General features: G+C 46.9%; 1 protein-coding gene and 1 pseudogene across 4 annotated transcripts; both read left to right on the top strand.

Annotated features, from left to right (window-relative positions):
• Positions 1-189,463: 189,463 nt before the first annotated feature.
• NRF1 (nuclear respiratory factor 1) lies at positions 189,464-877,028 on the top strand. Of its 4 annotated transcripts, none has more exons than XM_085653635.1 (14): positions 189,464-189,600; positions 251,204-251,452; positions 254,190-254,304; positions 347,192-347,318; positions 465,835-465,975; positions 528,229-528,387; positions 548,979-549,170; positions 582,231-582,332; positions 642,002-642,159; positions 649,953-650,033; positions 709,050-709,174; positions 840,011-840,061; positions 850,133-850,201; positions 873,972-876,045. In XM_085653635.1, exons 2-14 carry the CDS (start codon positions 251,236-251,238, stop codon positions 874,133-874,135), a joined length of 1,701 nt encoding a protein of 566 aa, XP_085509761.1. In that variant the 5' UTR covers positions 189,464-189,600; positions 251,204-251,235; the 3' UTR covers positions 874,136-876,045. The 4 variants fall into 4 exon arrangements, with proteins under 4 accessions (XP_085509761.1, XP_085509759.1, XP_085509757.1 ...); XM_085653633.1 differs by having other exon boundaries at positions 850,133-850,188; positions 873,972-874,133; XM_085653631.1 differs by lacking the exon at positions 850,133-850,201 and having other exon boundaries at positions 873,972-877,028.
• Positions 877,029-905,345: 28,317 nt separating this feature from the next.
• LOC146855727 (large ribosomal subunit protein uL18 pseudogene) lies at positions 905,346-906,329 on the top strand (annotated as a pseudogene).
• The last annotated feature ends 131,474 nt before the right edge of the window (positions 906,330-1,037,803 follow it).

Here is a 1,037,803-nt window from a genome sequence, read left to right as displayed (position 1 = left end):
ATTTTGGATATAATATCCCAAGTACGTGATGAAGTCAGTAGCAAGGATACATTTTCTTGGGTTTGCTGATAGACTGGCTTTTTGAACGGCACAAAAAACAGCTTTCAATTGTTTTAGGTGTAAAGGCCAGGAGGAACTAAAAAATATGATATCATCGAAGTATGGGCCGCATAATGTTGGTGTGGGACGCTGTCCATAAGCTGCTGAAAGGTTGCAGATGGCAGGACTTTACAGACTCAAAAGAGGTTGAGAAGGCAGTTTTCTCTTTGGCATTATCGGTTAGGGGTATTTGCCAATACCCTTTGGTGAGGTCCCGTATGGACATATATGCTGGCTTCCCCAGTTTCTCTATTAACTCATCGACCCATGGCATAAGGTATGTGTCAAATTCCAAGATGTTATTAAGCTGTCGAAGTCAATACAAAATCTGGGAGAACCATTTGATTTGAGCACTACAGCGATCTGGGAACACCACACACTATGTGAGGGTTTTATTATAGTGTCCTTCAACATGTTGGCTTTGTCCATTTCTACGGCAGCTCGTCAAGCCTCAGGTATTCTATAGTCGTAGGTGTACAACTCTACTGCCTTCAATGATGGTATCATGATGTATTAGACTTCTTTTTCCAGGTTTCCCCGAGTACACTGTTGTGAACTGTTTTAAAAAATCCCAGAGTTGTCTCCTTTGCTCAGGAGTAATCTGCGACCCTGTTTGTATCTTTTCAACAGCTTCTCAATCTCCCAACGGGGCGAACGTAATGTCCAGGGGTTGTGAATTTGTGACAAGGAGAGCAGGCATATCTGGAAGACTATAGGATATTGGTGTTTCCCACCATTTCAAGAGGTTTATGAGGTAGATTTGTCCCTTATGGGGTACTGCTGTTTTGTAGGCGATGGGGTTATCTGTTCAAGAACCACAAAAGGCCCTTCCCAGAGGGTCAGCAGTTTATTGACAGATGATAATAATAATGCTAACACTTTATCCCCTGGCAATAGTTCACACACCTCACCCTGCTTGTCATATTGTCTCTTTTGTTTCCCTTGAGCCTTTTCTAGATTTAAACGTACCTCTTCGTACAAGGAATGGAAACTATCTCGGGGACTGGCCACATACTGTAGCAATTCCCAACTATAATTCTCCCCTCAGTGTTCAGCACCCATATCCAATAAGGTTACGTATTGCCTACTGAAAACGAGTTAAAATGGAGAAACCCCGGTAGAACTCTGTGTATGTCTGTGAATGGCAAACAGAACGAGGGGCAGCTTTTTGTCCCAATCCTTACCAGTGCCTGAAACGAGTTTCCTCATCATGGTCTTAATAGTTCAATTGTACCTCCATTAAACCATTTGTTTGTGGATGATAAGCGAATGTTCAGATTTGGGGTATATTCAAGATTGTACATACATGGGACATTAGCCTAGACATACAAGGAGTGCCTTGGTCTGTCAAAAGTTCTTCGGGGAACCCCTACCCTTGAAAAGAACTGAATCATTGCCTGACCCGTTACTGGAGTAGACATGCTGGTTAAAGGAGCAGCCTTAGGATCTCTGGTTCCATAGTCAACACAAACTTGTCAGGCCATGACCAGAAGCGCCTACATTGTGCGTGGCTTCGGAGATAGTGGCAGCAGAAATATATCTTCCAGAAGGCCGTCCTTCTGGGAGGGGCCACGCACGTTTAAGTGCCGACGAGCACACGGAGCGCTGTGTGTAATTCTTCCTTGGATTGGGGATTTGCACCGCAGGGCGGCTGCTCTGCTTGGTGTTACCGTTGTGTGCCTTTTGTGGAGTGCACGTTTGTTTTCAGTGCTCATCACTTCGTTCTGGGTCAGAGCCGCTGTACCCGGGAAATATTCCAGTGGCGGACTTTGCTCGTGGCTCTGCAAACGGCGGTCTGCGAAGCCGCTCGGAGGAGCGGGTTGAGCGCGAGTCACGTTTCCTGTCCAACGACTGCTGGGGAAAGGAGTTCTTCGTCGGCTGACGAAGTAGTTTGCCGCTCTCAAGTAGGAGTGCAAGTTTGGAGTCGTCTAGCTTCCCCGGGGAGCGTTGTGGCAACCTTTATCATGCACTAAGTACTATGACATTAGACCCTGTTTTTTGTTGCCTCATCATTCTGTTATTTCTCACGAACAAACGGGAAGTATATTTCGAAGGAGTAAGCATCAGAGTCACGAAGTACATTGGTTCTAATTGGTTTCAGCCTTCGTTCTAGGGTGCGAGACTATTCTTTTGTTCTATGCACGTTATTCATTCATCCAGGAACTACGTGTCTAAAAGAAAAAAGCAAAGGGGGCACTATCCACTTCTTTTCTATTTTCGTCTTTCATCTTTGTTTTGGAATGATGGAAGGGTATGTATGAGGCTATTTTGTTTCCTTATGGTAGAAGGACAAAATGGGTGACTGGATTGGTAACTGTTATGTCTTTTTACGTAACTATTCCTCCAGGTGAGAGAGGTATCTTATCTGGTTAGGAAAGACACCACCGCAGCTACTGGAATTGGATGACAGGTACTGGTTCATCTAGTGAGACTCTTTGAGAGTAGCCCATGTTGAATAACTATATTAACCCTGTGTTTTTGTTTGCATGTATCCCATTCCGCCGCTGCTTCTACCCTAATTCCTATCCCTCGCTTGATCGCCTCAATACTCTGTGCATACTAAAGTCAGAGTTGGGGATGTAAAGAGGTGGACCCCTTTGTGCATCGCCCAGATCCTGAGGAGGTCCTGTGACCGCGACTAAACTATTATGTACTGGTATCCTTTTGACAACAGAAGTAGAGGGCCAAACAGATCCATCCCCACTCAGGTAAAGGGGACATCAATGATGGAAATAGGTAGTAGAGGTACTTTACACTCTGGAGGGCAATTAATTAGTTGACACCGTTCTCAATCAGCACAGAACTTCCTAATGTCAGAATAAACCCCAGGCCAGTAAAATCTCCTTATTAGGCACTCTTCTGTATTCTCCATGGTAGAGTGTTATCCTACCTGACAATGGGCCATATGTAACAGTTGGGTAAGGAACAGGAGAGGGACGACCAGTTGTGATTTTCTCTTCCTGTCTTTATTTATACCCCTGTACAACAAGCCCTTTGTATGAAAAAAAATGGTCCTACCTGACCCTGGTTGTTCATAGCAGTATAAGCCTAGGCATGCGCTAAGTTGGGATCCTACCACTGTGCAGCCCTGAAGCTGTGTTGGTGCTCCCACTTGTCGTCTTTGGTGGGAACGATCAAAAGTGGGTTAGCATGATTCACTTATACATATATCTGATTATGTGAGTGTTTTTCAAATCTAGACTGCTTCCTTTTTTCCTTACCCCCAAATAACTCTTCTCTCTGTAAGGGAGCTTCTTGTAACCACTATAGTCTTGCTGCGTCTTTTCTTGACTCAAGTAACATCTGATGGACCTTACAGTAGTCTGTCCCAATAATTACTTCTTCTATCAAATGGGTTACCACTCCTACTTCAAGAGGCCTTACGTTATCCCGCCACTGTACGGTTACTCGGGCCACTAGGTATATTTTACTGTCTCCGTGTACACAGGAGATGGAGACCTACCTCTGGTATACTAGGTGTCGTTGCTCTACCAAAATGCGTTGGACTACGGAATAGTGACATCCCAAATTCATTAGAGCCCTAACGGGACACCCACTGAAGAGGACGAGCAACCGGTGGGCTTGTGATGACCCTCCCATGCATAGGATGTGTCCCCTAAAGTATCCGATTTCCATGGTTTCAGCACAAGGGGTTCTCTGAAGACGATTCCTAGCTATAGGTCCCCACTTGCCACACTGAAAACATTGGGGTCCCTGTCCCGAATCTTTCCCTGATGCCTTTAAAGGTGTTCTATTCTCTGGCAAGGGTCTGATAATGGACTTCGTCTGGGTCTTCCAGGAGAAGGACATAGGAGTATGTGGTCTTGGAACTGATCCTCGAAACTAAGGTGATCAATGATAAGCACATGCAAGTGAAATTGCCAAAGAGACAGTAATGTTTGGATGCTGTCTAATCCAAGTTCACGTAGACCCTAGGAGTGCATCTAGGAACTGCTCTAGATACACTTTCTCGACTACTAGACATTTCTTGGTTAGGTGTAACCCTTATTCATTTGGTTAGGATATCATAGGCAGTAATCCCTTCCTTGCAGCCCTCGTAGGTCGGTCGCTGCATCCTCCTAACTGCAGGCATCTTCACAGCAGCCTTTTACACCTCCACCGCTGATGTCTGTATCAGTCCAGGGCTCACCAGAGAGGTGCTTCCCTGCCCGCGTTCTTCATAGCTTGCATCTCGCTGGCAGCTACACTCTTATACTGCATCCAAAGTGGCTGAATTAAAATGATTAGTTCACGACACACCCTTTATAGTCACTTCCAGGAAAGCCTGGATAAAGAATCCAGTGCTGCCTGGTCCTCTTGAAGACCAATTTGTGAAACCCAGATGCATAGCCACATAAAAGCAGGAGATACATTCAAATAAAAGCGAATTGTAATACAGCAAACATACAAAAAGCATTGGCAAAGCCTACAGGTTTCTCCTATGCAAGATTATTTGCTTTGTCAATGTTTTTTACATGTTGCGCAACATGGATTACAGTAAAACAAATAATGAACAAGCATTTGCAATCAATAGGTCTCGCATTACTGAAAGTTTGACCCATTGGTGTTGCAAATAATAATGCAACGCCAATAGCTCAAAAGTTCAGTAATGCGATGCCTGTTGCACTGCAAATGCTTTTTTTGTTGTTTTTGGCATTGCAGAATTGCATCAGTAAAAAGTATTGGCGATGCCAATAGGACTGCTCTAGCAAGGCCAAAAGGGGAGACCCGTTGCATTTGCCAATGTGTGTTCTTCATTTGAGATTCAAATGGGAGATTAGCAAAAAAAATCCCATTTTGAATTAATTTTTTTAAACATTTATGAAACAAAACACACACTTACTGACACCTCGTGCAGAGGGTTTGTGAGCATGTAACACTATTGTCCGTGACATACAAGCAACAACAGTCTAGACAAAGTAAAAAGATGCTGCTCAAATTGTGTTCTGTAACAGCATGTTGCATCAGAGCATAAACATATTCTCCAGGTGCGCCTTTATCGGAAAGATACCTCACGTACTGCTCTTGAATGTCCCTTTCAGTGTCATGAGTTATTGATGTATTGTTTGATGTTTAAAATATTGCCCTGCTAAACAAATCAATGTGTTCCTAAGGCGAATAATGTAGCTCACATTGACCCTGTGTCATTTTGATGTCTGATTGAGGATTGTTCCTTAATTGTTGATGTCTGGACTCGTTTTGCATTTTTAAGGTTTCCGTAGCGTCCGTGTCTTTCTCGGTGCCCAGCTGTTATTATCTACAAGCAGGGCCTCGTGACAATGTATACTAGTTACTGTTAAGGACACACATTAGAAAATTATACCCGGACTGCTAAACATTGAACAATCAAGACACAAAAGTGTCAATGTAGTTAGTGTTACGTATCGGGCATGCCAAGCACACTCCTTCGGGATTGTTTTCAACTCTTTCCCTGAACACAGAAAGGGTCCTCACTCCGGACATGGTGCTTACCGAGAATCAAAGCAAAACCAAAGGAAATCAGTGGCGGCTGGTGAGATTTTAAAGTGGTGGGGCTGAAAATTTTTGGTGTCGAATGGCGCGCGAGCGAGCGCAGCGAGCGAGCCCGAACCACCTACGGAGGGTTCGGGGGGGTTCCCCCCCCGAGAAAATTTTGAAAAATTAGCAGCCAAATGGTGGATTTTCAAGACTTTCGGAAGCCATTGTGCTTAACAGAAACAGGCCACTGCCTCCCCTAAAACTATCATCAGTTCCAAGGCCTAATGAATAAACCATTCTAAATTGCAATAAACCACAATTAATTTTAACAATGTTGCATAAATAGGTTGGATCTGCCTACTGACCAAGTGGCTACTTGAGATAAAATTGCATTCAAGGTAGCCCATCAGAGTAAAATGCCTTCTTTTTCCATATAGAATTGAATCTCATATTGGTTAGTGTTCATTTTTTGGAACTCAATAGCATGCATAAAGGCACCATGTATAAACAAAAAACACATAAGCAATAGCATACAGAGATAAAATATATACATGCATGCAACACATAAAATGTTTCCCCTACCTGTGCTTGTCTGTTTCCTTTATGAATCATTTGTTCAAAGCCAAGTACACAGGAGGTGAATAAAATCTTCATATGATATAATTGGCTACAGATAGAAATATTCATTTGAAGAAAAAAATAATCCAATCTTATAGACTGTCAACCAAACTTTGAGCCGGCTAGCTTTACAGTTGAAAGACGAAACGTAAATATCCCTCACCCCAAAGCCAATTGTTCAAACAGTAATTTAGAATGCTTTATATAGATTTACATTTAAACAATCAAGCATGGTAAAATCCTTTCAAAAAAATATATAAGGAGCAGGAAGATGACCAAAACCTTTGTGTAGAGAAGGTTTAATAGTACAAGAAGTATGTTTTATATACTTTAAATTTAAATACTTTGTACATCACTGCTAAAGTGTCTGGTGAACCAGTACTTAAAAAAACTTGTATATTTACATGAAATATGCATTGGTGCATGGAAGAAACATAACTTTCTCAAAGTTGTATGGGTTCACACATTTATATTATTTTACACCCATGAGGCCACCAACAAAATATTACTAGTAGATAACTCTATATGTTCCAACAAGAAAACAAACATGGTTATATCATTGATGAAAGTGAAATGAGCCAACATTCAGACTCCTTGCATGCAAATATGTGCTCCCTTACAGATGTTGCATCACTGCAGATGGCAATTCGCATCAGATTCTGCTAAAGTAATGGAGTTGATGAACATGAAGTGCTGCCGCCTTAAAATAATTGAATTTTTTTATGGTGTGTTGAGTATTAAGTATGAGGTAATGAGTCATGAGTAGATCTAAAGATATGCAATAGTGTCAAATCTAGTATGCTCTTCAGTTCAGAAATGAACCCTATCATTATAAATGAAGTAATATTATTAACAAATCCACTCAGTATCAGTCCATGATGGTCAGTGGTAGAGATCGTTAAAAAAAATATACGTCCAGGATTCTACAGGCCTCTACCACACAGCAACACTACAGTCAGTGTATCAGTTTGCAATTAGGAAAAGAGCAAACAAACTACAGCTTCATCTAACGAATTGCCAGAAGACAATTGTTATTCCTAAAGGGCACTGTCTGCATTACAGCAAAAGTTTGTAAAACGAGACTGTATTCAGGACTGACTATAATACCTGGATCAGGACTGATTATAAAGATGAAACCAATAAACAATATCCTGAAATTCTTACAAGACTGACTGTAGCCCAGTATGCACCATCTTTAAGCATGTAATGGAAGGAGCATGGTATCAGTGTGTCAGGCTATAGTTTGAAAGTTAATGCAAAGCTTGCCAGAGTGTAGGATATTCACAAAACTGGGTCATGTTTGCTGGGGAACTTTGTAAAAAGGTTGAGAGAGAGATGCATTAACTAATACCCTGAAACAACACTAAGCTTATGTGGCTTTATAATGATATGTCTGAATTACTCTCAAGTCATGCAAGGTACTGAAACATAAATTTAACACTTGGTGCATTTGCTTTCATAGGTTCCTGGACCTGCAGTATACTTGAATGGCTGCTTGCAATACAAAGAAGTAAACAAAAACTATATTTGTTAGCACCAATGATTCACAGCACCACATGCATTTCTATGGTTTCTATTTGTACAGAAAGTTTGCACGCCGTTCTTTAATGTGAGCAAACCTTTCAATCGTTCTCTTGTTAAAATCTGGAATCTGATTTATTAGTTCTTTTTCCATTGACAGCATGGCCAATGCATTAAGTCTAGCTTGGGTCATTGTGTTCCTTAAAAATGTTTTTATCCTTTTCAGTGTGGAAAAGCATCTTTCAGCCTCAGATGTTGTCATAGGTGTCGTAATGACAATTCTCAGCAATTTAAGAGTCTCACAAAAAGAAGTATGCAAGTTGTTTTGACATAAGAATATATATAAAGCCATGGCACCACCGGTAGCCTGCTGAAAGTCCTGTCTTCCATACAGGATTGCTAGTTCAGTGCGCAATCGTGACTTAATTAGCATTGGATATGCCTCCACTGTTTCATTAAGTGCGGCAGTAGGAAAATTTTTGCTATGTTTTTGAAACAGGCCACTATCCAGTAGTGTTGCACTGACTAGATGCCTTGTAAATGCAAAGCGCTCCTTGGCATGCACCACAATAATGTCGCATACTTCCTTTCCTTCCTGATTCAAGGTGTTTATCTGTAGTTTGCGGTTTGTAAAGCGAGAATCATCTGGCAATTCAGAGTCCAAATTATCAATGGATTCTCGTACTTTGTTGATGCTGATCATAAAGGCTGAAGTGTTTTTTTGGGCAGATACAGTATCAATGTCTCGTTTTTGTAATTGCTCATACAACAAATTGACGTGTGGCATTATATCGTGGAACAAATAAAGAAAAAATAGAAACTCCCTGTCTTCCAGAGTCCTGGTAAAGCCCTTAGCTTCACACACCGAAGTGGAATCAAATGTATGGTCTTCTGTAATAGATTTCATGCATTCTAAAAGGTCACCCCTGTGTTCGTGAATTATATTGACAGCTCGGATGTTGAAGTTCCAGCGAGTTGCAGACCCTCTCGGTATTCTTTTTGCCACTATCTGTTGAAGCACTTCAGTCCGTTTTGGCGAACGGGAAAAAAAAGCAGTAATACCACCCAACTCTTTAAAGAAAATTCTGCATCTGGTTATTTTTGAAGCAGCCTGTTCCATGATTAGATTTAGTTGGTGGGCATAGCAATGGACATAGTGCGCATTTGGATAGATGTCTCTGATCTTTTTTTGCACTCCACCAGAGGCACCACGCATGACACTGGCACCATCATAGCTCTGAGCAATTAGCTTCCCTTTACCACTGTGCTCTGGGAAAATATGTTCAAGTTCATTAAGAATAGATGCTGAAATTGTATCTGCAGTTGAATCTTTAAGATTCGAAAAGCACCAAAATCTTTCTACTACCTTGGAATTGCCATCAATGTAGCGGAAAACAAGTACTGACTGCGTCTTGGTAGAGACATCAGTTGTATCATCGGCCTGGATAGCTACGTAATCAGTGCTTCTTATTTGCTGTACAATAGTTTCTTTTGTTACCTCCAGCATACAGTCAAGCAACTCATTCTGGATTGTCTTGGAAGTGCCTTTAAATACAGTTGCACTTTTTAAGTGCGCTTCCATTGCACTGTCTATACTGGATACAAAATCAATCAGCCCTTTGAAGACGCCAGGATTATGGGAATGTTCAGTTTCATCGTGGCCGCGCAATACCAATTCAAAAGCTCCACAAAATTTTACACAGTCAATCAGTTTGGATAATATATAACGATTCTTATCAACCTCCTCATTGTGTTTGATTACCCCCTTGCGGTAGGCTTCATTTAACTGTAGTGCAATATTTGATTTTCCAAACAAAGACAACTTTAATACATTGGTCAAGTGGGCTTCACTGGAATCATGCCTCTTTATTTTTTCTGCCAGATGTTTAAGGTCAGTAACTCCTGTTTTAGTCCAGCTAACTTCACCCCCAAAGAGCAAGCAGGGGAAACAGAACAAGGCATTCTTAGAAGAGCTGGCAGTTAACCACTCCATTTTATCAAACCAGCTCCGTGTAAATCTACGTGTGTAACCCTTGCCCCGGTCTTTTGTAGACTGTTCAATGTTTATTTCAGGTTTATCAGGCCCAAGTCCTTTCACCCGAAGTTTATCTTCGTGTGTCATTCCCAAAAATGGTTTTGTGAGTAAACTGTCAACTGTGTTCATTTTGACAAACAATAAAATGAACAGTTCAAAGAAAGCCTAAACTAGATTATAGATGTATCACCTAACAGAGGACACCCACTTTCCTTGTGCTTATCAAACTATCTCTTGATTTCCTGTTGGTGCCTGTAGAAAACCTTTCTGCCGGTTTCCTCTCTGCTGCCTGACCTGTAGTTTCTTTTGATAAACTATCTGTTGATTTCCTCCCTGGTGCTTGTCAAGCTATCTGTTGATTTCCTCCCTGGTGCTTGTCGAACTATCTGTTGATTTCCTCCCTGGTGCTTGTCGAACTATCTGTTGATTTCCTCCCTGGTGCTTGTCGAACTATCTGTTGATTTCCTCCCTGGTGCTTGTCGAACTATCTGTTGATTTCCTCCCTGGTGCTTGTCGAACTATCTGTTGATTTCCTCCCTGGTGCTTGTCGAACTATCTGTTGATTTTCTCTGGTGCCTGTTGAAAAGCCTTCTGCTGGTTTACTCTCCGCTGCCTGTTAAACTATCTGCTGATTTCCTCCCTGGTGCCTGTGAAAAGGTAAAAAGGACGTAAGCTTTGAGAATAGGGTCCACTGGATACACAGCAGAAACCACTGAACAGCTTGAACAATTTGAAAGCAGCTGTTAATTTCACATTTGCATCAAAACCAGATGCCTCAACGCCACAGGGACTGCGGTGTGTAGGTTTCTCAGTAATATAGGGTTAAATGCATTCTTATAGGTTTCATGTACATTGACGTTGGGGTCTGTGGTGGAAGCATATGAAATAATATAGGCAGTCACGGAGTAGTGCTCTGTGGCACTTCTCCTGAGACATGGTGGACCTGCACCACAATTGAAACCTACAGTCCTGTATATACTCAGACGGTGAAAAAACAGTTGGAAATAGGAATATCCTGGGGGCGCAGGCATGCTTAATGCACCTTGCATGAGGCCTCTTTAGGTTTCTATCTCCTCGCTCGCTTTAACCCCTTCGCTGCGGCAGGAATTCCGCCGCGGCGCTGGGGGGGGGTTTGGGGGCAGCGCGGTGGCGCTGTGCTCGTGACGGAACCACTCCGTCACGAGCCACGGTTGAGCTGTGCTCATGACGGAGTGGTTCCGTCACGTCTCCGCCCACTGCGCTAATCGCCCGCACAGGCGGGGAATTAGCGCCGTGTGGGCGGAGCGGCCGCCAACGGCCGTAGCATGACGGAACCACTCCGTCATGAGCACAGCGCAACCGTGGCTCATGACGGAGTGGTTCCGTCATGAGCGAGGAAGGGGTTAATAGTCTTATCCATTGGGGGGGGGGGAGGCAGAACAAGCACATGGTAATAGTAATTAAGTTTACCCCTTAGTGAGGCCGTGACAATCTGGTGAAGTACTCTGGTCCCATATACACACACCATTGTATTAATATGTGCTTCCGTCCCACTGTTCCACCATTAACAACACACCATCAGATCAATGAGACGGCAATATGTATATGTGAATAAACCAGAAACGGACTCTGCACTTAACTGTAAGTATAGATTGCTTTCACATGGGGGGCTTCATATCACCTTCTGACGGTTCTAAGCACTAGTAATCCTTTAAAAGGGGTTTCACGCTTAAATAGTATACCATTAAATAGGGTAAAAGTAATTAACAATGGTTTCACTTCCCACATAGGATCAGAACACAGACAACATCCTTCCAACCACACCACAAGTGCTTCTGTGCCCCCACACAGGGGTAGTAATCGCTATATAAAGGCTGCAATACAATACAATACAAAAACAATTGTTAATTACAATTGCTCAATTTAAAGCTATACAATTTAACCTTGAAAACCCAGTCAAAGGGTTTCTATTCAAACTGATTCTGGTTGTCACCTTTCGCCTCGATTTCTTTTTTTCAAGCCTCTTGAATTTCTTGCAATTTCCCATTATCAAATGTCACCAAAATGCTTCACTCCTTACCAAAAAAAAAGGAACAAAAAAACCTCAAGCGCCATTAAAGCTAGACACACGGATTGCGTAATGGCAACACAATGATGACGCAGCTGAAATCAAACCCGATCCTATAACTGATACTGGCAAACATTCTCTAATAAACGCTGGGAACGAAACCACGAGCCATAACTTATGATGCTATTGAACATAGTGGTGACTTCATTTGGGGTGCTTAAAGTGGTTCAAATTGCAAACAAGCATTGGCAAAGCTAATGGTCTGGCACGCATTTTGAGACAACTAAAAACAATGTAAAGGCCTTTGTTGTAACTTGTGTTTATCAGCTGCTCAGCCAGAATGAGTGTTGCGTGGAATGTTGGATGGATGGAATGTTAGATGTCTGTGAGTGTCAGTTGGGTATGGGCTGAGCAGCATGACAGTTGCTCCTGGTTGGGTTTCCCTTGATTTCTTAATAACTTAAATAAAGAACCTAATCAATCTACAATAGAAGTCCAGAGCATTCATTGTCGATTACAACAGCCTTCTGCAGGGACAAAAAAAATGGCTGTTTTCTGTAGACAAGGGAACTATCAGACACATAATTTAATGTATCATGATCACTGTAGGTTTGAAATATAAAATATTTACCCATGCACAGCGATGCAAGCACTCCGCAACAGGTTGAATTATACACCCAGATATCAAAGAGTAATGCTCCTCTGGGCGGATATATATTTAGGATTTTTTAACAATAGGTATAAGACGCATGTGCTGTCAAGCCAGGCATAAAAATATTGTTCATCATCAGTTACATGGCATTTCAGTTGGCGTGTGTTCAGAAAAATGCTTAGCCTGTATGTAATGTTCATTACTAATTCATTCTCCAAGTCTGTAATTGTGACTTAGCTGGCCCGAGTTTCGCTTTTATTAAACATATCGTTTGGCACCTTTAATCAATGTTATCGAGAGCGGTTTTTCCACCCAATACAATATTGTCAAAACATTGGCACGTTCAATTGGCGCTTAAAAACCTGCATATTAACTCACGGCGTAGTACTAGCCACTGTGGGCGATTCTTCACGCCAGCCCACGTTTTTTATTTGAAAGAAAATAAAAGCCGACCAGCTGTGTTGACCCGCTGGCTCGCTTTGTTTTGCTTGACATGTTTCTGTGTAAGCTACGGTACATTACGCTCAACCGCGCACATAAAACTATAATTATGGACCAGGGAGCAGTGAGGGGAGGGATGGGTCCGGGCAGCCGATAGGGAGTAATGCTGCGAAAACATTCGAGTATTTGTAAGGCTAAATACCTGTGGGATTGAGTGAGCTACGGTTCAGATGACTGCCCAGGCGAGGTACTCCCAGCCTTCGCTCCAGGGCTCGGGCCCTGCGAATCCTCTTGTTTATTCACCCCCGCCCCCCACACGCTATCCCCCCCTGCACATTTATCCTTGGCTTGTCACACTAACCATCTCAGGCCTATGGCGTTGAACATAAGCTTTCCCATAAGGCAACCATTGGCATTCAGTCACAAAAGTATAAACTTGTACAAGATTAGAGTTAACAAGCTAAAACACACCCCACCTAAATGGATCTAGGCTATTCACAGTACAAATCTTCTACCCACGAGTTTTGGTGGAGAGTGTAGCCAACACTAAAATCATTGTCTATTGCGCTAATCTGTGAAATTCTGTGTAAAACTACCCATTTACAGACTTTACCACTGTACAATAACTATTCACCGTTAAAGGGATATTGCTTTTAAAATTTGTTATCCCTATAAATAAGGCAGTCCTACTACAGCCTCTGTTGTAACTTTTCATAATAAACAGACCATGGCATCTGACTTACATTTTCCCCAATGAACCATTCAAGCTTATAGCCTTTAATGTTAGCTTGTCCACATAACCAACTCAGGTGCACTTATTTTGAATTTATGCTTTCCCACAAGCCTACAGTCATAGCATTACACATTCGATCAAATTTACAGGTGGCAAATTAACATACAACCCCTCCGAAATGGGAGTTCCATGGTACAGTCTTTTATCTCAAGGGAAAGTCAGAGAGTGTGACCGACACCAAAATCCTTGTGCACTTATGATATCTGTGAGATTATCTGTAACAAAATACCTGTGTATGGATTAAATAACAATACACCCATACAGCCCTGTTGAATTTAGAATGTGCTTTTCAAGATAAATAAGTCAGTCCTTCTGCTTTTGTCATAACTTTTCATAGTAACAGATCAGACCTATGGCATCATTGGTTTGGAAATTCCAAGATTACAAAACTTTCCATGATTGCCCTACTGAATGCCATGCAGAGATTCTCTCTTTTACAGCCACTGTGGCCCTATCTAGGAGAGATAAAACAAAGTATATGGTGCATTCAGGGCTGGACGGTCCATTCTGCCTCTAGCATTTACCCGATGGGCTACATACAGGGTAGATGGCTGCTTGCAAAGACTGATACTAGGAAAGAACAATGGTTCTGTTGGGTCAGTCCGAGTGAATACCTTAAATGTTTTGGCAGACACAAACTATGAATTCACCTGCAGTGATAATTAACTAAACACCACAGGTTCCCTTTATGTCCAGTGTAACCTATGTTTTGGTTTTTCATCGAACACACACAAGTACAACTGGTGTACCATCTAAAACTGAACAGCGCATTGCTCGGGAGCAGTGAAACAAGTGGAAATACACAAATTCACAGTATGTGCAATATAACGTCGAAACGCCAATGCCCTTTATTTCAATTCTTGTTATGCAAAACCTGCATGATACGCTGTATTCTAATCTGGACTAATGTTTAAAGTAATTAATGTCCATTGCAGTGAAGCGTTTCTAAAGGAACATCTTCGATTTTATACTGGGACCTGGTACATTTTCAACCCTGCATGCTTGTTTCTATATTGAAGAGCAGTCGATGGCTCCTCCTTTGATGCAGTGGCAAGAACGGTTTCCTCATGAGAATCTGCTAAGTATATGGCAAGTACCTATTTGTTTGCTGCATTGTACTTTTCAGTCTGCCAAGGTAAAGAAAAAAGCACACCAATACCTTCCACAGGCTATATTGAACTTCAACAAAAAGTAATAAGATGAACCTGGACATTGTCTGCTGCGCATGTTTACAACTTAAAGCTTTCTATAGCAGATGGTCGACCTATGTTCCTTGAGTGCCCTCACTGCAGTGACGCGTTTCTAAAGGATGCAATGTATACTTCTACTTGGACGACTGACACACGTTATAAAAATATGAACATCCGTAGATGAAATCAATACACCTGCACAACCTTGTTTAAGCCTCATTACTAAAATGACTCTTTTTGTAACTAGTCCTTTACCTGCCTATCTCGCGAGCATGTGGCCTTTGCAGCATACGGAGATGGAATTAATAATCATGCATTATGAATAGGGCTCCCGGTTTAATGGTATTTATTTTTTTGCCATTTCCGTCTGTATTTATCCATATTTATTTATTGGGCATTTTATCTGTATTTATCCACATTTATTTTTCCCACATGTAAAAAACGAGGCTACATCTAGTATTTTTCCACATTTATTTAAACCCTGGCCACTACACTGACCACTTGAAATACTGACCCCTTGAATTAAGGTGCTCTTTCACACAGACTCCTTTCTCAGACCTAAAATACATATTCGCCATCACTGCAAGTCAGTGAATTTAATATGAAAGTCTTCAAAAGACACACATGAAGTAACCACCTTTTCAGACACACCGGGCGCAGTTGAAAAGCGACAGACTTGTTATAAATGTAAATTTGCTGCAGAAGAAACAGATCTTGCAGGCTTTGTGTTTGAGGATGAGATCAGTGGAATCAGACCAGCAGGAAGAGCAATAAGGTGCAGCTTATAGGTAAATGTACTCCAGAGCTAAGAAACAGCCTTCAGTGAGCAATAAACAGGTTATTGGCATGCGAGTGACGCATTTTTAGGAAGTACCTCCTATCCATCAAATCTATGATTATCCCTTCTGTGCTGATATGCATAGCTCAACTAATGCAAGCACCCTCACTTAACACTTGGTGTCTCTGGTAACAGAGATGTGGTCTCACGGCTAGAATGTCGACTTTGGAGCTGGGAAACCAAGGTTCGAGTTTCGGGCTCGACTCCACATCCTGTGATTCTGGGCAAATCACTTAATCTCCTAGTGCCTAACAAAATGAATGTGTCCTTGTGTAACGAAACAGTTGCTCATGTGAAGCGCTCTGATTGATGCACGATGTCTCGGGTCTAGTTCACGCTACATAAAACTAAAAAAATATATATATATACTACTTTCTCCCAGTTTGAACGTTATACTACGGAATGAGCGGTCCTGATCCTTCCTACGGAGCCGCACTGATACATGTACATTCCACAAGCATTGCACTTAAATTCTTTGCTGAACCATGCTGAAAATAATAAAAACTGAGGGGCAGTTTCAGGGTCACTGCAGAAGACACCGCCCCGCTCTTACTGCCCTCACTTTTCTCAGAATTTTAGTTGCCCTTTATAACGATCAGAATCACTCAGGCAGCAGGCTCAGCTGTAACGCGGTGGGCCTATAAGTTAAAAACTGCCAGCCTGGGCCTCACCTGGTGTGAACTGTTTGAGTTCACAAGTCCTTCCTCCTACTACTGCCCTACTCCGGACAGCAACAGGACACACTGCCTCGCCTCCGACCTCGACCTTGGTTCTCCGCTCTGCAGTCCATCCATCTGGAGTGGAGAGTAAAATGGCTGATACTCCAACTGCCGACTCACGCACGCGGGAAGCAGTCAGATCGACGTCATCGAGCGATTCGAGCCTGCGCAGACGGTCAGGGGTGGGGTGACACCTTGACAAGCTCTCCTCCACTCTCTGATTGACGTGGAGAGTTAGCGATCCCGGGCTTGTATTTAAAACGCCCGGGGCTAACTTAACTTCCACGTCATCAGGGGGTGGAGACTGGGCCTTCCAGCTAGGTCTTTGCCGAGCTGATGACATCACAGCCTTCAGGGCTGTGATGTTGTCGGCCCGGCAAACACATAGCAGGCTTCTTTGGGTCCGGGAGCAAATCAGTCACGTGACGTGACAGCAGAGCTGCGCCAGTATTGGTGAGACTGCAGACTCTGCAGTGAGACAGTGCCCCGTGTTCTACTTTGGGATTTTTTTTTTATAAAATAAAATGTGATCTAAGCAGTCCCTGTGTTCTACTTTGGGGATTTAAAAAAAAAAAAATGTGATCTAATCTCTCCTCTTGAGAAATGTACCTGGGGCGGAGCCCCGACGCCCTCAAAGAGAAACCGCCACTGAAGGAAATGATGGACGGAGTGTTGAACATTGCAAGCACTCACCCCCAGTCAACTGATCTGGGTTTAATCCATCACCGTTCTTTAGCCCACTCTGCCACCCCAGTTCAGACATGGCCATATGCAAATCAGTCTGACCCTGTGCCTCATGGGAACAGTCCAATATGCTCAGACGTGAGTCCCTTGCTCACTTTGCCACTGGATTCAAGCAAGCCTGGCTGAAGACGGCTGAAATGCCAGAAACCGGTCCTAGGAAGCTTGTTTCCGGTCCAGGGAAGACATGGCTTGGCAGTTCGGGCTGGACTGTTCCCATGAGGCACAGGGTCAGACTGATTTGCATATGGCCATGTCTGAACTGGGGTGGCAGAGTGGGCTAAAGAACAGTGATGGATTAAACCCAGATCAGTTGACTGGGGGTGAGTGCTTGCAATGTTCAACACTCCGTCCATCATTTCCTTTGGTTTTTGCTTACCGAGAATCGTCATTGCTGTCGGTGACATGGCTGGAATGTTTGCTGCTTTCCCCTTCAAGAGAGCCCATCTTTCAACCTTGGCAATTCCTGCTTGGATAAACCACGTGTTAACTGAGCAAGGCCAATGTTTCTCCTGTGTTGTATAAAGTAAATGCATCGACTAGACACTCGAGAAAGGCCCTTTGTGTGCTGGTGCCTACAGCATGCAAGATATTTGAAAGCAGGAATAATGTGAACAAGTTGTAAATGCCTTATTTTGACGAGCTCCAAATGAATCTGACAAAATAATTGGTAGGTCAGAGAATGGTGTGTTTTGCAATAAAAGAAGAATCCAAAAGGTTTATTGGAACGTCAAGAATCTTAATAATTAAGAATCCCAATAATTCTTGACGGCTTATTCGGTCGTCAAGAATCTGTTTCTTCACCAGTGGCTCTTGGGGATAGCAAACTGGTACATGATCCACGTGTGCTTACCGCCACAGTACCATTTGTCTTTTTTAGGTCTTGCCTGGCGTTGCACTGCAAAGCGCTGCACGCTAGGCGAGAGATTTTGTAGGGGAGTAGATTTGAGAAGGGGACTTGAAGCCCCGCCCCTCATTTCCATTGGCTGGCGTCACCCTTTATGCTAAACGGTGGCCTGCCATTGGAAATTAGGGTTTTTTGTTGACGCCCTTTCACCTCCGATCCGGACTGGGTCGCCTGCTTTGCTGCTGTCGCAAAGCACTTTCTTATCTTTATAGGGCCATGTGTTTCTAATTAGAAACACATGGCCCCATAAAGACAAGAGATCGATGCTTGTTCCGAATCCTTTCTTCTCTTGGCAGGTCGAGACCAGCTTCCCGACGTCCCATGCCGGGTGTCTTTTGCAGCATCAGCAAAGTGAGTCATTTGTTCTCCAGGCTGAGAGGAACAAAGACGAAAACTCCAATCCGTGATTTCCTCTTTCGTCTCTAGATTAAAATGTGCGTATGCATGCCAGCATGAGCAAGAGGAATGGAAGATTCTAAAACAAAAAAAAACCACAATTAGTGAGAATGTATTTCATCCATTGCCTTCGATTCAAGTAGAGGCGATTTAAGGCGGGAGAAAACCAAATGTAAGTTATTTTTGGCTTCAAACATAGGGAGTCACCCGCCCGAGTCGGGTCTACTGGCATGCCATACTTAAAGTGAGCCGTTGCCCAGCCCAGTGCACCCAGGAAACTGCGAGAAGCCCACCCTGGGATGGTGGGGACGATGACTTGCTCCTTACGCTTATCCTCGTCGCCATCCATCGATATTTCAGCATTCAAGACACACGCTTGAGTGAGGAGGTGGATATTTAAAGAAAAACACACAAGATGATGGACGGAATGTTGCACATTGGCAAAACATTCACCCCCAGTCACAGATCTGGGTTTAATCCATCGTTATTGTGCTCACCACGCCACCCCAGTTCAGACATGGCCAGATGCAAATCAGTCTTGACCCTGTGCCTCATGGGAACAGTCCAGCCCAAACTGCCAAGCCATGTCTTCCCTGGACCGGAATCAAGCATCCTAGGACCGGTTTCGGGGTTTCACCCCTCTTCAGCCAGGATAGCTTGACTCCAGTGGCGTAGTGAGCAGGATTTCAAAAGGGCACTGTGACAGGCATTTGCTTTTGTTTTTTCCGACTCGTGTTTGTATTTTTATCCAGCAGTTCCGGATTTTAGAGCCCCAGGAGAACTCAAGCTGCTGAGTGTTGCCCGTATGATGTCAAGAAGCTGCCTTGAAGTCCTCCAAGAGCCCGCCAGCCGTAATTGCCTGATCTCTGGGCTTAGTTGTCAGAGAAGGTCTTTAAACTGTCACTCAAGTTGGTGGGCAGGCTTTCCAGCCGTCCACTGGTGCCTCCTCCTCCTCAAAGAGAGGCTCGGGGGGCAGTTTCATGTCAAAGGGGTCTCCTACGCAGGATCGCCCTAGAGTGGGGGCGGGGCTTGGGATACTCCCAGTTTAGTGTGCTCTTTTGAAAATTTGATATTACAAGGTTCATACTTTTTATATTAATAGTAGCGCTGTGTTGATGAGCTCACAGCGTAAGGCAAGTGTCAAAGGCAATTTACTATGAACCAAACCTGTGACCTGCAAATTATACACGCATTTCAGCTGCATAGCTATCATCCTCCCAACTAAACTGACCGAAGCGGCAACGTCATGGCTGAACAACCAAGGAAGCAGCGCTCCGAAGGTAAGGGTGACGCGAATCCTCATAGGCTCTCACAATTTTATTATTGTCCCACCCCTCACGCCCCTTCTTTCGATCCTCCTGAGTATAGTAAATTTTGGAGCTGCACTCTCAATTAAATTTTGTAGGGAATCCATGCGTCCATTCTCGCTTTACTTGGCGACTAACAGCCTGGTATTCGTGGGCGCGCTTTCTGTGCACTTCACGGCATTCACGGGCATATTCATGTGAAATAAAAAGTATGACATGCCATCTTTCAGATATCAAAGCAGCCAAGGGATCTGGAAAGGGAGGTGAAGCTTTTATACTCATTTGCCAGGATCACACAATATTATCAAGAAGCGAAGCTGGGATTTCCTTTGTCCCGGGAGGCAAAGACAGAGCTGCCTTTGGGCGAAGGGCACGTTTTAACACGTTTTTCAAGTTTGTTCTTTCCTCCAGTCATACTTTGAGCAAACTTCCTTACTCAAACCACACTCACTGTACACCAGTCAGATGAGCTAGATAGTGCAAACACACCTTACGGCCAGAGCTGCTGACTTTGGAGCTGAGGTACTAGGTTCGAGCCTCGGAGTTTGCTCAGCATTTTGTGATTCAGGGCAAATTACGTAATTTCCCCTTGCCTAACAAAAATGAATGTCTCCTGGTGTAATGTATCTGTTACTCATGTAAAGCGCTCCCTTCGGTTCGAGTTTGGGCTATATAATTCTGCAAAAATAAATGAATACATTGAAATACACACACACCACTGTCTGACCTCGACTTATGATTTGTAGCCCACTTGTACTGTTTTAATTACCTGCACTTAATATATTATAAAATGTAGAAGCATATTTATTTCATTAATATTTTATATAGTGCTGGCGGCTTTGTAGTGCTATACAACTATTTCCCAGCACAATAATTTTCATTGTATCAACGTTGGAAGAAAGCTTATGACCACCTGGAAATGTGTATGCTGTTTTTGTCCCTGGCACGTGCATAGCACACGGTCTGCCATTATTAACCCATAGAGGTGGTCGAGCCAAGGTTAAAATGGAGCCGAGGCAAAGTTCTGGCTTTGTTTGAAAGAGACCGTGCACAAGCCGAGTTAAGGAAATGTTTGTCGCGTAGGATGGTGCAACAAACATCATGTAATAATAATAAGGGAGCCACTTCAAAATTCCAACAAGCATTGGCATAGCCAATAGGTCTCGCCTTTGGGACCTTATAAGTGTTTAGTTATCCAGCACAATATTCTCGGTGCAACATCAACTGTTGCATGGCTAAACACTTATAATGTCCCAAAGGCGAGACCTATTGGCTATGCCAATGCTTGTTCTATGAGGGATGTACTGGCAGTGAATTAGAGCACAACTTGACTGGTTGGTTATGTTAGGCCAGTGGCCTGTAGAAAAAAGCCTAAATGTCCCCCATACCCCCTCACCAGATAACGACATGGATAGACACTGCATTTGCAGGTGACGGGAAGGGGTCGAAGGGTCATGAGATGGCCAGAGCTGGCCAACCAAAATAATCAATTGGTGATGTCCGCTGGGAGGGAGCCAGGCACCGAAAAGCAGGACAGATGCATAATATTAACTAACCAGAGAAAAGAAATTTCAAAAAGCAGTCCAATTAACCAACCGAAAGCTGTGGGTGTGTCCAAAGTCCCCAAATAGCATATATACCAGAATACAGCATGCCTCACAGAGCAGCGCATGCGCTGCCCAGGCTTGACCTAAAAAGCACCATGATGTGGCAGTGTTGACAGCTAATAGCTCTTTTTATTCTTATTAAGCTATGTTGTGCAGCTTGAGCTACAGTGTAACGTGAAAAAAACCAGAATGGGGGTTTAGGAGGGGGCTCAAGCAACACGTGGAAGGAGGGTGGGGTGGGACAACTGGAGGAATACAGGGGTGGGAGACAGAGGACAGTGGGGGTTCACACTCAAGAACAATACACAATATCAGTCATTCCCCAACCAGCAGTAAGTGCCTTCGAAAGTTGGGTAGTGAGCTAGGTTAGTAGTCTCTTGCCCAGCTCTCTATTTGAAAACAGGTCTATGTCTCTGTAAGACGGCAGTGCCAATGGACGACATTTGACCATGCCATAACCCTGAGCCTGACATGCCTGGCTCTAGTCGAGGTCTGCCTTTCTTGCATAGGTACCGCCTTTTGGAGAATTAGAAGTAATTCATGGAAAAAATCTGCCTCTAGTAGAGGTTGACAAGCCAACAAATTAACAGTGAGAGCCGAGCCAAGGGTCTGGCTCGGATCTTCGAACCCATGCATCGGCCGAGCCCTGAAAATATTTGCTACGTAAAACATACAACAACAAAAAATGTAAAATATTTCTTTAACATGTCTTTGACTTTAATCGGGCACATTATAGCACTGCACTGAGAAGTATTTTATTAAAAGTGATAGTTTTGTATAACTGGTAGTTCGAACTCAAATATTCGAAAGTGCCTTCATATGTTAAAATTTAGAAAAATGTTTTTGGCAAAATAAAATATTTGCCTCAGATCACACAATTTAATCGGGGGGGGGGGGGGAGCCGTGATTTTTTACTGTTTCTTGGTTTCACTTTGTACAAATCAGTCAGTAAATGGGGATCTCTTTATCTTTTCTTATTTCAAGCCTTTGTTTTTTATCTCTTAGTGTATTTTTTAAAAATATAGCGCAAACTTGACCCAAAGGTATTGGAGTGCTCTACATGAGCACCAGTTGCAGTACACAAGGCAGTGCTTAATTTGAGCTGGTGCTTTCCGGTGCTCAGCACTGGCACCTAATCCTCAGCACCGGTACTTATAGCACCAATGAAAGACACACTCATTTGGAAGGCACGCGATTTTCTCCAGAATCACAGGATGTTGAGCCTCTCCGAGACTCAAACCCGGTTCCCGGGGCTCTAGTCAGGAGGCAGTTTGCACCAGCAGATTTCTCCTGGTAGCGTTGCCTCCTGAGGAGAGCCCCAGCACTTTTTATTTTACAAATTAACCACTGACACAAGGACACGTGCATTGTTTATAGATAAGGGGGGGGTTAGGAAACTTGCCCAGAATCACAGGTTGTTGAACCGATGCCAAGATTTAAACCGGTTTCCCAGGTCTGCAGATCTCACCGTAACGCCACATCCTGGGTAGATGTAGAGAGGCAGGCAGAAGCCATATTAAACTAAGTACACTAAAACGTTTGGCATGATCCAACAGTCTGCGGTTGCGTCAGCTGCTCAGCAGGCACTTATGTTTCTCGCTTTTTAAGATGGTCTATACTTCAGTGATGCTGCTGCACCATCACCTCAGTCATGCACCTGAAATCTATATAAAAGTGCATGCTCTAACCAGCCATGTCTCACATCAAGAGCAGTTTGACCTCAGCCTTCCCTTGTTGTTTTACATGTCTCAAAATGCTCTGTTTTTCCAAGCTTGGTTTGCTGATTTGGGAAAGTATGCAGGCGTTGACTCTGCCATTAACACTTCTCAGAGTGCACATCTGAGAAGCAGAGCTTTTGCTGTTCCTTTGTGCCATGGTGCTAGATTGACCCTCTAGAGCATGGTACGCACAAACTTTCCGTATGGGCCAATATTACAGTGTGGTTTGTGGCCGAGGGCCGCACCGGTAGGGGTGGAGTCAGTGGGGGTGGGGCTAGCGTAAAAAAAAATCAAACCTGTCTTGAAACATAAGACAATGCGACAATGCTGTATTTCAAAAGCAGATGTAACTACAAAGAGCAGTCTGAGAGCCCCCTCCCCCCCCAGATTTTCTTCCCGGTCCGCCTGGCCTTCCTTCCTTTACGCTCTTATAGTGCAGAATCTAAGAAACGCCCTTGCCATTGTTGGAAGGATAGGGATGGCGATCCAGCCATGCTGAAGCAATGCAAATACGACAAACTGCCATGGTGATGAAGACCATCCCTACTTTCACTGTTTACTTCATCCTTTCTCCTACAAGGCAGACACCTTCATATCCATGCTGCCACACTGCTATCAGTGTGGCTGACTGTTCTGATCAGTTTTGTGGGCTCACTATAGACAGCTTCCGAAGTCTTTCACAGATTTGCTTACAATATTACATAGAGTGTGCTTTGGTTCAGCCCCCTACTCATGATTGCGAGGCCGTTTGTCCATTCCCTTTCCAGATCCTGATTTTGTCTTTTCTCTCTATTCTTGTGCTGGTCTCACTCCTAGAGGAATTTGGCTTTACCCTGATTAAATGTTGGTTGTTTCCTTGAAATGCTGATATCAGTGAACAACTTTTCTTTTATTTCTTTACCATTTGTGTTTACCACTCCAGGAAAGTGCATGTCCTGCTCTTTCCCCTATATTTTCTCTTTGTTTAGCTTTGCCCTTTTCTAGCTCATGTTCTTTCCCTCGCTTCTCCCCTACAGTAATCTTTTGTTACTTCCTTCCTCTGGCACAAAGTAGTGATGTCACAAAGTACTGATGTCTCTCTCTCTCTCTCTCTCTCTCTCTCTCTCTCTGTCAGTCAGTCAGTGTGTCTCTCTCTCTCAGTCAGCTAGTCTCTCTCTCTCTCTGTCAGTCGGTCTCTCTCTCTCTTGCACTCAGTCAGACTCTCCCTCGCTCTCAGTCAGTGAGTCTCTCTCTGTCAGTCAGTCAGTCTCTCTGTCAGTCAGTCTCTCTCAGTCAGTCTCTCTCTCTCACTTAGTCTCTCTCTTGCTCAGTCTCTCTCTGTCAGTCAGTCTCTCTCTCTTGCTCAGTCAGTCTCTCTCTGTCAGTCAGTCTCTCTCTGTCAGTCAGTCTCTCTCTCACTCAGTTTCTCTCTTGCTCAGTCAGTCTCTCTCTCAGCTAGCCAGTCTCTCTCTCTCTGTCAGTCTCTCTCTCTCTCGCTCAGTCAGTCTCTCTCTCGCTCAGTCAGTCTCTCTCTCAGCCAGTCAGTTTCTCTCTCTCTGTCAGGCTCTCTCTCTCTGTCAGTCTGTCTCAGTCAGTCTCTCTCTCTCTCTCTGTCAGTCTCTCTCAGTCAGTCACTCTCTCTGTCAGTCAGTCTGTCTCTATCTCTCAGGCAGTCAGTCTGTCTCTCTCTCTCTGTCAGTCTCTCTCTCTCTGTCAGTCACTCTCTCTCTCTCTTTCACTCTCTCTCTCTCTCTCTCTCTGTCAGTCTCTCTCTCTCTGTCAGTCTCTCTCTCTCTCTCTTTCACTCTCTCTCTCTCTCTCTCTGTCTCTCTCTGTCACTCTCTGTCAGTCACTCTCTCTCTGTCAGTCACTCTCTGTCAGTCTCTCTCTCTGTCAGTCAGTCTCTCTCTCTGTCAGTCAGTCTCTCTCACTCTCTCTGTCAGTCCCTCTCTGTCAGTCAGTCTCTCTCTGTCAGTCAGTCTCTATTTCTCTCAGTCTCTCTCTCTGTCAGTCAGTCTTTCTGTCAGTCAGTCTCTCTCAATCTATTGCTCTCTGCCAGCCAGTCTCTCTCTCGGTCTCTCTCTTTTTGTCAGTCAGTCGCTCAGTCAGTCAGTCTCTCTCTGTCAGTCAGTCACTCCACTCTCCCTTCTCTCTCCTTTCTCTCTCTCCACTCTCTCTCTCTCCACTCTCTCTCTTCACAAAAGCTGGGGGTATGGGTACATTACCTGGAAGGTCCTCGGGCCGCCAAGGAAGGCATGTTGGGCTGCTGGCGGCCCGCTGGCCGTACTATGAGTACTACGGCTCTAGAGCCGTGCTGAATTTGAGCCCGGGGTTGCCGGTGGAGCCCACCGGTACTTATTGTTGGGGGCCGGCACTTATTTATCCTCATCAAACATTTTCTGAAGAGAAAAACATACAAAGGGAAAGAGGGAGATAGAGAAAGACAGGAAAAACTGTCCCAAAGAGAGAAAGTGAAGGCCTGAAGGAGTGAAATAAATGGCCAAGGGAGTGTCTGGTAGTCAATTAAAGAGGCATGAGCGGGATTCCAGACGTCTGAACACTGAGCAGAGCTGGGCACCAGCACTCATTCTTTTATAAATTAAGCACTGCTCTAGACCCTATGAAAGTTCAGAATTCAATGCAGTCGCTAACGCCAATGCAATTGCCTCACTGGTGGGGACCTGCTAGTCTGCGAGGACGACCTTGAGGATAATCTTCTACTCGATCATCCGAATCCACCATTATTTTAGGAACTATTGGGTGGACAGGATTGGTGTTTTGGATTTCACAACCAAAACAGACTGATACCCTGATAACTTGACACAATTTCTTAGAGAGAAGTAGAAGAGAGATGAGCCTAGGTATGATGACCAAATACAGACCGGGGCTCTCTAATCCCAGACTGCAATACAGTACTACTCACACCATTCCTAACTTTATTAGGTGCTATGGCAACAGATAAACAGTTGGATAACAGATTGGCAAAGTATACCAGAGGCATACTTAACTCAATGTGAAATCGATAGAAATACAGACATTCGAGCTATGGTATTATGCTATTGCCCTAATACCCATTTTAAACTTAAAAAACTCCCACCGGCCGAAACAAGCACCATAAGTCTCCAAAGCAAATTTGTGATGAACGTGAGCAGTCTCCTCCTCGGTAGTGGAGCCACTCTTATGAGAGTGAAAAGTTTATAACAATTAGGACAAAATCTATCCTCTCAATTGTAGAGGACCTGGCACCCATTTCCTAAATTAATTCAACTTGTTTCTATGATAGTGCTAGATTCAACCTGGCATTCTCTCCTGTAGGCGCTTAAAAATACTACCCCCGTATATGAGGCCGACGGCACATTGAATATGGTACTCCGTTTTGCTGCTGAACAATGTCTTTGTAATGTAATTAAGAAAATTTCAATAAACATATTAAAAAATAAAAATACCACCCCCTGAATGAAACAGAGTGTTCGGGTGAGTAACAGCATACTGAGGGTCTGGAATGCTGGCAGTCAGCAGCAGAGTATTGGCTCCACCTCTTCCCTTGAGTACCTTATGATAGCTCAAGGATCCTCTGAACACAACTTTAGAAGGTGCAAAAGTTCATTAAGGCATGACACATTTCCAGCTGCCCTCTCAGCTCAGGAAGTCTGTGAGCAGAAATGGAGTGGCACTCTTTGAAGTGCCAGCTCAGCACAGCAGGAGAGGGCAGGCAAACTGAGTGTACATAGGGCCGCGAGCTAAAGACCTACTGCAAATGTAAGGCTTTTATACTCCACCGCCTGGAGGGGGCTTTCAGAGATGCATGCCCCGCACAGCGAAGTCACAAAATAGATCTGCAAAGACAGTCTTCATATTCCTACACACAGCCAATGGTGTCTGTGATGGTGATTTAGAAATCTGAGTAAATAATGTCTTTCTTTTTGTTCAATATATTAGGACTTTCTGAATCTGATATTTATCATTCAGTCACGAAGCACCGCAAACCACCTTCCTGTGCTGTGTGACAGGGAAAGGGCAGGAATGTGCCGTATTTAACAAAATATGGCGCATTCTGTCTTTTCTCAACACTGGCACACAATGTGCTGCCTATTGCCAGCGTCGGCACTCTTGCTCCGTGGTGCAAGGGTGCCTGCATTATAAGCAGAATTGTTTTGAGGCATTTACCTTTATCTATGTGTGCTGCAGAATGCCGAAAATACAGAAAGAGGAAAACACGAGGAGAAATAAAGATATTTCCCATTGTTACTCCTCCCCTGGGGATGCGTAAAATGTTGGTGTATTTTCAGGTGTACCAGTAACGGTAAATCTGGGAATGCACCAAAATTCATGAGTGTTGCGTGGGAACGCCCACACACCACCCAGAGTATTGCAGCTCTTTGCCTTGCGTTGCATCACTTCAGATTTATCAAGCCACTCAGGGCCACGCAAGGTGTTGTGGCATGATAAATCCCACTTAAGGGTTGCGTCGCTATTGCACCCCGTTGCGTGGCACAAAACAATGCAACCCCATGATAAATGTGCCGCTAAGTGCACTGATCCTGCCACGTGGAATGTCCGTCCGGGTTTTAAATTGGTCTTGCAATCACACACTTTAGGTGAACTAAACACAATGGCAAGTTCATCATATTCAAGTGGAACCTGCTTTGGACATCAGAATATTGTTAGCAAAAATATTGTCTGACAGAAATATCTTTAGCAAAAATATCGGCATATTGGGGGTAGAATTTCTGGTATGAACTCCAACGCAGCAATATTGTTGTAACTGACATATAAAACAAGACTTTTCTGTTGATATTTTAGTTAGGACATTCTGGTACCATACAGGTAAGGGTATATATTTTACTCCTACGGTGAGGTCATACTCCTATTACCTCTGTCGATTTTCTCAGAATACAATAATTGTACACCCGTTTCTACTGAAAACAACGGTGTGCCACCACTCTGCAGAATTCCTTTGCACCACGCAATTCTTCGTATGAATAAATTGTTTATGTACTACAAGATAATATTTTCCTACTGTTACTTCGGGGGCTTGTTAGTGAGCACCCAAGAGGAGGCTACACGCTAACACCTCAAAAAAAGGGTTCACCATTCGTTCCTGCCTCAATATCTCACCTATGTTTGGCACTAAACCAGCTGTTTGCTTCATTTTGAATCAAATTAATTCTAGTCTGATTTTTTTTCAAATATTGTGCCCACAATCACTGCTTCAACTCTGCAAACAAGAGCAAAAAGTTATGCATGGAATATTTGAACTAATCTTAGCCTCCGGGGAGTACTTTGGGCTGCATGCAAGCACGTTGTTTATTTTGGCACACTGCCCCACAGCAAAGAGGGACCAATCGTTTGCCTAACAGGCGTGGTCTCGCAGTAAAGAGGCGGTTCAGCCCTAACCGCTAGGGCAGAAACCTCTGAATGAGAATACAAGCCTCTCCTGAAACGTTTAAGCCTTGTTCAGACTTCATTTTGAGATGCAGTCTTATAATGCAGCAAATTACGGAACCCACCTTTGGGATTTGAAATTATGTTAGCACCAATCACTGCAGTGTGATGTCCTAAATGGTAGCGCTGATTCTTAGGCTAAAGCTTGTCCTACTAAAACCCTTTACTTTCAAATCTGGATACAGCTCAGCCACACACCTGCAATTCGGTTTCTGGCTTTGTTTTTGGAATTGTGTTGAATCGTTTAATCTACGTTCTTATTGTACTTTGCTTCTTTGTTGATTTCGACTACCCTCTTTGCTAAATCACGTCTTTATTCTGTCGTTTTTGGGTACTTTCTATGAAATATATTGTTCCTAGGGCCATTTGAGGAATTCGCTGTACTATTTGGTGACGCTGAAGAGATTGAAAGCGAGTACCCACAGACTGGACAGGAGGACTATAGTTGGGGTGATAGGAGAACTCTACAGTTGTAAAATTGATTGAAGGGCATTATAATGTCAAGCGCTCCTTGTTCTTCTCCCTTTTTCTTGTTGAAATATATTTAACAGTGGTAGTGGCCACCATGTAGTTATTGTTTGGTCAGCTTTCATAGGAAGAGTGTTTCTTGTTTTGTTATTAACTTTGGCGCTGTTTGACGAATCAAGCATAACACAGAGAGCTCCTTCCTTAGCTGAACACACAAAGTCTCTATTAAGCTCTTGCTCTGTGCACAGATGTAACAAGCAGTTTCTTCTGGAGCGTCAGGTTCTTCTGGGGATCCAGTGAAGGTAGGGGAATTTTTGGATTCTCCAGTGGTGCATTTTGCTTTCTGTCCTGCACAGTTTACTCAAAACTGAGCAAAGGCGGGATATTTGATTAGTTGTGTCACCAGATCAGCTTTAGATTGTTCTGGTATCAGACTCAGATCCTTGTTTGTGTGGTGATTAAATTGTCTTACTTGCTTTTGAGAAGATGTTTGAACACCCTCATTTGGAACATTCTGTTGGGGAAGCTTTGTGAGGTATCAAACAAGGTGGAATGAATGTGTTGACTATGTGACAAAGTTTATCAAAATGGCAGCTGAGACTGCAAATTTTGAGAAAACCCCAATTATTTTATTTTGCTGTGGATTGAAAGAGGAGATTAAGGATACAGTGGTCCTTTCTCCTTGTCCTCCTTCATTCTCTGAATTTATTGTTTCAGCTTTCTTATTTGAGCACGATTGATTCAGCTTTGTTAATCAGAGTGCAGGAGAGATATAATGGAAGAAAAACATTTAAGTGGTGTTTTCTGTTTTGGCCAAGACCAACCCTTATGAATACGAGAAAATCATGTGAGTATTTCATCCCAAGGAGAATCTTTGCAAAATGGAACTAACAGGCGTCACCAGACAGAGGATGAAAAGCAATGCATAAGTGAGGTTGATCTGTATTCAAATTGTGGTTATTCAAGGTGTATGATTCATGCCTGTTCCATACGCCCTCGAAAGGCTCTGAGTAAGAACAAATTATCTCAGAAAGAGAAGAGACTGGTTCAGGCAGTCAATTATTTGTCTTGTCTACAGTCTTGACCATTGAAGATGGAAAGACTATAAATGATTAGTGTTCCGGCATTGCTGGATAGGTCTTGAGGAATGTTCACTGATCATGACTGGGCTCCTAAAATTATATTTCTGAGAGCTAAAAAGGTGCCTGAGATAGTCCAGATTTTTGATGCCATGCCTTTGGCCTCCGGGCCAATAAGAGAGGCTTCTCTACCATTACAACTTTCTTTTGGAGAACACGCTGAAGTGCTTTTTTATAGTAAACAACCTCTCCTAATTAAGCTGTGTTTTTTTGGAATATCATGGTTTATGAGGCATCTTCTTTACATTAGTTCCGCCACTAGCACTATATTGTTTTCATTGCAGTTTCGTCACCACCATTGTTATGCAGTAGATTCCCAGCCACAAAGTAAAGCAATGAAAGATTACACAATAGCTTCTAATGTAATTGTGGCTACTCTATCGTCTGTCTCCTAAGTATCATGCACATTCTACATTTTTGCCAGGCCTAAAGTTTGCTTGTTTCCCCCTCATAAGGAATATGATTGTGCAATACCAACTGAACCTCATGCAATAATTCCCATTGGGTGCATCTACTCCTTGCTGGAGAATGAAAATGAACTACTTAATAAAGGAGCAGTTGCAAAATAGATTGATTGGACATTCTTCCTCTCCAGCTGGGGCACATCTGGTTTTTCAACCCTCCATTAAGTCAGTCAAATTCAAATCGAGGGTCAATATACTGTACTTCTTAATGAGGACATTTTGTAATCAGTTCAAGAAGCATGAATATTTATAAAATGGGCGATTTCTTTTGACAAGGCAAAGCTCGCCAACAAACGTCACGCGTGGGCAGTTCTGCCATCATACACTGTCTGGGGCCCACAGCCATATCTGATTTCCCTTTTCTCCGCGGCCAAGGTGTTTTTCCATCAAAGGACTTAAGGGCATATGTATCAATGAAAGGTTTTGTAATTTCCAAATAGTGATTTTTAGAGACTCGCTATATTGAGAATCGCAAAACGAGATTTAATCAAAAAATCACAAATATTTTGCGATTCCCTCATATTCCTTAATTGTGATTGTCAAATTGCGAGTCGCAATTAAGGAATCCCTTCCCATTCATTCCTATGGGCCATGAGGCCCATAGGAATGAATAGAAATTGCGTGCGCAAATTGCGAGTTACCTATTTGAGAATCGCAAAACGAGATTTAATCAAAAAATCGCAAATATTTTGCGATTCCCTCATATTCCTTAATTGTGATTCGCAAATTGCGAGTCGCAATTAAGGAATTCCTTCCCATTCATTCCTATGGGCCATGAGGCCCATAGGAATGAATAGAAATTGCGTGCGCAAATTGCGAGTACCCAATAGGTACTCCCAAATTGTGCATGCAATTTCAAGGGTGCAAGGGTTCCAAAAGGACACCCTGTTGTACCCCTGAAATGTGCATGTGTGCACATGTGGCTCACATACATGCCCTAAGGGCATGTATGTGTGCCACATGGCACTTTGAAAAAAGCAAAAAAGTGCTTTTTTCAGAGAATTCGCAAATTACCACCAACTGTAAGTTGGTGGTAATTTGTGATTCCTTATGCCAAATTCTCACTACTTAGGTGTTTTCTACATCGCATTTAAGGAATCGCAATTTGTGATTCCTTAAATGCAATCGCAAAATAGGAAATCTCAAATTTTGCGATTCTCAAATTTGATGATACATCCCAAATGGCCTTTTCCCATTCGCAAACGGGCTGATTTGCGAACGGGAAAAGGGCTTGATACATATGCCCCTTGGTCCCTACTTGGAAGGAGGCCTGGTCCAACAATCACTGCCGCTTATGCGAATACCATCAAGAAAGTTTGCTGTATCTAATCTGCATGTGATGGGCCCATTAGCTCTTAGGCGAAAACTCTTATGGCCAGCTTTAAGAGCTCTTCAAGTTTAGTCCTGCCGCTCGGCTGAGTTCGGACTTCTAAATGGAAACTCAGTCCATTCGTCCTACAAGGTAGTTAGGTTACTTACTCATGCATCTAGGCAACTTGAACAGTGATGAAATGGCTGCGATGGTTCCGCTCAGCAATGGTTGTGTTGCACTTTATAGAGTTAAAACGAAACCACTTCATCACTCGTTGTAAACGTTTCTTACATCCACTGTCCTGTTAACCAACCAGGGACATCTTGAAGTCATTAACACGTCCTTGGATAGTCAAATGACCTGCCGAATGTGGGGCCATATTATCAAGCACGGCGTTAAAATTATCTCCCCTTTTAGCAGCAGAAAACTGCAGCTAAAGCGGCGATAATGGGCTTGATAATATGCCCTTGAGAATTCCAATAGAAGCCCATGTTGACACCTGAACATGGGCTTCTCAAGGGCATATTTTCAAGCCCATTATCGCCGCTTTAGCTGTAGTTTTCTGGCGCTAAAGTGGCGATAATTTTAACGACGTTTCTTGATAATATGCCCCTTGGAATTTACGGATGTAGGGCTACTTCCCACCGAGGATTTCCAGTGTGAAGGACCGGCTTTTCACCAGGGAGTAACTCTATGCTAAGGTCATCAGAAGCTGCATACCAAATATGCTGCAGCACTTTAGGCTTTGATTCGGACTGTCTATTGTGCACGATTTTGCAGAGAAAGGGATTTTACTGTCTGGTTTTAACATTTCTTTTTACACATGTACATTGTTATGACTTGGTTACCGACGTGCACCAGGACTGCCCTTAGATTTCATCAATGTAGTGTAAACAACAAGAAGGGCTGTTTCTCTGCTAGGACGCTTAGTAAGTGGGTCCAGCCCCCATTAGAGAGCAATTTACTCGAGCCCCCGAATCACAATGCACTATCTTACCACCAAGTGAGTCCAAATTGAAGCCTTCAATTCTTCAGCAAATGCAAAATGTAAGTGGTCACAATTTCTGATGCTGCTTATTGGACATGCACCATGCTTTGGACTGGATTGTTATTTTTCCATCTCTTCGCTCACTGACTTTTAGTGGGAATTATCCCCAAAGAGGGAGTTTGCTCATTAGCTCCCATGAGCCAATATGGATCTTATCATCTTTAATATTATTGCATTTATGCATACACATATTTTAATGATTTTAATGAATCAAGAAATAAAGATGACTTACTTACTGCTCACTGATAACAGAGCAAGCTCAACACTAACTGGAAAGTATAATAATTATATATTTTCCAATTCAAAACACAACAGACTTGCCTAGCCCTGACTAGCCAGTTGAATACTCTGACCATGGCATTTGTCAAATATTTAGCCTTTTTTCTAAAACATAATAATTCTCTTCAGTCTCCCTCAAGCAAGAACATATCCCTGCCACTGCTTGACACCCACCTTTTTTCCTCAGAGTCTCCTGAGCATGTGGGTTTCAGACATGTATGGATTCTGGGTACCCATAGGCAATACACTGGGCGTAGCACATTTTGGATGTTTGAAAAGCAGCTGCAAGTAAAAGGCTGCTTTAGGATACCAGTATTTTGATTACAGATATCACCCCTGGTCTGTATGGAAACATACCACAATCAAGGGACAGGGTAGGGGATAGTTATATGGACTATTCTTTTGGTTGCTATTGATGCTGTTTTATTTCAATTGTGGGGATAGACTTGAGGATTTATATGGTAGAGGCATGACATGGACACGGCAAGGCGCTCTCAACATGGACACAGCTGCTAATGTATATGACACTTGTAGATATGAACTCAGACACACTAAACACTCAACTTTTGCCCTCTAAGGCGGGACCACCTCCCTTTTCTGTGCTTTCCTGGAACGTAAATGGACTGGGAGACCAGATCAAGACGGGGTTGGTCCTCCAATATATTAAACGCAGGAGCCCGGCAGTCGCATTGCTATAAGAAACACACTTAACGGGTTCGGCCTGTAAGGCTCTAGACCGGTGGGGGTACAAAATGGTAGCAAACTCAGTGCTCACCTCGGGGTCCCGGGTCGTTGAAATCCTGGTTAATAAACGTTTTTCACTGATAATAACAGGGTCCAGGACAAATGACCAGGGATGATTTGATACGATCTCCTGCACATGGGAGGGACGCCCATACAATTTGGTATCTGTGTACGCCCCTCCACTATTGCACCAATCAACATTCCCGGCCCTGGGAACTTTCCTGTTATCACTCCCACAGGGGGAACTCATTATAGGGGGAGACTTCAATGCTACAATGGATGCATCTAAAGATAGAAAGCCTAGAAGTCCCAGCAATGTTAATCTTACACTATTGGACTTTGTCAATGCAGTTGGCCTCATTGATGTCTGAAGAACCAGGTTCCCTCAGGAGCGACAATATACCTTTCATTCAGGGGTGCACAACAGTCTCTCAAGGATAGACTATATATTTATATTGGCAGCGGGGCTGGAGAGGGTTTCAGATATAACGCACGTACTCAGAGGCATTTCAGATCATTCACCGGTGCTCCTCACTTACACGTCATACACTCTGGGGAGACGCCGATTGTTTCCACTTTACAAAGGGTACCTCAAATCCCGTGCAATTGGTAAAGGCCTACTCAAAGCGACGGAGCGATACTTTATAGAAAACGAACACTGTAACTTCCCCAACGGTGCTGTGGGAGGCATATAAAACAGTGCTGCGGGTCCAGGCAATATCACTGGTTACACAGCACAAAAAGGCACAAAACCAACAGATCGAGACACTGGAAAAAGAGTTTGCTCAGTCGACGGCCAAGCACACCGCAGAATCCAATGACGATACGACACATAAGCTGCAGTTGGCGCAGAGAGAATACAGGGCCTATTCATGGGAGACGGCCAAAGCCAAACTTACCAGCACACAACACACTATTTACGAACTGGGGGATAAAGCCGGTAAGCTCCTCGCTTGGTTGGATAGAAAAGAAAGAGCCAGCCGATGGATTGCACAACTTCATTTAGAGGACGGAACCACGACCTCAGACCCCCAATACATTGTTGACACACTAGCAGCCCATTATGAAAGGATATACACACCCGCAGCCACAAACACTATAACTGACAATATGGATTTCCTAAAAGACATACAAATGCCTAAATTGTCCAGTGAGGCAACTCAGACACTAGAAGCAGATCTGAGTCCGGACGAAATTGAGCTGGCAATCGGGGCACTACATACAGGAAAGGCCCTCGGTATCCCAGTAGAATTCTACAAAAGGGCCGCCAGTCAGCTAGTACCACACCTGCTGAACATGTACACAGACAGTTTGGAACGGGGGGAACTTCCTACAGATCAGCGCCTCGCAACAATAGTCACAATACATAAACCGGGTAAACCACCTCGATAATGCATGTCCTACCGGACTATATCATTAATAAATGCAGAAGCTAAAATACTTGCAAAAGCACTGGCCATGAGACTGCAACCATATCTAACAACGGTGATTCCCCCGGACCAATCCGGATTCATGCTGTATCGCAATACGGCGCTGAACCTCAGACGGCTGCACAGTTTCATGGCGCGCAAATCCACGATTGCAGAAGATGCAATCATATTATCCCTGGACGCGCGTTTGGCTTTCGACATGGTCAAATGGCCTTTTCTCTTTGCGGTCCTCCGACACATGGGCTTCGGTCCAAAGCTCTGCCAGTGGATACAGCTGCTCTACACGAAACCTCTGGCGCAGGTGGTGACAAACGGACGTATCTCAGCAGACTTCCCCTTGGGGAGAAGGATGAGACAGGGGTGCCCCCTGTCGCCACTCCTATTTGCTATGGTGGTGGAGCCACTGGCAGCGTGTATACGGCAGGACCCGGTTATTCGGTGACTAAAATGGGACATGGGGTGGGAGGATCGCATATCATTATGTGCGGACGACATACTACTATACTTGGCATCCACAGCACACTCTATTAACTGCCTATTAGATGTATGCGCCACCTATGGACGGGCCTCGGGATACACTATCAATTGGGCAAAATCACTCTTATACGTTTCCATTCTCCACGTTCCCCTGCCGCGGCTTCCACGCAACTGTGCACTACAGATAGCTGACGGGGGTTTCAAATACCTTGGGATATATATAACACATCAAACATCGCACTTCATCGACGAAAACCTCACACAACCATTACTACGTTTCCGTTGGGATGTTAAGCACTGGCGAACGCTGCCACTCACGATACTGGGGAGAGCGGCTCTCTTCAAGATGATGGCCCTTCCCAGGTTTCTGTACGCCCTGCATAATACACCATTCCCGGTCTCCCCTACATACTTCACAGCGATTAACGCCGAAGTGACAAATCTGTTATGAGACGGAAAACGGGCCCGCATAGCTATTCATAAGCTCGTAAAGAGCTGGTATGACGGGGGTATTGCCCTCCCCAATATAAAAATATACTATTGGGCATCACAGCTCACTGTAATTAACCAGTGGCTTCATGCGCCGCAGAAGGAGCCGGCGTTTCGTATGGACAGACATCTCCTTGAGGCGGAAGGAATTATGGGGGTGTTATATAATACTAGAAGGAAGACAAGTCTAACGGGCCCAGCGGCACATGCTATTCATATCTGGCATAAGGCGCAGCGAATGCTCGGCTGGGAGGGGGTCATGACACAGGCCACACCACTGTGAGACACTCGGAATCTTGGTAGACTAAAAAACACCCAGGGATTTCGACAATGGGGCATGATAGGGATATCCACGGTGGGGGATATTTGGAAAAAGGGAGAGATTATTCAATTCGCTCATCTGTCTGCCTATGGCCTGGCACAGACAGAAACTTTTAGGTATATACAGATAAGACATGCACTGTTGGCAGCCATTCCACCAGTTACACAACTGCCAGAGGCCTCACCCCTGGAAGACAGACTCCTCACAGATCACTTGACTAAAAAAGCTATCTCACAAACAGATCAAAAAATAATAAACAATCTACCGGACCCCACGACGGCCTTGAAGGGTAGGTGGGAGATAGATGTGGGCGACCTAGACGAAACAGAATGGCAGGAAGCGCTGCCGTCCCCAAAAGAAGTGGCGATCTCCTCCAGACTGAAGCTCTTACAATGAAAATGTTGCACCATACATATTATACACGAACGCTACTACATAGAATTAAAAATACAGACACACCACTCTGTCTGAGGCAGTGCGGGCACCGGGCACATTTTGGCACACTCTGTGGGAATGCCCGAACATCACATTATACTGGGAAGCAGTTATGCGTACGATCTCCCAGGTGACAGGAGTTGCGGTCCATCCGGAACCGAAGAGATATCTGCTCAACATTTGGGAACCTACAGACCTCAACCATGCGGCGCAGGACTGGGTGACACTGGGTATGGCACTGGCAGAACAAAACATAGCGCAGAGCTGGGGATCTCGACTGGCCCCTTGGCACCAACAATGGTGCAATGATATGGACTGCACAATGGTGACAAAAAAATCAGTCTACATACACAGAGGGTGCCCCAAAAAATGGAGTCGGATATGGGGGAGGTGGAACGCCTACCGAGGAAATTTGTGTGAACCCCCGCAGGAGACTTCATGGTCTGACGACAGTGACTAACAGCTGGGAAAAGACAATTTCTGATATATACTGTGATTCAAAACATATATGTTATTACCGAGCGTAAGATGTAATCTAATTGACAGCCAACACGAGAACCGCCATTGTGATGTTCTATTCCACAACATATGTAGGTTATCAAGAATTTTGTAATGCATCAAAGTTCATGCCTTGCTAAAATGTCAATAAAAATGTATTTAAAAAAAAAAAAGAAAGGCTATTTTGCATTTCTTAATGGCCCGAAATTGCGATTTTGCACATATGGGCCTTAATGTTTCTTTTCCTGGGTGGCAGACCTCCCTCCCTGATTCGCTTGCAGCGAGTTTGCACTAATTAAGTTGTTTGTGGGATTTTTAAAACTTTTCCCTAAACTGTGGTAATTTCCTTTAATCTCCCCCGTGCAGGAATATTTTCTCCCAAAGCTAAACACCAATCTGTGTTCCCATAAGTTTCTGAGCATAGGGTAGTCAGACATGAGTCAGTTTCCCATGGGTTGGAGCAGGGATCCACAAATTAATGACAGAGATTCCAGGGCAATGTATGTGGCTTTTTTTTGGTGCAAGGTCAGCTGGAACCCAGGAGAATCTACAAATTCTAGACAGTTCTAAAAACTATAGACACAGGGGACTCCATTGCAGTCTGGTTTGCGTGAACCCTAAAATACTATGCAAATGGCAATGTATGGTTAAAAAAATCACATTTGCCTTCCGCTTTCTGTAACAGAAAACTCAAGAACTTCAAGTAAACATCAAATGTCCTACCATCCAATGTTTCCACACTCCCCCTCCCCCCCAAAAGAATAGTACCACACATGAGTTGGTGTGTCTGTTGCACAGGACAGGAAAAGGACAAAATTGTGACTACGTAAGACCACATTGACACATTGGCTACTTCATGCAGTCACATATTTGGCCTGTTTCTGTCAGCTTGTATGTTACATATTTGGCCTGTTTCTGACAGTTTGGTGAGGCCGACCGACTCATGAGGTACTATTTGTATTGATAGACGGGTGGGAACACTGGGTGGAGGATGTTTTGATGGTCCTTACAAATTCTGGAACTTTTTATCACCGAAATGTGAGGAAATGATGTTTTTTGACTTGGGTTTCACATGTGCAGTGTGCATGCATGCGTAGTCACAGTGGGGCGCCCATAGCATCCTGGCATATATATCGCAAACAAGTATTTTTTTCCTTTTGCTGATGTGGAACAGCATAGGAAAAATCACTGGCAAAGCCAAATTTTGGATAACCACATTGAAAAGCGAGGCTTATTGAATGCATGTATGTACAAATGTCGATTTTCTGTACAGTGAACCTAGCCAAAAGACAGTGGAGTGCTGTAAAGGCTGCAGAGTGCATATAGTCAACAAGTGCTAAGAGAAGTGTCTATTTAAGGACTGTTAATGCATTGTGATGTAGTATTTTTTAAATAGGTGCACCTTCAACTCTTTCCTAAATTGGAGCAGCGTATGGCGGTCCTGATGGATAAGGGGATGTTGTTCAAGATCCTGGGTGCATAGATAAAAAAGGCCTTCTGTCTTGAAGTTTTTTAACACTTCTTAGTCAGCAGTCTAATGGTTTCCTGGGTGTGCTGAGACCTACAAGAGATGGTGAACTTGTCTGCTAAGATGAGCTGGGGTGATGATGGTGATGGCTATGTAAATGATACAGCTGGTTTTGAAGACGGTGTGGGTCGGCAATGGGAGACAATGGAGTTGTTGCAGTGATTCTGCTCAGGAACAGAACTATGCTTGGAACCATAGAACATCAGCATGGAAGGACTGAGTCACCATACCCCATCAGCATCTGTGGGCCCGAATCTGACTAGCTCATACTGCCTCACTTGCCCTCCTAACCATTCGAGAGAGAAAAGTGATTTGGCACCCCAGAACACAACACCCTCGACCCTCTCAGGATCACGGTAGAAGGTCACCCCCTTTCACTCTCTCACTCGTACTTGTCCACGATAAATAGAAAAGAGACAAGAGTAAAGTTGATCATGTTTATTTAAACTATTGTGCTCTAATGTGCATTAGTTGTGCCACAACTAGCAAACAAATACAGGTCAGTAATGTCTTAGCATAGCTATTAGACCGTATTCAATAAAAAAGTCCTGTCACAAAATCTGACAGATTTGTCTAAACCCTCCCTCACTATGAAAGCTAAATGATTATAGATTTCTGAGCTTGGCAGCGGACCCCATACCTTAGCATTCATAGTCAAACATCCCAGCTGACGCTGCATTTTTGTCTCAAGACCTTTGCGCTGTCTGACATTCTCCACTCTGTGTGTTTTTGAACAACATGTCCCAAGTTTCATGACAAAAAATGTGTTTACAAAAAGAACAGCTGGATGTCTCTATTATGTCTAGGTGCTAGAGTCCGACCACTGAGAATAACAAAAAAAGCAGTGTTGTTTGACCTAGCCTAGGCTGTGAAAACTAAATCCCAGGAAAAGGACAAAACTGTTGTACTAATTATATGTGAAAATACAATGTGGCACAAAAACAAGCGTGTGCTTAAGTAATGTGTGCAAAGCAGAAGCGGTCTACAACGTGCATAGTTAGGCTAACAGAGGGAAAACAACAATGTCCATGTAGGAAGCACATAACAGAGTTTCATCAGGATGGGGGAGATATAATCATATTTTTTCATGCCCTGTATGATTTGTGCTGCTGCATTTAGGACACCAATAAGAGGTGCCAGTATGGTGTCTGAGAGGACATAGAGCAGGGCATTACCACCATCCAGATATGAGAATATGAGGATGTGAGAAGCTAGCTTGGTATATGGTGTACACTTATGTACATGGGTACCTTGCACCAATCCAGACAACCCTTATGGTTATTTTAGTGGTCAGAGTCTATGCCACTTGGAAGTGACCATGTGACTTGGAAGACGAATGCTCAACGAAGTCGGTGTTACTGGAGAGATGACAGTGACCTTGGAGCTGCAGCTATGAGGACCAGACAACGCTGTGGAAGACCAGGAGCCATTCACAAGCTGTCCCACAATGGATGTCGAGAGTTGAGAAGTCAGTGTCCGGCGGGAGCACCAACAAGCCTTGGCAACTGCAAACAATGTGGAAAGCGAAGAAGGTGCAATGTTTGAACCAGCAAGGTCCAGGTGACTCACCACAAGCAGGGGAGTCAGGCCAGGCCCGAGTAATGAGGGGAGCCCAAAGAATTCAAAGATGACCCTCAAGAGGACCCACAGGCCAGAGGCAAATTTGTCACAAGAGGACCTCGAGCTGCTCACCAAAGATGCGAGCCCATGATGCAAGTGATGCAGTGAGGACAAAGATGTTGGTCACAGTAGATGCCTGAGTTTGGGGCTACTTGGAGCCTGAAGATCTTGGTGAAAGGAAGCCAACAACCCTTTGCAACTGCAAGTTGATGCGGTGCACAGGGGTTCAGTTTCTGCAGCTCCGATGAGCGATACTGGCCTCAAACTTGGTGACAGGACAGGGCAGGCCTTGAGGGATGTGAAGAACCACCATCTGTGCTGCATAGCCATTCGGAATCTGTGAAAGTTCAGGATCATCAGCCCGCTCAGCTTAGTTGCGGTGCCTGCAGATGCAGGGAAGTGACTCCTTCACTTCAAGGGATATTCCTTCAGGTGTCTTGGATGCCCACAGGCCTTGTAAGGCTCCTGTATGGTGTACAAAAGAAACACAATTGATGGACGGAATGCAGAATAAATCAAAACATTCACCCCCAGTCAAGAGATCTGGGTTGAATCCATCATTCTTTTGCTCACCATGCCACCCCAGTTTAGACCTGGCCATATGCAAATCAGTCTTGACCCTGTGCCTCATGGGAACAGTCCAGCCCGAACTGCCAAGCCAGGTCCTCCCTGGACCTGGACCGGAAACAAGCATCCTAGGACCGGTTTCGGGGTTTCACCATAGTATGGTGTACAGGCACGGACGTTGCAGCAGACGAGCAGGGCTAAGAGATCAGGAGCAGCAGGAATCTTCCCAGTTGCAGCCTTGATGCCCAAAGCAAAGTCCAGCGAAGTCCAGAGTGCCTAGACTGTCGAAGAAGAAGTGGTGTCTTGAAAGGAATCTTGTCCCACGATGAATCCAGGGACCCACCCTAAGGTAAGTCCTTAAGTACCCTAAGTAAAGAGCTGGGACTATTTAGGGTATCCTCCCTGGGGAGGGGTCAGACAGTGGGGTGGATACTCCCATGTCCTTTGTCCAGTTTCTCACCAGAGTGGGAGCCAATGGCTCCCTGAGCTGGTTTGAACTGGACTATGCAAGGAGGGCACTAAGTGTGCCCTTCAAGCAGACTGAGTGGGGCTAGCAAGCGCTCCCACCCAGCCTCAATACACTAAACCCTGTCTGGGAGGTGGTCACACCTCCCTGTGACAGGATACCTATTGTTCTGCCTTCCCCTGCTCGAGCTCCGCTCAGCAGCAGGAGGGCAGAATCATTTCTCTGGTCGGCAGCAGCCATGTTCTGCTGTCCAGGTCTAGAAGACTGGTACCGGGAGCACTGAGGGCCTCCTGGAGGACCTTTACAGTGCATGGAATCATAACTCCCATACCGTTTATGGTGTTGGGTTATGATTCCAATATGTTTGATACCAAACATGATAGGGTACGTTACAGCCAGCTTCGAGATGGTCATCGCGTAATGAAGGGGTGCCCCTCTATATGTTATATGGCTGTTTTACTTACAACCCGAGAGAATGGACTCCATTGGCTGTAGGGGTGTCCTGCTCATGCAGGGGCACCCTCACACTTAGAACCAAGCACCCTGCCTTCAGGACTGTAAGGCCTGCCTTAAGGGTGACTTATAGGTGTTAAGTGCAGTGACCTTAGATATTGGGAAGCCTATATCTTTCGTAAATGGTACTAGCACAAGCTTACACAGGCTGCAATGGCAGGCCTGTAGTTACAAATTGAGTGGTCTCCCATGGGTGGCATAATACATGCTTCAACCCATGGGGGACCCCTGGTGTACCTATGCCCTGGGTACCTTAGTGCCATATACTAGGGACTGATAAGTGAACACCAGTGTCCAATATGGGATGTACCTAAGTATTTAACATACCAATTTAGGGGAGAAAGCACATAGACTGGGGTCCTGATTAGCAAGATCCCAGTCAGATTAGTCAGAAACAGCATTACATCAAGCAAAAAGTGGGGGTAACCATGAAAGCAGATCCTACTTTCCTACAGAGGAGTTGAAAAGCAGCTCTGAAGTCCCTTTCTGAAGAAAGTGACTTCACTTTAGATGAGAGATCTGGTACTAGTCATCTTTTTTTGTGTGGCTATGTGTCCCTTCAGGGGAAGGTTGGTGTCCAGGATGAATCCAAGGGACTTGGCATTCAGTGAATGTTGGAGATCGAAGCCGTCAAAGTTCATGTTATTGAGCCAGGTTCATACTGTTTCTGGTTTGTTGTTCTTGGCACATAACAGAAATTCTGTCTTGGCTGTAGCTTCAGGTAGGCACTGGATAATCAGATCACGATAATGGGCAGGCAGCGTTTGAGGAATTTGTTGTTTGAAGCAAGGCAAACTTTCAAGTAGAATTCTGTATTATCAACATAATGGTGATTCTTGATGCTAGTACCTGTGAGTAGAGCACCAAATGACTCAAGGTAGAGGTTAAAGGTGATAGAGGACAGTTTAGACCCTGGGGGACTCTGCAGGTGACAGGGATCTTTTGGAACCTGGAAATGCCTAAGTGAACCCACTTCTGTCAGTTGAAAATGTAGGAAGAGGACCTGTGAAGGACATTGTCAGTAAATGCAATTGGATACTCCAGTGTGCGTATGAGGGTGGGTGATTGACTGTGTCAAAGGCAGATGAGAGTTCTATCAATATCAGGATTCAGGGGTCATCTTTATCTGTGGTCAACAGGGCATCATTTATGATGTGGAAGATAGCGGTCTCCATGCTGCAGCATGATCCTGACACCAGACTGACAGACATGCAGGAGATTGTTTAGCATTGATGTGACCTTGGAGTCGAACATGGACTGCTTTTTCAATGATCCTGCCGATAAATGGTAGTTCAATTATGTGTCTGTAGTTGGCAAGGTCATCCGGGTCTAGTGTAGGTTTGTTTAGGCGTGGTAGGATCTGTCTTGACAACTTCTGGGGAGATGCTTTGAGTGAGGGAGGCATTGACAATGGTGCAGGGGCAACGGAGTGTCCTCAGAAAGAGTTTTGATGAAGGAGGAGAGTAAGACATCATCTTCATAAGATGTGGCTTTGAGGGAATTGAGTAAGTAGGTGATATCTGCAAGAAATTGAGCTTTGAGGGTTGACACAGACTTGGTGTTGTTGATAAGCTGTTGGATCTTTGTTTTTATTTCATTGAAGAAAAGGTTGAAGGCATTGATCTTTTCTGTGGAGTGAGGAATAGGTGGGACTGACAGGGGGTTGATGTATTGCTTGATTATCTTGAAAAGTGCTTTGCTTCTGTTGGTAACTTAATGGATGGAGCTGGCAAAGTACATTGCTTTGGCTGATGTGGTGAGCTATCTGCAATGTGCGCAGACACACATCAGAACTATGGATTTGACAATGTTTGTTCTAATTTGAAAGGACTCGTTCTCCCATACATGTTAACATTCATTGCATGTTTGAAAGGGTGCATAAGAGCAGTGGCGCCTCCTGCACTAAGGCAGAGGAGCGTTGCCCCACGTGAACAATAAAATGATAAAGCCATAGCGTTATTATTATTTCATTTTTACAGTATTTGTCCAGGTTTTTTTTTAAGGGGCGGGGCTTTCGGCCCATAGGGGGAGGAGTGGTATGTGCACTTAAGTGCACATGACGATTTGGCCAGCTGTCTCGGGCTGGCCAAACCATCATGCGCACTTTGCATGTTCTGCACGCAGGCTGCGTTACAGCCTGGGTGGAGAACATGCCCAGGCTTCCACTCCCTCTCTGAGTGCCAAACCACAGCAATCAGACCAATCACGACACTGCTATCAGCAGCACCGTGATTAGCTGGGACAGACTAGGAGCCTGGGTGCTTCCTGTTGCAGCGTCCTTGATAGAAGAACAGAAGAGAGGTGGTGGCCGGGTAAGTGCAGTTTTCATTCTTTTTTTTACCTCCTTGCCCGCTTGACCATCACGGACCCATAGCAGTCTCCACTGCATAAGAGCACTGTGGTATCACACTAATGGGAGTATGTGCTATACAACTCCAATTATAATTACTAATTAAGATGAAACTGGCAAGGAAGAGGACAGCAAAACTGCAGTACTGACAATTGTACATTTTGTGCCTGTGGGCGACTAGATCCAGGTCGCTGAGCCCTGTAGTTCCGATATCCACATACTCTCATCGTCTCTATCTATACCTGGGTGCTCGACTGCTTCAGAGCATTGGTAGTTTGATACATTTTGTAGGCTGACCAGATATAGAAAGCCAAACACTGGGAAAAGTCACTGACACAAATGTAGGACTACAAATTTGCAGCGACCTGCAGGACACATAATAATTAAATCGGGGCTTTAATTAGGATGGAAAACGTGGGGTCCTCTAAAAGGGGCATGGCCAATAAGTGTTACTGTGAATTCTTTTCAAGCTATATGGCTTATTAAAGGACATGGCTTAAAACAAGGCAACTAAATTCCTGTGCTTCACACAGCTTGCCACCTGACTAGAATTTGAGTGAGCTCTGTGAAAGTTATTTCACCCACACACATATCTCACAATTACGGACATGAACCTAAAACAAGGCAGACATATTGACTTTGTCAGTGCTTATTAGTATCAGATAAAAGAGTAGCAGTTATATTGCTGTAAAAAATGAAAATTGAAAATATTGCAATTCTGAAAGTTGGAGAATATGAATTAAGCATTACAATTTACAAAGGTCTGTAGAAAGAGATGTGGTCTGCAGAATGTCAAATTCACTCCCGTTCACACCATGTTTCTCTGCAGCCACTTTGTGCTAAACTTCAATCCTTTATCTCCCCACATTTACTGAAATCTTCCATCTGCATATTTCACACCTCATCTCTTTCCCTTTCCGCACCCTCTTTTCTCTCTCTCCTTCTGTAAGTAACTTGCAGCTCCTTCACCATCCCACACACACATTCACCTGGGAGAACTTGCTTTTCTTTATTTCCGCCCTGCCAACAGATCAAACGTTGTGTACCTTCTTGACACATTTTCCCATACACTTACAATTTAAAGTGACATATGCCAAAACTTCTCTATGCACTTTGCAGAGGGGCCAAGGGTTGGATGGGCATATATTCTGAACACCTTTATTTCTCACTGATAGGCACTGGGAGAACCTCGCACCACCTTCACCCTCGACTACAGAGCTCTCAATCTTGACATATTAAAAAACATCCACCCACAACCTGAACTCGCACAGACAGCTACAGACAATTCCGTTCAAAGTTTGCACAATACAATATTATTATGCTGCGTGAAAGCAAACCTGAAAAACAGCATCCTGTATCTGGTAAATACTGTTAGGGGAGTAAATTGAGTGAAATATGTGAAATGTAACCAGGAGCTACCTCACTCACATGGATTACCTTAAGGGTTTTTACAGTTGTTGTTGAAATATCAATCAGTGTTTTCCTGTAAAGGACAGCAAGATAGGGCACAATGTGGACCTTTTTGAAAGTCACCTTTTAATTATTAGGTCTGAGACCCAGAAGGACCCAGCCCACTGACCCAGCCCACTGAAAGTCCTGAACTTAATTGACACCTCTCACCAATCGAGAAAATGGACGGCAATAAAGCGCTAATGTTCAAATTTGGTACTTTATGTGGTAATAACGCTAGCACACTAATGATAGTGTTTTTTTTTTTTTACTAACGTCAAATATAAAGTGTTTCTAATGGTCCGGGAGTGGTGTTAATCTCCTAAAGATTTTTGCTCCTCAGCAGGACCTGATCAACCAAGGTCAATTAATTACAATGTAAATAGTAAAGCACATTAGGCTTACAATGAATACAAGACACATTTTAAAATGGAACCATGAAAGTTTATTAACCCCTTGGCTGCGGCAGGAATTCCGCCGCAGCGCTGGGGGGGGGGTTTGGGGGCAGCGCGGTGGCGCTGTGCTCATGACGGAGCCACTCCGTCATGAGTCACGGTTGAGCTGTGCTCATGACGGAGTGGTTCCGTCACGACTCCGCCCACTGCGCTAATCGCCCGCACAGGCGGGGAATTAACGCCGCGTGGGCGGAGCGGCGGCCAACGGCCGCAGCATGACGGAACCACTCCGTCATGAGCACACGGCACCCGTGGCTCATGACGGAGTGGTTCCGTCATGAGCGGGGAAGGGGTTAAAGTGTTTAAACCTGGCTTCTCCAACGAGTAGCTTGTGAGCTACTGGTAGCTCTCCAGCTACTGGTAAGTAGGTCCCCTGCGAGCAGCCAGCCTATGAAACTGGAAACCCGTTGCTTGGTTGAATTAATATATGTATACCAAAATTGAAAAGCGAGTATTCAATATGAAATCGTGTCCACTGAGTGGGTAGCAATAAATATATGCTGTTTTAGTGCCAAGGTACCCCTCAGGGTGAATGTACACATTACAAGCACATGTATGTTATTATAGATTCAAAGCTGATATTTGAGTGATAGAGCATGGGGCGTTGGGGAGACGTATCATTACCTTGGGGGAATTGCATCTCTTCAGTTTTCTATTCCCTGTGTAGTGGCATTCCAAACTGATACAGACTTTTTTACATTACTGCTGGCCCCCCTGCCTGCTGCATTGATGTGATCACTGCTGGTAATGCTGCTTGGGAGGCTGGTAATGTAAGCTTGTCTGATGTGGTCACTGTCACAACATTAATAATATTAGTAGCTCAGGATGATTGTCATTGACCCTTAGTAGCTCTTATTACAGAAAAGGCTGGAGACGCCTCATTACAGACGGAAAAATAAATGGTTAGAATCAGTCAATAAGTAATTTTAAATCAAGATAAAGCATGTAGCTTAGAATAAAATGCAAATAATAAAATAGCACAACAAGTATCGTTCAGCTGAAATAAAATAAATCATAAATGAGACCGACAGAGTGTTGCATCCTAACGATAAGCGGAGAGTGAGCCCGACACCCTCAGGAAAGGAATTCCTTATAAAACAAAATACAATTAGGGTCATACACACAATACATTTTTGCAAGAGTCTCGCAGTTTGGACCAATCATGTTAAAGGAAAAACAATACAGTTTCTGATATCACATTATTTAGCACTATCCCACAGATTCCCATAATGCTGTTCCTATCCCTGGCGCCCTTCAGACATTCAAATTATTAATGCAAATGTCACCACTTTGTACACAAGGACAGGTTCTCATGTGAAACCACTGTGGTTCCAATAGGTTAAGTCTTGGGAACAAGTGTGCCACAAAATCTAAAGTAAAGAAACATCATTCTGTACTGGAAAAGTGACATTGCATCTCAAAACAGTGTTTACAAAGTTGCTTGTGCAGGAATAGTCTTTGTGCAGGATAACACAGGCACAGAAAGAATTACAAGTTGAAAGATGGCTGCAGACAACACCAACCATTTTATAAGCCTACATTAGCTAATGTTAGCATAAGCACAGTTCCTTCGACATAATGCCTTCATTTTAACGACATGTTCATTTTTATCGTGTTAATGCTATTATGGATATAATGATAAAACTCTACATCAATCATCACAATCTCTACCTCATTAAATACATTCCCTTATACTACAGTTTTCTTGGATTTCAGCTTTTAGCTTCCTCCAACTCTTTCATTTCATCATATATCTTAGATTGATGTTCTCTAGCTCACAATCTTCCTGTTTTCTTTTTCTTCCACTCGTTGCTGACAACTTCACACATGCAAAAAGAACAATTGATGGACAGAATGCTGATCAATGTCAAACATTCACCCCAGTACAGATATCTGGGTTGAAATTCCATTGTTTTTTTCTCCCCACGCCATTCCAGTTTAAACTCAGCCATATGCAAATCAGTCTTGACCCTGTTTCTCAAGGAAACAGTCTAGTTCAAGCTGCCAGGCCCTACCTGGACCGGAAACAAGCATCCCTGGACCGGTTTCGGGGCAACAACCCCTCATCAGCAAGGCTAGCTTGACTCCAGTGGCATGGAGAGCATGGGACCCACGTCTGGGCATACCCGTCCCACTCAATGTGACAAATGCAAAAAGAACAATTGAAGGACAGAATGCTGATCAATGTCAAACATTCACCCCAGTACAGAGATCTGGGCCCAAATCCATCATTTTTTTGCTTCCCATGCCATTCCAGTTTAAACCCAGCCATATGCAAATCAGTCTTGACCCTGTTCCCCAAGTAAACAGTATAGCCCGAACTGCCAGGCCAGGTTCTCCCTGGACCAGAAACAAGCATCCTGGGACCGGTTTGTGGGCATCATCCCTCATCAACCCTGCTAGCTTGACTACAGTGGCATGGAGAGCATGGGACCCACGTCTGGGCATACCCGTCCCACTCAAGGTGACAAATGCAAAAAGAACAATTGAAGGACAGAATGCTGATCAATGTCAAACATTCACCCCAGTACAGAGATCTGGGCCCAAATCCATCGTTTTTTTTCTCCTCCTGCCATTCCAGTTTAAACCCAAACATATGCAAATCCGTCTTGACCCTGTTCCCCAATGGAACAGTCTAGCCCAAACTGCCAGGCCAGGTCTTCCCTAGACCGGAAACAAGCATCCTGGGACCGGTTTTGGGGAATCACCCCTCATCAGCCAGACTAGCTTGATGGAAGGCATCTAAAAACTTTTTTCAACAGAAGAACATTCATTACTCAAATTGAAACAATTATTATAAGAGTTAATATAATACTAAGGATGCCCCCTCCCCATCTTACTCAATCACTCACTAATCTTTGAAAAAACTTCTCCAATCACTCCAAAACATGACCTGTTTCTCAGGCAACTTGTTCTTCAAGAACCCTGACCTCACGTGTGATGTTAGTGATATTTAATATCAAATTGTTTATCCGATTACTGTAATTGGGCACATACGTGCAGCATTGGTGTAACATCAACATGTAGCAGACTCCACCTCTGTGAGACCGGCCTCACGGCGTTGCCCTCCCAACGGCCAGAGCCCTGACAGACTCGACACCCTACCACGCATGTCCGACCGGGGGAGCGGGAACCCTCGAGCCAGACCCAAAGGCGCCAGCCCAGTCACACCTCGGGTCGCCTTCCCCGGGAAGACTCGATCGGCCACCAGGCCCCTGGGGAGCAGGCGCCTCCCCTGCCGAGCGTCTGGGGTCCCTCCCAGACCCACCTGAAAAGACCAAAGAAGTGAGCGGCAGGAAATCCCGCCGAACCCCCTCCGTCACCCCAGTCCCCCCTCTGCGAGGACCCCGGACTTCAAAGAGCAAGCGGAGTATAACAAGGGGTGCCGGAGAAACGAAGGCAGAGAAGACCTGGAACCATCCGAGCCTGCTGACGCTGTCGCGGCTCCTGAACGCTGAAGTCACCTGGGCCTGCTGAGTGACTCGCGGCCTCTTGCTATCGAACCATCTGAGCCCTGCTGACGAGGTCGCGGCTCCCGAGCACTGAACCACCTGGGCCTGCTGAGTGACTCGCGGCCCCCAGCTATTGAACCATCTGAGCCTTGCTGACGGAATCGCGGCTCCCGAACTCCGACCACCTGTGCCTGCTGAGAGACTCGCGGCGCTCCCCTTGAGGACGACTCGGTAAGAGATCGCCCAGAAAATCGACACCCTCCAGCTCGAGGATTGTGAGCTATCCGCAGGGTATTTCGCAGAGACACTATCTTGAAAGACTGTCCCGCTACCCCCATCCCCCACGACCGATTTGTGGTACTTCGTGCCACTGCTGTATTACTTGCATCTTGGATCATAAAGATCCCTTGAAAATCATCGATAAAAAAGACCTATCGTCCTACAAAGAATACGTGTGGTGTCACTCTGTTCGTAGTGTATATCAGGGTGTGCGCGCCTAGTTCGGCCTACGTGGGAGAGGTGGGTCAAAGGGGTGGGCGAGACGGGCATCAAACCCCCCTCCGGCGAACGCCTTTCCAACATTTGGTGGCAGACGACGGGATCCGAGCCGACACCGAAAGAGAGCGTGCAGTAAACGACTGACACACTACCAAACAGAGATGGAAGGAGAAACCTCCCTGGGTGCCGCAGGTACCGAAATAAGCTCACCGTTCCGAGAGGATCAATTGGACTATTACACACATAGAGAATTAAAACAGTTTTGCAAAGACCTTGGCATCGCTACCACCGGATTAAGCACAAAGGAAGACTTCCAGAAAGTATTGAAAACCTGGGTCGAGACGGGGGCGCCCCCGACCCAAACGGAAGGAGACTCTGCCCATGAACCACAAAGCATCCCGGCGAGAAACGACGGGCCAGAGGGGAACCTGTCCCCCGAGGAGCTAGCGGACCGAGAGAGAAGCCGCAACCACGAACTTGAACTGGCAAAACTAAACATCGAGGGAGAACTAAAACTAGCAGAGAAGAAGTTGGCCGTCGAGCAGTTACGGCTACAAGGGGAACTCGAAGAGAAGAGACGCCAAAGAGAGCACGACGAAAAGAAGCTCCAGCTAGAACATGAACGCAGCCTGAAGGAGATCGAGTGGCGGGCTAAAAACGAAAAGTCACAGCCACCCGGGAATCCACCGCCCGCTCCCACCGGGGAAACCAAAGTCCACATCCCCAAGGATGTGGTAAAAGAGTATTACAAGAACGACGATATCCAGCAGTGGTTTAAGGCCTACGAAGTCGCCATGACCTCTCACCGAGTCCCGCAGAAGGATTGGGGGGCTGGCCTATGGGGCCGGTTCTTAAGCGAAGGAAGAGACACCCTGCTAGATCTGCCCTCCCCGGTCATGAACTCCTACAGCCACATGAAGGAAGCCCTCGTGGGCCGGTATGGACTCACCCCCGAAATGTACCGACAACGGTTCCGAGATTGTAAGAAGATACCGGGCACCACGTGGGTAGAATACGTGAACTTTTACAGCCGAGCCTTGGACGGGTGGATCAAGGGCAGCAAGGTCTCCACCTTCGAAGAACTGTTTGATCTGATTGCCTGGGAACATTTAGCGGCCAACTGCTTTGTAGAACTGCGCCAGCATCTCCTGGACAGCAAACTCACCGACCCTCGGAAGCTGGCCGCTGAGGCTGATCGTTGGGTGAATACCCGAGCCACCCGAGGCCCCGTGGGGGACTACGGCCGCCACAATCAAGGCCCCCCCCGCCAGAGGGGCGGAGGGAACCACGGCCGACCAAGAGACTTCCCCGGGGGGTCCTCAACCAGCCCCCCCAGCAGCCCACCAGCGGCGGGTTCAGCCCCGTCTCCAGCAAGCACCGGAGTCGCAGGACGGCCAGGTCCACGAGCTAGGATCACCTGCTTCCGCTGCCAACGGCCCGGACACTACGCCAATGACCCCCAGTGTCCCCAGTATCAGCGAACCACAACGACCAACCCCCCGGCCCGGCAGATGGCCTCCATAGCTCTGGGGGAAGAGATGGAGGACTCCGAAGAATGGGAACCGGCGGCCATGGCCCTGGTCTCCCTTGGTGATCGAGAAATGGTCCCCGGGACACCCTTGCCCGCCAACACAAAGAAATACCGACAGCAAGTGACCATCAACGGCCACCGAGTCGAGGGCCTCCGCGACACCGGGGCGAGTGTCACCGCGGTCCACCGCAGCCTAATTTCCGAAGACCAGATCCTAACCGGTGCCCTCTGTCCAGTCATATCCTCCGACAATTCTGAGAGCCTCTGCCAGATGGCGCTGGTGCCCTTCGAGTGGGGAGGGGTCTCCGGAGAACTGAAGGTAGCGGTCCGGACATCACAGCCCGTAGACTGCCTCCTGGGCAACGACCTGGAGAGTTCCCCGTGGGGGCAAGTAGAACGAAGAGCCCATCTGGAGATGATGGGCCTACCAGAATGGGTCTGCGCCACCACGCGCTCCATGACCGCGCGATTGCCTCTCTCCGAGGGCAGTGAGGCCCTCCTACCGAACACTATCCCCGAGAGCCGGGACACTCTACCAGAAGCGGACAACCCTCCTTCGGAGGGAGAAGAGGACACTAACCCGGGAGAAGGGCCAGAACCTTCCGCCCCGGAGGCCCTGACTGAGCTCGGAGAACTGCCCGAGATGGGCCAGTGGCGCTGTGAGGGGGGGCCCTCCCGGGAAGAATTCTGCCAGGAACAGGCCATTTGCCCCTCCCTCGTGGGACTCAGACAACAAGCGGAAGCCCAGGCTGCCGGTGACCGAACCGGAACCCATTGGATCTATTGGGACAATGGCCTCCTATACAGCGAGCAAAAGTCCGCCGAGCTAGGCGCAGCCCGGGTACTGGTGGTACCCCTGCGTTTCCGGAGCTTCCTCCTGGGCCTGGCCCACGATGTACCCTTGGCAGGACACTTAGGCCAAGACAAGACATATCAGCGATTGGTTACCCACTTCTATTGGCCCAAGATGCGAGCGAATGTGGAAGTACACTGCAAATCCTGCCTCACGTGCCAGGGCAGTGGGAAGAGTGGCGGAAAACGCAAAGCTCCCTTACAACCGTTCCCCGTTGTGAGTACCCCGTTCGAGCGGGTCGGCATCGACATCGTGGGACCCCTGGATCCGAAGACCGCCCAGGGCCACAGGTTCATCCTTGTCCTGGTGGACCATGCCACCCGCTACCCCGAGGCCATCCCCCTCCGCACCGTGACGGCTCCCGTGGTGGGCCGAGCTCTCATGGGGATCTTCTCCCGTGTCGGATTTCCCCGCGAGGTTGTGAGTGATCGCGGCACTAACTTTATATCCCGCTACATGAAGTCCCTGCGGCAACAGTGCGGAGTCACGTATAAGTTCACGACCCCCTACCACCCCCAGGGCAACGGCCTAGTGGAACGCTTCAACCGTACCCTAAAGGGAATGATCCTGGGCCTCGAAGAGCCCCTGCGCCGGAAATGGGACGTCCTCCTCCCTTGCCTCCTGTTCGCATACCGAGAAGTTCCCCAAAAGTCTCTGGGGTTCAGCCCTTTCGAACTGCTATACGGACATCCCGTCCGAGGGCCCCTGAGCCTGGTCAAAGAGGGCTGGGAGACAAGCCCCTGGGGGACACCCCCTGATGTGTTCCGCTACATCCTGGCGCTCCGCAACCAGACGAGGAAGTTCAGAGAACTCGCAGAGGCTAACCTCGAGGCCAGCCAAGAAGAAATGAAGCGCTGGTATGACCAGAACGCAACCCTGGTCGAGTTGCAGCCGGGCCAGCAGGTTTGGGTCATGGCCCCGGTGAAGCCCTGCGCCCTACAAGACAAATGGACTGGTCCCTTCAAGGTGATCGAGCGGAAGAGCCAGGTCACGTACCTGGTCGATGTACAGTCCCCCCGGAACCCCCTCCGGGTCCTCCACGTGAACCGTCTCAAGCCCCACTTTGTGAGAACGGAATTAAGTTTGCTACTGGCCACCGATGATGGGGCGGAAGAAGACACCGAACCCCTGCCTGACCCCTGTGCGCTAAAGACCTGGATGGCTCCGTGGAGGGAGTAAGACTTTCAACCACCCTCACTCCCCAACAGTCCGACGACTGCCGCCGGCTGCTCAGACAATTCGCAGACCTCTTCTCCCTCATTCCAAGGGTCACCGACTGGTGTGTCCACGACGTGGACACCGGCGACAGCCCGCCTGTGAGACACCGAGCCTACCGGGTGCCTGACTGGGTCCGCACCTGCATCAAGACCGAGGTACAGAAGATGCTCACCCTTGGAGTAATCGAACCCTCCGACAGCCCCTGGGCCAGCCCGGTGGTCCTGGTCCCGAAGGCGGCTTCCCCGGAGGTCGCCCCCGAACTAAGATTCTGTGTGGACTACCGGGGGCTCAATGCGGTCACCCGGGCAGACGCTCACCCTATCCCCCGCGCCGACGAGCTCATCGACCGCCTGGGGGCCGCCCGGTTCCTCAGCACTTTCGACCTGACCTGCGGATACTGGCAGATTGCTCTCACGGAGGGAGCGAAAGAACGCTCTGCCTTCTCCACGCCAGATGGCCACTACCGCTTCAGGGTCATGCCGTTCGGGATGAAGAACGCCCCGGCCACATTCCAGCGGTTGGTGAACAAGGTCCTGGCCGGACTCGAGGAGGTCAGCGCAGCATACCTTGACGACATCGCCGTATTCAGCTCTCAATGGCACGAGCATCTCCAGCACCTCCGACAAGTACTCATGGCCCTGCGCCAAGCCGGCCTAACAGTGAAAGCCAGCAAATGCCAGCTCGGGCAAGGCTCCGTGGTCTACCTGGGGCATCAGGTGGGCAGCGGCCAGGTCGCCCCCCTCCAACCGAAGATCGACGCCATCAAGTCCTGGGAGCCCCCCACCACGCAGACGGAGGTCCGGGCCTTCCTGGGCCTTACAGGGTACTACCGGAGGTTCATTAAAAACTATGGTAGTATCGCGGGGCCCCTCACGGAGTTGACCTCCAAAAAGCTTCCGAAGAAGGTGCAGTGGACCACCCCGTGCCAGCAGGCGTTTGACGCCTTGAAAACCGCCATGTGCACCGCCCCCGTACTCAAGGCCCCGACTACCGACTACTCCCAAGAGTTTGTGGTCCAGACCGACGCCTCCGAGCACGGCATCGGGGCCGTCCTCTCGCAGTTCGACGACAAGGGCATCGATCAGCCCATAGCCTTCATCAGCCGAAGGCTGCTGCCGCGAGAGCAGCGTTGGAGTACTATAGAACGAGAGACCTTTGCCGTAGTCTGGGCCCTCAAGAAACTACGGCCCTACTTGTTCGGAACCCATTTCCGAGTACAGACGGACCACCGGCCCTTGCGGTGGCTAATGCAGATGAGGGGGGAGAACCCCAAGCTACTACGATGGTCCATCTCTCTCCAAGGGATGGATTTCACTGTCGAACATCGCCCCGGGGCGGATCATGCCAACGCCGACGGCCTGTCCCGGTTCTTCCGCTTCGGCGAGGAGAATCCCCCAGTGGATGGGTAGTTCTCCACGCCTTTCAGCTGGGGGGGACGCGTGTGAGACTGGCCTCACGGCGTTGCCCTCCCAATCATCCAGCCAACCTGCAACCACCCTCAAGACACGACATCTCCGACTCCGGCCGCCCCAGCCACCCAGATCCGAGGGCCGGCCAGAGCCCTGACAGACTCGACACCCTACCACGCATGTCCGACCGGGAGAGCGAGAACCCTCGAGCCAGACCCAAAGGCGCCAGCCCAGTCACACCTCGGGTCGCCTTCCCCGGGAAGACTCGATCGGCCACCAGGCCCCTGGGGAGCAGGCGCCTCCCTGCCGAGCGTCTGGGGTCCCTCCCAGACCCACCTGAAAAGACCAAAGAAGTGAGCGGCAGGAAATCCCGCCGAACCCCCTCCGTCACCCCAGTCCCCCCTCTGCGAGGACCCCGGACTTCAAAGAGCAAGCGGAGTATAACAAGGGGTGCCGGAGAAACGAAGGCAGAGAAGACCTGGAACCATCCGAGCCTGCTGACGCTGTCGCGGCTCCTGAACGCTGAAGTCACCTGGGCCTGCTGAGTGACTCGCGGCCTCTTGCTATCGAACCATCTGAGCCCTGCTGACGAGGTCGCGGCTCCCGAGCACTGAACCACCTGGGTCTGCTGAGTGACTCGCGGCCCCCAGCTATTGAACCATCTGAGCCTTGCTGACGGAATCGCGGCTCCCGAACTCCGACCACCTGTGCCTGCTGAGAGACTCGCGGCGCTCCCCTTGAGGACGACTCGGTAAGAGATCGCCCAGAGAATCGACACCCTCCAGCTCGAGAATTGTGAGCTATCCGCAGGGTATTTCTCAGAGACACTATCTTGAAAGACTGTCCCGCTACCCCCATCCCCCACGACCGATTTGTGGTACTTCGTGCCACTGCTGTATTACTTGCATCTTGGATCATAAAGATCCCTTGAAAATCATCGATAAAAAAGACCTATCGTCCTACAAAGAATACGTGTGGTGTCACTCTGTTCGTAGTGTATATCAGGGTGTGCGCGCCTAGTTCGGCCTACGTGGGAGAGGTGGGTCAAAGGGGTGGGCGAGACGGGCATCGAACCCCCCTCCGGCGAACGCCTTTCCAACAACCTCCCTTCGCTAATGATATCTTTAGATCAAGCCTATTTTGCATAATCATAGCTCACATAGCCAATAGCTCCTTGTTAATGGATAAGGTACCAGAAGAATTAGTAGCCAACCGATTCACTAACGTTGATAGTTTTCCGATCTTCACGTCATTCATAGCTACTTCAATGGATTGAATCATAGCCCCACATATATCTCCTAACAGTTGATCAAAGCTACGTTTGTTTCTCTTTACAATTGTATCATCCCTCTCACTAAATTAATCCATGTGCTAATCACTTGGGAAAACAAAGCCGAAAATAGCAGCTACTCATGAAATGATGACGGAGTTTAAAATAGGCTGTCCTACCACACGCATAATAAATTCCCTCAATAATGGGCTCCCGTCTAGTCGAAATAATATCATTTGCCATAAAACTTCCTTTTCAGCCAGTACAACCCACTATTTCTGCCATTAGGTTCTGTCTCTTTTCATGTACTATGCACATTTGTCCCTTTCGTGCCTGGTCAAGACTGAGTCTTGGGTGCACTCTTGTATTTCCAACTTTCTCTTCTTCCCTCAACCTCTCTCATCTCCTCCAACCTTCCACTGTATCTAACTTTTCGTTCATTGAGCTTTTCCATGAACTCTCTTTCATCTCTATTTAATCCATATGCAAATTGGTTAACATTGTTAATCCTGTTAATTTGCGTAATGTATGAGATGTATGCAAGGATCTAACAAAAGGCACTTTCTTCAAAGAAAATATAATTCAAGACAATCCAGTCGATAAAAGTACATTTATAACCACAGTGCATGACAAGGGGTAGGTGATGGGAAGGTGATGAGCTATCACCCCTTCAGCAGATGCAGGCAAAAAGGTACATCTGTAACAATTATGTACTTCCATACGTTTTGAATATTCATCTGACAAGATAAAATATATATTTTCTCTGAAATTACTTACAGAATTATCTCTGTGCAGTGCAACAACTTGTTATCTCATTTTATTCTTTCATCTGTTTAGGTCTGGTCAATTTTTATTTTAGGTGTGGTATGTCCAACTAAAGTGCTAAATCCCAATAGTAAGTCAACTACGAATATTAATATCCACACCACCAAAATAAAATGTAACATTTTGCAGCAATTTCTCTTGCCATCAGCCATGTATTGCTCTAATTGACAACGCTTATTTTCATCTTCAGATATATTTTCAACCTTCTGCTGATACCCTTACTTCAATTGCCATAGGCGGAGGATGATTTGGAATTTGATCACCTTTACCCCTCACAGCTAACCAAGACTCACCAGACATCCTGGAGATATGGAGCTTTAATCTCAGCCTATGTTTCTTTTTCTGGATTTGAGACTCTTGAGTATGCTCACCTTGATCTTACTGTAGCTCTAGGGCTTGATCTGACCGGACCTGCTGACACTTATCTTGCAGAGACCCAACTTGGGTTAGTTCTTTTTCAGGATCCACACATTGGGCTGGGGTAAGACCTAGTGAATAAGTGGCTGTTATTACTACTTCTTCATCAGTTTGTTTCAACCTCTGTATGTGCGGCACGTGAATCCACTGTGGGAATACAGCACATTTCACAGCAGTGTTGGTCACAAGGACCACTTGTTTTTGCCCCTTCCACTGAGGCTCCAAACAGTCCTACAGACATGCTTTTTCACCAGAACCCAGTCTCCGGGGTTGAGGTTGTGGAAATGCTCCTCCCCCTGGTGGTGTTGCTAAGTCTATCTGATGAGAAATAGAATGCACCACATCAGCCAATTCTCTGTAATATTCAAGAACAATGTAATCTGTGATGTTTACAAGCGTAGCTGCAGAGACATAAGGAGTTCACATGGCTCTCCTCAGCAGCACTTTATGGGGTGGGGGTTGTGTTCTTCTATTTGGTATGCTGCTTCTGAGGCTCAAAACAAGTGGAAGTGCATCAGGCCATTTGAGGGAAGTGGAGGCGATCACCTTTGCAATCCTGGATTTCAAAGTACCCCTGACTTGCTCAATAACTCCTGATGCTTATGGTCTGTAACTGTAATGGAATTTCTGGCCAATCCTTAGGCATATGCAGAGTAGCTCCGTTATATTGTTTTGAAGGTGTGTGCCACGGTCCAGTTCTAAAGAAACTAGCATGCCAAATCTTGAGATCAACTCTTTCAATAGTGGTTTGGTTACTGTGAGGCTATCACATCTGCTAGTTGGTTATGCCCCAACCCACCTGGAGACCAGATATACTTCTTTAAAATATACCTAAGCCCAAGCCCATTACATTTCCATAAAATCTAACTGCATTTGAGTAAACGGGCAGTCAAACTTTCCTACGTGACTCATGCTCACAAGTGCTTTCTTGCCGACATTTAACTGCTGGCAGGAAATGCATCACTGACACAAACTCCTGGTCCTGGACCTGAAATGGGTGTTAAACCAATATTTTTGACAGGTACGAATAATCCCATCCCTCCCAACATGTATGACCATGGAAGTCTTGTAACCCAGGCCTACCATCATTTGAAACCCAAGTATGGCTTACATTTTTGATACATTCCTCTCATACCCACTTTTGCCAGCTCATTCTCTAGTGCTTCATGTTGGAGTTCTCTGACCTCATTGATTGCCTGGACTGTTCTTAACAACATTTTGTTTATGTGGTCACTGTCAAAATTATGGACCACGCCAAACCCATACTGGGTCAGTATACATAGTAACAATCAAATCATTTGCCACACGCTATCCGGATAAATATTATCTAGCATACCAACAAACCCTAGCACCGTGACCCCTTGCAATATATCAGAATGCACAGGAAACTGGCAGGCTGCTGGACACACTGCGTGAATCCTTGCTGGTGTCCCTGCCTGAGCCTCACAGAGATACAGAACTAAATGGCTCCTACCGGCCGCTAGCGCTCCTTAATACCGATTACAAGGTATTGGCGAAAATGTTGGCGAACAGACTAGCCCCGTTAGTGCCTCAGTTAGTCCACGTAGATCAGAATGGGTTTGTGCCGGTCTGCAGTACATTACTGAACCTGCGCCGATTTTTTAGAGTGGCGCATTATTCGAAGGTCAACTGGCCATGCGCCGGTTGTCCGGTCTTAGACCTAGAGAAGGCCTTTGACACCCTGGAGTGGGGATTTTTATTTGTGGTATTGCAAAGGTATGACCTCGGTGCTGAGTTTTTGGGCCTCGTCAATCTGTTATACGTGGGCCCAATGGCCAAAGTTAAGACGGGTCACTATGTCTCACAACAAGTCTCCATTGGATGTGGCAGGCGGAAGGGTTGCCCACTCTCTTTCCTGCTGTTCATGCTGGCAGTCAAACCGCTGGTGGAGATGCTCCGTAGCACTCAAGCCGAATAGGGGATCCCCTTAGGGGACGACATACATGTGGTCTCGCTGTATGTTGACGACCTACTCATCTACCTTAGGGATGTCGGGCAGTCCTGCGCGTCGATCGAGCATATACTAGATCACTTTGCCTTAGTGTCCGGGCTGTAAGTGAACTGGGACAAGTTATGTCTATATTCCTTTGCGGATTCTACCCCGGATCCACACTTAAATATTAGTGGTAAACCAGTACACTAGCAAACTACCGCGTTCCGATATATTCAGAGTCCATGTATATCGCAAACAGCGGAATCTCCTTGAGGGCAACCTGATGCGTGCCAACACAGCAGAGTGGGCGCAAATTACCTTTTGGAAAACCCTGCCGCTGGCAGTCATGGGCAGGATTGCGTTAATAAAAATGGTCGTCCTACCACGTTTACTTTATCACTTCACAAATTTACCGCTCTATCTTAGACCACCACTGTTCAGAGACCTAGAGTCGGACATCCAACAGTTTATCTGGCATGGTTCGCGCAGCAGGGTAGCGATGGTTAAAATGTACCCATCAACCACTCAGGGAGGCCTATCTATACTCAATATGGAACATTACTACCTGGCAGCACAGCTCCAATGGGAGGCGCGCTGGCGCGCTGGCTCAGTGCACGGAACCTTGGGGACACAGACACCTGGGTACACCCAGCACCGGATAGTGGAGCTTTTCCACCCTAACAGGAAGGGTGGCCCACCTACGCAATTACTGTTACAGGTGGCTAATCAGTGCTGCCTTCGCCTCACACACCGGCTTGTACCAAATGCACCATCCCTGCCTATACTAGGCACTCCCAGAAGGCATCAGGCGATATCAAGGGTGGAACTCATACAGTGGGGGGAGGCGGGCATACTAACAGTAGGGGACTTATCCCATGATGGACAACTTGTTCCCTTTGAAGACTTAGTGGAGACCTCTGGCCTGCCACAAGGCCAGTTCCTCCTTCATGCCGCAGTGACTCATACACTGAGCAAGCAGTAGGGAAATGTGGCACAGGAACCTGCCAGGCATCTTACCGTACAATATCTGCACAAGCTTGGAACTGTTCGCCATCTCACCAAATGGTTTGCAGAATCACTCAGAGCACACACAGTGCCGCCACTGCTCTCTCTGCATGCCCACTGGGATGCGAACCTCCAAAGACCCGCCACAGACCGTGAATGGGGTTGCATACTTGAAGGCCCCACACGAATTCCCCGTAACATGCGGTTCCGGCTCATTCAGTATTATATACTACATAGGGCCTACCTCATGCCGGCAAAAATAAACAAATATTTCAATCGTACAAACACCAAATGTGCCCAGTGTAACAAACTGGGGGCAGATCTCCTACATATGTTATGGTCATGCACGGCCATACAGCCGTATTGGGGTGAAGTTACTAGGAGACTAACACAATGCGAACACTGGACTGGACATGGAAGATGTGCATCTTAGGACTTTACCATAGATCTAAGAGACATATGGTGACGTCTAGATATATAGACCTAGGCCTCATAGTGGGTAAGCGATTACTCATGTGCCGCTGGAAATCACATGACCCCCCAGCAGCCAAGGCCTGGGATCACTCTCTCCTGTGCTGGGCACAGGCTCCGTCGCGAAGACGCGATTGGGCTGCGTAGGCAACCACTAGCCTCGGCATGGGACGCAATACTGTTGGAATTTCGCACGGCGCTGCAAGATCCAGAGCTGGTGACCGCCACAATAGTGAGTGATGACGAACAAATAGCACCACAAATGACGTCCATTTAGATCCATTAGAGCGCAGACACAATGCGCCTGGCTACTGATAGCCTCTGACGCTCAACATTACACACCAGTTATGCTGGCATGGGTGATTAAAACTGCTTAATAACCTGTCGCTAGGCTAACAGTTCATTTGGCTGAAGAGATACGTATTTCAAATATGTGTGGTTATGACGGATGGAGCGCATTGTTATCCAACACAATTGTATATATTGATACCAGTTGAGATTTTCTTTCTTTCTTACCCTTTGTACCCCCCTTCTTTTCTGTATCTTCTTTGTATATTATTTAGACAGAACATCAACTTAACACGCAATGGATCTACAACTTACGGGTAATAATACAACTGTACACTGCCATAAATGTATTGTATTATGAAATGATTTTCTGTGAACGAAGATGTATAATATGTATACGGGCTATTCGTTTTTGTTTCAAAATTACAAGAACAAAATAACAATAAAACAAATTTAAACAAAAAAAATCAAATCATTGGCCACAGAGCATGATCTTGTTAAGACACTCAATTTGGCTACTTTTAGTGAGGTTACATTGCTCAAGTTGTATGCTGACAAAATACCAAATGTGGTGCAAATTGAATATGCTGCTCTCTAAGTTTCATAAGGGTCTCTAAAACAAGATCCAGCTACAAATAATGTCAAATTAGCCGATTGAAGTGGCACATCCAGTATGTCTGGTCTTGGCTTGGTGCATAGTTCTGTGACATCCAATCAATCACATTTATAGAGCGCGCTACTCACCCGTGAGGGTCTCAAGGCACTAGGGGGGTAATGAAGCAGCTACTGATCGAACAGCCAGGTCTTAAGGAGTCTCCTGAAGGTTAGCAGGTCCTGGGTCTGTCGTAGGTGGATGGGGAGGGTGTTCCATGTCTTGGCGGCGAGGTGGGAGAATGATCTGCCGCCGGTGATCACCCAGCTGTGGGCAAAACTTCCTACCCCATCATCATGATCTAGAATTGGCAAAAGTGTTGTGGGATTCAGAACATTATACCTTCCGGAGAAAAGGTTATCAGTCAACAGGATCATATATTTGTGCTTTGTCAAACGGCTGTTTGTCATATGCTGAGTTCGAGTAAGAGTCAGCAAAATCTCAACTGAGTGAGGAACCATCACAATAAGAGTGCAACCCATTACAATTCCTTCACTCTGCAACTGATTTTAGGCAACCAGAAAGTGCCACAGCTGCAAACAATCAATCTCTACCAAAAGTGCTTAGGAAATCTTCTTTAACACCTACCTCAACGATCATGCACTGTAGCCCCTTAAGCTTGGTGCTGGTTCTACCAAATCCTAACAATCACTTTAAGATATAAAGCTGCTCACTTACCAGAGTCACACTAAACTACAGGCCTCATGTTTCAGTGTGGGATAATGCTTCCTCTGTGGTCACACTTTAATCATGCATATATAAATACCATGATGGGCTAGGAAAGACACATTAAAGCAGCCCACTGTCAAAGGTTGGCACGTTGTGGTAAATGGATCTCTTTTGTTCAATCCAATAGTGTCATCCTCTGTCCTTGAGCCACACCTAGCATTCATTGGAACATCCTTGATGGTCTGGCGTATTTTTGCGTGAAAGTCTTAATTATACTTGCCATAGGCTTTTCACACGCCCTTGGCTACATAACCCCAAGTGCTCCTATAACATGCATACGAATAGGATATGGACAGACATGCAAAATACTATCAGTTTGTTATTGATTCCAAACGTATCACAATCTGACCTCTGTGGGTGGACTTCTTAGCGTATTTTGACTCAACTTAATACAATTGCATTATCATAATCTGACAACTAAGTGCGTAGTGATCCGAGTACATTGACTCGGCTTAATACATATGCCCCTTGTACTAGGTAAAACAATTGCCGTGAAGCACACGACGATGCCCCTTAATTAATAATAAGGCTTATTGAGGAAGTCCATATGTGTTAAGTGTCAGGATATAGTGGCGCGACTGATGGCTCACTCATTTCTCACTCACTGCTGGTAATTTACTAATCATAGCAACACGCACACACTGAAGAGCACCTCAATCATCATGTTGTTCGTGATGGAAAAGCTGCCACCAAGCATCCTCACACTCTTACTTGCTTCTTCAAGAGAAACACGCTGCCTCTACAGCTAGTCACACCCCCCTCCCTTTACTGCCGTGTCATGGTGCTCCGAGCCCTGACTGAACTCTCTAAAGCGTGCAGCTGCCCGGTCCAGTGATGCTAGCGGGGATGTGTTGGACCCGTTTCTACATACGCGCTGCTCATGGCTTAGCTGTGGAGCGGTGGTTCTATGGACCTGTAGTCCATAGAACAGGCAATTTAAATGATTGGATCTAATGATTGGTGCGAACAGCTTTCAGTTTTTTTTACTGACAAAATTAAAGTCATACAGGATAGCTTTGGGCCCATCAACCAGTCTCAGGAGATTCAGCTCCATCCTAAATTTGTAATGCCGGGTTTAGTGTGCCATTCTTTGGCTACATTTTCTACTATTCCCCTGTCCGACACCCTGACTATTCTTAAATCGCTCAAATCAGGCTCTCCTACTGACCCCTGTCGAGCAAGGCTACTGGCGGCAGTTGCAGATATAGTCAAACCGGAAGTGAACAATATTGTTAGTATGTCCCTTCAGACCACTATGATCCCACTTGAGTGGAAGCAGGTGAAACTTCTTCCCTTGCTGAAAAAACCCTCACTTAATCCCACAATCCCGGCTAGCTACCGTCCTGTCTCACTTCTTCCGGCTGTGGCAAAGGTATGTGACAAAGCTGCCCATAAGCAGTTCTCTGAGTTTGTCGAGACCTCGGGCGCCCTCCACCCTGCCCAGTCGGGATTCAGGGCATCCCACAGCACTGAGACGGCCTTGGTTGAGATGGCGGAGGCTATTAGAGAGTGTCTTGATGCTGGCGGCAGAGCAGCATTAGTGCTTTTAGATCTCTCTGCCGCGTTCAACACCGTGCCTCACCAACAACTTCTGGCGCGGTTGTCCCACATTGGCATCTCTGGGCAGGTATGGAAGTGGATTGAATCCTTCCTTGCCAATAGATCGCAGCAAGTATGGTTGCCTCCCTTTTCTTCTACTCCTACAAGTCTGAATACGGGTGTCCCTCAGGGCTCTACATTGAGCTCTCTTTTGTTCAATGTTTATATGATGCCTGTTGGACTTGGCCCTTTTTCCCTGAATTTTTTCGTTTTTTAATACAGATAATCAGTGTTAAGGTGCAGGTGCTCCCTTCTCCCAAGATGGCTGCCACAGGCCCCTGCTACTGCAGAGTGGTTTTTATTAGTAGCACCCTAGCTGCCAGGAGCTGGCTGGGACCCCACAACAATGTTGCGACACCAGCCTGCCTTTTTTGTCCCATAGGTAGAATGGGGAAGCTCCTGGAATGTGCTGGAACCTTCTAGAAGGGAGGTGTGGTTTTTACTTTTGCCGCCTTGGCTAGAGGTCACCTGACCTAGGGATACATAAGTGAGGGAGGGAACTTTTTCCAGTCAGTTGGCCAGTTGGGGTGAAGCAGAGCTGGAGAATCCATGCCGGAGTGTAGGCGGTAGGGCCTAGCCAGGGACTTATGCCTCTGAGAGTGACAGGGCTTAGGTGCTGCCTCTTAAGTGAGTGAGGGATCCTGTGAAACCCACTGATCTTGCCCAGCAGTAGGAGGACCCAGGGAACCTCTGCCCAGCCTGACTAGGAAGGACCTAGTCGCCAACTCATCCCCTACCCCCCAAGGAACAGAACCCCAAGGGCGCCAGTATCATCTGCTCCGCAAAGACTGAATATTGAAACTGCAGTAGCAACATCCTGAAACTTCATGCCAAAGCTGAATAATGCAACTTCCTGAAACGACTGATTGCCTGACTGCTGGGGATTGACCAGGTACTGGCGCTGTGTCTCCTGCGCTGCCAGACCTGACCTGGGACCCCCTGCGCGGATCTGCTATCAAGCGCGGAGCTGGCCGAGCTCCCGCTTAATTTGTGACCCCCCCTGGTGCGAGGACCCGCGACGCGATCACCGCCGCGGCCCGTAGGCCTCAGGGACGTGTCAGTGCCAAGTCAGGGCCTGCGGAGAAGCCCGGGGCCCCGCCTCTGCCGTCGCAGCGTGAGAAGGAAGAGCGAGTGTCCGGGAGCGTCCCGTGCCATTGCGCGCATCCGACGAAGGGCCCAGAGCGGAACCGAGCGACGAGACCAAGGTAACCCCCGGGGGCTGGGAGGTAGCGCAGCCGTGTGGCGGCCTGAGACTCGCCCCCCCCCTGCTCCCCGGGAGTCGTGGGAAGGCCCGGTGCGCCCCCTGCCGAGTGGGAGCGACACTGCATGCAGAGACGGTGACTTTCCCCCCTCCGTGGGATTTCCCTCCATAGTTGTGAAACTCCCCTCCGTGGGATTTCCCTCCGTAGTTGTGAGTCTCCCCTCCGTGGGATTACCCTCTCCTGGGACTGCCGTTCGCAGGACTCACCAGTGTTCCATGCGCTCTATGTCTAAGTAGCGCTGATCATTCAATTGTATTTACCAGTGCTCAATGCGTTCTCTGTCTAAGTAGCGCTGACCATTCAATTGTATTTGCCAGTGCTCAATGCGTTCTATGTCTAAGTAGCGCTGATCCTCCCTTTGTATTCACCAGTGCTCAATGCGTTCTATGTTGGAGTAGCGCTGATCATTCAATTGTATTTACCAGTGCTCAATGCGTTCTCTGTCTAAGTGGCGCTGATCATTCCTTTGTATTCACCAGTGCTCGATGCGTTCTAGGTTGCAGTAACGCTGATCTGTCATTTGTATGCACCCGTACTCAATGCGTTCTATGTCTAAGGAGCGCTGACCCCACGTGTTGCATTCCCAAGTGCTCAGAGCGTGCTAAAGTCCAAATAGCGTGTAACCTCAGTTGTGGTCTCAAGCGCTCCATTCTCCAGTTGAGGTCCCAAGTGCAAGGCGCTCCATGTACCAATAACGCTTTATCCTCAGGGTAGGCTTGGAAGTACTCATGGTATGAGGCAAACATTATTCAACCTCAAGTTATGCTCATGTGCCTTTGTTTCTTCGTAGACACCAGTAGCGCCACGTGTGCAGGCCCCGGCCCGCAGCACTAGGGAAGTTCATACTGCAGGAATTGCTGAGGTAACCGTAATGAGATGCTGTAATGCAAATGTTAAAGTGTACAGGTAATGAGATGCTGTAATACAAATGTTAAAGTGTACAAGTTAAGATACATTGCCCTGCAAGGTTCCCGTGTGTGCTCCTTTGATTAGATAAATCTGATTAATTTGCATTCACCTTACTGTGTGGCGTCCATTATTGTGTGCGTTTACTGCTTCAGAGGATGTGTGTGTTGTATGGTCGCTTAACACATAGGTCTTTGGGTGCCCAGCCACTCGTGTCACTTTACCCCCTTAGGGCCTGGAGACCTCAGGTCTTACATTGGTGGCAGCGGTGGGATATTAGGACCTGTGACCATACAGCACCCTTCCGTGAAGCGGAGGGCGCCACAATTAAACGCCTGTTGTTTCAAAGCTCTGCAACTATTATTTGCTGTATTTATTGATTCCACTGTCCAGGCTGAGAGTGTAAAAGAATCCTGGTTAGCTGGTAACTGTCACCCATATCCTAGGAATTTCTTCCTTAGTATCTAGGTCCCCACCTGTCACGATGGATTTCCGGTTAGCTGACCTCGAGGGGTACACTGTAAAGCAACTGAGAGAGTTCGGGCAGGGGATGGGGGTGCCTGGGGTGCGGAAGGCCAAAGGACCGGAACTCCGCACCGCCATTAGGGCATGGGTAGAGGCCCACCCAGAAGGGAGAGAGGATGAGGGACAGGAGGCGCCAGATGCACCTCAGGAGGAGAGCGCCCAAGAAGTACTAGACATACTTAATGTGGATATGTCTGAAAATGTGCCCCCAGGGAGACGTTCTGGGGCCAGTAGTAGGACAGGATCTAGGAGGAGCGCGTCTCCAGAGGAGTACGAGGACAGGAGGGAAGAGAGGCAATTAAAGTGGGAGCTAGCGAAATTGGAACATGAAAGAGAAAACAAGAAATGGGCAATGGAGGAAAAGAAACTGGGGCACGAGCTTCAGCTGAAAGAGTTGGAGTTACGCGCCCTCCAGATAATTGCGTCCAATAAGGACAATGGTGGCAGCGTACCGATAGACCCCCAGGAGCCAAAATTCTATTTATCCAGGGATGATATCGCCAGGGTGTCTGAGGAGGCATTGGGGAGTGACCCTGAAGGGGGGGTGCAGGGATCTTCCAACCCAGCGAGGTGGGAGAGGTGGCGAATAGCCCAGCTAGGTCCCCGGGAAGAGAGAGGGTTGTAGGGCCTCACGTCCTATCCATAGGAAGGAATGAGACGGGGAGGTGTCCCGAGGTACCCCAACCGCAGTCTCAAGGCCTGGATAGTTCCGCAAGGGAGCCCCAGGTTGGGAGCCTAGGCTGTCCTGATGTGCCGTCCAGGGAAGGGGAGCCCCTAGTGTCAGGAGGACCCAGGGCATCTGTCAGCAGAGCTCCTGAGGTTCTGGGGTTGGCCCAGTCACAGGGTTTAGATCCTGGGCTGGGATGCCGGGTTCAGGGGTTGCCTGACCTGGCGGGTGGGACGTCTGTTAACAGTGTCCCCCCAGAATTGACTTCCAGGGGTACCTTTCCAGGTGGGGGGGGGGTGCGGAACCCTGGAAGGGGGTGCAGAGGGAGGAAGGTCTCGCCTCGGGCACCGGCACAGCCTAAGGGTTTAGACCCTAGGTTGGGGAACCAGTTGAAGGGTAAAGGCCCTAGACTGGGGAGAGAGTGGTGGTCTGCGGGTGCCTCGCATGGGAGGAAGGTGAGGAACCCCAGAAGGAGAGGTAGGGGGAGGAGAGCCTCGCCCCTGAAGGCTGGTCAGCCTGAGGGTGCGGACCCCAGGTGGAAGGACCAGTGGCAGTTTGGGACTGCAAGGAAGAGTAGGAGAGTGGTCAACGGGCACTACAGGCCTGGGGCTACTGCCCCCCACTCTGCAAGACCACACGGGCCAGAGATATCTGGATGGCCCAGGGGCCGGTCCTGGCCACACCTAGCTAGGGAGCCCCAGTGGGGTGGTTTCGTTGGTCCAGGGAGGTCTGAGAGGGAACCGTCGGGTTCCAGAGTGGAGGAGAACCTGCGGGTGCTCCTGCAGTTGTGGGCCTGCGTCCACCTTTCTCGCCCCAAGCAGGGAAGACAATCAAGGCATTGATCGGTCTACCCTGGCTTTTGGCTGGAAGGGGGTTGTGTTGGACTTGGCCCTTTTTCCCTGAATTTTTTCGGTTTTTAATACAGATAATCAGTGTTAAGGTGCAGGTGCTCCCTTCTCCCAAGATGGCTGCCACAGGCCCCTGCTACTGCAGAGTGGTCTTTATTAGTAGCACCCTAGCTGCCAGGAGCTGGCTGGGACCCCACAACAATGTTGCGACACCAGCCCGCCTTTTTTGTCCCATAGGTAGAATGGGGAAGCTCCTGGAATGTGCTGGAACCTTCTAGAAGGGAGGTGTGGTTTTTACTTTTGCCGCCTTGGCTAGAGGTCACCTGACCTAGGGATACATAAGTGAGGGAGGGAACTTTTTCCAGTCAGTTGGCCAGTTGGGGTGAAGCAGAGCTGGAGAATCCATGCCGGAGTGTAGGCGGTAGGGCCTAGCCAGGGACTTATGCCTCTGAGAGTGACAGGGCTTAGGTGCTGCCTCTTAAGTGAGTGAGGGATCCTGTGAAACCCACTGATCTTGCCCAGCAGTAGGAGGACCCAGGGAACCCCTGCCCAGCCTGACTAGGAAGGACCTAGTCGCCAACTCATCCCCTACCCCCCAAGCAACAGAACCCCAAGGGCGCCAGTATCATCTGCGCCGCAAAGACTGAATATTGAAACTGGAGAAGCAACATCCTGAAACTTCATGCCAAAGCTGAATAGTGCAACTTCCTGAAACGACTGATTGCCTGACTGCTGGGGATTGACCAGGTACTGGCGCTGTGTCTCCTGCGCTGCCAGACCTGACCTGGGACCCCCTGCGCGGATCTGCTATCAAGCGCGGAGCTGGCCGAGCTCCCGCTTAATTTGTGACCCCCCCTGGCGTGAGGACCCGCGACGCGATCACCGCCGCGGCCCGTAGGCCTCAGGGACGTGTCAGTGCCAAGTCAGGGCCTGCGGAGAAGCCCGGGGCCCCGCCTCTGCCGTCGCAGCGTGAGAAGGAAGAGCGTCCCGTGCCATTGCGCGCATCCGACGAAGGGCCCGGAGCGGAACCGAGCGACGAGACCAAGGTAACCCCCGGGGGCTGGGAGGTAGCGCGGCCGTGTGGCGGCCTGAGACTCGACCCCCCCTGCTCCCCGGGAGTCGTGGGAAGGCCCGGTGCGCCCCCTGCCGAGTGGGAGCGACACCGCATGCAGAGACGGTGACTTTCCCCCCTCCGTGGGATTTCCCTCCGTAGTTGTGAGTCTCCCCTCCGTGGGATTACCCTCTCCTGGGACTGCCGTTCGCAGGACTCACCAGTGTTCCATGCGCTCTATGTCTAAGTAGCGCTGATCATTCAATTGTATTTACCAGTGCTCAATGCGTTCTCTGTCTAAGTAGCGCTGACCATTCAATTGTATTTGCCAGTGCTCAATGCGTTCTATGTCTAAGTAGCGCTGATCATCCCTTTGTATTCAACAGTGCTCAATGCGTTCTATGTTGGAGTAGCGCTGATCATTCAATTGTATTTACCAGTGCTCAATGCGTTCTCTGTCTAAGTAGCGCTGATCATTCAATTGTATTCACCAGTGCTCGATGCGTTCTAGGTTGCAGTAACGCTGATCTGTCATTTGTATGCACCCGTACTCAATGCGTTCTATGTCTAAGGAGCGCTGACCCCACGTGTTGCATTCCCAAGTGCTCAGAGCATGCTAAAGTCCAAATAGCGTGTAACCTCAGTTGTGGTCTCAAGCGCTCCATTCTCCAGTTGAGGTCCCAAGTGCAAGGCGCTCCATGTACCAATAACGCTTTATCCTCAGGGTAGGCTTGGAAGTACTCATGGTATGAGGCAAACATTATTCCACCTCAAGTTATGCTCATGTGCCTTTGTTTCTTCGTAGACACCAGTAGCGCCACGTGTGCAGGCCCCGGCCCGCAGCACTAGGGAAGTTCATACTGCAGGAATTGCTGAGGTAACCGTAATGAGATGCTGTAATGCAAATGTTAAAGTGTACAGGTAATGAGATGCTGTAATACAAATGTTAAAGTGTACAAGTTAAGATACATTGCCCTGCAAGGTTCCCGTGTGTGCTCCTTTGATTAGATAAATCTGATTAATTTGCATTCACCTTACTGTGTGGCGTCCATTATTGTGTGCGTTTACTGCTTCAGAGGATGTGTGTGTTGTATGGTCGCTTAACACATAGGTCTTTGGGTGCCCAGCCACTCGTGTCACGTTACCCCCTTAGGGCCTGGAGACCCCAGGTCTTACAATGCCCCTGGTCTACTTGGCAGAGGAGCTGGGTGCTAAGATCGTAGCCTATGCCGACGATACCCAGCTCCTCTTCACGTGGAGTAAAACGGACTCCTCTCCGACCATTGCTAAGAATTGTCTCGCGGAGGTCTTTAAGTGGCTAGCAAAGGCCCAATTGAATTGCAATGAGGAGAAATCGGAAGTGCTCCTCTATGGTTCCTTCCCCCCACATTTTAGAGAATATATTTAGCCTGTGGGCTATCCTATGCCTAGTTCTTCCGGATGTCCAGCAAAACATCTGGGGGTCTGGTTTGGTGAGGATTTGAGATTTCTGCCTCAGATTACAAACTGGCGGGTGTGTGCTTCGGCACACTGAAACGCCTAAAGAAGTTTTTGCCTTTTTTACCGAAAAGGGCTAAGGAAATGGTGACCCGCGCGCTCATCTTGCCAAGGTTAGATTATGCCAACGCCCTGTACATTGGACTCCCGGCATATCAGCTAAAAAAAGTTACAGATTGTCCAGAACGTGATGGCTAGAATCTTGTTGGATACGCCAGGCAGATCCAGCGCTAGTCAGAACCTTCGAGATCTACATTGGCTCCCGGTTGAGCAGCGAGTACGGTTCAAGGATCTGACATTAGTCCATGGTGCCCTCTACAAGGTGGGGCCTCAATGCCTTAGGAGACGGTTTTCGTTCTATGAGTCGTCTCAACATCTTCGTTCTACAGGCCAATGCCTTGCTGTGGTTCCTAGGTTCCGCCAGACTAGGTTAGGCGGTAGCTCTCTTTCCGTTAAAGCGGCCAGGGCTTGGAATGCCCTGCCCTTTGAATTACGAAACACTGAGAGCCTTAGGGTGTTTAAAAAACAGTTAAAACCCTGCTATTTAAGTAATCCTTTGCTAGACCATTTCTTTTTCCCTCTTCTACCATTTGGCTATCTCGCCGGGACACTTTCAAGTAGCCGTGTGCGTTATAAATGGAGGCTAACATAACATAACATAACATAACATTGCAAAGAAGGGTTTTTAGGTTGAAGAAGAAGTTAAGAGATTAAGGGCCTCATGTAGGTAGCGAAATACCGGTCGGTAACGGCCGATTTTCGGTAAATATGCCGTTACCGACCGATATTCAGACAAGTGAGATGTAGGAGTCCAAAAACCACTTTTCGGTAAATATGAGGCGGTAAATACCGATTCATAGTTACCGAATTCTAAAATACCGATTCATATTTACCGAATACACATTTAACGAATCGGTAAATATGAAGTGGTAAATATGAAGTGGTAAAAATTTAAAATGACATGTAGGAGCAGTCGGTAATTAAGAAATCCAGGAAAATCGGTAAATAAGAGTCGGTAATTAACACGGATGGAAAGCAGGTGGTAACCATCAACAATGCACATAAGCAATCCCAAAATGCAACAGCGTGGACAACATGGCCGCCATGTACGTCATTGCAAGGCGCCTACGTCTACAGGCAGCAGGACTGAGGGTGTGGCGACGGGAGGAACAAATCTACAGACAGCGCATCACACTATTCCAGCTGACTGATGCAGAGATACATGAGAGGTACAGGCTACACCCCGAAACCATCATGGACCTGATAAGGGACCTGCACCCACTCCTGGACCAGCCAACAAGAAGGGCGCACGCCATACCACCACATGTGCAGGTGCTCTGCAGCCTACATCTACTGGCATCCGGCAGTTATCAGGTGGTGACAGCTGCGGTGGGTGGTGTATCCCAGAGTTGCCTGTCCCGTTTCTTCAGGAAGTTCCTGGATGCCATGATGCAGAGAATGCACCACTACATAAGCTTCCCAAACACACAGGCTGCACTGCAGAAAACAAAAACAGACTTTTATCACATGGCACAGTTCCCCCATGTCATCGGCTGTATTGATGGTACACACATCCCAATCTGTCCACCAGCTGATACAGAGCACATCTACAGGAACAGGAAGTCCACCCACTCCATCAATGTGCAGGTGATCTGTGATGCAGGGAACATCATCACAGATATTGTTGCAAAGTTTCCTGGGAGCACCCACGACTCTTACATCTTCCAGAATAGTGGGATCTACACACGACTGAGTGCCGGAGAATTCGGAGAGGGATACCTGCTGGGTAAGTAACAGTGACGCCCCTTGAAACCTGCAAATCAGAGTGTATAGAGGCATGTACCTGATGGTTCCCTTTTACTCATCCAGGCGACAGTGCATATGCATGCCGTTCATTCATCCTCACTCCCTACCTACACCCAGCAACCCAGAGTGAGAGACGATACAACGTGGCCCACAAAACAACACGCAATGTGGTGGAGCGCACGTTTGGACTACTGAAGAGCAGGTTCCGCTGCCTCCACAAGAGCGGAGGCGCACGCCAGTACAAACCCATCACCTGCTGCAAGATAATTGCCACTTGTGCAATGCTGCACAACCTTGCCACGAAAAAAGGTACAGATGTGGAACTAACATATTTTGAGGACAACGAGGATGAGTCAGGCCAGCCAGAGGGCAGCGCAGCTAGAGTGCCAACTGCAATCGATGGGAGAGAGAGACGGGCAGAGATCACATGCAACTATTTCTGAGTAAGTGAGGGGACACAGCGAGTTGTGAGAAGTCATGACGTAGTTTAATGTGGCACCACGCCATGAACACATGAACAGGCCAATCTGGCAATATGCCATCTATACAATGAGTATGTCCAGGGTTACGTCACCCAATGGCAAGTGGATAAGCAGGGCCACATCAATGTTTGCGCATACGCGCTGCAGTGGTGGATTGCACGGCCTGTGCATCCTCACTAGAGCCAACCCCAAGCCGCCTGCTGCTCCTGCGTGCTTCGGGGACGGGGGGTGTGATGCTGCTGCTGGTGTCGATGCTCTCCGCAGCATCCCCTGCAGCAGTTGTCGACGCCTGACTAGTCAATAGCACCCCTAGTGCACTTGTCACCTGCACCATCCCCCGAGACAGGTCGCTGCAGCACTGTGTTAGGCCCTCCTGCATCGTCACAGAGCGCCGGCAAAGTAGGGAAGTCGCAGTTGCCAGACGGTTGAGTGCCCTGCTGGTAGTGTCCCTTCTCTGGCGTTCCCGGCGCCGTGCTTCGATGTCAGCATCTAATTTGCTGCACAACTGCTGGATTGACTGGGACATGTCCCGAATGCCCGCAGCCATGCCGCCAATGTTTGTGTCCATGTTGACTAAGCTTGTCTTCATCACCCGCATGTGCCTCTGGACTGACATAACTGCCTTTGATTGCAGGCGCTGTTGCTTCAACATTTGGCCCTCGAGCCCCAAGAAGACACCATGGCCGTCAGTGGGTGCTGGTGGACTCTGGACACGCGACCTGCGGCGCCCTCTTGCTCCCGTCTGTGCTGCCTGTGAGGTGTGGGGCACAGTGGGATGGCTCCCTTCCTGGGGCCCGGTGCGGTCTTCTGGGCCCATGCTGTCGTCTGACGAGGTGTCTAAGGCTCGTAGCCTGGCTGCTGGACGCCTCCTCATTCTCACACCTGCAAGCGGAGATGTGGCCGGTGAATCGAACATGAGTGGCGATGCTGGCTCTGGTGGTGGTGATGCTGGCTCTCGGTGAGGTGATGCTGGCTCTGTGTGCGGCGAGGCTGGCTGCGTAGGTGGTGCGGCTGCAAGTGGGCCTGCTCCCTGGTCTGAACTCGTGCTGGCTAGAGGTGATTTTTGTGGCCGGTGTGCCGTCTCCCCTGCAGCATGCCCTGTACTGCATGATGTCACATCTGTGGACAGAAAAACAACATTGGCTCAGTGTCCCCGAAGGGCTGCATTGCAAGCGTCACAATAAATCATTTCACATTCCAATCTGTCCTCTGTCTCCTTGTGCCTCGAGTGCGTGACATGCCTTGTTGCCCTGTAACATTTACGTCATGGTTAGTGTTGCCCTGACTACATCTCCCGGAATGCATTGCCTGTCTGCACTGACACGTGTGGACTGCAGTGTGATTCTCGTTTCACAATGGGGGATGTGGGATAGGGGTAGGGGAGGCTACATTGCTGTGCTTTCGTCTTACCTTGGTGTGTTGCGGCTCTGGCAGAGCTGTCGGCGTCCCCAAGACCCACGACGCTCTCTTGCTCGAGTGTGGCCGCCACCAGCTCCTCCAGTTCGGTGAGGGCAGGTGCCCTGTTGGTTCCACCTCCGGTCTGGCTGGCCTCCTTCTGGATGTCGCCCATCTTCCTCTTGGTCACAATCCTCAGGTCATACCAGCGCTTTTTGAGGACCTCAATGTCCCTGTGGGTCACTCCCACAGCATTGACCTGCGCCTGGATGGCCAGCCATATGTTGCGCTTTTCGGCCTCAGGCACTTGCAGGGATTGCCTCCCAAACAGCTTCTGGTGCTGCTTCACCACCTCCTCCACCAGCACCTGGAGTTCCTTGGGGCTGAATTTGAGCTTCCTCCTCCTTTCCCCTCCGTCTTTCTGTGTTCTCTGGCTGGACATGCTGTTCGTTTCCCGCTCGCACATGCAACTGCTCCCTGCCTCTCCTCTGCACTCCAAGCCTCTCCAGGGTCGGCTAATTATGTACACCTGCCTGGGTGTGGCCACTTCGGCTAATTGTGTACACCTGCCTGGGTGTGGGCAGTTCCTGGTTGGGTGGGCTGTCGTTGCACAGGATTAGCTGTTTCGTCAAGTCATGTGATGTTATTTACCGAATCCGTACGTACCGATTCGGTATTTTCCGATTCGGTAGATACCACCTCGGTATTTTCCGATTCGGTAGATACCACCTCGGTATTTACCGATTCGGTGGATACCACCTCGGTATTTACCGATTCGGTGAATTCCGATTCGTATTTACCGACTGTTACCGAATCGGTAACTGTTACCGAATTTTTACCTACATATAACTTACCGGTTCTAATTTACCGATTCGGTACGGCTCGGTATTTAAGAACCGGTAAAATTTATTTACCTACATGAGGCCCTATGAGATTAAAGATCCCGTGATACACTAAGGGGGTATATACTTCATGCCACACTTTAGTTTATAACATTAGAGTCCTGTGTCCCTCAGAGCCTGGGTATTGATAATATAGAAACAAATGGTTATGTTGGGTGATGCAATTGTTATGGATCATATATTTGATACAAGGGAAAAGATGCTTCTCAATATGATATCACTAAATGAACACAATTTCAAATAAGAACACACCAGGAAAAAGAAAATGTTCAGCAACAGAGTTGATTTACTATTTTGTTTTTTTCAAAAAAAGGGATTAAATATAAACATATATGGCTGTTCTATACGCAAAACAATTGCAACAATATAAGTGACTGTTGTGAAGGGGTGACATGTGTTGACTAGTTAAAGTCAAACGTGTACTATATACAAGACATACACAAGTGACATAGATTCAAAACACGATGTCCTGTCTAATAATTAGTTAACATGAATGCAAGACCCAATACTGATTAATAATTAAGGTCTAGACAACTGTATTGACATGTGTGGTAATACTGTCGACGTTTCGACCCTGGAAACAGCGCAGAATGATGTGCATCTTTTGGAAATGGCCCTTTTTGCAGGGTTATCCCCAATTTGTTTGCTTCCTCCTCGTTTGTTTTTCCTGACCTGTGGTTGTTGGCTATAGGACTCTGGGCACTTTACTACTGCTGATCAGTGCTAAAGTGCATATGCGCTCTGTGTATATTGTTATTGTTATTGGTTATCCCATAGCGTCTGTAAATGGAGCTCCAGTGGTTCTGGTGTCTGGCGGTGCCGCTCCAGTTGGGAGGGTACAAAAGTCCGGATTGAGGGGTGAGAGGGGGATGTGTTCCCCAGTGGTAGATCCAGTCGGTCAGGGGCCAGCCAGAAGGGCTGAGCCTCCCAGGAGTGACCATGGTGACACCACTTCTGTCCTGGGGGATCTTTGCGCACTGTCAGATGGACAGGGGTCGGGAGATCTGCACCTAGCAGACTGTCACATGACGCATGAGTTATGTGTTACCCTCGGGGGATACTGTGTGAGTCCCCAGAAGTCCTGGTGTGCCAGGCAAGTGTTCAACCGCAGGGTTTAGTCCCTGGGTTGGGAGGCCAGGTTCAGGTGCTGCCTGACCTGAAGGGCAGAAAATCTGTAATCAGGGTCCTGACCGGGGGGATACTGTGTGAGTCCCTAGAAGTCCTGGCGTGCCAGGCAAGTGGTCAGCCACGGGGTTCAGTCCCAAGGTTGGGAGGGCAGGTTCAGGTTCTGCCTGACCTGGAGGGAAGAACTGTAAACCGTGTCCTGACCGATTTGTCTTCCAGGGGTACCACTCTAGGTGGGACGGTGCAGAACTCTGGAAGGGGGTGTAGAGGGAGGGAGTCCTCGCCTCTGACCCCGGTGGAACCTGGGTTTAGACCCTGGGTTGGGAGACCAGTTGCTGGAGAGAGGTCCTGAACTGGTGGGTGAGTTATGTTCTGAGGGTGACTCTCCTGGGAGGAGAGGGCGGGACCCCAGAAGGAGAGGTAGGGGGAGGAGAGCCTCGCCTGTGACCTCTGGTCAGCTTGAGGGTAGAGACCCTGGGCTGGCGGGCCACTGTCAGGATGCCCTACCTGACTTGGCAGGAGGGAGAGTGGAGAAAAGGTGCCAGGCACCTGGGGCTACTGCCCCCCACTTTCTGACGCTACAGAGGTTAGAGAGGCCTGAAACGCATGATCCCTGGCTCTCATCACTGACAGCTGTCAGTGGCCACTGTGGCTGGTTGTCCTGGTGGACAGAGTTGCCCCTGGGAGGGGGGCAGGAGTCGCATCCTGGGGGTAGACTGGGCCACACCTCTGTGTTAGCAATGTGGGTACTGTCTACCAGTGCGGACCCATCTGTGAGCAAAGTAAGTCTAGGCGCTGCACGGATGGGGTCCTCAGGTGAGGAAAAGGGTCCCCCATTGGTTAGCCTGGTGGGCCCTGAGAGTATAGATAGAGGGATCCAAAGGGGTTCAGGAAGGCATAGAACAGGATAGTCCCCTGCTGTTCGGGCCAGTTTCCGTGTTCTATCACCCCAAGCAGGGAAGCACATCGAGGTATTGATTGGTCTACCCTGGCTTTAGGCTGGAAGTGGGTTGTGTTGGAAATGGCCCTTTTTGCAGGGTTATCCCCAAAATGTTGCTTCTTCCTCCTTTGTTTTTCCTGACCTGTGGTTGTTGGCTATAGGACTCTGGGCACTTTACCACTGCTGAAGAGCATATGCTCTCAGTGTAAATTGTTATGGTGATCGGTTATCCATGATTGGCATACTTGTTTTACCAGTAGGTCCCTAGTAAAGTGCACTGAGTTTGCTAGGGCTGGTAATTCAAATGCTACTAGTGGGCTTGCAGCATTGATTGTGCCACCCACATGAGTAGCGCTGAAAAGATGTCTCAGGCCTGCCACCGCAGTGCCTGTGCGCAGTTTGCTAACTGCCCTGTTGACCTGGCCAGTGTACCCACTTGCCAGGCCTGACCCTTCCCTTTTTCTTACACATAGGACACCTCTATGGTAGGCTCAGGTACCACCCGGGCAGGGTGAAGTGTATGTGAAAGGTAGGACATGTACTAGTGTGGGTAGTCCTGATAGTGAAATACTGCCAATTTTGTTTTTCACTAATGAAAGGCTCTCTTGCCCATAGGACAGAATGGGGAATGTTGTGTAACATGTTTACCTGCATATCTTTCCATAGGAGCAAGATAGAATTTGATAACACATCTTTTAGGATCGATGTTTTTTAAATTTAGTGTTTGAAAATAGCACTTTTAGAAAGTGGCATTTTTTCTTGTTCAACCTTTCTGTGTGCCTCTGCCTATTTGTGAATTGACTGTCTCGTTTGAGAGTGACAGGGGCTGGGGTGGCTCCAGGACTCTGTGTGAGTCAGCACTAGGCTGAATATGCCTATCTGCATTTGGAGTGGTGGGAGGAGTAGCACCTGGGCCTGAATAGGGCTGTGCCTGCCTTCCACAATGCTGGCTCCACCCCCTGCGGTGTGTCTGATGGCCCTGGCCCACACTCACAAAGGAAGACGATGTGCACTGGCAGAGTGCCCACAGAACTGGTTTGAGCAGGGTCCAGGACCCCTCACACATGGAGAACACAGACTTTTGGGGTATAAATACTGGAGCTGAAACCCCTGAAAGTTAGACTACTTTATGATTAGGGCTCCCGGTTTTATGGTATTTTTGTTTTGCCATTTCCGTCTGTATTTATCCATATTTATTTTTTGTCATTTTATCTTTATTTATCCACATTTATTTTTGTCACAAGCAAAAGAAGATTCTGCAGCTAGTATTTTTTCTTATTTATGCGAGAGAGGGGCTATGGAGGCATTGTAACGACTGCACGCACTTAGAAAGTTACCAAACAAACCTGAAAACTCTGAAAGGCAGAACATTCTATTTCAAACAAAGTGTGCATTTAATGTAAAGAATTCCAGGGAACATTAAGCAAGTAACGTCAAGCACCGTGTTCGAAGAGGGAGTGATGGGGGATGGAGCCTCTCTTTTGGCAATGTTTGAAATTTTTGTTATTGGGATGGCATCAAACTGTGTTACAAAATCTCTCTTGAAAGTTACCTGCAACCCGTTCTAACCCTTCGTGATGCAAAGAGCAAGCGCAGCGTTATTGAGGAAGATTAGGAAAGGAATGAAGGCATGAAAGCAAAAGTGAAATTACTTCTGCAAAGGCAAAATTAAAGGAAGGAGACTGCGATCCACACATTTCGCTGGAGAGAGCTAGTTGCACAGAAACAGCTGGCATTACACTTGAAAACAGGAAAAAAAGGGAAGAAAGAATCTCATGTTTTCTTGAAACTGGGTCACAATCATGTTTGTACACTAGCGGTATGTATTTTTTTTTTTTATTCCTCAATACCTGCCACTTGCAACCGAGCACGCCACTACCTGCTGACAGTTCTCCGCCTTGCGCCAATGATTGCCATTCACAGGCTACCTTATTGGCACTGCCCCAGCAGGCCCCACCAGATGATGCCTAATGCTTTCTACCAGTAATGCACATATTAGCACCTCGTGTTCAACAATTAGGCATTCTATGATGGACACAGTGTTTTTTTTAAACCTTAAGTACTTGCACTTCTTACTGCAACCCCCCCCCTTAACGTAAAACACCTACTGCCATCTGCTACCTCGTGTACCTTATCAGTTCTCTTAAATGGGCCGTAGTGGTGTAGATTACCAAGAGGGGCTTGCCGAGGTAAACCTGGGCAGGAGTGGGGCTGCGGCGCACAGTTTGTTAGTATGTTCCTGTTTTTAACTTATAAATACAGACATTGGAAAAATAGTTTTCCGTCTGTATTTATATGTAAAATTCTGTTTAAACGGAAAATCGGGAGCCTTATTCATGATCAAGAGGAATCCCTGCCAAAGAAGATCAGTTGAAGAAGACTGAGGAGAAGTACTGCCCTTGCTGTGTGTCTGGGGTTGGCCTGCAGTTTGCTGTTTCTACTAAGGAGAGATCTAAAGGAATTTGCTGTGTGCTGTGTCCACTGCTTGAATAAGGACTTTGCTGTGTGCTGTGTCCCTCTGAAGAGATGTAACGAGAGAGAAGCGTGGCGCCGCCGCAGCAGCCGCTGTCGCATCATCGAGGAAGTGCGTCACCGCTGCCGCTGATCGCCGCCGCAACACCGGAGAAGTGTGTCGCCATCACCGAGGGTGTCGTCGCATCACCGGAGAAGCATGTCGCAGGGCCTGTCATGGCTCAGAAAATCACAGAGTTCGCCGCACGGCCGTCGGACGTGCACGCATCGCCTCCGAGTTGGCGCATTGCAACAAAGATGCCATTTTGTCACATCACACCGGATTGTCGCAACGCATCAAGCGCCATCGATCTTGTCGAATCGGAACCGGAGCGAGGGAAGAACCGACTCATTGCCTTCTCTGCGCCCCTTTTGGTTGTTTTGCGTGACACATCCCAGGTACTTTGAGACTGAGTGTCGTATTTGATCATCTACAAGTTTATTTTTGCAACAACCCTTGTTAAAGACATTCTACTGAGTATCTGTATGTTGGACTTTTGTCGTTTTGGTCTTGTTTAGTTTAGATAAAGATATTTTATTTTTCTAAACTGGTGTGGTGTCCATTTGTGGTGTTTTCACTGTGTTACTGTGAGTGTTGGTACAAATACTTTACACATTGACTTTGGGATAAGCCTGCCTGCTCGTGCCAATCTACCAAGGGGGTGAGCAGTGTGTATCCCCCTTATCCTGACTAGAAGCAAGGGTCCCTATTAGGTCAAAGGTACCTACCTCTGCCAACTAGAGACCCTCAGTTCTAACAGTGTCAAATCTGGTCTTCCACAGGACTGTAAAAGCACAGGATGGACAGCCAAAAAGAAGCAACAATGTCATTCAATGGAGTAAGAATGGAAGCTGTGATCCTAATGGCAGATAAAGGGAGCAAGCGGCAATCCAGAATTGGTAGCGGGCCGTTGGAGCAAAGGATTATTTGGGGTCCCGTGATTAGGGGGATACCATCCGGTAGGGGTCTTTATTAGTTAAAAAGGCGCTCAAAGCGTAGGAGATCTCCACCAGCAGGTTGGAGTCTTGCGATGCAGAGATTATTCGTGAGTTTAAAGCACTATTTTTCCGTGAGTTTATGGCACTTTGGTACATCTGCAAGCGCCAGCCGTCAGTCCGAAATGAATCAGAATTTAGTTTGTAACAAAGATTTATGTATAATATATATCTTAATTATTTGTGTAGCAGGAAAATTGCCCGGCGCTTATTAACCTCAGTTATTAGTCCCCACCAGTATATCAACAATTATATAAAACAAATCCATAGTGTCTTGATATTGGATTAACATATATAGTTTGAGTTCTTTTCTTCCTTCTTATTTTAACCTACCCCTTGATACAGGTCACACGTCCGTCTGTCAGTCCGATTAGAAGATTGTGTGGACACAATCTTCTAACTGGACTGACAGACGGACATGCTAAGAATCACTGTGTGACCCGTATCAACGGAAGGTTGAAAGAAGAAGGAAGAAAGGAACTCAAACTATATATTTTAATCCAAAATAAAGAAACTATGGATTAAGGATACTGGAGATACTTCTATAGAACATATATAACGAATGAAGATTTGAGTGGAGCAGGCTCCTACTATTGTGTTGGAGAGGGACCAAAAGAAAGACATAATAATAACAAACACATGAAACCGAGGACTGTTGATAAAGCTATTACACATAAATAAGAAGCCCCGAAGAAGTGCTTTTTAGTTCGAAACACGTGTTGGCTGTATGACAATGTTATCTTGTCTGTATGACTATGTTATCTTGATATGTTGTGAGAAAAAGAATAAAGATTAGAGGAAGAAAATACTACAAATACATCTATTGAATTTGTTGACTAACACTCAGATTAATTTTTGTTTTTCCTATATATTTATATATATATGTATATTACCTACTGGCGGTCGCCAGTAGGTAGTTATAGTTAGGACCTAGTTTCCATAGGAAATCCGCAACATTCTATTTGGAATAACGTTGGCGCCGGTTGACGAATCTTCGCGAAATTTTGGGAAAAAGTGAAAACAATTCTGCAAAGGTGTCCTTCATAAGCATTTCCAGACCTACCCCAGTCAAAGTGCCTAGGTCATTGCCACCACAGTGCACTATTATGAGGTCAGGGTGTTGGATATGCATAAAGGTTTTTACCAATGGCATCTATTGGTGCCACTTTAACCCTCTCTGTCCAATCCAAGTAATGTCTACATTTGGCAAACCTAGGTCTTTGTGAATGCCTTTGTTTTCTGCATACCTTTGGCTCCAGCAAATATAGCTGTGTCCCACAATCCACACTCTAAGCATCTTGAAGGGAGGTTAGGATGCACTCAGATGGTCTCTGTAAATGAAATGACAGTTTGGAAAGTAAGATTTTTCTAAAATGGTGGCTAAGATGCAGTTTTGAAAAAAGACAAGAAATCATTGGTTGTTTGACAACCTTCTACACTGAAAGGTTGGGTGCATGTTTCTGCTTTTTAAGCACATGATTCTTATTGGTTAACAAAAAGTGTGTGAAAAGAACATTATATATGATAAGCTGATATGTTGAAAAGTCAAGCACACTTGCTGTTTTGATTAGCAACATTGTGTGCTGAACGTGTGACCTGCGTGCTCAGTTCAGTGTTCCATGACCTGTTGCTATGGTAACAGGCAGAATGGGGGTAGGGTTGAAATTTATGTCATTTGGAAAGGGTTGAAGTGTTTAACCAATAGAAATGTGTGTTTGCTTTTGAATTTATGTGGGAAGGAATGTGATTTGATATTTACATGTATATCTATGGAAAATGAGAGGGAAACTTTGCCATATTTGGTTTTGCTGAGAGGTGCACAGTGGAGAGATTCTGTATAAGAAAATCTGGCGTGTGACTGATATCTGGTGTGTGACTGATATACTTCTTAATCTACAAAACAACTTGAAAGGTGAGTTACTTAATTGTGAGGGGATGTATGTAGACTATTTTGATTTTAATTAGACAAATGTATTTCTCCTGCTAAAGTGCAGGGAGTACTTTTTTTGTCTACAATCTTATTGACAGTGTGTGTGCATGTAGAAACCATTCTGTGATAAGCATTTGTGTTTTTCATGTGATTACAGACAGATAACTGTGCTGTTTTTATATTTTGGTACAATTAGAAATCAGTCATTGTTTATGAATTTGCAAAATGAGTCATGTTTGAACACTAAAATGTAGTATTCGTAGATTAAGAAATGTGTTTTGGTAAACTCCTAGGGATAGTGTTGTTTGTCTAGAATCACACTGTGAGTGTGTGTGCATTTGGAAACCACTGTAAGAGAAGCATTTTATAACATCATGTATTTGCTGACAGATAACTGTTTTAAAACCTGTCAAGTTGTTAAGTTTTATTAGCATTAGAAGCATGTCTTTGCTTATGCATTGATAAAATGAGTCAGACTTTGACACTAAAGTGCAGTACTTACATATGTAGATTGTGTGTAGTCCCTTTACCCTTTCCACGGTGAGAGAAGCATTTGGTAACATTATGTATTTGCTGAGAGATAACTGTTTTAAAACCTGTCATGTTGTCAAGTTTTAGTAGTATTAGAAGCCAGTCTTTGCATATGCATTGATAAAATGAGTCAGGCTTTGACACTAAAGTGCAGTACTTAAATATGTAGATTGTGTTCAGTACCCTTACCTCTTCTAGACTAGTGAATGAGTTTTGGTAAACTCCTAGGATAGTGTTGCTTGTCTAAAATCACACTGTGAGTCTGTGTGCATTTGGGTAAGGATTGTGATAGAAGCAATTGCTAACATTATGTATTTGCTGACAGATAAGTGTTTTAAAACCTGTCATGTTGTCAAGTTTTAGTAGCATTAGAAGCCAGTCATGGCTTATGCTTTGATTAAATGAGTCAGGCATTGACACTAAAGTGGAGTCCTGAAATATGTAGATTGTGTGCAGTCCCCTTACCCTTTCCATAGTAGTGAAGGAGTTTTTGTAAACTCCTAGGAATAGTGTTGCTTGTCTAGAATCACACTGTGAGTCTGTGTGCATTTGGGAACCACTGTGAGAGAAGCATTTGGGAACATCATGTATTTGCGAACAGATAACTGTTTTAAAACCTGCCATGTTGTCAAGTTTTAGTAGCATTAGAAGCTAGTCTTTGCTTATGCTTTGATAAAATGAGTTAGGCTTTGACACTAAAGTGCAGTACTTAAATAGGTAGATTGTGTGTAGTCCCCTTACCCCTTGCACAGTAGTGAATGAGTTTTGGTAAACTCTTAGGAATAGTGTTGCTTGTCTAGAATCACACTGTGAGTCTGTGTGCATTTGGGAACCACTGTGAGAGAAGCATTTGGTAACATCATGTATTTGCTGACAGATAACTGTTTAAAAACATGTCATGTTGTCAAGTTTTAGTAGCATTAGAAGCCAGTCATTGCTTATGCATTGCCAAAATGAGTCAGGCTTTGACACTAAAGTGCAGTACTTAAATATGTAGATTGTGTGCAGTCCCCTTACCCCTTGCACAGTAGTGAATGAGTATTGGTAAACTCCTAGGGATAGTGTTGCTTGCCTAAAATCACACTGTGAGTCTGTGTGCATTTGGGTAAGGATTGTGAGACAAGGATTTGGTAACATCATGTATTTGCTGACAGATAACTGTTTTAAAACCTGTATTGTTGTCAAGTTTTAGTAGCATTAGAAGCCAGTCTTTGCTTATGCTTTGATTAAATGAGTCAGGCACTGACACTAAAGTGGAGTCCTGAAATATGTAGATTGTGTGTAGTCCCCTTACCTCTTCCATAGTAGTGAATGAGTTTTGGTAAACTCCTAGGGATAGTGTTGCTTGTATAGAATCACACTGTGAGTCTGTGTATATTTGAGAACTACTGCGAGAGAAGCATTTGGGAACATCATGTATTTGCTGACAGATAACTGTTTTAAAACCTGCCATGTTGTCAAGTTTTAGTAGCATTAGAAGCCAGTCTTTGCTTATGCTTTGATAAAATGAGTTAGACTTTGACACTGAAGTGCAGTACTTAAATATGTAGATTATGTGCAGTCCCCTTACTCCTTGCACAGTAGTGAATGAGTTTTGGTAAACTCCTAGGGATAGTTTTGCTCGTCTAGAATCACACTGTGAGTCTGTGTGCATTTGGGAACCACTGTGAGAGAAGCATTTGGGAACATCATGTATTTGCTGACAGATAACTGTTTTAAAACCTGCCATGTTGTCAAGTTTTAGTAGCATTAGAAGCCAGACTTTGCTTATGAATTGATAAAATGAGTCAGGCTTTGACACTAAAGTGCAGTACTTAAATATGTAGATTGTGTACAGTACTCTTACCCCTTCTACACTAGTGAATGAGTTTTGGTAAACTCCTAGGATAGTGTTGCTTGCCTAAAATCACACTGTGAGACTGTGTGCATTTGGGTAAGAATTGTGAGAGAAGGATTTGGTAACATCGTGTATTTGCTGACAGATAACTGTTTTAAAACCTGTCATGTTGTCAAGTTTTAGTAGCATTAGAAGCCAGTCTTTGCTCATGCATTGATAAAATGAGTCAGGCTTTGACACTAAAGTGCAGTACTTAAATATGTAGATTGTATGCAGTCCCCTTACCCCTTCCTGAGTAGTGAGTGAGTTTTGGTAAACTCCTAGGGATAGTGTTGCTCGTCTAGAATCACACTGTGAGTCTGTGTGCATTTGGGAACCACTGTGGAAGAAGCATTTGGGTACTTCATATGTTTGAATACGCATAACTGCTTAAAAACTTTCCTGTGCTCAAGTTTTGTTAGAATTAGAAGGCAGTCATTGCTTATGTAATCACCTAGGAAGTGTCCTTTCAATACTGTAAACATTCAGTTAATATTCAAGTAGTAACTGAGTGAGGCAGGCCTTAGCACATGCATTGATTCAAATGCTTATCTACTATGCATGCAGTCCTCTAACCATCTACACAGTTCTCTTTCACACCTTTAATTCCACAGTCAGTATTCATACACTTCAAGCAAACACTCCCCATGTACTCCTCTAGTGACCCATTCAGTAGCATATACTAAACCATTCACTTTGCCAAAACGCAAACACTTATAAATTCACTCAGGTACTCTCTTTGTAGTACTCTTATCATTCAGTCAGTAGCCAAGTACTCATGCAGCGAGCCAGGCCTTACAACATGGACTGCTTGAAACCCCTATGCAGTATGCATACAGGCCTCTAGTCACCTACACACTTGTATTTCACTTCTTTAATTATCTAGTCAGTATCTATATACTTCAATAAACATCCTGTCACTCATCTTGCACTCATCCAGTGACTGATCCAGTACCATGTATTAATCTTTTTACTGTGCCAAAACTGAAAAAGTTAAATGTTTTACCCAGGCACTCTCCTAGCAGTAGTCTAATGATTCAGTCAGTTTACAAGTACTCATGTAGTGAATCATGCATTACCACATAGAGGGCTACAAATGTCTATGCAGTATGCATGCAGTCGTCTAACACACTATACACTTGTCTTTAATAGCTTCAATTCCCCAGTGAGTATCCATGTACTTTCAGCAAACATCCTGTCACTCCCCTTGCAGTGTTCCAGTGACTTATTCAGCACCATGTAGTAAAGCATTCACTGCGTCAAAACTGAAACACTTGTAAATTCATCCAGGAACGCTTCTTGCAATAGTCTAATCATTCAGTCAGTACCTAAGTACTAATGGAGTGAGGCAGGCCTTAGCACATGGATTGATTCAAACGTGTTTTCAGTATGCATGGAGGCCTGTAACTACCAACACAATTGTGTTTCAGACCTTCAATTTCTCTTTCAGTATCTATAAACTCCAATAAACACTCTGTCACTTTAATTGCATACCTCCACTGACTCATTTGGCAGTAAGTATTAACCAATTCACTGCAGTAGAATCCAAAATCTTAAAAAGATTCACCGAGTCACTCTTTTGTAGTACTCTAATGATTCAGTCAGTAGTCAGGTAGTTTTGCAGTGATCCAAGTGTTACTCTATGGACTGTTTCAAATGTCTATCCATTATGGATGTAGGTCTCTAGCCACCTATATACTTGTCTTTCACACCTTTAATATCCCAGTTAGTATTCATACAGTTCCTGCAAATACTCTCTCACTCTCCTTATACTACTCCAGTGACCCATTCAGCACCATGTACTAATCCATTCACTGCACTGAAAGGCAACCACTTATAAATTCACCGAGGTAGTCTCCTTGCAGTGCTTTAATCATTCAGTCAGTATCCAAGTACTCATGCAGTGAGCCAGCCCTTAGCACATGAATTGCTTCAAACGTCTATCCAGTATGCATGTAGTTTTCTAACCATCTACACACTTGTCTTTCACATCTTTAATTTCCCACTCAGTATATATATAGTGCAGCAAACACCCTGTCACTCCCCTTGTACTCCTCCAGTGACCCATTCAGCGCCATGTACTAATCTATTCAGTGCGCTAAAACCCAAACACTTACAAATTCACCCAGGCACTCTCTTTGCAGTACACTAATCATTCAGTCAGTACCCAAGTACTCATGCAGTGAGCCAGGCTTTAGTACATGAATTGCTTCAAATGCCTATCCACTATGCATGCAGTCTTTTAACCACCTACACACTTGTGTTTTACACCTTCAATTCCCTAGTCAGTATTCATACATTTCTAGCAAATACTCTCTCTCTCCTCTTGGAGTCTTCTAGTGACCCATTCAGCACCATGGAGTAATCCATTCACTGTGCCAAAACCCGAACACTTATAAACTCACCCAGGCATTCTTCTTGCAGTACTCTAATCATTTAATCAGTATCCAAATAGTATTGGAGTGAGACAGGCCTTAACGTATGAATGGATTGAAACATGTGTCCAGTATGCATGTAGGTCTCTAATCACCTTCACACTTGTTTTTCACACCATCAATAATCATGTCAGTATTCATACACTTCTGGGAAACACTCTGTCACACACCCAGTTTCTTTTCTAATAGTATTGTAATCATTTAGTGAGTTAGCATGTGCTCTTTTAGTGAGGTAGGCTTTAGGGCATAAACTGTTTCAAAGTAGTATGCACTATGCTTATAGTGTTTTAACCATCGTCACACTTGTGCTTCATGGCTATAGTTTCTTAGTAAATTTTTATATACAATGTGTTTTTACAGTAATAGAATAGTATGAATTTGAAAGTTATTAACACACTTTTATTTGTGATTCTTTTTTACAGATACTGTTTTTTGACGTTAAAATAAAGAAATCATGCCTGAAAAAAAAAGAAAAAGAAAAGAACAGAGACAGGACAATTACTTGAAGAAAAGTCAACCACAAGTATTGAATGTACAAGATAATGTGGCTAAAAAGAAAACATATTCTGGTAAGATCACAAAGCAATTTATTAAAAATGTTTGTAGGAGGATACAGAATGTACAGAACACTGAATCCACTATGAATGTTTCAACTAGAAAAAAAATTCAAAATAAGAGGAAAAGCAAAAAAACAAATATTCAGTCAAAGGAGACAAAATGTGCTAAAAGAAGGCAAAATCAGTATAAGGAATTACGAAAAAAAATATTTTACAAGAGAGTAGTACATAGTTTGCTGAAAGATGTGAAGAAATATAAAAAGAGAGCTCTGTTTTATAAAAAGAAGAAGCATATTGAAAACATTGTTGAAAAGGCTTTAGAAGTAAAAAGGAAACTATTCATTTTAGTATTAAACAGAATTCGATCACTAGATAAACCAGTTAATTTAATGAAGGCCAAAAGTAGGAGGAAAAGAGTAATTAATAGAAAAAAAAATTGTGATTTTTTTTTGGGAGAATGGAAACACAGTTCCAGTTCAGAGCCTTTCTTTAATGAAGAGAGTTATTTACAGAGCAAAAAATTGCTGTTTGCAGTTGACACCAGTGGTAGAGGTTACAAAGTTAGAGATGGGTGTCCAATTGAGAAAGAGAAAATGGTTGAAAGAAATGCAGAAGAAGTGATAGCTGATGAAGTTCTAGGGAGACGTTCTAAACACCCTGTGTATACATGGGATTGTAGTAGTATTTGAAGTGTACGACAGGAATCTATTGATAAATTATGTAGTTTTTTACGAGCATATACTAAAAAAAGTGTTAAACAAAAGATTAAGGTGTTGCAAGGACTAGACCGTTGCAGAGTAAGAAAAAATACTGGTTTGCAAGGTCATTCTCTGGCTTGTCTTTCTAGGAAAGTTTGTGAAACTGTTTTTCACCATTTCAGGATGATGGCAGTACATCATACTCAAATGCGGAAGTTAGTGAGAAGATTGTATTATGCGAAAAGTCCAGCACTAAAGTTAAATGAGTTGAACAGTGCTCTTTTACGTGGCTCAGTATCAGATGTGAAGAAGGTTTGTGAGGATATTGAGTTTTGTTACTTTGGTTCTCAGCAAGAGAGAGGAGAAACTGTGACATTAGTAGAAGAAAATGTTGAAGACAATGTAGAACCTGTGATTACAAAAACTTTTGAGGATGAAATCACAAAGTTTAAGGTAATTTCAGGTGAAAGACCAAATGTTTCTTGTATTTGTTGTCGGCGAACTCACTATAAAAATCAGACTAGGGGTGTCAATCTGTATTTAAAAAGTGAAATAGAAGATAATGATAAGTGGATGGAATTTGCAACTTATTTGCTGGTAGAGGATTGTTTTGATTTGGGATCTGAGAAGCGTATTTGCAAATATTGTTATAACAAATTAGATGACAATAAAATGCCTGCTAGAGCAGTTCATAATAATCTAGAGTTGGTTGCTATTCCTCCAGAGCTGATAGATTTAAATACGTATGAGTCTATTCTCATTCAATGTGTTCACCCGTTTCAGGCTATTGTTCGTATGGAGCCTAAAACAGGTAAATTACCTCCATCAGAGTTGGAAAGAGGATTGAAAGGAAGAGTTGTGTATTTACCGTTAGACTTAAGGAAAAGTATTGAAACTATTGGTGTAGACCATGCAGAAAATGAGCCACTAGTCATTCTAGTTAATGGTGTTCCTACTAAGAATAAGAAAATCTGGCAAGAGTTAGTGGACGTTAGAAAAGTGCAAAAGGCATCATTGTATCTGTTAAAAAATAATGAGTACTTTAAAAATGTGTTTGTAGGAGAAGAATAAATAGATTTAGCAGAAGATACTGAAACATTAAGTGGACAAATTGAAAAATTGGACATGTCCAGATGTGAAGAAATCTATGAACATTACAGTGTACATCCACTTCATTCTAAAGAGGTGATGGGGAATACGATTGAGTTGTTCCAAATGAAAAAGGCAACAGGAAGTCCCATGAGTGTATGGGAAGAGAGTTTGGAAGCTCGTTGTTTCCCGCAGTTGTTTCCAACAGGAAAAGGTGGACGATATGATGAACGTCCTGTGCAGATTCCTGCATCTGAATATCGGACAACAAGATTATATGCAGAAGATCCAAGATTTCGACAATGTATCCCTTATATGTTTCATCTTCTGTTTGAAAGTGACTTGTCTGGACTTTCATATGCAGTAAATCACATTTTAAAAACTGGAATGCATCTGCAAAATGTAACTGCTAAGGATTTTATGGATAAAGTGCATCAGAGAGATGATCATTTAGAATCTCAGTTGATTAATCTGATGGCATGTCAGCGAGGGACTAATGAATATTGGTACCGTCGTCATGGAGAACTGAAATGTATGCTACGTAACTTGGGAACTCCTACATGGTTTGTTACACTAAGCTGTGCTGAGTATGCTTGGGATGATTTACTTGAATTTCTTCGAGAGGCAGATTGCAATATAAAAAATATTGAATACAAGACACCTGGAGAATTGTGCTCATTGGATCCTGGTAATGTATGCAGATATTTCAATCATAGATTTGAAGCTATGATGTCTTTCATCTGCAATAAAAAGAATCCTCCTCTTGGAGAAGTTGTGGATTTCTTTTGGAGAAAGGAGTATCAAACAAGAGGTACTCCTCATATACATATGTTGTTATGGATCAAGGACGCCCCCAAATTTGGAACAGATTAAGTGGAAACTGTTTTGTCTTTCATTGAAGATTATGCCACATGTGCTGTACCCAATAGCAAAGAACATAAAAACTTAAAACAACAAGTCTTACTATTCCAAAGTCATCGATGTGGAAAATACTGTCGACGAAAGTACAAGTCTAAGGATAAGTTCTATACCAAATGTCGTTTTGGATTTCCACGTCCTGTATTATCCAAAGGAAGAGTGAACAGTTTAATGTCAGCTGTGCGACATACTATCACAAGAAAGTCTCCGAAAAATACCTACAACTTAATAAGAAGTGAAGAATCAAAATACATAAATGACTACAATCCAGTTATTTTATCCATGTGGAATGCTAACATGGATATTCAGTATGTTGCGGACAATTCCATTGCTTTCGCTCGGTATGTAATGTCCTACATTACTAAATCAGAAAAGACGGAATTTAAAGAAATGTGGGAAGAGATTTCTCACGAGAAGACTCTAAGTAAGAAATTATACAGCTTCAGTTTGAAGATGTTATTGCTTCGTGAAATTGGAGCATATGAATGTTCAGATCGGTTATCATCTGCAAGTCTATATTCAAAAAGTAGAAGTATCATTTGGGTGAGTCTAGGTCTTGCAGGAATGCGAAATCGGGTACTGAAATCTGTTCAAGAAATTGAATATTTAGCAGAAAAAGAACCAGAAAGTACAGATATTTTGAAAACGAATATGTTGGACACATATTACCCGGACAGAAGTCATCATCTTGAGAGCATGTGTCTCTATGAAGTGCTGCAAAACTACACTTTTAAACGGAATACTACAGAGAACATCAATGACGGAAAGTATGCAGTTATTGGTTCTGAAGGATGTCTGGTGAAACAGAGGAAAGGAAATTTAATTAATCACAGGAAACTGAGTTGCGACACTGCTGATAAAAGGGAATTTTACTATTTAGCCCTTTTGCAAATGTTCAAACCATGGTGTTCAGAACTGGAATTACTTGGAGATTTTCAGAGCTATGAAGATTCATTTAATGCTTGTAAAGATAGCATACAATGCAGTGCTTTTGCAAATCATGTGAAAATGTTGAATGATGAAATTGATCAAGAAGCTACAATTTCAGCTGAGATTGCTAGAGACAGTTCTCAAGACAGTCAAAGTTCTGCTGCACTGAGTCAAGATCCACTAGGACAACCAATTGTTGAAAATGAAGCAGCAACTGCCATGAATGAGGTGGAAACAGCAATGTATCAAGCTCAAGAAGATGTAGTACAGTTAGGAAACTTTGAAGAACAACTAAATGTTGAACAGAAACAAATATATCAACAAGTGAAAGAGCAGATTGACCATGGATTACTTCATGAAAAGAAAGGGTGCTCATGTACATCATTTCAACCTATCCGAATGTATGTGAGTGGTCAAGCTGGAACAGGAAAAAGTTTCTTAATTAATGTAATTACAAGTTATCTGCAAAAAACAACTGAGTCGCATTTGTCTTGTGTTGTCACTGCTCCAACTGGGTTGGCAGCACATAACATTAAAGGAATTACTTTACATCGTTCACTAATGCTACCAGTAGAGCATGAGAACAAATTGGAATACCACAAGCTATCTGGAGAAGCTTGTTGTGAAGTTTCAAGAGTCTTGAAGAAAATGAAACTTCTCATTATTGATGAGGTGAGCATGGTCTCTAACTTGATGCTTGCCTTTGTGCATTTAAGAATGCAACAAATTCTTAAAACAGACTATAACGTGTTATTTGGAGGAAAACGCGTCATAGTTTTTGGAGATCTATTGCAACTTACTCCGGTAAAAGGACAACCGGTATTTAAAACACTTGCACATGAAGATACCAGAAAGTCTCTTGGTAGTGTTGGTAATGTGAACATTTGGACTAATTTTGAATACAAAGAACTGACAACAAATATGCGACAGGCAAATGATGCTGAATATGGAACTATTCTTCAAGATATAAGAATTGGAATTCTTACAAAACATGGCAAACAAGCTTTGGAATTTCGATTACTTTGCAATGTCTTTCCAAATGAAAATGTACTTCCTGCAAAAGTGTACATGAAAATTGCTGAAAATAAATCAGTGATCTGTTTAATGCCAACAATGCGAGAGTGTTCCATATTCAACGAAGAACTATTGAAATTGGAAAATCAAGAAATTCTAAAAATGGAAGCCATCGATAAAATAGAGCATGAAAGAATTACTATTATTTTGACGGGAAAGTTAAAAACAAAACTGGATTCTTTAGAAAAAAAAATATCTAAAATAGCTGGTTTAGAAAAGACACTGTATGCGTTTGTAAACTGTCGGGTAATTTTAAGGCGAAATTTGGATGTAGAAAAAGGGTTAGTTAATGGCGCAATGGGTAAAGTGGTAGATTTTGTCAATTATCCGAAAAAAGAAGGAATTGAATTTTTTTAAATTAAATTTGATCAGATTGAAGAAGTTAAAGAAATTGGTCGTTGTTCAGTTCGTTTTTTGCTTGTTAAAGATATATATGTCCGTTGGAAACAATTTCCATTTTCTCTGGCATATGCAGTGACTATTCATAAATCTCAAGGATTAAGTGTAGACAGTGCATTGGTGAACATTGGATCTAATGTATTTAAAGAGGGTATGGCATATGTTGCTTTGTCGCGAGTCAGAACATTATCTGGTTTGTTTTTGATTGATTTTGATGAGACAAAGGTTACTGCAGATGCAAACTGTGTAAAAGAGTATAATAGGTTAAGAAGGGTGTATGCTCCAAATTTAGGTCAATATCGTGTATTTGAAAAGCATGTGGTTGGTCGAAAAAGAAGGTTTGACAGTATCTGTTCTGAATGTGTTGACAAGGGAATAGCACAAGATAATGTTGTGATTGCAAGTAAAAAGAAATTGGGCACTGTTGAAGAGGTTGTTGGATATCAGTTTGAAAATAGTTCAGGTGTCAACTGCTATGCTAATGTAGTGGTCAATGTTGTTTTTTATCTTGAAGGTTTGCAAGAACAAATTATGCAGAATCGGCAACAAAGATTTTGTTCTCTGTTGCATTCTGATTTTGAAAAATTGACAACAGACACAAGTAAAATACAATCTGTTTCAGATGTTCGTAATCTTTTGGATGTGTGTTCTGGTTCTCCACAATTTTCACAAAATATCCAACAAGATGCTCAGGAATTTTTAATGTATATGCTTACCATTTTTGAAAATGAAGGTGTAGAAATAGAAAATATTTTTGGCCTTTCTTACAAATGGAAACATTATTGTGAAAATTGCATGTATACATGTAGCTCCAATGTAGACACTGAGAGATTTCTGTATTTAACATTACCAGACTGTAAATCAGTGTCTTTTAACAAATTAGTTAAAGGTGCAAATCAAAACATGGAGTGTAGCCAATGTAAATCAAAAATGTAATCCACATTATTTTTAACAAAATATGGCAAATACATAATTTTAATGATGCAACGTTGTACAGCTGACGGAAGAAAATTGGATACTTTAATAAAGCAATTTGTCGCAGCACAACTATCAATATGAGGAAGGACTTTTGTAGCAATTGCTATAATTTTCCATGATGGTTCTTCCACCACATCTGGACATTACACTGCCTATCTAAAATGTGACAAAGGCTGGACACTTTGTAATGATGCCCAATTGGTTTTCAAACAACGCTTGCCTAGTGAATTACCAAATTCATACCTAATATTTTTAAAGCCAAAGTTTTAGGAAGATAATTCACTCTCTGAGAAATGTATTATTATAATTTAATAGGACTACCATTGGACATTTTACATAAAAAAGGAGTGCAAAAATACCATTTGGCCTCAAGGAAAGGTATATGTTTCAATTATGGACTTTTTGGTGGTTATTGATTCGGTGAATATTTTAAAGCTGCAACATTTACAGTTTTTATAAGTTAAACTTGTATAATTTTGTTAGCCGTAAGCATTTCATATATGTGTGATTTGTATTTTCTGGTATTCTACTGAGAATAGCATGTTGTTGTTTTTTTAACAATCTTTCTGATTGTTTTTTTTTTGCCCACTGTTAAGTGATGAGTACGATTGAAATCACTATTTCTAGTGAAATTCAATATATTCTGAGAACAGCAAAAAAGGCAAACAAATTACTTTGTGGAAATTATGCTGTGTTGTAAAAAAAATATTATTACATGTTATAACTATTTTTTTCTTTTCTTTCACAGATCCTAATTTTAAAATAAGTAATTTACATCAATTTAGATTGCAAAGAAAATCTGAAAAAAATGTATACCATTTTTTATTTCTAGTAATGTGAAGGTAAGTTTAACTAAGTATCAATATGCAGACTGGAGAGATCTGCAAGAAGCTACAAAGTTTAAACACGTTTTTAAAAACACTCTGTTTATACCTATGTAGTTTTGAAATCTGACCGTAGTCGGATATCATGTGACCTGCAAAAAAAGAGATTTGAGGGGTTCATAATATTTCCCATTGTACCTATTGAAGGACCACAATCATGTCAATCATTCTTCTTTGAACATCTTTGCAGACAAAACTCTGTGCTTACCTTCTTTCATTTGCAAGCAATTTTAGAAACAGAAATATGTCACTTTTTGTAACATAGTTATTGCGCAAGACACTCTTTCATATTTACAAAGAGAGGAAAAGGCACTCTGTGCACTTTTTCCACTCCATGTAAATACAACCTCATCATACACACCACTTTGCGTTGAAAGGGTGTTCTATAAGTGTTGTTGTGCATGATTGCACTGAATACACATAGAACAAGTGTTAGACCTGTCAGCCCTAGGGTGGTCTTTCCCTGTGTTTTTGCCCTTGCCTCATTTTTTCCACCCTCTTTTTCATTGGCCTTAGGTCTCCGAGCGCCTTTCCATTGCTAATCAGTGTTAAGGTGCAGGTGCTTTCTTCCCCAATATGGCTGCCACAGGCCCCTGCTACTGCGGAGTGGCCTTTGTAGTAGCACCCTAGTTGCCAGTAGCTGGCTGGGACCCTACAACATTGTTGCGACACCAGCCCACCTTTTTTCTCCTATAGCTAGAGTGGGGAAGCTCCTGGAACTTGCTGGAACCTTCTAGAATAAGGGTGGGGTTTACTTTTGCCGCCTTAGAGAGTGGTCACCTGACCTAGGGATACTTAAGGAAAGGAGGGAACATTTTTAGTCAGTTGGGGCGACGCAGACCTGGGGGAACCTACGCAGGAGTTTTAGGCGGTAGGGCCTAGTCAGGGACCTATGCCACTGAAAGTGACAGGGCTTAGGTGCTGCCTTTTAAGTTGAGTGAGGGATCCTAAACTAGCCCACAGATCTGGCCCAGCGGGAGGGGAACCCAGAGACAACCTACCAAGCCTGACTAAGAACTCTCTTCAGTCACCAACTCAACCTATCCCCCCCCATCAAGAAACTAGCTACCAAGGGCACAGGAACCAACAAGCGCCAAAGAAGACCTACTAAACCTACCACCGAACTGCTGGGGGATCGACCAGGTAACAGCGCTGTGACACCTCTGCGCTCCCTGGCCCCACCTGGGATCCCCCCACCCTTTACCCAAGTACCACCGTAGTGTGGCCTGCCCCTCCAGCCTGTCCGGCCTGTAACTGGCGCGATCGCCCGTGCTGGGCACCGGGGAACACTGGGCACCAAAACGACACCCCCAAGGACTAAGTCCTAGCCCCACAGAACTCACCTCCTGGGGCCGCTGCAGGCTGCGGGGCCCCGCCGACGCCAGCGCGTTCTGGGCCCGACGTTCGTGCCTCCCGTGGCAGCCCTCAACAAGGAGAGAGCCCCCGGAATCCAGCGTAGGCCTCGTGAGGCCGTGGGACCCCCAGTGAAGGCCTCGTTGTGCCGAGCAATCTCGTAGAGGCCGCCCTAGGCCTGAAGCCGGAGACTCCCATCACCTGACGGGGGCGGACTACCGAGCGCCACCCCCGCCGCTTTCTCATTGGTTCCCGCAACCGCGCCCCCGCAGGCCGCACTGCCATTGGCGGCTGTGGGCGCGGGCCTCCGAAACCTTCGAGGAAATCCCCGAGCCCCCGGAAGCAGAGGAGGACCCGGGGCCGTCTCCTGATCCCCGCGGAGCTCCCCGGCCACACCTGGACCTGCCGGGAGCCCCGCACAAGTCCCCTCAACCCGGATGCCACCGGGAGCTACACACGGCTGGCGGGAGGGCTGCCACAGGCCCCTGCAACTGCGGAGTGGCCTTTGTAGTAGCACCCTAGTTGCCAGTAGCTGGCTGGGACCCTACAACATTGTTGCGACACCAGCCCGCCTTTTTTCTCCTATAGCTAGAGTGGGGAAGCTCCTGGAACTTGCTGGAACCTTCTAGAATAAGGGTGGGGTTTACTTTTGCCGCCTTAGAGAGTGGTCACCTGACCTAGGGATACTTAAGGAAAGGAGGGAACATTTTTAGTCAGTTGGGGCGACGCAGACCTGGGGGAACCTACGCAGGAGTTTTAGGCGGTAGGGCCTAGTCAGGGACCTATGCCACTGAAAGTGACAGGGCTTAGGTGCTGCCTTTTAAGTTGAGTGAGGGATCCTAAACTAGCCCACAGATCTGGCCCAGCGGGAGGGGAACCCAGGGACAACCTACCAAGCCTGACTAAGAACTCTCTTCAGTCACCAACTCAACCTATCCCCCCCCATCAAGAAACTAGCTACCAAGGGCACAGGAACCAACAAGCGCCAAAGAAGACCTACTAAACCTACCACCGAACTGCTGGGGGATCGACCAGGTAACAGCGCTGTGACACCTCTGCGCTCCCTGGCCCCACCTGGGATCCCCCCACCCTTTACCCAAGTACCACCGTAGTGTGGCCTGCCCCTCCAGCCTGTCCGGCCTGTAACTGGCGCGATCGCCCGTGCTGGGCACCGGGGAACACTGGGCACCAAAACGACACCCCCAAGGACTAAGTCCTAGCCCCACAGAACTCACCTCCTGGGGCCGCTGCAGGCTGCGGGGCCCCGCCGACGCCAGCGCGTTCTGGGCCCGACGTTCGTGCCTCCCGTGGCAGCCCTCAACAAGGAGAGAGCCCCCGGAATCCAGCGTAGGCCTCGTGAGGCCGTGGGACCCCCAGTGAAGGCCTCGTTGTGCCGAGCAATCTCGTAGAGGCCGCCCTAGGCCTGAAGCCGGAGACTCCCATCACCTGACGGGGGCGGACTACCGAGCGCCACCCCCGCCGCTTTCTCATTGGTTCCCGCAACCGCGCCCCCGCAGGCCGCACTGCCATTGGCGGCTGTGGGCGCGGGCCTCCGAAACCTTCGAGGAAATCCCCGAGCCCCCGGAAGCAGAGGAGGACCCGGGGCCGTCTCCTGATCCCCGCGGAGCTCCCCGGCCACACCTGGACCTGCCGGGAGCCCCGCACAAGTCCCCTCAACCCGGATGCCACCGGGAGCTACACACGGCTGGCGGGAGGGCTGCCACAGGCCCCTGCAACTGCGGAGTGGCCTTTGTAGTAGCACCCTAGTTGCCAGTAGCTCGCTGGGACCCTACAACATTGTTGCGACACCAGCCCGCCTTTTTTCTCCTATAGCTAGAGTGGGGAAGCTCCTGGAACTTGCTGGAACCTTCTAGAATAAGGGTGGGGTTTACTTTTGCCACCTTAGAGAGTGGTCACCTGACCTAGGGATACTTAAGGAAAGGAGGGAACATTTTTAGTCAGTTGGGGCGACGCAGACCAGGGGGAACCTACGCAGGAGTTTTAGGCGGTAGGGCCTAGTCAGGGACCTATGCCACTGAAAGTGACAGGGCTTAGGTGCTGCCTTTTAAGTTGAGTGAGGGATCCTGAACTAGCCCACTGATCTGGCCCAGCGGGAGGGGAACCCAGGGACAGCCTACCAAGCCTGACTAATAACTCTCTTCAGTCACCAACTCAACCTTTCTCCCCCCCCCATCAAGAAACTAGCTACTAAGGGCGCAGGAACCAACAAGCGCCAAAGAAGACCTACTAAACCTACCACCGAACTGCTGGGGGATCGACCAGGTAACAGCACTGTGACACCTCTGCGCTCCCTGGCCCCACCTGGGATCCCCCCACCCTTTACCCAAGTACCACCGTTGTGTGGCCTGCCCGTCCGGCCTGTAACTGGCGCGATCGCCCGTGCTGGGCACCTGGGAACACTGGGCACCAAACGACAACCCCAAGGACTAAGTCCTAGGCCCCACAGAACTCACCTCCCGGGGCCGCTGCAGGCTGCGGGGCCCCGCCGGCGCCAGGGCGTTCTGGGCCCGACGTCCGTGCCTCCCGTGGCAGCCCTCAACAAGGAGAGGGCCTCCGGAATCCAGCGTAGGCCTCGTGAGGCCGTGGGACCCCCAGTGAAGGCCTCGTTGGGCCGAGCAATCTCGTAGAGGCCGTGCTAGGCCTGAAGCCGGAGACTCCCATCACCTAACGGAGGAGGTCTCCCGAGCGCCGCCCCTGCCGCTTTCTCACTGGTTCCCGCAACCGCGCCCCCGCAGGCCGCGCTGCCATTGGCGGCTGCGGGCGCGGGCCTCCGAAACCTTCGAGGAAATCCCCGAGCCCCCGGAAGCAGAGGAGGACCCGGGGCCGTCTCCTGATCCCCGCGGAGCTCCCCGGCCACACCTGGACCTGCCGGGAGCCCCGCACAAGTCCCCTCAACCCGGATGCCACCGGGAGCTACACACGGCTGGCGGGAGGGGCTCTAAGACGAGCGAGCCCCCGCCTGGCCGAGGAGTGCCCCACCCGACCCGCAACGGACCGCCAGCACAGGTAACCACTGGGGGAGGCGGGCGGAGGGCCGGAGAGAGGCCCTGGACTCACCCCTCCCCCGGGGAAGTTCTCCTTGAACCTGGTGGGCCCCACTGACCCCGAAGAGGGGGAATAAGCTGGCCCCCGGCCTCCGTGATTCTGGCCCCGTGCAGGGCTAATTAACTCCCAGAGTCACCGGACGTTGTGGGGCACAGAGAGTCCGCCCAAGTTGTCCTGGGGGGAAGAGACGAATGAATTGCCCCCCGTATGGCTCTAATGTACTGCCATGTAGAGCGCTTGATTTCTTGCCAGTGTAATGCTCTGAGTCCTTGCCACATCTAGCGCCTTGTGGTATTGCCCTGTTGAGCGCTGTAATGACTTGTACTGTTTAATGCTCTAATGAAATGCACTGTTGAGCGCTGTAATGACTTGTACTGTTTAATGCTCTAATGAAATGCACTGTTGAGCGCTGTAATGACCTGTACTATTTACTGCTCTAATGAAATGCACTGTTTAGCGCTGTAATGACTTGTACTGTTTAATGCTCTAATGAAATGCAATGTTTAGCGCTGTAAGGAAATGCCATGGGTAATGCTCTACTGAGTGGCCATGTGCAGCGCTTTGCGTAAATGCTGTGTTTGACGCTCTCAGGAATCGCCAGGTGCAGCGCTTGGAGCTAATGCCATGTTTGACGTTTTAAGGAACTGCCAAATCTATTTCTAATGAAATGCCTTGATCCTAATGTTGATCTAGATAAAGCTGATTGGTTTTATGCAACCTACTGTTGTGGTGTCAATTATTGCGTGCGTTCCCTGTCTCAGTGGATGTGTGTGCTGTGTGGTCACTTTACACGTAAGCCTTTGGGTGCCTACCTGCTCGCGCCACGCTACCCCCTTAGGGCCTGGTGACCCCCGGTCCTACATTGTTGGCCAGCGGTGGGATAAGGACCTGTGACTATACAGCACCCTCCAGTGAGACGGTGGGCGCCGCAATTAGACACCTATTGTGTATTGTATTGCTGCATTAATTGACCCCTACTGTCTAGACTGAGTGTGTGGAGTCCTGGTTAGCCCAACACTGTTACTCACATCCTAGTATTTTTTTGCCTTGATGTCTGGGTCCCCACCTGTCACAATGGAGTTCCAGTTAGCCAACCTTGAGGGGTATACAGTAAGGCAGTTGAGAGAATTCGGGCAGGGGATGGGGGTGCCTGGGGTGCGGAGAGCCAAAGGACCCGAACTCCGTGCAGCCTTGAGGGCATGGGTAGAGGCCCACCCAGAGGGTAGAGGGGATGGGGGACAGGAGGGGCAGGGTGCACCTCAGGAGGAGAGCACGCAGGAGGAGCTAGACCTGCTCAATGTTGATGTTTCTGAAAACTTGCCACCAGAGAGACGTTCCGGGGCAAGAAGTAGTGCAGGGTCTAGGAGGAGTGCGTCGCCAGAGGAGTATGTGGACAGGAGGGAGGAAAGGCAGTTGAAGTGGGAGCTGGCTAAGCTAGAACACGAAAGGGAAAATAGATGCTTAGCGATGGAGGAGAAGAAGCTGGCGCACGAGCTTCAGCTTAAAGAGTTGGAGATGCGAGCTCTACAATTGAATGCGTCAGGTAATGATAATGGTGGCAGCGTACCAAAGGCTCAGGAGTCAAAATGTTATCTACCCAAGGATGTGATTGCCAGTTACACGGTGGGGGATGACATCGCCAAGTGGCTGGAAGCGTATGAGGTGGCCTTGACAGCCCATGGGGTACCTGAAAGCAACTGGGGGGGTGGCCTGTATCGCTACATACCTCCCAATGTCAGGGAAACCCTTTTGTACCTAGCAAAGGCGGATCAGGTCAGGTATGCCCCCATGAAAGAGGCGCTGCTTAAAAAGTTTGGCCTCAACCCTGAAAGGTATCGGCAGAAGTTCTGTGGCAGCCATAAGCTGTCCACGCAAAATTGGGTGGATTTTTTTGATTATACCCGTAAGGCTCTAGATGGTTGGGTGCGTGGCAGCGAGGTGCAGGATTACGAGGGCTTGTACAATCTGTTTTTGAGACAGCACCTCTTGGATAAGTGTTTTCCGGAGCTGTGCCAACATCTGGTGGACCGCAAGTTGACTGATCCCCGTGAGCTTGCGGAGGAGGCGGACATTTGGGTTAGCACCCGGGTGTCTCACAAGGGCCCTGGGGGAGATGGCCCGAAAGGCGGACAGGGTTTCCCCCAGAAGAAAGAGGGGGGAGATAAAAAGGTGGAGTTCTCACGAGGCCCACAAACTAGACAGTTTGGGAAAGGAGTTGGGACCCCACCTCAGTCCAATTCCCCAAAGCCCACTTACCCTGACAAGAGTCAGCAGCCAAGGATTGTGCGGTGCTATGAATGTGGGAAGATTGGACACTACAAGGGCGATCCTAAGTGTCGCAAGAGACCCCCAGCCCCAAAGGGCGGGAAGAGCCCCGGGGTGGCTAGTGTAGCGCTTGGGGTGGAGCTGCCCCTAGATAGGGAAGGGGAGTGGACAGGCCTGACCCTGGTTTCACTCGGGGATAGAGAGATGGTCCCAGTGGTGTCCCTACCCCCGAACACTGCTAAGTACCAGCAGAAGGTGAGAGTTAACGGTGAGGAGGTGGAGGCTCTGAGGGACACAGGTGCCAGCATGACCACCGTAGTGAGGCGGCTGGTGTCCCCTGAGCAGGTGATCCCTGAGGAGTTCCATCCGGCCGTGTTGGCTGACAGCAGTGTGAGTCACTATCCAGTGGCTCAAGTTCCCTTTGAGTGGGGAGGAGTCAAAGGCCTGTTAAGAGTTGCGGTGAGCCCTGCCTTGCCTGTGGGGTGCTTACTAGGGAACAATCTAGAGAACACCGACTGGAAAGACGTGGAATTTCGAGCCCACACTGAGATGCTGGGGTTACCAGGATGGACTTGCGTAGTCACGAGGTCCATGACTTCCCGGCATGGAACTCAACCCGGGTTGGAGCCTGGGATAATGGCCCAACCCCGATTCTGGAGAGGAGAATGTGGTGGAGGACACGCCCTGTGTGATGGGTGGGGAGCCCGCGGAGGTACCCCTGGAGTACGCGGAGGTGGATGTTGTTCCTGTGGGGGACTTGCCGACCCTTGCCGACTGGCATGTGGAAAGAGGGCCTACCCAGGAGGAATTTTGTCAGGCGCAGAGGGAGTGCCCCACGCTTGATGGCATGCGGCGGCAGGCCGAAGCCCAAGCGGCCAATCAGGAGATTGGCGGTTATCACGTGTATTGGGAGGATGGCCTCCTTTACAGTGAGCCTAAGGTGCCGGTGCATGGATCCTCGAGGGCCTTAGTGGTCCCCCAATGCTACCGGGCCTTCCTGTTGGAGTTGGCGCATGAGATACCCTTAGCCGGACACCTGGGCCAGAACAAAACCTTTGCGCGGTTGGTCCCACATTTTTATTGGCCCAGGATGAGAGTTGCCTCTGACACCTATTGTAAGACCTGTAAGTCTTGCCAGGCGAGTGGCAAGACTGGGACTAAACTGAAGGTCCCCTTGGAACCGCTCCCGGTGGTCAGGACCCCTTTTGAGCGGGTCGGAATCGACATTGTTGGGCCATTGGACCCTCCGACCTCAGCGGGACCACGGTTCATTTTGGTATTAATGGACCACGCCACTCTGTAACCGGAGGCTATTCCTCTGAGGACCATCACTGCACCGGTGGTGGCGCGGGCCCTGTTGGGGATTTTTACCCGAGTGGGATTCCCCAAGGTCGTGGTGTCAGACAGGGGCACGAATTTCATGTCGACCTACATGCAGGCCATGTGGAAGGAGTGTGGAGTGACCTATCGGTTCTCCACTCCTTACCACCCCCAGACTAACGGGCTCGTAGAGCGCTTTAACAAAACTTTAAAGGGGATGATCCGGAGCCTACCAGAGGACTTGAGGCGGAAGTGGGACGTCCTCCTCGCTTGCCTGCTGTTCTCCTACAGTGAGGTGCCGCAGAAGGGAGTCGGGTTCAGCCCTTTTGTGCTGCTCTATGGCCACCCCGTTAGGGGGGCCCTAAGCCTAGTGAAGGAGGGGAGGGAGAAGACTTCGAAGAAGCTTCCCCGTGATGTTGTCAGCTACATGCTGGCATTCCGCAGCCAGATGGCCAAGCTGTGGAAGGCAGCCTCAGATAATCTGGAGGCTAGCCAAGCCGTCATGAAGGAGTGGTATGACCGCAACGCTCGGACGGTAGAGTTGGACGCTGGACAGAAGGTGTGGGTCATGGAGCCTGGGGAGCTTAGCGCCCTCCAGGACCGGTGGACTGGTCCGTACGAAATTGTGGAGCGACGAGGCCAGACTACCTATGTCGTTGACTTGAAGACCCACCGTCAGCCCCATCGGGGCTCCACGTCAACCGCCTGAAGCCGCACCATGAGCGATCTGAGCTTGCTCTCCTCATGGTGACGAATGGGAGCAAGGAGGAAGAGAGTGAGACTCTTCCTGACCTTCTGGCGGCCCAGGAGAAGGATGGATCGGTGGAGGGCGTGATCCTCTCCGCATCCTTGACCCCAGAGCAACAGAGGGACTGCCGCCAGGTGTTGGGGCAGTACGCCTCGTTGTTCTCCCTCACGCCTGGAATCACTCATTGGTGTACCCATGATGTGGACACAGGAGACAGCCCACCGGTAAAGAACACGTCTTACCGGCTATCTGACCGAATGAAGAAGAGCATCCAGAGTGAGGTGGCGAAAATGCTGGAGCTGGGGGTGATCGAACCTTCCAGCAGCCCGTGGGCTAGTCCGGTGGTGTTGGTGCCGAAAGCGGCCCCACCGGGCACCACACCAGAACTGCGGTTCTGTGTGGACTACAGGGGATTGAACTCTGTCACGAAGACAGACGCTCACCCGATTCCACGAGCAGACGAACTGGTAGACCGGCTGGGAGCAGCCTGGTACCTCAGCACCATCGATTTGACGTCAGGGTACTGGCAAATTGCCATGGCCGATGGAGCAAGGGAGAAAACAGCGTTCTCCACCCCCGAGGGCCACTTCCAATTCAGAGTGATGCCCTTCGGGCTCAAGAATGCTCCGGCCACCTTCCAGCGGTTGGTGATCCAGGTGCTATCTGACCTGGAGTCCTTCTCAGCGGCATATCTAGATGACATAGCTGTCTTCAGTAGCACCTGGGAGGACCATCTGCAGCACCTCCAGGAGGTGCTACAGGCTCTGCAACATGCTGGACTGACTATCAAGGCCAGCAAGTACCAGATTGGACAGGGATCTCTTGTTTACCTGGGACACCTGGTGGGCGGGGGTAAGGTGCAACCCCTCCAGGCCAAAATTTAAACCATCATGGCCTGGGAGCCCCCCAAGACCCAAACTGAGGTCCGAACTTTTCTCGGCCTCACTGGGTATTACCGCCGGTTTGTCAAGGGATATGGTACCATCGTAGCCCCCTTGACAGAATTGACGTCCAAGAAGCAGCCACGAAAAGTAATCTGGACAGCTGCTTGCCAAGAGGCATTCGAGACTCTGAAGCACGCGATGTGCTCCGCCCCGGTGCTTGCAACACCTGACTTCGCAAAAGAATTCATCGTGCAGACGGACGCCTCTGAGCAAGGCATAGGTGCGGTGCTCTCGCAACTCAACAACGATGGCCAAGATCAACCTGTGGCCTTTATCTCCAGAAGACTCCTCCCTCGGGAACAACGGTGGAGCACCATCGAGCGAGAAGCCTTCGCGGTGGTCTGGGCTCTGAAGAAGTTGAGGCCATACCTCTTTGGCTCTCACTTCCTGATTCAGACGGACCACCGACCACTTCGCTGGCTCATGCAGATGAGAGGTGAAAATCCCAAGTTGCTAAGGTGGTCCATTTCCCTACAGGGGATGGACTTTAGGGTGGAACATCGGCCCGGTGTTGACCACGCCAATGCTGACGGTCTCTCCCGGTTTTTCCGCCTTAGTGACGAGAACTCCCTAGAGGTTGGGTAGTTCTCCCCTCTTTCGGCTGGGGGGGACACGTGTTAGATCTGTCAGCCCTAGGGTGGTCTTTCCCTGTGTTTTTGCCCTTGCCTCATCTTTTCCACCCTCTATTTCGTTGGCCTTAGGTCTCCGAGCGCCTTTCCATTGCTAATCAGTGTTAAGGTGCAGGTGCTCTCTTCCCCCAATATGGCTGACACAGGCCCCTGCTACTGCGGAGTGGCCTTTGTAGTAGCACCCTAGTTGCCAGGAGCTGGCTGGGACCCTACAACATTGTTGCGACACCAGCCCGCCTTTTTTCTTCTACAGCTAGAGTGGGGAAGCTCCTGGAACTTGCTGGAACCTTCTAGAATAAGGGTGGGGTTTACTTTTGCCACCTTAGAGAGTGGTCACCTGACCTAGGGATACTTAAGGAAAGGAGGGAACATTTTTAGTCAGTTGGGGCGACGCAGACCTGGGGGAACCTACGCAGGAGTTTTAGGCGGTAGGGCCTAGTCAGGGACCTATGCCACTGAAAGTGACAGGGCTTAGGTGCTGCCTTTTAAGTTGAGTGAGGGATCCTGAACTAGCCCACTGATCTGGCCCAGCGGGAGGGGAACCCAGGGACAGCCTACCAAGCCTGACTAATAACTCTCTTCAGTCACCAACTCAACCTTTCTCCCCCCCCATCAAGAAACTAGCTACCAAGGGCGCAGGAACCAACAAGCGCCAAAGAAGACCTACTAAACCTACCACCGAACTGCTGGGGGATCGACCAGGTAACAGCACTGTGACACCTCTGCGCTCCCTGGCCCCACCTGGGATCCCCCCACCCTTTACCCAAGTACCACCGTTGTGTGGCCTGCCCGTCCGGCCTGTAACTGGCGCGATCGCCCGTGCTGGGCACCTGGGAACACTGGGCACCAAAACGACAACCCCAAGGACTAAGTCCTAGGCCCCACAGAACTCACCTCCCGGGGCCGCTGCAGGCTGCGGGGCCCCGCCGGCGCCAGGGCGTTCTGGGCCCGACGTCCGTGCCTCCCGTGGCAGCCCTCAACAAGGAGAGGGCCGCCGGAATCCAGCGTAGGCCTCGTGAGGCCGTGGGACCCCCAGTGAAGGCCTCGTTGGGCCGAGCAATCTCGTAGAGGCCGTGCTAGGCCTGAAGCCGGAGACTCCCATCACCTAACGGAGGAGGTCTCCCGAGCGCCGCCCCTGCCGCTTTCTCACTGGTTCCCGCAACCGCGCCCCCGCAGGCCGCGCTGCCATTGGCGGCTGCGGGCCTCCGAAACCTTCGAGGAAATCCCCGAGCCCCCGGAAGCAGAGGAGGACCCGGGGCCGTCTCCTGATCCCCGCGGAGCTCCCCGGCCACACCTGGACCTGCCGGGAGCCCCGCACAAGTCCCCTCAACCCGGATGCCACCGGGAGCTACACACGGCTGGCGGGAGGGGCTCTAAGACGAGCGAGCCCCCGCCCGGCCGAGGAGTGCCCCACATGACCCACGAAGGACCGCCAGCACAGGTAACCCCTGGGGGAGGCGGGCGGAGGGCCGGAGAGAGGCCCTGGACTCGCCCCTCCCCGGAGAAGTTCTCCTTGAACATGGTGGGCCCCACTGACCCCGAAGAGGGGGAATAAGCTGGCCCCCAGCCCCCGTGATTCTGGTCCCGTGCAGGGCTAATTAACTCCCAGAGTCGCCGGACGTTGTGGGGCACAGAGAGTCCGCCCAAGTTGTCCGCCCAAGTTGTAGAGCGCTTGATTTCTTGCCAGTGTAATGCTCTGAGTCCTTGCCACATCTAGCGCCTTGTGGTATTGCCCTGTTGAGCGCTGTAATGACTTGTACTGTTTAATGCTCCAATGAAATGCACTGTTGAGCGCTGTAATGACTTGTACTGTTTAATGCTCTAATGAAATGCACTGTTTAACGCTGTAATGACTTGTACTGTTTAATGCTCTAATGAAATGCAATGTTTAGCGCTGTAAGGAAATGCCATGGGTAATGCTCTACTGAGTGGCCATGTGCAGCGCTTTCCGTAAATGCTGTGTTTGACGCTCTCAGGAATCGCCAGGTGCAGCGCTTGGAGCTAATGCCATGTTTGACGTTTTAAGGAACTGCCAAATCTATTTCTAATGAAATGCCTAGATCCTAATGTTGATCTAGATAAAGCTGATTGGTTTTATGCAACCTACTGTTGTGGTGTCAATTATTGCGTGCGTTCCCTGTCTCAGTGGATGTGTGTGCTGTGTGGTCACTTTACACGTAAGCCTTTGGGTGCCTACCTGCTCGCGCCACGCTACCCCCATAGGGCCTGGTGACCCCCGGTCCTACAACAAGACACATCTCTAGATTTATCAGAAATCATAAATCTCGATATGTGTGTGAATGCTGCACCATTCTAAAATTGGTGTAGGAAAGCACAACAAGTAGAATTGTTTTCATTTCTCCGCATTTTTATATCTTCAATGCATGCTACAATGCTCAGCATACATTGAAGGAGCAAAATGCCTTTACTGATTATTTTTGTGCAGGAAGGTGTGTCTTCCTGCACAAAAACAAACAGCACATGACACAGATATCCTTGCACTATGGTGCAAGGGTGCCTGTGTCACCACATGGCTGCAGTTTAAGCAGCCGTGCAGAGAGAAGCATAGATTTGCAACATATTTATGTATATATGTTGCATCCCTGTGCTTCGGAAGTACTACAGCACACTGCAGTTAAAGAGGTTACTGTGTGATGCTGCAGCACTTCCTCATAATTCTGCACTTATACATACACCATACGCTACTAATGCATTCATTCAGTCAATTATGTACTACACATACATTCATCTAAACTTCACACACAAACAAACAAATATTGCTCTTTTTTTAAACCAGGAAAGTTAGTTCTTACAAGAACTTTTTTTTTCTTCTTTCTTCTTTTATATTTTTGGGGGGGTTTTCTGAACAATTTTTAATTTTTGGGTGTTTTTGTGGAAAAAAAAAAGGAAAAAACAGAACAGGAGGAAAAAAACAATGAACTTCAGGGGAAAAAAAACAAAAAAAAACTAGCAACGGTGACTTTCTTGCCGACGGCAGATCAGATCTATAGACTGCTCTCCGTAGCATAATATCACGTTGCATTTAGTGCAGAGCACTTACAAAAATTGAAATTGTGGACGGATGTCCAAAGTTTGTGCTGATGGATGCACTCTTGAAGTGCTCGGCTGCAATGCGTCAGAAGGAGCAGGAGCGACTCTCATCCTTCGGCATTCTTCCCGAGAAAGATTTACTGGATGAAGGGTCCTCAGGTCCTAGCCATCCCGCACGAGTATTTCTTGATAGGATCCCCTCGAGACAGCACTCTTTTGCAGATCTTGCACGTTACCAAGGTGGCATTGGTTTTAGTTTGCCCCTCTGGATACGTAAACAATTTTCACACCACAGATGAAAAACGTGGTGTGGGTAGTGGCTCTTCCACAAAATCATCCTCAGATGTATGAGGAGATGCAGGAGATGCCTGCTGCCCTGAAGCCATTCTCTGTTTTGAAAAAAAGTTTGAGCTAAGTAAAAACGTAGTCAAAAAAGCTTCTTCTCTGCAAGGAGATGCTCTTCCAAAGAAGGTCAAAGAAGAATGCTAGAAATGGGTGGGGTCTTTCAATAGTTAGAACAGGAAGTGTAATGAACTAATCAAATCTCTTTTTTTGCAGGTCACATGGGATCCGCGCACCCTGCGCTTACACAGCATGCACCCAGCGTGCATCCGCGAAATTGAATTTAAAAGGAATATAGGTTAGATGTATAAATATATTACTTTTAAAAATAGTTTAGAGTTTCTCTTCACTTAATATTCACATGAAATATATATATATATATGCTTTTTTAAATGTTCAATATTTCGCGGGATCCGCGAACCCACCACGTCATACACGCATGTGACGCATCGCGGAAACATGTAAGCGTCGCGTAACGTAATCGTACGTGTCGCGTATAGGCTTGGAGTCGCGTACCGGTCGCATTGCAATCGCGCATCAAACACGTACCCAACGCATACCGTGCACTGATGCTTTCGCGTAGGGATCGAGAACGGGCCGCATAGGGTGCGCTGATCCCGAAGAAATGGAAACAAAAAAAAAAAAAAAGTTTTGAAAATATAGTTTAAAAAATATTTTTTAAAATATAAAAAAATATTTTTAAAAACCCAATAAAAACAAATAATATTTTTTAATTTTTAAAAACATGTATTGAAAAAATAAGTTTAAAAAATGGTGATAAAAAAGTATTTAAAAAAAAATAATTAATGAAATTGACACACTGAAATTGAAAAATATAGAAAACCAATGAAAATCATTAAATGTGATATCTTTAGAGATAGGTTATAGATAGCAATTAGCATTTACAAAACCTATGAAATTCACTGAAAAAACTATAGGTTTCATGCACGTTATAGTTAGGAATTGGCATTTAAAAAACCTTTGAAATTCACTGAAAAATCCATAGGTTTCAGGGGCGTTATAGTTAGGAATTGGCATTTAAAAAACCTTAGAAATTCACTGAAAAAACCATAGGTTTCAGGGGCGTTATAGTTAGCTGGACATTTCCCTCGTACAAAACCCTAGAAATTCCCCCGTTATAGTTAGTTCAGCTAACTATAACTCGCGCCCCCGCAATGCACTGCTGATGACTGGTGGTTATGTGCGGGGCACCTTTGAAAAAGAGCGCATGCTCGAAATGCGTCAGGACGGCTTGAAGACGCTGTCAGCACAGCCTGCCTCTCTCTAATCTTCTCTTACCTGCTGTGAGTGCGGCTCACCTGGGGGCAACCTTTTCTTTCAAAATATTGCGACCTGCCCGGTCGCGAGCTGCACCGCCGCTGAGAATGCGGATCCGTTGCTGTTGATTTCCCTGCGCTATACGGAACAGGAGGAGATTGTTGGCACTGGGGGGAGGCCCGGTTTGTGAACTGGAATGTATTTGCAAAACCCTGCATTCTGGCAGCAACCCACTGGGGTTTAAAATGTTAATGGACGTCCAGTCCCATAATACTTTTCATGGATGTGCTCACCTGAGCGTGTTTGTGTTGTTAATAAAGGGGAAAGAATCTGGAAATCCTTAATGTGGGTGGTTATGTGCGGGCACCTTTGAAAAAGAGCGCATGCTCGAAACGCGTCAGGACTGCTTGAAGACGCTGTCAGCACAGCCTGCCTCTATCTAATCTTCACTTATCTGCTGGGAGTGCGGCTCACCTGGGGCAACCTTTTCTTTCCATATATATATATATATATATATATTACCTACTGGCGGTCGCCAGTAGGTAGTTATAGTTAGGACCACGTTTCCATAGGAAATCCGCAACATTCTATTTTGAATAACTTTGGCGCCGGTTGACGAATCCTCGCGAATTTTTCAAAATAGGTGGGGCGCTACGCTCCACTCCTACCCTGAAAGTCTCGGGGGGATTCGTCAAGCGGGGGCTGAGATAAAAGGGGGGTCCCAAAATGCGTTTTTCCCATGCATTTTTCCATAGGACCTTTAGACACAGCTACAGCCCGAACGGCTGAACAGAATTACTTGAAATTTGGCAGAGAGGTAGTCCTCAGGTCAAGGAAGTGCCTTTTGTAGGTTTGGTGTAAATCTGTTCAGTAGATTCTGAGAAAATAGCCTTTAAATCAATATATATATCTGAGCCAGCTTACGGTGCGCTTACGGTGCGCTTACCGTACGCGTACGGTGGCGTGTGCGAGCGCGATTCTGATTGGCCCTTAGATCTTAGTAAACATTCGAATCGGTCGAAACCAGGAAGCGGCGGCCGCCATTTTCTCTCTCGCACTCTGAGGGGGGAGCTGATAAACAAATGCCAAAAACATATAAAGGGGCTGTTTAGACAGCGCCCATGCACATAACCATGTTAGTTGAGTCTTCTAAGATCCCCCAAGGCAAAAAACGGTAATTTTTTATTTTTCGAAAATTTCGCCGATTACGCTTACCGTACGCTTACCGTACGCGTACGGTAAATAATTATTAAAAAAAAAAAACCCCACTCTCTCCACCCCGTGTGCAAATGGTGGCCAAAGGCCACCATTTGTGCATGGCATATAAGAGCACAGCATTTCCCAAAAAAAATTCAACAGATTACCTATCACAAGGAAGCGCATAATATGTCCTCCATGTGCGCACGGTGCGCGAAGCGCATCGTGCGTACATGGCCCATCTAGCGTAGCGCACCGCGTGCCCACCGTGCGTGCACGGCACTAACTGCGTAAAGTCGGCGCGCGGTGCGCGAAGCGCACCGCGTGCTCACTGTGCGCGCACGGTGCGCGAAGCGCACCGTGCGCGCACGGAACGAACTGCGTTAAGTGGGCGCGCACGCCACGAATGGCGTAAAGTAACTTAGCATTTAAAAAAACGTACAAATTCACTGAAAAAACCATAGGTTTCACACATGTTATAGTTAGCGGAAATTTTACTGATAAAAAACCAATGAAATTCCCCCGTTATAGTTAGTGCAGGAAACTATAACTCACGCGACCGCAATCTTCTGCTGATGACATATGTGTCTTTATGAAAAAAAAATATTTGTAATATATGTATAGCTAAAAATTTATGGAAGAAGACATGGGCAAATAAGTGTCTAAATACAGTATTAGCATCAGCAGAGGATTGCGGTCGCGTGAGTTATAGTTTCCTGCACTAACTATAACGGGGGAATTTCATTGGTTTTTTATCAGTAAAATTTCCGCTAACTATAACATGTGTGAAACCTATGGTTTTTTCAGTGAATATATATATATATATATATATCACAAACAGCACTCCTTCCACCTCTACCAAAGCCTCGGTAGCTATATAACACAAGGGGGTACTGTAAAAATAATGTTTTCCAGAAAGGCACCTCCATGTGTCTTGTTTCCCTACGTAATGTAAAACCAGATTAGATGTTGCTGTTCTCCTTATTCCCTGGTGAGTCACAGATGTATCACCACCTTGGTAGGCCCTGCAGCAGTTATAGCTGTGTCCATTGTACTTCGTCGTTAAGGCCTCTTTTGGATGCACCTAGAAAGTGTATCCATCTCTGTTATTTTTGTTAGTGTATGATTCACGTGAAGAAATTTGCTCTATAATGGTCCATTCCAATTGGTTTCAGTATGGTTGTGTTCAAGGCAGTGTATCATAAGTTAAGTTGTATTCTTCCGACATCTAATGGTACTTCTCTGCTCATTGATGCATACTTTTGCTTTTTATGTGGTCATCCCCACATACCTCTCGCCACAGGGGTATGTGAGCGTGTATATCACGTTGCATGATTCACAATTAGTGAACCCTTTTAGGAGCCAAGAAGTTGTATGGCCGAAATCCATTTGCTTTACCCTTTTTATAAGTTTGCAAACATTACAATGGCCACAATGGTGTACGACCAGCTACTGGCGGTAGATTCCAGGCGGAAATTAAGTTGGGTTTATTTCTTTGAAACTTTGGCCATGTGTGCACCAATTCATCTTTTATGTATTTTCCTCATTTGAAGGAGAACATCAGCTTTTCTAGCCCCAATGACCTTGATGTTAAAATGTTCCAATGCTTCCTTACAATATTTTGCACCATATTAGAGTGCTGGCCAATCGTGGTCACACATCAGTTGTTCAGGCGTGGTTCTCCGTGAGGTTTGCAATAATGGTGTGGTGTATTTAAAGCCCTTTTATGAGCCCTGTGTATAATTTTTTGAGGATATCTTTTGTCTACTATTTTCTCAGTTAGACGTTACGCATGTCATTGGAAAGCCTGTTTATCAGAGTATAATGCAATTCCCATCCTTGGTTCCCTCAGACACCCACATTGTTAATACAAATGCTGCTACATGCATGGACATGTTTTCATGACAAACCACTGTGGTCCAGTGCTTTAAATGGAAATACAGATGTGCAGGTACTCACTAATTAAAATACCTGTTTGGTCCTGAGAAGTGCCGGTACGCTCTGACAAAATGTACTGTAGCAGTGCTGAGAAATGCAGGTACTCTCCCTTTCAAATGAAAGAAGTGCTCAGTACCGGGCAGTACCTGCCCATCTAAAGCACTGCTGTGGTCCTATTAGGTGAGGCCTTGGGAATATTCACTATCAATGAAACAGTGTGCTACTGAACTCTAAAGAAAAAAAAACATTATTCTGTACCTGGGAAAGCGACACTACTTCTCAAAATAGTCTTTTCAAAGTTACTTGTGCATGAACAGTCTAACTGCAGGGTGAAACAGGGACAAAACGAATTACATCTTGAAAGAGGACAGCAGACAGCACAATCTGTATTGAAATTGAGGCCTACGTTAGCTAATATCAGCATAAGCACAGCTCTCAACATAATGTTTTTATTTCAACTAGAGGTTCATTTTCTATGATTGTGTTAATGTCATTATGAATATAATTATACACTTCTACGCCACTTACATTGGTTTCTAATGAGTGCTGATAATTTATTCTGTGCAGGTACCCAGGAAAACTTGTCTCCCTCTGTGGTTACTTCCACCTCTTTGACAAAGCATTGGCAAACCCCAAAAGCCAATAGGTCACGCCAAAACAAGCTATTGGCTTTCTCAATCTTTTAAGCCATGTTGCACAGCAGCAGAGCTGCTGTGCATGATGGATCAAAGTTTAAAAAATAGTGCTGACGCTACCAGCGCTAGCTACATCATACGTTCTAAAAATCGCTAGGCAGTAGGGCTAGCTGTAGGCACCTTTCGGGGGGGTGGGGGAGGGGGATGCGACACAGTGGGTGCAGATGCCTGCCTCCAAGCTCTCTTGCTAGCAATACAAAAATAAATAAATGTGAACCTTTGTTCAACTCCCAGCTTCTCCGTTTGACCCAATGGAGTAATCCTGAGAAGATTACCATTTCCTAGCCATGCTTCACTTATGCAACAAAAATTGACAGTAGCAATAAGCAAATGTGTGCACTCGACCAATCATCCAGCAATCAGACATTCATCCACACGTCCTTGCACGTTGCAAACATCCATCCACACAGGTAAGCAACTATCCATTGACCCTTCATGCCTCTGCCACTTTGTCCATTGAATCATCTGCCCATGCATTTACATATCCATGAGTGCACACACCTACCTCCGGCTCAGCTATACATCATTCCCTGGACTCTTCACTCCTCCATCTATTAGCCAAAATCCATTCATCCATCCAAAATGTCCAAGTAGGTCACACCCTGCTCTGGTCTACAGATCAGAAACCTGCATACCAGTGAGGACAACCCCGCTCTCTCTCCCTCACAAAGAATACCATCAAATTGAGTAACAGAAACAGTTGTTATTTGCAGTGATTATAAATGGCAGAAGGCCCACAGAAGAAGCTACATTAAAACAAGCATTTGCAATGCAATAGGTCTCGCATTTATAAGAGTTTGAGCTATTGGCATTGTAAAATTACAATGCCTTTTATTTATGTTTTGGTTTTAAAACAAATAAAAGGCATTGTCATTTACAATGTCAGTAGCATAAACTCGCATAAAAGCAGTGTGTGGAGTGCAGCAGTGTGCGGCGTGCAGCAGTGTGCGGCGTGCAGCAGTGTGTGGCATACAGCAGTGTGAGGTATGCAGCAGTGTGAGGCATACAGCAGTGTGCGGCGTGCAGCAGTGTGTGGCGTACAGCAGTGTGTGGCGTGCAGCAGTGTGCGGCGTGCAGCAGTGTGTGACGTGCAGCAGTGTTTCGTGTAGCAGTGTGAGGCATGCAGCACTGTGTGGCATGCAGCGGCGTGCAGCAGTGTGCGGCATGCAGCAGTGTGCGGCATGCAGCACTATGCAGTGTGCAGCAGTGTGCTGCATGCAGCAGTGTGCTGCGTGCAGCAGTGTCGTGCAGCATGCAGCAGTGAGTAATGCAGCAGTGTGCAGCAGTGTGTGGCATGCAGCAGTGTGCGGCGTGCAGCAGTGTGTGGCGTGCAGCAGTGTGTGGCGTGCAGCAGTGTTTCGTGTAGAATTGTGCGGCGTGCAGCAGTGTGTGGCGTGCAGCAGTGTGTGGCGTGCAGCAGTGTGCGGCGTGCGGCGTGCAGTAGTGTACGGCGTGCAGCAGTGTGTGGCGGTGCAGCAGTGTGCAGCGTGCAGCAGTGTGTGGCGTGCAGCAGTGTGTGGCGTGCAGCAGTGTGTGGCGTGCAGCAGTGTGAGGCGTGCAGCAGTGTGAGGCGTGCAGCAGTGTTTTGTGTAGCAGTGTGAGGCGTGAAGCAGTGTGCGGCATGCAGCAGTGTCCGGTGTGCAGCAGTGTGTAATGCAGCAGTGTGTAATGCAGCAGTGTGTGCAGCAGTGTGTGGCGTGCAGTAGTGTGCGGCGTGCAGCAGTGTGCGGCGTGCAGCAGTATGTGGCGTGCAGCAGTGTGCGGCGTGCAGCAGTGTGTGGCGTGCAGCAGTGTTTCGTGTAGCAGTGTGAGGCATGCAGCACTGTGGCAGCAGTGTGCGCAGCAGTGAGTGGCGTGCGGTAGTGCAGCGGTGTGCAGCAGTGTGCGGCGTGCAGCAGTGTGCTGCATGCAGCAGTGTGCTGCGTGCAGCAGTGTCGTGCAGCATGCAGCAGTGAGTAATGCAGCAGTGTGCAGCAGTGTGTGCCGTGCAGCAGTGTGCGGCGTGCAGCAGTGTGTGCCGTGCAGCAGTGTGTGTTGTGCAGCAGTGTTTCATGTAGCATTGTGCGGCGTGCAGCAGTGTGTGGCGTGCAGCAGTGTGTGGCGTGCAGCAGTGTTTAGTGTAGCAGTGTGCGGCGTGCAGCAGTGTGCTGCGTGCAGCAGTGTGCGGCGTGCAGCAGTGTGTGGCGTGCAGCAGTGTGTGGCATGCAGCAGCGTGTAGCAGTGTGCGGCGTGCAGCAGTGTGCTGCGTGCAGCAGTTTGAGGTGTGCAGCAGTGTGAGGCATGCAGCAGTGTGTGGCGTGCAGCAGTGTGTGGCGTGCAGCAGTGTGAGGCGTGCAGCAGTGTGAGGCGTGCAGCCGTGTTTCATGTAGCAGTGTGAGGCGTGCAGCAGTGTGTGGCGTGCAGCAGTGTATGGCGTGCAGCAGTGTGTAATGCAGCAGTGTGTAATGCAGCAGTGTGCGCAGCAGTGTGTGGCGTGCGGTAGTGTGCGGCGTGCAGCAGTGTGAGGCGTAGAGCAGTGTGTGGCGTGCAGCAGTGTGTGGCGTGCAGCAGTGTGTGGCGTGCAGCAGTGTTTTGTGTAGCAGTGTGAGGCATGCAGCACTGTGTGGGGTGCAGCGGCGTGCAGCAGTGTGTGGCATGCAGCAGTGTCGTGCAGCATGCAGCAGTGAGTAATGCAGCAGTGTGCAGCAGTGTGCGGTGTACAGCAGTGTGCGGCGTGCAGCAGTGTGTGCCGTGCAGCAGTGTGTGGCGTGCAGCAGTGTTTCGTGTAGCATTGTGCGGCGTGTAGCAGTGTGCGGCGTGCAACAGTGTGTGGCGTGCAGCAGTGTGTGGCGTGCCGCAGTGTGCGGCATGCAGCAGTGTGTGGCGTGCAGCAGTGTGCGGTGTGCAGCAGTGTGCTGCGTGCAGCAGTGTTGTGCAGCATGCAGCAGTGAGTAATGCAGCAGTGTGCGGTGTGCAGCAGAGTGCGGCGTGCAGCAGTGTGTGCCGTGCAGCAGTGTGTGGCGTGCAGCAGTGTTTTGTGTAGCATTGTGCGGCATGTAGCACTGTGCAGCGTGCAACAGTGTGTGGCGTGCAGCAGTGTTTGGTGTGCACCAGTGTGCGGCGTGCAGCATTGTGAGGCGTGCAGCAGTGTGAGGCGTGCAGCAGTGTGAGACGTGCAGCAGTGTGCGGCGTGCAGCAGTGTGAGGCGTGCAGCAGTGTGTGCCGTGCAGCAGTGTGTGGCGTGCAGCAGTGTTTCGTGTAGCATTGTGCGGCGTGTAGCAGTGTGCGGCGTGCAACAGTGTGTGACGTGCAGCAGTGTTTCGTGTAGCAGTGTGAGGCATGCAGCACTGTGTGGCATGCAGCGGCGTGCAGCAGTGTGCGGCATGCAGCAGTGTGCGGCATGCAGCACTATGCAGTGTGCAGCAGTGTGCTGCATGCAGCAGTGTGCTGCGTGCAGCAGTGTCGTGCAGCATGCAGCAGTGAGTAATGCAGCAGTGTGCAGCAGTGTGTGGCATGCAGCAGTGTGCGGCGTGCAGCAGTGTGTGGCGTGCAGCAGTGTGTGGCGTGCAGCAGTGTTTCGTGTAGAATTGTGCGGCGTGCAGCAGTGTGTGGCGTGCAGCAGTGTGTGGCGTGCAGCAGTGTGCGGCGTGCGGCGTGCAGTAGTGTACGGCGTGCAGCAGTGTGTGGCGGTGCAGCAGTGTGCAGCGTGCAGCAGTGTGTGGCGTGCAGCAGTGTGTGGCGTGCAGCAGTGTGTGGCGTGCAGCAGTGTGAGGCGTGCAGCAGTGTGAGGCGTGCAGCAGTGTTTTGTGTAGCAGTGTGAGGCGTGAAGCAGTGTGCGGCATGCAGCAGTGTCCGGTGTGCAGCAGTGTGTAATGCAGCAGTGTGTAATGCAGCAGTGTGTGCAGCAGTGTGTGGCGTGCAGTAGTGTGCGGCGTGCAGCAGTGTGCGGCGTGCAGCAGTATGTGGCGTGCAGCAGTGTGCGGCGTGCAGCAGTGTGTGGCGTGCAGCAGTGTTTCGTGTAGCAGTGTGAGGCATGCAGCACTGTGGCAGCAGTGTGCGCAGCAGTGAGTGGCGTGCGGTAGTGCAGCGGTGTGCAGCAGTGTGCGGCGTGCAGCAGTGTGCTGCATGCAGCAGTGTGCTGCGTGCAGCAGTGTCGTGCAGCATGCAGCAGTGAGTAATGCAGCAGTGTGCAGCAGTGTGTGCCGTGCAGCAGTGTGCGGCGTGCAGCAGTGTGTGCCGTGCAGCAGTGTGTGCTGTGCAGCAGTGTTTCATGTAGCATTGTGCGGCGTGCAGCAGTGTGTGGCGTGCAGCAGTGTGTGGCGTGCAGCAGTGTTTAGTGTAGCAGTGTGCGGCGTGCAGCAGTGTGCTGCGTGCAGCAGTGTGCGGCATGCAGCAGTGTGTGGCGTGCAGCAGTGTGTGGCATGCAGCAGCGTGTAGCAGTGTGCGGCGTGCAGCAGTGTGCTGCGTGCAGCAGTTTGAGGTGTGCAGCAGTGTGAGGCATGCAGCAGTGTGTGGCGTGCAGCAGTGTGTGGCGTGCAGCAGTGTGAGGCGTGCAGCAGTGTGAGGCGTGCAGCCGTGTTTCATGTAGCAGTGTGAGGCGTGCAGCAGTGTGTGGCGTGCAGCAGTGTATGGCGTGCAGCAGTGTGTAATGCAGCAGTGTGTAATGCAGCAGTGTGCGCAGCAGTGTGTGGCATGCGGTAGTGTGCGGCGTGCAGCAGTGTGAGGCGTAGAGCAGTGTGTGGCGTGCAGCAGTGTGTGGCGTGCAGCAGTGTGTGGCGTGCAGCAGTGTTTTGTGTAGCAGTGTGAGGCATGCAGCACTGTGTGGGGTGCAGCGGCGTGCAGCAGTGTGTGGCATGCAGCAGTGTCGTGCAGCATGCAGCAGTGAGTAATGCAGCAGTGTGCAGCAGTGTGCGGTGTACAGCAGTGTGCGGCGTGCAGCAGTGTGTGCCGTGCAGCAGTGTGTGGCGTGCAGCAGTGTTTCGTGTAGCATTGTGCGGCGTGTAGCAGTGTGCGGCGTGCAACAGTGTGTGGCGTGCAGCAGTGTGTGGCGTGCAGCAGTGTGCGGCATGCAGCAGTGTGTGGCGTGCAGCAGTGTGCGGTGTGCAGCAGTGTGCTGCGTGCAGCAGTGTTGTGCAGCATGCAGCAGTGAGTAATGCAGCAGTGTGCGGTGTGCAGCAGAGTGCGGCGTGCAGCAGTGTGTGCCGTGCAGCAGTGTGTGGCGTGCAGCAGTGTTTTGTGTAGCATTGTGCGGCATGTAGCAGTGTGCAGCGTGCAACAGTGTGTGGCGTGCAGCAGTGTTTGGTGTGCAGCAGTGTGCGGCGTGCAGCATTGTGAGGCGTGCAGCAGTGTGAGGCGTGCAGCAGTGTGAGACGTGCAGCAGTGTGCGGCGTGCAGCAGTGTGAGGCGTGCAGCAGTGTGTGCCGTGCAGCAGTGTGTGGCGTGCAGCAGTGTTTCGTGTAGCATTGTGCGGCGTGTAGCAGTGTGCGGCGTGCAACAGTGTGTGGCGTGCAGCAGTGTGTGGCGTGCAGCAGTGTGCGGCATGCAGCAGTGTGTGGCGTGCAGCAGTGTGCGGTGTGCAGCAGTGTGCTGCGTGCAGCAGTGTTGTGCAGCATGCAGCAGTGAGTAATGCAGCAGTGTGCGGTGTGCAGCAGAGTGCGGCGTGCAGCAGTGTGTGCCGTGCAGCAGTGTGTGGCGTGCAGCAGTGTTTTGTGTAGCATTGTGCGGCATGTAGCAGTGTGCAGCGTGCAACAGTGTGTGGCGTGCAGCAGTGTGTGGTGTGCAGCAGTGTGCGGCGTGCAGCATTGTGAGGCGTGCAGCAGTGTGAGGCGTGCAGCAGTGTGAGACGTGCAGCAGTGTGCGGCGTGCAGCAGTGTGAGGCGTGCAGCAGTGTGAGGTGTGCAGCAGTGTGAGGCGTGCAGCAGTGTGAGGCGTGCAGCAGTGTGTGGCATGCAGCAGTGTGTGGCGTGCAGCAGTGTGAGGCGTGCAGCAGTGTTTCGTGTAGCAATGTGAGGCATGCAGCAGTGTGCGGCATGCAGCAGTGTGCGGCGTGCAGCAGTGTGTAATGCAGCAGTGTGCGCAGCAGTGTGTGGTGTGCAGTAGTGTGTGGCGTGCAGCAGTGTGCGGCGTGCAGCAGTGTGTGGCGTGCAGCAGTGTGCGGCGTGCAGCAGTGTGCGGCATGCAGCAGTGTTTCGTGTAGCATTGTGTGGCATGTAGCAGTGTGCGGCATGCAGCAGTGTGTGGCGTGCAGCAGTGAGCGGCGTGCAGCAGTGTGTGGCGTGCAGCAGTGTGTGGCGTGCAGCAGTGTGTGGCGTGCAGTAGAGCGTGCAGTGGCATGCAGCAGTGTGTGGCATGCAGCAGTGTGTGGCGTGCAGCAGTGTGTGGCATGTAGCAGTGTGCGGCGTGCAGCAGTGTGCGGCATGCAGCAGTGTGAGGCGTGCAGCAGAGTGTGGCCTGCAGCAGTGTCTGAGGCGTGCAGCAGTGTGAGGCGTGCAGCAGTGTGAGGCATGCAGCAGTGTGTGGCGTGCAGCAGTGTGTGGCATTCAGCAGTGTGTGGCGTGCAGCAGTGTTTCGTGTAGCAGTGTGCGGCGTGCAGCAGTGTGCTGCGTGCAGCAGTGTGCGGCGTGCAGCAGTGTGTGGCGTGCAGCAGTGTGTGGCATGCAGCGGCGTGTAGCAGTGTGCGGCGTGCAGCAGTGTGCTGCGTGCAGCAGTTTGAGGTGTGCAGCAGTGTGAGGCGTGCAGCAGTGTGTGGCGTGCAGCAGTGTGTGGCATGCAGCAGTGTGAGGCGTGCAGCAGTGTGAGGCGTGCAGCCGTGTTTCGTGTAGCAGTGTGTGGCGTGCAGCAGTGTGTGGCGTGCAGCAGTGTACGGCGTGCAGCAGTGTGTGGCGTGCAGCAGTGTGCGGTGTGCAGCAGTGTGCTGCGTGCAGCAGTGTTGTGCAGCATGCAGCAGTGTGTAATGCAGCAGTGTGCGCAGCAGTGTGTGGCGTGCGGTAGTGTGCGGCATGCAGCAGTGTGAGGCGTAGAGCAGTGTGTGGCGTGCAGCAGTGTGTGGCGTGCAGCAGTGTTTTGTGTAGCAGTGTGAGGCATGCAGCACTGTGTGGGGTGCAGCGGCGTGCAGCAGTGTGTGGCGTGCAGCAGTGTCGTGCAGAATGCAGCAGTGAGTAATGCAGCAGTGTGCAGCAGTGTGCGGTGTACAGCAGTGTGCGGCGTGCAGCAGTGTGTGCCGTGCAGCAGTGTGTGGCGTGCAGCAGTGTTTCGTGTAGCATTGTGCGGCGTGTAGCAGTGTGCGGCATGCAACAGTGTGTGGCGTGCAGCAGTGTGTGGCGTGCAGCAGTGTGCGGCATGCAGCAGTGTGTGGCGTGCAGCAGTGTGCGGTGTGCAGCAGTGTGCTGCGTGCAGCAGTGTTGTGCAGCATGCAGCAGTGAGTAATGCAGCAGTGTGCGGTGTGCAGCAGAGTGCGGCGTGCAGCAGTGTGTGCCGTGCAGCAGTGTGTGGCGTGCAGCAGTGTTTTGTGTAGCATTGTGCGGCGTGTAGCAGTGTACAGCGTGCAACAGTGTGTGGCGTGCAGCAGTGTGTGGTATGCAGCAGTGTGCGGCGTGCAGCATTGTGAGGCGTGCAGCAGTGTGAGGCGTGCAGCAGTATGAGGCGTGCAGCAGTGTGCGGCGTGCAGCAGTGTGCGGCATGCAGCAGTGTGTGGCGTGCAGCAGTGTGCGGTGTGCAGCAGTGTGCTGCGTGCAGCAGTGTTGTGCAGCATGCAGCAGTGAGTAATGCAGCAGTGTGCGGTGTGCAGCAGAGTGCGGCGTGCAGCAGTGTGTGCCGTGCAGCAGTGTGTGGCGTGCAGCAGTGTTTTGTGTAGCATTGTGCGGCGTGTAGCAGTGTGCAGCGTGCAACAGTGTGTGGCGTGCAGCAGTGTGCGGTGTGCAGCAGTGTGCGGCGTGCAGCATTGTGAGGCGTGCAGCAGTGTGAGACGTGCAGCAGTGTGAGGCGTGCTGCAGTGTGCGGCGTGCAGCAGTGTGAGGCATGCAGCAGTGTGAGGTGTGCAGCAGTGTGAGGCGTGCAGCAGTGTGAGGCGTGCAGCAGTGTGTGGCATGCAGCAGTGTGTGGCGTGCAGCAGTGTGAGGCGTGCAGCAGTGTTTCATGTAGCAATGTGAGGCATGCAGCAGTGTGCGGAATGCAGCAGTGTGCGGCGTGCAGCAGTGTGTAATGCAGCAGTGTGCGCAGCAGTGTGTGGTGTGCAGTAGTGTGCGGCGTGCAGCAGTGTGAGACCGGCCTCACGGCGTTGCCCTCCCAATCATCCAGCCAACCTGCAACCACCCCCAAGACACGACATCTCCGACTCCGGCCGCCCCAGCCACCCAGATCCGAGGGCCGGCCAGAGCCCTGACAGACTCGACACCCTACCACGCATGTCCGGCCAAGGGAGCGGGAACCCTCGAGCCAGACCCAGAGGCGCCAGCCCAGTCACACCTCGGGTCGCCTTCCCCGGGAAGACTCGATCGGCCACCAGGCCCCTGGGGAGCAGGCGCCTCCCCTGCCGAGCGTCTGGGGTCCCTCCCAGACCCACCTGAAAAGACCAAAGAAGTGAGCGGCAGGAAATCCCGCCAAACCCCCTCCGTCACCCCAGTCCCCCCTCTGCGAGGACTCCGGACTTCAAAGAGCAAGCGGAGTATAACAAGGGGTGCCGGAGAAACGAATGCAGAGAAGACCTGGAACCATCCGAGCCTGCTGACGCTGTCGCGGCTCTTGCACGCTGAAGTCACCTGGGCCTGCTGAGTGACTCGCGGCCTCTCGCTATTGAACCATCTGAGCCCTGCTGACGAGGTCGCGGCTCCCGAACACTGAACCACCTGGGCCTGCTGAGTGACTCGCGGCCCCCAGCTATTGAACCATCTGAGCCCTGCTGACGGAATCGCGGCTCCCGAACTCCGACCACCTGTGCCTGCTGAGAGACTCGCGGCGCTCCCCTTGAGGACGACTCGGTAAGAGATCGCCCAGAGACACGACAACCTCCAGCTCGAGGATTGTGAGCTATCCGCAGGGTATTTCGCAGAGACACTATCTTGAAAGACTGTCCCGCTACCCCCATTCCCCACGACCGATTTGTGGTACTTTGTGCCACTGCTGTACTGCTTGCACCTTGGATCATAAAGCTCCCTTGAAATCAACGATAAAGAACCTGTCGTCCTACACAGAATACGTGTGGTGTCACTCTGTTCGTAGTGTAAGCTCAGGGTGTGCGCGCCTGGTTCGGCCTACTTAGGAGAGGTGGGTCAAAGGGGTGGGCAAGACGTGTTCGAACCCCCCTCCGGCGAACGCCTCTCCAACATTTGGTGGCAGACGACGGGATCCGAGCCGACACCGAAAGAGAGCGTGCAGTGAACGACTGACGCACTACCAAACAGAGATGGAAGGAGAAACCTCCCTGGGTGCCGCAGGTACCGAAATAAGCTCACCGTTCCGAGAGGATCAATTGGACTATTACACACATAGAGAATTAAAACAGTTTTGCAAAGACCTTGGCATCGCTACCACCGGATTAAGCACAAAGGAAGACTTCCAGAAAGTACTGAAAACCTGGGTCGAGACGGGGGCGCCCCCGACCCAAACGAAAGGAGACTCTGCCCATGAACCACCAAGCATCCCGGCGAGAAACAACGGGCCAGAGGGGAACCTGTCCCCCGAGGAACTAGCGGACCGAGAGAGAAGCCGCAACCACGAACTTGAACTGGCAAAACTAAAAATCGAGGGAGAAATAAAACTGGCAGAGAAAAAGTTGGCCGTCGAGCAGTTACGGCTACAAGGGGAACTCGAGGAGAAGAGACTCCAAAGAGAGCACGACGAAAAAAAACTCCAGCTAGAACATGAACGCAGCCTGAAGGAGATCGAGTGGCGGGCTAAAAACGGAAAGTCACAGCCACCCGGGAATCCACCGTCCGCTCCCACCGGGGAAACCAAAGTCCACATCCCCAAGGATGTGGTAAAGGAGTATTACAAGAACGACGATATCCAGCAGTGGTTTAAGGCCTACAAAGTCGCCATGACCTCTCACCGAGTCCCGCAGAAGGATTGGGGGGCTGGCCTATGGGGCCGGTTCTTAAGCGAAGGAAGAGACACCCTGCTAGATCTGCCCTCCACGGTCATGAACTCCTACAGCCACATGAAGGAAGCCCTCGTGGGCCGGTATGGACTCACCCCCGAAATGTACCGACAACGGTTCCGAGATTGCAAGAAGATACCGGGCACCACGTGGGTAGAATACGTGAACTTTTACAGCCGAGCCTTGGACGGGTGGATCAAGGGCAGCAAGGTCTCCACCTTCGAAGAACTGTTTGATCTGATTGCCTGGGAACATTTAGCGGCCAATTGCTTTGTAGAACTGCGCCAGCATCTCCTGGACAGTAAACTCACCGACCCTCGGAAGCTGGCCGCTGAGGCTGATCGTTGGGTGAATACCCGAGCCACCCGGGGCCCCGTGGGGGACTACGGCCGCCACAGTCAAGGCCCCCCCCGCCAGAGGGGCGGAGGAAACCACGGCCGACCAAGAGACTTCCCCGGGGGGTCCTCAACCAGCCCCCCCAGCAGCCCACCAGCGGCGGGTTCAGCCCCGTCCCCAGCAAGCACCGGAGCCCCAGGACGGCTAGGTCCACGAGCTAGGATCACCTGCTTCTGCTGCCAACAGCCCGGACACTACGCCAATGACCCCCAGTGTCCCCAGTATCAGCGAACCACAACGACCAACCCCCCGGCCCGGCAGATGGCCTCCGTGGCTCTGGGGGATGGAGGACTCCGAAGAATGGGAACCAGCGGCCATGGCCCTGGTCTCCCTTGGTGATCGAGAAATGGTCCCCGGGACACCCTTGCCCGCCAACACAAATAAATACCGACAGCAGGTGACCATCAACGGCCACCGAGTCGAGGGCCTCCGCGACACCGGGGCGAGTGTCACCGCGGTCCACCGCAGCCTAATTTCAGAAGACCAGATCCTAACCGGTGCCCTCTGTCCGGTCGTATCCTCCGACAATTCTGAGAGCCTCTGTCAGATGGCGCTGGTGCCCTTCGAGTGGGGAGGGGTCTCCGGAGAACTGAAGGTAGCGGTCCGGACATCACAGCCCGTAGACTGCCTCCTGGGCAACGACCTGGAGAGTTCCCCGTGGGGGCAAGTAGAACGAAGAGCCCATCTCGAGATGATGGGCCTACCAGAATGGGTCTGCGCCACCACGCGCTCCAGGACCGCGCGATTGCCTCTCTCCGAGGGCGGTGAGGCCCTCCTACCGAACACTATCCCCGAGAACCGGGACACCCTACCAAAGGCGGACAACCCTCCTTCGGAGGGAGAAGAAGACACTAACCCGGGAGAAGGGCCGGAACCTTCCGCCCCGGAGGCCCTGACTGGGCTCGGAGAACTGCCCGAGATGGCCCAGTGCGCTGTGAAGAGTTCTGCCAGGAACAGGCCACCTGCCCCTCCCTCGTGGGACTCAGACAACAAGCCGAAGCCCAGGCCGCCGGTGACCGAACCGGAACCCATTGGATCTATTGGGACTGTTAGACGGACCGGGAGGGTCGGCCGAGGACAAGGGGAGAGGTCTCTGGGGAGAGCCGTCCCCAGCGATCGTACAGACGAGTAACTTCCCCCCCACAGGTGTACACCACACAAAGATAAGGTTTAACGTTCTTTATAAGCAATCTTTAGGTACGATAGAATGGTACAAGGAGGTCAGGACTCAGGGGTCCCCTTCGATTCTAGTCTCTTGGTTGGGAAAGGGGGTAGCGGGACAGTCTGGTTACCAATCTGGTGGATGCGATGATATGATGGATAGCTCACAATCCTCGAGCTCGGTGTTCTAGCTGGACGGGCCACGGCAGCGCCAGCAGGTCCCGGTGAAGGTGGTCGTTACACGGTCCGCGGCAGCGCCAGCAGGTCCCGATGAAGGTGGTGGTTACAACGGTCCGCGGCAGCGCCAGCAGGTCCCAACGAAGGTAGTAGTTACAACGGTCCGCGGCAGCGCCAGCAGGTCCCAATGAAGGTGGTAGTTACAACGGTCCGCGGCAGCGCCAGCAGGTCCCAATGAAGGTGGTAGTTACAACGGTCCGCGGCAGCGCCAGCAGGTCCCGACGAGGATGGAGGATGCAGAAGGCCGCGGCAGCGCCAGCAGGCAGGAGGATAGTTCACAAGGCAGGGCTACGGCAGCGCCGGTAGTCCGTCAAGGATGAGTTCTTCTCGGTGTCTCTCGACTCCAGGATACAACTGCCTTCCTGCTCTGGAGCTGCCCCAGTTATAGGTCTGGCGCCCTTTGATGTCCGGACCCTCGCACTTGGAGGTCGGGAGGTCCGGGATGAGGGAGTCCAGACACCCAGCAGGGGGGTGGAGCCAGCGCCCGGGGGAGCTGGGGGGCGATCGGCACCTGGCGGGGGAGAGCCATCGACACTTCTTTCTCCCATCGACCTGCCAAGTGGTCCGTTCACCTCCTGGGTGGATGGTGGTGCCGGGATGTCGGGGCCTGGCCAGGCCCAGGGTTAGGGTCGAGCTGAGGCCACGCGGCCTCGTGGTGCAGTGTCCAAGATGGCGGCCGGGCCGGGCGAGGGAGCCGGTAGTGGTTCGGCCCCATGATACAGAGATGTCCGGGGGCAGGAGTCCCGTCTGGAGACGGGGTGCGGGTTGTTTCTGTGGGTAACACCTGGAGGGCCGGGGCTCGGGCCCTGTCATGCGGGGAGGGAGCAAGCCCTTCATGTGGCCTGTCCAACATGCGTCCCCCCCCAGCTGAAGGCGGGGAGAGTCACCCATCCTCTTGGGGACTCTCCTCGTCGAGGCGGAAAAAGCGTGACAGGCCATCTGCGTTGGCGTGGTCTTGGCCCGGTCGATGTTCCACAGTGAAGTCCATCCCCTGCAGGGAGATGGACCAACGCAATAGTTTGGGGTTTTCCCCCCGCATCTGCATTAGCCACTGCAGGGGTCGATGATCTGTTTGCACCCGGAAGTGGGTACCGAAGAGATAGGGCCGGAGCTTTTTGAGGGCCCACACCACTGCGAAGGCCTCCCTCTCGATGGTGCTCCAGCGCTGTTCTCGGGCCAGGAGGCGTCGGCTGATGAAGGCCACCGGTTGGTCAAGTCCCTCGGAGTTCAGCTGGGAGAGGACCGCCCCGATGCCATGGTCGGAGGCATCTGTTTGTACGATGAATTCCCGACTGTAGTCGGGGGCCTGGAGCACAGGGGCAGTGCACATGGCGGCTTTCAGCTTCTCGAAGGCCGCTTGACAGTCTGGGGTCCAGTTGACCTTCTTCGGGTGGTTTTTGGATGTGAGTCCCGTGAGGGGGCCCACAATGCTGCCATAGTCCCTCACGAACCGCCGGTAGTAGCCGGTGAGCCCCAAGAAGGCTCAGACCTCGGTCTGCGTGACTGGAGGCTGCCAGGACTGGATGGCAGCGATTTTGAGTTGCAGAGGGGCCACCAGACTGCTTCCCACCTGGTGTCCGAGATAGGTCACAGACCCCTGACCAATTTGGCACTTGCTGGCCTTGATTGTGAGGCCGGCCCGTTGGAGGGCCTGCAGGACCTCTCGGAGGTGGTGGAGGTGGTCGGACCAGTGGCGGCTGTACACAGCGATATCGTCCAGGTAGGCGGCGCTGAACTCCTCGAGCCCCGCCAAGACCTGGTTCACCAGTCGCTGAAAGGTAGCTGGGGCATTCTTCATGCCGAAGGGCATGACTTTGAAGTGGTAGTGGCCATCGGGGGTAGAAAAGGCGGATCGTTCTTGGGCCCGGGGTGTGAGACCGATCTGCCAGTAGCCCGCTGTCAGGTCGAAGATGCTGAGGTAGCGGGCAGCCCCCATGCGGTCGATCAGTTCATCCGCTCGGGGGATGGGATGAGCGTCGGTTCTGGTGACAGCATTCAAGCCCCGATAGTCGACGCAGAATCGGAGCTCAGGAGTGGTGCCGGGGGCAGCAGCTTTGGGGACCAGCACGACCGGGCTGGCCCAGGGGCTGTCCGAGGGCTCGATGACCCCGAGCGTGAGCATCTTTGATACCTCCTCTTGGATGCAGGCCCGTACCCGATCTGGTACGCGGTACGCCCGGTGTCTGATAGGGGGACTGTCCCCAGTGTCCACGTCGTGCAAGCACCAGGGGGTGACCCCTGGGGTGAGGGAAAACAAGGTAGCAAACTGCAGCAGGAGGTCCCGGCAGCCTTGGCGCTGTTCCGGGGTGAGGGCATCGGAGAGCCGGACCCCGTCCACGGAACCATCTTTCTCACGAGTCTTCAGGAGATCAGGGAGAGGCTCGGAGTCTTCTTCCGCTCCACTGTCTGTAGCCATCAGGAGGCTGAGCTCCGAGCGCACAAAGTGGGGTTTGAGTCTGTTGGTGTGGAGGACCCGGAGGGGGTTCCGGGGAGATTCCATATCGATGAGATAGGTGACGGGGCTCTTGCGTTCGACCACTTTGAAGGGCCCGTCCACTTGTCCTGCAAGGCACATGGTTCGGTGGGGGACATCACCCACACTTGTTGGCCAGGTTCGAATTCGATGGAGGAGGCATTTTGATCGTACCATTTTTTCATGTCCTCCTGACTGGCCTCAAGGTTCGCTTTCGCCATTTCTCTGAATCGCCTGGTCTGATTGCGTAGGGTCAGGAGGTACTTGAAGACGTCTGGAGGGGTCTTTAGGGGGGCCATCTCCCAACCTTCTTTGACTAGGCTGAGGGGCCCTCGCACAGGGTGCCCGTACAAGAGTTCGAAAGGGCTAAAGCCGAGGGACTTCTGGGGAACTTCTCGATAGGCGAAGAGGAGGCACGGAAGTAGTACAGCCCACTGGCGACGGAGGGGCTCTTCCAATCCCCCAATCATTCCCTTGAGCGTGCGGTTGAACCGCTCGACTAGTCCGTTTCCTTGAGGGTGATAGGGGGTCGTGAACCGGTAGGTGACCCCGCACTGTTGCCAGAGGGACTTCATATACTTCGAAATAAAGTTTGTGCCTCTGTCGCTGACGACTTCTCGGGGGAAGCCCACCCGGGAGAAGATCCCCATTAAGGCCCGGCCGACCACCGGGGCTGTTACAGTTCGCAGGGGCACAGCCTCGGGGTAGCGGGTGGCGTGGTCCACCAGTACCAGGATGAACCGATGTCCTTGTGCTGTACGGGGGTCCAGGGGCCCCACAATGTCTATTCCCACCCTCTCGAACGGGGTGGTGACAACTGGGAAGGGTTGCAGAGGTGCTTTGAGTTTGCGGCCGCTCTTCCCGCTGGCCTGGCACGTGGGGCAGGACCGGCAGTGGTTGAGGACGCCGTTTCTCATCTTCGGCCAGAAAAAGTGGGTCACCAGGCGACTGTAGGTTTTGTCCTGGCCCAGGTGTCCAGCCAGAGGGACATCGTGGGCCAAATTTAACAGGAAGTCTCTAAAACGGAGGGGCACCACCAGCACTCGACTGGCCCCTAACTCCGCGATTCTCTGTTCACTGTACAATAGGTCGTTGTCCCAATAGATCCAATGGGCTCCGGTGGTGTCCCCTGCGCTCTGGGCGAGGGCTTGCTGGCGGAGTCCCTCGAGGGAGGGACAGGTCTTCTGTTCTTGACGGAACTGTTCCTGGGTGGGCCCCCCTTCTTGACGCCACTGAGCCAGATCGGGAAGGTCCTGGGGCTGAGCGAGCCCTTCGGGGGTTTGCTCTGGGGGGTCGGTATGGTCGGTGTCCTCTACTGGAGCGATCGGGGGAGGAGGTGCTGGCCATTCTGGTTCTTCTGGTCGGGGGATGGCACGGGCGGCCATGGACCGGGTGGTTACGCACGCCCAGTCCGGGAGGCCCAACATCCCCAGGTGCTCTCTTCTTTCTACGGCGGCCCACGGGGAACCCTCAAGATCATTCCCCAGGAGACAGTCCACGGGGGCATCATCTCGGACCGTCACCTTCAACATGCCGGAGACTCCTCCCCATTCGAAGGGGACGCAGGCCATCCGACATAGACTCTCCGAATTGTCGGCTGAACGGACGGGGCAGAGAATGTTCGGCAGGATCTGCTCTGGTTTTACCAGGTGACAGCGGACGGCCGTCACACTGGCCCCCGTGTCACGTAGTGCTTCGGCCCGGCGTCCATTAATGTTCACCCACTGACTATATTTTCTGGTGTTGGCGGGTAGGGGAGCCCACGGGACCATGTCTCTTCCCCCTAGGCACGCTAGAACCATGGCGGCCGGTTCCCACTCTTGTTGTTCCTGCTCGTATTCTTCCTGTTCTTCGGAGATTTGTTCTCCCCCCAGGGCGGCGGCAGCTACCTGGCGGGGTCTCGGAGTGTGGTTCTGTGGACAGTTCGGGTCATTGGCGTAGTGGCCGACTCGCTGGCATCGGTGACACGTGACATTGGCTCGGAACCCCGGCCGCATCGGGGGGTTGCCCCGGCTGGCCGGGGGCGGGGTGCTGGCAGCGGGAGCGGCCGGGACGGTGTCTCTTCCTCGTCCCTGGCCTCCTCCTCGGGGACGGTGCTGACCTTGGTTGTTCCGGTTCTGTTCGTGCGGCCCTCTCCGGCCCACTCGGGTGCTTTCCCACCGGTCAGCTTCGGCGGCGAGTTGCCGTGGGTCAGTCAATTTACTGTCGAGGAGGTGCTGCCTGAGCTCGACGAAGCAGTTGTTAGAGAGGTGCTCCCACACCATGAGATTAAAAAGTTGCTCGTAGGTCGTTACGTGGCTTCCCTTGATCCAACCCTCGAAGGCTCGGCTGAAATAGTTGACATATTCCACCCAAGTTGTACCCGGGATCCGGGTGCAGTCTCGGAACCTCTGGCGGTACATTTCGGGTGTGAGCCCATATCGGGTGAGGAGGGCAGCCTTCATGTGGTCATAGGATGACATCAGATGGTCTGGGAGCTGTAACAGGGCATCGCGGCCTTCATTGACGAACCTCCCCCATAGACCGGCTCCCCAGTCACTTCGATCGATCCGGTGTGAGGTCATGGCGATCTTGTAGGCCTTGAACCACTGTTGTATGTCGTCCTCTCGGACATACTCTCGAACGACATCCTTGGGGATGTGGACTTTCTTTTCGGTCGCTCCCGGGGTGCGCGGTCGCTCGGGCACCTCCAGTTCTTTGTTCTGCTTCCGTAGGTCTATTTCTGCCAGTTTGCGCTCGTGTTCGTACGCTAATCTCTTTTCTTCGAGCTCTCTCTGCCTCTGTTTTTCTTCCCGTTCTTCTCGGAGCCGCAGATGTTCTAGGTTCAGTTTTTGTTCGGCTAATTTTAGTTCACCGTCCATTTTGAGCCGTGCCATTTCTAGCTCATGTAGTCTGCTTTTTTCTCTCTCTTGGATCTCTTCCTGCGAGAGACCCGTTCTTCGCTCCTCGGGAGCCGTGGTGTTCCTCTCTGATGCTGCAATGTTTTGGTCCGGGGATCTCGCGGCCCCGGTTTCTGCCCACGACTCAATGGCGTGCTTGAAATCGTCTTTGGTACTCAGGCCGGTGGTAGCAATGCCTAGTTCAATGCAGAATTGTTTCAATTCACGATGGCTGCACTCTTCCAATTTCTCCATCTGGAATTTCTCGGTGGATCCGCTCTCTTTGGTTGACATTGTGGTTTCGTCGTGGGGTGAGCTACTCTCTGTACGATTACGCGTTGATTCGGATCGCGCCGCTGGCCACCAATGTTAGACGGACCGGGAGGGTCGGCCGAGGACAAGGGGAGAGGTCTCTGGGGAGAGCCGTCCCCAGCGATCGTACAGACGAGTAACTTCCCCCCCACAGGTGTACACCACACAAAGATAAGGTTTAACGTTCTTTATAAGCAATCTTTAGGTACGATAGAATGGTACAAGGAGGTCAGGACTCAGGGGTCCCCTTCGATTCTAGTCTCTTGGTTGGGAAAGGGGGTAGCGGGACAGTCTGGTTACCAATCTGGTGGATGCGATGATATGATGGATAGCTCACAATCCTCGAGCTCGGTGTTCTAGCTGGACGGGCCGCGGCAGCGCCAGCAGGTCCCGGTGAAGGTGGTCGTTACACGGTCCGCACCAGCGCCAGCAGGTCCCGATGAAGGTGGTGGTTACAACGGTCCGCGGCAGCGCCAGCAGGTCCCAACGAAGGTGGTAGTTACAACGGTCCGCGGCAGCGCCAGCAGGTCCCAATGAAGGTGGTAGTTACAACGGTCCGCGGCAGCGCCAGCAGGTCCCAATGAAGGTGGTAGTTACAACGGTCCGCGGCAGCGCCAGCAGGTCCCGACGAGGATGGAGGATGCAGAAGGCCGCTGCAGCGCCAGCAGGCAGGAGGATAGTTCACAAGGCAGGGCTACGGCAGCGCCGGTAGTCCGTCAAGGATGAGTTCTTCTCGGTGTCTCTCGACTCCAGGATACAACTGCCTTCCTGCCCTGGAGCTGCCCCAGTTATAGGTCTGGCGCCCTTTGATGTCCGGACCCTCGCACTTGGAGGTCGGGAGGTCCGGGATGAGGGAGTCCAGACACCCAGCAGGGGGTTGGAGCCAGCGCCCGGGGGAGCTGGGGGGCGATCGGCACCTGGCGGGGGAGAGCCATCGACACTTCTTTCTCCCATCGACCTGCCAAGTGGTCCGTTCACCTCCTGGGTGGATGGTGGTGCCGGGATGTCGGGGCCTGGCCAGGCCCAGGGTTAGGTTCGAGCTGAGGCCACGCGGCCTCGTGGTGCAGTGTCCAAGATGGCGGCCGGGCCGGGCGAGGGAGCCGGTAGTGGTTCGGCCCCATGATACAGAGATGTCCGGGGGCAGGAGTCCCGTCTGGAGACGGGGTGCGGGTTGTTTCTGTGGGTAACACCTGGAGGGCCGGGGCTCGGGCCCTGTCATGCGGGGAGGGAGCAAGCCCTTCATGTGGCCTGTCCAACAGGGACAATGGCCTCCTATACAGCGAGCAAAAGTCCGCCGAGCTAGGCGCAGCCCGGGTACTGGTGGTACCCCTGCGTTTCCGGAGCCTCCTCCTGGGCCTGGCCCACGATGTACCCTTGGCAGGACACTTAGGCCAAGACAAAACATATCAGCGATTGGTTACCCACTTCTATTGGCCCAAGATGCGAGCGAATGTAGAAGTACACTGCAAATCCTGCCTCACGTGCCAGGGCAGTGGGAAGAGTGGCGGAAAACGCAAAGCTCCCTTACAACCGTTCCCCGTTGTGAGTACCCCGTTCGAGCGGGTCGGCATCGACATCGTGGGACCCCTGGATCCGAAGACCGCCCAGGGCCACAGATTCATCCTTGTCCTGGTGGACCATGCCACCCGCTACCCCGAGGCCATTCCCCTCCGCACCGTGACGGCTCCCGTGGTGGGCCGGGCTCTCATGGGGATCTTCTCCCGTGTCGGATTTCCCCGCGAGGTTGTGAGTGATCGCGGCACTAACTTTATATCCCACTACATGAAGTCCCTGTGGCAGCAGTGCGGAGTCACGTATAAGTTCACGACCCCCTACCACCCCCAGGGCAACGGCCTAGTGGAACGCTTCAACCGAACCCTGAAGGGAATGATCCTGGGCCTCGAAGAGCCCCTGCGCCGGAAATGGGACGTCCTCCTCCCTTGCCTCCTGTTCGCATACCGAGAAGTTCCCCAAAAGTCTTTGGGGTTCATCCCCTTCGAACTGCTATACGGGCATCCCGTCCGAGGGCCCCTGAGCCTGGTCAAAGAGGGCTGGGAGACAAGCCCCCGGGGGACACCCCCTGATGTGTTCCGCTACATCCTGGCGCTCCGCAACCAGACGAGGAAGTTCAGAGAACTCGCAGAGGCTAACCTCGAGGCCAGCCAAGAAGAAATGAAGCGCTGGTATGACCAGAACGCAACCCTGGTCGAGTTCCAGCCGGGCCAGCAGGTTTGGGTCATGGCCCCGGTGAAGCCCTGCGCCCTACAAGACAAATGGACTGGTCCCTTCAAGGTGATCGAGCGGAAGAGCCAGGTCACGTACCTGGTCGATGTACAGTCCCCACGGAACCCCCTCCGGGTCCTCCACGTGAACCGTCTCAAGCCCCACTTTGTGAGAACGGAATTAAGTTTGCTACTGGCCACCGATGATGGGGCGGAAGAAGACACCGAACCCCTGCCCGACCCCCTGTGCGCTAAAGACCTGGATGGTTCCGGGGAGGGAGTGAGGCTTTCAACCACCCTCACTCCCCAACAGTCCGACGACTGCCGCCAGCTGCTCAGACAATTCGCATACCTCTTCTCCCTCATTCCAAGGGTCACCGACTGGTGTGTCCATGACGTGGACACCGGCGACAGCCCGCCTGTGAGACACCGAGCCTACCGGGTGCCTGACCGGGTCCGCACCTGCATCAAGACCGAGGTACAGAAGATGCTCACCCTTGGAGTAATCGAACCCTCCGACAGCCCCTGGGCCAGCCCGGTGGTCCTGGTCCCGAAGGCGGCTTCCCCTGGGGTCGCCCCCGAGCTAAGATTCTGTGTGGACTACCGGGGGCTCAATGGGGTCACCCGAGCAGACGCTCACCCTATTCCCCGCGCCGACGAGCTCATCGACCGCCTGGGGGCCGCCCGGTTCCTCAGCACTTTCGACCTGACCTGCGGATACTGGCAGATTGCTCTCACGGAGGGAGCGAAAGAACGCTCTGCCTTCTCCACACCAGATGGCCACTACCGCTTCAGGGTCATGCCGTTCGGGATGAAGAACGCCCCAGCCACGTTCCAGCGGTTGGTGAACAAGGTCCTGGCCAGACTCGAGGAGTTCAGCGCAGCGTACCTTGACGACATCGCCGTATTCAGCTCTCAATGGCACGAGCATCTCCAGCACCTCCGACAAGTACTAATGGCCCTGCGCCAAGCCGGCCTAACAGTGAAAGCCAGCAAATGCCAGCTCGGGCAAGGCTCCGTGGTCTACCTGGGGCATCAGGTGGGCAGCGGCCAGGTCGCCCCCCTCCAACCGAAGATCGACGCCATCAAGTCCTGGGAGCCCCCCACCACGCAGACGGAGGTCCGGGCCTTCCTGGGCCTTACAGGGTACTACCGGAGGTTCATTAAAAACTATGGTAGTATCGCGGGGCCCCTCACGGAGTTGACCTCCAAAAAGCACCCGAAGAAGGTGCAGTGGACCACCCAGTGCCAGCAGGCGTTCGACGCCTTGAAAACCGCCATGTGCACCGCCCCCGTACTCAAGGCCCCCGACTACTCCCAAGAGTTTGTGGTCCAGACCGACGCATCCAAACACGGCATCGGGGCCGGCCTCTCGCAGTTCGACGACAAGGGCATCGATCAGCCCATAGCCTTCATCAGCCGAAGGCTGCTGCCGCGAGAGCAGCGTTGGAGTACTATAGAACGAGAGACCTTTGCCGTAGTCTGGGCCCTCAAGAAACTACGGCCCTACTTGTTCGGAACCCATTTCCGAGTACAGACGGACCACCGGCCCTTGCGGTGGCTAATGCAGATGAGGGGGGAGAACCCCAAGCTACTACGATGGTCCATCTCTCTCCAAGGGATGGATTTCACTGTCGAACATCGCCCCGGGACGGATCATGCCAACGCCGACGGCCTGTCCCGGTTCTTCCGCTTCGGCGAGGAGAACCCCCCAGTGGATGGGTAGTTCTCCACGCCTTTCAGCTGGGGGGGACGCGTGTGAGACCGGCCTCACGGCGTTGCCCTCCCAATCATCCAGCCAACCTGCAACCACCCCCAAGACACGATGTGAGAAGTTGGCCTGGTATATGATGCTCACTAGTTAAAGTGATCACCTTGTACCATGCCAAGCAACCCTTATGGTGTGGTTGTAAGTCAACCTTTTTGGACTAGCTGCCCTAGTGGTAGCGTAGGCTAAGCAGTCTTTGAGGCTAAACTCGTGAAGCGTGTTAAGCCAGCTGTTTTACCAAATGCAACCCCCTTTTATACCAATGAAAGGACACCACACAGATATATATTCAAAATATATATGTATTTATTTCTCAAAGTAACCCCTAGTCTCTTTATGAGCACAGGAGCACAAATCGTCAAACAAGATTACAGTAGAATACACAGAAGTTGCACTTTATATGGATAGGCCCTGGTGGCCACTCGAACCATATACTAAAATAGTGGTATAAGTACCACGAACAGAAAAGGGAAAAGGCCTAGGGCCTCTAGAATCGCTGGGCCTACAAGGAGCTAACTTCAGTTAGTGACCAGGAGGTCCACGGGTGGCGTGTGCAGAGCAAATAGTCACACGCGTGCTCCCATAGGTTTCAATGGGTGCGTAAAAAGTACAAAGTTACTGCAAAGAGGATCTTCCGGATGGACTAGGAACTCAAGATTTGGAACACAGGCACTAGAGATGTAATACTACACTTGGGCACAGGTGTGCCAGCTTTACCTCACCCACAGGAAGCGGGTGCATAGGCCTCGAAGTGCGTCGGGTTTCTTCTATCTGTTCCGTGGAGCTTGAAGACAAAGATGCTGCAGGCGGTCGGTCCGGGAGAGATGCAGTGGATCCAAGAGTGGATCGGAGATGTTGAAGACCTGTAAGCAGAGGGGACAGTGTTCACAGTCACTAGCCAGTGACCAGCGTGGCACCAGGTGGGTACCAGGCAATGTCGGGTGCAAACAGGAGGAAAGGTGTAGCTTGTCTCTGCAGCCACGTGGTCCCTGGAGGTCGACGACGTCCAGGAGTCGGTTCACGAGCTGTCCCACGCAGGCTCTCGCTGTCGGCGGTGTCGGCGACTTGATCGAAGCAACCAAGCCTTGGCAAAAGCAATTGTTGTAGGAGATGAAATAAGCTGATTGTTCTGACCAGCAAGGTCAGAAGGACTGCTCCTTTGGAGGGGAGCAAGGGCCAGTCTGGAGCAACCAGACCAGCGGTGTATTTCTTGAAGTTCGTCGCCAAGATGGCTACTAGCCAGCGGGCCAGCAACCGGTTAGGCGCGTCGAGTGGCAAAATGCAGAAGGGCCCCACGCAGATCGTGGAGATGCTGGAGGGCTCACCTTTGGTGCAGATGCTGCTCGGGTGTTGGGCTTCTCAGATCCCAAAGCACAACTTGGAGGGAGCCTCGGTTGTTGCACTTGTCAGCTTGTCGTAGTCGTTCCAAGATGGCTGGCTCCACGTGTCTCGGTGCCTCCACGGGTCTCCTCTTTTCAGGGACTGTGGATCGGGCGGTGAGAGGTCTGGAGGTCCAGGTCTTGTCAGTCTCTGGGCTCGGGCTCCGGCGGGAGGCGGCGGCAAAGCAGACGTTGATTCGCTGGATGGTGCTTGCGTTAGCAAGGTGGTCACTCCCTGACCACAGGGGAGATTGGCTTCAGTCCTCTGTGCAGCAGAGCGTCGAAGTTCCCATCTTCTTCTTAGTGTTAAGTTGATTCCAGGATGTCTGAAGTCTTAGGACACAGCTCCTACCTTTAAGCGGATTCTAGGGGCCGGACTACCTGCTAGGTCCCTCCCTATGGGTGGGACCAGGAAGGGGGGTGGTTACACCCCCAATCCTTTGTCCAGCTCGCCCCAGGCCCGGGACTGGTGTGCCCCAGGACCGGTTTGAACTGGCATATGCACCGAGGCTCCTTGTGAGCCACAGGCATGTCTGGTTTCTTTCAAGCCCTACCTGACCAATACACAAAATCCTGTCTGGGGTGGTGCACGCACCTCCCCTGGCAGGAAACCCTTTGTCCACACCTCCCAAGCTGGAAGGACTCCCAGCAGCAGGAGGGCAGACTTGTGTCTGTGGTGGCAGCATCCATTTTGTGGAGCTGAGGCTATGTCTGATTTTACCCGGGTTTCAGGTACTGTACATGTTGTGTCCCTCTAGAAGGGTGGAATGCTAACCCCGTCGCCAGAATTGGCGAGGGGTTAGTATTCCAATTCGTATGACACCTTACTCGACATGTTTTGATAAAGCCAAACCAAAGTTAGCATTTAACCGCGAGGTTCATAATGCACTTAAGAGTATATGGTATGACGATATCTGGAAACAGTAGAAGGAAGTTGTTCCGACCACTGCAGACAGGCTCAGCTCATGCCAGAGCACCATCTCACATGGAACCAAGCACTCTGCCTTCAGGATTGTTAAGGCCTGCCATAGGAGTGACTTATAGGTTACCAGGTGTCCCATTTAAGGTTAGGTATAGGTATACTACACCTAAGTAAGAGGTGATTACACCAACTTACCCCAGCTGATTGATCAGCCAGTTGTGTCAGATTGTTAGGCCAAGCCTGGGGTGGCATAATACATGCTTCAGCCCCTGGCAGGCCTTGGGTACACCAATGCCCTGGGTACCTAGTGTACACTGGTACAGGGGCTGACAGGGTGATCCACTTCCAATTGGTTATGCACCTAGGGTGCATAGTTTTAATTTAGTAGAGGGAACAGCAGGCTGGGGGTCTGATTGGCAGGCCCACAGCCTCAATATGTCAAAAACCAGTGAAGCAAAAAGCAAAAATTTGGGGTGACCATAGGATAGCAGACCCTACTCTCCTACACAACCCCCCCCCCAAACGCTGGGACATTAAACTAGCCTTGACCAGTCTCGTCTTCATGTCCTAAGTGGAAGTACCTGGAGAGACCATCTGCATTCCCATGGTCAGTACCTGGCCGGTGCTCCACTGTAAAGTCCATCCCCTGTAGGGAAATGGACCACCTAAGCAGTTTGGGGTTTTCACCCTTCATCTGATTTAGCCACAAGAGGGGCTTATGGTCGGTCTGAATCTTGAAGTGAGTGCCAAACAAGTATGGCCTCAGCTTCTTCAGGGCCCACACCACAGCAAAGGCCTCCCTCTCAATAGCTGACCAATTCTTCTCTCTGGGGGTCAACCTTCTGCTAATAAAAGCAATGGGTTGGTCTTGACCATCTACATTAAGTTGTGACAGCACAGCTCCCACACCCAACTCAGAAGCATCTGTTTGGACAATAAACTCTTTGGAGTAGTCAGGACTTTTCAGGATAGGTGCAGAGCACATGGCCTCCTTCAGGTCATCAAAGGCCTTTTGACAGCTTACTGTCCACTGAACCTTTTTGGGCATCTTCTTGGATGTCAGATCATTAAGAGGAGTCACAATGGACCCATAGTTCTTAACAAACTTCCTGTAGTACCCAGTCAAGCCCAAGAAAGCTCGAACTTGAGTCTGGGTGGTTGGAGGGGACCAGTCCTTGATGGATTGTATCTTACTCTCCAGTGGTTGAACTTGGCCTCCACCTACAAGGTGGCCCAAATATACAACCTTACTCTGCCCTATCTGGCACTTAGTAGCCTTGATAGTGAGGCCTGCCCTTTGCAGAGCCTCAAGAGCCTTCTTCAGGTGGATCAGGTGATCCTCCCAGGTGGAGCTAAAGACAGCAATGTCATCAAGATATGCTGCGCAAAAGTCATCCAACCCAGTAAGGACTTGGTTCACCAGCCTTTGGAAGGTGGCAGGTGCATTCTTCAGACCAAAGGGCATCACCACAAACTGGTAGTGCCCACCTGGGGTTGAGAATGCTGTTTTGGCCTTAGACTCCTCAGCTAATCTGATTTGCCAATAGCCAGCTGTTAAGTCAAATGTGCTCAAAAACTTTGCAGAAGCTAGTTTGTCTATGAGCTCATCTGCCCTTGGAATAGGGTGTGCATCTGTCCTGGTGACAGCATTGAGACCCCTGTAGTCCACACAGAACCTCATCTCTCTCTTGCCATCTTTGGTGTGAGGTTTGGGGACCAGAACCACTGGGCTAGCCCAGGGGCTCTCTGAGGGTTCAATGACACCTAATTCCAGCATTTTATGTACCCCAGCCTTTATACAGTCCCTGACGTGGTCAGGTTGTCTGTAAAGCTTGTTCTTTACAGGCAGACTGTCACCAGTGTCCACCACATGGGTACACCAGTCAGTTTGACTAGGTATCAAGGAAAACATATGTGAAAATGATTGTAGAACCTGTCTACATTCAGTCTGCTGATGGGCAGTGAGGTTGCCTCCAAGGGTCACTCCTTCAACTGAGCCATCTTCAGGGTTCTGAGACAACAGGTCTGGGAGAGGGTCACTCTCTTCCTCCTGTCCCTCATCTGTAGCCATGAGCAAGCCCATGTCTGCCCTGTCAACATATGCTTTAAGCCTGTTAACATGGAGTACCCTGTGGGGACTCCTGGGAGTTCCTAGGTCGACCAAGTAGGTGACCTCTCCCTTCTTTTCCAGGATTGTATGGGGTCCAGACCATTTGTCTTGGAGTGCTGCTGGGGCCACTGGCTCCAACACCCATACCTTCTGTCCTGGCTGAAACTCAACCAAGACAGCCTTTTGGTCATGCCAAGCTTTCTGTAAGGCCTGGCTTGCCTCAAGGTTTTTGGATGCCTTCTCCATATACTCAGCCATCCTGGAGCGGAGACCAAGTACATAGTCCACTATGTCTAGCTTAGGCTTTTTGAGAGGTAACTCCCATCCTTCCTTCACCAAACACAGTGGGCCTCTCACAGGGTGCCCAAACAACAATTCAAAGGGGCTGTAGCCAACTCCTTTTTGTGGGACCTCTCTGTAAGCAAACAGAAGGCAGGGTAGAATGATGTCCCATCTTCGCCTGAGCTTTTCAGGTAATCCTTTGATCATACCCTTTAGGGTCTTGTTGAATCTCTCAACAAGCCCATTGCATTGTGGGTGATAAGGGGTGGTGAACTTGTAGTTGACACCACATTCCTTCCACATAGCTGTCAAGTATCCTGACATAAAGTTGGTACCTCTGTCAGATACTACCTCCTTAGGAAACCCCACTCTGGAGAATACTCCCAGCAGGGCCCTGGCCACAACAGGAGCTGTAGTGGTCCTAAGGGGAATTGCCTCTGGATACCTGGTGGCATGATCCACTACCACCAGTATAAATCTGTGCCCAGATGCAGTGGGAGGATCCATGGGACCCACTATGTCTATTCCCACTCTTTCAAAGGGGACCCCCACCACAGGTAGTGGTATTAGGGGGGCCTTTGTTGTGCCACCTGATTTGCCACTGGCTTGGCAGGTAACACAGGAGCGGCAAAACTCCTTTGTATCTTCTTTCATATGAGGCCAGTGAAAGTGAGGGACAAGCCTGTCCCAAGTCTTGTTCTGGCCTAAGTGTCCTGCTAAAGGAATGTCATGGGCCAAGGTAAGAAGGAAGCCCCTAAATTGCAGAGGTATAACCAACCTCCTGGTAGCACCAGGCTTGGGGTCTCTAGCCTCTGAATAAAGGAGCCCTTCATCCCAATACACTTTATGGGTACCTTGAGCATTCCCAGCAGCCTCAGCAGCAGCCAGCTGTCTGAGGGGTTCAAGAGAGGGACAGGATAACTGAGCCTGCCTCAAGTCAGCCCTTGAAGGTCCCCCTGTCCCCAGAAACTCAACCTGATCAGGTTCAAGCTCTTCAGGGACAGTTTCTTCAGGGTCCTCTAGATCAGCTTCCTGGGAAGGCTGATCATCACTCTGAGGCAGGGGGGAAGGCACAGCCTTGACCCTCCTGTTCTTCTTCTTGGTAGGTGCTTGGTCCATTGTTCCAGGATCCAAGACCTGAGGTTCAGTGAGGCACTTTTTGGCCTGTGACCTGGTCACAGCAAGGACATGTGATGATATACCTAACATCTCTGCATGAGTCCTGTACTCCACTTCTGACCATAGAGAACTCTCTAGGTCATTGCCCAACAAACATTCTACTGGGAGGTCTGCACTAACCACAACCCTTTTGAGGCCAGTTACCCCTCCCCATGAGAAGTTAACAACTGCCACACTATGTGAAGTAGTGGCATTGCTGGCATTGGTCACCAGGTAGTTCTCACCTGGTATGTACTGTCCAGGGTCCACAAAGCCTGGTGTCACCATAGTGACACTGGCACATGTGTCCCTGTAGGCTTGAGCCACTTTGTCATTAATTAAAGGAGTCTGTCTGTACTTGCCCAGGTTACTGGGGCTCACAGTCAGGGACAAATCAATGTCCCCATCACAGATCAAGACTGCCTGTGTCAGGGTTCTGTCTAAGTCAGAATCTCCTTCAGTTCCCATAGTGATTCCCACTACACCCTTTGTCTGGGGACCAACACTGCTAACAGTAGTACTGGGAGCAGGTGCCTTAGGGGCAACAGTGTTGGGGGCTCCACCCTTTTTGCAATCACTAGTCCAGTGAGTTGTATTTTTGCAATGATTGCACCAGGGTTTCTTTTGACCTTCTTTCTTCTTTTTGGACTGTTGTTGGGACCCACCCTCCTTAGCAGTAGTTTGGGGCCCTGTTGAAGACTTCTGGTCTTTAGATTTCTGATCTCCACCCTTTTGGTCTGTTTTCTTCTGATCACCCCCTTGGCCCTGGTTCTGGTTCTTTTGCTTAACCCTGGTTCTGACCCATTTGTCTGCCTTCTTTCCCAATTCTTGGGGAGAGGTCAGATCAGAGTCAACCAAGTGTTGATGCAGTTGCTGGTTTTGACAGTTATTTAAAATCTGTTCTCTCATCATCAAATTATACAATCCTGTAAAATCAGATACCTTACTTCCCAGCAACCAACCCTCCAAAGCCTTAGTGGCACATTCAACATATTCAGACCAGTCCTGAGTCTGTGTCTTTTGGGTGTCTCTGAACATTAACCTGTACTGTTCAGTGGTTAAGCCTAACCCATCTACCAGAACACTCTTCAGGACTCTGTAATTTCTGACATCCTCTTCTCTAACAGTGAGGAGTCTGTCTCTGCCTCTTCCTTCAAAGGAGAGCCAGAGGATTGCTGCCCACTGGTCTTCAGGAACCTGCTGTACTTTGCAGGCTCTCTCAAGAGCAGTTATCCATTTGTGGATGTCATCCCCACTTTTGTAGGGGGGCACAACCTTAGACAGGTTCCTATTATCAAAGACCCTATCTTTGTCCTTAGGGACAATGCTGCCACCAGTGGGTATAGACCCACTCTCTCTAGGTTGCCTAGCCTTGTTCAGTTTTTCTTCCATCAGGGCTACTTCTAGCTCCTGCTTCCTGATCCTCAGCTGGGCTTCCTGCATTCTGGCCTCATGTTCCCTCCTCTGAGGGGTGGTCATCCTTGTCCTGGAGTGACCTTGAGAGCCTCTAGAGCCATGAGAAGCATTGGAGTCACCTGAGCGATTCCTTTGCCTCCCAAGCCCTGTGTTAAGTCCACTGGGGAGATCCAATGGGGTGAACCCACTGTCAATCCCCAATAGCCTTAGTTTAGCTGGGCCAAGTATAACACTTGGCACTGGGCTATTTCTCCCTTCATCATCACTACTTTCTGTATCCTCACCACTTTCCTCCCCTGTAGTATGATTCTCATCTAAGGGATGGCTATTGGAACTGGGTACCTCTGTAGCATCTTCAGAAGGGGGGCCTCCTGTTCCTGACCCTAAGGGGGCTAACTGGGAAGCTTTCTTGAGTTCTCTCTGATTCTCATCATTCTGTAAGAGTTCTCTGAGCTCAGCAGAGGTAGGGTTCTTGGGCTGTTTAAGGCCTCTAAGAGTTGCCAAATGCCTGAGCTCATTCTGATTAAGGGTAGCAAAGCTGGATGGTGCCCTCTGGGGGTCACTCTCAACAGAGATGGGTACAGTGGACCCCTCTGCCCCGGCCATTGCTCTTAAGTGTGGGTGGATGTGTTGCAATCTACCTACACTTGTGTTTACCTACTAAACCTATCTAGTAGTTGTAGTCAGGGTGTGCTACTCCCTTTGCTCTACAACAACTAAGTTCAGTAGAACTTATGTATTTCTAATCTTGTTTTATATGTACCTACAGGTACCTATGTGATCTTTCAATTGGTAACCAAGAGATTACAATGGTAAAACACAGCAAGCTCAAATCCCACCGCTGCTCACCAATGTGAGAAGTTGGCCTGGTATATGATGCTCACTAGTTAAAGTGATCACCTTGTACCATGCCAAGCAACCCTTATGGTGTGGTTGTAAGTCAACCTTTTCGGACCAGCTGCCCTAGTGGTAGCGTAGGCTAAGCAGTCTTTGAGGCTAAACTCGTGAAGCGTGTTAAGCCAGCTGTTTTACCAAATGCAACCCCCTTTTATACCAATGAAAGGACACCACACAGATATATATTCAAAATATATATGTATTTATTTCTCAAAGTAACCCCTAGTCTCTTTATGAGCACAGGAGCACAAATCGTCAAACAAGATTACAGTAGAATACACAGAAGTTGCACTTTATATGGATAGGCCCTGGTGGCCACTCGAACCATATACTAAAATAGTGGTATAAGTACCACGAACAGAAAAGGGAAAAGGCCTAGGGCCTCTAGAATCGCTGGGCCTACAAGGAGCTAACTTCAGTTAGTGACCAGGAGGTCCACGGGTGGCGTGTGCAGAGCAAATAGTCACACGCGTGCTCCCATAGGTTTCAATGGGTGCGTAAAAAGTACAAAGTTACTGCAAAGAGGATCTTCCGGATGGACTAGGAACTCAAGATTTGGAACACAGGCACTAGAGATGTAATACTACACTTGGGCACAGGTGTGCCAGCTTTACCTCACCCACAGGAAGCGGGTGCATAGGCCTCGAAGTGCGTCGGGTTTCTTCTATCTGTTCCGTGGAGCTTGAAGACAAAGATGCTGCAGGCGGTCGGTCCGGGAGAGATGCAGTGGATCCAAGAGTGGATCGGAGATGTTGAAGACCTGTAAGCAGAGGGGACAGTGTTCACAGTCACTAGCCAGTGACCAGCGTGGCACCAGGTGGGTACCAGGCAATGTCGGGTGCAAACAGGAGGAAAGGTATAGCTTGTCTCTGCAGCCACGTGGTCCCTGGAGGTCGACGACGTCCAGGAGTCGGTTCACGAGCTGTCCCACGCAGGCTCTCGCTGTCGGCGGTGTCGGCGACTTGATCGAAGCAACCAAGCCTTGGCAAAAGCAATTGTTGTAGGAGATGAAATAAGCTGATTGTTCTGACCAGCAAGGTCAGAAGGACTGCTCCTTTGGAGGGGAGCAAGGGCCAGTCTGGAGCAACCAGACCAGCGGTGTATTTCTTGAAGTTCGTCGCCAAGATGGCTACTAGCCAGCGGGCCAGCAACCGGTTAGGCGCGTCGAGTGGCAAAATGCAGAAGGGCCCCACACAGATCGTGGAGATGCTGGAGGGCTCACCTTTGGTGCAGATGCTGCTCGGGTGTTGGGCTTCTCAGATCCCAAAGCACAACTTGGAGGGAGCCTCGGTTGTTGCACTTGTCAGCTTGTCGTAGTCGTTCCAAGATGGCTGGCTCCACGTGTCTCGGTGCCTCCACGGGTTTCCTCTTTTCAGGGACTGTGGATCGGGCGGTGAGAGGTCTGGAGGTCCAGGTCTTGTCAGTCTCTGGGCTCGGGCTCCGGCGGGAGGCGGCGGCAAAGCAGACATTGATTCGCTGGATGGTGCTTGCGTTAGCAAGGTGGTCACTCCCTGACCACAGGGGAGATTGGCTTCAGTCCTCTGTGCAGCAGAGCGTCGAAGTTCCCGTCTTCTTCTTAGTGTTAAGTTGATTCCAGGATGTCTGAAGTCTTAGGACACAGCTCCTACCTTTAAGCGGATTCTAGGGGCCGGACTACCTGCTAGGTCCCTCCCTATGGGTGGGACCAGGAAGGGGGGTGGTTACACCCCCAATCCTTTGTCCAGCTCGCCCCAGGCCCGGGACTGGTGTGCCCCAGGACCGGTTTGAACTGGCATATGCACCGAGGCTCCTTGTGAGCCACAGGCATGTCTGGTTTCTTTCAAGCCCTACCTGACCAATACACAAAATCCTGTCTGGGGTGGTGCACGCACCTCCCCTGGCAGGAAACCCTTTGTCCACACCTCCCAAGCTGGAAGGACTCCCAGCAGCAGGAGGGCAGACTTGTGTCTGTGGTGGCAGCATCCATTTTGTGGAGCTGAGGCTATGTCTGATTTTACCCGGGTTTCAGGTACTGTACATGTCGTGTCCCTCTAGAAGGGTGGAATGCTAACCCCGTCGCCAGAATTGGCGAGGGGTTAGTATTCCAATTCGTATGACACCTTACTCGACATGTTTTGATAAAGCCAAACCAAAGTTAGCATTTAACCGCGAGGTTCATAATGCACTTAAGAGTATATGGTATGACGATATCTGGAAACAGTAGATGGAAGTTGTTCCGACCACTGCAGACAGGCTCAGCTCATGCCAGAGCACCATCTCACATGGAACCAAGCACTCTGCCTTCAGGATTGTTAAGGCCTGCCATAGGAGTGACTTATAGGTTACCAGGTGTCCCATTTAAGGTTAGGTATAGGTATACTACACCTAAGTAAGAGGTGATTACACCAACTTACCCCAGCTGAGTGATCAGCCAGTTGTGTCAGATTGTTAGGCCAAGCCTGGGGTGGCATAATACATGCTTCAGCCCCTGGCAGGCCTTGGGTACACCAATGCCCTGGGTACCTAGTGTACACTGGTACAGGGGCTGACAGGGTGATCCACTTCCAATTGGTTATGCACCTAGGGTGCATAGTTTTAATTTAGTAGAGGGAACAGCAGGCTGGGGGTCTGATTGGCAGGCCCACAGCCTCAATATGTCAAAAACCAGTGAAGCAAAAAGCAAAAATTTGGGGTGACCATAGGAAAGCAGACCCTACTCTCCTACACACGACATCTCCGACTCCGGCCGCCCCAGCCACCCAGATCCGAGGGCCGGCCAGAGCCCTGACAGACTCGACACCCTACCACGCATGTCCGGCCAAGGGAGCGGGAACCCTCGAGCCAGACCCAGAGGCGCCAGCCCAGTCACACCTCGGGTCGCCTTCCCCGGGAAGACTCGATCGGCCACCAGGCCCCTGGGGAGCAGGCGCCTCCCCTGCCGAGCGTCTGGGGTCCCTCCCAGACCCACCTGAAAAGACCAAAGAAGTGAGCGGCAGGAAATCCCGCCGAACCCCCTCCGTCACCCCAGTCCCCCCTCTGCGAGGACTCCGGACTTCAAAGAGCAAGCGGAGTATAACAAGGGGTGCCGCAGAAACGAATGCAGAGAAGACCTGGAACCATCCGAGCCTGCTGACGCTGTCGCGGCTCTTGCACGCTGAAGTCACCTGGGCCTGCTGAGTGACTCGCGGCCTCTCGCTATTGAACCATCTGAGCCCTGCTGACGAGGTCGCGGCTCCCGAACACTGAACCACCTGGGCCTGCTGAGTGACTCGCGGCCCCCAGCTATTGAACCATCTGAGCCCTGCTGACGGAATCGCGGCTCCCGAACTCCGACCACCTGTGCCTGCTGAGAGACTCGCGGCACTCCCCTTGAGGACGACTCGGTAAGAGATCGCCCAGAGACACGACACCCTCCAGCTCGAGGATTGTGAGCTATCCGCAGGGTATTTCGCAGAGACACTATCTTGAAAGACTGTCCCGCTACCCCCATTCCCCACGACCAATTTGTGGTACTTTGTGCCACTGCTGTACTGCGTGCACCTTGGATCATAAAGCTCCCTTGAAATCAACGATAAAGAACCTGTCGTCCTACACAGAATACGTGTGGTGTCACTCTGTTCGTAGTGTAAGCTCAGGGTGTGCGCGCCTGGTTCGGCCTACTTAGGAGAGGTGGGTCAAAGGGGGTGGGCAAGACGTGTTCGAACCCCCCTCCGGCGAACGCCTTTCCAACAAGCAGTGTGCGGCGTGCAGCAGTGTGTGGCGTGCAGCAGTGTGCGGCGTGCAGCAGTGTGCGGCGTGCAGCAGTGTTTCGTGTAGCATTGTGTGGCGTGTAGCAGTGTGCGGCATGCAGCAGTGTGTGGCGTGCAGCAGTGTGCGGCGTGCAGCAGTGTGTGGCGTGCAGCAGTGTGTGGTGTGCAGCAGTGTGTGGCGTGCAGTAGAGCGTGCAGTGGCATGCAGCAGTGTGTGGCGTGCAGCAGTGTGTGGCATGCAGCAGTGTGTGGCATGTAGCAGTGTGCTGCGTGCAGCAGTGTGCGGCATGCAGCAGTGTGAGGCGTGCAGCAGTGTGTGGCCTGCAGCAGTGTCTGAGGCGTGCAGCAGTGTGAGGCGTGCAGCAGTGTGAGGCATGCAGCAGTGTGTGGCGTGCAGCAGTGTGAGGCATTCAGCAGTGTGTGGCGTGCAGCAGTGTGAGGCATGCAGCAGTGTGAGGCGTGCAGCAGTGTTTCGTGTAGCAGTGTGAGGCATGCAGCAGTGTGTGGCGTGCAGCAGTGTGCGGCATGCAGCAGTGTGTAATGCAGCAGTGTGTAATGCAGCAGTGTGCGCAGCAGTGTGTGGCATGCGGTAGTGTGCGGCGTGCAGCAGTGTTTCGTGTAGCAGTGTGAGGCATGCAGCACTGTGTGGCATGCAGCGGCGTGCAGCAGTGTGCGGCATACAGCAGTGTGCGGCGTGCAGCAGTGTGTGGCGTGCAGCAGTGTGGGACCGGCCTCGTGGCGTGGACCCCCCTGACCATTAGTCCCCCCAACCCGACTCATGCAACCCCCCCTGATCCCTGGTTATGGACCCCCGGCCACCAGGTCCCGATGTTCCGATGGCCGACCCAGGGCCCCAGCGAAACCTAGACCTTAGACGCGCCATGCCCAGCCAAGGGAGAGGGAACCCCCCCCCCAAGCAAGACAGGGAGGAGTAGTCTCTGTCGCACCTCTGACCTCCTCTCAATGGAGGGTTTCGATCGCCCTCCCGCCCCCAGGGAGCTGGCTCCCCGCATGCTGGGTGTCTGGAGTCCCTCCCGGCCCTACTTCAAGGGATCAAAGAGCCGAGCGACAGGAAATCCCAACACACCGCCCCCAACGCCAAGACCCCTCTCTTTGAGGACGCTGGACTTCAAAGGGAAGAAGGCGTAAACAGAGGGTGCTGAGGGGACTGGGGCAGAGAAGACCTGGAACTACGAGAGCCCTGCGGACCTGGTCGCGGCTCGACAAAACCTGAAGGAACGACGCTACCCGATCCTTGGAAACCACCTGAGCCCTGCTGATGCCGTCGCGGCTCCCGAGAACACTAAGAACACTGGAGCCCTGCTGAGAGACTCGCGGCTTCCCCCGACCCTAAGACCATCGAAGCCTGCTGAGAGACTCGCGGCTCCCAACAAATCAAGCCCGGCTGAGCCTGCCGAGTGAATCGCGGCTCCCCGAAGATCACCCAATCGACAGTTCCTTCCCGCCAGAGCCCTGCGGACGTGGTCGCGGCTCGAGAGCACACTGGTCCGGCTGGACCCGAGACTGCACCGTGTCCCCCGGCTCGAGGATTGAGAGCTGTGCGAAGGATACTCGGCATTGACTCTGAACCAAGAACTGTCTCGCTACCCCAACCCCCCTGTGCAAGAATTACCAAGCTTATTGTACCGACCAAAGACTACCTTGCGGATCATAAAGGTCCAACGAATCTTAGATAAAGATCTCCGTCTACTGAAACCTAATGTGTGGTGTCTCTTTATCAAGTAGTGCCAGTTCAGCGCGTGCGAGCCTAAGTACGAGACCTCCCTTCCCGAAGGGGCCTCACCGCCGGTGCTCGGCCTGGTTCTGGGAGAGGCGGGTCACGGGGTGGTCAGGAACGTGCTCTGTAACCCCCCCTGGGAACGCCCTTCCAACATTTGGTGGCAGGTGACGGGATCTGAGCCGACACCTAGAGATCGCACAGTGAACGGCTGACGCACTACCGAACAAAGATGGAAGAAGGAGCCGACATGAGCACCACAGGAACCAACGCGAGCCCTACATTCCGAGAGGACCGGTTGGAAGAGTATACGCACCGAGAACTAAAACAGTTTTGCAAAGACCTAGGAATCGCTACCATCGGATTAAGCACAAAAGAAGATTTCCAGAAAGCATTGAAAACCTGGATAGAGTCCGGAGCTTCCCCTTCCCAAACCGAAGGAAACGCTCGAGAGGGGGAACGGCCAAATGAACCACGAAGCACCCCGGTGAGGAGCAATGCCCCGGAGGGGGGCGTATTCCCGGAGGAACTAGCAAACCGGGAAAGGGGCCGCAGCCACGAACTCGAACTGGCCAAGCTTAAGATAGAGGGAGAGCTAAAATTGGCAGAAAAAAAGTTCGCTGTAGAGCAGCCTACAAGGGGAACTAGAGGGAAAAAAACGCCAGCGAGAACACGAAGAAAAAAAACTTCAACTGGAACACGAGCGCAGCCTAAAAGAGATCGAACTCAAAGCCAAGAATAAGGAATCCAACCCCTCGGGGAATCAAGAGACCTCTCCCCCAACGGAACCAAAGGTACACATCCCCAAGGATGTGGTGAAGGAGTATTACAAAAACGACGACATCCAGCAATGGTTCAAGGCCTACGAAGTCGCCATGACCTCCCACCGAGTTCCACAGAAGGATTGGGGGGCTGGCCTGTGGGGCCGGTTCCTGAGTGAGGGGAGAGACACCCTGCTGGACCTACCTTCCACCGTGCTAAATTCCTACAGCCACATGAAAGAGGCCTTACTAGCGAGATATGGACTCACCCCCGAGATTTACCGGCAACGGTTCCGAGACTGCAAAAAGATACCCGGTACTACGTGGGTGGAGTACGTTAACTTTTACAGCAGAGCCTTGGACGGGTGGATAAAGGGCAGCAAGGTCTCCACCTTTGAGGAACTGTTCGACCTAATCGCTTGGGAACATTTGTCCGCCAATTGCATTGTAGAGTTACGCCAGCACCTCCTCGACAGCAAGCTCACAGATCCTCGGAAGCTGGCTGTTGAGGCTGACCGCTGGGTGAACACCCGGGCCCCCCGGGGCCCCGTGGGAGACTACGGCCGCCACAGTCAGGGGCCTCCCCGCCAGAGGGGTGGGGGGAAACAGGGTAGACAGAGGGACTTCCAGGCAGGCCCCCAGCATAGTCCCCCCCAGAAACCAACGCCCGCACTTCCCAGCACCACCTCCAGCCAGCACGGGGCCCCCGGGGAGACAGGGACCCCGAGTCAAGATCACCTGTTACCGATGCCAACAGACTGGTCACTACGCCAGTTACCCCCAATGTCCCATGTACCAACGGGCAGCAGCGACCGCTCCCCCAGCCCGACAGATGGCCACCGTGGCCTAGGGGAGGAGATGGAGGACACTGAGGAGTGGGGGCCGGCATCCATGGCCCTGGTCTCCCTAGGAGACCGAGAGATGGTTCCCGGAACTCCCTTACCCGCCAACACCAAGAAATACCGACAGCAGGTGACAGTCAACGGACACCGAGTCGAGGCCCTCCGCGACACCGGGGCGAGTGTCACCGCGGTCCACTGCCACCTGGTCGCCGAAGACCAGATACTACCCGACGTCTTCTGTTTGGTTATATCCTCGGACAATTTTGAGAGCCTCTGCAGGATGGCCCTGGTACCCTTCGAGTGGGGGGGAGTAACCGGTAAATTGAGAGTGGCCGTCCGAACCTCCCAGCCAGTGGACTGCCTCCTGGGCAACGATCTCGAGAGCTCCCTGTGGGGAAAGGTGGAATGAAGGGCCCACCTAGGAATGATGGGCCTACCCGAATGGGTGTGCGCCACCACGCGGTCCATGTCAGTCAGATCGCCTTCCCTCAAGGGAGGTGAGGCCCCAACCCTGAACTCAGTCGCCATCCCCGAGGGACGGGACGGGCTACCCGAACCTAGTGACCTTCCCCTAGAGGGGGAACCCGTCCCCAACGACGGACCATTATATCGGAACCCCGAGCAAATGACAGAGCTAGTCGACCTATCCGAATTGGCGCAATGGTGCTTCGAGGGAGGCCCCTCCCGGGAGGAGTTCTGCGGAGAACAAGCCACCTGCCCTTCCCTCCTCGGACTCAGGCAGCAGGCCGAAGCCCAGGCGGCGGGCGACCGGTCCGGAACCCATTGGGTATATTGGGAAAACAACCTCCTGTACAGCGAGCAGAAGTCTGCCGAGCTAGGATCGGCCCGGGTACTGGTGGTACCCCTGCGCTTCCGAGACTTCCTCCTGGGCCTAGCCCATGATGTACCCCTGGCGGGACACTTGGGCCAAGACAAAACCTATCATCGCTTAGTCACCCACTTCTATTGGCCCAAGATGCGAGCTAATGTCGAGGCCCACTGTAAGTCATGTCCCACGTGCCAGGCCAGCGGAAAAAGTGGCGGGAAGCGCAAGGCGCCCCTACAAACCTTCCCCGTCGTTAGTACCCCCTTCGAGCGGGTGGGGATAGACATCGTGGGACCTCTAGATCCAAGGACCGACCAGGGCCACTGGTTCATCCTCGTACTGGTGGACCATGCCACCCACTACCCCGAGGCCATTCCCCTCCGAACCGTGACGGCTCCCGTGGTAGGACGAGCCTTGATGGGGATATTCTCCCGCGTGGGTTTCCCTTGCGAGGTCGTGAGTGATCGCGGCACTAACTTCATCTCGAAGTACATGAAGTCCTTATGGCAACAATGTGGGGTATCGTACAAATTCACCACCCCGTACCATCCCCAAGGCAACGGTCTAGTAGAACGGTTTAACCGGACCCTGAAGGGGATGATCAGGGGCCTCGAGGAGCCCCTCCGGCACCGGTGGGACGTCCTCCTTCCCTGCCTCCTGTTCGCCTACCGGGAAGTCCCCCAAAAATCCCTGGGGTTCAGCCTATTCGAACTGCTTTACGGGCCCCCCAGTCCGGGGACCCCTGAGCCTGGTCAAGGAGGGCTGGGAGACCGTCCCCCGAGGCACCCCCCAGGATGTATTCCGCTACATCCTGGCGCTCCGCAACCAGACTCGGAAATTCCGAGAGCTCGCCGAAGCCAATCTCGAGACTAGTCAGGAGGAGATGCAGCGCTGGTATGACCAGAATGCCACTCTGGTCGAGTTCCAGCCGGGCCAACAGGTCTGGGTGATGGCCCCGGTGAAACCCTGCGCCCTCCAAGACAAATGGACTGGACCCTTCAAGGTCATAGAGCGAAAGAGTCAAGTCACGTATTTAGTTGACGTCCAGTCCCCTCGGAACCCCCTCCGGGTCCTCCACGTGAACCGCCTCAAACCTCACTTCGTGAGGACAGAATTGAGTCTGCTCCTGGCCACCGACGATGGGACCGAGGAGGACACCGAGCCCCTCCCGGACCTCCTGTGCGCTAAAGAAACCGATGGCTCTATTGAAGGAGTGAGACTCTCCTCCTCCCTCACCCCCCAACAATACAATGATTGTCGCCAGCTATTGGGGCAATTTGCAGACCTCTTCTCCCACACCCCCAGGGTCACCGACTGGTGTGTCCACGACGTGGATTCCGGAGACAGCCCGCCAGTACGGCACTGTGAGACCGGCCTCACGGCGTATGCCCTCTCGATCATTCAGCCAACCTGCAACCACCCCCAAGACACGGCATCTCCGACTCCGGCCGCCCCAGCCACACAGACCCAAGGGCCGGCCAGAGCCCCCGACAGACTCGACACCCTATCACGCATGTCCGACCGAGGGAGCGGGAACCCCCGAGCCAGACCCAGAGGCGCCAGCCCAGTCACACCTCGGGTCGCCTTCCCCCGGGAGGACTCGATCGGCCACCAGGCCCCTGGGGAGCAGGCGCCTCGCCTGCCGAGCGTCTGGGGTCCCTCCCAGACCCACCTGAAAAGACCAAAGAAACGAGCGGCAGGAAATCCCGCCGAACCCCCTCAGTCTCCCAAGGCCCCTCTCTGCGAGGACTCCGGACTTCAAAGGGCAGGGGGAGTATAATAAGGGGTGCCGGAGGAACGAATGGGAGAGAAGGCCTGGAACCATCGAAGCCTGCTGACGCTGTCGCGGCACCCGAACACCAAACCACCTGGGCCTGCTGAGTGACTCGCGGCCCCCAGCCATTGAACCATCTGAGCCCTGCTGACGAGATCGCGGCTCCCGAACTCTGAACCACCTGGGCCTGCTGAGTGACTCGCGGCCCCCAGCCATTGAACCATCTGAGCCCTGCTGACAAGATCGCGGCTCCCGAACTCCGACTACCTGTGCCTGCTGAGTGACTCGCGGCTCTCCCCTCGAGGACAAATTGGCAAGAGATCGCCCAGAGAAACAACACCCTCCAGCTCGAGGATTGTGAGCTATCCGCAGGGTACTTCGCAGAGACACTACCACCAAAGTCTGTCCCGCTACCCCCATTCCCCTACCACCGATTTGTAGACTCTTGTGCCGCTGATGTACTTCTTACGCTTTGGATCATAAAGATCCCTTGAAACCTTCGATAAAAGAACCTATCGTCCTACAAAGAATACGTGTGGTGTCACTCTGTTCGTAGTGTAAGCTCAGGGTGTGCGCGCCTGGTTCGGCCTACTTGGGAGAGGTGGGTCAAAGGGGTGGGCAAGACGTGCATCGAACCCCCCTCCGGCGAACGCCTTTCCAACATTTGGTGGCAGACGACGGGATCCGAGCCGACACTAGAAGAGAGCGTGCAGTGAACGACTGACGCACTACCAAACAGAGATGGAAGGAGAAACCTCCCTGGGTGCCGCAGGTACCGAAATGAGCTCGACGTTCCGAAAGGATCAATTGGACTATTATACGCATAGAGAATTAAAACAATTTTGCAAAGACCTTGGAATCGCTACCACCGGATTAAGCACAAAGGAAGACTTCCAAAAAGTATTGAAGACCTGGGTCGAGACGGGGGCCCCCCGGCCCAAACGGAAGGAGACTCCGCCCATGAACCACAAAGCATCCCGGTGAGAAACAGCGGGCCAGAGGGGAACCTGTCCCCCGAGGAACTAGCAGACCGAGAGAGAGGCCGCAACCACGAACTTGAACTGGCCAAGCTGAAAATCGAGGGAGAACTAAAACTGGCCGAGAAAAAGCTAGCCGTCGAGCAGTTACGGCTACAAGGGGAACTCGAGGAAAAGAGACGCCAAAGAGAGCACGACGAAAAGAAACTCCAGCTGGAACATGAACGCAGCCTGAAAGAGATCGAGTTGAGGGCTAAAAGCGAAGAGTCACGACCTTCCGGGAATCTACCATCCGCTTCCACCGTGGAAGCCAAAGTCCACATCCCCAAGGATGTAGTAAAGGAGTATTACAAAAACTACGATATCCAGCAGTGGTTTAAGGCCTACGAAGTCGCCATGACCTCTCACCGAGTCCCGCAGAAGGATTGGGGGGCTGGGCTATGGGGCCGGTTCTTAAGCGAAGGAAGAGATACCCTGCTGAATCTGCCCTCCACGGTCATGAACTCCTACAGCCACATGAAAGAAGCCCTCGTGGGCCGGTATGGACTCACTCCCGAGATGTACCGGCAACGGTTCCGAGATTACAAAAAGATACCGGGCACCACATGGGTAGAATACGTGAACTTTTACAGCCGGGCCTTGGATGGGTGGATCAAGGGCAGCAAGGTCTCCACCTTCGAAGAGCTGTTTGATCTGATCGCCTGGGAACATTTAGCGGCCAATTGCTTTGTAGAACTGCGCCAACATCTCCTGGACAGTAAACTCACCGACCCTCGGAAGCTGGCCGCCGAGGCTGACCGTTGGGTGAACACCCGGGCCACCCGAGGCCCCGTGGGAGACTACGGTCGCCACAGTCAAGGACCCCCCCGCCAGAGGGGCGGAGGAAACCACGGCCGACCGAGAGACTTCCCAGGGGGGCCCCCGCACAGCCCTCCCAGCAGCCCACCAGCGGCAGGTCCAGCTCTGTCCCCAGCCAGCACCGGAGCCCCGGGGCGGCTAGGGCCACGAACCAGGATCACCTGCTTCCGCTGCCAACAGCCCGGACACTACGCCAATGACCCCCAGTGTCCCCAGTATCAACGAACCGCAACGACCAACCCCCCGGCCCGGCAGATGGCCTCCGTGGCCCTAGGGGAAGAGATCGAGGACTCCGAAGAGTGGGAACCAGCTGCCATGGCCCTGGTCTCCCTTGGTGATCGAGAAATGGTCCCCGGGACACCCTTGCCCGCCAACACGAAGAAGTACCGACAGCAGGTGACCATCAACGGCCACCGAGTCGAGGGCCTCCGCGATACCGGGGCAAGTGTCACCGCGGTCCACCGCAACCTAATCTCGGAAGACCAGATCCTACCCGATGCCCTCTGTCCGGTCATATCCTCCGACAATTCCGAGAGCCTCTGCCAGATGGCTCTGGTGCCCTTCGAGTGGGGAGGAGTCTCCGGAGTATTGAAGGTAGCCGTCCGAACGTCACAGCCCGTAGACTGCCTCCTGGGCAACGACCTTGAGAGTTCCCCGTGGGGGCAAGTGGAACGAAGAGCCCATCTCGAGATGATGGGCCTACCCGAATGGGTCTGCGCCACCACGCGCTCCATGACCGCGCGATTGCCCCTCTCCGAGGGCGGTGAGGCCCTACCACCGAACACTGACCCCGAGAACCGGGGCACCCTGCCAGAAACGGACAACCCTCCTTCGGAAGGAGAAGAAGACACTAACCCGGGAGAAGGGCCGGAACCTTCCGCCCCTGAGGCGCTGACGGAGCTCGGAGAACTGCCCGAGATGGCCCAGTGGCGCTGTGAGGGAGGTCCCTCCCGTGAAGAGTTCTGCCAGGAACAGGCCACCTGCCCTTCCCTCGTGGGACTCCGACAACAAGCAGAAGCACAGACCGCCGGTGACCGGACCGGAACCCACTGGGTCTATTGGGAGAATGGCCTCCTATACAGTGAACAAAAGTCAGCCGAGCTAGGCGCAGCCCGAGTACTGGTAGTACCCCTGCGCTTCCGAAGCCTCCTCCTGGGCCTGGCCCACGATGTACCCTTGGCAGGACACTTAGGCCAAGACAAGACATATCAGCGATTAGTTACCCACTTCTATTGGCCCAAGATGCGAGCAAATGTAGAAGTCCACTGTAAATCCTGCCTCACGTGCCAGGGCAGTGGGAAAAGTGGCGGAAAGCGCAAGGCTCCATTACAACCCTTTCCAGTTGTGAGTACCCCGTTTGAGCGGGTCGGCATCGACATCGTGGGACCCCTGGATCCAAAGACCGCCCAGGGCCACAGATTCATCCTCGTCCTGGTGGACCATGCCACCCGCTACCCCGAGGCCATTCCCCTCCGCACCGTGACGGCTCCCGTGGTGGGCCGGGCTCTCATGGGGATCTTCTCCCGTGTCGGATTCCCTCGCGAGGTTGTGAGTGATCGCGCACTAACTTCATATCCCGCTACATGAAGTCCCTGTGGCAGCAGTGCGGAGTAACATATAAGTTCACGACCCCCTACCACCCCCAGGGCAACGGCCTGGTGGAACGCTTCAACCGAACCCTGAAGGGGATGATCCTGGGCCTCGAGGAGCCCCTACGCCGAAGATGGGACGTCCTCCTCCCTTGCCTCCTGTTCGCGTACCGGGAAGTTCCCCAAAAGTCCCTGGGGTTCAGCCCATTCGAACTACTATACGGACACCTCGTCCGGGGGCCCCTGAGCCTGGTCAAGGAGGGCTGGGAGGCAAGCCCCCGGGGGACCCCTCCTGATGTGTTCCGCTACATCCTGGCGCTCCGTAACCAGACCCGGAAGTTCCGAGAACTGGCAGAGGCTAACCTCGAGGCCAGCCAAGAAGAAATGAAGCGCTGGTATGACCAGAACGCAACTCTGGTCGAGTTCCAGCCGGGCCAGCAGGTTTGGGTCATGGCCCCGGTGAAACCCTGCGCCCTACAGGACAAATGGACTGGCCCCTTCAAGGTGATCGAGCGAAAGAGTCAGGTCACGTACCTGATCGATGTACAGTCCCCACGGAACCCCCTCCGGGTTCTCCACGTGAACCGTCTCAAGCCCCACTTTGTGAGAACGGAGTTGAGTTTGCTACTGGCCACCGATGATGGGGCGGAAGAAGACACGGAACCCCTGCCCGACCCCCTGTGAAACTGTCGACCACCCTCACTCCCCAACAGTCCGACGACTGTCGCCAGCTGCTCAGACAATTCGCAGACCTCTTCTCCCTCATCCCAAGAGTCACCGACTGGTGTGTCCACGACGTGGACACCGGCGACAGCCCACCTGTGAGACACCGAGCCTACCGGGTGCCTGACCGGGTCCGCACCTGCATCAAGACCGAAGTACAGAAGATGTTAACCCTTGGAGTGATCGAACCCTCCGATAGCCCCTGGGCCAGCCCGGTAGTCCTGGTCCCGAAAGTGGCCGCCCCTGGGGTCGCCCCCGAACTAAGATTCTGTGTGGACTACCGGGGGCTCAATGCGGTCACCCGAGCGGACGCTCATCCTATCCCCCGCGCCGACGAGCTCATCGACCGCCTTGGGGCCGCTCGTTTCCTCAGCACCTTCGACCTGACCTGCGGTTACTGGCAGATTGCGCTCACGGAGGGAGCAAAAGAACGCTCCGCCTTCTCCACACCCGATGGACACTACCGCTTCAGGGTCATGCCGTTCGGGATAAAAAATGCCCCGGCCACTTTCCAGCGGTTGGTAAACAAGGTCCTGGCCGGACTCGAGGAGTTCAGCGCAGCGTACCTGGACGACATAGCCGTATTCAGCTCTCAATGGCACGAGCATCTCCAGCACCTCCGGCAAGTACTGCTGGCCTTGCGCCAAGCCGGCCTAACAGTGAAGGCCAGCAAATGCCAGCTCGGGCAAGGCTCCGTGGTCTACCTGGGGCATCAGGTGGGCAGCGGGCAGGTCGCCCCCCTCCAACCAAAGATCGACGCTATCAAGTCCTGGGAGCCCCCCACCACTCAGACGGAAGTCCGGGCCTTCCTGGGCCTCACAGGATACTACCGGAGGTTCATTAAAAACTATGGTAGCCTCGCAGGGCCTCTCACGGAGTTGACCTCCAAAAAACTCCCGAAGAAGGTGCAGTGGACCCCCCCGTGCCAACAGGCGTTCAACGCCTTGAAAACCGCCATGTGCACCGCCCCAGTGCTCAAGGCCCCCGACTACTCCCAAGAGTTTGTGGTCCAGACCGACGCATCCGAACACGGCATCGGAGCCGTCCTCTCGCAGTTCAACAACAAAGGCATAGATCAGCCCATAGCCTTCATCAGCCGAAGGCTGCTGCCTCGCGAACAGCGTTGGAGTACCATAGAACGAGAGACCTTCGCCATAGTCTGGGCCCTCAAGAAACTACGGCCCTACTTGTTCGGAACCCACTTCCGAGTGCAGACGGACCACCGGCCCTTGCGGTGGCTGATGCAGATGAGGGGAGAGAACCCCAAGCTATTACGATGGTCCATCTCCCTCCAAGGGATGGACTTCACTGTCGAGCATCGCCCCGGAACGGATCATGCCAACGCCGACGGCCTGTCCCGGTTCTTCCGCTTCGGCGAGGAGAACCCCCCAGTGGATGGGTAGTTCTCCACGCCTTTCAGCTGGGGGGGATGCGTGTGAGACCGGCCTCACGGCGTATGCCCTCCCGATCATTCAGCCAACCTGCAACCACCCCCAAGACACGGCATCTCCGACTCCGGCCGCCCCAGCCACACAGACCCAAGGGCTGGCCAGAGCCCCCGACAGACTCGACACCCTATCACGCATGTCCGACCGAGGGAGCGGGAACCCCCGAGCCAGACCCAGAGGCGCCAGCCCAGTCACACCTCGGGTCGCCTTCCCCCGGGAGGACTCGATCGGCCACCAGGCCCCTGGGGAGCAGGCGCCTCGCCTGCCGAGCGTCTGGGGTCCCTCCCAGACCCACCTGAAAAGACCAAAGAAACGAGCGGCAGGAAATCCCGCCGAACCCCCTCAGTCTCCCAAGGCCCCTCTCTGCGAGGACTCCGGACTTCAAAGGGCAGGGGGAGTATAATAAGGGGTGCCGGAGGAACGAATGGGAGAGAAGGCCTGGAACCATCGAAGCCTGCTGACGCTGTCGCGGCACCCGAACACCAAACCACCTGGGCCTGCTGAGTGACTCGCGGCCCCCAGCCATTGAACCATCTGAGCCCTGCTGACGAGATCGCGGCTCCCGAACTCTGAACCACCTGGGCCTGCTGAGTGACTCGCGGCCCCCAGCCATTGAACCATCTGAGCCCTGCTGACAAGATCGCGGCTCCCGAACTCCGACTACCTGTGCCTGCTGAGTGACTCGCGGCTCTCCCCTCGAGGACAAATTGGCAAGAGATCGCCCAGAGAAACAACACCCTCCAGCTCGAGGATTGTGAGCTATCCGCAGGGTACTTCGCAGAGACACTACCACCAAAGACTGTCCCGCTACCCCCATTCCACTACCACCGATTTGTAGAATCTTGTGCCGCTGATGTACTTCTTACGCTTTGGATCATAAAGATCCCTTGAAACCTTCGATAAAAGAACCTATCGTCCTACAAAGAATACGTGTGGTGTCACTCTGTTCGTAGTGTAAGCTCAGGGTGTGCGCTCCTGGTTCGGCCTACTTGGGAGAGGTGGGTCAAAGGGGTGGGCAAGACGTGCATCGAACCCCCCTCCGGCGAACGCCTTTCCAACAGGCACCGAGCCTACCGTGTCCCTGACAGGGTCCGGACCTGCATCCAGGCCGAGGTGGCCAAAATGCTAGCCCCAGGGGTGGTCGAGCCCTCCGACAGCGCCTGGGCCAGCCCCGTGGTACTGGTTCTGAAAGCAGCGGCCCCTGGGGTCGCCCCCGAACTAAGGTTCTGTGTAGACTACCGGGGGCTCAACGCGGTCACCCGAGCCGACGCTCACCCTATTCCCCGCGCCGACGAGCTCATTGACCGCCTTGGGGCTGCTCGCTACCTCAGCACCTTCGACTTGACCTGCGGATACTGGCAAATTGCGCTCACCGAGGGAGCCAAGGAGCGTTCCGCCTTCTCCACCCCCGATGGGCACTATCGCTTCCGAGTCATGCCCTTTGGAATGAAAAATGCCCCGGCCACCTTCCAGCGGCTGGACAACAGGGTCCTGGACGGACTGGAAGAGTTCAGCGCCGCATACCTAGACGACATTGCGGTGTTCAGCTCCCAATGGACCGCACACCTCCAGCACCTCCGACAGGTGCTGGTGGCCCTGCGCCAAGCGGGCCTAACCGTCAAAGCCAGCAAATGCCAACTAGGGCAAAGTTCCGTGGTTTACCTGGGGCACCAGGTCGGGAGCAGGCTGCTCGCCCCCCTTCAGCCCAAGATCGACGTCATCCTGGCCTGGGAACCCCCTGCGACTCAGACAGAAGTTCGGGCCTTCCTAGGCCTCACCGGCTACTACCGAAGGTTCATTAAGAACTATGGCAGCATAGTAGGCCCCCTCACAGAGCTAACCTCCAAGAAACAGCCGAAAAGAGTACAATGGACCCCCCCTGCCAAGAGGCGTTCGACGCCCTAAAAACCGCCATGTGTACTGCCCCCGTGCTCCAAGCCCCCGACTACTCCAAGGAATTCGTTGTCCAGACGGACACCTCGGAGCACGGCATCGGGGCCATCCTCTCACAACTCAACGAGAAGGGTCTAGACCAGCCCGTAGCCTTCATTAGCCGGAGGCTACTACCCCGTGAACGACGGTGGAGCACCATTGAGAGAGAGGCCTTCACAGTAGTCTGGGCATTAAAGAAACTATGGCCATACTTGTTCTGAACTCACTTCCGAGTCCAAACAGATCATCGACCCTTACGGTGGCTGATGCAAATGAAAGGAGAGAACCCCAAACTGCTGCGATGGTCGATCTCCCTCCAGGGGATGGACTTCACTGTAGAGCATCGCCCAGGTACTTACCACGCCAACGCTGACGGCCTGTCCCGATTCTTCCGCCTCAGCGACGAGAACCCCCAAGAGGATGGGTAGTTTTCCCCGACTTTCAGCTGGGGGGGACGCGTGTGGGACCGGCCTCGTGGCGTGGACCCCCCTGACCATTAGTCCCCCCAACCTGACTCATGCAACCCCCTCTGATCCCTGGTTATGGACCCCCGGCCACCAGGTCCCGATGTTCCGATGGCCGACCCAGGGCCCCAGCGAAACCTAGACCTTAGACGCGCCATGCCCGGCCAAGGGAGAGGGAACCCCCCCCTCAAGCAAGACAGGGAGGAGTAGTCTCTGTCGCACCTCTGACCTCCTCTCAATGGAGGGTTTCGATCGCCCTCGGGCCCCCAGGGAGCTGGCTCCCCGCATGCTGGGTGTCTGGAGTCCCTCCCGGCCCTACTTCAAGGGATCAAAGAGCCGAGCGACAGGAAATCCCAACACACCGCCCCCAACGCCAAGACCCCTCTCTGTGAGGACGCTGGACTTCAAAGGGAAGAAGGCGTATAACAGAGGGTGCTGAAGGGACTGGGGCAGAGAAGACCTGGAACTACGAGAGCCCTGCGCACCTGGTCGCGGCTCAACAAAACCTGAAGGAAAGACGCTACCCGATCCTTGGAAACCACCTGAGCCCTGCTGACGCCGTCGCGGCTCCCGAGAACACTAAGAACACCGTAGCCCTGCTGAGAGACTCGTGGCTTCCCCCGACCCTAAGACCATCGAAGCCTGCTGAGAGACTCGCGGCTCCCACCAACTCAAGCCCTCAAGCCCGGCTGAGCCTGCCGAGTGAATCGTGGCTCCCCGAAGATCACCCGATCGACAGTTCCTTCCCGCCAGAGCCCTGCGGACGTGGTCGCGGCTCGAGAGCACACTGGTCCGGCTGGACCTGAGACTGCACCGTGTCCCCCGGCTCGAGGATTGAGAGCTGTGCGAAGGATACTCGGCATTGACTCTGAACCAAGAACTGTCCCGCTACCCCAACCCCCCTGTGCAAGAATTACCAAGCTTATTGTACCGACCAAAGACTACCTTGCGGATCATAAAGGTCCAACGAATCTTAGATAAAGATCACCGTCTACTGAAACCTACTGTGTGGTGTCTCTTTATCAAGTAGTGCCAGTTCAGCGCGTGCGAGCCTAAGTACGAGACCTCCCTTCCCGAAGGGGCCTCACCGCCGGTGCTCGGCCTGGTTCTGGGAGAGGCGGGTCACGGGGTGGTCAGGAACGTGCTCTGTAACCCCCCCTGGGATCGCCCTTCCAACAAGCAGTGTGTGGCGTGTAGCAGTGTGCGGCGTGCAGCAGTGTGCGGCATGCAGCAGTGTGAGGCGTGCAGCAGTGTGAGGCGTGCAGCAGTGTGAGGCGTGCAGCAGTGTCGTGCAGCATGCAGCAGTGAGTAATGCAGCAGTGTGCAGCAGTGTGCGGCGTGCAGCAGTGTGCGGTGTGGAGCAGTGTGTGCCGTGCAGCAGTGTGTGGCGTGCAGCAGTGTTTCATGTAGCATTGTGCAGCGTGTAGCAGTGTGCGGCGTGCAGCAGTGTGCGGCGTGCAGCAGTGTGCTGCGTACAGCAGTGTGTGGCATGCAGCAGTGTGTGGCGTGCAGCGGCATGCAGCAGTGTGTGGCGTGCAGCGGCATGCAGCAGTGTGTGGCGTGCAGCAGTGTGTGGCATGCAGCAGTGTGTGGCGTATAGCAGTGTGCGGCGTGCAGCAGTGTGAGGCGTGCAGCAGTGTGAGGCGTGCAGCAGTGTGCGGTGTGCAGCAGTGTGTGGCGTGCAGCAGTGTGCGGCATGCAGCAGTGTGTGGCGTGCAGCAGTGTTTCGTGTAGCAGTGTGAGGCATGCACCACTGTGTGGCGTGCAGCGGCGTGCAGCAGTGTGCGGCGTGCAGCAGTGTGCTGCGTGCAGCAGTGTCGTGCAGCATGCAGCAGTGAGTAATGCAGCAGTGTGCAGCAGTGTGTGGCATGCAGCAGTGTGCAGCGTGCAGCAGTGTGTGGCGTGCAGCAGTGTGTGGCGTGCAGCAGTGTTTCGTGTAGCATTGTGCGGCGTGCAGCAGTGTGTGGCGTGCAGCAGTGTGTGGCGTGCAGCAGTGTGCTGCGTGCAGCAGTGTGTGGCGTGCAGCAGTGTGTGGCATGCAGCGGCATATAGCAGTGTGTGGCGTGCAGCAGTGTGTGGCGTGCAGCAGTGTGTGGTGTGCAGCAGTGTGTGGCGTGCAGCAGTGTGAGGCATGCAGCAGTGTGAGGCGTGCAGCAGTGTGAGGCATGCAGCAGTGTGTGGCGTGCAACAGTGTGAGGCATGCAGCAGTGTGAGGCGTGCAGCAGTGTTTCGTGTAGCAGTGTGAGGCGTGCAGCAGTGTGTGGCGTGCAGCAGTGTGCGGTGTGCAGCAGTGTGTAATGCAGCAGTGTGTAATGCAGCAGTGTGCGCAGCAGTGTGTGGCGTGCGGCAGTGTGCGGCGTGCAGCAGTGTGCGGCATGCAGCAGTGTGTGGCGTGCAGCAGTGTGTGGCGTGCAGCAGTGTGTGGCGTGGTTTGTAAACAACAAGAAAAGCGGACATCAAAGGACGGGTGGGAGGGAACGAGCATATGGGGTGTGAGTTATAACGAAAGTTCTGGCGAAAGCAGTCTGCTGCTTTCAAGTTCGATGCCAGATGCCAGCTTCGCGCTTGAATGCCTCACATGCACTGGCCATAAACCGCATTCCTAAGGTCTTGTGCCCCTTACTAAATCTCTCTGAATGCGTGAGGCGGCGCACGCGCAGGAAGTAGCTGGTGGCAAATGGAATGCGCGTGGTTGTGCGCGTAACCGCCACCCGATCCGCCTGGGAAGCCTTTGGGAGCATTTTCGGAAGCCCCTACATAAGTCTCGCTGGGCGATCGATTACGCGATAGCCAGGCGAGACCTAAAAAAGTTATTACTAGCACTCATTTGTGGTTACTTACGGGATGCTGTGAGTGAGAAGGGGTGGTGGTGCTTTGGTTTGTGCGGAGGGTGGTGCTGATGCGGTGCCAGCAAGCTGGCATTGGGCATCAGCAGGTAGCCGTAGTACAGGGGTGGCAAATGGGATATGAAGGGCCCTTCGAAGGGTGCAGATGTATATATGCTATATGTTCATTTGTTTAAATACAACAAATGAAGAAGGTGCCACAATTACAAAACATAAACACACATTTGATGTGTGAGTCTTTCCGGTGCACTCTTATTACACACTGTTAGCTCACATTCGCATGTGTTCGTCACTGACTCCGGTTAGGTGCAGCAGTTTATCAAGGGCTTGAAAGGAGAGTGATGCCATAGAAGTCATTTTGTTTGTTAGGAGAGCCAATATGCATCAACACTGGGTGACGTCTGCTAAATGAGGGTTAGATGACAGATGTGGTACATTGTCTATTATTTTTTCAAACTTGCCAACATAAAGCGCTCTAATGCCCTTGAGTCAAGTTTAAGATAAAAGTGTGCTGGGGAGGCTTCAAAGGAAGGCACAGGGTGGGAATAACCACATGGACGAGTTGAGGAGTGGGCTGGGTGGGGTTGGCAAAGGATGTGGCTTTATGACAAGAACTGCCGACTTTGGAAGTGTGGACGTCAGTGGGAGCCCCGGCTCAACAGCCTGTGATCCTGGACACATCAAGTGATCTCGAAGTGCCTAATGAATGAATTTTATGTTGTATAATGTAACTGGTGATCACGTTAAGTGCTCCAATGCCACTGGGCTTAGTTTGTACTATATATAAACAAACAACGGGGCAGGAGGAGGCATGGGGAAAAAAGAAGTGGTGCAGGAAGGACAGGGGCAACAAGTGAAGGGGGAAGCAAGCAACAGGGTTGGAGGGAAGACAGCAATAAGCAATGGAGCAGAGCCAAGGAAGAAAAAAAATACCTCAATCCAGGTGCGACCAGCAAGACACGTATAAAGAAATCAATCAGTAGTTGGTCCATGCTCCATTGAAGGGACATAAGAAGAAAGTGAAACTGAACATGCTGACCAATGAGAAGTAAGGAAACGAGAGTGACGAAGAAGCCAACCAATGAATGGTAAGTAATGGGCACGCTCTAAGCTCCCACATAAGTTAACAAAAGATCTTTGCAAGCAAAAGCACATGCACTGTCTCAGCCGAGACCTAAAAACGAGACATGTGGTCACGGTTGGATTGGGATCAAAAATAGAACCGGGCTTGCTAAAAAAAGTGGCCCACATTTGCAGATTGCTCCTTTTCGCAAAACACGGCTTCAGTGTTTTAAGTATAATAAAAAGAAGGAGGGGGGTTCTCTAAGAGAGGCATGCTTTTTAGCTTCACTGAGATTTAAAAAAGGCAAATGTTGTCAGGTCTAATTGTGCACGGATTAGTTCACAATGGTGAACTTCACCTGACTATAAGTAAGGCCACTTCTGCTCGGGGCCCCTCGTCACCTGCTCAATCTGCATACACTATAGGACCGGCCAAGCGAGAGACTTGGAATGACACCTACGCCCCTTTGGTAAAAGCAAGGAAAAAGAGACCCACCTGCCTCCAGAAATGGAGCTCAGGCCTCCACTGGGCATCTGACAAGAGAGCAACTCAGATACTGGCCCATCGCCCATTGCCGAGTGCCCGCCATACCAATCCAACCCTGCATGTGATGTACTTGCAGAAATCTGCAGCAACACACACTGAAACAAGCATTGGCCTAGCCAATAGGTCTACCCTTTATATGTGTTTAGCCAGAGCTATTGACATTTGCTTCGTCAATGTCTTTAAGCTGTGTTGTAGAGCAGCGTGGCTGCTGTGCAGCATGTGGAAAAGTTATTATAAAAATGTGTTTGAACCATAGATATTATGTACAACTGAACGACCCTATTAAATAAAATATTTAACCTAAAAAATATCTTCTAGTTTTTAGGTCTCGACCTTGCTATCGCGTAAGCGATCGCAAAGCGAGACTATAGAAAGCGGGTTTGAAAAGTGCTTCCAAAAAGCGGATTGCATGGCTAGCACGCGCACAATCACGCGCATCGTGCCGCCATGCAATCCGCCTTTTGGGAGCACTTCAAAGGGTCCGCTCCCCCGCCCCCAAGCGCGCGGGAGCACTTCAAAGGGTCCGCTCCCCCGCCCCCAAGCGCGCGCGCGCCACGCTCTGCCGGGCTTATTACTTTTGAATTTATACACTGTGTTGTCGACTGCAGTAAGACATTCACTCTCTTCCGCTTCCTCTTAAATCCTCTTCATTATCTGGAGCCGCTCCCAAACTCTTCCTCACTCTGCCAATTCTGATCACGTCATCAGTATTACTACGTACTATTTTTACCACAAGTTGCTCAGCAGCTTCCGGTCACAGACGTCACTCGCAGCGGCAGCTGGCTGTCACTCGAAAGGGCTATCAGCACCCTCAGCTGCCTGTCAGCATTTACCTGAGAGCTCTGTGCAGCTTCCTCTGTTCTGTTAGCCAATTAAACAACTGTTTGCACTCGTATGGAACCCGCTTCAAAGCCACGACCTCTTGCCTGCTTTACTCTCCATAGGCGCTTGGGCACTGCGCCCTCCAACAGCTGTGTTTTAAATAGCGCCGTGTCAACAGTGTGAGGAGACGGGCTTCCACCCCTGCGGAGAGAGATGCAGGCCCAAGGTCCAGCACACAAAACACTTAACACACGGGGCGCTTTCATCTGGCTGAACACTACAGGGCAGAAGTGATGAAACATTAGAAGATCGGAGATGGGACCTCCAGTGCAAAAGCGAGCACACAACAGATGATAAAGGACGGCCCCTACTACAAACAGCGACGCCTTCTCCTCCATCTCTACCAGTTGTAATAGTAACATTCTGTCATGATGGCATCAATGGGGTGGAGGGATTCTGACAGCTTTAGCATGCTATTCTTTGCTGCAGTTTTATATAGCGCAAACTCAACCCGAAGAGTTTGGAGCGCTTTACATGAGCAACAGTTACGTTTCACAAGGATACATTCATTTTTGAATAGGCGCAGGGAGATTAAGTGATTTGCCCAAAATCACAGGACGTTAAGCCTTCTCCCGATATTGGAACCTTCCCCATGTCCAATGTCGGCAGCTCTGACCGTTAAGTCACATGCTGCTTCCGCTACTCGTATGTCAATTTTTGTTTCTAGCTCAAATGGATGTAAGTCACGTAAAACGCAGCGACACGCGTTGATGCGCTGTGGAAACCCCTTCGCAAATGTTTACTGGTCACACCTTTCTTTGGCTTATTGCTGTATTTGAGTGTTACACTGGTACTTGTGAATAGCCGAACAGTGTAAGTATGTTAATTTTGTATGTGTACTGCAAGGCAGGAGGCCGCTGCCCACGTCGCTGGTCTGTTGTAGGTAGGTAGTGTTCTACTACATTCAGATTTCCGTTTGTCCTTTTAGATTTTAACCCTCATGAAACAGCTCACTTAACAGCAGATATAACCACATTGGTATTAGTAATTCACTCAAACCCTCTATTGTCCTAAGTGACAAAGTGTGCACCATTCATGATCGATATATTATTTGTTGCTATGAATAAATACATCCATAATTGCAAATATTCTCTGTAAAGAGCTTCTTGGAATTACGTCAATGAGATCCCCCAAAAAATAAAAACCATTAAAAAGGTGAGTTTTTTCCAAAACAACTTCTGGCTATGATAATTCTAGTTGCGTGCTTGCCATATGCGGAATTTCTCATCAATCTCGAACGAACACTGCAAACGGCGAGCAGGACGTGTGTGTGTTGTTACACGCTGGGAATGGCCTGGAGTCCTGGTGCAGAGCTCTGGGTTTATTTTGTTGTAAATAATGTTGTGTTGATTCTGTGCCACATGAAAGTGCCCTGCACAGCCAGACATCAAGGCCTGCTCTGCTCACACTCATTCATCCGACCCTACTCCTGTGCACTGTGACTTAAGGCCGTCGCACTTGCAAAGATCATTTTGTCAGCCATTGCTTGTGTGCGCGCTCGCGTGTATGTGTGTGACTGAGCCATGGTGGCAGCTTATCTGTGTCTAACGCAATCAATAATTTGATTTTAATGAGTAACTTGAAACCACACATATTGGCCTAATTATCTTCTCATAAAAAAAGAGTAAGTTGTGTACTGAGTGGGAATTTAAAGTACCAACGACAAGCACAAAGGGCAGCTGGGCAGGTCTGGGTCTACCGTTGTGTGTCTAGCTGGCATATCTTTTAAATGGATGGTGTTCACTTTTTGTTTCACACCAGAAGTCATGGACATTAAAAAGAACAACAATATACACACACACACACACACTCACGTCTGCGCACGCTCGCGCGCACACACTCACACACACAAACAAACATTCCCCTTGTAAACCGAAGGAATCCGCCTGATTGAAGCACGTGCCCATCCGTCTAACAAAGGGACACGGCCTGACAACGAGCACGATGGACGAGAAACAGAGCAACCCTCAATGTGTTTCACATTTCCTCATAAAGTGTATTTACACAAGGCCAGGACTGTGGGAAGAAATAAAGCCCTCGGTCCGAGTTGTATATGTCCCCGCCTGGATTACAAGGTAATTTACTGTTATCGTCAGGGGCCATTGGCTTCACATACTCTGCAGTTTACAGCCCTCAGGAATACCCTAAATCACGAGCTGTCATTCTTCCATTTTATATACATTATGTCGGCAACTTGTTTAAGTTTATGCAACTTGAGACCATCCAGTGCCTTGGTCCTGTACAACAGTTACAGACTTGATAGCCCTGGAAGAAAAATACAAAACCACAGGGCACTCACGTTCGTTAATTCTCCAGCAGGGGAGGAGCTGAGGGTGGAATTCAGGGGCGCAGAAAGAGGTGGTGGTGGACAGCACAGTTCTTAATCTACCCTGTTATGTCTGCACACTTCAAGGCTGCAGCCAGGGCAACAGTCCTAAACAAGCATTTGCAATGCAATAGGTCTCGCAGTTACACAAGTTAAAGCTATTGGCATTGTAAATGACAATGCCTTTTATTTATGTTTTTAAAACGAAAAAATATATAATAGGCATTGCCATTTGCAATGTCAATAGCTCAAACTTGCGTAAATTCGAGACCTATTGCATTGCAAATGCTTGTTTTGTCCTTGCAATGCTACCAACTTCTTCCTGCCTGTCCTAACACTGGTTTGTTATAGTTTTTTTTCTTTTAGGGGTTGACATGAACAACGAGAGGGTGGAGGTTGTAAAATAGAACCTGAATTACAACACTAGCAGCAGGCGGAGACTAGGGGAGATGCTAGATTCTGAAGGGAGACTGAGGTGGTGCTGAGGGATGATGAGGTGGTGGTGTGATGGTGCGGAGGTGATGCTGAGTGATACTGAGGTGGTGTTGAGTGATGCTGTGGTACTGAATCATACTGAGGGGGTGCTCCGTGGTCCTGAGCTGGTGCACAGGCGGTTCTGAGTGATGCTGAGGTTGCACTGTGTTGATGCTGAAGTGATGCTGCATTGGTGCTGAACTGCTGCTGAGGTGGGGCTGCGGTTGTGCTGGTGCAGTAATGCGAAGGTGGTGCTGTGCTGATGCTGAGATGGTGCTGTACTGATGCTGAGGTGGTGCAGCACTGGTGCTCAGGTAGTGCAGAACTGGTGCTCAGGTGGTGCTGATGCTGAAGTGGTGCTGCATTGTGCTCAGTTGCTGATGAGGTGGTGCTGCGCTAGTGCTCAGGTGGTGCTGCGCTGGTGCTCAGGTGGTGCTGAGCTGGTGTTCAGGTAGTGCTGATGCTGAAGTGGTGCTGTGTTGTGCTGAGTTGCTGATGAGGTGGAGCTCTGCTGGTGCTGAGGTGGGGCAGCACTGGTAGTGGTGGGCTGATGTGGAGGTGGTACTGTGCTGATGCTGAGATGGTGCTACGCTGATGTTGAGATGGTGCTACGCTGATGTTGAGGTGGTGCTGAGATGGTGCTATACTGGTGCTGAGGTGGTGCTGCAATGGTGCTGAGGTGGTGCTGTGCTGATGCTAAGAGGGTGCTGTGCTGATGCTGAGGTGGTGCTGAGTGATTCTGAGGTGGTGCTGAGTGATGCTGAGGTGGTGGTGCTGAGCTGGTGCTCAGTTGGTGTTGAGTGATGCTGAGTTGGTGCTGTGCTGAGGTGATGCGCTGATGCAGAGGTGGTGCTGCACTGATGCTGAAGTGGTGCTGTGTTGGTGCTTAGGTGGGACTACGCTGGTGGCGGTGCATGGAGGCAGTGCTGTGCTGATGCTGAGATGGTGGTGTGCTAGTGCTGAGGTGGTGCTGCACTAGTGGTGGTGCACTGATGAAGAAGTGTTGCTGTGCTGATGCTGACATGGTGCTGTGCTGATGCTGAGATGGTGCTCTGCTGATGTTGAGGTGGTGCGGTGCTGAGATGGTGCTACACTGGTGCTGCACTAGTTCTACACTTGTGCTGAGGTGGTGCTGCACTGGTGCTGAGGGTGTGCACTGAAGAGGAGGCGGTGCTGTGATGATGCTGAGATGGTGCTGTGGTGGTACCATGCTAATGCTGAAGGCGGTGCTGAAGGCGATGCTGAGACGGTGCTGAGATATGCTGAGGTGGTGGTGTTGTGCTGGTGCTCATGTGGTGCTGAGTGATGCTGAAATGGTGTTGTGCTGAGGTGATGCGCTGATGCAGAGGTGGTGCTGTGCTGATGCTGAAGTGGTGCTGTGTTGGGGCTGCACTGGTGGTGAAGCATGGATACTGAGGTGGTGCTGTGCTGATGCTGAGATCATGCTTTGCTAATGTTGAGTTAGTGCTGTGCTGGTGCTGATGTGGTGCTGCACTAGTGGTTTTGCACTGATGAGGAGGTGGTGCTGTGCTGAAGTGATGCTGTTCAGCTGATGCTAAGTGATACTGAGGTGATGCAGAGTGATGCTGAGGTAGTGCTTAGTGATGCTGGTGCTCAGGCAGGGCTGAGTTGGTGCTGTGTTGAGGTGGTGCTGTATGGATGCTGAAGTGGTGCTGCATTACTGCTAAATGTCTCCTGCAGTAGGGCTGCGCTGGTGCTGAGGTTAGGCTGTGCTTGGGTGGTGCACTGATGTGGAGGTGGTGCTGTGCTGATGCTGAGATGGTGCGGTGGTGGTGCTCAGGTGGTGCTGAGTGATACTTTGGTGGTGCTCAGGTGGTGCTGTGCTGGTGCTCAGGTGGTGCTGAGTGATACTGAGGTGGTGCTGAGTGATGCTTTGGTTGTGCTCAGGTAGTGTTGTGCTAGTTCTCAGGTGGTGCTGAGTGAAGTTGAATTGGTGCTGCGCTGGTGCTGAGGTGGTAATGCACTAATGCTGAATTGGTGCAGCCCTGGTGGTGGTGCATTGATGGGGATGTGATACTGTGCTGATACTAAGATGGTGCTTTACTGATGCTGAGATGGTGCGGTGGTGGTGCTGTGGTGATGCTGTGCTCTTGCTGAGTTGGTGGTGGTGCACTGATAAGGAGGTGGTGCACTTATGGTGAGATGGTGGTGTTCTGGTGCTGAGTGATACTGAGATAGTGGTGTGCTTGTACGTAAGTGCTGCTCAGGTGGTGCTTAGTGATACTGAGGCGGTGCTGAGTGATGCTTTGATGGTGCTCAGGTGGTGCTGTGCTGGTGCTCAGGTGGTGCTTAGTGATGTTGAATTGGTGCTGCGCTGGTGCTGAGGTGGTGGTGATGCATTGATGAGGATGTGATACTGTGCTGATACTGAGATGGTGCTGTGCTGATGCTAAGGTGGTGCTGAGTGATGCTGTTGTGGTGCTGCGCTGGTGCTCAGGTAGTGCTGAGTTGGTGCTGTTGTGATGTGCTGATGCTGAGGAGGTATTGCACTGGTGGTGGTGCTTTTCCTTCTTTCTCTTCCTCGCTCTTTCCGTTTTGTGTGGGTTTTTCTTTTGTCGCTCTCGAGAAAAGTCTGATGAGGAGAAAAAAGTACAGGTGCCCCCCATCGGCTCAAATTAACCACTGGAAGCATGTAGTAGCGGTCAGTGCTTGAAGCTGCACTGGTCAACAGTGAAAGAAACATCTACTAGTGACCAGCGCTAAGAGCTGCACTAGTGGGCAGTGAACGAAAATGGCATTAGTGAGCAGTGTGAAATGTAAACAGAGTGAGGAATTGGCACTACCTGACAAATGAATTGGTACTGGTGGGCAGGTATGAAGCGTACTTGTTCAGGGTTCTAAATAAGGCGTTCATAGGCGTATTAGGTATACCCCTAATCCTTCGGAGTGCTAGCGGCGATTTTGTTACGGAGTTAGCTACAGAAGGACACCAGATTAATCACAGGGGTCCGGCCAGGCATCAGCCCGCCCCTCGAGAAGCCATAGATCACTACTGAGCACCAGGGGCTTGGCTGTTAGGAGAGTTTAGAGAGCTCGGAAAAGAATGGGGAGCTTCTCAGCTTCTGTTTATAGAGCACAGAGGACAGTGGGTAAGTCATGGGCAGGCCTCGGAGATGAGTTACAGCTGCAACCCCTGCGTGCCCTGTACCCCAAGGCCTTCTCCGCAGGCAGACAAAAAGAGCTGCCAACACCTTGCAGGGATGGCTTCTCCAGGTGAGGCACCCTGGGGTGGGAGTAAGAGGGCGCCCCCTGCTTTCTGTACCCCCTAGGAGAACTCACAATCGGAAAAATCATTCACAGTGAGAAGAATTCTTTAAGCTGAATTACATTTTTCTCTGTCCCAATCCTCAGTGTTCTCTTCCACTGCAGGAGGAAGTTAGGAGAACAGGCAAAGGGTGTGGTACAACGGTCAGCGCTGCTGACTCAGAAGCTGGGGAAACAGGCTCGAGTCTCATCAGGGATTTTCAACATCCTGTGACTCTGGGCATATCACTCAATCTCCCGTGCCTACCAAACATTATTGTGTTTTCCTGTGATGTAACTGGTGCTCATGTAAGGCGTCCCAACACCTTTGGGTCGATTCCTCGCTACATAGAGGTGGAGAAAAAAAAACGTATTGGCCATTTAAAGGAAATTTGGGATGTTGATGGGGAAGTTCTTGATGCAGTTCTTCTGGGGACCAATGCATTTCCTGCCAGGGGATACCATATGTTTAGGTTGTCTGGCAGGCAGTAGCCCCCCATCCCCCTAAGCAATTTGTTAGAAGGCGACCTCAGAGGAGCCCAGAGGGGGGCCCTGACTATCCTGAGACCAACCCTCGAGGTATCGTAGCCGGGCACTGGCGGGAGACTCCTCAGGGGAGGAATCTCGTATCTAGGATCGTACACTCGGCACCACACGACAAAGAGACACCACACCGGGAGTTCTTAAGAATAAATCTTTATCAGATCGGAGTTGTAGGATCTTTATGATCGACAAGGCAAATATATACAAGTGGAGCGCGGGCTCACCGAGTCGTGGAGGGGGGTAGGAGGTAGCGGGACAGTCTTTGGGGATATGGATCAAATGCAGGAGCGTACCCGGCGCACAGCTCACAATCCTCGAGCTGGGGGATACGCTTGTCGTCGTGGGGTCCGGCGGGACCAAGAGAGTCTGTGGGAGCCGCGAGTCACTCAGCAGGGCTCAAGTACAAGTTCGGAGGTCTTACGATCTTCAGGGAGCCGCGAGTCACTCAGCAGGGCTCAAGCACGAGTTCGGAGGGCTTACGATCTTCAGGGAGCCGCGAGTCACTCAGCAGGGCTTAAGCACAAGTTCGGAGGTCTTACGATCTTCAGGGAGCCGCGAGTCACTCAGCAGGGCTCAAGCACAAGTTCGGAGGTCTTACGATCTTCAGGGAGCCGCGAGTCACTCAGCAGGGCTCAGGTGTTTCCAAAGGCGAATCTGCCGGACAGTCCCAGAGCACCCCTTGTTATAGGGCGACTCCTCTTTGATGTCCGGAGTCTGTGCAAGCAGGGGTCTTGTCACCTGGGGGTTGCTTGTTGGGGTTCCCTGCCATTGTCCTTTGATCCCTTCAGGGCCGGGTCGGGAGGAGTCCCAGACACCCAGCAGGCGTGGAGCCAGCCCTCGGGGAGGCCGGAGGGCTGATCAAAACCCACCTTCCCAGGGAAGCGCAGAGGTGTGATAGAAACTGCTCCTCCCTCTCTCATCCCAAGGGGGGCGCGATGTCCTCCAGCCGGAGTGGCGCCTCTAGGCCAGGGTCACGCTGGGACCGGGCGGTCATCTTGGTGCATGAAGTGGGCATGCGGGCCCGGTGTGGCCGAAAGGAGGAAGGCCACGGATGGGGAAGTCCGGGTCGGGTGTGTGTGTTCTGGTGGGAAGGATCGGCTAGGCCGTGGGCTCGGGGGCTGGTGTGAGGTGCAGGGGTCAGGTCTGGCTATGTTCCGAGGGCCGGGTCTAACACGCGTCCCCCCAGCTGAAAGCCGGAGAGAACTACCCATTCTCTTGGGGGTTCTCTTCGCTGAGGCGAAAGAACCGGGAGAGGCCATCGGCGTTGGCGTGGTCCGTACCAGGGCGATGTTCCACGGTGAAATCCATCCCCTGGAGGGAGATTGACCACCGCAGTAGCTTGGGGTTTTCTCCTCGCATCTGCATGAGCCATCGCAAGGGGCGATGGTCGGTTTGGACCTTGAAATGGGTGCCGAACAGGTAAGGGCGTAACTTCTTGAGGGCGAACGCCTCGCGCTCGATGGTGCTCCATCTCTGTTCTCTGGGCAACAGCCTTCGGCTGAGGAAGGCTACGGGCTGGTCTAGGCCTTGGTCATTCACCTGGGAGAGGACTGCCCCAATGCCATGCTCGGAGGCATCAGTTTGTACCACAAACTCCTTGGAGTAGTCGGGGGCCTGGAGGACGGGGGCAGTGCACATGGCCGCTTTCAGGGCATCGAACGCCTCTTGGCAGGCAGGGGACCACTGCACTTTCTTGGGCTGTTTCTTGGACGTGAGTCCCGTGAGGGGACCGACCAGGCTGCCGTAATTCCGGATGAATCTCCGGTAGTAGCCCGTGAGGCCCAGAAAGGCTCGGACCTCCGTTTGGGTAGTGGGGGGTTCCCAGGCTAGGATGGCGTCGATTTTGGGCTGTAGAGGGGCGACCTGCCCGCTTCCGACCTGGTGCCCCAGGTAGGTTACCGAACCTTGCCCAATCTGGCACTTGCTGGCTTTCACGGTGAGGCCTGCCTGGTGCAGGGCGGTCAGCACCCTCCGGAGGTGCTGGAGGTGCTCGTTCCATTCAGAGCTAAAAACTGTGATATCGTCGAGATATGCAGCACTGAATTTTTCCAGCCCGGCCAGGACTCTATTTACCAGTCGCTGGAAGGTGGCCGGGGCATTTTTCATCCCGAAGGGCATCACGCGAAAGCGATAGTGCCCATCCGGGGTGGAGAAGGCGGACCGCTCCTTGGCTCCTTCTGTGAGCGCAATTTGCCAGTAGCCGCAGGTGAGATCGAAGCTGCTGAGGAACCGAGCAGCCCCGAGCCGGTCAATGAGCTCGTCGGCTCGGGGAATGGGGTGGGCATCGGCTTGGGTGACTTCATTGAGTCCCCGGTAGTCCACGCAGAAGCGGAGTTCTGGGGCGACACCGGGGGCAGCTGCTTTTGGGACCAGGACCACGGGGCTGGCCCAGGGGCTGTCTGAGGGTTCGATCACTCCTAGGGTCAACATCTTCGAGACCTCGGCTTGAATACAGGACCGGACCCGATCAGGGACTCGGTAGGCTCGGTGTCTCACCGGTGGGCTGTCCCCGGTATCCACGTCATGGACACACCAGTCAGTGACTTTGGGGACCAGGGAGAAGAGGTCGGAAAACTGCCCTAGGAGCTGTCGGCAATCCTCACGTTGCTGGGGAGTGAGGGATGGGGAGAGGTTCACTCCCTCTACGGAGCCGTCCTTCTCTTTGGTGCACAGGAGATCAGGGAGAGGATCCGTCTCCTCCTCGGACCCGTCATCCGTGGCCAGTAGGAGGCTCAGCTCCGTCCGCACAAAGCGGGGCTTGAGGCGGTTCGCGTGGAGGACCCGGAGGGGGTCCCGGGGGGACTGGACGTCCACCAAGTACGTGACCTGGCTCTTCCGCTCAACCACTTTGAAGGGCCCGGTCCATTTATCCTGGAGGGCGCAGGGTTTCACGGGGGCCAAGACCCATACCTGCTGGCCCGGCTGAAACTCGACCAGAGTGGCGTTCTGGTCGTACCAGCGCTTCATCTCCTCCTGGCTCGCCTCCAGGTTGGCCTCGGCCATCTCTCTGAACCTCCTAGTCTGGTTTCGGAGGGTCAGGACGTAACGGAACACATCTTGGGGGGGGCCTCGGGGCGCCGCCTCCCACCCTTCCTTGACCAGGCTGAGGGGCCCCCTGATGGGGTGTCCGTAGAGTAACTCAAAGGGGCTGAACCCCAAGGATTTCTGGGGAACTTCTCGGTAGGCGAATAGGAGGCAGGGGAGCAGGACGTCCCACTTACGCCGGAGGGGCTCTTCCAAGCCCGCGATCATCCCCTTCAGAGTCCGGTTAAACCGCTCTACCAGGCCGTTTCCTTGGGGGTGGTACGGGGTGGTGAATTTATAGGACACCCCGCATTGTTGCCATAAGGACTTCATGTATCGGGAGATAAAGTTGGTACCGCGATCGCTCATGACCTCGCGGGGAAAACCCATGCGGGAGAAGATTCCCATCAACGCCCGGCCCACCACAGGGGCTGTGACGGTGCGCAGGGGGATGGCTTCAGGGTATCGGGTGGCATGATCCACCAGGACGAGGATAAAACGGTGCCCTTGGGAGGTTGGGGGGTCCAGAGGCCCCACGATGTTGATCCCGACCCGCTCAAAAGGGGTACTGACGACAGGGAAGGGTTGGAGGGGAGCCTTACGCTTTCCTCCGCTCCTCCCACTGGCCTGGCACGTGGGACAGGACTTGCAGTGGGCTTCTACATCTGCTTTCATTCTGGGCCAGTAGAAGTGAGTCACGAGGCGACTGTAGGTTTTGTCCTGGCCCAAGTGGCCTGCGAGGGGAACGTCGTGGGCCAAGCCCAGGAGGAGGTTTCGGAAGCGTAGGGGTACCACCAGCACCCGGCTGCACCCTAGTTCCACCGACTTCTGCTCGCTGTACAAAAGGTCATTCTCCCAATACACCCGGTGCGTCCCAGTCTGGTCGCCTGCGGCCTGGGCCTCTGCCTGGTGCCTGGGCCCGACCAGGGAAGGACAGGTAGCCTGCTCTCGGCAGAATTCCTCTCGGGAGGGGCCCCCCTCGTGGCGCCACTGGGCCAATTCGGGCAGATCGCCTAACTCGGTGACCTGGGCGGAATCGGAAGGCGGGGGTTCGTCACTGGCGACCGACCCTTCTGGTGGGGGGATGTGGGGACCCTCGGCGGGGACCATCCTATCTTCAGTGGTCGGGGCGTCGTCGACTTCCCTCAGGGGGGTCAGTCGGGCCGCCATGGATCGGGTGGTGGCGCACACCCACTCAGGGAGGCCCATCATCCCTAGGTGGGTCTTGCGCTCGACTTGTTTCCAGGGGGAACTTTCCAGGTCATTCCCCAGGAGACAGTTGACTGGCTAGGAGGTTCTCACTGCGACTTTCAGTTTACCGACCACCCCTCCCCACTCAAAAGGCACCAGGGCTACCTTACATAGGCTTTCCGTGTTGTCGGCGGAAATGACCGGGCAAAAGACGTTGGGGAGGACCTGGTCTCCGTGGACTAAATGACTGAGGACACCGGTGATGCTGGCCCCAGTGTCACGGAGGGCTTCTACTTGGTGGCCATTGATCGTTACGAGCTGCCCATATTTCTTCGTGTTGGAGGGCAGGAGGCTTCCAGGGACCATTTCTCTATCTCCTAAGGATACTAGGGCCATGGCTGCGGGTTCCCACTCTTCGGTCTCCTCAACCTCCTCCCCCAGTGCTACATTGGCTATCTGTCTAGCGGGGGGTGCTGCCTGGGTGGTGCGTGGGGCCATGGGGCATTCAGGGTCGTTGGCGTAATGCCCGGGCTTCTGACAACGGAAACAAGTGATGGTCACCCGGTGCCCCCGTCTCAGGGGGGGGGCCGGATACAGCTGGTGGGGGTGCCGGGAAAGGCGGCGGTTGGGTCTTCGGGGGACTAGACTGGGACTCTCTCTGCCCTCCCTGGTTTCCCCCCCCTCTCTGGCGGGGTGGTCCCTGACTGGCTCGGGGGTGCTCTCCTACGGGGCCCCGGGAGACCCGGGTGTTGGTCCAGCGATCCGCCTCCACAGCCAGCTTCCTCGGATCCGTGAGCTTGCTGTCGAGCAGATGCTGGTGCAGTTCCACAAAGCAGTTCGCAGCCAGCTGTTCCCACAACATAAGGTCTGTTAGTTCTTCCAGGGTGGTTACCTTGCTGCCCTTGATCCACCCGTCGAATGCGCGGCTGAAGAAGTTCACATACTCCACCCAGGTGGTGCCCGGGATCTTCCTGCAGTCCCGGAACCGCTGGCGGTACATCTCCAGGGTGAGGCCGTACCTTGTGAGGAGGGCCTCTTTCATGTGGTCGTAGGAGGTCTGCATGGAGGTTGGTAGGTCAAGCAGGGTGTCTCTCCCTTCGCTCAGGAATCGTCCCCACAACCCGGCCCCACAATCCTTCTGCGGGACCCGATGGGAGGTCATGACGACCTCGTAGGCCCTGAACCACTGTTGAATGTCATCGTTTTTGTAATATTCTTTGACCACATCCTTGGGGATGTGGACCATCTGCTCCGCCGGGGAGGCCGCCTCTCGGTTCCCCGGGGGCCGCGCTTCTTCGCTTTTTGCTCTCAGCTCCATTTCCTTCAAGCTGCGTTCATGCTCCAGCTGAAGTCTCCTTCCTTCGTGTTCCCGTTGGAGTTTCTTCTCTTCCAGTTCTCCTTGCACCCGCATCTGTTCCACTGCTAGCTTTTTCTCGGCTAATTTCAACTCGCCCTCAATTTTGAGTTTGGCTAATTCGAGTTCGTGATGGCGACTTCTTTCTCGGTCTGCGAGTTCCTCTGGGGATAGGCCCCCGTCTGGTACGAAGCTTCGCACCTGGTTGCTGCTGCGTTCTCCTTGGGAGGGTCCAGCTTCGTCGTGGGGCTCCACCGCTCCTTCTGGGCGGGGGGCTCCAGAATCCACCCAAGCTTTCAGTGCCTTCTGCATATCTTCTTTGGTGTTGAGACCAGTGGTAGCGATTTTGAGTTCTTTGCAGAATTGCTTCAATTCTCTGTGTGTGTACTCCTCCAGTTGTTCCGCCTGGAACACGGTACCGGTGTCGTTTTCTGTGAGTACCACGGCGTTTCCTTCTGCCATCTTTGTCGGTAGTGCGTCAGCCGTTCACGGTACGATCTCTAGATTATGGGCCCGAATCCCGTCGCTTGCCACCAATGTTAGAAGGCGACCTCAGAGGAGCCCGGAGGGGGGCCCTGACTATCCTGAGACCAACCCTCGAGGTATCGTAGCCGGGCACTGGCGGGAGACTCCTCAGGGGAGGAATCTCGTATCTAGGATCGTACACTCGGTACCACACGACAAAGAGACACCACACCGGGAGTTCTTAAGAATAAATCTTTATCAGATCGGAGTTGTAGGATCTTTATGATCGACAAGGCAAATATATACAAGTGGAGCGCGGGCTCACCGAGTCGTGGAGGGGGGTAGGAGGTAGCGGGACAGTCTTTGGGGAAATGGATCAAATGCAGGAGCGTACCCGGCGCACAGCTCACAATCCTCGAGCTGGGGGATACGCTTGTCGTCGTGGGGTCCGGCGGGACCAAGAGAGTCTGTGGGAGCCGCGAGTCACTCAGCAGGGCTCAAGTACAAGTTCGGAGGTCTTACGATCTTCAGGGAGCCGCGAGTCACTCAGCAGGGCTCAAGCACGAGTTCGGAGGTCTTACGATCTTCAGGGAGCCGCGAGTCACTCAGCAGGGCTTAAGCACAAGTTCGGAGGTCTTACGATCTTCAGGGAGCCGCGAGTCACTCAGCAGGGCTCAAGCACAAGTTCGGAGGTCTTACGATCTTCAGGGAGCCGCGAGTCACTCAGCAGGGCTCAGGTGTTTCCAAAGGCGAATCTGCCGGACAGTCCCAGAGCACCCCTTGTTATAGGGCGACTCCTCTTTGATGTCCGGAGTCTGTGCAAGCAGGGGTCTTGTCACCTGGGGGTTGCTTGTTGGGGTTCCCTGCCATTGTCCTTTGATCCCTTCAGGGCCGGGTCGGGAGGAGTCCCAGACACCCAGCAGGCGTGGAGCCAGCCCTCGGGGAGGCCGGAGGGCCGATCGAAACCCACCTTCCCAGGGAAGCGCAGAGGTGTGATAGAAACTGCTCCTCCCTCTCTCATCCCAAGGGGGGCGCGATGTCCTCCAGCCGGAGTGGCGCCTCTAGGCCAGGGTCGCGCTGGGGCCGGGCGGCCATCTTGGTGCATGAAGTGGGCACGCGGGCCCGGTGTGGCCGAAAGGAGGAAGGCCACGGACGGGGAAGTCCGGGTCGGGTGTGTGTGTTCTGGTGGGAAGGATCGGCTAGGCCGTGGGCTCGGGGGCTGGTGTGAGGTGCAGGGGTCAGGTCTGGCTATGTTCCGAGGGCCGGGTCTAACACAATTAGATTGCAATTGGTGCATCCCCAGCACCCTCCCCCACCCAGGGGCTGGAGGAAAGAGTGGCTTGGACCCCAAAGGTGCATCTTCCACAGTTTTCCAATGGAGAGAAACATGGTCCTGATTTATACGGTACATTGAATTGGACCCTAAACCAACACCTCAGCGAGTGCCCGAACCCGTTTGCTGCAGAGTGTACACCCCACAACCCTGAGGACAGGCTCAAGAGGACATCAACACTCTGAAGGGAACTCATTGCTCCGCCCCTTCCCAGAAGCATGTTTGCTGTACGCAATTAATGTTATGTCCTTTTACATTCAAACACTAAATCAGTTTACCATGCCTCTGCAATTGCAAGCTGTATTACTATTCTGAAAATTACTCGGAAAAATATGCTCCAAATTCACAGATACATTACAGTTTTGAGGAAGTAATCGAGTCCCAACCCTAGCTTCATTTGTTGGCCAGTGCCCCTTAAGTAACAGCAGCTTGTTAACCTAATACATCAGAAATATTGTTACAGAAATGATGTTGTCACTGACACCCAGTCAGCTAGCTTAAAAATTATGAGATTATTCAGTTTGAATCGAAATAAGATTTCCTGTTTTTAACTGGTGCTGCTTCCTGCCCACAATTGTAGCTTTTAAATCAAGCTGTCCTGTCCTTTAGGCTACTCCTGTCATGTATACCCCTATTACATACGTTTGACCCATCCACACGACAATAACGATTCTAAACAGGTGACCTTTTACCTAGTAGCTTGCTCCTGTCTCTTCGACACCAGGCTCTCAGTATTCTATCATAATCCCTGTACCTGACGCACATAAACATGTCCTCAGGCAGAGTATAAATATTGTGTATAAGGGTCAGCACTTTTTTCATCCTTGGCCAACAGCCAGCTGTGCATGATCGCATTTGTTTGGAAAAACATTTATGATTGTTTTCAACACATTTATGATTGTTTTCAAAACATATCAATTCTAGAAGAAACCCTGCAGTGACTACTCTAGTATATAAGACCATTATTTCCCCCTGCAAATCAGAGGAGAATTCCTTCCAAGCTGACAAGGGGTGCTGCATGCTGAATCTTCGACACACAGCAGTCTGACATCCCTTGCGGGGTGTCATCCTCCAAGCAGAGACGGGCTCCTTCATTCTCAACCATCACGTGAGGGGGATGGTTCTTCCCAAGGGGTTTCTTGGCTACATACATACATACGCATATACATGCTACACATATAGATTTAGCCCAGGTACATATAGGCAAATTACTTAGGGTGCGCATTTTAGGAATATGCAAGTGCTACTGTTTTTATCTGAATTGCTTATGTTCATCTTATTAGCACTATGTTAGAAATGTACCTACTATTTGCTGTATTGGTACTAGCAATCTCTTTCGTATGCTTCTGTATCCTGATTGTCGCAGCAAATATGTTTTAAACAAGAGTGACGCTGGACCAATAAATATTTATTGAAATGTCCTAATCGCCCTTCTGTGTACTTTCTGAGAATAAGGGAGCATAAGTGACTGAGCAAAAAGTACTGTACTGTTTTCCACTATCCCTGAGGAATCAGGGTTGTCATGTTCAGTGGTTTCCAGAAACTACCTACACCAATGTAAGATACAGGGGGGTGGTAGTGGCACTGTAGAGCTAGCTGGTCTAATGTCTGATATATCCTCTGGGGGTATCCGGAAGCGGTTTGGACACCAAGCCTCAGTTTAGGTCATTCAAAACACGCAGGTCCTGGGGATTCCTTGGAACTACATGACAAAGCTAGTTTGCATTAATCTGAATCAACTCTTTCATCTGTTGACATCTTTCAACTGTAAATAAGAGGCTGCCACGGCTCGGGGATGGGATGACACAGGATACTGACGAAGGGCGCCGAAGTACTTAAAATAACAGGCAGTGACTGGCGGAGTGACACAGGGAAATTCCTGAAAAGAATGATTTACAGGTGTGTTTTCAAGCTGGTTTGCGCTCAGTCAGTTTTGTTTTTTATTAGAATCCGAGACGAAACATGAAGCACGTGTCCACATGACGAGGGTGCTGTGCTGATACACGACCGGAGTCATACAATTAAAAAAGTAGTGCGTACAAAGGAAAATACATTTTTTTTAAACTAAGACCAAAGATAGCAGGGGCAGTCGCCTAGGAGGGTCTGAAACACCAAAAGGCTGGACTAATTAAGCATACTAACCAAAGGTAAGCAGGCATTTATGAAGAGCATGAACAGAAACCAATAAAAAACATGGAAGGTCCTTACACTCCTGCTTCGCAGAGCAGTACATGCACAGCCTATGCTCCACCTAAAAAGGGGACTGTCACAGCAAATTTGGGGCCTCTGGTCACTCCAAAGCTGTTCCTGTACAAGAGTTTTGCAGCTTTTGTAAATGCCTAAGACAATTTTTTTTTTGCAGATTTTTATAGCACAAACTCGACCTGAAGGTATTGGAGCGCTTAACATGAGCACCAATTATGTTACACAAGGACACATTCGTTTTGTAGGCCTCGCCTGAGCCAGCGCATGCGCTGCACTGGCGAGACATTTAGGAGTGGAGTTTTAGAAATCGGACTACAGCTTTTTTTGATGGCATAGAGCGTGCGGTTACGCGCACAATGACGAGCAGAGGCGCCTATCTGGCTTTCCTCTCTCGTCATGGTGCGCGCACACCACTCGCCAGACGTGCCTCCTTTTGTTTCGTTTTTTACCTTATCATCAGGTTCCCTGGGGAACGTTAGGTGGGGGATGCAAATCGTATAAATGACTCTTCAGACATCACGAGCACACCGTCCTTTTCACAGAATTCCCTCCACAGTTCTAAAAGGAGGCACGAACAGCAGTTAATGTCCGGCGGCGCAATTTTCACGCGTTAAAGATTTAACAACAGCAGCGATGATGATAGTGTTACAAAGATACAACCATTTTTCCTTACCGTGAGATCGTAGGTACACACACATGATGGGACGCGGCAGCAGAGGTTAGGTACTTTTTGCAGACGGGCGCCGTCCAGTCCGCCTCAGCCTGCCAGCAATCCTCACTCAAAGTATGGCCCCTCCGGGTGGCTCGCATAGAACTCCGCCCTCTTCTTCCTAATGCTGCTATGTCCAATCTCACGCTCACCGTCTCCCCTGAAAGCTCCTCCTCCCTGTACCGCCCACCTCATCTCAACAGACCGCAGCCGGTATTCTGTATGTGCTTGCTTCAGGGTTTCGTTCTCCGATCTTCACCTGTCTTGCCTATTCCCTCTCCTCCCTACTCTTTCTAGCAGTTTTCGCCTCTCTCTGTCAGTGCCTCTTACTTTCTCCGTGTGGCCACAATTTTTTCTTTCCGCATCGACTCTTTGCTATGTGCCTCATCGTGTCTGACCCTCCCATTTCTTCGAATCTGCTGCCATATACATTTGCTCCGCCCTGTGTTCTACCTCTGTCTCTCTCGTCACCTTTCACCGTAACCTGTGCCCCCCCCCTCGCCTGCACACAGTGCGCTTGCGCCTTACAATTGAGTGTGATAACAACTGTACCGCCACCCCAGAAACGAATTTGGGTAAGACTTTGCTTGGGTAAGTAACTTCGCTGACCTAAAATTGTGATATTTATATGCCTTAAAAAATTTCGAAGGAGGCACAAGGCGAGTTAGTTGCAAGAGACCAGCTTGCTGCCTGATACTTGAGTTTACTCCGGGTAACTCGGGGATAACTAAAGATACAAGAAATCCAAAACAAAACCGATACAGCATAACATGGCTGCTGGGTGATGAAGTCTCCTGTTAAACTTTGAGCTTCAGTACTTACCATAACAACCGAATTTCAGTGAACCATTAAAGAAGGGGAAGTATATTCTGGGTGATATATAGAGTACATTTTTTACTAGCTCTGGAGCAGTCTATCTTTCCAAGCCCATCGGGAGTCTGAGGAAGATGTTTATTTGTCTGATCTGATAGCTGATCTTTCATAATCCCACCCTCCTGCATAACGTTCAGTACAATCTATCTGGTGGGTCATCAGTGGCCTTTGAAGGTTGTGCTTCCTAACCCCCTGACGGCTCTAGTTAATATTGTAATAATATTTGCACCACATTCTACTGCTTTTGCATTGCGGGTAAGTACATAACATCTCAAGTCCATTGTAATATGGTGTAGATACATTAGATACATTTTCTGCCATCAACTATGGTTTTTTTAAACATAAAAATTGACATATCTTTCTTGATTGTTGTAATATCTCCACAATTAACCAGTTCTCGGGGAGCACATCCCTGATGAATAATTCTAGTTCAAGATTTCACTCTTTTCCCCTCGAATGATAAGAAGTTATTGTGTAGTTGCCCTTTGTGAGCAACAGAATTTTTATTTCCAGTAGACATCTGCCATTGAAACTTTCTATTTCGTTTTCTTTCAGTGGTCTGGTGGGTGTGAAGATCTTCTGCCCAGTTAGCCGGGTACATTTGACATTCTACAGGACTCATCGGTTTCATACATACCATGATATTTTTATTATTTTCTGAATAGAGGGCCCAGGCCAGTTCAAGGTGACATGCCTATAAAATTGATCAGTCTACAGCAAGCATCCTAATCGGTGCTCTCCGTGCTTCAAAGAGAGGGATAAAGTTATCAGTTCCTATACATATACTTTTTACTTTATGTCTTTACCTCTTCTGATAAGAGTACCAGAAGACTTTGATAAATCATGTTTGTGTACTTGGGTTCATACAGATAGCAGGAATATCTCTGAGTTGTAACCATTAAAAGGCCTGCCAGTTTCAGATTTTATCAATCTCTTCCACTCCACGCATTTCTTAAATGATGCAAGGGTATGAATGTATTAACTCCATGACACCTAATGGCGGTGGGTCGTTACCTGGGCAATGACTGGATTATGCAATCGACTCTGTTGATAGGGTTGAACGTGTGATTTTAAGGAGTTCTGCCTACAAAAGGTATTCCCTGTTCTTGTTTCCAAACATCCTCTCTTCATTCTTCCCTGGTTTATCTCACCCTTCCATGTTCCATTCCTTCGTTCCTTCTTACATGTTCGCTCCCTCACTTTCTAACACTCTTCTCCGTCGCCACTGCGTTTCTTAATTTCCAGCCTGTCGTTCCCTTTTCTCATTTTCTATCCTGCTCTCTCAGTCACCATCTTTCTTCCCCCTTAGACCTACCATCCTATCTTCACTGTTTCATCCCTTTCTTTATCGGGGTTTCTCTTCTTTTCTTTGATGCTCTCGCGAACTATTTTCTGTCCCTCTCGACCCAATCTACTGCTCTTTCACACACTCGCCTGAAGCGCCTTTTCTCACCCTCTCCTGCTCCCTTGACATATCTTTCTCTCCCCTCAAAGACCCCTTGTTCTTGCTGGTCTTTATCAATCCAAACCCTCTTCCCTTGCTCACAGGCTCTCCCCACTTTTACTCCCCTCACTCTCCCAGAATCTCCGCTCCATACGTGAACGAGCCAGGATATCATACATGGTCTCACTAGCTCCTCCTTGCTTTCCCTATCTTCTGAAACTCCGCTCTCTTCATACTTTGCCCCGTCTCCACCTTTTGTCTTTTTCGTTCCAGTTTCCCATCACTCTGTCCCCCTTTACATCTCCTGCTCATCACTCTTCTGAACCCTTCTTCTCCCTGGTCCTGTTTCTACTTTGTGCTTTCTTCGCTCCCTTTTCTCCTTCACTTCACCATCTTTTCGGACCCTCATTTTCGCCTCTTTCCCTTTCCTATTTTTATATCTGCATTGTCCTTTTCTATCACTCCCTTACGTTGTCGCCTACCTCTCTCCCACTTTATATATCTACCCTCTTCTGACCGCTCCTTTCGTCACACCTTTCTTCCCCTTTATAGCCCATCTCTTTATCCCGCCCGTCTTTCATATTCTGCCATATTTTTCCTTTTTTACATTACGTTCCCGTGCTCACATTATTCTCCCTTCATAAATTCCTTGTCTTGCACACTCTCCAGCCCCCTCTGCCCTTACCAATCCCACCTCTCTTTCATCTCTCTTTGCACCTCGCCATGACACTTCTCTCCCACCTACTCCATCTTCAATGACGTCACTTCATTTCAAGAACCTTTGATGTTCCTAAACCCCCTCGCTCTCTCTGTACACACTCTTACTTCACTTCCTGTCACTCTCTCCCTCCTGCTCCTTCTCGCCTTCCTCTGACTCTCCATCTGTCTTGTTCTCTGCCTGCCCCGCCCTCTCTAGCCTCTCTTCAACAGTCAAAGCCTTCCCTTTCTCCCCCCTCTCTCGCACTTGAACCCCCACGCCCCCAGCCCTTCTCACTCACACAGATATCTAAGCCTCAGAAATCCATTTATAGGGAACCTTGGTAAATTGTAATTGCATTTATATAACACTTACTACCCCTGACGAGGTGCTGAAGCGCTTTACCCTGGGCAGCATGCTGCTACGGAACCCAAGGTTGGTGGCTAGTCATGTTATTGGTTATTGGGGTTAGTTTAGTGACTCAAGCAACTATTCCATGCATTCACTAGAATTTCCTTGGAGTAGATGAAATAAATAGCAGTTGGATGTTAACATTAGTGGGGTGGGGGAGTGGTTGAGGTATGTGAGTTGATGCAGATGTTTATTGGGATTCTTCATGCTGATGTTTGGTGAGATTAATAAAATACAGATTAATGCAGATATTCTGAACCCTTTCCATGTTACAAGCAATAGGCAGTTCTCGGGCACCGCCTCCTTGTCCTAGCCTCATCGCAGCCCTTGACCCTTTGTGCAGCAAACCACTCACTAGTGTTGTTTGTGACTAAACCTTTCCAGCAAACAGAAAACAAGCATTGGCATAGCCAATAGGTCTCGCCTTTGGGACCTTATAAGTGTTTAGCCATGCAACAGTTGATGGTGTTGCACCAAGGATATTGTGCTGCATAACTTAATACTTAGAAGGTCCCAAAAGCGAGACCTATTGGCTATGCCAATGCTTGTTTATTTGGTAGGCTTGGGGAGATTAAGTGATTTGCCCAGAATCACAGGATGCTGAGCGAGGGTGAATTTGTGTTTAGTTATGCAACTGTTGCATGGCTAAACACTTATAAGGTCCCAAAGGCGAGACCTATTGGCTATGCCAATGCTTGTTATAGGTGTGTTTGAAATGCGCTACTAACAAGCTGTAGCCCGATGACTGACGAGGAGGGAGGGGCGAAGGGAGGGGGGAGTGAGAGCACAGAGCAGGGGGTGGTGGCAGAGAGCGCCTCGCGGACAGCAAGCCTGTGTTTACAATCCCTAGTGGGGGTGGGGTCATGGCCTTCACAGACGCCTGCCAAAAGCTTTTTAAATGTTAGCTCGTCACTAACTAAAACGCCATTGCCTCATGAAATCAGTATCCCGTGTCCTTTGTCTAAATAAAACTCACCGTGAAAACGAAGAGGACGTGCCCCGCTACTGCTTAAAACCCAGGTGTACGCGCGGTATATTTAAATTAACAAAGTGCTTCAGACTGCTCGCGTCTCTAAATGCAAGTACAAAACAAGCATTGGCCGCGCGGCCGTGAAATTAACGCCGCGCGGCCATGAAAGACAAAGTGAGCCACATGGAAGGGGGGGGGGCGGTGCAACAAAGGGAAGGCTGGCATATGGTGAGCACTTTCGCGGCCGCTTTGATGTTCTCAGTGGCCGCACGGCTCACTGAGAACATCAAAACTGCCGCGAAAGTGATCAGCAGGCTGACAAATGGTGCGCGCGCCCGGCGCACATGCACTGTATTTGGCGGCCTGAAAAGCACTAGTTTGCACTTCCAAATCCCGCTTTCTATAGCTCTCGCCAGAGCAGCGCTAAAGCGCTGGCTCAGGCGAGACCTAAAAACATGTCATTTTGGTAAAGACAGAGGCACTGGACAAGAAAGATCGAAGGCCCCGACCCCTAGACTGAAGAGCAAGCATGCTGCAATAAAATCGGTTTCGTCTGGCGCCATGAGGGAATCAGTCAATCCTAAAACCTTAGGTTTCCGTTTGTTACATAATGATAATTTGCCTAGCATTAACATGGAGATACAAAAAAACAGGCCTTTGCCGGTTTGTATAGGCGAGTTAAGAGTCGCAGCCCGTCTCAAGATGGCCCCAATAGTGTGGCGTATAGTGATGGTGACGTCATTGCGTCGTTGACGGTTGTGCGCAGGCGCCTTTGCTTGCGTCGGTGCTCGTCCCCCGGCTGGCTCGCCATTGCTCGCGCAGGTCCCTCACGGCGCAGGCCCGCTGCAGCGCAGCCGCTCTGAGGTGAGTGCCCTACCGCGCAAGCTCACACTCCAGAGCCGGCGCAGCCGCAGCACTGGCCTGATGAGCGGCAGGACACGGCTGTCTCCTTTCTCGGGAGCAGTTGCTATAAAACACAGGATCCGTGACCCGGGCTCAGTGTCCCACTCTAGGCCGCCGTCCAGCAAAGAGGAGGGCGGGCCGCAGAGCCCGAGATGGGAGGGGTAGCAAGGCGCCATAACCGGAGAGGACCTAGTTGTGGGAGGGCATAATGTGCCTGGCGGGGATGAGACATGGACGCCCTCGTGCTCATGGGGGCAGGGTCGTTGGTAGTTACCGAGGCACCAACACACAGAGAGAGGGGAACCTTGACTCTGAGGATATGGAACCTACAACAGAGGCACCCCCCCACATGGTCGCTCCACCCGAATCCCAATAAATTCAGACCACCACAAGTTTGTGTTTTATGGAAGATTTGAGGCCGCAGTTTAATAGGCATTAGGGAAACATTAACATGAAATTAAGTTAACGATAGTATGTACGATGTAAAACTGAGAGTGAATTAAAACCTTAGATACAAACAAAGCTGTAGCTTAAATTGAGAAACTTGGCGCGAACTAAAACACTCAAGATGTATTGTAGCGCAACAATGGCACAGCAGTGAAAGGGAACAAAACAATGAAAGGGCACTAATCGTTTTACATTTTCCCATACTGATGGTTGTCTCCACCCCTTCCTTAACCGAGCACAACCCATGTGCATGTTTATTTACATGTATTTAACTCGCATAATAAATGTGAGGTAGAAGCAGAAAACAACCTTCAACTTGACTGGTGGCGGATCCGGGCGAGCTTATGTTTACATTAAAGTGGGTATTTTATACCTAAACAAATTGAAGCAAACACTATTAATGGCACTCGGACATAAAGGCCATTCCAGTGTGCTCAGATTCAGGTCTGCCCCATGTCAAATCTGTACAAGTACTCCACCGTTACGTTGTTTTTTTCTCTCCATATTTGTGTGCTGTCCCTTTTTTAAATTGATGAATATGGTTTTTGACTTTGTTAGTAACTTTGCGAGACCATCAATTAACTCGTGAATGAAAACGGGGAGTCTTGTGTATAATGTAACTTCTGGTACTAGGTTTGTGAGTAATCCTTCTAAGCTTTTTGTATTGACTTCTTGTGACTAGAACAATTTACTCTTTCATCTAGTCTGTGAGGCAACGTAATATATTTTTATATTCACTTTGTAACATCTCATTAATCCTTTCTCCCAGCACCGAACGCCCTTCTGCCGGCATGCCTTTTCATTCCTACATTAAACCCTGAGATAAAGAACTGCTTCAGTACAGACACATATATTTTTTTAATTTCCAGTCTTGGCAACCATTTTTTTTCTACCTGTCACGGAGAGATTTACAGAACATTTCCATTTTGATTTGAAGCACGTGCTAGGTCTGACTAGTGCTTCCAAAATTACACTCATTCAGGTTTGTTTTTAATATAGCATTTATACTGTATTTTAAACGAGTATTTCATATTCCACATTCCAAACTGATGCTGGTTTTTGGGCTTCAAAAGTATTGCGACAGCCTAGAAGCCTAATGAAAAACTTTGGCAAATCCCATATGTCTGATGTTCATGTGGCAAAGGATACAAATATAGTCGTGCAGAAAAGTGATGGTGAAATTGGCAGTAATGAAGGTGGTGGTAATGCTGGATGATGTGATGGTGGCAGCGGTGATAGCTCGCACTCAAGTCTTGACTAAAACAAGCAGAATGGAGTAAACCTTAGATTGCCAACTCTCGTTTCATTCAAGTAAATCTCTCCTTGCTTTCCATCCTCTGTATGAGTCCTCTCTCCGAGCAGTGCCTACTCTAAGCCACATGCATGTTTTACCTTAAGCCCTATTATTGTCTGTGATGGTTACCCACACCTCATTTCAAAGATCACATCATCTGCTTTAAGTCATGCCCCTGCATTCTAACAACATCTAATATTCTCTAGCTCTTCTATTAAAACCGCCATCCAATGTATGAAATCATAGGCCCCATCCTCTCATTAAAGATAAATCCTATTAATTTAATCTATTACATAGAAACAGGAGTAAAGGCATGGCATACTTTTCTTAAGAGCACAAGTCTCATCCCAATGACCAAAAACCTACTAACCCTGGGATCCAGATCTGTTTGCTGCCCAGTATAAAGTGCTACACCACCTCCTTTGGGTTAGTGCACTCTATATAAATGTAGTTTGAATACAAATGCAGTATAGAACTTGTGCAAATAGTAATGTCATAACACTCATAGGTGTAGTTGGTAATTGTAGTTCATACAGGCTACATAATAATTCCCTTTTACTTCTTGACACTTACATTCACATACAGCAGAATTGCTAAGAGATATGTTATTCAGCCAGTACCATACCAGTCCACAGCAAATGAGCCACCCATCAATTGAACTGGCACTGAAGAAATGGGCAACATGCTGCTGGCCAATGGAGGATTTTAATTTAGTCCACTACTGCAGGTCTCAACTAACTACATTCTACTCATGCTTCTTGACATCTTACAATATCAGTCGTATATGGGATCAGAGGCGCAACTAGGGCCACATTTCGGCGGGGGCTAAGAAAAAATTTCGGGGAGGGCTGAATCTTTTAAGCCATAGGCAGAGGGGAGCTGCAGGGGCTCTTAGAAGGGGTGAAACAACAGCGAGGCCTCATTAACTTGCAAATGGTCTTTTAAAGACCTGTGAAGTGCTCGGGTGCGGCTGTGTGCGCGCCGGGAAGCTGTCTCATCCCGGGCTGCCACACACGACGGGGGGGGGGGGGTGGGGGGGGCTGGGCTGGAGCCCTGTGAGTCCAATGGGTGTTGCGCGCCTGTATGGGATGATATTCACTAAGTCTGTCCCAGCATATTTCTCCCTTTAACCCATGGCTGCTTAAGATCATACACTTTGACCACACTATCTCAGAATAGACAACCCAGTGCATTAACTAGTTAAGTGAACTATGAACGGTACAAATACCATAAAAGGACTAGCAATCCTGCTAAAATATTATAAAGAGACTTGCAATCCTGCTCAAATTTGTCAGCTTACTGAAAACCATAAACTTCGCGCCTGTGTATCACACTTATTTCATCCATCGTTCTGTACCCCATTTCTTGGTAAGCACCCCCATGGTGGTTGGTGAAACTGAAACACTTCCACACAGGATCAATACAAAGATAACATACTTTCAAGCTTACACGGTGTATCCTGCTACCCATGTTGACATGCTCTTCAGCACCCCACATAGAGGTAGTACGTGAAATCTAAGTATTGCAATACAACGCTGTTCGAGCTGCTGAAGAGCACGCTGTAGCCAAAACATTTGTTGCAGTTCTGAGCTGTGCCGAAACTAGATGGCCAATACAAAACAGTTGATGGACAGAATGCAGAACAATGTCATACATTCACCCCAGTACAGAGATCTGGGCCTAAATCCATCGTTTTTTTGCTCACCATGCCGTTCCAGTTTGAACCCAGCCATATGCAAATCAGTCTTGACCCTGTGCCTCATGGGTACAGCCCAGCCCGAACTGCCAAGCCAGGTCCTCCCGGGACTGGAAACAAGCATCCCAGGCCCGGTTTCGGGGTTTCACACCTCTTCAGCCAGGATACCTTGATTCCAGTGGCATGGAGAGCACGGGACCCACGTCTGGGCATACCCTTCCCACTCGGGGTGACAAATGCAAAAATAACAGTTGATGGACAGAATGCAGAACAATGTCATACATTCACCCTAGTACAGAGATCTGGGCCTAAATCCATCATTTTTTTGCTACTAGATGGCCAGCATTTCCCTGTTAATTCTCAACCAGTTTTGTTAATTTTCAGCTGCATCACATACAATAGGCTGAGTGGAATTTGAAAAATCAAGCCACTAATAAAGAGTAAAAATATTCAGTGTTTGGTTTACAGATACCGTAAGAGATGTTTGCTTTTCATCCAATAATTCTTACTTTTTTTTATTTTGCTTATTCTGCCTACTTTTTTATATGCAGGTATTGGTGAAGCAAATAGCTTAACACTTGTATTATAAATGCAAATCCTTTTGTTTTGAGGGTGCATGTTTGTTTTGGCAGTTTTGGATGTGTTCTCCAGCCTCCATTGTCATGTGTAAGGGACGGTTTTAACTCGGAGCGGTACTGCAGCCCTGGGAAATGAGCACTGTCAATAGCCTCTGAAAAATGGACACTGTAAAAAGAAAGCGGGTCTTTTACCCCCTTGTTGCATCAGTTTTTCAGATGCTTTTGTCATCCCTTGCTTTCCAGTGCCAAGCAAGCACTGAGAAATCTGATGGCATGCTATATAAATATCTAACCTGTTGGCTTTTGTAATTCTTTGTTTTAGCATTTAGTGATACAACTGCTAGATGTCCAGAGTTTTACAGCACACAGATCAGTAGGAGTATATACCCCGCTGCTATTCAATATAACCCAGTGGTTTTTTTAACCTGAGTGTGTGGTCTGGGACCCTTGGGGCAGTGAAGCCTACTCTGGGTCAGCGACTGCTTAGAAAATTAAATCGAATTGACAGATTAAAAAACAATATTAATAAAGAAGCAAAATGTACAATTGAACACTTTAAAACTTTCTTTAAATGTTAAAGTACTTGACATTGGAGGCTAACAATTAAATTAGTATACTTATATTGATTCCTGGGAGCAGTGCAAGCGCATCAAACAGAATACAGTATAGACGATGAGTGGACTCAATTGAATTCAGTAAAACTCCCATCTATTTTTTGTGTACTGTTTATGCGGTTCAGATAATCAAAAATGCTTGGGCTGTGACCCCATCTTAGAGTAAAGGCTAATTGAGGGTCCCTGGAGTCCAAAAATCATTCAGTCGCGGTCCCTGGGTTCCAGTCCTGATTAAGTGGGGGTTCACATAAGTCAAAAGGTTAAGAACCACGTATCGGTCTTCAAACAGGCTGGCTTCTATTCAATATGATTCTCTAACAGTGTGAAGCAACCAAATGCCATATCAACTGACAATTCTGGCTCTGTCTACTGGATATTCATTGTTTAGATTAATTATTGTATCCTCCTTTCCCATTTACCCTCCTGCAAGAGTGCTGGCACTGTTGGATAACCTTCATACCTGCAATTCAGCGCTTTCCCATCTGTTAGGAGCATAATACTTCCCTATTCCTGCAGGCATCCTCATTAGGAATTGGAATTCCATAGAGTGTAATGGCCTCGTTAAAATCGCCACATAAGTGTCCCCTAAAGGGGCTGTCTCTCAAGATTCCATGTACATAAACTGGAAAGGGCTATGTTGGCGATGTGTAGGATTACTGAGGTGGAAAATCTGTACCTTTTTAAACAAAGGTGCCAATTTGTGTGGACTTTGAGCATCCCAAGACTCCGTAGTAATTTAGGACAAGGTCTATAAGCTGAAAACTTGTCAGATAAATTGTGAAATTCAGATATCATCTTTTGCTTCGAACACTTTAACAAAGGAAGTGTGTTCTAGGAGACTGAAGAGGGAGTATGGCAGACTGGTGGATCTGGAATAAGAAAGTATGCTGGCTGTTGTGCAAGCACAGTCCCATGTTCCTACTCCGTTGCCAGGAGCTAAGCTCCCAAGGGTTGCCTGGGCTTTAAGTATGCAATTCTGGAATGGTACTAGTTTGCAGCTGCGGTTCACATTGTTATTGTCTTAAGGTTACTGACCACTTTCCATCAGGCCTCCCAGAGTTGCTTTATTCGCTCTCTTGACGTCACTCCCCACCCCTACAAGCTGCACATCTACACAACTGTTACATAATCATTTCATTTTATCGTGATTGTATACATTTGAGTATCCATAACTTCTATGATCATGTGAACATATTTTCCGAACTGTATGTTGAATTGCTTTAGTCATTTCTTTGATTGTGGGTAGATTTGTCAGTGCCTCACAAGATGAGAACTGTATGATTCAAAATATGAGCAGTAAAATTAATTTTGGCTGATAAGAGAAAAGTAAGGTTTCAAGGTGGGGGTCAATGCTGCACTAGCAGCAGTAGCATTCTGATCCTCATCAGCTGAGCAAGCTGCAGGAAATTACCATTTTCGTTATTGAGTTAAGACATGTAGGGTAAATGGTAGGGATAAGTCATAAAATTAGTTAATGGATTCTCATCTGTTAGAAGAGGTGCGCACTCAGATTAGATCTGGACTCAATCATCGTACTAATTTCTTATTCCTTGCATACTATGTGTTTTAGTTATTTTTTATCCTTGCTGTCCTAATGTGATACCTTTTTAAAGGTTTGATTTTAGGACTGTTTACTGTAACCGGGCGGTACACATGAAGGATCTCTGCTCAGGTTAGAAGAAAAAGCTATCTTGTTCTTCCGTTTAGTGGCGGCGGCTTAATTTTGTCACTCATATGCAGTCTTTAGATACTCTAAAGTCCTAAACTCAGTCGAGCAGCTTAGATTGCTTTTGTGTGTGGACTGTACATAACTAGAGGGCAGCTGAGCAGGCACCTTCTACTAGACGCAGTTTGTAGTTAAAAATAAGCATGGGCATAGCTTATAGGTCTTGCCTATGCAAGAGCTATTGGCTTTGGCAGTGTGCTTTAGCCATGTTGTACACCAGAGTGGCTGCTGTTCAGCATGGATTAAGTTGGTAGAGTAGAGGCATGGAGTGTCGTAGAGTGGCCTAGCATAAAGTGAAGTGGCACACAGCAAATTGGGGTGAAGCAGTGTTGAGTTGAGGGTCGCAAAGTATTATACAGTGGAGTGGTGTAGCGTGGAGTACAGTGCCATAGAGTGGAATGATGTAGAATCGAGGGGCGTAAAGTGGCATAGCATAGATTGGAATCAAGTGTCATAGAGTGGAGTGCCTAAACTAGAGTGAAGGGGTTGGGGTGGAGTAGTGTAGAGTGAGGTGGCGTAAAATGGAGTGGTGCAGGGTAGAGTGTATTGGTGTATTGTGGCACTGTGTGGAAATGCATAGTGTCGTGGAGTGGCAAAGAGTTGAGTCGGGAACCGTGGCGTAGAGTGTTCTAGATTATAGTGGAGTGGAATACATTAGAGTGCAGTGACATAGGATGAGTGGCGTAGAGTTTGGCAGCGGAGAGTGCGGTGTTGCCTTGTAGTTTCATGGAGTGCAGTGGTGTAGATTGACGTAGAGTAGAATGGAAAGTAGTAGGGTATAGTACAGTGGGGCAGAGTAGAATAGATTGGCATAAAGTGCAGTGACATGTAGAGTGCAATGGTGTAGTGTATAGTGGCATATAGTGCATTGTTTTTGATTAGTGGTGTAGAGTATGTTAGCTTAGTGTGTAGTGGTTTGGAGTAGAGTACAGCGGGGTGTTATTGAGTAGGTTATTCAGCATAGAGGGCAATGGCGTAGCGTACATTGTTTCAGAATAGAGTAGATTGGTATGGTGTGGTACATAGTAGAGTGGCCTAGACTGTATTGGTGTAAAGAGCAGTTTTGAAGAGTGCGTTGGTGCAGAGTTGTGTGCATTGCATAGAGTATAGTGGTAGACAAGAGAGAATGTGGATTGGAGTATGTATGGGGTTGTAGTGCACGGTCTTAACAGATAAAACATTTTTACTTGAATTGACCATTACGTTTGCACAGACATACATTTTTACAGATAAAACTGTACAGTGCACAAATGATGTGTGGAAATGTCAGTTACCTAGTGTATAGATTTGTTTTGGTCATTTTAAAATGTTTCCACCACACTTCAGAATTACAAAAAAAGTGCTTCATTTGGGCTTTCTTAATTGTGATATATACCGAAATAGCTGCACAGAGCAATTACAATTTCAGTTTGTGTGCTAGAAATAAAATCCTCTCAGAGCAAGATTGTCACACAAACCCTCTTTCTTTGAAGTCCGAGAAAGAAAAGTAAATACCAAGCTCCTTTGGCAGACAGAGCCTGACATTTGACCTTTGTCTTTGAGTGCACAGCACATGTGATGAGATAAGAACAAGATTTAGGGATGTTTACAGAAAGTGAGCACTGTGAAAGAAATCAGGGTATGCTTCACCTGAAGGGGAGGGATGAACTCAAGCTGGACAGCCCAAAACAACAAATAGAAAGCAAGCAAATGTGAGTTGCAAACCTCAAAGCCAATGGTAAAATGCCATTAATGGAATGCATTGGAAGCTTTTTGAATGCTCCCAAGACGTCTTTAGCAAACCTGACCGCTTTGCTGTCGGTAGGCCTTGACCTAATAAATCCAGGAAATAGAAAGCAAGCAAGTGTGAGTTACTAACCACAACGATAATGGTAAGCAGTGGGTAAAATGCATTCCTAGAGAAACTTTCTGAATGCTGCAAACATGTCTTTATGTACTGTCTGGTAGGCTTCGACCTAAAGAGTAAATCCCAACCCTCGTGCAGACAAACTATTTCCCAGATCTTGCCATTCTCTGCTTATGCACTGAGTAGTAAGGAACTCAGGTAGGGCAAGTCAGGGATGTGGAATTCCTATAGCCCGACGCCCAGGGCATATTGTTTGGGGTCAAGGGCAACAAGTTTTCATGTGTATTTTGTCCTTGGGACAAGTAGGCCCGACCCCCTACAGCACAAACCCTTTGGCTGCCAGTTTGCATTACCACATTATGACTCAAGGAAGGGCATTGTCTGCAGTTAAGGTAATATTTGTATCCGTGTGTTAACACTGTTCAAACCTGTATTTATGGTTCAATAATGCAAAGCCTTCATTATTAGGGTGAGCACTAAAAGTAAATGTTGTAAGCTCGACCTGCACTACTGACGGTGTTTCCAGTATAAACGTGTACACATGTTTTCAAAGTTTAGTAATATGAGGCTGTGTGTAATGCTCCCAGAATGCTCTCTGATCATACGCAAATATTTGCAGAAGCTTGAAAGCAACAGTGATGATTCTTTGCTTTCAAAATAAAATGTTCACAAAAAAATGCAAGTAGGAAAACACATTTTGCTAAACTACTGTAAGATTTTAGGTACCATATCTTTGCAGCATCATTTAGTAACATATTGTATGCTTGTATTTCCCCAAAATATTCATAATGGAAAATCAGTGTAACCAGTTATAATATGATTGTGGGAAACAAACAAGCATTGGCAAAGACAGTAGGTCTGAAGTTGGCGGACAGGCTTTTGGTTTTGTCAATGCGTGACTTGTTTTGGCATGGTTTTGATAAAAACCTTATCGGTGTGGGAGCTGCAGGACCCTCACCCTTCTAACAAGCATTGGCAAAAGCAAAAATTGGTTTTGGTCTCAAAAAGCACACCTTGCCACAGCAGTTCCAAGAACTGAACAAAACTACATTGTGTGCCAATATGCTCTTTGTAAATGAGCAGAATATTGTCACTCACAGTGTAGCCAGCTGATAGACCGAGAGAAGGAGAGAGAGAATTTTATTAAACACAAAAGCTCATGGTTAACGCCAGGCTTAATTAGAGGCCCAATTATTAAAGAAAGTCTCAAAAGTGCATCCATGGCATTTATCCTTGCATTAAGTGCATATATACAGTTTCCGTGAATTCACAAGAATTTAGAGAAGTAGGCCAAGAAATAGTACTACCAGAAAATATTTGTGAACTGCATTTTAACATGAGCAAATGTGCATGTGTATTTTGCTCATGTGAAAATCTGAATGTTTCAAGTTCACTTTCCCTCCTCCCAGTTTTTTCCCAACCCCGGAAGAAGGTTTATGTCTACCACTGTCGGGAGTACATTTCCAACTTTTTTCAGTATGGGAAAAGATTAGAAAGGAGTTGGTAAAAAACCTTAAAACATGCAAGTTAGTAGGTTTGCATAGACTCAAAAGGGCATTCCAATCCTTGAACTATTGCTTACCACTATCTTCAGCCCCAGTATAGACCTGCAGAAACGTAGCAACATAAGGGAATTGCTAGTATTCAAACCCTTCTATGGTACGAGCCCTGGCATAATAAGAGAGGCTTTATCAGAACTCTTACATAATGAGATTGCTGCCTTAATTTGTCGCCGCATTACACTGCACAAAAGGGACAAGTGGATTTTGTTACAGGACAAGTAGATTTATGAAGCAACCTGCCCCTGGACAAGTAGATATTTTATTAAATTCCACACCCCTGGCAAGTTTAAGGTTGGAAATGTACTCCTGACAAGGACAAAAGTAAACTTCTTTAAGGGTTCGGGAAAAAGTGGTTGGTGGGAAAGTGAACTTGTTACAGCGGAACAGATTTTCACATGAGGAAATCTACATATGACTATTTGAAAGTGCTAAAATGCAGTTCACAAATATTTTCTAGGGATATGATTTTCTGACGTACTTCTGTAAATTCTTGTTAATTCATGAAAGCCGTAAATCTGCACTACTGCAAGGAATATACCATGGGTGCAATTTTGTGACTTTCTTTAGGAATTGGGCCCCATTTAGATCTGTCGTTTTTGTTTTTCTTAAAATACCATCTACTGGCTGGCTTCACTGTGAGTGACAGCATGCTGCTCTTTCACAAGGAGCATATTGGCACGCAAAGTAGTTTTGCGTGCCAGGAACTACTGTAGCAATGTGTGGTTTTGAGACATATTTTTGCTTTTGCCAATGTTTGTTATAATAGCTAGGGTCCGGAAGCTCCCACAACAATAAAGTTAACAAAACAAGACACAAATTGACATAATCAAAAGGCTGACCACCAGTCAATCATATTGGCTTTGCCAATGCTGGTTTATTTTCATGTTTTATATAATTTTGTTGCAACTGGTTACACTGATTTTCGATTATGAATATTTTTGGGAAATACTAGCATGCATCAACACATTTTGCGGAATGATGATTCAAAGAAATGGTACTTAAAATTTCACAGTGGTTTAGCAAAACATTTTTTTCCTAGTTGCGTTTTTGTAATGAACATTTCTTTTTGAAAGCAAAGAATCATCAATCTTGCTTTCAGGCTTTTACATGTATTAGCATTTAGTCAGAGAGCATCCTGGACACTATACGTAGCATTATATTGTTGAACATTGCAAATGTGTGAACTCATTTTTCTGCTGCAACCACTGTCATTAGTGCAACCTGAACTTAGAACATTTCATTAGAGCGCTCACCCTAATTAATAATAAAGGCTTTGTATTGACAAACCATAAATACAAGATCGAACAGCATTCACATATGGACACAAATATTACCTTATTTGGAGACAGTGCCATTCCATGATCCATAATGTGGTAGTGTAATCTGGCAGCCAAAGTGTTTGTGCTGCTGGGGGTTGGGCCTACTTGTCCCAAGAACAAAATAAACATAAACTTCTTGTCCTTGACCCCAAACAATATGTCCTGGCCGTTGGGCTATAGGAATTTCACACCCCTGCAGTGACCACATTTGAGGCATAATGGTTCACATTGGGGGAACTGGACATTTTTGCCGTAATTGTGGGCTTTCTTCACCTATAGTAGTATCTCTTGACATATTATGGGGTTCTAGAAACATTAACAATGGCCACTTAGGGCATATTGATTCCATTCTTGAAAGAATTCGGTCTATTGCTGCTATAATGGTGTAGCAATATGTGTCCTACAATGGACATCATTGTGGGTTCCATGCCATAAAATGTCAATCTATCCATGTATAGCAGTAGTACCTCAAAATACTTGTTGCAAATGAAAGCTGATATTTAAGGGTCAGGTGTGCTTTTATTAAGAGTGAAAATTAGGTGTTCTGCAACAAATTTTGGACGTGGAAAGCTCTTGTTTGATACTGAGCTTATTTATGTAAATGTATAAAAACAATGCAACATATCCAAACGGAATCTCCTGCATTTGATAAGACGCATATTTTCAGAAAACTAGCAAGTTGATGCTTGATATGCGACTGGTTGAATTCCCGAAATATATTTAAAGGTGATACTTGGGTGATAATTCATGCAGGGTTTGGGGGTGCTTATTGCTGATCTTGGTACCTGGGGTATGGCCGTAATTTTTATCACTGTTGTATAGACATTTTTTAGAGTATCAATAACCCTTTATATGATGTTATCAATACTGCTGTGTGCATGTTTTCTGATCCTGTAGATTGAGTGGTAGTATTGCTGTATGAATTAACATGTCCAATTTGTCGAGCAGTCTGTTGCCTGTGATTGTGAGACATGTAGCCTGCTTGTATAAGTGGGTTCTCATTCATAAACCATTGGCCGACATATACTTGCAACGGACAGGTGGTAAACTGCAAGGACATGAATTGTAGAAGGCGAAGAAATGTGTTTGATACATGTTGAAAAATGGTAGGTCATGTGTAATTGCATGTTTTTTTTTCTTTTTTAAAAACTTCTACTACCTATTACTCTAGCAAATATGTGTTTTTTTTTTTTTTATGTTGCGCGAATGAAAGCTGAAAGTTACTCCTTTTGCTGTATTTTTCTTCAGTAGAGGGAACATGCAATGCCCAGGGCTAACATGGTGCACCTTGAAAGCATTGTGATATTTTACTGGTGCCCCTTCGGAATCCTTTGAATTTTATGTGTAAAATGTGCTGTGAAAGATTACATTTCACTTTTAATCCCACCCTCTCCCCCCAATATGCTCTGGTGCATATAAATCTTCCTGCAACTATATTGGCTTGCTCATGTATTAATGAGGGTGTCCTTAAATGACACATGCTTATTTATTTGCCGCTGACTGTGAAGTCATGAATTGGTAGTTTCTCTGCCTGCAGTTAGGCAAGCTGTGTTTCCACTATTCAATTCAAGCGTCTCTGCCAAACAAAAGCATTCATTGTTAAACCTTTTCTCCCACCCACATTCCAACACACTCTCAAGCTGCCTCTCATACAGTTGATCAGCATCACACCTGTAACCCATCAGACACTGTTATACCATCTCATAACCCTTTTAAACAGCCATATAACATTTCTCTTACACATATTAAAATCACTTGTGCAACACACTACTATAGTAATACAGTTCGATCCAGACTTTCAGTTGCACCTTACAGCAGCATAAACCCTATCACACTAAAAGGTACTATAAGGACAGAATTCAAAATGCGAAATGGGCAAATAAAGAATTTTATAAAAATTTCTACTGAACTTCGTAAACCTAAATACACAGATGAAACTCATCCCATGGCTCAAGAATTTACTATCAAACTGGCAAATCATTACACAACCAAAGCAGACATGTTAGACTCCTATTTAAAACAAAGGAAAACCACTAGCACCAACCCATTTCCAACAATCCCCTCCAAGGGTAGGCTTACCCAGCCTCTGAAGTCCTTCTAGCAACTATCACAAAGTGAATTTATGGATCTGGTCAAAGCAAGCAGGCCAGTCTGCTGCCGTTTTGACCTTTGTCCACCATAAATCTTCAAGCACATTCTTTTAACTGCCTCTGTTGCCACACCAGTAAGAAAAATCCTAAATTCTTTAACTACAGGAGTCTTTGCAGAGACTTAAAAGGCATACACACACCCATAAGTAAAGAAAACAAACCTGCATGACTCAAATACATACCAATTACAAATGGAACTTTCTTGAGCAAACTGATAGAGCAGCATTTGCCCATATGTTACAATTCATTGAAGATCACTCCATACTTTCTGACTTCCAAACAGGATTCCGTTCACGAAGAGGCACAGAATCTGCCCTCATGGCTATCTGGGATAACCTTAAAAACGCAGTAGGCCAGAATGGAGTCGCTGCACTACTTTTCTTAGACCTTTCAGTCGCCATCAACACCTTTGACCATGATGCTTTTATCCAAAGACTCTATGAAGACGTCCTAGATGGGACTGCTCTTGCCTGGATCACACCCTACCTTCAACTCAAGACAAATGTCATCCATACTCCCCCTTTCTCTTCCAAACCATAGTTCATAAAGGCAGGAGTCTTTTTAAGGCTCTCATCGCACCCATGCTTTTTAACATGTACATTAAGTCATTACCGGCAGTGATCAATTAATTTCAGCTCACATGCTATAACTGTGTAGATGAGATACACATGCTTCTTAAACTGGAAAGCCCAAATATATTAGAAATTCAAAAATCTTCAGTTACCCTAGAGCATTTGATCAGTGCCTCTTCAAATTGGGTGCTTCCAAAACTGAAATACTCACATGTGGCGACTGGAAAAATTACTCTGCACCTGGCCTGACGATCCCGGACCACCTGCTAAAGTATCTAAGAAAGTAAGAAACCTTGAAATTACCATGGATTTCAAATTATCAATAAGTGGACAAGTTAGCAAGATCAAGTTTCATTACTTTGAAAACCCTGTGACATGTTCCCCCCCCCCCCCACCTAGGATTTCCACACAAGATCCAAGCTACTATCTCTCTTGTACTGTCTACGTCAATGGTCTCTACCACTTATTATCTTTATTAGCTATGAAATAAATGACAAATTCAGAACACTGCCGCTAGACTACTGCATGTAAAGCCACAAACTCACATCACCCCTTCCTTGAGGGCCTAACATTGGTTGCCAGAAGATCCACCTTCAAGCTGCTTTGTATCACCCACAAAGCAATACATGGAACAGGACCACTTTCATCAGGAGTAAAGTCACCAAATACACACAGCAAAGGAGCCTCCTCTCAAAATTGGCACCTTGCCTCAAAACCACAGCACACAAGAAAAAAACCACATATCTGGTACATCTTTCTCTAATCAAGCCGCCAACCTATGGAATTCACTACCCCCTAACATAAGAGCCATGCATAACTATCTTATCTTCAGAATTCTGCTCAAGACTTGGCTCTTTCCTACATGACCATCATACTTAAACACGAATGCATATAAACGTATAATTTGGCTATGTATATGTATTTAGAAATGTACATTTCTTTGTACTTATATGTATACTGCTTATGGTTTAAAAATATATCAATATTCGTTGGGTCTGCTTAATAAATGTAAATATTACTTGCGGTTCAAAAATATGTATATATTTTATGCTTAACATTTTTATAGGCCACTGCATAATTTTTGTTATTTGATAGGTTGCTTATGGGTCTGTTTATTTTATTTATCACTGTGTGAATATAATCCTAACAGTTGCATCCACCTGTAAGTGCTTCACTATTGAAATGGGGGAACATTTAATCATAAAATTCTAAAAATGCAAAAATACATTTTACATACAGCAACACCTGAAAGTCTGAATTTGTCTATCCATACATGCACATATGAAACTTTATACAATACAATTTTATTGCTCTTACTTATTTTCCTTATACCCTTTCTATGTAGTTATGTACCTACATATTTATTAGTTAACTCCTACTGTAGAAAGAAAAAAATAAAGAAACTCTCTCCAATGCGCTACTCTCTCATCCTATACCTCTCTCAATATATCGTCTACCTCCTTCACTGTTACTCATCCCAAACCTCATTCTACTACTTTGATCTTCCTAGGACCCTTTCTTGACTCTTCCTCCTCGACTCTTCCCTAACCTCATTCTATTATGATCTCCCTTTCTAGACTCTCCCCTACTTTATCCCTCCTTGACTCACTACAAAAAAGTTCATTTTGCTACTATGATCTTTAAAGTAATACTTCCTGGACTTTATTCCTCTATCACTCCGTTAACTAATCATCATACTCCACTTTACTACTATAATCTCCCTAATAACCCTTCTTAGACTCTGCCCTCTAGCCTATTCAGGCTAACAGACTCCCATATCCACTGCTCAAATTAACAATTTATATTTCCCTATATTAATCCACCCCTAATCCTTAGGGTTCCGGAGTAGCACGCTACTTGCCGAAAAGCGATTCAATGCTTCGCATGGGTAGTAAGCGCTATATCACATGCTTTCTCTAGATGCGCTGCATTTGCATCTATGCTCTCTCCGCTCCTTTTGTGCTCGTGTTCTGTGCCTTTGTGCTTTTGCCTTTGCAGTCCTTAGTCTGCCTGCTCGCTCACTGTTTTTTCGTGCATGCTATCTTTGTACCACGGTATGGATTTGTAAATCTGTGAAAGGGGATTGTCGGCCACCAGGGCAAAAACGGTGTCTATGAATATAAATTGTTCAAATCCATACATATGATTAATGAATACAAAAGCCTTCACTATTAGGCTGAGCGCACTGAGGAAATGCAGCGAGGTCTGAAATCCGCTTGCGCCGGAGGTTTCAGTATACATACATCCACACATTTTCCGAGAATGTTAACAATTTGAAACTACTTATAATGCTTCCCTTTTCTATGCAAATACGCATACAAGCATGATGGCAAGAGTGGTGGCTGCTTTACCGAAATACAATGTGTACAAAAAACTACTGACTTGTTCGTGCATACAAAAAATCTGAAATAAAGCTTTGCTAAACTATTGTGCAACTTTAAATACCGTCTCTATAGCCTCCTTTAATTACATGTGGTTGTATGGCAATTTTTCTTTTTAAACAAAACAGACTTACTCCTTTCAGGAATTAACAGTAGTTGAAAGACTTAGACTTGGAAACCCTACTCCCCTAGTAAACATGCCATTCATTTTCTCATACTCTGTTTTGCACATTCCTATCGGGTCAGTATGACACGAATACATTTTCATTCGGGACTAATTTTCTATTAAGCGGTACAAAAGGGGGTGGTGATGGACGGAGCATCAGAACCAATCAAACACTCCCACCCAGTCAACAGATCTGGGTTTCTTCCATCACCGTTCTTTAGCCCACTCTGCCACCCCAGTTCAGACATGGCCATTTGCAAATCAGTCTGACCCTGTGCCTCATGGGAACAGTCCAGCCCGAACTGCCAAGCCATGCCTTCCCTGGACCGGAAACAAGCTTCCTAGGACCGGTTTCTGGCATTTCAGCCTTCTTCAGCCAGGCTTGCTTGAATCCAGTGGCAAAGTGAGCAAGGGACTCACGTCTGAGCATACCCTGCCAACTTATGGCGAACAAAGAGGTATAAAAGGGGGTGGTGATGGACGGAGCATCAGAACCAATCAAACACTCACACCCAGTCAACAGATCTGGGTTTGATCCATCACCGTCTTGACAGTTCGGGCTGGACTGTTCCCATGAGGCACAGGGTCAGACTGATTTGCAAATGGCCATGTCTGAACTGGGGTGGCAGAGTGGGCTAAAGAACGGTGATGGATCAAACCCAGATCTGTTGACAGGGTGTGAGTGTTTGATTGGTTCTGATGCTCCGTCCATCACCAACCCCTTTTGTACCGCTTTGTTCGCCATAAGTTGGCAGGGTATGCTCAGACGTGAGTCCCTTGCTCAATTTGCCACTAGATTCAAGCAAGCCTGGCTGAAGACGGCTGAAATGCCAGAAACCGGTCCTAGGAAGCTTGTTTCCGGTCCAGGGAAGGCATGGCTTGGCAGTTCGGGCTGGACTGTTCCCATGAGGCACAGGGTCAGACTGATTTGCAAATGGCCATGTCTGAACTGGGGTGGCAGAGTGGGCTAAAGAACGGTGATGGATCAAACCCAGATCTGTTGACTGGGTGTGAGTGTTTGATTGGTTCTGATGCTCCGTCCATCACCAACCTATTTTGTGCCGCTTTGTTCGCCATAAGTTGGCAGGGTATGCTCAGACGTGAGTCCCTTGCTCACTTTGCCACTGGATTCAAGCAAGCCTGGCTGAAGACGGCTGAAATGCCAGAAACCGGTCCTAGGAAGCTTGTTTCCGGTCCAGGGAAGGCATGGCTTGGCAGTTCGGGCTGGACTGTTCCCATGAGGCACAGGGTCAGACTGATTTGCAAATGGCCATGTCTGAACTCGGGTGGCAGAGTGGGCTAAAGAACGGTGATGGATCAAACCCAGATCTGTTGACTGGGTGTGAGTGTTTGATTGGTTCTGATGCTCCGTCCATCACCACCCCCTTTTGTACTGCTGTCGATAGAAGCAGCACTTGTAAGGGTCTTCATAATTATTACTATACTAGTCTCTTACACCAGAATATAAGTTGTACTCAATTCCTTTATTTTAGAAATTGCTTATATTGTTACATGGGCATATATTTGGATTTCCCCCAAATCCGCCGCAAATTTGGGATTCAACAGTGCACTACCTTGAATAGGCACTAATTGTGTGGAAAAAGCCTGTTTGTTTAATTACAGCATGTTGTATAATCAGAAGCTTCTTGTAATACATCAATTGATACCATGCCAGGCAACTGATCCTCAGTCCTAATGATGATCCCATATTTTTACGGGATCGGAACATCGTCGACGTACACTATGCTTTGAAGTATTTTTGTTGTGGGTGCAGCAGTGTTTTTCTTTTAATAAGAGACCTAAAGGTGTTATATTAATGTTGGTCACTGCTTGCCTGTAAATGTCTGTCTTTTATTGTCAGTTATTAACACCTGGTTTCTATGCATTATTGTTTTTTTGCTCATTGTTTGTCTGCTCTCTTGATCTTTGGTTTTTGAAATTATTACGGCTGGAGTAATTCAAATTTTTGATCGGATTGTGGTAATAAAATTGAAAACTCTGATCACTGAATGTTTATGGAACTGGATTTTGTATCCAGAACAACTTATTTAATTTCTTGTTAAGGGGCCATTGTCTCTAGAATTATTCATTTTCTCATGAGCAAATATGAACACATTTGCTGATGCTAAAATCTGCAAAGGAACTGCAAATTCACTCTCCCTGCACCCTACCTTTTCCCACCATGAAAAACGTTGCAAAACGTTTTCCATTGTAGAAAGAGATTGAAGAGTTTGTGAATACCCTTAACCATGTAAATTTCGGGGTGTCAAGGGTGTGGAATTTAATAAAATATCTACACTCCTGGGGCAGGTTGCATCATAAATCTGCTTGTCCTCTAACAAAATCCACTTGTCCCTTTTGTGCCATGTAATGCGGCGACAAATTATGGCAGCAATCTCATTATATAAAAGAGCTCTGAAATAGCCTCTCTGATAATGCCAGGGCTCCCTCCATAGGAGGGTTTGAATACTAGCAATTTCCCTATGTTGCTACATTTCTGCAGATCTGGGGGTGAAGGTACTGGTAAGCAACAATTCCAGGGTTGAAATGCCCTTTGGCGTCTGTGCAAACCTACTAACTTGCATGCTTTTAAGGGTTGTCGCCAACTCTTCTCTAATCTTTTCCCATACCGAGAAAAGTTGGAAATGTACTGGCAGACCTAAAACTTCTTCCAGGTTTGGGAAAAAAGTGGTTGGAGGGAAAGTGAACTTGCATATTTGCTCATGCTAAAATGCAGTTCAAAAATCTTTTCTTGGCTTACTTCTGTAAAGTCTTGTGAACTCTCAAAAGCTGTGTATCTGCACTTAATACAAGGACATGGGTGCACTTTTGAGACTTTATTTAGTAATGGGGACCCTAATTAGGTCTGGCGTTAACCATGACCATTTGTGTTTATTATTCTCTCACTCACTCACTCCTTTTTCTGTGAGTGACAGTATACTGTTATTTCACATGGAGCATATCGACACAGTTGTTTTGTTCAGTGCCAGGAACTACTGTGGTGATGTGTGTTTTTGAGATCATTAGAGTTTTTGCCAATGCTTGTTATAATGGTGAGGGCCCGGCAGCTCCCACACCAGTAAGGTTTTACAATAACCATGCCAAAACAAGTCGCACATTGATAATCAAGGCTGACCAGATATTTCAGACCTACTGGCTTTACCAATGCTTGTTAATTTGTATGTTTCCCATAATCTTATTAAAACTGGTTACACCAACTTTCCATTATGAATATCTTTGGAAAATACCAGCATATGTGAACACTCTACTAAATGATGCTGCAAAGTAATGGTACCTAAAATTTTACAGTAGTTTAGCTAAATGTTTTTGCATTTTTTTTGAACATTTTATTTGTAAAGTAAAGAATCATCAATCTTGGTTTCAAGCTTCTGCAAAGATCTGCATCAAAGAGAGCATTATGCGTAGCCTCATATTGCTAAACTTTGAAAACGTGTTTACACATTTTAATCGTGGAACCATTGTCAGTAGTGCAGTCGGAGCTTACAACATTTACTTTGAGTGCTCACCCTAATAATAATAAAGGCTTTCAATTAAAGAACCATAAATACACGTTTGAACAGCATTAACATATGGGCAAAAATATTACCTTTACTGCAGACAGTGCCCTTCCCTGATCCCTAATGTGGTACTGCAAACTGACAGCCAAAGGGTTTGTGCTGCACGGGGTTGGGCCTACATTTCCCAAGGGCAAAATACTCATGAAAGCTTGTTGCCTAGGACCCCAAACAATATGTCCTTGGCATCGGGCTATAGGAATTCCACATCCCTGTCTGGGTATTGAAGCACAGCTGGGAAGTGTTGTGGACTAGAACCTCGGACATGAGCAACCTAAAAAATAAATCAATGTCCAACCATAGCTTTTTCCGTCGAGTTACAAATTGAAACCCCTTTGTTAAGGCATTGCTGATTTAACCAGTGTGTAAATTATATACCCTAAAGAAATATAACAGGGCAACTAACCCTGTAAATGCAGTCTGGAACCATTATCTGGGAGGTGCCGTGCAGTAATGTGTGCATCAGCATGCTTTACTCCTGAAAAACAGCGATGCTCCTATATGGGTACAGGAAAACGTGCGTTTTCACAACCAAAAATGTTAAGTCTACGTGCTTTGAGAAGTTGTTCACTAAACTGAAAGGGCTACTGCCTTTGTCACCACATTTAATAAAGCAGGCCCGTGGACTTTAATGTGAAAATAAACATGGCTATTTGGTTTTTGCCTAAAGAATCCCATCATTATAGGGAGACTGATAGCACACCTTGACATGAACCATGATCCTTGTTGGAGAAAACCGACACTTTCTGCTGTCAGACTAATAAGAGACATATGTATTAAACCCCCTTTTTTTATTGCATATGACAGTTTACAATGTGCATTCTTTTGCTAATGTTAGAATGGGGAACCCCTAGTTGGCACAGGTAGGTACTTGTGACAAGCAGTGGTCCCTTCTTCTATTCAGGGCGAGAGAGTTACCCCCTCAGAACAACCCCTGCTCACCCTATAGGTAGTGTGGCGCGAGCAGTCAGGGCTAAACTTCAGGGCGCTAGTCAGTTAAGCATTTATGATCACACACAGTAAACCACAATGATCCCCCACAAACGGACACCAGGCGTAAGTTGTATCAAAAATACGGATGCTTTATATAAAAGATTCTTTGTTACGCAGGCATGTAAAAGACCATCAATAACGGTTGCGAAATGGAAGCCACAAGATGATAATTAGGCACTGTTCTTGTCTTTGGTAACTTATTCGATCACGAGCGCTTCACAGGGCTCGGTTGAGTCGGTCCAGTCACGATGATGCGCAGTGCACCCAGGGTACCGTGATACGGGGAAATCAGAACGTTGCGGACCCCGAGTCCGATAGAGAGTTCACTGTACCTGGGAACGTGCGGTGTGCTTGGACGAGTCTTCAGGAGAGATGCAGGTTCTGCACCTCGTGGGTCTTCCGGATCAAGAATTCAGCGGGCGGCTTTCGGTAGACAGGTGCGGCCCAGGGCCTCCGACACGGACTGTGCGGGAGGTCACTGCGGAGGGCGGCACGGTCAGACTCAGGCTGGGAGGTGAAGCGGGGCGGCCGGATACGTTACGACGTACGGGCGGCCGTCCGAGGCTGGATTTCACTTCCCCACTAGAAATCCGGCGGGAGGGCGAAAGGGCACCAAGCGCGCTCCAGTAGCAGGCAGGTGACAGGGAAGCGGGACGGCCAGACTCGTGGGTCCAGAGCGACTCAGGTAGAGCGGGGCTCTCGGCGAGTGGAGGCGGTCAGGCTTCTGGGTGTCACGGCCCTAGGAGGGATGCGAAGGTGCGCAGGGCACTCCGGCGGGAGAAAGCACACGGCTCGAATTCTCAGACGAGCGGAGACACGGTGAACCCACTGGTCCTGGGGTTCAGTTCAGGGGGCAAGCTCTTCTTCCAAGCCCTTGGAGATAGTTGAAGAACAAAGTGCAAAAGTCTCTTTCAGTCTTTTTCCTCTCCTTCCTTAGCAAGGCACCTACTGCAGGCCAGTCCCTTAGGTCAGGGAAAGTTACTCCTCCTTCAGCTTCTTCCAGGTCCTTCTAGTCAGGCAGAGTTCCTTCGTGGTTCAATCTGGATCTGATTTCTTAGGAGCCAGGCTCCTACTTTTATACAGGGATTCTTTTGTTCTTTAGCGCCAGGGGGCCTGGGCCTGGCTCAGTCCAGTTTTGGAGCACTCTGTTGTGGTGACTCGGCTTGTTCCTTTCAGCAGCAGGGCAGAGACATCAGCCGCTCCACAGGGGGCGGCGCCGGCTTTGTGGTGGCAGAGCACAGGTCTATTCAAGAGTCAGGGTGTACTCCTCCCACCCATCCTGGTGTAATCTCTCTACCCACCACCTGGCAGCCAACCTGTCTCCTGGAATCCCCCAGCCCTGCTCCGGTACTGTTGCTAGGCAGAACACACACACACACAGCAGAGGCGGACTGAGATGGTTAGGCACGCAAAGGCTAACTTTCTAAAAGTAGCATTTGCAAACCCGGGGTATTAAAATAACCTTTACTAAAAGATGTACTTTATTACCCCGAGTTCAGGCATACTAAACATGACCTTCTACCATGCTCTCTGAGTCCACTGGGGTCACAGCGTGTAGCGATCCCAGCAGCCCATTCTGGCCTACGGAGAGCAGGTAGCCTTCAATAGTGAAAAACGAAAATGGCTGTAATTCACTACTAAGACATGCCACACACATCAGGGCATGTCCTACCTTATGCCTACAATGCACCCTGCGCTTAGGCCTACCAGAGGGGTGACTAACATGTAGTTAAGGGAAGGTTTAGGGACTGGCAAGTGGGGACACTTGCTCAGTCAGCGCGACGGTACCAGACCGCGCGCAGGTTCTGCAGTGGCAGATCCTAGACACATTTTACCCCGCTGCTCCTGTGGGTGGCACAATCAGTGCTGCAAGCCCACTAGCAGCATTTGGATATACAAGCCCTTGGCACCCCTGGTGCACTCTACTAGGGACTGACAGTAAACCAAATATGCCAAACGTGGAAGTCAATTCACATAATACACTTTACCATAGGGAGAGCATATGCACCTGAGCACTGGTCAGCAGTGGTAAGGTGCCCAGAGTCATAAAACAGCCAACACCAGGTCAGAAAAAATGCAGGAGGAAGGCAACAAGTTTAGGGATGACCCTGCAAGAAGGGCCAAGTCCAACACAACCCCCTTCCAGCCAAAACGCAGGGTAGACCAATCACCACCGTGATGGTCTTCCCTGCTTGGGGCGATAGAACAAGGACCTGGACCGCAACTGCAGGGGCAGACTCCAGTTCGACGCCAATCTGAACCTATTGGAATCCCTCTGTCCATACTCTCAGGGCCCACCAAGCCAATCCCTGGGGAAACCTTCTCCTCACCTGTGGACACCACCTGTGCAGCACCTAACCTTAACTGGCCCACACGTGTGTCCCAACAGACAGACAGCAAAATGTTACAGTGGCCACTGACAGTAGTCAGGGATGAGACCCAGGCCGTATGCCTCTCAGGGCTCTCAAACCTCTGTGGCGCCAGGGAGCGGGGGGCAGTAGCCCCAGGTGCTTGACACCCTTTGTCCATTCTCCCCCTTGTCAGGTCAGGTATGATATCCTGGCACTGGCCCACCAGCCCCAGGACTGTACCCGGCGGCTGGACTAAAGACTGGGGTGCTCTCTCCCACACCCGGTCCTCCTCCTTGGGGCTCCGTACCCTCCCACCTGGAGTGGTACCCCCTTCCAGAATTGCCAGGGCATCTGTGGGAGGTGTCTTGCGCAATTCACCCACCAGTTCAGGGGTTCTATCCTGCAACTGGGCGTCCAGGTCAGGGGGGACACCCTGAACCTGGCCCTGCAACCTAGGGTCTAAACCCTTCAGTTGAGCCGGGGTCAGAGGCGAGGACTCCCTCCCTCTGCACCCCCTTCCAGAGTACAGCCCACTCCCAACTGGAGTGGTACCCCTAGAAGCAACCTGGGTCAGGACACTGATTACCGTTGTCCCACCCTCCAGGTCAGATAACACCTGAACCTGGCTTCCCAACCCTGGGACCAACCCATGCGGTTGAATGCTTGCCTGGCGCGCCAGGACTTCCCGGGGAGCACGCATGCCCCCCCTGAGGGTGACACATAACTCATGTGTCGTGTGACAGTCTGCCTGGCGCTGATCTCCTGACCCCTGTCCATCTGACAGTGCCTGAAGATCCCCCAGGACAGAAGTGATGTCACCATGGTCCTTTACTGGTGACGCAGCCCTTCTGGCCAGCCCCTGACCCACTGGTTTTTCCACTGGGGACTCTTTCCCCCTCTCACCCCTCACTCTGGACTTCTGCACCCTCCCGACTGGAGCGGTACTGCCAGACACCAGAACCGAGGGAGGCCTGCTTACAGACACTCCCCGTCCACTAGACTCTAGGGGATCCCCCTCAACGGGTGGGCCATCAGGACAGCCTAGGCTCCCCGCCTGGTGTTCCCTTAAAGAACCATCCAGGCTCTGAGACTGGGTTTGGGGCACCTGGGGGCACGCAGCCCCACACTCACTCCTTCTCCACTGAGACAGGACGTGAGCCCCTGCACCCCTCCCACTACCATGGGACCTAGCTGGGCTACTCTGCACCACTTCCACCACTCTGGGTTGGAAGATACCTGAGCCACTCCCCACGGGGTCACTCCCCAATGCCTCTCCAGACCCTCTGGAATCCACCAAAAGGTCTGCCTCCAATGTGGGCTCTCTGCGGTCAGAGAACTCACCCTCACACAGGTGTTGGCATAGCTCTGGAAAACAGGGACTTACAATATGCTCTCCCACAATTGGATCACACTGCACCCTAGCAGGGTTAACCAAACTATCCTTCACCTTACCATCCAGTGCCTCACACACGTACTCCACACCACCCTCCTGAGACTGGCTAGACAGTATCTGACTGTCTCTGTCACACAACCCACACTCTTCTGGGCGGTCCTCACATTCACCCACCAGGACTTCAATTTTTTGGGAACCCCTCTCCCTGTACCTCTCAGCTAGAGTCAGTAGAGTGTCCTTCCCTCCACTAGGACTATGAACCCCTGCGCCAGATACCCTATTCCCTTCAGGGACACTGCGCACTACTGGAGCTACCTCATGCCCTTGAACCTCCTGGTGTATGTTAACCCTCTCCTTCAAGTCAGGCGCCCTATCTCTGGGTGGGCGTACTACTCTCTCAGCACTATAAAATTCAATACTGCTGCCACCAGAGGGAGAGTTGTCTAAACTCTTGGCCTCGAGATCCAACTCCCTCATTCTTACTTCATGCTCCATGGCCAGCCTTTGTCTTTCCAGTTCCATTCGCAGTTTTGCCATCTCCACTTCATGTGCTCTTGCAGCCCTCCTGTCGGCCATCTCCTCTGGCGAAAGGCCTCTGCCAGGTTCAGGAGCACCTTCTGGGGGGATCACCTCCAGCATATTCTCTGGGAACTTGGATTCGTACCAGGCCCTCAGCGCCTTTGTGTACTGCTCCTTGTTTTTCAATTTAGTTTGTTTAATTCTGTACTTGGAGAGGTATCCTTTCAAGACTTCACTTGTGCACTTCAGCAGTGCCCTCTCCTCCCAATCTATGTCATCAACCCCAGAGAATATAGAGGACGCTCTGCCTCCCCTGACTGAGCTAGGCATGGTTTCTTAAAGTGGAGATTCTTCTTTAGCAACAACTGTCAATCAATCTGTGGCTACGTTATAGGTCTGCTCTACGTGGTGATCAATAATTCACTGTATGTAGATCATAAATGCAAATTCGAAATCCCACCGCTGCCACCAATGTTAGAATGGGGAACCCCTAGTTGGCACAGGTAGGTACTTGTGACAAGCAGTGGTCCCTTCTTCTATTCAGGGCGAGAGAGTTACCCCCTCAGAACAACCCCTGCTCACCCTATAGGTAGTGTGGCGCGAGCAGTCAGGGCTAAACTTCAGGGCGCTAGTCAGTTAAGCATTTATGATCACACACAGTAAACCACAATGATCCCCCACAAACGGACACCAGGCGTAAGTTGTATCAAAAATACGGATGCTTTATACAAAAGATTCTTTGTTACGCAGGCATGTACAAGACCATCAATAACGGTTGCGAAATGGAAGCCACAAGATGATAATTAGGCACTGTTCTTGTCTTTGGTAACTTATTCGATCACGAGCGCTTCACAGGGCTCGGTTGAGTCGGTCCAGTCACGATGATGCGCAGTGCACCCAGGGTACCGTGATACGGGGAAATCAGAACGTTGCGGACCCCGAGTCCGATAGAGAGTTCACTGTACCTGGGAACGTGCGGTGTGCTTGGACGAGTCTTCAGGAGAGATGCAGGTTCTGCACCTCGTGGGTCTTCCGGATCAAGAATTCAGCGGGCGGCTTTCGGTAGACAGGTGCGGCCCAGGGCCTCCGACACGGACTGTGCGGGAGGTCACTGCGGAGGGCGGCACGGTCAGACTCAGGCTGGGAGGTGAAGCGGGGCGGCCGGATACGTTACGACGTACGGGCGGCCGTCCGAGGCTGGATTTCACTTCCCCACTAGAAATCCGGCGGGAGGGCGAAAGGGCACCAAGCGCGCTCCAGTAGCAGGCAGGTGACAGGGAAGCGGGACGGCCAGACTCGTGGGTCCAGAGCGACTCAGGTAGAGCGGGGCTCTCGGCGAGTGGAGGCGGCCAGGCTTCTGGGTGTCACGGCCCTAGGAGGGATGCGAAGGTGCGCAGGGCACTCCGGCGGGAGAAAGCACACGGCTCGAATTCTCAGACGAGCGGAGACACGGTGAACCCACTGGTCCTGGGGTTCAGTTCAGGGGGCAAGCTCTTCTTCCAAGCCCTTGGAGATAGTTGAAGAACAAAGTGCAAAAGTCTCTTTCAGTCTTTTTCCTCTCCTTCCTTAGCAAGGCACCTACTGCAGGCCAGTCCCTTAGGTCAGGGAAAGTTACTCCTCCTTCAGCTTCTTCCAGGTCCTTCTAGTCAGGCAGAGTTCCTTCGTGGTTCAATCTGGATCTGATTTCTTAGGAGCCAGGCTCCTACTTTTATACAGGGATTCTTTTGTTCTTTAGCGCCAGGGGGCCTGGGCCTGGCTCAGTCCAGTTTTGGAGCACTCTGTTGTGGTGACTCGGCTTGTTCCTTTCAGCAGCAGGGCAGAGACATCAGCCGCTCCACAGGGGGCGGCGCCGGCTTTGTGGTGGCAGAGCACAGGTCTATTCAAGAGTCAGGGTGTACTCCTCCCACCCATCCTGGTGTAATCTCTCTACCCACCACCTGGCAGCCAACCTGTCTCCTGGAATCCCCCAGCCCTGCTCCGGTACTGTTGCTAGGCAGAACACACACACACACAGCAGAGGCGGACTGAGATGGTTAGGCACGCAAAGGCTAACTTTCTAAAAGTAGCATTTGCAAACCCGGGGTATTAAAATAACCTTTACTAAAAGATGTACTTTATTACCCCGAGTTCAGGCATACTAAACATGACCTTCTACCATGCTCTCTGAGTCCACTGGGGTCACAGCGTGTAGCGATCCCAGCAGCCCATTCTGGCCTACGGAGAGCAGGTAGCCTTCAATAGTGAAAAACGAAAATGGCTGTAATTCACTACTAAGACATGCCACACACATCAGGGCATGTCCTACCTTATGCCTACAATGCACCCTGCGCTTAGGCCTACCAGAGGGGTGACTAACATGTAGTTAAGGGAAGGTTTAGGGACTGGCAAGTGGGGACACTTGCTCAGTCAGCGCGACGGTACCAGACCGCGCGCAGGTTCTGCAGTGGCAGATCCTAGACACATTTTACCCCGCTGCTCCTGTGGGTGGCACAATCAGTGCTGCAAGCCCACTAGCAGCATTTGGATATACAAGCCCTTGGCACCCCTGGTGCACTCTACTAGGGACTGACAGTAAACCAAATATGCCAAACGTGGAAGTCAATTCACATAATACACTTTACCATAGGGAGAGCATATGCACCTGAGCACTGGTCAGCAGTGGTAAGGTGCCCAGAGTCATAAAACAGCCAACACCAGGTCAGAAAAAATGCAGGAGGAAGGCAACAAGTTTAGGGATGACCCTGCAAGAAGGGCCAAGTCCAACACTATTGTATTTGCCAGTTAATTGAACATGTAATGCCACTTTCTTTTGCATTTTTTATGGTTCTCAATTTGGTAACCTACTCCTATTGTATTTTAGAGTTCACATTCTTAAGCTGCTTCCTCTGGTGTTTGTCACAGAATTCCCAACGTGAAAGTCCTGACTGTTGTATTTATCAGAGTTGACAGCTCTACTCTGCCCTCCTCTTATTGCGACTATCACAGAGGTCATGATAAAAAAAAAAACACCTTCCAAAGGAGTGTTGGGATAAGTTCTCAATGTTATTCATCAGACAGTTCACAATTCAACCCCCTTTTCTATTGTATTTGAGAGATCCGCTTGGGTTGTCCCAGGACAGTTGGTAGTCACTGGGCTTTAATTGCATCAGTGGTGGTCTTTCTCCTTTGGTGTTTTACAGTGTCCTGGTACCCCCACATTGAGGAACAAGTACCGCCTTTAGCACTTGAATCTCAGATTAATGAGGAGTGCAGTCAGAGGCTGTTGAAGATATGGGCGACAAAATAAAATGTTATGACTTCATGAGTAGTCCTTTTCTATTGGGTGTGTTTATTATTGTGATGCGTAAATTTGCTTTCTCGCCTAGTCCTAAATTGGTCGTTTGTGACTTGATGTGTAGTAATTTTACATTCTGAATAGAGTAATATTTTTTTTCAAGGTCTGCGTAGGGAAAAATAATTAGAATAGCTTCACAGTTTTTGTTCTGGTTCTGTGTAAAGTCCCTGTGATCGCCTTCTATGAATTAATACTAAAGGATGGTTCAAGTAACCTATGTAATCATTTTATGTTGTCTGATGCAGTTTGTGCCACAGCCGCCACCATACTGTGCTGTGCGCCTGACAAGCTGCATATGCATCTGTTATTTCTGTGTCAGGGTAGCTTCATTTTTTCGAGCTGTGCTCTTAATGTTCTGTGAACATGTTAGATTTTAACTGATGCATTTGCTACACCTATTCTTGCTGCCTTTGGGCGTTTGCTGTGCTCTTTCCTACCTGTTATGTTGGTCTTGGTAAAGCTTAAAGACCATCTCACTATGCAAAAACCAGCAATATTGACTTTCCTAGTAGAGCGACCACTCAGTAGAACTCAATGGCCATGCTACAGCAAGTGTATGACAATCAGGCATGCGTTAGTGATTAAAGGTTACTGGAAGTGAGGTCCTTCTGTTTAGGGACCTAGGGAATGTCATGGGAGTGAAAGACCTCGCAGCTTAGGTTAATCACTCGAACATGGTGGTGAAGTGAAGGGCCAACAGAGGATTAGTGTACTAGCTTGCCTGTGAATGTTAACTGAAGGAGACTGGTAGCACGTTTACCACCTTAAATACTGAGCACATGGTGAAAGGACCCAAACGTTTGTAAGTGAAACCAAATAAGATACCAGCGGCCTTTACTCTTCAATAAACAGCTGTAGCCTCAAATGCTGGTTTCAGATGGACAACTGTATTTTTTTTTTCATGCTCCTCGGTGGCGCACAGATCCCCCCCCCCCCCCCCCCCCCCCCCTCACCCCCCCCCTCACCCCCCCCCTCACCCTCCCCCCCCCCCTCACCCTCCCCCTCCAATAAACATTCCAATGTTCTCATATTCTTGACCATTTATCCGGACATCTTCTGGCTTCGTAAATAGATTTTTCGGTCACCATACACCAGTCCATGTCATTGGCCCAGTCTGCTACTTTCGGTGGTTGTTGAGCCCTCCACATTCGTACAATATGTATTTTGGCTACCATGAGTCCCAATGTGACCCACGTGCGTTCCTTAGAATTTAAGTCTGTAGGATCCCAAATATTCAACAGCGCTAATTTAATATTGCATTGAGTCTGCTGCCCTAGTGCAGCCTCCATCTTGCGCACCACCTGATCCCAATAGTTCTGTATCACTGCACATTCCCAGAGAATGTGGATAAAAGTGCCCTCCTGTCCACAGTTCCGCACACAGCTACCATCGCTAGTGTATCCCATGCTGACTAAGAGCGAACCCGACAAGTATTCTCTATGGAGAAGCTTCAGCTGTACCAAGCGGAGTCGAGAGAAGATGGCCACCTCACGAGGAGAGGCCACCGCCATCTGCCACTCATCATCAAGACTGGCAACATCATGGTCCCATTTGGCCCGTAGGCGGGTGAGGGGGATCAGCTACATTATTAATTAGCTTTTTATAGATGAGGGAGATCCCCATCAAGTATCCTGTCCTCGAGCGGAGAGGATTCAGGAGGAACCTCTCCCCTGGGGATGACCGCAAGCAGGGCGTGACTGATTTGCAGCTATCTGAAATGTTCAGTCGTACTCCTGTTGCAATTGAGGGAAGGAAATCCTCCCATCTGTTTTCCATAGATTTCCCACCTTGGAAATACCTATAAGGTCCCACTTTTCAAATTCCTTTGAACGGATCAATCTTCCCAACCAGTCGCAATACCAACGTGGCTTCGCTTGTGTGAGCTTCCCCTCCCAACCTAAACTCCTAGTAGCCGTCCTCCATACTTGCACTGCGTGGCCGGTTGGGCCTGTCAGGGTGGGTCTCAAGACTCGCGTGTATAGAGCTCCCTCAAAGCCACCCCCCAGGAGGAGCCACCTGTCCATTCGTAAGGCCGGGTCATCCTGCGATCTATACGTACATTGGTTGATGACAGCGAGTTGTGAAGCCCAGTAATATCTCTTGATATCTCGGAGCCCTATACCCCTGTCATATCATCCCAGCGCGAGTTTGTGTCGCAATACGTGGTGGTTTACCCTCCCACAATAGGTCTCGAACAACGCTGTCGATTTCCTTGAAGTATGAGGCAGCGACTGAGATTGGGGTGTTCTGCAATACATACAGGAGTCTAGGGAGGGACATCATCTTGAATAGGACGGCTCGCCCGAGGAGAGTCAATGGAAGTGTCTTCTAGTGCTGGACATCCGCTTTAAGACGCAGTAGAGGAGGGAGGAGATATTTCTCATGAAAACTGGCAAGATCCCTGGAGACCCAAATCCCCAAATACTTGAAGCCATCAACAGCTACCGTCAATGGGCAGCCCCGGGGTAGCGAAGGCCGGCTGCCAGAGAGGATATAAAGCAATGACTTGGACCAATTTATAGTATAGCCCACGAACGTGCCGAACACACGAAAGCTATCTAGAGGTGCAGCCGGGGAGGTCAAGTAAAGCAGAATGTCGTCTGCATACAACAAGATGTGGTCTTCTCAACCCCATGTCCACTTTAGACCTCTTATGGTGAGGTCTTGTCATCCACATTACTAACGGCTCCAAGGCCAGGGCAAAGAAGAGCGGCGACAAGGGGCAACCCTGCCTCGTGCCTCAGCCAGGGATGAAGACTGGGTATTTCCTATTGTTGACAATCACTTGTGCAAATGGCTGGTGATACAAAAGTCGCACCCAATCAATAAAGGCAGATCCGAAACCTAATTTACAGAGCGCGGTGAACATGTAGGGCCATTCGACGGTGTCGAATGCTGAGGCTGTGTCTAGGGACACCACCACAGCATCTTCACAAATTGTGTCCGCCCTAGACAGGACTCCATGGAGCCTACGAAGGTTGAGGTAGGTATTTCTAGCGGGCATAAACCAGGATTGATCCGGGTGAATCAGATAGGATATAACCCTCAGCAAACGAGTGTCAAGAACTTTAGCGAGTATTTTCGCTTCACAGTTTAGTAACGAGATGGGACTATAGGATGAACACTTATTAGCTGGTTTACCCGCTTTGTGGATGACAACGATGTTGGCCAATCTCTGATCTTCGGAAAGGATTCCCACCCCCTTACTTTCACGATACATTTCGGTGAGGAAGAACGCCGTTTTGCTTGCTGTTAATTTAAACAATTCAATAGGAATACCATTGGGGCCCGACGCCTTCCCTCCCTGTAGCTTTATCAACCTCGGCCACCGTAATGTCCAGGTCAAGATCGGAGCATTCCTCCTGGGTAAGTGATGGCAACGAAATGTCACACAGGAGAGAGGAGGCCGCCTCCTCCGTGTGCGGGGCACAGGACGTGTATAGTGCCTGATAATATCGTCCAAAAGCATTTGTAATATCCTGGGCTTCAGTTAAGCGGGGCTGCGTGTCCGTTTCCATTGTAGACACAATACGCTGGGCCCTATCCCTACGATCCAGTCAGGCCAGCAGCCTGCCGGCTTTATCGCCTGCATCATAGATTCGACTTAACGTAGCTCGGTGGTGTGCTTTGGCAGCATCGGTGGCAAGATCAGAAAATCTGAAGATCCTTCATTTTAAGACGCAATTGCTGGCGCGCTTCCTCAGTATACCGCGTCCGGACTGCTTGTTCGAGGTCTAAGATTTCACCCTCTAATTGCGCCATCTCAGCTCCTTCCTCTATGCTGACCTGCTATCTGGGACAGTACCACGCCCCGTATAACCACCCTGTAGGCCTCCCATAGCGTGATCGAGTTGACTGACTGTCAAGAATTCCTGTCATACGAGGGGAGGAAAACGGTAACCAGCGAAAACGGACTACATCTCCCAGGATGCTTAGCGGTTGAGAGGTTATGTAAACAGGAGAGCTGTTACATAACTCAAGGGAAACACGCCCTTATGTAAACAGGAGAGCTGTTACATAACTCAAGGGAAACACGCCCTTATGTAAACAGGAGAGCTGTTACATAACTCAAGGAAAACACGCCCTTATGTAAACAGGAGAGCTGTTACATAACTCAAGGGAAACACGCCCTTATGTAAACAGGAGAGCTGTTACATAACTCAAGGAAACACGCCCTTATGTAAACAGGAGAGCTGTTACATAACTCAAGGAAAACACGCCCTATAAAGGGAGGAACCGGGAGGTACAACGCTGTCGGATATTGTGTTCACACCGACGTACCTGCTTCGTGAAGAGCAGTGTTCCGGAGTGGTGCTCCAGTAAGGCAAGAACGGAGGTAGGTCGAGTCGTTACTCCCTGGGCCGTGTCTTGCCCCATCGTCACCTGTGAAGGACCCGGAAGCTCTACCGGTCAACCATTGAGCTTCGCTTTTTGACTCGGCTGAGTCCAAGCGCAGTGGCGCTTTTGCTGGTTGGAGTCGTAACTCCCAGCCCGACCAGAGACACAGGGACTGCCAGCTGTAACGCACACCAGGAGGTGTTTGCCGCATTACAGACTCGGAAGTCCACAGGATCGATCGAGCGGCTGCTCTCGGTTCAGTCTTCTTGCTTGTGATTGGGGTATCGGTGACGCATCACCAGGAGGTGACTCCGCGTCCCGGTGCAGTCTGAGGAAGAGGTTGAGCGGCTGCTCCCTTCAGGTAGAGACCCCGGCTGGGTGTTTCCCTGACTCCTCGATTCTCCCCAACACTCTTCGTGCCCCTCACAGCCTACCGATTGGCATTGTCGGCCATTTCATTTCTGCCCTCTGTTGGCATACGCCGGGACCGGCGTATATGCAGAGGACGGTTAGGACCATCCGTGCTGTGGGCTGGTAACGTACTTAGCCTGGAGGATTCCAGTGACTATAACTTTTGTTTATTCTTTGTATTATATTTGCCTTCATTAAAACAACTAACCCTTCACTAGTGGTTGCGTCCTCATTGTCGTGTCTGTTAAACGATCCTGAGACGTTCAGGGCGTTACACTGACCCTGCGTTTTCCTGGAAATATAGTTATGACTCGCTCAATATCTTAGCTACGATGGGGGGTCTGCAATATACCAAGAATTAATAGGTGCCACTCGGCCAACCGTAGGCTCGCCGACCGCGAGACGACATAAGATAGATGAATGGTCAGAGATCCCTCTAGCCAGGTGTTGTATGTCCTTGATGGTGTGTAGGTGGTGTGCAAGTGTCAATACATAGTCTATACGAGACCTACTACGGTGAGGCCCAGAAAGGTAGGTGTCCTGAAGCTCAGTCGGGTGTAGGTGCCTCCATATGTCTACTAAACCCATAGCGCCCAAAAGAATTGTGTATTCGCTTGCGGGAAGGCGGCAGGTCTCTCTGGGGCCAGTGATCTAGGGATTCAGACACTATAGAATTAACCCCCCCCCCCCCCCACCTCCATATCATCAGTCTACCTTCAGGTAGGCCAAGGAAGAGGCTGCCAAGATCGGCAAAGGCCTGAGCGTGGAGACCCGGTGGTATATAGACATAAACAAGGTTTAGCGTGTGGCCCTCAAATGTCCCTGAAATGGCAGCATATCTACCCAGAGCATCAGAGCGGATCAAATTAATGGCAAGAGGGAAGAATTTCCGAACCTTTATGCCCACCCCCCCCTAGAGCCAGAACTGAAGGCCGAGTGGGCCGCTAATTGAAAACCCCATTGTGACAGGGCCTTGCATGTATTACCTAACAGGTGGGTCTCCTGTAGAAGAACAACATCAGGGGAGTAACGCTTCAAAAATTGGAGAACCACACTCCTCTTAATCTTGTCCCCTAACCCGCGCACATTCCACAACAGTAATTTAAGCCCCTGCATGAACACTGATCCCATTTGTCCTGGTTAACAAAAATATACATTTTGTTGGGGATAAACACCCCAGCATTTTCCCTGGGGGGACCATTGCCGTGCACCATGATATAGCCAACATGCACACCCAGAATGATAGAACCAGTGCCCAAGATCAATCCAAGATATCGTGCCCAAGTAACTAACATACACTACAAAACAAACAGATAACATTTCCCCCTCCCCTCCCTCCATTGTACTTGCAGAACATCCCCCAAAAAAACCCTCGCTGCTTGACGGTAGCAATGCCTCCTGCCCTCCCCAACTAGCAGAGTGCCTATCTCCCACCCCTCGAAAAAACTGTGCAGCGTGTATCCCCTCGGGCACCCGTTATATATATATATATATGCAACTGGAAATCATAGCATACAATCTAGCAAACGCCCTGCAGCAGCATTCAGCTGTGTACAATGTTTGATGGCCCTCCCAAATAGTTCGGAGAGCCATAGAAGTATCTGTAGAGCAATTCCAACAGGTTCAGTAAGACACCTGACTCAGAGCAGATGTAGATGAGCGGATTTTCCGACCTGTCCATCATGTGGGGGAGCCCATTTCCCCAATAAAGTTTTAAGACTTACAAACCAGTTATTCGGACCCTCCAGTCACAGTTTCTTGATACTGAGGCGGGGTGTCGCCGCCAGGGTCCCGAGTATGATCCCCCACTCTGTCCCTCCGGGCGCGATTTTCTCTGCCGCCTGCAGTATGCCATCCCTCCAACCAGTCCCAGGCTTCCTCAGGAGTAGCAAAGAACCAAGCCTTCCCCTCCGATTCCACCCTCAGCTTGGCAGGGAAGATCATGTCGTATTTCAACTCTTTGTCACGAGCGCCTTTTTAACGTTCTGGAAAGCTGTGGCGTTATCGCTGGACTGCGAGAGTAAAGTCTTGAAAGAAAGTGATGCGGCTGTTCTGATACTCAACAGGCGGTGCTAATCGGGCAGTCTGTAAGATAATGTCTCGCGGAAGTTAAAAATCCTGGAAAGCAGGGTGCGCGGCGGGGCAGGTTTTGGCCTGCCACCCGGCACTCAGTGCGCCTTTTCGGCGGAGAAAAAATTTGAGAGGCGTTTAGGTTAAAGGTGTGTGGTGATCAGCTCCTCGACGAATAGGTCCGCTGCCTGCCCCTCCAACCCCTCCGGCACCCCAAGAATACAGATATTATTAAGTATTTACCCCTCCGGGGAATGGTACTTGCATCTGCCTCAGCTCTCACTGTCGAATCCTTACCGTGGGCTCACTGGGTCACAGGTCCTCCCGAAATCGTGATGTGTGCAACGTTTACCCTCTGCTCCTCAGCAGGCGTCAGTCGCGCACATGAGCCGTTCAGCGCCAGACACTTCTCGCCCATGATTTACTCGAGAGCACCGCTCACAGCCCCCAGGCATGGCGTCCTCGCGTCTGATGACGGGTAGCCCAGCAGCACCGGGGCAGGAGCACAGGCAACCCGTTATGGAACCGGGGGGGGGGGGGGGGGGGGGTCTGTGCGGGCGCAGTGCACAGGATATTCGTGTGGGCCCACTCGGCGGACAGCTTTAAGCGCAGCGGGCTCGCCTTACCCGGGGTGCGCAGGTCTCGGGCCACATCGGCCTCTTCAGTTCTCCCCGTCCTGGGGAGCAAGAAACCTCACCAGTAGTCCGGAGCAGGCGCCGCTCTGGTAGCTCCTTCTGTGGCGTAGCGGCCGGTGTTACTTCGTCACGGTACTTCTGAGTCCTGTGTCGGCCCCGGGGCTCTTCTCGGTGGCGAGATCCAGCGCACGATCGCGCCCTCAGATATCGCCATGCCAGGAGCGCCGGTCTTTAATCAAAATGGGGGGGGGCGGGGCGGAGATGAGTGCCGGTCCCTTGTGGTAAATCATGCGGGCTCCAGGTGCCGTTGGGTCCTAGGCCTAGCTGGCTCGCTGTGCCCGGAGCGCGCAGGCCTCAGGCCCCCTCGATCACCTTCTCGGGTTTCCCGTCCAGGGAGGCCGGGAACGTCGCCAGCAATTCGGGACCGCTGCTCCCGTTGTTTCACCGCCTCAGCAAACAGGCACTGCTTGTATATTCCCTCCGGGAGGCACTCGCACAGCCTGCCTCCAGCAGCGACTGGTTTCCTTTCACTTTGCAGCGATGGTGGGGTCGCCTCTGTGGACTGAGTGCGTCACAGGTCGTACCTCAGGATTTACAGGTTGAATTCTGCCAATTTTTGGTCAGATGGAATCGCGCTGTGTTCAGGAGCTGAATCCTGCTACTTATATTCGCTTACATTACGGATAAGTAGACTGATTGATCCTGGACGGGCGCGCCCGAGCGGAGCTGACTCGGGGAACAGCCATCTTGCTCGGCGATCGGCAAAGCCGCCCAGGACAGCTGTATTTTTGTTGCCACCACTATGACTCTGGCTTGCTATTTTAGGCAAGCATTGGTATAGCCGATAGGTCTCACCTTTGGGACTTTATAAGTGTTTAGCCAGAGATCTTGACTTTGCCTATGTATTTAAGCTGTGCTGTACATAAGTCAGTTAGAGTTGGCGAGAGAGTGAGTGAAGGTCGGCGAGAGGGGGGAAGAGAGTGAGTGATAGTCAGTCAGTGAGGGGGAGAGATGGGCAAAGCATAAGGGTGACCCGTGCAGGTCCAGCGGGCCTAATCCATCCCGGATTATCAGGATTGGCACATTATCTGCATACAGTTAGAGAGGCAGTTGTTATCCTGAAAATTTCACATAGATCCTACTCTTCTGGACCTGCGCTGGACCCTCCTGCTACAGTAATGATTGTAGTCTAAGCACTCAAATCATGCAAACCAGGAGTATCTCTTAAATGTGGCAGAGGCAGAACAGATCGCTTGAAGCGCATCAAGCTAACTTTACCCTTCGGCTTCCCGGTATCAAAGAAACAGATGGTTTTTACTTTGAACCTGATGAAGAGCACTAGTGTGTGAGGTTAGTGGAAACATATTGAAGGGTAATTCTTCACCCTGGATTTTATGAAGGGGGGGCGGTAATCGGGCACTTCCCTTTTTGAAATGGGCCCCATCAGACCTTCAGCCAGCCCTGTACAAAGGACATTTAAAAACAATTAAAAGTTAACAATGAAACAGATATCTATGAAGCAACCAGATAGGCGGAGTCTAGTTTCCTGGGGTGGAAAATGGCTACTTATTAAACATGACGTTTCAAGGTGTATCCCATTTTGCATTATTCAAGATACCTTCATTGGTTAAAGATAGCTGAAATCTTCATGTTTATAAGCCTCATACATCCCGGGCCGGTAGCTACTGTATGGTTATTCTCTGTACATCACTTCCTGTTGCCTGTCAGGATAAGGGAACCCGGGTTTAATTCCTCCAGAGGTACTCCTGAATTAATAATATCCCCCATACACCTAAAGATATTGCACCAGAATATTATTTTGCCAGAATCGTGCAATTGAAACGTGCAATTGAAAAGAAAACGTATACAAAGGACTTTAAAAATTCACGGTTAGTCTAAGATGGCTAAAAGAAAAGTGCCCGTTTGCTAAAGAAAAAAAATAATATAACTGCTTATAGAAGTGTGGAGTTGTTGATCACGTGATTGGGGTGCATGTTGGTCCTAGCTTACAAGCAGAGCGTGAAGCTAATTACCCTTTTTTAGATCTAGATTGTCGGCTTCAGTATTCCAAACAAATTACCCCGACTGGACGCGAGGCCGTAAACTGGAACAGAAAATTATATTCGCCTCATTAGAAATCATTATTTCGGGCTCCAGGGGGGCTGCGTTCAATCACTGCAAAGACTCCTAGAAGCACAGCCTGGCAGACTAAGAAATATTGTTACGCTATTTTTAAAGTAACGTCAAAATGTAACAAGCATCCTTCACGGTGTGCCTGATTTCTGGAGGCACTCGCTGGAGACAAGAGAATCTAAACATTGTAAATGGTTTGAAGTGTAGGTTTCTTCCTTAGAAATAGGTATTCTTTCCCTCAGAAAGCTCTGGGTGTTAATGAGTCACTGTGATTGGTGCTGTGAAACTCCACACCGCTTTCTGGGTCCAGCGCTGGGGAGACCCGTTGTTGGGGCAGCCATGTGCTATACAAATCATTTTAACACAATATATAGCGACCTTACGAACTGTTACTACTCATTCAGTTGTGACTGGCTCATGCAACTAGCTTATGTCCCAAACGCACGTTGTTACAGAGGAAGACGTAAAGAGATATAAAGTAGCTTTTAGTAAAATCAAAATGATATCACATTAAATAGTCTTTTGTAAAGCACTTTTCACACGGTAGGAGAAGCATACATTTGATTTAACCCCCCCCCCCCAAAAACGGGAAAAAACTGCCTCATTGGGGTAATCTGGGTCTGGATATCAGGCCGGCAGAATCTGTTTCCATTTTGGAAGTTGTGACTGCCCACCAGTGAACTCTATCACTGACTGCTCCCTGCTACGGCGCACGCTAGATCAAAGCTCGCTGTGTGGTCTTGTGCTGCACTCTAAAATGCGAAATCACGAGAGAGCTATGTGTCGTTTTAAAGTTCGAGCTGGATATGTATTTAATTTATCGGCCTTGAATGCTTGCTATTCGGTTGTGCTGATGAAATCTTTAAAGGTTTGTTTAAAGCGCAGTGTCCCTGAAGCAGGCGCCACCCTCCGAATAAGTAATACATAAATAAATAAACGGAGCGCAACAGAGCGCGGTGTCCCTGAAGGGGGCACCGCGCTCCGAATAAAAAAAAAAAATAAAACCAGCCTCTGCATGCCCATACAACAAGCGCGCCCGCGAAAGTGGAAGCGACCGCGCTGTTTAATTATCCATGACGAGTGAGGAATGCAGCTGCTGCACTGTGCGCCGCTGCTCGCTCCCGAGACCCAAACGCCGTGGAGTGAACGTTTAGAGAAGGCCGGACATGCACCAGTCTTTGGTCAATTGCGTACTTTAATTATTGAAAGCCACACGCAAAGGCCAATGGAATGTGTGACAGTTGCCAGACCCACACGTATAGGTCTCGGGGAAGTTTGGAGTGCTCACAAGAAGCCTCCCATAGCGCAGTGCATGCATGCTGCGCTAGGCTCGACCTAAAAATAATGGTGTGCAAGGGCTAACTGCAGACCTTTTGTGCTAATACTCTAACTGAACTTTAATAGCTGATGGACAGCTAGAGTGGGTTTACGAAAACTGCATGTGCCATTGTGAGCCACATGCTCCCCCCCCCCCCACCCCCCTTTGAGTACAGGCCAGATTAACAAATGAGGCCTTTATTGCCATGGCACTCACTTACATATTCCTCAAAGGTGTCTACATATTAAGCTGCTCTGGTAAGCTCCTTGCAGGTGATAAAAGCAGGGTTGGGATGAAAGTGCTCAACAGGGATATGGAATGCTGTGTTTTCTGGCCATTGAGTGCCTGGGTTGTTTTAAACTTCAGAACTTTCCATGAGAAGCGAGTCCTTACTCCTATGTACTCTCTGACCTCTGGAAATGGTGAGCATATCCAATGAAGAATGTGGGGTTCTTCAGATGAAAAACGTTGTACTTCAGGCAGCCCACTTTAAATTTAGTTTTGGCTTCAATGGGCAGGCGCACAAGCTTTTCAGTGTAGAGGAGTCTTGATGTAATTTCGTGGTGGAAGTTAAAGGTTTGGTTGTGAAGTGTAGAATAGAGGTCGTGATGCAAGTAGTGATGAAGGAACATCAGTTAATATGACGGTCCCAGTCATGCCTAGAAATAACAAGTATGTGTGCTGCTGCTGGTCTAGGGAGGGTTGAGGATAGAATCTACTTGATGTTTATAAATTATCCCAGGTGGCAAGTGCGATTTTTGGCCATGTTGCTGGTTTGACAGAGAGTATGGGGTAAAACATGGTGATTTAACTGAGAAGGAACTGGAAGCAGAGAGAACGTCAACCGCTCACCAATGAGTACAAGATCAAATTTGCTTTTATGTCTGGGAACGATGAGAAGAGTGATGTAGACTGATCATGAAGTTGTTGGCGATTGTCGGCGTCAGTTGGAATTGACATAAGACGGCCAAATTGTGCGACACGGTTGAGTAAATAATACAGCAAGAAAAGGCAAATTGTGCAGAATAAATGCGACACATTTTGTAATAGTATTGGTTCATTTAAAAAAAATCATTTTAAAACCTGGTAACACTGTCTGGGCATTGGTCGAAGCCCATTTGTACCAATCTAACACCCAGATTTAGCAATAAGCTATAAAGTTGACCATTCCAGCTTTTCGAAGGTCCTTCCACAACGAGGCAACAGGTGTCTGCATTTCTAGTAACATTTGAACTGTTTGAGCTCGAAGTAACCTAAATTGTTTTTGTTAAAATCTGCAGATGATGGATTGTGTGGCAAATGTATAACTATGCCAAAATGGCAGCTTCTGCACAATTGCATAATTCCAGTGGCCATTGAAAATGAAGGGGAATAGCCCATAACTGGTCCGTGGATCCCAGTCAACCCTGACCTGTGTGCATAACTGGACATCAGTGACTGATCACTAAGTTACCATAATGCCACTAACAAGATTACCAGAGACTAGTTTGAGTGGGGAGGTTTAATCATAAACTATCTAGAGGTTGACTCCTTTTTATACCACAAAGCATATTAGCTCTTCAACTGAAAACTAGAGACTCTGGGGCGCTTTCAAAGTTCCTATCTTGGCCTGATACAAGCCCTATAGGCTAGAACAAAAACCTGGGGTCTCTATTGGTAAACAGTAGTCATGCAGAATACTTCTCAGTAACCACAGACTGTCCTAGGCACCCAAGTAAAAACCCCACAGAGGGAAAAGCAAAGTCAACCCGTAGATGTGCCTAGATTTAGAAGGTAAGCATATTTCTGAGACTGTAACTACTCTGATACACATGGTATATTGCCTAATCGCAGATTGTCAGGTTCTTAAAATGGTGAGTGAATCTGTGCCACCAAGTCTAGGTGCCAGTCCAAAGAGCTGGTGCCGCTTCTGGATCCAGGGCCAAACTTCACGCAGTCTGAACTAGATGATAGCTGAGATGGTGTGCGATTCTTCTGGGTGCTCTGGGAACAATATCGTTCGTTACTTGCATGACCCCTAGAAGGCACATGCAGACCTACCTTTCTACGGGTTGTGTACCCCATTTCACTCCTAGTGAGGCTATCCTGTCTGCAGCTTCTTGAAATGCAGATCCTAGTTCCCATTGTCTAAAGGAGTCTGCAATGTGAAGGCTCATGTTACAGCCATTTATAATAATGCACATATACCATTATTTCTTTGTTTCAAAACATTTTATTGAAAGATTTTCCATAAGATACAGAGTGATACACAAGAAAGTAAAGACATAAAGTACACAACAATTGTGCCTGTGGCTAACTTTAGTGTGTAAGCAATCAAAACTGTTGATATCCGGAAACATGAGGGGTTGAGAGGCAGGCTGTGCAAATGTTTAGGTGGCACATGGTTACCTTGTTGGGAAAGCTATGTCAAGTTAAGTGTTGGGGACCTGGAGCGAACACTTTTGTACATGTAAACTCCATCAAATGTGACTTAAGAAATAAAGAAAAACCTGTAGATGTCACCACATATGAGATGAAAACATACAACGAAGTGATTGAACAGCAAATCTAAATATGAAGAATAGTTGTTAAAACTATAGTGGACAGGTAAACCAGTAGCATGTCATTAACTACAAAACAGTCATAACAACTGCTCTGAAGAGTATATAGCAGAAATCAGAGGGGAAGGCCGGAGACAAGCCAGGAAAGAAAAAAGGCCTAGAACATGGAGGAAAAGGAAAGTAACTTAATTGAGTCTGTTAGCAAAGGAGTATTCAACATAGGATTATGGCCTAAGATTATTGCAGTGGGATCCAGATCAATGTTTGTATGGAAAAGTTTTCACAGTTGAGTTCAGATATCCTTCCAATAGGAAGATAAGAATTTACAATAAAAAAACACATGTTTTAGGTTGCCACGATCTTTATTACAGGACTAACCAGTATCAGAATCTGCTAGGTGTAATTTAAAGAGTTTGGAGGGGGTCTAGTAAAGATGGTGGATGGCATTAGAGATGGGAGTAACTTGTTAACTAGCAGATAAAAGCATATCTTCTTCCAAGTTTGAGGATCTGGAGAGACCAAATTAAGAGTATCAAAATAGTTGTTCCATTTAGATGGAACCGGAAGTAGAGAAGTCATGATAGATGGGTGTAACAATTTACATATTTTCGAGGCTGTGCGTCCTGATTTCATACATGCAGATGGGAAGGTTATTCGGGCTGGTAGCCCTAAAGGGCCCAGTTTGGATATTAAGTTAAAAAAGTAGAGACCATATAGGTTTCTATAAGATTCTAACTTTCTCTTATAGACCAGAGTAAGAGGTGGCTTCTGATGCTTTTTAAGTATTGTGTTTTCCCTCTCCAGACAGCTTTTTCAATAGTTTTGCAGAGGTTGAACTTTGAATTGAATTCCACAATGTCTACATGGTCATGCTAGATGGTTTCATGGTGATGTCGTATTCATTACGGCACAGACTGTCATTACACAGACTGACCTGGCTGAGGGTGGGTTTATGTTTGCCTCCCAAAATGTGCTGCCAAAGAATATACCTTATTAAAGCTCGAACTCTGTTACTCCTGTACCCTCTTTTGAGGGTGGACAGGATCTAGTTACTTATATTTAACAGAAAGCGGGGTTCCTCTAAAGCAGTCATCTTTCACCAGCACTTTTTTTGGTTTGGCTACAGTACCATCTTGTAGTGAGTTGGTGTAAGGTAAACAGTTCTCCGATAATTTGTTTGCTTTAGCTGTCTGAACTTTCACATATAGTAGCGCTTTCTCGACATTAGCACCAGCGTGTTGCTGTCTGAACCAGTGCACCAGCCATAGATGAATGTAAATGCCTGAATTAATGTGTGCCACGGTTTGTTTTCTTTAGTGGTGACAATACAGACTGAACTGAGTTCCCATTGACATGTTGCCCATCATAGGTGAGCCCAGTAAGAAAGGTAAAAAAAAATTGGATTTATAAGTTCCATATTTCATTACCATGATCCCTTTTAATGGCCTGACCACTGGCCTTTTAATGGACTTCCCCCTTCCCTTGCACAGCTCCACCTGGTAGCTGCAACCCCGTTGCTGCTGACCCTCTGGTCAGGAGTTCGAGTCCCCGGATGGTCTAGTGGTGGAGCGTCTCTGCTAGGCTTCCCTTTGTCCCTCTTTCTGCTTTTTCCTGCCTTTACCGATTGTTTTTCTTTTTTCTGTCCCCTTCGCATTTTTTTTTTTTATTTACCGCTCCTACCCCTGCGATCCCCTCCAGCCCCTCCCCCTCCAGTGACTTTTCTCGCTCAAGCGTTTCCCGCCTCGCAGCTATCCAACGCTAGCACACTACTTAATGCCAGCTGCTGGCCTGCCAAAGGCAAGGCCTTTTGCGCCTGGACCGCTCCCAGCACCATGGACCCTGGTTCTCGGACCTTCTACCGGTACGAAGCCAGCACCCTCCTCGCCCTCAACACAGGACGCCATGACACGTCTCGTCACTGAAGGACACCTAAGGACCCTTCTTCTGTCGAAATTGCAGCTACACCCTCGCACAATTCCACACTCCAGCTCATCCCACCACCCAGACGACAAACAGCGCACTGGACCAGAACACCGCATGCATCCCTTTTGGAGAACTGTGCCAACATCTTACTCAAGCAGCTAGTTACCAGCAGGACACGCTCGGCCCCTTCTTCTCCGCCAGCAGAAACATCACCTACAACCACACCACCGAACTCCTCTGGACCGTCCACCACTGGGGTGCACTTCACCTTCACCTCACCCACCCTGCACCACTGCCCTCACCCCCACCCCCCTGTCTTAGCTGGAACAAGGTCACCAAAGAACATCTCACCACCCTTCTCAGCGCTACCACTCTGCCGACCTCCGCAGATGCCAACGCATCAGCTTGCTACCTCCACCAATGGATCTCCAACTGCACCAACACTCTGGCTTCCGCCAAGGAGGCTCCTGCCAAGCAACATTCTAAGAAAGCCAGCTGGTTCACTCCTGCCCTCCACTGGTCCTGACGCACCTGCAGACGACTTGAGAATAGTTGGAAGAACAAAACCCCGGAAACCCACGTAACCTTCAAAACCGTCATCACCACACACCACCTCCTCTTCAAAACCACAAAGAAAACAGCCCTCCAGGACAGAATTTACGCCAACGCACACAACTGCAAAGAACTCTTCGTCATTGTCAAGGAGTTCACCAGGCCCAACAGCGAGACCACAGACATCCCGCCTTCCCAAGTCATCTGCGACAAACTCTGCACTTTCTTCCACCACAAGATCAGGCAGATCGATGCCTGACTGTTTCGACACCCAAGACTCCCACCATGACTGACCATACTGCACCCAACCACGCCGTACCCCAAAATATCTTGCTCAACTGGACTCTGCTCACCACAGACACACTCAGGATCACGAAGAGCACCCACTTCGGAGCCCCCTTGGACCCTTGCCAAAACCACATCTTCCATAAAGCAGATATCTCCATCGCCACCATCAACTGCTCCATTGAGACCACCACCTTCCCCAACTACTTGGAACGCGCCAAGATCAATCCCCTGCTGAAGAAGCCGTCCGCTTACCCGACAAAGCTCAAGAACTTCAAACCTATTTCCCTGCTCCCCTTCCCAGCCAAGGTCATTGAGAAAGCTATCAACGCTCCCCTCTGAGTTCATCGAAGTGAACCACGTCCTGGGCATCTCCCAATCTGGCTCCAGAAGCAACCACAGCTCTGAGACTGCACTCCTCACCGCCCCTCACCGACCAGGGCGAAACCGCAGCCTTTATCCTGCTGGACCTCTCAGCCGCCTTTGATACAGTCTTGCACCGCATCCTAATCACTAGACTCCATGACACCGGCATCCGCGACAAGGCCCTGGACTGGATCCACTCCTTCCTCTCCGGCCGAACACAGCGAGTCAGACTACCTACATTCCTTTGAGAACCCACAGAGAACAGCTGCAGAGTGCTCCAAGGCTCCTCCCTGAACCCCACCCTCTTCAACGTCTACATGGCTCTCCTCGCCGTCATCGCCAGGAACTACAGACTCAACATTGCTTAAGGAGACAAACTACACCCAGCTTGTCCTCTCCCTTACCAATGAACCCACAACCGCCAGAAACAACTTTCTCGCGTGATGAAGGCTGTTGCCTCCTGGATGAAAGACAGCTGCCTCAAACTCAACTCTGACAAGACTGAAGTATTCATCCTGGGACCCACCTCCTCAGTCTGGGATGACTGCTGGTGGCCCGCTGACAGGGAACCCCCCCCCATCACACACCACACGTCTCAACCTCTGCATCATACTGGACTCCTCGCTCACAATGAAGCACCAGATCAACGCTGTATCCTCATCATGCTTACACACACTTCACCTGTTTCAAAAGACTTTCAGATGGTTTCCCCCCAAAGCCATAAAGACGGTCACCCACACACTCCTCAACAGCACCCCTCCCTGCAGCGCCACAAGACCCTCACAGGTGAGAGTCACGCTTTACAAACCTCCTGATTGATTAGTGTCAGACATGACCTTCACCAGCACATTAGCTGTGTCTTTTCCAGCAATAAAATACCTGAGACACCTGCATACTCTTACAGGTAAGCACTTTCTCTTTCCACGATCTGCTTCTCTACTTTTTCAGTTTCGTTAGGACCTTGCTTTGATTTGGCTTTATACAGCAGACTTTTGTATTCTTTCACTTATCTCTGATTGAAGATTGTGACATGGTTGTACCAGGCTTATTATATTCACTTTTCTTTTAATAATTTAAATGGCATACTGATAAATGTTGTTTGCTGGTACCCCGGCATGTATGCTATTCACTTTGGTTTTGGACATTTTATAGATCTGCTAATTACCTCCTTCGTGCTCGGAGGTGACTAGGTATTGTGTTTTGCCTTTGGTTCGGCTAATCTCTAACCAAAGTGAGTTAAGGCACCTCTGTCCTACCTGAAGGATCTCCATCTGGTTGCACTCCCTGCTAGGATATAGTATAAAATTGTCTTTGTGATGTACAAATAACTTCACTTGAAAAAAAAAACCTGACCACCTGCCTTTTAAACTGGACACACCTAGTGGCACATGCACTAGAAGGAGCACATCTCTTGTAGAATGCATGTGCCAATAAGTTTTTGAGGAGTTTATAGTGCGTAGACCTCCCTTAACATCGCCTTGCTTTCTTCCACAGTGGTGCAATTCAGGAAAGACCTCAAAACCATCTCTGCACTGTCTTCATACCTCCCTAAATTTCTTTATCGCTTTCACTTCTGTCGGCTGTATAGTGCTTTTGTCTGTATGTTTCAATTATAGAGGCTAAGCTTTGCATTTTAAAAATGCCTGCTTGGCTTTCTTCCGCCTAGTTTAGAACATGTATACTTTTACTATGCGGAGCTAAATTTGCACTATATAAGCACCCCCAATAGGATAAATAAATATTGCTTTATAAAGATGAGGTAACTTTTTTTTTTTAGGTATTATAGTGCCGCTGTCAGGGTTTGCTCAGGCGCCATCTTTGGTGGACATGGTAGCCTTTTGTGAAAAAGCGATAGGTTCTATTTTATGTGATGGGCCACGCTTCATCAAAGTTTGAACTTTGACTGCAAAAAGATAAGGCTGTGGAAATGTTTGCTGAGTGACCTTTGGTGAGCGAGGTGCTGATTTGAATTTTGTAATTTTAATTTATTATTTTGTTGTTGTCTACCCAGTTGTATTTTTTTGAAGTTTGGATTGGGGATATTGGCAAAGGTGTAATTGATTTTGGAGTTTAGCTGCTGAGCCTTTCACTAATGGAATTGTGCTCTTTGGTTTATTTTAGTATTCTGCTCTATCAATCTCATGGATTCCCAACAAAATGTCTCCTGCTGTGACTATAAAGTATAGACAAATCACTCAGTCTATCAGTGAGTGATGCAAAACCAAAGGGGATGATGGATGGAATGTTGAACAATGCAAGCACTCGCCCCCAGTCAACTGAACTGGGTTTAATCCATCATCATTCTTCAGCTCACTCTGCCACCCCAGTTTAGACATGGCCATATGCAAATCAGTCTGACCCTGTGCCTCATGGGAACAGTCCTGCCCGAACTGCCAAGCCATGTCTTCCCTGGACCGGAAACCAGCATCCTGGGACCGGTTTCTGGCTAATCAGCCGACATCAGCCAGGCTAGCTTGAATCCAGTGGCAAAGTGAGCAAGGGACCCACGTCTGGGCATACCCTGCCAACTTAGGGCGAACAAAGCAAAACCAAAGGGGATGATGGACGGAGTGTTGAACAATGCAAGCACTAACCTGATCTGGGTTTAATCCATCATTATTTAGCTCACTCCGCCACCCCAGTTCAGACATGGCCATATGCAAATCAGTCTGACCCTGTGCCTCATGGGAACAGTCCAGCCCGAACTAACAAGCCATGTCTTCCCTGGACCGGAAACAAGTATCCTGGGACTCTGTACTGGGGTGAATATACTGTACTGGGGTGAATGTATGACATTGTTCTGCATTCTGTCCAACTGTTGTTTTTGCATTTGTCGCCCCAAGTGGTATGGATATGCCCAGACGTGGGTCCCGTGCTCTCCATGCCACTGGAATCAAGCTATCCTGGCTGAAGAGGGGTGAAACCCCGAAACCGGTCCTAGGATGCTTGTTTCCAGTCCAGGGAGGACCTGACTTGGCAGTTCGGGCTGGACTGTTCCCATGAGGCACAAGGTCAAGACTGATTCGCATATGGCTGGGTTCAAACTGGAATGGCATGGTGAGCAAAACAATGATTGGTTTAGGCCCAGATCTCTGTACTGGGGTGAATGTATGACATTGTCCTGCATTATGTCCAGCTGTTGCTTTTGCATTTATCAGTGAGTGATGGCAGTGGATAACTCCTTACTGGAGGTGAGAAGTAACACCCTGTAAGTCCATATCCCTATACTGGCACTGTGTTGATGCGGGCAAGTAGAAGGTACCTGTATCTATAATACCTGTTCTTACATGCAGGAGTGCTGCATTCACATCTTTAAATGGCATGGTTTGTTGATTTGGGACTATGTATACTTTTATAAATAGTTCACTGCGAAGCCAGTGCTCCGCACTGGGTTACTTCTAGATAATTTTTTGACCAGACAGGGCAAAACCTAGCATTCCCACTAGAAAGAGGGCACCCATTGTCGGTTGTTCACTTTAGCATTGCCAGACTGCTGTACTATCTGGTAAAGCCATCTTGGGGACTTTAAGAAAGTTGAACTGGGAATGCATTCTGCCTGTGGCTTGCTATAGGCTTTGTGGTTTGTAACCCACATGTTCTGTCTTTCCCTTTCGTACCTCCACATACTAAAGCTGTGTTTATAGTATTCTTCCACAAACTCGTTTTCTGTAATAAACAGGCTTTTAAATCTTGTTCTTATCTTGTCACATTTGCTAGGCAATCAAAGGCCAAGGTTAAATGTCACACTGAGTTTTCGTGGGAGCCTGGTGTTTATTTTGCTTTTGGCTGACTTCAGATTGAGAGCATTTGTAGGAAAAAGGAATCCAGCGTACTTTCTCCATGGAGCCTGTTTGTGCCCTTTTTCCAAATTTTTATTTTAGACTTAGCCATTTAAAAGGTATCTCGTTCTTCAGCTGCACAAAATGTTTCCAAGGTTTTTTTTTTTTTTGTATGCAAAATTCCTCTTTGGTGAGACAATTTTATTTGGGAAAATGCCTTTTTAGGAACAAAGTACAAAACAACATTTTAGTCTCTGCGACCAGTTCTGACTGTAGAGCAGAGCTTCCTTGTGTGATTGACTGACCGACGTGGTAACGACGTGGGAACGATACGCCGTGGAGCCCGAAAGCGAGATCGGACGAGAGCGGAAGCGGACGCGAGCCCGGGAGCGGACACTGCACGAAGTGGAGGGCTCAGAGGGCGTGTGGCCCACGATTCACAGAGGAATCATCGTGAAAAGTGCCGAAATTGGGTGCGAAGTGAGGAGCCTACCCTGGAGACAGCGCGAGTGTCGGCTGGTATTGCCGGTGCCTGTACTGCTAGGGAAGCGTTGCAAGCAGCTGGGTGCCCTCGTGCCCTCCGATAGTCCTGGTTTTTTGCGGAGCAGGCGGGTGTGCCTGAGGCCCAAAGTTTTTATTGGCAAAGACTCCATTGGCAGAGAATTAATCAGCCAGCAGCTAAACCAGCGCTAAGTAGAAAACTACGGTCGGTCAGTCAGCACACAGGGAAGGTAAGTGCTTTAAAAAAAAATTTAAAATCTTTGTTCTTCCTTTTTAATTAATTTTAAAAACTGTGGCTGAATACAGAAAGGTTCAGGAAGAGCAAGTAAAAGCGTGTAATGAAGGGTTAAAATTGAACTGTCCGAACTGGAATTGTATGGTGAAAGGAGGTAGAGCCATCTACTTGCGAGTTTATTCTGCTTAGTTGGACAAATCCAATGAATAGACGTAAGTAATAAATATTACTGAATATATAAGGAGGACTTTGGAATGGCGCCAAGAAAGGTAAAACCAAGGAAAATTTGTAAAGATGCACCAAAACAAATCGAAGAGACTGGGGTGTCGCCAGCAGAAGAAGGGCCAGGAGGGGCGGCCATGAATACTCCGGTGAAAAATGATGAAAGAGAGTTGAGGAAAATAATAAAGAAACACACTTCAGCTAATAAATTACAAGGTTGTGGGAAAAAGGTGGTTTAGTGTCCAAATCAATAAAGGACTTTGTGGGGAAGCACTTTAAGAGGACACTTACTCCAGGAAAAGCCCAAGACCAAGAGAGAAATATGTAGATACCAAGTGTAGAGGAGATTGCGGAGATCGTTGATTCCTCCCTCACACAGAGTGACTTAAGCCATATTATCCCCCCCATAGTACCAAGACTTTCATCTTCGCCCCGGATTTTTTCCTAGTCAGAAGAGGAGAATGAGATATTGGCAGGGAATGGGCCCAAGGATGGGGGGGCCCGCATTGAGTTGTCAAATTCTTTTACAAAAACCATACTTGACAGAAGTACGGATCCCGTAGGAAATCAAGACCCAAAGCCTATAGACTCCTTAAATGAAATATTACGGAATGGTACATTGGGCTTAGATATTATGACATCGCCTTCTGCCTCTATGCTGGACATTATGCTGATGCTACAAAAAATGTTTCAAGGCTTGTTAGAAGTCTCTGTGTTAAATAATACCCTATTAAATAGTCATGAAATACAATTTAAAAGAATGATAGAAGAACTACAGGGGATAAGGGGACAGATGCCTACAATGATTAGGCCAGTACAAGACCCCTTAAATAAAGGTCTTATTGAAGGGAACACAGAGGCTACTATGGAGGGTTGTGCCCAGCATGATATATATATTTCCAGATGGCCGATGCTGGTAAGGAGGAGGGTAGATTTCTATCGGCCAAATTACCAGAACCTCAGATACCCTCATAAAAGATCTACTTCTAGATATGGAAGAAAGAAGGGCCCAAAAAAAGAGAAGGGCATGGAACTACAGAATAGAGAACAAATTTATAATAATAGAATGCCGCAAAATAAGAAGAGGGAAAGAAGGCAAATAGCAAGGCTTTCTGACTCTGGAGGAGTTGAAGCTGAGGTTGAAGCGAAAAGGGAACCATGCAAATATATACGTAATGCGTGTAGGGAGGTGGTGTGCCCCAAAATTAATAGAAATAAGTTAGGAGGGAAAGAATCCCTTAGTAGTCCAGTAGCTGGAGGAAGTAGAGTGAACATACTCCCAAAAAAGAATGAATATCAGGGAAGAGGTGATTGGGACTCAAAAACCTTAGGTGAGAGCAATAAGAATAAAATGTGGATATATTTTAAACCAACTGATCAAGTGATGGGGAGGAAAAAACAAAGGAAGATAGTCCCTCTAAACCGCTCCCAGCTCTTATTTTCTTTTTCAAAATGTCCAAGTTTAAAAGAAATTGGTACAAAGGATTTGAGACAGGTAGGGTTTAGCAGTAACGTCAAAGGTATTGAATGTACAAAGGTCCTAGTCTACTTCGGTCTTGTTAAGGCAGCTATTCAGAAAGCTGAGAAGGAGATATTAAAAAAGGGTATAAGGATAATTTCTGAAGTAGAAGTCGAAGAAGGGAAACAACGAGAGGGAGGTTTTCTGAGATTCCATGCACAGTTTGGGGAAAGGCAGGTGAGGTTAATAACGGGGGCGTGGGGAGAAGGCTATGATCAACATAGCGGTAGAGAATCTAGAGCCTAATAAAAACTGGGGCCATTGGGGATCGGATATTAGTATCCTAAGTTCAGACTCAAGGGGTTTGAATGAGTCAGGATGTCTTAGTGAGATCGACTAGGATACCGAGTTGCCGCTTAGCCTGAGATTACTTTCATGGAATATAAATGGGTTGGTAGGACAAACAAAGGTGGATAGTCTAAATCACGTCGCAAAATATGTTGATATCATCTGTTTACAGGAGACCTGGCTATGCGGCAATACCCCAGTAGTTGAAGGGTTTGCCCAAATTTATAAACCAGCCAGCAAAATGAAAACATTTGGACGTGCTTCGGGCGGGATTATGACCCTCATGTCAACCAGGTTAGTGAAAGAGGTCAAGTCAATTAGTTCATTATGTAAATGGTTGTTGGTCTGTAAGGTATCCTATCCAGGTACTGAAGGGAAGGTTGATTATTTAATCCTCATAAATGTTTACAATGGGGTTCCCAAAAAGAATACGAAACAGAAATGGGGTTATTCAAAAAGGATATAACCGATTTAATAGAAATGTATGGGAAGGACATAATGGTGATAATGGGTGATTTTAACCACAAATTAAACTTTGGAAAGTAAGATCGTTGGTTTGAGGAAATTTTGAGATCGTATAATATAGGGGCAGTAAAATACCCCACACGTCTAACCACCAATCAAGACGAAGCCTCTGGGCTCTAAGGGTTTAATATGTTTAAATGGTAGGAAGGACCCAGATCGACCTGCTACACAGACTTTTAGAATGGGCAATCAGCAGTGTCCTATAGATTATATCTTTGTTCAGGCCTGGAACTACGCAATGGTAAAAAAGTTCCGGGTAATTAAGCGTAGGGACAGCGACCACAATGCTTTGTATTGTGAATATTTAGGGGGGTCAATAAGTATATGTGAAAGGGTGATCCCCCAAAATGTGGAATATCCAAAGCGCCTGACTACAAAACTGACTGCAGAATACGTAGAGAAATTGGTAAGCTTTCAACAAAATTTAACGAAGGACAGTGCCGAAGGTCATCAGGTTGCATGGTATGTGGATAAAATCGCTCAGGCAGTGCAATGTCTTGGAGTGTATCTAAAAGAAAAAAAATCTGTTAAGGTAAAAACACAAGATAGTAAAAGAAGGCCGAGGTGGTTTAACCCTGAATATCTGAATAAAAAAAGGGCTATTCGTAAAATAGAGCGAGGTCAGAGGAAATGTTATGATCATGGGAACTTAGAGATCTTGCTCAACCTGATGAAAGAATATAAATCCCTAGTAAGGAAGCAGAAAAAGATTTTTTAAAGAAAAATGTTGGGCAAATCTACTTGAGAAAATAGAAATATAAAAGGATTCTGGAGGTTGATACAGGTTGCCGCAGGAAGGTCTCCAGGTAATATGAGCTGTAGTGGAAGAGGTGGCCTGGGTAAATTACTTAGGAAATCTATATAAAGCCAGTAGGATTTTGGAAAAAGATAAGGAAAAACCAAGTTGGACAGTGTGTGCAGAAGGGTTAAAACCAGCATTTAATGAAGAGAAAGTAAAAGAAACCATAAAGAAGTTGAATTTATCTCGCGCAGCAGGCCCCGATAATTTTCCTGCCAACTTAATTAGATTGGTGGGCAGGCTCTTTATCCCATATGTTCATTGCCATTCTGGACTCAGGCTCTATTCCTATATCCTGGAGAGGGGCCATAATTAGACCCCTACATAAAAAGGGGGAAAGGAAGGACCCAAGGGACTATAGACTAATTAATTTATTGGATATTGGAGAAAAGGTTTTTTCAAAAATAAGACTTGGTAGATTAAAGGAGTGGGTGGAGCGGCGATCGATAGTTCCAATAGAGCAGGGAGGCTTTAAGGAAGGACATTCTACTATCGATCACTGCTTTGTTCTGTGGGCTGTAGCGCGGAAGTCCATGGAGCTGCAGGGCAAGTTGTATTGTTGCTTCGTGGACTTTCGCGCAGCTTTTGATCTGGTGGATAGGGAGTGTTTGTGGGAAACCATGAGAAATTATGAGGTCCCTGCGGATCTTTTGTTGGTAATCCAGGAGCTATACAGCCAAAACTGGGCGCAGGTAATTAAAGACACTTCTGGTGACCTGACTCCTGAGATAGCAATAGACAATGGATTAAGGCAAGGTTGTGTTTTGGCGCCGCTTCTTTTTCCAATATTCTTAGCAGATTTGCCTCTTACCTTGGGCTCTGCCAGAGGTGCAAGCCCAAAAGTAAATGGAAGGCATTTGTCCTGTTTGTTGTATGCCGACGATCTAGTAATACTGGATCAAACCGAGATGGGGCTTCAAAGAAAGCTGAATATATTCAGCGAATACTGTACGGCAAAACGACTTACTGTAAACATGGACAAAACAAAAGTCTTGTGCTTTGGGAAGAGGAATATGAAGTTTAATTGGTACTTGGGCCAAACTAAACTGGATATAATAATAATAATACAGAAGCTTATAAAGTGCGACAGCTACCCCAAACAGGGGCGTCCCGGCGCTAAAAACATCAGGCACTAGCAACCAACAAAGAAGGTAGAAAATGAATACAAATACCTTGGAATATGGTTTACGAATTCCTTGAAGTGGGGCATACATCTGGAGGCACAGAAAATAAAAGCACATCTAGCGGTATGTGGGCTGAAAAGATTCAATCATAGTTATGGTGATATGTCCCATAAGCCTCTTTTGACGGCTTATAAAGCCATGATCCCTCCGCAATTCCAATATGGTTCAGAAGTAATTTGTATTGATGGTAAAAGCTCCTGGGATAAAGAAGAAGGGAAATGTCTAAAATCATTGTCACTTCCCAGCTCGGCAATGATCCAGGCAATCAGAATGGACTTGGGCCTAACTGCGTGGAACATTCAGGTGCAATTAAGTTTTCTCAGATTTTGGAATCGTTTGAGTCTTGGGGAGGTCACAAAGGTGTCCCAATGGTGCATGAAAGAAATTCAGTCCAGTGAGTTAAAGTGGGCTAAGGCCACAAGAAGTAAACTCCAGACCATTTGTGATCACTTGAATGTGAAAATTGACCCCCTGACTCTACAAATAAATGTAATAAAGAGTGTACTTAGAATGCAGGGTAAAGAATTTTCTAGAGCAACAGATCGAGAGTATTTGAGCAAGAAAGATTCTGTAAAATTCATGTGTTCTAGCTGGGAGAAAGATACCAGCTTTCCCTAACTCGATTTACTACCGAACCGTTGGTTAAGAATGGAAGTACTTAGGATAAGAATTGGCATTAACCCAGCCATAATAAATAGCGCAATAAAATATGTTTTAATGCAACCTGACGGCAAGTGTATGTGTAAGATAGGATTGAAATGCAACATTTTATTGGATTGTCGAAGATTTTTAAATTTACGTAAATTATTCCTCCGTCCGATATTTTTAAAATATGGTGTAAGGGCGCGCTTACAAGCATGGGAGCTTCTTGCCGATATGGAAAATTTAGATATTGCAATAGCCATTGGGAAATATATGCAGGGCATATATAAGTTCCCTGCCTCATTAGAGGCGTAAGAGTAGCTAGTGCCTTATAATTGTAAATGAAATTATCCGTTGTAAAATTGTTTTAAAAATGTTAAGAATGATCTTTTAAGGATTTTATGATTCTTAATGTTTAAGAACATAATTTAGCAATGTGGAATTTTGTTAAATGTTATTGTAAAAGCTGTGGTTTAAAGACCAAATGGTCTAAATAAACATTTATTTTTTTTAACTAGTCTCTGCGTTAGCCTAACAAATGGTGATCTTGGGCAATTTACACTGTGTATAGCACATTCACTGTCAATCACAGGAAAATATCTTTTCACAGGAAACAAAACACCACATTATAACACAATTTAACAATGCTTGGATTTCACTTTGATGTGTAAACCATATGCTTTATTTATTACATCAGTGGCAACTCGTTTTGGAGTTTGATAAGGTTGAAAGTACCTTTTATGATAGCTTTTGTATTAAGCTACACGATTATGTATTCAGTCTGTAACTGTGCCTTTTTTAGAACACATATATTACTGGATATAAACTTTTTCCTCATTTGTCTTTGCTAGGACTAGGGCCATGATTTCAATGGTGCAGTGGCACAGTGGCCAAAAGCTCTAGGAAACACCCTGAACACCTAATATTGATATATTTTACTACTAAACAAGCAGCCAGGAGTGTTTTTTTGACTCTTTTGTAACCATTGCACCCAAAGTAACACATAGCCTAAAGCATCACTGTAATAAAAGCTGTAACCTATTGGACTTTTTTGTGTACCTACAGCTTGTTAGATTCTGAGCATTTATATGGCACATTTCAGTTTTTGAATGGTCCTAAAATGCTTCTGAATCTGGACACAGTAACACCTTGGCAGGGGCATTGTCCATTCTATAACATTAGCACTCAGCCGTTGTAAACACTTTATAAATACTTACAACTTACCTATGGCATTCCATAACAAGCATTGACATAGCCAATAGGGCTCGCCTATGCGAGAACTACTGGCTTTGTCAATGTTTTTTTTTAGCCATATTATACAGCCGCGCTAGCTCAGGTGCAGCATAACTGAAAATAACATGTAAAAAAAAAAAGCGCACCAGCATACAGCTTTTTTTTTTTTTTTACATTACTTTCAGTCCTTTGCAACATAGCTAAAAAGCATTAGAAAATCAAATAAATGTCATGGGCAAAATCTATTGGCTTTGCCAATGCATTATTATTTTGGGCAGTCCAACAAGAAGAGACTAGTGCTTACATTGTGACTATTCCAGAATAGAACTCGGGGATTCACGAGGATAAGAACTAGGTAGATTTTCAGAATGACCACTGATTGTCTTGCATTCTTTGTATGTACATTTATTATAATTGCGGCTTGGATCCACCCCTATGCTTGAGACCCGTTAAGAGATGCATGTGTAGCGTTTACTCTTGTCACACCCTGCCCGTTCCTCATCTTTGTAAACTGTGCCACCTTGTGGTCCGTACCGAAATGAATACTAAAGCTACTCGTAGTGCCTTCGCATCTGGTCCTGCTACACCGTTTGTCAATCTGTTTATTGGCATTTGAGACTTATTCCGCAAATTTGAATTGCATAGCTTTTTTTTTTTTTAAGTAATTTGTTTGTGGTTGGGCGTTGCAGTGTGTCCCTACAAGCGTGTTAAGTTTCTGAGATTTTCTCTTGCACAACGATTTGAGCAGAGGAGCATTTCCCTTGAATTTGTGTATTATAATAAATATCTTATCTGGGTGCATGTTACAAATACTGTCATCCCACGTTTTCTCATTGCTTCAGCCTGTTTGGTAAATGAAGGGATCAGAGGTCTATCAGCATGTTTCTTTAATTACAAATATCTTACAAACTTAGCTATTTTGCCCCATTCCGTGAAATGACATTTTCTGGCATGAGCCTAGTCTTCATGCCCAATTTGGTGGTTCCTTAATAAAATGTAATCTTTTATCAGTTTGCTCCAGTCTTGGATTGAAGAACCAAGGTAATTACCATCATCATATTCTTTAATCCGAAAGTGCTCCTGTAAAAGTACACATAGCTATAGTATGTTCTTAAGAACTTTAAAACAAAATCGATAAAATCCTTAAAGCCATAATAAAAATCATTAATAAACATTTCTCATGTAAACAACTTTATTACCAGTCATGGAATTTCACAGTGTGGCTGTCACCATTGGCTCGTACTTCTGGGTTCCAGTGGCACCTCATTAGGGAAGGTCAGTAGATAAGAGGGTAGAGCTAAAATGTTATACGGCTCACGTTACAATAGACTATGCAGTGCAATTCTCAGAGCCCAAGGCTACCCTGTCTAATTCTCCATACTCATTAGCGGGACAGAGCAAACACAGTCAAGGGTGTTGTGTTGGATCTAGAAATTCTGGAGACAACCCTAAAGGTAACTTAGTCAGGTAGTTGCATACTTGTAAACCGGGTCAAACGCTAGTAGGAAAACAAACTCCCTATAATATTCCTACAATTCAACCATAATTCTGGAGGAGTTGGTCCACATCTGCAAAGTAAATATTTGTGCAGAATGTTTCCACCAGGTGACCCAATTAAAACAATGTCCTACATTTACCTTTCCCTATCCTGCGGTATTAAGTACTGTAGCCCCTGAAGCCCATCAAAATTAATAGTGGGGGGAGGGGAGTGTCTCCAAGGAGAAAGGGGAGTGTCTCCAGGAGGAGGCACATTTATAAACAGATTTTCATCCTAATTTAGGGCTTAAATCAGGTTAAAGAAAAATACTTTGTCCTGTATTTAATATTTTTAAATATCTTTATTTGCTTTTATAAGAGAGAGTCGGCTTACAAACGACATTGAGACAAAATAGTAAAGGGGGGGAGAGAGGGGTAGGAGATGAGTCGTTGCATATGTACTTGTGATACATGTGACAGGCATGCAATGCTGGCATTAGGATGCGTCAATTACATTGTCCGGTACAGTCATTGTCTCCATCACGCCTAATGTTCCTGCGGGCAGGATGGTACCATAGAGATCGTGTTCATACCAACGGAGGTCCCAGTGAACACTTATCCGTGCCTGCACAGAGCAGGAGAATTGGAGCACCCAGTCTCCGCCACACCTCTCCTTGACCACATATGGCTTTCAAACAAGCATTAAATTACAGCAAAGTCAGATATGATTTGTAAATAACTTAACTTTAACCATAAAACAAAACGAAACATTCAAAGAGAAAATAAAAGAGAGATGGAAAAGGGGGAAAACGTTGTCACCACATTTCCACGCCCCTACTAAAGTGTGAACAGTAATTGCTCCTGCTATGTAACCACCCCAAGCCAGCGGAGCCTCACTCTAGGATGATCGTCGAGAGTGTCAGTATGCACGTCTGGGCTGCGTGTACCCAGAAAATCACTCGGGGATAGCCACCGTCTCCTGGTCCTCCCCTGTAGGTCGTTCAGCCTCCTGTGAGGAGTCGCATCCCCTGTCCCCCACCCGTACCCATTAGACTCGACAAAATGGTATCTCAGTGCTGAGCTATGGGGTACTTGCTAAGACCCGCTACCTCCTCCCTGTGTAGTGTTGTGCTCTCCGCTTGGGCCCATACTGAAAGAGTTCCGCCACCCAGTCACTGCAGGTGGGTCAGCGTGTTTCCAACGCTTAGTGATTAGTCTCTTAGCTACTATTAGACCCAGATCAATAAATATAGAGGGGACTTTGTGTGTCTTGGGTCTGGGGTACAGGCCCAGTATGCATGCCTCCCAAGTCTGCTGTAGCGTCCTCTCAGTACTAGTCATTAGCGCCTGGGTGACCTCCCTCCAATATTCTTGTAGAAAAGTGCAGAGCCACAGCATATGTAGCCGGTCCGCATTTTCTCGTAGGCAGCGGGGACATGCTGATGTAGTTGTGTGTAAGTACGTGTTTATTTTATCTGGGTAAAGGTATGCCCTGTGTACTATGTATGTTTGTATAAGCCTGAATCTGGCATTTTGTGGTACGTTTGTGTGGGTGGCTAATATCCGAGCCCATTAGCTGTCAGTTCCAAGGAGTGCCTCTGTCCGCCTCCCACTTCGTCCGAAGGTGTCGCGGTTGTGTAGTGTGCGTTAGCATTGCTTCCACCAGCCAGTGAACGATATGGGACCCATTACCCATGACATGCAGGTACTGTAGTAGTAGATGCGTTTCGGGTTCGGTACTGACGTCGCCCCACGCTGTGGTGAGCAATCACAGGACTGAGGTATAAAGTAGAAATTGGCCTGCGGGTAGACCCACATCGTCCGCCAGACTTTCAAATGATATTAGAGCACCCTCGGCGAAAGGTCGCCTAGGGTGTGTAACTCCACCGGATGCCAGCATCCGGGCGGACATGGTCATCCCACCCCTCGGCATCCTCAAAAGTGGGATTGACGGGGCATAAGGGGTCGAGTTCCTAGGTATAGACTCCTTTTATAACAGCGATTATGCCAGGGCAAGACATGTTTGTGTTGGGCGTGGAGGCCTTGCAATGGGATGAAACAGGTGGTTGATCTGTGATTGAGACCATGGGGGTTGCGTAGTAGCCGTGTCCTCTAGATTAACTCCCACCAACCACTTTGTCACCCACTGCAACTGTGCTGCCAGATAGTATAACTCCAGGTTGGGGACTGCCAATCCACCGTTATCAGTGGGAGCGTAAAGTTTCCGGAGCGCCATCCGGGGTCGAGCCTTATTCCAGATGAGATCGCGGAATAGCCGCTCAAGCTCTCTGAAGGTCGCCACTGGGGCATAAACCGGGAGATCGGCAAAGTAGTATAGGAGTTTCTGTAACACCACCATCTTGGTGAGCGCCACTCTCCCCATTACGTTCAATGGGAGAGCCTTCCAGAATTGGATCTGAGCCTTAATGGCAGATATCGCCCTAGTCCGGTTACCCTCTAGGATGTCAGTAGGGTCCCTGTTGATAAAGATGCCGAGGTAACGAAATGTGGACGGGTGCCAATGGAGAGGGCGGCCGTTCATGTGGACAATGGGGTCGGGGGTTCCGTCCTGAAAGGGGTATAATCCCGACTTGGCCTAATTCACTCTTAGGCCCGAGACGTCCGCAAAGGAGCGAAGGGTCACCACGATGGTGGCTGGAATATTGTATAGGTCCTGTAGGTACAGTAGGAGATCGTCTGCGTATAAGGAAACTGCGAGCAGATTATCTCCCAGTTGGATGCCCCAGTCTGCCCCCTCCCTGTGGAGTCGCGATGCCAGTGGCTCCATGGCGAGTGAAAAAAGGAGAGGCGACAGAGGGCAGCCCTATCTGGTGCCCCTGTGCACCCGAACACTTTCCGAAATCAGTCGGCCTGTCCGTACCCTGACTGACGGCTGCGTATATAACAATTGGACCATTTGCAGGAAGGAGTCACCCAGGCCGTATCCCCGTAACACCATGAATAAATATGGCCACTCGAGGGAGTCAAAGGCCTTTTCGAAGTCTATTACTAAGCAGCCAGGCCTATGCCATATGTCAGTTGCGTTACGTTGGACCCTGAAAAGTCTCCGAATGTTTAAAGCCGTGCTACAGGTGGGGACAAAGCCATTTTGATCGATATGTACCAAGGTCCGGACCAGTGGAGCCAGGCGGGCAGCTATAATAGAGGCCAGGATCTTATCCGTATTGAGTAGTGCCAGCGGTCTATGAACCCAGTGTCTCCGGGTTTCTGTCAGGTTTGGGGAGGGAGACTAGCCGCGCCTCATTTTGGAAATCCGAGAGCGTGAAGTCAGTCAGCGCAGTGTTGTGCACTTTTAATAATTGTGGTGCCTGGGTCTCCGCATATGCTTTGTAGAACTCCACCAGTAGGCCGTCTGGGCCAGGGTCTTTCCCCGACGCCAGTGAGTGTATACCCACCCATACTTCTTCTAGGACTAGGGGCTCTTCCAGTTCGTCTCTTTGCTCGGGTGTGATTTGTGGTTGGGTAATGTCTCCTAAATACTTTGCACTGTATGTTCTTTAAACTGAAGATTATTAAATTGTCCCCAATGCAGTTGTTTCTTTTTCCATAAATCCACATTTTAGTACTACTTGGAGGTTGTGAACCTGGAAGGGGGGTTGTTTTCAAAAATCAGGGTTTCACATAGTATAGCAGCCCTAAAAGACGATGTAAGTTTCAGTCGAAATTGCTGTTTATTGTTCACAAATGGATAATTAACATACCACTGTAACTTTACTATAGTGACACAATTTCATGGATAAGTAATGGATGGTAATAAGACAGATACAAATGAAGAGCTTTGTGTACTTTGAAGAGGAGTGTTTGGCTGTCACCTTTCCTTAAGCGCATCCATAGTAATCCCTTTAGATGACCATGAAACTCAGATGTCCTGAAAGCATTTTTTTTATATGTAGCTCACCTTGCCACTAATGCTGTGGCATAGATTGTGCAATTCCAGCCAACTGTTATTTTAATATTGCTGTACTCAAATGTCAGCCCATTGATTTATTTCTCATCTGCCTGTTAATTGTGTTTAAGTGATGTGGCTTCTCTTTCTTTATGTCCCTTTTCTAGGTTCTTCTTACTTGCTTCCATATTAGTTATTAATGGAGGACCACGACCAGTCTGATCACATGGACACCATTGAAGCTCATGCAGTGGCCCAGCAGGTCCAGCAGGTTCATGTGGCTACATACACTGATCACAGCATGATGAGTGCAGACGAAGACTCCGTATCTTCGCCTGAGGACACTTCTTACGATGACTCTGACATTCTGAACTCTACAGCTGCAGATGAGGTCACTGCTCACCTGGCTGCAGCTGGTGAGTGGGGGTACCTTGAATTGTTTCTGGGCAGATCAGATGTGGTTGTTGTGTATTTAACCATTTCTGTGCCATAAGGTGGGATGGGTAAAGTTTTGTGTTCAGCGAATTTTTTCTTTGGTAATTTGTTTTTCCTTGGATGTGTCACACATGTATAGGCTTTCTGCTAATGGCTACTTTCAGCACTACTGGAAGTTGTATTCTTTTAATAATAGCATAGGTTTATGATATCATTGCCAAGATTTTAATGAAAATGCTTTTTTATGTGCCAAATTGAGTACTTTCTTTTTTTACACAAGCTGTAGGAAGTGCCCTGAGGGTATGTTTTCTGAATTCCTAAAGTAATGGTATGCTAAATTGGCATAGGGTTTACTTACCTTTGTTGGCTGCCCAGCACCTAAAGCACCATACAGTAAATTCCTACTTTATGCCCAGTATGTTACACCCATGCTTGAGTGTCCAGGTAACCCACGCACTGTCTCCAGATATAGGAAAATAATGCAATCTGGGTTTTTGCACATTAAGATATCTCTAGGTAAATGACAGTCACTTCTTAATATCCAGCTTGAAGGATTTGCTAAAAACTTTACTCTTGGTGAGAGGAGAGTACTCTTTCTCCTTCGCCCTCTCATATGTAATTAAGACTGCATTATACTTTTGTATTGCCCAGGGTCATCTGGAATTAATTGAAATGTGAAACATTTCATCATCTCACAATTGTGAAATCACACAGTCATGCTTTGTTGTATGACAGGATATTTTTGCGTTTAAATGTGAGGTATGTTTTTTAATATTATGTGAGGGTTGTTATGTATCGCAATTAGTTAAAAAAAAGTTTATTTTAATTTGTAGACAACCTTAAGGGAAAGTCTAGATGTTAAATTGCATAGTTGTGTTAATACATGAAGTTTGTAGTTACAGAACTGTTGTAAAAGTAACTGGCAGGTGTGTGTTACTCCATTACTGAATAGAAAACTGTTAGTGTTAAGGACATTTCTGTACAATGTTGCAAAACTTCATAGATTAGTTTATTAAAGTACTAAGGAATACATTTGGCAAATTAATTCTATTGTTACCTTTTGAGATGCGCAATACATTTTCAAATTCTTCACTTTAAAAAGCGCAAAGGAACAATTGCTGAGGATTGTATTTACACCTTGGTACTTGGGGACACCCAGTGACACTTTTAGTTTATAGTGAAGCCTAGTATTTCAGCCTGGAGTTTGGGTGAATTTGAACCCGTTTCTTTTTTTTTTTTTTTTAGTTCCGTTTACGAAATCTTGTGATAATCCACTTTAGGCAATAGTTTGCAAAATGGGTATGATTTGTGTCCTGTAGATGTTCATTTTTTGTGTAGTTCTTGACCAGTAAGCATCGACTTTGCAGATGTGAATTGAGCAGTGGTGATTTCTTCAAAATTCTACATTGTCCATGGGACAGTATGTTTCAGAAATCCACTTGTTTTAAAAAATCAATAGATTGTCTGATTTGAGGTGACTTGAGATGAGGTGGCAAATTATGCTACTCTAATTATTTTTCTTCACTTATGTCATGATTTACATTGTAGCCAGGCTCTGATTATAGGCTCTAGACTCTTAACATTACAGGGCTCTATTTATGTCATGCTTTCAAATACTCCTGAGCTTTGTATATTCTGGGGTCCTGTTTGTGCAATGGTTATACAAACTGTTCTAATTGGGATAAGGTTCTGAATAATCTAGCAGTGTCATTATGCGCAAATTCAGATAACACTAGTTCTGAATATTACAGTGGTTGGCTCTTTCCTTAATGTCTGAGAAAGGGTCTTTTGAATTGATTTGATGGAGGGACATATATTCTGTGAAGCATTCAGCAGATTTTGCAGTTTGTTACTCGAGAACACAAATTGATAAACCTCTGGTCCAGTGCCTGTGTTTCCAACTGAGAATATAGGAGATTGGTCGCAATGTGTAGTACTTATCAAACCACTTAATCCCGGCGTTTTGGTCATGCTTTTCTATGCCAAATTGCGATGATAAGCCCTCTGGCTTTAAGGATTATATCAATAATTCTGTGTTTTACATTTTACAAAAATATATATTCTCAAATTGAAAATGTATTTTGTTTTCGTAGTCCGAGCCTGTGTGCTTTGAGAACCATGACATAATTTAAGTTTCAACATAATCAGACACATAATTGGACACCTCACTACAAGGCACCTCAAATGGGACAATTCCGCCTGAGAGCCATATCGGACTAGGGTGATGAACCTGGGTCTGTCCTTTGTGAATTTCTTTGGAGAAGGGCTGAAACCCATTTAGTTTTGGTGAAACTGTATGATGGTTTTGCTCACACTTCTGAAGTAAAAGAATGCCAGCCTAATTTCCCTTTATATAGACTCGGATTAAAAATAGAGAGGACCCCGAAACTGTCAAAAAACACACAACACCAGACATGTCTGTATTTGCTTTGCCCTTATTTTTCGACTATATGTAGGCAGATCCAATCAAATTGTTTTTTTAAGGCCACTAAGTCGTTTGGGCAGCAGAAAGTTATGAGGGAGTGAGTCTGACTTCTTGTTCAGTGACCCAGCATTCCTCTTTGCCAGTTAAAGCATTGAAACTTAATTTGTTATCACTGAGGAGCAGACTGCCTCAGAATTTGCTTGTGTCCTCGGAGATCATAGCCAGAATGGCTACTCTAGTTTCTATATTTGATTGTTTCTGCTGCATTTTATCGAATTTCTCTTCAATTGCAGGACCTGTTGGGATGGCTGCAGCTGCTGCTGTAGCCACAGGAAAGAAGAGAAAACGGCCTCACATATTTGAACCAAATCCATCCATCCGCAAGAGGCAGCAGACACGGTTGCTAAGGTGAGTCTTTTGTTTGATCCGGAAATATGTATTTTTAATTAATGCAATTTCTATCCTCTTAAATGAAACATTTCCTAGCTATTGTAACAAAGTTTCAATTCTATTAAGGACTCTGAGGCAAGTATTATGCTTTGCTTTTTCCCTTTATTCATAGCAGCCCTTTTTCATTTACTCAAACAACTACATTTTCCATGGAAAACTGGAAATTGTAAAAGCAAACAATGGACAAAGCAGTCCCACAGTCCAACAGGTGTCCAATCACAGGGCAGTGTCCGCCTTATGGTCCTTCTCCTTTGTCCTTAATGCCTCTTTCGTCGCACGAGTCACGCCATTGCCCTTTTCTCACGAATCTTGTTTCTTAATTTCCATTCCTGGGAGAAATTCCAGCTGAAAAGGCTACACAATAAGCAAAGCATGGAAAATATGTTCGCTTTGACAGCGGCAAGTCTATACAATACACAGTGCATGCACGATACACTTTACTGAATCAGCATCATTTGACACTTGTAATTCAATATTTACTAATCACAGGGAGTGTTTCCCAGATGAGTAATCCATGTGTCGGATAATCCTCGCCTCCGAGTCCTTAATGGAATTGAACTTTTCGTTATGATAGCTAGGAAAGTTTTCATTCTATGTCAGGCCGGAGGCAAGGATCATGCTAGTTTAAAGTTTACTTGCCACCAAATAAGCCATATCCAACACTGGTTCAAAGTCGAACCTCCTTAAAGGTAGAATGAAAAGACCAATCGGCCATGTTCATGATATCTTCCATGCGGGCACCCAGGCTGAATGCCTTGGAGGCCATCGCTCCACAAGTGGAATGTGCACCAAAAATCTTTAGATCCACTCTAGCCTCTTGTATAACCCACCATGCCCAACGGGCTATGGTCGGGGAGGACACTTCTTTGTTTGGCTTCCTTAGGGCGATTAGGAGCTGCCTCTCACCTGTGGGCCTGAAGTCCACGGACATCTCCTCGTAAGCCCTAAGGCAGTGAACTACACACAGTTTAGGAGAGTCCGGAAAATCTGGATATTCTATAACTGTGATATAAGCGTTTGTATGCCTGCTAAGTGCAAAAGACACTCCAAAGGATGAAAAAGGCCTTCCAATAATGTGTAGGACGTGAACATCTGAAACCCGCCTGCAGGACTCCATGCAAAGCAACATCGCCAGCTCCGCCGAGAGTTCCATCCTTGACAGAAATCTATGATAGGAAAAGGTGAAGCACCTTATTAACATCCCAAAGAGCCGATTAATGTGGTTCCGGGGGCAAAGATAACTGTATGCTGTGTAGAAGCTGACACACACAAGGAGGTTCCTCCACAAGGGACCTTTCCATAGGAGCTGAACGGAAGGTGTTGATAGTGGTATGTCAGACCCTTCTGTGCTAAAGTGGCCAAGAAATTCAAGACTTGCAATGTCGGTGCCCACGGGATCATAACCGTGTTGTGCACACCTACGACACTATCTCTTTCAAGCGACTGGTATCTCTTGATGGTACCATCTGACCTTGCCTTTGACAAGAGGTCTTCAGCTTGTGTTGAAAGTCCTGGGAGCGACAATTGAACCCTGATATCTGCCATGCCATCCGATAAAGTGACCTCTCCAGCACCATCTGGTGTGGCGTACAATCCAGGCTGAGAAGAGTCGGAAATTGGGGGAGAGGGACTGCAAAACCCCAAACAAAGTTCCCGGAGAACCAGATGCCAAACTCTAGATTTAAAAATCGGGGTGACTGAAGCTACGTCTGCCCACTGATGCCTGAGCTGGGCAGATGCCCTGGTGATCACTGTAAACGGGGGAAACGCCTAGCCCGCTTCCTAGGCCTGCAGAAATGCATCCATGGCTGCAGCCAGAGGATCCACTCACCAGCTGAAGAACCTGGGTAGCTGATCATCCAATCTGTAGGCAAATAAGTTCGCTGAAAACGGACCCCAGCGGTGCTGAAGGCTGGCAAAGACTCCTGGATGGGGTTTCGAGAGGCTGGAGTCTCAGAAGGGACAGGACTGCTAGTCTGTTGCTGTTCTTTTGACCGGGGAGATATTCCGCTGTGACCAAGATCTGATTATCCAGGCAAAACTGCCAAATATTGGCCTCTAGATCCAAGAGTGCCTTAGAACGAATGCACACCCCCACAGTGATTTATATGCTTGACGGACTAAATATTGTCCATCTTTAACAGAACTGGATCTTGTCTTGATTCCAAAGGAGCTTGCCATAAGCTCTAAAGTGTAACCTCTGTTCTTGTGGGGACCACAACCCTACTGTGGAAAACTCACCACACTGCGCGCCCCAGCCTCACCCACTGGCGATCCGACTCTATATTGAGATCTGGGGCAGAGCCAAAAATCGATCTCCCGTTCCATGCTTCAGTGTGGGAAAGCCACCAGAGAATCTCTTCCTGCGTGTCATCAGAAAGTATGACCGACTGGGGATAAGTGAGACTCTTTCGCAGGTGTGCCGCTTTTGAGCACTGAAGCGCCCGATAATGCAGGGGGTCCCGGATATATGGCCTGGATGGAAATGAAAGGAGACCCACTAGGCGTGCAATCTGCTGCAAGGACACTTTATCTGGCCAGTGTTTTCTGAAGCTCATGCCCGTGGACACTTTCTGGGAGGGGAGATTTGGAGTAGCCTCGGTGGAGTCTATGCTGAATCCCAGGAAAATGCACTTTTTGTGAAAGTCAGGAGGTGTTACTTCTCGTTTATCACAAAGCCGAGGCTTTCGAGCCGGTTGAGTGCCACTGGCAGCTGCGCTAACAGTCTGGGATCCTGCATTAGTATTAACATGTTGTCTAGGTTAATAATGAGGCGGATCCCCTGCACCCTGAGGTGTTCCACTGCTGGTTTGAGCACCTTCGTGCAGTACCACAGGGCACAGGAGAGGCTGAAGGGTATTGTTTAAAGTATTCGGGCCACCTTTATTTGAAGGACAGCTGTTAAAGAATGGCTGTTTCTTTGAGCATTACTTAGCATTACGTAGCTGTGCATTCATGTAGCAGATAAAAACGTACCAGAATGGAGACCAGACCCAAGTGCAAAAATAATTTCTAATGTTGAACTACTGTATGAGGTTTTCCTAGGTTCTCTGTTGATCTTGTGTTACACCATATTTTTGGTCTTCTGTGAGAGCTTTGGTCTGTAACGTCTTTACAGCATTCCTGTGTTCTTCTAACCTTCCTTCATGTTCAGCTTTCAGCCACATACCTAGTCTTTCACGACCAGTCCCCCTGTGACTTTTTTTTAGTCCTGTAGCATAGCTCAACTAGTTAATGAATCAGCAGGTTGATATGTGTTGCTTCAGGCTACAATCCGGAAAGACAAAGTTCCCTTTTTAGGAGAAATAACTGTCCGCAGTTTCGGTTATGCCAAGGAAATTGATAGATATGTCGTATAACCTTTACGGTATTATGTGAGAAAAATTATTATTTCGTTCTTAGTAAGTATGAGTTTTTATAACCGCTATATCTTAAGCGGGGATCCAGAAAGCATATCCAGAGTAGCACATTAAGTCCTCTGCAGGACAAAAGGTTTGTGTTGTGCATTCACTGTGTATATCTATATCCATGCTACTGGCGGTCGCCAGTACGTAGACATAGTTAGGACCTATTTTCCATAGGAAATCCGCAACATTCTATTTTGAATAACGTTGGCGCCGATTGACGAATCTTCGCGAAATTTTACAAACTTTTGGCCAGCTCCGGTCTGCTCCTATCCTGAAAATTACACGGTGATTCGTCAAGCGGGGGCCAAGAAAAAAGGGGGGGGGGGGGGGGTCCCAAAACGCGTTTTCCCCATGCATTTTCCCATAGGACCTTTTGACACCGCTACAGTCCGAACTGCTGAACGGAATTACACCAAATTTGGCAAAGAGGTAGTCCTCAGTTCAGACTCGTGCCTTTTGCTTCAATGGTGTCAATCCGTTCAGTAGTTCCTGAGAAAATTAGAGTTAAAAGTACATATATATATATATGGCCTCGGAGGATCCGCGCACCCAGCGCGCACCCTGCCGTGCACGAGCTGTATTATAATTGGCTGTCAACACTCCAGTTCAGGAAGTGTTGGCAGCCATCATGCGCCTCGGTAGAAGAAACCTAAAAAACAAGTGCGAAAAACGCAAAAAGGGGGTAGGGTAGAAACACCCTGCTCAGGGGGTCCCACAAGGACCCCCAGCGCCAAAAATAATATTTAAAAAAAAAAAAAAATCGGCGAGATTTGCGCACCCAGCACGGTCTCCCGCTATGAATATGCTAATTTGCCCCTAGGGGCCAAATCTCGGGGGCATAATTAAAAAAAAAAAGTGTGGGGTCCCAATCCCCCCCACACTGCCCCGGGGACCGCCACCCCTGGGGCTTGAAATAATTTGGGGTGGGGGGGCTCTCAGGCCCCCCCAGGCCCCGCCACCCCCGGGGCTTGATATAATTTGGGGTGAGGGGGCTCTCAGGCCCCCCCAGGCCCGGGGACCGCCACCCCCGGGGCAACTTGTCAATGTGGGAGGGGGGGCCACGCGCCCCCCCCCCCCACCTCCCCTCCTGGAGCCTTGTATAGGCCCTGGGGGCCGGCTCCTGCAGTGTTGCAGTGTTGTAAAAAGGGGCGTGGCCTCTGAACACCTCTCTGCAACGCAGCTCCCTGGCACATAGTGGAGGTACCTGGTGGGCTAGTTGGCCCCCAGGGGACCGCAGGATTAAAGAGGAATTAATTCCCTAACTTAAAACGCGACACAGGGCGTGTTTGCACACGTCACCTCAGGCCCCGCCCCCTTCCTTCACCATTGTACAAATATTCCTCTAAAATCAGCCGAACTACGAATTCCGATTTACTCACCTGTTATCAGGAGAGAACCCAGTGCTGCATCTTTTAGCCCAGCACTGACACTGAAAAGTAATTCTAAGCGGACTTACCAGTAACTTGTATTTCCTTCCATAGGAATCCATTGTGTGCTTTTAAGTAGAAAAGTTTCTAAGTGTCTATTTTCACAAACTAAAAATATTCCTAAAAAATCGTCTGTATGACTTAAACACATTCTTTCAACTGTTTACAGGAGATTGGCCAGTGCTGGATCCAGGATCCACCACTGAGTAAGAAAAAGTAACGATAACACTACTTACCTGCTAAGTGAATTTTCTGCCATAGGATAACATTGGTGATTCTATGTGAAAATACTTCTAAGTGTCAAGTTTTAAAATACAATAATAATCCTTAAAAATCACTACTGTAACCAAAACGCTTTTACTCAACTGTTTACAGGAGATGTCCAAGGACTGAATCTAGGATCCAGTCCTGTGGTTAGAAAAGTAATCCATAAAGTAACTAATTGCATTTTACTAGAAATTCACATTGAGCTCAATGTTGCTTTGTGTTTGAAATTGTGTTGCCCATTGCAACAACTGTAACTACTGTACTTAAGTCTATTGCCTATTTGCAAAGTATTTAAACTAAAGTAATTCATTCTGAGAAAGTATATTTTGTATTGTAATGTATAATGTATTTAAAAAATAAAATATCTAAAAATAAACAGTTTAAACAATGTATATCAGTATAAAAAAAATCAGTATAACAATTTATACATTAAAAATTGTAATTTACAAAACCTTTGAAATTCACTGAAAAAACCATAGGTTTCAGGTCTGATATAGTTAGGAATTAGCATTTAAAAAACCTTTGAAATTCACTGAAAAAAACATAGGTTTCAGGCCTGATATAGTTAGGAATTAGCATTTAAAAAAACCTTAGAAATTCATTGAAAAAAACATAGATTTTAGGGGCGTTCTAGTTAGCTGGACATTTCACTCGAACAAAACCATTGAAATTCCTCCGATATAGTTAGTTGGACTAACTACATCTCGCACGCCCGCAATCCACTGCTGATGATGTCACATATTACATCATTCATGACCTGGTCCGTGACATCACTGATGACATCTCAAATGATATCACTAATGACATCATCCACGTGACAATCAGATACACCTCATCATACACTAGTATAACCTTTCATCACTCACTGTAAAATACAGAGTGCCAGATTTAAAACCATTGACACACCAATACAAGTTTCTAAACACCCACTCAGTGATTCCTAGATCTATACACACATCTAATCACTTACCTATAGATTCACTCATACATGCTGTCCATGAGCAATAGAACACTATCAAATATACTTATACACCTATATCGACATTGCACACCAGCACACATCCAAAACACTTATGAAGTCGTCCTACTCACTTATGCAAACAATGGATCATACTTACTTTTACTTAGCTATACACTTATAAAAACGCCACTTCATCTATTCATATAGATAATAGCTCATACTTAGTGTGTTATAAAATCACTATTACAACTATACAGTTATCCATACAGTCACTCATACAATTACTGAGTCTTATGTATATTTATTTATATACAACTGACACATACACTGGCTTTTATTTTTCTAGTTTGTTGGACATGTACCATTGAAACATATATTTGCTCATCGCCACACCCATAAAGATATTCACTCACCCAAACAACTGTTATAACATGTAGTTTTAACTTCATATACCTACTGAATCAACTATTCACACATCTTTGGGCAGTCACACCCCCCCACCGAACCACACACACATTCACTCTCCCATACAAATACTCCGTTAACTAATCAATAAATAATATAGACTTTCACGTAGCTAGTAACCAACTAGTGCAGCAGTTTACACAACAACTGACAGTGATACAGATATTCACACAGTTTAGTCAGTATCCAATATATTTAGTGAGACTATAAATTAGTCAAGTAAACAGTCAATCACACTGCTACTAAATCCTCCATCCAGATATTTATATATCCACTCATTCTGCAATGCAAATTATATATATATATATATATATATATATATATATATATATATATATATATTTCCAAAAAGGTCGTTGCGAAATCACCGCTCTCCTCCCTTTCGACGCCGGTGCCAGCAGCAGTCGCAACTCCGCTAGAAATGTCTTTAAACAGGATAAGATCTGAGAATTCCCAGGAAATAATCCAGCGGCACACCAAAGGACAACACAATAAGTTTTTATTGTGCTAAACGAACAGAACTACGCGTTTCGGCGAAGCCTTTGTCAAGTTAGTGACCTGTGCCCGAATTCCCCTAGAAATACAGGTCATGGTTAATAGACAAAGAAGAAACATTTTTTCGCATGATTAGGTTTGAACAAAAATCATCATAATATCAACGATAGTATTGCTTACATAACGAAAAATAAATGCTGTTAGTCATGAAATTAATTCATTGAAACACAATTCTGCCTGAAAGCAAATAAATAAATACGAGTAAAGATATTTCTCATGGATACAATGACGAGGCATTTTCTGCATCCTTATTCCAATTGGGATAGTCCTGTCTATATACGGGTAATGTACCCAGAATATATTCATGTTACAGGCAAGTGCCTAATCACATTTTCTATCTTCCAATAGAGACAATTCTACTCTTATACGGGTAATGTACCCCAAATAAATTCATGTTACAGGCAAGTGCCCAATTGTATTGTGATCATGAAAACATTTTCCAAATATAGATGTCTTATTCAAGGCAAGTGCCTATGCATAATCTAATCATAAGGACATATAATTAATAAGCAATATGTCAATTTCAAGTTCGACAAGAGCAGTTCAGCAATTTATCACAGCGATTAGTCTCCTGCCACAATATCTACATGACAATGTACACCATTACAAGAGGGGTTACTCAGGGGCATGGGTCAAAAACTGTTTGTAAAAAGTGAAAGTGACCCAATAATAAACATAATACTAATTAATACTAATGAATACACCAAGTGAAAGATGATCAGTATGTCAGGGCAGTATATATACGACACTACACTAAGTCTAGCTAGTGATGGACAGATTGAACAATAAATCAACGTTCAAAATAGATTCTTCAACAAATCATCCTTATGATTTTGCCCTTGACTCCCATACTTTAAAAAGGTGAAATGTTAAAATGTTACATTCAGATCGGGAGAACCAATAAAGGGAAGGCGGGGGAAAAAAGGGGGGAAAAAAAGGAAAAGACGACAAGATCTATTCCCCTATGTGAGTGGCCAGTTCTTCACCATAATTCATCCCATTGGGGATTTTGGTGTTGAGTTCGATAATGTACTTTGACTCAGTAATCCTTAGAAGTTTCTCTCGATCTCCACCTCTTGGAAGTGGTGAGATTCTGTCAATGCCGAAAAATGTAATCAGTTCAGCATTGCTCTGATGTTTATCTTGATAATGCCTCGCTACAGGGTAGTTGAGGTCGACATTAGTCACCGCTCTCATGTGCTGCAATATACGGGTCTTTAATTGCAATTTGGTGCTACCCACGTAGTTGTTGCCGCAGGGGCATTCCAGGACATAAATTGTATAGTCACTGGTACAAGTTATGAATTTACTGATAGTTTTTCTTATTTTTTTGTTGTTGTGCCCTACGGTATAGCTGTCACGATTGTTACTATGCTTGCATGCTTTGCAAGAGCCACACTTTTTGAAGCCCTTCGCAGTTCCCAACCACGTGATGTTATCCTGTGTATTCTGGTAACTATGTACAAGTTGGTCTTTAAGGGACTTGGATTTTTTATATGTTATTAGAGGTGTGGTGCCTATATCAGTGCCAATTATGGGGTCAGATTCAAGTAATCCCCAATGTTTCTTCATTATGTACCTTAAAGTGTTAGATCTGCTATTGTAGGTGGTAATAAGCCTAGGTATCACTTTCTTTCTTCATTTTGATACGCGAAGAGAAAAGTGCTTCATTGCGTGAGATACTCTCAACTTTCTTAGTTGCCATGGAGATTACCTTTGGCAAGTAGCCTCTTTGTTTAAATCTCATCTCCATGATTCGTTTTTCTTTGGAGAAGCCACCTTCCGTGTTACAGTTCCTTCGAGCCCGAAGGAACTCTCCAAAGGGAATGCTATTTTGTAGTGGTACAGGGTGATTGCTATTGGCGTGAAGCAACGTATTTCCTGAAGTTTCTTTTCGGAAAAGGGTGGTCACTATCCGATTATCCTCTATATTAATGACTACATCCAGAAATTCACAATATGATGTGCTGATGGAGTGAGTAAATGACAAATTTAGGTCATTATTCCCCAATTTATTTATGAATTCTTGTGCCAAATCTAGAGGTCCATCCCATATCAGGAACAGGTCGTCAATATACCTGATCCAGATTGGGATGTGTTGTATGTATTTCTCATTTTCATCCACCCATACCACACATTCCTCCCACCACCCTAGAAAAAGATTCGCTAGGCTGGGTGCGAAAGATGTTCCCATCGCAGTTCCGGACTTTTGGCGATACAATGTTTTTTCAAAAATGAAAATATTTTCCTCTAAGCAGAAGAGCATCATCCTCTTCAACATTTGGGTGTGTTCCCACAGTGATATGTGCCTTTGTTTTAAAAAGTACATACAAGCCTCAACACCTTTTTGTTGATCTATACACGTATAGAGGGAACATACGTCTAAAGCTATCATGTGATAGTTATTTTCCCATGTAATATTGTGCATTCTGCGTAGAAAATCAGTGCTGTCTCTGCAATATGATCTTAGTTTTGTGACATAGGGTGCAAGAAAGAGGTCTAGGAAGATCGAGGTATTTTCTAACAATCCTCCATTTGAGGATACGATTGGTCTTCCCGGTGGTCTGGTGGGGTGCTTGTGAATTTTGGGTAGTAAGTAAAAACATGGAACACGTGGATTTTCATTTCTCAAAAAGGAGAATTCATCTGCAGACAATAAACCACCCACCCGCCAACTTTCTAGCAGTGTGTGGTAGTCTACAATTGAAGCTCTATAAGTCCCCCAGCTTATCTCCTCATAGCATGAGGTATCATTCAATTGTCTTAAAGCTTCTTGATTGTATTGGGAGACGTCCATAACAACCACATTGCCCCCCTTATCTGAGGGTTTAATTATTATGCTGGTGTCATTGGAGAGAGCTCTCAGAGCTTTCCTTTGTGTTTTGGTTAAATTGTCATCATTTCTTCTGATCTTCTGTTCCTTTAGTTTGTTGATTTCCCAAATCATAGTTTGGTTAAATGTCTCGATATTATCATGCGGGACATTTGGGTTAAATTTGGACTTAGATCTTAAGCCTGTACACTATGTCGCATCTGGTCTGCATCCTGAATTAATTAATATTCTGCTTTTCTCTTTGACAGACAACTCGGTCACATCTTCCTCCATTTGTTGTAAGTTCATAATAAGGTTTGCATCTTCAATATTAAGGTTAAGATCATCTTCTTCTAGTGCACAGCCCATTCTCGGTAATTTAGATTTAGTATTTATTTTGTAGATCTTCATAAGTTTCAACTTACGGATATATAGGAACAAATCAATCCGTGTATTGACAAAGTTAATGTCCGTTGTGGGGCAAAAAGAAAGCCCTAATTGTAGTAGTGATACTTCTTCTGCTGTGATGTCTCTAGAAGACAGATTAATCACTGATTTATCGGTCTGTTTATCCGTGGCGGATAATAGTGATGTCGATTTGATCCTACCACCACGTCTATTCTTTAATCGGAGTCTTTTCTTGTTCCTGCTCCTCTCCCTCTTTTTGCGCCTCTTCCTTTTCCTCTTCCTCTCTTGGATTGAGGTCTCTCTTCCTGATCCTTCCTCTGTTTTAGAATTTGGAACTCGTGCAAGAAGGTCAGGGGACTTGCTCCTAAAGGGATACTTTGGACCTCTGTGTCCGAACTTAATTCGGAACTGGAACCGGTTGATACTAGTTCTTGTTGTCTTTGTCGTTGGATAATGTGTAAGTTTCTCTGTGCCCAATCAAAGCGTTTCGCATATGTTAAGATGCGACCTTCAGCATAATCTTTCTTGTCCCGCAATAATTTTCTCTGTTTTTTAGCCTTAATGGTGTCTTCATAGGTCTTTAATTTACCAACCAATTGTTTCTGAAAATCAATAACCGCTTTTTCAGTATTGAATTTCTCCAGATCTTGTCTCCGTTCTAATAGTTCCTTCCTGGTAGTTTCCAAATCAATTTTTGCGTACTTTACCAGCATCTCCAACATGCCTTTGCATGTTTTGGTCATGAACGACGGCCATTCTTTCAATAATTCCGGGTTTGGGTTCTCATAGGTTGGGATTATAGCGATTCTGAGTCCTCTAGGTACGCTATTTACTTCTATATAGTTGGTCAGTGAAGTAATTTCCCACCATTTATTTATCTCTCTTTTAGATAACTTCTCAAGTTGGGATAACTTTTGTTTTAAAGAAAATTCCACTGTGTTACCACCAACACTTGTTATGGTTGGGACGCTAGCGTTGTCTAGGCCTTCATCAAACAAGGATAGCGCTTCATTCCTTCTTTGTGTCTCCCATTCATTCATGTTAGAGTAAACAAAAAGTCAATTCACAGCGTGTCCAACGGCACCCAGTGCAACTTTTCAACACGGGTGCTGCGTCTGCTTCGATATTGTTACAATTCCGGAAGCGTAAGCAAATGCGAGATACAGACAGAGATACTGTCATAAACCCCACCCTCCGGTGCGAATTCAGGACGCTTCCCCGCCTGATCCCACAGATGCTCGCTTACCCTTAGTAACGTGATAGTAGTGCTTGAAGCGGTGGGAGCAGTTCAAATTTAACGTTTCCAAAAAGGTCGTTGCGAAATCACCGCTCTCCTCCCTTTCGACGCCGGTGCCAGCAGCAGTCGCAACTCCGCTAGAATGTAACATTTTAACATTTCACCTTTTTAAAGTATGGGAGTCAAGGGCAAAATCATAAGGATGATTTGTTGAAGAATCTATTTTGAACGTTGATTTATTGTTCAATCTGTCCATCACTAGCTAGACTTAGTGTAGTGTGGTATATATACTGCCCTGACATACTGATCATCTTTCACTTGGTGTATTCATTAGTATTAATTAGTATTATGTTTATTATTGGGTCACTTTCACTTTTTACGAACAGTTTTTGACCCATGCCCCTGAGTAACCCCTCTTGTAATGGTGTACATTGTCATGTAGATATTGTGGCAGGAGACTAATCGCTGTGATAAATTGCTGAACTGCTCTTGTCGAACTTGAAATTGACATATTGCTTATTAATTATATGTCCTTAGGATTAGATTATGCATAGGCACTTGCCTTGAATAAGATATCTATATTTGGAAAATGTTTTCATGATCACAATACAATTCGGCACTTGCCTGTAACATGAATTTATTTGGGGTACATTACCCGTATACGAGTAGAATTGTCTCTATTGGAAGATAGAAAATGTGATTAGGCACTTGCCTGTATCATGAATATATTCTGGGTACATTACCCGTACATAGACAGGACTATCCCAATTGGAATAAGGATGCAGAAAATGCCTCGTCATTGTATCCATGAGAAATATCTTTACTCGTATTTATTTACTTACTTTCAGGCGGAATTGTGTTTCAATGAATTAATTTCATGACTAACAGCATTTATTTTTCGTTATGTAAGCAATACTATTGTTGATATTATGATGAGTTTTGTTCAAACCTAATCATGCGAAAAAAATGTTTCTTCTTTGTCTATTAACCATGACCTGTATTTCTAGGGGAATTCGGTCACAGGTCACTAACTTGACAAAGGCTTCGCCGAAACGCGAAGTTCTGTTCGTTTAGCACAATAAAACGTATTGTGTTGTCCTTTGGTGTGCCGCTGGATATTATATATATATATATATATATATATATCAAGATTCGTCTCCAGCTTCCACGTCACCTCGGAAAGACGAACACAGACCCATATATCAGTGCAGAAGTTTGTTTTATTTCATTTCACCCAACACTGCCGCCATTACGCGTTTCGGCCTGCAAAGAGGCCTTGATCACATGACATGTGAGGACGACATTCACATATTTAAAGTGCTAGTGCATGATCACGTGGTACACAATGATTAGGTCACCATAGACATAGAAACGGTCAAAAATCGTTTTAGAACAGTTGTTCATGGTTAACGTAGTGTCGAAAAAGGCACAAAGCATCGAATCATTATTATTGCTCATCATAATAATTAATATCATAAACTTGTTTTGGTACTGTGTAGATAAATAGTAAAGTGAATACAATTCACCTACTACGAAGAAAACTGAAACAATGTTCAATTTTAAACACATCATATAAACATATATATAGAGATATACATAGATCAATAAATATAAATATTTAGATATATGATTAAATAAATAAATATATAAATATATATGCATGTTCTTATTTGTATAATAAATAAGATAAAAGAATAAAACCCCAGTGGGTATATTCTAAAATTTTCTAATCGTAGGTTAAAATCCATGAATGATGATGGTTCAACAATATACACAAGTCCTTCACATAGTTTCAAAAACAGAATAACATAAAGTGCTGGTGCTTTAACCTGAGAATGATGTTAACATTTTTGAATCAAAGCCGTTTCTTTAAAACAAGGGTGCCTATGCTGAATAAAAAGGTGCTAACCCAGTGTCTAAAATATACGTAAAAATTACAATGTATTGCTGTGTTTGTTAAAAGAATAGAGGAAGGGATTATCAAAGGATACTACGATGTCTCGTCTATCATTTATCATAAGGGATATAGTAGGCTTAGGGACAGTACTAGTGCCTAATGTTGTTGTCATAGGCACGTATAGAAATCCTCATTGGCGTTAAGCCCGTTGGGTGACTTGGTGTCTAATTCTAGAATGTATCGGGTTTCTAGTTTGCGTAACATGGCTTCACGGTTGCCACCACGTCTGAGTGGCAATACACAATCTATTGCGAAATATTTCAAATGCTCAATGATATTGTTGTGACTTTCTTTGAAATGTCTCGCGACTGGATAAGCAGGGTCACTGTTAGATATAGCTCTGATGTGCTGGAGTATCCTCTTGTGGACCTGCAACTTGGTACTGCCAACATATTGCAGGCCACAGGGACACCTCAGCACATAAACAGCGAACTCTGTTTTGCAAGTTAGAAATTTGCTTATCCTTCTTTCTTCCATATGGAATGGGGTTCTGTATGTAGTTGTGCTGACACCATGTTTACAAGCTTTGCAATTCAGCCAATTCTTGTTTGGAATAACCTCTGGACTGCTTTTAACCAAGTCACTCGACATGGAACGTGCTTTTCTGAAAGTAATGTTGGGAATTGGTGCAGTCTTTTTTCCTATCACTGGGTCATTGCAAATGAGATTCCAATTATGTCGGATTATTTTGCGGATAGTGCGATGTTGTCGATTGTAAGTCAATATCAGTCTAGTTGGCTCTGTGGTCAAATTATCAACAGAAATGGGGGCCATCTGTTTGTTTTTCAGGGCATCAGTTCTGGATGTAAGATTGGCTCTCCTGATTGCCTGATCAATTACCTTTGCCGAGTAACCCCTGGCTAGAAATCTGTCTACTTTCATTTTGTGCCATTAGACATTCCTCATGCTGACTACAAATTCGTCTGATGCGCAACATTTCCCCATTGGGAATGCTGCGAATCAGGTGGCCTGGGTGATGGCTAGAGGCGTGGAGTATAGAGTTCCCAGCTGTGGGTTTTCTATGGAGTCTAGTTTGGATCTGATTCTCCCAAATATAAATCTCCACATCCAAAAAAGTGATGATTTCCCTACTGATATTGACTGTGAAATCAAGATTCAAAGAATTGACATTAATCTGATCTACAAAGTTTCTGGCCTGTGTTTCAGAGCCCTTCCAGATAATGAACAAGTCATCAATAAACCGGTACCAGCAGATTACATGAGTGGTTAATAGTTCAGAGTATGTTGATCTGAGGACTTGCTCCTCCCACAGTCCCATATGCAAGCAGGCATAGCTGGGAGAGAAGCAAGCCCCCATTGCAACACGTCTGACCTGTTGATATACCTGATTTTGGAACATGAAGAAGTTATTATGTAAGCAGGTGTGTATCATGGTCACCAACATTTTGTTATGATTACTCATATGAATCGATTTGGTACCAAGGTAGTATTCCACTGCCTTGATGCCGTCCTGATGGTGAATGCTGGTGTACAAACTGGTAACATCAAGTGTTATCAATAAACAATCCGGATCCCATGTAATGTCTTTGATCTTATGTAGAAAATCGCTGGTATCACGGATATACGATGGCAGCTGCTTTACATGTTCTTGCAGGAAGTAGTCTACATATCTATAGGTATTTTCAGTGATGCTGTTCCTTGCAGATATTATAGGTCTGCCTGGGGGTCTTTCAAAGTTCTTGTGCACTTTGGGGATGAAGTATATGACTGGTATGACGGGGTGGTCATTTTTGAGAAATTAAAGTTCATCAACACTTATCAGGCACGCACTTCTCCAGGCAGTCAATTTTAAATAGAAATCGCACCACATTTGTTTCACCTTGCCAACCTCACTTCTCTTATAGCAGTTATGATCATTCAACTGGCTCATTGCCTCTTCCAGATACAGTTCTCTTGACCATAAAACAATGTTTCCCCCTTTGTCTGCCTGGCGCACTATAATGTTGCCATTAGATTGGAGCTTCTTGATCAATTGAGAATAACATTGGTTTTGGTGCGTGTATTTACGTTTAGAGTAACCAATAGATTTGTACAGTTTTTTTAATTCAATTGTGGTTAATTCTGAAAAGATGTCAATGTTGTCATGAAGCATGATGGGGGTAAAGATATATATATATATATATATATATATATATATATATATATATATATATATATATATATAACATATTTAAATAACGAACCAAACCACATTCACTGGATGATGTCATCAGTGATGTCATTTGAGATGTCATCAGTGATGTCACAGAGCATGTCATGAATGATGTAATATGTGACATCAGCAGTGGATTGCGGGCGCGCGAGATGTAGTTAGTACAACTAACTATATCGGAGGAATTTCAATAGTTTTGTTCGAGTGAAATGTCCAGCTAACTGAAACACCCCTAAAACCTATTGTTTTTTCAGTGAATTTCTAAGGTTTTTTAAATGCTAATTCCTAACTATATCAGGCCTGAAACCTATGTTTTTTTCAGTGAATATATATATATATATATATATATATATATATATCTATATCTATCCTGGTTCTTATTAATTTATTTTTAAATAACTCGAACCTTGCCCACAAGATGTTAAAGCACTTTTGACATGAAACAATTCAAGATAAAATGAGTAAAAATGCATACAAATTGTTTTGCATAGAACAGCGAAGGGGTGTCAAAAGAATGGGTACCATGTTTCTCATACAAGCTTGTAATCCTTGTGCATATTATTAAACTGTAGAACAGGCTTTTGTCCTTTTCTTGACCAACAGGTGGCTCTTTTAGACCAGCAGTGGCGAAAAAATGGTGACTATCTTAAACAAGCATTTCCATAGCCAATAGGTCTCGCCTTTGGGACCTTATAAGTGTTAAGCTATGCAACAGTTGCATAACTAAATACTTATAAGGTCCCAAAAGCAAGACCTATTGGCTATGCAAAGCGGTCGTGGGGCTGTGAAACTGATTGCGATCACGATCAAACATCAAAGCGGCAGCGAAAGTGAAAGTAATCGTGGTAAAGCGCGCGCGCCCGCGCACATGCACTGTAGCTCTAGGCTGGCCTGGTAGCACTTTTTGGAGCCCTCTCAATAAGTCTCGCCAGACCAGCGCATGCGCTGGGTCAGGCGAGACCTAAAAAGCAATAGCACTGTTGGTGCGCACACCGCACATGCCCCTGTACCTGCTCTCCTCTGCTGACAAGATTTGCAATTCTTTCAGGAGCAAACCTGCTCATTAGTCTGTGGAAAAACAGAACGTGCCCATATACTATAGCGAGGAGAAAGGGATAAGATCGCGTTAGAGTGGTAAATGGACATCTGTGGAGTGAGTGCTAAGGAATGTTGTATTCTAAAGGTTTTGCGTGTTCTCTATTTTTTATTTTTTTATTTTTCAAATTCAAAGGTTCACTGTTTTTCACAACTGTCATTTAGATCTCAATTTCAGACTTAAGATATTTGCAGAGAGGTCTTCAGAATTCACAGAATTTCTTCCTTATGCCATTTTGTTTTAATTACATTTGAACACCTTTTAGAGCGTTATTAATATAGGCTAATATACAGGTAGTGGGAGAGGTAGGCATCATATTCTTTCTCTAATGCAGATTCTGAGTACCCTTCCGCAGACTCCAGCGAACTTGGTAAATGCATGCATCCTTGAAGTTATATACACTTGTATAAGTCTGGTATTTCTTCTGACACACTGATAATCCGGGTAACAGGGTATGTTTCTGATCTATGGACCGTAATGAACCTGGTCATGGAATGTATCCCTGACTCATTTTACCACCTCTAACTAGATCTGTTTCAATTCTGTTACTAGCTATTCGCGCAGATTCAAGTATCTTTAAGAAAGTGTAGTAGACTGATCTTTAACCAACATAGTCTTTCTCTATGCTAGTAGATGTGTTTTAGAACCAAGAGGTCTTTCGTTGGTAGATTGCTGTAAAAAACCTATTGCGTTAACTCTTGGGGCATTTCTGTTGAAACTTCTGGACTTAAATTAGTGAGCTTCCTTTTACCTCTGAGTACATAGAATGAAAACAATCCCCTAAATATTTTATACAACCTGGGTTGGACTGCAAAGCAGATAAGCACCTACCTGCCCAATTGTCATTTTCAACTGGAACACTTTAGACCTAACTTCACACTCTTTTGGCGTTAACAGACTGTTAAATGTCTCAAAATGCAAGCTTTTCAGAAGAATGTGGTTGTGTGGATTGAGCACGACGATAGACCTAGAAACGCAAAAAAAAACAGCACAAGGTCAAGTGGAATTGTGGTGTGCTATGCGATACTTTGTTTTTTTTTTTTTTTTTTTTTTTTTAAACCGTTTATTGCAGTTTGAAAAAGTTACAGGTATGGGCCTACAACCACTCGGCCGGCCTCTAGAGTGACAAAAGCATATTGCATACATACAGTAAGAGTCTCTTGGCAGTGCAGCTTAGCAAAACAGGAGAAATCAATGTTGCAGGCCGCATAGCTCCATGCCCACAGTACGGTTCCCTTTTATCAAAACAAAACAACACAAAAAACCACACCCGCAAGGCAACCCGCGATCCAAAGTGACAGCACGTGCTCCATAAGTGGGGGATCCCAACCAGCAGCAGAACTCTGGAGAGGGGAATGGGAATAGATCAGGGACTGGGGGACCGCGTGCCCAAGGCCAAGGGAGGGGGGCCATCTAGGGAGACGGAGCAGGCGAGGCAGCCGGTAGCTGTGGCGGCTCACAAATACCCCCGCGGTAGGCGTTCCAGGGGCCCCAGATTTTCACCCACGCCCCAGGCTTACCCCTCGCCACATACACCACCTTTTCACGAAACATACACCAATCCATATGTTCTTTCCAGGCCAACACCGCAGGGGGCCTCTGGGATCCCCACAATTGAGCAATGTCACGCTTAGCTATCATGTATCCCAGAGTCACCCACCGCGTCTGCGGGACCGAATAGTCATTTGGTTCCCACACATTCAGCAAGCATCTCCTCGCTTCAGGCAACAGCACGACACGCGTAACCACACGCAGGACCTCATGCACACCATGCCAAAATCGCTCCACCTTTGGGCACTCCCACAGTATATGCATGAAAGTTGCCAACGCGCCACAGCCACGCTTACACATTCCGTCACCAGCAAAGCCCATACGTAGAAGCCTTGGCCCCGTCACGTAAACCCGGTGAAGGATCTTAAGCTGGACGAAACGAAGGCGAGCCGGGATGGCCACTTCTTTTGGAGAGGCCACCGCGGAAATCCAATCCTCGTCGTCCAGCTCTAGCCCATCGGCAACCCAGGCCTCGCGGAGACTAGTCAGCAGGCACGATCTGTCGTTGATCAGTTTTTTATATATGAGGGAGATCGTGCTGTCTGGGACATGGCCATCCAGCACTCTGTCCTCCAGGGGGGAAGACTCCGGAATGGACGCGACATCCGGGAAGACGGAGCCCAGCGCATGGCGGACTTGTAGGTACCGAAAGTACTCACTGCCCTGCAGCTGAAACTCCGTCTGCAGCGTCGCAAAAGTCTTGAATCCCCCCCTCGTCCAGAGATCTCCCACAGTGCTGATTCCGATCGTGTCCCACTTCTCAAAGCCCTTCGATGTCCACAGGGAGCCCAACCTCTCTGACGCATATAGCGGTGACGCCCGGGTCAAACGGTCCTTCCACCCCATAGCTGCATTAGCCGCGTGCCAGACACGCACCATGACACGCGTCGGTCCCGTCAGACGGGGGTTGGGCGCGGCAGAGTAAAGCGCTCGATTGTAGTCGCCACCGGGCAGGAGCATCTTGTCCATCTCAAACGCCGGGTTCAAGGCGGGCCCGTAAAGGCCATGATTAATTGCAGCCAGTTGGGTGGCCCAGTAATACCGTTTAATGTCCGGGAGGGCGACCCCCCCATCGTACCACGGGAGCGTCAATTTAGCCAGAGCAATGCGCGGCCTCCCGTCCCAGAACAGGCGCCGCTGGAGGCCCTCCACCTCACGGAAGTAGCGTGCCGGAACCAAGTCCATAGTATTCTGGAGGGCGTAGAGGAAGCGCGGCAAGGACATCATTTTAAACAAGGCCGCTCGGCCGAGCGGCGAAAGCGGCAGACGCCGCCAGCGCACCACGTCCTCCTTCAAGCGCTGGAGGGGGGGCAGCAAATTCCGCTCATAACGGGCCTCCGGGTCAAGAGTGATATATATCCCCAGGTACCGAAACCCCTGGGAGGCAATCTGGATCGGACAGTCCCGTGGTAGGACCGGAGCCTCCCCGGAAAGCACATATACACAGGATTTCGCCCAGTTGATGACAAGGCCTGAGTTGCGACCGAATGAGCGCAAAACATCAACCAGGACGATCAGTGATTTACGCGGGGAGGCGAGATAGAGGAGGATATCATCAGCATAGAGGGACACACGGTCCTCATGCTCGGGGGTCCAGCGGAGACCACGGATGGAAGGGTGCCACCGCAGCCACTCCGCCAGGGGCTCCAGGGCCAGTGCAAACAGGAGAGGTGACAAGGGGCAACCCTGTCGCGTGCCCCGCCCCAGCGCGAACGGGGCCGAGACTCGCCCATTTACCACCACCTGCGCCAAGGGTCCCGAGTACAACAATTTGACCCAGCTAATAAAGCCCGGTCCAAATCCAAATTTCGCCAGCATCGCCCAGATGTATGACCACTCAAGCGTGTCAAACGCCATGGTGGCGTCCAAGGACGTCAAGATGGCCGGCTCCCGCACAAATGGGACACGCGCGAGCACACCGTGCAAGCGCCGTAGATTGAGCGCCGTGTTGCGGTGTGGTATAAAGCCAGATTGGTCTTGGTGGACCAAGTCGCCCACCACGCCAACCAACCGGTTGGCCAACACCTTGGCGAGGATTTTGGGCTCCGCGTTCAAGAGCGAGATCGGCCTATAGGATGCGACCCGTTCACGGGGCTTCCCCTCCTTGTGGATCACCACGATTGTAGCCAGACGCTGGTCCGGCGGGAGGGAACCCTGCGAATGTGCCGCCAGGAACATCGCACGCAGGTGGGGCGCCAACACATCCGGGCGTAGCTTGTATAGTTCGATGGGGATACCATTGGGGCCCATGGCCTTGCCGGATGCAACCGAGCGAATAGCCAAGGCAATTTCGTCCGAGGTGGGAGGAGCGTCCAGCGAATCCCTGTCCTCCACCGTAAGGGAGGGCAGTGCGATGTCCCGAAGCAGGGCATGGGAATCTTCCTCCGAGCAGGGGGAAACCGGGGAGTAGACTAAGCGGAAATAATCCGCAAAGCAGGAGACAATGGCTTCCGGCTCGGTGACACACGCACCATCCGCACTCTCAATCAAAGGAACCACGCGACTCGCTCTCTCCCTCTTGTCCAACCACGCAATCAATTTGCCAGCCTTATCACCCACATCATACAATCGCCCCTGCTGCTCTCGACTGAGGCCCCTGGCCGCCTCCGTGACGAGGGCCCGATAGGCCGCCTGCTTTAGGTGTAGAACATGCAGCTTGGCATCTGTTACCCCGCTCCCCAGGTCACCCTCCAGTTCTGCAATCTCGGCCTCTACCCGGGTCACCTCCTCCCGCTCGCGCCGCCGGGCATGGGAGATAAAGGAGAGGGCCTCCCCTCTAAGAACTACCTTAAAAGCCTCCCACAGGGAGATGGCCGAAGGGACCGACCCCACATTCTCGTCGAAATAACGCTGTAAGGATTTGATCAAATCGGCACGAATGGTGGGGTCGCGCAAATACCATGCATTGATTGGAGCCACCCTGCCATCCCCCCTCGGGAAGACATCGAAATGTAACAGCAATGGGGAGTGGTCTGAGATACCCCGCGCCAGATGGCGCACCTCCCCCACCCTCCCTGCATGGGCCGCCGGGACAAGGATGTAATCAAGCCGCGAGAGGCTACCATGGGCACCCGAGTGGAAGGTGTATTGCCGCTGTGCGGGATGCTTTAGTCGCCAGCAATCCACCAGGCCCAACGTGTCTAAAAGGCCGGGCAGCCACGCCTGTGCCCGGGGGAGGTCCCTGGGGGGATGGCGATCCATAGACCCAGAAGCTACCGCATTAAAGTCCCCTCCAACCACCAGCAGGCCACTCGGAAGGTCCAGGAGGAGGTGCCCCAGGTCCGCAAATGTGGTGGCTTGTAGCCCAGGCGGGACGTACACTGATATCAAAATAAACACTCTACCCTCCATTCTTCCCACCAGGACAGTGTAGCGTCCCCTCTCATCATGGCGCACCTCATCGATCTCCAACGGGAGCGAGTTCTTGATCATAATACCCACCCCCCGCGAGCCCGAAGTGAAGCCAGAATGGGCCGCCAAACGATAGCCCCGCCGATTCATTGCCTGAAAGGAGTTACCTATAAGGTGTGTCTCCTGCAGGAAGACAACATCTGGTGAAATACGTTTCAAGTACTGCAGGACCACACCACGCTTAATCCTATCCCCCAGGCCGTTAACATTCCATGACAACACAGTCAAATCCCTACCCCCCATCATACGTCGAAACAATCGGTCGTCCCCCACAGAGCATCTTAAAAACAACAATATAGTAGCGGGTTTGCCTTGCGGTGCAAACAAACAACACACCCCCCCCACCCCCCCATCCCAACAGAACTCCCCCCTCCCTGCACCCCTGCATGAGCCCAGACAGCCCCCCCCAAAGTGCAGTGTGCCTGTCGCCCCATAGCTAAAAACTAACTAGTCCCCCAGAGGAGGAGGGAAGCCCCCAACAGACCCCGCACGACCTCCATAGGAGGGGAACATATGCAATCAATAAATGGAGAAGGAACATCGTCCAGAGCAAGGCCTATTCAGTCACCCCTCAATTCTGATCCGGCGGGCCCTCCTCGCCAGCCGCGCCCCCCCCGCCCCCCCGGCCCCGATCTCCAGGCAGAGTGTCCAACCAGTCCCCAGCCGCCTCTGGCCGGTCAAAGAAGTGCGTGCGACCATCCACCTCCACCCTCAGCTTAGCTGGAAAAAGCATTGAGTACTTAAGGTTCAGGTCCCGTAGGCGACGTTTAACACCAAGAAAGCTCTGTCTCTGCTTCTGAACCGCCGGAGTAAAGTCTGGGTAGAAATGCACATCCATGTTGTCAAGCTTGACCGGTCCCTGTTGCCTGGAGGTCTGGAGGATAGCATCTCTGTCCCGAAAGTTAAAAATCCGGGCAATGAGAGGCCGCGGCGGGGCACCGGCCTTAGGTCTGCCCCCAGGGACCCGGTGAGCACGCTCCACCGCAAAAAGCTTACTCAGCCCCCGGGGCTGGAGATGGGTAAGGATCAATTCTTCCACAAAAAGATCCGCCGCCTCCGCCTCTCGTCCCTCCGGCACCCCCACAATACGGACATTATTCCTCCGGGCCCGACCCTCGGAATCCTCCAGTCGCCGGTCCATCAGGGCGCTCGCCTGGCCAAGCCGGCGCACCTCCTTTTGGAGGGCCACCACATCCGTCGTGAGGCTCGTTGCGGTGTGGGCCAGGGAATCAACCCGGTCGTTCGTTTTGGACAAGTCTGCCCTCACAAGGCTCACATCCACCAGGACCGAGTCTATTTTTTGCGCTAGGGTGTCGAAACGCTGGTCCACCGAGGCCTTCATCTCTGCGATGGCGCCCATGACGTCCCGGAGGGTCAGATCCACAGGCTGAGCAGATGCCTCCGTCGGGCCCGCCGGGGATGTGCGCGATGTCTCCGGAGAACCCTTCTGGAGAGTGTAGCGGTCCATACTGTTAGCTTGGTGCGCCGTGCCACGGCGGGTCGTCTTCACCTTCGCCCGGTCGCCATCTTGTTTGGTGGACATGCTTGCTCTCCCACCGTCGTGCCAATCTCCTCGAACGGGCCGCTATACCAATTCACGGGCGCCGGGGGGAGGCGGGGGCGACCACAGAGCCGCAGGTCGACCCACAGCCGGCGGGTCAGCCGGGCACTTAGACAAGACCACACCACCGCACCCCGCTCCGCAACCCTACCTCGCTTGAGGGCAAGGAGGGCGCAAAAGCGAAAGTGAAAGTGCGGGGTACGCGAGTCGCCCAGCCTTGCCCGCCGCTGTTGTTCACTTTGTCCCCGGATCGCCCCACTACTCCAATCCGGGGGGCCGGCGAGGAGAAGGCCGCAACCTTCGATCGGTGCTCCCACCGGTGTCCGGGGTCCAATTCGAGCCCGAAAAACGGGTGGCGCCTCAGCTCGGGTTCCCCGACACAGTCCCCTCAACAAGGACAGGATATCGCCAGGATTAATTCAGGAGGTCGCGGAGGTCCTCGGGAGCCTCGCACCTACGCGGCCATCTTGGTTGCGCGCTAGGCTCCTCCTCCTGCGATACTTTGTTAATGAGATTTAATGACTAACATCCTGAAATATACTATATGATGTAGCTGACCAGACCACCACTAGATGGCATGATTATGCTCAGCTTGTGATCTGTAACAGATTAATGCTGCTAAACCTCTTGTTCAGTACTTGGAGTGGAATTCAAGCAGGTCTCATGTTGGAAGGCATAAAGGAAGCATAGCCGGGTAGAGGAGAGAGAGAGACACTTAAAAAAAAAAAAGGTGGTTGAAACCAGTATCCGATGGGTCTATAGTTTGAAGAGAAACCACAGTGAAGAGGAAGCATGAATTTACCTTTGAAAGTCAATTGGCCCTCCATAACATTTCCATGATTAAGAAATAAAGCATCCTGTGTTCTGCTGCATAGAGGTTTCTTTCAGACTGTGGCCCAGTTTCCTGGGGTAGTATCTGTGATAGGGGCGATCCTTTAACACTATCAATTTTTATTTTTTTTAACACATTTTTATTAGAGGATTGTAATACAGTTCATCGTTGAGTTAAGTATTCCGCACGGTCATGACATAGTGGTGCAAGTCATACTATGATGAAACATTATCATACAACCTTTGTCACAACTTGTCACTTGTTTACCTGGAAGCATACCCATTATCATTCCTGCTTCCATTTTGTTACGAGAAAACATCCCTCGTTATCCATAACTAATTTTCATGGAGCTCTGACAGGAGACATCCTGGAACATGGCTTTAACACAATCTAATATGTGTAAAAAGAATTCTTATACAAGGTGAACCGATGGTATATATCCTCGCATTAAAGCAGACTTATACCACTGTGTCATACCTGGATCTGACACAGAGGCCTGAGGCTCTACCTACAATCCTGGAGTCCCCACTCCTGGGTTGGACCTCTTTAGGCAAACCATGGCCCCGGCATGGCTGCATTTACCCTCGTTTTTTGGCCATTTATTTAGCAACTGTGCCTACATTGGTGCCATTCCCAATTCTGTCTTCGGTGTTGTCGAATCCTTCAGCTCCCTCTCCTGTTCCAGGACGGTCAGGCCTCCAGCCCTCGGGTCTCTAATAATACCCTGCAGGGAAGCTGAAAGGGTGCTGAAAAACACTATATAGGCGAAAGTCTTACAAAGACACAATTCACACCTTTTTTAAAGTGATTTTGACTCCGAGGATACAGAGGAGCCCCAATTTGTTTCAGCCACAGACCTTGATTTCCAAGGTCTGATGGAGACTAGTGGTATGGATAACTCACTAATACTTACACTGCCATGTTTCCCTGCCACCAGAGGGCATATCTTATCACTCCGTCATCAGGAGGAGCTTGTTTCCCTTGCAAGATTCAAGACCAAGGTGGACATTCTTACAGAGGTTCTTTAGCCTTTTACCCAGGCGTCAGAACTCATACTCTCCTTCACTGATGCCCTCCTGGACCCTAGTTTAGCAAACTGGAAAAAAATCCACCTTTTCTACGGCAGTGATAGTTCTAGCCAGACGATGCTGACCTGCATCTGGTGACCTGTATTTTTTCTCTTCTCACCCTTAACCTGAGAGTCTAGTGTTGGGGCCTAATTCTGTACTAGACAGCCCTTGCTTATGGAGAGTTACGTTAGAAGCAGTACGATCAGAATGCCTGGTGGAGGAGGACACGGAGGTTATGTGGGTTTAAAATCCGGACGTTTATAGCAGCGTAAAAAAGGCATTGGTGTGGTTCAAACTCATCCCACAGTCCCCACATCCTGGAGAAGCATGCAGCTGACTGGTCCAGAGAGATGTCTTTGGCATCTGGGCCTAAATCCAATATGCGCGCTTTGAAAATCACTCTGCCTACCGTGAGGGGAACGGTTGCTTCGTAGTGCCCTGGATCTTTTCCCTGCCTCGCCTGTAGCTGAGTCTCAACGGCCGTGAGGGGAACGGCACCTGCCTGCTGGCAGCCACGAACTACAACCCCCAGAAGGCCTAGCGCCATCAGCACATCACGAACAGCTGAGGGGAATCCCTCATAAGGGCGGGACGCAGAACGCAGCGCGGGACGCGCTTTGAAAATCACTCTGCCTACCGTGAGGGGAACGGTTGCTTCGTAGTGCCCTGGATCTTTTCCCTGCCTCGCCTGTAGCTGAGTCTCAACGGCCGTGAGGGGAACGGCACCTGCCTGCTGGCAGCCACGAACTACAACCCCCAGAAGGCCTAGCGCCATCAGCACATCACGAACAGCTGAGGGGAATCCCTCATAAGGGCGGGACGCAGAACGCAGCGCGGGACGCGCGCGGGCAGCGCCCGGGCGAAGCCCGGGCCAAGGGCGGGCCCGTCCTTGCCCGTCATCGCCAGTTGGAGCCAGGGCAGGGCCACCCCCCTTAATTTGTATGTTCTTGGACTCTGCCCTTCCACTAGGACTGCTGACTAAGGTACTCTGTTATTTTCTGTTGCCTTTCATTGTGGGAGCATTTTACACTCCTTTGTTCCCTTCTTCTTTTTGTTGACATTATTTCCAACTTTCTTCACGCTGTGTGGGCATCGCCTCATAGAGGGGCGCTTTTCTTCTTCGGTCGAAATCTCTGCTGGGATAAAACAGGGGTTGAGGGCTGAGGGCTGCGAGCAAGAGGGCTGGGACTCATTTTTTTTTTCAAGAGCCCCAGGAACCCGTGCCCGCTCCATCTGGGCTGCTCTCCCTCTTTACCCACCCCCGTCCCCAAAGACCGGGTGAGCAAACACCGGCTTACCTCGTACTCTGTGGGACCCCCGAGCAAACCTGTTATTGCCACCTTGGATTCCTTGAGGTCGTTTAACGCAATTTTGCCCACGTCTCGCGGAACCCGCAGCTCGGATTCCGCTGAGTAGAGGGGCACCTTCCTCATTGGCCTAAAGCTGCTCTTGGGGTAAAACAGGGGCTGAGGGCTGCGAGCAAGTGGGCTGTGACTCCATTCTCTAGGAGTCCCAGGCACCCGTGCCCGTTCCATCTGGGCTGTTCTCCCTCTTCATCCCAGATCTCTTATTTTAAACTATTTTAAATTGTTTGATTGTAAGTTATAGTATTATTGTTCATTTAGCTGTTTCCTAGATCCCACATGATGTCTTTGCGTTCAGGGAAGGGTAGACAGGTTACTGTAAAAACGAACAATGGGAAAGCTACTGGAACTTTAGACGATTTTATAACTCGGGCAACTGTTATCTTGGAAAAAGAAATAACCCTTACCGAAAAGCGCCTGTCCTTAGATCTAATAACAGGCAAACGCTCTTCCCTGGGAGATATTGCCTTTAAAATCACACCCAATAAGGCACCCACTCCCGAGAAAAATCCAGAGACTGTAGACAGCAACCTAGAGGCCAGTCCAAATCTAGTGGCACTTTTTGACTCCCAGATAATTATGACGGTAGACCCAGGGGATTCCCAAATTGAAGCATCTATACCCACTCTTATACCTATTTCATCAGGTACTATGGGGGATAACGCCTTAGACTGCAACTTGAGCAGTAATAGGCCCATCCATATACAAGATCACGTAGTAGATTGTGAGCGGGAAGCAAACAATCTGAACAAACGTAAAAGAGGGGGAAACCATAGAAAAGGAACTAGAAATAAGTTAGCGAAGCCAGCACCATCTAAAGTCCCGACAAATCTAACCAAACAAAAGGGCACCCACCCAGTTGACGCGGGACAGAAAATTTTCTCATTTAACACCAATAATAATGATCGTCTCTTGGGGGTAATTGAGAAATCGGTTCAGATGCTTTTGCTGCCTGTTTTAGAGAAAATTCAAACTGTTAAACTAAAACTAGACCAATTGGAACATCTTATCTCTCTTAACGCTAACTCCCTTGAAACTCTAGTAACTAAAAATAATTCACCTGAGGCGGGGGGTACTAATAACCATAATAAAAACAGTATCGCCAATAATAGTAATCCAAAGAAAGGGGGAGAGAATAAAAATGCCAGCAAACCATCCGAAACACCTATACCTGTCGACCCTAAGGCTGCATCGGTCCCCTTAGTACGAACAAAACCTGTTCTTTTAGCTCGTACCAAACCTGCAGTGGCGGGCATTGTGGGGCCCCCTAACCAAAATATGGGCAGCACAGTATTAACATCAGAAGTTCCTACTTCCAAACAGGGAACTACCCAAGGGTTAAAACAAACACCTTTGCAGGGGCCTACAGGATATAATGATAACGAGAGAGTACACAAAAGGAAACCACCACCTATAAATTTGCCCCCAGATTCAGCTCCTTTTATGGCAATACTCACAGGAGTACCCCCAGTTTTGTTTAATAAAATGGAATCGAACCAGGAATTAAAGAACAAAGTAATATACTGGCTCAATAATAACAGACCACTCCCTCCTGAATCTAAAACCAAAATACTCAGCGTACGCAGAGTCCCCTGGGTGGGCCCAAGTGATAAGGACCTAGAGGGGGACTGTATCCTGATCAACTTCAGTGATACTTGGGTAAAAGACATCATCTGTGGCAAACCAAGATTTGCTAGAGCCGGGGATATTCAATGTATAGGCCTAGAATATTTTTATCCAAACTTGTATTTTCCTCCCGCGACTTTGCTTTATAAAAACACTGGGCAGACATTAAACAGTGAAACACACCAAGGGTGGGCCCGTAGAAATAGAGCCGATTGGCCAATCCAAAACTACTGGGGCCCTCGGCAACAGTGTGACGGTTTCTTTAGGGGATTAATTCATAACAATAACAACTCCTTGCAAACCCGGCATAATGACTTAAGACCACAATTCCAAGGGGAAGACTATCTAGGACGGTTTCCTAGTAATATCCCGCTAAGAAACCGTTTTGATGCACTTGCAGGGATGGAAGAGATAGACTGACTACCATTGAATTCTCCCGGCGACACTAATGCCCTGATATCAGGAGAGCCGAGCCAGAGAGAGAAGGGTGAAAGCTGTGATGATAACCCACGGGAAATTGTTTTTGTTGATGACGATTGTACATTCAACCCCCAAGTCCCTGAGGCTGGCAATACTAAAGAAAGCGAATCAAGTCCAATCATCTTAAGGCACAATCCGGAAGTACTAACTGAATTAGGTAGACAAAACCAAAGTGCGGTAAGGATGCGCCTTATTTCCTGGAATATTGCTGGGCTCGCCTCAAGATTGGAGGACGAGGCTTGGCTAGATTCTGTGGGAAACTATGACATCCTGTGCTTTCAGGAAACTTGGAGCCGTTCCGCTCAGAACATTGAGGGCTTTCAAGCCTTCAATACCCTTGCGATACCCTCACAAGCGGGTAGGGCAAAAGGGGGCCTAATGATGGCAACATCTTTAAAATTATGCAAACTTGTAATATCTAAGATAGTTGACTCCCCATGGTTTCAAGTGTTAATGTTGGTCAATTTGTTTCCTGAACCATTGCTGCTGATTAATTGGTACTACAATATCTTTGACAATAAAGAGACAAGCGTAATGTTGAATTTGGAGGAGGTTATAGCCAGGGCACGCCTCGAGCAACCCCTATTATTTGTCATCTGGGTGGGAGATTTTAACTGCTCATTATGCACCCATGGGGACTCGAAGGCGTGTGGTTTAAGTGACTCCTATGACCAACCCTTGTTACACTTCAAACACACACCCCAGGGGGACGCTCTAAACAACATCATTATTTTAAATGATCTATGTATAGTGGAACCCTGGGTTGGTCCAAATTCTGCTCCAATACCGACGTTTCAGGGCAGTAGAGGTATGATGAGTTTTATTGATTTTGTAATTGTCTCTAGTGGACACCTCCATCAGGTTGACAAGCTGGAAGTAATTGCTAATGCTGCTAGTGACCACAATCCCCTAAACTTATCCTTGCTTTGTCCCGTCAAACCTAAACATTCTGTTTGGGAGCAACCTGTAAAGTATAGTAGGAACAAAGGTATTACACTTAAATGGGGTAAAATAGACGCGGTAGGTCTTGAGGCTGAGATCCTAAATAGATTTAGCTCTGAGTACGAGGCATGCTTAACAACAACAACCACACCTGAAAAGGTTATAGGGAATTTTGAATCTTTATGTGGGTATGTAGCCGAACGTCTCACAAAACCGAATGGTAAAAGCAAAATGCTTGGTCCTAGATGGTTTGATGCTGCATGCTCGGCAACACACAGATCTCTGAAAGCAGCATTAAAACAAAAACCCAGGGACATAGAAGCGGTTAGAGCATCTAGACTGGCATATAAAGAAGCCATAAGAACAAGGAAGCTGGACTTAAAAAACCAAGCTTGGGAAGATTTAGAGAAGGCCTCGGAATTGAAGGACAGCAGGCTCTTTTGGGAAGTTGTTAATCGCCCCCTTTTTACAGGTAATGGCAAGGATAACATTGTGATGCAGATTGCATGTGAAACATGGGAATCACACTTTGGGAAGATTTTTAATCCACATGGCACTTTACCCAATGAACCATCACCAGGAGACATTAGGGATTTGGTGGTCTCTCAGTCTTCCTTGTCCCTGAGTGCATCGTTCACTTTACAGGAAGTGGAAGATGCTCTGTCGAAAGGCACACCATTAAAAGCACCTGGCCCTGATCTAGTGCCTTTGGACTTTTTTAAACATAATATTAAGGTTTGGGCCCCCTTGTTATTAAATGTTTTTAGAGCAGTCGTTATTAGCCGTATTCCGGCATCATGGAAGGAGGCAGTAGTGGTGCCAATTTTCAAGAAGGGCGATAGATCAGATCCCCGATGCTATCGCCCGATCTCACTAATTGATGCATCGTGTAAGATACTGGGTAGGGTCATTTTAGCTAGATTGGAAACTTGGGCAGATTCGGTGGGCCTCATTGTGGACACCCAATATGGGTTCAGGAAAGGTAAAGGTACTGTAGAACAGTGCCTGAACCTGGCCCTCATCATAGGCAAATACATGAAGGCAAGGAAATCCTCCATCCACCTTGCCTTCATGGACCTTTCAAGTGCATTTGACACTGTGTGTCGGAGCAAGTTGTGGCAAATGATGGAGGTCATGGGTTTCGAGGAACCCTTGGTCACCTTGCTCCGTAGACTTCATGAATCAACCACCGTAGCCATAAGGTTTGGGCCAGGGGGAGAGAAAACTAAGTCTATCCTCTCAACTGAGGGCGTCCGACAAGGATGCATCTTAGCCCCTTTTCTATTTCTTGTGTACACCAATGGCCTGGAAAAATACCTGTTGGATAACTGTCATGACTTTCCAAAGGTCAACGGCAGGAGCATTCCAATGCTCTCTTACGCCGACGACACGTTACTTATGACACTCACAGGAAACAGTATGCAGCACTGTCTTGATGCCTTCCACAAATTCATGTTGGACCTAGACCTTAAGGTAAACTTTGCCAAATCTTTTGCCATGGTCTGTGGCCCAAAGGGCACAAAAACTAGAAAGTTTGTAGTTAACAACTTTACTATTGAAAAGGTTGAAAACTTTAATTATTTGGGTAACCTTTTTAACAACAAACTAAGTTGGGCCCCTCTAATGCAGACCCGAGTCCAAAGTGCTAGTCGCTCTATAGAGAGTTTGTTCCGTTTCTGTGGCAAACTAGGACAAAAACCTGTCATACATTTAAAAACTTTTGTATAAAGCTAAATGCTTGTCGGTGGCTACTTATGGGGCAGGAGTTTGGGGGATCGAAAGCCCTGACTCACTACAGATTATGGAGAATAAATTTTTAAAGCGTGTATTGGCTACTCCATCAGGCTCCTCAAACAGATTTGTTCACAATGAAATAGGTCTAAGTTATGTGAGTGACACCATTCGCCTTTCTCCTTTATTGTTATGGGGCAAAATATGGCAATCAAAGGACTTACAGCTTACCAGAGATATCGTCCGGGATTGTTTAAGATTGGCAAACATGAAACAGATCCCCTGGCTATCATATGTTGATGAAATGTTTCATAAGTTAGGCCTGGGTGATATTTTTGACAACCCCGAAAACATACAGGGAAACATCAAAGCTGTAATTAAAACAACCTATTGGAAATCACCGTTTGTGAATTCCCTGGTTAGCCCTTATGCTCCTAAGGCTACTTTGTTGCACCAGTTTTATTTATCCTTTACAAACAATGTGCAATGGCGATTCTACCTGACAAGGTTTAGGTTACACACCCTGCATTTTCTCTTTGCGTTCCCTAAACAGGGGGGTTGGTGTGAGAGACTGCCCCCCTGTCCTTGTAATGACAAAGATACCCAAAGCACGATGCATATTGTTCTTTTCTGTCCTCTATATAAGGACCCGAGAATCAGGTTCATTAAGCCGATCCTTAAAGAAAAGCAACCATGCCATTATGAAGAGGGCTATGATTATTTACTATCTCTATCTTCACCTGGTGTTTGCTGTGCAATGCTAAATTTTATAAGGGTGTCACTTCTGATTAGGAAACGTTACGGCTAAATCTGGCACCATGAAGCCGACTTTTGATTAACTATATTGTATATTATTGCATCGTGATTTTCTGATTTTTTTATCTGTTTTAATCGGCATTTTAATGTATGCCCTGGCATGAAGTACCAATGAAATCATTTAATTGATTGGAAGTAATAGCTTTGGGGTTTTATTTGTGATTATTTTTTAGCTAATGAACTCTAACAGTTTAGTGTTATAATTGTAAGAATGCTCTTTAAAATTGATTCTGAAATAATGTTTGTAAATGAAACTGTTTGACTTTTATGATTCCTTTGCTTTGAATCGAATAAAGTTTTGGAAACGAAAACGAGTCAAAGTGATGTGGTATATTTACATCCTGGAGTACTGGCTCTTTCTTTGGCTGAAATATATGTATGTATGAATGTGTGTGTGTCTATGTATGTGTGCATGTATATATGTATGTGCAGTTATATAATATATGTATAAGTGTATGTATATATGCTTGTGTGTCTGTGTTTTGATGTCTGTGGGTATATATGTTTGTATGTATTTATATATATATATCTAAAGGTCACAAGGTTATAGTTAGGCTCAGATTTCACTCGTACAAAGCCAGTGAAATTAAGCAGTTCTAGTTACCTGAGCTAACTATAACTTACGCCCTCGCTGCGTATGACCTCACATATTACATCACTCATGACCTGGTCAGTGACCTCACTGAAGGCGTCTCAAATGAGTGTGTTTCATAAACGTTCCGGAGACTTAAAGATTTACACTAAGCTATAGCATAAGTTAAATTACTGTTCTTTCTGTAATATTCAATGATACTGTTTCTAGCACATGTCTTGTAAGTGGCTTTGTGGCTGTCTGAATCAGTGTGTGAGTGGGTGTCGGAGTGGTTTTATGGTTGTGTGAATAGGTTTGTGAGTGACTATAGATCTGTCACTAGGTGTGTGAGTGGCTGTATGGGTGTGAGTGATTGTATGGGTGTGTGAGTAGATGCCTGTGTGGGTGTGAGAGTGGTGGTGTGGGTGTGTCAGTATTTGTATGGTTCTGTAAGTGGGTGTTTGAGTCATTCTATGGCTGTGTGAGTGGGTGTATGGATCTGTGAGTGGGTGTGAGAATGGTTCTGTGGATGATGTCATGAGTGATGTCACTAACCATGTCATGAGTGATGTGAGTTCATAAGCAGTGAATTGGGGGGGTGTAAGTTATAGTCAACTCAGGTCAAGAAAACTGCTGAATTTCGCTAGTTTTGTAAGAGTGAAATCTGAGCATAACGAACGCCCCTATAACACTTCTTTTTCAGTGAATTTCAGACTGAGGGTGGGTGTATAAACCTATCTAATCTTTTTTCTCCCCAGTGATATTTGTGGTCTTAGTGACGTATATTCGCAAATTTGTTTCAAAGTTACTCTGGGCACGGAGTGTCGCGCGTATTTGGGATTCTTGATAGTGGGGGAAAAAACCTGTTCCATACATTATACTCATGAGGGTATCCTCAAAGACCCCTATATTCCTCTCATGGGGTCAGGGCTCATCCAACCTGACCACTTATGCCACGTTTTGCCATTTAGTTTGAGCCCCGAGGACTGTTCCGATGAGGTAAAATGGTGGCCACAACTCTGCTTAGGTTGCAGACGGCCAAACAGGGCATTCCTGTTTTTGTTTTTCCAACATATTTTTGTCATTTAGGTCAACCTGTTTCACATATGACAGCTTATAATTTTACATTTAGTATAGGAGATAACTGGTACATTATGCGTAAGGCTCCCTGTTTTCCGTTTTTACAGATTTTTACAGATAAATACAGACGGAAACTATTTATTTTCTTGTCTGTTTTTATTTTTAAATGTGGATAAAAACGGAAATTGTGTGCTTTTTGAGTGATTCTAAATACACTTTGCCATCACTGCCATGTCAAGAACTGTGACGATTAATAGGTAAGGGGGTTAAAAAAAGGAATTTTTGTAAAGAGGCTCAAACAGCAGTAGATATGCACAAGGCTGATACTGAAATGTGCATATTTGTATACAAGTGCATTGATTTATCGTCTGTGGGTGTTCATATCATTTAAACCTGGCAAGCATTCAAGCATGACTGCATATTTATTGATTAAATAAATGTGGAAATATACCAGTTTCAGATGTATTTTTTCCACTAAACCCATAATAAATATGGATAAATACAGATAAAGTTGACAAAAAATAAATATGGATAAATACAGAAGGAAATGTCAAAAAAATAAATACCATAAAACCGGGAGCCCTAATTATGCGCTACACCAAATTTTCATTGGATATTTTTCAGCATACTTTCCCTCTTTTCAACTTTTATCATTGTGTGTGATATCTGTTGCAAGGGTAATCCCACTTGGGTTTATTTGGTGAGGCTTGATGCTCCAGGGTGTGCAGTGATGTAATGTCCGATTAGCTATCTCAATATATGCAGTCCATCTGGTGGAAGGGAGCTGCTGCAATCAGGGCATTCCTGTTGGCGCATGCTTTCGCGACTAATCGTGAAATTCTCAGAATTCGACTGCAATAGTACATATACAAATTTGGATTTCCTTAAATTTATCAGCAACTACTAAACTGATTTCTACTAAATAACTGAAAGCGTGATCTGCAAACTAAAATCTACCTTCCTGCCAAATTTGTTTTAATTTCGTCCAGTGGCCTGCAGGCATGTCTGAAGGCTCTGAACAAGAACGGGAAGCTGCCACGATTTAAGCAGCCGCACTACGGCAGCCGACTTCGTTATTTCTGAGAAAAAGAAAAATAATAAAGCAAAAAATAACAACCAGGATCTGCGACTATCTATTTACTGGCTCTTTGAAGTCATTACAGTCATTATTTTTGGGGGTGTTTGCCTCTATTTGTATATTATCTATGTTGATGTATGGTCAATGAGTAGCTGACCATTGATGTGGGCAATGCGCAATACATTGTGTGACAATTTCAGGTAGTGCGGTTGCTTATTCCCTGTCTGCTTCCCGTTCTTGTTCAGAATCTTTCTGGGTTTGTCAGCACACCTGCACTTTTAATAAAGAAAACACTATGAAGTTCGACAACAGAGAGGAGTTGGCTATAGAAATTTTTGAAACCAATAATGAAGCCCAACGAGCTCCAGTGGTAGGAAGTTCAAACAAAGATGGTCTGAAATCTAAATGTATCAGACTTGAATGGCTAAAGAAAAACAAGCTCTCGAAATGGTGGGACGGTTTCACTTTAAGACTGTGTCTAAAGACTCTGTGGGAATTAACGTGGGAAACACACGTTTTCTGGACCCGCCACCCGCTTGACGGATCACTGAAACTTTACATGCACAAGATTGACCGGGGCACTTTTTGGGGAGACGTTCGTCAAATGCCAAAGATCTAAGCAAGTCAAAAAGCACTCTTCCTATGATGGAAACATGGTCCTAATCAATGTTCCCTCTAATTTTTTTCCTCTGTGTGCGGCAGTATAAGGTCTCTGTGCGCTGCAACTAAGGCTATGTGCGCCGGGAACCAGACTGCGTATGTGGGTGCAGCGCCAAATATCACTCCACACCTTTGCTTAAAAAAGTGAAAAGAGAGTGCATTTCCACACACGTAGCGCCACATGAAGTGTCTTAAAGCAGGTTTTCAATTTAGATATACACGCAATGACATGAATTGGTTACACAGGGGAGTACACTTTGGGTTTAGAAAAGCACAGGACTCCAATGGTGGTATCAAAATAAGATTTTACTGAAGATCCTCAGCTCAAGGACTGTTCATAGGGTGGGGAATGTTGGGAGCCTATATAAGATCACATATATACACAATTACATAACATATTTACAATTAGACGTGCAAGCTACGGTGTAATGTCTGGATATCCCGTCAGAGATAGTTTGTCATCCGTCCAAAAAACGAGTCCCCTACAGCAAGTCATCGTAACAACTTCTGGGTTAAAGTAACTTGTGGTAAAGTTGCAGTCGGGGTAGTGAATGCTTTGCAAAGGCTGGTCGTTGTTGAGACTGCGTTTCCCATGATTAATATTTCTGCTGGAGAGATATTTTTGTCTGGTTGCAGTTTTGACTCATCATAAAGTAGTACAGAGGGTTAATATGTTTGTTACAAAAATGTGTACCATACACATAACAGAACTATATTTTATGTGGATAGCTCGGTAGGTTACTGCTTTTGTTGTAGAGAACGTTTTGTTACATGCAGTTCATAAGTTACAATTATGATATAGGACAGCAACCTACGAAGTGTCAAAGAGCTGCTTGCAAACTGCATGGTATGGGTGAAAGTTACGTTTTTTTCCTTATCTTTCACTATACTAATAATGTTAAAAAGGGTTGGTTTGGGTAGACCTACATTCTTATTAGTAAAGACAACAGTATGTGGGGTCTTTATTGTCCTAATTGTGTTCAACGAAGGGCCATCAAATGTATTTCCATTGATGTCTTCTGGCTGTGGCAGAGTTAATGTTACTCGGTCGCTAAATGCAGACTTATGTTAATTAATTAGCTCTTCTTGGGTTAATTGCTCAGATGAATCTGAGATTTAAGTAGCAGATTGCTCCTTTCCTACTGGATCATCAACCAGATTGATGGTCTTAACTTTCCATTGCCTGTACCAGATCTATATGGTTTGCTAGTAAAATTGAGCGCAGCCAGGAGTTCTCCGCTTCCTCTACAGAGTCAGTGATAGAGTTGTTTGTATGCGGATAGTGCTTGTTTGGGTGAGGTCTTGGCATTGAATAAGAATAGCTTGGTACGTGAACCTGGGCCTGTATCATGATGTTCGAGGCATGTGGGCTGCTGAATTCATATCTGTGCATAGATCGCCGCCTAGTGTTGGGTCCGGATGTTTGCACGTTGTTGTCCTGGAAGAGTCTTCGAAGTATCCTGAGATAGGTGACTCCTCCCCTGGACCATAGTGCGCATGGGCATCCTCTCCATCCTCAGATTGTTTTTTTCCGCCATTGGGTTCGGATGTGCTTATCTTGACTCAAGTTAGGAAAAACTTTTTTCAGGCCTTTAGTTCGCGTCGGTACTGTTCCCGATCGGTATCGACAGTTACTTGTTAGTTTATTAACTTCTAAAACAACTTTTTCGCATCGACCATCGACACCATCGACGATGGAATCGAGGACACCATTCAAGCGGTGTCCTGTTTGCAATGCGAAATATCCCCATGTCGACGTCCACCCGGTGTGCAACAAATGCCTTTCACCGGATCACGACGAATCCACATGTATGGCCTGTGCCCGATTCCGATCCAAGAAGACCCTTTGGAATCGACGAGCGGCGAGACTTGAAGCGCAGCAAGCGGCACCGGCCCCGACCAACATCTTCAGCGCCGAGGACGAAGATGTGGAAGGCGTGGAGAACCTACCCTCCAGCCCCGCTTCCGAACACGATTCCGGATCGGAAGACATCGAAGAACAACTCTTTCACAGAGATGAAGACGACACCGAGGTAGGAGACTACGATGAGGCCTTAGGGGCCGAAGAAAGCGGCTCCGGTGACGAGCATGGCCTACCCGTACAGACTGAGGATATCCCAGTGCGTCAGTCTATGGCTCCGGTCGAGGGATCGCCTTCGGGCCTTACCCAAGACCTATCTCGCAGTTCTTCGGCCCTGCCCTCGGGCCCGGCCTCGGACATTCAGCGACAGCCATTAGGACCCAAACCGGCTGGTTTCCCTTCCTCAAAACCGAAACCAAAAGTCGTGTCGGTTCCACAGAAACCGAAACTGAAAGTGGTACTGGTCGGATCGAAGCCCACTACACCTTCGACGCCAGCAAAACCCGTTGGCACCGACCGCACCAAACGGGACTTCGGTGCCGAACTCGCAGCAGCAGACGTCGGCGCGACACACGGAAAAAGGCCATCGGCACCGACAAACCGCCTCGGCACCAGGCACCGAAACAATCGGCTACGGCCGCGAAGGTCAAAATGGTCGCTGCATCGCACACCACTTCGAAAGCAGCACCTAAGGCCCAATCATCGACGCCGTCCACGGCTACCGCCTCTCCTCGACTCGATGACCCCGTGGCCCCGAAGAAGCCCACGCCTGCCTCTACTGAACCGCTCGGCGCCAAACAACCGTCGGCGCTCCAGGTGCGACAAGTTGCAGAGTCCTTGCAACGCATCAAAGAAAAGGCAGCCCTCCAGGACACGTCGGGCCCAGAGCCGAAAAAAGCTCAAAAAGCTTCTCCAGCAACACCTCATATCACTTTTGGCCTGCCGCCATCCACGGCGCCAAAAATGTTTTAAATAAGAATTCTTGTCACCCAAACTAGGATCACACCTGCCGAACGCTCTCCTACGGAGACGTCACCATCTCACATCATCGATGCCGACACCGGCAGAATTATGCTCCACAAGCGGAGAATATCTTCCGAACACGCTTTGGACTCCTACCGGATCCCGCTGAAGAAAAAGCTGCCAGCAGATTCGGAGCCAGTTCTTTACGAACGTCTCCATACCTCCTACCCAGATCCACAGTCCTTCTCCCCGACACACTCCGAAACCGACGTTTTGGAGCACTATATGGGTGACGACGTCCCCTACCCAAGAGAGATGGACCTTGACGGCCAACAGGACCCTGACCAGGCTTGGGATGACCCTGTAGACACAGGTGCACCTATGGATACACAGGACACGCAGCTCTATGGCGCAAAAACGTCTCCCACAGAGGACACTGCCGCATTCAACGCCCTAATTGAACGTGCTGCGGAAAATCATGGTGTGCAACTCCACTCTGACACAATCGAGGACGATTTTCTAATGGATACTTTCGCATCCTCAGAAAGGAATATCAAAACTCTACCCATGCTAAAAGGTGTCCTCAAACCAGCAAAGGACATTTTCAAAGAACCCACCAGGGCAAGAGTGATAAACCCCAGGATCGACAAAAAATATAGATCGGCGCCTGGGGACCCTACGTACATTAGAGGCCAGTTGCCTCTAGATTCCATCGTAGTCGCAAATGCTCGCAAACGGGCGCACTCGCAAACAACTGGGGATGCTCCTCCCCCGGACAAAGAATCCAAGGTGCTAGAGACCTCCGGCAAACGGGTTGCAGCCCAGGCAGCTAACATATGGCGTATTGCCAATACACAGGCGCTCCTAGCTCGCTACGATCGCGCACACTATGACACATTAGAAACCCTACTCCAACATCTCCCTGACCAATACAAAGAGGGAGCAGAGATCCTCATCAGGGAGGGACAGCTCCTCACAATCGCATCCATTAAGTGTGCACTGGATGCCGCAGATACAGCTGCCAGAGCAATAAACACCAGCGTCATGCTACGACGACACGCCTGGTTACGAATCTCCGGATTCAAACCTGAGGTTCAAAATAACATTCTCAATCAGCCGGTCAACCCCGACTACTTATTCGGGCCGGAAGTTGACGCCACCCTAGAAAAAATAAAAAAGGACACAGACACTGCAAAGTCCATGGGGGCTCTCCAAACACAGACCTTTCGGAGTGGCTCCTTTCGTCGCCCCGGGAATAGAGGAGCAGGCAGAGGACAGGGGTCACAGCAAACCTACAACAAGGGCAACACACAAAGTACCTACGATAAAAACACCCGGGGTGGGTATCGTGGCTCCAGCACAAAGGGCAGAGGACGCGGATACGGCAATACCAGGTCCTCCCCCAAAAACAAACAGTGACGCCCTCTCCCTTCCTCCCGACCACATCACACCTGTCGGGGGAAGGCTACAAAGGTTCCTGTCCACGTGGAACTCCATCACCACGGACAGGTGGGTCAAAGATATTATCAAACACGGTTACTGCCTAGAATTAACCTCCACTCCACCCACAATACCGCCAAAACACCGTCCTATGTCCTCAGAGCACTTAGCGCTCTTACAGAAGGAAGTGCTAAGTATGCTGGAAAAAGGCGCAATAGAGGTCGTACCCGTCCACAAGCAAGGCGTGGGGATATACTCCCTGTACTTCTTAATACCAAAAAAGGACGGGTCACTCAGACCTATACTAGACCTGAGACCCCTCAACCGCTACATTCTGTCAGAGCATTTCCACATGCTCACCCTACAACAAGTCCTCCCGCTGCTCAAACAGGGAGACTTCCTAGCCACGCTAGATCTCAAAGACGCATATTTCCACATACCCATTCACCCCTCACACAGAAAATATCTCAGGTTCACTATTCAAGGGCAGCACTACCAATTCAAGGTTCTCCCCTTCGGCGTGCCAACAGCACCCAGAGTTTTCACAAAGTGCCTAGCTACTGTGGCTGCACATCTACGGAGGCAACACATTCACGTCTACCCTTACCTGGACGACTGGCTTGTTCAGGCAAACTCAGCCCAGCAATGTGCCAGCCACATGTCCCACACCATTCACCTTCTTCACAGTCTGGGGTTCTCACTAAATTACCCAAAATCACATCTCCAACCCGCACACGTACAACAGTACCTAGGTGCGACCATAGACACTCTGGCAGCCACAGCTCAGCCAAATTTAGTGAGGATCAACAGCATACAAATGCTAATTTCCAAGTTCAAACCACAACACTCCCTTTCTGCGCGAGTGTTCATGCAGTTGATAGGCAGGATGGCCTCCTGCATCTTCATAGTCCCACACGCGAGACTACATATGCGCCCGCTTCAGGAGTGCTTAGCACGTCAATGGAATCAGGCTCACGGGCAACTGAAAGACCTAGTGTTGGTGAGCGGTCGGGCATACAACTCTCTGCATTGGTGGAACCCACAAAACCTTTGCAAGGGCCGACCGTTCCAAGAGCCTGTTCCACAAATAATACTGACAGCGGACGCGTCTCTCCAGGGATGGGGAGCTCATGTACTCAATTACACAGTGCAGGGACTATGGACAACACAACAAAAGAAGATGCACATCAACCTTCTGGAACTGATGGCAATCTTCCTAGCCATGAAGGCATTCAAAGTACATCTGTGCAACAAGGTCTTGTTGATCCGGACGGACAACATGACCGCCATGTACTACATACAAAAGCAGGGAGGAACACACTCTCCACAGTTGTCTCATCTGGCTCAGAGCATGTGGAAGTGGGCCATTCAGAGGAACATGTTCCTCATGGCGGAACACCTCCCCGGCAAGGACAACCAGATAGCGGATCTGCTCAGCAGACACAGCCACCAGATGCACGAGTGGGAGTTACACCCATCAGTACTCCAACCGTACTTCCAGCAGTGGGGTCATCCAGACATAGACCTATTCGCCACAAGCGAAAACGCAAAATGCCAAAGCTTTGCCGCCAGGCTCCCACATCCGCAGTCGCAGGGCAATGCGATATGGATGAACTGGTCCGGCAGATTTGCGTACGCTTTTCCCCCAGCACCATTGATACCGCTGGTGGCGCGCAAACTCAGACAACACTCACTGACACTCGTCCTGGTTGCTCCAACGTGGGCACGCCAACCATGGTACACCACCTTTCTCGAACTTTCCGTGGTGCCGCATCAAAGGCTGCGGATCAAACCCGCGCATTTGACGCAGAACCATGGCGAGATTCAGCACCCAGATCCGCAACAGCTGAACCTGGCAATCTGGCTCCTGAAGTCCTAGAGTTTGGCTACCTCAATCTGCCACCTGACTGTATGGACATCATTAAGGAAGCTAGAAGACCCACTACCAGAGCTTGCTATGCAGCCAAATGGAAAAGGTTCGTAATTTATTGCAATAACAATGACATTAACCCGCTAGATGCATTCATCCAAAACATAATTTGTTACCTCTTACACCTGTACCGATGCAATCTGGCATACACCTCAATACGTGTCCATTTGACCGCAATATCAGCCTATCTCCAGACCAGGCAGCACCTCTCTCTATTCAGAGTGCCTGCCATCAAAGCATTCTTGGAAGGACTCAAACGAGTAATTCCTCCAAGCCACCCACCAGCTCCAATGTGGAACCTCAACTTGGTCCTCACACGCCTGATGGGTCCACCCTTCGAACCTCTACACTCATGCGAGATTCAGTTCCTCACCTGGAAAGTAGCTTTCCTAGTAGCGATCACTTCTTTGAGGAGAGTTAGTGAACTCCAGGCACTAACCATTCAAGAGCCATTCATACAGGTTCACGCAAACAGGGTTGTACTGCGTACCAACCCAAAATTCATGCCCAAAGCGATCTCGCAGTTCCAAATGACTCAAACTATTGAACTGCCTGTTTTCTTTCAAAACCCACAAACTGTCGCAGAAAGAGCACTCCATACACTGGATATAAAGAGAGCCCTCATGTACTATATGGACAGGACTAAAGTCTTCAGGAAAACAAAACAACTTTTCGTTGCCTTTGCCCCACACCACAAAGGTAACGCCATCTCCAAAGAAGGTATAGCCAGATGGATCGTTAAATGTATTCAAATTTGCTTTCAAAAGGCTAAACGCACATTAACGATTCCCCCACGAGCCCACTCAACACGTAAGTTAGGGGCCTCCATGGCTTTCCTGGGAAACATTCCTTTGCATGATATATGTAGAGCAGCCACCTGGTCAACTACACATACATTTACCAAACACTATTGTGTAGATGTGCAATCAAAACAGCAGGCAGCTGTAGGACAGGCTGTTCTCAAAACTCTTTTTCAGACCGCTGCAGCTGGCACTGGTGGCCGCCGCTAATAGAGGGTACTGCTATGTATTCTATGCACAGATATGAATTCAGCAGCCCACATGCCTCGAACTGAATATGCTACTTACCAGTATGCATCTGTTCTTGGCATGTAGGGCTGCTGACATTCATATCGCCCGCCCTCCTCCCCGGCGCCTGTAGCAGCTGCAGCTCTCAGAATTACTGTAAGCATGGTCATCACTTTCTGTATCTACTCCATCACTGCCACAATGGCGAAAAACAATCTGAGGATGGAGAGGATGCCCATGCGCACTATGGTCCAGGAGAGGAGTCACCTATCTCAGGATACTTCGAAGACTCTTCCAGGACAACAACGTGCAAACATCCGGACCCAACACTAGGCGGCGATCTATGCACAGATATGAATGTCAGCAGCCCTACATGCCAAGAACAGATGCATACTGGTAAGTAGCATATTCAAACTTTATCCACTTGACATTTCACTGTTTCCAGGTGCTGTTACTTTTAAATTCATAGATGGATTTATGCTGGACCGTTGATCTGGATTCAATAGTGAATCTGACTTTTGAGGAATGAGTGGATTGGCAGTTCTGCAATATTTTCTGTCGTTAAATAAATGACTGCTGCTGAGTCTTTTTAAAACATAAATTTACAGCAATGGTTCATTTTCCCAAATGTCTGTATTGGCGACCTCAATGGAATGCTATGACCTTCACTTGCTTTAGTCGTCTTATCTGGCACAATGTCTGTCTGGGGTTTCGATGCGATCTTTTTTTGGTTCAATCATTTCTGCGCAGCCTGTTGTCCGATCTTACCGGATTTCATTTTTCCTGTAGACGCCTTGGTTTCCTTGATTAGTCAAGCCTGTATTGCAATCTTAACAATAACAGGAGGCTTAAATGTTTTTGGTATGTTGGGTGTGTCATGGGGGAGCAGGCACTGAGCTCACTAACCTTGTGGGGCCGTCTCAACGAGGTCACGCTCAACTCAATATGGCTACACTAGCATCCACCCTACCGCAGCCCCTTTTCGGGATTCTTGAGTTCTGAACTTCAATTTGAATTTGGTTCAAGACTGTGCACTGGGCCACAAGCATCTCAGGGCATTTCATGGCAGAACGCTTCAGTAATTCAGCCTCAAGCGATTCAGGGTTGAGCACCATGCTCCAACCCTGAGCACTCACCAGCTTCCCACCGATGTAGACCTCCGTACCTCTGTGTCTTCACCCACTGCACGCTGCTCTCCCAAGATAAACCAAGCAACAGCAGGCGAGGGAGGGAGGGAGGCTTAGGAGGAGAACTTCATGGCTTCACAGCCCCTGTGAAAAACTCAGTGTATGCCTCTGTTCTCTCCACTTAATGATGCTATCCGGGGTTGATATGAGTGGGAACTGGGCATAAGAAGGAGGCCCAGAAGATCAGAGGGAGAGCTTAGCCCGCTGAAAGACCTCTGAGGACTGCTGAGAACCGCCGTGTAGCTCTACTCTGTTGCTGAACCACACCCACAGTCTCCTAGATTAAAACATTTTTGTTCGAGGCATATGAGCTGCAGATCACACACTAAGGATAAGATCGCCATCTGGTGTTGGGCTCGGATGATTGCAGGTTGTTGTTGTCTTCGGAAGAAGTCTTTGGCCACGAGATTGATGACTCCTCCCCTGGACAACAGTGCGCATGGGCATCCACTCCATCCTCGGATTGTTTTTTTCCGCCATTGGGTTCGGATGAACTTTTTTCCGCTCCAGCAGAAAACTTATAGCAATCCCTACAACTCTCATAACTTCAAAACTCGACGTCGAAAACCATATCGGACCGACTCCGGACGCGGCTGATGGAAAGGACACCTTTTAAAAAATGCCCCCAATGTGGAGCAAAGTTCCCTCATAGCGATCACCACGAGGTCTGTAATTTGTGCCTTTCACCAGACCACAACGAGTCCAGCTGTCCAGCCTGCGCCGCATTCCGTTTGAAGAAAACCATCCGGGACCGGAGAGCTCGACGCCATATCATGGCCAAGCCGGTTCCGGAACCAGAAGACCTCTTTGCACAGGACATCCCAGACGATGACTCCGAAGATCTCCAAATCGTGTCCGAGGCCGACGATTCAGATCCGGGGCAGCCTGTGAGTACCAGCCCCCCTACCCCAACACCACCCAAACAGACATTGGTCAAGACTCTGCCAACTGGGCCCAGTCACGATCCAAAAACCTCTTCTGAAGCCCCGCCCTCGGGTCCGGCTCCGAAGAAAAGTAAGCCTGCAGGTGGCTCGGGCTCGAGCAAACCTCACGTCATTGTACCTTCGGCACCAAAGCAGACTTCGGGACCGAAAACTCCATCGGACCCGAAACGTCACTCTGTCCCGAGATCTCCACCAGCACCGAAAGGCTCGTCGGCACCGAAAGGCTCGTCGGCACCGAAAGGCTCGTCTGCACCGAAAGGCTCGTCGGCACCGAAAGGCTCGTCGGCACCGAAAGGCTCGTCGGCACCGAAAAATCCACCGGAACCGAAAGGCTCTTCGGCACCGAAAAATCCACCGGAACCGAAAAGTTCTTCGGCACCCAAAACATCTTCGGTGCCCAAACACGTCCATAAAGACCCGAAAAAGTCGGCGCCACAGCCGCCTTCGGACACTGAGGAACTCTTTCGACCTGATCCTAAGCAAAAACAGATTTACATAAATCCAAAAACTGGACATGTCACAGCGGTGCCCTACAAGAAGAGGAAGCTGGACTCACCACCACCTCCAGCACCTCCAAAGAAGAAGGACTGTGCCACTTCACTCTTACGTCCTTCCTCTCCAACATTACCTCCTATTCCATCCCCACACCGCCTGCACCCCTACCATCTCCTTCTCATACACCACCTCCACAGGATGATGATGATTTTGAGGGAGGGGGAGACCCAGATTTCTTTACTTATCCCACTGATCCTACTGACCCCTTTACACTCCCGGACACAGCACCAGTAGATGACTGGTCTTACCCTATGCCTGATGTGCCTGACCCCGCTCCATACCCCTCAAAACCCTCCCCTCCTGATGACCATTTAGGGTTCGGTCAGCTTATTAACAGAGCAGCGTCGTTTCATGGTGTCACCATGCACACCGACACTCATGAGGAGGATTTTCTACTTGACACTTTTGAGCAGTCCCAGAACACAGTCCACATTCTACCCATGATTAAGGGAGTGATAAAGCATGCCACTGAGGTTTTTAAAGACCCTGTCAGGGCCAGGGTTCTCAACCCCAGAATAGAGAAAAAATACAGACCAGCGCCACAAGATCCTGCGTACATCAAGGCGCAACTCCCCCTAGACTCACTAGTCGTCTCCAATGCCAGAAAAAGGGCCAACACCCAAACAACTGGAGACACGCCGCCCCCAGACGAGGAGTCTAAACTCCTGGAGGCTTCCGGCAAAAGGGTTGCCGCTCAAGCGGCTAACCACTGGCGTATCGCAAATACACAAGCCCTATTGGCTCGTTATGATAGAGCCCATTATGATCAACTGGAGGATCTCTTGCAACACCTGCCTGAACCTTTCAAAACACAGGCCACTGACCTCCTACAAGAAGGCAAACTAATATCCAATGCCTCCATTAAATGTGCATTAGACGCAGCGGACACCGCCTCTAGGGCGGTCAACACAAGCGTATTGCTTAGACGCCACGCATGGCTGCGCATCTCCGGCTTCAAGCCGGATGTACAAACCTCCATTCTTGCTCAACCCTTTAATCAGGAGCAACTATTCGGGCCGGCAGTGGACACTGCCCTGGAAAAAATGAAAAAAGATAATGAAACTGCAAAATCTATGGGAGCATTGCAGTCTACTCAACCCAGAGGCTCCTTTCGTCGCTCCTTTTATAGAGGATCTTCCAAAAATGTGGGAACAGACAACTCTTCCACCTTCAAAACTTCAGGTCAAACATCCCCTAACAAAGGATATTTTAGAGGAGGGTATCGAGGAAACAATAATAAAGGCCGGGGACGGGGCAACAACAACAACACCCGTTCCTCTACAGCCACGAAACAGTTCCTACCTGTCTGGAATACCATCACTACAGACAGGTGGGTAAGACAAATTATCCAATATGGCTACTGCCTCGAACTCATAAACCCGCCCCCAAACATACCACCCACACACCGTCCCATGACGTCTCACCACCTCACGCTCCTCAAACAGGAAATACAGTCTTTGCTTCAGAAAAACGCAATAGAACCTGTTCCACTACAACATCAGGGCACAGGAGTATATTCTCTATACTTCCTCATTCCCAAAAAGGACAAAACCTTGAGACCCATACTGGACCTCAGACTACTGAACCAGTACATACAATCAGATCATTTCCACATGATCACTCTCCATTAGGTCCTTCCATTACTTCAACAAGGAGACTTCCTTGCCACATTAGACCTCAAGGACGCATATTTTCACATCCCTATGCATCCCGCTCACAGGAAGTATCTACGATTCGTGGTAGACGGTCAACACTATCAGTTTACAGTTCTCCCATTCGGAGTAACAACTGCACCAAGGGTGTTCACAAAGTGCTTGGCAGTTGTGGCAGCATATCTCAGGAGACAACAAATCCACGTCTTCCCCTACCTGGACGACTGGCTCATAAAAGCCAATACTCTAGACAAATGCGTTCACCAGACCCACCGCACTATTCAAACCCTGCACAACTTGGGATTTACCATCAACTATCCCAAATCTCAACTACAACCCTCCCAAGTACAACAATACCTGGGAGCCACCATAGACGCAGCCAAAGCCGTAGCTTATCCCAGCATAGCCAGGATAGCCAACATACAAAGTCTGATGAAAACATTTCAAACACAACACTCTCTCCCCGCAAGAGTGTTCATGCAACTATTAGGCATGATGGTGTCATGTATCTCCATAGTACCCTACGCACGCCTTCAAATGCGTCCCCTACAGGAATGTCTAGCACAACAGTGGAATCAGGCCCACGGACAACTTACCGATCTGGTGTTGGTGGACAGCCGCTCACTTCGCTCACTGAAGTGGTGGAACACCATCAACCTGTCCAAAGGGCGGCTGTTCTTGGAGCCCCTTCCACAAGTTGTGCTGAAACAGTCGCTGACACTCATCCTAGTGGCTCCCACTTGGGCACGTCAACCCTGGTTCACCACACTTTTGGAACTATCGCTAGTTCCACATCAAAAACTGCATCTCTCCCCGGATCTCTTAACCCAGAACCATGGAGAAATCAGACACCCAGATCCTCAAACACTGAACTTGGCAATCTGGCTCCTGAAGTATTAGAGTTTGGGTACCTCAACCTTTCTCCAGACTGTATGAATATCATTAAAGAAGCCAGGAGACCTACTACTAGGGCATGCTATGCTGCAAAATGGAAACGATTTGCCATTTTACTGCGCTAACAATGACATACAACCACTGGATGCTTCCATCCAGAAAATCATTTGCTATTTATTGCACCTGCAAAGATGCAATTTAGCGTATTCCTCTAAGTCTACATCTAGCGGCATTGGCAGCCTATTTGCAAAATAGACAACACCTGTCCCTCTTTAAGGTACCAGCTATTAAAGCATTTATGGAGGGTCTTAAAAGAATCATTCCTCCAAGGTTACCGCCTTCCCCGGTGTGGAACCTTAATATTGTTCTAACAAGGCTCATGGGTCCACCATTTGAACCAATGCACACATGCGAACTGCAGTTCCTAACATGGAAAGTGGCTTTCCTCATCGCAATCACATCCCTGCGAAGAGTAAGTGAAATACAAGCCCTAACTCTAGAAGAACCCTTTCTACAACTACATCGGAACAAAGTGGTTCTTAGGATGAATCCAAAATTCCTCCCTAAAGTCATTTCCCCTTTCCATCTAAACCAGTCTGTGGAACTGCCAGTGTTCTTCCCTAATCCAGACTCAGTAGCCGAGAGGGCACTTCATACCTTAGATGTTAAAAGAGCCTTGCTCTATTACATCGACAGAACCAAACCATTTCGGAAGACCAAGCAACTGTTTATTGCTTTCGCACTACCACACAAAGGCAACCCCATTTCCAAATCGGGTATCGCCAGATGGATAGTCAAATGTATCCAAATATGTTACCAAAAAGCTAAACGTACGCTTACCGTTCCCCCTAGGGCGCTCTCCACGCGTAAAATAGGGGCATCTATGGCATTCTTAGGGAACATCCCCTTAGAAGACATTTGCAAAGCAGCCACATGGTCTACTACACACACCTTCACTAGGCATTACTGTGTTGATGTGCAATCCAAGCAACAAGCTTCAGTAGGCCAAGCCGTCCTAAAAACTCAATTCCAAACTGCTGCAACTGATACAGGTGACCACCGCTAGGGGAGACACTGCTATATAGTCTATCCTTAGTGTGTGATCTGCAGCTCATATGCCTCGAACGGAATATGCTACTTACCAGTATGCATCTGTTCTTGGCATGTAGAGCTGCAGAGCCACACACGCCCACCCGGGACCTGTATCTGTTCCAGCATTGTCTTAATTAGACACTACACATGGACATCTTTTCTCTTTACTTCTTACACACCATCATTTCCCATCATGGCGAAAAACAATCTGAGGATGGAGTGGATGCCCATGCGCACTGTTGTCCAGGGGAGGAGTCACCAATCTCGTGACCAAAGACTTCTTCCGAAGACAACAACAACCTGCAATCATCCGAGCCCAACACCAGATGGCGATCTTATCCTTAGTGTGTGGCTCTGCAGCTCTACATGCCAAGAACAGATGCATACTGGTAAGTAGCATATTCCTTTTCACTTTTCCCATTTGCAAGAGTATCATTTGCAACAAAAATGTTTAATAAATTGACCGAAATATATTTTTTTTCAGAAAATGAAATAATTTTCATTGATTCATGGACTCTTAGAGTGTTTGTGTACTTTTAAAGCCTACGATGTCCAAATCTCTGACTTTGCATGTGCAAAACAAAATTCACAACACTGAAAATGCATGCACAAAACAAAATTCACAACACTGACAAGGCAGTACAAGTCACAAACTGATTTCTGATTGGCAACGTTCACATCATCACCCCTTCCTTGCGATCTGCAATAACCGGTATCAATGATTTGTGAAAACCACTGTGGTTGCAAATCATTGATTGCAAACCAACACAAGAAATGACCTTTATCCCTGCTTCTGTATTGCCTCAAGCACAGAAGACACCTGTTTGGCATACAGACACTTCTTTTGTGCTACTTACCACTGGCCTAGTGTAAGCTGTGGCAGGGTGACCAGTGTCTATTCAAGTTCAATGCACCTACATGGAATCTGTGATACCCAGCCATCCATACAGTGGTGGGTTGAGATGCCCAAACTCTCCCACAGGCATTCAAATGAGCATTTCACAGAACTCTAGATGCACAGTGAAAAAATATTGCAATATGAAAAATCACGTTGATTTTGTTATTTTTCCACTTAGAAAACACCAATGCTTACCACAATTCTATGTTTCAATAACAATGGCAAAGTCCAATTAAGCACAATGGGCTAAACCAAATCGGGGTATAAATTAGAAAGAAAGGCAGATAAAGGGTCCGAAGGCCAGAGTCATGTTGACTGTGTTTCTGGTGGATAACAGCAATGCAACAGGGTAAGACTTTAGCACTCAGCTGAACATAAGTTTAAGACTTACGTCAAACCTTTAAAAAAATCTTACCTCTTCTTTGTATGGCAGCCAAGACTTTAAAGTGTTGTCACCTCCACATTCCGGGCTTACCCTCCCTCGATGACTAAAAACATGGCATGCTATATATTAAACTAAACGGAGTTGGAAACATTTTGTGTGTTTCATTTCTGATCACTTGGGTAAGGATACAAAAAGAAATTCCCAGCCAACACACACCGCACTCAGACGAGCACTGGAGAAAGTAAAGTGCTGGTAATGCACCCTGTGGTTGATGTTCCATAGACAGTATGTGTGCGTTAGCTGTACCCTTTATGAACTGTGCCTGAGAACTTCAAGGCCAAGCAGAAGACAATCCAGACAGAAAACAAGGCCGCAGAAGCACGGAAAGAAAAGCAAACACCTCATACTATGGCGAGTTTGAAGCCCCTTTTACAGCAGTGCAACTGAAACGTGTGCCACGCAATTAAAGGTCAGGCTGGATTAAAACATTATCATGTGATGTGTCTGAAAGGCTGGGAATGCTGGTATGTAGTAGGAAGTGTGTAGATGCAGGGGCTCTAAGAAGGGGTGAAAAAACGACAAAGCTCATTAACCTGCAAATGGTCTTTTAAAGACCCGTGAAGTACTCGGGTGTGGCTGTTGTGTGCCCGGGAAGCTGTCTCAGCCCGGGGGTCCACACACGACAGGGGGGGGGCTGAAGCCCTTTGAGCACAATGGGCTTTGCGCGCCTGCAACACCATGTCTCTTCCTCTGCCTCTCGCCTGGATTTCGCGCTGCTCGCGTTTTAAAAGCGGCAGCGCATACAGTCTCGTAGGGATGTCTCTGTGTGTGCGCTAAATCCAGGACACTGCACGCTCCGGGTGACCATCATACACGCAGCTTAGTGGGAACAGTGATCACAACGCTTCATTGCAGTGTTGTTTATTAGCTCAGGGTAGCCCTTGTGTGCCGGGTGCTTCCTGCTCCCGCCGGACTGCAGAAAGGAAGAAGGCAGAGGAGGCAAGGCAGGAGGCAGCCGGCTGGCCGTTAAAGGTAAGTGGTTTTTTTGTTTGTTCATTGAACGCCCCCCACAACCCCCGTCCGGAAGCAGCCACTACTGCCACACAGTGTCCTCCCCTATCGTGCTCTTCCACTACTCTCTTTATTTTAGTTTATACATTGATTTATAATATTAAACAGTTTCTATACGCACCGTAAATAGCAAGCCAGACCTTCAGCCTTTGCTTGTTTGTATTTGTGTAGAAGTGCCATTTTCAAGTTTCTGTTTGTAGCGTCTGTTCAACCCAGTCATTAAGTTGCCCACGGGACAAACCTCGCAAACCCCTAAAAAAAAAAGCTGCGTTTGATCTGCTTTAAAATATGCTTTAACGAATTCCGCCTATGACGAGAGACAGTCTTTCCTTTGATATAAATGCAGATTTGTCACCAAGTGCTGTCCGTTAATTTGCCCTTCAATGATGTTTTGCTCTCGGCCCTGCTGGCACGATGATGAAGAAAGGCATTTTAGTTAGGTGATATTTTTGTAAAGAGGGCGCGAGTAGGACATTTCGTGAATGAAACAGCATGACTGTTATTAGGCCATTGTGTTGTTGGCAGCGATTCCTGCCCACTGACGTACATGAAGTGGGAGAGCACTGACGTATTCACAGAGAGAGGATTACTTATGAGGGCTGAACAACTAACTGACCAAGCCAAAGTCTTTATCTTGTAATGTGACGTTTAAGTGTTAAGTAACACTTTTGAAGACTGATTACAGTCACAGGGCAGACGTGATGCACCGAGTCTCGAAAGAGCACTCTCTGAAATGAAGAGGTGACAAGCCACTGAAGGGTCGACTGGCCTACTTCCGCCTGAGGTCCTCATGGCTTCTGGAGCCTATCACTAGAGGCGGATGTTCTGCTAATGCTTTTTCAACTAGCCTGGGTGGATTATGAACAATTTAAAAAAATAATTAACATTATATCCCCTTCTATATCTTCAAGTTATGTAGAAGTGGAGTTAGGAGAGTAAGTCTATACATAGTTCACAGTATGGTAGTAGTGTCAGGACAATATCTAAAACTGATTTTGTGACATAATACCGTACGATGTCAGAATAATAATTTAGCAGAAGTACACAAGGAATGACAAACCTGTTTGTCTTGGATATCACTTCCTGTTGAGGAGGTATAGAAAGTCAATGCCTAATTTGTAAATGGAAGAATGCCGGAGTCCGAAGCTCTGGCTCTGAAGTCCTCTGCCAGTGCAATTTAACGTCGGCCTCTTTAATTCACTGCCAGATACTCCTTGCAATTTTATCTGCCTCTTGCATGTTCGTGCTTTCTCCCTTTGTGCCAGTAGGAAGTGTGAAGATGCAGGTGCTAAGAAGGGGTGAAAAAAAAACGGCAAAGCTCATTAACGTGCAAAATGCCTTTTAAAGACCTGTGAAGTACTCGGGTGCGGCTGTTGGGTGCCCGGGAAGCTGTCTCACACACACGACTGTGTGGGTGTGAGGCGGGGCTGAAGCTGAATCACTTTGAGCACAATGGGCTTTGCGCGCCTGCAACACAATGTCTCTGCCTTCCGCGCCGCTCGCGTTTTAAAAGCTTTGGCGCGAACAGTCTCGTAGGGATGTCTGTGCGCGCTAAATCCAGGACACTGCGCGCTCTGGCTGACCATCATGCGCTTGCAGCTTAGTGGGAACAATGGTCCTAAGTGTGTGTGTGGTTGTGTGTGTGTGTGTGGTTGTGTGTGTGGTGTGTGTGTGTCTGTGTGTGTGTGTGTGTGTGGTTGTGTGTGGTTGTGTGTGTGTGTGTGGTTGTGTGTGTGGTTGTGTGTGTGGTGTGTGGTGTTGTGGGTGTGTGTGTGTCCCGTCCCCCTCCACCACAACTCCGGGATCAAAGTTGCTCAGTGTGTGACCTGTCTGTTAGGGCTTTATTGCCACGCCCTATGAGGTATGATCAACATGGTGGTACCAAACCTGCTGGAGAATTTTCAACTGGTCTTCATGGACCTTCTCAAAGCTGGTCGATGCACGACAAATAACCAAGTTGGGGTTGGATATTGTCGTCTCTGTTGATAATCATGGGTGACTCAGATGTCCAAAACGCCCTGATGGTCTTACCATTTGATGGATCCAAGCTTTTTGGACTTAAAGTAAATTAGCCCTTGAGAGATTCAAATAAAACAGGGTAGTGGCAAAGTCACTTGGATTGCAGCCTCTTTAGAGAGATTACAGGCAATTTTGCAAATTTAACATTTTCAATTTGAGGCTTTAATTTTCAACAGGGACAGGCTTTGCAGCCTCAACCGAAGCAAAACCCTCCATGTAGGCAGGCCTGAGGTCATAGGAAAGGCCCCAACTTGCTACACCTTACATCTCCTCCTCCTGACCCTCCCAGACAGTGGCAGCTGCTCCAATTTTGGGGTGGTGGGGCAACGTGGGGTGTGGGTGACGGGGGTAAGGGGAAAATGTATTTTTTTAAACATACCTGTTCCTCTGACCTCCGCCTCGGTGTTCCTCTTCCTACGCTGGGTACATTGAGGGGGCAATTCCAGCGCTGCTCTCATGGTGGGAATACCAGGGGCGGCTTCTCTACTTGGGTGGAGAAGCGTCGCCCCACTGCTTTTTCGCAGTGCGACAAAGCAGAAGTGTTTGGTGGCGGGCGGGAGGGCCGGGCTGCTCTACGAGCAGGGCTGGTCAGGGAAGGAGTGGTGTACCCACTCCTGAGTGAGCATGACTGGTTTGGTCCGCCCTCTGGGGCCACCCAAGCCAGTCATGCGTACTCTGCCCTTTCTCCAAGCAGGCTGCAATACAGCCTACATGGAGAAAATGGCCTCTCCATAGGCGCCTGGCTGGGTGGCGTCCTCAACAATCACAACGCTGCTATTGCAGCGTTCGGATTGGCTTAGGGAAGGGAGGCTGCCTGTTTCCTTTTCCTGGAGGCAGGAGAGGAGAGCTGGAGCCGGAGCTGGAAAGAAAACGTGGGACCCGGCCAGCGGAAAGGTACGTTTTATTTTATTATTACATTTAGACCGCCCTCCTCGCATCCACAGACATCTGCACTCTCGTCGACCAAGGCCACACTGCGGCCCGCATCATGCTAGATCTCTCTGCAGCCTTCAACGCCGTCTCCCACCGCACTCTCACTGCCAGAACCCAAAGAATCAGACTCCAGCACTTCCTGTCCGAACCCACAGAGATCAACTTCAGAGTACTCTAAGGATCATCGCTCAGTCCCACTCTCTTCAACATCTACATGGCCCCCCCCTTGCCGCCATCGTGAGACAGCATGGACTCCTACGCCGATGACACCCAGCTCATCCTCTCACTCACAAAGGACCCCCACACGACCAGACTCAGCTTCCTGGAAGGAATGAAAGATGTTGCATTCTGGATGAGCAGCAGCAGCCTGAAGCTCAACTTGAGAAGACAGAAGTCCTCGTCCTCTGACCCACCCCTCTGCATGGGACAACACCTGATGGCCCTCCGCCCTTGGCACCCCCCACTCCCACTGACCACGCCCGAAACCTCGGCATCATACTCCACTCCTCCCTCACCATGACCCGACAGATAATCGCAGTTGCCTCCCCTTGCTTCAACCAACTCCTAGATAGACAACTGGCAAGAAGACTGAGGATATTTGTTCGGGAGACCTTACCTTCTTTACGCTATGGGGAATCAGTGATTGTATATTAATCGAGAAGGATTTTTTCTGATAAGATTCAACTGCATCTATTAATCAATAAAGAATCACTCCATTCTTGGAAATTCTTATCTCAACCGAAGAACCAAGGCTTTAATTTGGGTGATTAATAGCACGCTATGGGGGATTCACAACACAAAATATAACTATTCTCCATCTTAAGGCCTCCTCCATTAGTATTGATACCACGTCATATTTTAACCCTGATGAAATCCTTTTTACGGACGAAACGCGTTGGCTGGGCTGATGCATGTATTCATTCTTCTAATTGTGAAAATAAAAGCAACGTAACTGAATTCAAGAACTATCAAGACAGCCGTCTACATATGTTTCATTAATGATTTATAAGATTATATTGTACTTGACATTTGAATTGCTTTAGATATTAGTGTGCTCCTTGATACTATCTTTGCTATTAGATGACAGTTGAGCACCTTTGTGCTATATCAGATTTTGAGGACTTATTTACTGGTGCAGCCCATATAGTCCACACTACTGTTCCGTTACCTTTTGTAAACATCACCCAACAACTACGAAACCTCCACTGGCTTCTTGTCGAGAAGAGAATTACCTTCAAGCTACTCACCCACAAATCCCTCCACAACACCGGACGCCAATACCTCGACAAAAGAGTCTCCTTCCACATACCCAAGAGAAACCTCCGCCTAGCTGCCCTCGCCGAAACCCCACGCATCTGCCAAGCCAGCGTGGGTGGAAGAGCCTTCTCCTACATACCTGGAACGAGCTTCCAATCTACATCAGGTGCCCCCCACTCGACACACCTTCAGGAAAGTCTCAAGACCTGGCACTTCGGCTTACCCAGAGCTGCACCCCCCACGACTTGAACTTCCGAGGTGAGTAGCGTGCTTCACAATTCCCCGATTGATTGATGTCTGTTTGGCTGGCCTGAGACGGCTGGCCAAACAGATATGCACACTTATAAGTGACCAAAAACTCCTGCAGCATGGCAGTCATCGGGATGGCCTCGCTCCTGCCCTAAACGCTGCTTGCGGTAATAAAAAATAAAATTATAGCAGTTTTATTTTTCAGTGGGGCGACCCTCCTCTGCCATAACGGAGGAGCCGCCCCTGCTCCTGAATGCAGCTCTTGTTTCAACTTGTTGAACTACTGGGCTCCTGTGGCAGGCCATGTCCTCCTTTCCACAAGCAAGGAAGACCATTACTTTGGACCAGTGTTTTTTTTAAAATTGTAAAAAGTGGGTATACACTACCCTTCTAACAGACCCTTCCCCCATATCCCAACCTCTCCCTCCACTCAAACTGAATAACACCGTTGCCTCTTTGAACAAAAGTTGAAGATCCTCCTGCAGAAGGGAGCAGATGAGCTGGTTACTTAGAAGAACGGTGGTCTGGTTTATATTGTGAACCCTAAGGTCTTGAATTTCTTTCTACGCAAGGAAAAGTTCAAGATGCTTGCTTGGCCAAAGTGCTTTTGGTACTGGAAGCAGGAGACTTGATGCAGTCTCTGGACCTACAGGATGTGTATTTCCACATACCAATCTTGCAGTCACAAAGGAGATAACTGCGATTTGTGGTGGGCTTCACATACTATAAGTATGTGGTCCTCCTGTTTTAACGAAGGAGATGGTGGTGGCAGTGACTCATCTCGGGTCACTCATCCATGGATTTCTGTACCTGGACGACTGTGCTGACTTTGCATTCAGAAGTCAGTTTGTGTCCTCCAGCCGACCGCATCACTAGTGTTTGACCTGAACTTTTCTGTCGGTGTGCCTGAATCTCACCTGAAGCCCTCTCCGTACCTCCTGTTTATAGAGGCCATTCTGAATACATAATCACTTTGAGCCTTTCCCCTTTCTCTGAGATTCCAGGACATTCAGGATGTGAGCCTGATGTTTTGCGAGGGTAGGATTCTTAGTTCCAAGCCTGATGGTTCTACATCTTAGTGTGCTGGCTTGCATCCTCCTAGTCACACATGCACACTCGCACTCTAGTGGTGCCTTTGAAAGCAGTGGTTCCAGCACAGGGGAGGTCTGTTGGTCATCATTGTGACTATCCAGCATGCTGCAGCGAAGTTGACTTTTAGGATGTAGGAAAACCTTGAGGCAGGGAAGCCCTTCCATCCTCCTATAGCTGTGACCATATTGGTAATGGATGCCTCCAACCTAGGGTGGGTTGCTTTTCTGGGGGAACTAGAGGTCGGAGGCGTCTAGTCTTCGGAAGAGCAACACTTGCATATCTGTCTACTTGAACAAAGGGCGATTCAGTTGATACTCAAGGCAATCCTTCCTTCACAGTTGGTCTGTCCAGGTCTTGACAGACAACACCACCTCAATGTGGTCAGTCAACCAGCAGGTAGGCGTGAGATCTTAGCTGCTCTATTAGGAAGTGCTGAGCCTCTGGACTTGGGTTCACCAGCATGGAGTTTGACTGGTTTCAAATCATTGTGTAGGCTCTCTGAGCACCAGAGTGGACAGCATCATTAGGTGTCACCTTGCCAATCACGAAAGACGTCTCCGCCGAGAGGTGATTCAGTTTCTTTGCTCATTGAGATACCCATCATGTGGACCTGTGTGCCACATGCAGCAACATGCATTATAAACAGATCGGTATCCATTGAAGGAAGCCATGGCAGATGTTTCAGTTGAAGTGGAATTTCCCTCTTCACTACTAACTTCCTCCCATACCCTTGATTCCTTTGGTTCTGAGGAAGAGTTACCTAGACTGGGCCCAAGTCATGCTCTGCGACCCGAGCTAGCAGAGATTGGTTTTGTAAGCAGAACGTCTGCACCTTTCTCTGTGTCCCCAACTCTTTCTTCCTCTCAGGTCAGACCTTCTTTCTTTGTTGGAGGAACATGTTCTGCACCCCAACCTCCAGAACCTCCACCATCACGTCTCCTGATGGAGAGGGGGGCACCCAACTTGCTACCGGCAGAGGTGGTAGATCTCATTCTGTGTGCCTGCTGTCACTACACCAAGATGGTGTACTCTGGAAGGTGGAACCGGTTGGTTGCATGGTATTTTGAGACTAACATGATTTCCTTCAAGGCCCTATTGTCCAACATGCATTATTGCTTGCCCAGTGTAGCTGTGTTGTGGGAACTGTCAAAAGATCCTCAACAGACTTGTCTGTTTTCCCCTGCCTTCCGGACCAGCCGTTCGTGGTTGTCCATTGCGTTTTTGATAAGCCTGAAAAACATGTTCCCTCCTCTCAGTTTGTCATGCCTCAATGCAATCCCAATTTTTTTTTTTAGTCCTCATTTCACCATTTGCATCAGCTAAATTAACAATAAAACCCCATTTCGACCTGGGCGCCCTGGGCTTATGTTATTGCCTATGCATTAGGCCGACCAGGCCAGCTTCTTTTGTACGAGGCTTGGTGTAATCATAGGACCTATGAGGCCTTAAACCAGCATCATTTCCTTGCCCCAAAGAGTCAAAGGTGACCACATGTTATTATCCTCATTGACCAACATGCCCTGATCCAATTTTGCTGTGCCAGTGCTTCACCCAACCAGTTCTCATAAGATGGAGGTCTAGGGTCATTCCACAGCTTACAAATCTCTCTGCGAGCAATCAAAATCAAGTTAAAAAATAACCCCACCTGCATCGTAGAGAGCTGCCTTATAAGATCATTATCCAATCCAAAGATTACTCGAACTATGTTAATATGCATCTTAAATTTAAAAACGCCTTCCATAGCACATTCCAGATTATGCCAAAAGTATCTCACATGTGTGCAGTCATAAAAGATATTCATATCGTCGGCCTCAACCAAGTCACATCTGGGACACCTAGGGGATGGACAAGAAACAAATTTTGCAATCTTCTTAGGCATATAATATAGCCTATTAATCACGTAGAAGTGTTTTTTTTAAAGAGATGCTGACTTAACAAAGTTTTATAGGATTTGGAGAGAAAGAGCATATAAGCCGACTGATGCATCTCCCACTATAGTGGAACTCCATACCAGATGAGAAGGGGGAAGCTCTTCATCGTCAGCGTCTAGTAGGCTCCTATACCAGAATCCGACCTCCTTTTTAAATTTACATTCTGAAGCATAGTCTCAATCTCCCAATTTCCACCTATAAACTCCTTCTCTGCTAAAACCAGGAACACAATTGCAAATAATTGAATCTAGAAAAGGAGTCGCCTAATTTTGATCTTGGAACCTCCCAGGGGAGAACTCCATCGGACGAAATGAGGTCAGACCAGATCCTAATTCCTGCCTTTCTGATTGGGGACGCCAAACTGTCTTTCAGACATACAGGTAATCCCGGGGAATCCCAAATTGGGGCAAAGTCTGAATAATATCTTATTCCCCATTTCGCCTTGACTTTATACCACACATTGAGTGCATATTTTAAGACCTTTAAACGGACCTTCTTAAAAAACCTTGGCGCCCCAAATTTATACAAAAATCCAATACCCCTACCCTCTGAATTAGCCATTACCCTCAGTATCCTCCCCCAATTAGTATCAGCAGGACTAGAGAGTAGGGAACATATATTTTTGAACTGGAAGGCCAAAGAATACAAAAGCACATCTGGAAGTGCTAATCCACCCTTTAGCAGTCTTCGTTTTAGCTTCTTCCAAGATAGTCTAGAGTTTTTATTAGACCATATAAAGCTACCAATATTACTTTGGATTTTTCCCAAAAGTTTACCTGGGAACTCAAGAGGAATAGTGCTAAACAAATACGTCAGTTTAGGCAGAGTTACCATCCTGACCAAATTTTCACGGCCGTAGATGGTAAGAGGTAAATTCTTCCATCTAGAAAAAAGATGGTCAATTTCCTTAGCCACTTTCCTCGGGTTAATCAATGGGATACTGCTTAAGTCATGCGCTACAGTTGTCCCCAGGTACCAAAACTCCTTACTGCTACTTTCAGGCCAATTATCCACTCCCCAACACATTACCTAAGTCTTAGAGGAGTTAACAGAGTACCCAGAATACAGACCAAATTCCTTCAGGGTAGCCTCTACCCTGGGAAGCACCTCCGCTAGATTGTTGGTGTAAACCAACAGATCGTCCGCGTAAAGGGCTAATTTGCACTTATAATCTAAAGCTTGAAAGGGGGTGATTTGTGTATCTAGTCTCAATGCTTGTGCAAGGGGTTCGATATAGATATCAAACAATAGGGGTGAGATGGGGCACCCCTGTCGGGTTCCCCTTTTTATACTAAAACTCGATGTCAATAAACCAATTAAAAGGATGACTGCAGAGGCGCCCTCATAGCACTTAATGAGGGTTTGTATGAATATTACACCAAATCCCATCATATTTAAGGTTTCCCATAGGACGGCCCAATTAACACGGTCAAACGCCTTGGCTGCGTCATATGCAGCCACAGCCAAGGGCTCCGACAGTGCCAATGCCAAATCAATACTTCCTATCGGCTGTAGAGTTTGCTCCTGAATTAACCTACCCGGGATGAACCCCTTTTGGTCGACATTAATCAGCCGTGGGACTATCCTGACCAACCTCCCCGCCAAAATGCTAGTAAAAATCTTATAATCCGCGTTTAGCAGGGAGATTGGCCTATAAGAGTCTGCCTTAAGAGGGTCCTTTCCCGGCTTCAGAACAAGTACTATAGTTGCCTCTTTCCAAGAGGGGGGAACCCTACCTTCTGAACTATAGATGTAATTAAAAAGTTCATGTAGCCTAGGAACTAAGACCTCCTGGAGTGCCTTGTAGACTTCCCCCGGTAGAGCATCCGCCCCAGCTGCCTTGTTATTCTTGATCTTCTTAATATAAAGTTTAATTTCCTCTTCTGTGATAGGATCCTCTAACCTGTCGCGCCCCTCTGCTGTCCACATTGGTAAGGCCTTATTTTTTAACCATTCTCGGATATTGTTGGGACTTGAAGATGTCTCCTCTCCATGAAGATTAGAAAACACAGAAAGGAGACACCTTTGCATATCCTCTTGATTACAAGCGGTTTCCCCCCATCTCATTTATAATCAATTTATTGATGTTATTTTTTACTCGATCCGCCTTTACTTTCCATGCCAGGATAGCACCGGCTTTTTCTCCATATTCATAATTTTCCATGTTATGGACCAACCATTGTGCTTTTATTTTTTGGTCTAACTTTCCTCTATATTCCAGTCTCAAATGCTCCAGGTCACTAAGAGTTTGTGCCAAGCAGTCAGCTTGGCAGCTCAACCTTACTCGTTCCAAATTAGATATTTCTTTTTCCAGTTTTTGAAATACTAGCGCCTCTTCTCTATTCTTAGCACATATCAGACTATGTAAGAGACCACGGATATGGGCCTTAAAAGCATCCCACACATAGTCTAATGATGTCGAGCCAATATTATCCAAAATATAATTGATAGTAGATGTTTTAATGGCACAGATTATTTCCTGGTTGGATAACATTACCCTTTTTAATGTCCACCTAGGGGTGGAGTTGATCTTGGACTTATTTCCTAGATATGAAAAAGCTATAGGGGCATGATCAGAGAGAATGCTTGGAAGAGTAACTATATCCTCCAGATTCTCCAACCCCAATCTATCCATAAGGATATAATCAATTCTAGAGTAGTGTCCATGTTTTTTACTAAAGAAGGTGAAACCTGGTTCTATTCCCTTCTTAGCCCTCCAAGCATCTACCAATCCCAGCTCACGAATCATATTGGTCATTGCCCTGCGCAAACGCGGGGCCGCCACATAGTGACTACAATTTGATCTATCCTGGACGGGATTAAGAAGAACATTAAAATCCCCTCCAATTATGACTGGAATAGTAACATCTACCAATTTGGTCTGTACTCTGAGCAAACAGGCCGGGTCGTCAACATTGGGACCCTAATAAGATATTATAGCAACCTCGGTACCCCTGATATCTGCCAGCACCAAAATCCATCTGCCAGATTGATCCATATGTATGGACTTTATGGAGCCACCAGCTCCTATTTTAAATAAAACAGCTACTCCCTTATTATGTGTTGTCTGCTCAGAACAACAAAAAGATTCAACCCATCTATATTTTCCAAAGACAATTTTACACTCAAGATTACTCAAGTGGATCTCTTGTAAGATGCACACTTGAGATGAAGATTGCTCCAAATAGGACATTATCAACCTTTGTCTTCGCGGACATCGTAGCCTATTAACATTCCACGAGAAACTTTATTCTAACAGTCATCATATCTAGCTCCTCTCTCCCCCCCCCCCCCCCCCCCCCCCTTGGCTAAACACCACCAGAAGAACTTACTCCTTACAAAAAATAAGAGGAAATGAAGAGGACTTATTTTTTCATATTTTCCTCCACTGCAACCCCACCCGTGCATCTCTTCCCCTCCACCCACCCCTCTCTCACTCGTGACTCCCTCTCTCCTTCAACCCCCTGGGGAACCCTCCCAATTTTCCTGGGCTTGCACCCTTGGCAGGGACTACCCGATGTGTGACTAAACAAAATTACAAATTAATCTATCCAGGACGGCGGCGATATTCATACTAAACTGTAGATATCTCCTTTATCCCCGTTATCTTTCGCATTCTTTTCATTCTTTTTCCCTCTCCTTCTTCATTAGTTGATAAGAATTCCAGCGTCAGAAAGCTTGATCCTTACTTCCCATTCCCGCTACTGCTCCCGTCTCCTTTTCTGATCTTATCTATTAAGATATCAACTTCCTCTATTTGATTTGGATTATACATATGGTTGTTCCACATGATTCGTAAGGAAGCAGGGAATCTCAACTGTGACTTGGCTCCCAACGAATTCAAAATAACCATCCTCTTGCCCAATTCCCACTGCTTTGTGGCAGTAATATGGGAGACAGAGCGAATAAAGAATGAAAATGGGCTACATAAGGAATCGCACTTCACATGACCGGCTTTCAGGGCCAAAGACAATATTTTCTCCTTAATGGAAAACGTAAGAAACTTCACCAAAATCTTCCTTGGACGCTCTTTTCCAGGTTTCCGCCTAAATGGATCCCGGTGAACCCTTTGAATATCAGCCATCAAATCCAGATTTTCTCCTGAACCATCTTTTAAAATTGTGGTTTTTAAGAGGGAGACTACAAAGATCTTTATATCGCCTCCTTACAGTTTCTCAGGGACATTTAAAATCCTTAGATTATTTTTTCTGGAATGATTTTCAAGGTGCTCAATATCATCTTTCAACTCTGTTGTGTTGAACCAGCTTATCCATCACTGCGGAGGAAGAACATAAGGCTTCCTTAATCTTGGGGATTTCTGCCTCAAGGGCATCTGTTCTTTGTGAGACCTCCTCCACTTTCTGTGCCAATTATTCACAGGAGGCCTGAATAGCTACCTGATTAGTCTCAGAGATTGTAACTCTCCTGCCGATATCTTCCTTAAGGCCTAACAGGATTTCTGCTAATGTCCCGGGCACCAATGATGTCAGAGGGCTGTGGGGGCTGGTCGATTGAGGGCCTGGTATGATGGATTTTGGAGCCACTTCTCTCCTGATTGATGAAGTTCCACAGTCCTCTTCTCCAGTTTCTTCCTGATCCACCCCCTGATTTTCTAATGTCGAAAAACTATTTGTTAACTCCACTGAGGAGTGTACTATTGTCCGTTGATCATGTAATACGCACCCCTCTACCTCTGCATTCCTAGGAGAACTCAAAGAGAGCTGATCAGCAATACTGGGGAGGGCAACTATAGGAACGGTAGGAACAGTAGCCATATCCATATTCATATATATATATATATATATATATATTTTTTTTTAAAAACACTTTATTAACACACACAAAAACAAAAATGCACCTTTCATCATTACATAGTATATCTGTGCAGTACCTCTGGTAGCATATTGACAATTCCTGACATGCAATAGAACTATTATTCATACACACCCCACCCTCTATATCCACCACCCGCCGCCCCCGCACACACATCCCCCCTACATCAAGTCTCTCCCCAGGTTGTGAGAATGGCTCAGCTTCGGTTTCAGTCGCTCAGCTCGGACCATATTTATATTTTTATCTCGCTCCTGGTCCAATGTAGTAGTAGAAAGGACCTTATAATAGGACTTCAATTAAGGCGTTATCCTAACACCATTCCCCCCTCAAACCTTTTTTCTACCTCTTCCTTTCCCTGGGGGAGTAATATCCACAGTCTGGCTTTCCTTCCTAGAAGCAGCCTTAATTTTTTTTATTGGAGGTGAAATTGTAGGGGGTTTAGATAAAGCCGAGACGATAATCGGATCCTTATTACGCAGGGTATATCTGCTAACCGCAAGCTCAGGAGTGGATACCACACTGCTACTTCCACTGCTCAGACCCTCACTGACTAGCTTCTCCATGCAGCTCACTTGCATTTGGCTGTACTCATTAGTCCCGGTCTCCGCCACATCAGTACATTCACCTAATTCTCCGAAGGAGACTCGAACCCTGTCTCCTGTGCCCTTAACCCACTTCTGGGCCGTCTCTACCTCTCCGCGATTCCTCAAAAGGAGAGAAAAACAGAATCTAGTTTTCCTGGGCCACACGTTTCCCCCACCGTAAGCCTCCCGGCCTCACCTTCGGTTACGCCGCCTCTCGATCTGGTGCGGCCCCTCGGCTGACAGGAGACCAGTTCTCCCGAAGAGGGCTGCCAAGAAGAGGGCTGCCAGGACCCCCGCCAAAAACTCCTCCGCCTCCACTGCCTGGCGGCTCCAGGGACGCGGAACCACGGAGGCTCCAACGCTGCTCCTCCTGCGGCGTCACACACCATCGAGTCGGTGCTCTACCAGAACGCCCCGGAGAGGGAGATGGGGGGGGGGAAAAAAAAAGGAGAAAACCACGGAGGCAGGTACTCGTAAAACACGAAATCATTTAAAAACGAGGATTATGCAGGGAGAAAAATTAGAATTTTCGCCGCCCCCTAGCCACTAGTAACGCCACACATCGGGAGCTCGTCACGGCCGTTGGCTTCCGGCCGCCATGTTCCCCCCCACCCACAATGGAGAAGTTCTCAATCCCAATTTGGTTCTGACTTTTTGATGGAGTCTGTGTGAGCCCCTTCACAGCTGTCGATTTGAGACTGACTATTAAAACTGTTTTTCTGATTTTCATATCTTAAACAAGACACGTCATCAAGTTGCAAGGGCTGTTTGTCCTCGTTTTACTTTTTTCTTTTTTTTTCCCCCCCTGACAAGTTGTTCTTTCGACCCAGAGCTGCTTTCTTGCTCAAGGTCTCACCTATATTCTATCTTGGGCAGACCATCACCCTTGCTTCCTTCTACCCCCTTTTCCGTGTCCCACTAAGGAGGAAAAGAGGTTACATAGTCTGGATCGAAAAATGGATATCAGTTTTAACATTGACAGCACTAGGGAATTTAGAATGGATGACCGGTTCTTTGCATGCAGATTCCTCACCAATCTCACCTTTCCATAATTAAGCTCCTGTAGTTTTTTTGTTTGTTTGTTTCTTTCTGCCAGTGTGCAACAGAGTCCGCAAAAGTCCAGGCAAAGCCAAATAAATCATATGACCATAGAAGGCAAGACCTATTGGCTTTGTGGCTGCATGTTGGGTTTCACAGTCCTTCAACCCAAGAATGATGGCTTTATGATAAATGAAAATCGTAGTTCTCTTGGGATTTCCGTGTATAGTCATAAGCGTTGAATAGTCCCGCCCATCTGGAGAACTTTATCCAATATAACTTCCTAAGTGCTAAAGTCGCCTTTCTTCGGGAAGGCCTTTAAAAGTCACTTAAAGTCATAATGCAGCCAAGGACAAGGCTACAGTAGCCAGAAATCTTCATCTTGGAGTGGCAAAAGAACAGATTGCTATGTGAGAAACCGAGTTGAGGGAGTGCAAGGCAATGTAGCCCATAGGCTGCCATTATAATCAGAAGAAAAAAGGAGGCTGTGTCTTTAAGAGCAGAGAGACCTCCAAATCCTATCGTGCTCAGCCAGAGGCAGTTACCTTGGACTTTGGACTTGAACTCGACCTTTCTAGGTTATTTTTCTTCAGTATAGAACGTCTTTTGTCTCTCTGAGTGAGGTTTTTTCCCGACAGTTAAAATGCCATCTCTATTTGACCAGTGCCCTCACTGTGGCAGGAAAAAGGCCAAAACAGACCCTGCGAAGTCTGCATTATTTGTCTACCATCTTCTCACCTTCCTGCCTACTGTGACCTCTGCAAGACCTTCTCCAGACGAACCTTGCACGACAGGGAGAAGATTCGCCTGAAGGTAGGAGAAGAAAGAAGACCGCAAGAAGCCAGTGGGACCTCCGAGTGAGGGGGAGGTAATTCTTCCACCAAAGCTCTTCCCTCAGCCTCCAGTGGTCGTGGGAGGTCTGAGGGATACGTTTTTCAGGCAGGAAACGCTATTGGTCCCGGTCAACGTCAAGAGGAGGTACGGCGTCTACATGCTCGCCGTCATTGACTTGCTCGATGTCACACAAACGTTGACGCTTGACGGCAAGAACTACTTGAATGTCGAACAACCTTGCAATGAGAACCGTAGTTGAGACATGCATCAACCTCGTGCAATTCCGACTCGCTGCCACCCAAAAGTGGGCAGTCGACGCCGAGAGCAAAGCCACGAGAGTGGTTGATGTCAAGAAGCTGGTCGACATGAGCGAACCAAAGTCGACAGGGTTCGACGTTGGAGTAGATCATGGAAATCCAATCAATGATGGGGGCCGACCTTTAGATTCACGACGTTGAGGAGGCGACATTTCAAGAGAAGGAGAATCTACTCTTCATCTGATTCTCATTCCAGATCTCCATCACTGGTAGAGATACCATCTTCTCCCATCCCGGTATCTCCTCAACCGGATTCATAGGCTCCACCAGCGCCCCCCTTCTGGCGCTACCCGCTCCTCCTCCTCCTCCTAAACTGGCACCTTAACTACTACCACCACCGCCATCTATACTGACACCTGTCATTCCACCTCATGTGGTACCTCAGGTTGTTACACCATTACCTAGGGGGTCTCGATCAAGGACATGTCATCGATCTCGCCATGGAGACATTTTTCTACTGCATCACACCATTTAAGGTCGCATCGCAGGTCAGGATAACGTTCCCACCGTCATCACCAGCAAGATACGTTGTCCTCCACCAGAGGATACTCTCTGACCTTTTCGGACTCCCCTCAACATCGATCCTCACCAATTGATGACATCAACGCCTTTAAGGAGTTTTTGGTTTGAGGCGCATCAAAATTGAACATACTTATGGTGGTCCCCACCCCATCGACTTTGGTGATATTCAAAACTCTTCACCTACGCACAGCCTTAAGACTCTTGCTCCCACTAGTGCTGTCTCTTCTTGAGCCAGCCATGGTTCCTCACACCAGCCTCCAGAAGAAATAAAATCCATCCGGAGCAAGATCCACAGTTTTTACGTGCCGACCCTGCACCTGATTCAGTGATGTTGTTAGCCGTGTGAAAATCCCATGCCACATCACCATCTGCTTCCCCCGCCCACCCCCGATAAGAGTAAAAGATTGGACTCACCAGGAAGCAAAGTATGCGATACGACAACTACGTCCATGAAAGCAGCCAGCGCCACAGCCCTCCTAGGAAGGTACAATTGTGTCTTTTGGGATTCCATCCTCCACTTTGCGGATCACCTCCTTCCATCCTCCACTTTGTGGATCACCTCCCAAAAGAACACCGGATGGATTTTCTGGAAATTGTCCAAGAGGGAGCGATGGTCTCCAACCAGATCATCAGCGCAGTTAGCGGATTTTTTGATTTTAGCCACCCATAGTTACTGTCACGGAGTCTCCCTACGGTGATATGCATGGCTTTGACTCTCATCTCTCAGGCCTGACGCTCAGCTGCATCATCAGAATTGACCCTTTTCCGGCTCTACTCTCTTTGGCTCACACGCCGATGATGAAATGGCGAGAATGAAGACAGAAATAGATACTCTGAAAGCTGTCTGTTTAGAGAAACCTAAAGATCAGCGACGTCCATTCTGACCCCTCCACTTTTGTTTCTCTAGGCACAGAGCGTTCAAACCCCTCAATGGCAGTCCGGATGATCACCCCAGTATCAACGGCCCTACTAGTCACAACACAAGCAACAGAGGGGATGTACCTCTAAACCAGCTAACCAGGGAGGCCAACAACCCTCTGCATCAAACCCTGAATCCTCTCTTCCCCCTCTTCCGTTACCAACTCCGGAAGGGAGAAGCATTGTAAATTACCAATTGCAACTGACGCCTGGGTCTTGAATCTTGTCAAACGTGGCTGTTGTCTTGGATTCACTACCCCACCACCATCCACCAAGGTTATCCACGTCTCGCCTCGAGCTTCTACAAGAGGAAATCAACACACTATGCCAGAAAAACGCGGTGGGATCGGTCCCTCGAAACCAACGAGGCCAAGGAATTTACTCCAGGTACTTCCTCATACCAAAAAAGGGCAGACCAGAGTTCAGGCCTACTCTCGATCTTCAAATCGCGAACAAGTGTATCCGAAAGGAAAAGTTCAGGATGCTGGCGTTACATCAAATTTACCCTCAACTTCAACGGCGAGACTGGCTTTGTTCAATATACCTTCACGTCGCTTATTTCTACTTTCCCATCGGAAATTCCTTGGATTCGTCTTGGGGCAGAACCACTACCAATATGCGGTTCTACCATTCGGCCTCAAATCAGCACCCAGGACATTTTCCAACTGCATGGCTGTGGTGGCAGCTTATCTGAGAAAACACCGAATCTTTGTCTGTGCCCATCTTGATGACTGGCTGATCAAGGCTTCGACTTTTCCAGAAGCCCAAGAGCATTTCCAGTGGACTTGCGATCTGCTCAGTCACCTGGGTCTTCACATCAACTTACAAAAGTCCACGTCAACACCAGTCCAGACTTTGCATTGCTTAAGAGCTACCATCGACACGCTACAGGAAAAGGTGTGTCATTCGGAGTTACGATGCTCATCCATTCTCCACAAATTCCACCACCTCCGGAGGATAGCCTGTCAACAGTCCGCATAGTGTCTCTCCTCCACTCGATGGCCTCCTGCATATTTCTGACTACTTATGTAAATATAAATGTAAAATATAAATGCCAAGGTACTTATAGAGCGCACTGTCACCAGACGGCCACCTTGCGGTGTCGCCTTTGCGGTTTCCTGGCGCTGATACTCATACCGCTGTGGAACCCCTCCTGGCTTTCCCTGTGAAGTGTCCACTCCTGGGCACCCCCAGGGTGAAGCCAGGCATCCTTAGCGCTGTTGGGGCCGGTGTAGAGGCTAAGCAAGCTATTGCCCAGAGTTGCAGCGTGGGGCACGTGATTAGAATAGGCACCAAGGCGAGAATAGACGGGTCCGAGGAAATTGAGCCCGAGCCCCGCCGAGGCGGGAATTGAACCCTGGTCCCTGGCCAGAACTTTGCTTCAGGGTCTGCCGCTCTAACCATTGAGCCACACTCCTCCACTCGTCTTCATATGCGTTCTCTCCAGGAGTGCTTGGAGGATCAGTGGAACCAGTTCTCAGGGAACTGGGAGGACAAGATCAACCTTTCCACGTATGCTGTGGAATCCCTTCACTGCTGGTGTTCACTGAAAAATATCCAGAGGGAAATGCCTTTTCACCAGCAGGATCCAACACAGACCATAGTGACTTATGCCTCTCTGCAGGGGTGGCGAGCCTACATGGATCACCAGCAAATGTTTCCATATCAAACTCCTGGAACTCCGTGCAGTTCACATGGCACTGAAGGCGTTTCAACCTTCGTTTAAGACCAATGCCCATCTTGTTCAGTCAAACAATACCACCACCATGTACTACCTGAACAAGCTGGGAGGAACACGATCCAGAGCCTTGTCACGAAGCTCAAACAATCTGGCACTGGCTTCTCACCAGTAACGTGAATCTGATTGCTGTACACCTCCCAGGTGTGCAAAACATCCAGGCAGATGCCCTCAGCAGGGTTCTCGACGAAAACCACAAGTGGTTCCTGAACGAAGAGGTCATGCAAGATATCTTCAGTTTGTGGGGCGCACCCTCTACAGACCTTTTCGTCACAGCGGATAACAAAAAAATGCAGCAACTTAGCCACCAGATTTTAACATCCAAGGTCATTGGGGAATGCCCTATGGCTTGACTGGTCCAAAAATGTTGTGTACGCTTTTCCTTCAATTTTTTTATTTTTTAAAAATATCTTTATTGGTTTTTGGTTTTATTGTTCCTTACATCCTTCACATTACAATTTGCATAGTTATACAAAAGAATTGACATTAAAAACCTGTCAATCTGCGTATTGCAATCATACGGCATCCGTGTGTAAGTTATTGCTTCGCATTGTAAAGGCCCAGGCATTGCGTGTCGCTACACTCCCATCCTAAATACAACAAGTTGTAGATTATACAACGGCATGTACAGCCTTATTTAGAACGAGCAGTGGTAATTGCTAGCACCGCATATCAGCATTGTTGTCCTTAACCAGTATGTTTATATACATCCTTCACGCCATCAGAATACGTAGTGGAAATCCGTGTGTAGTCATTTAGATCCCCTTTAGTAATACTCCGCAATAATAAGGAAGGAAAGAGGATGGGGGTACACCAATAAGACATTTACTTTCCAATAAACATCTCCTAACTATCTACTTAAACCAAAGAAATAAAAAGGCTGTTAAAGCTGTTAGTATTGTAATATTCTTCGCTGGGCTGCGTGTTACTGCCTCCGCAGTAGGGGAGTGCATCAGAGTGAGACTCAAACTTGTGGAGATGTCTGAGGACCAGTAGAGTGTCGGTGTGTGTTCTGATAGGCATGGGGAATAAATGATGCATCACATCAGAGGACAACTATGACACAGCTTCCGACAGGTGATAACCCTCTCCCACTAGTATCACTGCGTCCAGGAACTATGGTCGCTGGCATGCGTATTATGTGCTATCCTGGTGTGTGCCATCCGCGCCGTCCATGCTATCACCATTAAATGTGGAAAGTCTATTATTCCAGTGTTGCGCAATGGGGAACTTGCGTAGCCCTCCCGTTTCTTCCCTATGTAGTGTTGTGCTCTCTGCTTGGGCCCAGTTCGCGAGAGACTGTTTTCAGCTGGTCACCGCAGGCGGGTCTGACTGCTTCCATCGCTCTATAAGCAGGCGCTTCGCAACTATCAACCCCAGGTCCTTAAAGCGTGACGTTACTTTGTTTTTCTTGGTTCTCGCTTAAATCCCCAGTATGCAAACCTCCCAGGACAGTGGCAAGGTTGTGTCTGTGCAGAGCGCTAGAGATGTGGTGACCTCGCGCCAAAAATCTTGGAGGTCGCCGCAGGACCACAACATATGTAGTAGGTCTGCGTCCGACTGCCTACAGCGCGGGCACATGGAGGTAGTAATGTTGAAATATCTGTTAATTTTATCAGGAGAAAGATGCGCCCTGTGTAGGGTGTAGGTTTGTATTAACTTGAATTTGTATTCTCTGTATATTTCTGGGGGAGGCCAAGATATTATCCCATTCTCTTCCAGGGGATACTCGATCAATAGTCATAAGCACTGAATTATCTCCGCACATGTGCGGGAACCCGGAGCATATACAGAAATATATATATATATATATATATATATATATATATATATATATATATATATATATATATATATATATATATATATATATATATATATATATATATATATATATATCCATCCTTCCTTCCTTCCTTCCTTCCTTCCTTCCTTCCTTCCTTCCTTCCTTCCTTCCTTCCTTCCTTCCTTCCTGCAGTCGCCAGTAGGTAGTTATAGTTAGGACCACGTTTCCATAGGAAATCCGCAACATTCTATTTTGAATAACTTTGGCGCCGGTTGACGAATCCTCACGAATTTTTCAAAATAGGTGGGGCGCTACGCTCCGCTCCTACCCTGAAAGTCTTGGGGGGATTCGTCAAGCGGGGGCTGAGATAAAAGGGGGGTCCCAAAACGTGTTTTTCCCCATGCATTTTTCCATAGGACCTTTAGACACAGCTACAGCCCGAACGGCTGAACAGAATTACTTGAAATTTGGCAGAGAGGTAGTCCTCAGGTCAAGGAAGTGCCTTTTGTAGGTTTGGTGTAAATCTGTTCAGTAGATTCTGAGAAAATAGCCTTTAAATCAATATATATATCTGAGCCAGCTTACGGTGCGCTTACGGTACGCTTACCGTACGCGTACGGTGGCGTGCGCGAGCGCGATTCTGATTGGCCCTTAGATCTTAGTAAACATTCGAATCGGTCGAAACCAGGAAGCGGCGGCCGCCATTTTCTCTCTCGCACTCTGAGGGGGGAGCTGATAAACAAATGCCAACGCACGGAACGAACTGCGTTAAGTGGGCGCGCACGCCACGAATGGCGTAAAGTAACTTAGCATTTAAAAAACCGTACAAATTCACTGAAAAAACCATAGGTTTCACACACGTTATAGTTAGGAATTAGCATTTAAAAAACCTTGCAAATTCACTGAAAAAACCATAGGTTTCACACATGTTATAGTTAGCGGAAATTTTACTGATAAAAAACCAATGAAATTCCCCCGTTATAGTTAGTGCAGGAAACTATAACTCACGCGACCGCAATCTTCTGCTGATGACAGATGTGTCTTTATGAAAAAAGCTTACGGTGCGCTTACGGTACGCTTACCGTACGCGTACGGTGGCGTGCGTGAGCGCGATTCTGATTGGCCCTTAGATCTTAGTAAACCTTCGAATCGGTCGAAACCAGGAAGCGGCGGCCGCCATTTTCTCTCTCGCACTCTGAGGGGGGAGCTGATAAACAAATGCCAAAAACATATAAAGGGGCTGTTTAGACAGCGCCCATGCACATAACCATGTTAGTTGAGTCTTCAAAGATCCCCCAAGGCAAAAAACGGTAATTTTTTATTTTTCGAAAATTTCGCCGATTACGCTTACCGTACGCTTACCGTACGCGTACGGTAAAAAATTATTTAAAAAAAACCCACTCTCTCCACCCCGTGTGCAAATGGTGGGCGAAGGCCACCATTTGTGCATGGCATATAAGAGCACAGCATTTCCCCAAAAAATTTCAACAGATTACCTATCACAAGGAAGCGCATAATATGTCCTCCATGTGCGCACGGTGCGCGAAGCGCATCGTGCGTACATGGCCCATCTAGCGTAACGTGGGCACGCGGTGCGCGTAGCGCACCGCGTGCCCTCCGTGCGCGCACGGCACTAACTGCGTAAAGTGGGCGCGCGGTGCGCGAAGCGCACCGCGTGCTCACTGTGCGCGCACGGTGCGCGAAGCGCACCGTGCGCGCACGGAACGAACTGCGTTAAGTGGGCGCGCACGCCACGAATGGCGTAAAGTAACTTAGCATTTAAAAAACCGTACAAATTCACTGAAAAAACCATAGGTTTCACACACGTTATAGTTAGGAATTAGCATTTAAAAAACCTTGCAAATTCACTGAAAAAACTATAGGTTTCACACATGTTATAGTTAGCGGAAATTTTACTGATAAAAAACCAATGAAATTCCCCCGTTATAGTTAGTGCAGGAAACTATAACTCACGCGACCGCAATCTTCTGCTGATGACATATGTGTCTTTATGAAAAAAAAATATTTGTAATATATGTATAGCTAAAAATTTATGGAAGAAGACATGGGCAAATAAGTGTCTAAATACAGTATTAGCATCAGCAGAGGATTGCAGTCGCGTGAGTTATAGTTTCCTGCACTAACTATAACGGGGGAATTTCATTGGTTTTTTTTATCAGTAAAATTTCCGCTAACTATAACATGTGTGAAACCTATGGTTTTTTCAGTGAATATATATATATATATATATATGTATGTAGTAGAAAAGGAGTACATAGTACGAGATAAATATACACATATACATGTATAACATAAAAAATATGCAGCCCTAAACATACCCAATAGGCTAAGAAGACAGATTTACATGTATTTCTCTAGTATGAAAATAACCCATAAACATATAATGTGAGAGAAGGACCTGTACAGTAATAGCATTCCGCAAAAAACCTTTTATTTTCATCAAAGAAAACAGGTAATGGCAGGCAATTAGCCTATAAGAGGCTGCATAAATCAATAACATACCTGTACAGAAAAGGAAACTGGCACCTCGCCTTTAAGGCCTCAGAGACCCTGAGCACTTGGCCTTCCTTGGCCTTCCTTCTGAGAGGAACCTGAAGCTTGAGCTTAACTGATTTTGACTTTTTCTATTCAGAAATTATATTCTAACTGCTTTTTTCAATATTTCTTGACACTGGTGGTATTTATCAGTCTTTGTCGAACTAATTGGTCATTCTTTTTAGTCAGATAAGCCACCTTTATTTTATAAATGTCCTTCCTGTGGGAAGAAGATGGCCAAATCCGATCCTCATTCGATCTGCGTTAGTGTGTCTACCTTCTTCTCACAACACAGAGACATGCTACCACTGTCTTCTTCTTCGCCAGGTATAACTATCATTCAAGTTACACCGGAGGGCTCTCCGGTTGGCAAATCACCTCCTATCAACATGTCGCCCAGATGGTTGGAGGACATTAGACACTGGAAGATCCAACCAAAATCTAATGAGAGACCTCTTACCATGGGATGCTCAAGACCTCCTGCTAGTAGGTCCCCGAGGCGTTCCAGATCTCCATTAAGACGGCGCTCACGCTCAAAAGAGCGCTCAAGGTCCCGCCGTTCACATACGCCAAGGAGAAGACAGAGGTCTCCTACAACGACCGCATCAACAAGGTCATCGTATAGAGACTAATCTCCTACTATATCTTCAACTCCACCATCCAGGGTTTCCCCTGTGGATGATATTGGGACATTCAACGAGGTGCTCTGTAGAGGTGCCAACCAGTTTAACATAGCCATGTCTGTACCTCCGGTTACTACATCCATTATATTTGAAACTTTACATCATCGGGCTTCGGCAAAGCCTCTGCTGCCTTTGGTGCCAGGATTGTTCGAGCCTGCGATGAATACTTTTTTTACACCTACCACAGTGGGCTCGGGTCCCTCAAGAATTTCAAAGAAATACAAAGCCCCAGACCAAGATCCCTTGTTTCTGCGGTCTGACCCTCCACCGGATTCCCTTATAGTCGCCGCAGCCAGGTAAGCACATTCTAATACTTCTAGGTCATCTGCTCCTCCAGAGAAGGACAGCAAAAACATGGATTCTTTGGGACGGAGAATGTGCAGTACGTCAGGATCTGTGATGAGAGTGGCTAGTGCAGCCGCACTACTAGGGCGATATGACCGATCTTTATGGGACTCTTTAACAAGATTCACAGAAAAATTACCCAAGGAAGATCAAAAGGATCTCCTAGAGATTGTGCAAGAAGGTGGCCTGGTTGCTAACCAGATCATTAGTACAGCGGCCAATTCTGCAGATTTGGCAGCTCATGGATATGCACATGGCATTTGTTCACGAAGATCAGCATGCTTCGTCTCACGGGTCTCAAACCCGATGCTCAAAGAAAGATCGTTAATTTGCCCTTTAATGGATCATCGTTGTTTGGGTCACATGCGGATGACGAAATGGCAAAAATGAAAACTGAGTTGGATACTCTCAAGGAGGAATTTCGTCATCACTTTCGTCCCTATGAAAAACGCTCTTTTCAACAGCGAGGTCAATCCTCTAACTGGTCATCGCAGAACCAGGGTCAAACGCAACAAAGTTCCCAGTTCCAACAAAGTAGACCGTGGCAGAGGCGTTAACAGACAGCAGTCAGCGGCACCAAAACAGCCACAGAAGCAATGAGATGTGTCTTCCTCCAAAGCTGTTGTCCACTCCGGTGGGAGGAAGCGTTTCTTTACACCTGGAGAAGTGGAAACGTATAACAAAAGACAAATGGATCATCAACATTGTTCAAAATGGCTATCTTCTCAAGTTCAAGACTCCTCCTCCATCTAAGCCTCCGAGAGGCATTTCTCACCGCGACCAACGGTTGTTACAAAAGGGGGTAAACATCTTATTAAGCAAAGGAAGTATAGAGAAAGTTCCCGCTCCTCAAAGAAATCAAGGATTCTACTCTTGTTTCTTCCTTGTGCAAAAAAGGGGACCCACCACAGAATACAGGCCTATACTGGACTTGAGACTGTTGAACAAATACATTCACAGAGAGAAATTTTGAATGTTAGCACTCCATCAAATTTTCCCACAGCTTCATCAAGGGGATTGGTTGTGCTCCATCGATCTACAGGACGCATACTTCCACGTACCAATATCGAAGAAACATCGCAAATTTCTACGATTACGAGTGCCTTTTCAACATTACCAGTATTATCAGCTCCCCGAGCATTCTCCAAATGTATGGCTGTGGTGGCTGCTTTCCTCCGCAAGCAGAAAATATTCATATATCTTTACTTGGACGATTGGCTCCTGAAGAGCTCATCTCCAACTCTACTGCAGGATCATCTCTCGTGGTGCCTTCAGCTTCTCCACAACTTGGGCCTTCACGTCAATTTCAAGAAATCCATACTAAATCCAACGCAAAAGATCCATTACCTAGGCTCCTTCCTGGACACCGAAAAAGCAAGTGTGTGTCCTTCGGAGGAGAGGTTGTCATCAATCCAAGGAAAATGCCTGACCCTTCTTCACACACATCTCCAGACAGTTCGATAGGTGTCATCACTACTGGGATCAATGGTGTTGTGCATCTTTATAGTACCAAACGCACAATTACACATGTGTCCACTAAAACAATGTTTGGAGGACCAGTGGATGCAAGTTTCAGGGTGCTGGGAGGATCAGGTAATTCTCCATCAATCAGCCAAGGACTCCATCCGGTGGTGGATGAAGCGATCGCACCTGATGAAGGGAGTTCCTTTCCATCAGTTCCCTCCAACACAGACTTTAGTCACAGACGCTTCTCTCCAGGGTTGGGGTGCTCATATGGGCCCTCTACAAGTACAAGGTCTATGGTCCGACTCCGAGCAGAGCTACCACATCAACCTGCTAGAGTTGAGAGCCGTACATCTAGCTCTCAAGTCCATGTTTCCATCGTTCAAGTCTCGCTCCATTCTAATACAAACGGACAATACAACGACGATGTATTATTTGAACAAACAGGGAGGTACCCGATCAAGAACACACTCCATAGAGTCTCAGACCATATGGAACTGGCTTCTAGTGAGAGACCTGTCAGTAGTAGCCGTTCATCATCTACCAGGCTCTCTCAACTCCCAGGCGCACTTTCTCAGCAGAGACTTTGTCGAAGCCCACAATTTGGTTCTCAACAAAGAAGTCGCTCACAGCATCATTCGAGAATGGGGAATGCCAAACATCGACCTGTTTGCAGACGCGGTAAACGCAAAATGCCCCGTCTTCACATCTAGGTTTCCCCAGCAAGGATCTCAAGGGAATGCCCTTTTGATCGAATGGTCTCAGAGCTTGCTGTATGCTTTTCCACCGATCCCGTTGATACCAGTGGTAATCAACAAGTTGTACAGGACCAACTCCAGAATGATCCAAATAGCCCCGGAGTGGCCTCGCCAGTGTGGTTTCCGGACCTCCTTCAACTATCGGAAGTGCCACACAAGAGGTTGCCATGCCGGCCGGATCTCCTATCCAAACAGGCAGGGAGAGTATTCCACCCCAACCTGCCCTCCCTCCGGTTGACAGTATGGCTCCTGAAGTCATCCAATATGGACACCGACAATTGGATCCAGACTGTATGGCTATTCTCAAAGAAGCGAAAAGACCTTCCACGAGGAAATCATATGCCTTTAAGTGGAAGCGGTTCTTCCTATGGTGTGTGGACAATGGACATGATCCCATCAGGGGTCAGGAACAGGTGATTTTACCCTACTTGCTGCATTTTGCTAGATCTGGTCTTCAGTTCACTTCTATCAAAGTCCACCTTGCAGCAATCACAGCCTATAGGAAGTCCCCCATCCAGACTTCTTTGGTTAGAATCCCGGTGGTAAAGGATTTTCTTGAGGGTTTGAAAAAGGTCTACCCACCAGTCAGGTCTCCCTCTCCTCCATCGGAGCTTAACATTGTGTTCACAAAGTTGACGGGGGCTCCTTTTGGGCCTATTCATAAAGCTTCCTTACCGCATTTAACATGGAAAGTCGCGTTCCTGGTAGCCATTACATCTGCTCGCAGGGTAAGTGAGATCCAGGCTCTTTGCTGTAAGGAACCTTATACTGTGTTCCACGCTAACAGAGTAGTTCTCAGAACACATCCTAGCTTTTTTCCTAAAGTAGTCTCGGACTTTCACATTAATCAGACTATCACTTTACCTACCTTTTTTCCGGATCCTTCGAATCCTCCAGAGAGATCTCTCCATTCCCTAGATCTCAAGAGGGTTCTTAAGTTTTATTTGGACAGAACAAAGACACTGAGGAAATCAAAACGTTTGTTTATTAACTATGGTCCTGTTAACACAGGTTCTGCAGCTTCCAAAAGATCCATTTCTAGATGGATAGGTTCTTGTATTCTTCTGTCATACCAATTGGCCAACAAATCCCTTCCGGGGAAGCTTAAGGCCCATTCCACTAGGGAAAAAGCTTCTACCACGGCTCTCCTGAGGAATGTCCCCATGGCAGAAATTTGTAAAGCAGCGACATGGCGATCAGTTCATACCTTTACTCGCCACTACTGTTTAGATGCTGAGACACAGGCAGATGCTACGGTTGGGCAAGACTCACTGAGAAACTTGTTTGCTAATACTGTTTAACATTTGTACGTCTATTAAGTTCGCTGTTTTTTGCTCGTCCGCTAGGAAGTGGGTATGGGCTTATGACTATTGATGAGTATCCCCTGGAAGAGAAGGATAAGTTACTTACCTGTAATCCTAGTTCTCTTCCAGGGGTATACTCATCAAAGTCATAAGCAACCCTCCCGCCTCCCCGGGCGAGCATTAGCAGTTTACTTGTTCTTCTTGCATCTTTGATGCAGGTTCCTACAGATCTCTGATACCGTACAAAAGAACTTACCTAACTGTCACCTGTGGTGCATGGTGAGAGTAGGGTCTCCTGGAGGCCTTAAAGGCAAAGTGCTCAGGGTCTCTGAGGCCTTAAAGGCGAGGTGCCAGTTTCCTTTTCTGTACAGGGATGTTATTGATTTATGTAGCCTTCTATAGGCTAATTGCCTGCCATTACTTGTTTTCTTTGATGAAAATAAAAGGTTTTTTGCAGAATGCTATTACTGTACATGTCCTTATCTCACATTATATGTTTATGGGTTATTTTCATACTAGAGAAATGCATGTAAATCTGGCTTCTTAGCCTATTGGGTATGTTTAGGGCTGCATATTGTTTATGTTATACATGTATATGTGTATATTTATCTCGTACTATGTACTCCTTTTCTACTACATATACATATATGTGTATTTTTGTATATGCTCCCGGTTCCCGCACATGGGCGGAGATAATTCAGTGCTTATGACCTTGATGAGTATACCCCTGGAAGAGAACTAGGATTACAGGTAAGTAACTTATCCTTCCTTGTCGGTCCATGGTCGACCACAGTCTACTTCCTTGCGGGTACGGAGGGATGTCATGCGCAAGTAGGGCTATCACTAGCCAATGTACTATGTGACCCCGCCCCCATTACATGCAGATATTGTATCAATAAATTCATTGGGGGATCTGTTATCTCCCCAAAGATTCAATACTTCTCTCACTAAGGAGGTGTGTAGTAAATATTGTCCCACAGGTAAATCTGTGGCATCCGACAGAGCCTCGAACGTCAGTACTGTGCCATCCCTGTAAAGGTCTCCTGAAGTGTCTACACCTGTCGCGTGCCAGTGTGTGAGTGCCTCCTCAGAAGTACCCATCCTCCCCCTTTACATCCCTAGGAGTGGTATAATCGGGGCATATGGAAGAGTCGCACAGGTGAGATATAGGCTTCTTCTGTAGCATCTGTATGCTAATCCTAAATATAGCTGGGATGGTCTTAAGGCCTTTGCCGCAGGGTGAAACAAATGACATATTTGCGTGTTGGTTCACGGTTGTTGCAAGGTTGCTGTGTCGTCCAAACCGTTGGCCCTGAGCCATTTTGTTACCCATTGCAGCTGGGCAGCTATATAGTACAGCTCCATGTTAGGAACTGCTAACCCTCCCTGACTGGTGGGTGCATGTAGTTTCCACAGCGCAACACAGGGCCTGCCCTTATTCCATATAAAGTCCCTGGACATGCTCGCCAGATCTCAGAAGATTCTGTCTGGGACATAAACCGGGAGGTTTGGGAAATAGTATAACAGCTTGGGGAGGACTATCATCTTCAATAGCGTGACACGACTCATTACATTTAGCGGGAGTGTTTTCCAAAACTGCACTTGGGCTCGCACCGCTGAGATCGCTCTCATTAAGTTTCCTTCCTGCAAATCCTCAGGCGACCGATAAATAAACCTAAGTATCGGAAAGCGGTAGGGTACCACGGAAGGCACGAACCATTAATGCTCACGTCCGTCTCCTCCATGTGCGCATCAAAGGATAACACTCCAGACTTAGCCCAGTTAACCCGGAGGCCCGACATCGCTTCAAAGATCCTCAACACTTCTTCTATGGACTCGGGGAGGGCAGCAATATCACGAACATATAATAATAGATCGTCGGCGTACAGGGACACCATGTGTCCCATCCCCCAGCGATATGCCCCAGTTTACACCACTGTTATGTAGCTTCATCGCCAGCGGCTCCATGGCTAGGGTGAAGAGCAGCGGGGACATCGGGCAACCCTGGCGCGTACCTCGCCTTACTCTAACAGGGTCGGATAGGAGCTTGCCAGTACGGATCCGGACAGTAGGGCGTTGATACAGAAACTGGATCATACTGAGATATAGGCGTCCGAGTTCATACTTAAAGAGCTCCGCCGCCAGGTAGGGCCATTCCAAAGAGTCCAAGGCCTTTTCCAGTTGCAGCACCAGGCAGCCGGAGTGCGGCCATCTATGAAGTGCGTACTGCTGCATCCGAAAAAACCGACGGAGTTTCAGTGAGGTGTTCCTGGTCGGGACGAAACCGTTCTGATCTGGATGTACCAACGTTTTCATCAACGGTGAAAGCCGTCTAGCTAGCAATGACGCAAAGATTTTATAAACAGTGTTAAGTAGCGCCAGCGGCCGATAGGATCCTAGGGATTCAGGGTTTTTGTCAGGTTTCAGGAGGGAGACCATCAATGCCTCATTCTGAGTAGACATATCAAGGGAAGCCTCATACATCTTCATCAATTGTGGCACCAGGATATGCGTATATGCTTCATAAAATTCAGCTGGTATGCCGGCCCGGCCTGGTGACTTCCCATTAGACAATGAGAATATGCTCTCGTATTTTCTCACCTGAGAGTGGGGATATAGTTACCTCTGAGCCGGCCTATATACGTAGACGTTCTCAGGTACAATGGCCATATCACTAAAATGCTCACCGAGTAAAGTCCCTATATGAATTTTATAAATTCATATTTTTTCTCCCCTAGAAATTGAGAACACTATCGTTTTACACGGATGGATTTAACAGCACAGTATGTGCTTTCCCTCTTATGACTCAAAGGTTAGGCACTCTCACTTTTGGTGGATGTTTCACCCTCTGCAAACACACTCTTTCCAACCCTTACCCCAACAACACCAATGGGTTTGTATAATAGTTGGACTTTGCTCTGTCACTTTCTTGCATGCTGCATAAAACTATATTTGAGCTACCACGCTGAAATCTTATGGCACCTCTGGAATTTAAATCTCACTATTAAGAATTTAAGGAAGTAATCCCCTTGTGAAATTAAATGCATTCCCTATCAACTTGCCAATGCCACTTCTTTTGTCTTCTTTGCAGACATCCAGACTTCCCTTGTATATATTTCAAAAACTTTTAAACTAACAACAGTCGGTCCTGAAGAAGGTGGTCCTCCACTGAAACGCGCGTTGACCGCGATTTTGTTTTCATCACAGTGATATTGAAGATTGCTAATCTCCAGCTTGTCAATCTGACCTAAGTTGACCAATTCAAGGGTCCGGTGTTTCCCCTTTTCCCTTTGTTTTTCCTTTAGTATTTAGAAAAACTCTTTTTCTTGAATGAATGGAAGTATGAATGATTAGTAAATGTGTATCTTGCTGTTTAGGATATTATATTATATTATATTTTTCTATTTGCTGTCTAGGATGTCATGAATATTTTTTATAACATAAACTATGTGACATGTTAGAACTAAAATGTAAGTGTTCTTAAAAAAAAAAGGAAAAAAATGTATTTTTTGCTTGATTCTAATTAAAAATTAAAAATTCTTGGATTCAAAAACTATAAAAGACCATTTATGTTTCTACAAAGACAATGATAAATCTGAAGTGACAATTGGCAATGTTGTTTAGATAATGTGGAATCTTAATAGATCAATCGTCTAAGTATGTAGGCCGGCTCAGAGGTAACTATATCCCTGTTTATATTGCTTTCTCCCTCTGGGGCCTCAAGTCATATAGGGAGAACCTTTTTGCTCCAAACTCACCTGAGAGTGGAGCATTCAGATCTTCTATCTGCGCAGGCGTTGGGTATGGCAGCACTATCTCTTCTAGATAAGACTGCAGCGCCAAGGGCGTGGCTCGTATCCGAGATTCGTAGAGGCCTTGATAATGAGTCACAAACGCGGCGTGGATATCGCGCTGCGTATATTCTATGTTTCCTAACGCTGTTTTCACAGATGTTATAGGCGGCAGCAATTCTACTTGACGGACGAGCCACGTTAACAGTTTTCCCGCTTTATCCCCCATAATGATGTCCGCGCGGAGTGTGCCGCATAGTTGAGGCATCGTAGCTTTTCCAGTAACTGTGCATGTTTCGCTCTCCAAGGGTCCAACTGCCCCCCGGGCTCCATCAATCTCCTCTTTTTCGCGCTCTGCCAGTTGCCTCTCTAATACAGTAAGGTCTTTTTCCAACTGCACTCTAATGCCCGCTTGCGCGCCCAAGCAATGACCCCTGACCACTACCTTGAGGGCGTCCCACTCCACCAACAGTGACAAGGCGGTGCCTGCGTTGTCAAAATATTGAGCCACATTAGTGGCCAGGGGATCCCTAAATGGCGCATCCGGTAGGACAACCGGCTGTAACCGCCACATGGGGATTGGCGGTGTCTCTTCCTCCCAACCTATCTCAACTATATGCGGATTATGATCAGTGTGTCCGCCCCTTATAAGATGTTCTTAAAATGCCCGCTAGAAGATCTTTGTATACCATGAAGCGGTCGAGACGCACATGAAGTCTGTGTGCCCCCGAATAATAGGAATATACCCTGTTGTGTGGGTTACGGTGTCGCCATGCATCTGTCTGGCCCCAATGTGCCGCCCAGTGATTTAACGCCTTTGCAGTGGCATGTGTGGACGTACCTGGCAGGGGGGGGGAGAAGATCTATCCAACGATACGTCTAGCACACTATTGTAGTCACCACACTATCAAGTGACTGTCATGCCATCCTACTAATTTAAGGGAGATTAGTTCTAAGAATGCTGCTTGTTCTGTGTTGGGGGCATATAGCGAGGCCAATATTATTTGCCTCCCATCCAAAACACCCTTAACTATGACATACCTATGACATACCTGCCTTCTGTGTCAATGCGGGAGTCTGGTACCCGAAAAGGGGTTCTGGGCCTTACCCATACCAGCACTCCTCTCGCGAATGCCGAGTAGCCCGTTACATACAGTTGGCCCCTCCAGCGCATACGCAGCCTTTTCAGCTCTGACTCGTGCAAGCGTCTGGACATGGTGGCGCTTTAAATATGAATAGATAAGATATCGGCGGATTGTGGATCCCCCTAACATTCCAGGTAATTATCGTGATGGGTGCCATGTCGTTGGAAGGTTAGTCGCGCACGCAAGCATTCCAACCCCAGCCATGGAAGGGGAAAGTGTTGGGAACAACCCGTCAGCTCTAAGGGGCGTCTCTTCACACTCAATCGCAACATTTCTATTGCAACCCAGCCCGCGAAACATGTCATGACAAGCCAAAATAAAAGCATAAAAATCAACCGCAATATATAATAAAATAAACCTTCCATGCAAGCCATCATATATCTGACATACCCAAAGAGAGAAAAAATACCAAAAGGGCGAGTGTGCAACAGGCAATCTTTCAAACCATATGTAAAAGCAGCCAACTGACTAAATCAATGGGGTGTGCTGTGCCCTCTTATCTGAATATAGCAAAGGAAGATCAGAGACTCCCCGGGGCTCCCCTGTCTTTGACCAATCATGGATTATGTTGCCCTAATTTTTATCAGCTAAAGGAAAAACCCCAATAGGGGGGTTCTCAGACTTACCCAAAAAGAAATCCCAACCAAGGCATTCTATAAACCATTTTTTGAATGCAGAATCTCAGGATCACTATATGGCATGCATGGAGTGCTATTACCTTAAATCACTAATACATCAGCATACTAATTAACAACCACAGAAAAGGAGCAAAAGCCTATATATACTTTTCACGTCTCATAATGCATCACGATACATGGCATACAATTATATACTTGCGTGCATTGGCATGAGACATATACGAGACCAATCAGCTGGAGGCAGTAATGTTCATCAGACAATGTTATCAGCCGTCTGAGTTCATACAGTCCAGCGTGGTGAGAGGATCATCTGACAAATCATCAGGATCTGCGTTGCTGGCTTGATCTTGTAGGCTGGTGACACACATTGTCCTCCATCTGCGTTTTGCTGATACTTGCTATTGCCTGTAGTGCGCCCTGCTGTCCCTGAAGTACCTGTTCCATATCTGGGCTGATGTTCGGTGAAAGCGCTGGGTTTCTCTGTCTCCTTCCCTTGGGGCGGCGGCAACGTGGCAGTTCACTGGTTGGTTTGCCGCGTTCCTGGTTGGCCACAGTCGCTGATCCAGATGGAGAGTACCTATCAAGCCATTCCTCAGCTTCCTCTGGAGTGGAGAAGAAGTGTGTTTTCCCATTCGCCAATACTCTCAGGCACGCTGGAAATAATACAGAGTATTTCAAATTGTTCTGCCTGCGGCATCTCTTCACTGCCATGTACGAGAACCTCTACTTTTGCACGTGAAAGGTGTAGTCATGGAAAAACATCACTTTATGATTATCTACTTGGACGTCGTGTCGTTTTCTAGTTTCCTGCAAGATTGAGTCTCTGTCCATGTAATTCAACAGCCGGATCAGTAGAGGCCTGGGGTTGGATCCTGTTGTCAGAGGACGAACTGGCACCCGATGTGCCCTTTCCACCACAAAATGTTGGGAGAGAGTACCTTCCGGCAGGAGGTTGTGCAGCCAGGATTCCACGTACACAACAAGGTTCATCCCTTCTGTTCCTTCCGGCAAGCCCACCACTCGCACATTATTGCGGCGGGCCCACCCTTCCGCGTTTTCCGCTCTGTCCTCAAGGAAATCCACTCTATTGAGGAGTTGTTGGATGCGTTTTTCTGCCTCCTTCACACAAGGTGCCACTTCTGTCACCGTGACTTCAAGCGCATCCGTACGGTCCGCCAACTTGCGATGATCAGCGTGTAGCAGTGTCCGATCTATGACCACTTTGTCGATTTTGCTTTCCAGGGCGGTGCGGGTGTGGTTTAGGGTTTCCCCCAGTTTCTCTACTGCGGCCAAGACTGTATCCAGTTTGCCAGTCCTACTTGCTTGCAATTCCGTTCCTGCCATCTTTCCCGTCTTGGCTCGTGTTTGTGGTGGTGGGGCCTATGCGTCAGGCACATTTGTGGTAGGTCGCCTACCCCGCGACATCAATCTGGGGGTGACGCTACTCTGGAGCTAATTCCTCACCATCCGATATCCAGCTTGGTTGACATTCTAGAGAAAGGTCCTCTCACCACTACACGGGGATCACTTCCATACAAGGCATGCGTATCGGCTACTTCAGGGACCCCATGTCCACAGCACCCCTCTGACGCTAGATAGAAAAGTAAAGCCAGCTCACCGACAGGACCAGACCGCGGAAATGGCGCTCCTCCAAACAGCAGGATCTGCTTCAGGACTATACCACTGAGGCCAGGGAGCGGGCGCTCCCCCAATATCAGGATGGTCTCAGGTCTGACAAGCAGGCAGAGATAAGAGGGTTTCACCACCACAGCTGCCTCATAAGCTTCACGGGCTTCCCCAGGCGCGCAACCGTTTCAAGGCCCCTCCGCAACCGCAAGCATCCTCTTCGCGGTCTCCTCAAGGCACATTCACCTAGAGATCCAATGCAGAGCTGCCAGACAGTTCCAGTGGCCCGAGAACACCAGGGCCGTATAATTGCAGCAGCCTCAGCTCAATCACACATCTCTGATTGGAGCGCTTTTACAGTGGGGCCCAGGCCGCGGCGTCAATCAGCAGCTCCCTCCCAGTCGTTGGTTCAAACAGAGTCTCACTGAAACCAACTGTTGGCGCCTCTGCCACACATATAGGGGATGGGCGGGTTGTGCATCGTAGGCATAATCCCGTCACCCTGACCACAGATGCTCAGCTGCGGCTCCGAAATAGCAGGGGAGACTGCACGCCAGGGAGCAGCCCCCACCTTCCAGCCCTCAGCGATGTGTGCGGTTCGTGTCCCGTCCAGGGCGAAGCTCAGCCCCAGGCTTTCCTACTTCTTTTCCTCAGCCCGCAGTTACTCCGCTCCATCTGCCACACAGCTCGTCGCCGATTTGGGCAAGGCTCAGAGGTGCATAGGGTGCTTAGGAGCTCCGTCGCCTGTTTCCATATGTCCTGGATGTTTGTTGACGGAGAAATGTCAAAACGGGGAACCCTCGGCAGAGCTCTACCCTGGTACTTCTGCCTCCATTGCTGGCTAAGCCATGCCCCCCCTACACTTTTCCTTTAATATCTCTGATACAGGCAGTCCTGCGCAAACTGTCCACCACGACAGCCAAGATGATCCTTATAGCCCCAGAATGGCCGAGACAACTGTTGTTCCCAGACTTGCTTCACCGGTTTATCCATCCACATCTCAGGCTGCCATGGAGGCAGAACCTTCTCAAGAAGTTCAGAGGTGAATTTCAACACCCCAACCTCTCCTCCTGGAGTTTGGCAGCGTGGCTCCTGAGATTGTGCAGTATGGTCATCTAAACCTATCTCAGGACTGTCTGGACATTCTAAAGGAATCAAAGCGATCTTCTACACGATCGGCCTACTCCTGTAAATGGAGAAGATTTTGCATTTGGTGCTCTTCCTGGCAGATAGATCCCACTTCGTGCCAGGAGGATATAATTCTCCCATATTTGCTACACCTTGCTAAATCTGGCCTCCAATACTCGTCAATCCACCTGTCTGCACTAATGCCATATAGGAAAAGCCCTTCACAAACCTCTTTCTTTAGGATTCCAGTTATTAACGATTTCCTGGAGGGGTCAAAAAAGGTTTTTCCTCCGATTAGGCGTCCCTCTCCTCCATGGGAGCTAAATATAGTGCTTTTGCGCCTCATGCTTCCTCCTTTTGAGCCGATTCATAAGGCTTCACTTCAGCATCTCACTTGGAAAACTGCCTTCCTTGTGGCGATAACTTCAACTAGGTGAGTTAGTGAGATATAGGCCCTTTACGCTCATGAGCCATAACAGTATTCCATTCTGCAAAGGTAGTGTTGTGTACCCATCCCAGGTTCCTTCCTAAAGTGGTCTCAGATTTTCATGTGAATCAGACGATTTCTTTACCCATGTTTTTCAAAAACCCTTCTTCTCCAACAGGGAGAGCTCTCCACTTGCTGGATGTAAAGAGTGTTAAAATTCTACATGGATGAAACCAAATCTATTTGCAAATCTCAGCAGCTATTTATTCTTTATGGCCCAGTTCGCACTGATCTAGCTACTTCTGAACAGTCAATCTCCAGATGGATTGTCTCCTGCATCCTCTGTGATCAACTACCCAATAAATCTCTCCCTAGTAGACCTAAGGCTCACTCCACTAGTGGAAAGGCAGCCACTACAGCTTTAATGCGGAACATCCCCTTGGCTGATATCCGCAAGGCAGCTACTTGTAGATCAATCCACACATTCACTAGACATTATTGCCTTGACACAAATGCTATTTGTCCCTACCACCCAATGCTACATTAAGGATACCATGGACATGGTTAACCTTGTTGAGGCACTTCCATTCGACCCCCTCTCCAGCCTCCTATGTACACTCGACGTGGAAGCCCTATACACCAATATTCCCCAAGACGAAAGCATTGATGTTATAGGAATGGTACTCAACTCAAGACCACAACCCCACGCAGTCCCCACCTCTTTCATCCTTCACCTTCTTAAGATTTGCCTCACCAGGAACTTCTTTCTTTTTGACGGTCATTTCTATCAACAAGTCAAAGGTACCAGCATGGGTGCAGTTTTCGCCCCAAATTTCGCTATACTCTACATGGATTGGTTGGAGACAAACACAATACTATCCCCCTTGAACCCCTTCAGAAGTCACATCCTCCAATGGAAACGCTATATAGATGATATTTTCCTTATCTGGAATAGCACTGTAGACAATCTCCTCCATTTCCAACAGTGGCTTAACACACACAGTCATGGCCTTAACTTTACTGTCAACAGCAGTAACCATAAGATAGCCTTCCTGGACCTGTATATCATTGCTGCTAATGGTGGACTCTACACCACATTGTACCGTAAACCTACTGACAAAAACACTTTACTTTCATACAGCAGTCACCATCCCAGGGCCCTCCGCGACTCACTTCCTTATTCACAATTCCTTCGCATACGGCGCAACTGTTTCTTTAAGACTACTTCTCTGAGGCTAATATCATATCTAAGAAACTTACCAGCAGAGGGTACCCACGCATACTTGTCAAAATAGTACTGAAAAGAGCTTGGTATTGCCCTAGGGAGACCTTACTCAGTCCTAAAACCAAAAAAACTGACGAAAAAATTGTGTCACCACTTTCTCACCCATATCCAACACAGTGAAGAAATGCATCCTGAAACATTGGCCTACACTCAATGCTGGCCACCTGAGGTTAGAACGCCCTCTCTTTGCCTTCAAAAAGAGTAAAAGCATCAAAGACCATCTGGTCAGGGCCACTCTCCCAGACACTAAAAAGGACGCCACCATCAGGACACTTTGGAATCTTCCGCCCCTAGTTGGCCACTTCAAATGCACCACCTGTAGTGTCTGCAATCTCACTTTAGACACCAAAAAATGTGTGCATGCCAATATTGATATCACTCTTCGTCACTTTTCCAATTGTAACACCTCTAATGTTATTTATGCGATCACTTGTCCTTGTATTTGATTTATGTGGGACATACCACACAGAAGATCAGAATACGGATCTGCCAACACAGAAGCAGGATCCGGTGTAAAACTGCCAAAGCCCCACTCGTCGAACATTTCACGGCTCTGAACCACACCGAAGATGACTTAAGGTGGCAAGTCATTAGCGTGATACAGCAACCTGCCAGAAACACCAACATCGCTGCTATTCTGGACAAAGAAGAACTAAAATGGATAATCCGCACTGACAGCTTGCACACAGGACTGAACCGGTTGGACGACTGGTCTAACTTGCTCTAACCATCCCATGAATATGTCAGAACGTTTTTGGTTATGCTATGAAGAGTCTTAGTTGCTTATAACCGCTTGGATTTCTTTCCATTTGCCTACCCCTCTTCTCCCCTCATTCTTGCTCTCCCCTCTCTCCGCCGCCCTCCACCCTATTTCTTCACCCGGCAATGTGAATATTCACCCGCATGCCTCTCTTTACTTCCCTCCCCGGACTTTACCCTCTCTCTATCGCTCTCCCCTTCCTCCATCATCCACTCGCCTTACCACCCCCTTTTCATCGTTAGGGTCGCAACATTCTCCCCTATGCCCTTCTCCTCTCTTCCCCCCTCCCCCCTTTTTCTTCTCTCCCTCCTCTCCCCTATCACTAATACTCCTCCGACCTCCTATAGGCTCCATCCGGCCCCCACTCCCTTGTTGGGGCCCCCTCCTCCTCTGGTTAGGGCCCCCTCCTCCTCTGGTTATTCTCCTCCGAATCCGACTACCTATTCTTACATTCCTTTTTCCTTGACTCCTCCACCGCCTGGTCTTATTCCTTTCATTCCCTTCCCATTCCATCATGGCCGTACGCCCCTTTGTTTCCCGGCACTTCGTCCTCCCTCTATTTCCTCTCGGAATCCTCATATAGCCCTCCCCTTCCTGTTCATTCTATCTTTCTACCACATCTAGTATACTTTCTGTTACTCTGAATTCCCGGAAGCTCTGGATCTCAGTATACCGCTGGATCCGTACCGAAGGTATTGATTTTCTCGCCATCCGGATCGCACGGCGCGGATCGCGGCACCGTAGCTCACCCGCATGGTTTTCCATCCCCTTGCACGGTAAGGAAAGCCCAGTCCGCCACCCCGCCCCACGCCCTTATACCGCTACGCTACTTGCATGGTATGTCTATTCCGCCACCCCGCGCCCTGATGCCTCTACGCTACTAGCCTGCTGTCCTCCTTCTACTCCTAAGCAGCAGAGGCCCTCTTCAAATCCCGCGCTTCGGGCCTGGAACGTTTCTCCGTTACCAGACGCTGACCCAACGTTCGCGCATACTCGCCCTTGACATCGAACCTCCCGTGCCGCATCTTGCTGCAATTGCCGCAGTTTTCCGACTCGTCCTTATCCCTGCAACCACGTAAGTCCAATGACTGCACTATGGCTCTTCGTCCCCTTCCTTTCCTTTTTCTTCCCCCCACCCCCTTATTCCTCTGGTTGGGCTGCTCTGATCTGTTGTACCCCAGCTCCCCTTGCCCCCCGCCTGTGCTCATTCGCCCTTTCGGCATCCACGTACCTTTTTGCCACCCCTCACTTCTCTCTGATTCCATTTTCATCGCATCAGGCCCCCTCAGCTTGCCGCTCCCATCACTTTTCCAATTATCCTCACACTATATCCCTTCTCCAATTTAATCCCCCTTCTTCTTTACCCCTTCCTCTCCTTTTTTTCGCGTTTACAGGCACTTATGATCTATTCTCTCATTTTTATCAGGCCTTCTACAGACGCCATTTCCTGATATTTCTGTCCCCCTCTCCTCTATCCCTCCTTCTCTATTTCCATCCTTATTCAGCGACTAATTTTAACCCAAAAACCCCCCCACCTCCCTTCCTCTCTTTCCCCTCCCCTTTATTTTCCCACCTACCCAGGCTACTTCCCAGGCACCCCTACCATCGCCTTTTCCTGAAGAGATCTCACTATCCGTATGGGGATCGAAACGTCGTCGACCGTCGTCTCTAAACTCAATTCTTTACTATATATTTATTGTTTGGGTATGAGATATTGATCTGACTTTTATGTATTCTCACCGTTCACCAAAAAGTCACTTTTTAAGTCACCAGCCTGGGTTAAGGAAATCGGCTGATTTCCCTTTTAACCTCCTCATGGATAGTTCACTTATTGTTTTGTTCATTATTTTTTTCGAATTTTCATCATAAATAATTTTCTTTGATAAATTTGCATTGATTGCTCCTTTGTATTCCAATCTCTCATTGTAGAAATTGTGATAACCATTTTTTACCACTCATGCATGGGACCACTGTTCCTTAAACACATTGACACAAATGCTAGAGCAGATGCTCGAGAAGGACAAGCATCCCTCTGAGATTTCTTTGCCTAGCTGTGTACATGTATTTGTGTTTCGGTCTACTCCACCGTTTCAAGGGGGATGAGCTTGCTATTCTATTCAGTACTTATTACTATACATGGAAATCCCCTACAAGAGAAGGTATAGTTTTTTACCTGTAGCTCCAGTTCTCTCAAGTTTTTTTCCATGATAGTCATAAGCAACCCTGCCACCTCCCGATGGAGTAAAAGGACAATTTTCATTCTCAATTATTACTCATCTAGTACCTCCTTCAAAAAGAACTGAGGTAACTTCCTCTGGCTGAGCATGATGGGATATTGGAGGTCTCTCTGATCTTAAAGACACAGCCTCCTTTTTTCTTCTGATTAAAATCGCAACCTATGGGCAACATTGCCTTGCACTTCTTCATCTCTGTTTCTCACATAGCAACAGGGTTTGTGAAGGTTCTTTTTCTGTGCCCGTATAAAATTATTCAGGTCCTGGCCGCATATTTCATTGCAACCTGTTATTTTGCCACTCCAAGATGAAGAATTCTGGCCACTGTAGCCTTGTATTTGTTTACATTATGACTTTAAGTGACTTTTCAAGGCCTTCTCGAAGGAAGGTGAACTTTAGCACTTAAGAAGTTATATTGGATAAAGTGCTCCGGGGTCCCCGTAGATGGGCGGGACTATTCAACGCTTATGACTATCATGGAAATACCCCTACGAGACAACTGGAGTTACAGGTAAGAAACTATACCTTCTAATTCTGCAAACATCAAAATGTTTTTCAAGCTTTCCTTCATAAACCTGTCCACATACAACTGTCTTACTGAAAGGAAAATCGACGCATTAGTGGTAAGAGTTTATTGACTATCCCTGACTGTAGAGCATCCGTAAATTGCCATTCCCAGCATAAGTCCTTTGGTTCAACAAGTGGACTCATTTTGGGCTGGGAGGCCTTAAGTCTACTAAAGCTCTATTTTATTCAAAATTTTAGGCCTCCATCTGCTGTTCATTTTAGTTTACATGATTCCTAACATTTTGTTTCAGTCCACATTTTTTCTATAGTCAATTTTTTTGCTTCATTAATGCACACATTTTTTGCTAATTCCCATTTACACTATCTTCCTCTGTTTTTGTCGGAGAGTGTTTTTTGCAGTAGTCTCCTAAAAGCCTGCATTATTTTGTAAGATTTGTAATGCTTTCTGACATAAGGTGCCTTTTTTTTGCTTTATTCTTCTGATAAACTACCTTACCTTTTGGATTGGTGCCCCATTCACTGATAAATGTCTATATTATACATTAGTCTCCTGTAATTCCAAGTTTACTTATTAAGCTACCTTTCTGTTGGACAATTTTTTTGTTGTGTATATCTCACAATAATCTTTTTTCTCTTTTGCCCATCCTCTTACCTTTTTTTTTGCTTCATCTGAAACTTTTACAGAAAATTACGAGCCACACTGGATGAATACACTACCAGAGTCGGCCAGCAGGCAATAGTGCTGTGCATTTCGCCATCCAAACCGAATCCTATCTTCAAAGTGTTTGGTGCAGCACCCCTGGAGAATGTGGTAAGGGTTGATGGGAAGGCCAACTAGCTTCTATTTTAGGGAATTGATCTGGCTTTGTTAAAGAAGTACATTTTCCACAAAAAGGTGGATAATGCACTCTTAAGTGCGCGTGTGTGTGTATGTGTATTATATACTTTTTGTGTATTTGTGCATTTGGGGGGCCTAGTGCCCCAATGACATGTCTTCATTGCACATGCAGTGCATCCCCCAGCATGCCACTGCCATTGTAGAGCAGCACCTTATTCAGGGGAGGAACCATTTCTACTGTGCATGCATTGTACTTGCTTACTTAGACTCCCTTCTGCAACTGTAGTCTCCTGATCACATCTGCTACTGACATTGCTGCACCTTCTGCACCTGTGTCACCTCAATCCCTACTATACTTGTGGTACTTTACCAGCAGTGCCGCTGCTTTGTTTTTTGTGGCAGTTACACCAAGCCCATCCCTCTTTATAATTTCTCTGAGATATGTTCTCTGTCCCCTCCTCCTGCTGATTGCAAAAAAGCTGATGGATTCAGCTAAACAAGAACGAACTGCATTTGCTGAACTATATTCTATAGTGCAGTGGACTTTCCCACTGCCAACTTCTTTTCCATTTAGCCCTATTAATGCTAAGGTTCTGAATATACCTCCATGCCTTCCTGCTGATCCTCTGCATTAATATTATACATATATGATATGGTTTTAAGATTTGTTTCATAAACGGTTTATGTAAAAAAAATACTTGTTTCCTTTAATCCTCCTTGGACTTTAAAGTCGTTATTGTTAATATATACTCGGTGAAAGAAGTTCACTCGTCTGTCTGTTCATTTAACAATGTATGTCTGCTTTTACATTGCTACTCACTACCATACGTTTACATGCCACCATTAGTAAGTTTGACTAGTGTATGTATTTGTAAGAGAGAGGTAAAAATACTTACCTGGTACATGAATGGCATGGGACACACATTCAAGAAAGGGGTCGTGAGACAGTTCCGAGTTAGACATAGCCCAGACATAGCTCTTCTTCAGGATAACCATCTGGTGGGGGTAACAACTGTGGGTTCCTGGATCATTGTAAATATAAGGTATTGATGCACTCGTGGTTCACCTTCAGCTCTTGTGGAGTCGTGGATCTTTGCACCAGATCACTCCCACTGACACTGCCAGAGCTGATCTGACCCTTTAGGACTGCTACACTGCAGTATGTGGGGAATTGAACACAAAGGTCAAAATGACTCAACATGCTTGCCACATTTTCTTAGGTTTCTATCCAAAAAGCATCAGTTGATCATAGGACTTCCTTTCCACCCACATATAACAGTAGTAGTCTGACATATACATTTCCAGTAAGAAAAGCTGCCCACCAATAGATTAACATGTGGGTAAAGGATCCAAGTTTCTCCAGTATTGGGGTGTCTTTCATAGATTCACATGCTTGAATATTCCCCGTCGTCGGAGTGGGAGTCCCACGGTAAATAATATAGCAATATATACAGTCATAATATATATATATATATATATATATATATATATATATTTATATATTCACTGAAAAAACCATAGGTTTCACACATGTTATAGTTAGCGGAAATTTTAATCATAAAAAACCATTGAAATTCCCCCGTTATAGTTAGTGCAGGCAACTATAACTCACGCAACCGCAATCCTCTGCTGATGACGTCAGATATTACATCACTGATGACATATGTGTCTTTATGAAAAAAAAATATTTGCAATATATGTATAGCTAAAATTTAATGGAAGAAGACATGGGCAAATAAGTGTCTAAATACAGTATTAGCATCAGCAGAGGATTGCGGTTGCGTGAGTTATAGTTGCCTGCACTAACTATAACGGGGGAATTTCAATGGTTTTTTATGATTAAAATTTCCGTTAACTATAACATGTGTGAAACCTATGGTTTTTTCAGTGAATTTGCAAGGTTTTTTAAATGCTAATTCCTAACTATAACGTGTGTGAAACCTATGATTTTTTCAGTGAATTTGTACGGTTTTTTAAATGCTAAGTTACTTTACGCCATTCGTGGCGTGCGCGCCCACTTAACGCAGTTCGTTCCGTGCGCGCACCGTGCGCTTCGCGCACACAGTGAGCACGCATTGCGCTTCGCGCACCGCGCGCCCACTTTACGCAGTTAGTGCCGGCACGCACGGTGGGCACGCGGTGCGCTACGCGCACCGCGTGCCCACGTTACGCTAGATGGGCCATGCACGCACGATGCGCTTCGCGCACCGTGCGCACATGGAGGACATATGATGCGCTTCGTTGTGAAAGGTAATATTTTAATTTTTAAGAGAATATATATGCAATGCGCAAAAGGTGCCCTTCGGCCACCATTTGCACACGGGGTGGGGAGAGTATGGATAATTTTTTTTTTTTTTAGTAATTTTTACCGTACGTGTACGGTAAGTGTAATCGGCGAAATTTTCGAAAAAATTAAAATTCCCTTTTTGCCCTTGGGGGATCTTTGGGGACTCCCTCAACATGGCTAGGTGCTTAGGAGCTGTCTAAACAGCCCCTTTACATGTTTTTGGCCTTTGTTTTTCAAGCCCCTCTCAGAGTGCGAGAGAGAAAATGGCGGCCACAACTTCCTGGTTTCGACCGATTCGAATGTTTACTAAGATCTATCAGCCAGTCAGAATCGCGCTCGCGTACGGTAAGCTTACGGTAAGCGCACGGTAAGCGCACCGTAAGCTGGCTCAGATATATATATTGATTTAAATGCTATTTTCTCAGGAACTACTGAACAGATTTACACCAGACCTACAAAAGGCACTTCCTTGACCTGAGGACTACCTCTCTGCCAAATTTCTAGTAACTCTGTTCAGCCGTTCGGGCTGTAGTGTGTCTAAAGGTCCTATGGAAAAATGCACGGGAAAAACGCGTTTTGGGACCCCTCTTTTATCTCAGCCCCCGCTTGACGAATCCCCCCGAGACTTTCAGGGTAGGAGCGGAGCGTAGCGCCCCATTAGTTTTGAAAATTTCGCGAGGATTCGTCGACCGGCGCTAAAGTTATTCCAAATAGAATGTTGCGGTTTTCCTATGGAAACAGGGTCCTAACTAGCTAACTACCTACTGGCGACCGCCAGTAGGTAATATATATATATATATGTGTAATCATATAAAAACAGAGATATAAGTAAGTGATAACATCAAGAATGTCCCTATATGAAATCTCCATAGAGATACATGGAAAGAGAAAAAAGACATTCGCAGTCTATCACTGTCATTATGTTAGTCCAAACTACGGCCAATCAGGCGCCAGCTCCTCTCTAGAACCTTCTCCTCAGAGCTCCTCACCTCAGATTTTCTACCGCACGTCGTGTGAAAGGGAGTCTCCCTGAGCTCTGCTCAATTTTGTTCTCTTCAGCATGTCTTCAAGTAAGAAGTCTTTGTTTAGACCTTGTTCTTCTTTTGGAAAGCTACGTTTATTCTCAGAAGATCCACACAGTAAGTGTATTTACTGTCTTTACCCAGACAATGAAGTGGCTAAATGTGAGTTCTGTAGAACTTTTTCTACAAAAACTCTGAAAGACAGGGAAGGCCGTCTCTTGTTGTGGCTCCAGAGACTTAAGGATAAAGATGAAGTGGTTTCTGAAGTAGAAAGCCTTACTTCTGGCCGTTCCCACACAGCCTCTAAGCGCAGTAGTATACAAGATTTACCTTCTCCTTTTCTGAAAAAGAAGAAAATGTCTTTGACTATGACATCTGCCACTTCTTCTTCCTTGACTACTGCTTTGTCGCCCACGAGACATAGTTCTCAGGCTGCTGAGGCTTCCACTTCCCAGTTTTCAGGGAAAAAAACTGGCTTCATCGTCGACGAAGCTTCCGACGACCAAATCCGCAATTTCCTGCTCGTCGACGGTGACTCTTGACGACGACGACAGCATCAACATCGTCGTCGACGATTCCGTCGACATTGCCGGCGTCGACGATGATAATCAGTACCATCAAGACTGTATCATCTATATTACCAATTGCATCGTCGTCGACGAAGAAGGAAAAAATCTCGTCGACATTGACATCGTAGTCGTCGAAGGTTGTGAAATCGTCCTCGTCGACGATTACGTCGTCGATTGACCCGTCGACGAGTGTCCCGTCGACGAAGAAGAAGACCTCGTCGTAGTTTTTGTCAACGACGGTTCCGTCGACGAAGGTCCCGTCGACGATGGTTCCGTCGACGAAGATACCGTCAACGAAGGTCCCGTCGACGATGGTTCCGCCGACGCCAATTCCATCGACTATGGTTCCGTCGACGATAGTCCCGTCGAGGATGGTTCCGTTGACAAGTCCGTCTACAAAGATGTCCTCAGTACCTTCTATGTCTCCGATACTGTCGACGGCAGTCTCTTCGGTGAAAATAAAGATTAAAAGGACGACTTCTGCTCAGAGGTCCTTAAAGGATCAAATTTCTTCCACGTCTACAGCACCCACTTCGTCTTTTGCCGCTGCTCCTTTGGTACCATTGCCACCGAGTTCTCGACCAGATATGTCGGGTGAAGTTATATTGTTGGAGGATTCCCACCTTCCTTCTCCATTGTTTGCCACGGATTCTGATCAAGATTCAGAAGAAGGTTTACCTGAATCGTTTGGGACGGCACACAGTCCCTCAGATTTAATAATAAAGTGCCAAGAGGATAGTAGTGAAGATAAGGAACAATTTTATCAGAAAGAAATTCCTACAGAAAGGCACATTGCGACGCTACCACTGTCCCTGATAACAAATCTTCAACTCATGTTGGACGATTATAATAGACGGTTTCCTTTATCACCACAAGAATCTGTGGTCCCGCCTCCTCCAGTGGTGCCAACAACTATATCGGAACCGGTGCCAGCTCCAATTCCATCTGTGGTAACACCTTCACTACCGCTGCAACATTCTTCAACTCGGGCAGTACCTTTTCATGTTACTGAAGAAGAAGAAGAAATTCCTCAAGACAGAGAAGATGGTGAGATTCTCGATTATGGTGGCGATGATGATGATGAGGATGATGGTATGGCGGAGTGGGATGATTATCATGCTCAAACACCATCTCCCTCTCCAGTGATACCTGGTGACTCACCACCAGTGGATATTGCCAGTTTTCACCAGTTAATGGATAGGGCAGCACAAAGATTCAAATTGACAACGGAACATAAGGAAGAGGATTGTTTCCTTTACGATTTCAAAAATCAGCATTTTAAACAAACACATACAATCCCTATAATCGAATTTATTTGGGAGGAAGGCAAAAAGATTATGAAGACCCCAAATAGTCTTCCGGCACAGGTGCCCAGATTGGAAAAAAAGTACAAGTCGCCTTCGGGAGCGCCAGCGTGTCTTACTGGTCAAGCAAAGGCAGATTCTGTGGTGACACAGGCAGCGCAACGTTGGGCTAGAAACCCTGCGTCAACGATCACTGCACCACCTGATCGTGATGGACGTCGTTTGGACGCCATAGGGTGGAAATTTTCTTCAATGGCTTCCACCACTGTGAGAGCGGCTAATGCTCTAGCCATTTTAGGCCGTTACGACCGTCAAGTATGGGCGGATATATCAACGCTAGTTGACCAACTGCCGGAACCATCGAAGAGTGAAGCCCTAAAGCTACTCCAGGAGGGTGAGGGTACATCTGCAGAGATGATAGACTGTGCAGTTGATATCGCCTGTATGGGATTCCGTCAGCTTGCTGGAGCAGCGGTATTGCGCAGGCAAGGTTGGTTGCGCTCAACATCCTTTCGTCAGGAAGTACAGGCAAAAATATTGGACATGGCATATGACGGAGAGGCTTTGTTCGGAGATCATGTGGATGAAGCTCTCCAATCGATAAAGAAGGATACGGAGACTGCCCGCTCTCTGGGCACATTACAATTTCGGAAACAGTCCTTTCGGGGTGCACGCGGACGCGGCACCTCCTCTAATTTTCGACGAGGAAACAACCAGTATAGATCATATACCCAGGGTTCCAACCGTTATTCCTATAACCAACAGCAAACCTCTCGACAGCAGTCTTCCAAGACTTACAGAGGGAAATCCTCTTATATGGGTTCCACCCCTAAGAGACAATGACTTGTATCAGTCCCAGAAAATTGGAGGTCGAATCTCTCTGTACTCTTCTCAATGGTCCTCCATAACAAGGGACCGTTGGGTTTTGGACATTGTAGAAAGAGGTCACACTTTAGAGTTCACCGAATTCCCTCCACCCACACCACCTACCGGACCACCACCGGCTCATATCAAGGAACTGTTACATCAAGTTCAACTTCTAATAGACAAAGGAGCTCTAGAGGTAGTACCTAGATCTCAAAAAGGAAAAGGATTTTATTCCCGATTTTTTTTCTTATCACCAAAAAGAACGGGGAATGGAGGCCCATTCTAGATCTGAGGGCTCTCAACAAGTTTCTGAAGAAACAATCCTTTCGCATGTTGACGCTTGTAGAGATCTTGCGATTACTCTCACAAGGAGATTTCATGGCAACAATCGATCTCCAAGATTCATATTTTCATATCCCCATACTACGACAACATCGGAAATTCCTTCGTTTTCGAGTGGGTCGGAAGGATTTCCAGTTCAAGGTACTACCATTCGGCCTACGCTCGGCTCCGAGTGTTTACAAGAGTGCTAGCCCCTGTCGTAGCGTTCCTACGTCTCCAGGGTGTCCAGATCTTCCCATATCTGGACGACTTTCTCCTAAAATCACAATCGGAAGTGCAACTTCGACAGCACACACGTCTTTGCAAGGAGGTGTTTCGCGCCTTAGGGCTCTCCATAAATGCCACGAAGTCCCATCTACAGCCTTCTCATCACAAGGATTTTCTGGGAGCAACTTTGGAGACAGTGTCAGCAAGGGCACTTCTCTCCCAAGACCGTCTTCAAAGGATTCTCCGTCTGGTAACCCTTATCAGATCAAAAAGATCTGTTTCTGTACGACTGTTAAAGTCGTTTCTGGGAATGGCGTCATCATGAATTGCATTGATCCCTCATTGCAGGTTACGGACACGCCCCATCCAAGAAGAACTGGATGTTCAATGGCGTCCGGTGACGGGTTCTTTCAACGATCTCGTAACCGTCACAGATCGGATGAAGTCGGCGCTGAAGTGGTGGACACAACCGTTAAATCTAATGAAAGGCATTTCATTTCTGTCAATAGTACCAGACATGACAATAACAACAGACTCCTCTCTAGAAGGATGGGGTGCTCATTTAGAGGATCTATCAATCAAGGGAAAATGGACAATATGCCAAAAAGCCTGGCACATCAACAGGTTGGAGCTCATGGCTATATTTCTGGCTCTCAAATCCTTTCTCCCTTTAATCCAAGGAGAATCAGTCCTAATACAGACAGACAACACAACCTGCATGCACTACATCAACAAGCAGAGCGGAACAAAATCTCCGAAACTGTCTCGACTAGCCCAGTCGATCTGGGATTGGTCTCTCAACCATCACATCACGATTGCAGCAGTTCATCTACCGGGGGTATCCAATATCCTAGCGGATTTCCTGAGCAGGTCCTCCTCCTCGACCCACGAATGGGAGTTACATCAGCCAACTCTAGAGATGATATTTCGACGATGGGGTCGTCCACAGCTGGATCTCTTTGCCACACCAGAGAACCGCAAATGCCGAGACTATGCAAGCTGGCATCCCCACCAAGGATCACGGGGCAATGCCCTTTTGATGAACTGGTACAATCTGTTTGCCTACGCTTTTCCTCCAATCCCACTCATACCTCGTGTCCTGTGGAAGATGCGGAGGCAACCTTGCCAACTACTTCTAATAGCCCCCCGTTGGCCTCGGCAAGCATGGTTCTCAGAGTTACTCCTAATGTCTCAATGCGAACCAATCCTTCTACATCCTCGTACAGATCTACTTACAATGAGCAAGGGGAAAATTTGTCATCCGAATCTCTCCTCACTGAGCTTATCAGCTTGGAACCTGAGCACTGTGAATTTGCCCATTTAGACATCCCACAGGACTGTAGAGACATCTTGGCTCAGGCGAGGGCTCCTTCTACGGTTAAAACGTACAAATTAAAGTGGAAAAGATTCTGCCACTGGTGTGCAGCTAATGGAGTTCACCCGTTTCACTCCACGCCACAACAATTGCTACCTTTCTTCTTGCATTTAGCTAACTCCGGATTGTCTCATGCAACCTTGAGGGTTTTTCTGGCGGCAATTTCCCGTTTCCGTCAAGATGGTTCGACGTCCCTTTGTTCTTCAAGGATTATCCAACAATTCTTCAAAGGGTTATTTCGTAAATTTCCTCCTGTTAGACCCCCACCTCCATTGTGGCATCTAAACATCGTATTGGCACAACTAATGAGGCCACCGTTTGAACCTATTCACAAGGTCGAGTTGAAGTATCTAACATGGAAGGTGGCTCTTCTGGCACTAACGTCTTCACGTCGCGTCAGTGACATTCATGCATTTACCATAAATCCGCCTTTCCTACAGTTCAAACCAGATTCTGTAGTGTTGCGTACAAATCCAACTTTTTTGCCGAAGGTACCTTCAGACTTTCATATTAACGAACCAGTGATTTTGAAAACCTTCTTTGCTAATCCTCAAACTCCTGCGGAGCAGAGATTACATTCCCTGGATGTGAAACGATGTTTAAAGTTCTACATCAGCAGAACAGCTTCTTTACGGAAAACTGATCAACTCTTCATAGCTTATGGACGCTATCACAAGGGACGTCCAGTTGCAAAACCAACTATTGCACGTTGGGTTTCAGCAGCCATTGTCTTCTGCCATCAAAAGGCAAACAAGCCATTGCAGTCACCAGTGAGGGCTCACTCCACTAGAGCGATGTCTTCTTCAACCGCATTATTTGCTGGAGTCCCTTTACATCAGATCTGCAGAGCAGCTACGTGGTCAAGCAGACATACGTTTACAAGACACTACTGCTTGGCAACTTTAAACGAGGAGGATGCTGCAGTTGGGCAGGCAGTGCTTCGCAATCTTTTTAAATAAGGTGAGCCTCTTCCTTCCCTCCTCCATATTGTTTCCATGTACCGTTGAAATAATGGTTTATTTACACTTGTATAGATATTCAGTAATATCATATATATAAGGATATTGATTGGCAGTACAACTGTTTAGTGCTGTTATGACTATGGAAACAATGATAATTGTTACTGCTGGCTATTCTATATTCAAGCATGTGAATCTATGAAAGACACCCCAATACTGGAGAAGAACAATTGTTACTTACCTGTAAACAGGTGGTTCTCCAGTATTGGTGTCTTTCATAGATTAACATGCGACCCTCCCTCCTCCCTTCAGAGGCTCTCTTCTCCTCATACACTCTAAAGTCACTTTGGTGCTACGAAAATCTGAGGTGAGGAGCTCTAAGGAGAAGGTTCTAGAGAGGAGCTGGCGCCTGATTGGCCGTAGTTTGGACTAACATAATGACAGAGATAGACTGCGAATGTCTTTTTTTCTCTTTCCATGTATCTCTATGGAGATTTCATATAGGGACATTCGCTTACTTATATCTCTGTTTTTATATGATTACTTATGTATATGTATATATATATATATATATATATATTACCTACTGGCGGTCGCCAGTAGGTAGTTATAGTTAGGACCACGTTTCCATAGGAAATCTGCAACATTCTATTTTGAATAACTTTGGCGCCGGTCGACGAATCCTCGCAAATTTTTCAAAATAGGTGGGGCGCTACGCTCCGCTCCTACCCTGAAAGTCTCGGGGGGATTCGTCAAGCGGGGGCTGAGATAAAAGGGGGGTCCCAAAACGCGTTTTTCCCATGCATTTTTCCATAGGACCTTTAGACACAGCTACAGCCCGAACGGCTGAACAGAATTACTAGAAATTTGGCAGAGAGGTAGTCCTCAGGTCAAGGAAGTGCCTTTTGTAGGTTTGGTGTAAATCTGTTCAGTAGATTCTGAGAAAATAGCCTTTAAATCAATATATATATCTGAGCCAGCTTACGGTGCGCTTACGGTACGCTTACCGTACGCGTACGGTGGCGTGCGCGAGCGCGATTCTGATTGGCTCTTAGATCTTAGTAAACATTCGAATCGGCCGAAACCAGGAAGCGGCGGCCGCCATTTTCTCTCTCGCACTGAGAGTGTGGATTAAAATACAAAGCACAAAAACATGTAAAGGGGCTGTTTGGACAGCTCCAAAACACCTAGCCATGTTGAGGGAGTCCCCAAAGATCCCCCAAGGCCAAAAACGGAATTTTTTTTTTTTCGCTAATTTCGCCGATTACGCTTACCGTACGCGTACGGTAAAAAAATAATAAAAAAAAAAAATTATCCACACTCGCCCCACCCCGTGTGCAAATGGCGCCCGAAGGGCACCATTTGTGCATGGCTTATAAAATCCACGAAAAATTAAAATATTACCTTTCAAAACGAAGTGCATCATATGTCCTCCATGTGAGCACGGTGCGCGAAGCGCATCGTGCGTACATGGCCCATCTAGCGTAACGTGGGCACGCGGTGCGCGTAGCGCACCGCGTGCCCACCGTGCGTGCACGGCACTAACTGCGTAAAGTCGGTGCGCGAAGCGCACCGCGTGCTCACTGTGCGCGCATGGTGCGTGAAGCGCACCGTGCGCGCACAGAATGAACTGCGTTAAGTGGGCGCGCACGCCACGAATGGCGTAAAGTAACTTAGCATTTAAAAAACCGTACAAATTCACTGAAAAAACCATAGGTTTCACACACGTTATAGTTAGGAATTAGCATTTAAAAAACCTTGCAAATTCACTGAAAAAACCATAGGTTTCACACATGTTATAGTTAGCGGAAATTTTACTGATAAAAAACCAATGAAATTCCCCCGTTATAGTTAGTGCAGGCAACTATAACTCACGCGACCGCAATCTTCTGCTGATGACATATGTGTCTTTATGAAAAAAAAATATTTGTAATATATGTATAGCTAAAAATTTATGGAAGAAGACATGGGCAAAGAAGTGTCTAAATACAGTATTAGCATCAGCAGAGGATTGCGGTCGCGTGAGTTATAGTTGCCTGCACTAACTATAACGGGGGAATTTCATTGGTTTTTTATCAGTAAAATTTCCGCTAACTATAACATGTGTGAAACCTATGGTTTTTTCAGTGAATATATATATATATATATATATATATATATATATATATATATATTATGACTGTATATATTGCTATATTATTTACCGTGGGACTCCCACTCTGACGACGGGGAATATTCAAGCATGTGAATCTATGAAAGACACCAATACTGGAGAACCACCTGTTTACAGGTAAGTAACAATTGTTCATTTGATGCATACTGAAACATATATTGGAATTGGCTGCAAAAGTAGTCACTTTCATAGACTAGAAATATATCTTCATGTTAATAATAAGAAAAAAAAATTGATTTAGATTTGAGCAGTGGATATTCTATCCACTTGTGGTAGAATTTCTGCCCCGTCAAGAGTGTCCTACCAGGGCACCAGTCGTTTAAATGGCTCTATGATTCTATTGATCTGAAAATATCTGGCAAATAATCTTCTAATGGTATCACTACTGGTGCAAACTCCACCATTGGAAGCCAACCCCAAATTGAGGGTCATTGTAATTGCCCACATGGCTTGTTTTCATATCAGGGGGACAGGACAGCCGGTTCTAGACGATATTTCAATTGTGTTTTTTCCATATCTGGTGGCCGACTCAGTCACTCTTGATTGGGAACTTTACGTGCAACCCTGTCTGAGAAGGTTTACTACCTTGGGAAGCTAGACAAATTTCTTATATCACTTTAATTGTAGAGTGAAAATCTGAAATCTTTTGGTGCATTCTATTTCAGGCATCCTCTAAATTAGGCATGGTGTTTTTATATCCGATTTTTGGGAAAAGCACAGTTTATGATAGTCTTTACTAAAATATGAAATGTTGGTTATCTGATAAAAAATTGGGAACCTCCTCATCAAGTCTTCAAAACGAAGTCTTGATTGATGAACTTGGTAATATTAACAAGAGATAGAACCATTGTGAAAAATAAGCCCAAACATGCCTAGTAGGAGCATACATACTCTCCTTGTGATCTCACAGAAGCTTAAATTTTACAGAAGGTCTATAAATCATTCGTACAAAAGATTGTTACATTTTGTTTTATTGAAGATTCATAGAGCAATTACAAGCACAGTAGCAATTGCAATATAATGATTAGACCTCAAGTATTACAATTTATAAAATCCGAAGAAGATAACGCGTATGAAGCATGAAAGATATAGAATTTTATATGAAAAAGGAAGGGAAAAGAGAAGAAAAGTGGAGGGATAGGAGGTGAAGTAGGAGCAAGAGGAGGGAAAAAGAGGAAAGAGTGCAGAAAGAAAGAAAAGCTTAAAGGTAATAAGTGCGAAGATGTGTAGTAAAGGGTAACCAATATAAATCCAATTTTAACTTTTGCAGTAACAATAATGAGGAGATGGATATTTTGTGTTTATCACAAATAAAATTCCACTATGTTAACATAGATAACTTAGAAGTATCTTTCTAACAGGAGAGTATAACTTTGAAAGCAAGCGCAACAAAAAATCTAAATACAAAGGTTTGGTGGAAAGTGATCAAAGTCAGGTGACATAGATCCTAAGAAAAAAAGTTGGAATGTTAGTTTTACATTGCATTTGAAGACCTTTAAACATTTTGACCAAATATCTTTCCAAAAATTAGACACATGAGAGCAATAATAAAATTAATGAGTTCAAGTAGCATTGGACTTGGAACAAGACCAGCATAGTGGAGAAGCAGATGAGTCAAATTTAGAGATATATTCTGGGGTAAGAATTATTTATTATAAATAAAAAATAGAGATTGTGTAATATGTGCTGCTTTGGAGGTGTTCAATAGATTGAGCCGTAATGTATCCCAGTAAGAATAGAAAACGATCAGGAAAGGTCAGTTCTTCATAATATTTCAATCAAATGTTTGGTTTGCACCGAAGTTGGTGTTAGTAAAATGGTGTATATACAAGCAGCTTTAGGAATAGATTAATGTTGAATATTGCCCAGAGGTGTCAAAGGTATAGGTGGAACTGGAGGAGAGGGGAAATTGTGATTGATTAAAAAAGAATGGATGACAGAGGATAGGATTCCTTTAAAAAAGAGCTTGATAAGTTGTATTATGCTTGTAATTGTGGAAAGGGTATAACAGTCACCTCTTACCAATTGGTGAACAAACATAATATCCTTTTCTTTCCAGTGTTTAGAGTTAAAGGATTGGTTGCGCAATTTGAGAAACTTATTGTACCAAATTGAGTAGGATAGAAAGCATTGCGGAAAATCAAGATCAGCCCAGAAAATGGCATGTAATCTTGGAAATATTTTAAAATGGTCTTTTTGCAAAAGAAGGTACTATTGGACATATGGATTACATCTTTGAATGAAAAATCCTTCAGTAAGGATCGTTCAAATGCATTCCGAGGTATGACAGTGTCTTGAAAACCATTAAGGCAAAAAAGAGTTGTAGAAAAAAAGCCGAATTATAAAGTTTAAAATCAGGAAATTGGACACTACCTTCACTCTTTGGGGGTTTAAGTTTACATAGGGCAATGCATGGATGTTTGTTCCAGAGAAATTTTGTGCAAATGGAATTAATTTGTGAAAAATAATTATGGATTTTGAATGGTAACATAGAAAGTTGTAAAGGAGGTGGTACAATCATCATTTTGAGGTTACCTAAGTCTCCCAACCATGATAATTGCAGAGTGGGCAAGATGAGAGTAACGTTTGTAATTTGAGTTGTAAAATATTAAAGGTATGGCAAATTATGTTGGAAGTAGTAGGAGAAAACCAAACACCAAGGCATTTAACTTTGGAATGGTACCATGTAAGGTTAGTGTTTGCAAAAATTTACTGCTAACAAAAATTTTGTTTTGGAAAAATTTAGTTTATATTCAGGAATGTTAGAATATAAATTGATCTCTTGTTAATAAAAGAAAAAAAGGATCTAAAGAGGACAATGGATTGGACATGTAAAAAAAGAACATCAACATACGCTGATAATTTAGTCTCGAGAGAATTGTGTGATAAAAAGCAAAGGAGAAAGGGGTCGACCTTGCTGGTACCTCTGTGTAAAGTGAAATAAGGAGAGAAATGACCATTCGCAAAGACACTGACACTAGGGTCAGAGTATAATCATTTTATGAATGAAATGCATTTGGGACCAAAATCAAACCAGTGAAGAGTGCTAAACATAAAGTGCCAATTAATGCAGTCAAATGCTTTTCAGCATCCAGAAATAGGCCAGCAAGAGGGCCTTTATCTTTTACCCAATGCAAGAATATTAGAGAACATTCTGGCATTATCTGCAGCAAGTCTGCCCTTAATACAACCGGATTCATCTGGTTTGACAAGGAGAGGCACAGCAGTTTCTAAGAGAGATGCTAGGATCTTAGCAAATGTTTTGCAATCATAATTAATCAATGAGATAGGTCGATAGTTCTTACAAAGGGTGGGATCTTTATCTGACTTGGGGATAATAGCAGTTAAGTCTTCGAGGAAGGAACCACTAGCCTTCAAGGTCAAAAGAAAAGAATTAAAAGGTTCTAATTTGGGGGCAAAAAGGATGAAAAGGAGGAAATGTAATTCAATTGAAAATCCATCTGGGCCAGGAGGAACCTTAGCGCTTTTTAGGGATTTGATTACGTCTATAATTTCCTGAAGGGTGATATCCATTTCTAATTCTTTGAAGTTGCTAGAGAGAAAAGGAGGTTTGTGAAGATCATTTAAAATCTTTTGTATATTTGGGTCTGATGGGGTGGTATCTTCTGTATTTAGTGACTGAAAATTCCGCTGTTTTCCATTCCTACTTCCAGTCGGAGGACGTGGTGTTAGTAAATTCATTTTGAATGGGTCCAATCGTTATACGCTCTGATTTAACTTTTAAGTAATTAGCCAACGTCTTACCAGCCTTATTTTGACCTCTCTGGTATTTAGATTTAACTTTAAGTAAGATGTTACATGCATTGGTGGTAGCAATTTTGTTTATATTTAGCTGTAAGTAATTAATGTAAAACTGAGAGAGATTTAGAGGTAAAGTAAGTGTGTTCGAGTGTTTTAATTTTCCGACGCAATGCTAGGTATTTGAAATGTAACTTATTTTCCCTTGTAGTAGAGTAAGTTATGGTGAAGACCCGAAAAGAGGCTTTAAAAGCATCACATTTGTTAGAAGGGAGGTATCAATGGATTGGTTAATTTGTAAGAATTCCTTAATAAAAGCAGTGGCTTCTGTTATAAAATTGTGAACTGATAGCTGAGAGTTATTAAATCTCCAACAACCAGTTTTGGATTTGAGGGATACATCAAAGGAAGATTAAACAGGGACATGATCTGAAATAAAACAGATTTCTGATGATTGTGTAGAAGGGAGTAAGGACTTGGTAACTAAAATATATTCAGTTCTGTACATTGTATGATGAACATTGGAAAAAATAAAAACTCGTGTGTATCAGAGTTGCAAGTTTTCAAAAAATCAAATAATGGACACGTGGAAATGGCTGCTTGGAATGCCTTATGAGATTAGCTACAATTGAATTTGCACTTGGATTTCTGGTCTGTAAAGGGGTCCAACCATTGATTAAAATCACTTGCTACAATAATATTGGTTATCAATGGAGGCGATTTCCTCTTTAATACTATGCCAGAAGTCAGGATCCTGTTTGACTGGTCCATAGATATTGAATAGACAAGCATGTTTATTATGAATGGTGGTAGTAACCAATGCCCAGCATCCATTAGAATCGCAATCCGTTGATCAGATTTCTACTTCTAGCGAATTATTGAAGTAGGAAGAAGAAGAAAACGAGAGAAAGGGGAAAGAAAGTAATAACCAATAGAAGAAGCAGATCAAGGAAAGACATCCAGATCTGAGGAGAAGAGCTTGAAGAAGCACATGGGATGAGTCAACAAAAGAACAGCAGCAGAGATGAAAATAAATTAAGCTGAAGAGGTAATATATTTAAGAGTAAAGAAGAAACCAAAAACCAGACTCAAAGCAAAATTCTTAAGATTGTTGGACATTAATGTCCATATTATGGGTTGAAAGAGTTTGAAGAAACGTTTTTAACTTTACAGGCTCATCAAAAGATCTTGAGGTACCCTCATAAGTACATTTTGCATAAGCAAGGATGAAGGATGTCATGGCGGACATTCATCGGTCACATTTGAGGTCACAGGGCCAGAAACTCTTTTCGTCTGGCATAAGTTGTATAAGAGAGATTTTGAGAGGTGAAGATGTTGTGAGCAGATCATATGAGGTGACTTTTTTTCTTTTGCAGCTTTCAAATCATGTAAGAGGTCTGTGAATTCAAGGAACGGCATAATGATTACTCTGGGTTTGGGAGAGCGAGGATGAGGATGGCACTATGTGCTTGTTTTGATATTAAGAGGAGGAGTATTAGGAATACCAAGATCTGAGTGAAATTTCTTCAAAAATCCAATCCGTATATCTGAAGGTTGTTCACTGTATTCCTATTTTCAATGTCCTCTGTATGTAGTTTGTTTTAGAATTTTCTGCTGGAGAATAGGAATTTTAGTGTCCACATCCTGCAGATTGGTGACACGCTGCTCCATATCAACCATTTTACTCTCCATGATGATCCAGCGATCCTCCAATTTGTTTAAGCTTTTCATTGGTGGCACACAGAGGGTTTTAAACCTCTCACATAATCCAAAATGGTGTCCTGCATAGGATTATGAGTGGATAGGATAAGTGACGCAGGATCACTTTTTGCCTTTTTAGACTTTGTGATGGAGGAAGTGGCTTTAGCAGATGTAAGAGGATCACTCAAATATTTGACGCAACGAATACTGTGATTCGTTTTCTGAAATTATTTGGTCATGCCCATAAAAATAGTCTAACTCAAACAATGTGAGGCAACCGCTATCAGAACGTCTATTAAACAGAGAGTAGAATGGAATTGTCATAGTAACCTCTGGGCTCAATATGAGATTGGGGAAGTATAAACAGCAGTAGCAAATGTCAGGTAGGATTAAGAACAGCACTGGAGAAAATGACTTGAAATGCTAGCTAACAGATATGTATTTCCATGCAGCAGCTGAGCTAAGATAGGCAGAGCATATGCACAGCATTGTCTTCAGTATCAAAATGTAGCTTGTAGATAGATGTCAGCCATTTTAGAAGCATTTTCATTTCCATCACGCATTTCCTGTGATTGAGGTCATAAGTGCCATAAAACCAGTGCGAGCAGCCTGAAACAAAATGGCAGCCGCTCACTAATAGATCAAAGTCAGCACCGCGGTGCCGTGTAAATGAAGGCAACTTCAATTGCGTTTGAAAGCAAAGAGTTCACAAGCCTTCAAGGGCATGCTCCAAACGTACATTTGTGAGGAGAGAGAAAAAGAAAGAAACAATGCTACGTGACTGCAAGCGAGGCAGACTGCATTATATTACATGGAGGGCATATCTGCATCAGCAGATATGCCCCTGTTCTATCTAGTTCAATTACTATATATACATCTTATGTATGTGTAATAGGCACTGGTCATTACAAGTTACCCAGCTAAATGACGGCTTTACTGAGACCTCTGCTGTCTGGTATCAAACACCTTGTCCTAATAAATCTATACTATTGCCTGGACCAGATTGATTATGGCATGCACCGAGAGGGTACTTTAGAGGTGCCCCCTGAAAAACCTGCCACTATCTAGTGTGCTTGCTGACTGGTATCGACCAGCCTGCCAACACAGACTAGTTTCTGACCCCCTGCAACTGAGAGCCTGCACTCCCTAAGGCTAGAAACCATGCCTGCTCCATAGGAGGGTATTCACACTTCAAGCAGGATGGCTAGTGATTTAGCATATCAAGGCCAGGGGCTTCAAAGCCCCTGCCCTGAGGCCCGTTTGGCTCCAGGACAGGAGGGAAATTAGCTATGCAGGTAGGTGTGCTGCACCACCAGGCTAGTCACCCCCTTTAAGGTCGGCTGCCTCGTGCTCCACGAAAGAAAGATTCCACCATCTTGTTTTTGGTGGAATTAGGAACTCTGAGACAGGGTTAAGCCCACTCCACACAGGAAGTGGTCATATAGGGGGTGTACTGACCCCAGGGGTAAGTAGCCCATTGGCTACTACATTTAACACCCCAATATTTAATATTTAGGTGTCCCCTTTGACACCAGGAACTCAGATTCGACTTCCCGAAAGAAGACCGACAAAGAAGAGCAGAAGACGCAAAAACTTTGGAGTAGCTGTGGACTTTGGCTCCAAACCCTGCCTGCCCTACTCCTGTTCCTAGAATTGTAAAGCCCAATTTGTCTGCAGCTGTGCATTTTTCCAGAGCCTTAGAGGGCTGCCAGCACTTAGCCAACCAGCCAGCATCTCCCTTGAAGTGGAGAAGCCACTTGCCTGCAGGCACCGACCACAAAGTCTGTATCACCAATCTTCTGACCAGGTGGTCCACTATTGGAGCAGCAGCCCAATAGAAGGTTCCTAAAGCGATCTGAAGTCACCCTGTCTTTCCAACAAGTTTCAAGACGCTAGACACTCTAGGAGCCTTTCAGCACCAATACCTGGGGTATCGGAGCCCTTGCAGAAGCCAAAGCTTGTTCAGTGTCCACCGTCAAGACAGACCTACTGACGTGGGATGTCTTAATCTGAAGGCCATCTTTGAGAGTGGACCTGTTGTCCTATTTTGTTCCATCTCCAGGTCTCCTAAAAAGAGATCCTCCAACGCAAGTGACCTGCTGGACAAAACTCCACTGCACCTGAGCCCACCAGCCTGAGTGCGAGTCTACTGATGGGGCACCCTTGCTCCAGTGACCCATAAAAGCATAGCCCTCCTTTGGGTTCTGCCGTACTGCCATCCCCTCAGGCTCCACTTGCAGCCTTTTTCTTGTTACAGGTTTCCCCATTGACTACAGCAGTAGTGTTCGAGGCTACCCTTGCGACCAGCATCTCTGCACCCGATACACCAGGGCAGGTAAACTGAATCTGCTGGTGATCCCAAGGACCTTAGCTCCTACTTACCTTAAGTCCAGAAGAACAACTCTATAACGTGATTCCAAGTATACCTATGCAGTGTATATTTCTCCCATAGGATAACATTGAAGCGTTCGAGGCTCATGCCTCAGATCTCACAGCTGTATTTTCTGTGTTTCTGAAAATCGCTAACTAAAAGTACTTACCTGATCCCGAAGATCTTGGTGTCTAAATTGATATAAAAATCTTTTGTTTTTCAGAATTGGTCTCAGATTTTCTTATTGAGTGTGTCTCATTTATTGACTGTGTGTGTGCAACAAATGCATAATACTCCCCTTAAACTGCTCGACCACACTACCACAGAGCATTTGGGATTTTTAAAGAAAGCCCCTGTAAACTAATAAGGGTCGTCTGAACTATTTGGATAGTGTACCCCTTAGGTGCAATACATAAATAGCCAGCTTTCTACACAGTGGACTTTATGTAATATTCTTTAATGGTATGTGTTCTAGGCTGTTTCTGAAAATGTAGCAAGGTTATGATGGGCCTGATAAGGACAGGTCTGATCGAATATTAATCCAGCATCTTCTAAAGAACAAGCCGACCAATTACAAGTGCATGAGAAGATACATGACCGTAGTAAATTGGCTTCCCATTTAAAACAGTATACCGCTTTATGAACACTACAGTCCCCCCACCCTCCAAAATAAATAGATCCACACTTGTAAAGTGCAAAATATCACTCCTTGAGGTTTCAATGCGCTGGGGACTGTCGAGCGATTAAGTGAGCTATTGACCAGAGTCACATGATGCTGTGCTGCACCCCCTTCCTGCTCCTGAGTCAGCCGCTCTGGCTGCTGCGCCACACCTCTCCTCTTGAAAAGCAACACATTATGTGGTGGGAATTATTAATCTTCCTTGTTTAAGGAAAAGACAGGATGAGCATTTTGATGAATGGAAAAACAAAACCTTCAACTGGTTGTAGACATTTGAAGGCTGGTCTACACTTTCATTGGGTGAGACTTTCCTCTTGGGCTGGCTTGTTACTAAGGGAAAGTTGAGGTGATCGTGTTGTGGTATATTTCAGGGACCCACAACTTTTACAAAATATCTTCATTTTTTTTTTGCTGTTTAAAAATGCTTTGAATAGTATAGTAAGATACATAATAACGTAATATAGAAATAACCCCTGTATTTGAGTACATTATGAATAAAGATGTTGAAAATGAATATATTATGCAGTTAAACGGTAGTCATTTCCACCATAGATGGAATAGTTTGTGTTCAAATAACTTTATTTGAACACATCTATGAATCGGAGATTGTTGCGCCTGTTATAATTTTCCAAATCCTCCTTATGTTTCTGAAGTTGTGATATTTACTCTGACATTGAAACCACTTTGGCTGGCTATATGCTCAGCATCACTTATTCTCTGCTCCAGTTCAGAAACCCTTGACTCCAAACAAGATCCTTTCTCTGCAGAGTGGAATTCGCTTCTACCGTGAATGGATTTAGAATCTTAATTTCATCCTTGATGTCCCCTAAAGTAAAGGACAATGGGGATTTTGTTGGAGAAGGGGAATCTTTCTATACCCTTTTGTGGGTATTGCCCTTTAAAAGTCTTTGCGTAATGTAGACGAGTAAGGAGAAGTGAATGTAGACGGTGTATACATTTCTTAGGAATGTGCTGACAATTCAGTAGTTTGGAGAAGTATGGAATGAGCAGTATTTGATTATAAACATGAGAACAATGTGTCATAAGGTCAGTTGACAAGAAAAATTAAAGTTTTACGAGTTACTTCAGCAGTAATTATAAATGAAGCTGGAGAAGACCATATAACTCACATGTAATGCAAGATACCTGCAGCCCCTCGTAACATTTTCAGTGATGCTCAAATCTCTCTTCACCATGGCCTGATTGCAGGTGTTGATACAGGCTCAAAATATTACTAGAAAATATAAGTAGGAGAAATTTTGGCGGTGTAAGATCAGGGTTATCCATTAAATTGCAGTCAATACTCAAGGAGTAGAAACGAAAGAAGTCTGCTCATGCGTTCTGAATCTCAAAAGGAAATTGCAGCGATCATAAGATTGAGGCCGCTGCGGGCCCATGAGGGAAATGGCAAGGCTGGTTAAGCAGCTTACACTGACCTGAAACGTCTGAGAACATAACTCGCTGTTCCCCCAATGTTCTGACGCTGCCACAACCCGTCGTTTGCCACCAGAGATCCGGTTTGACACCACAAATCCATGGAGGAGGATTGAACAGGTGGGAGGATTAAACTCTGGCAGGCATATTGTTGAGCTCGACTGCGTGCCTGAAAAAAAAACAAAATCATCACCTTGTTAAACCATGAACTTGATCCATGTAGTCGAAATAAGGGTAGTGTCTCCGCTATTTTGTATTTACTGGAGTCTGTTTTGGAGAATAATGGAGCATTTTGCCACATAGTATTAATCTGGCCACTTAGTCTGGTTAAGTTATTTCCATTCTGGCACAAAACCGATTCTCTGTCTTGGATTTGTTGGACGCAAATTAACTGTGTGATAACCAGGAGCTGGGGCCTGTCACCGTGGGGAAATTATGGCTAAAGTTCTACCCTCTGAGCTGGCCCCTGAGAAGTGATGCACAGTAATTGATTTGATTATATGGAACGTCACAACATTCTATTGTGAAAAATTGCTGGCATTTCCCAAAAAATTCAAAATGCTGACTAGATGAAGTTTGTGAATTTTTCTTGTTCAGGAAGCCTAGGTGGTGATTATACCATATTTGCGGTACCTGCTATCCCCGCTCTATCAGACAGAGAAAAAGGGGGTTTAATAGTTTGGAATAGCGGGAAAGCATTTCTGCATTTTTATTCTCTGGGCATTGTTTTTGACAATACTTGGCTTTGGGTTGAGAGGGGGGGATTTAATGCGTTTGAGAAGGATAAAATGTGTTCAGACCTAGGGGGCTGCCTTTGAATTTGCATCCAATTTGGGTAATAAACCCTGGGTCATGTTAGAAATCTTCAAAAAGAAAAGCCTTTCTTCAGTTTGATTTGGGGAAGGCATTTGGGGATCTCTGATATCTCTAGTCTCCAGTTTGAAAATAGTAAGCTCTGCAACAGTCTGTTAAGTTTACCAGAAGCTCTCCCCATTTTCCCTGTCGCATACGACATGATATTGGGAAAATGCAATAAAACTGACACTTTTTTAGGTCTCATGTGCGTTGCAGGGCAGAGCTCTGCTCCACCTCCACAAGAGATTTTGTAGGAGAGGATTTTCAGAAGAGGGCTTTAATCCCCCCCCCCCCCCCTATTTCCATTGGCTGGCGTCACCATTTATGCTAAACGGTGGCCAGCCATTGGAAATGAGCTATCTATGTTGCCTCCCTTTGGATTTTTGTGCCGGCCCACTTGGACTGGCTTGCCTGCTTTCCTTCTGTCGTAAGCGATTTCTTATCTTTATGGGGCCATGTGTTTAAACACATGGACCCATAAAGACAAGCTCTGGCGCGATCTTCTTTCGCTTTCGGGACCTCACTTGTTTTTAATGTAAACCTGGCACGGAGTTGATGGTTTTTAGGTCTCGCCTGAGCCAGCGCATGCGCTGTCTCAGGCGAGACATTTAGTATACGGGATTTGAAAGTGCTACCAGCGCTGGCCTAACGCTTGCGTTCATGCGAGCGTGAACGTGCACAACTGCCAGCTTTCAGCACCAACTGGAGCGTGATTGCATTGTTTTCACTTTTGGCGGTGCTGCGCGCGCACCACTTGCGTGTTTGCCGGCACGCGCGCACCCCTGCAATGCTTGTTATTCACACCATTTGACCAGTCTCGAGAACTACATAATCGCTAGTGCTCGTTAAAGACTTTAAACCTTTAAGCACGTGCTTCTTCTCTAAACGCTTCCTCGTGTAGTGCTGATACCCTGTCTTTTTCTGTGTCACCCTGCAATCATTCTCCCGGGAATGTGTTACTAGCAGATCAAGAGCCAGAGGTATTGTATGCTTCCATCCTTTTAAGCGCTGGTTTCACGGATGAGGACAAAACTACGTGCCGTAAAACATCAGCGCCCTATAAGAGCCGACCCCACCCCCTCTGAGGGCAGAAGGACCGCGGCGTCTATTCGCTGGACGCTGTGCGAGCGGCACTCTTTCAAAGTTCAGCTTTCTAACAATGCCCTTTTCCGGCCATGCCCTACCCACCGGTAAAACTGGAAAAGACTCAAGAGTGCTGCAAGAAACTTACACCAGATGTATTAAAGCCCGGCACATCGTTTCCCTATTGTGTTAACTGCGTGTTCAGTTCACTACCTGTGGGGAAGCAAGGGCGCCCCCAAAAGCACATCTCACCATAAACATACAGTGAGAGGGACTGACGTTTTACAAAGTAAGCAACAATAATATATACTCCAGACTGCAGACTATTTCAACACAGAGGCACCACATTCAATCACGGCGTATTGTCTGGGCAAAAACAATGCTTCGCTTAGCTCTGCTGAAGCTTTTGTTTTTCTTGACTGCACGGTGCCTGCTGCCCACCCACAAAGGGTACCCACCACTGGCAGTGACTGACCTTTTATCCCTCTACATCGAGCTGATGCAGGGATGAAACAAGCTGCCTAGATCAGGAAGTTTTACACGCAGGGCATGCTTCCCCCTCAATGAAGCACCGGAGTTATTCTTTTCTCGCATGTGTTTTCTCGCTCTGAACTTTTCTCCTCCCGCAGCATTTCCATTCACCGCCTCCCGCTCCCTTTAGTTTAGTGAAGACCAAACATCCTCTCCTTGTTCTTTTTTCCTCTTTATTTTGTGGGTTAAACATGCAATAAAAAAAAATCGCACAAGGTTGTGAAAGACGGACATGTTGACTTTGTCAATGCCTGTTTTTTTTATTTTATTTTTTTAATTAAATTAACACCCATTCCCCGTAATTGTACAGCAATTTAAAGTCGTAACTCATCTGAATTACAAAATCCATGAATGCTAGAATAAACACCACCTGGCAATTCAGATGTAATCAAGTAATAAACAGATTTATAAACTACTTGACAGTGTTTGCAAGACAGCTATCTAAATGTGGAATTTGTATCTGCCTCTCTGCCATTGGTCTGTGAGACAGGAGGGTCCCACTCTGCGCCCCTGCTGATTCCATGTGGGAGGTTTGCTGAATTGTGGCTACTGTGTGTGTTTTCTAGACTTTGCCACAGAACGTTGTTACATTTATCCGTTCTGTCTCTGTGGTTTAACTGGTAATGGCTCACTGTGCTTTTATATTGAGCGGCGCCGAAATGTAACTTCAAACCCATGTCATATCTGATGGGCATGTAGAATAACACTCTGTACCCCTAAGTGAGGTGTAGAGCAGGCGAACATTGAGTGAGGTTGAGTTATGTTTGGGCTCACGAGTGTGAAGGGGGACCTGTGACCTGGATAAACCTTTAGAACACAGAGAGCCGGAGATGGACTCTGAACGTGCACCAATGTCAAACTGGAAAACCTTCAGTGATTTGCAGGCAGATGAACGGCTGTCTTCCGGTTCTCAGTTAACAGCAGTGAAAAGATTCACCATACAAGCAAGAAAAAAGCAAATATGTTTTCCAAAAAGACACTACACTAGAAATGTCACTATGTATAGACAAACTAACAAACTCAAAAGGAAGTAAAATGCCTAGTCTCTAATATAATGTGGATGCTCTTAGAGTTAAAAGTTTGAGGAGCAGCTGCTTGCTAAACAAGCATTGATAAAGTTAGTAGCCTTGGTAATTGTGTGTGAAAAGTTTCCTTACCCTTCAGTATTACGCAATGAAGTGCTTTTTGCAGCAGTGCAAGCTTCCCTTGCACAGAACAGATATTGCATGAGTAGCAGAAGGGCAAGTGTCCTTCAGGCACATAACCAGTACAGCACATAGACTCTAACAGCAGTGCAAGCGTCCCATAGGTACTGTAGAAGTGCAGCATTGGGCAGCAGAATTCCCAAAGACAAAAATGCATAGTCATTTCATGTACATTATAAACTGGCATTGGCATAGCCAATAGGTCTCTCCTTTGGGACCTTATAAGTGTTTAGTTATCCAGCACAAAATCCTTGGTGCAACATCATCAAGTGTTGCATGACTAAACACTTATAAGGTCCCAAAGGCGAGACCTATTGGCTATGCCAATACTTGTTGAATATACCGGTCTGGTAGCATTGAATGCGTAGCTGCTTTAAGCAGTGCATCTATTAATTGTATGATGCGCGTCTCTAGTGCCTGAGGGGCACTGTAGTGCTTGCAGGGCGTCCTCCATTCATGGTGAAAGGGGGGGGGGGGGGGGAGGATTCTCGCGCTCCGCGGACGGGTTCACGGTGCATGATTTAGAATCTCCCACTTGCTGCATTTAGATAAAGGGACCGCACAGCTTTGCCAACTAAGGGGTGAATCCCCTCTGAAGCGGGGTTCATGGAGACCCCTCACCCACAGTTTCGTTAGTTTCCTAGTGCCTAGAAATCCTCCTCTCTGGAAACCGCCCTAATGCATTCAAGCAACAGGACTGTACAGCTGCCAAGAGGTGGGCGCTACAGTTTTGGGGGGCTTTAGCAAACCACTGACCCATCTGGCCCCCTGAAACCAGAGTTATTGAGGGTGTTTCCTTGTGCAGCAGTTCCTTATAACCAGTGTGATGGGGCTCTGTGCCCCTGCGCCATTTCAACCACCCACCCAGAGTAGACCCACTTAAACCAGAGCTCTGAGGGGAAGGGTCTGTACAAAGATGCCAGTCCGCCAACCCTTCACCACATCTCGCAAACCCAGTGCCCCAGAATGGACAGGCTCCGTGCACTCCACGAAAACCAATGCCAGGTGGAGGGTGGGAGGCATAGGGGCAGGGCTAGGGTGGCACCCCTGTGGCCTGCTACATGTCGGGCAATACTCGGATCTCAGAAGGGACTTTCACTGCTTCCATTGTTTTTCATGCCCAATTTTGGGCAGTGTGTGTGTGAGTGGTTGACTCGCCGCTTCTTCGCTGGTGCTTTGAAGCCGCTGGAAGATCTGACAAAAGCGCTGGGTTTCTGCCCCGCCATCAGTCGGCGGAAACCGCATCTTTCAGCCTCCTCTTCAAACGTGATGGGCTCGGCTCTACCGTGAGGATGGCACGCGGCTCTGTCAGTGCACCTCAGTCCTGACTCAAGGGCAAGTCCAGCTCTGGGCCCCCCCTCCCCCACAGTCCTACCAGCTCCACCCCTTCCAGATCTGCACTGCCCCACCTGCTTTCATAGCGCCCACACAGCGTCTTCAGGTCACCTCTGCCCCGAGGCACAGCTGCTGCCTCAGGAGTGGCGCCCACCATACAGCTCCGCCGATGCACCTCCCTAGATTTACAATATCCCTGCTATAGACCACACACAGCTCCTTCAGACCACCTCTGCCCTGAGGCACAGCTGCTGTTTCAGAAGTGGCCCCCACCACACAGCTCCGCCGAGGAACCCACCACAGAGCGCCACTGATACACCCCCCTAGATACACAATATCCCACTGTACTGACAACACACACAGCTCCTTCAGACCACCTCGCCCCTGAGGCACCGTGACCGTCTCAGGAGTGACGCCCACCACACGGGTCCGCCGATGCACCTCCCTAGATATACAATATCCCTGCTATAGACCACACACAGCTCCCTCAAACCACCTCTGCCCTGAGGCTCAAGCGAGGCACCTCCCTAGATACACAATATCTCCTGCTATAGCCCACACACAGCTCCCTCAGACCACCTCTGCCCTGAGGCACAGCTGCAGCCTCAGAAGAGGCGCCCTCTATACAGCTCGTTGTTGAAGTCCAAGGAGTCACTGATAAATGTGAAGAGGCTGTAAAGGGAAGGCGGGATAGAACCGGTAGGATAAAAACTCCCCCTGGAGAAACGATATCGCACACCAATGATATACCAATCAGTCACAACCCTCAACCAACTTACCTTACCAAAATAGCTTATCATTTTTCATTGAAGGCGGGATAGAAAACCAGTGATACCTAGGGACAGATTGGAAAGCGAGAGGTGATTTGCAAGGTTAACTAAGACTTGTGAGTATCTTACATATGTAATTTATACTTGCACTTTTGAGTAACTTTACTACTGTTGGCTATTCTCAAAGTCCAAGTGTAAATTTACTAAAAAGTGTAGTGTTACACGTCTTCACCCCCTTAACAAAGGGGTGGATACAAACTGTAAGGGTAACTTACTACTTTAAAAAAGCATTGAAAATGCAATAGGTCTCGCCTTTGATTAAGTTTAAGCCATTTGCTTTGTTAATGTTATTGTATAGCAAAGCAAATGGCTTTAACTAAATGAAAGGCGAGACCTATTGCATTTTTAATGCTTGTTTATTTTGATCTCAGTTTGGCTTAAACCTGCTCCAAAACTAAAGAAAAATCTTAAAGGATTGCATGAAATGGTTGGCCTTTTACAATGTTCCCCAAGTTTATATTTAGCAGAAGTTTGTAGTTTAGGTAGATCGGCATTTATTACAAAACCATGACTCTTGCAAAATAGTACATGTAAGGGTCAGGCTGCTGCCGAACAGGGAAGTACATTCTTAGTCACTGGTGTACTGAAATGAAAAATCTGCTTTCTTGATGTTTTGCAGCTAGGCCTCGGTTCCTTTTTTGTTCCAAGACTCAGAAGCCATATAGTGGATTGATTGTCATGAAATGTGTAAAACATAATGTCAAAAATGCCAGGAAAATCGAAAGTATTAGAAATGGTTTATTATTGCTCCTACTTGGTGAACTTCTAAAAAATTGTGGTTCAAAAGCCCTCATAATTGGGAAATCATGATACTTCATGAAACGGGCAATTTTTCAAAACTATCAAGTAACAGACTCAATGCGCATCATTTTTCCACAGGTAGATTTTGCCTGTTTTGCATCTCCTATGGAAGTTTTACAAACTACTGGTCTAATCTGACGAAAAATGACCCCGATTGGTAATTCCTGAAAAGGATCCATAATTCCTGGTGCGTGGCTGCTGGATTCTGGAGAGCTGCAGAATTCTGAAGGGATTCTGTTCTGCAAATATTTTCTGTTTAAGCATGGCATCTTGTGAGCTGAAGGATCGCCTCTCCCTACGGTGGTAGTGCCAATAGGGGGTGGTGGCCAGTAACTCTTAGCACAGCAGTACCTCCCTCTTCTCACAGCAGTACCATCCTCTTCCGGTTCACTCACATGCTAATCGCATCTCTTAAGTTCTCAGAGGCAGGTTTTGCATCACACAATTTTAGCAACAAATCAGAGGGCTGCGCTCCCACTGAATGGTCAAGTGTAAGCGTTGAGCCATTTACTTGACCCACGAGTGCCCAGTTTAATATACAGTAAAACTGAAATTAAATAGTTACTTTCCGCAAATCGTATGTACTGATGTACATTTACCCGGTCTTCAGACTACATGATTCAACCAATACGTTTTTGGAATTTGCAATGTATTTTTAAATCCAAGGGGAATGTTTCTCATTGCGGAAAAAAGAGGTTTTGAAGTGCAGCTGCACTCGTACGAGATATTTCAACCTGCACTATTGTACACTGCATAAATTACATGTGGTAGAATGCTGTCAAGTTAACATAAAAATGAATTAACTTGGTGTACTCCTGTAGGGCTTAGTTTCTCAACCTTCAGGATAATCTTCAAACACATTGTAAATGTGTAAACAGACATGAAACTACAACTTGAATTTTCCATTTTTTTTTTTTTTAATAATCGGGCCCTGCGTGGGTTATGTTAAATTTTTAGAAAACCGAACCAAGCAGACTTTAAAAAATAAAGAATAGTAGGTGAGATCGTTTTCCACTACCTTCGGGGGTTCAGCAGGTGCAGCTAGGTAGCTGCCACCTTCTTGATGGTCACCAAACCCAGTACCGTCTCACAGGGAGGGCAACCAGGACACTTTGTACCTTGCCGCATGCGTTTTGAGTCCTTGCTATCCTGTTAAATGTTTTAAGCACTAAAACGAAAGAGCCAATCTCTTCCTTGATACAGCTAATGCAGCAATATCGGTGGGTGTTGGTTTCTTTTTCTCAGAGTGCATCTTGTTAATACCACGCTGTTCCTTAAGACGCTTTAGAGACCCACAAAGAATTTAGCCCCCAGCTCCATAAAAGCTTCTGACCTACTTAACTAATACGGCTTGGCACCTGCCGAAGTCCCATTCCTTGTCCTGTCAGCGCCTTTTCCTAAACATCATCCTATTTCTGCCCGCCGCTTCCCAGCCATCTCGGAGCAGCATGTCACATACCCATCCTGTTATACCATGACGCTGCATTTCCCAGTCTGAGGACAGTCAATTATGCGGGCAGGTGAAATACCCATTGCCCAAGTTGGAAACCTCTTGCAGATGTCACCAATGCAAATCTTCCAGATTCACCCTTTTCACAGGAGAACAGTTTACCTTTGCTTGCTTGTAGGTCAGAGTATGCAAGAACGCAGTTTGAGAGACCAACTTCAGTTTTAGAAACAGAGTTAAATGGTACTTGGCCTAGATTAGTACAATCCAGTTTTCAAAGTTCACTTAGCTGAATCTGAGTATTTAGGACCCCATCTGCTGCTTCAAACCTCATTGGGTTCTACTGCAGCTTTATGCTTTTTAAAATTTTATTTTTGATCCCTCACTGGTGACTGTTTAGCTTGGTCTTATCAATTAACAGCCAGTGCGCGGAAGCATCACAAGATGACTTAACAGGCAGCAGAAAATCAGGGACAAGGCAAAGAATAAATACATATAAATCTGCAAAATTTTGTTTTGGGAAACTTGAAATGAACACAGAACTCTGTAGCCACCCTAATAAGACTGTTTTTAATTGCAGAACAAAGTGGTTGGCGTTAAGCTCAAACTCCTCCATCTGAAGGGTGCAGATCAGATTATGATTAGCCGAGGACAGAAAGCATGGGCTGCCTACGCTTACTGCTATCCTGGACATCACCACTTCCAGGATATTGTGTGGGTCTCTGTGTGTACGCGCACACCATGGGTAGATCGCACATAAAATGGATGAGGGTGAAATTTAAAGGGAGTAGCCATCTTCATTTAATACAATCCACCACAAGTGTCAGGAAACCAAAATTACATTTGAGCATGTAAGATCATAACATATTAAAAGGGACCATATTGATAATTTATCGTAGCGTATTTTCAACAGAGAGCTCCATGGTTGAGGGTGACTCGATCCTGCCTACCACAAATGATCCCAGTGGTGTGAGTAACCATGCAAGTGTGCCAGTAGGGTTAATCCCACAGGCTACCCTGAGTCTCGAGCTAGGCAATGATAACTTGCAATCGTGTCATTCAACCAAAGTGCCATGTGTATGCCAAACAGTTCTTACTAGTCATAGTGTGTGTAGATTACAGTCACATCGTTGGCATCCTTGCTATTCAAAAGATGTGCCAGAAATGGTGCACAGAACTTTCTGCATTAAGAAGATTTCCAATTCCACCACACATAAGTAATTCATCTGTTGTAAACAAAATTTGGAATTCACCTCCTCCAATGCATTAAAAAGATTCAAAGACTCCAGTTTTGGCAAAGAGCATTCAGGTTTTTTTTGTAGATTCATTGATGGCTTTAGTTTTTGTATGGCTAACACTAAAGGAACGCAGACGCTCGCCGTCCAGGGGAGTCAGATTATGAGAAATTTAACTTGCAGCAGTGTGCATAAAACAATCTCTAATCCACTGTCTTTTTAGTGTGGTTGCGTAATCATCCAGCATATATGTTTTGTAGTTCTGGGGGTAGATGTGGGTCCATCCTGATTAATGTGCTTAGTTTTGTAGATAGTTGGTTAAATATTTCCAAGCACTTCTTTTTGATGATGTTGAGACAAAACATTATTGTGATGTAATGCATCTCTTGCTGTAATTGCTGTATTTTATACAGCTGTTTGAGCATACCATTCCTTATACTGCGAAAAATGTGAGGGAGTGCCACTAGAACGGATAACGTTTTCTCCAGCTACACTAGTAGAAGGTTGAGATAGCTTCACTGAGTTGCATACAGCCATGAAACAGAGGAGGTGAGTTTTAATAGAAAAGTATCGCAACCTCTAATCAATCCCTGAACAGTATGAAACAAATTAAAAAATAACGTTCATCAATGCAACAGAGCCTTAGGAAGCACATAAACTGCCGTTTTCCCTTTCATTTACAAAAATAAATTAACTGATATTGTTGCTCCTTCCAGTCTGAAAATTACCCTTGTACCTTAAAATGATTGATTTAGGTCTGTCAGCTGGGGTTGTATGAGCTTAAAACAAATTCCTTTGCTATGCATGCCTTTATTTAAGGTAAGTAAATACATATAAATATTCATTCCCTTCCACACAGTCGCTTCCTCTGCTTGTGATGCAGCGATTAAAAAAACAACAAAAAAAACACCGAGATCCACTGCATTCATGGTGCAGAATAAGTTTGATTTATTACAAATTGACCAAGATGCTGGAGTGCGAAGAAAAAAGTGTGTAAGGTGGCCAATACATTTCGACTGAACGCCTTCGAGAATGAAAGTGTGTGTGTGTGTGTGTGTGTGTGTGTGTGTGTGTGTGTGTGTGTGTGTTCACTGAAGAAACCAAATGTTACAAGGACGTGTTATAGTTAGGTTCACATTTTACCCAAACTAATCTATAAAAATTCAGCAGTTATACCTATAGTTAAACTTATGTGTAGAAACTATAACTTGTGGCTTAAAGTTACTTACCAACACAAGTTCTAGTTTCTTCAGATGATTCAGACTGCTGAAATTCTATGGTTTTGTGTGGGTAAAACATAAACCTAACTATCAGTGAATTTCTTTCTCTTTTATATTCGGGAGGGGGAGTGTCTTAACTAATATATAATTACTGTACGTTGATACAACCACTGTTGCATGGTGAGGGTTTGGTGTGTGAGTGGGTGTATATATTTTCTTTCAATGGGTTTCAGATTCGCGTATCCCCCGTGAGTGTATCTGCGGCCCTAGTTATACACCTTATTTCTTTAACTCCAAAACTACTAAACGGATTTACACCATATTACAAAAAGCACTCTTTCTATACCAAGAACTAGCTTTCTGCCAAATTTGGTGTAAATCTGTTCAGCGGTTCGGCATGTAGTTGTGTTAAAAAAAATGCAACATCCCATTGACATTGCATGGGGAAATAGCTTTTTGGAACCCCCTCTTTTTCTCGGCCCCCACTTCACTTGATGAATCTCCCCGAAACTTTCCAGACAGCATCTGAACTAATTGGCGTACTAGTTTCAAACATTTGTTAAACGGCGCAAAGTTATTAGGGAAATAAACGCTTCTTCTATGGGAAAAGGTGGTCCTAACTGTGTGAGAGAGAGAGACAGACACACACACACGCCCACCCCCCCACTCCCCCACTCCCCGACTATGTGTGGATACCTGCCTTGTGGGGACTAACCTTTCCCAATGTTTTTAAAATATACTAATAACAGAAAAATGTTAAGAAAAAATTCATTATACAGGATCCTGCTTTAAATCTGCAAATATATTGTTTTTTAATCGCGCGCACAGAACCATCCTTCTGGGGACTTGAACACGTGCTATCATCCTTGTGAGGGCCTACTCCATAATAGCCATTTGTGATTAAATACAGTCAATGGCACATGGCTAAATATCTATTTTATCAGCAATGTACACAAATAGCATCATAATTTATTCATTATGAATTCATGCACATATCATAGATTTACACAAGATGGGTTATGCTAATAATTTATCATAACATATATATCATGATGCAGAAAGGCACTTAAAACTGTAATTAACCAATTGCTTAGTGCTCAAAATCATAGGAGATAAGGGATCTAACTCATAGAAAAAATAACAGATAGAATCAAGCACTGTGGTCCAGTGGAACCCAGTGTTTGATTAGTTACTTACATTTTTCTCAACTTAGTTATTATATCTCATCTCCATAGGCATGGCATATAATGTTAATGTCTGCATTTATATGATGTCTGATGTTGCTCACAGATGTGGTATGTGATCACTGCATAGGGAAGGTGAGTGATGATGCACATTGTGATGGTGTGTGATTACAGTAGCACCATTCTCTACAGGGATGATGTCTGCAGTTGCTGTGAAAGTACCTACAGAAGGAGAGTGTGAAGATAATTATATTAAAGTCCCCACAGACTGTATGCCTATAGGAATGTTCAAGTCCTTGCAGAAACGATGTGTGATGGCAATCCTGTCCAAGTCCTCGCAAAGACATTTTGTCTTTATAGGAAAGTCCATGTCCCCACAGAGATAAGGTGTGCTTATTGAGATGTTCAAGTCCCAGCAGAGATAGGGTATGAAGATAATCTGGTTCAAGTTCCACTGCAATATTGTGTAATGCTAATGTTCAAGTCTCTACACAAGCAGAGATAGTTTATGATTATAGGAATTTTATAGTACCAACATCTATATTGTGCGAATATAGTGGTGTTCGAGTCCCCACAGAGATAGTGTGTGATTACAGAAAATATAGTCTTCACAGGGATGGTTTGCAAAGTTGATCTTGTAGAAGTCCGCACAGTGATAGTGTTTATGGTATTCTTGTTTAAGCATCCTCTGAAAAAAGTGTGTACAGACAGCGTTCAAGTCGCCACACAGATAGTGTGAACATAAGTATGTTCAAGCCCAAACAGATTGTGTGGAAGGCAATCATGATCAAGACCCCACAAAGATAGAGAATTGTTATAATAATGTTCAATTCCCCCCAGATAGTATATCAAGATAATTGTGTTCAAGAGCACTGAGTTACTGTGGAAAGACGATGATTGTTTCCACTGGACAGAGTATGAAGATGATGTTCAAGTCCAAACAGATATAAATGTGATTATAGACATGTTCAAACTTCCACAAAGACAGTGTATGATTATAGAAATGTTATAGCCCTCACAGAGATGGTGTGTGAAGTTAATCTTGTTCACGTCCCCACAGAGATAGTGTGTGAATGTAGTGATGTCCAAGTCCCCACAAAGATAGTGTGATTATAATGATGTCCAAGTGTGTGATGATGATCATGTTGAAGTCACTAGAGATGGTCTTTGATGATAGTGATGCATAGGTCCACACAGAGATAGTGTGTGATTATAGTCAAGATCACGTCTCTATAGATATGTATGTTGTCAGTCATGTCCATGTCCCACAGAGATAGTGTGTGATGATAGCAATGCCATGGCACCCTAAAGATAGTGTTTGATGATATCAATACCCAAGTCCCCACAGAGATACTGTGTGATTATAATCATATTCAAGTACCCACAGAGATAGTGTGTGATGATAAACAAGTTGAAGTCAATAGAGATGGTGTGTTATGATAGTGATGCCTAAGTCTCCACAGAGACAGTGTGTGAATATAATCATGTTAAAGTCCCCACAAAGATAGTGTATGACTATAGTCATGATTAAGTCTCCTTAGAGATCATGTGCGATGTGTCATGGACATGTCCCGCAGAGATAGTTTGTGATGATAGTGATGCCCAAGTCCCCACTGAGATATTGTGTGATTATAGATATATCCATGTGCCACAGCGATACAGTATGTTGATGATCATGCTGAACCCACTAAAGATAGTGTGTGATTCGAGTGATGCACTGGTCCTCACAGAGATACTGTGTAATGGTAGGCATCCTCAAGTCCCCCATCAGTGATAATGTAGGATTATAATTGTGGGAAATGCATTATCATTTGGGGTGGATGTTAGTCCACCACAAGTGATAATGTCACTAATCTTGTTAGATCCAGTAAAGTTTCAGTACTTTCAACCTGAGCTCAACCCCTGAAAGCTATGGCAAATAGCAGCTAAGCTTAACGTAAAAAAGTCTGTGTCCTACAGAGATAATGTGAGATTAAATGCCCTGGTCCCCCCCGCCCCCCCAGAGACAGTGTATGATTAGAGTTATCCTCAGGTTCCCACAAAAATAGAATGTGTTGATAGTGATGCCCAGAGTCCTAGTGAGATAGTGTGCGATAATAGTCATGTTCAAGTCCCCAGAGAGTGTGATGATAATCATGTTCAAGTCACTATTGGTAGTGTGTGATGATAGTGATGCCCAGTTCCCCATAGAGATGGTGTGTGATAATAATCATAGTCAAGTCCTCATAGACAGTCTGAGAATATACTCCCGTTCAAGTCTCTGTAGATATCGTGATATCGTGTGCGATGGAAGTCATGTCCATGCCCCACTGAGATAGTGTGCGATGATAGTGATGCCCAGTTATCCATGGAGATAGTGTGTGATGACCGTAATGCCCAAGTCCCCACAGAGATAGTGTGTGATTATAATAGTGTTCAAGTCACTAGAGATAGTCTGAGATGGTAATAATGCCTATGTCCCCACAAAGATAGTGTGTGATTAAAGTAATTTTTATAGCTCTCAGATTGTGCGTAACGTGAGTCATGTCCTTGTCTCACGGAGATCGTGTCCGATAACAGTGATGCCCAGTTACCCACAGAGATAGTTTGCGATTATAGTCATATCCATGCCCCACCGAGATAGTGTGTGATGAAAACCATGTTGAATTCACTCTAGATTGTGTGTGTTTAGAGTGATGCTCTGTTCCCCACAGAGATAGTGTGTGAATTTGATGATTGTGAGAAGAACAAGTACCGTACCTTTGGTAACACCTTATCTGGTAGATGCTCTATATAGTTGCAGATTCCTTACCTTCGAATATGCCCCCTGATAAATGTAACACCTTCTGTCGTAGAGACTCTATTTAGCTGCAGATTCCTTACCTTAGAATATTTGAACAATCACCTTTGCGTGCTGGTAGGTGGCACTGTTTGGCTTCACATGGCATCGTTGGTAACATCTGCGCCAGAATTGACAATCACGGTGCCTATATAGGTGCCATCTCAATGCGCTGAACTAAGTTCTTGACTGTTTACCATACCGGCATCATGGAGCCAAACTGTGGTCGGATTGACCAGTGTGCTAGGGTGAGGTCATGAAGGATCGCTTCAATGCGAGATATACAGTTTGCAGAACGGTGAGGATGGAAGAGTCAGTAAGGAATCTGTGGCTAGATAGAGTCTCTACCAGATAGGCATTATCAAAGGTAACTTGTTCAGCTGATAGAGACTTCTACCTGCAGATTCTGTACCTTAGAATTGATACCAAAGCAATCTCTTCCCAAAGGAGGGCCTCCAAACTGTTTTACACTAAAGTCCCGGAGAACCGAATGGGTGAAATGCCCATCATGCCTGAACTGACTGCCTAGGCAGTAGTGTTTGACAGTGATGCCCACGTAGTGGCCTGATAGATGTCCAGATCTGAAACTCCTCTAGCCAGTGCAGTGGTTGCAGCTTTATCTCTGGTGAAAGGCACTCTTAAACCCTCAGGGGAGTGCTTCTTAGCCATTGCGTAGTAAATTTGAATACAGTGAAATTCGTGAGGAATGTCAAATACCCTCAACTGTCACCGCTTAATTTCCATGCATTTAGATGGAGAGTTTGCAGGTTTGGGTGCAGACCCTGCCCTGTTGCTGTGACAGGAGATCTTCCTTCTGAAGGGGCAGCCTGATTGGAGGACAGATACTCATGCTCAGGACCTCGTGATACCATACTCTCCTCACCCAATCTGGGGCCACTAAGATATCTTGGGCCCGGTCGTTCTTGATCTTCTTGAGTTTGGACAGCCATGGTATTAGCGGAAAAGCATCTCAGAGTGAGAGCTGATTTAGAAACTACAGGGTACAGCAGTGCTGACATGGCTCGTTCCGGACGGTAGCGAATAGATCTAACCAAGGTTTTCCCCAGTCTCTGAAGAGACATTACACCACCTACGGATGAAGATGCCATTCATGATCCATGAGGCATCGATGGCTGAGTTCATCTGCTCTGGCGTTTAGAGAGTCTACCAGATGTTGAACCACCAGGAAAATGTCCTGATGTTCCAGCCATGTCCAGAGGCGCAGGGCCTCTTGACGCGACCTATCCCCACCCTGCTTATTGAACTGCCACATGGTGGTGGTGCTGTCCATGAACATCTGAAGTAGCCTTCCCTTGATGGAAGGAAGTAAGGCCTTCAATGGCTGATGAATCTCTATCAGTTCCAACATGCTGAGCTCATTCTCCACCAAAGACCAGAGACCTCTGAGCTCCAGCTCTCCCAGATGGCCGCCCCAACCCAGAAATAATGCATCTGTCACTACTGTGAATTCTGTATGGGAGAGAGAGAGGGGTCTGCCGTTGACCCAGTTGCCGTACGTGAGACACCACTGCCGATTTTTGCAGTTCCCTCCGATATCTGGACCAGGTCAGAGAGATTCTTCCGATGCTGTGCCACTAGGACTTGAGATCCCACTACAGAGCCTGCATATGCCAACGGGCATGTTTTACCAGCAGGATGACTGAGGCTATGAAATCCAGCAGGATACAAAAGTGAGCATCTGAGAGGGACTCAGGTGTGACTTTGGCAAATTGATAATGTACCCCAATGAATGCAGAAAGTCCATCATAGTCTGAAGGTGGGAAACCACTGTCTGGGACGAATCTGCCTTCAACAGTCATTAGTCGAGATAGAGGTGGATTAGAACGCCTGACCTCTGAATATATGCTACAGCCATCGCCATCACTTTTGTGAACAACCGAGGGGCGCTGGCAAGGCCAAAGGGGAGCACAGTGAACAAAAAATGCTCTTGGGGGCAATGCCTGTGGGCAGGCAGGATGGGGATATGGAATTAGGAGTCCTGCAAGTCCAGGGCTACCATCCAGTCTCCAGGGTTGCGGGGAGACGTTAACCGAGCCAAAGTGAGCATTTTGAGGTTTTCCTTTTTCAGGAAATAGTTGAGAGGGTATCAGTCTAGGATAAGATGGAGGACTCCATTCTTTTTCAGCACCAGAAAGTATTAGGATAACAAACATGACCTACTTCTGATGCTGGTACCCTCTCAATAACTTCTTTGGCCAGAAGAGCTAGTACAACCTGTCGCAAGAGGAGCTCCTCTATCAGCTAAGCGTTCTGCAGTGGTAGAGGTGGCAGGGTCAGTTGGCAAGGTAGGGCATAAGCCCACTGGACAATCTGAAGCACCCATTTGTCCAAAGTGACTTCCTGCCATTAGAGCAGGTGGTGCCAAATCCTGTTACCAACCAGGTGCCCATGATGGTAGGAGGGTAAACTAAAGAGGCTTTGATTTTGCAGCTGCCGGGGGGAGGGGAACGAAGGCTTGAAATGGCTGCATCCATGCACACGAAAGGGCTGCAATGCCTGCTGGCTATGGTTGCTAGTGGGAAAAGGACGCAGCTGATAGACCCTACTGTAAGCACAGAAAGGGCGGAAGGCACAATGTGCCTGACGCGGGGCCATGGTGGGTTATGGTGAGCCCCAACGACCTAGCCGTGGCCATGCTGTGTTTGAAACGCCAAATCTACCCTGCCACCAAAAATGCCTCCACATCCCCAGAAAAGCCAGTTGTCCTCAGCCAGGTGTGACATCAGAGTGCCACTGTGGAAGCAATGTCTCTGCCCGGGGGTAGGGGAGTGCAGAGTCTTGTGCGCGCCGTGTCCGCAGCCATGAAAGGACTGTGATGTCTGCTGATCTTAATGTGTGCCAGCACTATGGGTATTACAGAAGGCGCGGCAAAAGTGTCTGCAGCCCCTTCTGTAATACCAAATTGCCCCAGGTGCATGCAAAGTGGGCGCAAACACCCGTTGTGTCCTTGGGGCACTTATGTAATACAGCCCCTGGTGCATTTCTCTCTCTTCCTTTCATGCAACGTAGAGTAGCAACTTTGGAGGCTGCTCCGCATTGTGTCAAATATTGGTAAATCTGGGCATGAGTCTATTCACACAGTAGTGCATTGTATTGTATTACAATATTTATATAGCGCTTACTACCCCTAAGAAGGTGCTGAAGCGCTTACCTACATGGGCTGCATTGTACACCATGTGTAATGTGTGGCTGGAAGGGTGTTGTTCTTGTATGGATATTTTGTGGGAAGTGTTTGCATGTTGCGTGTGATGACCACCGATGTACTGTCATCATGGAATGGAAAAGGACGGTAAATGAAGAGGGGTGAGAGACAGATACGGGGTTTATGGTTTTCAGCCAGCTGGGAGCTTTGAGCTGCTCTGCAGGTCCTGTTTATGGTATATCTCATAGTCCAGAGTGAAGAAAGGAATATCAGTAGGAATCCAATAAAATTCTTCTAAGACAGAGCAAGACTTCGAAGTAAAAACATTACTCTGGAAATGAAAGAAAGCAAGAAATGTGTATTTATGTATGTTCCAGTCCTTGAACACAAACCCCATGAAAAACCTCTTCGCAGAAATCCATTTTCTTTGCACTGTAGAAAGTTTCACAGGACAAGTGGGAGAAGATTCTCAAAAGTCTGTTTTTACTACAGTGCACTGCTAAAAAGCAGGCAAAAGGCACATCTTGTGGATGCGCAAATTTACAAAACCGACTTGGTCCTGCAGAAAAAGTGTGTATGTGCAGTTTGAGTTGTGGATACACAACTGACAACTTGAACTTGAGGCTTGCCCAGGGTGTTCCAGGTGTAAATTGAAACACATTTCATTTATAGGGGAATGGACTGTGTTCTATGACTAGTGCGCCACTCCTGTGGCAGCACAAGCACAGGGCTGCCTCAGTGTCAGACACAATGCAGGCAAGGGATAGAAAAGTCCACTATCTGAAATACAGATCTCGTACTACACCAAACCAAATGCATAGAGAAAGTCACATTTATTTCGCCACCCATTACTTACCGTTGGAAAATATAAATATAGGCCATGAGACGTATGCGCCCTCTCGATCTAAACACAACAATGTGCTCCCACAAGTGATGTAGATCACGGACCGGTGCATGCAGCCTCAGCTGATTCCCCTTAACATCTCTATGTCCCTTGTGAGCTAATAGAAAGCGCAAGAAGGTAGAGCAAACCTTTATCTTTTGCCTGGCCTTCTTCCTTTCAGGGCATCACTATCACAGTAAAAGGTTAAAGAGATGCATGGTTCATGCAATGCGGTTTTTAGAAAAGTAAACGTAACCCCTTCGGTGCTCATGATGAAATGGTTCCGTCATGAGCACCAGTGCTCCTGTGGTCACGACGGAACCATTCCGTCATGAGAACAGGGGCACTAAATCCCTCTGCTGCAGACATCAGAGTGATTTCCCTTTTTTTTTTGTTGGCCTCAGGAGGTTGGGGAAGAGTTTCCCCAACCTCCCGAGGCCAATTTACGTTTTCATTGCAATGCTGATCGCGCGCATGGCGCACTGACGTCATTGCAATGAAAATGAAACTGAAATGAGCCAAGAGGCTCATTTCAGTTTCACCTTCTACGTGCTCAGGGGGCTATATCCGCCCCCTGTGCACGTAGAAAGTCAGGAGAGGTATTGTTGGAAAGGGGAGAATCTCCCCTTTCCATTGGTACCCATCCCAAGTGGATCCCTGTTTGTGATTTTTCAGCTAAATTTGAGGTTTGCAGGGGATTCTGGGTAAGAAAACATTGGGGTATCCACGCAAGCCATACCTCCCTGGAATCCCCCGGGTGTCTAGTTTTTAGAAATGTGTGGGTTTGGTAGGTTTCACTAGCTGGCCGCCGAGCACAAGGCCAAAAACCCAGGTGACCCCCCTTGCAAAACCAGGTCATTTTGTGATAGGCAATTTTGATGTCTCCTCAATACGTTTTGGGCCCTTGCCTGTCGCGGGTACTTGGGCCTCCCACACGAGTGAGGCAACATTTTTATCGGGAGACCTGGGAGAACATTGGGTGGTAGGAAATATGTGTCAGCCCAGTGATGCCACAACTTTCCCACACAAAAATGTGTGGAAAAGGTGATTTTTTTTTTAAGCTAAATTTTAGGTTTGTAGGGGATTCTGGATAAGAAAGTGTTGAGGGATCCATGCAAGCCATACCTCCCTGGAATCCCCCGGGTGTCTAATTTTCAGAAATGTGTGGGTATGGTAGGTTTCGCTAGCTGTCCGCCGAGCAAGGGGCAAAAAACCCAGATGACCCCCTTACAAAATCAGGTTGTTTTGTGATAGGCAATTTTGATGTCGCCTCAATACGTTTTGGGCCCTTGCCTGTCGCGGGTACCTGTTCTTCCCACACGAGTGAGGCACCATTTTTATCGGAAGACCTGGGGGAACGCTGGGTGGTAGGAAATTTGTGTCAGCCTGGTGATGCCACAACTTTCCCACACAAGTGTGTGGAAAAAAATAATTCTGGATAAGAAAACGTTTGGGGATCCACGCAGGCCATACCTCCCTGGCATTCCCTGGGTGTCTAGTTTTCAAAAATGTATAGGTTTGCTAGGTTTCCCTAGGTGCCGGCAGAGATAGGGTTCAAAAACTACAGCTAGGCACTTTGCCAGAAAAGGGTCATTTTTCACTTTGAAAATGTGGTGTGTCCACGTTGCGTTTTGGGCCATTTCCTGATGCGGGCACTAGGCCTAACCACACAAGTGAGGTACCATTTTTCTCGGAAGACTTTGTGGAACGCGGGGTGGGTAGCATTTTGTGGATCCACACAGATTCCAGAACTTTCCATCACAGAAATGTGAGGAAAATGTGTTTTTGACACTTTTTTAGGTTTGCAAGGGATTCCGGGTAACAGAACCTGGTGAGAGCCAGTCAAGTCACCCCATCATGGATTCCCCTGGGTGTCTAGTTTTCAAAACTGTATAGGTTTGCTAGGTTTCCCTAGGTGCAGGCAGAGCTAGGTTCAAAAACTACAGCTAGGCACTTTGTAAAAAAAGGGTCATTTTTCATTGTGAAAACGTGGTGTGTCCATGTTTCAGTTTGAGACGTTTCCTGTCGTGGGCACAAGGCCTACCCACACAAGTCAGGTACCATTTTTATCAGGAGACTTAGGGTAACACCGAATTGTAGAACAACTGTTATTACCTATTGACTATTGATGCATTTCTGCCTTCCAAATGAAAGACAATGTGTAAAAAAAGAAGACATTTTGAAAAATGACCTATAATTCTCATGCTAGTATGGGTACTCCCAATTTCGGAAATGTGCAAATATCTACTGTTTCTACCCTATATTTTATTCCCATTTCAGAAATACATAGGTGTCTTTCATATCGATTTTTCTATGTATACATTTTCCCAAAATAATTGCTATATACCCGGTACATAATAAAAAAACATTGCAAGACGTTGCTCAGTTATTGGCTCTGGGTTCGTCGGGTTCTTGGTGAACCTACAAGTCCTATATATCCCCACAACCAGAAGGGTCCAGCAAATGTGACAGTATATTGTTTTCAAACAGCTGTCATAATTAGAAGAAGGTACAGGTGAAAACGTTGACACAAATTGGTGTTTTTTTTCAACTAATTTAAAATTTTTCCTATATTTAACTGTTAGTTTCTATGAAGAAACCTTGAAGGATCTACACAAACGGCCTCTCGCTGAATTCAGAGTTTTGACTACTTTTTAAAAATGTTTAGCTTTCCAGGATCCATTATTGCTTTCATACCCATTTCTACCATTAACTGGAAGTAGGTTGAAACCACAAAAAATATCAAAAATAAGCTATGTCCCAGAAAATTGCCAAAACTGTAAAAAAAAATGTTGGTTTTCTGATAAAAGTCTGCTTGTCCCTGAAAGGTGGGAAGATGGTGATTTCAGCACCACAACCCCTTTTTTGATACCATTTGCAGGGGAAAAAGACAGACGCTTTCATCTGTAGCCCTTTTTTCCCATTTAAAAAAAATAAATAAAAATAAATAAAATGTTGCTGTATTTTGGCTAATTTCTGGGTCCCCTCCAGGGGAATCCATAAACCCTGGGTACCTTTATAATCCCCAAGATGTTGGAAAAAAAGGACACAAATTTGGCGTGGATACCTCATGTGGTCAAAAAGTTACAGGGGCCTATGCACAAACTACCCCAAATAGCCAAAAAAAAAGGCTTGGCACAGGGGGGGAAAGGCCTAGCAGCAAAGGGGTTAAGAGCATGTTTTTAAAAGAGCGGGATGTAGTTATTTCAAAGCAGACATCAGCATAACACTGGAACCCCTCCCCCGGTGACTACAGCCTGAGATGCGGGTGTTGCCCTTTGATGGTTTTCTGCTGTGCGGCCGGGGATGGTCAAGCTCTCGGCCCTTTGTTATGTTGAACTCGAAAGGAGTCCGTTGACACCTGATCCGTCAGCTTCTGTTATGCAACAGAGGTCGAGGCTACAGAGGTATGGGGGAGGGTTGTAGCAAGGGATGGGACACGCAAGGTGTTCTGTTAAATGCTGTGTTCATCTCATCCATGATGGTTCACTACAATGCAATGCATGCAAAGCCTGTTCGATTGTTAGCAGGGACAGGGGAAAATGAACTTTCGTTCTGAGGCTGGTAAACACCTGGGCATTTCAGCACCTCGAGGTCTTTAAAAATGTAATAATCGGCTTGCAACCATAAGAAACTTTTCAGAAATAAAATTTTATTCACATTCCTACATAAAATGTACATCCCCAGTAAAAGGAAACACGTGTAATTTGAAGTCCCCAAACAGTTATTTAAACACAACGGGGCATATTATCAAGGTCCGGCGTTAAAGTTATCGCCGCTTTATCGGCTGAAAACTGCCGCTAAAGCGGCGATAATGGGCTTGATAATATGCCCTTGAGAATTCCAGTGGAAGCACAGGATCTGGTGTGAACCTGGGCTTCTATTGGAATTCTCTGCGGCATATTATCGAGCACCTTATCGCCACTTTAGAGGCAGTTTTCTGCTGATAAAGCAGCGATAATTTTAACGCTGCTTGATAATGTGCCCCAACGTTATTTGCACTAAAGAGGCGGTATAATCGAAATATGCACAATGAAAACTAGTTTTTTATGTGTTTGCGCTTTTGTTCATTCTTTTAATTTCACATGTACAATGTTTCTGGTGTTTCCCATTAAGTGCTGCTGGCTTGACACCTCTGCGTTCAGTCCTAGCAATTCGCCTCTTACTTTATTCAACATAAACAGTACACAAACCACTCAGTAGAAACATTTTCAATTTTAATATTTAACCCCAAAAATCATTGTTATCACTCATATTTCTGATACTGTTAAAATGCCTTGGAAAAGCTAATAGGTCTGGCTTGTGTTAGGCGTGTGTTTGCTGTTGTGTGATATGTCTGGATGCAATAACCGAAAATTAACAAAGAGGCACCAAAATAAACATGAGTTTGAATTGTATTTGAAGGACAAGATTCTAGTTCACATGTTTTACACCACATCGTTGATTACATAAGCTACACCTCTTGGAAAGGATTGCTAGTTAATTTGTTTTAGCCAGGCCCCTTTTACACACCCTCCATCATTTTCATCCCACTTAAAGCTCTAATCTTGGGTGTTTTCATTGGAGTATGGATGTTTGCATGTTTTATCAGGAATGCATTGATGTTGTCAAGAAGAATACCAACTTCAGAGAGCTGGGGGATACGTTTGGGTTAATAGAGCAGGAGCTATGCTCAAGCTGTAGATTGTTTATGGAAGTGTCCTGGAAGGATCTGAAGATTTGCTGTTCTCTTTTGGGCTGACGTCGATGAGTCCGTTGAATGTGAAGCAAGTTGATTAAGATGGGGAAATTGTTGATCCCGTTGAGTGGTATAAGTTAGCTCGTATTGAATGGTCTGTGATGAGGGACAGTGAGGATGTGGCCCTTGGAATTACATTATTGAATGAAAAACTGAATAACTTTGAATTTCCTAAAGAGGTTCAAGAGGGTGTCAAATGCCTTCTATGTGCTTGAGTTATCAGGGAGTTTGAAGTCACTGACGAGGATGGCATGGTGTGTTGATTGGACGAGGTAGTGAGAAGGTCAGGTTCATTGCTCCATCTGGGAGATCTGTCGGTGAGATACAAGGTGCTGAATTGTGTAGTGTAAATTGGGAAGTGGTGTGTTAAGAGCATTAAGTATATCATTTTTGTTTTTTTGCCAACTATACAGGGCCAGGCAGGGTTTGTTAATGTCCACAGGCCCTCCTCCTTTGTAGTGTGCATGATCGGTATGTTGAATATTTTAGCATCTGAGTAAGAGGATGCCTAGGATGTGTGCGAATGGGGCCAGGTTCTATGATGAAAAATGCACTGAAAATGTGGCCTGTGATAAGGTTTGTAATGTCTGCAGCTTGGTTGGCAGCACAGTGTGCTCTAATGAGCATGAGTTGAGATGTGTGTTTGGTAACTTGTGGGTATGTGATGTTTAGTAAGATTTATATATGGTTTGAATTGTGGGTTGTGTGGGTATGGTATCTCGGACGTCTTGATCTGGATGTGCTATATGGAATGAGTAGTGTTAGTGCTGGGCGAGGCACATCATGTAGGTGCTTGTCACTGTTGAGGTTGGGGCAGTGGCTCTTGCCCTAGGGCATGCCAGGATGCCTAGGTGAAGTGTTTATGGTTTCAGTGTACCTAGGAGTGACATTCTAATGCAAAACACGAGACACATGGTAATATGACACTTTATAGTGAGTAAAACCAAGCAGTGAGGTCCATGTAAAGAGATGCATATCAGAAATGCCCCACTTTTGAGCATTGAAAAGCTCTAAAAGGATGTTGAAATTACTGCAACCTCCCCCCTCAAAACAGAAGGTCAATAACCCACTTCCCTTTTCTAAGATGACCTTACTGAAAACAATTTTCCATGTTGCCAACGAATACTGAGAATTTTACCAAATTCTTTCTCACCTACAGCTTTTGACCTTGCAGAATGGCAAAACTTAAAATAAATGACTGCTATTTTTCTGCTAAACTTGGGTGTCAATGAACCAAAGTATTGACTTCTATGGTGTATTTCAACATTTCACTCGTCAGTGACAGGGCCCCAGCTGGGTGCACTAAAAAAAATCTTACTTCCTGTCTTTTCATATAAAGTCTGTGCATTATTCAGTTAGATATGAGTCTGAGACCACCTAGGTAGATAGCTGTCTGGGGCATAGCTGGATGTCAGTGTCCTTGCTGCTCCAGTTAGTGGTCACTGGTGATGGCCTATGCCATCTCTAGCGATGCTGTGTGTACTTGTCAGTGTCTGACTTGCCTGGTGGTGCTGATGTTATTTGAACTGGCCTCTGCAGAGTATGAAAGTCACTGTTTGAGTACCACTGAAATCACTATTCAGAAGTTGTTCGGGCTGCAGCTTTATAAGACCATGGCTGGCCTTGCCGGCCCCAGGCCTAAGTGCAAATGATACTCCTACCTGTCTGAATTTTCATTCACTTGGTGGCAGAGATGAAGGCCACACATGATCCCACTGTCAGGCCAACAGTAAGAAATATGCAACTCAAATATCATGCACATCCTGACTGCCCTAACTGCTTGCAAAAGACACACAATTGATGGACGGAATGCAGAGCAAATCAAAACATTCTCCCCCAGTCAAGAGATCTGGGTTAAATCCATCATTCTTTTGCTCACCATGCCGCCCCAGTTTAGACCTGGCCATATGCAAATCAGTCTTGACCCTGTGCCTCATGGGAACAATTCAGCCCGAACTGCCAAGCCAGGTCCTCTCTGGACCGGAAACAAGCATCCTAGGACCGGTTTCACCCCTCTTCAGCCAGGATAGCTTGATTCCAGTGGCACAGTGAGCCTGGGACCTAAGTCTAGGCATACCCGGCGCACTTAAGGCGAGAAAGCAAAAGACACACAATTGATGGACGGAATGCAGAGCAAATCAAAACATTCTCCCCCAGTCAAGAGATCTCTGTACTGGGGTGAATGTATGACATTGTTCTGCATTCTGTCCATCAACTGTTGTTTTTGCATTTGTTACCCCGAGTGGGACGGGTATGCTCAGACTTGAGTCCCATGCTCTCCATGCCACTGGAATCAATCTATCCTGACTGAAGAGGGATGAAACCTCGAAACCGGTCCTAGGATGCTTGTTCCAGTCCAGGGGGAGGACCTGGCTTGGCAGTTCGGGCTGGACTGTTCCCATGAGGCACAGGGTCAAGACTGATTTGAATATAGCTGTGTCTGAACTGGGGTGGCAAAGTGAACTAAAGAATGATGATGGATTCAACCTAGATCTGTGACTGGGGTGAGTGTTTGTTTGAGAAGTTTCAGCACTCTGTCCATCATCTCCTTGTGTTTGCTTTGTTCGCCCTAAGTTGGCAGGGTATGCCCAGACATGGGTCCCTTGCTCACTTTGCCACTGGATTGAAGCTAGCCTGGCTGAAGAGGGCTTTTAGCCCGAAACTGGTCCCAGGATGCTTGTTTCAGGTCCAGGGAAGACATGGCTTGGCAGTTTGGGCTGGACTGTTCCTATGAGGCACAGGGTCAAGACTGATTTGCATATAGCTGTGTCTGAACTGGGGTGGCAAAGTGAGCTAAAGAATGATGATGGATTCAACCCAATCTGTGACTGGGGGTGAGTGTTTGAGAAGTTTCAGCACTCCGTCCATCATCTCCTTGTGTTTGCTTAGTTTTTTTGTTTGAGACATCCAATGCCTCAAACACTGCTTGCACGTTATCCAGACTAGACAGAATTCATGTTATTTGCCAGGAAAAATAAACAAAATACAGCACAAATCTAGCTCAATAACATGATCCTTCACAGCTTCGAACCCTAACTTTAACTAAATGCCAAATCATGTGGATTCACTCCAGACACCAACCTCACTCTCAAGGAACACATTGCCAAAAGAAACCCAAAAGATCACCTGGTACTGGCTCTCTTTTCTAAAGAATGTCAACCCATTAATTCCAGAAAGTGACTTCCGAACTGCTGTTCAAACCCTTCTACTCATGTATCTGGATAGTGGTGATACCCTGGTTCCTATACTCCAAGACTCCAAAACTGGCACCCCTTAGAGGAATTCTTCATGCTGCAGCATGTCTCATCCAGGGCCTGACTAAATATGATTACATCACCCTCATCCTGATGGAACGCCATTGGCTCCCCTTGCCAACCAGCAACTGCTTTAAAACCAGCTGCATCATTTACAAAGCTATCATGACTAGCACTACCACTTATGTTGCAGACAAGCTCATGATCTCTGGTTGATGTCAGCACACATGTAGCCAGGGCACCATCAGACTGCAGACTAAGGAGTGTAAAAAAGACAGGATACCAGGCATTTCCCATCTATGCACCCAGGATCTGGAATAACGCACGCATATCTATCAGGACTGCCACAACACTGCTCTAATTTAGGAAAGATTTGAAGACTCACTTGTTTAAAGAACACTATACCACAATACATTAACCACCCTCAACCCAGCTCTGTCTCCTATTACCCGTTGACTTTATGATTTTCTATGACCATGTACAGGCGCTCCACAGCCTTTTGGCTAGGTTTGAGCTATAGGAGTACCATAAACATATGTACATTCATACATGAAAACAAAGTTTAAATTATTTTATATGAGAAGACTGCACAAGTTGAAAATTGGTCATCAGAATTACATCGGTCTTGCTATACCTATGATGATGATGATAAACTCTCTACAGTCAAAGAATTCTCTAATGAAGAGCATCCCACTTGCACCACAACATGTAGGACTTTCCATTACTACTCTGCTTTAAAATCTACTTATCTCTTTGGGACATTAAAAGTTGTATACAATGGACAATAAAGGTTTGATTTAGATTTGGGTCATAATGAAAAATCTCCTAATGTTTGGAGGAGGTGCTGAACTTGGATGAGAATCTACTGTAAAATGCTATCCACTAAATCGTATATATGTTTGATGATCTACCAATGGTGAAGTCTCCTCTACATTTAGTGCTTTCTCTAATGCAAGGACACCTTGTTATTATCCAACTCCTAACCAGGTACTAAGGTTGCTATGATAGTGATAATTCAGAGCTAGACCCTTCATTGGCAGAAAATCCACCAAAAGGAAGACTTGCCCTGCTATTGTAACACGCACTGTTAAATCAGCTTGCATCAAAATCTCACAATGACCAATGCATCTGCTTAACTACACCAATCCAGGAGAGTGAATACTGCTACCAGGAAATCACATAATATCCCAACAAAAACAAACTCTTGCTCAATCTTAGGACCAATAATCTGAATAAACAATTTTCTTGAAAATGAGACGGCATCCCAAGACAGCCTTGCATTATCTATGATAGTGTCAATCAGATTATCCACAGCCAACCATTAATTCCAGTGCACCACAGCCAGCTATATAAAGAAGACAACCCAATTCCCACTAGCTGACTCTGAATCTAGGCATCCTGGTGGTATAGGACCAAAATTCCCTCCAACACACAAACCAATTCAACACATTTCACTTTTGCTGGAACCCTCATTATCCCTACCTGGAGCCATAGTATACACAAGGCACTCTGTTCCACTCTGCATCATGGTGCATCTTAAAAAGACCAGGAGAACATGTTGTATGAGAGTCAGTGCTCTGTTCAGAGTGCAGCCACAAATGCGCTGTGAACAACGCATTAGTGAACGTCAGACTGACTGTTTGAAGCCACCACTCTGAATGTTACTGCAGGCAAAGATCTAGCCTGAGTTTGAAAGGGGGCAAGGATTTTCCCTGTTGGAGAGAGCTGTGCCCAACTGTGCCCACCTGCAGGGTTTATGCCTTGAGGTTCCCTAGCACCTCCATCCCTCATTACAAAGAGCATCATCAGGGTGCACTGACTGTACACCACATCTATGTACAAATCCTATACTAGACAGATACCTTTGAATTATGGTGTGTGTGGCTCCATGAAGCCTGATTGTACGCCAAAGCTAAGAAGAAAGCAGGAGAGTGCCATGTCTTAGTAGATATGGTGACTTCTTGCTTTCTTCCTCTCATTCAATGCAGTGCAATGCAGCAAAGTGGTTTGCTGTGCTGCTTTGTATGACATCTTCGTAAATATGGGCCCAAGCCTTTCACCCTTCCTACTTTGGTAAATTGAGAACCATAAATTGGGTAATAAATATTAACACCTCTTATTCCAGCCTTTGCATGTGTTATGAAGTGCTTTCCAAACGCCTTTTATTGCCACTAGCTAATACAAATTGTTTATAGTAACATGAAATTATAGAAAATACAATGCTTTCTGAATGTGATTACATTATTACAGAGTCAGGGGTACTGCCTTTGATTTTTGCACTCCCCAATAATGTCTCCCATTTTGCTTGAATATTTTGCTTCTAACAAAGAGAATGCCAATTTAGTTAGTAACTTAGGGCCTCATTTAGATGTTGGCGGACAGGTTATTCCATCACAACTGTGACAGATGTCCTGTCTGCCGAAATATAAAGCCCATTATATCCTATGGGATTTATATTTCGGCAGACGGGATATCCCCCAACATTGTGAAAGTGCAACCCGTCTGCAAAGATCTAAATCAGGCTCCTATTTAAATAATAGTTTTAATTTGAGGTGAAATGTGAAGATGCATCATATGAAGGTGAATTTCTCTACGACTTGCCTTCTGTGTCTGAATACGTCACCATGATAAAGTAGTGCTACTTTGTAGTCTGCCTGAACTAGATGTGGTTTGCTTATATTTTAGAGCTATAAAAGTGTTGCACACGCTCAGCCAACCAACATATACTAACCTAACTTTAAGTGTATGAAATCTAATCAGTTCCCACATAAGAAACCTATAACTTTTCACAATGCTAGGGTCTAAATGGAAAGGCAGGAATTCAAGCATTCTGTTTAACCCAACAGTCATATAAGGAAAAATGTTCTGTGTGCTGACCTACTACAAAGGTAAGCTGTAGATAAAGAGCAACTTGCAATTACGTACTGATGTTGAAGTGAAAGTAATGAACCTGTCATGCACTGATGCCAAACTGCAAATTGTTCTGCTCTTTAAATCACTCAAAATAAATAATATGGTGATATTTGAATACATCTTCTAAGAAGTTTACTAATTTTATAAGAACAAGCCTTTTCTGTTAATAATATATTGTAGGCATGACTTTGCTTCAGTGCACTGTCTGCGAGAAAGTAGCACTTTGCACAATGCAAAGTTAGTTACTTATCTAGATATCATTAAAAAACATTCCATAGTGCATATTAATATGTGAACAAAGACAAAGCAACAAAAAGACTCTGAATTTCGGGTGCAATTATTAAGAGTAACAATATGCACTGATGCCCCTAGGTTATTTGCAAAAAAGGGTCAGATCAGTTTATATCATATTGCAGTATAGATATATAGTGCACCATCAAATTTTAATTACAGATAAGGATCAAAAGACAAAAATGAAGCATTCTGGGATTTAAAACTGATCCTAATTCATTTTAGAATTGTTTCAACAAACTACTCACAAATTTCAGAAACAAAGTTTACAATTAATCGCTTCATGTAAATACAGTTTTATTCAAATAAATAGAGACGGCTAATTTGCTTGAAACATATTTGGATAAATATTGTATTATACAACTTTCCCTTTGAAATGTCTGTCCTTTCTGCTGCTAACTTGTGTTTTTGGTGAGCAATGTGTGTTTAAATGCAGTGTGTGTTAAGCCTGCAGTACCACCTCCTGTCTCCGGGGGCAGAGCTGAGCAAAAATATAAACACTTGGTGAAACACAGGTCCCCACAAGGCAATTTTTTGAAAAGTTGTAAAAATTAACACAGATGTTCCTGAAGTCATTTTATATCATTTAGAAGACATTGCCTTGTGGGGACTTGGGTTCAGGTCCCCACAGTGCAATCGAGTCCCCACAGCGTGAGTGTGTTATCATACCCAAGTCCCCACATGGATATTCTCTCTCTCTCTCTCTCTCTCTCTCTCTCTCTCTCTCTCTCTCTCTCTCTCGCTCTCTCTCTCTCGCTCTCTCTCTCTCGCTCTCTCTCGCTCTCTCTCGCTCTCTCTCGCTCACTCTCGCTCACTCTCGCTCACTCTCGCTCACTCTCGCTCACTCTCGCTCTCTCTCGCTCTCTCTCGCTCGCTCTCGCTCGCTCTCGCTCACTCTCGCTCACTCTCGCTCACTCTCTCGCTCACTCCCACCTTCACGCGCTCACTCCCACCTTCACGCGCTCACTCCCACACTCACGCGCCCTAGTTTCCATAGGCAAATGTTTTTTTGTGTTGATGAATATTCACAATCCTTTCAAAACTAGTGTGCCAGTCACTTCCGCTGCTGTCTATAAAGTTTCAGTGTGATCTGTCACATGGGGGCTGAAACAATGGGTGAGGGTGTCCTAAATCAAGTTTTCCCCATGCAGTTTACCTTATGGATTTTAGACACGACTACAGTCTGCAGGGCTGAATGGAATTGCACCTAATTTGGCAGAAGGCTAGATCTTGGTCATGAAAGGGCGCTTTTTGTAATTTGGTGTAAATCTGTTCAGTAGTTTTGGAGTTATTGAAGTAAAAAGATTTATGTATACCTAGAGATTAGCATCCACCGCTGATCAGGGTGGATTTGTGGATACATGTTCCAACAGCAATGCCCTGATTGACTGGCCGCACCCTGAGAGAAAAGTTTTGGCTGCCATTTTGTGTATTGGGACTTGGTTCCCAGAAGAGAAAATAAAATGTAAAAGTGATGGAAGGGGTTAGGGTAGAGGTACCTAGACTCCACAGGACTGATGGACGTATCTAAGAGTCCCTTCATGGGCAAGAAATTGTCCATAGACTTGTTTTTCTGTTCTATTTTTTGAGCGCTCGGGGATCCGCAGATCCAGACCCCAATTAAATATATCTATTAAAAAAAAGAAATTCCACTGGGGGAAAAAACCCAAAGGTTACAGGGGTGTTATAGTTAGATTCCCGTTTTACCATGGGCAGTTCCTCTTCAGGGACAGGAGGAGCTTTGCTCCCTCATGTGAGGTGCCCAGTGCAAGTCCTTTCCTAGGACTGGAATCCAGTGCGCATATCTAGTTGGACAGTTCTCGAACTATGACTAACTTGACATGCGCACAGGAGTCCTAAAACCAGCACTCTGTTATGGAGCCGGAGGCAACACTGCACAACCCTCCTCGTCTCCTTTGGAGGGCTTGCTTCACCTTTCCTCTCATGCAGCTTCAAGTTTAAAAAGCATGAAAGCAAATCCAGGATTGGTTTGGTAAAGTGAGTTGCAGAAGGCAGCTCAGGGGTGGGATCAAGACATGACCAATCACTCTGTGTTTTTTAATGGCACACAGTGATTGTTCATGTTTCTTACATGGTGACGCGATTATGCTGCTTCCCCCTCATGCACAGCACTAGTGACGACATTGTGCATGAGGGGAGTTGAAAAATATCAGTCGCCTTCTGTATTCACTTGTCGCACAGGCCTGCTCTCTGGCCGAGTTTGAGTGAGGCCGGTCCTTAAGTGAATCCAATCGACTTATGTACTTTGAAACTCAGCGGTGTCATGGTAGCAAAATCCATCTACTGTGAGGACTGATTTAGGTATTTTTTTATTTAGGTCTACGCTCGTGGCCTCGACCCAAGCAGGGTATTATTTTTCTTTTTCAATTAAACGAGTGAGATTTTTGTACATTGTTCTATTTAGTTTAGCTATGGGATTGAGATGTCACCCTGGGAGGCTATGTACTTCCTGTTGTGGTGCGGAGATGACAACGGAGGAGAGCCAGCGGCTGGCAGCATCAAGGTAAGTACTTTTAGTTTATTTTTTATTTCAACCTCCTCCTCCCCCGCCCCGCCACCCCTGTTCAATAGCAGCTGCTACTGGTTATGTGTGGGGCCAGAGAGTGAGGTGGAAGCTCAAAAACCACCACAGGACACTGTAGAACATACCAGGGACACGAAGTGCTTGAAATATATAATGAGGTGTGGTCAGCCAGACAAATTCATTGAATTCAAGGTTTGGCCAAAAGAAATCAAAGACTGAATGGAATGAATAGTAAACCCAATGACAGATTCCTGCATAACTTTATTGGGATATACTGGCAGCCACGAATTTCAATTTCGTTTAAGTTTAAGCTCCATGCCTCACAGATGCACGTTAAGTGCCCAGGGTACAAAATTTGCCAGTGTCATTTTCTATTTCAAAGTCTTTATCCTATTTTACTCTCACTCCTACTTCAAACAACTGCAGAGTAGCCTATGCGCCTCTCTAGGGTATGAAGTACTATTCTCTTGCATGGTTGTGCATTGCTAGCTGTTGTGAACAATTCCACTAGATGGAGCCTTATATGCCTATTCTCTCCTTCGGTTAGTGTAAATGCATGAATGTAAGGGTATGAGCATATATCCAGCCAGCTGCTGCATACAATATGTTCCTGTATTTATTGTTAAAAGCCGACATGCTAAAAATGCTTTTCTGCAGAGGTGAAGATCGCATTTTGACTTGGACGGCAGCGGGCATGGCTGCCTGAATCAGTCGCTCGGAACACGGAGGAGCGATATATCCAGCGAATCAGGAGTAAAAGTGATCTGCTGAAACTGCGGGCACCGGCTCCTGGCACCTAATCATGAGGAGCATGAAGATCAACTAAAAGTTCGATCACATTTAGTGTGGAAAAACCATAAACCCCAAAGGAAAAACACAACTCTCACCCGACGCGATATCAACAAAATGGCGGCTCCCGGGACGACCGTAAACAAAAAGGAAACTAGAGGTACCGGTCGATGAATTCATTCCCTAAGTGCCTTGCGACACTCCTACCCTTGAAGGCGAGTACATGCGAGTGAGCAGCGATGCACTAAAAGCCAAAACTGCAGCTCTAGCTCACCATATAGATATGTAATTTCATCCTACCTGTCCTCCGTAATGGCGATTGTCTGAGCAATTTGTTCCGCTCCTGGTCATCACGCGTTTGCATGAATGCGTTGACAGTGAGTTATCCTGCATCGTTGGCACCCTGAAGACAGGCTGAGAGAGGCTAGCGACTCTTTGCTCACTAACTGGGGGTCTAATAGTATCTAACAATTAAAACGAATAAACTGCCTTGCCACGCACTCCTCTCGCTGTGCCTGTCCCCAATATGGCGCCCAACTGTCGATGCTGGTAATCACCAAATCATCGTAATCAGTACTGTCATACTAGAGGACTCATCAGGTTTTGCGACTCTTTGCTCACTAACTGGGGGTCTAATACTATCTCACAAGTAAAATTAATAAAACTGCCTTGTCACACGCTCCACTCGCTGTGCCGGACCCCAATATGGCGCCCAACTGCCGATGCTGGTAACGCTGATAGCACTCAATCATCGAAATCAGAACTGTCTGGCTAAAGGACTCGTGTGCAAATGTGAGTGTAAATATAATGTAATATACTGAGGAGATTCTGGCCATCTGACCTCCACAAGTGAGTGAGCATCGTGCTCTCTGTGTCTCTGTATCAGCCCTCGTACATCTATCCCACTGGATACTGCACGCCAAATGAGACACACTGGAGACTCCCGAAATGGCGGCATTGCGATGATAGAGGCAGTGCATTCATTGCAAAACACACCATAGCTTTAGTAGCTCATTAAGGGCTCACATTTCAAGCTATTAATTGCGATAATAATCAAGCAGAACCTCGTGTTACCACTAAAACCTAGTGCTACCAATATAGTCCTGTCTATCCTTTGCAGCCTGTGTCGTTCTTTGTAGCCTGTGCCCAGCTGTGCCTTCCCCTCGAGTGAGATCTCCACCAACAGAGGACAGTAATTCCGAGTCTAGTATCCGGATGGTTTAATCTGTCAAGCTGATCCCACTGGTCACCCTCTGAGATCGCATCTGTCAATGCCTTTTGTGTCAGTGTGCCTGACCACATCGCTCTTCGACATTGCTGTCACTACTGTTACTACCAATTTGAGCACAGTTAAATATATAGTGTGTTAGTGTTCATTGGATTGCACTGGTGTACTGTTACTTTTACTGCTAACGGCACCACTACTGATTCGCAACTGAGTCCTAGAGGCTTTCGGAGACATTTTATTAACACAACAGTCTTCTATATCAATTCCCTGCCTCGCCAATCATAAAACCCACTAATCCATTGATACTCAGCACTCTGCCCACATTTTCTACTGAAGACCTGCACCACATCCTTGCCCTCTCTGCGATTAATAATCTCTGAATAAAAGCCCGACAAGGAAAAGTCTGATACCCAAGTCTGCAAAAGAGAGTACTGAGCCTTTTCACTTAACCACGTCCACCGCTTAAACCCTGCTCGACTATGGTGGAGAAAGAAGGCAGATCTTCATACAAGAAAGTAAAACCTGAACCAGCCACATCGGATTCACCAATAAAGGCCAAACCAGACCTAAACAGTACAATGGATATGATGCTAATAAATTTGGCAAAGCACCGACTCCATTGGAACTTACTGCGATTCGCGCAAATATGGACATTTTGAACACAAGAATTGGTGAAGCAGAACAAAGGATAAGTGATGCTGAAGACACAACCTCCCAAACCATCAAAGAAATCAAACACCTCCATATCATCACAAATGAGCTCAAGAAACAAAACGCGGAGTTGGAAGATTGCAACAGAAGAGGGAACACACACATTTTTGGCATTCCTGAAGGATCAGTCAGATGCCGGTTCTTGTGTGGCCTTCCTTGAGTCCTGGATCCCGATGATAACAGGTCTAAACTTCCACCATGGTTTGGAACTACACAGAGCACACCGAATCCCAACCTTTAGTTCTCCAAACAGAAAAGGATCAAGACCAATGATATGCAAATCACTCCGCTACTAACACACAGAACTCATTCAAAATTTCGCCAGGAAGAATCACCATGTTACCTTGGAAGGTCAACGGATAAACTTCACACAGGACTACTCTAAAGAGACAGTTGACAAGCGGAAAGGCTTCCTACAACTGAGAGACAGATTAAGGGCAAAGAACATCGAATTCTCATTTGCAGGTCTGTCTAAGTTTAAGATTATCGAGAATGGCAGTTCGCACGTCTTTACTAACCCTCAGGACCTCGCACGACACCTAGAAGTGTCCCCTTCCCAGGAGATGAACCTATCTTGAGGTTCCTCCAATAAACGGAAAACCTGATATCCTTTGAACTGCTCTCCTTTGATATGTTGTACCATTGGAATTCATTGGAAATTCTGCCTTCCTCTAAGCTGATTATGCAATGCAGTTCAATGTTTATGTATTGTCCATGCAATGTACATGCCATGTTCATACAATACCTGTTTGTCCTCCATGCATACAAATTGAGTACTGTCCGTTCCATTCAAATTACCTTCAAACTACCTTCAAATTACCTGTATGCTCATTAGTGACTTTACCAATCATTCTGTTATTCAACTCCTGCTCGTTCATGTACGTTCTTCATCACCCACATAGGACACATTGTTTGTTCTTATCATTTGGGGTTTGACACTCACAAAGATAATACCGGCTACCCCTGAGTCCCTGTTGTTCACCCAACTCAATTCACCTTAATTCTCACTCACGAGTTTACCGGTTATACTTCTTATATATATTCATATACCTTCATACACGTTCATAGTTAACTCACAAATGTTTTTCTCCTGACGAGTCATTGTTTACTCAAGTCACTCTGTGTTGCCTTAGACGGACCTACCGTCGCAGCTCCTGAGTTTGAGTATTTCAGGGAAGGGAGGGAGGGAGGGGAGGGGTGGGAGGACTAGGGGTGGAGGGGGGGAAGGGGAGGGGGGAAGGGGACGGGGACGGGGGGTATATGTAATTTTTGATTGTTTCCACTATGTTTTTATCCCATTTATGTCTACTCGTTATCTCAAACCTTGCTTTAGTATCAGATGTGGACTATCCTATATGTTTGTTCAGTATCAATTACCATCCAAACTCCGTTGCGAGAAACAACCCACTTACGACTCGCTCCATAACCCGCTACACATGTTTCACCCACAACAAACGACTCAGGGTTGTCACTTGCACAGGTACATCAACCATAGGACCTACCGCACTATAAGCGATATCAGACATATAGATGACACAACATAAAACTTTAACCGATAACCTCAATATTGTATCCCTGAATATTAAAGGTCTCAATCACCCTGTAAAACGAAGGAAAACCTTTGAGTGCTTCGCTAAAACTAAAGTAGACATAATTCTACTACAGGAAAGGAAACTCTCAGAAGAAGACGTAGGTTTCATAAAGCATAACTGGATCTCATATTTTATGCTCCCCGCCAGTCCATTAAAAAAAAAAAGGAGTGACGACGACGGTAGGCTCCTAGTCACGCACTTACAGAGAGATGACGACCCTATCCATATAGTCAACATCTATGGGCCGAACACCGATGACCCAGTTTTCTGGGAAAAGGTCTCTAATACTCTCGAGAGCCTCCCGCAGGAAGACCTTATTATAGTGGGCGGTGACTTTAACCTGCCAATGGACCCTCATATAGACCGACATTCTAAATGCAAATACCATCCATCCCGCTCACATGAGGTCCTCAAATGTTCAAAGTTTAGCCTAAAGGACTCCTGGCGTCTCCCAACACCCAGACATGAGGGACTACACATTTTACGCGGCACCACATAATTCCTACTCCAGGATTTACTATATTCTACTTTCAAGTCCGTTCTCACACCTCATAGATGTAACTGATATAGCCCCCAAACTAGTTTCCGACCACTCCTGTATCAGCACTAGGCTTGCAGGTACCCGCACCATCCTACCCCCAAAAAGATGGCGCTTTAACGATGACATACTTTCAGACCCAAATAATAAACTTAAAATTGAAAATGCCATTAAGGAATACTTCACTCTAAATGACCTCCCCGATATGAACACACCAACCCTCTGGGAAGCGCTTAAAGCGACCATTAGAGGAGTCGCTATCGGCATCAAGGCTCAGGTCAACTAAAAGCTAAACCTACAACTTGAATCACTAGAAAAAGAAATCAAGTCACTTGAAACGCTACACTCGACAAATATCAATAACAAAGCCGTCTTAGACCAACTAATTAAGAGGAAATATGAATACAATAAAATAGTGAGCAAGCGCGCTGGGGTGTGGATAAATAAATTCAAGGCACTCAAACTATGTGAGGGTAATAAGGCGGGGAAACTGCTAGCGTCATAGCTCAAACAGAAACAGAAACAATTCACTATCTCCTAGATTAAAGACTCCAAGAATGATATACAAACCAAACAAAATAAAATTCTAAGCACATTCCATGCCTTTTACGAAGATTTATCTAAAAATAAACAAACCATGAATCCGGAGGAGTGCTCTTAATACCTACAGTCATTGAACCTACCAAAACTATCAGAATCGGACAGTTATGCGCTAGGGTCTCCCATTACTGAAAAAGAACTCTTGATCGCTCTCAAATCCCTCAAAAGCAATAAGGGCCCAAGCCCAGACGGCTTCTCGGCTGCCCTCTACAAGGAATTTGTCGAATACCTAAAACCCACTGAAATTATTCAACTCTATAGCCAAGGTGGGATGTGTATCCAAATCAATGGGAGAAGCCAACATTATCGTCATTCCGAAAGAAGGTAAAGACCCCCTCTTAACAAAAAATTATAGACCGATCTCACTCATCAACCTGGACTGCAAGATCTATGCAAAAATTCTAGCCAATAGACTGAACGCTATCCTCCCAAAACTGATCAGTAACTCGCAGGTGGGGTTCCTCAAATATCGCATGTCTAATGATAACTCTAGGTTACTCTGTCACTTTCTGGAAAAAGCCAGGATAACGGCCACCCCCTCCGTTGCCATTACCCTGGACGCAGAAAAAGCATTCAACAGGGTATCTTGGCCTTTCCTAAAGCAATGCATGGTTTCTTTTAATCTTGGTGAATCATACATCAACATGGTGATGGCACTCTACTCTAACCCTACCGCCCGAATTGCCATTAATGGTACACTGTCGGACTCCTTCCAATTAGAACAGGGAACTAGACAGGGTTGTCTCCTCTCTCCTGCTCTCTTCCTCCTAGCCATAGAACCCCTAATCACAGATATCAAATGCAACAAAGAAATTAAGGGAGTAAATTTCGGTGAAACTCGCGTGAAGCTAGCCGCATACGCAGACGATATCCTTGTGAGTACAGAAAATCCAGTTGAGTCCATCAAGGCACTTATGTTTACCATAGAAAGATACTCTATCCACTCCGGTTACAAGTTAAACCGGGATAAGTCTGAAGTCAAACCGCTGAATAATCTCAGCTCTCGGGACATGCTTTGTGATTCTGGACTCGCATGGCAACCAGAATACATTAAGTACTTGGGGATTGAGTTCGGCAGCACAATATTAGAGACGCTCCAGCATAATGAAACCATCACACTAGAGAAAATTAAAACTCTTCTAGATGCATGGTCACCTAGATTTATAACCTGTTGGGGAAGAATCGAGGCCATCAAGATGATGATCTCCCCACTAGTGAAATATCTAATCACTATGCTACCCCTAATACTAACTGAGGAATTCCACCATAAACTTGACACCTTACTCTCGAAATTTCTATGGAAAGGGAAAAAAGCAAGAATTAGTTTGAAAAAACTTAGACTAGACAAATCACTGGGAGGAGTCAATATAGCTGAACAAGGCTCTTATTGGCTGTTGCCACCGACCGAATACACCCCTGTTTGGTTAGATATCGAGAAATCCATTCTTAAGAATCGTGCACCAGCGACCCTCCTGACCACAAACCTGAATACGACCTGCTCAAAATCAATCTTCAAGAACACAAAGTCCGCCCTACTAAGGATTGACAAGTATTTAGAAATTAGCCTTAAGCATTCCCACCTTGAATCTCTCTGGAACAACCATAGAATGCTCTATAAGGGAAAACCCTTACATAACGAATCATGGATTAATAAAGGGATCTACTTCCCTCATCAACTCTCCAATGGGGCCTACCCTCTCTCCTTTGTAGAATTACAATTCAAATATAACCTACATCCACTAGAATTCTATAATTTCCTAAAAATAAAATCTGCAGTGACCAAAGCAAAGCTTTCAGCATTACCCCCTTCCATTCCGAGCTACCTATCAAAATTACACAAGCTAGGTCACCAGGTATCCTGGATCTATAAATTATTACGCCCACAACATTCTTCCCTCAATAAGAAACTAACTTCCTTCTGGGAATCACACGCCTCTTTTACGATCTCGGAAAAGGAATGGATCGAAACTTGGAAATCAACCATGATACAAGATCAGCCCAGTATTATCACAGACGAAATTCTGGTTGCTTCATAGGGCCTTCTGGACTCCAGCCAGACTCTACTTACACAAGCTTAGAGATGACTCCACCTGCTGGAACTGCAAAGACAAAATTGGGGACCTAGAACACTTATTAATTCAATGCGAATGTGCGACACCCTTCTGGGATAAGATCTTCGATTTCATACATAAAGGTTTCTCATATTCTCCAAGTAGAGATCTCCCAACACTAGTATTTGGCTTCCTCAAAGCAAGATCACTTAATGAAAATGATCGAGCACTTCTTGACTTACTACTAACAGCCGCATTATTCTCAGCAACTGGAAAGACACACGCAAAGCTTCCTTTAAGTGCTGGCTAAACTGGGTCACCAACCTAAGAGGGGCTGACAATATAACCCTCCAGAAATCTCCGTGAAGACCTTCCACCAGACACATGTGGGACATGCTCGACCACTACTTTACCTCACACAAGCCGCCTTGAATCTCACCATTTATAGTAATATCCTTCTACAAGATCTCTTATCATTGTGTTCATATGCTTATGATCCTCTGTCACTGTACAATAATTATTCCTGTGGTCTGCCCCTGCTGCTAAGTTTTCCCTGATGCTCTCTAGCTTCTGCTCTTGGGAGCGTTGTCAGATCCAACCGTACTAGGAGCGTTACTGTGATACTACATGTGTTTTTCTGCAAGGTACTGACATACCATTTTGACTACTAGTGTTTTCTACTGGCCATGTAATCATTGCTTTACTCCTATTGTTTACTTCTGTATGTCCATGTCGATTTTGTAAGGTATCCCATGTATTGTATATAAGAATTTTATTTGGAAACAATCAATACAAACTTTTTAAATAAAAAAACAAAAAAGAAAATGAAATTTCTGTTAAGCTGCAAAAACCCGTAGATGCAAGTTGTTGCCATAGTCTGAGCCATAGACTGATGGGTGGGTGTAAGATTTACTGGAGAGCTTGTACAGAAGGATGAGTGGGTGTATACATGAATGAATGGATGAATGCTCCATATGATGGACAAATGAATGGATGATTTTCTAGTGAATGGTTAAATGGGTGGGTGGGTAAGTGTGAGTCTCTAGAAGGATCGATGGATGGATGCATGAACAGATGAATGCAGTGGATGGTGGAAAAATGGATGAATTAATGAAGGGATGATTCTGTGAATGATGAATGGGCTCAATGCCCTTATGTAACCCAGACTCGCTTGCTATGTAAAATTCATCCCCAACTTTTACGCCTCACCACTTTGAAATGTCACCGGCTGCCACTGCTTTAAATTTACAAATCCATTGAAATTCAGCAGTAATAGTTATAGTTACATGTATGTTAAGAAACTAAAACTCGTGGCCGAAAGTTACTTAATGGTACAAGTTATAGTTACTTCAGATAAGTACATCACTTATTGCTCAATTTCTATTGTTTTGTGTCGATAAGACATGAACCTGACTAATGTCCCTGTAACCGTAGGGTTTTTTCAGTGAATTTGTATGTTTTTTTTTTTTAACGTAAAGTAATTTATAATTGGTTCCGCGGGTACCCGAGGATCTGCGTCCCCAGATATACATAGTTGTATTTCATTAATAACTCCATAACTACTGAACACATTTACACCAAATTACCAGTAGTGCTCTTTTTGGACCAAGCATTCGCTTTCTGCCAAATTTGGTGTAAATCCGTTCAGCGGTTCGGCCTGTAGCCGTGCCTAAAAAGTGCAAAGTCCCCATTGACATTGCCTAGTCAAAAATTGTTACTGGCACCCCCTCTTTTTTTTTTTTTCTTCTCGGCCCCACTTGACGAATTACTCAACTTGTCATGCAGAAGTAGGCAAAGTAGACCAACATTTTGGGAAGGTTTGTCAAACTGCACAAGTGTTTTTAGCAAAACAAATGTTATATGCACACACACCTCTCCTCACCCATTTATCATAAATCTAAGCAGCTGGTTGTACTATTCACAAGTGTCGGCCCCCGTGTTGGTCTTCTGAGAGGACTTAAGTCCATTCTCAGCTTCTTCCAACCTCCCATTCGACAGTTGATCATTCAGTCACTTATCTTGGCACATCTGGTCCAGGCCAGCACTCCCCAGCAGCTCAGTTCAGCAGTCGCTCCGGCGCGAAACCCTCCCGAGTAGAAGTTCGCGCCTGCAGCACTCCTCAGTTCGTTCTTCTGTTTTTGCCTGCCGCTGCCGATCCATTTTGTGCTGTAATCCCCTGTTGTCCCAATAGTTATTTTGCCTGGTCCTTGTGTTTTTCCTTTTCTATTCACTGTTATTGAGTGCCCTCATGGTTTCTTTCCCTGTTACTGTGCACTTTCCCTCCCGCCGCACCACCCCTGCGGCTCCGCCCCCTGACACAGCCCCACTCCCGCCTCCCTACCTCTGGTCCCGCCCTCCTCCCCTACTTAATGCCGTCTGCTGTGGGAGAGCACTTGTAATGACTTGACCTCTGGTTCAAGCCACACTCCCCAGCAGCTCAGGTCAGCAGTCGCTCTGCTCCGGCGCGAAGCCCCCTCCAACAGAAGTTCGCGCCTGCAGCGCTTCTCAGATCGTTCTTCCGTTTTTACCTGCCAGTCTGTTTTGTGCTGTAATCCCCTGTCCTCCCAATAGTTATTTTGCCTGGTCCTTGTGTTTTTCCTTTTCTGTTCACTGTTATTGTGCACTCATTGTTTTTTTTTCCCTGTTACAGTGTACTTTTTTCCCGCCGTTGCACCCCTGTGGCCCTGCCCCCCGACACAGCCCCGCTCCTGTCTCCCTACCTCAGGTCCCGCCCCCCTCCCCTACTTCATGCCGACCACTGCGCGGTTGCGCTGCTGGCGCACCTAAGGCAAGCCCGTCTGCGCCTGGACCGTGCCCAGCGCCAGACCCCCAGGCCCCGCGAGCACCACAACGCCAGACGCCGCTACGATGCCAACCTTCACCACGCACTCAACGTGGGCCGATCTACCGCCTGCTTCCAGGCCACCCCGAAGCACACCCACGGACCCTTCACCTGCCAAAACTGCAGCTTCGCCAGCCAGCGTACACCAGCACGACCTATCCTTCCCCCCCCCCCACCCCCCCCAACCAAGGCAGGCCACAACCACCTCAGATGCATACTGCTTAACACCCGCTCCGTCCACAGGCACGCCGTCGAAGTCTGGGACCTGCTCGACTCATCCTCCCCGGACGTCGCTTTCCTGACAGAAACCTGGATGAACACCTCATTGGCACCTGATGTTGCCATAGCCATCCCTGATGGCTACAAGATCACCCGCAGGACCGCACCAACAGACCGGGAGGAGGAATCGCCATCGTCCACAGAAATACCCTCAGAATCACAACCAACACCGAAGACACCCTCAGCACCGCTGAACACCTGCACTTCCAGATCTACATCGACCCCCAACACCACCCTCCGAGGAACCCTTATGTACAGACCCCCCGGATCCTGGCCACAGTTCATCAACTACATCACAGACGCCGTCAGCTCGCATGCCCTGGCCTCCACAGACTACATCCTCCTCGGAGACCTGAACTTCCACCTCGAGAACACCAACGACAGCAACTCCACCACACTACTGGACAACCTGGCCAACCTCGGCCTCAAACAGTTAATCAGGACACCCACCCACTCCACCGGAAACACACTCGACCCCATTTTCTCCGCCAGCAGCCACGTCTCCGTCAGCCACACCACCGAACTCCACTGGACCGACCACCGCTGCATCCACTTCTCCTTCATGAAAAGCACCGCACACAGCCACCAGCAAAGAATCCCCCACCGCAGCTGGAACAAGGTCACCGAAGACCAGCTAATCACCACACTTGCCCGAGACCCACCGACACAGCTGCCCGCAACCTCAGGCAATGGATCAACGACTGACTGCGCCAACACTCTCGCCCGATCAAGAAACCCTCAAACAGACGCACCGACAGAAGAGCCATCTGGTTCACCGCCGACCTCCAGACATCCAAACTGACCTGCCGAAGACTAGAGAAGAAATGGCGCCACAAGCAAACACCAGACAACCATGCAGCCCTCAAGAACGCCAGCCGCAGACACCACCAACTCATTCGATCGGCCATAAGGACCTCCTTCAAGGAACGCATCGACAACAACGCACACAACAGCAAAGAGCTCTTAAACATCGTGAAGGCACTCGCCAACCCCAGCTCCAGCTCCAACGACATCCCGCTGTCACAAGACCTCTGCGACTCTCTAGCAACCTTCTTCCACCGCAAGATCGCAGACATCCACGACCGCTTCAACACCCATACCTCTCCAACAGCCGCGGACACCCCCGACTCACCGTTCCCCAGTCACACTGGCCACCTGATCTCCTGGAACCACAGAACATTTGTCTACCGAGCCCCTGGTCACCCTGAAGTGACCCAGACTCTGTGCCCTCTGCTTTCAGGTTCTGCTCACCTCGGATCCAGGCTTGGATTCCACCGGACACTTCATCTTCCCGGCAGCAGCACTTCTTTGCATCACGCCATTGAAAACAACTAGGGTTTCCGACACCACCTATCCCCCATGTACCGACTCCTCTAGCATAGGTAACACGGGTACCTCGGTACTCACAAGGGTGCTACCCTTAGGACCTTCTATGTTCCAAAGGGTTTGCTTGAAGTCCTCTCCAAAGTGTCCTTAAACAGTAATTTTCCAACCAAGACTTTCCCATAGAGTTGTGCGGTGCTCGCGTCTGTGTTCCCACACTGCACCCGTCCTCCGTGGGCTCCCTGTGTCACTCCTTTGTGTGAAGTCATTGTTGTTATACCATTTATTTAGTATATGGTTCGGTCTCCCCCCTGGAGCCCGCTGTGTATTGTGCTATTTACTGTTCTATTGCTTAAGTATTATGTGCCTTGTGATCTAATCTCATAAAGAGGTTAGTAGAGAGTGTTTAGCAAAAAATACATATATTGTATATAACACTTGTGTGGTTCTCCTTTCATTTGGTCATTTAGGAGGTTCTGATCTGGTAAAGCAAGCTGCTTTACATTCCTTCAAGACTCAGCCTGAAGGCTGCTCTCCATAGCTACCTCTAGGATAGCTTTCATAAAGGTTATCTTTAACCTAATCACCATAAGGGTCCTTTGAACTGGTACAGGGTGCCCACTTTAATTAGTGGACAGCATATACCAGGCCAACTTCTCACATCCCAGACCTCGAAGTCCTGACCTGAACGGCAGAGAGGTGCGCTCAGGCGAGGCAGTCCGCTGTATTCAATCAATACTACCAGGTCCCAATTTGCTTTCTCCAGGAATAAACAGCGTGCACTCCAGCGATTTAGAAGTATCAAGATTTAATACGACATAAACTGTTTAGTGGCAGTACATAGATCAAATGCCCAATTTGTTTCGGCACACCAGGCCCATGGTCATGGATGGGGCACATACATTTCCCATTGTCTTAAATCATCTGAATACACATAGATAACATAGAGGACGGACTAACATGTCTTTAAGATACATATGCAAAGTGGCGGCCATCACAGAAAATGAATCTACGTAAATTAAGCATAGCAAAAAAAGGAACATAAGCACAAACCTCCTTAATATTTCAATTGTACAGAATAATACAGCTCCCTTACCGTGGTTATCCGTGGTAATGGTGGTTAGAAAAGTTGGATTACGAGACCCAACAGGAAAACTAATTTCAGTATTTACTCTTACCCCACATATGTAAACAAGCTCACAGTAATACCTGAGAGACCATTATTATTATTATTATTGGCATTTGTAGAGCGCGCGGCTACCTCCAACGGAGGTGTCCCGGCGCTAGCAGCAGAGCATGACAGAAAAACGCAAAGGTGCCAAGAGGGTCTAGGCCCGATCAAACAGCCATGTTTTCAGGTTTTTCCTGAAGACCCGTTCTGAAGGGGATTTACGCAGATGTTCCGGCATGGAGTTCCATAGCATGGTTGTTCTTACCGAGAACGACCTGCCGCCCATCCTAGATTTCTTGAAATGGGGGATTACCAGTAACTCCTGATAATTCGAGCGAAGGGTTCTGCCTTGATGGTATTTCTGGAGTCTTTTCTTGAGATATATTGGGCCTGAGTCTCGAGAAGCTCTGAAGGCCAAGGTTAAAGCCTTGAATTCGATGCGTCTCTTTACCGGTAGCCAATGAAGGCTCCGGAGGTGTGGTGAGATGTGATGGCGGAACGGAACATTCCTAATCAGTCTAATTAGCAATCTCTAAATCAGTAAGTGATAGATATTCAAAATAAAGAACAATATGAGCAATATGGTATCCCCCTGCTCATGACGAGATCCCGAATGTGGCAAAACATCCAATCATCCCGGGAGCATACCTTAGGCTGGAGCGTGAATACGTAACCAAAATGCATAGTATCAACTACTTTCAATTAGCTGCCACCATCAAATGTTTATCATTATGGCGAAGTTTGCCTACTGAACACATGGAACAGTACATTTCTGTAACCGATGCATAACAAGCGCCTAATGACATAAGCCAAGAATACAGTTGGCCTGTCATACACATAATTTAGGTAAGCTCAGAAGGTAAATGGATATATGTGGTAGTGTCCACATAGAGAGCATCCAGTTACACAGAGGTACCATCGATTTAAGCCCCAGTGGGCGTAGTGCATCTTCACATGCGGGGTCTTAATACTAAAATTTGCAAAGAAAATAATATGGGTGTGTAGGTTAATGGTAAGTAAAATTAGAACTAAGAGTTGTAGTTCATTTAGATGTCCTCAAATTCCAGAGAAATAACGTACAAAAGAATTACAAGGGAATTGCCTCCAACTCTAACCACAGAATCCATGTTCTCCACAATGTGTACCGAGTGAAGATTCTATGGTTTTTGCATACAACTTATAGTATTTTTCTTGACCATAAGGATCCAAAACATTTTGCTTACTGAGGCTGTCCACTGTGCTTTTTGTCGAAGACAGACTGACTTGTCCAAGTATGTGTATACCTGTGGAAAGCACAATAACACTTAAAGTGAAATTGTGCATAAATAGTGATGATATGAAAGAGAGAGAAAAGAACTACAACCTTCAGTGAACCATATACATTAAAAGCAAAATATGGACATTAGAAAATCCCTCCAGAGGGGATATTAACCCAGCCACAGAGGAAAAATAATATTCTTAAATTGTGACTTAACTCTCAAATATACTGCAAACTAGGGGAACCCTGGGTGATGTTACCATCTGGGCTAACCCAAATTGAACTGCCAGTTCCTCGTCCATGTTCAATCCGTTGGGAGTCTTAGTGTTTAATTTGATTATGTTCTGGGACTTGCGCTGCCTGAGTGCTTTCACTCTGTCCCCTCCACTTTTTGTTTGCAGATATCCTCTTGATTATAAAAATATGAGCTTGGACTCATCCCTGCAGCGCATTAGATTAAAGTGTTTAGCTACAGGGTAGTGATGGTCTGCACATGTGATTGCTCTGGTATGTTCTCCTATCACCTCCTTGGAAGAATGTATGGTGCTACCAAAGTCTACAATGGCATTCTAGAACATAAATTGAAAAGGGGGATGAACATGAAAGGACTTGATTTTTACTGAAATGCCACTCAGTGTTGCAATGTACTCTGTGACTGGTGTTCTGTTTCTATTTAATGTTGAGGTCATTCTGTTAGTTCTTCAGGACCACTCTTTCTTCTTTGGATAAATTCAGAATTTCAATACCTATTACGGCTTAGTTTTTAAAATCTTGTACCACAAGAGCCTCAAATGTGTCTGTTGCATCCGGTTGCGTCTTAGGATGGAAGGTGGATTTCGCTCTGAATTCAGTAGGACAGTTCATTTCCACATCTATACCCATGTCGTCCAGATTTAACAGAGCATCCCCAGTGTGTCTGGATTCAGTGTCTTAACTCTGCCAAGGAGAATAGAGTGTAATAGTAAATATATATTGGTTTCTTTTGGTCACTCCTAACCTCCTCTCACCATTACCCACCATTAAACCCTAGATGTAATATTTAATTTAGTTATTTTCTTTTAGGGTGGTGGGGGAACCCCTCGCCCAAATATATATATATTTTTTTATTCTTTTTTTTATTCTTCTTTTTTTTTATTCTTCTTTAAAGTTACTCGCAACCTCATTAACCACTACCCAGCTCTACACCCAAACATTTCCCATACCTCCCTTTACCACTACCCACCCAATTACCCCAAAATTACCATTCCCTTCCTTTACCACTAGCCTAAACCCTTCATTAATTTACCCTGCCCTCTTTACCACTGCCCACCCTTAAATGCGAAAATTCCCATTACCTCCTTTTACCTCTAACCACTCCAAAACCTAAAAAATAACCTTACCTCCCTCTACTACTAGCAACCCCTAAAATTACCTAAAATTACCTCCCCATACAAATTGTAATATATTATCCAATCACAGAAGAAGGCTCTCACTCAGTGTAATTGCAGTGCAATCTTGCAGGCAGCATAAGCTTATCAGCCACTGAGAGACTATCTTGGTTTGTTGACCTACACCTCCAGCCCATTGTCCAAGAACTTTCATCATATATGTTGTGGATTCCAGTCCCTTCAGATTATTGAACAATTAAACCAAGCTTGCACATTTGATGAGGACTCTCGCCTCACTACATTTGATGTTACATCATTATACGCTAACGTACCACATGAGGATGGTCTTATGGCATTATCTGAAGCACTTAAAAACGAAACTATTAAAAAGCCATCAACCAACCTGCTACCAACTTTCCAAGAATTATCCTTAAATCCACAAGTTTTACATTCAATTATAAAAACTATATGCAGATACAGGGGACTTCCCTGCCACTTGGGTGGTTCCATCATATGTGAATATCTTCATGGGGAAACTAGAGCATCATATACTTGGTTCTTCTAGCATCAAACCACTGGTATAGCTAAGATACACCGACTACATATTCATACTATGGCATGCAGGAAGTACAAAATTGGAACCAATTACAGCTTATATCAACAGTATTGATTCAACCATCAAATTCACCAGCAACAATACCAAACACGGGCATCTTTTCTGGATGTGCTACTCACGCTTTACAAACAGAACATTTTATATGATTTGTACAGCAAGCCTACAGATCCTCATTTGTATCTAAATGGGACTTTGTTACCCACAACATGCTAAACTCTGCATCATCTATAGCCAAGCGCTCGGTATAAGATGCATCTGCAGCAATGAGGACTCTTTGTAAAGAACAACCACAGGAGCATGTTAGAATATTTCAAATGCAAGGCTATCCTTTGCATATCTGACAGTAGCAAATTGACAAGTGTTTGCAGTTACCCTGGGAAATGCTTATTTGGAATGCAGAAACAAAGGTGACGCAATCCTATTTGTGGTTTACTATCATCTATCTGCTTGTTAAGTACAAATGTATAGTGGAAAAAACATTTCTCTTATCATCCACCTGTGAAAAACTGCTAAAGGTTTTAACTAAAAGGACAGTCATTACATATCGCAGACCTCCCAATTTATGAGCTCTTATTGTGAGACTGCCTTGCTCCCGCAGAAGCTTGCACTGTGATTGGCTGGCCACAACATGGAGACATGTTGCGCCCGCCCTTTCAGGACTTGGCGATTTGGTCCCTGTGTCCTGAATTTCTTTTGAAAAAAAAGTATAAGGGTATGCTGTACCTGAGAAATGTAAAAATAAAAAAAGAATAAAATAAATGGGGTGGACCCGATTGTCCACGGTGGGTTGGCACGAACAGGCGGTTGGCCCTTCTGCTGTGTGTGGCGAAGGGGATTGGGTGCAGGGATTGGCCATAGGTCAGACCCTCTGCCCAAAACCAGCTGTCCACAGCAGCAGGGTGGGGAGATAGGTTTGCAAATTGCCACACAAGCACATTTATCATCATAGGAAACATAGCAAGGAAATGTTTATACCATGTCTGATCTTCATTTTTTAAGCATGTACTAGAAGCAGGTCATTTGAACAGTGATTTTTTTTTTTTTTTATATACTTGTTAGGACTTGTGCTGCCTTCTGAAAGTTCAGGCCTCTAAGTGCAATAATAAATATGTAAAAAAAGAGATTATGCTATGAAAAACCATGTCTAATTGGTGTATTGGTTCGGAAAGTGTTGTTTACCACTAGATCTTAGAACAAGTAATAGCCACATTTCATGACCACCTCTGCCTGCCCATCCCTGAATCACCATAAGTAAACCAATACATTTTAGTGGCATGATCAAGCGCGAGCATCTTCTTCTTCCTTGACTCCACTTTTTGGTCAAAGCACGATGAATTGCCACCATAGGACAAGCCATGCTCTAATGGTGCTGCTTTGTCAAATATGGAGCACAAGAGTTATGGGTAAATATTGTCTTTTTCTACATTGAAAGTGATTTTGAAAGTTCAGAACCTTTCGGAATGTCCATTTCAAATGGACTGCCCTTTGCTAGACATGGTCATGTCGTTCTTTCGACACCACAGGCCTACTTTTACCTTGAATCTTTCTGGGTTTTGTATTGATTCTGTAGTGCATATTCTCTTTTGTGCCTTCTGTTTTATTGTTTCTGAAACCCCTTTGCTCTGGTAGGGCTACTCTGCTTGGTTCCTTGCTAGTGGCAATTTAGCTGATGCGGTCATCCTAATTATACTGCTGTGTCCATTTATTGAAGCTTTAACTGAAAGCAAGCAAAAATGTGCACTTAGACATTATCTCTTTGATGGGTTGCCTTCTCAAGTTTTTTGCGGTATTAGTCTTTGCAAAGTCGTGTACTATTTGGCTCTAACATGTATGTAGCAAATTAAGGACTGTTCTTGCTGTCTTTATGCTCTGGTCTTTTTTTGGGGAGTGGGGGGTGGGGGAATATTCTACTTTTCCACAAGCATGTCTGTAGGAGCTCATTCCACCCTATGAGCTTGGTTGAAAGTGTTCTACTGTTAGTCTTCTTTTAAGATATTTGAAATAGCTCATATATTTGCATCTCCTTATAGCTACTCCCTATGACACTGCTCTTGGTCATGTAACGCTGATGTTCTTTTTGTGTAAATCGGTTTTCCAGCTTCTTGTACTTGTTTTAAAGTAGAATAGTCTCTAGAATTTGGTGTTTCATTTCTGCTTGCGTTTTGTGCATTTGTAATTGGTGTGTAGCTCATTTGACTTCCACTCACATTGAGAGTTCTGTATGCTAGTTTTATGAGACTTCTATATTCTTCTTTGTCTTACAAGGAAATAGTTAATCCCTCTTCATTGGAGTCTGTTCTTTGGTTCGTAGAGTTTTTATGATTCTGTTTTCTTCTGACAAAGTTTATTTTTTGGGGTGTGCAGGGTAGGCTGTATTGCCCCGTCCGTGAAACGCATGCTATATAAATAATATAAGCTTTAGGTCCGCATGAGAAGTCTCCAAATATTGGAAGAAAAGGAGGAAATCTCCCTCCCCACATCTTCTAGGCATGAGACTGATAAGTTTCAAAACTGATTCAGAACATGCTTCCAGAAATTACTAGACTATTTCGTGGACGTCCTGAAATACTGCCTTTTTACTCGTGTCATGTTACACTTGTGCCTGTCTGTTTGCCATATACCAGGGCCTCATTTTGGTGATTCTATTGCTTTTTAGGTCTTCCCTGAGACTGTATATTCGCTGTCACTTGCAAGACATTTTGTTTACTTGGAGGGTGTTCGGGACCACACATTGCGTACTACTGGTTGGCTTCGTCACTCATTTTCTTGCTTCTCTTTGGTGAACGTGTCTGCTTCACTCCCCCCCTTCCTGCATTTGTCCTTCCCCCGGGGCATGACCCAAATACATATGTCCTTCCACTGATCATTTTTTAGGCAACCTTTAAATTAGTGGTAAACCACTCTGCAAGATGTTTCTTCAGCTGTTGCCCTCATTGTACTGCTCCACCCTCTGTCTGCTCCCAGCCCCTCCTTGCCGCTCTCCATTGTCCCTCTCCTTGCCCCCACCCTCTCCCTCTGTTGGTCTACTTGCCCCCAGCACCTCCCTTCTACCCTCTGTTGTACATGTGCTTACTAGCACTTTTATTTATTTATTTTTTACAGTAGTCTTTTGGCAACATTTTGGTTCTATTATCAGAAAAGTGCACGTGTTTTCAAGAGTTACATAACCAACCGTCCAGAACATATAGTTGATGGACACATTTCTTTGCTCAGAATTTCCTTCTTTGAATTAAATCTACCGTGAATTTAGGTAAACCAATGCAGTAAAAGTCAGCCAGTACCATGTCACTGCTATTAAAGATAGACGTTTGCATTGGATGCTAGTGTAGGTAAGTCCTTCAGAAACTGTTTCACAGGGGATGCACCCCTTTAATAGCACTTGCAAATGTTGGCAAGGGGCTAATGTAGACTACAGAATATTCACACGTTGATCTAATTTAGTCTGACAGGCATGAATTCATAGTTGATACTCTGCTAGGTATTTACGAATTTAGCAAAGTTTCACTTTTATTTTATGTAGTTTTTTTTTTTTTAATGAAATGGCTAGGTGGAGATAACGGTTTCATTTTCAGATTGTTTGAAAGGCCAGTATGCAGGCCAACACTTGAGTGGTTAAAAAAAAAAGCACTGGGATGCAGCCATTTATTTTTTTCTTTTATTTGAAAGGTTTTATATAGCGCTGGCAAGACCCGGTGGTATCAGAGCGCTTTACAAGAGTATCTGACCATAGTTGCAGGTTACATCGTTACAACGGTTACACAGTTTTAGAGCATAGCTACATAGTTGCATGTTAGGTCGAGACAAACAATAAGGACACACACGTGAGGGAAAAATCATGTAAGGGGATAGATTCAGGGGAGAGGGGGTAGGAGCCGGCCAAGAATGAAGGAGGTAAAAAGGAGGGGGAGGGAGCGAGACACAGCATGAAAGAGGAGGGGGAGGGTGACTGGGGCACAAACAGGTAGACGAGTAAAAGCGGAGTCCAAAGTCCAGCAAGCTGTGATCTCAGAGGAAGTGGTATCATTCCCCCATCTCTGTTGCGAGAGGCTCCCTTTACGCAGTGGACTCTCTCAGAGGGGTCTCTGAGATTCCAAGGCCTACCTACTGGATCCTTCTCCAAATAGGGGAGAGGGAGTGCTTTGGCAAAGGGTGCCATACCACACCTCAACTGTGACTGGCTCCCTTGGCGCTGTGGACTCTCTCAGAGGGATCTCTGAGACTCCAGAGTATACATATTGGATCTATCCCCAAAAAGGGGTGAAGGAGTGCTTAGTCAAAGGGCACAAGGGACAGGGGGCAAGGCGGCGTCGCAGGCAAGGGGAGAGATTCAGGGGAGAAGGGATAGGAGCAGTGGGAATAGACAAAGAATGAAAGAGGGAAAGTGGTGGGGAGGGTGCGAGACAGAGCGTGAAAGAGGAGAGGGAGGGTGAAGGGGGCACAAACCGGTAGACGAGAAAAGGCCGCGTCCAAGGTCCGGTCGGCTATGAACCCAGGGGAAGTGGTATCATTCCCACATCTCTGCTGCGTGAGGCTCCCTTTACGCAGTTGACTCTCTCAGAGGGGTCTCCTAGACTCCAAGGCCTACCTACTGAATCCTTCCCCAACAAGGGGAGAGGGAGTGCTTTGGCTAGGGGCGCCATACCATACCTCAACTGTGCGTGGCTCCCTAGACGCTGTGGACTCTCTCAGAGGGGTCACTGAGACTCCATTTTATGCATATTGGATCTTTCCCCAACAAGGGGAGGAGTGCTTAGTCAAGGGCAACAGGGGCTAGGAGGCGGGTCGGAACTGGTAGGTCAACAGAGGGGGAACAAACTGCAAAAGTAAATCACATTAATTACAGGAAGATAACACACATTCAATACCAGGGTAAATTAGCGATCAGAAAAAGACAGGATCCCCAAAAGGCAGGGGTCAGGGAGAACAAAGAGAGGGAGTCAGCCAGTTGAAGAGTCCCACAAGGAAGAGATATAGATAGCAGAAAAGGGAATGTGTATGTTGCAGTCACTCTTGGGGGAGAAGCAAATGGGAAAGCTCAGAATCACAGAACAGTGATATTAAGTACAAAGAACTACTACATATACTAGTGGTTGGAGTTGAAACTATGTAAATAGTAAATTCACTCAGGATTCCATTTTCACAACGATTAGGATAAAAACGATAGTATATTATTTATCTACAGAGTGAACGGAGAAATAAGACATCCAAGGGGTAGAGAGAGAGGGAGGGGTAGATGAAACAGGTGCTATCAGAGCGCTTTACATAAGGTTCCATAAAATAACAAAGTACATTAGAATCAAGATACACCAGTAGTGAAAAACATTTCAAGAGAAGGGAAGTCGATAAAAATGGAAAGTAAAAGGGTTATGGCGTAGGGTAGGGGGTAAGGGGAAGATAGGACAGAGAGACGTAGGAATGTCTGCCCAAAGACCGGCTGGGTAGGTGATGGCAGAGGGGGAAGTCCAAAGCCCATCTCCTCTATAGCTATCAGGTAGCTCCACCGGGCATCGGCCAGAAAGCAAGGTCTTGGTGGAAAGACATTAAAAGAGCAGGAGAATGGGAAGAGTGGATTGTAGAGGGGAAAGGGTAGGGTCAAAAGGTAGGAGGGAGAGAATGACGGTGAGACGAATGAAAGTCTGCCCAAAGTCCGGCTGAGTAGGTGAGGGCAGAGGGGAAAGTCCAAAGCCCATCTCCTCTATAGCTATGTAGCTCCACCGGGCATCGGCCAAAAGGCTAGGTCTCAACTGTCAGAGGAAAGATCACAGGTTCAATGGTTAGGTGAGTAGACCGGCTGGGGGTTAGGATCGAGTTCTGTTCAGAGTCCCGTTTTTGTCCCTGGGTAGTAGCACAGTGTGGAAGGGACCACTGTGGCCGCCATCTTAGGGTCAGGTAAGGGATTGAGTCCTTGGTGTAGTATTCAGCTGGCCCCCATTTTGATCTTTCAATGATAGTGGGAGGTGGGGTGCTTGTTGTGGAATGGTGTAGCTTAAGAACCGGGCCAGTGCCTGATTGCCTCCCTGAGAGGGGAGTATTTCCGAATTAGACCTGCCCGGGGGAGAGACGGCTGCCATATTGGGATCAGGTGGGGCGCCTCCGTGATCACTCCAGGTTGCTTAAAAAGAGAATCCAGGACTATCCTTGAGATCGGAGTTGTTGCTACTGTTTCAGCCTCATTAGCAGCCTCAGCATTGTAGATGCTAAGGGGGCCCAATAGTGAGGGATATTGCTTAAGGTCCCTGGCGAGTGTCTTCCATAGGCACCATTCTGGGGACAGGAACGTTACCGAAGGGTACTTCGGATAATACAAATTACGTTGCACTAATAGACCTAGAGGACGGTGTCGGGAGCCCCCCAACCTCACCGGGCACATCAAATGAGGCTCTTGGCGATATCACCAATGACCCTGCTCACCGTCTTACAACTCACGGTGAGCGTCAGTAGAGGCGGGCAGGATCCTCCTGGGATCGATGTTATCTTCACCCTGGGTAGGGCACGCCTCATCCGTACCGGCCAGCTTCTCAATCCACCTCAGCCGTGTCACTCCTGGGTGTTTGCTGCTCGGCAGATCGTTTACTGCTCCGCTGATTTGTTGCAGAAGAGCCAGGCAGTACCGATTTTGTCGTCTGCACTGAAAATCTCAGCGATGCTCGATCAGAGAAAGGTAAGTTTAAACTCCAGGGGAACCACTTGCATTCCGGTAGCTGGATCAATTGCTTTAAGAGGAAAAGCAGTGTGGCAGAGTGCAGCTCTGGACGATTGACAGAGGGTTGACTACGGAGCAGCAGCTCCGAGCGGCCATTTTCCCAATCAGGAATTTTTAAAATCTGCCATCTTCACAGCATGGCTAAATGAACTGCAGGCTATAAGCAGAAAACCAAGGCAAGCAAGATCGGGATGAGGTATTCACACCAGACTTGAGCATCACACTGACTACCCTTAAGCAACTAATGGTACTGTCCATATTCCTCTTTCTCCCTCAATTTCTTTTCTCCTTCTTTTGCCTCCCTCACAATGCTTGCCCCTCTCCGCCCCCTCAAATAGCCCTACCTCCCTTCAACCCCTCCCTCGCTCTTTCTACCTTTCTCTCACCAGTCCCCCTGTTCTATTACATCCTCTCACATCTCAACTTTTTTTTCCTCCCAATTCCCATCGACTTCCGCCGTCAAACTTCAAAAAGCTGCCATAATCGATGAGAGTATAGAGATTCTGCCCAGCTGGTTGCCCTTGGCTCCTTCTGTACAAACCAAAGTCTGGGTCTGGCTCGAGCTGTGCCTTTTTATATTTAACTAAAGCTGTTTAAAGCGCTGCATACCAAGAAAGAGCGCCGAGTAAGGTTACTTTGAATGGCTAATCATTGGTTTATGGAGTAGGCCAAAGTTTCATTTACCGGTCTTGGTTCCGTTGCTTGATCTATCCCTGGTAGGGATGGCCTGCCTACTAGGAGAACCCAATACCACACGAAAACCAGCATTGGCAAAGCCAATAGGTCTACCTTTGCAAGCTATTAGCTCTGTTAATGTTTTTATCCGTGTTGCACCGCAACCTGTGGCTGAAAACCTAAAATAAATACGCTAGCAGTGGCCTAGTGTTATTTAAAAACACAAAAGAAATGCTGGTTGGAGTGTGGGACAGAAAACATTGTGTTGGGAGGCAGGTCGTGCTACACAGGGTGTGCCCTGCCTTCCTGGTAAAAATATAGCACTACATACATGGCCATTGCTGCCACATCAGTGCTTTATTTTTTAAATATTTATTTTATAAACTTGTAGCGATCCTGCAACATGGCTAAAGCAAAGCCTATAGCTCCCATTGGCGAGACCTATTGACTTTGCCAATGCTTGTTTATATTTGGTTTTCAGCGGACATAGATAAACACATGCACAATTAGTTATACATTTGTATATAGTCAGGAAGGTATGTTTGAAACACTAGCACCTTGTAGCTGAGCATATTCTCCATGCTAAATAGTTGTATATGGGAAAGCTCCTTATTGTCCATCAGTGCTGACAGGGAACCTGCTACACACAAAATTCCGAGCTTTTGCACTCCATCACTGTTACATTGTCCTTCTCGTCTTATTTTCAGTAGTGTCCATTATTTCTTCGATTCAATGCTAGGCATAACCTCGCTCTTCTGGCCTGAAGTCACTCACCTTCTCTAGCAGGAGGCCCCATTCTAATCACCACTTAAGCCCAGCCATGTGGCACAGTCTCTCTTGCTTTTACCATGCCCCTGAACGCAGGCCTGCAGAGCTCTATCGGCGCAGTTAAGATCATAGTATCCTCTAGTTCACTGCCAATCACGATATTGTGTCGATCTATGCTGAGAGAACATCTTTTCTGTATGGAATTACATGACACTTCACTATTAATAGTTGCTTTAAATGGGAAAAAATAAGTGCCGGTACTCACTAAATTGAGCTGTAGACGAGGGTGGGTTTGGGGTGGGGCTAAGAGGCGGGGCAAGGGTAAACAATTAAAGGGATCGAGATTTTAAAGAGTCTTTTCTACTATCGGGAGCTTTGTTTTTGTTCTAGTATGTACAAAAGTGTAAATGTAATGATCTTTTACATTTTCCATGTGTACGGATTATCTCAATGCGTGACACATAAGACCTAATTCTATACCATGCACGGGAACGGGTAGTGTGAGCACTTAAAGAAAACTTGCTAAATATTATACCATGATCTTATTCTAACATCTGTGGTTTTCTAATAGTTAATGTATTATCACTACGGTGCCCAACAACTTCAAACCACATTAGACCAACCACGCTGTCTTTGGGTAGTTTACTCTACTCCATGGCCTAAACATTGAGGATAATAAATCACAGGAAAAAAGTAGGGTAATACCACTGGCCTTGTCCCTAGAATTAAACAAGGCTCTTTAAAATCACTGTTTTACCCCAACCCATTAGTATACTGCACTTGCGCACCTCCAAGAATTACCTGGAACGTTTTTTTCATTAAGATGAAACGTAAATACATTTACAAAACCATTCGAATCACGGCCTTGAACTATACGCCAATAGATGTTTTTGATACCAACAGTAGATTCCTATGAGCAGAAGGGTAAGTTAAACAAAATGGGCACTTTTAAATGCATGTCTACAGAGCAGCTTTATGAGAGTATCCCACGTTATGACCTTTTTAAACGTGTATGGCTTGTACAAACCTTAACATGTTTTAGAAATGTTTAAATACTTTAAACCCTACCAGGAGAAAGTCTATTATAAACTTTCCAAAGGTAATGGCCTCTTAGATCCAAGATGCATTCGTTTTGAGATGTTGTGGCCTCCCCACAGGAGAAGGCAGATCACCACTGGTGAGATCGGGGGACCTTAACTGCTGCAAGCTAACCCTGATGAGTAGATTATGATTCGGAGACAGGACAGGCTGACCTGATGCAAGGCCTGCCTCGATTACCACTCGCTCTGCCGCACTGTCACTTTTTTTCTCCCCCTTACACCTTATTCTGGCTACAGAGATGTCCTGGCACACCCCATCTTGTTGTCATCACCTAGGTTTCCCTTGACTTGTAGTAAGCAGCAGATTTTCCCTCTGAGACTGACATTCTTGCCCGCAGGTATTCATCAGCACCTTTATATTCCACTGCGCTTGCTTTGCTACCTGTATGAGTACCGGTACTTTCCTTTTCCCAAGGAGACATGCCGATACTCAAGGGCTGAAAATTTAGAAGGGGCTTTACTCAGTACTGAAGAGTACCAGCCCATTTAAAACACTGTTTAAAGCTGTTAGTGTGTTTTTTAAAGCATCACTACCAGCCCCATGGTTTGGACTCCCTTTCCCTCCTTTAAAAAAAACAAAAGAACAAATTGAATCTTGGAAGGCACCGCCTGTTACCTTCTCAGACAGATCTGCCGAATTCCCTTTGTCCACTGCCCACACTTCTGGAGTTCTGTCTCTAGGTTCAGGTACGTAATGCTTACCTTGCTTCTTCCACTGGATTCATTAATAAAGTTGGAACTTAGTGTGGTTTCTTACTATAATAACTATAGAGCAGAACATGTTAGTTGCTTCTATCTGCTCCTTGCAATGTGCAGACTCTGTAATTTATCTCCGTTTACCAGTGTATCAAATATGTTTTTCAGTATCTTTATGCAGTAGCACACGTGGGCGGGCATCTTGGAGTTATTTCTTTCATGGAAACCATTAAAAAGCTGCCTGTGTGTATGCATGTTTCTATCCTGGTATAGTATTTTCTATAAAGAACAAGCATCCTAAATTGGTTGCTTATACATGTGTATGCATACTGAGACACTAGTGAGCATTTTTTTTTTATTGACAATTTAGTAATTTACGCTTTCAAGATGGGCAAAGTCCTTTTCTAAAAGTAATTTCCTGACACAAATAGGAATTTATTGACCTGGTAGCACTGTGGAGCTGCTGGTCTGGGCTCGCATAAAAAAAAAAAACCCCTCAAACTAAAAACAATGGGATCTAAAGTTGGAAGCTATGTTGATTGGGTGAGACTTTAGAGGATCAGAAGAGTGGAGAGAGGTGGGTGCAGGAAGCAGCACAGTTGATGGCCAGGAGCGGGTGGCCCTCTAGCATTCTGCACTGTTAGGCCAGCGGCGGCTCCTCCGTTAAGGCGGAGGAACATCGCCCTACTGCTCTCAGAGCAGTTCAGAAAGGGAAAATAAAATGATAATAGCTCATTAGTATCAATATATTTTTCAGACCTGAGTCTGAGCCAGTGTAGGGCGGGGCTGGGCTGTTGTGACTAGCAGGCAGGAGTAGTGGTGGGCACCATCAGTGCGTATGATGGTTTGGCCGGCTGTCTTAAGATGGCCAAACCGTCATGCGCACTTAGCATTTCTCCACCCGGCTGTATTGCACAGCTGGGTGGAGAATAGTCTCAGACTCCCAGGCACTGTCTGAGCAGCAAACCAGGCCACGAACTAATCACTACGCAGCTGTCAAACTGGTAATAGTATTACCAGCATGACAGCAGCATTGTGATTGGCTTAGGGGAGTCATGAAGCCGCTGTGCCCCCCCCTCCCAACCCCCCTGTTTGCAGCCACCACTACATAGGCCCACAGAAAAAGTAACTTATTTTTTTATTTTTTTTAATGAAGCTGAGGCTTGAGGAACATGATTGGGCGAGCGGTGGCAAGTGGAGAAAGAGATCGGGAGTCAGACCCTCCCCTCGCCCACCCTTCAAGTCAACAGTGGAACAATAATACCCATCCAATCAGAAAGGTGCTAAAGAAGCACTGATTCTGTTGCAGATCAAACAGAAGAATAGGGAGGGAAGGAAGCCATTTTAAATAGATACAGGGAACTGAGCTAGACAAGCATGTCATTCAATCCTAAAAAAATGGGTCGACCCAAGGCCTACTTTGTGGATTGAATTGTAGGCAATTGGTCCTCAAAAACAGACGGCTAGAGCTCTCTGCAGGTGAGACCCAAAAAGCTGTTCTATCTCTCGGTGCCATTTCCTCTCCCTTAGCCAAACCCCCCATGCACATCCCAGGACATGTGGCAAATCTAAATGAGGATGTAATTGTGGCAAAATCTCCTGCATGTTACTAGAAACATGTTGCAAGTCCAAATGAGGGTTGGTTTCAACACATTCACCTTTCACATAGATGTCTGTACTAAGACAATCTACCCATCCAGAAGCAAAAGCAGACCATTCGTGTTGTAACCAGAAGCTGCCACTCCTTTAATTCACAAACAACTTTGAGGCCGTTAAATTATCATTATTTTAGGTGACACGTTTAGAATGTTTACTGAGTGACAAGTAGTATTAAGAATGATTATATGTGCATATAACAGACGTCATAAAGTTAGTTGTTCTGTTGCCCGTTGTGTAGGTGCTAAAATGAAATTAGTTCGCCATATTAAGTGGTGAAAGGCTCATTTGACCTTGTAGGAAGAATTAACCTGCAATGCTTCCTTCATAAACTGCCCAATAGGTGTCACTTGTGTCGCGTAATGTCATTTGTGCAGGTTAAGAAGTGAAAAATGAAAACTGCACCTGTGTGTCCTTAGGATTCTGATGCAATCAAGTGGTTTCTTTCATAGCAACCACAGCTGGCTGGTGTGCTGTCTAGGGAGAATTTGTCTTCTGCCATTTTTTCCGATAATGTTCCTTTTTGGAAGGTTCTGAAACGGTGTGCAATGAATGTGAACCCGATTTTGAAGCAGAGGTTTAACATATCCAAGCTTTTATTTGCTTTTTCCTGCCACTATATAGATGTAATTTGATGGTGTAGTCTACAACAAGGTACCAACACATTGTTAACTTCCTGTTTTTTTTTTTTAAAATGCATCTTATTGTGGTTGAGCACACATTTTTTTCATTTTGTACTGCTCTTGCCATTTTATATTTTTAAGAGTCTAAAGCAAAATTTGTCCCCCATTTACAGTGTACTCTTCTGAGTCGCCTGTGTTTGTTTTTGTTTGTATTGTTCTATCCCGACTAGCTGGTGAACGTTCAGCTCTTTTTGTCAAACCACTATATTTGGTGTACTTCCACCAGATAAGAATCGCGACCAGTCTTTTCTTGCCATTCTTGTGCAGCAGTCTAATTGCAAAGGCGTGTGTATTGCAATTCTGATGGTCTCATTTTGTATTCTAAAGTGGAGGCAGCCTGTAACATTTTGAAGTAAATGGTGAAAACTGCCCTTCTCTTCAGAATATTCTGTTTGAAAAAGCCTCTACCCATGAGGGTCAGGTCAGATCACTGTTGTAAAGGTACTCTGCAAGCTTACTGAATAAATGGAGCAGGTTGATTCCTAATGTATCTGTAGCCTACGTTATCATGTTCTTATGAAACCATTTGCAGACCGGAAATACATAAAGGATGTAAACATGTCATTGTCTGACTGAAGAAAGATTATTGTATCTTGGTGAAGGGGCTCTTTTCATTTAAAATAATTGATGCTATTATGAAGTTCTGTAGAGATAGAATTTCAAGATTTTCGTACATAGCAGTCCAAGTTAAGACATCATGGTAACTTGGGATCTACTCTGCCTGAGGTTTCAAGATTTCTTACAAGTTTTCTTGTAGACCCCTGAAATCCCACTTGCAAGAATGTGGCAGTTGAGCAAGGAATCTTTTGCCTGGCATGCTCTTGGGTGGTTATTCCGACTGAGTTTGACTCTGGAAGAGAAAACAGCACCACCCTTACCAATGTGTTACTGCTATTGGTAGCTAGCTGGCCAGAGACCAGGGCACTGGGGCAATAAAAGGTGAATAGGTGCCCTTGTTGCTGGTCATTGCCAGTGTTTGGTGCAGTGTGTGCATGAGTCCCTGTCCTTTGTAACTAGTCTGAAAGATCCTTAGATTTTTTTCCTGGATGATGGCATCCATTCATCTACTAACCCTCCCCTACCGTGCTGTTTTATCTCGATCTCTTTGAGCTTTTTCACCCACTTCTCTCATTCATTTTATGCGGGTGGCTGCACCCTTGAGTAGTCATTATGTCATTAATGCCCAGTATCCTGTACTATGCACCCTTGAGAACTCTGGACTCTTAAGTAGTTCTTGTATCCTTAACTCACTCGACTGACGCACTGAATGCCTGCTGGCTTCCTCAGACTTATTTCACTTTTTTTTTTCTTCTTTTTAAGCTGTGCAATACCATAGCTCAAAGATGTATACCAATGAAGATAGAGTTTGGATTATATCTCTAATTAGGACTGTAGGGCTAAGAGAACAGGAGTTATTACAGTCAGTAATGTATCTTAATAGAACATCACATTCATAGCGGATGTGAAGTCTGTCTACAAGGACATTTTCCTCTGACAGTTGGAAGGAAGGGCGAGTTGACATTTATGTAGAGCTCATGGTTCTCCTTTGCTGCTTATCTGCAGGATCACAAAACACTTTGGATTTTTCATTTAAAGCCGTCCCTTTTTACATCGTCCCCCCCCCCCCTTTTAGCAATAGTACCAACACTACTTGACCGATATGTAAATAGGTGATAAAATAACTTTAATGCAAGTTCTTAAGAAGTTAAAGAAGCAAAGTAACCTCAGATGATGGTGTTAACGACTGCATGAACATGAAAAACTGCCCTGTCACTTTAAGAAAGTCGATTTACCTTCCAGCTGCAGAAGACGGTGCAGGCAATGTTTTGTTCAAAAAGATTGAGCATTGGTCTTTGCCCGTTTGGCTTGTTTCGGACTGCTTATTTTCCATATATGTTATTTTTGAACTGCCATTTGACTTATCTTGATTTGTACTGATATTTTTTGGGGGGCGGGTTTTCTGACAGAAGTACAGGGAGAAGCGTAACCATTGACCTCTCAAAGAAGATGAGTATGTAAAGCAGTTATATAATGTTGACTGTATTGCCACCAGAAGGTGCATTGGCATTTATGTGCACATAGACATCAAAAAGTGAGTTCCTGTCAAATTTTGCTCTGAAAGGGCATATTGCTAGCCAAGGGTTTAGGACATTGGAAGCAATGGTAACACTGTTAGCACTGATGGACATGCCACATCGACCACGCTTGCCAGGAATATCCTAAAACACTTAATAGGCTCACTTTTATTTTTTCATAGCTTGAGCCACCCACTCCCAGTCAAAGGTTAGGGCCAACACAACTATAGAAGACCATCTTACAAGACACAATTATTGGAAGCCCAGTCAGTGTTCCTTATTTCTGTGCTTCCCACAGCTGAACTTTGCTGCACGGCGTCTGAATGTGTTCATTATAGCTATCAACCAGATTGGTCTGTGCATTAATTTGGAAGAGATTCTGCATCTGGTGTACTCGGAAGGGCAGTCCGAACATAAGGTGAGAGACAGTAGGGACTTTGAAGTGAGACATGTCTTGCTTATAGTTTATATACATACCACTGGTGCTACTCTTTCTAGCTGCACAGTTCCAAAGAAACTGTAAGTTGTAGTGTATGGTTAAATGGTTTGAATGTTACAAGGATGTTGAACTCTCACCCATGCAAAGTGGTATACGTCACCCTCTAGTTCATTCCACTGGATGTTGTAAAAAGTGGAAGATAAAGAACCGTGAAATAGGTATAAAAATGGGATGTGTCTAATATTCTGTTGATCCTGCTATTCCACTCATGCCCTTCATAACAGTTTTATGTCCAAGCGTAGATCAAACCTGCTAAACTACCATTCAGAAATGCTGAGCTAAAATTGTGAGAGTATGGCTGTCAACTTTAATAACTCTTTACCCAAGGGAAAAAAAACAAGATATTAACTACAAGCCCAAAATATCCTGCTCTGCTGAACTGTTTCTGCACCTATATTCTGATTCCTATGGGTCACAAGCATTCATCTGGACAAAAATAGGATTATAGATGATTCATATGTAAAGATTCAAATTGCAAGATGAGATTAACTATTTAGTATTTAGAAAGGATATCACAGTGGAGGTGGCAGGAGATGCCCAGCATTCACTAGAATTCCTGTAAAGCCACCCCCCTTGAACTAATCTGACATTGGAACACACCTGACCCTGAAGTTCTGTGGATGCCAAGGACACCAATAATATCGGTTAAGTTTGCATTTGTCAGAGCGGGGCAAGTGATGATAACTGCTTCCGAGAGCCTCTACTTCATGGACTGAATCGGGTCGCGTCAACCAGTGCTGATCCCTACACTGTGATTAGGTACATGGCTAGTGTGCTGGAATCGACCAAGCTACGCACCATGCCCTAGGCATGAGATGGACTGTATGGAACATGGCCGTGATTGCACCTCACAGCCTTGAAACATCTGTGGTGTTGGGACTCAGCCAGCAGACTAAGACAAGAGGAGTTTCTGTGGAGGGGAGTGGTCCATGGCATGAGTCTTCTGTTATGACAGTGACAAAATGGGGATGTGCTTCAGTTGGTATCTTCTAACTGCCAGCTATTTTGAGCTCCACTGTTACCCTATATTGGCCTGGGTATGGAGAATGTATGACATGGCAAGCCAACCGTCTTGAAATGATGAGCAGTCTTATTGTGGGATGAGCTTGGGGGCTCACTGTATTCTGTACTTAGACTTGCCTTGCCATCACAGTCGGTTGCCCTCGACAGACTGCTAAGGATCACACTGCGCGGAAAGTGTAATCCACTTCACACAACCTGTCTGAAATGTGCAGGTACTGGTGTTGAGCATAAATTTGCATTCTGCAATGATCTCATGCTGATATGTGGAAAAAGACTTCTCCTCCACTCTAGCCAAAGGTCATACACTGCTGCAATGAACAGGAAGTTTATACACAGATACTGTTCATATACCCCCCACCCACCCCCAGGCTTTCTTGGTAACCACATCGGTTACCAAGAAAGCCTGGGGGTGATTTTTCCCAAGAAACTAGCTTGAAAAGGAAGACATTTCTTTCTCTACTGCCACATCTCTGTAAGTGGGACATGTGATATGGTGTATTAGGACCAGCAATATTGCTCTAGACCATTGGTTGGAAGAACAAAGGATTCTTTGTGCTTGATGACCTTGACTAATTGCTAGAGAACACAAATGTGTCTGCATTTGGTGTCACACTGCCTCACGTGGTCAGGGTTCTAGGAGCATTCCTGGATATATAACCACAGAATCCACGTAGGTATCTTTGAGATCAGAAAATTAAATAAAAAGGCAGCTGTCACAAGAAAATGGCCTGAGTGAGAACGACCTGTCACAGTGGTCGAGAGAAGTCCCAGTCCCCGCTGAAAGTGTGAAACTGCTTGCTTAGTTCCCAGGGATTGATATTTATACCATGTTCATCTCACTTGAGACAATATCACTATGGTGCTGAGCAGCACAGGCTAACTAACATGGGTCACCTTGCGTTCTGAGGTCTGTGACTCGTATTGTCCCGTCTCTCACGGCTAATTGTTGAATTATTTTATATGCGCTAGACGTGACCACCGATAGGTTTGTGAGGACCATTTTTGGTACTGATCTCCAGTTTCCTACTAGATGTAGACTGTCTTACCTTTGCCATAAAAGATTTGGGGCCACTGCATTGTAGTATCACTCACGTGTCGGTGGGAAATGGGTCATCTGGCCTCTGACTCCTCTGAGTGTGTCAGTGTTTTGGGGCTTTGTTGTTTCAATGTGATTTGGATGTAAGGGACAAATGCAAAAAACAACAGTTGATGGACAGAATGCAGAACAATGTCATACATTCACCCCAGTACAGAGATCTGGGCCTAAATCCATAGTTCTTTTGCTCACCATGCCATTCCAGTTTGAACCCAGCCATATGCAAATCAGTCTTGACCCTGTGCCTCATGGGAACAGTCCAGCCCGAACTGTAAAGCCAGGTCCTCCCTGGACTGGAAACAAGCATCCTAGGACCAGTTTCGGGGTTTCACCCCTCTTCAGCCAGGATAGCTTGATTCCAGTGGCATGGAGAGCACGGGACTCACGTCTGAGCATACCCGTCCCACTCGGGGTGACAAATGCAAAAACAACAATTGATGGACAGAATGCAGAACAATGTCATACATTCACCCCAGTACAGAGATCTGGGCCTCAATCCATCGTTTTGTTGCTCACCATGCCATTCCAGTTTGAACCCAGCCATATGCAAATCAGTCTTGACCCTGTGCCTCATGGGAGTCCAGCCTGAACTGCCAAGCCAGGTCTTCCGGTCCAGGGAAGGCTGATTTGCATATGGCCATGTCTGAACTGGGGTGACAGAGTGGGCTAAAGAACGGTGATGGATCAAACCCAGACTTGTTGACTGGGTGTGAGTGTTTGATTGGTTCTGATGCTCCGTCCATCACCACCCCCTTTTGTACTGCTTTGTTCGCCATAAGTTGGCAGGGTATGCTCAGACGTGAGTCCCTTGCTCACTTTGCCATTGGATTCAAGCAAGCCTGGCTGAAGACGGCTGAAATGCCAGAAACCGGTCCTAGGAAGCTTGTTTCCGGTCCAGGGAAGGCATGGCTTGCCAGTTCGGGCTGGACTGTTCCCATGAGGCACAGGGTCAGACTGATTTGCATATGGCCATGTCTGAACTGGGGTGGCAGAGTGGGCTAAAGAACGGTGATGGATCAAACCCAGATCTGTTGACTGGGTGTGAGTGTTTGATTGGTTCTGATGCTCCGTCCATCACCACCCCCTTTTGTACCGCTTGGATGTAAGGGACGGCAGGTTTCTGAGAACCATTGTCACCTCTTAGTTTAGAGTTTGTAATCGATTGAGTTGCTCGACACAGTATTGTTGGGGCATTACTCCATCATAACTGACTGCCTGTCATACACTGGGACACGGATTATACCAGAAAGTGCAGCACAAAGGAAATATTGCTGTAGATTGGTTAGAGCCCTTTTTACCCCCACACCCCAGCTACAGCTTGCACCTGCCTTACTTTAAATTCCTCCACAGAATGTAACGTACTCCTGCCCAGATGCACTGCACAAATGTGGACAAGATACTGCCTCGTTTCTCCACCTGGCATTGGAGTATCCTCCATTGATCCATTTGTGGGACTCTGTTTACAAACCAATTGCCTCAATCACTGATCGTTGTCCTAGGAGGTCCCCATTGATATCCATTCTCGGATATGTTAAGGGCATTGCTAGTGGAGTCTGACACTTGAAAAAAATGTTACTACTTGTGGCTAAGCGCAGAATTGTGATACACTGATGGTGTCCCTCTGCATCCCAAATAGACAGCTGGATACGCAATGTGGCGTACTGCCAAGAAAAACTTACCACACGCTGTGAATTAGTACCCCAGGGATCTCGTCCAGAGGATATCCCCCTCCCTTTCATCTCTTATCTTGCCCCTCATGCAGATTCAATTGGTATTTGTAATATCCCCAGCCGCCATGCATGAGAGCGATCACCCATGTGTATGACACCATTTTTACTCCGTCACCTGCCTCCTGGTCAGGGCAGCTCCCTCGTAGACCCACCCCATTGCTCATAGACACTTGATCCCCTAGATTTTGTGACCCCTTGCACATACAACCAGATGAACCGTATACCTGTTTTACTGCACTCTGTAAATGCTGGCATTTCTTCCACATTGCTTGCCTTTTTTGCCCTCCTTATTAGCCATGATGGTTTTGCTGTGCCTGTTGTCTCGTATTCTGTAACTCAGATTTTTTTGTTGTGTTCTGTGCTTAACAAATGTAAACCTTTTAATAAATCTAAAAAAAAAAAAATTAAACAAGATCGTGACACCAACAGATCCAAGCTTCTGAATACTTCCTTCCTTTCACTCACGTCTCCCAGGGCACAAATGCCCCACTCCCTAACTTCACCAGGTCACTTACTGCAGCAACTGCCCTTTTCAAGGTGTTTTCCTATCCATTGTTGTTGAATGGAACTCATACTGTCCTAGGGATGTTGTGAGGGAAAGCCCTAATGCCACGGTACCTTAATGTAAATGACTACTTCAAGCAGATAAACCTGGTAATGTATTTGGACACCACAACACCAGATGTAGCTCTCATCCAGGAGAAACACTTCTCTATGACAAAATCAGATAAATTAAAGAGGGACTATGTTAGGACAGTAGAGAACAGCAGTAGACAATGACACCATTTTGACATCATACTGAACATCCCCCATGCTCTTACCTCAAAAGTGCTTGGTGGCTGTCCTTTTCCGGAAATCTTTTCAACATTTGATCTTGAAGGTTTGTTCCGATTACCTGGAATGTTGTCTTGTGCTAAAATACACACATTGAGCTTCACCCTTCTAGTGAGCTTTTCATATGCTCGCAATACCTCCAGAGCATTGGCCTAGGCTGCCATCTTTAGAGTTCTCCCAGAGCTATGGGCTACACAGATGGTGACTGGTGGTTACTGAAAAATGTTAGTTGATCTAGTCATAGACCAGAAAGGTCCCATAAACAGACATAAGACAAAAGTCGGGCAGTACGCTCAGATGTCATTGACGACCGTGGTCTGGCAGACCTTGTTATACATTTACAACCTATGGATAAGGAACAAACATTCATGTACTATATATATATATATATATATTCACTGAAAAAACCATAGGTTTCAGGGGTGTTATAGTTAGCTGGACTTTTCACTTGTACAAAACCATTGAAATTCCCCCGTTATAGTTAGTTCAGCTAACTATAACTCGCGCGCCCGCAATGCACTGCTGATGACGTCACATAATACATCGCTCATGACATGGTCAGTGACATCACTCATGACATCACTGATGACATCTCAAATGACATCACTGATGACATCACTGATGACATCATCCAGTGAATGTGTGTTTTTCTGAAAATTAAATATGTTTTATATATGTATATCAAGGTCGATGGAAGAATAAATGGGTATATAAGTGTCTAAATGGATGATTTGTTTTTGAAAAATTGATTGTGTAACTGGCTGATTAAGTGTATCATAGTGAATACATGGCTTAGTGAGTAATGTTTAAATATGTACATATCTGTATCAGTCTCTCACTTTGTGTATAAGTGGCTGCATGGGTTGGTGAGTAGCTACATGGGTGTCTATATAGGTTATTAGTTGGTTTTTTGAGTATCAGTCTGAGTGTCTGCATGGTTCGGTGGGGGGTATTACGTAGTGCATAGGTGCATGAATGAGTGACTCACTGTTTGTATGTGTTGAAGACAGCATGTGTGCAGGACTGTATGGGTGGATGAGTGTGTGTATGGGTGTGTTAGTGAGTGAATGACTTTCTCAATAGTGTCTTTATGAGTAACTACATATGTTTTAAACTAGTATATGTGACTATTGGTGTATATAAGTGAGTATATGTGAGAGTGAGAGATTGAAAGAGTTCCTGTATGAATAAGTATGTGTTTCTATAAGTGATTGTTTAAAAGACTAAGTATGTGTAAGTTTCCGTAGAAGTAAGTGTGGTGGTGTGTGTATAACTGTATATGCAAGTAAATGTATGTTTGATTCTGTATTTGCATGAGTGACTATGTGTGTGAGTAACTCTATGGATGAGTGGCATTGTGTAACAGGATGTATAGGTGTATGAGTACATATGATGAGTGAGTACATGTATGAGTGACTGTATAGGACTGTTGGTGAATGAGTGGATGTGTATGTGGATCTTAGAATTACTGAAGAGGTTGTTGTAACTGGTATTGGTATGTCCATTGTTTTGAAAATTTTAGTCTCTATTTTTGAATGTGTGTATCAAAGGTTATATTAGGGTGAGAGGAGGTCTGCCACTCTATCACAAGGATGATGTCATCAGTGATGTCATTTGAGATGTCATCAGTGATGTAATATGTGACGTCATCAGCAGTGCATTGCGGGCGCGAGTTATAGTTAGCTGAACTAACTATAACGGGGGAATTTCAATGGTTTTGTACAAGTGAAAAGTCCAGCTAACTATAACACCCCTGAAACCTATGGTTTTTTCAGTGAATTTCTGAGGATTTTTAAATGCTAATTCCTAACTATAACATGCCTGAAACCTATAGTTTTTTATGTGAATTTCAAAGGTTTTTTAAATGCTAATTTATAACTATGCCTACAGAGACGGGACATGTGAAGAAAGAAGAAAAAATGCACAGAAAGAAAAAAAAGAAGTGCAGAAAGAAGCAACAGAAGTCCTCAAAGACGAAGAAAAGTGCAGGAAGAAGGATAACGTGCAGAAAGAACAAAAAGAAGAGCAGAAAGAAGCCTTGTTGCAAAATCATCCTGTACCCTCAACTTTTTCAGATGGATACTGGTGGTAACTGAGTCTGACTAACCAGTCCTAGAGCCAGTGCTATGTTAAAAGACACTTAGAATACAGTGAAAACACCTACATACACTAGGGAACATTATGCGTTGGGGTCCCCCTGTGATTAGCATGACCTCCTCTGTAAGGCCCTAGTATATAATAGGGCAGGGGGATTAAAACTACCTCTTAAAATAGGCCACAGGGCGTTTTTGCACACGTTAACTCAGGCCCCGTCCCCTCCCTTCACCACTGTGTAAACACGCCCTGTGTCCGTTTTTAGTTGGGAGATTAAGTTCATTTGAATCCTGAGGGTCCCTAGGGTCCAACAACCCACTAGGTACCTCCAGTAAGTGCCACAGAGCTGCGTTGCAGAGAGGTGTAAAAAGTGGCACGGCCTGGACCACCACTCTGCAATGCAGCTCAGTGGCGCTTACTCGAAGCACTTGGTGGGCTAGTTAGCCCCCAGGGGCCCTCAGTATTGAAGGGAAATTATATCCCCAATTTAAAACGTGCCATAGTGCGTGTTTGCACACGTCACCTCAGGCCCCGTCCCCTCCCTTCACCACTGTGTAAACGTGCCCTGTGGCTGTTCTAAGTTGAGAAATTAAGTCCCCTTGAATCCTAAGGGTCCCTAGGGTCAAACTAGACCACTAGGTACCTCCAGTAAGCGCCACAGAGCTGCGTTGCAGAGAGGTGTAAAAAGGGGCTTGGCCTCAGAACACCTGTCTGCAGCACAGCTCCCTGGCGCATACTGGAGATGCCTGTTAGGCTAGTTGGCCCTCAGCGACCCTCAGTATTGAAGAAGAATTAATTCCCCAACTTACAACTCGCCAGGGGGCGCATTTGCAGAATGCTGCAAGGAGTAGGCGTGGCCTCCGGCACGATGCCAGTCTTTTATTTATTTTAATTTTTTAAGAAGGGGGGCTGTGTGGTTCCCCTTCTTATTCTAATTTATTGGCCCTTATGACCCCATCCCCCAGGGCCTGTCTCCTAATTATATTTTTTTGACCCCAATCCCCAGGGCCGGCCACTGTTTTTTATTATTTTAAAAAAAAATATATTTATAGACACACCTAGGACATGCTGGACAAACCGTACGTACCTATCACCATGACGATTTGCGTGATATTCATTAAAAGGCGACTATGCATACAATGAATCCACGTGGAATGTATTTACACCACTAGTGAAGCTCTGACGTGTCTGATGCCCTACAGTGCCTAATCCCGGTAGACACCCTTGTCGTTTATTTATACAAACATGGGTAGCTATTGACGGGCACATTTAATACACATGCACACCAAGCCATTCAAAGGGGATTCGACAAAAATTCGACCAAAACTATGCAAGAAACCCCCCTCACGGTTAATAAAACACACATCCACTGCCGGATGTGTAATACTTTTTATTTTACTCTCTGGAAAGGGGACGAACATCACTTGAGAGTCGCAGCGCGCTCCTGGCAGAGCCCAATGCTGTGTTACACCCATCATTGCCTGTTGAGTGCCACACACCTCTGTGTTGTATTCCACTAGCTAGTGCATATGCTATGACACTCTCTAGCCCACGTGCACTGTAACACCACCCCGTGAATATGTCATGCCACACTTGTCTTCGCACGGGTTATATTGCCCAATCTAACGTGCCTTCCTCGATGCCTATGTTATAACGCACAGTGCTATGCCATACATATTACAATCTGGGATCCATATCTTTGTCACAGTGCATATGCAATGTTACACTCCCCAGCACATATTTTATATTACAACTTTAGAGACTAGTTAGGTTACACAACACTGCCCTGTGCATATTACACTCCAAGGCGCATATCGCATAGCACGCGCTAGTGCCTGTGCTATCTCGCGCTCTCCAATTAATCTGTCATTGCACACAATGTATTGCATATTATATTTCACGCCCGGTTCATCTTGTATCACACTTTTTGGTGCATAGTTTATACCATACACTATATCTAGTTTTCATTTTCAATCGTGCTCTCAGGACTATGTTCTATATAACACTGTGTTCACCTACCCTTTTCACGGGCATTACATTTTGCGATAAGGGGTGGAGGGTCAGGGGGTGTTTCTGCCAAGTGAGCCCGGAGTCACAGTCACAAACGTCCTCTTCTTCCTGAATAAAAGTGAGATTATGCTGCATACTGGTTCATAAGTAGATCGCACAGACACACGTTTTAAAAACAATAAAGTTCCTAATACCCGCCTTCTCTGAACAGTTAGCTTGCTGCCCCATCCCCCTCCTCCCTATCCTCTGTTGTGTGAATCCATGGACTAGCCTCCTCCCTCCTGCCATGCATGGTCTGATGTGCTGCCACTGCCCTCAATTTAGTATGATGTACCAGTCCACTCCTCCTGCCCTCCATTGCCCAATTTTATGCCCCATCATTGACCTCCTGCTTAAACTCTGTGCTTAGCTTGCTGCCCCTATTCTCCTTCCCCCTGCCCTCCGATGTCTTTGTGCATGCCCCTTCTCCATCCTTTTTGCCCACCATGTTCTATGGACCTGCCACTCCTATCTACTCTGAGTGTTCTGTTGAGCTGCCACTCCCCTCCCACCTGCCTAGCATTGTCAGATGACTGTAACCTGTCCCTGCCACCTCCACCCTGCCTGTCCACATGCCATGCCCCTATCCTCTTCCTCCTGTCCTATATGGTCCATTGTACTGCCACACCCTTCTGCCCTCCCTGGTCTGTTGTGCTGCAACTGCTCCTCCTGCCTGCCCCGTGCGGTCTGTTGTGAGGCCCCTTCCCCTGAACTTTCTTGTCTGTGCACAGGTCCTGACCCTCCCTTCTATCCTCCATCGTCCTTTGTGCATGCCCCTGCACCCTCCTCCTTGCCCATCATAGCCATTGTGCTGCCACTAACCGTCCCACTTGCCATGCATGGTCTTCTGTGCTGCCATGGCCCCTCGGACCTTCCCTGTGTGGTCAGTTAGCTGCCCCTGACCCCCTCCCACCTTCCCTCCATGGTCTGTGTGTATGCCATCACAGTCTCACTGTTGCTCTTCATGGTCTGTCTTGCTTCTAGTGCCCATCCTGCCTGACCTCCATGGCTATCTTGCTGCTCCTGCCCTGCCCCCTTGCCCCCAGCCCTCTGTTTACATGTGCAGACCCCTACTCCCTCCCTCCTGGCTTGTCTGTTCCATTGTAATGCCCCTGATCCGTCCCTCCTGCCCTTTATGGTCTGTTATGCTGCAGCTTTCTCTCCTGTCTGTCCATTATGGTCAGCTAGCTACCATTGCCTCTTGCCCCTCTGTTCTCTGTTGTCCATGTGCATGGTCCTGTCCCCTCCCTCTTGCTTTCTATGGATTGTTGTGCTGCACTCCCGTCCTGCATGCCCTGTGTGGTGTATTGTGCTGCTGCAAACCCTGATGCCTGCCCTGCAGGGTCAGTTTGGTGCACCTCTCCATGTCCCTCCTGTCCTCTGTTATCCAAGTCCATGTCCCTACCCTATTTCCTTCCATGATCCAATGTACCATACTTGCGAACATTTTGAACTTGGTAAGAGGGAGATTTTGAAACAAAACTGTGGTATTGATTTTCCCCTTTGAGTTACATTGAAAAAGAGGAGATTGTAGACAGGAGACAGATCAAATAAAGCCCATTTGAGCTTAAAAACATTGGACGTTTCCTGGCTGAATCGGGTCTGTTGGCATGTATGGTTGTACTACCATTGCCTCTTCCTTCTGCCCACAATGGTCTATTACATTGCCACAGCCTCTCTTGCAAGTCCTGTATTGTTGGTTTGTTGCCCCTGCCCCCCTTTCCACTGCCCTCCATAGTCTGTTGTGCTGCCACGGCCCTTCCTGCCTGCTCAGTGTGGTTAAATTGTTGCCTTTGCACCCTCCTACCTGCCTTCAATTTTCAGAGTCCGTGCCTCTGGCCTCTGCCTCTCAACAGTATCCTAATGAACAACTAGATTGCTAACATTCTATATTTATTACAAAAGTGTGGAACGCCTGACATCTTGATGTAATCAAAACTGTAATACCTAGAACATTTCCTTTAGAAATTACATATGAGAGGGTCTTATTGGCATCAAAATTATGGTTAGTGCTCTAAAAGACTGAAATAAGGACATGTTCGAGGCATGTGGGCTGCTGAATTCATATCTGTGCATAGATCGCCGCCTAGTGTTGGGTCCGGATGTTTGCACGTTGTTGTCCTGGAAGAGTCTTCGAAGTATCCTGGGATAGGTGACTCCTCCCCTGGACTACAGTGCGCATGGGCATCCTCTCCATCCTCAGATTGTTTTTTTCCGCCATTAGGTTCGGATGTGCTATCTTGACTCAAGTTAGGAAAATCTTTTTTCAGGCCAAAAGGCCTTTAGTTCGCGTTGGTACTGTTCTCGATCGGTATCGATAGTATCTTTGTTAGTTTACTAACTTCCAGAACAAACTTTCGCATCTTACCCGACCGTCGATTCGACATCAACGATGGAAGCGAGGACACCATTCAAGAGGTGTCCGGTATGCAATGCGAAATATCCCCACGTCGACGTCCATCCGGTGTGCAACAAATGCCTTTCATCGGATCACGACGAATCTACATGCATGGCCTGTGCCAGATTTCGATCCAAGAAGACTCTACGGAATCGACGAGCGGCGAGACTCGAGGCGCAGCAAGCGGCACCGGCCCCGGCCGACATCTTCAACGCCGAGACCGAAGATGTCGAAGAAGTGGAGAACCTACCCTCCAGTCCCGTTTCCGAACATGACTCCGGATCGGAAGACGTCGACGAAACACTCTTTCGCAGAGATGAAGACGACACCGAGGTAGGAGACTACAATGAGGCCTTAGGGGCCGAAGAGAGTAGCTCCGGTAACGAGCAAGGCCTACCCGTTCAGACTGAAGAAAGCCCAGTGCAACAGTCTATGGCTCCGGTCGAGGGATCGCCTTCGGGCCTTACCCAAGACCTATCCCGCAGTTCTTCGGCCCCGCCCTCGGGCCCGGCCTCGGACATTCAGCGGCAGCCATTAATGCCCAAAACGGCTGGTTTCCCTTCTTCAAAACCGAAACTGAAAGCTGTATTGGTTCAATTGAAACCGAAACCGAAAGTGGCGCTGGTCGGATCGAGGCCCTCCACACCTTCGACGCCAGCAAAACACATCGGCACCGAGCGCACCAAACGAGACTTCGGTGCCGAACTCGAAGCGGCCGACGTCGGAGTCGACATAAGGAAGAAGGCCTTCGGTACCACCAAACCTGCTCGGCTCCCGGCACCGACGCAATCGACTCCGACCCCAAAGGTCAAACAGCCTGCTGCGTCTCACACCGCTTCCACGGCGACACCAAAGCCACACTCATCGAAGAAGTCGACGGCCATTCCCGCCCCTCGACTCGATGACCCACCGGCGCCGAAAAAATCCACGACCGCCTCAACAGAACCGGTCGGTGCAAAAGACTCGAGGGCGCTCCAGACGCGACCCATTGCTGCGCAAAGCACCAAAAAGAAGATGGTCCTCCAGGACACGTCGGGCTCCGAACCAATTAAAGCTCCAGCAGCCTCTTCGACACCAGCCAACATTACTTTTGGCCTGCCACCATCCACGGCCCCGAAAATGTTCCAAATCAGGACACGGGTGACCCATACCACGATCACGCCTGCCGAACGCTCTGCGGAGACGTCTCCATCGCATCTAATCGACGCCGACACCGGCAGGATGATTATCCACAAACGGAAAATAACTTCGGAGCCGGCTTTGGACTCCTTCAGGATTCCACTTAAAAGAAAACTGCCTGTGGCTTCAGAACCAGTTCTTTACGAACCTTTCCACTCACCCTACCAGGATCCACAATCCTTCTCACCCACACACTCCGACACGGATGCGTTGGTGGACTACATGGGTGACCAAGTCCCCTACCCCGGAGACATGGACCCTGACGGCCAACAGGACCCTGATCAAACTTGGGATGACCCTGTGGACCCAGGTGCACCTATGGATGCACAAGACCCGCAACTCTATGGAGCAAAAACATCTCCCACAGAGGACACGGCAGCGTTCAACGCTCTAATTGAACGTGCTGCGGCCAATCATGGGGTGCAACTTCACTCGGACACCGTCGAGGACGACTTTCTTATGGATACTTTTGCATCCTCAGAAAGGAATATAAAAACTCTACCCATGTTGAAAAGTGTCCTCAAACCAGCAAAGGACATCTTCAAGGAACCCACCAGGGCAAGAGTGATAAACCCCAGGATCGACAAAAAATACAGATCAGCGCCTGGGGACCCTACTTACATCAGAGGCCAATTACCACTGGATTCCATTGTCGTTGCGAATGCTCGCAAGAGGGCACACTCACAAACAACAGGTGACGCTCCTCCCCCGGACAAAGAGTCCAAGGTGTTGGAGACCTCTGGCAACCGGTTTGCCGCCCAGGCAGCCAACATATGGCGCATTGCCAATACTCAAGCACTCCTCGCTCGCTACGATAGAGCGCACTACGACACATTAGAGCAACTAATCCAACATCTCCCTGACCAATACAGAGAAGGTACATGAGCTCCCCATCCCTGGAGAGACGCGTCCGCCGTCAGTATTATCTGTGGGACAGGCTCTTGGAACGGTCGGCCCTTGCAAAGGTTTTGTGGATTCCACCAATGCAGAGAGTTGTATGCCCGACCGCTCACCAACACTAGGTCCTTCAACTGTCCTTGAGCCTGATTCCACTGACGTGCTAAGCACTCCTGAAGCGGGCGCATATGTAGTCTCGCGTGGGGGACTATGAAGATGCAGGAGGCCATCATGCCTATCAACTGCATGAACTTTCGCGCGGGAAGGGAGTGTTGTGGTTTGAACTTTGAAATCAGCATTTGCATGCTGTTGATTCTCACCAAATTTGGCTGAGCTGTGGAAGGAGGTGAATGGTGCCCCACAAACTGTCGCAGAAAGGGCACTCCATACACTAGATGTCAAAAGGGCCCTCATGTATTATATCGACAGGACCACACCCTTTAGGAAAACACAACAACTTTTCGTTGCCTTTGCCCCACACCACAAAGGTAACGCTATCTCCAAAGCAGGAATAGCCAGATGGATCGTTAAATGTATTCAAATTTGCTATCAAAAGGCTAAACGCACTTTAACGATTCCCCCACGAGCCCACTCAACACGTAAGTTAGGGGCCTCAATGGCTTTCCTAGGAAACATTCCTTTGCATGACCTGTGTAGAGCAGCCACCTGGTCCACTACACATACATTTACCAAACACTATTGTGTAGATGTGCAATCAAAACAGCAGGCAGCTGTAGGACAGGCTGTTCTCAAAACTCTTTTTCAGACCGCTGCAGCTGGCACTGGTAGCCGCCGCTAATAAGAGGGCACTGCTATATATTCTATGCACAGATATGAATTCAGCAGCCCACATGCCTCGAACTGAATATGCTACTTACCAGTATGCATCTGTTCTTGACATGTAGGGCTGCTGACATTCATATCGCCCTCCCTCCTCCCCGGCGCCTGTAGCAGCTGCAGCTCTCAGAATTACTGTAAGCATGGTCATCACTTTCTGTATCTACTCCATCACTGCCACAATGGCGAAAAACAATCTGAGGATGGAGAGGATGCCCACTGCGCACTGTAGTCCAGGGGAGGAGTCACCTATCCCAGGATACTTCGAAGACTCTTCCAGGACAACAACGTGCAAACATCCGGACCCAACACTAGGCGGCGATCTATGCACAGATATGAATGTCAGCAGCCCTACATGCCAAGAACAGATGCATACTGGTAAGTAGCATATTCAATTTTCTGAGTTTTCAAATCGCGACAAAGCACTTTTAAATTATTTGTTATCTTTGTTTTTTTATCCAGTTGACCACTTGATTAAATGTTGCACTTAGGGGAGAGGATGTGGTGTTACTTCCAGAACTGCAGACTTTGCAACTGGGGAACCAGGTTGGAGTTTCTGCTTCAGCTCGACATTCTGTGATTCTGGTCAAATCACTTAGTCTCCCCATGTCTACAACCAAAATGAATTTGTTCTTGTGTGATGTAACCAATGCTCATGTAAAGCACTCCAATACCTGACAAGTCTGCACTATATAACACTGCAAAAACACAAAATAATAAGTGTTTTGCACACTTCTGTCATTGGGCTATATTTGGGCTACATCTGGGTGATTTTGGGCTACATTTGGGCTCTTTTGTCTCCGGTGGCCATCTTGGGAGATTTATTTGTTATGAAGTTTCCTAATTTCCTCATGTACTGCAGTCTCCTCAGTAGGAAATGCTTTCAGTTTTTTACTTTGATTCCATCATGAAGGTATTCAGATATGTCACACATTTGCCATAAATTCTGAATGTTAGCACTCTAGTTGCTCATTAGATCACTGTAGTAAAACTACTGTTCACCATGGAAGTCTGCTCCTGGTATTAAAAGTGCATGTTTCAGTCTGCATGTCAGAATTTTTTAATGAAATAGAAGAGGATTTGAGAAGTCACTCAAAATGTGCCCTCATTTTCTTTCTTCAGCATTAATCATAATTTCTATGGCAAAATGAACCCCCTCATTGTGTTCCTTTTTAAATTAAATGTTTTAAGTGTTACCAGTTTATTCCAATCAAGATGGCTTCAGGTGTGCCATACTTTTGTCATAATGAAGACAGTAAGCGCTCTAGCTGTTTTTAAGAACACTCTGGGACATTCTGTCATTGGGCTATACTTGGGCTACATTTGGGCTCTTTTGTCTCTGGTGGCCATCTTGGGAGACTTATTTGTAATGAAGTTTCCTAATTTCCTCATTTAGTGCAGTCTCCTCAGTAGGAAATGCTTTCAGTTTTTTACTTTGATTCCATCAAGAAGGCATTCAGATGTGTCACACATTTGCCATAAATTCAGAACGTTAGCACTCTTTTTGCTCATTAGATCACTGTAGTAAAGCTACTGCTCACCAGGGAAAACTGCTGCTGGTATTGAAAGTGCATGTTTCAGTCTGCATGTCAGAATTTTTTAATGAAATAGAAGAGGATTTGAGAAGTCACTCAAAATGTGCCCTAATTTTTCTTTCTGCAGCACTAATCATACTTTTTATGGAAAAATGAACCCCCTCATTTTGTTCCTTTTTAAATTAAATGTTTTAAGAGTTACCACTTTAATCCAAGCAAGATGGCTTCAGGTGTGCCATACGTTTATCATAAGTAGGACTGTTAGCGCTCTAGTTGTTCTTTGGAACACTCTGGGAAGCTGCAGTAGAACACAAAGGAATCAACTGACAGTCTCTGCCCTTGTTGGATGTACATGTTTTACTGAGAATGTCAGACTTCATTCTCACATGACTGAGAAAGATAATGTGAATTTACAGAAAATATGCTCTCCGTTTAGCTTATAGATCACCTTCCAAACCTCTGTGGGAAAAGCATGAGAAAATATTTTTCTCTCAATCATGATATCCCAGCAGAAGGCTTTTTCACATGGTGAAATCACCTTAGAACATACCACAATTCCTAAAATGAGTATGGTACCATCAACAAATGATTTATAATGTAACTAAAGTCTTAAAACCTTCTATTAACTGCAATGCTTTTTAATGAGGTGCTATCATGTATATTGGTCCCAAGATGGCTGCCAACACTTCTTGGATGAAGTGCTGACAGCCAATCAGATCTCGGGATGAGATGTGTGGTTAGGCTCCGCCCATATATATATATGATTTTACTTTTGATTTTCTCAGGAACTACTGAACAGATTGACAAAAGACCTGCAAAAGGCACTTCCCTGACCTGAGGACTACCTCTCTGCCAAATTTCAAGTAATTCTGTTCAGCCGTTCGGGCTGTACCTTGGACTAAAGGTCCCTATGGAAAAATGCATTGGGAAAACGTGTTTTGGGACCCCCCTTTTTTCTCGGCCCCCGCTTGACGAATCACCCCGAGACTTTCAGGGTAGGAGCGGAGCGGAGCGCCCCACCTATTTTGAAAATTTTGCGAGGATTCGTCAACCGGCGCCAAAGTTATTCCAAATAGAATGTTGCGGATTTCCTATGGAAACACGGTCCTAACTATAACTATCTACTGGCGACCGCCAGTAGATATATATATATATATATATATATATATATATATATATATATATATATATATATATATATATATATATATTGCTCGCGTCTTGATCAACTTCTCACTCTTACCTCAAATCTATGAAAATTGGTGAATAGTTAATACTGGACTGAGGGATCTCAGTTCACTCATTAATTTGAAATGACCTAGATTTTGCACACACACCCGTCCCCTTTCCAAACCATGGACAATAAAGGTCTCCAAACATGGGTTCCCATCAGAAAAATCCACCCTTCTTTAGCACCAGTTTCTAGTCCTGAAAAATCCACCCTACTTCACACCATTTCTTAGACCTGAAGAAAGACTGTTTTGTCATCTCAAAATGTCTAGGTAGCAGGTGGAATGGTTCTGAAGAATAGTATGATGAAGGACTCTGCTATTGGCAGGACCAAACTTAAAACTGACCAGGCTGCACTAGAGAGTGATATTAAAAAAAACTGACTAATGAATATACAGCATGCCCTTCACCTGCAATGTAAGATTGAGCCTAAGAAATATGGCAGTGTAGACTTTGACTGGATTACTATAATGCCTCTAAGAACAGGATAAGAATGCAACCCAGCTCCTGCTGGCGAAACTCAGAGTATCTCCTACAGCCATTTCTGCAATACACAATAGTTTCCACGCCCTTTTTAAATATTCAGAGGGAATCACGGAGCCCTTTGAGTCTTTAGGACAGTGATCATACTGACACTTCCTCAGTGGAAAATGACTTCCTGTCTGAGGTATTACTACACCTAATGCAGGCAAAGCCTTGCTAGACAGTTTTCACAGTGAAAGGAATATCCGGTGAAATTGCAGACCTGCCCCATAGCAAAGCCCCCGGTGATGATGGTTTATGATGAGAATTTTACAGGATCATGAAGGCAAGAATTGTTTGCCTTATTATTATCATCATAGACTGTTTATAGAGCGCACAGCTACTCGTGTACAGGCTTCCTGGCACTAGCTGCAAACAAGTGAGAGGCCGTGAAGGATTTACTCTGCTTGGGTGAAAAGGTGAGTTTTCAGCTGCTTCCTAAAGCTCAGTACATTTTGGTCTAACCTTAAGTGAATGGGGAAGAGTATTCCAGAGATCTGAGACGAGGTAGCCAAAGGACTGCCCCCCTCCCCCGTTCTCCTCACTCTGGGCACAGTTAGCAGGGAGGAATTATTTGATCTCAGATCTCTAGCAGTAATTTAGGGCATAATAAGATGTTGGAGGACATGTGGCTCCCGAGAATACTTTAACATGTGAGCAATACATAGAGCCTTACATTTTACTCTTTTATTGGCAGCCAATGAAGTTGCACCAGGGCTGCTGGCGCAGATTGCGTTTTAGACAGTCCCGGCAATACTCTGGCTGTGGTGTTCTTAGCAACCTGCTGCTTTCTCATAACACATATGGGGCTGCCCACAAAGTGAGTTGCCGTAGTCCAGTCTGGACAGTATTAACCCCTGGACCACTGTTCTCCTACACTTCAAAGGGAGCCATTTGAAGAGACCTCAGAGGCCGAAGCATGTGCCAGACACCCTTTTGCTTGAGCAACCATTGTCAGGTCTTTTTCTAGGATAACACCTAGACTCTTCACTGCGGATTTTTTTTTGGGGGTGGGGGGGGAGGAGGGAGAGTGGGAAGGGGTGGGGGAGGTCTCCATTTAATTTAAGGCAGTTAGATGTTAAGTCTGTCATAGGTTGCCTTTGTATTTTGTGACAGACAATAATCTGGGGATCATCAGCATAGGTCATTGTAAAACCTAAATCGCAAATAATGTCGGAGAGCATCCCTACATATACATTAAATAAGGTGGGGCCCAATGAAGAGTCTTGCAGCACTCTATATTTCAGCTTGTGTTTGACTTAAAGGGCCCTCACTAACTCAACAAAAACAACGTTAACCATCTTCGAGCTGCCTCTCTAACTCCGATGCTTTCCAGCCGCTGGCAAATAATTGGGTGGGAAACTGTTAAAATCTGTGCTCTGATCCAATAAAATGAATGCAGCAGTACCACCCTGGTCCAGAGTTTTCCTTAAGTCCTCCCTTGCCAGCAATACTCAGTACTTCAGCAAGATTGGAAACTGGTCTGCGTCTGGTAAAGTAGCTATTGGAGTTCAAGAAGTCCGATAAGGTATCATGAATCCATTTCTCCAAAATGTTGCTGATTACAGGCAGAAGCGAGATTGGCCTATAATCTTCTGCCTTGTCTGGGTCCAGCTTTGGTGTTTGTTTGCATGATTTTTTCAAGGGTGTGTATTCTGCTGGGCTCCTTCGTGTAGGATTTAACAAAGACAGTGAAACAGTTGTGTACAAGCCAGTTAGACACCCCCATTTGTGCTCCGGTTACAGATTTCTCTCATGGATCAGCGCTGATCTAACAATTTAGGCAACTGTCTCAGAAGGTCCTTCAAGCTTAAGTCACAAATGAAAGGTGTTATTTACCAGGCAAAACTTCTGGTAACTATTTGACTGCTGTCCCACATACTGTGGCAGATCAAAGATAACATGCTTGTGTTAATGTTAGATGCTGAGAAAGCATTTGACTGGGTCAAGAGGGAACCGATTGAAAGGCATATGAATCAATTTCCTGGGTAAGGTGAAATAGCATTACAAAATGCTGACTTCCCAAATTGATTGTGGTGGAGCACATCAGACATCTTCATTCATAGAGGCACTGGGCAGCGTTGTCCCTTCTCATCCATCTTGTACATTTGTGCTCTAGACCCCCAGCCCGTGAAAGCCTAAAAACAGTCACGATTTATTAAAAGTTTGTATACTATAGCAGGCCAGTCTAAAATCCTTCTATATCGGCTATTTCTGAAGATTTCCTTCAGTGTATCCTGCTTAATACCCGGTCATTAATTAAACCTAAATATGAGTTTGAATGTATGATGCAGCTCTCTAACTCTGACATGGTATTCCTGACGAGACCTAGGCAAACCAGACATCCGACCCGGACTGAAATACAGCGCTCCCGGTAGGGTTTTCAGTGGCTGGCGTAGACAGGATAGGATAGGAAAAATAGGAGGAGGCATTGCCATACTATATCGCTCCTACCCTGGCTGAGGCTATACTTTTTACTATCAAAGTAAATAACATCCTGGCCTTCTCTGGCCTTCTCCTATATCGATCACCGGGGTCTATAGCGGCTTTTACCTTAGCTCTCCAGGCCCTTCTTGAATCCTGTTTAGAACCTCCCACGTTTAGGATTCTGGGTGATTTCAACTTTCACCTTAAATCTAATAATCATCCAGACACTGTTGTTTCGGAATCCACTCATTCGGCCGGTCACACTCTGGACAGCATATTTACCAACAATTCCGACATCACTGGTCAAAATGTCACCACTACCCTGGACCGATCACGAAGCTGTACATTTTAAAATCAAAATATCGCAGCCTAACCGCCACAACTCAGACCGCTTCCTGTAAACACCCAATCCTGACACAAAATGCAGAAGAACGACCTAGAAGAGTCTCTTGATAAACGCCCTCCCTCACAGGCCGCGGATAACAAGGAGGCAGTGCATCAATTTGAGGAATGGATTAGATCAGCGGTCAAGCTGTTGGCCCCGGAAAAAAACATTCGAACAAAAAGATGCCAGGCGACATTACCCTGGTACGGCCCAGACCTTAAAAACATTAAGTCCAAAGGCAGAAGAGTCGAACGACTATGGAGGGCCGACTATAGCAAAGAACATACATTGGCATATTACCTAGCCGTAGAAAAATATAAGGAGGCTATCAAAAAATCTAAGATGGATTATTACTAAACCAGAAATGGGTCTGCTAAGAACTCCTGTAAGGAGCTTTTTAAAACAGTTGAAACCCTATCCAAGCGTCAGCAGGCTAATCAGATTATACCTGATCAAACCTTCTGTAACAAGATGGCCAACTTCTTTCAAATGAAGGTGCAATCAATTTATGATGACCTCCTTAAAACAGCCCCTGACGCTGCTAAAGCCAATATTATGACCGTCGAGGAAAATTCTACTCTGGGCAAACTAACCAGCTTTTTGGCCCTTACCCCAGAAAAAGTAAGTAACCTCCTTCTACTAACTAAGTCGGGGTCTCCTAACGATCCCTGATCCCCCTCCGCTCTACATCTGGTCTCACAAATGATTAGCGCCCATTTAGCTCCTCACCTAAACGAAGTAATTAAGTCAGGGATTTTTCCTTTTGCCTTGAAGAAGGCTTGTATCACGCAGTTTCTGAAAAAGCCCGCCCTGGATCCAACTGAGGTTAAAAACTACAGACCGCTATCGTGCCTACCAATAGCAGCTAAAATCGTCGAAAAATCACTAAACAGTGGGTTAATCCAACATCTTGATTCTAACAATCACTTAGATCCCAGCCAGCAGACCACGTTATTCTACTGAGTCTGCCCTGATAATGGCCACAGAGGAGATTCGCAGGCAGATGGATTGGGGGGAGCGGGCAGAGCCGTCCTTATCCTACTAGACCTATTAGCAGCATTTGACACCGTGAATCATGCGGTGTTAGTACGACGGCTGGAGGCCGTGGAGATTAAAGAGACGGCTCTGACCCCCCTCTACTCCTTTCTCGCATCTAGAGAGCAGAGGATACATTGGGATAATCTCAAATCTGATATTTTTCATCCTCCCTGCGGAGTGCCACAGGGATCGGCTTTATCACTGACCCTATTTAACATCTATGTCACCCCGCTGGCCAGACTGATCAGAGAGCATGGTTTCAATCTGGTCTTGTATGCTGATGACTCGCAGATTGTCCTATCCGTATCACAAAAACCGAAGGTCACAACTATTATCTTCCATAACTGCTTGATTGACATAATGAGCTGGATGAATCAAAACTTTCTTAAAATCAACACCGACAAAATGGAGGTTATGGAGTTCAGCAAGGGCTTAACCCTGTGGAACCAAGCATGGTGGCCAACAGAGGCTGGCGAGTGTCCGTCCCCGACAACTAAGGCAAGGAACCTGGGAGTGATTTTCAACAATCATCTAAACTTCGCAGGCCAGATCAACCTCCTGACGTCCTCCTGTTTCTTTTTACTGAAGACCTTACTTAAGATCATGAGTTTCATTCCACAGGAACTCAGGAAAACAGTTGTAGTAGCTCTCATCCTCTCCAAGATAGACTATTGCAATGCACTATTCCTGGAGATTGACAAGGCGCAAATGGACAAATTACAATCTTAACAAAACGCTGCCTCGCAACTGCTACTTAATATTCCTAAATGTCATCCCACTTCCGCTAGTATTAGGCTACTACATTGGCTGCCAACTCAACAACGGGTGGAATTCAAGGCACTGTCTCCTTTTCAAGGCACTGTGCAGAAACTGGTATTCGCCCATTTGGAATCTTAGATCTACCAACACAGGTTTGGTTCAGATTCCTAAAATTTGCAGAGCAAGATTGGGAGGCAGGAGTCTATCCCACTGTGCGTCTAAACTGTGGAATTGGCTGCCGGCCACCATTAGGCTGCAGCCATATAGGCTGCATTTCAGGAAAATGATCAAAACCTGGTTTTCCTCCCAACTAAGTTTGACAGATATGAGCAGCTCTCCTCTCACTTCCTCAGCGCCAAGACGCCTCGGCATTCGAGCGCTTTATAAATAACTTAATTACTATATGTGGATGATATCCTTCTCATTTTAAACAAAACCTGATCCTGCTCAAAAAGCCTATATCTTCATTGAGGTATAGGATATACTGGACTAAAGCATGATTCTCCCTTTGAGAGAAAAAATGAGAGATGGTGTGGGCAACTAAGTTGATACCCTCTACATTGAAATATTTGGTTGGCCTTGTCAACTGAAGGTTGGAAAAATTGTTTTGAAAAACTTTTTACCACTGGTGCCAAGACAGACCATGATTTTACATGCTGATCCAGACAGCATATATCCCTATGGGGAAGAGGACTGGCAGTCACAGTGATGGCTGTGTTGTGTTTCAACTCCTTCTGGCAATGCTGCCCCTACTAGTACTAAGCCAGACTTTATGACTGATAAATGATTGAATAAAACCTTTTATTTTAACTAGCTGAAAGCCCAGACATGTCCTCCAAGTTTCATTTAGCCACAGAATCTGTGGCGCTACAGCTAATTTAGATGTTTTCCTATCACTTTTCTCATTAGCAGTCACAGCTGGCTTACTTGGTCATGATTGTGTCCTACCACCAATTTGGGCTGTAACTGAGTGATCACATTTGCACAATAAACACAATTTATATGGTTTATTCTTCAGATAACCGGTGCATGATGTAGCGGACTTTCCCAAAGTTTGAGCCATGAGAGATTTCTGTGTTCTGGCCCACAAAAGTCTCAAAGTGCACAGATACATTTAATGGATGAGCTCCACTCTAGTTTAATGCAGGCTTGGTGATAGGTGGGTGCACATTTCAGTGGCAGATCTAAGTCCCCACGTATGGTATAGCTACATTTGATAACCTGATCGGGGAGGAAGCCTATAAATCATCCCCTGATCTGCGTTCATTTTCCCCTACAGCTCTTTCAGTGTTGAAAATATATATGCCTGAAACATTGCCTGACAGGTGTGCTTGGTTCAAACCCTATTGTACTTACAAACTCATCAATCCATTGGGTCCTGTAATACTCGCATCCTATCATGTTACTAAATAGGGTAATGGTAGAAGTGTGGTTTGAGGTTTTTATGGTTCCCTAGCATCCTCACTGTATTGTGGAGTGAATATCCCTGTGACTAAGCACCGATGGCAGACACTCTTAGGCATGAAATATAACATGGAGTACTGGGTTAGGGGACTGTCCCTGGTAAAGTCCCCTGACAGAGGGTTGAAAGTGACATGCCTAAAGTATACCTATTTCAAAATAATATTTAATTGGTATAGGACCAGTCCTAATGATGTAGTGCTAAATTCAAGGCAAATGTTCAGTGTTTGTAATCGAAATCCCCTGTATGTGATGTCACGCACGTTCTGTGTCATGCCCTCTTTATCCGAATCCTGGCAGGGAGTGTGGTGTGAATTGGGCTACTACTTACTCCTCACTGAATGGGATGGATAATGACTCACACTTCAGTGTGAAGGAGGGGATAGAGCAAGTTAAATGAGTATCGCGGGATACTGTCTCACTTTCTAAAATCCACATCACCAAAAAGTATCCTACTACCCCTTCTATTGTGACCTGATGTACATTTTCCAGCTCGTGAGAGGAGCAGTTATGCTTATTTTCTATGGACCCTCACACAACCTATTGGTGTCATGCCTCATCATGGGGTCGCACCCTGGTCCCAAAACCTGGGGTGGGCTCAACCATATCCCAGGGTACACTTTGGCTATTGTTCCTAGTGTAACAGGGATTATCAAATATTAGAAATACCTAGTAGACACCTCGGTTTCGCTTTATTTTTGGTCCCGTTGGTATGATCACAAAGTTATTTGTCGGGTGTTGTTAGGAGAGGGTTAATATCCCTGTACTCTAATGATTTGTGTTGACATGTTTAAGCCCTTCTAAACCGCCACACTAATATATATATATATATATATATATATATATATATATCTATCAAACAAAAGTCCGCTGTCTTAGCACTTCCTTTCGGCGAACCAAAGACAACACGAGTCCCAAATTTTCAGGCACGAATGTTTTATTCTTCGAGCTGCAAAATCTGATGCGTTTCGGGCGGGTGCCCTTGCTCACAGATTGTCATATATATATATCCTGTGCTTTCTTCAGGACTACTCCAAATCAATGCCCCATATTTATGTGAAGTCTCCACTGTCCTAGATATTGTGCCTTAGTCAACTGTCCTTGATAGTAACGTAGACACACATAGACAAAAATATGCCTAGGAGTGTGAGGCAGGCCTACTAGTCTGTCCTTCAGCTGGAATGGCCTATATTAGTGCCCTCCCTGGTGCATAATCACACCATGTATGGGCTGGTGGGACACATCCCTGCTGTCACACTCGCTCCAAGGGTTGCCGTGCTGCTATTTACCTAAGAATGCCACTGGCATGGGTTTTTAGGGCCCGGGGGTTCAACACTTATACTGGTGGTTCCCAGTTAGATTGAATGGCATGCTGAAATACCCTGGAAGCACATGAGTATAGCATGTAGAGGTAATTAGACCAGATTGCACTTTTGACTGCATGAGGGGATCTTGCCTGAAATTTTCTGTTACGGTCTCCTTGATGAGCCCAACTTGGGTCTCATTAAGACTCCTACCCTATTGTTATATTCAGGACATCTGCACTCTCTTGCCCCTCCCCGACCCCCACCATGTCCTTGTCTTCAGTTTTGGGGTGCTGGCAGCATTATGTATTTTGTGGACTTGGGCCACGAAAAAACTAGAGGGTATATGTAGTTTCCAGATTATTTTTGGGATGTTGCTTGCTTGTTAATACTCCTCCCCCTCGCATTTCTTTTCTCCCACCTGCACTTCTACCCCCCCTGCACTCAGCCCCCCCCCCCCCCCTCCTCCTCCATCCTTGGCTTGGATCTTCAGTCAACATCACATATTTCGCAATGGGAAAATTCCTGCTCATCATAGTGTTGTGAACCTACTGCTTTTATTTTGTCCTGTCAGTTTTCCTGTTAGCTAGTGGTTTCATTATCTGCTTTTTTATACGTTTCTTTATTGAGGCTTTATACGAGACCAGAGTAGAGACGGAAGTAGCCTAATATTTGTATTACTGCTGTGCCAGATGTTGTGGTGTTAACCAGATGTAAAAGAAGATCATCTGCATTCAGCCATATCTTATCTTCTATGTTCTCCAACTATCTAAAGCCAAGAACCTGGTATTCTAGCAATAGCAAACAATAAAGGGAAGAGGGTACATCCATGTCACACCCCAACTAACTCAGTTGGGTCTGAAAGTGAGTTTCCTACCATTACTCTGGGTGTTAGTCCTGTGTAAAGTGATCAAGTATAAGTGAAGAAATGAGGACTTGGACCTAAATGTTTCTATAGTTCAAAAAGATGTTCCCAAGATATGCTGTCAAAGACCTCTCTAAATGTACAATGAGCAAAGCAGCTGGTCCATTGAGCTGATAGCCCATTGCCAATGCGTTAAAGGTGTGTTGAATGTTATATCTGGTTGCTCTTTATGGCAAAAACCGTCTTTGTGGCATCAGCCGGCTTTGGCCAGAATAATTGAATTATTGCTTCAGCCGATCTCCACACCAGTATTTTGTCCACTATTTAACTTCTGGTGATTTAAGAGATTGGATGATATAAACTCGGATTTTCTGGTGGCCGACATGGATTGAGGATATCCAGAATGTGCTCCTCTCAAATTTTCGAAGGAAGGCTCCCTTGGTCTCTAGCCCACAAAAACACATCTAGAAGTGGTTGTGGCAGCAGGATACCATGACATTTGAAGAATTGACTGGGTCCCAGAAAATTACTATTTGTCAGTCAGCCGATTCATAATTTCTGAGATTTCTTCCATATCGATGGGGTTTATCTAGTCTGGTCATACCCATGTCGGAAAAACCAGGCATTGCTATAGATGACAGCCCCGTGGGTTTAGATTAGTCTGCCGGTATAGTGCCTTATAATCCTGTGTGATTATGGTAGCTATTTCATCAGGATCGTCCTGGTAACCACTCCTAAGTCTTGGATTCCATGTATATGTCTTGGCATCACTTCCCTGCTTGCATGACAGTGTGTCAGATTGCCGGTTTTGTCTCTTTAGTCGTAGAGTCTACTGTGGGCAGCTAATCATGTCTTATGGGCCATATTCTGTCTGACCTGTTTATGATGGCATTTTGTTTGCTTAGATAGTTGTTTTATTGGATTGGTATTCACTTTACTCCCAGAGGAAACATTCCTCTGGTTTATTAAGTGAGCCTAGTCTTCTTTTTTTTTTTTAGGGATGTGAAATGGAACTGATGGCTCTTGCCCTGATTACCGCCTTATAGGCTTTTCATAATGTTATAGGTGACTCCACAGTTCTCGATTTATTTGATGATAATGTTATGTTCGAGGCATATGAGCTGCAGATCACACACTAAGCATACATAGATTGCCATCTGGTGTTGGGCCCAGATGTTTGCACTTGTTTTTGTCTTATGTAAGTCTTTGGAAGTCACGAGATAGGTGACTCCTCCTTTGGATGATAGAGCGCATGGGCATCGACTCCATCTTCAGACTGTTTTTTTCAGCCATCTGGCTTGGATGTGTTTCTCGCGCTCCATTTCGGAACCGTCACCGATTCCACTCTCGATGCGCAATCCTTCACCCTTCTCCGGTATTGTTTTCGATCGCGAGCCCTAGTCGTCGCGCATCTCTTCAACATCGAAGTCCTCGATTCCGGTCGTCTACGAAGGCCTTCGGGCCTACCTGGGCCTTGGTATCTGGCTCATGGAAAGGACGCCATTCAAGAAATGTCCTCAATGTGGGGTGAAATTTCCCCACACCGATCTGCATGAGGTGTGCAACCTCTGCTTCTCTCCGGAACACGAGACCAGAGACTGTGCAGCTTTTGCCTCTTTCCGCTGGAAGAAGACCATTCGAGATCGTCGAGCCAGAAGAACAATGGTTCGCTCATCCACACCCATTCCCGATGACATCTTCCAAGAGGGTGTCGATGTACCAGAACAGGAGCGAATTGAAGAATGCTCCGTCAGCGCCTCCAAAGCCGATGACTCCGACCTCGAGGACATCACTCCTGGGCAGCGGGTCGTAAGTAAAGACGTCGACCCCAACCCCCTCCCCACACCATCAAAAAAGGCTTCGGTCACACCTTCACCTTCGGGCGCAGGTGCACACCGGGAGACTGCTTCCCATGCCCCGCCCTCAGGCCCGGCAAAGAAGCCTACTAAGCCTTTAGGCGACTCAGGCTGGAGTCAGTCTACCATCGGTACTGAGCGGTCACCGGCACCGAAAAAGAAACCTCCCTGCCCTCCTCCTCCGTGCCGATCGCTGCCTCCACATCCAAGCACTTGGCACCGAAATCTACAGGCACCACCCCATCGACTCCGAAAAAACACTCGGAGCTGAGCAAAAAGCAGATCTCTAAAGCTTCGGATTCGCACCCTTCGGAGCCGAAAAACGCCTCGGAACCGAAAAAACACCCGGTTCCACGAGCGGCCACAGAGACTGTAAAACATCACAGTTCCAAGCCAAAGGAGCACAAAACCGTTCCAGAGTCAGTGCCGCGCAAGTCTTCCGAACCTAAACGGTCGGCACCGAAAGACCAGCCTCTATCAGAAGAGCTATTTAGACCAGACCCTAAACAGAAAACTCTTCTATAAGACCCTAAAACTGGTCAGCTGACTTTAAGTACAAAGAAGAGACCATTGGATACGTCTGTACCGGCTCCACCACCTAAAGAAAGGGACATTGCCACATCTCTCCTCAGGGTCCCTTCTCTAACACCTCCCCCACCTCCTCCTCCTCCTCCTCCTCCTCCTCCTCCTCCCCACCTCCTCCCCCACCACACCATTCTCCTCCACCAATGGATGATGACACCTCTGATGACACAGGAGGGGGTGCGGATGATGAGCCACTAGGGGATCCACTTTATTCCCCTGTCCCCTGGGACGATTACAGTACGCGAGATGTCCCTAATGTTCCACAGGATGACATCTACCCCTCCAAGCCTTCCCCTCCGGAGGACACAATGGGTTTTCATCAGCTCCTCCACAGAGCTGCCCAATACCACGGGGTTGACTTGCATACTGACCCTGTGGAAGAAGATTTCCTTATGGACACCTTTGATAACCCACAAAGGTCCACCACTATTCTGCCCATGCTAAAAGGAGTCACCAAGCATGCACCTGCGGTATTTAAAGATCCTGTTAGGGCTAGGGTTATTAAACCCAGAATTGAGAAAGTACAAGGCTGCCCCAGCAGACCCAGCTTACATTAAGGGCCCCTTGTAGTCTCCAATGCTAGAAAGAGGGCCAGCTCTCAGACATCAGGGGACGCTCCACCCCCGATAAAGAGTCCAAACTCTTGGATGCCTCTGACAAAAGAACCGCATCACAGGCAGCTAACATATGACGTATCGCCAACCCTCAAGCACTGTTAATCAGGTACGATAGGGCACATTACGACCAGCTAGAAACCCCAATTGCAACACCTCCCAGATAAATATAAGGACAAGGCCAATCACCTTATACAGGAGGGGAAACTCATCACCAATACCTCCATTCGTTGCGCGCTGGACGTGGCAGATACCGCCTCCAGAGCTGTCAACACGAGTGTTCTCCTGCGTAGACCTGCTTGGCTACGCATTTCAGGTTTTAAACATAAAGTACAAAGTTCCATCTTAAACCAACCATTCGATCAGGAACACCTATTTGGCCCTAAAGTAGATTCATCCCTTGAAAAGATGAAGAAAGATACGGACACAGCTAAATCAATGGGAGCCTTGCAATCGCAAATTCCCAGACGTTCCTTTCGTCATTCCTCTTACAAATGGACCTCCAGAGGCTACTCTTCTGACAACCCCTCCATCTCTTATAAGACTCCCACCCAGTCTACATTCACCAGAGGTTTTAAGAGAGGAGGCTACAGAGGCAACAATAACAAAGGTAGAGGCAAGACCAACAACACCCGCTCTGCCTCCACCCCTACCCAATGACTTCCACTGTTCACCCCCCCCCCCCCCGGCCCATTCCACTCCAGTCGGGGGAAGATTACAACAATTCCTGCCTGTTTGGAGCAACATCATCACAGACAGGTGGGTGAGGCAAATAGTTCAATCAGGTTACTGTCTAGAACTCACCTCTACCCCCCAAACATACCACCCAAACAGCGCCCAATGTCGTTAGAACATTTATCACTGCTCAAGCAGGAAGTCATCTCCCTCCTACAAAAGAGTACAATAGAACCAGTTCCCCTGCATAAACAAAACACAGGAGTTTACTCTCTGTATTTTCTCATACCAAAAAAGGATGACTCTCTGAGACCTATTCTCGACCTCAGATCCCTAAACCTCTACATACACTCAGACCATTTTCACATGGTCACACTTCTGCAGGTCCTTCCTCTTCTTTCACAAGGCGACTTCCTTGCCACTCTAGATCTCGAGGACGCCTACTTCCATATTCCCATTCACACATCTCACAGGAAATATCTCAGGATCGTAGTGGACGGTCAACACTACCAATTCAAAGTATTCCCTTTCAGAGTCACCACAGCACCCCAGGTATTCACCAAGTGCCTGGCGGTAGTGGCAGCTCATCTAAGAAGACAACACATTCACGTCTTCCCATATCTGGACGACTGGCTCATAAAAGCCAGCTCATACAGTCAGTGTGTACACCACACTCACGCCACTATTCAACTACTCCACGACTTGGGGTTTACAGAAAACCACGCAAAGTCTCATCTACAATCGTCCCACATACAACAGTACCTAGGTGCCACAATAGACACCTCAAAGCGCTAGCTTATACCAGTCCAGCCAGGATAGCAAGCATGCAAACTCTCGTAAACAAATTTCAGCCTCAACACTATTTTCCAGCTCGAGTGTTCATGCAACTCATAGGGATGATGGCCTCTTGCATATTCATAGTGTCTCACGCACGACTCCAGATGCGTCCTCTCCAAGAGTGCCTAGCATGCCAATGGAACCAGGCTCAAGGTCAGTTAACAGATCTGGTGTTGGTAGACGGTTGCACTCATCGCGCTCTGCAGTGGTGGAACACCAAAAACCTTTCCAAAGGGCGCCCGTTCCTATAGACAATTCCACAGATTTTCCTGACAGCGGACGCATCGCTCTCCGGCTGGGGAGCTCATCTTTTACATCACACCATGCAGGGCAGGTGGATTCCTCAACAGAAATTACTCCACATCAACCACCTGGAGTTACTAGCCATAGTCCTAGCTCTAAATGCATTCCAGAAGCAAATATCAGGCAAGGCTGACCTAGTCCGCACGGACATGACAGCTATGTACTACATACAGAAACAAGGCGGGACACATTCTCTACAGCTCTCAACTAGTACAAAGCATATGGAGATGGGCTATACTGCAGAACATTTTTCTCCTAGCCCAACATGTCCTGGGAGTAAAAAACAACATAGCCGATCTGTTAAGCCGTCAAACGCAACAGATTCACGAGTGGGAACTAAATCTGCAAGTTCATCAACCATTTTTTCAAATGTGGGGCCAACCACACATAGACCTTTTCGCCACACATGAAAATGCCAAATGCCCAAGCTTCGCCGCCAGATTCCCACACCCATTGTCCAAAGGCAATGCGATATGGCTGAATTGGTCAGGCGGATTTGTGTACGCTTTTCCGCCTCTCTCACTCATTCCACTGGTGGTGCGAAAGCTACAGCAACGCTCACGGACTCTCATTCTAGTTGCTCCAATTTGGGCCAGACAACCGTGGTACACCACATTACTGGAACTCTCTGTAGTTCCGCACCAAAAACTGCACCTCTCCCACGCCTCTTAACCCAGAACCGTGGAGAGATCAGACACCCGGACCCAGCTCAGCTCAACCTTGCGATCTGGCTCCTGAGGTCTTAGAATTTGGTTACCTTAACCTTACCCCGACTGTATGAACGTTATTAAGGAGGCTAGACGTCCAACCACTAGGGCCTGCTATGCAGCCAAGTGGAAAAGATCGGTTATATATTTGCTATACCAACACCATCAATCCCCTAGTTGTGTCTATCCAACACATCATAGGTTACCTACTACATCTCCAACTTAGCTTATACATCTATTAGGTTGCACCTCGCTGCCATAGCGGCCTATTTACAAAATAGGCAACACATCACTTTTCAGAGTACCTTCCATCAAAGCATTTATGGAAGGCCTCAAAAGAATAATTCCTCCCAGAGTACCACCCTCACCTGTGTGGAATTTAAACATAGTTCTCACAAGACTAAAGGGTCCTCCATTTGAACCTCTACATAAATGTGAGCTACAGTTTTTAACATGGAAGGTTGCTTTTTAAGTGGCCATCACTTCTCTTAGAAGAGTTAGTGAGCTTCAAGCACTAACCATTCAAGAACCTTTCATAGAAATACATCATAATAAGGTTGTTCTGCGAACTAATCTTAAATTCCTCCCTAAGGTTATTTCTCCCTTCCACCTTAATCAGTCTGTAGAGTTGCCAGTATTCTTCTCGCAACCACAAACAGTCGCAGAAAGAGCTCTTCACACTCTGGATGTCAAAAGAGCACTGCTTTATTACATTGAGAGAACAAAAAAAATTTCGCAAGACAAAACAACTTTTCGTATCCTTCTCACCACCACATAAAGGCAACCCCATATCAAAATCTGGGATAGCAAGGTGGATTGTCAAATGCATACAGATTTGCTATCACAAAGCAAAACGAACATTATCAGTTCCCCCTAAAGCCCACTCTACCCAAAAGATAGGGGTTTCAATGGCATTTTTAGGGAACATTTCCTTACATTACATCTGCAAAGCAGCTACATGGTCTACACCGCACACATTCACAAAGCACTATTGTGTAGTTGTACAAACAAAACAGCAAGCTAGTGTGGGCCAGGCTGTACTCGAAACATTATTTCAAACTACTGCAACAGATACTGGTGGTCGCCGCTAAGGAGGGGTACTGCTATACAATATATGCTTAATGTGTGATCTGCAGCTCATATGCCTCGAACGGAAAATGCTACTTACCAGTATGCATCTGTTGTTGGCATGTAGAGCTGTAGATCCACACACTCCCACCCACCTCCCCAGCTACCTTTATCTGTTCCAGTATTATCTTATTTAGATACAGCATACATGGGCATCTTTGAAGTTTCTCACAAAACTCCATCATTTTCCTGCTGGCGAAAAACAATCTGAAGATGGAGCCGATGCCCATGCACACTATCATCCAAAGGAGGAGTCCCCTATCTCGTGACTTCTGAAGACTTTTCCAAGCCAAAAACAAGTGCAAACATCCGGGCCCAACACCAGATGGCGATCTATGCCTAGTGTGTTGATCTGCAGCTCTACATGCCAAGAACAGATGCAAACTGGTAAGTAGCATTTTCCTTCTTTCAGGTTTCATTACCTGCTGATGGCTACTGTGCACGGTCTATTTTGTTTTCATATAAAATATAAATAAGTGTCAAAAAAATGATATCACTAGGATTCAATCCCCTGGTTTGCATACTGGGTATTTTCCTCAGGGAACATGTGAAAACACAGCAATCCCAGTCATACTTGTGCAAATTCTGTTGCACATCAACAAAGACCATACAAATGTTGTTAAATTTGACCGTATATAACGAACTGGGGGTGCTTATAGGTCCAGCATACGAGCCCTTAGGGTATATGTATTCAAACAAGGGTAAGCAGTTCATTGAGAATGTAGAGAAGAAAAGTAGAGGACTGGTCGGTGTAAATTAATGTCTAAAAGGGGGAGAGGGTGTCACCCGCTTTAGGAACTAGGGCGCTCACACACCCGGCTGGGTGTAATGCTTTATCATAGGGCATGCTCCTAGTCAGGCCGGCGCAGCAATGCCTGACGGGCACTCTGAGGGGCTCTTTGTCGGGGATCTTTTATTCCGAACGCCGTAACGTACGGTGCGAGTATAGGACCTCGTGGGGTAGATGAGTGTTAAGGAGAAGTGAGGGGGGATTATAAAATAGGACATAGTGGTACTCGTAATTAAATTTTATCAGCGAGTCCACTTGTCCCAGTTAAGATTTAGAATGGCAACTCACTGATGTAATGTACAGCGGTGGCAACAGTATAAAGGTCTACCTTTATATTGGGTCATCCTCAACACACATGCTCTAGTTTGCGTAAATTTGTCTCTTTATCATAATTCTGTTCCCCACCTGGGATGTGTTCATTGACAAGAAGGACCCACAGCCTCAGTGCTATGTATCCGATTAAAAAAAGAAGCGTACTGTGTTTCTTTAGCCTTATCCTACCTTCCTCATTTGGATGCTAAATGATATTGCTCAAAGTTTCATCATCTTTTCATTGGTTGTTTCGTTGAAGGGTGGAAATAAAAAGCAGCAGCTTATTTCCATCTTACAGCTGTGACATTGTTTGCTCGTTCTTCCTCCTAAATCCCCAAGAGTCTGTTTCGGTTACCTAGCATTCGCCATCTCTTGCTGCAGCTCACCTTTTTTATGTTGGCTTACCTTTCTCTCCACAGGTGCGTAAATACAAGAGCATGATCCTGGAAGATCTGGAGTCAGCCTTAGCTGAACATGCCCCTGCACCACAAGAGATGAACCCAGAGCTGCCACCACTAAATATTGATGGCATTCCGGTGTCTGTGGACAAGATGACCCAGGTAAGCTATATCGGGAAGAGCTGTCAGAATTACTTGCAATATAAAGGGTCTAAAAAAAAAATGCACAATCGCAATAACTGTGCACACTAAAATGACACTATTGTGCGCTTGGCTGCTTCTAGTCACCACTGTGCTGGCAAGTGCACTATTTGTTAAACTTGTTCTTTGTCGGGATTGCCATTCATTTCATAGTTTATATGAAGTACACTCCAGCAGTGTATGTATGATACCCAGCTGCAGCCCATGCAGGTAGTAGCGGTAGGGCCGGGTGGGGAAGGATTTCGTTGTACGATAACGAGGGAAAATTAACTATTTACTTAATTTTCCCTCGTCCGTCAAAATCCCCCCCTACCCGGATCCACCGCTCTTAACTGCACGGCCCGCTGCTGATGATACACGTGCTGTCATTTTGCCATATCAGTGAAGAGGACACTTCATCAAAAAGTAAAAGCAACACGTTTGAAAATGTTGTCACAATCCGTTACTTCGGAAGTATTTCAATGCATCCTGTCAACCTCCTTAATGTCAATCACCAATATATTTCATAATAGACTTTATTCACCATAGTATCATCAAGTTCAAAACTTAGACACCTTGAAGGGCAGGAGCGATGAGTCCTGACCAACTTTCCTCCCCTTCAGACATCTGTTACTTGTAGCAGGCAGCATCTGCTAACCCAGACATTCCTATTCTCGAATGTGTAAATCCTATCTGAATAAAGCACTAGCAAACAGGGGTTACCAAAATTGTGGTCACTCATTGTCTGTACACATATCACCCATCATCCAGATGCATTCATCCTCCTCAAATGTCCAGTTTTCTACTCAAATGTCCAGTTTTATAACCTGATGTATCAGGCTCTGATGGAAAAGCCTTATTAATGTGCAACATAGTCTAATAGTATCAGTGGAGGCCTAACATGCCTACCCTACCACAATGCTGTAGTAAATGTGATGAATTATCGAATTAACATTACTTTTTCAGGGCGACAGAGGGTTGGTTTCTGTGTGTCTTGTTTACGTAATCTCCAGTCATTGGCCAGGCTTTACCAGTGGCACCGATTCTGTTCTTTGTTAGGGAAGTACCAAGAAAAGTCATCACCTTCATCAGGTGCCCAAACCTGTACACTCTACCCTCTTGGTTGACTGCTTTATTACATTGTTGACTTTCTTTCTAGTTGAGTGGGTGATGCATTTTCTATACATTGTTTTGCCCACAAGGGCATCCAGACTTCATTTAAATGCCAGTGCTGTGTGAGCAAAGTACCATATTTTCTGAAATTGTGTTTTATCTTAAAAACTGTAATGACCTCTGAGGTAAAATGTGGGCTGCCCAAAACTGCTTGATCTCCAATACTGAATCTTTCATCGATTTACATGCTTGAATCTTCTACGTCATCTAGGTGGGAGCCCCACAGTTATTATAGTGATCAGTTTAAAGGAAAAGCATAGATTAACAAAGCTCAAAACAGTGATATTGCTAACCAGTCCGCATCATTTGAAAAGAACCAAACTCCAGCCAATCAGAATGCAGCTCAGGAAGCACTCTTCACCTTAACCCCTTAGGTGCTAAGGGCTTAATGGCTATGTCCTCAGCCGTGGCTTACGCATGCTGAGGACGTAATCGTAAGGTCCTGGCACCCACCGGGGAAATGGGTGGATGCCACTGGGGATAGCGGCAAAAGCACTTCAGCTGCCACTTCCTCCCTCCCTGATCTGATTACGTTGGTGCGCACAGCACATGCTTACGTCATCAAAATATGCCGAGAGGTGCTGGAAGATGTTCGCTTCCTGCACGTTTAGAGTAGAATTCAGTTTCTTTTCTTGGGGAGGGTTCAGGGTGTGCTCAGAAGCATCACGGGAAGAAAAGAGCTTTTCCTTACCTGGTAAGGAATTGACCCAATAGGCCACCACGGATTTTTGGGGGTATTCGGAGTGCCCCCTTGGTGAAGGGCTGCCCCTTTTTATATATTGGCAAAGCTTGGCCGTTTCTGCCCTCCTTTGGGGCCAGATCAGTCATATTTTTACAGCGATCTGCCCCAAGGGAGGCAGAAACCTACTAGACACCGGGGATAATTATCTGTGCAACAAGTGGAGTGGCACCTTTGGCAAGGGTCGCTCCCCTTTTATTTGGCCACAAATTTTGCCTGTTTCTGCACCCCTTGGGGGTTAATCAGCCATATTTGTATTCAAGGGGAGCAGAAAGCCACTAGACACCAGGGAGTTTTATTGTTACATGTCTAGGAGTGGCAAGGGTTGCTCTCCTTTATTGGAGCAACATTTTGGCCATTTTCTGCCCCCCTCTGGGGCAGATTGGCATGTTTTTTCACCCATCTGCTCCCAAGGGGCACCAAAAACTACTAGACACCAGGGAAAGTTTGTGTGTGTAAATTTGAGTTCGGCTGACGATCTGCGTGGACTGGCGTTTGGCTGGCAGTGCGTGTGGACTGGTGCTTTGCTGGTGATGCATGTGGACTGGCGCTTGGCTGGCAGTGTGTGTAGATTGGCGCTTGGCTGGTGGTGTGTGGGGACTGGCGCCTGGCTGGTGGTGTGTGTAGACTGGCGCTTGACTGGCGGTGTGTGGGGACTGGCAGTGTTGGTGGCTGAAAACCAGTATGTATATTGACCTGCTTTTGAGGTGTGTTTGTCAGTTGTTTGATTGATCCTTGGTGATGTGATTGGTGTGTTAGTTGTGTTGGCATATGAGAGTGATGGGCCCTTGAATGGCGCTGTTTATAAATGTAAGTATTGTATTGTGTAGGACCCGCAGCTGGCAGTTTGAATGCTTTTGTGGCTCTGATGCATGGCTTGTGAATGGGCTGTATACCGGTTGGTGCCTTGATGTGGCTTTACAGCTCACAAGCTGTAAGTCAGTGGTTCTTGGATGTAGAGTTGAAATTATGAACAATGACGTTTGTGGATTTTATTTCGTGTAGTCGGTGAATAAAGTTTTTTTTAATGAACCAATTAATTAACCTTGTGCCAAATCCAACCAGTATGCCTGTGATTTACTATTGGATTGGTGTGCAATAATGTTTTGGTGTTTTTTTGCTTTTTCCAGTCCATGCATACTCTGTAACGAACATCTTCTTCTCTCACATCTTTTTGGAAACTGGTTACTAAGGGAGTAATATGTGTTGTGTTTTGGGTGGATCACAAAAGGCTTACTTACCCGGAAGCCCTTGTAAATTTGATTTATTGACAAAAACATGTGGTTTCCTCACATTTCTATGTGGGAAAGTTGTAGGATCACCAGGCCGGCACAAATATCCCACCACCCAGCGTTCCCCCAGGTCTCTTGATAAAAATGCTCCCTCACTTGTGTGGGTGAGCCAAGTACCCGCAACAGGGAAGGGCACAAAACATATTATGGAGGCATCAAAATTATCGATCACAAAACGACCTGGTTTTGCAAGAGGGTCACCTGCGTTTTTGGTCCCAGGTTTGGTAGCTATCTAGGGAAACACCAGACATTTCTGAAAGCTAGACACCCTGGGGAGTACAGGGAGGTGTGGCTTGCATAGAACCCCTAGCGTTTTTCTACCCGGAATCTACTGCAAACCATAAATTTAGCTAAATAAATCATGTTTTCCTCTCATTTCTTTGTGGGAAAGTTGTGGGATCACCGGGCTTGCACAAATTTCCTACCACCCAGCATTCCCCTAGGTCTCCTGATAAAAATGCTACCTCACTTGTGTGGGTGAGCCAAGTGCCACGACATGGAAGATCCCAAAACATTGTGGAGGTTTTGGGGGCGTGGCTTTGCTGGCTGCAAGATGGCGCACCTTGTATGCGCTCTGCTGGCCGAGTGCCTAATCCGACATCTGGGGACTGAGTGGCTCTAGACTGGCATTAGAGCAGTGACGCTGCCCCTGCTTTCCTGAGATGCCCACAAAAACGGAAGAAGCTGTCCACCGGCTGCGTACAGGGAGGCAATTGTACAGGCCTGTGTTCTTCCATGTGCGGTACGACGAAGGGGCCACGGCTGGAGCCAGAAACGACAGAGATCCGTTAGCTGCCTCCCCCGTGCACTTCACATTAACACTGAGGTCCGATGTGGCTGTGAAAACCAGTGGACCCAGAAAAGCAGATCTGGGTGCCGCGTACCAGTGGAACGGTGACTGTACACGAAGATGACCGACCCGCGGCCCGAAAGGCGGGAACGCGCCGAGATCCGCAGTGGGTAGACAGCACAGACTCATTGGAGGAGTGCCTGCTGACCATTGACGCGGTGAGTGAAGCAAACTGTATTTTCCGACCGACTGCCAGGAGACGGCGCAGGGCTGCCAAGGATCCGGTGAACTGTGAGTGCTAGGGCTGCCACGTGACTGGAATCGCTGCTGCCGAGTTCTAGACGCGCTAGAGGCTGAGTGCTCAGTGGGGGGCTGGGCAGAGTACTGAGGGTAACCCCTGATCCGGGATTGGGTCCCTTCATTCCCCATCGCCCCCTTCACCCCTACACGTCCCCACTGCGGCGGCCTGCAGGCTGAGTTGCCGTTTAGTCTCGACAGTCCAGACACTGTAATAAACACAGTGTACACATTGGACAAACATGCGCCAGGTACGGCAGTGGCGACAGCCAACGGTTGGTGTGCCCTGCCTCTTTACAAGACGACGTCGCTTGAATAACTGTCACCCCAATGGATCAATAGACTGATAATTGATTTGGGAGAGGCCCCCTGCCTGTGTGTGACCTGTGGGGCCACACCGGATCCACTAGAACTCCTCCCTTCAGCCTTGCGGGGAGACACACCTGGCCCCCCTTGCAGGCCTAAATTGGAGACCTAGTGCCCAGACGCCAACAGCACCCTAGCAGCTGCCGCTACGCTTGTTCCACGCAAAAGGGAGGGCAGTGAAGCCCACAGAGACTCGCTCAGGCACCTTTGAATATACGCGGAGCAGTTGCACTGCTCCCCATCTTCTTGCTGTGGGCTGCTGGGACACCCACCCCCACCCCCCCCTGCCTCGCGCCACTCTATACATCGCCATTCGCAATGGGCAAATCAGCCGCCAAACAAACCAAGCTTTCATTCGAGGGCAGGTGATGTGCCCAGCAGGGGAAGCTGACCTAAGAGGCTGAGGAACAGGTCACACAAACTGAGGTCTGGAGGGCAAAACCAGTCTGAAGACTATTAAACTAAGCTGGACCATCTTGCGACCCGCCTGGACCACGTAAAGCAGCGTGTTGACACACATGAAGCCCGAATAAACCATATGAAGTCCAGGGTGTCAGATGCAGACGGAAGACAGACAGCGGCTGCTGAAAAATGGATAAGGTACTGGAGCTCATCAAATCTAAAAACGAGGGCCTGGTATCCTGCTTCAGAAGAGACATCCTTCGCATCATAGGGATCCTGGAATCCACAGCGATATGCAGGATGGAGGACTACATTGAGACCCTGCTGTGCAAGCTCTTTGGATCTGACCTGTCCGCAGTTTCATAGTGGAATGGGCGCACCGCTTGCTTGGTCCAAGACCGCTGCTGGGGGCTTCGGCCCATCCCATAATAGTTCCCATGCTAAACTACCCGGACCGCGATTTGATTCTGAGCAGGCCTGGGCGGAGTTTCTCTACGCAGAACTCTGCAAAGTGACCAAACTCAGCGGAGTTCTGCAAGCGGCGAAGTGCGGTGCGAACTACTGTTCGCGCTGATCTTCCTGCCGATTGGGTACAAATTCTACCCGAGTGGCAGCGTGCGCTCGCCAACTTCCTTTTGGCGAGCGGGGAAAAAAAACTGCTGCTCTACGTAGAGCGGAATTTTACGCACTCTGCGAGCTCCGTGGAGTGCTGAAAACTCTGCGAATGGAGCGATGTTCCTGCGGACGCCAAATGCTGAGGAAAGCAAGAGAACTGAGAGAAATCAGAAGCTAGGGAAGCATCATCTTCCCGGATTTTACCCTCGCAGTGTAAAACTGCGAGACTGGAATTCTTGCCGGCAAACCGCATCCTTCAACAGCTTGAGATACCATATTCTTTTCTTTACCCGGCTAAGTTGTGAATCCTACTGGACAGCAAGATGCACTTCTTTACTGACCCCAAAGCTGCAATGTCCCTCGTTAAACATCTTGGCAAACCCAAAAGATCTCCTTACAAATCCCCTCTGCAGTCGGAGGAGGGTTGCACTAGTGACAATGACTAACAGCAGCTGTGAACTTGCTGCCCTGGTGAGACTCTATCTGATGAAACCAGAGTCTGGCCGGCTGTTGACTAATGTCACTGCTTGTTGCCAGTATGTGCCCCAGGATGGCCAGATACTTGCTGAAATTGGTTCATAAATGCATCCTATCACCTTCTGCATAATTGCTCAGCCACAATGGTCCAAGGTGGTCTTCTTGGTGAGACGATTCCCCCATGGGATAATTCCAGAAAGTACTCTCTATGGTTGTGGACAGGGGTAACTTGTGATGGGTGGGTAAATTGTCTCAACCTGTTTGGGAGAGAGCATGTTGGGGATTTTTCAGATGGTGTTTGGGGGGGGGGGGTGGGGGGGGGGGGAGATGTGCTGGTGCTTTGGGGGGCGTGCCTTTTTTGCCGGATTTTCTTGTCCTACGGATTGTTAGAGCCGCACAGTATTGTCTCTACAGGGATCTTACACCACCTATACAATAGCGCAACACCACACACAATCACGCACCGCACGACAACTGCAATAACATACTGACGCCGCGGCCAGTGTCGCATATCTAAAGTGGAACGTGCGGATTCTGAACGACCACTTCAAGTCCCAACTATTACACGCTTACCTAGCCTGACTGGTAATAAATGTGTGTTTCCTACAGGAGAAACATCTGACCACCAGCACCACATCTCGTCTTCGAGCTCGATGGTTCGGAAAATCATAATCTTCGGTCTATTCAACCTACGGCAGAGGCGTGTTGATCTTACTCAAGAGGGGGCTGCCATGGCACACTACCCATTCCCTCATTGACAAGGATGGATGATATGTTATCCTGGTGGGCACCCTGTACAAACAACCCACAATCATGGTGGCTATATATGGTCCAAACTCTGATGACCCTGAATTTTTTTTCGAGGATCTGGAGACCCTTGGCAGACTATAGCCCTAGGAACGGTGATATGGGGCAGAGACTTTGTGGTATTGTAAGGGGCCCTAGACCACTCTGGTGCCAGACCGCATCACCCACTGGTGCTCTAAATACACTCATCACAAATAACTTGCTTCTAGATGTCTGGTGGCACATTTATCAAACTACGCTCAAAGGCACATGCTTTTTTTATCACAGCTCTTGGTCCCGCATAGACCACTGGCTTGTGCCCAGAGACAACGTCACCTGGACCAAGTCGGTTACACACCTTCCGCGCACCCTCTCTGAATATGCACTGGTGCACTTTATTGTCCAGATCCAGCAAACCCTCCCACGTGCATTCTCGGGATGGATGCCCCCACACACACTAGGGGACGTGGCATTCAAGGAAGAGATCCGAATGGTGGTTACAGATTATTTTGCTCTCAGTGCTGGCTCAGTCCAATCGCCCTCCACTCAGGTGGAGGCATTCAAGGTGGTAATCTGAGGAATCTGCATTGCAAAACAGGCCGAAGTGCTGAGGGCAATTAGAGAGTCACTAGGCAGGCTGGAGTCGGAGATCCAGACCCTGGAACAGACATACACTTGCAACCCCAGCACTGCTGTACAGGCTGATATCCAAGACCAGCTATCTGCATACTGAATGAAGGCGGACAGGGAGATCCATTATCTGGAGCGAGAGGCACAGGCCTCAGGAAGGAGATCGTCCTGGAAGAACACTGGTGGGGCTCCTGCGCAGAACTAACGCTTCAGCTTACGTGACTAGACTGATAGACCAGAGCTCTTGGCAGGTCATCTCCCTGTCGGAATTACCTGCGGTCATGTTATCTTTTTACGCCCAGCTCTATTCCGTTGGGACCGTGTGTGATCCGAGACACTACAAAATTATTTTGACTCTGTCTAGCTACTCTGGCTGGACCCTGGACACAGGGAGTACCTTGATGCCCCAATTACGCTGAAGGAGATTGCCCAGGTCATTGTGAGCCTGCCAGGCAATAAGGCCCCTTGCTTGGATGGGCTAACGTCCGCATTTTATAAGGAATACGCCTCCATACTGATCCCGCACCTCATCGAGATGTACAACAACTCATTGATCTCTGCCACATTCTCTAAGAGAGGCAATCATAGTAACTATACTTAAACCGGATAAACCTGTCGAGCTCTGCGACTCTTACTGCCCCTTCTCCTTAATAAATATAGAAAATAAGATATATGATGAAGTCCTGGCGAACCGGCTGCTGCCTCTCATACCCTTAATTTTTACCAGGACGTGCAAAATCACTCAATCTTTATACCATTTTCTCGGTAATGCACCACATTCCCTACCAGCAGCAGTTTCTCTTCCCATTGCTTCAACGCCTGGGATTCAGCCCTAACTTCATTCAAAAGATACAACTCTTCTACACACTCCCTACAGCTCGCATCAGATTGAACGGACATGTCTCAGACTCAATAGAGATTATGTGGGGCACAAGGCAGGGGTGTTTGCGGTTGCCTTGGAGCCACTGACAAGACTGTGCCAATATCACGCCGATCGTGGTATTGGCTTCACCACACGGGGCTGATTGTGTATGCCGATGACATCACCCTCTACATACACGAGCCGCAGGTAAACCTAGAGCCAATGGCATGGGAAGTGGGTCGTTTTGAGGGATTTTCGGTATTCAGATGAATTGGGAAAAAACAATGCTCTTTCCACTTCCTGAGGCCATGACGCTGCACCAGACAGAGTACCCACTGAAATGGGCAGCGGAACCTGCTAGATATCTGGGCATATGGCCAAGTAGAGACCCGGAGGAACTCTTGAAGGTAAATTATGGGCGTGCAACGGACTGGTTAGAAACTCGTATCCAAATATGGACTAAATTGCCATCATCACTTGCCGGGTGCATAGCAATTGCGAAAATGGTTGTTCTCCCGAAGTTTTTATATGTATTCGTTATCATTCCGCTCCCACTCACACCTCATTTCTTTAAACGGCTCCGATCCAACATGATCATACTCGTGTGGGCAGGCAGACACCCAGGGTATCCTACAGCCTCCCCACTAGCTTGTGGAGGACTGGGGGTGCCTGGCATGCAGCTATATGTCCTCTATGATCAGGTGAGCCTCTTACACTTTTGGCTCCACCCCGTTCCAGTCGCACTCAGCGGAGGGACGAGACCAGGTGTCCCCATGGCCACTTAAAATAGCACTGTTTCAGCTGTACAAGGCACCCAAGACCAAAATAAGCATTGTGGAATGTGTGCAATGGGCATGGGACGACACTGAACTGGGCTTACAGCGCTATATGCACCAACCGCTGCACTGGCAGACAACCAATGTTCCACCCGCTACAGGATAGGGACGCTGCCGATCGCACTAGCGCACTTGGCATCAAAACATATGCAAACCTAAACCAGGAAGGCTATTTTCTCTCCCCATGCACTGACACTAATGAGAAGCCAGTAGACTACTGCTGTACTACCAAATCAGAGCAACTTGCCACCTCCCCCACCCCCCCCCCCCCACCCCCACCCCTGTCTCCACGAGTACATCCACATAACTGCTTTGCTGATCAAACTTATTCCCCCGCTATATTCACTCAAGCCGACTGCTTCCCTGGGAGACACCATGAACGGCCTGTTAGAGGGTATTAATCCTGCAGATACATGTAGCGAAATGGGGCTACTGCTGTGGTCAAACGCCTATCCCCTAACTACAGACTGAGATTAAAACCCTTCAACTACTTACACAGAACATACCGTACACCCTCCCAACTGCACAGATTGGGACTGTCTGTAGACTCAAGCTACTTATGCTGTTCGGCACCGGGTGCTATGTTCTCACAACTGCAAAAGAGATGCAATTGATGGACGGACTGCAGAACAAATCAAAACATTCACCCCCAGTCAAGAGATCTGGTTTAAATCCATCATTCTTTTGCTCACCATGCCACCCCAGTTTAGACCTTGCCATATGCAAATCAGTCTTGACCCTGTGCCTCATGGGAACAGTCCAGCCCGAACTGCCAAGCCAGGTCCTCCCTGGACCAGAAACAAGCATCCTAGATGCTTGTTTCCAGTCCAGGGAGGACCTGGCCTGGACTGTTCATATGAGGCACAGGGTTAAGACTGATTTGCATATGACTGGGTTCAAACTGGAATGGCATGGTGACCAAAAAATACAATGGATTTAGGCCCAGATCTCTGTACTGGGGTGAATGTATGACATTGTACTGCATTCTATCCATCAACTGTTGTTTTTGCATTTGTCACCCCGAGTGGTATGGGTATGCCCAGACGTGGGTCCCGTGCTCTCCATGCCACTGGAATCAAGCTATCCTGGCTGAAGAGGGATGAAACCCCGAAACCAGTCCTAGGATACTTGTTTCCAGTCCAGGGAGGACCTGGCTTGGCAGTTTGGACTGTTCCCATGAGGCGCAGGGTCAAGATTGATTTGCATATGGCTGGGTTCAAACTGGAAAGGCATAGTGAGCAAAAAAACGATGGATTTAGACCCAGATCTCTGTACTGGGGTGAATGTATGACATTGTTCTGCATTCTGTCCATCAACTGTTGTTTTTGCATGTTCTCACACCTGGCCTGGACTTGACCGAGGGTACCAGACTACTGGGTGACTGTTTTTGGCATTGTGGGTGCCATTATAGAGACCCCCTTCCCACCTGACCCTGTGGTGTCTCCTTGGTTACATCAAGGAAGCTCCTGATGCCTACCGCCGCCTCATCGCAATGCTACTACTGCTGGCTAGACGCAGAGTGGAAATGCATTGGGGAGGCAAGCCAACACCCACTAGCAAAGCGTGGCTGTCTGACATTTCATACTGTCAGGAACAATTTCCACATTCCGGGACCTTATGCCACCCAAGACCTGCCCTAAAGACGTTTAGGAGCCCTTCACCATATACCTCTGACAAAGAGTCATTGATGAGACAGACGCACCTGACCCCGTAGATCCCAGCACCTGGGGCGCCTCTTAGTGATGACACCCGGCTGGGCTGTAATGTCTAGCCGCTATTCTACATGTGTGCCATGTGGTCTGAATAAGTGGACTGACCAATATTGGCTGCAGTTATTTTATTTTCAGTTGTGATGTGGGTGCAAGGTGTACAGTTCACTTTGGCGCTCTAAGCAACTATGTATTGAGACACTGTGCTACTAACTAAGAAAGACCCATTTGTGTGTTTTCTTCCTGATTTGCATGTCTTTCAACAGTATAAATGAAGTTACAAAAAAAAAAGCATATTGTGGAGGCATCAAAATTATCGATCACAAAATGACCTGGTTTTGGTGGTGGTGGTGGGGGTCACCTGCATTTTTGGCTGTTGGCTTAACGGCATCTAGAGGAACCTACCAAACCCAGACATTTCTGAAAACTAGACAACCGGGGGAGTCCAGGAAGGTGTGGCTTGCTTGGATCCCCCAATGCTTTCTTACCCAGAATCCCCTGCAAACCTCAAATGTAGCTAAATAAATCACATTTTACTCACATTTCTGTGTGGGATCGCCGCGCAGGCACACATTTCCTACCACCCAGCGCTCCCCGCGGTCTCCCGAGTAAAGTGATACCTCACTTGTGTGGGTGCCCAAAGCGGAGTCGGCCTGAAAGTGTATAAAAAAGATTGTGCTTATCAACTCGCTGTAATGTCTCGTCAATTTTTACACATTTTTGGTCCTTCCCTGTCACAGGCACTTGGCCCACTGTTACCAACAACTGCCGCTATGGTCGGCAAGAAGAAAAGATCTCTCCAAGTCTTGCTTTAACTGCTGTCAAACACATGTTTACAGTGATGATCCTCATAAGTGCATTTAGTGTCTTTATCCAAATCACAAAGCGTCTCGCTGTGATATCTGCATGACTTTCCCTTCAAAGAGACTTGAGAACAAGAAAAGGTTGGCACTTTACGTCATGGAAAGGAACAGAGTTTACCGTTCGGTAGGGGGGATCCTCTGAAGATCAATGAAAGTGCTGCACCAAACACTTTCATGAACGTGGCACAAAAAAGAAAACCAAGCATGTGGTGCTTCTTCATTTTAAATTTACTTCAAAAGTATTTACAGACACCTGCTCTCACCATCAGGAAAAGCCTTCCTCGGAAAAGCCAATAAAAAGGGTGGCGAACACAGTGTACAAAAACTTTTGTCAAAGGTAGTGCTTCTGGCTTCCACTGAGGATTGCTTTCAGCGCACTCAAAAATCAAGGTTCTACCTCGGACTAAAAAGGTCCCCGTTGTTGATGACCATTCAGTTGATGGGGAGTGCCCCATCGTCGGCGTGCAAGAAGTATTCGTTGATGACAGCACTGTTAAAAAGATCCTTTGATGGTGGCCCCTGTGATGGCAACACACCACAATGGTGGTAACCACCACCTCATTGTGTACACCTTGATGACAGTAGTTCCTTTCCAGCCATTAACATTGTCACTGTTGAAGATTTATACACACCTACTGGTCAATATACTAGATTCAGAATAAGATGCTGATGACAACCACCAGAAACCGGCGTCGAACACAGCGCACAGTCCTATTTAGTTGAATGCACATTGTTCCTGAATTTGACTAAGCATTCTGGGAGGAGGATGAATATCAGCAGGAGTAGGACTGTGAGCCTCAGACCTTTGCTGGTTGCCTGGGCGGTTAGGATGAGCCTTACCCACGGTGTCCATACAGGGACCTAGCTAGTATACCAGTCATTATGGTATTCATGGCTACCTTGAAGCAGATAATCGACACATTGCAGAGACTTCTTCCACAGCCGCCAGCAATACCACTTTGTCCTCCCACAATGCCAACTCCACCTCTGCCATCCATTCCTACAGTGAGACCGCTCACCCCAGCCCTGCCTGTTCCCATGACGAGGTTGGCAGCAAATCTACTTCCCTGGCTTTCCTCCGGATGACTTCACCCCCTTTCATCCCGGATAAAAAAAGGACAGTGAAAAAGTTGGCTCTCCCCATGCCTACTGTGAAGCAACAATATTTTCTATAGGATTTCAAGGAAAAATACGGGAAGCCACATGATCAGTTAGAATTCTGGATACTGTCTGGTTTAAGGGTCTCAAACTAATGCATACAACAGGCCCCGTTCAAGCAGTGGTAATCTACTAGTTAAAAAAAAGAAATACAAGGCACCAGAATCTGTGCCACCATGCTTGACTGGACATCAAAAGCCTGACTCCATTATTGTAGTGGGGGCCGTCAGGGATGGCTAATGCTTAGAGAATTTGCGCCGCTCCATGGCTGCGACATCCATAAAACCTGCTAATGTCTGTCATCCTGAGACATTTTGATCGCCAAACATAGGGTGACATTTCACCTCTCATCAGCCTTATTCTAGAGGATCAAGGCGAAGAGATGCAAATGCATCGACTGGATTAAAAGGTGATGCATAGTTTTTTCAATGGCCCACAGCAGAACATCCTCCTGCCTGAGAGCTTTTCAGTTCTGATGCTCTACTTCCACTCCTTTTTGTGGCTTGCTGCGATCTCAGGTCTACAGAGGGGGCTTATCCCTATATGGAGGCTATGGAAGATCTCATCCTCCTCAAGCAGCTACGCAATGCGTAAGGCTACTCCCCATGAAGAGGTTGGCGCCAAGGTTGCCACAAAACATTATTGAAGAGTGGAGCATCCTATCCACGCTCCCAGCCCAACCACAAGAGAGCCTAACTTTCCCAAATTGCCCCCTAACCTACCCTAGGTCTTCCAGTCAGGAAAAGGATGTCTGCTTTCCTTTTATGAGAAACAATAGCTACAGATCATGTGCTGCAAATAGTGCATTCTGGTCACATGTTTGAGTTTACACAAAAAACATTCGCCCTTCCTCCCAGAAAGGACCACCATCTGCACTTGTGGGAGCTACAGCAAGAGATTCTCTGCCTTCTGAAAAGAGCCTTAGAAAAGGTTCGAAAGAACAAAACCAATCAATGATTCTGCTCCAGATTCTTTCTGGTCAATAAATAATCAGACTAGTTGAGTCCAATATTGGATGCATAAAAATTGAAGACATTTTTGAAAAAAACATCTTGCAAATGTAACCCTCCTGGAAGTCCTAGGGTTGTTTCACGAAGCAGAGTAGGTCACCTCCTTGGATCTTCAAGATTCATATTTTTATGCCCAAATACATCCAGCTCACAGGTATTAGCTATAATATTCAGTTGCGGGCAGCGTTATCTTTTCATAGCAGCTTCTGCAACGTGAGTTCCAACGTGAACTTCAGGTCTGTCCCTGTCTACATCCAGCATACTGAGTTAATTGTTGGCTTCTTTAGTGTAATTTCTCCCTATAGGGAACCCACTATTAAGAATTATTATATAGACCAGGTTAACATTGGGTTATTCGGGCAAACCTCCTATAACCCACCTGTTTTGTTTCACACAGGCAGTGCTTAGTTTGAAAATAAATGAGTATTGGCGTCCATTTTTTTCCCCTCGCAGAAGCCAACTGTTGGTGCCATTGAATGTCAGGGTTCCCAAATACCAGGGCTCTCTGGTCTTAATTCAACGTCATGCCTCTTATCCTCCACCAACCACTCCTTGTCCACTTACCTCACTCTTGTAGGTCCTTCTTGCTTTTCCCCTTTGTCATTATTTTACTGTCTCTCTTCCTCCTTCCTTTTCTGACATTCTCTTTTTCTCTTGTTCTGGGTCGAAGTTTGATGATTATACCAATGTTATGGTTTCGAAAAAAAAGACATGGGCCCCTTTTGGATGTATTGTCAGCAGAATATTTTCCTCAGTCCTGAAGTTAGTCTTTGCCCGTCAAAGAGAGCCAGTCAGATATTCACCTGGTCCCAGTCATCCTTTAAACAGGTTTGCAGAGAGCCTTGTAGTAAAAGGTAGTTACAGTTTAAGTCCAATGAGTCAACCCATGTCCAGCACAGTGGTAGTCGACTTGCAACCACGGTCCACTCCCCTTCAAAGTTGTACCCAAACCTTTTGGGGCGCGTTAGTCATGACGAAATGTACGTTCCTTTGCAAGTTTGCCACACATCCATGGTCGCTAGCCACACAGGATCTCACTTCCTGCAAGTGGATTGAAATCAAAACGGCCAATCAAGGTGATGATGATTGGGACTTCTTTCATGCATGACATGATACAGGGACCTACAACATTATAGATCCATTTAGGTCCGTGCTAATTTTCTCTTCGATTTAATGACCCTCTCCCCCCAAATGTCGCCAGAGATCGAGAACACGGACTTGAAGTTTCAGTCCCATTTCATTACAAAAGCTGTGGCTGGCGCCTCTGTCTATGTAAGGCAATTAGCTCAGGAAAGAATCACCTGTCACTATGATGACCGTTGAGAGAAAGATCACCTCGATCAAAGGATTTCTTTTATGGCTCAGAATGTGTCCATTGCTTAGAAACTGCAGCCCGATAATAGAGTGCACATCTTCTATGTGCTGCCCCAGTGTGTCATTTATTCGTTTTTTTGAGGTACACTTAAAATGTGGCACATCACATGAACCAGTGTCTGCCACTTTAACTCGTTCAGTCTTTTTTCTTTTTCTTTCAAAGTCTCAGTGCATTAGAAGATTTTTTTTTTGCCCTTTATCCTTGATGCGGTCACTGCCGGAAACATATCTCATAGAGATGGCTCTGTCTCAGCCATCGACTGGGAAGGATCAGTGACTTCCTTGTTTCATACCGAGTCAATCGCTTACCAGTTTCCTCAGCACGGCATACTTCAAGATACTTGCTGCTTCCTGCTGTCTAGCAGGCCCTGTCTTTTGATGAGAGAAGAGAATTCCCCGGGTGCAACACAGAAGAAGACCTACTCAAGTGGATGTATCACCAGTTCTCCGCCGTCAGTCGTCGTGCCAGTTCAAACCACAGCACTAGAACCCGTACTCAGTATTTTAATGGCAAACTTTGGAGAAGAGGCCTGTGACAGTGGAACACCCAGACCCCAAAATGTTCATTATGTGGAAGAGGGTGCAGGTTTTTAACATGTCTATCTGAAAAAATGTGTGGGGTCCCTCAAATTACCTCCGCATCCCTCATTGTTGCTGATGAGGAACTATCTGGCCTTCTGTTAGGAGCAGAACACCCCCACTCGTGTATTTGTGCCCCCTCCCCCACTACACACTAGAGCCTCCACTCAGCTATCTTGCTGACAACATCCTGTTGCCCTCTCCGCGGATTGTTCTGGCTCATCAGTCCAAAACTTTTAAGTAATTGCTTGTGTAAAAAAACACAAGAACACTTCTAGTTTTCGGCCAGCTCGTTTAGTTGGAAGGTGGGGGGAACATGGCTCGTTGTAGCAGACAGCGTTTCGAGTGTAATTTGCGGGCCTGCGGAAGGGCCGCGTATGTTGAAATGCTAATTAAAGGTCCTCACTATAAAACGGGCTTTACCACTGCTGCTGCTCATGCTGATTGTTTCCCACAGGGATTACAGGTGAACCCTTCTTAACAAGTGCCTAGAGAAGTGTATTCCTCCTCTCCTCACACCAGCAATTAATCCATCTGCTAACGAGAAGTAGGGAACTGAAAGGAAGGAGCTATTAACTCCTTCTGCACCATGCTTCAAAACTGTGCTCGTTTCTTAAATTGTTTTTAAGCCTACAAGTCTGAACACGTTATATGAGAAATGGTACGAGAAAGAAACACCTGCATCTTCCTGTTACTCCTCCAAGGAGAGCCCATCTCCTTTAGTGATGATCGGAGCAGCACATCCAGTCTTTTTTTTTCTTTTCTTCTTAAGACGACCTAAACAAAACATTAAACAGCCTGTGGCCAAACACTAGTTTTTCGTAATGGTTTTGTGTTTTTGAGAAAGTAAAAAAAGGATAAAGTTGAGTGTTGTGCTGTGGCAGCAGAGTTTTTATAGGCTTTCCGGTAAACTGCCAAACGGCGAGGATTGCACCACTGGAGTAATGCCTTTTTAGTTGGCCTTTGAATGTATTTGGGAATATTTGTTTTCTCAAATCCTTCCTATGCACTTTATTCTGATATAAACTGCAGTTCTTATACTAAATAAGTTACTTTCAGTATTTTTTTTGTGTAGTTAGTATCGCTTTGTATTGGAGGTCTCCAACGTATGTGACGAGCTACCTATGTTCAATGAAACTCATCCCAAACTACTGTCATTATAGTTGTTTGAGACCGCATCAAACAAGGTTGTTAGTGTAGTGATCACTTTAGTACATCAGACGTAGTTGCCAGCAGTAATGTAAAAATAATTTAGCAATCCGGAATGCCTCTACACGGGCAATACAAAACCGCCATACTTTCAATGCCCCAGGCACCAACCCCACATGATTTATCACGAAATTATACCTTTAAATAAGTTTTGGAAGTCCAGCCATTTTTCTCCCCTGTCCCATAAAAAAATAAAACATATAGGGGGGGTAAGGTATCCCTACCCTGTCCCCACTAGGCCTGGTTGATGTGGGGGTCTGACCTAGGCTATTGCAGATGGCAGTAACACAGCATAGATCACGATACACTGCGGACAAAGGCGCAGACTACTCTTGGTCAGAGCTGCAAAATGGGACAAAAAAAAGGACAGCTGGGCCACTATTGGTGCTGGCCTCTGCGATGCTGTCGTCCCTCATTCGCCGCTCGGTCTTGGCAGTGTCTGAGTCCGTTTTGGACTTCAAACAATCCTTTTGTTACTGCAAGGGATCTGATACTCTGGATATTGGTGCAGGGCGGCTCCTGGCATCTCCAAACTTGATGGGGAGATGGATCTGACCTGCTGGAGAATGGCGACCTCCTCCTGGGTGGCTGCTGCTTTGTTGGACCCAGTGGTAAGCATCAAGATGAACCAGAAGTTGCTGTCTGTGCCTGCAGGTTGCCGAGAAATGGCTCCTCCACTTCACGGGAAATGCAGGCTGGTTGGCAAAGTACTGGCAGCTCTCTGAGGCTTTTTGCGGATGTATAGCTGCAGGATGAGTCAGGTTGTCGCAGTTGTCAGGATAGGAGTGAGTAAGCAGGCAGGGTTTGGTTCTGAAGTCCACAGCTAGTCCACATTTCTCACTTCAGCTTTTCTTGATCCTTCTTTAGTCAGGTGAATGAGTTCCTAGTGTCCGGGGGCCTCCTAAATAATGAACTAAGGGGTGTTATGAGAAGTGAAGAGTAGTAACCAATGGGCTACTTACCCCTAGGGTCACTACACCCCCTATATGACCACTTCATGTGGGGGAGTGTAGTGTAGTTCCTATATGCCCGATAGGCTCTGCGCATTGGAATAATATACACTATAGATTTGACCTAGGACTGAGGTCAGTATGTCTCTATCGAGTAAATTAAACTTAATTACTTGTGTGTGCCAGCTAACTCCAGATTTCACTAGAAACTTCTCGAATATACAAGAAGGGATTCGTTTCTGACAACCGCATAAACATGACAACTTTGTTTCCCTTCGAGTCGGAACAATCTCAGAATCGTTGAAACAATAGATAAGTTTCACTCAGTCAATCGTGCATGCTTCGTTTCTACAGAGTTGCACAGAAATAGAGAGACGGGCGTTTCAATAAAAAGGGTTTATTGAACAGTCTTGTATCTCATGCAAGAGATATGAACTGCTACAATCGTAAGACAGGCTGCGAAGTACAATATGTACAGAGTTAGCAGTAAGATAAAATAATACTGCAATAGCTTGGTTTGTAGCTATGACATATATTAATTAAAATACATACATAAATAACACAGGCTAAAATGTGAATACTCATCTGATGCTTCTAAATAGTTCTACCCCAGTGTACCTAACCTAAGTGTAGTATGAGGTAAGAAGTAGGTGCTGTTTTCAAAAGTATAGCTAGCTATAGTTTTAGTTTTGCCAAGAGTTGCCAAAAGTTTCTCTAAGTTCTATTCTGCTCCATACCTTAGAATGTGCGAGGTTGGAATCCCTTTCCGGGACTCGATATTTAACACCCCGCAAGGGGATTCAGAAACACTGGAGATGGATTCTCTGCGAGGAGGATGACAGCGTGTGGTCAGTGCATCAGGCTGAAGCTCGATCTCCTTCCGAACTTGCCGTGGCGAACCGCAAGTAGGCAGTCGAGCTGGACCGTACCGGAACCGTGGTGTGCCAGGGCAAGTGCAGGAATATTTATACTTCGAAGGTGTTTAGGAATGCCTGTATTGACGTGAAAGTCGGGCATCGGAACGTCATGAATGAACCCCTAAGGAATAGATGTTCATGCATAATAAATGAGTTCTTGGAGAAAACACTATCCAAGCAAGGGAAATTCCTAAAGGCTTAAGAGTCTGGTTTTCCAAGAACTCGTAACGTGGATGGGCGGCTGTAGGAGACCATGCCTGTATTTGGTTAGCATGGACAATGCTTAAATAAGGGCTGGATTTTCTATGCCTAAATAAGGGCAATATGAATTGTACCTATATAAGGGCATAAATCGGGAAACCCATATACGGAATCTAAATCTACACACAACACCCACACCAGTTTCGTATGAACGACGTTACTAAATCCTAAACATGTCTAAAAGAGAATATCGTATGATGATCGAAAACATGTTAAAACATATCTAAAAACATATGTCCTAAAAATGCATTACAAACCCATTGCTATGCATAAGGTGCTGTACATATTAAAAGCAATGTTTCATTCTAAGTATATGCGTGCATTGAAAATGCCAATAAGAATGAACCAGAAATATATAAATATGATGAAAAGGCTCGTTAATACAGAAGAAAAAGATTACTGTGCCAAAAAATAAAAAAATACAAATGTGGAAAAAAAAATTAATCATAGGAAAAAAGTTCCAAAGTTAGTCCCTTGTCTGAAAAGAATGAAGGCCAAATTCAGTCTCATTGGAACACTGTGTGCCTGAATCAAAAGTCAGTGTGTGGATCTGGAGAAAACATGAAATCTTCTAATCCTGTAGACAAAAAGTCGTCTACCGTTGTAGGTGAAAGCTGGAATACCTCGTTTAGAAGATTAACTGCATATAGATGTGAACTATCGCCTTCAGCATTGGTTGCATCAGCAATGTTCGAATCGGATGTTACCTGCGTGCCTGTTGTTTCCTCTCGTACCTCAGCAGTAGCAGTTTGCGTCTGTGAGATCTCAATGAATGCCGTCATCAGGATTGGTAGCTGCTGGGGACAACACAGAGCATGGGCCGTTACCGGGTCCAGCAGAGTATCGGTATCCGTAGGCATGACTGATGGGAGTGTTAGACAGATGTCTAGCACGCATTTTTCACCGCAGAGCAGGCTGCGTAGAACAGGTAAGATGCAATCTTGCCAGATTGGTCTGAATGACAGAAACCATGTGGTGTTTAAATCTCGTAGACTAGGTAAACCCAAAATTTGGACGATGCGCTCACGACGCTTCATCTCCAAAAGAGCTCTCTCCATGGTTAGTTGGGTGTCAATGGTGAGTTGGCTTGCCATATCGTAGCAGTAGGAGCAAAAATAGGATCCCTGCAACGAGTGCTAAAAGGAGTGTCAGTCCGCCAAACACAGAGTGCACAAAGTTTGGAAAAATTCAGAGGACTGCTTGAAAAGGTGCTAACAGTCCTGAACACACGGTCTTAAATACATGTACAATACCGTTGGTATCAGACATGTTTAAGATATGTTCCAGCATTTCTGAGAAATGTATTGGGCAGTTTGTATTCAAAAGGGCATGTATCTCTGCAGAAGTCCTTGCAACTTATAGATCATAGGTTTCTTTGGCCGAGGTCAGTTGCACTGTTTTTTGTAAAAGAATGGCTTTCATTCTGCTTAGAGTATCAATTCGTATAGAAGAGATGTTCAGTGAAGGCCACAAAGTCGACTCCCTGACTGTGTCTATTTGTGGAAACAAGACTTTCGTACAGCAAGTGACCCTGGATGTAACCGTAACTAGATATGGAATACCTGGCAACATGCCACCGCAGCTGTGATCATTCAACATATTGCAACTGAAAGTTGGCCAAAATTGGATTAATCACTGCAGCCGGCGAACCTTGCAGGTGACCGGATAAGTCTGTAGTGGACCCATCACATGTCCCGTGTAAGTTAATACCCTGACAAAGCGGAGAACCGCTTAGTTTGTGTTCAGTTTTCACCGCTAAGAAACACTTCACGTTCCCCACTCCAACATCTATGTGTGTAAGGTAAATCCCAGGATGTCTTGATGTATCCTTTACCCAACCTTTCATATTTGCCAACTGGTATATGTTTTAGGCAATATTGAAAATGGAAAGTTGTAACAGGCAGAGTAATTTTACCATGTATGATCCACTCAGTAGCTGGTTTTTCTGCCACCGTGAAAGGAAATTTTTCCAGTTTTTCAGTGCTCAGCATAGTGTAGTCTGCTCCCCTTTGTGCCAGTCTGATCTGTTTATCAGTGAGATTGAATTCTGATAACGGTGACGTAGTATTGATTAAACACCAAGGCACATAGCCTGCACGCAAGTTTTGTAGTGTCCAGCCCAATAGCATGATAGAACGTAGCTGAGACTGACCATGTTGCAACATGACCAAGTCTTGTTCCATGATGTCTATAACAGAAGACACAATGCTGTCCAATGAATATATTCTGGACGACAGTCGTTAACCCATTGTCTACCACAGAGAGAGTTTTCTCTAAATTAATACGATCCATTTCTTGGATTCGTTTTACAGTCTCTGCTTGGGTAACCTTCCATGCTTCATTATAAGTAGTGTAGATACCGACATATATCGTTTTTGACGAGGTTTTCTTGGTCCTAGAAAGAATTCCCTAAGGTCTGCGCCTTCTTGAAGTAAAGTTAAGTGTTGTTTTACATCCTTCAGTTTAGCTTTCTGTAGCCAATCAAGGCAAATATTCCCTACACTGTGTTGTTACTACCCCTGGATGCTGTCTTTCAACATAGCGTGGGTCTGGCCTATTGATAGTGAAATCCTGTGTTTTGTTCAGGAATCGATCTTCACAGTTATTAGTGTCTGTGGGCCGGAGCAACCATTTTTTCCATTCTGGATCTGATCTGCTGTGATGCAAAAATATTATGTACGTCGATCTCCACCCCGTGTAGTGCTATTGCTTGCAGGCATAGGTATGGTCGGTGTGTTCATGTCTTTGATCCTGGCTAATCCAAGGCAAGACGTTTGCTGGACATTGTCATTCAAAAACATAATTTGCTCAGGGATGATACAGGCTTTAAATAAAGCTTCTACCCCCTGTACTTGCCAGTCTTTTGTACCCCAGACTGTTTTTGTCTCAATTTGGTCTTTCCAAAAGTCGAAACCTTGTCTTGACAGTTGGGCAATAAAGGCTGCAGAATAATTCTGTTTCGTATTAGTTAACATATTTTTCGTTCCTGTCTTGTTCACATTTTTAAAGTAAAACGTTTCTGGATTAGACAAATTGTAGCCTGAAAAATATGGAAATTTCATGGCAAAAGTTTTCGAACTACCCTTTGGTGGTGTAGGACAATGTTTCCATTGGTTATACATAAATACATTTCTAGGTGTTGCAGATTTATGCAAGAAATGATGACCATAGTGGTTATAACAATACATTTGTTCATAGTCTGATGAACCCTCTAAATATTCATGATTTGTAAATACTGCAGACATTTCTAGATCAGACATCATGTTATTAGCAGTCTCGAAGTCCAAAATATCAGAAAAGGTACTAGATGTAATAAAGTCACTTAATTAAATCTTAAATAAATGTGGAATCTTCAGAAGCTCAGACAGGCCAAAAATGTCATATTCAGTTCTGTCCCAAACTATACCCTCTGGTATAGGAACGGCTGTGATGTTCACTGCTGACAAGTCTCTTGCTTCACGATGGGATGATTTGTGTGGCTGGAGAAGTAAGTTCACTCTTTTACTTGCTGTGTCCATTTGAATAGATCTTCCATTTATCAGTATACCCAGAGTTAATACCAAAGCTAACCAAAGTAGAAAGAAGAATATTCCCAAAACAATCCATAGTTCAATCTATGGTGAAACCAGATAAGTCTTTTTCAGGAGATGAAAAAAGTCTGTTGCTTGTTCTTTGAAAGTTCTTTGTGCTGGTGTCATTTCATGTTCGCTACGATCCTCAGATCCCAGTGGTGGTTGGCTTCAGGAATACGTTGCTTTGTTTCGATCTTAGTCCATTTAAGTCCTGTAAAACAGCCAAACGATCTTTGAAATCAAACTTTTTATTTTCCACCACTGTGCCTTTCATGTCAAAGTCCGGTATCAAAATTCTAGTTCCAAATAGGGCTTCATATGGAGTGACACCCCCTAGAGAACTTCCTGGCAAGTTATTAAGTGCGCGCTGGATCCCATAAAGGTGTTTAACCCACTCATCACCCGAACCTAATACCCTAGCTGTTATAGACTGCTTTATGTCCCGATTTTTTTCTTTCCACATCACAGTTTCCCTCAGGGTGGAATGGAGAAGAATATCGCAATGCTACGCCCAAACTGGCCATGGTTTCTTTGTAAGCTCGAGAGCTAAACACAGGACCCTGGTCAGAATGTAATGTGCCAATTGCGTATGTGCCGATAAAGGCTCGCAAATCTTTTATAACAGTTCGAGCGTCAGCCGAGCGCTGAGGCCACATCCATAGGGACCTTGATTTAGTGTTTGAGGGACTGCATTTGTCCAAGAGGATGCCTGCATGTAGATAGTCTAATGCTGTCTAATTATGGTGTCTGAACTGGGCTGGATATGTTGTAGTCAGGTATCTGGTGGTGTACTGTACTGCGATCTCTATTGCAGTCTATGCAGTTATTGATGAAGATATGAATCAGTGTATTCATTCCTGGCCACCAGTACATCTTTTAGTTCTAAAATTGTTTTAGAGATCCCCTGATGTGTCAGACCCTCTCCCAGATGTGCTTTGTAAATCAAAGCTGCTCTTCGTTCCATGTTTGGTATTACCCTATCCCCCACTCCAGGGATTCGAGTAAACGGAACATTGTTCGCATCAATTATATAGGAGTATTTGAGTGGAAATTTTTTAGGTAACGCAGCACCATTGCCTTTGCTTGAAGCATTGACAGCCAGCATTATTTCACTGTCTATTTTCGTTTTTGAACGAGTGATTGCAGCTACGGAAGCCGTTTGCACAGCCCCTTTCGTGGCTTCATCAGTCAATGAATTCCCTTCAACGTGAACGCCATCACGTTGATGACTCAGCGTGTGTATCACGTGAGTGTTTTGTAGTGCTTGCTTTTCATAACTGAACTACTTGTTGCCAAAGTATTTTATGCTTGATTGTGCCACCTTTTGCATCCTTGAAACCATTTTGAAGCCAATTCTGCAAATATTCATTGTAAGATTGAACACAGTAAAAAGAATTGCACACCATGAGTGTGGGGAATTCGCGATCCGTGTTTTCAAATGCCATCTTGAATGCTTGTAGTTCAGCTTGCTGAACTGTGCAATGTCCTAGAGATTGTGTTTTTGTGACCATTGGTCTGAATTTGCCATCGAGCATACGACCTTTAACGGTCGCGCATGCTGCACTGTAAGCTTGTTTACTCCTCGTAGTGGGTTGTGCAGATCCGTCAGTATAAATTCGTACTGATCAAGAGGGAGAATTTCAATAGGCAGAGGACATTCGTGTTCGTATTGCAGGAATGCTTGTGTTTTCAAATAAGGATCAAAAACATATTGAACATCAGTTGCAGCAAGAGAATTAACCCATTGTATCCATCTCGGATGTAAAGCTTTTGCATTCGGAATGCTAGCTTTAGTAACTGCCTCTAAGGCTGGTACAGGAGTCACAACCATAATGCGTTTCCCGAATGCTAGGGCTCTTTCTTTTGCTACAGCGGTTTGAACTGCTGTCAGAATCTTTTCTGTAGAAGTGAATTTCATTTCTGCTTGTGTATACAAGTGTGATTTGTATGCAATTGGTACTTTTTCACCTTCGTTAAAAGTTAAGTAGGTGAATCCGCATTGACCCGGAATGATTCGGATCACTAAGTTGCGTGTTTGCAAGTGTTCAGTTGCTAACATGTCTGTTTGAAGTGAACGCAGAATTTCTCTATGTTCTTGTGTCCATGTTGTGGCTTTGAAATCAGGTTTGATTAATTTGTAGAGAAGTTTAACCCTCTACGTAGTTTAGAATGTATGTTCTTCCAAAATTCAGGAAACCTAGAATCGACTAAGTTTTTCAGCTTTTTTGGAGGTTGGAGCAGCGCACACTTTTCTAAAAAGTTGGCTGCCAGGCTTTTGCCTTCACTTGAAAGTTCATATCCTAGGAAAAGGACGTTGAGATGGGCAATTCTGGACTTTTTAAAGTTGAATTTGTAACCCTCAGATGCGAAGTCCAATATAATGGTGTTCGCCCTGTTCAAGCGTAAGTCCCGGTCATCGTCTGTCAGATAGATATCATCAACATATGACAATGCCTCGTCATCATAAATTTGTAGTAACTCTGATACCCTTGCTGAGAATAACCTTGGGCTGTTTTTGAACCCCTGTGGCAGTCAACAAAATTGATGCTGGGTCCCCATTATTGATAAAGCGGTCAAATATCTACTTTCAGGTGCAATATTTTGACAAAAGAAACCATTTGAAATAAATGTCTAATGTGGTTTTGTACTTTTTACGCACAATGTTATTCATTAATGCTGTACTGTGTGCATTTTGCATTGCAAATGTTTTACAACATGAGTTTAGGTGTCTGTAATGCAAAACTAGACAATATGTATTGTCTGGTTTGGAAACAGGAAACAAAGGATTGTTCATTGATGGGGTCCATGTTTCAATCACCCCCTGGTAGCCAAGTAGATCTAAGATCTACCTGACCTGTTTTTTAGCTTCTTGCTTAACTGGGTACTGCCTTTGTGCAGTTGGTTGATTTTTTTAAACTCTATTTTGTGGTGAGATGAGTCCTCATCCCATCCTACATGATTCTTGTATAGTGCTGGGGCTTGGGCCACTGCCCATTTTGTGGCATAAGTATATTTTAAATGGATTGGAACATCGTTGGAGAAGGCTGGCATGATGATGTCTTCTCCATGTGGGCACTCTCTGACAAATTCTGGTTGCCAGTCCCGTTCTGCTAGAAGTATATCATCATAACCCCTTGAAAGATGCCTCCCAAAAGAGTGCTTTCACTTTTCTTGGTATGTCTCCCTCCATCCGGAGTGTTATTTCCTATAACCTATGCGGAGAACTAACCCTGGTGTCTGCAGTTTCAACTTGAATGTCCTCCATGTCCACTGTCTCTAGAAGCCCCCTCAGGTTCTGGCGAGCTACTGTAACTTCTGCTGCACTTTCCAACATTGTCTGAGCCCATTCTACGTTCTTGAGTTGTGTTCTCAGAATCCTCTGCATGTCTGATCTTCAGACCTGCTACCTTCTTGGAGAATTGAGGTTTTTGTGTTTTTTTCTGAACGCGTTGATCATCTTTAGACTTCACGCGTTCTTCTTTGTGATCTGACCGTCCTCTTCTTTCAGATGTCTGTGACGATATCTGAAAGGTACGAGAGGAACGTGTATCAGTACCTTGCTACCTGTCAGGTTTTCTCAAATTATTCCTATTTCTGAGGTTGTACCTCCTTTCAAAGGGCTCCTTTTGAGGAGACCTACCTCGGAATTGAGAACGCTTCTCTTTGGAATGCTGTTTGCTAATTTCCCACTTATTTTTAGAAGAGGTAGGAGTGTTTTTAGGAAAGACTTTATCAGGACTTTCAGACAGTTGTGGTTTAACTGGTCCCCCCCCCCCCAAACTGACTGTCTAATTCTTCATAGGATTTTTCAATTATTCTGGCTAATTCTTGTGGGTTGTTCTGTTTCATCAAATTCCCTTAATTTCTGGCGGATTGCCACTGATGCGTTTTCTCCTTTAATATTAGATAATATTATTGTTGAGACCTGGTCGAAATTTGTAAGTAACTTCATACCTAAATTCAGAGCAGGCTCTGCACCGTATTTGTTTTGAATCTGTTTCAGGACATCAGGTATTGCCGCCATAGACGGAACACCATGTTTTTTTGTGTAGATTGCAGCAAAGACTGTGCCCCAAGTGGGGCAGTCTTCCAGATGTGGTGTGATCCCCATCGGTAAACAGATTGTTAGAATTCTGTGTTTCTCATAAGGGCTAGTATTAGGAAATACTGCTTCGATTTGAGTAATTTTTTGAGCTATCCAGAATGGAATCTGTTCACGTTTTGTGGGCATTTTACCCATGTCTGCGTGTAAAGTCTGTGGAGTGATTTTTTTGTGTGTTCCGCAGATGAGGGGCTGGATTTTGAATGGTTAATGGTGTTTGGACTGTGAAAGTCCGCATGACATATTGAACTAATTGTCTGTAGATTTTGATTAGCTCCTTGAGTTGAGCTAGTAATTCTACGTCTGACATTTCTTCAATGTCTGTATGAGGTGTGTAGCTGGCTAAAATCAGCCATGTTGCTCCTGGTCTACCTAGTGGACCGAGCCTGGTAATGTGATTGTAATGTTTTAGGGCGCCTTTAAACCAGAGCCTCATGCTCCTGGTATGTGAGTGGAATTTCACTATCCTCGAAAGGAATATATTCCTCAGGTGGATCATCATCTTCTTTGTTAAAGTGAAACAAGTGTGTTACTGGATTTCATTCTGGGTATACTATCTATTCATGTGCCTCTATCACAAAAACTGCTCTACCAGCTCTTGGTGTTAGGCCATGTTTTATAAGTTTTAGAGTGATGGCTCTCCTTAAATTTGGATGGATGTTTATAGCATCCTCGTCGGTTTCTTGAAAACCTGTACGATTAAAAGCTGCTGCGACTTGGTCGTCTACAGCCCCACCCATCGGTCACGGTGTTTGTGCCGTTTTCGGTCATTGTTTAATGAACGTTTCAGAGCAAGTTTCAAGGGAACAAAGATAAGGTGCAACAACCAAACAGCTAATACATAGGATTTTCGTCCTACTCCGCTTGGCGGATATTATCCCTACCCACTCCAGCCGTCTTATGGAGTATTATGAGTAGGGGTCTCTGAGAAAAGCACGACTGAGTTACTCAAGTATCTAGCGTTAAATTAGTGCCTTACCAAACCGTTGGGGGCCATGTAGTGTAGTTCCTATATCCCTGATAGGCTCTGCACATTGGAATAATATACACTATAGATTTGACATAGGACTGAGGTCAGTATGTCTCTATCGAGTACATTAAACTTAAATACTTGTGTGTGCCAGCTAACTCAGATTTCACTAGAAACTTCTCGAATATACAAGAAGGGATTCGTTTCTGACAACCGCATAAACAAGACAACTTTGTTTCCCTTCGAGTCGGAACAATCTCAGAACCGTTGAAACAATAGATAAGTTTCACTCAGTCAATAGTGCATGCTTCGTTTCAACAGAGTTGCACAGAAATAGAGAGACGGGCGTTTCAATAAAGAGTTTATTGAACAGTCTTATTTCTCATGCAAAATATATGGACTGCTACAATTGTAAGACCGGCTGCGAAGTACAATATGTACAGAGTTAGCAGTAAGATAAAATAATACTGCAATAGCGTGGTTTGTAGCTATGACATATATTAATTCAAATACATACATAAATAACACAGGCTAAAATGTGAATACTCATCTGATGCTTCTAAATAGTTCTACCCCAGTGTACCTAACCTAAGTGTAGTACAAGGTAAGAAGTAGGTGCTGTTTTCTAAAGTATAGCTAGCTATAGTTTTAGTTTTGCCAAGAGTTGCCAAGATGTTTTCTAAGTTCTAGTCTAGTCTATACCTTAGAAGGTGTGAGGTTGGAATCCCTTTCCGGGACTCGATATCTAACACTCCGCAAGGGGAGTCAGAAACACTGGAGCTGGATTCACTGCGAGAAGTATGACAACGCTTGTCAGTGCATTAGGCTGAAGCTTGATCTCCTTCCGAACTTGCCGTGGCGAACCGCAAGTAGGCAGTCGAGCTGGACCGTACCGGAACCGTGGTTTGCCAGGGCAAGTGCAGGTATATTTATACCTTAAAGATGTTTAGGAAGGCCTGTATTGACGTAAAAGTCGGGCATCGGAACATCATGAATGAACCCCTAAGAAATAGATGTTCATGCATAATAAATGAGTTATTGGAGAAATCAATATCCAAGCAAGGGAAATTCCTAAAGGCTTAAGAGTCTGGTTTTCCAAGGACTCGTTGTGACGTCGATGGATGGATGGATGTAGGAGACCATGCCTGTATTTGGTTAGCATGGACAATGCCTAAATAAGAGCTAGATTTTCTATGCCTAAATAAGGGCAATAAGAATTGTACCTATATAAGGGCATCAATCGGGAAACCTATATACGGAATCTACATCTACACACAACAGGAGTGGGCATAACCCTGTCCTAGAGTTCATAATTCTACCAACATCAAGGTGGTGGAATCCTTCCTTGGTTGGGTGTTACTAGCCTGGTGGTGCAGCATGCCTAATTGCATATCTAATTTCCTGCCTGTCCTGGTGCCAAATGGGCCTCGGGGCAGGGGGTTGCATCTCCCAGGTCTGGGGAAAGTCAGGGTCGCATATCAAAGGCGGCAGAGGTTTTGAAGCCTCTGGCCTTGGTATGCAGATTCTCCAACTATCCTGCTGGAGCATGTGTAAACACCTGCCAGAGGAGGCAATGTTTCTGACATCTGAGAGCATGGGCTCTCTTCCAGGGATCAGAAATAAGTCTGTGGGAGCGGCTGGAAGGTGCCAGTCAGCCAGCTCACTAAGATGCTGGTAGGTTTTCCTGGGGCAACTCTAGGGTGTCCTCTGGGTGCATGATTAAATACATCCATTTCTGGCATCAGTATAGATTTATTAGGAAAAGGTGTTTGATACCAAACACCATAGGATTCAGTAAAGCCATCATATAGCTGGGGTACTCTTAATGACCAGTGCCTAGTAAAGGTACTTAAGATGGCTTCCCTATTCACTTGTCGATCTAGTAATTGAACTAGACTGCACAAGGGCATATCTGCTTGTGGCGATATGTCCTCACATGTAATATAAGGCACACTACATTAGGGCTATAAGCATGCTGTAGGGATGACTTGAATATATTGCATGCAGTGTCTGTGGCTTGGCACATAGGGTGTGGGTCATGTTTGCAATGTCACGTTTTCACATTTGTTTGCACCATTTCACACTGCCTCCAATGGCAGACTGCATGAGTCTGGTAGTGGGTCCCTTAGGGTGCCACAATAGATGCTGCAGGCCTTGGGAACCCTCTTTAGTACCAATACCCTAGGTACCAGGTATACCATTCACTAGGGACTTAGAGGTGCGAAAGGTCTTGCCAATTGGGGAACAATTGAAAAGTTACCTTGTTTTAGGGAAAGAGCACTGGCACTGGGGACCTAGTTAGTAGGAACCCAGTGCACTTTGGTCAAAATTGCATCAAATACCAGGCAATAAGTGAAGGTGGCCATGTCAAAAAGACACTTTCCTACACATTGGCAGAAAGAAACCCAGTGAGGGCTTGGGGACTCCTCCCACCAGAGCCAAGGCTGCTACTACTGCATTAGCTTGAGTCCATGTTATGGACATCTGTCAAATGTGATGTAGGCATCTCTGCATATGTTTACCAAGCACTACTGCTTGGACAGTCATGCACGTCGTGACGAACACTTTGCCCATTCGGTCCTCCTGGACTTCTACTCTGAATCTGTTCAGACCCACCTCCGTGGATGTATTGCTTGGGTATCCATACTAAAGTAAGGAATTGGCGACTAGAAGTCTCTATCAGATGAACAATTTACTTAACTTCAGTAATGCCTTATTTGGTAGAGACAATCTAGCTGCACATTCCTTACCAACTCAACTATCCCATCCACTTCTACAAACTGATTTTTTCCAACTAGTGTGCCCCCTGTAGGGCCTTAGTTTCTGCACTCTGGTCCATCAGTATTCTGTCGTTGCACCGTGCTTTTGGTGCGGAAATATCACGAAAAGAAACTGATGTCAGTGCACTAGGGTTGCTCCTTTATAGGCATCTTACACTTCACATCCGGTGCCACCGACACAGAGCAGATTGATGCCACCTACCGGCACACAGAGATACTGCTCCCGTTTTTCTAGATCAAGTCTGACACCTAGGGGGGAGGAGCCAAGATGGCGACCGGGACGGCAGCGTAGGCTCCCGGCTCCGTGAACCTCCGCATCCCGCACAGATATCCTGCATGAGATCCTTAGCCTGCGCTATATGCCCGTGTTGGTGAATGAGAGCGGCAACCGATCGTGTGACTCCGAAGTTTCTGGCGGCGGTATCGCCGGAGAAATGTCCATTTGAAGTTTGCGGCCTGTGCAACCCTGGAACCGGGACCTCGAGTGGATAACCTGGCCGGGCGGCAGTTCAACAGCGGCCTTTGGTGACTGGGTGGAGTCGGTCTAACCGGAGCGGTGCGAATATCGGCCTACATTTCGCCGTGGTCGTTCCTACCATTAAGCGTAGCGGAACGAGTGCATGCCCGAGGTGGCTAATCCAAGATTCCCCGGTGATTGCCTCAGCCTTCGCCGGTGAGCTGCCCGGCCGCTGCCCGTAACCCGCCCTGATTCTTGTGGACTGCTCCCGGATTTTCGCGGGCGCAGGTCCGTGGTGGGGATGACTGTTGCCCGTGACCACACACCGGATATATTTTTTGCCTGCCCCCGAAACCCTGATTCCAGTGACATGGAACCTGAGGCGCTTGTCCCGGAGTCCTGGTCCCACTCTGGGTTGGACCTACCCGGCGGCCATCTTGACAGGACGAAGTCTACCATCCTGTACACTGGGTCGCAGCACGATTGGAAGTGTGCGACTATGAGGAGCGTAGCGGAGCGAGCGCCGAGAGCTGTGCTGGGGTATGGTGATCTGCTCGAGGCTCTCGGTGCCCTTCATTCTACCTTGGTTCACGGCGCCTGGGTATTGGGGAGTAAGCTTGATGGGGTGGCATCAGCGTCGGAACAGTTGCTGCCTGCCTGTCCCAAGGTACACGGGGACTTCCTACACTGCACACAGGAGGACCGTGCCGTGGCCGCCCCTGTGGATAGTGACCAGCTGGAAACTCCGGACAGTATCTTAACGTGTGATCGGCTGGCTGTGGGTCTGGTCTGGTCCGGAGGTCTTGGACCTGAGTGGGGGGTGGTGGCCTTGTCCCGTGCGCGGCCTCCGGCAACCCAGGCAATATTCAAGCAATGGTCGTCTGCTCTGGCTGATTTCGCCTTCTTGGACCTTGTGTGCAGTGCAGCTCCTGGGGCAGCACTGGGAAAGACGACTCTCCATACTGCTGACTGTGTTGGTGTTCAGAGACTTCCACCCTATCTGTGTGTGTCGCTTCCTGTTCCTTTTTGGACGCTCCTCTTCTTTGTAGCATTGGACATGGCACTGGGTCGATGGGTATGCATGGGTGGATTCGCAAAGAGTGGCCAAGGATAAGGCTGATCCTTCAGAGGTGGTCATCTAATAGGTGGGCGGGCTCAGGGGTTGCGTGCTCTCACGGCACAACTGTTAGTGTAATAGGCGCATAATGCTCCCCATTCTTCTTTGACTTGGTCGATTCTGTGTTGCTTATTGTTTGCTTTGGGGGAAAACATATTGTGCGGGAGGGAGAAGCCGGGGGCATGTTTTGAAGGCCCTCCTCCAGTTCATTAATATTCTCTCTACCCCCCCGTCTGGTGGGGTTTCTTTTCTTACTCCTCTTTCTCTGTTTCTTCTATATTTCGGGTCTGGTTCCGGGGCGACAGGCACGCTGCTGGGGGGGGGGCCGTACTCATCTGCAGAGGTGCAGGGTGGGGGGTTGGGGGAGGGGATCCTTTAGTCTTTAACCCTTTTTTTTTCCATGGCCTCCTTTTTCTTCTCTTATTCTTCTTTGTCTTTCTTTTCTGGGATCAGCATGGTAGAACTCCTTCGTCGTTAATCGCTGCGTTTTCATGTGTGCCACAATTTCCGTGGTGTTTTCTGGGTTTTAGGGCAGGGGACTGAAGGCGCAAATGGCCGTGATATTCCTCCACATCCTGAACTTCTTGTTTCAGCGCCATTGACTAGATAAATTGCTGTTTATTGTTGACGTTTATTATTCTGCCTGCCATTTCTTCCTGCCGGGAAACTGTTCGGCACCTGATCCTTCCATCCTCCCTTATTATAAAATGAAAACCTTTTGTATCCTGGTCTCCTACTTGGGCTGTTCAGTGGCCGAGAGTATACCAGCATGGAGATTCTGCTCCCTGAGGTGCTGCCTGTGATAAATATTGATTTCTGTTACTCTGACTGCTTAGCGGCCGGCCCCGGTGGTTGTAGGCCCATACTTGTTATTGGTTGAAATGTCAATAAAGGTTTTTCCAAAAAAAAAAAAAAAAAAAAGTCTGACACCTAGGTAATATTCTAAGATAAGAAATACGCGGCTAGATGCAGTCTACCAGATAAGATGTTATAGAAAGCAACTAACTTGTTCTTTAATGGTGTTGGGGGCTGGAGGGAGTGCAGCAGCACCCTAGCAACATAAAAAAGCACAGTAAGTCTCCTGGGTCATTAAATCCATGACCTCAGGAGAGCTTACCATATTTGTTTTAATCACTCTTGGCTGGAGCTCAATGCTCTTTAGCTGGAGTGCAGAGCCCTCTGGTGTTTGGTTTTATGGCTGCACTTTGTAGCACCGGACGCTACTTTTTTAAGTACAACTTTATTACCTTTTTATAACCATCACTTTTGTTAAACATTGTTCTGTGTGAATTAATAAAATATAAGCTATTCTAATTATTGGTGATGAAAAAACAGACAATACATGTGCATTATGCATGTGTATATCCTGACCCTTTGGTAATGCTAATAGGCCCCCTTTTTAGGTCTCGCCTAGTGACGCAGCGCATGCGCTGCTCGCGCCTGGCAAGATCTATTGTCACTTTTCTTGCGAAGCGAGGTTGGAAGCTCCACCCACACTTCTTACTGGCGCGCCCGCCAAATCTGTGGTGTCTATTGGGAGGGAAGCATGTTTGGTTCCCTCCCGGTCTGTCTTCGGTGTGCCTGCTCGGACACAGCATGTGAACGCGCCTGGACATGACATACGCACGCGCTGCTTTGCTTTCTCCGGGCGTTTCTTGTAATAACAGCGCGCGCATGGCGCGCTTTCACTTTCTTTACTCTTCGCGTTCCCACAGTTTTCCATCTTCTGCACTCTGCTACTGCCTCCTGACAAGTAATTGTGCAATTACTAAATTAAGCTTAACACAAACCATGTAGGTGCATGGCTGATCAGCCGTTGAACCCTTGACTTCTAGTTGTTACACCGGCGGGTGATACTTCATATGCTGCGAGTCCGGCAATACAAGGGTGCCCAGTGGGTGGCACTATTAATATGTAGCCCTGTGTTTGTACCCCCACCCTCCTTCACAAACACACCCAATACAATCTGGCAGCGAAGTAATATTGCTTAAAGCAAACAGTGACCCTATTTATAGCGCCCACCAGAGCATACATGGTATTGGCGCTTGAACTCTGCACGCGTTTCATCGACCTTTAAGGGATGAAAGGCTGAGCGTGCCTTGTTTGGATGCGAGGCAGCGACCTAAAGATCTCAGTGCGCAAAGCTGTCTGCGGCAGTGGGCCCTTTCTAGCAAGAAACAGTACTGCTAGTCCAAGCAATACCTCTTGCCACCCGCTCCTCTAAGTTCCCTCCAAATACAAGGACCTCTTTACAGAAAAAGTTACATGCAAATGAGTTGGCACTGTTTTTTTTACCACCTGAAATCCTTTATCAAATGCCACAAACTCTGTCAGTGCTTTCAAACAGCTCACACACACATTTATTATTCCATGTAAAGTAACAACATAGTGATATGTTGCCTGGACATTGTAAAGAACTGCACACATTGTTAGCATAGTGTTAACACGCTGTAATACACGTGCTATTCCAGCATGCCCTTCATAGAACGGCCCCTCAACAAAATGCTTACAAAAATAATGGCAGTGAATTTTATAGTTAACTGTCCTGGTACAATTCGGTTGGATATTTACCCCTTTCGCCCACCTCTGCCTCCCCCCAAACACACCTCTGAAAAACACTGCTTCCCCCTGTGTGTGTTGTTGAACTGGGGATAGTTAAATCAATAAAGGAAATACGGGCCAATTGTTAAAAGCTTTGTAGGTGAAAATCTGCGTCGCTCTGACTCCCAGCGCAGCTAGAGAAACCAGCATTTGCAAGGCAATAGGTCAGGCATTTATGCGAGTTTAAGCTAGTCTCATTGTAAATGACAATGCCTTCTATTTGTTTTCACAACCAACACATAGATAAAAGGCATTGTCATTTACAATGCCAGTAGCTCAAAGTCTCGCAAATGCGAGACCTATTGCATTGCAAATGCTTGTTCTATTTTGTTGGTCTGACCCTTTGTCAAAGTTAGTAGGTTTCTTACTTAAAATTGCACTCTTTAAAGTCAGCAGTGCATGCCTGTGAGGATTTGGGGGTGTGGGGGGAGTGGGGTCCCCAAGGGCCCCTTCCCTCCTGGTTGCCAAAATGTAAAGCATTTTTATTCATGCCCTAAGTACCAAGTGCGACCCTCCTGTGATGTACCATGGTACTCCTGCTTGAGCTGTCATTCAAGATTAACCCCCTATGGTACTGAGGTGCTGTTCATAGTTCTCTTGAAACCTTGCAGGATACCGCTGTACTATGGGGATGAAGCTTGAACAGCAATACCTGCAAAAAATTAAGAACGGACTAACATTGCTTTAACCTTTTGGTTTTTACAGTGGGGGAAATAAATACATTAAAAAGTACACTGTATACATATACTCACACATATGCGCACACACTGGAGCAGACTATATTACCTGTAGTCCTTTTTAAACAAGGCCGGATAATGCCTCCTTTTTATTTACATTCATTAAATAAAGGCACCTTTTGTTATTCGTGTTGGCTCATTAAGTGGCTCATTAAGTGGCTCATCAATTGCGCAGGTGCCACATGAGAACGAGCACTGCAATATTTCTGAAGCATTGCACTTTAATGTGTAAGGCTCTGGGGATTGTGGTTATGCAAGTCTAGAACAAATGTTGCTTTTATTCTGAAGGTTAGTGTCTAAAGATAAGAACCAAATCTAGTTAATTCATTTTTTCAGCAAGGTAGGCTGTTTTTCTGACTCACGCAATTTACCGTTTCTTGAGCTTGTGGGGCTATAGTGCTTGCGTTTAGAGAAGAAATTGAATGAGAACTCCTAAGTTTAAGACGAAGGGGGCGTTAAGTTCAGGAAAAACACAGTTTAAGTTATATTTTAAACAGCCTGTCTCTGAACATCTTTAAAAAAAAAAAAAAAGTATTAAAAGCAGCGTCACAATTTCATCTTGAATCGACATTGTTTCAAATCAGAAAAGCATTTGAATTCTAGCTTCTTAGCCCTAATTACCCATTGCAGAATGTCGGGCAGAGCTATATCTCCGGGCAGAATTTTGCCCTCAATTCCGAGTATCTTCTGGTTCGGAATTATCCGGTCTGCAAACTTTAGTTTTGCTAATTCTGTGCTCGAAGACACAACGCACCGTTGCAGTCTGCAGGGGATTGGGCTGTTGACTGCACAGCCCCCCCCCCTCCCCCCCCCCCCCCCCGCTCCGACTCCTTAATAGAACACCACCAAAGAGGCACGTTCCGGTGCAGTTAATAGAACCTGCCAACAAAGATTTGTAATGAGGCCAGCAGAGGGCACTACGCCCGTTGACTGGCAACCAACCCAGCCCTTTACAATTGTAATCCTGCAATCAGACTCCTAATTTAAGTGAGCTAAATTCCTGAAAGACCCCTTAGTTTAAAATCACTTGCATGTCTTATGTGCTGCTTCCTGGGGAAACCCATGGCAATGCACGGACTCCATACTCCACTGGATACTAGAAAGTATTTGACTTAGATGCCGTGGACAAGGAGACACTTGTTAATATACAGAGGAGTGGCACACTTTTCTAACTTTGCTGTAATTTGTGCAAGGGGATTGTGGTAACTGCGACAAAGCAGAAAGATAAGCGAGCAACTATCTGATTCGGAATTCATTCAGTTTTAAGACTTTTTACTTGTATAGGTTCTTGCATGTTACTCCCCCTCAACTAAGTGCTATTACGTTTTATTTATTTATAATGATGACCTGTAATGGCATGCCGTGAGGAGGCTGTGATAATACGCATGGAATACGATTAAATTGTTTTGGTGCAGAAAAGTAGAAGACAGTACTAAATATTTTGGTAGACCACTTGCTGGAATGTATTGCAAGGACTATGATAGGGCAGTTTTTCAAAGCCCCAATAGAAGAGGGGGGTCTTTAGTTTGAAAGTGCCAAGTGGTGACTTTAGGTGCACATAGTGCTGAGGGTGTCTAGGCTTCCCAGCTTCAGACCTCGAGTTGCTAGTCTCTCAACTGTGAGTGTTTGTGGTAGCCTGTTGTGTTTTTGTCTGAATGTTAGTTTATGGTTTCGATTCCGTACAGCCCTCAAATATACTAAAAATCTATTATTTAAGTGCTGAACTCGCATAGGAAAGATTCAGCTACACTGTAAGATCCCGCTTGAAAAGCTCACTTTTCTGAGAGTCCTTAGGTGGTATAGAAGAAGCCAGTGGGTCTGCTTTGTAGCATTGCTATGATCTGTGCTCTGATGCACACAATTACACTCTGGAATTTTCCTATTAGTTTTTGTCTTCAGGATCCTATGAGCTTGTCTGTTGATAGTTAAAATATGCTCTGATTGGTATGGATCTTTTTCCAAAGTTAACCAATTTGTGTCTTAATCTGAGACAGATGGCTTTAAATAGAGACCTAAAATGAAGTCCATATAAACTAATCTGGTACTGCCGAATGCGCTTACCAAATCTGTTAATTACTTTGCATAGTTTATTAGCGACTAGAATAAGGAGTTTAGGGGCAAATGATCTTTCATTTGAGGGGGCGGGTCAGAAAACCGGATTTACACTTCCAAAACCCTTAACCTTGATGAACCGGATTAGGATACGTCTTGTTCAGGCAAAGGTGGTAAACTCAGGTTTGCCTTTTCTGCTTTTGAGTATTAATTCCGAGACACACTACACTCAAATTAATGAATAAAGAAAGGTCAGCGTTTGAATTTCGCTTGCTTTTAAAACATTTTTTAGACCCTTTATAATTATTCAGCTACAGAAACATTTAACAAGCAGGCGTCCCTGGAATTGAAGGCACTGAATGTTGTTCCTCTGTGTACATGCCCATTACAGGGAAAATACGTGAAAACAGAAAATCAATTACTTATCTGTTAGGTGAAACTAAAGCTTTGTTTCAGTGGAGCATGGATAGCCTTTCTTTGACCCAATACCAGAACGGTTTGCCTACCCAAGCTCGGCTGTCCTGGTTATAGAATACTGAATCTGCTTCAGTAGAGTAGTATACAGTGTGAAACTGATCTGCTCTGCATTAAGCATTTGGGAGAAAGTCAAAATCTAATTGCCTTGCAGTGTGTGCCCATCCTCCAGTTATTTTATGGTGATGTATGTATTTGTTTGAGAGCAATGGAGAGCCCATTCTCCTAGGCACTCTGTGGTGTATGTTTGTTTGGGAGGGATGATGAGATAGAAGCTGCTGTGTGTTTTGAATTATAGGACAGACCAAAATGAATTCTGAGAGTCCCTGGCTCCTGTATGCGAAGTCCACACATGGCTAGTCACCCAGATGTTCAATGCCTTTTTTGCTTTTAAAACTCATTCTTTTGTGACCTGCAATATCGTGCAAGTATTTGCTTAGCTATATTTTTTTTTAACCGTCTATCTGGTCTTTAAAAAAACCCACATTTTTATTAAAAAGCTCAATACACAATACAGTAACATTTGCCAGTGCATGCACATTGGGTAGCTCTTAACATTGGCTAGCAAAACATGACCAGGTGAGGCGGAAATAATCGTACAAGCAAGGAGGAAACCACGTTAAACGAGCATCATTCTTTAGTCTGCTAAAGCCTCTCTGGCTTCTACAGGGCCCTCCGATTTCCCCGTATATGCTCGCCATGGCGCCCACACTTTCTCCCATTTCTTTATGCACCCTCTAATTTTGTAGATTGTTTCCTCTGCTCTCTGGCACCAATCCATGTCCTTTTCCCAATCTGTCGCTGAAGGAGGGAGAGTCACCCTCCACCCCCTCACATTATTGCGTTTCGCTATCCCCGCTGCCAGGGTGAGCCATATGGTGACATACTTGGGTCAAACTGTCTCTCCCTTTATAATAAGTAGATGCCATTTTGCGTCTAGTGGCACGTCAGTACCCCCACTCTGGCCATAGTTGCCCTTACCCTGCGCCAAAACTGTGCAATTTTAGGACATTCCCATAGGATGTGAAGAAAAGTGCCCTCACTCTGGCAACCTCGGATGCACTGTGATGATGGCGCCCTACCAATCCTGTGTAAGAGCGTCGAAGGGTAGTAAGAGTGATGCAAAATCCGGAGCTGGATCAGTCTGAAACGCACCCGTATTGCTATTTCCCTTGGGCCCTGGAGTGCCTCTTGCCACTCCTCATCCTCCATACTGCCCAGGTCTCCGTCCAGGCAGCCCTTAAGGCTGTCAGCTGGTCCGGCAAATTATTCATGAGCCTCCGATATATACTGTTGAAGTTGCTTTCTCGGGGCAAGGGTCAATTAATAATCGATCTTCTAGGGGAGAGTGATCAGGAAGAAAGGTGTAGTCTTTTAACTGAGTTAGCAGTGCATGTCGAAGTCTCAAATTAAATCTCTGGGTCTCAGCCAGCTCGAACTCCCGCTGTAGGTCCTCAAACAGAAGTGGGGCTCCCTCCCACCACACATCTCCTAGTCTATCTATTGTGATATTCTTCCAGCCCGCAAACCCTTGGAGCGTAGCCTCGTCTATCAACCCTGCACTAGCCCACAGCGGCGTTCTGCAGGTCAGTTTAAAATGTTGCCACCCCCGGGCCCGATTTGCCTCCCTCCAGCACGTCACAACTACGACTGTCTGCGGTGGCCAACTAGGATTATTCTTCTGGGAATACAACAGTGGCTTATAATTCCCTGAAGGCATAGCGTCTCGGTCTACCTTGTATGCTGGCTTATCTCTATCCGAGTACACCCAATCGTTTACTACTACTACTACTACTAGTTACGATGCCCAGTAGTAGAGCCGTATATCCGGTATCACCTGGCCTCCATCATGTACCCTTCTCTGCAACTTATGTAGTGCCATCCTAGGCGTACCTGCCTGCCACAGCAATTCCCGAGTAGCTTGGGCAATCTTTTTGAAAACCGTCAGCGGGACGGGATAGGGGGTATTCTGCAGGAAATACAACAAGCGTTTGCGGGTCATCATCGTCTATCTGGTCTTGATCACTATTTGTTTTTGAGCACAATTTTTGGGGTGTTTTTCTTTCAATGTTTCGTTTTTTTTGTTTTACTGGTTCCTGAAGCATGCTTTGGTTGGTAGTTGGGTCTCCATATTATGTTACCAATAAATGGACGGATCCTAACACCATTGTATAAATGGTTTCTTCCCAGCATGAAGGAACTGTTGTCTTCAGATGATTAGAAGGTATCCTCCACTTTCACTGTAATTTTGTTTGGAGTCTTCGCGATTCACTAAATCTTTAAAAGCCCTGGCCGCTCTAAACCACATACCTCTCTCTTTGTCATGATTCCCTTATTTCGCTGTGTCAAAATAGTAGAATATTAGCCACTTTACTGACCGTTTAATTTTTCAAATGTTTCTTCTACATAGGGTTTATTTAGACTTCTGCATGAGGAAATGGGGCTGAGTTTACTGGATATGTGGGGGGCGGAGGGGGGGTGGAATACTTTTCATGTGGGAGGAAGGGAACAGCAAGCTCCTGTAGTGTGGAACAAAGTGACGAGTGTCACCTAAAAAAGTTAAGTGCCAGCACACATGCAAGTGTTTTCCCTGATGTGCTAGCTGGTGCAGCTACATAACTCGAGTGACTAGGAAACTCATTTGCACCAGTAGACAGTTAATTGCTAGCTGTGGCATATCTGTAGTAGAATTCCCTGAAAATGTTTCTGGGCACAATTCATACTTCATTCTTGAAGAATATGAAAGTGCTGTAACTGTTGTGCCTTTCCCTATCTTACCGAGCTTCAGCACACCATTCTCACCCCAACCTTTTTTCCTACTCCTCTTTCCCCACTCCTTAAAAATACACAATACTCCTGCAAGGGTAGCTCAAAAAGGACCCAGTAAGTGATAAAACGTTAGTCTGAACATTAATGAGGGGCTATTTTCCTAGCTTTGCTGCAAGGGGGCATGGTCGCGATCAAGAAGTATTGTATTTCTCCAAGGTTACTCACCTGTAGCACTAGTTTCCAATCATGGGTGCCTGCATTATATTTATAAACAATGGTCTCTTCTTCCAGGACAGGGCAAATTGACTGACAGTAGAATTGGGATTGGTATGTCCTACATCCTTCATTAAACCGTTGAAATTAGTGGAGGGTCCAGCTACCAACATACTGCATTGTTCGGCTGAGCACTCTTAGCCTCCAAAAAGTGGTAGTTTAGTCTTTTTTCTCTAGATGAGGCTCACTATCCATGGAAATAGATTGTGCTGCTCCATTTGCTTTTAATCCATTCGCACATTAAGTCTCCAAATGTGATAACTTTGGGTGTTTTTTTCTTAGCAGATCAAATAAAGTAAAGGCAGATTTAAAAATGAAATGTGTTGATAATTTGAGACCTTTCTCTCATTTGAAAACGTGTTCTGGAATGGCACACACTGGCAGATACTTTCAGTGTTTATGAATATTGATGAAAATACCCATGAAGGGAGACTGGTGTTACAGTTAAGTAAATATTTGTTCCCAGCTAAGGCTATATTTTATTTACTTTTCTTGTGTGTACTTGTTAAGCATGCCAGTTCGGGGTACCCGATCTTGTATTTATAGTGACTACACATTATTAATGTTTCTTGCAATCTTTTTTCTTTAGAGGCTTTGTTCCCATCAAAATAGCTGGACCAAGGTAACTCGGTATGCTATGTTTGCTGCACAGAGATCACTTCGTGCTAGATTGCTGGGTATGGTTGACGTCGGGCCATGCTGATTTTTTTTTTTCTTCTTCTTAAGTCCAACTCTCAAAACTAACTCAGACCCAATGTCAACTCCCAAATTATGGCTTACTTAAAATAAGAAATTAGTTAAAAACAAATGGAGTATGATCATCTCTCTGGAAATCATGTGGTGATATTGTATGAAAGCACTGAGGAAGAGGAGATAGGATCATCAGCTGCGCAGGAGTGCTTTACTGAAAGAGTATAGGGCACACCAATGTCAGTGAAGTCATTCAGTTTCACTCACCGGGGCAAGAAACTTATTTGCAGCTGAAAGCTACAGCACTATTGCCAAGATTACATAGTTGCAATCAAGGTTGACATATGAAAATGACATAGAAGATTCTAATGTGTTGCGCAGAAATAACGGGGATATTTTGGGTACCTTAGAAGAGGAAATGGGCACTCTTGTGGATTTTTATAGGCTACATACTTGGCGTCTTAAGGGCCTGCAAATAAACATTTTTTACACGGTTCAACCTAACAGGCAAAAGTATTCTCAATAAGTCGTGGAACATGGACAAAGCACTCTAGTATATTGGAAGGTCTATGATGCACTGTCCTCCTACTTTTGCCTTACATCTTGTGCAACCTTGTTAATAGTGATTTAATAACTTGTGATTTTTTCATACCACTCACTACCATATTTTTGGTACTTGATAGTGATATAGATAAGAGGTATGCTTTTTCCCTCTGGTATGCTCACCCTCCCAGAAATGAAAGGCTGAGACTATAGCTGTGAGATTCGAGTAGGTGGCTGGCTTGTTTCTAAGAGATGTCAGTGAATGTTAAACTTTCTGAGCTATTTTAAACAGATGTAGGGACCCCACACTGTGCTTTACCAACTTCAATTAATGTAAAAGCAGGGGGTGCCGAACAGGGCCCATCCTAATGTCAAGTCTCTTGCACATAATACTGACTGCTTACCTCTTTTCAGATGAACCACTAATGCAATCAGTGTCTCTCCTTTTATAGCTCTATCCTCTGTGTTTCTCTTCCTAGTGTACATTGGTTCTTACTCCAGTATTGGAACTATCATAGATTCACATGCTTGAATCATTCCCTGTGGTCGAGATGGGAGTCCCCGGTATATAAAAACAAACAATGCTTAAATCCATATAAAGCAGAAAAAAGGCCTAGGCCCATTTCAGTTTTGTAACCGATAACTCTAGTTTTGTAAAAGAGACCAAAAATATCCTTGAACCAATCAGGACCCTTCACCCTCTAGAACACTCCTGAGAGAACCTTAGACATTCAGACTTTCTACCGCACACTGTGCTAGGGAGTCTCCTCTGAGCTTTGCTCCGTTTTCTCTTGTTAATAAGTGATATTGGACAGTATTCTTAGCTTTATCTTGGATTTTCATCTGCTGGATCCATCTTCAGTGCTGCTTTATCATCACTCTGACTTTATTATGTCCGGAGAGGAGAAAAAGGGTCTGTTTAGACCCTGTGCTACCTGCTCCAAGAAAAGGCTTTATACTGTGACCCTCATTAGGACTGTATTTATTGCCTCTATCCAGACCATCAGGCAAAGGACTGCAAGGTATGTTGTACCTTTTCTAGTAAAACCTTAAGGGACCGTGAGGGACGCCTTTTGATTTGGCTTCAGAAGCTGAAAGCCAGAAAGGAGGTGATTTCTAGTGATAGTGATAAGGCATCCTCTTCCTCATCCAGAAGGTCCCATAAGAGGAAAAGATCACCACATGCCCATTCTTCTGAGGAGCGTCCAGGAAAAGCCATTAAAAAGACCACTCAAGGGTCTCATGGGTGCAGTCCCTGAAAATCTCCTCAAAGACATGAAAAGGAGAGGAAGGGACATGCTTCGGGGGATAAAACAGCAAAAAAGGCGAGTTCTGAGCTGCCTAAGACACCCCCTCAGATCAGGCACTCCTTCAAAAAACCCTCCTCAGTGCCGCCTGAAGTAAAAAAAAAGTAGACAAAATCTTCATCGTTGACGGTATCGTCGACGGCGAAACCATCTGTCGTCGTCGACTAAGGTTGAGGTTCGCCTGCTGCTAAATAAAACCTTGGCGTCCACGGTGGAGTTGGTAACTGTCGATGAAGGTTTTGTCACCGTCGACGAAGATTTTGACGCCGGTATCATCGACGACTGCGTCAACAACAATTACGATGTCAGCGGGGTCGTCGTCGACGACATCAGTAACGACATCGTTGATGGCGGTTAGACCATCTCCAAAGGTTTCCAAGTTACCACCGACGACTGCAGCTTCGATGACCGCGTTGTCTGCGATCTCATCGACAATGGGGAAAAAACACTGTTCAGGTCAGAGAACACTATGAAGAGAAGAATTACACCGGAGATCACATCTAGCAAAGTAACTCCTCTTTTGCCATCTCACCTGTTGGAAGAGCAGGATTCGGAGGAAGAAGACGAAGGGCCTTTTGGCTATGCGAGTAGCCCATCCCAGCTGCACGTTAAGTGTCAGGAGGACGACTTTGATGACGAATATGGCAAATATCCATATCCTCCTCGGGAACAATACCACCAGAGTTATCAGGAGGAAGTGGTTTGCATGCTGTCCTCTTTGTTGAAGGACCTACAATTGGTGTTAGCTGACTACAGGAAGAGATTTCCACTAACTCCTGCACCTCAGGAAGTGCCATCAGCAGTTTCTCGTCTACGCTCTATTCCATCTGCTCTGAAGAGGGGCGCAGCCGTGCTGACGGGAACCTTTACAGAGATTGCCTCCACCAATCCCTCAACAAGATCCGGTTACTACGGATGATGACCAAGAGGAAGGAGAAATTACAGATCCTAATAGAGAATGGGATGACTAACTCATTCCCACGCCCTTTTCTCCTTGTCCGGTACCTGTTGACTCACCACCAGAGGATATTGGTGGGTTTCATAACTGGCTGGAAAGAGCTGCAAAAAGATTTGACCAACCTATGCCGGCTACCCAAAGGAATGTGTTTTTTTAAATATGATTTTAAGGAGCCATATAGAAAGTCGGTGAGGGCTATCCCAATTATAAGTCATGTATGGGCGGAAGGACTTAAGGTCATGAAAACACCAGCGACAGTAACACCAGTACTCTCCAGGTTGGAGAAGAAATACAAGGCCCCAGAGGACACTCCAGCCTGTTTGGTGGGCCATCCCAAATCGTGCTCACTACGCCACTGGAGTCAAGCTATCCTGGCTGATGACGGCTGATAGCCAGAAACCGGTCCTAGGATGCTTGATTCCGGTCCAGGGAAGACATGGCTTGGCAGTTCGGGCTGGACTGTTCCCATGAGGCACAGGGTCAAGACTGATTTGCATATGGCCATGTCTAAACTGGGGTGGTGTAGTGGGCAAAAGAACGATGGATTTAACCCAGATCTCTTGACTGGGGGTGAATGTATGCATTGTCAGCATTCCGTCCATCATTTGTTTGTTGTAACTCCTTTATTTCCCAGGCAGCTCAATGGAAATCCAAAAACCCATCGGCACCCATTACAACACCTCTGGATAGAGAGGGCAGACGCCTAGATAACGTCGGTAAGCGTTTTTCCTCAATGTCGGCACTGTTGGTCAGAGCGGGTAATGCCCTTGCCATATTAGGCAGATATGACCGGCAGATGTAGTGTGACCTGGCTCCGTATATTAATCAGCTTCCAGAGGAAAGTAGACCGGAGGTGAAGAAGATTCTCCAGGAGTGAGAGAGAGAGCTTCTGCGGAAGTAAAAGATTGTGAAATAGATATCGCAACTACAGCTTTCAGATCGCTGAGGGATGCAGCAGTTTCACGCCGTCAAGGATGGCTCCGAGTGACATTATTCAGACTGGAGGTCCAAAATAAGATCCTGGATCTTCCTTTCGAGGGAGAGGCTTTATTTGGAAAGCACATAGACGTTGCGCTGCAGGATATCAAGATGGATACTGATACAGCGAAGGCTCTAGGGACACTACAATATCGGAAAGTGCCCTTTAGAGGAGCTAGAGGAAGAGGCCTCCCATCCTCCAGAGGAGGATTCCAACAATACAGATATCCTCGTACGCTACATCTTCCCAACCGTATTGTCAACAGTATGTTCAATGACAGGAACAGTCAGAGGCGTATTCTAAATCTGCCCCCAGAGGAAGAACAGGACGTCAGGAAAAAGACAACTCACAACGTTAATAACGTGCTTCAGGCTCTGGCTATTTGTATTCCCTCCTCTCCAGAAATTCCCCTGGGGGGACAATTTACTTTTCATCCTCACCAGTGGCAGAAAATCACCACGGACCGATGGGTCCTCAATCTGATACAATTTGGCCATACATTGGACTTCTTTCAGATCGCTCCTTGTACTCCACCAGGACATCAAACATCTACATCTCATGCGTTTGCAGATTCTTACAATGCTCTGAAAAGGAGCAAAAGAACCAGTGCCAATCTCACAGATGGGGGAAGAGATTTTATTCCTGTTTCTTTCTGGTTCATAAGAACTTTAGTCAATGGCGTCTGATCCTGAATTTTAGAGCTCTAAATGCTTATCTCAAACAGTCCTTCCGCATGATTCCCCTTCAGGACATTCTGTTGCTCCTTAAACCAAGGGATCATATGACCGCCCAAGACTTACAAGATGCATATTTTCACATCCCCATCCATCCCTCCCACAGGCAGTACCTTCGATTTGTCGTAGCCGGAAGCCATTACCAGTTCAAGGTGCTGCCGTTTGGCCTCAAGTTGGCCCCAAGAATTTTCACAAATGTCTGGCTCAAGTTGCAGCTGTTCTGAGGAAACAAAGGCATCCGGTATTTCCGTACCTGGACGACTGGTTGATCAAAGCACCTTCACACGCAGCGGCTCAGTCATCCACGGTGGCATGCACAAGACTGTTTGCCGAATTAGACTTGACTCTGAACAAGGAGAAATCATCTCTATCCTTCCAAGAGCATTGCGTTCTTAGGGGCAATTCTGGACACCACAATAAACAGTGTTTCCTTCTCTCGAGACAGCAGAAGCTAATCTTTGTCCCAAGCATTCGCAAGAAGAAAGTCACTTTCAGTACGCCGCTACAAGTCACTCCTGGGGACAATGTCTTCATGCATCCCTCTTGTCCCTTTCTGCCGGTTGAGGATGCTTCCCTTACAGGAGCAACTGGATCAGCAATGGCATCCAGCTGTAGGATCCTTCGAGGACGTCATCACAATCATGCCAGGTATGATACAGGCCGTGTCTTGGTGGACCCAATGTAAAAAAGAATTCCGTTGGCCTTTCTTTTATCACCGTCACTGATGCTTCCCTGGAAGGTTGGGGGCCTTCTTTCAAGACCTCCAGGTCAGTGGACGTTGGCAGAGTTCAGACCAACAACTTCACATCAATCTATTGGAACTCTGGGCAGTGAGATTAGCATTGCTGTCTTCTGCAGAGGATAAAGAGCTCAGCTGTGCTGATCAAGACTGACAACTCAACAGCAATGCATTATTTCAACAAGCAAGGCAGCACGAGATCTCTCCGCCTGTCCCAGGAGGCCCAGAGAATCTGGAAATAGGCTATTCAAAATGGAATCTCGCTAAAGGCATAACACCTTCCGGGAGATCAAAATGTCATGCCAGACACATAAAGCCAGACTCAAGTCAACCTGCCACGAGTGGGAGATCAATCCGGGAACCCTTGACAGTATCTTTCTAAAATGGGGCAAACCAACAGTGGACCTCTTTGCGACAGCTCAGAACAAGAAATGCTGCTTCTTTGCAAGTTGGCGTCACCAACAGGGATCCTGGGGAATGCGTTTTTGATGACATGGTCAGGCGGCTTTGCCTATGCCTTTCCACTGATTCCCCTCCTACCAGGTCTTCTCACGAAGACCAAGAGAGCCAGGCAAGATGATCCCGATAGCCCCATGGTGGCTCGGACACCATTGGTTCACTGAGCTTCTCCTCCTGTCAGAGACACAACGATTTCTCCTTCAACCCATTCCATCTCTCCTGACTATGTCGCTGGGACAAGTGCTTCATCCAGACCCCAAGTCACTACGTTTAGCAGAATGGCTCCTGAACACTGTGAATTTCAACATCTAAAACTACCTTCTGATTGCAGGTATATTCTCTCAAATGCCCGAGCACAGAGTACGAATAAGACGTAGAGGATGAAATGAAGAAGATTCTTTTTATGGTGCCAGTAGTCTAATGTTCATCCTCTAAGATCTGGGTCGCATGAGATTCTTCTTTACATTCTACTTTTTGCAAAATCCGGATTAGCACATGCGTCAATAAGTTTATCTAGCCGCTATATCCCGTTTTAGAAGGACGCCATCAGGACCATCGTTATGGTCAGAGAGAATCATAAAACAGTTCCTGAAAGGTTTGTTTCGTACCTTTCCCCCAGTTAACCCTCCGGCACCTCTCTGGCAGCTGAATATAGTGTTATCACAACTCATGAAACATCTCTCTGAACCCATTCACAGGGCGGACCTTAAGTTCTTGTCTTGGAAGGTGGCTCTTCTCCTGGCTCTCACATCGGCCAGGAGAGTTGGGGAGATTCAGGCACTGACCATACAGGAACCTTTTCTACAGTTTAAGGAGGATCGAATAGTCTCTCCAACTAACCCAAGGTTTATACCTAAAGTACCATCAGACTTTCACTTGAATGAGCCTCTTATCCTTAATGAGGTTCTTTCCTCAAACGACTACTGCAGCGGAAAGGACTCTTCATTCGCTGGATATCCTGCGTTGTCTGAAATTTTATCTAGAAAGAACAAAAGCTTTTTGCAAATCGTCACAGCTCTTTGTGTCCTTCAGTGCACACAGAAAGGGCTATCCTCTTTCCAAAAGGGAGATTGCTCGATGGATCTCAAGTGCTATCCAATATTGCCATCAAGCAAAAGGGAAACCTTTAAGAGCACAGGTTCGTGCTCATTCGACAAGAGTATTATCTACATCCACTGAGTTGTTTGCTGAAGCACCTATCCAGGATATATGCAGGGCTGCTACCTGGAAGAGAACACACTCCTTCACCAGACACTACTGCCTGGATGCAGCCACTGACAATGATATGGCAGTGGGACAGGTGGTGCTAAGGAACCTTTTCCAGTGACAGTGAGCTCTCTCTCTAATCCCTCCTTCCTTTATACTGTAAGAATGTTCACATTTTATTATAAATGCATTTCTCATTGTGTAGAGGTTATAATATAGTGATTTCAAGAAGAACAGTTTTTTCTCTGTGATGTTTACAATTATAGAAGTTAAACATGTAATATTTAACGTATGGGGGTTCTATGGTTTTTTCAGGTAAAGCTATGCCTCCCAACAGATGGACAATTTAAAGCCCAATCTTGCAGTTGTAGACACAGGATAAAATGTGCTACGTACTGCTAGCTAATCTGATTGAAGCATGTGAATCTATGAAAGTTCCAATCCTGGAGTAAGAAAGAGAGTTACCTACCTGTAACTGTAGTTCTCCAGTATTGGAAGCTTTAATAGATTTACATGCGACCAGCCCTCCTCCCCTGAGAGGCTCACTTTTGGATTTTTGTACAGGGTTAGCTTGGACACTAGTGCTCGGAAAATCTGAAGGTCTAAGGTTCTCTCAGGAGTGTTCTAGAGGGTGAAGGGTCCCGATTGGTTCAAGGATATGTTTGGTCTCTTTTACAAAACCAGAGTTATGGTTTACAAAACTGAAATGGGCCTAGGCCTTTTTTCTGCTTTGTATGGATTTGAGCATTGTGTGTTTCTTGATATACCGGGGACTCCCATCTCGACGACGGGGAATGATTCAAGCATGTGAATCTATGAAAGCTTCCAATTCTGGAGAACTACAGTTACAGGTAAGTGACTTGTTTTCTTCTTGCACACCTGTATTTTCAACTATGTTTTAAACTGGTCTTCTCTGTAAAAGGCAAACTTAAAGGATTTCTTTGGAAACTGCTTGGAGCACTCGACTCTCGCTAGATACTTTTGTAGAGCTTAGGTGATTTGATACTCTGCATGTTCAGCAGTTGATTAGGTAGCTGTTCTACATGCTTTTTTCAGCTGATAAGTAATCTCTTTAGGTCGGTTACATTACAAACTGTGGTCTTCCTTTGGACGTGTCTGAAGTGTGCCTTCAGAATGACTGACTAGCTGTTTTTTATGGTACTGTGGTTGGCTTGATTCCCAGCTCGTGTAGTTGCAACCTACTTCTCAAATAGTTAGAGTCCTATTCTCTCCAGATAGCTGTAGTATTAGGGTTAGATACAGGGCTCTGTTTCTACCACAAAAAAGCCAAAAGTATTGCTCATGTTTGAGCGAAATTCCTCTGTGGCATAAGTTCCCAGAGAAATAGCGTATTGTGATTGCTTAATCCTTCAAGATCCAGGTGCACGGCAAGCAACAGATCCAAAAAGTGATTTGGCCGTGATCACTTGAATTCTTGGATTATAATTCTATATCCAAACCCTAGTTGCTTCCAAATTAACGAGCTCCAAGGGATCGTCTTCGCAAGTCACAAATTAGAATCAATGTGTTAACTGCTAACTGCATTAGATTTATAGTAGTGTGCAAATTTTCATTGCTTTTTCTCAGAGCAGGCACCAAATGTTCCTTCATTTTTACGTTCTGTTTCAAATCTCCAATTTTTTTGTCCGTGTTATCCTTGGGTATAAAAATTAGTTTTATTTGGTAAAGCTTGAGATGAATTTAATTTTTCTGCGTAATTAAAACCATTTTGTTTGGCCCTCGGTTGTGGAAAATAGCACTCATCTGATTCTCTAAAATTGTAAAACACAACTCTCCCATCCCAGTTGGATGTCTAGCAGACTTTTTCTTTATGCACAAACCACTTTCAGACCACACAGCATGCAGAGTATTTTCGAGTGCTGCTTTAACCATCTTGTCAGTGACGGTGATCTCTGTGACACAAACTTTATTGCTGTAATTTCGTATGCAGACCAACAGATTACTGTTTCAGTAGCTCACTGAGTTTATGCCGTAACCAAAAGATTTATCATAATTGGCAGTGATATTTTACTCCTCGCAAATATTTTCTCAATTAGTGCTCCATTAATGCAGTTTCTTTTGTAATTGAGAAAATAGTACATATATACTGGTCAGACTCCTGCGATCTAGTAGGAGTTATATAATTTAGTTGAGGAAACTGCTTTCTTTCTTGATTTTTTTAATTCTGTAATCCTGAATGTTAGCCCTCGAAAGTGTTTGATTTTTTTCTTCCCTTTGTTAACGTTCTTGCAGTGTATTGTGAAGGTTAATGGTAGTGAGTGCAGGCAAATAAATCTAATCACTTGGGGTTGAAAATGATGCCATTTCTCCGTGTTGTAGAAGTAGTGCACAGATTACTAGGCTAATCAAGGTAATTGAAGCCTTGCTAATTATATGGGAAGGCTCAACCCAAAGAGACACCCCGTTAGCCATTGCCTTTAATTCCCTTCCCATCTGGCAGCACTCCATTCATGTTTCCTCCGCCTACAGGTTGGTGTGTTGAGGCGTAGTGTAGTACCTCCACTGTCTTCTTTACAGAAATACAGGGTCTCTGCACAAATTCAGGGTCTCTGCACAAAGTGTACCACTTCTGAAAAAATGTAAACCTGTGCATTAACACCATTTTATGATATTTTCATTGATTTCAGACCTACTATTCAAAATTCTGAGAGCTGTTTTAAAGGGGAATCTTTGCCTATTTTAAAAATGTTTGTGTTGGACATACTAGCAACTTGCTTCTCAGAGAAGCTACAGTTAAAAATACGAACATGGAAAATGGATGAATTGATTAAATCGCTCAATCTAATTTGCCATTTGCATGGGCCACCGAAAATGAGAGCATGCCACTTTTTTGTTTTGTATAGACAGTACCTATTTGATAAGTGTGAATAACGCAAAGTAATCCTGCAATTTTTTTATGCCATCTTGATCTCACATTTCTAGAGAATTTTGCGTTAACCATGTTGTGTAAAATTTTTACCATTTCACCGAACTCAAAATTTGGTTTAATTTTTGCCCACCGAAGATTAGTTTGAAGAGAAAATGTTTCGCTAAGAACGTTTTTCTACTCGAACCTACTGGTATCATTTGTGGCTGTTTTGTGAGGGATATACCCTCGTGGATTAAAGTTAATCGAGATACCAGTGAAATGTATTTTGTGTAGTAAGTGTCCTTTCATGAAATATAAACTTATTTTACAGGGGAAAAATCACACATTTGTCACGCCTGTAATGCAGAGGTACAGTACTTAGCTGAAAGAGGACTTGACAGTGTTTTATTTTGAAATTCCAGATAGGATTCTGTGATTGTGTGTACATCTAAGTCTCACCCATGGCTCAGTTTGTAGATACCAGTTTAGATCTTGCATTTTGATCAGGTGTAGTGCGATACTGTTCATTTGAGGGGAGGTTCTGCAGTGTCAGAGGAGTTTCAGTGATCTCATTCTGGACTGACTGCTGATGTAACAGTTGTATTATTTTTGAATTGTTTACAGTGGGTTTTTATCGTTGGGCAAATGTATTTTCTTTTTGGGACTGAGTTGAGAAAACAAATGTTCAGCAAAAGTTTGATAATACACTGCCAATACTGTTCTATTCTGATGTTTCTGGGAGTGCCCCCATCTCTGTGCTGAGCAAATGTAGTCAGATTTGTAGCTGTCTTGGCAGATTTCAAAAGCTTTGTGTTTGCATTCTGCTATGAATCTCTGAGAAAGTGTTTTAGTTTGTCGTATGCATCACCATTTTGCTTGTAGACATCAATGATTGATCGGTCACGTCACTCCATGACACCAATCACTTTCTCTAAAATTTTTGTTCTCAAAAGGATTTTGCAGTTAATTAGTCTTGAATTAATTGTCCCATCAAAAACATTTAAGACAGACTTTTAGGTGATTTTTAATAGTCTCTGTTTAATAATTTCAAATGTGCATCTGATTATGCACAATTAATCTTTAACATCCTCTACATTTCTGCTCTTCACCTTTCTTTTCACCCAATGCCCCCTCTTAATTTTTATCCAAACTATATTTTTGATTTGACGTTAAATCTAGTCTTTTTGCTTTTGCTAACTTTCTTCAGCCACTGAAGTGCCCCTTCTCTATTCAAAATCCAAGTGAGATCTTTGTCCTGCTTGGAGTTTGTTGATTTCTATCTTGCTGCATGCATAACTTGGTAGTTTTTGTTGACTTTTGTACACTATGTAGTTGGATCATTGTAGTTCGTGTTCCTAGGTAATATGGTGCTAATTGTTTTGTTCAACCCCAGCTTCAGTAAAAATTTGTATTTTTGCCTGGAGTACAATGTAGCCTGCTTTTTAAGCTCACATGATCTATGGATCTGTCCCTAATAATGCAGAGTGTTAGTATTTTGGAGGTTCAAACATTTTTTAATTGCTCATTAATAGTTTATTCCAGGTTGTTTTAAATTGATTGATAGTGTCATAAAAGTATGACATGTGCTCTCATTAGAATGTAAATCTTGACATACAATATAGCATTGTTTGTTTTATACGGTTTTCACTTTTACTGGAAAAACTCAAGTCTCCACTAATGTAAGACCACTGTGTTGTCAAGGCTTTTTTTATAAGCTGGCAGATAAGATCAGCATCCAAGCAATTTAGAAATCCTAGATTTTCCCGGGTAGTGAGAGAAAAGCTTCTATCTTTTATGTTAACATTTGTGAGAGACCTAACATTTTCAGTTTTGTTTTCAAAGTTTGGCTTCGTTTCAATCCTAGAGTTCATAACAATGGCTTATGGATAGACCCTGGGTTTTTGGGGATCTCAGACTTCTTTCCAGCATTAACACAAAGCATAGCAGTAGATCAATGTCTGTTCGGCACTTGGCTTATGCAGGGGGGTCGAATTTAATAAAATATCTACTTGTCCATGGGGCAGGTTGCTTCATAAATCTACTTGTCCTGTAACAAAATCCACTTGTCCCTGCAATCCACTTGCAATCTCATTATGTAAGAGCTCTGGTATAGCCTCTGAATATGCCAGGGCTCATACCATAGTAGTGTTTGAATACTTACGTTGCCATGTTTATGCAGATCTACATACTGGGGCTGAAGGTAGTGGTAAGCAATAGTTCCAGTGTTAGAATGCCATTTGGAGTATGTGCAAACCTACTAACTTGCATGTTTTAACGGTTTTCAACAACTTTTCTCTAATCTTTTCATATGCTGAGAAATGTTGGAAATTTACTCCTGACAATGGCAGACGTAAACCTTCTTCCATAGTTTGGGGGGAAAAAAGTGGTTGGATGGAAAGTGAACTTGCAAAAGCTCAGATTTTCACATGAACAAATCTACACATGCATATTTGCTCAGGCTAAAATGCAGTTCACAAATATTTTCTACGAGTACTATTTCTTGTACTACTTCTGTAAATTCTTGGGAATTCACGAAAGCTGTATAGCTGCACTTAATGCAAGGACATACACCATGGGTGCACTCTTGAGACTTTCTTTCAAAATTAGGCCCCTAATTTGTCTGGCGTTGACCATGACCTTTTGCGTTTATTAAAATTCTGTCTCTCTCTCTATCGGCTGGCTTCACTGTGAGTGATAACATTCTGCTCTTTCACAAGGAGCATATCTGCACACAAAGTAGTTTTGTTCAGTGCCATTAACTACTGTGGCAGTGTGTGCTTTTTGAGACAATTTTTTTGTTTGTTTTTGCCAATGGTTGTTCTAATGGTGAGTGCCCGGCAGCTCCCACCACCAACAAAGTTTTACAAAAACCATGCCAACACAAGTCCCACATTTACAAAACTAAAAAAACTGACCACCAATTTCAGACCTACTGGCTTTGCTAATGCTTGTTTATTTTTGTTTCCCGTAATCATATTGAAACTGGTTACACAGATTTTTCCATTATGAATATGTTTTGGAAATACTAGCATGCATCAACACGTTACTAAATTATGCTGCAAAGAAATGGCACCTGAAAGTTTACAGTAGTTTAGCTAAATATTTTTTTCCTGCTTCCATATTTTTTATGAACACTTTATTTTGAAAGCAAAGAATCATCAAATATTTGCATCAAATCCGTGAGCATTATACATAGCCTTATATTGCAAAACTTTGAAAACGTATGTACACTTTTTTATACTGGAACCACTGTCAGTGCAGTCAGAGCTTACAACATTTACTTAGACGCTCACCCTAATAATAAAGGTTTTTAATTAATGAACCATAAATACAAGTTTGAACAGCATTAACATATGGACAAAAATATTACCTTACTGCAGACAGTGCCCTTGCATGATCCATAATGTGGTACTGCATACTGGCAGCCAAAGGGGTTGTGCTGCAGGGAGTTGGGTCTACTTGTCAAAAAGACAAAATACAAGTGAAAACTTGTTGCCCTTGACCCCAAACAATATGTCCCGGGTGTGGGCTATAGGAATTCTACATCCCTGCTTATGACCCTATTGAGGTTAATTTTGGTATTAGAAGTGGAGCCATTGTCCTTTGATGTAATTATGTTGATGGACACTTCATCCTGCAGTTTCCTTGCCTCATGTATTTCCCCAAGACGGCGTACTGGATACAGAAATGTTGTAATAGATATCCTGTACCAGTGGGTGGCACCGTGGCTCCCAGGCAAATTGCATCTTCCCACATGTGACGTCTCAGATGCATATATGGCGCTCTGAAGTAATTTCCTTTGTTTTTTCCCCTGCACCCTTCGACACGGATCGAGTTTTCTGACCTCTGAAACTTTCTTTGGACCTTCAATTTTGGCATTGCTGTTGATCCTTTTATTAGCAGTCTTGTTGGTTTCCATCTGTGTCTTCCTTTAGTGCTATCTGCCTCCCCGGACACTGTTGCCTCAGAACTATGTCACCCATGTGTTTTTATTTGTTAGCGGTTTCTAGGGCTCTTCTGCTCCCTAAAAGGTATCGTGGCGCTTAGAATCGCTGAAGGAAACTTATCCCCCTACACAAATATTTATTGGTCAAAAAGCCATGCTTTTGAAGCTTTTCGGAAAGGTAGCAGTTCTTTGACTGCCCTAATCTTCTGTGATAGGTTTCAAATTTTAGCCCCCACTACAGAAAAGGTTCTTTCTTCCATCTTGGGTCTTCTCCACTGAGAGGACATCCAGTGGATGGAAACTGGAAGACCTGAGCAATCTACCTGAGCGGTATTGCTGGCATTTTTCTTGCAGCTGCTTTAGGTCAGTGTGAGGATAGGCCCAAAACACCAGGAACTAAGTCTTGAACATAATACATTTTTTGCCGCAAGTAAACCGAAATCTCGGTCTGGATATTCCTGACATCAAAAGCCTCCAAGATCCCGGCTCTTACATAACCTGTTCCAAGGGAACATAAAGCCGGCTGGGAGAATGCCAGTCTTCTGCTTACTATGGCTTCCTGCTCGGCAGAGACACAGGCAGCACGTCTGGCATAGAGCGCAGATTGACTTGGCTTTGGCGTGCCACTGGCATACTACTGTGCAGATGTCTTGCAGGCTTTCTCAAGTACCCTCCTTCCCCTGCTTCCATCAGCTAGGCCTTAACCACTCCAATGTAAACCAAGATGGTGGCATTTCACGTCTCTATCTAATTGTTATAATTAGGCTAGTGTGTACGCCACTTAAATCAGTCAAGAGCTGCCCGCCTTGAGCCTCAACTCCTTTGGAAACGCACTATGAAGTGCAAATGGTGCCTAACAAAGTGCCAGCATGCTCCACTAATTACCAGTTTTCTCCTATCCGCATCCAATGTTCAAATGGAATCTTTCAAATCTATTAAGATGTGCAAAAAGAACTGCTCCCCAATCATGTCCACCACCTCCTCTGCATAGCCATTCTCTTGGACCTCTAAAGGACCAAGGAGGCCAGCATAGGCCCCAGGATTAATTTGAGGACCCTTCTTTTAGGTAGTCTCCGCTTGGATCCTTTTCTTCTATCCGGTTGATGAGCGTTCCTATGTCCACCGTCACTTTTGACATTTGAGCAGGCCGTTGCTTCTGTGTTTTATCTCAGTTGTGATCCGGAGGTCTTTGGACTCCGATACTGCCCAGGTAGGCAGAGGCCTGGTGATGGTGCCTGACTGTTTCAGCTCCTTACCTGATGTCTGATGCCTTACCGGCACCTGATTCTGACCTGCCCTGCTCAAGTGGCAGCACTCACCCAGAGTCTGCTGAATAGGTGCAGACATCCAGCTCTCTGGCGCTCCTTTGGGCCCCAGAGAGTTTGCATGATCTTTGTATGCCCCTTTGATGGCAGTCCCTGCCATGCTGCCATTTGGCTTTAGCTACTAGTTGGGTCCATGATGGACCTGGAGTGTCCCCCTCCATCGGTGGCCTCTGCCTTGGTACAGTTGAGTTTTGATTCGCTGGTCAGCTCCAACCTGGCCACAACATCCTTCACTTTGTTGCTGAAGACCTATGTATGGCGGAGGGCCCACTTAAAGCCCTTCAGATGCCAGGTGTTCCATTAACCAGAGTCGATCAGGGCTTTGGGGCTGCTTCTACTGATCTCTCCTTGTGCAACCCATTCTAGACCTCAGAGTTCCAGGCACTCTTCTGTATCCTCGTCTTCATCTATAATGGCTTCAGGGAGGGTGTGTCAGGCAGTGGATGACATTGAGAGGGTGTTTGCAGCTTTTCTTTTTTGCGGTCTCAGGGAGGCTTATATGAAGCCTGTCAGGACTCCTGTGGCTGGAAGCCAGACTATGAGGTTGATTTTTAATGGGTCCCATTTGGATAACATTTCTTCTTTCTGTGAGAAGGCTACGTAAAGCTGCAGAGGTCTTGCATTTTCCCTCACCAATAGCAGATGTTAAGCTTAACTTGTTAAATGAAATTCTCCAGACTACCCCTTCGTCTTCGTAACCCTTTCTTTAGTGAGCCCATTAAATGTCATTTGAAGGGTCCATCCTCTGCTTCGGTGGTTGGGCCACTTGGGACTACTGCTTAGCTCTTGGTGACCCAGATGTTCTGTCGTCTTCTCTGGAGCCTGACTACGCTTTATGGTGATTCCCCTTGGGTCACAGGCTTGAGTCATCTCTCTTTTGTCTTCATAGGCCCCGTCAGTAGTGGTATGGCTCCTGTTTTGAGACTACAGGCAAGAAAAAGTTCTTATCTGGTGCTAATTGCTTTATGCTCTTTGAATTCTCCCTTACTGCTACTCATTTGCTCTTTAGGCTGTGGCACCGATTTTGGTTCCACTGCTTGCAGACCGTGTCAGAAATTACTTTGCTGAAGTGGCTGACGGTTCATGGTTAGTAACTACAAATGCAGCTACTTTGTTTCCTTTCTGAAAGAGCATTTTGTGTTCCTTAATGCTGAATTTGAGTGTCTCAGTATCTCTGGGGAGAACTTTCTACTGGGCTGCACACACCACTTGCACTAGTCTAGTGCATATGGAACCATGAGTATAGTTATGGAGATGGTTTCTTCTGCTTTTCGCAGCAACGTAACAGCAATATTGTTCCTAATGTTTTTAAAGATGGTGCCCTGATTTGGGTAGGAGTTCCTGCCATTGATCCTTCCCGCCTGGGCTGATATATGGTACAGATCGGTCTTCCCTGAGATAGTCAGCTTTGCACGTTTTATGATAAATAAACATGTTAGGAGTCCTGATGTTATTTGCGATGGCCTTTTTTGTTTCCTGCGTCACATTTGAGGGGCTTTTTTTCTTCCACTTTTGTCTGCTGTTGTCTGATTTAGGCTTAGGGCTGGGTAATTTGGGTAGAGTCTGGTGGCTTATTGAATGAATTCGTCCACTAATATGCGTCGCATTATAAGCTATATTAACATAACATGAACTGTAGGGGCTTGTTCGATTTCATGGTCACAGGTTCAAATCCCGCAGGTCAACTCCGCTTTTCATCCTTCTGGTGTCGATAAAATTGAGTACCATTCAGTTGGGTAACAGCATCTGTTATTCAGCGCCAAGATACCTTTCTGGGTGAAAGTGTGCTTTACAAATGCACGTTATGGACGCTGTGTTATGTGCGCTGCCTGGTGTTATGTGCGTTGCCTGGTGTGTGTGGGTTTATGGTTATGGTATGTTATGGTTCCTTAGTTTGCACCCTGTCTCTCTCACTGTAATGGTATAGTGCGACATGCTATAATTGTTCCGTGCCAAGCTGCTTACTGTTTCTTTCTCAGCCTTTCTTTAATGGGGGTTTTTGTTTTTTTCCTGGACTGTGTGTGTTTTCTGTACTAGAAATTTGAGTGATTCTACTTGAAAGCCATTGCAGTGCGTTCAGGTGGGCTATGCTGCATTTAACGGCTAGTTCTATGATGAGATGTGATTTTGGTTTAGTTGAGTTGCCGGTCATTCCTTCTTGATGCTTTCAGACTTGGGGCAGGAAACCTCCAACAGTTTCACACCCCTTGTGTTGTCAACTTTCCTGTATTCAAGGTTGTGTGTTGGGCCTACAAGGTTGCTCTGTTTCCATTATAGGCCAGGTGTACTCCAATGATAGATCTGGGAGCGTTCATGTTAGCTGGTTCCTGCCTTGTTTAGCGCCCCCAAGTGCCTTTCTTTATCCTTCTCTCTGGAATAGGGATGGGGTTCCGAAAACATCAATTTGTGTGAGCAAATCGATGATATAATTGCCCTTTTTAGGTCTCGCCTGAGCCAGCGCTTATAGCGCTGCTCTGGCGAGAGTTTTAGTAAGCGGGTTTTGGAAGTGCTAACCTAGTGGCTTTTTTTAGGCCTCCAGCTTGCGTTCGCGATGTGCACGCGCACAGCTGCTATCCTAGTTTCTAGCATTCCTTTCCTCGCATGGCCGGCTTTCCTCCCCCTCTCTCACCCGCTTCTCCCCCTCCCTTACTGCACGGAAGAGTTTTGTGAGATGCTAAGTTCCCCTCTTACTGCTCTTCCTCACGCAAGCAAGCAAAAAACGCTGTTCAATCACTTTACATGGTACCATAGTACCTTTATTTAGTTACTACTTTTTTTTTTATTTACAGACTCTAATCGTAATTATTTTAAAACAAATTACGCTTGTTTTCAATTACACTGGGAGGATTAAGTGATTTGCCCAGGATCACGGCATATCGAGCCAACGCCGAGAGTTGAACCCAGTTCCAGGGTCAGCAGCTCTACCTTAGACGTGCACTCGTTGTGTTCACCCACTAGCCCCTGACCTGCTTGCCGCCATGCCCCCCTGCTTTTAAAACACCACATCATCCTGCTCCCTGCAGTGGCATAACGAAATTTGAGCCCCCCCCCTTGCAAACTACGGGGTCAGTGGGGGATTATTTTCCTATCGTGTCAGCGCGTTAGGTTTCACTTTTGTTTTTAATTATTGTGTCAGCGCGTTAGGTTTCACTTTCACAGCCACTAGTCATCCGGTAACCATCACAAGGGACGCGCACGGGTTCTCATTCCAGCCGCTCTGTTTTAAATCTGCATTCCTTGGTCCCTCCCGACGTGCGCAGCCGGGACAGGGGTTTTACAATCTGCACAATGACGAGAGCTTGTTGTTTACAGACAACACCCCAGCTGCTTTTGACCCACCACGTCCTTCTCCCTGCTCTGTTGTTTTACCCACCCCCTTGCTTCAGCCAGGCCGCGCTTGTTCTTTTTAAGTCTCCGCGCTCAGAAGGTGAGTGTTTCAACTTGTGTGCGCATGTTCTTGTGAACATGTGAGTGGAGAACATTCATAAAACGCCTACAACGAAACCAACAACATCTTATGACCGTGCTGCGTATTGTCTGTCTGTGCTTGTTCATTTTGCACGTTTGTCGCTTGTTGGTGCGTGTCACTGAATGCTCATGTATGAAAGGTGCCATCCCTCTGCCCACTTGTCATTTGCGAGTGCGCTGCCCTTGCTCTGGCCGCATGTTTTGTTTTTAATTAATGGTGTTTTTATCTTAATCTGGGCTCGCAGTGTTGTGTGTGTCTGGTTGTCGTAGTGTGTGTGCGCTTCCCTGTATGCATGTTGGTTGTGGGTCCCTGCATGTATGATCTGTTTTGATGTGCCTGTAGAGTCGCCACCCTGCACATGTGCCTATCAGTCAGTATATGTCAGCTAGGCCCCTTGAATTTGCCAGTGCACGTTCTTCATCTCATCCATCGCAAGCCTGACCGTCACTGGGCACGGGGCTGAGCCACAAGTACGCGCAGTGCATGTGATCCTCCATGCATCCCTTGCCTCAAACCCCAGGGGAGCCAGGCAGCGCGCGCCCTCATAGCTAATAGGTCTCGCTTTTGGGACCTTATAAGTGTTTACCCATGCAGCAGTTGATGTTGTTGCGCCAAGGATATTGTGCTGCATAACTAAATACTTATAAGGTTCCAAAAGCGAGACCTATTGGCTATGCCAATGCTTGTGCTTGTTTCTTGTAGATGGCAGTTTGTCATTGTAATTGGGTTTTTGGCTTTCCCTTCTGTTTTTTATGGCAAGTTGACATTTTCGGATTTTTTTTTTTTTTTTTTAGGTTGACCAGAGTTTGGATTTAGTGCATCCTGCTTCATAATTTCTAAGTCATGTGCAATTCCCTCTTTGGGGTGTGCTCCCTACATGTAGTGAAACCTTTGTTTTACTAGTCTCTGGTGGGTAGCTCAATTTCTGGTCACTTATATTTTCTCCAGGTTTGTGTATGGTTTTCTTTTGTGCACATTCCTGCTTCTACAGATGTATTTCCCCTTTTCCTTCGCTGGTTATGGACTGGTTAGGATGCTTTGAAGGATGATTAACTTCTATAACAACTTTTTTGATGGATAGGCGCTCTCCCTGCAGATTACTCACTGACTTGTCCACCTTTGTTATATTGCTGACAATTCAGAACAGAGTTTAGTTTGTGCTCTCCATTACTTTCATTTAGACTGGATCATCTCTGCCTCTAACGCTGGGGGGTGGAAGGACAGTACGAGAACTGATATCAGAGGGTTGTGTAGTGCCGTATATTGCTCTTGTGACATATCTGTTGAGGTGTCTGAGTAGTTCAAGAGCCATATTACCACGTACCTGGACAGGAGCTATTGAAGTATTTCAGGGTCCAGTCTGGCGCCGAGGATGAATACATGAGTTAAGAAATCTTCAGCTAGATCGAGTATCCACCAGAAAGATGATTACTGGGGGTAAGTATCTTTTTTCTTTTTGCACAATTGATCGCTTTCAAGGATTTTAAAATATTTGTCTAGCTTTATCGGAGTTCTGCCCTAACAAAGAGAATGCAGGACATTCTTTAACCATAAAATCGCATTTCTTTTACTGTTTTATTTCAAGTAAGCATTTGAAGAGTATGTGGGAGTATAAATGAACTGTGGTAGAAGTGTTGACCCAATAGGATACATGAAAGCCTTTTGTAGGTTTCAAATTTACTTACCTGGTTTTAGGTGATTTGCCTTAAACTCAGTGTGACATAAAAATAATTCCAAAAGACTTTCGTTGGTGACATGAATGACTGTATTTGCGGTCAAACTAAAAAATAACCATGGTTTGATTCCTTGTAGGCTCAACTACGTGCTTTTATTCCGGAAATGCTGAAGTATTCAACAGGGAGAGGGAAACCTGGCTGGGGCAAGGAGAGTTGCAAACCTCTTTGGTGGCCAGATGACATCCCGTGGGCGAATGTTCGCAGTGACGTCCGCTCAGAAGACCAGAAGCAGAGGGTGAGAAATAGACCTAACTGTAACCTTTCATTTGTTTTGTGCACTGTAAAAACAGTCTAGCTTCAAATTAAGTCATACATCTGAGTTCGGAGCTCCATGCAGGAATATTAAATGGCTTAATGCAGGTAAAACCGAAGGTAACAAAACACAATCTTTTTAAAGTTGTCCGGCACTTGATGTAGTCACACATGTTTTGCTGCTAATACACAGCAATGTTCAATCGGCTTACTCTGCTGTCTTTCTATATGCTATCATGATTGCGATCACTTGTGCCTTAGTATGTACTTTTTTGTTTGTATCTTGGTTTCCTATAGAACTTACATGTTTGCGCGACTATATTCTTTGCCTATGAATCTTGGATGGCAATAGATGGTCGATAGCGTGTAGGAATAATAGTAGAGAGAGAAAATGCTAGAAATCTGTTAAAAGTTAATAGCTGGGATCGGAAGGTGTTTTTCTTTTCTTTTTCTTTGTAATAGATTTTGCAGTTGCCAAGTTATAGAATAATTGAAGGTCTGCTCTGCTATTGAATGCCTTTGTTGGCCGTCTGCCACCCCCTCACTCTGTGGTAGGTGATGGTAGTAATATAGATGGACGCTGAATTCTGAAAGTATTAACAGACACGGCAAGTTTTTTTCAGTAGAAGCCTGGTGCATTTAGTCTGTCATTCTACTTGTCACACTTGGCCTAAGTTGTCTCCAGCTTTGCCCTGGTTGTCCTTAAAGAGCGCTTTCAGAATTTGTTTTCTAGAATTGTATTTCTTTGCTGTACATTGCTTATACAGAATCTGGAATTGAAATACCAAATCGTAAAAAAGTAAATAGACGAAGTAAATAGAATCCTCATCAATAGTCATAAGCAGTGAATATTGCTGCTTATGTGCGGTGACCCTGTAGTACATCATTTTTTACAGCAGGAGGCACCGAAACGCGTAGAGTGACTTGGCAGAGATAATAAAATCACGCTAAAGGATTAATTTGTGGCCTTGTCGTATTGTTTCCTGGTCTTGTGAATACGATACTGTTTGGATTGATTGGGGCCTGCGACCCCGCCATTGAAAGCGGCTTGGGTTTCTGCGCGAACTGTGTGTTAGATATGTATATATATTATATAATTTTCCATAATTAAGAAAATGTAGCCTTAAAACCAAGACTAGACCATGCTTTCATAAATTGCATTTGTATCCATAAAAATATACCGGTTTTTAATTCTCTTCCATATACTTATAGGGGGGGGAAAAAACAGGCAAGCAAAGACACATTTATTTAACTGCACAAGCTGCAATGTAATAGTAAGGCATTGTTAGCCCATAGGCTGCATTGGAACACACAACAAAATAGAAAATAAAAAGAATTGACCCTGTGCCTTTAAGGCAGCCATGACCCCCCCCCCCCCGCCACCCACCACCCCCACCTCCCATCATGCCTCAAGGGTGACCGATAGGCCAGTTTTTTCCATTCCGGCTCCTTCAGTCAGGAACCTGGAGATTGAGCTTGTTTTTTTTGGCTTTTTAAAAAAAAAAACTATCATATCTTTTGGTAGCTCTCTTTTTCACTCAACGTCTTTTACCTGTTAGTGAGGAGCTATCATTTTCTTACAGAAAGTAGCTCTTTTTTCTGTCAAATGCCTTCCTTGTTTGATCCTTTCTCTTCTTGTGGGAAGAAGGCTAAAACAGACACGCACGCTGTCAGTATTCTGTTTCTTCCTGAGAAACCTGTTCCTGAGAGTTGCTAACATTGCAAGAACTATCCAGGTGCACTCTCAAGGACAGGTCTCTTGGAGAAACAGAAATCTGCTGGATCAAGAGGAAGATCACCTATGAAGCATAAGAAAAGGAGAACCAGATCTAATAATAGAAGTAAGATTCCCATCTGTTCTCCATCGGCGTCTGGATCGGCGAAGAAAAGCAGACCAGTGTCACAGGTTTCACCACCGACGTTGCGAACACCATGGACGGTTGCAGCTTCGTCAGTGGTACAATCCAAGTAATCTCATAGCTGGCATTTTCCGCCGGCACAAGAATGAGGATCGGTGCCGGACCAGCTTCCTTTGTTGCAGTCAACCTGGTGACTGTCAACGTAGAGGAGCTGTTCTCCGTTGCCATCAACACGGCGACTCTCAACATCAAGACATTGGTTTCTGTTAACAACAGTGACGTTCAACGTCGAGACTGGAATCTTCGTTGACGTCAACCCAACGACTCAACATCGAGCCAACCATCACAGTCTGTCGGCTCTCCGAGGGTCGGCATCGAGAAGACTATCTTCATTGGTATCGTCTTGCTGGCTTGCGACGTCGAGACACCGATCGCAGTCGTTGACATCTCTTCCGGCCCCAACGTCAAGGCACAGGGCTCCATCAGCGTCTTACCGACAGAGCTTGACGTCAGCCCAAGGCAGCCTCAGATTTTGACTCAATGACACTTAATGTCGAGTCACTCGCAAAAGTTTGGATTGACGGGGCATCGTCCACCACCGTCTCTGTTAGCGCAGAGATGCTCAACGTCTAGCAGAGGCTTGGCGTCTAGAGGCCAGTTCGTCATCTAGACGTCCACTCCATCTCCATAACGCTTGCCGCAAGGATCACCAGCACAGAGCGGCTCTCTTGCTCTTTCCCTTGCCATTAGGACACAAAAAGAGAGACAGCAGGACACTCAGGCAAAGACTCCTAGTGTTCACCACCAACAGAGGGAGATCCGAGATCTCCCACCTCCGAAAGTTCTGTGCACCCCTCTCATATATGGTTGCTATCAGTGCATCACTGGCAAAACGCAGCAAGTGGAGCAGTCCCAGGTCTATTGCAGCCCACTGCACCGTTCACCTCTAGCTCAACTTGTTCAAACTGTGGAGCTTTCTCCGACAATTACTCCTAGAGGTTGCGAGCAGACTCCTACTACAAGTCCTCCAACCAGAAGACCACCAACAGCCACACTGACCCGTAGGCATTGTACACCAGCTAGGCACCGGTCTCCTACATGGTCCTCTTCCACGCACCCATCAAAGAGAGACTAATCTACTCTGACGGACTGCCCGCCTTCAAGAGTTTCACCAGTGGATGATATTAACACATTCCATGATGTATTGGCTAGAGAAGCACACAAATTGAACATTGACATGCCTATGGCTACAACAACATCTTCAGTTATTTTTAAAAATGTTACACCAGAGATCCGCATCCAGACTTTTGCTGCCTTCGGTTTCTGGGCTCATTCAGCCGGTAATAGACACCTTTCTCACTCTGGCAATCCTTAAGTCCGCTTCTGCAAGGATTTAAAAAGAAAATATACAAAGCACTGGAATAAGATTCACGGTTTTTGAAGGGAGATCCTCCCACAGGTTCAGTGCTTATTGCAGCAGCAAAGATGACCCATGCAGTGACGTCTACATCGACTGTTCCTCCAGATAGAAAGCAGATCCCAAGATTCCTGGGGTAGGAAAGTTTGTGGTACCTCCGCTTCCTTTCTAAAAGTGGCCAGCGTATCGGCCCTCTTTAGTTTCCACGATAGGTCCTTATGGGACTCCTTGGAAAGAATCAAGGACAAGCTTCCCAAAGAAGATCGGCGATACTTTGAGGAGGTTCTTCAGGAAGTCGGCCTAGTGACTAATCAGATGACAAGTGCGGCGGCGGATGGTGTGACCCTGGAAGCGCATTCTTATTCACATGGCGTATGCACTTCTCTTGGCTCTGGCTAACCGCATTCAAACTGGAAGTTTGACAATGCATCCTGAATCTGCCCTTTAACGGTTACTCACTCTTTGGGTCCCATACAGACAATGAAATGACCAAGATGAAGGCGGAACTTGACACCCTGAATGTGGAAGGCCTGGAAAAGAAAAAAGATTTCCATCGCAGCAACAGGCCATACAATCCCAGGTCTTATCAGAGGGTTCAAGCCCCTTAATGGTCTTGGCGACAGCAGCAACATCAACCCAGAGCACAGTACCAAGGTTGCCGCTCTGCATGTGGACGGGAAGCGCCGTGCCAGTCCTCCACATTTACAAAAACCTCAGCGAAACAATGAGTAGTCGCTTCCTATGTCGCTATTCTACACTCCAGCAAGGGAAAGTATTGCCAATAGTCTGCAAGAGTGGTGCAACGTTACAAAAGCTCAATGGGTGTTGAATACGCTGCAAAGTGGATACTCTCTGCGGTTTCGTCATCCATCCTCCTACTATAAAAATACGCAATAGAGGAAGTTCCTCCTTCACAAAGAGGAAAGTGGGTGTACTCTGTATTTTCTGGTATTTATTCATTTATAGACCGCCAGAATCGACCCCCGAAGGGGTATCTCTGCGCTTGGACGGGCAGCGTGTGGAGAACTGTCTGCTATAAATCAAAAACAGAAGAGGAAAGTCTTGAGCCGTTTCCTGAAGTGGAGATAGTCCGTGCACTGTCTCAGTTGCAAAAGAAGCTTATTCCAATAGCGGGGGCCCAGATAAGATAGGGACCTGCCACCCAGTCTGGCCCTTTTAATTCCAGGTACCTCAAGTAGGGATTTGGATTCTGAGCGGAGAGACCTCCGAGGTATGTAAGGAATGAATTTGTCCACAAGGTAAGTAGGACCAGAGTTGGCCAGGGCCCTATATATGATACAACAGACCTTGAACTTCACTCGCTCCCGTATAGGGAGCCAGTGGAGCTTGTAAAGCAAAGGGCGGAGGCAGTCCTGAGGGGGGCATTGACGATCTGGCATGCCGCCGTATTCTGTACAACCTGCAGACTGTCGAAGGCGGCCTCATTGGTGGAGGCCAGCAGACAGTTGCAATAATCCAGACGGCTTAAGATAAGTGCCTGGGTCAGTGTCTTCTGGGTCGAATCAGGGAGCAGAGGGATGATGCAACGCAACAGACCCAACACATGAAAACAGGAGCCGGCAGTCTGAGCAGCGTGCTCCTTCATAGTGAGGGTCTTTTCAAGGCGAGCGCCAAGATTTTTGACACAGGTTTGCGTAATGGGAGGGGTACCCAAGTCAGTTGGCCACCAATTAGGGGTCGATAATAATTGGGCCTCCCCAAAAAGCATGATCTCCGTCTTTCCCATGTTGCACTGAAGGAGATTACTCCTCATCCATTGAGAGATAGTTCTCATTCCTGAAGAGAAGGTTTCCTGCACTGATGGAGTGATCTTTGCAAACGGAAAAAGCAGCTGAGTATCATCAGCATAGGAGATGGGAATAAACCCACAACTCCTTAACAGGTTGGCCAAGGGAGCCACTTAGATATTAAACAGAGTCGGGCTCAAACAAGAGCCCTGGGGTACTCCCTTGGTCAATTCTGTTGGGGCTGAGCGATATGGGCCGAGGTTGACCGCCTGCGAACGAGAGGATAGAAAACTCGTCAGCCACTGAACAGCCGAGTCTGAAAGAAAGGTCCCAAACAAGAGTTCAAGCCAATCGTGGACCTACACCTCCTGAACAAGTGCATCTGAAAAGAAAAATTTTGCATGCTGGCTTTCCATCAAATTAATCCTCACCTGCACCAGGGAGACTGGATGTGCTCAGTAGACTTGCAGGACACTTATTTCCTTGTTCCAATCAACCCAAAACATCGCAAGTTCCTGCGCGTCATGGTAGGGGCCAAGCATTACTAATACAAAGTTTCACCCTTTTAGCTACAGTCGGACCCTCAAGCCTTCACCAAGTGCATCGGTACAAAAGAGAAGGTCACAGTGGAAACCTGTTTTTCTGATATACTTACCTGGAACTCAATTCAAATGCATTAAATAGTTCAGACGTCACTACAAAACCCAGATGATTTCTTGTGATTTAATTTTTCATCACAGAAATAGAATTAAACAAACCATAAGTATAAGATATTAATCAACATAGGTACACATTGGTGCTCAGAAGAAGAGGGAGGGAGTGAGTGCTCAGGGAGAGTTGAGTGATTGTGTTGCATTCAAGTTTTTAGAACCGATCCGCCTTTTTGCTTGGCAAAACAAAATATTCAAAAACATAACATTCTAGGCACAGATATACATGTCTCCGTTGCCTATGTTTGATATCAATAACAATGTGTCAACGTTTTGACCCCTATTGTCATAAAGGTAGCTTCATCCTTATTGGGGGGGTCTTCATCAGGACTCTAGGAAATAGCGAAGGAGGGGAAGGAGCACCATTAGATGACAGCATGTACAATCTGGCTGTCTTTTCAAGATGAGGGTCCGTAAAAAACATTGGCAGCAGAGACATGTTCATCTGTGCCTAGAATGTTATGTTTGAGTATATTGTTTTGCCAAGTAAAAAGGCGGATCGGTTCTAAAAACTTGAATGTATTTGAACCACATTACCTTTACGTTCCTGCACACAATCACTCAACTCTCCCTGAGCACTCACTCCCTTCCTCTTCTGAGCACCAATGTGTACCTATGTTGATTAATAGCTTATACTTATGGTTTGTTAATTCTATTTCTGTGATGAAAAATTAAATCACATGAAATCATCCGTTTTTGTAGTGACGTCTGAACTATTTAATGCATTTGAATTGAGTTCCATGTACGTATATCAGAAAAACAGTTTTCCACTGTGACCTTCTCTTTTGTACCGTTGTTTACCCGGGTCCAGTGGTCCTACGGGTTACCCCATTTGTAATACTCTTCATCAAGTGCATGGCTGTGGTAGCAGCTTCCTTATGGCGCCAAGGGCTATTTGTCTACCCTTACTGGACGACTGGCTGCTAAAGAGTGCTTCTCAGCATGCTCTAGGTCGTTATCTGACATGTCTAACCTTGCTTCAACGCCTGGGTCTCCAAGTAAATTTTGCCAAGACTGTCTGTCAGCCGACCCAAAGAATTCACTATCTCGGCGCGGCACTGGACTCCAAGTTAGGAAAAGTGTTTTCTTCGAAGGAGAGACTATCCTCTATTGCTTTAAAGTGCAGCCATCTTCTCCTCCCTCTTCAGCAGTCATCCAGGCAAGTTGCCTCGCTCTTGGGGTAGGTGGCGTCTTGTGTTATCCTAGTCCCCAATGTCAGATTGAGGATGCGTCCCTTGCAGCAATACCAGGAAGACAAATAGGAACAATGTACAGCTCAATGAGACAACAAGATCAGTCTCGCAGTTGGCACAAGATTTCTTTCCATGGTGGACTTGGCACAAGTATCTTCTGGCAAAAGTCCGGTTTCATCAAACACTGCCAACACAGACGTGAACACGGATGCGTCCCTCCAGGGTTAGTGGACCCACATGGGTCTTCTGCAAACGCAGGGTCTGTGATCAACCAAGGAACAGGCATATCAAATCAATATGCTGGAGCTAAGGGCAGTACATCTAGCCCTCCAGGCATTCTACCCCTCCATTCACACCAGCTCCTTGTTGATCCAGATGGATGCTACAACCACAATGTACTACTTGAACAAGCAGGGAGGTACCCATTCTTGCCCCTATCCCTGGAGCTTCTGGTGATCTGGCATAAGCTCCTAGCCAGGCAACTCGCCATTACAGTGGTCCACTTGCCGGGGGACCAAAACACTCAAGCAGATGCCCTGTGCTGTCAGTTTGCAGAGTATCAGGATTTGATGCTGCACGACGAGGTGGTGGCAGACCTTATCGGGATATAGGACCAGCTGTGTATAGATCTCCCCTCGGACAACACCAACAAAAAATGGCAAGACTTTCCGTCAAGATATTACCGTCCGGGAACAGAGGGAATCCCCTTTGGATTGATTGGTACGAGGCATTTTTGTAAGCTTTTCCACCTCTTCCTCTTATCCCGAAAATCATAACCAAGCTGTAACGCGTCAGAGCACGGATGATTCTAATCACTCCGGACTGGTCACAACAGTGGAGGTATCTTGACCTGCTACACCTTTCAGAAGAACCTCACAGGAGGCTTCTGTGCAGGCCGGATCTCCTATCCAAGCAGAACAGGAAAATCCATCACCCCAACCATCCCTTGTTGAACCTGACAGCATGCCTCATGAGTTCCTACTATATGGCCATCTATGACTTCCTCAGAAGTGAATGAACATTTTAAAAGAATCGAAAAGACCTTCCACTCGATGCTCTTATGCGTTTAAATGGAAAAGATTCTATATGTGCTGTGTACAAAAGGGTTTCTATCCAATACAGGGGCTAGAGGAGGTAATCTAATTTGCAGAGTTTACAGACGGTCTTCCGTCCTGTTCTTTCCCCCTTCTCCGCCCTGGGAGCTTAATCTGGTTCTAGCTAAACTCATGGGTCCCCCTTTTGAACCTATTCACAAAGCCTTCCTTCAACATCTCACGTAGAAAACTGTTTTCTTAGTGGCAATCACCTCAGCTCGTACAGTGAGCGAAATCCAAGCCCTCGGCTCTGAAGAGCTGTACACAGTCTTTTACAGCAACAGGGTAGTAATGAGAACCCACCCTTCCATTTTCCCTAAGGTAATGTCTGATTTTCATGTTAGTCAGACCATTACGCTTCCCACTTGATTTCCTAACCCAACACCACCAGCTGAGTGTTCTCTACACTCTAGACCTGAAAAGGGTGTTGAAGTTCTACCTAGACAAAACTAAGACCCTTAGAAAATCTGATAATTTCTTTGTTAATTATGGTTCCATTACAACAGGTTTCCCGGCATCCAAACGAACCATTTCCAGATGGATAGTTTCATGTATCAAGCTGACTTACGATTTATCCAACAAATGCCTGGCGGCTACGCACAAGGCACACTCCACAAGGGGGGAAAACAGCAACTATGGCCCTGCTTCAGAATGTTCCCATCTCTGAGATCTGCTAAGCAGCCACCTGGAGGTCGCTACATACATTCACAAGACACTACTGTCTCGCTTCGGATACGAGAGCTGACACTCAAGTTGGCCATGCTTCTTTGAGAAATTTATTTCAATGCTGAGGACAGCAGCTGTTGATTCTTGGTCATTTGTCCAGAAAGGTAGGGGATGGGAATGCTGTTCGATTTACTGCTTATGAATATTGATTAGGATCCCCTAGAAGAGAAGAATGTTATTTACCTGTAATCCTAGTTCTCTAACAGGGGTATCTTCATCAAAATCATAAGCAACTTGCCCACCTCCAGGGAACTTTGATCGAGCAATAAGTCATCTCTTTCTGCCCTGATCGGAACTCCGCAAAGAACAACTGACCTAACTGTCACCCCTGAGGCATGATGGGAGGCAGGGGTGTCTTGGCTGCCATAAAAGCATGGTTCCAGTTCTTTTCATTTTCTGTTCTGTTGTGTGTTCCAATGCAGCCCATGGGCTAACCATGCCTTACTATTTCAGTTTGTGCAGTTCAGTAAAGAGTATGAGTATCTCTGTACTTTCCTGTTTTTTTTCTTCCCGATCAGTATATAGAAGAGCATTAAGAACAGGTATATGTTTATGGATACTAATACAATTTATGAAAACATTGTCTAGTCTTGGTTTGGTTTAAGGCTGCATTTTCTTAATTATGGAAAAATTATGTATATATTTATCTGTCTAGATATATATATTTTTTCAATTCTTTTGGGTAATAGGAATATTTGCCTGGCACCAAATATCTCAGTTACTGGTCTCCACCAGTATAGTATTTTTTAACATGTAAACAACATTGCACTGAGAGTTCAACACACAATAATTTCTTCCTGCTTTGTTTCTTTTATATTTCTTTAATTCCTTCTTCAGATGTTTCATTCAATATAGCCAAGATGCTTCATTCAATACAGCCAACACGTGTTTCGCACCCAATTGCGCTTCTCCAGGGCTGTTGTAAACACAAAAGCAAGAATCTGTTTATACCCTCCAATAAAATAACATTTAAATATAAAATTGAATACATCTAAATTCCTATATACATGTTCTGTACAGATCTACTTTCTATGTAATCACATTCCTATTTGACAACACACTTTGTTGCAAACAATTTAAACCATAACCTAATAAATTACCAAAAAATAAGTGAAAATATAAAAATAATGAATACATGAGAGCTAGAACAGATGAGCATCAACTGAAAGCAGGGAAGTTAACACATATTCAACCAGAAAGATTCTTGGCACACAGTAGTTATCGATGTGCTCTAAATTAGCACAGAATATACATTGGGCAATTCTCCCGCATATTTTCACTGCTAGAACTTTTCCTCACCACAAGTAATACTATATCAGTTTGTCCCAAATTAAATAACTTCATATATCATGGTTAATACCTCTCAATTCAGTATCTTTTTTTGGGTCATCCCGGTCTTTCTTTATGTATGTTCAACTTCTTTTAACTTTTTTCCAGTTTCAATAAATATCAGTCACTAAAATAAAACAAAAGAACTAAAAGGGGACATGGAAGGATAATAAAACACCAGTTCTTAAGTTTCTTTAAATTAACCTTAAGTAAATTGTTTGCTCTTCTTATCCCATTTTTGGATTCTCACCTCACAAATTTAAATAAGCGTTGCCTCTTGCCATCTCAATACAATTTCCGAATGTTCAAAAAGGATGATTACAAGTCAATATGGTATCCCCCTGATCGAGTCTGCAAAAAGAACAATGCGAAAAACGACTAATTATTCTATCTATAAGCATGTGTATGCCGGTTAAGTAAAAATAGTTTTTATTTTCCCATGATGGAATAAGCATTCACTCGAGCAGTTGTGTCAGATTGCATCTTTAGATTACCCAGCCGAATACCTGTGTAGCTATTTAAACAGAATTTGTGTTCCCGGGCATTTACCATGAGAAACGCATTCTACTCCACAGTTTTACCGTAGCTAGTTTCTTTCCCATTTTTAACAATGGAGAAACTCTCCTCCGAATTGTCTTGTGTTAATTTAAATAGAGTTTAAGACAGTAGCTCTTCATAATCCTTCCCCCTACAATTGCCTTCCAGCCCTTTATGTTCTCACTCACCATGTTTTGATTTAGGACCTCTGTTCTTCCCGTCCAACTCAAAATGAAGTCACTGTGACCGCCCTCACCGCCTTTTTTTGATCATATTTGGACTTAATCGTTTGCACCCGGAGGCACGTGAAAAAAGATGTGTGTGCATTAAGTTACTCACAATGCCTTATGCTGTCATTTCTAACGTGTCTTTATTTTAAGAGTGTTAATTCTTTGTACTGGCTTCCCAGTTAAAAGGGTGATTTCCTGTATTTGACATTCTAAATTTATCAAATCAAAAATACAAAATATATAGGCATGTTTAATAAGTGGTCTTTATTAAGTATGTTTACAGACTAGAGACGCGAACCTACTACGGTTCAGCTTTTAGCTCCCCTGTCTTTCCTTTGTGCTATTGGGGAATAGTATCGTAATACTCGTCCCTTTACTCCTTAATCATTACTATTTTTATAATTTAAGAGGCATGTGTGATATACTAATAGGTCTAAAAAAGGACTAATTACAAACACGGAACATTTCTAATATAGACTTCCTTGTTTATTCTGTGGACTTAATACACACGGTATGATAAATCAAACGCAGACTTTAAAATTATCTGTACAGTACTTGAAAAATAACGATTCACTTAAAAAGCCTGTGCAAAGACTCGAACCTTTTCTTTTTTTATATTAGTAGCTTCCTAGTTTTACCCTTGAACTATTGTGGATGGGTAGCAAATCAGCCAATATACACATCTGTGTTTCAGACGAAAAGAAGAATATTGTTACTCCTATTCCTGTTCCCGTTATTACTCTAGTTCTAAGATATTATCTCTTTACCACTCTAACCTAATGTTTTATATGGCATGGTCAGTTATCTAGACATTGGATTTTGGCATTTATTTCCACTGGTTACTTTTAATCTTCTAACAGGGTCAACGAAATAGAATCAAGCTGGTGATAACTGATTGTAGATACACTTATATTGTTTTAAACCACGTGTATAATTACTTATCAATATTTAATCCAAATTCAAATCTTTGTAATTTATTGATCTTTTTTTCCAAGTCACCACCTCTTCTGTCTAGTGTTAAATGTTCTAGGCCCATGAAACGTATACCTCAAATTTCTGTCATCTTATATCTGAAAGAAACACGTTAGATTCCTTACCTTAGAATATCCCCAGGCGTCAGGCTGGATCCGGAAAGATTTTTCGTCAGCAATACCCTTGCACGTTGCTAAGCGTCGTCTGCGGCTCTGCATCCGTCGTCTGTGTCGTGATCCCCGGGATGACGTCGTCAGAGTACTTGGACGCCGCCCTCACACGCTGACGTCAGTTCTTCTTTTTTCCACGCCAGTAAGCGCCGATCCGGGAAGAGCATACCCTTTTAGTCACTTTTTGACTAAACTTTTTGAACTCTTTTGGTTCCCATTTCCAGTTGACCTCGACTCTGGTGCCGGTAGGGATGCCTGGATTCAAACCGTGCGACGCCTGTCACCACCTGATGTCGATCACGGATCATCACCGCCGGTGTCTCTACTGCCGATGCGGAGTCGTGCCTTGACCTCGAAGGCTAGGCGGGAGCGGTCCCGCAAGCTGCTCGAGATCCGGCAGTCGGCTCCACGCCGCTCGAGGTCCAGGTCGAGGAGGAGGTCGAGGGACTGGTCGCGAAGCCGCAGTCGTCACAGTTCGTCGGGGTCAAAGTCCTCGCATTCCGGTAAGTCGAGGCGCAGCAAGAAGTCGAAGAGGCGACATCACTCTTCCGAATCTCCCCTCGCCTGTTGCACAACTCGGCTGAGGGTTCGGGTGGCAGCACCCGCGCGGCTCCGTCGGAGCCGCAGGAGTTGCGTCTGACCCCATACCCTCCGGTCCCTGGGTCTGACGCGACTCTGTCGGAGATCAGAGACTTCCTCGTGGCCATGAGGAGTCTGGCTCCACCGTCGACGCCTGCCCTGTGCGCCTTCAGGCCCCGCAGGCTCGACTGGGAGGCCTAGCGAGCCGGCGGCTCCGGTGCCGTCGACTTCGGTCCCGACACCGCAGGCCCCCGTGGGATCCAGGCCTGGATCCCGGTCGACACCGGTCGACCTTACGACCCGTCCGCCGGTGTTGACCCCTTCGGTGCCGCCCCTGGCGTCGTCTTCGGACGACGTCGTCCCCAGGTTTAGTCCCGGTTCGGGCCCGGCGTCGGAGCGGCGTCGCCCGGTGCCGTATCCGGTGCCGATGGATGACCGGTTCATCTTCAGCCCGGCTCCGATCGTTCCACCTGTCTACCAGAAGTCGGATGACGGGGACGACTGGGAGGGGTCTGAGGACCCTCTGGCACAGCAGTGCCAGTTATCTCAGGACTGGGCAGAAGAGCTGGGGGATGCCAGTGATCTTGACACCTCCCCTAACACTGGCTTCATCTCTCCTCCCTCTGTGGCTATGGAGGAGGGTACTACCTATTCTGTGGTGCTGCGCAAGGCGGCCGAAGCCCTCGGGCTGGAGCTCCCTGCTGTGGCCTTGAGGACTTATCTCCTCACTGAAGTGCTTCCACGGCCAGTAAGCTCCTCGGAGCCTCTGCTGCAGTTCAATGAAGCACTACGGACGTTCTGATGGGCACCTGGTCCAAGCCCTCCACAGTCCCTCCTGTGGACCGGAACGTGGCCCGGCGCCACCGCCCCGGGCGACCCCAGCTTTCTGTCTGTGCACCCCACGCCCGAGAGCCTGGTTATCCAGGCCTCTACCTCCCAGACCGCCTTCCCGTCCGCTCCCCCGGACCGGGAATCCAAAAGGTTGGAACAGTTTGGGAAGAAACTGTTCTCCTCCCTGAGTTTGGGGTTGCGGTCTATCAACACCGCGTGCCTTTTGGACAGTTACACCCACTCCTTGTGGGATACGATGGCGGACGTGCTACCCCAGTGTCCTGAGGAGGCCCAGAAACGGCTCGCCCAGGCTCTTGCCGAGGGGTGGGATGCGGCACGGTATTCAATACGATGTGAGCTGGACACAACGGACTCGCTAGGCAGGGCACTTGCGACCACAGTGGCGATTCGTCGCCACGCCTGGCTGAGATCCACGAATTTCTCCGGGGATGTCCAGAGCACCCTCATGGACATGCCCTTCGATGTCCGTTACCTTTTTTGCGACAAAGCGGATAGTGCGCTGGAGCGCTTTAAGGACTTAAGGGCTACGGCCAAGTCCTTGGGCCTCTTGGCCCCGCGCCCGCAAACTTCCCCTTTTCAAAGGGGCGCCCCCTCACGTCCGTCTAGCCACAGGCTGCAGAACCAGCCTCAGCGCGGTTGCGGACGTGGATTCCGCTGAGGCGGAGCAGGGGGACAGAGAGCCAGTCTGCCCACATTTGCCGCAGCAGCATCTGCCTCAAAGCCCTCCTAGTCCGAGCTTTCAGGCCCATTCCACGCCAGTAGGAGGCAGGGTTCGCCATCACCTGCTCCACTGGCATACCATCACATCGGACAGGTGGGTGCTGCAAATCGTCCTAAGGGGCTACTCCCTCCCCTTCAAGGCAACCCCTCCAACCATGCCACCGCAGTGCCACCGCATGTCGGGGGATCACTTACAACTTCTGCAGGAGGAAGTTACGGCCCTCTTGGCCAAGTGGGCCATCGAGTGCGTTCCTGGCCCAGAGGTAGGTCGGGGTTGTTATTCCCACTACTTTCTGGAGCATCAACGCCTTCCTCCGGAAGAAGTTCAAGATGCTCACCTTAGCTCAGGTTCTGGCTGCCCTGGAGACTGGATGGTAGCGTTGGACTTGCAGGGCGCTTATTTCCACATCCCCGTCCTGCCGGTGTTACCGGCGGTTCCCAGTAGGCCACGAGCACTTTCGCTTTACCGTCCTCCCCTTTGGCCTCACCAGTGCCCCTCGGGTGTTCACGAAAGTGATGGCGGTGGTCGCAGCTCATCTGCGCAGATTAGGGGTTCCAGTCTTCCCCTATCTCGACGACTGGTTGTTGAAGGTGGGCTCGTCCCCGGCAGTCGTCTCCCACCTCCAGACTACGGCCGACCTCCTGCCTTTGCTGGGGTTTTCCATCAATGTGCCGAAGTCGCATCTAAGTCCCTCCCAGAAGCTCCTTTTCATTGGAGCGGTTCTGGACTCGGCGCAGTTCCGGGTCTATCCTCCGGAACTGCGGGTTCGGGATATTCAGGCTCTGATTCCGATCTTTCAGTCTTTATCCCGGGTTTCGGTCAGGTTGGTTCTGCGGCTCCTGGGTCTAATGGCCTCCTGCTGGTACATCACGCCAGGTGGTGGATGCGGGCTCTGCAGTGGGACCTGAAGTTTCAGTGGGTCCAGCATCGGGGCAACCTGTCCGACCATGTCTTGATCTCGGAGGGCACTGCAAGACAGTTGCAGTGGTGGCTCACGGACCGCAATTGGGTCAGTGGCAGATCCCTCTCCCTACCCCAACCGGAGCACGTAGTGGAGACGGATGCGTCCCTTCTGGGATGGGGGGGGCACATGGGAGAGGCGGAGATCAGAGGCCTCTGGTCTCCGGCGGAGTCCCGGCTCCATATCAACCTATTGGAGCTGCGGGCGATCCGACTTGCACTGAAGGCATTCCTCCCCTCTGTTCGGGGGAGTGTAGTGCAGGTGTTCACGGACAACACCACCGCCATGTGGTACTGCAACAAACAGGGCGGGGTGAGGTCGTGGACCCTTTGTAGGAGGCTCTGCGCCTCTGGACATGGCTGGAACATCAGAGCATCACCCTGGTGGTTCAACACCTGGCGGGCTCTCTGAACGCCAGGGTAGACGAACTCAGCCGCCGGTGCATGATGGATCACGAATGGCGTCTGAACTCGGACGTGGCGCAAGGCCTCTTTCGGCAGTGGGGAGAGCCTTGGTTAGATCTATTCGCCACCGAAGAGAACGTGCAATGTCATCAGTTCTGCCTGTTGGAATTTCCAAGGCGGCACTCGCTCGGAGACTCTTTTCGGCACAAGTGGAGTTGCAGTCTGTTGTACGCCTTTCCGCCTATACCACTTCTGCCCAGAGTGCTGAAGAAGATCAGGCGCGACCGGCCCCAAGTCATCCTTGTGGCTCCGATTGGGCACGAAGATACTGGTATCCCGATCTACTCAGTCTATCAATCAATCCCCCGATTCGACTGCCTCTTCAGGAGGACCTTCTGTCGCAGCAGCAGGGGACGGTCCTCCACCTGAACCTGTCCAGCCTCCACCTCCATGCGTGGAGATTGAGCGGCGACAGTTGATGCCATTTGACTTGCCTCCTGAAGTCTGTAATGTTGTTCTGGCAGCCAGGCGTCCCGCCACTAAATCGGTATACGCCTGCAGGTGGAACAGATTTGTGGCATGGTGCACAGCAAAGGCTGTGGATCCCCTCTCCGCCCCTCTTTCTGAGGTTCTCCTCTTTCTTCTTTGCCTGGCCCAGCAGGGCTCTGCTCTGGGCACCCTCAAGGGATATCTTTCAGCTATTTCTGCTTTCTTACGGCTTCCTGATCAGCCTTCTCTTTTCAAATCCCTTGTTGTTTCTCGATTCTTTAAGGGCATTACTCACATGTTTCCTCCTGTCCCTTTCATAATGCCTCAGTGGGATTTGAACCTAGTGTTGACCTATCTGATGTGTGCTCCCTTTGAGCCACTTCATAATTGTCCCCTTCGTCTGCTCACTCTTAAGACTGCTTTCCTGGTTGCCATCACCTCTGCTAGAAGGGTGAGTGAGCTCCAGGCTCTATCTTCTAAGCCTCCTTTCCTTTCTGTCCATCAGGACAAGGTTGTTCTCAGGACTCGTCCTTCCTTTCTCCTTAAGGTGGTAACTGCTTTTCACATCAGCCAGTCTGTTACACTGCCCACCTTCTTTCTGCTTCCCTCGAAAGAGGAAGAGAGGCTCCACCGTCTGGACCCAAAACGGGCGCTGTCCTTCTATCTGGACCGCACAAAACCGTTCCGGGTGGACGACCAACTCTTTGTTGGCTACGTGGGCGCTAAGAAGGGGCGGGCGGTGCACAAGCGAGCCATCTCTCGGTGGGTTGTCTTGTGCATTGAGGCCTGTTATTCCTTGGCTAAGAAGGAACCTCCTGTGAGGCTGAGGGCCCATTCCACTCGGGCCACAGCAGCTACTACTGCCCTGGGACGGGGAGTCCCTTTGCAGGACATTTGTCAGGCAGCAACGGATGGCCAACTCTTTGTTGGCTACGTGGGCACCAAGAAAGGTCTGGCCGCACACAAGCGGACTATCTCCAGATGGGTTGTTTTGTGTATTAATGCCGGTTATTCTCTGGCTAAATAGGAGCCTCCGGTGGGGCTGCGCGCCCATTCCACCATGGCGACATCTGCCACTACGGCGTTGGGACGTGGTGTCCCCTTACAATATATATGTCAGGCAGCTACGTGCGCCTCGCTGCACATGTTTGCCAAGCATTATTGCCTAGACAGCCAAGTCCGGAGAGACTGCTTCTTTGGCCGTTCCGTTCTCCAGGACTTCCTGGTGTGATCTTGGTTCGCAGACCCCCCACCAGGGTTGGTATTGCTGGGGTATCTATTCTAAGGTAAGGAATCTAACTAACTTGTTTCTTTCAGATGAACAAGTTACTTAACTTCGGTAACGATATATCTGTAAGAAACATTAGTTAGTTAGATTCCTTACCGCCCCACCCATCCTCCCCGTTCTGCGAACTGATATCTAGGGTTAAGGACATCCCTTTCAGGGCCCTAGATTCATGGCACCAGTGTCGGTCTCCTGCATGGCTCTGCGTTCCTGACGCGGAAAGCTATGTACAAGAACTGACGTCCGCGCGCGAGGGCGGCGTCTAAGTACTCCGACGTCATCCCGGCGATCACGACGCCGACGACAGACGCGGAGCCGCAGTCGACGCGGAGCGACGCGCAAGGGTATTGCTGACGAAAAATCTTTCCGGATCCAGCCTGACGCCTGGGGATATTCTAAGGTAAGGAATCTAACTAACTAATGTTTCTTACAGATATATCGTTACCGAAGGTAAGTAGCTTGTTCGATAGTTGCGAAAATGTATAGCCATAGGGTATTTTGTGTCACAATTTTTGATAGCTCGTAGATGATCCATCCACCTGATCTTAAGTTTTCTCACTGTAGATCCTACGTATACTTTTCCATAAATACACGTCATGGCATATATACAACTATCAGTGCTACAGTTAATAAAAGAACCAATTATATATTTCTTGTGATGTTTACTATCACAGAAATCCTTTGATTTGTCAATAAAATGTTTGCAGCAGATACAATAATTGCAGCTGTAAGAACCAGTGGGTAGTTTGCTGTTACCCAAAGTATCTGTTTCTCTACCTATGTTCGGAACCTCATATTTCAGTGTCACTAGGGCTTAGTAAGCTCCTAAGTGTTGGTGCTTTCTTATAAACCATTGATGGTTTAGCGAGTAGTATTTCATTGATGTCCTCATCTAGTGTCAACATGTCCCAGTGTTTAAGTAGTGTTGTATACTCTACTGTTTCCCTCACTATATGTTATGATGTTATGTAGCTTACTAAGCTCTTCTCCTGTTTTGTCTTTGCTTTTGTCTTTCAACTGTTCTTTTCTCTTTATTTTTTGGACCCTTCTTTTGACTTTCTCCATATCGCCCAATTGGGAAGCCAGTCAGAAGAATTTACATTCTTAAAATAAAGACAGATTAGAAATTACAGTTTAGACATTGTGGGTAACTTATTACACACACACACACATCTTTTTTCGCATGCCTCCAGGTGCAAATGATTAAGTCCAAGTAGGATATAAAAAGAGCAGTGAGGGGGTACAGTGACTTCATTTTGAATTGGACGAGAAGAACAGCGGTCCTAAATCGAACACCGTGAGTGAGAACATGAAGGGCCGCAAGGCAGTTGTAGGGGTGTAGATTATGAAGTGCTACTTTCTTAAACTTTCTTAAACTCTATTTAAATTAACACAAGACAGTTCAGAGGAGAGTTTCTCCATTTTTAAAAATGTGAAGATAAAACTGTTGAGTAGAAGGTGTTTCTCATGGTAAATGCCTGGTAACACAAATCTGGTTTAAATAGCTATGGAGGTATTCGGTTCGGTAATCTAAGAATGCAATTTGACACAATTGTACTTGAGGTAACTGCTCGAGTGAATGCTTATTCTATCATGGGAAAATAAAAATATTTTTACCTAACCAGCGCATACACATTCTTATAGATAGAAAAATAAGTCGTTTTTCGCATTGTTTCTTTTCCGGACCCATATGCCGGGGATACCATATTGAAGTGTAATCATCCTTTTTGAAAATTGGGAAATTGGATTGAGATGACAAGAAGTGACGCTTATTTGAACTTATGATGTGAGAATCCAAAAATAGGTTAAGAAGTGCAAAGAATTTGCTTAAGGTTAATTTAAGGAAACTTAATAAGAACTGGAGTTTTATTATCCTTCCATGTCCCCTTTTAGTTCTTTTATTTTAGTGACTGATATTTATTCAAACCTAAAAGAAGTTCACCATATATGCAAAAAAGACAGATATGACTTAAAAGATACTGAATTGAGAGGTATTAACCATAATATATGAATGTATTTAATTTGGGACAAACTAATATAGTATTACATGTGGTGAGCATAAGTTCTAGCAGTGAAAATATATGGGCAAATTGCTCAATGTATATCTTGTCCTAGTTTAGAGCACATCGATAACTGTGTAGTCAAGAATTTTTCTGCTTGAATATGCATTAACTTTCCTGCTTTCACTTGAAGCAAATCTGTTCTAGCTTTTATATATTCATTCATTTTATATTTTCACTTATTGTTTGGTAATTAATTAGGTTATAATTCAAATTGTTTGCAGCAAAGTGTGTTCTCAAATAGGAATGTGATTACATAGAAAATAGATATGTACAGAACATGTATATAGGAATTTAGATGCATTAAATTTTATATTTAACTATTCTTTTCATGGAGGTTATAAATTGATTCATGATTGTGTTTACACCAGCCCTGAAGAAGCGCAATTGGGTGGGAAACACATGTTGGCTATATTGCTGTGGTGAATGAAGCATCTTCGCTGTATTGAATGAAGCATCTTTGGAGGAAGGAATTAAAGAAATGTAAAAGAAACAAATCAGGAAGAAATTGTTTGTGTGTGTGTTTTGGTTTTGTGCGAGTGTGTGTGTTTTTGTGTTTGTTTTGTACTCCAGACTCCCCACACATGGTCCAGGTATATTCACTGCTTATGACTTTGATGAGGATACCCTTTGAAGATAAGTAGGATTACAGGGAAGTAACGTATCCTTATTCTTTCTTAGTTGCTCTGTTATTCTTGGTCAGTAGGTGCCATTGTATTAGCAGTGACTACCCAGTACTCTACTGCGAAAATAACAGTCCTTCTGGCCTGCATCTTATGTGTTAAACAAAACTGTCAGGCATTTGCTACCCTAAAAGGGATTGTGTTATAAACCTACAATGCTGTACGCTGACATCCTAATGTTACTGGTATGCACAGTTCTAATTTTACCTTAGAAAGCCTCTCATGTTTAAGTGAATGAAGACAATCAGTATTTTAGACTGAATACTGGAGTTAGCACATATGAGTATTTTTACCTTGATACTTGTTTACAAGGCAACCTGTTTTGGCCTGGCTGTTAAGCTAGCCATTAAACCGAGTGTTTAGTTTAGTCAAACAAATCTTGACACACACTTATGGTGCCTGTACATATTTGGCTTACAGTTTACGTTATAGGAAATCTTCTACCCTTTTTAATTTAGATATATCCTTGAATATGTATGAATTCCATCTGGATAGTTCAAGCCCATCAGAAAAAACACTTCTGATTTTCAAATCTCCATTTTTATTTTATTGCAGGTGTCCTGGACTCAAGCACTGCGAACTATAGTTAAAAATTGCTACAAGCAGCACGGACGCGAGGACCTCTTGTATGCCTTTGAAGATAATCAGACACATCAAGTGGCCACACACAGCATAGCACATCTACTTCCTTCGCAGACAGTGGTACAAACAATCAGTAACCCTGATGGAACAGTTTCTCTCATACAGGTGAGGTATAGTTTGGCTTAATCATGAATCCAGCCACAGTCATGCAGGGTGTAAGTATTGTTCACTTTTAATTTAATTCTTACTTTTTCTAAAATATGCATAAGTGGATACTAACCTTTAAAGTCTTACTAATCATCCAGCCCAGAATACATTGTTTTAGCTCATATATGTTATCATCCCTTAGTTGCAGTATCTATTGTTTAAGGCTGTGCATTTACTTTTCCATGATTATCCAACTGCTACCTTAGACAATTGATTGGGATACTTTAAAGTCTAATTTAAGTTATTGTATCTTCTGATTTGCACTTTTTTATAAATTCTCCCTCAGAAGATGGGCAAAAATGTTGTGCATTTATTTCAAGTTATGTCCAAAAGGTGGTTTTTGGTAGACATTTTATGGTCAGCCATGTTACAATGGAAGACTGAGAAACCATTATCTACAGCTCTTGTTAATTTATTTGTTGTATTCGGGAACCACAAAAGCATTCACAATAGATACTAATAAACATAAATGTGCAAATATCTGCTGCCCATACCCATCAAAATCACCTAATGCTAAGGGTTAAATATTTTACTTCCTTAATCTTTCAAAAGTGAACTTAAATCCTTATAGTAGTGCCTTTCCTGCACCGTCATATTCCTTCTTTGTTTCATTCCCTATTGCTCAGGAGGTTCAGTACGAGTTTTTGTCTTAAAATGTAGCACCGTACATAGCTGACATCGTGGTAGTTGGTTGGAGCTAATTTACATTAGATCATTCTGATATACTCCTCTTTCCCTACCAGAGGAAAAACAAGAATTTAGTTAGACTTCTCAAGAAATAAAAATGAAGGATGATGGCTTCTATTTCAAATTGAAGGAAGGTACAAATAAAGGAATGTGTGCTTATGAATGCAAGTTGATTGTCTGGATCATGGCTGTGGAATACAGAAATGAATGGCCATTAGGGCAGCACATTACAGGTCCTGTTCTAAGGACTGGTGCAATGAGGGCAATGCCTAGGTGTTTAGCTACACCAGAGTGTATCTTGTTCAAGGAAGAACAGTATAGGTTAGTATTAGGTTGGAAGGAGTGGGAGCTATTGTTATTTGAAGGTTAGCAATACATCTCTTCTTGTCTAGTGGGTATATGGAAATGCTGTGAGTGGGCTTAGATGATCTTATTGTTTAGTTAAATTATCCTCCTTTGCAGGGGTAACAGTTGAACAAAGCTACTGCTGATATGAGCTCCAGTTTTCTTTAGAAATGGAGCCCTCCACCTGCTGTGCCATTGTTGAGTTATCTTAGACTGCTAGGAAGAAGTGCTCCACAGTCCACTATTCACTCCATGAGTGAGGTAGTTTTAGACCTGGTTCCCATTATAAATGGCAATGTTTTTTTTTTAAATTATTTTATTTTTTATTTTTTCCTTATCACAAAACAAGAACATCCAAACAGACAGGTCAGCCCTGGTCAGCACACCCAGTTTGCTTGTCGGCCACCCCCTCCCCCCTCCCCCTTCATACAAGGAGCCCATACAATAATTGCTCAACTGATTACACCATCGTCCTTATTGTTCACATCCGCCCTATAAATGGCAATGTTAGCCATCAAATTAGGCAGGCTGTTATGTCACGGGCCTAACCACATGGCCAATAGTGTTGCATCCTGGCAAGAAGGTAAAGAAAGCAAAACATTAATAAGTGGAAAACCTTAGTGAGCAACTTTGACAATTGCTTACTTTTTGGGTAGACACAAGAGAAGGTTTCTAGGCTAATAGCTTTGTAAATGCTGCAACAGAGAATTAACTTAATGAAAGAAGATAGCGAGCCAATGCAAAGAATGCAGTATGGTTGTAATGTTGTGCAGCTGCACATTTGTGAGGATGAGGTGGATAGGTGCTTATAAAATTATTTTCTGAAGAAAAAGGATGAATTGCAAAAACGTATCCGAATTGCATTCCTGCTGTCGAAGTAAGTGTGAACTAAATGCAAGTGGGAACTAAAGTGTGGACTTTGGATATAAAATTGGAAGTAGAGCTTGTTTTTTCATTCTTCTAAAGTGAAGTTAAGTGGTGCATATGGGCGTGTAGTTCAGTGACAGATATCATTTGGGCTACATATTTAACAGTGACAGTTGAGGCTCATATGTGAAACTTAGTTGCAGGGAGAGTTTGGTCGGAGTAGCTGTGAAGCCCAGAACAATACTTGTCATCTCTCCACTGTTAATGGATATTGACATTGTTGAGCAAAACAACTTAAGTTTCACTGGGATAAGTTTGAAGTGGCTGAAGTCACCATTGCTCATTCCTGAGGGAGACTTTCAGCATATCAACTTAATTACCGTAGGACAGACTGATGTGATGTCATCTTCAGACTGATGAATTGCAAAACGAAGCTCATATACCAAGTATCTGGAAGCTTTGTTTAAATGTTAAATTATGGGTGTTGCAGTTCATTGTAGGCGAAGCCTATCTGATGCCATTTTGATGACTTGCAATCATTTTGAGAGGAAAGTTGTGAGTAATTATAGCAGTGTCCCGTTACAGCCCATTTAAGTTGAGTGTTTGGAGAGGAGCATCTCAGGCTTAACCTTATAGAAGACTGCCACAGAATTAAATGCCACCCTTAGGGAGAAGCTGTCTTAATAGTCCAGAAAACCTGATGGCTACAGTTGTACTTCACTAACAGGATGATTTGTATGGGTGAAAGAGATTGTGCTAATGTAGGAACTTTGTCTAGTAGCTGCAGGTTTTTCCGTTAGTTTGCCTAGTAGACCACTGGACTCTGATTGGCTCAGATCAGTTTAATGTCTTGAAAGCAGAGTTGACCTCTTTTGTTTTGTATTTTTAAGAGCTGCAGTGAATATCCTGTGTTGGAATTCCCAGCTATAGACCTTGATCCTCAATTTCTCAAATGCGCACACTCTAACTGCAGACCAATCTTCCTCCTACCATACTCGCCCAAGGTCTTAGGGAAACAAATTGACCAACGCATAACTAACCACCAGCTTCTCGAAGCTAAGCTGTCCGGATTCAGGCACAGCCACTGAACAGAAACAGCACTCATCACTGCCACAAACTGCCTCCTCATGATCTTTGACGGAGGAGACACTGCAGACCTCATTATCCTGGACCTCTTTGCAGCATTTGACATGAGCTCACACCTCATCCGGCGCCTGCACGAGATTGGCGTCTAAGGACCCGCTCTCTGCTGGTTCTGCTGCTTCTTAGGGATAGAACACAAGCTGTCAGCCCGGTCCCGTACTCCTCGGAGGCCACAAACTCCTCTACGAAGTGCCTCATGCAGGAAGCTGGCTCCAATGGGGGATAGTGGGCCTCTGGTTGGTGGCTGCTCATGAGCAGACCACAAGGTTGTGGGAGCAAAGCTCCTGGAGTTAGGTTCAGGGCAAAGAGGGGGGATCCAGTTTAGCACACAGGGTGCACCCACTGCGGCTGCCGTGTGCAGGTTGCTCTTTTGGTGGTATGTGCACTGTTGTTTTCAATTGGCATTCTCCGGTTGCAACAAACACTGCAGGTTCAGGGACGAAAATCTTCCGGAGGCGATCACCGGTTGGAGAGGCAAGTTGGGATGCTGGGACACCGGGACACCGTTGGTTGGGCCACCCAAGGCTGTAGGACGTCTGGTGCAGGGGTGTATTTTGGCGTTTCTTACTCGTGGGGGGATCCTCCAGAAAGGGTTTGCAGGTGTCGGTTGGAGACTTGAGGTAGGTCAGGGATCTCCAGATCCCAGGTCAGGATCGCCGGGGAGACATCCTTGTGATGTTGGGCTACTCGAACTCGGGCCGTGGGTGTCGGATGGAGACTCCCTGATTTGGCTGGAGCTAGAGTCCGTCTTCCCTGAGCCCTGGATTTGCTCACCCACAAAGTCTGGTTTGGGAAGACAGGGCAGGTCCTCCAGGGTCTCAGCGGGCTGCTGGCTGCAGGCCACACAGGGATTTCACTCGAGCAGGTCGAGGTCAGTTGGGGTCCTCCTTTTTCTCAGCAAAGCTTCTTTGGTCCTTCTCTCTTCTTGTCTGAGTAGGCAAGGGTCAGGGTTGCTCTAAATACTACATGTTTGGCGTTACAGGTAGGTACAGGTCGGGACCAATGGGTCTCTTTCTTGGGGGTGGGTACACCCTCTATTATGCCACCGTCCAGTGGGAGGGGGGGCATAAGCCTCCCTCTGGTTGGCTGGGACCCCCCCATCTTCAAGATGGCGGGGACTGAGAGTTGTGCTTCACCTCGCCTCCCCCACCTGAGAGGTGGGGTTGGCAAAGGTGGACACACCACTCCTCCTAACTTAGCTTCCCCGCTGATTCTCCCTCCCAAAGTGGGGGTCTGAACCAGTAGGGCCGAGTTGCTGGGAGCAGCATATGGCTGGGGTTGCTCACAAAGGTGGCAGGCTTTTGAACCTTCCCCTTCGTGGACCTTGCCTATTCTGGGGGAGGAGGATTGGCACCTCGACCCAGGATGTGCTTTGTTTTAGGACCACGAGAGCGGCAGGCTCTCGACCCAGGAGTCCAGAAACAAGTCTGGTGGTGGCAGTTGGTGAGCAGCCACTCAACCATGACACTAGTTAGGTCGTTTTTCAGGGGGTATCTCGAAGATGCCTTCTGAGTGCATTTTTCATTAAATCAGTGTGGGTTTAATGGGCTGAGAACTTCCCAGTTTTTAGTAAAGCCATTATGGTGCTGTGGAGTTTGTACTGACTGACTCCCATAACATACAATGTCTAAGAATAGACTTACACTCTGTAGGGGTACAGGACTCGCGCACCTGTACCCTCACTACTGGTATAGTGCACCCAGCTAGAGGAGTGGCTTACCTATGCCAGGGCTGTGGATTTTAGGCATGGCACACAGGGATGTGTGCCATGTCGACTCTTCACTTTCTTTCTCTCTCTCTCTCGCTCTCTCTCTCTCTCTCACATTCTCTCTCTCTCTCTTGAGAGAGAGAGCGAGAATGAGAGAGAGAATGAGAGAGAGAGAGAATGAGAGAATATGTATATATAGGTACATGGCCCCTAAGGGTGGCACAATAAGTGCTGCAGCCCTTAGAGGCCTTCCCTGGTTACATTGCCCTTGGTACCTATGGTACCTTTATCTGAAAAAGACCGTAGTTCTAGATTCCTTACCTTAGAATTACCCCCAGGGGTCAGACTGGATCCAGAGAATTATTTTCTTAGCAATACCCTTGGCAGTCGGTAGATGGTCAGTTGACTCTGCGTCAACGTCCTGGTTGCCGGAATGACTTCACGATGTCTACTTAGACGACACCTCTGTGCGCTCACGTCAGTTCTTCCTTTTCTGCGCCAGCCAGCGCAGATTGAAAGAGCGTGCCCCCAGTCACTTTTTGACTCTTTTTTTCAACTTTTGGTCACCATCTTTCTTAAGTCTTGCAGCTCTTGGTGCACGAGGGATGTCCAGTCTTCGGCCCGGTTTGAAGCCATGTGACTCCTGTCACAAGTTTGTCGGTACCCAAACCGCACCTCGTATGCTTTTGGTGAAAGGAGCGCGACCACGACCCAAAATCGTGCTTCCACTGCCGGGCCCTGAACCTGAAGTCTTTGCGGGAGCGGTCCTGAAAGCTTTTGGTTGCCCAGCAGTCTGCTCAGCGTCGTTCCCGGTCGAGGGGAAGGTCGTGGAACCAGTCAAGGAGATATCACCATTCGTCAAAGAAGTCTTTGCACTTATCGGGTAACTCTAAGCACAAGAAGAAGGTGCAGAAGCATTTTCGCTCTGCGCCATCTCCCCGTCTGTCAGCCGACGCGCCGCAGGAGCCAGCGTGTCCCCTGCCCACCATTGTGCATTTTACGTAGCCCTCCTTTCCATCTTTGGTAAGCCCGAATCTACCCTCCAGACTCGGCTGGGGGCTCTAGGCCTTCGATGGCGGCTCCGGCCTCGGCCCTGCAAGGCCCCCATGGATTCAGGCCTGGATCCTGATTGGTGCAGTCGACCTCACAGTACCTTCCCGGCGCCGATTCCAGTGGCAGCGCCCCCTCGCCGGCTGCGCCCCCAGCCAGCATCGATCCCAGCCTCACCCCCGACTTGGACACGGCACCGGACCGACCCCGGCGCTGGAGGGTACTTTTGTCTCACTGTTTATCCCTGGCGTTCCCTACCGCCCTGAGTGGCAGCCAGTGGAGGGTGAGGAGGACTGGAAGGGGTCTGTTGACCCTCTTGCAGACCAACTTGAAGAGCCGGACTGGAGAGAAGAGTAGGGTGATGCCAGTCGTCTGGATACCTCCCCAGACCTTGGTGTGCTTTCTCCCCCTACTGTGGCTACGGAGGAGAGACTCCACCGTCTGGGCCCAAAACGTGTGCTGTCCTTCTACCTTGACCGCACAAAAGACTTCCGGGTGGACGATCAACTCTTTGTGGGTTATGTGGGAGCCAAGAAAGGTCGGGCAATGCACAAACGTACCATCTTTTGATGGGTTGTCTTATGCTTAAGATTTGTTATTCTTTAGTGAAAAAGGAACCTCCAGTAGGACTGCGTGCTCGTTCTACCAGGGTGACGGCAGCCACTACTGCTTTGGGACGTGGAGTTCCGTTGATTGACATCTGCCTGGCAGCCACATGGGCATCCCTACACACGTTCATGAAACATTAATGGCTGCATAGCCAAGTCGGGAGAGACTGCTTTTTTGACTGTTCTGTTCTCTAGGACTTCCTGGTGTGAACTTAGTTCACAGATCCACCTCTGGGGTTGGCATTGCTGGGATATCTATTCTAAGGTACGGAATCTATAACTACGGTCTTTCATATGAACAAGTTACTTACCTTCGGTAACAATGTGTTCGAGGCGTGTGGGCTGCTGAATTCATATCTGTGCATAGATCGCCGCCTAGTGTTGGGTCCGGATGTTTGCACGTTGTTGTCCTGGAAGAGTCTTCGAAGTATCCTGAGATAGGTGACTCCTCCCCTGGACCACAGTGCGCATGGGCATCCACTCCATCCTCAGATTGTTTTTTTCCGCCATTGGGTTCGGATGTGCTTATCTTGACTCAAGTTAGGAAAAACTTTTTTCAGGCCAAAAGGCCTGTAGTTCGCGTCGGTACTGTTCCCGATCGGTATCGACAGTTACTTGTTAGTTTACTAACTTCAAAACCAACTTTTTCACATCGACATCGACACCATCGACGATGGAATAGAGGACACCATTCAAGCGGTGTCCTGTTTGCAATGCAAAATATCCCCATGTCGACGTCCACCCGGTGTGCAACAAATGCCTTTCACCGGATCACGACGAATCCACATGTATGGCCTGTGCCCGATTCCGATCCCAAAAGACTCTCCGGAATCGACGAGCAGCAAGACTTGAAGCGCAGCAAGCGGCACCGGCCCCGACCAACATCTTCAGCGCCGAGGACGAAGATGTGGAAGGCGTGGAGAACCTACCCTCCAGCCCCGCTTCCGAACACAATTCCGGATCGGAAGACATCGAAGAGCAACTCTTTCACAAGGATGAAGACGACACCGAGGTAGGAGACTACGATGAGGCCTTAGGGGCCGAAGAAAGTAGCTCCGGTGACGAGCAAGGCCTACCCGTACAGACGGAGGATATTCCAGTGCGTCAATCTATGGCTCCGGTCGAGGCATCGCCTTCGGGCCTTACCCAAGACCTATCCCGCAGTTCTTCGGGCCCGGCCTCGGACATTCAGCGACAGCCATTAGTACCCAAAACGACTGGTTTCCCTTCATCGAAACCGAAACCAAAAGTCGTGTCGGTTCCACAGAAACCGAAACTGAAAGTGACACTGGTCGGATCGAAGCCCACTACACCTTCGACGACAGCAAAACCCGTCGGCGCCGACCGCACCAAACGGGACTTCGGTGCCGAACTCGCAGCAGCCGACGTCGGCGCCGACACACGGAAAAAGGCCATCGGTACCGCCAAACCGCCTCGGCACCCGGCACCGAAACAATCGGCTCCGGCCACGAAGGTCAAAATGGCCGCTGCGTCGCACACCACTTCGAAAGCAGCACCTAAGGCCCAATCATCGACGCCGTCTACTACCTCTCCTCGACTCGATGACCCCGTGGCCCCGAAGAAGCCCACGCCTGCCTCTACAGAACCGCTCGGCGCCAAAGAACCGTCGGCGCTCCAGGTGCGACAAGTTGCAGCGTCCTTGCAACGCATCAAAGAAAAGGCAGCCCTCCAGGACACGTCGGGCCCCGAGCCGAAAACAGCTCAAAAAGCTTCTCCAGCACCACCCCATATCACCATCCACGGCGCCCAAAATGTTTTGAAATAAGAACACGTGTCACCCACACTAGGATCACACCTGCCGCCGAACGCTCTCCTCCGGAGACGTCACCGTCCCACATCATCGATGCCGACACCGGCAGAATTATGCTCCACAAGCGGAGAATATCTTCCGAACACGCTTTGGACTCCTACCGGATCCCGCTGAAGAAAAAGCTGCCAGCGGATTCGGAACCAGTTCTTTACGAACGTCTCCATACCTCTTACCCAGATCCACAGTCCTTCTCTCCGACACCCTCCGAAACCGACGTTTTGGAGGACTATATGGGTGACTACGTCCCCTACCCCAGAGAGATGGACCCTGAAGGCCAACAGGACCCTGACCAGGCTTGGGATGACCCTTAGACACAGGTGCACCTATGGATACACAGGACACGCAGCTATATGGCGCAAAAACGTCTCCCACAGAGGACACTGCCGCATTCAACGCCCTAATTGAACGTGCTGCGGCAAATCATGGTGTGCAACTCCACTCTGACACAATCGAGGACGATTTTCTAATGGATACCTTCGCATCCTCAGAGAGAAATATCAAAACTCTACCCATGTTGAAGGGTGTCCTCAAACCAGCAAAGGACATTTTCAAAGAACCCACCAGGGCAAGAGTAATAAACCCCAGGATCGACAAGAAATATAGGTCGGCTCCTGGGGACCCTACGTACATTAGAGGCCAGTTGCCTCTGGATTCCATCGTAGTCGCAAATGCTCGCAAACGGGCGCACTCGCAGACAACTGGGGATGCTCCGTCTCCGGACAAAGAGTCCAAGGTGCTCGAGACCTCCGGCAAACGGGTTGCAGCCCAGGCAGCTAACATATGGCGTATTGCCAATACCCAGGCGCTCCTAGCTCGCTACGATCGCGCACACTATGACACATTAGAAACCCTACTCCAGCATCTCCCTGACCAATACAAAGAGGGAGCAGAGATCCTCATCAGGGAGGGACAACTCCTCACGAACGCATCCATTAAGTGTGCACTGGATGCCGCAGATACAGCTGCCAGAGCAATAAACACCAGCGTCATGCTACGACGACACGCCTGGTTACGAATCTCCGGATTCAAACCTGAGGTTCAAAATAACATCCTCAATCAGCCGGTCAAACCCAACTACTTATTCGGGCCAGACGTTGACACCACCCTAGAAAAAATAAAAAGGGACACAGACACTGCAAAGTCCATGGGGGCTCTCCAAACGCAGACCTTTCGGAGTGGCTCCTTTCGTCGCCCCGGGAAATAGAGGAGCAGGTAGAGGACAGGGGTCACAGCAAACCTACAACAAGGGCAACACACAAAGTACCTACGATAAAAACACCCGGGGTGGTTATCGTGGCTCCAGCACAAAGGGCAGAGGACGCGGATACGGCAATACCAGGTCCTCCCCCCAAGAACAAACAGTGACGCCCTCTACCTTCCTCCCGACCACATAACACCTGTCGGGGGAAGGCTACAAAGGTTCCTGTCCACGTGGAACACTATCACCACGGACAGGTGGGTCAAAGATATTATCAAACACGGTTACTGCCTAGAATTAACCTCCACTCCACCCACAATACCACCAAAACACCGTCCTATGTCCTCGGAGCACTTAGCGCTCTTACAGCAGGAAGTGCTCAGTATGCTGGAAAAAGGCGCAATAGAGGTCGTACCCGTCCACGAGCAAGGCACGGGGGTGTACTCCCTGTACTTCTTAATACCCAAAAAGGACGGGTCACTCAGACCTATACTAGACCTGAGACCCCTCAACCGCTACATTCTCTCAGAGCATTTCCACATGCTCACCCTACAACAAGTCCTCCCGCTGCTCAAACAGGGAGACTTCCTGGCCACGCTAGACCTCAAAGATGCGTATTTCCACATACCCATTCACCCCTCACACAAAAAATATCTCAGGTTCACTGTTCAAGGGCAGCACTACCAATTCAAGGTTCTTCCCTTCGGCGTGACAACAGCACCCAGAGTCTTCACAAAGTGCCTAGCTACTGTGGCTGCACATCTACGGAGGCAACACATTCACGTCTACCCTTACCTGGACGACTGGCTTGTTCAAGCAAAGTCAGCCCAGCAATGTGCCAGCCTCATGTCCCGCACCATTCACCTTCTTCACAGTCTGGGGTTCTCACTAAATTACCCAAAATCACATCTCCAACCCGCACACGTACAACAGTACCTAGGTGCGACCATAGACACTCTGGCAGCCACAGCTCAGCCAAATTTAGTGAGGATCAACAGCATGCAAATGCTGATTTCCAAGTTCAAACCCCAACACTCCCTTCCTGCGCGAGTGTTCATGCAGTTGATAGGCATGATGGCCTCCTGCATCTTCATAGTCCCACACGCGAGACTACATACGCGCCCGCTTCAGGAGTGCTTAGCACGTCAATGGAATCAGGCTCACGGGCAACTAAAAGACCTAGTGTTGGTGAGCGGTCGGGAATACAACTCTCTGCATTGGTGGAATCCACAAAACCTTTGCAAGGGCCGACCGTTCCAAGAGCCTGTTCCACAAATAATACTGACAGCGGACGCGTCTCTCCAGGGATGGGGAGCTCATGTACTCAATTACACAGTGCAGGGACTATGGACAATACAACAAAAGAAGATGCACATCAACCTTCTAGAACTGATGGCAATCTTCCTAGCAATGAAAGCATTCAAAGTACACTTGTGCAACAAAGTCGTGTTGATCCGGACGGACAACATGACCGCCATGTACTACATACAAAAGCAGGGAGGAACACACTCTCCACAGTTGTCTCATCTGGCTCAGAGCATGTGGAAGTGGGCCATTCAGAGGAACATGTTCCTCATGGCGGAACACCTCCCCGGCAAGGACAACCAGATGGCGGATCTGCTCAGCAGACACAGCCACCAGATGCACGAGTGGGAGTTACACCCATCAGTACTCCAACCGTACTTCCAGCAGTGGGGTCATCCAGAGATAGACCTATTCGCCACAAGCGAAAACTCAAAATGCCAAAGCTTTGCCGCCAGGTTCCCACATCCGCAGTCGCAGGGCAATGCGATATGGATGAACTGGTCCGGCAGATTTGCGTACGCTTTTCCCCCAGCACCATTGATACCGCTGGTGGCACGCAAACTCAGACAACACTCACTAACACTTATCCTGGTTGCTCCAACATGGGCACGCCAACCATGGTACACCACCTTTCTCGAACTTTCCGTGGTGCCGCATCAAAGGCTGCGGATCAAACCCGCGCATTTGACGCAGAACCATGGCGAGATTCAGCACCCAGATCCGCAACAGCTGAACCTGGCAATCTGGCTCCTGAAGTCCTAGAGTTTGGCTACCTGAACCTGCCACCTGACTGTATGGACATCATTAAGGAGGCTAGAAGACCCACTACCAGAGCTTGCTATGCAGCCAAATGGAAAAGGTTCGTAATTTATTGCACTAACAATAACATTAACCCGCTAGACGCATCCATCCAAAACATAATTTGTTACCTCTTACACCTATACCGATGCAATCTGGCATACACCTCAATACGTGTCCATTTGACCGCAATATCAGCCTATCTCCAGAACAGGCAGCACCTCTCTTTATTCAGAGTGCCTGCCATCAAAGCATTCTTGGAAGGACTCAAACGAGTAATTCCTCCAAGCCACCCACCAGCTCCAATGTGGAACCTCAACTTGGTCCTCACCAGACTAATGGGTCCACCCTTCGAACCTCTGCACTCATGCGAGATTCAATTCCTCACCTGGAAAGTAGCTTTCCTAGTAGCGATCACCTCTTTGAGGAGAGTTAGTGAACTCCAGGCACTAACCGTTCAAGAGCCATTCATACAGGTTCACGCCAACAGGGTCGTACTACGTACCAACCCCAAATTCATGCCCAAGGTGATATCGCAGTTCCACATGAATCAAACTATTGAACTGCCCGTTTTCTTTCAAAACCCACAAACTGTCGCAGAAAGAGCACTCCATACACTGGATGTAAAGAGAGCCCTCATGTACTATATAGACAGGACTAAAGTCTTCAGGAAAACAAAACAACTTTTCGTTGCCTTTGCCCCACACCACAAAGGTAACGCCATCTCCAAAGCAGGTATAGCCAGATGGATCGTTAAATGTATTCAAATTTGCTATCAAAAAGCTAAACGCACATTAACGATTCCCCCACGAGCCCACTCAACACGTAAGTTAGGGGCCTCCATGGCTTTCCTGGGAAACATCCCCTTGCATGATATATGTAGAGCAGCCACCTGGTCCACTACACATACATTTACCAAACACTATTGTGTAGATGTGCAATCAAAACAGCAGGCAGCTGTAGGACAGGCTGTTCTCAAAACTCTTTTTCAGACCGCTGCAGCTGGCACTGGTGGCTGCCGCTAATAGAGGGTACTGCTATTTTTGCAGCGTGAATCTTTCTGGATTCACTATGCTGTGCATTATTCCGCGATCTTGTGGTTGGGTCCGGATTCGTAGTCTTTTCTTTGTTTTTTTTTTTTTTTTTTTGTAGCCCAGGTGGGCGTCGACGTACACCATTTGGTGCACCTCCCGTGACGTCGTCGTGCTTCCTGCGGAAGTCCCACCTTTGGGGCGCCATCTTCAGATTCTTTTTTCCGCCGTTGGGTCTGGATCGTCATCGGGAAGCTCCAGAATTACACTCGAAGGAAGAAGGAAGAAAAGCGAGTTTCGTCGATAGAAACACTAGAAGATATCAGGAAAGGAAAAGATTTCATCAGGAGCGCGAAGAAAGGAGGACCAGCGCCCTTTTCTTCGACGGCCTTGGAGAATGCACGCTCAGAGACCCTGAGCGCAATGGACAAGACGCCATTCAAGTTCTGCCCAAACTGCCACCACAAGTTCGCGCAGAGAGACCAGCATCCGGTCTGCAACCTCTGCCTACCGGTCGATCACCAGAGTATCGACTGCAACGCCTGCTCAGCCTTCGCGCCGAAGACACTCAGGGTGAGAGAGCGGCAGAGAAGGGCCAACGCCAGCATGGACGGCAAGGGGAAGCCCCCGACGCTCTACGCTCTAGGCCTCTCCTCAGACGACGAGGACAACGTCGCCGAGACAGCCGAAAACTTCACGGTCGTAGAGACCGACAAGAAAAAAGAAGACGAGGTAAGAGAATCGTCGAGCGCAAAACAAAAAGTACCTCGACAACACGAGGGTGACTCGAGAAAATCTGAGTCAAAGTCCACGAAGGGAGCCCCGGCGCCGAAAACTTCGACGTCCAAAGGGGGAACCATGGACAAGAGGCCGAGCGGATCCTTAGATAAGGACTCCCCGGTGCCGAAAGACGCCGAAAGGCAAGGGTCGTCGAAATCATCCCATGAAACGGGCCGATCGACGCAGAAAGAACGTTCGACGTCGACGCAAGGTTCATCGAAAAGACTCGCGGTCGACGCCGAAAGCATCTCCGAGATGGAGAAGAGGAAGAGGCGGCTCGAGGCCGAAATGGAGAACATCCTTCAAAGAAAGAAGGAGTTCGACGCCAGAATGAAGGAATTCAAGATTCCAACGGTTCCATCAGCGGACGTCGAGGAGGTCGAAGACGAGTTCGACGCCGAAGGGCTGACAAGGGAACTCGAAGAGGAAGAAGAGCCCTATTATGAGGGAGAAGCCGAGGAAGAAGACCAACGGTCGTTCTACGAATCGGCGGCATCTACCAGCAACGACGTCGAATGGCACGATCTCGACACCGAAAACCCGGAGGAGCCCGTGGACACGTACCCTTCGAGGCCTTCGCCACCCGACGACATCGGGGTCTACAATATGGTGGTCAGGAGCGCAGCAATGGCCTTCGGCGTCAAACTCGACGAGGAGAAACCGAAAGCCGATTTTCTCGTCGAGACACTGCTCCCCATCCAGACAAGGAGCCAGTTCCTCCCCACGCTACAAAGCGTGATGAATCAGGGGAGAGAAGCCTTCAAGGAACCTGCAACCTGCCGGTCGATCACGCCCAGGACAGAGAAGAAATATAAGCACTCCTCCCTGGACCCCCCTTACATCAAGGGTAGCGTGACCGCGGACTCCATCATAGCCTCCACGGCCAGGAGAAGGGCCAACGTACCAGCAACTTCGGGCCCGCCCCCGGATAAGGAGAGCAGGAGGATTGACCTCACAGGAAGAAAGGTCGAGAGGAACGCCGCAATGCACTGGCGCATGGCGAATTCAAATGCACTCCTCAATAGACACCAGTACCAGCACTGGGATGAGATGGGGGAGTTAGTAAAGCACCTCCCAGTAGAATTCCGGCAGAGAGCCTCTCACCTGATAGATGAAGGCAAAAACATCGCCAACTCCTGTATAAAGACGGCGTTGGATGGGGCAGAGACTTCAGCAAGACTCATGGCCATAGGGGTCACAGAGAGGAGGCATGCATGGCTAAGAATCTCGAGATTCAAACCGGAAGTGCAGAACAACATCCTTGGCACCCCCTTCAATGGAGAGACACTGTTCGGAGCAACAGTGGACGACAAGCTCACCCAGCTGAAAAAATAAAACGAGACGGCGAGGTCCATGGGGGCCCTACAGCTGAGGGGAATGAGGCGAGGAAATCCCTCGAAGACCCTACGGTAGGGGAGGAAGCCAGCAGGGGACGTCGCACCAGGCGTTCCAACAAGGTCAGCAGGGTGAAGGTCACGGACAAGGTCAACAGAAGCAAAACTGGCAATATCAACCTCGGGGCCAGTCCTTTCGCGGGAGAGGGAACGGACGTGGCCAAAGGAGGAGAGGGGGCGAACAGCCCTCGACAAAGTGACTCAGCACGCAAGAGGACGCCTACCCTCGTCAGGACCCCAAGGGTGAGGCGCAAAAAAAGTGTCATCAGGGGGAAGAGAAAATTCAAGAGCCTACGAGCATACGACACCAGTAGGCGGAAGACTGAGGTTCTACCTTCAGGAGTGGCGGCGTATAACCACAGACAAGTGGATACGGAACGTTGTGCAGTACGGGTACTGCGTAGATTTGGAGAAAAGACCTCCAAACAGGAAACCAAGGGGAAGACTGAGATCGGCCCAAGAACTGGCAATACTCAGAGAAGAAACGCGGAAACTCCTGCAAAAGGGAGCCATAGAGACAGTGCCGTTCAGAGAACGCAACAAAGGGGTCTACTCAAACTACTTCGTGGACCCGAAGGTAGACGGAGACCTCAGACCCATACTAGACCTCCGTTACCTAAACAAGTTCATCAGAACGCAAAGGTTCAAAATGACTTCACTGCAGGAGGTTCTGCCACAGATAAGAGAAGGGGACTTCATGGTCACCGTGGACCTCAAGGATGCCTACCTTCACATCCCAATAAACAGAAGGCACAAGGGCCTTCTGAGATTCAACATCGAACAAGAACACTACCAGTTCACGACCCTGGCCTTCGGATTAAAATCAGCACCAAGGGTCTTTACAAAATGCCTGTCGGCGGTAGCGGCGCACCTACGAAGGCAGGGAATACATGTCTACCCCTACTTGGACGACTGGCTGGTCAAGGCAAACTCACGCGGAAAGTGCGAGAGGCACGCAAAACGCGTAACAGACACCCTCACAAAACTGGGATTCTCGATCCACTGGGGAAAATCTTCGATGGAACCAGAGCAGGTGAAGATTTTCCTGGGGGCAAAGATCAACTCCCGCAACAGTACAGTAGTGCCCAGCGAGAGGAGGACAGAGGCTCTACTGAAGGAGGCGAAGCTCTACCAGAAGGGGCGAGCTCTGACAGTGAGGGCTGTGAGCAAGATGATGGGGATGATGGCGTCCTGTATCCAGCTGGTGCCGAATGTACGCCTGCACATGAGACCATTCCAGGAATGGCTACAACAACAATGGTCACAAGCAAACGGAAGCTGGGAGGATCTAGTGGTTGTTACGCACGCAGTGCAGGAGGAGATAACTTGGTGGAACAGAGGCAACATAACAGCAGGGAGAAGCCTGACACCACCAATCCCAACAGTGACCATTACCACGGACGCATCGCAGAAGGGATGGGGAGCGCACATGGACAACCTCAGAGTGAGGGGTCTATGGGCCCCAGCAGATGCGGTCCGCCATATCAACTACCTCGAGTTGAAAACAATCCTCCTAGCCCTGAAGGCATTCCAGAGGCACCTGTTCAACAAGAGGGTGTTGGTCCAAACAGACAACACCACGGCGATGTTCTACATCAACAAACAAGGGGGGACACAGTCGTTCCCGCTCTCATCCCTAGCTCAGGAGATTTGGAGATGGGCCATACCTCTCAGGATAGATCTACTGGCAATTCACCTACCGGGGAAGGACAATGTAGAGGCAGACTGGCTAAGCAGGCAGACCTCAGCATCACACGAGTGGGAGCTCAATGGCCAGGAAACGGAGAAACTCTTCCGGAGATGGGGGACTCCCACAATAGACCTTTTTGCAACACGCCACAATGCAAAATGCCAAAGCTTCGCGTCCAGGCAACCAGATCAGCAATCCGAGGGAAATGCCCTATGGATAAGCTGGTCGAGGACATTTGCCTACGCCTTTCCACCGATACCCCTGTTGCACAGAGTGCTCGACAAGTGCAGAACCAGCAACATGACCCTGATCCTGGTGGCTCCGCAGTGGGCGAGGCAGACATGGTTCTCACAAATTCAAGAAATGGCACAAGGCGACCCATACAGGTTCGAGAGGAGGAAGGACCTGCTCTCAATGCAAAACGGAGAGGTCCTGCACCCAGAGCCAGAGACCCTCAACCTGGCGGCATGGCTCCTGAAGACATAGAGTTCGCGCACCTAAGATTGCCGCCGAGCACGATGCGAGTGCTACGGGAGGCGAGGAAACCAACTACACGAAAATGCTACAGCGCAAAATGGAAGAGGTTCACTGTGTGGTGCCGGAAAAAGGGCCTGCAAAACAGAATGACAAGAGACTCAACAGTACTGAGGTACCTCACACACCTTCTAAAGAGTAACCTCTGCTCGAGCTCACTAAGGGTACACCTAGCGGCCATCGTGGCCTACACCAGAGGTGAAAAAGGTGGAAGTTTCTTCAGCTCGCAGGTGGTGAGGAGATTCATGGAAGGAGCCAAAAGGATGGCCCCCCCGAAAAGGTTGCCGCCGCCGGCATGGAATCTCTATGTGGTCCTGACGGAGCTCATGAGGGCACCGTTTGAACCCATTCACAAGGCCACACTGCAGATGTTGACTATGAAAACAGCCTTCCAGGTAGCCATAACCTCACTACGCAGGGTGAGCGAGCTTCAAGCACTAACGCTGCAGGAACCCTACATTCAGATTCACAAAGATAGAATAGTCCTGAGAACGGACCCACACTTCATGCCAAAGGTAGTGTCGGCGTTCCACATAAATCAGGCTATCCAGATACCAAGTTTCTTCCAAAACCCGACTACAAACGCAGAAAAGGCACTGCACACCCTCGATGCCAGAAGAGCGGTGATGCACTACATTGAGAGAACCAAGGAACTCAGGAAGTCGAAACAGCTGTTTGTGTCCTTTGCTACTAGCTTCATGGGTAGACCAGTGACTAAGGGCACCATCGCAAGGTGTTTGCCCTCACTATTCAATTCTGCCACAAACAGGCTGGACAGGAGCTAGCGGAGGGGCCGCAGGCTCACTCCACAAGGAAGAAAGGGGCCACCGTGGCCTTCCTGGTGAACACGCCCATCCAGGACATATGCCTCGCGGCAAGTTGGGCATCTGTGCACACGTTCACGAAACACTACTGCGTGGACATTCAGATGAACAAGGAAGCACAGGTTGGACAGAAGGTGCTTCAGCACATTTTCAACGACCAACGCTCATCTACCACCCAGCCGCCACAGAACTAGGAAAACCGCTACAAAATCGATGCACAGCATAGTGAATCCAGAAAGATTCACGCTGCAAAACGAATAGTTTCTTACCTGTCGGTGTAGTTTTGCAGCTTGAAGATCTTTCTGGATTCACTAGCGAACCCACCCACCTCCGCCAGGAAGATGAGGCTGGAGGAAGAGGGGGTAAAATGGAAAAGATCAAAGAAATACAAACATACAGATAAAGGAACAAGAAGGATTAATCAATCGCCTAGGGTTAAAAAAAAAAAAAAAAAAAAAGAGGAAAGGAAAAAAGAACCCGAAGATGGCGCCCCAAAGGTGGGACTTCCGCAGGAAGCACGACGACGTCACGGGAGGTGCACCAAATGGTGTACGTCGACGCCCACCTGGGCTACAAAAAACAAAAAAAAAAAACAAAGAAAAGACTACGAATCCGGACCCAACCACAAGATCGCGGAATAATGCACAGCATAGTGAATCCAGAAAGATCTTCAAGCTGCAAAACTACACCGACAGGTAAGAAACTATTCGATATTCTATGCACAGATATGAATTCAGCAGCCCACATGCCTCGAACTGAATATGCTACTTACCAGTATGCATCTGTTCTTGGCATGTAGGGCTGCTGACATTCATATCGCCCACCCTCCTCCCCGGCGCCTGTAGCAGCTGCAGCTCTCAGAATTACTGTAAGCATGGTCATCACTTTCTGTATCTACTCCATCACTGCCACAATGGCGAAAAACAATCTGAGGATGGAGAGGATGCCCATGCGCACTGTGGTCCAGGGGAGGAGTCACCGATCTCAGGATACTTCGAAGACTCTTCCAGGACAACAACGTGCAAACATCCGGACCCAACACTAGGCGGCGATCTATGCACAGATATGAATGTCAGCAGCCCTACATGCCAAGAACAGATGCATACTGGTAAGTAGCATATTCAATCTGTAAGAGACATTAGTAGTTATACGTTCCTTACCATCCTGCCCGTTCTGCAAACTGACTTCTAGGGTTAAAGCGGTAGACCTCGAAGCTAGGCAACCGAGTTCGAGTCTCTGCAACGACGCTCAACTTCCTGTTATTCTGGACAAATCACTTACTCTCCCCATGCCTAACAAAAATGAATATGTCCATCTGAAACTAAACTGGTGCTAATGTAAAGCGCTCTGATACCCGATTCCTCGGGTCTAGATCGCGCTATATAAAACTCTAAAAAAACAAAACAAAAACAAGGCCCTAGTTATGTGCATCAGTGGTCAGTGTCTTGCATAGCTTTGCGCTTCTGGTGTGGAAAGTCGTGTCAGAACTGACAGCGGGCAGGGGCAACATCTAAGTAGACACCGCAACATCATCCCGGCAACCATGACGCTGTAGACGAACGTGGAGTCGACCGTCACAATCTACCGGCGCGCAGGGGACTGCTATGAAAGAAATTCTCTGCATACAGTCTGACGACTGTGGGAAATTCTAAGGTAAGGAATCTGTTGGCTCCCTCATGGATCTGTGGAGGTCCCCAGTCTGCTTACTGCTGTCTGGTCTGCCCTGAATACCTTGAGCTACTGGTTCAGTTCCAAATTTGGAGTCGACTTCACACCTGGCACCACGATCCTGGTCATTTCCTGCTTTGTTGAAACTGGAGGAGGAACTCGGGCCCATAGTCCTGTCCGACACGAAACCAAATCAGTCTCTTTTGAAGCCGTGCTACAGTTCAGTTTCTACACGCCCTGCTTGATGCGTTCTAACTCTGATAAAACTCTGCCTTTACCTAGGAGCCACCTGCCAATGCTCCAAGAAGTAATTGGATCAAATGCTGATTGGAGCCAACTAGCTTTTGATGCCTATTTTTCGGACCTTTTTGTTGGCCTCAGGACTCTGAGCGCTGCTAATCACTGCTAAAGTGCATGTGCTTCACCCCCAAGCATGGTTTCATTGACTTACCATCAATTGGTATATTTATCTGAATGTTCCCAGTAGAGTGCACTACCTGTGCCCAGGGCCTGCAAATTAAATTCTGCTAGTGGGTCTGCAGCACTGATTGTGCCACCCACACAAGTAGCCCTTTAAACATGTCTCAGGCCTGTCGCTGCGGAGCCTGTGTGTGCAGTTGACACTGCCGCACAGAGGTAGAAGTACTGGTTCTCTGACCCCACCCAATCACACTCTTCAAGACCTGTAAAGAAACTCTGCCAGGAAGGACTGCTATGCTGCTGCAGTGACTGCCACTCGGGTGGACTGCTGCTCTGGAAGAACTGTTTTTATGCTGTGCTACTCTGTTGCCTACTATCCTCTGACCCTGCTGAGGAAAAGCTAGACTCTTGTTTGAACCTCCTGCTCCTGTGCCTGATGTGTATTGTAAGTGGATCCAGGTGCTTGCACCAGTGGGACTGACTCATCTTCTGATGCATGAAGCAGAATCAACACATTGTTGCAGGAACAGACCTGGTGCTTCGCGCTGGGAACTAGCGCATCGCCACAAGAACAGACGCATCAGAACAGTCGCTGCAGTGTGAGCAAATGGGCACATCCCCTCTATTGCGTGTAGAATGTAGAAACCTGGCGCATTGACTCCGGAACCAATGAATCTCTGCTTTGGTGCTTCTTCGGAACTGGCACATCGCCATCGCTGCGATGAGAAAATCAACGCATCACTTCGACTGCCGGGACCAACACTGAAGCATTCCTCTGCTGTGCCTTGCTGTTGCGACCAGGATCAAGGTGCTTTGTTTAGTGGGGCTTGGGTGGCTGTTGTATCTAGCCAATGCTTCATCGCGGTCGGCCTGAACTCTTGACTGTGCCCTAGTCCCACTCCGATAGGCACTTATTGCTTTCAAGCGCTATTTTTACCTTTAATTTAAAAAAAAATACATTTCGACTTCTACTTATTGGATTTGTCTCGTTTTGGTCTTGTTTTATTTATAAAATGATTTATTTTGCTAACCAAGTGTAGCCTTTGTCGTGTTTTCACTGTTACTGTTCATAGTGTTACACAAATACTTTACACACTGTCTCTTAGGTTATGCCTGTCTGCTCTTTTCCAAGCTACCAGAGGGTGAGCACAGGTTAATTTATGGTGACTTATCCTGACTAGGATTGTGATCCCTGCCTCGACCGGTTGCATACCTTTGCCAACTACAAAACCAGTTAGTTTTGAACATGGAGATTAATTCCCTTCCATATGATGACACTTTTTATCTGGCGCTGCAAGAAACTAGTGGGCTTGACACAGCGCTGGTCTCTCCCCTGGTCGTTGCATGGAAGAGTCAGTTTATTTTGCCATGATCATCAGACGGCAGTCAAAGTTTTGAATCTGCAATTGCTTTCCTTTGAGATAAAAACTAATGTCCTCATGTAATTGTCGCAATCCAGACATGCCTTGTCTTAAACTCCTACTGCATTAGTCGAGGCCCCCATCAACAACCTTATAGGACCAAACCATGCTCTTGTCCACCTGCAAAAAAACATATCTGAAAGAGACACATTAGTGATAGATTCCTTACCTTAGAATATCCCCAGGCGTCAGACTGGATCCGGAAACTTTTTGTCAGCAGTACACCTGCGCGTCGGTAGGCGTCGTCTTACGGCTCCGCATACGTCGCTGGCGTCGTAGCCGTCGAGATGACGTAGTCAGAGCTACTTAGACATGCCCACGCGCACTGACGTCAGTTTTCTTTTTCCGCGCAGCAGCGCAGATCCAAGAGAAAGCGGTACCCCTAGTTAAAAGTTTTGACTTGGTTTCTGACAACTTGTTTTGTCGTGTACGTGACTTCTGTTGCAATAGAGATGCCTGGGTTTAAGTCCTGTAGGGCCTGCCGTCGAAACGTGTCGGTATTATCAGACCCTCACGACGTTTGTCTCTTCTGCTTAGGGCACGCCCATGACCCCGAGGCATGCCCCGATTGTCGGGCCATGGCGCCGAAAGCTTTGCGGGAGCGTTCCCGAAAGTTGTTGGAGGTCCGGCAATCGGTTCCGCGCCGATCAAGGTCCAGATCCCGTGGGAGGTCAAGGGACCAGTCGCGGAGCCTTCAGCATCACTCGTCGGAATCTGGGACAGGTAAGTCTAGGTGCCATAAAAAGTCAAATAAGCGACATCGCTCTTCCTCTAACCCTCACCGGTCCCGGGAAGTGGTTGGGGGGCGGGCGGTAACTCCCCCGCGGATCCGTTGGAGCCTCCGTCGTTGCCTGTGGCATACCCTCCCATTCCGGGGCCGCACGCGACTTCGGACGAGGTGCAGGCCTTTATGTCGGCCTTGCCCCATTTGTTTGGTCCCCCCTGGTCTCTCCGGAGCGCCTTCGGGCCCCGCATATCCATTGGAAGGGTTTGCCCCCGTGCTGCCACCTCTGGCCTCTGCTACGCAGGCACCGTACCCTGCGGTGCCGCCGGCTCCGGCCTCCACCCGGGCCTCGGCCCTGGATCCGGTATCTTACCCTCCCATTCCATTTCTTGGAGGGGAGTTTATCCCGTTTCCCAGGGCACCTCGTCCTTACCGGCCTCTTCAGCAACCGGTGGATGAAGGGGAATACTGGGAGGGGTCTTGGGACCCTCTTGCAGCTCAATGCGAGGATGAGCCTGAGTGTGAAGGGGATGTGGAGGGTCCAGTTGATCTGGATTTCTCTCCACACCCTGGTACTCTGCCCCCTTCATCCGTGGCCATGAAGGAGGTTGGGACTTTTTCGGTGGTTTTGCGTCGGGCAGCTGAGGCTCCTAACCTTGAGCTCCCTTCTGTACCCATCAGGACCAATCTCCTGACTGAGGTGCTGCAGCCGCAGTCCTCCTCTGTGGAGCCGTTACTGCCCTTCAATGAAGCGCTTACTGATATCCTGTATTAAACCTAACACAGGAGTCCCTGTAGACAAGGGTGTGGTGCGCCGCCATTGCCCGTCGATCCCAGCTTTCTCACACAACACCAGACGCCTGAGAGTCTGGTTGTCCAGGCTTCTGCCTTGCCGAGTGCGTTCCCTTCTGCTCCTCCGGACAAGGAATCTAGGAAACTGGAGCAATTTGGGAAAAAGATTTTCACATCTGCCAGCTTTGGGTTGCGGGCGGTGAATACTGCGTGCCTGCTAGGCCGCTGTTAGAAATGGGATTTCTGGTTGGCTAGGGCTTGCGCCAAAGCCAGGCAGAAACCCCCACTCTAGTCAGGGCTGGGGAGTTACACGCCAAAGATAACCCCTGCTCACCCCCTTGGTAGCTTGGCACGAGCAGTCAGGCTTATCCTGGAGGCGATTTGTAAAGCGTTTGCGCGCACACCCAGCAACAACACCCAAGGCCCACCACAAAAGAAACTCCACACAAGGTATTATATAAAAATAGCCTTTGTATTATACCAAAACACATTAGATACTATTCACACAATTTACACTGTGCCAACTGGCACTGGGCAGAATTTTACAAGGGATTATATGTACAGGGGACAGGGCCACATGGACCACGGTCAGGAATTGGCACTTTTAGAACTTAGCACTTAGAACATAGGATATAAAATTACTGTAGCACAAAATAACACATGTAGCACACAACCAGTAACTACTGGTAACAGGTAAGTACCACCTACGCAACCCTAACCACCTTAGGAAAATGTCACGCAGGGAACCAGGACCTCACTAGCACCACCTGTACTAGGGAGAATAACCACCTAAGTATCACAATACCTGTAGGGGTAGAAGCACATTACACATGATGCATCACAACACATTCAGAGGTGTAGGTTAGGAACAACAGCGCAAAACTCACATTAGCCACCACCTGTGGCAGTCCCTAGGCCAACTGGCCTCGTAGGGGGGCTAGGACGCCCTGTGTCCCAATGTCAGGGGGGGCACTAGGTGCTGGGCAGCTGGGAAGATGCTGGGGCCAACGTTGGAGCCTTCCAGGGCTCTGAACAAACAATGCGGCGTGGGAGCTTTCTAGGCTTTTAAACAAATACGCCCCGTTGGAGCCTGTCAGGGCTCGGGAATATCAACGCCCCCGACGTTGGAGCCTCTTGGACTTGAAACAAATGTTCACCCACTGGAGCGCACTGGCTCCCGAACTAATATGTGCCAATGAGAGGGGAGAATGAAGGGAAGAGCTTGTCCCCCACGTTGGAGCGTACTCGCGCTCTGAATCACACAGTGCAGTGCACGTTGGAGCCCTCTAGGCTCTTTCAACCATGTGCCCCCTTGGAGCCTACTAGGCTCTTTACAAATAATGCCCCCGGAGTTGGAGCGCACCAGCGCTCTAAGCAACAATGCTGGTCCTGTAACGGTGGAGCGACCCCCCCTATCAGGCGGGGGCCGCTCAAGAAGTAGGCCGGTCTGGGACCGGCACCCACAGCACACGCACGGAGTCCCCCAGCCCTTCCCCACTCACCGGGCTGTTGCTCTGGGGACTCCCGCGTCGTCTCTGGTTTCTCTTCTCTGGGACCGGCAGCACTCGCACTCTCTTCTCTCCTCAGGGAAGCGCGGGGTAGGCTCCCGTCCGCTTCCTTCAAACAGAGCGCGGCTTCAATGCCCCGCCCACCACCAGGCGGGACTTCTCTTTGCTTCCGGGTCGCCGCAGGCAGCGCGGCGGCCCAGAGTTCCCGGTGACGGCGGCGATACGGGGTGGGCTCCCGTAGATTAACCACAGGAATAAGCGGGATGGGCACCCGTAAAATACTATCGCAAAGGTGCAGGAAAGCGGGGTGGGCACCCGCAACGAAATAATTAAATAAGTGGGGTAGGCACCCGCCAACGAGCGCCACAATGCGGGGTGGGCACCCGCTTTGAATCCAGGGCAAAGCGGGGGAATCCCTACGTCGGGGTTCCCTCCTAGATTATCGCAGCGCCGCGCTGCTGGCCACAGATGCAGGCGCTTCTCAAATTAAAGTTCAGCGCTTCCCAGGTGCTGGCAGGCAAGGTCCAGGAACAAAGTCTTGGTAAAGTTCAGGAAGGTAGGCAGGGGGGCAAGGCTGGGCCAGGGGCCAGCTCACTGGGCCCTCCAGGCAGGAAGGCAGTCCTAAGTGGCGGTTCCTCCTGGCCTCCAGCAGCAGCAGCCCCCCTCAGATGGGATCCTGGAAGAGAACACTTCTGTGGGGACACAGCCCCATTTTTATACACCTTTTCCCTTTGTTCTTGGTTCAGGGTAAGGGGGAAAACCAGTCTCAGCTGGTTGGGGAGCACCCTTGATGTGCTCAGCCCCTCACTCTATTCACTGGCAGGGCTAGGGTCATCAGTCGCACCACAGGGGGCGGAGCCAGCATTGTGTGGGGAAATCCCAGCCCAATTCACAGGACCCAGGTGCACCACTCCCTCACATCACACATGCTGATCTCAACACTCACCACCGGGGCAGACCCATCCAGACTCCTGGAGCCAGGCTCACCAGCCAGCTCCAGCCAATCACGTGTCAGCACCTTTAAAGCACACGCACAGCCATGTCTAGAAGTGGCACTTCCACACTAGACACATACATGCTGCATACATCATTGCGCAGCATTCAATCACACGAGTCCGCACATACCAGACTCGACCCTGCACACCCCACGCATCAGGAACTACCAAGGGCACATACATTCCCTATGCATTCCTATGGGAGGGCAGGCCTATCTCACCACATGCACTCAGAGTGCGCACGCACTTTACTCTGGGACACAGGGAAAGTGCGCAGAAACCAAAAATCACTACCACCAGGTCACCAGTAAAAGCTAAAAGTTTAGGGGTGAACCTGCCAGAAGGGCCAAGTCCAACAGCCGCTATTCCCATTCTGTGTGGGACACTGTTGCACAGGTGCTGCCTCAGTGCCCTGTGGAAGCATGGGTGGTTCTCTCCCAGGCCATTACTGAAGGGAGAGATGCTGCAAAATGTACTATTCGTTGTGGACTTGACACGGCCGATTCTCTTGGTAGGACACTTTCCACAACTGTGGCGCTCAGTCTTTATGCATGGCTCCGAACTACTGGCTTTTCTGGGGATGTCCAGAACACCCTGTTGGACATGCCCTTAGATGGTACACGCCTCTTTGGTGATAAGGGGGATAGCACCCTAGAACGCTTTAAGGACTCTCGGGCTACGGCCCAGTCCTTGGATCTCACCACCACGCGTACTCCCTCGGGGTCAGCTTTTCGATCCTTTTGAGGTCGAGGTCGGGGCGTCGATGCGCGTTCGCTTCAGACCCGCAAGGCTGCGCAGCCACAGTCTCAGCGCAGCTGCGGACGTGGGACCCGCCATGGTGGGTCACGAGGACAGCGGACGGGTCAGTCCACCACCTCCCTTGCCGCCGCCTATAAACCTTCCTAGTCCTGTGTTTCAGGCCTACCTGATGCCAGTGGGTGGCAGGATTCGCCATCACCTTCCCCACTGGTGCTCCATAACCTCGGACAGGTGGGTTCTGCGAATAATCCGCAGGGGCTATTCCCTCCCCTTCTAATCTACCCCTCCGGCCCTGCCACCTCAGTACTACCGCATGTCGGGGGAACACTTGGCACTTCTCCAGCAGGAAGTTACGGCCCTCTTGGCCAAGGGGGCCATCGAGTGCGTTCCCGATGCCAGAAGTAGGTTGTGGTTGTTACTCCCACTACCTCTTGGTTCCGAAGAAGGACAAAGGTCTGCGCCCTATCTTAGACCTCCAGAACCTCAATCGCTTTCTCCGGAAGGAGAAGTTCAAGATGCTCACGCTAGCTCAGGTCTTGTCTGCTCTAGACCTGCAAGACTGACTGGTAGCGTTGGACTTGCAGGATGTTTATTTTCTTATCCCCTTCCTGCCAGCCCACCGGCGTTCCCTTCGGTTCACAGTAGGCCACGAGCACTTTCAGTTCACCGTGCTCCCTGTCGGCCTTACCAGCGCCCCTCGGGTGTTCACGAAAGTGATGGCGGTGGTCGCAGCTCATCTGCGCAGATCAGGGGTTTCAGTCTCCCCCCTATCTCGACTACTGGCTGTTGAAGGCAGGCCCCAGGCAGTCTTCTCCCACCTCCAGACTACGGCCGACCACCTGCATTTGCTGGGGGTTTTCCATCAACGAGCCGAAGTCGCACCTGATTCCCTCTCAGAAGCTCCTCTTCATCGGAGCAGTTTTGGATACGGCGCAGTTTCGGGTTTATCCTCCCGAACAGCGAGTTTGGAACATTCGGGCTATGATTCCGGTCTTTCGGCCCTGGTCCTGGGTTTCGGTCAGGAAGACACTGAGGCTGCAGGGCCTCGTGGCCTCATGGCCTCCTGCATCCTGCTGATCGATCATGCCAGATGACACATGCGGGCTCTGCAGTGGGATCTGAAGTTCCAGTGGACACCGCATCGGGGGAACCTGTCCGACTACGTCCAGATCTCGGAAGGCACTGCACAGGACTTGCAGTGGTGGCTCACGAACCAGCGTTGGGTCAACGGCAGATAATTCTCCCTTCCCCAACTGGAGCACACAGTGGTGACGGACGCGCCCCTCCTGGGATGGGGCGGCCACATGGGAGAGGCCTCTGGTCTCCGGCGGAGTCCAAGCTTCATATCAACTATTTGGAGCTCAGGGCGATCCTACTTGCACTCAAAGCATTCCTTCCCTCTGTCAAGGGGAGAGTAGTGCAGGTGTTTACAGACAACACCACCGCCATGTGATACTGCAACAAGCAAGGGGGGGGTGGGGTCGTGGACCCTATGTCAGGAGACTCTACGTCTCTGGAACGTCAAGGCATTTCCTTGGTGGTTCAACACCTGGCAGGTACCCTGAACGCCAGGGCGGACAAACTCGGCCAAAGGTGCATTTTGGATCACAAATGGCGTCTTCACTCAGAGGTGGTGCAAGGTATTTCAGAAGTGGGGAGAACCTTGGTTAGATCTATTTGCCACCGAAGAGTACGCGCAAAGTCAGCAGTTCTGCGTGTTGGAGTTTCCGAGGCGGCACTTTCTAGGCGATGCTTTTCGTCACGAGTGGAGTTGCGGTCTGTTGTACGCCTTTCCGCCTATACTACTTCTGCACAGAGTGCTGAAGATCAGGTCCGACCGGGCCCAAGTCATTCTTGTGGCCCCGGACTGGGCTCGAAGAGTTTGGTATCCCGAGCTACTCAATATGAGCGTGGATCTCCCGATCCGACTGCCTCTTCGGGAGGATCTCCTGTCGCAGCAACAGGGGACGATCCTCCACCCGAACCTGTCCAGCCTCCACCTCCTTGCGTGGAGATTGAGCGGCGACAGCTGATTCCATTTGACTTGCCTTCCGAAGTCTGTAATGTGATTCTGGCAGCCAGGCGTCCCTCCACTAAAACTGTATACGCCTGTTGGTGGAAAGAATTTGTGGCATGGTGCACAGCAAAATCTGTTGATCCTCTTGCTGTCCCTCTTTCTGAGGTCCTATTGTTCCTCCTTTCTTTGGCCCAGCAGGGCTCTGCTTTGGGCACTATCAAGGGCTACCTCTCAGCTCTTTCAGCCTTTCTTAGGTTGCTTGATCGGCCCTCTTCAAGTCCCCAGTTGTCAATAGATTTTTCAAAGGCATTACTCCCCTTTTCCCTCCTGTTCCTTTTGTGATGCCTCAATGGGACTTGAACCTGGTTCTCACATATCTGATGTGCGCTCCATTTGAGCCTCTTCATAACTGTCCTTTGTGGTTATTGACTTTGAAAACTGTCTTCCTGGTGGCCATCACCTCCGCTGTGAGTAAGCTCCAGGCTCTTTCCTGCAAACCTCCTTACCTGGCGATTCATCCGGACAAGGTTGTGCTTCGACCGCATCCCTCCTTTCTACCAAAAGTACTCTCTGCCTTTCATTTCGGGCAAACTGTAACTCTGCCCACTTTCTTTCTGCCGCCGCACCCTTCAAGAGAAGGAGAGGCTCCACCGTCTGGACCCAAAACGTGTGCTCTCGTTTTATCTCAACCGCACACAACAGTTCCGGGTGGATGACCATCTCTCTGTTGGCTACGTGGGCGCCAAGAAAGGCCGGGTTGTGCACAAGCGAACTATCTCCCGATAGGTTGTCTTGTGCATTAAAGCCTGTTACTGTCTGGCTAAAAAGGAACCTCTGGTTGGGCTGTGTGCCCATTCTACCTGGGCACCAGCGGCTACCACAGCATTGGGACGCGGTGTCCCCCTGCAAGACATCTGTCAGGCGGCTACTTGTGCCTCGTAGCATACTTTCACTAAGCACTACTGCCTTGACAGTCCGGTCCAGAGAGACGGCTCCATGGGCCGTTCTGTTCTCCGTGACTTTCTGGCGTAATCTCACTCCGCAGACCCGCCACCCGGGTTGGTATTGCTTGGGTTATGTATTCTAAGTTAAGGAATCTATCACTAACTAATGTCTCTTTCAGATAGATCGTTACACAAGTAAGTAACTTGTGCATCTGAAATAATCACTAACGTGTCTCTTTCAGATGCACAAGTTACTTACTTGTGTAACGATCTATCTGTAAGAGACATTAGTTAGTGATAGATTCCTTACCGCCCGCCCGTCCTCCCCGTTCTGCGAACTGTTCTCTAGGGTTCAGGTCATCCCTTTCAGGACTCTAGTACTATTGCACCAGTAGTCGGTCTCTGGCATGGCTCTGCGCTACTGGCGCAAAAAGGTTGTGTACAGAACTGATGTCAGTGCGCATGGGCGCATCTAAGTAGCTCTGACGACGTCATCTCGGCGGCTACGATGCCAGCGACGTACGAGGAGCCATACGACAACACCTACCGACACGCAGGGGTACTGCTGACGAAACATTTCCGGATCCAGTCTGATGCCTGGGGATATTCTAAGGTAAGGAATCTATCACAAACTAATGTCTCTTACAGATATATTGTTACACAAGTAACTTGTTCAGCATGTCACTACAGACCTCATCTCTGTGACCTTGTCTAACAAAACACCCTACTCCTTGGAGCCGGGTAGTACAGGCCTCCACTAACCGGGCTAACCCAAATTCCTTTCCCACTATCCCCCCCCCCCCCCCCCCCCAAACAGAGGGGATGTGTCACAGTGCGACCTCTGTGACACATCCACAGCCTGGGCAGTGTGGTATCCTGGATTTTGTTCCGGGAGGCCCTGCACCTTTGAAGGTGGCTGTATCAACAAGGAATCTTCGTAATGGTATGTCACCAGACAGGATCACAGAGCCCCAGAACAAAAGACTTAAGTAGATGTTGGCTGGCGGACTATGAATGAAGTATTTTTATTGAGGTGGCATAGGACATCTTTGATCTATGGAGTGTAAACTTGCTGGATCTTTTCAATATTGCTGAGAATGTGCATTGTTGAGACTATTGCACGCTGGAGTTTTCGACATTGAGATCTCTAGGACACGCATTATGCCTGTTGTGGAACACAGGCCTTCGCTATACATTTTCACTGCTACATCTCCTACCTCTGGTTTAGAAGGAGGTCAGGATGGACTGGTCCCAAGTTCTCTTGAATTGGGACTTGAGAGTTTGGTACCCCAGTTACTTGAGCGGGAGAACTTGACTTCCGATTAGACCACCCGTTCCGGAGGAACTCCTGTCTCTGCAACAGAACATGGTCCTTTACCAGAGTGTCCACCATCTAGAACTTCCTTGCCAGAAGATTGAGGAGTAGCTCCAGAGTAGTTTTGATTAGCCATCTGAAGTGGTGGATGTCATCCTAGCGGCCAGACATCCCTCAGCCAATTTGATCTATTTGGGATTCTGGGAAAAGCCTATGGCCTGGTTTAAGAACAGCAAGAAATTTGAATGGGCACTGTTAAAGGTTTTATGACGGACCTTCTGCCATTTCTGTTTTTGCCTGACCAACCTTCCATTCTCAAATCACCGGTTATGGGTTTCCTGGAATGTTTGACGCACATGTTTCTGCCAAAGCCCTTCATCATGCCTCTGTGGGACCTCAACTTGGTCCTCACATTTCTGAGGTGTACACAGTTTGAGCTCATAAATAGTTGTTTTCTATGACTCCTGACCATCAAAACAGTGTTTCTTATTGTGATCACTTCTCAGCACCGCATCGGGGAATTTCAGACATTGTTGTTGTAGCCTCTGTATCACCTTCTTTCCTTGCAAACTGGTGCTGAGGACCTGGGCAGCTTTTCAGCCTAAGGTTGAATCACACCACTCCCCCTTGCGTTTTTAACTCTGCCATATTCCTCAGAGAGGAGAATCTCCACCTGCATTATCCTAGGAGAGCCCTGAGCTTTTAAATTGAGAGCACAAAGGGCTGCAACGCCTATTGGGTGGGTGGGGGGGGGGGGGGGGGGCTGCAACTCTTTAGAAAATTATATAATTGCATATTAATAAATTTGATATAAATGAAGTAACATTTAAAAAGTTATGTAAATGTGAAGGCATTTGAAAGTGGGAGTTAAAATGTAAGTTGATTCATGGGAGTAGCACACGTACAGCAAACCTAATGTAGTATGGACAATGGGTCGCCTCAATTGATGCACTGATAAAAATAGAGCAAGTATTAGGAGAAAAAAATACCGTGATATGCTAGAATCTAGAATTAAAAATCAAAGTTAGAAAAGCTCACTTTCCCATTTGAAAATTAAATGTTGGTTTTTCTGTATTATTTTCTATATTGATTTGTGAATCATATAAAATATTTGTGTGCATTTGACATGTGTTTCTATCTCGTTCTGAGGATAAAATAGTAGAAATTGCATAACCCGGGTTCCCCGGTTTCCAGCAATGACTCACTTTGAGTCCCTGAATTCCAGTAGTGAGTTGGGGGAGTGGGGTCCTCAGCAAGCTAAGACCGGCTGGTGTAGGTGATCAGCTCTTTGGGGTTTGCTGGTGCCAAGAAGGGAATGGTGAGACATAAATGAACGAAGTCAAGGTGGATACTCTTGACTTAAAAGCCCCTTGTGGTTCTACGGGCCCACTGCACAAGGGCGAAGCCTGCCCCAACAGTGTTGGGGAGGGGTGTTCCTGTCTTGGATATGTCAGGCCTCAACATGGACGCCTGTGCACACGATCACAGAGCACTACTACCTACTCGGGTCCACACTGTCCTTTTCTCTGCTCACTTTTGCGGGACCTTTTGGCTTGAGTCCACTCCTCCGACACTCCACCTTTTGGGGGGCACTTCTTAGGTTTCTGTTTTAAGGGTGAGAAATCTGCAGTTAGAAGTGTCCATCGGAAGGATACGTTACTTACGTTAGGCCACTCTCTGTTGTGGGCATTCTAACTGGGGATTCCTCGCGGCCCGCCCATCCCTGTTCTGTGGAGTAGACAAATGCATATTTTAAGAAGGTCCCAAAGTACTTTTCAGCACATTGTCACCTTAGATTTGTCACGATTGATGAGCGTCCAAAGGTATGGAAGAGGACAAAGATAGAAACTGACTTCGACATGCAGAGGTGGTGCCTATATGTGGCTCCACTCCATCAGTTCAGATGCAGCGCAAATTATCGTGGAGTCTTGTGCCAATGTGCCGACACGCGGGAGCAATTGTGGATCTAGTCTGGCACTTGGAGATTATTCTAAAGATTAGAAAACTGTGATTAAATAGAACATCTGCCAGAGCAAGCAATGCCAAAGAGTTATCTTGTTCTTCAATTCCTAAGTTCCATTGAAGGCATATAGTCTTTCTCTCTAGTAGCAGCCGTGTGCTTCTCTTTAGGACCGCATTGACCTTTTCCAGGCAGATTCTGATTAACATGATGAGATTGGGCACCCATGCTTTCTGCAAGTAATTTTGCATTGGAGGAGTTCTGTAAGGGGCCTAGGTGTACTTTAGGAAGTATGGTCTTTACCATTAGCAACTTATCCCTTTTCTTTCTACAGCCTACCCACTTTCCGTTTATTCTGTCTTAATAGAAATCCATCTAGTAGCTGCAGGGCTAGAACTGACGGGGTCCCTGAATGATTTCATGTATTAGCAAGAGGCCTTGGACCAGGAGAAATCTCAAATGCACATTTTTATGTCCGTTTGATGCGCCAAAGCATTTGATCCAGCTTTGTGGCAATTGGGAAATCAGATAAATGTAAAGGAAAAGGAGTGAAGAGATTAAGGACTAAGAGTACTACAGTCTTGAGGGTTAGGTTTTTGTACTATCTGCAAAAAGAAATCCAAAGAATGTATTGGCTGCGTACGGGAATTTAATGTGTGCATTGTCTAATATTTTTACATACTTTTTCGTCTTTTGTTTTAGGTTGGCACGGGTGCTACAGTTGCCACACTTGCTGATGCCTCTGAGCTGCCTACCACAGTTACTGTTGCACAAGTCAATTATTCTACTGTAACGGACGGGGAGGTAAGCTGGCATCACTGCGCCAGCACACTTATTGTTTAATTGGCATTATATTAGATGTGGGTTGTGGTCTCCACTAAAAACATTAATTTTTTGTACAGTGAAACAGTTTAGATCGCTCTTTTCTGCTACACTTCATCTCTGCGAAGTGATGCGATGGGATTGATTTGCCTGCAGATTTGTCCTTTTGAACCCTATTGGAACTGGCATATCTACTAAGCTTAGTTATTAATATGTCCTATGGGATATATTATTCCTTGGGAAATGGCTACATCAAACAAATGCAGACAGTCATTCTGTTTTGCAAATTAGTTTTTTTGTATGTTGGAAGGATATTTTCATCCTATAAATATTTAATTTAGGAAGTTTATTTATGTAAATTACTCCAGTATTGGAACTTTTATAGATTTACATGCTTGAACCATTCCTGCTTTATCCATTCCCTGCCGTCGGGATGGGGACCCCCACGGCACCTTATAATAGCAATGCAATGTTAAACATTGGCACTAGGCCCTTCAGTTTTGGAACATATCAGGCATTTATAAAAAAGAGAACAAACTTAGCTTTGAACCAGTCTGCATGCCCTGCCCTATAGAACACTCCTGTGAGAAGCTCCAGTCCCTCAGATTTTCTACCTCACGTCGTGCTAGGGAGTCTTCACTGAGCTGTTCTGCTCAGTTATACCTGTTCAAAACTATTCAAAGGAATTCCAAACCTTTTTTCCTCGGATATACAGATTTATCATTAATACCAGTTTGTCTGTATTTCTTGAATTCAAATATGGATTCATCATTTCAGATAAAGTAAAGAAGTCTTCTCATGGCCTGTTCTACCTGCGGTAAGAGAAGGCTTCATCCTGATGAACCTCATCAGGACTGTAACTGTTGCATATATCCAGAGAATAAGGCTGAAGAATATAAGGTATATTATACCTTCACTACAAAATCTCTGAAGGACTGTCAAGAGAGGCTGCTGATATGGCTCCAAAGACTTAAAACACAGAAGGAGCTGGTATGTGATGACAGTGAGGACTCTTTAGCCTCCTCAAGAAGGTGGCAAAAGAGGATCTCATTTGCACTCTTCTCTGGAGCAGCCTAAAGAAGCCTAAGAAAAGACCACTTGTGGATCTTACCGAGGGCCCATTCATCAAAATCTCCTCGGGAAGGCGAGGTTTCTTCTAGTCAAAAGGAGAAAGAAGAAACAGGAACCATCTGTCTCCTCAAAAGGGTCTGAAAAAGCTAGGTCTGAACTGCTTATACCACCTCTTAAAGTCTCTCATTCCTAAAAGAAACAGTCCACTGCTCCATCTACAGATCATTGAGAAGTGTTTCTCCGTTGACAAAAATCTCGTCTGCGCCTTTGACGAAGAAGATATAGACGGTAGCATCTGACAGCTACCTCAATCACCATTTCCACGCTGACTATGACCTCGTCTTTATCGACGACGACCCATACCCCTAGACCGTTGACGCTGAAGATTACTCGGACATCGTCATCGATAACCGTAAACACGGTTCCTCCGTTGACGATTTCTCCCCCATTGTTGATGAAGTCTCTCCAATCGACAGAAGACACTGCTCGTTCAACTTTATTGCTGCCATCTTTGTTGACGAGAGGAAAAATGAAAAAAAAAACAAGACACAATAACACACTTAACTCCTGCACATACCTCTCCAAGAAAGGTAACACCATTACTGTCAGTCCACTTGTTGGAAGAACAACATTTGGATGAGGAGTGGCCCTTTGGGGCTGCGCACAACCAACCGAGATGCATGTCAAGTGCCAGGACAACGACTACGATGAGGGTGAATTTGAGGAGCAAGGATATTATGCCCCTGAAGACCAATACCACCAAAAATACCTAAAGGAAATGTCTGCCTTCTTCATTGGTTACAAACCTGCATTTTATCCTCTGATTACAAAAAGCATTTTACACCAACTTCATCTACTACTGTTCAGGCTTCATCACCTATAAGATCTCCATCTGGGCAGTCTTCTACCTTACAGCATGAACCATTGTTACTGCCTACGTCGTTAAGACCTACTCGACAAACCGTTCTCCTGCAAGACAGTTACATTCGATGATGGAGAAGAGGCGGAGCTCCACAAACCCCACACAAAATGGGATGATTATCTACTGCCTACACCATCATCTCAATCACCAACTCCAGCGGATTCCCCACCTGAAGACAATGGAGTATTCCATAACCTGCTTGAAAGAGCAGCAAAAAAGTTCAGGCTGCCCATGCCCATTATGCAGACTGACTGCTTTCTGTATGATTTCAAGCAGCCCTTTCGTAAGAGTGTGAGAGTTATGTACATTGTAAGCTACATATGAGAGGATGGCTTAAAAGTAATGAAGAATCCGACCATGGGGACTGCAGTTCTTCCGTGCTTGGATAAAAAGTACAAGTCTACAGAGGATGCGACTGCATGTCTCACTTGTCAGCCTGATTCAGTTATCCCTCAGGTAGCCCAGCTCAGATGTAATAATTCCTCATTGCCAATTCCAGCGCCTCTGGAAAAGGAGGGTAGGTGTCTTGATAATTTTGGTAAGCTGTTTTACATCTGTGTTAGCGCTTACGGTAAGGGCAGCAAATTCCCTGGTGGTTCTCGAACAATATGATCGCCAAATGGGGGTCCAATATTGCTCCATATCTGTACCAAATCCCATAGGATATTAAAACGGAGGCCAAAAATGTTCTACAGGAAAGAGCGCACACATCAGAGGTGAGAGATTGTGCCATGGACATTGTCACTACTGCATTCAGGCAAGTTGCAGGAGCTGCTGTGTTAAGGAGGCAGGGGTGGTCCAAAGCTACCTCCAAAACAAGATCTTGGATATGCCCTTTGATGGCGTAGCCCTTATCGGCAAGCATACTGATGACGCCCTACAAACAACAAAAATAGACCCTGGCACAGCTAAATCACTAGGCACACTTCAGTATCGGAAATTGCCCTTTTGAGGCACTCATATTCATCTGCCTCTCAGCTGTTTTGTCACCATTACTCACAACAGCCACCACAAACTGCCTACAGTAGCCCAAAGCAGGACACCAGGGAAAAGACACTGTCCGCCAATGACCGCTACAGGTTTCGGCTACTCACCTTTTCTCCCCTTTCAGGCTAGGAGAAAGAATACCCCACTATATTCAACACTGGCGAGACATGATTTTGTTCAGTTTGGCCACACAGCGGAATTTATCCAGCTGCCACCACAAACCCCACCTCAAACATCCATTCCGAAACAACATCATCTTCTATTCCCGTTTCTTCTTGGTCCGCAAGAAGTTAAAGGAATAGCAACCAATTCTAGACCTGAAGTCTCAACACTCATCTCAAAAAAGTCATTCCGCATGGTAACATTGCAGGAGAATCTGCTATTCCTTACAAGGGAGATTGTCTACCCTAGACCTCCAGGATTTATATTTGCACATCTCCATCCAACCATCACACAGGAAATTCCTAAGATTCAAAGTATCAGTCAGCCATTATCAGTTCAGGTTTCTTCCTTTTGGCCTGTAGTCTGCTCCTCGAATATTCACAAAGTGTCTGGCACTTGTGGCAGCGAGCCTTTTTGAGGAAAAACAAACCCCATGTTTTACTGTATTTAGACGATTGGTTAGTCAAGGCACCTTCAAATCAGGCTGCACAGAAAACCACAGCCGCCTGCACATCCCTATTCAGCGATCTGGGCCTCACAGTGAATCTGGAAAAGTCAGTTCTCTACCTCGCAAGAAACACAAAGTTCTTGGGAGCAATGCTCAAAGCCACTCATCAAAGCGTACCCCACTTGAGAGAGGCAAATAAAGCTAATGTCCTTAGCAAAATTGGTACTTGCCTCTGCAAGTCCCTTCGAGGAATAATGTCATCATGCATCCCTCGAGTTCTATTCTATCGTCTACGGATGCGTCGGCTCCAAGAAGAACTTGAGAGACAATGGCTGCAGGCAGAGGGGTCTTTCAACGACTTAATCAAAGTCACTCAGTCCATGGTCAAAGCCCTATCCTTGTGGACGTGACAAGCAAATCTGTCAGGCGGCTTTGTGTTCCTAAGTCCAGCTTCTCCACTGATCATCACCACCTACGCCTCCCTAGATGGATGGGGATTGTACCTTAAAGACCAGCAGATCAGTGGCAGGTGGCAAATGTCTCATCAGCATTTCCATAGCAATCTGCTCATGCTCAAGGCTGTGCACCTAGCCTTGCAGGCTTTCCTTCCAAGCATAAGATTGTGCGGTGCTCATCCGAACAGATAATACGAGCAATATGCACTAAACCAACAATCAGAGCAATAAACAATCACATCTCCTGTCCCAGGAGGCACAGAGCATCTGGAAATGGTCCATCCGCCACAGAGTGCACCTGCAAGCAGAACATGTCCAGAGAAAGCAGAACCAAATAGCGGACATTCTCTGCAACTGAGGACCTCTTGCCATGCGTGGGAACTGGATTGGAAAATACTCAACAAAATCTTCTCTCAGTAGGGCAGGCTGGATCTCAACCTCTTTGCAACCCCCAAATCCTGAAATGCCGGTTCTTTGAAAGCTGGCATCAACGGGGACCCTGGGAAATGCATTACAGGGGTATACGTTTTAGTTAGCTTAGATAACTAAAACTGCTGAATTTCTATGGTTTTGTGTGTAAAATCTGTTCTGAACTAGAAAGTTTCTGCAACCTTTGTTTTTTTCATGGAATTTTTTAAGGGTTTTAATACTATTTCTAATTAACATCCATGTAACCTTTGGTTTTAGTGAATTTCATTCTGTTTTAAATATAAAGTTTGAACCTTAAATTCAATTTACTAATATACATTTTCACAAGTTTATAAATTCATTTTAATCACACAATCATTCTTGTATATTTCAAAACAAAAAAATAAAAGTAAGGTAACTTGTGTAGTCTTTGTATCAATGCAATGCACCAAGTCTATCTTTTAATTCTTTATATGGATTCACAGATCCTTTACCAACCGGAAGTAAACATTCAATACTAAAACACATTTAATACAGACATATGCTATTGTAATTTCTTTAAGTGTATCACTGCATGTGTGTGGGTGTTTGAGTGGCTGTGTGAGTGACTGTGTGTGAGAGTGGCTGTGTGAGTGGCAGTGTGGGAGTGGTTTTGTGGGTTTGCGTGTGGTTTTGTCGGTCTGAGTGGTTTTATGGGTCTGTCAGTGGGTGTAGGAGTGGCTGTGTGGGCTGAGTTGTTTGTTAGTGGTTTTATTGGTCTGTGAGTGGCTGTGTGGGTTTGCGAGTGGGTGTATGAGTGGCTGTGTGGTTTTGTGGGTCTGTGAGTGGGTGTGTGAGTGGCTGTATTGGTGTGTGACTGGGTGGTTGTGAAGGATGTGTGACTGGGTAGTTGTGAAGGATGTGTGACTGGGTAGTTGTGAAGGATGTGTGACTGGGTAGTTGTGAAGGTTTTTTTTTTGGCGCGAGTAGTTGTGGAGGGTGTTTGAGATGTCACTGTCTATGTCATGAGTCATATAATATGTGAGGTCATTAGTCATGCATTGCGGGGACGTGAGTTATAGTAACTAGAACTGCTGAATTTCAGTGGTTTTCTATGAGTGAAATCTGAGCCCAACCATAACATCCCTTTAACCTTTGTTTTTTTCAGTGAATTTCTAAGGTTTCTTAATGTTTTATTTCCTAACTATAATGTCCCGGTAACCTTTGGGTTTTTCACTGAATTTCTAAATCTTTTGAAAATTGTATTTCCGAACTGTAACCTATAACCTTTGAGAGTGGATGTGTGAATGCCTTTCTGGGCCTGTGAGTGGGTCTGTGAGGGCCTGAGTGGGTCTCTGAGTGGATGTGTTAATGGTTATATGGGTCTGTGAGTGGGTGTATGCGTGCCTGTATATGTGTTGCTGTAGATTTTGAGCATTACTTAAGGCATTTAAAAGGGAGAACCATGGACTCTGCTCGGAGTAGCGGATGATAAGAAATAACCCCCTTGTCATAGTCACTACATGAGATATTGCAATTAACAAATGCAAAGATCCAAATACCATCAACACAGATTCCAGATAACTCCTCACAGTAATGAGAGACAAAGGAGGTAGTGGTGGTACATAGGATAGCACATCAATTCCAAGTACTGTATTGTCTAAACTTATCAGTATGAGAACAACAGTTCTGGTGCTCCTCAAGGTAACAAAAACACCCCACTACCACGGGTGTCACCTCACAGAAATTCCCAAGAACTTCTTGTGCAAAGCTTAACACAACTACTATACCTTGGCTCTCTCCAATAGTTGTTTCACTATTGTTAATTGTGTAACACATTTATAATTCAAAGCCAATGTGACTGCTCACAGGAAACCAATTCAATCAACTTGTTTCTGCAAAATTCTATTTAATGTCAAATGACCATGTTTCATTATTATTATTTTTTTATTAAAGAAACAAGGACATGTATTATTTTACAAAAATTTCAATATTGCTTGTTGGTCCACGAAGGTAGTGTTCATAAAGCCTTCCTGTTGGCAATGATGAAAACAGCCGACACGTGTTTCGTTACGATTGTAACTCAGGGGAAGATGTATTAGGGTAGGATGTGTCCAGTATTAATCCTCCCATCAAAAATGCGTATTCCCTGGAAATGTCCCCAATAGATGTAAGCATTAAATAGAATTTTGCAGAATTTAGTTAATTGGATTCCTATGAGCAGTCACATTGGTTTTGAATTATATATGTGTTACACTATTAACAATAGTGAAACAACTATTGGAGAGTGCCGAGGTATAGTAGTTGTGTTAAACTTCTCACAGTAAGTTAGGATGATTAGTACTTCACAGAAGTTGAGCTTCAACTCGGCACCTGTTTTGTTTACATCTGTAAATACTTCCTATTGAGGTTTAAATTCTGTGAAATGAGAATTTTGCCAGAATCAATCCTGCCCTGCTTAACTATCCAAGGAGAGGTCATCGTTTTTGTGCAGCACTTCTACCCAAGTGGAGTACTTTCTACTGGCTAATTAGTAAGTACTTCCTCGTTGAGTAAATGTATAATGCGTCTCCTACACTCCAGTTGCCTAAAGGACGCTGAGGAAATGTCTCCAGTGACCTTGTTGTCTGTAACTTTGCCAGTGTGATTGTTCCTCGAGCATTTTGACCATATATACGACAGATTAACATGTAGAGCTTCGGGGAAAGAAACACACGAGTGAGAAAGTTGGAAAAAACTTGCACTCTCATGGTGTGCTTAAACGAAATTAAATGGGTATTTCTGAATGTGTGAGCAGTACAAGAGCATAAGTAAAGAGGTAAGCTCCAGGGGAGAAACAGATGGACGATGTACAAGGTAATCCAATGATTAACAAGTAAGCAACAATAAAGACAATTATTCGTAAGCAATGTGTACAAGCTTTTATCCCACTGTAAGATCTTGGTAAGCTGGCAATAGGCCTTTTGCAACCAGAGAGATTTGTTGTATATTAGGCTTAACCTAAAAAATACAGATGGGTTCTGGGATTAATGAGCAATCTGCATAGATTCTGCAGTCATTCTAACTAGGCAGTCCAGCATAGTCTCCTGAGGATTTGAGCTCTTTTCTTGAATCCTGCAGTGATGCAAATAATCAGCGATTCAGGAAAGTTCTAACTTTCTTCAAGATCTAATTATATGAGTTCATTCATCTCCTTTATCATTGTGGCACCTTGGCTATTTGTCTGAAATATGGTTATTCATCCTCTGGAGCTCGAAGAAAGTTCTGGAATGGACAATTAACACATACACTGTATAATTCGAAGACTGGCTCAGTAGATTTATCTCCTACTTAAGTTACATGTGTCCTACTAAATAGCTATGGCTATTTCTTGTCCTGTCTTGATTTTTTCCAAAATTCTCTGCACAGCTTCAGATTCATTTGTAATGATCCCAAATGGGTAGAATTACCATTGACCTAGCCCTATAAGCAGTGGCTTGTTTGTAAAGAGACCATAAACAAGGTCAGGCATTGCTGCAGTTTGTCTGGCCAACACACAACATTCATGGATGCACAGTGGGAGAAGGCTGCCAGTTCCCACCTATTGCAATGCAGAGATAATTCTGCTATGTATAAAATCAATGATAATCTTCCAATCCGCTGTTGGAGTGATTGAGTCTGCGCATGTACTTCATGAATTTCTAGCCCTTTGTGCAGAGCTGTCCGACATTTAACGAAATTGTAAAGAAACGTCCCTTCTAGGGGATCCTCCTCAATAGTCGTAAGCACTGAATAGTTGGGCCACACATAGAATACCGGAGCATATTAATATATTGAACAAACTTTAAAGTGACTTTACACTTAGGTGAAAATGTCAGCCAAAATGTAACATTTTAAACTAAAAAACAGGGATTTACCTGTTCTAGTTTACTGAACTAACTAGAGCTTGTGCCCCCATTATGCCCAGTGTTATCAGTGATGCCATTGAACATGTTATGAGCGATGCAGTCTGTGGCCATAAGCAGAACATGGCAAGGGAACAAGTTATAGTTACTTGAGTTAACTATAACTGGTGGAGTTCAGCACCCCCTGGGCGGCCACGCATGGGATTAGGCTGCGCGCAACGTTTGCGCCCAACCCCCTCCATCCCAACTTCCGGACGGCCAACCCTCCCCAGCAGACACCAACACCCAGGGGTGTAGCAAGGGGGGGGGGCTAGGGCAGCACACGTTTTGGGGGCTTCTCCCCCTCTCTTACCTGTGGCCATCGCGGGGCGGCAAATGCATACAATAGCCAGCACCCGCCCTTCCCCCACTCTTAACTGCAGCGGTCTGTGGGCGGCATACATAAGAATATCCAGCACCAGGCCCCCCTGCTCTCTCGTGTGGCAGCCATAGGAGGCCAGAGGTCTAGCTATGCCACTGCCAACACCCCATCTTTTTTGCCAATTTAATTTGCTTTCTGATCCCTTGGGAGTCCAGGGGGGCCATGCTGGCTGCCATGATACTCCAGCAGGAGTCTAGGGGCCAGGGCAAACTCCTGCAGGATTGCGGCTCCCCAACAATTTAAAAAAAAAAAAAACAACTTTTAAATGTATTTCCGTGGATGGTCCCTCTGGGATCTGTCTATATGGTGATCAAGGGTACCCAATTCCCCCCCACCCCCCCCGCCCCATAAACCTACTTTTATTTTTTATTATCAGGACACATGGATGGAGTCCCGAGTCCTGTAATGCGGGCCGCAACATTTTCGTTCAGGTTGCGGCCAGCCAATTAAAAATCGAGCTCCCACTGGAGCATTTTGAACCCACAGGAGCAAAACAGCTGACGTGGGAGGGGGAGGGACCAATACCTCTCAACCAATCAGAAAGCAGTATGTCTTTTTTAATGTGCGTTCCCACAGGGCTCCTGCATGCAGAACTGCCCAGCTAACAAATCTTTAACCCTCATTTTTCCAAAACTACTAAACTGAGTTGCACCAAATCACATAAAGCACACTTTCAGGGTAAAGAGCTAGGGTCCCTTCAAACTTAGTTTTATTCTGTTCAGCTGTTTTATCTGTAGGCTGTTCAATATTCCCCATGGAAATTGTTTTGGACTGCCTCACCCTCCTTTTTCTCTCCGCCGCTTGACAGATCACCCTGATACTTTCCAATGGCACCAAAGTTATTAGCAAAATAAAAAAAGCTCTCCATTTAGAACCCTTGGCCCCACTAGAACTACACAGTGGATGGTGACCACCACTGTGTAATATATATTTTAGTGCTCCAGGGATCCTGCACATGGGCAAGACTAATCAGTGCATAGGACTATGATGAAGATTCCCCACCAAAGATAAATTGGGTTACAGATAAGTAACTTTTTGAGGCTCATGTTTTGGAGTGCCTGACAGATGTGAGAAGGTAAGCGGTTCATAATTCCCATCACAGAACATACAAGGAAACAAAAAAATCAAAATGTTTCCCTTGAGGGTGTAAGTGGGTAGAGTTAAATTTGTCCGAGTCACTCCATCCTTAAGTGTTGAAGTATAAAGTTTCTAGAGAAAGATCCTGAGGTAGTTCCCTTCCCCATATGACTGTACTAATAAGACTTTCTATGAAAATAAATTGATTGTAAAAAGTTCAGCAGGTGGAGAGTAGAAAAATAAATGTTCAAGAAAGTGCATTTTGATTAACAAGGTCCTGCCCACCTCAGGTTGTTCAAGGTTTTACCAAGATGATTGCAGTGATGACTGCTTATTTTATACCAGAAATGTGTGCACCTTTACCCCTAATTACACGCTGGACTAGCACGAGTGCCCTTTCCACAGGAAGGGTCAGTTCTCTGAAGTTGCAGTTTTGCCGGTCTCGCTCTCCGTCAGTAAAGCTCTCATTTATCAGTGTTACTGGATACCTACATCAGGCTGTGTTTCTTAACTTCTTAATCTCCTTACCCTGTCGGAGAACTGTTTTTCACCTTACTTGAAAGGAAGACCCACTTTTGTGCTGAACAGACGACCGCTTTATGGTGGCTTCAAAGAACCGTGCATCCATGAAAGAGGGTCATGCTTATGTGAGAAAATCAATATTAAAAGTGCACCTTGATTCTATCCTTGAAGACTGCAAACAAATGGATAAAGTAAAATTGTTGAGAATATTGGGGTTATGTGAAATCTACCCACATCACCATCTCTCTCTAAGGAAGGATGTGAGCCACAGATCTTCATGATGCCTGCTTCAACTTTATAAAAGTTCTTAAGATTCTTATCAGGCAGTGATCCATGCTAGTACAATGTCCTGCCTTGTGGTCCAGAAATTGGCATCTAAAACTTTATCAAAATGCATAACCATGATGGTAGCATATCTGAGAAGAGTTTATTTGTACATATCTATTTAGAAGATTGGCTCATTAACCCCTCAAATCCTCAGCAGGCTTCACATCATTATGATCCAACAGTCCACATTCTCAAACGATTGGGTCGGTCAGTCAATCAGGCCTAGTCCACACCCAATTGAGTCAGTTCATCCGCTCCCTCAGAGCTTACACACCCAGAAAGCAAGAGTGTATTCTTCTGGAGGTAGACTTTAATTGATTAGTCTGAAATGTTGCACTTTAAAAAAAACATTGCATCAGTCAGTCATCATGTTGGAACTAATCTCTTCTGTGGTCGATGGCGTCTTGCATTTACCTTGTTCCTCATGCTCGTCTTCACATGAAACCACTTTGGTGATGAATTTATATATGGTATTCTTTTAGCACAAAGTTACCCAGAATTCAGCAGAGCGCTGTGCATACCCAAAGGCAAGCTTAATGTCTGCGACTAATAGAAGAAGTGGAGCCATGGACTATTATTGCATTGTGATGTAGTGTTCTTTAAAAAAGTGAATCTTTAACTACTTCCTAAAATAGAGCTGTGTTGAGGTAGCCCTAATGGATATGGAGATGTTTTTCCAGATCCTGGAGGCATATATGGAAAAGGCTTCTTTCTTGTTTTTTCTTTCTTTACTCTTCTTAGTTTGCAGTTTGCGGGTGTGCTGAGAACCTCCAGAGATGGTGAGCTTATCTGTAAGATAAGCAGTTGTGCTGGTTGTGTTAGGTAGTTCTCTTCCAGGGGATCCTCATCAAAGTCATAAGCACTAGAATATTCCCGCCTTTGCGCGGGACCCCGGAAACACAATCATATATGTGATAAACATATATGCATCTATATATATATATATATATATATAATAAAAAAGCAAGTGCAGTCTTTCAAAAGTAGAGCTGAATAATGCTGCAAGGACTCCCATGTATATAATCAATAATATAACCAATATAAATAATATATCATAAAAAACAGGAAAGAAACAAAAGCAAATCATGTTTGAACACTGTTTTAATGCTTTGCATTTGCACAAACACCTCAGACTGAAAGCATTGTCAGATCACAGGCTGCATTGCAGAAAACCACAGCCTAGAAAGGCTAGAAAGCTAACTGTTAGCAACATAGAAAAACTGGCACCGTCCCTTTAAGGCAGCCATGACCCCTAGCTTCCCATCATGCCTCAAGGGTGACAGTTAGGTCAGTTGTTCTTTCCGGCTCCTTCAGTCAGGACCCTGGTTACACACCTCCACTCTTTTCTGGTTTTATTCAGAAATAATCTACCTTTTTCAGAAAGATTTTATCTTACTTCGACGTCTTTCATCCTGTCAAGTAAGGTGTTTGCTTTTTCTGACTATTTTTGGCATTTTTTACCACTCAAAATCCCATCCCTTTTTGATCCCTGCCCTTCTTGTGGAAAAAAGGCGGCCAGGTCAGACTCTCACTCAGTCTGTATTCTTTGCCTGCCTAAGGACCATGTCCCCAAGACTTGCCCTCATTGCCAATCTCTCTCAAAAAGAACATTAAAAGACCGAGAGCGGATACGTCTTTATGGATTGGCAGAAAAGGCTTCCAGAGGCAGGTCTCTGGTAAGAAAAGGCTCCAAGAGGCCCAGATCCTCTTCTAGACCCTCCGCGTCGGGCTCGGCGCTGAGAATCCAGCCACCGGAGGGACATACATAGAAGAAAAGACCGTCGACGGCGGGCTCGCCGTCGAGAGAACACAGGCATAAAGGTACGTCACTGCATTCGACGTCAAGAATTCGACAGCCTCCGCCGTCGTCAACCCGGCGGCGATCAGCGTCGGAGTTCCAAGCCACCGCCCGCATCACAGCGACGATTGGCTTCGAAGAGCCAAAGCCCTCCGCCGTCGTCAACCCGGCGACAATCTGCGTCGAGAGCCAGCAGATTTCCGTCGACGTCGGTTAGATGTTCGACGTCGAGAGCTGATAACCCTCCGTCGCCGTCACATAGACGACATTCGACGTGGAGGGGAGAGAATTCTCTGCCGTCGCAGACCAGGCGGTGATCGGCGTCGAGAACGAGAAGTCCTCTGCCGTCATCCCGGCGACGTTTGACGTCAAAGACCAGAAGCCCTCCAACGTCGCTCGGCGTCGAGAGCTAGCAGCCCTCCACTGTCGTCATCCCACTGACGACCGGCGTCGAGGAGAGGAAGTCCTTTGGCGCCGTCGAGTCCACATCGCTCGACGTCAAGACGAAGAAGTATTCTGCCGTCGTCAAGGCGCCATTCGCCGGCGACACATTTAACGCCTAAGAAACGACAGTCGACGCCGAAACCGCTCCTACAACCTGGTCGAGCCTCGACGACTAGAAGAAGATCTCGATCGATGTCGAGGAGGGCTCAGTCGCAGCGGGATATACGCTCGACGTCGAGACCACCATCGCATAGATCTGACGAAGGTTAAGTAGTCTTAGTGAATGAATCAGCATCGAGACACTCTTCTTCTCACTCCTCGAGACGTCCACATTCTCCATCTGCGTCTCCAGAACATGCGAGGAGATCGCAACAGAGATCCCTGTCGCATCAGAGGACCTCCCCTTCTATACATCTGTCTCCAAGATGGCTTTTACCAGTACATCACTGGAGTAAGACTCCGGCGGGAGCATCGAGAAGGGAGGAAGAATACACAAGCTCTATCCACAGATCCCCTCTACAAAGATTAGTACAGGAGGTGGATAGATCGCCTTCGCAGGTACGCCACCACCGTAAAGGAAGATCTAAGGAACGCAGGCCTTCTACGTCATATCACCGCAGAAGGAGGTCTCCCTCATGGTCCTCTTCCTCCACCCACTCCTCTAAGAGGGACTATTCGCCTACCCTATCGGACAGCCCTCAGTCAAGAGTGTCTCCGATAGATGACATTAACACCTATCCTGATGTGCTGCAGAGAGGGGCTCAGAAACTGAACATTGCAATGTCCACCCCTCTGGTCACAACAACAGTGATCTTCGAGACGCTGCACCAAAGATCTGCTTCGCGTCCGTTGCTGCCTCTGGTTCCCGGACTTCTGGAACCAGGAATGGAAATTTTTCTAACCCCCTCAGCGATTAAAGCTTTACCGGCCAGAATTCAAAAGAAGTACAAGCCTGCTGATGTAGACCCGGTGTTCTTGAAAACGGATCCACCTGCGGATTCCGTGATAGTCGCAGCGGCACGTAAGTCCCAGGACTCTTGGGGACGAAAGGTTTGTGGCTCGTCAGCTTATTCACTCAAAGTCTCCAGTGCAGCGGCCTTATTAGGTCGATACGACAGATCCCTATGGGACTCTTTGGATTGGTTCAAAGAGAAGTTACCAAAGGAGGATCAGAAAGACTTTGAAGAAATCATTACGGAGGGTTCCTTGGTAGCTAATCAGATGATTAGCACTGCAGCGGATGGTGCCACACTATCAGCGCATTTGTATGCGCATGGAATTTGCGCAAGAAGGTCTGCCTGGTTAAGACTTACAGCTCTTAAACCGGGTGCTCAGCAGAGGATCCTTAACCTTCCTTTTTCGGGTTCTTCATTGTTTGGCTCCTACACAGATGAAGAGATGGCTTGAATGAAAGCCGAGTTGGACACTTTGAAGGCGGTGGGGCTAGAAAAGAAAAAGGAATTCTGACGAAGGTACAGGCCCAGCCAGCACAAGGGATACCAACAGAGGGTTCAAACCCCTCAGTGGTCCCAAAGCAAGAACCAAGGAAGATCGCAATTTCAGGGTCGAAAGTCTAGCAGAGGTAGAGGGGGTAGCCAACAACAGTCCTCCTCCACCACTCGACCAACAGGAAAACAATGAGCCAGAGCTTCCTCTTACGCCGTTGCCCACTCCAGTGGGAGGAAGTGTTTCACAACATCTGAAAGAGTGGTGCAACATAACAAAGGATCGTTGGGTGCTCAGTATATTGCGCAATGGTTACGCACTACGTTTCCGTGTGTCTCCAAAGGACATTCCTCCTAAATGATCTCGTCCTCACCAGCTAAAATTACTACAACAAGGCCATAGAGAAGGTTCCCATCTCGCAGCGAGGAAAGGGAGTGTACTCCAGGTACTTCCTTGTGCCAAAAAGAGATCAGGAGCACAAGTTCAGACCAATCCTGAACTTGCGGTCGCTGAACAAGCAGGGGACTGGATGTGTTCAGTGGATCTCCAGGATGCGTATTTCCACATTCCTGTAACTCCCCGTCATCGCAAATTCCTGTGATTTGTGCTCGGTAACAGTCACTACCAGTTCAGAGTGTTGCCCTTCGGACTAAAATCTGCCCAACGAGTCTTTACCAAGTGCATGGCGGTGGTAGCAGCAGCTCTACACAGACGAGGTCTGTTCGTATATCCTTACTTGGACGATTGGCTCTTGAAAGTGTCATCTCCTCAACAGGTAAAGATCGACTTTCAAGTGTGCCTAACTCTACTCCGCAGGCTAGGCCTGCACGTGAATATGGAAAAGTCAGTTCGCCAGCCTACACAGGTGATCCATTACCTGAGCTTTGTCCTAGATACAAACCTAGGAAAAGCATTTCCTTCGGAACAGAGACTTTTATCAATTCGGCAGAAGTGCCAAGTTCTTCTCCAGACCAATCGCCCGACGGTCCGGCAAGTAGCGTCCCTATTGGGATCAATGGCTTCTTGCATATTCCTCATTCCCAACGCGAGGCTGAGGATGAGACCTCTACAGCAGGACATGGAGGACAAGTGGCACCAGGCAACCGGTTTCTGGGAAGACCGGATTGTACTTTCGCAAGCAGCAAGTGTCTGTTCTGTGGTGGACTCGTCCACGGAACCTCGTACTGGGAGTCACCTTCCATCAACCTGTTCCTACCCAGTCCTTGGTAACGGGTGCATCGCTTCAAGGATGGGGGGCGCACATGGATTACCTACAAATGCAGGGGCGGTGGTCCGTCAAAGAACAATCCTACCACATAAACGTGTTAGAGCTGCGGGCAGTCCATCTAGCCCTGAAAGCTTTTCAGCCCTCGATCATGTCCAACTCAGTCCTCATCCAAACAGACAACACGACCACCATGTATTACCTCAACAAACAGGGTGGTACGCGCTCTCGCCCTCTCTCCCTGGAGGCTCAAAAGATATGGCATTGGCTTCTAGCCCGAGGCCTTTCCGTCACAGCGGTACACCTTCCAGGAGAGCGAACTGTGCGAGCGGACGCACTCAGCCGGCACTTCGAAGATCAGCCAGACTGGGTGCTAAACGACGAAGTGGTGCCAGAAATTTTCCATCAGTGGGGTCAGCCTTCCATAGATCTGTTTGCAGACGATCTAAACAAAAAATGCCACGCCTTCGCCTCCAGGTTCCACCGTCCACGGACGAAGGGGAATGCTCTTTTGATGGATTGGTCCGGAATATTTGCATACGCCTTTCCTCCCCTACCTCTGATTCCGAAGGTGGTGTCCAAGCTCATCCGGTCCAACATGTCAATGATCCTCATAGCCCCGGACTGGCCTCGACAATGGTGGTACCCGGACCTATTACAGCTGTCGGTGCACCCCCACAAGAGGGTCCCTTGCATGTCGGATCTGCTGACCAAGATGGATGGGAAGATCCTACATCCCGACCTCCCCTCACTGAACTTGGCAGCATGGCACCTGAGGTCCTGCAATATGGACATTTGAACTTACCGCAGGATTGTATGCATATACTAAAGGAAGCAAAGAGACCTTCCACAAGAGCTTCGTATTCCTTTAAGTGGAAGCGATTCTACCTGTGGTGCACTCGTAATAACTTTAATCCAACCACAGGGCAGGAGGAGGTTATTCTTCCTTACCTCCTGTACTTCGCTAAATCAGGGTTGAAGTATTCATCGATCAGAGTACATTTAGCGGCTATTACGGCCTATAGAAAGTCTCCAAGCCAGCCTTCCTTTTTCAACTACAGGTGGTCAAGGATTTCCTACAGGGGTTGAAGAAAGTGTATCCGCCTGTTCGGCCTCCTTCTCCTCCTTGTGAGTTGAATTTGGTCCTTTCTAAGTTGATGGGTCCTCCTTTTGAGCCCATCCATAAAGCCTCGCTGCAGCATTTGACATTGAAGACCGCTTTCTTAGTCGCGATTACCTCCGCGCGAAGAGTAAGCGAAATCCAAGCACTGTCTTCCAAAGAGCCATATACTATTTTTCACCACAACAGAGTAGTATTAAGGACTCGCCCTGTTTTTCTGCCGAAAGTTGTATCTGATTTTCATATTAATCAGGCAATTTCTTTGCCATCCTTTTTTCCCCAATCCCGCAACTCCTGCGGAAAGGTCACTCCATTCCTTAGACCTTAAGAGAGTGCTTAAATTCTACCTAGAGGGAACTAAGGTCATAAGAAAATCAGACCAATTGTTCTTAAATTATGGTTCCATGAGGACAAGTTTTCCAGCTTCCAAGGGATCCATTTCCAGATGGATAGTGTCCTGTATAAAATTTGCATACCAGCTGGCAAATAAGCCCCCTATTGTTGTCACCTAAAGCACACTCCACTAGGGGAAAAGCAGCTACAGTAGCTTTCTTGCATGATGTTCCGATGGCAGAAATTTGCAAGGCAGCAACCTGGAGATCTGTGCATACTTTCACAAGGCATTATTGTCTTGAATCCGACTCCAGGGCGGATACTCAAGTAGGCCAGGCCTCCTTGAGGAATCTGTTCAGATAACAGAAATGTCTGAATTATCAAGTTTAGTTGTCTGAGCTTGATTGTTAATTATGCTTTTTCCTTTGCCCGCAGTGGATGAGGTGAGGCTCGCTATTCTATTCTAGTGCTTATGACTATTGATGAGGATCCCCTGGAAGAGAAGGATTAGTTACTTACCTGTAATCCTAATTCTCTTCCAGGGGTATCCTCATCAAAGTCATAAGCAACCCGCCCGCCTCCCCAGGCAAAGGATCCTTATTTTTAAAGGAATTGTCAACTCTTTGTGTTATGGCTTTGTGTCACCGCAAAGAACAACTGACCTAACTGTCACCCCTGAGGCATGATGGGAAGCTAGGGGTCATGGCTGCCTTAAAGGCACGGTGCCAGTTTTTCTATGTTGCTAAGCGTTAGCTTTCTAGCCTTTCTAGGCTGTGGTTTTCTGCAATGCAGCCTGTCAGTTGACAATGCTTTCAGTCCTATCTGAGGTGTTTGTGCTAATGCAAAGAATTAAAACAGCGTTAAAACATGATTTGCTTTTGTTTCTTCCCTGTTTTTTATGATATATTATTTATATTGGTTATATTATTGATTTATATACAGGAGAGTCCTTACACCATTATTCAGCTCTACTTATGAAAGGCTGCATTTGCTTTTTTATTATTTATGTGGAGATGCATATATGTTTATCACATATGATTGTGTTTCCGGGATCCCGCGCAAAGGCGGGAATATTCTAGTGCTTATGACTTTGATGAGGATACCCCTGGAAGAGAACTAGGATTACAGGTAAGTAACTAATCCATATGTATGGCACAGCTTATCCCCTGAGAGGATATCCATACGCCGATGCCCTTATGTACGATCAGCAAGTTTATGGCTTTGTAAATGATGCATCTGATTTTGAACATGTATGGGCTGGCAAGGGAAGCCAATTGAGTTCCATTAGTTTGAGGGCAATGCTATCTTATTTCTTCAGGACCTGGATGAGACATGGTGCTGTCTAGGATGGCCCCAAGGGATGCCAGTATGGAGTCTGGGAAGCTATGTATATGCAAGTGTACAAGGTCTTAAATAGCAGCTCTGAAGTCGCATTCTGGAAGAAAAGGCTTGACTTTGACAGAGACGGCTGATATCAGGGAACATTTGTTTCTGGCAATGTGTTCCTTGTGGTGGAGGTTGTGGGCCAGGGTGTATCAGTGATTTGGCATTCGCTTAGAGTTTTGGTTCAAAGCTGTTAAGGTTCGCGTCATTGTACCAGGTTTGTACTCTGTGTTTGTTCTTTGCAAATAATGGAAATTCTATTTTGTTTGGGTTGAGCTTCCCCTAGGTGCTAGACCTCTAGGTCTGGGTAATGTGTAAGCAGTGTTTGAGGCGTTGAATATCTGAAGGAGGAGACTTTTCAAGCTGTTGCTCGAATATGATTTTACCTTAAATAAATGAAAAAAAGATGAGCGTTTGGCAAAACAGGAACAAGTTGGTTTAATTAAACGCAGCTGCTAGGAGAGTATCAAGAGCCGCCTGTCTGAAGACATTGAGTGCAGAAGTTTTAGCTGCACATGCATGCATTTTGTGGGTTTAATAAAACACTTAAACATTATTTGAAAAGCATCATAGAAGAAAAAACATCTGATAAGGAGGACACAGATGGCTCTCGACCTTGGGTAGAGCTGGTGTGGGCATGTGTGTGTGTGTGTGTGTGTGCGTGTGTGTGTCCGTGTCCAGGTGTCTAGTGTGGTGAGCGCATTATCACCTTGTTCGGTGTGTATGTAGGGGTCCTGATTGGCTGAGTGTTCCTTACTACATGTGGCATCTAACTTTGTGGTATTTTTGGAACGCGAACCTTTGCCAAGCGTGTTTTATTGGGGCTAATCTCCTCGGTCCTGTTTGTGGTGTGATTACCTATCTGTGAGATCGATCAGGGTTTTCCCTGTGTGCGTCTTTTTTTATTTATTTTTATTTCGGCTAAATGTAATCCCATCTGTTGCCTGTCAATCGGTAGTTTTTTTGTTGCAGGGGCTGTCTGACAACGTATATCTGACTTTGGATTGATGGGGAGGACAGCAATAAACGAGTGTGTGTGTATGTGTAACATGGCTGCCATTGATATATTTACCAACATTCTCATTATTATACGTACAGTGGTTACATCAACATTGCATTCACTGATATTGATGTCAATATGCGAGCTTGAGTTAGTGTACATCGACTTTGGATTTACTGGTATTTTCATTATTGTGCGTGCATAGTTACAGCGTGCATTGATATTGCATTTATTGGTACTGCTGCTGCTATGCGTGAATACATCAGGGTGTGCATAGCTATCGTATTTTCCAATCTCAACATTGTAATACTAAGAAGAACAATGGTGGTAGCTCTCTGGCCGCTGGGAAATCTAACATTACCCCGAGCAGCAATTCAGTCCTTTCCTTGGTTGTGCCAACAAGAGAACTTGTTGAAGGGTATTACAAAACCAACTGTCTGATGCCTCACTATCAGTATGGAGAACACACCTGGATCACCTTCAAGTCCAGGGAACCTGGTTGGCTTATCATATAGATCTTTTGGAGCTGCAAGTTGGGCACTTAAATCTCATCCCTTTCTTCCATTATTCAAATCTAGCTCTATTCTGGTGCAGACAAACATGACAGCAATGTGTTTGAACAAACAAGATAAAATAACAAGATATACTGTTCTGAAATCTGCTTTCCAGACATCCAATTAGAGGTTCAGAATGTTGATAGTCACCTAAATTATTAGCGGTACAGAAGCAAGTGTCCTCACCCACCCAAAGGTGGCATGCATCATTCGGCCTGCTCCTAGTTGTGCTGGCACAGCAATGCCCAACTGGTCCCTGTAGGAGAGTAGGGTCTGCTTTCTTTGTTCACCCCCACTTTTTGCTTTTGCTTCACTGGTTTTTGACTTAGATGTGGCTGTGGGCCTGCCAATCAGACCCACAGCCCAGCTGTTCTCTCTCTAAATTTCTGCTATGTACTTTAGGTGCATAACCCAATTGGTTAGGATCACCTTATTGGCCCCTGTACAGTGTACCTTAGGTACCCAGGGCATAGGTGTACCCTAGGCCTACCAGGGGCTGCAGCATGTATTGTGCCACCCCTGGCCTGGCCTTCCATTATGACACAACTTGCTGATCACTCAGCTGGGGCAGGGTCGTGTAATCACTCCTTGCTTAGGTGTAGTATTCCTATACCTACCTTATATATAGACACATGTGTACCTATCAGCCACTCCTATGGCAGGCCTTAACAATCCTGGAGGCAGAGTGCTTGGTAACATGTGAGATGGTGCTCTAGCATGAGCTGAGCCTGTCTGCAGCTTTCGGAACCATGTCCTTATAGCTGTTCTATGATATAGCCTACCATATACTCTTAAAGTGCCTTACAATCTTAAACGGTTATGGTAACTATGGTTTGGCTTTATCAAAACATGTCGTGTAAGGTGTCTAACACTTTGGAATAATACCCCCATACCATTTCTGGCAATGAGGATATTATTCCTCCCTTCTAGAGGGAAAGGACATGTTGAAACCTACTTACCCGGTTAAAGTTAACCAGAGCCCCAGCATCACAAAATGGATGCTGCTGCCACAGACACAAGTCTGACGTCCTGCTGCTGGGAGTCCTTCCAGCGAGGGAGGCTTGGACAATAGGTTTCCTGCCTTGGGAGGTGCGAGCACCACCCCAGACAGGAGTTGGTGTATTGGGGCAGGGAGGGAAGAAAGAAACTACACACTGCCTGGGGCACACAAGGTGTCCCATGCATAGTCCAGTTCAAACCGGCGCTGGGGCACTCCAGCCCCAGCGCTGGCGCGAAACTGGACAAATGAAAGGGGGTGTAACCAATCCCCTTCCTGGTCCCACCGATAGGAGGGACCTTGCAGGTAGCCCATCCCACTAGCCCTGTATATCAGTAGGTAGCTGAGCCCTGCTACATTAGATTAACCTGAATCTGCAACTTGAACAGAAACTCTGGACCTTCGACATTCGACCTCAGGAAGAAGACTGAAGAAATCTCCCTTGTGGCCAAGGAGTGACAACCCTGGGCAACCAGGCACCATCCAGCGACCGCTGCTTGCTTTGCGACTGATCCTACGAGGGACGACTGCAGAGACTGACCAGCGACGAGACTTCCAGACACCTCTGACCCAGATCCACATTTACAGCGATGCTGAGACCCGTGGAGGCGACGAGGGACGTGGGACCGGTGACCTGGGAAAAGTGGCTAGTACCTGACTAGCGCGACTTCCGAGGCTCCCTCGAGGCTGTGCTTGGGGAATTGAGAAGCCCCCATCCCGAGCACCATCTGCAAAGAAGACCAGCTCCCCACACTTCACGTGTTCTGCGTGGGGCCCTTCTGCACCTGAGTTGCTCGACGTGTTGTCCGGTTGCTGGCCCGTTGGCTAGTGACCTCTGCGACGACTAACCTTTGTTTTCATCTTGCTGGTCCGGCTCCTCCAGACTGGCACCCGCTCCTCTGTGAAAGAGAAGCACCCCAGACCTTCCTGGTCTGCACCAGAAGCAAGTCCTCCATCCTGCGTGGGTTCCACTTGCCAAGGCTTGTTGGGTCCTGACTCGACTTCGCCGCCGCCGACAGCAAGAGCCTTCGTGGGACAGCTCACCTCCTGGTCCTGGTCGTCCTCGACGCCTCCTGGTACCCGTGAATGCTGCTACAAGCTTCACCTCTTCACCTGCATCTTCACGACATCGCCTGGTTCCTTCCTGGTTCCTTCCCGGCTCCTGGCTGGTGACCTAGACTCTGTCCCTTCTGCTTGCAGGTATCCTTCCTTCTTGATTCCATCCTTGGGATCCACCGGACACTCTTCACTGACTGCCTGTCAGCAACTTTCCTTCAGGCATCCATAGGAGTCAACGACGAAACCCGACGCAAGTTCACACCTATGCACCTGCAGCCCGTGGGCTAGGTAACTTGAGTACTTCGGTACTCACAAGGGTATTGACTATCCAAGGGTCTAGTTTCCGAGTCTCGACTTCCTAGCTATACCAGAAGTGTCCTAAAACTGTTAATTTCTAGTAACTTCCATTTCTATCGACTTTTACGCATTACGCGTGAGTGTTTCCACTCTGTACCTGAATCCCGTGGGCCTCCCACTTCCTAACCTTTGGTAGTATAGTGTAGCCCCAGCGATTCCCTAGGCCTATCCTGTGTTCGTGATAGTGGTTCTTATACCACTTACTTAGTATATGGTTTGCGTGGCCCCTAGGGCCTAACTGTATTACTTACCTGTGTGACTTAATGTATGCTTAAATAAGACTGTGTTGTACTTACCTCGAATCTCATAAAGAGTGCTGAGGGTTTGACTAGAAGAAATACATTCTATTTTTATATGTTCGAGGCATGTGGGCTGCTGAATTCATATCTGTGCATAGATCGCCGCCTAGTGTTGGGTCCGGATGTTTGCACGTTGTTGTCCTGGAAGAGTCTTCGAGTATCCTGAGATAGGTGACTCCTCCCCTGGACCACAGTGCGCATGGGCATCCTCTCCATCCTCAGATTGTTTTTTTCCGCCTTTGGGTTCGGATGTGCTTATCTTAGCTCAAGTTAGGAAAATTTAGTTTAAGGCCAAAAGGCCTTTAGTTTTCGTCGGTACTGTTCCCGCTCGGTATCGACAGCTTTCTTGCTTAGTTTAGCAAACTTCTTGAAGTTTTTCGGATCCGTTTAATCCGACCAGCGACCTTACATCGACGATGGAATCGAGGACCCCATTCAAACGGTGTCCTGTATGCCACGCCAAATATCCACATATCGACGTCCACCCGGTGTGCAACAAATGCCTCTCGCTGGATCACGACAAATCGAAATGTATGGCCTGTGCCCGATTCCGATCCAAGAAGACTCTCCGGAATCGACGAGCAGCGAGATTAGAAGCGCAGCAATCGGCACCGGCCCCGGCCAACATCTTCAGCACCGAGGACGAGGATGTTGAAAGCGTGGAAGACATAAACTCCAGCCCCGCTTCCGAACACGATTCCCGATCGGAAGACGCCGATGAAGCGCTTTTTCACAGGGAAGAAGCCGACGATGAGGTAGGAGACTACGATGAGGCCTTTGGGGCCGAAGAAGATAGCTCTGGTGAAGAGCAGGGCCTACCCGTCGAAACGGAGGCTATCAAAGTGCGTCATTCTACGGCTCCAGTCGAGGGATCGCCTCCGGGCCTTACCCGAGATCAATCCCGCAGTTCTTCGGCCACGCCTTCAGGCCCGGCCTCGAACATCCAGCAAGAGCCATTATTACCGAAAAAGACTGGTTTCCCTTCAACGAAACCGAAACCAATCGTCGCACCGGTTCCACAGAAACCAAAAGTGAAACTAGCAGTGGTCGGCTCGAAGACCTCCACTCCTTCGACGCCAGCACAAATCGTCGGCTCCGAACGCGCTAAAAGGGATTTCGGCGCCGAACTCGCTGCTGCGGACATCGGTACCGACCCGAAAAGGAAGGCCATCGGTACCACAAAAGCGCCTCGGCCCCCGGCACCGAAGCAATCGACCCCGACCACCAAAGTTAAGATGGCCGCTCCATCGGAGTCCACTTCGAAGGCAGCGACACGGGTCAAGTCATCGACTCCGTCGACCGCTACTACCTCTCCTCGAATCGATGACCCGGTGGCTCCGAAGCAGTCCACGCCTACCTCTACAGAACCACTCTGCACCAAAGAACCTTCGGCGTTCTCGGTGCGACAAGTTGCGGCGTCATTGCAACGCATTAGAGAACGGGCAGCCCTCCAGTCCACGTCGGGCCCCGTCCCGAAAAAGGCTCCAAAGGCACCTTCGGCACCAACCAACATCACTTTTGGTTTGCCGCCGTCCACGGCGCCGAAGATGTTCGAGATCCGAACACGTCTCCGCCAGACAAGGTCCCCATCTACTGGACACTCTCCTACTGAGCCTTCACCGTCCCAATTCATCGACGCCGACACCGGCAGACTCATGCTCCGAAAACGGAAGGTCACGCCAGAGCAGGCCTTGGACTCTTACAGAATCCCTCTGAAGCAGAAACTGCCAGCAGAGTCGGAACCGGTTCTATACGAACGCCCGCATACCTCCTATCCGGATCCCCAGTCCTTTTCTCCGACGCCCTCCGACACGGACGCAATGGAGGATTACATGGGTGATGATAACACCTACCCTAGGGATATAGATCCTGAGGAGCAGCAGGACCCAGATCAAGCTTGGGATGACCCTGCAGACCCGGGTGCCGCAACAGATACCCAGGACACGCAGCTTTACGGCGCAAAAACATCTCCCACAGAGGACACTGCTGCCTTCAATGCTCTCATAGAACGTGCTGCAGCCAATCATGGAGTGCAACTCCACTCTGACACAGTTGAGGACGACTTCCTGGTGGACACTTTCGCCTCCTCTGAGAGGACTGTCAAGACTCTGCCCATGTTGAAAGGTGTTCTCAAGCCAGCAAAGGACATTTTCAAGGAAACAACCAGGGCACGGGTGCTCAACCCCAGGATTGAAAAAAAATACAAACCTGCGCCCGGGGACCCTATGTACATTAGAGGTCAGTTACCTCTGGACTCCATGGTGGTTGCTAACGCTCGCAAACGAGCGCACTCGCAAACAACTGGTGATGCTCCTCCCCCAGACAAGGAGTCCAAAGTGCTGGAGACCTCAGGCAAGAGGATTGCAGCTCAAGCAGCAAACATCTGGCGCATTGCCAATACACAGGCCCTCCTGGCTCGCTACGATCGTTCACACTATGACACGCTAGAGTCACTACTCCAACATCTGCCAGACGAATACAAAGAGGCAGCGGAGCTCCTCATCAGAGAGGGACAACTTCTTACAAACGCATCCATTAAGTGCGCACTAGATGCTGCCGACATAGCTGCGAGGGTGATAAACACCAGCGTCATGTTACGCCGACACGCTTGGTTAAGAATCTCTGGATTCAAACCTGAGATTCAAAACAACATCCTAAATCAGCCTGTCAACCCCGACTACCTATTCGGACCAGAAGTTGACACCACCTTAGAAAAGATAAAAAAGGACACTGACACTGCAAAGTCAATGGGGGCTCTGCAAACGCAGACATTTCGTAGTGGCTCCTTTCGTCGCCCCGGGAATAGGGGAGCAGCTAGAGGACAGGGGTCACAGCAGACATACAATAAAGGGGGCACACAGAGTACCTACGATAAAAACAACAGAGGTGGATATCGTGGCTCCAGCACCAAGGGCAGAGGACGCGGTTACGGCAACACCAGGTCCTCACCCAAGAACAAACAGTGACGCCCTCTCCCTTCCCCCCCCGACCACGTAACACCTGTCGGGGGGAGACTCCAGCAGTTCCTGTCCACGTGGAAATCCATCACCACGGACAGGTGGGTCAGGGATATTATCCAGCACGGTTACTGTCTCGAATTAACCTCCACTCCACCCACAATACCGCCAAAGCACCGTCCTATGTCCGCAGAGCACTTAGCATTATTGCAGCAGGAAGTGCTAAGTATGCTGCAAAAAGGTGCAATAGAGGTCGTACCCGTCAACCAGCAGGGGACAGGGGTGTACTCCCTGTACTTCCTAATCCCAAAAAAGGACGGGTCGCTCAGACCTATACTAGACCTCAGACCCCTCAACCACTACATTCTGTCGGAGCATTTTCATATGCTCACCCTACAGCAGGTTCTCCCGCTGCTCAGCCAGGGAGACTTCCTAGCCACTCTAGACCTCAAAGATGCGTACTTCCACATACCCATCCACCCATCACACAGGAAATATCTCAGGTTCACTATTCAGGGACAGCACTATCAATTCAAAGTCCTCCCCTTCGGCGTGACAACAGCACCCAGGGTCTTTACCAAGTGCCTAGCTACAGTGGCTGCACATCTACGGCAACGACACATTCACGTCTACCCTTACCTGGACGACTGGCTTGTTCAGGCAAAGTCAGCCCAGCAATGTGCCAGCCACATGTCCCTCACCATTCACCTTCTTCACAGTCTGGGATTCTCACTAAATTACCCAAAATCACATCTACAACCCGCACACGTACAACAGTACCTGGGCGCGACAATAGACACTCTGGCAGCCACAGCTCAGCCAAATTTAGTGAGGATCAACAGCATGCAACTGCTGATCTCCAAGTTCAAACCACAACACTCCCTTCCTGCAAGAGTGTTCATGCAGTTGATAGGCATGATGGCCTCCTGCATTTTCATAGTCCCGCACGCAAGACTACATATGCGCCCGCTTCAGGAGTGCTTAGCACGTCAATGGAATCAGGCTCACGGGCAATTAAAAGACCTAGTGTTGGTGAGCGGTCGGGCATACAACTCTCTGCATTGGTGGAATCCACAAAACCTTTGCAAGGGCCGACCGTTCCAAGAGCCTGTTCCACAAATAATACTGACTGCGGACGCGTCTCTCCAGGGATGGGGAGCTCATGTACTCAATTACACAGTGCAGGGACTATGGACAACACAACAAAAGAAGATGCACATCAACCTTCTGGAACTGATGGCAATCTTCCTGGCAATGAAGGCATTCAAAGTACACTTGTGCAACAAAGTCGTGTTGATCCGGACAGACAACATGACTGCCATGTACTACATACAGAAGCAGGGAAGAACACACTCTCCACAGTTGTCTCATCTGGCTCAGAGCATGTGGAAGTGGGCCATTCAGAGGAACATGTTCCTCATGGCGGAACACCTCCCGGGCAAGGACAACCAAATGGCGGATCTGCTCAGCAGACACAGCCACCAGATGCACGAGTGGGAGCTACACCCATCAGTACTCCAACCGTACTTCCAACAGTGGGGTCACCCAGAGATAGACCTATTCGCCACAAACGAAAACGCAAAATGCCAAAGCTTTGCCGCCAGGTTCCCACATCCACAATCGCAGGGCAATGCGATATGGATGAACTGGTCCGGCAGATTTGCGTACGCTTTTCCCCCGGCGCCATTAATACCACTGGTGGCACGCAAAGTGCGACAGCACTCACTGACGCTTATCCTAGTTGCTCCAACATGGGCGCGCCAGCCATGGTACACCACCTTTCTGGAACTTTCCGTGGTGCCGCTTCACAGGCTGCGGATAAAACCTGCACTTCTAACGCAGAGCCATGGCGAAATTCAGCACCCAGATCCGCAACAGCTGAACCTGGCAATCTGGCTCCTGAAGTCTTAGAGTTTGGCTACCTAAACCTGCCACCTGACTGTATGGAGATCATCAAGGAGGCCAGGAGACCCACTACCAGAGCTTGCTATGCAGCTAAATGGAAGAGGTTTGTCATTTACTGCACCCACAATGACATCAACCCGCTAGACGCATCCATTCAAAACATAATCTGTTACCTCTTACACCTATACCGATGCAATCTGGCATACACCTCAATACGCATCCATTTAAACGCAATAGCAGCTTATCTCCAGAACAGGCAGCACCTCTCTTTATTCAGAGTGCCTGCCATCAAAGCTTTCTTGGAGGGACTTAAACGAGTAATTCCCCCAAGACACCCGCCAGCACCAGTGTGGAACCTCAACTTGGTCCTCACCAGACTAATGGGTCCACCCTTCGAACCTCTCCACTCATGTGAGATTCAATTCCTCACCTGGAAAGTAGCTTTCCTAGTAGCAATCACTTCCTTAAGAAGAGTTAGTGAGCTCCAGGCACTAACCATTCAAGAGCCATTCATACAGGTTCACGCAAACAAGGTCGTACTGCGTACCAACCCCAAATTCATGCCTAAAGTAATATCGCAGTTCCACATAAATCAAACTATTGAACTGCTGTTTTCTTTCAGAATCCACAAAATGTCGCTGAAAGAATGCTCCATACACTAGATGTGAAAAGGGCCCTCATGTACTATATAGACAGAACTAAACACTTTAGGAAGACAAAACAACTTTTCGTTGCCTTTTCTCCACAACACAAAGGCAACGCCATCTCCAAAGCAGGTATAGCCAGATGGATCGTTAAATGTATTCAAATTTGCTATCAAAAGGCTAAACGCACATTGATTCCCCCACGAGCCCACTCAACACGTAAGTTAGGGGCGTCCATGGCTTTCCTGGGAAACATTCCTTTACAGGAAATATGTAGAGCAGCCACGTGGTCCACTATACATACATTTACCAAACACTACTGTGTAGATGTACACTCAAAACAGCAGGCAGCTGTAGGACAGGCTGTTCTCAAAACTCTTTTTCAGACCGCTGCAGCTGGCACTGGTGGCCGTCGCTAATAGGAGGTACTGCTATGTATTCTATGCACAGATATGAATTCAGCAGCCCACATGCCTCGAACTGAATATGCTACTTACCAGTATGCATCTGTTCTTGGCATGTAGGGCTGCTGACATTCATATCGCCCACCCTCCTCCCCGGCGCCTGTGGCAGCTGCAGCTCTCAGAATTACTGTATAGCATGGTCATCACTTTCTGTATCTACTCCATCACTGCCACAATGGCGAAAAACAATCTGAGGATGGAGAGGATGCCCATGCGCACTGTGGTCCAGGGGAGGAGTCACCTATCTCAGGATACTTCGAAGACTCTTCCAGGACAACAATGTGCAAACATCCGGACGCAACACTAGGCGGCGATCTATGCACAGATATGAATGTCAGCAGCCCTACATGCCAAGAACAGATGCATACTGGTAAGTAGCATATTCAATATCTGTTGTGGTGTCCGTTCATTTGATATTCAAGGGATTGCATATGGTATAACAGCTGGCTTCACATGCCATTCAGAGTTTAGCCTAAGACTGCTCTTGTCCATGCTACCACTAGGATAGCTGGTCTATAAGGTTGACTTTACAACCAATCACCATAAGGGTTGTTTGGACTGATACAAGCTGTACACTAGAACTAGTGACATCATATATCAGGCCAACTTCTCACAGTCCCTCTTTGTCCGAGATCTTCTCAGTGTGCCAAAGTGATACCGGAGGTATGAATTGTATGTCACTGTATTAGTTTGGAAGATTGAAAAAGGGTGTGATCTAAAATTGACTAAGGATATTTAATATCTTATTGTGATGATTCATTCTTTTATATGGTATATCATTTTACGTGCTTTTATGTTAATGAAGGGTACCAAATAAAGATTTTATTGATTGACTAAAGATACTGCTGAAAATGTGGAATGTGAATAATATCTGTCAGAGTTAAAAACATGAGGAAAGCTAAGGGATGTTAGGTTTCTGACTTCTCCTAAATGAAAACAGTGTAGTGTACTGAGTTGAGTGTTAGGTCGACATGTTTCATGACTGTATCGTCAACGTAGATCAAGCAGCATTTTATCGGGCCCAGAATCTATAATGGTGTACCTAATCTTTACTCTGGGAGAGTAAAGGTACTCTACAATTGGTGTTACCTCGTTTCTTTAATAGTGTAACTTGGACACACACACACGGACACACACACGGACTCACATTCGCTCCCCAATTCAGGAACAGCAGTGCGTTTATTTTTCAAATTCAAAAGGCAGCATGCGCTTATTACTTTCCCTACGTGTTTCAGCTCCAACTGAGTCTTGTTCACAGGTGAGGCAGCTTGCCTGTGAGGAAATCCCAGGCTTATTTGTAAAATCCAGGCTCTCACGTGACTCCTATATTTGTAAAACTGCATGTCCCAAAATGCACTGTTGCTGTAAAGAGTACATTTCCATCTGCAAAGTGTTACCAAATAAAGCATAATTGCATCCAAGCAATTGCAGATGTTCATTTCAAAGAATATTTGAAAAATAAACTCACTGCTGCTCCTGAACTGGGCTTCGACAATTTGTGTGTGTGTATATGTGTGTGTATATATATATATATATATATATATATATATGTTCGAGGCATATGAGCTGCAGATTACACACTTGTGCATAGATCGCCATCTGGTGTTGGGCCCTGATGTTTGCAGTTGTTTTTCCTCTTGGAAAGTCTTTGGCAGTCACGAGGTCGGTGACTCCTCCTTTGGATCGTATTGCGCATGGGCTTCGGCTCTATCCTCAGATTGTTTTTTTCCGCCATCGGGCTCTGATGTGATCTTCGCGCTCTGGTTCCGAAAAGGTTTCCAGTTCAATCGACGCGCAATCCTCACCCCAATTCACGGTATTGTTTCGATCGCGATCTCCACACTCGACGCGGCTCTCATCGATCAAGACTTTAGATTCCAGTCGTCGACGCCGGCCTTTGGGCCTACCCAAGCTCCGGTCCTGGCTCATGGAAAGGACTCCCTTCAAGAAGTGCCCTCGATGTGGGTCCAAATTCCCCCACACCGATCTCCATGAAGTATGTAATCTCTGCCTCTCCCCTGAACACGAGGCTCGAGACTGTCCGGCGTGCAAGTCCTTCCGGTCCAAGAAAACGATTCGAGACCGAAGAGCAAGAAGGACCATGGCGCACTCGTCGACGGCGATTCCAGATGACATCTTCGGAGAGGGCATCAACGCTCCAGAAGAACACCATACCGACAAGGGCCTCGTCAGCGCTTCCGAAGCCGACAATTCAGATGTGGAGGACATCACTCCGGCACAAAGGGTCGTGAGTACCAATTACCCCCCCCCCTCCCCTCACACACACACACACACCTTTGCTGGCACCGAAAAAGGCTTCGCTCACGCCTTCGCCTCCGGACCTAGGTAAGACCAAAGACACCGCTCCCCACACCGCACCTTCGGGACCGGTAAAGATGCCGATTAAGCCTTCCGGCGGCTCGGGCTCGAGCCAGCCCTCCTCCGCACAGACGCCGAAAATGAAAATGGCTTCCTCTTCGGCACCGAGCCCCATACCGAAACACTCGGTGCCGAATCCCAGTTCCACCTCCTCGGTACTGACTCCATCCCCGGAACCGACAAAAGCACACAAGGCCTCCGGCACCGAGATCTCGAAGCCGAAAGACATCTCGGCACCGACCAAACAAAAAGCCCTTTCTAACCCGCATACTTCCAAACAGGACACTTAAGCCAGAAAACAAACGGCCCGATGCCTTCGGCGCCGACGGATAAACCCCCTTCAGAAGAACTCTTTACACCGGATCCCTTGCAAAAAACATTGACCAAGGATCCCAAAACCGGACATTTGATGCTCAGCATCAAAAAGAGACAGCTGGAAAAACCTGCCCCAGCTCCACCTCCAAAGAGGAAGGACTCTGCTACCTCACCTTTCAGAATGCCTTCCCCACCTCTTCCACCCCTTCCACCTTCTCCTTCTCCACCCCCTCCTCATCATTCCCCAACACCCCCTCCGGATGATGAAGATCATGACGACACATATGATGACATGGGGGACGTGCCCCATGATTTACCTACAGGGGACCCCACTCCCACAGGCTCCCCAGACCCATGGGACGACTATAACATCTCCGACATCCCTAACGTCCCACAAGATGATCTCTATCCTTCGAGACCATACCCACCAGAAGACACATTGGGGTTTAACCATTTACTCCAAAGGGCTGCACACTATCACGGGGTAGATCTCCATACCGACCCCGTGGAGGAGAATTTCCTCCTCAACACTTTCGACACCACGCATAGGGCCACCTCCATACTGCCCATGCTCAAAGGAGTTGTAAAACCTGCGCCAGAGGTCTTTAAAGACCCAGTCGGAGCCATTAACCCGCGCATTGACAAAAAATACAAAGCCGCCCCTACAGATCCCTCCTACATAAGAGGGCCGGCACCGCTAGATTCACTGGTAGTGTCCACAGCACGGAAGTGGGCCAACTCCCAGGCGTCAGGCGAAGCACCACCACCTGACAAAGAGTCAAAACTTTTGGACGCATCCGGCAAGCGCACTGCATCACAAGCTGCCAACATATGGCGTATCGCCAATACACAAGCGTTACTGGCTAGTTATGACAGGGCCCATTATGACGAGTTAGAAGCCATAATGCTACACCTCACTGACAAATACAAAAACAGGGCAAACGAGTTAATTCAGGAGGGCAAAACAATCACTAATACCTCCATCCGTTGTGCCCTAGATGCAGCAGACACCGCCTCCAGGGCCATCAACACTAGCGTCCTCCTCCGTCGCCATGCCTGGCTCAGGATCTCAGGATTTAAACCAGAAGTGCAAGCTTCCATCCTGAACCATCCCTTTGACCAGGAACATCTGTTCGACCCAAAAATGGATGAGGCCCTAGAAAAATGAAAAAAGACACCGACACGGCGAAATCGATGGGAGCCTTACAATCACACCCTCCCAGGCGTTCCTTTCGCCGTTCCTCCTTTCGGAGCACATCCAGAGGCTACTCCTCAGATACCGCTTCCACGTCATACAAAGCTCCTACCCAATCCACCTTCACAAGGGGTTACCAAAGAGGCGGGTACAGGGGCAACGATAATAAAGGCAGAGGCAAAACAAACACCGCCCGTTCTGCCTACACACCTACCAAATGACTTCCCTCCATTCCCCCCAGACCATCCCACTCCGGTCGGGGGCAGAATCCAAAATTTCCTTCATGTCTGGGCTTCCATCACCTCAGACAAATGGGTGACACAAATAATTCGGTCAGGCTACTGCCTAGAGCTAATGTCTACCCCCCCAAACATTCCACCCAGACAACGCCCTACGTCACAGGAAAATCTAGCATTACTAAAGCAGGAGGTAATATCCCTCCTACAAAAAGGGGAGATAAAACACGTTCCTACCAACCAACGAAATCTGGGGGTTTACTCCCTATATTTTCTCATACCAAAAAGGGACGAGACTCTACGGCCCATCCTAGACCTCCGGCCCCTAAACACATACATACACTCAGACCATTTTCCCATGGTAACACTTCAGCAGGTACTTCCCCCTGCTCTCCCAAAACGACTTCCTCACCACTTTAGACCTAAAAGACGCTTACTTCCACATTCCTATCACCACGCTCACAGGAAGTTCCTCAGATTCGTAGTGGACAACCAACACTACCAATTCAAAGTACTCCCATTCGGAGTCACAACAGCACCACGGGTATTCACCAAGTGCCTAGCAGTCGTGGCAGCACACCTCAGGAGACAACGCATCCGTGTCTTCCCATACCTAGACGATTGGCTAATAAAAGCCAGCTCATACAACCAGTGTGCACAACACACGCATGCCACTATCCAACTACTTAACCAACTGGGCTTCACGGTAAACCACGCAAAGTCCCATCTGCAACCGTCCCACGTAAAACAATACCTCGGTGCCACCATAGACACCTCAAAAGCGCTAGCCTACCCCAGTCCGGCCAGGATCACAAGCATTCAGGCTCTACGCGCAAAATTTACAGCACAACACTCTCTTCCAGCTCGAGTGTTTATGCAACTAATCGGGATGATGGCCTCTTGCATATTCACAGTACCTCACGCGAGACTCCAGATGCGTCCTCTCCAAGAGTGCTTAGCGCGCCAATGGAACCAGGCCCAAGATCAATTAACATCTGGTGTTGGTAGACGGTCGTACCCATCGCTCTCTGCAGTGGTGGACCACCAAAAACCTTTCCAAAGGGCGACCGTTCCTGGACCCGGTTCCTCAGATAATACTGACAACGGACGCATCGCTCTCCGGCTGGGGAGCTCACCTGTTACATCACACCATGCAGGGCAGATGGTCACCTCAACAAAAGTTACTCCACATCAACCATCTGGAGTTACTAGCGATATTCTTAGCCCTGAAATCCTTCCAAACACAGATTTCCGGCAAGGCAGTCCTAATCCGCACAGACAACATGACAGCCATGTACTACATACAAAAACAAGGCGGCACACACTCTCCACAGCTCTCTCAGCTAGCACTGAGTATATGGAGATGGGCTATACCCCAGAAAATCTTTCTCCTGGCCCAACATGTCCCAGGAGTCCAAAACACCATGGCCGATCTACTCAGCAGACAGACACAACAGATCCATGAGTGGGAACTACATCCACAAGTTCTTCACCCGTACTTTCAACTGTGGGGGCATCCACAGATAGACCTCTTCGCCACCCACGAAAACTCCAAATGCCCAAGCTTCGCCGCCAGATATCCACACCCATTGTCCAAAGGCAATGCGATATGGATGAACTGGTCAGGCAGATTTGCGTACGCTTTTCCGCCTCTCCCACTCATTCCATTAGTGGTGCGCAAACTACAACAACACTCCCTCGCTCTCATACTAGTAGCTCCAACTTGGGCCAGACAACCGTGGTACACTACACTGCTGGAATTATCTGTAGTACCACACCAAAAGTTACACCTCTCTCCACACATCTAAACCCAGAACCATAGAGAGATCAGACACCCGGACCCAGCGCAGCTCAACCTAGCAATCTGGCTCCTGAAATCCTAGAATTCGGTTACCTCAATCTTCCCCCTGACTGTATAAACGTCATCAAAGAAGCTAGGCAACCCACCACTAGAGCGTGCTACGCCGCCAAGTGGAAACGTTTTGTTGTCTACTGTCACAACAATACCATCGATCCCCTAGATCTGTCCATTCAACACATCATAGGCTATTTACTACACCTGCAAAGATGCAATCTAGCCTATACGTCTATAAGACTGCACCTCACAGCCATAGCAGCTTATCTGCAAAACAGGCAACATCTATCACTTTTTAGAGTACCTGCCATTAAAGCCTTCATGGAAGGCCTTAAAAGGATAATTCCACCCAGACTGCCACCCTCACCTGTGTGGAACCTAAACATCGTTCTCACCAGACTAATGGGGCCTCCCTTCGAACCTCTGCACAAATGTGAACTCCAATTCCTAACATGGAAAACCGCTTTTCTTGTAGCCATCACTTACCTCAGAAGGGTCAGTGAGATACAAGCACTTACCATTCAAGAACCTTTTCTGCAAATGCACCATAACAAGGTTGTTCTCCGTACCAACCCAAAATTCCTCCCTAAAGTCATTTCTCCCTTTCACATAAACCAGGCGGTAGAACTACCAGTTTTCTTCTCGCAACCACAAACCGTTGCAGAAAGAGCTCTTCACACACTAGATGTCAAAAGAGCTTTACTCTACTACATACAGAGAACACAACCTATTTGGTTATGTTAAACCTATTTGGGCAGGCTACAGCGTTGGTAGCCTCATGCATGATTAGCGAAATAGGAACTGTACCAGAAGGTGTGGAAATACTTTTGAAAATGCTCCCACCCTGATAATAGATATGTGGTAGGGCATCGTAAATCAGTATATCCAATTTTAATAAAAGCGCAAAAAACGTACTTGCTACGGCAGGAGCGGCAATCCATTGACCTACCCTACAGCCACTATCTCAGAAGTAATGGGAAAGACAGTTGAGTCCTTCCTTTAAAGCACCTCACTAGGTGCGTGGTGCTAACTGATTGGGAGACCAGCTGCAGCGCGTCTCTCCCTAGGGCCAATGACAAACCAGCATTAAAAATGCAATAGGTCTCGCCTTTAAGTTAAAGCCATTTGCTTTGCTAATGGTATTGTATAGCAAAGCAAATGGCTTTAACTTAATAAAATGCGAGACATGATCGGATTTTCAAAAAGTGCGCATGGTAAATTTTTTTTTTTTTCTGCAGTACTGTTATATAATGCGAACTTGGGGTATAGTTGTATCACAGACGGATACTTTCATTCATTGTTAGGAACGGGGAGATTATGTGATTTACCCAGAATCACAAGATGTTTGAGTCTCCCGCCAAGACTCAAACCTGGTTTCCCTGCTTCAAAGTCGGCCGTCAAGCCAAACTGCCAGGAGGAATGGAGAATTGGGGAGCTGGAAGAGGGAGCCTCAGATGCACTCACTTCTGAGGAAGGGGGGCTCCGTACACCAAAATGGAGAATTGGGGAGCTGGAAGAGGGAGCCTCAGATGCACTCACTCCTGGGGAAGGGGGGCTCCTTACACCAAATATTGCTTAGATGGGCCCTATCAATTGCTTCGGGTAAAACGTAAGAGGAAAGTTACCCAACATTGCTTCGAGTGAGGTTGTAAGAGGGAAACCTTTTACACGGTCTACTTGTGGGGAGTATCACGCCCAATCACTGCTTTAAATTGGGAAGAAGGTACCCGTGCTTGCTTCAAGATGACCGAAAGGGCACATGTGTTGTAAAATACCACACATGTAAACTGCCTTGCAGGGTAGAAAGAAGAGAACCCCCTCATGCTGCTTGATAGGCTGATGAAAAGCCCCCTCGCACATGAACTTAAGAGTGAGTATGAAGGGTGTCTCCGCTAAACCACTACCCCCGAAACAAATTTTAAGTGCAGATCCCCACGTCAACATCACATCGAGAGTGTAAAAGATGCGTTAGTTTGGTTGGATCACAAATTTAGAGAAGGAATTCTTCACGGATGTATCCTCCCAACTGTACCCATGTAAAGTGTGATCGGCCATAATGATCAGCAGTGAGGCGTGGCGCACCATGAGTGTTTCATCCTTATAGTGCAGTATAGATTATCCGGAGCCAGAATGGAAGTCCCCAGACCGTGCAGCGCATAGAGTATACGCACAAACGTGAAGGTCTTTCTATGACCAGTGTGTGGTCACAGTATATTGACAGCAGTAGGCATTACAGTGAGGCGCATTTGCGGAGCTGAGTGTTCTCTATACAATAGAATTTTGAGGTTGTAAACTGAGGTGCTTTGGGAGAGCACTGAGGGAACTGATTATACGTATAAACAAAGTTACTGAAGTGAAGTGCCCGAGAAGACCTTTTCATGCCCTATATGATGCTTCTAGTGAAACGAGGCATTATTTATGCGACTTGCATTGACAAAGCAGTGTTAGGATGACCTTTTTTTTTTTTTTTTTGCGTTTACTTGACCTGAAGGTATTGGAGCACTTTACCAGTTACGTTACACATTATATAAATAGTAGAAAACACTAGTGAACATTGAGAGAGCCACACTCTGTGTGAGAAATATTGGTATAACTGTAGTAATACACAGTGGAGTGAGGTGCATTGGCGGAGCTGCCTGCGATCCCGGTTTTGCAGCATCAAAATGTACTATCGTCGGTTGCGTTGCCTGAGACTGGGGAGGTCGCGGGGGCGTGTCAGGTAGTGGAGGACAGGGGTTATGATGGCTGAAGTGTTGGGAGACAGTTGCCTGCCTCTCTTGAGCCCATCCTGGATGTCGCTGCCCTCCACAGGGGTGGTGGTCGGGCCTGTAACTCCCCCGTCACACATGTTTACAGTCCGCGCAGAGGTGGCGCTGGGATTCTCAGGCTCGCCCTGCTCCTAGCAGTGAGCACAGCGGGATCCTGGGTCAGAGTTCTCAACAAACGGTGACGCCAGCCAATGGGAAAAAGGGGCGGGGCTTGAAACCCTTTACAGAATTCCCTCAATCATTAAATCTCGCCGAGCGAGCTGCGCATGTGCACAGCCACACTAGCCGAGACCTAAAAAGGAGGCAGAGTGGCCCACTTGTCCTCAGATATTGCTCGGCATGGACGCGTCTGAGTACTGCTGGGTAAAAAGCTTGAAGGACAATGGCATCAGCTCATGGGCAGCTTACGTGCTGTGTGGTCGTTATGGACACTTCTGTCCTAGGGCCATGTGATAGGCAGGAATGTATGTCTGAATAATTGCCCTTTGAAAATGTAATATTTGTTTACAGGAAACAATATACCGTTAAGTCTAGCCTATGTACCATCATTTCCAGAAACACCATCACGGCTGCTAATGCGGGCTACATGTAACGTTGCTCAAAAAGGGAAAGTCGCCCTTGAGTGTGGCCTGCATAAGTTAAATTTAAAGAAAAGGGCCCCCTGCGGTTGGGTAGGAGTTCCACTAGGCAGGGAAATACAAAAACCGTGCAGAACCTAGTACAATTAACAATGGTTCATATTTAATATGATAAAGCTTTCAACAATATGTAAGGGCAACACAAAATTGTGTGAGCAAGTGCAAATATGTATTCAGATCACATAGGAAAGCACATATGAAAACAATAACAAAAGTGTTACATACTAATTCACATCCACACTCCAATCATGTCTGCATTCACACTCAATTCAATCTCATAATAAACGCCAGTTACACGAATAAGAGACAACCGTTTTTTTTAAGGTAAGAGCACTGATGTTTGTGCACACATTATGCATATGTTAAATCTCAGATCGGTACCGTATCCTGGCTCAGAATCATTATGCAAAATTAAAAATCTCTTCATGAATGAAAGGAGGTTGGTACAGGTCCACGGTTTCTACAAAATTCAACACACATCTGGATGGATCTCAACGTAAAAAAAAATATTATAGTAATGTTTCACTGGAGTCTGCATCGTAAAGGTCACAGTAGCAGTTCTGATCGTGATGCGTTCCAAGATGTTGTGCGCTATAAGGAATGGTATGGTAACTAATCGTTCTATCACTCTTGACAGGGCACAATAGGAAGTGACTGATTTGTGTAATAATCCCGATGCCACTGGGGTGGCATTATCTTGGGTATCAGCGCAATTGTAGGGTTAACAAAGGGAGTAGAGGTTATGGGATGAGTGCTTCTTGTCAACATGGTGGTGATCCTATCAGATTTCGATCCAAGATGTCGTCATGCAGCCCTATAAAGTTAGTTTCCAGTTTCGAAAATTTATCTTTGTTCCCTCTCAAAACGTTGGTGGTGAAGTTTGTAGTAGGTAAGGCTTCTAAGATGACCCAGCGTATGTTATCAGGACTGTGATCTCCCGCAATGAATTGGGTGCTCATTTTGGTTGCGGTATGCTGACATCTGATAGTACGGTTGTGTTTGCTTATACTGGTCTTATCGTCATTCCAATGTTGCGAAGGCCACAAGAGCATTTGATTTGATGTATGACGTTTTTGGTCTTACAGTTAGTATGTTTGTATAAGTTCGAGATATTGGCTGAGCCTAGGTCTCCCTTATTTTGTAGTCATTGTTAAAGGCACGATATTGCTCTGGCCACATGGTTAATGTCCTCTAATGGGTGGCAGACCCTAACTGCTGGTTATACTTTTCATGGTAGTGGTGGTGTTTCATAGTCTGTTGATAATCTTCCTAATAAGATTGAACAAGGGGGGTATATGTGGTAACTCATGTCAAACAGGTTTGTTCTGTACTAACTTGGGTGGCCAGGAAAGCTTTGCTATTGTTAACGTGCGACCTTGATAATTTGAGACGGATAGTTGCACATTTTCAGTATCTTGGTCAGTTCAGTTTTCTGTGTTTCAAAATTGCTGCCTTCACTGCAATTCCATCTGAGCCTCAAGAATTTGCAGTAGGGCAGGTTGGTTCTAAGGGCCTATGGGTGATGGCTTTCAAAGAGAAGGAGACTGTTCTTAGCTGTATTCTTATGAAAGCTTCTGGTCTTGAGTTGCCCATCATCAATAGAGTTAAGGAGATCCAGAAAAGAAAGTTCCTTTATCTGAAACAGTCACTGTGAATCTCAGATATGGATCACACTCATTGATCCATTTGATGAATTCAGGTAGGTCATCTGTGTTGCCGTTCCAATATTCTGAATGTCCTTTATGTATCTGTGCCAGAATCGAATTTCCTCAGTAAAGGGGTTACTGTGATGGAGAATTAAACTGCTGTTCAACATTATACATGTAAAGACATGCCAGGCTTGGGGTAAATGTGCTGCCTATCAACGTGCCCTGTATATGTTGGTATAGTTGTTCCTAAAATTGAAAGAAGTTTTCCCTAAGGGCTAATGTGGTACATTCAACAATGTAGTGAACTAGGGTGGGAGAATCCCAAATTTCTGCCCTCAGCATCTCATCTAGAACTGGCAGTGCTGCGTCTTGTGTGATGTTGGTGTAGAGGGCTTCCACATCAAGAATGATCAGGAGATCAGTGGACCCTAGTGCAACAATGTGTTGCATGAAATGATTGCAGAATTTTGATATTGGGTCAGTGATACTATGCTGGATGCAATGGGTCTACCAGGCAGAGGCCATGTGTTTTATGGACCTTCGGAAGACAATAGAAGTATGGTATTCTAGGTTGTATAGGAAGTCAGCTTCTCTTCGGGTGATCCGTCCAGAAGCTTCTGCTTTGTTGGTCATAATGCGTATTTTTTGTTGGCCTCAGGGTGGGGTCATGTTGTATAAGTCAAAAGTGAGTGTAATCCCCAAGTAATCTAAGGCACTCATGTCTGTATTCTGTGGTAGTAAGGATAACTATTTCTCCACTCTTATCAGTTGGTTTGACTGTGATCTCTGCATCTGTGTAAGGTGTCAATCGCAGCCCTCTCCTTTCTAGAAAAGTTTTTAAAGGACTGTTTAGGATGCCGCTTGTTAATGTAGTTGAGAACGACTTTCTAGGATGTCAAATCTCACATGGCATTGTAGTGGGAGGGGGCATGAAGGTAGATGGGTTCCTGAAGCTTGAATCCTGTGCAAGTGGAGAAAACGGTTTATCTTTGAAGAAATTTTGCAGTCTGATCTTTCTAAAGAATTGAGCAAGTTCACTATTTATTCTGAATGGTTCTTCCCTGGGTGTGGACACGAAGCCTAGGCCTTTGTTTAAGGCCTTTAATTCCATTTCAGTTAAAGGTCCGCTGAACAAAAAAGGAAGCATGAGATCCACAGTCCCATTTGTCCTATGGCCAGGAATCTACAAATTACTTCAGTTTACCTCCTAGGAGTTTAGAATGAGCAAGCAAACTACCTCTACAGTTTTTTTTTCAAAAGAATGACCATGCCAAGGTGCTGTACCACATATTCTGAGTGTTTTTCTACTGCTGGACCTCTTTCCAGATGTAAACAAGCATGGACTTTTCTCCAGGTATTACCAACCATGAACAGAAAGTAATGCCCTTCTGATCGATTGGTCAGGAAGGTTTTAATGTACTTTCCAATGCCATTGATGCCAATAGTACTTAACAAATTGACATATTTCTAGGCCAGAATGATCATCATAGCGCCAATGACAGGGATGATTCACCAATTTCCATAATAAACTAAGGTACCAGATCATGCACTTCAATCTTCCATCACTGAGCTTGGCTCCTGAGCCTATCTAATATGCCTACTTAAATCTCCCTCAAGACGGCGTTTCCTTTTTGAAGAAGCCAGAAACCATCCACCAGCCCTTTCTAAACATTCAGATGTAAGAGATTCTGCATCCAGTACATCATGCTCTTTAAAAGGGCAAACCTTTCCGCTACAGAAAATGTCCTTTACTCTTCTCTTTAATCATAGTTCCTGTTATTAATTACTTCACATATGGAATTTAAAAGAATTCCCTACAGTGGAATTAAACATAGTTGTGTCTAAGCACCTTTATGCCCCGGATTGGCTAAATCCAAGCCTTTTGCTGTCTTGAACTGTACACTTTTTCCACAAGAACGAGATGATTATGTGGACATACCTTAGTTATCACCCCAAGGTGATGCCAGACATAAGTTTTATTACTTAACCTATGTTCTTTCAAAATCTTTCTTCGGAGCAGAGGTTTTTTTCACACTCCGTGAGAATTACATTTTTACTCTGTCAAAACTGAAGACCTGAGAAATATTACATAATTTTGTCAACTATTGGTGTATTAAAACTCATTTAGCCAAAACAAAGCAATCCATTTCATGATAGTTTCTTGCATTCTTCTTAGTTATCACATTATCTGGTTGGCCTAGACCCCTTCATGTGGGATAAAGCTGCTTTTGCTGGTTTGCTCAAGAATATCCCTGTTGCAGAAATCCGCTAAGTAACCACATTGAAGTTTAGCTATACATTTACAAGACTGTGTTTAGTCGGACTACAGGGTTTGGATGCACATGTAGGGTAGGTTGTATTGAGAAACTTATTTGGCTACAGCATTGTTTCCTTGTGTTTTCTCCCCAGGTTTTGGGGATGAGCTTTGATATTCTATTCATTACTTAGGAAAATTAATGAAGATCCTCCGAAGGAGAAAGTACTCTTTCTTGTAATCCTAATTCTCCAGAGGAATCGTCAAAATGTCCCAAGAAAGTCATCCTTTCTAGGGAAAATAACAAGGACATGTCTGTTTTTTACTCAAGATCCTAAGCCTCGTAACATTAGAGTGGGATTAACTGCAACTCATAGAGGTAGATGGGAAACTAGAGGAATGTATACTTTAAAGAAGCCGTGTCGGTTTACCAACCCCAAAAAACTTCAGCCTATCCACATTCATTGTCCTAGTTTTCTTTAATTTCTCCTAATAAAACTAGTTTATCTGGTCACTTCTTAAGGAGCACTCATTTTTTTTATTATTACTTTAATCGGTTATTGCAACCACCAATGTATACATCTAACAAAAAACTGCATCAGTTCAAAATAATAAATGCACATAACATACATCAAGATACTGTATAACATTTCATAGCCCCCTGGGCTGGTACTGTAAGCGGGCAGTAATAAAGAATAGATGAAGCTATATAAACCTTTTTCTGCAGCACTACAATTAGATATTATAATCGTATCCCAGGATGAATGTCTGACAATGTGAGGTACATAATAATAAGATAATACAGTTAAAAAAATAAAATTCAGGGATAAAAGAACATGTACCTACACACAGTGTTAACAATGATGCTTGATTACAGCCCTCATTAGGGGTTATACCAAGGGAGAAGGGCCCAGTGCTTCAAAGTCAGTACAACTAGCGATACCAGTGATAACACTCGCTAAACAGTGGGACACACCCCTTGAAGAATCACTTCAAGGACTAAAGTGATCTGTGCTTCAATGTCAATGCAAGCTTAGAGCAGCAATAAATATACATGGATGGTATACAGGAGGAGCACCATAGGTCCTTGCATTGAGAACTACTTACAGAAGGATAAAATAAAATATTCATAATTGGGTGTTTAAAGGAAGAGAGGACCATAGATCTTTACACATCACTCTTTAAAATTGCTCTTCATTTGTGCCAAACTGCCTCTAAAAGTTTGCTAACAGCTACAACGATTTTGAAGGATGTCGGTCTTTAAAATCCTAAGAGCTACCTGATAACGAGAGATCCCCAGTTCACGACATATGGGAATAATCCACGTGCGGCGAGAGATAGAATACTCCGGGCAGAAAGAGTAGATGATATTCCTTCTCATCGCCATGGTTGCACATGAGACGAACTGTGGTTACCTGTTCTTTACTCCATTTATGGGTGAATTATCTTAAAGGGAGTATCCCCAGGCAAAATCGTAAAAACAGGCTCTTAGGCAAAGCGAAGGGATAAAACCTAAATTTTTCACCAAAAAAAATAATAATTATACTCGAAACTTATTGGTCAGGGATCCCACAGGACTTCTATTTATGACTTCTTCGTTGATGTATGCCCAATAAGTAGCTTTCAATATGTTTTTATTCATTTTATTTCATTTAGATGGGTTGGCCCAAAAACTGAAAGTCCTAGCTTCCCCATCTAGGTGAACATGTGTTTAATCTAGGGGAGCGATCTAGCACCTGGTAAATTAAGAACTTCATCAAGCGAGTCCCTGTAAACAGCAAGCTCTGGAGTACTACAGAGGCGGACCCACTAGACTAATATTTTTAGTATGGCCACATCAGTTACTCTGTTTAACCCCACTTCAAGATACAGTGGATATGGGGTGAACTATATGGGAGGCAGAGTAGTTTCCTGGCAACGTTTTCTTTCCGCCAGGGCATCCACATAACCCCAATTTTCAGCCCCATAGAGTGCTGCTCCTTGTGCCTTAGCCCGATATATCTCTAGGACTGGGGATACTACATGTGATACCGTTCTCTTTTGCATCTTCATAATGGCATTTGACCTATGCTCAATTAGCAACCTGCTTTAAGTAATCTGGTTCATCCACTTAAAACTTTCCATAAATCGTATCCCTAGGCAGTCAAAGTTATCTGCCCTTTTAAGTTCCTCATTCTCTACCCGAATGGCTGCTTTTCCTTTCTTGAACCCTTTGCCCAATACCTTAAATTTGGTCTTGTTAACATTTAATTCAAGGCCACTGACTGTGCAAAAGTCTAAGAATTTGTTAACCCGGGTCTGCAGACCCATGGGTGACTTCGAGATGAGGAGGGGGTCATCAGCAAATAATAAAATCGGCTCCTTCCTATTGTTTCACGTTGGGGAGTTGTTTACACAGTGTTCTAAAACTTCGACTACATCATTTAGATACAGAGAGAACAGCGTGGGTGCAAGAACACAGCCATGGCGAACTCCACTATTGTTCGTGATACGTTCAGCTAGTTCACCATTCGAGCCCCAGCCGACCTGTGCAAAGTTGTTGTCATGCAGTTTATTTAGGAAATGTACAAGGTTACTGGGAACTCCTATATTAAGTAAGACTTGCCATAGCTTAACATGTGGGATGAGATCAAAAGCAGCTCTAAGATCTATGAAGGCTACGTAGAGCTTTCCTTGTTTTAAAAGGATGGTTTTCCAGTATAATAACGAAAATCTAAACATCTGATCAATGGTGCTAACCTTTGCCCTAAAGCCAGCTTGGTATGGTGAAATTATTTTATTGGTCTCCATCCAGTCAATCGATTTATTCAAAATGTGTCTGGTAACATTTATAGGCCTGTAGTTAGCTGGGTTGCTAGCATCTCCCTTTTCAAATATGGTTAAACCCAGCCCCCTCCAAGACTCGGGTACTCCCCCCTCCATTAGCTAGCAGATTAAATTAAGTTGACCAGATTTATGGTGCAGTCCTGTAGAGGTCACCCGAAATTTTGTCCGGGCCTGGCACCTTAGCCAATTTAAGCAAGTTTATTGCACTAGCAGACTCTTCAGGACAGAAGGAAACTGTAGCATGTGCCTCTTGCATTGTAATATGGGGGAACCAGTCTTACTCTTGGCTCTGCCAAAATCATAATTTTCTTTTGCGGGAAAAAAGTGTGGAATAGTGAGCCCCCCCCCACCCCCATTTCTCAAGGGAAATATTAAAACGGGGGCTTCACACTTCCAGGTTTGTTACTCGCTGCTAGTTTCCAGAATGTTCTACTATCCGTGATTTTACTAGCAGCAAGCCAATCCTGCCAATAGTTATCTTCCCAGTCTCATTTGACCTGTCGCAGTCGAGCTTTAGAAGTGCTTCTGGCTATACGAATTTTAGATCTATCCCCCTCAAATTTCCAGCCTCAACGAGCTCTTTGTCATTTTACATATTGAGTCAAACCATAAATTATCTTTGGAGTGCGTGGGGGTAGTGACAATCAACTCTTTATAGAAGATCTTTTGCAACTCACTAAACAGCTGGTTATGCACAGTTAAAATAGGAATACTGGCTGCTTCTAACCCCTCATTGTTCTAAGCAGTCATCCTTAAGGTCTGGTTGTTTTCTTTTTAAAAAGACAAATGGGTGAAATTTGGCTCACATAGCCTTTAAATACGCTTACTCATTTTTTCAAATTCTAATAAAGTTTGTACATATGTATATTCAAAAGAATCCAGGTCCTGCGAGTGGACGGGACTATTAAATGCTTTTGAGTTGATTGAAGCTGCCCCTGTAGGAGTGTATCTTTCGCGGTAGTAGTCTGCATAATCGCAGAAGAGCCTAAGCTTCAGTTGCCCGTGCCTAAAAATGAGGCAGATCTACTCATTGAGGTTTTGCTTCCTCGGCCTGCATCTTCAGAGCCCTTGCAGACTTTCAGTAATGCTCTGACTGACACGAAAGGTATCCACGGGTAAGCCTTACTTACCCCCTCCGCTCAGCACCCTGTATTGAGGAATCAAGGCCTGGTCCTAGGGACCCAGCAGATCAACCATAATGCCAGACAGGGAATCCAAGTGAATTGATGGATTTTGTACATATGATTTGTTGTCTGTCAACTTGACATTGAAGTTTCTGAACATAGTGTATCTGCTAGATCACTGTACGCATAACCTCTGGCAAATGGCCAGTGAGATCTTGCCAGTCATTCGGTTAGAATTCAGGAATGTATTTGCACAGACAATCCATACTGGTCAGGATGCAGTGATGTACGTATTGACAGCTGGTCTGGACACAACAGACTGTGATATCACACATGGGCATGTGCCACAGGGTTTTCTGAAACCTGCAGGCATCCCTTATGGCTATAACTTTTGCTGGCTCCGGGCCTTTTGAAGAAAATGCAAATTCTGCCCTTGAGCATGTCATGGAAAGCTGTGTTGTCAGTTCCACTAACCATGCCTTAAATTCAGGTTGTACTTGGTCTTTTGTCGGTGGTAGGGTGCAGATTAGGTTTCAGTCAAGCGACACCTTCAGAACACCGTATTCCTTCTGACCTCTCTGGGTTTCCTCCATCAATGAGTCAAAATCTCTTCTGCAATCATTGCAAAGGATCCCACTCATTAGGGCTATCCTAAACACTGTGACTATCAGGTTGTTTTCACCCTGACAGTAAGTCCTGGACATTCAGGTTATGAAACCAATGTTTTCTGTTAAGTTCTGTGTTTCAGTGTGGATGTTTGAGGATTCTTGGTCTCCTTCCATTATGGATTCTGCTGGTTTCCTGTGCCTGCTGGCACATGTGAACTCTGTACTAGAACCTCCACCTCCAGTGGTCTCAGCACCGGGGTTGCCTCACAGACAACATACGTATTTCAGACCATGCAGTCCAGGACCTTCGCTGGTGGATGCCACCTCCCCTTGACACGCCCTGGATGAGGTAAAAATTAAGGACCTTGGTTTTCAGGTGAAGCAGAGGCATCATATCCGTATTCTTGAGCTGTGTACCATTGGGCTGCCTCTGAAGCCCGTTCTCTTGTCTACCAAGGAGAAATTGATCCAGCTACTGACTAACACAGCTTCTGTGTGGTACTACAACAAACAGGTGTGGGATCATGGTTGCTGTGCCTCTAAACACTGAGACTTTGGCAGTGGCAAAGGAATCTCCGATAGTCAGTCATTTGGTGGGCTCGCTAAATTTCAAGGTAAACTAGCTCAGCAGATGTCATCTGGTGGACCACAAATGACTTCTGCACACAGAGGTGTTTTAAGTACTTTTCCCCGTAAATCGTGCCTATGAGCTTTTCTTTTTCTCCTTCAAAGAAAACACGCAGTGTCACAACTACTGCATGCTGGAGTTTCGCTTCCAAATTCATTGTGGTACGCAGGCGCATTCCATCTTGAAATGGGCTATGACTTTCCATATGCTTTTCCACTACTGCATTGATGTCTGGAGAAAAAGGTCAGGACGGAATGGGCTCAGGTTGTCCTGATAGCCCCGGATTGGGCAAGGAAAGTGTTAACTCAAACCTATTGAGTAAAAGCATTTGCCCTCTGTTCCATCAACTTTGGGGAAGACCTTCTTTTGCAGCAACAGGACAGGGTTCTGCACTTGAACCTCCACAATCTTTACCTCCGTACAAGGAGATTGAGAGGGATTGACTGAGTGGTTTTGGCCTGTCTATGGAAGTTGTAGACTAAACTGATTTGTGGCCTAGTGCGAGGACTGTCCTGTTCACACGCTTCAGGCCAATTTATTTGATGTACTGTACTCTTTGCTAGCCAATTAAGATGTTGCTCTGGGCACTGTTAATGGTTATTTGTCAGCCATTTTGTTTCCTGATCAACCTTTGTTGTTCGAGTAGCAGGAGGTGATGCATTTACTTATAGGGCTTGCATGTTTCCTCCTTTGCTTGTATTACGCTACAGTGGGAACATAAGGTAGGTATCATGTTTTTGATCTTTTGAAATTATGTACAGGTGTCGTCTGAGGATGTTGACCTTATTGCTATTATTTCTGTGGGTAAAATGCAGGCAATGTTAGTGCAACCTTCATATACCACTTCATCCCTGAAAAATTGGCTCTGTGGACTGTGCTTCCTTTCTTCTTAAAGTTGTGTAACATTTTCCACCTGGGATAGTAAAAAATACTGCCTAGTTTTTTCTCTCCACCGTATATCTCTGAGGAGGCAGGGCTTCACTAGTTAGACCCCAAGAGGGACATTAGGCTTCACATACTCTGGACTAAGGAGTACAGAGTGGATGACCAGCTTTTTTCCCTGTTTAATCAACTAAGAAAGGAAGAACCGTTCAGAAACCGACCTTATCCATATGAGTCCATCATAAACATGTTATGATCGGTCAAAAAGGAGCCTTCTGAATGCCATCAGCCTCAAACTGCTGCTAATACGGCATAGGTGAGGGCTATTCGCTTGTTGGACATCTGTCAGGCTGCAATTTGGACCACAGTCACTTTCTTCACCTGTGCAGTACTCTCTTGTTTCTTAAGTCTGCAGAAAGGGACATTTCTCCTGCTTGGTTCTTAGTATTCACTCCTCGGACTCCCATGTTTTTAAAGGTACTGCTTAGGTATCGTCATTAGGTGAGGACTCTGCTGTCACAGATATCCATCAGAAGAACAAGTTAATACCTTGAGAAACATGTTCTGGTGGTTACTCTATCTAATAACAGATTCCTCACCTCCCTCCTTCTCATTCTGTGAAGAGAACTTTAGGATTCTAAAATGGTCCCAAGTTAGGTTTGGGACATCGTGAGGTTGCATTCTGTTACAGTTTCTCTGCAGTTGAGGGTGTAAAAGAGTTTAAAAATAAAAAGGATGTCAGTGCCCAGAAGTGTCGCCTATATGCAGCTTAACATCATCCCTTCTCGAGGCAGAGTGATACCTTTGCAGAGTCATATAGTGCTAACTATCTCCAAAGCAATTGCTAGAAAAGGTCTGGATCCAGTCTGGCTCCTGGGGTAATTCATAAGGTGAGGACTCTGCAGTTAAATAGCAGTAGGAGCATTACCAAAGGTGCGTAACTTGTTTGTCCCGTCTGTTGCCAGTTACATTTCAAGTTTTTTTTTCTGTCTTCTGATTAGCTAGGCTTGGGGATTTGGGGATTATATAGAGTCCTACAGCTCCATCTTGGCCCCCATCAAACCTGCATGGAACGTTACTTGTTTTTCTGGCAAAAAGCTGTTGAATGTATTCCCTCATAGCCGGTCATTGATGTTCAGTGACTACAAATGCCTGCTGAAATATTAGCCATCAGTGATATATACTAGCGAACTGAGAGGTTGTGTTTTTACAGGTAGTGTTGATTACTGCTAACAAGCCATAGGCTCCTTCCTGAGGAAAAATGGTGTAGCCCTCGGGCGAAAGTTTTTTTGTACTCTGACATCGTTCCTTCGTGAAGTTATTGTTTTTTTCATGTTAACTAAGAAATTGTGCCTCATTCATCTTGAATCCACATGTTCGAGGCATATGAGCTGCAGATCACACACTGAGGATAAGATCGCCATCTGGTGTTGGGCTCGGATGATTGCAGGTTGTTGTTGTCTTCGGAAGAAGCCTTTGGTCACGAGGTTGGTGACTCCTCCCCTGGACAACAGTGCGCATGGGCATCCACTCCATCGTCAGATTGTTTTTTTCCGCCATTGGGTTCGGATGAACTTTTTTCCGCTCCAGCAGAAAACTTCTAGCAATCAATTTAACTCCTTAATCTTCATTCCATCGACTTCGAAATCAACTCGGACCGGTTCCGGAAGTGGCTGATGGACAGGACACCCTTCAAAAAATGCCCCCAGTGTGGAGCGAAGTTCCCCCACAGTGACCACCACGAGGTTTGTAACCTCTGCCTGTCGCCGGAACACAACGAATCCACCTGTCCAGCTTGTGCCGCTTTCCGTTCGAAGAAGACCCTCCGGGACCGAAGAGCTCGACGCCATATTATGGCCAAACCAGCTCCAGAACCGGAGGACATCTTTGCTCAAGATGTTCCCGAAGACGACACCGAAGATCTCGAGATCGTGTCCGAGGCCGACGATTCCGATGACCTCATCACTCCAGGGCAGCGTGTGAGTACCACCCCCCCTGCCCCTGCCCCATCCAAAAAAGCATTGGTCAAGACTCCGCCAGCTGGGCCCAGTCGCGACCGGAAATCCTCTTCAGAAGCCCCGCCCTCGGGCCCGGCTCCGAAGACATCTAAGCCTGTAGGTGGCTCGGGCTCGAGCAAACCTCATCTGATTGTGCCTTTAACACCCTCAGTACCGAAAAAACCACTATCGGCACCGAAACAGGCTTCAAGACCGAAATCTCCATCGGCACCGAAACGTTCCATGGCACCGAAGTCTCCACCGGCGCCGAAACGTTCTTCGACATCGATGCCTAAAAGTCCCTCGGCACCGAAACATACATCGGCACCGAAACATACATCGGCACCGAAAACTCCATCGGCTCCGAAAAATCCATCGGACCTGAAACATCCTTCGGCACCGAAAACATCATCGGCACCGAAAACTACGTCCACACCGAAAACAGCTCATAAAGACCCGAAGCGGACGTCGCCGTCACCACCTTCGGAGCCAGATGAACTTTTTCGACCAGATCCTACTCAAAAGCGGATCTACATCAATCCAAACACTGGACATGTGACTGCCATCCCATATAAAAAACGGAAGCTGGACACTACACCTCCCCCAGCTCCCATACGGAAAAAGGACTGTGCCACTTCACCACTTCGTCCTTCCTCTCCTGTTTTACCTCCTAACCCGTCCCCCCCCTCCTCCTCCTGTTTCTCCTTTACCTTTACCTTTACCACCTCCCTATCATTCACCTCCTCCACAGGATGATAATGATGACTTAGGGGGAGGGGCGGACCCTGATTTATTTAATGATCCTGTTGATCCAACCGACCCGTTTACTTTTCCAGACACAGCACCGGTAGATGACTGGTCTTATCCAATGCCTGACATGCCTGACCCCACTACCTACCCCTCCAAGCCCTCCCCTCCTGATGACCACCTAGGGTTTGGCCAACTAATAAATAGGGCAGCAACGTTCCATGGTGTCACTATGCACACGGACCCCCTTGAGGAGGATTTTCTCCTCGATACCTTTGAGCAGTCACAAAAAACTGTTCATATACTTCCCATGATTAAAGGGGTTATAAAGCATGCCACTGACATCTTTAAAGACCCTGTTCGAGCGAGGGTTCTCAACCCCCGCATCGAAAAAAAGTACCGACCAGCCCCGCAGGACCCTGCATACATTAAAGCCCAGCTCCCTTTAGACTCCTTGGTCGTATCAAATGCCAGGAAGCGCGTTAACTCACAGACAACTGGAGAAACGCCCCCCCCAGACAAGGAGTCTAAGCTTTTAGAGGCCTCAGGCAAACGAGTCGCCGCACAGGCGGCGAACCACTGGCGTATTGCCAATACCCAGGCCCTGTTAGCTCGGTATGACAGGGCACATTATGACCAACTTGAGGACCTTATGCAACATCTGCCTGAACCCTTTAAGTCCCAGGCCACTGACCTCATTCAAGAAGGCAAATTAATATCTAATGCCTCCATTAAATGCGCCTTAGATGCGGCAGACACTGCTTCTAGGGCGGTCAATACCAGCGTCTTACTCAGACGACATGCCTGGCTCCGTATTTCCGGTTTTAAACCGGAGGTTCAAACCGCAATTCTGGCTCAACCTTTCAACCAAGAGCAGTTATTTGGCCCTGCAGTGGATACTGCATTAGAAAAAATGAAGAAGGATAATGAAACTGCCAAGTCTATGGGAGCACTGCAGTCTCCTCAGAACCGGGGTTCCTTTCGTCGCTCCTTTTATAGAGGAGGCTCCAAAAACACATCAACTGAGACCACGTCCACCTTTAAAAATTCTGGACAAACATCCCCTAACAGAGGTTATTTCCGGGGAGGTTATAGGGGAAACAATAACAAAGGCCGAGGGCGGGGCAACAACAACAACACCCGCACCTCCCCAGCCACTAAACAGTGACTTGCCACCACTCCCCCCAGACCATTCCACTCCGGTCGGGGGGCGACTCCAACAATTCCTACCTGTCTGGACTTCCATCACCACAGACAGATGGGTAAGACAAATTATCCAGTCTGGCTACTGCCTCGAACTCATACAATCCCCCCCAAACATACCACCCAAACAACGCCCAATGTCCTCACATCATCTCTCTCTCCTCAAACAAGAAGTTCAATCCCTGTTACAAAAACATGCGATAGAACCAGTCCCCCTTCAACATCAGGGAAAAGGGGTATATTCTCTATACTTCCTCATTCCCAAAAAGGACAAAACACTAAGGCCCATACTGGATCTCAGACTACTAAACCAGTATATACATTCGGATCATTTTCATATGACCACTCTCCAACAAGTCCTCCCACTTTTACAACAGGGAGACTTCCTTGCCACATTAGACCTCAAGGACGCATACTTTCACATCCCTATGCATCCCGCTCACAGAAAATATCTACGATTTGTGGTAGATGGGCAACACTATCAATTTACAGTTCTCCCATTCGGAGTAACAACAGCACCCAGAGTGTTCACCAAGTGCTTAGCAGTCGTGGCAGCGCACCTCAGAAGACAACAGATCCATGTCTTCCCCTATCTGGACGATTGGCTCATAAAAGCCAATACATACCAAAAATGCGTTCTCCACACTCATCGCACGATTCAAACTCTCCACGATTTGGGATTCACTATCAACTACCCCAAATCCCACCTACAACCTTCCCACTTACATCAGTATCTAGGAGCAACCATAGACACATCCAAAGCCATTGCTTATCCCAGCACTGCCAGGATAGCCAGTATACAAAATCTCATCTCTCAATTTCAAACTCATCCATCTCTTCCAGCAAGAGTGTTCATGCAGCTCCTAGGCATGATGGCGTCATGCATCTCCATAGTCCCACACGCACGACTTCAAATGCGTCCCTTACAGGAATGTCTAGCACAACAGTGGAACCAAGCTCACGGACAACTTACCGATCTGGTGTTGGTGGACAGTCGCTCACTTCGCTCACTAAAATGGTGGAACACCATCAACCTGTCCAAAGGGCGACCGTTCTTAGAGCCTCTTCCACAAGTTGTGCTAACTACCGACGCATCTCTCACGGGGTGGGGAGCCCACCTCCTTCACCATACCACTCAGGGCAGATGGACCAGTCAACAAAAACTGCTCCACATCAACCACCTGGAACTCTTAGCAGTGTTCCTAGCACTAAAATCCTTTCAAGTTCACCTAAAGAACAAAACTGTCCTCATACGCACAGACAACATGACGACAATGTATTATATACAGAAACAGGGAGGGACACACTCTCCCCAACTGTCCCAACTGGCACAGCAAATCTGGAGATGGGCAATTCCCCAAAACATCTATCTGTTAGCAGAACATCTCCCAGGGATCCACAATCAAGTGGCCGACCTCCTAAGTCGCCACACACAGCAGATCCACGAATGGGAACTACACCCCAAGGTTCTACTCCCCTTCTTCCAAAAGTGGGGACAACCAGACATAGACCTGTTCGCCACTCCCGAAAACACAAAATGCCCAACCTTCGCCGCCAGGTTTCCACACCCACAATCCAAGGGCAATGCCCTATGGATGAACTGGTCAGGCAGATTTGCGTACGCCTTTCCGCCTCTCCCACTAGTTCCATTTGTGGTACGCAAACTGAAACAACAGTCACTAACACTAATACTAGTGGCTCCCACTTGGGCACGTCAACCGTGGTTCACCACGCTTCTAGAACTATCCTTAGTTCCACATCAAAGGCTACGCCTCTCCCCGGATCTATTAACCCAGAACCATGGAGAAATCAGACACCCACATCCTCAAACACTGAACCTAGCGATCTGGCTCCTGAGGTCTTAGAGTTCGGTTACCTCAATCTCCCTCCAGACTGTATGAATATCATAAAGGAAGCCAGACGCCCTACTACTAGAGCGTGTTATGCCGCTAAATGGAAACGATTTGCCATATACTGCGCTAATAATGACATGCATCCATTGGACGCTTCCATCCAAAACATCATTTGCTATCTACTACACTTGCAAAGATGCAATCTAGCGTATTCCTCTATACGTTTACACCTAGCAGCCTTGGCAGCCTACTTGCAAAATAGGCAACACCTGTCCCTTTTTAAGGTACCAGCCATCAAAGCGTTTATGGAAGGTCTCAAAAGAATCCTTCCCCCAAGATTGCCACCTGCACCAGTGTGGAATCTCAATGTGGTTCTAACAAGACTCATGGGTCCCCCATTTGAACCTATGCACAAATGTGAATTACAATTCCTAACATGGAAGGTAGCTTTCCTTATCGCAATCACTTCCCTACGCAGAGTAAGTGAAATACAAGCCCTTACACTAGAGGAACCTTTCTTACAACTACACCGTAACAAAGTGGTTCTTAGGACAAACCCTAAATTTCTTCCAAAAGTGATTTCCCCTTTCCACCTTAACCAATCAGTAGAGCTACCGGTCTTTTTCCCAAACCCAGACTCCGTAGCTGAAAGGGCCCTACATACCTTAGATGTCAAAAGAGCCTTGCTTTATTACATCGACAGGACAAAACCCTTTCGAAAGACAAAACAACTCTTTGTTGCTTTCGCACCACCACATAAAGGCAACCCAATCTCCAAATCAGGTATAGCCCGGTGGATAGTTAAATGCATCCAAATATGCTACCTCAAGGCTAAACGTACACTTACAGTTCCCCCTAGGGCGCACTCCACGCGTAAAATAGGGGCTTCTATAGCCTTCTTAGGTAACATTCCCTTAGAAGACATTTGCAAGGCAGCCACGTGGTCTACCACGCATACCTTCACTAAACACTATTGTGTTGATGTGCAGGCCAAACAACAGGCCTCCGTGGGCCAGGCTGTCCTAAAAACTTTATTTCAAGCTGCTGCAACGGATACAGGCGACCACCGCTAAGGGGAAGCACTGCTGTATAATCTATCCTCAGTGTGTGATCTGCAGCTCATATGCCTCGAACGGAATATGCTACTTACCAGTATGCATCTGTTCTTGGCATGTAGAGCTGCAGAGTCACACACGCCCGCCCGCCTCCCCGGGACCTGTATCTGTTCCAGCATCCGTCTTACTTAGACATTACACATGGACATCCTTTCTTTCATTTCTATACACTCCATCTTTTCCCATCATGGCGAAAAACAATCTGACGATGGAGTGGATGCCCATGCGCACTGTTGTCCAGGGGAGGAGTCACCAACCTCGTGACCAAAGGCTTCTTCCGAAGACAACAACAACCTGCAATCATCCGAGCCCAACACCAGATGGCGATCTTATCCTCAGTGTGTGACTCTGCAGCTCTACATGCCAAGAACAGATGCATACTGGTAAGTAGCATATTCCTTCTTCAGGAATTCTCTTGGGACACCATACATGTTTCACTTGACTTTTCAGCTTTAACTGGGCTTTTTTATGTTTTATCTGGATTAATAGTCATTTTACTGCCCTTCTTAGTGACACGTCCTGATGACCTTTCCATATTTTCTCAAAGGCATTTCCACTTTCATATGTTATGAAGTCCTATAGTTACTACTCCTTTTTCTTTTATTTGCAGGCATATCTTCCCAGCAGTATTACAGCTAGTGCTTGGTGATTTATGAATACTTTACTACTACCCTGCCCTGCAAAGTTGATAGCACAATATATTAATCAGGGCTACTAATCGTTGACACCTACTGAACACCTCTAGTTTACATGCCTTGTGCAACATAAACTAGGGGCTTATTGTAAGAAAGTGGCTCTGTATATACTGTTCCCAAATAGGTACAGTGTGCACAGAGTCCACAGAGGTTTGGCAGAGGCTAAAGTTAGATATCACCTTACTCTCTAAAGTGGGAGCTTGGTCGATCAGTAAGGCAGTATCAGAAGACAGTGTAAAGCATTTGTTGTACACAGTCAGCAAATGGTCTCACACACTCAAGAACTGAACTCTAGGCCAATGGTTTTTGTATAAAAATATGTAGTTTTATTTTAGAACCAACAATAGGTATCAAAATCTACTTTTTCCGAATGAGATGCTTTAGATAAATACTTTTCAATAGGCAATAGACTTTTGGATATAACAGTTACAGTGGTTGCTATAGGCAACACAATTTCAAACACAATAATACATTGAGCTCAATGGGAATTTCTAGTTAAATGCAATTAGTTACTTTGAGGATTACTTTTCTAACCACAGGACTGGATCCTGGATTCAGTCCTGGGACATTTCCTGTAAATAATTGAGTAAAAGCGTTTTGGTTACAGTAGTGATTTTTTTAAGCAATATTTTGGTATTTTAAAAGTTGACACTGAGAAAACATTTTCACATAGAATCACCAATGTTATCCTATGGGAGGAATTTCACTTAGCAGGTAAGTGGGGTTATTGTTACTTTTTCTAACTCCGTGTTGGATCCTGGATCCAGCACTGGTGCATCACCTGTAAACAGTTGAAAGAATGTGTTTTGGTAATATAGGCGATTTTTAACGAATATTTGTTAGTTTACAAAATCGACACTTGGAAATTTTTCAGCAAAAACCAGGCAATGTTTCCTACGGAAGGAAATTCAAGTTGCAGGTAAAGTATGTTCTCGTTACTTTTGTAATCCAGTGCTGGACTCCTAGGTTCAGCACTGGGACATCTATCTAAAACAGGTAAGTAATTACGTTTTTATAGTTGGTGCGATACTTAAAGAATATTTGTAGATTGCAAAAATCAACACTGAAGAAATTTCACAGAAAAATAGTCAATGGTTTTCTATGGAAGAAAATTGGGTTAGCGGTAAGTATGGTTGTAATTACTTTTCAGGGTCAGTGCTGGGCATGAAGATCCAGCACTGGTATATTTCCTGATACCAGGTGAGGAAATTTGTTTTCGTGATTCGGCTGATTTTAGAGGAATATTTTAAAGTTTCAAAACTCGACACTTAGAAGAATTTCCAAGTGAAACCAGTCAATGTTGCCCTATGGAAGAAAAGAGTCATCGGCTTTTAGGTAAGTTCTCGACTGGCAGAGTTAAGGTTCTGGGCATAGACTCAGGGGTCTCCCAGGGCCAAGTAAGTACAGTTGTTACACCCTCAGCGGCACAGGGGCAGCCAGGTGCAGAGTGAGTTAGGCCCAGTGTTATCCTATGGGAGGCAGGGGGCCCTTGGTCGGTGGCTGCTGGCTAGCAGGCCACGCGGCTGTGGGAGCTGGGCTCCTGGTCACGAACAAAGGCTGCAAGCTCGGGGACGAAGATTCTTCAGGCGTGACCACCACTTTGAGAGGTAAGTTGGGTAGTTGGAGGATAGGTAGGCACCCAGGAGTTGGGCCAGGGGGCCGCAGGGCGCTGGGTGCAGGGGTGCCTTTTGGTGTCGGGAACTCTTACCCTCTGCTAGTCGCGGTTGGAGGGGTCCCTGGTTCTGAGGCTGCAGGCGTCGTCTGGAGCGTCGAGGTGGGTCCTTGGGTGCTGGATTCGGGGTCACAGTCGCCGGGGGGACGTCCTCGTGGTCTTAACTCCGGCACAGGCCAGGCTTGGTGGGTGCAGTGTGCGCAGGGTTCGCGGTTCCTGTCTGATGCCAGGGGTCAGTTATTTGCTTTGAGTAGTACCACTGCTCGTGGGAGTCCCAGGTAGTTAGTCACAAGGCAGTCAGGTCCTCCGAGGTTTCTGAGGTTGCTGACCACTGGAGATGCCGGGATTTGGCAGGAGCAGGTTCGAGGGTCGACAGGCCGGTAGGGCTGGGGCCAAATCAGTTGGTGTCTTCCTCTTGTTAGCAGCTGCACGGCAGGTCTTCTTTCTTGATCTTCTTGCTTGTTTCGGAATCTGGATCTGAGGAAGGAAGGTTCAGGGTGCCCCTAAATACTAAATTTAGGGGCATTACAGGTAGGTAAAGGGCAGGGACCAGTGGGCTCCATCCTTGGGGTGGGTACACTCCTTATCCTGCCACTCTCCTGTGGGTGCGGGGCAGTAGCCTAGTCCTGATTGGGCAGGGCTTCCCATCTTCAAGATGGCGAGAGCCCGGAGATGTGCTTCACCTCACCTCCCCCACCTGAGGGGTGGGGTTGGCAGAGGCTGGCACACCCCCTTTCCTTCTTTGGGGTTTCCGGCCAGTCTTCCCGCCAGAGTGGGGGTCAGAACCGGTAGGGGCCAGTTGCTGAGTACAGCAAGTGGCCTGGAGAAGCTCACAAAAGGCGGCATGCCTTTGAAGCTTCCCCTGCCCATCCTGGGGGAGGAGACCTAGCACCTCGCCTAGGATGTGCATTGTTGCAGGCCCGGGAGAGCGGATGGTTCTCTAACCAGGGGTCCAGCAACATGTCTGCTGTGTGGCAGCCTAGGCAGCCCCTCAGACAAGACGTGGATTGTAGGTTAGGTTCAGGGGGCATCTCTAAGATGACCTCTGTCATGCATTGTGCATTAAATCCCACACTGGCATCAGTGCGGGTTTAATGTGCTGAGAAGTTTGATACCAAACTTCTCAGTCTTCAGTGTTGCCATCATGGTGCTGTGGAGTTCATGTTGACGATCTCCCAGCACCATATACTCTTAGATGGCAGCACTGCACTTACAGTGCCCAGGAATGGACCTGGGTACTGTAGGGGTACAGGGCTCATGCACCTGTACCCACACCACTGGCATTGGGCACCCAGCTAGAGGGGTGGCTGATGTATGCCAGGGCAGTGTGTGTTGTGGGCATGGCACACAGGGATGGGTGCCATGTTAACTGTCTGTTTTGTTCTGCACCCAGACACTCAGCCTGCAAGGGAAGTGTGTGTGTGTGTGTGTGTGTCAGGGTGCAGGGCCTCTAAGGGTAGCACAATAAGTGCTGCAGCCCTTAGGGGCCTTCTCTGGTCACAAGGCCCTGGGTACCTAGTGTACCATTTACCAGGGACTGACATTTGGCCAGAGATGCCAATTTGGTTTAGGCTTCAACACAGTTTTAGGGAAGGAACATAGGCCCTGGGTACCTGATTGGCAGGAGCCCAGGGCACGCTCAGTCAAAGTACATCAGCCAGTCAGCAAAAAATGGGGGCATACCATGCAAGAAAGATGGCACTTTCTCACACTTATAGAGAAGTTAGCCTATGCCAATTGGTTATAGTTATTGCAACATACATGTTTAGGGGGAGGGCACTGGGGTCTGGTTAGCAGGCCTCAGTTCATACAGAGTCGAAAAACTAGCAGAATCGGTAAAAAAAAAACTTGGGGGTGACGATACAAAAAGAGGCGTTGCCTTACAGTAATTTTTAATAGATGCATAAGAAAATTCCTGGAAAATTCCCATATACTTATGCTTACAAGCATATGATTACTTCCCATCATGGTTCTGCAGTTGAATTTTATGAATATATTGTTATGTATGAGGCAGGCAGTAGGCCTTTCTTGATGTAAAAAGAGCATTTTACTCCAGCAACCATGCTACCAGGTGTCACGTATGAACACCTTTTCTTTCTTCTTTACCAGGTACCCCTGTAACACCAGCACATGTACATTCTGCTGCCTTTTCTCCTGTCATTGTATATACTTCAAATCGATAATATTTGCTCAGCGGGCCACGTATTATAGAACTGCAAATATTCATCATTCTGTTTATTCTCTGCCCTGGAGTCTATAAAGTGGAGTGCAGCGGTCACATTTAATTAGAACATATTCACTGTTGTCTTTCTTTACATATGGAAGTATTGTACTTTTGTACATCATGATTTTCTTTCCATGTAGGTGGAGCAGAGTTGGGCAACGTTACAAGGGGGCGAGATGACCATCCAAACAACACAGGCATCTGAAGCCACCCAGGCTGTTGCGTCTTTGGCAGAGGCAGCAGTAGCTGCATCCCAGGAGATGCAGCAAGGAACGACTGTTACTATGGCTTTAAACAGGTATGTGCAAGAGAGAGCAGTACATCACCAAGAGATGTGTGGGGCAAATGAAGGAAACAGAAAAATATTGTTCTGAAAGCGATTGGATGGAGAAGTCTTGGGCATTGATTTTGGCCCGGCTCCTCCTTGATAAACAGTTGGCTGTTTTGATCACCGTATTTTGTCCTGATTAAATTTTACAGCATTGAATTAAATGCTCATGATACCCACCGTGACACAGATAATCATGCATGCGGACTTGCACTCGTGTGTCATACTGCAGATGGAGACAGTTTTATGAAAGTCTCAAGTTTTTGATGAAAGAAAGGACTAATCTATATTTAGTGCACATGACCAATGTGTTTGGTGCATTGTTAACATGAAAACCGTGGAAAGGCAGCTGCACACCTGCATAGTAGGTAGAATTTGTGCATTCACCATCATCGAAAACTAGATACTCATATGATTATGAACGGCTGTTTCCTTGTTTTAGCACTGAATTGGGAAATTAGGTTATGTGCCTATTTTAAGAAGCACTTAGTTCTGGTTTAAATTAACAACCAGGCTATTAATGGAAGTGAAGCTTTTTCTAGTCATGGTGTCAGTCTGCAGTGGTGCGATAGCTAAAACCTTTGAAACAAAAATGATACCTTTGTGACTATCGTTATAGGGCAACTCTTGCTTAGCCACCCTGACATAAAATGGCTGCCGTATCTTCCTCTTGAACACCACTCTTACTGGACTACCAGATAGGGAAAGGGAAGGTGAAAGGTTGACCAATGCCAGGCTGTGTTTGCCTGGTGCACTGACTCCGCATCGTCTATGATTATCCTGAAGAAGTGACACTTTGTAATAACTACATAAGCCGGAGTGAAAATATCTCTGTATTGGTGAAGAGGTATTGTTGGAAATGTTCTGGTTTTAAAAAAGAATAGTGTACATTTGATTTTTCAAAGATTTAGGTGTTATGGCCAGTCAGCAAATGACAAGAAAACACTACCATGCAACCCATTGTCAAAGACTGGGAATGCTTATTCTACCATGAACACGACACTGTGCAGTTGCCAGTCCAAGAGGCACCCATGATTCTCTGAAGTGCAGTGCAAAGTAATGCCTCCCATTCTCAAACCATGGGAAGCAGAACAGGAATCGGTAGAGTTTATATTTATATTCAATATTTTCTGCATTTTTTTGCTACTGAAGCAATATTAAGTCAACAGCAAGCGGATGATTCAGACAGATAAGTAAGCACATTAGTAGGGAAAGTTGTTGGGCTGCATACTATGTAGTCTAACTTGAAGTAATAGTATGGAATGGGTGAGACATAGTAAATGAGTATAAAGCTGTGCATTGTTGAATCCATGATCTTCAATGGTAGACTTTAAGAAATAAACGTGCATAGCTATGTGACTTGGAATGTTTTAAGATAAGTAGTCCATAATTACCAAGTTACAAAACATGCATGTATTTGTCCAAGCACATGATCAGTTGCCAGTGATAAACTCACTGGTATCCATTTACTTCATAGAGTAGTTGGGATAACTTTCTTATTCGTTTTTTGAGATCTTTTTAGGTTCTCTTTATTGGTGTTACATTGCACATCACAAAGCAAACAGTGGTATTGCATGGGTAGTCATATAGTTCACACATCTCATGTTGATCAACAATCTTTTATCGCTTTGCACATCACAAGCCATTATACTTGTTCTACTAACCACCATCCATCTTGTAATGATCAGACTTGCAAGTCAATGCATCTATTTTACCTAGTCACTCGGTCATACCCACATTTGGGTTTTTCCAGTTCGCCTTTCTATCATTCCAGCACCCTTCTCAGTGTTTTGTACAGGTTTATGACCATGGGGGCATGAGATCTGTGGTGTTTTGTACCTATTCTAGGTATTCATTCTAGACCTAGTTTGTATATCTAACCGTAGTACCTTATTTATGCTATTCTCGCATCCCTTGTTGCATGGTCATTTATGAGCATCCAGTTGGTTTACAAAGGCCTATCCTTTTAGCTCCCGGCTATTCTACACTTTACCAAGTAAGCACCAATATCTTATAATGCAGTCTCCAAGCAGCCGCATACATAACAATACAAAGGTTCCAGAAAAGAACATTGAAAGAACATAAATGGCATGAGCTGACAACAATCTGCCTCTTTTAAATGACGTGGAGAAAATAAGTACGTTCAGAGATATGATACACTTCTGAGATTCCGGGTTGAAGACTTTTAAAGCTTCTAAAGGATCTTAGTGGAGGCGTGAAGAAGGAAGCAACCAAACAAGGAGTGAACCAAGGCGATGGGCGGTTATGATGAAGGGTTACCTGAAAAGAGAGAGAGCAGCAAAGGTCTCCAGAACAAGCAAAGAATAGAACACCTAGATAAATGAGGAAATAAGAGTTATTTCAAAAGCATCACCGGTATCAATATAAACAAATAAGCATTGTTGAGGAAATCAGCAAACACTAGGGAATGGGATGGGAAGGATAATGTCAGCCTCCGTGTCTTTAATGAAATCCAGATTCTCTAGTCATGGTAATAGGAGAATCACAATTGGTGGCCACAATTTTTTCCCTTGCATTCTCATCAAACATACCTTTTTAGATGCTTGTATATCCTACTCCAGGAACCCTGCAACATAGTTTACACAGAATTTCTGAATGGGAATGGGATTTCGCAATCACCCTCATCTTATGCCTGAGGTGAGTTGGCTTTGTAGCACGTTTTAGATTTGTCGCTGGTATCAGAGGACCCATCTTGTGTGTTGTTAAAGAGTTCAGGTAGGCCCTAATGAGGCATTGGATCCGCTTAGATCGTTTTTATTTTAAAGAAGTCTTGCATACTTGCTGATCTTTATCCATTTAATATCATACACCTCCTCCCTTGTGTCTGCCTTCCATTTTGCTTTTGGTTTGTGTATTGCCAGTCCAAGGACTACCAGTTGTGCTCTGTCTAGTGTCCGGATCAATCTGCAACCATCCCACTCTGAAGAGACTTAATGGTTTTAGTTATTACCGTTTTTTCAGACCATCGAGTGACTCCTGCCCATTGTTTACATGTGTCAGCCTGCCATCCAGTGTAAAATGTAGTGAACAATGTTCTGAATACTGTTCCTAACTTACCATTTTCCTGCGTTCCTTAATTACAGACCTGGATAAATGTTGCTTTATGGCAAACCCTAGAGCCTCCTTCCTACACACTGTTTTAGGTTTCTATAATTGTATAGCGCGGCTAATCGCCAGTGAGGGTATTCAGGTGCTCTCCATGGCAGGGGGAGATTAAGTGAATTGCCCAGAATCACAGGAAGTTGTGCCGATGCCAAGACTCGAACTCGGATCCCCAGCTTCAGTTGGCAACTCTGGCCACTGCACCATATCCTCTCGCCTGGAAAGTATGCACCAGAATGGACAATTTGTTACTGTCATCACCAAAACGGGTAATAGATCATCTGATTCCAGAGTGGTCATAAGTATCCAACCCCTGGTCCAGGTGACCCTTGCCAAACGGCAGCACAACATGTGTCACCGCTCAGTTACAATATGCTTCCAAGCATGAACCTACTATTTCAGCAGATAAGGCAGTTGTAATTTGTGGAACACAATCCTTGCTACTTTCCTGTTCTGGAATATTTTGAGACATACAGTATTTCACTTGATAAAGTGTACTTTTGGTATTTTCATTTGCATCACTTGAAATACATAGCACCTTTTGGAAGATATTATCTTAGAAAGGCAACCTGCCCATTGACGATATCCAGAATCACAGCCTTATTGTTTTTGCTATCTTGCGCAAGGCCCTCTCCACGCCTCTTGCATAAGTAACCTGATACACAGCATATCCTCATACACAGCACCTGAAGGGATCCCTCAAAACTTCAGTCTACGCCCTCCTTTCCATCATAGTACACCTGGAATGGGACTTGACATTTTTTTGAAATAAGGCCAGATGTCCTAATATTAAGCCAAACTTCTTTTAATTCAAGCATTTGCTGAAATATTCTTATTGGTTCTTAATCCTAAAGCAGTATGTGCGCTGTAATAAGACAAGCCTACCATTGAAGGAGGGGAGAATACCTATGCTAAAATTGTGCCCAACGCAAAAAGAGTGGCTCGACTGCTAATGTGTAAACCATTCAAGGTAGTGGGCAGTCTTAACTTGTTTATCTAGTTTCATACATACTTACAATACTAAATGATTAGTACAGATACATGCATGTGGACTAGAATACAGTAAATTGATCATTTTCAAGAAATCGAGCACCCGACCAAAGCCTCTCGATACTGCTGGCTACGAATACCATCATCCTAGTCCATCAAATGCTTTTTACATGTTACTTCTAACCACCTCAGTCTCTCTGTTTCCTTTTTATTGTCTCACTGACTTATTTAACAAAGCTGAGTTGCTCTGTAACACCCATGGTAGTTTTTGGATATTCTTTACGCATTCTCATGTGGTCCCTTTATGTACCAAACAGTGTGTGTTATGGGATTAGGCTCTATAGAGTCATCAAATTCTCTCTTGTGTTCCCTTCTCCCACTACGGCCATACATACCCACTTGTTGCAGATATGCAAACCTACTAATGGTTATTTTGCAGCATCCCATTTTGTTACAGCTCTCTACAGAGTCTTAATTTTATTTTCGTAGTGCAACATCTCTGTTCTGATCAGTTCTCTAAATGTCACATTCTCTAAAGCCCTAGCAGGGAACTTACAAGTCTTTATTGAGGACTCTCTTCTTCCAGCTTAGTCGCGACCTTGAAGGTGCATGATCTGATGTGGAATGCATCCTATTGCTCAATTCCTGAGATAATAGTTAAACCTCCGTCACCTGTGAACATATCTGTCTCTGAATGTGAGTGGACCACTGTTGAAATAGTTAACAGATATCTTAACTTTTCTGTCAAAATGGTTCACCATTGAATTATGTTGTATAAAAGCAAAACCCTTCAAAATTGGGGAATATGCCATCACGGTTAAGACATTAAAATCCACTGTGCCAATTTCTACTTTTACTATTTGCTTTCCAGATTTTTTTTATTAGAAAATGTGAGTTTTGCATCCTTTCATTTTTTAGAGATTAGCTTTCGAACGTTTACTTTTTTTTTAATGCCCATTATAAAAAATCTTGTTAATATTATTTTGATGCATTGCTATAAAAAAGCTCCTCACAAGACTATATTTACTTGTAAATGTTCTGCTTCATCTCTTACTATTTTTAATATTCAGTCAGTTTATTAGGTTCAATGGCTGTAATGAGTCTCGATTTTGTGTTACTTGCAATGCATAACAGTGAAATTGCTCAACATTCTATGAATTAGATGATGATCTTACGTGAATCTTAAGACATAGAATGACCAAAGGATCATGTTGAGGTGGTAGTGTTATGTGTGAAACCCACCACAAAAAGGCTGTTGAAAGCTTAATCTATTCATGGAATTGCCCATCATGATATAGCTAAAGGTGATGTCCTTGGTACCCCAGTGCTAGCTTTGGAACATAAATTTGTGCCTTTGAATGTGCTTTGCCATGTCTTTAACAGTGAGCCAGTAATCAGGAAGAAAGTGGTGACATTCTGCATCTTATTTTGCAGCACTTTAGAGCCCTCTTAATGATAGAAAAGCTGCCAGTTTCAAAGCCTATATGGCTCAACTTTTGGACCTTTTGGCTTTGCCAATGTTTTTTAGCGAGCATTGCTAAAGAAGAATAAAAAAAAGCTGCAAATGCTTGCATCATTTTGTGTGCACCATTCACAACTACAAAGGATAATGGTAGAGCTTTTTTCTTTTTATTACTGATCCGAGTTGGATCTCTTAATAAAAAGCAAAGACGCATGAAAGTGTTTTATTTGCAAGCAGGTGGTGGAAACAGCACACAAGGCGGGAGCAACACTCAGGGTAGCACGGAGAGTGTGGGTGATGAGATGGGGAAAAGCAAATGGCTGCGAGAGAGAGCAACGTGGAGTGCGCGGGGCAGGCAGATAACCAAATTGGTGAGAGAGATTTAACGTGAAACTGAGGGGCAAAAGCGGACGTGCGAGAAAGCAATGCAGGGCAGAGACTCACAAGAGGGCAAGCTTATCATGGAGGGATTCTGGGGCGCAACGCACAAGCGAGAGAGCAGCACGGAGCTGGGAAGACAAAACTATTCGAGAGAGGGATGGAAAATGCATGAACTCTTGTGTAGTGCTTAAGACAAAGGAAAGAAGTAGTTCCCTAAAAGAGAGCAGTGAAAGGACACAAGTAAATTGGTGATGTGGCAGAGAATGTACAGACACCAGATGGCTAAAGCCAGCCATTGAATAAGTAGCAGGCAAATGACTGGCAGTAAAATCAACCATTGATAAGCAATGTGCGGGCTGCAAGCCAGTCTGTACTTCGTAATTTCACAATGTCTTTCAGAGCCAAACACCTGCGCTGAGCTAAAAATGATTGGTGCACTCTTAACCACATCTAAATGCCCAGGCTCAGTCTGTCTTGCATCTAAATGCATTTAGTTTGGCTAGGTTCTCCCTACATGCTATTGTATCCTTTAAAGTATGAGAGTGCACACAATAAATTCTTTAGAAGAACATCAAAACTGTGTATAGGACATCATATGAAATTCTTGCAAATGTTGCTTAGCATGCGGCACCCTGTCCTGGTTTCTGCCTTTTCGCCATTTATTAGGAATGGGCAGATATGTTGATCGGGTACGTTTTATTGTCTTATATAAACACCAATGTCCTACTCATGGGAGATAGCCCTGCCCCAAGAAAAGTGATCATGTTGCGACCAGGTAGATGTGCCCCTAGGGGGCGAGCCATTGCCTCTTACACTATCACAGGCAGTAGTGTTGTTGCTGTTGTGTTTAATTTTTTTGCATCTTTCTTTACTCGTTTATTTGCATAAATCAGTTGTTTTCTTTTAAAGCTTTGTTTATTAAAATAGTACAGGTAGGAAGCACACGGCAATTGATAGGATGCACTCTTCTGAGTTGTTTCCCTCAGTCGAAACCGTATAAAAGAATGAAAGCTAAATTGCTTCAGAGTATTTCTCTATACTTAAATGGTAATAGACCATAAACATACGTTTTATGCTAAAAGCGTAAGAGGTAACCAATTATGTGAAATTATGCCTTTTTACTTTTCTTATGTCTTGAGCCTTGTTTCTTTATAAGAATTCAATGTGTTAAATGAATTTTTGTTGGAGATGAAGTAAATCTATTTTGATTAAATTAATGCGAAAGGGCCTCAACCTGTACATATAAAGTGTGAGAAACATGTGGAGGATGAAAGCTGTAATAACGTAGGCACCAAAAATAAGTATTGTCCAGATCCTAAACAGGAATGACAGGTGCAAACAACCTGGCAGATTTAGAGCACTGTGTATTATGCTCTATTATTACCGCATACCGTAGCTCAAGCCCAGTGCACTTAGTCTGAGCCGAACAGATATTTATGTCAGGCTTCCAGCATAGATCACCGCATACACAGAGACAATTTATATAAGTTCCATTTGCCACCTAAACAAGGAAAAGGGGTATTCTAGCCTTGCGTTGCTACTTCAGCGACATGTTGGGAAGGTTCCGCGGGTGGGTGATGAAAAGAAATGTGCTAGTGAATGCATAGAGCCGCATACGCTGAGCTTGGAATGTGTGAGGTCTGCTGTTTAAGCAACCTTAAAAACTATTGGCATTTACGAGTAACATGGTGTCCTGCTGGCATATACTAACAGCTCTAGTTTAGCCTTTGTGGAAAATGCTTAAAAATGCGTTGTAAATCGATCCGGTGACTACTGTACTCTATGACGTTGGCTTCCACTTCTTCAGAACGGCTGCCTGTCCGCAAGGAGAACTGATGCTGCTCTCCGCGTGCTCACCAGCAGGCTCCTGCAGCCATCACACGCTTAGGTAAGCATGGAAACAGGCATGTTGTTCTAACGTTATCCTCCTGTCTTGCATTTGTTTAATTTTTCTTGACTAGCGCACTTTTCTTCAAAGACATTCCTAACACAATATATATTGTTGGTGAACTATGATTTCAGGAGCATTATAAACCCAGCTTTGCTACTGTATAAAGCAGTAGAATTGCACTAAAAAATAAAACCGTTTTTTTCTTTGTAACTTTTCATTCTTTATCTCTATACCTTTTTGTTTTGCCACCTCCTTTCCTGTTTCCAACAGTCTTTATTTTAAAATTGGGTTCTAGCCAATTCTCTATGAAAATGCAAAATGGTCTAAAAGTCACGGTGAGTAAGTAGGAGGGGTTGAACTCTTTCAATGAGCTGTAAGAATTTAAACCCTACCCATGGCAATTTGTTGCATGCTTTTACTGAAAATGTCACCCTAATATGTGATTTAAATTTCTGGTATTAAGATACTACAGTTTTCCAAGGTATGTTTATCTTTATACATCAGTACCTCCAGCAAATGCTTAGGAAATGGCAGTGGTCCTAGCTCTTATTCAAGCTATGAAAGCAAAAGGCTGTGATATTTCACATACAAAGTATATACCCATGTTTGCTTCTACGAGATCATTTGAATAATTGTTTGTTTACATTTCCTGAAAAACGATTGAAAAAAACCCGTCTTGCGAATAGATCCTCTGATTACTGTAAAAGGTTTGTACAAAGCATCTGACATCCAGCTCCTTTAGGTTTCCATCTTTGGGAAACACTGTCTCGCTGTCAGTTTTACTTGAAATTATTAATAGGGTTTGAAATTCTACGGGGTGGTTTTATTCGATGCAGCGTCCTCTAGTGCAGCTCTGCTCCATAACTCCATCATTAACATTCTGGAGCATCTTTTATACATGAACTCTCCACTTTACTTTTTATTTTCCTAACAAATATTTTCAAAAATCATTTTTGAACATTGCCCCTTAAATATTACCTTTTAAAATGTACATTTAAAACCTATCTTTATCAGCACCTGGACAGTTTTTGCTACTTTAAATTTCTGCTTTTAAAATATTTTTTAAAAGGGTCTAGAGTTAGTTCGACAGAAGCATCAAAGAGCTGTATCTGAACCAGATAATGTATTATAATATCAGTTAGCATCGGAGTTTTTATGTCGTGTAAAGATAAATCCCAACACTTATTGTTTTTTCATTTTTACTTGTAGAGGTTTTATTTTGAGGCAGTCATTTGCTTTCACCAGGCTGGTTTTGGTGTCCGCTAGCTTATAAAGTTTTTCTATATATTTGTTAGACATGCTAACAATCGAAAAGCATTCCATCAAGCAACACTGCACCTGATAAAATCCTAAGTTCTTATTTCTACAAGATTCATGGGGGGTGGGGAGGGATATCCTATAACATCAGTATAAGCTATTACAGTTTTATATCCTCTTTTATTCAGACCATAATCATTATAGCTCTTGGTATGCTCCAAGCCCCAGAAGAGAGATATTGGGAGATTAGATGGTCAATAGGGAAGGCAAAAGAAATATCCACAACATTCAAAAGCTAGTGAACCTCACACCCTTATTGCCATACAAGCCCATCTCCAGCATCCAGTGGCGTAGCAAGCCTTCAGCCTGCTGTCCTATTTCGTTACCTTTTAAGCCCTCATTGTTCATTTTCCTGCAGATCTGAAAACTGCCTTCCTATTGCTCCATGTTACCTGCTATGCACGTTTTACTGTGCCTTGATTGATATCAATTTTTGGCATGCAAAATCAACTTTGTTTTATCTTGTTCTTGCTAGCTGATCACCTATTGCATCTCTTATCAGCTGTGTTGTAGTAAATAGTTTGTAGCATGTACTACTGTGGACCAATTAGTCTGCACACTCCTGTCATCTAGTATTGGGCACAGGCGTTGCAAGTTAAGTATAGATTTTGGTTTCAAGGTGAGTTTAGATACCGCCTCTGAAACCCACAATGCTCTAGTACATAAGCTCCACTTCAAATTGTTTTCACACCATTTATTTTGGCCATATCCTCAGCACACGGAAACATTGTATGATCAGTGACCGCTTAGGAATGAAATCGGACCAACCTTTTTCTGTTGCTAGGCTGTATGAAAATTACTTGTTTTGGGAGCGGGGTGAGGATTGTGGAGAATACAGCTTGCCCTAATTGCAGCTATCAGGTTCAACATTGGGTCTGCACACTGTCTCTGGAGGGACCACAAGGAATCTACCTGCTCGGCCTCTAGGGCTTATAAGTGTAAGAAAATTATCTTTTATGGAAGAAAGGTGTGGCGTATTACAGAAGATAGTGACAAAGTTTCCTGAGCCAAACACTCTAAAGACCTTGAGGGAACCTACTCGAATGGAGAAAGAGGTGGGCCCTCCGTTACTCTGGGGGCCCAAGGTGTGCGGAGTCCAGAGTGTTTACCATCTGATATCTCTGACTTTATAGAAAATCCTTTTTCCAGGGACTGCAGTGAAGCCCAGGATAGAGGCTACTGTTTAATTTTCCCACGTCACCTTTCGGGGTTCCTCTCGACTGCGTTTGACTTTAAGTGGAGCCTCGACTCAGGGCAAGGAACTGCCTCAAGAGCCATGCCCTAAACCGCTTCCCTAAAAGTCTCAGGAGTCTGCACCAACCACAGCTCCAAAACTATCTCTGCTCCGAAAGCCAGCCTCTGCTCTGAAAAAAAAAACTTGTGTCCAAGACTTCAAAACACAATGCAGAGAAACAGACTTCATTTCTGCCAAAAGAGCAAGGTGTACCTGCCATGTAACCAAGGTTGACTCTGAAATCTACCTCTAAACTGCCACCGGCCTTGGTATACATTGACCAGATACCACAAGAACAAGCTCATGACATTTCCTATGCCAAAGAAGATTAAGCCTAGGGAACCAAGCCCACCACCAGCACAGTCACCTACACCACCAACCATCTACATATTCTCTGTCTCTTCCACACATATAGACTCTTATCCGAGTCCTCCTGTGGCCGTCTTAGACTCCTACTGAAGGCCAGTTCCATCAGGAGACGACCCTAGGCATGATTAAGAATGTCGATGTCCAAGGTTGGTTTTTTGCAAAATTTTCTCTTGGCCACTTTTGTGCCCTGAAAGTGGCACCCCACATTTGAGATTTTGCATTAATGTGTATGGTGTTAATTTTCCAAAATGATTCAAGTTTATCGTTTACAAATTGAGTGTTGTTGATTTTATGACTATTTGTACTTTTATGATCTCTTTATCGAAATAAAGTTATGATGATGGTGATGAGAATGCCGATCTCCAAGCTGTCACATCTTTGAATCTGTACCCAATCAAGCCATCACTACTTGACAGTACCACCTAGTACTATAGTCATCCAGTAGACCTTCACAAGGTGAAAGTCCATGTGGTAGACTAAGAGAACAACTTCCTCATTGAAAAGCTGATTAGAACAGTGATCTGTACAGGATTTGCTGATGCTAAAAAAGCATGCTTAAGTGCTCTGCTGAATACTTCAGAGACTCCATCAAAATAGGGTTGCCACATCAAGAGTTGAAAAAAAAGTATAAAGCATCGCCTGAAGACCTCCATCTGTGTCATGTGTCACCAGATTCGCTTGTAGTCCATAGTGCTCTGGTAAGACCTTTAATGCAGTGTAGAGGGAACTCTGAACAATAGACTAGGAAAGTGAGTGGATGGATGTTAACAAGGGGGTAGTTGTAGTGGCCGCAACACACAGTTCACTTGGCCAAATCAGTTTGGGTTACTGTCAAGATATTACAAATACCACTGGGAGAAGATGGAGCAGTTAGTAAAAACACCTTTCAGAAGGTGTCCTGTGCAGCACCTTTTGAGGATACTCGAAAGGAAGGGATCTAGTTCAGGAAGGAATAATCACCTCCATTGCAAATATCCGTTGTGACCTGGATGCTCCTGACACCTCTCCAGAGAAACCAACACCAGCATTCTCCTCCAACTGCATGCCTGGTTGAGAGTCTCCGGATTCCGACCAGAAGTCCAGCAGTACCTCCTCAATGTGCCCTTTGATGGAAAACACCTTTTCGTTCCACAAGTGGACTCTATGGTGGAGAAAATAAAAAAGGACACCAGGATACCTAAAGCATTGGGGGTGCTCCCAGCCTTAATATCTATAACATCAGCTAAAATAGTTTATGGCTTGTGTTCTCCTGAACCTTATGAGCAAAATGGTTCTGGGATTCCAGGGCAATCTGGAATAATTGGGCTCTGTTTTCTGAGTCCCCCTTAGTATTGGACCCAAAACTGAGCAGCAAGTATGCACATGTAGCACCTGACCCTCAAAATAGTAACTCATAGCATTCAAGGTAGGTGTGGGCGAGAATCTCAAAATTCAACAGAGACTCTATTAATACCCAGTAACACCACCTGTGCTTTTTTGTTGTTGTAGAAAAGTACTTTAATCCATAAGCATAGCCAGAATGCTTCAGATGAAAATTGCAAATCTACTAAGGCAATGTAAAACAGGGTTTCTTTAAATCTACAAAGTACCTACCCTATTTTCCAAAAGGGGTTTCACAATATAAGACTCATTACAATGTTTATCAAGGGGTTTTCACAATTTCTCAGCCTTTGCCTACTGTAGTTGTCAAATTGTTTCATTATACCAAAAGGCTCTTCCTTTTTGGTTCCGCTCTGACTGTTTCAAAGTGGCAAGAAGAGTTAACTTTTTAAAACCATTTTTTCAAGCTTATGAGCAGAACAAGTCCACAGTCCCTTCCCCTTCGCACTCTTCTTCTTGAAGAGACATGCATGCCAGCAACATTCAGGCTGGGTTGCACAGTTAATTGGGATGGTCACGGTTATGGTTTCCTGACGGTGTTGCGCTAGAGGAAAAGGGTCATGCTCACACCTCAGCCTCCCCTATGACTCAAGCTCTTTGCAGTGCCAGCAATGTTTCCTGGCAACTCCTTGGGCCCAAACCTACGCTCCTATGTAAATTGACAGAGTCCATTCCAGTGTACAAGTGATTATCTTTGGGAGGAGGGGACATTTCTGATGAATGAGCAGAAACCCAGCTGTGGTACTAAAGTTGTCTTCCAGTGCCACCGTACTAGGATCCCTAGACTGCAGCGGTGCAAAAGGGAAAGTGGCACTATCTTTCAAATTGCTGAACATAGTTAAGATATTTCTTGTCTTGAAAGGCTTACCGAATAAAAAAGAAACATTAAAAAATTGGAATGTGCTGCTTTGTTGACCTGGTAACCCGGCAATAGATGAGTGCACAAAACGACAACTCAACCAAGTTGGAGCTCTGAACTTCAATGTCTCCTCAATGACTGCACGGATTTGTATGAAGTTTGTGGGAATATGTTCAGTAAAGCTTCAGTGGAATATATTCACATATGGAGGGGAGCTGCCATGGAAATTCGAGCTGGTCTGTTTCTATTGGCGCAGGACCAAGACTAATTTGCATTTGGGTGGTCTCTGTCTGGAATTGCGTAGTAGGCAAAGAATGATGGATTAGAATGCAACCTGTCACCTTTTTGTCAACATAGCATAATAACCCAATGATCTTGAGGCCAGGCGAGAGGGAAGAGTAACTTTGAGTTATTGTTGCATGCCACTAGTGGGAGACAGGGTCTAAAACAGGGGTCTTCTCCACACAGAACCTTTCAGGGATGTTCCTTTGTTTGGATCTCAGTGTTATTGGAGGCCACTGGGCTGTCTTCTCCTTTTCTAGACAGCGTCCTTCAGAGCTACACTTCCAGAACCCCCTTACACAGCAGGAATGTGTTTTCACTCAGGCTCTCCAGCTATCTAGGCTGATTATCTCCAAAGATAGATGATCCATGTTTGCTTCCAAACTGGCTGGGAAGTGGCATTCATAAATTTGTTTCTTGGAGCGCAGGACTTATCTCAGGTACACTGGTTTTTGTCTCCTATCGGTGGTCGCAACCAGTACTAGTATACTGAACTGCACATCTGCCTAGTATTTTTCTGAGGCTGACCAATCATTGATTGTTATGTTCATATTTTATTTTTTAGTTGAGGTGGGGGGTCTCTCCTCCATTCTGAGCTTGCGGACAGTGTTATTTTCAGAAGTCCTTTCTAGGACTCCTATCGGCTAGTTTCAGTGATTTCGTCTATTCCAGTCTTACTCATTCTATGGTTTCCAGATGAAGAAGAAAATGGGAAGCTGTTTCAGGTACAGGAGGCTAAACATCTGTAAGATGGATATACCCTCCTGCCCCACCAGTAACGGAAAGCAGACACCCAGTAATACTTCTGGTGCAGAGGCAGGTAGGATCTAGTGTCTGTTCTCCAGTTAACACAAGAGAAGATGTCACCTTCACATTCAAGATACTGGAGTCCAGCTATAGTGACATCTTTAGGAGTAAACTTCATGGATGATCTTGGACCTGCTCTCTAGTTTAACAAAGGACCAGGGCAGCCTCTCTTCAGCCCTCCGTTTTGAGTGTCCTTCCACACAGATGTTTCCCAAGATAGAGTACTGTGCCCGTTAGATGGGGTAAAGGACCTGGCTGAGTGAGACTAGCACACCTTTTAAAATTAGAGGCTAGTAGACCTCACTTCCACCAACGCAACACTTAAGGCTTGTCACTTGAACTAGAAGTCTATGCAGCCACCACTGCTTTTCTCCCTCATCTGATGTGGGCAGTATCTCCTTTCCCTGTGAGGGGTGCACTTTGCCTACCCCTCATCTCAAAGCCATTCCTTGAGTAATGGGAGACCTTCAGAAAACATGTGTGATAGCCATGTTCAGAGGCAATAACGTATAGCGGCCTTCAGAGATTTTTGCCACCATTTTACCATAGGTAAAGGTTGCAGACTCTCCAGAGCCATACAGGGGGCTTATCTGTTGCAACACCTTTTCTGATATTTCATCGTTTTTGGCCCCTGATGCCTATTTTTGAAAACTGCTTTTGAATTTTTATGTCAACCACATAGTTACCAATCCCTTCAGTATTTGTAATCCATTTTCTCCAAGTGAAAGTTTGTTTTACATACTTGATCTGACGAGAACCACTAGAGGTTCTTCAGACCCCTTCCAGGTAGGTGTAAAGCACAAAACAATCCGAATTAAAGCCACTACTACCGCTTCTCACTGATGTTACGATCATAGAAATTTGCTGAGGGCCTGCATGAGGAGCAGGGAACATGTTTGTTTGAAGATTCCTCAGCAGATCTGGAACAGTGAGTTCATTTTAGTTGTTCTTTGGTGTCTTCAGTACATTCTCAATGTGCCTTCATTCTTGTCAAATCCAGACTGTACAGTGGAAATAACGAGTAAGGTTGTTTCTCTGGCTTAAATGTCAAATTTTAAATTAAGGGTCGAAGATTAAAGCTTTACATCCTGACCTATTCTTGTGCATCATAATAAATCACAAAATCTTCGTCTTGATGGTGCCATATGCTCTTCACCAGATCAATGCCTTCCTTCAAACCTTCTGGTAAAGAAACACTCAACTGACCCTTTCTGTGTTAGCCCACTTCACATCAATTTCAAATCTTTACACCCTTTTCAAATCTCATGTGTCTGATAATGGAAAGAGACCAGTAAACAACTTCTAAATCTTCTGCAAAACAGCAACCATGTCTGTGTCCGCAAATCGAGATTTGGACCAAGTAGAAGCACAAAAATAAGCTCTAATAAGACATTCTCTCAGCTCTAAACACATCGACCTGCAGTGTTGATCCTTCTTGGACTTTCAGCGACATATTAGACTATGGACCATCAGATTTCTTATAAATCGTCCCAAAGTTTGGACAGGCAATCAAGAGCTACTCTAAAATGGATCAATCTGATAGAGCCATCTAGTCGCATATTCCTTACGTTTGAATTTCCCAGGCGTCAGACTGGATCTGGAAGATTTTTGTTTGAGCAATACCCCTGCACACCGGTAGGTGGCGTCGATCAACTCGGCATAATGCTGTCTGCATCTTAGTGATGTCCACTTCAGCTCTATAGGCGCTACCTCGGCACATTGACGTCTGTTCTTTTCTTTCCGTGCCATTCAAGTGCTGATCCGTGAAGAGAGCTAACCTCTTGTCACTTTTTGACAGGCTTTTTAAGACTTTTGTCAGCCACTTTTGGTGTATAGGTTTTTTTCTATCATGTCTTGCAAGACTTCTGGGTTCAAACAGTGCGGCGCCCATCACTGCGCCATGTCAGTGTCAAACTCACACCTGGTTTGCCTGTGGTGCCTGGAGCGCGACCATGATTCGAAGTTGTGCTCAGGCTGTCTGGCCATGGCTCCAAGGGTTTTGAGTGTGTGGTCCCTAAAGCTACTGGAGGACCAGCAGTCTGCCCCGCATTGCATGACTTAGGAGGTCTCGTTCATGGTCCTGGTTGACAGGAATGTTTGTGCACCTCTCCAGGATTCCCAAGTCGTCTTCGTCTCACTCCAAATCAAGACACTCCAGTAAGCGGCGTAAGAAGTCGAAGCGTGCTTTGACTTCTTCCTCTCCGTCGGCTGATGTGACTGAAGAGAATCTGCATTCTAGGCCTGCCCCTTCGGGCCCCAGAGGGTCAGAGGAGGCTTGATCGGGTTCCGCACAAACAGCTCAGGCGCTGACGCTGATATCCCACTATGGATCCTGGAATGGATCTGGTCCAGCGCTGGTCGAGCAATTGGGACCTTACCAGATGCCGATGCTCACGGCGCCAGCCCCATTCTGTTTCTCGACAACCCGGAGCCAGTACCGCGTTGACCGACACTGATACCAGTGGCAATAGATCCTTCAGGTCCTAAGTAGTTTCCTGACCCCTATTCTGAGGGGCTAGGAGTGGCCATCCTCTCCCAAGCAGTGTCAGATGGGAGAGGTGCAGCAGAGGTCGCCATCGGTTGTGGTCTCTACACGACCGACTCGCTGGGCAAATTGATTTCATCGATTGCTGTTAGAAGCCACGCCTGGTTGAGAACTTCTGGCTTTTCGGGGGATGTCCAGGCCTCTCATGGACATGCCCTTTGATGGCAACCATCTCTTCAGAGACCAGGCAGAAATGGTGCTGGAGCGCTTGAAGGACTCACAGGCTACCGCCAAGTCCCTTGGGCCTCTGTGGCCACACATCCGCGGTCTGCGTTTTGCCCCTTTCGTGGCCATGGAATGGGCTTTCAGGCAATCCAACCCTATCCCAGCCTTCCCTAACCAGATCTCACAGATGCATCACTGTAGGGATGGATTAGACATCTGGGAGAGGTGGACATCAGAGGACTCTGGTCTCCGAAGGAATCCGGACTCCACATCAACTTGCTGGAGGTCTGAACGAATTGTTTGGCATTGAAAGCCTTCCTTCCTTCCATCAACGGGAAGATAGTGCAAGTGTTCACCGACACACCACCACCATGTGGTACCGCAACAAACAGGACGGGTGGGGTTGTGGACCCTATGTCAAGGGGCCCTGCATCTTTGGAATTAGCTGGAACAGCAGAGTATATCCCTGGTGGTTCAACACCTGGCAGACTCGCTGACCGCCAGGGTGGATGAATTCATCTGTCAATGTCTAGTGGACAACGAATGGTGTCTCCATGCGGAGGTGGCGCAAGGTCTATTTCAGCAGTGGGCAGATCCTTGCTTAGATATGTTCACCTCTGCTGGGAATGAGCAATGTCAGCAGTTTTGCTCTCTGGGTTTTTAAAGGCGGTGCTTGCTCGGAGACACTTTTCATCTCCGGTGAAACTCGGGCCTCCTGTACGCCTTTCCGACCATACCACTCCTGAGTTCTCAAGTAGATCAGAACGACTGGGCCCTAAGTCATTCTTGTGTTTCCAAACTGGACATGGAGAGTCTGGTATTCCAGGTTTCTGCAACTGAGCATTGATCCTCCAATCAGGCAGCTCCTTCAGGAGGATCTTTTTTCGCAGCTGCAGGGGAGGGTTCACCACCCGAACCTGTCAACTCTACACCTTCTTGTGTGGAGAAGGGGCGTTGGCAGTTTATAGCATTCGACCCTCCTGCCGAAGTCTATAATGTTGTTTTGGCAGCCTGCCTTCCCTCCACCAAGATGGTCTACGCGTGTCAATGGAACAAATTTGTAATATATTGTACAGAAAAGTCTATCAACCCTCTTTCTGCTACCCTTTCTGATTTTGTGCTTTTTATTTTTACCCTTGCCTAGGAGGGCTCTGCTCTTGGCACTCTAAAAGGATACCTTTCATCCTTCTCGGTCTTTCTGAGGCTGCTAGACCAACACTCATTATTTAAATCTCACATTCTAAATAGGTTCCTCATGGGATTTGTTCCCTCCTTCCCCTTTCGTTATGCCTCAGTAGGACCTTAATTTGGTTCTCACCTTCCTAATGTACGCTCCATTTGAACCTCTTCACAATTGCTCCCTCCGGCTTTTTACTATCAAAACATCCTTTTTAGTGGCAATCACGTCACCGCTAGGATGGTGAGCGAATTGGAGGCTTTGTTATCCAAGCCTCCTTACCTGACAATATTCCCTGTCAAGTTGGTGCTTCGCACTAGAACCTCTTACCTTACCAAATGTGGTAATACCATTCCATGTGGGGCAATCTGCCCACTTTCTATACTCCACCGCTTCCCTCTGAGCAGAGGGGACTCCACCATCTGGATCCAAGAAGAGCGTTGTTCAACCTTGACCGCATGAAAGCATTCCGGGTGGATGACTAACTCTTTGTGGGTTACGTTGATGCAATGAAAGGTTTTGCGGTGCAGGAGAGGACTATCTGACAATGGTGGGGGTCCTCAGCATCAAGATTTGCTACACCCTGGCAAAGAAACAGTCTCCTGGAAGCTTTAGAGCTCACTCCACCAGCACTAAGGCTACTACCGAGGCATTGCAATGTGGAGTTCTAGTCCTCGACATTTGTCAGGCAGTAACGTGGGCATTCCTACACACATTACCCAAGCATTACTCCCTGGACGGTCAAGTTCTCAGGGAAAGCCTCTTTGGCCGTTCTGTCTTGCAGGACTTTCTGATCTAAACTTGTCCGCAGTCCCTCTGAGGATGGTATTGCTTGGGTATCGATTCAAAGGTAAGACCTCTGCGGCTCGAGGTCTCTATCAGATGGACAAGTTACTTACCTTCGGTAACGCCTTATCTGGTAGAGACATGATCTAGCTGCAGATTCCTTACCGACCCACCCATCCTCCCCGCACTGCAGACAGGTTTCGAACATCAGCGCTGTTCCCTTTTTCGGCCCTAGTTGTTGAAACGCACCAATATTGGTGCACTTCATGGCTCTGTGCTTCTGGCGTGGAAAGTAGTGAAAAGTACCTGACGTGTGTGCGCCGAGGTGGTGACATGGATTTCACTACGGCGCCGGCGACGTCAGGCAGAGCTGACCAACGCTGTCTACTGGCGCGTGAGGTATTACTTGAAGAAAAATCTTCCAGATCCAGTCTGATGCCTGGGAAATTCAAAGGTAAGGAATCTGTGGCTACATAATGTCTCTACCAGATAAGGCGTTACCAAATGTAAGTAACTTGTCCATTCATTCCTGCTAAATAGAAGAGTCTGGATTTGCGGTTCAGAATCCCTTTGAAAACCTGCCTGTTATTGGTGGGGTCTTGTAAGGTTTTCTGCTATCACCTTTTGTTCAGTACCTACATGCATCCTCTAGCTCACATAATCGGCACCTGACAACTTCAGTTCAGATGTGTGCCTAAGATTCCCAAATTCTTCAGCTAAACAGAGACTGATAAAATAGGAATATCATGATGTGCCTGGAGCACATTGCCTCCTAAATGAAGAAACTTTTTTTTTTTTTTTTTTTGCTTTAACAGAGACACAACGGAGCTAGTCATCTCCAATAACATTCCTTTCTTTTGACTTCTGATCTTGTGACAAACCCCAAGGTAAAATACAAGAACCTTAAAATTCTATTGATCAGTGAAATGTCATTGTGCCCTGAGATAATTTCAATGTTAAAAAATTCAAACCTACAGCTATCCATGGTCAAAAATGGTATCTTCATTCCCTCCCCATATTTCATTGAACTCACTGAACTGAGAAGAACACTAATAATCTCAAGGTTAAATAACTGAAATCACATGTAGGCAGGTGCCAAATATTAAATCCAGAAACGGCTAAAAATATAAAATCACTTATCTCCATCAACTGGCCACACATTAGTAAGCCACAACAAATTTTAAGATCATTTAATTCATTGCAGTTTATTCCCTTAAATCTACAGACCTCAAAATAGAGGAAAATCAATAGTTATTGGCCCCCTTATTCAGGAACAATAGTGAACATTCCTTAAGAGACATGCCTACAATTCACATGCCTACCTTAATACACATTAACCTTAAATGCACATTCTTAGACCTATCCATGTCATCTTAAGTTTCTTTATACTCTAACTCTGCGACTATGTACATTTAAGCCTAATCTAGTGTTTAATCTTCTCCTCGATTTTCTGCCTTATATTAATGCATTAAACAAACTCGGACTCCAGAGCAGGTGCACATAGATTGCATCCCTCTCTGAATGAGTAGCTACTTCTCTGTGTAATCAGGCTTTGTGCAACTGGCGGTTGGGCGGCACTAACCATATTGGAGGGGGACAGCCTTTTTAACTGTATTGTTTATAGACAGATGCTTACTGGCCTTTCCCATGTAAAAGGCTCAACCAGTGTCTCCCTTAACTGGGTTGTTCAATTCTATGCCTGTGGGAGATGTGTGGGCAAGTGTGTGTGTTCATATAGTGTGTATTGTGGGTGATGTAAGTTCTGTCTACACATTTGAAAAAGCGCACAGTGGAATCCATTTTGGATTCAACATACGTGTGTACCCAGAATAATAATAGTTTTTTTATGCAAGGCTGCAGAGGACTCTGGGACTTTGAAAGTCTTGATATTTTCTTAAGCCTCTCTCCTCATAGTTGGCTGTTTTCAGTGTTCTTGTGAGTATTAGTGGCATAGCCTATTCGATTTTAAGCGTGGTTTCAAATATTTGCCAGAACACTTTGTGTCCCCTCTCCTTTCTGATCGAAATCTAAGATTTGTGGTCTGTTGTGTAGGCTGGGTGAACATCTGTTTTTGGACCAGTTGAGGGTCCTACTGCCCATGGCTTGAATGAAGGATACAATGGCAATACATTGTTTGATTAAAAGTGCTCCCAGAATTTGGACCATGCAATGGGACTTGAGCTTTACTTTGTTCCAGAAACTCTCAGGACATAGGAAATACGTGTGCACCAAATTGAGTCCTCCTGAACTAGGTCTCTCATTAAAACTGTTCCAAAATCCTCTTCATTGGTGGTCTTGACTATCTTAATTCAATTTCCTTCTATCCTTACTTTAACAAAAAAATTAAAAAAAAGACGAAAGGGCTAAATGGCCTGGTTGTCTCTTCAATCTGTTTTTTAATTCTGATTCGTAAAAACATGTCTGATTGGTTAGTGTTCAAAATAATTTTATACAGGGGAAACCCGTTCCAAAAACAAATTGTTCTGGGATCCAGCACCTAAATGGAGATAGGTTAGTGTTCATCTTTAAAATAATAATTCATTGATGGAGAACTAGGCTTAAAAGTAAAAACTTTTCCTCCCTTTATTTTTTTATCAACTGGGGAGGACTGGTAGTTGTGCCACATATTTGGCTGTACCGGTGCATTGGACTAGGATTCTTCAGATTTCAATTTTGTGTCTGGGAGTTTAGTGGCTGTGTACGTAAAAGTACATTTTCTGATAAAGATTTGTAACCACAGGCTGAAGGAAGATCAACAATAACCGGTCTTGGTCGAAGCCAAGGGTGCGGACATGCTCCCACGACCAATATTGCCACCGCTAATTGTCGAAGTCCTGAAGCTTGGGTAACTCAAAGTCCAAGAAACCAAAGAGATGCAAGCACTTTTCCCAGTCATCCCATCACTCCCACCATTTGGAGTCTTGTAAATGACCCGAGTACTTCCAGGACACTGAGTTGTTCCCCCAATTCTGAACAGATTCTAATTTTGTTCCCAATGCACCCTAACTTCCCTGGGCCAATGGCGATGCCGCAGCAACTTAAAGAACACAAAACAACCTGTTAAAAAATATTTGATACTCCTCAAGATCCCGGTGGCACAACTTAAGGATCCAAGGCTGCCTATAGTGGGGTTACTATTGGTGATTTCTTCCCTGTCACCAACTGTGCATTAAACTTCGATACGAGGTCTGCCCCTTCTTCGAACCCGGCTCGAGCATCACCCCAACACCCGACGCTGCTTTCTGAACCATGACTGACACCACCTGCCTGGGTGTCAACATCTGCACTGACTCTAGAAGGTGAGCCAATAGTTCTATCCGACTCCGAAGCTAAACTACAACTCGCCCACCTTTATTCACATTCTGACCCTGAAACCTCATCAGCTACAAGATGAAGATGTTGCTGATAATGACACCCATACGATGATGGGAACCTGTTTTTAGACTTGCAGGATGCCAGTTGCCCAGGTACCTCTTAATGCATTGGTTTACCCTCCCTTAACCCGGCTACATCCACAGAGGATACTACCTCCTTAGCTTTAGTGATAAAGTGGCCATCTCTAGTTTTAGATCTCACCTTGCCCATAGCGGAGGTCAAGATGTGTGCTTACTAAAGTCCTCAATCCAGGACAAAAATGCCAAGAACCTCTCCTTCCTTTTAATGAGGTGCTTACTGATTGGCACCTGGGCCAAACCAGGATCTTTCTCTCCAGTTAATGGGAAAGTCGCAAGGTGGCATAGGCTTGTCCTCTGGGATCAGGATTTTCTCCTGCTACATCCCACTCCGGAGAGCCTGGTGGTGCAAATGTCCACAAGTAGTTTGAACCCCAATGCATTTCGGACCATCTCACCAGTCCCAGTTAAAACATGGATGGAACACCACGTGGATGCTTTCAACTGCCAGCCTTGTCCTCGGGTCAGTCAATACTACATTCATTGTGGGACAGAGTGCAAACATCTTGCCAGCTATCCTAGACGTGTCACAATCAAGATCGAGTCATCTAGGGCAGGCCCCACTGGATATAGGGTAAAGATCATTTTCTTAAAGGAACTCTCACTCGCTGAATGTTATCCAGTGACCTATTTCACCATCAAGTTCTTCCCGACCTTCTGAGGGTTGGAACATAGTGTTGCCTCTTTCCTTACAAGGGAGCACTTTTTAAGGAAAAAGGTCTTGTGATCTATATGAGGTAATCTTTCAAATTTCCTAAGTGGTTCTCAAGTCAGTATTTATTCATGGATCTATTTTTCAAGAAACAATGGAAGGTGCACTTGTTACATAGTCAAGCAAGCAAGCAAGAATCTGTTCCAAAATTGCTTCTTTTATTCAATCAATCTTTAAAACTGGCACACAGCCAACACGTTTCGTTCCCAATTTTGCCAGAGGAACTTTGTCAGGGCTGTAACATTACAGACAAGACATAACATCAATAACACATTAACAAACATCAAAAAGACTAATAATTTCAGACGGCCCATAAACTCATATAACAAAACCTCACATGAATAATACATATGTCAAATAAACATAAGGAAGACATCAACAAAACTCATGAAATGAAAGCAAAAATGTAACATAACAAGACTACACACGTTTAAATCAAATATAGAAACTTCACAAACAGGTGCTAAATTTTTTATATACGAAGGGATTTTTTTGGGGGGGATATATCAAAACCTAGAGCATCGCCATATCTAAAAAGATGTGAATTGGACAAATCTATACAGTAAAATGACACTCCCATTAAATGGAACTGAGGGAACCATTCATATTAGAATTGTTGTTAACCCCCACTATTGGAATCAGTAACCCGGTTAGTCAGTGGGTAGTTTGCTTGGCAGCAGTCCGCACCCAGTTTGCGGAATAGAGGAGAAATAATAGTGAGACCCAGTGGATAACAGTTATCAACTAAAAGGAAACAGCGGGTAGGTTCACATAAAAATTGCAGGCTGTATCTAACCTCCTAAAAAATCAGCTGGTCGTGGTTATGAGAAGTATATATGGTGAAAATGGACCTCAGGGGGCAAAATTGGCCTCAGTCTTCCATTGTGGCAACACCAAGTTCAATGAAGACCACCCTGTGAGATTAATCATCCACCTCTCTGACCGAAAAAGCACGACATGCAAGCAACATATCACATGAAGATGAGTCCCAGATTTATCCACAGGCCAAGTAAACAAAAGAAAAGAACTGAAAAGAAAGGTACTAGAGAGGAAGCTCCCCAACACGGCCATTATACCTGCTATAAGGGTAAGAAAAATTCTGGAGTAAGGAAAAAGTGCACAAAAGAAAAAGGGCCCACATAGTATCCCCCGTAAGTGCTTGTTTAAAGCTAGTTCTCCAAATTTCATAAGGAATGCAATATTAAATATTAAAAAATGGGGCGGTATCAAATGCCGTGGTGAATAACCACATTAATAACGACTCAATGGCCATTGCGCTCCATGACAAGTCACTATTACAGTAATAAAACCATTTTGAAAATTCAATAACACGGACATATGTTGGTTTCAACCGGCTTAACCAGGGTTATGGAAAATAAATAATTAATGCTATAGTGCATAGCAAAAGCCGTGGAGTAATAAGAGCATCGCGGCGTGCTTGCGCTAAGGATATCAGAATGGAAATCATGCCTAAAATCCAAAGCTGGAGGCGCTATAAAAGCAATACCGCGTACCCATTACCCCGTATTAATAGTAACTGGTGCCGACAGGTTATGGAAGGATTTCAACTCTACCTTAAAGACAAGAAACTTAAAAAAGTTAGGAGAGATGACCGGGATTATCAAGACGGGCGCAAGTAAACATTCGCCAAAAAATGTGATAATGTCCAAGGAGGTGAGGAGAGAAAAAGACCCCGGGAGGAAAGAGGAGAGCGATGAAGTACGCTCCATCAGTAGTGCTTCCTCCTCATCATTGAACAGTGTAGCATCAAATGTCACACAAGACATCCCTTTAGCGGTGGGAGCTTCTTCGTTCCAGAAGGAGCTCGCCAAATTAAGTATAAGCAGCCGGCTTCAGCAAAAAAAAAAACAGCCAAAATCTGCAGGGGAGGAAGGAGGGCGGGAGGCAGGAGGGCCAAAGGCAGGTACAGGCACAGGTCGGGGATCCTTGAACAAGGATTATACGGGAGCCAGATCCAAATGATGAATGACAATATGACATGTAATGTGGCAGTAGGTGAAAATATTTCTGATAACAATGACTTGAAAATTACACACCTGTCGAATAAAGTGCTTGACAAGGATGAAATGTCCATTCTTAGTAAAGGCTTAAACTTCTGTCCCACTCAGTGGGGATCCAACAAATGTTCATATTGACATGTACAAGTTTGTTAGAGTCCTGAAACTGAGGGATTACATTTCACAACACACCATCAAAAACACAAAGCACAATGAGAACCCATGTGTTACAAGACAGACTATTGGGGAGATTCGCAATGTACAATTATTGCTGAGTCTGGATGGGGATGTTAGTCCCGAAATGCCAACATTGCTAAGTGACTTCGAAATTGAACAAGACCCGAATATCGACAGTGCTTTAAAACCCAGGTCCAAATTTGTGCCCGCGTTCAATTACCACCAGAACATTGACACTTTCTACGACAGAGTTACTAAAGACCTATATAAGATGGAGATGTCAAGCAAGACCCATAAACCACAACATTACTGCCAAAGAAAGGGAAGCCCTGAATAGACTTAAATCTGATGATAGCATTGTGATAAGAGAGGCAGACAAGGGCGGTAATGTTGTGGTTATGAATTTTTGTGATTATATGTCAGAAAAAGAACACCAATTAAATGACCCCCGTGTTACAAGAAAATACCTGTTAACCCCATTCAAAACTTAACACAATAGATTAATTTGAAGTTGAGCGAATGGAGAGATTGGTCTTTTGACTGATGATGAATTTGAATATCTCAGGGTATATTGTCCCACTTACCCCATGTATTTACGTCCTGCCCAAAGTCCATAAGGGGGGGGGCCCCGTCCCACCGGGCACCCGATCATTTCAGGGGTGGGAGCACCCACTGAAAAAATTTCTGAATTTGTGGACTTAAGGCTTCAAAAGCATGTCGCGAACCTACCATTGTTCATCAGAGACAGTAAAGACATACTTGTCAAACTGAAGGATTTCCAGTGGTCTGAAGACCTTACTTTTGTCACCTTTGATGTTGTAGGTTTGTATACCTGCCTACTTAAGGAGTTTGGGGTACTGGCAGTGAGGACATTTTTGGACAAAGAGAGTCCCAATCTGTATGAATTTAATGAGATGGTTGTGGAAATGATCACTCTCATGTTGGATTACAATTTCTTCCAGCATGACAAATGCTAGTTCCAGCAGATACTTGGGACTGCCATGGGCTCCAGGTTTGCTACCTCTTACGCCTGCCTCTTCATGGGCTGGTTTGAGAGGGAGTATGCCTGGAGCTGACGTGCCTCCCCCTGGACAGAACACATTGTGTACTGGGGGTGGTACATAGACAACATCTGTCTATGGTCAGGATCCAGTGAACAGCTGCAGCAATATTTTTTGTCTCTAAATGCAAATGACTTTAATGTTAGTTTCACTATGAACAGTGACAAAGTGAGAATCAATATACAGTTCTATATCAAGGATCAGGTCATCGAGAGAACACTACGGGAAGGATACAGCATGCAATGGGGTCCTTCATGCAAGGAGCGCTCATTCGCAGTCTCATCAACAACATGTCCTTTGGGAGATGACGCAAATTCACAGGAACTGCAGCTAGGAGACCTACTGGAAAAATATGCATGATTGTGAAAAAAGATTCCTTAAAAGAGGATACAGAAAGGAGACTCTAAATAAAGCAATCACAAAAGCAAAGCACCTGACGAGGGAAGATACACTCCGTGAAACTCCCAAGAAGCGGAAAGATAATTCAAATGAGAGAACAGTGAGTCTGGTTACACAATATAACACCAACAGCAATAAAGTCCAGAATATCCTTAAAAAGAACTAAGGCTTATTACTAGATGTACCTGGGTTGAAAAATTGCATTTCTGATGTACCCACACTAACTTACCGTAGGGGAAAAACGTTTGCGTGATGCCTTATGCCCGAGTTATGTAATCAACAAACAAAGTCCGAATACCTGGTTACCCTCCAAACCAATAGGTTTCTACACATCTGCCTCTTGCAATGTCTGTCCCTTTGGCCATAACAAAACTACCAGTTTCACATTTAACAACTCTGCGTCCTACAATATTGCACATTTTATAAATTGCAACACTACTCATGTAATTTATGTGCTGGGATGCGAGTGTGGCGCAATTTATGTGGGTAGCACGGTACGCCCATTGAAAACCCGAATACAAGAACATCGAAGGGCGATACTCAACAAAGACAGCCGTTACCCTTTAATGACCACTATACGGATACACATCCTAACAAGAACACATTCTGGTTCCATGGTATTGATCACATCCCAGTGGGAATCGCAAACTTACTGTCAGACAAAGGGAGGCAAAATGGATCTTTCGCCTCCAAGCCACTTTGATGGGACATATCACAGATAGAGAGCTACACCACTTCTTATGTTAAAACTTGATGTGTATTTACACCATGTTACATGGTTTATTTCACTTATTTTTGACTACCCATGCTTCCCACATACCTCTCTCTAGTCTCATTTATTTAGGTTCCCCTACTGATCTCTCCAGATCAGTTCCTCTTTACTTTTTTTAGTTGTTCTTATGCACTAAGATGCGGTTTCTTTTATTCTTTACATTTATACGAAATACACAGATTACTTATCATGGTTCTGCCTTGGCTATAATGTTCACCCCCCAGATTTGGGACGTTTTATTCATCTGAGCTTTTGCCTTTTAAAGATATTAGTTCACTTTGCTGCATTATTGATGTGCTTTGCGTTTTTTCGTTATTTAATTGAACCATTTTTCATCCTTTGTTGAGGCACTATCGGAACATATCAGTCATTCTAAGATGGCCGCCGTAGTGTTTGTCTTTAACCACTGGTCTAATATGTTCCTTCTATGCCCGTTACGAGACTGACGTGACCAGAACTCGCAACATTATGTAGCCGTGGCGTTTTTATCGGGTTTTTTGTCGTTTAATTCTATCACTTCCCCATTTACATTGAGGCACATTTGGCACATATTTGCCACTTTAAGATGGCCACCATTGTGTTTGTATTGAACCATTGTTCCAAGATATTCCTCCTACATCCCTTTCTAGAATCACATGACTGGAACTCGCAACGTTACGTAGCGGTTGCTTTGGTCTTTAAATCATGGCGCCTCTCAGCCCGGGCCAGCCCTGCCGGTTATCATGCCGCTACACGAGAAGACGCTGTTCTAAAAGGCGAGTGGAGCGCAATTCTTAGCTTAAGCACTCGGCCTTTTATCTACCTCTGCACTTCCGTTAAGCCTTAAATACGATGCGGCACGGGGCTTCCAGGGGGTCGGCACCAGTTACTATTACTACGGGCTAATGGGTACGCGAGATTGCTTTCATAGCGCCCCAAGCTTTGGCTATTAGGCTTGATTTCCTTTCGGATACCCTCAGCACAAGCACACCGCGATGCTCTTATTACTCCACTGCTTTTGCTATGCACTATAGCATTAATTATTTATTTTCAATAACCCTGGTTAAGCCGGTTGAAACCTACATATATCTGTATTATTGAATTTTCAAAATGGTTTTATTACTGTAATAGTGACTTGTCATAGAGCGCATTGGCCATTGAGTCGTTAATAATGTGGTTATTCACCACGGCATTTGATACCGCCCCATTTTTTAATATTTAATATTGCATTCCTTATGAAATTTGGAGAGCTAGCTTTAAACAAGCACTTACGGGGGATACTATGTGGGCCCTTTTTCTTTCGTGCACTTTTTCCTTTCTCCAGAATTTTTCTTACCGTTATAGCAGGTATAATGGCCTTGTTGGGGTGCTTATAGCAGGTATAATGGTCTTGTTGGGGTGCTTCCCCTCTAGTGCCTTTCTTTCCAGTTCTTTTCTTTTGTTTACTTAGCCTGTTGTTAAATATCGGACTCATCTTTATGTGATATGTTGCTCGTATGTCGTTCTTTTTCGGTCAGAGAGGTGGATGATTAATCTCTATGGGTGGTCTTCATTGAACTTGGTGTTGCCACAATGGAAGACTGGGTTTTATCTTTGATATTGATCATTCCTGCTTGATAGAACATTCGTTATGGCTCTTTTGCATGCAATATGTTGTGAACCAATTGTGCCGTTTCCAGTCTCAGAGGTGGATGATATATCACTATGGGTGACCTTGGTGCGCGTGGCACTGGTTGCTATATGTTCAAGTCATTTGAGATTGGATGCTAAGTAATATTTGGTGTTATCTCTGATATTCGTCATCTTTGTTTGACAGTACATACAGCATGACTTCTCATCAATAAAGTCCCTTGACGGAATAATGGTGACTTGGACCTTGCCTTATTTTTATTATATTACTCAGGATACTTGATACCCCGCAGTTCTTGGGCGCGAGGTGAGTCTGCCTTTTTAATGATAACAAGGCACTACTTCGGGAACACACAGCTCGATGGAGCTAAACACGTTTTATCATGAATTTAGTTTTTTGGGACTGCCGTTTATGCATAACTATAAGGCCATACGTCTGATAGTACGTTTTGGTATTTACTTCATGGTACTACTATTATGTTACCTTACTTTATGATTCTCTACTCTCAGAATTCACCACCAGCTCATCTTTCTGATCTTTTTTCCTTGTCTCAGATTTTGCACTACATACTGCTATTGAGGCCAATTTTGCCCCCTGAGGTCCATTTTCACCATACATACTTCTCACAACCACCGACCAGAAAATGTAGCATCTGTTTGTGAAGATTCTATATTTGATTGAAAAGTGTGTAGTCTTGTTAGGTTACATTTTTGCTTTCATTTCGTGAGTTTTGTTGATGTCTTCCTTATGTTTATTTGACATATGTATTATTCATGTGAGGTTTTGTTATGAGTTTGTGGGCCGTCTGAATTTATTAATGTCTGTTTGATGTTTGTTAATGTGTTAGTGATGTTATGATGTCTTGTCTATAATGTTACAGCCCTGACGAAGTTCCCTCTGGCAAAATTGGGAACGAAACGCGTTGGCTTTGTGCCAGTTTTAAAGATTGACTGAATAAAAGAAGCAATTTTGGAACAGATTCTTGCTTGCTTGACTCCGCAACAAGTGCACCTTCCATTTTTTTCTTTAAACTTTGGCTACTACTGTCCGCTCCGGACGGCGGGTGCGGGAAGTAATTTGCACCACTTTCTAATATATTGTAAATGTGGACTAGATGTGCTTGACCCTGGTCCGCCGTTTGTTCTTTCCCTTTTAGTTTATTCATGGGTCTGTCTGGCAAGGTAAAAAACTGGGGGAAACAGGCTAGTTGGGGTAACTATTACTCCTTGGCCCTTAAGTGTGATCAACTATTTTCTGCCACGTACCCCAGTCCATTGGCTTTCATCATGATCAGTATGTCCCTATTAATGCACTTTTGGGAAAGCAAGCATGCAGACTCAGGAGGCGGTGAATAGATCCTGGGCCGAGTGGAGACCAATGATGACTTTGTGACTGTTAGATACATTTCCTTCAAGCGAGCCCTATGGGGCACCAGGTTTGCCCTAAATAAGTGGATCAACATCCAAGAAAGGTGATTACGGTAGTGTACCGTGTATTGCATAGTAAGAATGATTAAATAAATAGCCAGGCAGGTGTGTGGCCTGGGCGTCCCTCCACACGTTCACAAAGCACTACTGTCTGGATAACCATGTCTGGCAGGATGGGCATTTTTCGCAGTCTGTCCTGTATGATATCCTCGTCTGATCCATTCCACAGAGATAATGTGTTATTATTCACAAGATTAGGAATCTGTTGTTAGAAGTCTCTATCAGAAGGGCAAGTTACTTACCTTCAGTATCTCTTTTTCTGTTAGAGACTCTAACTGCAGATTCCATTCCACACCGAGACAGGAATGACAAAATCAGAATCCATAGTATGTTTTGTGGTACATGATGACTTCTAAAATCCCTTTCAAGTATCGGGAAATTGAGAGGGATTCTGTTCCCTCAACAGTTCTACTATTGATTTGAGCCAGGAACTTTTCAAACTGTGTATGCAGCAGAACATATGGTACATTAGGACATGCAGTTTCATTTGGTACATTAATAAGCGGTTGAAAAGCATGAATCAAGGTAATCGAGATGGGTATTACATTTTGCATGATACACTGTTGAGCAGTCCTATTTCCCAAAGGTAACCGAGAGCTGCCCTGGCGGTGACGAGATCTAAACTTTCATAGACCTTATATAATTTGCCTGTGTATGTGCTACAACTATTCCCTGACATATGATCCTCTAAGAGTCATTACATTGAAACTTACGTTCCAGCAAAACTTGTTTAAATAACAAAATTTGTATTTCTCCTCCTTGGGCTTCTTTCTTCTCTTCCCAGCATCGTCGGTTCTTCCTGCTAGTCGAACCAATGATAATAGATTTTTAATCATGTGACCCCTACTCCAACACAAGGACTGTGCATTTTTAGAGACATCGAGGCTCTTTAAAATAGTATATGCTCTCAAATATGGTCTCTATTCAAACCGCATTATGCTGTGAATATATGAATACTCCAGTGGCTTGGTATTCACTTTGTCATGAATTTGGCTAGGACTGGAAGCAAGTTAGCTATAGGAAAGAGAATACTGATAACAGAGCTGCCCAAGATCACACGGAGCCAGAGGAAAATAGGGACCCAATGTGGAATCGCTGTACATTGTGATGAAGAAAGAAAAAGCTCAGATACTATGAACTTAAGAGGCAATTCAGCATTTTGAATAATGAACACCCAGGGGCATGAAAGACACAACGATAATAGTACCAGTTTAGGGAATGTGGACTAGCGCACTCCAGTGCTCCACTTGGTAAGACTGAAGTTCTGGAAGTTCCTCCTCCTCCACAATTGCAGTTATAGGTACTGACTAAATAGGATGTTCAAGCCAGGGCATGGTCTATACATTTGATAACTTCGACTATGTCATAAAAGGTGCCAAAGACTGTACTCACTGTGAACGAAAAACATCACAAATGTAGTACGCTGTTCCCATGAATCCCGTTGATCGCACAGGAATGCACCAGGTGTTAACAGCAATGGTGGAGAATGTCATACGCTGCCATGATGGACGAGGAGCTGAGAGAAGTGCTCAACACGTAAGAAGGAAAAACGTTGGTAACACTTGACAGAAGCAAACAAATCACAGTAGGAAAATGTGAACTATAGCAGCAGGTATAGGTTGGTAGCTGACTGGAAGTTGGGAACTAAGGAAGACTGGAAAAGAAGACAAGAGCAGAGGAAATAACGGCAGAAACGGTAGACGTTAAAAAAACAAGAATGCGCTAAAATAGTGCTTCTTCAGGAAACAAGGCAGCACTGCAGGACAGTGCTAGTTCTAAAAGAAAAGCTACTCTGCTACTCATCAGTTTCATGAAACAAGGATATGCTATAGCAGCAGAATCTCTAGACACCGGTTCAGCCGAACAGTAACACTTAAAAAATTACCAACTTTTAACTGAAATTAACAATGTTTTAGAAAACTATCCCCAACTAACATATGCCTCAGATTCCATTGAGCTTGTACCTACTAGCCAGAGTTGTGCTGATTTTACCAGCCATACTTAGTCTTCAAGGGTGGAGATGAAGAAGTGAACAAGGAACCACAAAACCCATGGATCTAAAGTAGAAGTTAATTCGTGAATGTTTTCCAGGAAGCTAGAAATCGGCTTTGAGATTTGCTGCATGGTCAATGTTTTTGGGAAAGTTAGGCTTTGGGAAGAAAAGCTTTCTGGCACTCATGAGAATGAAAGGTAAGTTCAGAATATTGTCTAGAAGTCTGGAAATCAGCACACAAATAGTAAATGTTCTGGGTGCTTAGTTAAATAGTGGAATGTCCACCAGGCATGTCCCTTACTTGTGCCAGAAAATCTGAAATGTGTTTCGCCATTATTTGTCCACTTTTTTGTCAATTTTTCTGCATTTATATTTTTATTTCTTGTGGTCTTTTAAAGAAGTGTACTAAATATCATGGAAATATTGCATGGACAAGTGATGCCTCTTGTACCAATCATATTTGTGAATTGGCAGCTGCTTCCGCTGCTGCATTCATCATTTAGGAATCTGAGGTATAGAAGAAGGGGTTGCTGGTCAGTCTAGGAGTTTTAGGGAAGGATTCTTCAAGTGCCAGACCCATTCAGGGTATTCTTTTGCTGCGGTAGAGGGCTCCATCACATTTGACTTTAATTATTGGCAACGCTCCAAACAAGGTCTTCTCTTCGATATTCCAGATTCTGGAATGGCACTAGGAAAACAGTTATTGGTGACCCCAATCTATACTGGAAGACTTGAGTTTATTAGAACTTTATTTCGGGTCCGTTAATTACTTTTTCCGGAGCTCAATCTTAAAGAGACATTAATTTCTGGACCTGACCTTAATTTTATTTAATGATTTAGTTTTCTCATAGGAGATTTCCATTCATAGCCACAGGAGCTGAATAGTCTTACTTATGTGAGGGGACCCCGGAGCAGCAGTTTAATACAACTTCGTAAGTGTAGGTATTCGCCTTTCTTCAGGAAGACTTGGAAAGACATTTGAGACAGATTATGCAGCCTATATACCTAGGCTAAAGTGCCCAGTTTCTTCATCATCAATACAAAAAAGGGCCAGAATAACGTATTTGATGATAACTTGAGAGGATTTGCAAACAGCATAAATATCCCTCACAAACCTTTTTTATGATGGAGATGAATGAGAGCAGGACAAAGTAGCCTCATAGGCTGTCATATGTCTAAAAACAGACTGTGCCTTTAAGAACCCAGATACCACCAGTATCCCATCATGCACAGCAGGTGGCAGTTGTAGGAAGGTGGATATCTGACTATGGTTACCCCCAACTTTTTTGCCTAGTGTCTAGCTGTTTTTTCGACTTAGTTGGCCTGAGATCCTGCCATTTAGGGTCTCAGGCTGTCTGCTCTCTCTTTAAAATGGACTCCATGTACCCTAGGTACATACCCAATTGGTAAGGATCACCTTATTGGACCCTGTACAGTGTACCCTAGGTACCCAGGGCATAGGTGTACCCTAGGCTTCCCAGGGGCTGCAGCATGTATTATGCCACCCCTGGCCTGGCCTTCCAATCAGACACAACTGGCTGATCACTCAGCGGGGGCAAGGTCGTGTAATCACCCCTTGCTTAGATATAGTATACCTATATCTACCCTTAAAATATACACGTGTACCTATCAGCCACTCCTATGGCAGGCCTTAACAATCCTGGAGGCAGAGTGCTTGGTAACATGTGAGATGGTGCTCTAGCATGAGCTGAGCCTGTCTGCAGCTTTCGGAACCATGTCCTTATAGCTGTTCTATGATATAGCCTACCATATACACTTAAAGTGCCTTATAATCTTAAACGGTTATGGTAACTATGGTTTGGCTTTATCAAAACATGTCATGTAAGGTGTCTAACACTTTGGAATAATACCCCCATACCATTTCTGGTGATGAGGATATTATTCCCCCCTTCATGTTAAAATCCTACTTTGCTGTTTAACTCTGACCAAAGCCCCAGCATCACAAAATGGATGCTGCTGCCACAGACACGAGTCTGACCTCCTGCAGCTGGGAGCCCTCCCAGCCAGGGAGGCCTGGACAATAGGTTTCCTGCTTGGGGAGGTGCTAGCACCTCCCCAGACAGACTTTAGTGTATTGGGGCAGGGAGGGCTGAAAGGAATGAGACATGCCTGGGGCACACTAGGTGCTCCATGCATAGTCCAGTTCAAACCGGTGCTGGGGCACTCCAGCCCCAGCGCGAAACTGGACAAAGAAAAGGGGGTGTAACCACTCCCCTTCCTGGTCCCACCCATAGGAGGGACCTTGCAGGTAGCCCAGCCCACTAGCCCAGTATATCAGTAGGTAGCTGAGCCCTGCTAGATTAGATTAACCTGAATCTGCAACTTGTACAGAAACTCTGGACCTTCGACATTCGACCTCAGGAAGAAGACTGAAGAAATCTCCCTTGTGGCCAAGGAGTGACCACCCTGGGCAACCAGGCACCATCTAGCGACCGCTGCTTTGCTTTGCGACTGATCCTTCGAGTTACGACTGCAGAGACTGACCAGCGCCGAGACTTCCAGACACCTCTGACCCAGATCCACATCTACAGCGAAGCTGAGACCCGTGGAGGCGACGAGGGACGTGGGACCAGCGACTTGGGAAAAGTGGCTGGTACCTGACTAGCGCGACTTCCGAGGCTCCCTCGAGGCTGTGCTTGGGGAATTGAGAAGCCCCCATCCCGAGCACCATCTCCAAAGAAGACCAGCTCCCCACACTTCACGTGTTCTGCGTGGGGCCCTTCTGCACCTGAGTTGCTCGACGTGTTGTCCGGTTGCTGGCCCGTTGGCTAGTGACCTCTGCGACGACGAACCTTTGTTTTCCACTTGCTGGTTCGGCTCCTCCAGACTGGCACCCGCTCCTCTGTGAAAGAGAAGCACCCCAGACCTTCCTGGGTGGGTTCCGCTTGCCAAGGCTTGTTGGGTCCTGACTCGACTTCGCCGCCGCCGAAAGCAAGAGCCTTCGTGGGACAGCTCACCTCCTGGTCCTGGTCGTCCTCGATGCCTCCTGGTACCCGTGACTGCTGCGACAAGCTTCACCTCTTCACCTGCATCTTCACGACATCGCCTGGTTCCTTCCTGGTTCCTTCCCGGCTCCTGGCTGGTGACCTAGACTCTGTCCCTTCTGCTTGCAGGTTCCTTCCTTCTTGATCCCATCCTTGGGATCCACCGGACACTCTTCACTGACTGCCTGTCAGCAACTTTCCTTAAGGCATCCATAGGAGTCAACGACGAAACCCGACGCATGTTCACACCTATGCACCCGCAGCCCGTGGGCTAGGTAACTTGAGCATTTCAGTGCTCACAAGGGTATTGACTATCCAAGGGTCTAGTTTCCGAGTCTCGACTTCCTAGCTATACCAGAAGTGTCCTAAAACTGTTAATTTCTAATAAATTCCATTTCTATCGACTTTTACGCATTACGCGTGAGTGTTTCCACTCTGCACCTGATTACCGTGGGCCTCCCACTTCCTAACCTTTGGTAGTATAGTGTAGCCCCAGCGATTGCCTAGGCCTATCCTGTGTTCGTGACAGTGGTTCTTATACCACTTACTTAGTATATGGTTTGCGTGGCCCCTAGGGCCTAACTGTATTACTTACCTGTGTGACTTAATGTATGCTTAAATAAGACTGTGTTGTACTTACCTCGAATCTCATAAAGAGTGCCGAGGGTTTGACTAGAATAATTACATTCTATTTTTATATATATCTGTTGTGGTGTCCTTTCATTTGGTATTCAAGGGGTTACATATGGTATAACAGCTGGCTTCACATGCCAATCAGAGTTTAGCCTAAGACTGCTCTTGTCCATGCTACCACTAGGATAGCTGGTCTATAAGGTTGACTTTACAACCAATCACCATAAGGGTTGTTTGGACTGATATAAGGTGTACACTAGAACTAGTGACATCATATATCAGGCCAACTTCTCACAGCAGTTGCTTCAGTTCTTTTTTCCGGCTCCTGCTGACAGGACCCTGGAGCCTTAATCTCTGCCAAGTTCTGCCTTTTTTCTTCGAAATTCTCCACTGAATTTTGGTGACAATTAGTTTACTCCACATCTTTGGCCACTCCCTGGCCTTTTCTTCTTGTTTCCTGAAAGAAATTAAAGGCTTTTTCATAGACAAATTCCTTGTCTTTTTGACAAATGCCCAGCCTGTGGGAGGAAAAAGGCCAAGACAGACCCTCATGAGGTTTGTATATTCTGCCTTCCAGAAGATCTTGTTCCCAATTCTTGTCTTCACTGCAGAACTTTTACAAGACGCACCTTAGAGACCAGGAGAAGATTTATCTTTATGGTACTTAAGAGTGAAGAAAACGGATGCAGTCAAAATGTGGGACTTCAGGGCGAGGAGAGGGTCAGACCTCCACCAGGACTCATCTGTCTTTACTGGTCCTTCCCAGAAGAAAACGGCACAAAAACACCATCAACGATGTCGAGAGCATTGACACCAAGGAGAAGTATGGGACCGACCTGTTCGCCATCAATTTATGGTTCAACGTTGAGCAATCGCCGCAGATCACCATCGAGAACTACTCCGTCAACCCGCAGGCCTCACTCGGCGTAGAGGAGTCCATCAAGTAGGTCGATGTCTAGATCCCGGTCAACGTCAAGGCACCATTGATGTTGAGGCACACTCCAACATCGAGGCCCCGTCGGCGATCTCAGTCTACAAGCAGCTAGACGTCTAACTGTTTCGATGTCATCTAGGTTACAGGAGGCAAGAAAAAAGAGAATACGCATCTACTCCTCCTCAGATTCGGAGTACTCCAGAGTATATTCCCCTTCACGGGTCCAATTATCTACACCACCACCAGCTCTTTATCTCCACCTGTGCCACTTCCACTGCCTCCTCCAGCTCAATAGGCACCGGTAACTCCAAGACACAGATCTCCTTTCAGCCGCGCCATCATTCTAGATGCCAATCTCACACCCAAAGACACACTTAGACATCTTCTAGGCGCTCCCACCATCCTTATTCATGATCTCGGTCAAGATGTCATAGGGACATGTCTTCCACTTCTATGGGAAGATTACCCCCCCCCCCCCCCCCCCCACACACACACACACACAATTTCAGAACTCTCCACCTCTTTGTATCTCACCGGCGGATGATGTAACCACATTTCAAGAGGTCCTCGTAAGGGGAGCGACAAAGCCTAACATCCCTATGTCAACTCCAACACCGACTCGGTCTTTTTTGAGAGACTGCAGCACATGTCCCCATCAAGACCTTTGCTGCCTTTAGTACCAGGTCTCCTTAAATCTGCTATGGACCGCTTTCTGATAACAGCCTCTGTTAAGCCAGCACCACCCAGGCTGCAAATGAAATACCGCCCTCCAGAGCAGGATCCTGCTTTCCTGTGAACAGATACTGCACCAGACTGGGTGATTGTGGTAGCGCAAAGAAGCAACATGCCACTACTCCTATTTCTACAGTACCTCTCGATAAAGAGTCAGAAGTCTGTCGGTAGAAAAGTGTGCAGTACAGCCATAACCACCATTAAAGCAGCCAGCGCCACTTCTTTCTTAGGCAGATATGACCGGGCACTGGGGGAATTCTTGAATTGGTTTGCAGAACATCCCTCTAGGGATAAGAGGGAAGACTTCATGGTAATCCCGAATGAAGGATTACTGGTCTCAAATCATGTGATTAGTGCTGCAGCAAACTCTTCCCTTTTAGCAGCTGATGAGTACTGCCATGGTGCCGCTCTTTGAAGGCATTCTTGGCTCAGACTTAAATCCCTCAAGCCAGAATCACAGCAAAACATTTAAAACCTGCCATTTTCTGGTACTGCTCTCTTTGGAAGCCATGCCGATAATGAGATGTCACGGGTGAAGTCTGAAATGGAAACTCTAAAAGCAGTCTGCTTAGAGGGAACCAGGGAACAGAAAAACCCTTCCCCACCCTACCGACGCAGTTTCAATTCCCAGAGGGTTCAAACTCCTCACTGGTGCAGCCAGCAAAGCGGTGCGCAGCAACAGCACCAACGTCCCTACCAGTCATATCAACAAAAGCAGTCTAGAGTGAGATCTGCCCTGCAGCCGGCTCATGGGAGCAAGGAACCATCTGGGTAAAGACCCTGAATCAATGCTCCCTCCCCCCCGCCCCCCCCCCCCCTTCTTCTGTTACCTACTCTGGCAGAGTGGCAAAACATAACACTAAAGTCGTGGGTACTGAATATTGTTCGCAATGTATATTCTCTAAGGTTCATCAGTCCTCCACCGTCCATACCTCCAAAACCATCCAGTTTCAAACTCCCACTGTTTCAAGTGGAGGACAACATCTTTATGCAAAGGCTAGCTGTGGAACCTGTTCTTCACCAATAATGAGGTACAGGCATTTATTCCAGGTACTTTCTCATCAAGAAAACAGACAAAAATGAATTCAGACCCGTTCTTGACCTCAAAATAGCCAGCAAGTAGATTCGACGAGAAGTTCTGGATGCTGGCATTACAGCAAATTTATCCCCAAATATACCAGGGGGATTGGCTCTGTATCATCGACATTCAAGACGCAAACTTTCATATACCAATCGCCAGAAAGCATCGAAAGTTCTTGAGGTTCGTCTTGGGACAACAACATACCAAGTACTTCCATTTAGCCTGAAGTCAGCACCAAGGACATTCTCCAAGTGACTGGCAGTAGTGGCTGCCCATCTCAGGAGACACAAAGTGTTAGTCTACCCATACCGAGAAGATTGGCTAATCAAGGCATCCACGTCTCAAGAAGCTCAGTTTCATTACAATTGGACTTGCAATCTACTACAACGGTTAGGCCTTAAAGTCAATCAGAACAAGTCCACCTCTGTCGCAGTTCAAACCTTACACTATCTGGGATTCTCCATCAACACACTGCGGGCAAAAGTGTGTGCTCTGGAGGAGAGGAGCTTATCGATCCTTCGATAGTGTTAGGCCCTCATGAAAGCTTTTAATCACACAGTCAGAACAGTTTCCTCCCTCCTCGGCTTAATGGCCTCTTGCACACTGAATGCCAGTCTCCACATTCAACCTCTACAGGAATGTCTCGAGAACCAGTGGGACCAACTGAAAGGCAATTGGGAAGACGAGATACAACTATCCCTCCAAGCGAAGCTGTCCCTGAAATTCTATTGTTCTTCAACGAATCTCCTTCAAGTTACCCCGTTTAATCAGGCAATTCCTCCTCAACCCATGGTCATGGATGCCTCACTACTGGGATAGGGAGCTCACATGGATCACTTCCAAATCCAGGGCAAGGGGTATCCAAGAGAATCGACGTACCAAATCAGTCACCTGGAGCTGCGCAGTCCATCTGGCGCTGAAGGTGTTTCATCCGTCATTCAGATCCCATTCCCTGCTTGCTCCCATGAACAATATGACAACTATGTAGTACATCAACAAGCGGGGAGGGGCAAGGTCCTGGCCCTTGTCACACGAGTGCACAAACAAGAGTTGATGGACAGAATGCATAACAATGTAATACATTCACCCCAGTACAGAGATCTGGGCTTAAATCCATCGTTTTTTGCTCACCATGCGATTCCAGTTTAAACCCAGCCATATGCAAATCAGTCTTGCCCCTGTACCTCATGGGCCATGCAACCTGAAAATGGCTTCTGGCTAAGGACCATACTATCACGGCGATGCCCCCGTGTCCAAAATGCTGAAGTGGACTTCCTCAGCAGGCTCCTGCAATAAAACCACGAGTGTCAGAGACCACTTCCAACGGTGGAGAACTCCAGCCATCAATTTGTTCACCACCACAGATAACAGCAAATGCCTAAGCTCCGCATCAAAGGTTCTTCCTGCAAGGGACTCTGGGGTATTCCCTATGGATCAGCTGGTCCAGTGAATTTCTCTACTCCTTTCCGCTGATTTTCATGATCCCGACGGTCCTCATCAAGTTGCCCCAATCCACAACCAAGATGATCCACATAGCTCTTGAGTGGCCATGTCAATGGTGGTAAGTACGTCCACATCTAAAGCTGCCATACAGACCAGACCTACTGATTAAATTAGGAGGCCAGATAGTACACCCGATCTCTCCTCTTTGAATTTGGCAGCATGGCTCCTGAGCTACTGCAGTATGGACATTTGAATCTGCCACAAGACTGCATAGAGATTCTCAAAGAGTCTAAGCAGTTTTCCACATGTTTCGCATATGCCTTCAAATGGGATAAATTATGCATATGGTATTCATCTAAGAACGAGGATCCTGCCACTTGCCAGAAAGTTGTCATTCTTCCATACTTATTCCATTTGGCAAAATCTGGCTTGCAATTCTCTTCTATAAAGGTTCTCCTTTCAGCTCCTACTGCCTACAGAAAATGTCCTTCACAAACCTCACATTTCAGAATCCCAGTCATCAAGGATTTCCTAGAAGGTTTGAAGAAGGTTTTTCCTCCCATTAGGTGCACTTCCCCCTCCATGGGAGCCTAATGTAATACTTTCTCGCCTTATGCAGGACCCCTTCGAGCCCATACACACGGCATCTCTCCAACACTTGTCTTGGAAAACTTCTTTCCTTGTGGCAATAACATCTGCCCGCAGGGTTAGCGATATTCAAGCACTCTGCTGTGATGAGCCATACACTGTATTTTATTGGAGCAAAGTAGTTATGAAAACTCACCCCATATTTCTTCCAAAGTGTATTTCGGACTTCCATGTCAACCAGACAATCTCATTACCAACATTCTTTCTAAATCCCTCTACTCCAGCAGAAAGAACTATCCATTCCCAGGGTGTGAGGAGAGTGCTAAACATTCTATCTAGACGAGACACAAAACCTCTGCAGCTCGGACCAATTATTTATCAAGTATGGGCCATGTCCCTACAGGCTTAGCCAGCTCCAAGCAATCCAGTTCACGATGGATAGTGTCTTGCATTTTATTATGCTATCAAACGGCTAACAAAACTCTCCTCTAAATCTAAGGCACACTAAACTAGGTTGAAACCGTCTACTGCTGCTTTACTACTCAATATTCCTATTCCAGATATCTGTAAAGCAGCTACCTTGAAATCAGTAAAAACATTCAGCAAGCAGTACTGCCTAGATTCTCACGCTAGAGTAGATACTAAAGTAGGGCAGGCTTACCTCAGAAATCGCTTTGCTTGACCGTACCAATTCATCGTCTCTTTTCTCCACTGCGCTATATGGGGATGGGCTTGCTAATCTATTCAGCACTTATGACTATAAATGGAAATCCTCTATAGGAGAAGTATTTGTTTCTTACCTGTAACTCCTGTTCTCATGTTGGGAAACTTCCATTATAGTCATAGGTGACCCTAACTCCCCTGTCGAATGGACAGAGGTATTCGTATAATCTATCTGTTCACACATCGCTTTCAAAAAGATCTGAAGCCACTATCTGCTGTGCATTATGTTATACTGGTAGTATCTGGGTTCTTAAAGACAGTCTCTTTTTTAGACATAAGATGACAGTCTGAGGCTACTCTATCCTGTTCTCCTTCATCTTTATCATAAAAAAGGGTTTGTGGGGGGAAATTTGTGCTGTTTGCAAATCATCTGAAATTATCCTCAAATACTTTATTCTGGCCATTTTTCTCTCTTCATGATGAAGAATCTGGCCATTGTAGCCTAGGTATATAGGCTGCATAATCTGCCTCTTGCAGGCCTTCCTGAAGAAAGGCAAATCTCTACACTTAGGAAGAGAACTGCTCCAGGGTCCGTGCACGTGAGCTGAACTATTCGGCGCTTAGGACTATAATGGAAATTCCCCTGCGAAGAACAGGAGCTACAGGTAAACTATTTCTTCTTGACGTGGATCCAGCTGTACCTCCTCCTTTTCGTTTTCTGTGAAGAGTTCACATCTTATATCTCTCGCGCTCTCTCTCTCCCCGCTCTCTCCCCGCTCTCTCCCCGCTCTCTCCTCTCTCTCTCTCCTCTCTCTCTCTCCTCTCTCCTCTCTCTCTCTCTCTCTCTCTCTCTCTCTCTCTCTCTCTCTCCCCCCTCTCTCTCTCTCCTCTTCCCCCCCTCTCTCTCTCCTCTTCCCCCCCTCTCTCTCTCCTCTCCCCCCCCCCTCTCTCTCCTCTCCCCCCCCCTCTCTCTCTCCTCTCCCCCCCCCCTCTCTCTCTCCTCTTCCCCCCCCCCCCTCTCTCTCTCCTCTTCCCCCCCCCCCTCTCTCTCTCCTCTTCTCCCCCCCCCCCCCCCATGCCAGATCCAGTGCGGACACGGATGCCTGACGACAAACCAAATCCTTATCGAACCTGCCTGAGGTCATGCTCCAACTTCTCTTCAGCACACCCGGTTTCCTTACAGCCGGACTGTATGCCTCTACTATTGCAAATCTGCCCTAAAAGGGTCCATCATGTTTTTGGTACTGACTGGTACCAGAGTTTGCCATCACCTAGAGATGAAAATGGCGAAGAGGTTGAATTGTGCCCAAATGTTTGTACATGGACGTCCAGGATCCCAGTGGCTTGATACTTCCCCAGTTCATTTTCTCCCTTGGAACGACAGCAGAAGAGTGCTTCTTTTGCTGTGGTAATTTGATGTGCTGCTGAGATCCTGGTCCTACAACTGCTTTTTTAAACTTTAGACCAATGTTCTTATCGAAGTCCTGCAGACAGGGCCTGCTCCATCTGAGCCCCTTCTCTCTCAATGAAGCCTTAACTCACTCTTTGATGAGCACTTGGTCTACACGTTACTTTTGTCCTTCGATGAACAGGCAGGATGCCAGATGCCATACAGTTGCAGCCACCTACCACCATGTCTCTTTCTGCCTTCTCCTCTGAAAAAATAAATCACTTCATTTGGGGGTTGGACAGGGCTCTTCTCTCAGTCCCACTTTGTTAAATGTGTGAATGGCCCCAATAGCTTTCATCACTAAATCACATGGTATTAGTATTGTCTGATTTGCGGACGATACGCATCAGATTTTTTTTCTATTGGGGAGAATTTGGTCTCCACTCAAGACATTCAAAGCATGCCTAATTAATTGGGTGGATTGGGTAAAATGCAGCCATCTGAAATAATTCAGACAAAACTGAAATCTCGCTCTTTGGAAATGTCATGCAACCTATGGTCTAGCAAGTGGTGGCCTTCTGTATTGAAATGCCCCCCTGCGCCGACTACTGTAACCAAAAATTTGGGAGTCCAATAGAGATTTATCATATCGTTCCCTAATTTTATCTGTGGCCTGTACTTGTTTTTCTCTTTTATGCCTACTGAGAAAGATACTGGATATTTTACCTGTTGAGACCCCCAAAATTCTAGTCCATGCCTTGATAACCGCTAGACTGGACTATAGAAATGTATTCTATCTGGGGCTCCCTAACTAAAGGGTAGATTGCCTTCAGATAAGGGAGTACAGCTGTCAGACTGATTCTGAAGATACATTGGTACCAGTCAATATCTAAACATCTTAAACTGTTAAACAAGCTTCCGATTCAGAAACAAATCTTTATCAAGTTGTTGGTGATGGTCCATAAATCTTTCTATAATAGCGGGCCCAGATACCTGAACGATAGGCTAATTCACTACTGCTCATCTAGAACACATATCGTCCAATGACCACCTCCTAAAGACCCCTCGGTTCCAGCAAGCTAAAAGAGAAGGTTGCTCATTAAACTGTTAGTCAGCTAGGGTATGGAACAGTATTTCCTCAGCATTGTCTTACTATAAATTAGACCAAATTCAGAAAGCAGCTAATCTGTATGTTAATGTGGTTTGATTACCTCAGAGTTGCCATTCCTTGCCTGATTTAGGCGCAGGGACACCTTTTATGGCAACTGCCGCACTGTAGAAATGTGTTCATTCATTCATTTATTCGTCCATGTGCAGACATCCTTTATGAATATGCCTTTCAATGGCTTGTGCCTATTTGGCTAAAAAGTTGGTTCTGCCTTAAAAAACTTTAAGAAAAGTCTGCCATGGCACAATCTTTGGGTCTCTCTACCCCTGCCAGACAATTTTTTCACCAATTTTGACATTTCCGTTGCTACTAGAGTGTTGGCATGCAGGCATCTCCAGGCCCCCACCCCCACTATAGCCATCCCAGTCCTTTTATGGGCAGGAACGTGGGTCCGGCAGGCAAAGTGTATGGGACTTCCCAGTCCCCCAATCTGCAGCAACAGCCTCCAAGCCACTTTAGTTTGCCCTTAGCATCTCACAACCATCCTGTGGAAGGCAGGATTCAGGACTTTTTCCCATGGGGCAATCGATGACATCTGAGAGATGTGTCTTCAAGATTGACTGGCATCACTATGCCATCCTGTTTCCTTCCAACCTGCTGCAGCTTCCCCCCACACCAGAGCAGCTCTCAGAGGAGCACCTCGTCCTCTTATTGCAAGAGGTGTGAAATCTACTTTCTAGAGGACCCATCAAGACTGTTCCAGACTGCTAAATGGAGACAGGATGTTACTCTAGCTATTTCTCACAACAACTATCTGAACAAGTCAGGTAGACAGGAACCTAACTGGGAGAAACAGAAGGTGTAGGAAACAATTTGATCCTTAAAGACACCGTTATCAGAAAGAAAGGGAAGTATTATCTCTTTCTATAGTCCCCTCACTCACCAGGGTTTCCCCACGGTGACATGCTTCATCATAGGGGTCCTCCCAGTCCTCTACGGACTGAGGCGTGCTGCGACTTGCGGTGTTACGTAGGAGCACTGGAAATTTTGTAAACTATGTGTAGTGCAAGTGAAGTAGTGGTGGAGTGGGAAAATTAAAATAATCAGCTAGTGGGCTACAAAATAAACTTTATTGGTGCTCTAAGCTGAAAAAATTAAAAACGGGGTAATATGACAAGGGACCCTAACTATAATGGAAAGGTGTGCCTAGCATATCTTGAAGTCAACTAGTTTCGAGCTCCCCAGCTCTTCGTCAGGACTACACTGGGACCAGCCCAGTGTCGAGAAACTTGCCACTCCTAGTCAACCTTAATAGGGTGAAATAAGTGTGATGCCACAATAGTAAGGCATGCGTTTTTTTAAAAAATATACATACGTAATGTACGTTAGCACACTGATCTGTAAGGTACAAAATCACAGTTAATTGCGAGGAAAAAGTATATATATATATATGCGCATAGTGTAATACGTAATTGTTGCTAAAGTTGTGAGCACACTACACACAGGTGGATGCACACTTCCATGACTGACGTGCCGCTAAGTGAAAGACAGAAGAGATGCAATTATTCACTCCATGCCGGCGTGGTGATGGAAAAGGTGTGCTGGAATTAAATAAAGTATTAAGTCTGACTACACACACACAATAACATACAACATAAAACATGTAACATACTTAAGAAAAAGCAACACTGTGCCTCATGGTCACTGGAGGGGATGCGGAGATCTCGTACATCTAATGGAGGAAGGGAATCGAGATCGTTAGGGAAAACGGCGTGTTCCGTAATGACGGATCGCCCAGCATGGTGTGGGGGAAAAGGAGAAGGGTCTCCACGCTTCATCCGGGAGTTGAGAATGGCAGCACTTACTTGTACCTTGAACCCCACATGCTTCTGACACCTACTGAAAGCCAAACCTCTCGGACCGCATTCTGGCGTGTCCTCGTAGCCGCAATGTTTTTATGTGCTGGCGGGCGTGTCACAAGGCTAGAGATAGAAGAGGGCAAACTCCAGTGCCGGTATGCAAGTGGAGCCGCCATCTTGGAAGAGGATGAGACTGTAGGTTTCGATACTATTAAGTATCCAAATATATTTTCTCTGTAAGGACTCAATGCTCCAGCGTGGGTATGCGATCGCTCGCAACTTAAATAAGTTATGAGGGCGAGAGATGGTGAAATGTGGGGCCACATAATGGTAAAGCTCATCTTTTGAGGGAAACTCGAATTTTATTGAAAAGACAGGCTGGAGCTGTTCAGACCCGGGTCAGTTGGATCGGCTAAGATGGAAGCCGCCATTTTGGAATGGGAAGGGAAAGTGATGAATGGTCATGAGGAATTTGTTCTAGCTATTTCCTCATGCCAAAGAAGGGTGGTTACCTTGGGCCTATTTTATACCTTTGCCCCTGAATGCTTTCTTATGGAAGGACAAATAAAGGCTCACTTTGGTCCAGGTTCTGCTTGCCCTGAATCCATGCACCTGGATTGAGAGCCTTGGACTTGCACAAGGTGAGTTTTCATGTACCCATCTTTGGGTCCCAGGGATGTTGCCTGCAGTTCAAAGTTGGCCAAGAGCATTTGCTGTTTGCTGTACTGCTCTTCGACCTTACGACCTCCCCGTGGATGTTCCTGAAAGTGATGGCCCCTCGCGGCGGGATGCCTGGCTTTCACCTTGTGGATGCCCTGCTGGGTTATCTCACAGGGGAATACCAGGACGGGTTCCCTAAGCAAGCGCTTAGAGACCGGTTGGTGATTTGCGCTATATAAATATCTGCACATTAATGTGGTCTTCGCCCATCTTCGGAGATGGGGATACCAGTTTTTCTTTACCTCGACAACTGGTGGATGCAGATCACCTCCAGACAATTGTGAACCTCTTGACATCGAAGGGCTTCAGTCAACAAGCCAAAGTCATTCCTGACTTTGCAGACACTTCATTTTTATAAAACCTGTCTCGGACACCGTGCAATTAGGACCTTTCCTCTGGTACAATTAGTTGAGGAGATTTGAGCTATGATCTTGATATTTCTGCCTCAGTCCTGAATCTTGGTGAAAGTAGCTCTGAGGCTTCTTGACCTGTTAGCCTCAGGCACCCTGCTTGACTACACCAGGTGGCGTATGCGTGCTCTGCAGTGGGATCCAAATTCTCAGTAGACCCAGCACCAAGGAAGGCTGTCATATGCCACCCAGCTTTTGGGCGAGACAACCCAAGATCTGCAAATGTGGCTCCTCAACAGCAGTGTCTGACCAGCGGTGGCCACCTCCCCCGAGAGGACCCGTTATATGTTAGTTGTACGACATATTATAGGGTTGGGGGTGAGGAAAATCCCCAAGTATTTGAAACCTTCTGTGGCTATACATAGATTCCCGGGTAGTGAGGGCCACTCCATATCTTGTGTTGAACTTATACAGTGCTTGGTCTAGTGCAGACAATAGCAACATAAAAAACAACTGCAACAAAACTCCCGTCCTGCCCCCCTTTCCACTACACCCAACCCCATAACCATATAACACACCACCCTTGTGAAGGAAACGTTAGAGAGGTCTGTCGCATACCCTCTCTACAACCTTACGCTATACAATCCCTTCATTAGGAATACAGAAAACAATAGCGGACTCAACTGCAACACTGTTCTGAATTGTACCACCAGGGAGGGTGTAGATCAGAGAAAAAAAAACCTCCCCCCTTCAATACTAAACAAAGTCAAACTGTTAGGGCTTGCTGGCCCCCGACCATATAACAATGCCAAGTTGGTACCTTTTATGTGTATATCTATATATAGGGTCAGGAGGGACCTTTATCACTCGTGGGCAAGAGCCGACTATCACCAGACGATTCTCTCGAGTCCTCCAGCTCCACCTGCAGGTCGTGATGGTTTTGATCTGTCTGCTTCGTTGCCATAATCGGTTTCGCGCGTGTCTTCTCGTCCACCTGTGCCTCAGTTCCGTGGCTGGGTTTCCTGAGCGCGTAGGGCGTTGTGGGACTCCTCTTTGTCCCGCTCCGGCCTCTCCTGGTTCCCTGTTGTCGATCGCTTGATCCAGCATTCTAGGTTCTTCCCTCCCCCTAGTCTGGCCTTCGGGGGGGTGGGGGGGTGCGAAGTGTAGGCCTCTCCTCGATCCAAGCCCATACGTCTTCCGGCGTCTGAAAAAACTGCGCCCTTCCGTTATATATGACCCATAGCTTCGCAGGAAATAGCAGCATGTATTGGATTTGTAGTGCTCTCAATTTGGCCTTAGCGGAGTCAAAAGTATTTTTCTGCTTCTGCACACCCCTGCTGTAGTCAGGGAAAATCATGAGCCTGGAGATTTCATGTCCGATTTCTCCCATCCTGCGTGCCTCTCGTTGGATCATGTCACGGTCCATAAAATTGAGGATTTTAGCAATGATGGGCTGGGAGGGGGGGGGGGGGGCACTGGTAGGCGGCCGAAGATTCAGGGCTCTATGTGCCCTTTCAAGAACAAAGAAGGTAGAGCATTGTTCAAGCAGAATAATTTTTTTCAGCCAGTTTGTCAGAAATGCGGGTACATCCGTTCCCTCCACGCCGTCCGGAAATCCCACGAAACGAAGATTGTTTCTTCGGGCTCAGTTTACTGTGTCGTCCATGCGCCACTGCAGGTCGCCACTGGTGCTTCGGAGTTCAACACAGCTTTTTTTAGATCCTTCACCGCCTCTTCGACCTCTGAGACCCGGGATTCCGCCTCCGTGACCCTCTCCTACACCTTCCGGAGATCTTGCTGCAACAGCGTGACCTCCGATTGCACCTCTCCAATTTTATTTTCAAGCTCCTCCCTGGAAGATTGCAGGGCCTGTAGTATGGTCGCAGCCTCCGATAGATGCTGCGTAGCCTCAGGTGGGGTGACAACTTTAGTATATCTGTCCATTTTCCCCTGCCTGTGGGGCTTCGGGTCCTTGTCTTTGGTCATCCTGAGGGAGGCAAAGAGGGGGGCACCTTAACGCCCCAAACACTGAGCGACACGCTGGAGTCTCGCCCAGTCCTTGGTCAATGTGTACCTTCAGAGTCCGTACACCCAGGGAAAGGAAGAGGGGACCGCGGTCCTGCCATGCCCCAGGGGGCCACCATCTGCCCAGGTCTTTAAGAGGGTGGGGGTACACCCCAGGCGCAGCCCGGATCCAACACACCCCAGTCCAAACTCCTACAGGGCACCCCCATCAGGATTCACCAGTGGGTCCGCTCTGGGCCGCTTCAGATCAGAGCCCCTTCCTGACCCATCAACCGGATGCCAGCACAGCAGTCCAGAAATATGTAAGGAGGGGCGGGGCAGACAGGGGTCCAAAGGCCTATACCACAGCCTAGTGTCCGGCACCTCAGGACCCAAATCCCATCCGGGTTAAGTGTCCCTTCGTGCCCCACCGTACCTCACCCCCCAGAATCCAACCTCCGGGGGGTTATGTCACTCACCGCAGGTCCAGCAGTAAAGGGGTACCCGCAGAGGCGCCCCTGCCAGGACACACAGGGCTTCAGAGAGCCGCAGTCCACCGCCGCTCTTGTCCTGGCCGACACAGAAGCTCTGAGGATCCTGCTGCCCTCGGGGACCACACCGGAGGCAGGGGCAGCACTTCTAGGAGCAGGACTCAACTCCACGTCTCGGCTCCAGTGCTGTGCGGCCAGATCTTGCCTCCTTGGGGGCCCCTCCATCACGGCCAGATAACCAGCACGGACCCACGCATAGTCAGGCCCCAGCCCCGAGATCGAGCAAGCGGTCAGCAACGGGCCCCTCGGCCCACAGTCGTCACACCGCAGCACACCAGTAAGCGGGAAAGGTCCTGCACCAGTGACTCCCGTCTCTCCGACGTCTCAGGGCCTCACACGCCACTGTCCGCCATTTTCGTCCCAGGCAGGGGAGCACGCCGCGCGGCCAACACACCTTCACCGTTAGCCCTCCAGGGCCCGGATCCGCCACTTACTGCCTCAAGAGTGTCGTGGGTAAACCGAATCCGTGACAGGGGTTCAAGGGTTCTAGAAACCCGGCAGGATATTTAAGGATTCGAGCTCCAGTTGTGGAGCTCCGAGAACGAGCATCCCACTCGGCCATGCTCTTGGCCACGCCCCTAGGACATTCCATTGGCAAACATTACACAACAGCAACTTCATTCTAACTTCACTAGGCACTACGCCTGGAGGTCAGGCCACATAAAGAATTGGTACAAAAGGGGGTGGTGATGGACGGAGCATCAGAACCAATCAAACACTCACACCCAGTCAACAGATCTGGGTTTAATCCATCACAGTTCTTTAGCCCACTCTGCCACCCCAGTTCAGACATGGCCATATGCAAATCAGTCTGACCCTGTGCCTCATGGGAACAGTCCAGCCCGAACTGCCAAGCCATGCCTTCCCTGGACTGGAAACAAGCTTCCTAGGACCGGTTTCTGGCATTTCAGCCGTCTTCAGCCAGGCTTGCTTGAATCCAGTGGCAAAGTGAGCAAGGGACTCACGTCTGAGCATACCCTACCAACTTATGGCGAACAAAGCGGTACAAAAGGGGGTGGTGATGGACGGAGCATCAGAACCAATCATACACTCGCACCCAGTCAACAGTCCAGCCCGAACTGCCAGGAAGCTTGTTTCCGGTCCAGGGAAGGCATGGCTTGGCAGTTCGGGCTGGACTGTTCCCATGAGGCACAGGGTCAGACTGATTTGCATATGGCCATGTCTGAACTGGGGTGGCAGAGTGGGCTAAAGAACGGTGATGGATCAAACCCTGATCTGTTGACTGGGTGTGAGTGTTTGATTGGTTCTGATGCTCCGTCCATCACCACCCCCTTTTGTACCACATAAAGAATTGGAGCTGCTGCACATAGAGCATAGCTTAAGCAGTGTTAAATGAGTATGTGAAGGCTGCACCCCAGTTTAACTATTTTGATTAAGATCGTTGAAAAAGATTACAAAGCGAAATAGCTTTTTCTTCCCTCAATTATAAGCCATGGAAGACTAGCCTCACCCCTTCCTCCTTCATAATCCCATCTCACCCATTTCCCTCCGTCTCTGCCCTAATCAAGCAAAGGCCTGTATAGAGGATATTCGCCAGTTATAAGGTACCTTTTTGTGCAGAAGTTTCATAGACTTTAGTTTGCACAAAGGACACCGCCCCTCATTTTCATTGATCTTACAATTCCAACATTTTAAGCTTCAATCTTTAAATTTTTCTTTATTTTTTGTTTGTTTTGTTTTCCTGGAGGTGTAATCTGTTGTGTGTTAAGTTATTTCAGGAAAGAGAACCGAACACTTCCTTTAACATTAACTATTGAAGGGTCCGTTTTTGGCGATAGGAAATAATTCACGCATGAAATTCTAGGAAGTATCCAAAAACTGGAACCCTGTAGTTGCAGGCAAGTAATTAATTTATTTTAGTTTAAGAATTAGCATTCATGTAGCTGATCGGTAGGATAAATGCATATTGTAGCTGTTGAAAGTTTTTATTTTAAAACCCTAGTTTATGTAATGATTTCAGGATAGGGGTTCTTCTCTAACTTTCAATATCACTTCATCAAAAGATACCCTCAATTTAGAGAAAGATAGTATAAACTTTTTGCACCTTAACATATTGCAATAATGGCTTAACTAGGAAATCCATCAGTCTCTAGGTCCCGCCTTCTGGATTTGAAGGACAATAATTTCTATCTTTGCGCTAAAAAACAATGAGAGAGCGTTCATGTATTTGTTTACCTCTGTGTTTAGGAGTGTATTGTTTAACTTTCCTGCCTGGTTGGAGCATGACCCTGTCTACTTCATAGATTGTCGGTTTTAGTGATTTGGTTACTCGTAAGGAACTGAAGACTTGTGTTAAATGTGGACCTGATTTGGTCCAAACAGTTTATATCATTAGTTTGTGAAACCAACTGTTCTGGGTGCTTTGCATAATGTAGTGCCTTGAATTGTTTTGCGTCTCTGCTCGTTTTCTATGAGGAGTGCCAATATCACACTCTTTGCCGCAGTCAAATGGGGAAATACCACTGTTCAAACAAAAATAAATTATTTTGGGATGGAGGCAGTTTTTCTCCAGATGTGTACAAGTGCTGGTCTTCGAACAACTGTATCTTATCTCGGTCGGCATGGACTGGAGTGCCAGAATGTCCTTCCAGGATAAACGTGCATTGTGTTTCACTTTCAGTCAACAAAGGCTTTTCCCTCAATATTTAAGTGCCACAAGTATTCTTTTAGATTTATTCATCGGGCTCATATGTAATTGACCTTGTGTCCTATTAATCCCTCCTGGGTCTACTCTGGCTACTGTTGTTTATGCCCAGGAAACCTCAGGAGTCGAGATTCTTCCCCACTGAGGCACCTTAAACTTTTTCTTTCAGATTTGGAATTGAAGCCCAACGGAAAATGCCATAAGAATCTGCTTTTCTTTCTTAATATGTTAGCAGCCATTCTTATGATCTTTCCGTTCTCCACGATAAACTGTGATAAATATTATCCTTTTATTATTGGAGTTAGATGTCTTTCCTTTTAAAGAAGGGCTTCCTTTTGCCAGAATGAGGACAACTTTGCTACAATGTTGCTGGAAAGTCTTTTTTCAGTATGTTGTCCAGATCCCTGTCTGCGAACCCTTTCCACCACTTCTCCTCTCCTCCTTTCAAGACCAGCATTTGTGCATACAGTAGGAAGACCGGTTTCCAAGCGTCACACCCCTCTGTCTTTTCTGACCTGTTCTTTAGCCTTACATTGTGCCTCTTGGAGCTATTCATAAGGCATTCACTTTTTGCAGTAAGAGGTTGCCGGGGTTTCCAATTTCTGGAGTCTGCTACAAAATCCACACACACTGCAGTCAGAATTTCAGGTCTTAACTTCAAACATTTCTTACCTGCGTTTCTCCTGAAACTTTGAGTGGAGGTCTTCTATTGTGAGCAGAGTGGTGCCTTTCATGCCAGAAGTCTTAACTGTTTTCACTCTTAAGCTGTCTATGGGTCGGAACTCTGTCATTGTTTGGTACCAATAGGATCCTATGTCTGTGTGGCTCTTCGTAGTTTCTCGGTGCGTCCTCTACCCTAGGGGTTCAGTCTATCAGGTACTTCCTATTCCTTGTCAAATATATGATTCACTGTTGACCACTAAAATAGGGTCAGCGTGTTGTACTTGGTCCTATACATCCTGTACACTTAATCACCTTTTGCAGGTATAATATGTGTTCTGTTGCTTCCAGAGAAAACAACTCAAGGATCCATGATGGTGCCTCCTCCGCAGCTGTACTGCTGCAATGTTTCCCTTTGCACAGTGTTCATGGCAGCTGTACTGCTGCAATGTTTCCCTTTGCACAGTGTTCATGGTTAGTGTTGTGTATTGTCCTTCAGGCCACTCTTGACTCTTTCCCAGCAGGCTCAGTTACCTTGTGAAATGCTGTCTTTCACTTAGAGCATTTAGATGTCTGTTAGATGAAAGTGATATTGGGCATCCGGTCTCTTCAGTTATCAGCTGTGCATCCGTAAACCGCGAAGGCAGGCCTTCTAGTGGTGTCTAAGATCTCCACAAACCACCTTAACTTTGTTTTCCAGTTGATGTCTGTTCCCTAGGAACAGCCCTCCTTGATCTAGAGATCTACCCTGCCAATACATGGGCTGGGGAGAGGCAAACCCTCACTGTCCTCCTGACTGTAATGTTTGGAAAGGTTACTTCTTTCAATCTTTCCATGCTGACAGGTACCATCTTGGTCAGCAAGCTCTTTTGCTGAGCAGGTTGTTCTCCACGCAGTATTGACTCCCTACACAAGGGTTCGCCAGTTTTCTGACACTGATGACCCACCCACTGCTTGTTTAGTACCTATACCGAACTGCATGAGTTAGGACGATAACACCATTGCTGCCATACGAAGTTTAAGATTGGAGGGTTGTTGGAGAGTCTCGAAAGTGTGGCTTCCATGTTGCCGTTCATCTGCCCACCACTGGTAGGTGTTGGTCAAATTCTGTACTTGCCTCTCTTCCTTGGGAGCTAACTTCTAACATTTCTTTGGTACCTGGCCAAAAATGGTGGTGATGAACAAGTTACTTTCTCCTTGTGCTTCAAGCTGTAAACGTGTGAGATGTACATTTGTAAAGGGTTAAACTTTGTAATGTCAAAACTAAGCACACCCACGTTGTGCTTCAGCTCGTGTCTGAGATGTTGCTGATGCAATACAATATTTTAATTAAAGCCCTGGACTGCTCCTTAGGTCTAGGCTTATGCAAAATCATATGCCTAATTTAATAGAAAAATCAGCAGCTAAAAAAGAAATAATTTGCATTTTAATGTGGAAAGGCTACGCAAGCAACATGAGCAGCCGACCCTCAACGTATGGACCACCACTGAACCCACTGCGATATTCAATTTAACATCACAAACCTCTTCTACCACATGCATGTTTCTGGTCAGTGCTAGTGTACTCTACTCTAGTGGTTCTCCTACTATACTTTATACAAGATTTGGAAGAGAGCATGAGCAGTTCCCGTAGGTACCTGCAGTAATCGGAATATAAAAAACAATACAACTCACTTTTCATTGTTCACTTTTTCAGTTATTGGAACTCTAGATACATTTAGTGCTTGTCCAAGTATTGAGAGAACTCTGACGATGTGGCAAAACAAGATTAGTTGAGTAGTTAGGTGTCCTATCTCAACGTCTTGGGGCGTTAAATATAACTTACTGCTCACCTGAAGTAGGATCTGCTGTACTTCATAATATTTTTTTGATATATAACTATTCCTGCAATCATGCTGCATGCAAATGTTGACTAAGGTTTTCAAAATTACATTTTGGGGTTTCTAGAATTGCTTAATTTTGAAAGTAGAGTATAAAATCCTGACGTAATTTTTGCAGAACGGACTGCAAGGGTTTTGATGTAAGACGTTCTCAAACACAAAATACTTTTAATCTGCATAATGGTGTCAAAAATAATCAGCTAACAGTGTTCTGCCTGGCCACACTTCTGCTATATCACTGGTTTCTGATGAATACTTCTACCTGCAGATTCCTCCCCAGTAGAATTACCTCTGGCGTAAGATTTGTTCCGTAAACTTCAAATACTCTCATTATGTCAATATGGGAACTGGCTGTGTGTTGACGCCGTAAGTGGCATCATATGATGTTACTGAAGCCATGTAGCGCCCACTTCAGCTTACCACGTCCGTGTTCTTTTTTGTGTGCGTTCAATGCAGATCCGGAACTCACTGTCTCAGGAGTTTTCTATACATCACAACTTTTTATTGCAATACCATGTGTCCAAAAAATCAGGATTTGAACCCTGTAGGGACTTTGAGGGACAGATGTCCGTAACAGACCACCACTCCATCTGCCTCTGGTGTCTCGGATTGGACCATGACTCTCATGACTGTGACTCATGCCAGAGTATGCCTCTGAAGCCTGTCAGAGCGGGAAGCAAATCTGTTCATGGCCAGGGCTGGAGAAGAACGGCATAGTCGACGATGCTCAAGGCCTCTTTCTAGGTCGCCTTTCTCCACTCTTGGAAAGGAAAAGAAAAGTACAAGAAACATAAGAAGCACACAAAAGGTAAGTCGCCTCTGCTACCCACAGGATCTTTGTCCTTGCAAACTGAGTTGGTTGCCTTGGGGCCTGTAGTTTCTCTTCCGGGCTGTACTGCTCCATTGACCCTACTGGACGTGGCCCTTGAGCCATATTGGTTCTCTTCGACTCCACTGGCATCCTTTAGCACCAGGACCATCTCACTCTAGTTCCCGACTCTAGCTCCAGCCTTTCCTGAGTTTCTTACTCCAGGTTCGGATCCAGCAGCGTTTTTGTCCATGTACTCCCTCTTTGCCAGGGCATCGGTGCACCTACATGCCCCATGACTTCATATAGGCTCCAGTCCACTGCTTTGACGCCACTCAACACCGTTCCTTTGAGACCATCAACAACTCCACACTCATTTGATCTGGCGCAATATTACATGATGCCACAGTAAATTATACCTTGGATGGCCCCACTTCCCTCTGCTTCACCTCCACCACCACATACTGCCTCAGCAGCACCAGTCCCTGTACTTGCGCCCCAGAACAGATCACGGACAGAGGCTCAAGGGCTAACAGAAGAGGACTATTGAAGTAGGATACACAACCTATGTAGAATCGACTCAGACCCATTAGATCTTTCTATATATGGGGGTGATGGTGGTGATCAAATGCATGACCTCGAAGGCCTTTCATCAGCCAGTGGCCTGGATACTTCCCCAGAAAAGTGATATGGAATTTCCCACTGGCCCACCAATGCTAGAAGTGGTGTCATTCCATAGAATAATGAAGGCTTTACAATTGTTGGATCTTCAACTACCCCAGCTGGAGGTCAAGATTTCTGTCCTTACGGAAGTCCTCTTACCAGGAGATCTGACTGCAAAACTCTTCCTGTCCTTCAGTGATGTTCTTTTAGACCAGTCCTGACAGCCAGCGGAAAGCTAACTTCCACAACTGCTGTCAGCAGGCTTGTAGCAAGCCACTATCACCCTGCTCCAAGGGATCCGCCCTTCATATCAGCCCGCCCTTCACCAGGGAGCCTAGTCATTCAGGCATCCTGCTCTTTAGGACAATCAGCAGGGACCTTCCCAACATTCCCCTCAGAGAATCAAAAAGCCGGCAGGCCTGGGAAAAGAAACGTTTGCACCATGAAGTATGGCTCTGAACTGCATCGATGCCAACTGTCTCCTTGCACGCTATACTCACACCATATGATCTATGGCTCAAACGGTATTGCTTCATGTGCCGGAAGACCTGAGACCATTTCCAGGATGTGATCCAGGACAGAAAGAATGCCTCTCGCTATATATAAAATCACTATTGAACAGAGCTTACTCGGTGGCCCAGCCAATGCAATGGAAATGTCCAGTTTGCAGAAAAGGCTGCATGCTCGGGCAAGGAGGTTTCCTGAAGGCGACCACCGACAGCAGAGGTCAGTTGCGTTCTTTGAGGATGCCCGAACACAGTCTATTGGGCTACCCCAGGCCTTGGGGCATCGTGTGCAGGGATGTCTTTAGGCGTTGAATCTTCTTACCAGTTCTGGGTTGGGGAGACCCTTCAGGTTGAGGCTGTAGGTTTCCGTCTGCAGCTTGAGGTGGGTCGGGGATCACCAGATTCCAGGTTAGGATCTCTGGGGAGACCTACTCGTGGCGTTGGACCACTCAAAGTGGGGCTGTGGGCGTCTGGTACACAGTGGTGCAGAACCACTAAGCCACCTGGATTCGGGTTCTGGGTTGAAGTCTTTGTGGAGCAAATTCGGTGCTCACGGGAGACGAGAGTATTTTAGATCAGTGCAGGGCAGGTCCTCCTGGCTCTGGGGGGTGCTGGTTACTGGACATGCCAGCAAAACACACAAGGTGATGGACGGAATGCTGCACATTGGCAAAACATTCACCCCCAGTCACAGATCTGGGTTTAATCCATCGTTATTTTGCTCACCACGCCACCCCAGTTCAGACATGGCCATATGCAAATCAGTCTTGACCCTGTGCCTCATGGGAACAGTCCAGCCCGAACTGGCAAGCCATGTCATCCCTGGACCGGAATCAATCATCCTAGGACCGGTTTCAGGGTTTCGCTGTAGGCAGGCCGATGTTGGGACAGGCCAGTAGGACTGGGGCCAAAGCAGTTGGTATCCTCTTCTTCCTGGGTCAGCACGGCTCTTCGGTCCTTATTCATTCTTACTCTAATCTGAGGAGGCAAGGTTCAGGGTTGCCCCTAAATATTGGGGGTGTTACAGGAGTGTGCAGGTCGGAACCAATGAGTCCCCTTCCTTGGGGTGATCACACCTGCTATTATGCCGCCCTCCATTGGGAGGGGCGCATACGCCTCTCTAATTGGCAGAGTCCCTTTATCCTTAAGATGGAGGGGTCTGAGATTTGTGCTTCGCTTCACCCACCTTAGGGGTGTGGTTGGCAAAGGCGGGCAGACCTATCTTCCCTACTTGGTTTTCCTGCGGATTCTCCTGCCCAGAGGAACAACTGGTTAGAGCCAGTTGCTGGGGGTAGCAAGAAGCAGGGACAGCTCACTAAGGCAGTAGGCTTTTAAAGCTTCCCCTTTGGAGAGACAGCCCATCCTGGAGGAGGAGACCCGACACGTTTAGAAACCTGTCTGGTGGTGGCAAATGGCGGATAGCCATTCAGGAACCACTCCGGGGCTGGTTGTTTTTTCAGGGGGCATCTCTAAGATGCCCTCTGAGTGCATTTTACATTAAAACCCACACTGGCATCACTGTGGGTTTAATGTGCTGAGAAGTTAGCTACCAAACTTCCGAGGTTTCAGTAAAGCCATTATGGAGCTGTGAAGTTCGTAATTACCAACTCCCAGACCATATACTCTTGATGGCTTTACTGCACTTACAATGTCTAAGAATGGTTTTAGATATTGTAGGGGTACAGTGGTCCTGCAACTGTACCCTCGCCTGTGGTCTGGTGCATCCTGCTAGAGGGCTGACTTACCTAGGCCACAGGCAGTGGATTGCAGACATGGCACACAAGTATGTGTGCCATTTCAACTGTTCACTTTTCTCTGCACCAAAACACGGAGCCTGCAATGGCAATGTGTGGGTGTTAAGTTGCTCGGCCTCTAAGGGTGGCACAATAGGTGCTGCAGCCCTTAGAGGCCTTCACTTGTCACAGTGCCCTTGGTACCCATGGTACCTTTCACAAGGGGCTTACCTGTGGCCAGAAAGGCACCAGTTGGGGGTACAAAGGTACAGATTTGGGAAAGAACGCAGTCCCTGGTAACCTGATTGGCAGAGACCCAGGGCACACCAAGTCAAAGTGCATCAAGTGTCAGGCAAAAAGTGGGGGGTAACCATGCAAAAAGGGGCACTTTCCTACACCTATTCCCCGATTCATGTAGTGGGCACTGCATCTTTTGCGCCAAAAAAAAGCCCACTCAGCCAATCTGAAATATTGAATTTATTTCAAGCCAAAATGTCAATATTTATACATTTTGAAGGTTAATTTCTCAAAATTTACTGAATGTATCTACACCAAATCATAATAAGTTCACTTCCTGGGTAAAAAATCCATCTTTCTGGCAAATGTGGTGTAATGCCATTCCTCCATTTTAGCTTTAGCACGGTCTAAATTTGACTGAAAATTGCATGGGAAAATTGCATTTTGGGATCCCAGTTTTTCTCGGCCCCTGCTTGACGGATCGCTTCAAAACTTCACAGGAAAGAACTGGGGTGGAGGAACGTTTTTTGAGAAAGTTTTGTGAATATTCTTCAAATGACACCAAAGTAAATAGCAAAACAAAAAACACACTTTCTATGCCACTGTGTAGTAAATTATTACATGTTTTGGTCCTTTTATTGCGCAAAATACAGTGGCAATATAATTCATGTTTCACAGTCCGCTATGGCACCCAGAAAATATTTCACAGTTCCGTGTAAAATATAGATTTCATCATCCTAATGACCTCACCAAACCACTCTACAAAGCTTTACTATTATCAAGACTATCGGGAATATGCAACCTTAAGGACTAAATTATGTGCCACAGTTATCTAAATTATGGAGCATAAACATCAAAACTATACAGGACAGTCTCTCGCAGTATTATTTTAATCTATTTGAACTAGAAACATTATTTGTATTATGTCAAATGCTCTAAATTCATTATTATGCTGTAAACGTGGCAGCTGCTAAATTGCATAATTGCACTTGTCTTACTTAGATGTTCAGTGTTTTATCAATGTATTCATGAAAGCAAAGCAAAACCTAATCTTTCTCATTCCAGTCAGTGCCCATTGTTACATGCACTTTGAAGAAAACAGCTGTTTCAAGCTAACTACTCCAGTATAAACATGTAATCTAAAAAAGTACATAACTGGTAATATGTTATGTTGCCTTGATGGCAATACTGGAGTATTTTATTTGGTTACCCATTATGTATTATTTAGATACAATGTGTAGAGGAAACACATAGTTACTTGAGTGACTATGCTCTATAGAACATGTGTTAAATGTGAGAAGGGCGTGTTACACTGGTGAGAAAAGGTTTGAGGGTGTAACAGACTGAGTAGGAATGCAGAACATGTCTCAAGTATATCAGGGAGGAATAATGGGGAAGACATGGCAGCTGACCATTAGGTTGTGGTTGGATTGATGAGGCCAGGAGGACATAATGTGTCATTTAAAATGAACAAGCTGGAGGTGAGCGAACACAACTGTCAGACTTGAGATACGTCTCAAGCAGGAGTTGTTAGGTTGCTTCTGGAAGCGACTAGTATGAGTTCTGGGTATAGTATCCGAGATGACCAGGGTAGGGTTGTCTACCTTCTAAAGTGAGAAACTGCTACGCTGAGTTTTTCTTTGCTTCTGATAGAGTGCTGACCACCGGAGATAACAAGTTTGTGAACATGGTGTCCAAGTGCTCTGGGGAGGTAATCTCTAGAAATGAACTGAGAACCAAATAAAACATGTTGAACATTGGAGAATGTTCTAATAAATATTACTTGTACATTGCATTCTATCATTTTGCAACATTTCAGACTGGGGTAGGCTACATCCGCGATCTAGCAATTCTGTTGGCATATAACATCTCTTTTTGAAATGGTATGTGCTTGTGCGCCCTTCAAGACTTTCAGTCTCATTGTCAGAAAGCCAAACTCCACATTGAGACTTTCACAGGTTGATTGTATCACTCCATTCAAGAACTTGATGTGTCCAATTCCTGGGTTTTGTTTTGTATTTTGGAACGATACTAATACATCTGTTAACAATAATGTGTAAAATGGCAACCCTTTGACTACATACATACATCGAGTCTACCTGACATGATGCAGCATGGTAAAGGCATAGAGCCTCTTGTGCCTCTTCCTGTTAAAGCAGATTCTAACTTGTCTGATAAGATAGCCGAATCATGTACTAAAGTGATTGAGTGTACTTGTCATGACGTAGACTAGGCGGGCTTATAGGTCATCAGAGTTACTACATGTCCTTGCATGATTAAATCATATTGTCATTCTAATACAGAGTAAAGAAAAAGTCTTTTAATTGCATCTCACGCACTTGTAGCCGGCATATGGCCAAGAAGTGTCACTATTGGTGTTGACTCAGGATTTATCTTGCAGTGCCCCATCGGTGCTACAAAAATTTAAAGATGGAGGAGGCTCATCTGGTTTGTTTGGACCTTGATTCTTTACCCTCATTAATCCTTCCACATCCTCTCGAGTATTCGTTGTCCTACCATTTGCCCATTAGTTTAAACACTCAGTCGGTCAGCTCCAGGTCCGTCGTCTGCGTCGTGGGTGCCGGAATGACTCAGCGGGACCTATAGTAGATGTTGCACATGCACGCTGACATCAGTATATTTTTTTTTCCGCACCAGCCTAAACGCAGATCTGAAGAGAGCTACCCCATAGCCATTTTTTGGCTAGCTTTTTTCGACTTTTGTCCACTTCTTTTTTGAGTGTTGGGCTCCTGGTGCGTGGAGGATGTCCTAGCATAGGACCAGCTTCAACCCCTGCAGCTGCATGATGTCTGTGACGGAGCCACACCTCATGTGCCTCTGGTGCCTGGAGCGTGACCGCGACCCAAAGTCGTGCTCCCAAGTGCTGGTCCATGAATCCGAAGGCTTTGCGCGTGGGGTCCCAAAATCTGTTGGAGGCGCGGCGCTCTGCTCCTCGTCGCTCCCGTTTGAGAGGAAGGTCCCGAGAACGATCGCGGAGCCCGCACTCCACGTCGCATTCCCACGTTGCGGGACTCTGAGCGTCGTCGCTTGAAAGCTCCATCTCCGGAGCCTCCTGAGTGGACTGTGTGCCATCCTACTTTTCCGGGAGCATCTCCTGCCCAGATCCAAAAGTTTTATGAGGCCCTGTACCTCATTTTTGGGCAGCCCTTCTCTGCTGGTGTGCCTTTGAGCCCCGCAGAGTTGGTTGGGGGCCCTCGGCCTTTGACGCTGGCAGCTTCGGCCCAGACTCTGGAGGGCCTCGGTGGATCCGGTCTCTGTTCTGGACAAACGCTGGTCGATCTTACTCGACCTACCCCGCAGGGTGAGTGAGATCCAGGCTCTTTGCTGTAAGGAACCTTATACTGTGTTCCACGCTAACAGAGTAGTTCTCAGAACACTTCCTAGCTTTTTGCCTAAAGTAGTCTCGGACTTTCACATTAACCAGACTATCACTTTACCTACCTTTTTCCCGAATCCTCCAGAAAGATCTCTCCATTCCCTAGATCTCAAGAGGGTTCTTAAGTTTCATTTGGACAGAACAAAGACACTGAGGAAATCAGAACGTTTGTTTAACTATGGTCCTGTTAACACAGGTTCTGCAGCTTCCAAAAGATCCATTTCTAGATGGATAGTTTCTTGTATTCTTCTTTCATACCAATTGGCCAACAAATCCCTTCCGGGGAAGTCTAAGGCCCATTCCACTAGGGGAAAAGCTTCTACCACGGCTCTCCTGAGGAATGTCCCCATGGTAGAAATTTGTAAAGCAGTTACATGGCGATCAGTTCATACCTTTACTCACCACTACTGTTTAGATGCTGAGACGCAGGCAGACGCTCAGGTTTGGCAAGCCTCACTGAGAAACTTGTTTGCTAATACTGTTTAACATGTGTACGTCTGTTAAGTTCGCTGTTTTTTGCTCGTCCGCTCGGAAGATGGTATGGGCTTGCTACTCTATTCAGTGCTTATGATTATTGGTGAGTATCCCCTAGAAGAGAAGGATAAGTTACTTTTTTTTTTTTTTTGCAGAGTTTTATATAGCGCGAACTTGACCCATATCCAATCAGGTATCAGAGCGCTTTACATAGCACCAGTTACGTTACACACATTCATTTTTTGATAGGCACGGGGAGATTAAGTGATTTGCCCAGAATCACAGGAAGTTCAGTGTCATTACCGAGACTCTAACCCAGTTCCCCAGGTCCGAGGTCGAGCGCCCTAGCCATTAGGCCAACTCCTCTCCTCTCTTACTTACCTGTAATCCTAGTTTTCTTCCAGGGGTATACTCATCAAAGTCATAAGCAACCCTCCCGCCTCCCCGGACGAGCATTGGCAGTTTACTTGTTCTTCTTCCATCTTTGATGCAGGTTCCTACAGGTTTCTGATACCGTACAAAAGAACTGACCTTACTGTCACCTGTGGTGCATGATGGGAGTAGGGTCTCCTGGATGCCTTAAAGGCAAAGTGCTCAGGGTCTCTGAGGCCTTAAAGGCAAGGTGCCAGTTTCCTTTTCTGTACAGGGATGTTATTGATTTATGCAGCCTTCTATTGGCTAATTGCCTGCCATTACCTGTTTTCTTTGATGAAAATACGTTTTTTGCAGAATGCTATTACTGTACATGTCCTTCTCTCACATTATATATTTCTAGGTTATTTTCATACTAGAGAAATACATGTAAATCTGGCTTCTTAGCCTATTGGGTATGTTTAGGGATGCATATTTTTTATGTTCTACATGTATATGTGTATATTTATCTCGTACTATGTACTCCTTTTCTACTACATACAAATATATATATGTATTTTTGTATATGCTCTGGGTTCCCGCACATGGGCGGAGATAATTCAGTGCTTATGACTTTGATGAGTATACCCTGGAAGAGAACTAGGATTACAGGTAAGTAACTTATCCTTACCGCTCTCTTGACCAAGGGAGGCATAGAGAGAGGGTCTCTGTACAAAAAGTAGAACGTGGTGCCTGGAGTAGAACGTGGTGCCCAAGAAAGACAAAGACATGCGTCTTATCTTAGATCCTCCAGATCCTCAACTTCATCCTCCGGAAGGAGAAGTTCAAAATGCTCCCTTTAGTCAGTTCCTTTCTGCCCTCGACCCAGGAGACTGCATGGTACCATTGGACTTGCAGGACGCTTATTTCCATATGCCCATCCTGCCTGCCCACAGTTGTTACTTAACGTTCGCGGTGGGCCACAAGCACTTTCAGTTTACTGTACTCCTGTTTGGCCTTACTAGTGCCCATCGGGTGTTCACAAAGGGGATGGCAGTGGTCACAGCTCATCTGCACAGATCAGAAATACGACCTATCTCGACGACTGCCTGTTGAAGGTGACCTTACCCCAGGCTGTTGTCTCGCATCGCCAGAACATTATGGACCTCCTGCACTCGCTGGGGTTTACTATCAACATGCCGGAGTCACACCTGACTCCCTCTCAGATGCTCCATTTCATCGGGTGGCTCTGGACACAGTGCAGTTTCAGGCCTATCATCCCAAGCAGCAAGTCCTGGTTATTCGGGCTATGATACTGATGGTTCAGCCTCTATCCCGGATTTCGATGAGGATGACTCTGAGGCTGCTGGGCCTCATGGCATCCTGCATCCTGCTAGTGGATCATGCCAGGTGGTATATGTGGGTTCTGCAGCGGGACCTGAAGTTCCAGTGGGCGCAGCATTGGGGAAATCTTTCCGACTATGTCCTAGATCTCGGAGGGAACAGCACATCAACTGCAGTGGTGGCTACCGAACCAGATTTGGGTCAGAGACAGATACATCTCCCTTCCCCAACCAGATCTAATGATTGTGAAAGATGTCACTCCTGGGATGGGCCGGCCACCTGGGAGAGGTGGAGATCAGAGGTGTCTAGTCTCTGGCAGAGCCCGGTCTCCATATCAATCTTCTGGAGCTCTGGGCAATCAGACTGGCACTAAAGGCATTCCTTCCCTCTCTTAAAGGGAAAGTTCTGCAGGTGTTAACAGAAAACACAACTGCCATGTGGTGCTGCAACTAATAGTGGGGTCGTGGACCCTGTCTCAGGAGGCTCTCCACCTCTAGGCACGTCTGGAACATCAGGGCATAACCCTGGTGGTTCAACTCCTGGCGGGTTCTCGGAATGCCAGAGCGGACAAACTCAACCGTCGGTGCCTGGTCGATCACAAATGGCATCTCCATCCAGAGGTGGCGCAAGGTCTCTTTCAGAGAGCTATGTTTAGATCTGTTCGCCTCCGAAGAGAACGCATAATGTCAGTAGTATTGTCCATTGGAGTTTCCAAGGCAGCGCTCATTAGCCAACGCTTTACGTCAGGAGTGCAGCTTCGCGGCCTCCTCTACCTTTCCGCCTAACCACCTCTGCCCAGAATGCTCACAAAGATCAAGCATGACAGAGCACAAGTTATTCTTGTGGCTTCAGATTGGACCCGAAGAGTCTGGTATTCCGACGTTCTGAGCATGGCCATTGATCCTCCGCTCAGACTGCCTCTTGGGAGGATCTTCTGTCGCAGCAGCAGGGGATGGTTCTACACCCGAACCTGTCCAGCCTCCACTTCCTTGCGTGGAGATTGAGCGGAGGCAGTTGACAGCTTTCTATCTTCCTTCTGAAGTCTGTGCTGTCATCTTGGCAGTGAGGCATCTCTCCACTAAATCGGTATACGCCTGTAGATGGAACAAATTTGTGGCATGGTGCACAGCAAAGGCTGTTGATCTCCTTTCTTCCTCTCTTTCAGTTTCTTTTTACATAATTTCTTTGGCCCAGCAGGACTCTGCTTTGGGCACCCTTAAGGGTTATCTTGCAGCTATCTCTGCTTTTTTTGACTTCAGATCAGACTTCCTTGTTCAAGTCTCCCATTGTAAATAGGTTCCTTAAGGGCCTTACTCGTGTCGCCTTTCATAATGCCCCAGTGGGATTTGAATTTAATCTCGACTTTTCTTATGTGCACTCCCTTCGAGACTTTTCATAATTGCCCTCTTAGGCTTCTCACTATTAAAACTGCTTTCCTTATTGCCATCACCTCTGCTCGCGGAGTTAACAAGCCTCCTTATCTGTCTGTCCATCTGGATAAAGTGGTGCTTTGAACGAAAGCTTTGTTCCTCCCTTAAGTTGTCACACCTTTTCATCTGGGACAATTAATCACTCTGCCCACCTTTTACCCGCCCTACACCCCTCCAAAGAGGAGGAGAGACTCCACCGCCTGGATCCAAAACGTGCATTGTCATTCTATCTTGCCCATACCAAGGACTTCCGGGTGGATGATCAACTCTTCATTGGCTATGTGGGCGCCAAAAAAGATCGGGCTGTGCAGTAACTGACCATCTCTCGATCGGTTGTCCTCTGCATTAAAATATGCTATGCATTGGCGAAGAAGTAACCTCCTGTGGGGTTGCGTGCTGACTCCACTAGAGCAACAGCGGCAATCACTGAGTTAGCACGCGGAGTCCAAATCCTTGACATGTCAGGCAGCGATGTGGACTTCCCTGCACACGTTTACCAGACACTATCTGGACAGCCAAGTCCGTACCTTGCCCATTCTGTCCTCCAGGACTTCCTTGTGTGATTTTGGTTTGCAGACCGGGGTTGGTATTGCTGGAGTATCTATTCTTAGGTAAGGAATATACAACTAATAGTCTCTATCAGATGAACAAGTTACTTACCTTTGGTACCGATGTATCTGGTAGAGACATAGATTAGTTTGTAGATTTATTACCGCCCCACCCATCCTCCCTGCTCTGCGAACTGATTTCTAGGGAAAGAGACTTCCCTAAAGGCCCATATTTTTGACGCACCAGTGGTCAGTGTCTTTCATTGCTCTGCGCTTCTTTCGTGGTAACTTTTGTTAAGAACTGATGTCAGCGTGCATGGATGCTGTCTATATAGATCCTGTGACATCAGTTCCAGTGCCCACGTCGCCGACAACCGACGCGAAGCCAACTAATGCCACCAACCAACGCACTAGGGTACTGCTGTTGAAAAAGCTCCGGATCCAGACTGACACCTGGGGAAAATTCTAGGGAAAGGAATCTACAACTCTCTACCAGATACATAGTTACCGAAGGTAAGTAACTTGTTCAGTAATGCATAGACCCTAAGCTCTGCTGTCCTCCTTCACCTCTGCAATGTGAGTTCTACATGTTTTAATTTTTTTTATTAATTCTTTCTTCATGTTTGTGTCTGTTCTCTTTGCCTCTTTGACTGCAGTGAAGCAGCAGCCCACGCTGTGGCCACACTTGCTGAAGCCACCCTCCAGGGAGGGGGACAGATAGTTTTGTCCGGTGAGACTGCAGCAGCAGTTGGAGCACTTACTGGAGTCCAAGACGCCAATGGTAAGATAAGGGAGGGGGTATGAATGAATACATCCTTTACATCACTTAATGATCCTTTTATTTATCACTCAGAATGCAATAAACAAGACAGAATGCAACTAATTTCAGAGAGCTTTGATATGTATGCGGAGTTCCTGCATTAAGAGGTCCTGTCATCCAGAATGGATGTTATTCAAGTACAAGACACCTCTTAAAGCCTAACAACACATTAGGTAATCCAGTTAAGATCCCCTTAGATAGTCCACAATGTCTTGTAATCCTGTTAATGGTGACATTATGGCCCTTGGTGTTAACCCCCTATGTTTGGATTTTCAAACCTCTTCTTGAAGCATAATTCTCATCTTGAGGGTCAAAGATCATCACACAGGAGCCCTCCTCCTCTACTATCCAGTGCCTACTGTATGTGCTCGTACACCCAAAATATATTGAAATGTGCTTAAAACCCAATTGGTGCACATTTCACGTTCCTATAAGGCTGTAATATATAGGGCAAAAGTAAGACCATGACATGAAAAGGTAAATACCACTTGTGGACTGCATCACCTATTGTGAAATCTATTACATTGTCAGTTAAAACATGATTTCAGGCCTACCCTGTGTAGCTTGACAGCACCAGCTTGAACCCTGCTGCCCCAACCTGTACAACGCAGCCATTTTGGCAGGTAGGGAAGACTGATTTAAAATATTAAATAATTCCCACTGCAAGGTAGGTTGCAGAATATGTAGAGGGTAAAATGTTTGACATGGCATGTGTCCCCAGGAACTCCACCCAAAACGACATTGTGATGAGTCGGGATGTAACTGGTACATAGAAAAAGTAAAATGTGGAACTTTTGACCTGAATGAGCGAAGACTCCATTCAAAGACTTATTTTATGTTCATCTGAAAGAAACAAGTTAGATTCCTCACCTTAGAATATCCCCAGGCGTCAGGCTGGATCCGGAAAGATTTTTTGTCAGCAATACCCCTTGCGCATCGCTAGGCGTCGTCTGCGGCTCCGCGTCCGTCGTCTGCGTCGTGCGCCAGAATGACGTCGTCGGAGTACTTAGACGCCGCCCTCGCGCGCTGACGTCAGTTCTTTTTTCCGCGCCAGACAGCGCCGATCCGGGAAGAGCTTACCCCTTAGTCAAATTTTGACTAAAACTTTTTTGACTCTTTTTGGTCTTTGTCGACTCGACTCTGGTGCTGGTAGGATGCCTGGATTTAAGGCCTGTGACGCCTGTCATTGCCTGATGTCGGTGACGGATCATCGCCGGTGCCTTTACTGCCTGGGGGCCGACCACGACGCGGAGTCGTGCCCTGACTGTCAGGCCTTGACCTCGAAGGCTAGGCGGGAGCGGTCCCGTAAGCTTCTCGAGACTCGGCTCCGCGCTGCTCACGGTCCCGGTCCAGGAGGAGGTCCAAGGACCGGTCGCGGAGCCGCTGTCATCATCATCGCTCGTCGGGCTCGAATTCTTCGGGTAAGTCGAAGCGTTCCAAGAAGTCCAAGAGGCGACACCGCTCTCCGGACTCCCCTCGCCGGTTGGTCGACTCGGCCGAGGGTCAGGGTGGTCCCACCCCTGCGGCTCCGATGGAGCCGCAGGAGCCGCGTCCGTCTCCATACCCGCCGGTCCCTGGGACTGACGCGACTCCGGCGGAGGTCAGTGCCTTCCTCTCGGCCATGAGGGGCCTGGCTCTGCCGTCGACGCCTGCCGGCGCGCCTTCGGGCCCCGCAGGCTCGACTGGGCGACCTCGCGTGCCAGCGGCTCCGGCCCCGTCGACGACTTCGGACCCGACGCTGCAGGTCCCCGAGAGATCCAGCCCTGGATCTCTGTCGGCGCCGGTCGACCTCACGACGCCTCCTCCGCCGGCGCCGACACCGGTTCCACCTTTGGCGCCGTCTCCGGACGACGCCGTTCCCTGGTTTAGTCCCTGTCCGGACCGGACGCCGGCACGGTGCCGCCCGGCGCCGCAACCCACACCGATGGATGAACGTTTTCATCTACCGTCCGGCTCCGATCGTTCTTCCGGTTTGGAATCGGATGACGGGGGCGACTGGGAGGGGTCTGGGGACCCTATGGCCCTCCAGGGTCAACTTGCACAGGACTGGGCAGATGAACTGGACACTTCGCCGGACGCTGGTTTCATCTCTCCTCCGACTGTGGCTTCGGAGGAAGGTGCAGCTTTTTCCGTGGTGCTGCGCAAGGCGGCCGAAGCCCTGGGGCTCGAGTTGCCTGCTGTGGCCGTGAGGACTAATATCCTCAGAGGTGCTTCAACCGTCAGCAAGCTCCACAGAGCCTCTGCTGCAGTTCAATGAGGCCCTCGTCGACGTTCTGCAGGGAACTTAGTCCAAACCCTCCACAGTTCCTCCTGTGGATTGGAAAGTGGCCTGGCGCCACCGCCCTGCTCCGGGCGACCCTAGTTTCCTGTCCCAACACCCCACCCTGAGAGCCTGGTTATCCAGGCCTACACTTGCCAATCCTCCTTCCCGTCTGCTCCTCCGGATCGGGAATCCAAGAGGCTGGAACAGTTCGGCAAGAAACTGTTCTCTTCCCTAAGTTTGGGCCTGCGGTCTTTGAACACCGCTTGCGTCTTGGACCGTTTCTCCCACTCTCTGTGGGATACGGTGGAGGACGTGCTGCCACTGTGTCTGGTGGAGGCCCGGACACGTCTCTCCCAGGCACTTGCTGACGGGCGAGATGCAGCGCGACATGCCATACGGTGTGGACTTGACACCACGGACTCGCTGGGTAGGGCGATTTCCACCACGGTGGCGCTCCGGCGCCACACCTGGCTGATGTCCACGTCTTTTTCGGGGGATGTCCAGAGTACCCTCATGGATATGCCCTTTGATGGCGCTCGCCTTTTTGGTGAGAAGGCGGATAGTGCGCTGGCTCGTTTTAAGGACTCCCGGGCTACGGCCACGTCCTTGGATCTCTCGGCCCCACGGCCGCACACTTCCGCCTTTCGCCCCTTTCGTGGCCAAGGAAGGGGCGCCTACTCACGTCCGCCTAGCCACCGGCCGCAGAACCAACCTGCATGCGGTCGCGGACGTGGGTTCTGCCGTGGCGGTTCTAGAGGACAACGTGCCGGTCAGTCCACATCCACCCCGGCAGCATCCGCCTCAAAGCCTTCCAAGTCCGAGCTTTCAGGCCCATTCCATGCCAGTGGGCGGCAGAGTTTGCCATCACCTGCTCCACTGGCGCTCCATCACTTCATACAGGTGGGTGCTGCAAATCGTCCGAAGGGGCTACTCCCTCCCCTCCGAGACGACCCTCCAGCCATGCCACCGCAGTGCCACCGTATATCGGAGGATCACTTGAATCTTCTGCGGGAGGAAGTTACGGCCCTCTTGGCCAAAGAGGCCGTCGAGCGCGTTCCTGGTCCAGAAGTAGGCCGTGGTTGCTATTCCCACTACTTTCTGGTTCCCAAGAAGGGCAAAGGGGGCCTACGCCCTATCTTGGACCTCAGGAGCGTCAACACCTTCCTCTGGAAGGAACAGTTCAAGATGCTAACTTTAGCTTGCAGGACGCCTATTTTCACAACCCCGTCCTGCCGGCCCACCGGCGTTACCTGCGGTTCACGTTGGGTCAAGAGCACTTTCAGTTCATCGTGCTCCCCTTCGGCCTCACCAGTGCCCCTCGGGTGTTCACGAAAGTGATGGCGGTGGGCGCAGCTCATCTGCGCAGATCGGGGGTTCCAGTCTTCCCCTATCTCGACGACTGGCTGTTGAAGGCGGGCTCGCCCCAGCAAGTCATCTCCCACCTCCAGACTACGGCCGACCTCCTGCATTTGCTGGGGTTCTCCATCAACGTGCCGAAGTCACACCTGAGTCCCTCCCAGAAGCTCCTCTTCATCGGAGCGGTTCTCGATTCGGCGCAGTTCCGGGCTTATCCTCCGGAACAGCGGGTCCGGGATATTCAGGCTCTGATTCCCATCTTTCGGCCTCTATCCTGGGTTTCGGTCAGGTTGGTGCTGCGGCTTCTGGGGCTGATGGCCTCCTGCATCCTGTTAGTGCATTACGCCAGGTGGCGAATGCGGGCTCTGCAGTGGGCCCAGCATCGAGGCAACCTGTCCGACCATGTCTTGATCTCGGAGGGCACTGCGAAACAGATGCAGTGGTGGCTCACGGACCGCGATTGGGTCAGCGGCAGATGCCTCTCCCTACCCCAACCGGAGCACGTAGTAGTGACGGACGCGTCCCTCCTGGGATGGGGGGGCCACATGGGAGAGGCGGAGATCAGAGGACTCTGGTCTCCGGCGGAGTCTCAACTCCATATCAACCTTTTGGAGCTGAGAGCGATCCGGCTTGCACTGAAAGCCTTCCTTCACTCTGTCCGGGGAAGTGTCGTGCAGGTGTTCACGGACAACACCACCGCCATGTGGTATTGCAACAAACCGGGCGGGTGGGGTCGTGGACCCTTTGTCAGGAGGCTCTGCGCCTCTGGACATGGCTGGAACACCAGGGCATCACCCTGGTGGTTCAACATCTAGCAGGCTCTCTGAACGCCAGAGCAGACTAACTCAGCCGCCGGTGCATGATGGATCACGAATGGCGTCTGAACTCGTACGTGGCGCAAGGTCTCTTTCTGCAGTGGGGAGAGCCTTGGTTAGATCTATTTGCCACCTAAGAGAACGCGCAATGTCAGCAGTTCTGTGCGTTGGAATTTCCAAGGCAGCACTCGCTCGGAGACGCTTTTCGTCGCGAGTGGAGTTGCGGTCTGTTGTACGCCTTTCCGCCTATACCACTTCTGCCCAAAGTGCTGAAGAAGATCAGGCGCGACCGGGTCCAAGTTATCTTAGTGGCTCCGGATTGGGCACGAAGGTTCTGGTATCCCGAGCTACTCAGTATGTCAATCGATCCTCAGATACGACTGCCTCTTCAGGAGGACCTTCTGTCGCAGCATCAGGGGACGGTCCTCCACCCGAACCTGTCCAGCCTCCACTTCCATGCGTGGAGATTGAGCGGCGGCAGTTGATGCCATTTGACTTGCCTCCTGAAGTCTGTGATGTCATTCTGGCAGCCAGGCGTCCCTCCACAAAGACGGTATATGCCTGCCGGTGGAACAAATTTGTGGCATGGTGCACAGCAAAGGCTGTGGATCCCCTTTCCGCCCCTCTTTCTGAGGTTCTACTCTTTCTTCTTTCTTTGGCCCAGCAGGGCTCTGCTCTGGGCACCTTGAAAGGTTATCTTGCTGCAATCTCTGCCTTCTCACGGCTTCCTGATCAGCCTTCTCTTTTCAAGTCCCCTGTTGTTTCACGTTTTCTCAAAGGCATTACTCGCATGTCCCCTTGGTAATGCCTCAGTGGGACTTGAATCTTGTTCTGACCTTTCTGATGTGCGCTCCTTTTGAGCCTCTTCACAATTGTCCCATTCATCTTCTGACCCTGAAAACTGCTTTCCTGGTAGCTATCACCTCAACTAGACGAGTGAGTGAGCTCCAGGCTTTGTCATCTAAGCCTCCCTTTATTTCTGTTCATCCGGACAAGGTTGTCCTCCGGCCTTGTCCTTCTTTTCTGCCGAAAGTGGTGACCCCATTTCATCTCGGGCAATCTGTCACGTTGCCCACCTTCTTTCCGCCTCCGCATCCTTCAAAAGAGGAAGAGAGGCTCCACCGTCTGGACCCAAAACGGGCGCTGTACTTTTATTTGGACCGCACCAAACAGTTCCGGGTGGACGACCAACTTTTTGTTGGATACGTAGGAGCTAAGAAGGGGAAAGCGGTACACAAACGGACCATCTCGCGGTGGGTCGTGTTGTGTATTAAAATGTGTTACTCCTTGGCAAAAAAGGACCCTCCTGTTGGGTTGAGGGCCCATTCCACCCGGGCCACAGCGGCCTCTACTGCCCTGGGCCGGGGAGTTCCCTTGCGGTTCATCTGTCAGGCGTAGACGTGGGCTTCACTGCACACGTTTGCTAAGCACTATTGCCTGGACAGCCAAGTCCGGAGAGACGGCTTCTTTGGCCGTTCTGTTCTCCAGGACTTTCTAGTGTGATCTTGGTTCGCAGACCCACCACCAGGGTTGGTATTGCTGGGGTATCTATTCTAAGGTGAGGAATCTAACTAACGTGTTTCTTTCAGATGAACAAGTTACTTACATTCGGTAACGATGTATCTGTAAGAAACATTAGTTAGTTAGATTCCTCACCGACCCACCCATCCTCCCCGTTCTGCGAACTGACATCTAGGGTTAAGGCTATCCTTTTCAGGGCCCTAGATTTTTTGGAACCAGTGTCGGTCTCTTGCATGGCTCTGCGTTCCTGGCGCGGAAAGCTATGTACAAGAACTGACGTCAGTGCGCGAGGGCGGCGTCTAAGTACTCCGACGTCATTCCGGCACATAACGCCGACGACTGACGCGGAGCCGCAGGCGACCCGCAAGGGGTATTGCTGACGAAAAATCTTTCCGGATTCAGCCTGACGCCTGGGGATATTCTAAGGTGAGGAATCTAACTAGCTAATGTTTCTTACAGATGCATCGTTACCGAAGGTAAGTAACTTGTTCAATAAAGATTTAATCTAATGGTGAAGTTGGATTATTAGTATATCTGTTCATGGCCACTTAAATTATGTGATTTTATGGCTGCTCTGTTTTCCACATATGTATAGCTTGTTTTACTGTATTTGTGAAATGATCCACCATCTGCAACATAATCTGCATATTTAACAAAAAAAAATTGTTTCTACGTCAAATTATTCAAAAGTTACTAAAAAACGCGTTGACATGCTGCAGCGAAGTGCAAGGCCCTTTGCAAAAGTTGACTGGCCCCCTTTCTGTTGCCTATTTCGGTATTTGCGTATTAAACTAGTACTAAAGAGATGAAACCTTTACCTACACCGTGTTAACCTCTGTAAAAACTATAAAATAATGACTATCATAAAATGGGCAGCATAATTTACTTTTTCTTGCTTCATAATTTAGTCAACCATGTGTTCCTCCCGTGCCTCCAGTGGCCTAAAATATATTGAAATGTTAACTTTTAAAAAGTAGCATTTACCCTGCATAAATCCTGCTGGCGACTACTTTGCATTGGCTGTCCAGCCATTGACCAGCCTGTACTTTGTCTGAATGAGGTGTGAAAACTGCTCCCAGGGCACGGACAATGGAGTGGGATTGGTGAGGTTTTTTCTTCCTCTGGCAGGAAGACTAGCTGGGGCTGGCCCAGAAACTCAATTTACTGTCACAAGCAAATGTTAGGTGACACATGGAAAGGCCTCAGCCTTTGTCCCCCAAAACACCAAACCGTATGGGAGGAAAGCTACCCCCAGAGCCAATTTTGAGTGACCACAGAGAAGGGGACTCCTCTTTACCCTGGCCTCTTCTCTGGGTGGGCACACAGCTTCTGCACATGGGAAGAAGGGGTACACAATCTTTGGTTTTGGGATTGAGGTGCACTGTGGGTTTGTTTTATAGTAAGCAAACAAGAACTGCTGTAAACTGGTGAGGGTTGCCCCCAGGTTAGGATGTGACCAGGAGTCATCCCAATCCACCCACTAGCTGGTGCTAGCAATAAATGTGGCCCCCACAAAGCACCTCCTCAGGGCACTGGAGCTGCAGAAGATCACAAGAGGCCTGGGCCTGCTGTCGGTGATCCGAGGGTTGCACTGAAGGACTGGATCTGCTCCCTCTTGTACCAAAAACAAAGAAGGGGACTCCGAGGGTCACTTGGCTGTCTTCTTGTGTGGCTACAGGGATACAGCAAGCTACAACAGGCCTTTCCTGGAAATGCTCAGCTGACCAGTGGCACCAGGACCTGAACTGGTCCTTGCTGTTGCCCTCTGACTGACACCCTGAGAATCTAAGTGTCCTAATCTGATGTCCTGGGGACCTTGGACGTGTACTCCTGTGGTTGTTTAAGCACCAGAAGAAAGTCTGGAAACATTGAAAAGCTTTTCCTCCAGAGCTTAATGGTGGCCTGCAGAAAAAGTGTCCAGTTGGCTGTTCCACGGCATCGGATTTAATTTTTTGCTTCATCCTAGTCCAGACTTCCATCACCTCTTAAAAAGACCAAGTCCCCATTCTCATTTGGATAAAATACCAGTGACAAATTGTGAGAGGCTGGCGTAGTATATGGTGCTCACTTCTGTTAGTGTAGCACCCTGCACTAATCCAGACAACCCTTTTGGTGATTTTAGTGGTCTTAGACAACCTTAGAAAGCTCTCTAAGTGGTAGCTGTGGCAAACAGCCTTCAGGCTTAGCCCAGTAGGATGTAAAGCAGCTTGTTTTACCAGTACTTAATCTTACGGTACAGGTTAAGTGAAAAGAATCACACAGTGTAGTTGTATAAATAGATATTTTATTACAAACACCAACACATTGCAATATCGTCTTCCCGGGGGATAAAAACACAATGTTCGAGGCATATGAGCTGCAGATTACACACTTTTGCATAGATCGCCATCTGGTGTTGGGCCCGGATGTTTGCAGTTTGTTTTTCCTCTTGGAAAGTCTTTGGAAGTCATGAGGTCGGTGACTCCTCCCTTGGATCGTATTGCGCAGGGGCTTCGGCTCCATCCTCAGAATGTTTTTTTCCGCCATCGGGCTCGGATGTAATACTTCGCGCTCCGGTTCCGAACATTTCCAGTTCGACGATCGAAGCGGAATCCTCGCTCATCGCGGTATTGTTCAGATCCAGATCTCCTCAATCACCTTCTCTTCGACACATCTTCGATTCCAGTCGTCGACGGCGGCCTTTGGGCCTACCCAAGCTCCGTTCCCGGCTGATGGAAAGAACTCCTTTCAAGAAGTGCCCTCGATGTGGGTCCAAATTCCCCCACACGATCTTGATGAGGTGTGCAACCTCTGCCTCTCCCCTGTACACGAGACTCGAGACTGTCCGGCCTGCAAATCTTTCAGATCGAAAAAGACTATTCGAGATCGAAGAGCCAGACGAAACATGGCGCACTCCTCGACCTCGGTTCCAGTTGACATCTTCGGGGACGACGTCGAAGATCCGGGACAGCAGCACACCGAAGAGGACCTAGTCAGTGCTTCCGAAGCCGACGACTCAGATGTGGAAGACATTACCCCGGCGCAGAGGGTCGTGAGTACTATACCCCCTCCCGCGCCCACACCCAAAAAGGCTTCGGTCACGCCTTTCCCTCCGGGCCTAGGCAAGAGCAGAGACACTGCTTCAAACACCCCACCTTCGGGCCCGGTGAAGAAGCCAAATAAGCCTTCCGGCTCGGGCTCGAGCCAGCCCTCCGGCGGTGCCGAGAAACACTTCGGCACCGAAAAAGAGACCGGCCTCTACCTCGACACCGAGCTCCGCACCAAAGTCCTCGGTGTCGAAACCCAGCCTTCGGTACCGACCAAACCCCATAAGGACCTCGGCACCGACACTTCTACGCCGAAGCCCACCTCGGCGCCGACCAAGAAATCGGGGGTTCCCAAGCCCAGTGCTAAGCACGGCACGGACAAGCCTAAAAAGTCATCGGCCCTGAAACCTTCGGCACCGACGGAACAAACATTGTCACAGGAACTGTTTACACCGGATCCCTTGAAAAAGACTCTTACCAAGGATCCAAAAACTGGACATTTGACACTCTCTTCTAAAAAGAGACATTTGGACAAACCGGCTCCGCCTCCACCTCCAAAGAGGAAGGACTCTGCTACCTCCCCTTTCACAATGCCTTCCACACCTCCTCCACCCTCTCCACCCCCGCCTTCTCCACCCCCACCTCATCGCTCCCCGACCCCGTCTCCAGACGATGATGATGAGGGGGATCCATATTACGAACCAGGGGATGTGCCCCAAGACCCCACCCCTACAGGATCCCCAGACCCATGGGACAACTACAATAATCCAGACATTCCAGACGTCCCACAAGATGACCTTTACCCTTCCAGGCCATCTCCACCGGAAGACTCATTAGGTTTCCACCACCTACTTCAGAGGGCGGCACATTATCACGGGGTAGAGCTACACACTGACCCAGTAGAGGAGGATTTCCTCCTCGACACCTTTGATACCGCACATAGGTCTACCTCCATACTACCTATGCTCAAGGGGGGTGATAAAACATGCGCCAGAGGTTTTTAAGGACCCAGTCAGGGCTAGGGTCATTAACCCACGCATAGAGAAAAAGTACAAAGCTGCCCCCACAGATCCTGCCTATATCAAAGGGCCATTGCCACTAGATTCCCTAGTGGTTTCCACTGCACGGAAGAGGTCAAACTCCCAGGCGTCAGGAGAAGCACCACCACCTGACAGAGTCAAAGCTACTGGACGCGTCAGGAAAGCGCACTGCGTCACAGGCAGCCAATATATGGCGTATCGCCAACACTCATGCGCTGTTGGCCAGATACGATAGAGCGCATTATGATGAATTAGAGACCATAATGCACCACCTCCCAGAAAGATACAAAAATAGGGCCAATGAATTAATTCAAGAGGGTAAGACTATAACTAACCCCGCCATACGATGTGCCTTAGACGCAGCAGACACAGCATCCAGGGCCATTAACACTAGCGTTCTCCTCTGTCGCCATGCTTGGCTGAGAGTATCAGGCTTCAAACCTGAGGTACAGGCCTAAATCATCCCTTTGACCAAGAACACCTATTCGGCCCAAAGGTAGATGAGGACCTTGAGAAAATGAAGAAGGACACGGATACAGCGAAATCTATGGGAGCCCTGCAGTCACACCCTCCTAGGCGCTCCTTTCGCCGCTCTTCCTTTCGGGGTACGGCTAGAGGCTACTCCTCAGATAGCGCGTCCACTTCCTACGAATCCCCTGCTCAGTCCACCTTCACAAGGGGTTATCAAAGAGGCGGCTATAGGGGCAATAACAATAAAGGCAAAGCAAATACCGCCCGCTCTGCCACACCGCCTACCCAATGACCCCCCCGCCCCCCCCTACTCCCTCCAGACCATCCCACTCCAGTCGGGGGCAGGCTACAAAATTTACTTCAGGTCTGGGAGACCATCATCTCAGACAAATGGGTGACCCAAATAATTTGCTCAGGGTACTGCCTACAATTGACTTCTACCCCAATCCCCCCCCCCCCCCAAACATTCCACCCAGGCAACGCCCAATGACACAAGAACATTCCACATTACTAAAACAGGAGGTAACCTCCCTCCTACAAAAACAGGCAATAGAACAAGTTCCCGCCAATCAGCAAAATTTAGGGGTCTACTCCCTATATTTTCTAATACCAAAAAGAGACGAGACTCTACGACCTATTCTAGATCTCTGGCCTCTAAACACATACATACATTCGGACCATTTTCACATGGTAACACTTCAGCAGGTACTTCCGCTCCTCTCCCAGAACGACTCTCACCACACTGGACTTGAAAGACGCATACTTTCACATTCCGGTACACCGTGCTCACAGAAAGTACCTCCGATTTGTAGTGGACGGGCAACACTACCAGTTCAAGGTGCTCCCATTCGGGGTCACAACAGCACCAAGCGTATTCACTAAGTGCCTAGCGGTAGTGGCGGCACACCTCAGAAGACAGCACATTCATGTCTTCCCATATTTGGACGACTGGCTGATAAAAGCCACCTCCTACAACCAATGTGTACACCACACCGCCACTACAATCCAACTACTTCACCAGCTAGGCTTCACGGTGAACCACCAAAAGTCCCAGCTAACACCATCCCACATAAAGCAATACCTCGGTGCCACCATAGACACCTCAAAAGCGATAGCCTACCCCAATCCTGCCAGGATTGCAAGCATTCAGGCTTTTCGTCAAAGATTCATACCTCAACACTCTCTTCCAGCAAGAGTGTTTATGCAACTGATAGGGATGATGGCCTCTTGCATTTTCATAGTGCCTCACGCAAGACTCCAGATGCGTCCACTCCAAGAGTGCTTAGCGCGCCAATGGAACCAGGCCCAGGGGCAACTGACAGATCTGGTGTTGGTAGACGGTCGCACCCATCGCTCTCTGCAGTGGTGGAACACCACAAATCTTTCCAGAGGTCGACCGTTCCTGGACCCGGTTCCACAAATAATACTAATAGACGCATCGCTCTCCGGCTGGGGAGCTCATCTATTACACCTCACAGTACAGGGCATATGGACGCCGCAACAAAAGTTTCTCCATATCAACCATCTGGAGTTACTGGCAATCTTTCTAGCCCTAAAATCCTTTCAAACACAGATTTTAGGCAAGGCAGTCCTCATTCGCACAGACAACATGACGGCCATGTACTACATTCAAAAACAAGGCGGCACACACTCTCCACAGCTCTCTCAACTAGCACAGAGCATATGGAGCTGGGCAATTCCACACAAAATCTTTCTCCTAACCCAACATGTCCCAGGAGTCCAAAACACTATGGCAGATCTGCTCAGCAGACAGACGCAGCAGATCCACGAGTGGGAACTTCACCCACAGGTTTTTCACCCGTTCTTTCAGATGTGGGGGCATCCACAGATAGATGTCTTCGCCACCCACGAAAACAAAAAATGCCCAAGCTTCGCCGCCAGATACCCACACCCATTGTCAAAAGGCAATGCGAACTGGATGAACTGGTCAGGCAAATTTGCGTACGCCTTTCCACCTCTCCCACTAATTCCATTAGTGGTGCGGAAGCTACAACAGCATTCCCGCACACTGATCCTAGTAGCTCCAACGTGGGCCAGACAACCGTGGTACACCACGCTGCTGGAACTCTCGGTAGTGCCACACCAAAAGCTACACCTCTCACCATGCCTCCTAACCCAGAACCATGGAGAGATCAGACACCCGGACCCAGCTCAGCTCAACCTTGCGATCTGGCTCCTGAGATCCTAGAATTCGGATACCTTAACCTTCCCCCTGACTGTATGAACGTCATCAGAGAAGCTAGACGCCCTACCACTAGAGCCTGCTACGCTGCCAAGTGGAAAAGATTTGTTGTTTATTGCCATAACAACACAATCAATCCTCTAGACGTATCTATACAGCACATCATATGCTACTTGCTTCATCTACAAAGGTGTAACCTAGCATATACATCCATTCGGCTACACCTCGCAGCAATTACCGCTTACCTACAAAACAGACAGCACCTATCACTTTTCAGAGTGCCTGCCATTAAAGCCTTCATGGAAGGCCTGAAACGAATAATTCCCCCCAGAGTACCACCCTCACCTGTGTGGAACTTAAATATAGTTCTCACAAGGCTAATGGGACCGCCCTTCGAACCTTTGCATAAATGCGAACTGCAATTTCTCACATGGAAAAAAGCTTTTCTTGTAGCCATCACTTCCCTTAGAAGGGTCAGTGAGATACAAGCACTTACTATACAAGAACCTTTTCTCCAAATGCACCAGAACAAGGTTGTTCTCCGTACCAACCCAAGATTCCTACCCAAAGTCATTTCCCCCTTTCTTTTTTTTTTTTTTTTTTTTGAAACCGTTTATTACAAAACTCAAAAAATATACAAAGATGGGCCTACAACCTTCCGGCCGGCCGCTAGTAGACAAAAGGAGCATATGATACACATTGTAGAGCGTGCGTTGCGGCTGAGGAAGATGCACAGGAGTTAGCAGCGTTGATAGCCACCCCATCCGGACCCCACTGTACGGTTTCATTTTAAACTAAAAAAACAACCAGAAAAAACAAACCCACAAGGCAATCCACAATCCGAAATAGCAGCATGTGCTCCCCTGAGAGGGGGACCCTACCAGTCCATAGGAGTATCAAGAAGGGGAAGAGATCAGGACTAGGGCTGGGTAAACTCAATGTCCGGAACAAGGAAGATGGGTCGGCTAAGGGGATGGGGCAGGCAACGGATCGGGCAATAACGGCGGAGCACAAATTCCCCCTCGGTAGGCGTTCCAGGGACCCCATACTTTCACCCATGTCCCAGGCTTACCTCTCGCCACATACACCACCTTTTCCCGAAACATGCACCAATCCATATGTTCCTTCCAGGCCGAGACAGTCGGGGACCTCTGGGATCCCCACAGTTGAGCAATATCACGCTTGGCCACCATATATCCCAGAGTCACCCACCACGTCTGTGGCGCCGAGTAGTCGGCAGGTTCCCACACATTCAACAGGCATCTCCTCGCTTCGGGTAGCAGCACCACATGCGTAACCACACGCAGGACCTCATGCACACCACGCCAGAATCGCTCCACCTCCGGGCATTCCCACAGTATATGTAGAAAGGTCCCCAAAGCGCCACACCCACGCTTACATAACCCGTCCACAGCATAACCCATACGCAGGAGCCTTGGCCCCGTCATGTAGACTCTGTGGAGTATCTTGAGCTGGACGAAGCGAAGGCGGGCCGGTATGGCCACCTCTTTCGGGGAGGCCACCGCAGAGGTCCAGTCCTCGTCGTCCAGCTCCAGTCCATCGGCAACCCAAGCCTCACGAAGGGCAGTCAGCAATCCCGAGCGGTCATTGATCAGTTTTTTGTAGATCAGTGAGATCGTGCTGTCCGGAACGTGTCCATCCAGCACTCTATCCTCCAGGGGGGAATACTCCGGGATGGATTTAACATCCGGGAAGACGGAGCCCAGTGCATGACGGATCTGCAAATACCGAAAGTACTCCCTGTCATGCAACTGGAATTCCGTCTGCAGCATCTCGAACGTTTTAAATCCTCCCCTCGTCCAGAGATCCCCCACTTTGCTGATGCCTATCATGTCCCACTTCTCAAAGCTCTTCGAGGTCCACAGGGAGCCCAACTGCTCGGACGCGTATAGTGGCGATGCCCGGGTCAAACAGTCCTTCCACCCCATCGCCACATTGGCCGCGTGCCACACTCGCACCATGACACGCGTGGGGCCGGTCAGCCGAGCTTCGGGCGCGCTGGAGTAGAGCGCTCGATTATAGTCCCCACCCGGGAGTAGCATCTTATCCATTGCGAATGCCGGGTTTAAGGCGGGCCCGTACAGGCCGTGATTAATAGCAGCCAGCTGGGAGGCCCAATAGTACCGTTTGATATCCGGGAGGGCGACCCCTCCGTCATACCATGGGAGCGTCAGCTTCGCCAGCGCGATACGCGGCCTCCCGTCCCAGAACAGGCGGCGCTGCAAACTCTCCACCTCACGGAAGTAGCGCGCTGGGACGAGGTCCATGGTGTTCTGCAAGGCGTACAGGAAACGCGGCAGAGACATCATCTTAAACAATGCCGCCCGGCCGAGCGGCGAAAGCGGCAAGCGCCGCCAGCGCGTGACATCTTCCTTCAGGCGCAGGAGGGGGGGAAGCAAGTTCCGATCATACCGGGCCTCCGGGTCCAGAGTAATGAAGACACCCAGGTACCGAAATCCCTGCGGGGCGATCTGGATCGGACAGCCCCGCGGGAGAATAGGAGCCTCCCCAGAGAGAACATACACACACGATTTAGCCCAGTTGATGACAAGGCCGGAGTTACGACCAAATGAATGCAAAACATCAACCAGTACTATCAGTGATTTACGTGGGGAAGCTAGGTACAGAAGGATGTCATCAGCGTATAGGGATACGCGGTCCTCATACTCGGGGGACCAACGGAGACCACGGATGGAAGGCTCCCACCGCAGCCACTCCGCCAGGGGCTCCAAGGCAAGCGCAAAAAGGAGCGGCGATAAGGGGCAACCCTGCCTCGTGCCCCGGCCCAGCTCGAACGGAGCCGATACTCTACCGTTCACCACCACCTGCGCCAATGGGCCCGAATACAGCAATTTGACCCAACTGATGAACCCAGCGCCAAAGCCAAACTTCGCAAGCATCGCCCAGATGTATGGCCATTCAAGCGTGTCAAACGCCATGGTGGCGTCCAAGGACGCCAAAATGGCCGGCTCCCGGATGTACTGAACACGTGCGAGCACCCCATGCATACGCCGCAAGTTAAGGGCCGTGCTACGATGGGGAATAAAGCCGGACTGATCCTGGTGAACCAGTTCGCCCACCACGCCGACCAGCCGATTGGCCAGGACCTTGGCGAGAATTTTGGGCTCCGCGTTCAGTAGCGAAATGGGCCGATAGGATGTAACCCGGTCCCGAGGTCTCCCCTCCTTGTGGATAACCACGATTGTAGCCAGACGCTGGTCCAGCGGGAGGGAGCCCACCGAATGAGCCTCCAGGAACATCGATCGGAGATGTGGAGCCAGCGTATCCGGTCGCAACTTGTACAACTCGATGGGGAGACCATTAGGACCCATGGCCTTGCCGGAAGCGACCGAACGTATGGCGAGGGCGATTTCGTCGGAGGTTGGAGCGGCGTCCAACGACACTCTGTCCTCCTCCGAAAGGGAAGGCAGCGCAATATCCCTGAGCAGGGCACGGGAATCCTCTTCAGAGCGGGAAGACACCGGGGAATACACCCCACGGAAATAGTCCGCGAAGCAGGAGACAATTTCTTCCGGCTCAGTAACACACACACCATCTGTTTTCTCAATCAGCGGGACTACACGACTCGCTCTCTCCCTTTTGTCCAGCCACGCAATCAATTTACCAGCCTTATCACCCACATCATACAGTCTCCCCTGGCCGCCTCCGTGACGAGGGCCCTATAGGCCGCTTGCTTGAGTTGGAGGATATGTAATACGGCATCCGTCACCCCACATTCTAGGTTACCCTCCAACTCGGCTATCTCAGCTTCCACCCGGGTCACCTCCTCCCGCTCGCGCCTCCGGGTGTGGGAAATGAGGGACAGGGCCTCTCCTCGTAGTACTGTCTTGAATGCCTCCCACAGTGAGACAGCCGACGGCACGGACCCCACATTCTCGTCAAAATAGCGCTGGAGGGATTTAATCAATTCAGCGCGAATGGTGGGGTCGCGCGGGTACCAGGGATTTATCGGGACCACCCTACCCTCACCCCTCGGAAAAAGATCCAGGTGTAACAGGAGCGGGGAATGGTCCGAGATACCCCGTGCCAAATGACGCACCTCTCCCACCCTCCCAACATATGCCGCCGGGACCAGGACATAATCTAGTCGTGAGAGACTACCATGGGCCCCCGAATGGAAGGTATACTGTAACTGCGTGGGATGTTTTAAACGCCAGCAATCCACCAATCCCAAGGTGTCCAATAGACCAGATAGCCACGCTTGGGCCCGGGGGAGGTCCCTAGGGGGGTGACGATCCAGAGTCCCGGAAACCACCGCATTGAAATCCCCCCCCACCACCAGAATCCCCCCCGGAAGGTCAAGGAGGAGGCGCCCCAGGTCCGCAAAGGTAGTCGACTGCAGCCCCGGCGGGACGTATACTGACACAAAAACGACCACTTTGCCCTCCATCCTTCCCACCAAGACCGCATAACGTCCCCTGTCGTCATGGAGCACCTCATCAATCTCCAACGGGAGCGAGTTCTTAACCATGATGCCCACACCCCTTGAGCCAGACGTGAAGCCCGAATGGGCCACCAGGCGATAGCCACGCCGATTCATGGCGCAGAAGGAGTTGCCAATGAGGTGTGTCTCCTGCAGAAAAACTACATCGGGCGAGATTCGCTTCAAGAACTGCAGGACCACACCTCGTTTTATCTTGTCCCCCAGTCCATTCACGTTCCAGGACAACAAAGTTAGTTCCCTACCCCCCATCGTAGACAGAAGCCACCATTTGTCCCCCGGAGAGCACTATAGAGCTAGCACAATAATACTTTTGCCTTGTGGTAAAAACTAACAACACCCCCCCATCCCTGCCCACCCGCCCCAACAAAACTCCCCCCTCCCTGCACGAGCCCGAACAGCCCCCCCAACGTGCAGTGTGCCTGTCGCCCCATATATATAGTAAAAAACTAGCTAAACCCCCTAGAGGAGGAAGGAGAACCCCCAGTAGACCCCACACAACCTCCATAGGAGGGGAAATTATACAGACAAACGCTTAATCGAGAGCGGCATCATTTTTGTCCAGAGTGAAGCAGAATATTACCCCCTCAGTCCCGATCCAGTGTGCCGTCTCCCCCCGCCGCGCCCCCCCCCCCCGCCCCCCAGATCACGATCCCCAGACAGAGTGTCCAGCCAGTCTCCGGCCGCTTCGGGACGGTCAAAAAAGTGCGTGCGACCCTCTACCTCCACTCGCAGCTTGGCTGGGCAGAGCATAGCGTATTTAAGGTTCAGGTCCCGAAGACGGCGCTTGACGCCTTGGAAGCTCAGTCTCTGCTTCTGGACCGCTGGGGTGAAATCAGGATAAAAGTTCACCTCCATATTGTCAAGCTTAACCGGCCCATGCAGTCTGGAGGCTTGCAGGATAGCGTCTCTGTCCCGAAAGTTCGGCCTTCCCCCGGGAACCCTGTGGGCCCGCTCCACCGCGAAGAATTTACTCAGCCCCCGTGGCTGGAGATGGGTAGCGATCAGGTCCTCCACAAATAGGTCCGCCGCCGCTTCCTCCCGTCCCTCGGGCACCCCGATGATGCGAATGTTGTTCCTCCGGGCCCGACTCTCGGAGTCCTCCAGGCGCCGATCCATAAGGGCGCTCGCCTGACTAAGCCGGCGCACCTCCTTTTGTAGTGCCGCCACCTCAGTAGTAAGGCCCGATGCGGTGTGGGCCAAAGAATCAACTCGGTCGTTGGTCTTGGAAAGATCGGCCCTCACCAGACCAACATCCACGAGGACCGAGTCGATCTTCTGTGCCAGTGTGTCGAACCGCTGGCCCACCGAGGCCTTTATCTCGGCAATGGCGCCCATGACATCACGCAGAGTCAGATCCGTGGGCAGGTCCGGGGCATCAGGAGGGCCCTCAGGGGATTTGTGCGGTCCGCCAGGAGATCCCTTCTGGAGGGTATAGCGGTCCATACTGTTGGCCTGATGGGTGGTGCCACGCCGGGTCGATTTGGTCTTTGCCCGGTCTCCATCTTGTTTCGTGGCCATGGCCACCAGTCCCCCGATCGCACCAGCCACGACGTGAAGAGCAGGCAATCAGGGCCACAAGCTCCGGGGGGGCGGGGTGGGTCACAGCCGGCGGGCAGGCCGAGTCTCCCCGCGAGACCACACCAACACAAAGAGCCCCGCGACCCAACCCTGCAGAGACAGCAAGGGGGTGCGAAAGTGAAAGTGCGGGGTACGCGACTCGCCCGGCCCGCCGCTGTTGTTCACTTTGTCACTGGGTCACCCCTCAGCGCAAATCCGGGGTCTGGCGAGGAGAAGGCCGCAGACTTCAATCGGTGCTCACTCCGGTGTCCGAGGTCCGATTTGACAACGGGAAACGGGTGCCACCTCAGCTCAGGCTCACCAACACATTCACCTCGTCCGAGACAGGATAAATTCAGGATAGTCGTAGGAGGTTGCGGAGGTCCTCGGGAGCCTCGCACCTACGCGGCCATCTTGGTTCCGCGCTAGGCTCCTCCTTCCATTTCCCCCTTTCATCTAAACCAATCGGTAGAATTACCGGTATTTTTCTCGCAACCTCAAACTGTTGCAGAAAGGGCTCTACACACACTAGATGTTAAACAGGCCTTACTTTACTATATCCAGAGAACACAACCTTTCAGAAAGACCAAACAACTGTTTCTCTTTCTCTCCACCACACAAAGGCAACCCCATCTCAAAATCAGGGATAGCTAGGTGGATTGTAAAATGCATACAGATTTGCTACCACAAAGCAAAACGAACGCTATCTGTTCCCCCTAAAGCCCACTCTACACGAAAGATAGGGGCTTCTATGGCTTTTCTAGGAAACATCCCATTAGATGATATCTGCAAAGCAGCTACATGGTCAACACCGCACACTTTCACTAAACATTACTGTGTAGATGTGCAAACCAAGCAACAAGCTAGTGTGGGCCAGGCTGTACTAAAAACACTATTTCAAACCACTGCAACAGATACTGGTGGTCACCGCTAGAGTTGGGAACTGCTATATAGTCTATGCAAAAGTGTGTAATCTGCAGCTCGTATGCCTCGAACGGAATATGCTACTTACCAGTATGCATCTGTTCTTGGCATGTAGAGCTGCAGATCTACACACGCCCACCCGCCTCCCCGGCTACATGAATTTGTTCCAGTCTATCTTATTTAGATACAACACACATGGGTTGCTTCACTGTTATTACTACGCTCCATCTTTCCCTGTTGGCGAAAAACAATCTGAGGATGGAGCCGAAGCCCATGCGCAGTACGATCCAAGGAAAAAAACAAACTGCAAACATCAGGGCCCAACACCAGATGGCGATTTATGCAAAAGTGTGTAGATCTGCAGCTCTACATGCCAAGAACAGATGCATACTGATAAGTAGCATATTCCATACACAATACTTAGAAAACAGAGCACGTAAGTAGCACAAATACTCGGTGGTCTCCAGGGGGAGACCAAACCATATACTAAAATAGTGGAATGCAAACCACCACTAATGTCCGGAATTGACCCAGAAGACGTAGAAGAGCTGGGAACCCAAGTAACTGCCCAAAGTGAGTATCTAGGAACCCCATGAAGGTCGTGTGCAGAGTGGAAACACAAACACATGCTCCATGTTAGTCAATAGGTAAGTAACTGATGCAATTTTAAAGAAGGACCCTTCCCAGTGGACCCTGAAGAAACCCCATGGAAGATGGAAGGTTGGAGAGTCAACCCACCCGTGGATACCCCAGGAACCAGGATACCTACACCAGGGGAGCCGGATGCATAGGTGTTAAGTGACATTGGAAACCTCTGTAGACCACAATGGAAGACCCACAATGGAAGATTTCAGGAAAGATGCCACTGGAGAAGAAGACTAAGGGCTCTGGTGGAACCCAAAGGTGGATTCAGGATGAGAGGTACCTGCAAGCAGAGGGGACAGAGTCTAATGCACTCAGGAGTGACCAGGAGGCACGGAAGACGAATGCCCACCAATGTCAGAGATGCAGGTGAGGTTGACGTGCCCTTGAAGTTTCAGCTTTGCGGACCAAGTGACGCTGTTGAAGACCAGGAGCAGTTCATGAGCTGTCCCACGTCAGATGTTGAGGGCCAAGGGGGTCTGTGTCCGGCAGGGGCACCAACAAGGCTTTGAATAGGTAAACAATGTAGTCGACGTAACTAGTGCAGTGTCTGGACCAGCAAGGTCCAGGTGACTCACCGCGAGCAGGTAAGTCAGAGCAAGCCCCAAGCAAGCAGGGGAGCCCACTGAAGCCAAAGAAGACCCTCAAGAGGACCCACAGGCCAAAGGCAGAAGAGTCGCAAGGGGAACTCGAGCAGCTCACCAATGAAGAAGGCCCACAGTGCAGAGGAAGCGGTGAGGGCGAAGATCTTGGCAGCAGAAATTACTTGATGTTGAGGTTGGAGCTTCTTGGAGCCCAAAGATCTGAGGAGAGAGTCAACAAGCCTTGGCAATGGCAAGTCGCGATGCACAGGGGTTCTGTTCCAGCGGTTGCTGTAGGAAAGTAGGATCTGCTTCTTATGGTCACCCCCACTTTTTGCCTGATGTTACCCTGTTTTGACTAGTTTAACTGGGATCCTGCTAATCAGGACCCCAGTCTATTTGCTTTCTCCTTAAAATGTTATGCCATGTACTTTGGTACACTCCAGATTGGATACTGGGGTACCCTTATAAGTCCCTAGTATATGGTACACACCCCTATAGCAGGCCTTAACAATCCTGAAGACAGGGTGCTGGGTTTTACGTAAGAGGGTGCCCCTGCATGAGCAGAGCCGCTCTGCAGCCATAGAGACCATTCTCCTGGGTTGTCTGTGACTCAGCCAGACATATAGGTAGAGGTGCATTATAGCCTCGCGGTAAATGCTATCTCAAACGGGTGAAACAAAACATGTCGTGTTTGGTATCAAACACCTTGGAATCATACCTCCACACCGGTAACCGGTGTGGGAGGTATGATTCCACCCTTCTGAAGCGAGCTTCGTGGGGTCACTGGTCTTTCCGTTGCCAGCTTTCTCGACCCGGACAGCACAAAATAGATGCTGCCGACGAGAGACACATTTCTGCCCTCCTGCTGCTGAGCCAAGCTCCAGCAGAAGAAGGCAGCACAATAGGCATCCTGTCACAGGGAGGTGTGACCACCTCCCAGACAGGATTTAGTGTATTGGGGCTGGGTGGGTGCACTTCCAAAGTGCCTGAAAGTCTGCACCTGGGGCACATTTGGTGTCCCTGTGCATTGTCCAACTCAAACCAGTTCTGGGAGCCGTTGGCTCAGGCTCTGGTGCGGAACTGGACAAAGGACATGGGAGTAACCTCCCCTCCGTCCTGACCCTCCCCTAGGAGGGTCCCCTGAATCTGTCCAACCGTCTCCCGTGGGTACATAAGGGTTTACCTGGCTGTAGGACCTTAGATTTTGATGTGGACAAGATTCTGAACAAGAAGCCACTGACCTTCGACCATCTGGACACACTGGACTTCGCTGGAATTCGACTGGGCCCGACTTCGTCTCCCTCTCCGTCCAAAGCATAGTCTGTGCCCTTGCACCATACAGGCACCATACAGGCACCATTCAGGACCTGTGGAGCATTAAGGCCAACTGAAGAATCTCCCTTGGGGTGAAGGGGTCACTCCCCTGCATTTGCTGGAACCGTAACGCAACTGACCGGTCTGCTGATCCTGAGCTCCTGTGGACTCCAAAGGCTCCAGCAACACAGGAAGCGGGTTCCGAAGTACCTTGAGGTCGAGCTGCACTCTCACCAAGTCTGAGGTCCGTATCTTTCGTGGAGACCGCATAATACGAAACCCAGCGCACCGTGTACTTTTGCAAGTGCATATGCTTGTTGGCGATTCCCGAGCTTGTGCATTGGACTCAGTGTAGTGCTGACCCCGAGCAGTATTTCCACCAAGGAACACCGCCCTCCTCACACCAAGTGCTCCGTGGGCTGGTACTTTGTGATCTTGCTCAAGGGCCCCTTGCGACTCCTGGTCATTTGGCCTGTGGGTCCTCTTGAGGGTCATCTTGAATTCTGTTGGGCTTCCCTGGTTGCTCCAGATGTGCCCTGACACCCCATTGCTTGGTGAGTCCCCTGGACCTTGCTGGTCCACACCGTAACCTGCTTGACCTTCCTTATTGTGTTGCTGTTGCCAAGGCTTGTTGGTGCTCCAGCCAGACACTGACCCTTCTGCACTCAACATCTTTCATGGGACTGCTCCCATCCGGCTCCTGGTCGTCCTCGACGTTTCCTGGACCTCGTGGCTGCAGAGTCAAGCATCCCTTCTTCGCACCTGAAGCACCTGACATTGGTGGGCATTCATCTACCGAGCCCCTGGTCACCCTGATGTGATCCAGACTCTGTCCCCTCTGTTTTCAGGTTCCTTTCATCACGAATCCACCCTTGGATTCCTACGGGCACTTTCTTCCTTTTCCGGCAGCAGCTCTTCTTTGAAGCCTGACTGGTTCGGTGAAGGGTTTGGTTAGGACAGGAAGAAAATGGCGCTCAAACAAATTCACACAAGAATGTAAGAATTGAGAAGTGATTACGGGGCTGCAAGGTCAGGGGAAACAAACCCCGGCTAAAAAAAAAACCTGCGAGAGTGTGGGTAGGAACCCCCACTGGAAAATCTGATCAAGTCCTGCGCACACGTTTCTCAGGATGTGAGTTCTCGGTGTAAAACCATCATTTGGAATTATTGTTTGTACAAAATAATGAAGGTCAACATCAGGAAATGTCTTTCAAATAGAAGTTGATGACACGTTTCTTCAATAGATACAGAAAGAAAAACCAGCCGACACGTGTTTCGTCATACGGGAATCATCCCGTGACTCTTCAGGGCTGGGAAGGACACAAGGAAAAGGGTATAATATACAGAAAGTAAAACAAAAGTGAAGGTGATGACGACGAAAAGAGCACCCAGTTAAAATGGAGACCTTAACAGAGTAGTGCAAAAAGTACAAATTGTGCATAACTGCAAGGGCACTAGAGTAGTGTCTCGTGACAAGTGATTTGGATTAACATAATTATTATGGAAGGCAAAGTCATAATTATTTACCAAAAACCTGGTCACATCCGAAATGTCAAGAGCGTGTTTATAAGGTGAAAATATCTAGGCGATCAAAACATATTAATCAAAACTGTTTCAAAAAAATCAAGCTGCCAAAGATAAGGAAACAGTCTGGGTTGGATGCAGCATGGTTACCTAAAAGATTATTATTAACAGTAGATCTGGCAATGGATACATGAATCTAATTTTATCTGGATAAAAACGACATATGGATGTTCAAGTAATGATAACACCATAATTATGGACAAAAGAACCAATCGTTATACGATCCCGAAGCCACTTTGGTGACATTCTAATCTAAACGTGAAAAGATATGATCGAATATGTGTACCATAACACGGCGATTGTGGTGAAAATATCGTGTTGGTGGGTGCACCAAGAGTGATGATTTAAAATAAACAATAGCCAAACCTATTACACAAATAGCGTTTTAGCAAAGATAGCATGAAGGTAAGTAGAAAGGTAGAGTAAGTGCAGGCGCACGAGGGTAATAGAAAAAAGACAAGACGCTAAATAATAATCTAAAAGTCATTGCCGTGGGCCACGCTAAGAGTGAATGGGAGTAAGGTAAAGTCAATCATATACCTGTTAAGGATGTGAACGCGGCTGTGTACACAATCTTGGGGGAAAGTAGAATATATATAAGAAGGGAAAAAGGGGAATCGGCGGGAAGACAGGGCAAGTACGGTAAATGTAATCATGTTGTAGACGGAATGAACAACTCACCGCAGGACCGGAGAAAGTTTAAATCCGGTCGGTGAGATGGGTAAGTATTGAATGGTGCGTGGAGATGCCACGAAAAATAGAGGGGAGGACAGGTAAGTCACTAACCCCAAGGTTCGTATCCGTGAAAGGTAGGAGGATGTGTACGTCTGTCCTACGGGTGGACCTAAAAGGAACAGCAAACATGAGTAATGTGGCCCAAGAGTAAAATTGAGTTTCCATTAATGGGTTACGAGCGCAGGGTGCGGGAGGAATGCTTACTGTAGTGAACGGTCGAAGTCAGACTGCTCCGTCTCGTCTTCCGGTTAGTGGAAGGAGACGGCAAACAGGAAGTGTTTAAAAACACGAGTAATGGAAAACGACTAGAGTGCTGAACTCCACCCAAAATGGCAGAAGGGAAGTGAGGACGAATTATAAGAAAAAAAAGTGACCGGCAATTTAATGGATGTAATTCTAGTAGGCATCCTGTTTAAGAGGGGAAACTATGTCCGGAAAAGAAAAAGAAAAAAGAGAAAATCTGAAAGGTTGTTAATCATAAGAGTCACTCTTATGATTAACGAAAACCTTTCAGATTGGCACATTCAAGGTCTCATTGATGAAGATGAGGCATTTTTCATGAAGGTAGTGAGGCCCACTTTCCCTTGGCTATACACCCTCCCATGGTGTACCTATGCCCTGGGTACCTTAGTACCATAGACTAGAGACTTGGAAGGGTGCAACAGTAGCCAATCTAGAATGTACCCAAGTACTCGCCATGTCCAATTTAGGGAAAAAGCACAGACACTGGGGTCCTGATTAGCAGGATCCCAGTCAGACTAGTCAGGAAAACATAATGACACCCAGCAAAAAGTGGGGGTGACCATTAAAGCAGATCCTACTTTCCTCCACAAATCTCCTGAGCTCCAGCTGGACTAGCCTACTTCAGGAATCTGGCCTTCAGTTTCTCAGCTGCAGCTATAATTTCAGTGGTGGCCCATTCATGGAGATTGTTCTTCTCAAAAAGTAATAAAGTCCCTTTTCCAAGTTGGAACTTAAAATTCATCAAACTTTTTGGACTTTCACCGGGACCAAACAACTTGTTTATCCATCAGGGTTCAATGCGGTCGGCCTCAAATTACGCCACAGACTATCTTTGACGCTTTCTGGTCTTTGGCACAATTCTCACTTAAATCTTTAAAAACTCATAGTTCTGGTTCCCCTTATTGGATTTTTGTTGTTTTTGTCTAACTTTACTCAAACATTTCCCTTTTTTAAAAATTGATTGTAAAGTATTGTTTTATTTGACTTCTTTTATTGTGTTTGCACTGCTTAAATACTTTGCACATTGCCTCTTAGTCAAGCCTAACTGCTTTGTGTCATGTTACCAGGGATTGCGCACAGGCTCATTTTATTTAATTTGTCTGACATCTAGCACGTGGGTACCTTCTCCTTTGAAGTGGACAGTTGTCCACCCCAAATATTATTCCACCCCCCTACAATAACGACCCGTCTTTGTCAAACTGAAAACTACCATCTTTTTGCAGACTTTTTCTTTACTGATATTCATGAACATTTAAGAGCACATGAAGACTTTGTTAGTCTTTGCTAGCTCAAATGTGAACAATCAAGAGTGAAAAGAAAGTTGGGCAGTCGTAAAAGATATGTGAAGTAACCAACCAGTTAGTTTATAATATTGGTCCACCTTTGTGGCTGTTCTGGGGTTTATGCAGTAGTTTCTATGATTTGGTTTTTCATTGTGAGCGTAGATTCCAGTATGATGCCGAGGTTGCGAGCGTGGTCCGTAGGGGGGTGAGGGGTTCCAAGTGCAGCGGGCCACCAGGAGTTGCCCCAGGCTGTGGGGGTGGTTCCCAGGATACGTAATTCGGTCTTGTCCGAGTTGAGCTTGAGGCAGCTGTCTTTCATCCAGGTAGTGACGGCCTTCATTCTGTTGTGAAAGTTGATTCTGGCGGTTGTGGGTTCGTTGGTGAGGGAAGATGATCAGCTGGGTGTCGTCTGCGTGGAGACTATGTCGAGTCTGTGGCTTCTGAAGATTGCTGCAAGGTGGCCATGTAGACGTTGAAGAGGGTTGGGCTCAGGAAGGAGACCTGGGGGAATTTGCAGCGGATCTCTGTAGGTTCTCAGAGGAACGGGGGTAGTCTGACTCGCTGTGTTCGGCCGGTCAGGAAGGAGTGGATCCAGTCCAGTCCCTTGTCGCGGATGTCAACATTGCGGTATCATCGTCTCAGTGCTTTCTTTGCTTCAGAAGCAAGATTGAGAGGTGGCCAGGACCTGGTTCTCTTTGATGAACTCAGAGAGTTGGGCTTTGATGGTCTTCTCGATTACCTTGGCCTGGAAGAGAAAGAGGGAGATGGGGCTGAAGTTCTTGAGGCCTATCTGGTTGGCGGACGGTTTCTTCAGCAGGGGGTTGTTCTCTGTGTGTTTCCAGTCTGAGAAGGTGGCGGTTTCGATGGAGCAGTTGGTGGTGCGGTGAGGCTGGGGGGTGATGGAGGCGGCTGCTCTGGGAAGATGTAGTATGGGCAGGGAGCCTATTGGGCTCCTGAGTGGATGCTTTTCATAGTCTTGAGTGTTTCGTCTGTGTGAGCAGAGTCCAGTTGAGCATGATCTGTAGAGGTGCGGTGCGGCTGCGTGCGGCAGTGTCAGGCATAGTGGCATGGCCTTGGGTGTCGAAGCTGTTGTAGATCTGCCTGATCTTGTGGTGGAAGAAGGTGCTGAGATTGTTGCAGAGATCTTGGGAGCAAGGGACGTCTGTGGTCTTGCTGTTGGGCCTGATGAGCTCCTTCATGATGGCGAGAAGTTCTTTACTGTTGTGTACGTTGGTGTTGATTCCGACAGGGAGGGTGGTGATCGATTAGAGCAGTAGTGTGTGATGGGCGTGATGAAGGCGAGTTGAACGCAGTGGTGGTCGGTCTAGAGGAATTTGGTGGTGTGGCTGTAGGTGAAGTTCCCGCTACGGAACAAACTGGGTTGAGCGTATATCCAACTGTGTGGGTCGGTGCAGTGACTAGCTGCTTGAGTCCGATGTTGGCAAGGTTCTCCAGTAGGGATGCAGTGTTCTAGTCACTGGGGTTGTCCAGGTGGAAGTTGAGGTCTCGGAGTAGGATGTAATAGGTGGATGGGAGTGCTTGGGGTGCGATGAGGTCTACGATTGAGTCTGTGAATGGTGGGCGGGGGCAGAGGGTTGCTATAGACCAGGATACTGCGGAGGAAGGGGTTGGTCTGAATCTGGAAGTGGAGGTATTCCATGGCTATCGTTTGAGTGCGTGGTCAGTCGGAGGGTGTTCTTGTAGACGATGGCGATGCCTCCTCCTGGTCGGTCAGCACGGTCCTCGTGGGTGGTTTTGTAGCAGTCACTTTTTTCCCCAAACCTGGAAGACGTTTTACTTCACACCTTGTCAGGTGTAAATTTCCAACCTTTCTCTATTCCAGGCGAATTTTTATGTAAGAACTTTGTGTAGCTGATTTTGTTAAATGCAGGCAATAGGGCAATACAGTGCCTTTGTGACATATCATGGGTTTGATGGACCTCTGGACACAGTGTCTAATAGTTTTCTGTTGAACACATTATTATCGAACATGTTGGCCCTTGGCTTCTTTCAAGATCTTCATACTCTGGCTGCAGGTTAAAGGGACAATATTAGCAGAATTCAGAAGCAAGACCACCAGCTTATTAAATGTATGTATGTATTGATGTGTGAAGCACAAACCTAGCTTTGAAGCAATTGAGAGCTGTACTTTGACAGGTTGGGAAACAATTGTAGACTGTGTATATTAAGTGAGGCTTACACAAACACATTTTGCGCACATTTAAGCACAGGGATGTTGAGCAATTTGCTCTGAATCATATGATGTTAGGTCTTTAGTGGCGGCCAGGATTCTAACCTGGGTCCCAAGGTAGCAGCTCAAGCCGCTATGGCACAACTCGTCCTGTAAGAAAATGCTTCTTTTGGTATGGTCACCCCCCAAAGTTTTGTACTGATGCTGCTGGTTTTTCCCCTGAAAGTGCACTGAGGCCTACTAACTATACCTCGGTGCCAGTGCCTGACCTTTAAAGCCTGTATGTTTGATTGACCTACACCCAATTGGCAAATGCTAACTTACTTCTGAGTTTCTAGTATAGCAGCATTTTTTGTTCCACCCTGAGTGGGTCAAGGTAAAATTTGACTCCTAGCCTCCCACGGCAGGCTGGTAGAGCAGTATAAAACTGTTAACTCTACTAGGCCATTTTAATTAATAGCAAAGCCCAAAATCGCTTTTTTAATATGTGCAAGTCACCCCTACAGCAGGCCTATTGAGTCCTAATGCAGGGTGCAGTATATTACAAAGTAAAACGTGTTTGTAGCATGTTCTAACAGTAAAAGCCCACCATTATCGGCTTTACTGTGAGAGAGGTTGGTAGCCGCATTGCTAACTTCTGAACAGGACTGCCAAAGTTGGTACTGCAAGGTATCAAACAACTCGTTTCAATAAGCCTGACTATATATCCAAGTCCAAACTAATGTAACCTGTTGTCACTTGCAACTTTTAGAAAGTTGCTCCTCTGTTGCTTAAGTGATCCAGTGGACATTTGCTGAGGCTGACTAAGTGACTGCCTTCTGCCCGCCTGGGAAGACGTGTTAGCGGCTCCCAGGACAAGTAACAATAGAGAAGTGAGGCCTGAGGAGTTGGTACCTACTCCTGGAAAGAAGCTAAGTAGAGTGTTAGCCCAAAAGGCAAACTTCAAGGGGAAGCTGCCATTTGAAGTGCAAATGGTAACCACACTCAAGGGGTGTTTTTAGTTTTTTTGCCCGGATAGACATGTTTGCATCAGGGGGGATAGAGATGGGTGGGGAGAGAAACATTGGCGAAATTGTTTTTTTCCATGGGCGTGAAACTCTTAGCCACACCTCTGAGGTGGGCTACCAAAGTGTGTTCCCCCTCATTACACTGATTATTCCATACACTGTGATTCACAAAACACTGGTGTGCTTGATGCCTCCCCTGATTAACTCTATACAAGGGCTGTCAATGGAAGAAATTACCTCCTTTGCAGTGGTGGCTCAGAGGGCAAATGAGGTACTAGAATTACAGTTGTCTAAATGTTTTGCCTGGGGCCTGCAACACAACCGCCCTTGCTTCCATTTAATGATGCTCTAATGGATACTTTGTTTGCCACCTGCTCGAAACCATGTTTGTGCCCCCCTATTAGTCAGTAGGTGACATAGGCCGGTGCCTCATAACCTAGTTTTTCTCCCCAGTTACCCTATTCCAGAAAGGCTTAATGTACACGCTTCAACCACAAAGGTGAATTTTTATTTGTTTGCGACTAATCCCCTGGAGAAAGAATCAAAAAGGATTAGTGCCTTTGACAAGCAAATGTTTTCTTCTGCCAGCCTGACACGGATATCTGTAAATGCAGTTGGTCTGTTGGGCCAAAATACACATGACCTTTGGGACGTGACCAGTGAGATACTGTAAACATTACCAGAGGGCCTCTTCGTCTCTGATGGTTCTTGACTGGCAGGATGCGATGCAGTACATCATTTGGGCAGGCTTTCATACCACAGGCTGCGTTGGCAGTGCAGTCGTAATTAGTTTTGCCCTTCACAGACACACCTAGATGAGATCAGCCAGATTTTCTGGCAATGTACAGGCATCGCTAATAAGCATGCCATTTCATGAGACACGCTTTTTAGGAGAGAAGGCCACCTCCACTCTGGTATGCTTTAAAGACAGTAAAGATATATTGCTTTACTTGAGGCTGTTAACACCTGCAGTGCAATTTCCGCACCAGTTCCACAAATTAAGTATTCACTCCACTGTGCTGGCATATAGGAAGTTGCAGCCTGTCCAGCCAGGTATGTAGCAGACATGCCAGTCCTTTCAAGGCTGTGGTTGCATAACTGGAAGATAGTATACAGCCCAGTAGGTGCACCAGTCCTAAATCTCCTCTCCCACCCCCACCCCAACACAGCGGCCAACAAGCTGCTTTAGTTTATCTTAGCAGCTCGGAACCAGTTGGTGGTGGGGGTTTTGGGGCCGGGTTGAACTCTTCCTCCCAGTTTGGCGATTGGTCTCGCAGATTTTTCAAAAGGGAGTATGTGTCCATTCTGCTGCAGGAGATCTGCCTGTTGCTCTCCAAGGGTGCCGTAGGGCGGGCACCATGTTTGGAGAAAGGAAGGGGGTTATTCCTGTTATTTCCTCATCCAGGAAGAGGACAGGGGCCTCAGGCCTATCTTGGACCTTTGGCCCCTGAATACCTTCCTGCAGAAAGACAGATTCGAAGTGTTCATGCTCACAATGACTCGCATCCTTTCTGCTCTGGACCCCGGCAACTGGATAGTGTCTTTGGACCTGCAGGGTGTCAATTTTCTTATACCCATCCTGCAGTCTCACAGATGGTCTGCACTTAAAGGTGGTCCAGGAGCATTTTGAGTTTACTGTGGTCCACTTCGGTCTCACCAGCACCTTTCAGGGGTTCACAAAAGCGATGGCAGTGGCTGCTGGCTCTTTTAGGACGTTGAGAGTTCCTATATTCCCGTACCTGAACGACTGTGTGCTGAAAGTGGGCTTGCTGCAGTAAGTCATGGACCACCTCCAGATAACAACAGAACTACTGTTGTTTGAGTTCACCATCTCGGAGCTTAGACCCACCGGATTCCATCACAAAGGCTTTCATTCATTGGGGCATTCCTGTACACAGTGGGTCAAAGGCTTTTCCTTTGCCAAAGCATTCCAGGATGTATGGAGTGTACTCTCAATATTTTGGATTCAATCCTGGTTCCTGATGGTGGCTATGAGGCTTCTTGGCCCTTAGTTTCTTGCATCCTCCTTTTCAACTATGCCAGGTGGCACGAGCCCTGCAGTGGAACCTGAAATCCCGGTGGCCCAGCATCTAGGCTGCCTTTCCGAATTTCATCCAAGTCGCTGAGATTATCCAAGATCTGTAGTGGTGGCTTGCTGATCAGTTTGTCCTGCAACAGACCACTCTCTTCCTCACCAAGATCTAACATTTGAGACTAAAGCATTGCTACTGGGTTGGGGGGCGGCGGGGTTGTCATCTTAGAGACTTGGAGATGAGGTCTTTGGTCTTCAGTGCACGGCCAGTGTCCACATCAACCTACAAGAGCTATTGGCTATCCATTTGGCCCTGAACACTTTTCTGCCATATGTCAAGGGGAAGCTGGTGCAGGTTCTCATGGACACCTCTACCACCATGTGGTACTGTCACAAACAGGGCGGAGTGGGATCTTGGTCCCTGTGCCATGAGACACTGCACCTCTGAAGATGACCAGAACACTTTCCTGGTCGCTACACCCCCTGCCAATCTCCCTGAATGCCAGAGCACAATAACTGTGCAGACCTCTGGCAGATCATCAGTGGTGTGTACATTCTGAGGTGTTGCAGGGCGTATTCGATCAATGGGTAGAGCCCATTTAGATCTTACCACCACGGTGAAAACGCACAGAGCCAGCATTTTTGTGTGTTAAAGTTTCAGCAAGAGCACTCGTTAGGAGACTCAGGATGGTTGGAATGCAACAAAGGACGCCTGTACCCTTCCCATCACTAGCCTCCCCGATGTTCTGAAGATAAAAAAACGATTGAGCCCAAGTCATCCTAATTTCCCACGGTTCGTCCAGGAATGTGTTGGCCGGCGCCAAGAGCTTTTTTTTATACTCTATGGTGATATATATATATATAGAGAGAGAGAGATAGATGTGTATATATAGAGAGATAGATATATATATATATATATTTTTTTCCATTTTCTTGGGGATGACCAAACCATATTCCTCTTATCAATTTTTTATGTCTCAATTCAACTGTGCAAAGTCTCTTTTGATTGTGGTTTCATGTTGTCTATATTGTTGACTTGCTTCTTTTTCTTGGTTCTCCCTGTGTAGGTACACAGCTTATGAACAGCATTTGGAAGTGATACTTATTCTGTATTCTCTATACAACGATGTTCAATGTATTAAATGTTTTTCTAATTAATAATCCAGGGTCAACTCAATATTTTTTAGCCACTTCTTTATCATCATGGAGACCGCACAGCCTAGTGTACTTCCTGGTGTGCCACTGACACTTGGTTTTGAACCAATTGTCTAAGAGTGGTTCCTGACTCCTTCAAGAACCAACATTGCAGCTCCTGAACTGCTAAAAAGAAATAGTCTTTCAAACCAGAGAAAGCAACAAGTTGGATCTGGTCAGCAGGAAAGTGTACAGCCTTGCTGAAATCGCCGTCAAAGCAGTTAATGCCTCTGTTCTTTTGAGAAGTTATTGCTGTTTGTTATGGGAGAACACTAGCACTTCAGAGGAGCTCTTAAATAACAGGAGGTGCGATTTAGCTCAAGTGGTTCCTGAAGTTCATCTGGTGTATAACCAGAAGATTAGTTAATTTCTAGATTCAGCGGGCTTGGTAATAAGTTAGATTTGGAAGGGGAGAGAGAATTTTCAAGGTTATAGGATACAGTCTCCTTGACCAAAATCATATACACAAAAAGGGTATCCTACAACTGATTGACACCAATGGCAGTTTACCCCTAAACAACCTTCCTTGTTGCTGTTGAAGACCCTCGCCCACTCCATTAGTGGCATAATTCATCATTGGGTCTCATTCTGGTTTCTAAAGACCATTATGGGCTCGACCATGATGTGGTATTATATAATATGGTCAAGCCCATCCTGGTCTTTAGGAACCAGGATCACACCTGATGATGAAGAATGCCACTAATGGAGTGAGTGAGGGCCTTCAAGCAACAACAAAGAAGGCTGTCTAGGGTTTACCTGCCATTTGTGTCAATAACTGATACATCCATAGTAAAGCTTGAAGATCCTAATCCTAGGAAGACTTCACATGATTAAAGAATGTTACTCAGCAAAACAATCTTCCTTTCTCTTGTGATGTTCTTTTTGTCCAGCATGCTGATAATAAAATATAGCTAATGACGATTGAGGCTAATCCCTTTAAGGCAGTTTGTCTGGGGGAATCAAATATATTCTTCAAGTCCAGATGCAAACAGACTGGAGCATCCACTGCAGACACAGGATTCAGGCCCCTTAGTGGTCTTACCGGGAGCAGCCACAACTTTTGCAACATCAGCAGCATACTTCATAGCAACAGATATCAAGAGTTTTGAGCTGGCCGGAACAGCTCGGCTCAGCTGGAAAGTCTGTCTGGCTCAAAGCAATGACTTCCCACTTCACTCTATAGAGAAAGGTGGGAAAGAAAAGTTACTGTTATCAGAGCGAGTAGCGGAGCATATCCATTGATCTCTTTATATTCTTCAGTATGGATATGTTCTGAAATATGGCCATGCTCTGTTTTAACACTCCTCCAACCCCCATTCCATAAAAAGCGACACCCAGGTTTCTAATCGACTAAATACTCAAATAGACATGTACCTCCATTAGATGGCAGTCTATCATGCTCAAAAGGACCGGTCCATACTGCTGTAGTACCTACTCCAGTTATTTTCTTGCCTGCAAATAGGGTCCGAAGAGTGAGTTCAGGCCAATAATGGAATTCAAGTTAGGCCACCACGGGATCAAGAGATAATTTATTTTCTGATTCTCCATCAGATATTCCCAGAGCTCAAATGGGGAGATGGATATGTTGGTGGATCTCCAGGATTTAAACACAGGACATCCCTGAGGTTTCAAGTGTGGAGTTGACACTACCAGGTCAAAGTATTCCCCAATGGCCTGAAGAGCGCCTTGACCTTTCTCCAAATTTTTGTTTCAGTGGATCTACTTTAACCGAAAATCTTCATGTTTCATCATCTAAATGATTCCCTATCAAAACCAACAGTTTAGAAATGGTTTTGCGGGATATTCTCAAAACAGTCTCCCTTCTAAGCCTATCAGTGCTTCATGTGACAATGACCAAGTCCATTTCATAATCTGTTCAGATGCTGTCTTTCCTAAGAATGACGTTGGACACAAGCCAATAAAAAGTGTTTACTTTGAAGGGGATAGTGTCACCTGTCTTCCAAAAGTGTCATCAAACGCTACACTGCATATTGTCTCTACTAGCCACAATGGCTTTCAGTACTTATTCCATATAATGTGACTCCGCCATTGCCTGTACAACCAGTGGACCATGTGGAGGGACGTAGTTTAACTTATGATGGCAGTGAAAGTCTTTTCCTTAGCGGTGGAATGTTTTGGTTGAAAATACAGTCCATTAGTATGAATACATCCAGGCATTCATGAGAATCAATATCCCCTGGAAGTCAGAAGACATCTAGTGCCTGTGCCTCGTTGAGCATTCATGTGGCTAGTGTTAATTCTCATTAACAGTACTCTAATGCTAGTATTTGACTATTCTCTAACAAAGCTAAAAGAGCCCATTAATCAAATCAAGTAAAAATGCCCCATGGCAGTATGTCCCTGGCAGTCATCACAAAGTGGGCCTTGGTTGTCAATAGCCACATCAAATGGGTGAAAAATAGTTTGTTCTAGGACGGGGGGTATATTTTGTCCTTCTCCCCTGTATTGTGGCTTGCCTAAGGGTGGTGGGAGAAATTTACACCCTACCCACCCCTTTATCCCCGAGCTCAGTGGCAATAACTGCATTGTTAGTAGTCACATGTCCTCTGCCCTCCTTCTCCGACAGTGATGGAGGCTTGCTAAAGCTGACGGCTCCCTGTTGTTGTGTTTGTAATCGGGAACACTGCATCAAGGCAGCGGTCTGCTCTCCTGAGCATCCTGATCACATGTTTTTGGGTTGATAGAAGCCCGTGGCAATGAACATCCGACTGTTCATTGTAGCGATGTAGTAAGCACCCACATAAAATTGTAAAAAACTTCTAACAAGCCTCGAGCTGTTTAGCCTAAATGATGATTCCAAATGCATTGTACAGGCCCTTGCCATATTGTGCTCAAGTACCAAAATCCTCTTAACGGGTCTCCCATCCCCTCGCATTGCTCCCTTACAAGCTGTCCTGCATGCAACAGCAAGACTTATTTTGGATTCCTGAAAATATGGCCACATTACTCATGTTTTACAATATCTGCGTTGTCTCCTGAAAGAATGCTGTAATTTTAAAACTGCTAGCATATTGTATAAAATCCTTCACAATGACCAAGTATTTTGAAAACTTTCAGAATGGCTAAGTTATCCAGTATTGGGGTATCTTTCATAGATTCAAATGCTTGAATCATTACCCATTGTCGAAGTGGGAGTCCCAGTGTACTATAATCAAGCAGTAAAATAAACTATCATAGGCTAGAATGAACCTAGGCCATGAATTGAATAGCCTTTGTCCTTTTAAAAAAAAGGACCAAACCTGAAGTATAATAAATCGGCTGCTAGCACCCTCTAGAACATTCCCAAGAGATGCTGAGTGCCTCAGATTTTCACCACACGTCGTGTGTAAAGGGAGTCTCCCTGAGCTCTGCCCAGTTTTTCTCATTTCAAAGCTGGTTCCTTCTGCATATTGCTGATATGGCAGACAAAAAAAGGCCTTTTTCGTCCTTGTAAGACCTGTGGAAAGAAGAGATCTCATGTGGATGAGCCACATAAGAACTGCATTTACTGCCTCTATCCAAAGCATGAAGTGAAGGAGTGCAAAATTTGCCGCACTTTCTCTTCAGAAACCCTGAGAGGCAGGGAAGGGCAGATACTATTGTGGCTACAGAAGACCAAGACTCAGAAGACGTCTTCTGAGGACAGTGAGCCCTTTGCCAGATCTCATAAAAGGGCTAGATCTTTGGAAGAAGCTTTAGAGGCATCCAGAAAATCCCCCAAGACTTCCCACCAGCCTCACAGCTCCAAGAAAAAGGAGAAGGTACTTCATTTAGTCTCAGATTTATCTTTACCTGGCCCATCTTCACCTTCTAAATCCAGGGATAAAGACCGCCTTCATGCCTCAGCCTCTGATTCTGAGAGGCCCAAATCCCACTTCAAAGTCTCTATCGATGACGACTACCTCGCCGTCAATGACCACTAGTACCACTATCTCGTCGTTGAGAACGTCAACGTCTAAGACTACGCCAGCCATCGGTTCCCCTATCTCGTCGACTAAGATCCAACCATCCGCTAAGGCCTCATTGCTGCCTCAATTGACCACACTGTCGGCATCTCTTTTGTCGACGACGATTCCAGCGACGTTCTTGTCGACAACAGCCCCGTCCAAGATGATCCTGTCGACGATGTTGACGACTCCATTGACTATGAAGATTTCCAGAATCTCTAGCACATCCATCTGCCCTGAGATCACCTCGCCGAGCACGGTTTCGCTTTTGCCTCTGAGCCATAAACTGGATGTTGAGCATCCTGATGATGGGGGTCTGTTTGACCCAGCTCACAGCCCCCCGGAGCTGAATATAAAATATCAGGAGGAAGATGAGGAGTTTAAAGGGGGACAATACTTCCAGCAGTAGTATCCTCCGCCTCCAAGATACTATAAGCCACGAGGTTACTACTCCGACCTCCCATCAGAGACAGAACATTGCAAATCTTCCCACGTCGTTAGTGCAGGATCTTCAGGCCATGCTTTCCATCGTAGGCGTTTTCCTCAGCCTCCTGAAAAGCTGCCTGATAATGTGCCATCACCACCACTAGCTACTCCTCCACCATGCCTTTCTTCATCATTTACAACTAGGATGACACCTCAGTCCCAGGTAGCGGCGCCACCCAGAGATGATCCTTCATCCTCTGAGGAGGTAAGGGAAGGAGGAGGAATTCCGGATAGTCCTTCACCTCTGCACAGATGGGATCACTACGTAATCCCAACTCAGTCTCCACCTCGTCACACCCATTAACCTCCAGAGGATATTGAGGGCTTCCATAACCTCATGGAGAGAGCCCCAGCCAGATTTCACTTTGCAATGACGGTAAAGCAGTCTAATTGCTTCCTTTACGATTTCAAGGAAATGGCCAGAAAATCTGTACGTTCCATACCGATAGTGGATGAAATTTGGCAGGAGGGTGTGAAATGAGGAAAAACGTGCCTACTGTCCCAGCTGTCCTCCCATGCATAGATAAGAAGTACAGAGCGTCCAAGTACTCCCTGTCCTGTTTGACAGGTCACCCCATGCCGGTCTTTGTAATCTCTCGGGCAGCTCCGAGGAGGTCAAAAAAACAGTCCACACCTATTTCCACTCCACCGTACAAGGACGGGTGCCTTCTTGATAGCTAGGAACTCAAAGCCATTTTTCTCTTCCCTGCAAGCTTTCCTTCCAAGGATCGCAAACTCCTCCATACTGGTTCGTACCGACAATACGACCAGCATGTATTATATCAACAAACAGGGAGTAACCCGATCTCTAACTTTATCCTGGGAAGCTCAAGAGCTTTGGGATTGGCTCTCAGCTCACAAAATATCACTAAAGGCCGAACATCGGCCCAGAGTCCACAACACACTGGCAGATGCCCTGAGCAGGACCAAGGACAACTGCCATGATTGGGAACTTGACCAACGACAACTGAACAGGATTTTCTCGGTGTGGGGTAATCGGTACTAGACCTCTTTGAGACAGAAGCCAATACGAAATGCCAGTTCTATGCAAGTCGATTTCCTCTACCAGGATCGCGGGGGAGAGCCCTTTAAATGCACTAGTCCGTGAACCCCCAACCCCCTAACCTCACTGATTTCCCAGAGTCCTCGCCAAGAAGAAGGTGGAGCACTGTCACCTCCCATTAATCGCTCCCGAGTGTCCCAGGCAGCGCTTGGTTTCAGAGCTTCTCCTTTCAGAGGCCAAGCCCATTCGCCTCCTACCAACGCCATCTCTCCTGACTCGGTGTAAAGGTTAGATTTGTCATCCGGATCAAGCCTTTCTTCATTTGCATGCATGGCTTCTGAGTTCTACGAATTTAAGAATGTAAAGCTCATGCAAGAATGCAAAGATATCCTCTCCTAATCTAGAGCTGAAGGCATCAACAAGACTTGCATGTTGAAGTGGAGGAGATTTTGCTATTGTTTTCAACAATACAACCTGCGTCTGTTACATGCTGCTCCTGAACAGATCCTACCCTCTCTCCTTGGCCAAGTCAGGCCTAGTTTACTCTTCAGTAAAGCGTTACCTTGCGGCAATCTCAAGGTACAGGCTTTCTCTTCAGACCGCATTTCTCTGCTCCTCAAGGCTTGTAAAACAATTCATGAAAGGATGCTTCTTCAGAACCTTCCCTTTGGTGCGACCTCCTACCGGAATGGTATCTTAATGTAGTCCTTTCACAGCTGATGAAGCAGCCTTTTGAGCCTATCCATTTGGCTGGATTCAAATTTCTCACTTGGAAAGTCGCTCTTCTCCGTGCACTCACTTCTACCAGGAGGGTCAGTGAAATACAAGCCTTTACCACTCAGGAACCTTTTCTTCAGTTTACAGATTAATTTGTGCTTCTTAGAACAAACCCGTAGTTCATCCATTAGGTTCCTTCCCAGTTTCACCCTAATGAGTCTGTTATTCTGACTTTTTTCCCTAATCTAGCCACACCGGCTGAACAGGCTCTTCACACTTAAGACAACAAAAGATGCCTTAAATTCTGTTTGCAAAGAATTAAGAGCAATTGCAAAACGGACAGTTGTTTGTAGCCTATGGTTAAGGTGATCAAGGCTCAGTGGTAACAACACAAACCATTGCGAGATGGATCTTAGCGACAATTCAATTTTTCCATACCAAGGATGGCAAACCTCTGACAAAGAAAGCTAAGACCCACTCAACAAGAGCAGTATCTACTTTGGCTGCTCTGTTCGCAGGCATTCCATTCTAGACAAATTGTTGTGCTGCTACATGGAAAAGAACCCACATGTTCATGCAGCACTATTGCTTGTAGTCAACGCAGTGTGCTGATGCAGCTCTGGAACAGGCAGTCCTGAGACATCTGTTCCAATAAGGTGACCCTCTATAGTAAGGGTATCTTTTTTTAAAACTTTTATATACAAAAGGTTAAATGTCCCCAATATTGATATGTGACTATTTAATCACTTTCTTAATTCTCATTTGTTTTTAAAAGCTTTTGCAATTAAATGCTTATCCTCTCCTTGTGCATTAGGATGCTGTTGGCATGTTTACATATGTAGATGGAAGTACCACTGTCTGTTTTTCCAATGCATTGCTTAGAAATTTATTTTATTGTTACCCACCATCCACTAAGGGTACTGACTTCTATCTTGATATTCTGTTTCAAGCATGTGAATCTATGAAAGATACCCCAATACTGGATAAGAAAATAAGTTACTTACTTGTAACTGCAGTTATCCAGAATTGGTATTGTTCTTAGATTCATATGCGACCCACTCTCCTCCCTGGAGATGCTCCCCTTATGCCTGGGATATTGCTCCCACTTGTGCTGGAAAATCTGAGGGACTCTAGAACACTCCCAAGAGAGACAGAGGGTGCTGGCAGTTGATTGATTATAGTTCAGGTTTCAGTCCTTTTTTTAAAAGGACATAGATAGGCTATTCAATTCATGACCTAGGGCCATTTTACCCTATGATGGTTTTTACTGCTTGAAAATAGTACCGTGGGACTCCCACTTCGACGGGGGAATTATTCAAGCATGTGAATCTATGAAAGATACCAATACTGGATAACTGCAGTTACAGGTAAGTAACTTATTTTCTTATTTGAAAAACAAGTTTACAGTCTCTAGTGGATGTGCCGCTGTATATGAAACAAAACGTAACTAAGCCCACTTTGTAATAATTTTCAAGGGAAATGCACACTGAACAGATCTGCTCGTAAAAGATACACCAGTCGCCTGCAGGAAATCAGGTTGTCCCCTCAATTCCCCTAAAAAAAAAACGGAAAAACCCTTCTGCTTCTGAAATGCCCGCGAACAAACAGACTCTCAGTGGTGGTAAAACAATTTTCAGAGTGGTGGTGCTGCTATCAATGTTAGATTACTGAAGTTATAGGGAGTGTGAAAAATCTGAGTACTACACAAACCAGTGCAGCAAATGAGCCAAGTCAATAAAGCAGTTAAGTGGTAAGGGTGTGGTATGTACCCAGTTGTGCATTTTGTAGCACATTGTCACAAATATATCACTAAAGCATGGTGTGGTAGCACACTGTCATTTACAAGACAGCACGTCCATTGAAATGGCAGAAACATTCACACTGACATGCATTTTTACTGATAAAACTATATAGTACACAAACGATTGTGTTGATATAAGGTTTCAGCAAATATGTATTATTTGCACATCACTATGTAAATCTTTCATTCCTTCACACTTCAGAATTACAAAAAATGTTTAATTTGTGGTTTCCTAACTGCTAATGTTTTTAAATATTTGTACTCTCATTTACAGGTATTTAAATGTTATGTGGTAGTAGAAAACATAGACCTCCTACAACCTTTACTTTCACACTCCCTCCACCCCAGCTAGATTGGCACATATTTCACTTTACAAAATCGTGTAACTTTGCTATCAGAGAAAGAAAAGTAAACACCAGTATTAAAGCACCCCCTCTGTATCTTGGCGGCACAGCAAATGTGTTAATATAATTTTATTTTAAGTTATCTTTATTGCTTATTCACCTTCTGAATTCCAGCTTGTTTATTTTGCCGGTGCTGCTGCACCTCCCGCCCCCATACTTCCAGCCCCTATGCATTCTCTTACCATCCTGTGACTTGCCTTGCACTTTTTCCACGCCCGTCTGTGGTACTGACCTGCCTGCCATTTCTTGTTACGATCTACATATTAAAACAAGCAATGCATTATACAGGTTTCTTTACTAATGTCTTTGAAATTTGTTCTACTGCCTTCCATATTGTCTATGGATTGTATTCTGTAACCCTCACAAATTCTATCTGTACTATACTTATGAGTATATTGGGTGCAAATCTACACTTCATAAAAACCTGTCAATAAAATAATGTATAGAAGAAATCAGATTAATAGAACATCAAGCCACAGTGATAGGAGGTTAATATGAGTCAAAAATTAAAACATTGCTAGGAATTGCAGAGAATGGCTAGAGCAATGCGTTATATACCTGAGAGGGCAGATGGGGGTCAAGGCTTGACCTACATATGAAGGGAGCAGCTAGAAATATTCTTGAGCCCAAGAGGACACAGTAGGTCCGAGCCAGGATAGTGCTGAACAGACTTGAAAAGTTGACTGCTATAGTGCTGCACATTCCAGGGATGGGCACTTTAACACCCAGGCAGTGCGCCACCTACTGGAGAGATCTAGAGTTTTGACTTGGGAATGGGTAGCTGTAGAGGAAATAGGGAATATAAAAGGAGCGATCTTTAGTAGTGCTCATCATACACAGCAGGTTCTTTAGAACCAGGACTTACCTTAGAGGGGATGGTAGCTAGAAAAGTGTTAGGTTGACTGTAAACGGTTGCTAGAACTGAGGATTGAAAATGCAAGGGCTGGTCAGAAACCGGTGAAATTAGATGGAACGGTACTTTATAAAAAAAAAGGGAGGTCGGTTTGAATATGGTGGTTGGTGGGGGGAAAGGGTCTGCAACTGTGCTCGGCTTAAAGGAAAAGTGAGCACTTTTAGGATGCAGGCTCGATAACTAGAGCAGGGACACGCCTCCAGGGAAGGGAGCAAAAAGCACAGCTCTGCCTGCAAATGCCAAGCAAAAGAGTATTGTTACAGTTGTAGGTAGTTGATCGGTAGATAGCTTCTGCTGTAGAAGTGCAATGGATGAATAACCACAGTGCCTTTCAGCAAGTGAAGGTGATATCTGTGAGGAAGTTTATGGTCAAGCTCTTTACTGCGGTTACTTGCTTGTTGTATAGTAAGTTGGAGCAAGACATTAGAATCTCGCGTTGCTATAGAAGTGCTGCTTCCAGCCAGACTTCTGTGATCTGTGTAATAGCAGCCAGAGGTGAAAGGAACATCCGTCATGTAAGATTCTAGAAAGGAAGGACACAGTGCAGGGATGCAACCCATAAGGCAGGGCAATGTTAAACCTAACAATTGCGGTTAGTTTACCCTTCTGTCTCACTTCTTGTCACTTTATTGGTACTTGTGAATGAAAAATGTAGTCTGAATACAGCCACCTGCTGTGAGCTATACCAGTCTGTTTTGGATTGCTTACTATCACGCTTCCACATGACCAAGGAAAAAAAGAGGATTACAGCCAGTGAGCCAGGATTATCAATTAGTGATGAAGGCAGCAGAGCATTACCCCTGTTTGACGTGAGTAGAAGAGGATTACACATGTTCTGTCCTTTTGCTAACTGCAGGAAAACGACACGTGTGGGGGAGGATGGGGGCTAGAGCCCTCACAACTTTGAATGATTCAGTTAATTCAGTTGTACAACAGGACAGCCGCAGTAATGTCTCCAGATAATGGCTCAAAACCAGGAGTTAGGCCTTACATTTATAGCTTATGTTTGTATGCCTTTCTGTAGCTCTAGTTTTATATTCTGTTTCACATGCAACCGATCCAATAAAAGCTTTTCTACCTGAAAGAGTTCATGGCCTTTTGAAGCTCTGCATTCTCAGAGAAGTGAAGCAGATGGTTATACTTAAGTAAATTAAAGTGGTGCAGGTGAATGAAGCAGCAGGAAACTCGAGCACTGGCAATAGTTCTGCCAGCCTGACAAGAGCTGTTAATAGTTCTGCTGGATATGCGTAAAAAAGGCTATTATCAAGTTCGTCTATCTACAATTGCTGTTGCCTTGTAGAGTTGGTAACGTTCAATCTGTAATGACCCATTTGTATATATTCGAACAGTCGTAAGGTCAACTCTTGCAAAGGAACTGAGGTTTCTAATCATCGACTTCCACTCCTCTGACTGCACCAGATAAGGAATTAAATGTTGTATAAAATCCTATGGCAGCCTATTAAAGGCATACTAAAATTGTCTCTATACAGTTATGAAACCATATGTAGCACTAGCAAAGATTGAGCTATATTTCAACCAGGAACTTCTCAAGATTTCCTAAAGTCTTCTTTCAGAGGAATGGAAGGCATGTTTGTTACTAAGCTAGAAAGGAGTCAAAATAAACAGGAAGTTCTAGTATTATTCTTTGGTAAAGCTGCTAATATTTTTAGTTAAAGGAAAGTACCTGGTGTGATGAGGCATGTATGCAGAAAAGGCAAGCCTATATGTGGTACAGATGTATTTAATTGACCAAGTTTGAATGTGAAATGGTACTGTAGGTTCGAGGCATATGAGCTGCAGATTATACACTGTGCATAGATCGCCATCTGGTGTTGGGCCCGGATGTTTGCAGTTTGTTTTTCCTCTTGGGAAGTCTTTGGAAGTCACGAGTTCGGTGACTCTTCCTTTGGTTCGTATTGCGCATGGGCTTCGGCTCCATCCTCAGATTGTTTTTTTCCGGCATCGGGCTCGGATGTAATACTTCGCGCTCCGGTTCCGAACTTTCCAGTTCAACGATCGACGCAAAAATCCTCGCTCATCGAGCTCCTTCAGATAATAAATCATCTTACTCACCTTCTCTTCGGCACTTCTTCGATTCCGGTCTCGGCTGATGGAAAGAACTCCCTTCAAGAAGTGCCCTCGATGTGGGTCTAAGTTTCCCCACACCGATCTTCATGAGGTGTGCAACCTCTGCCTCTCCCCTGAGCACGAGGCCCGAGACTGTCCCACCTGCAAGTCTTTTCGCTCTAAGAAGACTATTCGAGATCGACGGGCTACATGGCGCACTCCTCGACCTCCGCTCCAGTCGACCTCTTCGGGGACGACGTCGAAGCTCCGGGACAGCAGAACATCGAAGAAGAGGACGACTACCTCGTCAGTGCTTCCGAGGCCGATGACTCAGATGTGGAGGACATCACCCTGGCGCAGGGGGTCGTGAGTACAATACCCCCTCCCACACCGATGCCCAAAAAGGCTTCTGTCACACCTTCGCCTTCGGGCCTAGGCAAGACCAAGGATACTGCTTCTCACACCCCACCTTCGGGCCCGGTAAAGAAGCCTATTAAGCCTTCCGGCAGCTCGGGCTCGAGCCAGCTGTCCAGCGGTACCGAAAAACACCCTTCGGCACCGAAGAAAAAATCAGCCTCCATCTCCACACGGAACCCAGTACCAAAGCCTTCGGTGTCGGAACCTGCCCTTCCGGTGCCGACCAAACATCACAAGGCCCTCGGCACCGGACACTCCCGTGCCGAAGCCTTCTTCAGCACCGACCAAAAAATCGGAGGTCCCAAAGAAGCACGGCTTAGACAAGCCTAAAAAGCCGACGGCCCCGAAAACTTCGGCACCGACTGATCAACCAGTGTCGCAAGAACTTTTCACACCGGATCCTCTCCAAAAGACACTCGCCAAGGATCCAAAAACTGGACATTTGACATTGTCTTCAAAAAAGAGACATTTAGACAAACCAGCTCCACCTCCACCTCCAAAGAGGAAAGACACTGCTACCTCCCCTTTCAGAGTGCCTTCCCCACCTCCTCCACCCTCCCCACCTCCACCCTCTCCACCTCCACCCTCTCCACCCTTGCCTCATCGTTCCCCAACCTTGGCTCCTGTCCCAGACGATTTAGGAGACCCTTATTATGATCCAGCAGATGTGCCACAAGACCCCACCCCTACTGGATCTCCAGACCCATGGGACGACTATAACAATCCGGACATCCCAGATGTCCCACAGGATGACCTTTACCCATCTAGGCCATCCCCACCTGAAGATTCCTTAGGCTTTCACCACCTATTACAAAGGGCGGCACACTACCACGGGGTGGAGTTACATACTGACCCAGTGGAGGAGGATTTTCTCCTAGACACCTTTGACAATGCACATAGGTCTACTGCCATTCTACCTATGTTGAAGGGAGTGATTAAACATGCACCGGAGGTTTTTAAAGACCCAGTCAGGGCCAGGGTCCTAAACCCCCGTATAGAGAAAAAATACAAAGCCGCCCCCACAGACCCTTCATACATTAAAGGCCCTGCACCATTGGATTCCCTAGTGGTATCTACAGCTAGGAAGCGCTCAAATGCTCAGGCGTCAGGCGAAGTACCACCACCTGACAAAGAGTCCAAGCTCCTAGACGCGTTAGGGAAGCGCACTGCGTCACAAGCCGCCAACATATGGCGTATCGACAACACGCAAGCGCTATTGGCCAGATACGACAGGGCGCATTATGATGAGTTGGAGGCCATCATGCACCATCTCCCTGAAAAATACAAGAACAGGGCTAATGAATTGATCCAAGTGGGAAAAATAATAACTAATACCTCTATACGCTGTGCCCTAGATGCAGCAGAGACAGCCTCCAGGGCCATAAACACCAGTGTCCTTCTCCGTCGCCATGCCTGGCTCAGAGTTTCAGGTTTTAAACCTGAGGTACAAGCCTCTATATTAAACCACCCATTCGACCAAGATCATCTATTTGGCCCAAAAGTTGATGAAGCCCTCAAAGATGAAAAAAGATACTGACACGGCGAAATCCATGAGAGCCCTACAGTCACACACTCCGAGGCGCTCTTTTCGCCGCTCTTCCTTTCGGGGCACGGGCAGAGGCTACTCCTCGGATAGTGCATCCACGTCCTACAAATCCCCTCCTCAATCTACCTTCATAAAGGGTTATCAAAGAGGCGGATACAGAGGCAATAATAATAAGGGCAGAGGCAAGACAAATACCGCCCGCTCTGCCACACCTCCTGCCCAATGACTTCACCCCACTCCCTCCAGACCATTCCACTCTGGTCGGGGGCAGAATACAGCACTTCCTTCACGTCTGGGAGACAATCACCTCAGACAGATGGGTGACCCAAATTATTCGTTCAGGGTATTGCCTAGAATTAAAATCTACCACCCCAAACATTCCACCCAGGCAACGCCCTATGTCTCAAGACCATGCTACGTTACTAAAACAGGAGGTGATCTCCCTCCTGCCAAAAGGAGCCACAGAGCAGGTCCCCATAAATCAACAAAATTTAGGGGTCTACTCCCTGTACTTTCTGATTCCAAAGAGAGACGAGACTCTACGCCCTATTCTAGATCTCAGACCTCTAAATACTTACATACATTCAGACCATTTTCACATGGTAACCCTTCAACAGGTTCTTCCACTCTTCTCCCAGAACGATTTTCTCACCACTCTGGACTTGAAGGACGCATACTTTCACATCCCAGTACACCAGTCTCACAGGAAGTACCTCAGATTTGTGGTGGACGGGCAACACTACCAGTTCAAGGTGCTCCCGTTCGGGGTAACAGCACCAAGGGTATTCACCAAGTGCCTAGCAGTAGTGGCTGCACACCTCAGAAGACAGCACATTCACGCCTTCCACACCAACCATTTGGAGTTACTGGCAATCTTCCTCGCCCTAAAATCCTTCCAAACGCAGATTTCAGGCAAGGCAGTCCTCATTCGCACAGACAACATGACTGCCATGTACTACATTCAAAAACAGGGGGGCACACACTCTCCACAGCTCTCTCAATTAGCACAGAGCATATGGAGATGGGCAATTCCACAAAAAATCTTTCTCCTGGCCCAACACGTCCCAGGAGTCCAAAACACCATGGCAGATCTGCTCAGCAGACAAACGCAGCAGTTCCACGAGTGGGAACTTCACCCACAGGTTCTTCACCCGTTCTTTCAGAAGTGGGGGCATCCACACATAGACCTATTCGCCACCCACGAAAACAAAAAATGCCCAAGCTTCGCCGCCAGATATCCACACCCATTGTCCAAAGGCAATGCGATATGGATGAACTGGTCAAACAAATTTGCATACGCTTTTCCACCTCTCCCACTAATTCCAGTAGTGGTGCGAAAGCTACAACAGCATTCCCTAACACTCCTACATGGGCCAGACAACCGTGGTACACCACACTGCTGGAACTCTCAGTAGTACCACACCAAAAGCTACACCTCTCACCATGCCTCCTAACCCAGAACCATGGAGAGATCAGGCACCCGGACCCAGCTCAGCTCAACCTTGCGATCTGGCTCCTGAGGTCCTAGAATTCGGATACCTTAACCTTCCCCCTGATTGCATGAATATTATCAGGGAAGCTAGCCGCCCTACTACTAGGGCATGCTATGCTGCAAAGTGGAAAAGATTTGGGGGAACACGCCTGGTAGGTGTAGCAGTGTGCGACCAATCTGGTTTAACTTTATATTCAGGCTCCCTTGAGCCGGTGGAGTCGACGGACTCATGGTTACGCACCTGCGCGCTACGAGAGGTACTAGACCTGATAACGATTTTAGCAGCTTACACAGCAACCCCACACATTTTCCTACTCCCTGCTGACGAGAGGCAACTACCTCGAAACACGTGTCCAGGGATGGCACACGCCACGCATACTTGCATTCACACTCGAGCATAGGTGTATCCGCCGACGCTGACCTTCAGGGACCATTTTCATTGGGGGAACACGCCTGGTAGGTGTAGCAGTGTGCGACCAATCTGGTGGAAAAGATTTGTTGTTTACTGCCACAACAACACAATCAATCCTTTAAATGTGTCCATACAGCACATCATATGTTACTTACTCCATCTACAAAGGTGTAACCTAGCATATACTTCCATTCGGTTACACCTCGCTGCAATTGCTGCTTATTTACAGAACAGGCCGCACCTATCACTTTTCAGAGTGCCTGCCATCAAGGCCTTTATGGAAGGCCTCAAAAGAGTAATTCCACCCAGAGTACCACCCTCACCTGTCTGGAACTTGAATATAGTTCTCACAAGGTTAATGGGACCCCCTTTAGAACCATTACATAAATGTGAGCTCCAATTTCTCACAAGGAAAACAGCTTTTCTAGTGGCCATCACTTCCCTCAGAAGGGTTAGTGAAATACAAGCACTCACTATACAGGAACCTTTTCTCCAAATGCATCAGAACAAGGTTGTACTCCGCAACAACCCAAAATTTCTACCCAAAGTCTTTTCTCCATTCCATCTAAACCAGTCGGTAGAATTACCAGTCTTTTTCTCACGACCTCAAACAGTTGCGGAAAGGGCTTTACACACACTGGATGTTAAAAGGGCTTTACTTTACTACATCCAAAGGACACAACCTTTCAGGAAAACCAAACAGCTATTTGTCTCCTTCTCTCCACCACATAAAGGCAACCCTATTTCTAAATCGGGGATAGCTAGGTGGATTGTAAAATGCATACAGATTTGCTACCACAAAGCAAAACGAACGCTATCTGTTCCCCCCTAAAGCCCACTCTACAAGGAAGATAGGGGCTTCTATGGCTTTTCTAGGAAACCTACCACTAGATGACATCTGCAAAGCAGCGACATGGTCAACACCGCACACTTTCACAAAACATTACTGTGTAGATGTGCAAACCAAGCAACAAGCTAGTGTGGGCCAGGCTGTACTAAAAACACTGTTCCAAACAACTGCAATGGATGCCGGTGGTCGCCGCTAGGGTTGGGTACTGCTATATAATCTATGCACAGTGTATAATCTGCAGCTCATATGCCTCGAACGGAATATGCTACTTACCAGTATGCATCTGTTCTTGGCATGTAGAGCTGCAGATCTATACACGCCCACCCACCTCCCCGGCTACCTGTATCCGTTCCAGTTTATCTTATTTAGATACAACACACATGGGTTTCTTTACTGTTACTACTACGCTCCATCTTTCCCTGCTGGCGAAAAACAATCTGAGGATGGAGCCGAAGCCCATGCGCAATACGAACCAAAGGAGGAGTCACCGAACTCGTGACTTCCAAAGACTTTCCAAGAGGAAAAACAAACTGCAAACATCCGGGCCCAACACCGGATGGCGATCTATGCACAGTGTATAGATCTGCAGCTCTACATGCCAAGAACAGATGCATACTGGTAAATAGCATATTCCTTTTCAAGAATAGAGCATTCCACCCGGAGATGAAAATAAATTAAAACAAGCAGTTTAATGCATCGTATACCCAAAAAGTGTTTTACATGCTTAAACTCTTCAGTCACAGAATGAGTTACAGCACAAAGTCCAGCTCATACTAGTCTGCATCTTCTGAGTGTGTTCTCTTCTCTCACTGCACTAAAGGCCAATATCTGAAAGAAACCAGTTAGTTATAGATTCCTTACCTTAGAATTACCCCCAGGCGTCAGACTGGATCCGGAAAGTTTTTCATCAGCACTACCCCTGCACGTCAGAAGGTGGCGTCGGCCGACTCCGCGTTCGTCGATGGCGTTTTTGGTCGCCGGGATGACATTGCACTAGCTACATGGACGCCGCCATCGTGTGCTGACGTCATTTCTTTCTTTTTCCACGCCAGCTAGCGCAGATCCGGAGAGAGCTGTACCTCAGTCACTTTTTGACTGACTTTTCGGCAACATCGTTTTTGAGTCTTTGACTCCTGGTGCACGTCAGGCATGCCCGGCTTCAAGGCTTGCGGTTCCTGTAGCCGACTGATGTCGGTGACGGATCCCCACCGTGTATGCCTTTTCTGCCTGGAGCACTACCACGACCCCAAGTTGTGCTCCGACTGCCGGATCATGAATCCGAAGTCTTTGCAGGAGCGGTCCCGAAAGCTTCTCATTGCTCGGCAGTCAGTTCCGCACCTCTCGAGGTCCTGTCGCGTTTGAGGTCGAGGGACCGGTTGCAGAGCCACCATCATTCTTAATCCAAGTCTTTGCACTCTGGGTCAGGTAAGTCGAAGCAGAAGAAGAAGTCGAAGAAGCATCGTCGCTCTTCTGCTTCTCCCCGTCCGTCGGCCGACACGAGGGATGCGGGTGGTGCCCCTCCAGCTGCTCCGTGTACAGAGCCTGAAGGGTTGACTCAGAGTTTCCCACCCTTTCCGGGACCTGAAGGGGCTTCTGCCCAGCTTCGTCAATTTTACGAAGCACTGCACGCCATCTTTGGGCAGCCCGACTCTGCTGGCACGCCTTCAGGCCCCGTGAACTCGGCTAGGGGCCCTGGGCCATCGGCGGCTCCAGCCTTGGCACTGCAGGGTCCCCCTGGATCCGGATCCGTACCGGTCGACCTTATTATACCTTCCCCCGGAGCCGCTCCCATGGCAAAACGTCCGCAGCAGATGCCGGTTGTGTCCCCAGCGGTGTCGATCCCGGCCTCCATCCCGATGTAGACACGGAGCCGGACCGATGCCGGATCCGGCATGACGGGTACTTTTGTGCCCTTGTTCTACCCTGGCTCTTCTAGACCGGATTGGCAGCCAGAGGATGGTGAGGAGAACTGGAAGGGTCTGGAGACCCTTTAACTGGCCAGTTAGGCTATGAACCGGACTGGAGAGAGGAACTGGGGAAGCCAGTGGTCTGGATACCTCACCAGACCTTGGCATGTTGTCTCCTACCGTGGCTACAGAGGAGGGAGCATCTTACGCAGTGGTGTTGCGTAGGGCAGCCGAGACCCTCAGCCTCGAGCTACCCACGGTGGCAGTCAGGACTAAACTCCTGACAGAGGTGCTTCAACTGGCAGCAAGCTCTTCAGAGCCTCTGCTGCCATTTAATGAAGCCATCCTTTTAGGCACCTGGTCCAGGCCCAACACACGGGCTCCTGTGGATAGGTTGATTGCCCGACGCTGCCCAGCCCCGGGCGACCCCACTTTCCTCTCCCAACACCACACCCCTGAGAGCTTGGTGGTCCAAGCCTCCACCTCCAAGGGCACAATCCCTAAAACTCCACCTGATAGGGAATCCAAAAAGCTGGACCATCTTGGGAAAATGTTTTCTTCCTCCAGCTTGTGACTGTGGTCGGTAAACAACGCGTGTCTGTTGGGCCGTTACACCCACTCTGGGCAGGATACAGTTGCGCAAGTGCTGCCTCAGTGCCCAGGGGAGGCCCGGGACATACTCTCTTGTGCAGTTGCCGAAGAGAAAGACGCAGTGAAGTTTACCATCCACTGTGGGCTGGATACCGCCGACTCACTAGGCAGGACGATTTCCACGTTGGTAGCCCTTCGGCGATACGCCTGGTTGAGGTCGACTGGTTTTTAAGGGGATGGCCAATCCACCCTTATGGACATGCCCTTTGATGGCTGTCTCCTATTCGGTGACCAAGCAGACAATGCGCTGGAGCGCTTTAAGAACTCTTGGGCTACTGTCAGGTCCTTGGGCCTCTACACCACCCTCCCTGCGCAGTCTGCTTTTCTCCCCTTTCATGTCTACAGAAGGGTTGCCCCTCCACGTCCAGTCCAGAGCCACAGCAAGCTGTTCAGACCCTGCGCGGCCTGGGACTTGAGAACCACCGCTCTCATTCTGGGGACCAGTGGGCGGACCAGTCCACCACAGCCCCCTCTGTAGCAGCCCTCAAATCCTCCTAGTCCGACCTTTCAGGGCAACCAATCACCAGTGTTCGATAGGATTCGTCATCACCTCCCCCACTGGCGCACCATCACGTCGGAGAAGGTGGGTTTTGCAAATGCTCCAAAGGGGCTACACCCTCCCCTTTGAGACTACCCCTCCATCCATGCAACCTCAGTACCTTAGCATGTCGGAGGATCATCTGGCCCTTCTCCAACAGGAAGTTTTGGCACTCTTGGCCAAGGGAGCCATCGAATGAGTTTCTGTCTCGCATGTAGGTCGTGGTTGCTATTCCCACTACTTTCTGGTGCTCAAGAAGTACAAAGGCCTGCGTCCTATCTTGGATCTCAGGAACGTCAACCTCTTCCTCAGTTCAAAATGTTGACGCTAGCTCAGGTCCTGTCTGCCCTTGATCCTGGAGACTGAATGGTAGCGTTGGACTTGCAGGATGCTTATTTTCACATCCCCGGCCTACCAGCGTTACCTGTGGTTCACGGTAGGCCACGAGCCCTTTCAGTTAACCGTGCTCCCCTTTGGCCTTAACAGCGCCCCTCGGTGTTCACGAAAGTGAAGGCGGTGGTTGCAGCTCATCTGCGCAGATCAGGGGTTCCAGTCTTCCCCTATCTCGATGACTGGCTGTTGAAGTCCGGCTCGCCACAGGCTGTCGTCTCCCACCTCCAGACTTCGGCCGACCTCCTGCATTTGCTGGGGTTCTCCATCAACATGCCGAAGTCACACCTGACTCCCTCTCAGTAACTCCTCTTTATCGGAGCACTTCTGGACACGATGCAGTTTCGGGTCTATCCTCCCAAACAGCGAGTCCGGGATATTCGGGCTATGATTCCGATCTTTCAGCCTCTATCCCGGGTTTCGGTCAGGATGACCCTCAAGCTACTGGGCCTGATGGCCTCCTACATCCTGCTGGTGGACTATCTCAGATGGCATATACAGGCTCTGCAGTGGGACCTGAAGTTCCAGTGGGCACAGCATCAGGGGAATCTGTCCGATTGCTTCCAGATTTCGGGTTGCATTGGTGGCTAGCGAACCAGGATTGGGTCGACGGCAGTTCCCTCTCCCTTCCCCAATCAGAGTTCACAGTGGTGACCGATGCATCACTTCTGGGATGGGGTGGCCACATGGGGGAGGCAGAGATCAGAGGCCTCTGGTCTCCAGCCGAGTCTGGGCTCCACATCAACCCTCTGGCGCTTCGGGCGATTCGTCTTGCACTCAAAGCATTCCTTCCCTCAGTCTGGGGAAGAGTAGTGCAGGTGTTCACAGATAACACCACCGCCATGTAGTACTGCAACAAACAAAGCTGGTGGGGTCGGGGACCCTATGTCAGAAGGCCCTCCGCCTCTGGACATGGCTGGAATATCCAGGCATATCCCTGGTGGTTCAACACCTGGCAGGTTCCCTGAGCACCAGGGCGGACAAATTCAGCCGCAGGTGCATGATGGATCACGAATGGTGTCTTCACTCGGAGGTGGTGCAAGGTCTCTTTCGACAGTGGAGAGAGCCTTGGTTAGATCTATTCGCCACCGAAGAGAACGCACAATGTCAGCAATTCTGCATGTTTGATGCTTTTTGTCGCCAGTGTAGTTGCGGTCTTCTATACGCCTTTCTGCCTATTCCACTTCTGCCCAGAGTGCTGAAGATGATCAAGCGTGACCGGGCCCAAGTCATTCTTGTGGCTCCGGATTGGGCACGAAGTGTCTGGTATCCCGTGCTGCTACACATCGCCATCGATCCTCCGATTAGACTGCCTCTTCGGGAGGATCTTGTGTCGCAGCAGCAGGGGCCGGTCCTCCACCGAACCTGTCCAGCCTCCACCTCCTTGCGTGGAGATTGAGCGGCGGCAGTTGACGTCGTTTGACCTGCCTCCCGAAGTCTGGGATGTTATCTTGGCAGCCAGGCGTCCCTCCACTCAGACGGTATATGCATACAGATGGAACAAATTTGTGGCATGGTGCACAGCAAAGGCTGTGGATCCCCTTTCCGTCCCTCTTTTTGAGGTCCTCTTGTTCCTCCTTTCTTTGGCCCAGCAGGGACCTGCTCTGGGCACTCTAAAGGGCTACCTCTCGGCCATTTCAGCCTTCCTTAGGCTTCCTGATCAGCCTTTTCTTTTCAAGTCCTCTGTTGTAAATCGTTTCCTTAAGGGCATTACTCATCTTTTACCTCCTGTTCCCTTCGTCCTGCCCCAGTGGGACATGAACTTGGTTCTTACATATCTTGTGTGCGCTCCCTTTAAGCCGCTACATAACTGTCCTCTCAGGCTTCTAACTTTGAAAACGGCCTTTCTGGTGGCCATCACCTCTGCATGCAGGGTGAGTGAGCTACAAGCTCTTTCTTCCAAGCCTCCCTTTCTGGCTGCTCATCCGGACAAGGTCGTCATCGGAACTAGACCTTCCTTTCTTCCCAAGGTGGTTACTTCTTTCCACATTGGCCAAACCATCACTTTGCCCACCTTCTTTCCGGCTCCGCATCCTTCAGAAGAGGAAGAGAGGCTCCACCGCCTGGCTCCAAAGCGTGCGCTTTCCTTCTATTTGGGGATTTTGAAAGAATAATGAAAATGAAGACCTCCCAAATTAGAAGAAAAAGAAAATATACTACCCAATTATTGGGCTCTTAATACACACAATACCCATGTACGAATCTTTTCAATTTTCAAAGATTTTTTTTTTTATGTTCGCAAAAAAGGGAAATATATAAATACAATGATCGGGGCACTCATACAGTTACACAGATGGTGTTACAATTGTGAACAATTACAGGTGTAAACAAATAGTGGCTGAGGGAAAGTCACAAAAACAGGTTTCTAAACAAAACAGAAATACACAACAAAACACTGGTATCCTCATTCATTGAAGCCACATTGGCGTTGACGGCGTTTCAACCCTATAAAGGATTTGGGGGTCATGATCAGGACAGAAATATCAATTGGAGGAGTGTCCACTGTATTTCAATAAAAACATCTCAATCAACATGAAGAGTAGATCAACATGGAAGGTGTATAAGGCACAAGTGCATTCATGGCCTCAGTACATGAGAATAGATACGAAATCTCCTAATACCTGCTAGAGTATCAGAGAATTTCGCAAGAAGTATAATCAAACTCTTAGAATATAAGAGATAAAGGCCAGACAGTGGCTATTAGAATTCAGTCATCTAATGTCCTTATATAGCAAGTCAGCGGTCATGCTGGGTCAGGGGATCCCGGTCGATACCTCAATTATGTGTTCAATGTCGACCTCCTCGTCCCACCAGCATGCCGGCTCTCCTAAACTCCTCGGCGTCAATTGATCATGTATCGGGGGCGGCGTCTATGTAGCTACCGCAATGTCGTACTGGCGACCACCACGCCAACGACGAACGCGGAGTAGACTAGCGCCACCTTCCGACGCGCAGGGGTACTGCTGACGAAAAACTTTCCGGATCCAGTCTGACGCCTGGGTGTAATTCTAAGGCAAGGAATCTATAACTAACCTTTGTTTCTTATAGATATATTGTTACCGAAGGTAAGTAACTTGTTCATTCTCTTGATTGGGGGGTTTCTTACGTTTGTAATAAAGTTTTGGCCAAAGTAATTTCCAAAACGTGTATCGCACTTTCCACTTACATTTATTAACTGAATATTATATGTTCACTAAATCACACATCCTAGCATTGTTAATGATACATGTCTACTCATAGTTCATTCCCAACCCATAAGGGGCATAGATTTTTCCATATTGGGCCCTAAACACAAGCTGGAGATTTAGTCACATATTCTTTGTGTATGTAACTCTTAGGCTTTTTTTAAAGTTACCTTTAAAACTCAAATGAAAACTACTAACAGGGGGGGCACTAGGTGGCGCACGAGCAGAATGGCCGCACTACTGTCAGGCTCCTGCAGCCCAGCGCATTTCTCCGATTAATTATCCTTATTAGAGCTGTGAAATGGGACAAAAAGATGGCTATGGGGAGCGCGTCCACTACAGCAGCCTCGGTGAGGAGTATGGCTTGCTAGGAGCGGCGCTGCACGAGTATGCCGCAGTGAACTTTGAGCCGGACTGGAGAGTGACAAGGTGCGGAGCCCTCCCTCAGGCTGCGGGAGCATGCGAGACCGGTGTGGTGCACGAGGCGCCTGGGCCTAAGAGTGCACGAAGTGAGGCGGGGTCAACGCGGACGGACCTGGTCCCTGCTCCCTGGAACGGCGTGCGCTGTGTCGCTGCCTGCCGGGACTCTGGGCTGGGGATAGTGGCGGAAGCGGTGAAAATACGGTGGCAGAGGGAGGAATTTAGAGCGACGGCCTGACCCTGCTGCCCTGGGCGTGCAGGCTTGGACACTGCCGCGCGCCCCCTGGATCCTGGGGGTGCGACCTGTGAGGGGCGGCGCCGGCGGAGGCTCCCCCGGCTCTCGGTGAGTGCTGTCTGGGGGGGCACTATTGGCCTGCTCCCTGATTGCGAAATAATTGCCCCCCGCCGACGGGCCGGCGGTGGTGATGGCGGAGATGGTTGTGGGGAGAGGCGATGCCCTGCGGGCGCAGTACCAGCGGAGGCGATACTTCTGGAGAGCGCAAGTGGCACAGTGAGGTGTGTTGGGGAGAGGAGCGGTTGCTGCAGCCTGAGGAGATGGACATGGGCTGGTCTGCCTGGAGCGCTGCCTGGTCCTGCTTGGCGTTGTGAGGACTGAAGGGCCTGAGGGCGGATCTGAGGGGGTCCTGCCCCGATCGTCTGGGTAGCTCCTGATGGTTGTGCGGGCCTGTGGGTTCCCTATCTGTTGCGGGGTGAGTCCTGGGCCTCTCCGGGACGTTGGAGAGGCAGAAGACTACTTGTGGTGCGCTGTGTTGGCGGATGCGACGCGGCTCCTGGGACACTGCTGGGCCCCCCGCGACGCCCTTGCGCTTCTTGCTTTGAGTGGTCCTGAAGGACTGGGGAGAGACACGGCGGGCTGCGAGGGGTTCGAGGTGGCCTTCCTCCTGGGTGGCTTTTGACGTGCTGTTTGTGGACCGCGTCCTGGCCCCCTAATACAGCCCCGACGGTGGATGGGACAGCTTGGGCGCGACAGCTGCATTGTGGTGGCGTCATGGGGAAGTCGGATGCCAGACAGCCTAAGCTGAATTTTGCGACGACCAAGAGGACCATGCGCGCCTCGCAGGATGATCAGGAGCTGGGCGTGGAGGGGAGGGCCCGGAGTGAGGGGCCCGCGACGTCTGCTGATGTACAGAGCATACTGCGGGAGGTCCGGCAGAGATTTGCTACTGTAGCGGACAAGATGGACGGGATGTCCTCGCGTAGCTATCACACAAATTGGACAGCCACGAATATCGTTTCAAGGTGGCTGAGAGACGTATCTCGGACACTGAGGACACTACTGCTCGGGACACTACTGCTCGGGTCACCACGCAGGTCAATCGCATCGAAAAATTGCTGAAGTTGGTGGCTGCGAAGAATGAGGACTTGGAGGCGCGTAGTCGGCGCAACAATATACGCGTCGTAGGTATTCCAGAATCCACCAATACGGGGAGGATGGAGGACTATGTGGAGAAGATGTTGTTGGCCTCTGTGGGGGCGGATGCTCTCTCGGGGCAATTCATAGTCGAGAGGGCGCACCGTGCTCTTGGCCCGCGGCCGCCTCCCGGGAGCGTGCCTCGCCCCATCATAGCGCGACTCTTAAATTACTGGGACCGAGATGCTACTTTACGGATAGCGAGAAGCAAAAAGCAATTGTCATATGACGGCAACACTTTTACTGTTTACCCGGATTTTACTCCACTGGTTCAGGAGGAGCGTCACAAGTTCACGGCGGTCAAATCCAAACTGCGGCAGGCTCAAATAGACTATGCGCTGTTGTACCCTGCACACCTTCGGGTGACTCATCAGGGCCAGCAGCGGTTCTTTACATCGCCACAGCAGGTGGAGGATTTTCTTAAGCACCTGAAGCGAACTGGCCGCGGAGCGGACACTGCGGCTGCATCGCGGCCCTCTTCACCATCGGGGGCGGATGCTGGCACACAGTAACTATAGTATTGCTTCCTTTCTTTTACTAATTACTAATTTTTCTGTTTCAGGAGTTACTTGCATTGGTCTATATTGCGGACAGTGTGATAATAGTATTAATAAGATGGGTGGCTTTTTGTTGGGGGGCTTGTTTACTGTTCGTCTACTTGATTGCTCTAAAGAATGGTATCTGACAGGCTGGGCACTCTAGGCTCCGCCTGCATCTGGGCCTTACAATACGCGGTGGACCGGCGGAGCGGGAAGCGATAGTGTGGCCGCCTAAGCGATCCCCCATGGGTAATCCCCTGCGGTGGCACACTGCATGGGCTGGGCCATGCGGGTTAGTCATTGTGTTACTGACTTTTTGGGGGGGGGGGGGGGGGGGGGGGAGGGGAGGGGTTTGATTTTTGTTTTTTTTGTTTTGTTATTATGCATATTGTTGGGGAGGGAAAGGAGGGTGGGTGAAAATTTCTGGCATGTTGGGGATGCTTCAGTGGGGGGGGAGGTTGTTCACAGGGCGTTTATCAGACTTGCTTGTTCTTTTCAGTTGGGAACAGTTTGCGATCAGTTGTATTGAGCACGATACTGGCTGACAGACCCGAGAGTATGGTACAACTTGCATTATGGTACTGTATGTGTTTTCATTTGCTGCATTATGCTTGGCAGGCACGAACCTTGTCGCTTGTTATTGACCATGTATACTTATGTCTGATGGGATAGTGGACAACTTGAACATCATTACTTGGAATGTTAGGGGGTTGGGAGATGCACGCAAAAAACGACATATACTAGCCTATCTCGACCGGCATCAGGTACATATCGCTATGTTACAGGAGACACCTTTCAGTCCCCGGAGCCCCAATACATTTGCCAGTAGATGGGCGGAACACCAAATCTTTTCCTCTTACTCCTCTTATGCTCGGGGCACCACTATTCTCATAAAGAAACGCACCCCATTTCAGCTGGCGGACGCTGCCTGGGATGAGCAAGGGAGATACTGCATAGTCTGGGGCCGGCTGGGCTCTGACTCCGTCACCTTGGCTTGCTGTTATGGCCCCAATGTGGATACCCCAGACTTCTATTCTGATTTATGGACTAAGATATTTGCTGTAGGCTCAAATCATGTTATCTGGGGAGGTGATTTTAACGTCACCTGCGACCCGGGGAATGATAGATCCAACCCGGCCCCGCATCATTACACCCGGGCCCGGGCGGTCCTTCAGGACATACTCTGCACTTATCAGTTATTGGATGCTTGGCGGCACTTACATCCACACAAAATGGAGGGCACACATTTTACGGCGCAAGCGGCGTCCTGGGCGCGGTTGGATTATGTCTTCGTGGCCTGGGGCCCGCTATAACACAGGTGCAGCACCTGGCTTGCACTTATTTGGACCACGCCCCAGTTCGACTTACCTTGGCGTCGGCGGATTACGGCCCCCCGCACAATAGTTGGAGGCTGCGTGCATCCATTTTGTTGGATCCGTTTTTCAGGACGGGTTAGGGGAGGAGGTGAGTGATTTTTTTGCTCGGAATAAGGGATCAGTCGAGCATGTTGAGACCGTTTGGGAGGCCTTCAAGGTCACGCTCAGGGGCTATTGTATATCTAAGGGAGCGGGTGTGCTAAAAGATATCGTTGGCACACTGAGGCTGGATAATGACCTGAAGCATTTGGAGGCGAAATTGGCCGTGTGCCCGGATGGCGCTACCCGGCTCAAGTTTCGAGAAGGGCTCACTGAGTATATGGCGGAGGCGCAACGTGAGATGCGCTTTAGGGGTAAATATTGGAGAGTGAGAGCGTCCGGGCAAGGCGTTGGCGGATGTGATCCGGAAACCACGATACTCCTCCCTAGTGCTGGAACTCGCAGGCCCAGGGGAGGAAGTGTACAGGGACACGGCGAACATCCTCAATGCCTTCGCCACACATTATGAGCAACTGTATACCACGCAGAGGGCCGGGGAACTAGACCTGGATAGTTATTTGGCCGATGTGGCGCTCGGGTGGCTGAGTGATAGGCAGCGGGAGTTCCTCTGCACCCCATTTCAACTGGATGAGGTGCGGGAGGCCATAATGCAGCTTCAATCCGGAAAAGCCACTGGCACAGATGGCATGCCGGTGGAATTCTATGAAATGTACATAGATCAGATGGCCCCCATACTGCGTGAAGTTTATGAAGATGCCCTGGAGGTCGGGCACCTCCCGCCATCTATGCGGGAGGCCCTGATTGTTTCCTTATTGAAACCTGGGAAGGAGCCTCATTTGTGCGGCTCATATCGTCCATTGTCACTCCTCAACTGCGACGTTAAAATACTGGCCAAATTAATTGCCAACCGGCTTAACTTATTAATGGAGGCTTTGGTTCTCCCTGATTGGTCGGGGTTCATGCCCGGCCGCGCAACCTCTCATAACCTGCGCACCCTTTTCTCAGTATTGAACAATGTTGCGCCTGAGTTGCCTCTGGCAGCAGTGTTTCTGGATGCCACAAAGGCTTTCGACTCCCTTGAGTGGGACTACATGTTTGGGGTGATGTTACATATGGGCTTTCCACCTCTTTTCCTATCCTGGATCAGGTTACTATATTGTATGCCCATGGCTAAGGTGCTCGTCAATGGGCGCGTGTCCCGATCCTTCTCGGTTAGGAGGGGTACCCGACAGGGCTGCCCTCTGTCCCCTTTACTCTTTGCGTTAGCAGTTGAACCCTTAGCGGCTAAATTGCGACATCATCACAAAGATAAGGCGTTGCGCTGCAACATGAGGCACATATTAATCTCAATGTACGCGGATGACATCACTTTGTATGTTCGAGAACCACAAGTCAACCTGAATCCGATCCTCCGAGTTAATTGTGTTCGGGAGACTCTCCGGGAATCCATTTAAATTGGAGTAAGTCTTGTGTCTTCCCTTTGACGGCCGCCGCGACTCGGTTCCCGTTGGACTATCCCCTGGAGTGGTGCGAGGATGAGGTGCGTTACCTGGGCATAACAGTCTCGAGAGACAGGGATACGCTAATGCATCTCAATTACGGCACGGCTCTGATGCGTATTGAGGAATGCGTGACCCGCTGGATCTCCCTCCCGCTCTCGATAGCGGGGCGTGCATCCTTGATTAAAATGGTGATTTGCCCCGGCTGTTGTATCTATTCCTAAATATACCATTTTATCCCGGTAATTACGTTTTTTAAATCGCTGAGATCTGAATTGATACGCCTGGTGTGGGGGGGCAGACACTCCTGGCTCCGGTGGGATGTCCTTGTTCGGCCGTACTCACAGGGAGGCTTTGGTATACCCAATCTTGAATTATACTATCTCAGTGCACAGGCACACTACGCATATTTCTGGGTGCGCCAGCCGCGCTATATGCCGCAAGTTGCGGCGGAGCACTGGTTGGCTCATCCCATCCCGATAGATGGAGCACTGTATGATGTGCATATTGGCAGGGAGAGGCCGACGACGACAATTGCCTGCACCGTGGCAGCATGGCAGCGCATATGTGGCATACTGGATGCTCCTATGCTCTACTCCTCGCTGTTGCCACTCGTCTACCACCCCAAAATGCCCCTACTTCAGGAAACTGTGTTTCGCAGATTTGCGGAACGAGTGCGCATTAAAACATGGGGGTATCTTTACCACAATGGTCAATTTCGTACATTAGAGCACATACTTCGGGATTTACCAAGTACTCCTCTCAATGCGTTTTTATATATCCGCCTCCGGCAAGGTGTCCGCTCTCTAACCCCTGGCTTCCCGGCTGAACCCCCTGAGCTTGCACCTTTACAATTAATTCTTAAGAGTGCGACGGCGAAACGGTTGGTCTCGTTAATATACAATACTGTTCACACATAGCGGCAGACATCGTTCGCCCTGGCCCGCGTGGGCTGGGATGCGGAGTTGGGAACCGAACTGACGGACGAGCAGTGGGAATACTGCTCGTTGCAGACAGAACAGGTTTCGGCCAGCAGCCGACTGCGCATTGTGCATTATACATTTTTGCATAGAATATATTACACACCGGCCAGGATGTGCCGATTTAAGTTGAGAACAGCGGACAACTGTGAACGGTGCAGAGCACCAAATGCGGATTTCCTACACTTGGCCTGGGAGTGTCCGGGTGTCCACGCTTACTGGAGGAAGGTTTTTGAGGCCTTAGCCTTGATGATAAATGAGCATATTGAACCCACGCCCCTGCTGGCACTACTGGGCTATGTCAAGCCATTGAACGCTGCGCACCGCAAGTATGTAGCACTGGCGCTGCTGCTGGCAAAGCGATGAGTGGCGTGTCGCTGGGGCAGAGGGAGAGCGCCGAAATTCAAGGTATGGTTGGGTGATTTGATATATTGTCAGGAACAGCTTGGCACATATGCGGACCTGTTGCCGGGCGCCTCTAAACCCAGGGATATTTGGGGGCCGCTGAAGGGCTACTTACTCGCACATCCACAAGGAGGCACCACTGAGGTGCGCAGAGAGGGAAGTGTGTCTGGGGAGGGAGTTGGGGAGGGGGGGAGGTGCGGGCAAGGACTGAGCCACTTGAAACTGCACAGATTGCACAGCGCTTGTCCGGGGTTGAGATGACTAGGGAGGTTAACGATGGAATATCCCTTGAAAGAATAGACTGGACTCTATTAGATGTACTGATGTGCTGTGCCGGAAAGAACGGGCGACAACTGTGCCGAGCTATGGCATGTATATTTTGCTGACTTTATGATCCTGAATACACTGCAATTGTCTGTACTGTTTGAACTTTATAAATAAAGCTTTAAAAAAAAAAAACTACTAAGACAGTGTCTACCATGTGAAAATTCTATCTCGCTTGTTTAGAAGAGTTAGGGTCAAAATGTTTGCATCTATTTACATTCATGCTGATTTGCCAACACAGTTTGATCACTCTCACTTAGTGTGTCCTGAGTCGTTACTTCCATTGTGCGAGGTGATCGATGGCTGGTGCTAGTTATTTATGCAGTGTGTGTATTAATTATTTAAGTTGTTTAGATGCTTGTTTTGTATGCTTTGTATCACTGTACGGGTTTATCAGCAGTTTCCATCACAGCCTTATCCACCAGATTGTCCCTGTTTTTGTTGCAGTGAATGAATTTTTTCAGTTGACATCTGTGACAAATTTGATTGCTGTTAATGCGCAATTGCAGGTGGCTCGGTGAATGTTCTTTAGTTTTTTGTCACTTAATACCTTTTATATGTTGATCTTTGATAATGTTTCTGAATTATGACTATGCTGACCGTATGCTTCAACCAGTCAGTTTATCTTCAACACTTTGGGTTTTTCTCAAGCCAATATAATTTTCATAAGACACTGATTCCGATGCCTGCCAGCATCCGTGTGAGTGAAGCTCACTGTTCATTGGGGATGCCTTCTTCATAAGCTAACTGTTCGAGGCATATGAGCTGTAAATCATATGCTTTAGCATTGATCGGCATCTGGTGTTGGCCCCGGATGTTTGCACTTTGTTTTTCTTTGGGGCAGCGGCTCTGTACCGGGCATCTTCGACGGAGACTTAGAACTCCACTCTGCCGCAGAAGCTGAAGAAGAAGAACCCGTCTGTGTCCGAAGCCGACTCCGACATGGAGGAAGACCTGAACGTCACTCCGGGTCAGCGTACCAGGAGTACAGATCCCCATGTGCCTACTCAACCTAAAGCTCTGGTATCACCCTTGCCCTCGGGTCGACACAGAAAAAAAGTTTGATGCCCCACCCTCCGACACGGCTATGAAACATAAACACAGGCCTTCTGGCTTCAGCCGGCCCCATTCCGCTACCGAACCGACACCTTCGGCACCGAAACATAAGGACAAACGTGTGCCGCTTTCCACAACATCGGCACCAAAGACACCTTCGACACCGAAAAACTCAGAGCCGAAACCCTCCAGGATTTGGAACCAAAAGCCTCCAAGCCTAAAAACTCTGAGCCGAAACGCTCCACACCTAAAAGCTCGGAGCCGACATCCTCCGCACCGAAGAGTTCGAAGCCGAAACATGACTATCCGAAAACTCCAGACCCTAAACCGGCTAAAACTAAGCACTCTGCACCCAAAGACACTGAGCCCAGATCTTCGATGCCGAAATCCACTCCTAACTCCTGGGGAGAGGAGTTGGCCTAACGGCCAGGGCGGTCGACCTCGAGTCTGGGGAACTGGGTTCGAGTCTCGGCAATGACGCTGAACATCCTGTGATTATGGGCAAATCACTCAATCTCCCCGTGCCTAACAAAAAAATGAGTGTGTCTTCTCATGTAACGTAACTGGTGCTATGTAAAGAGCTCTAATACCCGATTCGGGTCAAGTTCGCGCTATATAAAACTCTGTTGGGGGGAGGGGGGGGGGAAGGAAAGAGACTCCTTCCAAGGAACCTCCATCCGAAGACACACCTTTGGTTCCAAAACAAAAATTACTTGCTATTGATCCAAAAACTGTACACCTTCTGGCTACTCTTCCTAAAAAACGGAAGTTGGACCTCTCAGAAGATTCCCCTATACCTCTAAAGAAGAAAGATATGGGCACTAACCCTTCTCCCCCTTACATACCTCCCTCTCCTCCTCCTAATCCCAATTTGATAATTACACCATCAAATTCACCACCACCTCCATTTTCACCTGGGCCACAGGATGACGATTACGGAATGGGAATGATGATATCCCACAAGATCGGGACATACCACATGACACTGATCCCTGGGACGATTATAATAAGGATCCAGATCAAAATAATGACCCTGAACTGTATCCCTCCAGACTCTCTTCACCCGATGACAACATTGGCTTTGCGCAGCTTATCAACTGGGCTGCACAATATGACGGGGTGGAGCTCCATACAGACCCTCTAGAAGATTTCCTTGTAGAAACATTCACACACTCATAAAGGTCTACTAACACTTTGCCCATGCTCAAGGGCCTGTTAAAACATACCAACAAAGTATTCAAAGATTCAGTTAGGGCCAGGATACTCACACCTAGAGTGGATAAAAAATACAAGCCCGCTCCTACAGACCCTGCATACATAAAAGGCCAGTTGCCTTTAGACTCTCTTGTTGTATCTAAAGCCCGCAAGAGAGCTAACTCTGACCACAGGTGACGCCCCTCCTCCTGATCAGGAGCCTAAACTTATTGATGCCTCTGGCAAGAGAGTGGCTTCACAGGCTGCTAATCATTGGCGTATTGCCAATGCTCAGGCTCTGTTAGCACGCTACGACAGAGCTCACTATGATGAGTTGGAAAAACTCGAGCAACATTTGCCAGACGAGTATAAGACCAAACCTAACGGCCTCATTCAGAAAGGAATGCTCATCAACACTTCCATAAAATGCTTACTAGATGCAGCTGACACAGCATCTTGGGCTATCAACACTAGCATACTGTTGCGCAAACACGCTTGGCTTCGAATCTCTGGATTCAAACAGGAGGTGCAATCCTCCATACTTAATCAGCCCTTTAATAAAGAGCATCTTTTCGGGTTAACAGACACTTCATTAGAAAAAATGAAGTAAGACACCGAAACTGCAAAGTCCATGGGGGGCTTGCAATTACCTTCTAGCAGGGGTTCCTTTTGCCGCATTTTTTACAGGGGTGGCTCAAAAACGCTGACCACAGAAAAACCCTCCTCCTCTTATAAAGGTAACAACCAATCTAACTCCTCCAGAGATTATTTTCGAGGAGGTTACAAAGGAATTGATAACAAGGGAAGAGGCAGAGGTAACTCCACCTGCACTTCCCCTGTCAAACAGTGACTTTCCTCCACTACCCCGATCATTCCACTCCTGTCAGGGTACGTCTCTCACAGTTCCTACCTGTCTGGAATTCAATCACCTCTGACAAGTGGGTATTACTAATGATCCAATATGGTTATTGCCTGGAACTTACCAGCACTCCACCAACTATCCTTCCTAGAGAGCGTGCAATGTCACCAGAACATCTTACCCTGTTAAAACAAGAGGTCCTGTCCTCTCTCTGTTAGAAAAACATGCAATAAAACCGGTCTCATTACGTCATCAAGGAACAGGAGTGTACTCCCTATACTTTTTGATTCCAAAAAAGGACAGCTCTCTCAGGCCCATACTGAACCTCAGACAGCTAAACCTCTACATTCAGTCAGACCACTTCCACATAGTCACCCTCCAACAGGTGCTCCCATTGCTTCAGCAAGGTGACTTTCTTTCCACTATAGATTTAGAGGACGCCTACTTCCATGTTCCCATTCACCCAGCTCACAGGAAATACCTCAGGTTCGTGGTGGAAGGGCAACATTACCAATTCAAAGTTCTCCTGGGGTAACTGCAGCACCAAGAGTCTTTAACAAGTGTCTAGCAGTGGTCGCAGCTCATTTAGGAAGACAACACATTCACGTCTTCCCTTACTTGGACGACTGGCTAATAAAAGCCAAGTCACGACACAGCTGCATACACCATACTCACAAAACAGTTCAGCTGCTTCACGACTTCAGATTCACTGTGAACCTCACCAAGTCTCATCTCCATCCCTCCAACACGCAAGCGAACCTAGGAGCTACAATAAACACTTGCAAAGCTCTAGCGTACCCCAACCCAGTCAGGATAAACAACATGCAAGCCCTAATATCACAATTTCAACTGCAAATCTCACTACCAGCCCGAGTGTTCATGCAGTTGATCGGGATGATGGCGTCTTGCATTCTAATTGTTCCTTACGCAAGACTACAGATGCGTCCCCTACAGGAATGCTTAGCACGTCAGTTGAACCAGGCTCAATGTCAGTTAACCCATCCGGTGTTGGTGGGCGGCCGCACTCATCGCTCTCTGCAGTTGTGGAATACACAACACCTTTCCAAAGGGCGGCCATTCATCGACCCAGTTCCACAGATAGTGCTAACAGCAGACTGGTTGGAGTGCTCATCTTCAAGAACATACCATTCAGGGCATGTGGACTCTACAACAAAGAAAACTCTATATAAACCATCTGGAGCTGCTAGCAATTTTTCTAGCATTGAAAGCTTTTCAGATACATCTGGTAGGCAAAGCTGTCCTAGTTCGTACAGACAACATGACAGCAATGTACTGCATACAAAATCAGACACACTCTACAGCTTTCACACCTAGCTCAAAGCATATGGAGATGGGCCATACCTCAAAAAATATATCTCCTTGCAGAACATCTCCCAGGAGTAAACAATCAAATTGCAGGTCTGCTAAGTTGTCAAAGACAACAGATCCACGAATGGGAACTACACCCTCAAGTTCTACTCCCATTCTTCCAGATGTGGAGCTACCCAGAGATAGATCTGTTCGCCACAACGCAAAATGCCCAGACTTCACGTCCAGGTATCCACACCCATTGTCCAAAGGCAATGCGCTATGGATGAATTGGTCAGGGAAATGTGCTTATGCTTTGTCACCTCTCCCGCTCATTCCATTAGTGGTTCGAAAGCTCAAGCAACATTCCCTCACAATGATCCTAGTTGCTCCCACATGGGCTCGACAACCCTGGTTCACGACCCTATTGGAACTATCCCTAGATCCTCATCAAAAACTACACCTCTCCCCCAAGCTTCTCACTCAGAACCATGGAGAGATAAGGCATCCAGACCCCAGTCAATGCAACCTTGCGATCTGGCATCTGAAATAATAGAGTTTGGCTACCTTAATCTCCCGCCAGATTGCATGAATGTCATTAAAGAGGCTAGACTCCCTACCACAAGAGCATGCTATGCAGCAAAGTGGAAACGATTTGTAATTTATTGAAATGACAATCAAATCGGTCCACTTGATTCTTCAATTCAGAACATCATTTGCTATCTGTTAAACCTACAGAGGGCTAACTTAGCATATACATCTATAAGACTACATCTTGCGGCTATAGCGGCTTACCTACAAAATAGATAACACATGCCCTTGTTTCTTGTACCAGCTATCGAAGCCTTTATGGAAGGACTCAAGAGAATCATTCCTCCTAGACTGCCACCTTCTCCTTTGTGGAATATTAATATAGTCCTTACAAGACTTATGGGTCCACCATTTGAGCCTGTACACAAATGTGAAATACAGTTTCTGACTTGAAAGATAGCCTTCCTCATAGCCATCACATCTCTCAGAAGAGTTGGTGAGCTTCAGGCACTAACCATACAAGAACCATTTTTACAAATTCACCAAAATAAAGTGGTTCTTAGGACTAACATCCAATTTGTACCCAAAGTCGATTCTGCATTTCATCTCAACCATTCTGTTGAGTTACCAGTGTTTTTTCCTCAACCAGACTCTGTGGCAGAACGTGCTCTTCACACATTAGATGTTAAAAGAGCATTACTTTAATACATTGAAAGAACTAAATCTTTTAGGAAAACCAAACAACTTTGTTGCTTTTTCACCACCGCATAAAGGCAATCCCATATCAAAAGCAGGTATTGCATGGTAGATAGTTAAGTGGATACAAATTTGCTACATTAAAGCTAACGCACATTAACAATTCCCCCTAGAGCCCACTCTACATGCTAGCTAGGGGCTTCCATGGCATTCTTAGGGAACATACCCTTAGATGACATTTGCAAGGCTGCAACATGGTCTACACCACACACATTCACAAAACACTATTGTGTGGATGTGTTAGAGAAACAACAAGCTAGTGTGGGCCAGGCAGTTTTAAGAACACTATTTTAGACTACTGAACAGATACAGGTTAGCCACCGCTTGGAAAATAACTGCTGTATAGTCTATGCTAAAGCATATGATCTACAGCTCATATGCCTCGAACGGAAAATACTACTTACCCAGTATGCATCTGTTCTTGGCATATAGAGCTGTAGATTCATATGCACCCACCCGCCTCCCCGGGTACCTTTACCTGTTGCAGTATTATCTTACTTAGATACACTATAGATGGACATCACTTTCTACTCCATCACCTTTACGCCAAAACAATCTAGGGATGGAGTCGATGCCCATGCGCACTATCACTGAAAAGAGTTACCACCTACCTTGTGACTACAAAGACTTCTTCGAAGAAAAACAAAGTGCAAACATCCGGGCCCACCGCCAGATGGCGATCTATGCTAAAGCATATGAATCTACAGCTCTGTATGCCAAGAACAGATGCATACTGGGTAAGTAGCATTTTCCTTAAGGTCATTAGGAAATTCTGGCATTGCATTAGGAGATTTAACTTTTAGAAAGTAAACTTTACCCTGCCTGCAGCTTCTGGAGGCTAATTTGCATAAGCCTGCCAGCAGCAGCCCAGTAAGTGGTTTTAAAAAAACTGTAATACCACACTAAGTTCATTGTTGATCCTTACGGCTAGAACCAAAAAGGAACAAGAAATAAACACGAGTAACCTCCCCACCCACTATGCCTTTCCAGCCACCGGCACCACTGAACGTAATTAAGTCCTTTAATTGAGCTCTTGGGGTGTGTGATCTGACCTACCAGACACCCACTAGGTTCATAATAAGGTCTCTCAATGCATGTGGGGCAACTGCAACCCCTTCACCATGGGACAAGCAAATTTTCTCTCTATAGAGGTTTTTCGTCTGTTTTGGGGCTGATGGCTCGCACCACGGTTCGCAATTAAGTACCAGTTTCTGCCTGGACACCCTCTGACCTGCCACTGCTTGCAAACATCATGGCTAATGCAACCCTTTCCAGATCGGTTTTCCTTCTACCCAGGTCTGGTAGCTGTGGGGGCCGCCAGCTTATCAAGAGGAGCTTGTTTGCTAGAATTCTCATCACATTAGTTCACTTGCTGCAGGACTTGGCAGTTTTAGGTCTTGACAAATGTCCCAGTAAGCATACCTTGGGTTACTCTACTATGCCTACCTGTGCAGTCCATGATGTGTGTTGCCACCGTCGTTTAACAATGTTTAGTATGTCTATTTCGATCCAGCGCTATCAATATTGTCATGATAGTGTCCTTTGTTACAGAGCTGATGATGTTTTATGAATTTATTAAGACGTATATAGTTTTTGATTGTCTTTTATGATCAGTACGATCGAAATAAAGACTTAATTGAAAGCAGTGTATTACCAAACCGTGTGACCAAAAGTAGCACCACCTTGTTTACATCTAAGGCAGACCAATATCACACTCTGGTACATAGGTTTTAATTGTTCTTGGGTCAAGTATGTCTGGTGGACGTTATTGAACTGCAGTAGCTTAAGTCATGTATTCTTGGATACCCTGCAGGTATATTGTAATGCTCGAGCCCATTCAACGTCCATCAAGTCTTTCCCTAGGCCTTCATTCCATTTCGATCTCTGGGCATACAGACCCTTTTTCTTAGTGGTTCTTATTGACCTGTATGGTGCTGTGATAAAATGTCTCCCACATTTGAAGAGCACCTGTGTTACTGGATCCACCTCAGGTTCTGCTTCCTCGCTACCCTATGTATGTGTTATTGCCATGGTCCGTGCTGCATGCATCAGAAAGTGGCACTTCATATGTTGTATTCAGTTCCTCAAATGCCATTAGACCTCCCAAGTCCTATAGATTGCTCCAGTATTGGGTCTTTCATACAGTCACATGTTTGAATCATTCCCCTTTGACGAGGTGAGAGTCCCACAGTACCTTAGAAAAGAAATGCAATGATCGGTATACACTAGAAAGGCCCTAGGCCCTTCAGTTTAGTAACATAGGTTAGTCATTTAAATTTTTTTTTTAAAAGAGACCAAACTTAAGTTTTAACCGATCAGGTTGCACCGCCCCTCTGGAACACTCCGTTGAGAAGCCCCAGTCCCTCACATTTTCTACGGCATGTCGTGTGATGGGTGTCTCCACTGAACTCTGCTCAGTTCTACCTGTTCCAGACTTGTTCTAGAAGAATTCCAGCGATCTAATCGGATTTATATAGATATACGTACGTCAGTATATCTATGGTTTCTTGCTCCAAATCTGACTTAACTGTCAGAAAAAGCAAAGAAAGGTTTATTCCGAGCCTGTGGTACATGTGGTAAGAAGAGGGTTTATTCAGATGACCCTCATCAAGACTGCATATACTCCCTTTATTCACCTCACAAGGCCAAGGACTGGAAGGTATGTTAAACTTTATTATCACAAACTTTGAAGGAAGACTGCATTTAAGGCTACAAAAACTTAAAACCAGAAAAAAGCCTGCGTCTGTGAATGGCAGTGAGGATTCTTCATCGTCCTCAAAAAGGTCACCGAAAAGAGGGAGGTTTCCCAATTTTATTCCTCTCTGGAACCACCTAAAAATCCTCTAATAGGAATCCTCGTAGGTCTCACAGAGAATGCAGTCCATCTAAATCTCTACATGAAAGTGAGGTTTCCTGAGGGCAAAAGAAGAAAGATCCTTCTTTTTCCTCAAAAAGGCCTGAAAAATCAAGGTCTGAACAGCTTGGAACTACTCGGGTTCATCACATTTTTATAATGCCTTCATCGGCCCTGTCGATGGACAGATGGCAGATTAGTTTTTCACCATCTATGAGAAAATCCTCATCTGTGCCTTCTACAAAGACGCTCACTGCAGCGTCTACGACGTCCAATACCAGTACCATTTCCACTCTGTCGACGATCACATCAAGACCTCTTCGTTGACCAGTCACTCACCTACACCATCGAGGATAACATCTGAAAGAAACGCGTAGTGATGGATTCCATACCTTAGAATTACCCCCAGGCGTCAGACTGGATCCGGAAAGTTTTCGTCAGCAGTACCCCTACGCATCTGAAGGTGGCGTTGTGCGGCTCCACGTCCGTCGTTGGCGTCGTGGTCACCGAGATGATGTCGCGGCAGCTATTTAGACGCTGCCTTCGCACCCTGACGTCCGTTCTTAATTTTTCCGCGCCAGCAAGCGCAGATCCGCACAGTGTGGTACCCCAGTTTATTTTTTTACTACGTTTTTTGAAGCCTTTTTCTCTCTTTTTCGAGGCGATCGACTCCTGGTGCCATAGGGATGCCCAGCTTCAAGTCTTGCGGGGACTGTCATCGCATGATGTCGGTGACGGACCCGCACCGCGTGTGTGTCTACTGCCTGGGGCGCGACCACGACCCCAAGTCGTGCCCCGACTGCCGGGCAATGGCGCCGAAGACTTTGCTGGATTGGTCCCGAAAGTTGCTGGAAGTCCGGCAGTGGGCTCTGCGCCGCTCAAGGTCCTGATCCCGTGGGAGGTCGAGGGACCGGTCTTGGAGCCATCACCATCGTTCGTCGGGATCGAAGTCTGCGCACTCTGGGGCCAGTAAGGCAAAGCATCCCAAGAATTCGAAGCAGCGCCATCGCACTCCGGCTTCCCCTCGCGGTTGAGGGTGCGGGTGGTGCCTCCCCCGCATCTCCGGCAGACCCTACGCAGTCTCCGTCGGCCTTCCCAGATCCGTCGGTGACTCCGGCCCAGCTGCAGGAATTTGTCAGCCATGGCCCGCCTCTTTGGGCCTTCGGGCCCCATGGGCCCGTCTGGGGGTCCTCGCCCTTTAATGTCGACCAATCCCGCTCCGGCATTGCATTCGCCTCCGGTGCCGCAGAGCCCCGAAGGATCCAGGCCTGGATCCCAGTCGATGCCGGTTGACATTGTGACCCCTCCACCGATGTCCACCCCACTGGCACCACCTCCGACATCGACCTCTTTTTCACGGCCCCGGAATGGCGTCACTCGACGCCGATTCGGATGCCGATGGGACCTTTCTACCCCTATGTCCAGCCTCCTTATTTTCGGCCTGTACATCAGCCTTCGGAGGAAGGGGAGGACTGGGAGGGGTCTGAGGACCCTCTCACAGCTCAATGTGAGTATGACCTAGACTGGGCAGAGGAGCTGGGGGATGCCAGTGGTCTTGATACCTCTCCTGACCTTGGCGTGCAAACTCCTCCTACCGTGGCTACGGAGGAGGGTGCAAGTTACGCAGTGGTGTTGCGTAGGGCCGCCAAGGTCCTCCACCTCAAACTCCCTACAGTGGCCGTCAGGGCTAACCACCTGACAGAGAGCTTCAGCCGGCGGCTACCTCTGCGGAGCCACTGCTGCCTTTTAATGATGCACTTTCTGACGTTCTTTTGGGCACCTGGTCCAGGCCGAACACAGGGGCTCCTGTGAATAGGAACGTGGTCCGACGCCATTGCCTGGCCCCGGGCGACCCCCTTTTCCTCTCCCAACACCCCACCCCTGAGAGCTTGGTTGTCCAAGCCTCCACGTCCCAGAGCGCATTTCCTACTGCACCCCCGGACAGGGAATCCAAGTCACTGGAACAGTTCGGTAAGAAGATTTTTTCTTCCGCCAGTTCAGGGCTGCGGTCTGTGAACACTGCATGCCTCTTGGGCCGTTATTCCCACTCTGTGTGGGATACGGTGGTGCAGGTTCTGCCTCAGTGTCCGGAGGAGGCCCGGACAGTGCTCTCTCAAGCTATTGCTGAAGGGAGATATTTAGCAAAGTTCACAATTCGATGTGGCCTTGACACCGCCGACTTGCTGGGCAGGGCGATTCCCACGACTGTGGTGCTCCGCCGCCATGCCTGGCTGAGGATTACTGGTTTCTCTGGGGATGTCCAGAACACTCTGATGGACATGCCCGTTGATGGCATTCGCCTTTTTGGCAAAAAGGCAGAGGTGCGTTTGAGCGCTTTTAGGACTCATGGGTTACGGCCAAGTCCTTGGGCCTTTCTGCCACACGCCCTCCTTCGCCTTCTGCTTTTCGCTCCTTTCGTGGCCACGGAAGGGGTGCCCCGTCACGTTCGCTTCGGAGCCACAGGCCGGTGCAGCAACTGTCTTGCTGCGGATGTTGGGACCCGCCGAGGCGGCTCAGGGGGCCAGTGGGTGGGTCAGTCCACCTCCACCCCGGCCACCACTGCCCCAAAACCTTCCTAGTCTGTTTTTTCAGGCCCATCAAACGCCAGTGGGCGGCCGGATTCGCCATCACCTCCCCCACTGGTGCACCATCACTTCGGACAGGTGGGTTTTACAAATAGTCAGAAGGGGCTACTCCCTCCCCTTCGAGACTACCCTTCCAGCCATGCCACCCTAGCACCACTGCATGTCGGGGGATCACTTGGCGCTTCTTCAACAGGAAGTCGCGGCCCTCTTGGCCAAGGGGGCCCTCGAGCGCGTTCCTGCACCAGAAGTAGGACGTGGTTGTTTTTCCCACTACTTTCTGGTGCCCAAGAAGGACAAGGCCCTGCGTCCTATCTTGAACCTCAGGGTTGTCAATCGCTTCCGCCGGAAGGAGAAGTTCAAGATGCTGACTCTGGCTCAGATCTTGTCTGCCCTCGACCCTGGAGACTGGATGGTAGTGTTGGACCTGCGGCCCACAGGCGTTACCTGCGGTTCACGGTAGGCCACGAGCACTTTCACTTTACCGTGCTCCCCTTTGGCCTTACCAGCGCCCCTCTGGTGTTCACGAAAGTGATGGCGGTGGTCGCAGCTCATCTGTGCAGAACAGGGGTTCGAGTTTTCCCCTATCTCGAAGACTGGCTGTTAAAAGCGGGCTCGCCCCAGACAGTCGTCTCCCACCTCCAGACTACGGCCGACCTCCTGCATTTGCTGGGGTTCTCCATCAATGTGCCCGAAGTCGCACCGGATTCCCTCTCAGAAGCTCCTCTTCATCAGAGCGGTTCTGGATACAATGCATTTTCGGGCATATCTTCCCGAACGGTGAGTCGAGGATATTCAGGCTATGATTCTGATCTTTCAGCCTCTATCCTGGGTTTTGGTCAGGATGACCATGAGGCTGCTGGGCCTCATGGCCTCCTGCATCCTGCTGGCCACTCATGCCTGATGGCATATGCAGGCTCTGCAGTGGGACCTGAAGTTCCAGTGGGCACAGCATCAGGGGAACATTTCCAATTACGTCCAGATCTCGGAGGGCACTGCACAACAGCTGGCTGCAGTGGTGGCTCACGAACTGGCATTGGGTCAATGGCAGATCGCTCTCCCTTCCCCAACTGGAGCACACAGTGGTTACGGATGCGTCCCTCCTGGGATGGGGCGGGGCCACATGAGAGAGGCGGAGATCAGAGGCCTCTGGTCCCTGGCGGAGTCCAGGCCCCATATCAACCTTCTGGAGCTTCGGGCGATCCGACTTGCACTGAAGGCATTCCTTCCCTCTGTCAAGGGGAGAGTAGTGCAGGTGTTCAGACAACACCACCACCATGTGGTACTGCAACAAACAGGACGGGGTGGGGTCGTGGACCCTATGTCAGGAGGCACTGCGCCTCTGGACATGGCTGAAACATCAGGGCATTTCCCTGGTGGTTCAACACCTGGCAGGTTCACTGACCACCAGGGCGGACGAACTCAGCCACAGGTGCAGGATGGAACACGAATGGCGTCTTCAGTTGGACGTGGCGCAAGGTCTCTTTTGACAGTGGGGAGAGCCTTGGTTAGATCTGTTTGCCACCGAAGAGAACGCGCAATGTCAGCAGTTCTGTGTGTTGGAATTTCCAAGGCGGCACTCGCTAGGCATCGCTTTTTGTCGCGAGTGGAGTTGCAGTCTGTTGTACGCCTTTCCGCCTATACCACTTCTGCCCAGAGTGCTGAAGAAGATCAGGCCCGACCGGGCCCAAGTCATTCTTGTGGCTCCGGACTGGGCTCAAAGAGTTTGGTATCCCGAGCTACACAGTATGACTATCGATCCCCCGATCCGGCTGCCTCTTCGGAACGATCTTCTGTCGCAGCAGCAGGGGACGGTCCTCCACCCAAACCTGTTCAGTCTCCACCTCGTTCTGTGGAGGTTGAGCGGCAGCAGTTGATGCCTTTCAACTTGCCTCCTGAAGTCTGTGATTTCATTCTGGCAGCCAGGTGTCCTTCCACTAAGTTGGTATACGCCTGCAGGTGGAACAAATTTGTGGCATGGGGCACAGCAACGGCTGTGGATCCCCTTTCTGCCCCACTTTCAGAAGTACTATTGTTCCCTCTTTTTTGGCCCAGCAGGGCTCTGCTCTGGGCACTATCAAGGGCTACCTTTCTGCTATTTCTGCCTTTCTCAGGCTACGTGATCAGCCCTCTCTTTTCAAGTCCCCTGTTGTAAATAGACTCCTCAAAGGCATTACTCCTATTCCCTTCGTAATGCCACAGTGGGACTTGAACCTGGTTCTCACATATTTAATTTGTGCTCCCTTTGAGCCTTTTCACAACTGTCCTCTTCGGCTGTTAACCTTGAAGACTGCTTTCCTCGTTGCCATCGCCTCTGCCAGGAGAGTGAGGGAGCTCCAGGCTCTTTCCTGTAAACCTCCTTTTCTGTCTGTCCATCCGGACAAGGTTGTGCTCAGAACATGTCCATCCTTTCTGCCAAAGGTTGTCACTGCCTTTCACATCGGGCAGACCATCACTTTGCCCACCTTCTTTCCGCCTCCGCATCCTTCCAGAAAGGAAGAGGTGCTCCACCGTCTGGACCCAAAATATGCGTTCTCATTTTACCTAAGTCGCAACAGTTCTGAGTCGATGACCAACTCTTTGTTGGCTACGTGGGCACCAAGAAAGGTCTGGCCGCACACAAGCGGACTATCTCCAGATGGGTTGTTTTGTGTATTAAAGCCTGTTGTTCTCTGGCTAAAAAGGAGCCTCCGGTTGGGCTGCGCGCCCATTCCACCATGGCGACGGCTGCCACTACGGCGTTGGGACGTGGTGTCCCCTTACAATATATATGTCGGGCAGCTACGTGCGCCTCGTTGCACACTTTTACTAAGCATTATTGCCTGGACAGCCAAGTCCAGAGAGACGGCTTCTTTGACCGTTCTGTTCTCCGGGACTTTCTGGTGTGATCTTGGTTCGCAGACCCACCACCGGGGTTGGTATTGCTGGGGTATCTATTCTAAGGTAAGGAATCTATCACTACATGTTTCTTTCAGATGAACAAGTTACTTACCTTCGGTAACAATATATCTGTAAGAAATATTAGTTAGTGATAGATTCCTTACTGCCCCACTAATCCTCCCTGTTCTGGGAACTGATTTCTAGGGTTGAGGTCATCCCTTTCAGGGCCCTAGTTTCAATGCACCAGTGGTAAGTATTTTGCATGGCTCTGCATTACTGGTGCGGGAAGTCGTGTACAGAACTGACGTCAACGCACAAGGGCAGCGTGCAAGTAGCTGCCGTGATGTCATCTCGGCGACCACGATTGCATGGCTCTGCATTACTGGTGCGGGAAGTCGTGTACAGAACTGACGTCAACGCACAAGGGCAGCGTGCAAGTAGCTGCCGTGATGTCATCTCGGCGACCACGGCGCCAACGAAGGACGCAGAGCCGCACAACGCCACCTTCCAATGCGCAGGAGTACTGCTGACGAAAACTTTCCGGGTCCAGTCTGACGCCTGGGGTTAATTCTAAGGTAAGAGATCTATCACTAACTGTTTCTTACAGATATATCGTTACCGAAGGTAAGTAACTTGTTCTCCGACCTCATTGTCAACGATGGCAGTCCCGTCGACAGCAACTCTCCAGTCAATGAAAAATAGTCAGCGGCATTGTCGCTTCAAGCACAGTCCACGGCCTCAACGACATCCTCATCGATGAGACATTTTTAAATAAAAGTCTCACATCTGCTCATATTTTAGCAAGTAAGGTGTCACTTTTGCTGCCTAGTCACCTATTATATGAGAACGACTCTGATGACAATGGCCCCTTTGGCGCTGTGCACAGTCCTTCTGCATGTCAGTTGTCAAGACAATGAGTTTGACTAGGACGAATATTATGATACGAGGTACTACGCTCCAGAACAATTACACCACCAATATCAGGAAGAAATTGTGTTTTTTTCCTTCATCACTAGTTTCTGGCCTGCAGTTCATGTTAGCTGATTACCAAAGGCATTTCCCTCCAACTTTGCCTTCCACTAAACATGCTTCACCAGCTGCAAAGTCTCCATCTGTGCAGCCATGTATTCCACAAGCTCCAAGGCCACCAGTTCTGCTGCCATTGGGTTGACCTACTTCGCCAACAGCTCTCTCCAGAATCCCACATCTTCTGATGATGACAGAGAAGAGGGTGAGCTTTGCGACGCTCACACTGAACGGTATGATTACCTTTTGCTAACGCCATAATCTCCAACAGCACCTCCTGTGGGTTTCCTCTTCCCCCCCCCCCCCACACTCCTCATGAGGACATATGGGGTTTCCATAACCTTCTTGAAAGAGCAGCAAGAAGTTTTGAACTTCTTATGCCTACAGATCAGACAGACTGTTTTCTTTACGATTTTAAAGAGCCCTTATGAAAGACCACACCTAGATGAAAAGGACAAGGCTCCTGCATGTCTCACATGTCTTTAAAGTCCTTGGATCATGCCACTGCCCACTTAGCCCTTAAATATGTGCACTTTATGCTCTTGGGTGACTTTAACCTCCATTTTGATAGAAATGACTGCGCAGAAGCTCTAGCCTTTCAAGAGATACTGAATATGTTGAATCTCGGCACGCACGTGTTAAAACAGACTCACCAAGGCAGCCGTACGTTAGACTAAGTCTGTTCCAACTTGCCTATCCAGATACAGGATCCGCAACCTCTATCCTGGTCGGATCATTTTTTAATCAAGATCTCCTGGCAGCGACAAGTAACACGGGATCTCCCCCAGAATAGTCCAACCCATAATGGGAAAGCTCTCAATAAAATAGATCCATTAAAATTCTCAAGGGTGCTAAAGCAACATCCTCCTTCTAGAGAAGAACAGTGGCTTAGGCCTGATAACAGGATGGACTGGGTGTAGGGCATTTAATCCAGATCATGCCATTAAGGATAGATGGTGTGGACCCAAGAAAATAATTAACTTGAAAGGGAATTTAAAATTCAAACTTGTATCAAAAAGTCAAATTATTTTCAGAATCTAACAACATTTTTGTTTCGCTTGTTCCATCATTAGAATATAGAATAGGCAAAACATATAGGAAAAAAGTGTGATCAAAGTTCAACTTTTCTAACCAGCCAAATTGAAACAATAAGAGTCCTAGCAATCAAGGAACCTTTGGCATTTACCCATGCGGGCAAGTTTATAAAAAGAGTTTAATAAATACGCAAAAAAAAAAGCCCAGTGGATCTGCCAACGAGCAATATAGAAAGGGTCAGCTTCTTGTGACCTGTCGTCAGAGCTTTCACTACAAAAAGCTTGATTGGGGAAATCCGAAGAAAGGGATGTTAACATACGACTGGGTAAGTGCAAATCTGCTCTGAAGTCTAAATCTAAAGGCAAAGAAAAAGGATAATGAAGATAAGCAGATTAACTCGAAGAATTAGGAAGACCTGACTAAGTCAATGTCATCATTTACCAACTTTCTGAAAAGTACAGATTTCCCCCACTTCAAGCTTCAGAAGAAGGGTAAGCACAAATCTAAATTTCGACCTTTGAACCAATCTAAACTGCTAGCTGTGTTTCAGGCCATCACAGCCCGAAACATCCGCTCCTGTGATTTGAAATTGGTAGGTTTTAATCGGTCCAAAGGGAGCTGATTGAGAGTTCAATTTTACTCTAAACTGAGAGCGTTATCCATCTAAGGAAGTAAGGGGAGAGCTATGCACCCTTGGTGTTGAGTTGTGTGAGGGTCCCCATTAATTAAGCAGAATTAGAGGGTTCTGCTGAAGTCCCCTTGTTTCTGACTGAACATGGCAGGCTCGCCCTTAGGGTTGCACTCCCTCTCCTGTTATAAAATAAATCCCCTGGCAACGTAAGAAGGAATTGTCTAGAAGAGCAGTTTCCCCAGAAAGAACCATTACAATACAAGTACCAATTTATTTGAAAATGTAGTTCGACACCCTCTCCCTCAAGGCCAGTATGTGGCATCATAGGAGCAGCAGAGTCCAAGGTCGGATGAGCGATTGCTTCTTAGATGCAAGGGCATTCCGCAAGCACATATATCTTGCTATCGAATATACATGGTTTTTAGACAGTTTTTGGGAATTGCTTTAGGTAAATATTCCATATTATTTCAGGTGACGTGGTTGTGGAAGGGCCCTCAATTTGATTAGTAAGTATGAGTTACTGTTTGGGTTGATTAGTAAGTGGTCTGTGGAAAATATAGTGAAGTTGCATTATGCAGGCCATCTGTCAGGAGGTTTGACTTTGATCTCCATTCTTTTTTGTAAAGGACATAGAAATGCTAGAAACAGCCTGCAATTGGATACGAGCTTGTTTAATTATGGTAAAATGATTTGATTCTGATCTTCATTCAGTGGTCTATTTGAATCTATACGTACCCCCAAATGCTTTCGCGTTTGAGGATGAACTTGGGAAGTGTGATCGTGATTTGAGTTTCTGGTGGTTTTGCTTTTCTGCATCTCACGATAGGTGGTTTTATGTTGAAAATGCCACTTAATCATTTATCTGATGTATTTCAGGATCATCTACCAATGTAAAGAGTCCCAAATTATGTGTCCGCTTTAGAAAAGAGTTCCGGTAGATCTAATCAAGTCTGTCAATCCTGATCCAGCTCAATTAGATTTTTGGGTAACGGTCAAGTTGTAGCTTCATGTCTGAAAGAAACAGTTATAGATTCCTTACCTTAGAATTACCCCTAGGCGTCAGACTGGATCCGGAAAGTTTTTCTTCATCAGTACCCCTGAGCGTCGGTTGACTCTGTATTCGTCGTTTGCATCTGTATTCGTCGTTTGCATCGTGTTCGCCTGGATGACGTCGCTGTAGCTACATAGATGCCGCCCTCGCACGCTGACGTCAGTCCTTTCTTTTTTTGTGCCAGTCACCGCAGATCCGGAGAGAGCGGTTACCTCCAGTCACTTTTTTACTGACTTTTTGCCGACTTTTGTCGACACAGTTTTCGTGTCTTCGACTCCTGGTGCATGTCAGGGATGCCCGGCTTCTAGGCTTGCGGTTCCTGAAGCCGACTGATGTCGGTGACAGATCCGCATTCCGTGTGCCTGTTTTGCCTGGAGCGCAACCATGACCCCAAGTCGAGCTCCGAATGCCGGACCATGAATCTGAAGTCTTTTGCGGGAGCGGTCCCGAAAGTTTCTCGAGGCTGGCAGTCGGCTCCGCGCCGTTCGAGGTCCCGGTCGCGGAGTAGGTCGAGAGACCGGTTGCGGAGTCATCATCACTCTTCTTCCAAGTCTTTGCACTTGGGGTCCGGTAAGTTAAAGCACAAGAAGAAGTCGAAGAAGCATAGTCGCTCTTCGACCTCTCCCCGTCCGTCGGCCAATGCGACGAGGGATACGGGCAGTGCCCCTCCCGCGGCTCCGCATGTGGAGCCCGAAGGGTCGACTCCAGGCTTCCCTCCGGTAGCACAGATGCTGCCCCAGTGCCTGGAGGAGGCCCGGGCCGTGCTCTCCCGTGCAGTTGCCGAGGGGAGAGACGCAGCCAAGTTTACCATACGATGTGGACTGGACACGGCCGACTCGCTAGGCAGGATGATTTCAACGTCGGTAGCCCTTCGGCGCTACGCCTGGCTGAGGTGGACCGCTTTTCCGGGGATGTCCAAGCTACCCTGATGGACATGCCCTTTGATGGCCGTCGCCTGTTCGGCGACAAAGCAGAAGGCGTCCTAGAGCACTTCAAGGACTATTGGGCTACAGCCAGGTCCTTGGGCCTCTCCGCCACCTGCCCTGCGCAGTCTGCTTTTTGCCCCTTTCGTGGCTACGGAAGGGGAGCCCCTCCACGTCCCTCCCAGAGTACAGGCCAGCGCAAGCTGTTCAGCCCCTGTGCGGCCGGGGACGTGGCAAACACGAGCCGTGGTTCTGGGGGCCAGTGGGGGGTCAGTCCAGCACAGCCCCCTCTGCAGCAGCCTCCAAACCTTCCTAGTCCGACCTTTCAGGGCCACCGAACGCCAGTGGGCGGCAGGATTCGCCATCACCTCCCCCACTGGCGCACCATCACGTCAGACAGGTGGGTTTTGCAAATACTCCAAAGGGGCTACTCCCTCCGCTTTGAGACTACCCCTCCTGCCATGCCACCTCAGTACCATCACATGTCGGAGGATCATCTGGCCCTTCTCCAACAGGAAGTTTCGACACTCTTGGCCAAGGGAGCCATTGAGCGAGTTCCTGTCCCATAAGTAGGTCATGGTTGCTATTCCCACTACTTTCTGGTGCCCGAAAAGGACAAACGCCTGCGTCCTTTCTTGGATCTCAGGAACGTCAACCGCTGCCTCCGTAAGGAGAAGTTCAGAATGTTGACGCTAGCTCAGGGCCTGTCTGCCCTCGACCCTGGAGACTGGATGGTAGCGTTGGACTTGCAGGACGCTTATTTTCACATCCCCGTCCTGGCCCACCGGTGCTACCTGCGGTTCACGGTAGGCCATGAGCACTTTCAGTTTACCGTGCTCCTCTTTGGCCTTACCAGCCCCCCTCGGGTGTTCACGAAAGTGATGGTGGTGGTCGCAGCTCATCTGCGCAGATCAGGGGTTCCAGTCTTCCCCTTGCTCGACGACTGGCTGTTGAAGGCGGTCACGCCCCAGTCTGTTGTCTCCCACCTCCAGACTATGGCCGACGTCCTGCTGGGGTTCTCCAACGTGCCAAAGTCACACCTGACTCAGCCTCTGTCCCGGGTTTCGGTCAGGGTGACCCTCAGGCTACTGGGACTGATGGCCTCCTGCAGGTGGACCATGCCAGATGGCATATGCGGGCTCTGCCGTGGGACCTGAAGTTCCAGTGAGCACAACATCAGAGGAACCTGTCAGATTGCGTCCAGGTCTTGGACTGTACTGCTCACCATTTGCAGTGGTGGCTAACGAACCAGGGTTGGGTCTAGGGCAGATCCCTCTCCCTTCCCCAACCAGAGTTCACAGTGGTGACCAATGAATCATTCGTGGGATGGGGCGGCCAGGAGGCGGACATCAGGGGCCTCTGGTCTCCAGCGGAGTCTGGGCTCCACATCAACCTTCTGGAGCTTTGGGAAATTCGCCTTGCACTCAAAGCATTCCTTCCCTCTGTCCGGGGAAGAGTAGTGCAGGTGTTCACAGACAACACCACTGCCATGTGGTACTGCAATAAACAAGGCTAGTGGGGTTGTGGACCCTATGTCAAGAGGCAGAGGCCCTCCGCCTCTCGACGTGGCTGAAACATCGGGGCATATCCCTGGTGGTTCAACACCTGGCAGGTTCGTTGAACGTCAGGGTAGACAAACTCAACCGCAGGTGCATGATGGATCACGAATGATGTCTTCACTTGGAGGTGGTGCAAGGTCTCTTTCAACAGTGGGGAGATCCTGAGTTAAATCTATTCGCCACCGAAGAGCACGCACAATGTCAGCAATTCTGCACTTTGGAATTTCCAAGGCGGCACTCGCTATGCGATGCTTTTCATCGCGAGTGGAGTTGCGGTTTTCTATACGCCTTTCGGCCTATACCACTTCTGCCCAGAGTGCTGAAGAAGATCAAGCGCGACCGGGCCCAAGTCATTCTTGTGGCTCCGGATTGAGCACGAAGAGTCTGGTATCCCGAGCTGTTACACATGGCCATCGATCCTCTGAAACCGAAACTGAAATGAGCCTTTAGGCTCATTTCAGTTTCACTTTCTATGTGCTTAGGGGGCTATTTCAGCCCCCTGAGCACGTAGAAAGACGGGAGAGGTGTCGTTGGAAAAGGGAGAATCTCCCCTTTCCAATGTTACCCCAAGCAGGGATCCACCCAATAGACACCAGGGAGGGGGGAGCGGCCCCTTGGCCAAGGGCCTTTGCTCCCCCCATACAAAATTGTCATAAATCAGCCTTTCTGCCCCCCCCCCCCCCCCCCCCTCCGGGAGGCAGATGGGGGCAGTAGCGCCCACTAAACGCCAGGGATTTTTTTGCGCATTTGTATTTAGGGTGGGGGCTGCCTGAAACAGGCACGCCAATGCCTCTTCCCCCCCCATCCCCCCCCCTATTACAGCCTTTCTGTCCGTCTCTCTCCGAACGGCGGGCAGAAAGCCCACTTGACGCCAGGGATTTTTTTATTGGCATATGTAATTAGGGTGGGGGCTGCCCAAAACGGGCACGCCAATGCCCCTCGCCACCATTACAGCCTTTCTGTGCCCCATCCCACCCCGCCAGAAATGCCTGTTCATGTCGCCTCATTACGTTTTTGGCCCTTGCCTTTCGCTGTACTTGGGCCTCCCACACGAGTGAGGCACCATTTTTATCGGGAGACCTGGGGGAACGCTGGGTGGTAGGAAATTTGTGTCAGCCCAGTGATGCCACAACTTTCCCACCCAAAAATGTGTGGAAAAAGTGATTTTTTTATTTTCAGCTAAATTTGAGGATTGCAGGGGATTCTGGGTAAGAAAACGTTGGGGGATCCACGCAAGCCATACCTCCCTGGAATCCCACGGGTGTCTAGTTTTCAAAAATGTATAGGTTTTCTAGGGTTCCCTAGGTGCCGGCAGAGCTAGGGTTCAAAATCTACAGCTAGGCACTTTGCTAAAAAAGGGTCAGTTTTCACTGTGAAAATGTGGTGTCCATGTTGCGTTATGGGCCGTTTCCTGTCGCAGGCATTAGGCCTACCCACACAAGTGAGGTACCATTTTTCTCGGAAGACTTTGGGGAACGCAGGGTGGGTGGAAGTTTGTGGATCCACGCAGATTCCAGAATTTTCCACCACAGAAATGTGAGGAAAATGTGGGTTTTTTCACAAAGTTTGAGGTTTGCAAGGGATTCTGGGTAACAGAACCTGGTGAGAGCCAGTCAAGTCACCTCATCCTGGATTCCCCTGGGTGTCTAGCTTTCAAAAATGTATAGGTTTGCAAGGTTTCCCTAGGTGCCGGCAGAGCTAGGGTTAACTACAGCAAGGCACTTTGCAAAAAAAAAAAGGGGTCAGTTTGAAAATGTGGTGTGTCCACGTTGCGTTTTGGGCCGTTTCCTGTCGCAGGCACTAGGCCTACCCACACAAGTGAGGTATCATTTTTATCGGGAGACTTAGGTTAACACAGAATTGTAGAGCAACTGTTATTACCTATTGACTTTTGATGCATTTCTGCCTTCCAAATGAAAGACAATGTGTAAAAAAGAAGTCATTTTGAAAAATGACCAATAAGTCTCATGCTAGTATGGATACTCGCAATTTCGGAAATGTGCAAAGATCTACTGTTTCTCAACTCTATATTTTGTTCCAATTTCAGAAATACATGGGTGTCTTTCATACCGATTTTTCCATGTATATATTTTCCCAAAATAAGTGCTATATACCCGGAACATAATGAAAAAACATTGCAAGACGCTGTTCAGTTATTGGCTCTGGGTTCGTCGGGTTCTTGGTGAACCTACAAGTCCTATATATATCCCCACAACCAGAAACGTCTAGCGGATGTAACGGTATATTGCTTTCAACAGCTGTCACAATTAGAAGAAGGTACAGGTGAAAACGTTGGCACAAATGGCTGTTTTTTCCAACAAATGTTCAATTTTTCCTATATTTAACTGTTAGTTTCTATAAAAAAAACCTTGAAGGATCTAAACAAATGACCCCTTGCTGAATTCAGAATTGTCTACTTTTCTAAAATGTATAGCTTTCCAGGATCAAATATTGCTTTCATACCCATTTCTACCATTAACTGGAAGGAGTTTGAAAGGCCAAAAATGGGCTATGTCCCAGAAAAATGCAAAAACTAAAAAAATAAAAAAAAATGTTTTATGACAAAAGTTTGCTTGTCCCTGAAAGCTGAGAAGATGGTGATTTCAGCACAACAACCCCTTTTTTTATACCATTTACAGGGGGGAAAACAGACTTTCATCTGTAGCCCTTTTCCCCATTTTTCCCCCCAAAATTGTTTTGCTGTATTTTGGCTAATTTGTGGGTTCCCTCCAGGGGAATCCACAAACCCTGGGTACCTTTAGAATCCCCATGATGTTGGAAAAAAAGGACGCAAATTTGACGTGGATACCTTGTGGTCAAAAAGTTACAGGGGCCTAAGCGCGAACTACCCCAAATAGCCAAAAAAGGCTTAGCACAGGCCTAGCAGCGAAGGGGTTAAGAGGCTTTTGAATCTATTGGTAAAATCCATTTTGCATGCTTTTAGATTAGAACTTGGCTTGTCATCCTGCAATTTGCTTGCTCTGTTGTGTGAGGTCTCTCCGCTGACTGATGAGTGATGACCAAGCTTAACTCTGTGTTGGAAGGTTACTCTAGCAAGGGAGGATGTCCTGTCACGTGAAATTAAAAGTGCAGTTATTTCTTCGATGTTAGGGGTTAACATTCTCCTATTGGAAAGCTCACTCATTGGTTTAAGTAAAGTCTTTAATGAAAGGATTGAAGCTCATTTGATTCTTAGGAATTTTGGATCGCACTCCTGTAACAAGTTAGGAGTTGAAGGTACATTCCCATATCGGACCCAAATTCCTGATAAAGGTATTCAAAATCAAAGTTTACACATCCAAATTGAGTGCAACCCAGTCTATAGAATAAAAGGTCTTAGAGAAAAAATATTTGAAAATAATGAATATTGTATATGTATAGGGGTGCCGCTCGCCGCATTTGACCGCAGGACACTTGGAAGCTGGTCATTCTCCCTGCCTGGGACCGCAGATTTAAAAAGGACGCTGCATCTGGGGAGGCTGTTCTCTACCATCCCGGGACTGCGAGGACCAGGGTGCTCGCTGTTGCGCTGACCCAGCACACCTGTGTCCTCTTCCCGGCCCCTCCCCCATTAAGCATTTTACCTCTCGCGGGCGCCGCTCGCCGCATTTGACCGCAGGACACTTGGAAGCTGGTCATTCTCCCTGCCTGGGACCGCTGATTTTAAAAGGACGCTGCATCTGGGGAGGCTGTTCTCTACCATCCCGGGACTGCGAGGACCAGGGTGCTCGCTGTTGCGCTGACCCAGCACACCTGTGTCCTCTTCCCGGCCCCTCCCCCATTAAGCATTTTAGCTCTCGCGGCCCCCGCTACGCGGGAGCCGCTCGCCGCATTTGACCGCAGGACACTTGGAAGCTGGTCATTCTCCCTGCCTGGGACCGCTGATTTTAAAAGGACGCTGCATCTGGGGAGGCTGTTCTCTACCATCCCGGGACTGCGAGGACCAGGGTGCTCGCTGTTGCGCTGACCCAGCACACCTGTGTCCTCTTCCCGGCCCCTCCCCCTTTCTATACGCCCGACCAGTTTATGAGCCCCGCCCCTACGCGCCAGCGGAACGCGCCTGGAGCGAAGACCGGGCAAAGAGCGGGCCGTTTGAGGCCGTTAGAGGACGGAAGAGGCCGGGCCAGGGCCATACCCTTTAGACCTTTCCCGGAACAAGAGGGATAATTAAAGGACCCTTTACGAAGAGATGTCGACAAGAGAGACAAGGAGCAAAAGTGCCATGGCTTCCACGACCTTATCAAAGGGAACATTGGACAATTACTTCGTGAAAGCAGGGTCATTGTTAATTGAGGACATCACGCTCCTTGAAAGGCGTATATCCCAAGAGCTGGACTGGGTGCGGAGATCGTCTATGGGCCCTTTGGCCCAGGCTAAGTCGCCTGTGGTAAGCTCAGAATTCACCACGCCGGACATATTGGTGGATGACATTAATGACTTTTCTGAGTCATTGAATATATTGAATTGTACTTCCCAGGCAAGTAGTAAGGACCCTAGTGATTCTGTAGATTTTAGTATGCTAACTCTTCCCGGAGCCCAACCCCATCCTACAACCACTATAAATCCTACATTAGATCCTGACATTACTAATCCCTCAGGCTCTAAACCAAATAAGCGAAGTGGAATTAGTGAGGGAGCGATTCCAAAAAAACGTGGAGGGCTTAAGGGCAAAAGAAAGCAAAACACCATAGTTCCACCCACAAACATGGCACCAAAAAGTTCCCGCTCAACCACCAGGGAAAAACCGCAATCAGGCAGAGCTGAGCTCATGCCTTTGAACTCAGCAAAGAAGACAAGTAACCAATCCAATTTAACCCTACCTGAATATATCGAGGAGGATGTCACCCTTGCGGACATAGGTGCCCTCCTAAGAAATCTCTTAAGCCCGTTGGAAGAAAGACTAATAAAGATGGAGGCTAGGCTAGTGGTTATAGAAAAATCAACAGTCCAACTAGCCGATAGCCTGAAAATAGCCAATAAAGGTAGAGCAAAGGCTTCCGATAGGGTTGCTCAAAGGGACTCCCCCCAAATCACACACCAAGCTAAAAGTGCCTCACACATAGTCCAACAGGCAGTATCTAGCTCGCCTACCTGTATTACTACTGACCTGATGGCAGATGTCGCAAATAAACATGTTAATCAGCTTAATCATACATCTCCCCCCCCCCCCCCCCCCCCCCCCCTACGAGGGTAGTTCAAACTGGGGAGAGCAAATCTGCTTCTACCAATCCAACTAATGATGCGAAATTACCGACGAAGGGTGCCAATGAGAGAACAAACCCTGGACCAATACATCTCCCCCCAGAGGCAGTACCATACACTGTTGTGTTGGTGGGGGTTCCAGAATTGAACTCCACCTTTAAAGAATCCACTATCTCTCTTAAGAACAAGGTGATAAATTGGTTATGTACGTATAGGCCGCTCCCGGAAGGTATAGTGAGCCCCGTTCTTATGGTAAGAAGGGTCCCGTGGGTGGGTAACTCTACTAAATCCATAAAGGGCGACTGCGTCATTGTTAATTTCAAAGACCAAAGGGCCGTCCTGCATATATGTGGGTGGCCCAATGACGCAGAGGGGACCACCATTCAATCTCTACCCCTCTCCTTCTATCCTCCCCTGGCATATGATAGAGAGGATGAGACATGGGGGGCACAGATACAAAGATCGATCAGGTGGGGAGATCACAAGAAAAGGGGAGCCACCTATTATCCCAGAAGACAATATCTAGGGAACCCCGAAATTAATACATACCATTCACACCAAGAGAGATTGGGTGAGGAGTTGCCAAGAGGATGGAGAGCACCACCCGACCCTCGCAGGCAGGAACTTGTCCACTACACACCCAGTATGATAGACGAGGGATGGGAAACCTGCCACGGTAGAGGTAGTAACCGTGGCGCAGAAATGCAAAATCAATACTCCCGGAGACCCCCCCACTACTTTCATCTCCCACTCCAGAATAGATATAGCCATTTAGATATGGTGGACTGACTGCCCATACACGCAAGTGGGAAATCTAATTCTGCAGCAGGGGAGATTGTGGAGGAAGCTAACCTAGGAACAAAGCTGCTTAATCCCCCCGAACACCATGTGGCTCTGAACAACCTGGCTGCCGTGGCACGCCATGTTGTGGAGGGAGATGTGAACACCCCATTAACAAACATAGAGGTAACGATCAGAGATAAAGGGGACGCTTGTACTCACACTACCATTTGTAGTACCAGGTCCCATTCATTAAAAATACTATCTTGGAACGTGGCGGGCCTGGGAAACAAGTTTGATTCCCAGGATTGGACTGAATATACTGATTCCAAGGATCTATGTATGTTTCAGGAAACATGGGAAAGAGAGGAACATGAGAGGCGGGGCTTCGCAGTATTCTTCATTCCTGCGAAATGGGGGGGAAGGGGGCGCCCATCCGGCGGACTTGAAACTTGGGTCGGTATCCACTTGGGATGCAAGGCTACGCGTTTCCCAGTGGAATCCGAAGATATACTTGTGGTACTATTGGAATGGCATCATTCTTGCAGACTGGCGGTGGTAAATGTTTATTCGAGGCCGGTTATTATTTCAAAGGAGTCTCCTACCATCGACAAACTAGCGGACCTCTTGGCGGAGCTCCCCCAGGGATTCCCTTTTATAGTAGGTGGGGACCTGAACTCCCATTATGAACCTTTACCAGGTCTTTTAGATGGGGCCTGTTTAGAGGAAGAGGTAAGATGGCGAGTACCATCAATAGTATCTATCCCACCAAAGGCTTGGAGCCCATTGGCAGTACAGATTACTGCCTTAACAATGAGACATGGGCTTAGGGCCTGTAATGGGCGAGCTAAATCCGACATCCCGAGCAAACCTACATTCAACCGAAAAGGCAGGGAATCAAGACTAGATTATATTTTAGTACAGCTTTCCTCTTGGTCATATGTCGCAGACTTTAGGGTCATGGATAGACAAGACAGCGACCATAATGCTTTGGAATTGGACTTTATCCTTCCTACCCGACCCGGCGGGGAAGGAGAACTCCCCAAGCCAAATCCTGACCTAGTTCTTGAGAGTAACAGACAAAGAATTAAGTGGGAAAAATTAGCAGCCAGTATAGATAAGCTTCCCCGGTTTTATAATAATTGTATCCCTACTTTGGAGAAGATGGCGTTTTTAAGTGAAAAACCAAGTTCTGTGGCCAATAATGAACAGATATGGCTGCACCATGAAGAACTTGTAACGTTTTTATCCGCAGATTTATTTAATAATGGTCCGAGGAGGGGGGGTGGAAGGAGCCAGTGCACTTGGTATAATGCGGCGTGCCGTAGTGCAAGGAGGGATCTCCTGCTGAGTATCAAGAATCGTAAAGATAGGTTGGAGATTCAAACCAGGAGACGTGATTACAAGAGGCTCATTGCCAATGCTAAAATGGAATGGGACCAGAATAAGTGGGAAGAACTTGCAAGATCCTTGGCCTCTACGGATTCAAGGAAGTTCTGGCGAACTGTTAGTTCAGGTTCTGGAGAATTAGCTATGGCAATAGAGCCAAATATTTCATCAAAGTCCTGGCAGGAGCATTTTCAATCCCTGTATACAGAGGCCCCAGGATGTGGGGGCAGCAGCCCCATTCTGTTAGCTGATAATTGCATGACAGGGGATCCATTCACAATAAAGGAAGTTCGGCTTGCCATAACAGGCTTGTCAACCGGAAAGGCACCCGGACTGGATGGTCTCCCTGGCGATCTTTTTAAACAGGAGCCAGATATATGGGCCCCATACTTTCTGGTCCTATTTAATGCGATTTTAAAGGGCATGCAGGTACCCCGTACTTGGCTGGGCGCAGAGGTGGTCCCGATCTTTAAGAAGGGTTCGCCTCTGCTCCCATCCAACTACAGGCCCATCAGCTTGATAGATGTTTCGCAGAAACTCTTTGGAAGGCTTATCCTAGATCGATTGGAAAATTGGATAGAGGAAACTGCCACTATGAGTCCATTTCAGGCTGGTTTCAGAAAGGGGGTATCCACCACGGACCAAATTTTTCGGCTAAGTCTTATTTACTGGAGGACGGCACTTGTCGAGGGGGGTTGCCTGTACATGATATTCGTGGACTTACGGGCTGCCTTTGACCTGGTGCCTAGATCCAAACTCTGGAGCGTCCTGGGAGATATGGGAGTCCCGCCAGACATACTGGCCATTCTGATCAAACTACATCAGGATAATTTTGCCCAGGTCAGGTACGGCAGGTTGGGAGGCCTAACGGAAAAATTCCCTGTTGACAGGGGGGTGAGGCAGGGTTGTGTGCTTGCACCCACCCTGTTTTGCCTCTTTGTCAACGGGGTTATTGACCACTTGTCCAGGTTAGATGATATCGATGCCCCCAAATTGAATAGCAGCAGGGTGCCCGCCATAATGTTTGCGGGTGACACCCTGCTGCTTTCTAAATCACCCATGGGAATTCAGCGGATACTCGACGGGTTCCTAGAGTTTTGTACTGAGAGGGGTCTTGAAATAAACGCCTCAAAGACAAAATTTATGATCTTGAACCCCATTCCCTCCACACGCCCCAATCCCTTGTTAGATATGGCGCGTCTGGAGAGGGTTACCACATTTGAATATCTGGGGGTAACCCTGAATGAGAAAATGACATGGGGAACTCATACGACTAGGGCAAATTTGAAGTTATCCCAGAAGACGGGGGGCATCCTGAGAATGGTGGGTAAATCCGTTTACCGCCCACTGGGCCCTATGATACAGATTTATAAATCCCAAGCACGGGGCTCAGTTGTATATGGGGCGGAACTTTGGGGCCATGTTTCTGTAAAAAACCTATCAACCACATAAAACAAATTCCTTAAACAGCTAGTGGCCCTTCCCTCGAGCACACCATTGCTTCCACTCAGATTGGATCTAGGCTTGAGGCCAGTTGCTGAGGAGCTAGGTTTGAAGCCTTTAGCTTTTTGGCGACGAATATGGAGCAGCCAGGACCTTGGTGATTACAGAAATGAGCTTCGAGAGTTCCTGGCCCTACAAAAAACCAGTAACATCCCTTGGTTAAAATACATAAGGAGCACATGCGAAAGTTTGGGTCTTCCGGAATTATGGACTGACCCTGCGGCCGCAAGTAGGAGGATCTCCAGGAAGGCACTCTCACAACTTTATTACCAGCAGAAGTTGACCATTGACATAGGTAATACACGGGTGGGATCATTGACCCATAGATTCTTACAATTCAAAGATTCCTACCAAATGGAAAGTGTATTAGATGGTATGAGTCCTGCGCTGGCAAGAAAACTATATCTTCACTGGAGATATGGCTCCTTGCCATTGAGGGCCTTCACTAGCTCTTGGTCCAATCCACCAGCAGTAGAGCAGTGCCCAGCATGCACCTATCACGTACTCTTCTTTTGTAAAGCTTATCAACGTGCGAGGAGGTATTGGCTCCTGCCTATTCTTAAAAATATGGGCTTTAGGAAATATCTCCCCGCGTTTAGAATTCTCAAAACTGACATGTCACCTCCGATCGTTTTTGCTGTAGCAAAGTATTTAAGGCTATGTGGCAAATACGATCGCGGGTTCTAAAAGAGGGGGATACTGTATAAAGTCTCAAGATATTGGTTGATTTTTAGTATGGATTATAATGCCTGTAACATGCAATTTTGAGCTTGTGTGCAATTTAAAAACTTTTTTTTAACAATATTGTAAATTTTAAATCTCAAACAATGTTATGTATTTTTATCTTTGGTGGTCTAAATGACCGAGAATAAAGATTAAAACTTGAAACTTGAACTTGATATGTGATCTGAACGTTCGACACAGCATAACCCATTTACTCTTAGGCTGCTAGCTCTTTATGGATGATGGAGAAAAAAAATCTGATACATTCTAAATTCTATATTCGGAAGATATCAAGTGGTACATTGAGTTGAGGCTTTAAACCTTCTATTCAAAAGGTCAAAGTTAGACATTGGAGTTGCCTTGGCTAGATATATTATGTTGATACAGAACAGAACTTTCACTGGTTAATGTTGTAGATTGTAAATTTGCACTGTTCCTTCGGTATATTAGTATGCTATATACGTTTATTGATTAGAAGCACAAGTCACTTTATTGAATATAAAATGTGTAGTCATAGAAAAAGCCCAACAGTAGAGCGATACAGAGATTCAACATGTTTTTTTAACATATTTGTATTGCTTATTATTTTAAGTTCCTGTAAGATCATATCTTAGAAATAAAGTACTTTTAGGTGAAAGGGACAGAGGCGAGGCCTGCCCATTCATAGTTCAGTTTAAGGAGAGACCTGAAGAAGAGTAAGCCTTTGTCTCCAAGGCCCTCACACGCTAGGCTGACCCAGAACCCAGTGGAAGGGTAGCTATCCCCAGAACTAGTTTGAAGTGGAAACGGGGAAAGCCCATTTCCCTGACTACACCTCTGGGTGGAATTAAGCTCTACACAGGGGAGGAAGAGTCCCCTCGTCTTGGGTTTTAGGAGTGAGGTTCAATGCAGGATTGTTAACAGTAAGGCAAACAGGATGTGCTGTGGGGAGGGTTGCCCCCCTGGAACTTTTTCCCATTGGTTAGGGAGTGTCCAAGAGTTGACCATACCTACTGACTACTTAAAACTATAAATGTGGCGCCCAAAAGAACACTCTTCGAAACACTTCAACTGGACAGCTGAAAGTCAGAAGAGGACTGGATCTGCGGTCTGATCCGAGAAGCCATTTGACAAAGGCCTGTGGCGGCGGTGTTGAGTTGTGCAGTTGAGGCAAAACCTGAAAATGTTTAGACTTCCAAGACCTGTGGAGCCGTGTGGGGGAGGACGAAGCCGGTATCATGATGTGCCTTCACAGCGCCGGCAATAGAGCAAATGCTCTTTAACAACTTCCTTCAGGGTGCGCATTGGTGGAAGGGTGTTGGATTTAAAGTCCAACACCTTCCCTACTGCTGCGCAGATTGGAGTTGGAATAGTAAATTAAACTATTCCAAAATCCAGCTCCCACTAAGGCAAGTCGTTATAACGACTTGCGTGCTGAACAAATGCGTGGTAACTGCGCATTCATTCAAATGACGCCATTCGGAAGGCACATGTGCTAAACGCATGCTGAATGCCATCATAGTCGTGCGGAGACATCACAACTAAGATGTCCGATTTTGATGAAACTTTATCAGCTGCAGCTTCAGGCATGCCTCACTGGAGGATATTGAGCTCTTCTAGAAAAGACTATGGGCCTGATTACAATGTGGGTCGGAAAGGCTCCGAATGGCATTTGAATTCTCCTAAACCATATTGGAACCCATCATAATTGGTCAGTCGGAAACATTTTCGACCGATTATGATGGAAAAGGTAACCATTCGGTCATTCTGAATCGGTTCCGACAGGCATTCGGAAACTCCGAGTCAGTCGAAGCCAAATTGTACAGGTCTATGTACCGCGTTTCTGACCAACGTATTATGATGTCAGATTCAGATAGCCTTTCCCAATAGGTCTGTCCAACAAGAAAAGGCTGTCGGTAACTGACTTTGAGGGCCTGTAGCAGGTCCCCCTTCATCTGGAGGCCTCCGGTTGGGGGCCGTGGGGATACCCAAGGGACCCCACTGTAGAACCATTCACAGTGTGACAGGCACCATTGAGTGCCCGCCACAGGGTGCATGGTTTTCCAAAACCACCCCTTTTGTTTTTTCAATGGGAGCCTGTGTTGTCGGTCGGAGCATCATAATCGGTAGGTCGGAACCTCCGACTGCGAGTCAATCTGAACAGATTCCGACAAGGAGTTGAGAGGTTTAGTTTCCGACCAACATCGTAATCAGGCCCCAAGTCAGAAGGTAAAATCATTGACCCAGGATGAACCAGCTTGGGATTCCTAACTCCCCCGCCATTGCAATCGGCCAAAAATCGCACCGTGGTCTTGCTCTACTGCTTCCATAGACCATCATTGCTGCTTGGTGTTTTTGGCACCATTTTTTAAATTGAATTGATTCTCCTTTTTTTATTTTGTTTATTACATTTTATGCTATTTTTCTAATTCAATTTGGAATTTGTATTGTTTGGGGTTTCTACTTGGTCTGTTTTGGTACTGCATAAACACTTTCCACATTGTCCTTGGTTAAGCCTGACTCCCCTGCACCATAGCTGGGGGAGAGTGGGGGGGATTTGAGCCCAGATTAATTTAATGACTTTGGGGTTCACTCTGACGAGATAGTGTTATTCCTTGAGGTGGGCGACTGCCCACAACAAATAATCCACTTTCTGACACATAGCGTGCCATATCTCATTCTCAGAGCCTTCTTTGGAAAAGTAAGGGTCATAGACCTCGTGCAAGACGTTTTAGCCCATCTGTTGGAGCCCCAGCTCTGATTTCATATCCGTCTTTTCTTAGTTGAGATTTTTATAAACTAGCTACTTTTCTTAACGTTGTTATTCATAGCAAAGAATGTTAAAAGATTCCTGGTAATTTTTTTTTAAACATTTTGTTTTTATTATAAGCACAAAGTCAGAACTATTAATGTGTATTGATAGCACTGGAAGGTTAAGGACTGTATACTTAATAGTATCCATATCAGGAGGTCAGTCCATAGCAGGCCCTTTGCTATACGAAACAATCAGCGGCTGCGCCGAACCCCCCGCCCTTCAACCTCTCTAGCTCACTGTAATATTAAAGACGGTGTAGACGCTTGTGCGCACTCTTCTGTAATACAGATAGCGGTGGTGCACATAGAACACTGGCAATATCTTTAAGGGGTGTTTCCTTATTAGCACCCTATTGTGGAAACGGAGGCAAAGAGAAAGCCAGGAGGCGCACAGACTGTGCGATACAAAAAACTGATGTTCAGTGCTCCATTGACCTCCTATATTAGTCATACCATATAGTACACCATCCAGGCACCCACACCATTTTAACTTCTTGGGGCATAATTACTAATTTGTAAATATACATTTTAAGCGTTTAGATCCCTGCAGAATTGACTTTGGGGCTTGATCAGCTTTTATAAAGAGCACTTCTTGAGGAATAAGTAATCAGTACTATTGTTCCCGTATCTTTCTTCAAGTATCATACACTGTAAAATGCAAGTGCTGCCATTCCTGAAATTGCTGTCCCCGTTTGCTCATTCTGTTAATGCTTCGGGTGAGACAGATATGGCTGCTATCGTTTTTGCTCGTTGGGTCATTTAATCATTTGGGACAGGCTTTGCATGGACAATTTTTAAACAAAACGGTACATAAAGTTTTGTTTTGTGGTCATAGAATATGAATCTATTGTTGTAACGAGTTTTTAACTTGATTATAAACCTCCGGTACCAATGTATGTTTTCTTCACTGGCGTATAAAGGTACTCGTAGGAAAGGTTCTCCAATAGACCATTGATTAAACGTCAAACTTGTTCTTACCAGTGGAGATAAATAAGGAATGGAGCAGCCCAAGGAACATTTGCAGATAAGTCTCCATATAGGAGAGATTTAACATGTATTCATCTTCACCCTCAGAAGGAGCGATTTAATCTTTACATATGGATGTGGTTACTATATTGGAAATATTAGCCACTATTTTTGATCCTCGAAAATAGAAGAAATAAATATTGTTTTAATGTAAGTGTTTCTTGGGCCCTTCATAATTTGAAGAGCGAACCTATCTGTTTTTTAGATGTGCTGAACGTGCGTGAAATTGAGCACTATGTCATGATGGATGAACTGCAGCATGCAGTGGGGTGTATTATGAAATGTGATAATGTAAATAATTGTAAAAAGGTTATGTTTTCTTGAAATCTTCTGGCTATCAGTTGACCTTTTGAGAGATAAACTGAGATGTGGAAATAAATATTCACTGGCGTTATAAAATGTCCATATATCAGGACTGTGAAATGGTTATTGGTCTATGGTCTGCTAACAAATCTTTCTGTTATAAAAATACTCCGCATCCGCAAACGTCGTTAAAAGAATGAACCCAATTAACCGATATATTGATGTGCTCACATGGATCATCTTTAAGTGAGTGTTCTGTGTTTGAATAAGGAGTCACCCCCATTTAAATCTGTTGGAGTCATGGGCGATAGGATTGGTCTTGGTTTTTCTCATCCTTTAGGTACAAGGGTGGCATACTTGCATGTTGTTCAACAGCTACCCTGGTAACTACTATGGGGATAGAAACTGGATCCGTGGAGCAGGTTAGAGGCATTAATGATACGGCACCTGGAAATATGAAAGGCCATTTTCATACATACTGCTCAATCGGTGGGGTTGAGCAGTGTGCAAGTGGTTGCTTTGGCCAACTGGTGACATTGTTCGCCCGAGTAAAACTTAGACTGCAATTCCTGTTCTAATTTTTTAACAGTGGCGCTTCCCTCTTGAAAATGGCGTGCCTAGAACGAGGATGCCCATTTTAACTGGAGGATTTTGTAAAATGTGTGCTTAGTGAGATACAGTGTTGAATCCCTAAATGCTATATCTGGTTTTTGCATTTCATTGGCTCCGGTATAAAAAATGTAGAGTGGATGTAATTCTGATTAACCTGATTTTGCTACATACTCCGTCTCAACCCAAGGATATCTTGGGAATTGCCAGTGTTTTCAATTTGCCCTTCGACAAAAACATGCAAAATTGCTTAATTTAAGCAAAAACATCCCACAATAAAATATTTTGATCATGAGATGGTAAGGAGTGTGGCTCGTGTACTTTTAAATGTGGTGGTTGACTTGTGGGCAAGGCACATAAATACTAGTTGCCGTAATAGCAGCATATAGTTGAGATGATGAAACCCATGTGATCAGCTGTTCGATCCTTGGTCTGCATCATTATTCGTTTTGCTGGTTTTGCGTTTCTGTTGGCTAAGGAAGTGTTGCAAGTTTAGAGGTCGAGGGATTAATCTGAATGCTTGTGTTTAGAAATCTGAAGAGCTTTTTTCCCCGCTGGAGTCCTGTAGTGTTTCAGAGTTAGTTAGCTGTACGGTTCTGCCAGATCCATAATCATACGTACAATGGCATTTAAATCTGATCTTGGCTCAACTATCTGGCCCCTTCATAAATTGTCACATTATATATGTCTTTAAATATTTTCTGTGGTAGTAATCATGTCTGAAAAATGTCCATGGTCCTACATTTCACTGTATCTACTAAGGACATTAATTTTGTGGCTGAGACCCATGTTTTCTATTTGAGTATTTTTGATCAGGACGTAGAGAGCTCAAGCACAGCTGAACCCTCTATATAGAAAACGGTAGAAGAGCCATTACTTGAGGACCATAGGAGTTTAAAGTCTACTTACAAACTATGTACATTATTGATAGGAAACTATATACACAAATGTGGCTAAATCCAGAGGAACAGGGAATAAAATGGCATACAAGGAAAGTAGAACATAAGCTAAAAAAGTTGTAAAATGCATGCATTTCCCAGACACACCTCTTGATGTTGGCAGGAAAAAACGCAAGATTTTTAGCAATGATGAAGGATGCTTCCAAAGAACAACCTTATTTTTATACAATTGTATATGGTTCGTGCTATAATGGGCATCCTCCAGTTCAGTTTGTCAACTTAGACTCTCCACATCACGGAATGCAACCTTTCTTAGGCCCCCACGCCCCCCACCCCTCCCCGCTTGTTACTGGATGGAGAGGACTTGAATATATGTGAGCCAATACTTTCGAATCCAGTCTCCCACCATGAATAACAGGATGATGGTCAAACTTTCACTAAGTTCTGAAAGGTTGTTCAGAAATTGGGTTTAAAGTAAATTATATTTGCGCTTTGGTGCTATATTATTTATTTTACAATCACCACATTTTACATACTTTGGTTTCCCTGCCATCACATCCCAACCTGGTTCCCTGTTATGCAGGAGCTTATTAAGCAATCAGTACACAGCTGTTGACTTTTTTTTTTTTTTTTTTTTAAATAAAGATGTGCTTTTTATTAATCTCCAGTGCAAAGAGAACTGGCATTATCACTTGCATAACCGTTGTTGAATTTATTAAGTTTGGCAAAAGCTTTGCAGGTGTTTTTATGCTTAAATACTGCGCGGCGTCTTGTGCTTTGGCTTAGGGGTTTATTCCGCCTCTGGTGTTGCGTCGGGGCCTCCCATTGGCCTTGTCGCAGGCTTTCCTCTGTGCCTGTCGCTGAGGATCCAGCTAGGTACTCCGGCATAAAACACTGTAGGTTAAGTCTCACCAGCTGTCGCCGCTGACACCGAACTGATTTTAAAGACCGTGTCGTCTACCTTCCACGTGCCGAATTAGGGGGCACAGACAGGAGGGCTGTGCCCGTTTTAAAATTAAAGCTGATTACACGGCATTAACACTGCCTTTAAAGCACTAAGACGGGGCCCTCCACGCTCATCAGCAATGCAATATGGTCACTTCTGTTGCAGATTTTTTTTCTGTCTGGCTGAAGAGAACCATTCAAACCATGAACATGAGATGGTTTTTAAAAAATGCAGCTTTCAGTATTATGCCATTTTACTCTGAATTACACGGATAACTTGCCTCTATTTTCCTCGGCAAAATTAATCTTCGGCTTATTGGGTCCCCAGTGAATTGAGGATCATTTTTCCATCCTGGAAATGACTGCAGCCTTTAGCAACTGCCTGACCCAAATTCACCAATTGTATCGTCGTTCCGACTGGCGCGGAGCTCTGTTGCAAATGCGTACGCTCTGGCATTGGTTCTAATGCCCTTTATTGATGTGTTATAATTGTTAGTCAAAAACACCTAACCTACCGGAAGCTAGATGGTGACAGAGCCGTATAAAAGGCTAGAGAAGCACATTGTCTTAAATAGCGCAACATTTGAATTCCTCATCTTGATTTGCCTATCCGTGCTGTCATAAATAAATGAAAGTAGCAGCGTGCCACGGTTATGATTTTTTATCGGCAGGTGGTCCTCAGGCAGCGTCCATTTGGGTGATACAGTGACTCCTAATGTGTAAGAAAGGAGGGCGCTTGCACATGTATCACTGTTAGAACTGTATCACTTACCAATGCTGCTTTGCCATTTCTTAATCCTGTATATAACACCGGTGTTGAACGTTACATTCTGTCCGTCTTCGAAGGATGAAGGGTTGAATTCCGTTCTTCAGTTTAGCGTTAGGTTACCCATCTCAGAAGGATGAATGGTGGTTGAGTAGATGTAGCCGGGATTTGAACCTGTTACATAGGATTTACACAGACCTCAGGAGTGTGTGCAGTTCTCATATGAGGCGTACTGTACAAGATTAATATATTCATCACCATAACCTTTACAATGCTCTACAATCTTTTTTGTGGGATTTCACATCAAAAATCAAGATACATGTGTAGGCTGTTTAAATGCAAATTAATTCTATCTAGGTGATCCACCTTTTTAAACCAGTATTGGCAAATGGATCTCATCTCTCTACTGCCCCAACCCTGCTCGCATCAATGCAGCCCTCGGCCACACCACAGACGATACTTATTGGCTCCTGGAAAAAATGTTTGCATCACTAAAAACCATTGGCAAAGACAAAAAGGTCCCAAAGGCGAGACCTATGGACTTTGTCAATGTTGGTTTGTTCTGCAAGAAGCACAGGCTGTTGTCTTTAGACATCACTTTGGGAGAGTGAATGTCCGGCATCACGAAAAGCACGAGTGAAGAAAAGCAAACTATGTCAGAAGTTTCATTATGTAGGTTTTCTATGAATTTCTATAAGTTATGGAAGAGCACAAATCCACTCTGCTCTGCAGTCTTGAGAATTTGCAACTGAACGGAAATATTTAAAGTAATTGAATAATGAAATGCTGATTCTGAAATGCGTTATTCTAATACAGAATAAGAAGGAAAAGTCCAAGAAAATTGTTGCAAGTCGCTGCAGGATATGTCTGGTAGTTTATATCATGCTGTCACATTCCCCTTCATAAAGCTAAGGTCGATATGATCTCTCCACAGTCCGATCTTTAACAAGGTTGTATTCCAAGAAGCATCTAAGCAAACCCTATTTAGAGAGCTGGACGAAGTGCCTTGCTGGGCACTGGATCACGTGTGGCCCCTGAAGCAGAAAAACCCATAAACATGTTTACATTCAGGGCAGGCCTCAGAAGCAGAGTTGAAGGAGAAGATACGTTTATGAACAGTCATTCAGTGCATTTGTGTTTTTGAGTAGGAATCTTAGAATCCAATAGAGCAATACAACATCTTACCGGAGTCATGATGCAGGACACCCCACAGGCATGTTTTGCTTCACCTATGCCCCACCCATAGATGAAGCTAAGCATGTACGTGGTGTGAACTGCAAGTCGTAGAGTTATATTGAAGGTTTCATTCCATACTGCCATCATCGTTGTACCATAGTCTCTATAAGAGGCACAGATTTGACAATGCTTGTGCTGTATCTTAGTCACTATCCATCTACAGCAACCTGGGGTAAGAGTTCCCTGCTTGCTATCGCTACATTTAGCAATTCAAGTGTGCAAAGGAAGTAACTTGATTATTGAATTGGTATAATATATCACCCTAGGCTTAACTATCTTCCTTATCGGTAAGCATTTGGAATGTTTAGAAGCCGGTTCAGTTAAGTTACTGACTGCTATAAAAACCCTTTGACAAAGACCCCTTGCTTTGTGCACAGTTTTGCTGATAAAAGGAGCATATTGTGTGGCTCTTCTACTTGTTGTTTGTAATGTCCATGCACACACTTCCATTATTGCTTTTGTTAATACCACGTATTTTTTGTTTCTTGTGGAAAGTCCTCTGAATGCCTCCCAGCACTGTTTTAAGTGGGTCCTATTAACTAACATCCGCTGTAATGTTTTATTGAGATGTGAATTACTTGTGGTAATTACAGTAATCTGTAAATAATGCTGCATTAAAGAGGACTAGTCTTTTTCAGCAAGTGTTAACACTTAATACTGAAGTAAAAGCTGAGAAGTGCGCACCAGATATTTTAGAAAATGCTATTTGAATTACAGTACACTGCTGGTTTTAAGACCTTCATAGAAACAGGATTGTTGAAATGTTGAACCACCAAGGGCTCATGCGCGAATGAAATTTCACAATTGGCTTGTGCCAGTAGTGCTGGAACAATTTTCAGAGTGGGGCGCTGCCATTAACGTTGCAGGACTAAAGTCCTAGGGATTGTGAAAAATCAGTGCATCAAATAAGAACAAGTGCAGCAGATATATGCAGCAGGAGAGTGGTATGGTTGTGGTATGTAGCTGAGTGTACATTTTGAAGCACACTGTTGCATATATATTTCTATGGTATTGTGAGGTAGCGAACTGTCATTTATAGACAACACATTTTCTACTGAAATGACCATTACATGTGCAAGATGCCATTATGTAGCACACAAATGATAATGTGTGGCAATTGGGTTTCAGCAAATATTTCATTTGTGCATCACCAAGTGTATTGTTTCTTTTATTCCTTTTAAAGTCTTTATTTTCACCAAACTTGAAAATTACAAAAAAGTGCCTCATTTGTGCTGTCCTAGTTTCTAATATAATCGGAAATGTGCACAGTTAATTTATAGCTATTTAAATTATGCTGTGTGCGACAAAAAATGACATCCTTAAGCCTTTCCTTTTACATTCACTGTATCCTACAAGATTGTGGCATAGTTCTCTTTACTAAATCCTCTAATTTTGCAGTCGGAGAAAAAAAAAACCACCAGACACTTTTGAAACAAACGATTTGTCAGAAGACCTAGATCGACATTTGACGTTTCTTTGAATGCATAGCAAATGTGCCAAGATAATACAATATTTAAAGGGCTCGTTATTGCTCATTAGCAGTCTGAAATCTGGCATGGTCATAGATTTATGATTGATTGAACTCATAGTGCCAGAGAGGAGTAGAATTAGTCATGCATTAAGATAGTTCTTTGAGTAAAAGAGAACTGCTTGAACACAATGTGGACAGAAACCTAAAATGGCCTGCCATGAGTGGTGATTTGGATATTAAGTAATCCTTGTTGCCAAACGTGTAGCAAAACACATAGCATGTAGGAAACCTCAAAGAAATAAGTTTATTACAACCCAAAGAGGGGTTGTTCCGTAAACTAGTGTACAAAGGAGTCGGCTGAAATACACAAGTACTTTCAAGGAGTGCCTCACGATTAAAGAACGAGTTCCCGAAAGCAAGCACTCATGGAAGAATACAGGGAGCCAGCCAGTGGGGTGATTAAGCGGCTGTGCTCCACGGAAGGGACAAAGACATGCTGGGCAGCCTAAAAAAGAAAGCCAGTTAATAGAACACAAGCAGGTATCGGTTACAAACCAAAAATTCGATAATAAGCAGAATGCATTCCTAGGGAAGCTTTCAGCATAACCCCAATATGGTTTTGCAGCCAGACCGCTTTGCTGTCCAGTAGGCTTTGGCCTAAAAAGGGTCTTGATTTTCAATACTGACAATCAAATCGTCCCTGTACCAGAGTTGGACAGATCTATCACTGAGGGTGTAGCAAAAAAAGTCCTGCAAAGTGAATTAGTTTTACAACCAAAGTAAGGCATCGTCTTTTTATTAACGTATGTCAGTCATCTGTAGTTCTAGCAGACTTTTAGTGTATGTAACATTAAGGCGAATGAGACATAAGAAAACCTATATCATAAGACATTTTTACAAAAACAAGTAAAATGGTCTTTGGGAAAAGGTCCTTGATAATTTATGCATGCCTTACACTGGAGTTTGATAGCATTCTGTAAGCTGAAGGGAGGGACACGCCAACCGATTTACAGAGGAGCTGATCTGTTGTAAAATGAGATGATCAAAAAAAGCCAGCAGTGCATCAGGACATAGTAGCTTTGATCTGAGGGCTGTTAATGGATGCCTTGAGCAGTGCATTATAACAACTGCAATCCGATCTGAATGGGATGTTGGCCGAGATCCTGGCAGCCTTTTCTAAATGTGGATTGCATCTTTATGAATTTAAATTGTCCTTCCCGTCCCCAACCCCCTCCTTCCAGGAAATAACTATACAAAGCATACCATGCCTTGCCTACTGCAGACAGGTGTCCCCCCCCCCCCCCCCCCCCCCCCGTTTGGTCAGTCCTCGGTCTATGTTGCCGCCCTTACTGACTAGTTTGTGTCAGAACGAGGTGCAGTTTCAGTGATTCATATATAAAAGTTTTGAGTCAGTAGGGTCAGACTTCTAAGTTTTGGTTCCCTGAAACAAAAGTTTCTTTAATCTTTGGTTCATCCTCTTCTTCCAGCTTTTTGAGGGCTGTATTCATTGCAGCGTCTGAGATGTAGATGTACCACCACAAACCACACCATAAATTTGGAGTTTAGGGACATGTCAGTGGTGGTTGTCCGCAGTTTTGGAGGTGGTCACCCAAGGTTCTTTGCACAATGTTTACCTACTAAAAGGTAGATAAATCCATTCTGAGCTACTTTGAGTATTCAGTTTGGCTGATGTATTAAGTAGCTCATGAATGTCAGTTCATTAAACTGTAATTAGTTGCTCTGGTGTGCTACGTCTGTGTAGATGTGGTTTACTGCTGTGTGTGATTACTCAGAGTAAATTGCCTTTGATGCCATCTCTGTATTGTGCTGTACGTAAAATAACGTTCATCTGGAAATACTGACTTTCTTAAATGAGTTATATGCAGAGTCTGCATATTTTGCATAGTATATTGCACGGTGCTATTAATAGTGGTATAGCCACTGTGTCATTGGCCCTAGTGCAAGGAAGGAAACCGCCCCCCTGGCCACTGTTTGAATTGTTAAATGCACTAATAACCAGGGATCTGTTTCCCCCTCAGACCTCAGGGCCATTACTTCTGCTGCCATGAAATCTACGCCCCCGACTGAACAAATACTGTCCTACACGATAGGCAGTTTTTCCCAAGAAGAAGCAGCAAAAGAGGCTTGCTTCTTGCGTATGAAGATTATAGGCTTATCGTGGGTGAAGTAGATGTCAGGCCTGACCCACGATGGTGCCACAAGGGTCATCCTTATGCCCCATTTATTTATTTATTTTTTAAACATCTATGTGCTTCCTCAATCCAGATTGATTCATTTCTTAGGTTGCCCTGCTTTGGCCTAAGCAGACGACACCCAGCTGTGTTTTTGCACCTAAATCATTTGTTCTCTTAAACTGGGTTGCATCATTTTTTGCATGCAGTTCAGGTTTGTATGGTGCCTACTTTTTTAGGTCCAGCCTGTGACAGCGCATGCGCTCCTGCTTGTGAGGGGTATTGTTTACAGTAAAGTGCTTGGAGCCCTCCCATTGCTTATAATTTGTTAGCATCATGGTCACTCTTCTTTGCTGTCTCCAAATTTGCCAGTGCATGCCTGGCGCCACTTCCTTTTCTTTCTGTGGAGCAAGGGGTATTGTTTATAGTAAGGGACTTGGAGTCCGCCCATTGTTTCCATTCATTGGCTTCATTGTCACTTTTCTTTGCTGTCTCCTAATTGGCCACCACGTGCCAGACATTGCTTACCTTTCTTTCTGTGAACAATGGAGACCAAGAGCAGATTGATTCAACTTAATTAATCTGTCCAATGATCATGCTGTGATTGAGGTATGCTTTTCAAAACACTTCTTCTGCTTCCAGTTCTCGTGCTGCTTTCTCCATTCGTTCTGTTTTAAACACATTTTTGCACATCGTTTATCTACGCCTACATCTTTTGGCTTACTTGTAAAACTAAAGTACAATTGCAGTTTATGTGGGTTGTAGTAAGCAGTGATAATGTATAAATGCCACACTAACAACACGTTTGCACCTTCGTGATTCTTTCCTCTGCTCACCTAATTTTGTTGCCTTTCAGCCATTCAACTCCTTAATGCGTCCTAACTTTGCATTGATTGTAAGTTCGGTTTTTTGTTAGTTACTTACACCCACGTCTGTACTACTCCAGTCCACTCAGAAAAATACCATCCTATGCCACTTCACTCAACGCCACTCCACTGTATGCCAATCCACTCAACGCCACTCCATTTCTCGCCACTCTACTCCAGTGCACTCTACACGATGCTGCTCCATTCTAGACCACTTTTAGGCTCTCAAATCAAAGCAACTTAACGCCACTTCACTCTTCGCCCTCCACTCACTTTTAGCCATGCTGAACAACGACCAAGCTGTTGTAGAACCTAGCAAAAGACATTGGCAAAGCCAGTAGCTCTCGCATAGGCGACCTATTATTTTTGCCAATGCTTATTTGAAGCTGACAATGCAGAACTAATATTAATAGAAACGATGAGCGCTGTGTCAACACAGGCTGGCCCACCAGACTAGGTACTTGGCAGTCTGAAAGGCTAGTCATCATACCTTAGGACTTCCCAGGCGTTTTTTTTTTTTTGCCATACCCCCTGCCAGTTTCCGGTCTCGGCATGAGCCTTTATTTACCAGACACTAGCCTTGCCAAGTTCCACGGAGTGCAAAATAAGGCGTTTTGACTGTGATTGGAAAAAATATCATACCTGAGAGGCTTGCAAAGAATATCACCGGTTGGCAGTGAATCGGAGCTCTGTCAAGCAGCATGGCTTATTCCTAAAGCCATCAACCTGAGCAGCTTTGCTGGTCAGCGAGCAGAGCAGCACAACTGACTTGATTTTTGCGCGGAATGGAAATGTCTGCTGAGAATTTTCATCACTGAAGTGTCGGCATGGGGTTCCTCTTGAAGTTACTTCCGGGCTACATACTGGAATTTTGCTCCAGTTGTAATTGAAGCAAAACTCTATAATTTTGCAAAGCCTTAAAAACCTTTATTTTCTGCGGAATTAGTGGCGGGGGAGGGGGGCGTACTTTCAATGTACACTATAGTTCTTTAGGGCCGAGAACCTGGTGGCATCAACGCCCTTCATAAGAATTTGAGATTAAATCAACTACCAGCGTACGGCCTGCGGGGTCACAGTATTCGACCTGCCATACATGCGTGAGTTATTTAAGTACAGGGCTTTAAGTGCGGCAGGGTCTCACCAGTGCTGAGCTCCGGCAGTTTTTTGAAAGGGGGGCCTCGAAACGGGTCTCCATCGGGCTCTGATTTGTGCCCTGGCTCAGCCGGATCGTGTCTTTTCCAGACTGCAGTGACAGCAGGAACATCAATGTGCGACTGCTCACTTCTCACTAGTGGAAAAGTTACGGCATGACGTCATGCCAGGTGAGCCGTGTAGCGGAAGGGAAATCCTTTAAAGAGTCATTTTCTCTCTGGATTTCCCTTCACTTTATGAAACTCAGGAGCAGCAACATTGTTGTGGTGTCGCCAGGGCTTTAAGTGGAAGACTTTTTAAATATTATATACAAGCCATAGTTGCTGCTGATTTATCTTAGGCAACTAACAACCATTGACAAAGCCAATAGTCCTGACTTGCTGTAGGTATGATGTTACTTGTTGTATCATATATCTGGATGCAATGACAGAAACCGCAAAATACAAGTCGGGTGGCACACTATTGCTAAGCACAGATTTTTCGCTTACGTGTTTTAAGCCACGCCCTTAATTACATTGGCCACGCCCCAGTTTTTTCATCCCACTTAAAGCCCTGCTTACATAGTAAGTACCTAAAGTATTTCACTTAAACGTTCACTTAAGAGTCTGAAGTCGGCTGTGCGTCTTCTCAAGGGTGCCTCTGAAATGTGAACTATTGGCCGGCTGCACTCGTCTCCTGAGCGTCTTGCAGCGACCTTCTCAGCCCCTGACAGCTTGCCTTGCTGTAAAGCCGGTCATGTGACTGCAGTAATCCGCACCCAGTAAACAGCTGTGCAGAAAGGTTGCAGGATGAATCGCCCAATTGTTCAGCTCTGTAGACCTTGAATATCACACAACGGTGCAAGGGAGAGCCGGATCGTCACGGCAGTAGTCCGTGCGGAGGCATACAGTCTTAGATTCTAATTATTTTACAAGCACGTCAGGTCGGTCCAAGAGGGCATCGGTTTTTCGGACATTTCCTCTTATCCTCAATCCAAGCTCCCTCCTCCCGCCAGCAATCATGGAGTTCAAATATCAGTATTCGCACAAACTTTGTCAGCACGTGAATAGTGAAACTAGCATTCGCAAAGTATAAATCGGCTTTATTTGCTTTCCATAACATTAAAGAAAAAAAGAATGCGCACATTCTGGTCTGGAAACAGTATTGACCATATATAGTTGTAGCTGCATCAACTTCTGAGAAGCTGAGATAGGGACACGGCGGAGAGAAGGAACTTAGTAGTTCAGCACACTTTAGAGTAGTTATTTTTTCCCAAACAAATATGTTAGTATTAGGATATGGCAGCGAACAACACGTTGAAGTAAAATCCATTTGGGAGGGTAATCTGTGACCTCTGATCAAACGCCGAACATTCGCTACAAATATAAGCGTGTGCAAGAAGTTTTCGCGCCAATAATGTAGCAGAAGAAATTGGTAAAGGGTGCAGATGAGTGCCAAGTTGATCACTAAGCGCATTCACAAAAGTGAACCCAGGATTCCAAAGTTTGCCTTGGCTCAGGCTCATAGTTTTGGTGGATTCGCCAAGATCAGTTATGCCTATAGAAAGTACTGGATTGTCAGAAAGATCAAAACAATTCATCAACACATAAACAGTCAAGTATTTAATGTCCACACAATTGCATTAAAATAATAGAACATATTTACCAGTTACTGTTAAAAGGGAAAAAAAAACTTATTAAGTATAGCAAAACCAGTTCTAGGATGAAGGTAGCAGCCACTAAATAGGTCTTGTCTTTACAATTGTAGTGCCAAGCTGTTGGCTTTGCCTGTGCTTGCATGTAAAGCATTGTTAAAATAAGTAAAAGACAAAAACATTTCAAAATTGGCATCGTGTCTTTTATTTCAGCACCACCAGATCTTGATATGTTGCTACTTCTTGTTTCTTTGAGACTGTTTTACCTTAAAAAAACAAACTTTCTTAACCTGTGTGCAAGGAAAAACATCACCCCTAAAATTATAAGGTTCAAACCTAGTAGGGGCTGTCGCAAGCAAATGTTTGTGACCAATCCTCAAGTTTTACTATGGTGCTTGGGGTAAGAACACGACTCGAAGGCCTGCAGAAAGTATGCCAAGATAAATCCCAAGGCCATCGAGGACTCAAAGCGAAATTGTAGCCAAGACCGGATTATGGTTTTGGACCTGTAAGACTGATTGTCACTTCCCTGTCCTGCAGGCCCACAGGTGCTATATGTGGTTCACGATGGGACTGGAGCAATTACAGTTTGATTTGGCCTCACCAGTGCCATAAAAGTGTTGGCTGTGGTCGCAGCATATCTTTGTAGGTGAGGGGTACCAGTCTTCCCCTACCTTGACAACTGGCTGTTGAAGTCAGACACTCCCCATGCAGTCACCACCCACCTCCAGACGATGGCCAATCTCCTGACATTTTTGGGGTTCACTATCAACTTGCCAAGGTCACATCTGACTCTTTCACAGACTTTCCCCTTCATCTGAGCTATTCTATAAACAGTGCAGTTTTGAGACTAAACCCTGGAATTGTGAGTTCAGGTCATTTAGGCTATGATCCTGATGTTCCAGCCTCTGCCCAGTATCCCCGGGAGGATGACTTGAAGGCTACTGGGACTGATAGCCTCCTGCATCCTGTTAGTCAAGCCCACCAAGTTCCATATGCAGGCTATCTATTGTGAGATCTGTAGTCCAAGTGGGCACAGTATCAGTTGGGACCTCTCACTCCCCTCCCCCCCCCACCCCCCCCTGGTTTCAGAGAAGACTGTAAACAGTCTACATTGCTGGTTTCTGGACTGCAATTGAGTCCGTGGCAGACCCTTCTGCCTCCCCCACACAGAGCTCACAGTGGTGACTGTTGTATTGCTCCTGGATTAGGGAGGCCGTCTGGAAGAAATGGAGATCCGAGACCCAGCTCTACATCCACCTTCTAGAATGGTGGGCCATTCGCTTGGAGTTGAAGGCCCTTCTTACTGTCCATCAAAGAGAGGCTGGTGCAAGTGCTCAATGCAGTACCACCGCTGTATTGCAATAAACAAGGCCAGGTGGGGTCATGGGCCCTGTCAGGGTGCATAGCGTGTCTGTAAGTAGCTGGAACTCCAGTGGATATTTCTGGTGATTTACCACCTGACAGGATCGCTAAATGGCAGGGTGGACCAACTCAAATGCTGATGACTTGCGGATCACGAACAGCAGTTGTACCTCGATGTGGTACAAGATGTCTTCATTGGACGAGAACCCTGACTCAATCTTTTCACCACTTCCAAGAATGTGCAATGTCAGCAATTTTGTGCATCGGAATTCCCAAGGTGTCTTTTTCTCAGATGTGCGTTCCGCCTAGAGGATAATTTGGGACTCCTGTAAGCCTTCCTGCCGATGCCTCTCCTGTCCTGAGTTCTGAAGAATGTCAGGAATTACATGACCCAGCTCAGCCAGTCTAGTGACACTGAATTGGCCAAGGAGTGTGTGGTATTCAGAGCTCCTTGGCATAAACACCTGTCCCCTAATCAGGCTGATGCATTGGTAGGATCTTCTGTCGCAGCAGCATGGAAGGACCCTGCACCTTGGCCTCCGGAGTCTCCACTTCCATGGTCGGAGACTGAACGGCGGTAGTTGCCTTTTACCTCTCTCCTGAGGTTGTCATCTTGGGAGCCAGGCATCTTGCATTAAGTCAGTTTACTCCTTCCATTGAGATAAGTTTGTGAGTTGGTGTGGTGACCCTCAGATTGATTCCCTTCACGCCACGCTGGCCAAAGTGGTGGTGTTTGTGTTATCTCTAGCCTAGCAAGGCCTTGCTATGGGCACAGATTAAGGGTAGTAGTCTCCTCTTGTGGCTTTCTTTGCAGTCACTGAATCAGCCTTCTTTGTTTCAGCTGCCTGTTGTGATACGTTTCTACCTTCTCCATTTATAATTTCCCAGTGGAATTTGAATGTTTTCCTGACATTTCTCGTGTACTCTTTTTGAACTGTTGCATACCTGTTCTCTATGACTCCTGACCCTCAAAGATTTTCAGGTCACAAAACTCTGCAGATTTGATGACTGAGCTGCAAGCCCTCCCCGTCAACTGACCATAAACCAAGTTTTACTCTGGCAACACTCCTGATCCTGAGAACGTTGACTTCTTTGCTCTTGAAAGTGGTGACCTAGTTTCACTTCAAACACAATATCACTGCTGGTGTTTTTTGCTCCACCTCACCCTTCTAAGAAGGAGAATTTCAAACGGTTGGATCCTAAAAGAGCTTAGTCTTCACATCGATCGTATCAGGGAACATTTTGTGGAAGGTCAGATCCTTGTGGGTTTTGCTGAGAGGAGGGAAGAAGGCCAGGCAATGCAAAAGAGTACTAACTCTTGGTGAATCTTGCTCTGCATTAACATTTGCTAAACATTGGCTAAGAACCAGCCCCCATAAAGGTTGTACGCTCATTCCACCAGAGCCCAGGCTGCTACCACTGTATTGGCATGCTGGGTATTTGCCAGGCTGCTATGTGGCCGTCGGTCAAACACATTCATGTAACTCTACTGCCTGGATAGCCAGGTCCAACACGAAAGGGCACTTTGCCTGCTCGTCTTGCAGAAATTGTTTGTTTATAGCCAGTTCAGACCCACCACCTAAGAGGTACTGATTTGGTATCTCCTTGAATGAACTCATGAATGAATTGGGGATTTATAGAGTGTGCAGCTACTCAGAGGAGTGTCCCATAGCTAGAGTACGAAGCCCATGGTACGCAACCGAAACCAAGACCTTACCGTCCCACAGAAAAGAGCCAAGTTTTGAGTTGACTGCGGAATGTGGTGTCCAGGGGGAACTGACTGTTTGTGTGGGAGCTCATTCCAAGCTTTGGCTGCACGAAAAGAGAAGGTTTTACCATTTCTTCTGGCATGCTTGAAGCGAGGGATTGACGGAAGAAACACAGCTCTCTGAAAGGGAGCTACTAGACAAATCTTTTACCCAGGACTGGACAGATGCACTGCGCTGTGCTCCAGAACCATGGCTTTAAATAGGATCAGTTTCCTGATGGGCAGCCACTGGAAGGCTTTCAAGACCGGTGAAATAAATTGCATAGACAAATGCACAAGAGGCGTGGCTGTTGCATTGTGGACCACCTGCAGGCGGTTCAGCGGAGCTTGTGCCACTCTGAAGTAGTGTGTTCCCAAAATCAAAGTGCGAGGTGATAAGCACATGGATCACAACTTTCTTAGACTCCTAAGGGAGGAGGGAAAGCAATCTTTTCAAAGTGCAGAGCATAGCGAAGCATTGCCCACCACCGCAGAAATCTGTGGCTGCATGGATAGGGCGATATCCAGCTTCACCGCTAAGTTTTTAACCACCATAGATGGAGGTGGCAGGGCAGTTGGGCAGAGATCTTCCCACCAGTTTGACACGTGATTCAAATGGAATACATTCTGTCTATGCGTTGCACTTGAGTTGGCTACCCTGCTTCATCCATTAAAATATGTCTGGCATACAGTCTGTGAAAGATGCTACAATTGAGCCATGGGGACCATCAAAGGCAAAGAGCAAATGGGTGTTTCCGGCATAAGAAAATATTTTACACCCAAAAGGCCCGACTACGGAGGTCAAAGGGTACATGAAAACATTAAAGAGGGTAGGGCACCCCTGGTTGACTGCCTTGACCTCAGAAGAAAAAAGGGCATGCCAAACAGATTGGCCTCTAGAATCTCAGAAGGACTTACAGCAGTTCCACTCAATAACCCCCACACCCACAGTGGACAGCCTTGCAGGAGGGTAGAACGTGGGGCGGTGTGAAAAGTAGACGATAGATCAAGAAGAATCAGGTCTGCCCCCCCCCCCCCCCCCCCCCCCCCCCCCCCCCCCCCCCCCCCGAATTGAACTGACATTTAAAACGGTCGGAGATCTCCAGTGCTGTCGATGCAGTACTGTCATGGGGCGAAAGCCAGATTGGCTGAGGTGTAACAGCTTGCCTTGCTCCGAAGCTGGGCATTGACCAGTTTTCCAGCATTTTAGTGAAGGCCAGAAGAAGAGAAATAGGCCTGTTGTTCCAGTGCAGGCTTCTTGAGCAGAGGTACCACGTTAGCCAGTTTCCAACCGGCAGGCATAACCCCTGAGGAAAGAGAAAGGTTGAAGTTGGTGTTAATCACAGGATTGATGACCTCTGCTGTGGCAGCTAACAGGGCAGGTAAGAGTTTAGGAATCTGTGGTTAGAAGTAGCTATTAGAAGAACAAGTTACTTACCTTCGTTAAGACTATTTCTTGAAGATACTCTATCTAACCGCAGATTCCGAACCTGTCCCCCCTGCACAGTAATCTGGTTTTTTTCCACATAAAAAGGTCCAAAGTCTAAAAATCTGCACTCTGGTTGAAACAAACCAGTTATTCAGCTCTGCTTCTGGGGGTGCGGATAACCTAGAAAGAAACAAATGTCAGCGCATATGGGTTTCGTTTAAATGCAATTCCGCATGTCACTACCAGAGCTGGACGATGTCAGTGTGAAACTGCATGAGGCCACCTGCTGGTGTGCAGTGGTACTGCTGAACATTTCCCAGATCCAGTCTGCAGTCTGGGGAATAGTTAAAAGGTGGGGATTCTGCGGTTAGAATATCTCCCAGAAAGAGCGTTTCCGAAGGTAATTAGCTTTTTCTATGCTGTGCTTTTATGGGAGAGCTGGGGGAGACGGGGAGCAACATGGAGAGCATGGAGGCTACGGTGTAAAGGGGAGGCGCACACTGGTGGAGAAAACAGATGCACTCCCTGGAGTTTTGAAGGAATAAATAGTTCCGTGATGGGGAGCTGTGGAAGGATACAAGTCCGCCAATCAAAAGTAAAGTAAAGAAGCTATGCTCCAGAACAGCGACAAACACAAGATGATGGAATATTATTGAAAAAGAAACTAGCTAACTATTAATGAGCAATGGCGCCCCAAGCCCAACCCTCTGGGTGTTTTACACAATAGGTCTTCAACAACAGGCAGCAAAAAGTTGGCTGAAGGTGAGACGTAAAAATAGGACTGCTTGAATTAAGAAGCATGAGTATCGAACTAAGCAAGAAATGCATGAGATGTTTGCATAGTTATAGAAGAGTAATAAAAGTAGGACATGTATGTGTGGGATCTTTAGGGCAGCTCCCTGTTAGAAACATCTGAGTAGCTCTTGGTGGCAAGGAGCGTTTGATTCTCTTGATCTGGAAAAGTAATTTAATTCTTAGTAGTTTGAATGCATTGAAGTGTAGCTCAGTGGGTTGGATGATGTAATTTCCTCTGCAGTCTGATTCTCTGTGCCTTTCTTCCTCTGAAGAGGCAGTTTTGTTCTTTAAATTGTTTTCTTTCGGGCAAGTGGCACTTCCTCATCTCCCCGACTGCTATGAAACGTTGATTCTTTTTGACATTCTGGGAGCATTGGTCATGAAGGTTGCATCTTTTTCTGATCTTGCCAAAAGTAATGTGAGAAGAGGTGAATCACAAAAATAGTATGTATCTATAGTAGTTATTAGGAACAAAGTAAATTATTCCAGTGAACTTGTTACATCAGGATCACGTGCAGTTATGCACATGAACTCGTAGTACCTTTCAAGCATGTATGCATTAGCTCATATTTCGTCTTAAAATTTTCTTAATTCCCCTCCCTCCTTTTGTTCCACCATCTATGCAGTCTTATGCTAGGTCTCCGTATTGCTCTTAGTCTTTGCCCTTCAAGAGAACAGGATATCACGTTTCCTGGCCAGCGAAGGCAGCATTGACCTGACTGCGCAAGCGACTGGTGAACGTTTCCATTAAGAACAAGGTCCTTCTGTTTGCCAACGAAAACCTGCAGGCACAGCAGCAAAATTCAGTGTCCGCTCCCTCACTTTCTTCTCACCACCTCCTCCTGTGCTCAGTAGCTTAACGAACAAGCATTTGTAATTCAATAGGTCTCGTATTTGTTAAAGTTAGTGTTGCCGTTGAAAGGAACAATTTTTTTTAACTTTTTGTTTTTTTATTTGCAGAGGAGTTATTATATTTGCATAGCACTATTGCTAATGGTCTAAAAAAGCAAAAGTAAAAAACATTGTTATTTTCAACGCCAACAGCTCCAACTTTAACAAATGCGAGACTTGAAAGATGATGGATTCAACCCAGATCTGTGACTGGGGGGTGGGTGTCTGAAAAGTTTCAGCGCTCCGACCATCATCTCCTTTTGTTAGCTTTGTTCACCCTAAGTTGGCAGGGTATGCCCAGATGTCGGTCCCTTGCTCACTTTGCCACTGGATTCAAGCTAGCCTGGCTGATGAGGGGTGTTACCCCGAAACCGGTCCCAGGATGCTTGTTTCCGGTCCAGAGAGGACCTGGCTTGGCAGTTCCGTCTGGACTGTTCCCATGAGGCATAGGGTCAAGACTGATTTGCATATAGCTGTCTGAACTGGGGTGGTGAAGTGAGCTAAAGAACAATGATGGGTTCAACCCAGATCTGTGACTGGGGGTGAGTGTCGGAAAAGTTTCAGCGCTCCGTCCATCATCTCCTTGTGTTTGCTCCATATCCTGAATACAGCATGTCTCGAAATGGCACTACTAACCGCTAGCCCTTGACCTTCTGGTAGGGTTGTTAGGTCAAGTAGTCAAAGCTTACTCCAGGAGTTAGAGAGGTATAGAAACTCAGAATCCATAACGTTTTATAATATTAATATCTACACAGTACTTTACTAACAGAAAAGGAAATGAACATTTATAGAGGGTAGGTAAATGGAATATTTAAAACTATGGCTATTGGAGTTAGTAGGTGCTAGGCACTACTGGTTTTCTTTGCAGATCAAACAAAGTAGTTGCGCCTATGCGCTAGAAATACAGTTAGCATTGAACCTCATAGTAACGTTATCGTATGGGATTTTTTCAAGCCAGGACTTAATAGAAATGTTTGTCTTTTGGTTTCAGTGACATATTATCCTTCTGATCTGAAAGAAACACGTTAGTTAGATTCCTCACCTTAGAATATCCCCAGGCGTCAGGCTGGATCCGGAAAGATTTTTCGTCCGCAATACCCCTTGCGCGTCGCTAGGCGTCGTCTGCGGCTCCGCGTCTGTCGTCGGCGTCGTGCGCCGGAATGACGTCGTCCGAGTACTTAGACGCTGCCCTCACGTCAGTTCTTCTTTTTTCCGCGCCAGACAGCGCCGATCCGGGAAGAGCTTACCCCTTAGTCACTTTTTGACTAAACTTTTTTGACTTTTTGGTCTTCTGTCGACTCGACTCTGGTGCCGGTAGGATGCCTGGTTTTTAAGGCCTGTGAGTCCTGTCATTGACTGATGTCGGTGACGGACCACCATCGCCGGTGCCTTTACTGCCTGGGGCCCGACCACGATGCGGAGTCGTGCCTCGACTGTCAGGCCTTGACCTCGAAGGCTAGGCGGGAGCGGTCCCGTATGCTTCTCGAGCTTCGGCACTCGGCTCCGCGCCGTTCACGGTCCAGGAGGAGGTCCAAGGACCGGTCGCGGAGCCACAGTCCCCATCATCGCTCGTCGGGCTCGAAGTCTTCGGGTAAGTCGAAGCGCTCGAAGAAGTCCAAGAGGCGACACCGCTCTTCGGACTCCCCTCGCCGGTCACGCGACTCGGTCGAGGGTCAGGGTGGTGTCACCCTCGCGGCTCCGTCGGAGCCGCAGGAGCCGCGTCCGTCTCGATACCCGCCGGTCCCTGGGACCGACGCGACTCCGGCGGAGATCAGCGCCTTCCTCTTGGCCATGAGGGGCCTGGCTCTGCCGTCGACGCCTGCCGGCGCGCCTTCGGGCCCCGTGGGCTTGATTGGGCGACCTCGCGAGCCGGCGGCTCCGGCGCCGTCGACGACTTCGGTCCCGACGCCGCAGGTCCCTGAGGGATCCAGGCCTGGATCTCTGCCGGCGCAGGTCGACCTCACGACGCCTCCTCCGCCGGTGCAGACACCGGTTCCACCCCCGGCGCCATCCCCGGACGACGCCGTTCCCCGGTTTAGCCCCGGTCCGGGCCCGGCGCCCCTAGACGCTGCATCCGACGCCGATGCATGAGCATTTCATCTACCGCCTGGCTCCGGTTATTCCTCCTGTTTATCAGGAATCGGATGACGGGGGCGACTGGGAGGGGTCTGAGGACCCTATGGCCAGACAGGCCGAACTTTCACAGGACTGGGCAGACGAACTGGGGGATGCCAGTGGTCTGGACACCTCCCCGGACGCTGGTTTCATCTCTCCTCCGACTGTGGCCTCGGAGGAAGGTGCTGCTTTTTCAGTGGTGCTGCGCAAGGCGGCCGATGCCCTTGGGCTGGAGTTGCTTGCTGTGGCCGTGAGGACTAACGTCCTCCCAGAAGTGCTTCAACCGTCAGCAAGCTCCACAGAGCCTCTGCTGCAGTTCAATGAGGCACTCATAGACGTTCTGCAGGGCACCTGGTCCAAGCCCTCCACAGTACCTCCTGTGGATCGGAAAGTGGCCCGGCGCCACCGCCTTGCTCCGGGCGACCCCAGTTTTCTGTCCCAACACCCCACTCCCGAGAGTCTGGTTATCCAGGCCTCGACTTCCCAATCCTCCTTCCCGTCCGCTCCTCCGGATCGAGAATCCAAGAGGCTGGAACAGTTCGGAAAGAAGCTGTTCTCTTCCCTGAGTTTGGGTCTGCGGTCCTTGAATACCGCTTGCCTCTTGGACCGTTACTCCCACTCTCTGTGGGATACGGTGGAGGACGTGCTGCCCCTGTGTCCAGCGGAGGCCCGGTCACGGCTCACCCAGGCGCTTGCTGATGGGCGAGATGCAGCACGACATGCCATACGGTGTGGACTAGACACCGCGGACTCGCTGGGGCGGGCAGTTTCGACCACGGTGGCGCTTCGTCGCCACGCCTGGCTACGGTCCACGTCTTTCTCGGGGGATGTCCAGAGTACCCTCATGGATATGCCCTTTGATGGCACTCGCCTTTTTTGGCGAGAAGGCGGATATTGCGCTGGCTCGTTTCAAGGACTCCTGGGCTACGGCCAAGTCCTTGGGTCTCTCGGCCCGCGGCCGCAAACTTCCGCCTTTCGTCCCTTTCGTGGCCAAGGAAGGGGCGCCTCCTCACGTCCGCCTAGCCACCGGCCGCAGAACCAACCTGCACGCGGTCGCGGACGTGGATTCCGCCAAGGCGGTACTGGAGGACAATGTGCCGGTCAGTCCACATCCACCCCGGCAGCATCCGCCTCAAAGCCCTCCTAGTCTGAGCTTTCAGGCCCATTCCACGCCAGTGGGCGGCAGAGTTCGCCATCACCTGCTCCACTGGCGTTCCATCACGTTGGACAGGTGGGTGCTGCAAATTGTCCGAAGGGGCTACTCCCTCCCCTTCGAGACGACCCCTCCAGCCATGCCACCACAGTACCACCGCATGTCGGGGGATCTCTTGAATCTTCTCTGGGAGGAAGTTACGGCCCTCTTGGCCAAAGAGGCCGTCGAGCGCGTTCCTGGTCCAGAAGTAGGTCGTGGTTGCTATTCCCACTACTTTCTGGTTCCCAAGATGGGCAAAGGGGGCCTACGCCCTATCTTGGACCTCAGGAGCGTCAACGCCTTCCTCCGGAAGGAGCGGTTCAAGATGCTCACCTTAGCTCTGGTTCTGGCTGCCCTAGACCCTGGAGACTGGATGGTAGCGTTGGACTTGCAGGACGCTTATTTTCACATCCCCGTCCTGCCGGCCCACCGGCGTTACCTGCGGTTCACGGTGGGTCAGGAGCATTTTCAGTTCACCACGCTCCCCTTCGGCCTCACCAGTGCCCCTAGGGTGTTCACGAAAGTTATGGCGGTGGTCGCAGCTCATCTGCGCAGATCGGGGGTTCCAGTCTTCCCCTATCTCGACAACTGGCTGTTGAAGGCGGGCGGCCCCAGGCAGTCGTCTCCCACCTCCAGACTACGGCCGACCTCCTGCATTTGCTGGGGTTCTCCATCAATGTGCCGAAGTCACACCTGAGACCCTCCCAGAAGCTCCTCTTCATCGGAGCGGTTCTAGATTCGGCGCGGTTCCGGGCCTATCCTCCGGAGCAGCGGGTCCGGGATATTCAGGATCTGATTCCCATCTTTCGGCCTCTATCCTGGGTTTCGGTCAGGTTGGTGCTGCGGCTTCTGGGGCTGATGGCCTCCTGCATCCTGTTGGTGCATTACGCCAGGTGGCAAATGCGGGCTCTGCAGTGGGACCTGAAGTTTCAGTGGGCCCAGCATCGTGGCAGCCTGTCCGACCATGTCTTGATCTCGGAGGGCACTGCGAAGCCCTCTCCCTACCCCAACCGGAGCACGTAGTAGTGACAGATGCGTCCCTCCTGGGATGGGGGGGGCCACATGGGGGAGGCGGAGATCAGAGGACTCTGGTCTCCGGCGGAGACTCGGCTCCATATCAACCTTTTGGAGCTGAGAGCGATCCGATTTGCACTGAAGGCATTCCTTCCCGTTGTCCGGGGAAGTGTGGTGCAGTTGTTCACGGACAACACTACCGCCATGTGGTATTGCAACAAACAGGGCGGGGTGGGGTCGTGGACCCTTTGTCAGGAGGCTCTGCGCCTCTGGACATGGCTGGAACACTAGGGCATCACCCTGGTGGTTCAACATCTGGCAGGCTCTCTGAACGCCAGAGCAGACGAACTCAGCCGCCGGTGCATGATGGATCACGAATGGCGTCTAAACTTGGACGTGGCGCAAGGCCTCTTTCGGCAGTGGGGAGAGCCTTGGTTAGATCTATTCGCCACCGAAGAGAACGCGCAATGTCCGCAGTTCTGCGCGTTGGAGTTTCCAAGGCGGCACTTGCTCGGGGACGCCTTTCGTCACGAGTGGAGTTGCGGTCTGTTGTACGCCATTTCCGCCTATACCACTTCTGCCCAGAGTGCTGAAGAAGATCAGGCGCGACCGGGCCCAAGTCATCTTAGTGGCTCCGGATTGGGCACGAAGGTACTGGTATCCCGAGCTACTCAGTATGTCAATCGATCCTCCGACACGACTGCCTCTTCGGGAGGACCTTCTGTCGCAGCAGCAGGGGACGGTTCTCCACCCGAACCTGTCCAGTCTCCACCTCCATGCGTGGAGATTGAGCGGCGACAGTTGATGCCATTTGACTTGCCTCCTGAAGTCTGTGACGTTATTCTGGCAGCCAGGCGTCCCTCCACTAAAATGGTATACGCCTGCAGGTGGAGCAAATTTGTGGCATGGTGCACAGCAAAGACTGTGGATCCCCTCTCCGCCCCTCTTTCTGAGGTTCTCCTCTTTCTTCTCTCTCTAGCCCAGCAGGGCTCTGCTCTGGGCACCTTGAAAGGTTATCTATCAGCTATCTCTGCTTTCTTACGACTTCCTGATCAGCCTTCTCTTTTCAAATCCCCTGTTGTTTCTCGTTTCCTTAAGGGCAATTACTCACGTTTCCTCCTGTCCCCTTCGTAATGCCTCAGTGGGATTTGAATTTAGTCTTGACCTTTCTGATGTGCGCTCCCTTTGAGCCTCTTCACAATTGTCCCATTCGTCTTCTGACTCTTAAGACTGCTTTCCTGGTAGCTATCACCTCGGCTAGACGGGTGAGTGAGCTCCAGGCGTTATCGTCTAAGCCTCCTTTTCTTTCTGTTCATCCGGACAAGGTAGTCCTCCGGACTCGTCCTTCCTTTCTTCCAAAAGTGGTAACTCCCTTTCACAAAGGGGAATCTGTCACCTTGCCCACCTTCTTTCCGCCTCCGCATCCTTCGAAAGAGGAAGAGAGGCTCCACCGTCTGGACCCAAAACGGGCACTGTCCTTCTATTTGGACCGGACCTAACCGTTCCGGGTGGACGACCAGCTTTTTGTTGGATACGTGGGTGCTAAGAAGGGAAGAGCAGTACACAAGCGGACCATCTCACGGTGGGTCGTATTGTGTATAAAGGCTTGTTACTCCTTTGCTAAAAAGGACCCTCCTGTAGGGCTGAGAGCCCATTCCACCCGGGCCACAGCGGCTGCTACTGCCCTGGGACAGGGAGTCCCTTTGCAGGACATCTGTCGGGCAGCAACGTGGGCCTCGCTGCACACGTTTGCCGAGCATTATTGCCTGGACAGCCAAGTCCGGAGAGATGGCTTCTTTGGCCGTTCTGTTCTCCAGGACTTTCTGGTGTGATCTTGGTTCGCAGACCCACCACCGGGGTTGGTGTTGCTAGGGTATCTATTCTAGGATGAGGAATCTAACTAACGTGTTTCTTTCAGATGAACAAGTTACTTACCTTCAGTAACGATGTATCTTTAAGAAACATTAGTTAGTTAGATTCCTCACCGACCCACCCATCCTCCCCGTTCTGCGAACCGACATCTAGGGTTAAGGCTATCCTTTCTAGGGCCCTAGATTTTTTGGCACCAGTGTCGGTCTCTTGCATGGCTCTGCGTTCCCGGCGCGGAAAGCTATGTACAAGAACTGACGTCCGCACGCGAGGGCGGCGTCTAAGTACTCCGACGATGTCATTCCGGCGCACGACGACGGCCGCGGAGCCGCAGACGGCGCCTAGCGACGCGCAAGGGGTATTACTGAAGAAAAATCTTTCCGGATCCAGCCTGACGCCTGGGGATATTCTAAGGTAAGGAATCTAACTAACTAATGTTTCTTACAGATATATCGTTACCGAAGGTAAGTAACTTGTTCTTTAGCACCTATGACTATTTTTCTTTTTTACTGATAGTCCTGGCGCTCTCAGTCAATGATAGTGATTTAAGCAGCAGATATGTGAATGAAGATTGCAAGTACTCTTCACTGGCCCAAAACTCACTACCCAAAGTCCGATCTACCCCCTTGATGATACATTTTGGGTGCCTTTGGGAATTCTCGGCTGCTATTATGGAAAGCCTGGTTGGTGAGGACAGTAGTTGGCTAGTTTGCCAGTTCAGTAGTTATGAGTTAGTAGAGTGCAGGGGCATGCATCTAAAAAAACACCGGTCATGTCTAAAATGGGTTTGTGGCAGAACCTATCTCTGGTGTGGGTGCCAAATAGACCAGTAGTTAACTGGCTGTTAGGGTGAATGGACTCTTGATTGTCATTCGGCCACACTGTGACTGAAGTAGTTAGACCATTTAATTCAAACAAATCTGGAATCGGATCAACGTCTTTTTTTTGAATGATATGATGCCACAAGTCAAAAGACAGTTTTTCAGACCTCGTGTTGTCAATAAATTAGGTAAATACAGGCACCCTTCAGACACAGTGAGGTTTGGAGACCATTCATGCTTACCCTTCTTGATTGATGAAGGAGATTAATCTTCTCTTTACCCTAGGTGTCAGCCTTGTTGTGGACAGCTGGGTGTTTGTCATTCTCTGTCTGTCAAGAAGTCCTGATACAGGTTCTTCTAGGCCTTTGCTGTTTTTTGTTGATCTCGTTGCTCTTTCTGGTATGCAAAATCCAACTGCTCTCCCAGACAGTAAGAAACTCATCTCAACATAACAATCAATGGGTGTGCAGACAATCTCAGCCTTTTGGGAGAATGACAACCAGCCGATGTTCCGTTCCTGGATCTTTTTGGTGTCTCTCCTGGGCTGGTGCACAGGCTTCCTCAGTTAAGTTGCTGATGCTGGATGTAGGTCTGACTTGGGAGGATCATTGTTTATTCTCCTATGGTGGCCAAAGAGGAAAGCCTTCAGCTAACCAGGAGGTGGTCATATTTTAAAGTTCTCCTTATAGTGGAGGAGCATTTCCCTGCTAATGCTCTACAGTTTCCATGTGCTCCCGGCCATGGTGGCCACTCTGAGACCACACATGTATACACGCATAACAGGCACCCTTCACGCTTGTCCCAGACATAAAGTCCAAGAACCCCAGTTATAGAAGAATGTACAAATGCAGACCTGCACAGCTTTTCCATTCAGAAGATTTTCGTCGCAACATGTCGAGACATTTTGAAAAGCTTATATCAATACTTTAGATCCTTTCATTGAGTGAGATATATACCGGTGCTTACCTAGCTCGCTTTTGAACACATGCTTTAAAGGAGATGGCTACCTCAGCTCCTTCACTTCAGCCTTTGAGCACTGCTTTACTCAAGTGATGGTGTCTTGTTAATTTGAAGACAATGCTCTTAAGAATGAATTCTATAGATTTACTTAGCTTTAGTGGTGAACTGTGCTGGATAAGAGTTTGGAAGGACCTGGAAGCGAGTTGGGCAAAGTGAAGTTCAGAGCTGTCTGAGTGAATTTAGGTGCTAGCAAGACCCCTATGACAGGTAGATTTTGAGACGAGACCTGTTAGTTTCATCACTTGTTAAATATAGTGAAATAAATAGAATATTGGTGCTTTAAAATAGTTTAATTATGAAACTGTTTTTGTGATATTGTGAAATTTGATATGACTGCATAGCAATGAAAAAATAATGGGACAAAGTAAGATGTTCTAATTTTTAGAAGTGTATGCAGGCCAAAAGACATACTGAATGGGCTTGTCTATGTTCCAATCAAACATATGCCACTTGATTTCTGAATCATCCACACTTGTTAACTAGGATGACTTCTATCGGCATCGAAATGTTACTCTATCTGGCTGCTTCGTCTTTCTTAACTATGAGATGATCCTTTTCTGATACAATATTGCTATTCCTTGCATTAGTCCCAGTAGATTCAATGACCGTGAAGCCTCTCCAGCACTAGCAACATTCTGCTAAATCTCGCTATCTTTACTTCGGACTCAATTCTGGCAACGAATGCTTAGGAACCTGATGTACAAAATGAGCAACTTATAGTGTGACCATTGCCACCACCTATTATCACTCATAGTTCATCTTTTCTGGATCTCACGGATAACACTTTAGCAGTGGGCAGTGAGTGGACCCCATGAAAAAGGGGTTAGAGGGTGGGCCTGTTGGAGCTAGAAATGAAATGGAATGCTAGGGTAAATTCTCTTTAAACCACTAGTTCAGTTCCACAGTTTCTTTGAATAACATCCAGCCTTGTACATTTTGGATTTAAACTGGGCACTAAAGTAATGACTGTACTAAGGTAAAGATTGTTAGATATTCAGTGCAAACCTTTTGATTCTTTAAACAACTTTAGATTAACCCCACTTGAAAACTGAAATGCCATCTTAGGGAAACGAATAACCGGTAAAATGAATGCAACAAAGGTAACTTGACAGGAAACTGATTACAGGAAAACACAATAACACACTATCATAAGCAGGGCGACTAGCCAAAAAAAGAAGAGCACAGAGCTTGGAGAAGTCTACGAAAGGCCCTGCACAGCAAAGACCTGAGAAAACACTTCCAGGAACAAAGGCAAAAATATAGGGAACTAATCTGGGAGGAAAGAAAACCAAGGGAAGCTATCTTCTGGGCAAAAGTGCTGCATTCTAGTCTAAATGCAAATCCGAAAAAATTCTGGATGACAGTCAACCACCTAGGATGGTGCCCACATCTTTTAAACAACTCAAATATTACAGAAGACAGCTGGGTAAAGTTTTTGATAGAACTCTTTAGTATACATGTGGGTACTGTAGAACAAGATAACAGTTGGAGAAAGGGCCATCAAAAAAGGCAGAGGCAAGCTTGATCCTTTGCTTGCTGTGCAAAATTCAAAAAATTATTTACTGAGGCCACAGAGATGGGACACCAGGACCAAATGGAGTACAATAAACCATCTACAAGTCAAACCCTGAGTTCTGGGCAGGGCAATTAGACTCTGTCTATAGCTACATACTATGAGAAGAAGTTATACTAGACTCTTGGAGAGGGTTGGCCATCAACCCAAAATACAAAGGAGGAGACAGGGCACAACTGGAGAATTACAGATTGATTACCGTGCTCGATAACAAGGCTAAATACTTTGCCACTCTATTCTTACAAGACCTGTCTTCATGGGTGAGCAATAAGAAAGTATACCGATCAATCAAACAGGCTTCAATTAAGGTGCAGGAACCTAAATAAATAACTAATAACAAAAGGCCTGGTCCTAATGGAATAGTTTGAAACGCTATACAGAGGTGAGAACATGCTGCTAATAATTTTTCATAACCATTTCGAGGGTGATATGACTCGGGTGACTGAATCCCTTGAGAAGGTGATTGACACAGCCATGATTAACCATTATCACCCCCTTAATATAGTATGGATGGGTGACTGTAATGCTCAGAGTTGTAATAGGATGTCGAAATCAGCATGTGGCCTGATTGAGAGTGGGATGCACCCCCTTGTTTCCTTTGGAAATTTGCTGGATAGACTTCTGACCATAAGGAATATGGTAATACTTAATTCAAGCGACAAACACACTGGTCTCCTGGAAAAAACCTTTGGGGACTAGCACACAAGGCTCTACTGTCGATTATTTGGTGGTCTTGGCTCCCCTAAAACCCCTCTTTAGTAATGTTAACATTCTTATTACAGCCTTTAGTGATCATCCCGCTTTTTAAATGGGATGATTGTTTTAGCCCTTCGGTTAGAATTCTTGCACCATGTATAGCAAGAAAGAAAGGTATAGTTTCTAAATGGGCCAAGATAAATAAAGAAGAATTGATAACCAGGGTAGTTGGGACTACTCAGAAGGATATAATGGTTTGCCTTGACCCGTGCACGAACCCTTCTAGTATACGGCAGTACTTTGAGACCATTTTGAGTGATGTGAGAAGTAAACTACAGTGCCCTAAGAGGTCCTCTAAACCCTTGGAGCCCCGCTGGTTTGACGCCGTGTGTACCAAGGCACTGAGCAACTTACATGGGGCACTGTTAAATAAACCAGGAGATAAGGCCATTGTTAACAGTATTAAGAAACTAGGAAGAATAGACTCAGAGCCCTGTAGGAGGAGGCCTGGGAAAATCTTCAACACGCCGCACTGTAAAAATTCAAGACAGTTTTGGGCAGTAATTAATTCTCCTTTTTTTAAACAAAACCCAGGCCTAAACTTCGATATACATATGGGTGAGGATTCTTGGGTTAACCACTACTCTTAATATATTTGGGACAGTGCCTGAAGGGGAAAACTTTACCTCTAATGGTAAACCTAACGACATACAAACCTGTTTAACATTCTGTATGGCAGAAGTGAGATGTGGACTCATGCAGTGTAGTAGTGCCAAAGCCTCAGGCCCAGATGGAGCCCCTATAGACTTATTTTTTGATATCTCTGTATTCCTCTGTTGACAAAAGTGTTTAATGCAATTGTGGTAGTTGGGCCTCCGGACTCATGGAAAAAGACAATCATTCTTCCAATATACAAGAAGGGTGATAAATCATTGCCTAAAAACTATAGGCCCATCTCTCTTCTGGACGGCACAGTTAAACTGATAGGCCGTCTATTATTATTTAGACTAGAGGACTGGGCCACTGGAAAAAAAATCTTAATACCGGTACAATACGGCTTTAAGAAAGGGAGAGGGAGCCTGGGCCAATGCTTAAACCTGAACTTGATTGCAGCTAAGTATACTCTAGCTAACGAAGGTAAAATTTATATGGGATTTATGGACCTCTCTGCAGCGTTCAATTGGATCTCGCATCATAAACTGGTGAGAATTATAAAAGAAATGGGCGTAGATGAGACTATCATATCTTTCATACGACAATTGTATTCCCAATCATCAGCGTGTGTACGGTATGGTAGTCGGGGGTGGAGGGGATACACTAGATTTTTTTTATTCTTAGGTGAGTCAGGCAGGGCTGTGTCCTGGCTCCTTTTCTATTTTCTGTTTACACAAACTGTGTTGAATCTGCATTGATAAGCTCCACAACAGATGTCCCAATGGTAAATGAAATGCGTATACCCATACTGTTATAAGCAGATGATGCAGTATTGATACTAAGGACTGGGATAGCACTGCAAAAACGTATTGACAAGTATGTCCTCTTTATGGCTTCATTGGACCTTCTGGTCAATGAATCAAAGACCTATATTCTGATTACGGGGAAACTGACCAAAAATTCGTCTTCTTTTCATATTGCTGCCTGTAGAGTTGAAACTACCCATACTTTTTAATATTTGGGTGTTTTATTTAATATTTCGGCCTCCTGGACCAATATGGTAGTGAACAGATGTAATATGTTAGAAAGAAGTATTCTGGCCATATTTTCTTTTATGAAACAATTCGCTTCAAAGCCATTGGATGCGATACAAAAGATCTACGCATCAAAGGCAATTTCAGTAGCCACATATGGGGCAGGAATTTGGGGAATGGCAAATGTTGATGCCATACAAAGCATAGAAGATTGCTTTTTTAAAAAACTTCTAGCTATCCCTAATAGCTGTTCTAATTTTAATTTGCATAAAAAGCTGAATGCACCTTATATATCAGATTTAGCCTCCTTGCCCCTGTCTTATTATGGCATTCAATATGGAGACCGTAAACTGTGGCCCTAACACAAGACATTATTAGGGATTGTCTAACCTTGATCAAGTACAAATATTTCCCTGGATCCAATATGTTAAAGATGCATTAACAGCTTTGGGACTGCAATCCCTGTATAGAGACCCAGTTAATTGTCAAAAGATTTAATAAAGTCAAAATAAAAAAACTCTAATTAACAAAAAGGTGATACGATAGGCACAAATATAATCGTAATAAACATATGGTAATATTATATTGTGGGTTACCTTCCATTCCCTTTGATGCAAATCCCTACTTAGCGTTTGTCACTAATATGCGACATTGTTTTATATTGGTGAGATTCTTGTTAAATCTTATCCTGTGTATGATAGGCTACACTATGGGAACCTATTCACCAAACAAATTGTCAGTTTGTCCTTGTGATGGAACCTCCCCACAATCCAATTTACTCCTTATTTTTTTTGTAAATTTGTTGTCACACCGCAAAAAGTTCATTTTTCCTTTCATGCGGAAAAGCAGATTTAAAGTCATCCCGCTCTGTATTTTTTTTTTTTTTTTTTACAAATGCGGTCTGACTACCTTATGTGCGATTGCCTTGCATCTTACCTCTATTTGTCAATAACGACCAGGAGATTAAAAGATTTTTTTATAACAATATTCTTTATTTTAACTGATCATATATTTTAACTTATTTAGGCTATTTTATATGGAACCATGTATTTTAGATTATGAATTGGGATTATTTTGGAGGTCTTTCATGGACGGTTTTAACTCTTAAACAGCTGTGTTTTTATTACTCTTACAATTGTCATTTGCGCAAAAACTATTTTATGTAAATTCTGATTAGATAGGCAAAATATAATTAGACGCCCTGATATTTTATGAGAATGCACTTTATGATGTACTGTACTTGTATGATCTTGTCCTAAGATCGAATAAAGTTATTTAACTGACTGACTATACAGATCATTAAAGGGGTCATCACTCCTCCCATTGCTAAAAGTCAGCAAATTTGCATATGGCAGCAAGGCACTCTGTGGGGGTGAAGTAGGATGTGGGACCTGATAGTTGCTAAAGCGTACAGATGCATCTTCTCCCTCCCTAGAAATGCTTCCTAATCACAGATAAGATTGGGATTTGTTCTCATAAAGCAATCTCCTGCCAGGCAGTCCGCTTTTATGAAAACGTGCTTCAGACTTAAAACGGCACCTGGAAACACATAAAACCAGCACATGTGGCAGGAAATGAAGAACAGCCTAGATTTTTCAAGAGCAAGAAGATGCCTGGAAGATGTACTGGACGATTCGAAACTCTGTGGGAGACTCCATGCACATTTCCGTCCTTTAAGAGAGCAACAAACAAGTTAAAGACAGTATGATCTCTGCAAGAAAAAAAGGATACTTATGCAAAGTAATGCCATGCCTGGATGCTGATGCAGAACTATAAAATGCTATCCTTCCAATTGTATTTGAAGGCAGGCTTGCCCCTTTACCTAAAGCAAAAAAATCCTGTTGGATGGGTTCGGAAATCTTCCTTCACTAGATACCATACCAGTTTAGCAAAAACAAACTGGAAATGCATCATGCAGGCTGTGCGGCTGGCAAGAGAGGACTTCATAAATCGAGTTTGTATGTGCAAAGCTCCAATCAGAAGTAGGAGGTCTCTTCTGCCCCAAGGTTTCATGGAAAGGATCATACACAGATGCAGGGCAGCATCATTCCCTCTTTAACGCGAAGGACAAAATAATGATCTGTCGATTCGTGAAATTTCCGATACTTGCAGAAGCTACCTTAAAATCAGTTGCCACCTGTTGAGTAGGGGAAGGGCAAACACCCGCTATTGGGCTAGGCCCTAAAAAAAACTACCACATGACATCCCTATGTCCTCAACTCAAACTTGATGGACTGATGCTGATGGTTGTCGATAATAAACGTTTACAGCACATCAGAAGAGCTGTACTACCAGGAAAGCTTCTTAATCTTGCGCTGATGGTCGAAAAACAAGTCTGTAAATTTATATTCCCTCCGATAATGCTTCCTGCTCGTCTTAAAGTTGGACAAGCAAAGAGTCTCTAAATGAGACCTTTTTATTAATCTCTGAACTTCACTATTGCATCACTTTGTTCTCAATGCTGACTCGATGGTTGATGCAAATTGTTGTCGTCACAAAATGTACAAGGACACCTGAAGAGCTGTACCATTCGCAGTTCAAACTTGCACTGATTGTCGAAAGTTAGTACATCAAAATATATTTCCTTTTAGTGCTTTCTGCACACCAGAAAAGTTGGATGAACAAAGAAGGGTGCTAAATGAGCCATTGTTATCAATTTTTAATTTAATTCATAGAATAGCTTTTTTACAGAGCACAGTATGTTGTCACTATTTTAAATAATTGTACAGTAAATGTTTATATTTTTGTGTGTGCTAGTTTTCATGTTTTCCGTAGTTACATGGTCCAGTATTGAACTTCACATGCCTTACATATACTTTAGTTGGTTGTCTAAGGTTGCAGTCCTCAAAAACCGTAAGATAATGAATGCTGCTTCCATAGTAGCAAAAAATATTTAGTGTTCATCAACATTTAAATTGATCTATGATTTCTGTTTCTTGTGTTCTTTGCTCTCTAGTGAGATTTATTGGTCTTGTATTTACTGTGTATTAGCATACAGAAATAGTGTTCGTCACTGTTTGCTAAAGTATATGAACTATGTAACCTCAATCCATAGCTCCAAAGTTATTTCACACAACTTAAGCACATGCTGGCTTAATCACTACGTTTTTTTTTGTTTTGCAATTCTTTATTGAGAAAGTCAAAACATGACATTACAAAAGGGGAGGGAATGAGGAACAGAAGAGGCAAATCACATGATAATACAATAACAAGAAATACACTTTGAAGTTATGCAAAACTGTCTGTGTCCAGACGTCAAATGAACCTCCATAATAAGGACTCATGGTATTAACATGGAGGACCTGCAGACCCGCATGCACTTATAACATTTCTGAGAAAGAATACGAAGCAAGACGAGGGAGGGGCCAAAAAGGTACTGAGAATATGGCAGAAAAGAAAGGAGGGAAAGAAGAGGACAAACTGAGAGGCCCTACTTGCACCTACATGTCTGTGGGGGGTGGAGGCAGAGAATCAGGGAGAGAAAAGGCAGAAAGGAAAATAGAAACAAGAAAAAGAAAGACAGGGAGGTGAGTTCAGAAGGTGAGGAAGGACGGGCATCGGTGCCTCATTTCTGCAAGGAGCACCGCCAGACATGTCCACATGGTGGATTCCTAATAGGGGACAACTCAAGGCAGCAACCTGGTGTCCGGGCCGGGGCATATGTGCACCCTTCCAAGGGCTAGTGGGCACCGTCCTGGAGAAATGGTTTCTCAAGTGTGCAGGAAAGCCTCAGCTCTGTCCTGAAGGTTGTAGATGGCTCGTTTGAAAAGTGCAGTCTGAAATATCGCTGAGAGCAACTCATCATGGGGGGTTGGGGGGGGATATGGGCGAGCGCCAGTGCTGTATCATTCATATTTTAGCCGTGGTGAGCACCGTATGCAAGAGACGGCCCTTTAGTCGGGAGAGATGGGGGGAATCTGTGTCATGTAGAAAAATCAAAAGATGAGAGAGGTCCTGACCGGCAGGGTCGTGCTCATCTGGTCACCAACCGCCTCCCAGAACGGTCGAATCGAGGGGCAGTCACAAAGGATATGCAGCAAATCACAGCGATCATGGGGGAAGCGGCTACAGGTGGCGTGGGGTAACAAGACAGCAGTTCGCAGTTCCATGGGGATCCATTGCCTTTCGTGCAAGGATTTAAACAGGCAGAATTTCAAGTGTGCCTCTCTAGCCCCATAGTCAAGATCCTCCAGGAGGTCTGCCCAATCCACCGGCTCGTAGTCTGTCTTCAATCTGGTTTGCCACATGGTGCGGAGGTTATTGAGGAGAGGTAGGGAGCAGAGATGTCATCTTAAGAGGCCGTAGAAGCCAAACCAAACACCTCGAGACCAGCCCAAATTCCATAGGTAGGAGACCAAACGAGAGGGTTCGAGAATTCACTAAGTATTTTAAATTCTGAGGCTTGTTGTTGGTCTCCTAAACTGTAAGTCAAGTTTAAAAAAGTCCAGCATACGCATAGCAAGTTGGCTCATGGCAATCGTGACAAAAATCTTAAACACAATGTGTGCATATATGATTTATTTTCTTGTTTCCTTAAAGGTTAACCTGACTTTCTTTTAAGACTCTACCTGACCAACCTTACTCTTTTTCCCTCTCTTTTCTGCCAGAGTAAATAAACATGTCTTCTAGTAAAGTATCTGGTTTTATGTTCTGATTGCTCTTTGTTTTTTATTTCAGGATTTCCGGGCCGTACTGTTCCTGGTACCAATCTCCTGGTCTGCAAGGATGGTGGGTACACATGTACTTATTTAATGATACTCTTATCTTTTTTTTCTGCTAAGTTGTTGCTGTCTGAACATTAAGGTGACCTGCACCATGCCGTTCTTTCATTGTTGGTTCTTGTTTGAATGGAGATGCTTTACTTTTGTGCCTTATTTTAATGGCATCAGCATTTTTAACTTTAAATCTGATCGTTAAATGATATTACAGCTAATAAAAAATGTTACATAGACTCTGTAAAGTTCAAAATATATTGCTTTGTACACCAACAATGGTCGGACCCTCATTGAGGTTGTTGCTACATTTGTGCACCTGAGTGCAATTGCAGTCGTTTTAGATTGTTCACATCTCCATTTATACATTTGAAAAAGCAGAGAGTATCCATTATGCGTTTGAAAAAGCAGAGAGTTAATGGGGCAGTCTGTGCTGAAGAGGAAAAATCTGATGGCTAATGTTCAACGTAAGAGAACAACCACTGTGATGCTGAAAATTCAGATTTCCAGGCTCGTTCTAACACAGCCAAATTTCTCCTGCAATGTATTCAGTTTTTGAAAAAGATGGGGAGGGGAGAGGGGAAGTTATCTAAGCTGTCTTTGCAGTCACCCATTCCCTTAGTTTCACCCATGACACCATACTTTGCCCAAGGCAGAATGAGTTGACCTGGGTGCCATGGTAAGAGTCAGGAGGAGGAAAACACAAAGGTTGATGGGTGGAATGCTTGTGTAAGTCTTAAGCAGTGGCTGTCGTTTGTGGGCACATTTCCGTCAGTCATTTTGCACCCACTTTGCCATTTCAGACGGAGACCATCTATAGGCAAGTTAGACTTGGTCCTGTTCCAATTGGAGCCTTCTGGGATGAACTGCCAGGTCTGCTCTGAACTGGAATGCTAGCAACCCCATACCAGTTTTGACCTAGCTGGCCCTCATCAGTGGCAGTATAGCTTGCGTCTTATGACACAGAGACCATGGGTCCCATGTCCAGGCATACTCAACACCCGGGACAACACAAAGGTGATGGGTGGAATGCTTGCAAAAGTCTCAGCCCCTGACAGTTGTTGGGGCCCACGTTTCAACTCCACAGAATATTCAGAGTGGGTCTGTGGGCATCCTGGGGCACATTTAGAAGGGAGCAAACATGTTACCAAAACAATTCTTGTAGATCCACTTTCTGGTTGCAGAAGGACCCTGCTTTTGTCCTACAAGACGTCTGATTTGGGGTTCTTTGTGGATACATTACCTGCTTCAAACTGGATTTTAGTGTTTGATTTTGGAGGACACTATTATTGGCATAGTGCATTCCACACACTCACTCTCACACTCCCCTGCAAGCCCGATTTTAGTGTAGTCGAACACTTCACTATCTTGAAAATGCCCTTATGTGACATTTTTGGCCTGTTTGCAATAAGGCAAACAGGAACTACTGGAAAGGTGGGTAGGGTTGACTCCTGGAGGTTTTACCCCATTGGTTAAGGCATGCCCGGGAGTCACCCAACCCACTAGCAAGGTGATAACGTATAAATGTGACACCTCCATGCACCCACATAAAAACACTGTTAGGACCTACAGAAGAATAGAAGAGGATGGACCTGCTGTTTGTGACCTAAGAGGAGCACTGAAGGACTGGACCTGCTTCCTCTTGTACTGAGGATAAAGCAGTATACTCCAAGGATCATGTGTCTTACCTCCTGTGAGGCTACTGGGAGACAACAAGCTTCTTCAAAGTACTCAGCTGACCAGTGGCAACTGGACCTGGACTAGGCCCAGTTGTTGCCCTCTGCGAGTCTCTAAGTGCCTCCCTGGAGATCCTGCCAGGCTTTAGAAGTGCACGCCTACGGTTGATTCTGACTTAGAAGACTAAGTCAGAAGGTAAAATCTTTGACTTGGACTAACCTGGCTGGTGTATCCGACTAATGCTTCATAATGGTCTGCTTCAAATTGCGTCTAGCTCCCACTACTGCGACCATTAATTGTCATAGGCACATTGTGCTTTTTGGCACTATTTTTACTTAAACTTTCAAAATTCAAATCTCCAGTTCCCCTTATTGGACTTTTGTCAACCTTTTATATATATATATTTTTTTAATTATTTGGATTTTGACTTTTTACTGCTTTGGTACTACATAAATACTTTACATGTTGCCCTAAATTAAGCCTGTTTGAGCTGTGCCATAGGTACCAGGGAATTGAGGTCAGGGTAATTTAGAGACTTTGGGGATTCACCTTGACAAGGATTGTGATTAATCCTGGAGGTGAAGTTACCCACTGAAATCTAGGTCCTTACAGTTCCCATTGAACCAGGAAAGAGGCTAATTTGCATAAGTTTGGTCTCGATTTGAAATGACCTAATATGTAAAAACAATTACCTGGAATGCCGCCGCTAGTGAGACTTTTGCAAGTATTCCACTTACCGCTTTTGTGTTTTCCAACAGTCAGAAGGAGCCAGTGATAATGGCTAAAAGTAGTGCACTGTTTCCAGATGACCCAGTCAGCCAACGACTTATGCATCTACAAGCCCCAGGAGGCCAGTGTAAAGTATCTGCAGTGCAAGCCGCAGTCACAGATTGCCATTACAGTTACTTAAGAACTTTCATCAGCCGTTTTGAAGGGGTAAAAGAACAAAATAAAATGTTTTTTTGTGGCAGGGGTCACAGGTCCCACTGAGGATGTGGAACCCACACCCAGCGTACTGTTCAGTTCCCCTCTACAACCTCAAAACCTCTTTAATGTATCCTTAACAAAACATAACCCTGTCGTTCCAATTAGGAACAGGCACCACCTGCCTCAATGGCAAGCAGTAACCTCCAACATATGGATGCTCTAAATCCTGCAGCGGGGGCTACGCCCTTCTTTTTCTTTAAGCCACACCGACCTTGCTACTGTCTTTAGAATGCCTGACGTACGACCATCTGTTCTTGCTCCGTAAGGAAGTGCTGGACAAAGAAGCCATCAAGAGGGTACCTGCATCAGAAGTAGGGTGTGGTTGGGTGTGGTTGCTGTTCCTGCTACTTTCTGGTACCTATAAAGGACGGAGGCCTTAGTCTTATCTTTGACCTCTCAATGCCTTCCTACGAAAAGTGAAATTCAATATGCTCACCTTGGTTCAGGTTGTCTCTGCCCAGCACCCTGGAGACTGGATGGTGGCTCTGGACCTCCAGGTCACGTATTTCCACATTGCCGTCCTGGAGGCCGAGGGGCTTTACCTGCGGTTCACAGTAAGCTAGAAAGCATTTCCAGCTCGCTGAGGTTCCCTTTGGCCTCACAAGTGCCCCTCGGTGTTTACAAAAGTGATGTTTGTGATTGCAGCTCACCTGCGGAGGTCAGGGGTTCTAGTCTTCTCCTACCTTGACAACTGGCTGTTGAAGGCGGGCTCGCTGCAGGCAGTCGTCTCTGAACCCCAGCCTACAGTGAACCTTCTGCACTCAGTGGGGTTCACTATAAACATGCCAAAGTGACACCTCACTGCTCCTCTGACGCTCCCTTTCATCAGAGCAAATCTGGACATGGTTCAGTAATGTGCCTATACTCCAGAGCGTACAGTCCTGGACAATTGGGGATGATCCCAATGTTTCAACTGCAGCCCTGGAATTCTGTGAAGCTGCTGGATCTGAAGGCCTCTTGTATCCTGCTGGTGGCATCTGAATTCCCAGCAGCATGGTACTCTCTCTGACCTGGTCCAGATTTCTAAGGAGATTGCAAAAGATCTGCTGTGATGGTTGATTAACGACAATTGGCTCAGTGTCAGACCCCTTCCCCACCCCACACTGAGCGTTTAATGGTGACGGATGGTCACTTTTGGGTTGTGGCGGCTACGTGAGAGAGGTGTCGATCAGAGGACTGTTATTCAGCGGAATCTCCGCTCCATATCAATATTCTGACGTTGAGGGCTATCCGCTTGGCATCGAAAGCCTTCCATCCATCCATCCATCCAGGGAAGGCAGATTCAGGTGTTCACAGGCAATACCACCACTAAGTGGTATTGCAACAAATAGGGTGGAGTGGGATCGTGGACCCTGTGCGAGGAGGCCGTGCACCTCTGGACATGACTGGATCGGCAGGACATCTTCCTAGTCGTGGAGAACCTGGTGGGATCTCTGAATGCCAGGTGCAGATTACCCTCTGCCCTACTGATCGAGTTGCTTCATCTCTAACCACAATCTTAGATTTCTTAGATTCCTGTTAATTTCAGGGACTCCTTGAGCTCCTGCCATATTCGATAATTTTACAAGCAATACAGGAGTTTCGCCATCCTAGCTGAAGAAATGTTTGTGTGGGACGATTCAATGAGCCATGTCATGTTATATTTTAATTGAATGAGCAGAAAAACTCTAAGCCTTGGGCAGTGCGAGTAGAAAAATGCCTGAGGGAGATCGCCTGACAGTAAGTTGGTTCATTGCCTGTGTCCTAACCATGATATAAGAATTTTGCATACTGGCAGGAGTCTCGCACAGGCCCATGAATGAAAGATCTATGAACGTGAAATTTGTAGAGCCTGAACTGGAACTCTCCTCTAGACAAAGGAAAAACCTAAGCAGTCTGCACTTCAGTCTTAAATCAAGAAAATCCCTTTGAAATCAATTTCTAGATCCCAAGCTACTTTTCACTGTCTGCACAGATCTTGAGCTCTGCGTGAGCCGCTGTTGCAGTTACAGCCACATTTGCAAGGAGAATGTTCTCTCTGGTACGTTGCCAATATCAACTTCAAAACCACTAACAACTTCATTCATTACACCACCCTACAGTCGTCTGCAGCACAGAACTGTGAACCAATTTTTGTCATTGGCCTCCAATGCTTACAAAAATTAAAACATTTACTAGTAGAAAAAGCAAGGACAGAAGCAGTGGAAGAAGCAAATTAAAAAAGGCTACAGGAATCCAAAGGTAAAGAAAAAAGAAAAGGTGCTAATAATAAAAGGTAGGCAGATTATTTTCTGCTGTGAAAACCCTTCTACCTGACCACATATTGAACCATTATGCTCAGATTACATTAATTTACGTCCAAGATTTATTCAGCAAAGGTGCCAAGCGTCAGCCATCCTCTAAGGAGAGGAAGAATTGATTCAGAGGAGAGAAAAAAACACCAATAATTGAATCCTTGTGAGCTGTAATATGAGAAATATTACTGAGCACCATGTCAACTCCAATAACTTCGAGATCCAGTTCTGACAGGTGTGGATCGTTATGACAATTCTGTTGTCCCTAAGGATGTTCCCATTTCCATTCCTCATAGACCATTGCCCTCATTATACTCCATCTTAAACCTCAAGACAAAAATGCTTATAGAATTCGCTTACGTGTGCTGAAGATACATGAGGAATAGTCAAATCAATAAAGGGTTCTGGCCCTTAATCAGTAAGGCTGGACCAAACTATAATCAGTACAACGAAGAAATTGCCAATACTGATATCAATATAATATGTGAATCCCAACAATCACACGTGACACTCCTAGTGATTGAAGAAGTCAATTAATAAATAATTCATTATTTTCTTTTCTTTTTTGGTATTCAATATTCTTTTTCAAAATCAACTGGTTCATGTTTGCATGAACATTGCACGTTTTTTGGACTACAAAAGACAGTACATAAAATTACAATCATAACATAAATATGACATCACATTTCATACTTGGGCTTGGGCAGCATGAACATGTTCCGCATTTATGATGTCCAGTGATCGGTGGTAAACTCAGTTGTGTTCTTTAGGTACTCCTATTTAAAGGTTTTTGTACTGCTGCACAGACTCTTTGGAACCCTACACTTTTGTTTTTTTCAAAGCGAAGTTTGTTGTGTCCAAATGAGTATTATTGATAAGTGGCCAGTATCAGGTCGATACATAAATGATTGTATTCGAGTTTTCACGACCTGAATACAAAACCGTTTGGCCCACGTTCCCTATGGGAGAGTGTTCTATCTGTGATTTTGATTGTGTTGTTTCTCTCTAAACCTTTCCCTTGGGTTCTTTTTACTTTTCTTCTTTCTTTTTCTGCTCTAGTTCTGATGGGATTTGAGCTTGCTCAAAAATGGTTGAAACCCTAAGTATGAAATGTGATGTCATATTTGTTATGATTGTAATTTTATGTACTGTCTTTTGTGGTCCAAAAAACATGCAATGTTCATGCAAATGACAACGTGAACCAGTTGATTTTGAAAGAATATTGAATACCAAAAAATAAAATAATTATTTATTAATTGACTTCTTCAATCACTGAGTGTCACGTGTGATTGTTGGGATTAACATATATTGATATCAGTATTGGCAATTGTTTCGTTGTATTGAAGACACATGAGGAGCATGTGTTCTTGGAATTACATGGTGAAAAAAGCATCACAGTTTTTTGTTTTTTTGTTACCTTTTTTTGGTCGAGCCTAGCGCAGCGCGGATGCGCTGCTCTATGGGGAGTCTTCTTGTAAGCACTCCAAACTTTCTAGACTTTTCCGTGTGATTTTGTTAACTCCCACACATTTTATTGGCCATTGCGTGTGGCTTTCAAAAATGAAAGCATGCAAATGGCCAAAGGCGGGTGCATGTTCCGCTTTTTCTCTGAACGTTTACTCCTGTGGTCTTTGGGTCTCGGGAGAGAGCAGCGGTGCGCAGGTTGTCAGCTGCATTCCTGGATCATGTTACTTATTAAAAGAGCGCGGTCGCTTTGACTTTCGCGGCCGCGCTTGTCTTTTTTTCCCATGATTTTTGTCTTTGCCCGAATAGTTTGTTCTGCTCCCCAGGCTGTCACAATATTTTCTACTGTTCCTCGGTCTGCCCCAAAATCTTCTGCCTATCGGCCTTTCACAATATTTTCTTCTGCTGTCCTTCCTGTCCCATTTCAAACAACGGGAATCGCGACTCGCAGCGGTCGCATTACTTGGTTCAATCACCGTCTCTTTTAGTCAGGAATGTTTGTGTGAAAGTGGACGCTGCCAGCCAGGCTTAAAAAGGAGAAGCGGGTCTAAAAAAGTTACAAAAAGTTTTAAAAAAGGATACAATTCGAAAAGCTGTAGAATGCTAATTCAATCGAGAAAATGTGCATTTAGCACCCTTTCTTTTCTTCCCGCAGTTTCAAAGGGGTGGCTACCAATGCCTGGAAATCCCGCTACAGACACTGAACATGTTCTCGTAGTGAGCAAAAGAGAAATGCAGCCTGTTTGGTGATACTATTTTTATAAGATTGATGTAACTCACACGGGCCAGTCAAGCGCCCACAAGCACGTGTCTTCGGAGCGCTATTGGGCTTGCAGTGGTCACGTTACTTGTTTCTAACAATGTATGGGACATGTGCCGCCTTGCAATTTTGCTAGCAAATGTAACTGCCTCACAAGCTGTACAAGAAAATAACATTAGAGGGACTGCTGCCTCCGCAGCTGCGGTCTGTATTGTTTTATCGCAGAAGCATCGTGCTAAACGGTGCACTTTTTTCTGACCGATAATGTTTTTGTTTTTTTACCATTTTGGGGAGGGCCAGTCAACTGCCATTTGCTTCCAGGCTGCTCCGCAGTCCAAAAAGCGATTTTGCCTGCAATGTCTCGTTTTGCCCGAGAGCTCAATCCCTCCTATATTGTGCCCTCCCACCCCTTCAAGTCTTCCAGTAACCCCAGAAGGGTCATTCTGGGTGAGGGACTGACAGGTTTGACCAGCACCTTTAACAAGGTGGCGAACACCCTGAACTAATATTGCGATATCACTTAATTGTCCGTCGTCCACCCTCCCAACCTCCAGATTACAGGAAGGGAGTCTCCCCTCAGTACAGTGAAAACATTTGAGGGGCCTGATATGATCTACATACTAAAACCTCTATGGGGTGAAGTAGACTCAGTTCAACAATTTAACTTAAATCAGACTGAGTTTAGAAGAAATCATAATTGCAGATGGGGCCATTTTAGCCTCTTGCCACACGCTATCGTCCAGTGACGCAATCCAACATTCCTATTTCCGCCTAAGGGCAGGGAGTGCATAAACTACTAAAGCTTTGTAGATGCATAAAATGTCCCCTTTACCCAGTGGGCTTAGAACTTTCTTTCTCTCTAAGAAGTAAAATTTCGCAACCTCTCCCAACTCCTGCTGGTGTGCCTCTATGGCATTTCACATCTGAAGAAATTGGTTGAACTGCAGCCTATTTAGGTAAAACCCTTCCTTCAGTTGTGAAAAGGGTTTCATGAAGCCGTCCACCCTGACATCACCCAGTTTGGAAATGCTTGATAAGGTCCCATCTTCCAAAGCCACTAATTATTTGCACTGTTTAAGCCATGTATCCACTCACAAAGGTGTTTCTCCATCGTCTGATTCTTATTGCACTGTATCCATCCTAGTACTACCCTCCAACATTGAAGTACTATTTTTGTTACCTCAGGAGGGAAGTCAGGCACAAGGAAGTGAGGTGCAGGATAGCCATTCATAAACCCCAGTCATGAGCCCCACACCCCCCCCCCCCCACCCCTCCATTTGTTTAGCACTATTATGTGGGAGGCCCAGTAGTAGAGCTTTGTGTTTGCAAGTTACATGTCGCTTTCAGAGGCTGATTAGTATGCATTTATCCACCCCAATGCATGGAGTTTGGTTGGCCCAAATGAATGCATCTCTAAACCATTGCAGTGGGATGGGGAAGAGGAAGCTTTTGTATAGCATATCAAAACCTGCGGATTATAATTATTTTGTATAGGGCTATGCAGCCCAGAGTATTCAAGGGCAGGTCTGGCCAGCTCCCTGCTTGTCCTGGCAGTTAGTGGCAGAAGGTTAAGGCCCCATGTTTGTATTGGATCAAAGACCACATGGACCCCAAGGTATTTATAATTCGGTGGAGAGTGAGTTGAAACTTCCAGTATGTTTACCCAGGGTCGCCCCTGGTCAGGACTAATGTGGACTTAGAGCTGTTTACTTTTAACCCTCATGCCTTGTTACAGAGCTTGTGCATTAAACGAGTGCCTGTATATTGTGGGTGGCACATGTGGAGAGAAGTATATCGTCCACTTGCAGCATGATGCACCTTCTTTCCTGCTCATAACCACAATTTCCTGTACCTGTGTTTGACATTAAATCTATTCCGCCCATGGCACCATCACCAGGGCGAATGAGGGGGAAATAAGGGTTCCCCTGCCTGGTGCCCCTATGAATCGGGAAGAGCTTGCAAAGAATTCAATTGATTTTTACCTGCATTCACGGTTGGGCATAAAGGATTTTAACTTGTGATTTTAATCTGGGACTGAAACCCATCCGTGTCAACACTCCACACAGGAAGGACCAATCCAAAGGAAGGAAATGCCTTTTCAGAGTCAATGAGAAGGAGGGCTGTGGGATTCCTAAGGATCAAAGCATGCAAAATAGAAACATTGAGTCTATGAATATAGTGCCTAATGACCTGAGCCTCCATAAATTTACTTTGGTTTTGGTGGACTGAAGATGAATTGATTTCAAAGAATCTTTTTACCAAACATTTTTCCAGAATTTTGGCTTTATTAAGGGAAATTGGGTTAAATGAGTTGCATACATCAGGGGTCCGGCCAGGTTTGGGGATGAGGACTAGAGGGTAAAGGTCATATAGTTTCGGGAAGTGATCTGGTAAATTCATATTGCTAATTTTCTTGGCACCAATCCCCTCAATTATCTCCTCCTTTGTAATGGGTGCTACAGTTTTTCTCTTTCGGGCCCGATTGGGTGGGCAGAGGGAAATCTGTGATGAACAGAGTTGTACCTTCACATTCCAGGCGTTTTTGCTTCACATACAGTGTTGTGTAATTATTAGCTGAGACTCTGGCAATTTCCAGTGGGGTGGCAGTCAGCGTAGCACTGGGGAGTCTGATCTTTGGGATTGGCCTGGGCGGCATATCCCTGGTGGTAAACTAGTAATATGTTCCTGGTGGTAGCCAATACAAGAGCTTACTTGCTTTGTCGCCCAATTCATAGGCCCTTGTGGTTGAAGCTTGCCGCAGCCTTTTTACTTCATTTAGGTATAGTTATTTGAGATCCACTTGGGCTGCATACAGGCATTGTAGCACTTTGGGGTTAGCCCCCTGAATGGTTTGACACTCTCGTTCCAACAACACTGCTTGTAACTCAGAGATAACTTGGTCCCTCTCTGTTTCCTCCCACCTCAGAAACGCTTTTGACCTGCCGTGCCGGGTGGACTTACTCGCTACCCACTCAGCCCCAGGTGAGCCAACAGAGTGTTTGTGTTCACTTTGAACTACAGTCTCAGCTTTGTTTCTAGGTATATTCCGTATTTGTAAGATGTCAGCCATTGAGCCTCTACATAGCTTGTTCTTCTTCCTGGATTGCCCTAATAAAATCTCTAGGGGTGCGTGATCCAAGATTCCGCGTTGCAAAATACGGGCCTGGGTTGTTAGCGTAATGTCAGAGCCAAGATAAAAAATAATCAGTTCGGAAACTGGTCCTATTTGCTGCTAAATTATGCATATATTCTTTGGCTGGGCTTCCTGATTTTCCATATGTCTCGTATCTCTGAGTCCGACACCCAGTCATCAAGCATGGAGTGCAGGGGCCCACTAGGCGGTGTAACTTTAGTGGTCATTGTCTCAACACATGGTTGCGTTAAAATCGACATCCCCTATTGTGATCCCCTGATATAGGGCACCCAGCAGCATTTTGGGGTCACAGTGTTTTCCCCCGACTAATTGCAAGAGAACGTATACACTCGCTATATTGTAATGTCTGCCCTCCATAATGACCGATATCACTATATATCTGCCTCAACAACTCTACCTGCACCTGTGCTACCAGTAGTTGGAAAGATTTTTGGTGAAAAATATAGTGCCCTAGAAAGGGTGATAATAGCCCCTGGGGCATGACCCTTACCCGAGCACATGACTACACCTCTCTTGATAGTCATTAAGGCAGTTCATGTTCCCAGATGGTATCTTCAGGGATGCCATAATCAAACATGGATTCATATGTATGCCTTAAAATCGTGTGTCCCACTGGTAAGCTATATGTTCATAACTGAGAATAACACATACAAAGGAAATATTCAGCAGGTGAGCAATGAAACTGTGAACCCATATTTCTACCCCTGAAGCATCTGTCATCCAAGCAACACCCATAAAATAGGACTAAGTCTGGGACATTCCCACCACAACCCAATTAAGAATTATGGGTATTAACATAACTTGTACTGCTGGTCTGACAAGCCTTTGTTCTTCTGGTGATGACGCGAAGGAATCCTGCATGTGAACTTGTTACTTTGCCATCTTTCTAGTTCTAGCTGTTGCTCTAATCTGGTTCCTCCAACCCCCCTATCCACCTTCAAGTTGGCTTGTTGCCGGGAGGGGCCCTATCCAGCCTGAACCCCCTCGGCTCTTGACAAGTCTGTAATACTGTGTCTGCTCTTTTTCTGCCAAGTGTCTCATGTGGCGGGGACAGCCTCCAGTTGGTCTATCAGTGCACTTCCAGGCCCACGAGAACCCCAGCCTTGAACGGAGTTCAGCTGACACTGCACCCTTTCCTTTGTGGTCTATTCCATGCAGCCTCATGCTTGTTGAAGAAAGAGGGAGCGTGAGTTTGATTGGCGGAGAAGATAAGCATGTATTGTATTTTCATGTCTCAACTTTAGCTTAGCCACATCGAATGACTTCTATTGTTTTTGTACCCGATGTGTATTGTCTGGGAAAATTAGGGTGCAGTAAGATTGAAAGTTCAAGAAGGCTTTACCTCTTAACTCTGAAGAGCTTGTCCTTATCTTTGTAGTTCAGGATATGTACAATCAGCGGGTGCAGAGGTGAGGCTTCCGGGCTGGCGCCACTTTCAGTGCTCTTTGAAGCCTCTGAAGGCTATCTATGCGTATATGTAAACAAAGAGAGAGCGAGGAAAAGGTAACTTGTCCTCTTCCCCAACACGAAGTGTAAATAAACAAAATGGACAAGTTCTATGACAAGGTATCAGCGGTCAAACGCTTTTTGCCGCTACCTTTGATGAAAAAGAAAAAGAAAAGGAGAGTGAACAACTGTTGTAAAAAAACCCTCACCCACCTACCTAGTAGCTGGCATGCTTCATCATCGGGGCCCAGCTGGATTACCTAATGCAATCCAGCTGTGCTACAACGCCTGAGTTACAGCGGAGCAGGTTGTTTGGTGAAAAGAAAGTGACGTGCTATGTGAAGTGTGATTATGAGTTAAAATTGTCTCTAGGAATGCCCTTTTGAACATTTTTAATGGAAGGGTCCTAGTACATGAGTAAAAATAGATTCGGGATCTCTGAAGGGGTATGGTATATACCCTGGTATCCCTGATAGATTTGGGTCTACTAGTTTCAGCCTCTTGATTAGTTCTTAAGGCTTTCTTCAGGACCAAAATTAGTGCGTGACCTAAAAATAATGGGGGCCACGTGAAGTGCAAATATCAGCACACACCCTAAAGTGTGCTGTGAGTGTAGTGGATTGTGGTTTTACTCACAAAACCTCTGGTCGGAGTACCTGTAAATAAAAAGATTAGTAAATGCAAGTTGTTTTGTCATGCATCTGAATTATTAATGCATGCTCCTATTTGTTTGTAGATGGTGGCATCATGCATGTGACAGGGTGGGCGTGCATGATGACTGTCCACTAGAAAACTTGCGTGGCTACAATGTGCCCCTGTGGAGCTAAAAATGAGCAGGGAATCCATAGGTACACAGGGGTTAGTGATAATGGCACAGAAAATGGGCACATTGTCCTCATATAGATTATCACCTATGGGTATTGTTAGGTGGTATATTACATTTACCTTCTAAATGCAATAACGTGTATCTAGTTGTGGCGCATAGTAGCAATCACATAAACCATAAAGACAGACTTCAGACAAACAACCTTTAGATGCAACAACGTGTATCTAGTCGTGGCGCGTAGTTCTTATTCAGTGACAATCACATAAACCATAAAAACAGACTTCAGACAGACAACAAAAAGACTAACAATGGCGGTCTCACATTAGCTCTGAGTGCGTTATGCCTCTGAAATTTGATCGGTCTGCAATGTTCCATGCTGACCCTATCGAAATGAAGAGGTAATGGAAATATCTGGATAGAAGAGTTACGAGGAGAAACTCCATATGTGCAGCACCCGTATGGCTACTCAGATGTTAGTACTCACATTTGCCAGGGGAGAAAGGTCGTGATCACCTACGCAGCCGATCGGATCCGTTTGTTACGCCCTGTTCTGTTAACTGAGCTGACACTAAGTAGGAAGCGGAAGTGCTTACGAGATCACGTGTGAGACTGCCCTGGACCTCTAGAACGTAAATGTTCGTTGAGGTGGGGCATGCGCAATGGTACTTTAAAGCGGCGCATGCGCAGTGGTACAGTGGGGATTGGGATATCTAGAGCGATTTGTTTACATTCACAAAAACGTGAGAACAATCACGTATGGTGCTAGTGTCAAGCTTTTGCGCGTTAATGCTCAGAAGGAAGGCGCATGCGTGTGGAAGTATTTGTGTGTTTCAATATCCTGATCTCAATAAAGTTAAATCGGAAGTCTTGCCAAAGACTGGTTACCCAAAGCGCAACAATCTGTCTATGCAAACTTTTGTGGGGGCAGATGTAATACACAAGTATCAACGTGTGAACTCGGCTAGGTGTATAGATCCTCTTAAGGGGGCAAATATCATAAAGTGATCTCAGGTGTAGTGAACACTTAATATGTGTATGATATTGACGGGTTACATGTGCTGGATAACTTATCTATATATATATTCACTTAAAAAACCATAGGTTTCACACATGTTATAGTTTGTTGGATTTTTCACTCGTAAAAAACCAATGAAATTCCACCGTTATAGTTAGTTCAGATAACTATAACTCGCGCGCCCGCAATCCCCTACTCATGACATGGTCAGTGGCATCACTCTTGACATCACTGATGACATCATCCTTGTGATAGAGTGGCGGTCGCACGAGTTATAGTTATCTGAACTAACTAGAACGGTGGAATTTCATTGGTTTTTTACGAGTGAAATATCCACCTAACTATAACATGTGTGAAACCTATGGTTTTTTAAGTGAATTTGCAAGGTTTTTTAAATGCTAATTCCTAACTATAACGTGTGTGAAACCTATGGTTTTTTCAGGGAATTTGTACGGTGTTTAAATGCTAAGTTATGTATGTATTATAATTTTTTTATGTATATTTATTTTTCACTAATCTACGTATTAAATTTTGTAACATTTTTTTTATGGTTTTTCACCGTGCGCGCACCTCCGCGATTTAAAAAAAATAAATAATTAAATGTTTTTTTCTGCCTTGGGGGTCCTTCAGGGACCCCCTGACCAAGGCTAGGGGGTCAGGAACTCTCTACCCTGCCCCCTTTTCACGTTCGCCACCTTCCTTTTCCACTCGCGCACTGAAAACAAACAAAATGGCGGCCGACACTTCCTGATTTCGACCGATTCGAACGTTGACTGACATGTAACAACCAATCAGAATTACGCTCGCGCACGTTAGGGTGCGCGCACGGTGCGCGGCTATAGATATGTATGTGCTTTTAACTGCAATTTACTTAGGAACTACTGAACAGATTGACTCCATATATGCAAAAGGCACATCCCTGACCCGAGGACTACCTCTCTGCCAAATTTCAAGTAATTCTGTTCAGCCGTTCGGGCTGTACCTTCGACTAAAGGCCCTATGGGAAAATGCATGGGGAAAACGCGTTTTGGGACCCCCCTTTTTTCTCGGCCCCCGCTTGACGAATCCCCCCGAGACTTTCAGGGTAGGAGCTGAGCGGAGCGCCCCATTCGTTTTGAAAATTTCGCGAGGATTCGTCAACCGGCGCAAAAGTTATTCAAAATAGAATTTTGAGATTTCCTATGGAAACACGGTCCTAACTATAGCTATCTATTGGCGACCGCCGGTAGATAATATATGTATATATATATATATATCTGACAATCTCAATATCATGATACCGAATAGATTGGATATTCATAGTCCATACTGAGTGATACTTGTATAGGCTATGTGGGGTCATGAATATGTATCAAGATCTACATGTTATGTGTCAATGTGTTTAAATCCCACAAAGGGGTAAGAGTATGAAATGTAGTTACAGACGTCGTATACTGTTCCAAGGCACATTATCATTAAGCCCTGATATGTGGGTGGATAGTCTGTACACCCAGCGGCTATCTATGCGATCATGTATTTGAGAGCTTGTCTGTTTAGACCAAAGACCTGATACAGTCCTAAATGATCCTCTGGATTATTTCCTTTGTACTCTGAGATGCTGATGAAGCGTAGGTTATTTCTTCTACCTCACCCCTCTGCATCCTCAGCTGAGGCTTCAAGAGCGATGGCTGAGGCTGACGCAGTAAACTTGAACTTGCCGGCAGAATCTTCTATTTCCGTTATGTGGCTCTCTGTTTCGGAGACTCTGCAATTTTTTATGTTTTAGCAGAGTAGCGCTACATCTGCCATTTCACAGATGTTTGTTTCCAGGGCTTAGCTAGAAGACTGCATCGCTTGAAGGATAGTTTACATGGATGATGCCTCAGCAGGCTTGAAGTCCTCTTTGGATGACTGATTCTTCGCCTGTGACTTGGCGTATCTGTTCAATTTTGTCTTAGTGGCTAGCTTAACTTTGCCAATCTTGGCTTGTGCAGCAGCACCCAACATTATCCCTGGACTCCTCCCAGCTATTGTGTGGGTATGAAGCACACAATCTGGTGCCTCCCCCCCCCCCCCCCCCCCTCCCCTCAAAAAAAGATCTGCAGCATTGAGGGGAGTGACTTAGATCGTTTGAATGGTGTCCTGCAGTCCCGCACCAGTTGGCTGTGTTGGTCTGTTATGGTCCTGTTTAAGAGCCCCTTACATTAGGTCTTTCTTGCATCGGATCTTATAGCACACTGCTGTTTGAAAATGTTTATCAGTGACCCTATTCAATGCAGAGAAGAAATTGTGGTGACAATGGTGTCCAGGAAATTAGCAATCTTGTGTCTGCATCGCAATAGAGGGGAGAAATTTAGACAAATCTTGGTAAAAGTTGCCTACTACACATCAGCTATCAGAGCAGAAAATGCATTGATTCTTTTAGAAAGGCATGAGAGAATTTAGGAAAATAGCAACAATAAAAAATGTTTCCTACAAGAAAATAGCAAGATATTGGAAGGAAAGCTGGCTTTCAAGCATTTTAAGTGGACAACTTTTAAAGTGGCAGATGCATTCTATAAAATTTGTGAGACAAGTAAAGATCAAGAAGCCATTCATAATTGAGTAGGTTTTTCATGTGTAAATATTTCAAATACATACAGAAAAACCTTTGTTAAAACGTTCAATGCATATATGAACACACAATGCCAAAGCATCATTCTTCATTAAAGCAGTCTATATAGTCATTTGCACTAACATGCAGCCAAAGAAATCAGTAATTTAATTTGTAAATATCATTATCTTGCCTGAAATGACCCCTGGCCGAGAAGCATTCAAAATGTGCTGCATGACCTATTACATGTTTTATAGAGCGGCATCATTGTTAAAATCCATCTCCACCGAATATCTTTCTGAGGTGGTGAAGGGAAGACTGGTCCTTTAGACCCTGAAATTGACTGGATTGATATGGGAAAGTTGGGTTCAACAGCTTCTGAAATTGGGAATCACTTTCGAAACCATATTGAGGTCCTCTCCACAGCCACCCGTTGTGCTAAAAATATTGGGGGTCACATATTTTTTGTTTTTTCGAAGGTTCAGACCGTATTAGAAAAATAGGCGTAAAGCTTGTCCCAAACTGGAACACTTTCATCGCGCATAAGTTAGCTGCTTTTAAGGTAGTCGTAACAAATTGTATGAGGGAAATTTAAATGACGGATCAATCCAGAGAACGTCATCAAGGGCATACCTCTTCCGCCACAGCAACCAGACATTACTGCTACAATGGATATTTCTCCGAACCAACCAGGCACATACAGGTCCTTGGTAGACACGCCCATAAAGCATTCTTACCCAAACTTCCCAACAAGTCCTGGCACTTAAAATGTTTTACATCAAAAAAACACGCTGTGGTGCAAAGACCATGAGCTTTTTCAGTGAGAAAAAGCAATGAAATATTTAGGCTGCCAGCCTGCCAAATGTCAGATTGATCTGTTAGTGACACAAAATGTGTAAGCAACTAAGGAGCAGGATGCTTAAGCAGAGTTTCAAAATCTTCTTGCAGGAATATTAAGAGTACAAAACTGTTGCCTCCTTTTTGTATCTATGGCACAAAATCACTTTATTCATTTGAACAGTGAAAATAAAAAATTGTCATACCTCAATTACAAGTTCACATAGAAGGGATAATTTTAAGGTGGAATTATCATTGATCTTAGTAATATCCATTTGGATCGAGCATGCATGATTCTTCTTCAGATATTGAGCAACTGCCTTCTGCCTTTCAAAGCTCATCCTTTGTCATTATACTTTGACATGTGCACAGTTCACCACCACAGTGCTAGTTATCAGAATCGGATTGTCTGGCTTCCGAGGGCTCAGACTGATCATGTGTGCCTGCATGGGAACATTGTTACGGTCCAGGGCGTGTGTGCATGGCTGATGTACATGGTATAACATGGAAGTAGATGTGTCACTGTTTCTGGTGCTAACACACAGTTTTTAATACAGTTGCCTGTAAAACCTTGTGGTGTTTACATTCTCTAAATCTTCACAACATAATTCCATTTGAGTGCTCCTTGCTGCAGATTTATGTGATAGAAAGAAACTGCACTTTTCTCTACTTCCAGTTCTTGATAGGCATTAAGGCCTGCTTCCAAATTTTCCACCAAAATAGTCCCTCTACTTTGGAAATCCGTGTGGCTCATTCAAGATTAAATGCATTTCCTTTCTAGGCATAGCCTAGGAAGTACTTGCACTGTCTCTTTGAGACATGTATATACTTTGTGGGCTGGGAGCCCACCCATTGCTTTTCATTTGTTTCTTCAAGTGTCCTTTAAAAAACCTTGCTTCCAATTGGCTAATCTTTCCTATTTGAGCCTCCTTTCCATGGATTGCTCCCTCCCACGGAGCACCGCCCCATTACTTGTAGCCTTACACTTGTCCCATTTAGGAATTTTTTTCGGGACTACTTTTTTCTTAGTTTAACAGCACTTTTCACGCAAGCTTCTATTTGCACGTGCTTCTTTGTCTGCACACACACAAATGCACTCAAAGCCATAGTTGTCCTAGTGCTGGCTGCGCGGGCTCAAAGCCATACCCCCTGTTCTCTAGGCACCTTCAGCACGATGCAGTCGTAGCCTTCTTTCCTCCAGCAGGCTCACTTGGTGCAAAATGGCTCACGTTGGCTTGCCGCACTGGCCTCGCACCGCCCCACCTTCCCCCTGCTAAATGCATCTGCATTCTGATTCCGGGGGACCGCTCACTTGCGGGTCTGGGAAGGTCCACCGTAGTTTCCACAGTAAGGTCCGGCAAGCCACAAGATACCACCCTTACATAAACCAACAGACAGCTGATGCATACATTACTTAAATCAGCACAAGGTAAATCTGGCTACTTTATTGACATGCATAAACAGAGGTTGTCCTCTTTTATAACATGGCAACTAAAAAAAGGCGAGAAACAGATGACCTCTGTATCGTCCTTTTATCTCTGTAATCTCAGCCATTGTGTCTGATGGTGACTTGTCCGCCAGTATTTGCTATGCTGTTCCTCTAGTGCAGTGATCTTCAAACTGGGGGGGCGAGCCCCCCTAAAGGGGCCTTAAGTGATCCCAGTGGGCACACCAGGCTCTGGCCAAAAGAAGCATTGTGCTGATAACAGTGCTTTGTTTTAATTTGAAAAAATGAGCGGCATTAAGCTGCTCTGTAATGGCCCATCACTAACATGTTTTGTCATTTATATCCTAGCTGGTAGAAGGTGTAAAAAAGGAAGGGACTTCAAATATTCTTTTATTTTAACATTGCCAATTGAATAAAATAATTGTGAAAAATTCTGAGGGGGGCCCCCGAGGGGTGGGGGGGCCATTAAAAAGCTTGAAGACCACTACTCTAGTGTGTATGCTGTGGTTATTGCACACTATGCGTGCCATCCACTGCACTGGGATTTCACATCAATATGTTGATACTGTATTTTTAGACCTTTCGCCTGCCTCTCTTTAAAGATGAGCGGTCCTGTTGGCTTTGGTATTTGTGTTTTTGGTTTTTTTAGTTTTTGCCAGGTATTTATCATCAGGCAGTAGATGGATGTGATTTTCTTTTTTTTGTCTGAAGCACTCAGAGTTCATGTTTTTTTAGCTCTAAAGACAAACAGAGAACAGATTATAGAGGTAAATTAGCAGAATGCATGCAGGAAGCATATAGTGCACTCCCCTCAGCCTACTCTGGACCTTGGGTTGTCACTGCCATGTCTGCACAGCAGTTGGATGTCCACTGCGTCTTCCTGTTTTCCTCCTCCTCTTTGAGCTCTGATTTCAAAGCACATTCACGGCAGCTTCTCAGGGACTGTGAGGCATTTCTTGCCTGCCCACTCTCACACCCCACCCCATCCCATCCCACAAACAAAGAGCAGCAGAGGCTATGTCTTGGTGTCAGCCATGTCCTGCTCCCTAAGGAGATAAAATCACCATTCCATCCACCCCGACTGTGAAGGGGTCTCTAGCCTCCTGCTCCCATACACCACAGATAAGGTTGAGTCAGTGCCGTACTTGCAACCTACTTCGACAATTTTGGAAGGAAAAAGTACTGCGTTGTTAATTTGGACATTGTATTAAGTTCTTCACTCCTAAGTCACGCAGTCTACCATTTAAAGCACTCTTAGTATCTGGTTCCTCTCGCTGCTTTTTGTTACGCAGAATTAGTATATGCTCCATTGTTTTGTAAAATTATCAAGGAAACAGATTCAAGATGGCCGCACACAGAATGTTATAGTGCTGGTGACTTGCATTGAGGCACTTGTCTTTATGTCTGTGCTTTAAAAAACCTTGTAATATGTTCATAAATGTTTCCTGGGGCAAGAATGTATTCCTGAATCAGGCTGCATGACCCAGTGTGTAGTAATTGTATACCTCTTCAATCACTGGTGGCACAGCACACAGGATAACGTGCTGCGTGGCTAAATACTTATAAAGTCCCAAAGGCGATACCTGTTGGCTATGCCAGTGCTTGTTATCCCATGCATTCATCGGAACTAAAATACATGCTATGCTCCTGGTGGTATCTCAACCAGGATAGTTAGCACGATTCATTCACTCTCAGCTGATCAATCCTAGATCAGGTCTAATAGTTTAAAAGTAACTGCCAAGGTCCACTCCGAAAATAGTCTTCACATTTTATCATAACTTTATCTTCAGCATTTTTCTCCAGGCTTTAAATGAATTCATCCTTTGTTCTCTAGTGAGCTAATTCAAAAGCATGAAAGATTTCTGAGTAATTAGCAGTTATCTCTAGACCATCTAACTGCCAAAAGGGTGCATGCAGTTACAAAAACCTCAGTAACCAAATGACTTGTAAATTGCATCCAATTTGCATATATAAAAGCTGTTTGCATGCATTATTCTGGTACACTCTACAAGATAGAACAGCCATCAAGACTCTTAGCCATAGGCTAAAATGAAAGGCAGCAATGCTAGTTTTTTTACTTTCCTTACTGCCTCGGACTGTTTATCTTTAAAAATGTGTCCATCTAAAGATAACCTATTGGCCAGCCTCATGTTTTTATGGCTTGCTGCTGCTTTAGTATTAAATAAAAACTAAAAAAACATGCAACTCGATGAAAGCTAAAATGCTGAAAAAAAGTAATACCTGCCAGTCTTCTTCTCAGATATACATATCTTATCTGAAAGAGACAGTTATAGAATGCTTCCCTTTAGAATTACCCCCAGGCGTCAGACTGGATTCGGAGAACTTTAGTCAGCAGTACCCCTGCACGTCGAAAGGTGGCGTTGGTCGGCACCGCGTTCGTCATTGGCGTCATGGTCGCGGCAGCTATTTAGACGCCGTCCTCACGCGCTGACGGCAGTTCTTTCTTTTTCCGCGCCAGCCAGCGCAGATCCAGAGAGCGGTACCTCCTGTCACTTTTTGACTGATTTTTATTTTTGCGACTTTTGTCGACACCATTTGAGTCTATCAACCTCCTGGTGCCCATAGGGATGCCCGGTTTCAAGGCTTGCGGTTCCTGCCGAATGCTGATGTCGGTGACGGATCCTCACCGCTTTTGCCAGTGGTGCCTGGAATGCGACCACGCCCCCAAGTCGTGTTCCGACTGCCGGACCATGCATCCGAAGTCTTTGCGGGAGCGGTCCCCAAAGCTTCTCGAGGCCCGGCAGTCCGCTCGGTTCAAGGTCCCAGTCGTGTGGGAGGTCGAGGGACTGGTCGTGGAGCCACCACCACCACTCGTCTTTGAAGTGTTTGCACTCCTCAGGTAAGTCGAAGCACAAGAAGAAATCGAAGAAGCATGGTCTCTTTTCGACTTCTCCCCGTCGGCAAACGTGACGAGGAATGCGGGTGCGGAGCCCATAGGGTCAGCTCTGAGTTTCCCTCCCTTTCCGGGAGCTGGAGCGACGCCTGCACAGCTTTGAAGCTTTCACGAAGCGATGCATGCCATCTTTGGGCAGCTAGACTCCGCTGGCGCGCCTTCGGGCCCCGCGGACTATGTTGGGGGGCCTTGGGCCTTCGACGCCGGTTGCCCTGGCACCGCAGGGTCCCATTGGATCCAGGCCTGGATACGGATCGGTGCCAGTCGACCTTATAACTTCTCCCCTGGCACAGATTCCACCGGCACCATGTCCGCAGCCGACGCCGGTTGTGTCCCCAGCCGGCGTCATCCCTGGCCTCCACCTTGACGTGGACACTGAATCGGACTGACGTTGACCAACGCCGGGTCCATCGCCAACGGGTATGTTTGTACCCCTGTTCTACCCTGGTGTTCCTTTCAGGCCAGATTGGCAACCAGAGGAGGGCGAGGAGGACTGGGAGGGGTCTGGGGACCCTTTAACTGACCAGTTGCCGAGGGGAGAGACGCAGCCAAGCTTACCATACGATGTGGACTGGACACCGCCGACTCGCTAGGAAGGACGATTTCAGCGTTGGTAGCCCTTCGACGCTACGTCTGGCTGAGGTCAACTGGTTTTTCCGGGGATGTCCAAGCTACCCTGATGAACATGTCCTGTGATGGCCTTCGCCTGTTCGGTGACGAAGCAGAGCTCTTCAAGAACTCTTGGGCTACGGTCAAGTCCTTGGGCCTCTCCACCACCCGTCCTGCGCAGTCTGCTTTTCGCCCCTTTCGTGGCTATGCCATGTTCCACCCAGAGCCACAGGTCGGCGCAAGCTGCTCAGCCCCTGCGCGGCCGGGGACGTGAGACCCACCTTTGTGTGTCTGGGGGCCAGCCAGCGTGCTAGTCCACCACCACCCTCACTGCAGCACCTTCCAAACCCTCCTAGTCCGACCTTTCAGGACCACCAATCGCCAGTAGGCGGCAGGATTCGCCATCACCTCCCCCACTGGCGCATCATCACGTCTGACTGGTGGGTTTTGCAGATAGTCCAAAGGGGCTGCTGCATCCCATTTTGAGACTACCACCCCAGCCATGCCCCCTCAGTACAGGAAGTTACGGCTTTCTTGGCCAAGGGAGCCACCGATCGAGTTCCTGCCCCAGAAGTAGGTCGTGGTTGCTATTACCAACACTTTCTGGTGCCAAGAAGGACAAAGGCCTGCGTCCTATCTTGGATCACAGGAACGTCAACCGCTTCCTCTGGAAGGAGAAGTTCAAAATGTTGACACTAGCTCAGGTCCGGTCTGCCCTCGACCCTGGAGATTGGATGGTAGCATTGGATTTGCAGGACGCTTATTTTCAAATCCCCGTCCTGCCGGCCCACCAGCGTTACCTGCGGTTCACGGTGGGCCACGAGCACTTTCAGTTTACCGTGCTCCCCTTTAGCCTTACCAGAGCCCCTCGGGTGTTCAGGAAGGTGATGGCGGTGGTCGCAGCTCATCTATGCAGATCAGGGGTTCCAGCCTTCCCCTATCTCGACGACTGGCTGTTGACGGCGGACTCGCCCCGGGCAGTCGTCTCCCACCTCCAGACTACGGCAGACCTCCTGCACTCGCTGGAGTTCACTATGAAGGTGCTGAAGTCACACCTGGCTCCCTCTCAGAAGCTCCTTTTCATCAGAGCCGTTCTGGACACGGCGTAGTTTCGGGTATATCCTCCCGAGCAGCGAGTCTGGGATATTCGGGCTATGATTCCGATCTTTCATCCTCTGTCCCACGTTTCGGTCAGAATGACCCTGAGGCTGCTGGGTTTCATGGCCTCCTGCTGGTAGATCATGCCAGGTGGCATATTCGGGCTCTGCAGTGGGACCTGTAGTTCCAGTGGGCACAGAAACAGGGGAATCTGTCTGATTGCGTTCAGATCTCGGAGGGCACTGCATGACAATTGCAGTGGTGTCTAACGAACCAGGAATGGGTCAACGGCAGATCCCTTTCCCTTCTCAAACCAGAGTACGCAGTGGTGACGGATGCATCACTTCAGGGGTGGGGAGGCCACATGGGAGAGGTGGAGATCAGAGGCCTCTGGTCTCCGGCGGAGTCCGGGCTCCACATCAACCTTCTTGAGCTCCAGGCGATACGTCTTGCACTGAAGGCATTCCTTCCCTCTGTCCGGGGAAGAGTAATGCAGGTGTTCAGACAACACCACCGCCATGTGGTACTGCAACAAACAGGGCGGGGTGGGGTCGTGGACCCTTTGTCAAGAGGCTGTCCGTCTCTGAACATGGCTGGAACATCAGGGCATATCCCTGGTGATTCAACACCTTGCAGATTCTCTGAACACCAGGGCGGACGAACTCCGCTGTAGGTGCATGATGGATCACGAATGGAGTCTTCACTCGGAGGTGGCGCAAGGTCTCTTTCAGCAATGGGGAGAGACTTGGTTAGATCTGTTCGCCACCGAAGAAAACGCGCAATGTCAGCAATTCTGCGCGTTGCAATTTCCAAGGCGGCACTCGCTAGGTGACGCTTTTCGAAGCGAGTGGAGTTGCGGTCTTCTATACGCCTTTCTGCCTATATTACTTCTGCCCAGAGTGCTGAAGATCAATTGCGACCGGGCCCAAGTCATCCTTGTGGCTCCGGATTGGGCACGAAGAGTCTAGTATCCAGAGCTGCTACACAAGACAAGACTGCCTCTTCGGAAGGATCTTCTGTCGCAGCAGGGGACGGTCCTCCACCCGAACCTGTCCAGTCTCCACCTCCTTGCGTGGAGATTGAGAGGCGACAGTTGACGGGCTTCGACCTTCCTCCCGAAGTATGTGATATCTTGGCAGCCAGGCGTCCCTCCACTAAGACGGTATATGTCTGCAGATGGAACAAATTTGTGGCATGGTGCACACCAAAGGCTGTGGATCCCCTTTTCTTTTTTTTCTTTTTTAAAAGTTTTATATAGCGCGAACTTGACCCGAATCGGGTATCAGAGTGCTTTACATAGCACCAGTTACGTTACATGAGGGGACACATTCATTTTTGTTAGGCACAGGGATATTAAGTGATTTGCCCAGAATCCCAGGATGTTCAGCGTCATTGCCGAGACTCGAACCCAGTTCCCCAGATTCAAGGTCGACCGCCCTAGCCGTTAGGCCAACTCCTCTCCCCTTTCTGCCCCTCTTTCTGAGGTTCTCTTGTTCCTCTTTTCTTTGGCCCAGAAGGTCTCTGCTCTGAGCACTCTAAAGGCCTACCTCTCAGCCATGTCAGCCTTTCTTGGGCTTTCTGATCAGCCTTCTCTTTTCAAGTCCCCTGTTGTAAATTGATTTCTTAAGGGCATTACTCATCTTTTTCCTCCTGTTCCCTTCGTAGTGCCTCAGTAGGACTTGAACTTGGTTTTTACCTACCTTATGTGCGCTTGTTTTGAGCCGCTTCATAACTGTCCTCTCAGACTTCTTACTTTAAAGACTGCCTTTCTGGTTGCCATCACCTCTGCTCGCAGGCTGAGTGAGCTCCAGGCTCTTTCTTCAAAACCTCCTTTTCTGACTGTTCATCCAGACAAGGTCGTCCTAAGAACCAGACCTTCCTTTCTTCCCGAGGTGGTTACTCCTCACATTGGTCAAACCATCACTTTGCCCACCTCCTTTCCGCATCTTTCTTATTAGGAAGAGAGGCTCCACCGTCTGAATCCGAAACGTGCGCTATCATTTTATTTGGGTCGCACCAAGCAATTCCGGGTGGATGACCAGCTCTTTGTCGGCTACGTGGGCGCCCCAAAAGTTCGAGCCGTGCGCAAACGGACCATCTCTATGTGGGTTGTTTTGTGCATAAAAGCTTGTAATTCTTTGGCAAAGAAGGAGCCTCCAGTGGGACTGTGCGCCCATTCCACCAGGGCTATGGCAGCTACCACTGCTTTGGGACGGAGAGTCCCCCTCAATGACATCTGTCAGGCAGCTACGTGGGCATCTCGGCACACTTTCACAAAACATTACTGCCTGGACAGCCTAGTCCATAGAGACGGCTTCTTTGGCCGTTCTGTTCTCCAGGACTTTCTAGTGTGTACTTGGTTCGCAGACCAACCTCCGGGGTTGGTATTGCTGGGGTATCTATTCTAAAGGTAAGGAATCTATAACTAATTGTCTTTCAGATGAACAAGTTACTTACTTTCGGTAAAGATATATCTGTAAGAGACATAGATTCGTTATAGATTCCTTACCGCCCCATCCATCCTCCCCATTCTGTGAACTGACTTCTAGGGTTAAGGACTTCCTTTCAGGGCCCTAGTTTTGTGCACCAGTGGCAGTGTCTTGCATGGCTCTGCGCTTCTGGTGTGGAATGTCGTGTAGAAGAACTGATGTCCGCGCGCGAGGGCGGTGTGTAAGTAACTGCCACAACGTCATCACGACGCCAACGACGAAGGCGACCGACGCCACCTTTCGACGCGCAGGGATACTACTGATGAAAAAAGTTCTCCGGATCCAGTCTGACGCCTGGGGGTAATTCTAAAGGTAAGGAATCTATAACTAATCTGTCTCTTACAGATATATCGACACTGAAGGTAAGTAACTTATTCATTATCAATTCACTTGCAACCGTAGCAGTCGCCGAACAGAGGCTTATGAAAATATTGCATTTTACTTTCTCGGATTCTAAATGGTGGTTAGAATGGGATTACATTGTCAGCATATCAAAGTCCAATCTACTGACTTTAGTGATAAAAAAAAAAATCATGGTCTGTATTAAAAACTGCTAGTGAACCTATTGAATATATGCTGGAGATGTCATACAATTTTGCTCATAGTAGTGACTATTGTGACAGTCTTCCTAAGTCACTAGACAAGCCACACCTACTCTTTCAACTCTTCACACAGCCTTAGCTGGCATGGGTGACTGGAAATGTGGAAGCTGACAGCTACAATGCAGGGCACGACGAAGCACTGCCACTCATGCGCCCAGGCTTCTTTTAAACTTAATTCCTGCTTACTTAAAAAGGATTTTTGTGGACCTAGACATGCATTGTCTTAAAGGAAGTGAGACTACAATAATCAGTGAGAGGAGCTGCTTGTACATTTTGGTAACCCTTCCTGAACATCAGTGTGAGGCTTTTAAGTGACACGAACCCTGCATTGATTAGCAATATTGCTCAAGCAGCACCATGGATTGCGTCATCTCTGCAAAAGAGTTATAGTATAAGCTTTGATAATTCTCACCAACCTCCTCAAAATTCTTTTTTTTTTTTTTTAATCTTTTTATTAACTTTTGCTCAATCAACCATTCATAGTACAGTTACCTTAATTTGCACACCAGTAACATTACAGTGGAAACACTCAGGGCTCCCAGATGAGTACATGGTCACCACTTAAAGTACAGAGAAGAGGAAACCATGACTGCATTGGCGTGTCAGGCATGTGCTGTGCCTGGATTCGGTTTTCAAACCCAGAGGAGTAGGACTACTGTAAATATCACTAGTAAGTAACTGTTCAAGTTTGCGTTAAGCGCTCATCTCATACACTCATCTACCGTATGTGGATGGTTTACTACATCTTCCTCCTCTTTGGTTACACTAAGACACGCGTTATTGTTTGGGAGTCTTGATTAATTATTCCTAGTGCAGTCCAGAATTTTTGATTTTGGTTTTTCAGCACGCCGCCTGGAAGTCCTTCCCCTGCTTTTGATTTGTTTTTGAGATACTTCACAACTGAACGTTATGACCCAGCGCATTAGCTCACATCTGGCCAGAGAAGATGTCTCAAAACAAAGAATAGTCTTGCAGCCCTCGTAAAGACCTAGAGTTCGTTCAGTCCTGCCAAGTATCACGCATGACTAACGCATTTCAGTGTGGTGATCCGCATCACCGCACTGAAATGCATTGTCACGCATTTGCATAGTGTCTGAGCGTCAGTGAAGCGCTGCCTAAACCGGTAATATTAGGAGTGTAGCAGCTCAGCGCTGCTCCTGCTGGCTTGGTGCTGTAGCTGAGCCTAAGGCTGCTGTTGGGCAGCTCACTGGCTGCTACAATGTATCATAAATGTCCGCTTGGCGCTGTGCGGCTCTCAGCTCTCGCATGGTAGTGCGGCTGCGCAAAGGCTACATCACAGCCAGGGGAGCCCAGGCAGTCAGATAAAGCAATACATGGTGCCGTCGCGTGACGTCACATTCTGCTGCCCAAGGCGGGGAGTTTGTTTTGGAAGGAACTAAGCCAGCAGCGAGGGGCTGGCTACTGGTCATCGGGCTACGCACTCATGGCGCTTGCAGAACTGACTTCCCCAAAAATAGCCCCCATGGCATTCAATTATTGCCAGGCGGCATCACCGCGGCATTCAATCATTGCCGGGCGGCATCACGTCAGTCACGGAGCCAGTGACAGCGTTTGCAGCAGTCGCTGAGCTCAGGACAGACTCAGCACCTCACAGTGTCGTTACCTGTCTAAAGTCTCTTGCCGTGGTTTAAACTGCTAGCGCCGTTTTTCTCCACCGACTGCATTTCCGGGGCACCTCTGCAGGCACAGTGTCTTGGGCCACGTCATGGTGAAATGATAAGACTACGGCAAGACACAACAGAAGCAGATGTGGGAGAGCTCAAACGTCCAGCACAGAGGTATGTTTGTATGGCCCAAACCAAGGTGGCATCCTTTTCATTTAACACACAAAAGGCTTGGCAGTTCTGAGCAGCTGCAGTGCCTGCATGCCCTCTGTTACTAAGGACTGCAGTCACGCAGTCTGTTTCTGGTTAATGTATTTCCATATCTGAAAGAGACACGTTAGTGATAGATTCCTTACTTTAGAATATTCCCCAGGCGTCAGTTTGGATCTGCAAAGTTTTCTGCTTAGCAGTACCTCTGCGCGCCAGTAGGTGGCGCCGTGCTGCTCCGCGCCAGTCACCGGCATCATGCGTGCTGGGATGACGTCACGGAGGTTACTTAGGCGCCACCCATGCGCGCTGACGTCAGTTCTTTTTTTTCTGTGCCGAAAGCGCAGATCCGGATTGAGCACGTACGACGGTCATTTTTTGGCCACTTTTTTCAGACCTCTTGTCTCCTGGTGCATGTAGGGATGCCCGGCTTTAAGTCTTGTGGTTCGTGCCACCGTAATATGTTGATGGCAGAACCCCATGATGTCTGTCTCTACCGCCTGGAGACCGACCACTACTCCCGGGATTGTCGGGACTGCCGTGCCATGGCCCTGAAGTCCTTACGAGAGTGGTGCCGGAAGTTGCTGGAGGTCCTCCGCTCCGGGCCTAGGGGCCGTTCGCGGGACCGCGGCTGTTGCTCCTCGGGCTCTTAGTCGTCACCTTCAGATTCTGGTAAGCGACGTCATAAGAAGAAGTCGAAGATGTGTGTTCACTCTCCGACGGCCCCAGCGCCGCCACAGGCGCCGCACTGGGTGCCGTTTATCCCGCCTCTGCTTCGGTTCTCGGACCATTTCGTTCCGACCTGGGACCCTCATTTGGGATGGGGCTCCGGTTCGGCCCCGGCCGGCACCGCTGACCCCCTCTCCGGCTCCGGTCCTGCCGCCGCGACCGGCTCCTTCTACCTCGGAGCTGGATGAGGACTGGGACAGCTCCGAGGACCCCCTTGCGCGGCAGTGTGACTCCGAGCAAGATTGGGTGGATGACCTTCAAGACGCGGTGAACGTGATGTGTCTTCTGACCCGGGGTTTGCCTTTCCTCTGCCTACTATGGAGGAGGGCGCTTCCTACACTAGGGTGCCGCGTTGGGCCGCGGAGACTCTCCACCTCAACCTCCCTACGGTGGCCCTTAAGACCAATCTCCTTACGGAGGTGCTCCAGGCGGCGTCTACGTCGTCGGAGCCGCTGCTCCTTTTCAATGAGGCGCTTACCGAAGTCCTCTTGGGTACTTGGTTGCGGCCGGCCTCGGTGGCTCCGGTGGATAAGAACGTTGCTAGGTGTCATCGCCCGGCGCCTGGTGATCCCGCCTTCTTGACCACTCACTCCACGCCTGAGAGCCTGGTTATTCAGGCCTCAACATCGCAGAGTGCCTTTCCCTCGGCTCTGCTGGACAAGGACTCTAAGAGGTTGGACCAATATGGCAAGAGATTGTTCTCCTCAGCCAGTTTGAGGTTGAGATCGGCTAATACTACCTGCTTATTAGGCCGTTACTCCCATGCAGTGTGGGATTCAGTGGCGGAGGTTCTGCCTCAGTGCTCTGAGGAGGTCCAGGCTGTCCTTTCCCAGGCGATTGCGGAGGGCAAAGATGCGGCGAAGTTTGCCATCAGGTGTGGTTTGGACACCGCTGATTCATTGGGCAGGGCGATTTCCATGATGGTGGCGTTGCGGCGCCATGCCTGGTTGCGTTCCACTGGCTTCTCAACCGATGTCCAGAGCTCGCTCATGGACATGCCCTTCGATGGCTTCCGCCTCTTTGGTGATAAGGCTGACAATGCCCTGGAGTGCTTTAACGACTCTCGTGCCACTGCCAAGTCTTTGGGTCTTTCCTTGGAAAAATCCTGCCACAACGGGGTTTCGTTCCTTTCGTGGCCAGGGAAGGGGTACCCAGGCGCGCTCTTCCAGCAATCCTGTGCAGAACCAGCCTCAGCAAGGCCGCGGACGTGGGTTCCGCAGGGGCGGGTCTGGTAACCATCGTGCGGGGCAGTCCACTTCCAACCCCGCTGCTTACGCCTCAAAACCTTCCTAATCTGAGCTTCAGTGGGCACCCTACGCCAGTGGGTGGCAGGGTTCACCTCCACCACTGGTGCGAGATTACGTCGGACAAGTGGGTGCTGCAGATAATCTGCCAAGGTTACTCGCTCCTCTTTCTGTCCTCCACTCCAGTCATGCCACCTCGGTACCACCGCATGTTGGGGGATCATTTGGATCTTCTCCGTCAGGAAGTCACGACCCTCCTGGCCAAGGGGGCCATTGAGTACGTTCCCGATCAGGAAGTAGGGAGTGGTTTATTCCCACTACTTTCTGGTCCCCAATAGGGACAAGGGGGGCCTGCGCCCCATCTTGGACCTCCGGGACGTCAATTCCTTCCTCCGGAAGGAGAAGTTCAAGATGCTGACGCTGGCTCAGGTCCTGTCTGCCCTGGACCTTGGAGACTGGATGGTAGCATTGGACTTGCAGGACGCTTATTTTCACATTCCCGTCCTGCCGGCCCACCGGCGTTACCTGCGGTTCACGGTAGGCCAGGAGCATTTTCAGTTTGCCGTGCTCCCCTTCGGCCTTACCAGCGCCCCTCGGGTGTTCACGAAGGTGATGGCGGTGGTCGCAGCTCATCTGCGCAGGTCAGGGGTGTCAGTCTTCCCCTACCTCAATGACTGGCTGTTTAAGGCAGATTCTCCCCAGGCAGTCGTCTCCCACCTCCAGACTACGGCCGACCGCCTGCATCTGCTGAGGTTCTCCATCAATGTGCCGATGTCGCTCCAGAGTCCCTCTCAGAAGCTCCCTTTCATCTGAGCTGTTCTGGATGCGACGCTGTTTTGGGTTTATCCTTCCGAACAGCGAGTCCGGGATATTCAGGCTATGGTTCCGCTCTTTCAGCCTCTATCCCGGGTTTCAGTCAGGATGACCCTCCGGCTTCTGGGCCTGATGGCCTCCTGCATCCTGCTGGTGCCGCATACCAGATGGCATATGCGGGCTCTGCAGTGAGACCTGAAGTTCCTTTGGGCGCAGCATCAGAGCAACCTGTCCGATCATGTCCAGATCTCGGAGGGCACTGCACGGCAATTACAGTGGTGGCTCAAGAGTCGTGATTGGGTCGATGGCAGATCCCTCTCCTTTCCCCCACCGGAGCACACAGTGGTGACGGATGCGTCCCTCCTGGGTTGGGGAGGCCAGATGGGAGAGGCGGAGATCAGAGGCCTCTGGTCTCCGGCGGAGTCCCGGCTCCATATCAACCATCTGGAGCTGCTGGCGATCCGGCTTGCACTGAAGGCATTCCTTCCCTCGGTCCAGGGAAGTGTAGTGCCGGTGTTCACGGACAACACCACCGCCATGTGGTATTGCAACAAACCGGGTGGGGTCATGGACCGTATGTCAGGAGCCTCTGTGCCTCTGGACGTGGCTGGGACATCACGCCATTACCTTGGTGGTTCAACACCTGGGAGGTTCTCTGAATGCCAGGGCGGACGTACTCAGCCGCCGGTGCATGGTGGATCACGAGTGGCGTCTGAACTTGGACGTGGCGCAAGGTCTCTTTCTGCGATGGGGAGAGCCTTGGTTAGATCTATTAGCCACTGAAGAGAACATGCAATGTCATCAGTTCTGCGTGTTGGAATTTCCAAGGCGGCACTCGCTCGGAGACGCTTTTCGTCTCGAGTGAAGCTGCGGTCTGTTGTACGCCTATACCATTTCTGCCCAGAGTGCTGAAGAAGATCAGGCACGACCGGGCCCAAGGTTTTCTTGTGGCTCCGGACTGGGTATGGTATCCCGAGCTACTCAGTATGAGCATCGACCCCCCGCTCCGTCTGCCTCTTCGGGAGGATCTTCTGTCGCAACAGCAGGGGACGGTCCTCCACCCGAACCTGTCCAGCCTCCACCTTCATGCTTTGAGATTGAGCGGCGACAGTTGACAGCTTTCGATCTTCCTCCCGAAGTCTGTGATGTCATCCTGGCAGCCAGGCGTCCCTCCACTAAAACGGTGTACGCCTGTAGGTGAAACCGATTTGTGGCATGGCGCACAGCTAAGACTGTGGATCCCCTTTCTGCCCCTCTTTCTGAGGTTCTTCTGTTCCTTCTCTCTTTGGCCCAGCAGGGCTCTGCTCTGGGCACTCTTAAAGGTTATCTTTCAGCCATCTCTGCCTTTCTATGGCTTCCAGATCAGCCTTCTCTTTTTAAGTCCCCGGTTGTTGACCGTTTTCTTAAGGGCATTACGCATACGTTCCCGCCTGTGCCCTTTATAATGCCTCAGTGGTACTTGAATCTTGTCTTGATTTTTCTGATGTGCGCTCCCTTTGAGCCCCTTCATAACTGTCCCTTACGTCTTCTTACTCTCAAGACTGCTTTCCTGGTAGCTATCACCTCTGCCAGGAGAGTGAGTGAGCTCCAGGCTCTTTCTTCCAAACCTCCTTTCCTTTCTGTTCATCCGGACAAGGTGGTGTTAAGGACCCGTCCTTCTTTTTTGCCAAGGGTGGCCACGCCCTTCCACATCGGGCAGACCTTCACTTTGCCTCCCTTCTTTCCGCCTCCGCATCCTTCGAGGGAGGAAGAGAGGCTCCACCGTCTGGACCCAAAACGTGCGCTCGCATTCTATCTCAAGCGTACACAGCAGTTCCGGGTGGATGACCAGCTCTTGTTGGCTATGTGGGAGTCAAAAAAGGTTGGGCTGTGCACAAACGGACCATCTCTTGGTGGGTCGTTCTGTGCATCAAAGCCTGTTACTCTTTGGCCAAGAAGGAGCCTCCTGTGGTACTGCGTGCCCATTCGACCAGGGCAACTGCAGCCACTACTGCCTTGGGACGTGGTGTCCCCTTGCAGGATATTTGTCAGGCAGCTACGTGGGCCTCGCTGCACACGTTTACCAAGCACTACTGCCTTGACAGTCCGGTCCGGAGAGACGGCTTCTTTGGCCGTTCTGTGCTCAGTGACTTTCTGGTGTAATCTTGTTTGCAGACCCACTACCGGGGTTGGTATTGCTGGGGTATCTATTCTAAGGTAAGGAATCTATCACTAACGTGTCTCTTTCAGATGCACAAGTTACTACTTGTGTAACGATATATCTGTAAGAGACATTAGTTAGTGATAGATTCCTTACCGCCCCACCCATCCTCCCTGTTCTGCGAACTGTTTACTAGGGTTAAAGTCATCCCCTTTTCAGGGCCCTAGTTTTATGCACCAAAAGTCAGTTTCTCGCATGACTCTGCGTTTCGGCGCGGAAAGTTGTGTACAGAACTGACGTCAGCGTGCATTGGTGGTGCCTAAGTAACCTCCGTGACATCATCCCGGCGCGCACGACGCCGGTGACGGGCATGGAGCCGCACGGCGCCAACTACTGGTGCGCAGAGGTACTGCTTCGCAGAAAACTTTCCGGGTCCAGACTGACGCCTGGGGAATATTCTAAGGTAAGGAATCTATCACTAACTAATGTCTCTTACAGATATATCGTTACACAAGTAGTAACTTCTGCTTCTGGAGCTTTGCAGCAGTTTTAGGCTATTAGAGTTTCTTGTTGCTCAAATGAGTGATATAACTTCTGATGTTTGTTTCCCGTGTCTTCATTGTTTGATTTGCTTGAGAGAATGCGTCACTCATAGTCATTGAAATGTCACTCAAAATTACCCTGAAATTACGAAAATGTAACTTTTAGCAATCTGAAACCTTGGCAGCTATGTTCGTTGTCAAAGTCGTCTACATTATAGTCCTCACTTATTGTTTTCTTAGGAACTGGTATATCCGCTCGGAGTAACTGGAACTTTTTGTTTAAACTTATTTTACTTCCCTTGTGTTTTAACTCCTTTTTTTGTTGCTGACCTTAAATTATGCATGTTATTATACGGTTTAGTGCAAAGTAGGTTGTAATTTTGGTTCGAACACTTTAAATGCAACTAATTCCGTTAGCCCTTTTTAATCTGTCGTCTTTCACTCTTGTCTTTACAGGCATGGTTCAGATTCCAGTGAGCATGTACCAAACCGTGGTCACTAGCCTTGCCCAGGGTAATGGTCCTGTTCAAGTGGCCATGGCTCCAGTGACTACACGGATAACAGAAACTGGGGTCACTATGGACGGGCAAGCAGTAGAGGTTGTCACGTTGGAGCAGTGACCCAAAGGAGCAGCACAGCATCTTGTGGTCATTCACTGCTTCTGTAACCGAGTGCCCCGGAGTCTACAGCAGGTGGCATTGAAGACGTTCAGCAGCACTGGAAGCAATGGTTGTGTTGATTTACACTCTCAGCAAATACTTGGTCCTTCCAGTTGTGCTTTCTTCCACGAACTGTATTGGTACTGCCTTGACGGCAGGTGGAAATGGCACTTCAGTTTAAACGTTTGGTGGTTCCATGAAGTTGAAATGACCGAAAGCCATGGACAGAGAAAATGCTTTCAGGTCCTATGTGTGGCTCTTTGTGGACCTTGATGGAAAGCTCGCCCAGTCAGCAGCATTGTTGCCACTACTGACCATTAACAGAAAGGTGCATAGAGCATTGTGTCCATCTGGATTCTCATGTGATACACGTTTAACATGGATTTTGCAAGAAAGGTGCTTGCAGCCACATATGATCGAAAAAAACTGCCTCTTTAAGAGCATGTAACTAAAGATACTTTGGACTGTGGAATGAATGCATTCGAAATTTTTCATGAGCTATACAGTTTTAACACAAGCTCAGTCTGCTTCCCCATTCAATAGAAGCACCATTCTTCCTGCACACTCTGCCTTTCATCTACTTTATACTAGATTATGATCGCTCCCCCAAACCTTACCGATGTTGGGACTGTGCTCCTAAAATCCTCATTCCTTTTCTACATGGTAAAGTAACCCTCTGCCTCAACATTGCTGTACAGTGATCCACTGACAAGCCTTTCCTGCTGCTCAGCGGCCTATCACGTCTTTGCAAGGGGGCAACCACTTGACCCTGATGTGTATGCAGTTTCCCAATGTGTTTCTACAGGGAAGACACCCTGCGTTAGCTTTACCTTTATTTAAAGGATGTAAAGCTCTCCCCTGCTTTTAGTAGGAGCTGTTGAATCTCTGTAGTGATGGATGATGCTTCATTTAAAATTTTAAAAACATAGAAAATATGCACACTTTTATATATATATAGGGCTCTGTTATTTTTTTTGTATTTTTTTAAGAAATATTTGGACAGCAATTGCTATACACAAACTAATTTTGGCAGCTGTCTTTTCTTATGGCTATTTAAAATGTTTTTTTTAAACTATTAAATCATGAAGCATAAAGGTACTCCTGGAGCATGCAAGGTGTGTTTGTTATTGGTATGAAGAGGGTAGTACAGTTATTTTATTTTGTAGTAGTGATTTCCTCCCCATGAGCACAGCATTTCGAAAAAAAAGGATCAGTGATAAATTGTAGAAGCCTGCTTGAGGGAAGAGAGAATGCTCGCATTCTTTCTACTCTCACTATTTAGAAAATCATGGTTCTCAGTGTTTCCCTTTCTGAATCAATATTATCAAATTGCCTGCCAGGCGGTGCTTTTACACATAATTGCTATGTTAATTACCCTTTCTAATGAAAAGTGCCACTTCACCAATTATGGAGCTTGTACTCACTGATGTTGTAGTGCATCCTCATTACAAATGGGCTGAGGAATCCGAGATCACTACTACAGGACGTATTCCCCTTTACTACCACCAGGATAGTTGAATGGCACTTGCTTCTAGCCCTACAAGATTGCATTTTTTCACGACAAGACTACTTTTCTTGATACTGCCAAACAAAACACTCCCGCAGCCATTCAGAACAGAAGTATCTATTGCAGGTTCCACAGCATGAAACAGCCGAGCTCATCGACCGCAGCAGAAACAAGTCCTTAAAGCTACCTGACTCGAAAGAATCCTTCCACATTCTCCAACAGATCCTGTCATGGAGAACTATTTGTTTTGCAGTCAGAAAAACAGGAACTTTCGACTTAATGTATTTTTGTAATTGCATCTTAAGAGTACTTGCCCTTACTGCTTGGCTGTATTTTTTTGATAAAGTGTAGATGAGTAAATGTCTTCAAATGTGTTTACTTTTATTTATTTGTCAGCATTGCCACAGCTCAGATGTACCTCAGCCTTTCACCACCCTCTGTCTCTGCTGTTTAAGTGTACTGCGGCCGACTCTCCACTTTACTGTTAGTGCACAACCGTTTTATGAGACTACACTGATATGGCCACCTAATGCTAAAATGTTGCAAGTAAAAAAATGCTTCTAATTTAACGAAGTTTTGCAAAAAAAAAAATGTTTATTAACCTATCATGATCACATTAGTCACGAGAGACAACCTCCTCTGACCTTGGTGTGCACTTAAAAACAACAGAAAAACCTTTTCTCTGCTACGTTTCTAACTAGAACAACACTTGCCTGTGCTCATTCCCTCTGTTGTAGATAGGGAAAGGAAACCGGCTCTGTGTAGTAAATAAAATGTATGAGATGGCCAGTTTTGTAAAGCATTTATTGAAAACTGAGTGAATTTTTTTCTAATTGTTTTTATAGTGCACAAGTAGTTTGCTTATCTTACATGCAATTACATTCAGGGGAGCCACTAGTTCATTCTGTGGATTATAATTGGGTAATAGAGAAATTACTCACGATGAATTTGCAAGCTGTTTTGCAGCAGTTTGTTTCTGATTGAAAGCCATAGCCCCAAAGTTCAACTTTACCAAAAAGTAACATGCAGGTTGAGATCCCTATGCCGCCTCCACTCATGTGGTTAAAAGAAAGCTGTTTGGGTCTAGAGGGGCTATTTAATATTTGGTTACCAAATGAAGGACCTTCCCACGCCAAAACATTTGTGATCTAAATTTGTTAAACGTTGTTTGCAAAGTCAGAAAACCTTCAACCCCTCAGTGCGTGGGCCACCTTCTAGGTTATTTTTAACAATTTGTAGACTCCCCTCTACTTTTCATTGGCCTTCAAAACATTTCAATTGTGTTTATTTCTTTTAAACAAGGAACTATCAAATGTAATTTGTACAAATAAATATTATTTTCCTGTATGTATTCTGGGATGCATTTATAACAGGTGTACCTTATCTAGATTTTTTATAGGTAAAGATCACCATTACTGTTGTGGATTCTTCCAATGGCTTGATAGTCAATGTTTACTTGCAATAAAATTGTTGAACTTCCTAAAAGATCTTCCTCAACAGCACACTTCAGACACTGAGTATGTTATTACATTTGTCTGGAACCTCCTGAAGGAATTAAATTGTAAAATGGGTCTACAGAAAATGCCAATCAGTCTTGTCTTGCATAGTTTTTGTATAGCACTGTTCACCAATGTCTTGGCCTCTCGAAACTGTTGGAAGGCTTGTTTGCAGCTATTTGCCAGTGGTGCCTTTGTAGTAGACATTGAAAGTCCCCTATATCATTGTTACTTAAATCTTTCAAGGCAGTGTCATGGGATTCGCTCTGAAATAGTTAAACAGCAGAACATTTCGACACTCGTTTGAGATCCAGGAACACCATTTTAAAAGATATTTTTGCAAAGACAAAACATGTCGATGAAAGTTATTATTTTCTACATCCCGTTTTAATTTAGGTTTTTAAAAAAAATCAGTTATCAAAATTAACTATATATTGTATTCGACTGAGAACATTGTTGAAGTATATTGATTTATATTTTTTCTCCAGACTTCCAAAGTAAAGGGGAAATGTGGCCTCTAATAGCCTGCTCACCCACTATTGTAATTGACGCTATCTTTAAGGCATTCCAAGGCTACCAGCCTTCCTGTCATGTTAGTGAGTTTGTTTTTCAAGAAGGATCTACAAACACTCACCCTTTTCAGGCTTATTTTGCCTGCAGACCTGTATTTGTTGATTTTCTTATTTTGCTTCTCTTGGTATTTTTAAATGGACACCTTTTTCTAAATCAGATGTCTGTTTGTTTCTCTTGACCTCTAGTGCAACTCTGCCAACTCTGAAACCCCTTCGTGTGGAGTAAAGAATTATAGGAAGGACCAGCAGTAATATGTTGCCTGGCTGCCGGAATCCCATGAAGTAGGAACCATGCTTAGTGATGCCATATTAGCATTTCAAGGACAGGGATCGGATTGCTTCAGGGTGAAGCAGGGAATATTGGACGTTCAGCTTTGTAGTGAAGCTGCTTCTCAAGTCGCTAGCTTTTGCACTCTGTTGATGCTGAGACACTTAAGGGCAAGGCATTGCATGTCCAGGCATTCTTCGTCAAGCGTGTTGAATATTTTGTCTGGCTTCTAGTGTTTATTCGCTGTTGAGGTCTTGGTCAACGTCGAGCATCTGAGTTTACGAGAACTTCCTTGTTAGCTCTCCGACCCCGAGTGGCCTAACACCAGCCTTCAGTGCAAAGGTCAGATTCTGGAGACTTATTCTACATGCCTCACCATTTCCAGAACCGCAACTCTCTATCAGAGATATCAACCTATTTCAGCGACAGAGCACGATTCAACAACCTGAAGGTCCTAAGGACTCATCTACTTCCAAAGCATTGCCTCCTACAACTATGCTCTATTGTGGTTCCAACTCTGTTGGTGACTTACTTCTCACACTCTTTGCACTACTTTCCACGAAACATGGATGTACCAAGAAAGAATTCTCAATACCATTGTCATTCTGTTGAAGATGAACTTGCAAGGAAAAAGAATAGAAAGGTTCAACATTCTTGTTGATCATGGGAGAAGGAACCCTCTACATCACAGCGATCCAGGTCATGTAGTTTGCTAAGAAGACATTCTTTAACCTTTTCAGACATAAGTGCACTGTCTATCTGAAAGAAACAGTTATAGATTCCTTACCTTAGAATTACCCCAAGTGTCTGCCTGGAAAGTTGTTCGTCAGCAGTACCCCAGCGCATCGTAAGGTGACGTCGGTCGACTCCACTTTCGTCGTTGGCGTCGTGGTCGCTGGGATGATGTTGTGGTAGCTACATAGACGATGCCCTTGCGTGCTGATGTCAGTCCTTTCCTTTTCTGTGCCAGCCATCTCAGATCCGGAGAGAGCGGTGCCTCCAGTCGCTTATTTTTTTTTTTTATTAAATCTTTTTATTGAACATCAACAATTAAATAGTGGAGGGTCATGTCATACAAATAATTAGATTCACATTACAGGGTACTGTGTCTTAACCAGTCGTGATATTACGTATCATGTTGCTAAATTTACATCAGTGTCACATATAGTTGGTTTCAGATCATCAATTGTTCGTCAAGGGAAGGAATTTTAGGGGGTTCACACACTCTTCCCCGATACACATTCCAACTAGTCCAGATTGCTATCCATTTCCGGGGGCATCCACGGGCTACGTACACTGTTTTCTCCCTTGCCACTCCAGTCGCTTTTTGACTGACTTTTTGTCGACACCGTTTTCGAGTGTTCGACTCCTGGTGCACATTAGGAATGCCCGGCTTCTAGCCTTCAGTTCCTGTAGCCGACTGATGTCTGTGACAGATCCGCACAGTGTGTGCCTGTTTTGCCTGGAGTGCGACCACAACCCCAAGTCATGCTCCCACTGCCGGACCATGAATACGAAGTCTTTGCGGGAGCGGTCCCGAAAGCTTCTCGCAGCCGGCAGTCGGCACCGAGCCGTTCGAGGTCGCGGAAGATGTCCAGGGACAGGTCGCGGAGTCATCATCACTCTTCTTCCAAGTCTTCGCACTCTGGGTCAGGTAAGTTGAAGCACAAGAAGAAGTCGAAGAAGCATCGTCGCTCTTCGGCCTCTCCCCGGCCGACGGCTGATGTGACGAGGGATGCGGGTGGTGCCCCTACCGCAGCTCCACATGCAGAGCCCGAAGGGTCGACTTTGGGCTTCCCTCCCTTCCCAGGACCTGGAGTGACCCCTGCCCAGCTTCACCAATTTTACTAAGCAATGAATTCCATCTTTGGGCAGCCAGACTCTGCCGGTGCGCCTTCGAGCCCCGTGGACTCAGCTGGGGGCCCTGGGACTTCGGCAGCTCCGGCCGCGGCACCGCAGGTTCCCCTTGGATCCAGGCCTGGATTCGCATCGGCACCGGTCGACCTTATTATGCCTCCTCCCGGTGCAGAGTCCACCGACACTATGTCCGCAGCCGACGCCGGTTGTGTCCCCAGCCGACGGGTACGTTTGTGCCCTTGTTCTACCCTGGCTCTTTTAGACCAGATTGGCAGCCAAAGGAGGTTGAGGCGGACTGGGAGGGGTCTGGAGACCCGCTGCCTGACCAGCTGGGCTATGAACCGGACTGGAGAGAGGAACTGGGGGAAGCCAGTGGTTTGGATGCCTCACCAGACCATGGCGTGTTGTCTCCTACTACCGTGGCTACGGAGGAGGGAGCATCTTACTCCATGGTGTTACGTAGGGCTGCCGAGGCTCTCAGCCTCGAGCTACCTATGGTGGCAGTCAAGACTAACCATCTGACAGAGGTGCTTCAGCTGGCAGCGAGCTCTTCGGAGCCCTTGCTCCCGTTTATTGAAGCCCTCACCAACATCCTTTTGGGCACCTGGTCCAGGCCCTACACAGGGGCTCCTGTGGATAGGATGATTGCAAGACGCCACCACCCCACTTTTCTCTCCAAACACCCCATCCCTGAAAGCTTGGTGATTCAAGCCTCTACCTCCAAGGGCGCATTCCCTAACGCACCACCTGATAGGGAATCCAAAAAGCTGGACCATCTTGGGAAGATGTTTTCTTCCTCCAGCTTGGGACTGCGGTCGGTAAACACCCCATGTCTGTTGAGCCGTTATACCCACTCCGTGTGGGATACAGTAGCGCAAGTGCTGCCCTAGTGCTCGGAGGAGGCCCCGGCCGTACTCTCCTGTGCGGTTGCCGAAGGGAGAGACGCAATGAAGTTTACCATCCGCTGGGGGCTGGATACTGCTGACTCACTAGGCAGGACGATTTCCACATCGTAAGACCTTCGACGCTATGCCTGGTTGAGGTTGACTGGTTTTTCAGGAGATGTCCAATCCACTCTTATGGACATGCCCTTTGATGGCCATCCCCTTTTCGGCGACAAGACAGACAACGCGCTGGAGCGCTTTAAGGACACTCAGGCTACGGCCAGGTCCTTGGGCCTCTCCACCACCCGCCCTGGGCAGTCTGCTTTTCGCCCCTTTCGTAGCTACTGAAGAGGTGCCCCTCCACATCCCGCCCAGAGTACAGGCCAGCGCAAGCTGTTCAGCCCCTGCACGGCCGGGGACGTGGGAAACACCGCCGTGGTTCTGGGGGCCAGCGGGCGGGCCAGTCCACCATAGCCCCCTCTGCAGCAGCCGCCAAACATTCCTAGTACGACCTTTCAGGGCCACCGAACACCAGTGGGCGACAGGATTCGCCATCACCTCCCCCACTGGTGCACCATCACGTCGAACAAGTGGTATAGTCCGAAGGGGGTACTCCCTCCCCTTCGAGACTACCCCTCCCGCCATGCCACCTCAGTACCATCGCATGTCGGAGGATCATCTGGCCCTTCTCCAATAGCAAGTTTCAGCATTCTTGGCCAAGGGAGCCATTGAGCGAGTTCCTGTTCCAGAAGTAGGTTGTGGTTGCTATTCCCACTACTTTCTGGTGCCCAAGAAGGACAAAGGCCTGCGTCCTTTCTTGGATCTCAGGATCGTCAACCGCTTTTTCCGGAAGGAGAAGTTCAAAATGTTGACGCTAGCTCAGGTCCTGTCCGCCCTGGAGACTGGATGGTAGCGTTGGACTTGCAGGATGCTTATTTTCACATCCCTGTCCTGCCGGCCCACCGGCGCTAACTGCGGTTCACGGTAGGCCATGAGCACTTTCAGTTTACTCTGCTCCTCTGTGGCTTTACCTCGGGTGTTCACGAATGTGATGGTGGTGGTCGCAGCTCATCTGCTCTGGTCAGGGGTTCCAGTCTTCTCCTATCTCGACGACTGGCTGTTGAAAGGCGGGCACGCCCTAGGCTGTTGTCTCCCACCTCCAGACTATGGCCGACCTCCTGCATTTGCCTGGGTTCTACAACGTGCCATAGTCACACCTGACTCCCTCTCAGAAGCTCCTCTTCATCAGAGCAGTTCTGTACACAACGCAGTTTCGGGTCCATCCTCCCGAGCAGCGAGTCTGGGATATTCGGGCTATCAGTCCGATCTTTCAGCCTCTGTCCCGGGTTTCGGTCAGGGTGACCCTCGGTCTACTGAGCCTGATGGCCTCCTGTATCCTGCTGGTGGACCATGCCAGATGGTGGGCTCTGCAGTGGGACCTGAAGTTCCAGTGGGCCCAACATCAGGGGAACCTGTCCGATTGCGTCCAGATCTCGGAGGGCACTGCACACCATTTGCAGTGGTGGCTAACAAACCAGGTTTGGGTCGACGGCAGATCCCTCTTCCTTCCCCCAATCAGAGTTCACAGTGGTGACCAATGCATCACTTCTGGGATGGGGCGGCCACATGGGGGGGGCGCGGAGATCAGAGGCCTCAGGTCTCCGGCGGAGTCCGTGCTCCACATCAACCTTCTGTAGCTTGGGGCGAGTCATCTTGCTCTCAAAGCATTCCTTCCCTCTCTCCGGAAAAGCGTAGTGCAGGTGTTTAGGGACAACACCCACCGCCATGTGGTACTGCAACAAACAGGGTGGGGTGGGGTTGTGGACCCTATGTCAAGAGCTGTCCGTCTCTGGACATGGCTGGAACATCAGGGCATATCCCTGGTGGTTCAACACCTGGCAGGTTCACTGAACGCCAGGGCTGACGAACTTAGCCGCAGGTACATGATGGATCACTAATGGCGTCTTCAGTCGGAGGTGGTGCAAGGTCTCTTTCAACAGTGGGGAGAGCCTTAGTTAGATCTATTTGCCACCGAAGAGAACGTGCTATGGTGGCACTCGCTAGGCGACGCTTTTCATTGCGAGTGGAGTTGTGGTCTATACTCCTGCCCAGAGTGCTGAAGAAGATCAAGTGCGACCGAGCCCAAGTCATTCTTGTGGCTCCGGATTGGGCGCGAAGAGTCTGGTATCCCGAGCTGCTACACATGGCCATCGATCCTCCGATCAGACTGCCTCTTCGGGAGGATCTTCTGTCTCAGTAGCAGTGGACGGTCCTGCACCCGAACCTGTCCAGCCTCCACCTCCTTGCGTGGAGATTGAGCGGCGGCAGTTGACGTCGTTTGACCTGCCTCCTGAAGTCTGGGATGTTATCTTGGCAGCCAGGCGTCCCTCCACTCAGACGGTATACGCATGCAGATGGAACAAATTTGTGGCATGGTGCACAGCAAAGGCTATGGATCCCCTTTCTGCCACTCTTTCTGAGGTCCTCTTGTTCCTCCTTTCTTTGGCCCAGCAGCGCTCTGCTCTGGGCACTCTCAAGGGCTACCTCTCCGCCATTTCAGCCTTTCTTAGGCTTCCTGATCATCCTTCTCTTTTCAAGACCCCTGTTGTAAATCGCTTTCTTAAAGGTATTACTCATCTTTTTCCTCCTGTTCCCCTCGTAATGCCCCAGTGGGACTTGAACTTGGTTCTTACATATCTTATGTGCGCTCCCTTTGAGCCGCTACACAACTGTTCTCTCAGGCTTCTAACCTTAAAAACTACCTTTCTGGTGGCCATCACCTCTGCGCGCAGGGTGAGTGAGCTCCATGCACTTTCTTCTAAACCTCCTTTTCTGACTGTTCAGCCGGACAAGGTTGTCCTTCGAACTCGTCCTTCCTTCCCTCCCAAAGTGGTTACTCCTTTCCATATTGGACAGACCATCACTTTGCCTACCTTCTTTCCACCTCCTTCCAAAGAAGAGAGGCTCCACCGTCTGGATTCAAAATGTGCGCTTTTCTTTCCGAGTGGATGACCAGCTCTTTGTTGGCTACGTGGGTGCCAAAAAAGGTCAGGCCGTGCACAAACGGACCATTTCTAGATGGGTTGTTTTGTCCATTAAAGCTTGTTATTCCTTGGCAAAGAAGGAGCCTCCAGTGGGGTTGCGTGCCCATTCCACCAGGGTGACGGCAGCTACCACTGCTTTGGGACAAAGAGTCCCCCCTTAATGACATCTGTCAGGCAGCTACGTGGGCATCGTTGCACATGTTCACTAGACACTACTGCCTGGACAGCCAAGTCTGGAGAGACAGCTTTTTTGGCTGTTCTGTTCTCCAGGACTTCCTGGTGCAAACTTAGTTCGCAGACCCACCTCCTGGGTTGGTATTGCTGGGGTATCTATTCTAAGGTAAGGAATCTATAACTATTTCTTTCAGATGAACAAGTTACTTACCTTCGGTAACGCTATATCTGTGAGAAACATAGTTTAGGTAAAGATTCCTTACCACCCCACCCATCCTCCCCGTGCTGCGAACTGACTTCTAGAGTTAAGAACTTCCTTTCAGGGCCCTAGTTTTGTGCATCAGTGGTCAGTGTCTTGCATGGCTCTGAGCTTCTGGCGTGTAAAGTACTGTACAGAACTGACGTCAGCATGCAAGTGCGGTATTTATGTAGCTGCCGCAACGTCATCCCGGCGACCACGACGCCAACAACGAATGCGGAGTCGACCGACGCCACCTTCCAACGCACAGGGGTACTGCTGATGAAAAACTTACCGGATCCAGTCTGACGCCTGGGGGTAGTTCTAAAGTAAGGAATCTGTAACTAACCTAGGTTTCTTACAGATATATCGTTACCGAAGGTAAGTCACTTGTTCGTCATGTCCCCAGTCACCGCCTCTGAGTATTTCACTGATGGATCACATCACCTTCTATGAGGTCGCCAGTAGAGCTTCAAGGAAGCTTAGTATTGAGGCATTTGTATATGAAACCTTGATTTTTAAGAGTTTGCTTCCAAAGTGACAGGATAGCCCTGGTAACAGGTCTGTTAAAGGCCATAATACATGCAGACTATGGCCTTCATCAAACATGGAGATAGACAACAGGAGTAGTAGTACAGACCTCCAGATTTGAATCAGTTACCCGTGAGGGAGACTCCTCATGATTGTCTAGTTTTATTGGCAGCTAAAAGCTTCTGGCTCTATGGATGGGTGCAGTGGGTAAGAAAGTCTGCACAACATCAACTCCTGCCTTAAATATTGCCACGTCCAAGCTTTATTTAGCTGTGACAGAACTGGGGGATTTCTTGGAACACTTTTATGACTATCTTCCCATGGAAAATGGGCATTTGAAGAAATTCTAAAGGATGGGAAAGTTGTGTCTCATCAAACCATCAGCACAGCAATGGATTCAGCTGATTTGGCTGCTTTAGGCATCTGTATGACGTCACCAAACTCTGAAAAAGCTCCTGGACCGGTTTTTCTCCATCTTTGGACCGCTTGCAAGCAAACTTCAACTTAAGAGACAAGAAGGAGAACCTTTTAAGTCTATTGGTCTACTAAAAAGAAAGAAAGTTGCCAAGGTTCAGTTCAGAGTTTATGGTTGCGGACAGCAGAAAGTGCATGTGACTTTGGAAAAGGCATCATCTACTGCGTCAAGAACAACCACAACTAAAGAAAAAGTTACTTCCCTTAGGAAAGCTTTATCTGTTGGATACCCTAACCATACATTCTTCACCTTGTCTATACCTCAAGGTGCCAGACTGGATCTGGGAATTTTTTCCCCACAATTCACTTGCGCGGTAGGTGGAGTTGTGAGGCTATGTGTCGACCCCATCCCAGTAGTGACCTCGGAACCCCATCTCATGGCCACCCCTTTGTAATGATGTTGGTTTCTTTTATAACTTTGTACACACAGTAGTTCATTTTTAAAAAGGAGTAGCTAGTCCTTTCCGTGAGCAGGAAGTGGGAGAGTCAGTGAAGAATTTGCTGTTGGAGTATACACCAGAAAGAGTGTTACTAAAGGTAAGTAACCTGTAATTTTGAAGGGTTCTTGTAGCTGCAGATTTCCCACCATATGAAAAGATACTAAGGCAATACCCCCCAAGGGGCTGTGGCTGTGGAATGGCTTATACCAAAAAGTCCTGCAGGACCAAATAGTCAAAGTGTCCCTCCAGACCTAGCTAACAAAGCAGGAATGGTTTGTAAAAGTGTGGACCCACACTCACATTGTAGCCGGTCAGATGTCCAAAACAGACATTCTGCATGCCAACGCATTGGTAGCTGCCGTGGCCTAGTGGAAAGTACTCTCAAGCCCTCTGAGGCTGCTTCTTAGCCAGTGCTTAGCAGAGTTTGATGCAGAGGACAATCCATCTTGAAATGGTTCTTTTCTGCACCGCCTTACACTTCTTTGCTCCTGTAAACCCCATGAGAGCTTATCATCCTCCTGATGGTTTTGGTGCAGTCAGTGGTTTGGGACCAAAACAGTGTGTTTCTTCTTCTTGTGAGGGAGGAGGTAAAGCAAAGAATGGTAAAGACTGTCAGACATGGAAAGTGGTCACAACCTTTGGCAGGAATGCATCCTTAATCGGTGGCACCAGTTTGTTTAGAACAATTATGGTATATGGTTGCTGGATAGATAGCGATTGTAATTTACTCATGCAGCGAGCTGAAGTAATTGCTATTAGAAAGTCTGTATTTAGAGTCAAAAGATGCAGAGGATAGCTTTGCATTGACTCAACTTTGGTGCACATCAAATATGTGAGAACCAGGTTAAAGGTCCAACAAATCACAACAGGTAATCTAAACAGTGGTTGTAGATAAGCCAACAAGGCTGAGAAACTAACAACAAACAGTGGCCACAACACTCCCTTGTGTTGAAGATCGTATAAATAGCAAGATATCTGACAATTTGGCTTGCAGTGGTTCTATCCGGTGGAAGTATACTAAACCAAAAACCCCTCCCAGCATAGTTGGTTTTTGTGAATGGACACCTGCTGCCAAGATGACATCCACAACCCGGGAGGGAGGTTGATGGCAGGCAGCTGCTGCCATGCAGTCTCCTTGCATGGAGGTGTAGATTGCACAACCTGGGGTGGAGGGCCCTGACCTGCTGCTGGAACAAAACTCCTGAAGTGGCAGTCTGATCAGGGAACTGATGTTCTCCAGTATTGAATCTTTCATAGGTCCACATGCTTGAAACTTCCTCGTTGTCATGGTGGGAGTCTCACAGTACTTTATTAAGCAGTACAAAAAGTAGTACATAGAAAACCTTTGCAAAAGCAATTCTCCAGTATTGAATCTTCCCCATTGTCATGGTGGGAGTCTTGTGGTAGTTAGACAAGCAGTACTATAAAAGTACATTAGAAACCTTCAAAAGGAAAACTTTAACATCCATCAACATCTTTATGTAGGTCTAAACTTTAACCAAGCAGAGCCACCATACCTCAGATTTCTAACCGCACGTCGTGTGTAAGGGAGTCTCCCTGAGCTCTGCTCAGTTTGTCAGTGAGTAAACATTTGACCCTGCTGAATTCACCTCAAGGTATTGGTTTTCTTTCTACTTTGCTTCCAAAATGTCAGCGGGATCTAAGAAAAGGCTTTTTAGACCTTGTAGATCTTGTGGGAAGGCAAGACATTTCTCTGAGGACCCCCACAAGGACTGTCCATCAAGCATACTGCTAAGGACTGTAAATACTGCAGAACCTTTTCGGCCAAAACCCTGAAGGACAGGGAGGCCAGATTGTTATTGTGGCTCCAGAAGAAAAAATACAGATCTGGTTCTGGATCTGATGTTGAAGAAATCCCTGGGCCATCCTCAGCTTCGAGGAAACATAAAAATGAGGGCTCTACCTCATTAAAGGCTGATCCAAAGAAAAGGAATGTTGATAAACCTTCCACTGCCGGAAATATAGCCTTGAAACAAAGACTCTGATTAGAAAGTCTTCAGCTGCTTCTCTGCCTGTCACACCTCTAAAGCAGGCTTTGGCGACGAAAAAAAGCTCAGTCGTCGTACGGCAGCTAAATCACAGTCAACATTTGTGGCTACGACAGCAGTGGTGACTGCCTCGACGATTACTGTGACGACGATCACCTCGTTGTTGGCATTGTCGACGGCATCGACGACAACTCAGTCGACGGTCACCTCTATGACTCAGACGACGGCAACACAGTCCGTGACCTTGTCTACGGCCCCGTGGACAACTGTCTTTAACTCTAGACTGCCGGTGTCGACCACAATCTCTGTCAGATGATTCCCTTCGGCAGTAGTGCTTGACTGCTTGCCACTTCCCCCTAGTACATAGAAAACCTTTGCAAAAGCAATTCTCCAGTATTGAATCTTCCCCATTGTCATGGTGGGAGTCTTGCGGTAGTTAGACAAGCAGTACTATAAAAGTACATTATAAACCTTCAAAAGGAAAACTTTAACATCCATCAACATCTTTATGTAGGTCTAAACTTTAACCAAGCAGAGCCACCATACCTCAGATTTCTAACCGCACGTCGTGTGTAAGGGAGTCTTCCTGAGCTCTGCTCAGTTTGTCAGTGAGCTTGTCTACGGCCCCGTGGACAACTGTCTTTAACTCTCCTTCTAGACTGCCGGTGTCTACCACAATCTGTCAGATGCTTCCCTTCGGCAGTAGTGCTTGACTGCTTGCCACTTCCCCCCTCCCCCCTGGGGAGGTGAGGCTGGTCTGACAAAATTGCCAGGGCTGCTTTGGGTTCCCAGTCCAGACCTGCCTGCCCCATCAACAAGACCTCCTGCGTTCCTGTACCTTGGTCAGTTAGCTGCACAATCGAGCAGGAACCCCCGTGCCAGAACCCCCTGTCGCTACACCCACATGCGCGGTCGGGTTCTTGGCACACATAGCCTTTGCTGCAGTGAACAGAGACCGTACAGTTTCACAGACAGAGGAAAATATTAGAGGGAACATTGGTTGGGATCAAGGATTGTAGAAATCGGCAGAAATCGCTGTTAGCATGAGCTGAAGCCATTTTGTTTTGGCATCCATTTTAGTTAACCATGTGCTCGCCATGTGCTCTTTCCGTCTTCACTGTCGCCTGCTTTGCTATTCTGCCTGAGTCATCAACTATAGTTAACTCCTTCAGTACTAAGCCAGAGCACTGTGCATGCTCAGAAAGGCCTGTAGCTCTTAGAATGCACCTGTTTAGAGTGTAACTGTCAGGCTATTCCAACTGATGTAAGCAGTTTAGTTTCCCCTCCCACGCTGTTGACTAAGTGATTTCTGTATGTCCATATATGTGAATAGCTATTCTTGTGTATACTTGTACCACCTCTTTTTGAGTCTCCATGCTCACACTGCAACAAAAGGTGTATAAAATCAGTAAGATCCATACCAATAGTAGATTATATATGGGAAGAAGGTTTGAAGCTTATGAGGAATCCGGCCTCTGTTCCGGCTGTATTTCCAAGGATGGAAAAGAAATACAAAGCACCCTATTCAGCTCCCGCATGCTTGGTTGGGCATCCTCAACTAGATTCAGTAATAATGCAGGCAGCGCAGAGGCGCTCCAGGAATCCGGCATCGCCTTGTTTGTTGCCTCCAGACAGAGAAGGTAAGCGGCTCGACAGTATCGAGCAGACGCTTTGCTACTATGGCAGCTACTTCTATCAAGTCCTCCAATGCCTTAGCTATTTCGGGGCGATATGACCGCCAATTGTGGTTAGATCTTGCACCTCTTGTTGAATTCCTTCCCGAGGATAAAAAGGAAGCGAAAGACCTGCAAGAAGGTGCTAGGGCTTCTTCTGAAGTTATTGTTTCGGCTATGGATCTGTTCTCACTTGCTTTCAGACAGATGGCAGGAGCTGCTGTTCTGCATAGGCAGGGCTGGCCGAGGGCGATGTCCTTCCGCCCTGAAATTCAATCGAAGATCTTGGACATGCCCTTTGATGGGGAAAACCTGTTTGGTAAACATGTTGACGAGGCATCACAGGGCATCAAGACGGATACGGAGACGGCACGTTCTTTAGGTGTGCTGCAGCAAAGGTGTGTTCAGTCTTTTCGTGGAGGAAGAGGATGAGGACAGTTTCAACAAAGACCGTCCTATCAATCGTACAAATTTCAGCCTTACTCCCAACAAAATTATAGGCCGCAGTAAGGGGGTCAGCAGCAACATTTTTGTGCCTCCAATGCGTCATACAATCAGCTAGACGCAAGCCTTCTGCACAAGGTAAATCGCAACATTCCTCTAGAAGACTGGCGTTTTCTATCTACCAACCGCCTCTTCTCAAATTCAGCCTCAGGGGATCCATCATCTTTCCTCTTTTCTGTGCCAATAGGAAACCATCACAAAGGACAAATGGGTGTTGAACATCCTCCATCGGGGCCACACCCTAGAATTTGTTCAGAAGCCTCCTCGAAATCCGCCTGCAAGGAGAACACATCAACATACTTCTTTTCTAAAGCAAGAGATCTCGCCCTTGCTGTTAAAGGGGGCATTAGAAAGAGTTCCTTCCAGTCAACGAGGGAAAGGCTTCTATTCCAACTTCTTCCTTATAAGGAAAAATGCGGGAAATGGAGACAGGTCATGGATCTCAGACAGCTGAACAAATACATCAAGAAACAATCATTCAGACGGTTGTCCCTGCAAGAGGTTCTCTTATTGGTGGACAAAGGGGATTTTTTTAGTGTCCCTTGATCTCTTGGACTCGTACTTACACATTCCCATCCATGCACAGCACCGTCAGTTCTTCAGGTTCGAGGTGGCAGGGTGTTTCTATCGGTTCAAAGTTCTTCCTTTTGGCCTTCGCTCAGCTCCCAGAGTGTTCATGAAATGCATGGCTCCTGTAGTGGCTTTTCTGAGAAGGCAGGGCCTCCAAGTTTATTCATACCTGGACGATTGGATGATGAAAGAGTCCACCTTCCAGTCTGCAAGAAGGTCTACATGGGCTTGTCAGCAGCTGTTCAAGTCTCTAGGCTTGCTACTCAATGTAGAGAAGTCATGCCCGATTCCAAGCCAGAGATGTATATTTCTCGGAGCGGTATTGGACACCAGAATAATGAAAGCTCAGCCCTTCTGCGCGCAAAAGAGTCCACTTCTGTGAGAGTGTACAAATATTTGCTGTCCTCATGCATCCCATTGATACCAAATTGTCGTTTACACATGAGACCTCTCGAAGAGCAGCTGGACATGCAAAGGAATCAGGTACGGGGCACATTCAAAGACCTCATTCATCTCTCGGTCAATGAAACAGGCCCTGTTATGGTGGGAGGAAGAGCGCAATATCTCTCCGGGCCTCTCATTTCAGGCAACACAGCCCAGTTACGTTATGACTATGGATGCTTCGATTAACATTTGGGGAGCGCATCTCCAGGAATTGCAAATCCATGGAAGATGGTCTGTTCAAGAAACGCAAATGTGCATAAATCTCTTGGAATTGAGGACAGTGTTTCTGGGACTACAGGCGTTCCTTCCAAGAATCCAAGGCACTTTTGTTCTGGTGAAAACAGACACCACCACAACGATGTTCTACCTGGCCAAACAAGGGGGCACCAGGTCTTGCACGTTATCAGATCAAGCCCAGGAAATCTGGAAATGGCTTATACAGCACAAGATAATGTTACAAATAAAGCATGTTCCAGGCATGGATAACGAGTGGACGGATTCATCAAGCAGAACCAACTCCCAATGTCACTAATGGGAATTAGATTGGAAGCAGCTACGGCGAGTTTTCAAACTGTGGTGTACTCCGAAACTGGATCTCTTTGCGACCGGAAACAATGAGAAGTTCGCCAGCAGGTTTCCCCAGGCCAACTCTTGGGGGAACGCTCTGCACATGCAGTGGACTGGAATGTTTGCCTATGTTTTTCCGCCGTTCCCTCTCATTCCAAGGGTGCTGTGCAAAATGAAAAGGGAACCATGCCATTTCATTCTCATAGCTCGGGCATGGTCGAGGCAGTTTTGGTACCCTGAACTTCTACTGTGCTCAATATCTCTGCGCATTCTCTTTCAACCTCTGCCAAACTTGCTGTCCATGGAAAACGTTCAGATTCTTTACCCTCAGATAAAATCTGAGTTTATAGGCTTGTAACCTCATGGCTATGAAGTTGGAGATCTAGACATCGCTCCAGATTGCAAATCCATCTTACAGTGTTCCAGAGCTTCTTCCACTAATAAATCATATGCTGCAAAATGGAAGAGATTCTGCCATTGGTGCGTAGAAAAGGTAGTCATCCTTTCCTGTTGACCCCGGAACAGGTATGGCCGTACCTTCTTTTAGCAAGATCAAAATTGTCGCATTCATCAATCAAAGTACACTTGGCAGTAATTTTCAGGTTTCGCAGGAACCGGGGGAACTCTTGCTATGGTCTACCAGAACAGTAAAGGAGTTTATGAAGGGCCTTTTCAGAGTTTTTTCACCCATAAGGCATCCTGCTATTCTATGGCAGTTAAACACAGTCCTCACTCAGCTGATAAAACAGCCCTTTGAGCCGATCCACAATGCTGAATTGAAATACGTCTCGTGGAAAACGGCTCACTTGTTGGCCCTCACGTCTGCTAGAACAATCAGTGAAATTCAAGCCTTCGCTGTCGCTCAACCTTTTCTACAGTTTAAACAGGATAAAGTAATATTGAGAACATATCCACATTTTATACCGAAGGTTGCAACTTCTTTTCATCTAAATGAACCGATAGTACTAACAACGTACTTCGGAAATCCTTCCACCTCTGCTGAAAGGGCGTTACGTTTTTTAGATGTGAAGCTATGCCTCAAATTCTACAACCATAGAACAAAGACTTTCAGGAAATCGTAACATCTCTTTGTATCTTTTACATCTCCAAGGAGAGGCCAGGCTCTTTCAAGGAGTAGTATTGCACGTTGGATTTCTTCTGTGATTATTTTCTGCCATAACAAAGCTAGAAGAACTTGGTACGCAAGGGTGACTGCGCACACCACAAGGAAGATAGCAGCCTCTACAACCCTTTTTGCCAGAGTATCACTTCCAGACATCTGTAGAGCGGCAACATGGTCGAACATACATTAGTTTACCAGACACTACTGCCTGGATTCAGCATGGAAGCCGGATGCAGTAGTGGGTCAGGCGGTCCTGAGGCATCTGTTCATGTGAGGTATAGTCTTTTTGTATCTATTACTTCTATTCTATTCTTGTTTTAGACTCAAGGAATGCTTCTGATGAGTATATATGTGTGTTTTAGATGTACTTATATACATATTTATATATATATATGTGTGTATATTGTTTGGATATGTTTTTTCTGTATTGTCACATTATATAGCTATGTTTATTCCTAAGCATACTGAGGTGTCTTTACTTATTCGCAATGATTAAGGGAATGGTACTGCTAACTACTGATTCAAGCATGTGAATCTTTGAAAGATTAAATACCAGAGGAAAAACAAGTTACTTACTTGTAGATTGTGGTTCTCCAGTATTGGTATCTTTCATAGATTCACATGCAGCCCTCCCTCCTCCCCAACTAGGCTTGCCACTTTTTACCTCGTGCGACTACTTACTCTAACACCCTGGTGCACGAAATCTGAGGTATGGTGGCTCTGCTGGGGAGTTAAGGTTCTACGGCTCGTCTCTGATTGGTTGAAGTTGAGACCTACATAAAGATGTTGATGGATGTTAAAGGTTTCCTTTCTTTTTGATGGTTTCTAATGTACTTTTATAGTATTGTTTTTCTAACTACTGCTAGACTCCCATCATGATGACGGGGAAGATTCAAGCATGGGAATCTATGTAAGAAATCAATAAAGGAGAACCACAGTGTACAGGTAAGTAACTTGTTTTTTTGCATTTTGCTAACCCAGTCTCATCCTTATAAAGGCCCAAACTTCAACCAATGAGGTACCAATCTTGAGACCACAAGTCCCTGCAGAGCCACCATACCTCAGATTTCCAACTGTACGTCGTGTGAGAAAGAGTCTCCCTGAGCTCTCCTCAGTTCTTCATACTGGTGAACTTTTGACCCTGACTGTTCCTAGTTGAGAATTATCTGGATGGAAGTCAGCTTAAGGTATTGTGTTTGGCGTCTTTTTGAAGATGTCAGAAGGATCTAAGAAGAGATTCTTCAGACTTTGCTGGTCTTGTGAAAAGGATCCTCCTAAAGACTGCCTTTATTGCTTACATCCCAGCCAAGGGACTGTAAACACTGCAGAACATTTTCTGCTAAAACTCTAAAAGACAGAGGTCAGCCTGTTATTGTGGCTACAAAGGAAAAAGTCAGATCTGGCTCTGATATTGAGAGCTCAACTCGCTTTACTGAGTGTAAAAGGAAAGATGCAGCTTCTACATCATTTAAAAGTAAAAGGAACAAATGATGGGCGCAATGCTGAACAATGCAAACCTCCACCCCCAGTCACAAAGATCTGGGTTTAATCCATTGTTTTTCTCACAATGCCACCCCAGTTTGGACTCAGCCATATGCAAATCAGTCTTGAACCTGTTCCTCATGGGAGCAGTCCAGCCCGAACTGCCAAGCCAGGTCCTCCCTGGACTGGAAACAAGCATCCTGGGACTGCTTTTGGGGCATCACCTCTCATCAGCCAGGCTAGCTTGAATCTAGTGAGCATGGGACCCACGTCTGGGCATGCCCTTTCCACATTCCAGTCAATGGCACTGACAATGCGGAAGAGTATCAAGGGAATACTTCGGAGTATATGGAGACAGATTTTTCTTTTAAAGAGCGTCCTCAACCTAGGCCACACCAATATGATTCTTTTGAGGAGGATTATGATATGCCTCCTTCATAAAGGGACACCATATCAGTACTAACGTCACTGGTCACGGACCTCAGACGCATGTTGGATGACTATTACAAACGTTTCCCAGACTCACATACTCCAGTTCCTCTGAGACGGCATGAAAGACAACAGGAAATGCCTCTTCCTGAGCTTCCTCCAGCACAAGAGTGAGGTGGCCCCTCAGGTCATCAAAAGTGATCCGGAGGAGCAGCCAGAGGAAGGGGAATTGGTTCACGATGCAGATTCTGTGGTTGCGGAATAGGATGATTATATTGCACCATCCTCACCATCTCCTTCACTGGCCAATTTCCCACCTGAGGACATTGGGAGGTTCCATGAGCTATTGGAGTGAGCGTCTAAATGGTTTGACTTGCCTCTCCCCGCGAGACAAGCAGAGTGCATCCTATATGATTTTAAAGATTCCACCAGAAAGTCTATACGGGCCATCCCAATGGTGAACTACATTTTCCGGACCATCTCCCTGAAGAGAAGAAAGCAGAGGCTACGCAGATTCTTCAAAAGGGCACCAGAGCAGCCTCAGAAGTCAATAGACCTATCCTCCATCGCTTTCAGACAAATGGCAGGCGCGCCAGTTCTTCGCAGACAGGGCTGGCTGAAAACTATCTCTTACCGCCCAGAGGTTCAGTCGAGTGGTATAGATATGCCACTCAATGGTAAATCTTTTCAGAAAGCATATTGATGACGCTCTGCAAGGCATAAAGGCCGACACGGAAACCGCAAGGCCCCTAGGAACCCTCCAGCAACGTCGTTTTCAGTCATTTTGAGGAGGTAGAGAAAGGGGTGAATATTAACAAACATCTTCCTTTCAATCCTATAGATATCAACCATACCCCTCAACAGGGATATCGTCAATATGCAGGTCAGCAGAAGTTCCGAACATCTAATATGCCATACAACCAACGGTCAGCTCGCCTACATCCACCAACCAGACGAAAGTCCCAGGACAACTCCCGGCATCAGTGACATTTTGGTTCCATAAGTCACGTCGTACAAGCCTCATCAGACTCGCTACCTGTCATGTAATGACCATCAATGGCGCAATATTACATCAGACAAACGGGTGTTGTATGCTATTCATCAGGGCATGCCCTAGAATCTGTCCAGATGCCTCCTGGTCTCCCTCCTGTCTCGAGAAAACTTCAAAATCTAACTGTTGAAACAGGAGATTTCAGCCCTTATCCTGAAGTGAGCATTAGAAGTTCTGCAGCAACACTGCAGAAAGGGATTTTATTCAAACTTCTTTCTAATAAAAAAGAAACAGAGTGGCAAATGGAGAGAGGTAATAGATCTCAGAAGCTTCAGTAAGTGTATAAAAAAATAGCCCTTCAGAATGCTGCTGTTGCAAGAGATTTTTTCAGTGATCGACAAAGGAGACTGACATATCTAGATCTCATAGATGCTTAGTTTCACATTCCCATTCTCATCAAGCATCGATGATTTCTATGGTTCGAGGTGGCAGAGTGCCACTATCAATTCAGAGGGCTGCCTTTTGGTCTCTGGTCAGCGCCAAGGTTGTTCACGAAGTGTATGGCCCCAGTGGCCACTTTCTAAAGACAGCAAGGACACCAGGTTTATCCCTACCTAGACGACTAGCTAGTCAAGAGATCCACATACCACTCTGGAAAAAAACTCTTCATGGCCTTGCCTGCAGCTCTTCAGGGTGCTAGGCATACAGATCAATATGGACAAATCATCTCTCATACCTAGTCATTCACTGGTGTTCCTTGGTGCTGTACTGCATACCAAAATAGTGAAGGCTTACCCTATGACAGAATGCATCCACAAGATCTTGCATATAACATCATAAATACAAAGAAAAAAGTCAGTTTCAGTGAAAATGTTCAAATCCATGCTGGGGATGCTCTCCTCGTGCATTCCATGGCTGCATATGATGCAGCTTCGGGAACAACTGGATATCAAGTGGATCCAAGCTCAAGGCTCATTCGACACCCTGTCCTGGTGAAAGATACGGAAAAATATATCTCCTTCAAGCCTCAATGTCCAAGTTATGTAATGACTACATGTGCATCCCTTCACAGATGGAGGCACATCTTCAAGAACTGGAGTTTCGGCGAACATGGAACGTCTAAGAAGCACAAATGCACATCAAATTTCTTGAGCTGAAGGTGGTGTTTTTAGGATTAAAGGCTTTCCTCCCCAGGATCCTCAGTTTTCATGTTCTAGTGAGAACAAACAACACCACCAAGGAATGAACAAGATTACAGATCCTCTCATGACAAGCTCAGGAGATATGGCAGTGGCCTCCTGAAGCACAACATCGCACTTCAAGTGGAACATGTCCCGGAATACACAACACGTGGGCAGATTCTGAGCAGGTCCACATGCCAGTGGCACGAATGGGAATTAAATCAACTCCAGCTCGCCCGGATCTTCAAATGATGGGGGTACTCCAAAGTTGGATCTGTTTGCAACTATGAACAACAAAAAATGCGTGAAGTTTGCCAGCAGATTCCCTCAGAACGGATTGTGGTGGAATGCTCTTCAGCTCCGCTGGACAGGAATGTTCACTTATGCATTTCCACAGTTCCCTCTCATACCAAGGGCACTTCACGAAGTCATAACCTTGTCATCTGAGCCTAATAGCCCTGGCTTGACCAAGACAATTTTGTTTTTCAGATCTTTTACGGATGTCAGTGTCCCCTCACAAATGTTTCCCTCCTATTGACACTCTGATATTCATGAACAAAGGGCAGGTTGTACACCCACATTTTGTCTCTGAATCTATCCGCTTGGCAACTCATGACCAGGAATTTGAATCCCTTAATATTCCACAGATTACTCAAGAGCTTTTGCCACTAATAACACTTATGTTGTGAAATGGAAGAGATTCGGTCTCTGGTGCATAGACCACAATCTACATCCTTTACAATCAACACTGGACCAGATATTACCATACTTGCTCCAGTTGGCAAGATCAGTATTGGTACATTTCTCTATAAAAGTAAATTTGGCAGCAATATCGAGATATCTAAGAAAGCCTGGTGATTTATTGTTTTGGTCTTTGAGGGTGATAAAAGAATTCATGAAAGGACTGGTCAGGGTGTTAACGCTGGTAAAGCGTCTAGCAGTTACCTGGCAATTAAATACAGTCCTTACTCAGCTTATGAGGCCGCCTTTTGAGCCTATGCAAAAGGAAGACAACTCCTTTTATATATATATATATATATATATAGTATGTATATTAGGAATGCATTTTTCTCTCAAAGATTTACATGTATTTTCTCTTTCAATAAATTGTTGCTAGAACTGTTCTCGGAGAGAAGGTATCCATGACTTAAAACACTTAATTTTTACATTGCTCACTAGTCTGATTCAAGCATGTGAATGTATGAAAGATCGCAATACTGGACAACCACAATGCACAGGTAACATGTTTTTTCATGCCCCAGAAGTTCCAGATACTGCACACTCCTTGCCCAATGGAGAGCCTCTAAGATGACATGGGCCTGGTCAACTCTGGGCAGGAAAGGTAGTGGTGGGAAGGCAAACAGGTGGTCTGAGCTTCACTCTAGGCGGAAAGCATCTAATAGAGCATCATCACAGGAGCTCTAACACGTGAAAGCTTGGACACTGTGCATTCTCTGCAGTGGAGAAAAGGTCAAGCCAGGGTACTACCCATTGTTGGAAGATATGTTAACTTAATTTGATATAGCACACAAATCGCCCTCATAGGGGTATCTTGGCGCTGAAGATAAACACAAGCAGTTCAAACAACTAGCTAAAAAAACTGTCTTGAGCATCTTCCTAAACTTGGCACGGTCTGTGCAGCTAATGACATAAGGCAAACTATTCTAATCTGACAGGGCCAGGTAAGAAAGACCTGCCTCTGCACCATGTCAATCATATACGAGGGGCCGTGTGTGAAGCTTTGGTCTTGGAAAGAAGATTTCTGACTGGACAATACAATCTAAGTTTCTTATGCAAATAGCTAGGGCCATTTACCATTGGGATTTTGTGTGTAATGCAACATATTTTAATGATTATTCTTTTCTTAACTGGAAGCCAATGTAAGCTTCTCAGTAAGAGTTCAGGTGCAGAGCCAGAAGGGAGGTTGCAAACAAACTGTGCACCTGTGTTTTGAATCACTTGCATTTTGGCTAGTAAGGTGTTGTTCGCTGAGGCAAATAGTGCATTTCCATTTTCTAATCTGCTAATTATTAATGCCTGGACAAATGTTTTCCTGGCAAAAAGAGAAAGGTAGGAAGTGCTTTCTTTAACGCACGCATTGTGTTAAAACATGTACCACTAATGGATGCAACTTGTTATTTCATAAATAAAGAATGATCTATTTTAACACCGAGATTCCTAACTGCATATTTGGGCATGGGGGCAGGACCTAATACTGAAGACCATCATTCCGAAGACCAAAGTTGGTGGGCCTTACCAAACAGCATGATTTCTGTTGTCTGTGTTTAACCGTAAACATTTTGTTGTCATCCATTCTGCTATAGCTTTCATACCTTTAGAAAAATGGTCCTAAACTACATTCAAGTTTTTATCAAAAGAGAAAACAAGTGAGTATCAGCATATGATATTTCTAAACCAAATGTTTTAGCAATATATGTTGAACAACGTGGGGCTTAAACAAGAGCCCTGCGGGACCCCCTTGTCAATCAACATGGATCGTGACTTGAATGCTCCCAGCGAGATAGTTAAAGTTCTATCTTCTAGAAAATCGCAAAGCCATTGTACAGCTGTACCAAAAATACCAATCTCATGCAACCTTTGAATCAGTCTGGTGTGGGACACGGTATCAAAAGCCGTGGACAAGTCCAGCAGCGCCAGCATAGAAGGAGTTTCAGTATCGGGGCGAGTTGTATTAAGTTGGTGACCGCAACCAAGGCAAACTATACTATGGGAAGGTCTGAACCCAGATTGTGATGCGGCCAAGATCTTATTCTCTTCAAGATAGGATGAACGTTGTTTATTTACCAGACCTTCCAACGACTTGCCCGGAAGCGACAAAAAAGGATGATGGCTTTTTACATTTTTATGGTCAACATTGGCCTTCTTTTGTATAGGTGCCCCTTGAGCTGATTTCCAAGCTTGAGGGATTTTCCCAGTCTACACTGATGGGTTAAACAATGTCCTAATAGCAGATGCAATCTGATTAGAGTAAAACTATTATCCTAGAAGGGCGTAAATCTATGGGTAAGCCCGATTTGGCTTTTTCCAAAGCCTTCAGAATCTGCTCGAGTGAAAAGGACTCAAACTTTTCCAGACTGCAAACACAATTCCGAGGGGGAGAACTGTAGTTTGGCACCTCATTAAGTTGGTCAGTCGAGATAGTAAAATTCAGATTTTCCACAGCTTGGGTGGGTAGAAAATCATGATTTTATTAAAGACACGGAGGCTGATATTATGCATGTATCTTTAATTGCAAACTCACAGCAGCAACACCAAACAATGTAAAGAATTTAGAACATTGCTTTAACATTCCAAAGTCCACAAAATCCTGAGAGAGGCAGCCATATTCCTTCTTTAACGCTGCGAACAAGTCCATAAATTCGATCCAAATCAGAGAACTGTAAAACAAAGGATAAACTCCAAAAATCCAACGACGCTTCTCCATAATGGATCACTTCTTAATGTCTCCACCTGAAAGAGTCAAAACAAAGCATTAATGGGTGGGAACACAGGGAGGGATAATATCAGCCTGCATGTCTTTAATAAAATCATGATTTTCTACCCACCCAAGCTGTGGAAAATCTGAATTTTATGGCAAGGCACCGAGGCCAGTATTATGCATGTTCAAAGCCTTGCCATAATATTCTCTACTGGACAATCCACAGGTTTAAAACAAAACTTCTTAAAGACCGAGTCAGAAGACCAATAAGCTGCAGCTAAAATAGCTGTTAAACCACCACCCAGGATAAAGGCCTTAGAAGCCATAGCTCCTCTAGCAGAATGTGCACCAAACTTATTTAAGTCAATTCCTGCTCTAAACATGACCTCCTTGACCCAGCGAGCTAAGGTAGGTGCGGAGACAGCTTTATGTGGAGGTTTGAAGGAAATAAGCAACTGGGTTTGATTGTTTGTTAAGGATTCAGTCCTCCTTTCGTACTCACTTATACATCTCATCACGCAAAGCTTCCTACAGTCGTTGAGACTCGGGTAGAAAATAGTACTAGATAAAGTTTTGGTGCTTTTTGATATAGAAAAACAAACACCCTCCGGCACAAAGCGACACCCTGTAACTTCTAAAGCCCTAACATCTGATACTCTTCTGAAGGAAATAAGACACAGTAGCATAACTAATTTGAGTGAAAGGTCTTTAAGACTAAGAAACTCGTTTTCGTTCCAACTCATCAAAATCCTCAAGACAAGAGCCACATCTCAAAGGGAAGAATACTTAGCCCCGGGAGGAGCCTTAATTCTAACACTTCTCAAAAGTCTCCTAACTACATCATGTTGTCCAATAGTGATGCTATCCACTAAATCATGGCCTGAAGAGATAGCTGGCCTTGCTATATTAACAGTACTATAGGATTTACCGTTATGGAAAACCTCCGATAAATAGTTGACCACCTCAACTAAAGGAGATGATACTGGATCCAAACCCCTTGAAGTACACCAACGAACCCATCGCCCCCATGCCAATCTGTATGCCTTGGCGGTCCCTGGTGCCCATGATTCCTTAATGAGTTTTGAAGCTTCCGAAGATAAGCCCTGCATTTGCCAGGCTCTCCCTAAATCAACCAAGCTATGAGCTTTAAATGACCCTGAAGAACCATCTCGTGAAAATCTCCTGAAGCGTTGGTTAACAAATCCGGCACATCCGGAAGAAGTACCGGGTCGGCAATCAACATCTCCATAACCTCTGGATACCAGACTTGAGTCATCCAGAATGGTGTTATGAGAACTATCTCCGCCCTGTCTTTCCTCACCTTCAACAGGACCCTCTGAATGAGAGCGAAAGGGGGAAATGCGTAGCATCGAGGCTCGTTCCAAACTTGCATTAATGCATCTACCGCCTCTGCAGCTGGATCTGGCCTCCAACTGTAAAACCTGCGAACCTGAGCATTTACACGATTCGCAAAGAGATCTAATGCAAAAGGACCCCACATTTTGTACAGAGATAAGAACCTTATTTTCTACAACCTCCAATCGCTGAAATCCTTCAGTTGCCGAAAGTTCCAATCTGCAATCGAATTGCTCACCCCTGGCAAGTATTGAGAGAGCAGCATTATGTTTCTGCTCAGGCAAAAGGGCCAAAATTCCCTCGCCAAATCTGCCAATGCCTTTGAACGAGGACCCCCGAGTTTGTTGACATATCTTACTGCAGAAATGTTGTCCATCTTTAATAGGACGCAACATTTGACTTGATCCTTCGTGAAGCTCTTCACTGCAAAGGAAACTGCCAACAACTCCAAATAGTTGATATGCATATTGTTCTCTTCCCCTGTCCATTTTCCCCCCGTAGTCATTGAACCACATCTGGCACCCCAACCCTGAAGGCTGGTGTCTGATTCTATAATCATATTTGGAGAAGGGCCGAAGATTGCTTTGCCGTTCCAAGCCACAAGATTCTCTAACCACCATGTTAGTTCCACTTTTGCTTCTGAATCTAACTGTACTTTCTGAGAATAGCTCACCCCTTTGTTTAAATACAAAGTTCTCATTCTCTGCAAAGCACGGTAGTGGAGGGGAGCTGGGAAGACTGCTTGAATTGAGGCTGTGAGAAGCCCAATAACTCTCGCTATTTGTCTCAAAGGAACCCAACCATTCGTTAACAATCTCCTCACTTCCCTGCGGATCTTCCTGACTTTCTCCATCAGTAACTTCAACACACACTCCAAAGTCGAGAACTGAAAGCCAAGAAACACACTCTCTTGACTGGGGACAAGGCAAGATTTCTTCCTATTTACTATAAAACCTAAATCCTCTATAACCCTGACTGCTAGTGTAGTGTGTTCCTGAGCTTGTTTCCTGTTCTCCGACATAATAAGAATGTTGTCCAAATAAATGATTAATCTTATTCCCCTTGACCGAAGCCAGGCTGCTATCGGTCGCATCACCTTCGTGAAACACCAAGGGGCAGAAGTCTAACCAAAGGGAAGGCTCTTGAACCTCCACGTTGTCCCTTTCCAAATGAACTTCAAAAGATCTCTTTGATTTACACAAACCGGAATACTTAAGTAAGCGTCTTTTAGGTCTAGGCGAGTCAACCAATCTCCTTTCCTCAAAACATCTCTCAATATGTGAATACCCTCCATCTTGAAATGGTTGTATTCCACCCACTCGTTCAACTCCTTCAGATTTATGACAGGTCTCATGGTTTTGTCTTTTTTCTCTACCAAGAAAAGATTGCTTATAAATCCACCTGATGAAGTCTCTGCCTTCTCTATGGCACCCTTGCTTTCTAATTCCAAAACCTCCTGACTTACTAAATCCTCCTGTTCCTTTGCACATCTTAGAAGAGGAGGTCTCCTTACCTGAATAGGACTTTCTACAAAATCTATTTGATAGCCTACAACTGTCTGAAGGACCCAAGGATCTGAAGTGATATCCTTCCATCTGTCTAAAAATAGAGCAAGTCTGCTACCCACCTTTGGCTGTGTAGAAAAAGGGTCTTTTGGCGAACATACCTTGAAATATGGTTCTCCTTTCGCCTCTAAAACGGCCTCTTCCTCCTTTCTGTCTCTGTGGGTAGAATCCAGGAGAATAGGAGCCTGATTGATAATTTCCAGACCGGAAACCACCTTTCGTGAAGGAGCCTCTAGTAATACCAATTCTGCCAACAACTCACCTAATGTCCTTCTGTGCCTTCTGAATAGAATTAAAGGCTCCAGCATACTTGGCCATCTCTTTTACGAATTCCTCATCAAACAGTAAACCATTGGCCGAATGGCCTGACTCTCTACTCACCAGATCTGCCAATTTTGGATCAATTTTAAACAAAAGTCTCTTTCTCCTCTCAGTACAGAGGGAAGCGTTGGCGTTACCCAACAAGCAAACGGCCCTTGGGACCCATTGGCACAATTCAACTGTATTAACAACGCTTTCTCTAGCGTATGTCTCTTCACAAAGATAAAATATCTTAGTCAGTGGGCCAAACACCCCTTGGGCCATTTTTCAAGTCCCCTTCTTGGGTCCCTGCCCATCTGATTTAGGAAGGTAATCATTTTAGCATCCAATTCTGGAGTATAAGCAACCTTATTAGCTAGGCACGGGTCTAGGACACTCCGACCTCCGACCTCAGGCGTGTTCTCACTTCCTTAGGCATCTCTTTTCTTATCCAGAATTCAAAGTATTGAGCAACATGTTTAGCCAGCACCCATTGAGGAGAAAGTGGGTGCTGGATGGTATTAGGGTCAAACATTAGCTCACCAAAGGGATCCGTCAACTGTCCCAATGAATCAACATCCAAATCTTTTTTAGCCTTTTTATTCGGAACGTCTTCCTCTTCGGAAGAACCAAATTCAGATGAGCAAGAAATGACAATGTCCCCACTGCTTGAGGACTCATCGCAGACAACCATCCTACGATCTCCATTTTTGGCCTTTATAGCCTCTTTCATTGACTCTACTTGAATCTTATCCCTGTTGCCTTTCATTAAAAAGGCCCCTTTATTTTTGCCCTCCTTATCTGAGGTCAAATGTATCCTTTTTCTGGCGACCTTTTTACCCGATTCACTTTGAATGGGATCATCTAAAACCTCCTCCACAGACCAAAACTGCTCTTCTGAAGGAATTGCTTTAGAAAACTTTTTCTCTATTTTATTCACACAATCATCCAATTTCTTTCCAAGCTGTGAAGCCAGTACAGACATCGCCTTGTCAACACATTCCTTAACCTTCCCTTCCAAAATGTCGCCATTTTCATTATTATTTTCCATATTTTCACTTTCTGACAACAGGGTTCAAAACCTTCCTCAAAGGCAAGAAAAATCAGATAAATAACACACAACACCACTTAAATCCATTTAAAAAGGGGGGAACTAACCTCACAATCTAACTTTCAAAATGACTAAAAACAAACGCTCTCCTCATGAAACTCCCAGCTGAACTCAGTATGACAGTTTGACAAGAATCTCACCCTGTCAAAAAAGTAACCGATTCCTGGCTCTTTTGCATGTCCAAAAGATGGCTGCCAGACTATCATTGAGAAAAATATTAAATTCCCAATTCAAAATGGCCGCAGTATCATGTGATGCTAAAACCTGGTGGCCTCTATAGGTCAAAATAGTATTATGCTTTCCGTACATCAGTGAAACTCATCTGAAACAAAAACACTTGAAGAGGGAGAACCTTACCAAGGTAAAATCGATGTTTGTGTATATTTGCTATATTTAAATGTAATACTCTCGGAGTAGCGTGAAAAATAAGTGTGTGTGACAAAAATAAAACTGTTTGAATAATCGCGTGACGGAAAGGAAGAATGAGGCGCGTCGGTTAAGCTTGCGCGCCTCATCAATCTTGACGCATAAACGCTTCTTCAAAGAATGCAAGCGTTTCTGAAATTTACGAAGGGGGAATAAATCAAATAAGCCATCTGTGCGTCCTTGCGATACGGATAAAGCAAGGATGCTCACGAAGACAGAGCGCAGCAATTAGTTTTACACGCAAGTGTTATTTAACCATCGCACTCGAAGAGGAAATAATTTAATAACTAATCCCAATCTAAACAAAAGAGGGGAAATAAACATCGCTTGCTACAAAGACGTATTGCTAGCACTTTTAACATCGTGAATGAGAGATAAAACTAAAATCAATATTAATTAAAAATGTTTAAATATCTATATTCTCCTTACATTAATTAAATCAATATCATTATAACAAATAATTTTAAAAACATTTCTATTAATTAATTTCATTATTAAAAACATCATCATCCTTTTCCTAGTGCTGCGGGGGCCCAGCGTCGGTGCCGTGACTCACCTGTCCTCGGCAACACGGGACAGAAAAGTGCAAAATGGGGTTTGTGAAAGTTGTCAAGAACAAGGCCTACTTCAAGAGGTACCAGGTCAAGTTCCGTCGGAGGAGAGAGGGGAAAACTGATTATTATGCCCGTAAACGGTTGGTGATCCAGGACAAAAACAAGTACAACACTCCGAAGTACCGAATGATTGTGCGCATTACCAACAGAGATATAATCTGCCAGGTTGCATATGCCAGGATTGAAGGAGATATGATTGTTGCTGCAGCCTATTCACATGAACTTCCCAAGTATGGTGTGAAGGTTGGACTCACCAACTATGCTGCCTCCTATTGCACCGGTTTGCTGCTGGCTCGAAGGATTCTCCATAAATTTGGCTTGGACAAAATCTATGAAGGCCAAGTGGAAGTGACCGGTGATGAATACAACGTGGAGAGCATAGATGGGCAACCTGGTGCCTTTACTTGCTATCTGGATGCTGGCCTTGCCAGAACCACCACTGGAAACGAAGTTTTTGGAGCCCTCAAGGGAGCAGTGGATGGTGGACTGTCCATTCCCCATAGCACAAAGCGGTTCCCTGGCTATGACTCTGAAAGCAAAGAGTTTAATGCCGAAGTCCACCGCAAGCACATCCTGGGACAAAATGTAGCAGACTACATCCGCTATTTGATGGAGGAAGACGAGGATGCGTATAAAAAACAGTTCTCGCAATACATTAAGAACAATGTTGCACCCGACCAGATGGAAGAAATGTACAAAAAAGCCCATGCTGGTATACGTGAGAATCCAGTTCATAGAAAAGAAGCCAGCAAAATAAGTTAAAAAGAAGAGGTGGAATCGTGCAAAATTGTCTCTGGCTCAGAAAAAAGATTGTGTGGCTCAGAAGAAAGCAAGCTTCCTCAGAGCACAGCAGCAAGCTGCAGATAGTTAAAATGATTTTCTCAATTTTCTACAAAGATAAAATGCTAAAAATAAATATATTGAAACCAAAAAAAAAAACATCAAAAAAAAAAAAACATCATCATCATCAAATGTCATCAAAATATAACATCTAAGTTAGATCGAATCTTATCTCGGCTGTGAGCAGCAACAAAGAAGGAATGCCATAAAATTCTGATTGCTTTGCTTTATTTTAACTTCAAAGAAATCTGTGAAAGAATTACATCATTTTTTGCTGGGTTGGAATAGCCTGAGAACACGCATGAGGTCTAACAAAGTCACTAAGGACTTGAAATAATTCTTTAGACCGGTTTCCTGCTTGATCAATTTGAGTAATGATATACATGTATGCCACCTCAATTAATCAATTGGTAGATTTATATAGCTCAGCTTATCATCGGCGCTGGGGCCTCAGTCGAATAGCCAGGTCTTCAGAGCCCTTCGGAATTCCAGTAGAAAGGAAGAGGTCCGTAGCTGCAGGGGCAGGTTGTTCCAAGTCTTGGCCCCCAGGTATGAGGAGTGTCCACCACTTCTGCTGCAGTGGATACTGGGTGTGTAGGCGAGGGAGAGGAACGCGGAGAGTGATGTCTTGAGGGCTGATGGAAGCTAAGACTTTTGTTGGTGTAGGCGGATCCCTGGTTGCGTAGAACCTATTATGCGTGGATCAACAGCTTGAATTGGCATCTTCTTTGTATGGGGAGCCAGTGGAGTCTTCTGATGTGGGGTTTGATGGATGTTCACCAGGAGAGGTCAAGGATGAGTGTGGTGGCGGTGTTTTGTATGGTCTGAGGTCTTTGTGGGAGGTTAATGTGGATCTCTGAGTAGAGAGCATTGCCATAGTAGAGTTGGCTGGTCATGAGGGCCTATTTGACGGTACATCTTGTGTCCTTGGGCGAACCAATTGAACATTCTTTGTAACATGCTTGTGGTGAAGAAGCAGGCAGATAAAACTGCTTTGATCTAGGATCTTGTGGTTAGCTGACTGTCCAGGATGATGGCTGAGGTTTCTGGTGTGTTTTTAAGCGGTGGGTGATGGTCCTAGATCTGTGTGCCCAGCTGAGGCGTTTTTGCCAAAGCTCAGTACTTCTGTTTTGTCAGAGTTAAGCTTCAGATAGTTGTCTTTCATCCACGTTGCAACACTCGTCATGCATCTGAGGAAGTTGGTTCTGGTGGTGGTGGGGTCTTTGGAGAGGATGAGTTGGATGTCATCTGTGTAGGATACAATGTTGAGTCTGTGGAATCTGACAATGTTGGACAGTGGTGTCATGTAGATGTTGAAGCTGGTGGGATTGAGGGAATGATCCTTTGGGGATGCAGTGTATGTCTTTGGGTTTGATGATGAAAGGATGCAGGCGGACCTTATGAGTTCCCATGGGGAGGAAGGAGGCAATCCATTTGAGAGTGTTTCCTTGAATTCTAAGGTGGTGTAGGCTTGTGACCTGTCTGGGCACCTGCCATTCATGATCCTCTAGGCAACACCGACTAAGTTTATACGCCCTGGCATTTAAAGACTTTGTTGCAGTACGATGTGGCACTGGTGTATACAGGAGAACCTAAACCAGCCTCCCCTTGATTGATGGGAGGAAGGCTATTGGTGCCATGCGAATTGCCTGCAACTCTCTGGAGGTTGATGTGGAACCAGGTCCTCGCTGTAAACCAGAGTCTTCTGATCTACTCTTTCATATGGCCTCCCAAACCCAGCAGTGATTCATTCATCGCTACCATGAACTATGGTTCGGATTGAACGCGAGGTTTGTTGCTGGTTCAATTACAGTTGAGCAGAAACTACTGCAGATCTTTTACAGTCTCTGACGAAACCTGGACGGCTCAAACAATTTACCATGGTACTGATACTTCTGATCCCACTGCAGAATCCACATCTGCCATCTGGTGGGTTCCACAAGCAGTATGCAAGAGGTCATAAGGCCAAGTAACCTCAGAGCCTGTTTTACTGAGACATAGGTTGAAACATGATGATCATAGCCCGAATGGCCAAAATGGCTTGCTGCTGGAGGATGGATGAGTGGTTCCCCGAAAGATAGTCTGCAACAGGAGGACAATGTGGCAGATCAGCCAGGAATGATAAGACGTATTCTCTTTGGACAATCTGGAACACACACTGATTGGATGTGATGCTCCACCATACATGGAGAAAATGTATCCTGCCTCCAACGTGGTGGCCATGGTCAAACTGGACAAGTTAAAGCGGTTCTGTGGTCGTGGTTAGGTGTGGGGTATTAAACAGTGTGCTGTCCATGAGAGCTTGGATGCAGTTTCCTTGATCCCTGGCCCCAAAAGGACTAAGGGACCTGCTGTTGTGGTGAAGAGGGCCCTGATGTTTGTTGGAAACCCCTGCAGAAGCCTCAAATGGGGTGAAATTGTTGATACTGCCTCACTGTTGCAGAAAGGCCAAAAGAACAGGCCTTACTGTCTGCCCTGCTTTCCTTAAAGTGCAGAGTTTTTGTCGACAAATGGCATGTCTGTCAGATGTCTAGATGTCCTCATAAAGAAAACTTGTGGATCTCACCCAGCTGAAGCACCATGCTGGTACCAACTGCCCTGCCCAAGCAGTCTGTAGTGTCTAATCCTGATCAGGTGACTTACATCACTGCAACCTGTATAATTTGTGCCAGGTTATCTCTATATTCTTCTGGGCAAGTTGGTAAGATCTCACTAACCATACAAGTAGTGTCCAAGGAGACAGCTGCATTGATGGATCTCAAGGCCAGACTGCTGGAGGAGATGATCTATTTCCTAAAAGCCTCCATACCTTTTGAAGTCCTCATCTGGAGGTGTAGTGGGGGAATGAATTTGGATTAAATTTGCTTGAGGAAGCGTGGGCTGCCAAGTTTTCCAGCATAGGATGTTGTGTTGGGAAAGTCAGATCTCCTGGAGCTCGTGGTCTGTGTCTTCTGGCCATTTGCCTATTTACCAGTGAGCAAGAACAGGGTTTGGCCCATCATCCCATTATTGTGTCTGTCAGTGCTTCATTAAACAGCAAGAGTAGTCCGGAAGAGGTCTGCCCAGGCTGCAGTACATCTGTGAGCACATTTGTTGGTACTTCCACAGACGGCAACTCCAGATTAAGGACTCTGGCAATACGTCAAATGAACACTGCGCATGAGACAGATTCTTCAATAAAGGTACCAGGGAGGGAATTTAACCCATTGCCTGGGGATGCATTTAGCCCACTGGCGTACTGAAGGCCCAGAAAGATTGTAGTCGTAAAACTGATGTTAATTTATATCATCCTGATTGTCATCAAGACCATGTTGACTATGGTCTGAATTTGAACCAAAGCGATTCTGGGGAGTTTATCTATTTGAGGGTAATGATAGACACCTGTCCGAGTCTGAGAAGGGTTGTGTTCCCTTTTCAGCCCAATTTGGGGAGGATGCCACTTTGGCTGAGGTCATGTCTCAATCGGTTATGAGTCTGATAGTATAATGGGCTCTCACTCAGGTGTTGACACGCAGGGAATGATTATAGATTCTGAGCTGGGAAAGGCACCTGCCGTGGAGACTGGCTAAAGCCCCCTGTAGTGTCAACAATTGGCATCTATAACCCACCTAAAGTTCTCCTCAGATCCATGGGGTTTGAGGGCACTCTAAAAAAGGCTGGTAAAGTGCTGAAAATGTGCAACATGGCTGCCTAGAAGGTGTCAATCTATTCAGCATTGCTTGTGGCAGTTGAAACTTGTCACATCAGGACAAGTTGGGAAATGTGTTACTCTGCAGGAGTTTGTGACCGAGAGACACCTGGGTATCTGCCCACCTTCTCAGAATGAAAGTGGCGGAATACGAGAAAGTCCAGCTTCAACTTCTTATGCTACTTTTTGGACTTAATCTGCAAATTTGATGTGGGAACACTTTCACAGGATCAGCTGCGAAAGCAGGTTTGCACCCTGAACTTCAACCAGGAACAGCTTTTCCTTGCTTTCTGAAAATGTTCCTTGACAGAGTTTGTCTTAACGCTCCCAGATTGACTTGGGATTCATCTTAGTACAGACGTGGAGATGTGCAAGGACCCATACCATACCTTGTGAGGGTCAGTCAAAGACATTTGCTTGTAACAATCCTTCGATGTTTAAACACTATCAATGTCTGATTGAGACTTCTAGTTGTAGATGCCTTACCTTTAGAACTTTCCACAGGCATCAGTCTGGATCTGGAGATTTTTCATAAGCATTACCCCTGTGCGTTGTAGATTTTTCTAGTTGTAGATTCCTTAACTTTAGAATTTCCCCCAGGCGTCAGTCTGGAAATGGAGATTTTTCAACAGCAGTACCCCTGTGTGTCGGTAGGTGGTGTCAGTCGGCTCCACGTCCGTTGTCAGCATCGCAGGACCTATATAGACAGCACCCGTGCGCGATGGCGTCATTTCTTTCTGTTTCCAAGCCAGCCTCAGCGCAGATCCGGAGAGAGCTACCCCTTAACGATTTTTTGGCTACCAGTTTTTTTACTTTTGTCAACTTCTTTTTTGAGTCTTAGACTTCTAATGCATCGAGGATGTCCCAGCGTGGGATTGGCTTCAATCCCTGCGGCTCCTGCCATCAGCTGATATCTGTAATGATCTGCATCTTGTGCCGGGAGCGCAACCACGAACCGAAGTTGTGCGGCTAGTGCCGGGCCATGAACCCGAAGGCTTTGTGGGAGTGGTCACAAAAGCTGTTGGAGGCCCAGCTCTCGGCTCTGCGTCGCTCCCATTCTCATTTTAGAAGAAGGTCCCGAGAACGGTTGCAGAGCCTACACTCCTCTTCACATTTCAAGTCATCGGGGAGGTCAGGTGAGCATAAGAAGTTGAAAAAGCACAGGAATTCTTCAACTTTACCCTGTCTGTTGGCTGACGAGAAGCAGGATTCTCAGCGTTATCACTGTTATCGAAAGCTCTGTCCCCATAGCCTCCTTCTGATATGACTCTGCACCTCCCCGCTTTCCCGGGGGTTTCCTGCCCGAACCAGAAGTTCTATGAGGTTATGCTGGTGCAACTTCAGTCCCCACGGAGTCAGTTGGGGGCCTTAGGCCTTTGACATCGGGGGCTTTGGCCCTGACCCTGGAGGGCTCCCGTGGATCCGTTCTCGGGTCCAAACCGATTGCGTCAATCTTACTCTACCTTCCCTGACGTCAGCCCCGGCGACGACACTCCTGACGTCAACCGTGCTCCGGTCCCGACGTGGACAAGGAACCAGATCAACGTCGGTTCCAACGCCCGAAGGTACTGTTGTCCCTGTGTGTGAATTATGTGCCAGGAGTTGGTTAAGAGGAATGGGAGGGGCAGCTGGACCCTTTAGCCAACCAGCTTGAAGAACCTATGGACTGGCAGATGGACCTGAGTGAGGCCATTGATTTGAACATCTCCCCTGACACTGGCTTGTCTCCCCCCGGGGCTACGGAGGAGGGTGCTTCCTATGCCTTGGTGGTAAGGGTGGCAAAGGTCCTTGGCCTTGAACTCCCTTCGGTGGCAGTCAGGACTAACCTCCTGACAGAGGTGCTTCAGCCTGCTGCTTCAACTTCAGAACCCCTTTTGCCCTTCAATAAAGCCCACACTGATGTCCTTCTGGGCACTTGATCCAAGCCCAGCACATGGGCTCCGGTTGTCAAAGCCTCCTCTTCAAAAGGTGCATTTCCTTTTGCACCTCTAGATAGGGAATCCAAGAAGCTGGACCATCTTGGGAAGAGTACTTTTTCTTCCTCCACCTTGGCATTGCGGTCAGTGAATACGGCTTGCCTCTTGGGCCGATACTCCTATACCATCTGGGACACAGTTGTGCAGGTACTGCCTCATTGCCCGGAGTAGACCCGAGCAGTTCTCTACCAGGCAGTTGCGGATGGGAGAGACGCAGCCAAATTCACCATATGTTGTGGACTGGACACCACAGACTCACTGGGCAAAACGGTTGCCTCGTCTGTAGCACTCGGATGCTACGCCTGGTTTAGGACTAAGCCTGGGCAAAGCACTACGCTACGCTCGCGTAGTTTGCGCTACTTCGCACTACGCGAATTGCACGTAGCACAGTGCAAACACGTGTAGCGTTGCGTAGTGCAGCGGTCATTTTTTGCTTGCTCGCGGTCTTCAACGTCAAGTTGGCGACCGCGAGCAAGCAAAATGACATCCCGGCGAGACTTTTTCCTCGTTCGCGATCAGCAACATCAAGTTGGCGATCGCGAGCATGGAAAATAAACCTCCCGGCGAGATTCTCAACGCGGGGAGGTCAGGTTTCTCAATGCGAGTGGTCGCGTAGGCTCGCGACCGCTCGCGATGAGAAACTACCAGTCCACGTTGAGAAAGCTGCCGCTCGAGTAAAAATCTACTTGAGCGGCAGAAAACTACAGCTCGCACTGTGCAAGATGCCGTTTTCAATGATTGCACAGTGCCGGATGCTTGTCCGCACTGTGCAATCATTGAAAACGGCATCTTGCACAGTGCGAACAGGGCACCACGCAGTTTGCGAAGTGCTACGCGTAGCTCGTGTAGTGCGAAGTGCACTTTGCGTAGCTACGCGTAGCGCTACTTCGCGAACTACGCCCAGGGTTATTTAGGACGTCCGGTTTTTCGGGGTATGTCCAGTCTACTTTGATGAACATGCCCTTTGATGGCACTCGCCTTTTCGGCGACAAGGCAGACTCCGCGCTTGAGCTATTTAAGGAGTCTCAAGCTTCGGCTACCACTTGTCCTCCTCTGGCTTTCGCAGTTACGGAAGGGGCGCCCAGCCACTTCCTGTCCAGCCCAACCATGAGTCATGCAAGCTGTCCAGCCTCCGTGTGGATGTTGGACCCAGCGTCCTCGTGAGTCAGGGAGCGGGCGGGCCAGTCCACCCTTTCTCCCTTATACTGCGTCCAAACCCTCCTATTCTGACATTTCAGGCCCATCAACAGCTAGTCGGAGGCAGGATTCCCCATCACATGCTCTGCTGGTAATCCATCACTTCGGACAGGTGGGTGCTGCCAATTGTCCGAAGGGGCCACTGTAGGAAAGTGCCTTTTTTGCATGGTTACCCCCCACTTTTTGCCTGACACTTGATGCACCTTGATTTAATGTCACCTGGGTCCCTGCCAATCATGTTACCAAGGCTTGTGTTCTTTCCAAAAGCTGTACCTTTGTACCCACAATTGGCACATCTCTGGCCCCAGCTAAGCCTCTTGTAAAAGGTACCATGGGTACCAAGGGCACTGTGACCAGGGAAGGCCTCTATGGGCTGCTTCACCTATTGTGCCACCCTTGGAGGCCCTGCACCTTAACACCCACACACTGTGATTGCAGGCTGCGTGTTTTGTTGCAGAGAAAAGTGAAGAGTTGATATGCCACACATCCCTGTGTGCCATGCCTGCAATCCACTGCTTGTGTTGTAGGTAAGCCACCCCTCTAGCAGGGTGCACTAGTGGGGAAGTACTTAGAGCGTTTTGTGGTTGTCTTCTCATAAGAACCCCTCTTTAGTAAAATAATGAGAAACCCAGAGAAGATGGCTGAGGAGCTCGCCCTCACCCCTTACTCCAGCCTAGAGGTTAGCTAGTTAAGACTTCTCTGTAATGCAAAAAAGATAAGAATTGGGTCCAACCCTACCAGAGCACAACTCCTAGAGTTTCTGGCGGGGCATGCAAGGGACCACCCCACTACTGAAGGAAAATTTCTCCAGGTAGATGGGGAAAGTAGTGAGGATGATGAGGTCCTAAACCAACTACTTGGGGAGGATGAGAACTTTGTGCCCTACCCCTCCAAGCGAAGGAGTACAGGGTCTGTATCCTACGGAGGTAGAGCTGACTCTATACCAGACAGTGAGGACAACTTCACTGAGGAGGACCACCTTTTAACAATGATTGCCAAATGACTAGAGCTAGAGACTAGGCTCCTAGCTCTAGAAAAAGAAATAGTAGAGATGGGGACCCATCAATGATGGCAGCAATTTAAATAACAAAGAAAAGGAAGGGTTTTTATGACCCTAAAATCCCAAAATGGATTGTCCTTAACTTTGAGGATGGTGTTGATATCACAAATGATTCAGACTTTCTGGGGGTTTGTGTAGCCAGGCTGGTGAGGATGACTTGCTGGGGGGCACTCCTTTGGGAACTGTTCACTGGTTAGTGCAGGGACAGACTCCTGACCCTTCCTGGGGCAGAAGCTGAGTCTTATGAACTCATGAAGGGCACCCTGATTGAGGGATTTGGACTCACTACTGAGAAGTACAGAATTAAATTCAGGGGGGATCAGAAATCCCAAAGCCAGTCCTGGGTGGAATTAGCCTACTCAGTAAAAACACTAGGTACCTGGCTGACTGGAAGTAAGGTTCAGGATTATGAGGGACTTTATATTTGTTTATGAAGGAGGGAACACATTTTAAGTAACTGCATCAATGAAAGGTTGCGCCAGTATCTGGTAGATCTAGGTCCAATTTCTCCCCAAGAATTGGGAAAGAAGGCAGACCACTGGGTCAAGACAAGGGTGATCAAGACAACCACTGGGGGTGACCACAAGAAATGGGTTACAAAGCCTTCCAAAAGAAAAGAGGGTGAGAAGCCCAAAGATAATGCACAAGTCTTCTAAGGGCCCCCCAAAATCCTGTCCAGGGAGGTGGACCTAAAAACTCTTCCCAGCCCACTTGTGGGTATAAGGGGAAACAATTTTGATCCTGCTAAGGTCTGCTGTTTCCACTGTAACAAGAAGGGACACCAAACAGGAGATCCTGCTTGTCCCAACTAGAAAGCCCCTGGACCCCCTCCAGTTTCTACTGCTGTGGCAAAACTCCAGATTGGCTCAATAGTGGGCCCAGAGCAAATCGAGGTCACACTGAGGCTGTTGTAGTCCCTGAAGAGGAGGGAGAGTTAGCCACTTTGGCTGTCTGGCCTCCTAATTAAAAATAAAAATACCTGCAATCCCCCTTAGCGAATGGATTTAGGATAGCAGCCCTGAGGGAAACAGGTGCTAGTGTCACTATGGTGAGAGACGCACAGGTTTCCCCAGAGCAATACCTGTCTGGAAAAACCTATCCAGTTACCAATGGGGACAGAGTCACTAGTAACCATGCCATGGCTATGGCGACAAACTGGTGGGGGGGGGGTTGGGGTTGCTGGCCTGAAATGGGTAGTGTTCTCCAAAATTCACAGCTGCCTGTCTGCTTGGAAATGATCTAGAGACCTCAGCATGGGCTGAGGTAGAAATAAAGACACATGCAGTCATGCTGCAAATCCCTGAGTTAGTGTGTGTGAAAACAAGAACACGATGCCTAGAACAGGGTGAAAAAGGATAGTTGGAGCCTGAAATGATTGCCCAACCTCCCAAGAGAAAAGGTTGGAAGACTGGTGAAACAGCTTACACACAACAAAACGATCAGTACCCCTCTCATCAGGGACAGGACTTGTCCGGCCCAGGGGGAACTGAGTGCATGGAACTTAAACCTTACGAGGTAGAGCTCATGGATCCGGGGGGCCCTCTAATGAACATTTATGTCTTGGGAAGCAGGTCTGCCTGTGCTTGGGAAGCAGGTCTGCCGTCTTGAAAGCCAAGAGCAAGGAGATGTGGCTCCCACAGGGTCTATTGGGAGGAAGGGCTCCTTTTCACTGAGGCCAGAGGTCCCAAACCTGGTGCCACTAGGAGAGTGGTGGTGCCTCAGCTGTATAGAGAGTTTCTGCTCACATTAGCCCATGACATCCCCCTAGCTGGACATCTGGGACAGACAAAAAATTGGGAAAGACTTGGCAACCACTTTTATTGGCCACAGATGTCCCAAAAAGTGAAGACGTTTATAAGCTCCTGTGTCACCTGTCAAGCTAGTGACAAAGTAGGTGGACACCCAAAGGCCCTCTTAATTCCACTACCAGTTGCTGGGGTTCCCTTTGAGAGGGTAGGTATGGATGTAGTGGGTCCACTTGAACCTCCTTCAGCCTTAGGAAAGAAATGCATACTGGTAGTTGTGGATAATGCCACCAGGTATCCTGAAGCCATTCCCCTTAGGTCTACTACAGCCCCTGTAGTAGCCAAGGCCCTTGTTGGTGCCTTTACCAGGGTACGGTTTCCTAACGAGGTAGTATCAGACCGAGGTTCCAACTTCATGTCTGCATAGTTGAAAAACGTGGGAGGAGTGAGGAGTGATCCATATGTTCAAAGCACCTTATCCCCCACAAACTAATGGCCTTGTTGAAAGATTCAACAAGACAATGAAAGGTATGATAATAAGACTCCCTGAAAAACTCAAAAGAAGAATGGTATGTTCTGTTACCCTACCTGCTTCCTACCTACAGAGAGGTGCCTCAGAAGTGAGTTGGGTTTTCTCCCTTTGTACCTCTGTTTGGTCACCCTATAAGGGGACCATCACTTTTGTGAGGGAAGGATGGGAGAAACCCCATCATGAATCAAAGCAAGATGTGGTGGACTATGTACTAAGCCAGGATGGCAGAGTACATGTAGCAAGCATCCAAAAATTGTGAGGCCAGCCAGGAGCTCCAGAAGCTCTAGTATGATCAGAAAGCTACACTGGTGGAGTTCCAACTAGGACAGCAGGTGTGGGTTTGGGGCACCAAGGGCCCTCCAGGACAAATGGAATGGTCATTACCCTAGTGAGGTCACCTCCTTGGTAGACCTGGGCACTAGCAGGTCCCCCAAAAGGGTGATGCATGTGCACCGCCTGAAACTCTACTTTGACAGGACTAATGTGACCATGCTGATGGTTACTGATGAGGATCAGGAGACAGAGTGAACCTCTCCCTGACCACCTCTCTTACAGCCCCCGAGATAAGTCAGTGGATAGAGTTGTCTATTCAGACACCCTCTCTCCCCAACAGAAAGCTAATTGCAGGCAGGTCCTGCAACAGTATGCACAGCTCTTTTCCTTAACGCCTGATCAGACACACTGGTGTACTCATAATGTGGACACTGGAAACAGCTTGCCTATCAAAACAAAAATCTATTGCCAGTCTGACCAAGGTAATCAATCAATCATGGGGGTTATAATCACACTACTCACCCATGAGGGTCTCAAGGCGCTGGGGGGGAAGGGGACAGCAGTACCGTTTAGTCGAAGAGCCAGGTCTTGAGAGGTTTCCTGAAGGTGTACAGGGAGGTTGCGCGTCTGATGTCGACAGGGAGATTGTTCCAGGTCTTGGCCGTGATGTAGGAGAAGGCTGTTTCCCCTGTTCTGGCTCTGCGGATGCATGGGGTTTCAGCGAGGGCGAGGTTTGTGGAGCTGCTGTTTCTTTTGGGTATGTGGAAGGCCATTTTCTCGTTGAGGTATTGGGGTCCTGTGTTGTGGAGGCATTTGTAGGCATGTGTGAGTGAGTATCTAGGAGGTGACTCTTCTCGACGGGGAGCCAGTGGAGGTTCCGTAGGTGTTGGCTGATGTGCTCGTGTTGGGGGATGCCGAAGACTAGTCTGGCTGCGGTGTTCTGTATCGTCTGGAGTTTGCGGAGTAGAGACTTGTTGATGCCGGCGTAGAGGGCGTTTCTGTATTCCAGCCTGCTGGTTATAAGTGCATGGGTGACTGTCTTCCTTGATTCGGGGGGGATCCATTTGAAGGTTTTCCGGAGGATGCAGAGAGTGTTGAAACGGCCGGACACGACAGCGTTAACCTGCTTGTTCATGCATAGGGAGGAGTCGAGTATGAGGCCTAGGTCTCTGATGTGGTCCGTGGGGGTAGAAGGGTTGCCGAGTGCGGTGGGCCACCAGGTGTCGTTCCATGCTAAGGGGGTGGTTCCGAGGACTTTTGTCTTCTCCATGATGTGACATCCTGCATTCCTTTCTGGAAGTTGAGTCTGGTGGTGTCCTTGATGAGGGAGAGGATGAGCTGGGTGTCGTTCGCATAGGATACTATGTTGAGGCTGTGCTGTCTGATGGTGGCGGCGAGGGGGCCCATGTAGATGTTGAAGAGGGTTGGGCTGAGCGATGATCCCTGGGGTTTGCCACAGTTGATTTCCGTGGGTTTGGAGAGGAAAGTTGGTAGCCTGATTGTTTAGCTTCTGCCGGTGAGGAATGAGCAGATCCAGTCGAGGGCGGTTCCTTGTATGCGTCTTCATGTAGTCTGGCGGTGAGTGTGCGGTGGGCGACGGTGTAGAGTGCTGCTGACAGGTAGAGTAGTATCAGGGCTGCTGTGTGGCCTTGGTCGAGGAGGGTGCGGATGTAGTCTGTGGCGGCGAGTAGGGCAGTCTCTGTGCTGTGGTTGCTGCGGAATCCGAATTGGGAGGGGTCGAGGATGGAGTTATGTTTGTGGTTTCACTGGCGGGTTTGATGAATTCCTGGATGACGCTGAAGAGCCCCTTGGAGTTGCTGGTGTTGACGAGGATTTTGTTGTGGATGAAGGTTCTTTTGGTGGTTCTGATGTGATGGTGGTATTTCATCATGGCGTCTTTGTAGGTGGTGTGGTTTTCAGGCATCTTGTTGTTTCACCAGGTCTTCTCGAGTCTTCTGCAGGTGCGTCTGGCTTCATGGAGGTCGGCGGTGAACCAGGTGGCTTTCCTGTGGAGCTGTCTTTTAGAATTGCGTAGCGGGACAGTTGTCTGCGCAGCTGGAGATCCAGGTGTGAAGTTCCCTTGCTTCGAGGTTGGTGATGGTTGTGACAATGGGGGGGTCGCGGTTGAGGGTGGAGTTGGGCTGCACCTCGGTGACTCTGCTCCAGTTTCTTCTCGGAATGTGTGGATCAGGTTTGGGTGGCTTGGGTTTGTTGACGAAGAAGTGCACGCAGTGGTGGTCAGTCCATGAGGGTTGCATGGTGTGGCTGAAGAGGGTTCTGTTTCCTCCTGCGAAGATGGGGTCGAGGGTGTGTCCTGCCTTGTGAATGGGTGTGGTGATGAGTTGTTTCAGTCCGATGTTGGCGAGGTTGTCATGGTGGGTGGTGGAATTGTGATCGCTGTAAATTCAGGTTTCCGATGAGGATGTAGTCCATGGAGGCAATGGCGTGGGGTGCGGGGAGGTCGGTGATGGTGGAGGCGAAAGGGGTGCGGGGGCCATGGAGTTGGGGCTGGTCTGGACCTGGAAGTGCAGGTGTCCGGCGGTGGAGAAGGCATCACTCAAGGTGGAGAGGCGGAGGGAGTTTTTGTGCGCGATGGCGAGTCCTCCTCCTGGGTGGTTGGGGTGGTCCTTCCTCTGGATCTTGTATCCGTCCGGGATGGTGATGTTGGGGGCGGAGGAGGCATTGGTCCAGGTTTCTGTAAGGAAGGCAATGTCTGGTGATAGGGTGTCAAGGAGGTTCCAGATTTCAACGGCGTGTCTGTGCATGGAGCGCACATTGAGGAGGATGCACTTCAGGGCGTTGGCGGTGTTTGTGGCATGGGTGGTGGTGAAGGTCTGGCGGCAGTGGTAGCAGGAGAACTGGCTGTGGGTTGTGTTTGGCGTGGCCTGTTGCCAGGTGTTGATTCTTCCGGGGTTGTGTGCGAGGATGGTAGCTGAGTCATATCGGTGGATGGTAGGAGATCATGGGGTTCTGGTGCTGGTTGCAGTCGGGTCGCGTAGGGGCGCAGACAGGCTTGCCATCGGCACGCCCGCTGCGCGCGTCCGCTGCCGCCATCATATAGTGAAGGGGGAGAGAAGCTCAGCTGCGAGGCGGGAGCAGGGATGGCAAGGGGGAGGGGCTGCAGGGGAGCAGCGGCAGGAAAGGGAGACGGGAGAACAGCAAGGGGGTAGCACAACAGTGAACCAGGGTACAGTAAGGACAAGAGACAGTGAACAAGGGCACAAATGAACAAGGGGCTAAGGGGCACAGAGCTACAAAATATGGGGCTACTCACGTTAAATTAAGGAAAGCATTAAGGCTGAAGTCACAAAGATGCTGGACATTGGGCTCATTGAACCTTCTGAGAGTCCCTGGGGCAACCCAGTGGTCCTAGTCCCCAAACCTCATCCACAGGGTGGAAAGAGAGAAATGAGGATTCATATGTACTACAGAGGCCTCAATGCTATCAACAAGACCGATGCACACCCCATCCCCAGAGCTGATGAATTGAAAGATAAGTTAGGGGCTGCCAAATTTCTCAGTGCCTTTGACTTGACTGCAGGGTACAGGCAGATTGGCATGGTCCCTGGAGCAAAGGAACAGACCGCATCCTCCACACCTGATGGGCACTTCAGATTTCTGTGTTGCCCTTTGATCTAAAGAATGCCCCTGCCACGTGCCATAGGTTGGTGAATCAAGTCCTTGCTTGATTGTAAGGCTTTAGTGCAGCTTATCTTGATGACATTGCTGTGTTTAGCTCTTCCTGGAAGGTTTTACAGGGTTTACAAACTACAGGCCTAACTACCAAGGCATCCAAATGCCAGATAGGGCAGGGAACTGTGGTATACTTGGGTCCCCTTGTAGGTGGAGGCCAAGTTCAGCCACTACAGCCCACAATCCAGACAATTCTGGATTGGGAAGCTCCAAACACCCAGACCCAAGTCAAGGCATTCCTTTGCTTGACTGGGTATTTCAGGAGGTTTGTGAAGGGGTATGGATCCATTGTGACAACCCTCACAGAACTCACCGCCAAGAAGATGCCCAAGAAAGTGAACTGGGTGGTTGGCTGCCAGAAGGCTTTTGATACCCTAAAAGAGGCAATGTGCTCAGCTCCTACTCTCAAGGCTCCACATTACTCCAAGCAGTTCATTGTGCAGACTGATGCCTCTGAGCTAGGGATAGGAGCAGTCCTATTCCAGACCAATGATGATGAACAAGACCAACCTGTTGCTTCCATAAGCGGAAGGATACTCCCCAGGGACAAGTGTTGGAGTGCCATTGAGATGGAGGACTTTGCTGTGGTCTGGTCCCTGAAGAAGCTGAGACCATACCTGTTTGGTACTCACTTCCTAGTTCAAATTTACCACAGTCCTCTCAGATGGCTAATGGAAATGAAAGGTGAAAACCTAAAACTTTTGAGGTGGTCCATCTCCCTACAGTGAATTGACTTAACAGTGGAACTTAAATCTGGGACTGCCCATGCCAATGCAGATGGCCTTTCGTTATTTTTCCACTTACACAATGAAACCTCTCTTGGGAAAGGTTAGTCTCATCCTCTTTCTTTTGGTGGGGGTGTTTTTTATTGGAAGTGTCCCTTTTTGCATGGTTATCCCCCAGGTTAAGCCTGATACTTGATGCAGTTAGTGTGCACAGAGTCCAGTGGATACCCAGAGTTATAGCAGAGGCTAAATTAGATCAACACTAACAGCTCTTTTTGTGCTAGTGTGATTGAGCAGTTGGGCTTATCAGGAGTGTGTATTAAGCATTTATTCCATTCAGTCAATCAAGACTTATGGCACAGATGCAGAGACAGAGAATCCATACCAATTAGGTAATTGTAAAAAGGTATGCTTATGTTTTATTTCCAGACCCAAGCAGGACTTGGCACAGGCAAGTTGAATATACTTTCAAGATCAAACCTTTACAAGGAAATGCAATTGTGAATGACATTGGAATAGTTACAGGTTTGTATTTGCTTTTAAAACAGTTTAGAATGCATAGCAATTACTTTTGATTACATTTAGATTACTTTTCAGTTACTATGAGTATTTGGGGTGATATGCTGAGATATCACACACTGGGCATTAAAAAATACAGGTGAGTACGACAGATTTGGATTTAAAGGAAAGTTACTTTGTGTTCATACAAAAAGTCAGTTCAACACTTGGAACATTTTAGGAACAAAAATCATAACATTGGTTCCTATGGGAGAAAAGGTGGTTAACGGTTTGCAGATAAGTAAACGACCTGCAAGAATAGCTTTTGGGAGTGAGAACCAAGGTTCAGGCAGGCACTCAAATCGCACCACCAGCGGCACTAGGGAGGCTGGGTGAAGAGTGTAGGGGCCCAGTGTTAGCTAATTGGGCTACAGAGGCCTTCGGTCAGGGACTGCTTACAAGCAGGCCCTTCGGTTGGGAAAGCAAAGATCCTGGGGTTAAGATTAGCACTGCAGGGGCCAACAATCGGCACAGGAGTTAAATCACCAGCGGCATGGTGGCGGCCAGATGCAGAGTGCCCAGAAGACATCGGAAGTCCTGTGATTTGCAATGGAAATCTCTGATTTGAAGAAAAACCTGCAGGCTCGAGCAGGAGAGGTAAGTTGGGTTCTTGGGGCATGCCTGTACATCGTCGGTTGGGCCATCCAAGCAGTGGGGCGTTGGGTACAGGGGTATCTTTAGGCATCGGACCTTACCAGCTCCAGTTGCAGGGACCCTTCAGGTTGAGGCTGCAGGTGTCAGTCTGAAGCTTGAGGTAGGTCAGGATCACTGGGAGACCTCCTTGTGGTGTTGGGCCACTCGAACACGGGCCGTGGGCATTGAGTGCAGAACCGTGTATCCGCCTGGTTCCGGGTTCTGTGTTGGAGTCTTTTAGTTGAACAAAACCAGTGCTCACGGGACGCAGTCTTTTAGATAAAGGCAGGGCAGGTCCTCTGGTTTCTGGATGGCTGCTGGACACGCCGGGGTTCGCTGTGAGCCGATCGGAGTCGGGACAGGCCGGTAGGGCTTGGGCCAAAGCAATTGGTGTCCTCTTCTTCCTGGGTAAGCACAGCTCTTCAGTCCTTCTTCTTTCTTCCTCGAATCGGAGGAGTCAAGGTTCAGGGTTGCCCCTAAATACTAAATTTAGGGGCGTTACAGGGGTGTGAAGGTCGGGACCAATAGGTTTCTTCCTTGGGTGAGTACACCCCTATTATACCACCCTCCATTGGGAGGAGGCATGAGCCTCTCTCTCTCTAATTGGCTGTGTCACCCCCCATCTTCAAGATGAAGGGGACTGAGATGTGTTTCACCTCGTCTCCCCCAACTGAGGGGTGGGGTTGGCAAAGGTGGGCACACCTCTCTTCCTCACTTGGTTTTCCTGCTGATTCTCCCACCCAAAGTGGTAGTCAGAACCGGTGGGAGCCAGTTGCTGAGGGCTGCAAAAGGCAGGGTCGGCTCACTTTGAAGCTTCTCCTTCGTGGACCCAGCCACTACTGGGGGAGGAGGCATGATTCCTCTGCCCAGGTGGAACTTTGTTTCTGGACCCTTAGGAGCAGAGGCCCTCTACCCAGGGGTCCAGAAACCTGTCCGGTGGTGGCAAATGGCAGGCAGCCATTCAGGAACCCCAGCAGGGCTGGTCATTTTTCAGGGGGCATCTCTAAGATGCCCTCTAAATGTATTTTACATTAAATCCCACACTGGCATTAGTGTGGGTTTAATGTGCTGAAACGTTTGCTACCAAACTTCCCAGGTTTCATAAAAGCCATTATGGAGCTGTGGAGTTCTTAGTGACCAACTCCAGACGATATACTCTTTCAATCAATCAATCAATCATTTGTAAAGCGCACTACTTACCCATGAGGGTCTCAATGCGCTGGGGAGGGTGGGGGGGGGGTGCTGCTATTCTTTATGGCTTTACTGCACTTACATTGTTTAAGAATGGACTTAGACACTGTAGCGGTACAGTACTTATGCAACTGTACCCTCACCGGTGGTCTAGTACACCATGCTAGGGCGGTGACTTATCTAGGCCACAGGCAATGGATTACATGCATGGCACACAGGGATGTCTGCCATGTTGATTTTTAACTTTTCTCTGCATCAAAACACGCAAGCCTGGAATAGCAGTGGATGGGTGTTAAGGTGCAGGGCCCCAAAGGGTGGCACAATAGGCCATCCCTGGTCGCAATGCCCTTAGCACCCATGGTACCTGTAACAAGGGGCTTACCTGTTGCCAGAAAAGTGACAATAGTGGGTACAACGTTACAGCTTTGGGAAAGAACACAGGCCCTGGGAACCTGATTGGCCGGGACCCAGGGCACGATAAGTCAAAGTGCATCAAGTGTCAGTCAAAAAGTGGGGGGTAAGCGTGTAAAAAGGCGCCATTTTCCTAGAATGCCTTAGTGCACAGGTCTTCAAACTGTAGGGCGCGCCCCCCTGGGGGGCGTGGATGGGTTCCTATGGGGGTGCAAAGGCCTCTGCAAGCACATGTAAATGAAGACGCCTGGAAGTGCGGAGATGTTTATTTGCTGCATTTCCAGGCTGTCTTTATTTACTCCAAAGCCCTCAGTGCCGTGGGACCAGAGGTCAGTGGGTCTCCTGCTGGGGGCTCGGCTGGGCAGTGTCTGGAGTCTTATTAAGATTCCAGCACGCCCCGGTTTTTCACAGGTCTTTAAAGACCATTTGCATACCTTTGGAAATTGGTTATGGAGGCTGTTTTTTTTTCTTTTTCCAGTACCCCCTGGGCCCGGACTCTGCCTATTCCTCCTTACATTTGTATTTTAAATATACTGCTGAAGTGTGAAAATGCATTTCATGAAAAGGAATATAAAAAAGGGTTGCCAATAGAAAAAATGCTAGCCATGTATGTTTAAAGAGCCTGCAAAGACCTTGCTTTGACACTAAATAGGGTCTTAAATAGAAAAGTATATATTCATTTGCAATTTCACTTTCTGTCTGTTCCTTTTATTTTCAGTCGTGAAACATTCAGGCAGCCCTAGAACACATTTAAAAGTGCTTTATATTTGCTTTTCGAAGTACGCACAGATAAGTGCTGAAAATAGGGCTTTAGGTGACTGTTTATTTTTGTACTGTCTGCAACATCAAAATAATGAGCTGTCAACCCTAATCATAAGACTGGAAGTTTATTGCAGGATCAGCACATTTATTTCCTTCACCCATGATTCCCTGATTTAATTCCATAGTAGCAATAGTTTAACTTATATCTGAAAGCCTGCGCCCTGTCAATAACATGCTGATTAACTTCAAGTGTCTGGGAATTCACCCTGCATTCAGACAACTCACTCCTCATTCTCACCCTTCACTTTCACACTCACCCTGCACTCACAGCGCATAGTTGTGGTTTTCCCGCATTTGCCACAAAATCCATCGTCTGCTGTATAGTTTGCAGATTGAAAAATGCAGCAACACATGTTACCTCACAGTGGAAGGCCCTTTCTAAAGGTTGACTGGTCACCTTTCTGTTGCTTATTGCTATATGTGGGTGTTAATGTGGTACTTATGAGGGGCAATAAAGGCCAGGACAACGTTAACAAGTGTAAAAATAGCAAAATAGTGCAGTAATGCTATCACAAAATATGCAGCATAATTTGCCTTTGCTTGCTGCAGAATTTAGTCAACCATGCTGCATAATTTGGTCTTCTCCCGCTGCATAATTCCAATGGCCCTGTTTATAGTGCTATGAGGTCCCAGCCTGTGGCAGAAAGCACTGTGAATATGTAAGTCATTATTTTAAAACAGTATTTACATACTCCAAGTTAGGCTGCTGCAACATGATAATCAAGTGATTGGGATAAAACAAGTTCTTACAAAACATACTTTTTAGTAATAAGTAATCAAACTGTATCAAATGCCGACATTTTTGTAAGTGTCTCCACTAGTCCAGATCCCAGCTGACAACTCCTTCACATTACATCTTAAAAAGAATAGATCTTTGCCACCATAAAGCTTTAAGCAGATCCACTGGAATTATTCAGCAGAAGTGGACAACATTATGCAGAAGCTTTGACTAAATTATGCAGCAAGAAAAGGTAAATTATACAGCACAATGCGCCACATTTTGTGGTTAGCATTACTTCATTATTTTGTCATTTTAACTCACGGTAACACTGTCAGGGGAAATATTTCACCTCATTAGTACCAGTGTAGCACCCAAATACAGCAGTAAGCAACTACAAGATTGCCAGTCAATCTTTGCAAAGGGCCTTCCACTGCTCCGGAACACATTGTCACGCTTTAAGTAACTTTTGTTCTGTTTGAGCTAGAATCAAGTTTTTTGTTGTTGAAATCTACAGATTATGTAGCAAATGCAGTACACTGATAATTATGTGGAAAACGCTGCTGCAGAAACTCATAATTCCATGGTTTCTTTTTTAACTTTCTGCACTACCACCCACACTTAAATTTCAGGCAGAGGCATCTCAAAGTCAGTATTAACCATTCAGGGGCAGTTTTTTTTGTGAAAGCTGAGTCCATGGGCTAGCAGGTAGAAGGCCAGCAGGGTTGCATTCAGATGCACAGCCCTAATCCTCTCAATCCCTAGGGGGCCTCACAGTAATGGTCTAGGAGACAGAGGAAAGGAGCGAGATTCATAGATATTGTCAAAGAGAAGGCCCAGAATAGGGAGCACTGTATGAAGACTCATTTTTATGTTTAAAAATGGCCAGAGACCGCTTCTTCAGCGAGATACCCCAAAGAAGGGGACAATATAAGTGTTTTTGTTTTTTTAAAAGGGACATTCATTAGTGAAGCTGGTACTGCTGCCAAGTGTGTAAGTGGCCACTGCTGGTTATCATAAAGGAGCAGATGCAGCAGGACTGGGGCCCAGGGATTTGGGGGGCCTACTGCATCACAATTATGACTGTCTACCTTTATAAAAGGGGCATCATAGCTTATTGTCCTTTCAAGCATTAGGACAGAGGTAATGATACATCATGGAGGGGAAGAGGTAAAAAAGACAAAGGAGATAGCCTGCTACTCAGGACTGCAGTTATCATTAGTGCAGCAGGTATAGTTGCATTGGGGTCAAAGAGTGTGAGGGGCTTACAACACCCCAATTATGGGGAGCAGTTTGTTTGGGATATCTGTTTTTGTTTGATGCATTTGCTGTTTTATAAGTCTCATATGTGGTGCAGTTCATAAGCTATAGAAAAAGTATTCCTGAAATCATCACATAAGCCCCGCTCCCTGCACGCAGCCATGTCCCTCCTGCTCCCCCAATCCTTGTCATAAAGTTTTGGAGGGGGGCCTGACCTCAAACAATTTAGCTTAGGGGGGGCTCAGAGTAAAAAGGTTTGAAGACCTTTGCCTTAGTGGGATTTGAATTCAGTCTTGACTTTTCTTATGTGCGCTCCCTTCGAGCTTCTTCATAATTGGCTTCTCAGGCATCTAACTCTTAAAATTGCTTTCCTTGTTGCCATCACCTCTGCTCACAGAGTTAGCGAGCTTCAGGCTGTATCTTCCAAGCCTCCTTATCTGTCTATCCGGATAAAGTGGTACTTCGAACAAAAGCTTTGTTTCTCCTTAAAGTTGTCATGCCCTTTCATGTGGGACAATCCATCACTCTGCCCACCTTTTACCCGCCACTGCATCCCTCCAAAGAGCAGAGACTCCACTTCCTTGAGCCAAAACTTGTGTTGTCTTTCTATTTTGACCATACCAAAGACTGCCGGGTGGATGATCAACTCTTCATTGGCAATGTGCGTGCCAAAAAAGGTTGGGCTGTGCAAAACAGACAATCTATCGATGGGTTGTCGTCTGCATTAAAATATGCTATGCATTGGCGAAGAAGGAATCTCCTGTGTGGTTGTATGCTCACTCCATTAGAGCAAAAGACACACAATTGATGGATGGAATGCAGAACAGATCAAAACATTCACCCCCAGTCAAGAGATCTGGGTTATATCCATCATTCTTTTGCTCACTCCACTAGAGCAACAGTGGCAACCACTGCATTAGCATGCAAAGTTTCAGTCCTTGATATCTGTCATACAGCGACATGGGCATCCCTGCACACGTTTACCAGATGCTACTGCCTGGACAGCAAAGACCGGAGGGACGGGTACTTTACCCGTTCGATCCTACAAGACTTCCTCGTGTGATCTTGGTTTGCCGACACTCCTCCAGGGTTGATATTGCTGGGGTATCTAGTCTAAAGTTAAGGAATCTACAACTAGAAGTCTCTATTATATGAACAAGTTCCTTACCTTCGGTAAGAATGTATCTGGTAGAGATATATTCTAGTTGTAGATTCCTTACCGCCCTCTCCACCCTTGCCGATCTGAGAGCTGATTTCTAGCGATAGGGACTCCCTTAAAGGGCCCTCGTTTTGCCGCACCAGTGGTCAGTTGTCTTTCTTGGCTCTGCACTTCTAGCATTGAAAGTAGTGTTAAGAAATGATGTCTGTGCACATGGAAGGTGTATATATAGGTCCTGTGATATCATTCCTGCGCCCACTCTGCCGACGATAGACGCAGAGCTAACTGACGCCACCTACCGATGCACATGGGTACTGCTGTTGAAAAGTCTCTAGATCCAGACTGACTCTTGGGGGACATTCTTTTTAATTTTTTTTTTTATTTTTTTTTTTTTTTAAAGTTCCAAAACCTTTATTGGTACCTGACACAGTCATACATCTCACGCCTACAACCTCACGGGCCGGCTTCAGGTGACAGTTCACCACTCAGTTCACCCTCCTATACACAGCCATGTGACCGACAACCCGGAGGTCCGGCGGCAGATACCTGTTGATCAAGCATAACATTACAATTGTAGATGAAAAACATCCGGAACCCTGGGCAACAAACTAAGCACCCTGTCCATTAGGCGCATCTGCCATGTGCGCTACCTGCAATTCGGAGGTACTAGTGTCCAGGAGCAACAACCCCCATGGCAGTCCATTAGTATCACGTTCCTGAGGGGCAGATAAACAGACCTCCCCTAGGTGACCCGTGCGGCCCCTGAATCAGCAACCCCCTGTGATTGGGTCTCCGCAGCCGCGGAGGCGGTATAAGCCGCTAGGTACTCCTTAAACGGGTCCCAAATGTCCCTAGCTCTGCTAGTTAATGGTTGCGTCTCAGCATAGATAGTACTCTGTTCCTGGCAGTACAAAAGATCCCCTATCCAGTCCTTAAATTTCGGTGCGCGCCCTCTGCCCCACCGGCATGCAACTCTCCGCTTCGCCAATAATAGTGCAATGCTCCCCAATTTGCGAGTTAGCTTTGGTATCGATACCGTGTAGCCCAACAGCATCACCAGCGGATCTAACTCCACCGGAGCCCCCAACATGGCCGTCAATGCTGTATGCACCTGCACCCAGTAATCTGCCACTCTCGGACACATCCACGCCAAATGCAGGAAATCTGCACCCTCCGCCTGACACCTCTCACACTTGTCAGTATCCGACAGGCGAAATCTAAGCTTTTTGACTGGCGTGTAATACATTCTCTGTAAGAATTTGTAATGGATAATACGCAGTCGGCTACTGGAGGAAATCTGGGATGTGAGCTCACAACAATACGTCCATTGCTCTTCCGTGATGTCCCTGCCTAGTTCGAGTCTCCACTGCTGGAGTGCCCTACAGTCCAAACTTCCACTGCGTGCACGTATACTGCTGTATAATTGCGAGACTAAATGCCTACCATCCGTTGACGTAAGCAGGGCTTGCAGAGGCCTCACCGTGACGGGTTCCTCTGGGAAGCGTGGTAATATCTTCCGCAGCCCCCTCCGCAACCGGACATAATAAAAGACATCCAGCGGCGTGGGCCGATATCCCCCAAACAACTGCTCTTGTGTCTTGAACTGACCACTGGCGAAGAGGTCGCCCCAATGCCGAATTTTAATTCTAGCGCATAGCCCCTGGAACCCTCCTTCCTGCAACAGCGACAAGTCTGGGTGATAAACTAGGGGCAACGTCGGGGCATACAGAAAGCCAAGCGCCAGACGACGTAGTATACGCTGCCACGCATCTACCGTGCACGGCACCGTAGTGAAAGGCGTATCAAATGCGCTTAATGGGCCCTGAAGAACCCCCGTCAACGGTAGGGGTCGGGATATCCAGTCCTCCACCGCCAGCTGCGGCAGGAAGGGCACAGGTGCAAACCAGTAATAAGCAAAGTGGGCCTGCGCGCTCAAATAATACTCCAGAAAGTCTGGTACATCAAAACCTCCAGATGCGTACGGCCGAGTTATAATCGACCATGCCAGTCGAGGCTGCTTACCAGCCCAAAACAGCCGCAATAATTCGGAACGCAATGTTCTAAAGAAATACGTACCCGGATAGTACGGGATGTTCTGGAAAAAATATAAGAAGCGAGGCAATACCACCATCTTGATCAGCGAAGCCCTGCCTGCCATGGTGAGCGGCAGAGACACCCAACGGGTAACATCCTCCGTCAGCTTAGTTATGGCGGTACCGTAATTCAGCCGCAACGTCTCCTCCCTTACCTTCGAGATCTGAACCCCCAAATATCTGAGATCCGACTCACACCAGTCCAGCGGGTAGTCCAGTGGAAAGCGGCCCACCGCAGGCGTCAGGGGAAAGAATTGCGACTTCTTCCAATTTATTTGGATGCCCGACAGGCGCCCAAACACTAAGAATTCTCGGAGCAGCGGATTAAGGTTGACCTGCGGATCTACCACATACAACGTTAAATCATCCGCATAGAGAGACACATCAATCTGCCGTTGGTAGCATTTAAAGGCACTCTGCTTATGTAATTGTCGGATACGGCACGCCAGAGGTTCCATCGCGATAGCAAATAATAATGGGGAGAGCGGGCACCCCTGTCTAGTGCCTCTTGTCAGCGGGAACGAGTCGGACACCTCACCATTAATCAGCACTCTCGCTTTCGGGTCAGCATAGAGCAATTTGATCCATGCAACAAATATTTTGGGGAAACCCATCCTGTACAGGATGGCAAACAGGTAGTTCCACTCGACCGAGTCAAATGCCTTGGTGGCATCAAGAAATACTGCCGCTACTGGCAGTTCCGGCGCAATCGTATTGATCAAGGAAAAAAGTGTACGCAAATTACTGGCCGTCGAGCGACCCGGAACAAAACCCGACTGATCTGGAAGGGCAATTTTCGTCATCAGCAGAGAGAGCCTAGTGGCAAGCATCTTCGCCAAGATCTTTGCGTCACAATTGATTAGGGAGAGCGGCCTATATGAATCACACTCCGCCGGGTCTTTTCCTGGCTTCAACAATGAGGTGATCAGTACCTCCCTCATTGTCCCTGGAAGCACTCCCACCTCAAGTGCGTCCTCATACACCTCCCGAAGCACCGGAGCCATGATATCAATATAGCATTTATAGAATTCAGCTGGGAGTCCATCGAGCCCTGACGCCTTACCATTACTCAGAGACATAATCGCCTCCCGTATCTCATCCAGTTCAAATGGGGCTCCGAGAAATTCCCTATGGTCATTGCTTAACCAGCATAACGCCACATCATCCAGAAAGTCCCCAAACACCGCCTCCCCACCACTGCGGGCTTCATACAACTCCTCATAATGTGCAGTAAATTGACTCAAGATTCCTTTCGTATCCTGACAGAGGGCCCCTTCCCGATCTCTGATCTCCAATATATGTGTGGATCCCCGTGCATGCCTAGTAATCTCCGCAAAGGCGCGACCTGGTCTCTCTCCTTCGCAATATCGGCGGGCTTGCCAGTATCTACCCCTGAATTTGGCCTCCCTATCTGCTTCCCGCTCGTACAACGTGAGTCGTTCTCGGAATTCCTTATGGAGCGCCCCATCGGTTCCTGGGCCATCCTAGTTTCCAGCTCCGCTAGTTCCGACTCTAATTTGGTGAGCGAGCCTTGTATTGCTTTTAGCACCCCAAAGCTCTTAGATATGTAATACCCTCTGACCGTCACCTTGAATGACTCCCATATGGTCTCAACACTGTCCACTGACCCCTTGTTGCGGGGAAAAAACTCGGCTATCTCGTCCCCCAGTTTCGCCTGAAACACCGGATCTAAGAGTGCCGTGGGTTGCATACGCCACCTGGGAGCTGCCTTATCGCAACCCGGGAGCGCCACCTGGACCAATACAGGGCAGTGATCCGAATACGACCTCGGTAAGTGCACCACTCGCCCTAGATCCACCGCTAAGCCAGTGGATAGAAAACAGTAATCCAGCCTGGCCCAAGTATTGGCATATGTTGTGAAGTGCGTCCCCTCTCGGACCCCAGGATGCACCAACCGCCAACTATCCACGAGTCCCCCTTCTGCCACTATGCCCACCATGGCATCCCTCGCTCCCTTATTGTATTGCGTGCTACCATCCGACCTATCAAGCCCCGAGGCCATAGTGAGATTAAAATCCCCCCCCCATAGGATATGCATGGAACCCGTGTTCAGTATCTTGCCCCATAGCATGGTGAAGAAGGCAGGCGAATCCACATTTGGCCCATAGCAGTTTACGATGGTGACCGTATCAGTACCAAGTCTGCCCCACACCAATACAAATCTCCCCTCCTTGTCCGTATGGTCACCTAGCATCACGAACGGCACCTCTTTCTTGATCAGTATCGCCGTGCCCCTTGCATACCCTGAGTACGAAGAGAAGCTCCGCACAGCCGCCCATTTGCTGGCAAAAGTGTAAGTGGCTCGATGACTAAGGTGCGTTTCCTGTAACAACGCGATTTGCACCTTATGCTGTTCCAAGTAAGCCACCACCCTCCTACATTTCCTGGCGTCATTTAACCCCCGAACATTCCAAGTGGCGACAGTGATGTGTGACTTACGCGCTTTATCAGCCATGCGTCGTTAACCTCCCACGATCCAAAGCAGTCACCCAGTTCTGCATACCGTGCCCGCCCCAGGTGCCTACCGCCCAACAGGTTACCCCCTTTACCCCCTCAAATCGAATATGCAGAAGAAGCTCTATCTGTAGCGTAACACATTGCAGCCCACTCCTTACTCCATAGATAAAAAACCCATCCTCAGTACCATGCTCTCTATCCCGGTCCGGAACTACAAACATACAAACCATAGCTACAGCCCATGTCCCCACCCTCCTCCCACTGAAGCAAACCCCAACTTGCCAGACCTGTATCCCCCCCTCCCCACCCACAATTGCCCCAAACAGCAGGGCAAGAACATTCCCAAGACCCCCAACATGTACTAGGGTGTTTCCCATCAGGAAGCGAACCTAGGTGGCACCACCAGCTCCCGCCCCAGAAACGCCAGCCCGGCCACACAGTGTGCAGTCCAGCTCAGCGATATGAGGAGGCGTCCGGCGCTAGAACTGGATCCACCCGAGTCCCATCATAAGCAGACCCCTGCCTCCCATAGCAGCAGCCAGCACTATACCACAGCCCGTGCAAACTTCAACAAGATTCTCCTGCAGTGCAGCGCCCCACGATAGGCCACCACCCCACCACGCTCGCAGCCACAGAGCGCCCAAGCCCAATCAGCCCCCCGTGCAATTTCTCATAGCTGGCCACCCCAGTCCCAGTCCTCAGTCCACCATTACACCTGCACTTGTGGCCTAATATGCCAAATACAGTCACCCCACTCACTGTTCACCGGCCACAAGTTCCTCACGCCGGGGGTCCTCGTCGTTTCCAGCTCCAGTCTCAGATCTGCGGGAGCGCTTGTGCTGTTTGATGAAGTCCTCCACCATCTGAGGATTCGTGAAGAACTTCTGCCTCCCCTGGTATGTGACCCGCAAGCGCGCCGGGTAAAGCAACGCATAATCCATTTGCAGGTCCCGCAGTTTCGCCTTAACTGTTATAAATTTCCGACGTTCCTCCTGCACCATCGGTGTGAAGTCTGGATACAGCGTGAAGGAGTTGCCATCATAGGATAACGTGCGTGGGGTCCGTGCGGCCCTCAAGGCGGTGTCCCGATCTCGATAATTGAGCATCCGGGCGATGATCGGCCGGGGCGGCGCTCCCGGCCTCGGTCTGGGGCCCAGGGCTCGGTGCGCCCTCTCCACAATAAATTGGGGAGAAAAAACATCCGATCCAATCGCCGCCACCAACATCTTCTCCACATAGTCCTCCATTTTGCCCACATTCGTCGACTCCGGAATACCCACGATGCGTACATTATTCCGCCTACTGCGCGCTTCCAAATCCTCATTCTTAGCAGCGATGAGGCGCAGCAGATTGTCCATTCTGGATAACTGTGAGGTGTGCTGCGCCACCGTATCCTCAGCGTCCGAGATTCGCTGTTCCGCCCCCGTTATTCGTTCCTCCTGGACGTCCAGCTTCTGCACCACCGCATCCATACGGGACGACATTCTGTCCACTTTATCTGCAATCGTCGCAAACCCTTGACGCATCTCTCGTAGGACATCTTGTAAATTAGGCGCCGCGTCTGTCGAACCTCCTGCCGGCATCGGCGGCTCAGCCGAACCACGAATCTCTTCCACCACCTTGGTCGACTTCTTGCTAGCCTCAAACGTGAGTTTGGGCTGTTTCGCGTCCGTCCTGCCCATTCTGCCCTCCGGTCAGTACACTCCGCCAACAGCCGTGGACACCTCCCCGGGACCAGAAGCAACGCTGATGTCTCTCCGCACTTCTCTGGAGTTGGTGCCCCTCTTTACAGCGCAAGACCAAGCTGCCAGGATGCCCAATCGAAATGGTGCAGTCCAGTCGCCACCAGCCTCACCCTCCACGCACACTCACTGTGCTTCACGGTAAGCCGGCCGCCTCACCAGCATAGCAGGGAAGCAAGCCATACGTAGTCCGTGCCGCCGTCCTGCCCAGCACTCCCTCCTTCCACTGCGGACACCAGCGAGGCACCATGCGACACCGCCCTCTCAAAGCAACGCCGGGGTTCGCCGCCCCAGTCAGTGGCATCCAGCTCCTCCAAGCCCAGCGTCACGGCCCAGTGTCTGCGCGCTTGCTCATCCGCGCTCCCAGCTGGCCATCCACAGTGCCCGGGGGCCCCTGTTCCGAGTCATCCACAATGCCCGAGGCAGGGGGGCGAGGGGGGGGGAGGGCGACACCACTCACCCCCACGCGGTCCAGATGGCACCCGGCTCCCCCACAGAAGGCCGCCACCAAACACCGCCGGAAAACGGCAAAATTAGCGTTCCACCACAATGGAGGGGGGGGGGGAATCTCCCCGTTAACGAGCGCCACTAGCTTCTCCAATTCCTGTCCCGCTCCGCCGCTACCTCCAAGGCGCCGAGTCCCTCCAAGGTATCGTCACCGGTCCCAGCGTCCACGGCCTGCAGCCAGTTGCTCAACCCCGGCCTCTCGTACCCGCCGGATCCGGCAATGCAGCTCCGCACGTCCAAGCCTCTCACTCGCCGCCGCTAGCGAGGCTCCGTTCTCAGGGACCAGGCATCCGTCACCTGTCAGCCGCCGCCAGTACCGTCCGGTACCTGCACCAATGTTCCACACTCGACTCTGGGACCCAGGTGCCCCAAATAAGGATAATTTGGCGGATTATAACCGCCGGACGACGGGAGCTCTACACGGAGGCTTCCATGCACCCGTGCGCCACCTAGCGCTCTCCCTCTTGGGGGACATTCTAAAGTTAAGAAATCTACAACTAGAATGTCGCTACTTGATAGATCGTTACCAAAGGCAAGTAACTTATTCTTTAGGAGGTTACATGCCCTTTGCATGCTGTAGAAATTGAAGCAAAAAGTTATTCGCCAAGGCGAAAGAGTGAGATGAAGAGCTGTGGATGCACATAGGAAGGAGTGTAAAGAAAGGGACTTATGTCAGCATGCAGATGTGGCAATTATATGTGGATCTGACCTCACTTCCAGGGCAGGATAGTTAATGGGAAGCTGTACAAATTACTGAAAAGATTCTCCAGATCCAGTCTGGCGTCTGGAGATATTCTGCTGTTTGAAGTATTCATTAGAAAGAGTACTTTCAAAAACAACTCTAAAAAGAGCAAATATTTCAATGGCCTGCCTTGGTAGGAAAAGCTCCACTGGTGTGATAAAGACACCTTTTCAGTGTTGGCAGTGGACAACATGTGGTGGAGGCAAACATTTCCAATAATTTATGTGCCTGACCGAGCATCAAAAGAGATGATTGGGTGCTGAATATTGTGAAGTTTGGTTACAAAATCAGATTGCATTTTTCCCCACCTCCAAAGGTGTCAAGACAATTACACTTGAAAAATGTGGCTCAAAATGTAAAATCTGTTCATAAGAGAGCTATTAAAGTCCTCATTTTACAGAACAAGGCAATACACTAGCATTATTTCCAGGCTCAGAAACGAAGCCGAAAGGGATAAATGTCTGTCTGCTGGTACATTTTTTTTAACTATATCATTTTTGCAAGTACTAAAGAACAATAAACCAAATATTTGATTTGCAGCAGCATACAGATTCAGCCGGCATCTTACATAATAAACAGCATACAGTTTGTGAGCTCAGGATCAGACAACTGCATTACATAAGGCAGAGGGTAAGTACAATTGAATTGATGGAGGCCTTGAGGTATGAGAAACAAGCCAAAGTTGCAATATAGTACACATCAGGTGTCCCCATAGAGTCCCCTCCCAAAGATCGAAGGTCGAGGCCCTCTTACCTCCAGTAAGGCCTCGCCATTGTGAAGCTCCATGTTCCTCCCCCAGCTAATGGTCCTCAGACCCTCCCCTGAGTGGGTCAGCAGGACTCCTCACCTGATTATTGTTGTTCTACCTAGGCATCAATAAATTCATCAATCATTTCCTCACCCATGCCCCGTTCTGCATTCTCATCTAGTTGTACCTGACGGCGCCTCCCTATTTTGGCCAAAGCCCATTGGCGCAGATCTACCTACTGGAGGAAAGTTGCAGAACGGAGGACAGCCAGTGAATGGCTGTCCATTTTAGCCAAAAGTAAACCCATCGTTGCAAATCTATACCACATCCTTTGGCTCTGTTTTGTTATATGTATAAGCCCCAGCAAGCAGTGTTGAATGGACACCTCCAAGGACATTGCTTTAACCCCCTGAAGCTTGTGCATTACCACAGTCCAATAGGAAACCATCCTAATACAGAACCACGTCTTATATATAAAGGACGCTGGACGCCCCCCTCTGATCTAGTTGGGAAAATGGCATGAAGCCTCAGTGGTGTGAAATCGGTGCGATGTGGGTAAAAGACATGTGGCAATATAAAGTGATGGTTACAAGCCACCTCCTGAACCAAAGCACATTTCCTAGTCCACTCTATCTGCAAGTGGCTCCCCGATAGTCGAGCCCTCAGGGGTTTGTATTTCCAATCATGCTTTTGCGCTGCATACAGACGTGATATACCCCATATCGAGTATCAATTTCAAAGCCACAGGTTCCTTTGGGAAATTGCCCCAGATCATGCATGCCACCCCTGGATACTTTTGTGTTTTGCAGAAAATGTCCCTGCACTAAGCAGAACATGTGTTGGGCATTCTCAAAATATTAGAAACTTCCCCTCTACATACAGGTCATGGCATCCATTTACAGTCCAGAATCGTAGGCACATTGATGCTTGTATTTGTTGAAAGGGTCGAAGCCACCGTATATTCAAGAGCTTAGAATATGGTGGGCATTGCAAGGTGTGCCGGACTACCCATTTCCAGGCCCCTGCATCCTGTTTCCCTCTGCAAGGCAGCTCTGTCAAGCCTCAGGATCCACCCAGAAGTAACCCAGGAAAAACATCCTATCCTATCAGGCCACTCAGGAGCTTCTCCAAGTTCATGCCCTTAGCACAATGCAGCATACTGCAAGTGGCTCACCATTTAGTACAGCTGCAGATCGGATAATCCCTAAACTCTCTTTCCTTGTCCAGTCTCGCAGCTAACCCTACTTCTCTTCCCTGTCCAGACTAGTGAGATGAAGACTGTATTGAGTTCAGCAAAATTTGATCTGTGCATTAGGCACATTGAATTCTGAAGGACATATAAGCAGCACCATTTTGTTGAAGGCTATCCTACCCATAACCGAGAGGGGTAGATTATTCCAGAATTGCAAGGTTAGAGGCTGGGCCATACGGTGGAGTGCCGGTAGGACGGCACTATTGGTAAATCAGGACAACAACTTGTCCTCCGGCAGCTCTTACTTAGAAGTGGGATGATGGGTGCTTTAAACATGGTCAGCTGGAATGTGCAAGGCTGAAACAAATATGTGCAGCGTTCTGGGATGCACTCGCTCCTTCAGTGATATGGGATACGGTTGGCCTTTCTTCAAGAGACACACCTGTTAGAGGATGAGATGAGGAAGCTGGGGAAAATTGAGCTATCAGGTCAGCTCAGAGAGTTAGTGGGATTCAGGCGTTATGCTCTCACGCACCTTACGCAGTATTCCTTAGTAGTAGGATGGTCTTGAGGACTCCTCCAAATTTCTTACCAAAAGTAATTTCAGATTTCCTCATTAATCAGGCTTTCTCTCTTCCTTTCAGCATCCTTCTACTCTAGATGAAAGAACTCTCCATTCTCTAGACATTAAGCAAGTCTTAAAATTGTATTTGGACAAGACAAAAAATATCTGCAAGTCAGATCAATTGTTTATTAACTATGGCCCGGTCCGTACAAGTTATCCATGTCGAAACAGTCCATATCCCGATGGATAGTATCTTGCATCAAAAAGCTGACAAGATTTTGTCCGGAAGGCCTAAAGCTGATTACAGTAGAAGGAAAGGAGCTGCAGCTGCTTTTAGGAAAAACATACCGATTGCTGAAATCTGCAAAGCTGCAACGTGGAGATCAGTTCACACATTTACCAAACACTATTGTTTGGATTCAATCAATCCAGCATTTCTAAAGGGCACACTGTCACCCCTGGGAGTATCTGGGCGCTGTGCTTGTGTGGAAGAGCCAGGTCTTGAGTCTCTTTCTGAGGTCTGCCAGTAAAGGGGCTGTATGGAGCTGGAGGGGAAGGTTGTTCCAGGTCTTGGCAGCGATGTAGGCGAAGAAGCGTTCACCGCTATGCCTGCAACGGTTGTGGGGGGGTGAGTGTGTGGGCGAGTGAGAAGGTGTCTTGAGGGAAGCTCAGTCAATGGTTGATGTAGGCAGGTCCTAGGTTGTGGAGGGCTTTGTAGGCATGTGTGAGGATCTTGAACTGGCATCTCTTCTGAATGGTGTGCTGGTTTCTCAGGTGGGAGGCGATGTGGGTTCATTTGGGGAGGTCCAAGATGAGTCTGGCTGTGGCATTCTGTATCGTCTGAGTTCTTATGAGGAGCTGGGGAGGGATACCCCTGTAGCGGGTGTTGCCGTAGTCGAGGCCTGCGTGATGGTCTTTCTGGTGTTGGTTGGAATCCATCCGAAGATTCTAAGGAGCATGTAGAGTGCTTGAAAGCAGGAGGCGGGGACTGCTTTGACCTGTTGTTTCATTTTCAGTTCGCTGTCGAGGATGATGCCGAGGTTGGGTGCATGGTTGGTCAGTGTGGGTCCAAGTTCTGCAGGCCACCAGCTGTGGTCTCATGCAAAAGTGTTCTTCCTGAAGATCAGTACTTGAGTTTTGTCAGAGTTGAGTTGGAGGCAGTTATCCCTCATCTATTTGGCTACGTTGTTCATGCCTTTGCAGAAGTTGGTTTTGGCGTTGAAGGGGTCCTCAGTGAGCAAGAGGATCAGTTGAGTGTGGTCTGTGTAGGAGATTATCTTGAGTACATGGTATCTGACGATGTCTGCAAGGGGGGTTATGTAGATGTTGAACAGGGTGGGGCTGAGGGATGATCCTTGAGGTACGCCGCATATGATGTCTTTGGGTGTGCAGGTGAAGGGAGGCAATCAGATGCTCTGTTTGCACCCTGTGAGGAAGAAGGCAATCCACATGAGGGCATCTTCCTGCTGCCTATGTTGTGGAGTCGAACTCTGCGGAGAGGTTAAGGAGGACCAGGGCCATCATTTCTCTGCGGTTGAGGAGTGATCTGATGTCATTGGTGGCAGCAATCAGCGGGGTCTCGGTGCTGTGGTTTGCCCGGAATCCTCATTGTGAGGCGTTCAGTAGGCGCTTTTGTTTCAGGAAATCAGTGAGCTACTGGTTGATGGCTTTCTCAAGTACTTTGGCTGAGTAGGAGAGCAGGGAAATCACACAATATTTTTTTAGATCGCTGGGGTCAGTGGAGGCTTTCTTTCGGAGGGGTCTGACATCGTGTTTTCATCTGTCTGAGAAGGTTGCAGTGGGGATGGAGGTACTGAGGATGCTGGTGAGTGGTGTGCTGATTAGGTTTGTTGCAAGGCTGTAGAGGGGGTGGGGAATGGGTCAATGGGTGACCCAGAGTGGATAGAAGACATGATGACTGAGGTGGTTAGAGCGGTGAGTGGAGACCAGGTGGCGAAGGTTTGGCTGATGTTCACTAGAGGGTTGAGGTAATTGGGGTTAAGGGCAGTGGGTTGAAATTATTGTAGATGCTGGTGATCTTGCGGTTAAAGAAGTCTGAGTGGGTGTCACAGAGTTCTTGGGAGGGGTGGACGGTGTCCTCTCTGGCTGTTGGGTTGAAAAATTCTTTGACTACTTTGAAGAGTTATTTTATGGGGTTGGAGTAAATGCGGGTGGTGATAGCTGTTTTCATAGCTTCCTTGATCTGCCTGTGATAATTGCTTATGGCTGTTTTGTGGGATGCTCTGTCAGCTGGGTGGTGTGCGATTGTTTCTCAAGTTGGTGGCAGTTGTGCTTGGTGGTCCTGAGTTCTGGGGTGTACCAGTTTTTGTGTTTGGAGGTCCTGTTGTTTATCCAGATGACAAAGTTCTGGACAGCCTGGTTGAGGTTTATTGAGGCCTCGGGTTGCAAGGTGATGAGGGCCTGTGACCACTGAGTTTCGGTGACCTTGCTTCAGCTACAGTAGTGGAGGGATCTGATGCTTGTTGATGGTGTGCTGTGCGTCGGTGATTGTGCAGTGCACAATAGTATAGTCAGTCCAGTGAGTTCTGTGGTGTGGCTGAATTAGATTCTGTCGCTGAAGATAAAAATGGGGTCGAGTGTGTCCGGCTTTGTGTGCGGGTTCGCTGATCAGTTGGGTGAGGCGATGTTATTTAGGCTCTCCAGGATTGTGATCATCGTTGGGGTCGTCGATGTGTAAGTTGAGGTTGCTGAGTAGTAAATAGTGATGAGAATTGATTGCTAGGGTGGTGATGAGGTTGGGGATGGGGTCGCAGAAAGTTGCTTGGGGTCCCAGAGGTCTGTAGGTGAGGGTGCTGTATTTGCATCAGTATGTAATAGTAAGTTGAGGTGTTCCATGAGAGGCGTGGGGGTAGTCATCGATAATCCATCTGATTGGGCATTGAAGATAATGGCAATGCCTCCACCTTGTTTGTCAGCACTGTCTCTGTTTATCATGTTGCAGCCTTTGGAGGTGATGGTGGTGATGTCTGGGTTCGAAGAGGTGTTGGGTCACGTTTCGGTGAAGAAGGCAATGTCTGTGGAGAGGGTAGTGATGGTGTCCCAGATTTCCATGGCGTGTTTGCAGAGGGAGAGGGCATTGAGCAGGACACAGTGGATCGTTTGCGGGCTGTTCTTGATCTTGTGGGCAGGAGTGGTGCAGGATCTTTTGCAGGTTATGTCGCAGGACAAGTGACAGTGTCAGCAGGTGAAGGGTCCAGCGGTGGATCGTGGCGAGGAGGAGACGCAGCTGTTGTTTTGGTTTACAGGGTCCAGTAGTTCCTTGGCAGAGTACTGTCGGGTGGGAGGAGGGCCAGAGGTACTGGCGCTGGGCGTACTTCAGTCGGTGGTAAGTCAGTGGCATGCCCGCTTAGTGGCCATGCGGCGCTCACCATTGGTGGTCATTGTGTGTGGTTCTGGTGGTCCTGTGAACCGATCAATGACAGGCAAGGACCTGGGACGGGCAGTGCGAGGACATGGTGAGAGGTAGTAGGTAGTGCAATGTAGGAACAGCAAGCAGCGCAGAGGCAGCATGCATTGCAGGGGCAGTAGGCAGCGAAGAGCAGGAACAGCAGGCAGAGTAGGGGCAGCAGGCAGTGAATTGACAGCGTGGTACAGGAACAGCTGGCCGTTTAGGGACAACAGGCAGCGCAGCACAGGGGCAGCAGGCACTGCGTGAACAGCAAGCAGCAAAGAGACAGCAGCCAGTGCAGGGGCAGGGCAGGAACAGCAGGTAGTGCAGGAGTGGCGCACGGTAGGGACATCAGGCAGTGCAGGAACAGCATTATCTAGGCAGGATCGTCTCAGACCACGATGCACATCTCCTAAGCCTCCAGTGGAGACCCCCACACCTCCCTGTCCCCACGTGGCGCTTATCGCGGGACTATCTAACGGATCAAGTTTTCACACGGGAGCACCAACGAAGCATTCAAGAATACTTTACTCACAACACGGGGACCGCGTCATCAATCCTAATCGAGTGGGACAGCTTTAAGGTGGTGGCCCGGGGGGAATGTATCCAACAGAAAGTCGGGGCGGGGCGTACCTTGGAGCGGGCCCTTGAGGGGGCGGAGCAGCGACTGGCCACTACCACTAAGGCCGCGGATCAGTCAGTGGCGGCGGCGACACAAGTCGCCCATGCCAAAACAGAATATCAGGCGGCATGTGCGGACCTACGGCGTCACAACTTTCGGGCCTATGCAACCCAAATGCATAAAGATCGTGACAAAACGGGCACACTATTGGCATGGCTCGCTAAACGAGACACTTAAGTGCGGCCCATCACCGCAATTATAAATCCCCATGGCACCCTGGTACAATCTCAGGATGAGATCCTCCAGGCATTCTATCAACATTACTCAGCAGTCTACAATATTCCCCCATCGCTAGATCCGGAGGCTGTTAACCACTTCCTAGACCCTCTCCCCCTCCCCCAGATATCTGCCGCGGACGAGACGGATTTAGACGCGAAGATACAAACCACTGAGATTACACGCGCTATACGAGCCTTAGCCCGTGACAAGGCCCCAGGCCTAGATGGGTTTCCACTCGAATACTACGCCACCTTCGCCTCCCAGCTGACCCCTCGCTTATCTACAGTGCTGGACACAGCGCTACAATCCGGTGAATTACCTAGCTCCATGAGAGCGTCGGTGATCGTAACGTTCCCGAAACCCGACCGTGACCCCCAAGATCCTAGCCTCCTACCGCCCCATCACGCTTCTCACGGGCGATTGCAAAATCCTAGGGAAAATCTTAGCGGATAGATACTCTCAAATTATACGCCCACTAGTGCACCCGGACCAGTGCGGTTTTGTCCCGTGCAGGAATACCTCTCAAAACATTCGACGCCTCTTTCACATCCAGGATCAGATTGGCGATCGCTTCCCTCGAGCGGCGTACCTGATCCTGGACCTTGAGAAGGCTTTTGACACCCTAACATGGCAGCTCCTCTTTACAATTCTCGGGCGGGTTGGACTTGGCCCCAATCTCATAGCCTACACTCACCTTCTCTATACCAACCTTACCTCCCGGGTCCGCCTCGGTCGCTACATCTCCCCGGAATTCGCGATACACAGGGGCACACGACAAGGGTGCCCCCTTTCACCTTTATTATTCGCGCTCGCTGTTGAACCCTTAGCTATCCGGCTCCGCCGGGAAGGACAGGGCTGGGGCATCCCACTCGCAGACACCACGCATTGCGTATCTATGTACGCAGACGACCTCCTTATATATATATATACGGGACATTACGGCGGACCTTACCCCACTCGAAACCACCCTGACGGAATTTGCTGATGCTTCCGGCCTGAAAGTGAACTGGGACAAATCAATGGTGTATCCCCTCCATCCCGACGCCTCTCCCCAGGACATTTGGATTGGTGACCGGAAAATACATTGGGCTGCAGAGGCCCACCGATACCTCCGGATTCGTTTATACCATTCCCCGGCCGACATCTTTGAGGGCAATCATTGTAAGGCACTGGTCGGTATGCGATCCACAATCGGGTTCTGAGGAGTCTCCCGCTATCCCCGATTGGTCGGGTAGCTCTTGCAAAAATGATATTAGTCCCACGGCTGATATATTACTTTGCCAACCTCCCAGTAATCCCACCCGCTCCTTTTTTAAAGACTTAGACACACTCCTTAGCTCTCTAATATGGGGTAAGGGGCGACACAGAATTGCGTTAGCAAAACTAAAACTACCCACAACACGGGGGTTCTCGGCGCTCCATCTTTTGAAGCCTATTTCCTAGCGGCGCAGCTTCAGTGGCTTTCCTATTGGATGGCAGAAAGGTACACATCCGAAACATGCACTGCCATGGGTCGTGTACCAATACCAGAGCTGCGCCGCCTACTCCTACCGGGATCCCGCCCCACACGGACCTACCCCCTACAAGTAGAAATTGCCCGGAAATGCGTCCAGCGTATACACCGCATGACATCAAACTGTCCCCCATATTATTATTATTATTTAAAATCTTATATAGCGCGCAGCTACCCTTGGGCATCCCGGCGCTTCCCGACAAACATCCAATCCAAGATGGAGAGCAGCGGTGACATCAAACTGTCCCCCATACACACCATTATTACCATTTGTAGGCTGGCCACGACACAAGGGTTTTTTTGCTCCTGCCAAGCTCCAGGATTGGACCTCCAGAGACATCGCCGAAGCTGAAATACTGTTCGAGGAGGGACAGCTTAGACCATACCAACAACTCATGGAGGACTATGACCTTCCCCCAGGCCAGTTCCTGATCCACCGCCAACTCCTCAGCCACTACCGCCCGTATTATGACCTCACACTAGGGGAGCCTCCCACACACCCAGTTCTTCACACAATATTACGAATGGGAACAGGTCGCCACTTCACCACGTGGCTGTACAAATCGATCAGGGAACTGACACCCCCACTACTAGAGCCCCTGCGGACTCTTTAGGAGGAAGAAGCGGGACGCTCATTTCACGATAGCGAGTGGGAAAGGGCGATGGAATTCCCCAAAAAAGTGTCTAGGAACGCCCGTTTTAAGAATATACAATTTCACATCTTACATAGGGCCTACTTGACACCAGCACGCCTTCAGCGCTTCTACCCCGATACGACATTCCTTTGCCCTCGTTGTCAGGCGGGGGATGCCGACTTTTTCCATATGTTTTGGACCTGCCCGGTCATCCAAGGCTATTGGTCGTCTATCCACACGACACTTCGAGACCTCACTGGACTTACCCACTTAACCACTTGGGAGGGTTGCACGTTAGGCATAATAGGAAGAAGGAAATGTCACAAAATACCCATGCGCTTTGTTTCCCTAGCCCACCTGCTGGCCAAACGCTGTATAGCTATGCACAGGCGCTCCTCTTCGGGCCCTCCGATTGCGGCGTGGGTGGGGACGGTGCTTAAAGGGGCTGCAGCTGAGGAGGACGCAGTGCGTGAAGAAGAAGCTAAAGGTATCCGCAAAATCCCAATCTCTCTGGAATGGGCGCTTCTATTACACCAATTCAAACAGTCCCAGACCCAGGAAGACCCGATCACCGGCATAACTACCCCTAACACCACACAACTACCTACTGTACATGCCCACAGGACAGGGGACCCCTCCCGTTTACCCACACCACCCTAGGACTTGCTCGGCTCTCACCCCCGCTCGCCAGACATGCTGAGCTATCCCCTACACCGACCCGCACACCCATCTTCTCCTACACGAGATGCAGCTGTACCGTTGAGTAGATCTCCGAGGACTCACGGCATTTGCCTGGCCCAACCACTAAGAATCCCATGTCAACTCCTAGTTCGGTTCATCCCCCCCAGTTTTCATGCTTGGCGAACACCTGCTACAGCGCATGCCACATCTACACGGAATGAGACACAAATGTAATCTTTATAATGATGATGGCCGATTTAGCCGCACTTGTACCACAGTTATGTGTACGGAATGTAAATGCTTCATAATTATAACAACAAATGCCAATAAAAAGAATTTACAAAAAAAAAAAAAAAAGTCCATCATCTGCGCTAGCAGCATTACGCGTTTCGGCACTACAAGTGCCTTGATCACATGATGCGCGTATGTTGGTTACATCCTGTTTTTATACACAACCATTTTTTTCACATTTGAATAGTTTTTTTCTTTCTTTTTTACCTTTTTAGTGTTGTTGACCCTTAAAGTGACAGGTGCCTATAAAGTGCAAACTTCAGCATGAACATAAACAAAATACTTTAGCTGTTGCTGCAAATGAGTAAAATGCCGTTTGTCATGATTTCGTTTAAATAATATTGGTATAAATACCTAAAACTTTCATACATGACTGTTGACATTATTTGTTAAAAAACTCCTTATTGCATCCGGGTTTAAATACCCTGTCATTACAAACCACATGTATATATCAATGGCTAAAAATTACAGTACTTCGATATAAAACTCTCAATCGTATAAGTTTGCATTTTTTTGCCGAACGTTATTTATTCTAAAACCTGTGCTAAAATATTAAATAACCGTGTATAAACATCCCTACTAAAATCCTATAAAATACCTATAAAAAAAGTGTATAAAAAGTGTATAAAAAATGTATCTAGTGATATTTAATATTTGACTGAAGGGGGGTTTTTATGCAGCATGTTTAGACTAACTTTCTACATCATATTATAAAGATATTGCTAGCTGACAGTCCAAGTTTAGCCAATATTTGACCTTAGTTTGAATCTAATATTTATATTTGTATTTCTGAATGTTGCAATTGGGTAAAATACCAGCTTAATGCCTTGATTTTAAAGGCACGTATCAAGTTCCTCAGTAACGTTAAGGCATCCAGGTTGTTTACTGTCTAGGTCTAAAATGTATCTGGTTTCCAACCTTCTGAGTGCTTTTTCCCTGTCCCCTCCTCTTTTGTATGGGGGGGATAGCATCAATTAAAAAGTATTTCAGTTCTTTGGGGTCTGCGTTGTGTTTCTCCTCAAAGTGTCTCGCTACAGGGTACGCTGTATCTTTGTTTTTGATGGCCCTGATGTGTTGAAGTATACGTTTGTGTCCCTGTAATATTGTGCTTCCTACATATTTGAGGGAACAGGGACATTCCAAAACGTATACCACAAAATCAGATTTGCAAGTTAAGGCTTTCACTATAGGTCTTTCATCTGCACAAAAGGGGGTAGTGTAGGACGATTTATTAACTCCGTGTTGACATGCTTTACATGTTTTGCAACGGATAAATCCTTTCCTTTGTGATAGCCAGGTGTTCTTAGGCTGTGTATAAGAATCATTTTAGACCAGGACGTCCCTCATTGAGGTGGCTCTAGTATAAGTTATGGACGCCTGTTTAGGTAGAGTGTGGCCAATAACAGGATCATCTAAGATTAGAGGCCAATTTTTTATACACAACCATTTTTTTCACATTTGAATAGTTTTTTTCTTTCTGTTTTTACCTTTTTAGTGTTGTTGACCCTTAAAGTGACAGGTGCCTATAAAGTGCAAACTTCAGCATGAACATAAACAAAATACTTCAGCTGTTGCTGCAAATGAGTAAAATGCCGTTTGTCATGATTTCGTTTAAATAATATCGGTATAAATACCTAAAACTTTCATACATGACTGTTGACATTATATGTTAAAAAACTCTTTATTGCATCCGGGTTTAAATACCCTGTCATCACAAACCACATACAAAATTTCATGTATATATCAATGACTAAAAATGACAGTACTTCGATAAGTTTGCATTTTTTTGCCGAACGTTATTCATTCTAAAACCTGTGCTAAAATATTCAATAACCGTGTATAAACATCCCTTCTAAAATCCTATAAAATACCTATAAATAAGTGTATAAAAAGTGTATGATAAATTTATCTAGTGATATTTAATATTTGACTGAAGGGGGGCTTTTATGCAGCATGTTTAGACTAATTTATATATTACCTACAGTGGATCACCAGTAGGTAGTTATAATTAGGATGCAGTTTCCATAGGAAGAGCAGTTTTTAATTTGCCGATAACTTTGGCGTGGTTTGACGAATCCTTACGAAATTTTCAAAACTAATACGCCAGTCACTTTAGCGTCTGTCTTGAAAATTTTGAAGTGATCCGTCAAGCAAGGGCCGGCAAAAAGGGGGGGGTCCAAAACACTTTTTCTCCGTGTTAATTTCCATAGGAAACTTTAGACACAGCTATAGCTGGAACTGCTGGATGGAATTACACAAAAGTTAGCAGAAAGGTAGATGTTGGTTCAGGGAAGTGCCCTTTTGTGATTTGGTGTAAATTAACGGTCGTTAGTTAACTCTGCTCCACGGATGGAGTTTGCAGATTTTTTGCGACTCACGTGCGAAGTACAGCAAAAAACTCTGATTACGCGCATAGCGGAATTTGCCCCCAGGCCACCGCCCACCATTAAATATTATAGGCAGAAGAGCCCTTACCATTGTGGGTGCCAAACCATCGTGGCATGAAGCAGCCTGTTCCGAGTCCCGACGAGGTCCATCAGAACACCCTGGCCTCCTCCAGGAGTGCAGACCGCTTGTCGTACAGTCCAAAGGGCCCGGAAGATTCCACGCCCAGAGTGACGGATGCCACGGAACTAGCCGAGCGGCTGCGCAGCATCATGGTGGCCCCTCTGCTGTCCGGTACTGTCCATGAACATGGTGGCTTCTCCTCAGGAGGACCTGCAGGCTTGCTTCCCTTACTGTCCAGTGGCTGCAGGGACAGAGAAAAAATAATATTTTAGCTGGAATGCATTGTGCAAGTCAAGCCTCGTTTTCAGTCCATGTCAAGGAGCAAGAAGCTGATCTGCTATTTCTCTTGCAGACTGAAAATTAGACTTGAACAACAAAAAGCTTTCCAGCTAAGAAATTGCTTGCCTGAGTTGTCTTGACTCACTGAAGGCTCTTGCTTACTGCAGTGCAGTGCTGATTTTCTCGTGACACGCTGACTCACCGACTCATTGCCACCTCTGGGGTCCTTACTTGTGTCTTCTGGTCCTTTGGGGGCAGCAGGAGGTAAAAATCACATTTAACCAGTCAGAGATTTCAAGAAACCCATATTTAGAAAGTAACAAAGCCTTGTGATGTCTGAAGTTTCTGGAGATTACTGATCAAAGTTCTGATGTTGGCATCCATCTTGGGACTCGGCTTGAGCCAAGTCCCAGATAAAACATGAAAAAAAAGAAAAGGGGCTAGGGTAGAAACACCCTGACCCCTCGGCCACTTGGGGAGGGTCCCTTAGAGACCCTGTAAGGCCAATAAAGCATAAAAAAAAATGTGGGTGGGATTCATAGATCCAGCTGAAAATTAAAAAAAATTAAAATAAAGTGCGGGCTCCCGTGTTTCGTTAATTTTTCACCCGTTGGCATTTTGTTATTAAGGGAGGGGGGCATACGGGTCCCCCTCCTGGGGTTTAATATTGCCTAGGGACCACAACCTTCTTGGGGAATTTTGATTTATAAACAGGGGGCCTCTCAGACCCCTGGGGACAACCACCTTCCCGGGGCCACATGTCACTAAGTAATTGGGGGGGCCTCATGGACCCCAGGGGACTACCACCTCCCTGGGGCTACTATATTTTCATGGGGGGGCTCTTGAGCCTCCCTTGGCCCCAGGTACCACCATCACCTTCCCCTGAGTCAAAGTAAATTTGCATTGGAGAGGCGTCAGGGACCCGCCCCCAGTGAACCACCACCTCCCTAGGACAGGCCATACAAATTAGAAAGGAGGGGGATGCGGCCCCCGTCCTGGTGCCATAGATAGCCATGTGGACTGCCATCCCATTGCTGGGTGCCCACCCCTGGGACATAGCTGCTTGCTATGGCATGACGGTGACTTTACTGCTCCCGGCAAGCCTTAGCAAACGTACCGCTTCTAGCAAGCGAAAGTATAAAAAATGCTCTCGCTTGCTGGAAGCGGAGCAGAATTGATTTCACAGAGAGGGACCTGCATGTTCAGCAGCTCCCTCTCTGTAAAAGCAATGCTGGCTCCCTCAGGGGGCCGTAAGCCTGCTGGGAACGTGATGGCCTTCAGGCTCCCTCACGGTCCCCAATGAAAGTTACTGGGTGCCCTGGGTGGGACCAGGGCACCCAGAATAGAGACCGGACCCTGTGAGATGAAGTCCCAGGGGCCAGAACACTCCCAGGAGGTAAGGCTACACAGCCCCCCTCCCCTCGTTTAAAAAAGAAATAAAATAGCCGGGATCTGGGTGATGAGGTCCCTGGGGGCGAATTCGGCCTGAGGGGGGCCGCACGGCCACGCCCCCCTAATTTCATAAATAAAAAGACCTGACCCCAGGGGATGGGGCCCCCGGGGGCAAAATCAGCCCACCAAAGTGGCGCCACGCGACCCCCTTCAGGTAATATAATTTATTATTTTATTAAAAAGCCAGCCCTTTAAAGTTGCAGAAGGCCCCGCCCACTTTCGCCAATACTCTACAAACGTGCCTCCTGGTTGGAGATCAAGTCCCCTTGGCTGCTGAGGATAGTTCGGGGCCAACACCCCCTCGTGTTACCTTCAGTAAGTCCCACACAGTGAAATTGCTGAGAGGTGCTCTGAAGCCACGCCACCATTCTCCAAAACTCTTCAAACAACCCCCTGGTGCACTACTGGTTGGGGGTTGAAGTCCCCTTGGCTGCTGAGGGTCCTTGGGGGCCAGGAACCCCTCCTGTTACCTCCAGTAAGTCCCACTCAGCGGGATTCCTGACAGGCTGTCGAAAGCCATGCCCCCTTTCTTCACCACTCTGCTAACGCGACTAATAGTTAAAAAAACATAAAAATTCACTTAAAAAACTAAAAGTTACAGGGACGTTATAGTTAGGAACTAAGATTTGAAAAATCTTAGAAATTCACTTAAAAACCCAAAGGTTACAGGTTCGTTATAGTTAGGAAATAGAATTTAAAAAACCTTTAAAGGTTACAAGGATGTTATATTTACGCGTAGATTTTACTGATACAAAACCAGTGAAATCCAGTAGTTATAGTTACCTGAACTAACTATAACTTATGCCCCCACAATGTACTGCTTATGACTCTAGTTATTATACATGTTTGTCAATCCAGTGGCTGTGTCACCGCTTCCCCCCTGCCGCTGCGGCCAGTAAACGGTGTGGCTCAAGAGGACGTTCCAAGTTGTCAATCACAACTGCCAAAGGATGCGGGGATTCTGATCTGGATTCCAGCCTCGCCTCAGTAGCATCCATGCTTGCACCTTTGTCCTGTCATTCCTGCTGTGAGTGTTCAGATGTTATTGTGCTGTTCCTGTCCGAGTCTGATGTTAGTTCCGGCAAGCACTTGAGTCTCGTCTCCCGCCATGGAGTCTCTCGTACCCCCCGATGGGACTTCCTGTGCCTCCTTCATTTCCTCTGTCTAACCTTTGGTTAGGCTCCTTCTTCCCGATAGGGGCAGCGCTTTGGTGTCTGCTCTCCCTAATTTGTCAACCTGGGGCATTCTTCAATCCATTCCCAAGCTTCTTCTAGCGATTGCAAGAAGAGAGATTTCCCCTGATGTATTACTTTGAGCTTGGTGGGAAACAGCAGCATATATTGTTTTTGAAAAGAGCATATTTTTACTTTAACGAATCAAAAGTTCGCCTCTGACGTTGGCCTTCATGAGAGTAATCAGGGTAAACTAAAATTATTGAGTTTTATGGCACACTGCCCCCTGTCTACGTATTTCAGGAATAATCATGTCTCTATGAAGATAGTTCAGGAATCATGCTATTTCTGCCCGTGAAGGGAACCCCGAAGTAGGTCTAGCTTCTAAGTCACGATGTGCTTGGTCAATAATAAAGCAGGCAGAGAACTTGTCTTGAGGGATTATTTGTCATAGTTAGGTCTCAAACAACTACAACATTTTGACGCCCTCCACTCCCTCTGGGAATCCCACAAATCTCATATTGTTCCTTCGTGCTCAGTTTTCTGCATCGTCAATCCACCACAGTATATCCATAGTGGGCTGACGTTCAGTCCCCAGCTCACCAGTCACTTAGATGAGATGGGGGGACCGCACCCTCCAAACCCTAGGCCCATCATTGCTGTCCAGGATGACCGCCATACTCCCACCTCACTTGGGGGGGACTAGTGTGCCATCTCCAGAACAGTGAGGTGGGACAGCAGTCCAGGCAGACCACCTGGGGACAGGACTGACCCCTCACCTCTTACCTCCGCTCCCTCTTGAAAGCAAGAACAGGCATGGCCCCCCGGTGTATAGCTGTTCCCCTGGACGTGTCCCTCACCTCTCCACACCTCAAGGAATGTCAGGGAGAAGGCGCATAAGGGAAATGGGGTAGGCCGCCAGGCACCAAAGAAGGAGGCTGCTCCTCTATTCACCCTCCTGCCAGACATCACCAACGAGCGACTCAAAAGCCCCAATGGCTTCACCCCCCCCCCTAGTGCAGGCGCCCCTCACCTGAGATTTGTGGAAGTCTTCCAACTCCACGGCCTCCAGGCCCACCGGGCTCACAGATGAATTATCAGGGGCCTCACCGCTCAGCACAAAATTGCCGACATACGCAGTGCCCTCGCCACCTCAGCTTCAAGACCGTGGGGTCTCAGCCACTCCACGGTCAAATCTGGGCCCAGGCCTCAGCTCTACTGCATAATATCTCCAGGTCCCCAGGCCCTCTCCCAACTAGGCCCAGCAGCCCAGGAGGAGGGGGGAGGAGAGAGCAAGGGCACGGGGCGCCAGTGCACCCGGGCTATTCCAGACCTGAAGCACAGGAGTCTCAGCAGGTCCAAGGCTGCCTCCGTATGTCATCCAAGGCCCAGCCAAGTCATGAGCACCTGCACCTCCCCACCTCATCGGCTTTCTCACAGTCACTATGCAGGCCGCAGTCGGCTACCATACATCCGTCTCTGCTGCTGCTGGTCCGCAGCTTCCGGGAGCCTCCAATGTCAGACCCCCATAGTACAAAGCATATGCGTTTATGAACAACGGCAACCAGCACCAACTCAACGCAGATTAATGAGGATTTTCGGTGCGGTGTTAGCATGCACCTGACACCGCCACCATCTTGGCCACGCCCCTGTGGCAAAGTATTTTAAGCCTGGTCTCTCTTCCCCTGGCATAAGACACAAAATTGTTTGTCCCGAACAGAATGTCCTCCCAACGTTTCTCATCAAATGGAATTTGCAACTGAAACTTACATTATTCACCCTATCGTCTAAGGTTTCACATTTTGTAAATTCTGTAAGTAGCGTGTTTGTTTCCAATTCAGGTCAATAAATATTTCTCAAAGGGAGTTAGGGTTCTGGTAGCCCCCTGTTTGATTCTAGGATTGAGGAGCCAGTAGCACAATTGTAAATATCAGAGATGGTCTGATTCCGAAGGGCAAATTCTTCCTTCTGCTGGTTAAACGTTTCAACATTGTCAGGGTCAAACATATCTCTGAATATCTTGCACCAAGTGTCTAACCATTTTTGATACGCTGCCATATTGAGGCCGGGAGGAAATTCAGTGTTAGCCCAGGGTAATGTGAAATGTGATGAGAAGGTGGCAAGCCCTATTTTGACCATTAGTTTATCCTAAATATCCAATTTGGTCCTTGTAACTGGCGACATGTAAAGTGTGAGGGTTCTCTGTGCCTTCAGTTGCCAGGGGCCCTCCCAGAGTGGCCTAACGGCCAGGGCATGACCAATCATACACCAACATTTTTCAGTCTCCCTTCTCATACAGTGCATCAAGAACCACAGATAGGCTGCAACATAATAATTACATACGTCAGGGATTCCCAGCCTTCCTTGATGTGACCTCAATGCGCACTGGCATCTAGCTAACCTCTATGCTCTACCCTGTCAAATATATAAATAGGACAGTGAATGGAGGTAATGAACGTAGTCTTTTGGAATACTGAGGACAAGAGTTTGGAAAGTATAGAGGATCTTTGGAAGTATAGTCATCTTATTGGCTGCAATTCTAGCCAGGAGCAATAGCGTCTTGTTTCTCCGGCTATTAAGGTCAGTCTTTACCCCTCTCCGTAGACTTTGAAGATTCGCCCTTTTAGTCTTAGTCAGGTTAGGCGCTAGAGTTAGGCCCAAATAGTTAATACTAAAGTCTGCCCACCGCAATAGGAATAGACTCTGTAATTTCTCTACCTTTGTTTTCAGGACTGAAGTATCAAGAATTTCGGACATTGATCTTAAACCTAAGGACCCCCTGAAAGGTTTCTTGTTCATCAATAACAAAACAAGGTGGTGGCTGGGATAATCAGCGCACACAACTGGACAGTACAAGAGTGGAGGTAAATATAAGTTTGTTGCGTCAATGTCCAAACATCCATTGAGGCTCTGGATGAGGGAGAGCCACCCGATCTTCCTCAATTGAACAAAAGCATGTCCAAATCAAATTCAAAAGTTTATCAAAGCACTCAAATTAATTCAGATATTGGGGTCATGGTATCAACCGTTCTTTTATTGGGCCATGCACATAATTTATTTTCCTGCCAATGCGTGTTTCGTCTATTGCTGAAATCTTAACAGCAGAATTCATCAGGGCTGGAATATAAATATGACAGTATTATAATAATGTACCTCAAAAGATATTTATAATCCTGTCACCTGGGTCAGTGACCCTCAAAGCACCCATAGTGCATTGAATTGAATCATAAAAGTGTGTTTAAAGAGTGTGGTATAGCGTTATTCTTGATCATTGAGTGAGAGGGGAAGGGGCGGGAGAAACACGAGGTAGAGGTGAAAGGTTGCATACCTTCGGAAGCAAGCGGTCCCGTTGAGTATCGGGTCCTGCTTGGAGTACTGCACCTGCGCCATATTGGAAGTACTATTTATACTTGTTGAAGATAGTAGAAGAACTATCCCCAACCGGCAAGAACAGTGATATATCTTCAAAATGCCGTGGCCATTTTGTAGTGTGTAATACACAGTACAAATAAGTCAAGTTAAGTGCAGGTGGAGTACGCCAAGGACCCAATACTCAACTGGACTGTTCGCTTCCAAAGGTATGTTTGCTAGTGATTAGATTTGCTAATAGGTGGTCGGACACCGACGGTGAAGTAGATTTGGGGCTGCCCTTCTTCTCCATGTGCTCAATCAGAGCGAAATGAATCAGGGCTGTGTTCGTCTAGGATAACGTCGGCCAGATCTTAGATAAAGCTTCTTGAAGGGTCTCTCCTGCCAGAGGAGGTCTCAGCCTGCTGCTGCCTGGAGTCGCTCAATGGAAACAGTCTTGCACACACTCCACCCATTGTGATTCACACTTCGGGACAACGCAAGTACTCAAATGTCAGCCAATGCCCCTTGTGGGCTCACTCAAAAACCAGTGTGCGCCAGTCAATTAGAGGAGACAAAACCTGTTATTAGGACTGGTTTCCCAGGGAGGCCAATAGACCTTCGGTCTGCTCCCTAACAATAGTTGTGGCCACGCCATTCCAGTTTAGACCCAGCCATATGCAAATCAGTCTTAACCCTGCTCCCCATGGGAACAGTCCAGCACAAACTGACAGGCCAGGATGCTTGTCTCTGGTTCAGGGAGGTCCCGGCCTGGTAGTTCGGTCTAGACTGTTCACATGGGGAGCAGGGTCAAGACTGATTTGCGTATGGCTGGGTCTAAACTGGAATGGGGTGGTGAGCAAAAAAGTGATGGATTTAACCTAGATCTGTGACTGGGTGTGAATGTTTGATTTGTTCAGCATTCGGTCCATTATTTGTTTGCTGTAATTTTCACCCAAAGTGGGATGGGTATGCCCAGACATGGGTCCCATGCTCGCTAGGCCACCAGATTCAAGCTAGCCTGGCTGATATGGGGTGATACCCCGAAACCAGTCCCGGGATGCTTTTTTCTGGTCCAGGGAGGACCTGGCCTGGCAGTTTGGGCTGGACTTTCCCCTTGGGGAACAGGGTCAAGACTGATTTCCATATCGCTGGGTGTAATCTTGAATGACGCAGCGAGCAAAAAAACAATGGATTTAACCCAGATCTGTGACTGGGGGTGAATGTTTGATTTGTTCAGCATTCTGTCCATCGTTTATTTGCTGTAATTCTTTTTTTTCTGGCAGGAACAGGCAAAGATGGGCAGACTGCCTGTACCTGTAGGTAACATCAGTGTCTCGCTGGCTTTGGCTATTTAGGGCGCTCTTCTTTTTAGACAAAATATATTGTCGCTGTTGGCAGATCACATACGTGCCCAGGCATCGTTTGCAGATATAGAAGATACATTAGCTAATCCTGACTTCTACAATGAACAAAAGATCTTGGGCAGACTGCTTAGTCGCCAAAGGTGGGAGCAAATAGAGTTTGGCTGTGATATTTAGAAACACAACTATAATTTCATGGTACATCTTCTTTGCACAGATCAACAGGTTGGGAACCATTTCTAAAGAGGCAAAAACATTTATTAACCTTCCAAATCGACAGGATGATAATGGGGTTGAAGGAGGGAGCCACAGGGATGGGGTACATTGAAGAAAAGAGCTATGAGTCACCTGCTCTTTCGTGAATGAAAGATTCTGTCACAGTTAAGAGACCACACCTGCAGAGCTGTGTCTGTGAGTGATATGTCTGGTTTGTGGAAGATATGTCCCTACCATCACATGTCAACAGGCCAAGGATCTGCAGCCTGAGGTGCTGCTTACTGTAATAAGAAGAACTGTCTATTTGCTCGGAATAGGGGGGTCTAATTTTTGCACTGTTTTTACAGACTATATCCTTATTCTCCCCACTGGTGTGTCACTACATGCCAAACCCACCAATATTTCCAAGGCCCCCAATCAGTCGAACAATGTCTCTGATTTTCCATTTGGCCAGTGTCATTCGGACTTTCCACAATGTGGGGCTTTATTCACAAAGGTAGCTTACACTTTTGAGCAAGTTTACACTTTTGAGTAAGTTTGCTTTTCTGAATTCATAAACTCCGAGTGCAAGTTACTAAAAAAAAAAAAGTTGTAAATCCAGCACTGCACATGGGCAAACACTGGTACTCAATACACAAATCTCTCACAAAAAGGAAAAGGGTGGGGGAGGGTCCAAGGGAGATGTTTAAAGACCAACTACAGTATAAATCCCCAAATCAACATATACTATACAAAAATACTGTGGGTCTAATGTTCTGTATAAGGAAAACACTGACAAGACAGACAAGTTGAGACACCAAAAACTCACCTAGACTCACCAGAGAGATCCTAACCCTGGTTGATGACGCGAAAGAAGCTGGCTGGATCACAGAGCAGGAAGCACGCTTCTTAACACCTACACATCCTGTGATGCCATACTTTTATGTCTTACCTAAAATACATAAAAGCCAAAGACCACCCCCAGGGCGACCTATCATATCCGGTATAGGTTCCTTGTTGGAACCTCTTTCCACCTTTGTGGACTTTTTCCTTCGACCACTGGTCAAGGAAATGCCCAGCTACTTACAAGACACCAAGGACGTCCTTCGCTTACTTCCTGACATCAGTTACGACATAGCAACAGATCTCTTAGTCAGCTTTGATGTGGAATCTTTGTACACCTCTATTCCACAAATAGAAACCTTACAAGCTATTGAGAGTCTCCTAGATTCAAGAAGTTTGGACACCATTACACCGGTGCATTTTATCATGGAATGTGCCAGGCTGGCCATGATGGAGAACTTTTTTAAGTTCGAGGAGACCATATATCTGCAAGTCTCGGGTACATCTATGGGCAGCATTTTTGCGCCCAGCTTGGCCAACCTGTACGTCCATCTTTTCGAGTTGAACAATGTCCTCACTCAGTCCAATCCATTTAGAGACCAGGTAAAAATCTGGAAAGAGGTACATTGACGATATTTTGGTTATCTGGCAAGGTTCCCTTGCATCTTTGCTAGATTTCCATGCTTGGCTGAACTCCAGAAATGACTTCTTGCGGTTCACTGTTGTTTCGGACAAAATCCGACTGCCCTTCCTAGACATAGTGATTTGTCCCAATCAGGGGACTCTTGGTAGTGAACTCTATAGGAAATCCTTATCTAAGAACTCACTTTTGAGTTTCAGCAGTCATCATCCTAGGTCCCTTCGGGAAAACCTCCCCGCTGGACAGTTCCTGCGTATTCGCAGAAACTGTTCCGACGTCAGCACCTTTAACCATCATGCAGAGGACCTATCCATTCAACTAGGAGACAGAGAATACCCCAAGCGTTTAGTGAGAAAGGCTTGGAAAAGAGCCTCGAACAACAACCGAGGAGCTCTTTTAGAACCCCCCGTGCCGAAGCCTCCTCTGTCCAGAATGACATTTGTAAACACTTTCAGCACTTGGTCTAACCAGGTACAGAAAACGGTGCGAAAACACTGGTGAGTTTTGAATATAGGCAATGAGAATTTGCCTTATCCTCTTTTTTCCTTCAAAAGGGGTACCAATCTCAGAGACAGTCTCGTACACACCAGACCCAAAGAAAAAATCTCCACCAACAGCAACACCTTATGGGATCTACCACCAGTCCAAGGCCATTTCCCATGTGGTCAGTGTTCAGCGTGTCCACAGACTCAGATCACTAAGACCATCGATATAGGCACAGGCATACCTTGGGTTCTGAAAAAACATACCAAATGTAATACAGAAAAAGTCATCTACCTCATCACTTGTCCCTGTTCTTTGCGTTACGTTGGTATGACCACACGCAAAGTGAAGACACGCATCAATGAGCACAAGAGCACAATCAGACGGAACAAACAGGCTACTAAACTTACCAACCATTTCTTGTCACTCAGACATAAACCGGAAGATTTGAGATGGCTGGTTTTGGAACAACCTTATATTCCCACACATGTCACGGATATTACAAAATTTCTGTTCCATAAAGAACAGAAATGGGTTTTCAAACTTAAAAGTGACATATTTGGTTTAAATGACGACATTCCGTGGTCGTCACTTTAAACTCATAAAACACCCAGCCTGGATTCTATTTGTAACTTTTCTTGTTTCTCTCATCAACATACTTTTCTGTCATATGCTGACTCTCGTGTATATTTATATTTTGATTCTGATTGCGAGACTTATACGAGACCAGTAAGATGAGAGATGCAGTACACTTTGACTGTTTAGAAGATCACCATCCTGCTAGATTACTCCTTGTTAGTTTTCCATACCTTCACTGTACTCCTCTTATAGAATCGATTCTTGTAAAATCGATAAAAAAATCGATTTGAGAATGCATATTTGATCTTGCAATCTGTCCCTCTCAGATTCCAGTTATCGATGATAGAATACAGACACTCCTCTGCAGTCGGCACTACAATTCCCAGCTAACCTTCAACACACGTAGTTTGGACCTTTGCACGCTCCGTAGCCATTGACACGGAAGTTGATTCGCACACGGACGCGACATTATGATGCTTCTCCTGCCCAGTCGGCACCTCCCCTTCCAGCTCGGACGATAGAGCGGGGTACCGACGGACAGGTGGGTGTTTGTGTGTTGACCTCTGTAAACTATCACTAAAGTGCGTGTCTTTCACTCTTTTCATTGGCGCGCTCATTCGCGTGCTCCCTAGTGACCAGTGTCGGCTCTTGTGCGTTCCACTATTACCTGTGTGAAACAGTATGCGGGTTTTCCAATGTTGCCCTTTCCTCTAATGGTTGATGAGGCGTTTCCATTCTCCACAGGTCATTATAGACAGCGAGGGGTTTCGCTTTGTATCCTTATGCACCAAGGATACGTCACCCTCTCTGTAAAAATTAACATGGTGCTTTTTAATGCTTGAAGGATATTAACACATAGCTTGTCCTGTGCAAACATGTGATATATTTGAATATAATTTTAATACATTACAAGAGGGAATTCCTTCTGTTCCGCTCTTTTTGTTCACAGACCACGACCCTGCCATGTTCTTACACTTGTCCAGCTAAGCACTCCATTTGGTTATTTCTTTTATCCTCCGTGAACTAAACTGGTCTTGTCCACTGGGGATTATTATCTAAAATCATTCTTGAAATTTCCTCTTGTAGAGCGGTGCCTCAATACCCTGAGCAGATGCCAGGCGAGGCGAGGTGCGTACCCACAATTTTCCGGGTAAGTGCACATACCGAGTATTGATTTGACTACGGCCATGTAATATATCGACGAGTATTATATAAAAATTACCAAAAATTCTTTTAGGATATGTTCTGTATTTACACTGACATTGTATAAGATTAAGTTGAGCTTTCCTTGTTTTATTTTCATCTAGGTTCTTCTGACCTGTAACAGTTCCATAGGGACATACAGAGCCAATCAGGTTGTATTTTATACCAACTTGGATTATAACCTTTTGTTTTTCCCATTTTTCTATACACCTCTTTGCAGTAGCGTCAACATGGTCCTGATGAGAGCTTGGACTCTAAGGTCCAGAAGCCGAAACATGTAGACCGTCAATCTGACAGTTATTTGTTAAGCTGTCTACGCACTGATTTTAAAGTGACATCAAGATAGCGCCAGAATAAAACTTACAGCATCTTGGTAGCCATTTTTAATAGCACTTTTCCTCTTTACTGTTTGTATCACTTTTTTGCACTGCAACCATCACCCTACCGTTTATATTCACGCCTGGGACAACTGGATAACCACCATAACCATCAGAGTGGTCGGTTCTCTTAATACTGTCCTGAGTTCCCAGATGATGATAAGCCACCTCTGGTGGGTGATGGGAACTAAACTTTTTTGATATATCTCTCCAACCACTGGTACTGCAACACTCTTCCATAAAAAGTAAGTGAGGCAGGGAATTAAAATAAAACCCCAAAGGAAATAATGTTAAATAAAATAAAATATCTAAGATAGATAACAAATATAAATAAATATAAACTAATGTTAAAAATAATGTATAAAAATTGTACATATTTGTTATTTAATTATAACCTATTTTAATAGCATTTTACATTTGAAAACTAATGTAAAAATACGTTTTATTGAAAAATAATAAAATTGACTAAATAATTCTATAAATCACTTTTAATAATTATTCAAGCATATTAAAAGAATACTTTATTTTCTTTTGAGGGAATTTCTTTTCTGATTTGAACTTCAGACAAAGAATTTTCATTTATTATATTTCCATTAAAGTTTTAATTCAAAATTAATTTGATAGTGCTGTAGCATTTTATTTATTGTGTTATACCTTTAAGGTAATATGTAAAATAAATTTCACATTCTGTCAGTCAAGATGAACTTTATTTTGGTAAAAAGCCATAAAAGCACAGAACAATAATAAAACATCAATTGAAAATCCACATTCAATTTTATGCAAATCCATAAAAAACACATCTTATCTAGAAACCAAGAGCACAGTTAAGATAGTTTCACACCAGTATTATTAAAAAAATACAAATAATTATAAGCCCATGGCAGGTAATATACTTCCGAATAGAAATAGTCAGATGTTTAAAATTTGGTTTCAAACACAAAAACAAAGTTAGATAAAGATAATTCCATGGAACAAAGGATAAACACAATTTTAATTATAGCTCGTTTCTCCTGCTGATATGAAAAGCTGTTTTTATAAAATTATTTACTGCAAAGCAAATTTCGGGGGATCCTAGGGACTGCAAAACGATTATCCCTTCCTTGTGCTGTCTCACATTAGCCTTCAGCAAAAGCAGCGCTAAAATGCAGTCTTGGATCTTGATATAAGGAGAAAAACAAAGTTAAATGACTAGTGCTCTGGATTGAGAGGTTGTCACACCCACACAAAGGTCAAATTTGATTTGATTGTTTAAAGTGCAAAGTGCATAGTCTAAAAATGATAAGCCAATTGCGATATGTCGGGTTTGTAATCCACCCCAAATACAGTTCAATGCTACAAGTAGTTGAGATATCGGCATCGTTTACAATTGTTTGCTTGGCCATAGAGAACTCTAAACGCTTGTTTATACTCTGCTCCAAATACAGTTCTTTGACATGCAACTTGTGAGTAGAGCCAATTGTATGTGGAAATCTGTATAAATCTGACAGGCCCAAGCTGTCAAAAGTCTCCCTCAGATACTTAAACCATTGGATTTGGTCCACCCAATCTAATAACAGGCAGTCAGACATACAGGTTCGTGTCAGACCAGCCTCTGCAGATGACCATAGTAGAAGGGGTGCTTGTGTAATGATGTGCTCTTTATAGCCCAAGCAGAAAGAACCACGCGTACACGAGGTTTGTGGTGCACTGCGTTTATTACACTCACGCAGGAGCGCCGGAGCGGAGCTCTCTCCTTCTTGAATTCGGCGCTACTAATCGCCGGGAAATGGCCGCCGCCGGACGTCCTGTGACGTCACGCGGCGCGCGTTGCGAAACGCTAGACCGCTACACCACATCTCCCCCTTTTATAACAACACAAACTTACAACCCCATGGAATATATACAGTCTTACTTGTTGTCCATGCTGAATTCCCCGAACCTCCGGGGCAGTATGATTCTTCTTCCTCGTCGTGTCCACTTACTGGTTTCTCCAGCTTTCGGAGTGGTTATCGCGCCCCCTGGGCTGGGTGCCCCTTCACTGCTTTCCACTCGTGCTTCTCCCCACTCATCATTCACAGTCCCCTCTTGGGCGTCTGCCTCCTGAACACTCTTCTCCTCGCAGGTTCCGTGTCCTGTTCCCGCCTGGGGACTCCTTTCTACTCCTCCCTGGAGACTCTCCCTATCTGCCACCGGGCTCCTCCTTCCGCTGGGTGTCCCTGTTGGGTTCGACACCCCCTGTGTCTTCCTCCCTTCCGTGGGCATGCATCTCGCCATGCGGTCCTGCGACCATATCTTCCCGTCACTGAGAAGTGCTGACCGTGAGTACGGTTCCAACACTTGGAAAGGGGGGGTGAACTTGCTGTCTCCTTTCTTCCTCTGGATAGGTAGCTTGACTCTTACCCATTCCCCCTTCTCCAGTGCGACTTCTTTTGTGATGTGCTTCCTATCATAGTGTTCTGTGTACACTGTCTGTGCTTTCTCCAGGTTCTTGCGCACTACCGCTGGGGACCAATGGCTTTGGACTGTGAGGCGTTTCCAGGCTACGTTGTCTTTGGTGAACGGCTCTCGTCCTCTTAGCACTCGGAACGGACTGTACCCCGTTGAAGTGGGTGTTATCCGATAGGCCCACATCAGTCGCTTCAACTCCTTCTCCCAGTTGCTTCCTTGGCTGATCGCTGCTTGCACCGACCCCATAATCACTCTGTTGAACCTTTCCGCTGCACCATTCCCAGCAGGGTGATATATTGGGGTGTGTTGAACTGTGATGCCATTCCTGTCCATGAAGGTTTCCCACTTGCTAGATGTAAACTGCGGGCCGTTGTCGCTCAGGATCCCTTTGGGAATACCTTCCCTTATGAAGACTTCCGTCAAGAAATCCAGGATTGTCTCTGTTTCCGCGTTGTCCGCTACGTGGACTTCCGGCCACTTGGAGTAGTGATCTACCACTACTGTGATATATTTCTGGATGTCGTTAGTGTCCGTTATGGGTCCCAGGACGTCAATGGAGATCTATTCCCATGGGTTCTCTGGCATGCATATCGGCCCAGGGGTGGCCTCAACATTTTTTGAGTCTTGTCCGCGTTGCTACATTGCTCACATTCTCTTACGTGGCGTTCCACCGCCATGTCCATCCCAGGCCACCAGTAGTCCTCTTTAGCTCTCCATTTGGTCTTCACTATACCCAGATGACCCTCATGTGTGATGGCTACTATGCGTTGTCTCAACGAGGACGGAGGAACCACCTTGTTGCCGCGCAGCAGGCACCATGGCTTGTCTCCTACGGACAGTTCTTCCCTGACTTCCCAATACTGTTTCAGCTCTTCTCCCAGCAATCTCTTCTCCGGCCATCCGTTCGTTACGTACGCTTTTATGGCACTCAACTTCTCGCCCTTTCCGTATTCCTATTCCCATTCTTGGGCACTTATTGCTCTTTCATGGTCACCAGTGAATGCTACCGCATAGTCCTCCCATCCGCCTTCGTCTTGGACTTCCGAGGCCTCCTTGGATGCCGCTCTACTCAGGAAGTCCGCCACTTTGTTCTTGTGTCCTGGGAGGTATTCTACATCATAGACGTAGTCCAGTAATCTGAGCGTCATCTTCGCGATTCGTGGAGTGGCATGCTCATGCCCGCATGACGTGAGGACCTTCACCAACGGCTTGTGGTCTGTGCGTAGCAGGAACCGTCTGCCCCATAGGAATTGCCGGAATCTCTCCATCGCCCACACTGCCGCCAACATGTCTGAATTTACTCTCGTTCGGGGCTAGCGCTCGGGACGCAAAACTAATCGTGGCTATCGCCCCATCTGAAGTCCTTTGCGCCAGCACCGCCCCCAGTCCTCGGTCACTGGCGTCCGTGGTCAACATGGTAGGAGAGTCAGGGTCGTATCCATGAAGGGGCACTGCCTCGCTGATGTTTCTTTTCACTTCCTCGAATTCTCGTTGATGCTCCCCCGTCCATAGGAATGTGGATTTGTTTTTGAGGAGCAGTCTCAATTGATGGGTCCTGGAAGCGAAATGGGGAACAAATTTGCTATAAAACTCCGCCATCCCCAGAAAGGTTCGTACATCTTCTTTGTTCGATGGGGTGGGGGCTTCCTTGATTGCCGCGACGTTGGACGCTTTGGGTTCTATGCCGTGCCGGCTTATCTCGTGCCCTAAGTACGTGACTGTGTTCAAACCGAACCTACATTTGTCCCATTGGGCCGTGAGCCCGTTCTGCTTCAGCACCGTCAGGACTTCCACTAACTTCTTGTTATGATCCTCTCGGGAAGCTCCCATCACCAAGATGTCATCCTGAAAGTACTGGATGCCTGTTTTCTTGTGGAACAACTTGTGCATCAACTTTTGAAAGACTGCAGCCGCCGAGGCGAGACCAAACGGCATCCTTAGGAACTTGTAGCACCCGAACTGCGTAATGAACGACGTCAGGTGGTTGCACGATCGGTGTAGGGCGATCTGGTGGTAGGCGGACGTCAAGTCTATAGTGGAGAACCACTGCGCCCCTTGGGTTTTTGCCAACATCTCGTTGATCCTGGGAAGTGGGAACTTGTCCACCATGATGTTCTTGTTCAGTTCCCTTAGATCGACACACAGCCTCACCTTCCCGTTGGGTTTCTGCGCTACCACTAAGGGGGCCAACCATTCCGCATTGTCGATCGCCTCTATCAAGCCGTTGTCTTCCAACCTCTGTAGCTCTTCTTGCACTGCAACCCTTGTGCGGAATTGGATGTTGCGCACCTTGTGGGACACCGGCTGGGCTCCCGCTCTGAATTGTATTTTGTGCTTAAACTTCGCCATGCGGCCAATGGAGTCTTTGAACACCTCCGGGAATTCTTCTTTCCATCGCTGGGCTTCCTGGTCTGGTCTGTCGTCGGTCATGAAGACTTGCATGTGCCCTCCTGGGTTCAGCTTCCTGCCCAAGGCTCCCTGGTTTCTCCAGCCCAAAACCGATGGTCCCTTCTCTGCCACGTACAACTTTCCTTCACAGGTACGGCCTCGGAATTCGAAGGTTAGCAGACAATACCCCACCATGGGTATAGGTTCCCCCGTGAACGTTACCGGATGAATGTCAGTGGGCCTCAAGTAGTACGCCGTGCTCGCTGCGAAGTCTTCCTCCCATATCCTCCGTTGTATGATTGTGTAGGGCGAACCTGAGTCCGCTACCATGGTGACTCTTATGCCGCCTATCGTCATTTCGCACTTTGGCTTTTTGTCCGCCGTGCTCTCTATTCCCAGTACTTGTTCCTCTACTATCAGGATTTCATCGTCCTCTTCTTGGTCCACTTCTTCGTATTCTTCGCGTGCCCCTTGCGCTACGTACTTCACCTCTTGCCTCGGGGACTTCCTTCTGCACACCTTTTCGTAGTGGCCTATGAGTCCACAATACGAGCATTTGGCGCCAAATGCCGGGCAACCCTTGTCTCTGGCTGCGTGGGTGCCGCTGCCGCACCTGTAACAGGCCGTCTTGTTCCATTGCCTATGCCCTTGTGGTCTCGTCGTCCTGGTATTGAATCTTTTATGGGTCCGTGTGCCTTGTTGCCACACCGGTTGTTTGCTGTCTGGTGTTTTCCGGTCTTCCACTTTACATACCGCTTGCTCCGGGTGGTTTTCGCGTTTGGCCGCTTCTGCACACCTCCTGGGTAGTTCTGCTTTCTTCACTAGGGCTACGACGGTTTTCAGCGGCGCGTCTCCGTTCGTCCACAGCTTTTCTTGGATGGCGGTGTTCACCGTGTGCATGATGATTTGATCCCTTATTAGGTCTTCCTGCAGGGTACTGAACTTACACGTTAGGGCCAGTTTCTGTAAGGCCGCCACGTATTCGTCGACGGATTCTCCTTTATTCTGTTTCCGATGGTAGAAGTTATACCGATCTATTGCCGTGCACACCACCGGGCGGTAATGGGCGTCCAGGTCGTCTATCGCATGTTGAAACACGTCGTCGCCTGCTGCCGTCCTATCTTCCTTCACCAGATCTTGGTACACTCTTTGCCCTGCTGGGCCCAAATGGTGGAGAAGAATCTTCTTCCGCCGCGAGCTCGTGAACGGGGTGTCACCCTGTTCTTCCAGGGCTGCGAGGTAGTTTAGGAAATACCTTTTCCAGTCCTCCAACGGCATCTCGGGCTCCCCTGTTTTTACCAAGAAGGGCACCGGGTTCGTTAAGGAGAATGTCTAAGAGGTCATTTTCTTCTCACTGCCGGCGCGTCTTCCTCTCGGTGTGGACATGCCCGATGTCTCCTCCTCTCCGACGTCGCTGCCCCTCTCTTCCTCCTCCTGGCTGGATTCTCCACTCGCCGCGGGACTGCCGCTGACTTCCTCCAGGGTGCTGGCCAGTTGCCCGCCTGGTGGTCACCCCGTACCTTCTTTCCCCTTCCTGGGGTGCTCTGACTGTCTCTGCGGCCCTCCTCGCCTGCTCCAGGAGCTTGGTGCACTTAGCATGCTTGCTTCTTCGCCCTCGACGGTTGGCGCTTCTTCCGCCTCTCTGCCGCGCTCCCGCGTCGTGTACGTGGTGGCCTCTGCCGGGTCCTCTCGTTTTCACTGGGGCTCGGGTCCAGGGTGCATGAGCGTCACCCCTTCACCACCTCGTCGCCATTGTAATGATGTGCTCCTTATACCCCAAGCAGAAAGAACCACGCGTACACGAGGTTTGTGGTGCACTGCGTTTATTACACTCACGCAGGAGCGCCGGAGCGGAGCTCGCTCCTTCTTGAATTCGGCGCTACTAATCGCCGGGAAATGGCCGCCGCCGGACGTCCTGTGACGTCACGTGGCGCGCGTTGCGAAACGCTAGACCGCTACACCACAGCTTGGCCAATCAGATCTTCCAAATAAGGTATCCAAGTTCCTCATGGCAGATAAAAGTAGCTGCACCTCCTGGGACTGACAATAGTCTGCGCAAAATAGATTTTCTGCATGTTGTAATATTTCCGCTTTATTGTACCCCTAGAGGCCGGCACTAGGGGGGGCGTGGCCAACTTCCGAACATGGCGGTTGCCTCTTAAGGAAGCTCCGGACCCGGGCAACAACATCCTGAACAACAGCCGTTTTTTGCAGTAAATACCGTTCACCGGGGACGGGCCCAGCTGCGGGACACTGGTGCCGATAATCGGACCTGCATTCTGTTCCCCGAGTGGTCTCCGGAGAGCAGCTGTGGGATCCTTGGCCGATGGGCCTGCAGGTCAGCCGGGAATTGAGTTAGGCCGGTCCGGCGCTGAGGTACGGCATGCCAGAAAACACCGCCTAGAAACGTGCTGAGGCCCCGCGACAGCATAGTGTAACTGGTGCTGCGGAGACCTGACGGGGCTGAGTGAAGAGGGCGGAGCGGCGCACAGGGCCCGAGATTGAGCTGGAGGTGAGCTGCTGCAGGCGTGGTGCGTGAGGCCCGGGGCCCTGCCTACACGAGTGCCGGGGACGCGGCGCGACCTCAGGGGGCCTACTCCACCCGGCGACAGAAGGCGGAGTCACCCCACACGCAGAGAGAATTGCACAGCCTGCAAGAGGGGTACTCGGAAGCAGTGAAGGGGGGACAGAACCCTGCTGTGGCATAGTTGCAGGGGCTCCGAATGTGGCTTGACAGACGCCTGGTGGTCTGAGACTGGCGGGGACTGCGCTGGGATCGGCAGAGGTGAGACGGCCAGGATACGGAATGTGGAAGTGACACAAGCAGCGGTGTGGAGCTGGCGGGGGTATAGTCTGCAGGGAGCTGACCTGGTGGGGGAGCACAAGACGGCAATCATGGTGTGATACTACCCCTCTGTCTGCAGAGACGGCCCAGGCCTGTACAGGCAAGCAGCACTGTATAGCTGATGAAGAAGAGAGCTGGGCATTGCGCAGTGCAGCGGTGACGGAACAAGAGACTTGCAGACTGGGATCAGGGGCGAGGACCGCTGGTTGGATTTGGGGTGTAAGATAGGCCCTGCTACCACAGTGATACAGTGGGACCTTGCAAGATCACCTGGCCGTGAGTGTGTCTGTCCCTCCGGAATCATCGTGAGCGACTCCGTCGTTATCGTAGCGGGCAAGACCCCTTGCAACTCCATGATGCGGCGATTGAAAGGCAAACAGCAGGATGCAGACACTGGTCTGAATCATGTCCCGGACACTGCAGAATCCATGGACGCCTCCCAACAGGCCAGTTGTATACCACCTACTAACGCAAGTGAGACAGAGGATAAGCTGGACTTAATATTACGGGAAGTGCGGGATTCTAGAAAAGCCATAGAATCTCAAATTGGCGCCCTCACGACAGGTCTGTCGCTGCTCCGGGCTGACCATGCCAAACTCGCCGACAGGGTGAGAGATCACAAGGTAGAATTGGATGTCCTATCCCCGCAACAAACTCAAAACACCGCCCATATTAAACAGCTACAGACCCAAGTTGCCACCCTGATGGATCGAGCGGAGGACGTGGAAGGGAGAGCATGGAGGAACAACATCCGCGTAATTGGTATGCCGGAGAGAAGTGAAGGAACTGACACAGCCCGCTTTATGGAAGTATGGCTCAAGGAACACGTCACCTCAGAGGGCCTTTCTGATCAATACTGCATAGAGCAGGCACACAGGATTCCTACGGGCCACACCTCGACCACTCATAATTAAACTGCTGAGCTATAGGGACCGGGACGTGTTCCTGCAAAAATCTAGAGACTTGCCCCAAATTAACTTAGAGAACACCAGGGTCTCGTTATATCCGGATTACACACTTCTGGTCCAGAAGCAACGCTCCTCCTATGTGGAAACTATGTGAATTAAACCTGCAATATGCCCTCCTCTTCCCGGCAAGGTTAAAGGTCATCTACGAGCGGAAGACGTATTTTTTCGAGTGTCCTGGGGACGTGGAGGAATGGCTGGAAGTGATGGAACCTGAGAAGCTAACGAGGACCGCCTCCCAGACCTCAACTTCCACTGCCCGTGGTGGTACAAAACCAGGACAACGCGGCTCGCGACGACTGCATAAACGAAATACACAGATCCGCCCAACAACCCAGCAAATGCAGACAGGCAAGGAGAAGACGATCCTCACGGTCTCTTCCTTCCGAACCACGACACAGGCTGGCGACTTGACCAACTCAGAAGCGGACACTCAAAGATCGGACTCTGAAGGGAGTGTAGCCCTGTTTCCCACCGTGACTCTGCAGACGGCAGATGGACTGATTCCCTAAATGGATGGGCTGTTTTGTGGACCCGGCTCTGAACAATAATGTGAACAGTCATTGTATCCTTAATGTTTCATTGTTATAACGGCATCAGAATGCTTGAAAATATGGCCCGGGGGCCGTTTGAACACCATTTTACAACGGAATAGGAGTGTGCGCTGTATGGGTAAGTCTTGCCACGTACCACAAAATGCGAAGGCTCTGTGTAGATGCAAGTTAGATATATATGCTTGGTGTTTAGTTGTATGGACCGGTATAGTTCTTCGACAGGACCGAGTATTGGGCGTTATGGGGGAGGGAAATGGTCCTGAGTTGCGTCTTTCCCTAGGTTGGCACTACATTCAAACAATCAATCAATCAATCAAACATTTGTAAAGCGCACTACATACCCGCGAGGGTCTCAAGGCGCTGGGGGGGGGGGGGGGCTGCTACTGATCGAAGAGCCAGGTCTTAAGTGTTCGCCTGAATTAAACATGCTCCACAGACCGCACGGCGGTCAGATCTGGGTACACAATGCATATACAGAATAAATATACCATAATAACATGGAATGTTCGGGGTCTGGGCTCGGTCCAGAAAAGCCTTAGGATACATGCACAGTTGCTGAGGAGTAAGGCACAGATAGTGTACCTGCAGGAGTCCCACATGATTGAACAGGAAGTGGGGAAACTTCGTAAGAAGTGGAAAGGTCAGGTTTTCTCTACCACCTGTTCGGGGATTGCACGCGGCGCTACAATTTGGGTTAGGCATAGAGTACCCTTTACATCAGTGGAGCAGCGGGTGGATCAACAGGGGAGATATACACTAGTACGGGGAACTTTGGACGGCCAACCTGTAGTTCTGGGTTCTATATATGCACCAAACTCAGAGCAGGAGAAGTTCTTGAGTGTGCTGTCTGTTGCCCTAACGGGTTGGGAGAGTTACCCATGGATTATTGGCGGGGAGTATAATGCTGTAATGAATGTTGTACTGGATAGATCTCATCCCCCCCTCAATGGGACGGGGGTCTGTAAACAGGTGAGTGCATTGTGCGGGTGGACGGAGGGATGGGGACTATGTGATGTTTGGCGGATGAGACACCCAACACATAGGGAGTACTCTTTCTATTCACCAGTTCCCATGTTACATACAAGAATTGATAGGATGTATTGTTCAAATAGAATTGCAATGCAGGTGATAGCGACTACATACCTGGCGAAGTCCTTCTCCGACCACAAGAAATAGTGATTGGTTGGGGCAGGGTACCACCCCAGTACCAACTTGGCGGTTATGGCCCCAAATGCTGGAAGACTCAGTGTTCCGTGCTACTATATTTGACACTGTCCAACACTATTTTGCTGAAAATAGCAACACGGCGTCTAATAGGTTGATTGAGTGGGACGCCTTTAAAATGGTGATCCGTGGGAAGGCAATAAGTGCGACGGTAGGTGCACGACAGGAGGTTCATAAGTCACTGGTGGACATAGAAGAGAAGCTGAGCAAGCTAGCACAGGAAGCCGCGAGGGACGCCAGCAAACGGCCCCCCCTGCAGGACGCCAGAATTAGAAATGCCGAATTACTGGAGTCTCTCCATGTCATAGACCACCAAAAATACACGCAACTGAGTCACACAGAGGCAGACAAGGCTGGGACCCTGTTGGCCAAATTACTCAGGGACGACCCCCCCAACGTCTTTATTAATGAGGTCACTACCCCCGCAGGAGATACAGTAACTACCCAGGGAGAAATTAATGAGGCTTTTAAACAGTATTATGCAGCACTCTATAGCGAGCCTGCTGTTGGAGAAGGCACGCACATGGATAACTTTCTATCCGCAGTGCCATGCCCACAGCTGTCAGCAGACGCACAGAAAGAGTTACTGGGCCCCATTACCAAGTCAGAAATTAGTACTGCCATCAAGGGACTCCCCCGCAATAAAACCCCTGGGATGGATGGCCTGCCAGCTGAATTTTATGCCACATATACGGATATCCTTGTGCCCCAGTTGGCAATCTTATACAATGAGGCGCTGGAGAAGGGATACATGCCCCTCACCACAGCGCAGGCGCTGGTGATGTCACTCCCAAACCTAGGCAGGGACCCCACTGACATGGCTAGCTACCGCCCATTATCATTGCTAACGACGGAGTAAAAAATACTTAGTAAAGTGCTATTTAATAGACTACTGCCGACACTGCATAAGCTGATCCATATAGAACAAACAGATTTCCTGCCTGCACGCAGTACGTCATTAAACACTAGGAAGCTGCATCACCTACTGGCAGAGGCCACAAACCGCTAGGGCCACGCAGGCTGTGTTTCATTGGATATGCGCCAGGCGTTCAACACCATTAAGTGGGAATACATATCCAGTGCCCTAATGAGATTCGGACTGCCGGGGGAGTATGTCAGATGGATCCGCCTATTATATAACGCCCCTACGGCTAGAGTCCACATATTGGCAGAATACCAGATACGCAAGGGGACGAGGCAGGGATGCCTGCTGTCACCGCTTATATTTATACTGGCACTTGAACCTTTGGCATTGAAGATCCAGATGGAGCTGGCTGATATAGGGATAAAAGTGGGTAACACTACGCATCTGCTGTCGGCATATGCGGATGATATTATCCTATATCTGCATGATCTTCGCACCCCTATGGACGATATGGCTGCGATATTTGCACGCTTCGAACGGCTGTCAGGTCTCGCGATCAACCCACAGAAATCGACGGTATTTTTCTTTAAAGATCAGGCGCCTTCACTGGACTTTCAGTTTGGCACACTGCACTTCAAGGTTGCACCTCACATGTTTAAGTATCTAGGCATCCATATATACCGGACACATGTAGACATGATAGAGGGTAACCTGAACATAGCCCTTAGAGCCCTACGATCCAGCATTGCTTTCTGGACCACCCTGCCACTGTCCGTAGCGGGTAGGGCGGGCATCGCGAAAATGGTGGTCCTCCCGCGGCTACTCTCTTATTTTACGAACCTACCAATTATGCTCCCGAGCACCACCTTTAAATTATTGAATACATTACTAATTGACTTTTTATGGGGGTCGGGTAGACGGAGAATAAGTCCAAAAAAGTTACAGCGTAGCACGACCGGAGTGGGCCTGGGAGTACCCGACCTCAGAGCGTATTTCTACGCTTGCCAACTGCAGTGGCTGTCCTTCTGGACAGCGGGACGTAATTTACAAGAGATTGGGATGACAGAACAAGACGTAGGTCAGGGGGCTTTACATACCCTCTTACTGCCCAATAGCGAAATCCCGCGAGATCTCCCCCCTCTTTTGCGCATGGCGTTACAGTGCTCAAGGGTAGCTCTGCAGTATACCAGCGCCTCCCCCGCATACGCCGGGAATATACCTCTGCTTGGAATACCTTTGTAGGGTGGACGCCTAACGATGCGAAGACTCACACCTTGGATAGACGCAGGGGTCACTACGGTGGCAGACCTCTTCGGCGATGGGATGTTGATGGACCATGATAATTTTGTGAGAGAAACAAGGGTGCCCGCTCACTTATATTTAACACACACAGCGCTACTGCGATATGTTAGGGTGCATTGGTCCCCACAAAGACAAGAACCCCCCACAAATGACCTAGTAAAAACACTGTACTACATGGGAAGGGGACGGCACCTCATCAGGTGGTTATATGTAGGGATGTGTTCTCACACACAGGTTGACCTGACACCGTCACGTACTGCCTGGGAGGGAGACATTGGTAAGGCCCTTGAGGGTAAGGAATGGGAGACGGTTGTGGAACACCCCAAAAAGGTATCGAGAAATGCGAGATTCAAGTTTATTCAAACCATGATTCTACACAGGGCGTATCTTACCCCACGCAAACTAGATAAAATGTTTCCACAAACAAGACACCACTGCCCCAGGTGTAATGCGGAAGGAGCTGACCTGGTGCACACGATATGGTCATGCCCACGTATTTGAGGGTATTGGGACTCGATTAGATGCCATACGGTGGAGATCACAGAGTGAGATACCTGCTACTATAGAGGACTGTATCCTGGGATTAAGGAAAAGAGCTTCCAAATACAAAGTACAGTATTTGTAAACCGCCGCTTCTGCTGGCAGTGCGGGCAATCACCATGCGGTGGAAATCAAAAATGCCACCCACCACGTATGCATGGCATGGTGAATTGGTATGCTGGGGGGAGAAGATAGTGCGGCTCTGAGGTGGGAGGAGGCGAGAGGACTGCGGAAAACCCCGATCGCGATGGACTGGGATGTCATGTTGGAAGCATGTAGGTCATTGGACATAGCCTTTGATAATACTGTTAGCAACACGCAATGAGGTGTCTGAAACAGGAACTAGAGCAGGCCTGCTCCTGGTTACAAGTAGAGTGCAATGTATCAGCTACAGGATGACTTTTTAGTAGTGCCAAGGACCAGGTTTGAAGCTCGTAAACATACAGGACTAGAGGGTGGGGGGAGGGATTGCAAGTACGGTTGGGGCTTTATGCATTATTTGTTAATATGAGATAGTGTTATAACCATGTGCAGGAATGCAAACCAGATGCAGACAGTTACAATTGTGTGGACCCAGTAACGACTGGGGCTGGCAACTACCGAGTCATAAATGAGTCGAACTGTAAATTGTAATGTGAAGTACCATGTGTATCTCTGTGTTGCAGCGAACAGGGATTGCCACAGACTAATATCTGCAATAATGTAAGATGTCTGTAGTAAATGCTCTGCAATACGGTACTATTATATAGTGCATGAAAACTAATAAAATCAATAAAACTTTGTTTTAAAAAAGATAGAGGCCGACACTATAGACACACACTGAGATACTTACTCTTAAAAAGGGACATCATTTTTCTGGGATTGGTTTATTGTGTAGCTCACAGGCAAATCTAAAAATGGCATCAATATTTATTTTAAAAATCTGACATCTAAGTGTTAAGAGCGTGGTCCAGCTTAGAGACTGGTTAAAAAGAATCCCAAGACAAAATGGAATCCCCCTATTAAAAGACTTTGACTTAGTACTGGGGTGACCACATATCGTAATATGCAATTTCGAAACATTTACTTTAAGATCAAAGTCCTCCATGTACACTAAAAGCAGATCTAAAAGGGCCTGTAGGCTGTTAGCAGTAGGCACACTCAAAACTGCATTGACCGCATATAGTGAAATGCAAATACATTTTTGTCTCATACGAGGTACATCCTTGTTTTTAGCAACCAAGTAATTACTAATACCATTTATATAAAGTAAACAAAAATAAAAGGAGCCAGGGTGCACCCCTGCCTGACACCCCTGGTTGATCTAACAAAAGGGGAGGATTCTCTTGAGGGACCATAAAGAACCCTGACAGTAACATCCTGATGCAGGCGTATAACAAGAGTCAGGAGATCATGTTCCACACCCATTTTGCCCATTAGTTTCCATAGCTTGGAACAGTTCACAAGGTCAAAGGCGCTTGATTAAGTCTATAAAAGCAAATTGCAAAAAGCCTTTTCTTTGCCTCAAAATACTTCCCCCAGATTGGATAAAGATTTAAATATTGCTCAATGGTCCCAAAACCTGATCGGAGGATATAAGATTCTTGGAAATAATACTAAATATTGTGGTGAATTCAAGGTGTATCATGTTCGCACTCAAATCATTAGATACACAGGCCATCATGGAGGCTCTGGCTTCCCCAACGATGAGATGGTTGAAAGCTTGTTAGACCTTTATTTCTTTTGATCACCAAATTATCAGGGCAATTTGGTTTAGGGATTATAATAAGAGCATCCAACTTAATATAAAGTGAGTTGTGATCACTCACACCATTGCTGACTATTACAAAATCTGAGAGATAGGAGGATAGTTCATTTGACAAAAGAATGTAATCTATGCTGCTACCAGTTTGACCACCTGTAAAAGTTTTACAACCACACACATCACTAGGAAAGATTAGATTATATCCCAAAGCCAAATCATTTAAAGCCCCGCCATAAACAGAGCGTAAAAAATTGACCATCTCTAAAACCGTAAACCATGGCTTCTAAAAACCTGCATACGGTGATATTAGAATCACCAACCCAAATTGCCTGGACCGCACGTTTAACAGTTTCAAAGAAATCCGTTAAAAAAACATTTAATTGATCAATGATGTCCCTGGGGGACTGGTTAAAAATATTATAATAAAAATGAATTAATAGAATTTCGAAATTGCCCAACAAAGACAGAAGGGAAACAAAGTGAGGAGAATACCAACATTTAGTAATAATAACATTAGTGACTGCGACAGAGAGAAAAGTGGCCAACCCCCTACCAGCTCTGTCCGCCTTGGAGGGCAAGGCTGGTTGAAAGAAACCCTGATAGCAATTTATATTAAGAACTGACTGCAAACAGGTTTCTTGGCAACATATTATGTCTTGTCTGTTCATAAAATGTAAACATTCCAGATTCTTAAATTATGCACATGCTCCAGCAATGTTCCATGAAATAATACTAAGAGTCTGCATGTCGGGCTTTTTATTGAGATCCTCTTCATGGGTATTTTCGAGGTGGGCCAAAGCTGAGTTCCCAGGGCCAAGAGCAACTAGTAGTAGCTAAATTAGAAAAGTATAAAGAGATTATCCTAGCTGCTAAGACCACGTATTACTAAGAGCACATAAAAGCCGCCCGCGATTCAAATAAAACTCTCTTCTCTGTAATAAAAAAAAGCTGGTCACGCCAACCAGTGCCAGTCACGTTGGGATAAAGCAAGGCTTCTGTGACATGCTAGCTAGTTTTTTTTCAAGAGAAGGTTGTTCACATTTACAATAAATTTGCGGCAAACAAAGTAGCTAACTATCAGGTTGAGCAAATGCCAACTAATCTAGAGGACAGAATAAGTTTCTCCAACTTTAAGACACCCCGGAGGAACAAATTCTGTTAATAAAATATAGCTAACCATATGATCCCTGCCCGCCCAGTATAATGCATATGATACCCGTTCAAGTGGCAAAAATTCTGGGACATATCCTTAACCAGATGTTCACTAGTGGGATTTTCCCTGCTCAGTGGAAACTTGACTCTATTCTCCCACTTCTAAAAAAAAAGCCAATCTGGATACTGCGGACCCAAGCAATTACCGCCCCATTTCGATTCCCCCTTTTGCTGCTAAATTGGCAGAGAAAATCATGAACCAACAAACCTCAAAATATATAGAAGTGAACTCGTTGCTAGACGACACACAACACGGATTTAGGAAATACCATAGTACAGAATCAGCACTAATTGTCGCAATGGAAGGCATACGGGAAGTTCTGGACAGAGGGGGGATGGCGGCATTGGTGCTGCTTGACCTCTCTGCGGCCTTTGATACGGTCGGCCACGAGATCTTGGTCAACCGGCTCCACGACCTGGGGATAAAAGGAACAACAATGGATCTCCTAAAATCGTTTCTAACAAATTGACAACATAATGTGGCAATGGGCAACTTTGTCTCCAGGCAGTTCTCCCTCCCATGTGGAGTACCACAGGGATCAGCATTGAGCCCCACACTCTTTAATCTATATGTTACACCACTGGCGTCAATCATTAAAAACACTGGCTTTACCTTAGCCTCATATGCAGACGACACCCAAATTGTGGTGTTTCTGACTAACAGGGAAAATAGTTCTGGTGAGGCATTCAGCTCATGCATGAGGAAGGTGAGCAATTGGATGGATTGCAACTGCCTGAAGCTGAATGCCTCAAAAACCGAGGTTGTCGTCTTCGGCAACAAACCCTCCCTCTGGACACCGGATTGGTGGCCGCCAGAGTTAGACGCACTGCCCCTACCCTCTACCAAGGTAAAGAACCTAAGAGTCATGTTAGACAGGGAATTGAAATTCAAAGAGCAAGTCAGCAAAATAACATCTGCATCCTTTTGCTCCATAAGGATGATAAAAAAAAAATCAAACAATATCTACCTCTCGATCTTTTAAAAACAGTGACCATGGCTATGGTTCTCATACAGATAGACTATTGTAATAGTCTCTATCTCACTTTGACATCGGGTCTTCTGAACAGACTCCAGATTCTGCAAAATGCTTCATTTTCGAAATACCTAAATATGAATCCGCGAGAGAAGCCATCAGAAAACTACATTGGTTGCCAGTTAGACAACAGTGTAAGTTCAAAGTCTTCTGTTTGGCATTTATATCTTTGCAAGGACTGGGACCTTACCAGTTTAAGAAAAATTTAAATGGTACATACCGGCAAGAACACTAGGCTCAGGCTCGACCAGGAACATGATGGTCTCACCATTTAAAAAAAGGCTACGTGGGGGGGAGAAGCATTTACAGGACAACGGCAATGCTTTGAATAATTTGCCACTTTCCCTAAAAACAGCTCCTTCTCTTCTCAGTTTTAGAAAAACCCTAAAAACTTGGCTTTTTACACAGGATGGATAAAGCATCTTAGCCTCCCACATACCACAGAGGCTATTTCTGTTGCCCTTGATCAGAGTACTACAGCGCCAAGACGCCCTCGGGCATAAGCCACGCACTATAAATTATATTTACATTACATTTACATTCTGGGTATCCATGTTATAGAGTTGACCCTGAACTTCCTTTCGCTTCATTGTGATGAGATTGTGGCATCAAAGGCGGAGCAACAGTGAGTCCAGGCAGAAAAGATAGAATCCTAAAGTGCCAATCTATTTCCTCTAGAGTAGCCAAGGGTTCAAAGAAAATTCCAGTAGGAATATTGTACCTACGACTGGACAATGTTGGATAATCTTTAGCAACAACTGGATTTATTTTGGACAGAATAGATGGACTATAAAAATAGCGCAAAGGTAAAGCCTGGATTTTACTAAAGGTTGGAAGTTGGTTGCCCAATGAGGCTAAAAGGGACTCTACAGCTGGCAGAGATCTCAAATTTACCACCACACAATCCCCCAGGGACTCCTTTCTGCCTGGACCAATCCAGGGTGCTCTCCAGACCATTAAGATTTCGGAAAATAAATATTTCATCCAGCCCCCCTTAGCTCAGAGTCAATGAATAGTTTTGTACTTTAAGCGCAGAAAATGCTCTTGTGCTTGAGGCGTGAGAGTAGGAACATTTTTTAATACTTAGTGGGGAGTTGTGGAAAAGTATGTGAACTTCCATAAGGTCTTGAATGATCATTCGATAGGCCATTTTTAACAGACTCGTCCAGGCCCATGATTGATGAAGACCCAATTTCTTTCTTGAGCCGACTGTACAAACAAACAAGGAGCTCAGTGTCGAAGAAGAGAGATCAGAACTTGTACTTTGTTCTGCGACATTTACAGATAAAGAAGCCACAGGCCTCATTTCCAAACTTGACGGGGGTTGAGACGCTCCTACAGGTCATTGGGAGAAACCAGAAGAAAGCAGTTTGTTCAACTTGGATTCAGTGCTTTCCAAGTATGAGGAAAAAGAGTCAAACCTGATTGAGATATCATTCAAAAGAGATTCCTTAGGGTTGTTAACAAGAACCCCCAGTGAGGTGCGGTTTACATCCAAATCAGCCGTAGCTTTCCCAGGCACAGAGGGCGAAACTGAAGTACAGGGCCACTTCCTTTTAGAGCCGACTGTCATTCTCTTCCTTTTCCTGTCTGTCTCCTTGTTGCACCTTTTCCTACTTCAGTGGTTGGCTCTTCAACAGAGGAAACATCCATAGTAATATCTGTGTTTAAATGCTCTACGGAGGTAATGGATTTATTGTTCCCCTCTCTAAGGAGGCAAAGTTGCTGGGGCTGGAATTATAGGGGCTCCCGGTGGAGAAGAGAGTGACAGGCGGTGCTCCGTCAGAGCGTTTTCTTTTGGAATAACTCCTACTGTCCATTGCAGAAAACCATCCAACGGATTCCCAGTGATCCTAGTAGGGGCTGCTGTGGCCCTTCGTTTTGCATTTTTCAAGTAACGGTGCGGACAAATTGCCCAAGGTGGAGGCCGGAGAGAACTTCTTTAGAACAAGATGTACCACCATTCCATTTTGCAAATCGCATATTACGACTTCCAAAATGGAGTGTACAACAGTGTCTCAGACACTGTTTGCAATTCCTAATGGGGTCGTTAAAAACCCACTATACACGTAGGAATCTTACATATCACAGGGATGGTGGCCTGCTGGGTACAGCAGACCACCATGTCTGTGTCTGCTTTTTTAAATAAAGCAACTTTTTTTCCAAAATGCTGCTTATTTTCTTCAAAGGAAAGCAGGATGCGTTTAAAAGAAAAAAAAAATTCCCCCACATACATTCACAAAGGAGAAGGGATCCCCTGGAGAACCCTTCTCATTTGCGACTGGCTTACCACCTACTTGAAGTAGGTGGTAAACTGTGATTGTTTTGTGGCCGCATTTGCAGTCACAAATCAATTGTATATACTAGTGTGACTCGCTTTTAAGAAGGGACACCCTTAGCATGCCCCTTACTTATAGCAACTCACAAACCCTATTTGGTGACTTAGTTATAGGTTACTGACTCGCAAAATAGGGTTTGTAAGTACCGGAACCTTTTTTACCAGTTTCCCATTTGTGACCACTAAAGGGGGTCGTACATCTGGCCCTTAACTGTTATTAGCGAAGGAGCACAAATAGGGAATGAATATAATAGAAATAAGTTCTTACCCAACCAATCCGTAACAGTATGGGTCCTGGAACCAAGAGCCAGAGGTGGTGGCCCAGCCCAGCCTCGTCCAGGCGCCTCTGGGTGCAAGGCAACAGCATCGATGGCTTCCTGCCGCAGGGTAGACCAGGGCTTGCAGGCCGGCCCCCAACACCACCATCCGCATGATCCAAGTCAGACGCTGCAGGAGCCCCAGCTACATTTGAAGGCGCCTCCAGGTGCAAGGTATACAGCGTTGGCGACTTACTGCATAGGGTAGACCGGGGCTTGTGGTCCAGCCCCCAACACCACCGACAAGTACATACATATTTAGCATAAAATATTTTTAATATTTCTTTTCAAATTAAATAAACTTTTTACATTTTCCTATACTTTACCATAGGGTGACTCCATAGTCGGAGTGGAGATCTTGGTATGGTAAAGAATAGAAAAAAGTAACAAAAAGTTTATTTAACTCAAAAATAAATATTGCAAATATTTTTATGGTACATTTTGATGGAAATTCATTTTATAGATATACTTTAAACATAGAACAAAATAAAAAAACAATGCCTCAGCACTATTGAATTAATTTCGAATTAAAACTTACATTGGTGGATACACATTAAATATAAATTATTTTTCAGGTTTAAATTCAAAAATTGAATTCCCACATAAAGAATAAAATGTTTTTTAATATGCATTAGTGAATATTAAAAGTGATGTATAGAATGAATTAAAAGTAATGTAAATATTTTTAGTCAAATTTATTGTTACATTATTTTACAAAATTAAAAATAGGTTACTAAAATAGTGTAGAATTATATAGTACTATGTACTATTTTTATAACTTATTTGTAACATTAAGTTTTATTTATTTATATTTGCAGTTATTTTAAATAATTCAATTTAATGTAACATTATTTAATATGAGGTTTTATTTTAATTCCCCTTCCTGCATTATTATTTTTTTATGGGAGGGTGTTATAGCACTCATGGTTGGTCATGTGTAGTGATGGGTTTTACTACAAAAGTCTAACTTACTACAAAAGTGCCATTTGTGAATACTGATAAGTAGTACACTTATTCAGAAGTGTATACTTTTTCAAAAGTGTAGTTTGTGAATCAAGCTCTAAGACTTCAGTTTGCCCTGAGTGAGGGTAATGGGTAAATATTTTCACAAGTAAATGGGAGGAGCGGAATCCACAATTTACTGATGTAGTAAGTAAAAAAAAAAAGATGTACTCTCCCCCACCCTTTCTGAATGGGCCCTTCTCAATAGAACATAGGTTCCGAGTAGGGGTACAAACTTGTTTTGCATTACACATAAAGATGTTAATGACTTGAATCTGATTATGGGTTGATATTGTTATGTTTTCTAAAGCGTGTGAATGCAGTATTATCATGGCGCTAGTGCAACCTACTGTTTAATGAAATCCTGCAGATGAACTTGCCTCTCAGTTTAAGGCCCAGAAAACATCCGGGTTTTAAGAATTTTTCTGAAAGTCAGGGTTGAATTGATAGAGTGAAAATCTTACAATATTGGAGAAATGTGTTTATGCTGCAATGTACCTGTGACTGCTAGAGGTGGGCGAGCCACTGAAAGCTCAAGCCAGACTCGAGCCACATGCTTGGCTCAGCTCAAAGTCCTCTTGGACCCTTGAGCCCAAAACGAGTCGAGCTTTCATGTGGCTTCCGCCTGCCACCCACGCTCTAACCTATTGTGCTGAGAATTAATGAAAAAAATGACCTTTGATTTTAAAACAGGAAGAGAAAACGATATCCATCTAGTTTCTGAATAGCACAATGTGAAACATGGTATTTTTCCCGCTTCCCCGCTTAACCTAACTCTTGTGATTCAGGCAAATTTTTTTATGTCACATTGCTTCCTTTTTTTTACTCATTCCATTTGAGAAAACTTTGAAATGTGTTTGTTCAGGGCATGCGCCATTCAAGCACCTCTCTGTGTCTAATTTAAATGGAATATAATTTTGCTCTATGTAAAATCTAGGCCACATATAGGATGCGCGTGGCAATTGACTTGCCTCCTAATTGTTGTCATTGCGGGGACATGAAGATTTTTAAGTACATTTTTAAAAACTGTCACTTTTAATAAATGCCTCTCAATGCATTGATATCTTGTAAACAGATTTTATTGAATTCCACTTATCAGCATAGATATGATCAAAAGTATAAACAGCATAATTATGCTTAGCAATATGAGATAATCTTCAGCAATTTATTATTCCCCCACACTTTACCCACCCACATCCCTTAGTCGCGCCCTATGTCTACACATCAATCAGCTATGTCCGATTGGAATTATCTTTGCACAACAATGAAATTTATTTTATCTATCGTAACGGAAAGTTTCAATTCTATTATGGACACAGAGGCGAGGATTAGGCTTTTCTTTCTTCATTCCTTTGCACCAGCAGCCATTAACAAGTTCATTTTTAACCATAAAATTACATTTCCCATTATTCAACAGTAAATAAACACAAAAACAGCTCATCCAATCGGCAGGCAGTATGTCCCTCAAGACCCCTCATTGCGATCCTATCCTCCTCTTTGTTTTTGTGAAAACAGCCCATCCATTCGAAATTCACTCTTGCTTCGATGACTCCGTTCCTGAAAGACAATTTACACTATATAATCACTTGTTCCAGAGGGAGGAGCTTACATCATTAGAATGAGCACTCAAGAAAAGGAAACCTTTTCTTCAATAACTGGAATAACATGAATGGTTCCATAAACCAACAGTTTATATATACTTCAACATCCAAATTTCCCAATGATATAAAAGTTACTTAACTCCAATGAAGTGCATTAGTATGATACAACATCAAGCAAAATAGGGTGGGACAAATCCTCACCTATGTGTCCTTAATAGAATTGAAACTTTCAGTTACGATAGCTAGGACATTTTTCATTCTATGTCAGTACCCAGAGGCGAGGATTAGGCTAGTTAAAAGCTTATCCACCCGGGGCGTGGCTTGAAGCCCGAGGCGGATGGACGCGTACGGGTGAAGCTCCTGATTCACCCGGGAGACTCGGCGCTTCGTTCCCGTTTTTAAACGCGGATGGGGGCACACACGAGCAGCGGATATGCTTAGGAACATCAGGCAACTCCTGTGGACTCTCCTTGTGGGCGAAATGTACTTCTTCTAGTGGCAGTGAGTTTGCTTCAGATATTTTTTTTACTGTGGCCGCCATTTTGTTTTTATCGCGCGACCGCGCGTTTTTTCTTTAAGGATCCCATGAAGAGGTTCCATTCTTATGCCACCCTCCTCCATGCTGCAGTTATGCCAGGAATATTATGTTTTTGTGCTTTTTTAAGGTTTTCCAACTGCTTTGTGGGATGTTTTGTGGAACTCTTCTACAGCAATATCCTCGGCGGCCATTTGGCACTCCCGGCTGCTTCCTCACTACATATCCTTGGCTTATATAATTTCCTGAACCAAATTTCACTTTTGTAAGTTCACTTGCTCTCCATTGAACCTTACTTGTCTGCATTTTGTGTGCTTTACACATTTTGCTCTATCCTGACAGTTGCTTTTTTGGCGCTTTTTGGCATTTCCAATTGGAGCATAGCTTCTTTTAAGCCATACATGATGTCCTGGTCTTCGCCTCTGTAGTTCTCCGTCTATACACTTTGTGGCGGTTTGTTCTTCATCGCCTTATCCCTCAAGACGTCTATTTTTGCTGGAGTCTGTTGCATGTGATTTATGGGAAGAATAAAACCAACGAGTTCCTCACTGTCTAAGCCTAAGTACATTTTTGTAAAGAATTCTAAGGTTTTTTCCCAGTTTTCTAAACTAGAGGATTCTTTGGCGCTCTCTATCCATACCTCGGAGTCAACCATGGAGCCTTCTCCTGTACCTCCGGATAAGTCCAACACTAAGCGACTCTAGAAAGATCCTCCATCACCACCAAAATCATCATCTCCTGTGTCATTGGAGATATTACTCGAGGAAATTAGAGCTCTTAAGCCCTTCATGGAGGATACCAACAACAAATTGCAAATTTTAACAGACAATTGGTCGCAGCTTGAGACAAGAGTGTCGTCTGTTGAGCGAAATGTTTCTTCCCTGACGGAGACTTGTGTCAGTGTTTCTCATCTTCACTCTCAAATTTCCACACTTCAGGAACAGGTCGAAGATTTGGAGAATCGAAACAGGCGTAATAATTTAATTGGCCTGGAGGAGGGCCTTGAAGGGACTGACTCTATTGCTTTCTTCAAATCCTTTCTACCTAAATTACTTTGCATGCCAGACAGTACAGCACTTAATATTCAACGGGCGGATCGTTTGGGTCGTGCTCCATCTACCACATCGCCCTCACAGAGACCCAGAGGTGTTATTTTATATTTCCTGGAGTATACCGTTTTGTTGAAGGTTCTCTCTGCGGTCCAGGCATCTCCAAGACTTACATTGTCTGGCTCCTCTTTGTTCTTTGCACAAGATTATGCCAAAGCTACCGCTAAGGCTTTCTTGGATCTGCGAGCTGTTCTCCGCTCAGTGGGGGCCAGATATGGTCTTTTTCATCCGTGCCTTTTCAAGGTCACCTACAAACACAGAACTACTACGTATGAAGATCCTCTGCGTTTGCAAAGTTTCATTAACTCCTGCAAGACGTCTGCTATGGACCTTTCCCGTCCATCTACTTCATTCAATGCTTGATATTGCTGTTATTGATTTTACTGTTCTGTTTTCTTCTCACTCATCATTGTGTTCAAATTTTGGTGATTTGTTTCACTTGTTCTTATTCCATTCATTGTAGTTTTGCGAAACCCCTCTTTCTAGGGTTTGGTCTACTGTGTTTCTACCAATTATTGTTTTTGCCCACTCATTCATTTTTCACTTGTTGTCTGTTGTTTTTCGTCTCCACAGATCCGCCACCTTTCTCGTATGACGTCTTCCCGTTGCTTCGTTTAGCTACCCCGATCGTGTTGTCCATTCCATGTGGCTTCACCTCCCTCTCCCGTCTCTCTTTGGTGTTTCCTCTCATAGGTATGTTGTCTTCCTACATCTGTGTTCGAGTTTTACTCCTTCTCCCAATCCTTCTTTCCTTCCCATACCTTTTCTTTCACACTCTTATGGTTGTCGTTAGTTCCTACTGTTCTGAGATGAAACTCCTTTCTTCACATCCTTTTTCCTTTCCCGGACATTATATGCTTTTGTTTCATGAATTGGACTTATGTTTTCTCTTCAACACTGTTTTTTTCTAATTCCTCTGAGTACGGTGTTCATCACACCTTTGTCTCGTTCTCTCTTTTTTTATGCATTTTCTTATTTGTTGTTACATCACCTATTTTGTCTTATCCTTTTTCTTTTTCTCATCTTCCTTTTCAGCCCATTTCTTCTTTTGCTTCTGCTTTTATTTTTCACCCTGGCTTCTGGTCCTTTATTCTTTACACTTTTCTATGTCTCTACCTTACATCATTTCTTAATTTCATCCTTTTCTTTCTAATTACTTTACATCTTAACTGCGGAACGTCAGACTGTTGTTCCATCAATCCAATTTATGTTTTTATCTTTTTTTGCATTTGCTCATTTACTTTCTATATTTCCCACTGCTCTAATTCAGTCTCTTTTTCTCCTCTTCTTGCTATATATTTTTTATCGTTATACAATTTTTTTACACGATATTGGACTTTTGCACTGTTTTCTTGTATCATTCTGCTGATGGTTTTCTTTATTCTATTGCATTGGATTATTATTTTTTGATGTTTCTGACATTTCACCTTGATACTTCATGTCACTTAAGTTAGTCTCATGGAATATTAGGGGTCTAAATTCCCCTATCAAGAGACAAGAGTTTTGTCGCATCTAGCTAAATTGAATGCTGATATTGTTTTCTTACAGGAAACTCACCTTACTGACGTTGAATCTCTCAAATTGAAAAGAGGTTGGGTGGGTGAGGCTTATTTCTCTCCGGGAGATGGCAAACGAAATGGTGTGGTAATACTACATCGCAAATCCTTATCAGTTGCATTGGTATCACAGGAATCAGATGATGAAGGGAGGTGGCTCATTGTCAAACTTTCAATAAAGGGTACTTTGATTTCTCTCCTTAACTTCTATGCTCCTACAGGCGGGGATGCTTACTTTTGGCATAACCTGGCACAGTGTCTCTCTCAACATATGGAAGATAATTTTATTTTAGCTGGAGACTGTAACCAGGTGTTTGATCCCTTCTTAGATAGAAATTCAAGAGTGTCCTTTGTACCTAACAAATCACATAAGTCTTTTACTCACACCATACATCAACATAAATTGCTTGATGCTTGGCGCCTTTGTAACCCGACCACCAGAGAATACTCCTTTTATTCCTCCTCCCACCATACCCAATCAAGAATCGACTATGTTTTTGTATCTCATAACATTTCACAATCTCTTACACATGCAGACATTGGCCCTATTCTTCTATCAGATCACGCACCGGTTTCGATTGGCTTTGATATATTCCCTAGGAATAGTACTTCTAGAAGATGGCGTTTCAATAATGCACTCCTTTTGGATCCCAATTTCACTACAGCTTTTGCTTTATTCTCCACAGATTATTTTGAATGGAATAATACGGACTCCTTATCTCCAGCAGTTATTTGGGACGCCTTCAAGGCGTCAGCAAGAGGCTTTATTTTGGATTATCTAGAAAAGAAACGAAGAGTGGCGCGTAAATTGACTACAGACCTTCTTCAAGACATTAAGGCATTAGAACATTCATATTATACATCAAAATCAGATGCAACCTTAAAGACCCTCATCAAGGATAAATTGGAATTGAATAAAAAATCAACAGAGGATGCTTCCTCTATTTATTAAAATCCAGCTCAAAATTTTACGGTGGTAAAAATAAAGCCGGTAAAATTCTAGCCAACTACTTAAAAATCCGCCAAAATAAACTAAATATTGAATCTATCTTTGATGAGCACTCGGTCTTAAAATTGAAAGATACTGAAATCTTACATGAATTCTCCCTCTTTTACAAATCTTTATACTCATCAGAAACCCAACCCACAAATTTTTTACTTTCCCAATTCTTCTCCAGCATCCAAAAGCCTCAGCATATCCCTTTGGATCTTTCCCCTTTAGAATCGAACCTTTCCCAGCTTGAACTTTTAAAAGCCCTTCAGACTCTCAAAAAGGATAAAGCTCCTGGCCCAGATGGTTTTACCGTTGAATTTTACTCCCATTTCTCTACACTTTTATTGCCTAAACTGCACTCGCTTCTAAATTTCTTTTATACCTCACAAAATTCTTTTGGATCATTCTCGGAAGCCCATATCTGTCTTATTCCTAAAGAAGGTAAAGACTCTAAATATTGCAAAAACTACAGACCTATTTCGTTGGTCAATATTGATTATAAAAAAATTTCTAAGGCCTTAGCTATACATCTTGATTCCTACCTTCCAAAATTATTAGGCAAGGAACAATCTGGCTTTGTCAAAGGGCGAGTCATTACAGACAACACACGCCTCTGGCAGCAATCTCACTGGATGCCGGAAAGGCTTTTGATAGAGTTGAGTGGAAGTACTTATTTTACACCCTTAAATGGTTTGGTTTTGGTCCCAATTTTGTTAATTTAGTGTCTCTTCTTTACTCTAATCCTCCAGCAGCAATCTGTGCTAATGGCTTAATTTCCTCATTTTTTATTTAGGCAGAGGAGTACGTCAGGGATGTCCTCTTTCTCCCTTCCTCTTTAATTTGGCCTTAGAGCCATTTTTGTCCAAAATACGGCAAAATCCAAACATTTTTGGATTCAAAACAACGAATGTGCATATCAAACTTGCGGCTTATGCTGATGATATTCTCCTCTTTTTGTCCAAGCCGGAAAACTTCCACTCCAGCCTTTTTAGCGGAGGTGAAATCCTTCTCGTGTATCTCCGGATATCAGTTAAATAATGATAAGTGCGAAATATTACCGCTAACGAAACATACTTTTAGCTCCCATTTTCAAGCTTCTCAATTTAAATGGAGTCCAAATCATATTAAATACTTAGGTTTATATTTTACACCCTCAATTTCAGAAACGGTATCTTTATGTATGAATAAATGCCTTCAAAAGACTACGGAATTGACGTCCAAATGGCATCCCCTTTATTTGTCTTGGTGGGGCCGCTTGGACACTATAAAGATGATGCTCTCACCTATAGTCTTATACACTATTTCAAATATCCCAATCCCCATTACTTCCAAGTTAATTAAAAAGATTAATTCCATTTTATCCTCTTTCCTCTGGAATAATAAGAAATCTCGATTGTCTTTACTGAAGCTCATTCGCCCTAAAACGGAAGGTGGAGTCAACTTTCCGGATTTTCAGGCTTATCACAAAGCATTTTTATCGCATCAGGCTTCTCTGTGGTTGCTTGACTCTATAGATGACTGTCCTCTTTGGACTTCAATTGAACGCTTGTTTATGTCTCCTTACTCATTTAATGAATATCTATCTTTCTCACGTAAACCGCAATCCATTTCCACTCCCATTTTGAAGCACGCTTCTATATTACTCGGCTTACCCAATCGTCCAGCTCTTGATTCTAAGGAGTCCTTGTTAAACTCCACAATTTGGCATAATAAACTTTTAATGATTCGTAATAGATCCTTTTATTGGAGGACTTGGAGAGACAGGGGTCTCATTTGGCTTCACCAATTATTCTCTAATTCAGAATTGTTATCTTTTGATGCACTCATGAAGACATTCAAATTACCAATCTCCTTCATTCATAAATACAACATTCTTAAGCGAGTTGTATTGGAAGCATATTCCCATCTACCTAACACATCATCTTCTCCCAATGGATCGGAACCTTCTTCTCAACTACACGCCTTGCTGCTCACTAGCCCCAAAGCCTCTACTATTTACAAACACTTACAAGGTACTACCATAGATAGACAGAAAACAAAAATCGAAGTCGCTTGGGAGACAGATTTTGGGGTATGCTGGCCACTTTTACTCTGGAAAGGCATTTGGTCCAAATTACGTAAGGCCTCCAGGGCAGCAAGCACCACCCAAACATTATTTTTTATTTACAATAGACTTTTAGTCACACCTGCCAATTTATGTAAGCGTTTTTCAGCTATTTCAGATACATATTGGACCTGTTCTTCTCCCAATGCTGATCTGTTTCACATGCTATTCGTATGTCCACAGGTACAAACGTTTTGGAAGCAAGTATGGCTCCAGGTTAACTTGATATACGGCACTTCATTCCCTTTTTCTGTTATTCATATTTTTTTGGGTAGTCTCTCTTCTATTTGGGAGGGGGTTTCACTCAATGTCAAAATTATTGACTTATTGTTAGGGCTGGCGTTTCAGCAAATTACTGTTAATTGGAAGGACTTTTCAAAGATTTCATACAGAGCTTGGTGGTATACTGTTTGCCACAATCACAGATTAGATACTTCCTTTGTTTACCCACCTCAATTGGCTATAAAACGTGTTGATTTGTGGTCACCTGTTACAACTTTTATCGATAATAGCGCAAGAATTTGCTCTTTGCCAAAGCCATCTCAACAAGAGGTTCCCAAACCACTTTGATTTCCCTCGTAGTTCCATAACTTCTTATCATTCTTTTTTAGTATTATTATCTATTGATTTTTATCTTTTTTAAAAAAAATACAGTGCATATATGCTTTATTTATTATACAATGTTTTCTTTTGATGTTTCATCTTTGTATTATTTGTCCAATTCCTTCATTTTTAAGCAGTAAGATTGAAGTGTGATGTTGCAAGTTTTATACCATATATTTTGTATGGATACCTGAATTTTCTTTCAATAAAAATTATTTGAACTTAAAAAACAAGCTTATCCACCACCAGAAACTGGTTTAAAATAAAACCTTTTAAAATTAGAGTCCAAAGACCAATATGTTGCATTCAGAATGTCCTCTAAACGAGTTCCCAAGTAGAATGCTTTGGAGGCCTGGCTCGTCGAACCGAATGAGCCTCAAACTTGGAAATATCAGTGCCGGACTCTTGCATGGATCATCTGACTCACCTGGCAATAGCAGGCAAGGAGACCGCTTTATGCGGTTTGGTTAAAGCAATGAGCAATTGCTGTTCTCTTTTTGGACGAAGCTCCATAGATATAGATTCATAGGCCTTTATTGTCTTCACCACACATAACTTAGAGACCTGTGGAAGAAAAGGCTTTGACACAATCCTAGAATTACATTTTGTGCTTCTGGAAATATGAAAAGTCACTTAATCACGAGTAAATACTCTACCTGTTAAATCTGGAGCCAGACATCCGAAACTCAGAGGCATGATACCAAGCAGAGTAAGATAGCCAATTTTGCTGACAACTGTTTCCGTAATTTGAGGGCCATGATTTAAATAAATGTAAGACCTTATTAATGACCCATAGCGTAGAATACCTGGGTATAGGAGGAAAGGATAATCAAATACCCCTGAGAAGTTTACATACCAGTGGATGTTCCCTTGCTGGATGGCCATCCATCGGTACATGACCCGCCGAAATAGCTGACCTAAAGGTATTAATGGACATGAAAGCCAAACTCTCTGAGGACAAAGAGGTGAGGAAATTTAGAATGTGGACAATGTCTGACCCCAAGGGATCCACCTGCCGTTGCTGACACCAACCCAACCATCGAGACCAGGATGATTGTTATCTCTTATTCGTGCTGTTGGTCCAAGCTGACAGTCCAATGTTTATGGTAATCCACCATGCCCTGAGATAAAGGGACCCACTAGATCCAAGGGATGAGGATTCCCCAAGGGATCGTGGAGGAGAGCTGGAAAAAAGGGTAGAGGGATTGGAAAATCTGAAGAAAGTTCCATTACAACTGGAAACCAGACTTGAGACCTCCAAATTGAGGTGACCACCACTATGTCTGCTTGTTGTCTCTGGATCTGGGAGGACAGCCGCATGAGAATGGAGAACAGAGGGAATGCGTAACCGAACTCCATGCTCCAATCCTGTAAAAAGGCGTTGGTCGCTACCGCATTTGGATCTGGGCGCTATCTGCAATAGCGGTCTAATTGATGGTCTAGCCTTAAAGCAAAAAGATCCATTGTAAACGGACCCCACCAGGAATGAATACCCTGAAACATCCAGGAGTGTAGCTTCCATAGACTGGCATATTGCCAATGCCGGAAGTGCCAATCTACCACCTGATTGGATGTTCCCGGGAGCTGTTCCGCTGAGAACAAGATCTGATTAATTAAACAGTGATCCCAAAGGAATCGTGCTAGGTCTGAGAGGGTTTTGGACTTTGTTTCCCCTAAATGATTGATGTACCGGACAACCGCTACATCGCCCACCCCAATCTGAAGAGCTGGCATCTGAATCTATCTCCAGATTGGGTTGAGAGCCGAAAATCTCTCGTCCGTTTTAGTGGTCCACCACTGCAATTCCTTCATCACCTTTTTTAAGAGGGGAACAGACTGGAAGTAAGTGAACCCATCTGCAGATGAGACATTTTGAGGCGTTGTAACACCCGATAATGGAGAGGGCCCAGGAAAATGGCTTGTATGGCCGAGGACAGTAGGCCCACTTTTCAGGCAATTTGGCATAGAGAAGTTACAGGCTTGGCCAGAGTCCTCTTCAATTTGTCTGATCTTTGTCAGTTTCCCCAACAGAAGACTTAGGGTGGCTTCGACTGAATCCACTAAAAATACCAGGAACTGAATGGAATGATTTGGAATCAAAGAAGACTTCTGTTTGTAGATCACATACCCCAGGGACTCCAGCAGAGTGACCACTGCCTGCAGGTGAAGGGAAAGGCATTTTGGACACTGGTCCATAATAAGGATGTTGTCTAGGCATACTATCAACCGGAGACCCCGAGAACGCAAGTGTTCTATCACTCACTCAGCAACTGGGTGAAGCATTAAGGAGCTGAAGACAGACCAAAAGCAAAGCCGGTGAATTCCAACACTTGTGATTTCCATTGAAATTGAAGAAAACGCCTGTGAGGCGGAAAGATGGGAATTGTGAGATAGGCATCTTTTAGATCCAAGGGAACCATCCAGTCATTTGTCTGTACAAATCCCTGAGAAGATGGATACCTTCCATCTTGAAGTAGCGGTAAGCTAGCCACTCATTAAATTCCGTCAAATGTGTTACTGGGCGCTGGCCCCCATCTGCTTTTTCCACCAGAAAAAGATTGGGGAAGAATGTTGGTGCAATGGCACCCTTTTTTAAGGGTTGACCAATCTTCTTTTCTACTAAGAGTGTTAACTGTGGGAAAAAACCAGGGGAGTTGGTTTGTGGAGCTGATAAGGGGAGCCGTAGAGTTCTACATGGAAACCCTGCATGGTTTGGACAACCCACACATCCGTTGTAAGAGACTCCCAACCAGAGGCACAACTAGAGCCAAATTTTGGGGACGGGCTACTAAAAGTTTCCGGGGGGCTAATTCTTCCAGCAATAGGCAGAGTGGAGATTAAGGGGTGAATAAACAAGAAAGCCTTGTTAACATGTAAATGGTTTTTTAAAGGCCTGTGAAGTACTCGGGTAAGGCTGCAAGATAAGCTCAAAAACTGTCTGTGTATGTGCCTGGGAAGCTGTGTATGTGCCCAATGGGCGTTGCGCGCCTGCTCCCAACCATGAATGAACTATGCCACTCTCCCTCCAAGTTGTATCCCATTGGAAGATGTTAAACTCACCTGAAGCATTGTTGTGGGGCCCGTTGCCTCTGGAAGTTCCTTTAGAGCCTCGTTGTCGGGGGTAACTCCTGGTCAGATAAAAGGTGCCAAAATGGCTGGAATCTTGCCATTGTCCTCTATGGACGTTGGTACCCCTCTTGGAGGTCTGATGCAAGGAACTGCCATCTGAGCGCCCTCTACCTCGACTGGCGCTGGCAAAACACGGGGATTGAAAATTCTTTTAATGGAGGACTGAGGCTTATCAAGAGAATCAAAAGTGTTCACAAACTTCCCCAATTCGCGAATAAAAGATTCACCAAAAAGATTACACTGTGTGATGGAGCCTGCTTTGGATGTACCGAATGCACCCAGTTTCGGGTCTATTTTTTATCAAAAGAGACCTGCACCTCTCCATCGATATTGCACAGTTAGCAATCCGAAGGAAAATCAGATCCCTGAGAGGCCCTCAGATGCCGTAGCGTCCTCTACCATATCCAGGATTTTGGACAAGGGACCTACTATGTCCAACAATGTTTCGTGGTGTGCCTGCCAGGAACAATCTAGTCCCTTCTTGGGATTCCTTATAAACTTCAATAAAAAGTGGTCATATTTGAGTTAATCTCTGGAGTAAGAGCGACCCTGCCTTTTAGGGAGGGGTGAGGGCACTCCACTAAAAGGCGACTATGCATCTCCGTCTCCCTCAGCTTGCGTAAACGGGATGCAACAAATGAAGCCACTTTTGGAGCTGGGAACCACTCCGTAGAACGCAGGTGCAATAAATCATCTGGATCTAACCGATCCGAATCAGGATCCTGGGGAGGCGCATTTGCTACCACGTCACCCAGCGAGCCTGAGGGATGCCAAGACCTCGACCAATCTGGTTCCCCATCAGAGTTGTTCTGGAAGTTATCCCCGACTTGAGGTGCTGGGGGAAAGGGAGGAAGAGGGTCGGCTCCCGAGGTGCCAGGAGCTGGGTTTAGATTATCAGCATGGGCTGGCTGGGATTCTATAAATGCCTTCTTTAGGTGTACAAAGGCGTCTAGATCGGCTCGGGTCATCTGCATGTTTACGTTTAGTGACCTCTACTTGTGTCATTGGCTGACCTGGCGGTATGGGGTCTTGGGGCCTGGATGAGTCTTCCCTTGGGATAAGGGGGGTCTGGCACGGTTCTTCAATATGAAGGATTATCTGCTCCAAGGGCGCTATTACCTGAGCCACTGCATTAAGTATAGATGTGTCCATAACCTGCCAAAAATGGTCATCAATTTGGAGATAAGTAACCTCTTCCTCCTCTACACACTCCTCAGAGAAAAGCATCGATAATCAGTAACAGGAGGGCAGAGAATCATGAATAAAGGGGGATGCATGTGGGTCGGAAGAAAGGGAGAAGGGAAGCAGGAGACACATGCTGTAGGAGTAGGACACCAATTGTGTAGTGACAGTAGCCTGGGAGTGTATGTTAGGGAGACAGCTACCAGATATTAGCTTAGGAAGGGTGGGTTAGACAGAGAGCCTGTAAGTATATCAGACAGGTCAATTCTCTAAATTCGTCCGATAGGTACCGGATGCATGGTCCCCATGTCCTGTTAAACAGGGGGAGAGAGTGGGTTGCTACAGCTGTCACCTTCTACATGCCCAGCAAGTCCCAACGTTTGTGGAGCCAGTTAAGGTGTGTTGGAATCGTGTCTGAACCTCATCTGGAAAGCAAGATCTGTTTTGCGGCACCCGGTGCCAAAGTGATCGAGCGCCCGTTAATAGACTTCAGAGGGTACGTCAATGGGTTGGGGAGGCCCAATAAGACATAGCTGGGAAACCAGTGTCAAATATATCATGTAGCACCTTGTCCAAAATGAACCTATCTTGGGGGCATTTCCAAAGCAGACGGGTAAGAGTGCCTTCCTGCCCGCAGTGTCCCTCAGCATGCTTTGTCTTTATTTGTGTTCTACTGGGCGACCCTAGCTGGGGTAAAGCATCAGTAATGTGCAATCTTCAAGAACATCTAGAAGTGTCATGGGTAGATGTATGGGCACGATGAAAAATGTCGCTCCACTCCACCTCCCACCGGCGCCGAGCGGGTGACTTTGCCGGTATCTGTGGGTTGGTAAGGAAGGTGTATATATCCAAGGGAATGCTTTTCTCAAAGGACTGAGTAAGGAGCCATTTCTTGACTGGGGTAAGCCATCCACTGGCATGTGGGCGAAGCCAGGCCTGTGTCAGCCAGTGACAAAGGGTTATATATGGCCAGTGAGCTGTGGATGAGATTCCGAAGGTCGACTGGATTAAGAAGTCCATAAGGCCATCAACATCACATAGGTCACCTATCCTTTTGCTGTTCGCTTCTTACCAAACAGCAAACCTAGAACCGCTGTGCGCTGGCAGGAAATCTGGGTTATCTAAAATCTGCGTCTGGTGGGAGAGGGGGATGGATAGTCCCTTATGAAGCTGCACTTTGTCCCATACACCCACATCGGTTTAGAGCACTGGGGAAATACAAACATCAGCAGGCCGGTGTGGCTTCGGTAGTCATGGATCCTTCCAGATAGGAATGCCTGCCACTGCCTGGTCGATAAAGCACCAATGTTTTTCGGTACTAGGCAGAGACCACTCCACCATATATCACAGATGCGCTGCCTGATAAAAACATTTCAGATGAGGAACCCCCCAAGCTGCCCTCCGACTGAGAGAGATAGGCCTAAGACTTAGCCAACTATGCCTTTTTGCCAATCCACATAAAGTCCCTGGTGAGGGTCTGCAATTTATCAACAGCTGTGAAGAGGGCTGGAGAGGCAGGGTGTGCATCACGTATAAGATTCTCTGCAAAAGCGTCATCTTTACCACCACCAAGCAGCCCAGCCATGAAGGACCGTGACCCTTCCACCTGGATAGGTCTAAGAATGTGTTCCTCAGGAGCCCCTTGTAATTATGAACCACAGTATTTTCCGATATAGGGTGTATCTGCAACCCCAGATAGCTTATCCACTGGGAAGCCCAAGTGAGCGGGAACCCAGACTCAAGCTTGGCTAGTTCAGTCTGGGGGATGGTAAGGTTAAGAATAGAGGACTTCTGGAGGTTGGTCTTGAAACCAGAGGATTCCCTGAAGGCTGCCAGTTCCCCCATCACAGCTGGATGGGAGCCTTGAGCAGTTGATTTTCCTGTAGGAGACACATATCACATTTGGCCTCCCTGAGGAAGGACAAGAGTGCTGGGCATTTTACCGGTGTGTTAGGGCCCCAGACATTGAAGCTAAGGATCGTAATCATCTACAAGTAGTTGTGTGGAGGCCGGGGGGCGGGGGGTGGCAAGTGTGGCCAAGAATAGAACACAGATCCCAGACAGGAAGTCCTGCTATGTGGTGCCTGAAGTATGGGAAAGGGACTAGCGTCAGGCGGAGAGATGTGAAGAAAAACAAGTTAACAGTGTAGTTCCGCGCCTGGGAACATGGAGAACAAACATATCAGGGTCCATGTCACTGGCCATGTGAGTCTTCGATCACCAATTCAGGGCATCCGTGGAACTCTGCCGCTGTGGCTCAGCTACAGAGCAGAGAAGGAAGGGAGAAGCCGCCCCGGAAGTGGAGACTTTAAATAACGAGCAAAAAAGTATGGGCCCTCTAGAGGAGGAGCCGGTCAGAGGCTCATCGCTAGAATAGAATCTGATCCGCAGTTCTCAGTGACCGCTTTCTGCTTCCGTGGCGCTAATGTGACGCTGTAGCTGTTTGAGCTGCACAGCTCTTTCTTTGCGGCTCTCGGATGCAGAAGGTTTGTGCAGTGTTTTCTTTCTCTGTCGCTGAGAGCGGCACAGCTCTGTCGTGGTGGAGGCTGCGTCTCACAAGGGGCTGAGTTTCAGTGAGCATCGCCATCATAGCCATCAGTGACTGGGCTTCCTCCAATGTTCGGATGCCCTGCTTCTCGCTGTTCGAGAAAAACTGGAGCCGGAAGGTGTGGCCCCAATTGTACCTGATTCCCTTGTATCATAGAAGGTCCGTTAAAGGCCAAAGTGCCTTTTGGCCCTGCATAGTGATCGGAGAGAGGTCTTGGTACAGCCAGTCTGAGCCCCACAAATTCAATTTTAGATTTGTTTCACATGGCAGTCATAATAACCTCTTTTTGCCTGTAGTAATGTAGACATGTGAGGATGTACTGCACTTGATCAGGAGCCCAAGTTAGGCTGCCCCCTCGATGCGTGAGGTCGATAAGGATTTTGTGGTCTGCAAACTCTGGGGCTACATGTCAGAAAAGACAGGTGATGAAGTCTTCAAGTTTACCCAGTATCACTTGTAAGGGCACCCCTTTTATGCACATTTTGAAGCACCTAGATCTGTTTTCGAGATCTCCCAGTTGGTAATGGAGCTCTGTGTTCTTGTCTTGCAGCTCAAGGAGCTCCCGATGGTGTTCATCCAGCTCTGCTTCCCGGGAGTCATTGGTTTGTTCTAAGGAGAATGAACCCTTTGGCCCAGTTCACCAAGATCTCGTCGGAGGTCCTTCACCTCCATACCAATATCATGTTTAAGGGTTGCAAAGTCATCCAGTAAGATCCCAAACAGCTGCTCCAGGAATGCCAATTGAAGGAGGCGTTGTTACTCTGCGAGCCACTTATCATCGAATCCTCAGGTGGCGCTGGGGTTGAGTTCTCCCTGACGTGCACTAACTTCTTCGCCGGTGTTTTGGTAAACAGGTCTTTAAGCATAGTGTCTTTCTTCATGTTGCGTTGGGAAGACATGGTGGCGCAGCTGTCAGGCCCTCGCACCAGTTGAGACCAGGGAAGCAAGACAACAAACAGATAGTAGATGGAGATGAAATCATTCAGGGCCCCAGGCTCCACCAGGGTCGTGTCCAGCAAGTGAGTGCGTCAGCAATGGGGGCCGATAGTGACCTCCAGGCTGAACAGGGCTCTGCATTTCAAGCTGCACCGGTGGAAGCCTTGTGCACCAGCACTGGGATGTCCAGTGCATCTCTCAAAGTCCCCACTCTATCCTGAGCAAGGCCACTCCGGCGAACCCACTACTCGAATTTGGGGGCAGCATGTAGGGTGAGAGCACCAACCACGTGGCCCGGACACGACTGCGGGCACACAGGGCAGCAGAACCGTACAGATCTCTGCAGTAATGAGGAGCGTCCCGTGATACAACTCAGTCTGCTGATGGAAGGTGGTTAAAACAAGGCAGCTCTGCCCCACCTCACTTCTCAGGGGACCCACCAGGGAAATTCCAAGTCAGTCCAAATCCCATCGAGGTCCCCCCAGCTCAGAAGGTATCTCTGGTCTAAATGTGGAAGGGGTGTCCTGCCGGGATTGCTCACCGTAGCTCTGGAAGTCCGCGGGCTGCAAATGTGTGCAGGCCCACCAGTTCTGATCAGGCCCGTCAGACTGCATGTTTCCCCTTTTCAGGGTGGCCCCCAGCACTTGCCAATGCAGCCCCCAGGTCTAAGGAAAAGAAGGGGCCACAAGGCAGTAGGACAGGCTGGCCCGGCTATCGATCGGGATGCAGAAGGTCCACTGGGGACAGACCCTCGCCCCACGCCCTGCTGCCACTCACTGCACAGTTATCCAGTTGCAGTAGGCGTGGGTGGCCCTTGATGTGTAGGCACGGCTGCACACAGGCTGCAGGCAAGCAGTGGCAGGGTCCCGGACGGGGACCTAGTAAGCGCAGCTCTGGGGCTAACAAGGCGCAGTCTTCAGAGGACCTGCTCCTCCAAGCTTTCAGATTACATGGCCTGCAGCGACCTCCATATTGGAAGCGTGGTCGTCAAGCCACGCACCCACCATCTGTCTCAAAGCCACGATCTGCTCTAATGTGCGGAGGCTAGTGGCTCTGGAACATTTCTCTATACGAAGGGCCCCGGGGGATGTCAGGTTCTGCCCCAAGCAATGGCTGGACGGCAGAGCTATGTGAAGTTGGACTCACTCGGGCTCCATCTTGGAGCCTCCTTTCAGGGAAAATTTAAAACTCTAATTGGTCTTAGATATGGGATGGTATTGTACACCAAATGGCTGTATGGCACTGCACAAGTCCAATCTTCATCGCTGATCAACATTATTAGAAATTGGGTTACTGGTTGACTGGCGCATGAATCCTGGTCAAGCAGCAACCACAATCTTTGTCAGGATAAGACACACGCAAACCCCAAATTAACCTGTGCTCAACTCCTGGTGGCTTGGCACAGAGCTGTCAGGCTTAACTTAGAGGAAATGGGGAAAGTATTTGTGCAACACTTCAAACAGTAAAACAATGAAAACACCACACAAAAAGAATCTCACATCAGGTAGAACAATAGAGCAAACTTTAATAAATGAAGCAAGACCAAGACGATAACAATCCAATCAGTAGAACCGGAGTTATTAATTTTGATAGCTTTAAGTGAAAAAGGCACCAAATAGCACAAAGCACCAACTTGAGATATCTGGTTGCGCTGGACTGGGTCAAAGTCAAACGTTCAGGCTGACCACGATGGAGCGAAGGTTGTATACAGTCCCAGGTTAGTTCAACTGAAGGTTTATTTTCTCATGTTTTGTGCCAAGAGTCTTGCTCTCGTTGGAGAGGGTTGCAAAGAGAGTGTTGCGGGCAGCAGTTGGTGTGGTGCAAAGAACAGGCCAGGTGTTGCGGATGAGTGGGCTGGAGCTTTGCATTGGAGAGCCCCTGCGGGTTGTCGAGGCTGTTGTGTGAAGAGACAGACTGGTGGCTCGTGCTGATTTTTGGTGTGAGTGGCGCGGTTCTGGTGTGAACGGGCTGGTTCGCGGTTGTGAATAGCCCAAAACTTGATGTCACGAGCTCGAGAACCACACCAAGGGTCCAGGACCTGAGAGTCACTCTGGGGTCCTGAGTTCAAGAAGAATTTTCAGGTCCAGTTCTTCTTCCCCACACAAAAGGGCAGCAGGTCAGCACAGCATGGCAGCAATTCCAATAGAGCAGCAGTCGAGCAGAGTGGCAGTCCTTGCAGCAGCACAGTGGTCCATCTTCTTGGCAGAGTATCCACAAGTCTAGAAGTGTACTGAAGTGGTGGTGTCTGAGGTCCTTCTTTTATACACAGTTGTGCCTTTGGAGTGGGAAGAAGCTTCTAGAGGCATGCCATTGACATACACAGATGCCTTGCTTTTCCTGCCCTGCCTCCAGACTAACTACAGGGGATATGCAGTCCTTTGTTTGGAGTTAGGGCACAGCCTATCCAAGTGTAAAAGGGCTCCTCCTTCCCCTCCTGCCAGCCATGGCCCTTCCAGTCACACCTAAGCTCTTCATTGTGTGTGGCTGTCTAGGAGGAATACACAAAGCCCAACTGTCACCCACAGCCATCAATGTGACCAAAGACATGCTACAAGCGCCAAATGGCCAAGGCAAGAAAATACCAACGTTCTAATTGTTGCATTTTCAGAATTGTAATTTGAAATCTGACCACCAGAAGTTAGGATTTTAAATTAGGATTCCAGAGACACCAAACATGAACTGGTTATCTCTTCCCATATCGAAATAACACTTGTAAAATGTAATAAGGCAACTCCATTAGAGGTAGGTCTTGCAGTAGTGAAAAAAACGGATTTAAGAGTTTCTCACTACCAGGAGATGTAAATCTTAAAAGTCAATGTCCAACATTTAAAATACACTGCACCCTGCCATTCGGGCTGTCTAGGGCTTACCTTAAGAGTAACTTATCTATGAGAAAGGTAAGTTTGGCCTGGCAAAAGGTTTATTTTGCCATATCGACATGGCAAGTTAAAACTGCACACACAGGCTCTGCAATGGCATGCATGAGGGGGGTTGCATAATCGGTACTGCAGGCACGCTAGTAGCATTTAAATTACACACCCTTAGCACATGTAGTGCACTTTACTAGGGACTTATAAGTAAATTAAATATGCAAGTTGGGTCGAAGCCAGTGTTACGAGGGCATGACCAAGATGGCGGCGAGGTAGGACGCTCTGCCTTGTCACTCCTGCCCGTCGTCAGCCAGATCGCAACATCTACGTCAAGCTGCCTGGAACACCTGCGCTGAGGGTAACCGCAAAGGCGGGGCGGGTTTGTCCCTCTGGGGGAACTTTTGGCCGAAATGAAGCGAGACAGCAGAGCAGCCCGCAAAGAGGGCAGCCTCCTGCGTGAGGCATCGAAGACTGGCCCCCACAGTCAGAGACGAGGACCGAGGGAGGCAGCTCCAGGAGCAGCAAAAACAAACCGATAGGCCCAGTAGCGACATGCACCGGAGAAACCGGAGCCGGTGACGGGGATGGAGGCAGACCCCGCCAAAACATGCAGTGACGACTGACCCCAGGAGTGCAAAACCCCAAGGCCTAGCATGAGACCTGGGGGAGAGAACTTGGACCCTCAGGAACAGGCGAACAGCGCTGGACGCTCAGACCCGCATTTCCCCGAGGTGAGGAGCAGACTCGAAGCGGTTGATGGAGGGGCAAGGAGGGACCTACAGTAGTTGCATGCCCAAACCTTAAGAAAGTCCAGTGAGAGTGAAGGTTGGCGAAGGAGCTAGGCCACAGCATGACCCCGCTCTGCCGCAGTCACAGCGGCAAGCGACACCCCAGAGAGGGGGTACCGTAACTGCAGCAAAAGATGGTCGAGCGAGGAGGGGCCTACAGTAGCTGCACACCCGAATCTCGCACCCAGGCCCTGAATGAATTTATAGCCGAACCTTTTACTGTTGAGGAGGTCACGCTGGCTATTGATGCCCTAGCTGGAATCAAGGCGCCGGGCCTTGACGGATTGTCAGGGATATTCTATTAAACATTCAAAGACAGTTTGGCACCGCAGTTATTGGAGGTGTGCGCAAAGGGCTTGGAGGACGTCGTACTTCCCCCCTCTATGAGGGAGGCGGCTATTTCTTTATTTCTAAAACCAGGTAAGGAACCTACCAACTGCTCTTCATATCACCACATTTCGTTAATAAACTTCGATAACAAAATCCTGGCTAAAATGTTATCCTCTAGGTTGTCGCTGTTACTGGAGCAAATTCTCTCGCCTGTACAGTCAGGGTTCATTCCGCATAGGTCCACTGCATTAAATCTGCGCACCGTCTTTTCTGTCATCAATCGAATTGAGCCAAGTACTCCCGCAGCCATAGCCCTTCTTGACGTGGAGAAGGCCTTCGATTCACTGAAATGGCCATTTTTGGCACCCACACTCCGTAAATTGGGCATCCCGGGCAACTTCCTTGCCCTGATCGCGCTGCTCTATTTTGTCCCCACTGCCCGGCTTCGAGTAAATGGCTCCTCATCCTTCGCAATCTCGATTTCCCGTGGGACCCGGCAGGGCTGCCCTTTGTCCCCTTTGCTTTTTATGGTAGCCATGGACCTTCTGGTTCGCCATTTACAAGAAAAACACGTTTCGAGGCTTGCAGTTTCAATCGGGGCCTCTGCTGATGTCCATGTACGTGGACGATATTCAACTTTTTATTAGATATTCCAACCCCAATTTTCAGCCTCTAATAGATGAGATTAGCCGCTTTGGTGCCATGTCCGGGCTACGTATTAACTGGGGAAAATTGGTGATGTTCCCGATTACTGACGCAGCCACTACAAATAAGACAGAGTTCCCGCTCAGATGGGCAGGCGACACAGGGACAAGGAACAAGTTATTCGCCTGAAGTATGGGTATACATTTACATAGGGACAAGTAACAGGTTATTCACCTGAACTATGGGCCGGCGATAGAGCAATATACCGCGCAAGTCGAAAGGTGGATTCAATTACCTCTCTCACTGGCTGAGCGTATCGCCGTTATCAAAATGAACATCTTGCCGCAATTTCTATACCTATTCGTTAATACACCTATCCCACTCACAAATACCTTTTTTCCCAACTGCAGGGTTTGCTAAGACAGCTGGTATGAGTGAGACGTAGACCACGAATAGCTTGGGACACCTTGACACTACCGTACAACTGGGGAGGGTTTGCAGTTTCGGATTTATAGCTCTACTTTCTGGTGGTGCAGTCCCAATTTGTAAATAACTGGTTCCATACCGATGCTCGTATACCGTACGCGAAACCCGAACGTCACTTGGCTGCTCCTGTTCCACTGGAATCTCTGTTTCCTACCAGTTTGCCACTTGATCCCCATGACAATCAACCCCTTTCAACTACGTGCTGGGCTTCGCCAAAACTCCTAACTTTACTAATACTAAACTGAGCTAAAATCCTAAACTTACTACTTTTGGTATTCACAGAAGGCATTTAGTAGTAGTACAGTTAGGGCTCCTAACTTTACTACTACTAAATGCCTTTTGTGAATACCGAAAGTTGTAAAGTTAGGATTTTGTCTCAGTTTAGTAGTAGTAAAGTTAGGAGTCCTAACTTTACTACTACTAAATGCCTTCTGTGAATACCAAAAGTAGTAAGTTTAGGATTTTATCTCAGATTAGTTCTGTGAATCGGCCCCTTGGAGTAAAAGTAACAGTTTGAACGATCTCTTTTCCAAGGAGCAAATCACTCTAATGTCCAAAACTGCACCAATTTATTTTATCTTTAGTATATGGTAGTGTTTATTATATTACTTATACTTCCTATGTATTATATGTATTGTTCCAAAACTGCTTATGGCCACGATTTGTGTTCTCATGGCTTTTATTCGAAAACTAACTCCGCCACATCAGTTTCTGCCTTAAGCCCAGGGAAACCTGCATAAAATGGGTTGTAGCAGATAGAGTTTGAAAATTATCCAATTGCCATAGATAATAGCAGGTATTATCCTGTGAGAAGTGTTGACTTTGTTTTTTGAAAATAAATGCTATGCATTAATGAAAGAATTGAATGCTAACTTAGCAATGGTCGACCTCATACTTCATTTTGTCTGTGATGATTGCTGCCAGTATTCTGCATCACGTGGACAAAGTGGTATTTTTCTGTCCCAGTAGAACATTTTTTAATTGTGTTTTCACAGGCAAGACAACAACCGTCACAAGAATATTTAAAAGCTGTTTTCCAGGAATTGTACATGTTCAAGGTTTCAATTTGAACACAAGTTGGTCGCACACTGCTCGTCACACCAGCAAGTTGCCCCAAAGGACTGTGGTGAATGTAGTGGCGACGGCGTGTACGCCTATGCCACGATGTGTAAAAGGAAAAAAGTATGTGTTGCATTTAGCCATCCCTGGACACGTGTTTCGAGGTAGTTGCCTCTCGTCAGCAGGGAGCAGGACAATGTAAAGGGGTGCCGAGTGGACTGCCAAAATGTAATTAAAACAGGTCAAATACCTCTCATGGCGCGCAGGTGCAGAACCAGGGCTCGTCAGCCCGATAGCTCACGGGAGCCGTAACAATTTGAACACAAGTTGGTCGCACACTGCTCGTCACACCAGCAAGTTGCCCCAAAGGACTGTGGTGAATGTAGTGGCGACGGCGTGTACGCCTATGCCACGATGTGTAAAAGGAAAAAAGTATGTGTTGCATTTAGCCATCCCTGGACACGTGTTTCGAGGTAGTTGCCTCTCGTCAGCAGGGAGCAGGACAATGTAAAGGGGTGCCGAGTGGACTGCCAAAATGTAATTAAAACAGGTCAAATACCTCTCATGGCGCGCAGGTGCAGAACCAGGGCTCGTCAGCCCGATAGCTCACGGGAGCCGTAACAATTTGAACACAAGTTGGTCGCACACTGCTCGTCACACCAGCAAGTTGCCCCAAAGGACTGTGGTGAATGTAGTGGCGACGGCGTGTACGCCTATGCCACGATGTGTAAAAGGAAAAAAGTATGTGTTGCATTTAGCCATCCCTGGACACGTGTTTCGAGGTAGTTGCCTCTCGTCAGCAGGGAGCAGGACAATGTAAAGGGGTGCCGAGTGGACTGCCAAAATGTAATTAAAACAGGTCAAATACCTCTCATGGCGCGCAGGTGCAGAACCAGGGCTCGTCAGCCCGATAGCTCACGGGAGCCGTAACAATTTGAACACAAGTTGGTCGCACACTGCTCGTCACACCAGCAAGTTGCCCCAAAGGACTGTGGTGAATGTAGTGGCGACGGCGTGTACGCCTATGCCACGATGTGTAAAAGGAAAAAAGTATGTGTTGCATTTAGCCATCCCTGGACACGTGTTTCGAGGTAGTTGCCTCTCGTCAGCAGGGAGCAGGACAATGTAAAGGGGTGCCGAGTGGACTGCCAAAATGTAATTAAAACAGGTCAAATACCTCTCATGGCGCGCAGGTGCAGAACCAGGGCTCGTCAGCCCGATAGCTCACGGGAGCCGTAACAATTTGAACACAAGTTGGTCGCACACTGCTCGTCACACCAGCAAGTTGCCCCAAAGGACTGTGGTGAATGTAGTGGCGACGGCGTGTACGCCTATGCCACGATGTGTAAAAGGAAAAAAGTATGTGTTGCATTTAGCCATCCCTGGACACGTGTTTCGAGGTAGTTGCCTCTCGTCAGCAGGGAGCAGGACAATGTAAAGGGGTGCCGAGTGGACTGCCAAAATGTAATTAAAACAGGTCAAATACCTCTCATGGCGCGCAGGTGCAGAACCAGGGCTCGTCAGCCCGATAGCTCACGGGAGCCGTAACAATTTGAACACAAGTTGGTCGCACACTGCTCGTCACACCAGCAAGTTGCCCCAAAGGACTGTGGTGAATGTAGTGGCGACGGCGTGTACGCCTATGCCACGATGTGTAAAAGGAAAAAAGTATGTGTTGCATTTAGCCATCCCTGGACACGTGTTTCGAGGTAGTTGCCTCTCGTCAGCAGGGAGCAGGACAATGTAAAGGGGTGCCGAGTGGACTGCCAAAATGTAATTAAAACAGGTCAAATACCTCTCATGGCGCGCAGGTGCAGAACCAGGGCTCGTCAGCCCGATAGCTCACGGGAGCCGTAACAATTTGAACACAAGTTGGTCGCACACTGCTCGTCACACCAGCAAGTTGCCCCAAAGGACTGTGGTGAATGTAGTGGCGACGGCGTGTACGCCTATGCCACGATGTGTAAAAGGAAAAAAGTATGTGTTGCATTTAGCCATCCCTGGACACGTGTATCCTCGAAACACGTGTCCAGGGATGGCACACGCTATTCACACTTGCACTCACGACACGAGCATAGGTGTACTCGCCGACGCTGACTACAGGGACCACAGTTCTTTGGGGGTAACACGCAGGTAGGTCAGCAGTGTGCGACCATTTTGGATTAGTTATTTATTGGCTCTTTGAGCCGGGAAGCCGACGGGCTTAGGTTACGCACCTGCGTTGCTACGAGAGGTACATACCTGATAATGATTTTAGCAGCCTACACAGCAACCCTGCACTCTTTCCTACTCCCTGCTGACGAGAGGCAACAACCTCGAAACACGTGTCCAGGGATGGCACACGCTATTCACACTTGCACTCACGACACGAGCATAGGTGTACTCGCCGACGCTGACTACAGGGACCACAGTTCTTTGGGGTAACACGCAGGTAGGTCAGCAGTGTGCAACCATTTTGGATTAGTTATTTATTGGCTCTTTGAGCCGGGAAGCCGACGGGCTTAGGTTACGCACCTGCGTTGCTACGAGAGGTACATACCTGATAATGATTTTAGCAGCCTACACAGCAACCCTGCACTCTTTCCTACTCCCTGCTGACGAGAGGCAACAACCTCGAAACACGTGTCCAGGGATGGCACACGCTATTCACACTTGCACTCACGACACGAGCATAGGTGTACTCGCCGACGCTGACTACAGGGACCACAGTTCTTTGGGGTAACACCCAGGTAGGTCAGCAGTGTGCGACCATTTTGGATTAGTTATTTATTGGCTCTTTGAGCCGGGAAGCCGACGGGCTTAGGTTACGCACCTGCGTTGCTACGAGAGGTACATACCTGATAATGATTTTAGCAGCCTACACAGCAACCCTGCACTCTTTCCTACTCCCTGCTGACGAGAGGCAACAACCTCGAAACACGTGTCCAGGGATGGCACACGCTATTCACACTTGCACTCACGACACGAGCATAGGTGTACTCGCCGACGCTGACTACAGGGACCACAGTTCTTTGGGGTAACACGCAGGTAGGTCAGCAGTGTGCGACCATTTTGGATTAGTTATTTATTGGCTCTTTGAGCCGGGAAGCCGACGGGCTTAGGTTACGCACCTGCGTTGCTACGAGAGGTACATACCTGATAATGATTTTAGCAGCCTACACAGCAACCCTGCACTCTTTCCTACTCCCTGCTGACGAGAGGCAACAACCTCGAAACACGTGTCCAGGGATGGCACACGCTATTCACACTTGCACTCACGACACGAGCATAGGTGTACTCGCCGACGCTGACTACAGGGACCACAGTTCTTTGGGGTAACACGCAGGTAGGTCAGCAGTGTGCGACCATTTTGGATTAGTTATTTATTGGCTCTTTGAGCCGGGAAGCCGACGGGCTTAGGTTACGCACCTGCGTTGCTACGAGAGGTACATACCTGATAATGATTTTAGCAGCCTACACAGCAACCCTGCACTCTTTCCTACTCCCTGCTGACGAGAGGCAACAACCTCGAAACACGTGTCCAGGGATGGCACACGCTATTCACACTTGCACTCACGACACGAGCATAGGTGTACTCGCCGACGCTGACTACAGGGACCACAGTTCTTTGGGGTAACACGCAGGTAGGTCAGCAGTGTGCGACCATTTTGGATTAGTTATTTATTGGCTCTTTGAGCCGGGAAGCCGACGGGCTTAGGTTACGCACCTGCGTTGCTACGAGAGGTACATACCTGATAATGATTTTAGCAGCCTACACAGCAACCCTGCACTCTTTCCTACTCCCTGCTGACGAGAGGCAACAACCTCGAAACACGTGTCCAGGGATGGCACACGCTATTCACACTTGCACTCACGACACGAGCATAGGTGTACTCGCCGACGCTGACTACAGGGACCACAGTTCTTTGGGGTAACACGCAGGTAGGTCAGCAGTGTGCGACCATTTTGGATTAGTTATTTATTGGCTCTTTGAGCCGGGAAGCCGACGGGCTTAGGTTACGCACCTGCGTTGCTACGAGAGGTACATACCTGATAATGATTTTAGCAGCCTACACAGCAACCCTGCACTCTTTCCTACTCCCTGCTGACGAGAGGCAACAACCTCGAAACACGTGTCCAGGGATGGCACACGCTATTCACACTTGCACTCACGACACGAGCATAGGTGTACTCGCCGACGCTGACTACAGGGACCACAGTTCTTTGGGGTAACACGCAGGTAGGTCAGCAGTGTGCGACCATTTTGGATTAGTTATTTATTGGCTCTTTGAGCCGGGAAGCCGACGGGCTTAGGTTACGCACCTGCGTTGCTACGAGAGGTACATACCTGATAATGATTTTAGCAGCCTACACAGCAACCCTGCACTCTTTCCTACTCCCTGCTGACGAGAGGCAACAACCTCGAAACACGTGTCCAGGGATGGCACACGCTATTCACACTTGCACTCACGACACGAGCATAGGTGTACTCGCCGACGCTGACTACAGGGACCACAGTTCTTTGGGGTAACACGCAGGTAGGTCAGCAGTGTGCGACCATTTTGGATTAGTTATTTATTGGCTCTTTGAGCCGGGAAGCCGACGGGCTTAGGTTACGCACCTGCGTTGCTACGAGAGGTACATACCTGATAATGATTTTAGCAGCCTACACAGCAACCCTGCACTCTTTCCTACTCCCTGCTGACGAGAGGCAACAACCTCGAAACACGTGTCCAGGGATGGCACACGCTATTCACACTTGCACTCACGACACGAGCATAGGTGTACTCGCCGACGCTGACTACAGGGACCACAGTTCTTTGGGGTAACACGCAGGTAGGTCAGCAGTGTGCGACCATTTTGGATTAGTTATTTATTGGCTCTTTGAGCCGGGAAGCCGACGGGCTTAGGTTACGCACCTGCGTTGCTACGAGAGGTACATACCTGATAATGATTTTAGCAGCCTACACAGCAACCCTGCACTCTTTCCTACTCCCTGCTGACGAGAGGCAACAACCTCGAAACACGTGTCCAGGGATGGCACACGCTATTCACACTTGCACTCACGACACGAGCATAGGTGTACTCGCCGACGCTGACTACAGGGACCACAGTTCTTTGGGGTAACACGCAGGTAGGTCAGCAGTGTGCGACCATTTTGGATTAGTTATTTATTGGCTCTTTGAGCCGGGATGCCGACGGGCTTAGGTTACGCACCTGCGTTGCTACGAGAGGTACATACCTGATAATGATTTTAGCAGCCTACACAGCAACCCTGCACTCTTTCCTACTCCCTGCTGACGAGAGGCAACAACCTCGAAACACGTGTCCAGGGATGGCACACGCTATTCACACTTGCACTCACGACACGAGCATAGGTGTACTCGCCGACGCTGACTTCAGGGACCACAGTTCTTTGGGGTAACACGCAGGTAGGTCAGCAGTGTGCGACCATTTTGGATTAGTTATTTATTGGCTCTTTGAGCCGGGAAGCCGACGGGCTTAGGTTACGCACCTGCGTTGCTACGAGAGGTACATACCTGATAATGATTTTAGCAGCCTACACAGCAACCCTGCACTCTTTCCTACTCCCTGCTGACGAGAGGCAACAACCTCGAAACACGTGTCCAGGGATGGCACACGCTATTCACACTTGCACTCACGACACGAGCATAGGTGTACTCGCCGACGCTGACTACAGGGACCACAGTTCTTTGGGGTAACACGCAGGTAGGTCAGCAGTGTGCGACCATTTTGGATTAGTTATTTATTGGCTCTTTGAGCCGGGAAGCCGACGGGCTTAGGTTACGCACCTGCGTTGCTACGAGAGGTACATACCTGATAATGATTTTAGCAGCCTACACAGCAACCCTGCACTCTTTCCTACTCCCTGCTGACGAGAGGCAACAACCTCGAAACACGTGTCCAGGGATGGCACACGCTATTCACACTTGCACTCACGACACGAGCATAGGTGTACTCGCCGACGCTGACTACAGGGACCACAGTTCTTTGGGGTAACACGCAGGTAGGTCAGCAGTGTGCGACCATTTTGGATTAGTTATTTATTGGCTCTTTGAGCCGGGAAGCCGACGGGCTTAGGTTACGCACCTGCGTTGCTACGAGAGGTACATACCTGATAATGATTTTAGCAGCCTACACAGCAACCCTGCACTCTTTCCTACTCCCTGCTGACGAGAGGCAACAACCTCGAAACACGTGTCCAGGGATGGCACACGCTATTCACACTTGCACTCACGACACGAGCATAGGTGTACTCGCCGACGCTGACTACAGGGACCACAGTTCTTTGGGGTAACACGCAGGTAGGTCAGCAGTGTGCGACCATTTTGGATTAGTTATTTATTGGCTCTTTGAGCCGGGAAGCCGACGGGCTTAGGTTACGCACCTGCGTTGCTACGAGAGGTACATACCTGATAATGATTTTAGCAGCCTACACAGCAACCCTGCACTCTTTCCTACTCCCTGCTGACGAGAGGCAACAACCTCGAAACACGTGTCCAGGGATGGCACACGCTATTCACACTTGCACTCACGACACGAGCATAGGTGTACTCGCCGACGCTGACTACAGGGACCACAGTTCTTTGGGGTAACACGCAGGTAGGTCAGCAGTGTGCGACCATTTTGGATTAGTTATTTATTGGCTCTGTGAGCCGGGAAGCCGACGGGCTTAGGTTACGCACCTGCGTTGCTACGAGAGGTACATACCTGATAATGATTTTAGCAGCCTACACAGCAACCCTGCACTCTTTCCTACTCCCTGCTGACGAGAGGCAACAACCTCGAAACACGTGTCCAGGGATGGCACACGCTATTCACACTTGCACTCACGACACGAGCATAGGTGTACTCGCCGACGCTGACTACAGGGACCACAGTTCTTTGGGGTAACACGCAGGTAGGTCAGCAGTGTGCGACCATTTTGGATTAGATGTTCAAGGTTTCACCTAGTTGTCCTATAAGAAGCACACAAAATTTAGCAATGTTTATGAGCGACTTTGAAAATATATATTTTCTTGAAACTGTTTCACACTAGTACATTTTGATTGCTTTATTCTATGGGAACCGTGTACAACTGGTTTGAATGTATGGAATTCAGTGTTCAGTACTGTATAAAAATGCACAGCAGCAGCCGACTCAGGTAAGCGCGGTGAGGGGGGGCAGGGCGAGGCAGGGGGGGGAGCCGACAGATGACGGAATAGGTATTATTTATTTATTTAATTATACCTATTCCGTCGTCTTGTCGACACACAAGCATGAACATATGGAGAATATTTATATGAAAGCTGCTAAGACTATTTGCAAAGGAGAGAAGTTGCTGCCTAAAGGCTCGCGTGCCAGAGAGATGATAGCACAGATAGGGTTGTATATGTGGATGAAGCTCAAACAATGGCATATGAATACAGAGAAAGATAGATATATGCAATTCCCTTCACACTGCACTTTTCTTACTTGAGTATCTGAGGTAATGAATTCATGAGACGAAGCCCCAACTCAGACCTACATAATTCGAAGCTTTGAATATGTGGGAACAAGTAGCAAATACAAAGGCGCAAGAGAGGTATGTAATTCAGACACAAGACAAAATTAGCAATTGGTTGGAAGCATAATGTATTGAGAGACATGTAATGGGAAGACGTGATAGATACAGAAGGTGCTTACCCTGCGATTGTGGGTGAAACATTAGAACAGGTGAAATCCCCTTCCAAGAAAAAGCAGGAGAATGATTCAGAGACTGACTGACTGACTGTAGATGCAAGCTTACCTCCAATATATACAAATTCCAGTACTCCTCAAACACCAGGAGTTCAAGGTATTCCCCCAATTCCTGCAGTCCTCAGATTTTAGAAAGCACAAGCATTTTCCTGATGCAGATATTTACGAGCTTGCCCCAGGTAAAAGTAAATGTGAGCACCCCACAGACTCCAGCAAACCTAGTCGTCCACCATACATTTGAGCCCTCGGAGAGAGTATTAACTGATGCAGGAATAGGGCCATTGCGGCTGCGGCACCCGAATCATCACGTCAGCCTAAAGAAAATGTTCCCCACAAGATTAAAAGATTAATGTTGTGCAGTAGAAGATTGTGCTTGAGAAGATTGTGAAGGAAAAGCTTGGTATAGATTTTCTGAAACACTCTGGTAAGAGTAAAGTGTTGTAAATGAGAAATGAAGCTGTTAGAATTGCACGGCAGGCATACACAAAGATGGAGGAGTTTGGGTTTGATTAGTCATAAAGGAAAACGTTACGAAAGAACTTCAGAATGACTGTTGTGATAAGAATTACAAGACAATAAAACTGCAAGGCTTGAAATTGCATGTCAAGGAATTGGTGAATAGTATCGGAGTGGGTAGATTTAGAAAAATATAGAGAGCTATGGTCAACAAAGGAAAAGTCAAAAGTGAGAAAGAAGAGGGTGGAGATCGAAAGTGAGAAAAGGGGCAACACTGATGGTGCAGAAGCAAATGAAGTTCTTTTAAGAGAGGTACAGGGAGGAGCATAGCAGTGCTTAATTTGTCAAATATTAAGTGCCAGGGCTCTGACAAGGAGGCCACGGCAGCTTGCACCACACATCGTCATTGCTGCCAAAACAACTACTAACCATCTATCTCACAATTAAATGCGACAGTTCAGATTATTCCAGGTCTTCAAAGCTAAAGGAATGGCTGGGGAAGCAGGTATTAGCAATTTTGTGTGCATATTGTTTTCCTAAACAACTGTTATACTGCTCATCTCTAAATTACATGATCAGCGCCGCCTTGTGACAGACTGTCCTAAGTGTGGTGTTGACAATTAGGTGCCGGCGCCAAGCACCAGAAACCAATTAAGTGCAGGTGCTCAGCACCGGAAAGCACCAGCTCAAATTAAGCACTAGAGCATACATGCACATTCCATAGACTTGAAAAGACTTTTTTCATTTCACAAAAACCCTTCCAATGTTGAGAGAGAAGCCACACATATGCTACAACCAGATGCATAGAATTGTGACTATTATGAAGGTCTTGTGGGAGGACGTAGACTTTGAGGTGGTGGTTCCCAAGGATTTGTGGACAGAGTGTAAGAGAGATGTAGATTGGCCTACTCAAGAGCCTGACAGAGTTGTGAATACTAATGCCCCTTCTCTTTTGGTCAAAGCTAAATATTATGCTGTGATTGCATTTTGTAAAACAAAGGTACCCCAGAAGGAAATAAATTGGCCAAAGATTTTGAGAACAATGCAGGATCTGATTGTTGAAAATGTGAAATGATTTGTCTCGACCTTTGTTCTTGGTTAGCACCCGAAGATTAGCGCTCAGCTACAACAGAATATGATTTGTTGGCAAACAAATGATCACAATGAGATCCTTCAGTATGCAAAATACTGAAATTATACTCAAAATGTAAAGCAGAGAAAATTTAGGGAGAGGTTTATGATAGCACAGACAAAGTTGGCACTGAATGGTGGTCTGAGACGTTCAGTGACGATGGATTCAGGTCTTGATCCTGCATTTTGCATGCAACGGAGTCGCTATTCAGTAAGCACAAGGAGGGAATGTAGTCCCACAGGGGAAAGGCAGAGGAGACGTAGGTACGAATATTAGTGCTTTGAATAATGTGACTCCTTGCCACTTCTGCAATAAGGTCGGTCACTGGAAGGGAGAATGCAGATTGAATCCTGACAGAGTAAAATTTGATGCTTAGATACAGACTACCATGCCGAAAGATGGGGTGATGCAAGTAGGAATGCCAATACTGAAGGCCCCTATGTAAACCATATAGGACCAGAAATACCGTGGGACAAATGTGCTCCGGTTAGATGGTGAGGTGAATGGCCACCCCATATTATTCTTGATCGGTATTGGAGATACCAACTCGACCATTAGAACATTCAGGTCCCAAATCTACCCCTCTCGGGAAAAGAGATTCAAGTTGTAGGCATCACAAATAAGCAGCGTAAAAACAAAGACTTAGCTCCAGTTCTAGGGAAAATAGGGTCAATCAGAGATAACCACCAATTTGTGATTTATAATTCATGTCCTGTGAATTTATTGGGAAGGGCCTTGCTCTGTAAATTAAATTGTGTGATCTACTCCATGCCAGAAGTTGTGGAAATGAAGATTCAGGCAGCTGATGCAGAATTCAAAATGAAGTCCCAAAAGTTAGCATTCAAAGGCTTTGCCCAGTCCTCACACAGGAGGATTTACCCCTTGATTTAAAGGAGACAGTGAAAAAAAGAAGTATGAGATTCCTCAGGAAAAGAAATTGAACTATTTAAAAATACAAAACTTTGGAAATCAATTTGAGGCGAGATGCAATCTTTCCACAGACACCCCAATACACACTCTTATCAGATACAATAGCTGGTATAATGCCTATCATTGAGGGCATGTCTGAAGGAAGTCATTGGGAGTCCAAGTAACTCTCCCATAATGGCCATCTAGAAACAGAACAAAAATTGGAGGATAGTGCAGGATCTTTGAAAAAGAAACATGGTGTCCCTTCCGTGCTGTTCGGTGGTATGGAATCCTGCTCTTATCCTTTTCCAAATTCCCTCTGATGGCGAGTGGTTTATAGTCATTGATTTGTGTCAAGCATTCTTTTCTATTCCTCTACATGAGGCCAGCCAATACCTTTTTACATTCAGATTCCAGGATAAAACTCTTGTGTGATGTTGAGGTCCTCATGCATATACAGGAAGCCTCTCATTATTTAACCAGATACTGAAGAAAAATCTAGAGACCTGATGGTTGCCTTGCAGTTTGACATTGATGGAGTACATCGATAATCTGCTTGTGGTATCTGTGGCCAAAGAAGCCTGCAGGAAGAGCACACTTGTTTTGCTCAGCTATCTTGCTGGCAATTGACACAAGCTTTCCCCTAACAAATTGCAGTACTATCAGGAGAAAGTCCATTATCTAGGGCATCAAATTGTGTAAGGAAGGAGGTGAGTGTCGCACGAGTGCATCTCCACAGTCTTAAGAATTAATTCCCCTACACTCAGAGGAAGGTAAGAATGTTTTTGGGAATGGTGGGATACTGTTGCCAGTGGATTCCCAACTTTTTCCCGGTGGTGAAACCTTTACAGAGGCTCACACACAATAACATCAGTTAGCAGGTACCATTTGATGAAGAGTGCATGGAAGCCTTCCTGGTGCTCAGAAACTTACTTTTCAGCGCACCCACTCTAGGAATGCCAGACTACACTAAGCAGTTTTCTTTGTACTGTCATAAATGCAATTGGCTCATGCTGCCTGTGCTGGCACAGACCCATGGAAAAGCTAAATGGGCAGTGGCATGCTTATAAGCAACTCTCGATCCAGTGGCTGCCGTGCTGCCTGGTTGTCCAAAATCAGTCACTGCTGTCAGTCTGAGCATACAGCAGAGCGAGGGCAGCGTGATCGGTTATCCGTTCATTGTGATGTCCCTCCATTCAATTGAAATCCTCTTGACCCACTCTCAAACTCAACACATGACGAATAGCTGTCTTACCAAGTATGAACAGGTAATATTAGCAGCTGAAACCCTGTCATTAAGGCACTGCAATGAGCTTAATGCTCCTTAACGTTTGCCCATTCCTGACAGTGATTCTGAATGCAGTGAGCTCAACCATATGACAAAGCAGAGCACTAAGCCAAACCAGACATTCAGGATGTACCACTCTAAGAGCTTGACCACATATTATTCATAGATGGCTTATTTTTGAGAGAAAGACCCAGAATTCTGAGAGCAGCATATGCCGTATGCTCAATTGGGGTGGCGTGGTGAGCAAAAGAACGATGGATTATACCCAGATCTTTGTGAATGTGGGTGAATGTTTGCATTGTTCAGCATTGTGTCCATCATTTGTTCCTTTTGCATTTGTCACCCTAAGTGGGAAGGGTATGCCCAGACGTGGGTCCCATGCCTACTGCACCAATGGATTCAAGCTAGGCTGGCTTATGTGGGGTGATGCCCCAAAACCGGTTGCAGTATGCTTGTTTCCGGTCCAGGGAGGACCTGGCATGTTAGTTCGGGCCGGACTGTTCCCATGATAAACAGGGTCAAGACTGATTTTCAAATGGCTGAGTCCAAACTGGGGTGGCGCGGTGAGCAAAAGAATGATGGATTATACCCAGATCTTTGTGACTGGGGGTGAATATTTGCTTTGTCCAGCATTCCGTCTATCATTTGTTCCTTTTGCATTTGTCGCCCTAAGTGGGAAGGGTATGCCAGACGTGGGTCCCGTGCTCACTGCACCACTGGATTCAAGCTATACTGGCTGCTGAGGGGTAATGCCCCAGAACCAGTCTCAGTATGCTTGTTTCCGGTCCAGTAGAGGACCTGGCTTGGCAGTTCGGGCTGGACTGTTCCCATGAGGAACAGGGTCAAGACTGATTTCCATATGGCTGGGTCAAACTGTGGTGGCATGGTGAGCAAAAGAACGATGGATTATACCCAGATCTTTGCGACTGGGGTTGAATTGTTCAGCATTTCGTCAACTATTCGTTCCTTTTGCATTTGCACAACGAATGGAATAGTGGAAGCATCTAAATTGTGCCATGTAATCTCCGCACAAGGAGCTGAGTATATAGCATTAACAAGGGCATTGTGCATATCTGATAGGCTGAGGGTTACCATTTATATCGATAGCCAGTATGGATTTGGCGTGGTGCATGACTTCGGACATCTATAGTCACACAGAGGCTTTTTTTGACCTTCTATTGTGCTCCTATAAGAAACAGCATGTATGTTACAAATTTGTTACATGCACTCTAATTGCTCAGGGAAACAGTCATGAAGTGTGCTGCCTATAAGACTGGCTATTATTTTTTCACCACTGTGAATCGTTATGGAGATGAGATGGCCAGCTATTGGGCATTTGAGTCCATCACATTTCACTTCGGTGAACAATGCAATGATTAAAATTACATTGTCCCAGCCATGTTGTTAACTATTGTGCAGACCTTTAGTAAGCTTCAGGGGCTTCAAAACGAGGTTCCTGAAATTGAGAAAGAAAAATGGGAAAGGACACTTTGCTTGAAAGATGCTAGTGAGATCTGGGTGTCTAATGATGGTAAACCAATTCTGCCCCATTCAATACTGCAAGTTATGGTTCGACATTTACATGGCCCGACACACGTTGGCAGGGCTGGAATGGTGCAGCTGAATGGTACTGGTAAACCACACTTCCATGTCATATGCAAAAACAACAATTGATGGACAGAATGCAGAACAATGTCATACATTCACCCTAGTACAGAGATCTGGGCCTAAATCCATTGTTTTTTTGCTCACCATGCCTGTCCAGTTTGAACCCAGCCATATGCAAATCAGTCTTGACCCTGTGCCTCATGGGAACAGTCCAGCCCGAACTGCCAAGCCAGGTCCTCCCTGGACTGGAAACAAGCACCCTAGGACCGGTTTTGGGGTTTCACCCCTCTTCAGCCAGGATAGCTTGATTCCAGTGGCATGGAGAGCACGGGACCCACGTCTGGGCATACCCTTCCCACTCGGGGTGACAAATGCAAAAACAACAATGGATGGACAGAATGCAGAACAATGTCATACCGCTTTGTTCGCCATAAGTTGGCAGGGTATGCTCAGACGTGAGTCCCTTGCTCACTTTGCCACTGGATTCAAGCAAGCCTGGCTGAAGACGGCTGAAATGCCAGAAACCGGTCCTAGGAAGCTTGTTTCCGGTCCAGGGAAGGCATGGCTTGGCAGTTCGGGCTGGACTGTTCCCATGAGGAACATGGTCAGACTGATTTGCATATGGCCATGTCGGAACTGGGGTGGCAGAGTGGGCTAAAGAACGGTGATGGATCAAACCCAGAACTGTTGACTGGGTGTGAGTGTTTGATTGGTTCTGATGCTCCGTCCATCACCACCCCCTTTTGTACCGCTTTGTTCGCCATAAGTTGGCAGGGTATGCTCAGACGTGAGTCCCTTGCTCACTTTGCCACTGGATTCAAGCAAGCCTGGCTGAAGACAGCTGAAATGCCAGAAACCGGTCCTAGGAAGCTTGTTTCCGGTCCAGGGAAGGCATGGCTTGGCAGTTCAGGCTGGACTGTTCCCATGAGGCACAGGGTCAGACTGATTTGCATATGGCCATGTCTGAACTGGGGTGGCAGAGTGGGCTAAAGAACGGTGATGGATCAAACCCAGATCTGTTGACTGGGTGTGAGTGTTTGATTGGTTCTGATGCTCCGTCCATCACCACCCCCTTTTGTACCGCTTTGTTCACCAATAGTTGGCAGGGTATGCTCAGACGTGAGTCCCTTGCTCACTTTGCCACTGGATTCAAGCAAGCCTGGCTGAAGACGGCTGAAATGCCAGAAACCGGTCCTAGGAAGTTTGTTTCCGGTCCAGGGAAGGCATGGCTTGGCAGTTCGGGCTGGACTGTTCCCATGAGGCACAGGGTCAGACTGATTTGCATATGGCCATGTCTGAACTGGGGTGGCAGAGTGGACTAAAGAACGGTGATGGATCAAACCCAGATCTGTTGACTGGGTGTGAGTGTTTGATTGGTTCTGATGCTCCGTCCATCACCACCCCCTTTTGTACCGCTTTGTTCGCCATAAGTTGGCAGGGTATGCTCAGACATGAGTCCCTTGCTCACTTTGCCACTGGATTCAAGCAAGCCTGGCTGAAGACGGCTGAAATGCCAGAAACCGGTCCTAGGAAGCTTGTTTCCGGTCCAGGGAAGGCATGGCTTGGCAGTTCGGGCTGGACTGTTCCCATGAGGCACAGGGTCAGACTGATTTGCATATGGCCATGTCTGAACTGGGGTGGCAGAGTGGGCTAAAGAACGGTGATGGATCAAACCCAGATCTGTTGACTGGGTGTGAGTGTTTGATTGGTTCTGATGCTCCGTCCATCACCACCCCCTTTTGTAACACTTCCATGTCATGGCTGAGAATGTATTTCAAGATGTATTTTATGTCAGAAAGTGAATGCAGGGAGAAAGAGCAGGGTGACTATGAGTCAAATTGGGAAAACTGAAAACAAATGTAGTCGCTTTCAAATTGATTTTCTGGCAATACCCTGCTGTAACCAGCTACGATATATCCTAGTTGTTGTGTGCTTGTCCTCATGCTGGGTTGAGGCATACCCGACTAGGAGATGCGATAGTCTGACATTGGCCCTTCGACTGTTGAGAGAGTTAATCCTGAGGTTTGGCATGCTTGTTTATCTTAAGTCAGTTTTAGGCAGTCATTTGAAAAATGAGATGATGCAGTTGCTATGCACAGCCTTAGACATTGAGCAGAAGTTCAAGTGTAGGTATAGGCCAGAAGCCTCCAAAGTGGTAGAGAGGATCAACAGGTTAAGTCAGCAAAGGCATGCAAATCACATCCCTAAAATGGCCAGTTGCACTCCAGGTGGTACTTATGAGCATCAGGAATACCCCCTGCAAAAGTATAGGACTCTCCCCCCCCCACAAAATCCTGATGGGGAGGGTCGTAAGAATTCCTTCTGTTCCTGCAGCTGCGCTTGTGAATATTACAGATGACATAGATTTTGACTATTGTGAAGGACTGGATGATGTGGTGCATTCTATCTCTCACCAGATCTATTTGGCGACTCCAGCAGTGAGACTCGAACCTTGGCACGATCTGAACCAAGTTTATGATAGGCTTCTCGTGAAGAAACATGCACAAGTCGTGTCTGGAAGCCTGCTGGAGAGGGCCTCATCAAGCAATCCTTGTGACCAACACTGCTGTGAAATGTGCTGGCTTGAGGAACTAGATACATGCCTCACAAAGGAGTGAGACAAGGAGATGAAGAACTGGGGAGAATTCCCACTCATTCTCCGATCAGCTCAATTTGAAGTTTCTGAGGCACCAGATAAAGAAAGAGTAGAAGAGGTTCTACCTGAACAGGAGCCAGAGCTGAGCCCAAGAGAAGTTCCAGGGTCTCCAACTCAAAGAACAGGATTGAAGCCGCACATTCGCCGAGTCCCTGGCAACATTTTGAGAACAGATCGGTAAGCAGAAGCAAGTACACAGCCAGATGAAGATGAGGCAGAAGAAGCGGTAGTGAGAAATTCAGACTCTGTAGAATAAAATGTGCTCTCTGAAATCGGAACTGACAAGTACCTTGAAGAAGAGAGTGCATCATGATGACAAATGGGAAAAAACGTGGATATTAAAAAGGGAGTTATGGCGACATCAAGAAGGTCAGAGAGCTTCAGAGAGAAAAGACCGTTAGACTAAGAAGATGCAGAACAGGAAGAGCTTAGCAATAGTGACATTGAGCAGCCATAAATTAAGAGACCAAGAAGATGCAGAAAGCTGAGCAAAACGTACTCAGGCCCTAAATAGACTCACTTTGTGAGCAGTGGCTGATTTAAATGAGTATCAGACTGACATCGACAAGTATCCATGAATTACAGAGACTGTAGTCAAGATGAACGTTTTATGTCAATGATTTTTTTGGAACTGCAATCCATCAGTGAAAGGAGAGACAATTTCTACTTTGAACCTGAGGCCGATAGTTGAAGGACTCTAGAGCCATAAGTATCCAGCTGATGAAGACTAGGGTCACTTTAAACGTTTAGATAGAGTGGGGCCTGAGGAAAGCTTTTCTTCTGATCGGCATAATTTGTACCGAGACTCCATTGTTTTTTCATTGCCATCTCGTGTCAAACACTTCCACACGACCCACCTGGTCGTTTCTGCTGATGCCTGGGAAAATTCTAACTGACACGACAAAAATCATCTTGCAGCCTGCATTTCTGCCCAGGAACTGTTGCACACCCAACCCCCCTGTTCTTTGCAGTTCAACAGAAAGCCATGAGACACTCAAGCCCTGATTTGTTTTCCATCTCCTGCTCCCAGCCTGGTAAACATCCTTGACACCGTGATCAGGTTATCTGGACAATGGTCTGTCTGCTGGGCCTTGATCAGGGTGATTAAACAATGACCTGAAAGACCGGGCTTTGATCAAGCTGAGTGAACAATTACCTGAAAGACCAGCTTTGATCACACAGTGAACAATGATTTGTGTACCAAGCCTTGACCAGGTCACCACCTACAAACATTGTCTGGATCTGGTTATCAACTGCAAACACTGCCCTGATTGAACAATGGACTAACAGCCAAAAGACTGGAATGAAAAAGTATAAAAGGCTTGTAAGCGGCGGAGTAAAGCAGCAGCCTCCTGGGTTTTGTCTCTGACTAGCTTGGGACTCTGTTCCATAGCCCGAATTTGAATAAATCTGGGTTCCTCCTGCAGACGAAGGTTCCTGTGTCTCCTTTTACTAAGTATGGAGGGTATGGAAGACTTGGGCGGTGCCCCCGCCGCCGAGACCCAGTAAGTGGGTTAATCCGATTCTTCAAATGGCGCCCGAACAGGGACACCACGAGCACGAAGATCAGGCCCGGTGGATGTGAGGAGGTACATGGAGAGACTCCGACAGAGGCGCCCTACCCGAGGGATTCTTGCAATCCGGTAAGCCGAACGACTCGCCCCGCTGTTCCTCCCCACCCGTTCTGGGCCACATGACCGTGTTCTCGCTGGAGTCCCCTAGCAAATAATTTCTGGAGCAGGACACAGCCCTACGTCTGCAGAAGTGAACTACCCCTGTAAGGTAAGAGTGGACTGATCATCCACCAAGTCTGTATGATTCTGTTATTGACATTTGCAAAAGCCAAGCTGTTATTGACTTTTGCAAAAGCCAAGCAAGCAAGGTGAATTTTTAAAAACCCACTGGTGTCTGTTCTGTATGATTCTGCTGTTATTGACTTTTGCAAAAGCCAAGCAAGCGAGGTGAGTTTTTTATAACCCGCTGGTGTCTGTTATCTGTTTACAAGCATGCCAGTCAGTAGTAAGTTCAAGAAATTATGTTGTTGTATGTGTAAGCAGGACTCCCAGCTGGAGGCAGCTTGTCCGCTTCCTCTAGAAGGGACCCCTGGCCATACAATGTATGTTAAACATGGTCCTTCTGCCATAATGTTTTCCTCATTCTGGGTAAAATATACGAAACAAAGTAAAGCGGAATTACAGTGGCCACTTTATGGCTCCTTTAATTACCAAGTTCTCGCCAACTTAGAGGAACAATTAATGAAAAGAAAAACGCGCCCGTCTATGTTTGAATCTGTCCGATTTTGGAGGAAAGAGATAGAGCAGAGAGCTAGAAAGCAGAAGGCTCAAGAAAGAAAACAGGAACGTATGTCAATGGCCGACCACGCCAGAGAAAATTTACAAAATCAAATGAAAAAATCGGTAGAAATAGCTGATAGGGAGCATGGGGCTCGGGTACAAAAGTGTTATCCAGCTCGTGAAGAGAAGGGAGAGGGCCATATGGAAGGGGGAGAAGAAGGTGATTTCTTGCTTGATACCATGCTAGAAAGCCCTCCTGCATATGCCCCAAGGTACCCTGCCCTGACGCCTCACATACCGCATGTCCCCCCGCCACCGCCCACTCCTGCCCCCACTGCCCCTCTTACTGTTCTCCCTGTCACACCGACCCTCCCGACTTTTCCTATGACACCAACCACGCCCGTTAACCCTGCACTCGCTGCGGGAATGACAACAAATCTCCATCCGCCCAACCCCTGCGGCTTTACCCCTACCCGCCCTTTTCCTACTTCCCAGTGGGCTACAGTTAAGCAGAATTGTTGAATTCCCCCCGACTGGCCTCCTTGCACTCTGCAGTCAGCTTATCGTCCCTTCGGGAAAATGACCTACAGAGGCAACAGTGTGAATGTTGGATAAATAACAGGAATATTTATGCCTTTAAAGAAATAAGATCCACCTTTTCTCAGTGGACAATTATGGAACAGACCACCTGGGCTGAGTACATGTTTACCCTGGTCATGCAAAGATTTGAGAATGCGCTTATGCAGATACCCACCAGATTAACGGACCTTAGGTCGCAAATAAAAAGAGGCGATGTTCAGGGAGAGGGGATGTTTGGCGCTATGTCTACTTTAATGGCTTACCGTGATATGACCGCTTTTCCCAACACCCCTCTAGAAACAGCTATGCCAATGAGATAGGCAGCCCCTGTCTTTGTTAACGCACTTACCGATGGCCAAAATAATGGCCGAGGGGCTGTTGAGGCACACTGGCGCAGGCTTTGGGTTCATGTTCCTTGGAAAAGCTCAGAAGTAATGCAGTTAAAAGGACAAATACCAGATCCCCGGAAGAATCATGCTGCCTTTTACAGAGAATTAGGTCAGATTATATCTGCAGGTACTCTCGTTCTTGAGGATATAGATTTACTTTTTGGTACGGTTGTCCCCACTGAAATGTGGGACAAGATTCGACATACTGACCATGAAGTGGCATTGGGAGGTAAATGGGCTGACCTAGAGGCTATGGAAGAAGCAAGGGTAGGAGGGACTAAACCAGAAGCTGCCATCCTGACTTTGCCCGGTAAAATAATGACGTTTATGAAAACACTTTTGCCGGAAACTCTCATTAACTGGGATCAAATAAACGCCTGTAGGCAGCGAAAAGATGAGAATGTGGCTGGCTTCTTTACCCGTTTTGAGACAGAATACAAGGGACATAGTGGGTTGGATCCCCGGACCCCAGGTTCTGGCCCAGTGTTTGTCGATAAGGTTGTCAGCAACTTGCTTCCTGAGACCTACGCCAGGCTTAAAAAAGTTGAAAGTACGTGGTCTGCCCAAACTATGACTGGTATCTTGGCTATGGCACAATATCACGAGAATAGGGAGAATGAAGATAGAGACAAGGAAAGTAAGAAGGTCAGGGATCTTAAGACTAAGGCACTTCTGCAGCAGGCTTACCCTCACCGAGGTCCTGATGCCCGCGGGAATTTCAGATCTCAACCCCAACACCCTCCGAGGGCTCGCCATTCTACCCCCTCCAGCCCTCAACATACGGGAGCCCTCCAAACAGATCAGTGTGCTTATTGTAAGGGGTACAGCCATTGGATAGATGAGTGTCCCGTGTTAGCTGAAAACATCCAAACAGGGAAGACTCGGCCTCGCGCTCCCAGGGAGGGGATGCCGACTAGGGACCATGGCCTGCACCATCCACAGGCTAAAGAACGCAGGCCCAGGGGTGATGTTCCCGTCCGGCAGCACCCGGCCAATAGGTTTGATGGGTACGAAGCCACACGCACTTATTACAATGATGATTATGACGAAGTTGATGAGACAGGGTCCTACCAAGCATAGGACAGCCAGGAAAGGGGTATTACCAGAGTGCAAATTCCAGTGATCAAAGGGGCCCGTATGTTCAAATGTCAGTTGTGGGGAACGATCAGAATTTTCTTTTGGATACTGGGGCCACCAGGTCTTCTATTGCACGTCTGTCAGTCCCGGAGGCACCCTTTCTGGCAATATGAATGTCTCCGTGGGTTTTGCAGGAACACCTGTGACCAGCCCTGTCTCTGAACCCCTCCCTCTCGATATTGGCACTGCACATGTTGACGCTCCCTTGGTCCTTACTACAGGTTGCAGTGAAAACTTGTTAGGCATGGATTTACTGAAAGCTCTGTATGCGACCATATCATGTAGTCCCCAAGATGTATCCCTAACAATTTCTCCCACCGCAGCTTCCTATATGTACCTGTCCGGTCCCCTCCCGCCAGAGTTGCAGTGCTTTACCTTCCTCCCTCTGGGCATCATCAGACACTGATGTAGGGTGTCTCAACATATCCCCTCATGTGGTATGCATCCAGCCAGGTGCACTTCTTCCCCGCCTCCGGCAGTATCGACTACCCGCGGAAGTAGAAATGTCCCTTTTGACAATAATATCTGAATTGATGGACAAGGGCGTAGTGGAGGAAACGCGTGGCAATATCTGTAACAGTCCCATTATTCCCGTTCTTAAAAAGACCAATGGAGATGCTCTCTCCCCTAAAATATACAGATTTGTGATTGACCTGAGAGCCCTTAACAAAATAACAATCTCCCAATACCCTGTTGTCCCCAACATTACAGACCTCTTAACGATGGTCCCTTCTGACGCCACGCATTTCTCTGTCATTGACCTAAAGAAGGCCTTTTTACAGTATTCCTATACATCATGACAGCAGACATTTTTTTGGTTTCTCCCTTCGTGGGCGGAGCTTTAGATTTTGCCGCGCCCCTCAAGGTTTCACTGAGAGCCCCAGCATCTATAGTCAAGCCCTCAAAAGCCAACTAGATTCCCTGGAACTCCCTGATAATTCCACACTATTACAATATGTTGATGACCTCCTCATTGATGCAAATTCTGCCCCAACATGTAAAGAAGCTACTCTCTGTTTGTTACGCCACCTTGCCCTCCATAACCACAAAGTCTCTTTGAAAAAGCTTCGGTTTTGTCAAGAGAAGGTGACCTATTTAGGTCATCTGCTCTCGAAGGAGGGAAGGCAGCTCACCGCTGATCGTGTAGCCATTACCAATGCTATGACGGCCCCACGAACACAAAAGCAGGTGCGAGCCTTCATAGGCCTAACCTCATACTGTAGACAGTGGATTTCCAATTTTTCAGCCATGGTCAAACCTCTTCTTGCCCTCACCACTAAAGACATATCAGACAGTTCCTTTCCATGGACTAGAGAGCATACGCAGGCCTTCCAGGATTTAAAAAGAGCTCTGTGCACTGCTCCAGTCCTCGGCACTCCTGATTATAGCAAAAAAAAAATCTTTTTGTACATGAGACAGACGGCTGTGCATGCGCTGTCTTGACCCAGATGTTTGGTGGTCACCATCGGCCATGTGCCTATTTTTCAGCCACCTTAGATCCTGTTGCAAGGGCTCTCCCAGGATGCCTACGGGCGACCGCTGCGGCCACCCTCATGATCCGTCAGAGTGCGGGGATCGTCATTAACTCCTCCCTGACTCTGATGGTCTCCCATTCTGTAGATACCCTCCTTAATAACACCAAGACACAGAACCTCATTAGCGCACGACTCACAGGATATGTATTGACACTCTTTGCCAGCCACATTAACATCAAGAGATGCACTGTACTAAACCCCGCCACATTACTCCCACTGGATACTCAGGATGCCCGCTTAGACCCACATGACTGTATATTGAGGACAGAGGAGGAGACGAAGGGACGGGTTGACTTACAGGATACCCCGATAGCAGAACCAAAAGGTACACTGTATGTGGACGGATCATGTCTCAAAGGGCCAGATGGTAACACCTCAGCCGCCTACGCCCTCACGACATTGGAGCAAGTAGTAGAAACAGCTCAGATTCCGCAGTGCTCTGCTCAGGCAGCAGAATTAGTGGCCCACACTAGAGCCTGTGAGTTAAGCAAGGGAATAACAGTTAATATTTATACTGACAGCCAGTATGCCTTAGGAGTGGCTCACAACTTTGGGAGGTTATGGAAAGAAAGGAATTTCCTTACTTCCCATGGGACCAAGATTCAACATGGCCCCCTAATTCACCGATTGTTAGACTCCCTGACACTCCCCAGGAAGGTGGCCATTATAAAATGTAAGGCCCATAAGAAAGTGACAGATGATGTTGGGAAAGGCAATGCCCTGGCTGACCAGACGGCCAGACAAACAGCTCTGAAGAAAAGGGAAGGAATGTATGTAGGAGGTCCTGCTAGGTGGGTGACAGACGAGGGCATGGTTGAAAACACACTACAGAGTGTGATTGATATTCAGTCTCATACTACTCCTGAGGAACTAAGGGTATGGAAGGAGCAATTAGCAAAAGAGGGAATTGATGGTACCTGGGTCCGCACAACTATGGAAAGACAATCGATGTTACCTGACAGTCATGTGCTACCAGTAGTTACGATGGCCCATGGTCCTGCTCACATTAGTGCAAAAGGGAAATGTAAGCTGTTGGAACCTACCTGGTATAATTCGAAGATACCAGCATATGCTGAGAGGCTGGTCAAAACATGCATGATTTGCCTTATGTATAACCCGGGAAAAGGCACAGTTACTCCTAAGGGAGGATTCTCTCCTCCTACCTTCCCTTTTGAAGTCCTGCAAATGGATTACATCCAGGTGGACAGGTGTAACAATTTGAAATATTTCCTGGTGGTGGTCTGTACCTTCAGCCGATGGGTGGAGGCCTACCCCGTCAAAGACTGCACCGCTATCACTACCGCCAAAGTGCTATTAAAGGAGTACCTCCCACGATTCGGTTTGCCCCGCTTGATCTGGAGTGATAACGGGACACACTTTACGGCTCAAATAATGGAGTATGTCTGTACAGCATTGGGTATAAAACAATAATTTCATGCAGCTAACCACCCCCAGTCAGCAGGTCTAGTGGAGGTGTACAATGGCATCCTAAAAACTAAAATGGCCAAAATAGTAGCCGAGACGGGTGTCCCTTGGGTTGATGCTCTGCCCTTGGCCCTAATGTCTACCAGAACAATGGCCCACACCAGGATAGGGCTATCCCCCCATGAGATTGTGTTTGGGAGGCCTGCCAATGTATGGGGTGTCCCACGGCCTAAGAAACTGTCTGATGTTGAATACCCTGTATTAACTGATTATCTGTATAGTCTAACTAATACCTTTCGTACTCTTTATCACCAGGTGCATGAGGCCATACCTGACAAAAGCGAGGGCCCAGGACACGTCATCCAACCTGGTGATTGGGTCTTAGTGAGAAATTTTCAACGGACCAAGAGCCTCGAGCCCTGCTGGACACAGCCCCGTCAGGTGTTGCTGGCCACCCGCACCGCTGTGAAAGTAGAAGGTCGTCTCACTGCAGGCGTGTGCCTCTGCCCCTCCCCTATGATCAGTGGGTGAGGGAAGGACAAGGAGACTCAGAAACAGAAACAGTCCCGACGTTTGTCCCATTCAGCGATGCCAGGCTGCATTTTACATCTACGGAAGCAGAGAGTGACAGCATACTAAAAGGAAGGGTGGAACCATCCATTAACTCCGCTCAACACCAAGAACAATTGTTTCCTGACCATACTGTCCCTACATCCGACCGATATAACTTGCGCCCCCGAGGGAAGGCTTGCCCTTGACTTCGCCAAGTGCCTATAGGCTGTAGGGCTGTGATCTTCCCCGGCTGAGAGTAGTGCTGGTGTGTCAGACTAAGGTATGCCATAGGGCCCTTGGCACCTGCGCCCAGTGAAGCAACCACCAATCACAGACAGCCACTAGAGGTCCCTGGCTTAGCACAATGGCTGCCGTCCAAAACACCCGAATCCAGAAACAATATGTCAGTCTCCGACATAGTAAATGCTTCATGGCCACCGTGGTGACGCTGTTTGTCTCCCTCATCCTGTCTATCCTTGGTTGGCTGTTACTAATCTACCATCCTGTTACCTCACCAACTCCTACACCGACTCCTGCAGAGCACCAGTATTACACGCTACCAGCCCACGAATTACACCGCCGTGCAAAATTCTTCAATAACACCTTCATCCAAATGTTGCATCACCATCAGCAGATCATGAACACTTCCAACTGCTGGGTTTGTGGACTGATGCCGCATTCCATGATACACCCTGTCCCATTCTTTCCCTACCCCTTTTCCATCTCTGGGTCTTGCCTTGCATGGTGGATGTTGATGCAGGAGGCCTACACTGTCAATGGTACTGCCAATTCTGTCCTTGGGACATTTCGGGATGACTTCTGGCGGATCAGATCTGGCAATGCCAATGCTCCTTTTTGCCCGACCAGCTCATCCACATTGCTACTACCACCAGATGAACTCGGTGAGATGGTAGCATTCAACTCAACCACTCGACGAACATTTTCTAGATTCCGCACCAGAAGGATACTGCCTGATGAACGAAACACTCTGAATGTCATAAAAGTGCAGGGCCGTGTCTGTATCCATGGCTTAGGAACTAAGAAAGTTGGTACTAGTACTTGTGATATCACTAAAACTTTAAACTCTACATCTCCTCCAAAGCTGGTGGCATCCCCCAACACCTATTGCACAGCCGCCTACACTTGGCTCCCCCGTAACTGGTCTGGTACCTGCTATTTGGCTTTCCTCCTTCCACCAACATATTCTACCCATGGAGGTTACCACCTGTTGATGAAGGGTGCTCTGCGCCGCTCACATAGGGGCGTCATATCAGCCAAGGATACAGCAGGCCAGGAAGCCGGGGACTACTTTAAAGGTTTCCTTCCATTCTGGGGCCCCATGGCAAACAGTCGGGCTATACGAGGACTGACCAGGGTCCTTGAGGCCACCATCACAGTAACAGCTGGTACCCTCTCCAACATCACTGCAGAGCTACAGGCGGACCACCTTATAACGCTCCAAAACCGCATGGTCCTTGACGTCATCCTTGCTGATCGTGGTGGTGTGTGTAAATTGATCGGCTCCAGCTGCTGTGTGTACATTCCAGACAACGCACCTACAGTATACGATGTCATCCAACGTCTGCATCGCCTTTCTTCTGAAATTCATCTGGATAAAGACAACTGGTCCCTCACAGGCTAGATCTGGGGCCTCCTTTCCCAGTGGGGGTGGAGGGTCCTCATCTTCCTTGCCTTGGGAGTAGCTGTCCTGGTCTCCTGCTGTTGGTGCTTTCAGTGCTTGCCAGTGCTCTGTACAATGTGTGTCCAGACCATCAAACCTCCACCCTCTAACATTCACAACACCAATATGATGATGATGCTCCAACAAGAAACAGATGGCCTTATGAACATTGACATTTCTTAAAGTATTTGCCATTCAATGGCAAAAGGAGGGTCTGAGGAAAAGTGTTCTTCTGATCGGCATAATTTGTACCGAGACTCCATTGTTTTTTCATTGCCATCTCGTGTCAAACACTTCCACACGACCCACCTGGTCGTTTCTGCTGATGCCTGGGAAAATTCTAACTGACACGACAAAAACCATCTTGCAGCCTGCATTTCTGCCAAGGAACTGTCGCACACCCAACCCCCCTGTTCTTTGCAGTTCAACAGAAAGCCATGAGACACTCAATCCCTGGGTAAATGATTTGTTTTCCATCTCCTGCTCCCAGCCTGGTAAACATCCTTGACACCGTGATCAGGTTATCTGGACAATGGTCTGTCTGCTGGGCCTTGATCAGGGTGATTAAACAATGACCTGAAAGACCGGGCTTTGATCAAGCTGAGTGAACAATGACCTGAAAGACCAGCTTTGATCACACTTGGTGAACAATGATTTGCGTACCAAGCCTTTACCAGGTCACCACCTACAAACATCGTCTGGATCTGGTTATCAACTGCAAACACTGCCCTGATTGAACAATGGACTAACAGCCAAAAGACAGGAATGAAAAAGTGTAAAAGGCTTGTAAGCTGCGGAGTAAAGCAGCAGCATCCTGGGTTTTGTCTCTGACTAGCTTGGAACTCTGTTCCATAGCCCGGGCTATTTGAATAAATCTGGGTTCCTCCTGCAGACGAAGGCTCCTGTGTCTCCTTTTACTAAGTATGGAGGGTATGGAAGACTTGGGTGTTTCCCCCGCCGCCGAGACCCAGTAAGTGGGTTAATCCGGTTCTTCAGGCCTGTAGCATAGAAAATGAACTGAATTGAGTAAAACACTAGAAATTATACTGAAAGTTGACAAGACCGAAGTAAAAGCTATTTTTTTCTCTGCCTTGAGCTATAAAGAGATTAAAATGAAGTTTACGCCACATGTGTTCTGCAAAATTGTCCTAGTAGTCATGGTGATTACTTTAATATTTTAATCACAAAAGATACTCCATTAGACCAACTAGTGGTCAGTGGGGTTAAGTTGACTAACTCCACTTGGAAAAAACAAAGATTAATGGCAAAAAACAGGGGAAGAAAGAGACTATCAGGAGCCTCTTTAATGGAAGGGTGTAACTTACTCAACCATATATATGGGGGTGGAAAACCTAAACATTTATTTAGTTACCCTCACACACCCTAGTGGTGTCATGCTTCATCATCGGGTCACCCCGACTCCTACAGGTCGGGGTGGGCTCGACCACAATATTGGGAGCTCTTATGATAAATGAAGGTCAGGGGGGCTTAAAGACTAAGAAACCTCAGGCAGACCCCAGGTGTCCCTTTATTCTTGGGTCTGTCAGGGTTATTAAAAATGGTAAAAAAACGGGTCTGTAGGAGTGTTATGGTCCTAGGACCCTGGTGCCAACATGTTTCAGTCCTGGGTGGCCATATAGGTCCTGGACTTTCTTCAGGGCAGAGGATTCTGAATGAATTGACAGGAGGGGGGTTTTCCCTATCCTATCTGTGATGCGAGGGCAGAGTAGCTACTCCTCGTGTATGTGTAACAGTAAATGTATTTATTAGCTGTTAACATCCATCTGTAAAAGTAAGAAAAAAATTGCAACAGACAACATGTAACATTACAAGTTATATTAGAATACTGTTGTGCTTAATACCATTATGGTGCGAAGTGATGACCAGACATATGAGCATGCCATATTCATGTGCATGCTGGTGTCGACAGTCTCATCCCCACTTGTGCCACTCATCTCTTTTTCTGTAACACACTGTTTCTATGTGACAGGTATTTGTGAAGTGGCGATTTTATTTGCATGCTAACACTAACTGCGTGTTAGTCATTATATATATCAGAGTGTGCACCAGGTGCCAGTCACTTATTAAAAACAACACAGCGTATTTTCCTCAAAATAGTGCTTGTTTACACACAGTAAATTTGTCTATAACTTGTATGCATGCATCCTTCATATATTCAGGTAGTTCACACAGTCAACCACATCCATTCGTAATCTTACCCTGCTGTTGGAGGGTACGAGTGTCACACAGGACCGGTGGGAAACTGTGGGCGGTCCTGAGATTGTCGCCAGTTGAAAGGGTGGTTTGAAAGATCATGAGGGGAAGAGATGAAGGACTATAAGAAGTAAAGCTAACATGGAAGCGATTAAGCACCTCACGAGTGCGTACGACTAGGCATTGTGTCAGTGCCTATGACCACTTACTTCGAGTCAAGATCTCGCCCCGCTTCTCTCACCTACTAGGGTACCGGTCCTCGGCTTGTGCAGAGGACTACTGGGGCTTGCGGTTTTTAATCTTTGTTGTGGAGCGCGAAAAAATTGAGAAAACAGGGACACGCCCCTACCCGGGTGATCGGAAGTGACGTCAAAATGACGTTACGTGCCGAGTTGTGTACACAAAAGAACTGGGAATTGTAGTTCGAGCTGAGTATTACACGTTTGAATGACGTGAGGATTTGCATGAAAGCAATGTGCAAGAGACATGTTTAAATAAAGCACGTTGAGGGATGTAAAAAATGGGGATGCAATCAATGTAATGCTCATGCAGTTCTGGTATAGTGCGAGAGTGCGTTTCGAAGGGGTACTTGTGCTTGTGCCATAAGTGTGCAACTGAATATAGCGCACTAAGGGCTGACAGATAATTTTTTTATTTTTAGAGATCCCTTATTTGGTGAAACGTTATGAAACACAAGAAATACATGTGTGTGATCCCCATAACGGTATGCTATCAAGTTATATATGTGGTAATGAGAGCCAACTGGAAGAACTCTTATCAAAGGAAAATGCCATTGAAAGAGGGAGGACAGATAGCATAGTTCACTATAGTTTGGGGCAAAGGCTAGACAAAGTTAGAATGGAGAATGAAGTTCTCTAAATGATTATTTCCCGTTCTGCATGTCGAGCAAATAAAAGAAAACAATGCCACAGTTTTCTGACAGGTTGAATGTTCTTAGAGGTTAGTATAACACCAGAGCATAGCATCAATGTAGATTAAGAACAGATTTTCAAAAAAGTGGGGACTATCAGTGGAAAAAGTAATTTCCTAATAAATAAACAGCTGCTTATTTATTTATTTGGCTCCAGAATAATTAACCGAGACCCTACTCAAAGACTCAGAAAGACTATCACAACACTAACTACAGATGCACTGGAAAAAAGATGGATCTCCAAAAAAGAACGTGATTTCCTTAACCAAGAAAATCCACGAACACCTTTGTTCTATACGATTCCTAAAATTCATAAAGGAAAAATACCTCCTCCAGGCAGACCCATTGTCTCGGGAATAGGATCGACTCTGGAACCACCCCCAAATATACAGACTGGTTTTTACGTCCACTAGTCACACGTACAAAATCCTATGTACAAGATACTAAACATCTCCTCAATCTTTTGACCAACATTGAGTACGATCCACAGAAAAACATCTTAGTGTGCCTCGATGTGGAGGCACTGTATACTAGTTACCCCAGACTGAAAGCGTTGAAGTCATAGAAGACCTCCTCAAAAATGAAGACTGGCAGTGGTCAGCTCCGATTGAATGGATAATCACCTTAATGCGCCTAGCACTTACAGAGAACTTTTTTAAGTTTGAGATTCAAATGTATTTACAAATCCATGGTACTTCTATGGGGAGCACCTTTGCTCCTAGCATTGCTTGCCTGTATATGAGTCACTTTGAAGACCGACATATATGGACTATGAATCCATATACCAGTAATATCTGTAAATGGTATCAATACATCGATGATATCCTGCTAATTTAGAAGGGCGATGATCAGACCCTAGGACAATTCACAGACTGGATCATGGGTTAAACCCACATCTACGTTTCACCATGAAAATGAACCGAAAAGTAATCAACTTTTTAGACATCAATATAAATGCCAAAGATGGAACACTAACAAATTCCCTATACACAAAACCCACCGACAGGAATAGCTTGTTAAGATTTGACAGTGCTCATCCTCGCACCCTTAGAGAAAACCTTCCAGTGGGACAATTCTTACGAATCCGGAGGAACTGTTCAGATCTCCAAGACTATAAAAATTAAGCAAACATATTAACAGAGAAACTGAAACAGAAGGATTACCCTGTGAAAGTTATCGAAAAAGCCAAGAAGAGAGCACGTAACACCCCACGAGAGGCCCTTCTTGAGACTCATGAACGGACACAGACAGAACAGATGATTTGTGTCACTACATTTAATTCATCTTCCAATGAAGTGAAAAAAATCATTAACAAAAAGTGGTCCATCCTCACATCCAACAAATTAACATATGTTAAGCCTATGTTCTCATTCAGAAAGAATAAAAGCTTAATAGACTCGTTAGTACACACAGACACATACAAACCTAAAAGTGAGACCCAAATGACACTGTGGAACAATCCCCCGGTCAGGGGCCATTTTCCCTGTGGATCATGTGTGGTATGTGAGTTCACTGAACACACAAAAAACTTAGACCTAGGGTTACATACACCCTGGGAACAGAGATCACATACGAATTGTAATTCGGAATCACTTATTTACCTCATTAGATGCCCATGCAATCTGACTTATATAGGCATGACAAGTCGCAAGGTGAAGGTTTGTATTAGCGCACACAGGAGCACAATCAGGCGTGCCATTACAGCAACAAGATTTACAGCTCACTTTAAGGAACATCAACATAAAGACACAGACATATGGTGGACAGTGATTGAAAAGGTTACAGGCAGCGGTAACCTACAAAAGAAACTCCTGGATAGAGAACAACGCTGGGTGTACCGTCTAAAAACCCATGAAAATGGTCTCAACGACTGTATTCCTTGGAGCCAACTAAATAAATAAATAGGCAGCTGTTTATTTATTAGGAAATTACTTTTTCCACTGATAGTCCCCCCTTTTTTGAAAATCTGTTCTTAATCTCATTGATGCTATGCTCTGGTGTTATACTAACCTCTAAGAACATTCAACCTGTCAGAAAACTGTGGCATTGTTTTCTATTATTTGCTCGACATGCAGAACGTGAAAAAATCATTTAGAGAACTTCATTCTCCATTCTAACTTTGTCTAGCCTTTGCCCCAAACTATAGTGAACTATGCTATCTGTCCTCCCTCTTTCTATGGCATTTTCCTTTGATAAGAGTTCTTCCAGTTGGCTCTCATTACCACATATATAACTTGATAGCATACCATTATGGGGATCACACACATGTATTTCTTGTGTTTCATAACTTTTCACCAAATGAGGGATCTCTAAAAATAAAAAAATTATCTGTCAGCCCTTAGTGCGCTATATTCAGTTGCACACTTATGGCACAAGCACAAGTACCCCTTCGAAACGCACTCTCACACTATACCAGAACTGCATGAGCATTACATTGATTGCATCCCCATTTTTTACATCCCTCAACGTGCTTTATTTAAACACGTCTCTTGCACATTGCTTTCATGCAAATCCTCACGTCATTCAAACGTGTAATACTCAGCTCGAACTACAATTCCCAGTTCTTTTGTGTACACAACTCGGCACGTAACGTCATTTTGACGTCACTTCCGATCACCCGGGCAGGGGCGTGTCCCTGTTTTCTCCATTTTTTCGCGCTCCACAACAAAGATTAAAAACCGCAAGCCCCAGTAGTCCTCTGCACAAGCCGAGGACCGTTACCCTAGTAGGTGAGAGAAGCGGGGCAAGATCTTGACTCGAAGTAAGTGGTCATAGGCACTGACACAATGCCTAGTCGTACGCACTCGTGAGGTGCTTAATCGCTTCCATGTTAGCTTTACTTCTTATAGTCCTTCATCTCTTCCCCTCATCATCTTTCAAACCACCCTTTCAACTGGCGACAATCTCCGGACCGCCCACAGTTTCCTACCGGTCCTGTGTGACACTCGTACCCTCCAACAGTAGGGTAAGATTACGAATGGATGTGGTTGACTGTGTGAACTACCTGAATATATGAAGGATGCATGCATACACGTTATAGACAAATTTACTTTGTGTAAACAAGCACTATTTTGAGGTTAATAAAGAAATAACCGAACACAAAGACTTCCTCATGCAAAGTAAAATCACTAAATTACAAAAAGATCTGAAAAAATTTAGCCATGAGAAGGTATAACCTTACATAAAAGATGACTACAAGGGCCAAGAATATACAGACACTGGATCTTCGCAGAGTGGACAGTCAGGATCATCAGATTCAGAACAAGAAGATTGGTCCAGCGATGGATCAAATAGAAGCTGGCAAAACAAACCAAGAAGACCACGAAGAGGAGGCTATAATCAGAGATATGGACATCCACAGATGTATCCCTGGCCAGGTCCATTTGGCCCAGTTCCATACCACGGCCCACCACAGTACCCCACGGGATCCTACTTCCAACCGGACTTCAACCAGCATTTTTTAGGACAGGGCGGAAGGAGAGGCAAACGAGGACAACGTGGCAACAGACGAATACAGTGGGAGGAAGACAGAACCGGAATGAACACAAGGAGCAACACCAAAGGCCAACAACAGCCACAACCTGGGACAAGCATGATGAGGGACTAATTTTGAACCTCACTGATATTACCCTAACCACAGATGAGATCACTATCTTGGAGAAGGGTCTTGGATTTGTTCCAACTACCTACTTGGATAAGTTCCAATTGAGATGTGAATTGGGAGAATTCTTTAGAAAAATTAGGCTGAAGACGTTTTTTCTAAATAAAGAAGGACCCCCAAATGATGACAACTACACCGACCTCGGACTAAAATCAACCTTCTTTCCTCCATCAACCATGATGCCCCCGGAGGTACTTGCCTTTGAAGAGGCAGTAGTTAAAGAAGTAGAAGAGCTTCAACCCAAGAAGAAAATATTTAACAACCTGAGCAAAAACGAACGAACCGCTCTTGAAACATTGAAAAACAGAACGGATAAAATTATAAAGCCGTCCGACAAAGGTGGAGCAACAGTAATCCAAAGCACAAATATCTATAGAACTGCATGTCTCACCCTCTTGCCTGACAACAAATTCTACAGAATAATTAACCGAGACCCTACTCAAAGACTCAGAAAGACTATCACAACACTAACTACAGATGCACTGGAAAAAAGATGGATCTCCAAAAAAGAACGTGATTTCCTTAACCAAGAAAATCCACGAACAACTTTGTTCTATACGATTCCTAAAATTCATAAAGGAAAAATACCTCCTCCAGGCAGACCCATTGTCTCGGGAATAGGATCGACTCTGGAACCACCGTCCAAATATACAGACTGGTTTTTACGTCCACTAGTCACACGTACAAAATCCTATGTACAAGATACTAAACATCTCCTCAATCTTTTGACCAACATTGAGTACGATTCACAGAAAAACATCTTAGTATGCCCCGATGTGGAGGCACTGTATACTAGTTACCCCAGACTGAAAGCGTTGAAGTCATAGAAGACCTCCTCAAAAATGAAGACTGGCAGTGGTCAGCTCCGATTGAATGGATAATCACCTTAATGCGCCTAGCACTTACAGAGAACTTTTTTAAGTTTGAGATTCAAATGTATTTACAAATCCATGGTACTTCTATGGGGAGCACCTTTGCTCCTAGCATTGCTTGCCTGTATATGAGTCACTTTGAAGACCGACATATATGGACTATGAATCCATATACCAGTAACATCTGTAAATGGCATCGATACATCGATGATATCCTGCTAATTTGGAAGGGCGATGATCAGACCCTAGGACAATTCACAGACTGGATCAATGGGTTAAACCCACATCTACGTTTCACCATGAATATGAACCGAAAAGTAATCAACTTTTTAGACATCAATATAAATGCCAAAGATGAAACACTAACAAATTCCCTATACACAAAACCCACCGACAGGAATAGCTTGTTAAGATTTGACAGTGCTCATCCTCTCACCCTTAGAGAAAACCTTCCAGTGGGACAATTCTTACGAATCCGGAGGAACTGTTCAGATCTCCAAGACTATAAAAATGAAGCAAACATATTAACAGAGAAACTGAAACAGAAGGATTACCCTGTGAAAGTTATCGAAAAAGCCAAGAAGAGAGCACGTAACACCCCACGAGAGGCCCTTCTTGAGACTCATGAACGGACACAGACAGAACAGATGATTTGTGTCACTACATATAATTCATCTTCCAATGAAGTGAGAAAAAACCATTAACAAAAAGTGGTTCATCCTCACATCCAACAAATTAACATATGTTAAGCCTATGTTCTCATTCAGAAAGAATAAAAGCTTAAAAGACTCGTTAGTACACACAGACACATACAAACCTAAAAGTGAGACCCAAATGACACTGTGGAACAATCCCCCGGTCAGGGGCCATTTTCCCTGTGGATCATGTGTGGTATGTGAGTTCACTGAACACACAAAAAACTTAGACCTAGGGTTACATACACCCTGGGAACAGAGATCGCATACGAATTGTAATTCGGAATCACTTATTTACCTCATTAGATGCCCATGCAATCTGACTTATATATGACATGTCGCAAGGTGAAGGTTCGTATTAGCGAACACAGGAGCACAATCAGGCGTGCCATTACAGCAACAAGACTTACAGCTCACTTTAAGGAACATCAACATAAAGACACAGACATATGGTGGACAGTGATTGGAAAGGTTACAGGCAGTGGTAACCTACAAAAGAAACTCCTGGATAGAGAACAACGCTGGGTGTACCGTCTAAAAACCCATGAAAATGGTCTCAACGACTGTATTCCTTGGAGTCAAATAAATAAATAAGCAGCTGTTTATTTATTAGGAAATGACTTTTTCCACTGATAGTCCCCCCTTTTTTGAAAATCTGTTCTTAATCTACATTGATGCTATGCTCTGGTCTTATACTAACCTCTAAGAACATTCAACCTGTCAGAAAACTGTGGCATTGTTTTCTATTATTTGCTCGACATGCAGAACGTGAAAAAATCATTTAGAGAACTTTATTCTCCATTCTAACTTTGTCTAGCCTTTGCCCCAAACTATAGTGAACTATGCTATCTGTCCTCCCTCATTCAATGGCATTTTCCTTTGATAAGAGTTCTTCCAGTTGGCTCTCATTACCACATATATAACTTGATAGCATACCATTATGGGGATCACACACATGTATTTCTTGTGTTTCA

The sequence above is a fragment of the Triturus cristatus genome, chromosome 4_1, assembly GCF_964204655.1.
Source record: "Triturus cristatus chromosome 4_1, aTriCri1.1, whole genome shotgun sequence".
Taxonomy (NCBI): Eukaryota; Metazoa; Chordata; class Amphibia; order Caudata; family Salamandridae; genus Triturus; species Triturus cristatus.
The sequence above is the reverse complement of the archived record's forward strand: the minus strand, read 5'-3'. Positions and strand labels throughout refer to the sequence as shown.

Excerpts from the sequence above, each read along its gene's own strand:
- NRF1 (XM_085653635.1), top strand. The coding sequence starts at position 251,236 with ATGGAGGACCACGACCAGTCTGATCACATGGACACCATTGAAGCTCAT. Across the intron at positions 347,319-465,834 it reads CAGCACCCCTGGAGAATGTG|GTGCGTAAATACAAGAGCAT; the intron begins GTAAGGGTTGAT and ends TTCTCTCCACAG. Across the intron at positions 709,175-840,010 it reads TGGAGTCCAAGACGCCAATG|GATTTCCGGGCCGTACTGTT; the intron begins GTAAGATAAGGG and ends TTTTTATTTCAG.